Below are 1,063,415 nucleotides of genomic sequence, written 5' to 3'. Positions count from 1 at the left end.
GACGTAGCGCATCCTCTTTATCCACCCATCTGTCGGTGGACATTTTGGTGGCCCTAGTGACCTGGCTATCGTACATAGTGCTACCGTGATCCCTGGGGGCCGTGGGTGTTTTCGAGTGATGGTTTTCTCTGGGTACTTGCCGAGGCGTGGGACTACCGGAACACGTGGCAACTCTGTTTCTCATTTGGCAAGGAAGCTCCACAATGGCTTCCCTAGTGCCAGCAACCGGTCTCCTTTCCCAGCAAGTGCATAGGAGGGATCCCTTTCCTCGAGGCCTCTCCCACGATCACTGCTTGTAAACATTTGACGCCGGCCATTGTGACTGGTGTGAGGGGACCCCTCGTTGGTGTTTTTGTTTGTTTGTTTCTTTGCTTTGCATTTCTCTCCTTCTTAGTGAGGATGCTGAGCATCTTTCCCAGGCATTTGTTTTCAGCAGGGGAAATACAACTGACCTTTTGCCGTTGGATGTTGACCCAGTTTTGAAATCTTTTTCGAGTCCCAGCCCCAGGACTTTTCTTGTGGGCAGGTGCCATTTACAACCCGGCAGGCCTCGTGAATTGAGTGCCCAATAGGCTCGGGTTTTGAAGCTGTCATTACGGGAAGTGGCCACAAGGCGGCAGCATTTCCTGGTGCGGGACTGGTAGCACAGGCATGGGGAACCATAGGCCGGAGTCCTGTGCCTGGGTTGTAAGTGCCAGGGGCACGTGCCAGCTGAAACACCCAGGAGCTCCTCCTCTTGACTTCGTTCCCCTTCCCCTTCGCCCTGCAGGCAAAGCCTGCGCCCTGGACAGCCGTCTCGCTGAGGGTGCTGTCGTCTGCCGTTGGGGCGCCGCTCAGGAAGCAGGCTGGGGTTGGGAAGAGCCCCCACGGCAGGTGAGATACTGGGAGAGCCCCTTGCAGCCCACAGGGTCCACCATCCTTTGGGTGCAGTAGGCGCAGTCGAGCTGCTCAAGCGCCCGCCTGGATCTGGAGATTGTGGTCGCATCCAGAGTACACCAGGTGTGGCAGCTCCAATGGGGCCTCATTTGCTGGCACATCCTCCCCAGCCCCCTCAGCGCCCCAAGAGTCCAGTTTGGGGTTTCAAGCCTGCTCACGCTGCAGGCATGTGACGCCACCCAAGGTCACCTAGGCCTGATGGTGCTCTACAAAGCTCTGATTTGGGGGGGGGGTTTCCTTTCACGTAGATGTTTTCGTTGTGTTTTTCCTCCTATAAAGTTTCCTCTTCCTGGTGTAGCGATGATTTCCAGTATCGTGTTTGCTTTCAATGCACAGCAAGTTGATCCAGTTACTCCCCTACATATGCACGTTGTTTTGTGGAGTCTTTTCGCATATATAGAGGTTGTTCCAGAGGGTTGAATGGGGCCGCCGAGCTCTAGAACAGGTCCATGATTAGGATCTAGTTTAGCCATCTTGTTTTCTGTGCACAGGTTCTTCGGAGCCTCCCGATTTCTCCCTCCTCCCCTCCTCAAAGATCCTCTTTGGTAAGCATCGTTTGTCTTCTAAGTCTCTGAGTCTTTTTCTGTTCTGTGCATTCGTTCCTCTCTTTCCATTTTTAGAGGCTACCTCTAAGTGACCTCGTGTGATATTGGTCTTTCTGGGCCTGACTCGACTCAGTTAGTAAGGCCATGCCTGGGTCCATGCCTGTGGCTGCAAATGGCATGCTTTCATGCTTTTTGATGGCCGGCCGTTTGATCTCCCTTTGTATAGACGTAGCGCATCCTCTTTATCCACCCATCTGTCGGTGGACATTTTGGTGGCCCTAGTGACCTGGCTATCGTACATAGTGCTACCGTGATCCCTGGGGGCCGTGGGTGTTTTCGAGTGATGGTTTTCTCTGGGTACTTGCCGAGGCGTGGGACTACCGGAACACGTGGCAACTCTGTTTCTCATTTGGCAAGGAAGCTCCACAATGGCTTCCCTAGTGCCAGCAACCGGTCTCCTTTCCCAGCAAGTGCATAGGAGGGATCCCTTTCCTCGAGGCCTCTCCCACGATCACTGCTTGTAAACATTTGACGCCGGCCATTGTGACTGGTGCGAGGGGACCCCTCGTTGGTGTTTTTGTTTGTTTGTTTCTTTGCTTTGCATTTCTCTCCTTCTTAGTGAGGATGTTGAGCATCTTTCCCAGGCATTTGTTTTCAGCAGGGGAAATACAACTGACCTTTTGCCGTTGGATGTTGACCCAGTTTTGAAATCTTTTTCGAGTCCCAGCCCCAGGACTTTTCTTGTGGGCAGGTGCCATTTACAACCCGGCAGGCCTCGTGAATTGAGTGCCCAATAGGCTCGGGTTTTGAAGCTGTCATTACGGGAAGTGGCCACAAGGCGGCAGCATTTCCTGGTGCGGGACTGGTAGCACAGGCATGGGGAACCATAGGCCGGAGTCCTGTGCCTGGGTTGTAAGTGCCCGGGGCACGTGCCAGCTGAAATACCCAGGAGCTCCTCCTCTTGACTTCGTTCCCCTTCCCCTTCGCCCTGCAGGCAAAGCCTGCGCCCTGGACAGCCGTCTCGCTGAGGGTGCTGTCGTCTGCCGTTGGGGCGCCGCTCAGGAAGCAGGCTGGGGTTGGGAAGAGCCCCCACGGCAGGTGAGATACTGGGAGAGCCCCTTGCAGCCCACAGGGTCCACCATCCTTTGGGTGCAGTAGGCGCGGTCGAGCTGCTCAAGCGCCCGCCTGGATCTGGAGATTGTGGTCGCATCCAGAGTACACCAGGTGTGGCAGCTCCAATGGGGCCTCATTTGCTGGCACATCCTCCCCAGCCCCTTCAGCGCCCCAAGAGTCCAGTTTGGGGTTTCAAGCCTGCTCACGCTGCAGGCATGTGACGCCACCCAAGGTCACCTAGGCCTGATGGTGCTCTACAAAGCTGTGATTTGGGGGGGGTTTTTTTTTCCTTTCACGTAGATTTTTTCATTGTGTTTTTCCTCCTATAAAGTTTCCTCTTCCTGGTGTAGCGATGATTTCCAGTATCGTGTTTGCTTTCAATGCACAGCAAGTTGATCCAGTTACTCCCCTACATATGCGCGTTGTTTTGTGGAGTCTTTTCGCATATATAGAGGTTGTTCCAGAGGGTTGAATGGGGCCGCCGAGCTCTAGAACAGGTCCATGATTAGGATCTAGTTTAGCCATCTTGTTTTCTGTGCACAGGTTCTTCGGAGCCTCCCGATTTCTCCCTCCTCCCCTCCTCAAAGATCCTCTTTGGTAAGCATCGTTTGTCTTCTAAGTCTCTGAGTCTTTTTCTGTTCTGTGCATTCGTTCCTCTCTTTCCATTTTTAGAGGCTACCTCTAAGTGACCTCGTGTGATATTGGTCTTTCTGGGCCTGACTCGACTCAGTTAGTAAGGCCATGCCTGGGTCCATGCCTGTGGCTGCAAATGGCATGCTTTCATGCTTTTTGATGGCCGGCCGTTTGATCTCCCTTTGTATAGACGTAGCGCATCCTCTTTATCCACCCATCTGTCGGTGGACATTTTGGTGGCCCTAGTGACCTGGCTATCGTACATAGTGCTACCGTGATCCCTGGGGGCCGTGGGTGTTTTCGAGTGATGGTTTTCTCTGGGTACTTGCCGAGGCGTGGGACTACCGGAACACGTGGCAACTCTGTTTCTCATTTGGCAAGGAAGCTCCACAATGGCTTCCCTAGTGCCAGCAACCGGTCTCCTTTCCCAGCAAGTGCATAGGAGGGATCCCTTTCCTCGAGGCCTCTCCCACGATCACTGCTTGTAAACATTTGACGCCGGCCATTGTGACTGGTGTGAGGGGACCCCTCGTTGGTGTTTTTGTTTGTTTGTTTCTTTGCTTTGCATTTCTCTCCTTCTTAGTGAGGATGCTGAGCATCTTTCCCAGGCATTTGTTTTCAGCAGGGGAAATACAACTGACCTTTTGCCGTTGGATGTTGACCCAGTTTTGAAATCTTTTTCGAGTCCCAGCCCCAGGACTTTTCTTGTGGGCAGGTGCCATTTACAACCCGGCAGGCCTCGTGAATTGAGTGCCCAATAGGCTCGGGTTTTGAAGCTGTCATTACGGGAAGTGGCCACAAGGCGGCAGCATTTCCTGGTGCGGGACTGGTAGCACAGGCATGGGGAACCATAGGCCGGAGTCCTGTGCCTGGGTTGTAAGTGCCAGGGGCACGTGCCAGCTGAAACACCCAGGAGCTCCTCCTCTTGACTTCGTTCCCCTTCCCCTTCGCCCTGCAGGCAAAGCCTGCGCCCTGGACAGCCGTCTCGCTGAGGGTGCTGTCGTCTGCCGTTGGGGCGCCGCTCAGGAAGCAGGCTGGGGTTGGGAAGAGCCCCCACGGCAGGTGAGATACTGGGAGAGCCCCTTGCAGCCCACAGGGTCCACCATCCTTTGGGTGCAGTAGGCGCGGTCGAGCTGCTCAAGCGCCCGCCTGGATCTGGAGATTGTGGTCGCATCCAGAGTACACCAGGTGTGGCAGCTCCAATGGGGCCTCATTTGCTGGCACATCCTCCCCAGCCCCCTCAGCGCCCCAAGAGTCCAGTTTGGGGTTTCAAGCCTGCTCACGCTGCAGGCATGTGACGCCACCCAAGGTCACCTAGGCCTGATGGTGCTCTACAAAGCTCTGATTTGGGGGGGGTTTTTTTTTCCTTTCACGTAGATTCTTTCATTGTGTTTTTCCTCCTATAAAGTTTCCTCTTCCTGGTGTAGCGATGCTTTCCAGTATCGTGTTTGCTTTCAATGCACAGCAAGTTGATCCAGTTACTCCCCTACATATGCGCGTTGTTTTGTGGAGTCTTTTCGCATACATAGAGGTTGTTCCAGAGGGTTGAATGGGGCCGCCGAGCTCTAGAACAGGTCCATGATTAGGATCTAGTTTAGCCATCTTGTTTTCTGTGCACAGGTTCTTCGGAGCCTCCCGATTTCTCCCTCCTCCCCTCCTCAAAGATCCTCTTTGGTAAGCATCGTTTGTCTTCTAAGTCTCTGAGTCTTTTTCTGTTCTGTGCATTCGTTCCTCTCTTTCCATTTTTAGAGGCTACCTCTAAGTGACCTCGTGTGATATTGGTCTTTCTGGGCCTGACTCGACTCAGTTAGTAAGGCCATGCCTGGGTCCATGCCTGTGGCTGCAAATGGCATGCTTTCATGCTTTTTGATGGCCGGCCGTTTGATCTCCCTTTGTATAGACGTAGCGCATCCTCTTTATCCACCCATCTGTCGGTGGACATTTTGGTGGCCCTAGTGACCTGGCTATCGTACATAGTGCTACCGTGATCCCTGGGGGCCGTGGGTGTTTTCGAGTGATGGTTTTCTCTGGGTACTTGCCGAGGCGTGGGACTACCGGAACACGTGGCAACTCTGTTTCTCATTTGGCAAGGAAGCTCCACAATGGCTTCCCTAGTGCCAGCAACCGGTCTCCTTTCCCAGCAAGAGCATAGGAGGGATCCCTTTCCTCGAGGCCTCTCCCACGATCACTGCTTGTAAACATTTGACGCCGGCCATTGTGACTGGTGCGAGGGGACCCCTCGTTGGTGTTTTTGTTTGTTTGTTTCTTTGCTTTGCATTTCTCTCCTTCTTAGTGAGGATGCTGAGCATCTTTCCCAGGCATTTGTTTTCAGCAGGGGAAATACAACTGACCTTTTGCCGTTGGATGTTGACCCAGTTTTGAAATCTTTTTCGAGTCCCAGCCCCAGGACTTTTCTTGTGGGCAGGTGCCATTTACAACCCGGCAGGCCTCGTGAATTGAGTGCCCAATAGGCTCGGGTTTTGAAGCTGTCATTACGGGAAGTGGCCACAAGGCGGCAGCATTTCCTGGTGCGGGACTGGTAGCACAGGCATGGGGAACCATAGGCCGGAGTCCTGTGCCTGGGTTGTAAGTGCCAGGGGCACGTGCCAGCTGAAACACCCAGGAGCTCCTCCTCTTGACTTCGTTCCCCTTCCCCTTCGCCCTGCAGGCAAAGCCTGCGCCCTGGACAGCCGTCTCGCTGAGGGTGCTGTCGTCTGCCGTTGGGGCGCCGCTCAGGAAGCAGGCTGGGGTTGGGAAGAGCCCCCACGGCAGGTGAGATACTGGGAGAGCCCCTTGCAGCCCACAGGGTCCACCATCCTTTGGGTGCAGTAGGCGCGGTCGAGCTGCTCAAGCGCCCGCCTGGACCTGGAGATTGTGGTCGCATCCAGAGTACACCAGGTGTGGCAGCTCCAATGGGGCCTCATTTGCTGGCACATCCTCCCCAGCCCCCTCAGCGCCCCAAGAGTCCAGTTTGGGGTTTCAAGCCTGCTCACGCTGCAGGCATGTGACGCCACCCAAGGTCACCTAGGCCTGATGGTGCTCTACAAAGCTGTGATTTGGGGGGGGTTTTTTTTTCCTTTCACGTAGATTTTTTCATTGTGTTTTTCCTCCTATAAAGTTTCCTCTTCCTGGTGTAGCGATGATTTCCAGTATCGTGTTTGCTTTCAATGCACAGCAAGTTGATCCAGTTACTCCCCTACATATGCGCGTTGTTTTGAGGAGTCTTTTCGCATATATAGAGGTTGTTCCAGAGGGTTGAATGGGGCCGCTGAGCTCTAGAACAGGTCCATGATTAGGATCTAGTTTAGCCATCTTGTTTTCTGTGCACAGGTTCTTCGGAGCCTCCCGATTTCTCCCTCCTCCCCTCCTCAAAGATCCTCTTTGGTAAGCATCGTTTGTCTTCTAAGTCTCTGAGTCTTTTTCTGTTCTGTGCATTCGTTCCTCTCTTTCCATTTTTAGAGGCTACCTCTAAGTGACCTCGTGTGATATTGGTCTTTCTGGGCCTGACTCGACTCAGTTAGTAAGGCCATGCCTGGGTCCATGCCTGTGGCTGCAAATGGCATGCTTTCATGCTTTTTGATGGCCGGCCGTTTGATCTCCCTTTGTATAGACGTAGCGCATCCTCTTTATCCACCCATCTGTCGGTGGACATTTTGGTGGCCCTAGTGACCTGGCTATCGTACATAGTGCTACCGTGATCCCTGGGGGCCGTGGGTGTTTTCGAGTGATGGTTTTCTCTGGGTACTTGCCGAGGCGTGGGACTACCGGAACACGTGGCAACTCTGTTTCTCATTTGGCAAGGAAGCTCCACAATGGCTTCCCTAGTGCCAGCAACCGGTCTCCTTTCCCAGCAAGAGCATAGGAGGGATCCCTTTCCTCGAGGCCTCTCCCACGATCACTGCTTGTAAACATTTGACGCCGGCCATTGTGACTGGTGCGAGGGGACCCCTCGTTGGTGTTTTTGTTTGTTTGTTTCTTTGCTTTGCATTTCTCTCCTTCTTAGTGAGGATGTTGAGCATCTTTCCCAGGCATTTGTTTTCAGCAGGGGAAATACAACTGACCTTTTGCCGTTGGATGTTGACCCAGTTTTGAAATCTTTTTCGAGTCCCAGCCCCAGGACTTTTCTCGTGGGCAGGTGCCATTTACAACCCGGCAGGCCTCGTGAATTGAGTGCCCAATAGGCTCGGGTTTTGAAGCTGTCATTACGGGAAGTGGCCACAAGGCGGCAGCATTTCCTGGTGCGGGACTGGTAGCACAGGCATGGGGAACCATAGGCCGGAGTCCTGTGCCTGGGTTGTAAGTGCCCGGGGCACGTGCCAGCTGAAACACCCAGGAGCTCCTCCTCTTGACTTCGTTCCCCTTCCCCTTCGCCCTGCAGGCAAAGCCTGCGCCCTGGACAGCCGTCTCGCTGAGGGTGCTGTCGTCTGCCGTTGGGGCGCCGCTCAGGAAGCAGGCTGGGGTTGGGAAGAGCCCCCACGGCAGGTGAGATACTGGGAGAGCCCCTTGCAGCCCACAGGGTCCACCATCCTTTGGGTGCAGTAGGCGCGGTCGAGCTGCTCAAGCGCCCGCCTGGACCTGGAGATTGTGGTCGCATCCAGAGTACACCAGGTGTGGCAGCTCCAATGGGGCCTCATTTGCTGGCACATCCTCCCCAGCCCCCTCAGCGCCCCAAGAGTCCAGTTTGGGGTTTCAAGCCTGCTCACGCTGCAGGCATGTGACGCCACCCAAGGTCACCTAGGCCTGATGGTGCTCTACAAAGCTCTGATTTGGGGGGGGTTTTTTTTTCCTTTCACGTAGATTTTTTCATTGTGTTTTTCCTCCTATAAAGTTTCCTCTTCCTGGTGTAGCGATGATTTCCAGTATCGTGTTTGCTTTCAATGCACAGCAAGTTGATCCAGTTACTCCCCTACATATGCGCGTTGTTTTGTGGAGTCTTTTCGCATATATAGAGGTTGTTCCAGAGGGTTGAATGGGGCCGCCGAGCTCTAGAACAGGTCCATGATTAGGATCTAGTTTAGCCATCTTGTTTTCTGTGCACAGGTTCTTCGGAGCCTCCCGATTTCTCCCTCCTCCCCTCCTCAAAGATCCTCTTTGGTAAGCATCGTTTGTCTTCTAAGTCTCTGAGTCTTTTTCTGTTCTGTGCATTCGTTCCTCTCTTTCCATTTTTAGAGGCTACCTCTAAGTGACCTCGTGTGATATTGGTCTTTCTGGGCCTGACTCGACTCAGTTAGTAAGGCCATGCCTGGGTCCATGCCTGTGGCTGCAAATGGCATGCTTTCATGCTTTTTGATGGCCGGCCGTTTGATCTCCCTTTGTATAGACGTAGCGCATCCTCTTTATCCACCCATCTGTCGGTGGACATTTTGGTGGCCCTAGTGACCTGGCTATCGTACATAGTGCTACCGTGATCCCTGGGGGCCGTGGGTGTTTTCGAGTGATGGTTTTCTCTGGGTACTTGCCGAGGCGTGGGACTACCGGAACACGTGGCAACTCTGTTTCTCATTTGGCAAGGAAGCTCCACAATGGCTTCCCTAGTGCCAGCAACCGGTCTCCTTTCCCAGCAAGTGCATAGGAGGGATCCCTTTCCTCGAGGCCTCTCCCACGATCACTGCTTGTAAACATTTGACGCCGGCCATTGTGACTGGTGCGAGGGGACCCCTCGTTGGTGTTTTTGTTTGTTTGTTTCTTTGCTTTGCATTTCTCTCCTTCTTAGTGAGGATGTTGAGCATCTTTCCCAGGCATTTGTTTTCAGCAGGGGAAATACAACTGACCTTTTGCCGTTGGATGTTGACCCAGTTTTGAAATCTTTTTCGAGTCCCAGCCCCAGGACTTTTCTTGTGGGCAGGTGCCATTTACAACCCGGCAGGCCTCGTGAATTGAGTGCCCAATAGGCTCGGGTTTTGAAGCTGTCATTACGGGAAGTGGCCACAAGGCGGCAGCATTTCCTGGTGCGGGACTGGTAGCACAGGCATGGGGAACCATAGGCCGGAGTCCTGTGCCTGGGTTGTAAGTGCCCGGGGCACGTGCCAGCTGAAACACCCAGGAGCTCCTCCTCTTGACTTCGTTCCCCTTCCCCTTCGCCCTGCAGGCAAAGCCTGCGCCCTGGACAGCCGTCTCGCTGAGGGTGCTGTCGTCTGCCGTTGGGGCGCCGCTCAGGAAGCAGGCTGGGGTTGGGAAGAGCCCCCACGGCAGGTGAGATACTGGGAGAGCCCCTTGCAGCCCACAGGGTCCACCATCCTTTGGGTGCAGTAGGCGCGGTCGAGCTGCTCAAGCGCCCGCCTGGATCTGGAGATTGTGGTCGCATCCAGAGTACACCAGGTGTGGCAGCTCCAATGGGGCCTCATTTGCTGGCACATCCTCCCGAGCCCCCTCAGCGCCCCAAGAGTCCAGTTTGGGGTTTCAAGCCTGCTCACGCTGCAGGCATGTGACGCCACCCAAGGTCACCTAGGCCTGATGGTGCTCTACAAAGCTCTGATTTGGGGGGGGGGTTTTTTTCCTTTCACGTAGATTTTTTCATTGTGTTTTTCCTCCTATAAAGTTTCCTCTTCCTGGTGTAGCGATGATTTCCAGTATCGTGTTTGCTTTCAATGCACAGCAAGTTGATCCAGTTACTCCCCTACATATGCGCGTTGTTTTGAGGAGTCTTTTCGCATATATAGAGGTTGTTCCAGAGGGTTGAATGGGGCCGCTGAGCTCTAGAACAGGTCCATGATTAGGATCTAGTTTAGCCATCTTGTTTTCTGTGCACAGGTTCTTCGGAGCCTCCCGATTTCTCCCTCCTCCCCTCCTCAAAGATCCTCTTTGGTAAGCATCGTTTGTCTTCTAAGTCTCTGAGTCTTTTTCTGTTCTGTGCATTCGTTCCTCTCTTTCCATTTTTAGAGGCTACCTCTAAGTGACCTCGTGTGATATTGGTCTTTCTGGGCCTGACTCGACTCAGTTAGTAAGGCCATGCCTGGGTCCATGCCTGTGGCTGCAAATGGCATGCTTTCATGCTTTTTGATGGCCGGCCGTTTGATCTCCCTTTGTATAGACGTAGCGCATCCTCTTTATCCACCCATCTGTCGGTGGACATTTTGGTGGCCCTAGTGACCTGGCTATCGTACATAGTGCTACCGTGATCCCTGGGGGCCGTGGGTGTTTTCGAGTGATGGTTTTCTCTGGGTACTTGCCGAGGCGTGGGACTACCGGAACACGTGGCAACTCTGTTTCTCATTTGGCAAGGAAGCTCCACAATGGCTTCCCTAGTGCCAGCAACCGGTCTCCTTTCCCAGCAAGAGCATAGGAGGGATCCCTTTCCTCGAGGCCTCTCCCACGATCACTGCTTGTAAACATTTGACGCCGGCCATTGTGACTGGTGCGAGGGGACCCCTCGTTGGTGTTTTTGTTTGTTTGTTTCTTTGCTTTGCATTTCTCTCCTTCTTAGTGAGGATGTTGAGCATCTTTCCCAGGCATTTGTTTTCAGCAGGGGAAATACAACTGACCTTTTGCCGTTGGATGTTGACCCAGTTTTGAAATCTTTTTCGAGTCCCAGCCCCAGGACTTTTCTTGTGGGCAGGTGCCATTTACAACCCGGCAGGCCTCGTGAATTGAGTGCCCAATAGGCTCGGGTTTTGAAGCTGTCATTACGGGAAGTGGCCACAAGGCGGCAGCATTTCCTGGTGCGGGACTGGTAGCACAGGCATGGGGAACCATAGGCCGGAGTCCTGTGCCTGGGTTGTAAGTGCCCGGGGCACGTGCCAGCTGAAACACCCAGGAGCTCCTCCTCTTGACTTCGTTCCCCTTCCCCTTCGCCCTGCAGGCAAAGCCTGCGCCCTGGACAGCCGTCTCGCTGAGGGTGCTGTCGTCTGCCGTTGGGGCGCCGCTCAGGAAGCAGGCTGGGGTTGGGAAGAGCCCCCACGGCAGGTGAGATACTGGGAGAGCCCCTTGCAGCCCACAGGGTCCACCATCCTTTGGGTGCAGTAGGCGCGGTCGAGCTGCTCAAGCGCCCGCCTGGATCTGGAGATTGTGGTCGCATCCAGAGTACACCAGGTGTGGCAGCTCCAATGGGGCCTCATTTGCTGGCACATCCTCCCCAGCCCCTTCAGCGCCCCAAGAGTCCAGTTTGGGGTTTCAAGCCTGCTCACGCTGCAGGCATGTGACGCCACCCAAGGTCACCTAGGCCTGATGGTGCTCTACAAAGCTGTGATTTGGGGGGGGTTTTTTTTTCCTTTCACGTAGATTTTTTCATTGTGTTTTTCCTCCTATAAAGTTTCCTCTTCCTGGTGTAGCGATGATTTCCAGTATCGTGTTTGCTTTCAATGCACAGCAAGTTGATCCAGTTACTCCCCTACATATGCGCGTTGTTTTGTGGAGTCTTTTCGCATATATAGAGGTTGTTCCAGAGGGTTGAATGGGGCCGCCGAGCTCTAGAACAGGTCCATGATTAGGATCTAGTTTAGCCATCTTGTTTTCTGTGCACAGGTTCTTCGGAGCCTCCCGATTTCTCCCTCCTCCCCTCCTCAAAGATCCTCTTTGGTAAGCATCGTTTGTCTTCTAAGTCTCTGAGTCTTTTTCTGTTCTGTGCATTCGTTCCTCTCTTTCCATTTTTAGAGGCTACCTCTAAGTGACCTCGTGTGATATTGGTCTTTCTGGGCCTGACTCGACTCAGTTAGTAAGGCCATGCCTGGGTCCATGCCTGTGGCTGCAAATGGCATGCTTTCATGCTTTTTGATGGCCGGCCGTTTGATCTCCCTTTGTATAGACGTAGCGCATCCTCTTTATCCACCCATCTGTCGGTGGACATTTTGGTGGCCCTAGTGACCTGGCTATCGTACATAGTGCTACCGTGATCCCTGGGGGCCGTGGGTGTTTTCGAGTGATGGTTTTCTCTGGGTACTTGCCGAGGCGTGGGACTACCGGAACACGTGGCAACTCTGTTTCTCATTTGGCAAGGAAGCTCCACAATGGCTTCCCTAGTGCCAGCAACCGGTCTCCTTTCCCAGCAAGAGCATCGGAGGGATCCCTTTCCTCGAGGCCTCTCCCACGATCACTGCTTGTAAACATTTGACGCCGGCCATTGTGACTGGTGCGAGGGGACCCCTCGTTGGTGTTTTTGTTTGTTTGTTTCTTTGCTTTGCATTTCTCTCCTTCTTAGTGAGGATGTTGAGCATCTTTCCCAGGCATTTGTTTTCAGCAGGGGAAATACAACTGACCTTTTGCCGTTGGATGTTGACCCAGTTTTGAAATCTTTTTCGAGTCCCAGCCCCAGGACTTTTCTTGTGGGCAGGTGCCGTTTACAACCCGGCAGGCCTCGTGAATTGAGTGCCCAATAGGCTCGGGTTTTGAAGCTGTCATTACGGGAAGTGGCCACAAGGCGGCAGCATTTCCTGGTGCGGGACTGGTAGCACAGGCATGGGGAACCATAGGCCGGAGTCCTGTGCCTGGGTTGTAAGTGCCAGGGGCACGTGCCAGCTGAAATACCCAGGAGCTCCTCCTCTTGACTTCGTTCCCCTTCCCCTTCGCCCTGCAGGCAAAGCCTGCGCCCTGGACAGCCGTCTCGCTGAGGGTGCTGTCGTCTGCCGTTGGGGCGCCGCTCAGGAAGCAGGCTGGGGTTGGGAAGAGCCCCCACGGCAGGTGAGATACTGGGAGAGCCCCTTGCAGCCCACAGGGTCCACCATCCTTTGGGTGCAGTAGGCGCGGTCGAGCTGCTCAAGCGCCCGCCTGGATCTGGAGATTGTGGTCGCATCCAGAGTACACCAGGTGTGGCAGCTCCAACGGGGCCTCATTTGCTGGCACATCCTCCCCAGCCCCTTCAGCGCCCCAAGAGTCCAGTTTGGGGTTTCAAGCCTGCTCACGCTGCAGGCATGTGACGCCACCCAAGGTCACCTAGGCCTGATGGTGCTCTACAAAGCTGTGATTTGGGGGGGGGGTTTCCTTTCACGTAGATGTTTTCGTTGTGTTTTTCCTCCTATAAAGTTTCCTCTTCCTGGTGTAGCGATGATTTCCTATCGTGTTTGCTTTCAATGCACAGCAAGTTGATCCAGTTACTCCCCTACATATGCGCGTTGTTTTGTGGAGTCTTTTCGCATATATAGAGGTTGTTCCAGAGGGTTGAATGGGGCCGCTGAGCTCTAGAACAGGTCCATGATTAGGATCTAGTTTAGCCATCTTGTTTTCTGTGCACAGGTTCTTCGGAGCCTCCCGATTTCTCCCTCCTCCCCTCCTCAAAGATCCTCTTTGGTAAGCATCGTTTGTCTTCTAAGTCTCTGAGTCTTTTTCTGTTCTGTGCATTCGTTCCTCTCTTTCCATTTTTAGAGGCTACCTCTAAGTGACCTCGTGTGATATTGGTCTTTCTGGGCCTGACTCGACTCAGTTAGTAAGGCCATGCCTGGGTCCATGCCTGTGGCTGCAAATGGCATGCTTTCATGCTTTTTGATGGCCGGCCGTTTGATCTCCCTTTGTATAGACGTAGCGCATCCTCTTTATCCACCCATCTGTCGGTGGACATTTTGGTGGCCCTAGTGACCTGGCTATCGTACATAGTGCTACCGTGATCCCTGGGGGCCGTGGGTGTTTTCGAGTGATGGTTTTCTCTGGGTACTTGCCGAGGCGTGGGACTACCGGAACACGTGGCAACTCTGTTTCTCATTTGGCAAGGAAGCTCCACAATGGCTTCCCTAGTGCCAGCAACCGGTCTCCTTTCCCAGCAAGAGCATCGGAGGGATCCCTTTCCTCGAGGCCTCTCCCACGATCACTGCTTGTAAACATTTGACGCCGGCCATTGTGACTGGTGCGAGGGGACCCCTCGTTGGTGTTTTTGTTTGTTTGTTTCTTTGCTTTGCATTTCTCTCCTTCTTAGTGAGGATGTTGAGCATCTTTCCCAGGCATTTGTTTTCAGCAGGGGAAATACAACTGACCTTTTGCCGTTGGATGTTGACCCAGTTTTGAAATCTTTTTCGAGTCCCAGCCCCAGGACTTTTCTTGTGGGCAGGTGCCGTTTACAACCCGGCAGGCCTCGTGAATTGAGTGCCCAATAGGCTCGGGTTTTGAAGCTGTCATTACGGGAAGTGGCCACAAGGCGGCAGCATTTCCTGGTGCGGGACTGGTAGCACAGGCATGGGGAACCATAGGCCGGAGTCCTGTGCCTGGGTTGTAAGTGCCAGGGGCACGTGCCAGCTGAAATACCCAGGAGCTCCTCCTCTTGACTTCGTTCCCCTTCCCCTTCGCCCTGCAGGCAAAGCCTGCGCCCTGGACAGCCGTCTCGCTGAGGGTGCTGTCGTCTGCCGTTGGGGCGCCGCTCAGGAAGCAGGCTGGGGTTGGGAAGAGCCCCCACGGCAGGTGAGATACTGGGAGAGCCCCTTGCAGCCCACAGGGTCCACCATCCTTTGGGTGCAGTAGGCGCGGTCGAGCTGCTCAAGCGCCCGCCTGGACCTGGAGATTGTGGTCGCATCCAGAGTACACCAGGTGTGGCAGCTCCAATGGGGCCTCATTTGCTGGCACATCCTCCCCAGCCCCCTCAGCGCCCCAAGAGTCCAGTTTGGGGTTTCAAGCCTGCTCACGCTGCAGGCATGTGACGCCACCCAAGGTCACCTAGGCCTGATGGTGCTCTACAAAGCTGTGATTTGGGGGGGGTTTTTTTTTCCTTTCACGTAGATTTTTTCATTGTGTTTTTCCTCCTATAAAGTTTCCTCTTCCTGGTGTAGCGATGATTTCCAGTATCGTGTTTGCTTTCAATGCACAGCAAGTTGATCCAGTTACTCCCCTACATATGCGCGTTGTTTTGAGGAGTCTTTTCGCATATATAGAGGTTGTTCCAGAGGGTTGAATGGGGCCGCTGAGCTCTAGAACAGGTCCATGATTAGGATCTAGTTTAGCCATCTTGTTTTCTGTGCACAGGTTCTTCGGAGCCTCCCGATTTCTCCCTCCTCCCCTCCTCAAAGATCCTCTTTGGTAAGCATCGTTTGTCTTCTAAGTCTCTGAGTCTTTTTCTGTTCTGTGCATTCGTTCCTCTCTTTCCATTTTTAGAGGCTACCTCTAAGTGACCTCGTGTGATATTGGTCTTTCTGGGCCTGACTCGACTCAGTTAGTAAGGCCATGCCTGGGTCCATGCCTGTGGCTGCAAATGGCATGCTTTCATGCTTTTTGATGGCCGGCCGTTTGATCTCCCTTTGTATAGACGTAGCGCATCCTCTTTATCCACCCATCTGTCGGTGGACATTTTGGTGGCCCTAGTGACCTGGCTATCGTACATAGTGCTACCGTGATCCCTGGGGGCCGTGGGTGTTTTCGAGTGATGGTTTTCTCTGGGTACTTGCCGAGGCGTGGGACTACCGGAACACGTGGCAACTCTGTTTCTCATTTGGCAAGGAAGCTCCACAATGGCTTCCCTAGTGCCAGCAACCGGTCTCCTTTCCCAGCAAGAGCATAGGAGGGATCCCTTTCCTCGAGGCCTCTCCCACGATCACTGCTTGTAAACATTTGACGCCGGCCATTGTGACTGGTGCGAGGGGACCCCTCGTTGGTGTTTTTGTTTGTTTGTTTCTTTGCTTTGCATTTCTCTCCTTCTTAGTGAGGATGTTGAGCATCTTTCCCAGGCATTTGTTTTCAGCAGGGGAAATACAACTGACCTTTTGCCGTTGGATGTTGACCCAGTTTTGAAATCTTTTTCGAGTCCCAGCCCCAGGACTTTTCTCGTGGGCAGGTGCCATTTACAACCCGGCAGGCCTCGTGAATTGAGTGCCCAATAGGCTCGGGTTTTGAAGCTGTCATTACGGGAAGTGGCCACAAGGCGGCAGCATTTCCTGGTGCGGGACTGGTAGCACAGGCATGGGGAACCATAGGCCGGAGTCCTGTGCCTGGGTTGTAAGTGCCCGGGGCACGTGCCAGCTGAAACACCCAGGAGCTCCTCCTCTTGACTTCGTTCCCCTTCCCCTTCGCCCTGCAGGCAAAGCCTGCGCCCTGGACAGCCGTCTCGCTGAGGGTGCTGTCGTCTGCCGTTGGGGCGCCGCTCAGGAAGCAGGCTGGGGTTGGGAAGAGCCCCCACGGCAGGTGAGATACTGGGAGAGCCCCTTGCAGCCCACAGGGTCCACCATCCTTTGGGTGCAGTAGGCGCGGTCGAGCTGCTCAAGCGCCCGCCTGGACCTGGAGATTGTGGTCGCATCCAGAGTACACCAGGTGTGGCAGCTCCAATGGGGCCTCATTTGCTGGCACATCCTCCCCAGCCCCCTCAGCGCCCCAAGAGTCCAGTTTGGGGTTTCAAGCCTGCTCACGCTGCAGGCATGTGACGCCACCCAAGGTCACCTAGGCCTGATGGTGCTCTACAAAGCTCTGATTTGGGGGGGGTTTTTTTTTCCTTTCACGTAGATTTTTTCATTGTGTTTTTCCTCCTATAAAGTTTCCTCTTCCTGGTGTAGCGATGATTTCCAGTATCGTGTTTGCTTTCAATGCACAGCAAGTTGATCCAGTTACTCCCCTACATATGCGCGTTGTTTTGTGGAGTCTTTTCGCATATATAGAGGTTGTTCCAGAGGGTTGAATGGGGCCGCCGAGCTCTAGAACAGGTCCATGATTAGGATCTAGTTTAGCCATCTTGTTTTCTGTGCACAGGTTCTTCGGAGCCTCCCGATTTCTCCCTCCTCCCCTCCTCAAAGATCCTCTTTGGTAAGCATCGTTTGTCTTCTAAGTCTCTGAGTCTTTTTCTGTTCTGTGCATTCGTTCCTCTCTTTCCATTTTTAGAGGCTACCTCTAAGTGACCTCGTGTGATATTGGTCTTTCTGGGCCTGACTCGACTCAGTTAGTAAGGCCATGCCTGGGTCCATGCCTGTGGCTGCAAATGGCATGCTTTCATGCTTTTTGATGGCCGGCCGTTTGATCTCCCTTTGTATAGACGTAGCGCATCCTCTTTATCCACCCATCTGTCGGTGGACATTTTGGTGGCCCTAGTGACCTGGCTATCGTACATAGTGCTACCGTGATCCCTGGGGGCCGTGGGTGTTTTCGAGTGATGGTTTTCTCTGGGTACTTGCCGAGGCGTGGGACTACCGGAACACGTGGCAACTCTGTTTCTCATTTGGCAAGGAAGCTCCACAATGGCTTCCCTAGTGCCAGCAACCGGTCTCCTTTCCCAGCAAGTGCATAGGAGGGATCCCTTTCCTCGAGGCCTCTCCCACGATCACTGCTTGTAAACATTTGACGCCGGCCATTGTGACTGGTGCGAGGGGACCCCTCGTTGGTGTTTTTGTTTGTTTGTTTCTTTGCTTTGCATTTCTCTCCTTCTTAGTGAGGATGTTGAGCATCTTTCCCAGGCATTTGTTTTCAGCAGGGGAAATACAACTGACCTTTTGCCGTTGGATGTTGACCCAGTTTTGAAATCTTTTTCGAGTCCCAGCCCCAGGACTTTTCTTGTGGGCAGGTGCCATTTACAACCCGGCAGGCCTCGTGAATTGAGTGCCCAATAGGCTCGGGTTTTGAAGCTGTCATTACGGGAAGTGGCCACAAGGCGGCAGCATTTCCTGGTGCGGGACTGGTAGCACAGGCATGGGGAACCATAGGCCGGAGTCCTGTGCCTGGGTTGTAAGTGCCCGGGGCACGTGCCAGCTGAAACACCCAGGAGCTCCTCCTCTTGACTTCGTTCCCCTTCCCCTTCGCCCTGCAGGCAAAGCCTGCGCCCTGGACAGCCGTCTCGCTGAGGGTGCTGTCGTCTGCCGTTGGGGCGCCGCTCAGGAAGCAGGCTGGGGTTGGGAAGAGCCCCCACGGCAGGTGAGATACTGGGAGAGCCCCTTGCAGCCCACAGGGTCCACCATCCTTTGGGTGCAGTAGGCGCGGTCGAGCTGCTCAAGCGCCCGCCTGGATCTGGAGATTGTGGTCGCATCCAGAGTACACCAGGTGTGGCAGCTCCAATGGGGCCTCATTTGCTGGCACATCCTCCCGAGCCCCCTCAGCGCCCCAAGAGTCCAGTTTGGGGTTTCAAGCCTGCTCACGCTGCAGGCATGTGACGCCACCCAAGGTCACCTAGGCCTGATGGTGCTCTACAAAGCTCTGATTTGGGGGGGGGGTTTTTTTCCTTTCACGTAGATTTTTTCATTGTGTTTTTCCTCCTATAAAGTTTCCTCTTCCTGGTGTAGCGATGATTTCCAGTATCGTGTTTGCTTTCAATGCACAGCAAGTTGATCCAGTTACTCCCCTACATATGCGCGTTGTTTTGAGGAGTCTTTTCGCATATATAGAGGTTGTTCCAGAGGGTTGAATGGGGCCGCTGAGCTCTAGAACAGGTCCATGATTAGGATCTAGTTTAGCCATCTTGTTTTCTGTGCACAGGTTCTTCGGAGCCTCCCGATTTCTCCCTCCTCCCCTCCTCAAAGATCCTCTTTGGTAAGCATCGTTTGTCTTCTAAGTCTCTGAGTCTTTTTCTGTTCTGTGCATTCGTTCCTCTCTTTCCATTTTTAGAGGCTACCTCTAAGTGACCTCGTGTGATATTGGTCTTTCTGGGCCTGACTCGACTCAGTTAGTAAGGCCATGCCTGGGTCCATGCCTGTGGCTGCAAATGGCATGCTTTCATGCTTTTTGATGGCCGGCCGTTTGATCTCCCTTTGTATAGACGTAGCGCATCCTCTTTATCCACCCATCTGTCGGTGGACATTTTGGTGGCCCTAGTGACCTGGCTATCGTACATAGTGCTACCGTGATCCCTGGGGGCCGTGGGTGTTTTCGAGTGATGGTTTTCTCTGGGTACTTGCCGAGGCGTGGGACTACCAGAACACGTGGCAACTCTGTTTCTCATTTGGCAAGGAAGCTCCACAATGGCTTCCCTAGTGCCAGCAACCGGTCTCCTTTCCCAGCAAGAGCATAGGAGGGATCCCTTTCCTCGAGGCCTCTCCCACGATCACTGCTTGTAAACATTTGACGCCGGCCATTGTGACTGGTGCGAGGGGACCCCTCGTTGGTGTTTTTGTTTGTTTGTTTCTTTGCTTTGCATTTCTCTCCTTCTTAGTGAGGATGTTGAGCATCTTTCCCAGGCATTTGTTTTCAGCAGGGGAAATACAACTGACCTTTTGCCGTTGGATGTTGACCCAGTTTTGAAATCTTTTTCGAGTCCCAGCCCCAGGACTTTTCTTGTGGGCAGGTGCCATTTACAACCCGGCAGGCCTCGTGAATTGAGTGCCCAATAGGCTCGGGTTTTGAAGCTGTCATTACGGGAAGTGGCCACAAGGCGGCAGCATTTCCTGGTGCGGGACTGGTAGCACAGGCATGGGGAACCATAGGCCGGAGTCCTGTGCCTGGGTTGTAAGTGCCCGGGGCACGTGCCAGCTGAAACACCCAGGAGCTCCTCCTCTTGACTTCGTTCCCCTTCCCCTTCGCCCTGCAGGCAAAGCCTGCGCCCTGGACAGCCGTCTCGCTGAGGGTGCTGTCGTCTGCCGTTGGGGCGCCGCTCAGGAAGCAGGCTGGGGTTGGGAAGAGCCCCCACGGCAGGTGAGATACTGGGAGAGCCCCTTGCAGCCCACAGGGTCCACCATCCTTTGGGTGCAGTAGGCGCGGTCGAGCTGCTCAAGCGCCCGCCTGGATCTGGAGATTGTGGTCGCATCCAGAGTACACCAGGTGTGGCAGCTCCAATGGGGCCTCATTTGCTGGCACATCCTCCCCAGCCCCTTCAGCGCCCCAAGAGTCCAGTTTGGGGTTTCAAGCCTGCTCACGCTGCAGGCATGTGACGCCACCCAAGGTCACCTAGGCCTGATGGTGCTCTACAAAGCTGTGATTTGGGGGGGGTTTTTTTTTCCTTTCACGTAGATTTTTTCATTGTGTTTTTCCTCCTATAAAGTTTCCTCTTCCTGGTGTAGCGATGATTTCCAGTATCGTGTTTGCTTTCAATGCACAGCAAGTTGATCCAGTTACTCCCCTACATATGCGCGTTGTTTTGTGGAGTCTTTTCGCATATATAGAGGTTGTTCCAGAGGGTTGAATGGGGCCGCCGAGCTCTAGAACAGGTCCATGATTAGGATCTAGTTTAGCCATCTTGTTTTCTGTGCACAGGTTCTTCGGAGCCTCCCGATTTCTCCCTCCTCCCCTCCTCAAAGATCCTCTTTGGTAAGCATCGTTTGTCTTCTAAGTCTCTGAGTCTTTTTCTGTTCTGTGCATTCGTTCCTCTCTTTCCATTTTTAGAGGCTACCTCTAAGTGACCTCGTGTGATATTGGTCTTTCTGGGCCTGACTCGACTCAGTTAGTAAGGCCATGCCTGGGTCCATGCCTGTGGCTGCAAATGGCATGCTTTCATGCTTTTTGATGGCCGGCCGTTTGATCTCCCTTTGTATAGACGTAGCGCATCCTCTTTATCCACCCATCTGTCGGTGGACATTTTGGTGGCCCTAGTGACCTGGCTATCGTACATAGTGCTACCGTGATCCCTGGGGGCCGTGGGTGTTTTCGAGTGATGGTTTTCTCTGGGTACTTGCCGAGGCGTGGGACTACCGGAACACGTGGCAACTCTGTTTCTCATTTGGCAAGGAAGCTCCACAATGGCTTCCCTAGTGCCAGCAACCGGTCTCCTTTCCCAGCAAGAGCATCGGAGGGATCCCTTTCCTCGAGGCCTCTCCCACGATCACTGCTTGTAAACATTTGACGCCGGCCATTGTGACTGGTGCGAGGGGACCCCTCGTTGGTGTTTTTGTTTGTTTGTTTCTTTGCTTTGCATTTCTCTCCTTCTTAGTGAGGATGTTGAGCATCTTTCCCAGGCATTTGTTTTCAGCAGGGGAAATACAACTGACCTTTTGCCGTTGGATGTTGACCCAGTTTTGAAATCTTTTTCGAGTCCCAGCCCCAGGACTTTTCTTGTGGGCAGGTGCCGTTTACAACCCGGCAGGCCTCGTGAATTGAGTGCCCAATAGGCTCGGGTTTTGAAGCTGTCATTACGGGAAGTGGCCACAAGGCGGCAGCATTTCCTGGTGCGGGACTGGTAGCACAGGCATGGGGAACCATAGGCCGGAGTCCTGTGCCTGGGTTGTAAGTGCCAGGGGCACGTGCCAGCTGAAATACCCAGGAGCTCCTCCTCTTGACTTCGTTCCCCTTCCCCTTCGCCCTGCAGGCAAAGCCTGCGCCCTGGACAGCCGTCTCGCTGAGGGTGCTGTCGTCTGCCGTTGGGGCGCCGCTCAGGAAGCAGGCTGGGGTTGGGAAGAGCCCCCACGGCAGGTGAGATACTGGGAGAGCCCCTTGCAGCCCACAGGGTCCACCATCCTTTGGGTGCAGTAGGCGCGGTCGAGCTGCTCAAGCGCCCGCCTGGATCTGGAGATTGTGGTCGCATCCAGAGTACACCAGGTGTGGCAGCTCCAACGGGGCCTCATTTGCTGGCACATCCTCCCCAGCCCCTTCAGCGCCCCAAGAGTCCAGTTTGGGGTTTCAAGCCTGCTCACGCTGCAGGCATGTGACGCCACCCAAGGTCACCTAGGCCTGATGGTGCTCTACAAAGCTGTGATTTGGGGGGGGGGTTTCCTTTCACGTAGATGTTTTCGTTGTGTTTTTCCTCCTATAAAGTTTCCTCTTCCTGGTGTAGCGATGATTTCCTATCGTGTTTGCTTTCAATGCACAGCAAGTTGATCCAGTTACTCCCCTACATATGCGCGTTGTTTTGTGGAGTCTTTTCGCATATATAGAGGTTGTTCCAGAGGGTTGAATGGGGCCGCTGAGCTCTAGAACAGGTCCATGATTAGGATCTAGTTTAGCCATCTTGTTTTCTGTGCACAGGTTCTTCGGAGCCTCCCGATTTCTCCCTCCTCCCCTCCTCAAAGATCCTCTTTGGTAAGCATCGTTTGTCTTCTAAGTCTCTGAGTCTTTTTCTGTTCTGTGCATTCGTTCCTCTCTTTCCATTTTTAGAGGCTACCTCTAAGTGACCTCGTGTGATATTGGTCTTTCTGGGCCTGACTCGACTCAGTTAGTAAGGCCATGCCTGGGTCCATGCCTGTGGCTGCAAATGGCATGCTTTCATGCTTTTTGATGGCCGGCCGTTTGATCTCCCTTTGTATAGACGTAGCGCATCCTCTTTATCCACCCATCTGTCGGTGGACATTTTGGTGGCCCTAGTGACCTGGCTATCGTACATAGTGCTACCGTGATCCCTGGGGGCCGTGGGTGTTTTCGAGTGATGGTTTTCTCTGGGTACTTGCCGAGGCGTGGGACTACCGGAACACGTGGCAACTCTGTTTCTCATTTGGCAAGGAAGCTCCACAATGGCTTCCCTAGTGCCAGCAACCGGTCTCCTTTCCCAGCAAGAGCATCGGAGGGATCCCTTTCCTCGAGGCCTCTCCCACGATCACTGCTTGTAAACATTTGACGCCGGCCATTGTGACTGGTGCGAGGGGACCCCTCGTTGGTGTTTTTGTTTGTTTGTTTCTTTGCTTTGCATTTCTCTCCTTCTTAGTGAGGATGTTGAGCATCTTTCCCAGGCATTTGTTTTCAGCAGGGGAAATACAACTGACCTTTTGCCGTTGGATGTTGACCCAGTTTTGAAATCTTTTTCGAGTCCCAGCCCCAGGACTTTTCTTGTGGGCAGGTGCCGTTTACAACCCGGCAGGCCTCGTGAATTGAGTGCCCAATAGGCTCGGGTTTTGAAGCTGTCATTACGGGAAGTGGCCACAAGGCGGCAGCATTTCCTGGTGCGGGACTGGTAGCACAGGCATGGGGAACCATAGGCCGGAGTCCTGTGCCTGGGTTGTAAGTGCCAGGGGCACGTGCCAGCTGAAATACCCAGGAGCTCCTCCTCTTGACTTCGTTCCCCTTCCCCTTCGCCCTGCAGGCAAAGCCTGCGCCCTGGACAGCCGTCTCGCTGAGGGTGCTGTCGTCTGCCGTTGGGGCGCCGCTCAGGAAGCAGGCTGGGGTTGGGAAGAGCCCCCACGGCAGGTGAGATACTGGGAGAGCCCCTTGCAGCCCACAGGGTCCACCATCCTTTGGGTGCAGTAGGCGCGGTCGAGCTGCTCAAGCGCCCGCCTGGATCTGGAGATTGTGGTCGCATCCAGAGTACACCAGGTGTGGCAGCTCCAACGGGGCCTCATTTGCTGGCACATCCTCCCCAGCCCCTTCAGCGCCCCAAGAGTCCAGTTTGGGGTTTCAAGCCTGCTCACGCTGCAGGCATGTGACGCCACCCAAGGTCACCTAGGCCTGATGGTGCTCTACAAAGCTCTGATTTGGGGGGGGTTTTTTTTTACTTTCACGTAGATTTTTTCATTGTGTTTTTCCTCCTATAAAGTTTCCTCTTCCTGGTGTAGCGATGATTTCCAGTATCGTGTTTGCTTTCAATGCACAGCAAGTTGATCCAGTTACTCCCCTACATATGCATGTTGTTTTGTGGAGTCTTTTTGCATATATAGAGGTTGTTCCAGAGGGTTGAATGGGGCCGCTGAGCTCTAGAACAGGTCCATGATTAGGATCTAGTTTAGCCATCTTGTTTTCTGTGCACAGGTTTTTCGGAGCCTCCCGATTTCTCCCTCCTCCCCTCCTCAAAGATCCTCTTTGGTAAGCATCGTTTGTCTTCTAAGTCTCTGAGTCTTTTTCTGTTCTGTGCATTCGTTCCTCTCTTTCCATTTTTAGAGGCTACCTCTAAGTGACCTCGTGTGATATTGGTCTTTCTGGGCCTGACTCGACTCAGTTAGTAAGGCCATGCCTGGGTCCATGCCTGTGGCTGCAAATGGCATGCTTTCATGCTTTTTGATGGCCGGCCGTTTGATCTCCCTTTGTATAGACGTAGCGCATCCTCTTTATCCACCCATCTGTCGGTGGACATTTTGGTGGCCCTAGTGACCTGGCTATCGTACATAGTGCTACCGTGATCCCTGGGGGCCGTGGGTGTTTTCGAGTGATGGTTTTCTCTGGGTACTTGCCGAGGCGTGGGACTACCGGAACACGTGGCAACTCTGTTTCTCATTTGGCAAGGAAGCTCCACAATGGCTTCCCTAGTGCCAGCAACCGGTCTCCTTTCCCAGCAAGAGCATCGGAGGGATCCCTTTCCTCGAGGCCTCTCCCACGATCACTGCTTGTAAACATTTGACGCCGGCCATTGTGACTGGTGCGAGGGGACCCCTCGTTGGTGTTTTTGTTTGTTTGTTTCTTTGCTTTGCATTTCTCTCCTTATTAGTGAGGATGTTGAGCATCTTTCCCAGGCATTTGTTTTCAGCAGGGGAAATACAACTGACCTTTTGCCGTTGGATGTTGACCCAGTTTTGAAATCTTTTTCGAGTCCCAGCCCCAGGACTTTTCTTGTGGGCAGGTGCCATTTACAACCCGGCAGGCCTCGTGAATTGAGTGCCCAATAGGCTCGGGTTTTGAAGCTGTCATTACGGGAAGTGGCCACAAGGCGGCAGCATTTCCTGGTGCGGGACTGGTAGCACAGGCATGGGGAACCATAGGCCGGAGTCCTGTGCCTGGGTTGTAAGTGCCAGGGGCACGTGCCAGCTGAAATACCCAGGAGCTCCTCCTCTTGACTTCGTTCCCCTTCCCCTTCGCCCTGCAGGCAAAGCCTGCACACTGGACAGCCGTCTCGCTGAGGGTGCTGTCATCTGCCGTTGGGGCGCCGCTCAGGAAGCAGGCTGGGGTTGGGAAGAGCCCCCACGGCAGGTGAGATACTGGGAGAGCCCCTTGCAGCCCACAGGGTCCACCATCCTTTGGGTGCAGTAGGCGCGGTCGAGCTGCTCAAGCGCCCGCCTGGATCTGGAGATTGTGGTCGCATCCAGAGTACACCAGGTGTGGCAGCTCCAATGGGGCCTCATTTGCTGGCACATCCTCCCCAGCCCCTTCAGCGCCCCAAGAGTCCAGTTTGGGGTTTCAAGCCTGCTCACGCTGCAGGCATGTGACGCCACCCAAGGTCACCTAGGCCTGATGGTGCTCTACAAAGCTCTGATTTGGGGGGGTTTTTTTTTTCCTTTCACGTAGATTTTTTCATTGTCTTTTTCCTCCTATAAAGTTTCCTCTTCCTGGTGTAGCGATGATTTCCAGTATCGTGTTTGCTTTCAATGCACAGCAAGTTGATCCAGTTACTCCCCTACATATGCGCGTTGTTTTGGGGAGTCTTTTCGCATACATAGAGGTTGTTCCAGAGGGTTGAATGGGGCCGCCGAGCTCTAGAACAGGTCCATGATTAGGATATAGTTTAGCCATCTTGTTTTCTGTGCACAGGTTCTTCGGAGCCTCCCGATTTCTCCCTCCTCCCCTCCTCAAAGATCCTCTTTGGTAAGCATCGTTTGTCTTCTAAGTCTCTGAGTCTTTTTCTGTTCTGTGCATTCGTTCCTCTCTTTCCATTTTTAGAGGCTACCTCTAAGTGACCTCGTGTGATATTGGTCTTTCTGGGCCTGACTCGACTCAGTTAGTAAGGCCATGCCTGGGTCCATGCCTGTGGCTGCAAATGGCATGCTTTCATGCTTTTTGATGGCCGGCCGTTTCATCTCCCTTTGTATAGACGTAGCGCATCCTCTTTATCCACCCATCTGTCGGTGGACATTTTGGTGGCCCTAGTGACCTGGCTATCGTACATAGTGCTACCGTGATCCCTGGGGGCCGTGGGTGTTTTCGAGTGATGGTTTTCTCTGGGTACTTGCCGAGGCGTGGGACTACCGGAACACGTGGCAACTCTGTTTCTCATTTGGCAAGGAAGCTCCACAATGGCTTCCCTAGTGCCAGCAACCGGTCTCCTTTCCCAGCAAGAGCATCGGAGGGATCCCTTTCCTCGAGGCCTCTCCCACGATCACTGCTTGTAAACATTTGACGCCGGCCATTGTGACTGGTGCGAGGGGACCCCTCGTTGGTGTTTTTGTTTGTTTGTTTCTTTGCTTTGCATTTCTCTCCTTATTAGTGAGGATGTTGAGCATCTTTCCCAGGCATTTGTTTTCAGCAGGGGAAATACAACTGACCTTTCGCCGTTGGATGTTGACCCAGTTTTGAAATCTTTTTCGAGTCCCAGCCCCAGGACTTTTCTTGTGGGCAGGTGCCGTTTACAACTCGGCAGGCCTCGTGAATTGAGTGCCCAATAGGCTCGGGTTTTGAAGCTGTCATTACGGGAAGTGGCCACAAGGCGGCAGCATTTCCTGGTGCGGGACTGGTAGCACAGGCATGGGGAACCATAGGCCGGAGTCCTGTGCCTGGGTTGTAAGTGCCAGGGGCACGTGCCAGCTGAAATACCCAGGAGCTCCTCCTCTTGACTTCGTTCCCCTTCCCCTTCGCCCTGCAGGCAAAGCCTGCACCCTGGACAGCCGTCTCGCTGAGGGTGCTGTCGTCTGCCGTTGGGGCGCCGCTCAGGAAGCAGGCTGGGGTTGGGAAGAGCCCCCACGGCAGGTGAGATACTGGGAGAGCCCCTTGCAGCCCACAGGGTCCACCATCCTTTGGGTGCAGTAGGCGCGGTCGAGCTGCTCAAGCGCCCGCCTGGATCTGGAGATTGTGGTCGCATCCAGAGTACACCAGGTGTGGCAGCTCCAACGGGGCCTCATTTGCTGGCACATCCTCCCCAGCCCCTTCAGCGCCCCAAGAGTCCAGTTTGGGGTTTCAAGCCTGCTCACGCTGCAGGCATGTGACGCCACCCAAGGTCACCTAGGCCTGATGGTGCTCTACAAAGCTCTGATTTGGGGGGGGTTTTTTTTTCCTTTCACGTAGATTTTTTCATTGTGTTTTTCCTCCTATAAAGTTTCCTCTTCCTGGTGTAGCGATGATTTCCAGTATTGTGTTTGCTTTCAATGCACAGCAAGTTGATCCAGTTACTCCCCTACATATGCGCGTTGTTTTGTGGAGTCTTTTCGCATACATAGAGGTTGTTCCAGAGGGTTGAATGGGGCCGCCGAGCTCTAGAACAGGTCCATGATTAGGATATAGTTTAGCCATCTTGTTTTCTGTGCACAGGTTCTTCGGAGCCTCCCGATTTCTCCCTCCTCCCCTCCTCAAAGATCCTCTTTGGTAAGCATCATTTGTCTTCTAAGTCTCTGAGTCTTTTTCTGTTCTGTGCATTCGTTCCTCTCTTTCCATTTTTAGAGGCTACCTCTAAGTGACCTCGTGTGATATTGGTCTTTCTGGGCCTGACTCGACTCAGTTAGTAAGGCCATGCCTGGGTCCATGCCTGTGGCTGCAAATGGCATGCTTTCATGCTTTTTGATGGCCGGCCGTTTGATCTCCCTTTGTATAGACGTAGCGCATCCTCTTTATCCACCCATCTGTCGGTGGACATTTTGGTGGCCCTAGTGACCTGGCTATCGTACATAGTGCTACCGTGATCCCTGGGGGCCGTGGGTGTTTTCGAGTGATGGTTTTCTCTGGGTACTTGCCGAGGCGTGGGACTACCGGAACACGTGGCAACTCTGTTTCTCATTTGGCAAGGAAGCTCCACAATGGCTTCCCTAGTGCCAGCAACCGGTCTCCTTTCCCAGCAAGAGCATCGGAGGGATCCCTTTCCTCGAGGCCTCTCCCACGATCACTGCTTGTAAACATTTGACGCCGGCCATTGTGACTGGTGCGAGGGGACCCCTCGTTGGTGTTTTTGTTTGTTTGTTTCTTTGCTTTGCATTTCTCTCCTTATTAGTGAGGATGTTGAGCATCTTTCCCAGGCATTTGTTTTCAGCAGGGGAAATACAACTGACCTTTTGCCGTTGGATGTTGACCCAGTTTTGAAATCTTTTTCGAGTCCCAGCCCCAGGACTTTTCTTGTGGGCAGGTGCCATTTACAACCCGGCAGGCCTCGTGAATTGAGTGCCCAATAGGCTCGGGTTTTGAAGCTGTCATTACGGGAAGTGGCCACAAGGCGGCAGCATTTCCTGGTGCGGGACTGGTAGCACAGGCATGGGGAACCATAGGCCGGAGTCCTGTGCCTGGGTTGTAAGTGCCAGGGGCACGTGCCAGCTGAAACACCCAGGAGCTCCTCCTCTTGACTTTGTTCCCCTTCCCCTTCGCCCTGCAGGCAAAGCCTGCGCCCTGGACAACCGTCTCGCTGAGGGTGCTGTCGTCTGCCGTTGGGGCGCCGCTCAGGAAGCAGGCTGGGGTTGGGAAGAGCCCCCACGGCAGGTGAGATACTGGGAGAGCCCCTTGCAGCCCACAGGGTCCACCATCCTTTGGGTGCAGTAGGCGCGGTCGAGCTGCTCAAGCGCCCGCCTGGATCTGGAGATTGTGGTCGCATCCAGAGTACACCAGGTGTGGCAGCTCCAACGGGGCCTCATTTGCTGGCACATCCTCCCCAGCCCCTTCAGCGCCCCAAGAGTCCAGTTTGGGGTTTCAAGCCTGCTCACGCTGCAGGCATGTGACGCCACCCAAGGTCACCTAGGCCTGATGGTGCTCTACAAAGCTCTGATTTGGGGGGGGTTTTTTTTTTCCTTTCACGTAGATTTTTTCATTGTGTTTTTCCTCCTATAAAGTTTCCTCTTCCTGGTGTAGCGATGATTTCCAGTATCGTGTTTGCTTTCAATGCACAGCAAGTTGATCCAGTTACTCCCCTACATATGCGCGTTGTTTGTGGAGTCTTTTTGCATATATAGAGGTTGTTCCAGAGGGTTGAATGGGGCCGCCGAGCTCTAGAACAGGTCCATGATTAGGATCTAGTTTAGCCATCTTGTTTTCTGTGCACAGGTTTTTCGGAGCCTCCCGATTTCTCCCTCCTCCCCTCCTCAAAGATCCTCTTTGGTAAGCATCGTTTGTCTTCTAAGTCTCTGAGTCTTTTTCTGTTCTGTGCATTCGTTCCTCTCTTTCCATTTTTAGAGGCTACCTCTAAGTGACCTCGTGTGATATTGGTCTTTCTGGGCCTGACTCGACTCAGTTAGTAAGGCCATGCCTGGGTCCATGCCTGTGGCTGCAAATGGCATGCTTTCATGCTTTTTGATGGCCGGCCGTTTGATCTCCCTTTGTATAGACGTAGCGCATCCTCTTTATCCACCCATCTGTCGGTGGACATTTTGGTGGCCCTAGTGACCTGGCTATCGTACATAGTGCTACCGTGATCCCTGGGGGCCGTGGGTGTTTTCGAGTGATGGTTTTCTCTGGGTACTTGCCGAGGCGTGGGACTACCGGAACACGTGGCAACTCTGTTTCTCATTTGGCAAGGAAGCTCCACAATGGCTTCCCTAGTGCCAGCAACCGGTCTCCTTTCCCAGCAAGTGCATAGGAGGGATCCCTTTCCTCGAGGCCTCTCCCACGATCACTGCTTGTAAACATTTGACGCCGGCCATTGTGACTGGTGCGAGGGGACCCCTCGTTGGTGTTTTTGTTTGTTTGTTTCTTTGCTTTGCATTTCTCTCCTTATTAGTGAGGATGTTGAGCATCTTTCCCAGGCATTTGTTTTCAGCAGGGGAAATACAACTGACCTTTTGCCATTGGATGTTGACCCAGTTTTGAAATCTTTTTCGAGTCCCAGCCCCAGGACTTTTCTTGTGGGCAGGTGCCATTTACAACCCGGCAGGCCTCGTGAATTGAGTGCCCAATAGGCTCGGGTTTTGAAGCTGTCATTACGGGAAGTGGCCACAAGGCGGCAGCATTTCCTGGTGCGGGACTGGTAGCACAGGCATGGGGAACCATAGGCCGGAGTCCTGTGCCTGGGTTGTAAGTGCCAGGGGCACGTGCCAGCTGAAACACCCAGGAGCTCCTCCTCTTGACTTCGTTCCCCTTCCCCTTCGCCCTGCAGGCAAAGCCTGCGCCCTGGACAGCCGTCTCGCTGAGGGTGCTGTCGTCTGCCGTTGGGGCGCCGCTCAGGAAGCAGGCTGGGGTTGGGAAGAGCCCCCACGGCAGGTGAGATACTGGGAGAGCCCCTTGCAGCCCACAGGGTCCACCATCCTTTGGGTGCAGTAGGCGCGGTCGAGCTGCTCAAGCGCCCGCCTGGATCTGGAGATTGTGGTCGCATCCAGAGTACACCAGGTGTGGCAGCTCCAACGGGGCCTCATTTGCTGGCACATCCTCCCCAGCCCCTTCAGTGCCCCAAGAGTCCAGTTTGGGGTTTCAAGCCTGCTCACGCTGCAGGCATGTGACGCCACCCAAGGTCACCTAGGCCTGATGGTGCTCTACAAAGCTCTGATTTGGGGGGGGGGTTTTTTTCCTTTCACGTAGATGTTTTCATTGTGTTTTTCCTCCTATAAAGTTTCCTCTTCCTGGTGTAGCGATGATTTCCAGTATCGTGTTTGCTTTCAATGCACAGCAAGTTGATCCAGTTACTCCCCTACATATGCGCGTTGTTTTGTGGAGTCTTTTTGCATATATAGAGGTTGTTCCAGAGGGTTGAATGGGGCCGCTGAGCTCTAGAACAGGTCCATGATTAGGATCTAGTTTAGCCATCTTGTTTTCTGTGCACAGGTTCTTCGGAGCCTCCCGATTTCTCCCTCCTCCCCTCCTCAAAGATCCTCTTTGGTAAGCATCGTTTGTCTTCTAAGTCTCTGAGTCTTTTTCTGTTCTGTGCATTCGTTCCTCTCTTTCCATTTTTAGAGGCTACCTCTAAGTGACCTCGTGTGATATTGGTCTTTCTGGGCCTGACTCGACTCAGTTAGTAAGGCCATGCCTGGGTCCATGCCTGTGGCTGCAAATGGCATGCTTTCATGCTTTTTGATGGCCGGCCGTTTGATCTCCCTTTGTATAGACGTAGCGCATCCTCTTTATCCACCCATCTGTCGGTGGACATTTTGGTGGCCCTAGTGACCTGGCTATCGTACATAGTGCTACCGTGATCCCTGGGGGCCGTGGGTGTTTTCGAGTGATGGTTTTCTCTGGGTACTTGCCGAGGCGTGGGACTACCGGAACACGTGGCAACTCTGTTTCTCATTTGGCAAGGAAGCTCCACAATGGCTTCCCTAGTGCCAGCAACCGGTCTCCTTTCCCAGCAAGTGCATAGGAGGGATCCCTTTCCTCGAGGCCTCTCCCACGATCACTGCTTGTAAACATTTGACGCCGGCCATTGTGACTGGTGCGAGGGGACCCCTCGTTGGTGTTTTTGTTTGTTTGTTTCTTTGCTTTGCATTTCTCTCCTTCTTAGTGAGGATGTTGAGCATCTTTCCCAGGCATTTGTTTTCAGCAGGGGAAATACAACTGACCTTTTGCCGTTGGATGTTGACCCAGTTTTGAAATCTTTTGCGAGTCCCAGCCCCAGGACTTTTCTTGTGGGCAGGTGCCATTTACAACCCGGCAGGCCTCGTGAATTGAGTGCCCAATAGGCTCGGGTTTTGAAGCTGTCATTACGGGAAGTGGCCACAAGGCGGCAGCATTTCCTGGTGCGGGACTGGTAGCACAGGCATGGGGAACCATAGGCCGGAGTCCTGTGCCTGGGTTGTAAGTGCCAGGGGCACGTGCCAGCTGAAACACCCAGGAGCTCCTCCTCTTGACTTCGTTCCCCTTCCCCTTCGCCCTGCAGGCAAAGCCTGCGCCCTGGACAGCCGTCTCGCTGAGGGTGCTGTCGTCTGCCGTTGGGGCGCCGCTCAGGAAGCAGGCTGGGGTTGGGAAGAGCCCCCACGGCAGGTGAGATACTGGGAGAGCCCCTTGCAGCCCACAGGGTCCACCATCCTTTGGGTGCAGTAGGCGCGGTCGAGCTGCTCAAGCGCCCGCCTGGATCTGGAGATTGTGGTCGCATCCAGAGTACACCAGGTGTGGCAGCTCCAACGGGGCCTCATTTGCTGGCACATCCTCCCCAGCCCCTTCAGCGCCCCAAGAGTCCAGTTTGGGGTTTCAAGCCTGCTCACGCTGCAGGCATGTGACGCCACCCAAGGTCACCTAGGCCTGATGGTGCTCTACAAAGCTCTGATTTGGGGGGGGTTTTTTTTTCCTTTCACGTAGATGTTTTCATTGTGTTTTTCCTCCTATAAAGTTTCCTCTTCCTGGTGTAGCGATGATTTCCAGTATCGTGTTTGCTTTCAATGCACAGCAAGTTGATCCAGTTACTCCCCTACATATGCGCGTTGTTCTGTGGAGTCTTTTCGCATATATAGAGGTTGTTCCAGAGGGTTGAATGGGGCCGCTGAGCTCTAGAACAGGTCCATGATTAGGATCTAGTTTAGCCATCTTGTTTTCTGTGCACAGGTTCTTCGGAGCCTCCCGATTTCTCCCTCCTCCCCTCCTCAAAGATCCTCTTTGGTAAGCATCGTTTGTCTTCTAAGTCTCTGAGTCTTTTTCTGTTCTGTGCATTCGTTCCTCTCTTTCCATTTTTAGAGGCTACCTCTAAGTGACCTCGTGTGATATTGGTCTTTCTGGGCCTGACTCGACTCAGTTAGTAAGGCCATGCCTGGGTCCATGCCTGTGGCTGCAAATGGCATGCTTTCATGCTTTTTGATGGCCGGCCGTTTGATCTCCCTTTGTATAGACGTAGCGCATCCTCTTTATCCACCCATCTGTCGGTGGACATTTTGGTGGCCCTAGTGACCTGGCTATCGTACATAGTGCTACCGTGATCCCTGGGGGCCGTGGGTGTTTTCGAGTGATGGTTTTCTCTGGGTACTTGCCGAGGCGTGGGACTACCGGAACACGTGGCAACTCTGTTTCTCATTTGGCAAGGAAGCTCCACAATGGCTTCCCTAGTGCCAGCAACTGGTCTCCTTTCTCAGCAAGAGCGTAGGAGGGATCCCTTTCCTCGAGGCCTCTCCCACGATCACTGCTTGTAAACATTTGACGCCGGCCATTGTGACTGGTGCGAGGGGACCCCTCGTTGGTGTTTTTGTTTGTTTGTTTCTTTGCTTTGCATTTCTCTCCTTATTAGTGAGGATGTTGAGCATCTTTCCCAGGCATTTGTTTTCAGCAGGGGAAATACAACTGACCTTTTGCCATTGGATGTTGACCCAGTTTTGAAATCTTTTTCGAGTCCCAGCCCCAGGACTTTTCTTGTGGGCAGGTGCCGTTTACAACCCGGCAGGCCTCGTGAATTGAGTGCCCAATAGGCTCGGGTTTTGAAGCTGTCATTACGGGAAGTGGCCACAAGGCGGCAGCATTTCCTGGTGCGGGACTGGTAGCACAGGCATGGGGAACCATAGGCCGGAGTCCTGTGCCTGGGTTGTAAGTGCCAGGGGCACGTGCCAGCTGAAATACCCAGGAGCTCCTCCTCTTGACTTCGTTCCCCTTCCCCTTCGCCCTGCAGGCAAAGCCTGCACCCTGGACAGCCGTCTCGCTGAGGGTGCTGTCGTCTGCCGTTGGGGCGCCGCTCAGGAAGCAGGCTGGGGTTGGGAAGAGCCCCCACGGCAGGTGAGATACTGGGAGAGCCCCTTGCAGCCCACAGGGTCCACCATCCTTTGGGTGCAGTAGGCGCGGTCCAGCTGCTCAAGCGCCCGCCTGGATCTGGAGATTGTGGTCGCATCCAGAGTACACCAGGTGTGGCAGCTCCAACGGGGCCTCATTTGCTGGCACATCCTCCCCAGCCCCTTCAGCGCCCCAAGAGTCCAGTTTGGGGTTTCAAGCCTGCTCACGCTGCAGGCATGTGACGCCACCCAAGGTCACCTAGGCCTGATGGTGCTCTACAAAGCTCTGATTTGGGGGGGGTTTTTTTTTCCTTTCACGTAGATTTTTTCATTGTGTTTTTCCTCCTATAAAGTTTCCTCTTCCTGGTGTAGCGATGATTTCCAGTATTGTGTTTGCTTTCAATGCACAGCAAGTTGATCCAGTTACTCCCCTACATATGCGCGTTGTTTTGTGGAGTCTTTTCGCATACATAGAGGTTGTTCCAGAGGGTTGAATGGGGCCGCCGAGCTCTAGAACAGGTCCATGATTAGGATATAGTTTAGCCATCTTGTTTTCTGTGCACAGGTTCTTCGGAGCCTCCCGATTTCTCCCTCCTCCCCTCCTCAAAGATCCTCTTTGGTAAGCATCGTTTGTCTTCTAAGTCTCTGAGTCTTTTTCTGTTCTGTGCATTCGTTCCTCTCTTTCCATTTTTAGAGGCTACCTCTAAGTGACCTCGTGTGATATTGGTCTTTCTGGGCCTGACTCGACTCAGTTAGTAAGGCCATGCCTGGGTCCATGCCTGTGGCTGCAAATGGCATGCTTTCATGCTTTTTGATGGCCGGCCGTTTGATCTCCCTTTGTATAGACGTAGCGCATCCTCTTTATCCACCCATCTGTCGGTGGACATTTTGGTGGCCCTAGTGACCTGGCTATCGTACATAGTGCTACCGTGATCCCTGGGGGCCGTGGGTGTTTTCGAGTGATGGTTTTCTCTGGGTACTTGCCGAGGCGTGGGACTACCGGAACACGTGGCAACTCTGTTTCTCATTTGGCAAGGAAGCTCCACAATGGCTTCCCTAGTGCCAGCAACCGGTCTCCTTTCCCAGCAAGTGCATAGGAGGGATCCCTTTCCTCGAGGCCTCTCCCACGATCACTGCTTGTAAACATTTGACGCCGGCCATTGTGACTGGTGCGAGGGGACCCCTCGTTGGTGTTTTTGTTTGTTTGTTTCTTTGCTTTGCATTTCTCTCCTTATTAGTGAGGATGTTGAGCATCTTTCCCAGGCATTTGTTTTCAGCAGGGGAAATACAACTGACCTTTTGCCGTTGGATGTTGACCCAGTTTTGAAATCTTTTTCGAGTCCCAGCCCCAGGACTTTTCTTGTGGGCAGGTGCCGTTTACAACCCGGCAGGCCTCGTGAATTGAGTGCCCAATAGGCTCGGGTTTTGAAGCTGTCATTACGGGAAGTGGCCACAAGGCGGCAGCATTTCCTGGTGCGGGACTGGTAGCACAGGCATGGGGAACCATAGGCCGGAGTCCTGTGCCTGGGTTGTAAGTGCCAGGGGCACGTGCCAGCTGAAATACCCAGGAGCTCCTCCTCTTGACTTCGTTCCCCTTCCCCTTCGCCCTGCAGGCAAAGCCTGCACCCTGGACAGCCGTCTCGCTGAGGGTGCTGTCGTCTGCCGTTGGGGCGCCGCTCAGGAAGCAGGCTGGGGTTGGGAAGAGCCCCCACGGCAGGTGAGATACTGGGAGAGCCCCTTGCAGCCCACAGGGTCCACCATCCTTTGGGTGCAGTAGGCGCGGTCGAGCTGCTCAAGCGCCCGCCTGGATCTGGAGATTGTGGTCGCATCCAGAGTACACCAGGTGTGGCAGCTCCAACGGGGCCTCATTTGCTGGCACATCCTCCCCAGCCCCTTCAGCGCCCCAAGAGTCCAGTTTGGGGTTACAAGCCTGCTCACGCTGCAGGCATGTGACGCCACCCAAGGTCACCTAGGCCTGATGGTGCTCTACAAAGCTCTGATTTGGGGGGGGTTTTTTTTTCCTTTCACGTAGATTTTTTCATTGTGTTTTTCCTCCTATAAAGTTTCCTCTTCCTGGTGTAGCGATGATTTCCAGTATTGTGTTTGCTTTCAATGCACAGCAAGTTGATCCAGTTACTCCCCTACATATGCGCGTTGTTTTGTGGAGTCTTTTCGCATACATAGAGGTTGTTCCAGAGGGTTGAATGGGGCCGCCGAGCTCTAGAACAGGTCCATGATTAGGATATAGTTTAGCCATCTTGTTTTCTGTGCACAGGTTCTTCGGAGCCTCCCGATTTCTCCCTCCTCCCCTCCTCAAAGATCCTCTTTGGTAAGCATCATTTGTCTTCTAAGTCTCTGAGTCTTTTTCTGTTCTGTGCATTCGTTCCTCTCTTTCCATTTTTAGAGGCTACCTCTAAGTGACCTCGTGTGATATTGGTCTTTCTGGGCCTGACTCGACTCAGTTAGTAAGGCCATGCCTGGGTCCATGCCTGTGGCTGCAAATGGCATGCTTTCATGCTTTTTGATGGCCGGCCGTTTGATCTCCCTTTGTATAGACGTAGCGCATCCTCTTTATCCACCCATCTGTCGGTGGACATTTTGGTGGCCCTAGTGACCTGGCTATCGTACATAGTGCTACCGTGATCCCTGGGGGCCGTGGGTGTTTTCGAGTGATGGTTTTCTCTGGGTACTTGCCGAGGCGTGGGACTACCGGAACACGTGGCAACTCTGTTTCTCATTTGGCAAGGAAGCTCCACAATGGCTTCCCTAGTGCCAGCAACCGGTCTCCTTTCCCAGCAAGTGCATAGGAGGGATCCCTTTCCTCGAGGCCTCTCCCACGATCACTGCTTGTAAACGTTTGACGCCGGCCATTGTGACTGGTGCGAGGGGACCCCTCGTTGGTGTTTTTGTTTGTTTGTTTCTTTGCTTTGCATTTCTCTCCTTATTAGTGAGGATGTTGAGCATCTTTCCCAGGCATTTGTTTTCAGCAGGGGAAATACAACTGACCTTTTGCCGTTGGATGTTGACCCAGTTTTGAAATCTTTTGCGAGTCCCAGCCCCAGGACTTTTCTTGTGGGCAGGTGCCATTTACAACCCGGCAGGCCTCGTGAATTGAGTGCCCAATAGGCTCGGGTTTTGAAGCTGTCATTACGGGAAGTGGCCACAAGGCGGCAGCATTTCCTGGTGCGGGACTGGTAGCACAGGCATGGGGAACCATAGGCCGGAGTCCTGTGCCTGGGTTGTAAGTGCCAGGGGCACGTGCCAGCTGAAACACCCAGGAGCTCCTCCTCTTGACTTCGTTCCCCTTCCCCTTCGCCCTGCAGGCAAAGCCTGCGCCCTGGACAGCCGTCTCGCTGAGGGTGCTGTCGTCTGCCGTTGGGGCGCCGCTCAGGAAGCAGGCTGGGGTTGGGAAGAGCCCCCACGGCAGGTGAGATACTGGGAGAGCCCCTTGCAGCCCACAGGGTCCACCATCCTTTGGGTGCAGTAGGCGCGGTCGAGCTGCTCAAGCGCCCGCCTGGATCTGGAGATTGTGGTCGCATCCAGAGTACACCAGGTGTGGCAGCTCCAACGGGGCCTCATTTGCTGGCACATCCTCCCCAGCCCCTTCAGCGCCCCAAGAGTCCAGTTTGGGGTTTCAAGCCTGCTCACGCTGCAGGCATGTGACGCCACCCAAGGTCACCTAGGCCTGATGGTGCTCTACAAAGCTCTGATTTGGGGGGGGTTTTTTTTTCCTTTCACGTAGATGTTTTCATTGTGTTTTTCCTCCTATAAAGTTTCCTCTTCCTGGTGTAGCGATGATTTCCAGTATCGTGTTTGCTTTCAATGCACAGCAAGTTGATCCAGTTACTCCCCTACATATGCGCGTTGTTCTGTGGAGTCTTTTCGCATATATAGAGGTTGTTCCAGAGGGTTGAATGGGGCCGCTGAGCTCTAGAACAGGTCCATGATTAGGATCTAGTTTAGCCATCTTGTTTTCTGTGCACAGGTTCTTCGGAGCCTCCCGATTTCTCCCTCCTCCCCTCCTCAAAGATCCTCTTTGGTAAGCATCGTTTGTCTTCTAAGTCTCTGAGTCTTTTTCTGTTCTGTGCATTCGTTCCTCTCTTTCCATTTTTAGAGGCTACCTCTAAGTGACCTCGTGTGATATTGGTCTTTCTGGGCCTGACTCGACTCAGTTAGTAAGGCCATGCCTGGGTCCATGCCTGTGGCTGCAAATGGCATGCTTTCATGCTTTTTGATGGCCGGCCGTTTGATCTCCCTTTGTATAGACGTAGCGCATCCTCTTTATCCACCCATCTGTCGGTGGACATTTTGGTGGCCCTAGTGACCTGGCTATCGTACATAGTGCTACCGTGATCCCTGGGGGCCGTGGGTGTTTTCGAGTGATGGTTTTCTCTGGGTACTTGCCGAGGCGTGGGACTACCGGAACACGTGGCAACTCTGTTTCTCATTTGGCAAGGAAGCTCCACAATGGCTTCCCTAGTGCCAGCAACTGGTCTCCTTTCCCAGCAAGAGCGTAGGAGGGATCCCTTTCCTCGAGGCCTCTCCCACGATCACTGCTTGTAAACATTTGACGCCGGCCATTGTGACTGGTGCGAGGGGACCCCTCGTTGGTGTTTTTGTTTGTTTGTTTCTTTGCTTTGCATTTCTCTCCTTATTAGTGAGGATGTTGAGCATCTTTCCCAGGCATTTGTTTTCAGCAGGGGAAATACAACTGACCTTTTGCCATTGGATGTTGACCCAGTTTTGAAATCTTTTTCGAGTCCCAGCCCCAGGACTTTTCTTGTGGGCAGGTGCCGTTTACAACCCGGCAGGCCTCGTGAATTGAGTGCCCAATAGGCTCGGGTTTTGAAGCTGTCATTACGGGAAGTGGCCACAAGGCGGCAGCATTTCCTGGTGCGGGACTGGTAGCACAGGCATGGGGAACCATAGGCCGGAGTCCTGTGCCTGGGTTGTAAGTGCCAGGGGCACGTGCCAGCTGAAATACCCAGGAGCTCCTCCTCTTGACTTCGTTCCCCTTCCCCTTCGCCCTGCAGGCAAAGCCTGCACCCTGGACAGCCGTCTCGCTGAGGGTGCTGTCGTCTGCCGTTGGGGCGCCGCTCAGGAAGCAGGCTGGGGTTGGGAAGAGCCCCCACGGCAGGTGAGATACTGGGAGAGCCCCTTGCAGCCCACAGGGTCCACCATCCTTTGGGTGCAGTAGGCGCGGTCGAGCTGCTCAAGCGCCCGCCTGGATCTGGAGATTGTGGTCGCATCCAGAGTACACCAGGTGTGGCAGCTCCAACGGGGCCTCATTTGCTGGCACATCCTCCCCAGCCCCTTCAGCGCCCCAAGAGTCCAGTTTGGGGTTTCAAGCCTGCTCACGCTGCAGGCATGTGACGCCACCCAAGGTCACCTAGGCCTGATGGTGCTCTACAAAGCTCTGATTTGGGGGGGGTTTTTTTTTCCTTTCACGTAGATTTTTTCATTGTGTTTTTCCTCCTATAAAGTTTCCTCTTCCTGGTGTAGCGATGATTTCCAGTATTGTGTTTGCTTTCAATGCACAGCAAGTTGATCCAGTTACTCCCCTACATATGCGCGTTGTTTTGTGGAGTCTTTTCGCATACATAGAGGTTGTTCCAGAGGGTTGAATGGGGCCGCCGAGCTCTAGAACAGGTCCATGATTAGGATATAGTTTAGCCATCTTGTTTTCTGTGCACAGGTTCTTCGGAGCCTCCCGATTTCTCCCTCCTCCCCTCCTCAAAGATCCTCTTTGGTAAGCATCGTTTGTCTTCTAAGTCTCTGAGTCTTTTTCTGTTCTGTGCATTCGTTCCTCTCTTTCCATTTTTAGAGGCTACCTCTAAGTGACCTCGTGTGATATTGGTCTTTCTGGGCCTGACTCGACTCAGTTAGTAAGGCCATGCCTGGGTCCATGCCTGTGGCTGCAAATGGCATGCTTTCATGCTTTTTGATGGCCGGCCGTTTGATCTCCCTTTGTATAGACGTAGCGCATCCTCTTTATCCACCCATCTGTCGGTGGACATTTTGGTGGCCCTAGTGACCTGGCTATCGTACATAGTGCTACCGTGATCCCTGGGGGCCATGGGTGTTTTCGAGTGATGGTTTTCTCTGGGTACTTGCCGAGGCGTGGGACTACCGGAACACGTGGCAACTCTGTTTCTCATTTGGCAAGGAAGCTCCACAATGGCTTCCCTAGTGCCAGCAACCGGTCTCCTTTCCCAGCAAGAGCATCGGAGGGATCCCTTTCCTCGAGGCCTCTCCCACGATCACTGCTTGTAAACATTTGACGCCGGCCATTGTGACTGGTGCGAGGGGACCCCTCGTTGGTGTTTTTGTTTGTTTGTTTCTTTGCTTTGCATTTCTCTCCTTATTAGTGAGGATGTTGAGCATCTTTCCCAGGCATTTGTTTTCAGCAGGGGAAATACAACTGACCTTTTGCCGTTGGATGTTGACCCAGTTTTGAAATCTTTTTCGAGTCCCAGCCCCAGGACTTTTCTTGTGGGCAGGTGCCATTTACAACCCGGCAGGCCTCGTGAATTGAGTGCCCAATAGGCTCGGGTTTTGAAGCTGTCATTACGGGAAGTGGCCACAAGGCGGCAGCATTTCCTGGTGCGGGACTGGTAGCACAGGCATGGGGAACCATAGGCCGGAGTCCTGTGCCTGGGTTGTAAGTGCCAGGGGCACGTGCCAGCTGAAACACCCAGGAGCTCCTCCTCTTGACTTCGTTCCCCTTCCCCTTCGCCCTGCAGGCAAAGCCTGCGCCCTGGACAGCCGTCTCGCTGAGGGTGCTGTCGTCTGCCGTTGGGGCGCCGCTCAGGAAGCAGGCTGGGGTTGGGAAGAGCCCCCACGGCAGGTGAGATACTGGGAGAGCCCCTTGCAGCCCACAGGGTCCACCATCCTTTGGGTGCAGTAGGCGCGGTCGAGCTGCTCAAGCGCCCACCTGGATCTGGAGATTGTGGTCGCATCCAGAGTACACCAGGTTTGGCCGCTCCAACGGGGCCTCAATTGCTGGCACATCCTCCCCAGCTCCCTCAGCGCCCCAAGAGTCCAGTTTGGGGTTTCAAGCCTGCTCACGCTGCAGGCATGTGACGCCACCCAAGGTCACCTAGGCCTGATGGTGGTCTACAAAGCTCTGATTTGGGGGGGGGGGTTTTCCTTTCACGTAGATGTTTTCATTGTGTTTTTCCTCCTATAAAGTTTCCTCTTCCTGGTGTAGCGATGCTTTCCAGTATCGTGTTTGCTTTCAATGCACATCAAGTTGATCCAGTTACTCCCCTACATATGCACGTTGTTTTGTGGAGTCTTTTCGCATATATAGAGGTTGTTCCAGAGGGTTGAATGGGGCCGCCGAGCTCTAGAACAGGTCCATGATTAGGATCTAGTTTAGCCATCTTGTTTTCTGTGCACAGGTTCTTCGGAGCCTCCCGATTTCTCCCTCCTCCCCTCCTCAAAGATCCTCTTTGGTAAGCGTCGTTTGTCTTCTAAGTCTCTGAGTCTTTTTCTGTTCTGTGCATTCGTTCCTCTCTTTCCATTTTTAGAGGCTACCTCTAAGTGACCTCGTGTGATATTGGTCTTTCTGGGCCTGACTCGACTCAGTTAGTAAGGCCATGCCTGGGTCCATGCCTGTGGCTGCAAATGGCATGCTTTCATGCTTTTTGATGGCCGGCCGTTTGATCTCCCTTTGTATAGACGTAGCGCATCCTCTTTATCCACCCATCTGTCGGTGGACATTTTGGTGGCCCTAGTGACCTGGCTATCGTACATAGTGCTACCGTGATCCCTGGGGGCCGTGGGTGTTTTCGAGTGATGGTTTTCTCTGGGTACTTGCCGAGGCGTGGGACTACCGGAACACGTGGCAACTCTGTTTCTCATTTGGCAAGGAAGCTCCACAATGGCTTCCCTAGTGCCAGCAACCGGTCTCCTTTCCCAGCAAGAGCATCGGAGGGATCCCTTTCCTCGAGGCCTCTCCCACGATCACTGCTTGTAAACATTTGACGCCACCAATTGTGACTGGTGCGAGGGGACCCCTCGTTGGTGTTTTTGTTTGTTTGTTTCTTTGCTTTGCATTTCTCTCCTTATTAGTGAGGATGTTGAGCATCTTTCCCAGGCATTTGTTTTCAGCAGGGGAAATACAACTGACCTTTTGCCGTTGGATGTTGACCCAGTTTTGAAATCTTTTTCGAGTCCCAGCCCCAGGACTTTTCTTGTGGGCAGGTGCCGTTTACAACCCGGCAGGCCTCGTGAATTGAGTGCCCAATAGGCTCGGGTTTTGAAGCTGTCATTACGGGAAGTGGCCACAAGGCAGCAGCATTTCCTGGTGCGGGACTGGTAGCACAGGCATGGGGAACCATAGGCCGGAGTCCTGTGCCTGGGTTGTAAGTGCCAGGGGCACGTGCCAGCTGAAACACCCAGGAGCTCCTCCTCTTGACTTCGTTCCCCTTCCCCTTCGCCCTGCAGGCAAAGCCTGCGCCCTGGACAGCCGTCTCGCTGAGGGTGCTGTCGTCTGCCGTTGGGGCGCCGCTCAGGAAGCAGGCTGGGGTTGGGAAGAGCCCCCACGGCAGGTGAGATACTGGGAGAGCCCCTTGCAGCCCACAGGGTCCACCATCCTTTGGGTGCAGTAGGCGCGGTCGAGCTGCTCAAGCGCCCGCCTGGATCTGGAGATTGTGGTCGCATCCAGAGTACACCAGGTTTGGCCGCTCCAACGGGGCCTCAATTGCTGGCACATCCTCCCCAGCTCCCTCAGCGCCCCAAGAGTCCAGTTTGGGGTTTCAAGCCTGCTCACGCTGCAGGCATGTGACGCCACCCAAGGTCACCTAGGCCTGATGGTGGTCTACAAAGCTCTGATTTGGGGGGGGGGGGTTTCCTTTCACGTAGATGTTTTCATTGTGTTTTTCCTCCTATAAAGTTTCCTCTTCCTGGTGTAGCGATGCTTTCCAGTATCGTGTTTGCTTTCAATGCACATCAAGTTGATCCAGTTACTCCCCTACATATGCACGTTGTTTTGTGGAGTCTTTTCGCATATATAGAGGTTGTTCCAGAGGGTTGAATGGGGCCGCCGAGCTCTAGAACAGGTCCATGATTAGGATCTAGTTTAGCCATCTTGTTTTCTGTGCACAGGTTCTTCGGAGCCTCCCGATTTCTCCCTCCTCCCCTCCTCAAAGATCCTCTTTGGTAAGCGTCGTTTGTCTTCTAAGTCTCTGAGTCTTTTTCTGTTCTGTGCATTCGTTCCTCTCTTTCCATTTTTAGAGGCTACCTCTAAGTGACCTCGTGTGATATTGATCTTTCTGGGCCTGACTCGACTCAGTTAGTAAGGCCATGCCTGGGTCCATGCCTGTGGCTGCAAATGGCATGCTTTCATGCTTTTTGATGGCCGGCCGTTTGATCTCCCTTTGTATAGACGTAGCGCATCCTCTTTATCCACCCATCTGTCGGTGGACATTTTGGTGGCCCTAGTGACCTGGCTATCGTACATAGTGCTACCGTGATCCCTGGGGGCCGTGGGTGTTTTCGAGTGATGGTTTTCTCTGGGTACTTGCCGAGGCGTGGGACTACCGGAACACGTGGCAACTCTGTTTCTCATTTGGCAAGGAAGCTCCACAATGGCTTCCCTAGTGCCAGCAACCGGTCTCCTTTCCCAGCAAGAGCATCGGAGGGATCCCTTTCCTCGAGGCCTCTCCCACGATCACTGCTTGTAAACATTTGACGCCGCCAATTGTGACTGGTGCGAGGGGACCCCTCGTTGGTGTTTTTGTTTGTTTGTTTCTTTGCTTTGCATTTCTCTCCTTATTAGTGAGGATGTTGAGCATCTTTCCCAGGCATTTGTTTTCAGCAGGGGAAATACAACTGACCTTTTGCCGTTGGATGTTGACCCAGTTTTGAAATCTTTTTCGAGTCCCAGCCCCAGGACTTTTCTTGTGGGCAGGTGCCGTTTACAACCCGGCAGGCCTCGTGAATTGAGTGCCCAATAGGCTCGGGTTTTGAAGCTGTCATTACGGGAAGTGGCCACAAGGCAGCAGCATTTCCTGGTGCGGGACTGGTAGCACAGGCATGGGGAACCATAGGCCGGAGTCCTGTGCCTGGGTTGTAAGTGCCAGGGGCACGTGCCAGCTGAAACACCCAGGAGCTCCTCCTCTTGACTTCGTTCCCCTTCCCCTTCGCCCTGCAGGCAAAGCCTGCGCCCTGGACAGCCGTCTCGCTGAGGGTGCTGTCGTCTGCCGTTGGGGCGCCGCTCAGGAAGCAGGCTGGGGTTGGGAAGAGCCCCCACGGCAGGTGAGATACTGGGAGAGCCCCTTGCAGCCCACAGGGTCCACCATCCTTTGGGTGCAGTAGGCGCGGTCGAGCTGCTCAAGCGCCCGCCTGGATCTGGAGATTGTGGTCGCATCCAGAGTACACCAGGTGTGGCAGCTCCAACGGGGCCTCATTTGCTGGCACATCCTCCCCAGCCCCTTCAGCGCCCCAAGAGTCCAGTTTGGGGTTTCAAGCCTGCTCACGCTGCAGGCATGTGACGCCACCCAAGGTCACCTAGGCCTGATGGTGCTCTACAAAGCTCTGATTTGGGGGGGGTTTTTTTTTCCTTTCACGTAGATGTTTTCATTGTGTTTTTCCTCCTATAAAGTTTCCTTTTCCTGGTGTAGCGATGATTTCCAGTATCGTGTTTGCTTTCAATGCACAGCAAGTTGATCCAGTTACTCCCCTACATATGCGCGTTGTTTTGTGGAGTCTTTTTGCATATATAGAGGTTGTTCCAGAGGGTTGAATGGGGCCGCCGAGCTCTAGAACAGGTCCATGATTAGGATCTAGTTTAGCCATCTTGTTTTCTGTGCACAGGTTTTTCGGAGCCTCCCGATTTCTCCCTCCTCCCCTCCTCAAAGATCCTCTTTGGTAAGCATCGTTTGTCTTCTAAGTCTCTGAGTCTTTTTCTGTTCTGTGCATTCGTTCCTCTCTTTCCATTTTTAGAGGCTACCTCTAAGTGACCTCGTGTGATATTGGTCTTTCTGGGCCTGACTCGACTCAGTTAGTAAGGCCATGCCTGGGTCCATGCCTGTGGCTGCAAATGGCATGCTTTCATGCTTTTTGATGGCCGGCCGTTTGATCTCCCTTTGTATAGACGTAGCGCATCCTCTTTATCCACCCATCTGTCGGTGGACATTTTGGTGGCCCTAGTGACCTGGCTATCGTACATAGTGCTACCGTGATCCCTGGGGGCCGTGGGTGTTTTCGAGTGATGGTTTTCTCTGGGTACTTGCCGAGGCGTGGGACTACCGGAACACGTGGCAACTCTGTTTCTCATTTGGCAAGGAAGCTCCACAATGGCTTCCCTAGTGCCAGCAACCGGTCTCCTTTCCCAGCAAGAGCATCGGAGGGATCCCTTTCCTCGAGGCCTCTCCCACGATCACTGCTTGTAAACATTTGACGCCGGCCATTGTGACTGGTGCGAGGGGACCCCTCGTTGGTGTTTTTCTTTGTTTGTTTCTTTGCTTTGCATTTCTCTCCTTATTAGTGAGGATGTTGAGCATCTTTCCCAGGCATTTGTTTTCAGCAGGGGAAATACAACTGACCTTTTGCCGTTGGATGTTGACCCAGTTTTGAAATCTTTTTCGAGTCCCAGCCCCAGGACTTTTCTTGTGGGCAGGTGCCATTTACAACCCGGCAGGCCTCGTGAATTGAGTGCCCAATAGGCTCGGGTTTTGAAGCTGTCATTACGGGAAGTGGCCACAAGGCGGCAGCATTTCCTGGTGCGGGACTGGTAGCGCAGGCATGGGGAACCATAGGCCGGAGTCCTGTGCCTGGGTTGTAAGTGCCAGGGGCACGTGCCAGCTGAAACACCCAGGAGCTCCTCCTCTTGACTTCGTTCCCCTTCCCCTTCGCCCTGCAGGCAAAGCCTGCGCCCTGGACAGCCGTCTCGCTGAGGGTGCTGTCGTCTGCCGTTGGGGCGCCGCTCAGGAAGCAGGCTGGGGTTGGGAAGAGCCCCCACGGCAGGTGAGATACTGGGAGAGCCCCTTGCAGCCCACAGGGTCCACCATCCTTTGGGTGCAGTAGGCGCGGTCGAGCTGCTCAAGCGCCCGCCTGGATCTGGAGATTGTGGTCGCATCCAGAGTACACCAGGTGTGGCAGCTCCAATGGGGCCTCATTTGCTGGCACATCCTCCCCAGCCCCTTCAGCGCCCCAAGAGTCCAGTTTGGGGTTTCAAGCCTGCTCACGCTGCAGGCATGTGACGCCACCCAAGGTCACCTAGGCCTGATGGTGCTTACAAAGCTCTGATTTGGGGGGGGGGGGGTTTTCCTTTCACGTAGATGTTTTCATTGTGTTTTTCCTCCTATAAAGTTTCCTCTTCCTGGTGTAGCGATGCTTTCCAGTATCGTGTTTGCTTTCAATGCACAGCAAGTTGATCCAGTTACTCCCCTACATATGCACGTTGTTTTGTGGAGTCTTTTCGCATATATAGAGGTTGTTCCAGAGGGTTGAATGGGGCCGCTGAGCTCTAGAACAGGTCCATGATTAGGATCTATTTTAGCCATCTTGATTTCTGTGCACAGGTTTTTCGGAGCCTCCCGATTTCTCCCTCCTCCCCTCCTCAAAGATCCTCTTTGGTAAGCATCGTTTGTCTTCTAAGTCTCTGAGTCTTTTTCTGTTCTGTGCATTCGTTCCTCTCTTTCCATTTTTAGAGGCTACCTCTAAGTGACCTCGTGTGATATTGGTCTTTCTGGGCCTGACTCGACTCAGTTAGTAAGGCCATGCCTGGGTCCATGCCTGTGGCTGCAAATGGCATGCTTTCATGCTTTTTGATGGCCGGCCGTTTGATCTCCCTTTGTATAGACGTAGCGCATCCTCTTTATCCACCTATCTGTCGGTGGACATTTTGGTGGCCCTAGTGACCTGGCTATCGTACATAGTGCTACCGTGATCCCTGGGGGCCGTGGGTGTTTTCGAGTGATGGTTTTCTCTGGGTACTTGCCGAGGCGTGGGACTACCGGAACACGTGGCAACTCTGTTTCTCATTTGGCAAGGAAGCTCCACAATGGCTTCCCTAGTGCCAGCAACCGGTCTCCTTTCCCAGCAAGAGCATAGGAGGGATCCCTTTCCTCGAGGCCTCTCCCACGATCACTGCTTGTAAACATTTGACGCCGGCCATTGTGACTGGTGCGAGGGGACCCCTCGTTGGTGTTTTTGTTTGTTTGTTTCTTTGCTTTGCATTTCTCTCCTTCTTAGTGAGGATGTTGAGCATCTTTCCCAGGCATTTGTTTTCAGCAGGGGAAATACAACTGACCTTTTGCCGTTGGATGTTGACCCAGTTTTGAAATCTTTTTCGAGTCCCAGCCCCAGGACTTTTCTTGTGGGCAGGTGCCGTTTACAACCCGGCAGGCCTCGTGAATTGAGTGCCCAATAGGCTCGGGTTTTGAAGCTGTCATTACGGGAAGTGGCCACAAGGCGGCAGCATTTCATGGTGCGGGACTGGTAGCACAGGCATGGGGAACCATAGGCCGGAGTCCTGTGCCTGGGTTGTAAGTGCCAGGGGCACGTGCCAGCTGAAATACCCAGGAGCTCCTCCTCTTGACTTCGTTCCCCTTCCCCTTCGCCCTGCAGGCAAAGCCTGCACCCTGGACAGCCGTCTCGCTGAGGGTGCTGTCGTCTGCCGTTGGGGCGCCGCTCAGGAAGCAGGCTGGGGTTGGGAAGAGCCCCCACGGCAGGTGAGATACTGGGAGAGCCCCTTGCAGCCCACAGGGTCCACCATCCTTTGGGTGCAGTAGGCGCGGTCGAGCTGCTCAAGCGCCCGCCTGGATCTGGAGATTGTGGTCGCATCCAGAGTACACCAGGTGTGGCAGCTCCAACGGGGCCTCATTTGCTGGCACATCCTCCCCAGCCCCTTCAGCGCCCCAAGAGTCCAGTTTGGGGTTTCAAGCCTGCTCACGCTGCAGGCATGTGACGCCACCCAAGGTCACCTAGGCCTGATGGTGCTCTACAAAGCTCTGATTTGGGGGGGTTTTTTTTTTCCTTTCACGTAGATTTTTTCATTGTGTTTTTCCTCCTATAAAGTTTCCTCTTCCTGGTGTAGCGATGATTTCCAGTATTGTGTTTGCTTTCAATGCACAGCAAGTTGATCCAGTTACTCCCCTACATATGCGCGTTGTTTTGTGGAGTCTTTTCGCATACATAGAGGTTGTTCCAGAGGGTTGAATGGGGCCGCCGAGCTCTAGAACAGGTCCATGATTAGGATATAGTTTAGCCATCTTGTTTTCTGTGCACAGGTTCTTCGGAGCCTCCCGATTTCTCCCTCCTCCCCTCCTCAAAGATCCTCTTTGGTAAGCATCGTTTGTCTTCTAAGTCTCTGAGTCTTTTTCTGTTCTGTGCATTCGTTCCTCTCTTTCCATTTTTAGAGGCTACCTCTAAGTGACCTCGTGTGATATTGGTCTTTCTGGGCCTGACTCGACTCAGTTAGTAAGGCCATGCCTGGGTCCATGCCTGTGGCTGCAAATGGCATGCTTTCATGCTTTTTGATGGCCGGCCGTTTGATCTCCCTTTGTATAGACGTAGCGCATCCTCTTTATCCACCCATCTGTCGGTGGACATTTTGGTGGCCCTAGTGACCTGGCTATCGTACATAGTGCTACCGTGATCCCTGGGGGCCGTGGGTGTTTTCGAGTGATGGTTTTCTCTGGGTACTTGCCGAGGCGTGGGACTACCGGAACACGTGGCAACTCTGTTTCTCATTTGGCAAGGAAGCTCCACAATGGCTTCCCTAGTGCCAGCAACCGGTCTCCTTTCCCAGCAAGAGCATCGGAGGGATCCCTTTCCTCGAGGCCTCTCCCACGATCACTGCTTGTAAACATTTGACGCCGGCCATTGTGACTGGTGCGAGGGGACCCCTCGTTGGTGTTTTTGTTTGTTTGTTTCTTTGCTTTGCATTTCTCTCCTTATTAGTGAGGATGTTGAGCATCTTTCCCAGGCATTTGTTTTCAGCAGGGGAAATACAACTGACCTTTTGCCGTTGGATGTTGACCCAGTTTTGAAATCTTTTTCGAGTCCCAGCCCCAGGACTTTTCTTGTGGGCAGGTGCCATTTACAACCCGGCAGGCCTCGTGAATTGAGTGCCCAATAGGCTCGGGTTTTGAAGCTGTCATTACGGGAAGTGGCCACAAGGCGGCAGCATTTCCTGGTGCGGGACTGGTAGCACAGGCATGGGGAACCATAGGCCGGAGTCCTGTGCCTGGGTTGTAAGTGCCAGGGGCACGTGCCAGCTGAAACACCCAGGAGCTCCTCCTCTTGACTTCGTTCCCCTTCCCCTTCGCCCTGCAGGCAAAGCCTGCGCCCTGGACAGCCGTCTCGCTGAGGGTGCTGTCGTCTGCCGTTGGGGCGCCGCTCAGGAAGCAGGCTGGGGTTGGGAAGAGCCCCCACGGCAGGTGAGATACTGGGAGAGCCCCTTGCAGCCCACAGGGTCCACCATCCTTTGGGTGCAGTAGGCGCGGTCGAGCTGCTCAAGCGCCCGCCTGGATCTGGAGATTGTGGTCGCATCCAGAGTACACCAGGTGTGGCAGCTCCAATGGGGCCTCATTTGCTGGCACATCCTCCCCAGCCCCTTCAGCGCCCCAAGAGTCCAGTTTGGGGTTTCAAGCCTGCTCACGCTGCAGGCATGTGACGCCACCCAAGGTCACCTAGGCCTGATGGTGGTCTACAAAGCTCTGATTTGGGGGGGGGGGGGTTTTTTTCCTTTCACGTAGATTTTTTCATTGTGTTTTTCCTCCTATAAAGTTTCCTCTTCCTGGTGTAGCGATGCTTTCCAGTATCGTGTTTGCTTTCAATGCACAGCAAGTTGATCCAGTTACTCCCCTACATATGCACGTTGTTTTGTGGAGTCTTTTCGCATATATAGAGGTTGTTCCAGAGGGTTGAATGGGGCCGCCAAGCTCTAGAACAGGTCCATGATTAGGATCTATTTTAGCCATCTTGATTTCTGTGCACAGGTTTTTCGGAGCCTCCCGATTTCTCCCTCCTCCCCTCCTCAAAGATCCTCTTTGGTAAGCATCGTTTGTCTTCTAAGTCTCTGAGTCTTTTTCTGTTCTGTGCATTCGTTCCTCTCTTTCCATTTTTAGAGGCTACCTCTAAGTGACCTCGTGTGATATTGGTCTTTCTGGGCCTGACTCGACTCAGTTAGTAAGGCCATGCCTGGGTCCATGCCTGTGGCTGCAAATGGCATGCTTTCATGCTTTTTGATGGCCGGCCGTTTGATCTCCCTTTGTATAGACGTAGCGCATCCTCTTTATCCACCTATCTGTCGGTGGACATTTTGGTGGCCCTAGTGACCTGGCTATCGTACATAGTGCTACCGTGATCCCTGGGGGCCGTGGGTGTTTTCGAGTGATGGTTTTCTCTGGGTACTTGCCGAGGCGTGGGACTACCGGAACACGTGGCAACTCTGTTTCTCATTTGGCAAGGAAGCTCCACAATGGCTTCCCTAGTGCCAGCAACCGGTCTCCTTTCCCAGCAAGAGCATAGGAGGGATCCCTTTCCTCGAGGCCTCTCCCACGATCACTGCTTGTAAACATTTGACGCCGGCCATTGTGACTGGTGCGAGGGGACCCCTCGTTGGTGTTTTTGTTTGTTTGTTTCTTTGCTTTGCATTTCTCTCCTTATTAGTGAGGATGTTGAGCATCTTTCCCAGGCATTTGTTTTCAGCAGGGGAAATACAACTGACCTTTTGCCGTTGGATGTTGACCCAGTTTTGAAATCTTTTTCGAGTCCCAGCCCCAGGACTTTTCTTGTGGGCAGGTGCCATTTACAACCCGGCAGGCCTCGTGAATTGAGTGCCCAATAGGCTCGGGTTTTGAAGCTGTCATTACGGGAAGTGGCCACAAGGCGGCAGCATTTCCTGGTGCGGGACTGGTAGCACAGGCATGGGGAACCATAGGCCGGAGTCCTGTGCCTGGGTTGTAAGTGCCAGGGGCACGTGCCAGCTGAAACACCCAGGAGCTCCTCCTCTTGACTTCGTTCCCCTTCCCCTTCGCCCTGCAGGCAAAGCCTGCGCCCTGGACAGCCGTCTCGCTGAGGGTGCTGTCGTCTGCCGTTGGGGCGCCGCTCAGGAAGCAGGCTGGGGTTGGGAAGAGCCCCCACGGCAGGTGAGATACTGGGAGAGCCCCTTGCAGCCCACAGGGTCCACCATCCTTTGGGTGCAGTAGGCGCGGTCGAGCTGCTCAAGCGCCCGCCTGGATCTGGAGATTGTGGTCGCATCCAGAGTACACCAGGTGTGGCAGCTCCAACGGGGCCTCATTTGCTGGCACATCCTCCCCAGCCCCTTCAGTGCCCCAAGAGTCCAGTTTGGGGTTTCAAGCCTGCTCACGCTGCAGGCATGTGACGCCACCCAAGGTCACCTAGGCCTGATGGTGCTCTACAAAGCTCTGATTTGGGGGGGGGGGGGTTTTTTCCTTTCACGTAGATTTTTTCATTGTGTTTTTCCTCCTATAAAGTTTCCTCTTCCTGGTGTAGCGATGCTTTCCAGTATCGTGTTTGCTTTCAATGCACAGCAAGTTGATCCAGTTACTCCCCTACATATGCACGTTGTTTTGTGGAGTCTTTTCGCATATATAGAGGTTGTTCCAGAGGGTTGAATGGGGCCGCTGAGCTCTAGAACAGGTCCATGATTAGGATCTATTTTAGCCATCTTGATTTCTGTGCACAGGTTTTTCGGAGCCTCCCGATTTCTCCCTCCTCCCCTCCTCAAAGATCCTCTTTGGTAAGCATCGTTTGTCTTCTAAGTCTCTGAGTCTTTTTCTGTTCTGTGCATTCGTTCCTCTCTTTCCATTTTTAGAGGCTACCTCTAAGTGACCTCGTGTGATATTGGTCTTTCTGGGCCTGACTCGACTCAGTTAGTAAGGCCATGCCTGGGTCCATGCCTGTGGCTGCAAATGGCATGCTTTCATGCTTTTTGATGGCCGGCCGTTTGATCTCCCTTTGTATAGACGTAGCGCATCCTCTTTATCCACCTATCTGTCGGTGGACATTTTGGTGGCCCTAGTGACCTGGCTATCGTACATAGTGCTACCGTGATCCCTGGGGGCCGTGGGTGTTTTCGAGTGATGGTTTTCTCTGGGTACTTGCCGAGGCGTGGGACTACCGGAACACGTGGCAACTCTGTTTCTCATTTGGCAAGGAAGCTCCACAATGGCTTCCCTAGTGCCAGCAACCGGTCTCCTTTCCCAGCAAGAGCATAGGAGGGATCCCTTTCCTCGAGGCCTCTCCCACGATCACTGCTTGTAAACATTTGACGCCGGCCATTGTGACTGGTGCGAGGGGACCCCTCGTTGGTGTTTTTGTTTGTTTGTTTCTTTGCTTTGCATTTCTCTCCTTATTAGTGAGGATGTTGAGCATCTTTCCCAGGCATTTGTTTTCAGCAGGGGAAATACAACTGACCTTTTGCCGTTGGATGTTGACCCAGTTTTGAAATCTTTTTCGAGTCCCAGCCCCAGGACTTTTCTTGTGGGCAGGTGCCATTTACAACCCGGCAGGCCTCGTGAATTGAGTGCCCAATAGGCTCGGGTTTTGAAGCTGTCATTACGGGAAGTGGCCACAAGGCGGCAGCATTTCCTGGTGCGGGACTGGTAGCACAGGCATGGGGAACCATAGGCCGGAGTCCTGTGCCTGGGTTGTAAGTGCCAGGGGCACGTGCCAGCTGAAACACCCAGGAGCTCCTCCTCTTGACTTCGTTCCCCTTCCCCTTCGCCCTGCAGGCAAAGCCTGCGCCCTGGACAGCCGTCTCGCTGAGGGTGCTGTCGTCTGCCGTTGGGGCGCCGCTCAGGAAGCAGGCTGGGGTTGGGAAGAGCCCCCACGGCAGGTGAGATACTGGGAGAGCCCCTTGCAGCCCACAGGGTCCACCATCCTTTGGGTGCAGTAGGCGCGGTCGAGCTGCTCAAGCGCCCGCCTGGATCTGGAGATTGTGGTCGCATCCAGAGTACACCAGGTGTGGCAGCTCCAACGGGGCCTCATTTGCTGGCACATCCTCCCCAGCCCCTTCAGTGCCCCAAGAGTCCAGTTTGGGGTTTCAAGCCTGCTCACGCTGCAGGCATGTGACGCCACCCAAGGTCACCTAGGCCTGATGGTGCTCTACAAAGCTCTGATTTGGGGGGGGGGTTTTTTTCCTTTCACGTAGATGTTTTCATTGTGTTTTTCCTCCTATAAAGTTTCCTCTTCCTGGTGTAGCGATGATTTCCAGTATCGTGTTTGCTTTCAATGCACAGCAAGTTGATCCAGTTACTCCCCTACATATGCGCGTTGTTTTGTGGAGTCTTTTCGCATATATAGAGGTTGTTCCAGAGGGTTGAATGGGGCCGCTGAGCTCTAGAACAGGTCCATGATTAGGATCTAGTTTAGCCATCTTGTTTTCTGTGCACAGGTTCTTCGGAGCCTCCCGATTTCTCCCTCCTCCCCTCCTCAAAGATCCTCTTTGGTAAGCATCGTTTGTCTTCTAAGTCTCTGAGTCTTTTTCTGTTCTGTGCATTCGTTCCTCTCTTTCCATTTTTAGAGGCTACCTCTAAGTGACCTCGTGTGATATTGGTCTTTCTGGGCCTGACTCGACTCAGTTAGTAAGGCCATGCCTGGGTCCATGCCTGTGGCTGCAAATGGCATGCTTTCATGCTTTTTGATGGCCGGCCGTTTGATCTCCCTTTGTATAGACGTAGTGCATCCTCTTTATCCACCCATCTGTCGGTGGACATTTTGGTGGCCCTAGTGACCTGGCTATCGTACATAGTGCTACCGTGATCCCTGGGGGCCGTGGGTGTTTTCGAGTGATGGTTTTCTCTGGGTACTTGCCGAGGCGTGGGACTACCGGAACACGTGGCAACTCTGTTTCTCATTTGGCAAGGAAGCTCCACAATGGCTTCCCTAGTGCCAGCAACCGGTCTCCTTTCCCAGCAAGTGCATAGGAGGGATCCCTTTCCTCGAGGCCTCTCCCACGATCACTGCTTGTAAACATTTGACGCCGGCCATTGTGACTGGTGCGAGGGGACCCCTCGTTGGTGTTTTTGTTTGTTTGTTTCTTTGCTTTGCATTTCTCTCCTTCTTAGTGAGGATGTTGAGCATCTTTCCCAGGCATTTGTTTTCAGCAGGGGAAATACAACTGACCTTTTGCCGTTGGATGTTGACCCAGTTTTGAAATCTTTTGCGAGTCCCAGCCCCAGGACTTTTCTTGTGGGCAGGTGCCATTTACAACCCGGCAGGCCTCGTGAATTGAGTGCCCAATAGGCTCGGGTTTTGAAGCTGTCATTACGGGAAGTGGCCACAAGGCGGCAGCATTTCCTGGTGCGGGACTGGTAGCACAGGCATGGGGAACCATAGGCCGGAGTCCTGTGCCTGGGTTGTAAGTGCCAGGGGCACGTGCCAGCTGAAACACCCAGGAGCTCCTCCTCTTGACTTCGTTCCCCTTCCCCTTCGCCCTGCAGGCAAAGCCTGCGCCCTGGACAGCCGTCTCGCTGAGGGTGCTGTCGTCTGCCGTTGGGGCGCCGCTCAGGAAGCAGGCTGGGGTTGGGAAGAGCCCCCACGGCAGGTGAGATACTGGGAGAGCCCCTTGCAGCCCACAGGGTCCACCATCCTTTGGGTGCAGTAGGCGCGGTCGAGCTGCTCAAGCGCCCGCCTGGATCTGGAGATTGTGGTCGCATCCAGAGTACACCAGGTGTGGCAGCTCCAACGGGGCCTCATTTGCTGGCACATCCTCCCCAGCCCCTTCAGCGCCCCAAGAGTCCAGTTTGGGGTTTCAAGCCTGCTCACGCTGCAGGCATGTGACGCCACCCAAGGTCACCTAGGCCTGATGGTGCTCTACAAAGCTCTGATTTGGGGGGGGTTTTTTTTTCCTTTCACGTAGATGTTTTCATTGTGTTTTTCCTCCTATAAAGTTTCCTCTTCCTGGTGTAGCGATGATTTCCAGTATCGTGTTTGCTTTCAATGCACAGCAAGTTGATCCAGTTACTCCCCTACATATGCGCGTTGTTCTGTGGAGTCTTTTCGCATATATAGAGGTTGTTCCAGAGGGTTGAATGGGGCCGCTGAGCTCTAGAACAGGTCCATGATTAGGATCTAGTTTAGCCATCTTGTTTTCTGTGCACAGGTTCTTCGGAGCCTCCCGATTTCTCCCTCCTCCCCTCCTCAAAGATCCTCTTTGGTAAGCATCGTTTGTCTTCTAAGTCTCTGAGTCTTTTTCTGTTCTGTGCATTCGTTCCTCTCTTTCCATTTTTAGAGGCTACCTCTAAGTGACCTCGTGTGATATTGGTCTTTCTGGGCCTGACTCGACTCAGTTAGTAAGGCCATGCCTGGGTCCATGCCTGTGGCTGCAAATGGCATGCTTTCATGCTTTTTGATGGCCGGCCGTTTGATCTCCCTTTGTATAGACGTAGCGCATCCTCTTTATCCACCCATCTGTCGGTGGACATTTTGGTGGCCCTAGTGACCTGGCTATCGTACATAGTGCTACCGTGATCCCTGGGGGCCGTGGGTGTTTTCGAGTGATGGTTTTCTCTGGGTACTTGCCGAGGCGTGGGACTACCGGAACACGTGGCAACTCTGTTTCTCATTTGGCAAGGAAGCTCCACAATGGCTTCCCTAGTGCCAGGAACTGGTCTCCTTTCCCAGCAAGAGCGTAGGAGGGATCCCTTTCCTCGAGGCCTCTCCCACGATCACTGCTTGTAAACATTTGACGCCGGCCATTGTGACTGGTGCGAGGGGACCCCTCGTTGGTGTTTTTGTTTGTTTGTTTCTTTGCTTTGCATTTCTCTCCTTATTAGTGAGGATGTTGAGCATCTTTCCCAGGCATTTGTTTTCAGCAGGGGAAATACAACTGACCTTTTGCCATTGGATGTTGACCCAGTTTTGAAATCTTTTTCGAGTCCCAGCCCCAGGACTTTTCTTGTGGGCAGGTGCCGTTTACAACCCGGCAGGCCTCGTGAATTGAGTGCCCAATAGGCTCGGGTTTTGAAGCTGTCATTACGGGAAGTGGCCACAAGGCGGCAGCATTTCCTGGTGCGGGACTGGTAGCACAGGCATGGGGAACCATAGGCCGGAGTCCTGTGCCTGGGTTGTAAGTGCCAGGGGCACGTGCCAGCTGAAACACCCAGGAGCTCCTCCTCTTGACTTCGTTCCCCTTCCCCTTCGCCCTGCAGGCAAAGCCTGCGCCCTGGACAGCCGTCTCGCTGAGGGTGCTGTCGTCTGCCATTGGGGCGCCGCTCAGGAAGCAGGCTGGGGTTGGGAAGAGCCCCCACGGCAGGTGAGATACTGGGAGAGCCCCTTGCAGCCCACAGGGTCCACCATCCTTTGGGTGCAGTAGGCGCGGTCGAGCTGCTCAAGCGCCCGCCTGGATCTGGAGATTGTGGTCGCATCCAGAGTACACCAGGTGTGGCAGCTCCAACGGGGCCTCATTTGCTGGCACATCCTCCCCAGCCCCTTCAGCGCCCCAAGAGTCCAGTTTGGGGTTTCAAGCCTGCTCACGCTGCAGGCATGTGACGCCACCCAAGGTCACCTAGGCCTGATGGTGCTCTACAAAGCTCTGATTTGGGGGGGGTTTTTTTTTCCTTTCACGTAGATGTTTTCATTGTGTTTTTCCTCCTATAAAGTTTCCTCTTCCTGGTGTAGCGATGATTTCCAGTATCGTGTTTGCTTTCAATGCACAGCAAGTTGATCCAGTTACTCCCCTACATATGCGCGTTGTTTTGTGGAGTCTTTTCGCATATATAGAGGTTGTTCCAGAGGGTTGAATGGGGCCGCTGAGCTCTAGAACAGGTCCATGATTAGGATCTAGTTTAGCCATCTTGTTTTCTGTGCACAGGTTTTTCGGAGCCTCCCGATTTCTCCCTCCTCCCCTCCTCAAAGATCCTCTTTGGTAAGCATCGTTTGTCTTCTAAGTCTCTGAGTCTTTTTCTGTTCTGTGCATTCGTTCCTCTCTTTCCATTTTTAGAGGCTACCTCTAAGTGACCTCGTGTGATATTGGTCTTTCTGGGCCTGACTCGACTCAGTTAGTAAGGCCATGCCTGGGTCCATGCCTGTGGCTGCAAATGGCATGCTTTCATGCTTTTTGATGGCCGGCCGTTTGATCTCCCTTTGTATAGACGTAGCGCATCCTCTTTATCCACCCATCTGTTGGTGGACATTTTGGTGGCCCTAGTGACCTGGCTATCGTACATAGTGCTACCGTGATCCCTGGGGGCCGTGGGTGTTTTCGAGTGATGGTTTTCTCTGGGTACTTGCCGAGGCGTGGGACTACCGGAACACGTGGCAACTCTGTTTCTCATTTGGCAAGGAAGCTCCACAATGGCTTCCCTAGTGCCAGCAACCGGTCTCCTTTCCCAGCAAGTGCATAGGAGGGATCCCTTTCCTCGAGGCCTCTCCCACGATCACTGCTTGTAAACATTTGACGCCGGCCATTGTGACTGGTGCGAGGGGACCCCTCGTTGGTGTTTTTGTTTGTTTGTTTCTTTGCTTTGCATTTCTCTCCTTCTTAGTGAGGATGTTGAGCATCTTTCCCAGGCATTTGTTTTCAGCAGGGGAAATACAACTGACCTTTTGCCGTTGGATGTTGACCCAGTTTTGAATTCTTTTTCGAGTCCCAGCCCCAGGACTTTTCCTGTGGGCAGGTGCCATTTACAACCCGGCAGGCCTCGTGAATTGAGTGCCCAATAGGCTCGGGTTTTGAAGCTGTCATTACGGGAAGTGGCCACAAGGCGGCAGCATTTCCTGGTGCGGGACTGGTAGCACAGGCATGGGGAACCATAGGCCGGAGTCCTGTGCCTGGGTTGTAAGTGCCAGGGGCACGTGCCAGCTGAAACACCCAGGAGCTCCTCCTCTTGACTTCGTTCCCCTTCGCCCTGCAGGCAAAGCCTGCGCCCTGGACAGCCGTCTCGCTGAGGGTGCTGTCGTCTGCCGTTGGGGCGCCGCTCAGGAAGCAGGCTGGGGTTGGGAAGAGCCCCCACGGCAGGTGAGATACTGGGAGAGCCCCTTGCAGCCCACAGGGTCCACCATCCTTTGGGTGCAGTAGGTGCGGTCGAGCTGCTCAAGCGCCCGCCTGGATCTGGAGATTGTGGTCGCATCCAGAGTACACCAGGTGTGGCAGCTCCAACGGGGCCTCATTTGCTGGCACATCCTCCCCAGCCCCTTCAGCGCCCCAAGAGTCCAGTTTGGGGTTTCAAGCCTGCTCACGCTGCAGGCATGTGACGCCACCCAAGGTCACCTAGGCCTGATGGTGCTCTACAAAGCTCTGATTGGGGGGGGGGGGTTTCCTTTCACGTAGATTTTTTCATTGTGTTTTTCCTCCTATAAAGTTTCCTCTTCCTGGTGTAGCGATGATTTCCAGTATCGTGTTTGCTTTCAATGCACAGCAAGTTGATCCAGTTACTCCCCTACATATGCGCGTTGTTTTGTGGAGTCTTTTCGCATATATAGAGGTTGTTCCAGAGGGTTGAATGGGGCCGCTGAGCTCTAGAACAGGTCCATGATTAGGATCTAGTTTAGCCATCTTGTTTTCTGTGCACAGGTTCTTCGGAGCCTCCCGATTTCTCCCTCCTCCCCTCCTCAAAGATCCTCTTTGGTAAGCATCGTTTGTCTTCTAAGTCTCTGAGTCTTTTTCTGTTCTGTGCATTCGTTCCTCTCTTTCCATTTTTAGAGGCTACCTCTAAGTGACCTCGTGTGATATTGGTCTTTCTGGGCCTGACTCGACTCAGTTAGTAAGGCCATGCCTGGGTCCATGCCTGTGGCTGCAAATGGCATGCTTTCATGCTTTTTGATGGCCGGCCGTTTGATCTCCCTTTGTATAGACGTAGCGCATCCTCTTTATCCACCCATCTGTCGGTGGACATTTTGGTGGCCCTAGTGACCTGGCTATCGTACATAGTGCTACCGTGATCCCTGGGGGCCGTGGGTGTTTTCGAGTGATGGTTTTCTCTGGGTACTTGCCGAGGCGTGGGACTACCGGAACACGTGGCAACTCTGTTTCTCATTTGGCAAGGAAGCTCCACAATGGCTTCCCTAGTGCCAGCAACCGGTCTCCTTTCCCAGCAAGTGCATAGGAGGGATCCCTTTCCTCGAGGCCTCTCCCACGATCACTGCTTGTAAACATTTGACGCCGGCCATTGTGACTGGTGCGAGGGGACCCCTCGTTGGTGTTTTTGTTTGTTTGTTTCTTTGCTTTGCATTTCTCTCCTTCTTAGTGAGGATGTTGAGCATCTTTCCCAGGCATTTGTTTTCAGCAGGGGAAATACAACTGACCTTTTGCCGTTGGATGTTGACCCAGTTTTGAAATCTTTTTCGAGTCCCAGCCCCAGGACTTTTCTTGTGGGCAGGTGCCATTTACAACCCGGCAGGCCTCGTGACTTGAGTGCCCAATAGGCTCGGGTTTTGAAGCTGTCATTACGGGAAGTGGCCACAAGGCGGCAGCATTTCCTGGTGCGGGACTGGTAGCACAGGCATGGGGAACCATAGGCCGGAGTCCTGTGCCTGGGTTGTAAGTGCCAGGGGCACGTGCCAGCTGAAACACCCAGGAGCTCCTCCTCTTGACTTCGTTCCCCTTCCCCTTCGCCCTGCAGGCAAAGCCTGCGCCCTGGACAGCCGTCTCGCTGAGGGTGCTGTCGTCTGCCGTTGGGGCGCCGCTCAGGAAGCAGGCTGGGGTTGGGAAGAGCCCCCACGGCAGGTGAGATACTGGGAGAGCCCCTTGCAGCCCACAGGGTCCACCATCCTTTGGGTGCAGTAGGCGCGGTCGAGCTGCTCAAGCGCCCGCCTGGATCTGGAGATTGTGGTCGCATCCAGAGTACACCAGGTGTGGCAGCTCCAACGGGGCCTCATTTGCTGGCACATCCTCCCCAGCCCCTTCAGCGCCCCAAGAGTCCAGTTTGGGGTTTCAAGCCTGCTCACGCTGCAGGCATGTGACGCCACCCAAGGTCACCTAGGCCTGATGGTGCTCTACAAAGCTCTGATTTGGGGGGGGTTTTTTTTTCCTTTCACGTAGATGTTTTCATTGTGTTTTTCCTCCTATAAAGTTTCCTCTTCCTGGTGTAGCGATGATTTCCAGTATCGTGTTTGCTTTCAATGCACAGCAAGTTGATCCAGTTACTCCCCTACATATGCGCGTTGTTCTGTGGAGTCTTTTCGCATATATAGAGGTTGTTCCAGAGGGTTGAATGGGGCCGCTGAGCTCTAGAACAGGTCCATGATTAGGATCTAGTTTAGCCATCTTGTTTTCTGTGCACAGGTTCTTCGGAGCCTCCCGATTTCTCCCTCCTCCCCTCCTCAAAGATCCTCTTTGGTAAGCATCGTTTGTCTTCTAAGTCTCTGAGTCTTTTTCTGTTCTGTGCATTCGTTCCTCTCTTTCCATTTTTAGAGGCTACCTCTAAGTGACCTCGTGTGATATTGGTCTTTCTGGGCCTGACTCGACTCAGTTAGTAAGGCCATGCCTGGGTCCATGCCTGTGGCTGCAAATGGCATGCTTTCATGCTTTTTGATGGCCGGCCGTTTGATCTCCCTTTGTATAGACGTAGCGCATCCTCTTTATCCACCCATCTGTCGGTGGACATTTTGGTGGCCCTAGTGACCTGGCTATCGTACATAGTGCTACCGTGATCCCTGGGGGCCGTGGGTGTTTTCGAGTGATGGTTTTCTCTGGGTACTTGCCGAGGCGTGGGACTACCGGAACACGTGGCAACTCTGTTTCTCATTTGGCAAGGAAGCTCCACAATGGCTTCCCTAGTGCCAGGAACTGGTCTCCTTTCCCAGCAAGAGCGTAGGAGGGATCCCTTTCCTCGAGGCCTCTCCCACGATCACTGCTTGTAAACATTTGACGCCGGCCATTGTGACTGGTGCGAGGGGACCCCTCGTTGGTGTTTTTGTTTGTTTGTTTCTTTGCTTTGCATTTCTCTCCTTATTAGTGAGGATGTTGAGCATCTTTCCCAGGCATTTGTTTTCAGCAGGGGAAATACAACTGACCTTTTGCCATTGGATGTTGACCCAGTTTTGAAATCTTTTTCGAGTCCCAGCCCCAGGACTTTTCTTGTGGGCAGGTGCCGTTTACAACCCGGCAGGCCTCGTGAATTGAGTGCCCAATAGGCTCGGGTTTTGAAGCTGTCATTACGGGAAGTGGCCACAAGGCGGCAGCATTTCCTGGTGCGGGACTGGTAGCACAGGCATGGGGAACCATAGGCCGGAGTCCTGTGCCTGGGTTGTAAGTGCCAGGGGCACGTGCCAGCTGAAACACCCAGGAGCTCCTCCTCTTGACTTCGTTCCCCTTCCCCTTCACCCTGCAGGCAAAGCCTGCGCCCTGGACAGCCGTCTCGCTGAGGGTGCTGTCGTCTGCCATTGGGGCGCCGCTCAGGAAGCAGGCTGGGGTTGGGAAGAGCCCCCACGGCAGGTGAGATACTGGGAGAGCCCCTTGCAGCCCACAGGGTCCACCATCCTTTGGGTGCAGTAGGCGCGGTCGAGCTGCTCAAGCGCCCGCCTGGATCTGGAGATTGTGGTCGCATCCAGAGTACACCAGGTGTGGCAGCTCCAACGGGGCCTCATTTGCTGGCACATCCTCCCCAGCCCCTTCAGCGCCCCAAGAGTCCAGTTTGGGGTTTCAAGCCTGCTCACGCTGCAGGCATGTGACGCCACCCAAGGTCACCTAGGCCTGATGGTGCTCTACAAAGCTCTGATTTGGGGGGGGTTTTTTTTTCCTTTCACGTAGATGTTTTCATTGTGTTTTTCCTCCTATAAAGTTTCCTCTTCCTGGTGTAGCGATGATTTCCAGTATCGTGTTTGCTTTCAATGCACAGCAAGTTGATCCAGTTACTCCCCTACATATGCGCGTTGTTTTGTGGAGTCTTTTCGCATATATAGAGGTTGTTCCAGAGGGTTGAATGGGGCCGCTGAGCTCTAGAACAGGTCCATGATTAGGATCTAGTTTAGCCATCTTGTTTTCTGTGCACAGGTTTTTCGGAGCCTCCCGATTTCTCCCTCCTCCCCTCCTCAAAGATCCTCTTTGGTAAGCATCGTTTGTCTTCTAAGTCTCTGAGTCTTTTTCTGTTCTGTGCATTCGTTCCTCTCTTTCCATTTTTAGAGGCTACCTCTAAGTGACCTCGTGTGATATTGGTCTTTCTGGGCCTGACTCGACTCAGTTAGTAAGGCCATGCCTGGGTCCATGCCTGTGGCTGCAAATGGCATGCTTTCATGCTTTTTGATGGCCGGCCGTTTGATCTCCCTTTGTATAGACGTAGCGCATCCTCTTTATCCACCCATCTGTTGGTGGACATTTTGGTGGCCCTAGTGACCTGGCTATCGTACATAGTGCTACCGTGATCCCTGGGGGCCGTGGGTGTTTTCGAGTGATGGTTTTCTCTGGGTACTTGCCGAGGCGTGGGACTACCGGAACACGTGGCAACTCTGTTTCTCATTTGGCAAGGAAGCTCCACAATGGCTTCCCTAGTGCCAGCAACCGGTCTCCTTTCCCAGCAAGTGCATAGGAGGGATCCCTTTCCTCGAGGCCTCTCCCACGATCACTGCTTGTAAACATTTGACGCCGGCCATTGTGACTGGTGCGAGGGGACCCCTCGTTGGTGTTTTTGTTTGTTTGTTTCTTTGCTTTGCATTTCTCTCCTTCTTAGTGAGGATGTTGAGCATCTTTCCCAGGCATTTGTTTTCAGCAGGGGAAATACAACTGACCTTTTGCCGTTGGATGTTGACCCAGTTTTGAATTCTTTTTCGAGTCCCAGCCCCAGGACTTTTCCTGTGGGCAGGTGCCATTTACAACCCGGCAGGCCTCGTGAATTGAGTGCCCAATAGGCTCGGGTTTTGAAGCTGTCATTACGGGAAGTGGCCACAAGGCGGCAGCATTTCCTGGTGCGGGACTGGTAGCACAGGCATGGGGAACCATAGGCCGGAGTCCTGTGCCTGGGTTGTAAGTGCCAGGGGCACGTGCCAGCTGAAACACCCAGGAGCTCCTCCTCTTGACTTCGTTCCCCTTCGCCCTGCAGGCAAAGCCTGCGCCCTGGACAGCCGTCTCGCTGAGGGTGCTGTCGTCTGCCGTTGGGGCGCCGCTCAGGAAGCAGGCTGGGGTTGGGAAGAGCCCCCACGGCAGGTGAGATACTGGGAGAGCCCCTTGCAGCCCACAGGGTCCACCATCCTTTGGGTGCAGTAGGTGCGGTCGAGCTGCTCAAGCGCCCGCCTGGATCTGGAGATTGTGGTCGCATCCAGAGTACACCAGGTGTGGCAGCTCCAACGGGGCCTCATTTGCTGGCACATCCTCCCCAGCCCCTTCAGCGCCCCAAGAGTCCAGTTTGGGGTTTCAAGCCTGCTCACGCTGCAGGCATGTGACGCCACCCAAGGTCACCTAGGCCTGATGGTGCTCTACAAAGCTCTGATTGGGGGGGGGGGGTTTCCTTTCACGTAGATTTTTTCATTGTGTTTTTCCTCCTATAAAGTTTCCTCTTCCTGGTGTAGCGATGATTTCCAGTATCGTGTTTGCTTTCAATGCACAGCAAGTTGATCCAGTTACTCCCCTACATATGCGCGTTGTTTTGTGGAGTCTTTTCGCATATATAGAGGTTGTTCCAGAGGGTTGAATGGGGCCGCTGAGCTCTAGAACAGGTCCATGATTAGGATCTAGTTTAGCCATCTTGTTTTCTGTGCACAGGTTCTTCGGAGCCTCCCGATTTCTCCCTCCTCCCCTCCTCAAAGATCCTCTTTGGTAAGCATCGTTTGTCTTCTAAGTCTCTGAGTCTTTTTCTGTTCTGTGCATTCGTTCCTCTCTTTCCATTTTTAGAGGCTACCTCTAAGTGACCTCGTGTGATATTGGTCTTTCTGGGCCTGACTCGACTCAGTTAGTAAGGCCATGCCTGGGTCCATGCCTGTGGCTGCAAATGGCATGCTTTCATGCTTTTTGATGGCCGGCCGTTTGATCTCCCTTTGTATAGACGTAGCGCATCCTCTTTATCCACCCATCTGTCGGTGGACATTTTGGTGGCCCTAGTGACCTGGCTATCGTACATAGTGCTACCGTGATCCCTGGGGGCCGTGGGTGTTTTCGAGTGATGGTTTTCTCTGGGTACTTGCCGAGGCGTGGGACTACCGGAACACGTGGCAACTCTGTTTCTCATTTGGCAAGGAAGCTCCACAATGGCTTCCCTAGTGCCAGCAACCGGTCTCCTTTCCCAGCAAGTGCATAGGAGGGATCCCTTTCCTCGAGGCCTCTCCCACGATCACTGCTTGTAAACATTTGACGCCGGCCATTGTGACTGGTGCGAGGGGACCCCTCGTTGGTGTTTTTGTTTGTTTGTTTCTTTGCTTTGCATTTCTCTCCTTCTTAGTGAGGATGTTGAGCATCTTTCCCAGGCATTTGTTTTCAGCAGGGGAAATACAACTGACCTTTTGCCGTTGGATGTTGACCCAGTTTTGAAATCTTTTTCGAGTCCCAGCCCCAGGACTTTTCTTGTGGGCAGGTGCCATTTACAACCCGGCAGGCCTCGTGACTTGAGTGCCCAATAGGCTCGGGTTTTGAAGCTGTCATTACGGGAAGTGGCCACAAGGCGGCAGCATTTCCTGGTGCGGGACTGGTAGCACAGGCATGGGGAACCATAGGCCGGAGTCCTGTGCCTGGGTTGTAAGTGCCAGGGGCACGTGCCAGCTGAAACACCCAGGAGCTCCTCCTCTTGACTTCGTTCCCCTTCCCCTTCGCCCTGCAGGCAAAGCCTGCGCCCTGGACAGCCGTCTCGCTGAGGGTGCTGTCGTCTGCCGTTGGGGCGCCGCTCAGGAAGCAGGCTGGGGTTGGGAAGAGCCCCCACGGCAGGTGAGATACTGGGAGAGCCCCTTGCAGCCCACAGGGTCCACCATCCTTTGGGTGCAGTAGGCGCGGTCGAGCTGCTCAAGCGCCCGCCTGGATCTGGAGATTGTGGTCGCATCCAGAGTACACCAGGTGTGGCAGCTCCAACGGGGCCTCATTTGCTGGCACATCCTCCCCAGCCCCTTCAGCGCCCCAAGAGTCCAGTTTGGGGTTTCAAGCCTGCTCACGCTGCAGGCATGTGACGCCACCCAAGGTCACCTAGGCCTGATGGTGCTCTACAAAGCTCTGATTTGGGGGGGGTTTTTTTTTCCTTTCACGTAGATTTTTTCATTGTGTTTTTCCTCCTATAAAGTTTCCTCTTCCTGGTGTAGCGATGATTTCCAGTATCGTGTTTGCTTTCAATGCACAGCAAGTTGATCCAGTTACTCCCCTACATATGCACGTTGTTTTGTGGAGTCTTTTCGCATATATAGAGGTTGTTCCAGAGGGTTGAATGGGGCCGCCGAGCTCTAGAACAGGTCCATGATTAGGATCTAGTTTAGCCATCTTGTTTTCTGTGCACAGGTTCTTCGGAGTCTCCCGATTTCTCCCTCCTCCCCTCCTCAAAGATCCTCTTTGGTAAGCATCGTTTGTCTTCTAAGTCTCTGAGTCTTTTTCTGTTCTGTGCATTCGTTCCTCTCTTTCCATTTTTAGAGGCTACCTCTAAGTGACCTCGTGTGATATTGGTCTTTCGGGGCCTGACTCGACTCAGTTAGTAAGGCCATGCCTGGGTCCATGCCTGTGGCTGCAAATGGCATGCTTTCATGCTTTTTGATGGCCGGCTGTTTGATCTCCCTTTGTATAGACGTAGCGCATCCTCTTTATCCACCCATCTGTCGGTGGACATTTTGGTGGCCCTAGTGACCTGGCTATCGTACATAGTGCTACCGTGATCCCTGGGGGCCGTGGGTGTTTTCGAGTGATGGTTTTCTCTGGGTACTTGCCGAGGCGTGGGACTACCGGAACACGTGGCAACTCTGTTTCTCATTTGGCAAGGAAGCTCCACAATGGCTTCCCTAGTGCCAGCAACTGGTCTCCTTTCCCAGCAAGAGCATAGGAGGGATCCCTTTCCTCGAGGCCTCTCCCACGATCACTGCTTGTAAACATTTGACGCCGGCCATTGTGACTGGTGCGAGGGGACCCCTCGTTGGTGTTTTTGTTTGTTTGTTTCTTTGCTTTGCATTTCTCTCCTTATTAGTGAGGATGTTGAGCATCTTTCCCAGGCATTTGTTTTCAGCAGGGGAAATACAACTGACCTTTTGCCGTTGGATGTTGACCCAGTTTTGAAATCTTTTTCGAGTCCCAGCCCCAGGACTTTTCTTGTGGGCAGGTGCCATTTACAACCCGGCAGGCCTCGTGAATTGAGTGCCCAATAGGCTCGGGTTTTGAAGCTGTCATTACGGGAAGTGGCCACAAGGCGGCAGCATTTCCTGGTGCGGGACTGGTAGCACAGGCATGGGGAACCATAGGCCGGAGTCCTGTGCCTGGGTTGTAAGTGCCAGGGGCACGTGCCAGCTGAAACACCCAGGAGCTCCTCCTCTTGACTTCGTTCCCCTTCCCCTTCGCCCTGCAGGCAAAGCCTGCGCCCTGGACAGCCGTCTCGCTGAGGGTGCTGTCGTCTGCCGTTGGGGCGCCGCTCAGGAAGCAGGCTGGGGTTGGGAAGAGCCCCCACGGCAGGTGAGATACTGGGAGAGCCGCTTGCAGCCCACAGGGTCCACCATCCTTTGGGTGCAGTAGGCGCGGTCGAGCTGCTGAAGCGCCCGCCTGGATCTGGAGATTGTGGTCGCATCCAGAGTACACCAGGTGTGGCAGCTCCAACGGGGCCTCATTTGCTGGCACATCCTCCCCAGCCCCTTCAGCGCCCCAAGAGTCCAGTTTGGGGTTTCAAGCCTGCTCACGCTGCAGGCATGTGACGCCACCCAAGGTCACCTAGGCCTGATGGTGCTCTACAAAGCTCTGATTTGGGGGGGGTTTTTTTTTCCTTTCACGTAGATGTTTTCATTGTGTTTTTCCTCCTATAAAGTTTCCTCTTCCTGGTGTAGCGATGATTTCCAGTATCGTGTTTGCTTTCAATGCACAGCAAGTTGATCCAGTTACTCCCCTACATATGTGCGTTGTTTTGTGGAGTCTTTTCGCATATATAGAGGTTGTTCCAGAGGGTTGAATGGGGCCGCTGAGCTCTAGAACAGGTCCATGATTAGGATCTAGTTTAGCCATCTTGTTTTCTGTGCACAGGTTTTTCGGAGCCTCCCGATTTCTCCCTCCTCCCCTCCTCAAAGATCCTCTTTGGTAAGCGTCGTTTGTCTTCTAAGTCTCTGAGTCTTTTTCTGTTCTGTGCATTCGTTCCTCTCTTTCCATTTTTAGAGGCTACCTCTAAGTGACCTCGTGTGATATTGGTCTTTCTGGGCCTGACTCGACTCAGTTAGTAAGGCCATGCCTGGGTCCATGCCTGTGGCTGCAAATGGCATGCTTTCATGCTTTTTGATGGCCGGCCGTTTGATCTCCCTTTGTATAGACGTAGCGCATCCTCTTTATCCACCCATCTGTCGGTGGACATTTTGGTGGCCCTAGTGACCTGGCTATCGTACATAGTGCTACCGTGATCCCTGGGGGCCGTGGGTGTTTTCGAGTGATGGTTTTCTCTGGGTACTTGCCGAGGCGTGGGACTACCGGAACACGTGGCAACTCTGTTTCTCATTTGGCAAGGAAGCTCCACAATGGCTTCCCTAGTGCCAGCAACCGGTCTCCTTTCCCAGCAAGAGCATAGGAGGGATCCCTTTCCTCGAGGCCTCTCCCACGATCACTGCTTGTAAACATTTGACGCCGGCCATTGTGACTGGTGCGAGGGGACCCCTCGTTGGTGTTTTTGTTTGTTTGTTTCTTTGCTTTGCATTTCTCTCCTTATTAGTGAGGATGTTGAGCATCTTTCCCAGGCATTTATTTTCAGCAGGGGAAATACGACTCACCTTTTGCCGTTGGATGTTGACCCAGTTTTGAAATCTTTTTCGAGTCCCAGCCCCAGGACTTTTCTTGTGGGCAGGTGCCATTTACAACCCGGCAGGCCTCGTGAATTGAGTGCCCAATAGGCTCGGGTTTTGAAGCTGTCATTACGGGAAGTGGCCACAAGGCGGCAGCATTTCCTGGTGCGGGACTGGTAGCACAGGCATGGGGAACCATAGGCCGGAGTCCTGTGCCTGGGTTGTAAGTGCCAGGGGCACGTGCCAGCTGAAACACCCAGGAGCTCCTCCTCTTGACTTCGTTCCCCTTCCCCTTCGCCCTGCAGGCAAAGCCTGCGCCCTGGACAGCCGTCTCGCTGAGGGTGCTGGCGTCTGCCGTTGGGGCGCCGCTCAGGAAGCAGGCTGGGGTTGGGAAGAGCCCCCACGGCAGGTGAGATACTGGGAGAGCCCCTTGCAGCCCACAGGGTCCACCATCCTTTGGGTGCAGTAGGCGCGGTCGAGCTGCTGAAGCGCCCGCCTTGATCTGGAGATTGTGGTCGCATCCAGAGTACACCAGGTGTGGCAGCTCCAATGGGGCCTCAATTGCTGGCACATCCTCCCCAGCCCCCTCAGCGCCCCAAGAGTCCAGTTTGCGGTTTCAAGCCTGCTCACGCTGCAGGCATGTGACGCCACCCAAGGTCACCTAGGCCTGATGGTGCTCTACAAAGCTCTGATTTGGGGGAGGGGGGGTTTTTTCCTGTCACGTAGATGTTTTCATTGTGTTTTTCCTCCTATAAAGTTTCCTCTTCCTGGTGTAGCGATGATTTCCAGTATCGTGTTTGCTTTCAATGCACAGCAAGTTGATCCAGTTACTCCCCTACATATGTGCGTTGTTTTGTGGAGTCTTTTCGCATATATAGAGGTTGTTCCAGAGGGTTGAATGGGGCCGCCGAGCTCTAGAACAGGTCCATGGTTAGGATCTAGTTTAGCCATCTTGTTTTCTGTGCACAGGTTCTTCGGAGCCTCCCGATTTCTCCCTCCTCCCCTCCTCAAAGATCCTCTTTGGTAAGCGTCGTTTGTCTTCTAAGTCTCTGAGTCTTTTACTGTTCTGTGCATTCGTTCCTCTCTTTCCATTTTTAGAGGCTACCTCTAAGTGACCTCGTGTGATATTGGTCTTTCTGGGCCTGACTCGACTCAGTTAGTAAGGCCATGCCTGGGTCCATGCCTGTGGCTGCAAATGGCATGCTTTCATGCTTTTTGATGGCCGGCCGTTTGATCTCCCTCTGTATAGACGCAGCGCATGCTCTTTATCCACCCATCTGTCGGTGGACATTTTCGTGGCCCTAGTGACCTGGCTTTCGTGCATAGTGCTACCGTGATCCCTGGGGGCCGTGGGTGTTTTCGAGTGATGGTTTTCTCTGGGTACTTGCCGAGGCGTGGGACTACCGGAACACGTGGCAACTCTGTTTCTCATTTGGCAAGGAAGCTCCACAATGGCTTCCCTAGTGCCAGCAACTGGTCTCCTTTCCCAGCAAGAGCATAGGAGGGATCCCTTTCCTCGAGGCCTCTCTCCCACGATCACTGCTTGTAAACATTTGACGCCGGCCATTCTGACTGGTGCGAGGGGACCCCTCGTTGGTGTGTTTGTTTGTTTGTTTCTTTGCTTTGCATTTCTCTCCTTCTTAGTGAGGATGTTGAGCATCTTTCCCAGGCATTTGTTTTCAGCAGGGGAAATACAACTGACCTTTTGCCGTTGGATGTTGACCCAGTTTTGAATTCTTTTTCGAGTCCCAGCCCCAGGACTTTTCTTGTGGGCAGGTGCCATTTACAACCCGGCAGGCCTCGTGAATTGAGTGCCCAATAGGCTCGGGTTTTGAAGCTGTCATTACGGGAAGTGGCCACAAGGCGGCAGCATTTCCTGGTGCGGGACTGGTAGCACAGGCATGGGGAACCATAGGCCGGAGTCCTGTGCCTGGGTTGTAAGTGCCAGGGGCACGTGCCAGCTGAAACACCCAGGAGCTCCTCCTCTTGACTTCTTTCCCCTTCCCCTTCGCCCTGCAGGCAAAGCCTGCGCCCTGGACAGCCGTCTCGCTGAGGGTGCTGTCGTCTGCCGTTGGGACGCTGCTCAGGAAGCAGGCTGGGGTTGGGAAGAGCCCCCACGGCAGGTGAGATACTGGGAGAGCCCCTTGCAGCCCACAGGGTCCACCATCCTTTGGGTGCAGTAGGCGCGGTCGAGCTGCTCAAGCGCCCGCCTGGATCTGGAGATTGTGGTCGCATCCAGAGTACACCAGGTATGGCAGCTCCAACGGGGCCTCAATTGCTGGCACATCCTCCCGAGCCCCCTCAGCGCCCCAAGAGTCCAGTTTGGGGTTTCAAGCCTGCTCACGCTGCAGGCATGTGACGCCACCCAAGGTCACCTAGGCCTGATGGTGCTCTACAAAGCTCTGATTTGGGGGGGGTTTTTTTTCCTTTCACGTAGATTTTTTCATTGTGTTTTTCCTCCTATAAAGTTTCCTCTTCCTGGTGTAGCGATGCTTTCCAGTATCGTGTTTGCTTTCAATGCACAGCAAGTTGATCCAGTTACTCCCCTACATATGCGCGTTGTTTTGTGGAGTCTTTTCGCATATATAGAGGTTGTTCCAGAGGGTTGAATGGGGCCTCCGAGCTGTAGAACAGGTCCATGAGTAGGATCTAGTTTAGCCATCTTGTTTTCTGTGCACAGGTTCTTCGGAGCCTCCCGATTTCTCCCTCCTCCCCTCCTCAAAGATCCTCTTTGGTAAGCGTCGTTTGTCTTCTAAGTCTGTGATTCTTTTTCTGTTCTGTGCATTCGTTCCTCTCTTTCCATTTTTAGAGGCTACCTCTAAGTGACCTCGTGTGATATTGGTCTTTCTGGGCCTGACTCGACTCAGTTAGTAAGGCCATGCCTGGGTCCATGCCTGTGGCTGCAAATGGCATGCTTTCATGCTTTTTGATGGCCGGCCGTTTGATCTCCCTCTGTATAGACGTAGCGCATCCTCTTTATCCACCCATCTTTCGGTGGACATTTTGGTGGCCCTAGTGACCTGGCTATCGTACATAGTGCTACCGTGATCCCTGGGGGCCGTGGGTGTTTTCGAGTGATGGTTTTCTCTGGGTACTTGCTGAGGCGTGGGACTACCGGAACACGTGGCAACTCTGTTTCTCATTTGGCAAGGAAGCTCCACAATGGCTTCCCTAGTGCCAGGAACCGGTCTCCTTTCCCAGCAAGAGCATAGGAGGGATCCCTTTCCTCCAGGCCTCTCCCACGATCACTGCTTGTAAACATTTGACGCCGGCCATTGTGACTGGTGCGAGGGGACCCCTCGTTGGTGTTTTTGTTTGTTTGTTTCTTTGCTTTGCATTTCTCTCCTTATTAGTGAGGATGTTGAGCATCTTTCCCAGGCATTTGTTTTCAGCAGGGGAAATACAACTGACCTTTTGCCGTTGGATGTTGACCCAGTTTTGAAATCTTTTTCGAGTCCCAGCCCCAGGACTTTTCTTGTGGGCAGGTGCCATTTACAACCCGGCAGGCCTCGTGAATTGAGTGCCCAATAGGCTCGGGTTTTGAAGCTGTCATTACGGGAAGTGGCCACAAGGCGGCAGCATTTCCTGGTGCGGGACTGGTAGCACAGGCATGGGGAACCATAGGCCGGAGTCCTGTGCCTGGGTTGTAAGTGCCAGGGGCACGTGCCAGCTGAAACACCCAGGAGCTCCTCCTCTTGACTTCGTTCCCCTTCCCCTTCGCCCTGCAGGCAAAGCCTGCGCCCTGGACAGCCGTCTCGCTGAGGGTGCTGTCGTCTGCCGTTGGGGCGCCGCTCAGGAAGCAGGCTGGGGTTGGGAAGAGCCCCCATGGCAGGTGAGATACTGGGAGAGCCCCTTGCAGCCCACAGGGTCCACCATCCTTTGGGTGCAGTAGGCGCAGTCGAGCTGCTGAAGCGCCCGCCTGGATCTGGAGATTGTGGTCGCATCCAGAGTACACCAGGTTTGGCCGCTCCAACGGGGCCTCAATTGCTGGCACATCCTCCCCAGCCCCCTCAGCGCCCCAAGAGTCCAGTTTGGGGTTTCAAGCCTGCTCACGCTGCAGGCATGTGACGCCACCCAAGGTCACCTAGGCCTGATGGTGCTCTACAAAGCTCTGATTTGGGGGGGTTTTTTTTTTCCTTTCACGTAGATTTTTTTCATTGTGTTTTTCCTCCTATAAAGTTTCCTCTTCCTGGTGTAGCGATGCTTTCCAGTATCGTGTTTGCTTTCAATGCACAGCAAGTTGATCCAGTTACTCCCCTACATATGCGCGTTGTTTTGTGGAGTCTTTTCGCATATATAGAGGTTGTTCCAGAGGGTTGAATGGGGCCTCCGAGCTGTAGAACAGGTCCATGAGTAGGATCTAGTTTAGCCATCTTGTTTTCTGTGCACAGGTTCTTCGGAGCCTCCCGATTTCTCCCTCCTCCCCTCCTCAAAGATCCTCTTTGGTAAGCGTCGTTTGTCTTCTAAGTCTGTGATTCTTTTTCTGTTCTGTGCATTCGTTCCTCTCTTTCCATTTTTAGAGGCTACCTCTAAGTGACCTCGTGTGATATTGGTCTTTCTGGGCCTGACTCGACTCAGTTAGTAAGGCCATGCCTGGGTCCATGCCTGTGGCTGCAAATGGCATGCTTTCATGCTTTTTGATGGCCGGCCGTTTGATCTCCCTCTGTATAGACGTAGCGCATCCTCTTTATCCACCCATCTTTCGGTGGACATTTTGGTGGCCCTAGTGACCTGGCTATCGTACATAGTGCTACCGTGATCCCTGGGGGCCGTGGGTGTTTTCGAGTGATGGTTTTCTCTGGGTACTTGCTGAGGCGTGGGACTACCGGAACACGTGGCAACTCTGTTTCTCATTTGGCAAGGAAGCTCCACAATGGCTTCCCTAGTGCCAGGAACCGGTCTCCTTTCCCAGCAAGAGCATAGGAGGGATCCCTTTCCTCCAGGCCTCTCCCACGATCACTGCTTGTAAACATTTGACGCCGGCCATTGTGACTGGTGCGAGGGGACCCCTCGTTGGTGTTTTTGTTTGTTTGTTTCTTTGCTTTGCATTTCTCTCCTTATTAGTGAGGATGTTGAGCATCTTTCCCAGGCATTTGTTTTCAGCAGGGGAAATACAACTGACCTTTTGCCGTTGGATGTTGACCCAGTTTTGAAATCTTTTTCGAGTCCCAGCCCCAGGACTTTTCTTGTGGGCAGGTGCCATTTACAACCCGGCAGGCCTCGTGAATTGAGTGCCCAATAGGCTCGGGTTTTGAAGCTGTCATTACGGGAAGTGGCCACAAGGCGGCAGCATTTCCTGGTGCGGGACTGGTAGCACAGGCATGGGGAACCATAGGCCGGAGTCCTGTGCCTGGGTTGTAAGTGCCCGGGGCACGTGCCAGCTGAAACACCCAGGAGCTCCTCCTCTTGACTTCGTTCCCCTTCCCCTTCGCCCTGCAGGCAAAGCCTGCGCCCTGGACAGCCGTCTCGCTGAGGGTGCTGTCGTCTGCCGTTGGGGCGCCGCTCAGGAAGCAGGCTGGGGTTGGGAAGAGCCCCCATGGCAGGTGAGATACTGGGAGAGCCCCTTGCAGCCCACAGGGTCCACCATCCTTTGGGTGCAGTAGGCGCAGTCGAGCTGCTGAAGCGCCCGCCTGGATCTGGAGATTGTGGTCGCATCCAGAGTACACCAGGTTTGGCCGCTCCAACGGGGCCTCAATTGCTGGCACATCCTCCCCAGCCCCCTCAGCGCCCCAAGAGTCCAGTTTGGGGTTTCAAGCCTGCTCACGCTGCAGGCATGTGACGCCACCCAAGGTCACCTAGGCCTGATGGTGCTCTACAAAGCTCTGATTTGGGGGGGTTTTTTTTTTCCTTTCACGTAGATTTTTTTCATTGTGTTTTTCCTCCTATAAAGTTTCCTCTTCCTGGTGTAGCGATGCTTTCCAGTATCGTGTTTGCTTTCAATGCACAGCAAGTTGATCCAGTTACTCCCCTACATATGCGCGTTGTTTTGTGGAGTCTTTTCGCATATATAGAGGTTGTTCCAGAGGGTTGAATGGGGCCGCCGAGCTCTAGAACAGGTCCATGAGTAGGATCTAGTTTAGCCATCTTGTTTTCTGTGCACAGGTTCTTCGGAGCCTCCCGATTTCTCCCTCCTCCCCTCCTCAAAGATCCTCTTTGGTAAGCATCGTTTGTCTTCTAAGTCTCTGAGTCTTTTTCTGTTCTGTGCATTCGTTCCTCTCTTTCCATTTTTAGAGGCTACCTCTAAGTGACCTCGTGTGATATTGGTCTTTCTGGGCCTGACTCGACTCAATTAGTAAGATCATGCCTGGGTCCATGCCTGTGGCTGCAAATGGCATGCTTTCATGCTTTTTGATGGCCGGCCGTTTGATCTCCCTCTGTATAGACGCAGCGCATGCTCTTTATCCACCCATCTGTCGGTGGACATTTTGGTGGCCCTAGTGACCTGGCTTTCGTGCATAGTGCTACCGTGATCCCTGGGGGCCGTGGGTGTTTTCGAGTGATGGTTTTCTCTGGGTACTTGCCGAGGCGTGGGACTACCGGAACACGTGGCAACTCTGTTTCTCATTTGGCAAGGAAGCTCCACAATGGCTTCCCTAGTGCCAGCAACCGGTCTCCTTTCCCAGCAAGAGCATAGGAGGGATCCCTTTCCTCGAGGCCTCTCCCACAATCACTGCTTGTAAACATTTGACGCCGCCAATTGTGACTGGTGCGAGGGGACCCCTCGTTGGTGTTTATGTTTGTTTGTTTCTTTGCTTTGCATTTCTCTCCTTCTTAGTGAGGATGTTGAGCATCTTTCCCAGGCATTTGTTTTCAGCAGGGGAAATACAACTGACCTTTTGCCGTTGGATGTTGACCCAGTTTTGAAATCTTTTTCGAGTCCCAGCCCCAGGACTTTTCTTGTGGGCAGGTGCCATTTACAACCCGGCAGGCCTCGTGACTTGAGTGCCCAATAGGCTCGGGTTTTGAAGCTGTCATTACGGGAAGTGGCCACAAGGCGGCAGCATTTCCTGGTGCGGGACTGGTAGCACAGGCATGGGGAACCATAGGCCGGAGTCCTGTGCCTGGGTTGTAAGTGCCAGGGGCACGTGCCAGCTGAAACACCCAGGAGCTCCTCCTCTTGACTTCGTTCCCCTTCCCCTTCGCCCTGCAGGCAAAGGCTGCACCCTGGACAGCCGTCTCGCTGAGGGTGCTGTCGTCTGCCGTTGGGGCGCCGCTCAGGAAGCAGGCTGGGGTTGGGAAGAGCCCCCACGGCAGGTGAGATACTGGGAGAGCCCCTTGCAGCCCACAGGGTCCACCATCCTTTGGGTGCAGTAGGCGCGGTCGAGCTGCTCAAGCGCCCGCCTGGATCTGGAGATTGTGGTCGCATCCAGAGTACACCAGGTATGGCAGCTCCAACGGGGCCTCAATTGCTGGCACATCCTCCCGAGCCCCCTCAGCGCCCCAAGAGTCCAGTTTGGGGTTTCAAGCCTGCTCACGCTGCAGGCATGTGACGCCACCCAAGGTCACCTAGGCCTGATGGTGCTCTACAAAGCTCTGATTTGGGGGGGGTTTTTTTTCCTTTCACGTAGATTTTTTCATTGTGTTTTTCCTCCTATAAAGTTTCCTCTTCCTGGTGTAGCGATGCTTTCCAGTATCGTGTTTGCTTTCAATGCACAGCAAGTTGATCCAGTTACTCCCCTACATATGCGCGTTGTTTTGTGGAGTCTTTTCGCATATATAGAGGTTGTTCCAGAGGGTTGAATGGGGCCTCCGAGCTGTAGAACAGGTCCATGAGTAGGATCTAGTTTAGCCATCTTGTTTTCTGTGCACAGGTTCTTCGGAGCCTCCCGATTTCTCCCTCCTCCCCTCCTCAAAGATCCTCTTTGGTAAGCGTCGTTTGTCTTCTACGTCTGTGATTCTTTTTCTGTTCTGTGCATTCGTTCCTCTCTTTCCATTTTTAGAGGCTACCTCTAAGTGACCTCGTGTGATATTGGTCTTTCTGGGCCTGACTCGACTCAGTTAGTAAGGCCATGCCTGGGTCCATGCCTGTGGCTGCAAATGGCATGCTTTCATGCTTTTTGATGGCCGGCCGTTTGATCTCCCTCTGTATAGACGTAGCGCATCCTCTTTATCCACCCATCTTTCGGTGGACATTTTGGTGGCCCTAGTGACCTGGCTATCGTACATAGTGCTACCGTGATCCCTGGGGGCCGTGGGTGTTTTCGAGTGATGGTTTTCTCTGGGTACTTGCCGAGGCGTGGGACTACCGGAACACGTGGCAACTCTGTTTCTCATTTGGCAAGGAAGCTCCACAATGGCTTCCCTAGTGCCAGGAACCGGTCTCCTTTCCCAGCAAGAGCATAGGAGGGATGCCTTTCCTCCAGGCCTCTCCCACGATCACTGCTTGTAAACATTTGACGCCGGCCATTGTGACTGGTGCGAGGGGACCCCTCGTTGGTGTTTTTGTTTGTTTGTTTCTTTGCTTTGCATTTCTCTCCTTATTAGTGAGGATGTTGAGCATCTTTCCCAGGCATTTATTTTCAGCAGGGGAAATACGACTCACCTTTTGCCGTTGGATGTTGACCCAGTTTTGAAATCTTTTTCGAGTCCCAGCCCCAGGACTTTTCTTGTGGGCAGGTGCCATTTACAACCCGGCAGGCCTCGTGAATTGAGTGCCCAATAGGCTCGGGTTTTGAAGCTGTCATTACGGGAAGTGGCCACAAGGCGGCAGCATTTCCTGGTGCGGGACTGGTAGCACAGGCATGGGGAACCATAGGCCGGAGTCCTGTGCCTGGGTTGTAAGTGCCAGGGGCACGTGCCAGCTGAAACACCCAGGAGCTCCTCCTCTTGACTTCGTTCCCCTTCCCCTTCGCCCTGCAGGCAAAGCCTGCGCCCTGGACAGCCGTCTCGCTGAGGGTGCTGTCGTCTGCCGTTGGGGCGCCGCTCAGGAAGCAGGCTGGGGTTGGGAAGAGCCCAGAGGGCAGGTGAGATACTGGGAGAGCCCCTTGCAGCCCACAGGGTCCACCATCCTTTGGGTGCAGTAGGCGCGGTCGAGCTGCTGAAGTGCCCGCCTTGATCTGGAGATTGTGGTCGCATCCAGAGTACACCAGGTGTGGCAGCTCCAATGGGGCCTCAATTGCTGGCACATCCTCCCCAGCCCCCTCAGCGCCCCAAGAGTCCAGTTTGCGGTTTCAAGCCTGCTCACGCTGCAGGCATGTGACGCCACCCAAGGTCACCTAGGCCTGATGGTGCTCTACAAAGCTCTGATTTGGGGGAGGGGGGGTTTTTTCCTGTCACGTAGATGTTTTCATTGTGTTTTTCCTCCTATAAAGTTTCCTCTTCCTGGTGTAGCGATGATTTCCAGTATCGTGTTTGCTTTCAATGCACAGCAAGTTGATCCAGTTACTCCCCTACATATGTGCGTTGTTTTGTGGAGTCTTTTCGCATATATAGAGGTTGTTCCAGAGGGTTGAATGGGGCCGCCGAGCTCTAGAACAGGTCCATGGTTAGGATCTAGTTTAGCCATCTTGTTTTCTGTGCACAGGTTCTTCAGAGCCTCCCGATTTCTTCCTCCTCCCCTCCTCAAAGATCCTCTTTGGTAAGCGTCGTTTGTCTTCTAAGTCTCTGAGTCTTTTACTGTTCTGTGCATTCGTTCCTCTCTTTCCATTTTTAGAGGCTACCTCTAAGTGACCTCGTGTGATATTGGTCTTTCTGGGCCTGACTCGACTCAGTTAGTAAGGCCATGCCTGGGTCCATGCCTGTGGCTGCAAATGGCATGCTTTCATGCTTTTTGATGGCCGGCCATTTGATCTCCCTCTGTATAGACGTAGCGCATCCTCTTTATCCACCCATCTTTCGGTGGACATTTTGGTGGCCCTAGTGACCTGGCTATCGTACATAGTGCTACCATGATCCCTGGGGGCCGTGGGTGTTTTCGAGTGATGGTTTTCTCTGGGTACTTGCCGAGGCGTGGGACTACCGGAACACGTGGCAACTCTGTTTCTCATTTGGCAAGGAAGCTCCACAATGGCTTCCCTAGTGCCAGCAACCGGTCTCCTTTCCCAGCAAGAGCATAGGAGGGATCCCTTTCCTCGAGGCCTCTCCCACAATCACTGCTTGTAAACATTTGACGCCGCCAATTGTGACTGGTGCGAGGGGACCCCTCGTTGGTGTTTATGTTTGTTTGTTTCTTTGCTTTGCATTTCTCTCCTTCTTAGTGAGGATGTTGAGCATCTTTCCCAGGCATTTGTTTTCAGCAGGGGAAATACAACTGACCTTTTGCCGTTGGATGTTGACCCAGTTTTGAAATCTTTTTCGAGTCCCAGCCCCAGGACTTTTCTTGTGGGCAGGTGCCATTTACAACCCGGCAGGCCTCGTGACTTGAGTGCCCAATAGGCTCGGGTTTTGAAGCTGTCATTACGGGAAGTGGCCACAAGGCGGCAGCATTTCCTGGTGCGGGACTGGTAGCACAGGCATGGGGAACCATAGGCCGGAGTCCTGTGCCTGGGTTGTAAGTGCCAGGGGCACGTGCCAGCTGAAACACCCAGGAGCTCCTCCTCTTGACTTCGTTCCCCTTCCCCTTCGCCCTGCAGGCAAAGGCTGCACCCTGGACAGCCGTCTCGCTGAGGGTGCTGTCGTCTGCCGTTGGGGCGCCGCTCAGGAAGCAGGCTGGGGTTGGGAAGAGCCCCCACGGCAGGTGAGATACTGGGAGAGCCCCTTGCAGCCCACAGGGTCCACCATCCTTTGGGTGCAGTAGGCGCGGTCGAGCTGCTCAAGCGCCCGCCTGGATCTGGAGATTGTGGTCGCATCCAGAGTACACCAGATGTGGCAGCTCCAACGGGGCCTCAATTGCTGGCACATCCTCCCCAGCCCCCTCAGCACCCCAAGAGTCCAGTTTGGGGTTTCAAGCCTGCTCACGCTGCAGGCATGTGACGCCACCCAAGGTCACCTAGGCCTGATGGTGCTCTACAAAGCTCTGATTTGGGGGGGTTTTTTTTTTCCTTTCACGTAGATTTTTTTCATTGTGTTTTTCCTCCTATAAAGTTTCCTCTTCCTGGTGTAGCGATGCTTTCCAGTATCGTGTTTGCTTTCAATGCACAGCAAGTTGATCCAGTTACTCCCCTACATATGCGCGTTGTTTTGTGGAGTCTTTTCGCATATATAGAGGTTGTTCCAGAGGGTTGAATGGGGCCGCCGAGCTCTAGAACAGGTCCATGATTAGGATCTAGTTTAGCCATCTTGTTTTCTGTGCACAGGTTCTTCGGAGCCTCCCGATTTCTCCCTCCTCCCCTCCTCAAAGATCCTCTTTGGTAAGCATCGTTTGTCTTCTAAGTCTCTGAGTCTTTTTCTGTTCTGTGCATTCGTTCCTCTCTTTCCATTTTTAGAGGCTACCTCTAAGTGACCTCGTGTGATATTGGTCTTTCTGGGCCTGACTCGACTCAATTAGTAAGATCATGCCTGGGTCCATGCCTGTGGCTGCAAATGGCATGCTTTCATGCTTTTTGATGGCCGGCCGTTTCATCTCCCTCTGTATAGATGCAGCGCATGCTCTTTATCCACCCATCTGTCGGTGGACATTTTGGTGGCCCTAGTGACCTGGCTTTCGTGCATAGTGCTACCGTGATCCCTGGGGGCCGTGGGTGTTTTCGAGTGATGGTTTTCTCTGGGTACTTGCCGAGGCGTGGGACTACCGGAACACGTGGCAACTCTGTTTCTCATTTGGCAAGGAAGCTCCACAATGGCTTCCCTAGTGCCAGCAACTGGTCTCCTTTCCCAGCAAGAGCATAGGAGGGATCCCTTTCCTCGAGGCCTCTCTCCCACGATCACTGCTTGTAAACATTTGACGCCGGCCATTCTGACTGGTGCGAGGGGACCCCTCTTTGGTGTGTTTGTTTGTTTGTTTCTTTGCTTTGCATTTCTCTCCTTCGTAGTGAGGATGTTGAGCATCTTTCCCAGGCATTTGTTTTCAGCAGGGGAAATACAACTGACCTTTTGCCGTTGGATGTTGACCCAGTTTTGAATTCTTTTTCGAGTCCCAGCCCCAGGACTTTTCTTGTGGGCAGGTGCCATTTACAACCCGGCAGGCCTCATGAATTGAGTGCCCAATAGGCTCGGGTTTTGAAGCTGTCATTACGGGAAGTGGCCACAAGGCGGCAGCATTTCCTGGTGTGGGACTGGTAGCACAGGCATGGGGAACCATAGGCCGGTGTCCTGTGCCTGGGTTGTAAGTGCCAGGGGCACGTGCCAGCTGAAACACCCAGGAGCTCCTCCTCTTGACTTCTTTCCCCTTCCCCTTCGCCCTGCAGGCAAAGCCTGCGCCCTGGACAGCCGTCTCGCTGAGGGTGCTGTCGTCTGCCGTTGGGGCGCCGCTCAGGAAGCAGGCTGGGGTTGGGAAGAGCCCCCACGGCAGGTGAGATACTGGGAGAGCCCCTTGCAGCCCACAGGGTCCACCATCCTTTGGGTGCAGTAGGCGCGGTCGAGCTGCTCAAGCGCCCGCCTGGATCTGGAGATTGTGGTCGCATCCAGAGTACACCAGGTGTGGCAGCTCCAACGGGGCCTCAATTGCTGGCACATCCTCCCCAGCCCCCTCAGCGACCCAAGAGTCCAGTTTGGGGTTTCAAGCCTGCTCACGCTGCAGGCATGTGACGCCACCCAAGGTCACCTAGGCCTGATGGTGCTCTACAAAGCTCTGATTTGGGGGGGTTTTTTTTTTCCTTTCACGTAGATTTTTTCATTGTGTTTTTCCTCCTATAAAGTTTCCTCTTCCTGGTGTAGCGATGCTTTCCAGTATCGTGTTTGCTTTCAATGCACAGCAAGTTGATCCAGTTACTCCCCTACATATGCGCGTTGTTTTGTGGAGTCTTTTCGCATATATAGAGGTTGTTCCAGAGGGTTGAATGGGGCCTCCGAGCTGTAGAACAGGTCCATGAGTAGGATCTAGTTTAGCCATCTTGTTTTCTGTGCACAGGTTCTTCGGAGCCTCCCGATTTCTCCCTCCTCCCCTCCTCAAAGATCCTCTTTGGTAAGCATCGTTTGTCTTCTAAGTCTGTGATTCTTTTTCTGTTCTGTGCATTCGTTCCTCTCTTTCCATTTTTAGAGGCTACCTCTAAGTGACCTCGTGTGATATTGGTCTTTCTGGGCCTGACTCGACTCAGTTAGTAAGGCCATGCCTGGGTCCATGCCTGTGGCTGCAAATGGCATGCTTTCATGCTTTTTGATGGCCGGCCGTTTGATCTCCCTCTGTATAGACGTAGCGCATCCTCTTTATCCACCCATCTTTCGGTGGACATTTTGGTGGCCCTAGTGACCTGGCTATCGTACATAGTGCTACCGTGATCCCTGGGGGCCGTGGGTGTTTTCGAGTGATGGTTTTCTCTGGGTACTTGCCGAGGCGTGGGACTACCGGAACACGTGGCAACTCTGTTTCTCATTTGGCAAGGAAGCTCCACAATGGCTTCCCTAGTGCCAGGAACCGGTCTCCTTTCCCAGCAAGAGCATAGGAGGGATCCCTTTCCTCCAGGCCTCTCCCACGATCACTGCTTGTAAACATTTGACGCCGGCCATTGTGACTGGTGCGAGGGGACCCCTCGTTGGTGTTTTTGTTTGTTTGTTTCTTTGCTTTGCATTTCTCTCCTTATTAGTGAGGATGTTGAGCATCTTTCCCAGGCATTTGTTTTCAGCAGGGGAAATACAACTGACCTTTTGCCGTTGGATGTTGACCCAGTTTTGAATTCTTTTTCGAGTCCCAGCCCCAGGACTTTTCTTGTGGGCAGGTGCCATTTACAACCCGGCAGGCCTCGTGAATTGAGTGCCCAATAGGCTCGGGTTTTGAAGCTGTCATTACGGGAAGTGGCCACAAGGCGGCAGCATTTCCTGGTGCGGGACTGGTAGCACAGGCATGGGGAACCATAGGCCGGAGTCCTGTGCCTGGGTTGTAAGTGCCAGGGGCACGTGCCAGCTGAAACACCCAGGAGCTCCTCCTCTTGACTTCGTTCCCCTTCCCCTTCGCCCTGCAGGCAAAGCCTGCGCCCTGGACAGCCGTCTCGCTGAGGGTGCTGGCGTCTGCCGTTGGGGCGCCGCTCAGGAAGCAGGCTGGGGTTGGGAAGAGCCCCCATGGCAGGTGAGATACTGGGAGAGCCCCTTGCAGCCCACAGGGTCCACCATCCTTTGGGTGCAGTAGGCGCAGTCGAGCTGCTGAAGCGCCCGCCTGGATCTGGAGATTGTGGTCGCATCCAGAGTACACCAGGTTTGGCCGCTCCAACGGGGCCTCAATTGCTGGCACATCCTCCCCAGCTCCCTCAGCGCCCCAAGAGTCCAGTTTGGGGTTTCAAGCCTGCTCACGCTGCAGGCATGTGACGCCACCCAAGGTCACCTAGGCCTGATGGTGCTCTACAAAGCTCTGATTTGGGGCGGTTTTTTTTTTCCTTTCACGTAGATTTTTTTCATTGTGTTTTTCCTCCTATAAAGTTTCCTCTTCCTGGTGTAGCGATGCTTTCCAGATTCGTGTTTGCTTTCAATGCACAGCAAGTTGATCCAGTTACTCCCCTACATATGCGCGTTGTTTTGTGGAGTCTTTTCGCATATATAGAGGTTGTTCCAGAGGGTTGAATGGGGCCGCCGAGCTCTAGAACAGGTCCATGATTAGGATCTAGTTTAGCCATCTTGTTTTCTGTGCACAGGTTCTTCGGAGCCTCCCGATTTCTCCCTCCTCCCCTCCTCAAAGATCCTCTTTGGTAAGCATCGTTTGTCTTCTAAGTCTCTGAGTCTTTTTCTGTTCTGTGCATTCGTTCCTCTCTTTCCATTTTTAGAGGCTACCTCTAAGTGACCTCGTGTGATATTGGTCTTTCTGGGCCTGACTCGACTCAATTAGTAAGATCATGCCTGGGTCCATGCCTGTGGCTGCAAATGGCATGCTTTCATGCTTTTTGATGGCCGGCCGTTTGATCTCCCTCTGTATAGACGCAGCGCATGCTCTTTATCCACCCATCTGTCGGTGGACATTTTGGTGGCCCTAGTGACCTGGCTTTCGTGCATAGTGCTACCGTGATCCCTGGGGGCCGTGGGTGTTTTCGAGTGATGGTTTTCTCTGGGTACTTGCCGAGGCGTGGGACTACCGGAACACGTGGCAACTCTGTTTCTCATTTGGCAAGGAAGCTCCACAATGGCTTCCCTAGTGCCAGCAACTGGTCTCCTTTCCCAGCAAGAGCATCGGAGGGATCCCTTTCCTCGAGGCCTCTCCCACGATCACTGCTTGTAAACATTTGACGCCGGCCATTCTGACTGGTGCGAGGGGACCCCTCGTTGGTGTGTTTGTTTGTTTGTTTCTTTGCTTTGCATTTCTCTCCTTCTTAGTGAGGATGTTGAGCATCTTTCCCAGGCATTTGTTTTCAGCAGGGGAAATACAACTGACCTTTTGCCGTTGGATGTTGACCCAGTTTTGAAATCTTTTTCGAGTCCCAGCCCCAGGACTTTTCTTGTGGGCAGGTGCCATTTACAACCCGGCAGGCCTCGTGAATTGAGTGCCCAATAGGCTCGGGTTTTGAAGCTGTCATTACGGGAAGTGGCCACAAGGCGGCAGCATTTCCTGGTGCGGGACTGGTAGCACAGGCATGGGGAACCATAGGCCGGAGTCCTGTGCCTGGGTTGTAAGTGCCAGGGGCACGTGCCAGCTGAAACACCCAGGAGCTCCTCCTTTTGACTTCGCTCCCCTTCCCCTTCGCCCTGCAGGCAAAGCCTGCGCCCTGGACAGCCGTCTCGCTGAGGGTGCTGTCGTCTGCCGTTGGGGCGCCGCTCAGGAAGCAGGCTGGGGTTGGGAAGAGCCCCCACGGCAGGTGAGATACTGGGAGAGCCCCTTGCAGCCCACAGGGTCCACCATCCTTTGGGTGCAGTAGGCGCGGTCGAGCTGCTCAAGCGCCCGCCTGGATCTGGAGATTGTGGTCGCATCCAGAGTACACCAGGTGTGGCAGCTCCAACGGGGCCTCATTTGCTGGCACATCCTCCCCAGCCCCTTCAGCGCCCCAAGAGTCCAGTTTGGGGTTTCAAGCCTGCTCACGCTGCAGGCATGTGACGCCACCCAAGGTCACCTAGGCCTGATGGTGCTCTACAAAGCTCTGATTTGGGGGGGGGGGGTTTTCCTTTCACGTAGATGTTTTCATTGTGTTTTTCCTCCTATAAAGTTTCCTCTTCCTGGTGTAGCGATGATTTCCAGTATCGTGTTTGCTTTCAATGCACAGCAAGTTGATCCAGTTACTCCCCTACATATGCGCGTTGTTTTGTGGAGTCTTTTCGCATATATAGAGGTTGTTCCAGAGGGTTGAATGGGGCCGCTGAGCTCTAGAACAGGTCCATGATTAGGATCTAGTTTAGCCATCTTGTTTTCTGTGCACAGGTTCTTCGGAGCCTCCCGATTTCTCCCTCTTCCCCTCCTCAAAGATCCTCTTTGGTAAGCATCGTTTGTCTTCTAAGTCTCTGAGTCTTTTTCTGTTCTGTGCATTCGTTCCTCTCTTTCCATTTTTAGAGGCTACCTCTAAGTGACCTCGTGTGATATTGGTCTTTCTGGGCCTGACTCGACTCAGTTAGTAAGGCCATGCCTGGGTCCATGCCTGTGGCTGCAAATGGCATGCTTTCATGCTTTTTGATGGCCGGCCATTTGATCTCCCTCTGTATAGACGTAGCGCATCCTCTTTATCCACCCATCTTTCGGTGGACATTTTGGTGGCCCTAGTGACCTGGCTATCGTACATAGTGCTACCATGATCCCTGGGGGCCGTGGGTGTTTTCGAGTGATGGTTTTCTCTGGGTACTTGCCGAGGCGTGGGACTACCGGAACACGTGGCAACTCTGTTTCTCATTTGGCAAGGAAGCTCCACAATGGCTTCCCTAGTGCCAGCAACCGGTCTCCTTTCCCAGCAAGAGCATAGGAGGGATCCCTTTCCTCGAGGCCTCTCCCACAATCACTGCTTGTAAACATTTGACGCCGCCAATTGTGACTGGTGCGAGGGGACCCCTCGTTGGTGTTTATGTTTGTTTGTTTCTTTGCTTTGCATTTCTCTCCTTCTTAGTGAGGATGTTGAGCATCTTTCCCAGGCATTTGTTTTCAGCAGGGGAAATACAACTGACCTTTTGCCGTTGGATGTTGACCCAGTTTTGAAATCTTTTTCGAGTCCCAGCCCCAGGACTTTTCTTGTGGGCAGGTGCCATTTACAACCCGGCAGGCCTCGTGACTTGAGTGCCCAATAGGCTCGGGTTTTGAAGCTGTCATTACGGGAAGTGGCCACAAGGCGGCAGCATTTCCTGGTGCGGGACTGGTAGCACAGGCATGGGGAACCATAGGCCGGAGTCCTGTGCCTGGGTTGTAAGTGCCAGGGGCACGTGCCAGCTGAAACACCCAGGAGCTCCTCCTCTTGACTTCGTTCCCCTTCCCCTTCGCCCTGCAGGCAAAGGCTGCACCCTGGACAGCCGTCTCGCTGAGGGTGCTGTCGTCTGCCGTTGGGGCGCCGCTCAGGAAGCAGGCTGGGGTTGGGAAGAGCCCCCACGGCAGGTGAGATACTGGGAGAGCCCCTTGCAGCCCACAGGGTCCACCATCCTTTGGGTGCAGTAGGCGCGGTCGAGCTGCTCAAGCGCCCGCCTGGATCTGGAGATTGTGGTCGCATCCAGAGTACACCAGATGTGGCAGCTCCAACGGGGCCTCAATTGCTGGCACATCCTCCCCAGCCCCCTCAGCACCCCAAGAGTCCAGTTTGGGGTTTCAAGCCTGCTCACGCTGCAGGCATGTGACGCCACCCAAGGTCACCTAGGCCTGATGGTGCTCTACAAAGCTCTGATTTGGGGGGGTTTTTTTTTTCCTTTCACGTAGATTTTTTTCATTGTGTTTTTCCTCCTATAAAGTTTCCTCTTCCTGGTGTAGCGATGCTTTCCAGTATCGTGTTTGCTTTCAATGCACAGCAAGTTGATCCAGTTACTCCCCTACATATGCGCGTTGTTTTGTGGAGTCTTTTCGCATATATAGAGGTTGTTCCAGAGGGTTGAATGGGGCCGCCGAGCTCTAGAACAGGTCCATGATTAGGATCTAGTTTAGCCATCTTGTTTTCTGTGCACAGGTTCTTCGGAGCCTCCCGATTTCTCCCTCCTCCCCTCCTCAAAGATCCTCTTTGGTAAGCATCGTTTGTCTTCTAAGTCTCTGAGTCTTTTTCTGTTCTGTGCATTCGTTCCTCTCTTTCCATTTTTAGAGGCTACCTCTAAGTGACCTCGTGTGATATTGGTCTTTCTGGGCCTGACTCGACTCAATTAGTAAGATCATGCCTGGGTCCATGCCTGTGGCTGCAAATGGCATGCTTTCATGCTTTTTGATGGCCGGCCGTTTCATCTCCCTCTGTATAGATGCAGCGCATGCTCTTTATCCACCCATCTGTCGGTGGACATTTTGGTGGCCCTAGTGACCTGGCTTTCGTGCATAGTGCTACCGTGATCCCTGGGGGCCGTGGGTGTTTTCGAGTGATGGTTTTCTCTGGGTACTTGCCGAGGCGTGGGACTACCGGAACACGTGGCAACTCTGTTTCTCATTTGGCAAGGAAGCTCCACAATGGCTTCCCTAGTGCCAGCAACTGGTCTCCTTTCCCAGCAAGAGCATAGGAGGGATCCCTTTCCTCGAGGCCTCTCTCCCACGATCACTGCTTGTAAACATTTGACGCCGGCCATTCTGACTGGTGCGAGGGGACCCCTCTTTGGTGTGTTTGTTTGTTTGTTTCTTTGCTTTGCATTTCTCTCCTTCTTAGTGAGGATGTTGAGCATCTTTCCCAGGCATTTGTTTTCAGCAGGGGAAATACAACTGACCTTTTGCCGTTGGATGTTGACCCAGTTTTGAATTCTTTTTCGAGTCCCAGCCCCAGGACTTTTCTTGTGGGCAGGTGCCATTTACAACCCGGCAGGCCTCATGAATTGAGTGCCCAATAGGCTCGGGTTTTGAAGCTGTCATTACGGGAAGTGGCCACAAGGCGGCAGCATTTCCTGGTGTGGGACTGGTAGCACAGGCATGGGGAACCATAGGCCGGTGTCCTGTGCCTGGGTTGTAAGTGCCAGGGGCACGTGCCAGCTGAAACACCCAGGAGCTCCTCCTCTTGACTTCTTTCCCCTTCCCCTTCGCCCTGCAGGCAAAGCCTGCGCCCTGGACAGCCGTCTCGCTGAGGGTGCTGTCGTCTGCCGTTGGGGCGCCGCTCAGGAAGCAGGCTGGGGTTGGGAAGAGCCCCCACGGCAGGTGAGATACTGGGAGAGCCCCTTGCAGCCCACAGGGTCCACCATCCTTTGGGTGCAGTAGGCGCGGTCGAGCTGCTCAAGCGCCCGCCTGGATCTGGAGATTGTGGTCGCATCCAGAGTACACCAGGTGTGGCAGCTCCAACGGGGCCTCAATTGCTGGCACATCCTCCCCAGCCCCCTCAGCGACCCAAGAGTCCAGTTTGGGGTTTCAAGCCTGCTCACGCTGCAGGCATGTGACGCCACCCAAGGTCACCTAGGCCTGATGGTGCTCTACAAAGCTCTGATTTGGGGGGGTTTTTTTTTTCCTTTCACGTAGATTTTTTCATTGTGTTTTTCCTCCTATAAAGTTTCCTCTTCCTGGTGTAGCGATGATTTCCAGTATCGTGTTTGCTTTCAATGCACAGCAAGTTGATCCAGTTACTCCCCTACATATGCGCGTTGTTTTGTGGAGTCTTTTCGCATATATAGAGGTTGTTCCAGAGGGTTGAATGGGGCCTCCGAGCTGTAGAACAGGTCCATGAGTAGGATCTAGTTTAGCCATCTTGTTTTCTGTGCACAGGTTCTTCGGAGCCTCCCGATTTCTCCCTCCTCCCCTCCTCAAAGATCCTCTTTGGTAAGCATCGTTTGTCTTCTAAGTCTGTGATTCTTTTTCTGTTCTGTGCATTCGTTCCTCTCTTTCCATTTTTAGAGGCTACCTCTAAGTGACCTCGTGTGATATTGGTCTTTCTGGGCCTGACTCGACTCAGTTAGTAAGGCCATGCCTGGGTCCATGCCTGTGGCTGCAAATGGCATGCTTTCATGCTTTTTGATGGCCGGCCGTTTGATCTCCCTCTGTATAGACGTAGCGCATCCTCTTTATCCACCCATCTTTCGGTGGACATTTTGGTGGCCCTAGTGACCTGGCTATCGTACATAGTGCTACCGTGATCCCTGGGGGCCGTGGGTGTTTTCGAGTGATGGTTTTCTCTGGGTACTTGCCGAGGCGTGGGACTACCGGAACACGTGGCAACTCTGTTTCTCATTTGGCAAGGAAGCTCCACAATGGCTTCCCTAGTGCCAGGAACCGGTCTCCTTTCCCAGCAAGAGCATAGGAGGGATCCCTTTCCTCCAGGCCTCTCCCACGATCACTGCTTGTAAACATTTGACGCCGGCCATTGTGACTGGTGCGAGGGGACCCCTCGTTGGTGTTTTTGTTTGTTTGTTTCTTTGCTTTGCATTTCTCTCCTTATTAGTGAGGATGTTGAGCATCTTTCCCAGGCATTTGTTTTCAGCAGGGGAAATACAACTGACCTTTTGCCGTTGGATGTTGACCCAGTTTTGAAATCTTTTTCGAGTCCCAGCCCCAGGACTTTTCTTGTGGGCAGGTGCCATTTACAACCCGGCAGGCCTCGTGAATTGAGTGCCCAATAGGCTCGGGTTTTGAAGCTGTCATTACGGGAAGTGGCCACAAGGCGGCAGCATTTCCTGGTGCGGGACTGGTAGCGCAGGCATGGGGAACCATAGGCCGGAGTCCTGTGCCTGGGTTGTAAGTGCCAGGGGCACGTGCCAGCTGAAACACCCAGGAGCTCCTCCTCTTGACTTCGTTCCCCTTCCCCTTCGCCCTGCAGGCAAAGCCTGCGCCCTGGACAGCCGTCTCGCTGAGGGTGCTGTCGTCTGCCGTTGGGGCGCCGCTCAGGAAGCAGGCTGGGGTTGGGAAGAGCCCCCATGGCAGGTGAGATACTGGGAGAGCCCCTTGCAGCCCACAGGGTCCACCATCCTTTGGGTGCAGTAGGCGCAGTCGAGCTGCTGAAGCGCCCGCCTGGATCTGGAGATTGTGGTCGCATCCAGAGTACACCAGGTTTGGCCGCTCCAACGGGGCCTCAATTGCTGGCACATCCTCCCCAGCTCCCTCAGCGCCCCAAGAGTCCAGTTTGGGGTTTCAAGCCTGCTCACGCTGCAGGCATGTGACGCCACCCAAGGTCACCTAGGCCTGATGGTGCTCTACAAAGCTCTGATTTGGGGGGGTTTTTTTTTTCCTTTCACGTAGATTTTTTTCATTGTGTTTTTCCTCCTATAAAGTTTCCTCTTCCTGGTGTAGCGATGCTTTCCAGATTCGTGTTTGCTTTCAATGCACAGCAAGTTGATCCAGTTACTCCCCTACATATGCGCGTTGTTTTGTGGAGTCTTTTCGCATATATAGAGGTTGTTCCAGAGGGTTGAATGGGGCCGCCGAGCTCTAGAACAGGTCCATGAGTAGGATCTAGTTTAGCCATCTTGTTTTCTGTGCACAGGTTCTTCGGAGCCTCCCGATTTCTCCCTCCTCCCCTCCTCAAAGATCCTCTTTGGTAAGCATCGTTTGTCTTCTAAGTCTCTGAGTCTTTTTCTGTTCTGTGCATTCGTTCCTCTCTTTCCATTTTTAGAGGCTACCTCTAAGTGACCTCGTGTGATATTGGTCTTTCTGGGCCTGACTCGACTCAATTAGTAAGATCATGCCTGGGTCCATGCCTGTGGCTGCAAATGGCATGCTTTCATGCTTTTTGATGGCCAGCCGTTTGATCTCCCTCTGTATAGACGCAGCGCATGCTCTTTATCCACCCATCTGTCGGTGGACATTTTGGTGGCCCTAGTGACCTGGCTTTCGTGCATAGTGCTACCGTGATCCCTGGGGGCCGTGGGTGTTTTCGAGTGATGGTTTTCTCTGGGTACTTGCCGAGGCGTGGGACTACCGGAACACGTGGCAACTCTGTTTCTCATTTGGCAAGGAAGCTCCACAATGGCTTCCCTAGTGCCAGCAACTGGTCTCCTTTCCCAGCAAGAGCATCGGAGGGATCCCTTTCCTCGAGGCCTCTCCCACGATCACTGCTTGTAAACATTTGACGCCGGCCATTCTGACTGGTGCGAGGGGACCCCTCGTTGGTGTGTTTGTTTGTTTGTTTCTTTGCTTTGCATTTCTCTCCTTCTTAGTGAGGATGTTGAGCATCTTTCCCAGGCATTTGTTTTCAGCAGGGGAAATACAACTGACCTTTTGCCGTTGGATGTTGACCCAGTTTTGAAATCTTTTTCGAGTCCCAGCCCCAGGACTTTTCTTGTGGGCAGGTGCCATTTACAACCCGGCAGGCCTCGTGAATTGAGTGCCCAATAGGCTCGGGTTTTGAAGCTGTCATTACGGGAAGTGGCCACAAGGCGGCAGCATTTCCTGGTGCGGGACTGGTAGCACAGGCATGGGGAACCATAGGCCGGAGTCCTGTGCCTGGGTTGTAAGTGCCAGGGGCACGTGCCAGCTGAAACACCCAGGAGCTCCTCCTTTTGACTTCGCTCCCCTTCCCCTTCGCCCTGCCAGCAAAGCCTGCGCCCTGGACAGCCGTCTCGCTGAGGGTGCTGTCGTCTGCCGTTGGGGCGCCGCTCAGGAAGCAGGCTGGGGTTGGGAAGAGCCCCCACGGCAGGTGAGATACTGGGAGAGCCCCTTGCAGCCCACAGGGTCCACCATCCTTTGGGTGCAGTAGGCGCGGTCGAGCTGCTCAAGCGCCCGCCTGGATCTGGAGATTGTGGTCGCATCCAGAGTACACCAGGTGTGGCAGCTCCAACGGGGCCTCATTTGCTGGCACATCCTCCCCAGCCCCTTCAGCGCCCCAAGAGTCCAGTTTGGGGTTTCAAGCCTGCTCACGCTGCAGGCATGTGACGCCACCCAAGGTCACCTAGGCCTGATGGTGCTCTACAAAGCTCTGATTTGGGGGGGGGGGTTTTTCCTTTCACGTAGATGTTTTCATTGTGTTTTTCCTCCTATAAAGTTTCCTCTTCCTGGTGTAGCGATGATTTCCAGTATCGTGTTTGCTTTCAATGCACAGCAAGTTGATCCAGTTACTCCCCTACATATGCGCGTTGTTTTGTGGAGTCTTTTCGCATATATAGAGGTTGTTCCAGAGGGTTGAATGGGGCCGCTGAGCTCTAGAACAGGTCCATGATTAGGATCTAGTTTAGCCATCTTGTTTTCTGTGCACAGGTTCTTCGGAGCCTCCCGATTTCTCCCTCCTCCCCTCCTCAAAGATCCTCTTTGGTAAGCATCGTTTGTCTTCTAAGTCTCTGAGTCTTTTTCTGTTCTGTGCATTCGTTCCTCTCTTTCCATTTTTAGAGGCTACCTCTAAGTGACCTCGTGTGATATTGGTCTTTCTGGGCCTGACTCGACTCAGTTAGTAAGGCCATGCCTGGGTCCATGCCTGTGGCTGCAAATGGCATGCTTTCATGCTTTTTGATGGCCGGCCGTTTGATCTCCCTTTGTATAGACGTAGCGCATCCTCTTTATCCACCCATCTGTCGGTGGACATTTTGGTGGCCCTAGTGACCTGGCTATCGTACATAGTGCTACCGTGATCCCTGGGGGCCGTGGGTGTTTTCGAGTGATGGTTTTCTCTGGGTACTTGCCGAGGCGTGGGACTACCGGAACACGTGGCAACTCTGTTTCTCATTTGGCAAGGAAGCTCCACAATGGCTTCCCTAGTGCCAGCAACCGGTCTCCTTTCCCAGCAAGAGCATAGGAGGGATCCCTTTCCTCGAGGCCTCTCCGACGATCACTGCTTGTAAACATTTGACGCCGGCCATTGTGACTGGTGCGAGGGGACCCCTCGTTGGTGTTTTTGTTTGTTTGTTTCTTTGCTTTGCATTTCTCTCCTTATTAGTGAGGATGTTGAGCATCTTTCCCAGGCATTTGTTTTCAGCAGGGGAAATACAACTGACCTTTTGCCGTTGGATGTTGACCCAGTTTTGAAATCTTTTTCGAGTCCCAGCCCCAGGACTTTTCTTGTGGGCAGGTGCCATTTACAACCCGGCAGGCCTCGTGAATTGAGTGCCCAATAGGCTCGGGTTTTGAAGCTGTCATTACGGGAAGTGGCCACAAGGCGGCAGCATTTCCTGGTGCGGGACTGGTAGCGCAGGCATGGGGAACCATAGGCCGGAGTCCTGTGCCTGGGTTGTAAGTGCCAGGGGCACGTGCCAGCTGAAACACCCAGGAGCTCCTCCTCTTGACTTCGTTCCCCTTCCCCTTCGCCCTGCAGGCAAAGCCTGCGCCCTGGACAGCCGTCTCGCTGAGGGTGCTGTCGTCTGCCGTTGGGGCGCCGCTCAGGAAGCAGGCTGGGGTTGGGAAGAGCCCCCACGGCAGGTGAGATACTGGGAGAGCCCCTTGCAGCCCACAGGGTCCACCATCCTTTGGGTGCAGTAGGCGCGGTCGAGCTGCTCAAGCGCCCGCCTGGATCTGGAGAAAGTGGTCCCATCCAGAGTACACCAGGTGTGGCAGCTCCAACGGGGCCTCATTTGCTGGCACATCCTCCCCAGCCCCTTCAGCGCCCCAAGAGTCCAGTTTGGGGTTTCAAGCCTGCTCACGCTGCAGGCATGTGACGCCACCCAAGGTCACCTAGGCCTGATGGTGCTCTACAAAGCTCTGATTTGGGGGGGTTTTTTTTTTCCTTTCACGTAGATGTTTTCATTGTGTTTTTCCTCCTATAAAGTTTCCTCTTCCTGGTGTAGCGATGATTTCCAGTATCGTGTTTGCTTTCAATGCACAGCAAGTTGATCCAGTTACTCCCCTACATATGCGCGTTGTTTTGTGGAGTCTTTTTGCATATATAGAGGTTGTTCCAGAGGGTTGAATGGGGCCGCTGAGCTCTAGAACAGGTCCATGATTAGGATCTAGTTTAGCCATCTTGTTTTCTGTGCACAGGTTCTTCGGAGACTCCCGATTTCTCCCTCCTCCCCTCCTCAAAGATCCTCTTTGGTAAGCATCGTTTGTCTTCTAAGTCTCTGAGTCTTTTTCTGTTCTGTGCATTCGTTCCTCTCTTTCCATTTTTAGAGGCTACCTCTAAGTGACCTCGTGTGATATTGGTCTTTCTGGGCCTGACTCGACTCAGTTAGTAAGGCCATGCCTGGGTCCATGCCTGTGGCTGCAAATGGCATGCTTTCATGCTTTTTGATGGCCGGCCGTTTGATCTCCCTTTGTATAGACGTAGCGCATCCTCTTTATCCACCCATCTGTCGGTGGACATTTTGGTGGCCCTAGTGACCTGGCTATCGTACATAGTGCTACCGTGATCCCTGGGGGCCGTGGGTGTTTTCGAGTGATGGTTTTCTCTGGGTACTTGCCGAGGCGTGGGACTACCGGAACACGTGGCAACTCTGTTTCTCATTTGGCAAGGAAGCTCCACAATGGCTTCCCTAGTGCCAGCAACCGGTCTCCTTTCCCAGCAAGAGCATCGGAGGGATCCCTTTCCTCGAGGCCTCTCCCACGATCACTGCTTGTAAACATTTGACGCCGGCCATTGTGACTGGTGCGAGGGGACCCCTCGTTGGTGTTTTTGTTTGTTTGTTTCTTTGCTTTGCATTTCTCTCCTTATTAGTGAGGATGTTGAGCATCTTTCCCAGGCATTTGTTTTCAGCAGGGGAAATACAACTGACCTTTTGCCGTTGGATGTTGACCCAGTTTTGAAATCTTTTTCGAGTCCCAGCCCCAGGACTTTTCTTGTGGGCAGGTGCCATTTACAACCCGGCAGGCCTCGTGAATTGAGTGCCCAATAGGCTCGGGTTTTGAAGCTGTCATTACGGGAAGTGGCCACAAGGCGGCAGCATTTCCTGGTGCGGGACTGGTAGCACAGGCATGGGGAACCATAGGCCGGAGTCCTGTGCCTGGGTTGTAAGTGCCAGGGGCACGTGCCAGCTGAAACACCCAGGAGCTCCTCCTCTTGACTTCGTTCCCCTTCCCCTTCATCCTGCAGGCAAAGCCTGCGCCCTGGACAGCCGTCTCGCTGAGGGTGCTGTCGTCTGCCGTTGGGGCGCCGCTCAGGAAGCAGGCTGGGGTTGGGAAGAGCCCCCACGGCAGGTGAGATACTGGGAGAGCCCCTTGCAGCCCACAGGGTCCACCATCCTTTGGGTGCAGTAGGCGCGGTCCAGCTGCTCAAGCGCCCGCCTGGATCTGGAGATTGTGGTCGCATCCAGAGTACACCAGGTGTGGCAGCTCCAACGGGGCCTCATTTGCTGGCACATCCTCCCCAGCCCCTTCAGCGCCCCAAGAGTCCAGTTTGGGGTTTCAAGCCTGCTCACGCTGCAGGCATGTGACGCCACCCAAGGTCACCTAGGCCTGATGGTGCTCTACAAAGCTGTGATTTGGGGTGGGGGGTTTCCTTTCACGTAGATTTTTTCATTGTGTTTTTCCTCCTATAAAGTTTCCTCTTCCTGGTGTAGCGATGATTTCCAGTATCGTGTTTGCTTTCAATGCACAGCAAGTTGATCCAGTTACTCCCCTACATATGCGCGTTGTTTTGTGGAGTCTTTTCGCATATATAGAGGTTGTTCCAGAGGGTTGAATGGGGCCGCTGAGCTCTAGAACAGGTCCATGATTAGGATCTAGTTTAGCCATCTTGTTTTCTGTGCACAGGTTTTTCGGAGCCTCCCGATTTCTCCCTCCTCCCCTCCTCAAAGATCCTCTTTGGTAAGCATCGTTTGTCTTCTAAGTCTCTGAGTCTTTTTCTGTTCTGTGCATTCGTTCCTCTCTTTCCATTTTTAGAGGCTACCTCTAAGTGACCTCGTGTGATATTGGTCTTTCTGGGCCTGACTCGACTCAGTTAGTAAGGCCATGCCTGGGTCCATGCCTGTGGCTGCAAATGGCATGCTTTCATGCTTTTTGATGGCCGGCCGTTTGATCTCCCTTTGTATAGACGTAGCGCATCCTCTTTATCCACCCATCTGTCGGTGGACATTTTGGTGGCCCTAGTGACCTGGCTATCGTACATAGTGCTACCGTGATCCCTGGGGGCCGTGGGTGTTTTCGAGTGATGGTTTTCTCTGGGTACTTGCCGAGGCGTGGGACTACCGGAACACGTGGCAACTCTGTTTCTCATTTGGCAAGGAAGCTCCACAATGGCTTCCCTAGTGCCAGCAACCGGTCTCCTTTCCCAGCAAGAGCGTAGGTGGGATCCCTTTCCTCGAGGCCTCTCCCACGATCACTGCTTGTAAACATTTGACGCCGGCCATTGTGACTGGTGCGAGGGGACCCCTCGTTGGTGTTTTTGTTTGTTTGTTTCTTTGCTTTGCATTTCTCTCCTTCTTAGTGAGGATGTTGAGCATCTTTCCCAGGCATTTGTTTTCAGCAGGGGAAATACAACTGACCTTTTGCCGTTGGATGTTGACCCAGTTTTGAAATCTTTTTCGAGTCCCAGCCCCAGGACTTTTCTTGTGGGCAGGTGCCATTTACAACCCGGCAGGCCTCGTGAATTGAGTGCCCAATAGGCTCGGGTTTTGAAGCTGTCATTACGGGAAGTGGCCACAAGGCGGCAGCATTTCCTGGTGTGGGACTGGTAGCACAGGCATGGGGAACCATAGGCCGGAGTCCTGTGCCTGGGTTGTAAGTGCCAGGGGCACGTGCCAGCTGAAACACCCAGGAGCTCCTCCTCTTGACTTCGTTCCCCTTCCCCTTCGCCCTGCAGGCAAAGCCTGCGCCCTGGACAGCCGTCTCGCTGAGGGTGCTGTTGTCTGCCATTGGGGCGCCGCTCAGGAAGCAGGCTGGGGTTGGGAAGAGCCCCCACGGCAGGTGAGATACTGGGAGAGCCCCTTGCAGCCCACAGGGTCCACCATCCTTTGGGTGCAGTAGGCGCGGTCCAGCTGCTCAAGCGCCCGCCTGGATCTGGAGATTGTGGTCGCATCCAGAGTACACCAGGTGTGGCAGCTCCAACGGGGCCTCATTTGCTGGCACATCCTCCCCAGCCCCTTCAGCGCCCCAAGAGTCCAGTTTGGGGTTTCAAGCCTGCTCACGCTGCAGGCATGTGACGCCACCCAAGGTCACCTAGGCCTGATGGTGCTCTACAAAGCTCTGATTTGGGGGGGGGTTTTTTTTCCTTTCACGTAGATGTTTTCATTGTGTTTTTCCTCCTATAAAGTTTCCTCTTCCTGGTGTAGCGATGATTTCCAGTATCGTGTTTGCTTTCAATGCACAGCAAGTTGATCCAGTTACTCCCCTACATATGCGCGTTGTTTTGTGGAGTCTTTTTGCATATATAGAGGTTGTTCCAGAGGGTTGAATGGGGCCGCTGAGCTCTAGAACAGGTCCATGATTAGGATCTAGTTTAGCCATCTTGTTTTCTGTGCACAGGTTCTTCGGAGCCTCCCGATTTCTCCCTCCTCCCCTCCTCAAAGATCCTCTTTGGTAAGCATCGTTTGTCTTCTAAGTCTCTGAGTCTTTTTCTGTTCTGTGCATTCGTTCCTCTCTTTCCATTTTTAGAGGCTACCTCTAAGTGACCTCGTGTGATATTGGTCTTTCTGGGCCTGACTCGACTCAGTTAGTAAGGCCATGCCTGGGTCCATGCCTGTGGCTGCAAATGGCATGCTTTCATGCTTTTTGATGGCCGGCCGTTTGATCTCCCTTTGTATAGACGTAGCGCATCCTCTTTATCCACCCATCTGTCGGTGGACATTTTGGTGGCCCTAGTGACCTGGCTATCGTACATAGTGCTACCGTGATCCCTGGGGGCCGTGGGTGTTTTCGAGTGATGGTTTTCTCTGGGTACTTGCCGAGGCGTGGGACTACCGGAACACGTGGCAACTCTGTTTCTCATTTGGCAAGGAAGCTCCACAATGGCTTCCCTAGTGCCAGCAACCGGTCTCCTTTCCCAGCAAGAGCATAGGAGGGATCCCTTTCCTCGAGGCCTCTCCCACGATCACTGCTTGTAAACATTTGACGCCGGCCATTGTGACTGGTGCGAGGGGACCCCTCGTTGGTGTTTTTGTTTGTTTGTTTCTTTGCTTTGCATTTCTCTCCTTATTAGTGAGGATGTTGAGCATCTTTCCCAGGCATTTGTTTTCAGCAGGGGAAATACAACTGACCTTTTGCCGTTGGATGTTGACCCAGTTTTGAAATCTTTTTCGAGTCCCAGCCCCAGGACTTTTCTTGTGGGCAGGTGCCATTTACAACCCGGCAGGCCTCGTGAATTGAGTGCCCAGTAGGCTCGGGTTTTGAAGCTGTCATTACGGGAAGTGGCCACAAGGCGGCAGCATTTCCTGGTGCGGGACTGGTAGCACAGGCATGGGGAGCCATAGGCCGGAGTCCTGTGCCTGGGTTGTAAGTGCCAGGGGCACGTGCCAGCTGAAACACCCAGGAGCTCCTCCTCTTGACTTCGTTCCCCTTCCCCTTCGCCCTGCAGGCAAAGCCTGCGCCCTGGACAGCCGTCTCGCTGAGGGTGCTGTCGTCTGCCGTTGGGGCGCCGCTCAGGAAGCAGGCTGGGGTTGGGAAGAGCCCCCACGGCAGGTGAGATACTGGGAGAGCCCCTTGCAGCCCACAGGGTCCACCATCCTTTGGGTGCAGTAGGCGCGGTCGAGCTGCTCAAGCGCCCGCCTGGATCTGGAGATTGTGGTCGCATCCAGAGTACACCAGGTGTGGCAGCTCCAACGGGGCCTCATTTGCTGGCACATCCTCCCCAGCCCCTTCAGCGCCCCAAGAGTCCAGTTTGGGGTTTCAAGCCTGCTCACGCTGCAGGCATGTGACGCCACCCAAGGTCACCTAGGCCTGATGGTGCTCTACAAAGCTCTGATTTGGGGGGGGTTTTTTTTTCCTTTCACGTAGATGTTTTCATTGTGTTTTTCCTCCTATAAAGTTTCCTCTTCCTGGTGTAGCGATGATTTCCAGTATCGTGTTTGCTTTCAATGCACAGCAAGTTGATCCAGTTACTCCCCTACATATGCGCGTTGTTTTGTGGAGTCTTTTCGCATATATAGAGGTTGTTCCAGAGGGTTGAATGGGGCCGCTGAGCTCTAGAACAGGTCCATGATTAGGATCTAGTTTAGCCATCTTGTTTTCTGTGCACAGGTTTTTCGGAGCCTCCCGATTTCTCCCTCCTCCCCTCCTCAAAGATCCTCTTTGGTAAGCATCGTTTGTCTTCTAAGTCTGTGATTCTTTTTCTGTTCTGTGCATTCGTTCCTCTCTTTCCATTTTTAGAGGCTACCTCTAAGTGACCTCGTGTGATATTGGTCTTTCTGGGCCTGACTCGACTCAGTTAGTAAGGCCATGCCTGGGTCCATGCCTGTGGCTGCAAATGGCATGCTTTCATGCTTTTTGATGGCCGGCCGTTTGATCTCCCTTTGTATAGACGTAGCGCATCCTCTTTATCCACCCATCTGTCGGTGGACATTTTGGTGGCCCTAGTGACCTGGCTATCGTACATAGTGCTACCGTGATCCCTGGGGGCCGTGGGTGTTTTCGAGTGATGGTTTTCTCTGGGTACTTGCCGAGGCGTGGGACTACCGGAACACGTGGCAACTCTGTTTCTCATTTGGCAAGGAAGCTCCACAATGGCTTCCCTAGTGCCAGCAACCGGTCTCCTTTCCCAGCAAGAGCATAGGAGGGATCCCGTTCCTTGAGGCCTCTCCGACGATCACTGCTTGTAAACATTTGACGCCGGCCATTGTGACTGGTGCGAGGGGACCCCTTGTTGGTGTTTTTGTTTGTTTGTTTCTTTGCTTTGCATTTCTCTCCTTATTAGTGAGGATGTTGAGCATCTTTCCCAGGCATTTGTTTTCAGCAGGGGAAATACAACTGACCTTTTGCCGTTGGATGTTGACCCAGTTTTGAAATCTTTTTCGAGTCCCAGCCCCAGGACTTTTCTTGTGGGCAGGTGCCATTTACAACCCGGCAGGCCTCGTGAATTGAGTGCCCAATAGGCTCGGGTTTTGAAGCTGTCATTACGGGAAGTGGCCACAAGGCGGCAGCATTTCCTGGTGCGGGACTGGTAGCGCAGGCATGGGGAACCATAGGCCGGAGTCCTGTGCCTGGGTTGTAAGTGCCAGGGGCACGTGCCAGCTGAAACACCCAGGAGCTCCTCCTCTTGACTTCGTTCCCCTTCCCCTTCGCCCTGCAGGCAAAGCCTGCGCCCTGGACAGCCGTCTCGCTGAGGGTGCTGTCGTCTGCCGTTGGGGCGCCGCTCAGGAAGCAGGCTGGGGTTGGGAAGAGCCCCCACGGCAGGTGAGATACTGGGAGAGCCCCTTGCAGCCCACAGGGTCCACCATCCTTTGGGTGCAGTAGGCGCGGTCCAGCTGCTCAAGCGCCCGCCTGGATCTGGAGATTGTGGTCGCATCCAGAGTACACCAGGTGTGGCAGCTCCAACGGGGCCTCATTTGCTGGCACATCCTCCCCAGCCCCTTCAGCGCCCCAAGAGTCCAGTTTGGGGTTTCAAGCCTGCTCACGCTGCAGGCATGTGACGCCACCCAAGGTCACCTAGGCCTGATGGTGCTCTACGAAGCTCTGATTTGGGGGGGGTTTTTTTTTCCTTTCACATAGATGTTTTCATTGTGTTTTTCCTCCTATAAAGTTTCCTCTTCCTGGTGTAGCGATGATTTCCAGTATCGTGTTTGCTTTCAATGCACAGCAAGTTGATCCAGTTACTCCCCTACATATGCGCGTTGTTTTGTGGAGTCTTTTTGCATATATAGAGGTTGTTCCAGAGGGTTGAATGGGGCCGCTGAGCTCTAGAACAGGTCCATGATTAGGATCTAGTTTAGCCATCTTGTTTTCTGTGCACAGGTTCTTCGGAGCCTCCCGATTTCTCCCTCCTCCCCTCCTCAAAGATCCTCTTTGGTAAGCATCGTTTGTCTTCTAAGTCTCTGAGTCTTTTTCTGTTCTGTGCATTCGTTCCTCTCTTTCCATTTTTAGAGGCTACCTCTAAGTGACCTCGTGTGATATTGGTCTTTCTGGGCCTGACTCGACTCAGTTAGTAAGGCCATGCCTGGGTCCATGCCTGTGGCTGCAAATGGCATGCTTTCATGCTTTTTGATGGCCGGCCGTTTGATCTCCCTTTGTATAGACGTAGCGCATCCTCTTTATCCACCCATCTGTCGGTGGACATTTTGGTGGCCCTAGTGACCTGGCTATCGTACATAGTGCTACCGTGATCCCTGGGGGCCGTGGGTGTTTTCGAGTGATGGTTTTCTCTGGGTACTTGCCGAGGTGTGGGACTACCGGAACACGTGGCAACTCTGTTTCTCATTTGGCAAGGAAGCTCCACAATGGCTTCCCTAGTGCCAGCAACCGGTCTCCTTTCCCAGCAAGAGCGTAGGAGGGATCCCTTTCCTGAGGCCTCTCCCACGATCACTGCTTGTAAACATTTGACGCCGGCCATTGTGACTGGTGCGAGGTGACCCCTCGTTGGTGTTTTTGTTTGTTTGTTTCTTTGCTTTGCATTTCTCTCCTTCTTAGTGAGGATGTTGAGCATCTTTCCCAGGCATTTGTTTTCAGCAGGGGAAATACAACTGACCTTTTGCCGTTGGATGTTGACCCAGTTTTGAAATCTTTTTCGAGTCCCAGCCCCAGGACTTTTCTTGTGGGCAGGTGCCATTTACAACCCGGCAGGCCTCGTGAATTGAGTGCCCAGTAGGCTCGGGTTTTGAAGCTGTCATTACGGGAAGTGGCCACAAGGCGGCAGCATTTCCTGGTGCGGGACTGGTAGCACAGGCATGGGGAACCATAGGCCGGAGTCCTGTGCCTGGGTTGTAAGTGCCAGGGGCACGTGCCAGCTGAAACACCCAGGAGCTCCTCCTCTTGACTTCGTTCCCCTTCCCCTTCGCCCTGCAGGCAAAGCCTGCGCCCTGGACAGCCGTCTCGCTGAGGGTGCTGTCGTCTGCCGTTGGGGCGCCGCTCAGGAAGCAGGCTGGGGTTGGGAAGAGCCCCCACGGCAGGTGAGATACTGGGAGAGCCCCTTGCAGCCCACAGGGTCCACCATCCTTTGGGTGCAGTAGGCGCGGTCGAGCTGCTCAAGCGCCCGCCTGGATCTGGAGATTGTGGTCGCATCCAGAGTACACCAGGTGTGGCAGCTCCAACGGGGCCTCATTTGCTGGCACATCCTCCCCAGCCCCTTCAGCGCCCCAAGAGTCCAGTTTGGGGTTTCAAGCCTGCTCACGCTGCAGGCATGTGACGCCACCCAAGGTCACCTAGGCCTGATGGTGCTCTACAAAGCTCTGATTTGGGGGGGTTTTTTTTTTCCTTTCACGTAGATGTTTTCATTGTGTTTTTCCTCCTATAAAGTTTCCTCTTCCTGGTGTAGCGATGATTTCCAGTATCGTGTTTGCTTTCAATGCACAGCAAGTTGATCCAGTTACTCCCCTACATATGCGCGTTGTTTTGTGGAGTCTTTTCGCATATATAGAGGTTGTTCCAGAGGGTTGAATGGGGCCGCTGAGCTCTAGAACAGGTCCATGATTAGGATCTAGTTTAGCCATCTTGTTTTCTGTGCACAGGTTTTTCGGAGCCTCCCGATTTCTCCCTCCTCCCCTCCTCAAAGATCCTCTTTGGTAAGCATCGTTTGTCTTCTAAGTCTGTGATTCTTTTTCTGTTCTGTGCATTCGTTCCTCTCTTTCCATTTTTAGAGGCTACCTCTAAGTGACCTCGTGTGATATTGGTCTTTCTGGGCCTGACTCGACTCAGTTAGTAAGGCCATGCCTGGGTCCATGCCTGTGGCTGCAAATGGCATGCTTTCATGCTTTTTGATGGCCGGCCGTTTGATCTCCCTTTGTATAGACGTAGCGCATCCTCTTTATCCACCCATCTGTCGGTGGACATTTTGGTGGCCCTAGTGACCTGGCTATCGTACATAGTGCTACCGTGATCCCTGGGGGCCGTGGGTGTTTTCGAGTGATGGTTTTCTCTGGGTACTTGCCGAGGCGTGGGACTACCGGAACACGTGGCAACTCTGTTTCTCATTTGGCAAGGAAGCTCCACAATGGCTTCCCTAGTGCCAGCAACCGGTCTCCTTTCCCAGCAAGAGCATAGGAGGGATCCCGTTCCTCGAGGCCTCTCCGACGATCACTGCTTGTAAACATTTGACGCCGGCCATTGTGACTGGTGCGAGGGGACCCCTTGTTGGTGTTTTTGTTTGTTTGTTTCTTTGCTTTGCATTTCTCTCCTTATTAGTGAGGATGTTGAGCATCTTTCCCAGGCATTTGTTTTCAGCAGGGGAAATACAACTGACCTTTTGCCGTTGGATGTTGACCCAGTTTTGAAATCTTTTTCGAGTCCCAGCCCCAGGACTTTTCTTGTGGGCAGGTGCCATTTACAACCCGGCAGGCCTCGTGAATTGAGTGCCCAATAGGCTCGGGTTTTGAAGCTGTCATTACGGGAAGTGGCCACAAGGCGGCAGCATTTCCTGGTGCGGGACTGGTAGCACAGGCATGGGGAACCATAGGCCGGAGTCCTGTGCCTGGGTTGTAAGTGCCAGGGGCACGTGCCAGCTGAAACACCCAGGAGCTCCTCCTCTTGACTTCGTTCCCCTTCCCCTTCGCCCTGCAGGCAAAGCCTGCGCCCTGGACAGCCGTCTCGCTGAGGGTGCTGTCGTCTGCCGTTGGGGCGCCGCTCAGGAAGCAGGCTGGGGTTGGGAAGAGCCCCCACGGCAGGTGAGATACTGGGAGAGCCCCTTGCAGCCCACAGGGTCCACCATCCTTTGGGTGCAGTAGGCGCGGTCGAGCTGCTCAAGCGCCCGCCTGGATCTGGAGATTGTGGTCGCATCCAGAGTACACCAGGTGTGGCAGCTCCAACGGGGCCTCATTTGCTGGCACATCCTCCCCAGCCCCTTCAGTGCCCCAAGAGTCCAGTTTGGGGTTTCAAGCCTGCTCACGCTGCAGGCATGTGACGCCACCCAAGGTCACCTAGGCCTGATGGTGCTCTACAAAGCTCTGATTTGGGGGGTGTTTTTTTTTCCTTTCACGTAGATGTTTTCATTGTGTTTTTCCTCCTATAAAGTTTCCTCTTCCTGGTGTAGCGATGATTTCCAGTATCGTGTTTGCTTTCAATGCACAGCAAGTTGATCCAGTTACTCCCCTACATATGTGCGTTGTTTTGTGGAGTCTTTTCGCATATATAGAGGTTGTTCCAGAGGGTTGAATGGGGCCGCTGAGCTCTAGAACAGGTCCATGATTAGGATCTAGTTTAGCCATCTTGTTTTCTGTGCACAGGTTTTTCGGAGCCTCCCGATTTCTCCCTCCTCCCCTCCTCAAAGATCCTCTTTGGTAAGCATCGTTTGTCTTCTAAGTCTCTGAGTCTTTTTCTGTTCTGTGCATTCGTTCCTCTCTTTCCATTTTTAGAGGCTACCTCTAAGTGACCTCGTGTGATATTGGTCTTTCTGGGCCTGACTCGACTCAGTTAGTAAGGCCATGCCTGGGTCCATGCCTGTGGCTGCAAATGGCATGCTTTCATGCTTTTTGATGGCCGGCCGTTTGATCTCCCTTTGTATAGACGTAGCGCATCCTCTTTATCCACCCATCTGTCGGTGGACATTTTGGTGGCCCTAGTGACCTGGCTATCGTACATAGTGCTACCGTGATCCCTGGGGGCCGTGGGTGTTTTCGAGTGATGGTTTTCTCTGGGTACTTGCCGAGGCGTGGGACTACCGGAACACGTGGCAACTCTGTTTCTCATTTGGCAAGGAAGCTCCACAATGGCTTCCCTAGTGCCAGCAACCGGTCTCCTTTCCCAGCAAGAGCATAGGAGGGATCCCTTTCCTCGAGGCCTCTCCCACGATCACTGCTTGTAAACATTTGACGCCGGCCATTGTGACTGGTGCGAGGGGACCCCTCGTTGGTGTTTTTGTTTGTTTGTTTCTTTGCTTTGCATTTCTCTCCTTATTAGTGAGGATGTTGAGCATCTTTCCCAGGCATTTGTTTTCAGCAGGGGAAATACAACTGACCTTTTGCCGTTGGATGTTGACCCAGTTTTGAAATCTTTTTCGAGTCCCAGCCCCAGGACTTTTCTTGTGGGCAGGTGCCATTTACAACCCGGCAGGCCTCGTGAATTGAGTGCCCAATAGGCTCGGGTTTTGAAGCTGTCATTACGGGAAGTGGCCACAAGGCGGCAGCATTTCCTGGTGCGGGACTGGTAGCGCAGGCATGGGGAACCATAGGCCGGAGTCCTGTGCCTGGGTTGTAAGTGCCAGGGGCACGTGCCAGCTGAAACACCCAGGAGCTCCTCCTCTTGACTTCGTTCCCCTTCCCCTTCGCCCTGCAGGCAAAGCCTGCGCCCTGGACAGCCGTCTCGCTGAGGGTGCTGGCGTCTGCCGTTGGGGCGCCGCTCAGGAAGCAGGCTGGGGTTGGGAAGAGCCCCCACGGCAGGTGAGATACTGGGAGAGCCCCTTGCAGCCCACAGGGTCCACCATCCTTTGGGTGCAGTAGGCGCGGTCGAGCTGCTCAAGCGCCCGCCTGGATCTGGAGATTGTGGTCGCATCCAGAGTACACCAGGTGTGGCAGCTCCAACGGGGCCTCATTTGCTGGCACATCCTCCCCAGCCCCTTCAGTGCCCCAAGAGTCCAGTTTGGGGTTTCAAGCCTGCTCACGCTGCAGGCATGTGACGCCACCCAAGGTCACCTAGGCCTGATGGTGCTCTACAAAGCTCTGATTTGGGGGGTGTTTTTTTTTCCTTTCACGTAGATGTTTTCATTGTGTTTTTCCTCCTATAAAGTTTCCTCTTCCTGGTGTAGCGATGATTTCCAGTATCGTGTTTGCTTTCAATGCACAGCAAGTTGATCCAGTTACTCCCCTACATATGCGCGTTGTTTTGTGGAGTCTTTTCGCATATATAGAGGTTGTTCCAGAGGGTTGAATGGGGCCGCTGAGCTCTAGAACAGTTCCATGATTAGGATCTAGTTTAGCCATCTTGTTTTCTGTGCACAGGTTTTTCGGAGCCTCCCGATTTCTCCCTCCTCCCCTCCTCAAAGATCCTCTTTGGTAAGCATCGTTTGTCTTCTAAGTCTCTGAATCTTTTTCTGTTCTGTGCATTCGTTCCTCTCTTTCCATTTTTAGAGGCTACCTCTAAGTGACCTCGTGTGATATTGGTCTTTCTGGGCCTGACTCGACTCAGTTAGTAAGGCCATGCCTGGGTCCATGCCTGTGGCTGCAAATGGCATGCTTTCATGCTTTTTGATGGCCGGCCGTTTGATCTCCCTTTGTATAGACGTAGCGCATCCTCTTTATCCACCCATCTGTCGGTGGACATTTTGGTGGCCCTAGTGACCTGGCTATCGTACATAGTGCTACCGTGATCCCTGGGGGCCGTGGGTGTTTTCGAGTGATGGTTTTCTCTGGGTACTTGCCGAGGCGTGGGACTACCGGAACACGTGGCAACTCTGTTTCTCATTTGGCAAGGAAGCTCCACAATGGCTTCCCTAGTGCCAGCAACCGGTCTCCTTTCCCAGCAAGAGCATAGGAGGGATCCCTTTCCTCGAGGCCTCTCCGACGATCACTGCTTGTAAACATTTGACGCCGGCCATTGTGACTGGTGCGAGGGGACCCCTCGTTGGTGTTTTTGTTTGTTTGTTTCTTTGCTTTGCATTTCTCTCCTTATTAGTGAGGATGTTGAGCATCTTTCCCAGGCATTTGTTTTCAGCAGGGGAAATACAACTGACCTTTTGCCGTTGGATGTTGACCCAGTTTTGAAATCTTTTTCGAGTCCCAGCCCCAGGACTTTTCTTGTGGGCAGGTGCCATTTACAACCCGGCAGGCCTCGTGAATTGAGTGCCCAATAGGCTCGGGTTTTGAAGCTGTCATTACGGGAAGTGGCCACAAGGCGGCAGCATTTCCTGGTGCGGGACTGGTAGCGCAGGCATGGGGAACCATAGGCCGGAGTCCTGTGCCTGGGTTGTAAGTGCCAGGGGCACGTGCCAGCTGAAACACCCAGGAGCTCCTCCTCTTGACTTCGTTCCCCTTCCCCTTCGCCCTGCAGGCAAAGCCTGCGCCCTGGACAGCCGTCTCGCTGAGGGTGCTGTCGTCTGCCGTTGGGGCGCCACTCAGGAAGCAGGCTGGGGTTGGGAAGAGCCCCCACGGCAGGTGAGATACTGGGAGAGCCCCTTGCAGCCCACGGGGTCCACTATCCTTTGGGTGCAGTAGGCGCGGTCGAGCTGCTCAAGCGCCCGCCTGGATCTGGAGATTGTGGTCGCATCCAGAGTACACCAGGTGTGGCAGCTCCAACGGGGCCTCATTTGCTGGCACATCCTCCCCAGCCCCTTCAGCGCCCCAAGAGTCCAGTTTGGGGTTTCAAGCCTGCTCACGCTGCAGGCATGTGACGCCACCCAAGGTCACCTAGGCCTGATGGTGCTCTACGAAGCTCTGATTTGGGGGGGGGGGGGGGTTTTCCTTTCACGTAGATGTTTTCATTGTGTTTTTCCTCCTATAAAGTTTCCTCTTCCTGGTGTAGCGATGATTTCCAGTATCGTGTTTGCTTTCAATGCACAGCAAGTTGATCCAGTTAATCCCCTACATATGCACGTTGTTTTGTGGAGTCTTTTCGCATATATAGAGGTAGTTCCAGAGGGTTGAATGGGGCCGCCGAGCTCTAGAACAGGTCCATGATTAGGATCTAGTTTAGCCATCTTGTTTTCTGTGCACAGGTTCTTCGGAGCCTCCCGATTTCTCCCTCCTCCCCTCCTCAAAGATCCTCTTTGGTAAGCGTCGTTTGTCTTCTAAGTCTCTGAGTCTTTTTCTGTTCTGTGCATTCGTTCCTCTCTTTCCATTTTTAGAGGCTATCTCTAAGTGACCTCGTGTGATATTGGTCTTTCTGGGCCTGACTCGACTCAGTTAGTAAGGCCATGCCTGGGTCCATGCCTGTGGCTGCAAATGGCATGCTTTCATGCTTTTTGATGGCCGGCCATTTGATCTCCCTCTGTATAGACGCAGCGCATGCTCTTTATCCACCCATCTGTCGGTGGACATTTTGGTGGCCCTAGTGACCTGGCTATCGTACATAGTGCTACCGTGATCCCTGGGGGCCGTGGGTGTTTTCGAGTGATGGTTTTCTCTGGGTACTTGCCGAGGCGTGGGACTACCGGAACACGTGGCAACTCTGTTTCTCATTTGGCAAGGAAGCTCCACAATGGCTTCCCTAGTGCCAGCAACCGGTCTCCTTTCCCAGCAAGAGCATAGGAGGGATCCCTTTCCTCGAGGCCTCTCCCACGATCACTGCTTGTAAATATTTGACGCCGGCCATTGTGACTGGTGCGAGGGGACCCCTCGTTGGTGTTTTTGTTTGTTTGTTTCTTTGCTTTGCATTTCTCTCCTTCTTAGTGAGGATGTTGAGCATCTTTCCCAGGCATTTGTTTTCAGCAGGGGAAATACAACTGACCTTTTGCCGTTGGATGTTGACCCAGTTTTGAAATCTTTTTCGAGTCCCAGCCCCAGGACTTTTCCTGTGGGCAGGTGCCATTTACAACCCGGCAGGCCTCGTGAATTGAGTGCCCAATAGGCTCGGGTTTTGAAGCTGTCATTACGGGAAGTGGCCACAAGGCGGCAGCATTTCCTGGTGCGGGACTGGTAGCACAGGCATGGGGAACCATAGGCCGGAGTCCTGTGCCTGGGTTGTAAGTGCCAGGGGCACGTGCCAGCTGAAACACCCAGGAGCTCCTCCTCTTGACTTCGCTCCCCTTCCCCTTCGCCCTGCAGGCAAAGCCTGCGCCCTGGACAGCCGTCTCACTGAGGGTGCTGTCGTCTGCCGTTGCGGCGCCGCTCAGGAAGCAGGCTGGGGCTGGGAAGATCCCCCACGGCAGGTGAGATACTGGGAGAGCCCCTTGCAGCCCACAGGGTCCACCATCCTTCGGGTGCAGTAGGCGCGGTTGAGCTGCTCAAGCGCCCGCCTGGATCTGGAGATTGTGGTCGCATCCAGAGTACACCAGGTTTGGCAGCTCCAACGGCGCCTCAATTGCTGGCACATCCTCCCCAGCCCCCTCAGCGCCCCAAGAGTCCAGTTTGGGGTTTCAAGCCTGCTCACGCTGCAGGCATGTGACGCCACCCAAGGTCACCTAGGCCAGATGGTGCTCTACAAAGCTCTGATTTGGGGGGGGGGGTTTTTTCCTTTTACGTAGATTTTTTCATTGTGTTTTTCCTCCTATAAAGTTTCCTCTTCCTGGTGTAGCGATGCTTTCCAGTATCGTGTTTGCTTTCAATGCACAGCAAGTTGATCCAGTTACTCCCCTACATATGCACGTTGTTTTGTGGAGTCTTTTCGCATATATAGAGATTGTTCCAGAGGGTTGAATGGGACCGCCGAGCTCTAGAACAGGTCCATGATTAGGATCTAGTTTAGCCATCTTGTTTTCTGTGCACAGGTTCTTCGGAGCCTCCCGATTTCTCCCTCCTCCCCTCCTCAAAGATCCTCTTTGGTAAGCGTCGTTTGTCTTCTAAGTCTCTGAGTCTTTTTCTGTTCTGTGCATTCGTTCCTCTCTTTCCATTTTTAGAGGCTACCTCTAAGTGACCTCGTGTGATATTGGTCTTTCTGGGCCTGACTCGACTCAATTAGTAAGATCATGCCTGGGTCCATGCCTGTGGCTGCAAATGGCATGCTTTCATGCTTTTTGATGGCCGGCCGTTTGATCTCCCTCTGTATAGACGCAGCGCATGCTCTTTATCCACCCATCTGTCGGTGGACATTTTGGTGGCCCTAGTGACCTGGCTATCGTACATAGTGCTACCGTGATCCCTGGGGGCCGTGGGTGTTTTCGAGTGATGGTTTTCTCTGGGTACTTGCCGAGGCGTGGGACTACCGGAACACGTGGCAACTCTGTTTCTCATTTGGCAAGGAAGCTCCACAATGGCTTCCCTAGTGCCAGCAACCGGTCTCCTTTCCCAGCAAGAGCATAGGAGGGATCCCTTTCCTCGAGGCCTCTCCCACGATCACTGCTTGTAAATATTTGACGCCGGCCATTGTGACTGGTGCGAGGGGACCCCTCGTTGGTGTTTTTGTTTGTTTGTTTCTTTGCTTTGCATTTCTCTCCTTCTTAGTGAGGATATTGAGCATCTTTCCCAGGCATTTGTTTTCAGCAGGGGAAATACAACTGACCTTTTGCCGTTGGATGTTGACCCAGTTTTGAAATCTTTTTCGAGTCCCAGCCCCAGGACTTTTCTTGTGGGCAGGTGCCATTTACAACCCGGCAGGCCTCGTGAATTGAGTGCCCAATAGGCTCGGCTTTTGAAGCTGTCATTACGGGAAGTGGCCACAAGGCGGCAGCATTTCCTGGTGCGGGACTGGTAGCACAGGCATGGGGAACCATAGGCCGGAGTCCTGTGCCTGGGTTGTAAGTGCCAGGGGCACGTGCCAGCTGAAACACCCAGGAGCTCCTCCTCTTGACTTCGCTCCCCTTCCCCTTCGCCCTGCAGGCAAAGCCTGCGCCCTGGACAGCCGTCTCGCTGAGGGTGCTGTCGTCTGCCGTTGGGGCGCCGCTCAGGAAGCAGGCTGGGGCTGGGAAGATCCCCCACAGCAGGTGAGATACTGGGAGAGCCCCTTGCAGCCCACAGGGTCCACCATCCTTTGGGTGCAGTAGGCGCGGTCGAGCTGCTCAAGCGCCCGCCTGGATCTGGAGATTGTGGTCGCATCCAGAGTGCACCAGGTGTGGCAGCTCCAACGGGGCCTCAATTGCTGGCACATCCTCCCCAGCCCCTTCAGCGCCCCAAGAGTCCAGTTTGGGGTTTCAAGCCTGCTCACGCTGCAGGCATGTGACGCCACCCAAGGTCACCTAGGCCTGATGGTGCTCTACAAAGCTCTGATTTGGGGGAGGGGGGGTTTTTTCCTGTCACGTAGATGTTTTCATTGTGTTTTTCCTCCTATAAAGTTTCCTCTTCCTGGTGTAGCGATGCTTTCCAGTATCGTGTTTGCTTTCAATGCACAGCAAGTTGATCCAGTTACTCCCCTACATATGCACGTTGTTTTGTGGAGTCTTTTCGCATATATAGAGGTTGTTCCAGAGGGTTGAATGGGGCCGCCGAGCTCTAGAACAGGTCCATGATTAGGATCTAGTTTAGCCATCTTGTTTTCTGTGCACAGGTTCTTCGGAGCCTCCCGATTTCTCCCTCCTCCCCTCCTCAAAGATCCTCTTTGGTAAGCGTCGTTTGTCTTCTAAGTCTCTGAGTCTTTTTCTGTTCTGTGCATTCGTTCCTCTCTTTCCATTTTTAGAGGCTATCTCTAAGTGACCTCGTGTGATATTGGTCTTTCTGGGCCTGACTCGACTCAGTTAGTAAGGCCATGCCTGGGTCCATGCCTGTGGCTGCAAATGGCATGCTTTCATGCTTTTTGATGGCTGGCCGTTTCATCTCCCTTTGTATAGACGTAGCGCATCCTCTTTATCCACCCATCTGTCAGTGGACATTTTGGTGGCCCTAGTGACCTGGCTATCGTACATAGTGCTACCGTGATCCCTGGGGGCCGTGGGTGTTTTCGAGTGATGGTTTTCTCTGGGTACTTGCCGAGGCGTGGGACTACCGGAACACGTGGCAACTCTGTTTCTCATTTGGCAAGGAAGCTCCACAATGGCTTCCCTAGTGCCAGCAACCGGTCTCCTTTCCCAGCAAGAGCATAGGAGGGATCCCTTTCCTCGAGGCCTCTCCCACGATCACTGCTTGTAAACATTTGACGCCGGCCATTGTGACTGGTGCGAGGGGACCCCTCGGTGTTTTTGTTTGTTTGTTTCTTTGCTTTGCATTTCTCTCCTTCTTAGTGAGGATGTTGAGCATCTTTCCCAGGCATTTGTTTTCAGCAGGGGAAATACAACTGACCTTTTGCCGTTGGATGTTGACCCAGTTTTGAAATCTTTTTCGAGTCCCAGCCCCAGGACTTTTCCTGTGGGCAGGTGCCATTTACAACCCGGCAGGCCTCGTGAATTGAGTGCCCAATAGGCTCGGGTTTTGAAGCTGTCATTACGGGAAGTGGCCACAAGGCGGCAGCATTTCCTGGTGCGGGACTGGTAGCACAGGCATGGGGAACCATAGGCCAGAGTCCTGTGCCTGGGTTGTAAGTGCCAGGGGCACGTGCCAGCTGAAACACCCAGGAGCTCCTCCTCTTGACTTTGCTCCCCTTCCCCTTCGCCCTGCAGGCAAAGCCTGCGCCCTGGACAGCCGTCTCACTGAGGGTGCTGTCGTCTGCCGTTGCGGCGCCGCTCAGGAAGCAGGCTGGGGCTGGGAAGATCCCCCACGGCAGGTGAGATACTGGGAGAGCCCCTTGCAGCCCACAGGGTCCACCATCCTTCGGGTGCAGTAGGCGCGGTTGAGCTGCTCAAGCGCCCGCCTGGATCTGGAGATTGTGGTCGCATCCAGAGTACACCAGGTTTGGCAGCTCCAACGGCGCCTCAATTGCTGGCACATCCTCCCCAGCCCCCTCAGCGCCCCAAGAGTCCAGTTTGGGGTTTCAAGCCTGCTCATGCTGCAGGCATGTGACACCACCCAAGGTCACCTAGGCCAGATGGTGCTCTACAAAGCTCTGATTTGGGGGGGGGGGGGTTTTCCTTTTACGTAGATTTTTTTCATTGTGTTTTTCCTCCTATAAAGTTTCCTCTTCCTGGTGTAGCGATGCTTTCCAGTATCGTGTTTGCTTTCAATGCACAGCAAGTTGATCCAGTTACTCCCCTACATATGCACGTTGTTTTGTGGAGTCTTTTCGCATATATAGAGATTGTTCCAGAGGGTTGAATGGGACCGCCGAGCTCTAGAACAGGTCCATGATTAGGATCTAGTTTAGCCATCTTGTTTTCTGTGCACAGGTTCTTTGGAGCCTCCCGATTTCTCCCTCCTCCCCTCCTCAAAGATCCTCTTTGGTAAGCGTCGTTTGTCTTCTAAGTCTCTGAGTCTTTTTCTGTTCTGTGCATTCGTTCCTCTCTTTCCATTTTTAGAGGCTACCTCTAAGTGACCTCGTGTGATATTGGTCTTTCTGGGCCTGACTCGACTCAATTAGTAAGATCATGCCTGGGTCCATGCCTGTGGCTGCAAATGGCATGCTTTCATGCTTTTTGATGGCCGGCCGTTTGATCTCCCTCTGTATAGACGCAGCGCATGCTCTTTATCCACCCATCTGTCGGTGGACATTTTGGTGGCCCTAGTGACCTGGCTATCGTACATAGTGCTACCGTGATCCCTGGGGGCCGTGGGTGTTTTCGAGTGATGGTTTTCTCTGGGTACTTGCCGAGGCGTGGGACTACCGGAACACGTGGCAACTCTGTTTCTCATTTGGCAAGGAAGCTCCACAATGGCTTCCCTAGTGCCAGCAACCGGTCTCCTTTCCCAGCAAGAGCATAGGAGGGATCCCTTTCCTCGAGGCCTCTCCCACGATCACTGCTTGTAAACATTTGACGCCGGCCATTGTGACTGGTGCGAGGGGACCCCTCGTTGGTGTTTTTGTTTGTTTGTTTCTTTGCTTTGCATTTCTCTCCTTATTAGTGAGGATGTTGAGCATCTTTCCCAGGCATTTGTTTTCAGCAGGGGAAATACAACTGACCTTTTGCCGTTGGATGTTGACCCAGTTTTGAAATCTTTTTCGAGTCCCAGCCCCAGGACTTTTCTTGTGGGCAGGTGCCATTTACAACCCGGCAGGCCTCGTGAATTGAGTGCCCAATAGGCTCGGGTTTTGAAGCTGTCATTACGGGAAGTGGCCACAAGGCGGCAGCATTTCCTGGTGCGGGACTGGTAGCGCAGGCATGGGGAACCATAGGCCGGAGTCCTGTGCCTGGGTTGTAAGTGCCAGGGGCACGTGCCAGCTGAAACACCCAGGAGCTCCTCCTCTTGACTTCGTTCCCCTTCCCCTTCGCCCTGCAGGCAAAGCCTGCGCCCTGGACAGCCGTCTCGCTGAGGGTGCTGGCGTCTGCCGTTGGGGCGCCGCTCAGGAAGCAGGCTGGGGTTGGGAAGAGCCCCCACGGCAGGTGAGATACTGGGAGAGCCCCTTGCAGCCCACAGGGTCCACCATCCTTTGGGTGCAGTAGGCGCGGTCGAGCTGCTCAAGCGCCCGCCTGGATCTGGAGATTGTGGTCGCATCCAGAGTACACCAGGTGTGGCAGCTCCAACGGGGCCTCATTTGCTGGCACATCCTCCCCAGCCCCTTCAGTGCCCCAAGAGTCCAGTTTGGGGTTTCAAGCCTGCTCACGCTGCAGGCATGTGACGCCACCCAAGGTCACCTAGGCCTGATGGTGCTCTACAAAGCTCTGATTTGGGGGGTGTTTTTTTTTCCTTTCACGTAGATGTTTTCATTGTGTTTTTCCTCCTATAAAGTTTCCTCTTCCTGGTGTAGCGATGATTTCCAGTATCGTGTTTGCTTTCAATGCACAGCAAGTTGATCCAGTTACTCCCCTACATATGCGCGTTGTTTTGTGGAGTCTTTTCGCATATATAGAGGTTGTTCCAGAGGGTTGAATGGGGCCGCTGAGCTCTAGAACAGTTCCATGATTAGGATCTAGTTTAGCCATCTTGTTTTCTGTGCACAGGTTTTTCGGAGCCTCCCGATTTCTCCCTCCTCCCCTCCTCAAAGATCCTCTTTGGTAAGCATCGTTTGTCTTCTAAGTCTCTGAATCTTTTTCTGTTCTGTGCATTCGTTCCTCTCTTTCCATTTTTAGAGGCTACCTCTAAGTGACCTCGTGTGATATTGGTCTTTCTGGGCCTGACTCGACTCAGTTAGTAAGGCCATGCCTGGGTCCATGCCTGTGGCTGCAAATGGCATGCTTTCATGCTTTTTGATGGCCGGCCGTTTGATCTCCCTTTGTATAGACGTAGCGCATCCTCTTTATCCACCCATCTGTCGGTGGACATTTTGGTGGCCCTAGTGACCTGGCTATCGTACATAGTGCTACCGTGATCCCTGGGGGCCGTGGGTGTTTTCGAGTGATGGTTTTCTCTGGGTACTTGCCGAGGCGTGGGACTACCGGAACACGTGGCAACTCTGTTTCTCATTTGGCAAGGAAGCTCCACAATGGCTTCCCTAGTGCCAGCAACCGGTCTCCTTTCCCAGCAAGAGCATAGGAGGGATCCCTTTCCTCGAGGCCTCTCCGACGATCACTGCTTGTAAACATTTGACGCCGGCCATTGTGACTGGTGCGAGGGGACCCCTCGTTGGTGTTTTTGTTTGTTTGTTTCTTTGCTTTGCATTTCTCTCCTTATTAGTGAGGATGTTGAGCATCTTTCCCAGGCATTTGTTTTCAGCAGGGGAAATACAACTGACCTTTTGCCGTTGGATGTTGACCCAGTTTTGAAATCTTTTTCGAGTCCCAGCCCCAGGACTTTTCTTGTGGGCAGGTGCCATTTACAACCCGGCAGGCCTCGTGAATTGAGTGCCCAATAGGCTCGGGTTTTGAAGCTGTCATTACGGGAAGTGGCCACAAGGCGGCAGCATTTCCTGGTGCGGGACTGGTAGCGCAGGCATGGGGAACCATAGGCCGGAGTCCTGTGCCTGGGTTGTAAGTGCCAGGGGCACGTGCCAGCTGAAACACCCAGGAGCTCCTCCTCTTGACTTCGTTCCCCTTCCCCTTCGCCCTGCAGGCAAAGCCTGCGCCCTGGACAGCCGTCTCGCTGAGGGTGCTGTCGTCTGCCGTTGGGGCGCCACTCAGGAAGCAGGCTGGGGTTGGGAAGAGCCCCCACGGCAGGTGAGATACTGGGAGAGCCCCTTGCAGCCCACGGGGTCCACTATCCTTTGGGTGCAGTAGGCGCGGTCGAGCTGCTCAAGCGCCCGCCTGGATCTGGAGATTGTGGTCGCATCCAGAGTACACCAGGTGTGGCAGCTCCAACGGGGCCTCATTTGCTGGCACATCCTCCCCAGCCCCTTCAGCGCCCCAAGAGTCCAGTTTGGGGTTTCAAGCCTGCTCACGCTGCAGGCATGTGACGCCACCCAAGGTCACCTAGGCCTGATGGTGCTCTACGAAGCTCTGATTTGGGGGGGGGGGGGGGTTTTCCTTTCACGTAGATGTTTTCATTGTGTTTTTCCTCCTATAAAGTTTCCTCTTCCTGGTGTAGCGATGATTTCCAGTATCGTGTTTGCTTTCAATGCACAGCAAGTTGATCCAGTTAATCCCCTACATATGCACGTTGTTTTGTGGAGTCTTTTCGCATATATAGAGGTAGTTCCAGAGGGTTGAATGGGGCCGCCGAGCTCTAGAACAGGTCCATGATTAGGATCTAGTTTAGCCATCTTGTTTTCTGTGCACAGGTTCTTCGGAGCCTCCCGATTTCTCCCTCCTCCCCTCCTCAAAGATCCTCTTTGGTAAGCGTCGTTTGTCTTCTAAGTCTCTGAGTCTTTTTCTGTTCTGTGCATTCGTTCCTCTCTTTCCATTTTTAGAGGCTATCTCTAAGTGACCTCGTGTGATATTGGTCTTTCTGGGCCTGACTCGACTCAGTTAGTAAGGCCATGCCTGGGTCCATGCCTGTGGCTGCAAATGGCATGCTTTCATGCTTTTTGATGGCCGGCCATTTGATCTCCCTCTGTATAGACGCAGCGCATGCTCTTTATCCACCCATCTGTCGGTGGACATTTTGGTGGCCCTAGTGACCTGGCTATCGTACATAGTGCTACCGTGATCCCTGGGGGCCGTGGGTGTTTTCGAGTGATGGTTTTCTCTGGGTACTTGCCGAGGCGTGGGACTACCGGAACACGTGGCAACTCTGTTTCTCATTTGGCAAGGAAGCTCCACAATGGCTTCCCTAGTGCCAGCAACCGGTCTCCTTTCCCAGCAAGAGCATAGGAGGGATCCCTTTCCTCGAGGCCTCTCCCACGATCACTGCTTGTAAATATTTGACGCCGGCCATTGTGACTGGTGCGAGGGGACCCCTCGTTGGTGTTTTTGTTTGTTTGTTTCTTTGCTTTGCATTTCTCTCCTTCTTAGTGAGGATGTTGAGCATCTTTCCCAGGCATTTGTTTTCAGCAGGGGAAATACAACTGACCTTTTGCCGTTGGATGTTGACCCAGTTTTGAAATCTTTTTCGAGTCCCAGCCCCAGGACTTTTCCTGTGGGCAGGTGCCATTTACAACCCGGCAGGCCTCGTGAATTGAGTGCCCAATAGGCTCGGGTTTTGAAGCTGTCATTACGGGAAGTGGCCACAAGGCGGCAGCATTTCCTGGTGCGGGACTGGTAGCACAGGCATGGGGAACCATAGGCCGGAGTCCTGTGCCTGGGTTGTAAGTGCCAGGGGCACGTGCCAGCTGAAACACCCAGGAGCTCCTCCTCTTGACTTCGCTCCCCTTCCCCTTCGCCCTGCAGGCAAAGCCTGCGCCCTGGACAGCCGTCTCACTGAGGGTGCTGTCGTCTGCCGTTGCGGCGCCGCTCAGGAAGCAGGCTGGGGCTGGGAAGATCCCCCACGGCAGGTGAGATACTGGGAGAGCCCCTTGCAGCCCACAGGGTCCACCATCCTTCGGGTGCAGTAGGCGCGGTTGAGCTGCTCAAGCGCCCGCCTGGATCTGGAGATTGTGGTCGCATCCAGAGTACACCAGGTTTGGCAGCTCCAACGGCGCCTCAATTGCTGGCACATCCTCCCCAGCCCCCTCAGCGCCCCAAGAGTCCAGTTTGGGGTTTCAAGCCTGCTCACGCTGCAGGCATGTGACGCCACCCAAGGTCACCTAGGCCAGATGGTGCTCTACAAAGCTCTGATTTGGGGGGGGGGGTTTTTTCCTTTTACGTAGATTTTTTCATTGTGTTTTTCCTCCTATAAAGTTTCCTCTTCCTGGTGTAGCGATGCTTTCCAGTATCGTGTTTGCTTTCAATGCACAGCAAGTTGATCCAGTTACTCCCCTACATATGCACGTTGTTTTGTGGAGTCTTTTCGCATATATAGAGATTGTTCCAGAGGGTTGAATGGGACCGCCGAGCTCTAGAACAGGTCCATGATTAGGATCTAGTTTAGCCATCTTGTTTTCTGTGCACAGGTTCTTCGGAGCCTCCCGATTTCTCCCTCCTCCCCTCCTCAAAGATCCTCTTTGGTAAGCGTCGTTTGTCTTCTAAGTCTCTGAGTCTTTTTCTGTTCTGTGCATTCGTTCCTCTCTTTCCATTTTTAGAGGCTACCTCTAAGTGACCTCGTGTGATATTGGTCTTTCTGGGCCTGACTCGACTCAATTAGTAAGATCATGCCTGGGTCCATGCCTGTGGCTGCAAATGGCATGCTTTCATGCTTTTTGATGGCCGGCCGTTTGATCTCCCTCTGTATAGACGCAGCGCATGCTCTTTATCCACCCATCTGTCGGTGGACATTTTGGTGGCCCTAGTGACCTGGCTATCGTACATAGTGCTACCGTGATCCCTGGGGGCCGTGGGTGTTTTCGAGTGATGGTTTTCTCTGGGTACTTGCCGAGGCGTGGGACTACCGGAACACGTGGCAACTCTGTTTCTCATTTGGCAAGGAAGCTCCACAATGGCTTCCCTAGTGCCAGCAACCGGTCTCCTTTCCCAGCAAGAGCATAGGAGGGATCCCTTTCCTCGAGGCCTCTCCCACGATCACTGCTTGTAAATATTTGACGCCGGCCATTGTGACTGGTGCGAGGGGACCCCTCGTTGGTGTTTTTGTTTGTTTGTTTCTTTGCTTTGCATTTCTCTCCTTCTTAGTGAGGATATTGAGCATCTTTCCCAGGCATTTGTTTTCAGCAGGGGAAATACAACTGACCTTTTGCCGTTGGATGTTGACCCAGTTTTGAAATCTTTTTCGAGTCCCAGCCCCAGGACTTTTCTTGTGGGCAGGTGCCATTTACAACCCGGCAGGCCTCGTGAATTGAGTGCCCAATAGGCTCGGCTTTTGAAGCTGTCATTACGGGAAGTGGCCACAAGGCGGCAGCATTTCCTGGTGCGGGACTGGTAGCACAGGCATGGGGAACCATAGGCCGGAGTCCTGTGCCTGGGTTGTAAGTGCCAGGGGCACGTGCCAGCTGAAACACCCAGGAGCTCCTCCTCTTGACTTCGCTCCCCTTCCCCTTCGCCCTGCAGGCAAAGCCTGCGCCCTGGACAGCCGTCTCGCTGAGGGTGCTGTCGTCTGCCGTTGGGGCGCCGCTCAGGAAGCAGGCTGGGGCTGGGAAGATCCCCCACAGCAGGTGAGATACTGGGAGAGCCCCTTGCAGCCCACAGGGTCCACCATCCTTTGGGTGCAGTAGGCGCGGTCGAGCTGCTCAAGCGCCCGCCTGGATCTGGAGATTGTGGTCGCATCCAGAGTGCACCAGGTGTGGCAGCTCCAACGGGGCCTCAATTGCTGGCACATCCTCCCCAGCCCCTTCAGCGCCCCAAGAGTCCAGTTTGGGGTTTCAAGCCTGCTCACGCTGCAGGCATGTGACGCCACCCAAGGTCACCTAGGCCTGATGGTGCTCTACAAAGCTCTGATTTGGGGGAGGGGGGGTTTTTTCCTGTCACGTAGATGTTTTCATTGTGTTTTTCCTCCTATAAAGTTTCCTCTTCCTGGTGTAGCGATGCTTTCCAGTATCGTGTTTGCTTTCAATGCACAGCAAGTTGATCCAGTTACTCCCCTACATATGCACGTTGTTTTGTGGAGTCTTTTCGCATATATAGAGGTTGTTCCAGAGGGTTGAATGGGGCCGCCGAGCTCTAGAACAGGTCCATGATTAGGATCTAGTTTAGCCATCTTGTTTTCTGTGCACAGGTTCTTCGGAGCCTCCCGATTTCTCCCTCCTCCCCTCCTCAAAGATCCTCTTTGGTAAGCGTCGTTTGTCTTCTAAGTCTCTGAGTCTTTTTCTGTTCTGTGCATTCGTTCCTCTCTTTCCATTTTTAGAGGCTATCTCTAAGTGACCTCGTGTGATATTGGTCTTTCTGGGCCTGACTCGACTCAGTTAGTAAGGCCATGCCTGGGTCCATGCCTGTGGCTGCAAATGGCATGCTTTCATGCTTTTTGATGGCTGGCCGTTTCATCTCCCTTTGTATAGACGTAGCGCATCCTCTTTATCCACCCATCTGTCAGTGGACATTTTGGTGGCCCTAGTGACCTGGCTATCGTACATAGTGCTACCGTGATCCCTGGGGGCCGTGGGTGTTTTCGAGTGATGGTTTTCTCTGGGTACTTGCCGAGGCGTGGGACTACCGGAACACGTGGCAACTCTGTTTCTCATTTGGCAAGGAAGCTCCACAATGGCTTCCCTAGTGCCAGCAACCGGTCTCCTTTCCCAGCAAGAGCATAGGAGGGATCCCTTTCCTCGAGGCCTCTCCCACGATCACTGCTTGTAAACATTTGACGCCGGCCATTGTGACTGGTGCGAGGGGACCCCTCGGTGTTTTTGTTTGTTTGTTTCTTTGCTTTGCATTTCTCTCCTTCTTAGTGAGGATGTTGAGCATCTTTCCCAGGCATTTGTTTTCAGCAGGGGAAATACAACTGACCTTTTGCCGTTGGATGTTGACCCAGTTTTGAAATCTTTTTCGAGTCCCAGCCCCAGGACTTTTCCTGTGGGCAGGTGCCATTTACAACCCGGCAGGCCTCGTGAATTGAGTGCCCAATAGGCTCGGGTTTTGAAGCTGTCATTACGGGAAGTGGCCACAAGGCGGCAGCATTTCCTGGTGCGGGACTGGTAGCACAGGCATGGGGAACCATAGGCCAGAGTCCTGTGCCTGGGTTGTAAGTGCCAGGGGCACGTGCCAGCTGAAACACCCAGGAGCTCCTCCTCTTGACTTTGCTCCCCTTCCCCTTCGCCCTGCAGGCAAAGCCTGCGCCCTGGACAGCCGTCTCACTGAGGGTGCTGTCGTCTGCCGTTGCGGCGCCGCTCAGGAAGCAGGCTGGGGCTGGGAAGATCCCCCACGGCAGGTGAGATACTGGGAGAGCCCCTTGCAGCCCACAGGGTCCACCATCCTTCGGGTGCAGTAGGCGCGGTTGAGCTGCTCAAGCGCCCGCCTGGATCTGGAGATTGTGGTCGCATCCAGAGTACACCAGGTTTGGCAGCTCCAACGGCGCCTCAATTGCTGGCACATCCTCCCCAGCCCCCTCAGCGCCCCAAGAGTCCAGTTTGGGGTTTCAAGCCTGCTCATGCTGCAGGCATGTGACACCACCCAAGGTCACCTAGGCCAGATGGTGCTCTACAAAGCTCTGATTTGGGGGGGGGGGGGTTTTCCTTTTACGTAGATTTTTTTCATTGTGTTTTTCCTCCTATAAAGTTTCCTCTTCCTGGTGTAGCGATGCTTTCCAGTATCGTGTTTGCTTTCAATGCACAGCAAGTTGATCCAGTTACTCCCCTACATATGCACGTTGTTTTGTGGAGTCTTTTCGCATATATAGAGATTGTTCCAGAGGGTTGAATGGGACCGCCGAGCTCTAGAACAGGTCCATGATTAGGATCTAGTTTAGCCATCTTGTTTTCTGTGCACAGGTTCTTTGGAGCCTCCCGATTTCTCCCTCCTCCCCTCCTCAAAGATCCTCTTTGGTAAGCGTCGTTTGTCTTCTAAGTCTCTGAGTCTTTTTCTGTTCTGTGCATTCGTTCCTCTCTTTCCATTTTTAGAGGCTACCTCTAAGTGACCTCGTGTGATATTGGTCTTTCTGGGCCTGACTCGACTCAATTAGTAAGATCATGCCTGGGTCCATGCCTGTGGCTGCAAATGGCATGCTTTCATGCTTTTTGATGGCCGGCCGTTTGATCTCCCTCTGTATAGACGCAGCGCATGCTCTTTATCCACCCATCTGTCGGTGGACATTTTGGTGGCCCTAGTGACCTGGCTATCGTACATAGTGCTACCGTGATCCCTGGGGGCCGTGGGTGTTTTCGAGTGATGGTTTTCTCTGGGTACTTGCCGAGGCGTGGGACTACCGGAACACGTGGCAACTCTGTTTCTCATTTGGCAAGGAAGCTCCACAATGGCTTCCCTAGTGCCAGCAACCGGTCTCCTTTCCCAGCAAGAGCATAGGAGGGATCCCTTTCCTCGAGGCCTCTCCCACGATCACTGCTTGTAAATATTTGACGCCGGCCATTGTGACTGGTGCGAGGGGACCCCTCGTTGGTGTTTTTGTTTGTTTGTTTCTTTGCTTTGCATTTCTCTCCTTCTTAGTGAGGATATTGAGCATCTTTCCCAGGCATTTGTTTTCAGCAGGGGAAATACAACTGACCTTTTGCCGTTGGATGTTGACCCAGTTTTGAAATCTTTTTCGAGTCCCAGCCCCAGGACTTTTCTTGTGGGCAGGTGCCATTTACAACCCGGCAGGCCTCGTGAATTGAGTGCCCAATAGGCTCGGCTTTTGAAGCTGTCATTACGGGAAGTGGCCACAAGGCGGCAGCATTTCCTGGTGCGGGACTGGTAGCACAGGCATGGGGAACCATAGGCCGGAGTCCTGTGCCTGGGTTGTAAGTGCCAGGGGCACGTGCCAGCTGAAACACCCAGGAGCTCCTCCTCTTGACTTCGCTCCCCTTCCCCTTCGCCCTGCAGGCAAAGCCTGCGCCCTGGACAGCCGTCTCGCTGAGGGTGCTGTCGTCTGCCGTTGGGGCGCCGCTCAGGAAGCAGGCTGGGGCTGGGAAGATTCCCCCACAGCAGGTGAGATACTGGGAGAGCCCCTTGCAGCCCACAGGGTCCACCATCCTTTGGGTGCAGTAGGCGCGGTCGAGCTGCTCAAGCGCCCGCCTGGATCTGGAGATTGTGGTCGCATCCAGAGTGCACCAGGTGTGGCAGCTCCAACGGGGCCTCAATTGCTGGCACATCCTCCCCAGCCCCTTCAGCGCCCCAAGAGTCCAGTTTGGGGTTTCAAGCCTGCTCACGCTGCAGGCATGTGACGCCACCCAAGGTCACCTAGGCCTGATGGTGCTCTACAAAGCTCTGATTTGGGGGAGGGGGGGTTTTTTCCTGTCACGTAGATGTTTTCATTGTGTTTTTCCTCCTATAAAGTTTCCTCTTCCTGGTGTAGCGATGCTTTCCAGTATCGTGTTTGCTTTCAATGCACAGCAAGTTGATCCAGTTACTCCCCTACATATGCACGTTGTTTTGTGGAGTCTTTTCGCATATATAGAGGTTGTTCCAGAGGGTTGAATGGGGCCGCCGAGCTCTAGAACAGGTCCATGATTAGGATCTAGTTTAGCCATCTTGTTTTCTGTGCACAGGTTCTTCGGAGCCTCCCGATTTCTCCCTCCTCCCCTCCTCAAAGATCCTCTTTGGTAAGCGTCGTTTGTCTTCTAAGTCTCTGAGTCTTTTTCTGTTCTGTGCATTCGTTCCTCTCTTTCCATTTTTAGAGGCTATCTCTAAGTGACCTCGTGTGATATTGGTCTTTCTGGGCCTGACTCGACTCAGTTAGTAAGGCCATGCCTGGGTCCATGCCTGTGGCTGCAAATGGCATGCTTTCATGCTTTTTGATGGCTGGCCGTTTCATCTCCCTTTGTATAGACGTAGCGCATCCTCTTTATCCACCCATCTGTCAGTGGACATTTTGGTGGCCCTAGTGACCTGGCTATCGTACATAGTGCTACCGTGATCCCTGGGGGCCGTGGGTGTTTTCGAGTGATGGTTTTCTCTGGGTACTTGCCGAGGCGTGGGACTACCGGAACACGTGGCAACTCTGTTTCTCATTTGGCAAGGAAGCTCCACAATGGCTTCCCTAGTGCCAGCAACCGGTCTCCTTTCCCAGCAAGAGCATAGGAGGGATCCCTTTCCTCGAGGCCTCTCCCACGATCACTGCTTGTAAACATTTGACGCCGGCCATTGTGACTGGTGCGAGGGGACCCCTCGTTGGTGTTTTTGTTTGTTTGTTTCTTTGCTTTGCATTTCTCTCCTTCTTAGTGAGGATGTTGAGCATCTTTCCCAGGCATTTGTTTTCAGCAGGGGAAATACAACTGACCTTTTGCCGTTGGATGTTGACCCAGTTTTGAAATCTTTTTCGAGTCCCAGCCCCAGGACTTTTCTTGTGGGCAGGTGCCATTTACAACCCGGCAGGCCTCGTGAATTGAGTGCCCAATAGGCTCGGGTTTTGAAGCTGTCATTACGGGAAGTGGCCACAAGGCGGCAGCATTTCCTGGTGCGGGACTGGTAGCACAGGCATGGGGAACCATAGGCCGGAGTCCTGTGCCTGGGTTGTAAGTGCCAGGGGCACATGCCAGCTGAAACACCCAGGAGCTCCTCCTCTTGACTTCGCTCCCCTTCCCCTTCGCCCTGCAGGCAAAGCCTGCGCCCTGGACAGCCGTCTCACTGAGGGTGCTGTCGTCTGCCGTTGCGGCGCCGCTCAGGAAGCAGGCTGGGGCTGGGAAGATCCCCCACGGCAGGTGAGATACTGGGAGAGCCCCTTGCAGCCCACAGGGTCCACCATCCTTTGGGTGCAGTAGGCGCAGTCGAGCTGCTCAAGCGCCCGCCTGGATCTGGAGATTGTGGTCGCATCCAGAGTACACCAGGTTTGGCAGCTCCAATGGGGCCTCATTTGCTGGCACATCCTCCCCAGCCCCCTCAGCGCCCCAAGAGTCCAGTTTGGGGTTTCAAGCCTGCTCACGCTGCAGGCATGTGACGCCACCCAAGGTCACCTAGGCCAGATGGTGCTCTACAAAGCTCTGATTTGGGGGGGGGGTTTTTTTTCCTTTTACGTAGATTTTTTTCATTGTGTTTTTCCTCCTATAAAGATTCCTCTTCCTGGTGTAGCGATGATTTCCAGTATCGTGTTTGCTTTCAATGCACAGCAAGTTGATCCAGTTACTCCCCTACATATGCGCGTTGTTTTGTGGAGTCTTTTCGCATATATAGAGGTTGTTCCAGAGGGTTGAATGGGGCCGCCGAGCTCTAGAACAGGTCCATGATTAGGATCTAGTTTAGCCATCTTGTTTTCTGTGCACAGGTTCTTCGGAGCCTCCCGATTTCTCCCTCCTCCCCTCCTCAAAGATCCTCTTTGGTAAGCGTCGTTTGTCTTCTAAGTCTCTGAGTCTTTTTCTGTTCTGTGCATTCGTTCCTCTCTTTCCATTTTTAGAGGCTACCTCTAAGTGACCTCGTGTGATATTGGTCTTTCTGGGCCTGACTCGACTCAGTTAGTAAGGCCATGCCTGGGTCCATGCCTGTGGCTGCAAATGGCATGCTTTCATGCTTTTTGATGGCCGGCCGTTTCATCTCCCTTTGTATAGATGTAGCGCATCCTCTTTATCCACCCATCTGTCGGTGGACATTTTGGTGGCCCTAGTGACCTGGCTATCGTACATAGTGCTACCGTGATCCCTGGGGGCCGTGGGTGTTTTCGAGTGATGGTTTTCTCTGGGTACTTGCCGAGGCGTGGGACTACCGGAACACGTGGCAACTCTGTTTCTCATTTGGCAAGGAAGCTCCACAATGGCTTCCCTAGTGCCAGCAACCGGTCTCCTTTCCCAGCAAGAGCATAGGAGGGATCCCTTTCCTCGAGGCCTCTCCCACGATCACTGCTTGTAAACATTTGACGCCGGCCATTGTGACTGGTGCGAGGGGACCCCTCGTTGGTGTTTTTGTTTGTTTGTTTCTTTGCTTTGCATTTCTCTCCTTCTTAGTGAGGATGTTGAGCATCTTTCCCAGGCATTTGTTTTCAGCAGGGGAAATACAACTGACCTTTTGCCGTTGGATGTTGACCCAGTTTTGAAATCTTTTTCGGGTCCCAGCCCCAGGACTTTTCCTGTGGGCAGGTGCCATTTACAACCCAGCAGGCCTCGTGAATTGAGTGCCCAATAGGCTTGGGTTTTGAAGCTGTCATTACGGGAAGTGGCCACAAGGCGGCAGCATTTCCTGGTGCGGGACTGGTAGCACAGGCATGGGGAACCATAGGCCGGAGTCCTGTGCCTGGGTTGTAAGTGCCAGGGGCACGTGCCAGCTGAAACACCCAGGAGCTCCTCCTCTTGACTTCGCTCCCCTTCCCCTTCGCCCTGCAGGCAAAGCCTGCGCCCTGGACAGCCGTCTCGCTGAGGGTGCTGTCGTCTGCCGTTGGGGCGCCGCTCAGGAAGCAGGCTGGGGCTGGGAAGATCCCCCACGGCAGGTGAGATACTGGGAGAGCCCCTTGCAGCCCACAGGGTCCACCATCCTTTGGGTGCAGTAGGCGCGGTCGAGCTGCTCAAGCGCCCGCCTGGATCTGGAGATTGTGGTCGCATCCAGAGTGCACCAGGTGTGGCAGCTCCAACGGGGCCTCAATTGCTGGCACATCCTCCCCAGCCCCTTCAGCGCCCCAAGAGTCCAGTTTGGGGTTTCAAGCCTGCTCACGCTGCAGGCATGTGACGCCACCCAAGGTCACCTAGGCCTGATGGTGCTCTACAAAGCTCTGATTTGGGGGAGGGGGGGTTTTTTCCTGTCACGTAGATGTTTTCATTGTGTTTTTCCTCCTATAAAGTTTCCTCTTCCTGGTGTAGCGATGCTTTCCAGTATCGTGTTTGCTTTCAATGCACAGCAAGTTGATCCAGTTACTCCCCTACATATGCGCGTTGTTTTGTGGAGTCTTTTCGCATATATAGAGGTTGTTCCAGAGGGTTGAATGGGGCCGCCGAGCTCTAGAACAGGTCCATGAGTAGGATCTAGTTTAGCCATCTTGTTTTCTGTGCACAGGTTCTTCGGAGCCTCCCGATTTCTCCCTCCTCCCCTCCTCAAAGATCCTCTTTGGTAAGCGTCGTTTGTCTTCTAAGTCTCTGAGTCTTTTTCTGTTCTGTGCATTCGTTCCTCTCTTTCCATTTTTAGAGGCTATCTCTAAGTGACCTCGTGTGATATTGGTCTTTCTGGGCCTGACTCGACTCAGTTAGTAAGGCCATGCCTGGGTCCATGCCTGTGGCTGCAAATGGCATGCTTTCATGCTTTTTGATGGCCGGCCGTTTCATCTCCCTTTGTATAGACGTAGCGCATCCTCTTTATCCACCCATCTGTCGGTGGACATTTTGGTGGCCCTAGTGACCTGGCTATCGTACATAGTGCTACCGTGATCCCTGGGGGCCGTGGGTGTTTTCGAGTGATGGTTTTCTCTGGGTACTTGCCGAGGCGTGGGACTACCGGAACACGTGGCAACTCTGTTTCTCATTTGGCAAGGAAGCTCCACAATGGCTTCCCTAGTGCCAGCAACCGGTCTCCTTTCCCAGCAAGAGCATAGGAGGGATCCCTTTCCTCGAGGCCTCTCCCACGATCACTGCTTGTAAACATTTGACGCCGGCCATTGTGACTGGTGCGAGGGGCCCCCTTGGTGTTTTTGTTTGTTTGTTTCTTTGCTTTGCATTTCTCTCCTTATTAGTGAGGATGTTGAGCATCTTTCCCAGGCATTTGTTTTCAGCAGGGGAAATACAACTGACCTTTTGCCGTTGGATGTTGACCCAGTTTTGAAATCTTTTTCGAGTCCCAGCCCCAGGACTTTTCTTGTGGGCAGGTGCCATTTACAACCCGGCAGGCCTCGTGAATTGAGTGCCCAATAGGCTCGGGTTTTGAAGCTGTCATTACGGGAAGTGGCCACAAGGCGGCAGCATTTCCTGGTGCGGGACTGGTAGCACAGGCATGGGGAACCATAGGCCGGAGTCCTGTGCCTGGGTTGTAAGTGCCAGGGGCACGTGCCAGCTGAAACACCCAGGAGCTCCTCCTCTTGACTTCGCTCCCCTTCCCCTTCGCCCTGCAGGCAAAGCCTGCGCCCTGGACAGCCGTCTCACTGAGGGTGCTGTCGTCTGCCGTTGTGGCGCCGCTCAGGAAGCAGGCTGGGGCTGGGAAGATCCCCCACGGCAGGTGAGATACTGGGAGAGCCCCTTGCAGCCCACAGGGTCCACCATCCTTTGGGTGCAGTAGGCGCAGTCGAGCTGCTCAAGCGCCCGCCTGGATCTGGAGATTGTGGTCGCATCCAGAGTACACCAGGTTTGGCAGCTCCAATGGGGCCTCATTTGCTGGCACATCCTCCCCAGCCCCCTCAGCGCCCCAAGAGTCCAGTTTGGGGTTTCAAGCCTGCTCACGCTGCAGGCATGTGACGCCACCCAAGGTCACCTAGGCCTGATGGTGCTCTACAAAGCTCTGATTTGGGGGGGGGGGGTTTTTTCCTTTTACGTAGATTTTTTTCATTGTGTTTTTCCTCCTATAAAGATTCCTCTTCCTGGTGTAGCGATGATTTCCAGTATCGTGTTTGCTTTCAATGCACAGCAAGTTTATCCAGTTACTCCCCTACATATGCGCGTTGTTTTGTGGAGTCTTTTCGCATATATAGAGGTTGTTCCAGAGGGTTGAATGGGGCCGCCGAGCTCTAGAACAGGTCCATGATTAGGATCTAGTTTAGCCATCTTGTTTTCTGTGCACAGGTTCTTCGGAGCCTCCCGATTTCTCCCTCCTCCCCTCCTCAAAGATCCTCTTTGGTAAGCGTCGTTTGTCTTCTAAGTCTCTGAGTCTTTTTCTGTTCTGTGCATTCGTTCCTCTCTTTCCATTTTTAGAGGCTACCTCTAAGTGACCTCGTGTGATATTGGTCTTTCTGGGCCTGACTCGACTCAGTTAGTAAGGCCATGCCTGGGTCCATGCCTGTGGCTGCAAATGGCATGCTTTCATGCTTTTTGATGGCCGGCCGTTTCATCTCCCTTTGTATAGATGTAGCGCATCCTCTTTATCCACCCATCTGTCGGTGGACATTTTGGTGGCCCTAGTGACCTGGCTATCGTACATAGTGCTACCGTGATCCCTGGGGGCCGTGGGTGTTTTCGAGTGATGGTTTTCTCTGGGTACTTGCCGAGGCGTGGGACTACCGGAACACGTGGCAACTCTGTTTCTCATTTGGCAAGGAAGCTCCACAATGGCTTCCCTAGTGCCAGCAACCGGTCTCCTTTCCCAGCAAGAGCATAGGAGGGATCCCTTTCCTCGAGGCCTCTCCCACGATCACTGCTTGTAAACATTTGACGCCGGCCATTCTGACTGGTGCGAGGGGACCCCTCGTTGGTGTTTTTGTTTGTTTGTTTCTTTGCTTTGCATTTCTCTCCTTCTTAGTGAGGATGTTGAGCATCTTTCCCAGGCATTTGTTTTCAGCAGGGGAAATACAACTGACCTTTTGCCGTTGGATGTTGACCCAGTTTTGAAATCTTTTTCGAGTCCCAGCCCCAGGACTTTTCCTGTGGGCAGGTGCCATTTACAACCCGGCAGGCCTCGTGAATTGAGTGCCCAATAGGCTCGGGTTTTGAAGCTGTCATTACGGGAAGTGGCCACAAGGCGGCAGCATTTCCTGGTGCGGGACTGGTAGCACAGGCATGGGGAACCATAGGCCGGAGTCCTGTGCCTGGGTTGTAAGTGCCAGGGGCGCGTGCCAGCTGAAACACCCAGGAGCTCCTCCTCTTGACTTCGCTCCCCTTCCCCTTCGCCCTGCAGGCAAAGCCTGCGCCCTGGACAGCCGTCTCACTGAGGGTGCTGTCGTCTGCCGTTGCGGCGCCGCTCAGGAAGCAGGCTGGGGCTGGGAAGATCCCCCACGGCAGGTGAGATACTGGGAGAGCCCCTTGCAGCCCACAGGGTCCACCATCCTTCGGGTGCAGTAGGCGCGGTGGAGCTGCTCAAGCGCCCGCCTGGATCTGGAGATTGTGGTCGCATCCAGAGTACACCAGGTGTGGCAGCTCCAACGGCGCCTCAATTGCTGGCACATCCTCCCCAGCCCCTTCAGCGCCCCAAGAGTCCAGTTTGGGGTTTCAAGCCTGCTCACGCTGCAGGCATGTGACGCCACCCAAGGTCACCTAGGCCAGATGGTGCTCTACAAAGCTCTGATTTTGGGGGGGGGGGGTTTTCCTTTCACGTAGATTTTTTCATTGTGTTTTTCCTCCTATAAAGTTTCCTCTTCCTGGTGTAGCGATGATTTCCAGTATCGTGTTTGCTTTCAATGCACAGCAAGTTGATCCAGTTACTCCCCTACATATGCGCGTTGTTTTGTGGAGTCTTTTCGCATATATAGAGGTTGTTCCAGAGGGTTGAATGGGGCCGCCGAGCTCTAGAACAGGTCCATGATTAGGATCTAGTTTAGCCATCTTGTTTTCTGTGCACAGGTTCTTCGGAGCCTCCCGATTTCTCCCTCCTCCCCTCCTCAAAGATCCTCTTTGGTAAGCGTCGTTTGTCTTCTAAGTCTCTGAGTCTTTTTCTGTTCTGTGCATTCGTTCCTCTCTTTCCATTTTTAGAGGCTACCTCTAAGTGACCTCGTGTGATATTGGTCTTTCTGGGCCTGACTCGACTCAATTAGTAAGCTCATGCCTGGGTCCATGCCTGTGGCTGCAAATGGCATGCTTTCATGCTTTTTGATGGCCGGCCGTTTGATCTCCCTCTGTATAGACGTAGCGCATCCTCTTTATCCACCCATCTGTCGGTGGACATTTTGGTGGCCCTAGTGACCTGGCTATCGTACATAGTGCTACCGTGATCCCTGGGGGCCGTGGGTGTTTTCGAGTGATGGTTTTCTCTGGGTACTTGCCGAGGCGTGGGACTACCGGAACATGTGGCAACTCTGTTTCTCATTTGGCAAGGAAGCTCCACAATGGCTTCCCTAGTGCCAGCAACCGGTCTCCTTTCCCAGCAAGAGCATAGGAGGGATCCCTTTCCTCGAGGCCTCTCCCACGATCACTGCTTGTAAACATTTGACGCCGGCCATTGTGACTGGTGCGAGGGGACCCCTCGTTGGTGTTTTTGTTTGTTTGTTTCTTTGCTTTGCATTTCTCTCCTTCTTAGTGAGGATGTTGAGCATCTTTCCCAGGCATTTGTTTTCAGCAGGGGAAATACAACTGACCTTTTGCCGTTGGATGTTGACCCAGTTTTGAAATCTTTTTCGGGTCCCAGCCCCAGGACTTTTCTTGTGGGCAGGTGCCATTTACAACCCGGCAGGCCTCGTGAATTGAGTGCCCAATAGGCTCGGGTTTTGAAGCTGTCATTACGGGAAGTGGCCACAAGGTGGCAGCATTTCCTGGTGCGGGACTGGTAGCACAGGCATGGGGAACCATAGGCCGGAGTCCTGTGCCTGGGTTGTAAGTGCCAGGGGCACGTGCCAGCTGAAACACCCAGGAGCTCCTCCTCTTGACTTCTTTCCCCTTCCCCTTCGCCCTGCAGGCAAAGCCTGCGCCCTGGACAGCCGTCTCGCTGAGGGTGCTGTCGTCTGCCGTTGGGACGCCGCTCAGGAAGCAGGCTGGGGTTGGGAAGAGCCCCCACGGCAGGTGAGATACTGGGAGAGCCCCTTTCAGCCCACAGGGTCCACCATCCTTTGGGTGCGGTAGGCGCAGTCGAGCTGCTGAAGCGCCCGCCTGGATCTGGAGATTGTGGTCGCATCCAGAGTACACCAGGTTTGGCCGCTCCAATGGGGCCTCATTTGCGGGCACATCCTCCCCAGCCCCCTCAGCGCCCCAAGAGTCCAGTTTGGGGTTTCAAGCCTGCTCACAATGCAGGCATGTGACGCCACCCAAGGTCACCTAGGCCTGATGGTGCTCTACAAAGCTCTGATTTGGGGGGGGGTTCTTTTTCCTTTCACGTAGATTTTTTCATTGTGTTTTTCCTCCTATAAAGTTTCCTCTTCCTGGTGTAGCGATGATTTCCAGTATCGTGTTTGCTTTCAATGCACAGCAAGTTGATCCAGTTACTCCCCTACATATGCGCGTTGTTTTGTGGAGTCTTTTCGCATATATAGAGGTTGTTCCAGAGGGTTGAATGGGGCCGCCGAGCTCTAGAACAGGTCCATGATTAGGATCTAGTTTAGCCATCTTGTTTTCTGTGCACAGGTTCTTCGGAGCCTCCCGATTTCTCCCTCCTCCCCTCCTCAAAGATCCTCTTTGGTAAGCGTCGTTTGTCTTCTAAGTCTCTGAGTCTTTTTCTGTTCTGTGCATTCGTTCCTCTCTTTCCATTTTTAGAGGCTACCTCTAAGTGACCTCGTGTGATATTGGTCTTTCTGGGCCTGACTCGACTCAGTTAGTAAGGCCATGCCTGGGTCCATGCCTGTGGCTGCAAATGGCATGCTTTCATGCTTTTTGATGGCCGGCCGTTTCATCTCCCTTTGTATAGATGTAGCGCATCCTCTTTATCCACCCATCTGTCGGTGGACATTTTGGTGGCCCTAGTGACCTGGCTATCGTACATAGTGCTACCGTGATCCCTGGGGGCCGTGGGTGTTTTCGAGTGATGGTTTTCTCTGGGTACTTGCCGAGGCGTGGGACTACCGGAACACGTGGCAACTCTGTTTCTCATTTGGCAAGGAAGCTCCACAATGGCTTCCCTAGTGCCAGCAACCGGTCTCCTTTCCCAGCAAGAGCATAGGAGGGATCCCTTTCCTCGAGGCCTCTCCCACGATCACTGCTTGTAAACATTTGACGCCGGCCATTGTGACTGGTGCGAGGGGACCCCTCGTTGGTGTTTTTGTTTGTTTGTTTCTTTGCTTTGCATTTCTCTCCTTATTAGTGAGGATGTTGAGCATCTTTCCCAGGCATTTGTTTTCAGCAGGGGAAATACAACTGACCTTTTGCCGTTGGATGTTGACCCAGTTTTGAAATCTTTTTCGAGTCCCAGCCCCAGGACTTTTCCTGTGGGCAGGTGCCATTTACAACCCGGCAGGCCTCGTGAATTGAGTGCCCAATAGGCTCGGGTTTTGAAGCTGTCATTACGGGAAGTGGCCACAAGGCGGCAGCATTTCCTGGTGCGGGACTGGTAGCACAGGCATGGGGAACCATAGGCCGGAGTCCTGTGCCTGGGTTGTAAGTGCCAGGGGCACGTGCCAGCTGAAACACCCAGGAGCTCCTCCTCTTGACTTGGTTCCCCTTCCCCTTCGCCCTGCAGGCAAAGCCTGCGCCCTGGACAGCCGTCTCGCTGAGGGTGCTGTCGTCTGCCGTTGGGGCGCCGCTCAGGAAGCAGGCTGGGGTTGGGAAGAGCCCCCACGGCAGGTGAGATACTGGGAGAGCCCCTTGCAGCCCACAGGGTCCACCATCCTTTGGGTGCAGTAGGCGCGGTCGAGCTGCTCAAGCGCCCGCCTGGATCTGGAGATTGTGGTCGCATCCAGAGTACACCAGGTTTGGCAGCTCCAATGGGGCCTCATTTGCTGGCACATCCTCCCCAGCCCCCGCAGCGCCCCAAGAGTCCAGTTTGGGGTTTCAAGCCTGCTCACGCTGCAGGCATGTGACGCCACCCAAGGTCACCTAGGCCTGATGGTGCTCTACAAAGCTCTGATTTGGGGGAGGGGGGGTTTTTCCTGTCACGTAGATTTTTTCATTGTGTTTTTCCTCCTATAAAGTTTCCTCTTCCTGGTGTAGCGATGATTTCCAGTATCGTGTTTGCTTTCAATGCACAGCAAGTTGATCCAGTTACTCCCCTACATATGCGCGTTGTTTTGTGGAGTCTTTTCGCATATATAGAGGTTGTTCCAGAGGGTTGAATGCGGCCGCCGAGCTCTAGAACAGGTCCATGATTAGGATCTAGTTTAGCCATCTTGTTTTCTGTGCACAGGTTCTTCGGAGGCTCCCGATTTCTCCCTCCTCCCCTCCTCAAAGATCCTCTTTGGTAAGCGTCGTTTGTCTTCTAAGTCTCTGAGTCTTTTTCTGTTCTGTGCATTCGTTCCTCTCTTTCCATTTTTAGAGGCTACCTCTAAGTGACCTCGTGTGATATTGGTCTTTCTGGGCCTGACTCGACTCAATTAGTAAGATCATGCCTGGGTCCATGCCTGTGGCTGCAAATGGCATGCTTTCATGCTTTTTGATGGCCGGCCGTTTGATCTCCCTCTGTATAGACGTAGCGCATCCTCTTTATCCACCCATCTGTCGGTGGACATTTTGGTGGCCCTAGTGACCTGGCTTTCGTGCATGGTGCTACCGTGATCCCTGGGGGCCGTGGGTGTTTTCGAGTGATGGTTTTCTCCGGGTACTTGCCGAGGCGTGGGACTACCGGAACACGTGGCAACTCTGTTTCTCATTTGGCAAGGAAGCTCCACAATGGCTTCCCTAGTGCCAGCAACCGGTCTCCTTTCCCAGCAAGAGCATAGGAGGGATCCCTTTCCTCGAGGCCTCTCCCACGATCACTGCTTGTAAACATTTGACGCCGGCCATTGTGACTGGTGCGAGGGGACCCCTCGTTGGTGTTTTTGTTTGTTTGTTTCTTTGCTTTGCATTTCTCTCCTTCTTAGTGAGGATGTTGAGCATCTTTCCCAGGCATTTGTTTTCAGCAGGGGAAATACAACTGACCTTTTGCCGTTGGATGTTGACCCAGTTTTCAATTCTTTTTCGAGTCCCAGCCCCAGGACTTTTCCTGTGGGCAGGTGCCATTTACAACCCGGCAGGCCTCGTGAATTGAGTGCCCAATAGGCTCGGGTTTTGAAGCTGTCATTACGGGAAGTGGCCACAAGGCGGCAGCATTTCCTGGTGCGGGACTGGTAGCACAGGCATGGGGAACCATAGGCCGGAGTCCTGTGCCTGGGTTGTAAGTGCCAGGGGCACGTGCCAGCTGAAACACCCAGGAGCTCCTCCTCTTGACTTCGTTCCCCTTCCCCTTCGCCCTGCAGGCAAAGCCTGCACCCTGGACAGCCGTCTCGCTGAGGGTGCTGTCGTCTGCCGTTGGGGCGCCGCTCAGGAAGCAGGCTGGGGTTGGGAAGAGCCCCCACGGCAGGTGAGATACTGGGAGAGCCCCTTGCAGCCCACAGGGTCCACCATCCTTTGGGTGCAGTAGGCGCGGTCGAGCTGCTCAAGCGCCCGCCTGGATCTGGAGATTGTGGTCGCATCCAGAGTACACCAGATGTGGCAGCTCCAACGGGGCCTCATTTGCTGGCACATCCTCCCCAGCCCCCTCAGCGCCCCAAGAGAACAGTTTGGGGTTTCAAGCCTGCTCACGCTGCAGGCATGTGACGCCACCCAAGGTCACCTAGGCCTGATGGTGCTCTACAAAGCTCTGATTTGGGGGGGTTTTTTTTTTCCTTTCACGTAGATTTTTTTCATTGTGTTTTTCCTCCTATAAAGTTTCCTCTTCCTGGTGTAGCGATGCTTTCCAGTATCGTGTTTGCTTTCAATGCACAGCAAGTTGATCCAGTTACTCCCCTACATATGCGCGTTGTTTTGTGGAGTCTTTTCGCATATATAGAGGTTGTTCCAGAGGGTTGAATGGGGCCGCCGAGCTCTAGAACAGGTCCATGAGTAGGATCTAGTTTAGCCATCTTGTTTTCTGTGCACAGGTTCTTCGGAGCCTCCCGATTTCTCCCTCCTCCCCTCCTCAAAGATCCTCTTTGGTAAGCGTCGTTTGTCTTCTAAGTCTCTGAGTCTTTTTCTGTTCTGTGCATTCGTTCCTCTCTTTCCATTTTTAGAGGCTACCTCTAAGTGACCTCGTGTGATATTGGTCTTTCTGGGCCTGACTCGACTCAGTTAGTAAGGCCATGCCTGGGTCCATGCCTGTGGCTGCAAATGGCATGCTTTCATGCTTTTTGATGGCCGGCCGTTTCATCTCCCTCTGTATAGACGCAGCGCATGAATTTATCCACCCATCTGTCGGTGGACATTTTGGTGGCCCTAGTGACCTGGCTTTCGTGCATGGTGCTACCGTGATCCCTGGGGGCCGTGGGTGTTTTCGAGTGATGGTTTTCTCTGGGTACTTGCCGAGGCTTGGGACTACCGGAACACGTGGCAACTCTGTTTCTCATTTGGCAAGGAAGCTCCACAATGGCTTCCCTAGTGCCAGCAACCGGTCTCCTTTCCCAGCAAGAGCATAGGAGGGATCCCTTTCCTTGAGGCCTCTCCCACGATCACTGCTTGTAAACATTTGACGCCGGCCATTGTGACTGGTGCGAGGGGACCCCTCGTTGGTGTTTTTGTTTGTTTGTTTCTTTGCTTTGCATTTCTCTCCTTCTTAGTGAGGATGTTGAGCATCTTTCCCAGGCATTTGTTTTCAGCAGGGGAAATACAACTGACCTTTTGCCGTTGGATGTTGACCCAGTTTTGAATTCTTTTTCGAGTCCCAGCCCCAGGACTTTTCTTGTGGGCAGGTGCCATTTACAACCCAGCAGGCCTCGTGAATTGAGTGCCCAATAGGCTCGGGTTTTGAAGCTGTCATTACGGGAAGTGGCCACAAGGCGGCAGCATTTCCTGGTGCGGGACTGGTAGCACAGGCATGGGGAACCATAGGCCGGAGTCCTGTGCCTGGGTTGTAAGTGCCCGGGGCACGTGCCAGCTGAAACACCCAGGAGCTCCTCCTCTTGACTTCGTTCCCCTTCCCCTTCGCCCTGCAGGCAAAGCCTGCACCCTGGACAGCCGTCTCGCTGTGGGTGCTGTCGTCTGCCGTTGGGGCGCCGCTCAGGAAGCAGGCTGGGGTTGGGAAGAGCCCCCACGGCAGGTGAGATACTGGGAGAGCCCATTGCAGCCCACAGGGTCCACCATACTTTGGGTGCAGTAGGCGCGGTCGAGCTGCTCAAGCGCCCGCCTGGATCTGGAGATTGTGGTCGCATCCAGAGTACACCAGGTGTGGCCGCTCCAACGGGGCCTCATTTGCTGGCACATCCTCCCCAGCCCCCTCAGTGCCCCAAAGGTCCACTTTGGGGTTTCAAGCCTGCTCACGCTGCAGGCATGTGACGCCACCCAAGGTCACCTAGGCCTGATGGTGCTCTACAAAGCTCTGATTTGGGGGAGGGGGGGTTTTTTCCTGTCACGTAGATTTTTTCATTGTGTTTTTCCTCCTATAAAGTTTCCTCTTCCTGGTGTAGCGATGATTTCCAGTATCGTGTTTGCTTTCAATGCACAGCAAGTTGATCCAGTTACTCCCCTACATATGCACGTTGTTTTGTGGAGTCTTTTCGCATATATAGAGGTTGTTCCAGAGGGTTGAATGGGGCCGCCGAGCTCTAGAACAGGTCCATGATTAGGATCTAGTTTAGCCATCTTGTTTTCTGTGCACAGGTTCTTCGGAGCCTCCCGATTTCTCCCTCCTCCCCTCCTCAAAGATCCTCTTTGGTAAGCGTCGTTTGTCTTCTAAGTCTCTGAGTCTTTTTCTGTTCTGTGCATTCGTTCCTCTCTTTCCATTTTTAGAGGCTACCTCTAAGTGACCTCGTGTGATATTGGTCTTTCTGGGCCTGACTCGACTCAATTAGTAAGATCATGCCTGGGTCCATGCCTGTGGCTGCAAATGGCATGCTTTCATGCTTTTTGATGGCCGGCCGTTTGATCTCCCTCTGTATAGACGCAGCGCATGCTCTTTATCCACCCATCTGTCGGTGGACATTTTGGTGGCCCTAGTGACCTGGCTATCGTACATAGTGCTACCGTGATCCCTGGGGGCCGTGGGTGTTTTCGAGTGATGGTTTTCTCTGGGTACTTGCCGAGGCATGGGACTACTGGAACACGTGGCAACTCTGTTTCTCATTTGGCAAGGAAGCTCCACAATGGCTTCCCTAGTGCCAGCAACCGGTCTCCTTTCCCAGCAAGAGCATAGGAGGGATCCCTTTCCTCGAGGCCTCTCCCACGATCGCTGCTTGTAAACATTTGACGCCGGCCATTGTGACTGGTGCGAGGGGACCCCTCGTTGGTGTTTTTGTTTGTTTGTTTCTTTGCTTTGCATTTCTCTCCTTCTTAGTGAGGATGTTGAGCATCTTTCCCAGGCATTTGTTTTCAGCAGGGGAAATACAACTGACCTTTTGCCGTTGGATGTTGACCCAGTTTTGAAATCTTTTTCGAGTCCCAGCCCCAGGACTTTTCCTGTGGGCAGGTGCCATTTACAACCCGGCAGGCCTCGTGAATTGAGTGCCCAATAGGCTCGGGTTTTGAAGCTGTCATTACGGGAAGTGGCCACAAGGCGGCAGCATTTCCTGGTGCGGGACTGGTAGCACAGGCATGGGGAACCATAGGCCGGAGTCCTGTGCCTGGGTTGTAAGTGCCAGGGGCACGTGCCAGCTGAAACACCCAGGAGCTCCTCCTCTTGACTTCGCTCCCCTTCCCCTTCGCCCTGCAGGCAAAGCCTGCGCCCTGGACAGCCGTCTCACTGAGGGTGCTGTCGTCTGCCGTTGCGGCGCCGCTCAGGAAGCAGGCTGGGGCTGGGAAGATCCCCCACGGCAGGTGAGATACTGGGAGAGCCCCTTGCAGCCCACAGGGTCCACCATCCTTCGGGTGCAGTAGGCGCGGTTGAGCTGCTGAAGCGCCCGCCTGGATCTGGAGATTGTGGTCGCATCCAGATTACACCAGGTTTGGCAGCTCCAACGGCGCCTCAATTGCTGGCACATCCTCCCCAGCCCCCTCAGCGCCCCAAGAGTCCAGTTTGGGGTTTCAAGCCTGCTCACGCTGCAGGCATGTGACGCCACCCAAGGTCACCTAGGCCAGATGGTGCTCTACAAAGCTCTGATTTGAGGGGGGGGGGGGTTTCCTTTTACGTAGATTTTTTTCATTGTGTTTTTCCTCCTATAAAGTTTCCTCTTCCTGGTGTAGCGATGATTTCCAGTATCGTGTTTGCTTTCAATGCACAGCAAGTTGATCCAGTTACTCCCCTACATATGCACGTTGTTTTGTGGAGTCTTTTCGCATATATAGAGATTGTTCCAGAGGGTTGAATGGGACCGCCGAGCTCTAGAACAGGTCCATGATTAGGATCTAGTTTAGCCATCTTGTTTTCTGTGCACAGGTTCTTCGGAGCCTCCCGATTTCTCCCTCCTCCCGTCCTCAAAGATCCTCTTTGGTAAGCGTCGTTTGTCTTCTAAGTCTCTGAGTCTTTTTCTGTTCTGTGCATTCGTTCCTCTCTTTCCATTTTTAGAGGCTACCTCTAAGTGACCTCGTGTGATATTGGTCTTTCTGGGCCTGACTCGACTCAATTAGTAAGATCATGCCTGGGTCCATGCCTGTGGCTGCAAATGGCATGCTTTCATGCTTTTTGATGGCCGGCCGTTTGATCTCCCTCTGTATAGACGCAGCGCATGCTCTTTATCCACCCATCTGTCGGTGGACATTTTGGTGGCCCTAGTGACCTGGCTATCGTACATAGTGCTACCGTGATCCCTGGGGGCCGTGGGTGTTTTCGAGTGATGGTTTTCTCTGGGTACTTGCCGAGGCGTGGGACTACCGGAACACGTGGCAACTCTGTTTCTCATTTGGCAAGGAAGCTCCACAATGGCTTCCCTAGTGCCAGCAACCGGTCTCCTTTCCCAGCAAGAGCATAGGAGGGATCCCTTTCCTCGAGGCCTCTCCCACGATCACTGCTTGTAAATATTTGACGCCGGCCATTGTGACTGGTGCGAGGGGACCCCTCGTTGGTGTTTTTGTTTGTTTGTTTCTTTGCTTTGCATTTCTCTCCTTCTTAGTGAGGATGTTGAGCATCTTTCCCAGGCATTTGTTTTCAGCAGGGGAAATACAACTGACCTTTTGCCGTTGGATGTTGACCCAGTTTTGAAATCTTTTTCGAGTCCCAGCCCCAGGACTTTTCTTGTGGGCAGGTGCCATTTACAACCCGGCAGGCCTCGTGAATTGAGTGCCCAATAGGCTCGGGTTTTGAAGCTGTCATTACGGGAAGTGGCCACAAGGCGGCAGCATTTCCTGGTGCGGGACTGGTAGCACAGGCATGGGGAACCATAGGCCGGAGTCCTGTGCCTGGGTTGTAAGTGCCAGGGGCACGTGCCAGCTGAAACACCCAGGAGCTCCTCCTCTTGACTTCGCTCCCCTTCCCCTTCGCCCTGCAGGCAAAGCCTGCGCCCTGGACAGCCGTCTCGCTGAGGGTGCTGTCGTCTGCCATTGGGGCGCCGCTCAGGAAGCAGGCTGGGGCTGGGAAGATCCCCCACAGCAGGTGAGATACTGGGAGAGCCCCTTGCAGCCCACAGGGTCCACCATCCTTTGGGTGCAGTAGGCGCGGTCGAGCTGCTCAAGCGCCCGCCTGGATCTGGAGATTGTGGTCGCATCCAGAGTGCACCAGGTGTGGCAGCTCCAACGGGGCCTCAATTGCTGGCACATCCTCCCCAGCCCCTTCAGCGCCCCAAGAGTCCAGTTTGGGGTTTCAAGCCTGCTCACGCTGCAGGCATGTGACGCCACCCAAGGTCACCTAGGCCTGATGGTGCTCTACAAAGCTCTGATTTGGGGGAGGGGGGGTTTTTTCCTGTCACGTAGATGTTTTCATTGTGTTTTTCCTCCTATAAAGTTTCCTCTTCCTGGTGTAGCGATGCTTTCCAGTATCGTGTTTGCTTTCAATGCACAGCAAGTTGATCCAGTTACTCCCCTACATATGCACGTTGTTTTGTGGAGTCTTTTCGCATATATAGAGGTTGTTCCAGAGGGTTGAATGGGGCCGCCGAGCTCTAGAACAGGTCCATGATTAGGATCTAGTTTAGCCATCTTGTTTTCTGTGCACAGGTTCTTCAGAGCCTCCCGATTTCTCCCTCCTCCCCTCCTCAAAGATCCTCTTTGGTAAGCGTCGTTTGTCTTCTAAGTCTCTGAGTCTTTTTCTGTTCTGTGCATTCGTTCCTCTCTTTCCATTTTTAGAGGCTATCTCTAAGTGACCTCGTGTGATATTGGTCTTTCTGGGCCTGACTCGACTCAGTTAGTAAGGCCATGCCTGGGTCCATGCCTGTGGCTGCAAATGGCATGCTTTCATGCTGTTTGATGGCTGGCCGTTTCATCTCCCTTTGTATAGACGTAGCGCATCCTCTTTATCCACCCATCTGTCGGTGGACATTTTGGTGGCCCTAGTGACCTGGCTATCGTACATAGTGCTACCGTGATCCCTGGGGGCCGTGGGTGTTTTCGAGTGATGGTTTTCTCTGGGTACTTGCCGAGGCGTGGGACTACCGGAACACGTGGCAACTCTGTTTCTCATTTGGCAAGGAAGCTCCACAATGGCTTCCCTAGTGCCAGCAACCGGTCTCCTTTCCCAGCAAGAGCATAGGAGGGATCCCTTTCCTCGAGGCCTCTCCCACGATCACTGCTTGTAAACATTTGACGCCGGCCATTGTGACTGGTGCGAGGGGACCCCTCGGTGTTTTTGTTTGTTTGTTTCTTTGCTTTGCATTTCTCTCCTTATTAGTGAGGATGTTGAGCATCTTTCCCAGGCATTTGTTTTCAGCAGGGGAAATACAACTGACCTTTTGCCGTTGGATGTTGACCCAGTTTTGAAATCTTTTTCGAGTCCCAGCCCCAGGACATTTCTTGTGGGCAGGTGCCATTTACAACCCGGCAGGCCTCGTGAATTGAGTGCCCAATAGGCTCGGGTTTTGAAGCTGTCATTACGGGAAGTGGCCACAAGGCGGCAGCATTTCCTGGTGCGGGACTGGTAGCACAGGCATGGGGAACCATAGGCCGGAGTCCTGTGCCTGGGTTGTAAGTGCCAGGGGCACGTGCCAGCTGAAACACCCAGGAGCTCCTCCTCTTGACTTCGCTCCCCTTCCCCTTCGCCCTGCAGGCAAAGCCTGCGCCCTGGACAGCCGTCTCACTGAGGGTGCTGTCGTCTGCCGTTGCGGCGCCGCTCAGGAAGCAGGCTGGGGCTGGGAAGATCCCCCACGGCAGGTGAGATACTGGGAGAGCCCCTTGCAGCCCACAGGGTCCACCATCCTTTGGGTGCAGTAGGCGCAGTCGAGCTGCTCAAGCGCCCGCCTGGATCTGGAGATTGTGGTCGCATCCAGAGTACACCAGGTTTGGCAGCTCCAATGGGCCTCATTTGCTGGCACATCCTCCCCAGCCCCCTCAGCGCCCCAAGAGTCCAGTTTGGGGTTTCAAGCCTGCTCACGCTGCAGGCATGTGACGCCACCCAAGGTCACCTAGGCCAGATGGTGCTCTACAAAGCTTTGATTTGGGGGGGGGTTTTTTTTTCCTTTTACGTAGATTTTTTTCATTGTGTTTTTCCTCCTATAAAGATTCCTCTTCCTGGTGTAGCGATGATTTCCAGTATCGTGTTTGCTTTCAATGCACAGCAAGTTGATCCAGTTACTCCCCTACATATGCACGTTGTTTTGTGGAGTCTTTTCGCATATATAGAGGTTGTTCCAGAGGGTTGAATGGGGCCGCCGAGCTCTAGAACAGGTCCATGATTAGGATCTAGTTTAGCCATCTTGTTTTCTGTGCACAGGTTCTTCGGAGCCTCCCGATTTCTCCCTCCTCCCCTCCTCAAAGATCCTCTTTGGTAAGCGTCGTTTGTCTTCTAAGTCTCTGAGTCTTTTTCTGTTCTGTGCATTCGTTCCTCTCTTTCCATTTTTAGAGGCTACCTCTAAGTGACCTCGTGTGATATTGGTCTTTCTGGGCCTGACTCGACTCAGTTAGTAAGGCCATGCCTGGGTCCATGCCTGTGGCTGCAAATGGCATGCTTTCATGCTTTTTGATGGCCGGCCGTTTCATCTCCCTTTGTATAGACGTAGCGCATCCTCTTTATCCACCCATCTGTCGGTGGACATTTTGGTGGCCCTAGTGACCTGGCTATCGTACATAGTGCTACCGTGATCCCTGGGGGCCGTGGGTGTTTTCGAGTGATGGTTTTCTCTGGGTACTTGCCGAGGCGTGGGACTACCGGAACACGTGGCAACTCTGTTTCTCATTTGGCAAGGAAGCTCCACAATGGCTTCCCTAGTGCCAGCAACCGGTCTCCTTTCCCAGCAAGAGCATAGGAGGGATCCCTTTCCTCGAGGCCTCTCCCACAATCACTGCTTGTAAACATTTGACGCCGGCCATTGTGACTGGTGCGAGGGGACCCCTCGTTGGTGTTTTTGTTTGTTTGTTTCTTTGCTTTGCATTTCTCTCCTTCTTAGTGAGGATGTTGAGCATCTTTCCCAGGCATTTGTTTTCAGCAGGGGAAATACAACTGACCTTTTGCCGTTGGATGTTGACCCAGTTTTGAAATCTTTTTCGAGTCCCAGCCCCAGGACTTTTCCTGTGGGCAGGTGCCATTTACAACCCGGCAGGCCTCGTGAATTGAGTGCCCAATAGGCTCGGGTTTTGAAGCTGTCATTACGGGAAGTGGCCACAAGGCGGCAGCATTTCCTGGTGCGGGACTGGTAGCACAGGCATGGGGAACCATAGGCCGGAGTCCTGTGCCTGGGTTGTAAGTGCCAGGGGCACGTGCCAGCTGAAACACCCAGGAGCTCCTCCTCTTGACTTCGCTCCCCTTCCCCTTCGCCCTGCAGGCAAAGCCTGCGCCCTGGACAGCCGTCTCACTGAGGGTGCTGTCGTCTGCCGTTGCGGCGCCGCTCAGGAAGCAGGCTGGGGCTGGGAAGATCCCCCACGGCAGGTGAGATACTGGGAGAGCCCCTTGCAGCCCACAGGGTCCACCATCCTTCGGGTGCAGTAGGCGCGGTTGAGCTGCTCAAGCGCCCGCCTGGATCTGGAGATTGTGGTCGCATCCAGATTACACCAGGTTTGGCAGCTCCAACGGCGCCTCAATTGCTGGCACATCCTCCCCAGCCCCCTCAGCGCCCCAAGAGTCCAGTTTGGGGTTTCAAGCCTGCTCACGCTGCAGGCATGTGACGCCACCCAAGGTCACCTAGGCCAGATGGTGCTCTACAAAGCTCTGATTTGGGGGGGGGGGGGGTTTCCTTTCACGTAGATTTTTTTCATTCTGTTTTTCCTCCTATAAAGTTTCCTCTTCCTGGTGTAGCGATGATTTCCAGTATCGTGTTTGCTTTCAATGCACAGCAAGTTGATCCAGTTACTCCCCTACATATGCGCGTTGTTTTGTGGAGTCTTTTCGCATATATAGAGGTTGTTCCAGAGGGTTGAATGGGGCCGCCGAGCTCTAGAACAGGTCCATGAGTAGGATCTAGTTTAGCCATCTTGTTTTCTGTGCACAGGTTCTTCGGAGCCTCCCGATTTCTCCCTCCTCCCCTCCTCAAAGATCCTCTTTGGTAAGCGTCGTTTGTCTTCTAAGTCTCTGAGTCTTTTTCTGTTCTGTGCATTCGTTCCTCTCTTTCCATTTTTAGAGGCTACCTCTAAGTGACCTCGTGTGATATTGGTCTTTCTGGGCCTGACTCGACTCAGTTAGTAAGGCCATGCCTGGGTCCATGCCTGTGGCTGCAAATGGCATGCTTTCATGCTTTTTGATGGCCGGCCGTTTCATCTCCCTCTGTATAGACGCAGCGCATGCTCTTTATCCACCCATCTGTCGGTGGACATTTTGGTGGCCCTAGTGACCTGGCTTTCGTGCATGGTGCTACCGTGATCCCTGGGGGCCGTGGGTGTTTTCGAGTGATGGTTTTCTCTGGGTACTTGCCGAGGCGTGGGACTACCGGAACACGTGGCAACTCTGTTTCTCATTTGGCAAGGAAGCTCCACAATGGCTTCCCTAGTGCCAGCAACCGGTCTCCTTTCCCAGCAATAGCATAGGAGGGATCCCTTTCCTTGAGGCCTCTCCCACGATCACTGCTTGTAAACATTTGACGCCGGCCATTGTGACTGGTGCGAGGGGACCCCTCGTTGGTGTTTTTGTTTGTTTGTTTCTTTGCTTTGCATTTCTCTCCTTCTTAGTGAGGATGTTGAGCATCTTTCCCAGGCATTTGTTTTCAGCAGGGGAAATACAACTGACCTTTTGCCGTTGGATGTTGACCCAGTTTTGAATTCTTTTTCGAGTCCCAGCCCCAGGACTTTTCTTGTGGGCAGGTGCCATTTACAACCCGGCAGGCCTCGTGAATTGAGTGCCCAATAGGCTCGGGTTTTGAAGCTGTCATTACGGGAAGTGGCCACAAGGTGGCAGCATTTCCTGGTGCGGGACTGGTAGCACAGGCATGGGGAACCATAGGCCGGAGTCCTGTGCCTGGGTTGTAAGTGCCAGGGGCACGTGCCAGCTGAAACACCCAGGAGCTCCTCCTCTTGACTTCGTTCCCCTTCCCCTTCGCCCTGCAGGCAAAGCCTGCACCCTGGACAGCCGTCTCGCTGTGGGTGCTGTCGTCTGCCGTTGGGGCGCCGCTCAGGAAGCAGGCTGGGGTTGGGAAGAGCCCCCACGGCAGGTGAGATACTGGGAGAGCCCCTTGCAGCCCACAGGGTCCACCATACTTTGGGTGCAGTAGGCGCGGTCGAGCTGCTCAAGCGCCCGCCTGGATCTGGAGATTGTGGTCGCATCCAGAGTACACCAGGTGTGGCCGCTCCAACGGGGCCTCATTTGCTGGCACATCCTCCCCAGCCCCCTCAGTGCCCCAAAGGTCCACTTTGGGGTTTCAAGCCTGCTCACGCTGCAGGCATGTGACGCCACCCAAGGTCACCTAGGCCTGATGGTGCTCTACAAAGCTCTGATTTGGGGGGGGTTTTTTTTCCTTTCACATAGATTTTTTCATTGTGTTTTTCCTCCTATAATGTTTCCTCTTCCTGGTGTAGCGATGATTTCCAGTATCGTGTTTGCTTTCAATGCACAGCAAGTTGATCCAGTTACTCCCCTACATATGCGCGTTGTTTTGTGGAGTCTTTTCGCATATATAGAGGTTGTTCCAGAGGGTTGAATGGGGCCGCCGAGCTCTAGAACAGGTCCATGATTAGGATCTAGTTTAGCCATCTTGTTTTCTGTGCACAGGTTCCTCGGAGCCTCCCGATTTCTCCCTCCTCCCCTCCTCAAAGATCCTCTTTGGTAAGCGTCGTTTGTCTTCTAAGTCTCTGAGTCTTTTTCTGTTCTGTGCATTCGTTCCTCTCTTTCCATTTTTAGAGGCTACCTCTAAGTGACCTCGTGTGATATTGGTCTTTCTGGGCCTGACTCGACTCAGTTAGTAAGGCCATGCCTGGGTCCATGCCTGTGGCTGCAAATGGCATGCTTTCATGCTTTTTGATGGCCAGCCGTTTGACCTCCCTTTGTATAGACGTAGCGCATCCTCTTTATCCACCCATCTGTCGGTGGACATTTTGGTGGCCCTAGTGACCTGGCTATCGTACATAGTGCTACCGTGATCCCTGGGGGCCGTGGGTGTTTTCGAGTGATGGTTTTCTCTGGGTACTTGCCGAGGCGTGGGACTACCGGAACACGTGGCAACTCTGTTTCTCATTTGGCAAGGAAGCTCCACAATGGCTTCCCTAGTGCCAGCAACCGGTCTCCTTTCCCAGCAAGAGCATAGGAGGGATCCCTTTCCTCGAGGCCTCTTCCACGATCACTGCTTGTAAACATTTGACGCCGGCCATTGTGACTGGTGCGAGGGGACCCCTTGTTGGTGTTTTTGTTTGTTTGTTTCTTTGCTTTGCATTTCTCTCCTTCTTAGTGAGGATGTTGAGCATCTTTCCCAGGCATTTGTTTTCAGCAGGGGAAATACAACTGACCTTTTGCCGTTGGATGTTGACCCAGTTTTGAAATCTTTTTCGAGTCCCAGCCCCAGGACTTTTCCTGTGGGCAGGTGCCATTTACAACCCGGCAGGCCTCGTGAATTGAGTGCCCAATAGGCTCGGGTTTTGAAGCTGTCATTACGGGAAGTGGCCACAAGGCGGCAGCATTTCCTGGTGCGGGACTGGTAGCACAGGCATGGGGAACCATAGGCCGGAGTCCTGTGCCTGGGTTGTAAGTGCCCGGGGCACGTGCCAGCTGAAACACCCAGGAGCTCCTCCTCTTGACTTCGTTCCCCTTCCCCTTCGCCCTGCAGGCAAAGCCTGCGCCCTGGACAGCCGTCTCGCTGAGGGTGCTGGCGTCTGCCGTTGGGGCGCCGCTCAGGAAGCAGGCTGGGGTTGGGAAGAGCCCCCACGGCAGGTGAGATACTGGGAGAGCCCCTTGCAGCCCACAGGGTCCACCATCCTTGGGTGCAGTAGGCGCTGTCGAGCTGCTGAAGCGCCCGCCTGGATCTGGAGATTGTGGTCGCATCCAGAGTACACCAGGTGTGGCCGCTCCAACGGGGCCTCATTTGCTGGCACATCCTCCCCAGCCCCCTCAGCGCCCCAAGAGTCCAGTTTGGTGTTTCAAGCCTGCTCACGCTGCAGGCATGTGACGCCACCCAAGGTCACCTAGGCCTGATGGTGCTCTACAAAGCTCTGATTTGGGGGAGGGGGGGTTTTTTCCTGTCACGTAGATGTTTTCATTGTGTTTTTCCTCCTATAAAGTTTCCTCTTCCTGGTGTAGCGATGCTTTCCAGTATCGTGTTTGCTTTCAATGCACAGCAAGTTGATCCAGTTACTCCCCTACATATGCACGTTGTTTTGTGGAGTCTTTTCGCATATATAGAGGTTGTTCCAGAGGGTTGAATGGGGCCGCCGAGCTCTAGAACAGGTCCATGATTAGGATCTAGTTTAGCCATCTTGTTTTCTGTGCACGGGTTCTTCGGAGCCTCCCGATTTCTCCCTCCTCCCCTCCTCAAAGATCCTCTTTGGTAAGCGTCGTTTGTCTTCTAAGTCTCTGAGTCTTTTTCTGTTCTGTGCATTCGTTCCTCTCTTTCCATTTTTAGAGGCTATCTCTAAGTGACCTCGTGTGATATTGGTCTTTCTGGGCCTGACTCGACTCAGTTAGTAAGGCCATGCCTGGGTCCATGCCTGTGGCTGCAAATGGCATGCTTTCATGCTTTTTGATGGCCGGCCGTTTCATCTCCCTTTGTATAGACGTAGCGCATCCTCTTTATCCACCCATCTGTCGGTGGACATTTTGGTGGCCCTAGTGACCTGGCTATCGTACATAGTGCTACCGTGATCCCTGGGGGCCGTGGGTGTTTTCGAGTGATGGTTTTCTCTGGGTACTTGCCGAGGCGTGGGACTACCGGAACACGTGGCAACTCTGTTTCTCATTTGGCAAGGAAGCTCCACAATGGCTTCCCTAGTGCCAGCAACCGGTCTCCTTTCCCAGCAAGAGCATAGGAGGGATCCCTTTCCTCGAGGCCTCTCCCACGATCGCTGCTTGTAAACATTTGACGCCGGCCATTGTGACTGGTGCGAGGGGACCCCTCGTTGGTGTTTTTGTTTGTTTGTTTCTTTGCTTTGCATTTCTCTCCTTCTTAGTGAGGATGTTGAGCATCTTTCCCAGGCATTTGTTTTCAGCAGGGGAAATACAACTGACCTTTTGCCGTTGGATGTTGACCCAGTTTTGAATTCTTTTTCGAGTCCCAGCCCCAGGACTTTTCCTGTGGGCAGGTGCCATTTACAACCCAGCAGGCCTCGTGAATTGAGTGCCCAATAGGCTCGGGTTTTGAAGCTGTCATTACGGGAAGTGGCCACAAGGCGGCAGCATTTCCTGGTGCGGGACTGGTAGCACAGGCATGGGGAACCATAGGCCGGAGTCCTGTGCCTGGGTTGTAAGTGCCCGGGGCACGTGCCAGCTGAAACACCCAGGAGCTCCTCCTCTTGACTTCGTTCCCCTTCCCCTTCGCCCTGCAGGCAAAGCCTGCACCCTGGACAGCCGTCTCGCTGAGGGTGCTGTCGTCTGCCGTTGGGGCGCCGCTCAGGAAGCAGGCTGGGGTTGGGAAGAGCCCCCACGGCAGGTGAGATACTGGGAGAGCCCCTTGCAGCCCACAGGGTCCACCATCCTTTGGGTGCAGTAGGCGCGGTCAAGCTGCTGAAGCGCCCGCCTGGATCTGGAGATTGTGGTCGCATCCAGAGTACACCAGATGTGGGAGCTCCAACGGGGCCTCAATTGCTGGCACATCCTCCCCAGCCCCCTCAGCGCCCCAAGAGTCCAGTTTGGGGTTTCAAGCCTGCTCACGCTGCAGGCATGTGACGCCACCCAAGGTCACCTAGGCCTGATGGTGCTCTACAAAGCTCTGATTTGGGGGGGTTTTTTTTTTCCTTTCACGTAGATTTTTTTCATTGTGTTTTTCCTCCTATAAAGTTTCCTCTTCCTGGTGTAGCGATGCTTTCCAGTATCGTGTTTGCTTTCAATGCACAGCAAGTTGATCCAGTTACTCCCCTACATATGCGCGTTGTTTTGTGGAGTCTTTTCGCATATATAGAGGTTGTTCCAGAGGGTTGAATGGGGCCGCCGAGCTCTAGAACAGGTCCATGAGTAGGATCTAGTTTAGCCATCTTGTTTTCTGTGCACAGGTTCTTCGGAGCCTCCCGATTTCTCCCTCCTCCCCTCCTCAAAGATCCTCTTTGGTAAGCGTCGTTTGTCTTCTAAGTCTCTGAGTCTTTTTCTGTTCTGTGCATTCGTTCCTCTCTTTCCATTTTTAGAGGCTACCTCTAAGTGACCTCGTGTGATATTGGTCTTTCTGGGCCTGACTCGACTCAGTTAGTAAGGCCATGCCTGGGTCCATGCCTGTGGCTGCAAATGGCATGCTTTCATGCTTTTTGATGGCCGGCCGTTTCATCTCCCTTTGTATAGATGTAGCGCATCCTCTTTATCCACCCATCTGTCGGTGGACATTTTGGTGGCCCTAGTGACCTGGCTATCGTACATAGTGCTACCGTGATCCCTGGGGGCCGTGGGTGTTTTCGAGTGATGGTTTTCTCTGGGTACTTGCCGAGGCGTGGGACTACCGGAACACGTGGCAACTCTGTTTCTCATTTGGCAAGGAAGCTCCACAATGGCTTCCCTAGTGCCAGCAACCGGTCTCCTTTCCCAGCAAGAGCATAGGAGGGATCCCTTTCCTCGAGGCCTCTCCCACGATCACTGCTTGTAAACATTTGACGCCGGCCATTCTGACTGGTGCGAGGGGACCCCTCGTTGGTGTTTTTGTTTGTTTGTTTCTTTGCTTTGCATTTCTCTCCTTCGTAGTGAGGATGTTGAGCATCTTTCCCAGGCATTTGTTTTCAGCAGGGGAAATACAACTGACCTTTTGCCGTTGGATGTTGACCCAGTTTTGAATTCTTTTTCGAGTCCCAGCCCCAGGACTTTTCCTGTGGGCAGGTGCCATTTACAACCCAGCAGGCCTCGTGAATTGAGTGCCCAATAGGCTCGGGTTTTGAAGCTGTCATTACGGGAAGTGGCCACAAGGCGGCAGCATTTCCTGGTGCGGGACTGGTAGCACAGGCATGGGGAACCATAGGCCGGAGTCCTGTGCCTGGGTTGTAAGTGCCCGGGGCACGTGCCAGCTGAAACACCCAGGAGCTCCTCCTCTTGACTTCGTTCCCCTTCCCCTTCGCCCTGCAGGCAAAGCCTGCACCCTGGACAGCCGTCTCGCTGAGGGTGCTGTCGTCTGCCGTTGGGGCGCCGCTCAGGAAGCAGGCTGGGGTTGGGAAGAGCCCCCACGGCAGGTGAGATACTGGGAGAGCCCCTTGCAGCCCACAGGGTCCACCATCCTTTGGGTGCAGTAGGCGCGGTCAAGCTGCTGAAGCGCCCGCCTGGATCTGGAGATTGTGGTCGCATCCAGAGTACACCAGATGTGGGAGCTCCAACGGGGCCTCAATTGCTGGCACATCCTCCCCAGCCCCCTCAGCGCCCCAAGAGTCCAGTTTGGGGTTTCAAGCCTGCTCACGCTGCAGGCATGTGACGCCACCCAAGGTCACCTAGGCCTGATGGTGCTCTACAAAGCTCTGATTTGGGGGGGTTTTTTTTTTCCTTTCACGTAGATTTTTTTCATTGTGTTTTTCCTCCTATAAAGTTTCCTCTTCCTGGTGTAGCGATGCTTTCCAGTATCGTGTTTGCTTTCAATGCACAGCAAGTTGATCCAGTTACTCCCCTACATATGCGCGTTGTTTTGTGGAGTCTTTTCGCATATATAGAGGTTGTTCCAGAGGGTTGAATGGGGCCGCCGAGCTCTAGAACAGGTCCATGAGTAGGATCTAGTTTAGCCATCTTGTTTTCTGTGCACAGGTTCTTCGGAGCCTCCCGATTTCTCCCTCCTCCCCTCCTCAAAGATCCTCTTTGGTAAGCGTCGTTTGTCTTCTAAGTCTCTGAGTCTTTTTCTGTTCTGTGCATTCGTTCCTCTCTTTCCATTTTTAGAGGCTACCTCTAAGTGACCTCGTGTGATATTGGTCTTTCTGGGCCTGACTCGACTCAGTTAGTAAGGCCATGCCTGGGTCCATGCCTGTGGCTGCAAATGGCATGCTTTCATGCTTTTTGATGGCCGGCCGTTTCATCTCCCTTTGTATAGATGTAGCGCATCCTCTTTATCCACCCATCTGTCGGTGGACATTTTGGTGGCCCTAGTGACCTGGCTATCGTACATAGTGCTACCGTGATCCCTGGGGGCCGTGGGTGTTTTCGAGTGATGGTTTTCTCTGGGTACTTGCCGAGGCGTGGGACTACCGGAACACGTGGCAACTCTGTTTCTCATTTGGCAAGGAAGCTCCACAATGGCTTCCCTAGTGCCAGCAACCGGTCTCCTTTCCCAGCAAGAGCATAGGAGGGATCCCTTTCCTCGAGGCCTCTCCCACGATCACTGCTTGTAAACATTTGACGCCGGCCATTCTGACTGGTGCGAGGGGACCCCTCGTTGGTGTTTTTGTTTGTTTGTTTCTTTGCTTTGCATTTCTCTCCTTCGTAGTGAGGATGTTGAGCATCTTTCCCAGGCATTTGTTTTCAGCAGGGGAAATACAACTGACCTTTTGCCGTTGGATGTTGACCCAGTTTTGAATTCTTTTTCGAGTCCCAGCCCCAGGACTTTTCCTGTGGGCAGGTGCCATTTACAACCCGGCAGGCCTCGTGAATTGAGTGCCCAATAGGCTCGGGTTTTGAAGCTGTCATTACGGGAAGTGGCCACAAGGCGGCAGCATTTCCTGGTGCGGGACTGGTAGCACAGGCATGGGGAACCATAGGCCGGAGTCCTGTGCCTGGGTTGTAAGTGCCAGGGGCACGTGCCAGCTGAAACACCCAGGAGCTCCTCCTCTTGACTTCGCTCCCCTTCCCCTTCGCCCTGCAGGCAAAGCCTGCGCCCTGGACAGCCGTCTCGCTGAGGGTGCTGTCGTCTGCCGTTGGGGCGCCGCTCAGGAAGCAGGCTGGGGCTGGGAAGATCCCCCACGGCAGGTGAGATACTGGGAGAGCCCCTTGCAGCCCACAGGGTCCACCATCCTTTGGGTGCAGTAGGCGCGGTCGAGCTGCTCAAGCGCCCGCCTGGATCTGGAGATTGTGGTCGCATCCAGAGTACACCAGGTTTGGCAGCTCCAATGGGGCCTCATTTGCTGGCACATCCTCCCCAGCCCCCTCAGCGCCCCAAGAGTCCAGTTTGGGGTTTCAAGCCTGCTCACGCTGCAGGCATGTGACGCCACCCAAGGTCACCTAGGCCTGATGGTGCTCTACAAAGCTCTGATTTGGGGGAGGGGGGGTTTTTCCTGTCACGTAGATTTTTTCATTGTGTTTTTCCTCCTATAAAGTTTCCTCTTCCTGGTGTAGCGATGATTTCCAGTATCGTGTTTGCTTTCAATGCACAGCAAGTTGATCCAGTTACTCCCCTACATATGCGCATTGTTTTGTGGAGTCTTTTCGCATATATAGAGGTTGTTCCAGAGGGTTGAATGGGGCCGCCGAGCTCTAGAACAGGTCCATGATTAGGATCTAGTTTAGCCATCTTGTTTTCTGTGCACAGGTTCTTCGGAGCCTCCCGATTTCTCCCTCCTCCCCTCCTCAAAGATCCTCTTTGGTAAGCGTCGTTTGTCTTCTAAGTCTCTGAGTCTTTTTCTGTTCTGTGCATTCGTTCCTCTCTTTCCATTTTTAGAGGCTACCTCTAAGTGACCTCGTGTGATATTGGTCTTTCTGGGCCTGACTCGACTCAATTAGTAAGATCATGCCTGGGTCCATGCCTGTGGCTGCAAATGGCATGCTTTCATGCTTTTTGATGGCCGGCCGTTTGATCTCCCTCTGTATAGACGCAGCGCATGCTCTTTATCCACCCATCTGTCGGTGGACATTTTGGTGGCCCTAGTGACCTGGCTTACGTGCATGGTGCTACCGTGATCCCTGGGGGCCGTGGGTGTTTTCGAGTGATGGTTTTCTCTGGGTACTTGCCGAGGTGTGGGACTACCGGAACACGTGGCAACTCTGTTTCTCATTTGGCAAGGAAGCTCCACAATGGCTTCCCTAGTGCCAGCAACCGGTCTCCTTTCCCAGCAAGAGCATAGGAGGGATCCCTTTCCTCGAGGCCTCTTCCACGATCACTGCTTGTAAACATTTGACGCCGGCCATTGTGACTGGTGCGAGGGGACCCCTTGTTGGTGTTTTTGTTTGTTTGTTTCTTTGCTTTGCATTTCTCTCCTTCGTAGTGAGGATGTTGAGCATCTTTCCCAGGCATTTGTTTTCAGCAGGGGAAATACAACTGACCTTTTGCCGTTGGATGTTGACCCAGTTTTGAAATCTTTATCGAGTCCCAGCCCCAGGACTTTTCCTGTGGGCAGGTGCCATTTACAACCCGGCAGGCCTCGTGAATTGAGTGCCCAATAGGCTCGGGTTTTGAAGCTGTCATTACGGGAAGTGGCCACAAGGCGGCAGCATTTCCTGGTGCGGGACTGGTAGCACAGGCATGGGGAACCATAGGCCGGAGTCCTGTGCCTGGGTTGTAAGTGCCAGGGGCACGTGCCAGCTGAAACACCCAGGAGCTCCTCCTCTTGACTTCGTTCCCCTTCCCCTTCGCCCTGCAGGCAAAGCCTGCGCCCTGGACAGCCGTCTCGCTGAGGGTGCTGGCGTCTGCCGTTGGGGCGCCGCTCAGGAAGCAGGCTGGGGTTGGGAAGAGCCCCCACGGCAGGTGAGATACTGGGAGAGCCCCTTGCAGCCCACAGGGTCCACCATCCTTGGGTGCAGTAGGCGCTGTCGAGCTGCTGAAGCGCCCGCCTGGATCTGGAGATTGTGGTCGCATCCAGAGTACACCAGGTGTGGCCGCTCCAACGGGGCCTCATTTGCTGGCACATCCTCCCCAGCCCCCTCAGCGCCCCAAGAGTCCAGTTTGGTGTTTCAAGCCTGCTCACGCTGCAGGCATGTGACGCCACCCAAGGTCACCTAGGCCTGATGGTGCTCTACAAAGCTGTGATTTGGGGGGGGGTTTTTTTTCCTTTCACATAGATTTTTTCATTGTGTTTTTCCTCCTATAAAGTTTCCTCTTCCTGGTGTAGCGATGATTTCCAGTATCGTGTTTGCTTTCAATGCACAGCAAGTTGATCCAGTTACTCCCCTACATATGCGCGTTGTTTTGTGGAGTCTTTTCGCATATATAGAGGTTGTTCCAGAGGGTTGAATGGGGCCGCCGAGCTCTAGAACAGGTCCATGATTAGGATCTAGTTTAGCCATCTTGTTTTCTGTGCACAGGTTCTTCGGAGCCTCCCGATTTCTCCCTCCTCCCCTCCTCAAAGATCCTCTTTGGTAAGCGTTGTTTGTCTTCCAAGTCTCTGAGTCTTTTTCTGTTCTGTGCATTCGTTCCTCTCTTTCCATTTTTAGAGGCTACCTCTAAGTGACCTCGTGTGATATTGGTCTTTCTGGGCCTGACTCGACTCAGTTAGTAAGGCCATGCCTGGGTCCATGCCTGTGGCTGCAAATGGCATGCTTTCATGCTTTTTGATGGCCGGCCGTTTCATCTCCCTTTGTATAGATGTAGCGCATCCTCTTTATCCACCCATCTGTCGGTGGACATTTTGGTGGCCCTAGTGACCTGGCTATCGTACATAGTGCTACCGTGATCCCTGGGGGCCGTGGGTGTTTTCGAGTGATGGTTTTCTCTGGGTACTTGCCGAGGCGTGGGACTACCGGAACACGTGGCAACTCTGTTTCTCATTTGGCAAGGAAGCTCCACAATGGCTTCCCTAGTGCCAGCAACCGGTCTCCTTTCCCAGCAAGAGCATAGGAGGGATCCCTTTCCTCGAGGCCTCTCCCACGATCACTGCTTGTAAACATTTGACGCCGGCCATTCTGACTGGTGCGAGGGGACCCCTCGTTGGTGTTTTTGTTTGTTTGTTTCTTTGCTTTGCATTTCTCTCCTTCGTAGTGAGGATGTTGAGCATCTTTCCCAGGCATTTGTTTTCAGCAGGGGAAATACAACTGACCTTTTGCCGTTGGATGTTGACCCAGTTTTGAATTCTTTTTCGAGTCCCAGCCCCAGGACTTTTCCTGTGGGCAGGTGCCATTTACAACCCGGCAGGCCTCGTGAATTGAGTGCCCAATAGGCTCGGGTTTTGAAGCTGTCATTACGGGAAGTGGCCACAAGGCGGCAGCATTTCCTGGTGCGGGACTGGTAGCACAGGCATGGGGAACCATAGGCCGGAGTCCTGTGCCTGGGTTGTAAGTGCCAGGGGCACGTGCCAGCTGAAACACCCAGGAGCTCCTCCTCTTGACTTCGCTCCCCTTCCCCTTCGCCCTGCAGGCAAAGCCTGCGCCCTGGACAGCCGTCTCGCTGAGGGTGCTGTCGTCTGCCGTTGGGGCGCCGCTCAGGAAGCAGGCTGGGGCTGGGAAGATCCCCCACGGCAGGTGAGATACTGGGAGAGCCCCTTGCAGCCCACAGGGTCCACCATCCTTTGGGTGCAGTAGGCGCGGTCGAGCTGCTCAAGCGCCCGCCTGGATCTGGAGATTGTGGTCGCATCCAGAGTACACCAGGTTTGGCAGCTCCAATGGGGCCTCATTTGCTGGCACATCCTCCCCAGCCCCCTCAGCGCCCCAAGAGTCCAGTTTGGGGTTTCAAGCCTGCTCACGCTGCAGGCATGTGACGCCACCCAAGGTCACCTAGGCCTGATGGTGCTCTACAAAGCTCTGATTTGGGGGAGGGGGGGTTTTTCCTGTCACGTAGATTTTTTCATTGTGTTTTTCCTCCTATAAAGTTTCCTCTTCCTGGTGTAGCGATGATTTCCAGTATCGTGTTTGCTTTCAATGCACAGCAAGTTGATCCAGTTACTCCCCTACATATGCGCATTGTTTTGTGGAGTCTTTTCGCATATATAGAGGTTGTTCCAGAGGGTTGAATGGGGCCGCCGAGCTCTAGAACAGGTCCATGATTAGGATCTAGTTTAGCCATCTTGTTTTCTGTGCACAGGTTCTTCGGAGCCTCCCGATTTCTCCCTCCTCCCCTCCTCAAAGATCCTCTTTGGTAAGCGTCGTTTGTCTTCTAAGTCTCTGAGTCTTTTTCTGTTCTGTGCATTCGTTCCTCTCTTTCCATTTTTAGAGGCTACCTCTAAGTGACCTCGTGTGATATTGGTCTTTCTGGGCCTGACTCGACTCAATTAGTAAGATCATGCCTGGGTCCATGCCTGTGGCTGCAAATGGCATGCTTTCATGCTTTTTGATGGCCGGCCGTTTGATCTCCCTCTGTATAGACGCAGCGCATGCTCTTTATCCACCCATCTGTCGGTGGACATTTTGGTGGCCCTAGTGACCTGGCTTACGTGCATGGTGCTACCGTGATCCCTGGGGGCCGTGGGTGTTTTCGAGTGATGGTTTTCTCTGGGTACTTGCCGAGGTGTGGGACTACCGGAACACGTGGCAACTCTGTTTCTCATTTGGCAAGGAAGCTCCACAATGGCTTCCCTAGTGCCAGCAACCGGTCTCCTTTCCCAGCAAGAGCATAGGAGGGATCCCTTTCCTCGAGGCCTCTTCCACGATCACTGCTTGTAAACATTTGACGCCGGCCATTGTGACTGGTGCGAGGGGACCCCTTGTTGGTGTTTTTGTTTGTTTGTTTCTTTGCTTTGCATTTCTCTCCTTCGTAGTGAGGATGTTGAGCATCTTTCCCAGGCATTTGTTTTCAGCAGGGGAAATACAACTGACCTTTTGCCGTTGGATGTTGACCCAGTTTTGAAATCTTTATCGAGTCCCAGCCCCAGGACTTTTCCTGTGGGCAGGTGCCATTTACAACCCGGCAGGCCTCGTGAATTGAGTGCCCAATAGGCTCGGGTTTTGAAGCTGTCATTACGGGAAGTGGCCACAAGGCGGCAGCATTTCCTGGTGCGGGACTGGTAGCACAGGCATGGGGAACCATAGGCCGGAGTCCTGTGCCTGGGTTGTAAGTGCCAGGGGCACGTGCCAGCTGAAACACCCAGGAGCTCCTCCTCTTGACTTCGTTCCCCTTCCCCTTCGCCCTGCAGGCAAAGCCTGCGCCCTGGACAGCCGTCTCGCTGAGGGTGCTGGCGTCTGCCGTTGGGGCGCCGCTCAGGAAGCAGGCTGGGGTTGGGAAGAGCCCCCACGGCAGGTGAGATACTGGGAGAGCCCCTTGCAGCCCACAGGGTCCACCATCCTTGGGTGCAGTAGGCGCTGTCGAGCTGCTGAAGCGCCCGCCTGGATCTGGAGATTGTGGTCGCATCCAGAGTACACCAGGTGTGGCCGCTCCAACGGGGCCTCATTTGCTGGCACATCCTCCCCAGCCCCCTCAGCGCCCCAAGAGTCCAGTTTGGTGTTTCAAGCCTGCTCACGCTGCAGGCATGTGACGCCACCCAAGGTCACCTAGGCCTGATGGTGCTCTACAAAGCTGTGATTTGGGGGGGGGTTTTTTTTCCTTTCACATAGATTTTTTCATTGTGTTTTTCCTCCTATAAAGTTTCCTCTTCCTGGTGTAGCGATGATTTCCAGTATCGTGTTTGCTTTCAATGCACAGCAAGTTGATCCAGTTACTCCCCTACATATGCGCGTTGTTTTGTGGAGTCTTTTCGCATATATAGAGGTTGTTCCAGAGGGTTGAATGGGGCCGCCGAGCTCTAGAACAGGTCCATGATTAGGATCTAGTTTAGCCATCTTGTTTTCTGTGCACAGGTTCTTCGGAGCCTCCCGATTTCTCCCTCCTCCCCTCCTCAAAGATCCTCTTTGGTAAGCGTTGTTTGTCTTCCAAGTCTCTGAGTCTTTTTCTGTTCTGTGCATTCGTTCCTCTCTTTCCATTTTTAGAGGCTACCTCTAAGTGACCTCGTGTGATATTGGTCTTTCTGGGCCTGACTCGACTCAGTTAGTAAGGCCATGCCTGGGTCCATGCCTGTGGCTGCAAATGGCATGCTTTCATGCTTTTTGATGGCCGGCCGTTTCATCTCCCTTTGTATAGATGTAGCGCATCCTCTTTATCCACCCATCTGTCGGTGGACATTTTGGTGGCCCTAGTGACCTGGCTATCGTACATAGTGCTACCGTGATCCCTGGGGGCCGTGGGTGTTTTCGAGTGATGGTTTTCTCTGGGTACTTGCCGAGGCGTGGGACTACCGGAACACGTGGCAACTCTGTTTCTCATTTGGCAAGGAAGCTCCACAATGGCTTCCCTAGTGCCAGCAACCGGTCTCCTTTCCCAGCAAGAGCATAGGAGGGATCCCTTTCCTCGAGGCCTCTCCCACGATCACTGCTTGTAAACATTTGACGCCGGCCATTCTGACTGGTGCGAGGGGACCCCTCGTTGGTGTTTTTGTTTGTTTGTTTCTTTGCTTTGCATTTCTCTCCTTCGTAGTGAGGATGTTGAGCATCTTTCCCAGGCATTTGTTTTCAGCAGGGGAAATACAACTGACCTTTTGCCGTTGGATGTTGACCCAGTTTTGAATTCTTTTTCGAGTCCCAGCCCCAGGACTTTTCCTGTGGGCAGGTGCCATTTACAACCCGGCAGGCCTCGTGAATTGAGTGCCCAATAGGCTCGGGTTTTGAAGCTGTCATTACGGGAAGTGGCCACAAGGCGGCAGCATTTCCTGGTGCGGGACTGGTAGCACAGGCATGGGGAACCATAGGCCGGAGTCCTGTGCCTGGGTTGTAAGTGCCAGGGGCACGTGCCAGCTGAAACACCCAGGAGCTCCTCCTCTTGACTTCGCTCCCCTTCCCCTTCGCCCTGCAGGCAAAGCCTGCGCCCTGGACAGCCGTCTCGCTGAGGGTGCTGTCGTCTGCCGTTGGGGCGCCGCTCAGGAAGCAGGCTGGGGCTGGGAAGATCCCCCACGGCAGGTGAGATACTGGGAGAGCCCCTTGCAGCCCACAGGGTCCACCATCCTTTGGGTGCAGTAGGCGCGGTCAAGCTGCTCAAGCGCCCGCCTGGATCTGGAGATTGTGGTCGCATCCAGAGTACACCAGGTTTGGCAGCTCCAATGGGGCCTCATTTGCTGGCACATCCTCCCCAGCCCCCTCAGCGCCCCAAGAGTCCAGTTTGGGGTTTCAAGCCTGCTCACGCTGCAGGCATGTGACGCCACCCAAGGTCACCTAGGCCTGATGGTGCTCTACAAAGCTCTGATTTGGGGGAGGGGGGGTTTTTCCTGTCACGTAGATTTTTTCATTGTGTTTTTCCTCCTATAAAGTTTCCTCTTCCTGGTGTAGCGATGATTTCCAGTATCGTGTTTGCTTTCAATGCACAGCAAGTTGATCCAGTTACTCCCCTACATATGCGCATTGTTTTGTGGAGTCTTTTCGCATATATAGAGGTTGTTCCAGAGGGTTGAATGGGGCCGCCGAGCTCTAGAACAGGTCCATGATTAGGATCTAGTTTAGCCATCTTGTTTTCTGTGCACAGGTTCTTCGGAGCCTCCCGATTTCTCCCTCCTCCCCTCCTCAAAGATCCTCTTTGGTAAGCGTCGTTTGTCTTCTAAGTCTCTGAGTCTTTTTCTGTTCTGTGCATTCGTTCCTCTCTTTCCATTTTTAGAGGCTACCTCTAAGTGACCTCGTGTGATATTGGTCTTTCTGGGCCTGACTCGACTCAATTAGTAAGATCATGCCTGGGTCCATGCCTGTGGCTGCAAATGGCATGCTTTCATGCTTTTTGATGGCCGGCCGTTTGATCTCCCTCTGTATAGACGCAGCGCATGCTCTTTATCCACCCATCTGTCGGTGGACATTTTGGTGGCCCTAGTGACCTGGCTTACGTGCATGGTGCTACCGTGATCCCTGGGGGCCGTGGGTGTTTTCGAGTGATGGTTTTCTCTGGGTACTTGCCGAGGCGTGGGACTACCGGAACACGTGGCAACTCTGTTTCTCATTTGGCAAGGAAGCTCCACAATGGCTTCCCTAGTGCCAGCAACCGGTCTCCTTTCCCAGCAAGAGCATAGGAGGGATCCCTTTCCTCGAGGCCTCTTCCACGATCACTGCTTGTAAACATTTGACGCCGGCCATTGTGACTGGTGCGAGGGGACCCCTCGTTGGTGTTTTTGTTTGTTTGTTTCTTTGCTTTGCATTTCTCTCCTTCGTAGTGAGGATGTTGAGCATCTTTCCCAGGCATTTGTTTTCAGCAGGGGAAATACAACTGACCTTTTGCCGTTGGATGTTGACCCAGTTTTGAATTCTTTTTCGAGTCCCAGCCCCAGGACTTTTCCTGTGGGCAGGTGCCATTTACAACCCGGCAGGCCTCGTGAATTGAGTGCCCAATAGGCTCGGGTTTTGAAGCTGTCATTACGGGAAGTGGCCACAAGGCGGCAGCATTTCCTGGTGCGGGACTGGTAGCACAGGCATGGGGAACCATAGGCCGGAGTCCTGTGCCTGGGTTGTAAGTGCCAGGGGCACGTGCCAGCTGAAACACCCAGGAGCTCCTCCTCTTGACTTCGCTCCCCTTCCCCTTCGCCCTGCAGGCAAAGCCTGCGCCCTGGACAGCCGTCTCGCTGAGGGTGCTGTCGTCTGCCGTTGGGGCGCCGCTCAGGAAGCAGGCTGGGGCTGGGAAGATCCCCCACGGCAGGTGAGATACTGGGAGAGCCCCTTGCAGCCCACAGGGTCCACCATCCTTTGGGTGCAGTAGGCGCGGTCAAGCTGCTCAAGCGCCCGCCTGGATCTGGAGATTGTGGTCGCATCCAGAGTACACCAGGTTTGGCAGCTCCAATGGGGCCTCATTTGCTGGCACATCCTCCCCAGCCCCCTCAGCGCCCCAAGAGTCCAGTTTGGGGTTTCAAGCCTGCTCACGCTGCAGGCATGTGACGCCACCCAAGGTCACCTAGGCCTGATGGTGCTCTACAAAGCTCTGATTTGGGGGAGGGGGGGTTTTTCCTGTCACGTAGATTTTTTCATTGTGTTTTTCCTCCTATAAAGTTTCCTCTTCCTGGTGTAGCGATGATTTCCAGTATCGTGTTTGCTTTCAATGCACAGCAAGTTGATCCAGTTACTCCCCTACATATGCGCATTGTTTTGTGGAGTCTTTTCGCATATATAGAGGTTGTTCCAGAGGGTTGAATGGGGCCGCCGAGCTCTAGAACAGGTCCATGATTAGGATCTAGTTTAGCCATCTTGTTTTCTGTGCACAGGTTCTTCGGAGCCTCCCGATTTCTCCCTCCTCCCCTCCTCAAAGATCCTCTTTGGTAAGCGTCGTTTGTCTTCTAAGTCTCTGAGTCTTTTTCTGTTCTGTGCATTCGTTCCTCTCTTTCCATTTTTAGAGGCTACCTCTAAGTGACCTCGTGTGATATTGGTCTTTCTGGGCCTGACTCGACTCAATTAGTAAGATCATGCCTGGGTCCATGCCTGTGGCTGCAAATGGCATACTTTCATGCTTTTTGATGGCCGGCCGTTTGATCTCCCTCTGTATAGACGCAGCGCATGCTCTTTATCCACCCATCTGTCGGTGGACATTTTGGTGGCCCTAGTGACCTGGCTTACGTGCATGGTGCTACCGTGATCCCTGGGGGCCGTGGGTGTTTTCGAGTGATGGTTTTCTCTGGGTACTTGCCGAGGCGTGGGACTACCGGAACACGTGGCAACTCTGTTTCTCATTTGGCAAGGAAGCTCCACAATGGCTTCCCTAGTGCCAGCAACCGGTCTCCTTTCCCAGCAAGAGCATAGGAGGGATCCCTTTCCTCGAGGCCTCTTCCACGATCACTGCTTGTAAACATTTGACGCCGGCCATTGTGACTGGTGCGAGGGGACCCCTTGTTGGTGTTTTTGTTTGTTTGTTTCTTTGCTTTGCATTTCTCTCCTTCTTAGTGAGGATGTTGAGCATCTTTCCCAGGCATTTGTTTTCAGCAGGGGAAATACAACTGACCTTTTGCCGTTGGATGTTGACCCAGTTTTGAAATCTTTTTCGAGTCCCAGCCCCAGGACTTTTCCTGTGGGCAGGTGCCATTTACAACCCGGCAGGCCTCGTGAATTGAGTGCCCAATAGGCTCGGGTTTTGAAGCTGTCATTACGGGAAGTGGCCACAAGGCGGCAGCATTTCCTGGTGCGGGACTGGTAGCACAGGCATGGGGAACCATAGGCCGGAGTCCTGTGCCTGGGTTGTAAGTGCCCGGGGCACGTGCCAGCTGAAACACCCAGGAGCTCCTCCTCTTGACTTCGTTCCCCTTCCCCTTCGCCCTGCAGGCAAAGCCTGCGCCCTGGACAGCCGTCTCACTGAGGGTGCTGGCGTCTGCCGTTGGGGCGCCGCTCAGGAAGCAGGCTGGGGTTGGGAAGAGCCCCCACGGCAGGTGAGATACTGGGAGAGCCCCTTGCAGCCCACAGGGTCCACCATCCTTGGGTGCAGTAGGCGCTGTCGAGCTGCTGAAGCGCCCGCCTGGATCTGGAGATTGTGGTCGCATCCAGAGTACACCAGGTGTGGCTGCTCCAACGGGGCCTCATTTGCTGGCACATCCTCCGCAGCCCCCTCAGCGCCCCAAGAGTCCAGTTTGGTGTTTCAAGCCTGCTCACGCTGCAGGCATGTGACGCCACCCAAGGTCACCTAGGCCTGATGGTGCTCTACAAAGCTGTGATTTGGGGGGGGGTTTTTTTTCCTTTCACATAGATTTTTTCATTGTGTTTTTCCTCCTATAAAGTTTCCTCTTCCTGGTGTAGCGATGATTTCCAGTATCGTGTTTGCTTTCAATGCACAGCAAGTTGATCCAGTTACTCCCCTACATATGCGCGTTGTTTTGTGGAGTCTTTTCGCATATATAGAGGTTGTTCCAGAGGGTTGAATGGGGCCGCCGAGCTCTAGAACAGGTCCATGATTAGGATCTAGTTTAGCCATCTTGTTTTCTGTGCACAGGTTCTTCGGAGCCTCCCGATTTCTCCCTCCTCCCCTCCTCAAAGATCCTCTTTGGTAAGCGTTGTTTGTCTTCCAAGTCTCTGAGTCTTTTTCTGTTCTGTGCATTCGTTCCTCTCTTTCCATTTTTAGAGGCTACCTCTAAGTGACCTCGTGTGATATTGGTCTTTCTGGGCCTGACTCGACTCAGTTAGTAAGGCCATGCCTGGGTCCATGCCTGTGGCTGCAAATGGCATGCTTTCATGCTTTTTGATGGCCAGCCATTTGACCTCCCTTTGTATAGACGTAGCGCATCCTCTTTATCCACCCATCTGTCGGTGGACATTTTGGTGGCCCTAGTGACCTGGCTATCGTACATAGTGCTACCGTGATCCCTGGGGGCCGTGGGTGTTTTCGAGTGATGGTTTTCTCTGGGTACTTGCCGAAGCCTGGGACTACCGGAACACGTGGCAACTCTGTTTCTCATTTGGCAAGGAAGCTCCACAATGGCTTCCCTAGTGCCAGCAACCGGTCTCCTTTCCCAGCAAGAGCATAGGAGGGATCCCTTTCCTCGAGGCCTCTCCCACGATCGCTGCTTGTAAACATTTGACGCCGGCCATTCTGACTGGTGCGAGGGGACCCCTCGTTGGTGTTTTTGTTTGTTTGTTTCTTTGCTTTGCATTTCTCTCCTTCTTAGTGAGGATGTTGAGCATCTTTCCCAGGCATTTGTTTTCAGCAGGGGAAATACAACTGACCTTTTGCCGTTGGATGTTGACCCAGTTTTGAATTCTTTTTCGAGTCCCAGCCCCAGGACTTTTCCTGTGGGCAGGTGCCATTTACAACCCGGCAGGCCTCGTGAATTGAGTGCCCAATAGGCTCGGGTTTTGAAGCTGTCATTACGGGAAGTGGCCACAAGGCGGCAGCATTTCCTGGTGCGGGACTGGTAGCACAGGCATGGGGAACCATAGGCCGGAGTCCTGTGCCTGGGTTGTAAGTGCCAGGGGCACGTGCCAGCTGAAACACCCAGGAGCTCCTCCTCTTGACTTCGCTCCCCTTCCCCTTCGCCCTGCAGGCAAAGCCTGCACCCTGGACAGCCGTCTCGCTGAGGGTGCTGTCGTCTGCCGTTGGGGCGCCGCTCAGGAAGCAGGCTGGGGCTGGGAAGATCCCCCACGGCAGGTGAGATACTGGGAGAGCCCCTTGCAGCCCACAGGGTCCACCATCCTTTGGGTGCAGTAGGCGCGGTCGAGCTGCTCAAGCGCCCGCCTGGATCTGGAGATTGTGGTCGCATCCAGAGTACACCAGGTTTGGCAGCTCCAATGGGGCCTCATTTGCTGGCACATCCTCCCCAGCCCCCTCAGCGCCCCAAGAGTCCAGTTTGGGGTTTCAAGCCTGCTCACGCTGCAGGCATGTGACGCCACCCAAGGTCACCTAGGCCTGATGGTGCTCTACAAAGCTCTGATTTGGGGGAGGGGGGGTTTTTCCTGTCACGTAGATTTTTTCATTGTGTTTTTCCTCCTATAAAGTTTCCTCTTCCTGGTGTAGCGATGATTTCCAGTATCGTGTTTGCTTTCAATGCACAGCAAGTTGATCCAGTTACTCCCCTACATATACGCGTTGTTTTGTGGAGTCTTTTCGCATATATAGAGGTTGTTCCAGAGGGTTGAATGGGGCCGCCGAGCTCTAGAACAGGTCCATGATTAGGATCTAGTTTAGCCATCTTGTTTTCTGTGCACAGGTTCTTCGGAGCCTCCCGATTTCTCCCTCCTCCCCTCCTCAAAGATCCTCTTTGGTAAGCGTCGTTTGTCTTCTAAGTCTCTGAGTCTTTTTCTGTTCTGTGCATTCGTTCCTCTCTTTCCATTTTTAGAGGCTACCTCTAAGTGACCTCGTGTGATATTGGTCTTTCTGGGCCTGACTCGACTCAATTAGTAAGATCATGCCTGGGTCCATGCCTGTGGCTGCAAATGGCATGCTTTCATGCTTTTTGATGGCCGGCCGTTTGATCTCCCTCTGTATAGACGTAGCGCATCCTCTTTATCCACCCATCTGTCGGTGGACATTTTGGTGGCCCTAGTGACCTGGCTTTCGTGCATGGTGCTACCGTGATCCCTGGGGGCCGTGGGTGTTTTCGAGTGATGGTTTTCTCTGGGTACTTGCCGAGGCGTGGGACTACCGGAACACGTGGCAACTCTGTTTCTCATTTGGCAAGGAAGCTCCACAATGGCTTCCCTAGTGCCAGCAACCGGTCTCCTTTCCCAGCAAGAGCATCGGAGGGATCCCTTTCCTCGAGGCCTCTCCCACGATCACTGCTTGTAAACATTTGACGCCGGCCATTGTGACTGGTGCGAGGGGACCCCTCGTTGGTGTTTTTGTTTGTTTGTTTCTTTGCTTTGCATTTCTCTCCTTCTTAGTGAGGATGTTGAGCATCTTTCCCAGGCATTTGTTTTCAGCAGGGGAAATACAACTGACCTTTTGCCGTTGGATGTTGACCCAGTTTTGAATTCTTTTTCGAGTCCCAGCCCCAGGACTTTTCCTGTGGGCAGGTGCCATTTACAACCCGGCAGGCCTCGTGAATTGAGTGCCCAATAGGCTCGGGTTTTGAAGCTGTCATTACGGGAAGTGGCCACAAGGCGGCAGCATTTCCTGGTGCGGGACTGGTAGCACAGGCATGGGGAACCATAGGCCGGAGTCCTGTGCCTGGGTTGTAAGTGCCAGGGGCACGTGCCAGCTGAAACACCTAGGAGCTCCTCCTCTTGACTTCGCTCCCCTTCCCCTTCGCCCTGCAGGCAAAGCCTGCGCCCTGGACAGCCGTCTCGCTGAGGGTGCTGTCGTCTGCCGTTGGGGCGCCGCTCAGGAAGCAGGCTGGGGCTGGGAAGATCCCCCACGGCAGGTGAGATACTGGGAGAGCCCCTTGCAGCCCACAGGGTCCACCATCCTTTGGGTGCAGTAGGCGCGGTCGAGCTGCTCAAGCGCCCGCCTGGATCTGGAGATTGTGGTCGCATCCAGAGTACACCAGGTTTGGCAGCTCCAATGGGGCCTCAATTGCTGGCACATCCTCCCCAGCCCCCTCAGCGCCCCAAGAGTCCAGTTTGGGGTTTCAAGCCTGCTCACGCTGCAGGCATGTGACGCCACCCAAGGTCACCTAGGCCTGATGGTGCTCTACAAAGCTCTGATTTGGGGGAGGGGGGGTTTTTCCTGTCACGTAGATTTTTTCATTGTGTTTTTCCTCCTATAAAGTTTCCTCTTCCTGGTGTAGCGATGATTTCCAGTATCGTGTTTGCTTTCAATGCACAGCAAGTTGATCCAGTTACTCCCCTACATATGCGCGTTGTTTTGTGGAGTCTTTTCGCATATATAGAGGTTGTTCCAGAGGGTTGAATGGGGCCGCCGAGCTCTAGAACAGGTCCATGATTAGGATCTAGTTTAGCCATCTTGTTTTCTGTGCACAGGTTCTTCGGAGCCTCCCGATTTCTCCCTCCTCCCCTCCTCAAAGATCCTCTTTGGTAAGCATCGTTTGTCTTCTAAGTCTCTGAGTCTTTTTCTGTTCTGTGCATTCGTTCCTCTCTTTCCATTTTTAGAGGCTACCTCTAAGTGACCTCGTGTGATATTGGTCTTTCTGGGCCTGACTCGACTCAATTAGTAAGATCATGCCTGGGTCCATGCCTGTGGCTGCAAATGGCATGCTTTCATGCTTTTTGATGGCCGGCCGTTTGATCTCCCTCTGTATAGACGTAGCGCATCCTCTTTATCCACCCATCTGTCGGTGGACATTTTGGTGGCCCTAGTGACCTGGCTTTCGTGCATGGTGCTACCGTGATCCCTGGGGGCCGTGGGTGTTTTCGAGTGATGGTTTTCTCTGGGTACTTGCCGAGGCGTGGGACTACCGGAACACGTGGCAACTCTGTTTCTCATTTGGCAAGGAAGCTCCACAATGGCTTCCCTAGTGCCAGCAACCGGTCTCCTTTCCCAGCAAGAGCATCGGAGGGATCCCTTTCCTCGAGGCCTCTCCCACGATCACTGCTTGTAAACATTTGACGCCGGCCATTGTGACTGGTGCGAGGGGACCCCTCGTTGGTGTTTTTGTTTGTTTGTTTCTTTGCTTTGCATTTCTCTCCTTCTTAGTGAGGATGTTGAGCATCTTTCCCAGGCATTTGTTTTCAGCAGGGGAAATACAACTGACCTTTTGCCGTTGGATGTTGACCCAGTTTTGAAATCTTTTTCGAGTCCCAGCCCCAGGACTTTTCTTGTGGGCAGGTGCCATTTACAACCCGGCAGGCCTCGTGAATTGAGTGCCCAATAGGCTCGGGTTTTGAAGCTGTCATTACGGGAAGTGGCCACAAGGCGGCAGCATTTCCTGGTGCGGGACTGGTAGCACAGGCATGGGGAACCATAGGCCGGAGTCCTGTGCCTGGGTTGTAAGTGCCCGGGGCACGTGCCAGCTGAAACACCCAGGAGCTCCTCCTCTTGACTTCGTTCCCCTTCCCCTTCGCCCTGCAGGCAAAGCCTGCGCCCTGGACAGCCGTCTCGCTGAGGGTGCTGGCGTCTGCCGTTGGGGCGCCGCTCAGGAAGCAGGCTGGGGTTGGGAAGAGCCCCCACGGCAGGTGAGATACTGGGAGAGCCCCTTGCAGCCCACAGGGTCCACCATCCTTTGGGTGCAGTAGGCGCGGTCAAGCTGCTGAAGCGCCCGCCTGGATCTGGAGATTGTGGTCGCATCCAGAGTACACCAGGTGTGGCCGCTCCAACGGGGCCTCAATTGCTGGCACATCCTCCCCAGCCCCCTCAGCGCCCCAAGAGTCCAGTTTGGGGTTTCAAGCCTGCTCACGCTGCAGGCATGTGACGCCACCCAAGGTCACCTAGGCCTGATGGTGCTCTACAAAGCTCTGATTTGGGGGGGTTTTTTTTTTCCTTTCACGTAGATTTTTTTCATTGTGTTTTTCCTCCTATAAAGTTTCCTCTTCCTGGTGTAGCGATGCTTTCCAGTATCGTGTTTGCTTTCAATGCACAGCAAGTTGATCCAGTTACTCCCCTACATATGCGCGTTGTTTTGTGGAGTCTTTTCGCATATATAGAGGTAGTTCCAGAGGGTTGAATGGGGCCGCCGAGCTCTAGAACAGGTCCATGAGTAGGATCTAGTTTAGCCATCTTGTTTTCTGTGCACAGGTTCTTCGAAGCCTCCCGATTTCTCCCTCCTCCCCTCCTCAAAGATCCTCTTTGGTAAGCGTCGTTTGTCTTCTAAGTCTCTGAGTCTTTTTCTGTTCTGTGCATTCGTTCCTCTCTTTCCATTTTTAGAGGCTACCTCTAAGTGACCTCGTGTGATATTGGTCTTTCTGGGCCTGACTCGACTCAGTTAGTAAGGCCATGCCTGGGTCCATGCCTGTGGCTGCAAATGGCATGCTTTCATGCTTTTTGATGGCCGGCCGTTTCATCTCCCTTTGTATAGATGTAGCGCATCCTCTTTATCCACCCATCTGTCGGTGGACATTTTGGTGGCCCTAGTGACCTGGCTATCGTACATAGTGCTACCGTGATCCCTGGGGGCCGTGGGTGTTTTCGAGTGATGGTTTTCTCTGGGTACTTGCCGAGGCGTGGGACTACCGGAACACGTGGCAACTCTGTTTCTCATTTGGCAAGGAAGCTCCACAATGGCTTCCCTAGTGCCAGCAACCGGTCTCCTTTCCCAGCAAGAGCATAGGAGGGATCCCTTTCCTCGAGGCCTCTCCCACGATCACTGCTTGTAAACATTTGACGCCGGCCATTCTGACTGGTGCGAGGGGACCCCTCGTTGGTGTTTTTGTTTGTTTGTTTCTTTGCTTTGCATTTCTCTCCTTCTTAGTGAGGATGTTGAGCATCTTTCCCAGGCATTTGTTTTCAGCAGGGGAAATACAACTGACCTTTTGCCGTTGGATGTTGACCCAGTTTTGAAATCTTTTTCGAGTCCCAGCCCCAGGACTTTTCCTGTGGGCAGGTGCCATTTACAACCCGGCAGGCCTCGTGAATTGAGTGCCCAATAGGCTCGGGTTTTGAAGCTGTCATTACGGGAAGTGGCCACAAGGCGGCAGCATTTCCTGGTGCGGGACTGGTAGCACAGGCATGGGGAACCATAGGCCGGAGTCCTGTGCCTGGGTTGTAAGTGCCCGGGGCACGTGCCAGCTGAAACACCCAGGAGCTCCTCCTCTTGACTTCGTTCCCCTTCCCCTTCGCCCTGCAGGCAAAGCCTGCGCCCTGGACAGCCGTCTCGCTGAGGGTGCTGGCGTCTGCCGTTGGGGCGCCGCTCAGGAAGCAGGCTGGGGTTGGGAAGAGCCCCCACGGCAGGTGAGATACTGGGAGAGCCCCTTGCAGCCCACAGGGTCCACCATCCTTGGGTGCAGTAGGCGCTGTCGAGCTGCTGAAGCGCCCGCCTGGATCTGGAGATTGTGGTCGCATCCAGAGTACACCAGGTGTGGCCGCTCCAACGGGGCCTCATTTGCTGGCACATCCTCCGCAGCCCCCTCAGCGCCCCAAGAGTCCAGTTTGGTGTTTCAAGCCTGCTCACGCTGCAGGCATGTGACGCCACCCAAGGTCACCTAGGCCTGATGGTGCTCTACAAAGCTGTGATTTGGGGGGGGGTTTTTTTTCCTTTCACATAGATTTTTTCATTGTGTTTTTCCTCCTATAAAGTTTCCTCTTCCTGGTGTAGCGATGATTTCCAGTATCGTGTTTGCTTTCAATGCACAGCAAGTTGATCCAGTTACTCCCCTACATATGCGCGTTGTTTTGTGGAGTCTTTTCGCATATATAGAGGTTGTTCCAGAGGGTTGAATGGGGCCGCCGAGCTCTAGAACAGGTCCATGATTAGGATCTAGTTTAGCCATCTTGTTTTCTGTGCACAGGTTCTTCGGAGCCTCCCGATTTCTCCCTCCTCCCCTCCTCAAAGATCCTCTTTGGTAAGCGTTGTTTGTCTTCCAAGTCTCTGAGTCTTTTTCTGTTCTGTGCATTCGTTCCTCTCTTTCCATTTTTAGAGGCTACCTCTAAGTGACCTCGTGTGATATTGGTCTTTCTGGGCCTGACTCGACTCAGTTAGTAAGGCCATGCCTGGGTCCATGCCTGTGGCTGCAAATGGCATGCTTTCATGCTTTTTGATGGCCAGCCATTTGACCTCCCTTTGTATAGACGTAGCGCATCCTCTTTATCCACCCATCTGTCGGTGGACATTTTGGTGGCCCTAGTGACCTGGCTATCGTACATAGTGCTACCGTGATCCCTGGGGGCCGTGGGTGTTTTCGAGTGATGGTTTTCTCTGGGTACTTGCCGAAGCCTGGGACTACCGGAACACGTGGCAACTCTGTTTCTCATTTGGCAAGGAAGCTCCACAATGGCTTCCCTAGTGCCAGCAACCGGTCTCCTTTCCCAGCAAGAGCATAGGAGGGATCCCTTTCCTCGAGGCCTCTCCCACGATCGCTGCTTGTAAACATTTGACGCCGGCCATTCTGACTGGTGCGAGGGGACCCCTCGTTGGTGTTTTTGTTTGTTTGTTTCTTTGCTTTGCATTTCTCTCCTTCTTAGTGAGGATGTTGAGCATCTTTCCCAGGCATTTGTTTTCAGCAGGGGAAATACAACTGACCTTTTGCCGTTGGATGTTGACCCAGTTTTGAATTCTTTTTCGAGTCCCAGCCCCAGGACTTTTCCTGTGGGCAGGTGCCATTTACAACCCGGCAGGCCTCGTGAATTGAGTGCCCAATAGGCTCGGGTTTTGAAGCTGTCATTACGGGAAGTGGCCACAAGGCGGCAGCATTTCCTGGTGCGGGACTGGTAGCACAGGCATGGGGAACCATAGGCCGGAGTCCTGTGCCTGGGTTGTAAGTGCCAGGGGCACGTGCCAGCTGAAACACCCAGGAGCTCCTCCTCTTGACTTCGCTCCCCTTCCCCTTCGCCCTGCAGGCAAAGCCTGCACCCTGGACAGCCGTCTCGCTGAGGGTGCTGTCGTCTGCCGTTGGGGCGCCGCTCAGGAAGCAGGCTGGGGCTGGGAAGATCCCCCACGGCAGGTGAGATACTGGGAGAGCCCCTTGCAGCCCACAGGGTCCACCATCCTTTGGGTGCAGTAGGCGCGGTCGAGCTGCTCAAGCGCCCGCCTGGATCTGGAGATTGTGGTCGCATCCAGAGTACACCAGGTTTGGCAGCTCCAATGGGGCCTCATTTGCTGGCACATCCTCCCCAGCCCCCTCAGCGCCCCAAGAGTCCAGTTTGGGGTTTCAAGCCTGCTCACGCTGCAGGCATGTGACGCCACCCAAGGTCACCTAGGCCTGATGGTGCTCTACAAAGCTCTGATTTGGGGGAGGGGGGGTTTTTCCTGTCACGTAGATTTTTTCATTGTGTTTTTCCTCCTATAAAGTTTCCTCTTCCTGGTGTAGCGATGATTTCCAGTATCGTGTTTGCTTTCAATGCACAGCAAGTTGATCCAGTTACTCCCCTACATATACGCGTTGTTTTGTGGAGTCTTTTCGCATATATAGAGGTTGTTCCAGAGGGTTGAATGGGGCCGCCGAGCTCTAGAACAGGTCCATGATTAGGATCTAGTTTAGCCATCTTGTTTTCTGTGCACAGGTTCTTCGGAGCCTCCCGATTTCTCCCTCCTCCCCTCCTCAAAGATCCTCTTTGGTAAGCGTCGTTTGTCTTCTAAGTCTCTGAGTCTTTTTCTGTTCTGTGCATTCGTTCCTCTCTTTCCATTTTTAGAGGCTACCTCTAAGTGACCTCGTGTGATATTGGTCTTTCTGGGCCTGACTCGACTCAATTAGTAAGATCATGCCTGGGTCCATGCCTGTGGCTGCAAATGGCATGCTTTCATGCTTTTTGATGGCCGGCCGTTTGATCTCCCTCTGTATAGACGTAGCGCATCCTCTTTATCCACCCATCTGTCGGTGGACATTTTGGTGGCCCTAGTGACCTGGCTTTCGTGCATGGTGCTACCGTGATCCCTGGGGGCCGTGGGTGTTTTCGAGTGATGGTTTTCTCTGGGTACTTGCCGAGGCGTGGGACTACCGGAACACGTGGCAACTCTGTTTCTCATTTGGCAAGGAAGCTCCACAATGGCTTCCCTAGTGCCAGCAACCGGTCTCCTTTCCCAGCAAGAGCATCGGAGGGATCCCTTTCCTCGAGGCCTCTCCCACGATCACTGCTTGTAAACATTTGACGCCGGCCATTGTGACTGGTGCGAGGGGACCCCTCGTTGGTGTTTTTGTTTGTTTGTTTCTTTGCTTTGCATTTCTCTCCTTCTTAGTGAGGATGTTGAGCATCTTTCCCAGGCATTTGTTTTCAGCAGGGGAAATACAACTGACCTTTTGCCGTTGGATGTTGACCCAGTTTTGAATTCTTTTTCGAGTCCCAGCCCCAGGACTTTTCCTGTGGGCAGGTGCCATTTACAACCCGGCAGGCCTCGTGAATTGAGTGCCCAATAGGCTCGGGTTTTGAAGCTGTCATTACGGGAAGTGGCCACAAGGCGGCAGCATTTCCTGGTGCGGGACTGGTAGCACAGGCATGGGGAACCATAGGCCGGAGTCCTGTGCCTGGGTTGTAAGTGCCAGGGGCACGTGCCAGCTGAAACACCCAGGAGCTCCTCCTCTTGACTTCGCTCCCCTTCCCCTTCGCCCTGCAGGCAAAGCCTGCGCCCTGGACAGCCGTCTCGCTGAGGGTGCTGTCGTCTGCCGTTGGGGCGCCGCTCAGGAAGCAGGCTGGGGCTGGGAAGATCCCCCACGGCAGGTGAGATACTGGGAGAGCCCCTTGCAGCCCACAGGGTCCACCATCCTTTGGGTGCAGTAGGCGCGGTCGAGCTGCTCAAGCGCCCGCCTGGATCTGGAGATTGTGGTCGCATCCAGAGTACACCAGGTTTGGCAGCTCCAATGGGGCCTCAATTGCTGGCACATCCTCCCCAGCCCCCTCAGCGCCCCAAGAGTCCAGTTTGGGGTTTCAAGCCTGCTCACGCTGCAGGCATGTGACGCCACCCAAGGTCACCTAGGCCTGATGGTGCTCTACAAAGCTCTGATTTGGGGGAGGGGGGGTTTTTCCTGTCACGTAGATTTTTTCATTGTGTTTTTCCTCCTATAAAGTTTCCTCTTCCTGGTGTAGCGATGATTTCCAGTATCGTGTTTGCTTTCAATGCACAGCAAGTTGATCCAGTTACTCCCCTACATATGCGCGTTGTTTTGTGGAGTCTTTTCGCATATATAGAGGTTGTTCCAGAGGGTTGAATGGGGCCGCCGAGCTCTAGAACAGGTCCATGATTAGGATCTAGTTTAGCCATCTTGTTTTCTGTGCACAGGTTCTTCGGAGCCTCCCGATTTCTCCCTCCTCCCCTCCTCAAAGATCCTCTTTGGTAAGCATCGTTTGTCTTCTAAGTCTCTGAGTCTTTTTCTGTTCTGTGCATTCGTTCCTCTCTTTCCATTTTTAGAGGCTACCTCTAAGTGACCTCGTGTGATATTGGTCTTTCTGGGCCTGACTCGACTCAATTAGTAAGATCATGCCTGGGTCCATGCCTGTGGCTGCAAATGGCATGCTTTCATGCTTTTTGATGGCCGGCCGTTTGATCTCCCTCTGTATAGACGTAGCGCATCCTCTTTATCCACCCATCTGTCGGTGGACATTTTGGTGGCCCTAGTGACCTGGCTTTCGTGCATGGTGCTACCGTGATCCCTGGGGGCCGTGGGTGTTTTCGAGTGATGGTTTTCTCTGGGTACTTGCCGAGGCGTGGGACTACCGGAACACGTGGCAACTCTGTTTCTCATTTGGCAAGGAAGCTCCACAATGGCTTCCCTAGTGCCAGCAACCGGTCTCCTTTCCCAGCAAGAGCATCGGAGGGATCCCTTTCCTCGAGGCCTCTCCCACGATCACTGCTTGTAAACATTTGACGCCGGCCATTGTGACTGGTGCGAGGGGACCCCTCGTTGGTGTTTTTGTTTGTTTGTTTCTTTGCTTTGCATTTCTCTCCTTCTTAGTGAGGATGTTGAGCATCTTTCCCAGGCATTTGTTTTCAGCAGGGGAAATACAACTGACCTTTTGCCGTTGGATGTTGACCCAGTTTTGAAATCTTTTTCGAGTCCCAGCCCCAGGACTTTTCTTGTGGGCAGGTGCCATTTACAACCCGGCAGGCCTCGTGAATTGAGTGCCCAATAGGCTCGGGTTTTGAAGCTGTCATTACGGGAAGTGGCCACAAGGCGGCAGCATTTCCTGGTGCGGGACTGGTAGCACAGGCATGGGGAACCATAGGCCGGAGTCCTGTGCCTGGGTTGTAAGTGCCCGGGGCACGTGCCAGCTGAAACACCCAGGAGCTCCTCCTCTTGACTTCGTTCCCCTTCCCCTTCGCCCTGCAGGCAAAGCCTGCGCCCTGGACAGCCGTCTCGCTGAGGGTGCTGGCGTCTGCCGTTGGGGCGCCGCTCAGGAAGCAGGCTGGGGTTGGGAAGAGCCCCCACGGCAGGTGAGATACTGGGAGAGCCCCTTGCAGCCCACAGGGTCCACCATCCTTTGGGTGCAGTAGGCGCGGTCAAGCTGCTGAAGCGCCCGCCTGGATCTGGAGATTGTGGTCGCATCCAGAGTACACCAGGTGTGGCCGCTCCAACGGGGCCTCAATTGCTGGCACATCCTCCCCAGCCCCCTCAGCGCCCCAAGAGTCCAGTTTGGGGTTTCAAGCCTGCTCACGCTGCAGGCATGTGACGCCACCCAAGGTCACCTAGGCCTGATGGTGCTCTACAAAGCTCTGATTTGGGGGGGTTTTTTTTTTCCTTTCACGTAGATTTTTTTCATTGTGTTTTTCCTCCTATAAAGTTTCCTCTTCCTGGTGTAGCGATGCTTTCCAGTATCGTGTTTGCTTTCAATGCACAGCAAGTTGATCCAGTTACTCCCCTACATATGCGCGTTGTTTTGTGGAGTCTTTTCGCATATATAGAGGTAGTTCCAGAGGGTTGAATGGGGCCGCCGAGCTCTAGAACAGGTCCATGAGTAGGATCTAGTTTAGCCATCTTGTTTTCTGTGCACAGGTTCTTCGAAGCCTCCCGATTTCTCCCTCCTCCCCTCCTCAAAGATCCTCTTTGGTAAGCGTCGTTTGTCTTCTAAGTCTCTGAGTCTTTTTCTGTTCTGTGCATTCGTTCCTCTCTTTCCATTTTTAGAGGCTACCTCTAAGTGACCTCGTGTGATATTGGTCTTTCTGGGCCTGACTCGACTCAGTTAGTAAGGCCATGCCTGGGTCCATGCCTGTGGCTGCAAATGGCATGCTTTCATGCTTTTTGATGGCCGGCCGTTTCATCTCCCTTTGTATAGATGTAGCGCATCCTCTTTATCCACCCATCTGTCGGTGGACATTTTGGTGGCCCTAGTGACCTGGCTATCGTACATAGTGCTACCGTGATCCCTGGGGGCCGTGGGTGTTTTCGAGTGATGGTTTTCTCTGGGTACTTGCCGAGGCGTGGGACTACCGGAACACGTGGCAACTCTGTTTCTCATTTGGCAAGGAAGCTCCACAATGGCTTCCCTAGTGCCAGCAACCGGTCTCCTTTCCCAGCAAGAGCATAGGAGGGATCCCTTTCCTCGAGGCCTCTTCCACGATCACTGCTTGTAAACATTTGACGCCGGCCATTGTGACTGGTGCGAGGGTACCCCTCGTTGGTGTTTTTGTTTGTTTGTTTCTTTGCTTTGCATTTCTCTCCTTCTTAGTGAGGATGTTGAGCATCTTTCCCAGGCATTTGTTTTCAGCAGGGGAAATACAACTGACCTTTTGCCGTTGGATGTTGACCCAGTTTTGAAATCTTTTTCGAGTCCCAGCCCCAGGACTTTTCTTGTGGGCAGGTGCCATTTACAACCCGGCAGGCCTCGTGAATTGAGTGCCCAATAGGCTCGGGTTTTGAAGCTGTCATTACGGGAAGTGGCCACAAGGCGGCAGCATTTCCTGGTGCGGGACTGGTAGCACAGGCATGGGGAACCATAGGCCGGAGTCCTGTGCCTGGGTTGTAAGTGCCCGGGGCACGTGCCAGCTGAAACACCCAGGAGCTCCTCCTCTTGACTTCGTTCCCCTTCCCCTTCGCCCTGCAGGCAAAGCCTGCGCCCTGGACAGCCGTCTCGCTGAGGGTGCTGGCGTCTGCCGTTGGGGCGCCGCTCAGGAAGCAGGCTGGGGTTGGGAAGAGCCCCCACGGCAGGTGAGATACTGGGAGAGCCCCTTGCAGCCCACAGGGTCCACCATCCTTGGGTGCAGTAGGCGCTGTCGAGCTGCTGAAGCGCCCGCCTGGATCTGGAGATTGTGGTCGCATCCAGAGTACACCAGGTGTGGCCGCTCCAACGGGGCCTCATTTGCTGGCACATCCTCCCCAGCCCCCTCAGCGCCCCAAGAGTCCAGTTTGGTGTTTCAAGCCTGCTCACGCTGCAGGCATGTGACGCCACCCAAGGTCACCTAGGCCTGATGGTGCTCTACAAAGCTGTGATTTGGGGGGGGGGGTTTTTTCCTTTCACATAGATTTTTTCATTGTGTTTTTCCTCCTATAAAGTTTCCTCTTCCTGGTGTAGCGATGCTTTCCAGTATCGTGTTTGCTTTCAATGCACAGCAAGTTGATCCAGTTACTCCCCTACATATGCGCGTTGTTTTGTGGAGTCTTTTCGCATATATAGAGGTTGTTCCAGAGGGTTGAATGGGGCCGCCGAGCTCTAGAACAGGTCCATGATTAGGATCTAGTTTAGCCATCTTGTTTTCTGTGCACAGGTTCTTCGGAGCCTCCCGATTTCTCCCTCCTCCCCTCCTCAAAGATCCTCTTTGGTAAGCGTTGTTTGTCTTCCAAGTCTCTGAGTCTTTTTCTGTTCTGTGCATTCGTTCCTCTCTTTCCATTTTTAGAGGCTACCTCTAAGTGACCTCGTGTGATATTGGTCTTTCTGGGCCTGACTCGACTCAGTTAGTAAGGCCATGCCTGGGTCCATGCCTGTGGCTGCAAATGGCATGCTTTCATGCTTTTTGATGGCCAGCCGTTTGACCTCCCTTTGTATAGACGTAGCGCATCCTCTTTATCCACCCATCTGTCGGTGGACATTTTGGTGGCCCTAGTGACCTGGCTATCGTACATAGTGCTACCGTGATCCCTGGGGGCCGTGGGTGTTTTCGAGTGATGGTTTTCTCTGGGTACTTGCCGAGGCGTGGGACTACCGGAACACGTGGCAACTCTGTTTCTCATTTGGCAAGGAAGCTCCACAATGGCTTCCCTAGTGCCAGCAACCGGTCTCCTTTCCCAGCAAGAGCATAGGAGGGATCCCTTTCCTCGAGGCCTCTCCCACGATCGCTGCTTGTAAACATTTGACGCCGGCCATTCTGACTGGTGCGAGGGGACCCCTCGTTGGTGTTTTTGTTTGTTTGTTTCTTTGCTTTGCATTTCTCTCCTTCTTAGTGAGGATGTTGAGCATCTTTCCCAGGCATTTGTTTTCAGCAGGGGAAATACAACTGACCTTTTGCCGTTGGATGTTGACCCAGTTTTGAATTCTTTTTCGAGTCCCAGCCCCAGGACTTTTCCTGTGGGCAGGTGCCATTTACAACCCGGCAGGCCTCGTGAATTGAGTGCCCAATAGGCTCGGGTTTTGAAGCTGTCATTACGGGAAGTGGCCACAAGGCGGCAGCATTTCCTGGTGCGGGACTGGTAGCACAGGCATGGGGAACCATAGGCCGGAGTCCTGTGCCTGGGTTGTAAGTGCCAGGGGCACGTGCCAGCTGAAACACCCAGGAGCTCCTCCTCTTGACTTCACTCCCCTTCCCCTTCGCCCTGCAGGCAAAGCCTGCGCCCTGGACAGCCGTCTCGCTGAGGGTGCTGTCGTCTGCCGTTGGGGCGCCGCTCAGGAAGCAGGCTGGGGCTGGGAAGATCCCCCACGGCAGGTGAGATACTGGGAGAGCCCCTTGCAGCCCACAGGGTCCACCATCCTTTGGGTGCAGTAGGCGCGGTCGAGCTGCTCAAGCGCCCGCCTGGATCTGGAGATTGTGGTCGCATCCAGAGTACACCAGGTTTGGCAGCTCCAATGGGGCCTCATTTGCTGGCACATCCTCCCCAGCCCCCTCAGCGCCCCAAGAGTCCAGTTTGGGGTTTCAAGCCTGCTCACGCTGCAGGCATGTGACGCCACCCAAGGTCACCTAGGCCTGATGGTGCTCTACAAAGCTCTGATTTGGGGGAGGGGGGGTTTTTCCTGTCACGTAGATTTTTTCATTGTGTTTTTCCTCCTATAAAGTTTCCTCTTCCTGGTGTAGCGATGCTTTCCAGTATCGTGTTTGCTTTCAATGCACAGCAAGTTGATCCAGTTACTCCCCTACATATGCGCGTTGTTTTGTGGAGTCTTTTCGCATATATAGAGGTTGTTCCAGAGGGTTGAATGGGGCCGCCGAGCTCTAGAACAGGTCCATGATTAGGATCTAGTTTAGCCATCTTGTTTTCTGTGCACAGGTTCTTCGGAGCCTCCCGATTTCTCCCTCCTCCCCTCCTCAAAGATCCTCTTTGGTAAGCGTCGTTTGTCTTCTAAGTCTCTGAGTCTTTTTCTGTTCTGTGCATTCGTTCCTCTCTTTCCATTTTTAGAGGCTACCTCTAAGTGACCTCGTGTGATATTGGTCTTTCTGGGCCTGACTCGACTCAATTAGTAAGATCATGCCTGGGTCCATGCCTGTGGCTGCAAATGGCATGCTTTCATGCTTTTTGATGGCCGGCCGTTTGATCTCCCTCTGTATAGACGCAGCGCATGCTCTTTATCCACCCATCTGTCGGTGGACATTTTGGTGGCCCTAGTGACCTGGCTTACGTGCATGGTGCTACCGTGATCCCTGGGGGCCGTGGGTGTTTTCGAGTGATGGTTTTCTCTGGGTACTTGCCGAGGCGTGGGACTACCGGAACACGTGGCAACTCTGTTTCTCATTTGGCAAGGAAGCTCCACAATGGCTTCCCTAGTGCCAGCAACCGGTCTCCTTTCCCAGCAAGAGCATAGGAGGGATCCCTTTCCTCGAGGCCTCTCCCACGATCGCTGCTTGTAAACATTTGACGCCGGCCATTCTGACTGGTGCGAGGGGACCCCTCGTTGGTGTTTTTGTTTGTTTGTTTCTTTGCTTTGCATTTCTCTCCTTCTTAGTGAGGATGTTGAGCATCTTTCCCAGGCATTTGTTTTCAGCAGGGGAAATACAACTGACCTTTTGCCGTTGGATGTTGACCCAGTTTTGAATTCTTTTTCGAGTCCCAGCCCCAGGACTTTTCCTGTGGGCAGGTGCCATTTACAACCCGGCAGGCCTCGTGAATTGAGTGCCCAATAGGCTCGGGTTTTGAAGCTGTCATTACGGGAAGTGGCCACAAGGCGGCAGCATTTCCTGGTGCGGGACTGGTAGCACAGGCATGGGGAACCATAGGCCGGAGTCCTGTGCCTGGGTTGTAAGTGCCAGGGGCACGTGCCAGCTGAAACACCCAGGAGCTCCTCCTCTTGACTTCGCTCCCCTTCCCCTTCGCCCTGCAGGCAAAGCCTGCGCCCTGGACAGCCGTCTCGCTGAGGGTGCTGTCGTCTGCCGTTGGGGCGCCGCTCAGGAAGCAGGCTGGGGCTGGGAAGATCCCCCACGGCAGGTGAGATACTGGGAGAGCCCCTTGCAGCCCACAGGGTCCACCATCCTTTGGGTGCAGTAGGCGCGGTCGAGCTGCTCAAGCGCCCGCCTGGATCTGGAGATTGTGGTCGCATCCAGAGTACACCAGGTTTGGCAGCTCCAATGGGGCCTCATTTGCTGGCACATCCTCCCCAGCCCCCTCAGCGCCCCAAGAGTCCAGTTTGGGGTTTCAAGCCTGCTCACGCTGCAGGCATGTGACGCCACCCAAGGTCACCTAGGCCTGATGGTGCTCTACAAAGCTCTGATTTGGGGGAGGGGGGGTTTTTCCTGTCACGTAGATTTTTTCATTGTGTTTTTCCTCCTATAAAGTTTCCTCTTCCTGGTGTAGCGATGATTTCCAGTATCGTGTTTGCTTTCAATGCACAGCAAGTTGATCCAGTTACTCCCCTACATATGCGCGTTGTTTTGTGGAGTCTTTTCGCATATATAGAGGTTGTTCCAGAGGGTTGAATGGGGCCGCCGAGCTCTAGAACAGGTCCATGATTAGGATCTAGTTTAGCCATCTTGTTTTCTGTGCACAGGTTCTTCGGAGCCTCCCGATTTCTCCCTCCTCCCCTCCTCAAAGATCCTCTTTGGTAAGCGTCGTTTGTCTTCTAAGTCTCTGAGTCTTTTTCTGTTCTGTGCATTCGTTCCTCTCTTTCCATTTTTAGAGGCTACCTCTAAGTGACCTCGTGTGATATTGGTCTTTCTGGGCCTGACTCGACTCAATTAGTAAGATCATGCCTGGGTCCATGCCTGTGGCTGCAAATGGCATGCTTTCATGCTTTTTGATGGCCGGCCGTTTGATCTCCCTCTGTATAGACGCAGCGCATGCTCTTTATCCACCCATCTGTCGGTGGACATTTTGGTGGCCCTAGTGACCTGGCTTACGTGCATGGTGCTACCGTGATCCCTGGGGGCCGTGGGTGTTTTCGAGTGATGGTTTTCTCTGGGTACTTGCCGAGGCGTGGGACTACCGGAACACGTGGCAACTCTGTTTCTCATTTGGCAAGGAAGCTCCACAATGGCTTCCCTAGTGCCAGCAACCGGTCTCCTTTCCCAGCAAGAGCATAGGAGGGATCCCTTTCCTCGAGGCCTCTTCCACGATCACTGCTTGTAAACATTTGACGCCGGCCATTGTGACTGGTGCGAGGGGACCCCTCGTTGGTGTTTTTGTTTGTTTGTTTCTTTGCTTTGCATTTCTCTCCTTCTTAGTGAGGATGTTGAGCATCTTTCCCAGGCATTTGTTTTCAGCAGGGGAAATACAACTGACCTTTTGCCGTTGGATGTTGACCCAGTTTTGAAATCTTTTTCGAGTCCCAGCCCCAGGACTTTTCTTGTGGGCAGGTGCCATTTACAACCCGGCAGGCCTCGTGAATTGAGTGCCCAATAGGCTCGGGTTTTGAAGCTGTCATTACGGGAAGTGGCCACAAGGCGGCAGCATTTCCTGGTGCGGGACTGGTAGCACAGGCATGGGGAACCATAGGCCGGAGTCCTGTGCCTGGGTTGTAAGTGCCCGGGGCACGTGCCAGCTGAAACACCCAGGAGCTCCTCCTCTTTACTTCGTTCCCCTTCCCCTTCGCCCTGCAGGCAAAGCCTGCGCCCTGGACAGCCGTCTCGCTGAGGGTGCTGTCGTCTGCCGTTGGGGCGCCGCTCAGGAAGCAGGCTGGGGTTGGGAAGAGCCCCCACGGCAGGTGAGATACTGGGAGAGCCCCTTGCAGCCCACAGGGTCCACCATCCTTGGGTGCAGTAGGCGCGGTCGAGCTGCTGAAGCGCCCGCCTGGATCTGGAGATTGTGGTCGCATCCAGAGTACACCAGGTGTGGCCGCTCCAACGGGGCCTCATTTGCTGGCACATCCTCCCCAGCCCCCTCAGCGCCCCAAGAGTCCAGTTTGGGGTTTCAAGCCTGCTCACGCTGCAGGCATGTGACGCCACCCAAGGTCACCTAGGCCTGATGGTGCTCTACAAAGCTCTGATTTGGGGGAGGGGGGGTTTTTCCTGTCACGTAGATTTTTTCATTGTGTTTTTCCTCCTATAAAGTTTCCTCTTCCTGGTGTAGCGATGATTTCCAGTATCGTGTTTGCTTTCAATGCACAGCAAGTTGATCCAGTTACTCCCCTACATATGCGCGTTGTTTTGTGGAGTCTTTTCGCATATATAGAGGTTGTTCCAGAGGGTTGAATGGGGCCGCCGAGCTCTAGAACAGGTCCATGATTAGGATCTAGTTTAGCCATCTTGTTTTCTGTGCACAGGTTCTTCGGAGCCTCCCGATTTCTCCCTCCTCCCCTCCTCAAAGATCCTCTTTGGTAAGCGTCGTTTGTCTTCTAAGTCTCTGAGTCTTTTTCTGTTCTGTGCATTCGTTCCTCTCTTTCCATTTTTAGAGGCTACCTCTAAGTGACCTCGTGTGATATTGGTCTTTCTGGGCCTGACTCGACTCAATTAGTAAGATCATGCCTGGGTCCATGCCTGTGGCTGCAAATGGCATGCTTTCATGCTTTTTGATGGCCGGCCGTTTGATCTCCCTCTGTATAGACGCAGCGCATGCTCTTTATCCACCCATCTGTCGGTGGACATTTTGGTGGCCCTAGTGACCTGGCTTACGTGCATGGTGCTACCGTGATCCCTGGGGGCCGTGGGTGTTTTCGAGTGATGGTTTTCTCTGGGTACTTGCCGAGGCGTGGGACTACCGGAACACGTGGCAACTCTGTTTCTCATTTGGCAAGGAAGCTCCACAATGGCTTCCCTAGTGCCAGCAACCGGTCTCCTTTCCCAGCAAGAGCATAGGAGGGATCCCTTTCCTCGAGGCCTCTTCCACGATCACTGCTTGTAAACATTTGACGCCGGCCATTGTGACTGGTGCGAGGGGACCCCTTGTTGGTGTTTTTGTTTGTTTGTTTCTTTGCTTTGCATTTCTCTCCTTCTTAGTGAGGATGTTGAGCATCTTTCCCAGGCATTTGTTTTCAGCAGGGGAAATACAACTGACCTTTTGCCGTTGGATGTTGACCCAGTTTTGAAATCTTTTTCGAGTCCCAGCCCCAGGACTTTTCTTGTGGGCAGGTGCCATTTACAACCCGGCAGGCCTCGTGAATTGAGTGCCCAATAGGCTCGGGTTTTGAAGCTGTCATTACGGGAAGTGGCCACAAGGCGGCAGCATTTCCTGGTGCGGGACTGGTAGCACAGGCATGGGGAACCATAGGCCGGAGTCCTGTGCCTGGGTTGTAAGTGCCCGGGGCACGTGCCAGCTGAAACACCCAGGAGCTCCTCCTCTTGACTTCGTTCCCCTTCCCCTTCGCCCTGCAGGCAAAGCCTGCGCCCTGGACAGCCGTCTCGCTGAGGGTGCTGGCGTCTGCCGTTGGGGCGCCGCTCAGGAAGCAGGCTGGGGTTGGGAAGAGCCCCCACGGCAGGTGAGATACTGGGAGAGCCCCTTGCAGCCCACAGGGTCCACCATCCTTGGGTGCAGTAGGCGCTGTCGAGCTGCTGAAGCGCCCGCCTGGATCTGGAGATTGTGGTCGCATCCAGAGTACACCAGGTGTGGCCGCTCCAACGGGGCCTCATTTGCTGGCACATCCTCCCCAGCCCCCTCAGCGCCCCAAGAGTCCAGTTTGGTGTTTCAAGCCTGCTCACGCTGCAGGCATGTGACGCCACCCAAGGTCACCTAGGCCTGATGGTGCTCTACAAAGCTGTGATTTGGGGGGGGGGGTTTTTTCCTTTCACATAGATTTTTTCATTGTGTTTTTCCTCCTATAAAGTTTCCTCTTCCTGGTGTAGCGATGCTTTCCAGTATCGTGTTTGCTTTCAATGCACAGCAAGTTGATCCAGTTACTCCCCTACATATGCGCGTTGTTTTGTGGAGTCTTTTCGCATATATAGAGGTTGTTCCAGAGGGTTGAATGGGGCCGCCGAGCTCTAGAACAGGTCCATGATTAGGATCTAGTTTAGCCATCTTGTTTTCTGTGCACAGGTTCTTCGGAGCCTCCCGATTTCTCCCTCCTCCCCTCCTCAAAGATCCTCTTTGGTAAGCGTTGTTTGTCTTCCAAGTCTCTGAGTCTTTTTCTGTTCTGTGCATTCGTTCCTCTCTTTCCATTTTTAGAGGCTACCTCTAAGTGACCTCGTGTGATATTGGTCTTTCTGGGCCTGACTCGACTCAGTTAGTAAGGCCATGCCTGGGTCCATGCCTGTGGCTGCAAATGGCATGCTTTCATGCTTTTTGATGGCCAGCCGTTTGACCTCCCTTTGTATAGACGTAGCGCATCCTCTTTATCCACCCATCTGTCGGTGGACATTTTGGTGGCCCTAGTGACCTGGCTATCGTACATAGTGCTACCGTGATCCCTGGGGGCCGTGGGTGTTTTTGAGTGATGGTTTTCTCTGGGTACTTGCCGAGGCGTGGGACTACCGGAACACGTGGCAACTCTGTTTCTCATTTGGCAAGGAAGCTCCACAATGGCTTCCCTAGTGCCAGCAACCGGTCTCCTTTCCCAGCAAGAGCATAGGAGGGATCCCTTTCCTCGAGGCCTCTCCCACGATCGCTGCTTGTAAACATTTGACGCCGGCCATTCTGACTGGTGCGAGGGGACCCCTCGTTGGTGTTTTTGTTTGTTTGTTTCTTTGCTTTGCATTTCTCTCCTTCTTAGTGAGGATGTTGAGCATCTTTCCCAGGCATTTGTTTTCAGCAGGGGAAATACAACTGACCTTTTGCCGTTGGATGTTGACCCAGTTTTGAATTCTTTTTCGAGTCCCAGCCCCAGGACTTTTCCTGTGGGCAGGTGCCATTTACAACCCGGCAGGCCTCGTGAATTGAGTGCCCAATAGGCTCGGGTTTTGAAGCTGTCATTACGGGAAGTGGCCACAAGGCGGCAGCATTTCCTGGTGCGGGACTGGTAGCACAGGCATGGGGAACCATAGGCCGGAGTCCTGTGCCTGGGTTGTAAGTGCCAGGGGCACGTGCCAGCTGAAACACCCAGGAGCTCCTCCTCTTGACTTCACTCCCCTTCCCCTTCGCCCTGCAGGCAAAGCCTGCGCCCTGGACAGCCGTCTCGCTGAGGGTGCTGTCGTCTGCCGTTGGGGCGCCGCTCAGGAAGCAGGCTGGGGCTGGGAAGATCCCCCACGGCAGGTGAGATACTGGGAGAGCCCCTTGCAGCCCACAGGGTCCACCATCCTTTGGGTGCAGTAGGCGCGGTCGAGCTGCTCAAGCGCCCGCCTGGATCTGGAGATTGTGGTCGCATCCAGAGTACACCAGGTTTGGCAGCTCCAATGGGGCCTCATTTGCTGGCACATCCTCCCCAGCCCCCTCAGCGCCCCAAGAGTCCAGTTTGGGGTTTCAAGCCTGCTCACGCTGCAGGCATGTGACGCCACCCAAGGTCACCTAGGCCTGATGGTGCTCTACAAAGCTCTGATTTGGGGGAGGGGGGGTTTTTCCTGTCACGTAGATTTTTTCATTGTGTTTTTCCTCCTATAAAGTTTCCTCTTCCTGGTGTAGCGATGATTTCCAGTATCGTGTTTGCTTTCAATGCACAGCAAGTTGATCCAGTTACTCCCCTACATATGCGCGTTGTTTTGTGGAGTCTTTTCGCATATATAGAGGTTGTTCCAGAGGGTTGAATGGGGCCGCCGAGCTCTAGAACAGGTCCATGATTAGGATCTAGTTTAGCCATCTTGTTTTCTGTGCACAGGTTCTTCGGAGCCTCCCGATTTCTCCCTCCTCCCCTCCTCAAAGATCCTCTTTGGTAAGCGTCGTTTGTCTTCTAAGTCTCTGAGTCTTTTTCTGTTCTGTGCATTCGTTCCTCTCTTTCCATTTTTAGAGGCTACCTCTAAGTGACCTCGTGTGATATTGGTCTTTCTGGGCCTGACTCGACTCAATTAGTAAGATCATGCCTGGGTCCATGCCTGTGGCTGCAAATGGCATGCTTTCATGCTTTTTGATGGCCGGCCGTTTGATCTCCCTCTGTATAGACGCAGCGCATGCTCTTTATCCACCCATCTGTCGGTGGACATTTTGGTGGCCCTAGTGACCTGGCTTACGTGCATGGTGCTACCGTGATCCCTGGGGGCCGTGGGTGTTTTCGAGTGATGGTTTTCTCTGGGTACTTGCCGAGGCGTGGGACTACCGGAACACGTGGCAACTCTGTTTCTCATTTGGCAAGGAAGCTCCACAATGGCTTCCCTAGTGCCAGCAACCGGTCTCCTTTCCCAGCAAGAGCATAGGAGGGATCCCTTTCCTCGAGGCCTCTCCCACGATCGCTGCTTGTAAACATTTGACGCCGGCCATTCTGACTGGTGCGAGGGGACCCCTCGTTGGTGTTTTTGTTTGTTTGTTTCTTTGCTTTGCATTTCTCTCCTTCTTAGTGAGGATGTTGAGCATCTTTCCCAGGCATTTGTTTTCAGCAGGGGAAATACAACTGACCTTTTGCCGTTGGATGTTGACCCAGTTTTGAATTCTTTTTCGAGTCCCAGCCCCAGGACTTTTCCTGTGGGCAGGTGCCATTTACAACCCGGCAGGCCTCGTGAATTGAGTGCCCAATAGGCTCGGGTTTTGAAGCTGTCATTACGGGAAGTGGCCACAAGGCGGCAGCATTTCCTGGTGCGGGACTGGTAGCACAGGCATGGGGAACCATAGGCCGGAGTCCTGTGCCTGGGTTGTAAGTGCCAGGGGCACGTGCCAGCTGAAACACCCAGGAGCTCCTCCTCTTGACTTCGCTCCCCTTCCCCTTCGCCCTGCAGGCAAAGCCTGCGCCCTGGACAGCCGTCTCGCTGAGGGTGCTGTCGTCTGCCGTTGGGGCGCCGCTCAGGAAGCAGGCTGGGGCTGGGAAGATCCCCCACGGCAGGTGAGATACTGGGAGAGCCCCTTGCAGCCCACAGGGTCCACCATCCTTTGGGTGCAGTAGGCGCGGTCGAGCTGCTCAAGCGCCCGCCTGGATCTGGAGATTGTGGTCGCATCCAGAGTACACCAGGTTTGGCAGCTCCAATGGGGCCTCATTTGCTGGCACATCCTCCCCAGCCCCCTCAGCGCCCCAAGAGTCCAGTTTGGGGTTTCAAGCCTGCTCACGCTGCAGGCATGTGACGCCACCCAAGGTCACCTAGGCCTGATGGTGCTCTACAAAGCTCTGATTTGGGGGAGGGGGGGTTTTTCCTGTCACGTAGATTTTTTCATTGTGTTTTTCCTCCTATAAAGTTTCCTCTTCCTGGTGTAGCGATGATTTCCAGTATCGTGTTTGCTTTCAATGCACAGCAAGTTGATCCAGTTACTCCCCTACATATGCGCGTTGTTTTGTGGAGTCTTTTCGCATATATAGAGGTTGTTCCAGAGGGTTGAATGGGGCCGCCGAGCTCTAGAACAGGTCCATGATTAGGATCTAGTTTAGCCATCTTGTTTTCTGTGCACAGGTTCTTCGGAGCCTCCCGATTTCTCCCTCCTCCCCTCCTCAAAGATCCTCTTTGGTAAGCGTCGTTTGTCTTCTAAGTCTCTGAGTCTTTTTCTGTTCTGTGCATTCGTTCCTCTCTTTCCATTTTTAGAGGCTACCTCTAAGTGACCTCGTGTGATATTGGTCTTTCTGGGCCTGACTCGACTCAATTAGTAAGATCATGCCTGGGTCCATGCCTGTGGCTGCAAATGGCATGCTTTCATGCTTTTTGATGGCCGGCCGTTTGATCTCCCTCTGTATAGACGCAGCGCATGCTCTTTATCCACCCATCTGTCGGTGGACATTTTGGTGGCCCTAGTGACCTGGCTTACGTGCATGGTGCTACCGTGATCCCTGGGGGCCGTGGGTGTTTTCGAGTGATGGTTTTCTCTGGGTACTTGCCGAGGCGTGGGACTACCGGAACACGTGGCAACTCTGTTTCTCATTTGGCAAGGAAGCTCCACAATGGCTTCCCTAGTGCCAGCAACCGGTCTCCTTTCCCAGCAAGAGCATAGGAGGGATCCCTTTCCTCGAGGCCTCTTCCACGATCACTGCTTGTAAACATTTGACGCCGGCCATTGTGACTGGTGCGAGGGGACCCCTCGTTGGTGTTTTTGTTTGTTTGTTTCTTTGCTTTGCATTTCTCTCCTTCTTAGTGAGGATGTTGAGCATCTTTCCCAGGCATTTGTTTTCAGCAGGGGAAATACAACTGACCTTTTGCCGTTGGATGTTGACCCAGTTTTGAAATCTTTTTCGAGTCCCAGCCCCAGGACTTTTCTTGTGGGCAGGTGCCATTTACAACCCGGCAGGCCTCGTGAATTGAGTGCCCAATAGGCTCGGGTTTTGAAGCTGTCATTACGGGAAGTGGCCACAAGGCGGCAGCATTTCCTGGTGCGGGACTGGTAGCACAGGCATGGGGAACCATAGGCCGGAGTCCTGTGCCTGGGTTGTAAGTGCCCGGGGCACGTGCCAGCTGAAACACCCAGGAGCTCCTCCTCTTTACTTCGTTCCCCTTCCCCTTCGCCCTGCAGGCAAAGCCTGCGCCCTGGACAGCCGTCTCGCTGAGGGTGCTGTCGTCTGCCGTTGGGGCGCCGCTCAGGAAGCAGGCTGGGGTTGGGAAGAGCCCCCACGGCAGGTGAGATACTGGGAGAGCCCCTTGCAGCCCACAGGGTCCACCATCCTTGGGTGCAGTAGGCGCTGTCGAGCTGCTGAAGCGCCCGCCTGGATCTGGAGATTGTGGTCGCATCCAGAGTACACCAGGTGTGGCCGCTCCAACGGGGCCTCATTTGCTGGCACATCCTCCCCAGCCCCCTCAGCGCCCCAAGAGTCCAGTTTGGGGTTTCAAGCCTGCTCACGCTGCAGGCATGTGACGCCACCCAAGGTCACCTAGGCCTGATGGTGCTCTACAAAGCTCTGATTTGGGGGAGGGGGGGTTTTTCCTGTCACGTAGATTTTTTCATTGTGTTTTTCCTCCTATAAAGTTTCCTCTTCCTGGTGTAGCGATGATTTCCAGTATCGTGTTTGCTTTCAATGCACAGCAAGTTGATCCAGTTACTCCCCTACATATGCGCGTTGTTTTGTGGAGTCTTTTCGCATATATAGAGGTTGTTCCAGAGGGTTGAATGGGGCCGCCGAGCTCTAGAACAGGTCCATGATTAGGATCTAGTTTAGCCATCTTGTTTTCTGTGCACAGGTTCTTCGGAGCCTCCCGATTTCTCCCTCCTCCCCTCCTCAAAGATCCTCTTTGGTAAGCGTTGTTTGTCTTCCAAGTCTCTGAGTCTTTTTCTGTTCTGTGCATTCGTTCCTCTCTTTCCATTTTTAGAGGCTACCTCTAAGTGACCTCGTGTGATATTGGTCTTTCTGGGCCTGACTCGACTCAGTTAGTAAGGCCATGCCTGGGTCCATGCCTGTGGCTGCAAATGGCATGCTTTCATGCTTTTTGATGGCCAGCCGTTTGACCTCCCTTTGTATAGACGTAGCGCATCCTCTTTATCCACCCATCTGTCGGTGGACATTTTGGTGGCCCTAGTGACCTGGCTATCGTACATAGTGCTACCGTGATCCCTGGGGGCCGTGGGTGTTTTTGAGTGATGGTTTTCTCTGGGTACTTGCCGAGGCGTGGGACTACCGGAACACGTGGCAACTCTGTTTCTCATTTGGCAAGGAAGCTCCACAATGGCTTCCCTAGTGCCAGCAACCGGTCTCCTTTCCCAGCAAGAGCATAGGAGGGATCCCTTTCCTCGAGGCCTCTCCCACGATCGCTGCTTGTAAACATTTGACGCCGGCCATTCTGACTGGTGCGAGGGGACCCCTCGTTGGTGTTTTTGTTTGTTTGTTTCTTTGCTTTGCATTTCTCTCCTTCTTAGTGAGGATGTTGAGCATCTTTCCCAGGCATTTGTTTTCAGCAGGGGAAATACAACTGACCTTTTGCCGTTGGATGTTGACCCAGTTTTGAATTCTTTTTCGAGTCCCAGCCCCAGGACTTTTCCTGTGGGCAGGTGCCATTTACAACCCGGCAGGCCTCGTGAATTGAGTGCCCAATAGGCTCGGGTTTTGAAGCTGTCATTACGGGAAGTGGCCACAAGGCGGCAGCATTTCCTGGTGCGGGACTGGTAGCACAGGCATGGGGAACCATAGGCCGGAGTCCTGTGCCTGGGTTGTAAGTGCCAGGGGCACGTGCCAGCTGAAACACCCAGGAGCTCCTCCTCTTGACTTCGCTCCCCTTCCCCTTCGCCCTGCAGGCAAAGCCTGCGCCCTGGACAGCCGTCTCGCTGAGGGTGCTGTCGTCTGCCGTTGGGGCGCCGCTCAGGAAGCAGGCTGGGGCTGGGAAGATCCCCCACGGCAGGTGAGATACTGGGAGAGCCCCTTGCAGCCCACAGGGTCCACCATCCTTTGGGTGCAGTAGGCGCGGTCGAGCTGCTCAAGCGCCCGCCTGGATCTGGAGATTGTGGTCGCATCCAGAGTACACCAGGTTTGGCAGCTCCAATGGGGCCTCATTTGCTGGCACATCCTCCCCAGCCCCCTCAGCGCCCCAAGAGTCCAGTTTGGGGTTTCAAGCCTGCTCACGCTGCAGGCATGTGACGCCACCCAAGGTCACCTAGGCCTGATGGTGCTCTACAAAGCTCTGATTTGGGGGAGGGGGGGTTTTTCCTGTCACGTAGATTTTTTCATTGTGTTTTTCCTCCTATAAAGTTTCCTCTTCCTGGTGTAGCGATGATTTCCAGTATCGTGTTTGCTTTCAATGCACAGCAAGTTGATCCAGTTACTCCCCTACATATGCGCGTTGTTTTGTGGAGTCTTTTCGCATATATAGAGGTTGTTCCAGAGGGTTGAATGGGGCCGCCGAGCTCTAGAACAGGTCCATGATTAGGATCTAGTTTAGCCATCTTGTTTTCTGTGCACAGGTTCTTCGGAGCCTCCCGATTTCTCCCTCCTCCCCTCCTCAAAGATCCTCTTTGGTAAGCGTCGTTTGTCTTCTAAGTCTCTGAGTCTTTTTCTGTTCTGTGCATTCGTTCCTCTCTTTCCATTTTTAGAGGCTACCTCTAAGTGACCTCGTGTGATATTGGTCTTTCTGGGCCTGACTCGACTCAATTAGTAAGATCATGCCTGGGTCCATGCCTGTGGCTGCAAATGGCATGCTTTCATGCTTTTTGATGGCCGGCCGTTTGATCTCCCTCTGTATAGACGCAGCGCATGCTCTTTATCCACCCATCTGTCGGTGGACATTTTGGTGGCCCTAGTGACCTGGCTTACGTGCATGGTGCTACCGTGATCCCTGGGGGCCGTGGGTGTTTTCGAGTGATGGTTTTCTCTGGGTACTTGCCGAGGCGTGGGACTACCGGAACACGTGGCAACTCTGTTTCTCATTTGGCAAGGAAGCTCCACAATGGCTTCCCTAGTGCCAGCAACCGGTCTCCTTTCCCAGCAAGAGCATAGGAGGGATCCCTTTCCTCGAGGCCTCTCCCACGATCGCTGCTTGTAAACATTTGACGCCGGCCATTCTGACTGGTGCGAGGGGACCCCTCGTTGGTGTTTTTGTTTGTTTGTTTCTTTGCTTTGCATTTCTCTCCTTCTTAGTGAGGATGTTGAGCATCTTTCCCAGGCATTTGTTTTCAGCAGGGGAAATACAACTGACCTTTTGCCGTTGGATGTTGACCCAGTTTTGAATTCTTTTTCGAGTCCCAGCCCCAGGACTTTTCCTGTGGGCAGGTGCCATTTACAACCCGGCAGGCCTCGTGAATTGAGTGCCCAATAGGCTCGGGTTTTGAAGCTGTCATTACGGGAAGTGGCCACAAGGCGGCAGCATTTCCTGGTGCGGGACTGGTAGCACAGGCATGGGGAACCATAGGCCGGAGTCCTGTGCCTGGGTTGTAAGTGCCAGGGGCACGTGCCAGCTGAAACACCCAGGAGCTCCTCCTCTTGACTTCGCTCCCCTTCCCCTTCGCCCTGCAGGCAAAGCCTGCGCCCTGGACAGCCGTCTCGCTGAGGGTGCTGTCGTCTGCCGTTGGGGCGCCGCTCAGGAAGCAGGCTGGGGCTGGGAAGATCCCCCACGGCAGGTGAGATACTGGGAGAGCCCCTTGCAGCCCACAGGGTCCACCATCCTTTGGGTGCAGTAGGCGCGGTCGAGCTGCTCAAGCGCCCGCCTGGATCTGGAGATTGTGGTCGCATCCAGAGTACACCAGGTTTGGCAGCTCCAATGGGGCCTCATTTGCTGGCACATCCTCCCCAGCCCCCTCAGCGCCCCAAGAGTCCAGTTTGGGGTTTCAAGCCTGCTCACGCTGCAGGCATGTGACGCCACCCAAGGTCACCTAGGCCTGATGGTGCTCTACAAAGCTCTGATTTGGGGGAGGGGGGGTTTTTCCTGTCACGTAGATTTTTTCATTGTGTTTTTCCTCCTATAAAGTTTCCTCTTCCTGGTGTAGCGATGATTTCCAGTATCGTGTTTGCTTTCAATGCACAGCAAGTTGATCCAGTTACTCCCCTACATATGCGCGTTGTTTTGTGGAGTCTTTTCGCATATATAGAGGTTGTTCCAGAGGGTTGAATGGGGCCGCCGAGCTCTAGAACAGGTCCATGATTAGGATCTAGTTTAGCCATCTTGTTTTCTGTGCACAGGTTCTTCGGAGCCTCCCGATTTCTCCCTCCTCCCCTCCTCAAAGATCCTCTTTGGTAAGCGTCGTTTGTCTTCTAAGTCTCTGAGTCTTTTTCTGTTCTGTGCATTCGTTCCTCTCTTTCCATTTTTAGAGGCTACCTCTAAGTGACCTCGTGTGATATTGGTCTTTCTGGGCCTGACTCGACTCAATTAGTAAGATCATGCCTGGGTCCATGCCTGTGGCTGCAAATGGCATGCTTTCATGCTTTTTGATGGCCGGCCGTTTGATCTCCCTCTGTATAGACGCAGCGCATGCTCTTTATCCACCCATCTGTCGGTGGACATTTTGGTGGCCCTAGTGACCTGGCTTACGTGCATGGTGCTACCGTGATCCCTGGGGGCCGTGGGTGTTTTCGAGTGATGGTTTTCTCTGGGTACTTGCCGAGGCGTGGGACTACCGGAACACGTGGCAACTCTGTTTCTCATTTGGCAAGGAAGCTCCACAATGGCTTCCCTAGTGCCAGCAACCGGTCTCCTTTCCCAGCAAGAGCATAGGAGGGATCCCTTTCCTCGAGGCCTCTTCCACGATCACTGCTTGTAAACATTTGACGCCGGCCATTGTGACTGGTGCGAGGGGACCCCTCGTTGGTGTTTTTGTTTGTTTGTTTCTTTGCTTTGCATTTCTCTCCTTCTTAGTGAGGATGTTGAGCATCTTTCCCAGGCATTTGTTTTCAGCAGGGGAAATACAACTGACCTTTTGCCGTTGGATGTTGACCCAGTTTTGAAATCTTTTTCGAGTCCCAGCCCCAGGACTTTTCTTGTGGGCAGGTGCCATTTACAACCCGGCAGGCCTCGTGAATTGAGTGCCCAATAGGCTCGGGTTTTGAAGCTGTCATTACGGGAAGTGGCCACAAGGCGGCAGCATTTCCTGGTGCGGGACTGGTAGCACAGGCATGGGGAACCATAGGCCGGAGTCCTGTGCCTGGGTTGTAAGTGCCCGGGGCACGTGCCAGCTGAAACACCCAGGAGCTCCTCCTCTTTACTTCGTTCCCCTTCCCCTTCGCCCTGCAGGCAAAGCCTGCGCCCTGGACAGCCGTCTCGCTGAGGGTGCTGTCGTCTGCCGTTGGGGCGCCGCTCAGGAAGCAGGCTGGGGTTGGGAAGAGCCCCCACGGCAGGTGAGATACTGGGAGAGCCCCTTGCAGCCCACAGGGTCCACCATCCTTGGGTGCAGTAGGCGCTGTCGAGCTGCTGAAGCGCCCGCCTGGATCTGGAGATTGTGGTCGCATCCAGAGTACACCAGGTGTGGCCGCTCCAACGGGGCCTCATTTGCTGGCACATCCTCCCCAGCCCCCTCAGCGCCCCAAGAGTCCAGTTTGGGGTTTCAAGCCTGCTCACGCTGCAGGCATGTGACGCCACCCAAGGTCACCTAGGCCTGATGGTGCTCTACAAAGCTGTGATTTGGGGGGGGGTTTTTTTTCCTTTCACATAGATTTTTTCATTGTGTTTTTCCTCCTATAAAGTTTCCTCTTCCTGGTGTAGCGATGCTTTCCAGTATCGTGTTTGCTTTCAATGCACAGCAAGTTGATCCAGTTACTCCCCTACATATGCGCGTTGTTTTGTGGAGTCTTTTCGCATATATAGAGGTTGTTCCAGAGGGTTGAATGGGGCCTCCGAGCTCTAGAACAGGTCCATGATTAGGATCTAGTTTAGCCATCTTGTTTTCTGTGCACAGGTTCTTCGGAGCCTCCCGATTTCTCCCTCCTCCCCTCCTCAAAGATCCTCTTTGGTAAGCGTTGTTTGTCTTCCAAGTCTCTGAGTCTTTTTCTGTTCTGTGCATTCGTTCCTCTCTTTCCATTTTTAGAGGCTACCTCTAAGTGACCTCGTGTGATATTGGTCTTTCTGGGCCTGACTCGACTCAGTTAGTAAGGCCATGCCTGGGTCCATGCCTGTGGCTGCAAATGGCATGCTTTCATGCTTTTTGATGGCCAGCCGTTTGACCTCCCTTTGTATAGACGTAGCGCATCCTCTTTATCCACCCATCTGTCGGTGGACATTTTGGTGGCCCTAGTGACCTGGCTATCGTACATAGTGCTACCGTGATCCCTGGGGGCCGTGGGTGTTTTCGAGTGATGGTTTTCTCTGGGTACTTGCCGAGGCGTGGGACTACCGGAACACGTGGCAACTCTGTTTCTCATTTGGCAAGGAAGCTCCACAATGGCTTCCCTAGTGCCAGCAACCGGTCTCCTTTCCCAGCAAGAGCATAGGAGGGATCCCTTTCCTCGAGGCCTCTCCCACGATCGCTGCTTGTAAACATTTGACGCCGGCCATTGTGACTGGTGCGAGGGGACCCCTCGTTGGTGTTTTTGTTTGTTTGTTTCTTTGCTTTGCATTTCTCTCCTTCTTAGTGAGGATGTTGAGCATCTTTCCCAGGCATTTGTTTTCAGCAGGGGAAATACAACTGACCTTTTGCCGTTGGATGTTGACCCAGTTTTGAAATCTTTTTCGAGTCCCAGCCCCAGGACTTTTCCTGTGGGCAGGTGCCATTTACAACCCGGCAGGCCTCGTGAATTGAGTGCCCAATAGGCTCGGGTTTTGAAGCTGTCATTACGGGAAGTGGCCACAAGGCGGCAGCATTTCCTGGTGCGGGACTGGTAGCACAGGCATGGGGAACCATAGGCCGGAGTCCTGTGCCTGGGTTGTAAGTGCCAGGGGCACGTGCCAGCTGAAACACCCAGGAGCTCCTCCTCTTGACTTCGCTCCCCTTCCCCTTCGCCCTGCAGGCAAAGCCTGCGCCCTGGACAGCCGTCTCGCTGAGGGTGCTGTCGTCTGCCGTTGGGGCGCCGCTCAGGAAGCAGGCTGGGGCTGGGAAGATCCCCCACGGCAGGTGAGATACTGGGAGAGCCCCTTGCAGCCCACAGGGTCCACCATCCTTTGGGTGCAGTAGGCGCGGTCGAGCTGCTGAAGCGCCCGCCTGGATCTGGAGATTGTGGTCGCATCCAGAGTACACCAGGTTTGGCAGCTCCAATGGGGCCTCATTTGCTGGCACATCCTCCCCAGCCCCCGCAGCGCCCCAAGAGTCCAGTTTGGGGTTTCAAGCCTGCTCACGCTGCAGGCATGTGACGCCACCCAAGGTCACCTAGGCCTGATGGTGCTCTACAAAGCTCTGATTTGGGGGAGGGGGGGTTTTCTCCTGTCACGTAGATTTTTTCATTGTGTTTTTCCTCCTATAAAGTTTCCTCTTCCTGGTGTAGCGATGATTTCCAGTATCGTGTTTGCTTTCAATGCACAGCAAGTTGATCCAGTTACTCCCCTACATATGCGCGTTGTTTTGTGGAGTCTTTTCGCATATATAGAGGTTGTTCCAGAGGGTTGAATGGGGCCGCCGAGCTCTAGAACAGGTCCATGATTAGGATCTAGTTTAGCCATCTTGTTTTCTGTGCACAGGTTCTTCGGAGCCTCCCGATTTCTCCCTCCTCCCCTCCTCAAAGATCCTCTTTGGTAAGCATCGTTTGTCTTCTAAGTCTCTGAGTCTTTTTCTGTTCTGTGCATTTGTTCCACTCTTTCCATTTTTAGAGGCTACCTCTAAGTGACCTCGTGTGATATTGGTCTTTCTGGGCCTGACTCGACTCAGTTAGTAAGGCCATGCCTGGGTCCATGCCTGTGGCTGCAAATGGCATGCTTTCATGCTTTTTGATGGCCGGCCGTTTGATCTCCCTCTGTATAGAGCTAGTGCATCCTCTTTATCCACCCATCTGTCGGTGGACATTTTGGTGGCCCTAGTGACCTGGCTATCGTACATAGTGCTACCGTGATCCCTGGGGGCCGTGGGTGTTTTCGAGTGATGGTTTTCTCTGGGTACTTGCCAAGGCGTGGGACTACCGGAACACGTGGCAACTCTGTTTCTCATTTGGCAAGGAAGCTCTACAATGGCTTCCCTAGTGCCAGCAACCGGTCTCCTTTCCCAGCAAGAGCATAGGAGGGATCCCTTTCCTCGAGGCCTCTCCCACGATCACTGCTTGTAAACATTTGACGCCGGCCATTGTGACTGGTGCGAGGGGACCCCTCGTTGGTGTTTTTGTTTGTTTGTTTCTTTGCTTTGCATTTCTCTCCTTCTTAGTGAGGATGTTGAGCATCTTTCCCAGGCATTTGTTTTCAGCAGGGGAAATACAACTGACCTTTTGCCGTTGGATGTTGACCCAGTTTTGAAATCTTTTTCGAGTCCCAGCCCCAGGACTTTTCCTGTGGTCAGGTGTCATTTACAACCCAGCAGGCCTCGTGAATTGAGTGCCCAATAGGCTCGGGTTTTGAAGCTGTCATTACGGGAAGTGGCCACAAGGCGGCAGCATTTCCTGGTGCGGGACTGGTAGCACAGGCATGGGGAACCATAGGCCGGAGTCCTGTGCCTGGGTTGTAAGTGCCAGGGGCACGTGCCAGCTGAAACACCCAGGAGCTCCTCCTCTTGACTTCGTTCCCCTTCCCCTTCGCCCTGCAGGCAAAGCCTGCGCCCTGGACAGCCGTCTCGCTGAGGGTGCTGTCGTCTGCCGTTGGGGCGCCGCTCAGGAAGCAGGCTGGGGTTGGGAAGAGCCCCCACGGCAGGTGAGATACTGGGAGAGCCTCTTGCAGCCCACAAGGTCCACCATCCTTTGGGTGCAGTAGGCGCGGTCGAGCTGCTCAAGCGCCCGCCTGGATCTGGAGATTGTGGTCGCATCCAGAGTACACCAGGTTTGGCAGCTCCAACGGAGGCTCATTTGCTGGCACATTCTCCCCTGCTCCCCCAGCACACGAAGACTCTAGTTTGGGGTTTCAGGCCTGCTCACGCTGCAGGCATGTGACTCCATCGATGGTCACCGAGGCCTGAGGGTGCTCTACAAAGCTCTGATTTGGGGATTTTTTTTTTCCTTCCATGTCGATTATTTCATTGTGTTTTTCCTAATATAAAGTTTTCACTTCCTGGTAGTGATGATTTCCAATATCGTGTTTGCTTTCAATGCACAGCTAGATGATCCAGTTACTCCCCTACATGTGCGCATTATTTTGTGGATTCTTATAGCATATGTAGAGGTTGTTCCAGAGGGTTGAATGGGGCCGCCGTGCTCTAGAACAGGTCCATGAGTAGGATCTAGGTTAGCCATCTTGTTTTCTGTGCACAGGTTCTTCGGAGCCTCCCGATTTCTCCCTCCTCCCCCCCTCAAAGATCCTCTTTGGTAAGCATCGTTTGTCTTCTAAGTCTCTGAGTCTTTTTCTGTTCTGTGCATTCATTCCTCTCTTTCCATTTTTAGAGGCTACCTCTAAGTGACCTCGTGTGATATTGGTCTTTCTGGGCCTGACTCAACTCAGTTAGTAAGATCATGCCTGGGTCCATGCCTGTGGCTGCAAATGGCATGCTTTCATGCCTTTTGATGGCCGAGCGATTGATCTCCTTTTGTATACATGTACCGCTTCCTCTTTATGAATGTGTCAGTGGATATTTCCGTGGCTCTTTTGAGTTGGCTTTTTATGTAGTGATGTAGTCATCACTAGTGGGCATTTGTGTTTTCAAGTGATGGAGTTGTCAGGGTATACAATCACGTGTGATACTGCCACGTTATATTTTATTTTTTTTTAATTCTTTGAAAAACTTTTCATAATATTCCTCTTTTTGTCAATTCCCATTTGCATCAATAGCAACAGCCTAGGAGGGTTCCTTTTTCCCTCTGCACTCTCCTGCTTCTTTTTTTTTTTTGTAGAATCTTTGATTTTGGCCCTTCGAGTATTTTTATGTGATATGTTTTTGTAGTTTTATCTTCCATATCTCTAGCATTTAACATTTTGAGCATCATTTCATGTGCCTCTTGTGTACCTCTATGTCTCCTTTTTTCTACTTTTACTAATTATTTTAGGTGGTGCGTTTGATTGTTTATATTAGCTGTTTCTCACTTCTGAGGTGGGCCTATGTTGTTATTTTCACTCTAAGAACTACTTTTCCCACATCCCATAGATTTTTTTATGGTTGCGTTCTGTCAGTTGTCTCAAGATTTTTTTATATGGATTTATCTGTTATTTGTTTACTTAATTTATTCCTACATTTGGTTCATTGCTGCATGTGGGCTTTCTCTGGTTGTGGCCAGTGGGGGCTCCTCTTAGTCACATTGTGTGGGCTCCTCATTGCTAGGGCTTCTCTTTTTGCTGAGCACCAGCTCTAGGCGTGTTGGCTTTAGTAGTTGTTGCTTGCACGGTCTAGAACATAGGCTTAGTAGTTGTGGCTCATGGCCTATTTGTTCCACCGCTTGTGGGATCATCCCAGACCAGGGATCAAATCTGTGACCCCTGCACTGGCAAGCGGATTTTTAACAATTGTGCCACCAGAGAAGACCCTCAATTTTCCTCTTTGGTTTCATCTATGATCCAGTGGTTTTTTTTCAGTAGCATGTTGTTTAGTGTCCATGTAATCTTTTTTTCCCTTTTCTTTCTGTAGTTGATTTTTAGTTTCATGCTATTGTGGTCAGAAAGGTGCTTGAAATAGTATCTTTCCTTTTAAATTTGTTGAGGCTTGTGTTGTCACCTAGTGGTGGTCTGTCCTTGTGCACTTGAGAAGAATGTGTATTCTAGTATTTTTGGATGTATTGTCCTGAAGCTATCAATTAAGTCTAACTGTTCTTGTGTAATTTAGGGTCTCTTGCCTTTTTGACTTTCTCTCTGGAAATTGTGTCCATTAATGTCAGTAGGAGACTGTAACACCCTGCAATTAGTGTATTCCCATCAATGTCTCCCTATATGTCTGTTACTCTTTGTTTTATGCCTTTAGGTGTTGCTATGTTGGGTGCATATATGTTAGAGTGTAATATCCTCTTCTTGTATTGATCCTTTTATCATTACATAATGTCCATCTTTTTTTATGATCTTTGTTTTAAAGTCTGTTTTGTGTGACATAAGTATTGCAACCCCCAGTTTCTTGACATTTCCATTTACATTACATAACTTTTCCATTCCCTCACTTTCAATCTGCGGGTCTCCTTTGTCCTAAAGTGGGTGTCTTATAGGCAGCCTATTGTAGGTTATTGTTTTCTTATCCAATGCACTACTCTATGTCTTTTGATCAGAGCAGTTAGTCCATTGAGATTTGAAGTAATTATTGATAGGTATGTATTTATTTCCATTTTAAACCTTGTTTTCCAGTTGATTTTGTATTTCTTCATTCCTTTTTCTTCCTTTTGTGATTTGATGTTTTTCTTTTGTATTATGCTTGAGTTCTCTTCTTTTTGATCTTTGGTTTTTGATTCGTGGTTACCCTGGTTTTCGAGTATGTTAACTCATGGTATTTATTGGGTGTGTTGGGTCTTTTTTGCTGTGTGCAGGCTTTCTTTAGTTGCAGTGAGTGGGGACTTCTCTTCATTGTGGTGTGCGGGCTCCTCATTGCCGTGGTTTCTCTTGTTTCAGAGCACAGGCTCTAGGTGTGTGGGCTTCAGTACTTGCATCACATGGGCTCAATAGTTGTGGCTTACAGGTTCTAAGGCACAGGCTCAGTAGTTGTGGTGCATGGGCTTTGTTGCTCTGCGGCATGTGAGATCTTCCTGGAGCAGGGATCGAACCCGTGTCCCCTGCATTGGCAGGCGGATTCTTAACCACTGTGCCACCTAGGAAGCCCTGTACTTGCTTTAGAGTGGTGGTCACATAAGCTCCAACACATCTAAAAAATCTATTTTTTCTTACTCCCCTCACCGAGATTTCATGATTTTGAGGCAGTCTTTCACATCTTCACATTTATGCTTTTGCTGTGTATTGTAGTTATAATTGTTTTCATGATCTTCAATATTTTAAATCTATACACTGTCTACTTTAAGTGATCTACATCCCTTTAATATATTTGCTTTTCCTATTGTGATTTTTCCCTTTCCTATTTATTTCTTTTCTATTTAAAGCAGAGCTTTCAATATTTCTTTTAGGATAGGTTTAGTATTGCTGTATTCTTTTAGTTTTTGCTTGTTTGAGTAACTCTCTCTCCTTCTATTCTAAATGATAATCTTGCTGGGTAGAGTATTGTAGGTTCCAGGTTTTCCCCTTTTAGGACTTTGAATATATCTTGCCACTCCCTTCAGGCCTGCAACGGTTGTATAGAGAAATCAGTTTATAACCCGGGGTGGGGAGGTGGGGTTCCCTTGTAACTCTTTGTATTTCTCTTGCTGCCTTTACAATCCTGTCTTTAATTTGCCACTTTAATCATAACATGTGTTGGTGTGGGTCTGTTTGGGTTCATCTCATTTGTGACCTTCTATGCTTCCTGTACCTGGATATCTGTTTCCTTCTTAAGGTTTGGGAAGATTTTAGCTGTAATTCCTTCAAATACACTTTTGATCCCCTTTTCACCTTCTTCTTCTGGGACCCCAGTTATGATTGACACGTTTTAAATATTCCATATTTGTCTTTGTCTGGTCTTCTGATTGAATGATTACTGTTCTATTTTCCAGATCACTTATTGATTTTTCTGTTTTATTTAGTTTGCTTTTTATTGCCTTCTGCTTGGTTTTCATGTAGACAATTGAGCTGTCTAATTTTGATTGGCTCTTGTTTCGTTTCTAGCTTTTTATTACAGGAACTGCATTTCTATTGATAGCCTTTCTTAATCCTTCAGAATTTTTATTGCTTCTTTTTTGAACTTGGGGTCTAGTACATGGAGAAGTCTGTTTTTTCAGGGGATGTTTTTGTTGTTGTTCTTCTTTTAGATGGGAGTTGTTTCTCTGCTTCTTCATTTTACTTATATTTCTTTGCCTATGAATTTAGGAGAAGTAGTTATCTCCTGTGGTCTTGGAGGGCCGTTTTTATGTGGGAGTGTCCCTGTGTAGCCTGCATGAGTCTAATGTGTCTGATGTGAGGGCTGTGTCTGGTATGGATGCCAGCCACACATTTCCTCAGGCTGTGCTGGCCATTGTTCCATTGATAGTGTGTGATTGTTGTCGTGGTGACCAGAGCTTGCACTGGATATTGGGTGGTGATGACTTTGCTCTGTGGTTGTCACAGCCATCATGGGGTAGGGTTCCCTCCCCAGTTTTTGGCATAGAAGCCCCCAGATCCAGTTCTAAAGCGCTCTCTGAAGTAGGCAGGACTGGAGCACTCCCATCAGGAGAGGACCCACGAGTGCTCCTCTGCCTGAGCTGTCCCCCAGGGAGGGTGCTCTGAGATGTCGCCTGTCACCCCGTGTGCACACTCACAAAACACACTCTTGTTGGCAGTGCCTTCAGCCCCACCTCAGCTATGGGGAAGCTGGCAAGGATGTCCCTTCGGTGCTATGCTCACAGAGCCGCCAGGGTAAATCCCCAGAAGCTGCGCATCCACCGGGAATAGGCTCAGATCGCGGCCCCATCTCTGTGTGTGGGCGATCCACCTTGCGTGCTCCCAGAGCTCGTGGAGGTGGAGCTGCGCCCACTGTGAGCAGAACAAGGCCGTTGTGGTGGCCCCACTCCTCCCGTCATGCATACGTTGACAATGGGGCTCCTATGGTGGACCCAGGCTCCGTTGTGTTCCCACCCCTAGTTGTGGCCCAGACCATTCTCCTGGCCCTTCAGGCTGTCTCCACATAGCCAAACCTAGTCCTCACCCTGGCTCTGTCCCCTGAGCGCTCCAGCAGACACACACCTCAGGCTGGAGAGTGCAGTGAGGTGGCCAGGACCTCTGTGCTGGTCTCTCTGTCCTGCCTGCAGGAATCCGGCTGCTGCACTCTCCTCTGAGCCTCCCTATCTGTCCCAGCTGATCTCCCAGCTGGTGAAGAGGGAATAGTTCCCCTTTCACCACTTCCTCCCATCCCCATTCCTTTTCTTTTTTCCCTTTTGTCCTACCAGTCACGTGGTGATCTTTCTTGCAGCTTTGGTTGTGTGAGATCTTCTGCCAGTGGTCTGTAGGTATTCTGTGAGAATTATTCAACATGTAGGTGTATTTTTGATATATTTGTGGGAAGAGGTAAGCCCTACATCCTTCTATTCCACCATATTGATCCAATAATTTCTTACTACATTAGTAAGTGAAATCATGGAGGGAAAACTGGAACCAGCACAGTGTAGTAGAGTCACAGTGAGAGAGAGTGTGAAGTCAGATATTAGAAAAAGAGCCTCAAAGAGGGGAAAGTGTAGAAAAGGAGATAGCTAAAGAAGTGAAGCTGATGGAAATGTGTTAGGAGACAGTAAAAGAGAAAGTACAAAAAGAGATTTCTCTTCATAGTTAAAATGAAATAAGACACAAAGTGAGGCAACTGTAGCTAAAAGTAAAAGCAAAGCAGAAGTAAATGAATAATAAGGAGAGTTAATTCAAAGAAGTAGAGGTGGGGAAGGAATTTTGTGATAGAAAATGTGCTGAGATAAGAGAGAGGAAACAAAAATAATAGAACAGCATTGGGAAAGGAACATGAGAGGAAATGGATGTGTAAAATGGGTGCATAAGGTCACAGGGAGGCAAAAAGACAAGACAGGAGGGAGGAGGCTTTTGTAAGGAAATTCAGCCAGTTTAATGATAAGCAGGCAGATGTGGATAGGATGCAGGGCATGGAGAAGAGAGGGATGTGCAGCGGCTGGTACTGCAGTGATGGATTAAGTAGACCTGATGACATGAAGGTATGAGAACAAGAGCATTAAACGAAACTTCCATAATTTCTAAGCATAGGAGAAGCTGGAAATGGGAACAGAGTGAGGTGAGCACAGAACCTATGCTAACCTAAGGAAAGAAAGCAATAGATGATAAGGATACGGGTGGAGAGAGGGGCCGGCTCAGGGGAAGGACAGAGGAAGGGGGACAGGACGGAAGCTGAGCAATAAGGAATCAATGTCAAGCAAAGACCATATAGCAACCTCTCCACCTTTGCTGTTGGCTGGCGCTGCTCAGGCAGTTTACTGTATTGGGTGATTTCGGCCTGCAGAGGCCGGCCTTTGGGAGGGAAAGCAAAGCCCCCCACACAGGTCAGCCACATGGGTAGAGGCAGAGCTGGTTGAACCCAGGGATTCTGATGACAGCAACATTGACCAAATTGCTATATACCCCCTCAGAAAGAATCTAGGACAATTGGAATAAATAGAGGTTAGAGAACAAAGGTGGGACAGTTTATAAGGTTTCAAGAGTAGAATGGCTTTAGAAAACGGGAAAAGAAATAAAGAGACAAAGCATGTGACAGACTTAGTAGGAAAAAAGAAGAACGATTAAGAAAAGGGAAGTATGGACTTACTAGCTGGCGCAGTGGTAAACAATCCGCCTGCCAATGCAGGGGACACGGGTTCAAGCCCTGCTCTGGGAAGATTCCACATGCCATGGAGCAACTAAGCCCACGTGCCACAACTATTGAGCCTGTGCTCTAGAGCCCGTGAGCCACAACTACTGAGCCCATGTGCCTCAACTATTGAAGCCCATGCACCTAGGGCCCATGCTCCGCAACAAGAGAAGCCACTACAATGAGGAGCCTGTGCACCACAATGAAGAGTAGCCCCCGCTCGCAGCAACCAGAGAAAGCCCGTGTGCAGCAACGAAGACCCAAGGCAGCCAATAGATAAATAAAATAAATAAATAAATAAATAGAAAGAAAAGGGAAGTATGAGAGAATAGAAATTGACATGGGTAAGGAGAAGGAAACAAAAAGAACAGAGAGAAAAAGAGAAAGTAAGATGCTACGTGAGAAAGATGACAGAATACCAAATAGGAGAATGAAGAGAACATTTTCAAAGGTTTTGAAAGAGAAATGAGAAAGGGAGCTCCCCCAAAAGCGTATCCCCGGCTCAGGCCTGAGAAGGGAGACTTGCCTGGCTGGTGTCCCTAAGGCTGAGAATGCTGTGGGAAGTGGTCGCAGGCTACAGGGGACAGGAGGGTGACCTCATCCCACAGTGGGATGTAATTATCATGTCACCCAAACTGGATCTTACCAGATCATGGTAAGATGTCTAATGTGGGGTCAAATTAGCCGACTGAGAATTAGCCTGCCAAAAATGTATTTGTGACACATAGAAGCAAATTACACTCTGGGGACACCAACTTTTCCAGATGTGCATGTTGTATGAATGAAAACTGTTATATTAACTAAGGATGTAAGTCTATTCTGTTGAAGTAATACAAGTCAACCTGATGAAATACAATATAAAATTTTAAAAATGATTAGCTAAATTCTGCAAATATATGAACTATTTAAAGGAAAATGAAATAGATTCTAGAATGGCATTTAAATATCTACCACAATTATTTAAGGAAATATTCATTTGTGATGTACATATAGCTATAACTGAATCACTCTGCTGTACAGCAGAAATTAACACAACATTGTAAATCAACTACACTTCAATAAAAAAATAGCACAGGGAGGATATTCATGTATATGGATAATGACAGAATAATGTAAACAAGATAATCATATTAGAGTGAGCAATCCATAATTTTGTCCACTTACTTTAATACTTTATTTTTTAAACTAGTTGATTTACAATATTCTGTTAGTTTCGTACAGTGAAGTGATTCAGTTATATGTGTGTATATATATATATACGCACACAAACTTTTTCACACTCTTTTCCATTACAGGTTATTATAAGATATTGACAGTTTCCTGTGCTATACAGTAGTAGGCCCTTGTTCTTTTTTTATATATGTAGTAGTGTAAATATTTTAATCCCAAACTGCTAATTTATCACATGCTCCCCTTTCTCCTCTGGTAACCATAAGTTTGTTTTCAATGTCTGTGGGTTTGGGTCTGTTCTATAAAAGAGTTCATTTTTATCACTGTTTTCAATTCCACATATAAGTCATATCCTAGGACACTTCACTTTCTCTGACTTACTTGACTTAGTGGGATCATCTCCAGGTCCATCCATGTTGCTGCAAATGGCATGATGTCATTCTTTATTTATGGCTGAGTAATACTCCATTGTGTGTGTGTGACAACTTCTATATCCATTCAACTGTTGATAAACATTTAAGTTGCTTCCATGTCTTGGCTATTGTAAATACTGCTGCTATGAACATAAGGTTGCATGTATCTTTTTGAATTAGACTTTTTGTCTTTTCTGAACATATGACCAGGAATGCGATTGCGGCATCATATGGTAGTTGTAATTTTAGATTTTTAAGGAACTTTTCTCAGTAGTCCCTGTTACAAATTACATTCCAACCAACAGGTTAGGAGGGTTTACTTTAATAATACTGTATTTTTACTTAAAAGAAATAACGAAGATTAAAAACTCATTTAAATAAATTTATATAATACTTTTACCAGAATGTTGCTTTCAGGATAATTAATATTTTTCTATCTTGATGCTCTAAAATGTTCCCCATGTTAACTGAAATAAACTCAATAGGAGAATAAAATAGTTTAAAACCATATTTTAAAACTAGTAGAATCTGTTAAAGTGGAAACCAGTATGTTTCCTGGGGTACAATGACTTCTGGAAAGAAAAGAAACTGTAAAAAATGTGTCAGTGGCTAAAAGAAGGACAAAAAACAATTCACTCAGAAGCCAAGCTTTTAACTGCACCTCAGTAATTACACAGGAAATTATAACTTGATAATTTACACAATGGATGTTGAAAGGTATTCAAGTATACATTAATGGAAGAAGTATTTCTAGAAATAAAAAGGAAATGTTCAAAATGATAAACACAACAAAGCATAAAGGTGTATAAATTGTGAATATTTATAACTTGCTTCAAATGCAAGAACCAAAAGTTGACAGATAAAGGACAAACCCATGAAGCTACTAAAAGCTTGAGAAGATGGGGACATGGGAAACCAAAAGACTGAATAAAGGAGACGGTGTTGCAAGCAAGAAGCACAGAAACACCTGGATGTGAATGGGCCACCCAAAGAGCCAGGAACAAACAGGACCCAGAGAGGCGCACGAGCTGGAGGGAGAGTATGTGCACAGGGGAGAGGTCAACGTGCAGCAGTAGCAGGTAAGCCTGTAAATAACATGAGCCCTCCTGAAGCCAATGACAAGAAGTAAATTTTACACACACTTTAAAAAGAAAAAGCACATGAAATGACCCTCAGCATTGCTAACTCTTAGAGAAATGCAAATCAAAAGGACAACGAGACATCATCTGGCACCAGTCATCCCAAAGTCTACAAACCATAAATGCTGGAGAGGGCGTGGCGAAAAGGGAATCCTCCTCCGCTGCTGCTGCAAATGTAAAGTGCTACTAGCCACTATGGATAACACTATGGAGGTTTTATAAAACACTCAAAATAGGGCTTCCCAGGTGGCACACAGTGGTTAAGAATTTACCTGCCAATGCAGGGGACACAGGTTCGATCCCTGGTCCAGGAAGATCCCACATGCTACAGAGCAAACTAGCCCGTGTGCCACAACTACTGAAGCCTGTGCACCTGCGCTCCCCAACAAGAGAAGCCACTGCAATGAGAAGCCCGTGCACTGCAATGAAGAGTAGCCCCCACTTGGGGGAATGAACTGGGAGATTGGGATACCAAATTGTACACTCTAAATATATGCAGTTTATTGTATGTTAAAAGAAATAAAGTGGAATTAGGAGGGAAAAAAAAGTAGCCCCCACTTGCAGCAACTAGAGAAAGCCCACGCAACAATGAAGACCCAATACATCAAATAAATAAATACGTAAATAAATAAAATTAATTTAAAAATTAAAATTATAAATAAAAACAAAAGAAACACTAAAAATACAGCGACCATAACATCCAGCTTTCCCACTCCTGGGATGATGCCCGGAGAAAACCATCCTTCAAAGAGACACCTGCAGCCCAAAATTCATTGTGGCACTACTGACAACACCCTAAGCATGTAAGCAACCAAAATGTCCACCCACAGAGCTATGGGTACACAAGATGTGCTACTTATACACAATGGACAATTTCTCAGCCTTAAAAGATTGAAATCATGCCATCTGCAGCAACACAGATAGACCTACACAAGATCACACTAAGTCAAGTAAGTCCCACATAGACTAATATCCTGTGATATCATTTATTCATGCCATGTTGATACAAAGGAACTAGTTGACTGAACAAAAACAGACTCCCAGCCATAGAAAACTGAGCATTAGCAAGGGAAAGTTGAGTGGCGCCAGGGGGGAGAGATACAGTATGATGTTGGAATTAAAACAAATACACTAACACACACACATATGTGTGTGTACATACATATGTATCAGGTAATCAAACAGGACCTACTGTATAGCACAGGGAACTCTTCCTGATCTAACAACCTTGATGGGAACACAATCTGAAAAACTATAGACACATGTATGACTGAATCAGGTTGCTGTACACCTCAAACAAACACAACATTGTAAACCAACTATACTTCAATAGAAAATACAAATTCCATTACAAGAAAACAATGAAAACAAATGCCTGCCCTAGTCCCCTAAGGCCTAGGTGGCCTAGGCTGGTGTCACATCCCTGGAGCCTGAGCAGGCTTGGGTCCCAAGGCTGGACCATCGTGGGGCTGAGGGAGCTGGGGAGGATGTGGTAGCAAATGAGCCCTCCTTGGACCTGGAGTGCCTGGTCCCCTCTGGATGGGACCACAATCTCCGGATCGAGGCAGACCCTCCTCCACCTACATCAAGCCTGTTGCACCCCAGAACTGGTGGACGCTCTGGGCTGGAAGAGCTCTGCAAAGCTCCCTGTCTCCACGTCTCCTGATGCTGGGGTTCCCACTTCCAGCCTCCTTCCTCAGAGTCGCTCCACCTGCCTCTGACAGCACCCTCAGGACAGTGCTTTTGCAGCAATTGAGGGATGCGGGATGAGGATGAAGGGTAAGGGGAAAGAAGTAAAGAGAAGCAAATTCTTGGGTGTTTCTTCCAGCATTTTGCACTCTAATTTACAACCCAGCAACAGGACCTCCCCTCAGCTCAGGTAGCCAGTGGTACCAGAGTCGGGCATAAAGAAATGCTGCCGCCTTGTGGCCATTCCCTGTAACAACAGCCTTAAAACCGATACTTAGGGGCACTTCATATTCACAAGTTCTGTGGGGCTCTAAATGACCCTTGCCCTCAGGAGAGATTCTGCAGAGAGAAGAATCAAGATGGAGGAATAGGAGGACGTGTACTCACTTCCTCTTGCAAGAGCACCGGAATTACAACTAACTGCTGAACAATCATTAACAGAAAGACACTGGAACTCACCAAAAAAAAAACACCCCACATCCAGAGACAAAGGAGAAGCTGCAATGAGATGGTAGGAGGGGTGCAATCGCGTTAAAATCAATTCCCATGAATGCTGGGTGGGTGACTCACAAGCTGGAGAACACTTATATTGCAGAAGCCCTGAGGGTTCTAAGTCCCACATCAGCCTTCCTAACGTGGGGGTCCAGCAATGGGAGGAGGAATCCCCAGAGAATCAGACTTTGAAAGCCAGCAGGATTTGATTGCAGGACCTCCACAGGACTGAGGGAAATGGAGACTCCATTCTTGGAGGGCACACAAAAAAGTGTGCTCACCAGGACCCAGAGGGAAGGAGCAGTGACCCCTAAGGAGACTGAACCAGACCTACCTGCTGGTGTTGGAGGGTTGCCTGCAGAGGTAGGGGGCAGCTGTGGCTCACTGAGGAGACAGGGGCACTGGCAGCAGGGGTTCTGAGAAGTGCTCATTGGTGTGAGCCCTCCCAGAGTCCATTAGCTCCACCAAAGAGCCTGTAAACTCCAGGGCTGGGTCGCCTCAGGCCAAACAACCACCAGGGTGGGAACACAGCCCCACCCATTGGCAGACAAGCAGATTAAAGTGTCACAAAGCTCCACCCACCAAATTGGATTAAAGTTTTACTGAGCTCCGCCCACCCAGCCCAACCCACCATCAGTTCCTCCTATCAGGAAGCACCCATGAGCCTCCTAGAGAACTTCCTCCACAACAGGGCAGACAGCAGAATCAAGCAGTATCAGCAGTATTTCATCTTGTGGAACTGAAAATCACAGCCACAGAAAGACAGAGAAAATGAAAAGGCAAAAGACTTTGTACCAGATGAAGGGACAAGATAAAACACCAGAAAGACAACTAAATGAAGAGGAGATAGGCATTCTTCTGGAAAAATAATTCACAATAATGATGGTGAAGATGATCTAGGACTTTGAAAAAAGACTGGATGCAAAGATCAAAAAGTTTACCAAAGACCTAGAAGAATTAAAGAACAAACAGAGATATGCAACACAATAACTGAAATGAAGAATACACTGGAAGGAACCAATAGCAGATTAACTGAGGCAGAAGGGTGAATAAGTGAGCTGGAAGACAGAATGGTGATAATCACTGATGCAGAAAAGAATAAGGAAAAAGAATGAAAAGAACTGAAGACAGCATAAGAGACCTCTGGGACAATGTTAAACGCACCAACATTCGCATTATAGGGGTCTGAGAAGGAGACGAGAGAAAGGACCCAAGAAAATATTGGAAGAGATTATAGTTGAAAACTTCCCTAACATGGGAAAGGAAATAGCTCCCCAAGTGCAGGAAGCGCAGAGAGTCCCAGGCAGGATAAACCCTAGGAGAAACATGCCAAGACATATAGTAGTCAAACTGACAAAAATTAAAGACAGAGAAAAGTTATTAAAAACAACAAGGGAAAAACGACAAAGAACATACAAGGGAACTCCCATAAGGTTAACAGCTGATTTCTCAGCAGAAACTCTGCAAGCCAGAAAGGAGTGGCATGATATATTTAAAGTGATGAAAGGGAAGAACCTACAACCAAGAATACTCTACCCAGCAAGGATCTCATTCAGATTCAACAGAGAAATCAAAAGCTTTACAGACAAGCAACAGCTAAGAGAATTCAGCACCACCAAACCAGCCCTACAACAAATGCTGAAGGAACTTCTCTAAGTGGGAAACATAAGAGAAGAAAAGGACCTACAGAAACAAAAACAAAACAATTAAGAAAATGGTAATAGGAACACACATATCCATAATTACCTTGAATGTAAATGGACTAAATGCACCAACCAGAAGACACAGACTGGCTGAATGGATACAAAAACAAGACCCATATATATGCTGTCTCCAAGAGACCCACTTCAGACCTAGGGACACATACAGACTGAAAGTGAGGGGTTGGAAAAAGATATTCCATGCAAATGGAAATCAAAAGAAAGCTGAAGTAGCAATACTCACATCAGATAAAATAGACTTTAAAATAAAAAATGTTACAAGAGACAAGAAAGGACACTACATAAAGATCGAGGGATCCATCCAAGAAGAAGAGGTAACGATTATAAATGTATATGCACCCAATATAGGAGCACCTCAATACATAAGGCAAACACTAACAACTATGAAAGAGGACATCGACAGCAACACAATCATAGTGGGGGACTTTAACACCCCACTTACACCAATGGACAGATCATCCACACAGAAAATTAATAAGGAAACACAAGCTTTAAATGACACAATAAATCAGCTTGATTTAATAGATAGCTATAGGACATTACATCCAAAAATAGCAGATTACACATTCTTCTCAAGTGCACATGGAACATTCTCCAGGGAAGATCACATTTTGGGTCATAAATCAAGGCTTGGTAAATTCAAGAAAACTGAAATCGTATCAAGCATCTTTTCTGACCACAACACTATGAAATCAGAAATCAATTACAGGAAAAAAACTGTAAAAAACACAAACACCTGAAGGCTAAACAATACGCTACTAAATAACCAACAGAGCACTGAAGAAATCAAAGAGGAAATCAAAAAATACCTAGAGACAAATGACAATGAAAACACAATGATCCAAAATCTATGGGATGCAGCAAAGGCAGTTCTAAGAGGGAAGCAATATAATCCTACCTCAAGAAACAAGAAAAATCCCAAATAAACAATCTAACCTTACACCTACAGAAACCAGAAAGAGAAGAGCAAACAAAACCCAAAGTTAGTAGACAGAAAGGGATCATAAAGATCAGAGCAGAAATAAATGAAATAGAAACAAAGAAAACAATAGCAAAAATCAATAAAACTAAAAGCTGGTTCTTTGAGAAGATAAATAAAATTGACAAACCTCTAGCAAGACTCATCAAGAAAAAGAGAGAGAGGACTCAAATCAATACAATTAGAAATGAAACAGGAGAAGTTACAACAGACACCACAGAAATAAAAAGCACCATAAGAGACTACTACAAGCAACTATATGCCAATAAAATGGATAACCTGGATGAAATGGACAGATTCTTAGAAAGGTATAACCTTCCAAGACTGAATCAGGAAGACGTAGAAAATATGAACAGACCAATCACAAGTAATGAAATTGAAACTGTGATTAAAAATCTCCCAACAAACAAAAGTCCAGGACCAGATGGATTCACAGGTGAATTTTATCAAACATTTAGAGAAGAGCTAACACCCATCCTTCTCAAACTCTTCCAAAAACTTGCAGAGGAAGGAACACCCCCAAACTCATTTTATGAAGCCACCATCACCCTGATACCAAAACCAGACAAAGACAGTACAAGAAAAGAAATCTACAGACCAATATCACTGATGAACTTAGATGCAAAAATCCTCAACAAAATACTAGCCAAAAGAATCCAACAACACGTTAAAAGGATCATACACCACGATCAAGTGGGGTTTATCCCTGGAATGCAAGGATTCTTCAATATACGCAAATCAATCAATGTGATACACCATATTAACAAACTGAAGGATAAAAACCACATGATCATCTCAATAGATGCAGAAAAAGCTTTAGACAAAATTCAACACCCTTTTATGATAAAAACTCTCCAGAAGGTGGGCATAGAGGGAACCTACCTCAACACAATAAAGGCCATATATGACAAACCCACAGCAAACATCATTCTCAATGGGGAAAAACTGCAAGCATTCCCTCTAAGATCAGGAACAAGACAAGGATGGCCACTCTTGCCACTACTATTCAACATAGTTTTGGAATTTTTAGCCACAGCAATCAGAGAAGAAAGAGAACTAAAAGGAATCCAAATTGGAAAAGAAGAAGTAAAACTGTCACTGTTTGCAGATGACATGATACTATATGTAGAAAATCCTAAAGATGCCACCAGAAAACTTCTTGAGCTAATCAATGAATTTGGTAAAGTTGCAGGATACAAAATGAACACACAGAAATCTCTTGCATTTCTATACACTAACAATGAAAGATCAGAAAGAGAAATTAAGGAAACAATCCCATTCACCATTGCAACAAAAAGAATAAAATACCTAGGAATAAACCTAACGAAGGAGGTAAAAGATCTGTACTCAGAAAACTATAAGACACTTATGAAAGAAATCAAAGACGACACAGATGGAGGGACATACCATGTTCTTGGATTGGAAGAATCAACATTGTGAAAATGACTATATTACCGAAAGCAATTTACAGATTCAATGCAATCCTGATCAAATTACCAATGGCATTTTTCATAGAACTAGAACAACAAATTTTACAATTTGTATGGAGACGCAAAACACCCCGAATAGCCAAAGTAATCTTGAGAAGGAAAGACAGAGTTGGTGGAATCAAGCTTCCTGACTTCAGGCTATACTACAAGGCTACAGTGATCAAGACAGTATGGTACTGGCACAAATACAGAAACATAGATCAATGGAACAGGATAGAAAGCCCAGAGATTAAACTATGATCAACTAACCTATGACAAAGGAGGCAAGGATATACCATGGAGAAAAGGCAGCCTCTTCAATAATTGGTGCTGGGAAAACTGGACAGCTACATGTAAAAGAATGAAATTAGAACACTTCCTAATACCATACACAAAAATAAACTCAAAATGGATTAAAGACCTAAATGTAAGGCCAGACAGTATAAAACACCTAGAGGAAAACATAGGAAGAACACTCTTCGACGTAAATAACAGCAAAATCTTTCTTGACCCACCCCCTAGAATAATGGAAATAAAAACAAAAATAAATAAGTGGGACCTAATGAAACTTCAAAGCTTCTGCACAGCAAAGGAAACTATAAGCAAGACGAAAAGACAACCCTCAAAATGGCAGAAAATATTTGCAAACGAGTCAACAGACAAAGCATTATCTCCAAAATATATAAACAGCTCATCCAGCTCAATATCAGAAAAACAACCCAATCAAAAAATGGGCAGAAGACCTAAACAGCCATTTCTCCAAAGAAGACCTACGGATGGCCAAGAGGCACATGAAAAGCTGTTCAACATCACTAATTATTAGAGAAGTGCAAATCAAAACGACAATGAGGTATCACCTCACAGAGAGAATGGGCATCATCAGAAAATCGACAAACAGTAAATGCTGGAGAGGGTGTGGAGAAAAGGGAATGCGCTTGCACTGCTGGTGGGAATGTAAATTGATACAGCCACTATGGAAAACAGTATGGAGGTTCCTTGCAAAACTAAAAATAGAACTACCATATGATCCAGCAATCCCACTGCTGGGCATATACCCAGAGAACACCATAATTCAAAAAGACACATGCACTCCAATGTTCATTGCAGCACTATTTAACACTAGCCAGGACATGGAAGCAACCTAAATGTCCATCAACAGATGAATGGATAAAGATGTGGTACATATATACAATGGAATATTACTCAGCTGTAAAAAGCAATGAAACTGGGACATTTGTAGAGACATGGATGGACCTAGAGACTATCATACAGAGTGAAGTGAGTCAGAGAAAAACAAATATCGTATTTTAACACATATATGTGGACTATAGAAAAATGGTACAGATCAACTGGTTTGCGAGGCAGAAATAGAGACACAGATGTAGAGAACAAACATATGGACACCAAGTGGGGAAAGTGGGGAGGGTTGGGTGTGGAATGAATTGGGAGATTGGGATACCAAATTGTACACTCTAAATATATGCAGTTTATTGTAAAAGATAAAAAAATTAAAAAATAAAATAAAAGGAAGGGGAAAACGTTAAAAAAAAGAGAGAGATTCTGCAGTAGGTAACAGAAAAACATTTCAAAGCAGGACCAACTTTTTTTTTTTTTTCCTTTTTTTTGGCACACGGCCTTAGTTGCTCCGTGGCATGTGGGATCTTCCTGGAGCTGGGATCGAACCCGTGACCTCTGCATTGGCAGGCGGATTCTTAACCACTGCGCCACCTAGGAAGCCCCAGGACCAACTTTTAAAAGATAGTTTCACGAGGTAAAATATTACTCACATGAAAAAGAAAACACACACACGGAATGACCCTCAGCATCGCTAATTCTTAGAGAAATGCAAATCAATAGGACAACGAGGCATCATCTGGCACCAGTCATCGCAAGGTCTACAAACAATGAATGCTCGAAGGGCGTGGAGAAAAGGGAACCCTCCTCCACTGCTGCTGCACATGTAAATTGTTACCAGCCGCTATGGAGAACACTGTGGAGGTTTTATAAAACCCTAAAGATACAGCGACCATAAGATCCAGCTTTCCCACTCCTCGGCATATGCCAGGAGAAAACCATTCTTCAAAAAGACACCTGCAGCCCAACATTCCTTGTGGCACTATTGACAACACCCTAAGCATGGAAAACAACCCAAATGTCCATCCACAGAGCTATGGATACACAAGATGTGCTACGTTATAGACAATGGACTATTTCTCGACCATAAGAAAGATTCAAATCATGCCATGTGCAGCAACATGGATGGACCTGGAGGTGATCCCACTAAGTCAACTAAGTTCCACAGAGAAAGACTAATATCCTGTGATATCACTTACTGGTGGCATCCTGATACAAAGGAACTAACTGACTGAACAGAAAAAGACTCCCAGCCATAGAAAACTGAGCATTACCCAGGGAAAATTGGGTGGTGCAGGGCAGGGAGAGATACAATATGATGTTGGTATTAAAACAAATACACTAATACATATATATATGTATGTACATATGTATCAGGTAATCGAAAAGGACCTACTAGATAGCACAGGGAACTCTTCCTCAACTCTCTCTAATAACCTGGAGGGGAACACAATCGGGAAAAGAACAGACACACGTATAACTGAATCAGGTTGCTGTACACCTCAAACAAACACAACATTGTAAACCAACTATACTTCAATAGAAAATACAAATTCTGTTACAAGAAAACAAAACAAATGCCTGCTCTAGTCCCCTAAGGCCTCGATGCCCTTGGCTGGTGGCACACCCCTGCAGCCTGAGCAGGCTTGTGTCCCAAGGCTGGACCGTTGTGGGGCTGAGGGAGCTGGGAAGGATGTGGCAGCAAATGAGCCCCCTTTAAACCTGGAGCGCCTCGTCCCCTCTGGATGGGCCACAATCTCTGGATCAAGGCAGACCCTCCTCAACCTACATCAAGCCTACTGCCAACCCAAAATGGTGGACAGTCTGGGCTGGAAGAGCTCTGCAAAGCACCCTGTCTCCAAGTCTCCTGGTGCTGGGGTTCCCACTTCCAGCCTCCTTCCTTAGAGTTGCTCCACCTCCCTCTGACAGCACCCTCAGCACAGTGCTTTTGCAGTGGTTTATATCGGTCTGGGGGGATGGGGGTGAAGAGTAACGGTGAAGAAGTAAAGAGAAGCAAACCCTTGGGTGTTTCTTCCAGCACTTTGCACTCTAATTTACAGCCCAGCAACAGGACTTTTCCTTGGCTCCAGTTGCTGGAGGTACCAGAGTCAGGCATAAAGAAATGCTGCCGCCTTGTGGCCGTTCCCCGTAACAACAGCCTTAAAACCGATACTTACGGGCACTTCATATTCACAAGCCCTGTGGGGCTCTAAATGACCCCGCCCTCCAGAGACATCCTGCGGTAGGTAATAGAAAAACAATTTAAAGCAGAGCCGAATTTCAGGAGCCAATTTCACAAAGTAAAATTTTACTCACGTGAAAACGCACACACTCACACAGAATGACCTTCAGCATTGCTAATTCGTAGAGAAATGCAAATCAATAGGACAACGAGGCATCATCTGGCACCAGTCATCGCAAGGTCTACAAACAATAAATGCTGGAAGGGCGTGGAGAGAGGGAACCCTCCTCCGCTGCTGCTGCACATGTAAATTGCTACCAGCCGCTATGGAGAACACTGTGGAGGTTTTATAAAACCCTAAAAATACAGCGACCATAAGATCCAGCTTTCCCACTCCTCGGCATATGCCAGGAGAACACCAGCCTTCAAAAAGACACCCACAGACCAACATTCCTTGTGGCACTATTGACAACACCCTAAGCATGGAAGCAAGCAAAATGCCCATCCACAGAGCTATGGATACACAAGATGTGCTACATATAAACAATGGACGATTTCTCAGCCCTAAGAAAGATTGAAATCATACCATCTGCAGCAACATGGATGGACCTGGAGGTGATCCATTAAGTCAAGTAAGGCACACAGAGAAAGACTAATATGCTATGATATCACTTATAGGTGCCATCTTGATACAAAGGAACTAATTGACAGAAAAGAAACAGACTCCCAGCCATAGAAAACTAACTGAGCATTACCAAGGGGAAAGTTGGGTAGAGCGGTGGGAGAGATATAGTAGGAGGTTGGGATTAAAACATACACACTAATATATAAACATATATATGTGTATATATATGTATATATGTGTGTGTGTGTGTGGATAGATAATACTCAAAAAGACCTACTGGTTAGCACAGGGAACTCTACTTGATAATCTGTGATAACTTATAAAAAGAATCTGAAAAAGAACAATGTACATATATGTATAATGAGTCATTTGTTGTATACCTGAAACTAGCACATTTTAAATCAAGTACACTCCAATAACATTTTGAAATTAAATAAGTAAATTTAAAAGCTTTAGTATAGCAACACATCCGTAAACGAAACAAAAAGACAACATATGGTATTGGATAAATATCTGCCTTGATGTGACTGATGAGATTAATTTCCAGAGTATACAAAGAACTCATATAGCTCATATCAAAAAAAACAGAGACTTCCTAGGTAGCACAGTGGTTGAAAATCGCCTGCCAGTGCAGGGGACACGGATTTGAGCCCTGGTCCGGGGAGATCCCACATGCCACAGAGCAACTAAGCCTGTACGCCACAACTATTGAGCCTGCACTCTAGAGCCTATGAGCCACAGCTATTGAGCCTGTGTGCTGCAACTACTGAAGCCTGTGCGCCTAGAGCCCGTGCTTTGCAACAGGAGAAGGCACCACAACAAGGAGCCTGTGCACCACAATGAAGTGTAGCCCCCACTCGCCGCAACCACAGAAGGCCCGTGTGCAGCAACGAAGACCCAATGCAGCCAATAAATAAATAAATAAATTTATAAAAAAACCAAAAAATGAAAAAAAAACCCAATTAAAAATGAGCAGAAGACCTCCAGATTACCAACAGGCACATGAAAAGATGACCAACGTGACTATTAGAGAAATGGAAATCAAAACCACAATTGATGTTTCACCTCATACCCATCAGAATGACCATCATCAAAAAGCCTACGAATAATAAATGCTGGGGAGGGTGTGAGGAAAAGAAAACTCTTAGTCGAAATGTAAATGGGTGCAGCCACTATGGAGAATGGTAGGAGGCTCCTTAAAAATGTAAAATAGAGTTACCATATTTTCCAGCAATCCCACTCCTGGGCATATATCCAGCAAACATGAAAAATCTAATGAAAAAAGATACCCCCACCCCAATGCTCACAGCCACACTGTTTACAATAACTGATACATGGAAGCAACGTAAATGTCCGTTAACAGATGAATGGATAAAGAACACGCAGTGCATGTGCACAACGGAATACTACTCAGCCATGAAAAGGGATACAGTACTGCCACCTGCAGCAGTAAGCATGGACCCAGAGATGATCACGCTGAGAGAAGTGAGGCATAGACAAATCCCGTGTATCACTTATTGTTGAACCTAAAAAAGTGATACAAATGAACTTATTTACTAAACTGAAATATGCTCTAGACATAGAAAGCAAACTTACAGTTATCAAAGGGGAAAGGAGAGAGGGAGAAATTAGGAATTGGGGGTTAACAGATACATACTACTATATATAAAAGACTTACTGTATAGCGCAGCCAACTATATTTAGTATCTTGCAAAGACCTATAATGGAAAGAATCTGAAAAAAATATATATATCAATCACTTTGATGTATACCTCCAACGTTGTAAGTCAATTATACTTCACTAAAAATATATATATACACACAGAGCTCCTGGTTCTCTAACTGGACAATTACTCCAATATTTAAGTTGGTGAAAGTTCACTTAATAAAGCAAATCACTCCCTAATCTCCTTGAGGTGTCCCCAGTGATGAGAAACGAAGGTCTTTTGCATGCTAACATGTTTGTGGGTAATGCAGTCAGTGAGGGCACTTCTGCAATCTTGATCAGAATAAAATTTGGAAGAGACTGATCAACCTGAATGACAAATGTCCCACACTGAAATTGTGGCCAAGACCCAATTGGAATCTTTAAGTTCTGTCAGGTGTAGAATCTCCACTCACAGCCATGATGTTTGAATGAAGCCTTAGAAGTTCCTATCTTACTGGGTAGGTTTGTGTTCTTTCTATCTTTTATTAGAACAACATTCTATGTGGGCTGAGACATGAAAGTGAATGACTCAGAACATGTTCAGTACTCACAGCTGCCAGGTGTGCAGGTACATGGTTTTCCTCTCCCCAGAGCCCTCACCTACCCTGTTATAGGCCTTCTAGAACCTGTAGAGGCCTGAGCCCTGAACAGAGGCACGAGTCTGTCACGGCCCCTGTGGTGTTAACCAGGTCCCCTCCCTCTCTGCGCCTGCTTGAAGTCCACCCCAAACTGAATTCCCCATCAGCCCTGCTCCCTCAGACTGTCACGACAGGGGATCATCTCCATGGTTTGGCCAGATGAGGGAGTCAGACCCATTCTGAGCCACTACGAAGACCTGGCAGGAGCACCCATTTAAAGTGTTAAAGCTCACACGCTCTGGAATGACACTGCCTGACTGCTGACCTGTCGCTGACTGTGGTCTGGACATTAGGCAGAAATGAGGTGGGAAGGACATCAGAACAGAGAATAACAGTGGTGACTACAGTTGGCATGGACAGACCAACGTGGTTCCTGCCATCTTAGGGACAAGGACCTTGAGAAGGCTTTATTTAGGGCCAATAAGAGGGAGGGAAGAGGACTCTTCCTGGAGTATCAGCCTCTGTCTATTCAAACCGCCAAAGACCCCTGAGTTTGGGGGTGGGGCCTCTGTGGCAGAAGGGAAGGAAGGCTAGGGGGTCTCTGGGCTATGGGGTGTAAGCAGAGAGCCACGTGGGAGAACCTCGTGAGGACCTGAGGGCTGGAGGGCCATGGACTCACCTCTGTCCAGTAGGCTGACCTCCTGCTGAGGCCAAGAGCGGTCTCAGTCAAGGCGGCATCAACCCCCAGCCATGTAGACCCAGCCAGCAATACCAGATCCAGCTGAGACGGTCTCGAAGCGCACCTCCAATCAGCTAGCTACAAATCAGGAAACCCACACAAGGTGGCCTTCACGTAGGCAGACAGTTGGGTTAGGAGCCTGTACCCAAGATGCCTTGCCTTAGAAGACAATCCAGTAACCAGGAGCCCCTCAGAACATCCCAGGCTACAGGGGTTCAGGGAGTCTAGAAACTACCGAGGCAAAGAGCCGCAAGACCCACTCCACCTGGAGTTCACTACAGTGATGCCATCCTTTCCCAGTTCCTTGCTAAACAAATGCAGTAGGAATGGAGAAGTCTGACGCTCAAATTGCAGATAAGGCAGGCCCGCCTGAAGAAACCACAGGCCCCTCCGCCTTGGGTGGCAGGCCTCCAGGCCCCGTCCTGGATGGGGTTCTCCCTTCCTTCACAGCAGCTTTGACTCCAGCAAACCCTGCCCAGCCCTGTAATCTGGAGCATTCCGTGGGGGCCGTGAGACCTCCGGAGGCTGCAGATCCCACCTCCCCCTGGTGCCTGCCAGGCACAGCTGCCACCCTCCAACTAAGGGAGGGCTAGGCCAAGCCCACATCTCAGACGCCAGACAGTGTGTTATCCTTTAATGAAGAGCTGGGTCACTGGGGCCCCCCTGCAGCAGACACCCCTCACTCCTGGCTGCCTCAGTGGCAGGGTGGCCCTGAGGCAGCCAGCCCTGCTGAGGGGTCAGTTTGCAGGAGCCTAGGAAAGGCATTCATCTCTCGGACCTCGGGACGTGGCAGCAGCAACAGGTCAGAGGCGGCTAATGAGGTCAGGGATGATGGAGGAGGAGGGTGGGACAGGAAGTAGGGGCTCTCCTCCTTCCTCTCTGAATCTCACTGGGATAAAGGCCAGTGTTCAGGAACAGTACAGTCTCCCCAGGGGCTGGAGGCCCTTCCAGCCATTCTCTGGAAGCCCTTAGTCACCAACTCCCCACAGACTGACGTCACACAGAAAATAGCCCACAGGGTCACTGGGCTCAGGGAGCAGGCTGGGCACCAGCCCGTCAGCCTCAAGGCCCCGGGCCTGCGAGGTGAGTCCAGCAGGGCCCAGGCCGGAGCCACCAGGAGACCAGGAGCCACCTTCCACTAACTCTGCTGGGCAGGCACTACAGGTATCTAAGAAGGTGGTCTCCCCCTCACGGTTCCAGGGCTGCCCAGGCGGGGCTGAGGCACAGCAGGCCAGGGCTCTCCAAGTCCCTACAGATCCGTGACCTTGTTTTCCACAGCCGCTGCAATCTGCTGGAGCCGATAGCCCAGCTGCATCTTCTGGGCCGTGCCGTCCTCCTCCAGGGCCGTGATGATCTGAAATGCAGAGACCAACTCGTTAGGGGGAGACCGCCAGCCTCCTGTCTGCCTTTGCCGCAGGCTCCCACAGGCCCCTCAGCTACCGCGGCAGGTGGGGGCAGGGGCCCGAGACACCCCGTGAGCCACCTCACTCACTTCCTCAGGGCCCCGTGGAGAGAGGGAGGGGATGATGACAGCAGGGTCACTGCGGGCTTTTAAGGATTAGTGAGGTGGGGAATGAAGTACTGTACTCAGTACCTAGCACTCACAGCAATGAATATCACCTCCCCTGGTGAAATTGTCTTGAGTGGAGGCCAACCTCACCCACCATGCTGGTCTCCCCCCCACAAACCTCCTGGAAGCCCTGCTCCCCGCCCACCAGGCAACGAGCAATTCCTGAATTCCTATGTGCCAGGTGCTGGGCAAGGAGCGGGGACCCGGCAGTGACCACAGGTATGATCCCTGCCCTCGTGGGGCTCACTGGAAGGGAGGCAGGTACTGACCAAACACAGACAACTACATAACCACAAGGGGGGCGGCCACAGAGGGAAAGGCAGGAACAGAAAGCGCTCACCGGCCACGCCTCCACAAGGAGATAGGTTTGTCATGCAGCCCCGCCTCCCCCACACCAATGCCCACGCTGCTCAGAGCAAGGCTGCAGCACCTGGACTTCAAGCTTACACATCACTCCTTTGTTAAATGCCTGCCCCCACTCCAGGCCTGAGCCACGAGGCAGGGCCCTCATCTCTCAACGGCAATGGCCACATCCCTGGGGCCATGCAAACGTCTGGGCAGACGGTTCCAACAGGCACTCAGTGGGTTGACAGATGGGCGCTCTGAACCTGAAGCCCAGGCCAGGAATCCCCCAGAAAGCCCTCTCACTGGCTCCGCTGTGCCCTCACCTGCCCCAGACCCTGTGCCTAGACTCTCCTCTCCAGCAGCCCATGCAGTCCAGCCAGGCCCACACCCACAGAGGTGGCCTGCACACCCTGTGGTCTCAGGGAGGGATCCGAGCAAGCACAAGGTCAGGGCAGAAGTGGCCGCTGTGTGTCCCTCCCAGCACATCCCGAATACCATCTCCAGGCCCTGGTAGAACCCCAGCCACCCACCACCACCACCACCACCATGCCCGGGAGCCCTGCTGAGGAGCCCGGGTGAGGAGGGCGGTAGCAGGTAAGAGTCAGGCCAATACCAGGAAGCACACCTGAAGATTAAACACCTTCTGAGCCCAGAGCCTAGCACCCCACCCCCCCCACTCTGTGCCTGGGGGAGACCCAAAGGCCCCACACTTGAGTTACAGAGCCAGTCACCCTCTCAAGTGATCCTGACCATGCCCAGGTTCTCCCCACCTGGTCATAGTATTTGTTGATATACTTGTAGAGCTCGTGCAGGGCCACTCGTGCCCCTAGGTCTCCGGAGTAGTTCTAGGGAGGAGGAGAGACAAGAAGTTATAGAGATAAGGGGTGTTGCCAGCCACCAGAGGAGGCCCAGGACCCCAGGGAAGGGAAGCAGGGAAGAGGGGGCTGCAAGGTAGAGGAAGGAGCAGGGCCCTGCATTGGGAAGTAGACCCCTCTATAGACGGGGGATGCCAGGCCAGACGTGCTCAGCTGGGGACAGGATAGGACCAAAGGGCCTTCTTGGTGGAGAGACCCTGGGTCTGTAGTTTCACCAGGGCTTGGGGTCTCCACTGGGGCTGGGCCTGTCTCCCCTCCAGGCTCCAGCTGGAACCCTCTGTCATGCCAGGTGATCGCAGAGCCAAGCAGGTTAGATGCTCACAGGCTGGGACCCAGCGTAGTTCTGCTCTGATCTCATTCAACTCTTTCCTGAGGTCACACCCAGGCCCCTCCATGGGGACATCTCTGAGCTTCAACCTCCTCTTCAGGACAGTGGAGCTGATATCACCTAACTCGTAGAGCTCTTATGGGAATCAGGTGAGACGTAGTCAAAGCACCCCGCACACAGCAACACCCCAAAGTTGCAGCTGCTGTTGCTATCGTGGTTGCAATCATCATCGTGGTTTCAGACTTACGTCGTTTATAAACTCCCTGCAGTGTATGTTTGGGGGCTGTTTTAAGAGTAGGTGGAGGCGTGTCTACACTGCCAAGGAAAGCAGAACAGTAGGAAGATGTGAACAGGCTGACCCAGGCAGTTCTGGGGCTGAATCCCCACCACCTCACTGCCTTGGAACTATGGTCCACAGACCCCGAAGGGCTGTAGACATCTAAACACCTGACTGAGTCAGGTTAGGTGGCAGCTGCCAGGACAAGACCCCTGCTGCTCTCTGATGAGACGCTGGGAGCCCTGGTATTTTACAGAGGCACCAGGAACACTCTGCTGAGGCCTCCACGGCTTCTCTGCAAAGAAGCAGCATGAAGGGGGCAGGACCCTTGTGGCAAAAGGCCTGTGCCCAACCCAAGAACCAGAAGGAGGGCCATACCCGGGACAGCTCAGCCAGGATGGAGTTCATCTCTTGATCACTGGCAGGGATGGTCTGTCTGATGTCTGCGTAGTACCTGCCAGAGATCATGGGTCCAGCAGCTGCTGGGGAAACAAACCCCTCCTCACCCCACCAGGCCCACCCCGGGCCTTAGCTGTAAACAACCAGCAACCCCTCCACCTGTTATCCCTCAGACCCAGTCCCTTTCCCACGTACCTTTCCACCATCCGTTTGTACCGGGGAATATCCCGTGCATATAGAAGTTTGTTGATGGGTGAGTCCTGGGTGCCAGCAGGCGAACAGTGAAAGGAAAAGAAGGATAAGAGCTCCTGTTAGTGCTGGGAAAATTGGGCAGCTCGTCACCCTATTTCCCAGCACAGTTTTAAAAATAAGTCCTGAATCGCAGGAAACCTCCTCAGTCCCAGGCAACCCAGAGGGTTGGTCACTCCAGCTCATTCCTTCAGTCACCCCTCCCCCAATGTCCTGTCTCTGCTGTCATCACCCTGAGCTTCTCCCCATCCCACTCCAAGGTCATCTCTCAGCAACACGTGCCTCCACTGTGACCTGGCAGGGAACTGGCATGCAGGGCAGGAAGGGTGCAGTGCCGTGTGGAGCCCTAACACTGCTTCTCCAAGTGCTGTTCATTGCCCATGTAATCACTTTTAAAATCAGGAAACTAACCCCTAAATTTAATTAAATTGCCCCAGACCACCTCACTCCTGCGTGGCTGAGCTGCGATTTAAAGCAGGTCCCTTAGACCAGGGCATGTAATCTAACACAGCCAGACACATCCTCTACCACCGAACTGGGCTCCAATCCCAGCTCTGTCCCAGTGGCTGTGGGTAGCACATTTCCGTTCTCTGGGCCTGCTGCCTCATCCTACAGCTGCTGGGAGGGTGAGGCAAGATTGCACTGCCCCCTTTGAGCAAGGGCCTGAGTGCAGGACCTGAGGCAGGATGCCTGCTTCTCAGCAACTCTCCATGGGGGGCCCTTGGCATCCTGGTCTGCACTACTCCTGAGCTACCCAGGAAGCATTTGCAGTGCTGCTGGGAAGGGGAAGCAGAGTGAAGATCAGGCAAGAGAACCCAGCCACCATATAGCACACACCCTGGAGGTGACCCCTGGGTCCCAGTGTGGCCTCGCGGTTCTCAGCCCATCACAGGCAGCGTAATGGGAGCACACAGTGCAAAACTGGCTCTCAAAAGACAGCACTACAGAGTGGAACTGTCCATCTTGTTTCTTCACAGAGGTCGGGAGATAGATCTCTCAAGGGTCCCAGGCCCACTGCAGCCCAGGGGACCAGACTAAGCAGAGTCCGTTCACAGACCTGCGGAGCCATGAGGGCCCTGCCCACCGGGTGCCTAGTGCAGTCCCGGTGGTGACCCCGTATCTGTCGTGGGACTCTCTGGGTTCTGACCACTGTGACAGCATACCTCCACCCTCTGTGCCGCCAGGCAGCCCCGACCACCTCTCCCTCCGTGCTTCCCAGCTCCCCTGTCAGCACATTCCTCCTCGCCTGGCCCTCCCCTGGACTCTCCTCCCTGTACTGCACTGGCCGGCAGACACCTCCACTGCCCTTGGGAATCCAATCCCCAAGGCAGCCTGGAGCTGCTCTGCGATGGTAGAATCCATAGGGTCACCTCCTCCAAGTCCGAGCTCACCACAGCCAGAGGCCCAGGTGTCATAAGGAACCCTCCCCATCCCCCATATCCAGCCCACAGCTTCTGCCTGCCCTGTACCCTCTCGTCCCAGCTTGAACCTGGCCACGGCTCGTCCCAGGGACAGCACAGCTTCCTCTCCAGACGCCAGGCTCCAGTCCATCCACCGCACAATTGGCAGGAGGCTCCACCTAACTCTCAGGTCTGACCACCCCCCCATCCCCGTCCCCAGGACTTCAGTCCCCCTTCGTCCTCAGGGTGAGCCCTCGCCAAGTGGCCCTGGCCTCCTGCCACACCCGCCAGCACACCGCCCCAGCCACGGCTGGCCGCGCCTGCTACGTCTTCACCCTGTGAATCGGCACACGTGCCCCCTGAAGGCCGAGGCACAGCCACCTCCTAGAGAGCCCAGGGACAAAGTCTGGCCCGGGGCCTGGGGTCAGAGGCCTCCCATATTCTCCTCCTGGACATCCTCAAGAAAGCCTGGAATCTGTGTGCACACACAGCTCTGTCCATCCCTGGCCACACTGCCCGACCCCACCCATGCCCTCCTGGTCCACCCCGACCAGCTCACCCGGCCCAGCTTGTGGTCAGCCAGGGTGCAGGCATCCATGAAGGTCTGTGCAATGACCAGGAGCACCGCATCCATGTTGTCAGATGTCTGCACGTCGAACACAAACTGTGGGTTTTTTATTATATTGATCCAGAACCTCAGCGGCAAGCTGCGGGTGGGGCAGGCGAGGCCGATGAGTATGCTGGGGAGGCGGGAGAGAAAACCCCGCACATACCAGGCCCGCCGGCCCCACCCCCACCTGTTGGTCTTCCAGATATGGACAGTGTCCTGGTCCGAGATGCCATGCTGCTGGGCCTGCTCGTCTAGCAGATCAAAGAAGTACTTCACAGCGAGCGGCACAGGGCGGCTGGTGCTGAGAATCACCTGGAACAAGTCATCCACGAACTTCTGCAGGGTGCCCTGCGGAGGAGGGGAAGCACAAGAGGTGCAGTCAGCAAAAGGACCTCAGCCCAGCCCAGCCTCAGCCACCACGTGACAGACAGGCCTATGTGAGCACCCCGCCCCCATCCCATCGCCTGTCCCGTCCCTGCCCCCAGCCCCACCTTCATGGACAGCAGGCGGGTCAGGTAGATCTCAGGGATGGCCTTGGCTCGCTCCCGCTCCCCACCGCGGAGGCTGCCCCTCCGAGGCCTGGGTGGCTCCGGCTCCTCGCTTGGCTTCACCAGGTGCCACGGCCGGATGCCCCCCTCATCCACATCCTCCAGCATTGGGGTCCCTGTGCCGAGACCTTACAGCTTGTCACCCCTCATCAGGTGCCTCCTGCCCTAAGCCCCCAGGGTCCTGTCAGCACCCAGGAGTGGGGGCACATAGTTGAGGGCTTCTCTGGGTGGAAAGGAAGTAAACACAAGCCCACCCTGAGGTCCAGAGGACCCTCCCTGTTACTGGAGACTGGGCGAAGCAAGGGTAGAGCACTATGAGGGCAGGGGCGGGGCAGGGGCATGGGGGTGGGGAGGGTAGGTACTCACTTTCTCCAGGGACGTAATCCTGGCTCTCCCGGAGGACATGCTTGGTGAGGCAGGGGACGAGGGCCACAGTTGCTCCGTCTGGGACCTGTTGACCACAGTTGGTGACCCCTCCACCAGCCCATCCCACCACAGCCCTCCCCCAGCTCCCACCTCTCCCACCTTGTAATGCTGCAGGGTGTTCAGGCGCCTCCACAGACCCTGGACCTCAGAAGTCACGTCCTCGTCGGAAAGAATGAGATGCCCAGCTACCCCAGACCGCCATTCTGCAAGGACAAGGTGGGTCTGGTCCAGGGCTTTCAGAACACCCTTCCTGCAGTGGAACCTGTCCCCTCTTCTACAGGGACACTGGCCCCTCCATCAGAGGCAACCTCACCCAACTTCTTTCAAAGACCAGAAACAGGGGCCCCTCACCAGGCGATAGGTCATCCCTGTAGAGGTGTTCCAGAGCCCACCTCCCCTAGGTGATAAGCTGACCCTGAAGAGCTGGTCTAGGGCCAGCCTAGCCTTGGGGGTCCCCAGACCACCTTTCCCCTCTGCCCTCACCGACATCCAGGGTGCGGGAGTCTGGCCGCTGGGCAAGAGGCACTCCTTTATAAAGCTGGTCCAACATCTTTTCCTTGGCCTGGGAGATGGTGTCACAGTCCAGGACCTTCACAGGCACGCCCTGGGCTTCTCCTGCTCCCGGCCCCACAGCCAGCAGTGCGTTCAAGGTCTATGCACGATACATGGGAGCAGTCAGGGCTCGTGCCACACGTGGGATGACCAAGATACAAGGCCAAGGACAGAGACAACCCATGAAGAAGCCACTGCCTCTGACCTCCAAGCACCAAAAAGTCACTCATTCTTATCTCTTCACCCGCCTCCTCCCCAGGGACAGTGGCTCCCCCTGCTCTGTGGCCCCAGCACCTGGCACAGTGCACTAGTGTCTGTTGGGTGAACGGCAGAAAAAAAATGGGAGAGCACAAGTCCCTCTGAACTCTGATCCCAGGCTCCTGGCTCAGCCCGTTAAGCTGAGGCACCTGAGAAAACCCACATAAGAAGCACAGTCCCTGCCAACCAGACAGAGGAGCAGGTCTGGTGGAAGCTGAATGGGATTTTCTCAAAGGAACTCCACATGGGCCACTAAGGGGAAAGCAAACCCAGAGGGAAACGATAGGCAGGTCTCCCAGGGTGACTCCCTTGGTGGGCACAACCACCCCTGGCAGGATGCTCAGACCATGATCAGGCAGACACTCAGGCCCTGACACAGCAAGGACCTGGACTGGCCCCGGCAGGGCTGGCTGCTCTCCAGACTCTGGCTGCGGCCACCCTGACCCCATCCCAAACCTGGGGAACCTCTGAGGCCCTATCTTTAAGGTCTAGCCCCCAAGCCTTTATCCTGCAGCCAGCCAGAGGTTAGGTTGGCTCACACCAGATGCAGATACGCACACCATCACACGTGGTCACCCTCCTTACCCTCACGGGAGAGTGACTCACCAGCAAGCATGCACACACGCACGCACGCGCACTCTCTCTCTCTTGCCCAATCCTCACCAGGGGACGGTACTCCACATCCTCTCGGAGCAGGCGGTTGTCATTCAGGGTGTATTTGGCTTTGCCAGTCACGCTGTCTACTGGCCCCTTGTCCACTTGATGCTTGATTCCACGGAAAAGCATGTACAGAGGCTCTCCTACCGAGTCCTGGGGAAGTGGCAGGCAGGGCTCCTAAGGCAGGTGACAACCATGGAACGGAGGTGCTGGGGAAGGGGGCAGAATGCCGGCTGCAGAAGGCTTAAGGTGACTGAGAACATGGCAGGAGTGTTCAAGCTGCCCTGGACAAGAAGCCGTGTGGTTCGGAGTCCTAACTCTCCCTGAAGGGGAGCCCCATCCACCGCTGCCTCACTCACCCTCACGAAAGTATAGAGGCAGATGGACATCCAGTTGGTGAGCAGCTTCTCCACCACCGTCTCTGTTCTGGGATGACAGGAAAAGGGGGGGCAGGTCACAGTCAGCAGGTGGGGACCCAGGGCTGTCTGTTCTGCAGATCCCAGACCCCAGAGGGCCTGACTCGGCCTCCAGCTGTCCACAGCCACCCAGCCCCTGCGGCGTCTAGCAGGCACACAGACCTGCGCAGCATCAGCTTGGGGTTCTTGGCCACATACTGGGCTACCAGGTCACTGAGCAGAGTGCGCAGGATGTCAGTGAAGTACTCAAGCTTCCCATGCAGCGCCACAGTGAGCAGCGAGGCCACATAGGCGCGGTCCCGAGCTGAGAAGGTGCGCTGGCTCTCCAGGGTGTGGATGAACTGGCACCAGAGAGAGGGGACGGGCGGCCAGATTCAGAAACAGAGGGATTGAGAAGGGATGGGGCTGGAGGGTGGGGGGGTCCCCTCCCCACCCCTGGAGGGTCCAGATGAGGGGCGGGGCCGGAACCTTGGTGAGGAAGAGCTTGCTGTTGAGCAGGTTGGAGAGCTGCCCCAGCCCTTGTTCCACAGTGGGCCGCCTGCTCTCAGGTACGCCCAGGTCCCGGTGCAAGGGTGACTCCTGGTGCCCAGGGAAGAAGACCCTCTCAGCATACACCTTGTAGTCGAGGAAGGGGATGCCGCTGCCCAGAAGGTCACTGGTAAGATCGGTCATCTCGGTCATAAGGTCTGTTGAGCAGAAGAGGCTGGGTTTGGGCGCAGATCCCAGGGTGATGGGAGCAGGCTTGGGCTGAGCCCTGGAGCGTGGGGTCTTTGCAGCCTCACCTGTAAACTCCTTCTTGCAGCGGTCCCGCACGCTGCTCTCCAGATTCTCCAGCTGGATCTGCACCTTCTTATAGTCCCTCAGGGCCTGCTTGCTCTTCCTCCTGCTCAGCAACAAGGTCAGGGCAGGGACGGCCGGAGGAGGCCCGAGCCCTTGCCAGGTCCCACCGGGCCCAGGCCTGCCCAGGCCAGCGCAGTCTAAGCCAGCCACGCCCAGCCAAGCCAGGGCCTCATCAGAATAATTCGGCCTGTCCCATCCCAGGCAAGCCACAACCACCCTTGACCTGTCCAGCCCAGCCTAGCCCGGGGACCAGTAGACTATCACAGGGCCAAACCTAGCCCCTGGCCTGTTTTTGTAAATAAAAGATGTGTTGGAACACAGCCACGCTCACGTGTTTGTATGTTTCCGTGGCTACTGCGGGGCTATAATAGCAGAGCTGAGACACTGCCACCAAGACCGCCTGGCCCACCGAGCCTGAAACAGTTACTCTCCTGCCCTTTATAGGAAGTGTTCGCCAACCCCCTGGTCTAGTCTGCTCCTTCCCAATCCAGCCACACCTTGCTACCTGCCCAGCCCAGCCACATCTGGCTGCACCCACCTGTACATGAGGACAATGACGATGACACCCAGAGCCAGAAGAGAGGTGCCCACCCCCAAGCCCACCTGGGCTGCCATGGGAAAAGCCACGGGGCTCTCGCCATCATACTGCACGTGGCCCAGGGAGAAGCGCAGGTTCCCCATCTGCACCTGCACGGGGAGCCACCTGTGAGCGAGAGTTCAGTGCATGCCCGCCTGCCCCCGCCCAGGGCCTGCCCACTGACCGTGAACTCAGGCAAAGCATCAGGCGCCTCTCGGAGGGCATGGTGCTGGGGTAGGGGCTGCTCCACGGGGGGCTCGCAGTACAGGTGGTGCCGGGTCAGCGTCTTCACCACACAGGGGCCATCCCCTATCATGGCCACCACCTCCTCCTTGGACATGGCAAGGTCCAAATTCTCCCCCTGGAACACGGGGTCACTGATCGATCACTCAGAACTCTTCCCTAAGGGGAGGAGCTGATGGTCACTCAGATCCTATCTCCCCAAACGTGGGAAGGATGGTCTGAGACCCACGCCCAGAAGCAGGGCTGACGGTGCCTCAGTACCTCTTGCCCGCCATGTGGGGTGACAGTCCCACGGATGTTTTCCAAGCTGCCCCCTGACTCTTTTCTGCCCCTCCCTATCCTTCCTCAAGTCCCAACTTCTCCAGAGCTAAAAATCTAGAGACTATAAAGCTGTCCCCAAATCCTGCCCAGTGACCTAACAAAGCAGAGCCCCTGCTGTGTCTGCTGGCCCACCGGGTGGGTGATGATGGATTGTCTACCTATGGCCTTTCGGAGTGCCTCCCTACTGCGTGTGTCAGAACACGCGCCAAGTGTGTGTCTGCATGGGCCAGGCTGCCAAAGGCGCGTCAGCCCAGGCTCCTCCTGCGTACCTCGCCAGCCCTGCGTGTGCCAAGCTATTTACATACTGTTACCCAGACACCTGCCATGTGTGTCAGGGCCCAGGCCACAAGACCTAAGCCCCGGCCAAGTGCGTCAGGCTAGGCACCCCACCACCAGCCCTCTCAGCACTCGCCATGTCCATCCACTGGCCCTTGCTCTGCTGTCAGGCCTCCTCTGCCGCACACAGCAGTGCCGTCCGGCAAAGTGAAGGGTCTCAGGGCCCCGCCAGGTCCCCTCAGGAGCAGTACCTCCACAGAGAGCACACTCCCAGGCTTGTGCCGGAACGGTGCGGTGGGGTCCTCGGGGTTGAGGGGCTGTAGAGTGGGGTCGGCCTCATAGGAGAAGGGTGTGGGGTTCAGTGTTGCAAAGTCAAAGACCAGGTTGTCAAGGATAAATTCCACCCGGACCCAGGGGTCCTCGGGCAGGCCTGGGAGGGCCGGCGTGCGGCACGTGATGAGCTGGGAGGAGTTCACGTGGCAAGGCTCCTCAAACTAGGGCAGAGGGAGGGAGGCCAGGGGGGATCAGCTGAGGATCAGTACACAAGAGGCGGTCCAGCAAAGATGGGGTCATAGCCTCTACTGGTATCCGCCACCCACGGCTGTCTAGGGGGCAAGGGGTGAGGGGCAGGGTGGGTGGTGGACAGCCCAGTGCAGGCAGGGGATGCCCATGGGGGTCTTACACGAAGGCTGCCACAGGAGGCTCCGGGGGAGCACGTTGTCTCTGGGATCATGCGGCGCCTCCGCCCAAGCCCCTGGCCCAGCCTTGGCACTCTCATGGCCACAGTCACTCTGATTCTTGGTATCTGTACCACGTCCAAATTCTGGCCACGGACCCGTATCTCACGTCCTCCGCTGAAGACACAGGCCATGAGTCACTTATGGCTTATGTGAACAAGGCTTTAAAGCACAGCCCAGTCCCTGACGGTAGGTCAGCTCCAACCCAAAGCCCCACGGCCCCTCTCCCCACCAGCAGCATGGGAGTCGAAGCCCCCCACATAGAGCCCTACAAACCCCCATGTACCGGAGCTGCAAAGACCTCCCTACCACGTGCCATGCAGCCATGCCCTTGGCCCAGCACCTGAGGAAGCTTCTGGTGGGGCCAGCAGAGGTGACATTGGGGTCTGGTGTGTACTCAAACTGGCTGTGTTGAAGCCTCCGTTCGGCGGCCCCAAACCACACAGCCACGGGGAGCGTGGCCGGCATGGGGTGCGGGCTGGTCTCACACCGCAGGTGCTCCGCCTGCTGCCCCAGCAGCCTGGGAAGGGAGGGAGAAGTGACAGGCAGGCCGGGCTGGGCCGGAAGGGGCACAGGAAGGGGGAAGGGGTGATTCCAGGACACAGGACCCACTCAGGCCTCAGCTCACTTCCCTTCAGTGCTGACTGCAGTCTCCACAGGTGACCCCAGAGGCTGCACTCCCACGATAGCCCCGGCTTCGAGAGGGGCTGGTCACTTTCTGATGGAGCAGACTCGGCTCTCTCCCCTTTTCTGCTCTCCCTAGCATCCCACCCCTCCATCTTCTCCCTGGAGCAGACAGGTTTTTGCAGAATGAGGAAGTGGCCCTCACAGGTGACAAGGCTGGTCTCCAACTACCACTCGAATGTCCTCCAGCCGCCCAGTCAGAAGCTTGGAGCCATGCAGGGTGAGGCTGGTACCTCCAGCTCTGGGGCCTCGGGCCGGGAAGATGGAATGCACCTTCGGGTCCTGTGGGAAGGGGATAGGTAGAAACAGACAGGCATCAGGCCAGAAACAGGGAGGCAGGGGGAGATGGAGGCAGACAAGAAGGCCCTGGGGTGGGAGCCCTGGGAAGGCGAACCAACAGGCTGGGAGGAGCCACCTAAGGGGGTGGTGGTCCATCAGCAGCTGGTGGGGACGCAGCAGTCAGGCACCTGGTAGGCAAAGTCGTGCTCCGAGACACCGCGTCCTCTTCCTGGAACCTCCACCGTCACCACGCCTGCCACCTCCTCCCCGCTGGCCCCAGTGACACACACGAGGCTGTGGGCACAGGGGAAGCTGGGGTGCTGGGCCACACCGAGGGCCCCTCAAACTGACCCGGCTGCCCCCTCCCTGCCTCACTACATCTGGTGGTCTCCCCGCTCCCAAGACTGACAGAAATCCTTTTCCTTTGGAGGGAATTCCTTAATGGCTCACCAGGAGGCTTTGGTATCTGAGAATTAACATTCATGGTTCAATTATTCAAATCCAACCCCAGAGCCCCGACAAGGAGGATTTCTCTCTCTGTGGCGCACATATTTACAAAGAGGCCCTGGAAGGCCGGTGAGTTGCTGAGCTAATGACTGGCCTAACCAGCCACCATCAGCGCATAGCACCAGTTACATGGTGGTGGAAACGTCATTTCCTCATGAAAAAACGTTCCCAAAAGCCTCTAGTCTGGTCTGGGGATGGGTATGAAGGGCAAGTGAGCAATTGAAGAAATACTGGTCCTCAGCCAGGACACGGAAGCTTGGCACAAATCATTCTCCAGAATGTGAAGCCTGCAGTGGTTTGACTCTGTGACATTGCCACGGTCACCGCAAACACCCCCAGGAAACAATAAGCGAAGTGTGAACTACCCAGGAGAGGCGTCAGCTGGAATGTATTTTCATCACTTTACAAATCAGCTCAGAAATTACTTTAGTCTCATGGTTCTAGAATCATTAACAGTTACCTAAATTTCTCAGTCATAACACGTTCGGGGGGAAGCAACATGCTCTAGCAAACTTGTTGAAAATAAGACTGTGGGGCCCCAACGCGGGCCTACAGCTCCAAACGTCTGCAGGAAGCGGGGAGGTGGCCTAAGGATCTACTGTGGGGGGTTTTGGACCAACTCTCCAGGTAACCCTAACATTCAGCAGGTTGGGGACCTGCTGTTTGAGGATGTCTCCTTGGCCATGTCCTGTGTGTGCACCTTTGGGACCCTGCGACTGCCAGCCTAGTAAGACACAAGCCCTGGGAAGGTGGCAGGGGTCCCAGGGACTGGACAGAGGGGCCTGGTACTAGCAGGTGTGTCACAAGTGTACCCCCGCGAGGAGCCCCCCCAGGGCAGTGCTTGGGGAAGAAGGGTCAGTGGGTGGGAAGGTCAGCCCCGGAGCAGAGCCGTCTGGGATCCGAGGAGCCTGCCACCACAACTATGTTCATGGTCACTCGGAAAGCTGGGGGAGCACATGCAGGCAGAGCCAGGAAGCAGAGCCACCTGTCAGCTTCGAGTAGTGACTAGGCCCAGGCCAGGAACCTGCAGGTCTATGCACAAAGCCAAGGCAACCCCAGCCCTGAGACACTGTGACTAGAACCAAGGAGAGGGGGAGAGGGGAGAGCAGACGAGTCGTGGGTGGATGGCCCTGAGCAGGAAAGCCAGCCATGCAGCCCTGCTCCTGTTGGTCCAGCTCACTCACCTGCTGGACACCTTGTACTCCTGAGCATCCACAGCACAGGGCACTCCAGCCACCCTGACCGTGTCTTGCACGTCCTGCACATGCTGGCCCAGGTTGGAGCCCCTGATGGTGACACGGGTGCCTCCGTCTACAGGCCCAGTCAGTGGCTCCACCTGTTCCGGGACAAGGACTGCTCACCTCCACTCACCTGCTGACCCTCGGCAGCCTGGAGAGACGGCCCCAACCTCCCACCTTTCAGCCCCGTGAACCCACAGCACCCCCAACCCCTTGAAGGGATGCGCCAGCATCTCAACACACCGAGTGGATGAGGGGTGCTGGACACTGGGTGACCACAGCCTCAGCCTCGCCACAGGCCTCCCGGGCCATGCACCGTGGATGCTCCCCCTTGCACCACACGCAGCCGTACTGGGGCATCGCAGTTTGGCAGCGGCTGCAGTCCTCGTGTCCCACGGAACAGTCATAAAGCACCACTGGGGGCGGAGAGACGAATGTGAGAGGCAGGCCCAGAAGAGCCTTGTTGCCACCAGCCAGTCCCAGCAGCCCCGGGTCACTCACCGTGCAGCCCATCCACACTGTCCACACGCAGGTGGCCAGCCCGACGCAGAAACAGCCCCACGCGGAGCTCCGGCTGCAGAGCCTCATAGCTGAGCTGGAGAAATGGGAATGGGGTCAGAGCCCGGGGTTAGGGAAGGCATCAGGCCTGGGGAAAGGGTGGTCAGAGAAAGGACCAAAATGACTCATGGGAACACAAAGCCAGAGGTCAGAGCTGGGATACAGGACCCCATGGGGCACAGGGTCAAAGGTCAGAGCTGGGGTACCAGGACTCTCTCAGGGTCACACAGTCAGAGAATGGACTGGGATGAGTGTGGCACAGCCAGCTGAGCTTGGTAGCCAGCCTGTAGCCAGTGCGCCCTTACCACCCAGGACTCGGGATCTGTACCTGGTGCTGCCGGCATGTGACGTGGCACCAGGTGTCTGGAGGCAGCTCACACTCAACCCGGGCCTCAACCACCACCTCGCGGCCCTCCAGCTCCATCACACACTCATGGTCTCCTGGGCTGTCCTGGGGGCAGAGGACACAGCTGTGGGGGCAGCTTCCAGAGCCAGGCCTGGTAAGCCCCACGGGGCCCCCAGCACAGCCCCTGGGTTGGGATTGAGACTTGACGCCACACCCTCCCCTGCTCCCTGGGGCTCGTGTATAGTTTGCCAACAGCCAAGGAGGCCACAGCGACACCTGCAAACAGGACACACTCACCTGGAAGAGGCGCAGGTTCCTGCCCAGCAGTCGCACTTCTCGCTGCACGTGGACCGGCATCAGGGTGGAGCCCTGCACACTTTCCACACAAGGGCAGGAGCCCGCCCCCCAGGTTGCCTCCTCCTGCAGGCACCAAGCACAAGGCAGCCTATGAAGCCCACCTACCACCTCAGCCCTTTCCTCGGCAGAACCCCAAGGCCAGGCCATCATGAGGCAGCAGGCCTCACCCTCCCCTCCATCCTTCCCCTGCAGAATCACAAGGTGGGCTAGGGGCTGCGTCTGTCCCAAACCCCTCCCGAGGCCTCCTTCCTGGGCCAAGTCTCACCGGCTCCCAGAGCCCAGGGGTGTCGTACTGGTAGTCGAGGCTGGACAGGAGGATGAGGGGGGCGGGAGGGCCCTCGTGCTCAGCAGAGTCTCCATCACCTGAGAGGAGGGTGGAAGTGGAGAAGGCGGGCGTGTCACCCCCCGTCCACTCGTCCGCCTCGGGCACCTCGCCGCCTTCTCTCATGAGCCAGTCCAGAGCGGGCTTCGTGGAGCCAGCGGCCCCTGGGAAAATGGTGGCAGGAGCAGTGCTGGGGGGCTGGTCCAGGGGTTCCGCAGAGGGAAGAGCCTCAGAGCCAGGCTCTGCAAGGGCAGGGGGCAGTGCTGCTACATCTGAGGGCGATGGGTGGGAAGCCAAGAGATCCTCGGGGGTGGCCATGGGTCTGAAGGCCGTGGGGGCAGGGACAGCAGTTCCAGGTCTGTTGTGGGGGCTGGGAGGAGTAGGGTCCTCATGGAGAGGTGACTCTGTGAAAGCCAAGGTAGGTATGGGGCCGGGACCTGCCCACGGCCCCCAGGGGCTGAGCAGGGAAGGTCTAGCCCCAGAGGGGACATCCGAGGCTGTGGAAGGAGTGTCCACGGGAAGGGTGTCAGGAGCAGGGGTGACCATGGCCTTGGGGGCTGTGGGTGGGAAGGAGGTGGGTGCATCTCTTGCAGGAGGGGCTGGGGAGAGAAGCGGGCTCTGAAGGGGGAGGCAGAGAAAGACAGGAAGGGCCACTCAGCAGGCAGGCGCGGGAGCAGGCAGCAGGCAGGCAAAGGGTGTGTTAAGAGGAAAGGAGACCAAGGAAAAGAGAAACAAAAACAGCCCATTAATTCTCCAAAGGGGAAGGGGAGGGCAGGCTCCGGGGTGTCTGTGCCAAGGTGGGGCACAAGGCCCAGACCCCCCCTGCCTCTCAGCTACAAACGTCCTCTCCCGAAACAGGCGGGACATTGACAGCCGTCCTCCAATGAGTCCGTCACACACAGCAGCTCAGGCGCTCACAACAGAGCACCTGGGGCAGGCAGACACACAGACCCCGGGCCATCAGAGAAACCCTCAGAACGGGGACCCCAAACCCCCCTGGGGCCCGATTGGGAGTTAGGCTCACCTGTCGGCTGACCACCATGGGCCCAGCATCACACGAGGCCTTGTGCGTGCACAGGTGCTGCCAGACACACCAGTTACACCCCCAGTGGCTGCTCACGCAGGCGTGGCACCTGCACAGAGCATAGCCATGGGGCAGGGGTCGCCACAGTGCAGCCCAGGAGCTGGGGGTCGGGGTGAGGAACTCACTGTGCAGACGGGCGGAGCAAGGTGACAACCATGCAGTCATAAAAGGAGAGGGAAGCCTCGGCAATCACTACAGCGCCAAACCTGAGCTCCAGGCTCACGGAGACGTGGTCTGCAGAGCGAGGAGCGGGCTGGGCTGAGAAGCAGGAGGGGCACTCAGACCCCAAGATGACATCCAAGACCACACCAGGTGGGTTTAGCACTCCAACCAGGAAGGGGTACCCAGGGTCGGAACACAGTCCACAGGGTAGAAAACAGGGACTTTAGAGGATTGGGGACTAGAGCGAGGACTCAGAGAAAGGCATAGCTTCAGGGCCCTTCGCCTGGATTCACACCTCATCCCCATCATGCCCCTTGGAGCAAGATGGGAGGAGAATGGGACTCCCAGGCCCTGGCTATCTCCTTTTCTCACCCACCGGCTCCTCTCGGCAGCTCTGGGGCCTCACTAGGGTCTGGGGAGGGGCACATCACACCAGAACTGGTCAGCAGGGCAGGACTCTGGTATTCCCCAAAGTGGCAGGAATAAGACTCCCCCGGCCACAGGGGTGGCAAGTCAGGTACCGACAAGAAAACCTGCGAACAGAGGCCGGGACATGCTGTTGGAGCCACTGGGCAGCAGATCAGGCCTTCGTTTACAAGCTCCCAGAGTGGGCAGGCACCAGTGGCCACCAGCTTCCAGTTATCACAAACACCCTCCAGCCTGGGTTAATAACAGATGGAGAAAGCAGAGCCCCAAGAGAAGTGACTTGGGCAAGGCCACGTGATATTTAAAATCCAAGGTCTCGCGATCCACCACCAGAGTTCTCCCCGCAAGGGCCCTGCCTGCTCTGGTCTTTACCTCCCTCCTCTCCTCACGGCTGATGTTAGCAGGACTCAAGGCTGCCACTCGCAGACAGCCCAGCTCAGGCTGGAAGCTCCACAGCCACCGCTCTGAGCCCTGGCCTCGAGAGCACTCGGAACGGCGATTGCACCTGGGCAAGAATGACCAATGTCCACCTGTGACCCTCGCAGGGCCATTGGCAGTTCATGGGGCAAGGACACCTACAATCCTAGGGACCTGGGCAGGATCCTCAAGTGGGCCGTGACATGCCTGGCAAGTCAGGGTGAAGGATGAGGGTGAAGGTAGGGGGTTGGGGCATCCAGGGGTCAAGGGCTGAGTGTTAAGGGCCAAGGATCAGGGACCCTGGACAGGACAACTGTACAGGAGCATTGAGGGCATGAGGGTGGGGCTGGGGAAAGGGTTGGGGTCGGTGGAGCACTGACCTGCCGAGGAGCACACACCACCCACAGTATGGGTCCCTGTGAGCCAGGCAAGATGCACAGTCCAGGTGCTGAGCACAGGAGGCCACAGGAACCTTGAGAAGCTACAGCAGCAAAGAGGACTTGAGGTCAACAATCCAAGCACCAGTGGCTCCCCCACATATGGGTCCCCCAAGCTCCCTCCCAGCAGCCATGCCCTCCCTGGCTGGTGCCTGGCACTCACTGTGTTCTGGGTCATGACATACACGTGCTCGAAGGCCCCATCAAAGATGAGGTCTCTGCTCACTGCAGACCCCTGCTGGATGCTCTGCGTGGAGTACGGGTGGCCATCACTCCCTGGGCCCAAGTAGACCTGAGATCAGAGACCACAAGGTCTGAGGCCCAAGGCCCTCCCTTCTCACCCCAATAAAAGAATTTACAGGTAGAATATCCTCCTAAGCAGTACAGGTCACACCACCCAGCCCTGGGGTGGGAGTGGGAGTGTCACAGGTAAACATCACCCACCCCCAGAAAAAGAAGCACAGGTTCTCTCTCCCAGGCTGGTGACAGGGCCACATCACAGATCTCACATCACAGCCCCAGGGGTCCCAGGTATAGCTCTGCCCCGGCGGGGTCCCCAGCAGCCTTTCCCTTCCAGTTCCTGGGGCAGGGCCCCCGGAATCCTGTGGACTCACCCTATGCAGCCGCCCTTGACTGTCACCCAGGAAAGCAATGGTGTGTCCATCTTCCACGGTGATCGCCACAGCTGTTAGCTGAACCCCTGGCCACTCCAGAACTGGCGTGGCTTCCAGGGGGATACGGCTGGCCATGGGGCTGGGTGTGTGGTCTGAGCCACAGGGATAAGCATCCAGGGTGTCCTGCAGGCAGCAAGGAGCACAGTGAGGCCTTCCCTGGATGACCTCCCCTAGCCCATCCTCCCCGGACAACACTATCTCCTCTCTCAGCATCTCTGCCAGCTCTTGGCTCTCCCACAGCTGCATCCTTAGCCCTGCCTCAGTGGCTTACCTCCACTGTCTGCAGTGGCTCCATCCCCCTCTTTTGATCCCCACATGTCTGGGGCCCCACTTTCCCGCATCCCTGGCTTGGGAGCTGCTTCCTCCAGCTCATGCACTCAGACATCTCCTGGACCACTTTTCCAAAGCCTCTCCCAGCTTGCATCTTCCTCTCCAGGTCCACTAACCTGGGTCCCCTCCCACCTCTCACTAACTCAGTCCCCCTATATGCAGTTTCTACCATTTTCATCCATCCTAAGACTAGAGCCAAACAAGTCTCAACCTCACCTGCCTTTCTTGCTCAAGAATCTAAAACAATAGACTCCATATTCCTCTCATTCTAGGTCCCTGTCCCATATCCTAGAACCTCAAATGCCTTCTCAGTCCACCTACACAAATGCCATCCCTTCAGTGCCCAGTCCAAGCCCACCCTTGCACAGCTGGCTCTCTGTCCCCCTGAATGCCACTCTTACCATAAGGTACTCCTCCATCACCCAGACACAAAGGAATCACCTAACATCCGTTGACCTCAACAGTACATGCCCAGCCAGTGGCCTCAGAGACAAGGAAGGGCTGGGCGGTGCCAGGACTCACCACAGGCAGCTGAGCACAGTCGGAATTGACATCATACTCAATGTAGGCCATCTCGGCCCCGTCCTCAGTGTGGCCCTCCCGAGTGTAGCAGGCATCACGTGTGCGATTAGCAAGGCGATCCACCTCATCCAGGGGGAAGGCACAGAGGGCAGAGGCTCCAGATGCCCCAGCAGCTGCCAACGGGGGCCGGCCCACCGTGGGGGGAGCGGCCGAGGAGAAGGCTGCAAAGAGCACTTCCCCCTGGGCCACCTCCGCGGACCTGGCGACAGCCGCAGCCTGGATCAGCCCGTAGCGGCCGCCCTGACAGGCCAGAGGCAACTCCACATAGGAGTAGTAGTGCTGGTCCCGGAGGCAGACACGGGACACATAAGCACGGAAGGCTCGAGACTGAGCCTGCAGGTCCCGCCGAAGAAACAGGAAGTAGGCACTGGCCCCGCGAGCAAAGGCGCTCACGAAGTGATGGCTGTACTCGGAGAGGCGGCCTACAGCTAGCTTGGCAGTCTCCTCATAAGAGAAGGCAGCCTGGGGGTCCAGCGGCCGTAAGGCCCGGGTGGTGATGGGAGGGATGCCGCCCCCTACACCCCTGCTGGTGTAGCCCCGCCCCACAAAGAGAAGGGGCTCCCCAGCCAAGCCCTGGGCCACCAGTCCCACCGTGCTGACAGCAGGGTCGTTGGCAGCCACATACTGGGTGTCCCCAGGCCGCTCTGGCCGCAGCAACAGCTGCCCAAGCTGCCCCAGGCGCCGCTGCTCACAGACCCCCTGGTGCACACTGCCGCACACCACCAGGGCCCCCGGGCTCACCAGGAGCAGCTGGTTCAGGTTGTTGGTGGGCTGGGCCTGAGGGCACTCATCAGGCATCACAGGTGGCAGACAGTCCCTGCTGTCTAGCACAGGGCCAGTAGACACAGTGGCCTCCAGCTGCAGTTCAGGGCTCAGCTGGAACAGGAAGTTGGTGGCCCCTAGGTAGAGGGTGCCTGAGGTGGGATCCCGCGCCAGATGCTGCAGATGCGTACCATTGGGAGTGAAAGCAGTCGGTGGAAAGGGCTGGAGGGTGAGGACCCACCCGGCCCAGAGCGCCTGGAGAAGAGCTGGGCCAAGGGCAGGCATGGTCACCTGGCAGGGAGAGAGGTTGAGCAAGGCTCATGTGGCCACCTGAGCACCATGGGACCACTGGCGAGGAATAGGACTGTGACATTGCCAAGATGCCCCTCCTAACCCAGGGAGAGGGGAGCAGGGAGGACCAGGCTTAGATGGCACTGTGGTTAGGATGACCCCAGGACCACATACTAGCAAGGGGTCAGGAGACACTTTCCTAGAAACTTCAACACTGACCATTCTGTATAAGCATTACTCTCTCAGGGGACCTGCACCCCCCACCCCTCACCCTGCCCTGCCCTATGTCAGAACAGGTTCCAAGGGTAAAGGGCTAGAGGGGCAGAGACATGGGAAACATCCCATTCCCAGGGACCAGGGCCTGGAAGGGACAGGAGAGCAGAGGATCGGAAGAAGGGACCCAGAACCCCAAAGAGAGAAAAGTCCCCTGTGCATGGATGTCAGATTTCTGGGCAAAAAAAGGGAGGGCCAGGTCTCATGGGCCACCTGAATGTTAGAGTAGGACAAGAATTGGATGAAGGGTCTTTTAGGCTAGGCATCCCGAAAGGTAATAGTTGCAGAACAAACGGACCAGAGAGATGAGGGGGGTTAAGGCTGCCAGGGACAGGGCCTAAAGGGCTGGACCCCACCTTGGAGAGCCCTCAGCAGAGGTGGGAGTCACATTGCTCCCAAACACCTAGGTGTGAGGTCAGGCTCACCTGGCAGGGCCAGCTGGATCAGGAGACAACAGCATGCCCCGTGTGAGAGTCACCTAGCCAGGGAGAAAGCAGAGCAGGAAGCTGGGGGCTGGGGTGCAGGCATGTGGGCTCCCCACCATGGAAGCAGCACAAAGGTACCCCTCCCCGCTGCCCAGTCTGCTGGTGGAGCTGGGCCCAGCCTGGCCCTCGGCCACCAAACACATTCCACAGGGGACGCCTCCTCAGAGCCCACAGGGAGGGGGAGGACAGCAGAACCAGGCACCCTCCGGGCCTGGGAAAGGGCAGCTAGGAAGGAGCTGCATGGCTGGCGGGGCCCAGTCAGGCCCCACCTTGGTCCTGTCCGCCCCCTGCAGCCCCTTCTCGGCACTCTCCCACCCTCCCCCTCTGCCCAAACTCTGCCCTATCAGGGCACCCAGGTACATATCCTCCACATAGACCTGGGGCTAGCCTAGCCCAAAATCACCACCAGCACATAAGCAGACACATGCTTGCACACACTAAAAAGCATATATACCACCTACCCTACATGCACACACCCACATACAATCACATGGGTGTGACCACACACAGATGCATGCACATACTACCTGTACATACCGCACAGACACACACCCCAAAACACGGCAAACACCCCACATACTACCCACTCGTACTTAGACACTTGCACAAAGACACGTCCACGGAGACAAACTCTTTACATAAAGAAACATGCACTCCACACAGGCACATTGCACCCACCCACCCAAGACATACACACCACCACCCACATTCAGACCCCACACATACAGACTCACGCACACTTCCCTGGTTTGAGCCCTAAGTCCTAGAGGGCTGCGGAAGCTAGGCCATCTCTTGCTATTTCCTCTCCTGCAGGGCAGAGCAGAGCAGAGCAGCGGGCAGGGGGGTTGTCCTAGAGGAAGTCACCATACTAGATGTGCCCCACATCCCAAGGACCTTCCCAGACCTTGAGTGCCTGCTCTCTTCACAGACCCCTCCTTGAAGTCTCCACCTGAAGCCTGGTGAGACCAGGAAACCATGATACCACCTTTCCCAGACTTGGATGGTCTCCAGCCAGGAGCACCAAGGTTGGTAAAGCACTGAGGACAGGCCATGCATCCCAAGCTGTGAGACACTTCCCCTACGTGCCCGTGCTCAGGCCACATGGCCCAGCCCCTCCCGCCACCCAGCTGCCAGTCTGCCTGTGCACAGAGCTTCCCAGGGTCCAGGTTGGCTCCTCCCAGCCAAGGCTCCCAGCAGGGTGCTCCTGAGCCTGGCCGAGTGAGCAGGGCTGGGCGTAAGGCTTGGAGGAGGGTCCAGCAGCCTGGTGGGAGCGCGGAGGAGCTGTGGCCACAGCCCGGCTGGGCACTGCTCCCAAAATAGCTTGGGGGTTTCCATTTTTAGTGTGCAGAGAACAGGGCAGCTCTATGGGAGCGGGAACAAGGCAGCCTCTGTTTGTCACCGAGGGGGCAGGGGGAGGGGGGCAGCAGGGAGAGTCGTGAACCCGGCGAGAAGCCCAGGACTGTGGCAAGGCCAGGCTTCCCAGGAGCCCCCCACCTTGTTTCCAAGGGACTGGGGGAGAAAGTTTCTTCCTCTGGGAAGACAGGGTCTGTCTGAGGATGGGCAGAGGCCATCTCCCACACTCAGCTACTGCTCAGTCCCTCCTACCACCTCCCGCCTAGGGATGCGCCTTGGGCAGAGGGTCTGCCCCATCATTCGTTTACAAATATTTGCTCAGCGCCTACTTCATGCCAAAGTTCTCCAGCCCTCAAGGGGCAGCAACCAAGACACTCCCTAAATATGAAAATCACAGCTGGGTCAAGTAGCCCACAGGAAGCAGATGGGCAGGATCAGAACAGATCCTGGCAAGGCCACATAGGATGCTGGATGCTGATCCACTCTGGGAAAAGTGTCAGGCTTCTTCAATCACTGCCACAGGGCCGAGCAACCCTTGCCCTTCCCCACGTACCATGAGTGGGAGGAGGACGAAAAGAAGAAGGGCAGTGACATTTTCTCCTCCTTATTGGCCACGTATTTCACTTAACCTCTGCCACCCCATAGAGCAGCCCTGAGCCCCTCCAGTGTACCCCCTTCCACCTCAGGGGAACTTTCAGCAGAATTGAAGACCCCTCCAGAGTCTTTGGGGCAGCCCAGGGCCCAGAGGATAAAGGTCAAGCCCTCCAGTCCACACGCTTTCCTGTGTGATCCATGCCAGTGCTCCCCCACACATGCTCTTCATTCCTGCTAGCCTGAACTGCAGGCTGTTTCACACTCCTCCATGCCCACTCCCTCTCCATCCCATTAACTCTGGTGCCCAACCATCACCTCCCAGGGAAGCCTTTCCTGTCCCGCCAGGCTCCTGAGGAGCCCACTGCACACAGTTGGTGTACATCCCCAGCCACCACCCTGGTGTATACTGCAGCTCTGCCTTGGATTCTCTGAGCCTCAGATTTCCTATCTGGAGAATAGGAGGCAGGACCGCTCTGACCATTAAACATGATATGGTGTGTGCCTGGCATTAGTGGCACCAGCCAAGGCCACTCCTCCCTATTCTACGCTTCCACTCTTGAAGCTCCCTAAAGGCAGGGAATGTGACTTTTGATTCAGAGGCCCCAGTAACCAGGACAGACATTGGCACAGAGCAGGTGCTCCTTGCATGTTGAAATAACCCTCATTTCACAGCTAAGAAAACCCAGCCAGAAGGGGAGATATGGAGCCCACAACCTTCTCCAAGCCACTTGGCTTCTCGAAGGACACAATGTCAGCCCCACTTTTATTAATGACCAGGCCAGAGCAGACTGAAAAGGCTGGTTTGGAGCTGGGCCTCAAGTCCCCAACTTACACAGCTAGGATCTCTTGTCCACTCCCCAGATCTCAAGCCCCAGCCAGAGTCATAGCCAAAGCCTAGCTCTTCTGGGCCCATCTTTCTCTGGATCGTTTCAGCAGGGCCCAAGGCTGCCTAACTTCTGTCTGCAAAGAGCAAGCACCTCTCCTGGCCCTCCTGGGGCTGTCTTCACCAACCAAAAGGGCTTATAAACTTTGCCCTTCAAACTGGGAGAGGGTTCCTACCCCAGCCCTCATTTACCCGAGTCGCGGGGATTAGTGGGAAATCGGCCTTTCCTTTCCGCCCTCTCGCTCTGCTCGCAGGGTCCACCCAAGAGAAGTTACTCATTGACAGCGCAGGAGTGCACAGTGCTTGCCCTGTTGTCTGTGTTGAGAGGGGGTGGGGGTGAGGGGTCCACCATTTATCGGTGAGGACTCAAGGAGTGCTCATCAATCACCCACCGTCTGTGTTTGTGTACTGCGGGCGAGGGTGGGGGCGGGGGTAGGGAGCTCCCCCTCTGGGGGTGCTTGGCAGGGGGATCACCGACTGCCTTTTGTCAGTTGCGCCGAGCGCAGCCTGTAAGGGCTGTTACTACAGAGGGGAAGCCCCGACCTCCCCAAAGGCTCTTCCCCAACCCTCCTCCCTCCTCCCCGACCAGGGCAAGGACCCCACCAGTGGTCCTGGGAGGGCGGGGAAGAGGCCGGCCGGTCCCGGGCTGAGGCGGCGGCGGCGAGGAGGGGGCGCAGAGGAGCAGCTCCACCTCCTCTGTCTCCCAATCGCGTTACAGGCGGAGCCGCCAGAGTTTCCCTTCGCGCGGAGAAGTGTGGTCCCAACTCTCAGGACCGAAGCCTCCCACCACTCACCCGGGCTGCCCGGGCCCGGCGGCATCGAGGCTCCAGGCCCTTCCATCCCGGGGACGTAACGCCTCGCCCCGGCCCCACCGCCCCGACCCCGGGCCCCGCACTCACCACCCGGCCGGGCCCCGCAGGACGAGCGCGCCGAGGCGGGCGCCGGCCGCTCCGGGCTCGAGGTCTGCGCGCGGCGGCCCCCCACCCGCCCCCCCGGAGGTGGGTCTGGCGGAGCCGCAGCTGTTACCCGGAGACCGAGGGGCGGAAAACTGCGCCCGCTGCCCGCCCCTCCCGCCGCGGCGCTGCCACCGCTGGGAACAAAGGAGACAAAGCCGCGTCGGCCGGGCCCGGCTCTGCTCCTTCCCCCCCCCCCCCCACCCTCGCCCGCCGGGCCGCCCTCCCCCCGCCCGCCGCCCAGGCCAGGCCGGAAGCAGCCGCGAGAGCCGGGTGCGCGGCCCCGAGCCGCCCGGGACCCCGCATTCCAGCCCGCGGGGCTCCGCACTTGCCGAGGGCGGGGGACTCGATCCCTCCCTCTCGGGGGAAGGGGGGGAGCGGGCTGCACCAAGGCGGTAGCCAAGGCAACGCGGATGGCGGCGGGAGGAGGGTGAGGAGCGGATCCCGGAGGACCGGCTGCCCCACCCCGCCCTGTCCCGCCCCCCGGGGCCTCACCTGCGCGCCGCGCTGAAACCGGAATTGGGAGCCCTCCGGGATGGGAGGGGCAGGACCGGGGTCGCACTCTGCACCCCCAGCTGTGGTGGTACTGCGCCCTGGTCTCTGCCTGCCTGCCAGCGCTGGGTTGGACCCACGCCCCTCACCTGCCCCGCCTGCTGGCGAACCACCACCCCCGCTCTGCGGCGCCCCGAGCTCCCTCTTACCTGTCCAATACCTGGTTCCTGTGGTCGTCCTTCTCCAACTTTTCTTTACCAGAACTCCTAGGCTCCTTGTTTCTCCCCACCGCACCAGGTCTGCCCACCGGCCCTACTCCCAGGACTCCCAAACAGCCAACCTCTCCTTCCGGCCCCCACCTCTGGCTGTGCGGGAAGAGCGCAGGCTTTGGGGTTGGGTCTGGGTTTGCGCCATCACTAAGCCAAGTAACCTGACCCCTGCCCCCCAAACACACACGCCTATTTGCTCACAGCCAAGTGGAGGTGATACCACACCTAGCCCAGCTGTTAGAGGAGGGCACACCGCTGCAAAAGTGCGCAAGCAAGGGCACATTTCCTTTCTTTCCTTCCAGACCCGTACCTGGACCCGCCCCAAGCTGAGAAGCCGTGGGCAAGTCTGGACTCCCTCACCTGAAAATACTTGGGCCTTCCAAGGGAGGAACACCTGGGTTCTCTCCTGAGGCCCAGGTGTGCCCTCTGCCGGGCCCTTCACACCCTGCCCTGCCCAATGCAAACTCAGGAGCCAGGACCTAGCCCATCCTATTAGGACTTCTGGAGGGCTTTGGCTCATGGGCATTGGGAGAGCCTCCTGGAAGGCAAATTTTGTCACACAGAGATCACCCTGGAAGCCCCCAGAGCCTCCACAGGCTTGGGGGAGCCTCAGTCAGAAGGTTCAGGTCATCCACACTGGCTGCTGTTGGAAGAGCTAAACCACAGGCACCCTCTTCCCACCTGCCACCCATCAAGAGTCTCCCTTCACTCTCATATACCCAACTCTGCCTTCCAAATTCTCCCTCCCAAATTCTCCCTCCCCAGCTCCTCAGCTTGCTTCCTTCCCTCCACCCTCTCTTCCAACACCTGGGTCCAGGACTCAGCACCCTGTCTGCACCAGGATGGCACCCCATCCTCAGTGCCCTCGTCCCTGGCCTCTGGACATCAGAGATCCCAGGTGCCTATCTGGCCCTCTGGGTCCTCCACTTCATTCTCGAATCTTATGCTCCACAACTCCCCCACACCCATCACCACCTCAGCCAAGCTGATGTGCCACAAGGCCCTCACCCACCTTGCCTCTCCTGCCTGTGCAGCTTGTGCAGGGCCCTTCCATGTGCCTGGAATCCTCCCCTCTCCAGACCCATTCACTCAAGTACACACTCTTCAGGACCTACCTCACCCCAGAGGGGGACCTAGGACTTCCAAACCCCACAACACCCCTCACCTATACACAGATATGTCACTTCCGACCCTATCAGGAGGGTGAATGTCCCAAGTGCAGAGGTCATTTCATCCCACGCTCTCCTGGAGAATCATTACAAAAAGAAAACAATGCCATGGATGGAGTGACCAAATGATCAAGGGACCAGGGGTTCAGAAGTTCACATCACCCATGGGGCCACTTGGGCCATGCTCACTGCCCAGGCCTGAGCACAGGCTCCCAAGAAGGAGGGCATCTTATGGAAGCACTTCTGGCTCCATAGGCCTCTGCTGTGAGTCAGCTCTGCCTAACCCGCAGAAGCCCCTACCTGCAGACCCTGCACACAACCTCGATGCACCCTGGAGGGAGGCTGGGTTCTCCAGACACACAGCTCAAGCAGAGTGCCTCCCCGCTGCTCCTGTTTACACAAGGACACACAAGGCCATTTAGCCCAGAAGGTCAAAAGTTGCTCTTCTCCACTGAAAAGGAAGAGGTAAAGGGTTCTCAGGGCAGTCCACCTCCATGCCCCCTCAACTGCACCTTCTGCCTCCATGTCCCCTCAACTGCACCTTCTGCCTCTGGGAGGTCCCTCCCCATCACTGCCTCACCATTCGCACTGCTGGTGGGCTGAGCTCTGCCCAAGCCTGTAGAGGCCATCTCTAGGCTGTGTGTGGGATGAGACCCAGCCCGAGTGGTGCTGCCCAAAGCATTCTCTGCACCAGGGAACCGGACTGGCCACCAATGCCTGTAATTATGTCCCCAGCAATATTTACCAACCATTCCCCCAATCCCTCTTCCCTGCTCTCCTCTGATCATTTCTCCAGTGTTAGAACCAGGAAGTTCTCCCCAACGTGGCAGAGAAAGTGATCCAGAAGAGGGACAGTAACCATGATGACCAATGGGTGGGAAGCAGGGTAGATTTTACTCAATGGAACTCATGGGCCATCTGACATAGGAGGGTTGGGCAAGTGGAAGACAGGCCAGGAAATCCAAAATGAAAATCCAGGCCTGAAGGGGTAAATGCATCCAAAATAGTCCTGAACCAAGGGCAAGATCAAGAAATGAGAGAGGAACTAAAAGGGGCCAATTATCCTACTTCCAGGCCCAACCCTCGAGTCCCAAATCTCAGTTTTCATTGGACAAAACTCAGTCTAACTAATTACTTTAAATAAGACAAACTTAAAGACATTTTAATTGGACATTAGCACAAATATTTTCAACAGTTAATGTAAATGAATGCTGCCTAAAAAGCAAAGTATGTCTGCTGGTGAGCCACACAGACTCAGGCTGAGGTTGAGTCAACCCAAAGGCTCACTTCATTGCTTCCTTCTCTAACTAAATCCACATCAATACCTCCTCCCTCTGGAGGAGGGGCCGGGGGCTAGCTGGCCCTGAACAGCATATAAAGCACAGGCAGGACGGCCACAAATGTCACACAGGTGACCAGTGTGCCATAGATGGTGTTCCTGTTGACCTGGGCTTCTAGCCTCTGCTCCGTGTCCGACAGCGCCAAGACCATGCTCCCCTGTTCGAGCAAGGAGCCAGGCAGGGCCTCGTCTGCTGGCTCCACCAGGCCTGGGTGTGCTGCAGCCTTTACAAGCTGAACCACCCCAGCCACTTGGCTCAAAGTCTCTTCTAGGCCATCAAGCTGCTCTCGTAAACCCTCTAGACATGAATGGACCTGCCTGGAATGGCTGAGCTGCTCTCTCAAGGCAGCTGAAAGGACATCTGTGTCTCCGTCTCGGGTTGGGGAAGTACCTTCCTGGGACAAAGGGCTCTGCCCAGGCCCGGCTTGCACCAGGCCCCTCAGGTCTGCCATGAGGTCATGGAGGTCCTTTTGCTGGAGAGAGTAGCTGGACGCCTGTTCTCGGATAACTTCCTGGAGGCTCACGGGCCCCTTCTGAGCCTCCAGAAGCAAGGCCTTCAGCTCCTGCAGCCGCACACGGTTCACGTAGGTGGAGCCAGCCACACCAATCAAGGCCCCCAGGACGGACCCGATAAGGGACCAGTTCTTGGTCCTCTCAGCCCGAGTGCGCTCCTTCTCATGACTTTCCCGCACAGCTGCAGAGAAAAGGGAGAACTTCTCTCGCTCTGAGTCTTCAGCACGCAAATAAGTCATACGAAGCCTCTTCTCCTCCTGCAGAAGCAAAGCTGTCATATAGCAGCAACCTGGCCCAGAAGCTGCCAGCAATGTCCCACTACCATGTCCCTGGGGCTCTGCTTCACGCCTGGCAGATTACATGCTCCATAATGAGTAAAGGTAGCATAAGCCTGGGCAGGTTAGGGGAGCAAAGGAACCGGGGGTGGTCACAGTGAGCGGCATATCCTCCCTAAGCAGCCTTGGGTCTGACTGGACATGCAATGATGTCTACAGAATGTCTCTATCAGAAGGGAAGTGTCTGGTGCTCTCTGGGCCAGCTCCCTGCACAGTGCTCCCTCCTCAGTAATCTGAGGCCCAGATTATACTGTTCTGGACGGTTGATCCCAGTACTCCAGGAGGAAGTAGGTGGAGAGGCTCTGGAAGCCTGGGGCCTAGTCCCTCCACAGGGGCTTCTGGTTTACCTCCTCACCAGGTCTCTGACCCCCTACGCAGTCAGGGCTCCCACCCCGCCCCTCCATGACCTACCAGGCTAGGGTCCCTGTCCAGGTGAGGAAGGCACCTACCTGCAGCATCCTGTGCTCCAGAGTAGCCAGTTCCAGGTACTGGTTATCATCTCTGGAGATGCGGTCCAAGCGGTCCCTCACCTCCTTCAGCTTGGCCTGCTGACCTTCCAAGTCCTCCCGAGCCTCCCGGACAAGACCTCGAGCCACCATGAACACTTTTTCTGCCTGCAGAGAGAACAACAGAGGGCCGTCTGCCCCTTTTCTCCACGCTCATCCACACAGGCTAGGCTCCATTCAGAACCAGACTGGGCTGAGAAGAGGTCAGTGGGGTGTTGGTAGAAAGGGTGGAAAGAGTCCCTCAGATACGTAATCCTGGCTTGCCCAGTGATCCTCAAAGTGCAGCCCTGGGCCGTGCCCAACAGAATCACCGGATTTATCCGTTCAAGTGGAAATAAAATGCCCCTGAGAAACTTGAAAACAGCAAATGACACATCTAATCTGTATCCACCAAACCCAGCTGACTCTAGTCTGACACAAACCACAGCAAGGCCCTTATGTTCTTAATCGGCTTCGTGTGTGTTACCTTAGCTACACCTCCCAACAACGCCAAACACCATGACAGGCATTGCCCCAGCCTCCATTGCACAGACCAAGAAACCCCAGCTCAGCCAAAGTCATGGCCTCCAAGGGGAGAGACAGCACTGCGCCTCAAAACCTCCAGCTGAATCCCGGGTTCTTCCCACTCCACTACACTGGTCTGAGCCTAGGCAGGAGTGGGAACAGAGATGGCATAATGCATTTCCACTGCCACAAAGGACTTGACAACCAGAGGCAGCTCTTCTCACCTCGCAGTCTAACGTTTCCCAGTGCCTCTCCTTTCATGAGGGATGTTTTAATCACACATGGGGCTTTGAGGACACTCTAATGCAGCAACCCAGCAGCAAGCAACTCTCACCATCAACCCCCAAGTAGTCAATGAAAGAAGTGTTTGCTGGACTAACAGAAAGGATGGTAATGGCCTGGGACTCACTGGTACACAGCATATACAGCAACTTGTCTTCATGGGGGAAAGGAGGGCCCTTCACCCCTTTACCCCCCGGGGTAGTATCAAACCCAGGCTGTCATGTGAGAAACAAGTCAGATCCCGCTCTTAGTGGTATGTGTTCAAGAAAAAGCAAATCTGGACGTGGCTTCCCAGCACCTGTGGCTGGTAATTTATTTGGTAGGAGCTTCCAGGCCACACTGCCCAGGTCAGGGCCAACCACCCCAGCTCCCCTCCTCACCTCAGTCACGTTTCCCTGGGCTTCTCGAACCTCATTGAGTCCAACAAACTCTTCATATCTGTCCCACCAAGTCTTGGCTGTGGAGGATGCTCGTTGCCGAATGCTGTGCCCCAGGGCTCCTCCCAGCGCTGTGAGGCGGTGGTACAGCCCAAGGGCCACCTCCTCAGGTCTTTTCTCTCTGGGCTGGCTGGGGCCTGGGCTGCAGAGAGTCCTGGTCATAAAGAGGTCCCTTCCAAGAAGGCCTCTCCGCACCAATACAGGAGATATACCCACGACGTGCCGCATGGCCAACACAGGGCTGCACCCTGTCATCGGGAGATCTGTGGGGGGATGCCAGACAGATCAGCTCACAGCAGAGACAGGCTGGGCTTAAGTCAGGTCTCAAGTCCTAGGGACAGTTCTCAACTGAAGAGTTTCCATTAAAAAGTTCAAACTGAGGGACTTCCTAGGTGGCGCAGTGGTTAAGAATCTGCCTGCTAATGCAGGGGACACAGGTTCCAGCTCTGCTCCAAGAGGATCCCACATGCCGCAGAACAACTAAGCCTACCAGCCACAACTATTGAGCCTGTGTGCCGCAATAAGAGAAGCCATCACAATGAGGAGCCCAGGCACCACAATAAAGAGTAGTCCCCACTCTCTGCAACCAGAGAAAGCCCGTGTGCAGCAATGAAGACCCAATGCAGCCAATAAATAAATAAATTTATTAAAAAAAAAAAAGTCCAAACTGAGCACCACTCTGTTGGGCCCAAAGACGGCAGCCCAGGGTCAGGCTTCACCAGGTGCTCCCAGGCAATGCTGCACATCAGGGAAGAACATATTTAGGATCTCAGGCCTTCCATCTCCCTCCATGATGCCACACAGACCAGACCCTCCCATTCGACCCACCATCCTGCATCCCCAGGTCTCTGCTGTGATCTGCATGAGAATCCTGGTATCCCGTTTTCTGAGAATCTCAAAGAAAATTCTTAAACCTGTGCTGTGTCCATGGCTAACACAGCCCCACAAAGATTCACAAAGACACATAGGGAAACTGTGGAACTGACTGAGGGGATTTGGGGGAAAGATTTCCGTAAATGACTTTCAAAACCAACTTCCCAGACTCCCTGAGGGCTGCCTAAGCACTAGGGAAGTAGTTTCACTCCTGTTCTAGGATATAGGTCGTTCATGTCCCAAGGCAGAAAATTCTCTCCTCAGCTCTCCTCTGAGAAGACAATTCTAGGGGGAAAACAAAGCAAAAGAAAACAAACTGGATTTCTTCATAGAGGACAGCTTTGCTTAGGAAGGAAGTAGTGACATCAACTTTCCTTCTGCCCTCTCAGCTCAGACATTCCAGGCGACCCACTCCCAGTCTCACATTTCTTACTTTCCATAAGCTTTCTTCCTCCTCTCCAACCTTAGTAACTGCCCAACAGGTTAGGTTTCGTTAATCTTTCCCTTTTCAATCTTGCTTTGATGTTGGGCCCCAACAATGCCTACTTCTCTGTTACCTGAACAGCACAAGGAGTCTCCCATTATCCAGTCAGGCCTTGCCTGAGCCCTAGAGCAGCAGTGATTCTGAGGACCACGAAGAGAGGGCCAGGGGACCCCCACTCCTGGGGCAAACCTGGGCCAGAGCACCTTGCTCTGGCCAAACCACCCCTGCCCCCAAGTACTGACTTTGGCTGTCAGAGTGACACCTGGTAGCCAAAAGACCAGGCCAGAGAGAGGAAAGCAGAGGGAGCAGGGGACAGGAAGACAGACTAGAAGAGCTCCACTTACAAAGAAAGGAGCTTCCTGGGTAAGGTGATGAGCATCCAGCCTCCTCCACATGGTGCCATGCTTGCGGAAGCTTAGACCCTCTTGAAAACAAAGTTGGTTGGGTAAGGGCATGCCTCCTGGCAAAAACCTGAGCTGAGAGTCACAGAAGGGGACATCCCTGTGACAGTGGTTCCAAGCTGGTGCTGCACCCGAACCCCTGTACCCCTTTCCTAAGGCCCAAGGGAGCACACACCATCCATGCCCCAGCAGTCGGGCAAGCTTCCTAGGCCTCAAGGCCAGTGCCCACTGCAGTCAAGCTGTGGCCCCACAACAATCCTTCAGGTGTGCCCCTCATCAAAGCAGAGCACACAGCCTTGCAGTCCCGCCCATCACAGCACCCACCCTCCTCAGGAACACTCAGCAGAAAGGTATCCCCCTTGGCCATCACTACTTCCTCAGTCCTGTTCTCACTTGATCCCACTCAACCATCAAGGTTGCTCTCCTAACTTCCACCTTGTCACATCCAGCAGGTGCTACTCAGATTTCTTCTCCAATACCTCTGCAGCTTTCAACACTCTCTCATTTTGAAATCACCACCCCCTCTCAGATTCCTCCAACCTTCTCAGCCTCCTTTCCTGGCTCCTCCTCTATCAGCAGCCCATTCTTGGACCCCAGGAAGGTCACTCAGCCCTGGCAGAGAAGACAGCTACAGCTTCCTTGGCTTCCTCTCCTGCCCCTCACAGCTGTTCTTCACATGGCGAACAGAGGCTCTGTTACCTTGTAAGACAGATCATATCCCTCGGTTCAAAACCCCCTGACAGCTCCCGTCACCTGGCACGAATACCAGTCCTGCCAGTGGCCAACAAGCCCCCATCCTCTCAGCCCTCATCCCCTTCCTTCTCTCCATCCCTGTACGTACTCCAATCCAGCAACCTCACCACACACTAAGCACAATCCTGCCACAGGGTCTGTGCCCTACCCACTTCCTCTGCCTGGACCACTTTTCCTCCACAAGTCCAATCACCTCATGCCTACGTCTTTGCTCAAATATCACCTCTTGATAAGGCCTTTCTTGACCACTCCCTCCTTGGCCACCTTACCTGCTTTCTTTTTCTCCATCAGACACACGTTTCCTTCTTCATGTGTTGCCTTGCCCCACATCAGAACATAAGCTTGGAGACAGCAGGGACTTGGCTTTGTGAGGGGACAAACCAATGACTCCCAAGTTGTTCCTCCACTCTAGTCCCTCCTCTCAGCCTCCCACTCCAGCCTGTCTCCCAGCTCCTCCCCATTTAGATGTCTCACAGGCCCATCAACCAGTAAAGGGAAGATGTTCCTGGCAGAGACAAAGTGGAACAGCGCTTGAAGTCATCTAAAATCTGAAGGGCGACCTGTGCAGCAGAGGAGAGGAGAGTGGGTAGAGAAGCTGGAAAGGTGGACAGAGGCCAAAATGAGCAGAGCCTGGGCCAAGTTCAGAACGTTGCCCCTCCAAACCCATTCTCCTATTCTATCCGATGACTGTCTCCTACCAACTTCCCTTTCCTCAGACCTCTATTACCAGTATCTCATCCTCACTTGTAGCTGATGGTTTGCTTTATTTTTCACCAAGAAAACATCTTAAAATTGGGAGAGAACTTCCATAAACTCCTACCACACTTTCCCACCTGCCAGTGTCTGTCTCATTCCCACCTTCTCTTGTTCCTCAGGATGAATAATTTCTGCTCTAGGGAACACCTAGCTGTGCCCCAAGTCCCATAACCTCTCCCCTCCTCAGATGCTGCTCAGTAATTGATCTGACACCCCCTCCAGAACTGCCCCACTTCTCTGCTCCTCTTTACTCCTTGTCACAGTGCCTGCACTAGCTGTCTCCCATTCTCATTTAACACCCCTCCGATCTGGCCTTCACACCCACCAGGCCACTGGAACTGCTCCTGTTCAGGTCATTTCCACATGGCTAAACCCAATGATCAGTTCCATCTTCATCTCACTTGCCCTGTCAGCAAGCAGCCTATGCCTCATGATAGCTCCCTCCTTCTTGAACTACCTCCTCCTCTTGGCTTCCAGTCCCCACTTATTTCCACAACCTCTCCACACAGTGCCCTAGGGCTCCGTCCTCAGGCTCCTCTCTCATTCAGTCCTGTGGCCTGAAAATCATCTACAAAATAGTTCTAAAATTGATTGCAAGGATGATTGCACAACACTGTAAATATACTAAAACCACTGAATTGTATACATTAAGCAGCTGAACTGTATGGCATATAAATCATATCTCAGTAAAGCTGTTACTAAAAAACAAACAATTCCCTGGTGTTTCAGTGGTTACCACTCAGCGCTTTCAGGGCCGGATTCAATCCCTGGTAGGGGAACTAAGATCCCGCAACCACGCAGTGTGGCCAAAAATAAATACATAAATAAAAAACAAACAAACTATAATCGGACCTCTCCAGCCCACACCTCTCTGAATTCCAGGCTCATTTATTGAACTGCCCAACTGACATGTCTGCTTGGAAGGCTGATGGGGATCTTCTCTTCCTCTCCCAAACCTGCCTTTCCCACAACCTTCTCCATCTTGGTTGATGGAAACCAATCAGGCCCAAACTCTCATATCATCCCTGACTCTGCTTTCTCTCCCTCCTCACATCCAATCCATTACCAAATGCCACCTCCACCTCTGAAACGAAATCCAGAATCCCTCTTCCTCTTGCCCCTGCCACTGCTATCACTTAGTCCCAGTGACTGACATTTTTTGCCTGGATTATCTTCTGACAGGTCTCCTTGCTTCTACTCTAGCCCCTACTGTCAACAGAGCTGGCAGCGGTCCTTTCAAAACAAAGGTCAGACCATGTCTCTCTCTGCTCAAACCGGGCAGTGGTTCCCCATTTCTCTCAAGGTAAAAACCAAAATCCTTTCCATGGCCTACCGGGCATCACTCTCCTGGCTTTCATTCTTCTTTCCTCTCACCTCATCTCCCACCAGTGTCCCTTTCCTCACTCTGCTCCAGTAACATGGACCTTTTGCCCCCAGTTTTTTCTGAGATAAAACTGACACACAAAATTGTATAAGTTTAAGGTGTACAATGTGATGATTTGACAAATGTATATACTGCTAAATGTTTACCCCAATAAGGTTAGATAACACATCTTTCACTTCACATAATTCCCATATAATTCCCAGCTTCTTGATGTTGCTAGAACACAGTAGGTTACTCCCACCTCAGGGACTTCACACCACCTGTTTGCTATCTGTACTGCTTGCTCCTTTCTCTTTTTCAAGTCTTTCTCAAATGTCATAGCCCTCCACTCCCACCCCAGGACGCCTTACCCACTTTCTCTGCTTTATTTTACCCCAGACACATATCACATGACCCGTGGTATGCATTTCACTTAATTACTTATAGTCTGTCTCACCCACCAGAACGGTAGCTCTGCCAGGGCAGGCACTGTTTTGTTCACTGCTGCACCCTCAGTGCCTAAAGTGCTACCTGAACATACTACACACTCAATAAAAATGTACTGGATGAATAAACAGAATTTGCAAAATGTCACACCCCAGGCTATATTTTAAAACCGCAGCTCCTTCCGGTGGTCTCCAAAGCTCTAGAACCAGATGATCTAGCCCCGCCGACTTCTGCTGCCTCCCTCCCATCTCCCTCCAGCCACACTGTGCTTTCCTCTGTTGCAGGAATACGCCGAGCTTCAAGGCCTTTGCACAAGCCCTTCCCTCTACCTGTAGTGCTTTCTCCATGCACGGTCCCAGGCTTAGCGATTGCAGTTAAGCACTGCTCGCGGCTTCCGAACCCTCTCCGGGGAGGACACCCCGCCACCCCAGTACCTGGTGTACTCTTGAGCTGAAGCCGCAACCCCAAGGGAAAGCCTGTCACTCAGTTGATCTCTGACCCTTTAGTGCCCGCCTCCGGAGGACCGCTTCCGGCAACGGGAGCAAAACTTCCGAACCAGGAGCCAATCAGCGGGCCCGCGCGGAGGTATAGGCGGGGGTGGGACGGGGAGCTCCGCTTCCGGTGGCCGGGTTTGGGGAAGGGGCGGCAGTCGCCATGTCGGGCCGCGAAGGTAGGTGTGCAGGGACGACGGGGTAGGGCGGGGCGGAGAGGGACGGGACTTGGCGGGGGCCAGGCTGAGCGTGCTTATGTCGCACGCAGGTGGCAAGAAGAAGCCCCTGAAGCAGCCCAAGAAGCAAGCCAAGGAGATGGATGAGGTGAGGGCGGGCGCAGAGGCGTGGGCGGGCGCAGAGGGACTGGGAAATTCCCCGGGAGTGAATCCTCTCTCCCTCTCCCTAGGAAGATAAGGCATTCAAGCAGAAACAGAAGGAGGAGCAAAAAAAACTCGAGGAGCTAAAAGCGAAGGCCGCGGGGAAAGGCCCCCTGGGTAAGTGAGGGCGGGGTAGAGCTCAAGCCGGACAAACGCCTGAGCATCAGTCTGGATACGGGCCCGAGCAGGTCCTTGTCCTGCCTGGTTGGTGAGTTGCGAGATGTCTTGCGGTGTCCGCTGCGGTAGACTGCCCTAGCCAGGCTTGGATTCGCAGCAGCGGGAGGGGGCGGGAGCCAGACCCAGTACGGGATTCTCTTGCTTAGGGAAGTGGCAGAAGTGGAAATAGAGAAATTTATATATCTGACACAAGTTCGTACAATTGAGTTTTTAGATATCCTTTACAGTTTCTTGCTCCAGATTCGTATTTCATTGCTTCTTTATTGCTTATAACATTTCTTGACTTACTACTCATATTGTTAAAACTCTAGCAAATCCTTTTGCATCCTGAGTCTTTTCAGTGCTGGATGCGCCTAGGCTAATGAATAAAGTTCAGGCTTGTTGGCATGCTATTTTGCTATATGTTTTTTAACTTAATTCTCTACCATTCTGCCTCTTTATTGCCTTTGTATAAGAGGAATTGATTACATATCAAAAGACTTTTTTAAAACCCATCAGTCATTGTACTTTGTGCTTCTTAAATTCTGTTTACATTTATCAAAATAGTGATTATTTTCTTAACAGTTAATCTATACCCTGTTGGATCACTGAGCCACCTGGGGACAATGAGGGCTAGGATAGTGGGAGTGTCATTCGGGGTTTCCCAAGAACTCTGTTCTAGTGGGTTTGAGTCATTTTTGTTTACCCACACAGCACTTAGATTCTAGATATTGAGATTCCTTTTTGAAATGATGTGAGGTATCTTGCGCCTTCTCTTAATCTGTGATTATGTATGGGGAGAAAGCCAACCCTTAGTGAAATCCTATACTACTTGTTTCTTTTTTTTTTTTTATTTTATTTTTTTATTTTTTGGGGGGTACACCAGGTTCAATCAACTGTTTTTATACACATATCCCCGTATTCCCTCCCTTCCTTGACGCCCCCCCCTCGAGTCCCCCCCACCCTCCCTGCCCCAGTCCTCTAAGGCATCTTCCATCATCGAGTTGGACTCCCTTTGTTATACAACAACTTCCCACTGACTATTTTACAGTTGGTAGTATATATATGTCTGTGCTACTCTCTCGCTACTACTTGTTTCTTATTGAGCAGCATCTACTTTTTTTTTAAGGTCTATTTTGTCACAGCTCTTTAGGACTTTCATCCTATGTTAAGCATACTTAATTCTTTAACTATTTGTTAAATTACCTACTGTGTGCCAAATATAGCCATTTGTAAATTGGGTAAAATAAAGGTATAGAATAAATCATAACATAGACTGTAGTGTGGTGTCATGTGACACTTAAGAATATGGACTTGGAAGTCAGGCTACCCCGGTTGGAATCCTGGCTTTGTCGCATACCATTTTATAAGTTCGAACAACACCTAACACTGAGACTTTGTTATCTGTAAAATAGGTTGATAGTTGAACCAATCTGAAATACAAAACATAGTTGAGATCCAGACCAGTGCACAGCCATTACTTGTGCCCTGCCTTATTCTCATTCTCCTTTTGCCCAGAATAGATAATACTGGTGAGGCTCTGTGCTTGCTTGTGTCAAAAAAAAAAAAAAAAATACCCAGTACAAGAGCTGGGCCTTATTAGGATCTGTATCAGGCCCTTGGGGCTACAACCATCGAGCTGTATTTTTCCCTGGATGAGACTTTTTTTTTTTCCTTTTGCAGCCACAGGTGGAATTAAGAAATCTGGCAAAAAGTAAGCTGTTCCCTATGCCTGAGGCAATGATGATCCTTAACTCCATTCCTGTTTAAACATCTGGATTCCCTGCCATAACATCTGTTGCCACCTATAGCTAGAATGAAGTGTTGTGTTGAAACCTATTGTACATTTAAGAATAAACTTTTGTAAAAAAAAAAAAAAAAAACCAAAAAAAATCATACAGTGGCTCATCTTGTCTTTAGTTCTTCTCAGCTATTTCTACCTTAGCTATGAGATCCACATAAAACCAGCCCAGAATCCTGCCAAAATGTCTTCTTATGTCTTTGTTCTATCCTGAATTCTGTACCACCTGGAATTAAACCAACTCCTTTGAAATGGCTGTTGTTTTTTGTGTGGCTGTATACCCAATAGAATATATTACATGAGATTAGTGACAGAATTTGTACTTTGGGAAGAAAATCTATCCTGACATCCACATTGCTATTTGTTTTAATGGGGTTGTTTATCTGTTCATGTAAGGAATCTGCTGTGTGCAAGCCAGGCATGTACCACTGAACAGTTTATCTTGTCTTGTTGGAGGGGAGCAGGACAAATATATATGATACGTGTGATGAAGGGGAAAAAGACTGGAGAAAGGAGAGGTTCTTGAAAGTCTGTAAGAACTAAGCATACTCTGAAGCCCCCTGGTCTGCATTTCCACTAGGGCTTCAGGAAGATCCTTGCTAGGTTCCCATCTCTTATACTCCACATTCAACCCATCAGCAAAATTAAATCTGGACACTTCATATTTACTCTAATGCCACCAGGCCTTCATTCTAACCCTAAAATCCATCACCTAAATTTTTGTAGTCACGTCCAAATTTGTCTTTCTGCCCCTACCTTGCTTCCCTACAATCCTTACTCAGGACCCAGAGCGATCTCTAAACCATACAGTTATGCTCTGTCTCTGCTTGGCTGAGAATTCTTCACTGGCTTCTTAAAGCAAAAAAAAAAGAGTCCCTGAAGTGACCAGTGAGGCACTAAGGGGTCTGGATGCTACTCCCTACCCTCTGTTATCTACCATTCATCCCCCTGATCAATCTTGAGCCACAGTGGCCTACATTCCAAGCAAGCTCCTGTCTCACTGTTTTCACCAACTGGAAACCCCTTTAGAGTATGGAAATGTCACAGTAGTGACCATAGTGGCAGTCCCAGTGTCTCTTAACCCTGTTTACTTTTTTTCTCCTGACATTTATTATCTACCACTTTTGACTCCAGGAAGAGTAAATTCCTGGAGAACAGAGACCATAATGTGTGCTAAGTGTATATGTAATGAAACAATTTAGAGGCACAAGTCTAGATTTCCTCTCTAGGCCCTTGATACAACTATGGGAATAATGCTAATAATACTAAGCTTTCTCTGAGAATGTGTTTTCGAAAAGGGCTCTAGAACTAGTCTGAGATTTTGCTGAGTCAAGGTTTTGATAGATTGAAACCTGTATTACCACTCTAATGTACCTGATATTAGTAGAAAAAACAGCCCACTTTGCTCCTCTCACGGAAAGTTGCACAGCCAGCAACATCTTTGGACTTCAGGGATTCCCTGTGGGGCCTTGCGAGCTGGCACCCATTCCTGTGCTGCTGAGGATAATCCTTCAGAGAACCAGTGCCAGCACACTGCCCCTGAGGTTAAGCTACTGCTCTTTTATTTGGTGGAACCTAATCAGCACTGACATATAGAAGTACAATACTGTCTCTTTACAGGACCAAAGACCAGGAGCAGTAAAGTAAGACAAACATTCAACATTTGGGTGGCTGAGGGAAACTTCCAGTTACCTCATAAAACTAAAACCAGGTATTCAAGACCCTCTAGGCCCTGACAACCATCTCCTTTTCATTTACTGCCTTCACAAACATTCATAGGAAGTCACAGGCTAAGTTTGGCACTGAGTGTGCAAGGATGAAAAGTCTTGACCCAGTTACTCTCCAATACCCTGTTGCTGCTAACTGTTCTGCACTTCACTCCTGCCTGGTAAAATCCTATCAGCCAGTCAAGCCCAGCTTGAATCCCTGCTCCTCTCTAAGTCCTTACCTTCTCTCTCTGCCATCGATAATTCCTACCTGGCACTTGTGTGGCATCCATTTCAGTGTTGTATTCTTGTCTGAGTAGTCTTGGTGCCATCCTCCTTGGTAACTCTTGATAACTCCCACTCAACCGGTAGGACAGCCTAGGGGGCCTTCCTTGACTTCCTGAGTTTCATTCATTTCTAATATATGATCAGCGCTTGGAACAAAAACACTCAAAAGAGTTATCAGAGAAATGAATGAATGAATATTAACAGCCTGAGTAGTTAGTTCCCACCCCCTCCAACACAGGCATACCCTTCTCAGGATCACTTCTTATCAGACCTTTCTTTCCCAAGACCTAACTCAAATGTACACATTCAAAACATTTACTGTTCTCAAATGTGTGTGCTCACAACAGCTCTATTCGTAACTACTCGTCCAACCCCACTTTCCCAGACTCCTACCCAAGAGAGCCTTGGGGTTTTTGAGAAGAGGGTCTGACTGGAGAACAACGAGGTCACAAAGACCAAACCCCTGAATGCTCCCTGCCTCGATTCACATGTGCACGTGTGAATATCAGGGCGAACTTCTCCAAGCGCAGCTGTGTACCCTACGAGATGCCAGAGAGCGGGCGCAGGGCCACCTGTTGGTGAATTAGCCCAGATAACTCGGTTTGCTCCGCATAGACCACCCGCCGGACCACCTCCCGGCCGTCGGTACCAGAGCGCCCGGCGGGGTGGAGCTCAGAGGGGCGGGGAGCGACCGAGCTAGGGAGGCACTCAGTAGAGCACCGCGGCGCGCTCTGATTACGTCATTCCTCCGTGCCCACCGACTGGCAGGTGATTGGCCCGTTGGCTCGGGGGCGTGACCCCAGCGGCTGAGGAGACCTGCGGCGCGCGGGCGGTTGGTCCACCCCTCCGGCTTGGCGGCTACAGGCTGGACTCGGTGCCTTTGGAGACCGGCCGGCGGCAGGCATGGCTAGAATCCCCCCGCCAGGCAACAGGAGGCGGAGCGGGCCCCCGGCACCCAGCCCTGGCCCGCCGCCTGGCACCGGGCACCCTCCGAGCAAGCGGGCCCGGGGCTTTCCCGCGGCCGCCGCCCCGGACCCCGAAGACCCCTTCGGCGCGCACGGGGATTTCACAGCCGACGACCTGGAGGAGCTCGACACCCTCGCGTCACAGGCCCTGAGCCAGTGCCCGACCGCGGCTCGAGACGTGTCCAGTGAGTGCGCCTGTTCCCTGAGGGTGGTGCAGACTTCGCTAGACCTACCCTTAGATGGCAGTGGCTTCGGAACCCCACGGCGATCTCTGTTCCGGTGTCTTGCACACATACTTCCCCTTCACTTTTTAAAAATACAGGAACAGCTTGATTTAAGCAGCGGTTGTGTCCTACAAGATCCTTTGATTTGAGGGAGAGATATATCAGGAGTGTCAAACAGCCGATTTGGAATATAGAAAGTTAGGTTAACATTTTACTTTAGTTTCTATATTTTGGACCGCTAGGTTCTTAGTTCTTAGCAGAGATCCTTGCAACAGGACTACCACTGCCATCAGAACCATCACTACCTACACATGGGGACCCATTCTTATGACAGGTTTGGGGGGCTTCAGATCTAATGAAGACCACCTTTTCCTTTGGGCCACATGAGCATAAGAGGCGCCTGGCAGAAGCAAGAGATTCTTTTATACAACCAATAAATTGTACTAGGTGCCCAAACTTTAGGAGCTGCAGACACTTGGCAGTGAACAAAGACCAACACCCCCTCCTTCATGGAGTTTACACTCATTCTAGTGAAGTCTTGTAGGGCTCCCCGGAAGAGAAAGGTTTTAAGGGTACCTTGAATCTCTACTTGGATCTCTTACGTGCATCTTATATTCCACACGATCATTTCCTGGAAACTCAGTCATCCTGCAGCATCTCCAGCATGGTGCCTGGCAAAGCAGACATTCAGAAAACACTCAGAACATTTGATGACCAAATATTCTGCATGGCAATGACTAGCACCACTCTCTATCATGTAGCACAAGGCAGGCAACAGCTCTCTTGCCTTGACCATGCACCTAATTCCTTTCCAAATCCTGTAACTTTACCTTTTTCATCCATCTCTAGAATCCATCCTCTCTGCATCATCTCTGCCATCTCCCTGATCTGTGTTAACATCACCCCTCCCCTGAACAATAGTCTGTTAAATTGTCTCCACATTTCCAGTTATGACTCCTACAAGGCAGACTTTACACCATAGCCAGAGTGATCTTTTCAAAACTAAAATCTCTGTGTCACACACAGATACACATAAACATACCTACTGAAAGCCTTAAATGACTTCACACTGCTTCTAGTGTAAAGATCAAAATCCTTAGCATGGCCTGCAAGGCCCAGCGTAGCTTGTCCCTTTCCCTCTCCTTCTATGGGTTCTACCTTCCTTCATTGCTTGAATTCTCCCTGCTTCCTTACAATACAGAAACTGCACATTGCTGTTTCTTACACACTGAGTGTTTTTTCCATCCATTCCCCATCGCCACTCATCTGGTTAGCTTCTGCTTGTTCTTCAGCTCTCCATTCAGTCATCACTTACCTGGGGATGCCTTCCATTCATCCAGCTGGATCAAATCCCCTAGTACAGGCTTTCCTATATTTGTTCTTCTCTGCTGCTCTTATAACAGTTGTAATTTTACATTTATTTTTGTGTTTTTGAGTGTTGTGTAAGCTCCATGAGTGTAAGGACTGTATCCATTTTGCTCACCATTGTACCTTTCTTTAGAGACTAAATTGTGCCTGGCATATTGTAGGTGCTCAGTAAGTATTGTTGGATAATAGATCAGTGAGTTCTGACCGGTGAGATTCCCAAAGCAGCTTTCAGCCTTTAGATGAGACTCCTAAAACTGGGTGCAGAATGGGGAGAGGGTGGCAGGATCTGTTATTTCATAAGGACTGAATCATGTTCTTATGTTGGAAAATACCTATATTGCTTATTAGATCTTTCTCTAATTTCCTTTCAAAAGTGATTGTTTTCAGCATTGTCTGGTGAAAGTGGGAAAGTGTTGGGTCCTGAAAAGTATATGGGAACTGTTTTTTACAGATGTTCATAAGGTCCCCAGATTAGATGGGATGTCAAAATATCCTGCAGGGAAAAACAGAGAAAGTGTTCCAGTTAAAGATAATTTTGAATTAGAGGTACTTCAGACCCAATACAAAGAACTTAAAGAAAAGGTAAGTGATTTAACTTGTGATTTTTGCAGTTAATTCATTCACTTATGCATGTGTTATAAAGCATTATACAATAAAAATATATAAAAGTCTTAAAAGGAGAGTCCAGATTCATCCTCATGAATTGGGAGAAAACTAGGGAAAGAAAGCCAGAAATTTTTGTTTGAAGCTAAATCCTGAGATTCCTAACAGCCAAGGCAAGAAAGGAAACACTGTAAACCATATACAAGAAGAGATACAAACTTTCTATTATAGGACTGAGATAAATTTATAGCATGTCTTATATAAGAAACACAACATCATAATGGTGGCTATTTGCATTAGCAGTTTTGCAAAAAACCAGACATCCTTCATATGACTATAGGTTTCTAGAAAAACCAAGAACATAATGTACAATTTTAGTTCTGTGAAGTGTGTGACCCGGATTGTTTAATACCTGCTAGAGCCTACAGAATCAGCATGCAGAAGTGACAAGTGTGTCCCTAAGCTATCTTGCTGAATATCTGCTGTCCCAAGAATGGACCTAGCAGATCATGGTGATGTTTGGTTGGTACAGATATATTTTGAGCACTCATTGGTATGTTGGACATGTTTTAAATGTGTTTCTTCATCTCCCCAGCTACATGTTGAAACAAGTACATATATAATTTTCCCTTACAAAATTTTCACAACATCAATTTGGGATTTACAGATGAAGGCAATGGAAGAAGAAGTGCTCATTAAAAATGGAGAAATTAAAATTTTGCGGGACTCACTGCATCAGACAGAATCCATTCTAGAGGAGCAGAGAAGATCACATTTCCTTCTTGAGCAAGAGAAAACCCAGGCACTCAGCGACAAAGAAAAGGAATTCTCCAAAAAGGTGACCCAGAGCATTTGTTTTGCTTGTATGGACATCAGCTTTGCCCGCTCACTGAGTTCCTTTAAGAAGCAATGACTAAAATTGCTTATAAATCCTCCAGGAAGATTTCAACAGTCATTTGTCTTAAATACTTTCACTACCAACTAATTGCATGTATTTTTCTTCCAGGTTCTGTGGTTTGGAAAAGGACTTAGATGAAACTCTGCTTTGCTGTGGTAGTCTAAGTTACTAACTTACACTTTGCAGAAACAGGCTTAAATTAGTGTTTGTTTGTTTGTTTGTTTTTTGGCAGATCAGAAACTCAGTTGACCTACCTTAGGCCAGAAGAACATGTATTGGCTTCCATAACTAAGTCTGGGAAAACAGGTTTGATGGGGCCTCAAATGACACAAGATTTGCCAGGACTCACCTTTATTCTCAGTACTATTGATAGGCTCCATCCTTACAGTAGAGGATGTGTTCTCTAGGAGCTCCTGGGCTCATATTTCATAGCTCCAGAGCAGACTGAAGACCTAGGGTTCCTCATCTCAAGTTTTAAAATTCTGGGGAATAAATCTTTGACATATGCTCAGAAAAAATAAAGAATAAATAAAATAAAAGAAAATTCTGAGGAAGGCTCTAATTGGTCTAACCTGAGTCAGGTCCTGCCCCTGAACTAGTCACTGTAACCAAAAAGATAATAGCTCCCATTAAAATCACATATTCAAAGGTAGGAAAATGATGTTTCCTAGGGGAGGGAGATACTGTTCTGGGGAGAAAAACACCAGGTGTCCAGTATATACAACTCTCCTTCACTTCAAACTCAAGGACATGGGTCTTATTCTGCCATTACTTCATTTCAACAAGCTTGGCAATCTTTAAAGATGCACTGACCCATGCCCAACACTAAGAGCAGTAGTTGCCTTTCCATATACATGATGAAGAGCAAGGGATTTGCAGTCAGACAAACCAGAGTTTGAATCCAGGCTTTATCACATTCAAGCGGTGACCTCAGGGTGATGACTTATGTTCTATGACTCATTTCCCTTATCTGTTCCAGAAAATAACCAAAAGGGTTGTTGTGAGACTTAAATGGTCCTGCACTTGTGTCTGGTGCTATGCCTGGCACGGAGTGTGCTCGGGGAATGGCAGCAGTTATCATTGACCCAGAGCAGCAGGTCTCCCCACACTGAACAAGGTTTTGGTAAAACTCTTCCAAATACTCAGCCCAGACTTTCAGGAAGATTTGGATTGTGCACCACTATGTTCACTGAAAGGTTTTCATGTTACCGTGAGACATGGTGTCTTGTCAAGCTCTGTGCTGGGCATTTTACATTCACCATTCTTACTTAATCCTGCCAACTGTGAAGACAAGTATTTATGTTACAGATGAGCTGAAGTTCAGAGAGGCCAAGTAAACTACCTAGCAATAATTTGAACCCTCACAAACTACCTAGCAATAGTTCAGGTCAAAATATCTTTCTCGAATACCATGCCATCTTTCAGGAAGAAGGCTAAAGCTTGATATTTGAGGACATTTATGTCACAGCAGACTTTTATACTATTTCTCATTGTTTGTTTTTCCTTTACTAGCTTGAGATTGTGAAGCCCAGAGCTATTTCTGTACATGTGATGAGGCCTCTATAAGTATGCTTCTTTTGCCTTCCAGCTCCAGTCGTTGCAGTCTGAACTCCAGTTTAAAGATGCAGAGATGAATGAATTAAGGACAAAATTTCAAAGCAGTGAACGAACTAATAAACTAGCTGCTCCCTCCATTTCCCATGTCAGGTAATATTGGTGCTAGAGGGAGAATACAGTTTTGTATCATTTAGTTAAAAGTCTGAATAACAGTGTCAGGCTAGTCCTGAACAAAGGTCATTTAGACTCTGCCACTGGGGCATAGATCCTCTTTCCTGAAGGCCTCAAAGATGGCTTGGATGAGGTTGGAATAGTTTGGGGCATCATAGCATAAAGGCCCCGTACTCTAGAAGTTCTTGCTCCCTGTAGGACTTAAAAAATACAACTCCTCACGGTGAGAAGAGGCTAGAAAGATGATCTCCAAACTTTTGGAGGGGACCAGTCTTCATTTTTATGTAACTTGTTTCAAATAAATGATTTTGCCCCAACTGTATTTCGGTCCCAACTGCTTGGAATGTTTTTTCTCATTTGCTGTCCTACAGCGCCCACCTTTGCTGCAGATATGATCAGCTTGCTAATGGTCTGTCCTGTCCCCTGCCTGCCAGAGAAGTCTGGCACACTGTCAGTATCAGCCTTGAAAATTGAACAGTGTGGGTCAGGTCATCTTTTTCTGGTATTCAACATTCTACTGCCTTTGCTTATAATGGGCAGGGTGTGAAATTGAACTCTTCTTGCCTTGCGTAGTCCAGGTATGACAGGAGAGCAGAGGGAGTCCATCCTCACCTCTTCAAACACCACTAATAGGAGGGCCTCAGCATTGTCTGATCCAATCAAAGGGTTAAGACTGCTTCTCTAGCATAAACACCCTGGCACCAAGGAACTGGCTCAGTTTCCAAGTTGCAAGACACAATACACCTTTTACTAGACCCTCTTTCTACTGAAAATCTTTTAATTCAGTCCCTGCCTATTACAAAAGAGGTTATTATAAACTAGTGGTTACCAGTGGGGAGAGGAAAGGAGAGAGAGGCAATATAGAGGGAGAGAGGAATAAGAGGTATGAACTATTAGGTATAAAATAAGCTACAAGGATATATTGTACAACAGAGGGAATATAGCCAATATTTTATAATAACTATAACTGGAGTATAACCTTTAAAAATTATGAATCACTATGTCATATACTTATAACATATAATATTGTATAATATTGTATAGCAACTATATTTCAATTAAAAAAATAAAGCTTGTTGAAATTGAAAAGATGTTTTGGTGGAATTGGAAGTAGTAATGGAATTATGGCCAATACTTTTGGGTGACTAGAAGGTGCAAACAAAGGAAAGACTTTTTTTCAACAATTTGGATCAAAATGCCTTGAATTTTGCATTGCTGTCCTAACAAAGAATAACAAATGTGTAATAGATAAAACTTTTGGTCAAATCACCTAGACACGAAAAGTTTAAAGCTTGCTAGAAGTTTTGTAATCAGGTATTTTACATGGTGTTAGAAGAATCATTACTTTGCTTTCATAGTTAACTTTTTCCAGTCCTAGGAAAAGCCCTTCTGTTGTTATAAAGCCAGAAGCATGTTCTCCACTATTTGGAAAACCATCTTTCCCTACAAAGGAGTCTTTTAGTGCTAACACATCCCTTCCCCACCCCTGCCAGACTGAGCCAGGATACAAGTCCCTGATGGGCAAAGAGGGTAAGTCAGTTTATCCATCATCTATTGCTCTGTATCAGACTACTCAAACTTGAGCCTTGAAACAGTTGAGTATTTTCTCCTCATTTCTGTGAGTCAGCAGTCCTAACAGCACAGTGGGGATGCTTTGTCTCCACCGGCACTGGAATCAGTGAAGGCTTGTCAGGGGCTGGAGGATCTATTTCAAAGTGGCTCACTCACATGTCTGGCAGTAGAATTCCTTTCCACATGTGGGCCTTTCCACAGGGCTACTTGGCTGACCTTATAACCTGGTAGGTGGCTTCCCCTAGAGCTAGCAAACCCGGAGAACTAGGTAGAAGCTATCCTTTTTATGGCCTAGCCTCAAAAGTCACATAGCATCACTTCTGCCACATCTGTTTGTTAGAAGTGAGTCACTGAGTGTGGGCCATGTTCAAGGGGAAGGAAACTAGGCTGCATCCTTTGAATGGAAGTGTGTCAAAGGATTTCCAGGCATATTTTAAAACCTCCACAGTCAGCATCCATTGCCATGCCAGAAACACAGCTAGTATGCAGAAACATGTGCTCCTTTCACAGCCCAGCTCAGTCCAGACTGAGGCAGTGCTACTGCTTTCTAGAGATACAATCTAGCATTAGTAGGTTTTCACTCTGAGCCTGTGCTATGCCAGCTTATCTTGCAATTCAGATGCATTGCCTCTGTCCTACCACCATCAACCCTTTCAAATTATTAGCATCACGCCACCCCTGAGAACTATAGCTACTCACATTTTGACGTCCAGCAACTGTAGGAGCGGTTATAGGGTAGTGTATGAGCAGTGTTATGAGTAATGGAGCTCACCAGTCTGGCCAGTCCCAGTCACACCACTGGCTTGTATGATTTGGGCAAGTCCCTTAACCTCTGTGCCTCAGTTTTCCCATATGTAAAATAGAGCCAATGATAACACCTCCTGATTGGGTTGCTGTGCGGAGCAAGAGAGCTAGCATGTGTAAATCTCTTAGAACAGTGTCTGGCACATGATAAGAATCATATAAATGTTAGGGTTATTGCTTCTATTAGGGCTATTGCTTTTATCTTATTGCCTGATTTTGAAGTGGGGCAAACAATTTAATTTTCTTTTCCTTTCCTTTCCTTATGCAAGTTCCTGTTTTATATGAGGAAGGCAAAGATGTGAAGGTTCTTGAGTTGCTTTGACTCTTGTTTTGATCCAAAGTTGAAGAAGTAGAACAATGTATGTTTTAAACTCATTACATTTAAGAGTTTCTGACACACTTGTGTTTTTGTGTTCAAGTTCTGATTAACATTTTATCTAGTTTCAGAGAATACGACCCACAGTCTGGGAGGTGACCCCATAAAGCAAGAACAGCCCCAGAAAAGTCTTGTTGACAGCTGGATGCAGAGATCAAACACTCAAGGTACCAGAATGTCTGCTCCTTCCACAGGAGGCCTGCCTGGGTCCGATTACCCTCTGTAATGCTGCAGTGGAATTGCCTAGGGAACTGTCCTGGGCTCTGAGAATCAGCACCCTAGGCAGTGCTTTAAAGGATCCATGGGAGTAGTAGTCTGTGACTTAAGCAGAAGAATATAAAATGGAAGGGGCCAAGAGCAAGCGTGTATGCCTGAGAGCCTTCAGCACACACTGGCATCTCAAGGGACCTTAGTGGCAGTTGAGAGGATAGTTGGCATCATAGAAAAGCACTCTCATGTCAGAACCTTTTACAGTCACCTTGTCTTCTGCAGGCTCCATTTTGATAAACCTTCTCCTGAAGCAGCCTTTGATCCCAGGGTCTTCCCTAGGTCTGTGCCACCTCCTGAGCAGTTGTTCTGAGGCTCCTACCAGCACCCTGTCCCAGCTACCTGGGCTTGGCAGGTAAGCATAAGACTCCTAAAAAGCTTGTTTGGAGGGAGTTTCCAGGAAGCAATTCCCTATCTGGTCCTGACCAGCCTAGGAGGTCTGCTCTGGGCAGGAAAACTAGAGAATTTAGCAGGCAGGTTGTTGGGGTCCCTTGACCTTATCTCCCTCTCACACTTGTGTGTTTTCTTCTTTGTCTATTGCTAGTACCTTGACTGGGATTTCAAGCCTGAGGACCACAGGTTCTTGTGATGGGTCATTTCCCCTCATGGCCCTGAAAGAAGCACAAAACCTGGCACTTACTGGACTGAATCTGGTGGCCAGGAATGAAGACTCCTGTGACAGAGACCCAGCAGAGGGAGGCAGAAGGGCCTTCCCGCTCTGCCAGCTTCCTGGGGCTGTGCATCTCCTCCCCCTGGTACAGTTCTTTATCAGCTTACACTGCCAGGCTCTGCAGGATTTGGCAGCAGCCAAGAGAAGTGGAGCTCCTACAGACTCACCGACGCATCCCTCCCGCGTGAGCTCTGGGGTAGAGGCCAGCCCTGAGGACTCACTTTGCAACCTGGAAGGCTTCTCTGTGGCTTCACTTAGCATTCTTCAGCACCTGGTATGCCACAGTGGCGCAGTCGTCTGCCTGTTACTCTCAGGAGCCGGCACAGATTCTGCTGCTAGAGAAGGAGATCAGCGCCTGGTTCACGGACATGGTCGTATGGATGTGACCTCAGCCCCAGCAGGGCTTGCCGATGACCAAGGCCAGCATCCACTACTGAAGATGCTTCTTCAACTTTTGTCTTTTTCTTCTGCAGCAACATGTCACCTTCAAGCCAGTGTCCTCAGCCAGTGCCTTAAGGTTTTGGTGAAATTAGCTGAAAATGCTTCCTTTGATTTCCTGCCCAGGTATAACACAGCATGGGAGTCATGATTCCTTGTGGGTCTTACCTGACCTCTTGAGGTCTGTCCTGTGGCCCCTGTACTTGTTCCCATCTTGACTCGTCCATACTGCTCAGCTCTGAGCCTTGGTTTAGGTTCATAGCTCAGGGAGTTCTGTAGTGATGGAAAGTGGGGCCAGGAGATAGAAGAACCAGGGAAGTGCTTTATTCTGCCTCTGAACAGTAGGTAAGCAAAAGACACATGTGATAAAAGGCTGCTAGTCACTATGGAAGAGTGTCCTGCCCCCAAGACAGACAAAGACTGAATCAAGAGGCCTTTGAACCCAGGACAGGAGCAGGTGGAGACCACATATCACAGCCACATTGAAGTTGAGTTTGGTGGGGTTCCCTGAGGAAGCAGAGGGTGTGAGGGTCTGCAGCTACAAGCTGACCTTGCTGGGAGTCTGTCCATCATCATGGTGCCCACCACTGGCATGAGCCACAGGTTACTTGCTCCTCTTAACATTTGTTTTGGAACACTGTTGTCATAAATTCCTAGCTTGGGATTCCAGACCCTCAACACTGGGAAGGTAAACACCACCCAGCCAATCCCCTCATCCCATAATCCCATCTTCCCCTTGGCATTACACCAAGAGGACAATTCCTAGATTGGAATGACTCCACTGGTTGCATGTGTCTTAAATCTTTTCGTCTCTGAGCTCAGAATACCTGTTTGCTAAAAACACTTCTGGATCCTGGTGTCCATATGAATATATTCCGGCTTGTGTGGTGCATCCTAAAGGTGCTGCTCAGAGCTAGGCACAGTGTGAGCAGCAAGGTAGGCACACTGCCATCACCCAGGTGCCTGGCAGGGACCCAGCTCATAGTGGCTGGTTGCTTGTTTTTTATTATTATTATTCTATTTTTTTTTTTTTTTGAGTCTTTCCTTTTATTTCTTAAAAAATTCCATAGTGCTGTACAGTTTTCAAAAGTTTCACACACATGATTTCATATATCCCATAACAATGCTTTTTTTTTAATCCCCTACACCTATATTTAATCCCCTACTCCTTTCCCTCTCCCCACTGGTAACCACTAGTTTGTTCTCTATATCTGTGAGTCTGTTTCTTTTTTTAGTCACTAGGTTGCTATATTTTTTAGATTCCACATATGCATGACATCATACAGTATTTGCCTTTCTTTCTGGCTTATTTCACTTAGCTTAATGCTCTCCAAGGCCATCCATGTTGCTGCAGATAGCAAAATTTTGTTCTTTTTTATGGCTTAGTAGTATTCAATTGTGTGTGCGTGCGTGTGTGTGTGTGTCACATCTTCTTTATCCATTCATCTGTTGATGGACACTTAGGTTGCTTCCATACCTTGGCAATTGTAGATAACACTGCTATGAACATTGGGGTGTGTTTATCTTTTCAAAGTAGTGTTTTGGGGTTTTTTTCAGATATATACCCAGGAGTGGAATTGCTGGGTCATGTGATACTTCTGTTGTTTTTTTGTTTTTTTTTTTTTTTGAGAAACCCCCATAATGTTTCCCACAGTGGCTGCACCAATTTACATTCCCGCCAACAGTGTAGGAGGGTTTCCTTTTTTTTCACATCCTCACCAACATTTGTTATTTGTGTTCTTTTTGATGATACCCGTTCTGACTGGTGTGAGGAGATATCTCATTGTGGTTTTGATTTGCATTTCCTGATGATGAGTGATATTGAGCATCTTTTCATGTGCCTCTTGGCCATCTGGATGTCCTCTTTGGAAAAATGTCTATTCAGTTCTGCCCATTTTTGATTAGGTTGTTTGATGTTGAGTTGTATGAGCTGTTTATATTTCTTGGATATTAACCCCTTATCAGTCATATCATTTGCAGGTTGTGTCCCGTTCAACAGGTTGTGTTTTCATTTTGTCGATGGTTTCCTTTGTTGTGCAAAAGCTTTTAAATTTAATTAGGTCCCATTTGTTTATTTTTTGCTTTTGTTTACTTTGCTTTAGGAGATGGATCCAAAAAAAAAAAAATTGCTGTTTATGTCAAAGAGTGTTCTGCCTGTGTTTTCCTCTAGGAGTTTGATAGTATCTGGTCTTCCTTTATTTTATTTTTATTTTTTTTAAGAACTTTATTTTTTGTCTGTGTTGGGTCTTCGTTGCTGTGTGTTAGATTTTCTCTAGTTGCAGCAAGTGGGGGCTACTCTTCATTGCGGTGTGCAGGCTTCTCATTGCGATGGCTTCTCTTGTGGCAGAGCACAGGCTCTAGGCACATGGGCTTCAATAGTTGTGGCATGTGGGCTCAGTAATTGTGGCTCACAGGCTTTAGAGCACAGGGTCAGTAATTGTGGCATATGGGCTTAGTTGCTCCACAGCATGTGGGATCTTCCCAGATCAGGGCTTGAACCCATGTCCCCTGCATTGGCAGGTGGATTCTTAACCACTGCACCACCAGGGAAGTCCCCCTTTAGGTCTTTAGTCCATTTTGAGTTTATTTTTGTATATGGTGTTAGAGAATGTTCTAATTTCATTCTCTTACAAGTTGTTGTTCCAGTTTTCCAGCACCACTTATTGAAGAGACTGTCTTCTCTCCATTTTATAGTCTTGCCTACTTTGTTATAGATTAATTGATGTAGGTATGTGGGTTTATTTCTGGGCTCTCTATTCTGTTCCATTGATCTATATGTCTGTTTTTGCACCAGTACCATACTGTTTTGATTATTGTAGCTTTGTAGTATAGTCTGAAGTCAGGGCATGTGATTCCTTCAGCTCTGTTCTTTTTCAAGATTATTTTGGCTATTTCGGGGTCTTTTGTGTTTCCATATAAATTTAAATATTTTTTGTTTTAGTTCCATTAAAAATGCCATTGAAAATTTGATAACACTTGCATTGAATCTGTAGATTGCCTTGGGTAGTATAGTCATTTTGATAATATTGATTCTTCCAATCCAAGAACAGGGTATATCTTTCCATCTGCTTGTGCTCTTCTTCAATTTCTTTCATCAGTGTCTTATGGTTTTTGGAATACAGGCCTTTTGCCTCCTTAGGTAGATTTATTCTTAGGTCTTTTATTCTTTTTGTTGTGATGGTAAATGCGATTTGTTTCCTTAATTTTTCTGATAGCTCATTGCTAGTGTATAGAAATGCAACAGATTTCTGTACATTAATTTTGTATCCTGCAACTTTACGGAATTCAGTGGTGAGTTCTAGTAGTTTTCTGGTGGCATCTTTAGGATTATGTATAGTATAATGTCATCTGCAGACAGTGACGTTTTCATTAGGTTAGCCAAAAAGTTCATCTGGGTTTTTTCATAACATCTTATGGAAAAACCCAAATGAATTTTTTGGCCCACCCAATATTTCTTCCCAGTTTGGATTCCTTTTTATTTCTTTTTCTTCTGATTGCTGCAGTTAGGACTTCCAAAACTATGTTGAATAAAATCAGTGAGAGTGGACATCCTTGTCTTAGAGGACATGCTTTCAGCTTTTCACCAATGAGTATGATGTTAGCTGTGGGTTTTTCATATATGGCCTTGATTATGTTGAGGTATGTTCCCTCTATGCCTACTTTTTGGAGTCTTTATCATAAATGGATGTTGAACTTTATCAAAAGGTTTTTCTGCATCTATTGAGATGATCATATGGTTTTTATTCTTCAATTTTTTAATGTGGTATATCACATTGATTGATTTGTGGATATTGAAAAATCTCTGCATCCTGTTTCTTATTTTTCAAATGAATGAATTCCAGGGACCACATTTTTACAAGTTCTCTTGGTAGGTACATCATCATTCTATTCCTGTTGAGCTTGTCCACAACAAGATCAAAAAATAGCCATTTAATGGGTGCTTGCTGCAGGCCAGATACAGATGCCTTCTGTTCACTAGCTTGGATGGCATCTTCAGAGCCTTGTGTCTTCACACCCAGCACAGAGTCTGGCTCACTGTATGCACTCAATGTTTGTTGAGTGAATAAACCCCATATTGAGGTAGGGACCCTTGTCTGAACCCCAGAGGGAGTGTGCTAGATGGTTTCAAGCCATTTAGGCTCCTGAGTCATTGTTCTTGATCACTGTCTGATGCCATCTCCCAGGCAGTGCTTCTCCTCAAATTCCTTCATGCTTGCAAGCTGAACCCCATTATCACACAGCTTCTTCAACTTGGAGTAAAAGCCAGGGACAGATACTACCAAGGCTCTAAAGCAGTATGCAATACAGCACGAGTAGCCAGGCAGGCTGTAATCTCTTATGAAAGGCACCATTGCCCACCCAGGCTTGAGGGCACATCATCCCCTCAGACTCTTGTCTTCCTACTGCATCCGTTGTAGGGGTAGGTCCAGGGTTGCTCCCCAGGTACTGGCATGGCAGGAACTTTTGAACAAAAAGGTCCCATCCCCAACTCAACCAGAGCAGCATGACTGTTATTTATTGTGCATTTGCGTCTTTGCCAAAAAAAAATTTCTTCTTCATTTAAAAAGAAGGCTCTGATGCTATCAAGAAATAATTTGGAAACCGCTGGTTATAAAGATGGATTTTTTTTAGTTTCAAGGGGCCACTTCTAGCCTAATAATGAAATTAGGTTGCAACCAGGTTAAATTCCAGTTTCCCACAAAGTTCCACACTCCCTGGTTACTAGAAATATTCAGCTTGTCTGTCATAGAGGATTTGCTCTAAAATGAGCTCACCCCAAATAGACCTTGCTTCCTAATGGTGTACAAGGAATATTCTTAACCCTTGGCGCTGTGTGCATGAACGGGGACAGACATACCCATAGGACTGCCCCTTCCCCCACCCACGAGGCTGTGTGGGTTGAACAAAAAGCAGTGCTTGTCTTGGGACTTGGTTCCTTGGTAATGAATGGACCATCCCTTTGTCCCCGAGACCAGGGAGAGAGTGCCCAAGCCCCTCACCACGCACACCCTGAGTGGGTACCTTCTCATACTTGGCAGCAGAAGAGCTGGTATTTTCTGACAAGTGGAGAAAATGAAGTCTTCCTTGCTCGACCCTCCTTGCTCAAGTGGTCTCATAAGATCCAACCATAGCCAAGTCCACACTGTCACTGCTGAAGCCTGGCCAGTCCTTTGGTGGTGGGCACAGGACATTTCTCTCACACTCAAGACCTGCCTCTCTATTTGGGGGCAGAGGCAGGAAGGAGTGCAGGAGCATTGTGGAGGCTAACACCCCAGGTCCAGGGAGGCATCTTGTATTTGCTGGGTGGCACTGTGCCAGGTAAGGGCCTGTCATCTCTAAGCCACAGCAACCCACACTGAAGGGTAGTACCCACTCATTCACCTGAAACAAGTATCAGCAAGTAGGCTGGCATTTGAACCCAGGTCTGTCTGAATCGAGTCTCCTTTTTACTGGCCTCTTCAATTTCCTGTCATCTACAGTGAAAATTGAGGGTGAGTTATGGGATTGGGTTGGAGGTGTCACATCTCTCTGGGCCCCTGTGTTTCAGGTTCCAGTGCGTGTTCCGGGTGCTGCCACAGTGCCTGCGCCCAGAGACACCCCTGCCTAGTGTGCTGCTGACTGTTGAGCTCCTCTCCCTCCTGGTGGACCACGAGAACCTTGCACCTCAGCTCTGCTCCCACTCGGGTAAAGCAGGCCGGGGGCACGTGTCTGGACTACTGCAGGTTGGAGGGAAGGGTGGTTGACAGGGACAGGTCAGGGGCCTCCTGAGGGCTTCTGCAGCTTGTACCTCAGGCACTGGGTAAGAAGGTGGACCCTGAGTGAGAGGTGGGGGCATCCTTTCCAGAAGGCTGCCTCCTCCTGCTGCTGTACATGTACATCACATCACGGCCTGACAGAGCAGCCTCGGAGACACAGTGGCTTCAGCTGGAACAAGAGGTAAAAACACCAGAGCCCCTTTTGTGCTGCACACCACCCCTCCCCACTCCATCCCACCTAAGAACGACTTTTTCTCCTTCCTCTGGGGATAAAGGGAGCTTTACTTCATTTTGGTAACGCCTTGAGCCACTAACAAGGTAAACTCATTTGAGGGGCTCCATATTACACAGATACAGCACAGGTGGACCCCAGGGTACCCTGGGACTTGGTAAGGTTGCCTGGTGGCTGGAGGTGGGCCTGGAGGCAGGTGGGTCATTGGTGAGACACGTGTTTGTCCTGAGTGTCTCCTGGGAAGGCGCCACACCACCACTTCTTGGATCCCATTAGTGCAGACAAGCAGTTGCTGAGGCAACTGGAGCTCTTGTAGAAGTCTGAGGAAGTCTTCGCTGTAACCAGGGCCTGGCCATGGATGAAACAGTCTGTTCTTGTTCTAGGCCGTGTGGCTCCTGGCTAAACTTGGTGTGCAGAGCCCCTCCTCCCCAGTTACTGGCTCCACCTGCCAGTGCAACGTGGAGGTGAGTGCCTGGGGCAGGTAGGGGCTGACAGCGGGCAGCTGTTGGTGGGTGACAGGGCCCTGTGAAAGCATCCCATGCTCCTTCACCAGGGTTAGACCCTGGTGCCAGCATTCAGAACCTTCCTCACCCAGGAGGCTAGGAAGGTGCTGCCCAGCTGAGCAGGTTGTTAGGGTGCAGGGACCACAAGACCTGACCTCAGCCTGTGCCCTCCCCCAGGTGGTCAGGGCACTCACGGTGGTGCTGCACAGACAGTGGCTGACAGTGCGGAGGGCAGGGGCCCCCCCGAGGACTGACCAGCGGAAGCGGACGGTGCGGTGTCTGCGGGACACAGTACTGCTGCTGCATAGTCTGTCCCAAAAGGACAAGCTCTTCACTGTGCACTGCGTGGAGGTCCTGCATCAGTACGACCAGGTGATGCCAGGGGTCAGCATGCTGATTCGAGGGCTTCCTGACGTGACAGACTGTGAAGGTGAGCCTGCGGGAAGGCCCCTCCCTGCCCCAGCCCACATGTGGGGTTTGCCCTGAAGTTTGTGGGCAAGTCAGACTACCTGGCCTTAAGTCAGCAGCCCTCCATCCACGCAGCCTTTGCCGGCACTGGGGCCATTCTTATCTCCCCGCTCCAGTTCTTCTTTCAGTATATCAGCCTGCCTTTTGCTCATATCTATTGAGTCAGCCTGGCAGAGCCACGGTTTTTCCAGAAACATCCCAGTCTGAATTGCCTTTGTATCACTTTGCTTGCAGTAGCTGAGGGAGCAATGCCTGGGCGTGGAAGGGACTGGTTAGTTCCTGTGGGCGTAGGGGGGAGGAGAGGTGGGACCTCCCCCAGTCCCAGCACCTTCAGACCTTTACCACAGAACCCTCTTGTTTTGGCTCAGAGGCAGCCCTGGATGACCTCTGTGCTGCGGAGACCGATGTGGACGACCCGGAGATGGACTGTGGCTGAGGCCTGGGAGCATCTAGCCACATGGTGGCACCAGCACCACTACTTTCCTTACCTTATCCACTGATTAAAAGCAGTGACTGGCTGTCAGAGAACACGCCAGCCTCCTGTTTCCTGAGTCTGATCTGTCGGCTGAGTGGGAGGGACAGAGCAGGAGGGGGACCCAGGGAAGGCTGAGATCCTTCCTGTTCCCGCCTGAGCCAGCCCCATGGTAATGAATCTGCTTTGAGTAAGGAGCCCTGCCCTGCCTGTGGAATTGTCCTGAGTCATCACTTTCGCCTGAGGCCACGGGAAGAAACCATTGTGTGGCAAGGAAGGAGGTGGCCCTCAGCCCGGGCCTAAACCAGGGAGGCCTAGGAAAGTGGGGCCAAGTGGTGGGTGCAAAATGGCCATCGCAAGGGCTCCCAACAGGCTCCAGTCCTGGAGCTACCCTTCCCAATAGCCCTGTCCTCCCACTGTGAGGGTGTGAGGGCTCTGGGTATATTGTGCCAGCCAGCAGGTCCACAGTAATAGATCTGAGAAGCCTTTGGGGCGGCACTGTGGGTGCCTGGGGAGGGATGGTGTTGGCAAGAGGGACAGCCCAGGCAGGCTGACGAGCAAGCAGGGCGGGCCTAGCTCATGCCAGCCCCTGGGCGGGCTCAGGCCGAGTTTCACTTCCCGCCACTGCTGCCAGCAGCAAGAACCAGCTGGAGAGCGTGCACCCTGAGTCATTGCTGCCTGCCTGCTACTCGGTAAGTGAGGACCCCCAAGGGATGGGGCAGGGTGGGAGGGCCATGGGTACCTGCCTCACCACCCACCACCAGACTGAACAGGCACTAGGGGAGGAGCCAAGCCTTCCCCTAAACAGACAACTGAGTGTGCTGGTCCTGCTAAGGAAGCCACCCCACCCTTTCTGGCTTCCTGCCCTGAAAATGGGTCCTGGAGCTCACCAACAGTGCCCACCCGTGCAGGGAAGGCCAAAGAGGTACTCCTGCCCACCCCACCCCCACCCCACTTGCCTTACGTCTTATCACCGGGTACTCTCACACCCACCTCCCACCCCATGCTCCTCTCCAGGCTCAGCGGCAGATACCCACCATGGGCTCGCAGGCCCTGCCCCCAGGTCCCATGCAGACCCTCATCTTCTTGGACCTGGAGGCCACTGGCCTGCCCTTCTCCCAGCCCAAGATCACAGAGCTGTGCCTGCTGGCCATCCACAGATGTGCCCTGGAGAGCCTTCCCACCCCTCAGGGGCCTCCTCCAACAGTGCCCCCACCACCCCGGGTGCTGGACAAGCTCTCCCTGTGCGTGGCTCCAGGGAAGGCCTGTAACCCTGCAGCCAGCGAGATCACGGGCCTGAGCACAGCTGTGCTGGCTGCACATGGGCGTCAGCGCTTCGATGCCAACCTGGCCAACCTCCTCCGAGCCTTCCTGCAGCGCCAGCCACAGCCCTGGTGCCTCGTGGCACACAACGGGGACCGCTACGACTTCCCCCTGCTCCAGACAGAGCTGGCTATGCTGGACCTTGCCACTGCTCTGGACAATGCCTTCTGTGTGGATAGCATTGCTGCCCTGAAGGCCCTGGAGCAAGCTGGCAGCCCCTCAGAGCACGGCCCAAGGAAGAGCTACAGCCTGGGCAGTATCTACATGCGCCTGTATGGGCAGGCCCCGCCAGACTCACATACAGCCGAGGGTGATGCCCTAGCCCTGCTCAGCATCTGTCAGTGGAGGCCACAGGCCCTGCTGCAGTGGATAGACGCTCATGCCAGGCCCTTCAGCACCATCAAGCCGATGTACATGGTCACAGCCTCTACTGGAACCACCCCAAGGCCATCTGCTGCCACGGCCACTGTACCCCTGGCCAGAGCCAGGGCCACCAGCCCCAACCTTGGTGGAGACAGGAGCCCCAGGCCCCTTTCCCCAGTGAAGGGCCCTGGAGCCCCACCGAGGGAGGAACTGCTGGCCCCACTGGGCTTGCTGGCCTTCCTGACCTTGGCAGTAGCCACACTGTATGCGCTGTCCTAGGCCATACCTGGGCAGTAGGCCAAGAAGGAAAGTCTGACTAATAAAGACCTCCCACAGCACTGAGTGATCACTCATCTCTACCCTCCATGGCAGCCTTAGAGCCTCCTGCACTTCTACCCACACGGAGACACCTGGGGCTGGGGACACAGGAAGTGCCAGTCTTTGTCACCCTTCCCTAGCAGGATGGTCAGATGTCTGAGTCCAATAAAAGCAGGGAAAACATGAAACTTCAAATACTGGATGGAAATGATACCTAGGCTAATACCCAATCCCAGCAGCCAAGACTACAAAGAAGGGAGACAGCAGCTCCAAATATTTGCATTTATTATAAACAAGGGTGCAGACCCTAGACTCTCCAAAACACATCAACAGATACAAAGCTACTACGTGGTGAGATATTAACAGAGGGATAGGGAACACCGAGGTATGTGTCTGGGCCAGAGCCGCCACCAAGGGTCCCCTCCACCTTTGGTCCAGATGACACCTTGGCCCAGGTGTCCCCACTGCTAAGACAAACTGCCCTGGGGCACAGGAGCTGGATAGTCAGTGAGGCTGCTGCAGGGACTATCAGACAGCAGAGTCCCTTCTCTCTGGGGCAATTTCCCTCTAGGACCCAGGGGTTTAAGCCCCACAGCAACTATTACACACATTTTGAAACAGAAAACAGGCAAAATATTTAGCTAAAAGTAAAACAAAAACACTGAGTGTGTAGGTGGACTGGGGCCACCCTGCCCAGAGCCAACCAGGGCAGCCAGAACTGTGGGTAAATGTGGTCCTCCAGGTGGTCCCAGGAAGGTTGCAAGAACATAGTCCAGAACACAGGCAGGCAGCTCTTAGGGGAGGGTGGGGCTCTGCTTGAGGTGTTTTGATATCAGGAGGCCATCCATCCTCCACTGGGCATCGCACAGGCTCTGGGAGCCATGGGAAAGGGCCAAGACCCACCTGTAGCCAGTTCCCAAGCCTCACCCACTTGCCTGCATCATGGCTCTGGTTCTTCGAAGACAAGCTTGGGGACAAGCCATGGCCTCGAGCATGGCTAGCCATTCTGCAGAAACTGGAACGTGTGCATCCTTCCTGCAAAAATCTGTGCTATCCTAGTGTGATAGCCCCACCTGGTTTCCCTGGGGTGGTCTGGAAAAGAACTGTTCTTTGAATTTTGCTTGAGATTTCAGGAAGCATAATTTCAAGTGAGAAAGGGAACAAAGTGTGGTCCCAGCAGCTCTGGCAAGGATTGTTCCCCACTCCTCACTGGCATCACGAGAAGCCTCATATACAAACAGGACATACACACACCACACACCGGGAGAAAAGGGGACACCATGCCTGCATACCCATTCACACGACAGATCAAGTGGCGGCCAGAGATGCGAGGGTGTCCTCAGGGGGCTGCCTTCGGGGGGTCCATGTAGGCCGGATTGTAAGGAGGCTGGCTGGCTGGGTAGGGCATGGCTGCACCTCCTGAAAATGGAGAGGACACTGGTTGATTGTGGGCATGGCTGCAGGGGATCAGGCATGGTTGGAGTTGGTAGGGGTACTCACCAGCCATTGTCTCGTGGTAGGCGGGGGGGCCCATAGGCTGGGCCGGGTAGGGTGGTGGGTACTGCGTGGGGTAGGGTGCTGCTGGCATCCCTGGCTGGGGGGGCACGGAGTGGTAGCCCTGGTACGTTGGTCCAGGGTAGCTGGGCGGCACATTTGGAGGTTGCGTGTAAGGGGTGTGCACCACCGTGGTGGCCGTGGTGGTCGTCACAACCGCTGTAAAGAGAGTCCCAGTCAGAACCCTCAGGCTTGCCACCCCTCCCTCCAGCTTAGCCCCATCAGGGCCCTGATAAACCCACCACCACCACCCGGTGTCTGTACCTGCACACAAGGGGTCACAGTGGGGCGAGTGGGGGTGGGTATGCTTACGACGTGGTCGGCGGCACATCTTGTACAAGCAGCAGCAGGAGCAGGTAAAGCAGATGATGACGGTGACGATGGAGAGCACAAAGATGGTCAGGCCGACGGCCACAGTCGTGCCAAACCTGCCAAAAAGCCAGTCAAAACCCAGGGCCTCTTGCCCCTACCCACGACCAACAGTACACATCACACCCATTCCCAAGGGGCCCCCCTCTTGCCTGAGGAGGCTCTGGGCAACATAGATAGAGCAACCTCTGGGGTGTGTAGCTTGAAACTGTTTCAGCCTCAAGTGTTTCATCAAGTGTAATATGGGGTTGATGGAACTTCCCTGGTGGCACAGTGGTTAAGAATCCGCCTGCTAATGCAGGGGACACGGGTTCGATCCCTGTCCCAGGAAGATACCACATGCTGCGGAGCAACTAAGCCCATGCGCCACAACTATTGAGCCTGCACTCTGGAGCCCATGAGCCATAACTATTGAGCCCATGTGCTGCAACTACTGAAGCCCAAGCGCCTAGAGCCCGTGCTCTGCAACAAAAGAGACCACTGCAATGACAGGCCCGCGCACCACAATGAAGAGTAGCCCCCACTCGCCGCAGCTAGAGAAAGCCAGTGTGCAGCAACAAAGACCCAACACAGCCAATAAAATAAATAAATAAATAAATAAATTTATTTATTTAAAAAAAAAGAATCTGCCTGCTAATGCAGGGGACACAGGTTCGAGCCCTGGTCCAGGAAGATTCCACATGCCACAGAGCAACTAAGCCTGTGCGCCACAACTATTGAGCTGTAGAGCCCACGAGCTGCAACTACTGAAGCCCATGGCCCTAGAGTCTGTGCTCCACAAGAGAAGCCACTGCGAGTGGTCAAAGAGCCAACGCAGCCAATAAATAAGTAAATTTTTTTTTTTAAATGGGGTTAACAGAGAGTCTATGTGAGGCCCCTTGCCCAGGGTCTGCCCCCTGGCCATACCCTCAGGCGCATGGGAGAGAGTTCTTCAGGTGCCTCCCCCATATACACACCTTGTCCACCCCCACCGAGCCAGTGACAGATGCTTCAGTACATGCCACAAGCCAGGCACTCTGTGGCTTAAACCAAAAACTCAGAGGTGGGCAAGACAGACCAACTCATGGCCTCTGGGAGCCCCAGATTATTATAGGAGGCAGGTGTTGAAGGGAAAATGACTCAGGAAGCACAGGTAACAAAAACAGGGAGAAGTTCCAGGAGAGGGGAGGCTGGTATGGCCAGAACAGTGAGGAGAGGCACGCAGCGAACCCAGGGCAGGGCTGCTGGCCCCTAGAGTGACGGTGAGCCTGCTGGGTGCCAAGCACTGTGCCAGGTGTCCACATACACCCTCGCTCTGACCAGAAGGGCAGGTGGGTAAACTAAGAGCTGGATGGGGCTGGAGGGGCCCTGCCTTCTGGAAGAGGCCTCCCTGCCCACGTAGGTCCCTCAGCAAGGACCAGGACTGAGTGGAAAGCCTGCCCCCTGAGAAAGCAGGCCCTGGGCAGGAAGTTCACCAAGGCTGACTTTCAAGGGCACCCACAACCCCTTGCTGTCCTCCCCTGTTCCCAGAGGCCAAGCAGTATTCCAGTAAAAGGTAACTGCCCCAAGCACATTAAAACATGGAAGAGGCTTGGTGAGCTTTAGGCATCCACCTTGTCTGTGGCCTGGGGGAAGGCTGGGCCCCCTCCCCCCACCCCACCCCGCCCTGGGCAGAGGGGCTTCCATCTCACAGCCCAGATGGGCAGCCCAAGCTCAGCAGGGTCCAGGGCACAGGTTTGGGACAGACTAAGGACAGACCCTTCACACGCTAGACTTAAATTACCCAACTGCACTTCATAAAACAGGAGCCATTGGCCACTGTGAAGCCCAGAACAAGGCTCCAAGACAGGACTGTCGGAGTCAGGAGGCGCCTTCCTGCCTAACCAGAGGAGCCTGTCACTGCCCCTCACCCACAAGCTCCTCCCAGACCGTCCACTGACCCAGGGATGGAGACACACACACCCATGTTCACATGCAATTAATGACACTCGCCAAGGCCACCACCACCAATCTCTAATCTCTCTCTTTCTCTCTCACACTCTCTTGCTCTCTTCTGTCTCTTACAGACAGTATGGCGCCCAAGCTCACCCCATGTTAGCCTCCGCCTTCAATCAGGGGCCTCTTGCACCCTCGGACTTCCCCTTTCCATCATGAGGCCACTCGGTTTCAATCTCCTCCCCTTTCCAGGAAAAGTAAAGCGAATCTCTTGGGCCCTCCCCTACCCCTGACGTTAGAGGCAGGAAGGAGAGATGCAGAGCCTCTTAAAGACACAGTGCTGGCGGGCACCCCAGCTGCTCCCAGCTGCGCTCCAAATTGGGGCCGGCGGGGGGGGGGGGGTGGGGCGGGGGAGCGGGGGCGGAGGGAAGAGCTCAGCTGTGTTCCTAGAGCTGCCTTCCCAGCCCTGCCTGCCCAGGCCCGGCCTCTCCACCCCACTGTCCAGGATAGCACTACCATGGGGTCCAAGACACTCCCCGACCAGGGTCCCCAAACCATGCTCCGGCTCAGCCCACCAGCCCTGTTCCAGCAGTCCCCTCAGTGAGCACCTTCAGCCACCTAAGCTCACCAGCAGACCTGGGGGCCTGCCAGCCCATCCCCTCAGCTCCTCCTTTCCCACCAGCACGTGCTCCAAGCCACAGACCTGCCTGAACCTGAACATGCCTCACCAGGAAGACACAAATGCCTCCCCAAGTCCCCTCTGCCACCCTTGTCAGGTCTGATCTTGTCACTGCTGCTTGAAAGCCTAGTTTGGCTCCTGTAGATCTTGGGATCACACAGGAGTTTGACTCCTAATTTACGCGTTAAACTTTGTGTGATGTGTGTATCTGTACTCTCTCTCTCTCTCTCTCTCTCTCTCTCTGTATATAAAATAGTTGATAATAAAAGAGGAAAAAAATCTCATCAGATAGTAACACTTACAATAAGGCAAATGTTAATCTTAATTAAAAGCCTAAATAAAATAAAACCCCTTGTGTGGCGTAGGACTCCCACCCTCCCTCCTGTGTGGTCCAACCACATCACCCTCCTTTCAGCTTTTGAAGCACCATGCTGTGTCCTACCTCAGGGCCTTGCTCTTCTCTGCCTCCCATTCCTACACAATTAATTCTTGGTCACTTTTCAGACCTCAGCTCAAAACATCACTTCCTCAGGGACACCTTCCCTGACCATGCAGATGAGGTCAGCCTCCTTGATAAATGCTCTTACAGAATCAAATTCCTGTTACCTCAGTTTATAAACACACACTCCTTTGTGTGAGCATCTGATTAACGGGCATATTATCTCCAGCCATGTATGGATTCATGGATACACACTACACCAGCTCTGGACCATCACTGTATCTCCAGTGCCTGGCCATACAGCGGGTGCTCAATAAGTATCTGACAAATGAATAAATTCACTCAGGAACCCCATGGGCAGCACCCAGCAGGACAGCAAGGCAAGATGCCCTGAGGAACAGCAACATTTGACGGGTGGGTGCAAAGTGGGGGAGGGGCTCGTGGCCACAACAGGCCACGATAGTAACAGAACCACACCTCTGACAGGAAGGAATGGGGCTTCCCAAGGCTGAGGCTACCTCCCAGAGGAGCCCAAAGGCCAAGTTCAGAAGGCAGAGTCAGCCTAGGCAGGAAGGGACAGAAGGCCAGGGGAACAAGGGCCCAGGCAAGGAGCTTGAGGCAGGGCTGAATGGGATGGTCCCTAGGAAGCCAAAGATGCCCGATATCCAGACACTGAAAGGGCTGTCTCTGGAACTGGGACACCAGCACTCTCACCACGACGCTGGCCAGGCAGCACGTGGCGGTGACACAGTGAATACGAGAGCTGTGGAAAGGGCGTGGTAAGGGCTGAGAACTGATACAGGCTGATCATGCCCAGGCCTCACCTAGTGGATCTTCCTGCCTTTCCCCTGCACCATCACAGCAGTGTCAGCACAGAGGGTCAGCAGTGACCTGCCTGGAGCCTGTAACCAGCAGTTCAACCCCTTGAGTGCTTCAAAACATACCAGTTCTGCCTGATCATCCTGTGAGTGAAAGGAGCTGAGAAGGGACAATGAAATCAGGACTCAAAAGAACCATGACAGGGAACCAAGGAAGCTCTGGAGAGGGAACCAGCCACTGACCATCAGTAGGGCAGGACAGGAGTCATCTGCCAAAGTGGGGAGTGGGCAGAAGACCCACAGGTAACATGGCCACACCATGAGGAGCATGGAGTCCAGGCCGTGATAGGCAGATGTGGTCTCATCTGCGTCACTGTGCTCTGACCTGATGCTTCATTCTTAGGGACCCAAGGAGTCACCCAGAGGAAGTGGGGGGGGGGGCAGTCCAAGAATGAAGGAGGAGGGGGTGGAGGTGGGGAGGGGGCAGAGCTGGCACAGGCCCCTTCAACACATAGGGTCCTTCCCCTGTCGAGCGTCCCCTGAGCTTCCAAACAGGGCTGGACCCCACCAAGGAACCAGTGCTCCTGTGGACATACAGCAGTGCCCTTGGCCAAGGGGCCAGCACACGAATGCTCACCTGAAAGGATGTCTCCTTGGGGCTCAGATGGGCGGCCATCTGGGGGCATCAACAGGAGACGTGTTACGAATGACCCCATCCCTCTACCTTCCCAGCACCTGCTGCTGGAGCCCTAAACCTTTATAAGGCAGGTGCTGTGTGCCACGCTGGGGCTCTGCTCAGAAGCAGAAAGATGGGGCTGGGGTGGGACAAGCAGGGGAACAGCATCTGCACTCCCAGCAGGCGGGCAAGGTGGCCTGGTGGGCCCGCGCACCTCCAGGGGAGGGAGAGGCTCTCCTGAGCTGGCCCTGGGAAGCCACTTCTCTGTCTCCCAGGGGACCTGTTCTGCAGTGTGGAATCCATCTTTCTCACACATGGCTCAATACTCACTCACAGACCAGGCCACCTTCCTCTTGCCTTCCCCTCTCTGAACCCTCCCTCCCCAGCTCCTCCAGTAGCCAGACCTTCAAATATCTCTGCAAAGAGCAGGGCACCCCACCCTGGCCCCTCCTCTGGCCACCTTCCTAGCAGACAGCCTCACCTCACCTCACCTCACCCCGCCCTGCCAGCCCAGCCTCCCTCTGGCCTCCAACACCCGGACCAGGAAGCCATGGCTGCCACACACACCCCCCCGCCCACTGCTGTCATCCTCCAAGGAGCAGCCACAGTGGTCCTCATCCTAAAATATCATTCAGACCCCAGTACTGCCCAGAACCGTTGGTGGTGCCTGCCCAGGACAAGGCCCACACTGGCTGAAAGTCAGACCCTCCCATGGGGCTGACTGAAAGCCCACAGTCCTGGGCCTCAGCAAAGGGGTACTCCCTGGATGTGGAGGGAGGGGCGCTTCCAGGTCTCAGTCTCTGACCAACCTAGGGAGCAGGATCAGTGGGCAGAGCAGAGGGAGGAGGCCCGGCCCCAGGCACTGAGAAGCAAAAAAGCATCTCTTCCCCTCCCCTACTCACAGGAGCCCTGTCCGATTCCTCTGCAGCCAGAGAGGCCCTACACTCACCCAAGCCCGCAGGGCAAGATGGGACAGAACAAGAACCTGGACCCCCTACACAGGCCCAAAGCCCAAAGTTTCTTCCTCCAAAGGGGAAACCAGGCCTAGGTGGACCTTCCCTTGAGAGGGGCTTCTAGATTCACCAAGGTAGGGGGCAGATGGCATGTGGAACAGACTCTGCCAGGAAAACACACAAGCAGCTGCACACCCATTGCATCCACATGAGATGTGCATCACAACACCCATCGTGGTGCAACATGATAGGGCAGGGACCTGGCCAAGGGGACTGGAGTTTGGGAGATGGGGTTGCTCCCTGGGCCCCTGAAGGGAGGGCCCTAACAATAACCACAACCCGCATTCCAGCATCTTTACCACCCAACAATCACCCCATCACTATGCATCCTGAACCACCACTGCCCCATCACTGTCACCACTGCCACCGTTACCCCAACACCAATACCCACCACCAGCATCCCTATCACATCTCCCTGCCACTGTCCCCCAACACCACCATCACTTCCTACAACCATATACCTGCCGGTCAGCCCATTACATAGCCCCACCATAGCCCCCATTACCATCAGCCTCTCCACCATCAACACACACTACGGCCCTATTACCACACATGTCATCATCTACCATCACCCTATCCCCACCACCGCTGCACCAGCACCACCACTCAGCACTGGAGCCCCCATCACCTCATCCCTGCCACCACTGCCTCATCACTATCACCTTTTGCCACTATCGTCCCCATCATGTCACTCCCTCCCCATCACCTATACCCATAGGTCACCTGTACCCACACCATCACCTAGGTCAATATGAACCCCACACCTGGCCTTTCAACTGTTAACCCCCAACCACAGTCTCCCCCATCCCCAGCACAATGATGAAGACACAACTTCCCAACACAAGAATCAAAAGTCCTGAAGGTTAGACATGGTGACAGCTTCTCTGGGGCCCTACCCCAAGGACTCTGTGCCTTACCTGTCCCCACAGACCTCCTGAGCCCCCTTGTCACCCTGCCAGGAATATGCACCCAATCTGCAGGTTTTATTTACCCAGACATGGAGTCGCTGTCCAGGCTGGAGCGGAACTTCAGTGTTGAGCCCAGCTGCTCTGGTGGCTCCACGTTGATGGGGACACTGCAAAGAGGAAACCTCACAATTAACACATCTGTGCCCCACCCAGCATACCAGGAACAAACACTACCTTAGCACACACACAGAGCATGCACAAAAGCCAACCCCATACTGGGCCAGAGAGGTAGCCCTAGTGGCCTCTGGAGGATGGATATCACACACACCAGGATCTCAGGCTATAAAGCTACACATCCTTCTAAAGTGCACACGGGACATTCTCTAGGACAGACCACATATGCGGCCACAAAACCAGTCTCAGGAGATTTGAAAAGATAGCTATCATGCAAAGCATCTTCTCCAACCACAATGGGATGAAGTTATAATTCAGTAACAAAAGACACGTCACAAAGTTTTTTAAACAATGCTAAAAAAAAACCCTCATACCTTGGGAAATTAACATATTACAACAACAACAACAACAACAAAGACCTGTGGCTTACATAAGAAATCATAGAGAAAAATAAGAAATCTGTAAAACCGAATGATAATAAAAATACCATTGGTCAAAATTTGTGAAACACAGCTAAAGAGTTTCTTAGAGGGAAATTTATAGCTTTAATAGTGAGGTGGTAATAAACTGAAGATAGGGAAAACGTAACAGAACAAACACCCCAAGTAAGGAAGGAATTAACAAAGATAAGTGCAAAAATAAAAGAGAATAGCAGTCATGGAAAAAAATAGAGCAGAACCAAAGCTAGTGGACCTCTGGCAAGCCTAATCAAGAAAAGGAGTAAAGATGCAAAAAAATAAAAATACAGAATGAAAAGGGGTAAATAACTATAGGCACAACAGAGATTTTAAAAATAATAACTGTTTGGGAATTCCCGGCCAGTCCACTGGTTAGGACTTGGCGCTTTCACTGCCATGGCCCAGGTTCAATCCATGGTCGGGAACTAAGGTGCCGCAAGGCACACAGCATGTTCCCCACCTTCACCCCCAAACTAGTAACTGTTTGAATTGAACAAACGTCCTGTGAAAAGGCACTTTTGAAACAAGTGGAGGCAACTGAAGTCAAGCTAGTATTGAAAGCTGTTAATGAACTGCTGTTAATTGTGCCAAGTGTGTTCCTGATATATGATTATATTTCTTTTTTATTTATTTGCGTTGAAGAATTTACATATATAATTATGACTTGTTCATATACCATGAAACAAGTTTTAGAGTTATACTTTGCAATTACAGTGAGGCACTTTCTTGCAGGTTTTCACCTTTCTTTAATGATTATCTTAACAAGCTTTGGAATATTCCCTCTGAAAAAAACACTTTATTTATTCCATAATTTTATCAAACTGGTTTGTTAAGGACCATGAGTACTCAACACTATCCACTTGAGAAGCATAAAAACATGTAGAAAGATGAAGGGATGATTAGACTCTTTTCCCACGTCACATGTTCTCATATATTTTGATACGAAATAAACTAAATCAGCAAGCTTTGCACAGTCAAGGGAACATTTCCAATCCAAACAACTTTTTGTTGATCTCCAGAATCCCTATGAGTGAAGAAGGTAGCACATGGAACACGGCAAGGTACAGCAAAACAGGCTGTTGAAGGCCAGCCGGCCTGCCTGCCTGAGCCTTTGCTCTGAGCTGACTTGACTGCGATGACTTCTTGAGGAGTGTCCCAGCTCAAGTATCTGAATTTCCAATACAAAGCAAGATATATATTCTCAAGGACTTTTCCCGTAGCTGCTGATATACAGTAGCCAATTATGAGCAGTCAGTGCTATGAGTGAGGATTTATAATCTGATGGATTGGGAAGCAATTCTCTCAAATGTTAAACAGATAGCTAGGGGGAAGCTGCTGCATAACACAGGGAGATCAACTTGATGACTGGTGATGACCTAGAGGGGTGGGATAGGGAGGGTGGGAGGGAGGCTCAAGAAGGAGGGGATATGGGGATATATATAATATATAAATACAGCTGATTCATTTTGGTGTACAGCAGAAACTGGTACAACAGTGTAAAGCAATTATACTCTAATAAAGATTACTGGGCATTCCCATAATAAAGCATCCTCTACCTTTTCTGATTTGGAACATTTCAGCGTTTCTTGGCTCTGATGCAACACTACTGACACAACATCGATAACTGTCAAAATATATTCTTTCTCTCTCATAGGCTATAGGTGACTTAGAATGAGTTGTCCAAACATTCTTAAATTTAGTACTTTCCTGGCACACCAGCACCTGCAGGATGGCAAGGTTCGTCCTCTGCATCACTCCCGTGTCACGTGAAAAGAAGCCGAGCGCCTGGCGACTCAGCCAGAGGAACATGGAGGTGCGGGCCGGGTGCGGAGTTGTCAGGGCCAAAGAAGGCAGCGCCCCTCACTCCGGCACCGGCAGTGGCCGCTACCTCCGAACCTCCAGGCCCCGATTCCCCGCGGGGCCCAGGAAAAGTTGACACGGGGGGCTTCCTAGGTGGCGCAGTGGTTAAAAATCCACCTGCCAATGCAGGGGACACAGGTTCGATCCCTGCTCCAGGAAGATCCCACATGCCGCGGAGCAACTAAGCCCGTGCGCCACAACTATTGAGCCTGTGCTTTAGAGCCTGTGAGCCACAACTATTGAGCCCATGTGCTGCAACTACTGAAGCCCACGCACCTACAGCCCGTGCTCTGCAACAAGAGAAGCAACGGAAATGAGAAGCCCGTGCACCACAAAGAAGAGTAGCCCGAGCTCACCACAACTAGAGAAAGCCCGTGTGCAGCAATAAAGACCCAACACAACCAATAAATAAATAAATAAATAAATAAATAAATGGCACTGGGGGGGCTTCCCTGGTGACACAGTGATTAAGAATTCGCCTGCTAATGCAGGGGACACAGGTTCAAGCCCTGGTCCGGAAGACCACAACCACTAAGCCTGCACTCTAGAGCCTGCTAGCCACAACTACTGAGCCCATGTGCCACAACTACTGAAGCCCACACTCCTAGAGTGTGCTCCACAACAAGAGAAGCCACCGCAATGAGAAGCCTGTGCACCACAACGAAGAGTAGCCCCCACTCACCACAACTAAAGAAAGCCCATGCACAGCAAAAAAAGACCAATAAAATAAATAAGTAAATAAATAAATTTATTAAAAAAAAAAAAAGATGACACCAGAAGCTGGGCCGGTGACGCACAGCACCTCCCGAGAGCGGAGAATTGGAAAGGAAAAGAAACCCCTACTTGGCCTGGCCCCTCAAATGCTCTCCGGATCTGGACCAGACTGCAGACACTGTGATGCCTGATGCCCGTGACGCGTGGTCTGCCAGAGCTGTTCCCACACCTGGAAATGTAGTTCCCAGTGCCTGCAGAAGCAGCCTGGCTTGTTCCTACATTTCTTTTTTAAAGGACTCATTTGTACTGATAAAAACCAACATTTAAGGAGAAATTTTTATGTCTGGGATTGGTTTTAAAGTAATCCAGTAAACAAAAGTAGTGGGAGGTATATGTCACACTAGTGTCAGAGTACTGATAACTATGGGAGCAGGTGATGAGCATATGGATTTCTTATTCTCTCTGCTTCTGTATGTATTTGAAAATTCTCAAAATAAATTCTCAAAAAATTAACAAAATAAAATTAAAGAAACAAACAAACAAAAAAATTCAAGAGCATTAGGAAAAACTATACCTTACTAAATTTGAAGAACAGGTAAAGCTGAGAAGAAAATATTTTTTAAAAAATCAGTGTGGCAAAAATAAACTCAAAATGGATTAAAGACCTAAGTGTAAGGCCAGATACTATAAAACTCCTAGAGGAAAACATAGGCAAAACACTCTATGACATACATCAAAGCAAGATCCTTTTTGACCCACCTCCTAGAATAATGGAAATAAAATCAAGAATAAACAAATGGGACCTAATGAAACTTAAAAGCTTTTGCACAGTGAAAGAAACCATAAAAAGACAAGAAGGCAACCCTTAGAATGGGAGAAAATACTTGCCAATGAAGCAACGGACAAAGGATTAATCTCCAAAATATACAAGCAGCTCATGCAGCTTAACACCAAAAAAGCAAATAACCCGGGCTTCCTAGGTGGCGGCAGTGGTTGAGAATCCGCCTGCCAATGCAGGGGACAGGGGTTCGATCCCTGCTCCAGGAAGATCCCACATGCCACGGAGCAACTAAGCCCGTGCGCCACAACTATTGAGCCTGTGCTTTAGAGCCTGTGAGCCACAACTATTGAGCCCATGTGCTGCAACTACTGAAGCCCACACACCTAGAGCCCGTGCTCCGCAACAAGAGAAGCCACGGCAATCAGGGGCCTGCGCACCACAAAGAAGAGTAGCCCCCACTCACTGCAACTAAAAAGAAAGCCCGTGCACAGCAAAAAAAAAAAAAAAGACCCAACACAGCCAATGAAGTAAATTAATTAATTAATTTTTTAAAAAAGGCAAATAACCCAATCCACAAATGGGCAGAAGACCTAAACAGACATGTCTCCAAAGAAGACATACAGATTGTCAACAAACACATGAAAAGATGCTCAACATCGCTAATCATTAGAGAAATGCAAGTCAAAGCCACAATAAGGTATCACCTCACACCAATCAGAATGGCCATCATCACAAAATCTGGAAACCACAAAGGTTGGAGAGGGTGTGGAGAAAAGGGAACTCTCCTGCACTGTTGGTGGGACTGTAAGTTGGTACAGCCACTATGGAAAACAATTTGGAGGTTCCTTAAAAAACTACAAATAGAACTACCATATGATCCAGTAATCCCACTCCTGGGCATATACCCAAAGAAAACCATAATCCCAAAAGAAACTTGTACCATAATGTTTATTGCAGCACTATTTACAATAGCCAGGACATGGAAGCAACCGAAATGCCCATCAACAAATGAATGGATACAGAAGATGTGGCATATATATACAATGGAATATTACTCAGCTATAAAAAGGGATGAGATGGAGCTACATGTAATGAGGTGGATAGAACTACAATCTGTCATACAGAGTGAAGTAAGTCAGAAAGAGAAGGACAAATATTGTATGCTAACTCACATATACGGAATCTAAAAATGGTACTGATGAACTCAGTGACAGGACAAGAATAAGGATACAGGTGCAGAGAACGGACTGGAGGACACGGGGTTGGGGGGGCGGGGGGCGAGGGGGAAGCTGAGATGAAGTGAGAGAGTAGCATAGACATATATATACTACCAACTGTAAAACAGAGAGCTAGTGGGAAGTTGCTGTATAGCAAAGGGAGATCAGCTCGATGATGGGTGATGCCTTAGAGGGCCAGGACAGGGAGGGTGGGGGGGAGTCGCGGGAGGGAGGGGATATGGGGATATGTATATAAATACAGCTGATTGACTTTGATGTACCTCATAAGCTGGTACAAGAGTGTAAAGCAATTATATTCCAAGAAAGAGCTTTAAAAAATAAAAATAAAATAAAATAAAATACACACACAAAAAAAATCAGTGTGGGAGCTTCCCTGGTGGTACAGTGGTTAAGAATCTTGCCTGCTCATGCAGGGGACATGGGTTTGATCCCTGGGCTGGGAAGATCGCACATGCCAAGGAGCAACTAAGCCTGTGTGCCACAACTACTGAAGCCCGTGCCTAGAGCCCATGCTCTACAACAGAAGAAGCCACTGCAATGAGAAACCTGTGCGCCACAACAAAGAGTAGCCCCCACTGGCCACAACTAGAGGAAGCCTGTGTGCAGCAACAAAGACCCACACAGCCAAAGATAAAAAAAAATTAAAATTTTTTAAAAAACTTAAAAAAAAAAAAATCAGTGTGTAGGCTTTGGCGAGCAATAACAGAGTAAAGCTCACCAAGCAGGGATGCAAGGAGGGGTGGGGGGTGGGCTGGAAAGAGGCTTCCATGGAGGTAGGCCTGGCATCTGAAGCCCCTTTTCTCCTGGGGGCATTAGCCTATTTCCTAGGGGCAGCTGAGAGCAGCATTTCTGAAAGCCTCAGGTGATAGCCAGCAGGTAGGCAAGCCCTGATGATTCCCACTCACTTGGGCTGGGTCCTGAAAAGCAAGGAGGAACTCAGCAAGGAGCTGAGCTCTGCAAACAGGCCAAGATGACCTTAGAGTGCTCATGTCCCTGGCAAAATCCTTCGTGGAAGAAGTCTTGAGCTCCAAATGTCTACAGTCAAGTTTGCAAATGCAATGTCTGGCACACAACTGAAGATTTTCAGGAACACTAGGACACTAGACAACAGGACTAGGAAACAACAGAAACAACTGACAATAGAAATATCCATAGGGGCTTCAAATATTGAAGTTATCAGACTCTGACATTAAAACAAAACATTTTTTTCCAAGTAGATTAAAGCAAAAAAAAATAATCAAGCAGTTTAGGAGAACTTGAAATATAAAAAAGAAACAAAAATTCTAGAATTAAAATATTACACACAAAAATAATTTATTAGACACAGCTCAAGATATAATTGATCAACTGGAGGATAGGCACAAACAAATATATGTACACCAAAGCCTGGAGACACAAAAAGATGGTAAATGTAAATACAGAAGATAGTAGGTGAAATATGGAATACAGTTTACAAAAGGTCTTATATATGTGTAATTACACTCCTAGAGGGAAAAGTGTTGAGAATGGGGCAGAAGCAATCCTTAAAAAGATAATGGCTGGAGTTACTCAGTTTTCCTGGGTATCTCTCATAAATTCAGGACATATGCATGCTATTAAAATTGTTTGTTTGGGGACTTCCCTGGTGGTCCAGTGGGTAAGACTGTGCTCCCATGCAGGGGGCCTGGGTTCAATCTTTTGTTGGGAAACTAGATCCCACATGGATGCTGCAACTAAGAAGTCTGCATGCCGCAGCTACGAAGTCTGCATGCCACAACTAAAAATCCCTGCATGCCACAACTAAAGATCCTGCATGCTTCAAGTAAGACCCAGCACAGCCAAAAATAAATAAAATAAATATTTTTTAAAAAAATAAATGAAAAATAAAATTATTTTTCTCCTAGCAAATAATAATAATAATAATAATAATGGCTGCAAACTATTTACAATAGCCAGGACATGGAAACAACCTAGATGCCCATCAACAGATGAATGGATAAAGAAGATGTGGCCCATATATACAATGGAATATTACTCAGCCATAAAAAGGAATGAAATTGAACTATATGTCATGAGGTGGATAGACCTAGAGTCTGTCATACAGAGTGAAGTAAGCCAGAAAGAGAAGAACAAATACTGTATACTAACACATATATATGGAATCTGAAGAAATGGTACTGATGAAACCAGTGACAGGCAAGAGTGGAGATACAGAAGTAGAGAATGGACTTGAGGACACGGGGCTGGGGTGAGGGGCAAAGGGGAAGTTGGGATGAGGTGAGAGAGTAGCATAGACATATTTACACTACCAGCTGTAAAATAGATAGCTAGTGGGAAGTTGCTGTATAACAAAAGGAGATCAACTTCATGGGAGATGCCTTGGAGGGCCAGGATGGGGAGGGTGGGGGGGAGTCGCGGGAGGGAGGGGATATGGGGATATGTGTGTAGATGCAGCTGATTCACTTTGGTGTACCTCAGAGACGGGTACAAGAGCGTAAAGCAAATATATTCCAATAAAGAGTTAAAAAAAAAAAATAATGGCTGCAAATTTTCCAAAACTGGGGATGGGGGGGAAACAAGCCAATGATTCCAGTATTGTGAATCCCAAGCAGCAAAAATTCAAAGAAAACCACACCTAGGCACATCATAGTAAAACTGCTAAAAACCAAATACAAGGAAAAAAATTAAAAACCAGTCAGAGGAAAGACATGTTGCTTGCAGAAGAGCAATCATAAAACCATCAGCTGATTTCTCAATAGAAACACCAGACATCAGAAGACAATGGAATGAAAGCTTCAAAGTGCTGAATTTTTTTTTTTTGGGGGGGTACACCAGGTTCAATAATCTGTTTTTATACACATATCCCCGTATTCCCTCCCTTCCTTGACTCCCCCCACCTCGAGTCCCCCCCACCCTCCCTGCCCCAGTCCTCTAAGGCATCTTCCATCCTCGAGTTGGACTCCCTTTGTTATACAACAACTTCCCACTGACTATTTTACAGTTGGTAGTATATATATGTCTGTGCTACTCTCTCGCTTCGTCTCAGTTTCCCCTTCAGCCCCCGCCCCCTCCCATACCCCGAGTTCTCCAGTCCATTCTCTGTATCTGCATCCTTGTTCTTGTCACTGAGTTCATCAGTACCATTTTTAGATTCTGTATATGTGAGTTAGCATACAATATTTGTCCTTCTCTTTCTGACTTACTTCACTCTGTATGACAGATTGTAGTTCTATCCACCTCATTACATATAGCTCCATCTCATCCCTTTTTATAGCTGAGTAATATTCCATTGTATATATATGCCACATCTTCTGTATCCACAAAGTGCTGAATTTTGATAACTTCAAAGTGCTGAAAGTTAGTAAGTGCCAACATAGAAATCTATAACCAGGAAAAATATCTTTTCAGAAGGAATGTAAAACAAAGATATTTTCAGACAAACAAAAACCGAGAAAATCTGACACCAGCATACCTGTGTTAATGGTATAAGGAACATGATCTCAGATGAGGCTTAGGAAGGAAGATGAAGGAAACAGCAGAAGAGAAGATAAATATATGGATAAATGTCAAAAACAATTAAAATACTGCCTTTGGGAAATGCAAATCAAAACCACAATGATGGCTTCCCTGGTCAGGTTCAAGCCCTGTTCCAGGAAGATCCCACATGACGCGGCACAACTAAGCCCATGCACCACAACTACAGAGCCTGCTCTCTAGAGCCCGCAAGCCACAACTACTGAACCCATGTGTCGCAACTACTGAAGCCCACATGCCTAGAGCCCATGCTCTGCAACAAGAGAAGCCACCACAATGAGCACTGCAACAGAGAGTAGCCCCTGCTCACTGCAACTAGAGAAAGCCAGCAAGCAGCAAAAAAGACCCAACACAGCCAATAAATAAATAAATAAATAAATAAATAAATTTATTTATTTAAAAAAAAAAAGCAAAACCACAATGAGATATCACCTCACACCAATCAGAATAGCTATTATGGACTTCCCTGGTGGCGCAGTGGTTACGAATCCGCCTGCCAATGCAGGGGACACAGGTTCGATCCCTGGTCTGGGAAGATCCACATGCCGTGGCGCAACTAAGCCCGTGTGCCACAACTGCTGAGCCTGTGCTCTAGAGCCCACAAGCCACAACTATTGAGCCCATGTGCCACAACTACTGAAGCCTGTGCACCTAGAGCCTATGCTCTGCAACAAGAGAAGCCACAACAATGAGAAGACCACACACTGCAACAAAGAGTAGCCCCTGCTTACCACAACTAGAGAAAGCCCGTGCATAGCAATGAAGACCCAATACAGCCAATAAATAAATACATAAATGATTAAATAAATAAATAAATTTATAAAAAAAAGAAGAAAGATTAGCTATCATCAAAAAGAACACAAATAACAAATGTTGGCAAGGATGTGGAGAAAAGGGAACTCTCCCCTACACTACTAGTGGGAATGTAACTTGGTGCAGTCACTGTGGTAAACAGTATGGAGGTTTCTCAAAATACTAAAAATAGGGGATTCCCTGGTGGTCCAGCTCTGCACTCTCACTGCCAAGGGCCCGTGTTCGATCCCTGGTTGGGTAACTAAAATCCCACATGCTGCCCAGCGTGCCCAAAAAAACCAAAAAGAAACACTAAAAATAGAACTACCGCTCTTCTGGCAAACGGCCTAAGATGACCTCTAGAAATGGTTCGCTATTCACTTGACCCAGAAAACCCACAAAATCATGCAAGTCAAGAGGTTCAAATCTTCGTGTTCACTTTAAGAATACTCATGAAACTGCTCAGGCCATTAAGGGCATGCATATCCGAAAAGCCACCAAGTATCTGAAGGATGTCACTTTAAAGAAGCAATGTGTGCCATTCCATCGTTACAATGGTGGAGCTGGTAGGTGAGCCCAGGCCAAACAGTGGGGCTGGATGCAGGGTCGGTGGCCCAAAAAGTGCTGAATTTTTACTGCACATGCTCAAAAATGCAGAGAGTGATGCTGAACTTAAGGGCTTATATGTAGATTCTCTGGTCATTGAGCACATCTGGGTGAACAAGGCCCCCAAGATGCGGTGAAGGACTTACAGAGCTCATGGTCAGATCAACCCATACATGAGCTCTCCCTGCCACAGTGAGAAGATCCTTACTGAGAAAGAACAGATTTTTCCTAAACCAGAAGGGGAGGTTTCACAGAAGAAAAAGGTATCCCAGAAGAAACTGAAGAAACAAAACTTATGGCCCAGGAATAAATGCCACACACAAAAAAATGCAAATGTTAAAAAACAAAAAAAGAACTATCATATGGCCCAGCAATCCCACTCCTGGGTATATATCCAAAAAAAAAACAAAAACGCTAATTTAAAAAGCTACACACATCCAATGTTCATAGCAGCATAATTTATAATTGCCAAGGTATGGAAGCAACCTAAATGTCCACCCACAGATAAATGAAGAAGATATGGTATGTGTGTGTGTGTGTGTGTGTGTGTGTATACACACACACATATATACACACATACATATACACAATGGGATATACTACTCAGCCACAAAAATGACATTTTGCCATTTGCAGCAACATGGGTGGACTTGGAGGGCATTATACTAAGTGAAATAAGTCAAAGGAAGTCAAATACTGTAGGATATCCCTTATATGTGGAATCTAAAAAACACAAAAACTAGTGAATGTAACAAAAAAGAAGCAGACTCACAGATATAGAGAACAAACCAGTGGTTACCAGAGGGGAGGCGGCACTATAGGGGTGGGAGCGTGGGAAGTACAAACTATTGGGTGTAAGATAGGCCCAAGGATATACTGTACAACATGGGGAATATAGTCAATATTTTGTAATAACCATAATGCAAAGTAACCTTTAAAAATTGTACAAAAAATTTTTTTTAATTTTTAAATAACATTGAAAAAAATACTACATTTCTCTAGAGAAGGCATACAGATAGATGGCCAAAAATCACATGAAAAGATGCTCACTAATATCAGAGAAATGCAAATCAAAACTACAATGAGGTATCACCTCACACCAGTTAGAATGGGCATCATCAGAAAATCGACAAACAGTAAATGCTGGAGAGGATGTGGAGGAAAGGGAACGCTCTTGCACTGTTGGTGGGAATGTAAATTGATACAGCCACTATGGAGAACAGTATGGAGGTTCCTTGCAAAATTAAAAATAGAACTACCATATGATCCAGCAATCCCACTGCTGGGCATATACCCAGAGAACACCATAATTCAAAAAGACACATGCACCCCAATGTTCATTGCAGCACTATTTACACTAGCCATGACATGGAAGCAACCTAAATGTCCATCAACAGATGAATGGATAAAAAAGATGTGGTACATATATATAATGGAATATTACTCACTGTAAAAAGCAATGAAACTGGGACATTTGTAGAGACATGGATGGACCTAGAGAGTGTCATACAGAGTGAAGTGAGTCAGAAAGAGAAAAACAAATATCATATTTTAACACATATATGTGGAATCTAGAAAAATGGTACAGATCAACCAGTTTGCAAGGCAGAAATAGAGACACAGATGTAGAGAACAAACATATGGACACCAAGCGGGGAAAGCGGGGAGGGTTAGGGGTGAATGAATTGGGAGACTGGGATACCAAAGTGTACACTCTAAATATATGCAGTTTATTGCATGTTAAAAATAAATAAATAAAAATAAAGTAACAGCTCAAAAAAAAAAAAGTCTAGGGACTTCCCTGGTGGTCCAGTGGTTAAGACTCTACACTTCCACTGCAGAGGGCACAGGTTCAATGTCTGGTTGGGGAAGTTCCATATGCCGTGTGCTGCAGCCAGAAAAAAAGGAATTAATAATTCTGAGGACTTCCCTGGTTGTCCAGTGGTTAGGGCTCCGAGCTTCCACTGCAGGGGATACAGGTTTGATCCCTGGTAGGGGAACTAAGATCCTGCATGCCCCACAGCCAAAAAAAAAAGTCTACAAACAATAAATGCTGGAGAGGACATAGAGAAAAGGGAACCCTCCTACACTGTTGGTGTGAATGTAAATTGGTACAACCACTATGGAGAACACTATGGAGGTTCCTTAAAACACTAAAAACAGAACTACCATATGATCCAGCAATCCTACTCCTGGGCATATATCTGGAGAAAACCATAATTCAAAAAGATACATGGACCCTAGTGTTCATTGTAGCAGTATTTACAATATCCAAGATACGGAAGCAACCTAAATGCCCATCGATAGATAAATGGATAAAGAAGATGTGGTACATGTATACAATGGAATATGTGTGTGTGTGTGTGTGTGTGTGTGTGTGTGTGTGTGTGTATCAGAGAGATATATATATATATATTTTTCCCCCCAGCTGCACTGTGATACTCATGGGATCTTAGTTCCCCAACCAGGGATTGAACCCAGGCCCATGGCAGTGAAAGCACAGAGTCCTAACCACTGGACCACCAGGGAATTCCCTACAATGAAATATTACTTGGCCATAAAAAGAACAAAATAATGTCATTTGCAGCAACATGGATAGACCCAGGGATAACCACACTGAGTGAAGTAAGTCAGACCGAGAAAGACAAACATATGATATCACTCATATGTGGAATCTAATTTAAAAATGATACAAATGAACTTATTTACAAAACAGAAACAGACTCAGATTTCAAAAACAAACTTACAGTTACCAAAAGGGAAACGTGGGTGAGAAGGATAAATTAGGATCTTGGGATTAACATACACACACTACTATATATAAAATAGATAACCAACAAGGACCTACTGCGTAGCACAGGGAACTCTACTCACTATTCTGTAATAACCTATATGGGTAAAGTATCTGAAAAAGAATGAATATATGTACATGTATAACTGAATCACTTTCCTGTACACCTGACACTAACACAACATTGTAAATCAACTATAATCCAATAAAATTTTAAAAGGATAGGAAGGAGGGAGGGAGGAAGAAAGGAAGAGTAAGAAAGGGGAATGAAATATTGTCTTTGGGGTTTCCAATGGTATTACAAGAGAGAAAGAGGGGTGTTACACATGATACAATGAGCAATCCATCAGAAATTCAAAACAATTCTAAATAGGTATGTACCTAATAACAAAGTATCAGACTTCATGAAGCAAATATTGACAGAACTAAAAGAAGAATAAACACATCTGTAGTCTCTCAGTAACCGACAAAACAAGCAGACCAAAACCCAATAAGGAGAGAGATCTAAACACTGCTATCACCAACCCCACCTAATTGACACTTATAAAACACTACACTCACAGCTGCAGAATATACCTTCTTTTCAAGTACATATGAAACACTCAACAAGGTACAGCATGTGCTGAGCTGTAAAATGAGTCTCAATAAATTTCAAAAGACTGAAATCTTAAAATAAAAATTAAAACTTTCTAGGAATTAGCAATAAGCTATACCTTAACTGAGGTATTATGTATGAGAAGTACACACTTATTAAAACTTATCAAACTGAAGCATTAAGATCTGTGCATTTTACTTTATGTAATTATACCTCAATTTTTTAAAAAAGATATACAAAACCAAGTTTGGAGAGGATGTGGAGCAAATTGGAACACTCATACACGGCTGGTAGAAGTTTAAATGGTACAAGTGTGTTAGAAAACTGTTTGGAAGTATCTGCCAAAGCTGAACACATGCACCCAGTGACTCAGGAATTCTACTCCTAGGTATTTTCCCAGAAATAAAAGGCACTAGGGGGCTTCCTAGGTGGCACAGTGGTTAAGAATCCACCTGCTAATGCGGGGGACACAGGTTCGAGCCCTGCTCCAGGAAGATCCCACATGCCGCGGAGCAACTAAGCCCTCGCGCCACAACTACTGAGCCTGTGCTCTAGAGCCCGTAAGCCGCCACTACTGAAGCCCACACGCCTAGAGCCCATGCTCCACAACAAGAGAAGCCACGGCAATGAGAAGCCTGCGCACCACAACAAAGAGTAGCCCCAGCTCGCCACAACTAGAGAAAGCCCGTGTGCAGCAACAAAGACCCAACACAACCAATAAATAAATAAATGGCACTGGGGGGACTTCCCTGGTGACACAGTGGTTAAGAATCCACCTGCTAATGCAGGGGACACAGGTTCAAGCCCTGGTCCGGGAAGACCACAACCACTAAGCCTGCACTCTAGAGCCTGCTAGCCACAACTACTGAGCCCATGTGCCACAACTACTGAAGGCCACACTCCTAGAGTGTGCTCCACAACAAGAGAAGCCACCCCAAAAGCCCACACACCGCAACTAGAGAAAGCCCACTTGCAGCAACGGAGACCCAACACAGCCAAAAATAAAATAAATAAATAAAAAAAATAAAAGACACTAGGAGGACTTCCCTGGTAGTCCAGTGGTAAAGAATCCACCTTCCAATGCAGAGAACTCAGGTTCAATCCCTGGTCCAGGAACTCAGATCCCACATGCTGTTGGGCAACTAAGCCTGAGTGCCACAAATACTGAGCTCGTGCACCTCAACTAGAGAGCCCACATGCTGCAAACTACAGAGCCCACACTCCCTGGAGCCCATGTGCCACAACTAGAGAGAAAAAACTCACATGCCACAACTAGACAGAAGCCCATATGCCACAACAAAGAGCCTGCACTCCACAATGAAAGAGCCCACATGCCGCAACAAAGATCCCACAACTGAGACCTGATGCAGCCAAATAAATAAATAAATTCAATAATAAAAATAAAAATAAATTTAAAAAATGGTTAGGACCCTGTGCTTTCACTGCCAAGGGTTCAATCCCTGGTCAGTGAACTAAGATACAACAAGCCATGGAGTGTGGCTGAAAAAAGAAAAAAAAAAAGCAGAGGACTTCCTAGGTGGCGCAGTGGTAGAGAATCCACCTGCCAATGCAGGCGACACGGGTTTGAGCCCTGCTCTGGGAAGATTCCACATGCCATGGAGCAACTAAGTCCATGTGCCACAACTATTGAGCCTGTGCTCTAGAGCCCATGAGCCACAACTACTGAGCCCATGTGCCGCAACTATTGAAGCCCACACACCTAGGGCCCGTGTTCCACAACAAGAGAATCCACTACAATGAGGAGCCTGCACACCACAATGAAGAGTAGGCCCTGCTCACAGCAACTAGAGAAAGCCTGTGTGCAGCAACGAAGACCCAACGCAGCCAATAAATAAAATAAATAAATAAATTCATTAAAAAAAAAAAAAGCACAAACCTTCCTTAATTTAATAAAGGGTAACTTTAAAACAAAAACAAAGGGGACTTCCCTGGTGGCACAGTGGATAAGACTCCATGCTCTCAGTGCACGGGGCCAGGTTCAATCCCTGGTCAGAGAACTAAATCCCACATGAATGCAACAACTAAGAGTTTGCATGCAACAACTAAGAGTTTGCATGCCACAACTAAGAAGCCCGTGAGCCCCAACTAAAACCTTGCACAACCAAATAAATAAAACAAATACAAACAAAAAAACTACAGCAAACATTATTTTTAATGATGAAATGAGAAAAGCCTTCCCACTGAAACAAGAATGCTGTCTATCACCACTTTCAATCATTGTACTAGAGATCCTAGCCAGTGCAATAAAGCGAGAAAAATTAATTTAAAATATGGGAATTGGAATGGGAGAAATAAAACTGTCATTATTTGCACATGGCATGACTATTTTTGTAGAAAATCCTAAAGTACTTTCAGTTAAAATCATTCAAATTAATAAGTAAATTTAGTAAGGTCTCTGGATATAAGGTCAATTTATAAAAATTAATTCTATATCAATAAATAATTAGAAAATGAAAAATTTTAAGTACACTATTTACAGAACCATCAAAAAACTCAAATATCTAGGAAAAAACACAATGAAAAGTACACAAGGTGTTAACTTAGAAAACTATAACATAATTAAGAAAGAAGGTGGGAATTCCCTAGCGGTCCAGTGGTTAAGACTCTGTATTTTCACTGCCAAGGGCTCAGGCTCAGTCTCTGGTTGGGGAACTATGATCTCACAAGCTGTGCAAAGAGGCCAAAAAAAAAAAGAAAGAGGGAGTTCCTAGGTGGCACACTGGTTAAGAATCTGCCTAACCAATGCAGGGGACATGGGTTCGAGCCCTGCTCTGGGAAGATCCCACATGCCAAGGAGCAACTAAGCCCTCGCACCACAACTATTGAGCCTGTGCTCTAGAGCCCATGAGCCACAACTATTGAGCCTATGTGCCGCAACTACTGAAGCCCATGTATCTAGAATCTGTGCTCCACAACAAGAGAGCCATTGCAATGAGAAGCCCGCACACCACAATGAAGAGTAGCCCCCACTCACCACAACTACAGAAAGCCTGTGTGCAGCAAAGGAGACCCAATACAGCCAATAAATAAATAACTATAATAAATAACTTTATTTAAAAAAAAAGAAAGAATGAAAGAAAACCTAAATACATGAACAGATATGCTGTGCAAACCCAATCTAGTAAAATGTCAATTCTACAAAAATAGTCTATAAATCAATGCAATCTAAGCTGGTTTTATTGACAAGCTGATTCTAAAATTTACATGGAAATACAAAAGGCTAAAAATAACTAAGACAATATTGAAAAATATCAAAGCTTATTATAAAGATACAGTAATCATGAGTTGGCTTTAGCCTAAGGGTAGACAAATAGACCAATGTAATCTAATAAAGAGCCTAGAGACATCTATGCATATGTGAACACCCAATTTATAACAAAATTGGCACTGTAGAGTGGTAGAAAAAAAGGATAGTTTTCTCAATAAATGATGCTGGGGGACTTCCTTGGTGGCACAGTAGTTAAGAATCCACCTGCCAATGCAGGGGACATGGGTTCGATCCCTGGTCCAGGAAGATCCCACATGCCGCAGAGCAACTCAGCCCATGCGCCACAACTACTGAGCCTGTGCTCTAGAGCCTGTGAGCCACAACTACTGAGTCTGTGTGCCACAACTACTGAAGCCCGCACACCTAGAGCCTATGCTCCGCAACAAGAGAAGTCACCGCAATGAGAAGCCTGTGCACTGCAACCAAGAGTAGCCCCCACTCACCACAACTAGAGAAAGCCTGCATGTAGCAATAAAGACCCAACACAGCCAATAAATAAATAAATTTATTAAAAAGAAAGAAAAAAAGAATTAACTATAATCAAAAAGAAATCAAAACAATACAATAAGTGAAAAAGAAATATATAACAGGAGAGAAATATAAAGCACAAAATAAAATGGCAAATATTGAATATAATCCCAGAAATACCAATAATTACGTTAAATTTAAATGGAATAAATCTTCCTATTTTTTAAAGCTATCAGGATAGATAGATAGATAGATAGATAAATGATAGAAAGAAAGAGACAAAAAAGACACATAAAATGTAAAGACAGCAAAAGGGTAGCAGTAAAATGGTAAAATATGATCCATCAGGTATGCAGCCTGGTATCACCATTCCCAAGAGAACTTTGGAAATCCTTAGTAACTACATGCATCTCTCTGACTTCTCCACTGTACTTGGCAAGAAATTCTCACATGGCTCTGTAAAGGAGGTAGTATAGGAGGATGTCCACTGCAGTTATCTATGACAGCAAGTTTGGGACTCACACCACAGAGAATGACATGGCAGTGACGGGCACAGGCCAGATGTACACACAGCAAGGTGGATGGGTCTTACAAACGCTGCACTGACTGCAACATGTAAGGGGGTTCCTTGTGCCCACAGAATATAAACTTTGCAACACAGTCAAAAGAATACAACGGACAGACTGGTTGCCTATGGAATAAGAAGGGAAGGGAATGGTCATGGGAGATTAAAATAAGATGGTGTAAGATGGTGGGGGCTGGTCTTACCTAGACCAGTGATGATCACCTGTCATGAGGAGGAGTATGACAGGTATGCAGAGTGTGACAACCTCAACCCTCTATACCTATGGCCAGACACAAAAGAAATACACAGTGTGGCAAAGGAAGACACACACAGGGGCCTAGAACCTTGGTTCCAGCTTATGAAACAGTTTAAACCCAAGATACAGTATAAATCCACAGGCCACAGCAAGAGGACACAGGCATGGCCCGCAGTGGGGTACACGCCCATGCACTACGCCCTCCAGGGCCCACAAGATAATACCTGCACAAGTCACAATCAACCCCCCACCAGGTGCCCACACACACTACGGGGAACACTCATGCCAAGGTGCCCACCCTGAAGACAGGTTGGTATAAGTACATGCCCAGGGGTGAGCCTCAGGGGCAGCTGAGGCCACCAACTCCTGAGAAACCTGCTCAGCCCTCAAGAGAGGAGCAAGGGACTACCTGAGCAGGGTCTGGGGAGTCCAGCCCAGGACAGGGGCTCCCCAGTCCTCCACCCTCAGTGGTCTGCCCCCATCTCGAGAGAGCCAAGAGGCCAGAGGGGTAGGCTCAGGCTGCCTACCTTGCAACTTCCGGTGCACCCACCTGGCCTCCGGAACATCACACTCTTCCCCATTCCACATAAATTTCTTCAGTACATCAGAACAGCAGTACTGGTCGTAACAGGTGCCACAGCAGAAATCAGGACAGAACTTGGGGAAGAGGTTGCGCCCAGGGGAAGTCACACATACCTCACTATGGGCTGGAAGAGAGAAACACACCGTTCATCTGTGGCCATGGAGCCAGGCCTCAGCCCTGTCCCAGCCTATACAGCCCCTTTCCCCATCAAAGCCAGAAGGCCCAAGCGTGCCGGGTCATCTCTGAGCCATCCCAGTCATTGGCCACCTCTGGCCACTGCCCCAACCAGCCTTGCCCTCTCCCCTAGGCCACAGCAGAAGTGTCAGCCTGGGCTCCCTCCCTCTCCCATCAGTCCACTTGCCCTCCAGATGGGACAGTGAACTTTCTACACTTGAGTCTGACTCGGCCACTCCCCACTCTCAGGCCATGGGATCAAGCCCAGAGCCCACAAAGCAGGGTCCAGACTACAGGTCACCCCATACTCTGCCTGTATTCTACCCTATTTCCCATCCTCCACCTTCAAATATACCTACCCATCAAGGCCTTACTCCAGGTCCCTTCCAACAGAAGCCACCCAAGCCCAGCAGTCACACCCCCAACCAGCTGCTGGGGACCAGGCACTAGACTGACCTGTTCGGGTCTTTTTTGGTTTTTGTTTTTCTTTTTTGGCCACACTACGCGGGATCTTAGTTCCCCAACCAGGGTTGGAACCCGTGCCCCCTGCATTGGGAACGCAAAGTGAACTGACCCATTCTTAATCCTCACTCCCTGTCCCTACCGATCAGCCACAGCAGCCTCAGCCCCTGCTGGACACTATGACTTCAGGGGCTAGCCCTCACAGACTACAGCCTTGCAGCAGGCTGTCTCCTGACCAATTCACCATGGGCCACACTCCCAGCACAGAAGTGTCCATGCAGCGCTTAGGCCTGGGCTGGGCCTGCAGTGGGCGCCTAGGAAATGTTTGTGCCCTCAGTGGCCAGGGCTCCGAGGCAATGGCACCATGTGGAGCCCCAGAACCATCATAAGGCCCTTAGCCAGAGTTGGGATCTAAGTATACCTGGCTGACAAGTTTGGAAAATGACCACAAAGTTTGCAAACTTCGATGATGCTACAGCCAAGTGTTCCCACGTATCCTTTGGCTACATTAGCACAGAACTAGTGCCCACCAGCAGGACAGAATGGTCCTAGATTCTGCCTGGACAGACCCAAAATGGAAAACCCAGTTCAGCAAGGCCCAGATGACTATGGTAGGCTGGGGACAGTCCTGATAAACCCTGAGGTAGAAAGTCCTGGCACAGCACTGGGTAAAGACCCAAGCTGGCCAAGCCCCCAGGGCAGTGGGCAGTGTCTGGAGACCCAACCTGGTTGGTGTATTGAAAGGGATAATTTATCACCCCTAAATATTCCTCTTTGGGGACTTCCCTGGTGGTCCAGTGGTTAAGACTTCACCTTCCAATGCAGGGGATGTGTGTTCAATCCCGAGTCAGGGAGCTAAGATCCCACATGCCTTGCAGCCAAAAAACCAAAACAGAAAAGAGAAAAATACTGTAACAAATTCAATAAAGTCTTTAAAATTGATCCACATCCAAGAAAATAAATAAATAAATATTCCTCTTTGGTCTAAGGATTATTTAAAGCAGGTTGTTTTCAAGAAACTGCAGACATAGGAGAAGCTCTGAAAACTGAGAAGTTACCCTTTTGTAATAGATATTTGTAAGCATAAGGGAAATCTCCATTTGTAAGGGTGTCTCCCATGCTGTACTAGGAAAAGTGGAATGACCTTATCTCTAGAAACTCATTAATGCTGAAGGCATAGACTTAAATCTGCATAACAACCTAACCCGTGTTTACTGGGATTTTCCTGGTAACTTCCCATAACTGACCCCCAATATCATTTTTCTTTTTTCCTTTAGTTCAAGATGGTATTTAAGGTGAAGGCTTCCACCATCTGGGGGAGTTACTCAGTTTTCCTGGGTCTCTCTCACGTATACAAGAGGTATACATGTTGTTAAACTTTTGTTTTTCTCGTGTTAACCTGTCTTACATCAATTTAATTAGACCAGCCAAAGAATCTAGATGGCAAGAAGGGAAAATTTTTCCACCCCCACAGTATCATGCACCCTGGGGCCATTGGCAGAGCAAGGTCCAAAGACAGAGGCATGATTGACCTCCTTGAGAATGGACAACTAAGAACAGGGTGGTAGGTAGGGGAGATGTTTTATTCCTGGCAGCTCCAGGCAGAACTCTGCTCTGGGCAAAGCTGCAAGGCAGAGGATGGGACCACCAACAGTCCCAACCTAACCAGCTATCCACCTGCCAACATGTTATGGTCAGCATAGCCCATGCTACTTGGTAGCTCAGGTGACCTACCTCCAGCAGGGCTTTTACAGCCACAGCCCAGACCAAGGTTCTAAGCTGGGCCTGAAGATACATACAGGTGAGTTTGTTTGAGCCAAAAGCCCTTGACACAAATGTTCTTCTGATGCCCAGACACACTGGACCAGAGAACAGGGCTCTACCTCCTCACTTTCCTACCCCAGGTCCTGCAGATTCGTCCCAGTCCCAAGGAAATAAAGTCCTTCCCTTGGAGGAAACCACCCACCCCAGAAGGATCTTTGGCTTCCTATGGAGGCGGGTGGGGGTGGTGCCCTGTTCCAATCCCTACCCCTGAAAGGCCCCCAGCCTGGCCTCCACCGTCTGTGATTCATGCCTCTACAATCAACACACACAGTTAGTGTGTCTCCTCCAAGCCTGGGGGCCAGTTTCAACAGTCTCCAGGAACACAGGGGCCATGGAGGCAGAGGGTGGAGGCTCCAGACTGAGGGAAGGCCTCTGATGAGGGGACCAGGCCTCCCTGCCGCCACCATCCCCCGGTAAGGCCAGGCACGGAATCCTACCCAACCCCTCGGAGCCCTGGAGGACAGAGCCCCCCACCACCACCATTCTAGGACAGAACAATGATGGCAGCTGCCTCAGGTCTGGGCAGTGTCCGTTCAGACGGGAGGGAGGCTGGAGCGGAGGAGAGACCACTCGTGGGATCGGCTGCCTCGGAGTTATTAGGGCTCAGCTGGGGTCACTGCGGGGACGGCGCGGACGTGGCCGCCCCGCGTGCCTGCCCGGGACAAACTCCCGCACCCACCAAGACTCACCACCCGGAGGCGCCGGGAGCAGCAGCAGCAGCAGCAGCAGCAGCAGCCGAGGCGCGGGGGTCGGCGCGGCCATGGCTGGGCGGGCGGACGGACGGACGGTCGTGGTGCGGCCGCAGGCTCGGCGACCCGCGCGGCCACCCGCTTTCTCGCCCCGCCCCGGCCGTTCCGGGAACCCCGCCCGGGAGGGACAGGGCGGGAGGAGGAGGGCGAGGGAGGCGAAGCGGACGGCCCTCCCAGCCTCGGGGCCAGGCACGAGTCCGCTGTCGGCCCCTTGGGAACACAGGCGACCCCCGAACTTGCCCTCGGCTCTCGGGGCCCTGGCCGCCCCCACCCCCAGTCCCCACCCTCGGGCCTGGAGGGGGTCGCCGCGGGGATCTGCTTCCTAGCACTTGAGCGCCTGTTGGGTCCTGCTGACAGGCCGGACCCAACAGACGCTCCCCGCGCCTCGGGTCCCTCACTTGCCCCGGGCATCCTCACTCCCTGGGAGGTACTTGAGGACCAAGTTGGGTGGCACAGCTACAGTGCCCAGAGCAGACCTCCACACACAGTAGGCGCCTAACACGCTGGTTCCCTTCTGAAAGCCTAGTTCGGAGGCTTACCGGGACCACATCTCAGAGGACACTCCATCACCCTGCCTCCTGGGATGACACACCTACCCCTGTGGTCACCCTACCCTGAGTCCAGGCAGGCTCATCCCTGCCTTAGGGCAAGGCTGGCTGGGATGGCCTGGTCTGAGAGAAAGGAACTGGCAGCTCCCAGACACACATTAGCCCACCACCTGCCTCAGGACTGGGCCAGCTGGCCCAAATCCTTGTCTGCTGCCCGAGTTCCGGCTCTCACAAGGCACCCTGAGATGTGGCCATGGCTAACAGGCCCCCACTGCCCCCCTACTGTGGGTCAGGGCTAAGGGCACAGGACCCTATGGGGACTTGCCGACAGACCCCTCCCCATATCCTCTGCTGTAGCTCCTCTCAGAAGTATTATCTGTAGATAATAGTATCTGATGCACATTTCCTGAATTGTTTTATAGATGCTAAAACTACCAGCAAATGAAAGAAATTAACTACTTGATGGTCATGAGCACGTAGCTCCAGGACTGATAATGTTAACACCTGTGACATGACGCTGTTACCTCATCATCAACCAATCAGAGAATTGTGCACGTGCTGATCACATGCCCTGTGGCTTCCCTCCTTCACCTGGCCTTTAAAAACACTGCTGAAGGCCACGGGGAGGTGGGGTGTTCTGAGCACTAGCTGCCCTGAACTTCTTGCTTGGTGCCCTGCAGTAAGTGCTGCACTTTCCTTCACCACAGTGTCAATAGATTGGCTTTACTGCACTCAGGACAGCAGACCCAAGTTTGCTTCAGTACCAAGGAGTCCCACAGAGTCGGGTGGGGAGCTGCACTACTGTCTTAAACCCTTGGGGCAGCTGTAACAAAACATCATAGATTCAGTGGCTTGTAAATGACAGACATTTATTTCTCACAGTTCTGTAGACTGGGAGTTCCAAAATCATCTGTGTCTGTTGCGAGCCTGCTTCCTAGTTCACAGATGACTTCTTTTCCCTGTGTACTGAGAAGAGGCAAGGGGGCTCACCGTGGCCTTTTATGAGCTCTCCAATCCCATGCATGGGGGCTCCGCCCTCATGGTCCAGTCACTTCTTAAAGACAGCACCTCCAAATAACCATCACCTTAAGAGTCAGCAGTTACACATGTGAGTTTGTGGGGACACAAACATCCAGTCTATGGCAAGCATTCTTTTTTAGCCCAGGATTTCTCACCTGCCGCCCACTCTGCACCTGCCACAGTCAGACTCACTCCACTCAAGGCAGAAAACATGAAGTGTCACATGAACCAGGCCCCTGAGCCAGTGTGTGCCACCATGTTTCTCACCTGAGGGTGGGGCTTCGTGTGACAAGGAGTGAGGCCTGAGGAGAGAACCCTCAGGATGCTCCCAGTGCAGGTCCCCAGGCCGGTATGAGACTAGGGTCCTCCCCTGGGCCTGGGTCCTCCACAGGCCCCCCTTGCCAATGGCCAGAGGGGCTCAGGACCCAGCGTTCTTGCACACCGGTGGGCTAGAGATGTGACTGCCCCCAGGCAGGATGACGGACCCTCCTTGACACAGCCCAGGCTCATCCTGCTTGGCTGCCTCTGCCCGCTCAGCTCCACAGTCTGAAGCTGGACAGTGCCCAGGCCCCCCTTCTCCATGTACAGTGGCCACCACACACTCCCCTCCACGTCCACCTCGCCAGCCACCTTCTGGTGCCTGTTCCACACCCTGGGTGCCCAGCCTTCCGCCTCCCACAGACTTGGTTTCTCTCATAACTCAGTCCCTGCCCCCAGTCAAGCTCCTAAGAGTTGTCCTTTCTCACCTCCCATCACCTGCCTGTGGCCTCTCATATCTGGCACCCCATCCCCATTTCTTCTAGGTGCTTCTCTCCTCACCTAGTCCTCCCTGACCTTTTCAGTACTGGGTTCCCTCATGCCCCCTCATCTTCCCATACCTGAAAGACACCTGTGTCAAACCTTCATGATCGAGCATAGTGGGGGCTCCAGGACCCACCCAGAGCTGTGCATGGGCAGGAGGGGGTTGAGGCCAGGAACACCCAGCAGCTTGGAAATCAGAGCCATGCAGCCAACATGCACGTGCCTCTGTGCTTGTGCATGCGCACATGCGCGGGGTGGGGCGGGGGCGGTTCCTGGTTCTATGAAGCTGGAAACTATCACTTCCACAGATTGCCTGAGGAAATCTGCTTCTCCAAGGCAGAAACCAAGATGCCTGTACCAAACTTGGGGGTCTCAACAAGACTGAAGAGGCCCAAGTCCACGTAAGGACCCAGACCAGCTGGACTAGCTCAGCAAAACAGTGCCAAGCCACAGGTGAGGGGCCAGATGCCGGGGACATTTGCGCTTGGCCCCGCCCCCTTACACAACATTTCTTATCAGGCCCCTCCCCACCCCCTTTCATTCCAGTAGGTGTCCTCCCCTCCTGCTTGGAGGCAGACCCTACCTTAAATTCTGCCTACCTAAAAGGCTCACACCTCCTCTCAGGGCACAGCCCCCTGCACCTCCTGTCCTCCTGTCCCAGGCCACTGGCACCTCAGGCCCTCCCCTATGTCCTCACCTCTTCCTCTTTATTTCTGCCTCTCACTGCCTGCTGGTGTCCTGGACCGTCTCTTTGTCACCTTCCTTACCTCCCACCCATGCCTCTCCTCTGGCCCTCCCCACTGCTCACATGCTCACCACCCACCAGAGTCCCCAGGCACAGTGGACCCTGCCCTGTCCTCCCTCCCAGCCCTTTTGGTCTCCGAGATTCTGTGCCCATCCACTGCCATCCTTGCCCTGAGGACTCCCAAACTCCATCTTCAAAGACCTCCTTGGCTTCCACTGGCAACTCACTGTCCCTAAACCTCTGTCCCCATCTCTGCCTGGTCACCCAGGCTTACTGCCCAGCTCTCCCCATGCTCTGCCACTTTCACCTCCAGAACATTCTTTTACCCACCACTGACCCAGCTCTGGGCTCATCTGCTCCCTCCCACACTTCCTGTCTGGATCTCCCTAAAGTACAAATCAGTCACACACCCTCACTCTAAACCCTGCAATGGCTCCCTGTAGCTCTTAAGACAAAGTCTTGATTTCAGTCCCACAGCAATGAATGGGGCTCCTTGTGCTTCCTTGCTTTCAGCACCCACCACACACATTCCCCTACCCTCTCTGGCTCCCAACTTAAATATCTGCTCCTCCAGGAAGCCTTTCAAGATGCCAAGTCTGGGTTAGGGCTCCCCTCAGTGTTCCCTCAGCCCTTGTGACCCCCCAGTCCACCACCAAACCTTGGGTTATGCAGGTGTTTCTGCTACTTTGGGGGCTAAATGAGGCTGGGACTATGTCTGTTTTCTGTGTCCAGCACAAGGGCCATGCATACAGCAGGTGGTTTTCCATAACAACTGGAAAAGGAAATAAAGGATCTCCTTTAGACCACTGATCATTCCCCCAGGGGGATGGGCTGGTCCCGAGTCCTCTCTGTGGGTTCCACCCACCCCCACCCCCACCGCCCCAGCACTCAACAAGCTGGACTATAGCTGTTTGTGCATCTACCTCCCTACCAACCACATCAACCTTAGTGCTAATGCCCATAGTAGATGCCTGTCCGGGCCTGGCTTCTACTTTTCCCTCCACATCCACCCTCTACCCCACCCAGTCCTGGGGCTCCCTCTTTTTCTCTTTCTCCCTTCTCATAATCAGTGTTGGGCTTGGTCAACAGAAGCCAGGAGGTCAGAGGGTGGGAGGAGAGTGCATTGGTTGGGCTGTTCCTTCCCTGTTCGGTCCCCAAAGCTCCTGTGGGCAGTCAGACACACTCCGCTCCACCCCCAACACCACCCACTCCACCCCCACAGCCACAGCTCCCCTCTAGCTCTATTCAGGGCCATAAAGCTGAGAAATTGAGATTGTTGTTATCTTGAGAGCCCCAGGGAGTGACTGATTTAAGAGATCCTTCTGGTAGACAGATTATAGAAACTGAACAGGAGGTGGGGGGCCAGTCGGGGGTGGGGGTTAGGTCCCACCAGGTTCTAGTAACCCTTCCTCTCCTGGGCCTTGACCCTGTGGGCTGTGGACAAGGAATGTTGCCTGGCATTCCTGTAAACAAAGAATGTTGCCCACCATCCCAATTCTACAAGAATCAAGCCATTAGCCACTGCAGTCACCCACAGATGGTGCACCAGAGGGGAATTCAGCATGGAGAAAAACAGGAAGTGTTCTGCACTTTGAATACTGACCCTAGATAGTTAAGATGCACGTCTAAGGAATAATTTCAATGAACCCAGGTCCTTGCATCTTACCGTACATAGAAAAACAAGTGCTAGAATCATTAACTTGAGATGTCTGTTCTTTGTAATTAGTAACCTTGATGTTCAACTACATGTTTTTGTTTTGTGTTTTTTTTTTTCCCAGCAAAAAACTCCTGTAGATCCTGGCTCCTTTATCTTTTCAGAGCAATTCCTCAGAGCTTTCTGAGAGGCTGTCTTCTGGACTTTAGTCCTCAATAAGGTCCCCAAATAAAACTTGACTCACACTTTTTAAGTTGTGCATTTTTCTTCAGTCCACAAGGCCTAGGGATGGAAAGGGCGCCCAGTGATGCTAGCCCCTGGCGCTGCCGTCCAAATCCACCCACATCTCTGTAAATGGCCCTTTTATCGAACTCTCTTCGAATACGCACACTGCTAAGAATTTTCTGCTGGGGCCTTTATATACAGTGTGGTGGCCAAGCTGTACATGGAAGTCTGCTTGGGGCCAGAGCAATACCCAGTGATGCCCAGAAAGCCCAGTGATCGACAGGGTATGGGTGGCAGGGTGTGGATGCAGCCCATCAGCCCAGGACACACCCACAGGGCCAGGAGTGTGAGAGCTAAGTGGAGCACAGCTCAGTGCTGTGCCATTCCTCTTCACCAGCACCTGGGCCCCCTTCCTCCATTTCAGAAGGCAGAAATGCCAGACCTGCTTCCCAGCTTCTTTTGCCCGAGGTCCAGCCAATCAAATGTACCATCCTTGGAATCAGGTGTACCTTCGCTGGAGTCAGATGTACCTTCCCTGGAGTGTGCCTAGGGGATTGGTGACCATGGCAGGACAATAGAGCCTCTGCTGTGGTGGGGGTCGCGGCAGCCGGGTAGCAGCATGCAGTGCCTGCTAAAGCAGCCCTGTGACTTGGGCATGGCCTCTTTGTCTTGTCTCCCTGTGCCTTTGGTGGTACTGGGAGCTACTCAAGTTCCTTTTCGTCAATTCCATTTCTGATTGTGTTGGGCAGAGTCAGTTTCCTCCAACTGATAAAGTTGTCAGCAGGTGACCAGGGAAATGGGGGTGCATCCAGACTAGATGTTTGCCTGGTTGGAGCTAACAGCAGTGGAAATCCAGCCAGGATGAAGGGAAAGGCTTTGGCAACCCTGGCAGGCTGAGGAGACAGAACTAGTACAGGCATCCCTGGCAGTATGGTACAGATCTTCCGTGACTTATGATGGGGTTACATCCTGATAACCCCCCTGTAAATTGAAAATATCATAAGTTGAAAATGTATTTAACATATCCAGGACATTGGTTGCCTTCTCAGGGAGGCCTTCTCACCACCCTGTCCCACGCCCTCCGCTCTGTCCCAGCACCGTCTGACACGCTACTTATCTCTTTACTGTGTCTTCCACCACTAGAATGTCTGCTCTGCGAGGCAGGGAGTTTGCCCCTGTGCTTTCTGCTATACTCCTACTGCTTAGCACATGGTAGACGCTTAGTGTTAATAAATTAAGTGAAATGAAGATGCATATGAAAGAATTACAGGAATCAGATAGCAACCAACCTCCAACCCTTCTCCACCTCCCTTGCCCACTGAAGCAAGGTGTCCTCCCCTGAGACCTCATGAGAGAGTTACTTTTCAAGGGGAGTCAACTCTTCTCATGCCCGTCTCCCCCACTCCTTAAACTAGAGATGGATTCCAGCATGTCTGGAGACCTTATTACAAGTCAAACCCAGAGGGGATAGCTTATGCATCAAAAGAGTTTAAGACTTTGGTATTTTACATTAGCTAAAATATACAGACTATGCGGGGCGGGGGGGGGGGGGGGGGGGGGAGGAGGGGAAGAACTGAGGCCCTAGACCATGGAGATAAGAACATCAGCTTAGATAGGGTGGAATTTATCAATACAATACAGGTGAGCTGCACATTTGGCTTCAATGTGCAGGCTTAAGCTCCTGGGGGTTGTTCTGCCTGTCTATCTGGTTGGCTGAAATGAAAACTGGGTCTCACTAAATGCAACTGAGATGCCAAGTGCTCCCTGATGTAATGTAGAGGAAAGAATCCAAAGCCGCAGGAAGATTCACTCATTCATTCAAAATAAATGTTGGGGGTTTCTCTGGTGGAGCAGTGGTTAAGAATCTGCCTGCCAATGCAGGGGACACGGGTTCAAACCCTGGTCCAGGAGGATCCCACATGCCACGGAGCAACTAAGCCCATGTGCCACAACTACTGAGCCTGTGCCCTACAGCTTGTGAGCCACAGCTATTGAGCCTACATGCCACAACTACTGAAGCCCATGCACCTAGAGCCCATGCTCTGCACCAAGAGAAGCCACAACAATGAGAAGCCCGTACACCACAACGAAGAATAGCCCCTACTCCCTGCAACTAGAGAAAGCCCACATAGAGCAACGAAGACCCAATGTGGCCAATAAAAAAATAATAATAATAAAAATAATAAATGTTGGACTGAACTTATCAGGGACAACTCACCTTTTCCATGAGTGCCTGGAGAGGACCCAGAAGATACTCCCTTCACCAAGGCCTTAGGAAGTTCATTGCTGAGAAGTTTCCATTTGCCAGGGCTGCTGTAACAAAGTACTATACTCTGAGTGGCTCAAACAACAGAAGCTTACTGTCTCATAGTTCTGGAGGCTGGAAGTTTGAAGCCAACATGTCAGCAGGATCCATGCCGTCTCTGCTAGGGAATTCTGGATTAGGGGGTGCACCCTACTCCAGTATGACTTCATCTTAATTTATGACACCTGCAACCACCCTATTTCCACATAAGGTCACATTATGAGTTACTGGGGCTTAGGTCTTCAAAGTATGAATTTGGGGGACACAATTTGACCCATAAGCCCCATAGTCACGGCTGTCCATGGGTCAGAGATTCTGGTTGGAGGCACTACTGTTGAAATGGCTCCTTCGTTTCAATGCAGATACCAGGATCTTTGGCAGAATCACCAGGCCCCTGGGACCAAAACTTATGGGAAGACCAGTAGAGCCCTACTGGATGTGTATGACAAAAGAACTAGAGGTGTGACCACCAGAGACCTGACTACATAGGAGAGGATCTCTCACCAGTTTTCCAGATAAGATTAGTTCACAAACCCAGGCAGGGGCCACTGAAGAAAGTGGGGGGGATTTCCTAGGTGGCCCAGTGGTAAAGAATCCGCCTGCCAATGCAGGGGACACGGGTTTGAGCCCTGCCCTGGGAAGATTCCACATGCCACGGAGCAACTAAGCCCGTGTGCCAGAAAAAGAAAAAAAAAAGAAAGTGGGGTGGGTGCTCTTTAAGGCGGGCCCTGTGAAAATAGCCCAGTTTCATGCTGGTACTTTCCTCACAACCCTTCCCAAAGAGACCTGTAGCCATTAGCCAGGATTTGGCAGACACCACTTCTGGTCAACCACAAAGCCATTTTTTACTTTTAATAGAACAGTTTTTGTTTAAACAACAATGAGCCCAGCCTCAGGGGATGAATAATGATTGGTCTAACCAAACATGGCAACACTCGCCTTTACGAGTGATAATTATATTTTATTAATATATAATACATAATCATATTATAAATACAATTCAAATGTTGCTGAAACCTATGTCTTTGTAACAATATTTCATTCTATCCAAATATTCTCTGATCCTACCCGATGGCCACCGTTTCCAAGCAACCCAAAATGCTATAAAATTCTTCAACATAACCATATATATTCGGTCTTTCTATGCTGTGGTAGAACAGTGGAACTGAAGGAAAATTCTGATAGTGTTATCTTCCATTCCTTCTGCTGTTACTTTGCTGTTAAAATCTTCAAAACCTTCTCCAAAAAGTGCTAGGAAGCCTCCAAGGAGGGTCAGGCATCCACTCCAGGAACTCTGAGCCCAGAGACAGGGTGGGGACCATTCAGCAGTCCTGCAATCTCACCTACCAGGAAGACAGTCATAGCTGATATCACTCTGAGCCTGGGGATGAAGCCCAGGAGTTCCTGTCATCCACTGTGACACAGCCACCCTCTGCCCTGACACACTAGGAGGCACACGTAGGCACCCAGCCACGCCCAGCTTCATCACATCCACAGAAAAACAACCCTGCAACACCCCAGCCCCAGGGCAGAAGGTGTAGAAAGTTCAACAAAATTCTGAGGCATAGGGGTTGGGATAAATTAGAAGCTTGGGATTAACATACACACACTATTATACATAAAATAGATAACAGGGACCTACTGTGTAGCACAGGGAATTCTACTCAATATTCTGTAATCACCTATATGGGAAAAGAATCTGAAAAAGAATGAATTTATGTATATGTATAGCTGAGTCACTCTGCTGTACACCTGAAACTAATGCAACATTGTAAATGAAGTATACTCCAATAAAATTTTTTTTTAATGCAAAAGGAAAAAAAACTTCGGAGGCATAGGAAAGGGTGCCCCTTGTCACCATCTTCCCCAGCCAGAAGGGACAAAGAACAGCAGATAAGCAGCCAACAAGCTCTGCCCACAGCCTTGGGCAGCCCTTCCATCCTCCACCCAGCATGGTCCCCCTGCCCAAGGATGCCAATAATTGAAACCCACATTTCCAGGGACCCCACCCAGATCCACCCCCCCACACACATCTGTTTCTGGCTTAGTGGTGACAGCCCAGCAACCTAGGTCAGCCCAGAGAAAACTCGGGCCCTGCCCAGGGCTCACTCCAGGGCAAGACAGCTTCCAGGGATGGGTCGGCATGGGTGTGGGAGCTGGACCAAGGGTCCCACACAGACCTGTTGAGAGGGAGCACAGCACAGGGGTCTGCAGAGCCGTTGGAAAGAACCTCACCAATGGAGAGCAGGCCACAAGACACAACCTTAGATTGTTCTTTTTAAAAAAGTATTTATTGCAAAGAATGTTGGACACAGTGTGATGTGTAGCTGAGATCCAACAACATCCATTCCAGGGCGGGGAAACACATCTGCAACAGGAGCACATCAACTATCCTGGCTACAACCGGGCAGCCAGCCAGGTGGACTGCTGCCCATGCAGAGCCAGCTCGGGGTGAGCCTCTGCTGGGACCCCAGGCTTCCCTCTGCCCCATCCCAGTCCTTGCGACACATCTGGTCCAGTAGCTCCTGGCTACCCTCTGGACAGAAAGAAAAGGCCTCACTGGTCTCACCTCAGCCAACCAGAGGTCCTGGAGAGGTGGTGACATCAAGATGTACATGCCACTGACCAAAGGGACCCACTATGGCCAACAAGTGAGCATGACCAGAAGTCACCAAAACTCCAGCGGACCTGGAAGCAAAGGCTGCAGTCCCCATATGCCAAAGGCAGTGGTGTGGGCCTCTGGCTCTGGCTCTGGCTCTAAGGGGCTTGGGGCTCTGACAGGAGATAAGTCCAGAAGGGGGGTCCTGCCACAGCCCTGTCTTGGACATCTCTCCACCCATGTTTGTCCACAGCAGCTGCAGCACTCAAGGCCGAGAGACCATCAGCTCGGGCCAGGGACACAGGATCCTGGGGCCTGACTTCACCAAGGACCACCTCCTGTGGACAGCAGCACATCCAACTACAAATCCACACATTTTCTCACCTGGCCTCACAACTTGCTGGCCAGTCTGTTCTCCCAGCTACAAAATGGAGCCAGAACCCACAGCCCAGCCCGCCTCCCTGGGCCCAAAAGAACTCAGGGGCGTGACAGATGGCAGGCTTCCTGAGGTTGCTTTCATCAGGCTCCTTCCTATGTATGAGACTCAAAAGCTGTGACATGGCTGGGAAAATCCTCCCCTGGCCAGGGGCTGCCTCCAGCTCTGGCCTTTCCCAAGCTTAGTCCCGCAGGAAGAGATCAACAAATGCCAGGACAGGCTTCACAGGACCACACAAGCTTTTCCAAATCCTTCACAGCAAATGCAGGTCCCTGCCACCAGTGTACTCTCCTGTGTGGACACAGGCAGCAGCGGGCGAGGTAGCCCAGTGGCATGGCTGGGAAAGGAAGATGGGAGGGCAGCCTCTCCCTCGAGTACTGGGAAGGGTGACTCATACAACTGCCCCATCTTTATGTCTTTACATGTTGTGCCACCTTTACGTGTTGCACCATGAGAGCAGTTGGGGAGGGGTGGCCTTGGCCACCAGCTCCCACAAGTATTCCAGTGTAGGCATGATTGGGAACAGGTAACCACAAACACCCCACTCCCTGCATGTTTCTGTGCATCCCCATGTGCTGAAGTGAACACACTGCTTTCCTGAGCATCTACAAATGCAGACGCACAGAGCCAAGGGTCTAGCCAGTGAAAGTGGCTGCCTTGGTGGAAGCTCTTCAATTCCTGGCGAGGCAAGATAGGGAGGGCTCTCTTCCACTTACTGAGGCAGCGGCAGCACATGAAGACCTTGCCTCTGGCTCAGGAAGTGGCCACAGAGAGGGTGGCAGAGCCCTAGCAGGGGTCCCAGGTCCACCCAGGCAAATTGGCCTCAGTGGGTGGAAACATCACAGCAAGTGCTTTCCGTTTCACATTTTTGGGTTTCACACTTCACAAAGCCCACCCGGCCGGTGAGAGAGAACAGAAGGATCAGGTGCTGGGAAACCTCTCACCAGCCCGGGGCAGACAGAGTCAAGCCCAGTGATTTTTAGCAGCAGGTTGGGCACTGCGTACAACGCTGTCACTGTCAACAAGGAAACAGGTGGGCTGGGGCAGGCGTTCTGGGTGCCACCAGCCACACATGGCTTTGAGGGTATTCCTGTGTGATGACTGTCACACAGATCAGAGGGCCCGGAATGACCTTGTCTGCAGAGATCAACACCTGCCCAGGGGTCGCAGTGGACGAGACACAGTCACTGGTGAGCAGGGACCGTGACAAGGGCTTCTTCTGGAGGACGTGAGATGTCTACATTCTGCACAAAAATAAACAGAGAACGCTGACCTTGTGCCAAGACCAGGCGGATGCTACTGTCTGCTCTGCTCATTGCTGTGGCCGCTGGACTCACATTCTCACCCCGAGGAGCCTGGCTGCAGGGCTTAGACCCTGATCTTCCTGAAGAACCAGGGGTCCAGAGCCTCTTGACACGTGGTGGATGGACAAATACCAGAACAAAGGTGGGGGATGGAGGACACCTCCAGTTCCCGCTTGCTCCTTGTAGGCAGGTCAGGCATTACCCAGAGTGCCTCCTGCCTCAGGTCCGGGTCAGGTGGGGAGCAACATCTCTCTGGGAAGGGGACTAGCTCCTGGGGATGCCCTCCTCCTGGCTGTGTCGGTGTGTGGGTGTCAGATATGGCCCCAGCAGCCTGTGGACATCTTCTGGTCTACAGCCTGGTCTGTCCCCTGAGAGCTGGGGCACAGGGCCCCCTGCACCTCCTGAATGGCCCCCCTCCCCTGCCTCAGCTGCAGAGCCCAGTTCTGTCCCCAGCCAACTGACTTCAGGGTATCTCAGGCCTAAGGAATGGGGGTCTGAGACTTCCCTCAACTCTGTAAGACTATGTGATCCTATGTGATCCCTGATCTTGAGGGCCCATCAGAGCAAGTCACCAATGACCTGGGCCACAGCCCTAAGCAAAGTGACGTGCCCTATGGCCACACTCCTGAGTTCACAGGGTTGGCCACTGGAATTGTAGGGGTAGGTGCAATTCTCACTGGGGGCAGGCTTCCCAAGAGCTCCTTTCCCACCACAACTGCCCCCAAGGATGGGCCAGGACCTGGAGATCCTGCCCACCTTAAAGGGAACCATCCCAGAACCTGTGGCCAGCAGAAGTTTGCCTCTTAGAAGCACCTATCCAGAGGCAGGCAGGGTGCCTGCCAGCTACCCCATGGCCATGCTGGCTTCTGCAAATGGAACGGGGGGCCCTGATATTGGCTGAGGGTGAAAGAGGTCCAGGGGCACCCTGCCAGTGCTGGGGGCCCAACGCCTTCTGGGCTTTCCTTAGCACAAGGGGCCTGTTAGGACATCTTCCCCTGTAACTGGGCCCGCATCAGACTCTCAGGGCAAACAGGGAAGAGGCCTACACATGACTGGTTCTGGTGAGGGGCAGCAGCCTTGGGAAGTAGAAGGACACATCCGCACACCTCAGCCTGTGGGGTCCAAGGCCTGCACCCTGGGCAGGGACCCAAGGCCCAGCATGTCCCATTGTGGGCAGCAGCAGGCATGACTGCAGCCCCAGGAGGCTTCTTGGTGCAGTAAACTCTGGGAATGGGGCCCGGGGGGCGGTCTTGCCCTTGGCCTCAGTAGGAGAAGAAACCAACATGGCAGAAGGATCCCACATGGGCATGAAATGCTTCTGGGCAACACTTTAAGGAGCTTTTATCTTAAATAAGACGCTGGGGGAACACAGAACAGAGAACTGTCTGTTCTGCCCAGCACCAAGACACCCTCAGCCTCTGCACAGCCCTTTCCCCAACAGAGCAGGACACTCTGACTTTTTAAAGGTGCTCGAGTTGGAAAAGGTGCTCATGAGGACCGGGCTGGTGGGACACAGCGGCGCCTGCCCTCTGCAGGCCTCAGGCCTCACCCTGACGGAGGACTCAAGCTCACTCAGTAGGCGTCCCAGCTGGGCCTGGCCCTGGCGGTTGCTATGTCTGGCCCCCGGGGAACGTGCCCAGCACCCCAGCAGTGACCCAGCTGCTACCTGAGGCCTGTCCCGGTGCGTGTTCACAGCCACCACGTTCAGGAATATGGACTCCACTTTACAACCTGCCAAAGGGAAGGTGCAAATTCATTCTCCCTCCTGAAAGGCAGCTGAGCCACAGGGGTAGAAGCTTCTCCCAGGAGGAGGCTTAGGGTGCTGCGGGACCGAGCAGACACCTCAGCCTCACCCCAGTCCTCCCACCTGAGGCAGCTCTGGGGGCCCCGTGAGGAAGGACGAGGCAGCTTGTCAGGCCCGAGCCTCTGTGCCACTGCCCGATGCCGGCTCGGTGAGGAGCCCGGGCACAAGGCAGAGCCACACGGAGGACGAGCGGCCCACCTCGGGGGCTGAGGACGGTCTGAGGAGCAACACGCCTAGCCCCGAGAGGGGCCATTACGCGGAGCAGTCCTCAGGGCCCCCAAACCACCTGCACCCAACCCTGTTGCACACACGAGGCCGAATCACCATGGCACCAGGCCCTCAGGGCAAAGGGGGACGAGGGGATGAGCACACAGCAAAACCACCTCAGCGGCCACTGAGCTTTACAGTTACTGTCCCGAGGGCGCAACCATGTGAGGGTGCCTTGCCCAGTGCTGGAGGGGAGGAGCCAGAGACCCGGGAGGTTAGGAAGTTGCCTGAGGTCTCAGCTGGCAGAGCCCAAGGCAGAGGCACATATTTTAAGGTCCAGGTCCTGGGGGCATGGGGCTTTGTGGGGGATTTTGGAAAAACCAGTAGAAAAGCCCCTAATGTGGGTGGGTGATGGTTAAGGAAGGATCATTGGGGAGGCTCCCTGTGGCCACAGGAATTAAAACAAAAAAATTAAAAAGCAAACTGGGAGAGGTGGTGGGGTGGAGAAATGAGGAATGAGCTTCTAATGGAATTTTCAAGGGAGAGATTTGCAGAAAATCGTGGAACCCTGCAGAGAGCCAGTCTAGCAACCAGGTCAGTGTCTGGGAAGCTTCCTTACCATAAGCCACAGGGGTCAGCTTCAGGACCGTGTGCAGCGGACACTTGAGGTAGGGCAGCTGTTCTGTGGACACAGACGGAGAAGGCTGGTACCAGGTGACAGTCCCTCTCACACGCACACCCACCTCCCCAGGGGCAGTGTCCGCACCTGCCGCCTTGTCAAGGAAGTAGGCCAGGAGGCAGCGCATCACAGCCTGGTGACAGATGACCAGCACGTTCTCTTGCCGCTCCAGCTCCATGATGACAGGCTCGAGTCGCTGGACCAGGTCCTCGTAGGACTGCAAGGACAAGTGGGAAGCGTCCTCAGCCCAGCTCCAACGGTAGGGATGGAGACATCCTGGGTAGTGGGCTGTCTTCTCCTGCAACTCCTTACCATCCTGGGAGGTTGCTGAAGACTGGCACTCTAACAAAGGGATCCGCTCCCCCATCCCAGGGCCAGGTCCCAGTAGGACCGAAAGGGCAGGGCTGGGGCTTAGGCTGCATCCAAGGGACCACCTCCAGGCCCACCCTGGGGCCCTTTGCTGAACCTTCAGCTGCTGGAATTCACATGCTGGCCAACTGATGTCTGGTGGAAAAGAAACGGCTTCCTTCCCGCCCACAGCACAAGGAGTGCACAGAATGAGCCTTGGGGGAAGGGGACCCAAAACCCTCCAAATTTCCCAGAGTGCAACCTGTCAGAATGCCTGAGCTCCCCGGAAGGGCCCTCACAGTCTGCCTGCCCTGCACCTCCCCTGGGGAACTGTGAGGGAACCCTTGGACCGACCCTGGTGCCTGGCAGGTTTAGAGCTTTTCACCAGAAGACCCAGCTCTGGGGGTTCACCCCTCTTTGCACACAGTGAGCAGTCCTTCAAAAAAAGAAAAAAGGTCTCAAGCTTGGAGCTGACTTTGTCCCTCACTTTGATTGGGAGTAATACCAACGTGAGTTGTGCTGGCTCCTTGTATTTCTGGGGAAATTCTAGATTGCTTCTTTTGGCAATTAACTTCCCTGCCAATTTTCCCCCTGTATTCTCAAGTTTGAGCAGCCAGCTGCTTTGTTTCTTTTTACTGTTATCTGGGTTGGTTCTAAACCTGGGCTCTGCCTCACAGCATGATGTGGGGAAATATTAATGCCACCCAGAACTGTCCTATTATGGAGGACAGCACAGCATAGGCGCCTGTGAGCCTGGCATTTGGGCGAAAGGTTTCTATTTGTGTAAGTGTGTGTGTATACACACACCTGTGTTTCTGTGGGAGGGATTTTTATTTGGCCACTGCCCCAGGTCACCTCCTGGAAGTGGGAGATATAAGGTGATGCTGTTTCTACCTGGGGCCTGGGCTAAGGTGAGAGCCAGTCTGAGGGGAGGTGACAGTGTGGGTGACTTATGGTGGCCATGACTCATCTGGGGAAGGTGAATCTCTAGGTCTAGAGTCAGGGCTGGGGGTGGTATGTGGAGCTGCAGGGAGGATGGGATCACCCTGTGACACCCCCAGGGAGGGGGAAAGTAAAGATGGGGAATGATGGGAAATAGGGCTCCAAAAGGCCTCAGGGCTGGGAGTCCTGGGCAGCACTGCCCACCAACTACCTAAGGACGGGCCTGTGGCCTGGGCCATAGTTGGGAAGTGGTGGAAATGACACGCACACTCAGGCTGCCTCTGCAGAGCCCCTTGGAGCCCTCAGTCACAGGCGGTCCTCCCAGGCAGGCTGCAGATGGCTGGAACTAAGCCCCCAAATTACACCTACCTCCCCCTTCGGGTACCGGTAGCGGTACTTGTCCTGGTCTCGCAAGGCAAATTCCAGTGGATAATGATCCTGAATTTCCTCATAGGTCATTTCCTCACAGACGCCCTAGGGAGACACCACAGTCATCACACTGCCCACACCAGGCCCAGGGATCAGCCCTGTGTCAGGGGAGGGCATTTCCTGGGCCATGGGGGCCCTCTCAGCCTGGAGATTAGAACCCAGCTGGGAAGACCAGGCCTCTGGGAACACTAAGCAGAGGGCCGCCCCGCATTTCAAAAAAGCTATTACGAGTCTTTTCCAGCCACCCATCATCCATCCATCCATTTTATGTCATAAAAATAAACACATAGGGAATTCCCTGGTGGTGCAGTGGTTGAGAATCCACCTGCCAATGCAGGGGACACGGGTTTGAGCCCTGGGCCAGGAAGATCCCACATGCCTTGGAGCAATAAGCCTGTGTGCCACAACTACCGAGCCTAAGCTCTAGAACCTGCAAGCCACAACTACTGAGCCTGTGTGCCACAACTACTGAAGCCTGAGAGCCTAGAGCCTGTGCTCCACAACAAGAGAAGCCACTGCAATGAGAAGCCCGTGCACCGCAACAAAGAGTAGCCCCCACTCACCGCAACTAGAGAAAGCCTGCACGCAGCAACGGAGACCCAACACAGCCAATAAATAAATTAATTAATTTTAAAAATAAAATAAATAAAATAAAATAAAATACATGGTACTATAGAAGCACCTTTGCCCAGAAATCTAGTTCAAGGAAAATTTTAAAATGACACAAAACAAAACAAACAAACAAAAAACATAGAAATGTTAACTATTTATCTTTTCTAATGTGCCTTTCTGTTTTCTGTGCTATGGAAATACTACAGCAGAGTATGGATTATAGTACAAGCTATAAAGTAAGATTTCCCTCCTGTTATTCAGGATACACACATGCACAGCATAGAGTACCTTACACAAATGCCATTTTAAAACAAAACAAAGCAGAACAAAAGAGCCCAGGAAAATGTGTGGACCGACTGCTGTCAGTTCTTCCAAGGCTCAAGCCAAGAACTAGCACACAGGATGTGCCCAGAGAGGAAGTAATAAAACACCCATAATAAAAAGCTGCTGGTTTCTACCTTTGTTCTAGGGTTTTTTCCTAGACAAAGCCTTGGGGGCAGAGTTGTTGATTAAAAAAGGAAAGATAAAGAGGAAAATTTATACCTGTAAATGCCTATGTTAAAAAAAAAAGATCTCATATCACTAATCAAATCTTCCACCTTAAGATACTGGAAAAAGAACAAACTAAACCCAAAGCAAGCAGAAGTAAAGAAATAATACAAATTAGAACAGAAATTCATGAAATAGAAAACAGAAAATAGAGAAAAGCAACGATATCAAAAGTTGGTTCTTTGAAAAGATCAACAGAATTCACAGAACTTTTGCTAGACTGACAGCAAAAAAGAAAGCTCAAATTATTAAACCAGGAATGAAAGAGGGATATTACTACAAACCTTACAGAAATAAAAAAGATTATAAGGGAATATTACGAACAATCATATGTCAACAAATAAGACAACTCAGATGAAATAGGAAAAGACACAAAGACACAAACTACTTGTTGTGAGTTGAATATGTCCCCCCAAAAGATACGCTGAGTCCTAACCCCTGGGGACTGTGAATCTGACCTTATTTAGAAATAGTCTTTGCAGATATAATCAAGCAGATGAGGTCCAATGACTGATGTCTTTTTAAGAAGGCCATGTAAAGACACAGAGAGACACGCACAGGGAAGAAGGGAGACAGGGATTGTAGTGATGCATCTATATAAGCCAAGGAATGCTGGCAGACACCAGAAACTTGGTAAAAATATGGGCATTAAAAATGATTGGGGGGGACTTCCCTGGTGGTGCAGCAATTAAGAATCCGTCTGCCAATGCAGGGGACATGGGTTTGAGCCCTGGTCCGGGAAGATCCCACATGCCACAGAGCAACCAAGCCCATGCGCCACAACTACTGAGCCTGTGCCCTGGAGCCTGTAAGCCACAGCTACTGAGCCTGCGTGCTGCAACTACTGAAGCCTGAGCACCTAGAGCCAATGCTCTGTAACAAGAGAAGCCACCGCAATGAGAAGCCTGCTCCCCACAACTAGAGAAAGGCTGTGTACAGCAACAAAGACCCAAAACAGCCAAAAAAAATAATAAATTAAATAAATAAATAAATAGCTGTTACTGTGTTGCTCACACTTAAAAAAAAAAAAAAGTGATTAGGGGGAATTCCTTGGCAGTCCAGTGGTTAGGACCCTATGCTTTCACTGCTGAGGGCCTGGGTTCAATCCCTGGTCAGGGAACTAAGATCCTGCAAGCTGCCATGAAGCCAAAAGAAAAAAAAAGTGATTAGGGTGACAGCTCAGAAGGAACTGAAGGAAAGTAGAGAAAGCCTCTATTATCTTAGAGAATACGCATATCACCATGAACAGAATGTTGCTAGAAATATGAATGTTTGAATGTTTAGGGACTTCCCTGGCAGTCCAGTGGTTAGGACTCCGTGCTTTCACTGCCATGGCCCCAGGTTAAATCCCTAGTAGGGGAACTAAGATCACACAAGCTGCATGGTATGGCCAAAAAAAAAAAAAGAGAGAAAAGGCAATCTTTATCATAAAGCAGCAGAGAACTTGGCTGAATTGTGTTCTAGTTTGGGCAGCTATAACAAAAAAGGCAGATAATAACAAGTGCTGAGGAGGATGTAGAGAAATCAGAACGCTCAAACACTGCTGGCAGGAATGCAAAATGGTGTAGCCACTTTGGAAAACAGCCTGGCAGTTTTTAGCAAGTTTAAACATAGAGTTAACGTGGGGAATTCCCTGATGGTCCAGCGGTTAGGACTCTGTGCTTTCACTGCCGAGGGCCTGGGTTCGATCTCTAGTCAGGGAACTAAGATCCTATAAGCCATATGGTGCAGCCAAAATAAAAAACAAACAAACAAAAAAACATAGAGTTAACATATGACCGAGCAATTCTGCTCCTGGGTATCCACCCAAGAGAAATGAAAACATGTCCACACAAAAACTTGTATGTGAATGTTCATAGCAACATCATTCCTAAAGCCAAAAAATGGAAACCACTCAAATGCCCATCAACTGGTGAATGGATAAATAACATGTGGTATATCCATACAATAGGATAATATCAGACAATATACAGGGAACAAAGTGCTGATACACCCTACTACAGGAGGGAGGGATGAAATATCCAGAATAGGCCAATCTACAGAGACAGAAAACAGATTAGTAGTAGCCTAGGGCTGGGGGGAGAGACTGGAAGGAAATGGGGGGATGGGTACAGGGTTGCTTTTAGGAACAGTGAAATGTTCTAAAATTGATTGTGGTGATGGTTGCATAACTCTGTAAATACACTAAAAATAACTGAATTGTACACTTTAAACAGGTGAACTGTATCATATGTGAATTATACCTCGATAAAGCTATTATTTCTTAAAAAGGAAAAATAAGGCCATACGTTGTGGATTGGGCTAAGAAAAAAATCACAATATTAAAATAGAAAACTAGCATAAGGCTGTTTACCAGAACAGAGGAAAAGAACAAAGATAAACATGGAAAGATGACTAACAGATCAAAGATATTAGAACAGTTTCCAAACTAAAGATGAAGGGAATTCAGGGCATCTAGGAAAATAAACAGATTAACTTCAAAGAAAAAAAAAGACCAGGGCTGCCAAGGCTTCTCTGCAAAACCAAATGCTATAGCCATATCCATGTCCCTGGAAGGCAGACACCAGACCACTAACCTGCATCAGGGAGCTGCTATTTGTGTGAGAAAAAGAAATCAGGGCTAGAAACCTCCCATAACTCCCACCAGCCACAACTGATGTAAGCCCACAAAATGGGTTAAATGAGCTATAAAATGGGTCACAAACATTGCTTACTCTTTTGAAAGAGTTCATCAATTCTAAAGAAGAGCTAAAACAGATAAAAAATAAAACCATGATGCTATACTCTGCCCAATTACAGTAATGAAAAAAAAAAAAAGCAAGCAGAAAGGAAACAAACATAAATAACACATCCTCATAATTCCCAAGAGTCAAGAATTACTTTCCTGTTACTAATTTTAATAAGTATATTTTAGTTATTCCTTTATTTATAAGCATTCTGTTTAAGAATGTCTTTGAAAAGCTGTAAGGTAATGACTACTGGAATAAAAACACTGCTTGCCTTCCAAATCACAAAAAAGACAGTGTTTATACAGGGAAAATAAAAAAGAGAGATGAAGAGAAATCTGCAAGGTATTGGGAAAAAAAGGGACAAAGACAGCAATTATAATGATAAATATAAATGGGTTTAGATCCTTAAATGAAAAAAGCTCTCAGGACAAAAATAAACCAAAGATATGCTCCTTTCATCTAAAGAAATGACAGAAAAATAAAAGGGAGTAAGTATAACCAAAAAACATGGACAAAAAGCAAGGATAGCAAATTAAAACCAAAGGGAGATACCACTTCACACTCATTAGAATGGCTACTCTCAATAAAATAGAAAAATAACAAGTGTTGGCATAGATGCAGAGAAATCAAAACACTTGCGCACTGTTGGTAGGAACGTATAATGGTGCAGTTGCTGTGGAAAAAAGTATAGCGGTTCCTCAAAAAAAAAAGAAAAAAAGGAATTACCATATGATCCAGCAATTCCACTTCTACATATGTACCCAAAAGAAACAAAAGCAGTGTTTCAAAGAGATATTTATACACCATGTTCAGAGCAGCCATATTCAAAATTGCTAAAAAGTGGAAACAACCCAAATGTCCATAGATAAATGGATAAGCAAAATGTGGTAAATACATATAACAGAACCATATTCAAGTTTAAAAATGTGATTCTGACATATGCTACAACATGGATGAACCTTGAGGATATTATAAGTGAAATAAGCCAGTCAGAAAAAGACAAATACTATTCCACTTATGTGATACACTTAGAGACAGAAAAACCATACAGACAGAATCAAAGAGACAGAAAGTAGAATGGTGGTTGTCAGAGGCTGAGTTGGGAGGAGAAATGGGGGTTATTGCTTAATGGGTATAGAGTTTCCATTTCACAAGATGAAAAGAGTTCTGGAGATGGAAGGTGGTAATGATTGCACATTATGAATATATTTAATGCCACTGAACTGTGCACTTAAAAATGGTGGTTAAGATGATAAATTTTATGTGTATTTTACCCCCAAAAAAATTGGCAAAAGCAAAGCAGGGGGCTTCCCTGGTGGCATAGTGGTTAAGAATCTGCCTGCCGATGCAGGGGACATGGGTTCGATCCCTGGTCCAGGAAGATCCCACATACTGCAGAGCAACTAAGCCCATGCGCCACAACTACTGAGCCTGCACTCTAGAGCCCGTGAGCCACAACTCTTGAGCCCATATGCCACAACTACTGAAGCCCACATGCCTAGAGCCCATGATCCACAACAAGAGAAGCCACCTCAATGAGAAGCCTGTGCACCGCAACAAAGAGTAGACCCTGCTCTCAGCAACTACAGAAAGCCCGTGTGTAGCAACAAAGACCCAGCACAGCCAATAAATTAATTAATTAATTTTTAAAAAAAGGAAAGCAGGGATGATAATATTCAAATTAGTCAAAGTATAAATACATGCAAAAAATGTTTTATATTGAAACAGGAACCATCCAAAATGAAGGCTGAGCTACAATGGAGTAACTGATACCAGATTTGCTCTGGGCCCAACATAAACAATTCAAAAAAACTGGACAAAATATATGCAACAATTGTTTGTAGACACTAGACAACAGGCAGTGTAGGGCTGTGATCTTCCAGAAGGGACACAAGGAGCCTATGACTGCAGCAATTTACTGCCCAGGCACTTCCTGGACTGCAGAACAGAACATCACAAGGAAAGAAATGGAGGACACAAAAAAGAACAAAATTGAACTCCTAGAGCTTTAAAACATAATGTCTGAAATGTAGAGTTTACTGGATGGGTTTAATAAAAACAGAAGTAAAGAAAAGTGAACTTGAAGATACAGCAATAGAAACTACCCAAACAGAAGCTTGAAAAGAACCAAAGACTTAGAAACAATGAACAGAAGCTCAGTGGCCTGTGGGATTATCCCATAGGTTATATATACTATACCAAGTGGCCTAACATACATGTAGTTGGAGTCCAGGGTAGGAGGGAGGGTAGCAGAAAATATATTTGAAGAAATTATGGCTGAATTTTTTTTTCCAATTCATATTTAGAAATCCAGAAATCCAAGAATCTCAATGAACTCCAAGTAGGATAAAGTAAGACATACCAGAGCACATCATAATCCAACTGCTTAAAATCAATAATAAAGAGAAAATAGAATAAAAGAAGATATATTATATACAAAATGAAGATAAGAATGACAGCAAACTTCTTGCCAGAAACAATATGACCCAGAAGACAATGGAACAGCATCTTTTAAATGCTGAAACAATAGGAGCACCTCAATACATAAGGCAAATGCTAACAGCTATAAAAGGGGACATCGACAGTAACACAATAATAGTGGGAGACTTGAACACCCCACTTACATCAATGGACACATCATCCAAACAAAAAATAAACAAAGACACACAAGCTTTAAATGACACATTAGACCATCTCGACTTCATTGATATTTATAGGACATTCCATCCAAAAATGACAGACTACACTTTCTTCTCAAGTGCACATGGAACATTTTCCAGGATAGATCACATCTTGGGTCACAAATCAAACCTCAGCAAATTCAAGAAAACTGAAATCATATCAAGCATCTTCTTAGACCACAACGCCATGAGACTAGATATCAATTACAGGAAAAAAACTGCAAAAAATACAAACACATGGAGGCTAAACAATTCACTCTTAAACAACCAAGGAATCACTAAAGAAATCAAAGAGGAAATCAAAAAATATCTAGAAACAAATGACAACAAAAACACAACAACCCAAAACCTATGGGACGCAGCAAAAGCAGTTCTAAGAGGGAAGTTTATAGCAATACAGTCCTACCTTAAGAAACAAGAAAATGATCGAATAAACAACCTAACCTTACACCTCAAACAACTAGAGAAAGAAGAAAGAAGAAACCCCAAAGTGAGCAGAAGTAAAGAAATCATAAAGATCAGAGCAGAAATAAATGAAAAAGAAAGGAAAGAAACCATAAGAAAAATAAATAAAACTAAAAGCTGGTTCTTTGAGAAGATTAACAAAATTGATAAACCATTAGCCAGACTCATCAAGAAAAAAAGGGAGAAGATGCAAATCAACAGAATTAGAAATGAAAAAGGAGAAGTAACAATGGACACCTCAGAAATACAAAACATCATGAGAGACTACTACAAGCAACTATATGCCAATCGATTGGATAACCTGGAAGAAATGGATAATTCTAAGAAAAATACAATCTTCCAAGACTGAACCAGGAAGAAATAGAAACCATGAACAGACCAATCACAAGTACGGAAATTGAGGCAGTGATTAAAAATCTCCCAACACACAAAAGCCCAGGACCAGATGGGTTCACGGGCGAATTCTATCAAACATTTCGAGAAGAGTTAACACCTATCCTTCTCAAACTCTTCCAAAACATTGCAGAAGGAGGAACTCTCCCAAACTCATTCTATGAGGCCACCATCACCCTGATACCAAAACCAGGCAAAGATGTCACAAAAAAAGAAAACTACAGACCAATATCACTGATGAATATAGATGCAAAAATCCTCAACAAAATACTAGCTAACAGACTGCAACAGCACATTAAAAAAATCATACACCATGATCAAGTGGGGTTTATCCCTGGGATGCAAGGATTCTTCAATATACGCAAATCAATCAACGTGATACATCATATCAACAAATTGAAGGATAAAAACCATATGATCATTTCAATAGATGCAGAAAAAGATTTTGACAAAGTTCAACATCCATTTATGATAAAAGCTCTCCAGAAAATGGGCATAGAAGGAAATTACCTCAACATAATAAAAGCCATATATGAAAAACCAAAAGCCAACATCGTTCTCAATGGGGAAAAACTGGAAGAATTCCCTCTAAGAACAGGAACAAGACAAGGGTGTCCACTCTCACCACTATTATTCAACATAGTTTTGGAAGTTTTAGCCACAGCAATCAGAGAAGAAAAAGAAATCAAAGGAATCCAAATTGGAAAAGAAGAAGTAAAATTGTCACTCTTTGCAGATGACATGATATTATATATAGAAAACCCTAAAGACTCTACCAGAAAACTGCTAGCACTCATTGATGAGTTTAGTAAAGTAGCAGGATACAAAATTAATGCACAGAAATCTCTTGCATTCCTATACACTAACAACGGAAGAGCAGAAAGAGAAATTAAGGAAACTCTCCCATTAACCATTGCAACAAAAAGAATAAAATACCTAGGAATAAACCTGCCTAAGGAGGCAAAAGATCTGTATGCAGAAAACTTTAAGACATTGATGAAAGAAATCAAAGACGACACAAACAGATGGAGGGACATACCATGTTCCTGGATTGGAAGAATCAACATCGTGAAAATGACTGTACTACCCAAAGCAATTTACAGATTCAATGCAATCCCGATCAAATTACCAATGGCATTTTTCACAGAACTAGAGCAAGAAATCTTACGATTTGTATGGAAACGCAAAAGACCCCGAATAGCCAAAGCAATCTTGAGAAGGAAAAATGGAGTTGGTGGAATCAGGCTTCCTGACTTCAAACTATACTACAAGGCCATAGTGATCAAGACAGTATGGTACTGGCACAAAAATAGAAAGGAAGATCAATGGAATAGAATAGAGAACTCACAAGTAAGCCCAAACACATATGGGCACCTTATCTTTGACAAAGGAGGCACGAGTATACAATGGAAAAAAGACAGCCTCTTCAATAAGTGGTGCTGGGAAAATTGGACAGCAACATGTAAAAGAATGAAATTAGAACACTTCCTAACACCATACACAAAAATAAACTCCAAATGGATTAAAGACCTACATGTAAGGCCAGACACTATAAAACTTCTAGAGGAAAACATAGGCAGAACACTCTATGACATACATCAAAGCAACATCCTTTTTGACCCACCTCCTAGAATCAGGGAAATAAAATCAAGAATAAACGAATGGGACATCATGAAACTCAAAGGCTTTTGCACAGCAAAAGAAACCATAAACAAGACTAAAAGGCAACCCTCAGAGTGGGAAAAAATAATTGCCTATGAAACAACGGACAAAGGATTAACCTCCAAAATATACAAGCAGCTCATGAAGCTTCATACCAAAAAAGCAAATAACCCAATCCACAAATGGGCAGAAGACCTAAATAGACATTTCTCCAAAGAAGACATACAGATGGCCAACAAACACATGAAAAGATGCTCAACATCACTCATCATCAGAGAAATGCAAGTCAAAGCCACAATGAGGTATCACCTCACACCAATCAGAATGGCCATCATCACAAAGTCTGGAAACCACAAAGGTTGGAGAGGGTGTGGAGAAAAGGGAACTCTCCTGCACTGTTGGTGGGAATGTAAGTTGGTACAGCCACTATGGAAAACTATTTGGAGGTTCCTTAAAAAACTACAAATAGAACTACCATATGATCCAGTAATCCCACTCCTGGGCATATACCCAAAGAAAACCATAATCCCAAAAGAAACATGTACCATAATGTTTACTGCAGCACTATTTACAATAGCCAGGACATGGAAGCAACCTAAATGCCCATCAACAAATGAATGGATACAGAAGATATGGCATATACATACAATGGAATATTACTCAGCTATAAAAAGGGACGAGATGGAGCTATATGTAATGAGGTGGATAGAACTACAATCTGTCATACAGAGTGAAGTAAGTCAGAAAGAGAAGGACAAATATTGTATGCTAACTCACATATACGGAATCTAAAAATGGTACTGATGAACTCAGTGACAAGAATAAGGATGCAGATACAGAGAATGGACTGGAGAACTCGAGGTATGGGAGGGGGCGGGGGGTGAAGGGGAAGCTGAGACGAAGCGAGAGAGTAGCACAGACATATATATACTACCAACTGTAAAATAGTCAGTGGGAAGTTGTTGTATAACAAAGGAAGTCCAACTCGAGGATGGAAGATGCCTTAGAGGACTGGGGCAGGGAGGGTGGGGGGGACTCGAGGTGGGGGAGTCAAGGAAGGGAGGGAATACGGGGATATGTGTATAAAAACAGATGATTGAACCTGATGTACCCCCCCAAAAAAAAATAAAATTAAAAAATATATATATTAAAAAAAATAAATTAAAAAAAAAAATGCTGAAACAGAAGGAAGGCTGCGCTGTTTTCTCTTATTTGCCCCTCCACATCCTTCTGCTTCTCCACCTGCTCTCAGCCCCTGGAGGCTGACTTTTGTGGAGGCATTTACAAGGCTCCCATGGCCAACAATTTCTTGTTGGGTTAGGCTATGGGGAATGCTGGCAGGAGGTCACAGGGAGGGAGGAGAGTGAGGCTGAGTTGTTTATTCTGACTCCCTCCAGAAGAGGTTGCTTTCAGCAGTCTAGGCCCTCACCCAAGGTCTCATCCCACCAGGCTGCCCTTTCCTCACAGCTCCCTGCCCCCAGGTTCCTATACCCTCTCCCTCCTCTATTGGCCCCTGTTGTTACATGGTCCCTATATCCTGCCCATTATCTTTGTGTGTGTTTTTTTTTAATATTTATTTATTTGGCTGTGCTGGGTCTTAGTTGTGGCACATGGAATTTTTGTTGCAGCATGCAGGATTTTTAGTTGTGGCATGCAGGATCTTTTAGTTGTGGCATGCAAACTCTTAGTTGCAGTGTGTGGGATCTAGTTCTCTGATCATGGATCGAACCCAGGCCCCTTGCATCAGAAGCATGGAGCCTTAGCCACTGGACCACCAGGGAGATCCCATCCTGCCCATTATCTTTGGAAAAGGGTCCTTTTATAAATCCTCATTGAATTAACCTAATTGGAATGGCCAACTGTTTCCTTTTATGTCCACAGATTCCTAAGTCATGAACTTTAAATTACTTAATAATAAAACATCATAATATATAAAGGACTTCCCTGGTGGTCTCACATGCTGTAACTAAGATCCCACATGCTGTAACTAAGATCCCACATGCTGCAACGAAGACCCAGCACAGCCAAATAAATAAATAAATAAATACTTTAAAAGAAAAAAGGTAAGATAATGCAAAATTGTTGAAAATGCAAGAAAAATTAAAAAATTAGAGTGTATTTAACATTCAACTATTGATTTATGATGATCAAATAGACAAAAAAAGAGAAGATTTGAATGATATAATTAAAGAAGTTGAAATTAATGAGATACACTTTTTCTTATGAAAATTTTCAACCACACAGAAAAGTACAGATGACAGTATGATGCACCCAGGTACCCACCTCTTAGCCATAAATGTTAATAACACACAGCTAATCATGTTTCAACTAAACCTATACTTGTGTCCCTCTCCCCAACCAATTTTGAAGAAATTGTTTTGAAGGAAATTACTTTGAAGAAAATGCCAGACATGATTCCATTTCATCTTAAATACTTCAGTATAAGACTCTAGAAGTGAGAAAGCTTCATTATCACACACAGACACACACACCCTGTGATTCCTCCATATAATTGGATAATGGACATATATTGGTTGATGTTATCTAACTAACAAGACAACAGAACTTCCTTTCAAATGGCCATAAGATATTTATGAAAATTTACCATATTCTAGGCAACAAAGAAAGCATCTAAAGGGACTTCCCTGGTGGTCCAGCAGTTAAGACTCCACGTTCCCAGTGCAGGGGGCCCAGGTTCAATCCCTGGTCAGCAAACTAGATTCGTCATGCCACAACTAAGAGTCCGCATGCCGCAACTAAAAGATCCCACATGCCACAGCTAAAGATCCTGCATGCTGCAATGACGATCCTGCACACTGCAATGAAGATCCCACATGCCTCTAGAAAGATCCCAGTGTGCTGCAACTAAAGACCCGGTGCAGCCAAATACATAAATAAATATTTTTAAAAAGAAGAAGAAGAAAGTCTCTAAAAATTCCAAAAGGCTGAATTACAGGTCACATTTTTGGACTGCAACACAATAAATCAACCAATAAATCACTTTAAATGCTTTCATTATTGAAGAAGAAAGAATGAGTATAAATGCCTCAGCCAATAAGCTTTAGAAGTCCACGGATTGGAAGAATCAACATTGTGAAAATGACTATATTACCGAAAGCAATTTACAGATTCAATGCAATCCTGATCAAATTACCAATGGCATTTTTCACAGAACTAGAACAAGAAATTTTATGATTTGTATGGAAACGCAAAAGACCCTGAATAGCCAAAGCAATCTTGAGAAGGAAAGACGGAGCTGGTGGAATCAGGCTTCCCAACTTCAGGCTATACTACAAGGCTACAGTGATCAAGACAGTATGGTACTGGCACAAAAACAGAAATATAGATCAATGGAACAGGATAGAAAGCCCATAGATAAACTACGGTCAACTAATCTATGACAAAGGAGGCAAGGATATACAATGGAGAAAAGGCAGCCTCTTCAATAAGTGGTGCTGGGAAAACTGGACAGCTACATGTAAAAGAATGAAATTAGAACACTTCCTAACACCATACACAAAAATGAACTCAAAATGGATTAAAGACCTAAATGTAAGGCCAGGCACTATAAAACTCCTAGAGAAAAACATAGAAAGAACACTCTTCAACGTAAATAAAAGCAAGATCTTTTTGGATCCACCCCCTAGAATAATGGAAATAAAAACAAAAATAAATAAGTGGGACCTAATGAAACTTCAAAGCTTCTGCACAGCAAAGGAAACTATAAGCAAGACAAAAAAGACAACCCTCCGAATGGGAAAAATATTTGCAAACGAATCAACAGACAAAGGACTAATCTCCAAAATATATAAACAGTTTATCCAGCTCAATATCAAAAAAAACAAACAATCCAATCAAAAAATGGGCAGAAGACCTAAATAGGCATTTCTCCAAAGAAGACATACGGATGGCCAAGAGGCACATGAAAAGCTGCTCAACATCACTAATTATTAGAGAAGTGCAAATCAAAACGACAATGAGGTATCACCTCACACCGGTTAGAATGGGCATCATCAGAAAATCAACAAACAGTAAATGCTGGAAAGGGTGTGGAGAAAAAGGAACGCTCTTACATTGCTGGTGGGAATGTAAATTGATACAGCCACTATAGAAAACAGTATGGAGGTTCCTTGAAAAACTAAAAATAGAACTACCATATGACCCAGCAATCCCACTGCTGGGCATATACCCAGAGAACACCATAATTCAAAAAGACACATGCACTCCAATGTTCATTGCAGCTCTATTTACAATAGCCAGGACGTGGAAGCAACCTAAATGTCCATCAACAGATGAATGGATAAAGAAGATGTGGTACATACATACAATGGAATATTACTCAGCTGTAAAAAGCAATGAAACTGGGACATTTGTAGAGACATGGATGGACCTAGAGAGTGTCATACAGAGTGAAGTGAGTCAGAAAGAGAAAAACAAATATCATATATTAACACATATATGTGGACTATAGAAAAATGGTGTAGATCAACCGGTTTGCAAGGCAGAAACAGAGACACAGAAGTAGAGAACAAACATATGGACACCAGGTGGGGAAAGTGGGGAGGGTTGGGGGTGGAATGAATTGGGAGATTGGGATACCAAATTGTACACTCTAAATAGATGCAGTTTATTGTAAAAAATAAAAATAAAATAAAATAAAATAAATAAAAATAAAATAAAATAAAAAAAGTTTTTTTTAAAACTTAAGGAAAGTAAGTAAAAGGAAAATAATATAGACTTCCCTGGCAGTCCAGTGGTTAAGAATCTGTGCTCCCAATGCAGGGGGCACAGGTTTGATCTCTGGTCAGGGAACTAAGATCCCACATGCTGTGGGGCAACTAAGCCCCTGCACCACAAGTAGAGAGAAGCTTGTGCACTGCAAAAAAGAGACTGCGTGCTGCAGTGAAAGATCCCACGTGCCGCAACTAAGACCCAGTGCAACGAAAAAAATAAGAAAATAAATATAAAAAAAAAATAAAAGTAAAAAAAATAAATGAATTAGAAAATAGAAAAACAACAGAATTGATACATTCTGAGATCTGGTTCTCTGGGGGGAAAAATTCAATGAGTGGCTAATCTCTGACATGTAAATAATAAGAAAAACCCCACAATATCAAAGGATGGGAACAGAGGTAATAACAGCTGATACTGAGATACAGCTGAGATCCAGTATACTCTACTGTTATGTACTAATAACATATTCTGATGAACAAATAAACTTTGAATAAAATAAACTATCAAGGTGACTCAGGGATGGAGAGATAAATAGGAAGTGATAAAGCAGGTACTACAGGTGTACCTTGGAGATATTGTGGGTTTGCTCCAGATCATTGCAACAAAGTGAGTCACACAAATTTTTTGCTTTCCCAGTGCATATAAAGGTTACATTTACACTATACACTATTAAGTGTGTAATAGCATCATGTTTAAAAGAAGTACATGCTTTAATTTTAAAATACTGTATAGCTGAAAGATGCTAAGCGTCATCTGAGACTTCAGCGAGTCAGAGTAGTAACATCAAAGATCACTGATCACAGATCACCATAACAAATATAACAATAATGAAAAGTTTGAAAGCATGCGAGAATTAACAAAATGTGACCCAGAGATATAAAGTGAGCAAATGCTGTTGGGAAAACGGCACCGATAGACTTGCTGGATAAAGGGTTGCCACAAACCTTCAATTTGTAAAAAAAATGCATTATCTGCAAAGTGCAATAAAACAAAGTACAATAAAACAAAGTCTGCCTGTATGGTAAAAGGTTGATGGTAGAAACATGGGGGTGGGGATGTGACACACCCTCAGGTGACTTCCAATGAGTCAAGCTCTTATATAATCCCCTTCCCTTGAGTGTGGGCAGAATCAGTGACTGGCTTCTAAACCACAGATAAAAGTGATGACAGGATGTGCAGTGCAAACCCTGACAGCTGTTTTTTTTTTGTAATACAAGTGCCTGACTCAAACTGTGAAAATGGAGGCCTCCAATTCAAAGAAGCATCACCTTCAAAGACAGCTATGTTGTATATACACATTGTCAGACGTGAGTAGATAGAGCCAGGCCACTTCTCCCCACCTGAACTTCCTTTGTTTTAGAGATCTTGGTTGATTTCTGACCATTTGATGGTTAATAACTGACCATTTAGGTCACTTGTTTTTTTTCTCTTCCCTTGCCTCTCCCCACCCCACCTACTGCAACCTCTCTGTGTGGCCTCAGGTGTGCCATGTAATTTCTATGTCTTGTCAGGAATAAGCCTCTATTTTTTTTTCCCCAAAGTTCCCTGTACTGCTGAATGATGTCCTGCAATCATAATAAGAACCAAAAGGGCTGGTACAACCACAACGACATTGGTTACTGATAGACTGAGACTCGCACTAAAGAGGATGTCAATTCCATCCATGACCATGTTATGTTATACCAGACCCTGTCTTAGCTGACTATAGAGACAGAGACTCCCCTACTGACTTTGAAGAATATGATGTTCTGTTGTGAGAAGCCTTATGACAAGTAAAAGCACGTGGCCTCTAAGAGCTGAGCACCCTTTGGCTGTGAGCTAGTAAGAAACTCCTATAACCATAGAGAGATGAATACTGCCAATGACCACATGAGCTTGGAAGATGATCCCAAGCCTCAGAGGAGGTCAAAGCCTTGGTCACATCTTGATTGCAGCCTGATGGGACCCTGAACAGAGAACCCAGCCACGTCTCACCAGACTCCTGATCCACAGACACTGTGCAATAATAAGTATGTATTGTTTGAAGCCACTAAGCTCATGGTAATTTCTTATGCAGCAATAGAAAGTTAACACAGCAGGCACATAGGCGTTCCCATTAAAGTCTTTCAATTCTGCTCTAAGTTTAAAATTTTTGGGAGGGAAGGAGGAAACCACAATTTTTATGAAGTTAAAATTTACATAAGTTTGCCAATTTTAAATACGATTCAATGGGTTTTAACATATATAAAGTTGTAATAACTGCCACCACAATCATGATATAAAACACTTCCATCATCCAAAAAGTTGCTGTCTCCCCTTTGCAATTGATCAACTCTCCAATTTTTACTCATTATTTCTGCAAAAATTTGTTTTCTTCTGTTCTCTCCGCCCATCTTTTTCTAACTCCAATAACACGTTTTAGACCATCTCGTATTGTCACACATCACTGACACACTGTTCCTTTGAAATTTTTCATAACAAAATATTGGGGGATAAAAAAGATGACTCAAGAATATGTGTCCAAAATAGACCAAGGAACACATTTTAATTGTCATCAAAGAATTACCTCGAAGAACACAAAGCCCCAGGCTAGGGAGCTGTGCTGAAAGAAGAGTGAATCCCAAGGGCTCAGAAAAGACTGAGAAGCCACCAAATTCATTTCATAGTTTCAGCCCATTAAATTAAGACCCAAACGAGGAAATCTAGTTGCCCTTCACAATACACAACAGAAACACAAGGCACTTGAACTGGGAAGGTGACAACTGGATTATCCTTATTTCAGAAGATATGACAGCTCCTTGAGAAAAAGCTGAGAGAATCAACTGAAAAAGTACTAGAGCGAATAAAAGAATTTGGTCATAGGTATCCTGTGCACCAGCAGTAACCACACAGTGAGGAGAAGATCTTATTCACAAGAAAATACAAAAAGGCTTCCTCCTTGAGGCCAGGTGGCCCGACCTCCCACAGAGATCGCCTCTGGAGATGTCCCTTGTTAACAGCCCACTGTCAGCTTCCTTGGCCTGGTTCCCCACATGAATGCTGTGCCTGTGGCCCCTCCCATCTCAGAATGCCATGGATGCCCCCATTCCCTTCCCCAATCTTTTCCAGCGGAGACGGATTCCATGGCATGTGGCTTCATCACCTTCCTCCCAACTCCTCACCTCCTTTGTCCCACTTGCTTCCATTTCATCCATAGGGACACAACTGAATAAGCTCTCAAGCTGAATGAGCATCTGCCTTTTCCACAGCTGCATCCACCTCCTGGGGGAGGAAGACCACCCCCAGGACACAGACAAGGGTACCACAGAAGATTCCTGGTCTCCGGACCAGCCAAGTCTTCCCCCTGGCTAACTCCCACTGGAAACTTCTCCTTCCTTTCAGTCTTGAGTGAAACCTCCATGAAGTTCTGAGACACAGTACTCTGTGGCCACCTGCACCCCTTTCCTCTCCTGATACCCTGGAACCTGGGCCTGTGACACCACCCAGGGCCTCCTGTCCTCTCAATCTCTCCCTTTCTACCAGTCCCTCACCATCAGCTTACACACGGCCAAGTCTCCCTTGACGCTGAGCCCCTTGTCCCCCCCACTCACCTCCCTACCCATTCCCACTGGGCACCAGACCACTAGGCTCCTGCCACGAATCCCAGTGGTCTTGTTATGACATCCCAATGGTCAGTTTGGAGCCTGGCCTCACTGCCCCCCTCTATGGTATCTCACCGCACTGACCACTGACTCCTCCTCTTTGCCTTGATTCCCATGACCCCCATCAGCCTAGTTTCTCTTCCACCTCACCAGACACCCATCCATAGCTTCTTCCACAGCCCCTTAAACGCCGGGGCTCTCCTGGGCTCTGTCCTGGGTTCTACTTCGCCTCCCTTGGCCACCTGATCCGTTCCACAGTCTCAAGCACCACGTCTATGGGGGGGATGTCCAAGCCCCACATCTCCTTGGAGGTCAGATTGCCTCCTGGGTATCTGCTCTTGAACATCTCCCAAGGACATCTTCCTTTCATTCACTACATGGTTACTGAGCAGCTACGATGTGGTGAACAAAGTAGACATAGTTCCTGCCCTCATGTGAGCTCATCACCTTCCTTGCCCCAGAACCCTTCCCAGCGGCTGGAAATCGGAAGCCATCCTGGATGCTTTTTTCCCTTTTAGACCCCTGATTGGGCATCATCAACCTCTACCCTTTCGCCAGGATCTCAGTCCCCAGCACCTGGCCCAGTTCCTAGCACAGGGTAGGCTCACATAAATACATGATAAATAAATAAATACACATCCCTCAGGTCCATCTCCTCCTCGTTCACTGCTGCCACCCAATTTCCAGATGTCATCACCTCATCAGCCACCACAAGCACCTCTAACAAGTGTCCCTTCTCCAGCTTGTCCCCCAACCTCATCTTAACAAAGCAATTCTATCAGTTGGGTGATCTTTGTAGGATTCAATTCTGATCTTATTAGAGACTTCCACATCAGGCAATAGTAGACTAGCTTGTTTCAGACTAACCCTCCACTGAGAGCTACTAGAAAAGCCAAACATAAACAAACAAACAAACAAACAAATAAATGAATAAAATTTGTTTGATATCCCCCTAGAGCTACAGGGTAGAAAAGACCTGAGGGGCCAAGATCCTGAAATGAAAGGAAGCCCAAAGAGGTGAACCTGATATACGGCATCATTTTTCCCTTTGAGGTTTTGTAGATTTGAAAGTGGTAGTTAAAAGGATGAGAAGCCAGCTGGTAGGCAAAATGGGTGAAGAGGGTAGAAAGGTTTAAAATTCCAGTTATAAGATAAATAAGTCCTGGGGATATAATGTATACCATGGTGATTCTAGTTAACAAAATGTATCATATATTTGAAAATTGCTAAGAGTATATGTCTCAAAAGTTCTCATCACAAGAAAAATAAAACTTGTAACTATGTAGTGATGGATGTTGACTAAACTTATTGTGATAATTATTTCATGATATATACATACATCAAATCATCACGTTGTACACCTGGATAGTTACATGCAATAGAAGGGCAGGAGGGAGGCAGGGAAGGAGGGAGGGATGAATCAAAACCCTAAACAATGATGAAATGTTAAAGAAAAAGTTCTACCTGACCCTCCTCAACACTCTCACCCTGGGTGAGCACAGCTGTACCCAGAGCTGGGCAGGGGAGGGAAGAGATGGTAATTACCGCATCAATCTCGTTGAGAACTTTCCACTGCTCATAAGGCACACCCAGGGCCTCGGCTGTCTGGATTGTCCTCTTCATCTGGCTTGTCCAAACCTTTAGGTCCTTGATGTTCTGATCCCTGATGAACTGGGCCAGACTCTTGGCAAACTGAAACACATCACAAGCAAATTCAGAAGCACGGGTCCTAGGCTGCCCTCCAAGTGTCCATGGGGCCCAGCCTCAGAGAAAACAGGTTTGGTAAAAAACACAAACTAACTCTCGATGACACCCACACCCACAAGTGCTATCTTTGTGCATTCTTCTGAGACCCTGAGTGTAGTTCCAGCTGTGGCTCATCAGGTCCCCTGCCAGTGCTCGCCCCCAGACCATGCGCCCTAGGCTGTATGACCTTCCCACTGAGGTTTCAATATCTCCCTGGGACCATGGCACAGCATCAGCTGCACTGTAGGGACTCAGCTCACTCCCAGAATGGCACACCTCTCCAGGGAAAGGGACTCAGCTGGTGACAGCTCGCATGGAAGCCAGAGATCCAGGCATCTGCTTGGTGACCTTCCCTATATAACGGAACATTCCAGACTGAATGGGGTCATCCACCTGGGTTGCACATTCACTGGAGTCCAGCACAAGAGCAAATGCACACACACACACACACACACACACACACACACACACACACACACTGACCTCCCTGCCCCGGAGGGACAGTCCTGGGTCCCCGCCAATCCGGCCCTTGAGGTTGAGCTCACTTTCCCCGTGCCGGCAGAGGTAGATGGAGCGGGGCGTCACATGGATGTTCATGAGGTAATACACAATGCGGCTCTGGATGTGGTCAGCCACGCGGTTCACGATGTAGCTCTGCCCCACGTCCATGATCTTGATGTAGGACAGATCGCTTTCCAGAGAAGGTAGAGAGAAGTCTGTGAGTGTGACTGGGGACCTTGAGTGTGACTGGGGACACTCACACCCTGCCAGCTCCAGGAAGTGGCCATAGAACCTTGCATCTCTGACCCCACCAGGCTTGAGACCACAACGCACAGGACTGTCAGCTGGTGCGTGGGTGACAGGGGTGAGGTGGGAGCAACACGACATGTGTGACATACAGACAAATCCCGTGAGAGGTGCTCCATACTCATCATGCTCTCAAAAGGTGACATCCAAAGTGAGGGGTCAGGCCTACCACATCGCTGCTCTATGTTCCCCGGGCCCCTCTTGCTTACCTCTGAGCTCTCAACGCACTGTCTGTAAGGTGAACAAGAGACAGTTTTTTCCAGGATTGACCTGGGAGTAGCTGGCAAGCTCACTTCCCCTCCCGTCTTTCTGGTCAGCCATCCATGGGCCTGGCCTTTCCTTCCCCCTGCAAACCCTCCCCCTAGAACCCAGCCCAGGTCATCTGTGTGTGCCAAGCAGCCACCACGTCCCATACCAGGCAGCAGGTGAACGAGACAAGAAGCTCAGGAGGATGGTGCTGGTGGCAGCAGCCAAAAAAGCCCAGCTCTGCCGCTTTCCCTGCTTTGGATCAGTGCAGCCCTGCAGCGTGGAGAACAGAGCCACGAGCAGCAATGCCATGCTGGGAAGACCAGGAGCACCGCAGAGGCTGGGGCGGCAGCACCAGATCAGCACCAGCCTCACTGACGAGACTCAGCGTCAGGCCAGGGACTGTCCCACAAACACCCCAGAAACCACCCCTCCAAAAGTCACTTGACTTCTTTGGTTCGTAATTATATACTTGTACGTAATTATAAATGACCGAGTACAAGTTCATACTCCAGCCTTTTCACTTAATGCTATACAACATACAATCTCCCATGTCTCTTCAGCATGATTTATAAGGACTGTGAAATACTTTATTCAGTTATTAAAGTTAACTTAAATACTTAAGTGTTATTCACTTAACCACCGCCCCTACTTCTCCTACAATACAGGAGTTGGCAAACTATGGCCAGCAAGTCAAACTCAGCCTGGTTTTGTAAATAAAGTTTTATGGGAACACAGTCATGCCCATTTAGTTACATATTGTCTATGTTCCGTTAGCACTAAACGGCAGAGTTAAGCAGCTGCGACAGAGACTGGACCCCCCCGCAAAGCCTAAAATATCGACCACCCGAGCCTTGACAGAAAGAGTCTGCGCATGGCTGGCTGCTGTCCCCACCCAGCACTCGCTCCTACGGATCCCCCATTCCAGAGGGAGGCAGGCAGGGCTCACAAGCACTGGTTATTGGCAGCTGTGCGTAGGCAGAGTCTGGGCACCCCTTCCTCCTTCTCAAAACACAGACCACCCGTTGGAAGAAAAGCGTGTACTGTTTGCAAATGCCTTGTGGGAAGACCCTCTGCCTAGAAAACAGGCTTGATTTTATGATGGAATAGTAGAAAACTGTGACTCACAGAGCTCCAGATAAAGCAACCTCGGTTCTGCGAGTTACCTCTGGGCCAGGATTCCCACCCCAAGGAAAGAAAGAAAAAGGGACAGACCATCTCTGCCTGCTGGGGTGGCCCCTCAGCCACCACCTCAAGGAGCCACAGGAGGCAGCTGAATGGACCCCACCCACCACCCACCACAGCCGAAGACACAGCGCTGCCCTGGCTCACCTGTCCAGGTCCTCGTCCAGCGACTCATACGAATTCTCATAGCACTCGATGCGCCGCATGAAATCCTCTGTGGCCTCATCGCTATCGCGGTTGACATAGTCAGGGCTGCCCAGTTTCACTTGCTGCCGGAGTCAGGCACAGGGCAAGGACACATCAGGGCCGGAGGCCAGGCAGGTCGGAGACCAAGGAGGATGCTGGGCATGGGGTGGAGGGGAGGCTGGGCCGGAGGCCAGGCCAAGGCGGGAGGCCAATCCCAGGGCTCTGGTCCCATCAGGAAGAGTCCAGCGGCTCCCTGGGTCGAGCTCCCACACCAGTGCTGAGAGTATTACTGGGCACCTATGATTGCAGGCCCTCATCTTTGTGGTACCGGGTGAGGCGAGGCCAGAGGGGCAAGGGGCCTCAAAGCCCCTCCCCACCTGAACTATCTCCCCAAACCCAGACGTTCATTCCTCACATAAACAGGGGCTTACGGGAGAAGGGTCAAATCTCTTTCTCCTTCAAAATAGAAACACCACCCCCCACCACATCCCCCTACATCCAGGGGCTGAAGCTCCTCTCTCACCATCCAGGGGATGATGAGGGGGCGGGGGAAGGAAAGGGAAGGGAAGGGAAGAGAACAAGAATGAGCTCCCATCAGCCACAAAGCCCTCCACACAAGCGGTCCTCGGGGATCTAGGACCACCCGACCCAGAGATTTACTGCCTCCCCCACGACCCCCGGTATTCAAGAAGACCAAGTTAAGGTCAGCCCAGGCACCAGCCCAACCTGGAAAGGGACCTCCCTGTCACAGGCCATCTTGGTATTACTGGCCCCACAAGGTCAGATGCACCACTCACCACGATGTTGGCAGCTATGACCTCAGGATCCACACAGATGGACTCAACGAAAAAGGTCTGCAGCAAAGACCAGGGTGGGCAGGAGGGAAGCAACCAGAGGCATATTTAGGGCCCTGAGCCTGGCTCCTCGGAGCTCCCTACCCACTGAGGGCCATGCTGACCAGCGGCCAGGGCCCCGAGTCCCTTCTTCAGGGGGTGGGGCCAGGTCAAGGAGCACAGAACCCAGGCAGATGCCGCCCTATCCAGGACTCTCCCACCAAGACCCCAGCTTCCTCAGAAAGCAAAATCCAGGTGGAGAGAAAAGCATATCCCAAATCCACTCAGGAGCCCACCTGCCTGCACACATCACAAGGCTGAGAAAGGGGCCCCAGAGGGCCCAAACATGCCAAAGCCCAACCAAGGAGATAAGCCAAGGAGGCCTCACCTTGTAGCCGTTCTGCTCCCCAAAATTAAAGATGGTCGCTCTCCGTTCTCGGGTGGTATTTGTTGCATCAAACACCTAGGATCAAAATGGGGTTAACTCAGCCTCTGGCCCCGGGGAAGGTGGGAGGCCACCCAACAGCTGTAGCACAGGGTCTGGATTTGTTATCAGGACTGGCTGCCGCCCGGCCATCCTCCTGGCCAATCTCCTTCAGATGTGCAATGGCTGGGCTGGTCTTCCTCTTCCTTGGGGAGCACCCTAAGGAAGCTGGAAGCAGGGCAGCAGGCACTAGCTCATGTTTGACCATCAAGACTTCCAGTGAAATTAGTTAAACCTGGAGAATTGAACCCATGTTTATTTCCACGCCATCTTGAGACCCCAGTAAAATGGACACAGGAGAGGAGAGGAGATGGGAGATGTCAACACAGTTTTTTTAAGATAGACATATGGTAAGTGGCTCAGAGAAGCAGGAGAAAATCAAACACAAGCCTATACCAACCAGAGCACACCTGCTTGTGCAGAACTGGGATAGTCAGGAACGGGGCACAAGCACCTCTGAAAAAAGGGACAAGAGTGCAGAGGAGATGGGAGGACTAGCTGTCACTACAAGGGGAGCCCCAGGCCCCCTCCTAACCTCCTCCAGGCAGGCTGTGACCCTTAGGTGCAGCCCACACAAGCAACTTTTAGAGAGTCACTTTTTTTTTTTTTGGCTGTGTTGGGTTGGGTTTTCGTTGCTGCGCGCGGGCTTTTTCTCTAGTTGTGGCAAACAGGGGCTACTCTTCGTTGTGGTGTGAGGGCTTCTCAGTGCAGTGGCTTCTCTTCTTGCGGAACACGGACCCTAGAGAGCATGGGCTCAGTGCTTGTGGCACACGGGCTTAGTTGCTCCGTGGCATGTGGGATCTTCCTGGACCAGGGCTCGAACCCGTGGCTCTCGCATTGGCAGGCGGATTCTTAACCACTGCATCACCAGGGAAGTCCTAGAGCATTACTTTTTAAAAAAGGGCATTTGACCAGGGCTCACTGGATGCTCCAGCCAAACCTCTAACGTGAAAAACAAAGACTAAATCAAACAGAATAAAAGGAACTTCAAGAAATGAGGACATAGGCATAGCACAGAAGGAAATGTCAAAAACTTATAATTATTGTCTAAAGAGACACAAAATGCTATAGCAAGCACAAAACAAGAACAGAGTTCTAAGAAATTAGAACACTCAGAGAATAAGACATTTTAAATTTGGAAATTAAAATGTACCACAAAAGTTTAAAAATTCAGCCAAACACTTTTAAGATTATGTTGAGGAAGTCTCCCTGAAAGTAGAACAAAAAAGACAAGGAATGGTACTGATGAACTCAGTGACAAGAACAAGGATGCAGATGCAGAAAATAGACTGGAGAACTCGAGGTTTGGGAGGGGGCAGGGGGTGAAGGGGAAGCTGAGACGAAGCGAGAGAGTAGCACAGACATATATATACTACCAACTGTAAAATAGATAGTCAGTGGGAAGTTGTTGTATAACAAAGGGAGTCCAACTTGAGGATGGAAGATGCCTTAGAGGACCGGGGCGGGGAGGGTGGGGGGGACTCGAGGTGGGGGAGTCAAGGAAGGGAGGGAATACGGGGATATGTGTACAAAAACAGTTGATTGAACTTGGTGTACCCCCCCAAAAAATAATAAATAAATAAAATTAAAAAAAAAAAAGACAAGGAGATAGAAAATAAGGGGGGGAAACAGGTAAAATTAAGGATCAGGTCTAGCATGCAGCCATTAGGAAGTTCCAGAAAAAGCATCTCAGAAGATGGGACGGGTATGGGGACTCAGTTGTGAGAAAGTGGCGGGGGTGGTTTAACAAAGTAAAATATATGCCAATTTCTCTGACCTGCTAGAGAAGAGTTGCCTGGCGGAAAAGGCCACCCCAAGGACCCAGCATTGCAGAGAAGACCCACCATAAAGCATATCACCTTGAAGACCCTAAAAGCTTCCCTAGAGGAAGGGGCATGAGAAGCCCCCAGGTTCCTCTAGGAAATAAAACCTTTTTGTTTTTGTTTTCCTGTGGTTTCTTTGTTTGTTTGTTTGTTTTTACTTTTTTTTTTTGGCCGCACCAAGTGGCTTGCAGGATCTTAGTTCCCCGACCAGGATCAAACCCGGGCCCTCAGCAGCAGAAGCACAGAACCTTAACCACTGGACCACCAGGGAATTCCCTAGGAAATAAAACTTTTAAGGAGGGTCAGCAAATCAGAATGACATCAGATTCCCCTTCGGTATCCAAACGTTTGTTCTTTACATCTGTGTCTCTGTTTCTGCTTGGTAAATAAGATCGTCTATACCAATCTTTTCAAATTCCACATATATGTGTTAATATATATTTGTTTTTCTCTTTCTGACTTACTTCACTCTGTATGACAGTCTCTAGGTCCATCCATGTCTCTACAAACAACCCAATTTCATTCCTTTTTATGGCTGAGTAATATTCCATTGTATATATGTACCACATCTTCTTTATCCATTCCCCTGTTGATGGACATTTAGGTTGTTTCCATCTCCTGGCTATTGTAAATAGTGCTGCAATGAATATTGGGGCATGTGTCTTTTTTTTTTTTTTTTTTTTGGCTGCCTTGGGTCTTCATTGCTACATGTGGGCTTTCTCTAGTTGCAGCGAGCAGGGCTTCTCTTCATTGCAGTGTGCGGGCTTCTCATTGCAGTAGCTTCTCTTGTTGCGGAGCACGGGCTCTAGGCTCTCAGGCTTCAGTAGTTGTGGCAAGCAGGCTCAGTAGTTGTGGCTTGCAGGTTCTAGAGCTCAGGCTCAGTAGTTGTGGCACTCAGGCTTAGCTGCTCCGAGGCATGTGGGATCTGCCTGGCCCAGGGATTGAACCCGTGTCCCCTGCATTAGCAGGCAGATTCTTAACCACTGCACCACCAAGGAAGCCCGGGGTATGTGTCTTTTTGAATTATGGTTTTCTCTGGCTATATGAGACAAGTTTCTCTCTGCACCTTGGTTACATCATTAAAAATATGGATCATGGCAATGGTACACTCCTGCTAGGACTTTTGTGAAGTTTAAGTGAGTTAAAGCGAGGCACTTAGAACTATGCCACAGCCTTGGTAAGGGCTGTGTACCAGATAGCTTCTGTGATTGTCATTGGCCCGTTGTCACCACCACCTCCACCACCACTGATTTATCATACAGTGCTGGGGGAGTAAAGCTGAGTAGGTTGGATCTCTGTCTTCAAGAAGTCAAAGCTGGGACTTCCCTGGTGGCACAGTGGTTAAGAATCCACCTGCCAATGCAGGGGACATGGGTTCGATCCCTGGTCCAGGAAGATCCCACATACCGTGGAGCAACTAAGCCTCTAGAGCCCTCGAGCCACTATTACTGAGCCCGAGTGCCCCAACTACTGAAGCCTGTATGCCTAGAGCTCATGCTCCCCAACAAGAGAAGCTAATGCAATGAGAAGCCTGCACACCACAACGAAGAGTAGCTCCCACTTGCCACAGCTAGAGAAAGGCTGCACACAGCAACGAAGATCCAATGCAGCCAATAAACAAACAAACAAACAAATAGATGAATGACATCAGACTTTATCCCACAGCCCCTGTAGAAGCCATAATACAATGAAGCAATGTCATGGAAATTCTAAAGGAAACGTTCTTCCCACCCACCCATCATATGTGAGGATAAAAAAAGACATTTCTAGACATGCAAGGTCTCACAAAATTTACTTCCCAAGTACCTTTCACAGAAAGCTACTGGAGGATGTGCTCCAACAAAATAAGTCAGTAAACCAAGAAAAAGGAAGACATGGGATCCAAGAGCACGGCATTCAACTCAGAAGGGAAGAGAAGGAAATTCCCAGGGTGACAGCTATGCCACAGACAGATCTAGAGGGCAACTGATCTAGATGGGGCTAGGGGAAAGAGCTCCAAGGATGCATGCCTTCAAGAGGGAAAAAAAAGGAAAAAATAACTCCTGTGTTTGACTGCATAGGGTTGGGGTAGGGCTCTTTCCTGCAGACACCCTTGTTCAGCCTTGTCCCACCTGTCCATCTGACTAAGGGGCCAACATAGAGGTGTAATTCCTTTACCCAGCATTCAACTGATTCCTGAAATAGCCACCAAATGTTGGGCAGGATGCTGTCCACACCAGAAGAAACCATATTTGCTAAAGACTTAGGTAACAAGACACCTCTAACTTGTGGAGTGGCCAACAATACGAGTATTCTGAAGGAAGTCCTGCAGGGCCAAACACAACCACAAACCCAGAGGGAAATTCCTGGCAGACATCCAGCCTCTGGTTTCCTCCAGCATAGCAGTTGCAGACTTCCTCCCAGGAGCTGGCACTCAGGGGCATCTAGGACCACACACACCCTGCCTTCCCCTCCAGGTACCTGATAAGTAAATGGTTAGAAGTATGTGGGCTCCCACATGTCACTCCCAGATGCCACCAGGGTGTTATACTCACGGCCACATGTCCCCCCTCCTCACTAAGGAACCGCCGAACGTCTCGGAGGGCTGCCAGTGCACACTGCCTTTAGAAAAGAAAACACGGGTCAGCCAAGCACCTGACTGGCTGCTGCAGGGCAGTAGGTCAGGGATATATCCCATGCCAGACAGGAGGGGGGCAGCCCCTGGGGCTCCTTCTCTCTTCTAAAGTTTTCTCTTTCCTTGGGAAGATTTTCAGTGTTTGGTAACCCTGCTCCTATAGATGGAAGGTTATGTGCTCCTGGCCATCAGGAATACTTTTTTTTTTTTAATTGGAGTATAGTTGCTTTACAGTATTGTGTTAGTTTATACTGTACAGCAAAGTGAATCAGCTATACGTATGCATAAATTCCCTCTTTTTTGGATTTCCTTCTCATGCAGGTCACCACAGAGCACTGAGTAGAGTTCCCTGTGCTATACAGGAGGTTCTCATTAGTTATTTATTTTATACATGGTATCAATAGTGTATAAATGTCAACCCCAATCTCCCAATTCATCCCACCCACCCCTGCCCCTTTCCCCCTTGGGATCCATACAGGAATACTTTTTGAAATACCAGTTTTCTGTACTTTCCTTCTCCATCTCAGCATGTACAAATCCAGCCTGCCATTTTGCCATATTCATGATTTCTAACTGTCATGCATTTCCCCTGATTATCAAAATAAGCACTTTTAAAACTCAATACTCCCTTGTATGTGTGTGTGTGGAGGTGGTGCTGGTGGTGAGAAAGGAGAGACAGTTACACTGGCCCCCAAGGCAGCATTAAGCTTAATGTTCAATTTTCTTTCCTAGAAGGGAGATGTGGACCAAGAATGCCACCTGCTATATCAGCAAAAAAAGGATGTTGCAGCCATCAAGCCATCAGTCACTGTAGCCGTCCCCAAAGTTGCACCCTGAGAGGGTTCAGGATGGAAAAGAACAGGGTACTGGCCCTAGACAGCTGAGGTGCATATCAAAAGAATGATTCAGTGAGCCCAGACCTGGCACCTCCCTTTTCTCTGCAGAGCAGTCCCTCAGAGCTATCTGAGAGGCTGTCTTCTGGCCTTAAGTCCTCAGTTTTGTCCCCTGAATAAAACATAAGTCTCAACTTTTAGGGTGTTCATTTCTTTCAGTGGACCAACAACTCCTGAATTGATCCCTTCTGGAGGAGGGTGCCATGTCTCTGCCTCTTGCACCCACATCCACAGATGTTCTGGAAGGCAAAACCCTCACCATGACTGACCACTGACTACACTGTCTGTCCTCAGAGCATCTCAGCCTTTTTGTTAGTGCTGCAAAATGGGTCCCCACGTATAAGGATCTTTCTAACTTTATCATTTCTTTTATAAGGTCTGAAGATAGATAAATCTATGCAGGGGAGCAGGATTTGCCACCCCAAAATATGTCTCTTTACCATAAGGATTATTTTAGGCTGATTATTTTTAAGAAACTGCAGACATAGGAGAAGCTCTGAAAACATGAGTAGAAGTTATCCTTTTTGGGAGACGTTTACAAATATAAAGGAAATCTCTGTTCATAAGGGTGTCTCCCTTGCTGTAACAAGAGGAGGGAGATGACCTTATCTCTAGAAACTATTATCAATGCTGAAGGCATAGATTGATTGATTGATTGCTTGATTTAGGCTGCACAGCTTGCAGGATCTTAGTTCCTTGACCAGGGATCGAACCCAGGCCCCTGACAGTAGAAGCTTGGAGTCCTAACCACTGGACAGCCAGGGAATTTCTTGAAGGCATAGATTTAAATCTGCATAACAACCTTACCCTTGTTTAGCGGGCTTTTCCTGGTAACTTCCCCTGACCCCTCACCCCCAACATCTTCTTTTCTCTTTAGCTGAAGATGGTATTTAAGGGGAGGACTTCCTGGGTCTCTCACATGTATGCAGGAGGTACACGTGCTATTAAACTTTTTTTCTGTCCTGTTAATCTGTGTCATGTCAATTTAATTATTAGACAAGCCAAGGAACCTAGAAGGCAAGATGGGAAAATTTTTCCTCCCAAACACTATTACCTGTATTTTTTGATGTGAGAGTAAAGTTAGATTTCCCATTTGTTTGATCTTGGGATTTTGTGCGTAAATCCCTAGTGCATCAAAGGACTGTGCTATCAGGGCTCTCACCAGGCCACGCCAGGCCAGTGTGCCCAGGCATGGAGGCAGCAGCCGACCAGACTGCTGGGGTCACGAGGAAACTGGGGGCAAGAGCTGAGTCCAGGTCAGTGGAAGGAGCTCTGCTCTTATGCATCCTTGTGAGCTTTCTCTGCCCTAGTGGGTCTTTCAATTAAAACCTCAAAGTGCTTTCTTCTGCCAAAAATCCTGAATTCTGAGAGCCCAGGAAACTGGCATTGATAGGGACAGAGAAAAGGGACAAAGTAGGTGATTAGTTAATCCTACTAAGGGATCATAAGTGAAGGAAAAAGTATGGGAGACCCCTATAAGATAACGACCACTCCAGAAAGCAGGATTGCTTAGCAACAAAACATGCCACAGAAGCATGAGACTTGCCCCCAAACAATAAAACAATGGTGGCATGAGACCCACATCCTGCCCAGTGAGGTAAGTTAATGATTCCTAGGACACGCTCCTATGCGCTCACTAAAAACAAAAATATAGGGAAAGGGTGACATTATACTGAGGTATTTACCATATTTTAGTATCTGCTACCACCTTTTTGCTCATTTCCATTGTGCCATGACAGTCCCAGTTTGATCATGTATGGACAAAACTCCCCTGCACGATGTGGAGGGGGAGGAGCTGATGATGGAAGCTTGATGTCTACTCAAGAATGAGGAAGAAGGTGGTCTTCTCCCCCTCCTCACTTTTCCTTTGATTATAAAACTGTAGTCCACTAAGTTCTGGGCATAGCACCCTCCAGCCCACCCACTTGTAAACCTCACAGGTGTCCTATTCTAATAAATCAGTTCTTATCTATCACTTTGCCTCTCGCTGAATTCTTTCTGTGCTGAGACATAAAGAACTAGAGCTCCTCAGAGCCTCCTGAGACACATTTCTACAGTTTCAGCATGGCTGGGGCCATTTCTTGCCACCCACATATAGAACCCCATGATCTGGGCTAAGATCTCCGTGGGCTGCTCTGGCTGAGGCTGCACCAAGTAGGAGGGACTCTCAGGGCCCAGGTGGAGATGCTGGGGGAACAGCCTGGGAGCTGGTGCGTGTATGGGTGTGAGTGTGGATGGGCACGCACGCGCATGCATGGGTGGGTACGTGGATGTGTAAGTCTGTGAGTGAGCACCTGTGAGCATTCCCTGGGTCCCTGTGAGAGTGCAGCTGTGCACGTACAAGAGGGTGTGTATGGTAAGATAAATATATTTGGTTTTTGTTCTAGGTTCTTGGCAGAGCTCCTAAAACCCTTGGGATTTCTTGAGTGATAGGAGTGACTTTTTTTGTCATTCACGAGGAGCCCCTTTTAATCACACCTGAGTTGATGCTAATGAAGTGACTCAGGGTGGGGCCCTCAGACAGCCTCAGCAGACAGTGATGAAAGGGTTGGAACTTTCAGCCCTGCCACCATCCTCCAGGAGGGGAGGTGGGGGCCGAAGGTGAATTGAATGGTGAGAGCTGGAGAGCTTCCAGGTTCAAGAGATGAGGTGCTGGGAGGGTGCTGGGCCCCAAGAGGGCTGGAAGCTCCCCACACTGCCCCCTTCCTTGCCTGTGCACCTCTTCCACTTGGCTCTTTCCGAGTTGTAACCATTATAATAAACCAGTAAATATAACTCAAGTATGCTACTGAGCTCTGTGAGCTGGAACAGTAATCTGCTGAAGAGGGGGTTGCGGGAACCCCCAATTTATAGCCAGTTAGAAGTATGAGTGCTCCCCTGCCCCCAAGACTTGTGACTGGTATGTGAACTAGGGTCAGTCTTGAGGGACCAAGCCCATAACCCATGGGAACTGATGTTAACTGCAGGTAGACAGGGTCAGAATTGAATTGAATTGAACTGCTGGACACCAGTTGGTATCAGAGAAAACATCCCAGTGTACCCAAGCCCGTGTGTAGTATATGACTGCAAAGGCATCGGTATGATTGAACGTGTTCATGTGCACATGGGATATCGCACAACTGTGTGCAAAATTATGCGTTTTCACATGTTCCAAACATGCACACAGAGGATATGTATGTGTGTGACTGCCCACATGCATACATATGGTGTGTGTACACACCTTCCTGTGGTATGTGACTCTGCACATATACAAGCATGCTTGGTATGTATTTACACACATACCCATGTGTATATAAAGAGGGAGCACCTGCACATGCATCCATGGCTGTACATGCCCCCTTCTAGATCTTCCACTGTGCCCAGCGTTAGGGACAGACCTCCACATTGTGTAGCTCCAAGAACTGCAACAATGTATATGTACCTGGGCCTCTGGGAAATGCAGGTTTCTCTTCCCAGGTTTCCTATTTTTAAAAAGTCTGATCTTTCCATTTTGCCAGTTACCTGTGGGACATTTTGGGCTGGTTAATGGGAAATGGCCCCATGGCCCAGGAGCCAGACCCAGGCTTTGGATACACAACGGAGAGCTTCCAGGAACAGCCAGAGGATGTACCTACAGAGAGGCACACGTGAATCTGCCCCCAGCATCTACTGTTCGGGCCTCTGTTCCAACTGGGTGACCCTGGACCACTTCCCTAACCTCTTCTGAGTCTGAGTTTCACCATGAGAATTAATCCCAATGCTCCTACCTTCGATGGGCAGTCTGAGCAGAATGGGCAGCAAGCTCTGGGAATGCCAGCGTCCCTGTTCTCCCCGCAAACACTCTGGATTCAGACAGGCCTGGCTTCAGATCAAACCCTGAGTGATCCCAGACAATACCACCACTTCCTGACCTCAGTCTCAGGATCTGGGGGAGTGAGGAACCACAGCCCACTGTGGGAAAGATCAAAGCAGCTAGTGAGTGCCACAATGTGAGGTTGCTGTAGGATTTGCATTTGATGCAACCTTTGATCTACGAATTGGGTGATGCTGGAATGATGGACAGGACAGTTTTGAGTGGTGCACGGGCTTAGATTTAAGTCTGGGCTCTGTGAAGCTCCTTGGGATCTTGTGCGGGACTCCTGAGGCTCAATTTCTTCAAATCTAAAATGGGGGGGGGCAAGGGGGGTTGGCCATGGTCATCACACACCCAGCGCACAGTAGGTTCAAGTATCAGTCCCCTCACTTTTGTCTGGGTTGTTATCACAGAGGGTCCACCCTCGAGTTTTACCCACAATTCACAATTCGGTCCCAGAGGGCTGAATGTCAGACTCCTCTTCCCGTCTTAGTGCAGCAGCAGGCCCAGCCCCACTGACCCAAGAACAGAGGCACTGAAGGCCGAAGCCCCACAACGGGGAACTCCTGCCCCCTGGTGGCCAGAGAGGGCGCAGGCCAACCATGGCAATAGCCAGTGGCTTCTGGCCTGGGGCTTGATTCGGGAAGGTCCCTAGAGCAGGGCCAACCTCTGCTCAAAGCCCTGCCACAAAGCAAGGGCAGGAAGCTTCCTGATAGCTCAGTTGACACCTGCTGAGAAGAGCATAGCATAGCTCCTCAGACCACAGCTGGTGCTCCGTTTCTCTGGAGAAAGCAATCAGTTTAAGTCTGAATGGAGACGGGGAGTGGGTATCACATGCAAATTTCCAACTCGTCACCCAGCAACACTGAGGCAACTTCAAAGGAAAGCCAAGGCCTACCGGACACATGCCAAGAACATGCCAAGCATCCTCCAAATATCAGTAGGAGGTTTATCCTGGGGCAAGGGAGGAAAGGCCCCAGTTCTGGGTCTGATCCTTCTGGCTTTGCTAGAAGGTGTCAGGAGGTGGTCCCACTCCCATTCTGCCCCACCCCTGAGGCCTATATCTCTGCTTCACCTTAGGCTCCCCTGCCTATCAGAGCCCATCCCCACAGACAGCCTGAGGAAAGTGAGTGTGGCCTCTATGCAGTCAGCTGCCCTGCCCCGGCTAAGCCTCCACCATCTCCCTGAAGCCACATGCTCTCCTCCCACAGATACCCGGCAGGGGAGGGCAAAGCAGGGCTAGCCACCAACGGGCCACATACCTTCTCCCTTTGTCCCCAAACCCATCACATCCCCACTCCCACAACATCCTTAGAGGTTCAGAAATCAGCCCTGTTACAGCCTACAGGGCAGGGCAAGGCCAGGGCTCAGGAACAGCTTGGTCACTAGCAACTGGGCTCGAGGGCCTTCTGCATAATCCCACACACAAACTCACTTCCTGATTTTCAGGCCCTCTTCATTGTCTGGAAGGAAAAACTCAAAAGACTTGTATGTCTTGACCATGTTCCGGCGATACTGGCCAACGTTGAATTCTAGGGGAAAGGAGAGGCTCAGTTCACACAACAGCATTCCTCCCCAACCCCTGATTTTGACCCACCCCCAGGCCCTGTTGCAGACTTCTCAACACCCCCCCCCCAACTAGGTCCCAAAGCCCCCTTGGAAAGCTAAGGCTGAGTCTCACCCCGCGTAGGCACGCCAATCCAGTTCAAGTAGCGAGTCAGCTTCTTAGAGATGTAGGTCTTGCCCCTGGCAGGCAGCCCCACCATGACAATGAGCGTCGGGCAGTTGGTCATGCAAACTGAAAGGCAAGGAACAGTGTGGAAGGAGGCCGGACCCCTCCCAGTGTGCCCCTCCCTCTCTGCCTAGGGGTCCTCTGCCTCAGGGCACAGGACCAGCGTCAGATGTGCCTTCCCAGGCTCCTGGCAGCTGAGAGCTCCCTGAGCACCCCCAGACTCTGGTCTCTAACCAGCGGTGGCATGCCCCGTTCCCCAGGCCTGTCAGTGCCTAGCGAGACACCGCAGGATCTCACCAGCCTTTACCCTGATGTGCACCATCAGATATAAAGTTGGAGCTGCCATGGCCCTGGCTAAACACTGCGGGGGAAATCCCCCTGGCAAGTGGGACAGAGCCAAAACCCAGTATTGGTATTAAATGCCTGCCTGTCATCCAGGAACTCGCTCCCCCACCCCAACAGTCATTCAGCATTGCTGCTCACACAATACCACTGCTTCCGTTCCCCAGGGGAATTTCTCTTCACCTACAAAGCCCGGAAGCTGCTTCTGCAGTGAGTCCTTCCTCCAAAGCACCTGCATGTCCACCTGGTGCCCTCTCTCCCTCAACCCAGTCATTACACCAATGAGTTGCTCTCCACAACTGATCACTTGGGATGAAAGCAGCCCTGCAGTGTCTGAGCCACTTGGGATCCTGAGGCCTGGCAGAGTTGCTGCTCAAAAATTGTGGGCAGGGAAGGAGAGGGAGGCACCTCAAAACCCACCAGGGTGAAGGCCACAAGGCGCTGAGACCAGAGATCTGGGCCAACGCCCACAAGGGCGGTCCCTCTGATAACCACTCACCGCCATTCCATGTGCCACCAGGTCAGTGTCCAAAAAGAGAAGCTGCCAAGGCTGGAGGCGGGGGAGAGTCTGGTCCCAACCCCCCAATCCCTGGCCCGCTAAGACAGACACCAAGGCAGCAGAACTGCCAGACTATGCGATCCAGCTCAGCTTTCAGTGTGGTCTCACCTGGGAAGCCTCAGGAAGCTTCCCTTTCATCGTCCTCAGGACCCGGGCCAAGTGAAACCACAGAAGACAGATAGACAGATGTGGGGACCTGTCACTGCCCCTCCTTTGCCCACATGGCTTTGCAAGTGCTTTCACCTGGTAGCCCTCCTCAGACAGACTGTTGGAGCTCACCCTTCAACTTGTGCCTCTCTCTGGAGCCGGAGTGCAGGGGCCCCACGGGCAGCCCTGCCTGGTGGTCAGAGTCAGTCAGGCCTGGGTTCCTATCTTGACTGTGACACTTACTGGCACCTCTGAGCCTCGGTGTCCTCACTTGTAAAATGGGATGATAATTCAACAGCGAGATCTAGCACTGTCCCCGTGTAAGAGCTCGAGCACTTCCAGGAAGTGGTGCCCTCTGCCCAGCCTTGGCAGCCTGCCTGGCTAAGGTCACAGATGCATCTCAGGACTGCCCTTGGGACTTGGGGTGCAGAGGTACCTGTCTGTCCCCAGGCAGGCTCTGAAGAGAAGTAAAGGACACTGCGTGCCAGTGGGGACTCCAAAGCTCCTGTGCATGATCTTTGGGCAAATGTGACCCATTCCATGAGCCCCAGGGGATCCCGCAGACACAGGCTGAGGGTGAGCAAGGGTGAGGAAACTTGCAGAAAAACCTCAGCATTGGCTAAGGCGAGAGAAAAACAAGTTAGGCAAGGCCCTGCATCCTGAGGGCTGGCCCAGTGCTGCTGGGGCCTGGGCTGTTTGCACAATTCCTGGCCACTTGGCCAGGGCTCCCAAGCAAGCAGAGGGCAGTACATCAGCTACTCAGTGTGGGGGAAACCTGTACCCATCCTGCTCCCTCTGATGAGGCCACCCCTTCCCACGGCCCCCTCAGGGCTGGGGTTCCGCATCCCCTCTTCACAGCTTACATTTTCCCACAGATGCCCTTGGCTTCCTCACATAGCATTTGGTGACAGCATCCCCCCACCCATGCACAGCCATGGTGGGCAGGCAGGGCAGTAAATCAGGGCTGGGCACAAAACAAGAGCAATAAATTACCTACCACCTCTGTTCCTCAAGATAAGATTCCAAGTAAATGATCCAAAAGAAAAATCAAAGTACAAGTGTATTCACAACAGCTCTGCTTGCAACAGCAAAACACTGGGAAAGTCCCAGCAATTGAGAAACTGCAAACCAAGGCTCACACGGAGGGAACACACTTGAACCAAGGGTGGGTGGACCAGGTGAGTGCGGACCTGCAGCTGGAGCTGCAGCTCTGGGCTCTCAGGACCTTGACAGTGAGCAGCAGGACAGCAGAACACACAGTTTAGAACATGGGGCATGTGCGGAAGGAAATCTGAAAACATGTCAACTCAGCTTTTCTCGCTGGTTCCTGTAAATTATCTGTAAATTTGCTCAAGGCCACAGGAGCCCAAGGAGTCAAGAGGATGAGACAAGCCTGGTGCTGGATAGTGACTTCTTTCTGGTGGTATCTCCGCAGGGGCAGCCACAATCCCTGGAGTGGGTTCCAGAACTGAGTCCTGACCTGCACCATCCCCAACTTCCTTGGGCCAGACTTGGGAAGGGAGAGCTCTTTAAAATAAAGCAAACTGACATCACTGTCCTGTTCAGAGGGGACAGAAATTCGTCTCTCCTACTGTCTTGTGCACAAATCAGTCGTGTCCTTACCCAGGAAGTCTTGCCACCTTTTGGCTAAGAAAAGCTATCAAATACCATCTCTTCTACCATGTTCCCCGAGTCCCCTCTCCATTTCCTACCCCATCTGCCCCCAGAGCTCCTCCAGGTCAATGACCAGAAAAGAATAGCTTCCAAGGCCCTCTGTGTAGCTCTGAATTTTATCAAAAGGAGGAAGAAGTGCTAATGGAGAGTGGGGGAGGAAGAGGCAGGGAACATCCCTCAGCCAACCAGCCTCTGGTGCCCTGAGGAGCTCGGACTAGACCCCAAAGACAACCCACCACACAGCACCGACTAGGGCCCCTCATCCTCTTCTCTATAAAGCCCTGTGATCAAGTCAACTTCCATCCATCCTGACCCTCAGATTCCCACCTGTCCTTGTGGTCCTCCAATCTAGTTAGAAGCCCACTATACAGAGGGTAAAATACTGCAGGAATGCAGGCTCAGGACCTGAGGTGCTGATTCCCTGTTCATTCACTGCTTACTCCCTCCTTGCTATGAAGTGTGGGACCCTAGCCTGTGGCCCAAACCCCCACACAATCTTCAGGTCTCCTCTTTGGCCTCTTGGGTGCTACCTCCTCCAGGAAGCCCTCCTGTGCCAGGCCAGCTCACAGTCCCACCCACTGCAACACTCTGAGGCAGTGCCATGGCACAAGCCCCTCTGCTCAGGCCAGAGCCACGTTTTAGTTGCATACCTGGAGCTTGGAGGAACACAGGTCTGTCCCAGGGGCAGTGAGACCTGGGCAAGTCCCCTCCCATTGGGCCTCAGCTCCTTTGCCACCTGAAAGGGGGTTGGCTTGGAGTTTCAATCCCTGACTTTGAGGTATGGAGAAGCAAAGAAAGAACGATGATGATAAATAACAAAATTACCTGCTGCCAGTAATCAAGCACTTATCAAGAGGCTCACAGCAGCTTCACAGTGCAAGGATGATGACTGTCTCAGCCCTACAGATAAGGAACCTGAAACCTACAGGGTCAGCTCTTTGCCCAAGGTCACCCAGCTCAGCCACGACGCAGCTTGAGTGTTGCTGCCTCCAAAGTCCACGTTCTCGCTCCTTTCCCTTTATGTAACAACAGAGGCCACCCCCTAGTTAGGACAACACACCCCTGACACAGACTGACTAGAAGCACAAGAGAAAGGGGCCTGGCCCTCCACACCTCCAGAAAAGTCTGGAAGGAAGGCTGGCTAGGGTATAGCCATCATCCCTTGGGACTGAATATTGGCTGGAAAGCCATGGCCCCAGGGCTAAAAGCACTCCAGCAGGACCTACATTATGGTCAGAGCCATGACCCACTGGAATGTCTGGTCAAAGCCATGGGCACCCGTACCAGGTCCCACAGTGTGCTAAGAGATACACACACTCCTCCCCCAGGACTCACATCCCAGTCAAAGTCAACGCCCCCAGGTCAGCCTCAAAGCAAGACAAGCACCAAGCACTCTCTCCTCTCCTATCATGCCCAAGCAGAGGTCAGGAGTGTAGGGAGACCCCAGAGCACAACACAAATTCCTGACCTCCGTTTCCAAATGTGTACCAGGAGCTGGACTAAATGTTTTCTGTGGACTTTGCCAATTTGCAAATTCATTACAAAGTTTCAGTTACTCCTAAAATAAATCTTTGTTTTTCTTGGTAACAAAAAGTTGCAGACTCATTTAAGGACAAGCAGAAAATCAATGAAGTGGATTAAACACCTAGGACCCCAGGAAAAGTAAGTCACTTAACAATTCCATCAATTTCAGCATATCTTCCAGATGCTTCCACCCTCCAATTCTGTCACTCACCCACAACCCCACCTGGATGCTTACACACCCATGGACACAAAGACAGGCCCATATAACAGAGTGGTCTCACTGTCTCTATCCTGAACACATCTGCACGTCTCTGAAATTCTCCCAAAACTCAGTTTCACACCCAGAGATGGGCCTTCCTCCCACCCTTGGGCCTTTGAAAGTTCTGGACTCAGAGACACCAAGGGAATCTCCTAGGGCCAACAGAGCTCAGACCACCGGTCGGCCCACCCGGCCCACGCTCTCTGGCCAGCTGAGAGGGCAGGACCGAGGCTCCAAGTCTTCCCCTGACCTGAGGCGGTGGGGACAGAGTGGTGGGCGGAGGGTCCTGCGCCTTCCCCTAGGTGATGGCGGCCAGACCTAGCTCCTGCCGAGCGGAGACGTCGCCACACACCTGTCCCCGCCTCCCGCTCTGCTACACCTGTCCCAGGCCTCCCACCTGTTCCTGTTCCCCTCCCACCAGTCACGGCAGCCTCACCTGTCTCCGGTTCCCCACCTGTTCCCGGCTCCCTCTCCATGTGAGACCAGTACCCATCTGCATGCAGGGCCCTCCCCCTTGCCCGCGGACCCCGCCTCACCACCGCGCTGGCAGGCATGCAGAGCGGGCCGCCCATTGCTGTACGGCATCCAGATCTTCTTCAGGGGGTTCTGGGTCAGTTCTCGTGGGGACGCCATCCTGGGGCTGGGATGAGTCGGACTGCGCTGCTTCCAACCCAGCAGCCGGGCCACCTCGGGCCACTCGAGGCCCCGCCCCTAGCCCCGCCCCTCCCGAAGCGGCGTTGACGCCAGTCCCACTCCCCGCCGGCCCCGCCCCGGAACGAGTAGGCTCCACCCCAACTAAAGGGCGCCTGGCCTCCGACCACGCATGCCCAGCTCGCCTACGACCCCGTTTTGGACCAAGCGGGCCCGCCCTTCATGCCAGGGTGGAGGATGCGCATGCCCAGCTCCCCACAGTTTCCAGGCTGGCATGGTGCAGGCCACGCCCTGGATGCCGGAGCCCAACACACCCAAGGCGAGCCAGCTGATTTGCGTAAGCCTCACCCACGGCTTCGCCCTGGGCGCACCAGGCTTACCCCCAGAACACCCGAGGTCCCACTTCCCGTTCTGCGTGACCTCAGGGCCCCCAGGAGGAGGGGTTTACATGCGTTGGTGTAGGCCTGCGTGACCCTCAGAGCTTGGTTGGTCAGGACCAGCCCGACGGCCCGAGTGACTCTAATCACCGGCCCACTGGCTCGGTTGTCCACTCTGCCGCGCTCTTTCGGGCTTGCGCCCCAACCCTCTCACCTGCTCCAAGTTCCAGGACTCTCCACTGCCCACAGGAGCAACCTGCTTAACCACGCTGAAAAAGCTCTTTTATCTCATAGACAGGGACACAAGACAAATCTCAAAATTAATCGCTTTTCTCTCTTTGCCTTAGCTGCTGGGGAGCTCGGGCTAAACTCCACTTGGAGCACGTGAGCAGGACCTAGTAACCAAGCTCCTTGGGGACTCACTGAGCCCTGACAGTATCTTATTTCTCCTTCCAGGATTTCATTTTTACCAATTACAATTTAAATCATAAGTTTACACATTTTTTTCTTTAATGAACCTCCGCCTCTTCATCAGAGAAATGGAATATGCACTGTCATCAATCTTACAAGATTCTGGTATGGATTAAAAGTGTCAGTGCCTGAGAAATCCATTCTAAAGCACATTAATGTTATCACTTATTATGTTATTTATCTCCCACCTGTCTCTAAAAATGCAGTGGAGGCAAGGGGCAAGGGAGAGAGCCTGCATTCGGGAACACCTGTCTCGTCTCCAGTCCTACCTGTCTCCACAGCCCAGCCTCTTAAGCCCCGCCAGGTATACTTTCTGCCCCAGACCTTAGCTGACACTACTCGAGCCTGGATCACACTGCCCTCTAGCGATGTCCTCCGTCACATCCCCCAGCGGGATGACTGCATCCCCAAGTTCTCTCTGCTTAATGTGTGCCCAGCCGGGATCCAGGAGCTGGGGCATGGAGAAAAGGCTCCACCCAGTGTACCACAGGGGCAGCACCCCTCCTTCTGCCCTCCTTGCCACACCCCTGCCTTGAGTCAGTCCTCCAAGTCACAGCCCAGCCCTTCAGATCCTGGCAAGGACCCTTAAGATGACTGATACAGATGCCTTGCCCACTTCACAGGAAATGAAGGTTAAGGAGGTCCATGTGCTAGAAGTCGACGCAGACCTTCCCTGGAAGCAGCTCAAGCTGCCTCCCCGGGGAATGCCCTGCCTCAGACAGAGTCGACCACTTCCTCCTTCTTCAGCCTCCCTTTTCAGTGTCCACCATCCACCTCCTTCCCCGCCTCATGCCCAGCAGCTGGCACACCCATGGGCAGCTCCTGATGAGCAGGATGCCCTTAGTGACCTGTCACCCACTTCCTACTTCTCCAAAGCCACTCATTCTGTTCCTGACACAGTCAGCCCTCCCGTCCATCTCCTGGCCACTACCGAGGCCATCCTGGGGCCACCCTTGCCTCAGAGACCTTGTCACCACACACCCACACCCTGTCCAACCCCCAGCAGTCATTGCAAAGGCTACCTCTTCTAACATCCACAGATACCCCACACATTCTCAGGCCTGCCATTCTCCTCCCCAACCCTCTTGGAATGCTAGTTAAAGGCTGGGGGTAGGGGACAGCCACAACAGGGCAGGAGGCCAGGGCTATGTCTGAAGCCATCCCCATGTCTACAAGTCTGAGTCTGGCTTTCCAGGAGAAGCAGTTGCTCTGTACCTCCCACTTTCCCCCAAACAGTCTGACCCTGGGCTGACCCAGACATAGCCTCCCAAGCCCCTATATCCAGTGTGAGGCCTCATGTCTACAGCAGGAGGGGAGCCTGGGGCCCCTCCCCAAGGCCAGGGTCTACATCTGCTCTGACAATATTCCCCATCTCCTCTCCATTTCATTTCCCAGGTAGGAAACTGAGGCGGGGAGAAGGGCCCAGTGTCACAGAGTCGCCAGCCCACAGTGCAGGATGGACTCAGCTCAACTCCCAGCCCGTCAGAGCCTCACCTCCCACACCTTGTACTATAAACCACATATCCCATCTCCACACCTGCGCTCTTGCATGTTCCTTCCATTGAAATGCTCTCCTGGCTTTCTGCTCCCTTAATGTCACTTGATGTCCAATAGAATAACTGGCCCTCGTGGCTTTCCCTCCTTGGGGCCATCCCAGAGTGAGGCAGCTCTCCTGGCCCAAGGATGGGAGGTGTGCCAGGACATCAGTGTGCACTTGTGTGTGAGCACATCCTGCTCAGCCTTTCCCCTCTGGGAACTTGCCTGGCCTGACCACTGGACCATCCTCCCAGTGTCCTAGGCCACTAGCTGTGAGGTGTCCTCAGTCTTCAGTCCTCAATGCTCAAACTCTTCCCAGTTGCCGTATCTGCTGGCCAGTCCTGGCCAAACCGACAAGCCACTCTTTGCAGCATAAAAGCCCAGGGACCTCAGTGTCTCCCACACAGACCACAGGCCAGTGCACGAAAGCATGGTGTGCACACAGCCATGCATGCACACACACTAACAAGCCCTGCACACAGGCTGGCGCAGAGACAGGCCAGCTGCAGTGAGGCCTGCTGCTCTCTGCTGCCTCCCTTCCCCTTTATTCCCTCCTCCTCTCCCCTCTGCTGCCACTGGGAGGTTGGGGAGTTCCCAGGAGTTCCAGCTTCCTCTGGCCATTTCTAGCCAAGGATCATCCCGTGTCTCCCTGGGTCCAGAGCTTACACAGGGTGTGAGGTTCCAACTTGGGGATAGAAAGCCCTGTGACCAAGCAGTCTGTGAACCCTGGTCTGCACTTGCTGATTCCAGCCTGGCACAGGACACATAGTAGTGCTCAGAGTGACTCAGGACCAGCCAGAGCACACAGTAAGGTGCTCAGAGAGGCTCATGACTGGGACAGAGCACACAGTAGGTCCTTAGAGCAGCTCAGGACCGCCACAAGGCACACAGCACACAGTAGTTGTGCTAGAAATGCTGGTTTAAGGGCTAAAGTCACATCATATGAAAAACTTCACAAGTGAGCCTCTGGACCTCCCCAAACTGGTATGAGCCCCGAGGGGGGACCTGGACAAACATGACCCCTTGGAGGCCAGCAAAGGGCAGAGCAGGAGGCCCCTGGGGAAGCTCCAGCTGGCTGTCCCTCCCCCTGGACTGGAGGAAGAAGCTATATATAGTTCCCCACTTGGCCCAGCTCCTTCTCCCCTGCAAGGCGCCAGTGTCCCCCCTCCTCCATGCCACTGACAGGCTGATGCCCCCTCAGAGCACCCCTATTCCTGGAGAGGCCCCCAACACTCTCATACCCCTTCCAGCACCACCTCCACTTCTCCCAGGTCTTTTCCCAATCCCCCCGCCCTCTCCACCCTGCCCCATGCCTACCCTGGCTGCTGCTCCCTGACCCGGGGTCCGTCAGGGAGCTGCCTCCTTCCGTGCCTCTGTTCATCCTGCAACCGAACTGGCCTGGGCCGCCGCCCCCTGCAGCTAGGAGTCGGGCAGCCCAGCCCTCCAGGCTTCGGAGAGAGCCCGGCAGGCCGGGTGGCCCCGCCTCTCCAGCCCCGCCTTGGGCCCGCCCCCCAGGGCTGCGGACAACTGTGAGATCTCCGCCAGTGCCCCCGGCCCCCGGGAGCAGCCACACTTCCGACAGTGCTACCTCTCTCTCCAGCCCTCGTTTGCCCTCGTCCCCAGCTGGAGTCGTCTACACTACTCAGAATACCTGCCCCATCTGCAGGCAAGCCTGGCCACACTCTCCAGAAGGTCCGTCCCATCTCCAGCACAGGAATGGAGTTGGAGTTGTGAGATTAGGCAATACCTATGCCTTCCACACCAAGGGACAGGTCAGTGAAACTGGGATGGGCGGAGTGGATAGAGGAACAGCGTAGCCATCTGTGACTCCGCCCTTGTGTGTCACTGCCTGGGTGCACGCGACAGTGTGACTCTTGTCTATCCCGTTCTCCAGTCACTACATTTATTGAGCTCATTCTGCGTGCCAGAATCTTCATGTACATTATATCACTCAAGGCTCACAAGAAGCTTGGTGGCATCACTCTGCTTTACAGAGGAGAAAACCGAGGCTTGGAAAGGTGAGTGCGTTTGCTCTGGACAATTCAATGGAGGGGCAGTTGAGCCAAAGCCCCAGCAGCCTGAGCTCCCTTTCCCCTGAGCCATGTGTGTCCAAGGGCAGAGGCTGGGTACGCGGGGGCGTGGGGAAGACAGTGCTGGCTGTGTGTTGAGTGTGCTTCATGTAGGTTTGGGGGACAAGCTCCTGTTCCTCCCAGCCCCCTCACATGCCCTCCCCTTGCTCACACGTACTCACAAGCTGTTAGATACACAAAGATGCAGCCACACATGCTTGCACACCCACACACACACAAGGCAAGGCTGCCACAGCCACAGACCTCCCACATACGACCTTCTTTCTGTGCCTGGAGATGACCCTGATGGCCGCATCCACCTGGGGTGGGTGCTGCCTCATGCATGTGACCCTCCGCCAGCATTTCACTGTGTGGTGACCTGTAGGGGGACGGGGCAGACCTGTGGGTCTGGTCTTAGGTGGGCTGGTCTCCGATGCAATGATGGTCTCTTGTGTTGAGGTTCCTGAAGGTGGCATTAAAGGGACCACATGTGATGGTGTCCCGATGTTCTGTGACTGGACAGGACAAGTGGGACCCAGACATGATAAGACTCCATGTGGTAGTGACCTTCCATGGTAGTGTCTAAGCTGTCCAGATGTACTGTAAGTCTGTGGGGCTCCTAGGAGTGGCAGGACTCCACTTGGCAACCGGACACAGCAAAATCCAGGCTGTCCAGACACACTGGGACTCGGTGAGGCACTCTGATATGATATGACAGCACATGGCAGTGACCCCATGTGGTGGAGTTCAGATGCACCGTGTCCAGATGTAGTACCGTCCAGCTCTGCCGCTGCCCTGCAGGTCTCCCTAGCCAGGGTGGCTCCATCACCGTGATCCCCTCCCTCGGGCTCAGCGGCGGCCAACATGGGCCAGGATGCGGGCATTGGCAGTGGCCTGCTCCCTCGCAGCCCTGGCCCGGGCCTGCTCCAGTAAGATCTGCAGGAGGCCGAGGGGGACATCCAGCGAGAGGGTGATGTGGGGGCCAGGGCGGGGGCCAGGGCTGGGGTGGCCCCAAGCAGAGGAGGGGTCTGTGGTGCTGGCTGAGGGGCTCTCCGAGGTCACAGGGCAGGGAGCGGCCTGGGGAAAGTTCTGAGGGAGGAGCTGGAAGCCTGGGGTAGGGGCTGCTGGGACAAGCAGGGTCCTGCCCAACGTCAGGACCATCAGCACCAGCAGAGCCCACCTGGTCATCGTGTGGTCAGGCTGTGAGGAGAAAACAGGTTCAGGGCAGGGGCTCTGGTCAGCTATGGCCCATGGACAGAGACAGATGGGGAAAGTAGAGAGACAGAGAGCCACCAGGCCAGGGACAGAGAGACAGAAACAGAGATGAAGGGACAAAAAGAGAGATGCAGTGAGACAGAGAAAAAAGAGCCAGGCAGAGAAGGGGTCAGAAGGACAGAAAGAGTGAGAAAGAGATAGACAAACAGATGAAGAAACCCAGAGACAGAGAGCCACAGGTACATCTAGATATGGATGTATTTTATAGAGAGAGAGATGGAGGGGGGAGGACAAGAACAAGATGAAGAAACGGAGGGAGGGAGGACAGAGGGAGAGGGAGAAAGAGATGGAGATGAATGAGAGGGAGGCAGAGCAAAATAGAGGGAGAGTGGAAGAAAAAGACAGAAATTGCCCCAGAGGCAGAGTGATGGAAATAAGGGTGCAAAGAGAGGGAAACAGAGGGACAAAAGGGGAGCCTGAGGGCTGAGCAAGAAAGCTTGTAGCAGGTTCAGGACAAAGAAAGACAGAAATGGGGGTCCTTAAGGCAGGGAAGTAGCCAGAGATCCCAGGGCACCTCAGGTCCAGAGACCTCCACTGACCCAAATCCCAGATCCACTCAACCCCAAAGGCCCTGCCCATTCCCCCTGACCCCAGTCCTACCAGTAGCAGCCTCCTCTGGGATAAGCTGGGGCCAGGCAGTGCTGTGCTGTGGTCTGCCCCTCTGCCCTCTTCAGGGCCCATTTATCTCCCTCAGACTCTGAGCTGAGAGCTGGGGCCTGTCTCCTGGCTTGAGGGAGCCCCCCACCTATGATTCATTCCCTCCTGGGGTGGCACTGAGGACATATCCTCAGCCCCTACCCTGTCTTCTTTCTGGGGACAAGCTGGGGACTGAGGGTCACAGGACAATGACCAGGGCTTGACAAAGGGACCTTGTACTCACTCAAGATAGTACTGCCCTCCTAGGGAAAACCTGCCCCCCCTGACACCCACACCTCCCCAAACAGTCACAACAGGGGCCTTTTAAAACAGCAGCTTTAATGCCCCCCCAGAATCAGCACCATGTCATCACAGGCTTGTGTCAAGGGGCGGGTCAGATGCAGTCACATCCGCTCACTGCCCACAGCCAACCCCACACTGAGTCATCTGCCGGGGAGGCAGGAGCCACAGTGGGGGTTTGTCCACAGGGGGGAAGGCTAGACCCATGGAACAAGTCACTGAAATAACGGACACACTCGTGCACGCTCACGTGCACACAGGCCTCTAGCACCAAGGGGAGGGACAGCAGGGTCCAGCTGAGACACCGACTCCTCCAGGGGACGCTGAACTTCAGCTCGTCAGCTGCCTCAGCTCCGGGCAGCACCTGCGTGGGGCAGGTTGGGTTCAGACATCTAACCTTACCCAGCACACAGGCCACAGCGAATGGGGAAGCTGAGGGCATGATGGGTATGGGGGCTCTGTCCACAGAGGGATCCTCACTGAGGTCTTTACGGGAGGGAGCGCCGTGGGGGACCATACTGGGGATTCCACATAGAACTGGGGTTCTCTGTTCAGCTCTTTGGTCAGGGGGGTTTCTGTCCCAGGTCCCCCAGTCTGAGGGGGCTTCAGACCCAGGACCCTGACCCCAGACATGATCTGCATAGGCCCCTAATGGGATGGGGGGGGTTATGCCCATACCTGTCCCCTGGCTCTGGGCCACCGGGGGCAGGCAGCGGCGCTCACAGGCCTCACGGGTCCCAAAACGGTTGGCATTCCCTCCGCAGCCACCATAGACAAAGGGGTGACAGGCCTCCGTGCCACCTGCCACAGCCCGATGATACCAGCGCAGGGTGTAGGCAGTACAGGAGCCCTCGTCCAGTGGAAGTGAGCAGGGGTCTGGGGCTAGTGGGGGTCAGAGAAGTCAGCAGGGATGGGCTCTGCCTGCCCCCCCCAATCCCCTGTGGGCCTGCCCATTCCCCTCTCTCACCGTCGCCATCCCAGGAAGCCTCGGGGTCCTGGTATTCCTCCACAGAGTACTCGGAGTACTCATACTCATCGTCCTCAGGGGGCACCTGGCCTGCGCGCATGGCGGGGTGTGCTGTGAGCAGGCCCGCTGGGGGGCCAGCTTCGTGCTGCCCAACCCTGGCCCTCGGGCGGGCGGGCAGCCCTGGTGTCCCACGTGTGTGCAAGAGTGTCCCCTGCCTGTGGCACGGGCCCTGCACGCGTGAGCGGACCTGTGCGTGTCTGTGCTCCCGCCCCGCACGCCCCAGGGCCCCAGGCGTCCTCACCTTCCTCCTCTGCGTGGGAGACGCGGAGCACTGGCACAGGGTGGAGCTGGGGGCCAGCGGTGTCTGCAGCGTAACTAGGGAGGGGTCCTGGAGCCAGGAGCAGGGGCACAGGGCCCTGGGGTCAGCGCGGTGGCCGCCCCAGCCACGACCCTGCTGTGAGGACCCAGGTAATGGGCACCGGAGGGGCCTGGGCTGAGGAAAGTTCCGGGAGCAGAAAATACCAGAAAACTACTCACGTGATCCAGAGGCGATAAACTGGCCCTGGCAGGCTGGAGGAGGCAGAAAGGGGGCAGGGAGAGAGACAATGACAGAAATCAGGAGACAAAACAGAAAGAGGCAGGGAGAGAGACACGCACACGGGGGCAGAGACATATAGGGGGACAGCAGGAGAGAGTGACAGACAGGAGAGAGAGCAAGGGAAGCAGAGGCGGAGGGAGAGAAAGAGAAAGAAAGGAAGGGGAGACGCAGACAAAGGCAAGAGAGAAGTTGGGAACAGGCCCCACAAGGGGCAAACGAGAGAGGGAGAAGCAGCCGGTCCGGAGTCGGCAGGCACGGAAACGGAGGGAAAGCAGCGTGGAGAGAGGCGGGAGACGAGCTTCACTCTCGGATGCCCTGGCTCCACGTCAGGCCCCGGAGAACCGGCTCTGCTCACACCTCCACCCCCTCCACGCGTGGCCATCCTGGGCACCCAGGAACACTACATGTCCCTCCACCTCTGCCAGGGTCTCCGACTGGGGAAGTCCTGTCAGCATGTCTGTCCTGCAACAACTGTGTGCTCTGTCTCCACCCACCTCCTTGACTGTGTGTCCCCTGAAAGCTCCGGGGATGCTGCCTGCCCCTGTCTAGGGGTGCGGGGATGGTACCCAAGAGACTCTGGGCTGGGCCCCACTCACCGCAATGCTGACTCATCTCCTGACGCACAAGGCCCCGAATGTCATCCTCCTAGGAGGCAAAGACCACAAGGGTCATGAAGAACCAGTGGATCACGGAAGGACAGAGGGTACATGATGCAGGGATTATGGAGGGACAGCGCTGACTCAGGGTCCAGGCCCCACCCCCCCACCCCACACTCACTGTCAGCGCAGCTTCTCCCTTCTCACCGCGGGGCCCTGCAGGTCCTGGCCGCCCCTATGTGCAATGGATAGGACCAGGCTGTGACCTCTGATCTCAGGGACACCAGAGGTCACCCCAACCTTTGACCCCAAGCCCAAGAATCCCCACTCACCTGCTCCCCTCTCTCTCCAGGGGTCCCAGGGGCCCCAGGGGCACCCACCACACTCTCTCCAGGGGGACCTCGTTCACCCTGTGAGACACAAGGACCTAGTGAGCAGGGTCAGAGGCAGTGGGCGGTCAGAAGTAGGACAAACTGGGAACATGGGTTCAGAGGCTGGGGCAAGGATGCTGGCAGAATGGGTGGCAGAGTCAGAGGTCAATGAGGTTGGAAGGGTCGGTGAGGTTCAGGGGCCAGGAGTCAGAGTCAGGGCCCCTCACCTTCTGGCCCTGAAGTCCTTCAGGGCCTTTGGGACCAATACTGCCAGGTGGCCCAGCGGGACCACTGGAGCCATCATTGCCCCTGGGACCTGGGAAGCCCCCAATTCCAGGAGGCCCCTGAGGAGAGATAAGTCCTGATCAGTGATCAGCGTTTCCAAAGATGGACCCACTTCCAGAGAGTACAGTCTCCTCAATTCACCATGACCTTATCCTCAACTTACCCGCTCCCCTTTCTCGCCCTGGTCACCCTTGGGTCCTGGCTGCCCATCAAAACCACGGTCACCCTGGGAACAGAAAGAAGCAGGAGAGTCCATCTGCCTTAGCCTCCCTCAGCTCGACCCCCATAAGCCCCCAGGCTCCATGTCCATAACCTCAAGTACCTGTGGCCCTACCAGCTGGACACCCGCAATCTGCCACGATCCCCATGACCATGACCCCACTGTGATGCCCCTCGCCCTTAATCTACCTATTTCCCCTGCACTGACCTCCACCTGCTGTAACCCCTTAGCCCTGAAGCAGTGCTGCTCTGCCTCCCGTCCCTTAATCCTAAATGCACACTGTGGGGAGTTCCCTGGCAGTCCAGTGATTAAGACTCCGCACTTCCACTGCGGGTGTGTGGATTCAATCCCTGGTTGGGGAACTAAGATTCCACATGCTGCGCGGTGTGGCCAAAATAAAGAAAATGCACATTGTGACCCCAACCCACCCTGAAACCTCAAGACCGGCCCCACTCCACCCCTCAATGTCCCAACCTTTCATGACCCAAAACCTTGCTTGACCCAAAGCCTTCATGAGCCTACCATGCCCTTCCCTGCCTAATCTCAAACTCCCGATGTCCACTATTGAAAGACCCCGTACCTTGGGACCGATCAGGCCCTCCTTCCCAGGGGCCCCTGACTGGCCTGGAACACCTGGCTCCCCCTGGAGAAGAGAAGACATTAGCCAGGGCCTGGCCCACCCCTCCGCTCCTCATTCTGGGGGTGCCCCACTCTCACCAACTCTCCTTTGCGTCCTGCCAGTCCTGGGCGGCCCGGGGGCCCAGCTTCTCCCTGCAGGGATCAGGTGGAGGGGTCAGCCTTACGCCCCAGGCCCCATAGCCCCCCACATCCCCACCCATATCCCCCATCACCCCTGTACCTTATCTCCCTTCTCTCCATCAAGGCCACAGGCTCCCTTAACCCCCCGTTCACCCTGAGAGAAAATAGAAATGAAAAATGACTTCCAGATATTTTACCCTGTAACCCCTTGACCCTGAAACCACTCTCCAAACTGGCCTTAGATACTCCAACCTCTGACCTTCCAACCTCTGACCTAACTCCTCACATTCAACCCTGCATACCCCCACATCTGACCCCCGATACCTGACCTCTCACCACAGATACCTCACCCTCCAACATCAGGTCCTCCTGATTAAGGGAGAAAAAAAAAAAAACAGCCCCCTTCCCACCTTGAGGCCCCGGAGACCCATGAAGCCAACATCTCCTTTGTCTCCTCGGACACCAGGGACTCCATCTTTTCCTGGGGATCCCTGGGGGGAAGGGGTCAATGTGAGGTTGGGGAGGTCAGTGAGGGATCAAAGGGAATCAGTGGATGTAATGGACAGGGAACACCACAGGGGTGAGAATCTCACTGAGGGACAGAGGCACTGGAAGGGCAGAGTTTTCCACAGGGACAAGGGTCACCATGGGCGGGGTCACCATGTGGGTGGAACCATCATAGAGGCTATTGTGAAGGTAGGGGTCCCTGGACAACATGAGAGCGCTGGTTCACTATAAGGTCAAAGGCCACCACATGGGGATGGGGGCATCTTACCGGGTCACCAGGGATCCCTGCAGCACCAGGCTCACCCTGTGGGAAACACAGATGGGGGAAGGCAGATCTTCAATGTGACTGTCCCCCGTGCTGGCCTGTCTGCTGCACATACAGCCACTCGGTGACTGCAGTCGGGGCCCAGGCTGCTCAGGGAGCCCGTGTGAGCACATATGGGGCCAACAGCAAGGGAGGCAGGAAACCCTCCAATGCTCAGAGGACAACCCTGGGACAGGCGTGTGTGACGCATGGCTCTGGGTCTCCGCCTGGGGCAGGACTTGCCTTGGGTCCCGTGAGTCCACGCGCTCCCAGCAACCCAGCTGAGCCCTTGTCACCAGGCTCTCCCTTGACGCCCTGTGGGAGTGACCAGGAGAGGGACACATCAGGACCAGACCAGGCTGAGGGCTCAGAGAATGGCTGGAACCTGCCGGCTGGGGCAGAGCTTGCCAGTGCTGCTCCCACGCACTGCCCCATGGCCCTTCCCTTCCAGCCTGCGCCCCAGCAGGGTGCAGCTGGAGACTGTGGCTCATGGGGTGCCTCATTTCTCACCCCAAGATCCCCAGATTTCTGCCACTCCTCTTACCACTGGGCCCCTACCCCTACCCCTACCTGGAGTACCTCTAACAGCCAAGAAGCCCCCTTCCCGTCCCCACAGGCCCTCTCACAGAGCCACAGTCCACACATCCAGGCCCTTGAGCCCCGCTCCGATAGAGCCCCCATCCTCTCAGCCGTCCCAGAGAGTTGCTGCAGCTGACAGAACTCCCTCCCCTATGACCCCCAGAAAGCCCCTTCCCATCCTCCCCTCCTGTCCTCACAGACTCTCCATGGAGGCTCCCAGCCTGCAGGACCCCACCCCCCACCCTTCATAGAATATCCCACCCTCATGCCCATACCTTCTCTCCGGGGTCCCCACTGTCTCCCCGAGGTCCTTTGTCACCATCTATGCCCCGAGGCCCTCGTTCACCCTGGGTAGGGTCAGAAATCAGTGTCAGGAGCTAAAAGTCCCTCACCCTCTGAGGGTCTGAGCGCTCAGATGCCCTGGCCCAGCCCACACAGAAGCCCTTCCCGCACCCATCTGCACAAGGACCAGACCCACTCACCATGTCCCCCTTGGCACCTCGCAGCCCCGGAGGCCCCGTTATCACAGCTGAGTCACCCTGAGTGGACGGGGGCAGTCAGAGGAGTCAGGAGCACCCTGGGTCCCCTGCCCTCCCCCATGCCCACACTCACCTTGTCACCCTTTAGCCCTGAGGTTCCAGCGTCACCCTATTGGGTGGAAGAGTGTGAGTCTCACCCAAATGCAGAAGCCCCAAACCCTGAGTTACAAGATCCACCCCTGCCACACTCACCCCGGGGGCCTCTTCCCCACATCCTTACCTTCTCCCCACGCTCCCCCCGGCTGCCTGGAGGGCCCTGTATGAGAGAAGATGGTGAGTGAAGGGAACCTGTAGGGACTCGTGGGGAGACAGCTCGGGGGGCAGGGGAGCACTGGGGGGCCCGGGGGGATGCGGGAGACAAAGGACCAGAGGGTAGGAGAACCAGAGGGCTGCAGAAGGCTGCAGAGTGTACAGAGGGCACAGAGGGCACAGGCAGGGGACTGAGTCCCACCACTGGCTCTTTCCCCACCGGGACCCACCACAAGTCCTCGAGGTCCCTCCAGGCCGGGGCGGCCATCTTCACCCTGGATGGTGACATTAGATTCAGTGACCCAACAAGTTGGAAATCAGAGATGAGAGCTGTGTTGAAGGAATTCCCAGGGTGGTTCCCTGCAATGGCCATGGGCACAGAGCAGGACATACGCACCCGGACACCTGGCTCCCCACGCTCGCCTCGGGCCCCAGGCAGCCCTGCTCCAGGGTCTCCCTGGAGATCAACAGGACACCAGGGATCAGTGAGGGGAACTGGTAGGGGACAGAGGGTCAAGGGAGGTTGGTGGAGGTTGGAGGGTGCGACAGGGGTCAGTGGAGATTGGAAGATGTGACAGGTGTCAGTGGGAGCTGGAGGGGGTGACAGGGGTGCAGGAGAGAGCCAGCAACAGTGTCCCGTCTACCTTGTCTCCTTTGAATCCAGGGGGTCCAGGTGCTCCCTGTGGGCAGAGTGAGGTGAGGGTCCTGTGCCCTCAAAGGCACACATATCTAGCCACACAGTGTGGCACAGTCCCCAGCATAAGTCCCCACACGGACAGACTCCAACACGCAGCAATCAGAGACATGGGGTGTTGGGGCGCTTCTACTCACCGCTGACCCAGGTGGCCCAGGTGGCCCCAAGGGACCTGGGGCTCCCTCTCTCCCTGGGGGGCCTGCCAGACCCTATGGTAAAAATGAGGCAAGGGAGGTGAAGGGTGACTTGGGAACCTTCCTCCGGTGCTGTTCTCCCCAAGACCAGGAGCCCCCTTGGCAGGGCTGGGCTCCCTTCTCCTCCTTACCCACTACCAGATTCAGAGGTCCTGAAGTCACCAAGTCCCCACATGCAGCCCTCAGTGCCCTTACCCGCTCTCCACTGGGGCCGGGCTGACCGATCTCTCCTCGAGGGCCTGTCTGACCCGGGAACCCCACAATACCAGGAGCACCAGAGGGTCCAGGAGGGCCCAAGTCTCCCTGCAACAGAGATAGCAAAGGGAGGAATGGCCCCAGCAGGACCCCTTCCCAGGATTAGCCCCAGAATACCCTCTTCCTCCCACCTCCTGGCCCCCTGCCCAACCTGCTGCCCCCACCACTAGCGATGAGGCATTGTTTTACCTTTAGACCTGGAGGACCAATTGGCCCAGGGGGCCCGGGAACCCCAACAGCTGGGTCACCCTTCAAGGGAAAGGGACTCAGATCAGGCTCAGGGAGTCCAGAACGATGACCCCCAGCAGGGATGCTTTAGGGCACACATACCTTTTGGCCTTTGAGTCCTGAAGCCCCTTTCTGACCCTAAAAAAAACCCCAAAAACAGTAAACAGCACTTGAGAGCAGGAACATAAACCAGAGCTCAGGTATGGCGCTAAAACATTCCCACGGGAGCTCAGAGGTGATCACGGACATTTGTGACCAAGGATGTGAGTGCAGATACATGGGAGTGCGGTAGGAGCAGGAACTCAGATGTGTCCCATCCCAGGGAGCTTGGACGTGACCACAGACATGAGCTCAGATACAGGAGCACAGACAGGGCGGGGAAAGGGGCAGCAACCAACATACAACCAAGGAGAGGCCACAAGAACTTCCACGTGTCCTGACCTGGAGATCAGACAGGAGCATGCGTGCTCAGACACAGGGAGGAACAGAAGACCTAGGACAGGCACATGGAAGCCAGGAGGCGCGACCCCCATGTGCTCCTGGAGCAGGACCCTAAATGCTGGACTGCTTGGCCAGGCTCAGGTTCAGTTGTGCCCAGGCCCAGGAATGGTCTCTCACGTCCATGACTATACTCCTCAATCCGGACTCAGACTCGCCCAGACCCCAGACTCACATCTTCACCAGGGTCTCCAGGCTCCCCTGCACGGCCAGCTTCACCCTGCATAGAGAGAGGTGGTGAGGGTGTCTGGCCACCCCAACCGTACCCCACCCTGCCCAATGCTCAGGCCCCGGGCACCTCACCTTCTCACCCCGCGGCCCCGGCAGTCCTCGGTCACCTTTGGCTCCCTGTGGATACAGGGGTCAGGAGGACACATGCGTGTCAGGGTCACAGACAGATGAGACTTAAAGAGGGAGCATGAGGCCCTGGGCCATGTGGGGCGTGTTATAGAAAATGAGGGTCACATGTGCTTTGGGGGTTCCACACTCACCGGCTCTCCCACTAGGTCTCCAGCCAGGCCTCCAGGGGCGCCCTGACGAGGGAAAGGGCTCAGTGGGATTCCTCAGCCCCTACCCCTGGCCCCGCCCCCCGGGGCCTCCCACACACTCACCTTCTCTCCCTTTGCTCCAGGGAGCCCGACCACCGCCTGCAGGGAACATGTGGTGAGTTACCTCGCCTCCTGCCAACTCCTCACCCCACCCCAGCATCCAGATGAAAGGGGAAAACCAGGCTTGGGGGTGGGGCAGAGGAGCTGATGCAGAAGGTGGGGGTCAGGATCAAAGATCACCTGTCCAGGGGTCCCCATGGGTCCAGGCTCTCCTTTAGGTCCGACAGGGCCAGGCAGACCTGGTGACCCCTAGGGCAGAACAGCGGGTGGAAATCAGTGCCTCTCTGCCCCCCTGCCCCTTCTGCCCAGCCCTCTTCTTCCTCCAGGCACATGGCTGGCACAGGCTGCATCACACGCCTGCAGCGAGCTCCCCCCAGAACACACACCGGCACTCCAGGGGCTCCTCTGTCTCCGTCTTTCCCACCGGTACCATCACGACCTGGCGCTCCCGGCTTCCCCGTCTCCCCCTGAGAGGGGAGAGCTCTGTCAGGGGCCTGCCCGCTGCCTCCTGACCCCTGGAGCCCAGCCCTGACCCCCAGGACTTACCACTTGTCCAGGCAAACCTGGTGCCCCCTGAGGACCCTGAAGGAAACAAGTTAGATGTGAGAGGGACGTGGAGTGCATGGGACCCAGAGGGCAGGGACACGCTGTCCCTGCAGGGGCCTCACTCACCACAAGGCCTGAAGGGCCAGGGGGGCCAGGAAGTCCCACAGCTCCAGTAGGTCCAGGCAGGCCCTGGAGGAAAAAAAAAAGTTCAGGGCAGTGCCAATCCCACCCAGCTCCCTGTGACTAACCCATAGGCTGGACCACTCACCCGTCCTGGTGGTCCTGTCTCTCCGGGCTCCCCCTGCCAAAACCCCAGAGACTGCATGACCACACAGATGAACAAGAGGCCCCCCAGCTCCCGTCCATAAGCAGAGCCCACATGGACAGGGCACCTTGGTGCTCAGTCGCATTGCAGGGCAGTGACATCCCCAGAGGTTAGGAGGGGTTATCTTGGTGCAGACAGGCTTCTCTGAGCCACCACCTCCTCCCAGCCACACACCCACACATGCCTATACTCACCTTCAGACCAGAAGGTCCCTGGGGTCCCGCAGGGCCAGCAAGACCCTAGAAAAAAGTATCAAGGGCAGGAAACGGGTCAGAGTTATCCACCTGGACTCATGGATTAACACAAACAAGTTCTCTACCTGATTCATCAGTGGGGACCGATGCCTGTCCCACCCCCACCAGCCAGTGCTTCCCCATCACTCACTGGGGCACCGGGTGGTCCAGGGTCTCCATGGCCACCCTGTTGGAGACACAGAGAGTCAGATGAGGGGGAGCCAGTCCCACCCTGTCAGGGAAACTGAGGCAGTACTGCCCAATGTAGGGGTTGCCCATCACAGGATGAGAGCAGGAGGTAGCAGGATTCTGGGGTACTCACCATTGGGCCAGGGGCCCCCCTCGGACCTTGCAGACCCTGGATAGAGAAGGGGGCTGTTGAGCCTCAAGCTGGCCTCAGTTGGGCCTGTTCCTGCCCTCTGGAGACCTGAGCCTGGGGGCCCCACTTCTGCACCCCCACCCCTCCCAGGCACAAATCAACCCATACCCACGGACTGCCCCTCATGGACAACACATATGGGCCTGTGCGCACACACAGCCATCACACACCTGCACTCAGCCCTGGGCACCCAGCCACCGCACCCCGTCACTGGCCACTGGTGACACGTGCACACAGTGGCCAGCACACAGCGAGGGGTAGCTGCTCCCCAGAATCTCAGCCAGGCTATTCCTGCCACCACTCACCGGCTTCCCCTCAGGTCCAGCCACACCACGCTCTCCTGGTAGACCCTAGAGAGAACACGTTTAAGGCCACACTGTCCTCGTTCCCCATCCCAGCTTCCCCCTAGACAGTCCCAGGCAGAGCAGAGTCCAGCCCACACAACGCAAGTAAGACCATGTGCTTGCACACCCGTGGCTCTTGGGGCAAGGACTCACCGGGCTGCCATTTTGACCCCTCAGTCCAGGCTCTCCCTGGTCTCCCTTGATGCCTGGCTCACCCTGCAAGTGGAGTGTCGTACCTTGAGCCCCCATCACTGCCAGGTACCCACGGACATACCACCCCGGCATGCCTCCCGCAGAAGAGGGGAAACATATGGTGGGGTGGGAGGCCTCACCCTGTCTCCTTTGGGGCCTCGGTTGCCATCACTGCCTGGCTCCCCCTGTGGGGATGACATGTCAAGCCAGGCCCTCGTGCCATGGCAGGGGTGGCCCCCAGTTTGATCCCACACACTGACCTTAGCGCCTTTGAATCCAGGGGGTCCTTGTTCTCTAGAGAGTCCAGAACCGGGCTCGTCCACGGCCACCTACAAGCACAAGGTCACAGGGGAGAGATGGGTTTGTCACAGAAGCATGGCGGGGGTCATCCCAGATCACGGGATCCCAGAGGGTTGTGGGGTCAGAGTCGCCATATGGGATTTCTGAGGCCCAAGCCAATGGTGGCCTCTTGGTGACAGCAGTCACAGGCTTGGGCAGAGATGGGGTGATCACCTTGGGGCCAGGAGGTCCGGCGGGTCCAGGGAGGCCAGGAGGGCCATCTCTGCCCTGCAGAAAAGAAGGAAATGGGTGGCCACCCCAGCACAGCCCACAGGCATTCCCGCCCAATAAAGCCCCATCCAGCTCACCTGTTCTCCACGTTCTCCTTTCTCTCCCCGTTCTCCCTGAAGTGCAAATAACAGGGTGGTGCCTATGCCCATGGGGAGTCCTGCTCCTCCTGACCCCACTTCCCCGTCCGTCCCAGCCAGCCCCCAGGCTCACCCTCTCTCCTGGTCTTCCTGCCTCCCCCACACTCCCAGCTGGGCCTGGGAGCCCAGGGATACCAGGCTTTCCAGGCTCCCCGGCAAGGCCAGGAGGTCCAGGGAGGCCCCTCTCCCCAAGGGCCAGGCCAGGTGGCCCCTGAGGGCCGGGGTCTCCACGATCTCCCTTTAGCCCGCGTTCTCCAGAAAAGCCAGTGGGGCCCTAGAGGAACAAAAGAGTAAATGCTGGTGTCAACCACAGCCTCCACAGGATAGCCCCCGCTGAGAAGCCCACACATACCTGCTTGCCTGGGGGGCCCTGCTCGCCTGGGTCCCCCTTAGGGCCACGACGCCGGTCAGGTACAGGCAGGAAGCTGCCAGAGCTCTCTTCCCAGGTCTCCACCATCTCCCGCAGGGCAGATGTCTGAGTGACAGCAACGGGTCAGAAGAGCAGGGCCACTGCTGCAGCTACCCACGCCCTGGCCCGGCCCTGTGGGCATCACTTATCCCATGGGGCTCCCACCAGCCCCCGTGCCCAGCCCCCAAACAACCTACCTTGATGCCAATATTTTCCAGCAACCGCTCCACATTCTGGGAACACAAACTGGGTGAGGGGCTGTCCATAGAGGAGAAGGCCCCACACTGCCCCCCAAAACAGACTTCATACCCTCTTCCCCAGGCCTCTTGCCCAGAGGCCCCTTTAGCCCTTGGTTGAGGCAGCTGGAGGCCACTGGAAGCCCCTCCCAGCATGTGCCCGTTGCCCAGGTTCCCCTCAGTGTAGGCTACAGCAATCCCAACAGGGCAGGGGGCCGAGCACACAGGACAGCACCTGTGGGGCCGCGTGGCAAGCAGAAGGGGACAGACATCGCTCCTACAGGCATGCACATGACAGCAAGGACCAGGTGCCAGGCTTCACTCACCGCCATGCTCCCAGGCTCTCCTCTCAGGCCACGCTCTCCAGGGAGGCCCTGAAGACACCAAGAGACAAGCTGCTGGACCCGGCCTGGGGGCATGTGCGTGCATGTGTGGCTGCTATGGCCACCGGGGCAAGTGAAGAAGGTGGGGGCCTCACCTGCTCCCCTCTGGGTCCGGTCTCCCCACGGTCACCCTGAGAAAAAGAATGACCAGTGGGGACAAGGTCCCCACTCTGGGCAGCCCCTCACCATACCCTCCACCCAGCATCTGCACACTTACCTTGGGGCCTGAACTTCCCGGGATGCCAGGAAAACCCTGAGATGTGACAGAGCACAAAGAGGTCACCCAGGATCATGGCCTCCCAGCGTGGTGACATAATGGCCCCTGTTGCTCCCAAGTCCTGGAACCACCATGGATACTCACCTGGCCAGGAGGGCCGACCTGCCCTGGGAGGCCCGGGGGGCCCTGGAGTCCAGGACTACCAGGAGCGCCACGCTCACCCTTGGGGCCGTCACGACCCTGTGGAGGATGTAGCCAGCATCAGGACCCTGAGACCCCAGAAAGGAGTGGAGCCACATATCACAGGGTCAGGGTCAGGGGTCAGAGGTTGCAGAAGACTCCAATACTCACTTCTCTCCCAGGGGCACCCGAATCTCCCTTCTCTCCCTAAGGAAGACAAGAGTACTTCAGACACCGCCCCAATCTGAGCCAGAGCAGACTTCAAGTGAGGGGACTCACCTTCCTCCCATCTTCTCCAGGGTCCCCAGGTTCTCCCTGTGGGCAGAGGACTCACATCAGACCCCAAAGAATTAAAAATTAAGAATTATTAGGTCTTGGTATCTGTCTGCAAGTCCTATGTGTACCTTATTATGTGTGGCCATATATATACGAGTGACTGTGGATACAAATGCGTATGTCGGAATGTCCCCACATATACCACATGTCAGAGCCTTGGATGTGTGTCTCACCACATCTCCACAGAGGTCCACGTGCAGCCCTGGGGCTGTGTCATAGCATGGACCTGAGTGTGGGTGGAGGTGTTTGTGTATCAACGTCTTCAGTGCCCCTGAAAGCAGGCTTCGCACCTGTGTGTCTGCACCTCTCCATCTGTGTCTGCACCTCTCCATCTGTGTCTGTGGCTCTTCGCCTGTGCCCATGGCTGTGGTTATTTTAGCCTGTGTTGGCCCATCCAGGCATAGGTCGGCACATCCACCTAACTCACCGTGTCTGTGAAGCTGCCTATGTGTGCACGTAGACGTGTTTCAGGATGTATGTATGTATGGGCTAGGTACTCGGGTGTCAGCACATGTCAGCACACGTCCGTGTGTGTGCCCCACGTGTACTGCACATCTGGGCTGTGTCCATGTGCTAGCATTTTTCAGAGGTTTCACTGTATTTACCCTGGACACTCACATTTTTCCCATTCAAGCCAGGCTTGCCATCATCACCTGGCTTCCCCTGTGGGAACAGATCATTGGTCAGAAGTCAGGGTTGGGATGAGGGCAGTAAGGGGGCAAAAGGATACCAAGAAAGTGGGACTCACCAGTGCTCCAGGGGGACCAGGGGGACCAGAGGGGCCCTGTTCTCCTCGAAGGCCCGGAAGTCCCTAGGAAAAGTTTTTGTTAGGATTGAGAGGGCCACTGAGATATCCCCTGGGACATATCCACGGACGTGGAGAACCCCACTAAGAACCTCCTCTACTGTAGAGAGCCCCCAGAAGTGGGAGGTGACATTGAGGTCCTGAGGCTGAGACTGGATAGGGTAGGGGGCCCCCTGCTGAAACTCGCAAGGGAAGAACCTTCAGGATTTGGGGGTCCTACGATAGCCCCCCAGGCCGAGAAGTTCAGAAAGCAGGACTCTGCTCAAACCTGCCTGCCAGGGACTGGGACCCTCCCAAGGACAGGGCTGGACCAATTCCCCCTACTCCCACTGATGCTGTGACTATGACGACCAGGCTACAGTTTCTGCTGGACCCCTGAGCCGCCCTCCACCCTAACAGCTCCCCTTACTTACATCTCTCCCCGGGTCCCCAGGCTTGCCCACAGCACCCTGAGGAGAGACTGAAGTCAGGGAGCCTGCCGTGGTCATGGGGTCAGGGGCACTGCCCACTGACAGGGCCACTAGTTCCTGTGAACCCAAAGCCTGCCAGGCAGTAACATCCCCCACCCAGGCAGGGTAGCAGGAGAAGTCACAGATAACCCATCTGGCCCCCGAGTTCATCAAGACCCAGAAGACTCCAGTGAGACTGGGGCCATATGAAGGGGCAAGGGGAGGGGCGCAGCAAGGCAGTGGCTGCCACGACTCACAGGCAGCCCAGGGGGGCCAGGGGTTCCTGCTTTCCCATCCAGCCCACTGCGGCCGTCCAGGCCAGGGGGGCCCCGGTCACCCTGAGGAAAACAGAGTGGTAAGAGGCCTCGAAGGATGAGATGGATCTGAGAGCCCAGGCTCACAGTCGGAAAACCTCCATGCCCTCTCACCTTTTCTCCTGCTGGGCCTCGAACACCTGGGTCCCCCTGAAGGGAACAAGGTCAGTGAGAGGTGAGGGCAAGATGGGAACTTAGGCTGATGGGGCAAAGTGCGTCACTCACCTGTGGGCCTGGGGGTCCCCGGAGTCCACTGATGCCCTGAGGACAGGGGAAGGAAGAAATCAGAGCAGGCTTTCCCAGGCCCACATGTTCCCATGGGATGAGCCACACTCACCCTCTCCCCAGAAGCTCCAGGGGGGCCAGGGTCACCCTTGGGTCCTCGAGGACCCTCCTGTCCACGGTCCCCAGGCTCTCCCTGTGGCAGAGACAAACGTGTTAAGGGAACAGCACTCGTGCCACAGGCATGCCCAAGGCAGAATCTGTCATGGGGGCACTGAGATGCTTTCCTATGCTCACAGCTTCACTCCACCCACAGAACATGATACCTTCTCTCCGGCTCCAAGTGCTGAGTCCACCTGTAGGGGGAATGGCCAGTGAGAAGAATAGTTCAACTAGGGGCAGAGGAGTTGGTGAAGATCAGTGAAGACATCAGGGGGCAGTGGGGGAAGTGGCAGTCAGTGGAAGGAACGAGGGGACACTGTGTGGGACCAACAGGGGCCGGTGAGGGAGATGACAGAGGAACCGACCCAGTCAACCCTTACCAGCCGTCCAGGAGGTCCTGGGGGACCCTAGGAAAGGAAATAATTGTAGTCAACAGGAGCCCTGTGGCCCCATGGTATGGCTCAGGTTTGCCTCAAGATCAGCTCTGCTCCCAGATTCCCTGCACCCTGATGCCAAACCCCAGAAGCTGGGTCAGGCCTGGAGGTGGCCACCAGGGTTCCCAATCTTGATGGACCTCCAGGCCCTTAATGGAGGTGCTGAGCAGACTGAGCACTGGAACCCTGCATCCCTCCCTAGCCCAGAACACCAGCACTACTCACCGGCTCCCCACGGTCACCCTTGGGTCCAGATGGTCCAGGGCTCCCCTGCAGAAAGTCAGAGGGTCAGGGTCCGTGAGGAGAGGCAACAGTTTGGGGGAGCTTTGGAAACACCCTAAGGACTCATGGGGATCCTGGTGACCTTTAGGGGTTGTGATGAAGGGGTCACAGGAAATGAGGATTATGAGGGTTTAGCATTGCAGGGTTGGGGTGGCAGGGTCAGAGGCTGGGAGCTGGATGGTTGGGGATTGAAGCTGAGGTTAGAGTTCAGGGGTCAGAGGTCAGGACTTACGTTTCGTCCATCCTCTCCAGGATCTCCCTGGTCTCCCTTCTCACCCACGGGCCCCCGAGCTCCAGGTGCCCCCTGAGAAGAGCAGCTGGTCTGAGACAGATCCTCCCAGCATTTTGCAGATTCAACCGTGAACCCGATACTGCCCCAGGTTCTCCATCACCCCGGAAACCAGGTCATAGTTTCCCATCACCACATGCCTCCCTCCACACTCTCCCATCACCTTTTCTCCCATCAGAGTTTCCCATCACCTTCTTGCCCGCCTCCTACAAGTTCTCTCATCACCCCCCTTACTTCTCCCCACAAAGCCTCACCCGAAGGCCACGCTCGCCAGCTTTTCCAGGTAAACCTGGTTCACCCTGGTGATGGAGAGAACACCACATCAAACAGGTAAGTTAGGCTCAAACTAACTCAGGGAGTGGTGGCAGAGAAGGGCTTGGGTACCAACTGGACAGGAGGCAGGGGCATGGACTGGATAACCTGGTGGAGCCCCCAGCCCCCCGGGATCACAGTTCAAGGGTAAAGGATCAGAAATCACAGTGGGAAGGAATCTCACCGGAGGACCCTCGTCACCTTTCTCTCCAACTTCACCCTGTGAGACGTGAGAGTCAGCCCTGGTCCCCAAACCCCCAAGGGTGCCAGCAAAACCCTATTCCCCATCCCGCAGCACTCCCCCAGTCCAGTCCTCTTACATCTCGTCCTCGGGGGCCGACGGGTCCTGGGGAACCAGGCCGCCCAGGGTCTCCCTTCTCTCCGGGAGGCCCTGAGTCACCCTGTGGGGGAGGCAAGAGTGATGCGGCACATACAGCCAGCCCTTGAGGAGAGGTGACCCCAGAAGCCTTGATGTTACCCAAGGTCACAGGTACTCACCGGGGGTCCTGCTCTGCCAGTGAGGCCAATGGGACCCTGCAGGGCATGGGGAGGAGGGGCAGGACTTAGTTGGGGCTCCCAGGCACCACCTGTTCTCCTCTGTCACACTCCCCATCCTCACATTTACTCACCCTGTCTCCAGGGTCTCCCTTGGGGCCAGGGTCTCCAGGAAGGACCAAGCCAGGTAGGCCCTATAGAAGGAAGGATCAGAGGTCGGGGGACACAACCGTCACCTGCCCTACCCGCTACCTGCACTTGCTCACACTTACCCGTTCCCCTTTGACTCCGGTCGCTCCTTTGGGCCCCGGGAGCCCAACATCTCCCTGGAGGTGACAAAGACCACCAGCATCAGCCACAGTCTCTATGACCCCCACCACCCAGCAATCACGCCACAACTGTCATGACCTCCAGGGGCCTCCAAGCAGGCCCAGAGGCAGGCCCTATGACCTTGATTTCAACCCTGTAACAGCCTCCCTTCACTCTCACCAGACTTACCTTCTCTCCTTTGGCCCCAGCACCCCCAGGTCCCTGAAAACAAACAGGACAGACATGGCGTGGCCCCACCTAGGGACCACAGCACTACAGCCTTGATTGGGATTGGGGTAACAAAGAACCAGAAGTCTCTGCCCAGAGGTCACAGGGTCACTGCTGGGAGCAGGGCAGGGGTCACACAGGGCTCATGACCTGTATGGAGGTCATGGGGTCACAGGATCACAGCCAGGAGTTGCAAGGCATGTTACAGCATGAGTCACAGAGCTCTGAGCCAGTCCAGGGTCCCAAGGTTATAGGCTCACAGCCTGGAATGCTGGTTTCCAGGCAGGTCACACTGCTCAAGGGGTTGTGCTGTGATCGGAGACCCACCCTCCCTTCACTCACCACTGCGGGGTCCCCAGGGCGACCAGGCTCCCCCTGCGGAGAAAGGGGAGGGACAGGGATGGGTCAGGGACCCACCTAGGAACTCAAGGTCCCAGTATCCCACCTGCCACAATCCCTGGTACCGAGGAGACTGACCCCCAGCCCAAGACTCACCTTCTCTCCTCGGCGGCCAGTGGGTCCTGGTGGCCCCTGCACGTGGAGAAAGTGTGAGTGCAGGACGGGGGGGAACACATGAAAGCCCCACTCCAGATCCCACAGTCACATACTTACTTCAGGACCCTCAGGTCCAGGATGTCCAGCAACTCCTGGCGGCCCCTGGGGAAGAGGAGCAGAAATGCTAACCCAGGTGGGTGGGGGCAGGGGGATTAGGGCAGACAAGTGCTGGAGGTTCAGGATGGGGGTCACAGAAGATCAGGATTTAGGTCGGCAGGGGTCAAACTCGGCAGGAAGGCAGAGACCAGGTCAGTGGAAGTCAAGGTCAGTTCAGCAGGGTCAGAAAGCTAAAAGCAGGTCCCTGGGGTTGAGGGTTAGAGCCCACAAGAGCAGAGGTTAGGAGTCATGTGAGGACGGGTGGAGGGCCAGGGGCAGTGGAGATCAAGGGCAAGAAGTCAGAACCAGGAGGGGTACGGAGCTAAGGTCAGCTGGCACTGGCATTGTGGTCAGTTGGCTCACCTGTGGCCCCACTGGGCCAGGGGATCCACGTTCACCCTGATGGAACAGAATGGGTCAGAGCTGAGTCTGGCCCCAGACCCTCTAGGGCCCTGAGAGCCCCCGAGGCTGCGCTTACCTTTTCTCCAGTCTCACCCACGGCCCCTGTTAGTCCTCGGTCACCCTGAGGGGAGAGAGATAGGAGAGGGGCCTTCACTGTCGAACCCCAGACAAGGTATCTCAAATTCCAATCATCTGCCTCTGAAACCACAGCCTCTGACCTGGAGAGAACCCTTAGCTCCTGATCCTCTCGCCTTCACTAATCCTATAGGGGTCCCAGTGTGTCACCCTCTCATACCTGACCCCTCCCAAAATGGCACTTACTTTGGGGCCAGTGTCTCCTGGAAGTCCCCGTAGGCCCTGAAAGGGGTTCAGAGATTAGGGTTTGGGAATAAGGATGGAGCAGAGGGTTGATAGCTGAGGATGGGAGCTGAAGCTATGCCCACCACACTCAGAAGCCCTGGTCCCCACACTTACCCGCTCACCCGGGGTCCCAGGTTGTCCTGGGAGGCCTGGGGCTCCATCCTCACAGTCACCCTGAAGGAGAAACAGATGGGTAGATGACCCTGCTCTCAGCACCCAAAGGCCTCCACCCCAGAACTGGGACACCAAGAGGTCAGGTCTCCCACCTTTTCTCCTTTTTCTCCAGGGGGGCCAACTGAGCCTTGGGGTCCAGGGCTTCCAGGAAGACCCTAAGAGGAAGTGAGTAAAAATGTGAGCCCCAAACTGAGGTCCAGCACCCACCCACTGCCCCAACAGAGCCCCCAGCTCCTCTACCCACACCCCAGAGCACGGTCCCCCGGGTCCCCAGCAGAGCCTCAGTGCTCCCTCACCGGCAGCCCAGGCTCCCCTAGAATAGTGCTGCCATCACCTGGTCCAGGGGGACCCTGGGAAAGAACAGCAGGTCAGGGGATGGCCAGAGGGAATCAGATTCCAAGCCACCCCCAGCATACCTCGTGCCTCACTTACCCGCTCCCCACGATCACCTTTCTCACCCTGCAAGAGAGATCATGACCCATGACCCTGGACTACACCTCCACATCCCAAGATCCCAGGAGGAATGAGGGTCTTGGGGTCAAATTGGATTACAAAGATCATGGAGGAACTGAGGAGTTATAGGTGGGTGAGGGGGGTGGTTAAGAGGAGGTCTCATGGGCTCAGAGTGACCAGTAGGGGGGTTGTGTGTGTTCAAATGAGGTCACCAGGTCACTCGATCACGTGGAGGTGATGAGACCATATGGTGGTCATGCTGTCACCTTCACAGCTGTTCCAGGAAATCCTGGGGGACCACGGGGTCCTGGGTCTCCCAATGGGCCACGAGATCCAGGGGGACCCTGATGGAAGAGACAAAGTATAAAGTACAACACCATAGACACTCCCCCACTGGTTCCTCCACCACACATCACCCCCCCCCCCGCCCCCCCCATACTCTAGAACTTACTGGAGGTCCAGTGTCCCCTTTCCGTCCAGGAAGCCCTGGGCCCTCGCCTCCAATGATTCGTCCAGGCTCTCCCTGCAGGACACAAAATAGCAGGCAGGATTCAGGGTCTGGGAGCCTTGAGGTGGGAGAAGCCCCTAGAGGTCCCCAGCTATTCCTCATCATGCCTTAGGCCCTACACGGTGTCTGGCCTGGGGCAACCCTGCTCCTCCCTGGTTTCCTCCCCTCCCTCCTTCACCTACCTGCTCTCCCTTTGGGCCTCGAGGCCCTCGCTCTCCCTGAGGACAAAACAGAGCAAAGGGTGATGCTTGGTCTCAGTGCATTTCAGGTGGGCCCCCACAGGCCAACCCTGCTCCGCCACCCCAGGTCCCCACCCTGCAGAAAGAGCTCTAGGAAGATGCTGGGAGGGACAGCAACTTACTGGTTCTCCACGAGGGCCAGGCAACCCTGGGGAGCCCTGTAATTGGAGGCCAGAGTCAGACCAATCAGACCATCCCACCTACCCAAGCAAAGCATCTCCCCATGTGAGCTGCGAGGGCAAGGCTTGCTCACCTTCAGGCCAGGGTTTCCAGGAGTCCCAGGGCGGCCAGGGCTGCCTGGAGGCCCATCTGCCCCAGGGAAGCCCTAAGGAGGCAAAGAGGTCAGGGCAGGAAGGGACCCTCCCTCAGTGGCCCTGGTTTGCTGGAGGAGCCCCGACTGACTATTCTTCACCTGGACCCTTCACCTCAAGGGCTCTCTGAATGTTGCTGGGGGTAGAGCAGTGGGGCAGAGAAGCTGCCCCTCTGAGCTGAACAGAGCCAAAGCCCAGGCACAAAGACAGTGATGAGATCAGGGCCTTCCCTGCCTTTAGGACTTGGAACTTCCACCTGGGCTCTCCAGGAGATCTTGAAACCCCACTGCCCCCCCTCCCCCACTTCAGACCCTTCCCCAAAGTCTCTGCTATGGTTTATAACATCCACTTAGGCTTCTAGGAATACTCTGTGTTTATAACTCTGTTTTTTCATTCTCTCTTCTAAAAACCCTGCAGAAGCTTTGAAGATTGTCTAAGGGGAACCTCAATGGTCTCTACACTCACCCTCTCACCCTTCGCAGTGGGACTTCCAGGAGGTCCCTGGGGGCCAGGAGCACCAATCCTGCCCTGAGAGGAGACAGCAGGTGAGGAGGCAGTATGCCGGTCAGGGTGCAGAGGACAGGTGTGGGGAGGCACTCACCGGGAGGCCAGGGGGGCCAGGAAACCCAGCTTGTCCTTTCAGGCCCTAGGAAGGGTGATCAGTGAGCCCTGTGCTGCTGACCGCCCCCCTCCCCCACTGAGCCCTCCAACCCATTCTCTACCCCCCACCAGAGCCACTCACCATCTCTCCAGGTTCCCCCTTCTGGCCCTGGGGAAAGATGTGTCAGGCGAGGGTCAGAGTGGCTAGCTCCAGGAGTGGCCCTCACCCACCCTCTCAACCCTGGACACTTACCTTTGGACAAAGCACTGAGCAAGGCTCTGGCTGTAGCTGTGGACACAGGGTCTCCTTGAGGTCAGGCAGTTCTACCAAGAGCCCCCACACCCGCTCTTTTTCACCACTTAGTCCCCCAGAGGCCCCTTCCAAACCTGGGTGGTCAAAGCTGTCTGACACAGGGCTGTTGCCAGACTACTGACTGCCCGGTCCAAGCTTAGACCATCATCCACGGCAAAGAAGGTCTGGGCAGAGTCCGTGCCCGGCACCAAGCGACGCAGCTGTTCTGGGTCAGCTCCTGCCAGGCCCAGCATCATCACTTTGAGCCCTAAGGAGGGGTCCAGCAGCCTGCATGACCACCCTGCTGGGGCCAGCCCTGTTCCCAGGCCCCATTCCCACCAGCCCTGCTCCTCACCAGCAGCCTGGGCCTCACGGATAGAGCTGAAGATGTCACCTCTCAAGGGCTCATCCACCAGCAAAACCATCACTCCCGGCACATGCCGGCGGCGTCCAGGAGCGTCTGGTGCCAACAGGTATCTGTGAGCTGTAACCACAGCTGCGCCTGGGAGAAAAGACATGTCAGAACCCAGGAGCACCAAGCCCCCAATGGGAAAGCCCCAAAAATCCATGACCAAGGCAGTCCTTACCCAGGTTGTTCCCACTTGGGTCTGTGTATGGGATGTTGTGGATCTTCTGCCGGATGACACCAAGGTCATGGGAGCTGTTCAGTGAGAACAGTGGGGAAGGCCGGTGACTGTAGGACAGGAGGCCAACCTAGGGTGGGGAGACCACAGAGCCTGGGGAGGATGACACAGCAGGGACAGGGGACACAGAGCCTGAGGGGAGACACAGAGCCTAAGGTGTGTAACTAAACCTGAACTATTAGGGGGGCAGCAGTGATGGTAGGATACGGAGCCAACCAGCAAGTGAGGAGATCTGGAGCCTGGGGAAGGGCTGGGAGAAAGCCTGGACCAGTGGTGGGGCAGGGAAATGGTGTGGGGCCAGGGGTGGGCAGGGACAAGAAGGAGTTTGGCTGTCTCTGGGGCCAAACCTGGACGGCCTGTGGCCCAAGAGGCCCAAGTGCAGACACCAGATGTTCCAGGGCTCGCTTCACAGCCTCTGAGCGGTGAGCATTGTCTCGAGTGGTATGCAGCAGGAACACCACGTCCATCAGGCCATGGGGGCACGCTGGAGGAAGGGGGCTGAGTCACTGAAGCCGTCGGCCCATCTAGCTACTCTCTTAGGCCCCTCCCACTGTGCCCACCATACCTGGGTTCCGTGTGACAGAGGCCTCAGGATCCTGTACACCCTCTCGGACAGGTGTCAGGGAGAAGATGTAGGAGATGCCGGGCTCTAGCCCTGTCACCCGCTGGGAGCTTGAAATCCCTGGAAGTGTCTGTGAGGCCCCAAGCAATTCTGCAGAAGACAGAGCTCAGTTAAACAAGAGGTCTGCCATGGAGCCCCCACTGCCAGCCCACCCCAACCCTGGCCTCCTCTTCACCTTGGCCAGGGCCTCTGAGTGGCCGCCAGGATAGGATGTAATTGGATACCCCAGACACCGGGGTCCAGGCCAGAGTCACTGAATCAATTGAGGTATCTACAACACGCAGTTCAGTGCTTGGGACACGAGGTGACTCTGAAGGAGGAATCAAAGACCAGGGATCAGAGTCTATGTCCCGAGAACCCAGAGGAGAGAGAACTAAGGAGATCCTGGGGCAGATTCATCTTAGTGAAGGAAGTGTCACCAGAGGTCATGCTGGGATCACCCTGGGTCAGGAATGGTAGGGGAGCTACAGGAGGAGTCACTCAGGGTCATGGGGTGCAGGAAATCAGGATGGGTCATCAGTAGGGGTAAGAGCACACCAGTGTATGCAGTTACTTCCGAGGGGGGCCCTTCTCCAGCCGTCCCCAAGACGCTCAGCCATATGCGGTAGTGGGTCGCTGGCTCCAGTCCATCCAGCTCATAGCTGCTGAGTTCCGGCCCCAGGACCCGGGACTGTTCTTGGCCACCTGGGGCAGGCATGAGAGTGGGGGCAGGGGCACTTTAGGAGTGTGCTACCTACCTACCGGCATTAATGGACACACCCACCTACCTTACTGACAATGACCCCGCCAGCCTCACTGACTGACCCTGCTGATGGGGTCCACCCTCCTGACATCTTCCTCATTCTCACTGCCCCTGCCCGACTGACCCTCATTGATCCCACGCACCTAGATGACTGATACCAGGTACCTTCAGCGATCCCGCAGACCCCCACTGACAGACCCTGCCCACTCTCACTGATTTCGCTGACCCCACCCCCAGCCACTCCCCATTGGTCCCTAACCCCGCTACCGGGGGCACCTCTCACCCTCAGGTCGCCAACGCAGACGGAAGCCGCGTGCGCCGGGCGCCGGCTGCCAGCGCAGCCTCAGCGAGTGCTCCCCTCGCTGCACTACACCAAGCGTTTCCAGGGCTGGTGGAGCCTCAGGTGCTAGAGAGAAAGCACAAGAATCAGGGAGGCTCCGCCCCCACTGATCTCTGTGCCAATCCCAGACCAACCCGGGAACACGCCCCGCCCCGCACCGGCCCGACTGCTCAACCCAGGCTGCATCCCTCCTCCCCCTGAAGACCCCGCCCCCACAGGCCCACTGCCAATCCCTGGACCCTTTCCATTCCCGAGCGCAAACCCCGCCCCCAAACCGTCCAGAGCACCAATCCAAGGCTCGCGCCAGCCCGAGCTCTGCCTACGCGTGGTGACGACAATGGAGACAGGTGCGCCCTCACGGTCTCCTACAAGCGCAGTCACTCTCACTGAGTAGCTGACTCCGCCTTCGAGGCCCCGTATTTCTGCGGAGTCTGTGTTTCCTGGGAGCACCTGCTGTCTCGTGGGGCCACCTGGCCAGGCAACAATAGGGCAACGGTCAGGGATAGGGGTGACGGATCAGAGGGGGCAATCCCAGCCAGGAAGGGCAAGGACAGGGTCAGGGAACCATACCCTCGCTGCGGCCCCAGGCCAGTCTGTAGGCTGTGGCTCCAGTAACCCCCACCCAGGTGACCCGCAGAACATCACTGGAAGCGTTGAGGATCTGCAGCTTTGACACACTGCCCACAGGCTGAGGGTCTGGGGGCAGACGCAGGGAAAAGGATCAGGGGCGACTGGATGGCTGGCAGAGAACAGGGTGGCAGAAAAGACATGCTCAATGCAGGGAGGTCTATCTGAAGGTCATTATGAGGTTACTGTGGATGGGTCAGTGTAGGCAACTCCTGAATGGGAGAAGATCAGTGCCTTAGAGTGAGCAGCGTGGAGCAGCCAGGAGGTCACTGTGGGTGGAATCCTAGTCAATGTAGGGTAGCTCAGTGTGGGAAGAGGAGTCATGAGAAGAGCTGTGATGGAGCTATGATGGCTGCTGGAGCAGTCAGGAAAACACAGCAGGATGGGATAGCCAATGAGATGTGGTTGTCAGCTGGCCAGGGTCCACTTACCAGTCCTTACAACCACAGAGGCAGGGGTCCCATCCACACCAGCCACACGGGCCCACACACGCACTGTGTACTCGGTATCTGGCTCCAGCCCATCCAGCTCAGCCACTGTGGTCTCGCCAGAAACCAACTGGGATTTCTCTGGGCCTAGGAAGTGAGGATGAAGGTGGCTCTAGGACTAGCTAGACTCTGCCCCCAATGTCCCACCTGGACCCCTAAGAAATCCCCGCTCCCATTACATCCAGACCTGCCCCCCACAACCTCCAAAACCTCTGGTCCCTTCCCAAACCCCTGGTCCCCACCGCGGCCTGAGTGCCAGGAGACCCTGTATCCTGTGGCACCAGGAACCCTGTTCCAGGTGATGGCGACAGATGAACTGCTGACTTGAGTCACACGGACCGTCCTCACTGGGCCCAGTGGATCTGGTGGGGAAGCAATGGGGAGTCTCTTGGAAGAGGCAGTGGAGGGTCTGATGGGGGAGGTGTTGAGGGACATCTAATAGAGGAAGGCAATGGGAGTCTAATGGGAGGCAGAGTTTTGATAAGGGGAGGCAGTGAATGGGTCAAATGGGGAAGGAGTGGGGGTTCTGACAGAGGGGATAGTGGAAATCTGAGGTGGCAGGTGATAGGAATCTGGGAAACCAGAGGGTCTGACAGAGAAGATAACAGGGTTCTGATGGAGGCATTAGGAGGCAGTGAGGGGGTCTGACAAAGAAAAAAGTGTAAGTCTAAGAGGAGGGTCAGGTCCGGCAGAAAAGGCAGTGGGGTCTGAGAGATGAGGTGGTGGAAATCTGAGGGCAAGAATAGTGGGGCGTCAGGGGAGAGGCAGAAGAATCTGAAGAAGGCAGTGTCTTAAAAGGAGGCAAGTGAGACTGAAGAGGGAAGCAGGGCCTCTGAGGGAGGAGGCAGTGGGGATCTAAAGAGGAGACTGGGAGTTCTGTAGAGAAACAAGTGTCAGAGAGGGAAGGCATAGGGATCTGAAGGGGCACAGGAGAGAGAGAGCCAAGGGGCTGGGTCAGGCCCTGACCAGTTTGAGCCACGATGACTGCAGGCAGGCCCTCCTCTCTCCCTCGCAATGCTGACACAGCCACCTGGTAGGAGGTTCCAGGTCTCAGCCCCACGATGTCTGTGGCAGTAGACTCGGAGGGCAATGTCTGGCTGGACTCCAGACCTGGTATCAGAGAGAAATGTTGGCATGGCTCCTGCCTGCCCCTTGGTCCCCCATACCCTGATCATCCCCCTCAGCAACGCTCCCACACACCCCACACTGACCATTGTCTGTCCTCCAGCTAACCCGAAATCCACTGGCTCCAGGGACAGGTCCCCAGGCCACCCTCACTCGCGATACATCTGATGCCACGACCCGCAGCCCTGGGATGGCAAGTGGGGTTTCTGGCTCTGGGGATTAAAGATAGGGGTCAGGGATCAAAACCAGGACCAGAGTGAGTCAAGCAGCTGTCCCCCACAGCCCTCCTGCAGTGCTCACCCCGGCGGACAGTGAGGACGCTGGCACCGCCCTCTTGGGTGCCTACTCGAGCTGACACCCGCACTGTGTAGCTCAGCCCAGCCCGGACGTCATCCAAGTCAAAAGCTGTCTGACTCCCAGGAAGCACCAGGCTCCGCTCAATCCCTATGGGAGAAGGTAGGATAGGCAGGCAGGAGTCCATGAGAGATGGCGATGTGGGATGAAGGTGGCCAGTGATGGACAGAGATACAAGATGAAAAGAGTCAGTGAGGGATGGAACATGGGATGGAAAGGGTGAGAGATAAGGACAGGGGATAACAGGAGTCAGTGATGGACAGTGACACAGGATAACAGGGGCCAGTGATGAATGGGGGCACATCATGATAGCAGTCAGTGGACAGGGACATAGATGTAGGATGTCAGAAGTCAGTGGACAGCGATATGAGTTGACAGGTGATGTGGGGTCAGTATTAGATGGGGATATGGGAGGACAGTAGTCGCAGCTAAGGTTATAGAAGATCAGGGGTTGAGCTTGTGGTTATGGAGAAGGGTGAAAGCCACGAGGGAGTGGAGACGGACCCAGGTGAAGAGACAGGCAGGGTTAAGGCAGGAGGAAGACAGACACTGTGACAGGTCTGGGTTCAGTGCCACCTTGGGAGATGGATGGACAGGGAGACAGGAGGGGGCTGTAGAGACCCAGGAGTGGAAAGAGATGTGCTAAGGGTGCAGTCAGACCCCGAGGGCTGGCACTTTAGTGCGTGTACGGCTCTGGCTGTGTCCCCCTCACCCTGGGTGCTGCGCACGGTGATGCGGTACTCAGTGGCACTGGGAACTGGGCTCCAGGACACTCGTACCCTCTGCCCAGGCAGCTCGGTGGCCTGTAGGTCTGTCACAGGGCCCACGGGGAGCTCTGGCCCTGTTGGACAGCACAGCATGAGAGGCAGCCTGGGGCCCCTGTACTTTCCCCTCTCACTTGGCCAGGCCCACACAGTCCTCACCAGTGGGGACCACAGTTGCAGGTGTGGCCACCTCGCGGCCCTCTAGCAGCGTGTAGAGTGTGAGGCGATACTCGGTGCCTGGCTGCAGCCCATCCAACTGGTAGCGGGTCACGTCAGAGGGCAGCACTACCTTCTGTGGCACCTCCAAGCCTGCAAGATGACAGGGTCAGGCTAGCTGAGGCCAGGCCCGGACCCAGCCGCCCACCCCGTCCCCCTGCACAGACCACTCTCACGCCGCCACTCCAGCCGGTAGCCACGAGCCTCAGGCACCACGTTCCAGGAAAGGAGGATGGATGTGGGGCCCAGGATGACGGGACGCAGGGTCTGCTCAACAGAAGTGTCTGCCCAGGGCACATGGGACGTCAGTGGTCTCTGTGCCCTGCCTGCCTGCCCACCCAGCCTGCAGAAAGCACCCGGCCTTCTCACCAGTGCGAGCAGTCAGGGAGGTGGCAGGCCCCACACTCCTGCCAAGCAGGGCACTCACGGTCACCTCATAGTCTGTGCCAGGCTCCAGGTCACGCAGCAACAGTGACCCCTGCCCAGGGCCCAGTTCCTGCTGCTGCGTGGCCCCACCTGCACGGGGGGCACAGAGGGGTCAGTAGGTCTTGCAGACTCAGGACCCTACGATTCTGTCTGAGGTGGAGGGACTTCCTTCAGCCCACACACCTCTCACTCACCGCTGAGGACCCGCCATGTCACACGGTAGCCAGTGGCACCTGGCACACTCCGCCAGGCCACCAGGAGGCTGTGGGCTGTGGTGTTCTGGATGGTCAGCTCCGGCCCCTCCTGAGCAGCTAGGGGAAGGTCCCACCAGGGATTAGTGAGTCCTGAGTGGGGAGGGGATACTGGGATGGGTGGTTAGGTGAGTGGGATCAGAGGTTAGCAGAACTGCTCACTCGTCCGAGCTGTCCCGCTCACGGCCTCCCCGATGCTGTTGGCGTAGAGGGCAACCACCATCACTTGGTACTCAGTCAGTGGCCGGAGACCCTGTAGCCGCACGCTGGTCTCACCAGCTGGGACGCTCACCTGCTCAGGATCAGAGGTCACTTCATCTTGCCCAGCTAAGTCCCCAGCCCTCCTCCTACCACTGCTGACATCCTTACCTCCCGCCGCTCACTTGACAGTGGCTGTCCCAGCCCCGTCAGCGGCGTGTACTGGACCTTGTAGCCAGTCACAGGGCCACTGGCCGCTGTCCACTGTACTCTCAAGGATTGACTGCCTGGCTCAGATAGCACCAGGTCTCGTGGACCGGAGGTCGAGTCCTCGGCTGGGAAAGGGGGCAGTCAGGCAACAGGCAAGAGGATCAGGGATCAGCACTTGTGGTACAGCACTGGGTCAAGGGTCAGGAGCACATGAGATGGAATTAGCACTCCCAGGTTGGGGTGCGGGTCAGGGCACACAGGGTAGTAGGAACTCACGGGGCAGGGTCACAGGCACACCACCAGCAGTTGTGCACACCCTCCGGGAAACGAGAGGCAACAGCGTTCTCAAGATGCTGAAGTCATTGACGAAGAAGAAGAAATCGCTGGTGGGCTGTGAGGCGATTCGCTTCAGCTCCTCAGGGTCGGCATTCTTGATCCCTGAGGTGATACCCAATCAGGGCTCAGCAGGCCACATGCCCTGTGACTCATCCCTGCCCCAGCTGACCTTACTCACCCCAGCTTCGTACTTACCCACAGCAAACAGCTTGACTCCCTGCCCCTTCAGCCTCTGGGCAGCTGCGTCCACCAGGTCCTGGGACTTCCCATCTGTGATGAGGATGCAGACCTGGAGCAGGTGCAAGGTCAAGTTAGGACTGCCTCAGGCACTTAACTTCGATCACCTTGGAAGGCATGGTAGGGTGAGAGATCACCTTGGGGACACCAGGTCGGGCCAGCTGGGGCAGGAAGACACGGTCAGCCACGTGGAGAATTGCAGCCCCAGTGCGCGTGTTGCCCCCCTTGTAGCTGAGCTCTCGGATGGCCCGGATCACATCACCTCCTGAGCCAAGCGCATCCAGGCCAAATTCTGTCCTGTGGGGAGGGGGGTGGCAGGAGGCTAGGGGCAGGACTTCCGGCCCTGGCCTCTGAGAGGCCTCTGGGGGAGGGTTGTGTGTAACAGGCCCCCTTGAGGGTCCTCTTGGTTCTGTGATTCCTGCCCTCCATCTCTGACGCTCCCAAGCTAATAAACTCCTTAGGTGCCCATCTGTGTCGTGCCTGTGGCTGGGCCTAGGCAGGCCTGAACCCCTTGGGGCTTCCAGGCTCAGGGACCAGGATGTCTGGTTAATGAAATAATGGTAGGAGGAAGGGCCTAGTTGTAGGGACGTGGACACTGGCCAGACAGGGAGGCCTTCTGCTGAGTGAGAGCCTGGAGGCATCAGGAGGCTAGAACATGGAGAGTCCAGCAGGCACAGGGCATCTCAAGCCCCTGGGTCCCCTCCTAGGTTCTTCATCTCCAGATGAGAAAGCACAGCCCCTGTCTTCAGCAGGGCACTAGTTTGGAGGGGTCTCAGATGTGAGGGCTCTACCTGGGAAATACCTGCTTCTGTCTTAAAAGGATGTCCTGGCTGGTGGGAGGGGGGATCCTGAGTTCTCTAAATCCTGACCTAGGAGTTTTAGGGCTCTCTGCTTCTGTCTGGGGGAGGGGTCCTGGTGGGTCCAGCTGTGGGGATCCACTCACCGCGGGTCGTCGCTGTACTGCACGGCAGCGAAGCGCACACCCTGTGCACCCGCTGCCCCGGAGAAGGGCAGCACCAGCCCCTCAAGGAAACCCCGCACCTCGCGGAAGTTGCTGCGGCCAATGGACGAGGAGCCGTCGAGTAGGAACACCATGTCAGCGGCATAAAGGCGCGTGCAGCTCACTGGGGCAGGGAAAAGCGATCAAGATTTCTTCTTGGGGCCCAAGGACCCCCTCCCCTCAACTGTGGTGCCCTGGGGCTGGGGAGGGGGAGTAGGCCTCATCCACTGTGCAAACCGGCCCAGGCTGGCTTGGGCCTGGGAGTGGTGGAGGGAGCAGAGGTGGAGCCCGGAGCAGAGTCTCCCGCGGAGGACCAGTGGGGGGGAGAGTAGCCGGCGCGGGTGTGAATCTAGGACTGAGGTTGGCATCTGGGGACCAGGAGTGGCATAGAGTAGGGGACCCACGCAGTTTGGGAGAAGCAGCGTGGGTCGCGGCGGGTTTGGGAAGTCCGAGAAGAGTTAGGAGAAATGCGCGCGGAGTCGCGGAGGGTGGGGGTGGGGGGATCCAGGCTGCAGGTCGAGTGGCGCCGCGGGTGACAGGGTGCAGTGCCCTGGATGAAGTCCTTCCCTGTCATACCCACCTCTCTCCCTGTGCTGGGCCCAGACTCGGGGTGTCCCTGCCAGGATCCCCGCGCAGAGAGCAGCCACCAGGAGCCGCAGCCTCATCCTGGGTGAGGGAAACGGTCAGCCAGGACCCCTGCTTCTGTCCCTTGGCTTTGGCGGGTCCAAGCCCAGCGTTCTCCCCGCCCCCAGTCCGGGTCTTGCCTGCTGCTCCGCCGGCTCGCGTCCCCAGCCGCCGCCGCAGTCCCGCCGCCACAGCAGAGAAAAGTCCCTGATCCCGGGGGCGGAGCAGCGGGCGGGGACCCAGGCGGCCCGCCCCCACTCATAGTCCCAGAGGTCGCCGCCCCTACCACCCTTCCCCTGGACAGATGATCTGACTCCACTTAAGTGTAAAGCCCCCCACCTCCCGTGGCTTCTGGTATTTCCCCGGGATATTCTCTGCAGATAGATGTTGAGGGAGCCCTCTCCAACCCCATCTTGGGTCAGAGATCTTGGCTGCTTTAGGTCAAACAGACTACAAGTTACTGCTGGAGATCGGACTTCAGATAGGTTCCTGGAGACCAAAGACGCAGCAGGATGTTGGTGGGGGGTAAGCTGCAGCTGGAGATGACTCACCGCCCCCCCCCCCAACAGGGGTGCCCGACAAGCCCTCAGGCCAAGAGTCCCGCCGGCCTCTCCTGTGATTCAGCCATCCCTCTGTCTGTTGGGTCTCCTGTGTCCCACCCCAATCCCCTCAACAGGCAGAGCAACGCCCAGCAAATGAGGGGCTGTAGGCTCATCGCAGGGAAAGCAGGCTGCAACCAAGTGATGCCCACCCCCACTCTGGAAGGGGAAGCCAGGTGGAGAGAATCTGTGTCCTGCTTATGTATACGTGTCCATCCCCTACTATGTATACGTGTCCCGCACCCCCTACTATGCCCTGATCCAGCTGCAGGCAGATGCCATCCAGCTGTGCCTGCGGTGGGTGGGGGGGGGTATCCATGTGTGGAGGGTGGACCACCCACAGTGACAGCTCATCTCTCAGGAATCCACCCCTTCCTGCCTACACCCTCACTGGCGGGCCTGTCCTGCTCCAGCCAGGCCCCCCTACCCACATATTCTCATTTTGGCCCCTCCGAGTCCCCTCCTCCAACCTACTCTTCTTGAAGACCTCCCTCACCCATCATCTCCACCAGGCCCAGAGGTCACCCTGGGCCCCTCCCTCCCTTCCTCACTGCCCTCAAGGTCCACCTGTAGTGTCCACCTTCATAACTACCCTTACCTCACCCCTCTTCCCTCAACCAGGCTGACTTCCCACCCGTCTCCCTCAGCTGGCTTCTGTGATTATGGACAGTCCCCTCAACACACCTGCAGGGACACTCTCTTTATATGTGTATGTGTTCATTATAGGGAGTGACACTGAGGCAGAGAGGTACTCCCAAGAGCAGGCCCCCTGTTTCTTTTTTAAACCTGGAGAAAACACTACACTCACCACTAGTCACCACTGCCACAGGGCCCCTTCCAACATGCCTGGCCCCCCCAGCCTGTCCACAGGCTAATGGGGGAGAGGCGGGGACAGCACTTCTGTTTAACTTGTCTGCTTTGACCTCCTCTAGGGCCTGAGGTCTCTGGTATGACCAGGGCTGGGGGCAGTGGGGACCATTCATATTGCCTGTTTTCCTATTGTCCAGAAGGCTGGAGATATAGGGACAACTCCAAATTATCATGAGATACAGCACTGTGATGCATAGGGCCCAGAACCTTTTCCCAAGGTCAAGGTCTCTTCAGCCATGTCCCAGGACCCCCTAATCCTTTGAATCTGTCCTACAGGTGAGGACTGCAGAGATCCAGACGTGCTCTCATTACAGAGGCAGCCCCTGCCCCCATGACCCTCACCTCTTCTTGTACAGCAAGCGTGGGGGAGAGCAGGGCAGAGCCAGCACATACAGTGTAGACACATATACACATTTGGGTCAGTGTAGCTTTTAGGGGCGACTGGAGGCCCAGCCCAGAGGGTGTTCAGGCAAACCTCATCAGAACCATAAGGGTCCCTCAAAAGAAACGAAGGGCTGCCTGCTGTGAGGGGGTCACTCAAAGCATACTAAGAGAGGCTGCTGTAGGTAGAAGCAAGATTGAGGATGAGTGCGTGTCTGGCACTTGTGGGAGGCTCACGACCAGGGGTGTGGCTCTCTGAGGCCCCTGGCTCCAGTCTCCTGGCAGGCACCCAGCCTAGGGCCCAGTCCCGAAACCAGCTCCTTCCATAAAGGCATTGTGGCCCTAGAGTTCTCGTTCTCCCTCACACACTCCCCTGGACATTTCCTCCTCTGGCTTCAATCACCACCTCTGTCGGATGGCACCATGTCTCCAACTGGGCCCCTTTTGGAGATTCCAGCCCTACACATCCCATTGTCTTGGACACCTTCAAATTTCTCAGAACTGTGGCCAAAGCTGGGCAGGTCATTATTCTCCAACCTACCCCTCTGCTGTGGTACCCCAGCCCTGCTGGGGATGCTGTCCTGCTTGTGCCCCCTGAAGCCCACTCCAGCTCTTACTATAGCCGTGACATCTGCTCTGCCACAGCACTTTTCACTGGGACGGCACAGAAATCCACCGAGTCCCCAGGCTAACTCTCAGCCAACCAATTCACTTCTCTTCCCAGTAACCTCCAATACACCTCCCCCAATATGTGTCCAAAATAAAGATCAAATTCCTTGGTTAGGTATGCAAGGTCCATTAGGCCCAGATCACACCCAAGAGCTCGAGCACTCTGTGTCCAGCACACCTGTAGCCTTTTAGAGTCAGGCCTGGGCTTAGCAGAGAAATCAAGTCCCATCCTCCAGGGGCTCAAACTTAGGACAACAGGCTTGGCACTTGCTGTTCCCCCAGCCTGGATATGCTGTGTCTATAAGCACCCAAGGGTGGGTCTGGCAGGATTCTGCACTGTCCAGCAGCTTCTCTCCAGTTGCTCACAAAGTAGGAGGATGACTTGAGTCCCCCAGTCCTGGGTTCTAGAAAGCATTTGACAGTTATTTCCTGAATGACAACTTGTGGCAACACAAGTTAAGGGTTAAGAGAAAAGCACTGGGATGGGACAGGAGGGAATTGAGGGTTGTTTTGGCCACTGCAAGGCCTGGATGCTGGGGCACCTTGAATAGCCATCTTCTCAACAAACCCTGTCCCAGAACCCTGTCCACAACTGCCAGCAGCACCTCCCTCATAGGCAAATCAGGCCCCACACTTCCCTTCCCCCCAAGGGGCTCCCAGGGAACCTGACTGTGTGTGCGGGGGGACGCAGGAAGAGGGACCTACCTGCCCACCTGCCCTGGGGACCAAAGGCCAAAGGTGGCAAGGGGACTAGACAGTTGACAGCTCCACCAGATCCTCAGGGAGATGGGCAGGGGACTGCTGGGCCAGCAGTTCAGGACTTGCCTGGTACAGACCTAGTCAAGGGAGGGGGCTCAGGCCCCACTGAGCTCAGGGATATTCTTAGAGCCTGAGTCAGCGGCAAATCGAGGCAAAGGATTCTTGCCTTGCCTGTCCAGGCAGCAGTTAGAAACCAAATGGAAACACTATGCCCCAGGCTATCCTCCCGGAATCCAGAGTAAACACATGAAGGAGGCTTCCTCAGGGACATTCCTTGGCCTCTCCTGGTCCGTCTGGGGGACCAGGGTCCGCCAGACGGTGACCACACAGGACCCACAGCAAGGGGCTTCCCACCTGAGCCCCCTGAGTTCCCAGGCTGGGACCTCTACTAGGGCAAAGGCTGGGTTTGCGGTTCCCATAGCTTCCCACATCCCCGTCTTGGGACAGACTGGCTAGGAGCATCCCCATGTGGCTAAGTGGAAACAGCTGGCCTCAGTCCCCTGCAGGCATCACAGGCTTCCGGCCTCCGTGCTGCAGTCCCCACACTTGCCCCTGGCTAAGGACACATCAGCCTGTGGGAAAACAGAAGGATCTAGGAGATGCAGAACCGGGGGGAAGTCTCTGCTTCCCAACCCACTGCCCAGTGGACTCCATGCCAATGCCAAGACAGGGACGAGACAGTTCTCAACACAGGACTTTATTGGTTGGTGGTAGTCTGCAGCACAGGTTTGAAGGACTGAGGTGGTATGTTTGTAGTGGGGGGAACCATGAACACTGGCCCCACCCTCTTGCCTGCACAGGCCTCCTGCCTAGAAGCGCAGCCAGAACATGCCGCTACGGATCCGGTTATAATCTGGAAGCTGTTCAATGGGGCCTGTGGGGATAGGGTGGGGCGTCAGGGCGGGGTACCTGGCCTGCACAGGGACACCTGGCCCTGCGCCGCACCCCATCCAGAGCTGCCCAGAGCAGCACAAGACAGGCTTTGAGTGGAAAGAGGGAATAGAACATTCCTCCAGGGGGTGCTGAGCCTGTCCCTTCATGCTCTGGCCTTTGGAGCCCCACCCCACACGCGGAGGTGTCCGTTACCTGGCGGGTGCGGGATATTGATGGAGGCACCTTGGCAGGGAGTCAGGGAGCTGCTAGGACAGGTTTTCTGAGAAAGAACTCCCTGGCAGCCAGGCTACTGGGCAGAGCCTCTTAGGGGCCTCAACTTGCTGCTCCCAGTGAAAGTTGGGGGTTAATGGAGCAGAGGCAGGGGGAGGCCAAGACAACTGCCTGAGGAGAAAGACAAAGAGCAGACTTTCTAGGCCACTCACCCAATCCAGCCACTGCTGGACACTGGTCATAGAAGTACTTGGAGCAGACCTCACGCACCACACTGGCATCTACCTCCTGAGGGATGAAGCAGAGGGCACACTGAGTGACAGGCACCAGTCAACATTATCCAGCCAACCAAGATCTTCCACACGTACCACAGAGCTACCCCCTCACCCAAAAGGGGAAAGGCAGCAGGGCTCTCCCTGCTGTAGACTTCCATGGGCCCCACCCATCCCCATAGCCATCTGTGCCTCTGCTCTGCCCTCCAATTATACCACCAAGGCAGGTGACATTGCCTAGGACACCAGGGTTGCCTATGGAGCAGTCTGCATTGCTGCAACTCCCCACCCTCTGGGAGTCTGCCAGGTCAAGACTCCAGAACCTCTCCCAGGGGCCCTTGTTACCGCAATCCGGCTTTCCCACTCGGCTAGGGGGATGCGGCGGCCATACGTCAGGAGACTACGTCCGATGTCCTCACACACAGGAGTGGTGCCTGCAAGGGTTGGGGGAAGATTACAGGTCCACATGGTCCAATCCACGTGGGACCAAGCCACGAATGTGAGGATGCCCCCCGAGAGGCCCCGGCTGAGAGCATTATCCCCGCCCACCTCACAGCCCACCTCACTGCCAGTGAGGCAGCACGGAGTGAGAGCAGGCGCAGCATCCTCAGCGTATGTCCAGAGAGGCTGCCGAAGTGCTTCTCGGTACACGAAGAACCTCCAGGGTTCTGGGCTGACCTGGACCTTGGTCTGACCCTAGACCACAACCCTCACTTCTACAACCACCTGTCACTGTATCTACTGGCTGTTGACCTGGCCCACCCACACCTGTACCTGAAGCCCCAGAACCCTGTGGGAGGGACAGCGGTGGGGTATGGTGTGACCTTCAAAGTTTTCCTTTCCAATAATGGTTGGGAATGGTGGCCATACTAGGACTCACTGCAAGTATGCACTCTACCCCTTGCCACAGGGCTGCAGGACTCACCATCCAGATGAGACACCAGAGCATTTCGGAGCATGTTTTTGCCCCGGACCACCTCGCTCTCTGTGGCGCTGGTGCACAAGCGCATCCTAGAGCAGGGGTGGAGTGGGATTCGTCCTGAGAAACGGTGCTGTCTCTGAGCCTCCCAGGGTCCTGATCCAAGGCCCCTGCTCCCTCCCCACCTCCCTGGCAGCACTAGGCCAGCACTCACCACTGGCCCTGCAGGAAGAACATCATGTCGTCGATGCTCAGGCGGTCACAGACAAAGTGTGCGCCCAGCAACCCAGTCTCAGCATAGCAGATGTTAAAGGTCTGGAAACTCTGGCACAGCTTGTTGGTCGCAGAGACGGAAGCCAGTGGGCTGGAGAGATGCTACCAGAGGTGAGGGCGGTCAGCAGCCAGCCTCCTGCCTGCGGCCAACACCCTGAACCCCACGGTACGAGAACCCACAGCCAGCTCCCTCTCCTCCCTGAAGACATGCCTACCCTTGGCACTCACCGTGCCACCACCATAAGTGCAGTCGTAGTGGCCAATGATGGCATTGGCCACCTGGAGGGCCACATTGTCCGCGCTGGCCCAGCCGGGCCCCTCCACTGCAATGGCCACATGGGCCAAAGGCAAGGCATCATCACGGTGGCGGATCTGAAACAGTACATGACAAACCTGAGGGACAGCCAGACTTACCAGGCCACCAGCAAAGGTGCCAAGTGTGGGTGGAGAGCCTGCATGCAAGTGTGAACACGTGTGCCTGTAAGGCAGCAGCCACAGGACCCCTGCCCAACTCCTGAGGCATCTCTAGAGTCATGAAGATAGCCATGCACGCGAGGGTGCTCCCAAGGGGCCCCGGCTGACAGCACTACCCCTGCCCACCAAGCAGCCCACCTCGCTGCCAGTGAAACGGCATGGAGCGAGAGTGGGCACAGCATCCTCGGTGTATGTCCCAGAGAGGCTGCCGAAGTGCTTCTGGGCAAGGTCTAGCAGCTGCCGATGCTCCACCCCTGCCGAGAAAGACAGCAGTTACTGGAGAGCCAGGGCCCAAGGCAAAGGGTAGGGGATCACACACAAGCAAAGGACCCCATGTCCCGCCTCGGTGGGAGACACCAAAAGGAAGATGTGACAAGGTGCAGGAAGAGATCCCTCAACAGACACACTCTATTTCACAGATGGACAGGCACCTCAGGGTCAAATCGCTCCCATCACCTCAGCCACTGGGAAGCAGAACTATGCTGACCTTAAAAATGGGTTTCCATGGGATGCACTCTCAACAAGCACCAAGGACAAGACTGGTGCTCCCTGGGCATAAGGCCACTTATCCTGTCTTTTCCCTCTAGCCTTTCCTCAACCAGATCCTGTGGGGGTTGGCAGGTGAGAGGGCACAAAGAGGTGCTATGCAGGGTTGTGACTAGCTCTGGTGTCCCCTGAGAGCTGGGAACATTTACCACCAGTGTTACAAACTCATGCCAGGACCCCTGCTGGACCTCACCTCTGCAAGAGGAGGCCTCTGCCGCCCTAGCACCTTGACAGGTGGGCGCTGTGGTAGCAAGCAGCCTTCCCCAGGTAGAGCCCACCAGGTGTCTCTGCCTTTCATTCTTTGCTTCCCTGAGCTCAGATCCTGTTGGACTCAATAAAGTCTGATGTGTCAGTAGCTCAAACTACTCTTGGTCCCCAGGTTCATTGGCCCCAAGGCCACTAATCATGCTCTTCCTATTAATCTTTCTTGCCCAGTCAGCTGCCATAAGTTGGGGACCCTGCTCCTGTCCCCTCCCCGCCACATCCAGACCTCCGTCAGGTTTCCATCTACAAAACCATCTTGAGTTCACCCATTTCTATCCCTTGCTCCTACCACCTCCCACCAGGCACCTGTCACGACCCGTCCCTGCATCTGCCTGCTTCCACTCTGGCCCCTACACGGCAGCAGAGCAAGCCTCAAAACACACATCAGCCCATGACACTGCACAGGTCACCCCCCCAACTCCCCACCTAATTAAATCCAACCACTCTTTAAGGCTTTGTTCAAATGCCACGTACTTCAAAAGCACCTCCCTAACCTCTAACTCTGAGTCCACCATTAAAATCCCCCTACCACTCTGTGCCTTCCTTTCAAGGCACTTCCCACCTCTCATGCAATGTCTGGTTTGCCCACTGACAAGGCCAAGAGGAGCAAGCCTGGGGGCCTGAATCTCCCACTAGTCTACAACCTGGGTCTCCTAGGACCAGGCAGGGGATTGAGAAAGCCCTGAGGCCTGGAGGGGCCAACAGCCCAACTGAGGCCTGTACGAAAGAGGGGAGCAGCATCCCTCTTGAAGCCAGTGTCAGTGGTGGCGGCACAGCAGAATCCTACCCCACCTCAGAGAGCATGGAAAAGAGGTCACTCCCCTCAAGGACAGGGTGGGAACGAGGTCCCCAGGAGTGGAAGATCCCTATGGTCAGAACCAGGAGACCTAGCCCTGGTAACCAAGGCCACAACCCACCCCTCTGTTACCACAGGGCTTCACCAAGCCCACCGCTCACCTCCAGCTGCTGCTAATACCATTCGAGGGGCCTTGTAATGCCGGCTGATGTACTCGGTCAGGTCTGCCCGAGACAGCTTCCTGCAAGACACACAGCCAATTGGTCAACACCACTCCCAAACCAGAATGATTTGGGTAACAAAAAACAAGGCTGAGGAGACAGACAAGGAAACGCGGCTTCTCTGGAGAGCAGAACCCCACACACCAATCGATCCCTGCCCCATCTCTGCCACCCACCATTCTGGGGCCCAGAGGGTGGCCCACATTGGGCCCCCCTCACATCGCACGTCACGACAGGCTTGTAGTCCCCTCTGAGGAGGCTGTGAACTGACACAATGGGGGGCTCTTGAGGGGCAGCAGCAAAGCTCATCCCACCAGAGGACAAGAAGCCACATGGAGGGATACCCAGAGCACCTTCCCTCAGGCTGGCAGGACATGCATGGAAACATACCCTAAAACAAAGCCTGAGATTTGAGTAAAGACCACACTGGCATTAAAAAAGACTCACAGGGACCATGTGGCAACTCCAGCTGTGTGAATTAGAAAAATAAACAGCACAGGCAGTCGGCCAACAAAAAACAAACTCGTGTGGACATGGCCTGGCCAGGCCAGAATGAGGGGACGAGTTCCACCCCAGACCAGCCAATTCTCACCTGACATTCTCACTGGGCCCCTCCACGGCCTGGGCTAGAGGTGTGCCCTGGAACGCTGTGGCATGCAGGTAGTCAAAGACCACATTCCGCATAGACGTGTCGTTCTCCTGCAGCTCCTGCAGGATCACATCACGCTCCTTCTCAACCTGGGAGTCTTCTAGGCTGCAGTTCTGCACAATGTCAGCCAGGAGCTCCACAGCTGGATACAAGAACAGGTTTGGAGACCAGTAAGAGTACAAAACCCCAGGCCTGACACCACTGTTGCTTACTCTAAAGGTAACCCCATTCTTCAGCCAGGTCAGGGACTCCTGAGTGCCTGTCCTCTGCATCCCTGGAGTCCTACCTGCATCCCACCTCCATCTTTCAGCGTACCTTTTGGCAGGTCCTTAGATAGTGCCTTGATGTAGTAAGCCGTGTGCTCCTGGGTGCTGTAGGCATTAAGATGGGCCCCCATGCTCTCCACCTCCTTCTCCAAGGCATTGCCAGGCCTACTCTTTGTTCCCTGGAACCAGACATCAACAGGACAAATCAGGAGCCACATGGGAGCCCAGGACCCCCCATCCTCACAGGCTAAAGTCCCAGCACGACCAGGTCCACAGGTATATCCCTCAGGAAAGACTCTGGGACTGGGGAGCCCAGAGTCTACGCTCACCAAGTGCTTAGCAGACCTTAAGCTGATCAAGGCCACAGCATCGTGGACCAAGAGAATGAAGACATTCAGGGGCCAGGAAAGAAGGGCATGGCCAAAGCAACTGTTACCTGAAATCCAGAGCTCCCATACCAGGAGGAGCATAGCGCAGGGGTAGAGCATTTGACCGAGAGCTTCCATACCGGCCTTACATTATGAGCACTCCCTCTCCTCTTATTGACAGTCATGGTCAGATAAGCTCACACCTGTGCTCAGGTGATGCTACCACTACCCACTCTCCTTCACGCCATTTATACGACTCTGTGTGTGTGCTAGCAGCCTCTGTGGGACTCAACCTTAGTCCTGTGGGTGTGTGTGCATGCGCGTGTGCACGCACGTGTGAGTGCAGTGCTGCTGTCTAATGACATACACACGTATTGGTATGTTGAGACTGACACACATCTGTGATGCTGGAACTGGCTAGCTGCCCATTCCTGCTCCACACCCCCACCAATCCCGTATCACCTCCATTTTTTTCATTCATTTAAAAACTTAGTCTCTACTCCATGCAAACACGAGGTGGCTTAGGGACTCTTCCCATCCTCAAGAAATCTCCTACTCACTTTTACAAATAAGAGATGCACAGCATTTTACAGAACCTAAGTCTGTGGGTTTGTTACAATGCACATGTACATCCACCATTCTATATCCATGCATTCACACAACACAGGCCTGGCCTCTGGTGAAAAGCTGGGCTCCTGTGGCTCCTTGTGGTTTTTCTGGCTCTGTGGGCCTTGTTCAGGGGTTTACCAGATAGGTGCTCACTCAGGAGAAGCCGAGCCCACATGGCTCCTCCCAGAAAAGCCAGCCAGAGATTGCTTCCCCCTGCCACCCCACTAAAACCAATAATTGAGGAGGCTGACTTTTCTGACCTGCATCCTCAGGAGGGATAGCAGGAAGCCCTAAGCCCAGGGGAGATGCAGGACTTTAGGAGCCTCACCTTGAAAGCCAGATGCTCCACAAAGTAGCCTGCCCCATTGTTCTTCTCAGTCTCGTAACGGCTGCCAGCATCAATCCACACCCCCACCTGGACAAGAAACCACCAACAAAGGTAACAAACCATCTCAGTCCCCACTTACACCCCACCCTATGTGATCCAGCACAAGCCCCAGGAGGGGCTTGCAGTTGCATGCTAGGGAAGAGGGGAGGCACAGGGCATCAGCTGAATGACTACTCACACTGCATCACCTCTCCTCCCTGCTCTATTTCCTGACTGGCTATGAAGACTCCCAGGGAAGCTTCTAACTGCACGTTCAACTGTCCCATCACCACAGGAAATTCTTAAATTCAATCTCATTGATTCTTTGTTTCTTCTAGGCAAGCAACTAATCATTTGCTAACAGCTTCTTTTCTCCTTCCTAAATATTATACCCTGCCTTTGTTTTGGTGATTGTACCCTTTCACCATTAAAGGAGGAGGCTATTCTTAGACACTGAACATTTTATCATCATAAGGAAATACCCTTTGTTCACACTTAAAAAAAGTTTTAAATCAGACTTGGACACCTAACACCGCCAAGTGTCTCCTTGGCACCCAATGAGAGAATCTTATAATTTTCTTAATAGCTTCCTGGTGTGCTGTGAAACACACACCATACTACTCACCCCCATGGTAACATAGGTCTAATCTTTTAATATACTATTTGTTTCACAGCTCATTTATTTATTTTTTTAATAAGTTTATTTATTTATTTATTTATTTATTGGCTGCATTGGGTCTTCGTTGCTGCGCGCAGGCTTTTCTCTAGCTGTGGCGAGTGGAGGCTACTCTTCATTGGGATGCGAGGGTTTCTCATTGCAGTGGCTTCTCTTGTTGCAGAGCACGGGCTCTAGGCACAGTAGTTGGGCTTCAGTAGTTGTGGCTCACAGGCTTAGTTGCTCCGTGGCATATGGGATCTTTGCGGAACAGGGATCGAACCCATGTCCCCTGCATTGGCAGGCGAATTCCTAACCACTACGCCACCAGGGAAGTCCCCACAGCTCATTTATAATGTTCACATCTACCTTCCTAAGACATGTTGATGTACATACTATATGTCATAAGTTCTTACATGAACATCTGTTACACATCTAACATCTTCAAAAGATGCATTTTACAATCCATGGTATCCTCTGATTGTAACTGGCAGCATTCTTTCTCTGGCACAGCGTTGCTCCTTACAATCTAGAGCAGTGGTCCCCAACCTTTTTGGTACCAGGGACCGGTTTTGTGGAAGACAATTTTTCCACAGGGTGGGGGCAGGGGGATGGTTCAGGCAGTAATGAGACCGATGGGGGGATGGTTCAGGTGGTAATGCCAGTGATAGGGAGCAGCAGATGAAGCTTTGCTGGCTGCCCAACTGCTCACCTCCTGCTGAGCAGCCCTGGCATTGGGGACCCCTGATCTAGAGCATCTTAGGGTCCATGAAATACAGCATTCTCTACCAAGCTTTCTGTGGGTTCGCTTATACAGGAAGTTGCCCATCACCTTTTACTGTGTTCAGTCACAACTTATATCACAGCACATTATTTATTCCCAGAAAACTGAAATAATTTACCAATAAAACCACTTGGAGCTTGGGGTGAGGACAAGGAGACAGATCACTTCTTCAGAATCTTCTCTCCTGTTTCTCTAGCCAAGATTTCTATCTTTGAGTCAATTTTGAGAAAAAGTATCCATTTAACTATAATTTTCAAGTGGATTTCTCCTACAATATATTTCCAGTCTAGCCAAGGGATTATGACTTTGAGCCGTGAGGCTGGCCGTCATCTAATGTCTCTGAATCCCATCTTCCTCACTGAAGGATCACTTCTCTCATATGGGCTGCTGAAGAAAAAGCTGAAAAAGGGCCTCCAGATTCGCAAGCATCAACATGCTGAATGAGGACTGCCCCCAAGAAGTCAAGGCGTGGCTAGGGTCGGCATTGGGGTAGGAGGGTCAATACATCGGCGATCGAGTAGAGTCAGATCCAAACCACAGAGCACTGGAGCCCCAAGGTCACACCCCGACCCGGGAAAAGACGCCACGCCCAATATGGAGGCGCCCTCCAGACAGCAGACCCCACTCACCGTGCAGGTAGGCTGGGAGGACTGCTCCGAGGCCACTCGCAGCCCGTTGTCCAGCTGGCTGACCTGCGTCTCTGGCACGCTCTGGAGGGCCTGGGCGTAGGTGGCGGTGCCCCGCAAGGCAGGCGACCTCAGCAGAGCCGGCTGCTGGAAAGGACGACCGGGTCTGAGGACTAGATTGGGGGATCAGCTCCTAGGCCTGCAGTGGGATCCCCGTCCCCGCCCCCAGGCCAGCCGGGAGACTCGCATTCGCGCCCTCGGCCGTGACCTTCCCACGGCCCTGACCCCGCGACCTCCCCTTTCTCGACCCGCTGCCGCTAACAACCCGCTCCTGATCCGCGTCCGAAACCCCGCGCCCCATAGCTTTACGCTCTCGCTGCCACCTCACCGAGCGGCGGATGCGCAGCAGCACTCGCTTCCCGGCGCTAGCCGCCCGGCAAACCACGGAAGCCGCCATCTTCTAGCTCCAGTGGCCGCTGGGCCGTACCACGCATGCGTAGAGTGGACGCGGCGGCGCGCAAGGCGCAGATGCAGAACCGCAGCCTTGGCGCTCGGCCTCCCCCTGGCGGAGGAGACCGGGGATATTCACTCCCTGCTGGTTGTTAGTTGTGTTCGCGTCCCTGGGTACCAGCGTACATCGATCCACCTGGCTGGCTAGTCATCGTCCTGTGCGCGTCTGTTCTGGATCCAATCCATCTTCCCACTTCATCTGTGGGAGGCAGGGTGCGCGATGTTTTTCAAGAGCCGTGGGCGTCTCTACTCCACTGAGTGCGCGGAGCGGCCGGTGCGCGGGGAGCGCAGCCACAGCATGTTTGCAAATCGCAACCCCAGGGCTAAAGCACAGGGATGGAACCTGGGGCTGTGAGGCTGCTGCTGAAAGTCACGGCTTTCTCTTTAAAGGAATGGAGTAAGTTCAGACGATTGACGTGGAAAGAATTTAGCAATATATTGCTAAGAAACAAGGAACAGTTTTAGAGACTAATTTGTGAAAAGGATTCCTTGTTTGAAAAACAAAACACAAACAAAACGACGTGCTTTTTCTAATAGGCTACATTGAAAAAAACGCGAATGAGCTCACTCTAAACTTTCAGCCAGGTGACTTCCAGGAAATGAATTTAGGGGAAGGGAAAAGAGGCTACCATTTTTACACTTCTGTATTATTTTAATACGTGATTTAGAATTTTTAGGGACTTCCCTGGCGGTTCAGTGGTGAGGATTCGGAGCTTTCACTGTGGTGGCCGGGAGTTCAATCCCTGGTGGCGGAACTGAGATCCCGCAAGCCGCGAGGCAGAGACAAAAATTAAAAAGTAAAACAAAGATACAGTTTTTACCAAAAAAATGTATGTTGCTTTTGAAACAATAGCATACTTCTGAACTGTACTTCTTTTTACAGGTATATGAGGTCTTTTGTGATCTTTCAAAATACCACTCAATTAAAATAAAACTTACTTTTATAAAAATCAGACAGAAGATGCTTGTGTGCATTGATTAATATTTTGTGGGTTAAAATTATGTTATGATCTAGACATGAAAAATAAAGTGAAATAGAATCTCCTAATTAGTTTTTTTAGAACATTTAAACATTTTTTAAAGTTTTTTTGGCTGCACCCCACATGCAAGGATCTTAGTTCCCCAACCAGGGAGCAAACTCGTGCCCCTTGCTATGGAAGCACGGAGTCTTAAACACTGGACTGCCAGGGAAGTCCCTAGAACAGTGTTTTTAAAAAACTAGTTTTTAGAACCTTTTATATTTACAGAAGAATGAGGCGATAGTACATAATTTCCCATATATACCTGCCCACATACAGGCATGCACAGATTTCCCTATTATTAATATCTTACATTATTTTGATACATTTGTTACAATTAATGAACCAATATTGACATTATTACTAACGAAAGTCCATAGTTTATTCAGATTCCCTTAGTTTTAGTTTTTACCTAATGTCCTTTTTTTTTCTAGGATCCTATCCAGTTTACCACATTACATTTTGTTGTCATGTCTCCTTAGGCTCCTCTTGCCTGTGACACAACCTCTTCCAGTGACCAGCACATTGTGTACCTTCCTTCTAGCAGAGCTCCCCCAAGGAGCTCACTGCCTCCAATTCCTCTCTTCCCACTCTCTTCCAAACCCACTCCAATCCCACCCCCAATTCATTCCTCCAAACCACACCTGTAAAGGTAGCTCCATGTTGCTAAATCCATTGGCCAATGTTCAGTCTTGTTTAATGTGATTGGCCACATTTTCCTCCTTAGAGGCTCATCCCTTCTCCACCTTTAGTTTCCCATGCTCTCCTGTTCCTGTCCTACCTCCCTGGACACTCCTCCTTAGCTCCTCTGCTGGTTCTGCCTCACCTGCCAACATTTACACAGTCTTGGCACCTCTTCCTTTTTCTTTCTTTTTTTTTTTTAATTTTTAAAATTTTATTTATTATTATTATTATTATTATTATTTATTTTTGGCTGCATTGGGTCTTCGTTGCTGCACAGGGTCTTTCTCTAATTGCGGTGAGCGGGGGCTGCTCTTCATTGCAGTGTGCGGGCTTCCCAGTGCAGTGGTTTCTCTTGTTTTGGAGCACGGGCTCTAGGTGCACGGGCTTCAGTAGTTGCGGCACGCGGGCCCTAGAGCACAGGCTCAGTAGTTGTGTGCACGGTCTTAGTTGCTCCACGGCATGTGGGATCTTCCCGGACCAGGGATTGAAGCTGTGTCCCTGCATTAGCGGGCTGATTCTCAACCACTGCACCACCAGGGAAGTCCCCTCTTCCCTTCTTGACCAAAACTTGCTCTCTGGTCATCTCATCCAGTCTTATGGCTTCAATGCTCTCTGTACCTACAGTGGCTCCTGTATTCCCATCATCTACTCACCGTCTCCCCTGGAGAGCCAACAGAATCTCCAACATGCTAAAGCTGGGACTTACCTGGCCATCAGGGGGGTTAGGACTTCGCACTTCCACTGCAGGAGGTGTGGGTTCAATCCCTGGTTAGGGAACTAATATCCTGCATGCCATGCAGTGCCTTGGGGGGTGGGGGGGAGCTAAAGCTGAACTCCTTACTTGCCTTCCCAAACGTGTTCCTCCTTTAATTGCCTTCACCTCAGTAAATGACACTTCCATTAACCAAGTTGCTCAGGCTAAAAATCTAGGAGACATCCTTGACTGTTTCCTCTCAAAATCCACACCCAATCTTTTTCGCAAATCCCATAATTTCTAAATCCAGTTACCTACCCCTCCTCTTCTCCAACCTCACTGCTACTCTGGGGTGAGAAGGGAAGGACAACGAGACAACCAGGAAGTGTGATGTGGTAGACGCCCAGGGAAGGACACGTTTCAAGAGATTGGTCAAAAAGGAAATGCTGCTAAAAGGTCAAGTACAAGCAGTGGTCATTGCAATGATTTGGCAAGAGTCTTTGATGACTCATTAATCTTCTGAAATTTACTTGGCATGTGGGGTGAGGTAAGATCAAAATACCCTTTTCCCCCTAGATTGCAAACTGAATTTTGTAACAGCAGTTCTTGATCAGGCCTCCTTTCTCTATCCATCTCTGAGACTCCCTTTATTTCCCCCAGAGAGTCTCAAAACTGTAAAAGCAGGTTCATATGGGCTGCCTTAGAGGGCTCTGGCACTCACCGTATTCTCACTCAATATTTGATATACACTTCAGTTTATTCTTCTAGATTTTTTCTTTTTATATATATTTTTAATTTTACCTTTTAAATTGTGTTAACATATACATAACATTTAGCACCTTAACTATTATTACACCTTAACTATTATACAGTTAAGTGGTATTAATTACATTCAAAATGTTGTCCAGGGAATTCTCTGGTGGTCCAGTGGTTAGGACTTGGAGCTTTCACTGCCAGGGCCTGGGTTGGATCCCCAGTCAGGGAAATAAGATGCCACAAGCCGCACGGTGGGACCAAAAAAAAAAAGAAATGTTGCGCAACTATTACCACTCATCTACTTTCAAAACTTTTTCCTTATCCCAAACAGAAACTCTATTTCCATTAAGCAATGACTCTCCGTTTCACCATTCCTTGAATCCCTGGCAACCTCTATTGTACTTTGTCTCTATGAACTTGCCTATTGTAGGTAGCTCATATAACTGGGATCATACAGTATTTGTTGTTAAAAAGATAACAGGCCCCAAATAGAGTCACTTATGCTAAGCCGCATGCCACCAAACCAAGTCTTAATTTTAGTTTTGGCTCTCCCAGAAATGGAATCTTAAACCAGTCACTCAGGGATCTCCTGATCAACACTATTTGATCAGGTCATCTGCCTGATATACCTTACCATCCTCTAGAAGAAAGTAACTTTGCAATAACCAACCTGCTTTTTTTTTTTTTTTTTTTTTTTTGTCTACTATAGTATCCTTGTTCCCACTCCCTTTTGCCTATTAAAGGCTTTCATTTTTATTCAGCTCCTTGGAGCTCTTTTCTATCTGCTAGATTGGATGTGCCTGATTTGAATCAAATTTTGCTCAAACTCTTAAAAATTTTAACATGCCTCAGTTTATCTTTCAACATTGTCCTTTTATGTTTGGCTTTTTTCACTTAGCATGATGTTTATTCATTTGCTGGTGGACACAGGCTTTTTCCACGTTTTGGCTATTGTGAATATGCTATAATGAACACTCACTGGCATGCAGTCATCTATTTCAGACCTTGCTTTCAATTATTTTGGTACTTATCTAGGAGTGGAATTGGTGGATCACATGATAATTCTATATTCAGCTTTTTGAGGAACCACCCAACAGTTTTCTGTAATGGCTATACCCTTTTACATTCCTGCCAGCAATGCAAAAGTGTTCTAATTTCTCTACATTCTCACCAATATTTGTTATTTTCCATTTTTTCTCGTAGTAGCTATCTTAATGGGGGTGACATGATATTTTATGGTTTTGATTTGTATTTCCATAATTACTAGTGATGTGGAGAATCTTTTCATGTGGTTATTGGCCATTCATATATCTTTTTAGATAATATGTATTTAAGTCCTTTGCCCATTTTTGAATTTGGTTGTTTATTTTTTTACTGTTGAATTGTAGGAATTTTTAGGTATTCTGCATAATGGTCCCTCATTAGATATATGATTTGCAAATATTTTCTCCCATTTTGTGAGCTATCTTTTTACTCTCTGGATAGTGTTCTTAGATGCACAAATTTTGTATTTTGATGAAGTCCAATTTATCTATTTTTTGTTTCATTACCTGTTCTTTTAATGTCATACTTAAGAAATCATTGCCTTCTCCAAGATGATGAAGGTTCCATCTATGCTTTCTTCTAAAATTTTATACTTTTAACTTTTAAATTTAAATCATTGATCCTTTTTACTTAATTTTGTGTATGATGTAAGGTAAGGGTCCAACTTCATTCTTTTGCATGTGGGTATTCAGTTTTCTAGGCACAATTTTCTAAAAAGGCATCTTTTCTCCATTAAATGGTCTCGGCACTCTTGCTGAAAATCAACCGAACATATATGTGAAGGTTTATTTCTGGGCTTTCTATTCTATTTCATTGGTCTATATGTCTGTTCTTATGCCAGTACCACACTGTTTTGATTACAGTACCTTTGTAGTACATTTTGGAAATCAGAAAGTATGAGTCCTCCAACTTTGTTCTTCTTTTCCAAGATTGTTTTGGCTATTCAGGGTCCCTTGAGATTCCATATAAATTTTACGGTGGGTTTTTCTATTTCTCTAACAAAACACCATTGGGATTTTCATAGAGATTACACTGAATCTGTAGACCACTCTGGGTAGTATTGCCATTTTAACAATATTAAATCCTCCAGGACTTCCCTGGTGGCACAGTGGTTAAGAATGCACCTGCCAATGCAGGGGACACGGGTTTGAGCCCTGATCTGGGAAGACCCCACATGACTCGGAGCAACTAAGCCTGTGCACCACAACTACTGAGCCTGTGCTCTAGAGCCCATGAGCAACAACTATTGAGGCTGCATGCCACAACTACTGAAACCCACATACCTAGAGCCCATGCTCTGCAACAGGAGAAACCACTGCAGTGAGAAGCCCACACACCACAACAAAGAGTAGCCCCTGCTCTTCGCAACTAGAGAAAGCCCATGTGCAGCAGTGAAGACATAACGCAGCCAATAAATAAATAACTTTGTTAAAAAAATTAATTAATGCAAAAAAAACCCAATATTAAGTCCTCCAATTGAAGGACATGGAATGTCTTTCTATTTATTTCAGCCTTCTTTAATTTCTTTCAGCAGTGTTTTGCAGCAGGAAGAAATCAGGAGGCACCTTCAGCACTTCACTTGGAAATTTTTTCTGCTAAATATTAAAGTTCATCATTTACAAGTTATGCTTTCCACCCAAATATGGGTTGTAATTCCACTAAGCTTCTCACAGCTGTTTAACAAAGATTCCTTTTACTCCTAGTTTCCAATAATATGTTCCTAATTTTCTTCTGCGCCCTCACTGGCAGTGTTCTTTTTTTTTTTTTTTTAAGATTTATTTTGTTTTATTTTATCTTACTATTTATTTTATTTTTGGCTGTGTTGAGTCTTCGTTGCTGCACATAGGCTTTCTCTAGTTGTGTGCTACTTTTCGTTGCGGTGCGCCGGTTTCTCGTTCCCATGGCTTCTCTTGTTGCGGAGCATGGGCTCTAGGTGCATGGGCTTCAGCAGTTGCGGCAGATAGGCTCAGTAGTTGTGGTGCACTGGCTTAGTTGCTCGGCGGCATGTGGGATCTTCCCGGCCCAGGGATTGAACCCATGTCCCCTGCATTGGCAGGTAGATTCTTAACCCCCTGGCAGCATTCTTAATGTCCAAATTGCTGCTAACAGTTGGTTGAAGGTACTTTTGGCTTTTTCTATTATGCTTCCTGACATTCTTCCAGCCTTTGTTCACTGCCCAATTCCAAAGCCTTTTCCACATTTTTAGGATTTATTACAGCAGTACCTCTGACTCTCGATACCAGCATCTGTAGTAGTTTTCTATTTGCTGCCATAACAAATCACCACAGACTTAATGGCTTAGAACAAAAATTTATTATCTCATAGTTCTGTAGGCCCAAAATCCAAAATGGATGTCATTGGGCTAAAATCAAGGCATCCGCAGGGCTGTGTTCCTTTCTGGAGGCTCTAGGGGAGAATGTGTCCTTGGTCATTCAGGTTGTTGGCAGAACTTAGATTCTAGTGGTTAAAGGAGTGAGGTTTCTGTTTTCTTGCTGGCTATACCCAAAGGTCATTCCCAGCTTCTAGAGGCTATCTGAATTCCTTGAATCTTTGCGTGGTGAAAGATCTCTTCCACCATCTTCAAAGCCAGCAGCAGAAGATTACCACCTCTCACACTTTGAATCTGACCAACTCTCCTGCCCTCCTCTTCCATTTTTAAGAGCTTACACAGTTACATTGGGCCCACCCAAATAATCCAGGGTAATCTTCGCATTTTAATGTCTTTAACCTTAATTCTATCTGCAAAATCCTTTTTGCGATGTACTGTAAAATATTCACAGATTCCATGGACATCTTGAGGGCCTACCACAGCCTCCCTAGGAGACACCACCTCCTGTCCCTCCCCAGCCTGCTCTCTCCTGTGCTCCAGAGTTCCTTCTTTCCCCTGAACTCCTGACCACCTTATAGTTCCTACAACAGGTCAAAGTCTCTTTCCCCACCTGGCTCTTGTATGTGCTTATGCTTCTGACTGGAGCACTCTCTCCCTCTTCTCATTACCCCACTCATCCTTCAGGTCCCAGCAGTCAGCCCATACTTGCCCTACCCCAAATGGCTCAGCACACCTCTCTGCAGAGGAATTGACTTTCTGAGTCTGCTTCACCACCACCTCCACTCTCCCCTATTTGTGAGTGGATAAGGGAGGAGCCAGTTCTGTTCATCAGCAGATCCTGATGCCTATGGTAGAAGGACGGGAAGAAGGGAGTGAGGGCCCCTTTGGGGATGTTCAGCCGTTGTGCCACCTCCAGGAGGCTTACAGCAAGGGCCACTTAGGTGCTAAAGCATGTTTGAGATGTCACAAAGATGAAGGCAGTCAGGGCCCTCCCTCTACCCCCCATCCCCAGCTTAGGCCCTGTAGGCTCAACCAGGAGCCATAGCTGACTCAGCCAGGTGGTCACCAACAGGCTGCCCTCCCTGGAGCACCCACAACTGCCCTGATAGCCAAGTCTTTTCCCACCACACTGGGGACCCCTGAGGAACCTCAGAGGAGCAGTTGTATTTGTGAGTGGAATCCTTAGAGAGGAGGGGTCTGTTGGTGGGGGCAATGGAGCAGTGTGAGCCAGCCCAGGCCCCACCTGCCCAGCCATCAATGCACTGAGGCCTCGATGGGTCTACTGGCGCCACAAGTAGAAAAGGGGCACAGGGTCCAGACAGACCTGGAGAGAACGAGACACACAGGCCTGAGCCTGGCCTGGAGCCTCAGGCCATCCCCGCCCCAACAGGCCACCAGGCAAAGAGAGGAATATGTTGGGTCACCCACTCTGGGTGGGAGTCACCTTTATTTGGGATCACTGCTGGATGGCTAGACGCTGCAGGTGGCCCCCAATATGGACCAGGAGGGCATCCAGCATATGCAGGACCCCGAGGAGCAGGGCGCGGTCTGAGATCGGGGCCCGTCGTTTCCAACGTGCACAGGGGTTAGCAATCACCTGCGGATGCTGAGGGTAGGACCAAGATGCAGGAGTGAGAACAGAGGAATGAGACAGAGGTGCAGTGGGAAGGGGGCATTGGGATGATGGAAGATCACGGAGGGTCTATTGTGGTCTAAGGTAGTCATGGGGCCCTTGGAGGCTGGATGAGGAATAGGGATATTAAAGGGGGAGGATGGGGTGGGGTACCACCCATGGGAAATGGTCACGGGCTATTGGGTGTGGACAGATGCAGGGACCCTGGAGTGTGAGTGATGGGGGAGGGCAGCAGGAGGCCCACATGACCTGAGTAGGAGGATGGGTAGAGGAAGCAGGCTGTGGGGACGAAGCAGTGCTGTGCTCACCTCACTCTTAGTGGCCTGTGAGCGCCGCCGCTGCATCACTGCACGGCTGAGCATCAGCATCATGGTAGTGGTGACCGTGACCCCAGCCACTGGGTAGATGCGGTTCACCCCGAGGCCCATCCAATGGCCAGGACAGCCAAGGCTGCCCTCACAACCCTCCGGGCTGTTTGGCTGGCACCCCCAGGGCTGTAAGTCCAGCCCCACCTGATACCACAGGGGTCGTGCCCAGGCGTAGGTGCAGACAGGCATCGCTAGCAGAAGCAGCCATGGCAGGAAGGACCGTGCACGCAGCATGGCCGCGGCAAGTGCCAGGAGCCGGAACCTGGGCGCCTGGCAACGGGCAAACACCCCTCCCCCAGGGGCAGGTGAGGCAGGAGGTTCCAGCTGGGCCCATGGCTTCATGAGGGGAAGCCTGGCCAGAAAATGTGGTGGCGGGGGAGGGCAGGGCTGGGTTCTAGGGCTGAGGAGGAGGGCAGGCTTGGGGCCCAGGACTGAAGGAACACCTCCTTTCCCCTCTCCCTCCTCCTCACCTAACATCCAACCCCTAAAATTCTAACACCCAACAGCTCCTAATGCTGCTCTCCACCAGCGGCAGCACCAACCACAGGCCAACCAAGCAGAGCACACAGAGCTGCTCCCCTAAGCTGGTCCCCTACGCCCAGACTCAGCCCCATGGTCTGCGTCGCAGTAGAGCGAGCACTCAAAAATGTGGACGCGCGCTCTCCGAATAAAGCCTGAAGGCTCACCCTGGCCTTTGAGGTGCTCTGTGCTCCGGTCTCCCCTCCTGCCTTGTGTAGGCCTCCCTGGTGTTCCTTGAATACACCTGCTATTCCCTATGCCAGGAGCACTGTCCTAGAAAGAGACCTCTCACGGCTGGATTTCAGTTCAAGTGTCATCTGCTCTCTGAGCCTCCCTCCCATAACCATCCTAAGTAACACAGTCCTTTCATGTGACTCTGTTTTATTTATTTTTGTTCAGCCACGTTGCAGCACGTGGGATCTTAGTTCCCTGACCAGGGATCGAACCAGTGCCCCCTGCAATGGAAGTGCTGAGTCTTAACCACTGGACCGTCAGGGAAGTCCCAACCCTGTTTTATTTTCTTCAAAGCATTTCCAAGTACAGGTATACCTTGGAGATGCTGTGCTTCAGTTCCAGACCACCACGATAAAGCGAGTCGCACAAATTTTTTGGTTTCCCAGTGCATATAAAAGTTATGTTGACACTATACTGTAGTCTATTAAGCGTGAAATAGCATTACGTCTAAAAAAAAGTACATACTTCATTAAAAAAACACTTTATTGCTAAAAATCGCTAACCATCATCTGAGCCTTCAGCGAGTCACAGTAGAAACATCAAAGATCACTGACCACAGAGCCTCATAACAAACATAATAGTGAAAAAGTATGAAATATTTCCAGAATTACCATATTGTGACAGAGACATGCAATGAGCAAATGTTGTTGGAAAATAGCACCAAAAGACACTTGATGCAGTGTTGTCACAAACCTTCAATTTGTAAAAAACACAGTATCGGTGAAGTGCAATAAAACAAGGTCTGCCTGTATCTGCAAGTTCATGTTTGAGGTTTACCTTCCACTCCAGCACATAAGCTTCACTTAAACAGTATTTACCAAGCACCTCCATGTGCCAGGCATTGTTCCTGGTACCTGGAGGCAGTGTGACAGAGTAGACAAAGGGCCCTGACTTCCTCGGCAAGGTTCTGGGGGGTTGGGAAAGGAAGATGATTTGCGAACCCAGACCAGGGCACTGACACAGGCCAGGATAGAACAGCCAGGCAAGGGGTGCCTCTGTGACTGGCAGGGCAGGGCAGGGCAGCCTCTGTCCACTGGTCCAGCACAGAGCCCGGCACCTGGTCAGGACCTGCGAACAGCAGGCTCACCTCACGTGTTTTGGCGGGTAAATGTGAGCCCAGCACTGCTGCAAGTTATTTGTGGCATTTACTCATTTAATACTCATTGAGCAACCCGTGAAGTGGATACTACTACCATTCCTGCTCTCCTGGTGAGGACACTGCGGCCCAGAAAAATTCGACCCCCCACCCTGACCCCCAGTCACTCAGTATCAGCTGACCTGAAGGCCCACTGCTGCCCACTGGGCCACATGCCCAGATGTTGGTGTTTATGGCAGAAATCAACACATGGTTCTTTGCTGACAGAGACCTGCAAAGCCCAGGTAATCTAATTATACGAACAGGCATTTTTCCCAAGTAAATTAATCATGCATATTCTTACTTTTTTTGTTTTTTTATTTGTTTTGGCCGTGCCGTGCGGCTTGCGAGATCTTAGTTCCTCAACCATGGGTCAAACACTCACCCTTGGCAGTGAAAGTGCTAAGTCCTAAGCACTAGACCGCCAGGGAATTCCCACATTCTGACTTTTCAGTGCAGACTAGCAACACTTGGGAGTACCCTGTGCTCCCTCAGCTGGTTACTCAGGTGTTCACACCACACCCTCCAGAGGCTGCTCAGTGGCACCCGGCCTGCCCTGCACCTTATCAGGTGTTCCTGAGAACAGGTCATTCCTGAGAAGCAGTTCTGATTCCAATCATTTTACAGCTGAAGACAGTGGTGCCAAGGGCTGTGCGTGGCTGGGGAGAAACTTGGGCCTGGGAGGCCCCCACCCTGGGCCTGGCTCCACAGCTCTCCCTCCTGCTCAACACTCCTCCTGCCTGACCTTGCCCTCCCCAAACTTTCTCTCCAACTTCTGACCCCAGTTCCCACTTCGGGGTGTAAGAAGGGTCAGAAGCCAGGGCTGTGGCCCACGCCCCCACCCCCACCAAGCCCCCACCAAGCCACAGCAGAGCCTGGCATTGGGCAAACAAATCTTTATTCCTGAGGCTAAAACATGCATGCTCCTCCAACTTGGCCAGTGCTTCATCCCAGGCCTGGAGCACTGCACTTGGAGTCCCAGGACCTCCATCCCTGAGTTATATGCATGTGCGTGGAGGGGACTCCTGGGTGACGTGGAGGCAGCCCAGGGGTAGCGGGTTCTCACAGGTACCCTGTCACAACCTCCAGAGGTGGGCAGTCACAGGCAGGGTGGCAGCATGGTCAGAGTTTGGTAGCCTGGGCAGAGAGAGGAGGAGAGGCTCCTGTCAGTTTCCAAAGGACATGAACTACCCCTTCCCCTGGGAGCAGCTTCCTGTAAAGGCAGGAGGGGAAGGCAGTGGGTCCACTAGGGACAGAGGCATTCAGAGCCATGCAGGAAGGGTGGACTTCCTGGAAATGGGGTCAGGATGGGACAAGCAGTAGATAAAAAGAGCTCAGCAGGCCAGAGGTCAGCTCACCAAAACAGGATTGATGGGGTCGGACCTCGGGTGCTGGAGTGCAAAGATGACAGCATCGTGGACAGAGGCAAAGAGATGCTGCTTGGTGATAGATGAATCGAAGAAGTGCCCGGCCTCAAGCTGTGTGACCACTGGAGCTGTAGGCAAAGAGTAGGTCCCCCCAGACTCGCAGAACCACCAGGAACCCCCAGGCACCGGCAGAACGTCACCCTGACCACCACCCCTGAGGCTTATAGCTAACCCCCCACTCTTGACCCTTGACCCCTGCCTCCTAGGACACCTCTGACCTCCAGTTTCAGAGAAAGACTTTTTCTTAGTGCTGCCTGGCAGACTCCTTGGCCAGAATCCCCACCCCTCCCCGGACTGCTCTTGCTGTGTCTACCCCACGCACAGTGGCAGGCAGCCATGTACACCTCCACCTCGATCTCCCGGAAGTCACGGAAAATCTGCAGCAGAAAAGGGGGCCAGACTCAGAGGAAGGCTCACGGGCTCTGAAGGGGCACCTGGGCAGGCTGAGGGGAGGGAGTTCAGAGGGGGGGCTCAGATAGCTGGGGTCAGGCTCCGAGGGCTCTTGGAGTTAGTTATTGGGGTCAGGGTTGAAGGGCCTTGTCCTCCCCCAAGGCCCTTCTTAGGGATGCCCCCAGCCCCTTACATTCTTCAGGCTCTTGAGACACACAGTGTCCACGAAGGAGAGAGAGCTCAGGTCCAGGATGAGGCTGTGGAAATCTGGCTGAGGCAGGCCCAGGGCCTTCAGTGAGGACATGTCTGGGGCCTTGGCATCTTCTTGACCCCTGGCTGCTATATCCTCTAGCTCCGTCCCTGCGCTCACCTGCTGGCGAACCAGACACACTGCAAGTGCCGCCCACAGTGGGTAAAGGCAGAGAACATGCACAGGTGCAGAGACACACAGGATCAGATATGAGAGCATACGTGTAAACGCCCACATAAATGGGGCATGCAGGGGACCCATGAGGACATGGACATAGGGAGCCTGCATGTAAAAACAGCAGGGACACATGGGGACACGCAGGAGAGGATGCCCAGACTCCGGGAGCACACACAGACGTGAATCTACTGCTCTGCTACCTCCTGGGCCCACACTTAATAGGGACACTTAAGAAGGGTGGGCAGCGGGAGACCACGCCCCATCCTCAGTCAGCCAGAGTGGAGTGGGTAGGGGGCCCAGGGACAAACCAGAAGAGACACGTGGACACACGTGCACACACAAATATCCTGGCACCCTTCATGAGTCTCTTTTTTTTGGCGGGGGCAGTGGGGTGGGGGGGCAGGCGACATGTGGAACTTCCCTGACCAGGGATCGAGCCTGTGCCCCCTGCATTGGAAGCACAGAGTCTTAACCACTGGGTCACCAGGGAAGTCCTTTCTGAGTCTCTAATTTTGGTGTCGCCTTTGATCCCCGATTTTTCCCACATGCCCAGTCCCTTCCCTCTGCCCATGAACACCGACTGCAGGGTCTTGTAGAATCCACAAATTCAAGGTCTTTGTCTAGGCCTCAGATTACAGACCAGAGAGCCACAGACAGAATTCTATGGCATATCACTAGAGATCTCCCTGCAGAGTATCTGATCCATCTCTCCACTCCTCCTGCCGCTGGCACAACAACCTTGAACCCACAGCTGGTAGGTCCATGGATTTCCTCCCAGGACACACACGGGCACCCTCATCCCTGCAGCTCATAGTTGGCCCCTCTCCCACCTCCAGCCTCACCTCGGCCTTGGAGCCCTCCACATCATTGCTCTCGATGTCTGCAACACTGGTGTTGACATTGATGGAAATAGAAGTGGCCTTGGAGGCGGCAGCCTAGGCCAGGAAAGAGGGGGACCAGGAAAGAGGTGTCCCAGCTGTCATGTGGCAACCAGGCCTGGCAAGCCTGATGTCGCCTCCTGGCTTTGGGCAGGCAGGTGGACCAGGAACTGAACCTTGGGACCCTGGGCAGCCAGGAGGAAGGCTGTGGGGTTTTGACCCATTTTGGGAAGGGGACTGTGATGGTTCACACCACCATCGGCTTAGGAGGCAGAAGAAAACCAGAACTCTTTCCTAGAGCGCTGACCTGCCATAGAAGTAAAGTAGCGTCCCTGGGGGCATCGGGGGTGGGGAGGAGGAGGGGTAAAGAATGAGGGTGAGAAGCCAGGAGGCTGGGATAAAGTCTGGGTGGGGTCAGAGGGGCCCCTGCCTGTTTCGGGAGCTTATTTTGCTTCTGCAGTCGCTTCAGCTTTAGCTCCTGCTTCCTAAGCAGCTTCTTCTTCTGGGTGATGAGGTGGTCCACATCCACACCACACTAGAGCAAAGGATAGAGCAGGGGATGTGGACACTGGAGAGGTGAGGGACCCTCTGCCCCTTCCTCTGTGGCCCTCAAGCCTCACCTTCTGCTTCAGCGTGTCACTGTAGAGCTCAGCGTTGGCAAAATACATGGTGGCCGAGGAGCGGAAGACCTTCACACCCGGGACCTCCCTGGCCTGGGGACGGGTAAGGTTGGGGGTGGCTGAGCCCTTGTCTCTCCCAGCTGCATCTCGCTCTCCTTTCTTTCCTCCCCTCTGTACCCCAGTACCTGACACCCCCAACCCTCTGCTTCCCAACCAACACAGGCCCAGCCTTCGGTCCATGCCCTCCCGGGAGATGGTGGGGTCATCCTGACCCTCAGCCAGTCCTGTCAGAGCAGTGGCTTCTTCCTCCAGGCACCCTGAACCTCTCCCACCCCATCTCCCCTCCTTCTGCCAACACCCAGGCCAGGTTGCAAGGCTCTTAGGTCTTGGGTCTCCAACTCCAGCACTGGGGTCATTTTCTGCATGCGGACAGAGACACCCCCCTCAGCTGCCAGCCCAGCCAAGCTTCCTCGGCTCCCACCCCACTCAGGACACTCCAGGCCTTTGGGCCTGAACGATGTCCCTGCACCGCCCCATCCCCTCCCTGCCCCCCGCCACCTCCCTTTCCATCCAGCTGAGCTTCTCCCCTCATGTTCTCCCCTTACTCTGCCTAATCATAATGTGCTCAGCCTTCAAGGCTCCATCAGAGGAAATAAGCTTGTTTTATTCCAGAGTCCCCACCTTTGTTCCCAGAGCTTGGTATGAGACTTCTCAGGAGGTAAAGGATGGAGAATCAGTAACCTCACTGATCAGATTAGGAAACAGCCTCCCCCACATTCTGGTGCCCCAGATCCTGCCCCTCTGCATTCCTGACCCAAGGCTACTCTGCCGGATGGGGCTTGTACTGCTGCCTCCAAGACAGACCCCTCCCCCAGGCCCCGAGGCCCATACTCTGAGTGTGGGGGTCATAGACCCAAATTCCACCCTTGTAATTCCAAGGATCAAATCACCCTTAGAGCCCCAGCCCGCACCCCCGTGTCCTTGCCAGCTATGGAAGGATCTGTTAAGGGATTGCTCAGTCTTCCTCTGTCCCACCCTGTCCGTGCCATCCTCTGGCTTAGCCCCGCCACTCACTTCTGAGTACTCTGCCACGTCTCTGTAAATATCCGTGTCTGGCACCTGCCCCAGGACAGAGTAGCGGGGCCTGTGAAGGAGAGAGTGTGAGAAGAGGGGGCCTTAGGAGAGGGGGCAATGAGGTGGTTCTAAGGAGCCTGGGGTCACCCCCAAGATATGGGAAAGCTGGGGGAAGCCAGTGTGGACCTCACTCCCTCACCAGCTGGAATGAGGCAGGGGCGGGGGGTGGGAGCCAAAGGGGTGACTCACAGCTGTGTGCGAACCACCACCAGCAGCAGGGAGAAGACCACCGCAACTGCCAGGCCAAGGTCCAGGTTCAGTAGGATGGTGGCCAAAAAGGTCACCAGCCAGATGAGCTAAAAACAGAAGGGTAGCGGTCAACAGGGTCTAGAAGGGCCACCGGGGCTGAAGGCCCTGACCCCACGCCGAGGCTCCCAGGCCTCTCACCAGATCTGCTCGATTTGCCTTCCAGAGGGAGCATATGTCGGTGAACTGCTTCAACATGCCCTTCAGGTTCACGATGATGACGGCGGCCAGGACTGCCTGGGGGAGGGGGAGGGTCACCAGGGGCTACTGAGAGGTGCAGGACATTGACCCCCCTGACCACCCAGCATAAGCCAGACTGTCCTCGAGCACCTGGATATGACCCCGAATGACACTAACCACCTCCTGCCCCCGAACCTGACAACTTGGGTCTGACTCTGAAAGGCTCTTATCCCTGACCCTCGACTCCAGATCTCACCCCAGAGATCTCAAGCTTGAAAAACGGCATGATGCTGTACCCCTCCCCTCCCCTGGGACCCGACTGGCTGCTCTGAATCCCTGGCCTTCAAGCCAGGCTGGGTGGGGGTGGGGGCTCACCTTGGGCAGGTCCTGGAAGAGCTCTCCAAGTTTGACGATGATGATGAGGATGAAGAGGGAGGAGATGGCTCCAGCCACCTGTACAGTAGGGGTGAGCACGAGGTGGGGGCTGGAGCACAGGGGAGAAAGAAGCGGGGAAGGGGGAGCAGGCGGGAGCGGGGAGAGCAGCGGGTAGGACCACCACCCAGGCAAAGCAGTGTGTACACGCAGGTGCACACCCGTGCCCACACCTACACCGCACCTGTGTGTTGCCCCCGGTGCTCTCCTGTACCAGGCTCCGAGACATAGAGCAGCTCACAGGGAAGCACTGGAAGATGCCCCCGATGAGGTTACTGAGGCCGAGCGCCACCAGCTCCTGATGGAGGGAGTGCAGGGGTGAGGACACGTCACTAGCAGTGCATGGTCGCTGTGTCCAGGCCTATGCATTCCTAACCTCCATCCCCACTCAGTAGCCCCCAAAGACTTGGCCACTGTCCCCTGTGTCCTGCTCTCCCACCCTCAGTCCCCCACGTATGGCCCAGCACATCGGTTTGCTGTTTCCCTGTCTCCCACCTGGTAATCCATCCCCCCAGGCCCTGGGGTCTCTGTACACCTGCCCCCTCCATGTCCCGCATCTCATTCCCCAGACCTGGTTGCTGTCCACCCGGTATCCATGCCTCAGGGCGAAGATCTTCCCCAGCGAGATGGCAATGGCGAACCCAACCACAGCGATGGCGAAGGCATTTCCCACAAGCTTTGCGAACAGCTGGGGGCTGGGGGCCACTGGGGGCACCAGCCTGTGAGGGACATCTGTGAGGCCAAAGGAAGGTTCTGGCCCTGGCCGCCCAACCCCCCCGACCTGACAGGGGCTGGAGCTCACCCTGCAGGGATTCTGCCCACGACATCCACCTCAAATCTGTGCTGTAGTCCCACGCCGTAGGAGATGCCTGTGGCCCCGATGAGCTACGGGGAGAGGATGGAGTCAGGGGAGGGAGGTGCTGGTACCACCGTTAAGGGGGATGGAGAAACCACTTTGGGGGTAGAGAGAGGCCTGAAGCAAAACCTTCAGAGGGGTGGGCAGAAGTCAGTGACAGGGTAAGAGATGGACACCACCATTTTGGAGAAAGGGAGATGTTTTCAGGGGCTGTCTGCTGTGGTTCCCCCCAGTCCTCAGTGCCCACTCCAGCTAGTCTTTAAATACCCGGGGGGATACCTACACAGCAGGGATGTATCCTCACGTGCCCTTCCCATGTCCCCCCTCCCCCCACCAGAATTCGAACCGTAAGCAGCTCCCCAGGGAGCGGCATGGGCAGATGTCGCCGCAGCTTGTCATTCAACAGCTTCACCAGCACGAGCACCACCCCTGCCACAACTGCTGTGACCATGGTGCCGATCACAGTCTCGGGCAGCTTCCAGCAGACCTCCAGTACTGTCTGAGGGGAGGCAGGGTCACAGCCAGCACTTAAGGTCCTGGGCCACCACCCACCCTTCCCTCCTCCCACCGTCACTCACATAGATGAGGGACAGCGGCCCAGAGCGGCTGCTCAGATGGAGGCCAAACACATACTTGAGCTGCGAGATGAAGACCTGCACAGACGCGGCTGTGGTATAGGCTCGGACCAGAGGCTCTGACAGGTAGGTGACCACGAAGCCAAAATGGACCAGGCCCAGCCCCACCTGTGGGGCAATCAGGGTAGGCAAGGGTCCTAGGGGTGGCCGGAGCTGAGCCCAGGGCAGGTGGGATCAGAGGGGAATGAGTGATGAGGAGGAGGAAGACGGTGATGGCCAGACACTCAGGGGTACTGTCAGATGGGGTGGGGGGTGGGTTTGGTAGTCGGAGGCATGTACTCCTGACTGCTCCGCACCTGGAAGAGGCCAACAAGGACACTGAGTGTGGAAGCCAGCTGCACCCGGGTAGTGTCTCTAGCTGCCACATCGACAGTGGAGTTCGAAGCCTGCAGGAAGGCTTCATCCGGAGCCAGTGATTCTGTCACACTGCCCACCATCACGGACATGATAGCAAAGGTGCCTGCAGGGGCAGATCAGGGTGGTCTGAAGGGGAGGGGACACTGCCCTGCCCTGGAGTCCTGGTCTTAAGGGAGAGGTCAGGAGACACCCAGTTCTAGACCCATACCCTCAGACTCTGCTGTGCAAACAGAGGCAGTGCTGGTGGTCGGGTATGAACCCTAAGTTCAAAGACTCTTGAGGTGGCTAGAAATGTTGGCCCTGCATCATCTACCCTGTGCCACCTGTGTCCACTGGCGCATAATCACTCCCCTTGTGAAAAGTGGAATGGGGAAGGGGGCATGGCCTGCCTCAGGCTCTCAAGCCTGTGTCAGATCTGGGCCCCTTGAGTTGCTTCACCTACCCACATCCTCCTGGGCCAGGGCCTCTAGGTAACCCGAATCTGTGTCGCCACGGTCAGAGACCCAGTCCTGCTTGGAATGACCCTTGGGCCAGTCTCCCAGTGACCCAGCACCAATGCCTCCCTCACTCTTCCCTATGTTTCCTTGCCCTGCCTAGCCCTCCCTCACCCTGTCCTCCATGGGGAATGTGGACATCCTCCTGCAAGGCTGGGCCTGGCTCCACTCACCCACGGAGATGTGCCGGGAAGTGCCAAACAGGAAATAGATAAAGACAGGATAGAAGGAGCTGTAGAGGCCAAACACGGGGGGCAATCCAGCCAGGAGGGCATAGGCCAGGCCTGGAGGTAGAATGGTAGCAATGTAGACATGGAGGCCAGGGTCTTGAAAGGATGAGGAAACCCCAGTCCTGGGTCATGGGCCATAGTTCCAGGGGCAGGGGTCGTGCTTCTGGGTTTTGGCCAGGAGAGTGGGGTGGGGGAGGGCGAGTGGTGGTTCACAGACCACAGGCCAGGGCCTTGAAGGGTTGGGGTCACCATCCAAGGGCTGAGGATACAGTCTTCAGGTCAACGGTGGCTCACCCTGTGGTAGCTGCATAATGGCCACACTCAGGCCAGACAACAAGTCACCCAGAAGCCAGTCACGCACAGGATACTGGGGTAGCCAGGCCAAAACTGGTAGGTATTGGAGCAGAAGGGCTCGGGCCCGAGCACGGGAACACCTGGGGACACAAGGGTAGGTATCAGAGACAGGGGCTACCTCGATCCTACCAGTGCCCCCAGCCCCCGCCTCACCCCCAGCCTTACCGAAACCAGGTTCGCCACTGGAGGGTCCCAGCTGCTGAGCTCCGGCTCCCCAGCTCCTCCAGCTGTTCTTGGTTCAGCAGTGGCCGCTCCACATGGTAATTTCGCCTCCTCAGCTCCATTGCCTGCGTCGTGGGCAGCAGTGCCTGTGTGTCCCTCTCTCTGGGGTGGTGAGGCCAGAGACACAGTGAGGGCACTCCTGACCCAGCCTTCCCTAGACCTCCACATGGGGCCAGAGAGTCGCCCACCTGACTTTTCTAGGTCCCAAGATCTAGGTAGGTCTACCCCCCCAGCTGGCTCCTGCAGGCCCTATGCCCATGCCGAGGCAGGGGCAGTACCTGAACTTTGGCTGGTGGAAGATTCTTGCTGGGCCAAAGTCCCCCACAAAGAGACAGCAGGACGAGCACAAGCCACACTCAGCCCAGGTGTGGCTGCCCAGCCCTGAGGATTCACCAATCTAAGTTCCAGCCTGACTGCCCCTCCCAGCCCCCTCCCCCCAGCCCCTGCTCTTCTCCAGCCAATCCCAGTCCAGTCTGAGTCCTTATCCAGCTGCCCCATGAGCCCAGTGCGTGCTGTCTGAGAGCACACGCAAGGAAGGAATTCAGCAAACCAGGCAAGCCTCTCTTCACATGAGGAGGCTCTAAGAGAAGGAAAGTGTTGGGGCTGAGATTGCCTCCGGGCCTCCAGGTGGAGGGTCCATGTTGTAGACAAGCTCAGGCCTGATCTGGGAAAGCCAAGGGATGGCTCTCACCAGGAGGGAGAGTTTTCCCCCTGGAAAGAGAAGCTCCCATATCAAGGCGGGACGATTCACTTGGGAATAGATCTCTGGAAGGATCTCGCGTAAGGGGACGTTCTCACCTGACAGGAAAGTTTTCACCAGCTAGGTAAGTTCTGTCCTGGGGAGAATCTCTGATCTTCCCAGTGGCTACCAACTGAGTAAGGGGAACAATCTCACTTGGGAATAGGAGATCTGGGGGGGAGGGAGTTCTTACCTGGAAGAAGGTCTCACCTAGGGGGGAAGCTGTCCCAGAAATAGTTCTCACTTGGGAATAGGAGCTCTTAGAGCAGGAGCGCTTACCTGGGGGAAAGCTTTCACCAGCAGGGAAGTTCTCACCTGCCAGGAAAGTTCTGATCTGGAGGGTTATTCTCGCCTAAGGGAAGCTCTGACCGGGGGGAGGGATTTCTTACCTGGAGGAAGGTCTCACCTAGGGGGGAAGCTGTCCCAGAAATAGTTCTCACTTGGGAATAGGAGCTCTTAGAGCAGGAGCGCTTACCTGGGGGAAAGCTTTCACCAGCAGGGAAGTTTTCACCTGCCAGGAAAGTTCTGATCTGGAGGGTTATTCTCGCCTAAGGGAAGCTCTGACCTGGGCGAGGCTCCCACCTTCAATGGGAGAAAGCTCTCACCTGGGAATTTATCTCACTGGGGGGAATCGTACCTGGAGGGAAGCGCTCCCCTGCTGGGAAAGGCTTCACCAGTCAGGAAAGTTCTGATCTGTGAGAAGATCTGACCTTCGGTGAGGTTCCCACCCGAGGGGCAGAATCTCACCTGGAAAGGGCCTCTAACGTGGATGTCCCGGTTGGAGGAGGGAGTAGAGGGGGTGCAAGGACGATCCTCAGAGACTTGGTATTGCCGACTCACAGAGATCTTTGAGCCCCCTCGCCCCTCCTCCGTGAGTCACTCGAGGTCTTAAAGGGCTCCCACTCCCGCTACCCGCACCCGCCCTCCCCCCGCGCCGAACCTGCGCTTGGAGGGCGCGGCCTATATCCTTGGCCCCTCCCTCTAGGAGGGCCCAGCGGCCCGAAGCGCCCGAGCGTTCATTCCCGGACCCGTTGCATCTCTGGGTGGACCCAGGCCCCGGCTATGGACACTCCTGCAGCCACGCCCCGGGCCCCAACGCGCCGCATCGGCGCGCCTCCTGGGCCGGGGCTCCTCCGCACACAGCCGCCTCCCGGCGGCCCCTTGGACGGCGCTCGAGCGGCTTTTCGCAAAGCCCACAAGGACTGGGGTCGCGCCGGCTCCCGCCCCATCCCTCGCTACGGCTGGGCAGCCCCCTGCAGAAAATCTACGAAGCGGTACACCGAGGCGCGGCAGGCAGGAAATGCCTGCTCCGGGACCCGGCCGTACCCCTTCCGAGCTAAGCCAAGCCGGGCGCCTGCTCGGGGGCCAAGGGGTGGCCCGCGCCTCGTAGGCTCGGGCACGGGGAACAGGCGCCGCGCCCTGCACTCACCCCGGCGCTTCCGACAGCCCCATGGTGGGTGGGCAGACAGAGAGGCGACAAGTCCCACAGCTCCGGCGCGAGGCCGCTAAGGCCCGAAAGGCGGGGCCGGGGCGGAGGCGCGGCCTGCGGCGCGCTCCCAGCGGCCTATCCCCGGGCAGGACGGGGAAGGTTTGGGCCAGTCAGCGTTCCGGGGCGGGGCCTAAGGGATGCTCTCGCAGAGCAGCGAACCCTGAGGAGAGAGATTTAACCCCTTCCTCCCCGTGCGGCTTGGCTCGTGCTCCGCATCGTGGCCCTCCTAGCTCTCCACCCCGAGCCGGTTGTTTTCGCCGAAGCGGGACTAAGGACCCGAGCTGGCCTGGCCGTAGCCGTGGCCCCAGGTCCCTGAGTGGGATGGGGCTGATACCAGGTCCTGGCTTCTTGCGGAGGGTCCCCGCGGGATGTGGAGCAGGATGTCTAGGGGCTCGGCTGGTGACCAGAGGCTTAGCTCTCCGTGGGGTGTCCGGGTCCATGGCGCCTCCCATGGCTCTATTTGAGGGCGCTACACTCAGGCTTTCCCGCTGAGACCTGGAATGTCTCTATGACCGTAGGGGCTCAGAGGCCTCCCTTCCACGCTGGACACGCAGACCTGAAAAGCTGCGAGGTTCCCCTACCCTGCACATAGCACTGGCTGGGCATCAGGCCCGGAGGCTTCTGCCAGAGTTCCTGAGGAACGCGATGTCCCGGCAGCTCCAAGTCTGAAAGTCTGGCGGGGGTCAGTGCTGTCAATGGGCTAAGGGCAGTTCCTAGGGTCGGTTTGAAGGCCAGGGCAAGTGCCAGGTCAGGGCTGCAGGCCCTGCAGACTTAGGAAGCCATCAAGTTGCTGCCGTGACTGGGGCCTTACTCTCAGCACCTGTGCTCATACTTCACGCCCAACCTCAAGGCGAAGGGACAGAATTCAGGATGAAAGAGATAGGAACCTGGTCCAAATCTCCAATGAAATGAGCTAAAAATAGCCGAATATTCTTTGGGGGGGGGGGGGGCAGTACTCAGATTTCTCCCAAACGTCAGCCTGGCCTGAATCATTCATAGGCACCCTCCTACCCCCACCCCCCAAACAGAAAGAGGCAATAACCATTTTCTATAGAAGTTTATTCCCAAAACAGAGCGCGGCTTCACGGAACAATTTACACAGACAGGAAAAGGAGCCACTGGGCTGGAGGGGGACCCCCAGAGAGGGGCATCTACAGAACCTAGGACATAGCAAGGACAACCCCCTCTCCCCAGAGCAGGCCCCCCAACCCTTCAAGGGCTGGAGTCACTCTGGGTAAGGAGAGCTGGGGTCCTGGCTGGCGGGATTTGGCACCAGTCAGTAAAGTAGAACTTTTAATCTCCTTGGAAACTGCCTCCCAAGAGTATGCATGAAGAAGGTGGGTGTCTGCACGGACCCTCCACAACCCTGCAGGGTCACTCTTCCCAGTGGTAAGAGGATGCCTACTCTTGAGGCCTTCTGTTCAACAGGGGACTCAGGGCTGACCTTTGGCCTGGTAGGGCTAGGGGTTAGAAACCCCTCAAGATGGCCAGGTTCAGGTCCTCACAGGTGGGTCCTCCAAGCCCCTCTCCCATTTTCTCTACCTTTCACTTGTAAACAAAGGGAAAAAAACACTCTCAACTGTAAACAAAGTGTAAAAATTCAAAGTTTTAAAATGTAAACAAAGTTTTAAAATGTTTTAAATCTTAACCTGTAAACAAAGTAATAAAATTTAAAAGTCCCCAGTTCTGGACATCAGACAAAATAATAAAAATGAGAGTTTGTGAACAGAGTCCTAACAGTCATTTTTCCCTTTACAAGGGAATAAAGGAGGGATGGAACTGAGTCACTTCCTGCAGCCTGGGTGCCTAGGGCCAGGGAGGCTCCTGTAAACATGGGAGGCAGTGGCACCTACATTCTGAGTCTTTAATTCCCTAGTTTTTGCTCCCTTTGCTCCCCCTCCTACCCCACCCTTCAGAATAAATTCTAGCAGGGGGCAGTGTCAGGGAATTAAATGGCACCACAGACAACTTTTGTACACAGCAAGGGCAGGGGCTGTGACCCCTCCATCCACCCTCTGCAGGAATGTCTGAATAGAGGCCTGAGCCCCTCCCCACAGGAGAAAGGGAAGCCTTGATCTGTAAACATGACCTCTGCTGCTCCGCCAACGTCCCACAGCATCAGTCCTGGGTCATAAGGCAGTAAGTGGCAGGGACTCCACATAATAAACACACGCATCCACGGGGAGGGGCAGCAGGAGCGAGCTCCTGTGAGGAGGTCAGAGGACCCCTGTTTCCAAGACCAACCTCCAGTCCCAAAAGTTTGGCCTGTGGGACATCCAAGAAAAAGCAAAGACTAATTCTGCACTTTGGGCCCTGACAATATTCAGATCAACCAGGGAATGGGTCAGGGGGGCATTTACCCCTCCTGTCTGAATCCACCCCAGTAAGAAGAAAGAAGAGCACAAATAATTTGCCAGGGACCCAAATGGGCCAAACTCTGCACCTCTTCCCCTTTGTCCCCCTCCCCCTCCCAGCCCAGCCTCAGAACCCTGGGAGACGGAAAAGCTGAAAAATAACATAAGCATATTTCTCTGGTTACAAAGGTACAAAACGTATAAAAGTCCTCCCTTCAGCTCCCTCATTCCGCGCACCTGTTACACACTTGCTCACTTGCTCACAGACGAGCATGGAAAGTCAGCACAGCAGCAACAGGGAGAGCTGGGGGGTACAGGAGGCTGCCATGGGATCAGCCGCCAATTCCTGGAGTCTCTTCTGTTAGCCCAGATCTTCCACTGCCTTCGGCTGGTCCTCATCCGCACGTCTACCCCTCAGGAGTGACCCTCACTTCTGGGAACTCTGCAGAATTGAATGTGGAGATCAAGGGTGGTTGCTGAGAGTCAGGTGCCTTTGGACTCCCCACCAAACCAGACCTGGGCCACCTCCCCCATCACCTTTGCCTCTCAGCCCCTAGCATCCTTATGCCCATTCTGGGGTTGTCAGAGCCCTTCACCCATTCTGAACCCCCAGCCTCACCAGCAAGGCCCCTTGGCTGGCCACCTATGTCTTTTCTCTAAGCATTCAGTAAGCACCTGTGTACAGACTCTGTTAAGCACCTGACAGATTTTGTCTGAAAAATCTCCACATCGCAGAGTTTGCTACCACAGACATATTTTGCAGATGAGGAAACTGAGGCTCAGAGATGTTAAGTGTGAGCCAGAGCCTGAACCCCTGCTCAGTTCTCCCAGCCCTCCCCCAACAGTCACATCCCAAGGCTAGGCTGCAGGAGGACCCAGGTGGTGCTCACAGCTCCCTCTCATCCCCACCCCAGCATCCTTCCAGAGCCCTGGGCACTAGGCCCCCAAAGCTCCTGCCAATCTCTCTTTCCTGTCTTCTCCCCCATCTCTGCTCAGGTTCTGTTGGTCTTCTGCCCCACTCCCAGGCTCTCCTTCCCTCCAAAGCTTTCTCTCACCCTACAGACCTCCACAGAGCCTGACCTAGCTGTTCCTCCTTCTTAAAACTCAACTCTGCTTTTGGCTTCTAAGACCTGGGAATGCCTGGTTCCTCCCCACTCCCTCTCTGACTCCTGTACCCAGCTGCTTCCCAGGTATGTCTGCCATCCCCTACCCTGAGATGCACCAGGTCCCAGCTCAATTCCTGTGTGTCCTACCCTCCAGTGCCCACAGGCAAGAGGAACTTAATATTGGACTGAATGAGTAAGTGAATAAACAATTTATGCTCAAAGTTCTTCAGCCTGGCATATAAGGCAACTATATCCTGGCACTGCTTCTGGCCTCTCCTTATCCCACACTACGCCCTAAGCAAAGCCTCCCAAGCAAAGACTCCTCTCCTCCCTGCCCCTTCCGCATACCAGGCTACCTCCCACTTCTAGGCCTTGGCTCCTGCCCACCCCCCTCCACAAGCTCAAGCCCTTTGGAAGGTACCTCACTCTCCTCCTTAGTCCAGGAGGTGCAGACCCCAGTCACACAGCCAGCAAGTTCCTGCTAGTCACCCCATTTGCTACCAGATTTCTGCCCTCAGCCTGTGGCTCCCCAGCTGTGCTGAGCCTGGGGTAACCCATACTCTCTGTCAAACCCTACCCCATTCTGTGGCAGAATACATGGCAGGGTGCACAGGAGGTTGCCGTAAACTGATGGGGGTGTGAGCAGGTGGCTGGACTCTGCTTACTCTGAGTCTGGTGACAGCTCCGAGATGCTATGGGATGTGGCAGAGCGTGGCGTGGAGGGTCCAAGTGCAGAGGCTGTGGCAGAAGGTGTGGCAGTGGTGTGAGGGCCTGAGGGTGTGCTTGAGGACTGCATGGAGGAGGAGAGAGCTGAGGAGTTGAAGGAAGCGAGGATGGAGGAGAGAATGTCCAACTGCTCTGTGGAGGGGCCGTGGCTAGGGCCACTGGCTGGGTCTTCCCTAACTCTGAGCAGCTGTGGGGGTGGCCCAAGGCCTTCTCGTGAGGGATGCCGGCTAGGCACGTCGTCCAGCCGCTCCCCTGAGTTCGATCTCCTGGACAGAGAGTCCAGGGGCCAGGATGGCAAGAGGGGGTCCTTTGAGAGTTGCCTCTGGGGAGACAGAGGCAGAGGCGGGGGCTGTGGGTCAAGGTCCTGGGCACCATGGGGTGGGGGCAATGTGCTCAACCACTCGCAGGGCGCCCGTAGGTCCAGCGCATCCCGTGACCCAAAGCGGCCAGCCATGGCACCAGGGTAGTCCCTGGGTGGCTGCCTCCGTGGTAGGGTGCTGCCCCGATCCCTGGGCTCCAGGCGACCTGGCACGGCATCCAGGCGTTCCTGGGAACCTGGCCGACTCAGGGGATGCAGAACAGGGGCAGGGGCCTCCTCCAGTCGCTCACGGCTCAGCTGCCGCCGGAGGAGCAGGTCCAGCTGTTCTCGGGAGGAGTAGCGGCTGGCTGGCTGCGAAAGGCTGCCAGTGCCCCCTCCAGCACAGATGCGACCATAGGAGGCAGCTGGCACAGCACGGTGGCCCAAAGTGGCTGCACGGCACCAGGACAATTCAGGGGCACCCCGGGTCTGTGGCACCAGCGGGTACTGTAGTCGGTTCTTCAGGATGCCTGTGGGAGGAACAAACAGGGGACAGTGCATGTGTGTATGAGGGCCAAGAACTCCCTGACTCTAGGGATGCAGCAGCCTCTGGAATCCCTGTGACACAGGGTTGGGGGCAGAAACCCTTTGGGGAGGGGTACAGAGGCGGTTCCTGGGAATCCCCAGAGAAACTGCGGGACAGGGGTAAGAGTGAGGAGGCAGTAATCCCCAGGGTCAGGACAGAGGCAGTCCCCATACGGCAGGGGTAGGGGCAAACCTCCCCCCAAGGTCAGAGGAAGGGCAGCCCCCAGGTCCTGGTAATGCAGGCCAGGGTCAGAGAGGCAGGAATCCCCAAGGTAGGGGCAGGAGCAGTCCCTGGGGTCCCTGTGATGCAGGGGTGAAGGCAGAAACCTCTTGCATTGGGACAGGGATAACCCCTTGGGGCCCCTGTAAAGCAGGATAGGGGGACAGAAACCTTTCAGGTTAGAGCAGAAGTTCTGAGATCTGGGGTGCAGCAGCTCCTATCGTCCCCACAGAGCAAACTGGCATTAGGGGAAGGGGAGGAATCCCCTGGGTTGAGGCAGGAGTGATCCCCGGGGTCTCTGTGGTACAGCCCAGGGTATGCAGGGCAGGCAAGTCTCAGGTCAGGACAGGGCAGTCCCCTGGGACCGTGAAGCAGCATAGAGGAGCAGAAGGCCCCCACATCAGAGCGAGAGAAGCTCTCAGGATCCCTGTGTGGCTATTTGGATGGGTGAAATCCCCTGGCTCAGGGCATGGGCTGTCCCCAGGGTCCTCGAAGCACAGGCCAAAGTCAGGGATCCATACCTTTTCTCTGGCGCTGGGCCCGGCCCAAGGAGGTTTCATCTCCACTGGTCAGGGCCAGGTCTGGCTGGTTGTTGTTGGCTGCGTCCTTGCTGGTGTCCAGTCCCAGGCGCCTTTCAGAACCCCAGGTCTGCAGAGCACAGGGAGCAGCCTCACATTCCCCCAGGGCTGGCCAGTAGGACAAGAGGTCATTGCCATCCACATCTGTGGAGCCAGGGCAAATACCAGGAGTCACCCCAGTGACTCACAACCCCTGTGATCCAGACTCAGTGGCCCCCTAACTCTAATGACTCCTGAAATCTGGGCTTTTCTCCTGGAGCAGAGGTAGGACTAGGAGGGTGTCTCTCAGAGATCAACGGAACCATCCAGGGAGGGCGATACTGATAAGCGCCCCCTACTCTTGACTGGAGGTGGACAGAGCCTCGAGGTGGAGGGAACCTGATGGCTGAGGGGTCAGGAAGATCAGGCTGAACCCCAGCCCTCAGGGAAGAGGAGGGGCTGGAGAGATGACATGTCACCGATAACATCCCTGACCTCGTTCTTCTGTTGCCCGGGCCACTCCTGAGTCTCTAGCCAGCAGAATTCTGCTTGGAGGCTGAATGGGGAGAGGTGTGGGGGGCCCAATAATGACCCCAGGTTCCCAATCAGTCAGTCCCAGGAATCTTCAGGGGATAGCAGGGTTCCTGGGTCACACCAGGTAGAATATGGAATGTCTCTTGGTCACCCATGGGGTCAGAGGGCCCCATCACCTTTGGGGTGGGTAAGGAGCCTCTCGCTCTGAGCTGCCCGGCGGAGTGGACGCTGGAAACGCCCCCGCGTCCGGCCATTGTCCTCACTTTCTGAGGATGGGATGGACAGACTTCTCTCCTCCTCCAGTGACAGGTCACTGTCAGAGTCAGAATCTGCACCTGGAGTTGCAAAGGTCAGGAGGAAGACACAGTAGTGGCCAGGGGAGGTGAGGGACTTGGGAGACTTGAGGGAGGCTATGGCAAGGGGGCTGGGGACCTGGGGAGAGATCTTGGAGTGGAGGTAGGAACAGAAGGGTTGCGACTTGCCAGGAGAACCAGGGCTGGGTGGGTAGGTGCTACCTGGGACCATGCCCTTGCGGGAGCTCACCCCAGTGCAGTCAGCTGCTGCTCCCAATTCGGGACAAAATAAAGGGGAATGGGGGAGAGACCCTCTACCTCCCTCCTCCCTGGCCCAGGCCCCCACCTCCACCAGCATCTCGATGGAACATGGCCACATCCAGGTCAGTGGGGCCAGCGTGAGCCTGGAGGCTGTGGTCAGTGTGGTCGGCAGTCGAGCCATGTCGAACCAGGACATTGTCCCTGGAAATGCAGGAGCACCCCCCCCCCCATCGAAGAGGGATGTGACGGGGTGCTTTGGAGGCAGGGGGTCTGTGAGTACACAGTCAGGTGCATGTGGAGTGGCTCTGAAGGCTCCCCGGGTGTGTGGCAGGAGGCATCTGGGGCAGAGGCAGCACAGAGGCCCATGTGGCCGAGATGGGTGGAGCCACCCCGAGGACCTAGGAATGCCAACCCCTGGTAAAGTGGGGCTGGCCTGAGCTGGGCGCCCCCCTCATGCGGAGGCCGCTCGCCTCACCTGAGGTAGCTGCGGCCCCGCTGGCTGTCCTGGTCCTGGGTCCGGCCGGAGCGGGCGCTGCTCACTGAGGAGACGGTGGAGGCACCAAGGGTGATGCGGATGAGGCCGCTCTCCTCGAAGAGGGCGGTGTTGTTGTAGGCGCCGGGCCCCTGGGGAGGGGTGGGGACAGGAGTGTCAGCCAGCCCTGGAGAAGCCTCAAACCCTGGCTTCCCGGTCCCCCTACCGCCCCGACTCCCTGGCCCTGAGAGTCCCTCACCGTCCCAGGCGCTGGCCTGGCCTCCTCGGGCACTGCCTTCCTGCCCAGACAGGCTGGTGTCCAGGCAGCCCGAGCATCTGCATTCAGGACACAGAAGAGCAGCAGCACCGCCAGGCCCTGTGGGTTAGCAAGGATCAGTGAGGGGATCGTAAAGTTCAGTGAGAGGTCAGAAATGAGGCAGAGGTCAGAGCAGGGCCACGAGGGGGTCGGCTAGAGCTGGTGTAAGTCACTGTGGGTCAGCAAGTGGGGTCAGGCATTGCAGATCAGAGTGAGGCAGAGAAGCCCAAGGTGGGACCCAGTAAGGGAGTCAGGGAAAGTCATCAGAGACAGTGAGAGGTCAGAGTGGCTTGAGTGACCGGGGTCAGTGAAGGTCAGTGTGGATCAGCAAGTGGCCAGGAGCCTCAGCACTGGTGAAGGTCAATCCAGGAGCAGCAGTAGTCTGGTGTCAGTCATCAGGTGGGATTCAGCTCTAGGCCTGGGGTCAAGGTCCCGGGCCCCACCTACTGAAGCCCCAGCTGCTCCAGAGTGAGGGAGGGGCACCAGAGTTACCTGAAGCCCACAGAGTCCAGCATGGAGGTAGTGGAAGGCCAGGATGCTGTGGTTGACCGCCAGGAGGCCAAAGAGCCAGGAGGCACTGACCAGTAGAAGGAGCAGAAAGGAGCTGCGAAGCGTCCTGCCGCGGGAACGTGAAAGGACACAGGACACGTGAGGGTCATGCAAGGCTCACACAGGAGACATGGGAGGACACACAGGGGTCACGAAGAGGACACACAGGGGACACAGAGGGAAAGGAACTCACAGAAACATGGAGGTCTCAAGAGGACACTAGGGGAGTGTGGAGGTCACAGAAACAACCAGGAGAGTACTCACGGAGCCATGAGGGTACATGGGGAAAGCAGACTGGAAGTGGGGGGTGGGGCACGAGGAAAAGCATGGAAGGTAGATGGAAATGCACAGGGCAAAGGGCAAAGTGAGCCACCCAGGACCTGGGAGATTCTGGAGAGACAGCAGGGTGGGGACAGATGTGTGGAGCCAGAGTAAGGCAAGGGCACCAAAGAGGGACCGCAGGCCAGGGCAGGTGTGACTTCATCCCCTGACTCAGAATCTGGAGCCCAGCCTGCACCAGGGATGCTCTAGGAACTCCCCAACCCCACACAGGAGAGGGCCGCCATTCTAAGAATTCCCTACTTCCTCCAGCCAGCCAACTCACAGTGCAGAGGTCGTCTTGGCCTCCCTCTGTCCAGTGGAGCACGATGTACGGGCAGCGAGGAGAAACATGGTCCCATTCATCTGGACCCATGGCCAGACATGTGGAACAGGGGCAGGGCAGAGAGAGACAGAGACAATCAGAGACAGTCAGAGAGACAGGGACGGAGAGACGCTAAGACTCACAGAGAGAGAGGCAGGGCCAGTGAGAAACATACACAGACACACACACACATGCAAAATACACAGATCAGAACCAAAGAGAAACAGAGGAGCTAAGAATCATAGAAAAAGTCACAGGTAGGGAAACAGACTGAAAGATGGTGGTGGAGAGACAGAGGCAGGGAGAGGCAGCCGAGTCTCTGACCCCACACCTCCCACCTCCATGCCACTTGAGCAGGAATGGAGGCCAAGCCCAGGAAGCCTGCAGACTGTCACCTGGCACCCCTCAGCTGATACCACCACACCTGCTGCAGGGTCACCTCCCGACCCCCCAATAAGGGGAGCACAAGGTGGCACTGAGTGGAGGGCACCCACCATGATGACAAGGATGATGGGACCCGCGAAGCTCCAGATGAGGGGCTCATGGATTGAGATCCAGCAGAAGTCAGGGTTCCCGTAGCCCTCAGGATCCAGGCCAACAGCCAGGCCTGTGGGGCAGAAGGGATAGGATGGAGGAGATCTGTTCTAGAGCTGCTGACCCTCTTACGTATGGGGAGAAGCTGGGGTGGGGGCAGAGCAGGCTCCTCCCTGAGCAAATGGCATGGGGAATTGAGGTTGGGGTCATGATCAGGATTTTGGGGCAGGGGCAGGGGTCAGGCCATGTGGTGGATGGAGGTCAGGGGTCACAGGCCTCGATGGGCCAGTGAGCAGGGCCCTCACCCAGCAGCACAGCAGGGACGCCCCAGCCCAGGGCGTGGTAGAAGCGCATGGCGCCGCGGTCCACGTTGCGTGGCTCGACCTGCATACGGTAGAGGTGCAGCCCCTGCACGAGGAGCCACGCAAAGGTGCTGAGGAAGAAGTAGTGCAGGAGGATGGCAACTGCGGTGCACAGCAGCTGAAGGCAGGGTAGAAGGGCATCAGGACCTCTCCTGCCTCATCCCACCTCGAGCCCTAAGCCACCACATCTTACCCCAGCGTCCTGCCCCAACCTGAGCACCCCAGACCTCTGACCCTGAACTCTGGCCCCAGGCCCTCCTGGGCCAGGTGAGGTCATCAGGACACCGGTCCCCTGGCCCTGACCCTGCACCTGGTTTTGGGTCCTGTGGATCCCCAGCAGGAAGAGGAGCTCTGCCACCCCCAGGGCGGCAGCCACGTTGGCATGGATCCCACGCATGTTGGACTTGAGGCTGCGCAGGCTCAGCAAGACAGCCGCGGTCAGCAGCAGCGCAGCCACAGACACTGCTGTGGCCACGTGGGTGAACACAGCCAGCAGCTGCAGGTCGCCCTCCAGCCGCTGTGGGAACAGGGATGATCACTGGGGTACTGGGCACCCCTGCCTTTTGACCCTCCCACTTCCTTGGGATTCTGAACACAGCCCCACCTCACGGGGAGAAGCATCCATGAGGACCCCGAAGGTGCCCGTCCGGCTGCAGCGACACCGTGCGTGGGACCGGTTCCTGTGCACCAGCTCACAGTCCCGTGCTGTCCACGTGCCATGCTGATCCGCCCTGTGGCCACAGGGCAATCAGACCTCCTATCCCCTCTGGGGAGTGCCCCATCACCAGGCAGGGGTTTGTGAGAGGCAGTGGGAGGGGTCAAGGGTGCCTGGAGTTGGGGAGCAGTATTCCTCATGGGTCTGGGTGCACAGGGGCATTGGCGGGGGCCCCAGGGGCAGGCTGGGCCTCCCAGGGGCTACCAGGGGGACCAAGGGTTTCCAGAGTGGAGGTCCTCACGGGCCAGGCGGGTCCCACTGCACACAGATGGCCTTGCTGCGATTCGCTGTCTGTAGCAGGCGGAACTCCAGGCTGATCGGGGACTCTAGGATACCCCTTAGGAAGTTGCGTCCATGGAACACAGCCACACTGACCACCGGGGAGTTCATAACAGGGTTCTGGGGAAGCCTGAGGAGACAGCCCACCTGGGCTTGGACACTGCTCACCTCCCCAGCCTCTGGCTGCCCACCTCACTGTCTCCACATCACTTGCCATGGCCCACCCAGAGTCTGGGATGCCCTAGAGTGGATGCTGTTTCTGAGAACCCCTTTAGCCTCTGCTGGGCTGCTTCTAGACCAGGAGTCCATGGCCTGGTTCTGCAGAATTGCAGTTGAGGGGCTTTGGACCCACTGCCCACACTGGAGTCTGCAGCCCAAGCAGCTAGACTTTGCCTTGCGGTGCCCTCCCTTCCACCCCTGGCTGACCTCCTTCAGTCAGCCTGTCTTTGCCTGTCTCCACCATCCAGTTTGCCTCTCTGTCTGGTTCCTGTATCCTTTATGTGATTGGCCCCAGCTGTGGCTCTGTGCCTATCTACTCATCTGCACAAGTGCCCAGAACACGACTCACACGGAGCCCAGCACGGACAAGGCTCCCAGAGATGTGGGCAGGAGCCTCTCTGTATAACTGTGAACCTGCTCATTTGTCCACCAAAAAGGGGGTGCTAGGCTGGACAGAGGCTTGCAGGAATCCCAGGGTGAGGGGCCTGAGAGTAACTCTACTCGTACCTGGCACCCCGGCGCTCGGCCTGGAACTGGGCAGGGAGCAGCCCCCCTAAGGTGCGGTAAACCAGGAGGATGACAATGGAGATCCCAGGCTCAGGCTCAGGCTCCGGGGGGGCCGGTGCGGGGGCCACACTTGAAGTGGTGGAGTTTTCCATGCTGCTGCCGCTGGTGGACAGAACTGCCAGAGGAGGGAGGGGAAGTCACTGTCAGTGGCCTCTGACCCCAAGCACCCACAAACCCAGCTCTGAACCCAACCCAGCATCAAGCATGCGAATCTCTCCCCTGCAGGTCCAGAACTGAGGTGGGTGCAGGGAACAGGAGCCCACGAAGGACACACGGGCCCCCCCAGGGCTGGCTCCTGAATATCAAGGCCTGGGTGAGGTCATCTGCAGTGAGGGGGAAGGTCTGGCAAGGGGAGAACTGACAGGAGGGCGACATGGTATCTGACTTGGGGGGGCAAGGAAACAGGATCTGGCCCAGGCTTCACCCCAGGGCTCTCACCTTCAGGTGGGGACGGCCGCGGGGCCTGGGAAGGCAGCAGCACATGCGTGTGAGGATCCCAGGCATCCTGGCCCCGGAAAAGGTTGCTGTGGTAACGAGGGTAGCGACGGGTCCCCCGGGTGGGACTGGGGTGCTCCATGAGGTCAATGCTGAGCACTGCCCGGGAGGAAGAGGGGTGAGACCCAGCAACTCCATCCTCCCCGCATCCAGTACGCGAGTTCCACAGCCCATAGCCTCCTTGCTACCAGCACAGAGCCCGTCCCTGCCAAGTGCTGAGGATGGCAGCACAGCGTCCTGCCACTAATGTTGACGTTGAGAGCCCCCAGCCCCTCAGATCTCCAGGTCCTTGCCCTTTCATGGCCCCCTGCCCCACCCCACTCCACCCCACCCTCCACATACTGATGTTGGGTGTCACCAGCCCCACGGGATTCAGGTACGTGAGCTCCATGTTCCTTGCGAGCGTGGCCGCGTACTCCTCCAGATGCTGCACCAGCCCAGCGCTGCCTGGGGAACCCCCGGGAGCCCGCTGCCCCAGTGCTGCCCACAAGTCCCCAGTCTCTGGAGCAAGCAGTGCAGAGCCGGCCCACAGCAGATTCTGAGAAGAGGGAGGTGAAAGTGGGCCCAGCCAGGTGAGGACGAGTGAGGGGACAGGGCATGCCTGAGGGGTCTGCCAGGTGCTCAGAGGGGCCCCAGTAGGTAAGGGCATGGCTCTGGAGGGGACAAGCAGAGAGAGAAAGAGAGTCTGGGGCTTTCACTTCCCTGGGGTCAGGACAGGTCTGAGCAGAAGAGCAGGGGTCCAGGGCCAGGGGATCAGGAGTCCCAGGTGCAGCCCCACCTCATTGAAGTGGGCGTCCTGTGTGGCTGTCAGCCCGAAGCCTTGCTGGTGGCTCTCAAAGGCCAACAGATGAGCCAGCAGGCGGGCAGTGACTCGGACATCTTGGCTGAAGTAGTGGTCAGTGTGGCCGGTCACCTCCCGCAGCCTCTGAGCCAGCCTCTTGGCCTCCACAGTATCCAGGACTGTCTTGTTCAGCTCTAGTCCATCCAGCTGCCAGGACAAAGAGGGGGGTGGTCGCTCTGTTGTCCCTCAGGCCTTTCTCAAAAGCCACACAAGAAGAAGGGTTTGGATTAAAGGGTAACTGGGCAAAGCCCAGGAGGTCAAGGGCAAGGGCATGATGTCTGGGGCCCACCACAGGCCTGGGGAGACTGAGGCCAGGGCCAGAGCAAGAGCTGGTTTTGAGTGCGGGGCAAGGTCTGGGCAATCTCACCAGCAGGCTGAGTTCTCGAAAGGCAGGGGAAGTACAGTTGAAGAGGTCAGGCTCCAGCCAACCCTGGTCCTCATCGCATAGCCGCACGGCAGCACCTGAAGGCAGTTGGCCCCATATCAGATCTGGGGCCTGGACACCTTCACTGAGGAGGTGACCACGGCACCCTCCCCTACCCCAAGGGGAGCTCTGAAGCAGAGACCAGGTAGTAGGCATCCATGGCTGGACCCCTGGATGGAAAAGCCCCAGCCCCCAGCCCAGATGGGCCCCAGGCACTCGTCAGTCAATTCCTGAGGGGTCTGTGGACCATTACGAACCACCGTGACATAAAGAAGAACACAAGGGCAGGGCTGTGTGTGTGCATGTGCACCCAGGCACACGCACAGGCCAGGACAGCTTCACAGACATGCAGCCCAGGGAACAACAGACACACCAACACTCACACCTGTACACAAGAAGATGTGTGGCCCAGGACAAACACACAGATATACAGTGCACCCCCAGGAGAATTCCTGAAAATTTTGTGACCGAAATGAGGTGGGGGTGAAAATTCTCACACAAATTTTAACTGCCCCAGTGGTGACTTTGCTGCCATCTCTCCCTTATCTGTGAGATTAGAATGAGAGTTAAATGAGAATTGACCTGGGCCTTAAGAGAGCTTGTAGCCACCAGCAAGAGGGACCCTGACTTAAACACAGAACCCTCTCCCCAAAAGCCAGACACAGACACGTGCACAGGCACAGAAAGACACACACAAGAGCATGCACACGCAGACGGTCTCTGTCCAGCCACTGTGGAGACCTCAAGCAGCGGCGAGGGTTCTGTGGGGACCTCAGGCAACAGAGACAAGTCTGTGGGGTCCTCAAACAGAGGGCAAGGGTCTTTCATGACCTCAGGCAGTAGGGAGAGGCCTGTAGGAACCTCAGGAGCTGAGAAGGGGTCTACAAGGACCTTAGGAAGTGGTGGGGGAGGGGGCGTCCTCAGGCAGTGGAGAGGGGTCTCTGAGGACTTTAGGCATCAGAGAAGGGCCCCCAGGGTCCTCAGACAGTAGGAAGGGGCCTCCAGGGGCTTCAAGCAGTTGGGAGTAGCTTTTAGAGGCCTCAGGCAGTGGCGAGGGGTCTGCAGGGACTTCAGGCAGCAGGAGGGATCTGCAAAAGCTCTGGCAGTGGGAGGGGGCAGCGCACCTGAGCAAACACGTACCCCTTACCTGCACCCCGCAATCCTGCCCAGAAGCCAAGAGAAACAGATGGAGGCTCAGTGAGGATGCGGGGAGGGACCCAGAGCCCCTAAGAGGCAGTGAGGGGCCCACATCAACCCCTACCCAATCCCCACCTCTTTGTAGGAACAAGGCCAACCAACTCCGGAGCAGAGGTGGCTCTAGCAAGTCAGAGGACAGGCCTGCCCCCACCCTCAGAGATTCACCTGTCCCCCAGGTACTCACCCAGAGCCCCCCGAGGACAGGGAACTGAGGCCAAGACACCAAACTTGGTCTGGGGCCACCACACACCAGATCTCAGGGACTTGGGGCAGGCATCATAGAGCACTAGGGAGGAAGGAGGCCCTGAGCCAGGCAGCCAGGGGCTGGGGCAAGGGACAGCCTCACCCACTGCCCCCACACCCCCACCCCAGGCCCACTGCCTACCACTCGGCCGCTGACCTCACGCGAGCTGGCCCTTCAGATTCTGTGACAGGTCATCAAAATACTTGGGGCAAATGTGGGAGTGCCTGGGTATAAGTGGCCTCCCGGAGCCCCCACCCAAGGAGTCAAGCCTGCCACGGGACTTAGGGGCAGCGTGCCAGAGCCAGCTCTCTATATGTGTAGCCAGGTGGAGCATGCTCACCCCGGCAGCCGCTGGCTGTCACCTCTGCAAAAGGACTGTCACAGCTGTTGCACTGGCGACCAAGGGCTCCTGGGCGACAAGGGCACTGCCCACTGTGGGGGGCACATGAACGCGAGGTGGAGCCCACGGGGTAGCAGTCACATGGGAGGCACGAGTCACTGCCCCGCGGTCGGTAATGGAACTCCTGTTTGAGAATGGGTCAGAGACCTGAGGTCAGAGGTCAGGGTTTAAGGTAGGGGTCTCAGGTCAGGGCTTGGGGAATGAGTGGAATCAAGGGCATAGGGTCAGAGGAGTGCTCACAGGCCAGAAGGAAGACTGGCCTCAAACGAAACATAAGGGAGGGGTTAGATGTCAAGGACAAGAGATGGCAGTTAGGTCACAGGATGGGATAAGAGGTCAGGAGCTGTGTCAGGTGGCAGAAGTCTGTAAGCTGGATAAGAGTCACAAAACATGTTTACAGAAGAGTTAAAAGGTCAGGGGATGGGGACACGCGCACCTTGCAGTGACACTGCCCATTTGTCTTGTTGCAGTTGGGGTCAAAGCCCTTGTGAACGTCGCAGTTGCAGGGGCCACACGTTGGGCTCCCCCACCAGCCCCGTGGGCACTGCTGGTCCATCCTGGGGTGGACAGCCACGTGAGACACCTCCACCACATCTCAGTGACCCTCTCGAGCCCCCACCAGTTCTTTCCATCAACTCAGCCCCCAGCCCCTTACCTGTGCTCACAGTGGTGCCCGAAATAGCCACCTACACAGTCGCAGGTATAGCCGTGGGGGGCCCCTGGGAGGTGCCGGCATGACCCCTGGTTCTGACAGGGATTCAGGAGGCAGGCGTCCACACAGCCCGGGCCATAGTAACCTGCAGGTTGGGTCAGAACATTGGCCACAGAGCATAGGAGGAAGCAGGCACCTGCCCTTCTCAGTCCCTGCCTCCTCCAGGCTCTCCAGATGCCCTAGTCTTCACCACAAGCCCCAGATCACCCTGCCCCCACCCAGGCCCCACCTGGCCGGCAGGTACAGGAAAAGGTCTGCCAGAGGTCTCGACAGTCAGCATGGGGTGGGCAAGGCCCAGATGCACAGGCATTGGTCACGACACAGCCAGGTTCCACGTTCTCTCGGTGGCTCGGGGGAGGCAGGGCCGGGGACCCCGAAGGTGTAGAACCAAGCCATACTCCCTGTGGACACAGCCAGCAAGAGGTGAGACTCACGTCGAACACCTTAGCCCCAAGTTCAGAAGAGCCAGCCACCTGGTCTGATGACCCCTGACATGGACTCTCCCTACAAACCCTAGACCCTAACCCAATAACCCCAGTTCAGTGCTCCCAGGGAACCCCTAGTCATGCTGTCCCTGACACAAGCCTCCAATGACCCTTGATAATCTAAGCTAGATTCTCACCTCCAACAGCACAGAAAGGCTTGACCTGTCTCTGATGACTCTGGGTCACCACTGCCCGTATGCCAACCCCCATGTGAATGCAGCGTTTCAGGTCCCAAGGCACCCCCGATCTCTGACCACTCACCCTAACGCCCCATGTATCATGTTCGCATGCAGAACCTCACCTGGATACAGCCAACCAGACCCCGAGGAGCCTCCTCTTCACTGCTAGGGGGCAGGCCTCCCACATGGAGTCGCTTTACCTTCAGGCCCTGCAGCTCACTCCCCACCGCCAAGGTGTCCTGGGGGAAGGGTACCGTCAGCACTAGGGGTGTGGGGGGAGGACCCAATGGACCTCTGCACCAGCCCAGTGTCAGTTTTGGCCTTATCCTAGCCCTGCACCACCATGCTCTGTCCCTCTGGACCAGGGGATTGGTCTGGGAATGAGATGCTCCCAAGTACAGAGGACCTGTTGGAGTATGGGGGATGGGGGACAGGAAGGTTTCAGTTGAGAGCTGGGCTCAGACTGCCCTCTCTCTCCTAGACCGAGAACAGACCCTAAAATTCTAAGACTTTGATCTGGGAAGATTAGGAGACCACATGAGGTTTCCAGGTGTTTGGCAAAGTGCTATCTGCAGAGGCACCCCAAGACCAGGCCAGAAATCTGTGCGGCCTCCCTGACATGAGGAGGGGGTAGCAGGGGGACCCAGGGCAGAACATCAGACTATGTGCAGTGAAGGGAAGTGAGAGGACTAGAGGTGGGGTCAAATGAAGTGGGTCTGGTTGGAAGGCTGAGAATGGACCACCCCAAGGTTAGAGGTCAGACCTGGAAGAGGCTAAAGTCCAATGAGACCATGAGGACATGGTGGCCCCGTCGGCCACCTGGCTCCTCCTGCAATTCCAGCCGCAGATCGTGCCATCGGCCATCACTGACAGTCACCTGGTCCAGGAGGAGGTGGGCAGCACGGCCCGAGCCCCTGGTCACTGTCACAGACAGCAACCCCCGATCCAGCTGCGGGTAGAGAGGCACAGCGCTGGGGTCAGAGCCCCAAGTTGCGCTGGGGCTGGGAGTGGCAGGAAGTGAGATCAGGGGGCTCAGAGGTCAAGAATATCAGAGGCCAGTACAGCAGGGACAAGGCTATATTTGGCACATAGGGCACTGTGCCCAGGGACACTATGCTGCTGAGAGTGAAGTTAGGGGGCAGAGGTCAGGACCAGGGGTCGTGGATGAGTGCAGGTGGCACAAGAGATCTATGCTGGTACGCTGCACCTGTAGAGGATATGATAGTGGGGAAGAGGGTCAAGGGCCAGGGTCCAGAGCAGGGTCAAGTATGGTCAGTACACCTGGCAGAGAAGTATGCTGGGTGACCAAGAATGAAACCACAGGAATGCTGCTGATGGCATTAGAGATTGAGAGCTGAGGGTCTAGGGAGGCATCAGGAGGACAGACACACCTGACAGAGGAGTATGCTATGTGGCCCAGCCTGGACTTGCATCAGGACCCCCTGCTTCGCCCGTGTTCGAAATGCCAGCCCCAGGTACCATGGCACAGACACAGCCATGTCATTTCCAAAGTCCCAGCTCAGTGTGCCGTTGCCACGAAAATGGTGGGGATGGGCCATAGCTGGTAGGATAAAAGAAGCAGGGTCACAGGCCTCACCTCAAGAACAGAATTTACCCTGCAAGCCCCTCCTGACCCAGGCTTCCCACTCACTAAGCCGACAGTCTTTGCCTCCAAAGCCCACAGGGCAGTCGCAGCTGAAGCCACCCCAGCGCTCTGAGCAGAAGCCACTGTTCTTGCAGGGGCCTGAATCACAAAAGTGCAGCTTGGCCTGGCAGCCTGGAAGAGGAAGGTACATAGAGGGCGTGAGAATATGAGGAGGGACACAAGTGCTTGGCAAAACACAGGGGTACAGAGGGGCTGCAAGTGGCCATGATCTCAGCCCCATGTTCTCTCAGGGGGCGGAACTGGTAGGACTCAGGTCCTAAAGGCTAGGCTGCAACACAGTGCTTGGCAGGAAAGGAGACAAGGAGGAGGTCAGATTTTGAGTCAATTCATATAGCCCTCCACTCTTTTCCTAGATGAGGACAAGCCTACCTGCCATGGTGCCATTGTTTGCGACAAAGGATGCCATGTCCACTTGGCGGCCATCAATATGCAGGTCCCGCATGCAGCCAACAAAGTCCTTGTGGGACACGGGGAAGTTCTCGGGAAGGTTGGGGACACCCCCCAGGAGCAGAGGGCCTGTCAGGTCCAGGGACCTGGGGGTCAGGGGTCCAGGTCATTGGTGGGACTGGGGCCAGGGTAGGTTTGCTCCTGGGTGGGGGGGTGGGGTTGCATAGGAAATGGAGGGAGTAGGACTCAGAGGGTAAGGTGCTTGAGCAGGGAGGGTACGATCTGGCTGAGGAAGGAACTGGGGCCTTAATTCAGTTGTGGGAGTGCAAAGGAGAGTTCATAATGGGCAGATGGTCCAGGGAAAGGTGGAAGAGGCTGGGGTTGAGGATGAGGATGAAAAAGGGAGGCATTTGGGTGGCTGGGAGAGGGGATGGGCTTTCAGGTGGGCTGTGGGGCATTAGAGAGACCAGGGGAGTGGAGACTTTGGGGGAGCAGGTGCCTGGGGACTGTGTGGGAGTGGGGAGTCTGGGATAGAGCACAGGGATGGGGGTTAAGGTAGATGGGATTTCAGCATCCAGGTGGGGAGAGGGAAATCTGGTGGCTTGGGGAAGGATGGGGAGTTTGGTAGGCAGTACTGGAAGGGTTGGGGTGGGCTTTGGCAGGCAGAGGGCTTGGGGATCAGGGGCTGGGGGCCTCACTTCTTGGAGCTTGTTTGCGTGCCAGCAGCCGCGCATGAGTAGTTGCCAATCTCAGCACCAAACTGCAGAGCCACAGCCACATCGCAGTCATCCACGCTCAGCACAGCCACCTTGTCCTTGGAGGGGCCCTGAGCACCCCCCAGGGCATCTGTCCGGGGCTAGAGACCCAGGCACACCACTCAACAGGACCCCCAGGGTGACCCCTGAGGGACAAAACCTGGCATCCCAGCTCCCCCCATACTCCCATGCCAAGGGTGGTGCCCACCTTGTTGTAGTATCTCAGATGCACTGTGTGCCACTGCCCGTCACTCAGGCCCCCTGGAACTGTGGGGCTGACCACTGTGTTGGACTCACCTGTAGGGTGGACGTGTGTGGAGGCTTGTCTGGAGCTGCGAAGTCCCCCCCTTCCCCCAACCAGTCATGCAGGCACAGCTACTCCCAGGGTGACCCTGGATGCATCAGATAACTCCCCCCCGCTGGTGGCCACCCTGGCTGGACCAGAGTGCCTTTGGACAGGTAGGAGAAGCACACACTTCGTGGAGAGATGGGCTTTTCCACAGGGAAAGTGGTCCTCACTGTTGTCTATTGGGCGTGGAGGTGTGTGTTCAGGTGTGCCCGTGGGACTTGCGCCCCCCAGTCATCTCACCAACACATACACCCACTCGCCCCCACACTGGTCCACGAGGGCACCCACCGGTGGAATATGTGAGCCTCACTTGCCCAGCCACGAGCTCCAAGGCCAGGAAGTCATGCTTCTCGTTCAGGCGCCCGTTGTAGAAGAGAAGGCCACTGGGCTGCACCGTGGCGAACCTGGGGGGGGGGGGGGGGGGGCGTCACAAGCGAAAGCCCTCCTCACACCCACCATCCCTGTGATAAGAAGGTTTGAGGGGGCCCACCCAGGCTAGGGTGTGAGAGGAAGCGATGAGAGAGGGAGGGGAGAGGGCGCTGTCCTATGGGACGCCAGGATGGGGCAGTCAGGAATCCGGGTCTTGGAGGTAGTGGGGACCGCGTGCCGGCGCGCAGATGCGGGCGGGCACCTACGAGAGGGACAGCGTGAGGTGGAAGCGCTGCCGCAGGCCGCGGAACATGACGAAAGAACTGGGCGGGAAGGAGCGCGCCGCCACTTCGCAGCGTGGACCCTCGAAGGCGCCGCCCGCCGGGCACTGGCAGCGAAAGCCGCCGTCGGGCCCGTTGGCGCAGGTGCCCCCGTTGCGGCAGACGCCGGGCACGCAGCGTCCAGCCTCCGTGTCTAGCTCGCAGTCTTCGCCTAGGGGTCAAGTCGCGGTCAGAAACGGTGGAGACAGCGCCCTCCAGGGCTCAAGCGGGCCCCGCCCCTCCGAAGGCCACGGGCTGCAGGCGCGCGCCACCACCTCGGAAAAGTCCAGCTCGCTGTGGGCCCGCCCTCATTATGCCTGGCCCCGCCCTCCCTCCCCGCCCAGCCGCGTCACCCCTCCTATGGTCCCGTCCCGTCCACAACCGCGGGCCTCAGGGCCCCGCCCCTGCCCGGGGCCACGCCTCCTTCACCACCTCTGCCGCACCGAGGCCTTTATTTCTTCACCGCCTTAGGCTCCCTCTGTGCTAGGTTCTACCGCTTCTGGACTCTACCGCTTCTGAACTCGACCCCGGTTGGCTCAAGAGTGATGAGCAATCCTCACTTGCACTGTAGGTTCACCCAGCCCTGGCCAGGCCGCAGCCCCGCGCCCCGCTCACCTGTGAAGCGTGGGCGGCATACGCAGGTGTAGCCGCCCTCACGCCGCGCGCACGCGCCGCCATTGCGGCACGGGTTGGAGTAGCAGAGGTCGAGCTCCGTCTCGCAGAAGTCTCCCGTGAAGCCGGGCGGGCAGCGGCAGCGCAGGCCTGCGATGGGCTGGATGGGTCTGAAGAGCGTGGAGGCGGAGGCCAGGAATGGCGCAGAGGAGTCAAAGCGCAGCACAGACACACACTTCATGTAGTTCTCACAGGGCTCGCGCAGGCACACGTTGTCGTCGAAGGGCAACACGTCCAGGAGCGAGCGGGCCGCAAGTGCGGCGCGGCGCACGTACAGCTGCTCCTGCAGCTCCTCGGAGCTGAACCAGGGACCTGCAGAGCCAGACCCGGCCCCGCGTGGAGCCAGCGCCGAGAAGCTCACGTTGAGCACGGTGCCCCCCACGTCTGTGTCATTCTGGATATTGAAGATGAAGACGTCCTCAGCGGGTGTGGCAAGTACTGCGGCCACGCCTTCCAGGAAGTGGCCCAGCAGCGGCGAAAGGAAGCGTTCCTGCCACATGTTCTCAAGGCGCACGGTCAGGCTGTTGGCCAGCAACTCCTCCGTGATGATGACCACGCGCAGCACACACTGCGCCGTCACACTATGTAGCCCATCTGCAGGAGGAAGTGGGGGAACTGGTCAGTCTTGGGGTCAGCGGCTACCCCTCCCTGGGACATAAGAGGGCTGGGGCCAGTGACTACTCAGTCCCCCATCACCTCTATGTTAGCAGGCTGACCCTGCCAGGACACAAGGAGGTCTGAAGCTTGTCATCACCAACTCTCTCAGCATCAAGGTGTCAACAAGTTGCTACTTCCTCTCGCCTCCCTCCAACACAAGAAAGGGACTGAGCCAAGGATTAACCAAACCCCCCCCCAACCCCGGTCCCCCAACAGTGCACATGGGTCAGCAAGTCATTCCTCAAAAAGCACACAAGAATGTCCCTAAGTGATCAGTAACCCACCCTTCCCCAAGTTATCATGGTCAGCAGGCCAATCAGGACAGAAAGAGGAACCAAGGCCACTGACCAACGACTTTCCTTTCCCTCATCCCCCAGCATTACAGAACCAGCAAAACATCCCCTCCAAAAATATCCCTCTAGGTCACCCATCCCCCATCTCTGGTCAGCCAACTGCTTTCCCAGGGCACTAGAAGGATCCTTAGCTCAGTGACCACTCAACTGCGTCCCCCAGAACCCTAGGTCAGCAAGCTCCCTCTCTCCAGGAGGGCCTTGGACCCTGACCTCCTCCTCAGCATCCTTGAATGAGCAAGCTGCCCATCACCCCAGACCTGGGTCCTGTGATTTCAGTGGCCACCCCCAGAAATGAACATGAGGTGCTTATATGCCTTGTCTCCAGACCCTAGTACACATTGGCTGGCCAACAGGGTTGGTTGTCCAGTGAATTGTGGGATGAATGAAGTGCCTTCTTTGGCAGCGCCAGGAGTCCATGCTCCAGAATTGGGAAATAAGCACCCGTAAAGTCTCTCCCAACCCCTTCAGCCTCCAGCATTCAGGACTGCAAGAGCTTCTCCTGCCTGTGCTCTCTTATGAGGGAAACGTTTGTGAAAGCCTGGAGCCATGGCCGCAGAAAAAAGGCAGGTGGACCTCTGGACATTTTCCCAAAGGGCAGGGACATAGCCCCTTCAATAGCAGCCAGGCCAATGTGGGTCAGCTCTCTGCCTGAAGCTGTCAGAGTAAGCTACTGTTCCTGACCACTAAACTATTGGCTTCCCTCTCCTCCACAGATGGGCTGAGGGTCATACTGGACCCAAAGTAACCCTTCATCTGAACAGAGATGTGGCATGAGCTGACTGGCCTATGCTGGCTTTTCCTGGGACCTCCAGAACATTACTCCAGGACCTCTAGCCTTTCAGAGGGAGGGGAGCTATCCCTAGGTTAACAAGCAGACAGTTCTTTACAGTCTTTATGGGGTCTGCTAAAGTCCTAGAATCTTTGGGGTTCTGTGGAGACTGCCCAAGACACTAAGCAGAGACTGTATGACCCTAACCTGTGAGGCAGATCCTGTGGGGTGCAGGAACGCAGAGTCTAAGGGATTCTTGGAAAGCTTGGGAATCCCTCGTTGGTTTGAAGTGCCTTGTGAGGCCCCTGAGGACCTGACAGGCTGAGGTCACTAGCTCACTTAATTAACCCCCACCCCTCACCTGTGACAGTCACCAACATGGAGGCCACCAGTGGGCGGTTGTTGTCTAGCTTGCGGCTGAGTCGAAGCTCCCCACTGGTTTGGTTGACCACCAGCAGCTGCAGCTCATTGCCCCGCTCAAAGGAGTAGAAGAGGTGGTCAGAGACATCAGGATCATAGGCAGGGATGCGCCCAATGATGCCTGAGGGGAAGGTGTCTGAGCGGTTTGATACGTAGTTGTTGAAGAGGATCTGGAAGTTGTTGAGCACAGGGCTGTTGTCATTCTGGTCAACGAGGCGGACGTGCACAGTGGCCCGACTCACCAGAGGGGCTGATGTGGCCTGCACAACAATCACATATTCCTGGCGAGCTTCATAGTCCAGGTCAATGAGTGCTGTCAGCTCTCCAGAGAAGATGTCCATTTGGAACAGCTCAGGGATGTTCCCCTCAACAATCTGGTACATTATATGAGCATTGGGGCCTTCATCAGGGTCCACTGCAGTGATCTGGGCCACCACTGAGCCCACAATGCTGTTCTCCTTCACTCGAACCTCAAACTCCTCAGCTGGGAAGACCGGTGCATTGTCATTAACATCCTGCACTGTTACCTGGATGCTGACTGGAGTCCGGAGTGGGGGCACACCTCGGTCCACGGCATAGGCAGTCAGTTCATACACCGGCACCGCCTCCCGATCCAGCCGCCTCACTGTACGGACAATGCCAGAGGTGGGCTCAATGGTAAAATCTCCGTCCCCATCTTCCCCATTCTGGAACGTGTACTGGACCCGGCCATTGGCATGAGCATCCCGGTCAGTGGCTGAGATCTGCAGGACACTGGTGAAAGGCGGGGCATCCTCAGAGACCAACCCTGTGTAGTGGGAGGCCACAAACTGCGGAGCATTATCATTCACATCATTGACCATCACCTCCACGTAAGTAGTGTCTGCCTTCTGTGGGATGCCATTGTCCCGAGCTGTAATAGCCAGTGTGTAGGTCACCTGGTCCTCATAGTCCAGTGGGGCCTGCAGTGTAATGGCCCCTGAGTCTGCATCAATGCGGAACTGGGGCAGGTTGTCTTCCAGGAGATAAGTGATACGAGCATTCTCACCCACATCATCGTCAGAGGCACTGATGACCACCACGGTGCTACCCACTGGCCGATCCTCATTCACACTCACTGAGTAGTGGGCACTTTGAAAGACAGGCCGGTGAGTGTTGGCATCTGTGATGTTGATGTGTACGTAGCAGTGATCATGAAGGGCACGGTCAGATGCAGTTAGCACCAACTTGAAGTAGCGTTCCTGCTTGTAGTCCAGTGGCAGAGCCAGTGTCACCAGACCTACACCCCCCTGGGTACTGATGGCAAAGCGATTCCGAGTATTGCCTCCTGTGATCTGGTAGGTGATGGCACTGTTGGCATCACGATCTACAGCAGTCACGCTGACCACACTGGTGCCCACAGTTGCGTCCTCATTCAGTCGTAGGTGGTACTCCTTCATCGTGAACTCAGGGCGATTGTCATTAACATCCAGCACAGTCACTGTGACGCTGGCTGAGGCTGAGAGTGGGGGTGAGCCATGGTCTCGGGCCTCCACTCCAAAGAAGTAATGCTCCACAGACTCACGGTCCAGGGGACCACTCACAGAGACCCAGCCAGTGGCACTGTTTATCACAAAGGGTGTATCAGGTGCCACACCAGTTAGGGAATACTCCAATCTGGCATTCTCCCCATGGTCTGCATCCACTGCCTGAATGTGGATGACTGAGTGGCCCAGGGGCGCATTTTCCAGGACAGAGACCTGGAAGGGCGTGCTGACAAAGATAGGAGTATGGTCATTGATGTCCACCACCTGGATGCTGGCCAGGCCGGTGTTGTTGGACAGCGGTGGGCGGCCTGCATCCTGAGCCCGGATGCGCAAGGCATACTCTCGCTCTGCCTCGAAGTCCAGAGGTGCCACCACCTGGATCTCGCCCGTGAGGCTGTCGATGGCAAAGTGGCCGCGGCTGTTGCCACTGATGATGTTGTAGTGCACCAGTCCGTTGGCGTCCTTGTCCTGGTCCGTAGCCGTGACGCGTAGCACCACCGTATGGGGGCGCACATCCTCGCGCACCTGCGCCACGTAGCGTTTCTCGCTAAACTGGGGCGCGTTGTCGTTCTCGTCCAACACGGTTATGTGCACACGCACAGTGGCAGAGCGCGGCCCGGGCTCCTGTCCCTGGTCACTGGCCTCCACCACCAGCTCGTAACTTTCCATGTGCTCGCGGTCCACGCGACCGCTGGTGCTGATGAGCCCAGAGCGCGGATCAATTTCGAAGGTGGCGGCGGCGCGCGCCGCTGGCGGCCCCACAAAGCGGTAACGCAGGTTGGCGTTGGGGGGCGCGTCACCGTCTGTGGCACGCAACTGCAGGATGGGGTAGCCCTCCTCCACGTTCTCGCGAAGTGTCTCCCGGTATTGCGCCTGTTCAAATACCGGCGCGTGGTCATTGCGGTCGGCCACTGTAACGGCCACCATGGTGGTGGCCGAGAGGCGCGGCGAGCCGTGATCCTGCGCCGTCACGCGCAGGTAGTGGCGATCCATGCTCTCGCGGTCCAGAACGGCCTCTGTGCGAATAAGGCCGCTCTGCGGATCGATGCTGAACAGCTCCAGCGAGCGGCTGTTCATGAGCGCAGCCAGCGAGTAGACTAGGCGTCCGGCCTCGCCAGTGTCCGGGTCCTGCGCCACTACGCGCAGCACTGCGGTACCCGCCGCCTCATTCTCGGGCACTAGTGCCTGGTAGTTATACTGCGGAAACTGTGGGTGGCGGTTCGCGGCGCGACGGGGGCGGACCCGGCCCGCTGTGGGTATTCTCCAGGCTCCGGGCCAGGCCGGGCCCCCAGGGGGGCGCGGCCCTGGGCGCTGCGGGAGGAAGCGGCGGCGGAAGAGAACTCGGGAGCGCATGCGCTCGGGCGTTGGCTCGGGAGCTGTCCGAGACTCTCTCAGTGCTGAACCAGACGCGGGAGCTGTCCTCGCCTTGCGAGGTGCTGAATCCAGTCCGGGGCCAGTTCCCACGGCCTCGGGAGGGCGGTCCCGCCCGGGGCCTGTCCTCCTCGCTCGAGATGTCGCGGTTCTCTCGCTCTGACCCCGGCGCCCTGGCGCCCACAATTCCCCGCAGAAGCGCGTGGTTCCCACTTTTTTGGGGGCGCCTCTCCCGGTATTCCTCTGGGAGGACACCGGCTGGGAACCACGGGGCCGAATCAGAAGGTCCGAAGGGAAGGGAGAGCTGTTCTCTGGGCCTGGGACCCCTGGGGACAGACCCTCTGGCGACAGACTATCTCTTCGCAAGGGCCCTGTCCGCCCGCAAGAAGAGACCTCTGGACGCCAGCATAACAGAGAACCTGGTCCTTGTCCTGTCTCCCGCCCGCGGCTGCCAAAAGTCTTGACCTCATATTCCGCTCCCAGCTCCGGCTGCTCAAGGGGCCCTCGACCGCTTTGGTCGCTTTGCCTTCCCCCTCGGAGCCCCAGGAAGACAGGTTTCCTGACTCCCAGGCCAGGCTCTCCATCCTCTCGGACCCCGGGCGGCTCGGGACAAAGAGCTAAGGCTCCGCCACCGATCCGAGCCCCTGGACCCGTAGCAGCAGCTGCCCCCGGGTCCCAACCTTGGCCCCCGCCGCCCCCCAGCTCCTCCCGGCTAAGAGGGAACAAAGAGAGGAAGAGAAGGAGCAGCAGTAGCGGAGTCGTCGGCCCCCCGAGACCCCACCACGGCTGCTGCCTCGCCATCACCCCCCACTTCTCCACACGGCCTCCACTGTCCTCCACCCGGGTCCAGGCCTTGGGCCCGCCTCGCTGCTCAGGCCCCCACCCAGGCCCCTGCCGCCGCCCTGGTTCCCCGCGTCTAGGCCTGTCGCTCCGCGCCGCCGCCACCCTCTGGGCACCATCTACTCCGCGGCCAGAGCCCCTTTGGCGAGCGGCCCCGGCTTTTGCTGCCCCCACCACAGCATCCCCGACGCTGCTGCCGCCTCCCGCCGCTCCAACATGGCTCCCGGCCGCTGCGATGGTTTGTTCCATCTCCGCCCCGAAGCCCCAAATCCGATGGTACAGGCCGTCGCGCATGGCAGCTCTGGATATCGAAGTTATTGCCGCCATCTTTATTTAGGGCGGAGTATAAGCGCTGCCCCCTGTGCTGAATCGGGCATGGAGTTTCACTGCCCCTGGTTCCACCCTCCTCCTCATGGCCACCGCCCTCACCCGCCTCCCTCCCTCCCTCTAGGGCGCTGTCTCAGCTCCGTCTTCCAGCTTTCTCCTTGCGGATCTCTTGTCCCCCTTCCTGAGCACTAGTTCCGAACCCTGTCCCGGAGTTTGGTCTGAAAATTTGGTGCCCATGACGTGCAGAGAGAGCGTTCTCATGACTCTTGGGCGGGGATACCATGTGGAATCCTGGGGTCGGAGAGGACGATGGCTGGACGGGGCCTGGGGTGCCAGCAGGCCAAACAACAGCCTTAACTATTCGATCAGCGAGGTTTTTTTGTTTTTGTTTTTTTGGACGTGCTGGCACGCGGGGTCTTAGTTCCCCGACCAGGGATGAACCCCGTGCCCTCTGCAGTGGAAGCGCGCAGTCCTAACCACTGGACCGCTAGGGAGGTCCCGATCAGCGAGTTTTAACTCATGAAACATGTCGCGACCATCTGCTTGTTTGGAGCCCCCCAAAGGAGCAAACTTCCCTGCCTTGCTGGCCCCCAGCAGTCTTCCGGGCTGGGGGCTCTTCACTGGAAGCTATATTCCCCTCTCCAGACCGCGGGTCCCTGGAGTGTTCTGGAATGCCCCGTCGAACCCGGCATTGCTGCACGGCTGCGGCCCAGCTTCTTCGGGTCCCCGCCCCTCGCCCGCTAGGGCTGCATCCCTTAACCCCTTGAAGGGACTAAGGGAAGCTCAGTTTTGCCCGCGCTATGCTACTTCCGCCTCAAGTCGACCCAGGATGACCAATGGGCAGACCCCGCGGAATAGACGTCACAGAAGACGCACAGGGGCTGGTGGTGAACGCGGAGCGTTCCAATCAGAAAGTCACTGTTTCTATTGGCACAATGGGTGGCTCCGCCCCCATGGAAGACTCATTGTCTGGGGGAGGAGGTTTCGCGGGTTCCAGGATAGCCTGAAGAGACAATCCAGGAGGTGCTCTAAGGACCAGCCTGCAATGCAGCAGCGACAGTGGGCTGCAGCATCAGGGGCAGAGGGCGCAGGCATCCCTGGACCGGGGAGGGGTTTAGAGCTGCGGCCCTGAACGCTCCAAGGGGTGCGGCTCCTGCTTGGAACCAGCGGAGATCTCCAGGCTACGGCCTCTGGCCCACCCCAAATGGTACCTATGACATCACCACCAACCAATCAAATGGCGCATTCTTAGCCCCCTCCCATTGACTTCTTCGCTTCCGGGAGGCGGGGTTCCCACGGGTTCCTCCTTCGAGCGGCTCATGTGACTACGGAGAGCCGGCGGGTGGGCTCCAGTGATGCCCTCCAGTGTCTCTGAATCTGAGGACCGCATAAGGCCAGAGCCAGGTGTGAGGTCTGGGTTCCTATGGGCGTGAGGATGGAGCATCTGCAGAGGCGCTCGGCTGGATGGGGGCTCAGTCGGTGCAGGGCCTGCAGGAAGGAAGCCAAAGACATGGTTCTGATCGCACACCCGCCCTCTGGGTCCACAATCTAGAGAATGGAGGGCAGAAAACTACGCTAACGAAGGAGGGAGATAGGTGGAACACTAGGCAGAGGCATACTGGGGTCCCAGAAGAAGAACCTGAGCCAATGTAGATATCTGGGAAAGCTACCTGCAAGAGAAGATGCCTGAACAGAGATTTGAATAACCAAGAGATGGAAGAGCCACCCTAGATGTGCTGAGGCTTAAAGGGACCATGGCCAAAGGAAGTTACGACCTGCTCCCTCCACTAGGGTTAGCACTGCACTCAACTGATGCTTCTTGTGGAGAGCAAGACCCAGACCTCTCCTTGACACCCCTGTCGACTGCAGATGACTCTGCGTGTCATGTGCTGCTGTTCTGCCTCGACTGTTGTCCTTTCTTTGTGGCTGTTGTTCCATGGAAGCCTCTCCCTCTCCATCTGCACTCACCTCTATGCCCCACCCCAAGTGGCAGCTCCTAATGCTCCCTGTAAAGCCAAAGGTAGTATAGTTCCTCTTTCCTAGTCCTCTTTCCACTGCCCTCTAGGACATCTCAGCCCCTCTCCTTGTGCCTTTTCCTCCCTACCCTGTGTTTGCCCCCTCCTTTCTCCCAGTCAAGTCAGGGGTACCTTGCTGGGAGAGCAGGCCAGAAGACCTGGCCAACCCATCCAGCTCAATTATCCAACAGTTCTTTGATCTCACTAAGCCCTCCATCTGTCATTCATCACCTCCTCTCAGCTCCTTACCCTTAACCATTAGCCAGTCCTATAACAATTCTCCTGCCCTGCTCTTTTTTCTTAAACTCACTGCGCTAAAATCGAACCCCACTTAAAATAGACTATTTTTGAATTCCTCACCTCTAGAGCTGCAGAGCATTGCTAGAGAAAAACATTTCACATTCATGATCACCAGCCTTATTATATTGGAGGGCTTTGCCAGTGCAGTAAGGCAAGGAAAAAAGTAAAAAGGTACGAGAATTGGAAAGGAAAAAAAGAAAACTTATTCACAGGCAACAGGAATGTGTAGGTAAAAAATCCAAAAGAACTTATAGGTAAGTTGTTAGAGTTTAGCAAAGTCATTGGACGCAAGGTCAATATATAAAAATCCATTGTAATTTCTACATATCAACAAGTGAGAAAATTTTTTTCACTATGCGATTTACAGTAGCATCATGTAACATAAAATGCCAGGAATAAATATAATGAAATACGTGCAATGACTCTTCACATAAACACACACACGCAATGAAACACTATCGACACTAAACATTGATAATCATTTCATGATGTAGGTAAGTCACACCATTACTTTGTATACCTTAAATCCATATAGTGCTATATGTCAATTATATCTCAATAAACACTGAGAAAACATTATTGAGAGAAATAGACATAAATGGAGTGAAAAACTATGTTCAAAGATTGGAAGATTCAACACAGGCATACATTGGAGATATTGTGGGTCCGGTTCCAGACCACCGTAATAAAGCAAATATCACAATAAAGTGAGTTACATGAATTTTGGGGTTTCCCAGGGCATATAAAAGTTATGTTTAGACTACATACAATCTATGAAGTGTGCAATAGCATTATGCCTAAAAAAATGTACATACCTTAATTAAAAATACCTTATTGCTAAAAAATGCTAACGATCATCTGAGCCTTCAGTGAGTTGTAATCTTTTTTGAAAAGTAACATCAGGGAATTCCCTGGTGGTCCAGTGGTTAGGACTCCGCACTTCCACTGCAGGGAGCACGGGTTTGACCCCTGGAGGGGGAACGAAGATCCCACATGCCTGGTGGTGTGGCCAAAAAAAGAAAAAGAAAAAGAAAAATAAAGCTCACTGATCACAGATCATCATAACAAATATGATTATAATAATAAAGGTTGAAGTATTATGAGAATTACCATAATGTGACACAGAGACATGAAGTGAGCAAATGTTGGGAAATTGGCGACAATTAGACTTGCTTGACACAGGGTTTGCCACAAACTTTCAAAATCTTTCCATTTGTAAAAGATGCAGTATATCCGTTAAGTGCAATAAAATGAGGTATGCCTGTATTACACAGATGCTAATTATTCCCAAATGATACATGGATTCAACGCAACTCCAATAGAAACCCCAGTAGATACTGTGAAGTGTGTGTGTGTGTGTTTGTGTATGTGTAAACTGACAAACTGGATTCTAAAATGTATGTGGGCCAGGAATACCCAAGACAGTCAGAAGAAAACCCAAGTAGGAAAACAACTTCCTCTACTGGGGATCAAGAAAGCTCCCGCTATAGACACCAAGACTGTATGGTGCTGGTGCAGGAATAGACAGACAAATGGTACAAAATCCAGAGAGGGGCCTAAAGATGTGTGGAGACTTGAATTTTGACAAGGGTGGCTCTTAAAAGCCAACATGAGCAAAGCATGGGCTGTCCAATAAATGGTGCTGGGTCAACTGGACATCCATGTAGAAAAAAAAATTAAATGAGACCCCTACTTCATACTACCCGCATAATCAATTCCAGATAGATCTGACATCTGAATATGAAAGGAAAGACAATATGGCTTTTAGAACAGAAGTTCTTCATGACTTTAAGTAAATTTTTTTTTAAATAGGATACAAAATATACTAACCATAAAGGAAAATACCGAAAAACTGAATTACATTACAATTAAGAACTTCCTTTTATCAAAAGACATAACCCAAGGACTTATATCCTGAATACATACTACAAATCAATAAAAGATAGACAACCCAGTCAATGAATGCGCAAGAGATGTGAACAGGTGTTTCACAAGATCCAAATAGCCAGTAAACTGATGAAAAGGTGCTCAACCTCTTCAGTCATCAGGGAAATGCAAATGTAAAAGTAAATACTACTAAGGGAGTCCAACTCGAGGATGGAAGATGCCTTAGAGGACTGGGGCAGGGAGGGTGGGGGGGACTCGACGGGGGGGCGTCAAGGAAGGGAGGGAATACGGGGATATGTGTATAAAAACAGTTGATTGAACCTGGTGTACCCTCAAAAAAAATTTTTAAAAAAATAAAAAATAAAAAATAAAAAAAAGTAAATACTACTATCCTCCACTAGAATACTAAAATGGAAATGACTGACAATACCAGGTTTGGGAAAGATATAGAGGAGCTGGAACTCAGACCCCAGTGGAGGAGCATACATTGGTACAACTACTTTGGGAAACTATTTGGCAATTTCTGCCTGTGACCCTGCAATTCCACTCTTGAGAATATATCTCCCGGAGTAATGCATATGAGCAACAAGAAGACATGTACAACAGTGCTCCTGACGGCACAATTCGTAACAGACAAAAACTGGAAACAACCGGGGTGTAACCCACATGACACTGGGAATGACCAAACTGGTACCACATACTATGACATAGACGAACCTCAAAAACTTGATGGTGAGTGAAGAAGCCAGTGTTTATGATTCCATTTATATAAAGTTCAAAAACAGGGCAAAACCTATCAGCAGTTACCTCTGGGGAAGAGGTCTGGGGAGAAGGGAGGAATTGGTGATTAAGAGGGGTGCACAGTGGGCTTTGGGAACCGGTGACACTGGGTGGGGACTATATTAGCATCATCTGTCATAATTCATTAAGCTGCACTCTTGGCATACTGTAGTTTTCATAGTATGTTATTCTTCCATTAAACAAGAGAAAAGCTTGTCCTCACATACCTGGAGCTTCAGTCTGTATCTTCTGGGGGCTGAGCAGGTACGTGGTCTTCACCCAACCCCTTAGCCTAGAGTTGCCTTATGCACATGTAGACTGTTATCCTCAGTCATGTCCCATAGACATGGTGCCACACCTGTAGGGATCCACTTCTAGCCCGGAGGTCGGCCCAAACCCCCGGCCCTCATTGCCCCTCAGCCCCACCCAATCACTCCCCTTTCTTTGAGTGACTTAGTTCTCCCTTTCTTTGCCCTTTCCCCTGCCTAACCACATCCATGTCTACCATCCTTCCAAGCAGCCAGAGGTGTTCTCTCAGACAGTTCCTTCCCTGAGGAATTCTCTGGCTAATCATTTTCCCTGATAGTTTTAATTTTGTGCCGTGAGACACCATCAAGGTGTTTGCTGATGGTCCTGGAGTCCTGGCCCCTGTGAGTGTGTGTTTGCTGCCTGGAGTCAGCTGGGGCTCCTGCACCCCTTACAAACATGTGCAGGGGCCCCTTGGACAATCACACAGAAGCAGGCAGGGGCTCTGCCCCTCCTGCCACGGGGCTGCACTTTTTTCCTCACGGGGGCCAGCACTAGGACAGATGGCACAGCACAGCCCTGCTCTTCCCATGAGGTCAGTGTATGCAGCCTAACAGCGAACAGAGCAAGACACAGAGGCTATCGGATCTTCCTGCCTCAGCTTCCCAAGGACCTGTGCTTAACACTGAATTATACTCTCTCAGGAGGAGAACTGTGGTTCTCTGCCTTCAGCACTCCAATGAGAAAGGAACTGTACTTGGAAGTCAGTGTTGTTGATTCCAGCTGAGAAAGGGAGGCAGAGGCCTCCAGGATGAAGCAACCAGGCTGTACCACACAGAGCTTTCCTGCGGACCATTGTGTCAGCTCCTCCTCAGGTCCAGGTGAGCCGGTGCACTTAACCTTCTGGAAGAGTCAACAGTTCAGGAAGGACATCTCCCGGCTGGCCTCCTGTGCTTTGCTCCCACGGACTTGTTTCCCTGGGACCACACCCCTAGACTGGCCTTCCTGGGCTTCTTGCTGCGTTACACTCTGCTGGGAGAGTGACAGCCCTCTGCCTTTAGCAGCCCACTGAGAAAGGAAAAGTCGTGGCCAGAAGTCACAGTATCAGTGATTCTAGATGTGTAGAATCAGATGAGAATCGTCTTGGGTAACATGAGGGAAACTGATGGAAACCACTGCTACCTGGGGTCTGCCTATAGGTTCTGACTCTCCTCCCCAACTTGTGGCGACGGCCTTCGTTAACTTGGGAGCACACAAGGAAAAAGTTTTTGCCCAACATTGGCTTCTGATTTCTCTCAAACAGTAGTGCACATCTAACTCCACAATTGTTGAGATATTCTTTTTATCCTACTATAATTACCAGATCTCTGCTAAGGCTGCAAAATGAGGGGATCTTGCTGGATCCAGTGGAAGACAAATGAGGAAGGGAAACAGCTAGGCAGGCCTAGGAGTTCAGGGAGGCCAGGGCTGGGATAAGAGATGCTTCATTTGAGAACAGCTGTAAAGGATATAGGGTTTCAAGGCCGGAGAGAAACATGGCATTCAAGGCAAAGAAAGATGTAAGTGAAGCCTGGAGGGGCAGTCACCTGCAAATGGACCACGGGCCTCTCAGTGGCTGTGGTCATGGCCCAGGAGAAGTGGGAACCCGGGGGAGAGAGGCTGGAACAGGGCTCAAGGGACCTCGATGGAGAGGCCTGTCAGGGACCATCACTTCCTCTGGCTGGAGAGGGCAGGGCAAGCTGGTGACAGGGTGCTAAGGCCCCAGCGCCCCTGCCCATCCTCTCCCACCACCACTCAGGATCATACAGGGAAGCCTGTTTCCAGATGCCTGATTTATTTCCAAAGGTGAGCTGAAGCACATAGGAAAATACACATGGCTTTTCAGTCTATGTTTTTACAGAGAAAATAGATTCTGTCATTGGCTTTATCAGCCATCACGTCATTCTGTGAGGCTCCAGTATGGATGGCCTGTCTCCAAGATTCTGCTTTCAAAGCAGCAGCTTGGCCAAGACCTCTGAGGGTCGGAGTGAGGAGCAGTGACCCCCATGAGGTGGGGGCTGGGGGGGGCGGGGGGGACAGAGCACATGAGCAGCACTCACTGCGAAGCTAAGGCAAAGAACAGAGCTGGCGGAAGGTGCCTCCTCTCACCCCAGGGACATGGCTTGCCGAAGCCCAGAACACAGACCAGGTGGGCGTGGGGGGGTGAGGGCTCTGGCCCAGCCTGGAGCAGCAGCAGGACTCTGAGTGCGCATGTGTGTAAGGAGCGGGGGAGCATGCTGAAGAGGCAGCCTATCGGGAGATAGAGGGGCTTCAGTTCACACTCCCCCTGCCCCAGCACAGCTCCCAGCGCATGGTCCCCAATCCTGCGCTTGGCCCCTCATATTAACTCTGTTTCATGTGGGGGGCCCTGCTCAGGTCCCTTCCACCATCACCTCCCCTCACACTGTCAGTGCAAAACATTCTTAGGGCCAAGCCTCCAAGTCTCCTGCACCCTGCCCAGGGCTGCAGGGAAGGGAGGAAAGGAAGGTGCTAGCTGGGGGCCTCGCCCAGCACCGGGAATTCCTTGCACATCTCGTGGACAATCATGCGGTCCATCTGGCACTGGGGTGAGGTTTCCTCCTCGGTCAAGATGCGTCGTAGGGTGGCCTGCAGGTCGGGGAGCCGATGGCGGTGCTGCAGGTAAGGTGTGGAGCGGACCACAGCGTGCATCAGGGAGAGGTACTCCATGCGAAGCTGCGGGAAGAGCAGGCAAGCTCAGGGATCACAGGGAGGCACTGCGACTGCCACCAGACAGGGATAGGCCGTTACTGCCTCCTGGCAGCCACACAGACCCCAGGGCTGTGGACCACCTCACACCACTGAAGATCGGGGTTGCATCCCCAGCACCCAGAGTGGACCTGGCACAGAACTGGCCTTTGATAGTCACTTTGATATTCACTTTAATAAGTAAGTGAATAAATGAGGAATCACCTTGGACACACAGTCACAGAACGTGGCCGGCCCAGGGAAGTCCTGGCTCAGAGAGGTGGCGAGGGGAAGCAGCAAGCCCCCAACCCTCCTTTAATGCTGGGCCCTTGTGGGGCCTCCAGCTGCCTGTCGGAGGCCCTCAGCTTCTCACTCTATCCTCTCACGCTGGAAGGTCTCATTCACACCCACAGCTTCAAACAGTGACCCACACTCATACCTCCTGCAGAGACTCTCCAGTGAGCTGCAGATGAGAATATCCAACTGCCCACTTGTCACCCCCGCTTATCTCAGAAAGAACTCAAACTCATATATCTACGATCAAACTCATGCTCTCCCCATCTTTCCAAAGCTGAAGGCTTTCTTGTGTTCTTTATCTTAACAAAGAGCACTGCTGTCCAAGTGCTCCAGCCAAAACTGTAGGTGTCCCCTCTGATTCCTTTCTCCCCACACCCTGAATCCAATCCATCCCGGTAAGACCTGGCCATCTTACCTTCTACATGTGCCTGGAATCCATCTCCAACACCCCCTCCCAACACACCCTCCCAGAACCTCTGGCTTTAACAGCTCCAAGAGCCCCTCCAATCTGACACCCCAGCTGCTCGTCATCCTCACTGAGAGCCTGATCCACTCACCTGGCGCCAGCACTTGCCCTCAGCATCCCTCATTTCCCTCTTTACCTCCGATTAGAGGAGTCAATACTCGGACCTTCTTAGGCAGCATCACCCTGCTAACTCCCAATCTTGGTCAGGCCAAAAAGCACCTGCCAATCAAATCCTAGCAGCTAAGCAGCAGACAATTATGGAGCCTTACGCAGGCTTGAACGCCATTCCCCACCACAAACCTCACTGCCTGGGACCCCTGCCACTTTTCTCTGCCATGTTCACTGTTCCTTAAAGGATCAGTGCTCACCTCTCCATTTTCCAAACCTAAACTGCCTGATCAGCTGGCTTTGTGCTTCATGGAGAAAACAAGCAAACTTTCAGAAATGCCTGGGCTTCCCCTGGCCCCACCCCTCACTTGTCCCCACTGAATGAACTGCTCTGGCTCCTGCCAGGGGCCACCCCTTCAAGGGGGCCTGGACCCTCCCCCGCTGCCTGACTTACTTGACTCCTGCAGTGGCTGACTCTCCCAACACATCAGCCACTTCTCCATGATCGGCATGCTAGATCATTCCCTCTGGCTCAGACATGCACCAGCATCTCCCACATTTAAAACACTTTCCCTAACCCCATGTCTCCCTCCAGTGATCCCCCAACTTTTTCTGCTCCCCTTCACATACAAACACACAAGGGCTGTCTCCATTCACTGCTTCCACGTTCCCCCTCTTTCCACTCCCCTCCAACTTCAAATCCTCTCTTCAGCTTCCCACTTGGACTCTCCTCCCTTCACTCCACGGACGCTGCCTGTCAGTGGCGCCTGACCTCCGTGTGGCACACCCCGTGGCTCACTCTCAGATCTCATCTCACTCGGGCTCCTAGCGGTGGACACGGCTTATCCCCCTCCTCCTCCACACACGTGGCTTTGGGCTCTTGCTCTCTTGGTTTTCCTTCTGGGTGTCTCCCTACGTGCCCCAACTGTGCCCTGGGCTGAGGCCTGCGCTTGCCTCTGACCCATCTATCCCACACCCTAGGGGACTGCAGCGTCACAAGCTTCCCAGCACATCTACGCACAGGCAACTCCAAAGTGTCTCTTTCCAGTCCCAACTCACACCCCAGTGCCTCCCTGACGTCCTCTCTACCTGGATGTCCAGCAGGTATCGTCTCAATCTTGACACATCAAAACACAACTCTCTTCGAAAGTTCTTCCTCACCTGAGCAATCAGCACTTCATCCACCTGGTTGCTCCAGACCAATCCAGCAGCAAGGTCTGCCAACCCACCTCCAACACACCCAGGCCTGACCTCCTCTCCCACCACATCCGTGCCACCTGGATGGCTGCAGCCGCTTCTTCACCAGCCTCCCACTCCACTGTGCTCTCACAGTCTCCACTTCATTCAGGATGGTAAGCGGATCACCTCCCCTGTCCCTTAGAAGAGGTGACAACCTCCCACCACAGCCTCCAAGGCTTTGTGTAAACTCCACTTCCTCCTTCGCACCGCCCAACACTCCCTCCACTCCTGCTTTCTCCAGACAGCCCACCCCTGATCATCTTTATGGCGGGCTCCTTTGGGTCTTGGCACACCTGTCATGGTTGAGCCTCCCACACTTACCCAGCACGAGCAGAGCCCCTCGCCCCAGTCTCCATTCAGTGTCAGGCCCCCCCATTTCGTCAATTTCTACACAGCTGCCATCCCCGCTGCAGCCACCTCCAGGCACCTTGTCTCCAGGTGACAGGTCTGCGATGTGCCGCACGGTGATATCAATAAGTGCCATCATGTCTGTGTGGTAGAAGATGGCAGCTGTGGTGGGGCTGGCGAACACATCCTGCAGGAACTTGAGGATGGAGTGCGGTGGCTGCGGCTCATGTTTAAAGATGCGCACAGGGTCATCTAGAAGGCGGAGGGAAGGGGGGGTCAGGGTGGTCCTCGAGGGGGGCCCAGAGTCACCACAGGGAGACACAAGGGTCATGGAGTCACAGGACCTCAGAGAGGCCCTGCACAGATTCCTGGGCGCTCACCCCCTCTGTTCAGGAGCAACAGTAGCTTCTCGGAGAAGATCTTGACATTGGCATGTTTGCTCAGGGCAGCCATGATGATGTTCTGGTCAGGGGCTGAGGAAGGACATGGGTGTAGACAAGAGCACAGGTGCTGAGCCTGGAAAGCCCCTCCCCTGCTCCCCCCGTCAGGCCCCGCCCCCACCTGGCAGGTGCAAGTTCAGAGCCAGAAGCAGGTTCACGCAGAGATCCGGCAGCTGCTCCGTGGTGTCCAAGGGCAGCCCATCCTCCACGATGCTCAGCAGGAACTGGGCGAAGGGTGTGCCCAGGTGCTCTGCGAGAGGGGCACGTGGACATCTGCGGCCCTGCCCCGCCCCCAACACCACCCAGCCCCGCTGGGTCTCTGTGAGCCCTGGAGATGCTCTGTCAGACTGTGGTCAGTGGATCCCCAGCCCCTCAAGCCATGGGTCCCCGCCTCCAGCGGGCTGTGGGCTCCCTGCCGGTCAGCTGGGCAGCAACGTGCCTTCTTACCATAGTGTGCATAGGGCACTGCCTCCCCCATGGAGAAGACCATGGCCAGGACGAGGGCAGAATAACAGAGTTTCTGATGGTCTGCAGGGGAGCAAAGTGGGCGGTCAGAGCCCCTACAGATGGCAGGAACCTCCCCAAGCGGCAGGAAGCTGCCCCTGGCTCACCTTGCGTGTCTGTCTGCATGTCCCGCGCCAGCTCCACAGGCAGCACAGATGACACGAGTGTGGAGATGATGGCTGCGTCCAGGCTACACATGGCGCCGAAGCACTTGAGGAGCAGCAGCCGCAGTGACACCCGGTGCTCCTGGCAGGGAACCCTGTGCGCTCAGTACCCAGAATCCTCACCTCTACCCAGGTCCCTCCATGCCCCCTCCCCTCTGTCTCACACACACCATTTGGTAGTAGGCCACCAAGGCCAGGACAGACTCAAAGTCATTCCTCTTGCACATTTTCTTGCAAACTTCAGGGTCTGCATCCGTCTGTGGGGAGGAGGAAGTGTGATGGAGTCACTGAGTGTGAGTGGCCGCATGGAGCAAGCTTAGTAGGGGAGACTCCTGAGCACTGGGGAGGGATGGGGCAGAGATGGGGGACACCTAGGGGCCCCCAGCCCGCACCAGAATGTGCAGCAGCTCCTCCAGGTAGCAGCGGATGACACCCTCGTCCTCATATAGGGCCCAGCTGCGCTGCTGAGCATCATCCTTCCGCCGGGCCAGGTCTGCAAAGATCACCTCCAGCCGCTGCTGGTCATGGCAGACCTGCCCTGAGGGCAGGGCAGTGCTCAGGTCCTGGAAGGAGAGGCCTGGCTCAGCACACTTGCCCTTCACCATCTCCAGGAGGCCCGTAAGGCCTGGAGGTCAACCCAGACCCTGAGGTCATGGCATGAGCTCCAGGCCAGAGTCAGGCAAGGAGCCCAGCCTCACCTAGCAGAGCTGCCTGGAGCCAGCATCCTCCCAGGACTGGTAGGGGGACCAGCCCCCAGTTCTCTTCCCTCCTCCCCACTGCTCCCCATCAAGCTCCAAAAAAAGACCTGCTCCCACAGTCCATCCCTCAACATTGAGGCCCGCAAGGGCAATGGCCCACTTCTATACCCCCTTTCCCAGTAACTCCACTGCTCCCAAGTCTTGATAATCACCTGGGACAGGATTCTGCATGAGACACATTTGTGGGGTGTTTTCCAACAACTTGCCTCCTGTCCCAGACCTGGATAAACATCCCCTGTGAGGAAGGCCGTGGGACTCCTCACTACCTGAATGTGACTGAGATTCCACCCCCTGATTCTACACAAAGCGGGACAGGCCTGTCATCTACCCACCTCCCATGTTCCTCTTGACTCTGCCACCCAGTGTCCCAGCACAGGCAAGCCTAATGACTCACTGCTCCCCACACCCCAAACCAGAGCTGCAGGAGCCATGGAGCCCTAAGAAGAGACCTCTGGCCCACCTGGCCTCCACCCTGTAAACTGGGCTCAAGCCCCCGAGTCCTGCTCCCTGACCAGTGCCCCAACCTTGGCAAAGGATCCCACCTGCCCACGATGCCCACACACCTCACTCACATCTCAGTCAGCACTCAGGCCTCCAGCACTGCTCTCGAAGCACCCACTGCTCTCCACTGCCAAGGCCAGCATGGCACTGCCCTTTCTCATGCCCTATGTCCATTCCTTCCTTGCAGCCCGAGAAAACTCTTGGCCACCCACAGCTGTCTCATTGGTCACCTGCCCCAGATCTCACCTCCAACCACACCACCTGCTCCTTCCCTCACTCCCTGTGTTCCACCCATGCTGGCCTTGTTCCACTTCCTCCTGTGAGCCAAGCTCAGTCCTGCCTCATGGCCCTCATCCAGGCTGAGCCTCTGCCTGAAATACTCTTCTTCCCTTTCTCCTTCAGGGATCAGCCCAAATGTCCCCAGCACCCAGCACCAGGAAGCCGAGAACTAGAGCTCAACAAATACCTGTCAGGTAAAAGCTGTACACAGTGTGAGGGGAGGGAAGGGGCAGGGGCGGTAGGGCGGCCCCAGGATAGGGAGGTCCCCGGCCCTGTTGCCCACCCTCACCTTGCCCTCTACCAGCGAGAGGAGGACCTGCTCCATGATAGGTGAGCTGGTCGGCACGGAGGCCTGGATGTGACCCACCACGACGCCAATGGCCACGCGGCACAGCTCGTGGCTCAGGCCGGTGTTTCTCCTCACGAGCTCCATCAGCTCTGCCCCGATGGTCCTGGGCACGGCAGTCTCAGTCACCGCCTTCTCCTCCACGGTCCCCAGGCTCAGCGCACCCAGGGCCTCCAGCTCATCGGGGGCTGGGGCTGTATCAACTGCCACCTCCTCGGTAGGGGGCTCCGAGTTTGGCACCTTGGAGGGAGGGGGCTGAGCTTGGGACACAGTGGTGTGCGTGCCTCGGCGGGGCACAGGTGGGGGTGTGGGTGAGCAGCTGGGGCCCGGCTCAGATGAGCTGGAGCCAGTATAGAGCGTGTCAAGGGAGGTGCTGCTGACAGAGGAGCCGCTGGACACAGAACTGCCCCCAGAGGGCGTGGTGTTGCGGCCGCCTGTGGGCAGAGAGGGCACGCTGTGCTAGGGCAGCCCCCTTGGGGACCCCGACCCCTCCAAGCCCAGATCCCCTGTCCCCCCAGTACAGGGCCTAGTTCCTCTGCCAGACCTTCCCACCACGCCCAGAGCCTCCAACTGCCCCAACACGTGCCCTGTGTTCCCCTCAAGCCTGGAGCCCCCAGTTCCCTGACATAAGCAGAGCAACCACTGCAAGCACAGGGTGTCCCCAGTTCCCCCAACCCCGCCTTCTCACCACTCCCTGAGACCACTAGGGCCTCGCGGTCTCGGCGCTTCACCGGTGGGGGTGGCGTGGCGGGTGCGGCTCGGCGAGGCTGTGGCGGGATCTGAGAGGACAGAAGTGGGATCTGAGGGGACAGGCTGCCATCTGGGACACGACCTGGTTAGGGACCTGAGCTTGGCACGGGTGGGACTATAGCTCCGGGCTGCATCACTGACCCGAGTGGACCCCTGGAGCCTCTGCACAAAGCCTTAAGCCCCACCCATCTCCCTTCCCCAGGATGTTCTCACCATGTACCTGGTAGAGGCCTCCATCTGCCCCAAGATACTCAGAACTGGGCAGGCTGTGCTGCCGCTCGAACCCAGCTCTACACACCCCATTAGGCTGCCTGGCGGCAGCAGTATCCAAATGGTGGTCACTGGTGGATGGGGTCATAGCTGCAGGGCTGGGGGCTGAGGGGCCTCTGCGGGACAGGGTCTCTTTCCGGTGGTGGATCAGCTTCCTGAGGGAGGGACAGGGAGGTTATCGGGGGAGTTACCTCACAGCTCCCAAAGTCCTCACACGCTCCCTGTGCGATGCAGCCCACCCTAGCCCAGGCCCCCCACCTCCCACCACCCTCACACTCCACCCCACTCTGCACTACCAACCCTGCCCTCTGGCGTCCTCAGTACTAACTGAAGGACGCCACCCCAAGGTGCTCACGGGGAGCCTCCCCCGCCCCACTCACTGGAGGATTCCGCGCTGCTCCAGGCTGTACTTGCCACCATCCCGCATGGCTGCATTGTGCACAGCCTCAATGGCCCGGTCAATGGCTTGGAGGACATCCTGCTCCAGGCCCTGTGGGCGCAGGGGTGGGCAGTCAGGCCTGGGGGCCAAGTGAGGGTACTGAGCCCAGAGCCCGGGGCCCAGGATGGAGCCCGGGGCAGACAACGGACCACTACAGCTAAAGCCTGGAATAGCTAGATGAGAATACAGCAAGCTGAACGAGAATCTGAAGTGGGGTTCTCAAACTGCGTCACTAAGGGAGCTGGGCCATGGGGAGGGCCCCAGGCTGCTGCTTTATATATTGGGGCCCCGCTCAGGATTTTACCTCACAGTGAGGTTCTCAGCTAAGATGCCTCTGAAAACCTGGGGTCTAGAGCAAAAACACAGCCCACGGAGTCCCAGTTTGAGGCCAGGAGTACACACTTAGTTTATTCCCAGGCTTGGCTCAGATCCCAGGCTGAGAGGCCAAGCAGGGAGCCTCTAGTGTCTGGAACTCTTAACAAATCACTCTGGATCTTGCTGATCCTTCACAAAACCAAGGTCACACTCCAGAACAGCCCTGTCCTCAGAGAGCCTTCTGCAGGCCCTGGTAGCTGAGGACAGGCCAAAGGGATCTCCTCTCTCCACCCCTGCTGCCAGCCCTCATCCCCTCAAGCTGTTCTAGGAATTCTCCAGACCTGCACTAGGAAGCAGTAGTTCTGTGTTTGTGGCAAAAGACAGACATCAGGGACCTGGCCCCTGCCCCAGATTCTCTGTTGCCATCTGCAGCAACTCAGGGGTCCAATCTACCCAGCCTGGCTGGCATGGGGTGGGGAGTAGGGGGGTGGCAGCTATGGGACCAGCCACTCCCACCCCTCCCTGCCCCTGGCACACACGGTCCATCAGGCATAGGAGCCTCAGAACTACGGTGACATCACATCAGAGCGGGTCTGAGAAGCTTCTCTGATGGGAACAGACAGATGGACCCAGAGGTCAGCAAAGCCCTCTAGGTAGCATGCGGCATGTCAGAGTGCAGGAGACAGCAGACAGAAAGGGGGACAGAGAGAGAAACACAGATGATACACAGAAAGCAAGAAAGATGGAGAGAGAGAGAGGGAGGGGAAGAGAGGGAGGGAGAGAGAGAAGCAGAGGCAGACAACGCAGAAAGAAATTGAGATTCGGAGACAGAGAAGGGGCGAGTCGGAGGAAGAGACACACAAGTGGAGAGTCAGAATGACACAGAGATACAGAGAGAGTCAAGGATACCAAGACACAGAGAGAGATGTAGTAAGAAACCAAGAGACAGAGAAGATGGTAGTCTCTCTGTCCTCCGCAAACACCCAGCCCCAACAACCCAGGCAGGGGAAGGGCTTCTTGGGCCCTTGGGGAAGAGGCAGGACTTTCCTCCAAGAAGCCCCTCACTCCTGAGAGGCTGGATCTGACATGCTCAATTCAGACCCAGCAGCCCTGGTGTCCAGGGCTCCCACTCTTGCCCAGTTACTCCTAGATGCCATGAGGCCAAGGGTCCAGGGACCAGGGCCCATCCCCTCTGGTAAGACCACATGACATCTCCAAATTTATCCTGTTATTTCTGTCCTGAACTGGGCTGGGACAGGATGTTTCCTAGAGGCTACAGACTAGGATGGGGCGGGGGTGTCTGGCACAGGGCAGGCCGGGAGCCTCCAGGCCCTCCTTTCCCCTGTGATCAGAATAGACCAGCTGGAGACGATGTATCCCAGCCCCCACACCAGGACTATTCTTGGGGAAACAGGAACTGGGGCTGCAGCCTCCACTAGAAGGAAATGGGGCCATAGCCAGACCAGGGGAAGCCATAGGGAGGTCTCAGTTCCTTGCAATGGGAGCAGCCCCCACCCCAGGCTGGGGAAAGAGGAGGGATGGAGCTCCCTAACTTTCACAGAAAGGAAGTCTGAAAAGTCAGGGCCTGAGGCTTGTGAAAGGGGGTAGGGAGAGTAGCGCCAGGGAGCATCAGCAGGGGCTGGGATCCCTGGTTCAAAGTGGATTGATGAAGGTGTCTTAGGAAGAGCTTAGGGGGTGACTGAGTCCAGGACAGTAAAAGATACTGAGGTCTCAGGGCTTGGAGGATCATTTAGGGGATGGGGGGTGTTCACGGCTCTCAGGTGCAAGTGGGGGAGGGAGTGTGAAGACACGGAAGATGGTTGGGGAAACAGGAAGTGTCCAGGGTTGCCCGGGTCTCAGTGGTGGAAACTGAGGAATAGGAGGCAAGAGGGTGGGATCCTGGTGATGCAGGGAAGGGGCAGATTAAGGCTGGGGTCTCAGTGATCTGTGGAACTGCTCAGAATTTGGTGTGCTGGAATCTCAGAACTGACTCCTGAATTCTATTCGGATGCAGGTTCAGATGCTGGGGCCCAATGGGTCCCAAGGAGTCTATCCAAGAGTTACGCTTTTGGTAGGTCTGGAGTCCTCAGAGTTGGCGGTCAAGGGCCTGGCCTTCTGCGGGGGTGCGGGCTCTTAGGGTCCCAGTCCTCCCGGGGTCTCACGGTCAGGTTCTCAAACTCCTCATCTGCTGGAGGTCCCAGTGGCCTGGGGTCCCGGGGTCGGTCCTGCGAGCCTGGGGCGGCTGAGGCCGGGCCGGGGAGGGGCAAACTCACCTGCAGACGGCGCAGGTAGGCGGGCGGCACGTAGCCGGTCTCGCCACTGCGCGCCCGCGCCGCCAGCCACCAGTGCGCGCTGCTGCGCTCCAGCACCAGGAAGGTCTCGCCCGCGGCAAACGCCAGCGCGTTGGGCTCCGCCGAGCGGAACGCGTACAGCGCGCGGTACATGAGGCTGAGCCGGGCCGGGGCAGGGGAGATGGCAGGGTCTGCGGAAACAGTATGCCAGGCCGGCAGCGCCTCGCCGCGTTCGCCCTGCCCCGTGACACACGCCGCGTACGCGTGCGCGGCCGCCCGCCGCAACCCCGCCCCAGCCCCGCCCCAGCCCCGCCCCGAGAGTGTGTCTGCTCCTGCGCGGAAGCGCGGCGCCCCCTGGTGGCTCCATGAGGCGCGGCCCGGCGCGGCTCACGAGAGTCTGCTGCCCTTTCCGCCCCTGCTCGAACTTCTGCGTCTCCAAGCTCCCGACTGCCCGCCCCAGCACCCTCCCTACAGCCCAGTCCCAATTTTCCCGCCCGACCCTCCACTCCTTTTACCCGTTCAAGCCCTAGTGCTGCGGCCCATCCTGCCTCCCAAAGGAGTGCTCGGCTCGCAGCCCTAAGGCAGAGTCTGTGTCCTGTACGTCTGACAGTCCTGTGCGTCCTAGCCACCCGAGGGAAGTGGGTCCTGACCTACTAACATAAGGACGGCTATCCCGTGAGGGTAGTCCCGTTGTTGGGTCTTGAGACACTTGGAAGCGCCCGCGGGGGCCGGATGTCCTTTGTGTCTCTAGGCCTCTTGACCCTGCTTACTGCCCCAGTGGTGGGCAACGGGGAGCAAGAGTGAAGAGGGGGCCGTAAGAACAAAAACCAGGTCGGGCCATTTCTCTGTCCAAAGTCCTTCCCCCCTCGCTCTCCACCCCAGCTCCTCTCTTTCGCCACTAGCTTCTCTCTTCCTCTGTAACGTGGGTCCTTGCATATTGTTTCTTCTCCCTGGGACACACTTCCCTTCCTCATAGCATATGGTCCTCAATATGGTCCTCAGGCTCCCACCCCTTTCAATCGCTATTGCATCACTCTATTCTGTTGTCTTTGGGGAGTTACAACTCCACATTATCTTATTTCTGATGCTTCCTTCTCAGAGCAGACAGAAGGGCTGGTAGAGGATGGGGAGTTGGGCACCATGTGGCCTTAAGAGCTTGTTTGACTGGTGCACCTTCCAGTCAGCCCTGACCTGGTGAGGTTTTTGAAGTCCTATGAGGGAAGGGGGAAACCCTGGGGAGAGATCTTAAGGGTCCTGGGGCTGGTTCAGACACATTCCTCTGGAAGTCTGGGCCCAGGAAGCAGGGGCTGTAGGCACATCCAGCCCAGTGTATAGAGTTGGCCTGTTTTTGGACTTAGTGGATATAGGCATAGTGGACCTTGGAGAGGTCCTGGGAGGTTTAGGCAAGGCAAGGGGTGGTGCTGCTAGAACTGGACATCCAGAACCTACCTTCTTGGTGCTGGTTCTGTGTCCTTCTCCCTGGTCTCTGAGTCTGCAGTTCAAGACCTACTACCATACTTCCCCCTGAAACCCCTCCTAGCACAGAGCAGGAGTAGCTCTCGTAGGGGCTTCTCTGGCTGGAGCCACATGAAGGATGAGACTGGCATGGTTGCAGTGGATCCAGGGCTGGGTAGGAGTGGTCACAGGTGGTGTGGCCAAGAAGACCACACTGCCCAGAACACCCCCTCCTATCAAGCCCCCCACCTTCTGGGACCCCCTGGGACCTTGACCACAGAGCCAATGGCTGCCAACAGACCAAAGCCTCGTGGCTATCCAGGATGTTTGACATCACAACGTCCAGCCAGTTAGCTGCTGCCAGTGGCACGGGAGCTGGACCTGTTGCCCAACTTTGGCTTAAACTACCTGAGGGCAGGGAAGGACCTGTATCAAGAGTTAAATGTAGGGCAGCAGCGGCAGCGGTGGTGGCTGTCACCGTGATGCACAGGCAGGCAGAGGGGGCACTGGCCAGGGGCTCGGCGGAAGCGTCTGGGTCGCGCTGACGGTCTGGCCGGCTCCGCCCCGCAGAGACAAGACAGTGAAGGAGATCCAGTACTATGCCACCCTGGGGGTGAAGCCCAGCACCTCCCCGGAGGAGATCAAGAAGGCCTATTGGAAGCTGGCGCTCAAGTACCATCTGGACAAGAACTCGGATGAGGGTGAGAAGTTTAAGCTCATATCCCAGGCATACGAAATGCTTTCAGATCCAAAGAAAAGGGACATTTATGACCAGGGCAGCGAACAGGCGATTAAGGGAAGAGGCTCACACAGCCCTCCCTTCTCTTCCCCCATGGGCATCTTTGAAATGTTCTTTGGTGGCGGAGGACGAATGGCTAGAGAGAGAAAAGCCAAGATGTTGTACGTCTGTTGTCTGTAACTCTTGAAGATTTATATCATGGAGTCACAAAGAAATTGGCTCTCCAGAGAAATGTAATTTGTGAGAAATGTGAAGGTGTTGGTGGGAAGAAGGGATCTGTGGAGAAGTGCCCGGTGTGCAAGGGGCAAGGGATGCAGATTCACATCCAGCAGATCGGGCCGGGCATGGTGAAGCAGATCCAGACCGAGTGCACTGAGTGCAAGGGCCAGGGCGAGCACATCAACCCAAATGACCACTGCAAAAGCTGCAGTGGTGCCAAGGTCACCAAAGAGGAGAAAATTATCGAGGTGCATGTGGAGAAAGGTATGAAAGATGCATGAAATATACTATTTCATGGAGAAGGACATCAGGAGCCTGAGCTGGAGCCTGGTGAGATCATAATTATGCTTAATCAGAAGGATCATAGTGTCTTTCAGACAAGGCTGTAACTTGATCATGAAAATGAAAATTCAGCTTTCTGAAGCCCTTTGTGGCTTCAAGAAGACGATAAAAACAGTGGATGATCGAGTCCTTGTTACTACATCCAAATCAGGTGAGGTGATAAAACACGAGGACATGAAATATGTGCCTAATGAAGGAATGCCGATCTACAAAGCACCCCTGGAGAAAGGGATTCTGATCCTACAGTTTTTAGTTATTTTTCCTGAAAAACACTGGCTTTCTCAAGACAAGCTTCCCCAGCTGGAAGCTCTGCTCCCTCCTCGACAGAAAGTCAGGATTACAGATGTCATGGAGCAGGTGGAGCTGAAGGAGTTTAATCCCTATAAGCTGAGCGAGCACGTGCTCAGGGAGGCGTATAAGTAGGGCAATGACGGGCCCCGGGCCGGAGTGCAGTGCCAGACGGCATGACACAGCCCAGTGCAGTGTGGCCTGACTGGACAGCACAGGATGAATGTAAAGGTGGCACAATGAACATGGCATCACTTTAATGGCCTCGTGTTTGGGGTGTCCTGTGTATGTGTTCAGCATTCTCAACTGCTGAGTGTCTTTTTGGTTTTTCTTTCGTTTTCCTTTTGGTTGTAACTTAAGTTATAGCTTAATTTATATTTAAATGTTTTCAGTGTAAATCATCTCTAGTCTGCATATGGAATCTGTTTATTTACATTTTCAGGGATATTTTTGAGATGCCAGTGACGGCACTGACACTTTGTGCTTCTAGTGGCTTTGCCATAATTCAGTTCTACCAATGAAGCACAGCCCAGACAACAGCACTCAGTCCCTAGCAAACCTCCAGGCGTGAAGTGGGCGACCTGGCCCATGTCTAGGTCTGCGGTTTCTTTCCCTCCCCATCTCCTGCCCATGGCAAAGTTACCGAGGGCACGATCTCAGGGCTGCTAATGTGACATTTCTGAATCTAGATTCTAGATGACTCTCCTCAAGGATAAAAGCACGTCTGTGGGTTGGACCTGGCTGCAGGGCCAACTTGGTTTTCTACTGTCCTGTGCCCTTGAATGTTTCGAATGGGGTGTGTGTCCGATCATCTCTCTTGGAAGCTTCCTGAACCTTGCAAGCCTTGCGGTGAGGATAAACCAGTGTTTTAAATCAAATGCCGATAAAACTATTTGCCTGCGACCCCCGCACCTCATTTTTTATTGTTTTATTTTCTGTTGACAGCCTTTGCGGTGCTCTCCCACCAAAGTGCTTACTTGTAAAGAGAATGAAACTATCCACACGTCCCCAGCAGCCTCAGTGCAGCAACGGAAGCCATGCGAGATGCTGGTGGTTCGGCCTCGTGGCACAGCCAGCTTCCCTGTCTGCCCAGTGATGCTGGAGGACTTGAGGGTCTGGAAAGGCAGAAGACATCTCAGTGCTTTCCACCTCATTCTCCCAGACTGAACTCCCTTCCAAAGGATGGTTCCTCTCCTTGCACAGCCATATTACAAAGGGCTTCCTGCTTAAGGGATAATGTTTTAGTGAGAACTAAAGTTCTACTCTGGACCGCAGTCTGTCTGGACTACCACTGTAAATGATAACTTGTTTGGAGGGATATTAGCCATTCATTTTCTCCTGGCAGTTAGACTACAATTTAAATTTAAGGTTACCTCAACCTTTAGCAATTACTGCTCCTTTCCTTCCCACAACAGTCATGAAGAAAAACTGCTGCCTTCTAAGCTGCTGGGTTAAAGCAGAAGCCACTTTTCAGATCCACCCTTACTTGGTTATACAGTCTGAGAGTTTGACTCAGACCAGGGACCTCCCCATCAGGGCCAAAGGGCAGATCTGACCCATGGCAGGTAGGTCCAGCAGATGGACCAGGCTCCAGCAGAACATTGCTGGCTAGTGGGTGGGCATAATTTGCTCAAAATAGGTATAAGAGCCCACCTGTCCCACTTTGACCATTAGTTAGGAAAGACATACAACCTATTCTTCCAACTAAGCCTATATGAAAATCAATTTACAAACAGGACCACAACTCCACGGTGTTCTGTTTCTGTGCTGTGACTTCCTAATAAATTATTGCGAGAAAACTACTGTCTAGTTGATGATGAGGCAAAATTACAGCCAGCTCCTTGTCATGTAAATGGAATCTGGAGTGTTGCTTAAAATTTATTCTACTTGTACTTTAAATTATTCTGTCACTTTAAAATTAAAACTGAACTGGTATGAGAAAAAAAAAAGTCAAGTGTAGCTCTCTGCATAAGGGATGCTGGGACATCAGGCCAGCACAGATCCCAGAAGGACCCATTTAAGGTTATGTGTGCGGGTGCTCGGTTAGGGGACTGAGGACTAAGCCAAGAGGCTATGGTGACTTTAGGATCCATGGAGTGGAGGCAGTGGCAAGGAGGACACTGCTAGGCCAGGATGGAGGTCATGGCATATGTGACGTTTCAGTGGGGGTGGGGTGGGGGGGTGGCTGCCTATCCCTGGCAAGAACGACAGCAGCACTGTGTACAATTAACAAAAAGATTTGTATTAGAACATTTACACTCAGGGAAGAAAGAGGTATCTGCATCATCAAATGTGGAATGTTGAAGAAAGAGTTAAAATAAATAAAGACTCCGAGCGAGGTTGGGGCTGGCTCAGGCTGGGACTCAGAGGCCGCTGCACATCAGCTCCAGGCTGCAGGGGCCACCACCTGGCCATACTGGCCTCTTCCCCGACGCAGCACAGCTGTGCCTGGGACACAGAGAGTCTCTCAGGTGCTGCTGCAGCCAGCAAGCTCACTCCCCACTTTCCTCACTTATCTCTGTGACAATGTCTATCAAGCTCTGGAGCCCAAAGATATAGCCAGCATCCTGGCCCTCGTGTACCACACTGTCCTCGCCATACAGCCGGCAAGTGGTGTGTGCGAAATCGATCATGCGCACGTCCACCGAGCTGGTGCCGATGGGCTTGTAGGCATAGGCACCGGCAGACTCGTCGGCTGACTCCTCTGACAGGTCCTCCAAGTCCTCAGCATCTGAGTCCAGGGCCACTTCTGGCCACTCCTTGCCATCATAAATGACCAGCAGGGAGCTTGAATAGAAGCGGTAGGATTCTTGTCGCTCCAACACGGCCTTGAGTTCAGTAAGCTTCCTAAGCACAGGGCCCAGGAGCTCCCGCCGCAGGTACCGCCCGTTGTGGAAAAACTGGAAAAGTGCCTCCTTGAAGCCCTGCACAGACAGCTTCCGTCCATGGTACTTGTTCATGAACATGAGCTGCCCACTGCCTGCCTGGTATACCTGTGGGAGGGAAACCAGGAGGTCAGGTGCTGACAGCCATCTCAGGGCCTGGAGCCCGGAAAACAGCAACGACAGCCCTGGATCAGATCCTTTAACTTGTTAAGCACACCAGTCACAAGAGATACTGTCCTTAAACTACCATATGATCCAGTAATCCCACTACTGGGAATATACCCAGAGAAAACCATAATCCAAAAAGAAACATGTACCATAATGTTCACTGCAGCACTATTTACAATAGCCAGGACATGGACGCAACCTAAATGCCCATCAACAGATCAATGGATAAAGATGTGGCACATATATACAATGGAATATTACTCAGCTGTAAAAAGGAATGAAATTGGAGCTATATGTAATGAGGTGGATAGACCTAGAGACTGACATACAGAGCGAAGTAAGCCAGAAAGAGAAAAACAAATACCATATACTAACTCATATATATGGAATCTAAAAAAATGGTTCTGATGAACCCAGTGACAGGTTAAGAATAAAGATGCAGATGCGGAGAATGGACTTGAGGACACAGGGTGGGGGGTGGGTGGCGAAGGGGAAGCTGGGACGAAGTGAGAGAGTAGCATAGACATAGATACACTACCACCAAATGTAGAATAGATAGCTAGTGGGAAGTTGCTGTATAACAAAGGGAGATCAACTCGATGATGGGTGATGCCTTAGAGGGCTAGGACAGGGAGGGTGGGAGGGAGTCGCGGGAGGGAGGGATATGGGGATATATGTATAAATACAGCTGATTCACTTTGGTGTACCTCAAAAACTGGTACAAGAGTGTAAAGCAATTATATTCCAATAAAGAGCTTAAAAAGAAAAAAGAGAGATACTGTCCTTGCCAATCAACACCCACTCAGGATACATCCCTCTGACCTGGGTTCCATCGCCAGCCCCCTGCCCAGTGTATAGGCTGGAAAGGGCCTAACCTTTCTCCCCGTCCTGTCCACAGCCTTCAGACTCAGCTAGCCAGGCCAGCCCCAGAGGGGCTTACCCACGCATGCATGCTTTCTTTTCTAACCAGAAAGCGACAGGTCCATTCAAATCTGGTATCTTTTGAGAAAAAGGGACTATGCCATGGTGGGAGAGTGGCAGCTTCTGGATGCCCCAGCCAGCCTATGCCACACACCAGCACCCCCCTCACCTGCATGCCACACACACGCACACCGATGACCGCAGAGGTGCTCTGCTGGCATTTGCGGATCTGGTTGGCTGCCTTCTCCTCTGAAGCATCATCACCATGCTGGCGCGTACCCATCTTGAGGTCCAGGACACAAGGCACCTCATAGCGGGAAGTCAGGTTCTCCAGTAAGATAAATTCTGAATGGTTAAGGACAATGCCCCTCTAATGAAAAGGTGCTGCTCCATGGGACCCTGGCACTCCCAGGGTACAAGGCCGGCACACAATGCCCCAGAGATCCTGCTCTCCCCCGTAGGCAGCCCAGGGCTGACTAGAAGGCTAGAAGACACCTTCAATTCTTGTCAGGGAACTGGCCTGAGAACAGCCTGGGAGACACACACACCATTTCCTGAACTCAGTAAGATGTGGGACCATGGGCCAAAAACATGCTATCCTAGGGAATTCCCTGGTGGTCCAGTGGGTAAGGTTTCATGCTCTCAATGCACAGGGCCCGGGTTTGATCCCTGGTCAGGGAACTGTATCCCACATGCCACAGCTAAGATCTGAAGCAGCCAAACAAATAAATTATTTCAAGTGACATAAATAACAAAAAAAACAAAAACATACTGTCCTAAAATACAAGCAGAACATCAAATAAATGCAGTAAATCCTAGTCTTAAATATGAACTAGAAATGTCAGTGTGAACTCATGAAAAGTTTTCTCTTTAAAATAAAAATATATTTCCCAGATGTGGGCACTGAAAAGATCTAGAAACAATGACCAGATGTATGAGCTCCCCCTAGTGCCCAGACCAGTGCTCCTAGATAGAGCAGGGGCCAGTGAACTGTGACGCCCTGCTCCCAGCTCTATAGCCAGTAAGCTAGGAATAATTGGTTTTATATTTTTAAGAGGTCAAAAAGTGTGTGTAATACTTCATGACACATGAAAACTGAATGAAATTCAAATCTCAGTGACCATAAATAAGAGTTTTATTGGAATACAGCGACATTCATTCATTTACATTGTCATCTATGGCCGCTCTCAGACTACAAATGGCACAGTTGTGATATAGCGTATGGCCTGAAAAGCCTAAATTATTTACTGGCCATTTATTGAAAACGTTTGCAACCCCTGCCTTAGGGGAATGATTGAATTCACATCTGGAGTACGAGACAAACATGACCCTGTACCAGCTCTTCATATGGGAAAAGACAGCCATCACAGACTACTGTGATTATGTCATAATGACTCAGGAGCCTATTTTAAAAGGCTCCCACTTGCCAAACATGGGACAATTTGAGCATCAGTAAAGATAACTGCAACGGACCAAAACATGTCAAATATGTTTAAATTTATGGGTCACGATGCTGAAAACCTCACTGGTCACCTTTGGAGGATGTTAAGAAACCATCTCATTATTCTAAATATCTAGTACACAAAGGAAAATAGACATCTGACCTGCCTTTCCTATATGAACTATATACTTCAGGATAAGCACATAGTTGATGAGAAAAAGTTTCTCTTTACAGAAGGATTCCAGCTAATGAATGAAAAAGGCAATGTGAAAATTATAAAGTCATCTAATGAAAAAAATGGACCTAAGGCAACAGCAATACAAAAGAGAAAGACAACGAAACATTGGGCTTTCCGACGGACAGGTACAATACCATCTCTGAGGGTTTCTTGCCCCCACCCCCACCAAAACTGAACCTGAATCTGATCAAGCCTGTAGATCAAATTATCAACTTAATGGAAACAGAAGGGAAAGAGTAATGTGTAAAAGACACCACAGGATGTAATCAGTAAAATCCAGATGGTGGGAAACTCTAGAAGACCCAGTTTCTTTGACAAGAAATTTCCAAGAAGAAAAACCAGAAAGGGTATTTTAAAAGACCTAAACGTTGCAACCAAATGCAATGTGTGATCCTCATTAGGATCCCCATTCAAGCAAATGATCAATAAAAATATTTATGGGACAATTAGGAAAGTAGAGACACAAATTAGACATTTGATAGTAAGGAATTACTGTTCACTTTTCAAGGGGTAATAATGTTATTAATGCTTTAAAATAACTTTATCTTTTAGAGATACATGCTGAGGTGTACAGAGATGAAATGAAATATCTGACACTTGCTTCAGAGAGTATTCAGCTGGGGGTGCTGGGTGTATATAGATAGTCATGACAGGAGACTGACGTGAGTGGGTTAACCAACTGCTGAACCTGGGTGACTGGTACTTCAAGGTTCAATGCACTATTCCATCTGGTACATCCAGGTTCCCTGACTCCAAAAAAAAAGGACCCTGTGTTTTCTTCATGTGCGAGCCTGGTGAACCAGACTGAAAGGTCAGTCCTACCTCACCGCAGACCCCGGCAGTTAAGCCCTATTTGGGGACTTCTGCAGGAGTATGAAAACACGAACCAGGTCCTTGCACTCCAGGCTAAAGCCCCCCGGGTGCAGGTTGGTCCCCCCACGAGGTGCCCCTCACCCCCAGGAACCCATCAAACCCCCTCCCCAGCATCTGCACTCCCAGACCAGCCCTCGGCCCCGAAAGAAGTGATATCTGCCCACAGTTACCATGTAGGCTGTCCCGGCACAACCATGACTGAAAAAAATCCAATATCTTTCTCCAAGCTCGAAGGGTCTCTTCATCACTTGCCCTCCCTTCTCCTCAAGGCAGAGATGCCCTATGAACAAAGGATACTGTACTGGTTCCGATGTTTTGCATTCTCCTTCATTCTCTGCAACTGTTGCTGATGACACTTCATGCTCCAAGGGTTGTAGTGTTTAAGCTGGGAACTTACATTCCCCTTTTTCTCTACACTGTAGTACAAGACTTCAGATTTCTTCAGCCACTCAAATTCTTCTTCTAACTTATGGCTATAAAGAGACAAGGAGCCAATAAATCATAACGTCTTATCAAAACTCAGGGACTTCCCTGATGGCGCAGTGGGTAAGAATCCGCCTGCCAATGCAGGGGACATGAGTTCGAGCCCTGGTCCAGGAAGATCCCACATGCCACAGAGCAGCTAAGCCTGCGTGCCACAACTACTGAGGCTGCACTCTAGAGCCTGCGAGCCACAACTACTGAGCCTGTGTGCCACAACTACTGAAGCCCGAGTGCCCGTGCTCTGCAACGAGAAGCCACCGCAATAAGAAGCCTGTGCACCTGTGCACTGCAACAAAGAGTAGCCCCCGCTTGCCACAACTAGAGAAAGCCTGCATGCAGCAATGAAGACCCAACACAGATTAAAAAACTAACTAAATAAATAAATAAATCAAACAAACAAAACAAAAAAACTCAGGGGCAAAGATGGATGAAGAAACCTTCTGGAGTGATAGGAAGTTTGATACCTTGATGTGGTGGTTGTTTTAGTGTACACATTTAACACTTAAAATGGGTACCTTTTACCATAGTATATTATACCTCAAGAAAGTTGATGTATTTATTTAGAAACTTTAATATTTATTTATTTATTTATATTTTTTTATGTTTTAGGCCATGCAGCATGAGGGATCTTAGTTCCCCAACCAGGGATCAAACCTGTACCCCCTGCACTGGGAGTGCGGAGTCTTAACCACTGGACCACCAGGGAAGTCCCAAGACAGTGGATTTAGGGGGAAAAAAAAAGGGACTTCCGCGGTGACACCAGTGGTTGAGAGTCTGCCTGCCAATGCAGCGGACACCTGTTTGATCCCTGGTCTGGGAAGATCCCACATGCCGTGGAGAAACTAAGCCCATGGGCCACAACTACTGAGCCTGAGCTCTAGAGCCTGTGAGCCACAGCTCTTGAGCCTGAGTGCCACAACTACTGAAGCCTGCACCTAGGGCCCATGTCCCGCAACAAGAGAAGCCACCGAAATGAGAAGCCCATGCACCCCAACAAAGAGTAGCCCCTGCTTGCCGCAATGAGAGAAAGCCCGTGCACAGCAATGAAGACCCAATGCAGCCAATAAATTAATTTAAAAAAATAAAATAAATTAAAAAAAAATAAGGGGGCAGCTTGCTGTTTTTCTACAGTTGTTTTTCTAAGGAAAACCTTAGATGTAAAACAACCTCTGCCTCCAGCCTGCAACCTGCAAGGCAGCCTTCACTGCCCTCTTCTTCTGGGCAGTACCACCCCTTGGCTTCTGGTGCCTCCAGGTTCCCTGACTCAAGAATGCTGGAGACTGAGAAAGTCTGAACTGAAATTCCATGAGAGTAAGTCAACCTACTTAGCTACGTTTTTAATATATATACATATTTACATAAAATTTATCTTTTCACAAGCTCTGCCAAGGTGTGGCACTTGAAGGGCTCTGCTTAGGGGGATCCCCAAGATTTGGGGATGCCCAACGGACCATTTTGTCTCCCACTATCAGTGAACAACCTGAGGTGATGAGGTAGCTTCTGTCTGGGTCACTGCTACGTCCCCAGGATGCCACACAGGGCCTGGCACAGGGCAGATGCAGGACGAATGAGTGACTAAAATTTTTTTATAGCTGCCACTGCAGTTGTTTTACCCAAAATGGCATGATCTAACTCAGAGTCAATTAAAGAGAAGCTGGGCGCGCCATGTGGGAACTGACCACTGAGTGACAAGGTACTTACTAAGTCCATCATGTGAGTCCTTAGTCCCGGGGCACTGGGCTGTAACTGAGATCCATCCCCTCCCACAGAGTCCAGACTCCTTTCAGTCTATACCTACCTCTTCATCTTCTCCTCTTTTCGGTGCTGCCGCACCCAGTCCTTAGGTATCTTTTCCGTTTCTAGGACGTGATGTTTTTTGTTTGTCCACCTTAGTAGCTTACTTTTTGGTTCACAGTCTGAGTTATCTACACTGTCCACAGTTCCGTGGTCCCCTTTTAATGGATATGCTATTAGACACAAGTTCCTGTCTTCGTCTTCTTCAAAGCTCACAGATACCACACCTGGAAGGAGGGTCAGGAACAGAGAGGACTTTTAATTCCACAGGAAGAGAGATTACAAATAACATGATTGTAACATTTGTTTTTTTCTTACCCTGTTCCTTAGTCTCTATGTTGCCAGAGGCCCCAAACTCATCTGCAAACCTAACAAATATCAAAACATCTAGAAAAGATGACACCATACAAGACAAGCAATTAGGGAGCAAACATGGCCAAGAGTCCTCCTCTCTGATGCACTCAACGAGGCAAGAGCCAAAGAATTACAAGACACATTTTTCCGTCATTGAAAATGTTTATTAATTTTTATGTAATTCTTCTAATCCTAAAAGAGATGTAGAAACATTTGCTCTTTATATCTTGTAGGAGTTTTTAATGCCCTAAACAGAAACTCCAACGGCCTCGAGGCTTGCTTTAAAGCAGAGCCTGAACAGACTTGCCTGGGGGGTAAGAAGCATCCAAGGGTAAGGGAAGACTGGGCAAGCAAAACAAAATAAAGGAGCAAACAAAACAAACCACACAGCACAAAGACACCCTAGCAAAGGCTTCTTGCAGCGCCCCCACAGAGTGGGCACCCCAAGCCTTTTGCCCTTCTCAAATATATTGCTTTATTGGTCTTTGCAGTCTCATGTCACAAAAGCACAAAATGAACACCAGGCAAATAGGGTCGGGCTGGGAGCACAGACGCGTAGTGGCCTTGAAAGCAGCTCTCCCCGAGTCTCTAGAACCTCCCATATGTAATTATACAGTCTTTGAGGAGGGGGCTGTCAGGTGAGAGTGTTTCAGCAGGTGCCGACGAGTGCCTTACAACCGACTGGCTGAACACCTTTCCTCCCAGGCCTCTCTGGCCTGGGATCATTCAATTTGCTCAGTCCTTGCTGCCCACCTGCTTGTTTGCTGCAGGGGAATGCGTGCTCAGAGAGACGACACTTCTGAGGTGGTACCCGGCTCTGGGCGCAGAGGAGCCAGGGTGGGGAATTCAGGGGACCACTCTTTCCTGTGGCCAGGGGGAAAGAACCAGGGGAAAAATGGGGGCGGGGCAGCCAGCTAACAAGGGGCCTTTGGCTTTGTCCTGGAAAAAACAACAGAGAAGGACCAAGTGAGGGCCCCCAACTCCCCCACCCCTACCACAACACACATGCATATTCAGAGTACACAGAGAGGCTTGCAGTACATTCTGTCTTCAAAGAGCATGTTTCAACAGTCCCAGAAGAACCCAAGTTGTTCAAGAGTCTTTTGCATAACCAGCAATGCAACTTTAAAATTAATTTCCCTAATGGATTCTTCCTTGATTTACAAAGGATCCCCCCCTCCCAAGGAAAGACCACACCATGCTGGTGGCTGCTGATCCCCACCGCCCCCAAATGCATTATGAAAAGGAAGAGTCACCATATGTGAATCAAAGGGTTGCCGTAATACATCAATTTCAGGGACATTCCATAATAGCAAAGGGCTTCAGCTAATCAGCACAAGCCTCCCACTCCTGCATTCCATCTGACTCAACCCTGCTCCCAGCCTACCTAATCACCAGGGCTTCTGGTTTTCCGGAGGACAAAAAGCAGGCGACAAGTATTCTGGGTAAAATCCTCCCAGTCTTCCCTGATGTCCCCTCATGGGGAACTATGGGTTTCAGTGATCAAGAGACACCTGAACATAAAACACAACTACACTTCCACCAAAAATAAACTCAAAACAAACCCACAAAACAAAACAGAATTGAGCAATCTTACCGGGACTTGAAAACTGAGGGTGTGAGGTGCTGGGCAGAGGGCCAAGAGGAGAAGGAGGAGGGAAAACACAGAGTGAATGGGAGGGGTGAGGGCTCCCAGGATGGCTGCCCGGGCCTTCCTTGGCCGCGACGCCTCGCATGTCCTCGCCAGACGCTGGCGACCCCTACAGCAGCTGGGGGCTCACCTTTGTACTGGGGAGTGAATTTGCGCATCTCGGCTGGGAGAGTCTCATAGAACTGGTGCTCCCTCGGGACCAGGGGCTTGCATAGGGTCGTCTCGTTGAAGCGGAGCACGCACGAGTGCCCCCCGACCTGGTGGACAAAGGGCTCCAGAAGGATGCCCTTGGCGCGGGGCTCCACGTCCATGGCCCTGAAGGCTGGGCACATCCTCCAGGTGCAGGCAGCAGGGAGAAGAGGGAGGCAGCGGGGTCCAGCGGCCAGCGCGTCCTCCGTCTGTCGTCTGTCAGTGCGTCGGTCTGTCTGGCCTCAGCTCCTCGGTTGTGTGGGCCAGGACCCTCTGCCGGAAGGAAAGAGTGACAACGGAGTTGAAAACCGCCGGGAACCGCCTTAGAGGCGTTAGCCCTCGGCTTCCAGCAGAAAGACAAAACAGCCTGAGCTCCCGCGGGGTCCCGCCCACGCCACCCACTCTGGCCCCGCCTCCTCCCCTAGAAACAAACAGCCAGAGCGCTCGCGGGGCGGAGCCGGATGCCTACTCGCAGGAACTGGCTTCGGGACCCCTAAACAGCCCCAAGCACCCTAATCAGGCATTAGAAAGCCATTACCGCGAAGTCACGACAAGGTAAAATCACAATTTCAAACCTAATATTCGTTATTAAATCTTACTATTTTCTAATAAAACTGTTAAACGTACAGAAACTGACATCCAAGTCTCTCTGTTAATTATATAAATATGTAATTTAAATATAAATATGAAGGCTATTTAGTAAGAGTTTATTTTTTAGAGCAGTTTTAGGTTCACGGCAAAACTGAGAAAACAGAGACTTCCCATATAACCATTTGCCCCACACATGCACAGATAGCCTCCTCCATTATCAATATCCCCCTCAGAGTGGTACACTTGTTACATATGATGATGAATCTATACTGATATAGCATCACAGTTTACATTAGGGTTCACTCAGTCGTTAATTATGTTTTAATAAAATGCATTTACAGGGAAAACCTGCTTACACATCATCTAGTAAGATTTACTCCCCCAAGGTGCACACACTGCCCTGCTCAAGGCCAAAGACAAGCCCCATTAACCTTATTAGCAGTGGAGCTTGGGCCTGGCTTTAATGATTAACGTCTGTATCTAAAAACAACCGATCAAGGCTGGCTAACTCCTTTTAAAAAGATACACAGTGTTCTAGGTCACCAACTATTTTTATTGGTTCTATCCCCGATCTCCAAAAGCTTGGGCACGCTTTTAAACCAAAGCTGCATTCTTGGGGCACTCAGAGGTCTCATCCACAGAGGTCCAGGAACTCAGACCTGACTTCGGATCCCAAGCACACTGGATCTCAGCAAAGCACACCTCTGCACTCCTGTGAACTGTTTTAGGGTATGTCAATATGAAGCTCATTCTGTTTTATGTCTATAATTTACAGACTACACAGTTGCTACCTGCACTAATGGGACTTGGGCTACATTTCAGTATCTGTACAGGGTTCTTACCGGGAACTCCTCCAGTTCCCATGACTCCAACTGAGATGGTGCTGGTGGTGAGAATGGGTCGGTTGGAGATTTGCCCACTGTCCTCTAAGGTGAGTAAAGCACCAGGTCTATGCTAGGCTCACTACAGGAACTCACTTCATTTGGTCCTCAGGATACCTTCTATGAGGGAGACACTAATCTCCCTGTTGGAAACAATGAAGCTGATTCTGGGAGCTGAAGAAACTCACCCAGGGCTAGGGACAAGAAGCTTCCAAATGAACCTCAATCTGTTGGATGCCCCCACATGGCTGCCTCTGGGGCCTAGGGTCTCTGGCACATCTGCCTTGGTATAGCACTCAAACGTACATGGGACATTTAGCTTGTCCTGTGACAGTGCTTTCACCATGTATTTATATTTTCTATTCATAAAGCAGCCTCTTTTAAAGAATTTAGTCTCTTTCTTTCAGAGAGAACCAACAGTGGGTGCCCACTGAACTCAAGGAATCAATAAGCTTTCCTATATGCAAAGAGCAGAAAATCAAAGGTTCTGATTTCTCACCTGGCACTACCTTCTCATTACAGAAGCCCTCAGGAGGGCATGTGCTGAGAAGAGTCCCAACACACAACACAGGCAATCAGCTCGAAGAATGAGTACCTTCCAGCCATCCCAAACTCTCTCCAGAAGGTGGAGCTCTGAGATACTTGGCCACATGAGCCCTTTAGGTTTATAGAGACCAATTCACACCAGTTTTTAGTAGTGAAAAAGATCTCTTTAGTAAGAGCAACACCAAAGGAAAGCTACCAACTCATGATCGGTCTGCCAGTACCCAAGCAAGAACCAGGTACCATAATTACTAAATGATGAAAGCACAAGATGCTTCTCATGCACCAGGCTTTAGAAACACAATTCAAACCTTTCATAAACGTGTAAAACTCCTTTAGTTACTACAGCAATGCTAACACCAATGAAAAAATGAAAATCCCTTTTCAACTCTATTCGAGATTCCTTAAATGTATTCAATTAAGTAGAAAAAAAAAATCTCTCCAGGCATCTCTCTTACCCATTCCCCACTTTCAGGGAAAAATCCAGAACAAAAACTGGTCCTTCATGGCAGCTCTCTGGAGTATGGTTCATGAGTGTGGCTGGAAGCTGAAAAGTCCAGTGAGGGTCTCCACCTCATTCTCCCAGGTCTCCCATGTGTTCATTAGCTGCTGGAACCTTGGCATGGAACCTTGCCACCCTCCCCCCAGCACCCGACTCTGGCAGTCCACAGGACATTGCTCCCTGGAGAAGAGTCATCATGTTAGGTAGAGAGGCAAGAAAAATAAGGCCCTTTCTTGCCTGTGCCAAGTCTGATGACAGAGTTAACTCCTAAATGGCAGAATTAAGGAGAAAATTGATCCTGTAGTGAGGTGGAGCCAGATTCTAGTCCCATTTCTGCCATTCAATTGCTTGGAGAAAGACTCAAAGTCCCTGGCTCCCTTTGGGTACCAGTTTTCTGGTCTGTAAAATGGAGAGGTGAGGCCTGGGGTAGATCAATACTCTGTGGGTGGTATAATCAAATTAGTGAGTGGTAACTAGCAGTCTGTTTTAATCAAATAGGAAACAACAGTAAAAATAATTTCATCGCATGTAATAAGGAAAGTCCTATTTTGTGATTTTTTTATTTCAATTATGTTCAATTTCTCAATATAAAGATAACTATGGCTTCACTATACAACATACTTCTTACATATGGGGCTGCAGACAAAGAAACGGAGCTTTTGTTCTAGGGTCCCTTACAGACCCGATCGCTGTGGGGAAATGAAGGATCAACTTCCCAAGGATTACACCACAGAACAGCTTCTTCTCTAGTGACTTCAGCCCGGTCAGATGAAAGAAAAATGCCCAAAGCACCTGCTGTTTCACTGGTACGCTTTCTCTGTTCCACAGGTGGTTTGAGCAGTTGGATCTCTTAATGGTTTTTAAACATCTGAGGTGTAAGGCCCAGTTTCCCAGGAATCCTAGAATATTAATGGTTACTGAGAAGTCCATGTGATGTTTGGCCCTGAACCTAGTGAGATAGGCTTCAGATTTAGCATCTATTTTAGCTTTCCACATTGCCTCACATTTGTCCATGAAACTATCAATAGGTAAGAAACACAGAACATGATTCATCCTAGGATAGAACACAGATTTCCCCCACAGCCCATCCCCCTAAATCTATCAAATTAGTTTAAGGATCTGCTGGAAACAATGCCTTAACAGTCTTAACTTTTAAAATACTGCGAATAGGACTTTCCTAGGTGGCGCAGTGGTTAAGAATCTGCCTGCCAATCCAGGGTACATGGGTTTGAGCCCTGCTCTGGGAAGATTCCACATGCCACGGAGCAACTAAGCCCGTGTGTCACAACTATTGAGCCTGTGCTCTAGAGCCTGTGAGCCACAACTATTGAGCCCATGTGCCGCAACTACTGAAGCCCATGCGCCTAGAGCCCATGCTCCACAACAAGAGAAGCCACTACAACAAGGAGCCCGCGCACCACAATGAAGAATAGCCCCCGCTCGCAGCAACTGGAGAAAGCCCGTGTGCAGCAACGAAGACCCAACACAGCCAATAAATAAAGAAAATAAATAAATAAATTTATAAAAATAAAACAACATGACTCATGAAAACCCCTGGGCCCTTAGCTCACACATCTAGAATCTGGTTAATGAGGCTACAAATGGGATCTGTTGGGGCCACTTACTCTGCCTCAAGAAAAGCCCCCAGGGTTGGGCAGTTATAGGGGATGGTGTGAAGCACACTAGCTTGATGATGGAAAAACAACCTTCACCACCCGCACCTCCTTCCCATGAGCCCAGAGCCACTGCCCACATCTGCACATATCCATACACAACCCATGACTATACCACCAGGGTCAGTCACTGGAATTCTCAAACACTGCTGATAGAAATAAAAAAAGTACAGCCACCCTGGAAAACAGTTTGGCAGTTTCTTATTAAGTTAAACATATACTTATTATGTGACTCAGTAATCCTACTCCTAGGTATTTACCTAAAAGAAATGAAAATAAATGTCCACATAAAGACTTGTACATGAATGTTCACAGCAGCACTATTCACAATAGCTGAAAGCTGGGAACAACCCGAATGTCCATCAAATGGTGAATGAAGAAACAAACTGTGGTATATCCATATAATGGAATATTATTCAGCAATAAAAGGAATGTGTTGATATATGCAACAACAAAGATTAATTACAAAGGCATTATGTTAACCAAAAAAAGCCAATCACAAAAGACTATATACTGTATGATTCCATTTATATGACATTCCAGAAAAAGCAAAACTGTAATAGCAAAAAGTAGATAAGCAGCTGCCGGGGGCAGAAGTAGGGGAATAGGACTGACTGCAAAGAGGTGCAAGAGAACTTTTAGGGGTAATGAAAATGTTCTGTGCTGTGACTGGAACAGTGATTATATAGCTGCATAAATTTGTCAAAACTCATCAAATTATAGACTTAAAATCAATGAATCTTACTGTATATAAATTATATTTCAATAAAAAGCTTGAATTTTTTCTTATACTTTTTTAATTTACAAAAATTTTATAAAGTAAAAATTATTTTAATAATCAGAAGAGTGTAATTAAAAGATCGTATTAGCTGTTAAAATAGTTCCTACATGCAAATGCGTTGGCTGAAATTTACCTTCCCATCCATTCTAACTGGGCTCATTTGCCTCACATTGAGCATCCTGAGTCACTCATGCCAAGCAAGGTAAGCCTGGGTAGCCATCTTGGTCAAAGTAAGGGCTTCTCCCTTTCTGTGAAGGCACTCCCTGATGGTAGAGACTTTCAGGGACAGCCACGTTTTCCTTCATAAATCCATGACACTCACTGCTAATCCTGAAGCCATCTGCTCACTCTGAAAGCCTAGTTTTTATCAGGGTCTTAACACTAGAAGATTGTAAAGCCAAAGCAAAAGCATACTTTACACACAAACGAGCAGAACAGAAGCATAATGGTCCAATAAGCCCTTCTGTAAAACACCCATGACGAAAGAAAAATCAACCGCAAATCCACTCCAATTCTACTGGCTATCTTGTAATTTCTCAATCATGCTTGATACACACCTACCTCAGGGTCTCTGTCCTTGCCATTCCCTCTGCTTGGTATACACTTCCCCAGATATCCCCCTGGTTCGCTCTCTTACCTCCTTCAGCTCTTTATGCAAATGTCACCTCCTTAATGAAGTCTTCCTTAGCCACCCCATCTAAAAGTGCCATATCTCCCCATCCACACGCCTTATACAATGCTGCTTTACATTCTCCTCAGCACTTATCACCATCTAACATACTATATGTTTTATTTGTCCTGTTTATTTTCTGTCTCCTCCACCTGAAAACAAAGTCCATGAAGTCAGAGATTTTTGACTGCTCTGTCTATTGCTGAATCCCCAGAGCCCAGAAGAGCACCAGCACAGAGTAAGCACTCCACAGGATGTGCCTCAAGTCACTACTGAGTCATGAATACCTACTGCACACAGATCAACAGAGAACTCAAAAGGCACCCACTGCAATTATCCAAACCCGTACCAACCATACAGGGAGTACAATCATTAAAAAGTGGTGCACCACACACTTTGCAAAATGCACTGTGAGCCTAGGCTGGGTGTTAATTTTGCATTTATAATCTCCCACCTTATTAAGTCTGCATTAACTGTGGAGTATAAATGAAGGCCCCTGCACCTGCACACTCATCTGGGACCTGCTGGTGTGGAAACATTTCATGTAAACAAAGTCTAAGCTCTTAATCTAATGATGACCAATCTCTTAGAAAATTCTCTCTTGTAGAAAAACAGGCAAAAGAATGGTCACTGAAGAATAAACTTTTAAAATGTGGATACAAGAAGATTAAAATCTTATAGTAGTTTGAAACAAATATACTAATTAGCATTCAGAAATTCTGTGTTAGTATTGAGCTGACACCTCAAAGACCCAAGGTTTTCAGGTTGCTAAATTATCACTGAAAGATAATTATCCCCATCTTTTGCAGGCAAAGTAAAGAAAGGCCATGGGTTGGTGCTGAGTATTTGCTGAAGGCCTTTTTGGTAGTGCTGGTGGGTCGGCTATCCAGCTTTAAACAAGGTGTCTCTGCAAGACAATGCAGAAGAAAAATCATCCCCTCCACAATCCAGACTTCTAGAAAAGCTAGGCAACAAATAAGGCACAATCCCTGGTGACAAAATGAATAAATCAAAAGGAGCAAAATAAAGCCAGGAAGGAAGAAGAAAGCTGTTAATATTTGCCTTGTGGGAGGCACCAAGGAAAGCAGCTGACCAGACTGACCCATTTGGGTCATGGGTATAAGGCACCAAACTACCACCAACCCCAGGAAAACTCCCAGCACTGCTCCATAAAAATCAAGTCCCGGCAGGACATCTCTCATACCCATCACACAACTCCACGTAACTCCACATCCAGCAATACAAAAGTGCATGACGGGCTATTAGGATACCTTAAAACATTTGCTTATCTCTTTTATATTTTTAAAGCAATTTCACATGCTCTTCAACTAAAAGAAGCAAGATACAGGGAATTCCCTAGCAGCCCAGTGATTAGGACTCCGTGCTTTCACTGCTGGGGTCCAGGTTGGATCCTTAGTCAGAGAACTAAGATCCCACAAGTCATGTGGGGAGGCCAAAAGAAAAAAGAAGCAAGATACAAAACTGTATAATCCATATTAGCTGAATTATGTCATAAGACAGAGGAAAAGACTGGCAAAAACTTCCAGTTTTGCCACTAAATTGTACATTTAAAAGCGGTAAATTTTATGTTATGTTTACTACACACCAAAAAACCCTAAAAACCAGCTACTCACAAAGGTCATGGCTGTTCCAAGACCCTGGAGTCCCTGCATAAAAAAATGTTGAATGGCTTGAAGTCTCACAGCTGATTTATAAAAAAAACTTGATATGGGTTTCCCAAATTTGACAATAACCCTAAAATTTTATATGACATATGATGAGTTGTGAGGCTGAAACTGTTCTAAATTGTCAAGAGAAAGCAGATGACGATCAGCCACCCCAGAGCAGTGACTATGTGACCTTTTTATTTTATTTTTTTAATTTTTTGGCTCTGCCCTGCAGGATCTTAGTTCCCAATCAGGGATTGAATCCCTGCCCCTGGCAATGTAAGTGAGGTGTTTTAACCACTGGACTGCCAGGGAAGTCCCTATGTGACCTTTTTATAGAAAAATCACAACACTGCTGTCATAGAATGAGGCAGTCAATGTGCTGCTGCCCAGAAATGTAGGGAAAAAATATTGTAGTATTGATTTTTGAAATATATAACTTTTTCTTGTTTTCTGTTTTCAATCCAAACATTTACTTTCTTACCTTATTGTTTTCTTTTTTTTAATTTTTATTTGAGTGTAGTTGATTTACGATGTTGTGTTAGTTTCAAGTGTACAGCAAAGTGAATCCGCTACAGATATACATATATCCATTTTATATTCTTTCCCCATACAGGCCATCACAGAGTACTGAGTAGAGTTCCCTGTGCTCTACAGTAGGTCTTTATTAGTTATCTATTTTATATATAGAAGTATACATATGTGAATCCCAATCTCCCAATTTACCCCTTCCCCCCATTACTCCTGGTAACCATAAATTTGTTTTCTACATTTGTAACCCTATTTCTGTTTTGTAGATAAGTTCACTTTCTTACCTTAGTGTTTTCATATTTGTAAATTCTTTTGTTTAAAGATGGTACTTATAATTATATATTTATACAAATCAATTATATATATTTATGTTACATTATATAAACTTCAGCCACCACAAAAGCTGGATCTGCCCTGTACTAAGTAATAAGATTGTTATTCCCTTCTCTTCAGTTTTCTGAATGTTCCAAACTTGAAATTTTCTCAAACTCAGAGCATATATGTCTGTTACCTTTATAACTGGGAGTGAAAATATTAGGGAGAAAAATAAAAGAATACACTACCACAAAAATAGGAAAACCCAGATGGCTGCTCAGCTCTTGAAGGTTTTAAACTCACCCACAAAAAAACACTGATGCAACCCACACTGCACGCTCAGAGCTCTACTCCATGATGGAGACCCTGGGAGACGGACCACTTGTAAACAAGTGAGGATAATAACCCCAACACATCCTGTCTCTAAAGTGTGTACAAGGTGCTGAATGGTCAGAGAAGGAAGTGACCAACTCAATCTTCAGTGACAATGGCATACAGCCATGTCAGAGATAAGAGCTGCTGTTTACCAAGCCCTTAGTCTGTTCTGTAACTCCTTCCCTACTACAACTGCCTTCTGGAGTAGATGCTAAGATCACTCTCCCTACAGATGGGTGCAATGAGGCACCAGATCGCCTAGGCCTCATCATGGAAAACGACAGCTACTTTGAGATGAGTCACTGCTCAGAAGGCTGGAAGGGTCACCCCCATGTCATAGCAGGCACTGGCTCCACAAAAGAATGCAGCAGAGCCAGAGAGACAAGACACAGAAGCCATGTACTGACTTGACACCAATGCCTGGGGTCCAACACCAGGTGTTCATTTCCCCCCTCGTTAGCATTTTATTCCAGTTTTTTATTTTTATTTTTTAATATTTATTTATTTGGATGTGCTGGGTCTTAGTTGTGGCAAGCGGGATGGGATCTTCACTGCCACATGCGGGGATCTTCACTGCCACATGCGGGGATCTTCGTTGGGGCATGGGGGATCTTTAGTTGTGGCAGGCGGGATCTTTTTAGCTGTGGCATTCGAACTCTTAGTCGTGGCATGCAGGATCGAGTTCCCCGACCAGGGATGGAACCTGGGCCCCCTGCATTGGGAGCTCAAAGTCTTAGCCACAGGACCACCAGGGAAGTCCCTTTATTCTAGTCTTAGTAAAGGAGAAAAGTTGTAAGTGGAAGTATTTCATGAAAGTCACAACAATGCAGATGCTTCTACCAATTCTGAGGGACAAAGAAAACAGCACATTCTGTTCCAAAAATCTGGACAAGCTTTTCCATAAGGGAAACAGCAGCCTCTCAGAGGCTTCTGTGTCAAACCACCAGCATGATCACATTGCCCCATCTCTTTGCCTCGTCAGACCAGATTTCTGGAAGGAAAGACCAGAGGGCCCGAAGATGCAGGGGGGACAGGGAGAAGGAGTTTTCAGCCTACCTATAAATACGTTCATCAGTTACAATGCCTGAATTACAGAGTTTTAGAAATTTAACAAGTTTTCCTAGCTAAAACAGGAGCACTACATCTTCAAGAAAATCTAAATTATTGATTCTAAGGTGCCACATGTCCCCTCTATCAGAATATCAAACGTACTTATAAATACTTAAACGTATTCCATACACACATCGAGAATTATCAGTCCTCCTTAAAAAGCCTGTTACCCCTCTTCAAGGGCAACTCTCCATCTCCAGTCTCCTCCTCCTTGATGCAGACTACAACTCCCACAACTGTGTAGGAAACATACACAACAGGAACACACAGAAGTGACCCTCAAAGACTACTGCCAAAATTGTTCTGAGGTCTCAATCTATGGGGGACTTTGCTACCTTGAGTCATAGTTCTCTTGTGTACCAGTTAAGTAACCGTCCATTAGCTTCAGGCAAGATTATATGCTCCCTGCCTGTGGTCAATGTTTAGCCCTGCTCATTTCTCAGCCAGTTCCCAAACTAGATGACACATGAACTATTCTCTGAAACAATGGTGCCAAAAATGATTCAGTCTTCATGGGCAGCCACAGAACCCGGGCAGCCCCAACCCACCCAGGCCAGCACAGTGAGTACTATACCTGCTGGTGGAGGGACCAACATGTGCCCTGCGCTACACCAGATCCTGTGCCCAGAGGGCACAATTTCCTATGGGTCCTCATCACACCTCATCCAGGTAAATACTCCCCTCAAGGGTCTGCAAAGCATCCCAGGCTAACAGCATCAATATGGCAGCTCTGATCACCCAACTACTCTACGTACAGTCAGTGTTCCTCCATGACCAGCCAAGAAAAGAACGAGATACAGAAGTAAGAAAATTCCTGACACTGCATAGGTCACAGCACTATGTCCCAACACATGACCATTCACCAATCATCCTCTATGAGTCCTGAGAGTTCTTTCCAAAATAAGGCACAGCAAAATATTAAAAACTTCTTTGGGGAAATCAAGTTTAGCTGCACCCATAGTTCTGAAGCAAATTACACACTGACCCTTTTGGAATCACCCACCTTGTGAGAAGGGCAATGACTTCAGTCAGTCAAGAGCACCTGAGGATTGGGAGGGAAGGCCAATGGGGCACTTCCACTTTTGATATCTTACCACTGTTACCTTTCTTTGGCTCTATACGAAGAGCCTAAGGTATTTTCAAAGTAAAAGCACTCTTTGAGAGCAAGATAAATCATTCCTGGGAGAGGGGCAGCCTGTCCCTTCTTTTCCCAGTCCTCATCTGCCCCAGATCTGTTGGCCACATCCATCAGTTTTTCAGGGCCCAGAGTGTGTCAGGTGGCACCTGGCACGTCTGCAAGGTCCAACACTCCAAATGCCCCAGGATCCTGAATCCTGGGCTTACCGTCCTCCTCTGGCCTCCTGATGTAGGTGCAGCATCCCAAGCAACCCATAAAACCCAGCAGAGTTCTACAAAAGGCAGGGGCAACTCAAAGAACCTAAGGGAGAGATATTTGTGTTCTCATACTCAGATAAGGACACAGAGCAAGAAAAACCCACACCCGCAGCAAGGGGGCGGAAACCACCTCAGTGGTCTCTCCAGAGGCACTCACCTTGGAGAATAGACACTGTTCGTGAAATGACACCTTTCACTGTCTTATATGTAAAACCTCTATTCATAACAGAAGAAAAACTGAAAATGTTCAATAAGAACCAACTAACTTAGGTAGACAGTAATCTCAGCAATGTGCAAGTAAGTGCTTTAACAGCTATTGGTGTATGGGACTTCCCTGGTGGCGCAGTGGTTAAGAATCTGTCTGCCAATACAGGGGACACGGATTCGCTCCCTGGGCCGGAAAGATCCCACATGCCACGAAGCAACTAAGCCCGTGTGCCACAACCACTGAAGCCCGCGCGCCTAGAGCCTGTGCTCTGCAACAAGAGAAGCCAGCACAATGAGAAGCCTGCACACCACCACAAAGAGTAGCCCCGACTCGCTGCAACTAGAGAAAGCCCTCACGCAGCAACGAAGACCCGACACAGCCAATAAATAAATAAATAATTCTTAAAACAAAACAAAAAAACCCAGTTACTGGTGTATGCTTTTCCTGTCAGGTTGTTCAAGCTCATAAAAACATACATTTTTTGGCCAAGTGTGCTTCATCCATCTCTCTTCTTCCTTTGTTGCTTACTCAGGCAATCTCTTAAGGAAACAGTATGATCATGTTTAGCATTAGAACCCACAGACAAGGGGTCCACACGCCTCCACAGGCACCCTGTAAAAGAAGCTGAACTGTGAACTCCTGCTCATGAGAGTGGAGGAAGGAGTAAGGCATAGGCAACATATACCAAGTTTAAAGCACATTAAGCAAATGGGTATCAAAGTGAAAGCGGGCAGGCTTGAAGTTAGGTTAATCCCTAACATAAGACAAATGTTGCTGTAGCCTCAGCAATAGCACTGAATTTGTAAAGACATCTCCTGGGATCTCAATCTGAGACTGGGACAGATGAGAAGGTGAGAAAGTTATAGCAAAAATGTATGTCTAATGTTAGTTTCATACTTGTAAAACAAAAATAGACTATAACTCCTATAAAACAAACATTAAAGGGCGATGCAAGATTTCTGCATTCCCCAAGAGAGTATGACAAACCCACCCAGCCCATGGGGCCACCTCATTTCTGAGTGTGCAGCCGTGGACAGGAAAGCCCCATGGCCCTGCAGCAATATTAAATGACCTCCCATTTTGATCAATTATGAATTTCAGTTAAATACATTCATAAGAAGAGTTAAAAAAAAATTCAGCAGTGCAAAGAAACCTTTGTGAATTTGCCATGACAAGAGAGTAAGCAGAAGAGGCCCAGGCTGACTCCATCTGCCCAAAGGGGCTTGTGAAAGCAGGTACTAGAGCCCTGCCTCCAAGTCAGAAAGGTTGCAAGAAAACCCAAAGCCTGAAATCCTTCACTCCAGAGTGGGATGAGACTTCTGATCATCTTGCAGAGTGATCAGGAATGAGAAGAACACAGGTAAAAGACCTAGCACAGTCAGGGTGCTAGGCAAGGCAGCTGTAGCTGCTATCATTTTTATTTTTTGTGGGTGGGTGCTGTAGGGGTTGACCACATCACTTCAATAACAGCTACATTTCACCAGCACAAAATTCAAAACAAGGCATGACTTTTCTGTTGTTACCAGGTGCTTATTTTGCTACCTGTTCTGACCTGAATACCACATTTAGAAGTTATACTCCCAACCATTTCAGTCTTAACCGAGTGGCATCTTATTGTGACAAAGAACAAAAACTCCTGGACTTCCCTGGTGGTGCAGTGTTTAAGACTTCAACTTCCAATGCAGGGGGCATGGGTTTGATCCATGGACAGTGAAGTTCCACATGCCGCAGCCAAAAAAAAAAAAAGAGAAGAAAAAAAAGAAAAATACTTTCTTGTCAGGAGAATATTAACTTTTAGCCATAGTATACCAATAGTGCTGGTGTGTCGATGGTAGATGTGTTAGCACTCGTTTTTGCCACAGTTTAATCCTTACCTACAAGAGTGAACTAGCGTAACTTCAATTGGAAGACAACACTATTAATGAAAATTTCTCCAAAGAGATTGGAGAAAACATCTGTAAACAAAAAAAATGAGGGCTTCCTAGGTGGCGCAGTGGTAAAAGAATCCGCCTGCCAAAGCAGGGGACACGGGTTCGATCCTGCCCCAGGAAGATCCCACATGCCGCGGAGCAACTAAGCCCGTGCGCCACAAGTATTCAGCCTGCGCTCTAGAGCCCGTGAGCCACAACTATTGAGCCCATGTGCCGCAACTACTGAAGCCCATGTGCCTAGAGCCTGTGCTCTGCAACAAGAGAAGCCACGGCAATGAGGAGCCCGCGCACCACAACGAAGAGTAGCCCCCACTCACCGCAACTGAAGAAAGCCTGCGCACAGCAAAAAAAAAAAAAAAAAAAAAAAAAAAAAAAAAAAAGACCCAACACAACCAATAAAATAGATAAATAAATAAATAAATTTATTTAAAAAAAAATGAACCTAAGGTGCATCTGAGCAGGATGTGATGCATGGTCAGGGCCAACAAACTCTTGCTGAGGAAGTCAAAGTCCTCAACCTTCAATCTCCCATGTGGAAAATGGCAAAATGCTACAGCCTGCCTGGTCACAAGGCAACTACCTTTGGAACATACCAACACAACTGACAGCAGGACCAGCCGGGCAGCACTGACTTGCTTTCTCTCTCCAGCCCCAAAGTGTAACACAGTGCAGTGGTGTCCTTTCAAACATGCCAGGGTGAGACGATTTTCAGGAAGACCGATGGGCTAGTGGGGGATGGGGGGTTTACACTGGGGATGAGGGATACAGGATTTCTTTTGGGATGAATTATATGGTATGTGAACTATATCTCAATAAAGCTGTTATTTAAAAAAATCAACACAGTAAAATGGCCACACTGCAGAGGTCACAACCAACTTGGGATAAAGGTTCCAGTGACAATGTCACCTCTCCAACACTGAGAGGAGAGGATGAGTATTTAAGAGGAGAGCACCTCCAAATGTGGCTATGGGAATGGCAAAGATGCACACAGGCAAGTTGGAGCAGAACTCATGAAATATGTGGGTAAAAAAACATAACTTCTAAAGGAATACATTATTTTAGATAACTAAATATGCATGTGCAAATAAAAATATTACAAAAAATTCAACTTTGTAGTACCTCTCTTTAAGTTTATACACTTGAGCTGTACCAAAAAACTCTTTTAAAATCTCCCTGACAAATTAAGGCCTGCCTTATACTTAGGTATAAATGGTGCTTTACCTACTCTCTGTGCCTGTCTTCATCTGTAAACCAGGCATGGTAGTTTTATGGAGGTGCCACGGGGTAGGAAAAAGATTAAAAATCTAGCCTATTGCCTAGCTGACATGCAATGGACTCCTCAAACGTGAGCTGTCCTCTGTCGACTGTTTCAGTTCCTACAAAAAGTCCAATAGGGGCTTCCTAGGTGGCGCAGTGGTTAAGAATCTGCCTGCCAATGCAGAGGTCATGGGTTCGATCCCAGCTCCAGGAAGATCCCACATGCCGCAGAGCAACTAAGCCCGTGTGCCAAAAAAAAAGAATAAAAAAAAAAAAAAAAGTCCAATAGAAGACAGAGGCCAGAGGGTGGACTTGACAGTATACTTGACAGTATGAGCGGATAAGGGCATATTAAGCCTGCACCTGTGTAAGCAGGATGATGAAAGAGGGTTTCCACAACAGGCAGAGGAACAGAGTGCCAAGGGACTTCCTGCTGAGTTCTTAAAAAAGACATTTTTAAACTGGTTACAAGTGTGATAAAATGACCATCATTATTAGTTTGGGGTCTCTTCATCCTGTAGATTTTCTTCAATGCATTTTTCTATTCTTTCCACAAATAAGATAAAGCTATATGTATTGTTTTGCCTTTTTTTTCTCCCCAGTAAAATCAGCTTTATTTTTCTCACCTAACTTTTAAAAATAGTGATAAAATACACACAATATATAATTTACCATTTTAACTATCTTGGGGTGTACAGTTCTGTGGCATTAAGTACATTCACACTGTTATGCAATAATCACCACTATCTCCAGAACCTTTTCATCATCTCAAACTGAAACTCTATACACATTAAATAATAACTCACCACTCTCCCTACCCCCCAGTCCCTACTAACCACCATTCAACTTTCTGTCTCTATGAATTTGAGTACTCTATAGTTTCTCATATAAGTAGAGTCATTAAATAGCTGTCCTGTTTTGCCATTCCCCTCCCCCCTCAACTAAACAATATGACTTAGAGACATCTTACAACATCTGTCTATACATGAGTCCTTTTAAAGGCTGCATAATAGTCACACAAAATCATAATGTATTTATCAACTTCCCTACTGACACTATTTTCACCTTTTCTCTTACAATAATAATGCAATGAGCATCCTTGTATCTGTCTTTGCACACCTGTGAAGTATTTCTCCAAGAAAAAGTCCTAGAAGTAGAATTGCTGGGACAGAGCATAGATTTTAAAAGACTGCACCCATTGTTTCGCTCTGACCCGACCTATAAAGTATGTGAGCCACTGGATTCCAGAGCATGGTGGTGACATTTTATGTTAGGAAAATTAATCAGGCAGAGAGACAAGGAAAAAGTCTGACTTCAGAGAGGCTCTGCCTTCATCCCCAGCGCGCAGCGTGGGGAGTGAGAAATGTCCCAATAGCCCTAAGGTTCTAGAGCCACTAAGATATCAGGACTGCTATCTCTAGACACCTGCCTCAGACCTCTTTAATGTCACCTTCGCTACTCAGTGGCATACATGGCAGGGTACAGAGTCTCCTACCTTCTCCACTGCACCCACAGAGCCAGCTGCCCTGCCCAGCTCACCCAAGGGATTTAAGGAAGGAAGGGGAAGAGGTAAAGAAGCAGGACTTGGTAGACAGCAAGGTGTAGCACACTGTCCTTAACCCTTGAGGGGGCAAGAGACCCCCTAGAGAATCAGACAACTGCGGGCCTCTATCCTGAAAATGCACATCCTCACTGAACTCTGCATACAATTTGTGGAGTGGGCAACCAAGGACCCTATCTTCAGAATCTCTGATACAGGGGACTTCCCTGGTGGCACAGTGGTTAAGAATCTGCCTGCCAATGCAGGGTTCCATCCCTGGTCTGGGAAGATCCCACATGCTGCAGAGCAACTAAGCCTGTGTGCCACAACTACTGAGCCCGCGTGCGGCAACTACTGAAGCCCGCCCACCTAGAGCCTGTGCTCCACAGCAAGAGAAGCCACCGCACTGAGAAGCCCACGCACGGCAATGAAGAGTAGCCCCCACTCTCCGAAACTAAAGAAAGCCCACACACAGCAATGAACACCCAACACAGCCAATCAATTTAAAAAAAAAGAATCTCTGATACAGGGAATCAAATTAGAGGGATGAGTCAGATACTGAGTCTTCACAACAAGTCAGAACAAGGATGTTTTGTTCATGAAGTCAGAAACAGCTGAGAAGATAGTGAGTTGAGCTTCAGACACAAGTGTAAGGGGTGATCAAGCAATCAGGAAGAAATGTACAGCAGATAGCTGGAAGCACTGGGAGTGAAGCTTGAGTGAACTTAACTTGAAAACAGATTTAGGAATTACCTACAAAGGGAAGGCAGAAGGCACCCCAAGAGTAATGTGCAAAGAAAGAAAAGCACTGGGTCAAGGCCCCCATACTTGTTAACAGCCTGTGAGCAGAGGGTGCAATGTCAGTGTGAGAGAAGGAGGTCTGTAAGGAGACAAGGATCAAAACACCTACATCCTCTTGGAGGCCAAGGGTAATAATCGCCTCTCCATTCCACATGGAAAATCTGGACCACATGACACAGAAGGAGAAGCAGGGTCTTGCGCTGTGTGGCCCTATAATCCCTGACAGCCCTCAGAGTTCACAGTTTGGGGCTCACTTTTGAATGAGCCTTGGCAGTTCCATCACAACTTCTTCACTGAAAAGATATACAGGTGTATATCTTCAAACCTGGCCACCAGAGTCAAAAGGTCTCAAGCACAGAGTGTGATCAGCAAAAGCCAGCATATGGGAACTCCTACAGGATAAATGACAGTTGTTTGAACAGATAATTTACAAAACGGAGTAAGCATATATAAATTTAAGAGACAAAAGAGACACTTCAATCAAACGCAATATGTAGACTTTATTTGGATCCCAGTTTAAACAAACCGACTATAAAAAAGTAATGAGACAACCAGGGACATGTGACCATGACTGAATTTTTTTTTTAATTAAGGAATTATCATTGTATTTTAGGCATAATGATGGCATAAAAGCCATAGGTAGCTCCTTGTCTTAGAGATACACAATGAAATACTTTTGGATAATATACATTTTAGGGATACGCTTCCTAAAAACTCAGCTTTTTTTTTTTAAATGGGAAGGGGAGGAAGTCAGAGTGTAAATGAAAAAAGATTGGCTAGGAGTTGGTAACTGCAGAAGCTGGTGATGGATGGATGGTTGACAGACACAAAGCAACTATCCGTCATTTTCGGAGACGCTTTTCCTTCAAATTCTGAGCTAAAAGCTAAATTCAAGTTTTTGGGAAAAGGCCCCTTCCTTGCTACCAGAATATACTGCAAAACACTGGTACTACTTGTTACTTTTATCACTCGGTATGCAAATAGGCAAAACTATAATTTATTTAAAAAACAAAAACATGCTTTAAAATGTAATCACATGAGGAATTCCTAGGTGGCACAGTGGTTAAGAATCCACCTGCCAATGCAGGGGACACGGGTTTGAGCCCTGCGCTGGTTAGATCCCACATGCCGCGGAGCAACTAAGTTCGTGCACCACAATTACTGAGCTTGTGCTCTAGAGCCTGTGAGCCACAACTATTGAGCCCATGTGCTGCAACTACTGAAGCCCACGCGCCTAGAGCCCATGCTCTCCAACAAGAGAAGCCATGGCAATGTGAAGCCCATGCACCACAATGAAGAATAGCCTCCGATCGCCGCAACTAGAGAAAGCAGAAAGCCTGTGCACAGCAACGAAGACCCAACGCAGCCAATAAACAAATAAAATAAATAAATTTAAAACTGTAATCACGGAAAGCAATCACCTACTATACAAAAACATGTTCAATTTGTTTAAGGTGACTACCCCACTAGGTAAAACAACTTCACTTAAAAGAAAAATTCTTCCCCAGTGCATCCTCTTTATGAGCCAAACAATGGAAAATTTTCACCTCAGCAAGCTGGCCCCAGGGAGGCTCAGTCTCACCCCTGTTGCCTAGATACGGGTGACATCCCAGGTGCTTACGGAAGGCTCTGGCACCCTCACGCCCCACTGCAAGGAAGACTGGCTAACTAAGGTTCATCAGTCAGCAGTTGTGCCTTCCTCACACATCTCACTGTTCAGATATGGGGCTGGTACAGTATACCGTGTACTTGTCTGTCACCTGTGAAGCCTCAAAACAAAAAGAAGTCTATTACATCTGCTAAACTAGTTTTTACAACTGTATCAATTCCAGTCCTAGTTCTCATCCATCTGATTTCTAACAATTCCTGGGAATTCTACTCTAAAGTCACAAAGCAGGTCAACCAAGTGAAATAACAGAACCGTTCAACTGACTTCTGCCTCTAGAAAAAGTTACTAAGTGATCAACTGGCCTATTACATCAATATGATAAAGTATTCATTTTGCTCAGTTTCTAATTCTGGGAGTGGTTAAAGTTAAAATAACAATACCACGCTGAAACTTCTCTTTAAATACTTAACACCAGGTTACAATTACGCAAACTCCACAGCAGCAACCTATGTAAATAAGCATCTTAGTTCACTTAAAATGTGAGCCTGCTAAAAATGCAAATACAGCAAATAAATACTAGAATTCGTCAAAACTACTGTAATCGTGGTGCTTTATAAAAAGTATCATAAAACTTGTGATCTGCAACATTTTTATTACTTTTCAGAAGTTTCAGTACTTACAACTATTCTTTCAAATGATTTTATCTTGTTCTATGTACATTTTGTTACCAAAACGTTTCATTCCAAGCAGTGATTAGTTTTAATTCCCCGGTATTTAAGAGCACTAGATTTTACTGGTTTTTACATTTTCTTTTCATAACACCTGGACTCATTTTTCTGCAATTCGGCTTTAATATACGAAACTGAATAAAAGACAAAAATTAAACAAATCTTTAGGACGCAAAAGACAAAAAGCAGTCTGTGTGATCCAACGTGAAAGAAACGAAAGCTCCATCCATGGTGAAGCTTATCACTAAAAAGAAGACGTCCCCGGATCCATTTTAGGACTTCTGGGGATAAGAGGGTTGGGTGTGCAGAGTCCCCCACCAGACACCAGCTGAAAAACCCAACTGACATCCAACACTCAAAATGGCTGCACATCTGCCGGCCGCAGGTAACCGTACCTGAGGTGTAAGGCTGACTTCTCCAGCCAAAGACTCAAGGAGACCCCCATCAATAACCCGGGAGATCGTGGACGCCAATGTCCTGGGGAGACCCCCTCAATGACCCGGGAGATCTTGCCCTCCCCCAAAGACTGGAGACTTCAATGACCGGGGGAGACCCCGCACCACCAAAATATCCGTGAGACCCCCTCAAGGACCAGGGAAGATTCTGCCCCACAAAACCAGGGAGATCTTCTCTCTCCAATAACCTGAAGAAATAAGGCCTCTCTCAAACGACCCGGGGAAATTTGGCCCCACAAGGACCCCGAGAGATCTCTCTTACCCCCATCATCGCGGGAGAGCCCCTCCCCAGAAACCCGGGGACACCCTTAATGACCAGAGACCTCGCTCCCCAATGACCCGGAGAAACCCTCCTCCAAAGCCCCCGGGGCGGCAGAACCGTAGGCCGAGCATAGCGCGCGTTACCTGCTGCCTCAGCCCGGTCCCGCGGAGCTTCCGTCCTATTGTTTCTCTCCCACCAAGATGGCGGCCGCTGCGCCGAGCCCCGCCCCCCGCGCCTCACTCCCGGAGCCCCTCGCTATTGGCTCGCACCTGGAGCCCAGCTCTCGGACTGGGCGGCCCAAAAAGCGCTGTTGCTAGGGCGCCCGGATTCGTTGTAGCTGCTTCCTGAAGGGGCGGTGCGTGGGGCGGGGTTAGAAAAAGGGGTGGAGTCTCGTCTGCCTCCACAGGAGAGGGTGTCCAAGCGGGTCAGGTTGGGTGGACAGGTGGGCTTCGAGCCCAGGGGTGCAATACGGGATGCCAGGGGTACAGATGGATCAGCCAACTGCACCATTTTTCCTGGGTCCGAGGGGTTTCCTGGGATGCAGGACTTTTAATGTTAACATTGAAACGATCTACAAGCAATCTGGGAAGTTGGTCACCCTAACAAATGGATGGACGGACTACTGGATGTGGCTGGAAGGAAAGATGGACAAAAGAGTGGCTGTAGACAGTGGATAAAGGGCGGTTGTATGCACAGGTGACTGGATGTAGATGGATGGACAAATGACTAGGTATAGAGGGGTGAAAAGAGGAATGGCTGTATAGTCCCTTGTGGACTGATGGGTGACCCAGTGTCCAACCCACGTTCCACCAAGCTCCACGCTACAGAGGTTGTCTGAAGCTCGTTTGTCCTGGGCCCTGTGATGGCCAGAAGATCTCCCATCAGTGTCTGGCAATGACAAGGGAGGATGGGGATGCTACTGAGAGTGGGTAGTGCCTCCTACCTGTTATCTGTTCTTTTAAAAAAATCCCTGTGTGCTGGGAGTTTGCAGAGGTGTGGATTCACGCATATACTCATTCATTCAACAAGTATTTATGGAGCGTCTACACTCTGTGCTGGAAATACAGCAGTGAACAAAAACAGTAAGGAAAAAAAAATAAAAGCCTGCCCTTATGAGGATAGGCAGGAAAGATTTCCTGTGACCAGCTAACCTCTCCTCTCTTGGAAGCACCATCCCTGTGAGGCTTCCAGGGCTCCATGCCCTCTTGGTATCCTCTGACCTCACTGGTTCCTCCTCTTCACCTTTCCTCTGTCTGCACTACCACTCTCATAATCTTACCCAGGGTCATGGCTTCAAATTCCACCACCTACATGTCTGTTACTCCCAAAGGTGTGTGTCTAGTCAGACCTTTTCTGAGTACCAGACTCGATGTCCAGCTTTGGACTCAGCACCTGCACTCTGACTTCCTCTTGGTGTCTCAAACTCAACTTGTGCCACCCTAACTCCAGCTCATCCCCCAAACCTACTACACCACACCTCCCCCAGCTCAAGCAATGGCAGATCAGTCCTTCTTACTGTTCAGGCCAAACACCTCAGAGCATGTCTTGACTACTCTCTTTCCCACTTACATTCAATGCGTCAGGAAGTCGCGTTGCTTCCATTGCATCATCTACCCAGAATGAGACCACTTCTTGCCAGGTCCATGGACAGATGACTGGATGTAGATGGATGGACAAATGACTAAGCATAGAGGGGTGAAAAGAGGAATGGCTGTAGAGTCCTTTGTGGACTGATGGGTGACCCAGTGTGCAAGGCACCACCTAGTCCAAGCCGCCAGAATCTCTCCCCAGGACAATGTCACAGCCACATCCCAGTCTCTTGCTGCTGCCCTTGCCGCCTTCAGTCTGTTCTCCACACATCAGCCTATGAGAACATGAGTCAGAACCTCTCATACCCTGCTCAGAACCCTGCGGTAGCAACTCCCACAAAGAAAAGCCAGAGCTATCAGGGGCTCCATTACTCCCCATTACCTCTCTGCCTGCATCTCCTTGGTTCGCCTCCAGCAGCACTGCTCACCTCCTAAACTTTCTCACATGTCACACTCTGTGCACTCCCTTGGCTCAGGTGGAAATCTGTTTTGCTCATGGATATATCCTGAGCACCTGAAACACCAAGTAAGCTCCAGAAATACCTGTTGACTGACTAAATAAAAAGAATGCTATGTGGTGTTAAGTGATAAGTACTATGGGAAAAAATAAAATGGGGCAGCGGGAGGTTGGGGCAGGATGAGAGTGCCCCAGATCAAGGCTAGCCCTGGGTCAGGCCCAGGCGGCCCCCCACACCCAGCGGGATTGCACCTGGCCCAGCTTCTGCTCCTATTCCCTGTCTGTGGCTTCAGGGCCTGCAGTGGCTGCTGTAGCTACAGAATAAAGCCCAACGGGCACCAGTCATTCAGGCCCTCACAGATAGGCGCTGCCCCTCCCTCTGCCCACCCAATCTCCTGCTGCAGTGCTCCCATGTGTGGGGAGGAGGCTGGACAGGGCAAGGTCTCCCTGGAGACAGTCCCAGTTTTTTGTTTTTTTGTTTTTACAGTCCCAGTTTTAATTCACTCTTCCATTCCTTCCATAAGTGCTTAGCGAGGGCTTACCTGGGCTAGACACTGGGTACATGGCAAGAATGGACACAGCAAGTATTCAAATGATTTACAGAGTCCTTACGCCCCAGCAGGGAGTGGAGGGGGGAGCAAGTGAAGGATGACTACAGCAAATAACTTTTTATGAGCAGAATGAATACTGTGGAGGAGAGGAACCAAGTTGATGTGCAGAATATGGTGTTTATGTCCAAGGCAGCAGGAGAGATGAATCTGAGAAGCAGACACCTAAGCTAAGATCAACCAAAAGTATGGCTGATCAGGGAAAGATCTAAGAGAAGCCATTCCTGGCAGAAAGCAGAGCAGGTGCAAAGACCCCCCAAGGAAAGAACCATTTTGGCATGTTGGAAGATTATGAAGAAGGTGCTTGGGTCTAATGGAAGAAATAGCTCAGAGCTCCATGAAAAGATGCACAGAGCTCAAAGGCATGAGGGAACAGACCAGAGATTTGGAGGCCAAGTCCAGGAATTCTGATGTGCAAACCACAGGAGTTCCTGACATGAAGAAAAGGCTGTGTTTGCATATGAGAGGTAGTGACCACATTCCCAGGCATTATGGAAGGGAAAGACTATAGTAAAATTCTTAAAATCCAAGGAGAAAGAGGACATTGTACAAGCTCCCAGATGGATAAGACAAGTTATTTACCAAAAGGAAGATGAGCCAGCTGGTCTCAAACTCTCCCCTTTAACACAGGCACATTATCTGCTACCTATGCCAAGCCAGGGGACGCTCCTCATACCTGGAGAGGGAAGGGAGCCACTAATGGAATGGAAAAGTAATAGAATTTCCAAATTACCAAGGGGAAAAATTAAAGGAATGGCATCTTCTTAAAAGAGAGAGGGAATCCCCTGGCGGTCCACTGGTTAGGATTCGGTGCTCTCAGTGCCGGGAGACCTGGGTTCAAGGAATTAAGAAGGAACTGAGATTCTGCAAACTGCACAGTGTGGCCAAAAAAAAAAAAAAGAGAAAACGAAAGTAATAAGTTAGCTGTATGAAATAAATTGTAGTATTCAACTGTTTTGACCTACAAAAATGGTAGTTTCGAATAGTTCAACTGAATAAAAGGATAAAACCGCAAAGTAAAAAAATAAGAAACAAAGTAATTTTGGGGTGAGCAAAGTCAAGCACCTTTATCATACTAAATAGGAGCCCCCAAACCGCCATTAAAGACCTAGAGACTGGGTTAGAAAAACAAAACCCAGCCACATGCTACTTATAAGAAACACTTGAAACCACAAGAAAAGAAAAGGCTGAAAATAAGGAGTTAGCAACGAGTGAGGTGAGGCCAGCACAAACTAGAAAAGAGCAGGAGTAGCCAGGTGAATCAAAGAAGGTAGGATTTAAGGTGATAGGCACTGAGCAAAATAAAGAGGACCACTACCTAACAAAATTTATAAAAAAAGATGTGAAATATAAAATAATCATGTCAATGTACACCAGATACTAAACATTTCTTTCTTTTTTAATCAAGAACTAGACAGGATTGTCATTAACACTATTATCATCATACGTTGGCTTAGAGTTCTAGCAAAGGTAATAAGGCAAGAAAATGAAATGTTATAAATATTGGAAAGAAAGATTACATTATCTCTTTAGTTAATACCATGATTGTAAATCTAGACAATCCAAAGGACTTTCTTGAAAGCTACTACAATTAATAAGACAAAATGTTGGGACTTCTCTGGTGGCGCAGTGGTTAAGAATCTGCCTGCCAATGCAAGGGACACAGGTTCGAGCCCTGGTCCAGGAAGATCCCACATGCCACGGAGCAACTAAGCCCATGCACCACAACTATTGAGCCTGCGTGCTGCAGCTACTGAAGACTGTGAGCCTGGAGCCTGTTCTCCATAACAAGAGAACCACCGCACTGAGAAGCCTGCGCACCACAATGAAGAGTAGCCCCCACTCGCCACAATTAGAGAAAGCTTCCGCAGCAACAAAGATCCAATGCAGTACCTCAAAAACTGGCATAAGAGTGTAAAGCAATTATATTCCAATAAAGAGCTTTAAAAAAATAATAATAGCTTTTACTAAAAATAAGCCTCTAGAAATAAAAACAAGAAAAACATTCAATTAACAATACCTATAAAATATTTAGCAATAAATTATTAAGAAAAGTAAAGGAACTATATAGGTGGAAAACCTATAAAATCTTATTAAAGAACGTGAAACCTATAGAATATTATTAGAGGATAAAATATGAACAAGTGGAAAGACATGCTAAATTCATGATGTGATGTATGATCCAGTTCTCAACCCTCAGCTGTCTCCCTCTGAGAATGGTCCTCGGCAGAAGGCAACCACCTCACCCAAGGTTAACCACCCCGACCCTGAAGGTAACCTCCTGCCATCCTAGTTACTACTTCTCCTGCAGAGATAACAACTATTCTGACTTCCGTTACCATAGATAAATTTTGCCCATTTGAAGTTTCATATAAATTGAATTATACAATATGTACTTTTCTTGTGTCTGGCTTTTTTATTCAGTATTGAGTCTGTGAGTTTCATCCATGTTATTGTGTATTGCTATAGTCTTTTCTGTTCCATGTCTATGTAGTATTCTATTACATGACTATACCACAAATTGTCCATCTGTTCTACTGTTGATAGCCATCTAGATTGATTCCAGATTTTGGCTAGCATGAATATAGTTTCCATAGATGTTTCTTTACATGTCTTTTCGTGGACACAAACCATTCATTTCTGTTGCATATAACCCAGGGTTTTTTGGACCCTTCTACCGTCACCCTTAACACGTTGCCTTTTGTCTTCATGCTTGTGGGCCCAGCTTTGCTAGGTAGTTACTGTCTCTCCAGATATCACATTAGTATAGTGATAGTATATCACAAAGCAGGAGGAAATCCTGCTGTTGGCACCAGCCACATCTTTCCCCTTTATCAGGTAAGCAAACACGTCCCCAGAACACCCAGCAGACATATTTATTTCCCAATTACTAAAATTGGGTCATCTGTGGCTACCCCTAGGTGCAAGGAGGTCAGGGAATGGGGTCAGGGAATCACTTGAGACTGGACATTTGCCACTCTGGACAAAAATCCACGTTTGTTAGCAAAGATGAAGGAGAAAAAGTATTGGGAGGCAACCGACAAAATCTTACAACAGGAAAAGAGGTTCAAACTCATCAGAAAGCAAGGAATGCAAATCAAAGTGAAAAATGTAACAATGGCAAAACTATGGAGAGAGTAAAAAGATCAGTGGTTGCCAGGCATTTGAGGAAGACAGAGCGATAAATAGGTGAAGCACGGGAGATTTTTTTTAGGACAGTGAAACCATACTGTATAATACTATAATGGTAGATACATGTTATTAGGCATTTGTCAAAACCCATGGAATATACAACACAAAGAATGAACTCTATGTAAACTATGGACTTTGGATGATGGTGTGTTAACACTGGTTCATTGATTGGAACAAACGTACCACACTAGTGCAGGATGTTGATGGTGAGGGAAGCTGTGTGTTGTAGGGGAAGGGGCTATATGCGCACTCTGTACTTTCTGCTTAATTTTGCTGTGAACCTAAAACTGCTCTAAAAAAGAAAGTCTATTTTTAAAAAAAAGTAACAATAAGTCACTTGATATTTAGTAGACTAGCAAAAGTTAAAAAGAGCTACACCAACTCTGTCTTTCAGGGATGTGAGAAAAAGGATTTGTCCAAACACTGTTGACAAAGGTAAGATCAGTTATAGTCTTTTTGGAAAGTAATTTGACAAACTCCAGTAAAATAAAAATGCATGTGCTTTTGGGCCCTATAATCCCAGTCTTGGGATTTTCAGTTATAGGAATAAGTGTAGTGGAAAAAAATTGCAAAGTGATGGCGCATCCACAAGGGCACAGTTGGTGACATTTTGGTACCTCCATACTGTTCTGGTTACTATGCAGTGTAACAAATTACCCAAATTTAGTGGCTTAAAATAGCAACATTTATTTTGCTCACAAATCTGCCCTTTGTGAAGACTTCAGTGGAGATGCTCTTCTCTGCTGCATCCGTCTGGGCAGCTGAAAATCTAGGCCTGGAATCATCTGAAGGCTCCTCATTTGAAGCCTGGTGTTTGATGTTGGCTGTCTGTTAAGACTCTTTTTTTATTTTCGTGGCCTCACCACTCTTGGCAGTGAGAGCTTGAAGTCCCAGCCACTGGACAAGCCAGGAACATCCACACATGGCCTCTCCATGTGCCCTGGGCTTCCTCAAAACATGGTGGTTAGGTTCCAAGGATGATTGTCCCAAGAGAGCAAACCAGGTGGAAACTGTGTCATCTTTCTAACCTAGACTCAGAAGTCACAGAGTCATTTCTCCCTCATTCTATTCATTAGGATTAAAGTCTTTAAGGCTAGGCTATATCCAAGGAGAGGGAAATTAGACTCCATGTTTTGTGGGAGACATACCAAAAGGTGTGTGGACCTGTTTTAAGTCACCATCAAAAAGAAGGAATTGGAATAAATAATACCACTTGATTTGGAGGGCCTGCCACAAAATCGGGATGAGTGAGAAAGGTAAGATGCAGAAAAGTGTATACAAAATGACCTAAATATGTAAACAGAGACAAACCTCTCTGTAAATGTGTGTATATATATATATGTACTCTGTGTGTGTGTGTGTGTGTGTGTGTGTGTAATTATACAAGCAAGGAGCAATATAGGCAAGTATTCTTGTAACCATGGGCTCCAGAGAGTTATGGTGATAGAAGGGAGAGGCAGAGGTAAGCAAAAGAGAAAAAGATAAAAGACTGTGTCAAAAACAAGCAGTTAGGATGGGTTCTCCCTATGTATTTAATTAGAGGTATATATTTCACTGTACGAGGAAAATTTTTTTTTTTTTTTTTTGCCATGCTGAGTGGCTTGCGGGATCTTAGTTCCTCAACCAGGGATTGCACCAAAGGCCACAGCAGTGAAAGTACTGAGTCCTAACCACTAGACCGCCAGGGAAGTCCCAGAAAGTGATTCTTTAGAGAGGTATGTTTTGGTGATAAAAACAATCAAGAAGGTAATGACCACCTTACCTTAAAACTCAGGATAGAGCAGGGAGGAATAACCAACCTGTGGGCCCCAAGAGGGGCTGCAGGGCCCTGACTGTGCTTTTCATCTGGGTTGCACTTGTATTTGGCCTATGAGAAACCATCGAGCAGAATGTCTTTGTTTTATGCATCTTCGTTATATTCCACACTTTAAAAAAGTTTTAATTTAAAAATTAAAGGAAAGAAAAACAAACTTTGCAGACGCTCCCAGTGAGTAGAGTGAAGAGAAGGGAGGGGGACCCTGGCCGGGATCACCGGACACTCAGCTCAGTGGAGTGTCCCAGGTGGAGGTATGAATCTGGAATGAGAAGCATGGAGATAACACCCCAAGCCATGCCGTCCCTGACAAAACCTCCTAGGGAGGGAGAGAGGAGAACCCAGAGTGGAGCCCTGGGTCTCTTCAACATTTAGCTGTAGCCTGAATTAAACCTGGCAACAGAGATGGGAAGAAAACCAGGAGAACTGAATGCCCCCGAGAAGGTGGTGTGTTTTTTTGTTTGTTTTTTGCCGTGCTGCTTGGCTTATGGGATCTTAGTTCCCTGACCAGGGATCGAACCCATGCCCCCTGCAATGGAAGCGTGGAGTCCTTAACCACTTGACTGCTAGGTGGTTCTTGAAGCAGGAGGGAGAAGTTCACCATGGTGACTCCAGAGGGTCGGCTTTGCCCTGCCTTCAGCTGTGCATCAGCTCTGTCTGCTCATGTTAGCCTCTGGGGAGGGCAGAGCTGGGCTGTGACGAATGGGAGGTGGGGAGACAACTGCAGGCAAGTCTCAAGGCTTTTGCTGTGAAGGGAGAAATGTGGGGCAGGAGCTAGAGGAGGACATGGGGGATAGAGGAGGAGCCTGGAGCTTCTGACCCATCGCTTCTGTTTTTTTCCCAAAAAACAAGGTGAGGCCATTGCTGGGGGGAGGGTAAACAGGGATGCAAGAGGTTAGAGGACAGGGCTGGGCAGCAAGCAGTGCAACAGGCCTGGAGGTGAAGGATGGTGGGGAGGTGCTGATCAGAGACCTTATCTCAGGGATGTAACCAGGTCCCAGGCAGGAATGGGCCAGAGTGAAAGAGGTTGTCCAAAGGTGGAGGGGATGAGAGCTGGACCAGGAGGTTGGGGAGCCTGCAGTCCTGGAGACTGCAGCTGGGGAGCCTGAGGTATGGGTGTGAACAGCCATGACTCCCCTGTGGCACCTTGTCCCTTCCACGCAGCCCTTGCCTGGGCTGGAATTGAGGTAGTGCTCTTCTCTGCTAGGGCCTGGGCCAGGGGACCAGTGGGGATGGGAGTGCACAGAGCTGTTCTGGGATCAGACATCTCTCAGAATTCCCTTCTCTTCCTGTTTCTCAAACCAAGCTGGCCATTCTCACTCAACCCCACACCCTCTGGCCTGGAGTCTTCCCAGGGCTCAAGGGTTGGATGTGCATCTCTGAGTGGGGAACATGATGTTCTCACCCAGGCAGGGAGGGACTCAAATCCCAGATGTTCTCCCCACTCCCAGCCAGCCCTGGGACTGGGCCATGTGGGGAGGGGCTGGATGCAAATCATTCCTAAGATTTTTTTTTTTTTTTATTCAGAACAAAAGGCAGGAAAATTACCAAGAAAAGGATCCCATGGGACCAGAGTGGAGGTGACACCCAGCACATCCTCGACACATACACCTTTATTACCAGCACACGTGGGGAGTGAAGAGTCTAGTTAGGAACTCAGAAAAATCCCCATCGTGCTGGAAGCCAGCCTGGTCTCAGCGGGCCGTCTGCCTGCATTCTTTTTTTTTTTTTTTTTAAGTATACAAAACCAACACACAAAAATCAATTGTATTTCTATAACTAGCAACGAACAATCTGAAAATGAAATTAATGATTCAATTGACAATAGCATTTAAAAGAACAAAACACATATGAACAGATTTAACCAAGGAAGTATAAATCTTATACACTGAAAACTACAAAAATTGCTAAAAGAATTTAAAGAAAACCTAAGTAAATGGGAAAATATACCATTGAAAGACTTAATATTGTTAACTTGACAATACTTCCCAAAGCAGTATACAGATTCAATGCAATTCCAATCAAAATCTCAATGGTGGTGTTTTTGCAGAAATGGAAAAACTCATCCTAAAATACATAGGTAATTTCAAGGGACTGAGATTAGCCCAATCTTGAGAAAGAACAAAGTTGGAGGTATCACACTTGCTGATTTCATAACTTACTCAAAGTTACAGTAATCAAAATAGTGTGGCACTGTCATAAGGATAAACATATAGACCAATGGAATAGAATCAAGAGTCCAGAAGTAAACCATCACATTTATAGTCAATTGACTTTTGTCATGAGAGTCAGGACTATTCAATGAGCAAATTACAGTCTCTTTAACAAATTGTACTGGGAAAACTGGATATACACATGAATATCTTTTGAATGAAGTTAGACCCTTATACCATATATAAAAATTAACTCAAAAGGGATCAGAGGTCTAAATTTAGAAGAAAATATGCAGGCAGATCTGAATGACCTTAGATTTGGCAAGTATCTCTTAAACACCAAAAGTACAGGCAACAAAAGAAAAAACAAAACAATTGAACTTCATTAAAATTATGCATCAAAGGACACTTACTAAGAGAGTGAAAAGGCAATCCATAGAATGGAAGAAAAGATTCATAAATCATGTATCTGCAATCAGGACCTCTCACTGTCATTGGGATGCTTAGTTGCCTGCATTTTTAATGTACCTTCACTTGCATGTTGTAAACCTGACCCTTCAACCAGGTCCCAGATGTAAGACTCGCTCTCCTATGTTATAAACTGGCTTTACCCATTTGTCAGGTATGACGATAACCCAGTCTAGTTTTCAGTCGTGAGGCCAGCTCTGTCAGAGAGTAGGGGCTGCTTTTTCTGTGAGCCAGAGATGCCCAGCTTAAAGTAAGCACAATGGGAGAGACCACACCAGCCACTGGGCTCCAGCCACCTACTGTAGTTGGGCCCAGGCCCAGCCCAGGTATGTGAGAGGCAAGCCTGGAATCTTGCTGGGCCAACGCCTATGGGCAAAGCCAAGGGCAGAGGGGGTGGATGCCTTACCATAAGCCTACCTCTTTCTTCACAGTGGAGCAAGTGAAGGCCCTAGATGAGAACTCCAACTCATCCTTGTCTGACTGACCTCAGGCAGGAGCTGCCAGCCTGGTGGAACCATCTTGAGTTCTGAGGTAGGTGCAGTGCCTGAGTTGGGGGTCTGGGGGTCATACACCCTTTGTCCTCCAGCTCCATCCTAGTTGGGAAAGTGCTCTGGCTTCCAGAGCTGCCAGAGGGAAGAGCCCCTCATCTGGGGGTCCAGGCCAATGCCTGAGCCCATGCATGGCCCCATTGCTCACCCCAGGCGTGGGGCTGGCTGCACAGCTCTGAGACAGGATGCCAGTGGTCCAAGGTGGCTCATGCAGGATTCCGACTTGCCTGGGACTAATGCACATCTGCCTCAAAGACCTCTTCCTTGCCTGTCCTGCAGGCCTGACTCAGTTTCAGGGCCCTTGCTTCTTCAGCTGCTCATGGCAGGTATGGGAATGTGTACTGCAGGTGTCCCTTCATGCCCAGGCCTTTCACGTTCAGAATAAAAATGTCCAGTTTAACTATCCTTGAATGTTATATTGGAAAGTGCTGGTCTGCTTATCTGGTGGCTCTGGACTTTAGCTCTTCTTTTTCACTTATTTGCTAGAAAAACAAACAAACAAACAAACTGCATACCCCTGCCTCCTCTTTCTGGGGGTTGGAGGGCCTGGCCAGAGAGGAGACTGCTGGATCCTAGCTTTCAGCAGCATACACAGTGACTTTTCACCCTTATCTCAGTGCAATTCTGCAGAGGGAGGAAGGGCCATGGAGATTTGGGTGGTACTATCTGTTTCGAATGACTTCCCCAAGAGCTGACTGGCAAATCCCCATTCTTCTGCCTGTCAGGATGGACTGATTAGTGAAAAGTCAGGTCCTGCTGGCTTTCCTAGTGTCTGGGGTAGCTCCTAGTTCCCGTTTGGTTTCACATTCCAGTCTGGTCAGCCTCCTGCCCTGTAGTCTTCAAATGGGCTGGGCACTGCTTGACTCCGTATACTTAAAGACAAGCTAGATTACAAGTTTTATACAATAGAAAGACGTGCCCACAGGATCAAGGATTCTATTTGGGAAGAAATCAAAGAGGAAGGGGTAGAAATGTCACACAAAAGAGACACTTTCCACAAAATTTGATTCCTAGCATGTCATCACAGAAGGCAACCTAGGCCAGAAGGGCATGCCCAGCCAAACTTCATCTTGATATTTAGGATGACTGGTTCGAAGATGACAATTTCTGAGATGTCCTTACCTGGAGGGAGTGTTCCTTAAAATCTTAAATCTAGTCTTCCTCCTTGACAGCTCCCCAGGGGCTTCTGCAACCATAATTATGTGACGCAAGCTAAAGCAGTGAGGGGCACCGCATAATTGAGTGTCCAAACTACTCACTTTATGAAGAGGCAACGGGAGCCATATGGAGAAGCACAGCATGACCAAGGGCAACAACAGGCACTGGAAGCATGATCATCCTAGAAACAGGAGACTGGGGGTACTTCCCTGGCAGCCCATTGGTAAAGAATCCATCCTGCAATGCAGGGGATGGGGGATTCGATCCCTGGTTAGGGAACTAAGATCCCACATGCTGCAGGGCAACTAAGCCCGCGTGCTGCAACTACTGAGCTTGCGTGCTTCAACTAGAGAGCCTGAGTGCCACAAACTGCAGAGGCCACATGCTCTGGAACCCTTGCACTACAACTAGAGAGAAAACCTGCATACCACAACTAGAGAGAAGCCTGTGTGCCACAAAGAAGATCCTGCATGCTGCAACTAAGACCCAATGCAGCGAAAAAAAAAATGTAAAAAGATAAATAAATAAAATGAAAAAGGAGACTGGGGCTGCTGTCTATGTGAGTCCAGAAACATGAGGATAAGCTCCATAGCACTGGAAGAAAAGCCCAGGAATGCCCTTTGGACCCCAGCATCATTACTCTTGATAATTCCTGGGATTTAAACAGTGTCAGGCGAAGTGAGAGAGTAGCACAGACATAGATACACTACCAAATGTAAAATAGATAGCTGGTGGGAAGTTGCTGTATAACAAAGGGAGATCAACTCAATGATGGGTGATGCTTTAGAGGGCCAGGACAGGGAGGGTGGGAGGGAGACGCAGGAGGGAGGGGATATGGGGATATATGTATAAATACAGCTGATTCACTTTGGTGTACCTCAAAAACTGGTACAAGAGTGTAAAGCAATTATATTCCAATAAAGAGCTTAAAAAAAAGAGAAACATCTGCAAAAAAAATAAAATAAAAAAAAAAAAGTCAGGAATGTTCACAGCAGGTAATCAAGATTGTGTTCAATGAACAAATAAGCTGAATCAGACCTAATTTCTGACATTCTAATTCAGAACTGAGATAATACTCATCTGAATTCATAACTAATTATTTAATATGTTCCTGGTTGACACACTGCATTTCCTCAATCAGGTAACAGTGTGTATCACTGGCCATCATCTGTGGTGGGGCATTTGTCTGTAGAGAGGATGGGTAAAGGAAGCGAAATTCATATTTAACATGTCTTATAAATATTAAACATGAACGTGTTTAATATGAAGCAAAATTCAGATTTTTAAAAAATAAATAAATATTTATTTATTATTTATTTATTGGCTGCGTTGGGTCTTTGTTGCAGGCTTTCTCTAGTTGTGGCGAGTGGGGGCTATTCTTCGTTGTGGTGCACGGGTGGGCTTCTCATTGTGGTGGCTTTTCTTGCTGCGGAGCACAGACTCTAGGTTTGCAGGCTTCAGCAGTTGTGGTGCACGGGCTTAGTTGCTCTGCTGCATGTGGCATCTTCCTGGACCAGGGCTCGAATCTGTGTCCCCTGCATTGGCAAGCGGATCTTAACTACTGCGCCCCCAGAGAAGTTCCAAAATTCATACTTAACGTGAATGTCTTATGAAACAACCCCAATTCCTTAATCACATTTTAAGTAATACTGTTTTAACTGTTATAAAATTGATGCACTAAGATCGCTAAGGATATATTCAGGTAATTTTTTTGTTTTGTTTTTAACTTTTGGCTGTACCACATGGCATGCTGGATCTTAGTTCCCTGACCAGGGATCAAAGCCACACCCCCTGCAGTGGAAGCACAGAGTCTTAACCACTGGACTGCCAGGGAAGTGCCAATATTCAGATAATTCTGATGGGACAAATTTCTAGCTTCCTGTTAGAACATACATAGAAAGCAAAGTTCTCATATGGTGTTCACTCTTCATGGCTGAGACTGTGGACCATATGATCTTGTCATTGTCCTGGTACTTCTTAACTGTTCATAGCAATACCACCACCAAAACCACAAAGGCCAGACCATATTTAATTTTTAAAGCCTTGAAACAAGGCCAGTTTGTCTTTGGAGGGTTCAACTACCAGTTACTTGGGTCCCACATGGGTATTTTGTATATTCACCTATTACTTGGCCCTTTTGTACTGCCAGGTGAAGGTAAGATCAAAGTGGAACACGATTTTGTTATAGAATGAGCTTCCTTTGGTCACTGGGAAAGAAACTGTAAATACAGTGGGTTATCACAGAATCATCGCTAATTATAGAGCAATGATTATCATAGCCATGTTACAGAGAAGGAAATAATTAATATTGTCAGGCAGGAGATGGTTTCTGCTGGGCTTCATTGGTGGGTATACCTTCCCCAGCAAGGGATATACTAGATGCCCTTGTATACCATCCCCAAACAATTCAAACACCATGCTGTGATGGTTAATTTTATGTCTCAACTTATGGGCCATGGGGTGCTCAGATATTTGGTCATTGTTCTGAGAGTTTCTGAAAAGGCGGTTTTGGATGAAATTAACATTTAAATCAGTGGACTGAGTAAAGCAGATTGCCCTTCCTAATGTGGGCAGGCCTCATCCAGTCAGTTGAAGGCCTGAACAGAACAAAACAACTCTCCCAAGTAGGAGAGAATTATCCTGCCCTGACTGCCTTCAAACTGGAACATCGTCTCTTCCTGGGTCTTAAGCCTGACAGCCTTTGGATGGGAAGTATGCTATTGGCTCTCCTGGTTCTCACGTCTTCAGACTCAGACTGGAATTAAACCATCAGCTTTCCTATGTCTACAGTTTGCCAAATCACCCTGCGTATCTTAGGACTTGCCCGTCTCCATAATTATGAGCCAGTTTCTTACAATGCATCTCTCTCTCTCTCTCTTTTTGGCCACACCTGCAGCTTCTGGGTGGGATCTTAGCTCTCCAACCAGGGACTGAACCTGGGACACCGCAGTGAAAGCATCAAGTCCTAACCACTGGACTGCCAGGGAACTCCCATAAATCTTTTTATACACACACACACACACACACCACACACACACACACACACCCTATTGATTCTATTTCTCTGGAGAACCCTAATATATATGTCCAGGCCTCCTCTCTAATTTTCAAGAGCTCACACCCCAATCTCAATAATAAATCTGCTAGATGAATGCTGTGATGGGCTAGAACCTGAATAGGGAAGACAAACACACAACACAAAGCTGCACCAAAAATTTCAGACATGATTTGTCAGCCTTTATTAACCAATAGCAAAGCCGAGCCCTAGAGTTTCCTTTTAAAAAACCCAACCTTGTTTATGGCAAACAATGATTTTAATTATCTGTTCAATACTACAGGGCAAGAATTGATCGCTTTCTAATCACTTATTCTTCTGAGATTAAAATACAAGTGTAAAACAGGTTAAAATAAGAATCTCCCCAATGATTTAAAAATAATTCCAATTGAAAGACATTTCAAACACTGTGTAGAACTCAGGACCAAAAAGACCTTAAAACATTTTTACCTTTGAGGTAGCACAATAATGCTGAATTAGATTTCTTTTATTACAATGAGCTTAGGAAAACAACGAGGACTCTACCTTCTGCTCAAGGTGGGCTAAATGGTTTTATGCAAATCCCCCATGAGTTTAGTGACAGTTTTCTTTTTTTTCTTTTTTCTTTTCTTTTAAGTATAAAGATAGCCCTGCAGTGTGTAAAAGGAAACCCATGGGAAGGCTGCTTCCCATAAAATAGACATTAGAATCATTGAGGAACGTCAGCAGTGAAGACAGGAGGAACAAGAGGTAATTGTAGTGAAAAACCAAAACAACTTGTATCTTGGCAAGACTGGTTTACAAGTGCAAGTCAAGAACAAAAATTTCAACATCAGCCAACTGAAAACAAAATATAAAAGATGACATTCATGGGTCTTTTTCCTTTTTCTCTGTGCAAAAATGCTCTTTCAATTTTCCTAAACGAGAGGATTGTTTGTATACTGTGACAGGACAGGGAAATGCTGTGTGTCCAGGGGCTGTTGGGTGCCAGTGGCACCTCTGACTACTGTACCATTGTGACTAGAGAATCTAGGCAATAAGAGGATGAACATGACCTCTCCTGGCTGGAGAAATCATTTCTTGACACTTTGCTGTTGAATTCGCTCATTAAACTGTTCAAAGAATAGCTCCACCCTGATTTCTGAAAATCTATTGCAATTATACGTAACACATTTATATATAAGTACTACAGACTAGGAGGACAGAGCAGATGAACCCTTCCTTCAGAGAATACAATCAAAAGAAGAAAGTGGGTGTGATAAACTGGGGCCAGCAGGAAGAATAATACTGCAGGTTGGACCTCAAGGCTCTCAGGAACATTCTCCACCATGCAAAATCAATAGCAAAGCCAGAAAAGAGGGCATGAATTTCTAACCCATTATAGAAGAGAACAATATAAAACAATTATCAAAGACCTCTTCCCAACACATGCTCCTCCCTGTGAGGCTCAACTCTCAGTGCAGGGCTTGCCCAGCACAATGTGGACACCAGAGTCCTGAGTCAGACTTGGTCTGTCACCTTCAATTCCCTATGCTGTAAAGAAAATTGGAACACAGTCAGACTCCTGGCACCTTGGTAATGGCTGTGTCCTTTTCACTCACACTGGTCCCTGTAAAGTCTCCCTTCCTCAAGTCAGACCCTCAAGGGGCCCTATATGCAGTGAGGGTCTGCACTGATGATCCGTATGTCAATCCGCACTTAGAGCAAGAAGAATTAAACCTGATGAATTCTACTTTGTAAAACAGAAACCATCAGTAAGTTGGGGGTGTCAAAGAGGCTTCTATGAAGGGGAAGACTGAACTGGGATGTGAAAGTGGGCAGGATGAGAAGTCCCATCCCTAGCAGCCTGCAGGAGTGACTGGCTCGGAGTTCACAGATGGCCCTAATTCATGCTGGCGTGGGGGGTGTAAGGGAGCATCCACTCAGTGTTTAAACAGAGTCCTTACACAGTCTGGGGGCTAGACCTCTGTGTCACTCCTGAAGCCGAATGTACCTGTTACCTGTGTGAAAAACAGGTGTGGTTCCTGTCTGCTAAAGTACAATATCTGCTTCCTTAATTTATTTCATAATAGAGCAACACCATAGAAACATAGCAACATAGAAAAGAACCTCAGAAAATCGTGGGAAAAACCATACAGACTTTCCCAGTGCTAGCTGCCTGTTTTGGAGTATTAGTTACAACCTTTCACAATTTTGAGAGCTGCAACACAGGCCACCTAGGGCAGTCTGAAAGAGTCCTTCTGCTATCACTTCATGGAGCACAAGAAAAAGGGAGAATTGACCAAGGCTGTGACGGGTGACCACTCTGAAAATCTCTTGACCATACTGTCCATGGCAAAAGTAGACAGCCTGGCTTAGGAGGACAATGGAAGGTGACCCTGTGGGCTCCATCACTGTCTACAACAGGAATGACTCAAGACCCAGCATGTAATCTCTTAGGGATTTGTTGAGATATACAAGTTAAAAAAATTCATAATGGAAAGGGCCTCTTAATTTAATATAAACTTGGCTATGACTTCCAAATTTATCTTTATGTAAATTTCACACTGCTCTGAGGACCTCTTGTAGCATCTGATTCTAGGTCATTCTGAAGGAAAAACAATTCATTCTGAAATATATCTAGTTAATTATGATAATTCCATCAGAATTCTACCTGATATAATCAAAAGGTTAAAAACGTTTTAAAATACAAGCTAAATTACTTTCCTCTGGGATTAACAACTGGAACCCCAAATATCCCAACATCTTAATTAGAAAGCTCTTTGCAGTAATTCTATGAAATTGTAAACGGTGCTGATTTTTAAAAACTAACAAAAACAGTTGATCTTTAAGATGAATGCCTCAGTCAGCTGACAAACTGATATATGAATATGTCCAAGGGAAATTCTCTAGAGAATTTTTTTTTCAAAAAAAAAAAAAATAGCTGCTTCTTCTTTAAAGAGTTTAAAAATTGATGTTTCAATAGCAAAGCTACGTAACAACTCTGGAGTAGAAGGAAAGGGCTCTCTTTGCCAGCACACTGCCATCAGCTGGTAGGAGCAACTGGAAACAAGAGATGGGCAGGACTGCCCAGGAAAGTATTTAGGTCAGATACAGTGATGGCACTCCTAGACCCCAGCTTCTTATAAATGGACAGCAATTCACTCATGCAAACTGCACAGAGATTAAACAAAACAAAACAAAACAAAATCTACTAAAACAAAACAACCCCCACCCCCCCTCCAACCCAGAAAACCTTCCTTGGCTCTGTGCTACCTGAAGAATGTGCCAAACCTAAATTTTCTGCTCTAACGTGGGTTCTGATGTCTGATCAGTGTGCTTTGGGGTACTGACCTGCTGGGCCCTGGGCAGGGCCTTTCTCTAAGCATCACTGAGAGTTTGGGGACAGCTATCATGTGTGCCACTGTCAGAAGACAGTAAAATGCCACAGGACCACAGACCTCCATCACATCTGCCACCATTTTCAACAGTAAAACCAAAGGCTACAACTGTGAACAAGTGTGGACTTTCTCAAAGGACAAATGAGGAGACGGAAGGCTATAACATGTCCTCCCTTGAGAAAGGTTGGGGGAGGGTGTCTACAGTTAAACAACAGGTTTGTGCCAACCTGTGGTAACTTCCAAAAGCAATAGTAGCAGCAAAAGAGGAAAGGAAGATGTTTACACTTTGGACTTTGTATCAGGCACTTAAATTGTTGGAGAGATGCCATTTTGAACCAAAGATGTGAAAACTGGGTTGGAGTAATCATTACAAGTGGTCTAATAATGGGCTTTCAGAAGCAAAGTGGAGGTGTGGGTTGAACCTCTACCCATCCTTTAGTGCTGACTTTCAAGTTTTCTAAATGCCCACGGCCATGGCAACGGCAGCGGCGGTGGCAACAGCAGGAACAGTTCTGTCACGTTTTCTGTTTGTGTTCTGTGGCTGACCGGAAGGTTTTGGCGTCACACTGAGAAGGCTCTGGGGTGTGGCACACCTACTGCCCAGGGTCGATCAGATCCATGCTGGAGCCAAACATCTTCACCAGCTGTTCCTCGTAGTGTGAGATGTTCCTCTTCATGATGTCCATGCAGGGCCCCAGAAGCCTCTCAAATGCTTGTACATCCATAACTGCATTGTTAAAAAGAGGTGAGGCAGAGTAAGTTCTCTACACAATAATTAAAAGTCATTCCCCTCATGCAAACCTTTTCTTAAATATCCATTCCATTGTAGGAATGAGACTATTGGATACTGCACCCTTGGAAAAGGAAGGGATGTTTCTATGTGAACACAGCAGGACTATGTTATCAAAGTTTGAGACTTTGCAGAGCACAGCAGCACCCTTTCTCTTTGTTCCTGCACAGCCCTGGACACCTGTCTCCATCACTGCTCTTTCCACACAGCCAGGGGGCCTTTACACCTGTTCACAAGCTATTGTCAGTGCTCAGAAATGTTTGCTAAAAGAACACATGCACCCATTTCTGGTCTGTCACACAAACTGTTCAAGCCTAGATGTGAGTGAGAACTGGTGGAGTAAGTCAAGGCTTGCTGATGGGAAAAAAAAACTGCATATTAGAAAAAAACCATTAATTATAAAGAATTTTTCTTACCTAAGCATTTGACATCTCCCACTGCATAAGCTGAAGCAGCTCTGGGTTTGTTGGTGACCAGTGCGAGCTCTCCAAAGTATTGCCCCTTATGGCAGCGGGCAATCTCGACCTCCTGATTCCCACCATCTTTGTTTGCTTTAGTCTAGAGCAAGTAGAGAACATGACCAGGGCTGATTCCAGAATCACAACTAGGCATATCCAGTTGCACATACTTGCACTCCCTTTTCAGTACACTTAACACAATTACTTAGAAATTCACGTTGCAGAGACTCTAGCTGTACCATATAAACTGCATGGACTAATCTCAGTAGCTTGGTTTAACCAAAGGAGTTGGCTTTTACCAAGAGGTAAGGGGTGTGTGTGTGTATAATATTATAGTATATATTATATATTAACATCATATATTAATATAATATAGTATATAAATAATATATATTATGTTAATATACTATATATTAATATATAATAATGTATATTCTATACATTATATATATACATATATATGTATGTATAAATGCAATCCATTTGGTAGATGCTGACTTCTGAGACACAGGGAAAAGACAAGGTCTTTTGCTAATTCTTCCCAAACAATGTCAGTGCTTCTCTTAGGTAAAGAGTCACAACTCAGGGCTAATTCTTTTTGATTTGAGGCCATGCTTTTCTCAGACAATACTTTACAGTGATAAATTTTGTTTTTAGGTATTATCTGCATCTTAATTTAGTGGTCCCCCTACCACATTTGTTTACAAGAGTTAAGTAAGTAAATAATTCTAAAAACAATATTCAACCTTGAAATTTGGTAGTTTAAAAAAATCAAGCAGGTTTTACTTTATGCTTTTCAAATTACTGAAAACAATGTACTTAATTTTATTATCTAGAGTTTCTTATTTTTTAACAAATCCATCTGCCAAGCTAAGCAATAATTTAAGTAAAAAAATATTTACAACTTATAAGAATTAGTCTCAATCTTTAAGAATCACTTTATGTTACAGGCAGATAATTTTTTTGAAGATTAATTTAGAAAAATAAACAAAAGTACCACACTAGCTTACATGGTTTGACTTTTCCTCCTTCCACACTTCTGCCCTGACCTGTTTGCTCTGAAGTTGATCTGCCCCTTTCGAGCCAATGCTCTCTTTCCAATTTCTGTAGTATCCTCTGGTACTGCAGACATGTTCATGTCCACCTAGTCCCTTCTCTAGAGTAGCATTTATCACACTGTATTGTGAACACCAGCCCCGGGGGTTTTGATACAATGCAGATTCTGATTCAGTAGGTCTGGGGCAGAGCCCAAGACTGAATTTCTGACTAGCTCCCCCTTTCCCAACCCAGTGTCACAGTGCTGCTGGGCCTACAAACCCAACACTATGCTGTGGTCAGCAGGTATCAATGAATATGAAAAATGTACAAATATATATCAGTAGTCCAAAACCTATAAGTAAAAAATTATATTTTTAATTTGGAATCAAGCCATCTTATAGGCAGTGATCACATTTTTCTTTCTTTCTCCATACTTAACTTTTACAAAAAATATTCTGTAAAAGGTTTAGTATTATATATAACTCAGTATTTTAACAAATTCTTTATTCTTAAAAAAATTGAAACAGGGAATCTGATGAGGATGGATTTATGGTAAGAATCACTCTTCCTACCTATTGGTCACTGTGTTTTTTAGGTCTCCCTATCCATCAAATGGCCACAATAGTAAGTGTCCTAGACCTCCCTTCTTATTGCTCTGAAAAGGAAGCTTTGTCACATTCAACTCTCATGTGTATTTTTTATTATATAACTGCCCCAGTTTCTACTAGGGTACTTATCCTTTTTCTTATTGATTTGTAGGCCAATATTTCTCATATCATTAATTACATAACAGAGGTAAAGGCAACAGGAACATGAAAAAATATACTAAATTTTTACCCACGAGTGGGCTTAAACACTGGTATCTGTCAGTCACATATCTCACATAACAATGATGGTTTTTGTACACTAAACACATTTCAAATTATTAAAGCAAACAGTTACTTTCTTTGCATACACCTGGCATCTGCATCTCCCCTGGCATAACTCGCACCATCACACATGAACTTACCTTGCTTTTAATCAAGATGCTCACTTCGCCGGACTCTATAATGTAAAAGCTATCAGCCTTTTCACCCTGAAAAGGGAGAGGAGGTCAGATCAGAAAGAGGAACCAGAAATAGATCATTTTCACATTGCCTGAGCTCCAATTAGTATTTATTTTCCAAACCTACAAAGCAATCAATGGCTAACAAATTCACAACAAAACGAGAGGATACTGATCACCAGGGGATGTTAGTCTAACTACGACTAACAAACATCTCTCACTTTCTAACGTGGAATATTCACATTTATCTCCACGGATATGCCCTGGCTAGTAACTGCACAGAGCATCAGTACTCTTACTGCTCATATTGGTCGGCTATTGAAACCTATGATAAGGGATCAGTAGTCAAGTCTGCTACAGACAGCATCAAGGTGACTCCTGGCTACCCCTGGGTCATGGGGCCCATGGATAATCTTGACCATCAAACGCAGCCTTCCAGAGGACAGTGTGGATCTGGAGAAAGCCCTGCCTTGGTGAGGGAGGTGCTTTCATGTGGTTTGACGTCACTCTTATAAGCCTCAGGCTTTTCTTTGCTTGTTTTGATTTTAAACCACTTAGCAGAACCAGTCATTCAGGTAATTCAACAAATAATTAAGTGTTATGTGCCAGGCACTGTTCTAAGCATGAGATATACATCAGTAGGCAAAAAATATCCCTACCCTTGTGGGAATTACAGCCTGGCAGAGTAAACAAACTACACACGACCAACATAATGAATCAGTGAATTACGCTGCTGTATTAGAGGCAACAGGGCTGTAGGAAAAAAGTAGAGCAGGGAATGCAGGATCTAGAGTGCTGAGGGAGGAGATGTTGTAGTATGCAATAGCGCTTCGTTGAGAAGGTGAGATATGAGCAAAGGCTGGAAGGAGGTGAGAGGCAGGCAAGCAGATGTGGAAGAAGAGGCTTTCAGGCACACTTCTGTCTGATCCCTCACTTAACTTCTGGAGCAATGACCATCTACACTGAATAATTCAATACTAATTAAGTGCTCTCATTCCATGTGGGTCTTATGTCTTCAGTGAGAATCTATACTTCTTCTAAACATTCATAAGACTTCATGTCCTTTGACCACCACATAGACCTCCAAGCAGGCACCATACGCAGCTGAGGCTGACATTCCTGAGTTAATCTAGTGCCGGATCACCACATAATAATCACTGCTGCATGTGAGTGAAAGGCACAGCTTTATAAAGGGCTGTCTTCTGAGTTTCTATGTTGCTATGTTGGGCGGGTCTCCTACATCCAGCACCAAGTTCTATTTGTGTAATACAAATAGCTTTACGATAGGCGTTGATGAAGGATGGGAAGTCGTGAAGGAAAGAAACTAAGGAGGAGCCAGAGGAAGGGTCACCAAGATGGAAAATTGTTTCTAGGTCTAAGAAGGGAGTTTCATAAAGGAAGATGTGATTACCAGTGTTCAATGCTGCTGGGAGGTCAAGAGTAATCAAGATTCAAATGTATGGAAACACTCTAGTGACCAAGAAGAGAGTGGTGAGTGGTAGAGAAGAGCCGCAAAGGTGACAAGTGGTAAAGGGTGGTGCCCGAGCCCTTCGTTTAGATAGATGTATAACATCCATAATTTAAAGTGCTCATTTCAAGGCCATAACTTGATGAATTTTTACATTTGTATACACCTGTGTCACTACCCCTATAACTAATGAAAACTGCTTTGAGTGGCCCTACTTTTACCTTCTTGTGCCTGAATTCTGCTCTTATGTTTGAAATTCACCAACAAAGAGTAAACTGGCAAAACCCTGGGCACCACACCATTATTCCCAATAAAGGCAGAACTCCAGGGCAGTACATGCACACGTATGGGCTTTCTCCCTGTGACCTTGTTGTGTGGCCCTGGGCCTGCCCTCCAGGGCTTGTGGGTAATAAACCTTGTTTTCTCAAAGTTCCCTGATGGTTGTTGCTGGTCCAGCCATGACATTGGCTCTGCTGCGGGAAATGTGTGTGGAGGCTCACCACCAGAGCCTCCAGTAGTATGGGCCCAAGTGAGTCCCCCCGGCATTCCTAGCCAATAGCATCAAGAGGCTGAGACTGACACATAATACTCACTATGGTTAAGATGTCAACTTCTCCCCAAACTGAGCTATAGATTTAACATAATCCCAATAAAAAAATCTCAGCAGGCTTTTTGGTAGAAATTGATAAGTTGGTTGTAAAATTTATACAGAAATGCAAAGAGCATATAATAGGCTAAATAATTCAGGAAAAAAACCAAAAAATTTGGAGGGCTTAAACTATCTAATTTTAAGGTTTACTGTATAAGGCTATTGTAATCAAGACAGTGCAGTATTAACTGAGAGACAGACATAGATCAATGGAATAAAAAGAGACCAGAAACAGACCCAAATATATATGGCCAACTGATTTTCAATGCAAGTGTCAAGGCAATGTGATAGGAAAATCTCTTCAACAAATGGTGCTGAAACAATCGGACATCATATGAAAAACTCTAACCTTATACCATGTAATTAATTCAAAATGGATCACAGATCTAAATGTAAGATCTAAAACTATGAAACTAGAACCTCATGGCTCAATACAGTAGCCACTAGTCACATGGGGCTACTGGGCACTTGAACTATGGCTTGTATAAATTTATAGGTGCTGCAAATGTAAAATACACATTGAATTTTAAAGACTGAATATCCTCCAAATGTAAAATATCTCATCATTAAATTTTTATATCACTTAGATGTTGAAATGTAATATTAGACATATTAGGTTAAAATATATTATTAAAATTAAGTTCACCTTTTTTTTTTAATTTGGCTACTAAAATATTTTAAATTGTATGTGGCTCACATGATTTCTACTGAACAGTGCCTGCCTAAATAAAATAGGAGAAAATCTTATTGACTGGGCAAACATTTTTTTAAAAACAGGGCACAAAAAGAGTGAATTACAAGAGAAAAAAATGACAAACTGGACTCATCAGAATTAAAAATTTGCTTTTTAAAAGGTATTATTAATAAAACGAAGAGACGAGCCACAGTCACAACCACAACCACATTTTGGGAGAAATATTTGCAAATTATTTGCCTGATAAAGGGTTTGTTCTCAGAGTACATAAAGAATTCTTACAACTCAATATATTAAGAAGCCAAGGGACTTCCCAGTGGGGCAGTGGTCAAGAATCCACCTGCCAATGTAGGGGACATGAGTTCAAGCCCTGGTCCAGGAAGATCCCACATGCAGCTGAGCAACTAAGCCCGTGCACCACAACTACTGAGCCTGCGCTCTAGAACCTGCAGCTCACAATTACTAAAGCCCTCGAGCCTAGAGCCCGTGCTCTACAACAAGAGAAGCCACTGCAATGAGAGGCCTGCACACTGCAACAAAGAGTAGCCTCCGCTCTCCACAACTAGAGAAAGCCCAGGTGCAGCAATGAACACTCAACACAGCCAATAAATAAATAAATAAATAAATAAATAAATAAATAAATAAATAAATTCTTTTAAAAAAGAAGCCAAATGACCTAATTTTAAATAAGGCAAAAGATGTACTTCACCAAAGAAAACATATGGATGTCAAGCAAAGATGCCACCAACATGAGATACCACTTCATACTAGGATGGCTAACATTAAAGACTCGATACTAAGTGCTGATGAGGATGCAAAGCAACTGGAACTCTGGGGGAATGCAAAATGGTACAGACATTTTAAAAAACATTTTGACAATTTGTTAAACATATGTTTACCATATGACTCACCAATTCCGTAAAAACATATGTCCATACAAAGACTTGTATGTGAACGATTAGTGCAGCTTTATTCATAATTGCCAAAAACTGGAAAGACCCCAAATGTCTCTCAACTGCTGAGTGGAAAGATGAATTATGGTACATCTGTATAATGAAATACTACTCAGCAATAAAAAGGAACAATCCTTTGATACATATAACAACACAGATAAATCTCAAAAATATTTTACTAAGAGAAAGAAGTCAGACACCAAAAAACTACACATTATATGGTATCATTTATGTGAAATTCTAGAAAAGGAATTTCCATAGTGATAGAAAGCAGATCAGTGATTTCCAGGAGTAAGGGAGTGGGTGAGGGGATTTACTTAAAATACAAACAAGCAAGCTTTTTGGGGTGACAGAAAGGCTGTACATTATGCTTATAGGTGTGGTTATAAAACTCTCAAATTGTATACTTAAACTTGGTAATTTTATTGCATTTAAAACATAGGGTAACAAAGCTGACCAAACAAACCAATAAAATAACATAAAGCATAGTTTCTGCAGTAGGTCTGGGTTGGGGCCCAGGAACTTGAATTTTGAACAATTTCTAACATTCTGATATGATGCTAATGCTGCTACTCCTAGGACCTCGCTTAGAGAAGCCTTGGTCTAGAGACACTGCCAAAAGGGGTCTATAATAAGGTGGGTGTCACCTTAATTTGTGTCCATTCTGCACCACCACCTAGCACTCCTATCTTCAATAACACAGACATCCCAGAAAACACTGTGGTTTTTCATACCTCTTGACACACCTCCTGAAGGCCTAGGGCTTTCAGAATGAAGTAGAGGTCCTTTGAGGGTAAATTAAAGCACCACAGGTTCAGAAGAAAATGTGGCCAGTCAACATGTCCCATTCCCGCAATTCAGCTTTACATTTTTACTGTACCAGGATACCTGCCCTGGAACATAGCTCACACCCACAGGCCTTTGCTAACATTGTTCTCTTGCCCTGAAAGATCTTTCCCTGACCTCAACTGCTGAAACTGCACTTGTTCTTTAAGCTTAGCTCAAAGGGCATTTCCTCCATAAAACCATATGGAATACTTCCTTTTCTATATTCTCACTGTCATTCTTTTCCCTCTCATTATAGCACTTATATCTGGTCCTACTTGTCTATCTTAATAAATATTTATTGAATCAAACCAATTTCTAATTAAAAGAATTATTAACAGTGGGGCTATCTAGAAAACAAAGGCATTTAGAGATGTCACTTAGAGTAGACATCATTTTTTTTTGTTAGTCCTTTTTCTCTGGGAGCATGTCTCTCCCCTTCTATGATAAGCTTGATTAAGCCCTGTGGTACTGGTTGGGCCAACTCCACCTCCAGGCCCCAGTGGTGGTCTGGGGATTTAGGCTCCACCAATCTGAGTCTTCCTTCTACCCCAGCTCTGGGTTCAAGTATGGGCACATTTCCCAACCCAAAACAAACAGACTTTTTCCCAGTGTGCTTTTTTTTCTTTTTAATTAAAAAAATTTTTTTTGGCTGTGCTGATCAGCTTGCAGGATCTTAGTTCCCTGACCAGGGACTGAACCTGTGCCCCTTGCAGTGGAAGCACGGAGTCCTAACCACTGGACCAGCAGGGAATTCCCCTTCCCAATGCTCTTGCCAGAACCATTAGCAGAGAAGTTTCATACTTGGAAAAGTCTATAATATATATCTTTACCTATATTAAAAATGGAAACATAGTAGACTAGGAAAATTATTACATAGTGCTCATCATAATGTTCCAGTCCACTGTGTGGTGACCCTTACAGTACCCAAAAATAACATGACAAAAAGGTACAAAGGAAACACTAAAGATACCTTACAAATCTGGTCAATCACTGAAGACTGGTTTCTGTTGGATTAGCTAAGAGGGACTTTGTGCCAAACAGAGAGAGAAGGTACACAACCCTTTGACCTTCTCCAGGTTTTAACGGCGATGAAGGAAGCTTACTCAGGGTTGAAAGAAAATGACATCCAAAAGAACAAACACCAGAAGCCAAGGAAAGGTGAATGGAGGCAAGAGATGTGAGATCGTTTAACACCTTCAATCAGCGAGATGAACATCAGTGGGCTTCAGAAGACTCTGCAGGAAGTGTGCCTGCGTACCGTGCAACATGAGCTCCCCAAAGTCAGAGGACAAATGATTCACTAGTCCTTCAGGAGGTGGCTTCCAGGAAAGGAGCTGCGCAAGGCCCCCACTCACCTGAGTGATTATACGCTCTCCATCCTTGTAGACCTTTTCTCCTATTACATCCACGATCTTCATTCGTTCTGACACCTGAAACAATGAACATACTCACAAATTATAATGAAAAGATCTTAATTGAAAATCATAAATAGTATCTATACAACACTGAAATGGGCTAGAATAGTATAATTTAAGAAAGCTAACAAGAGAATCGCTTTAACAGCTTTTCTTACACGCCCCAAAACAGATTCTTATTAAAATAGGCTTTACCTCTAGTGATTTAAGGAGCGGTACAGATTCAATAAATGATTCAAACATCTTCCTCTTTTTTGCATTGTTTTTCACTATGATCCTTCTAAATGTCACACGGTCCTGTAAGAAAGAATATGAAAATTCTGGTAAATGCCTGTATAAGAGAGCATCTATGGTTTAATTAACTATGCCACAGCAAACATTAGAGGTCTCTGGAAGGTACTGGGTCAACCGAGTGTTTAATGATATTTCAATCTGAGTCATCACTAGAAGAAAAAGACCTGTAGCCTGAGCCAGACAGATGTCTCACATGTTGTCACTTGCTATCAAGTACTTAGTGGGTGCCACCTATGGGTCATAAATAGAATACAAAATTTTAAAAGTCCCAAACATTTACGAGCTCACAGTCACTGTTCAATGTGAAAAGATGCACCTTCAAAAAAAGGAGATAAAACAATCAGATAGTTCTTTCCTTCAAGGACTTTATAATCTTAATGGGGAGACAATACAAAATTTTTAGGAATAAAAAACTACAGTTTAAGATAGCATATGAAATGTGCTAGATGAACTATAGAGACAAAGTAAGTGCCACAAGAATTCTGAGGAGAGAGAGGAGATCATGATAGCCTGGAGTGATCAAGGATAATTTTGTTGCAAAAGTATAAATTTGTCTGGGATCTGAAGGAGAGGTAGGTTTCAAATTAATGGAGAGATAAAGTAGGAAACTCAAGATGGAAGGCAGGCATGTGAAAGATATCTTGACCCCAGCAAGTCACGGATTCATACTCAAGAGACAGTTATCCAGAGCTATGGTCAGGTACTTCTCAGATATGTGTATGTGTGTGTGGGGAGGGACACATAGCCAGGAGAATGTTAATTGCTTAGGCTCCTACATAGGCAGGCAGTTTTTTGTACCTAACTTAATTGTATCTTTCTTCTACCTCAGGCTCTCAGGAATAGAAAGAGTTTCTTTTTTTGAAAGTACAGTAATGACATCCTAAAGGCTGAAAGAATGAAAAACAGCAAGGGGGTAAGGGCATGTTTAGCCTGTAGGTTTGCTATTTTAGTGTTCTTGATGATGGGGTGGGAGCTGGGTGGAGAAAACGCATAGAAGACAACTGAGCTGAGATGTCTAAATAGGTTTCACTGGCTCATATTCCATCAGTCACAGAATTCCCTGGTCCTGTCCCATGCCATTTTTCATCTGCCTTACAGGAAAAGTCACCTACTGCATCCTACACTCCTAGTATAAAAGATGGCAGACTCCCACCCTCCCTTCCTAAACTGATGTACAAATTATGTCTGCTCTCTGGCATTAAGCCAGATTCTACCCCCATTTTCTTCTCCATCTGCCTGCTTAAAGAGAGACATTCCATCTCTGGTTGCTCTAAAGGGCTGCATCACTTGCCACTACCTTTTTGAAGTCCAAAGTTAGAGATGTATCATTTAAAATGTTACTGTTATATTTTGGAATATTACTCTATTATCTTTAGACTTCAGTTTCTACCTGTTTGCTGCCCCAATCTAGGCCAAGAGTGCTGTGGAAAGAGAACAATCAAGGCTGAGACAATGGGAATTATAAAGTTCCCTTCCTTGTGTTTGAATAGACATTGTCAAAAAAATGATATTTCTAAATCCATCTATAATGTTACAAGGATTACTACAATTGCAGCAATAAACTGTATGTCTAGCTAAAGAGAAAACAACTGATATCTCTTAGAGTGGGTTGTCTATTTGTATTTCAACCCTTTCTATGAATGCTTTTGCACTTCCCAGAGCTCTCATGCTGTGCAAGGCCAGTTCCTGTGACTGTGGACCAAACAAAAAAGCACCAGACACCAACTTAGCTTTCAGGGAGCTTCCAATGGAGCTGTGAAGAGGAAACTCCAACCATGAAATGGTAGCTCTCTCAGGCAGCAACTGTTCACAGTCAAGCAAATAGCCCTAAAGTTCAAAAGAGAAAAGCCATGCAATCCTTTCCTTTGACTGCAGAAGTCCCTGAAGAAAGTCTCTACTGGGACTTTCCTGGCAGTTCAGTGGTTAAGACTTCACGCTCCCAACGCAGGGGGCCCAGGTTTGATCCCTGGTCAGGGAACTAGATCTCACATGCCACAACTAAAGATCCTGCATGCCGCAATGAAGATCTCGAGTGCTGCAACTAAGACTCAGTGCATGCTGGTGGGAATGTAAATTGATACAGCCACTATGGAAAACAGTATGGAGGTTCCTTGCAAAACTAAAAATAGAACTACCATATGACCCAGCAACCCCACTACTGGGCATACACCCAGAGAACACCATAATTCAAAAAGACACATGCACTCCAATGTTCACTGCAGCACTATTTACAATAGCCAGGACATGGAAGCAACCTAAATGTCCATTAACAGATGAATGGATAAAGAAGATGTGGCACATATATACAATGGACTATTACTCAGCCATTAAAAGGAATGAAATTGAGTTATTTGTAGTGAGGTGGATGGACCTAGAGTCTGTCATACAGAGTAAAGTAAGTCAGAAAGAGAAAAACAAATACTATATGCTAATGCATATATATGGAATCTAAAAAAATGGTGCTGATGAACTCAGTAGCAGGGGAAGAATAAAGACGCAGATGTAGAAAACAGACTTGAAGACACTGGGGGAGGGGGATGGAGAAGCTGGGACAAAGTGAGAGAGTAGCACTGACACATATACACTACAAATGTAAAATAGATAGCTAGTGGGAAGCAACTGCATAACACAGGTAGATCAACTCGATGATTGGTGATGACCTAGAGGGGTGAGATAAGGAGGGTGGGAAGGAGGCTCAAGAGGGAGGGGATATGGGGATATACATATAAACACAGCTGATCCACTTTGTTGTACAGCAGAAACTAGCACACTTTGTTGTACAGAGGAAACTAGCAAAACAGTGTAAAGAAATTATACTCCAATAAAGATCTGGGGAAAAAAAAAAGACCCAGTGCAGCCACATAAATAAATATTTTTTAAAAAAAGAAAGTTTCTACTGATTTTCATGCAAGCAAGATAGAGCGGGACCAGAGACTAGGTGTAGTGGCCACGGTGGCAGCTGCCCCCAGTGAGAGAAGGAATATAGAATCCAACTTGAGAAACTCAGTGACAACATTAGGTCCTCCCTGCTTTAGCCTCAGAAGGCATTTTCAAGGACTTAGAAAGCACAAGTAAGAAGTCAGGCTGTAGAGGACCCTCTGGGAATCACTTTCCTGAAGGTGGTACTGAAGCTTTGGGAGGGTTTGAGCTATAAAGTAGGTGAATAAAGCAGGAGAAAAGGGCATCTAAATAGGTCATTTAAGGCAGCAGGGAGATGAATCTCACTTAAGATAGCAGGGAGAGGGACTTCCCTTGTGGCGCAGTGGTTAAGAATCCACCTGCCAATGCAGGGAACACGGGTTCGATCCCTGGTCTGGGAAGATCCCACATGCCGAGGAACAACTAAGCCCATGTGCCACAACTACTGAGCCCGTGTGCTGCAACTACTGAAGCCCATGCACCTAGAGCCCATGCTCCACAACAAGAGAAGCCACTGCAATGAGAAGCCTGCGCACCACAAATGCAACTAGGGAAAGCCCGTGCGCAGCAACGAAGACCCAACTCAGCCAATAAATAAATAAATACATTTATTAAAAAAAAAAAAAAGAGCAGGGAGAGGAAGAAAAACTACAAAGGGTAAGGCTAGGAACTAGAAAGGCAGGGCAGGGATCTCAGGAGAGGGAGCTTCAGGAACAGAAGGGTGGTGAGCAGCACCACAACCAAGGGAAGCAGGTACCACCACTCTGCAGCACTGCCTTGTGCCAGGCAGAAACTGCTTATCTCCTTCTATTGAATTCTCATATCCCAACCACAAGGCAAGCAGTTTTACAGCTCATTTCTCATAAATTTCTATTGAGACTTTCTCTTTGATTTTTAGATTATTTATAAATGGGTTAATTTCCAAGTGTTTGGAGATTTTCCTGTTATCTTTCTGTTACTGATTTCTGGTTTCATTCCATTGTAGTTAGAGAACGCACTATCTGATTTCAATTCTTTGGAATTTGTTGTTTTATTTTACACCCAGGATATATATAGTCTATTTCAGTGGACATTTGCAGGCTTGAAAAGAATGTATATTCTCTGCTGTTGTGTGAAGTATCCTATAAATTTCAATTAGATCCTTTTGGTTGATGGTGGTGTTAAGTTCTATATACTTCCTGATGTTCTGTCAAGTTGTTCTATCAATTGTTGAGAAAGGGGTTTTGAAATCTGCAAATATAATTGTGGATTTGTTTATTTCTTCTTTCAGTTTTATCAGTTTTTGAGTTACATGTTCTGTTGTTTGGTGTATACATATTTAGGGTTTCTATGTCTTCTTGGTAGATTAACTCTTTCGTTATTATGTAATGCTCCTCTTTGTCCCTGGTAATTTTCTTTGCTGTAAAGTCTACTTATCTGATATTAATATAAGTTCCCCTGCTTTCTTCTGGTTAATATTTGCATAGTATATCTATTTACTATCCTTTTACTTTCAACCTACATATAGCATTATACATGAGTGAGTTTCTTATGAATAGCATATTGCTGGGTCATTTAAGATAATCTATTCTACCAGTCTCTGTCATTTAATTGGTGTGTATATATATACACACACATATATATATTTATTTATTTAAAGATTAATGTTTACTAACTTGTTCTTTGTAATCAGCAGGTTCTCAGATCAAGAGTGTTATTTTGGGGGGCATATTTCAGTATTTGAAAATGATTCATGGATGTTTTCTTGTAGGATAGAAGTTAGTTTATTCTGAGGAACAAAAAATTTTAAAGAAAGAAAATAAAGATTTTAAAGAAGTCATTAAAAACAAAGATTCTTATACTTTACAAAATTATTTGGCTTGAACATATTCATAAAGGCATATGTTTCTCATTTTTATGGAAATTTGTTTTTGTTTGTAATCAATTTCTGTCTGAGTTCCATAAATGCAAAAGATACAGCACTGAATGACGTGGCAGCTCACAAAATTGCTGTCTTTGACCTTCTGATGCAGGTTTAGTAACTAATCTGGAAAATAATGAACTGCAATTAATGAAATCTGTACTCATATTCAAGTGTGTTTCTCAGACAGCACATAAAATAATTGAAAGAACTTCCTGCTCTCTAATTAGTTAGATTGAGTTAATCTGGCATAACAGCTTTTGAAAAAATTTTATTGGAATATAGTTAATGTACAAAGTTGTGTTAGTTTCAGGTGTACAGCAAAGTGAATCAGTTACACACATACATATAGCCACTCTTTTTTTTTTGAGATTCTTTTCCCATATAGGCCATTACAGAGTATTGAGTAGAGTTCCCTGTGCTATACAGCAGGTCCTTATTAGTTATCTATTTTATATATACTAGTGTGTATATGTTCAGTCCCAATCTCCCAATTTACCCCTCCCCCCTGCTTATCCCCTGATAACCATAAGTTTGTTTTCTACATCCATGACTCTACTTCTGTTTTGTAAATAAGTTCAATTGGTATATTTAGATCATCTATATTTATAGTAATTACGCATATACTAGGGCTTATGTCTACCATTTTATTCAATGTTTTCTATTCTTCTGTTTCACTTTTCCTGCCTTCCTGTAGGTTACCTGAATTACTTTTTAGAATTCCATTTTGATTTTATAGAGCTTTTGAGTATATCTCTTTGTATAGATTACTTTAGTGGTTGCTCTAGGTATTATATTTATATGTGCAACTTATCATGGTCTACTGGTATCAACATTTTAGAAGTTTGAGAAAAGTGTAGAAGCTTAACTTCCATTGAGGCCCCTTTCCTCCCCTTTTAGAGTATAACTGTCTTAAATATTTCCTCTACATACACTGAGAACCACATAAGACAATGTTATAATTTTGCTTCAAGCATCTAACCTATTTTGGAAAACTCAAGAGGAGGATAGACTTTTATGTTTATCCATATGTTTATTCTTTCTTCATTCTTGATGTTCCAAACTTCTTTATTTTATCACTTCCTTTCTGTTTATAGAACTTCCTTTAGTCATTCTTATAAGGTAGGCCTACAGGTGAAAAAGTCTCAGTTTTCTTTTTTCTTAAATTTATTTATTTATTTATTTATTTATTTATTTATTTATTTATTTATTTATTTATTTCATTGGCTGCATTGGGTCTTTGTTGCTGCACACAGGCTTTCTCTAGTTGCGGCGAGTGGGGGCTGCTCTTCGTTGTGGTGCACGGCCTTCTCACTGCAGTGGCCTCTCTTGTTGCAGAGCATGGGCTCTAGGCACATGGGCTTCAGTAGTTGCGGCACATCGGCTCAATAGTTGTGGCTCACAGGCTCTAGAGTGCAGGCTCAATAGTTGTAGCGCATGGGCTTAGTTGCTCCGCGGCATGTGGTGTCTTCCTGGGGCAGGGATCGAACCCGTGTCCCCTGCATTGGCAGGCGGATTCTTACCCACTGCACCACCTAGGAAGTCCCCTCAGTTTTCTTTTATCTGAGAATATCTTCATTCCTGAAGGATATTCTTACTAGGTAAAGACTTCTGAGTTGATAGTTCTTTTCTTTCAGCAATTACAAAATGCTGTGCTGCTTCCCTCTGGCCTTCATGGAGAGGAAATCTCATGTCATTCAAATTGTTGTTCCTCTGTAGGTAATGCATTCTCTCTAGTTGCTTTCAAATTTTGTTCTGCCTTTAGTTTTCTGAAGTTTGATTATGATGTGTCTTGACATAGATTTCTCTGGGTTTATCTAATTTGAAGTTCACTCAGCTTCTTGAGTCAGTAGGTTTATTATTTTTCACCAAATTTGGGAAGTTTTCAACTATTATTCCCTTGAATAATTTTTTAGCTCTATATTCTTTCTTCTCTCCTTCTGGGACTTTGATGATACAAATACTGTATCTTTTGTTGTTATTCCATAGGCTCTGCTAACTTCATTTCACTCCATTTTCTTTCCGTTGTTTAGACTGGGTAATTTCTATTGTTCTATCTTCAAGTTCACTGATTCTTTCCTCTCTTATATTCATTCTGCTATTGTGCCCATCCAGTGAGTTTTTATTTTGGTTATTATATTTTCCAATTCTAAAATTTCCATCTGGATCTTATTTCTGTCTTCTATTTCTCCACTGAGACCTTCTATATTTTCCCCTCTGTTGCTGGTGTGTTCATAATTGCTTGTTGAAGGATTTTTATAATGGCTGCTTTAAAATCCTTGTCAGCCAATTCCAATATCTGTGTCATCTTGCTATTGACATCTTTTGATTTTCTTTTCTATTCAGATTGAGAATTTCTTTGTTCTTCGTCTAACAAGTGATTTTCTACTGTATCCTGAACATTTTGGATATTATGTTGTAAAACTGTATCCAATTTAATCTTCTTTTTTTGCTGCAGTCACCCTATCTACATATAGGGTGCATGTACGCGGGGGAGTGCATGTTCAGCTCCCCTCTGAACCCTACTGACATTACCCTGGCAGGGGAAGTGGAGTGCCAACTAGTAACATCACACATCACCTCGTTTTGCCTCTTTGCTGCTGGAGTCTAGTTTCCTGTTAGCCCCAGTGACAGTGTGGGGAGGTAGAACCAGTTCTTCCTTTTGTATTTGGCAGGAATAGGGTGGTATTACCAAAAAAGGTTTTCTATTCTGCCAGGCTGCCCTTTTCCTTGTCCTTTGGCTAAAGGGACCAGATTTTTCTTGGGGCTGTTTCTATGTATACCTGTTGGTGGATCTGGGTTGTAGGTTTTTCTAGCACCCTATCTGAGATATATGGGAATTAATAAGAAAACCTGGCAAACTTTGTTATGTCCTTCCTTAAGTCCCCAAATCCCTAGTCCCTAGCCAGTCCACCTTCTCCTTTCCATCTTTCAGGGTCTCCTATGTTTGTTTGTTGTATAATATCCAGAGTTTTCTAGTTTTAAGAGGGAAGACTAGTGATGAATGGGGCTATTCCATTTTGGCCTGGACCAGAAGTTGGCATCAATGTATTTTTAAAACTGAGTTTATTTTCCCTCATTATTTATTGATCTACCTTGAGTATTTTAAGCACTGGGTTCCCAAGTATGTGATGTATTCTTAAGCCAATGTATCTCTCATCTCTCAAGAGCAATATATATATATATATATATTTTTTTTTTTTTTTGTGGGCTGCACCGCATACTGGATCCTAGTTCCCCGACCAGGGATCGAACCCGAGTCCCCTGCTATGGAGGTGAGGAGTCTTAATTACTGGACCGCCAGGGAATTCCCTCGCAGGGGCATTCTTAATTCTGCATTAGTATAGCACAATAATACTCTAGTGCTCTAGTATGTCTTTAAAATGTGATTTAATTTAAGGAAATATGCTGATAATTCCAAGGTACACATTTAATTCTGCTTGTAGGGTAAATGGAAACAAATTATCACAGATGTGAACATTTAAAAAGTGAAATATGGAATTTATACAAGAAGATGATTATTTTATTTAAGAAGGAAGATAGTTATATATTTTGAAGGCTTGATAATGAAACAAGCAAGGTGGGTCATGTATAATAGAGGACAGGATCATAGCAACACTATGCCTAAGATATTCCAGGAATGTTCTGTTTCCCAGAATATGGCTATCAGCCTTTCTTTTCCTTCCTCCCTTCCTTCCTTCCTTCCTCCCTCTCTCCCTCCCTTCCTTCCTTCCTTAATTTTTTATTTATTTATTTTTGGCTGTATCAGGTCTTAGTTGCAAGGGAATCTTTGTTGTGGCATGTGGGATCTTTCGTTGTGGCGTGCAGGCACCGCTTCAGAGTGCGGGTTTCTCTCTAGTTGTGGCTCACGTGCTCAGTAGTTGCAGCGCACGGGCTTAGTTGCCCCGCGACACGTGGGATCTTAGTTCCCCTATGAGAGAATCAAACCCACGTCCCCTGCATTGGAAGCCAGATTCTTAACCACTGGACCACCAGGGAAGTCCCTATCAGCCTTTCTAATCACCTAAATCTCTTGAATACTGGCGTGGACCAATGAATAACTAACTAGATGGCCAAACACAGAGAAAAGTTAGTCACAGTATAGTTAGAGACGGAAAACATGGTTGGCAGAGTTTTCGATGACACTTATTTTTCTAGGCTGTCTCTTCCACAGAGTTATCCTCCCTCTCTCTACTTGTCTGATAAAAACATAAACAGAAAATGTAGTAAGAGCTGATACAACTGCAAAGTCACAAGACCCAGTCTTTTGCCTGTAATTTGGAACAAATGGTTTGTTGATAAATCACTTCAGAGAAATGAAAAAAAACATTGGTACAAGACCTTCCACAATGTCTTTCAGATAATTGGCTATAAAATATAGTGTGAACCAACAGCCCAAAGAGACGCTGAAGTAAGGGGAATTAATACCATGCTATGCAAGGAGAACCGTTTCTCTAACTCACCAGTCCCCAAAGGGAGCCTTCTGAAGTGGCGACAATGGTAGCAGCTCTCGGGGTGTTGTACATCAGAGCTAGTTCTCCAAAACTGCCATGGTTGTCATACTGACCAACGGAGCGGGTTTGATTATCTTTTGTTACTAAAATATCATAGGTTCCCCTGGAAATATAACAAGAAACAGTTTCATTTATAATGGGCAGGTATACATGAATAGAAGGTTGTTGTTATTGAGGAATTCCAACAGATTTTTGCTAGTATGTAGAAATATAATAGATTTGTGCATTTTGACTTTGTATTCTGTGACCTTGCTAAACTCATTTATTAGCTCTAATGAGTGAACTTGGCATTTCCTAGAGGATCATGTCATCTGCAAACAAAGACAGCTTTATTTCTTCCTTTCCAATCTGTATGCCCTTCCTCCCTCCTGTCAGTCCTTCTCTCCTCACTCCCTCTTTTTCTTTTCCTTCTTTTTTCTTTGCTTTATTGCACTGGCTAAGACCTACAGTATAATATTGCATAGAACCGGTGAGAGCAGACAAGCTTGTCTGGTTCTCCATCTTAAAGGGAAAACATTCAATCTTTCACCATTAACTATGAGGTTAGCTATAGGTTGTTTTCAATAAATGCCTTTAATCAGGTTGGAGAAAAGTCCCTTCTATTCCTAGTCTACTGAGAGTTTTTATCATGGAAAGGTGTTGAATTTTGTCAAATGCTTTTCTTGCAGGTATTGAAATGATTCTATGGGTTTTCTTTTGTAGTCTGTTGAAAACTAGGATGTAGAACTGATTAAAATAAAGAAAAAAAGTGATACAATTCTCTATCTATTGATTGTTAAGGACTGCTAAAGAAAAAATATTCAGAATGGACAAGCATTTGGAGGAATAGGTACTCTCAATACACCATTGAAGCAAATGTAAATGTTTCAAAGTTTCTGTAAGATAATTAACAACATAACAAATTCCTTAAAGAGACCCTTTGACACAGCAATTCCATTTCTAGGCATTCTAAAGGAGATAATCAAAGATATTAGAAAATATTTAACTGTAGGGATACACACCAGGTAATATTTATAACAGCAAAAAAAACATAATTTAATCTGCTAACAATAGGGGATAGGTCAAATATATCTATATTCATCTTGTGCAGTCAATATAAATGATGACATAGAATAATATTGTATCCCATGGCAAACTACTTCAAATAGATTTTGAAAATCAAGTCAATGTATATGATCCAACATAAAAAGCATATATATAAATGTAATAAAGAGTTGACTACATTTTATATGTTTGATTGTTAACAGCTTTCAAGCCCTACCACTCCAATCCTTCTTCCTCTTCTGTCCCACATCTGGGAAAGCTGGGAAGAAAACCTGGGTGCTCCCTCATTTGGCACTGATGGGAAATTCAAACAACATAAGAGCCTGCCCACACATAAGGTACCCTGACCTCAGCCCCACCTTCTAACCACCATTAAATGCCAAGCCAGTCACCTCTCCCTACTGTCTTAAATCATATTTGTACCTCTTGGGAACCTGCTCTGTTCTCCCTTAAAAGCCTCATTATGTGAGTGATAAGTCTTTTCCTACCCTCTTAGTGTTTGTGTGGTATGATCAGTCTTGATAGCTGAACCAAATCTGGGGTAGTAGATCTGACCTAACAGTAAAGTATAGGAAAGAAAAAAAAAAAAGGAAGAATATACTCTGGTGATGAAATGAGGGCTACATTACTTTCTTTCCTCTTTTTTTTCCCCTGTATTTCTTACAAAGAGCCTCCACTTGTCTGATAAAAATCATCAGGTATCATATGTTACACAAGAAGCAAAGAATAAAGCCAATCACTCAAATATCAGTTACATGGCACCACCCCTGCTCTTAAGGGAACTCACCACTGAGTAGGGAAGCTGATCTGTATTAGACCTTGTGGACAAGACAAAAGTAACAAGGACATGAGTGGAACACATGGAACTCAGGGTAAATTCACTTATGTGTTTTTACTTTCTCTTTCAGGAGACACTAGCAACTTAATTTTAGGAACAACACAATTTCAGGAAGCCAAAAAACAGAGTCTTTTCTAAGCTCCCTCACTCAGGTCCTCTTCCAAATAATGGGACATTTTTCTCATTGTTGTTACCACCAAATTACATAATAATTATCTATTTAATTATGCAATAATGGTCTATTTCTAGTCTCTCCAACCAGAAAATTAGTTTTTTGAGGTCAGGAACAATATCTTTTTAATAATTTATTAATAACCATTTTCACTGCATACAAAAGATAATCCCTCTCAGTTACATATGTGACAACAAATCATTCCCTTTGTAGACAGGCATTTCAACCCATAAGCTATGGATATGTGCAGGTAAATGCTTATTTCCCAGACTGTAGGTACCTATTGGGATTCCTGTCTTGGTGAGGGAACACATGGTAGAGCAAGCAGGAAAGGTGGCTGCTGGAAGTGGTGATATAACTTAAAAAAATTATTGTCACTACTTACATGAAGGAAGCATGAGCATAACAGATAAAAGTCAAACAGTCTTTAAGAAGACGTTATTTGTTACCATCATATTGGGGATAGGGGCTTCAATATATGAATTTAGGGAGAGAAACAAACATTCAGTCCAAAGCAGTGGTGTTCACCTTATAATAATTTATCAAGCCATACATTTGGTTTGTATGGTCTCCCATGTCTGTGTTTTATTTTATAATAGAAGGGTTTTAAAAACTACCCCAGGAAGTTTGGTTTTTAGATGAAACATGTACCGATTTTAAAACAAAAGCCTTTAAAACAAAAAGTTCTTTAGTCCTCACTATTGAATAAACATAGTTTTTACATGTGGAAAAAAAAAGACATTATTTGTATCATATTTACTCTTTAAATAAAACATTTCTTTCCTAACCCTAACTGTAATCATTTGTCATGGTATCAAGGGCCCAAAGGTTACCCAAGGAGTACACTCGTGAACATTTTCCTGAATGAGCAAAAGGCTCGACAAGAAAGGGGACCAGCTGAATCTAGTACAGCTACTTGATGGGATGAAAATCCCTTAAAAATCTTAAAAATCAGAAAAATAATTGGAAAAAATTGAATAAAATCTGCACAGTAGGTGAGAGTACTGCATAAAATGTTAATATATGATTTTTATGATTGGTCTCTGCTTATTTAAGAGAATATCCTATTTTTAGGAAATATACCCTGAAGTATTCAGAGATAAAAGGGCTTATATCTGCAACTTACTTTCAAACAATAAAGCTAATGTGGTAAAATATTAACCTGGGGAACCTAGGTTTATTAGAATTTTTTGTACTATTTGTATAATGTTTCTATAGCTCTGAAATTACTTCGAAAGAAAAAGAAAAATTGAAAAATAATTCATGGAAGATACTGGGTGAAGCAACATCTTATTTGATCTTAAACTCCAGAAAGGGTGTCCCTTTCAGGACTGAGAAGGGGTCAGAAGCAGTCCTCCAGGTGATACTAATAGCTTAAGAGGTTAGGACACATCAGGGTGAGTAGGTGAAACCCACATATTTCATGTCTCCCAACATGACTTACACATGGAACAGAGCCAGAAAGGGCCAGAGGTATGGAGGTTGAGGCAGTATACTCATGTGTAAAATTAGGCTAGGACTGAATGATCTGGATGACAATAAAGTGTCACAGTTATCCTTTAGGTAATCAATTCACTTGAACACTTGCAAATAACATGTTTATAAAGCACAGCTTGCACATCTCACCTAATTGTATACAGTGGGAACCCAAGTATGGGTTGTACTGAGGACTCAGGGCAACAGTAGCTAGAGAAGGGCAAGCTGTGGACAGAGAGGGGCAAGCTTTGAGAAGCTTGTTCACATGGTCCTAAGTCCTGTCTGGGCTGAACAAAGCACTGGGTAAAGCACTTGCCCTGAATCATGAATCTTGTTAAGTATAGCCATGCAACTGCAAAGCTCCATCTCCTACCGTTCAATTACATAAAAGTTGTCCCCATCATCTCCTTGGTCAATGACATGCTCATCAACTTTGACTGTCCTTTCAAACATGGCATCAAGGACTTGAGAAAGCTGTTCCTGCAGGGAACACACAAGGAGAAAAGATGGCTTTTACATTTGTGGCGAAAAAAAATAACTATGCTTATCTCAGCTGGTGACTACAAGGTAGAAGGCCCCACATCAGACTATTCTGGACATTCAAGCAGAAACCTAAGGGCTAGCCGAAACAAATGCTTTCCTCTGGCCATTCAGCTTTGCATCTCCACCTACAGAGCACAGTTGCCAAGTTTCCTGAGGCAGTTTTGTTTTGAAAAAATATTCTGTCGTTTACGTAAAAATAGGTATCTAAATCACGGTGCTTATTCTCCCAGCCACACCCACAAGACTGTCACCTGCCTTGATGGCTCTACTATGTCATGTGTAAAGCCATGTGATGCCACCTTCCTACAGGTGTCGATCTTAACAGGATCATCAAATCGAAAAGGCTAAAAAAAAAAAAAAAAAAATCGAAAAGGCTGACATGGCCTCAGAGGTTATCTTATGGAGTAGCACAACAACTACTCTGAATAGCCAAGCACACCACTTAACCTTTCTGAGCTTCAGCTTCTTCATATGCAAAAAAGTGTTGAATAAATAGTTTCTAGCTCATCAACTTTTATGACTAAAGGAGAAAAAAACTAAGGAAAGTATTTATCACATAACAGGTACTCAATAAATGAGATCTATTATCAGACACCTAATATTGCTACAATTATTTATATACAACACATACAATTACTTACTTACCAATACTACCTGCCATAACCAGAAGGTAACTGTAACAATGAATATAATGAAAACAAAACAATGCTATTAAATTCTAACAAAACAGTGGTCTCAGTCTAGGGCCAGCATCCCTCTGTTGGGGAAATCAGTGACTGTAAGCGAGCACTAAATACCAGCTTCAACTCAGAGGAAGACTTTCTCTTTGGAGGGATGTGGATTGAAGATCTGGCAAGGGAATAATTTAAATGCTTCATAGTTCCATGTGATTTAGTGCTCTGTCAGTGTGACTGTGCTACTTAAACTAACGTATCACCAAAAAGCATCTCTTTAGTTCCATGTGTGTTGAATACTGTATAAGCTGACAAATACTAAAAAGGAAGGCTTGCTACTCATGTGTCATCCACATTAAGGTGGAATGTGAGCCCAGTGTTGCCAGAAATCTCATGTTTAAATACAAGTAACAAATTCAAATTTTCACATACAATACAGACCACACACACACACCTATACCTTGCTGTATCTGGCCTGTGGGCTGTCCAATGGCAGCCTCGAGTTTGAGTAACTCTTCTTCTGGCCTGGACTCTTCAAAAACATCAGTATCATGAGATACAGAATAAGGTGCAGGGGAGGGGAAGCATTCTGGGTTAGAGGGGACTAAAATCATACCATGACAACCAAAAGCAACGTGTGATTCAGGATTGGAAAACAAAACAAAAAAACCACAGAAAATTTATTGGGAAAACCTTAATATGGACTGTATTTAGATAATATTATTATACCAATGTTAAATTTCTTGGGCTTAATAATGGTATTGTGTTAATGTAGGAGAATATCCTAGTTCTTGGAAAATACACGTTAAGGTATTTAGCGGCTAAGAGCCGTGATGTCTTAAGTACATTCACAAATGGCTCCGGACAAAAAAAAAAAGCTGTTTACACAGTTATATATGTGCATACATATACATACAAGAGAGTGTACACGTGGCAAAATGTTAACAACTGGTCAATCCAGGTAAAGAATATAAGAGTGTTTGTGGTACTATTCTTCTGACTTTCCTGTAAATTTGAAAATTTAAAAACAAAAATTTGGGAAGTAAATTTTTAAAAAATGGAAACAAATTCACTCACCAGAACAGCTAAAATTTGAAAAGATAGATAATATCAAATATTAGTAAGGATACAGAGCAATTGGGAATGTCATATATTGTTGGAAGGAATGCAAAATGGTACAACCGCTTTGAAAAAGATCTGGTAGATTTTTATAAAATCAAACACATACCTGCCCTATGACTCAGCAATTTTGCCCTCAGCTATTTTACTGAAGAGAAGTGAAAAAAAAAAAGTTCACAAAAAGACTTGCACAAAATGTCCACAGCATTACTCATAAGAGCTAAAAACAAGAAATAGACCAGGTATTCATCATCAGAAAAATGCTTAAAAAAACTGGGATTTTCATACACTGGAATACTACTCAGAAATAAAAGGAAATGAACTAACGTCACCAACAATGACACACTGACATCATGGATTCCTTGATAATATGCTCTGAGAAGGACACAATATAATTTCTGTGTTGTCTGGCCAAAGATGTACAACCACATTTCAATCATGAGGAAACATCAGACAAATTCAAATTGAGGTACATTCTATAATGTAACTAACCAGCTTCAAAGTGCCAAGATCATGAAATACTAGAAAGGGCTGAAAACTATCACAAATTAGACGAGACTAAGGAAAAATAATAACTAAGTGCAATGTGGGATTCTGGACTGGATCGTTAACTAGGAAAAAAAAAAACATTAGTGAGTAAACGGATGAAATTTGAACAAGGTTTTTAGTTTAACTAATGGTATTGTAACAATGTCTATTTCCTGGTTTTGATAATTGTACTATAGTTATGAAGGATGCTAATACTGGGGGAAGCTGGATGAGGGGTATATGGGAACTCTACTAGTTTTACAAATTTTTTGTGAGTCTAAAACTAGTTCAAAATAAAAAGTGAAAAAAGAAAATGGAACATTAAACAACATGAAAGAATCTCAAAAATATTGTGCTGAGTGAAAGGAGTCTCGCACAACAGAGTATATATTGTATGATTCCACTTACATGAAATTCTAGAAAGAAAATTAATTTATGGTAGAACAAAATAGAAGTTGCCTCTGGGGGGAGAGGAGCAAGAATTGATCATGAAGGGGCACAAGGGAACTTTCTGGAGTGGTGGCAATATTTTATATCTTGATAGGGGTTTGGATTACCTAAGTGTATGCATTTGTCAAACCTAAGTGAATGTACACTTAAAACTCATGCATGCATTTCATCATATGCAAGCTTTACATTAAAAAGCTATAAACAAATATTGAACTCTAATTCATGATATGCATGCCAAAGTATTTAAGGGAAATATACTGAGATCTGCAATTTACTCTGAAATTATCAAAGAAAATAAGATGGGTTAATGCAGGGGCCAGCAAACAGCTGTTTCTGTAAATAATGTTTTACTGGAATACAGCCACACCCTTTCACTTATGCATTGTCTATGGCTGCTTTCCTGTTACAATAATAAAGTTGAGTAGTTGTGATGGAAATATTTAATATCTGGTTCTTTAAGCAAAAGTTTGCCAACCCCTTTGTTGAGGGTAGATGGTATATAATGTGACAAGCATAGTAAAATGTTAAGTTAGAATCAAGGCAGTGGATAAATACATGTTCTGTAAAATCCTTTCCACTTTGTTTTTTTTTAATTTTTAAATTTATTTTATTCTTTATTTATTTGGTTGTGCCGGGTCTAGTTGTGGCAGGTAGGCTCCTTAATTGTGGCATGTGAACTCTTAGTTGCAGCATGCATGTGGGATCCAATTCCCTGACCAGGGATGGAACCCGGGACCCCTGCATTGGGAGCTCAGAGTTTTAACCACTGCCCCACCAGGAAAGTCCCTCAACTTTGTTGTATTTGAATATTTTCATGATAAAATGTTAGAAAAATATAATTAAATCTGAAAATTCAGTTCCTTTTCAAGACTGAAATGTTAAAATGATGTTCTCCAGCACTAAGAAAAATCTGAGTACTATAATGACACAGCAACTTCCTTTAGAACATCTGTTACTACAAAATTTACAAGGAGTCTTATTTACAGTAGATAAAGAAACAAGTCCCCTTTCCATTGATACAGATGGATCTTTCAGGGAAAACAGCTGACACAGACTAGTATTTCTTACAATCAGCCTTTCCTTGAACTCATGGTCCTTGTTTTATTCAATCTAAGACTAATAAAATTCTGATTAAAGTTCTGGCTATTCCTATATAACCACACAGTTACCAAACAGTCCGGTTTACAGACACCAGGGATAGTTGATTCCCTTGATACATCATGAACTCATGTTTGACCAGCCAGATTCCCAGAGGGCTTTGGGGATATATTCAGAAGACTTATTTGCAGGATCTGGGTAGTAGGGGAATTCTATTTCCCAACCTTCCTGTCTCTGCACATTCTGGGATTCCCCAGCAGGCCTGGCACCTCAGCCATTCATGTGGTTTCAGCATGTGAAAGAACAGAAGAAACAGGAAAGAACAGAAGAAGCAGAAAATGCCTCATATGGCTGTAGCTAAGATGCTAAAAACACTGTTTAAATGGTGAACAGGACAAAAGAGAAAAGCCAAAAATATTTAAAAGATCAACATTACCTGATCAAGATTTTTGAAAAGAAGAATGTCTTTGCAAGCTTCCTGCAGTCTGCACCTCTGCTGATCAGTTTTAGGATGAATCACCTGCCAACCCAAATAAAACCAGGGGCAGTTTTTTATTCTATTTTAAAATATTACTTAACTTACAAATTGGTACATTTCTTTCTCCTAAAAACAGGAAAAATTAACAGCATGTTTACTATCATTTTGATTCTATACAAATACTGAGTAGTACCCTGATCGTGGACAGGCAATGTGATGGGGGTGAAGAGCACCCACCCTGGACCGCCCACTGGCTGTGTGGCTGGCAGCAAGTCAGTTATCTGCTAGGAGCCTCAAAGTCCCCGTAAAACAGAAGGTTACATATTCATTCATTCAGCAAATATTAAGCACTGACTAGGTGCCAGGCACTGTCTCAGCTCTGAGGACACAGTAGTGAACGCAAGATAAAAACACCTGCTCTCACATTCAATAAATACATAAAGTATGTTAGAGAATGACAAGGCTAAGGAGAAAAATAAGGTAGGGAAGGGTGATTAAAAGTGTGTGTGTGTATGTGCGTGTGTGTGTCCAGATGAGGCCTGAGAAGGAACATTTGTGTAAAGATCCTAAGGAATTGAGGACAACCTGAGGGAGTGAGTAATGTGAACATCTCTGTGTGAAGAGCACCTCAAGCAGGAGGAACAGCAAGTGAAAACAAGGCCTTATGGCAGGTGAATAGCATGTTTGAGAAAAACCAGGCAACAGGTGTGACTGATGCAGAGCAAGGGGAAAAGATCAAGAAGAGACCAGGTTTGGGGGTTAGGTGGAGGGCACTGCAGATCAGAGAACTGAAACTTTTTTCTCTAGTGATGCGGGGTAAACCTGAGGGTTCTAACAGAGGAAAGAAAGAGATCTGACTAATGTTTCTAAAGGCTCATGCTGGCTCGTGAGTGAAGAACAGCCTTGAGGGAGGCAAGAGTAGAAGCCAGGAAGCTACTGTGATTATCCTAGTGCTAAGTACTGGTGATTAGGACCAGGGTGGTAGCCATGGAGGTGTTGAGAAGTGTTGGAATTTTAAATATGTTTTGAAGACTGAGCCCATCAGATTTGCTGAAAAATTGAATGTGGGTATGAAAAAATGAGAGGAGCTGAGGGTGACCCTAAAATTTTGGATCTGAGCAACAGGAAGGATGGTGCTGCCATAAAGTGAGCTGGGGAAGACTGTAGGTGAAAAAGAATGTCTAAATGGAAAGAATCAGGAGCTCAGTATGAGTTGTCTATTGAAATGTAAGTGGAGATGGCAAGTAAACAACCACTATACAAGCTAGAGTTCCAACATCAACAACTTAGTGTTACTAGTAATATTAGAGGTATCCACAAAATTAAGATTGTCATAAGGATTAATGAGCTAATACATGCAGTGCTTAAAACAGAACCTGGCATTTCGTAGGTGCTCAAAAACTATTACTACTGTTATTAACACTACAGATGTTCAATAAATGTTTACTGAAATAAAAAGTAATTATTGCCTAGTATCACTGTTATAATTGAGAGACCTATCAAGCACCTTCCTAAGTATTGTCTTCACCCTAAAAAAAGTACATCGCTTAATTTGACCAGAAATAACAGATGTCAAAAGTGTTAAGTAATTTAAGTTTGTGACATTAAAAAGTTAGTTAAAATAAGTTTTAACTTTTTAAAGTTATCAAAATTTAACAATATCTAAAATAAAAAAATTTAAAAACCTACATGCCTATTATATTCACACAATGGTAGCATTGTATTATTAGAATACTTCAGAAATCTTTCATAGTCTACTCATTTTAAGACATACTTGAAAGATCATTAAAGTTTCTTTTATAACATCAATCTTTTTAAAAAGATGGTTCAAATTTGCTTTTATAAAAGTAATTTGTTAACTGTACAAAAATTTAAAAATCTGAGTTTTAAAAAAAGCACCCAAAAATCAATCATAGTCCTGCAACAACTACTGTTAATATCTGGGATATATCCATCCAGGTATAAATCTTTGTACAAATAAGTAAATAAGTAAATAGGTAGGACAGACGGATAGATAGCTTAAAATTATTTTTTATTTTATAAAATGCTCTATAAAATGTACCTCAAATATACACCATTCCATGTCATTAAACCCAGTCCTGTACCATTATTTCCAATGTCTGCAGATTCTCTTGATTTGAATGTACCATAATTTAGCCCCTGGCATCTCCTATTTTGGTTTATTTATGTTGCTTCCATTTTTCACTATTACAGCACTGCAATAACCTCCTTAGAAAGGATCCAACTGTTTGTTAGGGATGAATTCTCCTTCACATAACTGCTGAGTCAGTTGGCTTGAGTAAGTATAAGGCTCTGACAGCTACAGCTAGGCATCCCTTCTTACCATATCCTCAACCAATCTTGCTTTTATTCTTCTTAATAATTGTCAATCTGTTAGATAGCATCTTGTTGAGATTTTAATTTGTATTTATTTTAAATATCAGCATGATTAGATTTGGTATGTAGAGGAGAAGGAGAGTGAGTGGGAACTAAAATTATTCTACCTAATACCTCTGCTGCAGTTCTTACCCTTGGATCAGTATCTTCCTCTTCCTCATCAGGGTTATAGGTCTCAGCACAGACTAAATTTGGAGAGAAAAAAATAAAGAGAAAAATGAATAAAACAGATGTGTGTTTTACCAGAAAATAGGAAGCGGACACTTTTCTTTTATTCACTGTTTTCTACAGCTATAATAATTTTTGTAATCCCATCCTTCAGTTAACAGACATATTAAGTACCTAGTAATACCAGGCATTCTGTTAGTGATCAAAAGCCAGCTCTCTAGGGATTGGTCGTCCAAATAGGAGAGACGATAAAAAATATCGTCTACTAAATTCTATGGTAGTGGCAAGGACAAGCAAGGAAGTACTGTCTCTGCTGAGCTATGAAGCAGGGATGGAAAACCAAAAAGTACAATATATGCAATATAAACATGCATATGGAATTAGAGTAATTACAAAAAGAATCAATTAAAATATCTCAACATCATTATGTACATCAATGACTTAAAAGTAAGAATTTTAAACAAAATAAATACTATGTGTCCGGCTCTGTTGGAGCTACAATGTTATATACATCTAAAATCAACTTGATTTTCTTTGTAGGTAACCTGTGTTTGTACCAGTGGGCTGCAGGACTTGTCTTTGTCATAATGCAAAGATTTAAAAAATATAAACTGAACAATCATTTATAATGGCAGAATATCATAAATGATGAAAGTACCCATTGAATAATACAGCTATAAGAAAGAATGAGGAAGATCCCCATAGGCTAACAGTGAGTTCTAGGGGGGAAAAAAAGGTAAACAAAAGCAAGGTGAAGAATATACTACATAGTATGCTGTCTCTTCTATAAAGAAGGACTTTCATGAGAAAGGAGGGCTAAGAATGGGGGGAGGGAATAAATATATAAATATGAATATATATACATTTAACATATTTATTTTTTCAAAAGTAAACAAGAGAATGATAAACCATAAAGTAATAAAACTGTTTCCTAGAAGGTAGGCAGAAATAAAAAAGAAGGGATCAGGAAGGGAATGAAACTTCTCTAAGAAAATTCTTTTAGGAGGATTAAGATGGCAGAGTAGGAGGACGTACGCTCACTCCCTCTTGCAAGAAAAACACCGGAATTACAACTAAATGCTGTACAATCATCAACAGAAAGACACTGGAACTCACCAAAAGAGACACCCCACATCCAGAGACAAAGGAGAAGCCACAATGAGACGGTAGGAGGGGTGCAATCGTGTTAAAATCAAATCCCATAAATGCTGGGTGGGTGACTCACAAGCTGGAGAACAGTTATACTGCAGAAGTCCACCCACTAAAGTGAGGGTTCTGAGCCCCACGTCAGGCTTTCCAACCTGGAAGTCCAGCACCGGGATGAGGAATCCCCAGAGAATCAGACTTTGAAAGCCAGCGGGATTTGATTGCAGGACCTCCACAGGACTGGGGGAAACAGAGATGCCACTCTTGGAGGGCACACAAAAAAGTGTGCTCAGCAGGACCCAGGGGGAAGGAGCAGTGACCCCATAGGAGACTGAACCAGACCCGCCTGCTGGTGTTGGAGGGTTGCCTGCAGAGGTGGGGGGCAGCTGTGGCTCACTGAGGAGACAGGGGCACTGGGGGCAGGGGTTCTGGGAGGTGCTCATTGGCATAAACCCTCCCAGAGTCCACCATTAGCCCCACCAAAGGGCCTGTAAGCTCCAGTGCTAAGGAGCTTCAGGCCAAGCAGCCAACAAGGTGTGAACACAGCCCCACCCATTAGCAGACAAGCAGATTAAAGTTTTACTGAGCTCTGCCCACCAAATCGGATTAAAGTCTTACTGAGCTCTGCCCACCCAGCCCTACCCACCATCAGTCCCTCCCATCAGGAAGCACACAGGAGCCTCCTAGATAGCTTCCTCCACAAGCGGGCAGACAGCAGTATCAGCAGTATTTCGTCTTGTGGAACTGAAAACCACAGCCACAGAAAGACAGATAAAATGAAAAAGCAGAGGACTTTGTACCAGATGAAGGGACAGGATAAAAACCCAGAAAAACAACTAAATGAAGAGGAGATAGGCACCCTTACAGAAAAAGAATTCAGAATAATGATGGTGAAGATGATCCAGGACTTTGAAAAAAGACTGGATGCAAAGATCAAAAAGTTTACCAAAGACCTAGAAGAATTAAAGAACAAACAAACAGAGATATGCAACACAATAACTGAAATGAAAATACACTAGAAGGAACCAACAGCAGATTAACTGAGGCAGAAGGGCGAATAAGTGACCTGGAAGACAGAGTGGTGAAAATCACTGATGCAGAAAAGAATAAGGAAAAAAGAATGAAAAGAACTGAAAACAGCCTAAGAGGCTTCTGGGACAATGTTAAACACACCAACATTCCCATTATAGGGGTCCCAGAAGGAGAAGAGAGAGAGAAAGGACCTGAGAAAACACTGGAAGAGATTATAGCTGAAAAGTTCCCTAACATGGGAAAGGAAATAGGTAACCAAGTCCAAGAAGCGCACAGAGTCCCAGGCAGGATAAACCCAAGGAGAAATACACCAAGACACACAGTAGTCAAATTGACAAAAATTAAAGACAGAGAAATGTTATTAAAAGCAACAAGGGAAAAACGACAAATAACATACAGGGGAACTCCCATAAGGTTAACAGCTGATTTCTCAGCAGAAACTCTGCAAGCCAGAAGGGAGTGGCACGATATATTTAAAGTGATGAAATGGAAGAACCTACAACCAAGAATACTCTACCCAGCAAGGATCTCATTCAGATTCAATGGAGAAATCAAAAGCTTTACAGACAAGCAACAGCTAAGAGAATTCAGCACCACCAAACCAGCCCTGCAACAAATGCTAAAGGAACTTCTCTAAGTGGGAAACATAAGAGAAGAAAAGGACCTACAGAAACAAAAACAAAACAATTAAGAAAATGGTAATAGGAACATACATATCAATAACTACCTTGAATGTAAATGGACTAAATGCATCAACCAAAAGACAGACTGGCTGAATGGATACAAAAACCAGACCCATATATATGCTGTCTACAAGAGACCCACCTCAGACCTAGGGACACATACAGACTGAAAGTGAGGGGATGGAAAAAGATAGTCCATGCAAATGAAAATCAAAAGAAAGCAGGAGTAGCAATAGCCATATCAGATAAAATAGACTTTAAAATAAAAAATGTTACAAGAGACAAGAAAGGACATTACGTAAAGATCAAGGGATCCATCCAAGAAGAGGAGATAACAATTATAAATATATATGCACCCAATACAGGAGCACCTCAATACATAAGGCAAATGCTAACAACTATGAAAGAGGAAATGAAAGGCAGAAATAGAGACACAGATGTAGAGAACAAACCCATGGACACCAAGTGGGGAAAGCAGGGAGGGTTGGGGGGGGATGAATTGGGAGATTGGGATACCAAATTGTACACTCTAAATATATGCTGTTTATTTTGTTAACTGTATCTCAATAAAAGTTCTTAAAAAAAAAAGAAAAAAGAAGATTCTTTTATACAGTTTTGACATTTAAGCCATGTTAAAATGTTTTATATATTTAAAAAATTAAAATGAGGGACTTCCTCGGTGGCACAGTGGTTAAGAATCGGGCTGCCAATGCAGGAGACACAGGTTCCATCCCTGGTCCAGGAAGATCCCATATGCCGCAGAGCAACTAAGCCCGTGCACCACAACTACTGGACCTGTGCTCTAGAGCCCATGAGCCACAACTACTGAGCCCACATGCTGCAACTACTGAAGCCTGTGTGCCTAGAGTACATGCTCCGCAACAAGAAAAGCCACCGCAATGAGAAGCCTGCACACCACAACAGAGAGTAGCCCCTGCTAGCCACAACCAGAGAAAGCCCGAGCAGGGCAATGAAGACCCAACGTAGCCAAAAATAAAAATAAAAATAAATAAATAAATAAATCTTAAAAAAAAATTAAATTGATGATGGAGGGACCCTAAAACTGAATACAAAGAAAAACAAAGGAACCTAACATTTGTTTACCACATAAATAACATAACCACAGATAACGAAAGGAGAATTATTTTAAGTAGCTTCTGAACATAGTACTCTGACCATCCACCCTCAGTGGGATATATTCCAATGACAAAAAAGAACTGCTGTTGGCAGTGGTACAGTAATTCCAAAACTCCTCTGTGTACTACAGTTGTGAGTAAACAAATATGTACTCAGATGTTTTTCCTGGAGCAAAGGGGAATACAAATATGGAACAGAAGAAGGGATATTAGAATTGGAGATGTCAGTACAAGTTATGATTTTAAAATCTTTCCCTTAGGTGTTACAATGGTAGACCCAATGAATTATCTAGTGAATAAAAAATTACTGTACTCACTAACAAAACTGTTTTGCAGGAACGATCTAGATGTGATCACTGGTGTTGCCCAGAATGCAAAAACCTGCTCCTTCTTCACAATACGTTTACTACAGACCATTACAGCTAGGGAAAATTTTTTTCTTATAAAATCCTCAATTATCTGCAATAACTGTGTGACCTGGCTTGATTTACTTGAAATCTCCACTTTCTCTTCTGCATAATGGAGCTAACAGCAGTGATTTCCCTCTGAGGACTGTTATAAGGATTCCAGTAAACAAGTGCCTGGCACACAGTAAGGATGCAGTAAATGCCAAATCTCTGAACTATTACTATTATCATTTGTGTTTCATTTGTCCTGGTTTTCCAAAATATTAATTATCATTATTTTGGTTCTATTCTCTATCTTAGCTCTTTCAACAATTTCTCTATCTTAGCTGTCTTCCATCACAGATTTTGCCCTTAACAAATTTGCTTTTTTTGCCCTCTCTATGTATTTAATTTCTGTTTATTGTGTTTAGTTTCCTTATAGTCTTTCCTTATTATACCCATTTCTCTTTTCATTTCAGCCTATTTTTTCCTTGGCTTTCTATTCAGAATTCATAAAGGCAATGATTTTTTGCATTCTATGAGCATTTTGTAGCAGAGCTTTCTAATCTTCATTCCTCTTATATTCTCAATCTGCCAAGTTCATTCATAAGCCTTGTATTCTTTGTTAAGGTTTACTTCTTATTTGTGAGCAGGCAAGGAATATAAATGGTTCTTGACCCTATGCTCAATTATTTTATATGATGGCTAAAAATCTCTATATATCTACAGTGAGTGGATAAGATGATACATACCACTCTCAATTGAACTCCTGATTTCTCAGAGCTATTTACTCACTGCAGTCCTGGTCTAGCTGCATCCCAGCTTCCCCTTCCTCACTGATTCTCTGAACTAATACCTGAGAAATGGTGACTCCCAGCGTGACCTGTAGATAGTACTCCCTTCCCTGCCCAGCCTGCTCGTGTGGACCACACTTTCTATACTCTAATGCCATCAATATTCTGCCTGTCTTTCAGGGACCCAGTAACCTTAAATAGACAGAGAAAAATTAGGAGGAAGGGAGTAAGAGGACAGATATCATTCTAGTCCCTAAAACAGAATCAGGTAATGTTCTGCGGAGAGTGCTGCCCAGCCCCTGGTGGCACAGGCTTTTTAGCTGAGCCAGGGAAGTGACAATGGGATGTAGGTAACAACTCACTATCTTTCTCCAAACCATTCCTGTTTCCACAAGGAAACAAGTTTATCTCAGATCTGTCCTAAACATTAAGGCAGACACCTTCCTGAATTCCTAGATGTTATCACATCTTTGTAGGTATTTGGGTAGGGAGCTGAGGAAGCTGAGCTGAGGAAGCTGCACTGAGGGCAGCTAACCAGATACTATGTTAAATTGCAAACCTCTTGGTTCTCTGAGCTCTTGATTAATGTTGCCATTATCAGCCCGGTTTTCTAAACTAGAAACTTGGAAATCACAGTGACTTCCTTCTTTCACCTCTCACCCAATGAATACATTAGATTCTACCTGAGAAATATTCTCATATTTGACCTTTATTCAGTCTACTCTAATTGCTACTCCTTGGTGCAGGATTTCAAAATGTCTTCTTAGAAAAATGCATTTTAAAAAACCTCATTTTGGAGATAAATGGATACATGGGTATTATTATACTAACTTTCTCTACTTTTGCATATGTATGAAAATTTCCATTTAAAAAGTTGAAAATAATAAGCCTTTAATGATGAGACTGACAGGATTTTACTGATAATGACATTTAGTCTTGAGCTAGCTTATTTCCAGGTTTGCTTCTCCTCTGATACTGGAAGAAAGTATTTTAGCAACTTAGCTCATTTTTATATTTTTAGACATTAATGTAACTGAGGCAATAAATGTTACAGTCTTCAAGTCTTAAGGTACAGCACTATGATTTAAACAAAAGTATTTTCATTAAAATTATTAATATATTTCTATTTGTGAAAAAACATCTATTTTTTAAAACTGGTTTTGATTTTTTCCCTTTTCTTTTTTTTTTAAATAAATTTATTTATTTATTTTATTTTTTGGCTGCATTGGGTCTTTGTTGCTGTGTGCAGGCCCTCCAGTTGTAGAGAACAGGGGCCTCTCATTGCAGTGGCTTCTCTTGTTGCAGACCATGGGCTCTAGGCACGGGCTTCAGTAGTTGTGGCTCGCGGGCCCTAGAGCACAGGCTCAGTAGTTGTGGTGCACGGGCTTAGTTGCTCCAGGGCATGTGGGATCTTCCCAGACCAGGAATTGAACCAGGGTCCCCTTTATTGGCAGGTGGATTCTTAACCACTGCACCACCAGGGAAGTCCCTGATTTTTTCCCTTTTCTTTTGAACATCAGACTCAGTCCCTTTTCCCTCTTCCTGTTTACCCTCTACCTCTCTACTTCTTTCCAGTCCTAATCCCAAATTATTTTCTCACTTTCTATATAAAAAACCCATTTTTAAGTGTCTTTGTGATTGTTGTCCCTTATGGTTCTACACACAAGGAAGTTTGTCTCAGTGCACAAGTTACTCTGGAGGCCCAGAGTCTGTGTGATCCCCTATGCAGCCTCAAGACCTACACTGAATGTCATGAGATGCTCAAGACCTATTGAAGATGAAGACTTAAAGAGCAGCACAGCCCCTCACTTGAGGGAACTCATTTTGCCACAGTTCTCCAGCAGATGTCACTAGTTAGTAATAGGAAACGGTACAAAGTAACAATAGGTTCTCCAGCAGAATTTCCTCTTCTAAATTTTAACTGGTGCTTCTTTCATCCAGAAATGTGAATCACTAAAATGTGTTTGTGAGAGAAAAATCCCTTCATTTCCACAAATAAAGGAGCACAGATCCTGGTTGCAGGCTTGGGGCCCTGTGCTGTCCTGCCAGTCCCCACAAGAGTTGATATAGCCTAGGTATATTAGTCAGCTAGGGCTGCCATAACAAAATACTACAGATTAGGTGGCTTAAACAACAGAAATTTATGAAACAAAAGGGTTTCTTTTTTTTTTTGGATGAAGTTTTAAAATTAACAGAACCAAACTAACATTTCAAACTCAAAGGCAGTTAACACTAATTTAGGACTATTTCAAGAAAGCTGCCTTTAAAGAATTTATGGAATCTCTTCATTTGATGTATTTATCACTTGATATAGAGGGACTGTTCTGCTAGAACTTAGGACTTGGAAGGCACAGCTTTTCAATTCCAGTAATTTGCAAGGGAGCAGTTGCATCAAGGAGGGGAAAGCTCATCTTTGAAGCTACATGCACTGGAGTCTGAGCTTAAATCCAGCTATTCCTCACTCACTATTTCTCTATGTCCTCAGTCCTTGGTCTCTTGAATGGTAAGAGGGGATAACAATACTAGAACCCATAAAGGGTTAATAATAGGAGATGACATTTAAACACAGGGCCGGTCTCACAGGAGACACTCAACAACTGCTAGCTCTCCTATGCTGCTTTACTTTCCAGATTATTATTCAGTCAGACACCCTGAGTTATTGAAGTCGCTTCTGCAGTGTTTGACACAGCACATGTCCTCACACAACTAGTTTTAGCTGAAATCTTTGGATCACATCAGGAGCCCATTCCCAAACTATCTTTCCAATTTTATTTTATCTCCTCTCCTAAGCCAGAGCAGTCAGGTCCAGTTTACCCCCTTCAAGTCTTAAGACATTCTTCCACTTAGATGCATCCTTCTTGGTACTAATCAACTAGTAACCATGTTTTTCAACTTCCAGTGCAATTTCTGCCTCCCTCCAGGAAGTGTTGCTTGTTTTTTTTTTTCTGCCTACAGTAATTTCTCTTCCTGATTCCTGATCCCTTCCTTTGTTCCTTCCTTCTGAAGAATGTGAGTAAGCAACCCACAGAGGTAGCTTTGGTCAGATATGGGAGCAAAAGTCTGACTAGAATGGGCTCAAGAGAGAATAGAAGAGAAACTAGAAATACAGACAATTTTTTCAAGGGGTTTTGCTATAAAGATATGGAGAGAGAAAGTATGGTAGCTGGAGAGGGAAGAGTGATTTTTTAAAGTTTTATTTTTTTAAGAATGGAGAGCCAATGATATGTTTCTCTGCTGAGAAAAATAATCCAGTTGAAGGATAAAGATTATGGAGGAGAGAGAAGAGGTACTGCTGGAAGGATGAAAGGTTGAGATCTAGTGTAAAGGTGGACAACTGCACTCAGGCAGGTTAGGAAGGATAGATGAGGTGGGAGCTTAGGAAATTCTCTTACTTCTAATTTCGTTAGTTAAATTGAGAAGATTATCTGCTAGGAATGAGGATGGGGGAGAAGGTGTTGGAGGTCTGGAGAGAGAGAAAGTATGAAAGACTTACCTAGGAGAATAGGAGAATGAAAGAAGTATAGAAACACAGCATGATTGCTGCCATCAAGAGCCTACTAGAAGTTAACGATCATGAACTGAAAGTAACATCAGTCAACAGGGCTGCATATTTTCCCTCAACCAAGTACAGGTGTGGGGCGGACACAGATTACGTAAGTGGAGAGTTGGGTTTAACTAGAGTGTGGTTTAGCCAAGCAAATAAAAAGGGAAAAGTGAATTCAGGAAAGGTGCCAGGGAGTGGTTATAATCACTGATCAAGAAATTTAAGGTTAGTGAAGAGAAAGCAAGAAAGAGTAAAAAGGAGACAGGATCAGTTAGTTGTGAGAGCTGGAGTGGGACAGCAAAGGAGCTGTGAGAAGACAGCAGGCAGTGATGGGAGACTGGGATCACTGATTGAGAATATGAAGAGTTGTACTGCTGGTCCTACCACAGTACAACCATGGGAATGAGTGGCTGAAGTAGGGTGGAAGATAAGAACATTGGCGAAGAGGAGGTCAAGGAATGGAAGGATCAGACACTGGAAGGATTATCTATGTAGAAATAAGAAGGAACCACCTGGGGTTATTAGAGGACTAAAACAACGAGGGGCAGTGGCTGGTAGAATATAATGTAAGGTTTGAAGCCGAGGGTTTGGGGAGGAGATAGAGAGAATGGTTTGGAAGCAACAATGAGGAACAATAGAGACATTCACCCATCTCCTGTCAGTGCTACAAGGAAAGTGAATGAGAAATTAGCCATTTGAAAAGCCCGCAGGGCAGGCCACGCTTCAGCTAGATCAGGAAGATGAAGACTGCACTCAGAGAACAGGCTGAGAATTTAGAGGAGTTAGTTGAAGGTTGACCAAGAGTTCCAGAGGGTACAAGAAAGGTACTTAGGGATGAGAAGGGTAGTACTTAGGAACCATGCTACCTTTGGGCACTTTATCACCTAGACTGCTGCAAGTTACTTAACCTCTGCTTTACCCCAAGTTTCCCCAAACGTAAAATGGGATAATCATTGCATGTATCTCATAGTGTTAGTGTGAGGATTATATTCAACAATATAAGGCAGGCATTTAGATGGACCTTAAAAATGTGCACCTAGCACACAGACTGCATTCAAAAAATGTTAGCTATTGCTAACAAGCTATTTTCTCTCCTACATAATCATTTTGCGTTCTATTAAGAATCCTTTATTTTCACTTAACATTTGAATATTAAAAAGTTTTAACTCTTCAATAAGATTGTAAAAGCTAGGGGGTAGGGATATACCAAGTACTTGTCTGACTCCTCCACAGAGTTCAAGGACTGAACCACATTGACAGAGAGCCTACACAGCAATTCATCTGTGACTGTCTGTGACCTCTGGAGGAGATGTCACTGCACTCTTCATTTCCCACGCTTGCCCTACAGATGTCAAAAGCTATTACTAATCTTTGGGTAAAAAGGGGTGCAGGGATGAACAGAAATGGGAGATAGTGAGCTACTGCTCACGGGTCTCCTACTAGCCTCAATTCCTATTCTACTTCCTCTCTGTAAGACTTTTTTTGGGGACTTCCCTGGTGGTCCAGTGGTTAAGACTTTGCCTTCCAATGTGGGGGATGTGGGTTTGATCCCTGGTGAAGAAGCTGGAATCCCACATGCCTAGCGGCCCAAAAAGCAGAATATAAAACAGAAGCAATATTGTAACAAATTCAATAAGGACTTTGAAAATGGTCCACATCAAAAAAAAAAAATCTTTAAAAAGAAAAAAAAGACTTTTTTTTTCCCTTTTTGGCTGCAGCTTGAGGCATGTGGGATCTTAGTCCACCCCAGGGACTGAACCTGTGCCCCCTGCAATGGAAGCATGGAATCCTAACCACTGGACCACCAGGGAATTCCTGTCTCTGTAAATGACTTTCTATAAGTAACAACACATTCTTCAATCTCCTTTCAACAGACTTTGGTGTACAACCTTACCAAAAACTTTCTAAAAGCAGATTTTCTCAAAGAAAATGATTGAGAGATAGGAAAGGGATTCTGTGCCTTACCAGATATTAGGTTATATGACAACTTAAAGTCAAGAGTCCTTGACTTTAAGGGGATATGAAAGAATGATGTGACACATACAGCTTGCATAGCAATTCTGAAACATATTAACATCCCAACTGTACAACCAAATAAACTCTAGATGTATCCAAAAGTCAAGCATCTTAATTACAAGAAAAACTTTCAGAAAACATTTATCAGCTCTAGGGAAAAATAGGGACCTTCTCAGCTAAGGAACAATCATGAAAAAAGGAGAGAGAGATGTATATAGTCAATAAATATTTACTGACTACCTGCTATGTGGCAGGTAGTGTTCACGGTACCAGTCACAGATCAAAATGTTTGAGTCAATAAAAAACAGCAAAATTAAAATAAGTAGCACAACCAACCTGGAAAATTTTGTATTAAAAATTTCAAAAGGTTAAAAATCATGACAGAAATTTACTCACACTTATCAAAATAATCTAGACCACAACAGTTAAAAGGGAAAAATACTATCAAATTAGTCCCATACAAGAAAATAAAAATACATTTCCCATATTTGGAAAATGTTTATTTTTTGTTAATAATCAAAGGAATGCCAAATAAAACAATCTGAGGTACTATTTTACATCTAAATTAAAGGAGTACATTTCTAAGTCAACAATATAAAAATATATTAAGAAAATAAATGAAAGGAGTAGGCACTGTCTGTATTAGTGAGATGGTGGTGGAAGAGAGGTCACTGCAGGGTGCCTTTCTCCCTACAGTCTATTTTGCAGACTATCTCTTAGAAAGTAATACACAGAAAAAGTCAAGGCAATATTCAGTCTCTGACCAGCAAATGCTACTCCCAGCACTATAACTGAAGAAGTAATTTAAGTGGCTCAACAATGTAAGCAAGAAGCTAATGGCAAGCATAATACAGAATGCCTGAAGTAGTAATATGAAAAGTTGTTTTTAGAAGCCATAATTATGAACATGGAGAAATATTAACAAAAATGAGACAAACTGATTACAGTAATATTAAAATAAGTGTATATATACTCAGAACTTAAAATGAAACAGAATGAAGGACTCACAGGTAATTTTTATAATGTTCTATAATGCTATCAACTTACCTTTTTATTTAAAAGATTAATTTATTTTTATTTAAGATAATCCCATCTCAAAATAGCATTTTAGTAGTATGTTACGAAAAAGAACACATACCTGATACTCGCCGATCAAATCTGTTAGGAATTGGAACTGCAAAACAAAGAAGCAACATTTAGTCATCATTATGTCACATAACCCCATCTTTATCCTCCCTTTTAGCAAAAATCTTTGACAACGGAACTAGGAACCTCATTACCAAGTGGCAGATCAATTCATATTCTTCCATAATCAACCAAAGACAGTGGTTCAACATGATCACATAAAGACAATATAAAGAATAATATATGTCTTTGAAAACAAGCTCTTTATAATAACTTCAATGTGGGTCGCAATTTTATTTCTGTTCACATCCAAGTTCCATCTAATTTGTATCACATCAAATGAGTAAGAAGTCTACTAAATTTACCGGTAATGTTATGATATCAAATAGTTAAATTTTCTTCTTTTAAAGATAATCCCAAGACCTGCTAGCTAATAGCATTTATATTTCATTTTTTAAAATAAATTTATTTATTTATTTATTTATTGGCTGCATTGGGTCTTTGTTGCTGCACACGGGCTTTCTCTAGTTGCGGTGAATGGGGGCTACCCTTCATTGCACTGCATGGGTTCCTCATTGCGGTGGCTTCTCTTGTTGCAGAGCACAGGCTGTGGGCGGGTGTAGGCTTCAGTAGTTGCAGCACACAGGCTCAATAGTTGTGGCTCATGGGCTCTAGAGCACAGGCTCAAGAGTTGTGGCATATGGGCTTAGTTGCTCCGGGGCATGTGGGATCTTCCTGGGGCAGGGATCGAACCCATGTCCCCTGCACTGGCAGGTGGATTCTTACCCACTGTGCCACCTAGGAAGTCCTACATTTCATTTTTTAAAAATTTAATGAGTATTACACTAAAATAAAAAACTAATCATTAAGTTATACTCTCCCTCAATATGGGTGGGTTTTCTCCACCCATGGTCAGTGCGTTAATCAGAAAAATTTATGACATCTCTTTAGGTTAAAACAAAAAAAAAACCCAAATTTTCTTTTTGCTAATTTTCCCTACTTTTCACCTATCATTCCTTATGTTTGATATTTATCTAAATTCTTACTACTGAACTATATTGTTTAAAGAAGGTGGGTTTTTTTACTTTCAAACATTAATCTGATTTATTTTAAAAGTATATAAAATATGCCTTATAATCCTCCAAAAAAACAGAAATTTGAGGATTAGTGAAAAACAAATTGAAGACAGCTCAGAGAGCCAAACTCTAATGCGAGGTCTCTGAAACAAACATAGATCCAGGAAGGAGGCAAATGCTCATTCATCTTAATAGGATTAGGATTATCTTTTTGCACAGCACAGGGTCAAAGTCATGTTCCTGGAACAAATAGGCAAATATTCAAAAGAAAATCCCAGCCGTTCCTGACAGAAAGGACCTGCAATAGTCTTTTACTACTTCCTCAATAAAAGAGTGGATTAGTCAAAATTAATTCACCCACCAGGAAAGAAAGTGATTCAGTTCAACAAATATAGGTAGAGTACCTAGTATGTGCCATGCACTATAGCAAACAATTTGGGAGACAATTAGTGAACAAAACAAAGATCCCTGATTTCAGGGAGCTTGCATTCTGGCTTGAGGGATGTGGGAGATGTTCCTCTGATCATTTGATACACATGTGCTTGTCACTCAGGTGGACATATGAAACGTAAACCAGCATAAGCCCTTAACCCAGGCCTCACGGGATTTCCATAATTAAAACCCCATCGAACATTAGCAAACTTAAAATCACTGCTTTCATATATCATGCAAAAAGGACAAAATTATTTTTTAAAATTCCTAAAGCATTCCCTCTAACTGTGAAAGAGTTCAAAAGTACTAAAAAAAAATTTGACTTGCAGTGTAAAATGTAATTAAAAACACAAACATCAGTTATTTCATTTTAAATTAGTATACATCTTATAAGCTTTTATAGGGCCAGAGGAAACAGCTGCAGTTGCAGCAAGATACAATGCCAAGGCACACAGAGAATGTAATCAATGACTACACCAGACAGAGACCATCTATTTTAATTTCACCACTGATTAAAAAGCTCAAAAGAGAGCACATCAGACTTTACGTGGAGCAAAGTATTCAAACAGTAAAAGTATGAGAAAATATTCCAGCAGAAAACAATGCCTAAAATGCTCTCCTTTTCTATTGTAAACAAATACTGATAGGGAATAGGAAGACTTAAAATTTAGGTTACCTGATATGAAAACATGTGACTCAAAAATATTAACAAATGCAATCTCAGTGGAAACTAAAAGTCATTATTCCTGATTTAATGAACTCCTAAATGCTGACATACCCTGAAAATTAAAACATGGTTCTCTGAGCAAGTGGAGTATTTTTTTTAATGACACAATGTACAATCTTTTAATCCATTATCTCAATAAGTGATAGACCAGGCAGGCAAAACAAAAGTTGTAATAGATAAAATGAGGTAATATTATGTGCAAATAGAATATTTTATGTGGTGAATATTAAGAACATGCTGGAGAATTTGAAAACATTTCCCAAAGACTTTCCTATTCTAAACTGAAAAGCGATGGGCAAGATAATAGAATCTTCACTATGAACATGGCAGGAAATGGCATCAAAGCCTGGAGAACACGGACTTCCCTGGTGGCACAGTGGGACACGGATTCAAGCCCGGGTTCGAGCCCTGGTCTGGGAAGCTCCCCACATGCCACAGAGCAATTAAGCCCGTGTGCCACAACTACTGAGCCTGTGCTCTAGAGCCTGTGAGCCACAACTATTGAGTCCACGCGCCTAGAGCCTGTGCTCTGCAACAAGAAGCCACTGCAATAAGAAGCCCATGCAGCACAACGAAGAGTAGCCCCTGCTTGCCACAACTAGAGAAAGCCTGCGAGCAGCAATGAAGACCGAAGACCCATTGCAGCCAATAAATAAATAAATAAATAAATAAATTAGTTAAAAAAAAAACCTGGAGGACATAATCCAAGCACATCTAGGGCAGGGCAAAGCTCAGGACTCAAGATTCTACAACTGCTGGGGCAAACAGGCACACTCAACTTAAAGTTGGGCTGGTAGGATGTTAGCAGCACCAGCTGTGTACAGAAGCAGATAATAGAAGCAGAGCATTAATGAGGGCCTCGTGTTTGGGGGACCTCAGCATAGTATAACATAGCACAGCATAGTATATCTCAAAAGTGGAATACAAAGCAGCTGTTAGGGCAGGCCCATTAGAGTGGTTAATCACAAGAAGGGGATTGCCAGGAAGGGCTGCCACCAATGGGTAGCAATTGTGCTGGGCCTCAGTAGGCCAGGGGATGAAAGTGCTTCTCTGGGCAAATGAAATAGCTTGAGGAAAGCCCCAAAGACAAGAGAGTTTTTGAAGAGTGTAAATGTCCCAGGGTGCCTGGAAACACAGATGAGGGAGAAGCAGGGTGTCAGAGGAGGACCGCTCAGTGAGACAAAAAGAGCCCAAGAAAAGTGCCAGGTAACCCATTTAGGGTTCTGAGACCTAATCAATAAACTACAGGATTCATTGTTGGCTCACAATTAAGAAAAAAGAGAGGGGAAGGGAAGGAAAACAGAGAAGACAAAAAAAAAATCCACCATGATTTGACACACAAATTCATTCTGCTTTCTCTTGTGGGTCAGAAGAGGGAAAGAATGCTGCCATTCTTTTTTCACTTTTTCTTTCTGTAGAATCTTGTGCCAGTTAAACTAAGTACACAGTCATCAAAGTTTAAAGCAAAAGCTCCAATGGTGGGTTTGCACTGGCATGCTAGTTTCTGCTGGTACCTGTGACTATGTGCTGATAATGAGGCCCATCCCATCGAGCCTTTTCTCTAGTCTGTCCAACATTTGATATCCACCTTCCCACTATCTACCTACAAAACACTCCTAACTGACTCTGCTAAGGCCTCTAGTTATATAATTCACATACCTACTTCCCTCCAACACCAAGCTTCCCAAATGAGCTGTTTTGTGAGCTGACCATTCGTTTTTTCAGGATTTTACAACCTAACTTCCAACTATCTTTTTAAAGATTTATTTTATTATTTACTATTTATTTTATTTTTATTTTTGGCTGCATTCGGTCTTCATTGCTGCGCGCCAGCTTTCTCTAGTTGTGGAGAGTGGGGGCTACTCTTCATTGCAATGTGCAGCTTCTCATTGAGGTGGCTTCTCTTGTTGCCAAGTACCGTCTCTAGGCACTCGGGCTTCAGTAGTTATGGCACGTGGGCTCACTAGTTGTGGCACTCAGCTTAGTTGCTCTGTGGCATGTGGGATCTTCCCAGACCAGAGATTGAACCTGTGTCCCCTGCACTGGCAGGCAGATTCTTAACCACTGCACCACCAGGGATGTCCCCCAACTATTATTAAAGTAGCCTCTTCTAAAATCACAATTTTCCTCTATATTTTTCTCCTACATTATTTCCTCTACCCTTGAACTAAATAAAAATCATTCAATATTGGTTGGTGCCAAATACATATTCATTCATTCAACAAATAATGACCGAGCCCTTCTATGATGGGTACTGTGTTATCCAGTGGGGGAAATAAAAGTGATTCAGATATGGCTCCCACCCACAAAGATCTTAGGAGCTAGCTGAATAGTGACCAAAAATAAGCATATCATAATAAGTGTTACATAATACAACAAAAGCAGTACAGAGTGCTCTGTGAGCACATAAGAAGAGTATATAAAGAAAGTGAAGGAAGGTCTGGGTCTACAGAAAGTAAGGTCTAAGCACAGTTGCGATGGAGTTGAGTAAACTTATGATTTCAGGAAATGAAAGAAGAAAGACATGGCATGAGCAATGTGGGAAAGTAGCACAGACATGAGGGTGAAGAAGTGAGCAAGGGCCATTTTAGAAGCCATGCTGTGGCAGAGCAGTATTCAGAAGTAATAAACTAGTTACTTCTACATATTTTCTTTTTCCTCCACCTGAGAGAGAAGAGCAGGAACAAAGATTTAAGCACTGATAAAGATTTCCTGGGATGTGACTGCGAAACCAGCAGGGAAAATCTGGAGAATAGTGACCAAGGCTTAATGAGAGATGAAGTATTAATTGTAAGAAGAGAAAAGAAAGGATTCCCTATCCCAATAATAGGGAGTGGCAGGAAAGTCCTCCAGTATAGAATACCTATCTTCTTGCTCCACTGATTCCCCACCAGAGGACTCTCCACTTTCCCTCAGTCCTGAAGACTTATAAGACCACTGGAAAGAGGATGGGGGCTTGGACATCCCCAAACAAGATGGAATTGAACAGAACCACTTGGAAATGTTTCCTGTGAGTGGATCAGCTATGGACACAGCACTTCTGTTACAATATGAAGAAACCGGAGCAAAGGGAGTCATCCCAGACTGGATTTTATAAAGATCACTCTGACTGCAGCTGTGGAGGAAGGTAGCACATTGGTTAGATGTGTGGCTGCAGACAGCAGGAAAACAAAAGGATTCCAGAGATTTCCAGAAGATTAAAATCAATATAGTTTAGTGATAAACTCAATGTTTGCACAATAAAAAAAATCAAGTAAAATTATACACCTACAATTGTAAAAGACAAAGTATTCAATATGTGTATCAATCTATAAATAAGGGTGCTGTCATGGATCCCAAAATCATAAAATGTCAGAGTTGCAAAGTATCTACAAATTTATCTAATCTAGCCATGGCAAGTAGGTTTCATCTCACATGGCAACTCTAACTGATGTCACTGGTCCACCTGAATCATCCTGACTCCTTCCTTTCTTTCATTACTCACATCTACTTCATTAATAATTCCATCTGTTCTCCCACCCACTTTAGTTCTTGAATCAGTCCACTTTTCTCCATATTCACTGTTACCCTAGTCTGAAGTGCATCATTTCTTGCTGGGATGATAGCAACAGCCTCCAAACTTGTCTTCCCATGGCCCATCTTGCTCCACATCAATCTATTTGCCACATAGTTATCAGAGTGATCTTAAAAATTTGGAAGACAATCTGGCAGTTTTTGTCAAAATCTTAACTGTGAACTGTCTTTGATCTAGGAATAATTCCACTTCTAGGAGTATGTTTTACACACATATATATCACATAATCACTACAGCATTATATGTAACAGAAAAAAGATGAAAATAAAGTTGTCTAGAAAAAGAGGTTAAGGAAATACTGGTATAACTGGAGTATGAACCTCCACGCAGCCATTAAAATTTAGGATGCAACAGACCTGTATGAACTGCCAGGGAGACCTTCAAGATACATGGCTATGTGAAAAAAACTTGCACAAGCACTATATGAAATAACTCTAATTTTATGTCACAAATTTAAAAGCCAATTAATACTTTAAGTACTAAGAATACAACAACATCAACATAACACAGCAGTCTTCTAATCCATGTATCCCTACTTGTAATTCCTGCTCCCCAGAGCCAATTGCATCAACTCTTTTGGCTATTTCTCCCGAGATTTACTTTACATTTTCAAATAACCCAGTTACACTACTAATTCTATGTGTTTAAGTTACCTTTTGTCTTTCAACTCTAGAAGAGAGTAAAAACAGACTTGCAAAAGTAGCAGGGTGGGATGACTAGATCCCTGACAACTTCACGAAGCTCCCTGTCCCACTGGCCCTGAACATTAGGCTTCCGTTAAGTGCTATTATTTTGGATTTTCTGCCACTCACAGGCAAACCTAATCTTTTTAAAACTGAAGCATAGTTGATTTATATTATATTAGTTTCAGGTATGTAATGTAATGATTCAATATTTTTATAGATGGTACTCCACTTAAAGTTATTATAAAACATTGGCTAATATTCCCTGTGCTATACATTATACCCTCCTATCTTATTTACTTTATACCTAGTAGTTTGTACCTCTTAATTCCCTTCCCCTATCTTGCCCCTCTCCTCATTGGCAATCGCTAGTTCTCTAAATCTGTGAGTTTGTTTCTGTTTCATTATATTTATTCATTTATTTTTTAGATTCCATATATAAGTGAAAACAGTATTTGCCTTTCTCTGTCTGACTTATTTCACTAAGCATAATACCTTCCAGGTCCGTCCATGTTGTTGCAAATGACAAAATTTCATTCTTTTTTATGGCTAATATTCCACTGTGTCTGTGTATGTATATACATCACATCTTCTTTATTTATCCATCTTTTGATGGACACTTAGGTTGCTTCCATATCTTGGCTATTGTAAAGAATGCTGTTATGAATGCTGGGGTGCATATACCTTTTCAAATAAGTGTTTTCGTGTTCTTTGGATACATGGCCGACAAACCTAATCTTAGTCAATACAGAAGTCAAAAGGAAACTCTGATGATCCAGATGAAAAAGAATGTTGGAAAATGTGGAGATGGAATAACAACATATAACATTTATGTGCCAGGATCTGCCCTAAACACTTTACAGTTACTAAGTCACTTAATTCTCATACAAACCTTATGAGGTACTACTTAGATAAAGAATCTAAGGCAAGAAAAGTTAAATAACTCATGCTGCTACTAAAAGTGGAACCAACCTGGGTGGCAGGCCATCTTAGCTTTACAGTCCATGCTCTTAGCCATACAGGTAGCTATGGAAGGACAATATGCAAAATCATCCTGGGGATGTTAGCAGGGTAACACATCCGTGTAACTTTGTGAAAGCACCTTCTTTTTCTTTTTCTTTCTTTCGTTCGTTCGTTCGTTCGTTCGTTCCTTCCTTCCTTCCTTCCTTTCCTTTCCTTTCCTTTCTTTCCTCCCTCCCTCCCTCCCTCCCTTCCTTCCTTCCTTCCTTCCTTCCTTTCCTCCCTCCCTCCCTCCCTCCCTCTCTTTCTTTCTCTTTCTTTCTTTCCTTTCTTCCTTCCTTCCTTTCTTTCCTCCCTTCCTTCCTTCCTTTCTTTCTTTTTTTTGCTTTTAGATTACTTTGTTGTGTTGTATTTTTTTAAACAACTTTTATTGAGATACAGTTAACATACAATAAACTGCATATATTTAGAGCGTACAATTTGGTATCCCAATCTCCCAATGAATTCCGCCCCAATCCTCCCCGCTTTCCCTACTTGGTGCCCATAGGTTTGTTCTCTACATCTGTGTCTCTATTTCTGCCTGAAAGCACCTTCCTTCTTGAAATGCCTAAAACATCTTTTAAAATGAAGTTAAAAGCCCCCATTAGGAATTTGCATCTGGAATCTTGACTGAATAATTTCTGAGACTCAGTTTACCAAATATTAGTACTTACAAAATAATCAAAATTTACTGATAAACCAGGTCCAAAACTGAGTACTTTTCTAAGATCAGTAAAACAGTTATTTCTGAAACTTTTTTCACTTAAAATAAGTTAATTTTTTTCTTTTAAAAAGTTTTATTGAGATATAATTGACATACAGTAAACTGCATGTATTTAAAGTGTACAATTTGATATTTTTTCTTATCGTCATCTATTTTATACATAGTGTTTATATGTCAATCCCAATCTCCCAATTCATCCCACCCACATTGCATCTTTATTTATTTATTCATTCATAATAAGTTAATTTTAAGTACAAAGACTGAGTCAATATAAAGAAAAATAGAAGTAACCATAACTGTACTTGGCCATAGCTTAACCTTTCAGGGGGGCCTGGGGTTGCAATAGCTAGAGAGAGGAGGGGAAACAAAATAAAGTAGCTTTATCTTTCTTAATGTAACAGCTTTACTGAGATATAATTCACATACCACATAGTTTACCATTTAAAGTATACAATTCAATGGTTTTTAGTATATTTAAAAAATTGTCTCCATTACTATAACCAATTTTAGATTTTTTTCATCACCCCAAAAAAGAAACCCCATACCTATCAGCACTCACTCTTCACTCCCCACATCCCCTTCACCCTAGGCAACCAATAATTTACTGTTTCTATAAATTTGCCTGCTCTGGACATTTCATATAAGTAGAATACAATATGTGGCCTTTTGCAGTGCCTATCAGCACTTCATTTCTTTTTGTTGTCAAATATTATTCCATTGTATGGATATACCACATTTGTTTATCCATTCATCAGCTGGTGGACATTTGGGTTTTTTTTCACTTTTTGACTATTAAGAATAACACTACTATGAATATTTGTGTGTACACATTTTACATAGATATATATTTTCATTTCTCTTGGGTATACACCTAGGAATGAAATTGGTGGGTCATATGCTAACTCCATACTTAGGTTTTTGAGGAACTGCCAGGCTGTTTTCCATCCCTACCAGCAGTGTATGAGGGTTCCAGTTCTTCCACATTCTGGTCAACACTTGTTACTCTCTGTCTTTTTTATTATAATAACAAGTGGGTATAAAGTAATATCTCATCATGGTTTTGATTTGCATTTCTAATGACTGATGTAAACTGTTTTACTTATCACTGCTAAAAATCCTTATTTGTGAAGAGCTAACAGGATTTAATTCACTACCATCTTTTTTTAAAATTAATTATTTATTGGCTGCATTGGGTCTTCGTTGCTGCACTCAGGCTTTCTCTAGTTGCAGCGAGCAGGAGCTACTCTTCGATGTGGTGCACAGGCTTCTCAGTTCAGTGGCTTCTCTTGTTGCAGAGCCCAGGCTCTAGGCATACAGGCTTCAGTAGCTGTGGCACGTGGGCTCAACAGTTGCAGCTCGCAGGCTCTAGAGCACAGGCTCAGTAGTTGTGGCGCACAGGCTTAGTTGTTCTGTGGCATGTGGGATCTTCCAGGACCAGGGATTGAACTCATGTTCCCTGCATTGGCAGGCAGATTCTTAACCACTGCACCACCAGGAAAGTCCCTCACTATCATCTTAAAAAATCATCTCTGCCCCTCTGTGACCTGCTGTTGAAAAACAATTCTCAAGTCCATGATCAGTAAGCCAGTTTGAACTTCACAATCATTGTTCTCTTGCTGGCCTTGGATCTTTGTTCTTCAAAGGATTATCTGTTATAATAACTGATAATAAGCAGGAAGTTACTTTGACCATAAAGAAAAACTAAAGTTAAAATGTTTGTTAATCTATTTGTGAAGACATCTGTGTGGGCATATTCATTATCACTGATTAAATAATAGCTTATCCTGAACATACTCATTTGTCTTGAAAAATGAATTACATATCCACTAGAATGAGATGTGACAAAAACCTCCACCTAACAAGAAAACATAACTCATCATAATAAAAACCACTAGCTGTTCACCTGGTTCATTAGCTTATGCTCTACTACCATTTCTTTCCACTCCTTGATGGCCAGAGTTAGTGTGCATGCTATTTAGAACTACAGAGCAAAATCTGAGATACAGGTAATTTTTAAGACCCAGTTTATAAACCTAAAGCCCAACAGAGTCAAATTTGATTCTGCATGCCATTCTTAGTATAATGGTGACCTACCTCTGCATCTACCTCCCTCTCTCCGACCATCCTCAAATACTTTTAATGAAGACACATTAAAAACGTAGGGAAACAGCTTTTGGAGGAAAAAAAATCTAAAGAGGGTTTAATTAGATAAAAGGTTCTTTATTATATGAAATTGGGCAGTTGAAGATTATGTGAAAGCAGAAAGGCACCTTAGTAATCTCATCTATCTTGTTCAGTTTGTTCTGGCTAATCAAATATTCTATTACATAGAATTCCTATATAAGGTCAACAAACACCCTCCCTAAACACTAAAATCTAATTGGGTTGATTCCCAAACCTTCTTGGTAAGTAAGTGAAAAACTAAAGTGAGAGCAAAGGATATCCAACTTTTTGGCCTGGATACCACTGAGGTAGGGAATAAAAAAAGTTCTGACGCTCGTGATGCTGACCAAAAATGGAGTCTGACTAGATGTGCTGTATCTTTTAACAGACAGGCTCTATTTAACCTTTTTTCTTGAAAAAAATCTCATCACCAATGACCAGCTTCATTCCTTTTTCATTTAATAGAAAAAAATTTACATGGAATGAGCTTTTTAAAAAGTATTAACTATTTTATAACTGTTTCTATCACTTTTGCCAATTCTGTGGTTGATTTTATCTTGCTTCTGTGGGGTAAAACTATAATACATTTAATGATCTAAACTGAAGCAAGCGGCCTCCAAAGAAAGCAGAAAAAGTTGCAACGTTTTATTTTCTTCAGAGAAGGAGTCTAAAAAGTATAAATGCTGACCACCTGTAGAAACTAAGTAACATGAAAAAGATGGTACCTTTTTGCATAGTGAGACTAACTTTATAAAAGATAACAAAATAAACAGACCTTTCTAAGTTTTTGAGATCAACAAATTCAGAAATAAATGTTCTTAACGAGCTAGGCAGTTTGTTTGGTAAAACTCTGTGGAGGCATTCACTGGATAATAAAGTTTTCTCCTGAGTGGAATTCAGGCACCAGAGGCAGTGGGGCCGTGCTCCTCACTCCCTGGGAGGCTGGCAGCTCATCAACACCCTGTTCCCTCCCCATTCCATTGGATCTCCCTGACATCTAACATTGCTGAATAGCCCTACTTTTGAAATTCTCCTTTCCACTGTTTTGGCCAAACATTTTCCACGTCTCCTCCTACCCTTCTGGTTGTTTCTTGTTTTCTTTCACTGGTGCTCTCTCTCACTACTTCCCTCCATGTTGAAATGTCCCAGGCTTTCTTCTTGTGTCATCTTCTCTGCACAACTTTTGTAGCAATGTCATTCTGTTCCTATACACACACACACACCCCTCCCTCACACATACCTCAAATCCATTTAAATATTCCTACCTTGTTCTCGAGCTCCAGACTTCTATTTCTGCTTGCCTTTGGGGCTTTACACTTGAATCACTGAGGCCAAATCTGTACTAGGTCTCCCTATCACTATCACCGTCAAAGTCCGTCTGTACCTTCTCCCTCTGCACCTTCTCCCTCTGCTTCACCACATCACTCTTCCCACACCCACCACACACACATTCAATTGGTCATGAAGACTTGTAGAGCCTGCTCCTGAAATATGTGTCTACTCTCTATGCCTCCTCTGGTCTCTTTAAAACAACACCCCCAGCAAGCACCCCACGCAGCTTCCATGCAGCTCTGGAAATCTTCCAAATGCAAACTACTAACCACAACATTCCCCCAATAAATAAAATTTCTGATGCTTGCCACTGCCTCCGCATAAGGTCCAAAGTATTTCTTTCAAGGACTTTTCACAATCTGACTTTTATTTCTTTCTTAATCTTAATGCTTGCCACTTCTCACCAAGCTACAGATCTTATATTCTGAGGTTTCTGTGGCCTTGCTTCTCCTTTAAATTAGTCTACAAAATATTCCTATCTTTCTCTGCCTGGCAAACAGCCTTTGCTTTGTTGGCCTTTGTTCCCAGGTAGAATGGGAGCTTCTCAAAAGTAGGGGTCATGTCTACCTCATCTTAGAATCTCTACAGTGGCCTTGGTATCAGTACAGTGGCCCGACAGACAGTAGGCACACAGATGTTTGAGCTGGAGTAGGGAATGTGTTGCTGATATCCTAGGACCAATATTTCTCAAACTTTTTTTTTGACAATAAAAAAAAATTTAATGTATAGAAACAGAAAGTAGAATGGTGAGTACCAGAAAGGGGGCAGGGAGGGAAGCTGTTTAATGTGTTTACAGTTTCAGATTTCTACAATAAAATTGTTCTGAATATTGTTTAATTTTCGTGCTTTCATTCATTTACAACACGCAACTTTCCCTTCCCCTTGCAGGTTTCGCCTTTCCCTTGTAGGTTCACTCTCCCATATCTGTCCTTTAAAACTAGGGTCCTGGACTTCCTAGGTGGTGCAGTGGGTAAGAATCTGCCTGCCAATGCAGGGGACATGGGTTCGATCCCTGCCCCAGGAAGATACCACATGCTGTGGAGCAACTAAGCCCGTGTGCCACAAATATTGAGCCTGCGCTCTGGAGCCCGTGAGGTGCAACTACTGAAGCCCACGCGCCTGGAGCCCGTGCTCTGCAACAAGAGAGGCCACCGCAATGAGAAGCCTGCGCACCACAAGGAAGAGTAGCCCCTGCTCGCCGCAACTAGAGAAAACCCGCGTGCAGCAATGAAGACCCAACAGAGCCAATAAAATAAATAAATAAATTTAAAGCTAGGGTCCGCAGGGTGTCTGTCAGAGGCCCTCTGCTTCTCACTCTGTTCTTTCACCCTGGAAGATTTCATTCACACCTACAGCTTCAAGTAATGACCCACTCTCATACCTCTGGCCTAGACCTCTTCAGTGAGCTCTAGATGAGAATATTAGCCCACTTATCTCCTGCTTAACTCAAGAGACCTCAAAGTCATTTATCCACTATCAAGCTCATGATCTCCCCATTTTCCGAAAGCTGAAGGCTTTCTCATGTTATCTTAATAAAGAGCACTCTTCAACACCACCCCTCCTCACCTCACGCAAATATCATCTGAGGTCTAAATTATAGCAATAGCCTCTTAATAAATTATCTATACCAGCTCTGGCCCTTTCCAAATCCCTTTTCTACCTAGCTGCTAGAACGATCTTTTCTAACCATAATCCTCATTACTCACTCCCCATGACGTAAAATTCTTCAGTGGCTTTCTTCAGAAAAGGACAAAACTCCGATCATGCTCTCCTTCCTCTCTGCATTCTGGCCACCACACTTGTCTTCTCACTAAGTTCCCTCTCACTTCTAGGGCTTCTCTTAGAATGCTTTTCTCACTACTTTGCTTCGTTAACTCCTATTTCAAACTCTGGAATTGAGATGATAGTCACTTCTCTCAGGGAAGCCATATTTGACCAGCCTGGTGAGGTGACATTCCTATTACAGGCTCTGAGGAAACCAAGTGCCTTTCCTTCAAAGCAGTGATGCCATAGGTACCATGCTAGAACAACCCAAGTGATTATTTGGTTAATGGTGGTCTCCCCTACAGGACTGTGGGCTCTTCCCAAGGAAAGGAGTTATGACTGTTTCTACTTACCAACGTATTTCCAGTGCTCAGCACATGACAGATTTTCAGTATATATTTGCTGAATGTGCTTTTATTAAATGCCTACTATGTGCCAGAAGTACATAAAAACATTCATCCTCCAGGGACTTCCCTGGTGGTCCAGTTGTTAAGACTCTGTGCTTCCAATGCAGGGGGCGCGGGTTCCACCCCTGGTTAGGGAACTAAGATCCCACATGCTATGGGGTGTGGCAAAAAAAAAAAAAAAAAATTCATCCTCCAGAAAACCTGGGGAATTGATAACCACAAGCCTAAAGATTTCAGTGAATGGACAACCAGGAGTCCAAAGACACTATGAAATGCCCTTAGCAGCTCTATTCACTGTCACTAGGCACTGGAAACAGATGAATGAATAAAATGTGGCACATCTATACAATGATATACTCAGCCATTTAGAAAAAACCAAACTATTGATAATAACTTGGATGAATCTCAAAGACATTATGCTAAGTGAAAAAAGTCTTAAAATATACATATTGTATGACTCTATTTATATAACATCCTCAAAAAGACAAAACTAGTGACAGAGAACATATCTAGTGACAGGCAACAGTGGTTGCCAGGAGTTAGGGGTTGGAAGAAAATGCGACTATAATACCACAAACTAGTTTTTGGGGGTGGTGGAATTGCTCTATATCCTGATTGTGGTGGTGGTTACACAAATCTATACATGTGTTAAAATTCATAGAACGACAGACCAAAAAAGTAAATTTTATTGTATGAGAATATTTTTAAATAAAAATAAATTTAAAAAGAAAAGAAAGAAATGGTGGCTGATTGATGACCAACAAATCAGATAACCTAGATGAAATTAACAAAATCCTAGAAACACAAAAATTACCAGAACTAACTCAAGAAGAAATAGATGACTTAGAGGACTGGGGCGGGGGGGGGGGGGGGGGATTCGAGGCGGGGGGAGTCAAGGAAGGGAGGGAATACGGGGATATGTATATAAAAACAGATGATTGAACTTGGTGTACCCCCAAAAAAATAATAAAAAAAAAAAAAGAAGGAATAGAAAATCTCAACAGAGCTATAACAAGTAAGGAGATGGAATCAGTAATTAAAAAACCTCCTAACAAAGTCCAGTATCTGATGGCTTCTCTGGTGAATTCTTTCAAACATTTAAAGAAGAATTAACACCACTTCTCTTGAAACTCTTCCCCCTGAATTAGGAAAGGGTATCTTCATAATACATTTTATGAAGCCAGCATTATCCAGATACCAAAGCCAGGCAAAGATACCACAAGAAAAAAAACCTACAGATCAGTATCTCTTATGAATACAGATGGAAAAATCCTACAAAACAAAACAAAAAACAAACAAAAAAGCCCACTAGCAAATCTAACCAATCCAACAACATTAAAAAGATTATATACCATGACCAAACAGGATTTATATCAGGCATGCAAGGGTGGTTCATCATAAGAATATTAAGGTAATGCACCACATTGACAGAATGAAAGGGAAAAAGGGACATGATTATCTAAATAGATGCAGAAAAAGCATTTAATAAAATTCAACCTTTTTTTTTCTTTAAAAATTCTGTTTTACTTAAAAATAAAATCTGGTAGCTTTTTCCCCATTTTCTATTCAAAAAGGTATATATACACACACATACATACATACATGCATATGTGCACCTATATTTCAAAATTCTAAAAGGTAAGTTATAGAGTGTGAAGTAAGTCTCAAAAGTAATTTCAACATAGGCAAGAAAACTACAAAAATAAATATCTATTTTAACCTCAAGGGAAGGAAGACCTTGTTAAGAAAGATATAAAGCAGAACTTGTGAGAAAATATTGATAAATTATACAGTACTTTGAAAAAATAAATTTCTCATTCTTTAATGTTCCCCATTTTTTCAATCCTTCAGTGTCCCTGTCCCAGGCAACTACAATTTGTCATTTGTCAGCTATGCTTCCAGATGTAGCCTCTGCAGATAGAAAAAAAATATGAATATATAAACAAAATGCTGGCATACTATGCACAGGGTTCTGCATTTTGTGTTTTTCCAATGGCTAAATTGTATTCCACAGTATGAAAATGCCATAATTTATTTAACCAGTCTCCTATTGAAGTGTTTGGTTGTTTCCAGCCTTTTGCTATTACAATGTAGCAGTCAATATGCTGAATTCACTTTTAATTGAAAATTCTTGATGAATAATTATGGGTGAAATTGGGATTTACATAGAAAACCATTTCTGAAAACTTACACATAAACTGCATTTTACAAACCAACATTTCTAGAATCTGCTGTATCACAAAAGAATCAACTTGTAGAACTGTACAGCACCTCCAGGACTGTTATCATCAGCCCCTGTTTTATAGTGACTGTAGTAACAGCATCTTAGAAAATCCTGAAGTTAAGAATTTAAAGCTGGGAAGGGTACCTGTGGTAACTCTCATTTTTAATTAAGGTTCAGAGAGGATAGATGACTTCTCTAAGGTCACAAAGCTGTTGAATGAAAAGGTCAGGTCACAAACCCCACATTCCATTTCCTTTTGCCATTCTACACTGATTATCACAGTCATCATAACCATCAGTTCTAGCATGGCTATTTGTAAACTAAGGATTCTATCTCTTGATTCCTTAAGGCAGTACACAAAAATTTAAAAAGCAGAAACTTAAAAAGGAAAAACAAAATAAAACAAAAAATGGAGATGGAAGGGAGGTCTTTAAGAAGAGAGGGAGTGGGATTCTTTTTTAATAGACTCCTTACCATCATATTATCTCACTGTAATCTTAATTGATCTTTTTTTTCTTCCAGTTTTATGGAGACATAAATGACATACAGCACTGTATAAGTTGAAGGTATGCAGTATAATGATTTGACTTAAATCATCATGAAATGATTACCACAGTAAGTTTAGTGACCAACCCTCATCTCATATAAATACAAAATAAAGGGAAAAAAATTTTTCTGTTGTGATAAAACCTCTTAGGATTTACTCCCTTAACAACGTTCACATATAACATACAGTAGTGTTAATTATATTTATCACATACATCACATCCTTAGTACTATTCATCTTATAACTAGAAGTTTGTACCTTTTGACCACTTTCATCCAATTCTCCCTCTTCCCATACCCCTTGACTCTGATAACCACAAACCTGATTTCTTTTTCAATGAATTTGTTTTTAAGTATAATTTACTTACACTATGTTAGTTCTTGGTGCACAACCTAGTGATTCAATATTTCTATACATTACAAAATGAATACCACTCAACAAACTTTCATGATTAAAAAAGAAGTTAGCAAAATAAGAATGAAAGGAACTTCATTAACTTGAAAAAGGTTATTTATGAAAAATCCACGGCTAACATCATATTTAATGGTGAAAGACTGAGAGCTTTTCCTCTAAAATCCAAAACAAGACAATGGAGACTTCCCTGGGGTCCAGTGGTAAAGAATCCACCTTCCAATGCAGGGAACAAGGGTTCAATCCCTGGTCAGGGAACTAAGATCACATGCTGCAGGGCAACTAAGCTTGCGTACCACAACTACTGAGCTCGTGTGGCTCAACTAGAGAGACTGTGTGCCCCAAACTACAGAGCCCATGTGCTCTGGAGCCCTTGCGCTACAAGGAAAAGATCCCACAGCCTCAACAAAGATCCCGAATGCCACAACTAAGACCTGATGCAGCCAAAAAAATAAAGAAAAAAAAAAAAGAACAAGATAAGGATGCCTGCTTTCATCACTGCAATTCAACAGTCTCTACTGCAGAATATGATTCTATATATAGAAAAATCCCCTAGAATCCATTAAAAATACTAATAATGAACTCAGCAAAGTTGCAGGGTGTGAGATCAACACTCAAAAATCAGTTTGTTTCTATACACCAGCAATGAACAATCCAAAAATAGAAATTAAGAAAACAAATTCCATTTAAATAACATCAAAAAGAATAAAATCCTTAGGAATAAATTTAACCAAGGAGGTGAAATATTTGTACGCTGAAAATGACAAAACATCACTGAAAGAAATTAAAGAAGACCTAAATAAATGTAAAGACATGCCATGTTCAGAGATTGGAAGGCTTAATATTGTTAAGATGGCAACATTCCCTAAAGTAATCTACAGATGCAGTATAATCTCCATCAAAATTTCAATGGCCTCTTTCTTAGAAATGGAAAAGCTGATCCTCAAATTCATATGGACTTATAAAGACTCCAAATAGCCAAAACAATACAAAAAAGAAAAATGAAGTAGGGCCCAAAATTCCCAATTTCAAAACTTACTACAGGCACTTCTCTGGTGGCATGGTAGTTAAGAATCCGCCTGCCAATGCAGGGGACACTGGTTCATTCCTTGGTCCAAGAAGATCCCACATGCCTCAGAGCAACTAAGCCCATGCGCCACAACTACTGAGCCTGCACTCTAGAGCCTGTGAGCCACAACTACTGAGCCCACATGCTGCAACTGCAGAAGCCTGAGTGCCTAGAGCCGGGGCGCCACAACAAGAGAAGTCACTGCAATGAGAAGCCCACACACCACAAAAAGAGTAGCCCTCACTCGCTACAACCAGAGAAAGCCTGCGTGCTGCAATGAAGACCCAATGCAGCCAAATTAATTAATTAATTAAATTTAAAAAAACTTACTACAAAGCTACAGTAATCAAAACAGTGTGGTACAGGCATGAGGACAGACATATAGACCAATGGTATAGAATTGAGAGTACAGAAATAAACTCAAAGATCTATGGCAAATTGATTTTTAACAGTGCCAATACCATTCAATAGGAATAGTCTCTTCAAGAAAGTGCTGGGGGACTTCCCTGGTGGCACAGTGGTTGAGAATCCACCTGCCAATGCAGGAAACACGAATTTGAGCCCTGGTCCAGGAGGATCCCACATGCCGTGGAGCAACTAAGCCTGTGCACCACAGCTACTGAGCCTGTGGTCTACAGCCCGTGAGCCACAACTACTGAGCCCATGTGGTAACTACTGAAGCCTGCTTGCCTAAAGCCCATGCTCCGCAGTAAAAAAAGCCACCACAATGAGAAGCCCAAGCACTGCAATGAAGAGTAGTCCCTGCTTGCAGCAACAAAGACCCAACGCAGCCAGTAAATAAAATAAATAAATATTTTTTGAAAAAGAGAATAAAACTCTAAAAAAAAAAAATATTTAGCTTGAAATGTGCTTGGATTTTCTAAGCTCCAAGAACTTGTAAACTTAGCTATCTTCTACTGACAGCAAAAACTTGTCTAATCTTGTATTAGTCACAGTAATCAAATTAGACATAACACTATATATATTAAAGCACAAACAACTAAAGTTAAGACACAAGGACTGGGGTATAATTCTGATTGAAAAGAACATGAGATACCTTTTCCAGCTTCTGACTACAGAAGACAAGATCCATTTGAATAGAGATTTGGGCAAGAAAGCCTCACTTCTTCCTTGAGGCTGACAAAACTGTATGCAAACTCCAGGAAGTTTTATACAATTTAGATAGCTAGTATGAGCCATGTTAATTAAAGGTTCTAAGTAGAGTCAGGTAAGACAAAGAAGGAAAGTTATCAAGAATGTTAACAGTGAAGGGTCACTGAGTAGGGTATTTAACTGAATTTACAATCCTTTCTATTCATCTAAAAAGTAAACAGGTTTTTGGGTTACAGTTTCTTTTAAGAAAGATACATTTTAAATCTTGAACTAAAGTTTGGCATTTTTGCTGATTTTAAACATTCTGCAATGCCTTGTTTCATTTGCATTTTCATAAAATTCCACGAGATAAGTCCTATATGCACCAGAGTGGAGAACCATTGTTATAAATTGATAACATAGAATCAGAGTATTTCAGGGCTTATTCAATCTTGAAATTGGGATAGCTATCCAGGAATTTAGACTACAGCCCTCTTTTTTTTTTTAAAGCTCTTTATTAGAATATAATTGCTTTACTCTGTTGTGCCAGTTTTTGTACAGCCCTCTTTATAGTAACAAAAAGCTAGTCCATTTTTGTTTTCTAATTTCAAGCTTTGTGTTTTGTAAATATTGAGTCATGAATTTCAACAGGTCCTTCAGGATATGAAGAAAATGGTTAAAGTTTCAATTCTCCAGTTCTGAAGGCTTTGATATTCAGAAGTGCTGGCATTTTCTTGTGAGAGACTGAAGTCAACTTTAACATATACATATTCTAGTTAAGATTTTTGTTTCTTGTGAAAGCACTAGCATTTAGAGGTGCTATGCTACTCAGAAACTGGAAGATTATTAATCTTCCAAGTACATAAATTTTATAATTCAGAAGAGGGAAGAAGTCATTTTCCACTCCCAAATGCACTAATTATTCCATAAATGTTAACCCACACTGCAGTCAAGAGATACCACCTAACATGGACTCTGCTATCTCAGCTGCTCTCTGCCCTGATACAAAGGTATGACAATGCGGGTGAGGCTTCTTTTTCTTTCTTCACATGCTAGTCACACAGGTAGGCACTTCCACCTTTACCCATACCCAAGGTATCCTTTCCAACAGAAATCAGCCTGTTAAGAAAACTGAAAGCCAAAGATCAAAGCTTATCAAATTTTCTGCACAGGAATATCTGCCATTTTTTCAACGACAAAAGCTTTAGTCTGTCATTTTACAATATGTCCTTCACTCTTTTTAAAAAATTTATTTTATTCAAGTATAGTTGATTTACAATGTTGTATTTGTAATCATTCACTCAATATTTGAGAGGACTCTGAAAATAAGGCAAGTGTAAGAGTCATAAGATATGAAGTCAAAAGACAGATTTGCATTCTAGTTTCAAGACTTAACCTCTCTTGAGTCTCCATATCCTCACAAATTCAATGAAGCGAGCACCATTTACCACATGTGACCCGAGGAGGGACTCAATGACTCTATGTATGAAGGTGCTGTGATTGTGAAATGTTAGGGATATCACAGTTTTGTTTTATATATTTTTCAAAATTATATATCTTTAAAATGTAGATTGGAGCTCAGTTTCACATTTTTTCACAGCTGCTATCTCACCCTGTGTACCGTGTTCAAACATTTTTTTGTTAGTTGCAATTTCTTGATTCTCACCATGTTCAAGTACTATGCCAAGCATTTTAAGTGCATTATCGAATATAATTGTTACAAGAATCCTATTACCATCCCATTCTGTAGCTGAGGAGACTGAGACTCAGAGAAGTGCCCTCAAATAGAAGGTCACACAGCTAGGAGGTGGTCAAGCCAGGATTTGACTCATCTAAATTTGACAACTCAGGAAAAGCAAAGCTGTGATTAAATACAATGCCTGTTTCATATTTTTGGAAACAAATTCCATCATTATTTAATTATGAACCATAGCAATATACTGTATATTAGAATTCCCCAGCTTTCTATTGTGGACATCACATCATGTTGCCTGTTAGCTTATTGCTGCCTTCAGCAGATGAGAAAAGCTCCTACAGACAGGAACACTCTTACTCTCCTCTGGATCTCAGTGTCCAGCAGAGTAAACATATGCCCAACTACAGCAGGAATGCAGAGGGGAGGCTGAAGGCCACAACAGTGTTTATCCACAAGTGAGTCCATCCACTCTCTTATGGTGCCACTCGGTACCCCTTCCTCCTTCTATCTAGGTAACTGGAGCTGGCCTTCAGGAGTGGCCTCTCCCAAATCTAAAGTCCCTTATGAAGTCCTTTACTCCCAACCCTCTATTTCCAACTTGGCCATGGGATAAGGCACATGACCTAAGCTGGGAAAATCACAGTGTTCCCACTGCCTTAGCACAATAACTTGTTCCAGAATGGGAACCTGACCCAAGGCAAGCCAGGCAAGGCCCTTCCCTAGAATATTACAAACTGAGAACAGAAGAATAGTTCATCCTCTTGACAGGATTAGGAAATGCTATGGAAACTGGGGAGCTATGGGCATCGGAGGATCTTCGTCAGAGGAGTAACAAGGTTACACATGCATCTTAGAAAGATGATTCCAATAACAGCATCACCAAAGGACTAAGACACACAGCGGGAAGACCAGGAATGGGCCTACTATAATAGTCCTGACAAGAGATGCGGAGGGCTCGAACCAACATAATGATAACAGTATTAGAGAAAAGAGAATATTTGGGGATTGCTTTTTGTCTCACTAGAAATATTATCCTAAAAGGAAAAACCTATCTTCTTGAATCCCTTGTGTACAAACAACTACTGTAAACATTTTACTCATACAATACGTACTTACTGAGTGCCCAGAAAGCAATAAGAATGAATGGTTGTGAACGTGGAGTCTCAGCCATGCTCCTTGGGTTCAAATCCCAGTGTCATCCCACTTACTAGTGGTGTGATCGTGAATAAGTTATTTAACCTTTATGCCTCAATGTCCTTGTCTATAAAATATGGATAATAATTGTACCTACTTTATAGGGTTGCTGCTGTGCAGAAAAGGAAACCCTTGAACTGGTTGATAAAAGACAAGTAGTAGTTCAGCAGACAAAAAAGAGGGAGAGGACAGCATTCCAGGCAAAAGGGAAGGCATATGCAAAGGAGAAGAAACATGAAAAACAAGCTTGATTCATGACCTTTGGCCTCTCTGGACCCCATTCCCACTGCGGGCTAAATGCCAGCCGGAATTCCATGGGGCTGGAACTGAACTCAACTGGTCCAGAATAGAACCAATCACCTTCTCCATAGCCCCTGCTTCTCCAGGCTCCCTACCTCAAGAGCAGTGCCACCATCCTCTCCCACCAGACAATTTTAATCACTCCCTATGATCTCCTAAACACACGGACTGTAACAGTGGGCCAGGGGTGCACTGGTTAGTCCAATGTAATCCATGCCTCACAGGAAGAGACAGAACACCTCCCAGGACCCCAAGAATAGGACCTGACTGTGGCAAGGTCAGAAGCAGGGAGCAGTGGAGACTGGGAGTCAAGACAGAGGTAGCACAGAGCACTGCCTAACCACGGGCAGAAACTCCAACTCTGGGAACACAAATGGTCCAGGCCCTGAAGAATCATTGTCTGTTGTAGGGTAAAGATCAACTTTGCACCAGGCTTTCCAAGGGCTAGGGCAACAATTTTCTAGGCACCCCAGCCATTGATATTTTGCTGGTTCTAATTCTGTGCTTTCTAATCAAAGTTCTTATTGATAATCCACTTCCTAAAGATTTTAATATAGGCAGGTTCCCTGGGTTTGGGGAATATGAGTTCTAGGATCAAGAGAAAACACTGCCTAACCAATTAAAGTTATTACACCAGATATAGCATATATCATCTTTAATTTTCACCACCCTTGAAAAAGTAGTCAACAATTCCCTTCCTAAGAATGAAAATACTGAAGGTCTGTGCTGTGACAGAGCAAGGATATAAACCTGGGTCTACACCTAATTCCTGTATAAGTCAGTTTCCAGTGAATTTAATTAACATGAGTCAGTCATCAAGGGAATGAGCATATATGGGGGCATTTAAATCCACTTTCTGTACCTGAAAAACAGAGAAACACACCTTAGAAGTGGTGATGATTCAACTCAAGGAAAATATTCCTTTTTTATAACATTCCTGCTAGCCCCTAACACTAACTCTTGCACTTGGCTCAATTCAGACCCTAATCACCATTCACTTGTATTGTCATAGCAGACTGCAAGGCAGTCTCCCAGCATCCACCCTCACCCTGCTTTGGACCAGTTCTCCACAATGTTGGACCCTCCTAGGGTCCAAATATGATAACATTCCTCCCCTTTATAAAGCTTTTTAATAGGTCCCCAAGCCACAGCAACATTTCCCAAAATGTGTGGCCATAGAACTGTTTTAAACTGATAGATCATCAGTTGGCACTCACAATATCTACTGAGTGCTTGGATTAGAGCAGAGAGAAAAAAATGGCCTCAGCAACTGATAGCAAATAAAAAAAAAAAAAACCACTTTGTAATCAAATTAAAAAAAAGAACAGATTAGAAAAATTAAGCCATTTTCACTTTCTTACAAACAAAATTTCATGTTATAATTAGAACACAAGACACGTCACAGACTAGCATGTAATTAAACGGAAAGCACAGACCATGCCAGTTATATCTGAATCATGCAATAAGATGCAGATCCCAAGTGACACGTGTGTTCATGATGTCCAAGGATTCTTAAATTTTAGAATTATATATATATGTGTTTAGAATTTCTTACTTTTATACTTTAAAAATATATTTTAGAAGAAAAATTACTCAATTGTTGCTTTTAAGTCCCATAACATCTATCACACTGGCATTCTCCAGCTTTAGCAGCTGCAGGACGACTTGAGAGCTTGTTAAATGCAGTGCCTTACAGCTGCTTTCCAGGCCATGCTGTTCACCAGAGTGCAGCAGTATAGTTCCTTATGTTTAAGAAAAGAGAGAGGCATCTAAATAGATGCATCCCGTTTGTGTCTCTGTGTGTGTATGCATATGTGTATTTTTAAATGGAATGATATAGATTTTATTTAAAAAGTTAAATGTCAGTAGTTCTTAACTTTGGCTATCCCCGAAAATCACCTGGAAACTTGTAAAAAATACTGATGGCTGGGTCTCACTCTCCTCCAATTCTCCTTCCCAATTATGAATTAATTGCTTAGATGTGGAGTCTGAACACCAGTAGTTTTTAAAAGCTCCCAAGAATGAAAATCACTCCTACGGGGAGGGAATCAGGTGGAGGCTACAAGAGTAGAAGCCAGACCTCTCTGAATATACCTTATTTTGTAGATTTGACTTTGGAACCATGTAAATATTTTACATAATTATAAAATTAAATTTGCAAAAGCAATCCCCCAAACATAAAGCAAACTACTGTATATTTAACTGGGAGGAGAACCACACAAAGAACTATTTCCAATGACTTTAACTGGATATCCTGGTGGGGTATGGTCTAAAGATGACAAGCACTCAAGAAAATAGCTTTCAGAAATCATACTGCTAGCCTTATGATTCTTAGACTCTTATGTGGGCATCATGGGATAAAGAGAATGAGTAACTGTGTTAGTGAATACTGGGATTTCTGGCATTAAGGAAAGGATATACATTAAGTTGAGTAAAAGCATTATAAGCCTTGAATTTAAATTGGAAATATGAGCAGCCCTACCATGCATTCTATGATCTCTACTATTTTTGTCTAAAGAGAAACAAGGTTCATTGAAGAAATTGCTAATTCCTGGTCTGGAGCTAAACATGTAACAAGATTGGAAGATCTTCTACCAGAAATCAAGGACACTCTAAAAGACTGATAGAAACGAATCAACAGACAAAGGATTAATCTCCAAAATATATAAACAGTTCATTCAGCCCAATATCAAAAAAACAAACAACCCAATCAAAAAATGGGCAGAAGACCTAAACAGGCATTTCTCCAAAGAAGACATACGGATGGCCAAAAGGCACATGAAAAGCTGCTCAATATCATTAATTATTAGAGAAATGCAAATCAAAACTACAATGAGGTATCACCTCACACTGGTTAGAATGGGCATCATCAGAAAATCTACAAACAGTAAATGCTGGAGAAGGTGTGGAGAAAAGGGAACCCTCTTGCACTGTTGGTAGGAATGTAAATTGGTACAGCCACTATGGAGAAGAGTATGGAGGTTCCTTGAAAAACTAAAAACAGAGTTACCGGACTTCCTAGGTAGCACAGTGGTAAAGAGTCCGCCTGCCAATGCAGGGGACATGGGTTCGAGCCCTGCCCTGGGAAGATTCCACATGCCACGGAGCAACTAAGCCCGTGTGCCACAACTGTTGAGCCTGTGCTCTGGAGCCCGTGAGCCACAACTACTGAGCCCATGTGCAGCAACTATTGAAGCTCACACACCTAGGGCCTGTGCTCCACAACAAGAGAAGCCACTACAATGAGGAGCCTGCGCACCACAATGAAGAGTAGCCCCCACTCACAGCAACTAGAGAAAGCCTGTGTGCAGCAATGAAGACCCAAGGCAGCTAATAAATAAATAAAATAAATAAATAAATTTATAAAAAAACAAAAAAACAAAAACAGAGTTACCATATGACCCAGCAATCCCACTACTGGGCATATACCTAGAGGAAACCACAATTCAAAAAGACACATGCACCCCAAGGTCATTACAGTACTATTTACAATAGCCAGGTCATGGAAGCAACCTAAATATCCATCAACAGATGAATGGATAAAGAAGATATGGTACATATATACACTGGAATATTACTCAGCCATAAAAAGGAATGAAACTGGGACATTTGTAGAGACATGGATGGACCTAGAGACTGTCATACAAGTGAAGTAAGTCAGAAAGAGAAAAACAAATATCGTATCTTAACGCATATATGTGGAATCTAGAAAAATGGTACAGATCGACTTGTTTGCAAGGCAGAAATAGAGACACAGATGTAGAGAACAAACATATGGACACCCAGGGAGAAAGCAGGGGGGTTGGGGTGGGATGAATTGGGAGACTGGGATTGCCATATATACATTACTAGTAAGAAAAAAATATCAAATTGTACACTTTAAATATATGCAGTTTATTGTATGTCAATAAATAAATAAATAAATAAAGGACTGCTAGGATCATGTCACAAGGAATTAGGAGAAAACTTCAAGAGATTCCCATGACACAAAGACAGGATAATATGAGCAACAAATAAGAACAAAATGGCAATGGACTAAAACATCAAATACAGTTAAATCCTTAAATTTACACTGATTTATTACATGACTTCATTTGTTATCTTTGGCAGATGCTAGAGAACCAACTTACTATTCTGAAAACAGGCAGATAAAAGCAAAGACTCAATCGTTTACCCTGCCTTTCCTGAACAAACTATTCCACAGGGTAACCTCAGAGTTAACGAGGGAAAGTTTTTCCAGCTTATGCATGAAGAAGGAATGACAGAATTAGAACAATGCCATTTGCAACCCCAGTGAATTAATGGATATAGTCTAGGTGATAATCAACATGAATATCAGCATCATAAATGGGAGACCAGTCAGCCTTATGAGCCTTCTAATGGAAAACACATACAGCCATGAAATAGTTGGCGGCGGTAAAGGAGTGGGATGGGACAGTGACAAACCTCAATCTGATCAAGCCTATACAGCAATGGTTCTCAAACTTTAGGGTGCAGCAGAATCATTTAGAAGACTGCAGGGCCCCTTTCTCAGAGTTTCTGATTCAAGAGGCCTGGAGTGAAGCCAAGAATTTGTATTTCTAAGTTTCCCAGGTGATGCTGATGTTACTGATCCTGGAACCTCATTTGAAAACCACTGCTCTATGGCCAATTATGAAATTAGAGGAAAAACAGGGGATGGGGAACTTTGATGCAAATACCATGGGGATGCAATCAGTAAACTGTACACCATGAAAAAATCTACAAAATAAACTATATTCTACAAATACGTTTCAAAGGAAAAAAGAGAGAGATTAAGAAAGATCCTGCAGGGCTTCCCTGGTGGTGAAGTGGTTAAGAGCTCGCCTGCCAATGCAGGGGACACGGGTTCAAGCCCTGGTCCAGGAAGATCCCACCTGCCGAGGAGCAACTAAGCCTGTGAGTCACAACTACTGAGCCTGAGCTCTAAAGCCCGAGAGCCACAACCACTGAAGCGCAAGCGCCTAGAGCCCCTGCTCCTCAACAAGAGAAGCTACCACAATAAGAAGCCCGCGCACTGCAATGAAGAGTAACCCCCACTCTCCGCAACTAGAGAAAGCCTGCACGCAGCAACGAAGACCCAACGCAGCCAATACATACATACATACATACATATTAAAAAAAAAAAAAAAAGAAAAGAAAGATCCTACAGACTAAAAGAGATTTAAGAGATAAAGCAGCCAAATGTAATTCTTGGACCTTATCTGGAGATGCGTGGAGAAGTTTGAACACAGGTTAAATATTTGATACTAAGGAATTATTGTTAATTATTTTAGATGAAATGAAAGTTTTGTGGGTATATTTTAAAAACCAGTCCTTAGAGATATAAACCTAAATACTTATCAATAAAATTATTTCTGAAATTTTAAAAAATAAGAGGAAGGTGGTTTGAGTGGGAAAGAATCGTGAGGTGGGGCCAGTTTGAACCAGGTCAGGAGAACTGAATCTCAGGTTCTTTCCCTAACTTCTTGTTCAGTGAAATTGTGTGGTAGTTTGAAACTGGCATAGTAATTAAATACAAGGGTAAATACTCCCCAAGAGAAATTAGCAAACACTATAAATCAAATCACCAGCTATGAGTTAATGGAGTTGGGGATAAGTAGATGGGGGGGGGTGGTTATCACACTATTCATCTTACTATTGTCACTAATTGACATTTTCCATCATAAAAAAAGTAGAAAAGAAAACTGGCATTTCTGGGAGGGGACTGGGGAACCAGTGGACAGGGTAATTCTGATACAGGTGGTCCATTTACCCACTCTGCAAAAGCACTGCCCTAACACATACATCCAGGCAGCAACACAGTCACTTATTCTGAAACAACCATTGGCACCCACAACCCCCTGTCCCAAACCACACTAGTACACTGGACATCTCTTTGATCCTAAAGTACCCACTGCCTGGAAGACCCATCTCTAACCCAGCCCCAATGTCCTGTCAAAGAAGAAAGCACCATTCCAAGGGCTGAGCATTCCTTCTCTATCATACCACACAAAAATTCCATGTGTCTACTACATCACATTAAAAGCTACTAAGGTGTAGGGATGGGGACTTTTCTACCACATTTTGTTTAGTACAGACCTTGTCATACATAGACACTAAATACAAATGGACTGAATGATTTCCTATTACCCAGGCTGGAAAGGACTAAAAGTCATGCCCCCTTTCTTGGGTATATCATCTCATCAACTCACATCTGGCCACCAATTTAAGTTGAATTATAACAGGAATATAAAACTATTCTGACACCAGGACTTCCCTGGTAGCACAGTGGTTAAGACTCAGCCCTCCCAATGCAGGGGGCCCAGGTCCAATCCCTGGTCAGAGAACTAGATCCCATATGCATGCCACAACTAAGAGTTCGCATGCTGCAACTAAGGAGCCCATCTGCCGCAACCAAGACCCAGTGCAACCAAATAAATATTAAAAACAAAACAAAACAAACCCCCCCGGAAAACCTATCCAACTGGTGAACTTCACTACAATTCTGATGCTAACCACCCAGAGTAGCATCAGATTCCACAGTTCAAAGACATGGTCCCCAACAAGACTCCAATTGCCAGCTGCACTCTGGTGGTCCGCAGGCCACCAACATATCCAATCAACAGCTACAAATTTGGAGGTTCCCACAACTCCTCAGGTTTGATTTGCTAGAACAACTCACAGAACTTTAGAAAGTACTATACTAATTATCAGTTTTATTAGAAAGGATACAAATCAGGACTAGTGAAATGAAGATACACAACAGGGCAAGGTCTAGAAGGGTCCTGAATACAGAGTTTCCATGCCCTCTCCTCATAGAATCAGGATGCATTACCTTTCTAGCATATCATCAACCAGGAAGCTCCACCAAGCTTTGATGTTCAGAGTTTTATTGGTGTTTCATTCCATAGATATGTTTGACTGAATCAGGGGCCACAAGATTAAGCTCAAACTCCAGCTCCTTACCTTTCTCCAGAGGTCAGATTGGCTCAAAGCCCCAATGTTCTAAAATACATGGTTGGTCTTTCTGGTGACCAGGCCTCATCTTGAATCATCTCATTAACATAAACTCAGGTATGATAGAAGGGAGCTCATGAATAACAAAAACACTCCTATCACTTGGGAAATCCTAAGAGTTTTAGAAGTTCTGTGCAGGAATCTGGGACAAAGGCCAGACACACTCTTTATTATTCAACAAAACAAACTGTGAAAACTCCCTAGCCAACTTACAAAAATAAAGACAGGCATTTAAAAAGACACGCAAGACCATTCATTTTAGGGTGCTAAATCCCATTCTCACTTATTAGCATTTCAAATACCACTCATCTGTTAGACTTACATACCATTTTTACAATTTGGTACGCATTAAATTGAACCATACTCTTGAGTATTACTTACAGATTGCTAGGAAAAAACCCTGGAGCATCACCAACCAGAATGGGGTTTCTCCTTTGTGAGCTGAGAAACCAACCCATTAGTTGAGCATTGGACACTTGGTCTGGTAATGGCAAGACAAATCAGTGCCCTGTTAATGATTTTGGAGTTACCAAACAAAAAAAGCTTCAATAATCTTTCTGAAAAGAGCCATCAAGAACATGACAAAAGATGATACATATACCTATTTTAATTTTGCATGAAGTAAATTCTCCTCTAATCATAATTTTACTTCTGTTTAAAAATAATGGATGCCTCAAAAAAGGTGTTTAATTACAACACTGCAAACTGAACAATAATTCTCCAGCCACTGGTTTATCCAAAAGAAACTTTATCCAAATTTTGACATCACTGTCACTGTCTTCACACACAATATCTTGTGGGTATCACATCTTAAAATTGTTAACAGAAGGAGAAAAGATGGCGGCGAAGTAGAGAGACATGGAGTGCATCCCTCTCCACAGATGCACTGGGAATGCACGGAAGGACGCAGTCATTCCCACAGAGAACCAGCTGAACACCAGCAGACGGCCTCGGACACCAGAAAGGGCTGCGGGGAGCCCGACATAGCCGGTAGGGAGGCATCTACGAGGGCTCAAAGAGGGTGAAGCGGCGGAGCTGTGGCAGACGGGAGGGAGTGAGAAACATATGGAGGGTCCGCAGCGCAGCTCAGCGTTCCCGGACCGAGACATCGATCTGCGGCTGAACGGAGGGTCCAGAAGCGGGAGCGTGGGAACCGGAGAGCTGGTTCAGGGTGAGAAACATTGTTGCCGGTAGGGTGACGGACCGAGAGGACAGGAGGGAGGAGGTCCGCGGAGAGGAGTGCCCGTCCCTGAGAGCTGCCCGGCCTTGATGGCGGCTGGAGGCTGCAGGCTCACGGGCGGGGGGAGGAGCCGCGCGCGCGCATAGCCTCTCTCTCTCTTTCGGCGCCTCTGCAACAGGCAGTGGAGAGACGCCCTGCGGGCCACCTAAGGCGCTCAGGGATAAGAAGCACCCTCAGGCACTCGGGTGGGGCTAGAGTAAAACCCCTTGCAATGCCAGCAGCAGGGAGGCTGCCGAGAGAAAAAACAAAAACAAAAAAACAACAGCATCAAAAAGAAAAAAACCCCGAGAGAGGCCCAACTCTAAGACTTTCTGTTTACGCCTGAGCCACCAGCGCCCTCTGCAACAGGTACCTCCAAGCCTGACTGAAACAACAGTGCGCCACTGCTCACTCACTCCCAGGAGAAGGAGCCACTATTCTACCCTCTCCCTCTCCACACACCGACGCTTACAGACGAACAATAAAGGAACCTCTGCTGGTCACAGAATAACGCAAAAAAAAACCCAAGGCAAGGAGAAGGACACTTACAGCTGAGACGCTAAGGAAACAGAAATAGTAGTATCAATACCTATTGAACTGGTCCACTCTGGGATCAGTTCTGGATTTTTTTTTTTTTCTTTCTCTCTTTTTTTTTTTTTTTGATTTATTAAATACGATCTTAGCCCTAAGGGATCTACAAGTTTTATAACATAATTTTTTAATGATATTTTTTATTCTTTTTTTTTTTTTTTTGCCTTTTTATATACTTCTATATCTAGCTAAGTTTTTGGTAGTACGGACAAAATATCTCACATACTTTCCTTTTATCCCTATCTTTTATACATTTCTATTCCTTTCTTTTTATTTGCATATTTCCAACCACATTACGGTCTTCTGTTCCCCTTTCTTCCAGCCTTTTTAAGTTTATTTTATCTTAACATACTTATAAGCAACACTATTGGTCTGCTCAGACTCCTTGCTCTATTCTCCAGATGACGCACTGCCTTGGTATTTAATATTAGGCTTTTGTCTTTATCTTAGTTCTTAGTACAGTTGTCTAATTACATTCTGAGAATCTCCATTCTCTCTGGTGGTACTCCAGCTCTTTTCTATATTTGATCCTAGCTTACAAAATCTCCCTGGATTGATGTTTGTATGTGTAGGGTGTTATTTGTTGTTTGTTTACTTTTGCTTTTATCTCTGATTTCTTCTGTTTCAGTTGTCAATTTCTGCTGGGTTTCTCTTTGAATATCTGATAGCACACTGGGGTTCTGTCAGGTCTTTCTAGAGCCTTATGTCCTAACGGATTCAGTAATTGTGTGTCTTATACATGTATGTGTTTCCTACACTTAATATTCGTTTAATCCAATACTTGGACATTAGTCTGAGGCTTGGACAGTCTTCTATAAACACCTCTATCGCCAGGACAAGCAACCCCAAAAGTTTGGACAACCATGAGGAAACAAAGAAACACCATGCAGGCAAAGGAGCAGGAAAAAAACCCACAAGACCAAATAAATGAAGAGGAAATAGGAAAAATGCCTGAAAAAGAATTTAGAGTAATGATAGTAAAAATGATACAAAATCTCGATAACAAAATAGAGAAAGTACAAGAAACAGTTCATAAGAACTCAGAAAAACAAACAGCAATGGATAACAAAATAACTGAAATTAAAAATACTCCAGATGCTATAACCAGCAGAATGACTGAGGCAGAAGAACGAATAAGTGAGTTGGAAGATAGAATGGGGGAAATAACTGCCACAGAGCAGGAAAAAGAAAAAAGAGTAAAAAGATTAGAAGACAGTCTCAGAGACCTCAGTGATAACCTTAAACGTACCAACATTCGAATTATAGGCATCCCAGAAGAAGAAGAAAACAAGAAAGGGTCTGAGAAAATATTTGAAGAGGTTATAGTGGAAAACTTCCACAACATGGGAAAGGAAATAAGTAACGAAGTCCAAGAAGCACAGAGAGTCCCATACAGAATAAACCCAAGGAGAAATACACCAAGACACATATTAATCAAACTAACGACAATTAAACACAAAGAAAAAATATTAAAAGCAGCAAGAGAGGGGCTTCCTAGGTGGCGCAGTGGTTAAGAATCCGCCTGCCAATGCAGAGGTCACAGGTTCGATCCCAGCTCCAGGAAGATCCCACATGCCACGGAGCAACCAAGCCCGTGTGCCAAAAAAAAAAAAAAAAAAAAAAGCAGCAAGAGAAAAGCAACAAACAACATATAAGGGAAAACCCATCAGGATAACAGCTGACCTTTCTACAGAAACTCTGCAGGCCAGAAGGGAATGGCAGGATATACTGAAAGTCCTGAAAGAGAGAAACCTACAGCCAAGAATACTTTACCCAGCAAGAATCTCATTCAGATTTGAGGGAGAAATCAAAAGCTTCCCAGACAAGCTAAAGTTAAGAGAATTCAGCACCACCAAACCAGCCTTACAACAAGTGCTAAAGAAACTTCTCTAAGTAGGAAACACAAGAAAAGGAAAACACCTACAAATACAAACCCAAAACAATTCAAAAAATGGTAATTGGAACACACATGTCAATAATCACTTTAAATGTAAATGCATTAAATGCTCCAACCAAAAGACACAGACTGGCTGAATGGATACAAAAACAAGACCCTTCTATATGCTGCCTACAAGAAACCCACTTCAGACTAAGGGATACATATAGACTGAAAGTAAAGGGATGGAAAAAGATATTCCATGCAAATGGAAGTCAAAAGAAAGCTGGAGTAGCAATACTCATATCAGACAAATTAGACTTGAAAGTAAAGACTATTACAAGAGACAAGGAAGGACACTACATAATGATCAAGGGATCCATTCAAGAAGAACATATCACAATGGTAAATATCTATGCCCCCAATAGAGGAGCACCTCAATACATAAGGCAAATGCTAACAGCTATAAAAGGGGACATCGACAGGAACACAATAATAGTGGGAGACTTGAACACCCCACTTACATCAATGGACAGATCATCCAAACAGAAAATAAATAAAGACACACAAGCTTTAAATGACACATTAGACCATCTCGACTTCATTGATATTTATAGGACATTCCATCCAAAAACAACAGACTACACTTTCTTCTCAAGTGCACACGGAACATTTTCCAGGATAGATCACATCTTGGGTCACAAATCAAACCTCAGCAAATTCAAGAAAACTGAAATCATATCAAGCATCTTCTCAGACCACAACGCCATGAGACTAGATATCAGTTACAGGAAAAAAACTGCAAAAAATACAAACACATGGAGGCTAAACAATTCACTCTTAAACAACCAAGGAATCACTACAGAAATCAAAGAGGAAATCAAAAAATATCTAGAAACAAATGACAACAAAAACACAACAACCCAAAACCTATGGGACGCAGCAAAAGCAGTTCTAAGAGGGAAGTTTATAGCAATACAGTCCTACCTTAAGAAACAAGAAAATGATCGAATAAACAACCTAACCTTACACCTAAAACAACTAGAGAAAGAAGAACAAAGAAACCCCAAAGTGAGCAGAAGGAAAGAAATCATAAAGATCAGAGCAGAAATAAATGAAAAAGAAAGGAAAGAAACCATAAGAAAAATAAATGAAACTAAAAGCTGGTTCTTTGAGAAGATTAACAAAATTGATAAACCATTAGCCAGACTTATCAAGAAAAAAAGGGAGAAGATGCAAATCAACAGAATTAGAAATGAAAAAGAAGTCACAACGGACACCTCAGAAATACAAAAGATCATGAGAGACTACTACAAGCAACTATATGCCAATCAATTGGATAACCTGGAAGAAATGGATACATTCTTAGAAAAATACAATCTTCCAAGACTGAACCAGGAAGAAATAGAAACCATGAACAGACCAATCACAAGTACGGAAATTGAGGCAGTGATTAAAAATCTCCCAACACACAAAAGCCCAGGACCAGATGGGTTCACAGGCAAATTCTATCAAACATTTAGAGAAGAACTAACACCTATCCTTCTCAAACTCTTCCAAAATATTGCAGAAGGCGGAGCACTCCCAAACTCATTCTATGAGGCCACCATCACCCTGATACCAAAACCAGGCAAAGATGTCACAAAAAAAGAAAACTACAGACCAATATCACTGATGAATATAGATGCAAAAATCCTCAACAAAATACTAGCTAACAGACTGCAACAGCACATTAAAAAAATCATACACCATGATCAAGTGGGGTTTATCCCTGGGATGCAAGGATTCTTCAATATAGGCAAATCAATCAACGTGATACATCATATCAACAAATTGAAGGATAAAAACCATATGATCATTTCAACAGATGCAGAAAAAGCTTTTGACAAAGTTCAACATCCATTTATGATAAAAGCTCTCCAGAAAATGAGCATAGAAGGAAATTACCTCAACATAATAAAAGCCATATATGAAAAACGAAAAGCCAACATCGTTCTCAATGGGGAAAAACTGGAAGAAGTCCCTCTAAGAACAGGAACAAGACAAGGGTGTCCACTCTCACCACTATTATTCAACATAGTTTTGGAAGTTTTAGCCACAGCAATCAGAGAAGAAAAAGAAATAAAAGGAATCCAAATTGGAAAAGAAGAAGTAAAATTGTCACTCTTTGCAGATGACATGATATTATATATAGAAAACCCTAAAGATTCTACCAGAAAACTGCTAGCACTAATTGATGAGTTTAGTAAAGTAGCAGGATACAAAATTAATGCACAGAAATCTCTTGCATTCCTATACACTAACAACGGAAGAGCAGAAAGAGAAATTAAGGAAACTCTCCCATTCACCACTGCAACAAAAAGAATAAAATACCTAGGAATAAACCTGCCTAAGGAGGCAAAAGATCTGTATGCAGAAAACTTTAAGACATTGATGAAAGAAATCAAAGACGACACAAACAGATGGAAGGATATACCACGTTCCTGGATTGGAAGAATCAACATAGTGAAAATGTCTGTACTACCCAAAGCAATTTACAGATTCAATGCAATCCCGATCAAATTACCAATGGCATTTTTCACAGAACTAGAGCAAGAAATCTTACGATTTGTATGGAAACGCAAAAGACCCCGAATAGCCAAAGCAATCTTGAGAAGGAAAAATGGAGTTGGTGGAATCAGGCTTCCTGACTTCAAACTATATTACAAGGCCATAGTGATCAAGACAGTATGGTACTGGCACAAAAATAGAAAGGAAGATCAATGGAATAGAATAGAGAACTCACGAGTAAGCCCAAACACATATGGGCACCTTATCTTTGACAAAGGAGGCACGAGTATACAATGGAAAAAAGACAGCCTCTTCAATAAGTGGTGCTGGGAAAATTGGACAGCAACATGTAAAAGAATGAAATTAGAACACTTCCTAACACCATACACAAAAATAAACTCCAAATGGATTAAAGACCTACATGTAAGGCCAGACACTATAAAACTCCTCGAGGAAAACAGAGGCAGAACACTCTATGACATCCATCAAAGCAACATCCTTTTTGACCCACCTCCTAGAATCAGGGAAATAAAATCAAGAATAAACGAATGGGACCTCATGAAACTTAAAAGCTTTTGCACAGCAAAAGAAACCATAAACAAGACTAAAAGGCAACCCTCAGAGTGGGAAAAAATAATTGCCTATGAAACAACGGACAAAGGATTAACCTCCAAAATATACAAGCAGCTCATGAAGCTTCATACCAAAAAAGGAAATAACCCAATCCACAAATGGGCAGAAGACCTAAACAGACATTTCTCCAAAGAAGACATACAGATGTCCAACACACACATGAAAAGATGCTCAACATCACTGATCATCAGAGAAATAAATGCAAGTCAAAGCCACAATGAGGTATCACCTCACACCAATCAGAATGGCCATCATCACAAAGTCTGGAAACCACAAATGTTGGAGAGGGTGTGGAGAAAAGGGAACTCTCCTGCACTGTTGGTGGGACTGTAAGTTGGTACAGCCACTATGGAAAACAATTTGGAGGTTCCTTAAAAAACTACAAATAGAACTACCATACGATCCAGTAATCCCACTCCTGGGCATATACCCAAAGAAAACCATAATCCCAAAAGAAACTTGTACCATAATGTTTATTGCAGCACTATTTACAATAGCCAGGACATGGAAGCAACCTAAATGCCCATCAACAAATGAATGGATACAGAAGATGTGGCATATATATACAATGGAATATTACTCAGCTATAAAAAGGGATGAGATGGAGCTATATGTAATGAGGTGGATAGAACTACAATCTGTCATACATAGTGAAGTAAGTCAGAAAGAGAAGGACAAATATTGTATGTTAACTCACATATACGGAATCTAAAAATGGTACTGATGAACTCAGTGACAAGAACAAGGATGCAGATACAGAGAATGGACTGGAGAACTCGAGGTATGGGAGGGGGCGGGGAGTGAAGGGGAAACTGAGACGAAGCGAGAGAGTAGCACCGACATATATATACTACCAACTGTAAAATAGTCAGTGGGAAGTTGTTGTATAACAAAGGGAGTCCAACTCGAGGATGGAAGATGCCTTAGAGGACTGGGGCAGGGAGGGTGGGGGGGACTCGAGGCGGGGGAGTCAAGGAAGGGAGGGAATACGGGGATATGTGTATAAAAACAGATGATTGAACCTGGTGTACCCCCCAAAAAATAAAAATAAATAAATAAATAAATAAATAAATAAATAAATAAAAATTAAAAAATTGTTAACAAATTCCCTGGCAGATATCAGGGCTTCAACTAAGAAAAACTCAAGCTATCTAATTTTTGTTTAAACATCACCTTATTTCTTTTTATTTCTTTTAAACAGTTCTTTTTTAATCTTTATTTTTATTTTTGGCTGTGTTGAGTCTTCATTGCTGCACGTGGGCTTTCTCTAGTTGTGGCGAGTAGGAACTACTCTTCATTGTGGTATGTGGGCTTCTCAATACGGTAGCTTTTCTTGTTTTGGAGCACGGGCTCTAGGGTGCACAGGCTTCAGTAGTTGTGGCATGTGGGCTTGGTAGTCATGGCTCTCGGGCTTAGTTGCTCCAAGGCATGTGGGATCTTCTCACACAAGGGATGGAAGCTGTGTCCCCTGCATTGGCAGACAGATTCTTAACCACTGTACCACCAGGGAAGTCCCAAACCATCTATTTTTGAATCTTAAATTCATTTAAATGGAACCTCAAATGCAAAAGAAATAATACAAGCTAAATACACCTACCTTTTAAATTTCAAAGTCATACACTATACTTTACACTAAACAGGCAAAAATAAATGAGAAAAACTTATTGTGAGGATATAATAACAAAGAACTGCCCTAGCAGACCATATTTTTATCTTTAATTTGAAGTATAATTGACTTACAATATTCTATTAGTTTCAGATGTACAACATAGTAATTTAATACATTTATATACTATAAAATGATCACCATGGTAACTCGTTACCATCTGTCACCATAAAATATTACAATGGAATTAACTATATTCCCTATGCTACAATACAACCCTGTGACTTACTTGTTTAAGTCTGTACCTCTTAATCTCCCTCACCTATTTCACTCATCTCTGACTTCACTCCCTTATGGTAACCACCAGTTTGTTCTCTGTACCTATGAGTCTGTTTTAATACATTTGTTCACTTGTTTTATTTTTTAAATTCCACATATGTGAAATCTTACAGTATTTATCTTTCTCTGGCCTATTTCATTTAGCATAATACCCTCTAGGTCTATCCATGTTATCATAAGTGGCAAGATTTCATTCTCTTTTTTAGCTGAGTAATATTCACTGTAAGTATACAGTATATACTTCTTTATCCATTCACCTATCAATGGGCATGTAGGTTGTGTCCTTATCTTCCTACTATAAATAATGCTGCCTTGAGCACAATGGTGTATTTATTTTTTTTAATTAGTATTTTCATTTTTTTTTTAACTACCCAGAAGTGGAATTGCTGGCTCATATGGTAATTCTATTTAAACTTTTAAAAAATATTTATTTATTTTTTATTAGGCTGCATCGGGTTGTTGTTGCGGCATGCCAGTTCTTTCATTGCAGAGTGCAGACTTCTCTTTAGTTGTGGGCAGGCTCCAGACCCCACAGGCTCAGCAGTTGCAGCGCATGTGGGATCTTAGTTCCCTGACCAGGGATAAAACCTGAGTCCCCTGCATTGGAAGGCAGATTCTTAACCACTGGACCACCAGGGAAGTCCCTCTATTTTAAATCTTTTGAAAAACCTCCATATTGTTTTCCCTTTGCTTAAATAGGCACCTCTATGAGACTCAAGCAAAGCCTTGAATCAAGGGTACAAGGAAGTAAAACCTTAAATTATCCTTTATTTTTTTAAATATTTAGTTAGCTAGTTAGTTGCACTGGGTTTTAGTTGCAGCAGGCGGGCTACTTAGCTGAGGTATTCATGTGGGATCTAGTTCCCTGACCAGGGATGGAACTCGGGCCCCCTGCATTGGGAGCTTGGAGTCTTACCCACTTCGCCACCAGGGAAGTCTCTTAAATTACCCTTCAAATTAAATAACAGCTAAAGCAAATAACACTACTCTCCAGTTTCTGAATATGAGATGTCCCCACTTTTTCTCTCCATTCTAATCCACTCCCCCAAACCCCACTCTAGGACCTTGCTTCATCAGACTCTACCTCTCCACTGGCTCCTTTCCCTCTGCATGTGAACACGCTAATGGTGATTCTAACCGAATAAAACAAAACCAAAGACCTTTCCTCATACCCGTACTTCTTCAAGCTACCACCAGGTCCTTTACTTCTTCAAAATGTACTCCCTGTTCCTTGTCTGAATCTTCTGCAACCCCCATCTCCCTCCCTCCCTGTCTCTCTGTCTGTCTCTGTCTCTCTGTCTCTGTCTCACTCACTCTCTCTCTCTCACACACACACACACACACACACACAAACTCCCTGACCCACTGGCACCTGACCTATTCCACCACAACCCCACTGGAGCCTCTATCCTATCCCTGAGATTCAGAGCTGCATCCAATCATTTCAACACTGGCCTTACCCAACTTGACCTCTTCACTGCTTTCAACACCACTGATGCCCAGTTAGTTCCTCCCTTAGTTCCCTTCTCTGTGCTCCTACAGTACACTCCATGATAGCAGTCTCCAAAATCAGTTCCTCAGTCATAAACTCATTCATTTACTCAACAAGATCTTTTTAAGTATACACTATAGGCCAGGCTGTATGCTAAGTGCTGGAGACAAAACAAAGAAAATGAAAATTCCCCATCCTCGTAGAGCTTCTGTTCTATTGAGAGAGAAACAACAACAACAAAAAAACAAATAAGAATTTTAGATCGTTACTGGAGCTCTAATGTAACCACCTGGAGTGCTACTGAACCCCAACAAAAGAGGGACCCACTCTAGGCAGGGCAATCTGGAAAAGCCTCTCTGAAGCTGAGGCCTAAATGAAGAAAAGGAGCCAGTTGGTCAGAGCCAGAGAAGAAAGATCAGGAAGGGCCAACAGCAATCACAGACTATTTAGAGAAAGAGAGCCTGGCAACAAGCATAGCAGGCAAAGATGGATAGGGCTAGAGAGAGAAGGTAGAGAGAAAAATATGGACCAAATCTTGCAGGACTGTGTGGACCACAGAAGATATGTGAATTTCATTTCATTTGCAATGAGGGGATTTAAATTGATCTGGTCTCCATTTAAAAAAAAAATCTCTCTGGCTACTGAGTGGAATAAACTAGAGAGAGCAAGGCATCTGAGATAAGAAACTTCTGTGGTTGTCCAAGGAAAAGAAGAGAGCTAGGGTAGAAACACTGAAAAAGCAGAGTAGGTATAAAACTCAAAGCACAGCAACAAAAGAAAAAAACCAATAAACTGGACTTTATCACAATTTAAAACTTGTGTGCTACAAAGAGTCTAAAAAGACAACTCACAAAATGGGAAAAATATTTGCAAATCACATATCAGGTAAGGGACTAGTATCCAAAATATATAAAGAACTCTTGCAGTTCAACAACAAAAAGACAAATAACCCAATTAAAACATAGACTAAGGACCTGAATAGACAATTTTCCAAAGAAGATATACCAACAGACCACAAGCACATGAAAAGGTGTTCAACGTCATTAGTCATTAGGGAAATGCAAATCAAAACCACACTAAGATACCACTTCACACCCACTAGGATAGTCATAATTAAAAAGACAAGTGTGGGAAAGGACATGGAGAAATTGAAATTCAAGTACATTGGCAAGAAGCTGAAATGGTTGAGTCACTGTGGAAAACACTTTGGCATCTCCTCAAAAAGTTAAACACAGAATTGCCATATGACCCTAAAATTTCACTCATAAATATATATCCAAACGAAATGAAAACAGGTATTCAAATAAGTAAATGCACAGGTATGTTAATAACAGCACTATTCACAACAGCCAAAAGGTGGAAATGGCTCAAATGTCCATCAACTGTAATGGATAAACAAATTGTCATATATACATACAATAGAATATTATTCAGCAATAAACAAAGAATGAGGCACAGATACACAATACAATGTAGACAAAACTTGAAAACATTATGCTAAGTTAAAGAAGTCAGACACAAGGAAGGGAGGGAATACGGGGATATGTGTATAAAAACAGTTGATTGAACTTGGTGTACCCCCCCAAAAAAATTAAAAAAATAAAAAATAAAAAAGTCAGACACAAAAGATCACATATTGTATGATTCCATTTATATGAAATGTCCAGAATAGATAAATCCATAGAGATAGAATGCAGATTGGTTGTTGCCAGGGGTGGTGGTAATGGGAGTAAGAGAATGGGAAGAAACTGCTTAATGGGTAAGGGGTTTTACTTTGGAGTGATGGAAATGTTTTAGAACTCAACAGAAGTAGTTGTTGTACAACACTGTCAATGTACTAAATGCCACTGAATTGTTCACTTTAAAATGGTTAATTTTACGTTATATGAATTTCACTCAATAAAGAATTTTTAAGACAGTAACAAGTGTTAGAAAGGATATGGAGAAATTGGAACCCTCATATACTCCTGGTAGGAATGTAAAATTGTGCAGCCACTTTGGGAAAGAGTCTGGCAGTTCCTCAAAAAATTAAACATAGAGTTATAGTATAACAGAAATTCTTCTCCTGCATATATACTCAAGAGCACTGAAAACATATGTTCACACAAAATTTTGTCTGATGTAATGCACATCATGGTGACTACAGTCAATAATATTGTATTGTATATGTGAAAGTTGCTAATAGAACAAAACTGAAGTTCTCATCAGATGAAAAAAACGTATACCTCTGAGGTGATGTTAACTAATCAGTTCACAATATATACATACGTGAAATTATTATGTCATATACAGTAAATTAATACAATGTCATGTCAATTAAATCAAATATACTCCAGTATAAAATAAAAATTAAAAAAATTTTTTTTAAATTTTCCAGTGTGATATTGTGATATAACAAGAAATACATATTTAGTTTCCAGCCCAGATTCCTGGCAGAGCTCCTAAAACCTCTGAAATTTCCTGAGAGATGGGGGTGAAAGGAGAGTCTTTCGTTATTCAAAACATGCCCATTTCAACCAAACTGAGTTTATGCTGATGAGGTAACACTTGAGAGATGAAGACTGGTTATGAGAAGAACAATGCTGTGATCAGAGGGATGGAAATGTCCACCCTCCCCCTTGACCTACAGGGAGCGATGATGAGCCAGGGATTGAGTGCACCCTTGATGTAACCAGCTGAGCCTATGTAATGGACCCTCCATTAAAAACCCAAAATGAAGGGGTTCTGAGAGCTTCCAGGTTGGTGAACACATTGAGGTGTGGGACGGTAGTGTGCTCAGAAAGGGCACAGAAGCTCTGTGCCCATTCCCACATACCTTGCCCTGTGCATCTCTTTCATTTGGTCGTGCCTAAGTTGTATCCTTTATAATAAACCAGTAACAGTAAATAAAGCACTTTCCTAAGTTCTGTGAGCCATTCAAGCAAATTATCAAACTTAAAGTGGGGTCATGGGAACCCCAAATTTATAGCTGTTCAGTTAGAAGTACAGGAGGCCTGGATTTTTGATTAGCACCTGAAGCAGAGGGCAGTCTTTTGGGACTGAGTCTTAACCTGTGCAGTCTGCACTAACTCCAGGTAGTTAGTGTCAAAAATGCCTTGAGTACAGAAAACAATTTTTCATTTACCTAGTATCTTTATTAACAGTATATCCCCCTAGTACTCCAATAATAATACCAGGTTCACCCTAGGTCAGGGTGAACCTTGACTTTCCTCTCTCCCTCACCTTCTGAAAGCAAGGCTTCAATTTTTCATCAACTCTATCAAAATAAGTATCTCAAACATACAGCCCTACATTGAACATAAGCAGACATCAGATGAAGATAAAGGTTCAACCTTCTTAAAACTTATAAAATTGAAAGTAAAACACTGAGAAAATTTTTCCAAAAGTTAATTCTTTTCAAAGAATTTTAATAACTTGTGCTTCCAGTGTACAACAAATTTGGGTGATCATTTCATAATGTATGCAAAATGTCAAAACAGTATGTACTACATCTGAAACTAAGATAAAATATAGTATGTCAATTGCATATTTTTTTAATTTTTATTGAAATACAGTTTATTTACAGTGTTGTGTTAGTTTCAGGTATACAGCAAAGTGATTCAGTCATACACACACACACACACACACACACATTCTTTTTCAGATTCTTTTCCATTATAGGTTATTACAAGATAATATTAAGTAGAGTTCCCTGTGCTATACAGTAGGTCTTTGTTGGTTATGTCTTGTATATATAGTAGTGTGTATATTTCAATCCCAAACTCCTAATTTATCTCTCCCCTCTTTCCCCTTTGGTAACCATGTTTGTTTTCTATGTCTGTGAGTCTATTTCTGTTTTGTAAATAAGTTCACTTGTATCATTTTTTTAGATTCCACATATAAGTGACATCATATGATATTTGTCTTTCTCTGTCTGATTTACTTAACTTAGTATGATAACCTCCAGATCCACCCATGTTGCTGCAAATGGCATTATTTCATTCTTTTTTTATGACTGAGGAGTATTCCAGTGTGTGTGTATGTGTATCTATATATATATCACATCTTCTTTAGCTTCTATGTCTTGGCTATTATAAATAGTGCTGCTATGAACATTGGGTTGCATCAACTGTATTTTTTTAAATAAATTATTTATTTATTTATTGGCTGTGTTGGGTCTTTGTTGCTGCACATGGGCTTTATCTAGTTGTGGAGAGCGGGGGCTACTCTTAGTTAGGTGCATGGGCCTCTCAGTGCAGTGGCTTCTCTTGTTGCAGAGCACAGGCTCTAGGCTCGCAGGCTTCAGTAGTTGTGGCTTGCAGGCTCAATAGTTGTGGCTCGCAGGCCCTAGAGTGCAGGCTCAGTAGTTGTGGCACACGGGCTTAGTTGCTCCTCGGCATGTGGTATCTTCTTGGACCAGGTCTTGAACCCATGTCCCCTGCAATGGCAGGCAGATTCTCAACCACTGTGCCACCAGGGAAGTCCCTCAACTGTACTTTAATTTTTTTTTAATGTACAACAAATTTGGTATTCATATATATTGCTGGTAACTGTGTATATTGATTGGCACAATTCTTCCGAAAGGCAATATGACCACATACTACTTACTAAATGCCAAAAAGTGTATCTCTTGACATAATAATTCTGCTTCTAGCAATCTATTTTAGGTAAATAAGTCAAAAATGGAAAAACAAAAACAAAAACCTTAAGTACTCTTTGAGAAGATACAGTCACAGCTGCAGCAGAGCTCAGGTCTGCTGGTTCTTGCTCCTGGCTTCTGCTCCCAACTCACCACTGTTGGCTCTCCTCAAGCAACAAGTCTGTGAGGAAGCCGCATCAAAGCCATGGCTCTTAAATATAACAAAATCACCCATGGAATCAGAGGTGGTGACTTACACCAAACCAGAATTACCAACCACAATGTAAATCTCTGTTGAAGGTGTGTGCTGACTTGATCAGAGGAGCAAAGAAAAAGAATCTCAAAGTGAAAGGATCAGTTTGGATGCCTACCAAGACTCTGAGAACCACTATTTAGAAAAACTCCTTATGGTAAAGGTACTGATTTGGGATCTTTTTCAAATGAGGATCCACAAGCAACTCACTGACTCACACAGTCCTGAGATTATTAAACCAATTATTTTTGTCAGTACTGAGCCAGGAATCAAGGTTGAAGTCATCACTGCAGATGTTTAAATCAACTCTTGTAATAAATTATCAGTTGTTAAAAAAGAAGCCGTATGCATAAAAAAAATTCATACTAGCAAATATTTGGAGTCAACCTAAATGGGAAATAATTAAGTAGGGTATAATATACTAAATTTACAAAATGCAGTAAAAAATCATTATGACAACAAAATACTGGCAAACTAAATCCAGCAGCATATTAAAAGGATTATACCTTAAACCATGACCAAGGGGGATCTATACCAAGAATGAAAGGTTGGTTCAACATATAAAAATCAAAATGTAATATACCATATGTTAAAAGAATGAAAGGGAAAAAAAAGCACACGATGATCTCGATGCAGAAAAAACATCTGACAAAATCCAACACCCGTTTGTACTCAACAAACTAGGAATTAAAGGGAATTTCCTCAACATGATAAGAGTATTTATGAAAAACTCACAACTAACATCTTACTTAATGGTAGAAGACTGAAAAATTTCCCCCTAGATCAAGAATAGGACAAGGATGCCTACTTTCGTCACCTTTATCCAGCATAGTACTGAAGGTCCTAGCCAGAGCAAATAGGTAAGATAAATAAATAAAAAGGCATTCCAACTGAAAAGGAACAAATAAAAGTATTCACAAATTACATGATCTTATACATAGAAAATCCTAAAGAATCCACAAGTTGCAGGGTACAAGATCAACATACAAAAATCAGTTGTAGTTGTATATATTCACAATCAACAATTTGAAGATGAAATTTAGGAAAACAAACTTTTTTTGCAGAAATGGAAAAGCTGATCCTAAAATTCATACAGAATTGCAAGGAGTCCTGAAAACCCAAAACAACCTTGAAAAAGAAGAACAAAATAGTGGTGATGGTTACACAAAATAATGAATATACTTACTGCTCCTGAACTGTATACTTTAACATGGTAACACAGTAAATTTTATGTATATTCTACCACAATAAAAAATTCATCATGACCTCTATGTAAAGAAATTTTTAAATGCTTACAGCCTTTTCTGTAAAAAATAAATAGGACAAGAAAAAATGAAAGGCAGTTCAGGCATGAAATAATATGAACAGTATAATGGCATTAACTCCATCCTAGAGTCAAACCCTGCTTATTATACAGTCTTGGATAATCTCTAGTCCTCAATTTCCTCATCTGTGAAATGGAGATAATTATTTCCCTACCTTAAAAGATTAGGAGGATTCAAAGAGATAATGCAAATAAATCACTGAACACTGAAACTAATACAGAATAAAGGCTTAATAAATGCTAGCTGTCCTAACTGAGGAACTGTATTTATGTTACAATTATGTAAAATGTATGCTCTTAATGTGGAGGTCTCCTTCAGCTCATATTTCCTCATCTAGTTGATGGGATACACAGTGTATACACTTTATAAACAATCAAGCTGCACATTTATGATTTGTCCCTCTTTTTGCATGTACGTTTTACTTGAAAAAAAGTTTACTTAACTGAAAAAGAAAAGTGTGCAACATTGTGAATGTACTTAATGCCACTGAACTGTACGCTTAAAATGGAGGGAAAAGGAAAGAAAGGTGATTTTGGTGATGGTGTGGAGAATATATGGGGTGGAGGAGAGATGAGTGGGAGACCTATGGGATGCTCAGGTGCACCCAGTTAAGAATCAATAGGGACTTTACTGGTCCAGTGGTTAAGAATCTGCCTTCTGGGCTTCCTTGATAGCACAGTGGTTAAGAATCTGCCTACCAACACAGGGGACACGGCTTCAATCCCTGAGCTGGGAAGATCCCACATGCCTCGGAGCAACTAAGCCTGTGAGCCACAACTACTGAGTCCATGTGCCATAACTACTGAAGCCCTCGCGCCTAGAGTCCGTGATCTCCAAGAAGGGAAGCCACCTCAATGAGAAGCGCACCTCAACAAAGAGCAGTCCCTTCTGCCGCAACTAGAGAAAGCCTGGGTACAGCAACGAAGACCGAATGCAGCCAATAAATAAAAATAAATAAATAAATTTATCAAAAAAAAAAAAGAATCTGCCTTCCAACGCAGGGGACTCAGGTTCGATCCCTGGTCAGGTAACTAAGATCCCACATGCTGCGTGGCAACTACTGAGACCACACGCTCTGGAGCCCATGCACCACAACTAGAGAGAGAAGCCCATGTGCCACAATGAAGAGCCCACATGCCACAACTAAGACCCAACATAACGAAAAATAAATATAAAAAAAAAAGAAATATTCATACTAATTTTTTAAAAATCAATAAAAAACAAACTCAAGGCAGGGACAGTAGGGAAGGAGAAGATGGGGAAGCCCAAAGATTAAAATAAATGAGAGAAAGAGAGAGAGAGAGAGAAGGGGAAAGTGACTGATTCCTGGGTTTCTTGCTGAAGAAATCAGAGGAAACAGAACAATGTGACAGGTAAGTTAACGACATTAGTTTTAGGCTTCGTCAGTTTGAGAGATGAATGAGAGGTGACCAGCTGACAAGATGAGAATAAATAGGTGTGTCTAGCATAGCAAGTTTTGAGCTGTAGTTCTGATTTTGAAAATTCAGGTTCAAGGCAGTAAAAAAATGCTCAGGAAGAGAACTGCTGAGGGAGAAATGGTAACAAACTATAAATTCTGGAGATCACTAACAAGCATTTAAAGGGCAGAGAGGAGGCCAAGTGGTGGATGAAGACCCAGGGGAATAAAGACACAGATGCCAAGGAGGGAGAGAGTTTCAAAGGGGGCTGGTTCAACAGTGTCAAAATCCTGCTGTGAGATCCAGATATGTGAAATGCAGGAATATTATTAAGCAAGTTCCCCAAGAGTTCCACTAATGTAATTTAGACCAACTCCTATTATTATGTGATATATACTGTGCAATAAAAAATGCTGGGGAAAGGGACTTCCCAGGTGATGCAGTGGTTAAGAATCCTCCCACCAATGCAGGGAACATGGGTTCGATCCCTGCTCCAGGAATATCCCACATGCCACACCACGGCCCATGCACCACAACTATTGAGCCTATGTGCTGCAACTACTGAAGCCCATGTGCCTAGAGCCCGAGCTCCACAACAAGAGAAGCCACCACAACCAGAAGCCTGTGCACCACAACAAAGAGTAGCCTCCGCTCGCTGCAACTAGAGAGCAACCGTGTGCAGCTATGAAGACCCAATACAGCCAATAAATAAATAAATAAATAAATTTTAAAATAAAATAAATAAATAAAACTTTTTTTTAAATGCTGGGGAAATAGCTTAAGGAATCCACTAAAAAACTACAAAACTAATAAACAAGTTAAGCAAGGTTGCAAGATACAAGGTCAATATTTTTTAAATTAACTGTATTTCTATACACTTGCAATGAACAATCTGAAAATGAAAGAAAACAATTCCATCAAAAGAAATAAATTACTTAGGAATAAACATAACAAAAGAAGCACAAAACATATTCTGAAAACTACAAAACATTTGTTGTTCTTTAACTTAGAAATTAAATAAGATCTAAATAAATGGAAAGATCCCATATTCACAGATCAGAAGACTTAACATTGTTAAAAGGCAATACTCTCCAAATAAATCTACAAATTCAATGCAATTTCTGTCAAAATCCCAGTTGGCCCCTTTGCAAAAATTGACAAAATTATCCTAAAAATCATATGGAAATACAAATAGCCAAAACAACTTTGAAAAAGAACAAAGTTGGAGAATTCACATTTCCTGATTCCAAAACTACTACAGTAATCAAACAGTGTACTAGTGGCATACAGACAGATATATAGATCAGTGGAATCGAATTGAGAGTTCAAAACAGACTCTCACGTTCACAGTCAATTGATTTTCATCAAGAGTACCAAGACAATTAAATGGGGAAAGAATAGCCTTTTTAATAAGTGGTGCTGGAACAACTGGATATCCAAATATAAAAGAATGAAGTACCTTACTTCTTAAACAAAAAATAGCAAAAGTGTACCACAGCCTAAATGTAAAGCTAAAACTATAAAACTCTTAGAAGAAAACAAAGAGGTTAATCTTCATGACCTTGGATTTGGCAATGGTTTCTTAAAATGATACCTAAAGCACAAACAAAAGAAAATGATACACTGGACTTCATTAAAATTAAAAACTTTTGTGCTTCAAAAGACAGTATCAAAAAAGTAAAACAACAACCCACCTAATGACAGAAAATATTTTAAAGTCATATATCTGATAAAGGACTTGTTTGGAATATCCAAAGAACGCTTACAACTTAACAATGAAAAGACAAATAAACCAATTAAAAACTGGACAAAGGACCTGAATAGTCATTTCTTCAAAGAAGATACACAAATGACCAACACATGGAAAGATGCTCAACATCATTAAAGAATGGCAAAGCAAAACTACAGTGAGGTACTACAATACTTCCTACCCACTAGGCTGGCTATAATAAAAAAGATAATAAGTGTTGACAAGGATGAGGAATAATTAGAATCCTCAATACACTGCTGGTTAGAAAATGTAAAATGATGCAGCCACTTTTGGAAAACAGTCTAGCAGTTCCTCAAAAGATTAAAAGTTACCATACGGTGCAACAATTCTACTCCTGGGTACATACGAAAAAGAAATGAAAACCTATGTCCACACAAAAACTTGTACACATGAGTGTTCACAGAAGCATTATTCATAAGTCAAAAAGTGGAAACAACCTAAATGCCCATCAACTGATGAATGGATAAACAAAACATGGTAGATCCATACAATGGAATAGAAGTCAGGAATAAAAAAGAATGAAGCACTAATATATGCTACAATATTGATGAACTTTGAAAACATTATGCTAAGTGAAAGAAGCCAGAAGCAAAAGACCATATATATTTTATGATTCCATTTAAATCAAATGGCCAGGATAGGCAAATCCATAGAGAATAGAGAGTAAATTAGTGGTTGCCTAGAACTGAGGGGAATGCGGGTGTGGGCAGGTAATGGCTAAAGTGTATGGGTGTCTTTTTGGGGTGATAAAAATGTTCTAAAATTGTTGTGACAGTTGTACATATCTGCAAATATACTAAAATCACTGAATTATACACTTTAAATGGGTAAATTATATGGTATATGGGTTATGTCTCCATAAAGCTGTTACAAAAAAAAAAAAATGATGGGGGATCCACAAATAAAAATGTTTTATGGTAATTCTATAAGTGAATCAAGTCTAGGGACTTCCCTGGTGGTCCAGTGGGTAAGATTCCGCACTCCCAAAGCAGGACGCCCAGGTTTGATCCCAAGCTGGGGAACCAGATCCCACATGCCACAACTAAACATGCTGCAACTAAGACCCAGCACAGCCAAAACAAACACACAAACAAACAAATAAATAAAAATTTTAAAAAAAAGTGAATCAAGTCTAGATGCCAATTTATTGTTCTTATGAGGACGCAGTCAGTGTAACTTATAAGTCTGAACTCCTCAGGCTTTCCCAAGAATTAAATCTCATTAAAATACTTCATACTTGGTGTGCTGTTTGATATTAAAAGTGTTATTAAAACAAACCAATAATGGTTAGTTAACTTTTTTGAGTATTTCTAATAGCGTATAGTTTTATAAACTGAATCGGTGCTTAGCCATTCAGCTAAATACCAAAGTAAGCAAAATCTCTTTGATAGATACAGTTCTAATACTATATATCCTATTTCTAATTTTAGGTGCTGTGGATTTATTATCCTAATGTTCCTAATCACTAGATATGCAATGTATTTCTTTTCTTGTCTTCTTAAAAACTGTGGTAAAATATACATAAAATTTACCATTTTAACCATTTAAGTGTACAATTCATGGCATTAAGTACGTTCACAATGTTGTACAACCATTACCCCATCCAATTTCAGAACTTCTTTATCATCCCAAAGAGGAACTCTGCCCCCATTAAACTGTAACCCCCCATTATCCACTCTCCAAGCCCCTAGTAACCTCTATTCTGCTATCTCCATGAATTTGCCTATTCTAAGTACCTCATATAAATGGAATCATACATTTGTCCTTTTGTGTCTAGCATATTACACTAGCATAATGTTGTCAAGATTCATCCATGTTGTAGGATGTATCAGAATTTCATTACTTTTTAAGGATGAATAGTGTTCCATTGTGTGTTTATACCACATTTTATATCTACCACATTTATCCATTCATCTGTCCATGGGACACTTGGATTGTTTCTACCTTTTGGCTGTTGTTAATAATGCTTCAGTGACCACTGGCATACAAGTATCTGTTTGACTCCCTGCTTTCAGTTCTTTTGGGTGTATACATAGCAGTAGAATTGCTCAATCACATGGTAATTCTATGTTTAACTTTTTGAGGAACTGCCAAACAGTTTTCCACAGTAGCCAGACCATTTTACATTCCCACTGGCAATGAGCAAGGGTTCCAATTTCTCTACATCCTCACCAACACTTGCTATTTTCTGGGGTGTTTTGTTTGTTTGTTTATTTTTTGTTTTTTCATAATAGCTGTCCTCATGGGTGTGAAGTGGCATCTCACTGTGTGTAGTGTATTTTTAGTCTATTATCTGTAAATAGAAGTTCACCTTGTGTTGATTTCTATAATTATACTTAGCACAGCCACTGAAGAGATAAACAAAAAAAAATTTAAATACCAATAAAATAAAACACAGGGTTATAAAGATTCAATTCAACTTTGAAAAAGATATTAAAGATAAAGAGTGAAGACAACACAAAACTTGTAAACTCTGTTTTACTCATCTGGGACTAATAGCTAAAATACTAATGTTTTGTGTATATAAAAATTGTTGCAAAGCAAGTTACAGCTTTGTGATTTATTGTTATGACAGTGAAACAAATATAGGAGTCACTCCTGAAACAACGCTTTTAAAAACACATTTATCTCTGGGAAATTGTTGTCGCTACACCTATTTTAAAGATAAGTAAATTTGAAATCAAACAGGTTCCACTGCTTGTCTTAGACCACAAAGCAATTCTGTGGCAAAGATCTAGAAAATAATTTCTGATTTGTAGGTTTAAGGTGAAAAACCCATAATTTAATGTGCATTAAGGGAAACGTGGTAGAGCAATTTCCACTCTTGGCATGAATAAACTTAGGGAGGTTGTCCAGAACACTGAAGCTTACAACCTCCAATAGCAATGACCAATAACTACCTCCCTGCCAGCCTGACTTGAGTGTGGATTCAACTCAGAACTAGGTTGTTGGGAGTTATTTCCAGTAAGATCCAATAACACTTAGTCTCTAACTTTGCCTCTCAAATGTTTTGTTTTGTTAAATTCTGGCTGTTCAAAAGTAGGGTAATCTATTAAACTGACAAAGCCTATGTTGAACTAATCAAGGAGAATTGAATTGCTTTTTGACAATCTTGCTTAAATCAGATGTAGAAGTGTTACCTGTTTCCTGCACCCATATGCGAAAAGAAGCTATTGTTTACCCTCACCAAATCTGATACAATCCTTTAGCCAAAAAAAAAAAAAAAAAAAAAAATATATATATATATATATATATATATATATATACACACACACACACGCACACACCCAGGGTGTCAATATTAAGAAATGTATACTCAAATATGCAAGAGTGAAATGCTACGATATGCTTTAAAAATACTTCAGCAAATAAGAAAAAAAAGGTACAGATGAAACATCTGTGACAGATATTTCAACTGTGTAATGTGGGTGATGGCATACAGGGGGTTCATTACACCTTTTCGATTTTTGTCTATGCTTAAAGTTTTTCACAATAACTTTTCACAATATAAATTCTTTCCAAAGTTACCGTCCTGGTTAGGAAATACGAATCAGTGGAGGTGCATGTTCTCGTCTTCGGAATGAAACTGCGCGAAGGGTCTCCAGCCGAGGCGAGACTGCCGTGGGCTCCACGCCCCTCCGGCCCGGCGCCAGCACGCGGGCCGAAAGCGCGCACGTTTCTCTCGAGCTGAATCTGACAACTCGCTCGGTGCGCTCGAGGGCTCGCAGGACCGCCGAGCTCAGTTTGGAAGTGGCGTACGCGGGGCTCACGCCGGCGGCTCGGGGAACCCGGACAAACTCCGCTCGAGGGCTCCAAGGTCCCGGCCCAGGGTGGCGGGCGCGGCCCCCCGCAGCCCCCTCTGGATCGCTAGAGACCCCCGGCACCGCCCCCTCTGTCCCCCCACCGCGAACCTCGGCCCAGCCCGCCGCCTACCGTCCAAGTCCTCTTCGTCCTCCGACTCGCTGTCCGCGATCGCGTCGGCGACAAGGCCAAGGCCGGGCTCTGGACCCTGGGAGCCGGAAGGAGGGGCGGCAGACGGGGTGGAGGCTCCGGAGCGGGCCTCGCGCAGGCGGGTGAAGTAGTCCACCGCGAAGTCGACGAGGTCGGGCGGCTGCTGCCGCAACACCTCCACGGTGTAGCCCTGCAGCAGCTCCGTGAGCCCGGGCGGGATCTGGATGTGGCTCATGCCGGCGACGGCAGGCGGGACCGGGAAGCCGGCGGCTACCGCCTGGGCGCTCCCTCACGCCGGCCTCTCGCCCGGCGCCCGCGAGGTCTCCTCACGCGCGACCCAGGTCGGGCCTTCCTCGCGCCACGCCGCCCTTTGGCCGGGGGTTCGTCTCCGGGCCGCACCACCCTACGCTACTCCGGCCGGCCTGGTGCCGCCGCCGCTGTCACCAGGCAGCCGCCGCCGCCGCCGCGGGAACCGACGAGCGGGAGAGCTGGACGGGCGGGGCGGGAGCCTGGGTTGTGACGCACGCGACCGCGGGCGTGCGCGCGCCCGCCGAACGCCGGCCCCCAGTGCGCGTGCGCCAGTGGGCTGGCCGCCAGCCCAGCTGCCCCGGCGGTTCCCTGTCCAGGAGCAGTCATGAATGGTCCGCCCGCTAAGCGGAGTCGTTGGTGCCTCTCACCTTTCATTTCTTCTTTCAGCAAACACTAAGATCCAACCGTTATGCCAGCCCTTGCTAGGCGCCAGGGACACAGCCGAGGGCCAGACGCAGGCATGCACATTACCACCTCGGTGTGTTTCCAGCTGCGGTGGAAAACAAGAGGGCTCACTTTAAGGGGTGACATTCAAGCTGACTCTGAGGCATGGTAGGATCTAACCACAGGAAGATCTGGAGGAAAGCCATGTGGGCATAGAGGACAGCAAGAGCAAAGGCCTGGTAAAGTCAGAACCACCCTGACTGCTAGGTGGAATAGTGACATGACCATAGGACCCTCAGGATTCTGGCAGGAGGTCTGCGATGTCAAAGGAGGAAGGACTTGTAGGTAGTAGGAGTTTCAGTGATATAGTAATTTGGGAGCCAAAGGCAGATAAATAAGCCTGGAAGAACTCAGTAGGCCAAACGTGCCCCTTGAGAAAAGGGAATAAGGCCCAGAGCAGAAATGACGGCTGCGCCTGCTTCTCCTCTTGAGCATTTCCACCAAGATTCCCAGGACTAGGTCTGCACACCCCTTCTCTCTCCATACTCCACCTGGGACCCTGGGCCAGCATTGCTTGATGGTTTGAACAGACCACAAGGCCCCCTGCGGAGGGGCACAGGAAAATTGGAGAGGCCATGCTATTTCCCAAGCTGCCGCTTCACCCACACCAGATTGGAAGGGCATAGAAGAAGGTGGAAATCTTCCTGGTATGTCCATACCACAGCCTAGGTGCTGACCAAAGGCACAGAGGCATAGGACAGAATCCTCTATCTCTTTGCTTGGGCCCAGCCAGAAAGTGATTAGATGTAGCCTTGGGAACCTGAAAGGCATTTGGGATGGTTAAGCTCCACCTGGTAATTATCCAGTATTAATTAAAATCCTCACTAGGTCTTCTCATATTGGTTTGGCATACACCCAAGAGCTCAGTGCTTCTGGGAACTGAGCTTCTAGAAGCAGGAATACCCAATCCCCACTGGTAGAGAAAGCTAGGCTCTAGGACAGTCAAGCCTGTGATTCCAAACAGCAGTGTCTCCCTGGACAAGTTTCTTGACTCCTTGGAGAAGTCCTGGCCCATCAACTTTGTTAGGGGAGGGGTAGTGTCCAATTTGTTCCCTGCTGGGTCCTTACTGCACAGTCTTGGAGAAGATTTACTGAATGAATGAACGAATGATAACTTTCCACACAGCAGAGCCAGTGAAGAAGAGCCAGTGAAACTGCTCTCCTGACCTCAGTCTCGAAACTAGGATCCTTTGCTTCAAAGCTATGCTTCTGATCTCAGAATATGAAGACTTCACTAAGGACAAGCAATGAGGAGCTGGAGGGGCAGGGCTTGACTCTTCTCTGCTTGTGGGTAGACCAACCCTTCCAGGTTTTCTACGAGTCAGCCCATACCCAGGAAACCTGGATGGGACTCCCACTGTACTGCCACACCTGGGGATCTGACCCACTTCAAGCAATCCTACCACTAATCCTTTGGAAAGGCAAATTCACAACTCCACTCCCTAGTTTGCCCATTTGTCAGGTTTTATATGTTTGAAAGGGGGATGGGCACCTGTACAATTGGGACTCCAACTTCAATTGCAAAATAGGGTAGGAGGAGGCTACTCTAGGACAGAACTGGCTGCAGGCAGGTTCTCCCAGTCACTCCAAGGAACCCCTGCCCAACTCTGCCAGAAGGTTGATCTTCCTGTCTTGTTCTTACCCCACAGCTTGGCCATCCATCCATCTAACAAACATTGCATTCAAAGGCATTCTTAGGGACTTTCTAGGTGGCACAGTAGCTAAGAATCTGCCTGTCAGTGCAGGGGACACAAGTTCAATCCCTGGTCCAGGAATATCCCATATGCTGTGGAGCAACTAAGCCTATGCACCACAACTATTGAGCCTGTGTGCTGCAACTACTGAAGCCCACGCGCTTAGAGCCCATGCTCTGCGACAAGAGAAGCCACCGCAATGAGGAGCCCACACACTACAATTAAGAGTAGCCCCTGCTTGTACTGAAGATGGCTAAGCCATTCTAATAGCTGTATAGCATAGTATCTCATCATAATTTTTATTTCATTTCCCTTATACCTAATGATGCTTAACAGCTTTTCATGTGTTCATGTGCCTTTTGTACATCCTTTTTTGGTAAAGTGTCTTTTTAAATATTTGGCCCATTTTTCATTTAGGTTGTTTGTTTTCTTGGTGAGTTTTGAGAGTCCTTTATACAATCTGGATACAAGTCTTTTATCGGATATGTGATTTTCAAACATTTTCTCCTGTCTGTACTTATCTTCTTTTATTTTTTTGGCTGTGCCATGTGGCTTGCAAGATCTTAGTGCCCCAACCAGGGATTGAACCCAGGCCCTCAGCAGTGAGGCTCAGAGTCCTAACCACTGGGCCGCCAGGGAATTCCCTGTTTTTATCTTTTTATTCTCTTAACAGTGTCTTTCTTAAAGCAAAAGCTTTTAATTTTGATGAAGTCCAATTTATCGGGGTTTTTTTTTTTCTTTTACAGATTGTGCTTTTGATGTTAAATCTAAGAACCCTTTACTTAACCTCAGGCCATGAAGGTTTTCTCCTATGTTTTTTACTAAAAGTTTTATAGTTTTATGTTTTACTTTTAGATCTGTGATCCGTTTTGAGTTAGTATTATAATAAGGTGTGAGATTTTGGTCAAGGTCTATTTACTACATATGGATAACCAATTGTTCCAACATTATTGTCAAAAAGACAATCCTTCCTCCATCGAATTGCTTTTGTATCTTTGTCAAAAATCTATTGGCCAGGGCTTCCTAGGTGGCGCAGTGGTTGAGAATCTGCCTGCCAATGCAGGGGACACGGGTTCGATCCCTGCTCCAGGAAGATCCCACATGCTGCGGAGCAACTAAGCCCATACTCAACAACTATTAAGCCTGCACTTTAGAGCCCGTGAGCCACAACTACTGAGCCCATGTGCTACAACTACTGAAGCCCACGCGCCTAGAGCCCATGCTCCGCAACAAGAGAAGCCATGGCAACGAGGAGCCCGCGCACCACGATGAAGAGTAGCCCCCACTCGCCGCAACTAAAAAGAAAGCCCGCGCACAGCAAAAAAGACCCGACACAGCCAATGAAAATAAATAAAATTTAAAAAAAATCTATTGGCCAAAAAAACTTATAATATTCTAGAAGAAAAAAACCTTTAAAAATGAAAATAACTACATTTTTATTTTTAAATTTTGTGTAACTTACATCTCTAATAAATTATGGCTTGATTATGTTTTAATAAAAAAATCTATCGGCCAAAAAAAAAAAAAAAAAAGAGTAGCCCCTGCTTGCCACAACTAGAGAAAGCCCCGTGAGCAGCAACGAAGATCCAATGCAGCCAATAAATAAATGTATTAAAAAATAAAACAAAATAAAGGCATCTTTAGACTTGGAGGAAATGAGGGCCACAGAAATCGGAACCCCATAGCTACTCCTCACCTGTCTCCACAGACCAGCCTCCGAGTAAGGATGGAGAGCCAGCCTCGAGGTCCAGCTTGACTCCCCTCCCCTTGCACCTGATCCCCAGAGCAGGGATCTATCTCTGCCCCTTCTGGGAGACCCTTCAACAGCAAGGGAAGTCCCAAGGGCCTTCATGAATGCCCAAGTGAGCTGGCAAAAGAACAGGGCCCTGGAACGAGAGAGAATTAGAGGGACCTGAGCCCCACATCTTCTACCCTTATGCTTCTAGGACCACCTTCGCTCAAGCCTGTCCAGCTGCACCACTGGTGGTTACCATGGCAACCAAACCCATAGGCAGCCAGTAACTGGGAAACAGCTGCCAATAGCAAGTAATGGTGGGTAGAAAAGGTCAAGAGCAGAGACCCTTGAAAGCAAAAGAAATACAAAGACCATGGTAGAGAAAAGGAGGCCCCAGAGCCCTGAAAGGTGCTCAACTCAGCTTAGTCCTACTCACTTCCCAGCAGGCAGTAATCATCTTGCACAGACTGTCACATCACCAACCTTAGTCTGACATGGACACAATGGGGCCAGTTCTCAGAATTGTTCACAACTATGCTGAGTAACACAGGTGGGGCACATGTCTAGTCCAACAGCAGTGCACCTGGTGAAAATGAACATAGGTAGGGTACCAACTGCTATTTCCAATGTTTTGTGTACTCTTTTTTCTTTTTCTTTTTTTTTTTTAATATTCTTTTCCCATATAAGCCATTACAGAGTATTGAGTAGAGTTCCCTGTGCTCTACAGCAGGTTCTTATTAGTCATCTGTTTTATATATAGTAGTCAATCCCAAATTTCCCAATTTATCCCTCCATCCCATTTCATGTACTCTTTTTTCTTTTCTTTTTTTTGGCTGCGTTGGGTCTTCATTGCTGCATGCAGGCTTTCTCTAGTTGTGGTGAGCGGGGGCTAGTCTTGGTTGCAGTGTGCGGACTTAGCGCGGTGGCTTCTCTTGTTGCGGAGCATGGGCTCTTAGACTCACAGGCTTCACTAGCTGCAGCACGCAGGCTCAGTAGTTGCCGCTCGACGGCTCTAGAGTGCAGATTCAGTAATTGTGGCACATGGGCTTAGTTGCTCCTCAGCATGTGGGATCTTCCTGGAGCAGGGATTGAACCCATGTCCCCTGCACTGGCAGGCAGATTCTTAACCACTGCACCACCAGTGAAGTCCCCCATTTCATGTACTCTTGACAGGTTTATTATTTAAAAGGTTTTTTCTCTCTCTTTCCAGGAAGAAGGTAGATGCCCATACTCCCCAGACTTCTCTGCAGGACACCCTGCTCTTGGCTCAGACCCCCTAGTTTACACACTTTCTGGTCTGATGCCCTCTTCCTATGTGGGGGACTCAGACCTAGCACCTCCCTCTTCTCTGCCCAAAGGGGCTGCTTCTCTAAGCTACTCCAGTCCCCCACCCATCTCCTGGGAACTGTTGGTCACCTGACCACCTCTACATGCCAGCTCCCAAGTCCAATCTTCCCAGGATATTTAGTATCTGTCACCATCAGTTTCTATGTTGCCTGAGAAGTGTCCACGAGCCTCTAGTGGACAGGGGGGAGTAGGGAAGTGGGCTATGTTTCCTCTGCCCTCACCCAAGCTGTACTTCAACCTCCAAAATGCCTCCCCCATGAGGCCACTGCCTTTGGTCCAGTTATTTTAACAAGTGTCCATGCTCAAGGGAGCAGTTAATTCCCAGGCTGCCTATTTCTGCACCTGAGAGCCATCCCATCTCCAGGACACTGTCCCGAGAAAGTGTCAGTCTCTGCAGTGGACCTAGGGTCTGCCTCTGAGACATCTCAGGGCAAGGACAGAACCTGGGAAACAAGGGAGAGCCACAGGCCTGCATGCTGACTAGAGCAAAGAAAGCAGAAAAAGGAGCCCTCAGGGAGCACTTGGCACTGGGGCCTTCTCAGTGCCTGTTGGCACTCTGTGTGCTACTCCTGGCCTGACTCACAGGCCAGCTTCCTGGGCTTTGACCCTGCAGTACAGACAGGCCTCTTGGAGTTTGGGTCAAGCAGTCTGGGGACAGCCTCTGATAGCATCACAAGACTTTCTTCAGGCCTGTGGACACCCAGACACCACTCTATTATCTACACTCTGTTATCAACCTGCCAATGATCTTAGTAGATCAGTTTACGCTGTCTGAGTTTTGGCTTCCACATCTGAAAGTGCGGGTGTAAATCCCTACCCATTAAGCACTGAGTTACATGGGATAAAGAGATGAGAATTAATCCATGAAGAGGTTAGAAAAGGGGTAGAGGGTTCTAGCCTCAAAAGAACTATGGTGAAAAAACTGTGGGTAGAGATGCAGAAATGCTGCTTTTGTTGCTTCTAATAGGCCAAGGTTGAAACAACCTGCCCTCTGTCCTTTACCTTTGACCCACTTATATTCTTCTTTGTGCCTAGATGAGGCTGTTATCACTGGCTGGTTGTTTTAACAATCACTGGCTTCTACTTAATGCTGTCTGTGGCAGTCGGAAAAATTGCTTGGGAGGGCCCCAATCTTTCCCCTACCCTTACGCCCTTCAGGGAGAGAAGAGATATATCAGGAACAGGTGGCATTTCAAAGTGCATCATAAACAGAAAGTGCCAGCCAGGAGGGAATTGCTCACCATCTGCTCTGCTCCCTTCACAAATATGCCTCCCGGGGCTTCCCTGTTTGACTTAACATCTACTGAATATCCAAAGAAGTAAAAGAATCTACTACCACTAATATCAAGGAATCAAAATATTCCATTTTAAAATGGAAGCTGCTTCAAAGGGCAAATTATCCAGAAGCAGAGACTGTAAAAGTGATCCTGAGCCATGGGAATGGCTGGCATTTGGTTAGAATGCAAATGCACTCACAGGAGCTCCTGGGAAAAGGCCGAGGTTTCAGGACTGTCTCAAGTACTGGGTAGTGCCTACAAGAGCTTCAGGAGACATATACGCGGCCATTTTCAAACCAGCGAGAGATTAAACAAAGATATCCTGCAGCATGAGAGCGGGAAAGCATAACACTGAATTCATCTTCCCAGGCAGAGGGCAAACAATTTTCATCCCTAAAACTGTTTTTTTACTTGACCATCATCCAGAAATATCTTCCCAGGACTAAATCTTCCTTCCTTAAACCCCCAAATCTTCAGCTTCCAGCTAGGTTGGCCACACCCACTCCCAGATGGGGGTGGGTCCCTTCCCCTCTCACCCATTTACACTGAGTGATAGCTCTAAAGCCAAAGTCCAAGGATCTCTGTGCAGCTGCAGTGAGAGGGGAAGTGCCAGTGGAATTGTGACTGCCAGATGGGACAATGCCAGAGAAGCCCAGGTCTGGTAGCCTCTCCCTTCCCCAGCTAAGGAGAGACTAGCTTGTGACTCTCCACTGCCTCCCTCATCTCCTCTGGCTACACCTGGTCATCATCATCAGTCTGATTATTAATGCCAGACATCAGATCACACAATGACCCCAAAGTGCATATGAAAACTTAGGATTGCTTTCGGCCTTTTAGAACAATTGACTCTCCATCTGTTAGCTAAGACACCCATGGCTGAGGGCAGAGAGGTGAAAGAATGAAGGGATGAGTGGCAGGCTTGGCCCTGGGGGTGCTTGCATGCCAGGCTTGCATGGAGAGTTACGGGAACAGTTACCAATCAAGTTGCCCCATTCCATCCCACCCCACCTCACCCTCTAGTAGCTGGGGCTGGGGCAGTCAGGGAAGGCTGGGCCCCAAACTTCCTCCCCTTTCTCTTGCTGGAGAAAGGGAAGGATACTGGATCCCTAACAGCCTCCAACAAGGCCACAGGCTGCTTGCTGAAATGACCCAGAATCAAAAGAAAAAAATTTCACACAGTGCAAAAATTAGAAACAATATTTATTATTTCCTGTTAAAATAGGGTGCTCTCATGAGAAAAGAGTGTGCAAAAAGAGCCTTCCTACACCCTGGGCTTTCTCACTTATCCTAGCAAGCTGGGACTGTCAATTCAAAATTCTCCTTCTCACTGTGAAGGAGGGAAAGCTCTCCACCTACTCTTGGAAATTAGGCTACTCTACTTTTAATTTTGATTATTTGCATGCATTCAAAAAAAAAAAAAAAAAAACCTGACTGTTAATAGGCTATCTGCCGCTAGGCACATTTGCTCAGTCCCCTTGAACAGACAGATGTGGGCCTCAAGTCCACATTTCCACGTGCAGGCCAGGATTAGATGGTACCCTGGAAATCTGGTGAGTGTTCCTGGCTAGGGATCAAAGAAGGCCCCAGCTTCTGGTCAGATGGCTGAAAACATGCATAGTGTTTCCAGTGAGAGACTGAGATTCCTTCTTTCTCAAGGAGAATTTTGGGTGTAGTAGGGCCAGTAGTCAACTAGTAGATAGCATCTGGCTACAGCGGGTATCTGGTCTAAAAGCTACTTATTCCACCTCCAAATCCTCATGAGATCCCTTAAATTGACAAGAGTGGATTCAAGTTTCAAAATGGCAAATTATACCAGGTAGAGGATTTCATTAAGACAATGGCCTCAACAAGTCCATGCACAGAGCTTTCATCCCACCATCCCCCTCCCCTCACACTTCAGGACAGCCTAGTCCTGTCCACTGTTCTTCCTCAGTGACAGCTTCCAGCATCCTGAAGTCTCGAGCAGCCTTCAGCCTCAGAAGTTGGGCATGGCCCAATTAAGGAACTTCATGGCAACTTCAAAGCCAAGGAAACAGGCCTGAGAAGGGGTTGAAAGGAAGAGAAAAGCCAACAGGAGTTGTGACTATTCAGAGACCCCAGCACTGTGCTTGGCTTGCCCTGTCAGGACTAAAACCCATTCCTAATCTTTTTTTCCTTCTTTTTTTTTTTTGGCACACGGGCTTAGTTGCTCCGTGGCATGTGGGATCTTCCTGGAGCAGGGATCGAACCTGTGTCCCCTGCATTGGCAGGTGGATTCTTAACCACTGCGCCACCTAGGAAGCCCCCCATTCCTAATCTTAATCCCACCCCAGGTCATGGAATCAAGCTGTGCTTTCTCATTCCTAAAAGGAAAAGTGCATGTCCCACAACTGCCCACTCCTGATGGCCAGGCCAGCAAATCAAAGCTCCTCACCTCAGAGAATCACAAAGGCAAATCTTCCTGACAGCTTCAAGAAAGGGAACAAATAAGGAGACTCTGGCTAAGGGTGGGATTTTGGAAAAACTGAGCCCCCAAGCAAGAGTCACCCTACCCGCACCCGGCTCTGAGCCCCAAAGGGAAAGCATAACTCCTGCTGGTCACTCACGGCATTGGCTGGGAAGGCTCGGATCATCACTGCGTTGAACCCCTTATACAAGGATGTGATTCCTTCATTTCGGATCAGCTCCCTCAGCACGTCTCTGAAACCATTAGGATATTTCCCAGGAGGCGCTGTGGACAGAACCCAACTGTTAAGGCTCCAGGAAGCTTCCTGACCTGACCACGGTGACCTACATGGGGACAACACTGTAGTCCAGTCTTCCTGCAGGGCCACAGCACCAGGGCCCTGCAGGGAGAGGACACATGGGGACAACACTGTAGTCAAGTCTTCCTGCACGGCCACAGCACCAGGGCCCTGCAGGGAGAGGACACCTTGCAGGTCATCTGGGAACAATCCACAGACAACACAGTTCACCTTGGGACAAACAGACACACGTGTCTGGATTACTGGTGCTTAGGGAGTGGAGAAGGGAATGAAGAATGAAACAGTCCTTCTGCTCATGTAGAGGAAGGAAGGTTGATCTGATTTCTTCTCGCTTATTATTTTTTCAGGGGTCGGGGAGAGGGCCACGCTGCATGGCATGCAGGATCTTAGTTCCCCGACCAGGAATCGAACCCATGCCCCCTGCAGTGGAAACATGGAGTCTTAACCACTGGACTGCCAGGGAAGTCCTCCTCTCACTTATTTTATGTTTAGGCTGACAAGAAAATAAATCTAGAGTTCCTAGAACACAAATGACTGCAAAGGAGAATGTTGGCCAGACAGATGCTGAGTGCTACTGTGGAGAGTATCCCTAGGATCTTAAGAGCTCTGTACCCCAAAGGCAGCCAATTCTGGGACTCACTCCAACCCCATCTATCCCACTCTCCTCTACTAACCAGTCTGGAAGCGGGACTTGAGCACATCTGGGGGGATTGCCACAGCCCAGTTGAAGATGCCTGCCATGCCCCCAGCCACCAGGATCCGAGGCACGCTGAGCTCATTGACACTGCAGAATACCAAACGCAGCCCTGGTCAGACAAAGGCTGGGAGAGTGGTGTTCAGACCATCCCTCCTGTGCAGACAGGAAAGCCACAGAGAGGGAGAAACTGGCTGGAGAGTGGAGGTCCAAGGCCAAAGCTCCTACGACATGGTAGCTGCCATTCGTTGAAGGAGGTTTCACGCATTTGTTTCAAATACTTGCTCCACTGGGTGAGAGTAAAAGGTATTCGTATTAGCTGGGCCTTAGCAGCAACAAGAGGAAAGTGGACATGCAGACGGAAGCAAGTCCCACTTCTGCCTTCAGACCCACTAACAGGAAAGGGCAACCTACCCATGATTGGGCAAAGTGGCTTCTAAATTCTTCTGTTCTCCTCACCTCTTTCCCTCTGGAGTTAAGATATTTTTCAGCCATTCATATGTCATGAAATACATCCCACTGGCGGGAACATCTGTTAGTGGCAAGAAAGAGGTAAATTAAGTGATATAAAATTCTCACAGATTTCTTGATCTTAGGAGAATCAAGCTTGGCACTGGAAGGAAACTTGAAGGTTTCCTGAGAAGTCCCCCGTCAGCACTTCCTATGTGCAATAATTGCTTTGCAGCAATCAGATGCTGCTCTGGGGCAAGCACTGCTGTGAGTAAACGTGAACATGCATGGCATTATTTCATCTTAAAAGGCCCTCTGAGTGGTCCCCACTAATATGCCCACTCCAAGCAATTATAACCAGAGCTAACATCTGGCCTTCCTCCAAGCTGTCATCTCAGGACAAGGGTGGAGCTGTTTCTGCCTCTTGTATTGCCACCCCAGCAGGACATGCCTCTCAAGCCAAAAAAGAGCTCCACTGTTTCTAAGTCAATCTTTCTCCCCACTCATCCCTCCAGCCACGATTTCTACTTGCTACTCCCCTCCAACTGCCACTGTCATCATTTCCACCCTTGAGGGCCAGCCTACCAGAAGGATGGAAGGTCCCCCCATCCTCATTTATGTCCATTCTGGCCAGAGGTAAGATAGCCTAAAACCAGGACACACAGTTCCGGCCCTGTAAGAGCTGTGGCATGTATGGTGCCAAGGCTAATCTGGAGATACAGGCAAGACCCACTGTGGCAAATCCACCTCAGGTGGAGGGCCTCCGAGGTTACCTCTCATGAGGGTGAGCATAGTCCCTTTGTAGATGCCTCGGATCCCAGCTTCCTTGTATAGCTTCTTTGCACAGTCCCAGGGACCTGTGTACTTGGTGTCCCCTGAAGAAGCTTGAATCTGAGAGGGAGAAAAGAGTCATCAAGTCAGCAACAGCAATATCAAAGTCAACAAACTTAGCAGGTTATGGAAGATTACATAGCAAGTGTGGGAGTGGTCATTATGCATTAGACCAATGAAAGACTTCATTGTCAAATCGACAGTAATTCAGAACATACAATATTGGTAGAAGTTACTGTGAAATAAATCTAGGTGAAAATATGACAAAATATACACACATTGACTAGAAAAAAAACATCAACAGAGGAGTTGGAAAATAAGTTGAAAAATAAGTTCCCAGATAGAAGAGCATTCCCAATAAAGCTAGTTGGAGGAAAAAAAAAAAAAGCTAGTTGGCTGTTGTAGAAACGAGGAGTCATTCACTTATTCTTTTAACAAATATCCATTTGAAGCTCTAACTGATCATGAAGCTTGGTTAAGAGAAGGTGAACTAGAAATTGTATTCAGAGCTCTAAATGCCTGGATAGAGGTCCTGTGCAGAGCCAGGGGAGGGCCAAGAGGCCCCCTATCCCAGCCTCTGGGCTGCAGGGCCTAAGGGGCAAGAGCCTGAAGGCAGGCAGAAGGTATCCTAGAAAAGATCTGGGAGAAAGACAGCCCCGTGCAGGATCTACAGCAAGTACAGAGTCAGGAGGAATCAGAACACACAAGGGCATCAACCAAAGAGTACTTAAAGCTGGAAAGAGGGCTTCCTAGGTGGCGCAGTGGTTGAGAATCCGCCTGCCAATGCAGGGGACACGGGTTCGATCCCTGCTCCAGGAAGATCCCACATGTTGCGGAGCAGCTAAGCCCGTGCACCACAACTATTCAGTCTGCGCTTTAGAGCCCGTGAGCCACAACTATTGAGCCCATGTGCTGCAACTACTGAAGCCCACGCGCCTAGAGCCCAAGCTCCGCAACAAGAGAAGCCACAGCAATGAGGAGCCCGCGCACCACAATGAAGTGTAGCCCCCACTCACTGCAACTAAAAAGAAACCCCGGGCACAGCAAAAAGACCTGACACAGCCAATAAAATAATAAATAAATAAATTTATAAAAAAAAAAAAAGCTGGAAAGAGAGTTCAGATTTAATAGTTCCAAGGAGAAACACTTACAAAATAAATATATAAGTCCAATAAATGTCTGTACATACCAACAATAACTACTTGCAAAATAATGGAAAAGAATCCCATCAAAATAGCAATAAAATATATATGCATCAAGAAATAGGATTTGCATAAAAAAATTCTAAAACATTTCCAAGGGACATAAGAGATGAATAAAAAGAGAGTCATAGTTCAGTTAGGAAAAGTTTTCAATCAGGAAGATGTCAATTGTTCTAAAAATAATAAATTTAAGATAATGTCAATTGAGTATCCATAGCTTTTTTTTTTTTTTATTAATTTATTTATTGGCTGCACTGGGTCTTCGTTGCTGCGCGCGGGCTTTTCTCTAGTTGCGATGAGCGGGGGCTACTCTTTGTTGCAGCGCACAGGCTTCTCATTGCAGTGGCTTCTCTTGTTGCAGAGCACAGGCTCTAGGCACGTGGGCTTCAATAGTTGCGGAATGTGGGCTCAGCAGTTGTGGCTCGCGGGCTTAGTTGCTCTGCGGCATGGGGGACCTTCCCGGACCAGGGACTGGACCCATGTCCCCTGCATTGGCAGGCGGATTCTTAACCACTGAGCCACCAGGGAAGTCCTCAATAGCTTATTTTTTAATATAACTTCCCCAGATGATCCCAACACATGTGAACCTGGTGTGTCTGAGGAATAGCACGGAGGCCCATGTTATCAGAGGATACTGGAGCTGACACACAGTGACCTGGGCGGGGGGAGCCAAAGACGACTGGGCGTGGAATTGACATATTAACAGAATCTTCTCACTGTTATGTATGGCACAGACTATAAGCAGGGAAACAAGTGAGAAGGCCCTCACAGGTATCCAGGCCAGTGATAAAGGTGACATGGAGCAACATGGTTGCAATGGAGGTGATGGGAAGGGATGGATTTGGGATTTGTTGAAAGCCAGCTTAACTGTTCAACAAATGGGATATGCACAGTGAGACAAAGAAGAGTCTAGGAGAACTTCTGAGCTTTAGGGCTGAACAGCTAGACAGATGGTATTGCCACCAACTGAGCTGCAGAAGGTTGTAGGTGAAGCAGATATTGAGGAAGACTGGGAGTTCAGCTTTGTACATGATGACTTTGAGATACCTATTAGCATCCAATGGAAATGCTGGATAAATGAGTCCGGAGTTCAGGAAAAGTCTGAGTTCGAGATATAAACTGGAAAATCATTATTATACAGATGGTATCTGAAAGTCATGAGACAAGAGGAAATCATCAATGAGAGGAGTGTCACAGGACTGAGCCTTGTGCACATGAACATTAAAAGATCAAGAAAATGATGATAAATCAACAAAGGACAGAGAAAAGGTACAGTCAAGTGCGTAGGAGGAAAGTCAGGAGAGAAGCCAAGTGAAGATAGCTCTTCAGGGAAGATGAGGGGACCAGCTGAGCCCAATTCTATTGATGGATCAAGAACTGAACATTGGACTTAGTGTAAAGGTCACTGGTGACCTTGACAAAAGTAGTTTTGTTGGATTTGTGAGGCAAAAGCCAGTCTGATGTGGGTTTAACACTTAGAGAAGAGGGACTAGAGACAAAAAGTAAAAAAACAAAAACAAAAAACTTTTTCAAAGAGTTTTGATGTAAGGGGGAGCAAAGACAGGAAACACAGAAATGGATGTGGAAGGTAAAATAGAGAGATGTTTGTATTTTTAAGGTGAAAATACAGGCATGTTTGTGCTTTTATTGCTGAAGAGAACAATCCATTGGAGAGCAAAAATCCATGCTGAAGGAGAGAGAAAAAATTGCTGAAGCAAGGTTTCTGGATGGGCAAGAGGGGAGAGGAGGTGGGGTCAGGCAGAAGCATGGGCCATCTTTGGTGGAAACAAGCCAGGCAGCCACAGATGTAGTTACATGCCAGTGGGTGAGTGGTGGCAGTGGAGGGCATCTGGTAAAGTCCTCTTCTGGTGGTTTCAGTTTTTCCGGTGAAGTAGAAAGCCTGGTCATCTGCTGAGAGGGTAAGGGTGAAGAGAAGAGAAGAGAAGAGAAGAGAAGAGAAGAGAAGAGAAGAGAAGAGGAAAGAGAAGAGAAGAGAAAAGTACAAAATAGTCATCCAGCAGAGTGGAGGAGTGCAAGGGAAGAATATGGATGGGGATGGTCTCATCTAGCAGCAGAAAAGAACTTCAGGCATAAAAGAGAAGGAAGAAGCCATGACAGAAAAGACTAGGGGACAGGCTACTGAAAAAAAAAACATCCCCTAACACAAAATCAATATACAGGGGCTTCGCTGGTGGCACAGTGGTTAAGAATCTGCCTGTCAATGCTGGGGACACAGCTTCGATCCCTGGTCTGGAAAGATCCCACGTGCCACAGAGCAACTAAGCCTGTGTGCCAAGCTTGAGCTTGTGCTCTAGAGCCCGTGTGCCTAGAGCCTGTGCTCCATAACAAGAGAAGCCACCACAATGAGAAGCCTACGCACCGCATCAAAGAGCCTGTGCACAACAGTGAAGACTCAACACAGCCAAAAAATAAATTTTAAAAAATACTTTAAAAAAATCAATATATAGACTTCTAAGAAGTACTTTCCCTCTCCCTCCTGCTAAGTAAAACAAAAAACCCTAGACATCTGTTTTAAACAAATATAAGAGGACTCTGAAAGTTTGGAGAGAAGTAGCAGACTGGCTAGGGACTTTGGGACTTGAGCAGTGACATAGTGGTGAGTTCCCTGGATTTTCTTTCTTTTTTTTTTGGTGGAATCTTCCCAGGGAAGGGCTCGAACCCGTGTCCCCGGCATTGGCAGGCAGATTCTTTACCACTGCGCCACCTAGGAAGTACTGGATTTTCTTTTTTGATATATATCTCAGACTTGAAGCAGAAGAAACTGGCAATCAAGGAATGCGGACAGGCACAGACCAAAAAGAAGCCCCAACAAAAGCCTGCATTCTCTAGACAAAGGACCAGAAAAGGAACAGCCTAGAAAACAGAAAGTCTTTAGACAAAAAACCCTCTACTCCAGCCGTACACCATAGAAAAAAACTGTGGCCTCACCCTCATCCACATCAGCAAAGACTGTGTGGGGAGCCCAGACTTCCGCCTCCACACGGCTGTAACGAGGTGCCCAACATGCTGCCTGGGTGGAGTCAGAGAAGGCCAAGTAGAGAATAAGGACTTTCATCCCTGACAGCCTGTATAACCAGCGCCCTCCTGTCCTGTGGTGTCAGATGGAGACACTGGAACTCCCACACCCACCCAGCAGTAAAAAGAAGTGCCCCACCCTCTACTGTCAACAGAGGTTGAGTGGGGCACCTAGACTTCCACTTCCATTTGGCAATAAGGAGACAGCATCCCTCCCTTCCTACTGGAGTGATGTCAGAGAAAGCCAACTAAAAGAGAAAGTTTAAATAGGCTCCAGGATCTCAATAAAATATGCAAATACCCAGGTTCCAACTGGAAATCACACAGCATATCCAAAACCAGGAAGATCTCAAACTGAAAGAAAGAAAAAAGAAGCAACAGATTCCAATATCAAGATGACAGAGATGTTAGAATTATCTGACAAAGATTTTAAAGCAGCCATTGTAAAAATCCTTCAAATAATTATTAACATGCTTGAAATAGATTAAAAAAAATTAGAAAGCCACAGCAAAGAAATAAAATCTCAATACAGAAATAGAAGATATGAAGAAGAACCAAATGGAAGTTTCAGAATGGAAAATTACAACCGAAATAAAAAGCTCAGTGGATGGCTCACTCAACAGCAGAATGAAGGGGAGAGAGAAAAAAAATCAGCATTAGAAGACAGAACAATGGAAAATACCCAATCTGAACAACAGACAGAAAACAAACTGAAACAAATTAAACAGAACCTCAGGGACCCATGGGGCTGTAACAGAAAATATATTTGTGTCCTCACAGTCCTAGAAGAAGAGAAGAAAAGAGGGTAGGACTGAAAAAGTGCTCAAAGAAATAACTGCTGAAAACTTCCCAAATTTGGCAAAAAATAAAGAAAAAAGCTTAAGAGTAGCCAGAGAAAAATAACACATTGCCTATTGAAAAAAACAATTAGAATGACAACAGAAACCAGGGAGGGTAGAAAGAAGTGGCACAGTATCTTTCTGGAGCTGAAAGAAAAGAACTGTCATCCTAGGATCCTACATCAAGTGAAAACACCCTTCACGAATAAAGGGGAAATCAGGTATTCTTAGATGAAGGAAAACTAAGAGACTTCGTCGTTCACAGACCTACCCCAAAAGAATGGCTAAAGGAAGTTCTTTAAACAGAAGAGGAACTATCAGAGAAGGAACCTTGGATCAATCAGGAAGGAAGAAGAACACAGTATGCAAAAATATGGGATATTATATAATGGTAATATGAGGGACATTACATAATAATAAAAGAGCCAATCCATCAAGAAAACATAGCAATCCTAAATGTGTATACATTAAACATAAAAGGTGCAAACTATGTGAAGTAAAACTGATGGAACTGAAAGAAGAAACAAACGAACTCACAGTTATAGTTGGAGATTTCAAATTCCTCCATCAACAAATACATAGAACAACTAGACAGAAAATCATCAAGGATAGAGAAGAACTCAACACCACCATCAACCCACAGCGTAAGATCAACATTTATAGATTATTCCACCAGACGACAGCAGAACACACATTCTTTTCAAACGCCCCTGGAACACAGACCAAGATAAACCATATCCAAGGCCATAAACCTCAAGAAATTTAAAAGAATGTAGATAATACAGAATATGTTCTCCAATCACAATGGACTCAAACTAGAAATCAATAATCTCCAACACCTGGAAACTAAACAACATTGTCCTAAGTAATTCAAAAAGGAAGTCTCAAAGGAAATTAGAAAACACACTGAACTGGGACTTCCCTCGTGGTCCAGTGGCTAAGACTCTGCGCTCCCAATGCAGGGGGCCCTGGTTCGATGCCTGATCAGGTAACTAGATCCCACATGCTGCAACTAAGAAGATTCCAAATGCTGCAACGAAGATCCTGCACGTGGCAACAAAGATCCCGTGTGCCACAACTAAGACCCGACACAGCAAAATAAGTAAATAAATATTTTAAAAAAGAAAAGAAAAGAAAACACACAGAACTGACTAAGAATTAAAATATATTGAAGTTTGTGGGACACACTAAAGCAGTGCTGAGAGGAAACTTTATAGCACTGACTGCATACATTAGAAAAGAGGAAAAGCCTCAAAATAATAATCTAAGCTTGCACCTCAAAAACTTAAAAAAAGAGAAAAGTAAAGCAAACTAAACCCAAAACAAGCAAAAGGAAGGAAATGATAAAAATACAAGCAGAAACCAATGAAACTGAAACAGAAAAACAATAAAGAAGATCAACGAGGTGAGTTCCCTGGTGACCTAGTGGTTAGGATACCAGGCTTTCACTGCTGTGGCGTGGGTTCAATCCCTGGTTGGGGAACTGAGATCCCACAAGCTGCGCAGCATAGCCAAAAAAGAAAGAGAGAAAGAAAGGAAGGAAGGAAGGAACGGAGGGAGGAAGGAAGGAAGGAAGGAAGGAAGGAAGGAAGGAAGGAAGGAAGGAAGGAAGGAAGAAAGAAAAAGAAAGAAAGAAAGAAAGAAAGAAGAAGAAAGAAAGGAAATCTCTTTTGAAGAGAGCAATAAAACCAACAAACCAACCTCTAGTGAGGATGACAAAGAAAAAAAGAGAGAAGTCACAAATTACTAATACCAGGAACAAAACAGAAGATTAACACCACAGACCCTGCAGATGTAAAAAGGACAATAAGGTAATACTACACACAACTTTACACATACACATTTGACAACTTACACAAAACAAAAACAAAAACTACCACAATTTTCCCAATATGAAATAAGTAATTTGAATAGCCCTGTAACTATTAAGAAAATTAAATTCATAATTTAAAAATTCCTCCCCCCAAATCTCCAAGCCTGTATGGTTTCACTATAAAATTCTACCAAATGTTTACAGAAAAATTAACACCAATTCTACACAATCTCTCTCAGAAAACAGAAGAGGGAACAATTCCCAATTCATTTTATGAAGCTAGTATTATTCTGATACCAAAACCAGACAAAGACAATACATAAAAAAAAACAAAAACAAAAGCGATAGACTAATATCTCTCATGACTATAGATGCAAAAATTCTTAACAAAGTATAAGAAAACAGAACTCAGCAATATATAAAAAGAATTATACACCATGACTAACTTGGGGGGGTTATTTCAGCAATGCAAAATTGGTTCAGTATTCAAATATCAATTGATGTAATTCATCACATTAAGAGGTTACAGGAAAAAAATCACACGATCACATTAATAAGTGAAGAAAAAGCATTTGACAAAAGTCAATATCCATTCATGATAAAACTCTCAGAAAAAGAGGAATAGAAGGTAACTTTCTCAACTTGACAAAGACCATCTATCAAAAAACCTACATCTGGGACCTCCCTGGTGGTCCAGTGGTTAAGACTCTGCAATTCCACTGCAGAGGGCACAGTGTTCCATCCCTGATTGGGGAACTAAAATTCCGCATGCCGTGCAGCTCGGCCAAAAAAATTAAACAAACAAACAAAAAACTACATTATATTTAACACTGAAATAATACTTCCGCATAAGATTGGGAACAAGGCAAAAATATCCATTTTCATCACTCATTCAACATAGTACTGGAAGTTCTAGCCAGTGAAATAAGGAAATAAATGGTAAACAGATCAGAAATGAAGAAATAAAACTATTTGCAAATAACCTATTTGCAAATAACCTAATTATCTACATAGGAAATCCCCAAAAATCTGCCCCCCCAAAATCCTAGAATGAATAAAGGGCATTAAGGAAGGTTCACAGGACACAAGATTAACATACAAAAATCAACTGTATTTCTACAAACTAGCAATGAAAATGTAGACAACAAAATTTAAACTATAATACCATTTACAATGCCATTTTACGAAGTCAAATTAAGAGAGAAGCACTTAGGTGTATAAGAAAACACATTAAGAACTTACTGCTGAAAACTACACAATGCTGATGAAAGAAATGAAAGTTCTAAATAAATGGAGAGATATAACATGTCCATGTATTGAAAGACTCAAAATAATGTGTTAATTCTACCCAAATTGACCTATAGGTTTAATGTAATCTCAGCAAGATTTTCCTCAATTTTCTAAATTATCCTAAAATTTATGTGGAAATATTGAATACAAAGGAATAGCCAGAACTTTTTTTTAAAGAATAAAGTGGGAGGGATCGGTCTAGTCAATTTCAAGACTTAGTATATGGCTATACTAATCAAGATTGTGCAGTATTAGTGAAGGGATAGATGCATAAGTCATTAGAAAAAGACAGAGTACCCAGAAGTAGACACACACAAATATGTCCAACTGATTTTTAACAAGGATGCAAATACTATTCAGTGGAAGAAAGCTAAGTCTCTTCGGCAACTGGTATGGTGCAACTGGACAGCCCTAGGGAAAAGGGAAAAAAAAAAAAAAGAACTCTGACCTAATTCTCATACATAATACAAAAATTTACTCAACCTGGAGTTACAGACTTAAATGTAAAAGGTAAACTATAAATAAGCCTTTTTGAAAAAACATATAAGAAAATTTTGGGGATCTCAGGCTAGATAGAGTTCTTAAGACCTGATGCCCCAAACACCCAAAACCCACTCCATAAAAGAAAATTTAACAAATGGGACTTCATCAAAATTTAAAACGTTTGCTCAAAAGACTCTGTTAAGAGGATGAAAAGACAAAGTATAGACTGAGAGAAAATATTTGCAAACCATGTATCTAACAAAGCACTGGTATCTAGAATAACGGACTCTCAAAATTCAATAATAAGAAAACAAATAATCCAATTAGAAAATGAGCAAAACACATGAACAGACATTTCACCAAATAGAATATACAGATAGTAAATGAGCATATGAAAAGATGTTCAACATCTTCAGCTATTAGGGAAATACAAATTAAAATGAGATATCACTACACACCTATCAGAATAGCTAAAATTAAGAATAGTGACAACAAATGTTGGTGAGGGTGCAGAGAAACTGGATCACTCATACATTGCTGGTGGGAATGCAAAATGATATAGCTACTCTAAAAAAAGTTTGGTAGTTTCTTTAAAAACTAAACATGCATGGGACTTCCCTGGAGGTCCAGTGGTTAAGACTCCATGCTTCCACTGCAGGGGACACGGGTTCGATTCCTGGTTGGGGAATTAAGATTCCACACGCTGGTGCAGTGCAGCCAAAAAAACAAAAAACAAACAAACAAAACTAAAAACTACCATATGACTCAGCAATTATACTCCTGGGCGTTTATCCCAGAGAAATGAAGACTGATTTTCTCAGAAAAACCTCTGTACATGAATGTTTACTGCATCTTTATTTATAACAGCCAAAAACTGGAAACAACTCAGATGTCCTTCTATGGATGAAAAGTTAAATATATTTGTAGTACATCCAAACCATGGACTATTAAAAAGGAATGAACTATTCATACATGCAATAATCTGTGTGAGTCTCCAGAAAATTATGTTGAGTTGAAAAAGCCAATCTGGAAAGTTTACATACTATATGATTCCATTTATATGTCTTGAAATTACAAACTTATAGAAATGGAGTTCAGATTAGTGGCTGCTGGGGTGGTTAAGGACTGGAGGGGGGTAAGGGAAGTGAATTATTAAAGGGCTACATGTGGGATCCTTGGCATGATAGAATTGTTCTGTATCATGACTATATCAAGGTCAATATTCTGGTTGTGACATCGTACTATAGTTTTATAATATATTACCTCTATGGAAGAACTAGGTAAAGGGTACATGGGATTCTTTGTATTATTTCTTTCTTTTTTTTCTTCTGTATTACCTCTTACAACTGTAGGTGAATCTATAACTATCTCAAAATTTAAAAAATTAATTTAAAAACACACAAAATTAAATGACAAATGCAAAGCGTGAAAAAGACTTGCCACATATGATAAGAAATTAATAACCTTAATATACCCAAAGCTTTCAGGGGTGGGGGAGTGGGAGGTACAAACTACTGGGTGTAAGACAGGCTACAAGGATGTATTGTACAACATGGGGAACATAGCCAGTATTTTCTAATAATTGTAAATGGAGTGTAACCTTTAAAAAGTGTATAAAAATTTTTTTAATAATAAATTAAAACGTCCGAAGCTTTTATAAATCAATTGAAAAACAAACAAATGAACAAAGAACACAAATAGGCATTTCACAAAGGAAAAATACAGTTAATATGCATCAAAACAGTTAACCTCACCGACAATTAAAAGCAAGAAAAATTAAAACAATGCAAATTTTTCCATCAGACTAGCAGAGATTGTAGATTAGATGCTAGAGAGTCTGCTGGGAAGTAGAAGCTCTTGTACCATTGACAGGACTAGAAAGAGGCAGAATTTTATAGGAGAGCCATTTAGTAAAATACATTAAAAACCTTTTAAAAAAGTACATACCTTTAAACATACTAATTTCAAGTCTAGACAAAATATTGTGACATATCAAATGAAAAAAGCTGGTTACAAAACTATTGTAGTATGTGACCCCAACTTTATTTCAAAAGATAATGTTTTTTTAATATACATGTTTACCAAAAAGACTAGAAAAATTCACACAGAAAGCATAACAGTGGTTCCCTCAGTGGGGTGCTATGATGGGTGATAAACACATTGCTTCCTTTGTGCTTCTCTGCATTACCAAAATTTTTCTAGCAAAGACTGTGTGTTAAATTGCTTTGGCCATTAGAAGAAAAAAGCAGTAACACTTTTTTAAAAAGAAGCCCTGTGTGGTAAGCCAGGCAGCCAGTTCACACCCTTGGCCTGGGAACAAGCCAGACACTTTCAGGACACAACCTTTGGGCAACGGGTAGAGACAAAACACGTTATGTAGGAGCAGCCACCCTTCCACCTCTGATGAGACATGACTCACCTTTCAGAGTTCCTGAAGGAGCTGCTAATAAGGGTGGATAAGTCTGGGCTGACCCGTCACAGGTGTGACATTTGGTTGATTTGTTACACTGTCCTGGTTCTTGATTCTACTACGATTGCTTCCATGTTCCTGAAAACCTTGAAACTGTTTTGCACACCTGACCTGAAGCCTTTATAAAGGGTGAAAGGACACAAACATCCACACAAAATTGTATACCCAAAGGAAAATGCTAGCCACCTCCCCCAAATCATAACCCCCCACCCCAGATCACACCCTCACCTGTAACAAGCACTTGATTCGTTCTCCAGGGGTCATAATTCCCGTGGTGAATACGCCAGATAACATCCCAGCTGCAAAGATTTGGGGGTAGCTGTATTGAAAACAAAAACAAGAGAAAAGCACTTGTGACAAACCACCCAGAACAGAGGCAATCCCAGCAAAGGGGACTTTGAAAGAAAAAATAAGTACTTGGACTGGGCAGAAGTCTAGCACAAACAAATCATATTTCACACAAAACCCAATTTCTAGGTATATTCTGACGTCAAATTTCCCAAGGCAGGGGTCTCAGTGCCAAGAGCAATATGAGCTTGGTCACAAGGCCCATGTGCACACTCAGATGGCCTCACCCGTGGGAGAAGTTTCCTCCCCTGGCCTGCCATGCACAGTGACTATGGACAAGTTTCCAGGCCTCTCTGAGCCTTGATCTGTAAAGTTCAGGATTGTTGTGGAAAAAAGCCTCTAACCCAGGATGTAGACCTCAGTCAACCCCAGATCCCCTCCGATATCACTTCCTCTGGATCATCAAATGCCTGAGAACATCTTAAGCCAAGACTCACATAGGACAGCATCAACACCGGGGGCACAGGTGTGGCCACTTACACAGGCTAAGGGACAGCCAGGCCAATTGTGAGGAATGTGTTGTAAGATGCTGGGAAAGGTCCAGTCAGGGATGGTACCCAGAGACATGATGGGTCCTATGGCCTTCTGTGCAGGGAATAGTTCCCCAGTGGCCAGAGATATGGATCCTCACCATGGCCCCCACAGAATGAACCACACAGTGTCTAGAGGAATTGGAGGCTCCTAGCGTCATTGCCTGTGCCACCTCTGGCATCTCCTTTTCTTTCTGAGATTAGCAATACCAGACTGGTCTGGAGGCAATGGAGCACAGAGCTACAATTAGCATTTCAACAGAGTCCCCACAATTTAGCAAATGTTGCTGAAAAACTTCACTTTCTTGCCTGAGCCTCAGGCCCTTCCTGACTCCAAGCCTCTGACAGCTAAGTCTTCAGGCCTGTCCCACCCTACAAGGAGCCCAAAACCTGGGGAATACATGTCAAATGGGGATAGGCAGACATCCACTTTGGGTCCTTCTTTCCAGGCAGGGCACCAGTCTCAATAGCCCTGTTTTTCCAATGCACTCACCTGTTCAACAGTCAGGAGACTTGCTTTCATGCATGGCCTCCTTTACAGTCTCAGTTCACACTCCTGTCCCCAAGAGGAGCCCTCTCAGCAAGGAAACTTCTCCTCATGAGACCAATGTCTGTTCTTCCATGGATGCCCAGACCTTAGGCTGGACATAGCTCCATCTCCTGGGACTGGGGACTCTCCTCTGAACAGGTTCTCTGTGTATGTGCACAGGGTACCATGCAGACACCCTACATGGGTGGCCCATTTTGCCACCCCTCACCCGCACACCAGGGAAGCATCTGTGAGTGCTGGACCCTCTTGCACTTTCACCCCAAGGTCCTGGAAATGTTCCTTTCCATACTATCCCCAAACACTACTGCAGGGAGGGGAAGGTGGCAGGGCTGACATTCAGGATTCAGAACATGGCAGGATTATGGGGGTGGGGACCTGAGTGTTTCAACCTTTGCTTAAGCAGGAAGGGTGCTTCTCTGAGCACTGATGTGATAGTACAGGGAATACAACCCACAGGCTGAAGTATTAACAGTGACCCCACGGGGGCTCCTGTGCATGGCCCTTGTGCGTGGTACAGCTGGGAGCTGGCACATGAGCTAAAAGACCCAGGTGCTCAGAGAGGACGTGTGTCCATAGGACATGTGGACTACCAACAGTCAAACAAAGCTTCAAAAGGACCGCCCACACACCCACATTTGGGGCTACCTGTGGCTTTTTATAGAAGCTGGTCACATTCAGAGGGTCACAAGGACTCCAAAAATAGAGTTTCACATTACGAGCATTTCTGTCTACATCCAGACCCTTACTCAGCCTGCCGTGGCCTGAAGTAGTGACAGAAAACAACCACATGGCACCCTGGGCTTCCTCTCTTGAGCTCCTTGATCCTAAGCCTAGCCAGCCACTGTGGGTCCTGTGCTGCCTGCAGGCCCTCCCAGGAGCTGTCATCCTGCACAGCTCAGACTGAGTGTGCCTTGTCATGCCATGTTTCAACTCAGAAGTCCTCTGCATCCCAAGAAGCCTGTTTTCATTAACTACTTTGTAAATTCTGAACTATAATTCTGCCTCATCTGCCTCTTCATACCCAAATCTAACTTCTTAAAGTTTACTGAAAGGAAATATACTAATTTATTTCACTTTAACAAAGAAACCAATATCTGAAATAATTATAATCATGTTATTAAAATGAAGTAAAACAAAGTTAGAACCTTCCCTTCTCCCAACCAGGCTGCTGCTGTCATTACTGCAGCACCAGGGACCTTCGTGGCATTTTACACATATTTTAGTAGTCAGACCTCCCAATGCTGTGGGGTTAAGTGACACTACCTCACAGAAGAAATTATGACAACCTAATAAGGCGGTGGGAGAGGGCTTTGGGTTTTTTCTCTTTCCCCTTTAGTTCACAGGGCAAAGGAAACTCAAGTACCTCCCTCATGTGGAGCAACCAGAAGCTAGCCCCAGGGACCCGGGAGGACAACCATTTCCTGTCAGCCAAGTTCCACCAAGCAGCCACCACCAAGCAGAACAGCATCGAGTGCTCCAGGTTTGTAAGTACTCACCTGAGCACATCCTCTGGGTGTTTCTGTTGCAGTTTCTTCCCCAAACCAAACCCAAAGAAGCACACAGCAAACATTGGGGTAACCCCAATGATGGGGGCGGCCATGCCCCGATACAGACCTGTGATGCCCTGCAAGGAATCACAGAAGTGGAAGCTGTTTACAGACACAACTAACTTTTACTTCACTGAAAGGGAAGCAGTGCATCCTCGGACCTGTGGCCTCCTTCCTTCCCCTCCCCTCCAAGCAAGGACAGCTTTTAAAAGGAAGAATACTTCCACATTTATCAGAAATACTTGTCTTCTTTTTTTTTTTTTAATTTATTTATTTTTATTGGTTGTGTTGGGTCTTTGTTGCTGCACGCGGGCTTTCTCTAGTTGCTGTGAGTGGGGGCTACTCTTCATTGTGGTGCGTGGGCTCCTCATTGCTGTGGCTTCTCTTGTTGTGGAGCACGGGCTCTAGGTGTGTGGGCTTCAGTAGTTGTGGCACATGGGCTCAACAGTTGTGGCTCAAGGGCTCTAAAGCAAAGGCTCAATAGTTGTGGTGCACGGGCTTAGTTGCTCTGCAGCATGTAGGATCTTCCTGGAGCAGGGCTTGAACCCATGTCCCCTGCATTGGCAGGCAGATTCTTAACCACTGCACTACCTAGGAAGCCCTACTTTTCTTATACACTGCTGTAGAAACTGAAAACAGCTCCTATTCTGGAAGGCAATCTGCAAATATGCAGCTTACACTTTCATCAGAAAATTCTCTATCTAGAAATGTATTCTAAGGAAATACTCAAAGATATAAAAAAGAATGACATCAGGCATTTATTAAATACCAAAATTTTGGAATGAACCTAAAAATTCCCAAATAGGAGATTGAGACAAATTATGGGAACTCCATAAGTGGACTGTCACACAACCCATAGAACCATGGTGTAACATGAGAAGAGACTACTAAGTGAAAAAAAAGCAGGCTACAAAACAGAATGTACAATGTGACTTCCTTGGGGTGAGAATACAGTTGATTAAGAAATTTTTGTATTTCCCAAGTACTAAGACATGATGGGAGTTCCCTGGTGGCCTCGTGGTTAAGATTCCAGGCTTTCACTGCTGTAGCCCCTGGTCGGGGAACTGAGATCTCTTAAGCTGACCAGTGTGCCCCTCCAAAAAAAGACATGAGGTTTTTATTGTTAAAAACAATAGCAAGACTGGACATCAATTTTCACCAGCACAGTTTGATAATGAAAGCAACTATGTAGTAGCCAATAAACAGACAGACAAATAGATATCCCAACCAAACAAGTTAGTAAACCAAGGAAGAGGAAGATCTGGGACCCAGGAGACCAAGGGTTTGGCCCAAGAGAGGTGAAGGGGATTTCCAGGATAGTGCTGGGTACAGTGGGCCTGGGAAGAAACCAGTCTACATGGGAGTACAAGGATAGAGGACTCCAGGAGGAGTTTGTTTTTTCCAAGAAAAACAAAGCAAAACAACAAACATTGGAACAACAGATTATAACTGTTTAGGCAGTGTGGCAAACCAAACAAAAAGGTATTCTACAGAGCATTTAGGGTACAGGATGACAAAGGCAGAGATTCAAACGCAAGCAAAAGAAACTGACACAATTTTTAAGCCAACCTCAAGAGAAACAAAAAGTTGTACAAGAAATGAAATGCACATCATAGAACATAACTTAGTTAACAGAGAAAAACATATATAACGTTGTAATCATGAAGACAGTCAATTGTATTAAACCATAAAGTATGATAAAATTATATGGGCAGGGCAGAAAGAGGAGACAGGAATGCAAGAGTTAAAATCATCTACCATGAATAGGTAGCTAAAACACATTTTTAAATATATAAAATATACATATGCAGCTAGGTAGAAAACAGCATTAACAACAGAGAGAACTGAAAGTAACCTCTAGAGATTTGGGGTGGGGGGGCTCCTTTGTTACAAGTTCTTCAGTAAACTAAGTGCTTGTATCATTTTAATACAAAATAAGGGATAATTTTTAAAACAAAATTAAATCTTAAAGCTGCTCCCTACACAAAGCAGCAGGAGAAACAGGGTGGGGCTGCACATTGAGAGGGTCCACAGACCGAGGCTGGAGAATTTGCCTCACTACAGACCCTGGCCATTCACAACCAATCTTCTTTCCAGAACTCAAGGGGCACAACTGTACCTGTCAGCACTCCTCCCAGATCCTGCAAAGGTCTAACACTGCTACAGGCTGTGAGCAGACTCTCCAAGGATAAAGTACAGAGAAGGTAGATAGGAAAGGGTGAATGGGAAGAGAAGGTTCTGAGAAGGATCTGCAAAAGTAGCATGTGACAGGGACTTCCCTGGTAGCGTAATGGTTAAGTATCTGCTTGCCAGTGCAGGGGACATGGGTTCAATCCCTGATCTGGGAAGATTCCACATGCTGCAGAGCAACTAAACCAGGGAGCCACAACTACTGAGCCTGCACTCTACAGCCTGCATGCCACAGCTATTGAGCCCATGTGCCACAACTACTGAAGCCTAGAGCCTATGCTCCACAACGAGAAGCCACCGCAATGAGAAGCCCGTGCACCATAACAAAGAGTAGTCCCCACTCACCATAGCTAGAGAAAGCCTGTGCACAGCAACGAAGACCCAATGCAACCAAAAATTAATTGATTACTTAATTAAAAAATATAGAAAAATGGTACAAATCAACCCGTTTGCAAGGCAGACATAGAGACACAGATGTAGAGAATACACATATGGACAACAAGTGGGGAAAGTGGTGGGGGGGGGGTGGGCGGGGATGAACTGGGAGATTGAGATTGCCATGTATACATTACTAATAAAAAAAATCAAATTGTACACTTTAAATATATGTAGTTTATTGTATGTCAATTCTATCTCAATAAAAGTTCTTAAAAAAAAAAGGCAGCATGTGACAAAACCCTCCCAAAGCCCCTCCCACAGCTTCCCACTTGGGCTGAGAAGGATGCCCAGGGCCTGAGGGCCAAATCCATGCCTCGCAACAACTCCTTTAGCCTTCCTTCCACTGTCTGGCCCACCCAGTTCCATGTGGTACAACCAACCCATCTGGCAGCACCAGAAAACAGAGAGCTCAATCTGGCACAGCAAAACCCACAGAAAAGCACAAATACGGACTAAGGAAGCCTATTCAACTCTGTGGGGAGTTTGGTTTATACAAGCCATTCTCACCAGGCCTCCAGCACCCGGCACATTGCCGAGGCGCTGAATAGGTGCTTGATAACATTTGCTGAGCAAGAGGCATGTAATCCTGCCTCTCTATAAGGCAGAGAACTCTTAGCAGACCTGAAGCCCAAAGCCTCCACTGGACACTGATCAAACTCCATTCTGGGCCAATGAAAGAAAGAGCCTTACAGAAGAAAAGCACCATTTCACACATGAGGGGTTAGGTAGACTCCAGCTCAAAATCTGCCTCCCATGCCTGGGTCCTCCAGGAACCCTGGAACAACTTCTCCTCCCAGACTGAGCCCATCACTTACCAGCATCCCCTCCTTATCTGGGTGGCACCCGCATCTCAGTTTCTGTATATTTAATAAAGACTATATATATATTTATTCATATTAGAGTTATATTCTAGGAAACAAAGGAAAAGTTCTCAACAAGGTCTTGTCACATATGTGCTAATGAAGTCAGTAATAAGCATCACTAGTAATTAAAACTTTTTTCAAATCCCATGTTTTCACTCTAAGAAATATCTGAAAAATTACTGTGTAATTCAATAACCTCAAACCAATTTAGTTTCCTTGTCTATGGGTTTGAAGACTGCTGGCCTCTTTCACTGTTCCTCAGACTAGCTGATTTTTCCGCCAGATTTTAGGTGAACTTCTGACACTGATCCCTGTCAAACTGATTGATCCAGATTTGCATTTTCTTCTATTTCACGTCTCCAATTATTCCTCATGAATTCCCTGTGGCCTAAATTCTGCCTTCCAAAATAGAGAACCATTTTATTAGCTTCAGTCATCCACATAAAACAGTAGCTGGAACTATCAAAGACTCCAGAGCGATGACAATAGGAGGGCATAGGATGGCACGGTGACAGAGCCACAGCTGTGGGCTAGACCTCCAGCAGAACTATGCAGTCACCCTATCCCCTGGAGAAGTAACAAACAAATTCTGTGAGTGTGTTCCTCTGAATAAGAGAAATGCCCAACACCAAGATTTCATACCTCTCTCATAAGAGTCTTCCGGAAACAGTCAAAGGTCCCAGAATACATAGGAGGCTGTCCAGGCAAACTTGGGGGCTGCGTCTGCAGTCGGACCTGAAATCAGAAGTTAAAATACAGTCATTTCCCAGAATCAGAACTGCCTGTTGGTAGCAATGGCCCAGTTGTCTAACAAACTCTGAACAGAGAAAGCTGCACCTGTGTACACGTCTTCAGCATTCACTTTAGGTGCTGGATTCAGACGTCTCTTTTCTCCAGTTTATCCAAACCCTGTATTCACAAGTCATTAGTAGCATGCTTTCAGAGAGAGTGACAGTTCCTCTGATTTCCTCAGCCACTTACTTTTGCTATTTATTTCTTATCTAATGGATCCCACAATGACCCAATGGCATAAGTATTTCCATTTTACAGATGAGGACACTAGGTTTAGTGAGTTCAAGTGATGTGCCAGTAACTAGACCTGGCTGATGCAAAGCACAGCTCAGTTCTAGGCATTCTCCATACCCATCGGAAGTGGCTTGTTGGTAGCTAGGTAAGGTGCTCAACAAAAACATTCTGGAGTGAGGTGGATTTATCCTTGGTCCTTATCCTTCTCCACCTTTTGGTGTATCCAGTGCTTTAAACTCTCTCTCTCTTTAAACCTCCCTTCTTAATACTCCCTACTTTGTCTCCTTTTCTACTCCAGGTGTCCTCTAAGGCTAAGTACCCTACTCATCTGTTCCACTATCCCTTTCAGAAAAATCAGATTCCAGGGCTTCAGCTTCTGCTCAGTGATGACTTTTACTCAGCCATCTTCAGACCTTCTTTCCCCACCTTTTGGGCTACATTTCCAACTGCCTGGAGAAGCTCTCCCTACTCAAATCACCTCCAGGATCTCATCCTTTTGATGAATGTCCCCTTTGTGCCATAACCACCAGGCTACTGTTTCTCAGGATTTGAAACTCTAGCATCTGACTACTTCCTGTTGCTTCTCCTCTTATTCACATGGGCACCAAGGCTATTGGAGAGTTCCTTCAAGATTCTTCCAGAATCCCAATTTTTTTCTCTCTCCATCTGAAGTCTTCTCCTAGGTCAAGTCCTCACCCATTCTTACCCAGTGCGGTGGTTTTCAAATATGCCAACTAACTCTTTGATACTCTTCCCCTTCAAAAGTTAAATCCTAATTCCCCTCCCCTTGGATGTGGGCCAGACTCAATGACTCACTTCTATCAAATAGAATATGGTAGTATTGATGCTATGTGACTTCCAAGGCTAGGTGACAGAAAGGTCAGCTTCTGCCTGTCTCCATCTCAGGTTATTTGCTTTGGGGAAAGTCAGCCACCATGTTATGAGGATACTCAAGCAGTCTGAAGAGGTCATGTGTGGAGGGAAGAAGGCCTCCTGACAGCAGCCAGCACGTGAATGGACCACACAGAAGACAATACTTCAGACTAGTACAATCCTGGCCAACATCTTTTTATTGTGGTTTTTGGTTGGAGGAGAGGGTCTTTGGTTCAGTACTGGGTTTTTAAAAGCAGCTTTATTAAGATATAATTCATATACCATAACATTCACCCATTTAAAGTATACAGTTAAGTGGTTTTTAGTATATTTGCAGAGTTGTGCGACCTTCATTATAATCAATTTTAAAACATTTTCATCACCCCAGAAAGAAACACCACACCCATTAGTAGTCACTCCCCATTCCCCTCTCCTCTCAGCCCCTGGCAATTACTAATCTACTGTCTGTCTCCATGGATTTGCCTATTCTGTATATTTCATATAAATGAAATCATACAATATGTGGTCTTTCACACTGGGTTTCTTTTACTTAGCATAATATGTTCAAAGTTCATCTATGTTGTACAATATATCAGTCCTTCATTCCTTTTTTTTTCTTTATTCCTTTTTATTGGTAAATAACTTGCCACTGTACAAATATACCACTTTTTGTTTATCTGCTCATCAGATAATGACAAATTACACTTCTCCACTTTTATTATTATGAATAATGGTGCTATAAACTTTTGTGTACAGATTTTTGTGTGGATATATGTTTTCAATTCTCTTGGGTATTGTATTGGTCAAGATTCTCCAGAGAAACAGAACCAACAGGATATGGAGATTTATTTATTTGTTTGTTTATTATAAGGAATTGGCTCACACAATTATAGAGGCAGACAAATCCCAAGATCTGCAGTCAGCAAGCTGGAGACCCAGGATAGTCAATGGGATAATTCTAGTTCAAGTCTGAAGACCTGACAATCAGAAAAGCTGATGGTCCAAGTTCCAGTTCAAAAGTTTGCAGGCTCAAGACCTAAGAAGAACCAATGTTTTCAGTTTGAGTCCAAAGGCAGGAAAAGACCAATGTCCCAGCTCTATCAGTCAGGAGGGAGGAGTTTCAGCCTGTTGTCCTACTGAGGCCTTCAACTGACTGGATGAGGGCCACCCACATTAGGGAGGGCAATCTACTTTACTTAGAATACCTTAAATGCTAATCTCATCTAAAAACACCCTCACAGATGCACCCACAATGTTTGACCAATATCTGGACACCCCATAGCCCAGCTGACACATAAAATTAACCATCATAGCAGAATTGCTGGGTCATATGCTAACTCGATGTTTAACATTTTAAAAAAAAAAATTTATTTATTTGGCTGCAGCGGGTCTTAGTTGTGGCATGCAGGATCTTCACTGGGGCATGTGGGAGCTTTCATTGTGGCCTGCAGCATGTGGCATTTTAGTTTCCTGACCAGGGATCGAACCTGCATTCGCTGCATTAGAAGGTGGATTCTTAACCACTGGACCAACAGGGAAGTCCCACATGTTTAACCTTTTGAGGAACTGCCAGACTGTTTTCCAAAGAGGCTGCACCATTTTACACTCCCACCAGCAGTGTATGAGTGTTCCACTTTCTCCACAACCTTGCCAACACTTACTATCATCTGTTTTTGTTTTTTAATTATAGCCATCATAGTGGGTGTTAGGTGGTATCTCACAGTGATTTTTATTTATTCATTTATTTATTTATTGGCTGTATTGGGTCTTCGTTGCTGCACACGGGCTTTCTCTAGTTGCTGCGAGCAGGGGCTACTCTTCACTGTGGTGCGTGGGCTTCTCATTGTAGTGGCTCCTCTTGCTGCAGAGCACGGGCCCCAGGCGCGTGGGCTTCAACAGTTGTGGCACATGGGCTCAACAGTTGTGGCTCCCGGACTCTAGAGCACAGGCTCAATAGTTGTGGCGCAAGGGCTTAGTTGCTCTGTGGCATGTGGGATCTTCCCAGAGCAGGGCTCAAACCCATGTCTCCTGCATTGGCAGGCAGATTCTTAACCACTGCGCCACCTAGGAAGTCCTCTCACAGTGATTTTGATTTACATTTTCATCACAGATAATGATGTGGAACATTTTTCATATGCTTACTGGCCATTTGTATATCTTCTTTGGAGAAATATCTATTCAGATCCTTTGCCCATTTTTTTCCTTATTTTATTTTATTTATTTTTGGCTGCACTGCATGGCATGTGGAACTTTCCTCACCAGGGATGGAACCCACACTCCCTGCAGTAGAAGTGAGGAGTCTTAACCACTGGACCACCAAGGAAGTCCTTCAGTTTTTTTTTTCTTTTTTTACTCTCATAAAATACACATAAAATTTACCATCTCAACCATTTTTAAGTGTACACTTCAGTAGTATTAAATACATACATAATGTTGTGCAACCACCACCACCACCACCCATAATTCTTTTTGTCTTACAAAACTGAAACTCTATACCCATTAAACAACAACTTTCCATTCCCCGCTACATCCAGACCCTGACAACCACTATTCTACTTTCTGTCTCTATGATTTTGTCTACTCTAAGTACCTCATATAAGTAGGATCATACAGTATTTGTCCTTTTGTGACTGACTTATTTCACTCAGCCTAATGTTTTCAATATTCATCCATGTAGTTGCAAGGTCAGAATTTCCTTCTTTTTAAGGCTGAATAATATCCCTTTGTATGTATATGCCACATTTTGCTTATATATTCTTCTATTTGTAGACGCCTGGCGTGCTCCCATGTTTCAGCTATTGTGAATAATAGCTATGAATAGAGGTGCACAAATATCTCTTCAAGACCCTGCTTTAAATTCTTTTAGATAGGACTTCTCTGGCGGCACAGTGGATAAGAAGCCACCTGCCAATGCAGGGGACACGGGTTCGAGTTTGGGAAGATCCCACATGCCGCGGAGCAGCTAAGCCCATGTGCTGCAACTACTGAAGCTCGCCTAGAGTCCACGCTCTGCAACAAGAGAAGCCACTGCACTGAGAAGCCTGTGCATCACAATGAAGAGTAGCTCCCAATTGCCACAACTAGAGAAAGCCCACATGCAGCAACGAAGATCCAATGCAAAATAAATAAAATAAAAATAAATTATTTTAGATATATATCCAGAAGTGGAATTGCTGGATCATATGGTAATTCTATTTTTAATTTTCTGAGGAACTGACATACTGTTTTCCACAGTCTGTACAATTTTACATTTCCAACAATAGTGCACAAGGGTTCCAATGTCTCTACATCCTCACCAACACTTGTTATTATTTTATTTCATTTTTTTGACTCCTCTGCATGGCATGCGGGATCCTAGTTCTCTGACCAGGGATCAAAATTGTGCCCCCTGCAGTGGAAGTGTGGAGTCCCACCCACAGGACCACCAGGGAAGTCCCTGTTGTTGCTGTTTTAAGCCACTAAATTTTGGGATAAGTTGTTACACTGCAAGAGATAACTGATACACCCAGTTATATACATCTGCAGTCTTTTTCCTCGCTGTTTTCCCTGCTCTGAGTTCTGCTTCCTCATCCTTCTCAGGTTGCTATCATACTAACTTTTCTAAGACACCATTTTCACATGCTGTTCCTCTATTTCTTTAAATTTCTCATTCTTGATTTTTTTTAGGACCTATATCCCAGACTAAGGAAATCACTCTCTAGGTAATGGAGGTGACATGCATCTGAGGAGTGCATGGGACACAACAGTAGAAATGTCCAGAGCCTGCCACTGCTTTTCATCCCAAATCCCTTATTTGGCCTTCAGATCCTCCATGGTCAGGCACAACCTGCCCAAGTTAGTAGAGAGAGAGAAATGGACCAAAACTTCTGACTGATGCCTTTTTGTGATTTTGTATAAATCGCATACTTGTCTCATCCTGACATCCACCACCCAGGCCCAGCAAGAACATTAAAGTCCTCCGTGGCTGGTCTTATTTAACCTGGCTCCCACTGCCAAGCCTATATCCACTTTCACTCCTGCCTTCCCCCTGCCCAGAACACCTGGGTCTCCCTACTTTTCCAGTCAGAACTCAGCCAGCCTTCACACCTACCATAAATCCTTTCTAAGCTGAAGTGCTGCAGGTCTTGCCTTCCCAGACCAGTTAGTTGCCTTGGACTAACTCTAGGTCAAGTGACCTAGGAGTTACTTGGAAAATAGGAAAGTGCCTCTAGGTCAAGTTTTTTTTTTTTTTTTTTTTGGGCACACGGGCTTAGTTGCTCCGCAGCATGTGGGATCTTCCTGGAGCTGGGATCGAACCCGTGATCTCTGCATTGGCAGGCGGATTCTTAACCACTGCGCCACCTAGGAAGCCCCCTAGGTCAAGTTTTAATTGCAGCCCACCTGGCTCTCTGAGGTCAAAAGGACAGTAGTCAGCAATCTGTGGTTTTGGCTTAAGCTAGGAGACTTTCTGGCTATTAAAAATGCAGTGAGCATTTTCAGTCATTTACATTTCAGTACAGAGGTCATTGGGCCCTTCCTGGGAGTAACATCTCATGGGGACGAAGGACAAGAGGATATGGAGGTAGGAGCAATGTTTGTATTAGGGAGCAACAGGGTTTTGCTTTTCTTTAAAGAGAGGCCCCAGATGCCTAGAATTAACAGGATCAAGAGTAGAGAGTGACTTCCCTGGTGGTGCAGTGGTTAAGACACCACGCTCCCAACGCATGGGGCCAGGGTTTGATCCCTAGTCAGGGAACTATATCACACATGCATGCCACAACTAAGAGTTCATATGCCACAACTAAGGAGCCTGCAAGCTGCAACTAAGGAGCCCGCCTGCCGCAGCCGCAACTAAGACCCAGCACAACCAAATAAATAAATAAATATTAAAAAAAAAAGAGTAGAAAGAGAGGCCAGACAATTCTTCTCCCTTATATCAGTGCTGCTTAGAATGACCACTGTCTGGGAAGCCCTAACACACATGGCATTTATCAACTACTTAATAAACATCTGATTCCATGTTTCACAGTGCCCAAACCAGCCCAGTTGCTTTAGTCCCGGTCTTCCAATAGAATGACCCCAGATCCTCTCCTAGATGAAAGGCAGCAAAGAGCTTCCTGCCCAAACGTGCCTAGAGAATGTCCCCAAAGCAATTTCTCTGTGGAGGAAACCCAATTCAACATTCTAGTAAGTCCCCTACACAGTCCCCTACACACTCTATAAGACTCATGTCTGCTCCCCACAGGCTCACCCTGGTCATGACGTTAATTTCCTCGAAATGTGTGCAGAAAACAGTTTAGAAAATTAGGATGAAGCTTGGAATGCTAAGTCACAGGGCGAGGACTTTGGTCTCCAGCAAGGCCTTGCAGAAAGTGTTGCAGGGGAAAGAGTTGATGCCTAATGTGAGGATAACCAGGGAACAAGCCCTGATGAGTTTCCCCCTTCCCAGAGTCTCAATCTGACCATGGCTTCCTCACCAGGTTGTTGTGAGAATCAGCCTTGCCCTGGGCAAAGCTGATCACTTGCTTTTCTTGGAAGGGGCTCAGTCCACTCCAAGCAAGGACATCCTCGCTTCCCACAGGAGGCCACTCAGGCTAAAGTTGGGCTACAGGTGGTCAAGAAAGGTGCAAAGGAGATAGTGATGGAGCACTCTGGCCCCAGAAGAATGTGTCAAAAGACCTGTCTAGAATAACCGCGCTCAGTCTTTAGCTCTCTTTCTGAAGCGGGATTTACAGATGCTTCAACCTTGCTGATGTTAGGGTTTGCAGAAGTCGGAGCTTTGGGGAGGTGCTTTTTCTTTACCATCCCCAAAGAAATGGCGCCAGATCAGAGGAGGGTGCCGGACAGAGAAATTTTTTTAAATCAAGAGCCCCTGGTGGGCGGTTAGAGCCTGCTCACTCTGCACCGTCCAGCTCTTTGGGGTGCAGGAATAGTTTCCTCAACCCCCAAAAGGGGCGAAAGGGAGACTCCGTAGACTTCTCACGGAAGCTCCCACGGGCCCCGCTTCTGCCCCGGACCAAGCCTCGCGGGAGACCCTGCCTTCCGCGCCCTACCCGGGCCTCCTCCCTCCAGCCCGCGCCTGGGCCTCCTTGCACCTTGATCGTGTCCAGCGGGTGGCCCACGAACACCAGGCACATGCCTCCAAAGCCGCCGGCCAGCAGGTTCTTCAGCGGGCTAATGGGCTTCGGCTGGTCTGCCATGGTCCAGCAGTGTCCGTCGGTTCCCAGCGAGTCCCGCTCCACTGCCCCAGTCGCGGCGCCCGCGCCGCCGACCTTTCACCCACTTTCGGGTGGGCGGGGCATGAGCCCAACGCAGGTTGGGAGGAGGGCCTACACCGCCTGCCGGGGCCCGGCTTCCGCCGGGAGGCGGTGCTTCCGGCCGCAGCTCCGCCTCGGTAGGCGTGGCTTGAGAGAGCGGGGCTGGCCCCGATGCCTGGCAGGTAGTGTTTGGGCGTAGCGTGGGGTGGTGGACTTACTCCTGCACAAAGTCTTCTTGGACTCCCTTAAGCTCTCGATCCTCCACTCACTCCGCAGAAGTCGATTGCGCTCTGCTATGTGACAGGCCCCTCTTCAGGTGCTGGAGGCACAGCTGGTAGCACAGAACACGGGTCCCTGTTCTTGTGGAGCTTACAGGCCATAACAACGATAAGTAAGTGAAAAATTCATAGTGTATCAAGTTGTGATAACTACTGTGAAGAAAAGTCTGGAACGAGGATTAGAGTATTGGCGTAGGGCGGGGCAAGTAATTTGCAATTTTAATTAGGCGAGTAAAGGACGATTTCACTGAGAAGGTGACTGGATTCAAGACCTAAGAAGTTGAGGAAGTGAGTTCTATCCAGAGATATAGGGGGGAGGTGGAGGGATCTTCCAGGCAGAAAAAAAGAATGCAAAAGCCCTGGGATGGGCTCTGCCTGGCCTGTTTGAGGAACTACTGGGAGGCCTTTGTGGCTAGAGCAGAGTTAGGGAGAGGAAGGCATGGAGGTAATGGTGGCATATCAAGCGAGACTTTGTGTGCCACTGTAAGGACATCAGCCTCTCCCCTGAAGAAGATGGGAGCTATTATGGGGTTCTGAGCAGGGGAGTGACATAGTCTGACTTATGAGTTAATAGAATCTCTCTTACTGTGGGTGAGAATAGATTAGGAAGCAGGAAACCTTGAGGAGGCTAAATATCATGGTCAGAGATGCTGGACTGGATCAGAGCACAGCAGTAGAGGTGGTGAGATGTGTTTGGATTCTGGATATATTCTGAAGGAAGGACGTAAAGGAATTGTTAATGAACAGAATGTAAGGTACGTAAGAGAGGAGTTAAGGATGATGCTAATGCTTTTGACTTATTGACTCTAGGTGGACAGTATTCAGGTATTCACTGTATTACTTTCATCATTTCTGTATGTTTGAAATTTATCAAATTAAAGAGCTGTGAACAATAAACATACCCCTACTCTGCAGCAGGGTAGCTAACCTGTCAAGCTAACCTAATAACAGCCTTCCTCTGTAGGCACTCCCAGGCTAGCAGGAAGCCTAGAATGGGGAGAATGGACCATGTATGCTAGGGGTGGGAAGATTTGTGACAGGATCAGGATTGGGATCAGGAAGTGACTGCACCTGACTGGTGCAGAAGGCCTGTAGGGGAGTGGAAGGCAAGGAGGCTGGGGCAAGGCCCAAAAGTCTGTTTACTCTTTATTAAAGGCTTTTTCTAGGTGGGGATGGAACCATGGAACAATTTTAAGCACAGAGGTGACATGGTCAAGTGTGTTTAGAAACTGTTTTGGATGGATGAATTTGTGTTGGGAGAGAATGGAAGCAGGGAGACCAGTTAAGAGAAAATTACCGTGGTCCAGGCAAGAGGCAGTGAAGGCAATAACTGAGCCAGGTGCTCGTCGCTGGATTGGCCTTATTAGAAAGTCCAAGATTCAGGGTTTGGTAATGGGACCATGTTTATTTCACTTGTGACTTGTAGCACTCCAGCTGCAGCAGAGGAGCTAATAGAACAGCCCTTCGGATAAACCCTCCTGGTAAACCTTGACAGACCTGAACATGAACTCTATTCAAGCCCACCAGGTTCTATTAAATCCTCATAGGGTAACTGATAATATCCAATAAACAAACAGTCTTCCTGCTTCCTCATCTGATAAGGCTTACACACAGCTTAGAAAACTTATCTGAAATTTAATCTGACTGTGTCATTCCCTGGTGAAAAAACCTCCTCAGCTCCTCATTGCATAAATATAAAATATAAGTGGTTCAGGGACAGTGAAGGCTTTTCATAATTTCATGCTAGCTTACTTCTTCAGCCTTGTTTTTCCCTAGACTGTGTCTTCCTCTCTGAGCAAACTGAGCTTCTACTGGTTTACCACACAGACCTGTTGCTTAACTGACCCCACCTCCCACTGCAGACAGCCAGGCCTTTACATATCCTGTCCCTTTCAGCACAGATTATTCTTCCTTTCCCCACTCCATAACAAACTGATGCAGGAGATGGATACCAAGTTGCCCAGATGCTAGACATTGTCCAACCAGTGGTTCTTAGCCACTTTGGGGGTGCAGAATTCCTGACACCCTCTCCCTAGAAAAATGTACACATGCACGTGCACCTCCAGGTTTGCTATCAATTTCATGAGAACTCGAAGCTATCCTTGGACCTCACGTGAGAAACCTTTTTTCTAGACCCTAGGAATAAAACGTGAATGAGAGAGGCCTCCCCTTGTCACACCCTTCCCAAGAGAGCCCACACCTAGTGATTGAACAAGGTAGGGATTTAATGCCTGACCAGTCTGGCCTGGTATCAGATACTCTTGACAGGCAATATTCACTCCAGTACTCTCTGCTGGGTTGGCAGCAGCTTCATTGGGCCTGCATCACAGTTTAACTTCTGCCTTTGCCTAATTTTGCTTCCTGCCCCTTCCCTTTACATATGTTGGTCCCTAATAAATATCTTGCTCCCTAAACTCCATCTCAACATTTGCTTCCAGAGCGTCCAACCTGAGATAGTAGTATTCAACATCATTCCTTATCAAAATCAAAATAAAACCAAAAGGAAAAGAACATAAAACTGTAAATTTAAGGTTTGAAGTAAATTCCCTTGTAATAGATAAAGAGTACCTACTTTTTTTTTTAACTCAAACTAGTAACTACCACACTTTTCTTAGCAAAATTATTTAATGGTGAAATATTAGAAACTTTCCTATTAATGACAGGAACAAAGGTAAAGATGTTTTAAAATCATGATTACTGCTTAACGTTTTATTGGACATAGTAGCTAATGCAAAAATACCAACAGGAAGGAAGGGAGGGAAAGAAGTAGGAAAGTAAAGAATAAAAAGGAGAAAAGAGGGAGGTGAAAAAAGAGGGAGAAAAGAAAAGGAAGAAAATAAATTAAAAATTTAAATATTAAAAATTAAGAGTCCAAAATATCCCTATTTTCAAGTGATCCAAATACTTATTTTGAAAATTCAAGAGAATCAGTTGAAAATCTACTAAAATAAGCAAATTAAGTAAGGAGAGGGACACAAACAATGTAAGAATCCTATTCAGAATAATAGCAAAACCCATAAAGTATGCAGGACTAAACCAAAGATCCATGTGAATAAAACTATAAAAATTCAAATATATAAAAGAAAAACAAAATAAGTGTAAAGAAAGTGTAAATATTGAGTCTTTGCATGCAAAGACTCAATATTGAGGACATCAGTACTACCTTTGTTATTCTTAGAAATTCAGTGCTCTCCAGTGAATTTTCAAAAATGAAAACATGTCAATCTGAACCTAATGTTTATACAGAAGAAAAATTGTATGACATTGGCGAAGAAATTTGTCTTCTAGCTGATGTCCCAGACTTCAAAGGGCTAAGACAAATCATTCCCACTGTAGCCAGTCCAGATTCCTGTGCCACAGAAACCAAGAGAGGCAAATTTTATATTTATATATATGTGCAAATTTATTTTGAAAACAGAATACTACACACATCATTTCATATCCTATTCTTATCACTTAAGAATATATCAGGGATTTCCCTGGTGGCACAGTGGTTGAGAATCCATCTGCCAATGCAGGGGACGTGGGTTCCATCCCTGATCTGGGAAGATCCCACATGCCTTGGAGCAACGAAGCCCATGAGCCACAACTCTTGAGCCTGTGCTCTAGAGCCCGAGTACCACAACTACTGAAGCCTGCGCACCTAGAGCCTGTGCTCCTCAAGATTAGCCTGTGCACCGCAACGAAGAGTAGCCCCTGCTAGCCACAACTAGAAAAAGCCCACGTGCAGAAACAAAGACCCAATGCAGACAATAAATTTATTAAAAAAAAGTATATTACAGATACCTTTCCTTGTTAATAGATGCCTTAGTACAGACTTATTATTAATTGCTTTCTTTATTGTATATTTTACCATAATTTAACAAACCTTTACTTTTGGACATTTGGAATGCTACAAACTTTTTCCTATTAGAATCACCATTCTAAAGCACATACATATGCACATAATTTTATCCATATCTTTAAAAATGTTTTGGCTTAATTTTTATTTTTATATTTAACATATTTATTGCCCAAATGCTTTCAAGAAGGTAATACAAATTTCCACCCTAATATTGGCTTAATTTTTTTTAATAAATTTATTTATTTTATTGGCTGTGTTGGGTCTTTTTTGCTATGTGAGGGCTTTCTTTAGTTGTGGTGAGTGGGGGCTCCTCATTGCGGTGGCTTCTCTTGTTGCGGTGCATGGGCTCTAGGTGAGTGGGCTTCAGTAGTTGCAGTGCATGGGCTCAATAGTTGTGGCTCACGGGCTCTAAAGCACAGGCTCAACAGTTGTGGCGCACGGGCTTCGTTGCTCTGCGGCATGTGGGATCTTCCTGGAGCAGGGATCGAACCGTGTTCCCTGCATTGGCAGGCAGATTCTTAACCACTGTGCCACCTAGGAAGCCCTTGGCTTAATTTTTAAATCTTTATTTCCTGGAGAGAAATTGCCACTAGTTAAAAATTATGGTATTAGCATCAGTCCAGTAAACGTCTATTTAATAGAGTAATATTGAAAACGAGGTTGGATCTGTGCCCTTGAGAAATTCAGCTTTAGCAGGGAAAAGATAGAACAAATAAGGATACTACATGGGATTGTAATATATTATACATACACCTGTTTGCTTGATATGTGAATGACCTCATTCTCTATTTTGCAAATGCAATAATTGTACAGAAAAACTGATTGTTCCCTTTTATTCACTGGAGAGAATTTTTTAGCAGTAACCCAAAGTGAAGCCTTCTAATTAAATAAATGAGATTTCATTAGCAGAGAATATATTTTGGGTCCTTCCCTAGTGTCATCATGTAAAGGGATATGTTTTGTCATAACAAGTACATTGGATTATAGATAGACTTTTACATTGCTAATATATAAAATTCACAACCCTATAATTTGTTACTCATTACTATTAATTTTCACTCCAAATTAATGTGGGGCTCTCTAGTATTTGAATGCACCTGATTTGGGTATATGCTCCGAATTAAAGAGGAAGCTGAAAATCATGCATAAGAAATACACGAATACATGCAAGAAGCAAGAACTTAAGACAGCACATTACACACCGATATCTTGAATATCAGTGTATACACGACTCATGTCTATGGGTGGAAATGATTTAGGTTATCTACGGAGTTGCACAGCGAGGAGGCTACCTAACATAACTGGTTTCACACAGGCGTTTCCACGTTGTGCAGCAGCAACTTGAGTGAGGCTTCAAGGCTCTATCTATCCATAATACTTGACAAAAGCCCTAGAAGGTACTTAAAGTCATAATGGCACTTCCTATACTGTTTGAAGAAACTGTGCAGCAAGGCAGTTAAGATTCAATCTTGGGTGAATGGGAAGCCAAAGAATTAGGCAGCGAACTAGGCCGCGGAGAGAGGTAAGCGGAAGCCTGGCGTGGTCCTGTGAATCCGCGGCCACTAGCGACCGGCCGCAGAATGTAGGCAGAAATTCCCGGCCCTGAGCGCTGACCCGAAGAACCAGCTCTTCTTCGACCAGAGAGCGGCCGGAAAACAACAGTCCTTTATCCACTCCACGAATGTCTGGATGGCTTATCCGTGCCGGACACCGATTACAAACACTGAAGTGAGGAGTCTGTCATAAAAACCCTGGTTTAAAATATCCCGGGGGGCGGCTCCGATAGGCAAAATCCGGAAGAGACGCCGTGACCACTCTCCAATAAGCCGAACCTCCTCTTCTGCTGCCTCTCGCAGCCGTCGGCACCGGCACTGTGCTGGGCCCATTCTGGGTCGCAGCGCCGGACTGCTGAGAAGCGTCCGCAGACGGGCGTTATTACCCAGCGCCTGCCGCGACCCGGGCGACCGCGGGCCGACCCCTGGCCGGAAATGACGAAACTGCTCTGAGCACTTCCGGAGCTGCGGAGACGGCTCCGCCGGAGGAAGCAGTGCGGGCCTTGACCGGCGTTGGCCCGCCGCCTTCGCCGCCGCCGCGCCTGGGTCAGGTTCTTCTGGCCCGGCCCGACCCGGACTGGCCCGTCCGGGCTCAGCGGCCGTGGGGCCGCGGCTCCCGGTAAGTGAACGGCGCGAGTCGCGGCCTTGTTTACCCCGGCGGGTCGGGGGAGGGGGTGGGCTCTCCGCGCGCCTCCCTAGCCCGGCCGGGGCTCCGCCTTCGTCGCTGCCCGCGAGGTCCCGGTGCCCCTGGCAGCCAGTACACTGTCTCAGCGCCCTCCGCCACCCGCCCAGGGGCGGCTGAAGGCTAGGGCCAGGGCGGACCGGCGCGGGGCGTCTCTCCGTTTTTCCTCCTCCCGCCGCCTGTTCGTCTCTCAGAGAGGTCGGAGGCCAGCGCCTCTGACCTACTGGCGCCGGCGCATTTGGGCCCTCCTCGCCGGGCGCGCCGGGGAAACGCGCAGCCTCTGGGGCTCCCCACTCGAGTCACCATTGGGAGCTGTTGCAGTGCCACCCGCGCGGTTAGTTAACGCCCGCCGGTGAAGGGTGCCCCAGCGCGTGGGCTCCGTGTCCTCGCGGACATCCCGGCACCTCGGACGGGACAGGCGGCCCAGGAGCTTCGTCGACGCCTCGCCGGACGCTGCTGTGTTAGCCGCGGGAGAGGCGACCGTGTTCTCGGATGACTTCACCTCAGTACTGATTGTTTCCCTGTCCCATAGAACTTTCTGCCACAATGGTCATATTCTGTACCTTTGCTGTTAGGTAGGGTAGCCGCTAGCCACACGTGGCCATCGAACATTTGACTTATGGTCAGTGCAACTGAAAAAGCAAATGTTAGATTTTATTTAATTTTAAAGTTAAATGTAAATAACCACATGTGGTTAGTGGCTACCGTATTATACAGGGTTCATATTTTTGTACCAAGTAGTTTTCTTCGGAGTTGTGGAGTTAGTAAATGACCCTTCAGTGCTAAATATTATATCTGGGGTAAACGTTGTCAGACCCACCAAAAAGTCTGTGTTTTGTTCTTGTCATCTTTAAACTGAGAAGTCTTCTGTTTGAATTCTTTAGCCCAGGGTGGGTGGCAGGTCTTCTGAACACGTGACTTTGACGGGGTCGGGGGAGGAGTAATTTCTGTTACTCCTTTTCTGTTTGGGATGTAAGGATAATATTTAACATCCGAAGGAAATCAAAGCGTTATCATCAGGCCTGTTAATAACAATAACATACTGGCCCCTTTAAGCAATGTCAGCACTCTTTCAAATAGAATAGGGATATTTAGCTTGGAAAAGATTAAAAATTAAGGTTTTATTTAAATCTGGACCTAGAATACGCAGTAAGTATGAAAGGACATTCTCCTTTTTGGAAGGGAGCCTGAAGTTTTCCCCTGCTTCTTGAGTATTTAGTTGGTGAGAAGGCTATGGGCAACTTGTAAGCCCAAATTCTGGAGAGAAATCCAGAGAAAGTGAAAACCGTGCTTCTTTGTTGTGATTCTAGAGGTAGCTTTGTGGATAGTTTAAGGCTATGGATCTGGTGAAAGTATGATGCTGGACTCTACTGATTGTCAGCAGTGTGGTCCTAGGCAACTTACTTTATCTTTTTGAACTCTGGTTTCCTCATTTGTAAGAAGGGGATGATAGCCACTTTTTAGGGTTATAAACATTTAATGAGAAGGAGTCTGACATGAAAATAGGCTCTCATTAAATGAAAGCTATTATTGGTAGTGGATATTTTGTAGATGGGAGCAATATTTATAATGCTATTTATGCATATTTGCCTAACAAGCAGTATCTTATATAAAAATGCAGATAAAAGAAAACATTAAAAAAATCAATTTTTCCTCTACTATTTTGGAAATTATCTTCCACAATCATTGTTTGGACTTTGATTCTCATTTAGTTTATATTTACCTGTCTGTGTTTGAAGTATTTCTTTGAAAGTTATAAGCTCTGGTTTTCCAAGAAATTCAAAAGGATAAAGAAATGGACATACAATTTCTTTCTTTCTCTTTCTTTTTTTCTTTCTTTTATTAATTAATTTATTTATTGACTGCGTTGGGTCTTTGTTGCTGCACACGGGCTTTCTCTAGTTGCGGTGAGCGAGGGCTACACTTCATTGGGGTGCGCTGGCTTCTCGTTGTGGTGGCTTCTCGTTGAGCACAGTCTCTAGGCGCATGGGCTTCAGTAGTTATGGCACGTGGGCTCAGTAGTTGTGGCACACAGACTCTAGAGCACAGGCTCAATAGTTGTGGCCCACGGGCTTAGTTGCTCTGCAGCATGTGGAATCTTCCTGGAGCAGGGATCGAACCCATGTTCTCTGCATTGGCAGGTGGATTCTTAACCACTGTGCCACCTAGGAAGTCCACAATTTATAATTAAGTAAACAAATAGTACTTGTTTAGTCTTGGATAGCAGCATCTGTAGTTCTGAGAAAGTCAGGTAGTCCTTGAGTGTGTCAGAAGAGAGGTGGGAAATGGGTGTTAATATTGCCTAGTGGGCATTCTACTAGGGACATTTTTTTTTCCTTTTCTTTTTTGAGCCCTAACCACTGGACCTCCAGGGAATTCCCTCTTCTCTCTCTCTCTCCCCCTCTCTTTGTTTGTGTTTTTTTTGGTTTGTTTTCTTTTGGGGACTTTTTTTTATTTGAAAATAACTTTTTCATGAATAAAGTGAGATCTGAAATATTGGCAGTATTCTGTAGGTGTTAGATTACCACTTGGGGATGACTTCATGGTATTAGTCCAGTTTAAGTCAGTTACAATTTGCTTTGTCAACCTCTATGTAACATTAAAGATTGAAATTGTGGTAGTTAATCTAGGAAATCTGAACAATAAGAGTGAGGTCTTGCACAACATTGTAAATCAACTATACTCCAATAAAAATTAAGAAAAAAAAAGGGAGTGAGATGGTGGGTTTTCAAACTGAGAGAGGGAACTGGGTATCCGCTTCTATCACCAGTACTCCAGGTTAAATTATTGCTGGCTGTTTTCTTTACATACTTTCTTTTTTTAGAAGGCCACGTAACTCTGGTGAATATATAATTATGACATATGGATTTCTGTGGAACTTATAAGAAAATAATTTCTGGTCCCTTGCTGTTTGTCCTTAAATGTCTTTATTTTTTAAAAAATAAATTCGCAAACACAGAATACCAATTTTAAAATATATAAATAGAATTATCTCTTTTCATTTTAGATGGAAATTATATGATATAGACTATTTGGGTGACATCTTCCTGAAAGATCTTCAAGAATTACAGGTATTTTTAATTCAAATATTAATTCTTTCTCCTAAAGGAAAAATACCATAGTTAAGTTCAGTTATATTCAGTGGTTCTAGCATACAAAACAGTTTGGTAAAAGTCAGACTGTGAATACTGTATTATTGCCCTCTCATTAATGTGACTTTTTTTTTAAATTGGAGCATTTATAGTTAACATATCAGAGGTAGATTCACTGATGTTTTTATAATATCATTAAAATGTGGCTCTATAGTCCTTTAGATTGGTTACATATTCAGCACACATTCATTTTTTTTTTCCTTTAAGAACTGTTATTGAGATACAGCACACATTCATTTTTAACCTCTGTTTTAATTTTTTTTTTTTTTGGAGAGATCTACTTCAAATAGATTTTAAATTTACTCGTACTTTAGTATTTAATCCAGATTTATGTAAATTATTTACATACCATTCAATCCAAATACTTTTGCATTTTAAGGTCCTATTAGTTTCAGATTTAAATCACTATTTGATACTGTTCCTTGGAAATGATCACTTGAAATAATTCTTATGCAGCAAAGTTAATGGGTATTTGCCAAAATCTTCTCTGAGAAGTTAAGACTTGTGATTGTTTTGCTTTATCAACTAGTATTCTCTTTTCATTTATATGTAATTGAGTAACGTTTTGATCTGTGAGGATTTTTCAGTTGCTGGTTTCATTTGATCTCTTGTTTCTTTACCCTAAGTAGATTTTAGCCTTGATCCTAGGAAGGCAGAATATCTATGGTTTTCCTTCACTGTTGAGTCAGTTTCTTTGCCTCTAAGTACCCTTTTAAAGGATTAGTAGAATCCTTTAAAATGGAAAAAGAAGTTAACTTTGCAGACTAGAGGAGGATGTTGAAGAGCTACATGGTTTTTATTTTTTCTTAACTATGCACCTTTCTTTCCATATATCTGAGAGTGATGTCTGTAACACCAGTGGTATTCTTCCCTGGTGGGAAGGAACTGTGTCCCTCTTTATGTTCTGTCTGTTTCACCACTCAGTGGGGCATGATTAGCTGAGAGATTTTAAACTTTGGTTGTTCAGAATGCTTCTACTGTGGGAAGCCAGCTGTGGGAGTGTGCTTCTCTCTTAAGGACCCTGGCAGGAAGGACATATCTATGGGAATTTGACCCCTTGACATGGAGCAGATAGCCTGACTCTTTCATGCCAGACCCTTCATGTGAAGTTACCATTTTTAACTGCTTCTGCCCCTCCAGTAAAGGGTTTCCCTTTGAAAGTCCTGGGCAGGGAGAGGATGGTGACATTTCCTTTATTAGAGGAGAATTGGAATAGGCCATAGTGGGGGTAGGACCAGGGCTGTGTTACTTTGAGTCTTGAATGGTTTCTGTTACAACTTCTCATAGTGAAAGTAAGTAACACTTATTTTTTTCTTCTCCTCCCTTAGAAGACAAAAACTCTAATGCATTTGAGAAAGTGGTAAAGTTTGGGGGGAGGAGAAAAAACTGCTTTCCTGATCTGCAACTCTGCTGGATGTTAAGATGTCTGTGGACATGAATAGCCAGGGGTCTGACAGCAATGAAGAGGACTATGACCCCAATTGTGAGGAGGAGGAAGAGGACGAGGACCCTGGGGACATAGAGGACTATTACGTGGGAGTAGCCAGCGATGTGGAGCAGCAGGGGGCCGATGCCTTTGATCCTGAGGAGTACCAGTTCACCTGCTTGACCTACAAGGAGTCCGAGGGTGCCCTCAATGAGCACATGACCAGCTTAGCCTCTGTCCTAAAGGTGAGCAGTGTTGTCAATTCCCAAGTATAATCCCTGCAATTAAATCTAAATATGAGCTGTTGCTAACGTCTCCTGCAGACTGATCAAATGGCCTGTAGCTTTAAACCAAATATATGTTGCATCATCTGGACACATTTGATGCATTTACTTTGTTTGCTAATATGTGCATATCTGAGGACCTCAGCTTCCCAGACTACTAGGAGTTAGAAAGGAGAGATGGGGTGGATTCAGGAAAAATAGACCAGAAGTACATAGAGGCAGAATTGCATAGATTAACACTTGTTTCAGAAAGTCTTATGAAACTTTATGAGGTAAGATAGGATAAGCATCAGAATCATCGTCCTCAGCACAATAGTGTGTGGGTGACTGATAGATGTTTTAAGAGAGGTACCCAGATCTCCATTTTGCTGTGAATAATCAGTACTTCTGGGCTAATAAGCTCATTTGTTTCATATACTGATGACTAATGTCTGATGTTGAAAGAGACTTTAGCAATAACTAAGAATTAAGTAAGTTCTCATAGCTTGTATTTCATTGATTTTGGGGGGTATTAAATTGAAAAAAAAATTTTTAAGCTCTTTATTGGAATATATTTCCTTTACACTCTTGTACCAGTTTTTGAGGTACACGAAAGTGAATCAGCTGTATTCATACATATATCCCCATATCCCCTCCCTCCTGCAACTCCCTCCCGCAACTCCCTCCCCCCCATGAAATTTTAAGTTATCAACAAAATTGGTTGTTCTAGCAAGCATCTTAAACTAGCATACTTTTCAATGTCTTGCACCTCAGGCCGGTTATTGTCTTCACTATGTACATTTTGTACTATGTAATGTTACACTAGTACACAGTATACCCACATAGAACACCATGTACTATGAGTATTATTATTATCGTCATTTAGACAATTTCCCAGCGTGTTTCTTTCTCTTCTAACATTGGCCATTATGTGAAAGTGGGGACATTTCTTCTACTTTACTGTTTTCGCTGAGCTTCCTTTCAGGAACTGTTGCATAGATTTTGTTTGCTAAAATTGAAGATCAAGAGCACATTGGCATGATTTCAACCAAATAATTTTCATGTTGGTATTTAAATGGAAATAACTAAGGTGTGCCATGGGTGATTACTGTAAAAGTTGCTTTATCTACTAGTTCAGGAACTTTTTTCCCAGGTGATCGGCAAAGGCCAGCTAATACCTTGGATTGGATACTCAGAGCTTTATTAGCAACTAGCTGGAAGCTGAAAGCTAAAGCTTTTTGTGCGACTCACTCCTAGAAACGTGCAGATTTCCTCTCTTGTGCTCAGCAGAAAACTGAAGAATGGAGAACCTCTGGGTTTGGGATCTCTACACCATAATGATAGCAAAGCTGCTGGGACCTCTGCTTCCCGAGGGCATTTCCCTGATAGAAAAGAGGCATCAGATCTTTACCTTTCTCATTATGCACACCTCTCCCTATTTGGTCAACTAGTTTCTTTTACTTTAACCATATTATCCATAGTGTTGGCATTTGAAAGTAGAAAAGGAATTGTCAAGTGTATGGTTCTGGACAGTATCAATTGACTAAGTTCATCAGGATGTCCACATCTATGCACAGGAATTCTCTGTCAAGCCCCCTGTGCTGACTTTCTTACCCTGATAGAAACAGCTGAGGGGCACAGGCCCTCTCCTCCCCCTCTTTTTCTTTAATTGTGGTAAAATCTATAAAATTACCATTTTACATCCTTCCTTTTTATTAAGCTGTCATATTGTTGACATCCTGGAAAGCTTTCCCTTCATCTCCTCACCTTTTAGTACCCTCAGGGCTCCTTCAGAGTCTACCTTGTGCTTTCCATGAGTGAGCCTCCTCGAGACTCTCTAGAACAAAGTGGTCTCCTCTTTTGGTCCCAGTGCCTAAATGTTTATTAGATCATATAATGCAGTCTTCTGACTGCTTTATGTTGTTTTACCTTTTCACATATTTTTGTATATTCTCTCCAATTAGATTGTCGCTTCTTGGAGGGCAGAAACTACATTTTACCTTATCTCTACCATTGTTCCTATCACAGTGTTGCATCCATAATAGATATTGAATAATTTTGGGATACTTGTGGATTTCTTCAGCTGTTGATGATGTAGCTGCTGTTATTGGTGTGCGCTAGATTCCTTAGTCCCTGATGTACATCCTTTACTGTTGTAAAAGGGCATTATTCCGGCCCTCAAGATCATGAAGAGCAGAACAGAAAGAACCTGGAACAGAGATGAAGGAACATAGAGAGATGGCAGAGAGTTGAAACCCCAGGAAAGGGTTAAAGATAAAATGAAGCAAAGAGGAAAATAATCCATGAAACTTTAAATGATGGTAAAAGTAGAAGATGGATTTTTTTCCCCCTGCCTCACTGAGGAGCGTGTTCACACCATTTCCTTTCTGGGGCTGGGCAGCAAAGGTCCTGGCTCTTTTGGTGGCTTAGCTGCACATAAAGGGGCTCAGTGGTGTTTTAAGTCGTTCAGCAATTTGACCAAAGAGGATAGGCAGAAATAGCTTGGTTAAGAGTAAAGGATAAAGGAGAAGGAATCACACACAGTCTTCCTCTTTCAGGCTGGCTAAAAACTAGCATTGGTTTTATTTTTGTATTTAAAAATTTTTTGAGACAGGAGGAAATAATTTAAGTGCTGAGTTTACAGAATGATGTTCACAGGTGCTTTGGCTACTCTCACTCCCCTGTTGCATGTGTCTCTGAGATTGGAGCTCAGTAGTCGTCACCCAGGTCAGTACTGATTTCCCTCATTGGTCACGGTGCTGTTTGCGCAACTCTGTGATTTATTGAGATATTTAATTCTTTCGTATGATTTAGGTGTTATTCAGCTAGTAGGAAATGTGATTTGTATGTAGTTTAAAATTAGAGCCTTATGAACAGCTGTCCATGAACAAAAGTTAAGTTTGAAGAGTGGCATCAATTTTCCACAGATCTTTGTTACTTATTTTGTTGTGCTCTGGCAATTGCCTATGGATGAGCCATAGACTAACATAAAGTTAAGCCTTCTGTTATCTTTTGGGAATTGAAGTTTCTTAAGTAGAAAATTCCCAACTGTCTGGGATACTGGGCTTTTGGTTTAGTGAGGGCCCTTGGTGTCAGAGGGTAACTTTCTGTATATATTCTGGGACCAGTCCTTTAGTAAGATCATTAATTGAGAAAATCAGATCCAGGGCTGAGGATAGGCAACAGAGAAAATGCTTATCTGTTATGGGGTGAGGGGGACTGCCAATGTTCAAATAATGGTGAAACAGAAGCCTTGTTTAGAGAATAAGCTATCATCCTACACAAATGGAATAGTCGTGAAAAATGAAATGATTGCCAGGTAATGTGGATTGTGTTGTAAGGGGGGAAATCTGTGACAAATACTTTAGTGATATTTGAGTCTTTAAAGAAAACAAAGTTACCTTTTTTTTTTTTTTTTTGTATTTAAAGTTACCTTTTTTTACATGCTGTTTTTTTTTTTTCATGCTGTATTTTTATATGAAACTTATGCAAAGATTGTTATTGCTGCTATAGATGAGGGGAGGCCTTTTGTAGTAATAACAGGCATTTTTGTTGCAAAACGTGCTGTAGTTAACTTAGAAGAATTTGTCATTCAGTGAATCAGGTTGTTACTGTTCCCTGAATCACATGAGGCATTTGCTGTCAGGCTGCTCAGGAAGGGGCTTAGGCATGGTCGAGCTCCAGGTAGAGCCCAGGCTGGCTTTATTGGTGATGGGCTGTAAGCATCTCCCACATTATGTGCTCCTTCTTTCAGTAGCATGTTAGGGCTGTGGACAGGAGAGGCAGAATGTTGCTGCTCAGAGCCCCACCCATGCTTCATAAAGGAGAAGAGTAGTCCATTTTGGGCTAAATCTAGTCCATGGAGCTACCGTGAGCTATCTGAGCTTTGTGTGGATGGGAGAACATTCAAGATGGAGTGCAACAGCAGTGCAAGTAACCAAAGTCCATGGGTCCATTAAGCATGGGGATGGGGAAGTTATCTTCCAGGCTGGGGTGGGAGACTAAGATGTGTAGGTAAAAGGGAATAAAATGTAGAGGATGGTGAATGCAGCCTAAGGTGTCTTTAAACTTCAGTGCTGAATTGTGCTGCTTACTTTCTCAAGCCTGGTTTTCCTCAAATAGGGTTAGAGAAATAAACTGGTTACTATGAGTGTTTTTACTACAGTTCTTGCTTTACAAATTGCTGTGTTAACTGCAGTAGAGCTGGGGAAATGTTCCCTAGAACACTATTCTGCTACCCTCTTGCTGGAATTTGTTTTAAGATCTAGTGTTTGCTATTCACAAAATGTGGCTGGAAGAATCTCTCAAAGTTCTTCTGCGGATCGTTTTTCCCTTTCATGGGTGAATCATGAGTTTTCAGGACTTCTGGCTCTGAGTGCAGAAGTCTTTATAGTCTCTTGTTCACAACAACCTGGTTTCTATGCATTTGTCATTTTTAACATAAGCAGTTGATAATTTTTTTTTTTTTTTAATTGGCTGTGTTGGGCTTCATTGCTTTTCAGGGGCTACTCTTCATTGTGGTGTTCAGGCTTCTCATTGCAGTGGCTTCTCTTGTTGTGGAGCATGGGCTCTAGGTGTGTGGTCTTCGATAGTTCTGGAACTCAGGCTCAGTAGTTGTGGCACACGGGCTTAGTTGCTCTGCGGCATGTGGGATCCTCCTGGACCAGGGCTCAAACCCGTGTCCCCTGCATTCTTAACCACTGCGCCACCAGGGAAGTCTGCAGTTGATATTCTTAACAAAAAATACCTTATATTTATGCTTTCTCTCAAGTGGCACTAAGTTTTTGTATAATATCTGGAAAAGACTGATTTTATTTATTGTCAACTTTCTTGTATCCTGGTATAGCTGAATTTTAAGAACATTTTACTTTTATTTATACATTCATTAATTAACCAAGTAATGGTTGTTTTCTTGTTACTACTCATGGGAAAGTATCTTTAAGCTGGGCCTAGTAACACTGAATGTTTGTGTGCTGAGCAGCCATCTGATTTCTATTTTTATGATCTGATGTCAGGTTTCTTTGCATGCCTGTATCTCAGTAGAATCTAAATTAAATTCCTGTGTTTCAGATAGTTGGTTGTTAGTGGATGTGTTGACATACTTCACCATGCTTTAGTCTGGAAGTCTGATATGTTTTACTGGTGTATAAATTTATTTTTTAAAGGGAGATGAGAAATGTCCAGAGTCACATTGAGAATTGCTTAAGTACAGCTAGGGCTAGAGTTGTCCCTGTCTTGCCAGCTTAGAAAGGTTATTGTTATCATTGACTTTGTGCCCTCACTGTGTACCTGGCACCACATACAACATGCTCACTGTCTTCCAGGAAAGAAGCTCTTCATCAAATTCAAGGCCAGCTTTTGTTCTGATCTTTTCTTGTACTTTCACACTACCTTAGGAACTGTGTAAACCATGTGTAATCAAGGGGTGATTCTAATTCCATAGTTGTCCTAATCTTGAACTTATTTATATTTAAATGTTTATTGTTGAGACGTTACTACAGTTAAAGAATATCATTCATAATTCCATTAACCTAAAATAAAAGTTTTCTTCCTTGCTTATTATCCTTTAGGTTTTGTCTGTATTCATAGATAGTGTTACTGTGCTGCAATTCGTTCAACCAATATTTATTGAGCACCTACTATGTGCCAGGCACTGGGAAAATAGCTGTGAACAAAATAGACAAAAATCCCTACTCTGGGTGACAGTACATTCTGTTCATCATTAAGTACATGTATTTAGATATTTTTTATGTAGATTACAAACATTTCCGCTTATTTATATTTCATCCTCATAAGTTATTTTATGTATAACACACCATCTTGTTCTTGAACCATAATTTGCTCAAACTTTCCCCACTGAGCATTTAGGTGAGTACTTATGTGTTATAGTTACAGAGACTGGTTACATTGCTGTGGCCTATGTGTTGTTGAGCCTGGGCCAGTGGTCAAGATAATCGGGTTTCAGTTCCTTTTCTGCTATTTAATATAACATAACCCGGGGCAAGTTTCTCAACATCTCTAAGCTTTGGTTTCCTCATCTATAAAATAATGATGATTAGTACCTTCTTCACAGCATTAAGTGAGATGATGCATGTAAAGTGCCTGGCACAGGAGTGTTCAAACATAGTCATGGTAGAAGCAGGGGAAGGGTTGAATAACAAGAATATTGCTTTCACATGTTTGCTGTAGTTCCTTAAAGCACATTCTCAGGATTGTGCATTTTGAGTCATAGGGTAGGAGCCACATTGAGGAAGGCTCTGGGTGACATACTACTGATTGATGCTTCTGAGTGTGCGTGTGATTGGATCATATATTTTGGACTCTTTTGCCTTTATCCAAAGCCTCTGGTGTCCTCCTGGGGCCTGCTGATAAGAAAATGAAAAATAACACAAACTGAATTTTGAATTGGGACCAGGAAAAAGTTATAGGGGAATGTAGTCTGTCTTTTGTTCTTATATTTCTGATTAACTGCAGTGTTTGGTCTTATACCTGCATTGACAGCACTTCTTAATGAAGTGCTTAGCTTAGTTAGTTTTTGGATCCTTGTTACTGAGGCACCTTCCTTGCTTTATTTTTTTTTTTTCCTCTGCAGCGCCACACAGCCTGGGGGATCTTAGTTCTTCAACCAGGGATCGAACCTGTGCCCCCTGCAATGGAAGCACAGAGCCCTAACCACTGGACCGCCAGGGAATTCCCAAGCACCTCCTTACTTTAACTTTTGCTCTGTCCCAATATTGCTCCCCTACTGCTCTAGGAAAAGAGGGAAGAGTTGTAGGTAAGATTTGAGAAAGGTACAGACTGAGACAGCAGGAAGCTTCTCATCTTGCTCATCCTGAAATGTGTCTGCCTGTGGCTTGATTACTTAAACTGACATGAATTGTCAGAATTCGAAGCTTATGTGCGTTCTCTTTTCTTTAAACTATCACGAGCCTTTATAAACATGAAATGGTTTTACTGTGATAACTGCAAGTTATCAGTCATAAATAGAGGAAAGTTCAGGCGGGAAGAGTGAGAGGTTTGTTTGGAGATGTTAACAGGAGAACAGAGCTGTTCTTATAGTCATGAACAAAGAGTGGTCTCTATCTGGGAATGTTGCTCTCTGTGACTAGCAGTTTCTATCTTGGCCAGTACATGCTCTACCCACTCATTTCCTTTTTTGCCTTATTTTACTAGTCTATTCAATGCTCTCACCATCATTTTCCAGTCTGTAGATAGCATTGCTGCCTTTTACGAGAAATATTCCAATGCCATAAAACTTGGCTTTCTGGATTCTCTATCTTAATTGGTGATAACCACCATCTACCAAGCTGGAAACAGGATTTACCCTTGACTCCTTTCTCCCATGAAGCCCTCTCTGATCTCCAGGCAGAGTCAGACACTCTTGCCTCTGTACTGCTTTGTGCATGTTTCTCCGCGTGTACTTACGCTACTTGGAAATTAGTTGTTTGTAAGCCAGGGATTGAACTCTTTGAAATAGAGGTCCACGTTTTTGCTTTGTATAACAGCACCTAGCAAAAATGCCTGGTTATGTTTTATCAGTAAGTGTTGCTTGCGTTGATCTGAGTGCCTAAGCCCAGGCCAATAATTGCAAAAGTTAAGGATCTAACCCCAAGGCTCTACTTCTGTATGTTCCCATTTGTAAACAGAAGACATGCTTGTTGAAGGGTTTCCATGAAGCCAGCTGACTTTTAAGTACAGATAGTATATACCTAATGGGTGTGTGATTCCCAGCTTGGTATGTATGTCGGAATTAGTTTTGGCAGTTCTTATACGGAAGACTGAACTTCGTACAGATATAATAAAACAAAATCTTCAGAGATGAGGTGAGGAATTTTATATTATATTCATGTGGAAGTACAAAAAAATTGTGAAATGATTCAAGTTATCGAAATGAGGAGAGAGTACATCCTTTCCTTGGCTGCCGAAAAGATATGTCTAACATTCAGAGTGTACTGGTTTTGTGAACAGAATGGGAGTAGGATGTATGCTGCTCATATATACTCACAATTTGGATAGGTTTCCTGTAATATTTTTAATGTCTAAACATAACTTCATATTTTCTTATCAAAATAAAAGTGGGTTCTTATGTCCATGTTGATAATGAGTAGCTATAAAAATGACTAATAGTATCTGCAATCATAAATACAATGTGAATATTTTAAAGGGTTTTTATTTTATGACACTGTGGTAGAATACCTCAAGTCTTTGCTTCAAGATGGTTGGCTGCCCTCACATACGTTTGTCTCTTCTCCATTTGTTTTTGTTTGTTTCGTATTCAGATGTCTATGACAGTTTTATTTGCAACAGCCAAAAACTGGAAATAATCCAAATATCCACAAACAGATGAATGAACAAATAGTGGCATACCCATAGAACAGCGTACTCTCATCACTATAAAAAGAGTGGGCTGCTCATATAAGCATCACTGATAAATCTCAAAATATGCTGCATGAGGGAACTCTGGGGGAAAAAAACCCAATTTATTTCAATCGTATAAAATACTAGAAAATGCAGATTTATCTATTGTAAAGGAAAGTAAATTAATGGTTGCCTGGAGAGCTGGGGAAGGCAGGAAGAGAGAGATTGTTAAAGAGCATGAGGTAAATATGAAGATGCTCCTCCATGTTTAAATGCCATGAAAATGGACATAAAGGCATAGACGTTATAAACACAGAATAACAAAGAGGACGTGTTGGGGGAGCATATGGGACATCATTGCACATGGGAGCCAGTTTGTCCAACATATCTTTGAAGAAGTTGTGGGCTCTAATTTGACTGACAAAGACTGGGAAAGATAAGTGTGCTGCAAATGGGGAGATTAATTAAAGGTCTGTATGTAGAAGAGTCAGCCCTGCCCTCCTTGGTCTCTCGGCAAAACAATCTGGATAATCTGGGGGAGAAACAGGGCACTTAGAGAACGTAAGATTTGGCTCTCTTTATTTGTCATTTTGGGAGCCCTTAAATCTTTTTTTTTTTTAAGTAGAATTTTTTTTAATTGATTATAAGTAGATATACAGTAAATGTATGTAATAAGGACATGAATTTAACTTTTAGCACTGACCAACTGGGTTCGAGGCTCCAATCCCCAGCCCAATAAAAAGCTAGATGGGGGAGCCCTTGAGTCTTGAGTAATAGCTGCCTATGATCAGTCACCCTAAAGAAAAGCCTGTCAGTTGGCAGGTTCTGTTCATGTACACAGAGCTAGGATTCATTTCCTGAGGCTCCCTTTTTAAAAACTGTATAAAATTCACTATTTTAAAGTATACAGTTCAGTGGCATTTAGAACACTCATAGTGTTGTGCATCCATCTTCTCCATCTAGTTCCAAAACATTTTCATCACCCCAAAAGGAAACTTGGTACCCATTAAGCAGTTACTTTCCGCTCCCCGCATCTCTGGCAACTACTAATCTGCTTTCTGTGTCTCTTGATTTACCTACATATGTTATATAAATGGGATCATGCAGTATGTGACCTTCTGTGTCTGGTTGCTTTCTCTTAGCATAGTGTTTTTGAGGTTCATCCAAGTTGTAGCATGTATCAGTACTTCATCCCCCCTTTTGGGTGACACTTCATTTTTTAATGTGAATAGCTAACCAAGAATCACCAGAGATTTGAAGAAAGCATGCAAAATGAAAGAGAAACAGAAAAATTGACCTTAGCTGAAACAGACCAGTAGGTAATTTTGCTTGGTTTTTGTTTTTGGTTTTTTTTTTGCTTGGTTTTAAAAGTGCACTATTTAGTATTTGCCAAGATACTCAAGAAGATGTGACATCTATAAAATAATCAGAGATGCTATCAGGAAGAAAAATCAAAACAAAAAGAACTTGTGGAGATGAATTATGGGTTTGCCAAGTTAAAAAATATTCCATAGATCAGAAGATAAAATCAAGAAAATCTCTCAGTGTACAGTCAAAATACAGGCAAAAAAATGTATGTGAAAAAAGAGACATGGAGGTTCAATCCAGAGATCCAGCATTTACTAGAATTTTTGGGAAGTGAAAACAAAAAAATGAAGGGGAGAAAATATTAAAGTATAAGAAGAAAAAATTGAAGGAAAGAAAATATTAAAGCATAAGAAGAAAATTTCCAGGAGCCAAAGGGAGGAGAGTCTTCAGATTGAAAGGGTCTATTCAGTGCCCAGAAGAATAAGGAAAGACCCATTGCCAGAGTTGTCCTGTGAAATTTCAGAAAAACAAGAATAGACAGAAAACCCTAAAATTTTCCATAAAAAAACATAAGAACCATAAAAGTTTCCATATACCAGGTCTTCTAAAAGAAATGGGAATCAGATGTCTCAGTAGCAGCAGTGACAACCAGAAGACAGTGGAGCAGTGGCCTTCAGTCCTGAGGGAAAATAGTTTCGAATCTAGAATTCTGTCGTTGCAAAATAAATTCATTTTCAGATGTGCAAGGACTCCCAAAATTTACTTCCCTTGTACCTTTTCTGAAGTAGTTACTTCAAGATGAAAATCAAAAATGAGAAAAATAATTCAGGAAATGATTGAACTAAGCTAGTAGTCCAGTGAAGTCTCATGTTCAGCTGTGTAACAGGCCTGGAAAACGGTCAGCCCAGATTGAAACAAACTTGGTGGGAGCCAAGAAAAATTTCTTCAGGAAAAAGAATGAGGTGGATTCCAAGCAATAGATAGAATGAAGAAGCTGGAAGATGGTTGGGATGTGGTGAAGAAACCATAGGTCTCTTCACAAGGGGCAAGGGAATTAGAATTCCCATGCAAAGCAGAGAAACTACACACAAAGAAGTCACAAGCCAAATGAATGTAAAGCAGACACACCATGTGGCACAAGTATAAGTGATTGGCAGCGACTAATAATGATAATGTATTTGTGCCTGATGTGTGAACATTCTTCTCTGAGTGGAGCAAGGATAGTGACATTGGAAGCTCAGGGTAGAAAATTCAATTCTGGTCCTGTAAACAATATCTTAAAATTATAAAGGCTACAGATAGAGGAACTGAAAGTAGTGATTTAAATATCAAAAAGTTGGAGCTTGGATGGGAGTGGGTAGGGAGTGGTATAAGTAAACTAAGTCTGGTAGAGAATTATGGGCCCACTCAGCGATGTTGGTAACAACCAGAAGAACCCAGACAAGTGACTGGGAGAGATTTCTCTTGAATCGGAAGACTGGGAGGATAGCAGTGGGGCTGGATAGAGTGGCAGATTTTGTTCCTTTCATCAAAGTGCTTTGTATGCACCATTTGATTTTTTTGTTCAGTGGTAATTGGGATAGGTTAAGAATTTGTTGATTCCCAATAAAAGAAGTGTTTCTGGGTGTCTTCTGTTGTCTTAACTTTTACATAGATGCTAGGAAAAATGGGGGAAAGATAGTTTAACCTCTACCATAAAATAACTTTAAAATCTCTTTGCCTTTAGTTTCTGCCCCCTTCTTTTTTAGAATGATGAGAAAGAAAGGAGTTATAAATAAATAAAACCTTTTCTACTTCATTTCATATTTCCTGATATGTCCACTAAAAGCACCATTTTATCTTGCTTTGTTGAAAAACTTGGTTTCTCCAGATTCCAGCCTGAACTCTTCTTTCCTGTTGCTTCTCTCCCTAATGTTTGATTTTTGCCTCCTCAAACCTCCTGTCAGCATCTCTGCCATTCAGCATCTCTGCCATTCCTGTCACCCTCAGAAGACCTCTCTGCTCACCATTCCTTTTTTTTTTTAAACCCTCCCTTCTAAAGCTGTATCTGGCCTCTCCTGCTAGATTGTATACCCTGAGGGCTTCGAAGGCTTTTGGTGCCTGCCTGGACTTTGGAGGGGGCTGTGAATTTGCAGTGACTTGAGATTAGACCATAGGAGATAGGCAGAGGGTAGTGTTAGTATATAGGATCTAGTACTGGCACAGGCATTGTTCTAGGTGCTTAGGTATGACAGAGAAGGAAAGTGTTCTTAAAAACCTCTTCCGTCAGAGAGGAGCTTCTATTCTGATGGAGGTTTACATAAACGTTAAAATTATAAAAATGTGGTACATGTTTTGAGCATAGCTAACAACAGCAGTCAGTGGCTCTGTCTTTGAAACATGCTGTTGGAGTTTGTAGCTTTGTCACTAAAATATGCTAGCCTCTGAGGTGTCTTCTGGAGAAGAGAGGTGACCTAACTGAAACTGCCTAGCGGTATTTGGTATTCCCCTCCTTTGCCTTCTCACAGTAGCAGTAGCTGGAAAAGACAGAGCATTGTTTGAAATCACTTATGGACAAGATGGGCTAGTAGCTGCAGGAATATGGTAGGAGACTTGGCATTTAGTCCTATGTGTAGTTCATTGGCTCAACTCCTATCTGCATTTCTTTTGATTGTGGGTACTGGATATGACATTGGTTCACTAAAGTAGTAGTCATCCTGCCTATATATGCCATCCACCTGGAAAACTTAGAATTCTAGAAGGGGCTGTAATCAGCCTATTGCACTAAGTATTTCCCAGACGATTTTCATTGAAATGCAGACCTAAAAGATATGCTGGCTGGGATTTACTTCACAATCTAGAGGGTCGGGTATAGGTAGGGTGCAGATACAGTGGACCTGGCCATGAGTTGATGTTGGAGCTGGGTGATTGGTACATAGGTTTCATTATACTCTTCACTTATGTAGATGCTTGGAATTTTTCATAATAAAAAAAGTACCCTCACAGACAAGAAATGGATGACTTTAGTATTTTTGTTTTATTGTATTTTTCATAAATCACTTTCTTTAGTGAGGTCTTTAGGTGTCTTTGGTATTGATCTTAATGATCAGAGACCATAACAGGACTAAATTAAGAATAGACTGGAGAGAAATCTTTAAATTTGTGTTTATTAATCAGATTTTTTAAAGCACTTGTAACACGTGGGTGCCTCAATTACAAGTCAGCCCTCCCTTCATGGAGAATAAGTGAAAGGAAGCAAAGTTACAATCAGGTGCCAGAGGGCTGATCTTTTAGAGGTTGAGAGCATGAAGGTGTGACGTATGAGAGAAGTGAAGGCCCACCACTTAAATTAGACTTTAGGAGTGGGTCTTGCCTAAGGTCAGAGGCCCTCTGGAACCCCACTACCACCACCACCACTGCTGATTTTGCCCTGTTCTGGGGTGGTGTTCACCTACTCCTTTGTCTCTGTGCTTTAACCTTACTTCTTTCTCTTATTCCTTCAGTACTTTCTTATATCACCCTCTACCCTCCAAGTCTTGAATCCATCCATCTTGATCTCCTTAGGCTAGTTTTCCTATATCATGTCCCTTTCTACCCTAGGCCCAGAAGTTGGCCAGCAATTCACTCCTTTCCTTCATCTTTGCTTTTTAGTGAATGACCACTAGTGTTTGTTAACAAATGTGATTGGACCACTAAGTGGTTTAACAGCAGGCTGAGGCATGGAGACCCATTCGTGTAGCCTTAAAAGATTTCAGGCAGTTGGCAAGTAAGAATTCTAAATAAAAATTGAAACTACCACCTGTATTTTTTCAGGCCGTTGATGCTCACTGCCATCAGCTGCATCCTCCCTATGGCACTGGTAAGTGTGGGAAGGGCTGGTGACAGTTTTGGTGGGCTGCTGAATTTCTTTTTTCTGGGGGAAAATATCTATTTGCAAGCTGTGTTATTAACTTGTCTCCGAGGGCTGGACAGCTTGAACCAGCTATAGGAGACTAAAAAAGTTGAAGAAGCACCTGACCATTCTCAGGGTTTCCTTGGGGAACTGTTGTCAGGAATGGAGGCTATTCAGTATGTGCCTGGATCCTTACATAAAATTAGCATTTTCTGGGCATTATTTTGAATAATAAACATATACTGTCCAAGTGCTCTGGGATGTCAAGTAATAACTGTTAAATATCCTGAAATTCTTAAGACATTTTCCCTAAAGATAGATGTTGGCGATATATTTGAAAGGGTCCAGAATATTGTATGTACTTACTATTTCCTTCAGTAGCAGGATTTATCTCCTGGTATTTTAAGTTCTTTGTGGTCAGGGAATCAAAAATGTTTGTTCCAATTTATAAATTCTGATAGAGACTTACTTGAATTTTTCTGGGGAAGGGTTTGGTGAAAACCAGAAAAGAAATTTGTGGCTCTCATTTACTAACAAACTTCAGGTGGACTTGGGATCCTGTGATTTGAAAAATAATTTCACCACAGTCCACTTTCTGCTTAGGGACCTAATGGAGAAAATACATTGAAACATAGAGTAGGGCAGCAAGTCCTAGGAATGCTAAAATATAAGCCAGTAACCAAATCGCTGCTGGAGTTGCCTTATCTAAGCTCCTGTAATCCTGCATCTGTCTCTTTGTAATGAGTGGGTCAGAAACCACATAGATCCAGAAGTTTTATTTTATCAAGGTAGTCTCTATTCCAAGTTGACAGGTTGATGTTTACACTATTTCATTTCTCTGAAGCCCCTAGATCATGGAAGAAAGTGACTCCAGAATATCTAATGAAATGCTGAGGTTGTGGACATGTGTGCTGTTAACCATGTCAGGAATTGCTTGCTGATAACAGCAGCTAAGATACTTACATACAGTTCATTATATCTCTGTGAGAAAATCTTAGCATCATTGGCTCATATCCTGGATTTTCCCCCTCAGGTCTACCTCCTACCCACCCACTCCCTAAGCCCTGCTTGTGAAGCAGGGATAGAATTGTATGCACACTTTATATATTCTTTATTAAAAAACAGAAAGAACTTAACTCCCCAGCAGCTGTCTACTCCTTTAGGTATCTGTGCATAGGTGGTAACTACTGAACATGTTTTGAGGGCCTGTATCTGGGAAATATCTTTTAAGTGTCTCTTCCAAACACAGATTATGAGGATGACAGAAGAAGTTTGCCTGCAACCTTTGGGAAATAATGATGTCCAGCAGGAAAGTCCTAGTTGACATGCATATAGCCAAGTGCTTCCTGAAATAAAGATCTGAAAACCATCTAAGGATGTTGAGATTATAAATTTAATGGCAAAACAAAGCCAGATTGGATTGGCAATATAGAGCAGGTCCAAGGTGGATGACAACAAAGGTGATCCCACAGTCCTTTCAAGCTGGAGGGAAAGTTCTCCAGAGTCTTCTGACCCATTTGGGGTCAGGTTTGAGGGCGCAGGGAATGAGAGAAAAAAGGCAGGGAAGATGGGCTACGCTTGGCCTCTGTTCTGACCTCATCTTTGACTCTATGAAAGCCTTCTCTGGACCACTCAGGGACTTGAGGACACCCTTCAGTCTTTGATGAACTTTATACCACCACTTGCCCTCCCTTCCTCACACTCCCTGCCCCAGCTTCCCAGGGAAAATGAGAGAGAATTTCTTATCTTTGGGGCTTATGTTCACACTGACCAAGGCTTAGGCACAAATGCATTTGCTCAAAGACAGGCCAAGGAATGAGAAGAAGGCAGGCCTGAGAGTTGTGCCCTGTGGAACAGCAACAGTTTAAGGAGCTGACAGACTGGGAGGAAAGCATCAAATGGAACACTAAGAAGGCTGGGTGTGGGAGGTTTAGAGGGAGCCAGAGTATTGTGAAGATATTGGCATTACAGACCTATTTATGCTGAAATTCACACTGTCTGATCGGTTAACCTTTAGTCAGAACTATGTTAAAAACTCTGGAGAGGAATTTTTCATTTTGAGGGGTGTGTAAAAGATCAAAGTGAACTATATGATGCAGTAGTGTAAGGGTCAACCCTGTTTATTGCGACATTTGTGCAGATGATTGCCACTGAAAATTTTAAATGTACAAAGAAGTTTAAAGAATTGTACAGTGGGCATCCATTTACCTACCATCTAGACTGTACAGTTGCTAACTTTTTGTTACATTTACTTTATCATATATCTGTCCATCAATCAATTTTATTTTTAAACAGCTTTATTTATTTATTTTTTTATAAATTCATTCATTTATTTATTTATTTGGCTGTATTGGGTCTTCGTTGCTGCACACGGGCTTTCTCTAGTTGCGGCGAGTGGGGGCTACTCTTCCTTGTGGTGCACAGGCTTCTCATTGAGGTGGCCTCTCTTGTTGCAGAGCATAGGCTCCAGGCGCGTGGGCTTCAGTAGTTGCGGCACATGGGCTCAATAGTTGTGGCTCACAGGCTCTAGAGCGCAGGCTCAATAGTTGTGGCGCACGGGCTTAGTTGCTCCGCGGCATGTGGTATCTTCCTGGGGCAGGGATTGAACCCGTGTCTTCTGCATTGGCAGGGGGATTCTTACCCACTGCACCACCTAGGAAGTCCCTAAACAGCTTTATTGAAGTATTACTGATGTTTCAGAAAATTCATTCCTTTTAAAGTGTACCATTAGAAGAGTTTTAGTAAATGTAAGCAAATGTACCACCATCAACACGATCCAAGTTATAGAACATTTTCATCACCCAAAGAATTCCCTTGTATCCATTTGTAGTTAGTCCCCACTCCCAGTCCCACAAAACTACTGATCATCTTACTGTCTGCATAGTTTTGCCTTTTCTAGAAATTTCATATAAATTGAATCATACAATATGTATTCTTTTGTGTCTGGCTTCTTTCACTTAGCATATTGTTTTCAAGGTTCAACCATGTTGTAGCACATGTCAGTAATGCTTCCCTTTTATTGCCCAGTAATGATTTTCCATTGTGTGGGTATATACCACATTTTATTTATCCATTCATTCATTAGTTGATGAACATTTGGGTTGATTCCAGTTTTTGGCTATTATGAAATATGCTGCTGTGATTGTTTATATCCAGGTTTTTTTATGTGGACAGGTTTAATTTCTCTTGGATAGATATCTGGCTGGCAGTGGGATTGCTAGGTCATATGGTAACTTTATGTTTAACATTTTAAGAAACTGCCAAAGTGTTTTCTGTGGTGACTCTCCTACTTTACGTTCCCACCAACATTGTATAAGTGTTCCAAGTTCTCCACATGCTTGCTAGCACTTAATATTGTCAGTCTTCTGGATTATAATCATCCTAGTAAGTGTGAAATAATATCTTGTAGTTTTTTTTTTAATAAATTTATTTATTTATTTATTTTATTTTATTTATTGGTTGTGTTGGGTCTTCCTTGCTGCACACAGGCTTTCTCTAGTTGATGTGCACGGGGGCTACTCTTCTTTGTGGTGCGTGGGCTCCTCATTGTGGTGGCTTCTCTTGTTGCAGAGCACAGGCTCTAGGCACGTGGGCTTCAATAGTTGTGGCACATGGACTCAATAGTTGTGGCTCATGGGCTCTAGAGCACAGGCTCAATAGTTGTGGTACACAGCTTAGTTGCTCCGTGGCATGTGGAATCTTCCCAGAGCAGGGCTCAAACCCGTGTCCCCTGCGTTGGCAGGCAGATTCTTAACCACTGCGCCACCTAGGAAGTCCTGTCTTGTAGTTTTAATTTGCATTTCCCTATTGACTAATAATTTGAAGATCTTTTCTTGTGTGTATTTGCTATTCAGAATTTTTTTTGTGAAGTGTCTGTTCAAATCGTTTGCCCATTTTTAAAAATTGGGGTGTTTGTCTTATTGAGTTGTTTAAGTTCTTTATATGTTCTGATTAAGTTCTTTATCAGATATATTATTTGCAATTATTTTTTCTCCGATTTTGTGGCCTGTCTCTTCCATTTTCTTAATAATGTCTTTTGGAGAGTAAAAGTTTAATTTTGATGAAGTCTAGTGTATCAGATTTTTTCTTTTAAAGATTGTACTTTCCGTGTCATATCTAAGAAATCTTTGCCTAAAACCAAGGTTGCAAAGATTTTCTTCTGTGTTTTCTTCTAGAAGTGTCATAGTTTTCAGTTTCATTTAAATCTGTAAACTGTTTTGAGTTAATTTTTGTGTGACATGAACTAAGCATCTAAGTTCTGTGTGTGTTTGTTTTATATAATGATGTTCAGTGATTCCAGAGCCATTTTTTGAAAAGGCTGTCCTGTCGTCCAATGAGTTACGTTGGCACTTTTGTGGAAATTAATCATAAGTGTATGAGTTTACTTCTGGACTTTATTCTATTCCATTGATCTATGTCTGCCTTTAAGCCAGTACCCCACTGTCTTGATTACTGTAGCTTTATAATAAGTCTTGAAGTCAGATGGTAGAAGTCCTCCAACTTTGCTCTTTCAAGATTGCTTTGGGGACTTCCCTGAGGTCCAGTGGTTAAGACTCTGCACTTCCAATGCAGGGGGCATGGGTTTAATCCCCAGTTGGGGAACTAAGATCCTGCATGCCGCACAGCATGGCCAAAAAGAAAAGAAAAAAAAAAAAGATTGCTTTGGATATTCTGGGTCCTTTACATTAACACAAATTTTAGGATCAACTGTTAATTTATACCAAAACCCCCCACTTTGATTTTGATAAATTTTGATTGCTGTGTTCAGTCTATAGCTATGTCGTCCAGTATGATAGCTGTGACTACCTGTAGCCATTGGGCATTTGAAATGTGGCTAGTTTGGATTGGTATTTGCTATAATTCTGAATACAATGCACTTTGAAGACTTAGGTGGAAAAAAGATGTAAAATATAGTTCATTAATAATTTTCTATGGGTTGAGATAATAGTTTAGATATATTGGGTTAAATAAATAATATTTATAAATAAATTTTAGTTTTCATTTGTTTGCTGCTATATAGAAGTACATATGATTTTTATATATTGGCATACTATTTTTTTACCTTACTAAATTTATTAGTTCTAGTAGTTTTGTAGATTCTTTTAGGATTTTCTGTGTAAATACTCATTTTATCTAGAAATAGAGACAGATTTGCTGCTTCTTTTTTAATTTTTTATTATGTCTTTTGTGTGTGTGTGTGTGTCTTTTTTTCCCCTTGCTTTATTGCCCTGGGTAGGGCCTTCGATATAATCTTAAGTGAAATGATAAAAGTGGTCATCCCTGCCATGTTCTTGATCTTAACATTCATCATTTCGTTATTGAATATAATGTGTTCATAGATGTCCTGTATTAGATTTAGGCAGTTCCATTTTTCTTCCTAATTTGCTAAGAATATTCATCTTAATGATTATTGAATTTTGTCAAATGAGTTTTCTCGCATCTACTGAAATGATCATTTAGGTTTTTTCTGCCGTTATTTTGTTAATTCAGTGAATTGTCTTAGGAGTTTTCAAATGTTACATGAGCCTTTTTCTATATTGCTGGATTTAATTTGCTAAAATATTTGGATTGATTTTTGTGTTTTTGTTCATAAGGCTTATTTGTAATTTTCTTTTTATATTTTTGTTAAATTTTTATATCAGGATTATGTTAGCCTCATAAAGTGAGTTTAGAAGAAGTATTCCTTCCTGCTCTAGTTTCTGAAAGTGTTTATTTAAGATTAGTATTGATAGAATTCACCAGTAAAAACTTCTGGGTCTGGAATTTTGTGAGAAAATTTTTTATCATGAATTCAATGTCCTTAATAGATATAGAGCTATTCAGTTTTTCTTTTTATTTTATGTCAGTTTTGGTAAGTGTTTTTCAGGGAACTCGTCAGTCTCATCTAACATATCAAATTTATTAGCATTTGCTTATTCATATTTTCTTATTTTCCTTTTAATATCTGTGAGATTTGTAGGGACAGTCCCTCTTATCACTCCTGGCAGTTTGTATTCTCTTTTTTTCTTAATTGTTCTATCTAAAGTTTTTATCCACTTTATTGATCTTTGTAAAGAATCAACTTTTGGACTTTATTGATTTTCACGTTTTGGTTTGGATTTTGTTTCTGTTTTTATCTATTTTCTTCTTTTTGAGTTTTGTCATCTTATGTCATTGATTTTTGGACCTTTCTTTTATAGCATAAACATTTACATTTGTAAATTTCCCTCTTGGCATTATATTAGCTGCATCTCACAACTTTTATTATGTGGTATTTTCATTATCGTTCAGTTCAAAACATTTTCTAATTTTTCTTGTGTTTTCTTCCTTGAACACAGGTTTTATAGAGGTATGTTCTTTAATTTCCAAATATTTACTATATAAGAAGGGCATGCTTGGCAGAGAATAGTTAGGGAGCCTCATGGGATTGCTGAAATCATTTGGTCTATTGCTGGACTCCTCAGTGCGGTGGTTCTGCAGTGGGTCCTAATGATTCTTCCACTAACGCTTAAGGTTTGTCTTATCAGTACTGGAGAGCAGTGATGGGTTTTAAACAGGTTGGCACTGATCCTGGTAAGATGCGAGCGCTCTAAGAATAAGTAGTCTGTTATTGTAATTGTTACATTGAGGCTTTAGGAAACTCATCCTGTGGGCTGTGGAGTGGGGAGGGGGAGCAGATAATAGACACTGACATATCAGTGTAAGATGCCTTTCTTTTGTCCAGGTGATAGTGAAGCCTTCTGAGGGATGCGTTTGGGAGAGGCAGGACTAGAGATTGTGCAGTGGTGTGGTGGTGATGGGAGAGGGTGGAGTAGTAAGGAAGAGTGAGACATAAAGGAAAATGCTGAGGCAGGTGTAGGAGTGTGATGTCTCCAGTGACAAGATGGGCATTCAGGAGGAAGGATACATTTAGAGTACCTGAACAAGTGCTGCAAGACTCATCACAGAGACCAAGAGGGGTATTAAGGCAGAGGAAATTTAAGTGTCAGATTCTACCAACAAGATAAGAAATGTTTGTTGAATGTGGCAACAAGAGAGTTTATATTGCCTGGTATATGTGAATAAAGAATACCTTAGTATTTCCACTGTCAGCAATTCTGAATAGATTGAAATTCAGCAATTAAAATCAACATTTTGTCAAACTCTGAACCAAATTGAATTCATATTGGCAGTTATACCCACTAAACTTTCAAAGTATTGTATATATTTTCAAGCATGATTCTTGAGAATAGCTTTAAAATGTAGTTCAGCATTTTGGGGAGGAGGTGGGAAGATAGGAAAACATCTTATTTCTGCTCTTGAGGTCCTTGTTTAAATTCATCCTAACTATTCTTTTTTTTTTTTTTTATACATTTATTTATTTATTTATTTTGTTGGCTGTGTTGGGTCTTCGTTGCTGCACATGGGCTTTCTCTAGTTGCAGTGAGTGGGGGCTAATCTTCATTTAGTGGTGCGCGGGCTTCTCATTGCAGTGGCCTCTCCTGTTGCAGAGCACAGGCTCTAGGCACGTGGGCTTCCGTAGTTGTGGCACATGGGCTCAATAGCCATGGCTCACGGGCTCCAAAGCGCAGGCTCAATAGCTGTGGCACACGGGCTTAGTTGCTCCGCGGCATGTGGTATCTTCCTGGGGCAGGGATCGAACCCTCGTGCCCTGCATTGGCAGGCAGATTCTTACCCACTGCGCCACCTAGGAAGTCCCCATCCTAACTATTCTTGACTCATGGTCTTGTGAGTATCCAAAGTGGACACATTCCACCAGCTGAGGGCTTTCAGTTTAGACAAGGATAATAGTCCCAGGCATGCTGGAAATTGTGACCTATTACTATTGAGAAGGGCCCTCTTTGACCCCTGAGTTGGAGAGAATGGTGGGCTCTGATTCTGTCTCTGTGAGGAGAAGCTCAGATTAATCTGTAATTACCTTGGGATTCCAAATTTTTGAATAAGAACTTCCTAGTTCTTAGTTTCTAGTCTTTTCCTCGATTAGTGTTTTCAGAAATGGAAAAAGACTCATAAATAAATAAGACTTTTAATCTTATTACATGTCGATCTAATAGCACAGCATGTCTTGAACATGACATGGTTATATGTTTTCCTTCCTAAGTCATTAGTTTGTTTTGGCTGTCAGTGGTTGATTATCACCCTGGACCCATTTTCCTTTTGGAAAAGGTTTGACCTTCTCATTAAAAGTCCTTCTTAGGGGAGTTCCCTGATGGCCTAGTGGTTAGGATTCTGGCTTTCACTGCCGTGGGCCGGGCTCAATCCCTGATTGGGGAACTGAGATCTATGCAAGCCGTGCAGTGCAGCCAAAAATAAATAAGTAAATCAATAAAAGAAAGCTTTAAGTCCTTTTTGATAATACATAATCCTAACTACTAACAGGTTGTAACTAGTTGCTTGATCTAAACAGTCCAGCAAGAGTTCATCTTGGTTCTGCTGGAAGATTTTTGTTGTCCACAATTGGACACATAAGAAGAGTGAAAGCCTTTCCCCAGTTATTAAGTGTTGACTTTAATAGATTCAGAATGGATTGTCAAGCTCCTTGAGCATTACTCAGTAATGATGTGAATACTCAGGTAGTCTCCTTTCCTGAGAAAGCTCAGCTGTTTGCACTCTGAGAATGACAGATTTTTATCTTTAATGTTTTAATATCATACATAATGTTTGTCTTGGCCCTCTTGCTGAAGGTGGCTTAAGTGTTGTGCCGCTCCCCCCCCCCCCCCCCCCCATCACCTGATGTCTCGTCTCTTCCTCTGGGAGACTGCTGGGGGTGGTGATGGTGAAGTCAGTTCTCTCTTGTGACCCAAATCAGGGAGGAGGGGGCCTCTCTTCCGAGACCACCTTTTAACATAAATTCTAGGTACTTTTCCTTTAACCCTGTGCTGCTTTTGCTCAGAGGGCCCTTTGGAACCTGACTTCCCTTGTAGATCTTCCCTGGTGTCCATTACTGGGCAGAGTGCCGTCATTCTGCATTTTGCTTTAATTAATGATCTCAGAAATCCTTCAGATTTGTAATGGATTAGTTGAGGGAAAGAGTTCCTGATAGTCTATGATAGACTATGGACATAATATGGGCAATCACAGCGCCTTCTGCAGAAGGCTGGTGGGAGGTGCATACAGCTGATGCATGTGCCTACTACCTTGTATATGGTGATGTATTCTTGGCTGTTGGCTTTGAAAGAATAGATTCACATCTACTCAGTTTTATAAAGTGCTAGATGCATCCTCTCTTCACATTATCAGTTCTCACCAGAACTCACCTCCATTGGAATATTCTGAGTTGGTCATTAGTGGACTTGTAGTCATCAATAAAATTTTCGGTTTCAGCAGACAGGCTGTGTTGTTTTCCATAGATGGACGGGCTGCACCTGGTGTGCTAATTGTGAGGCTTTGTTGCTGTTGTTAGTGCTGTTGAGATCAAGGGATCAGACCGGGTATAGTGTTAAAATTCTGTTTCTTCAGGAAGGTCAAGAAATTTCATTTTGGAATTCCTTGGTGGTCCAGTAGTTAGGACTGCTAGGGACATGGATTCGATCCCTGGTCAGGGAACTAAGATCCTGAAATTAAAAACAAAAAAACAAAAAACAACAACTGAAAAAACCAACAACCAAAAAAACGCCAGTATTATGTACTATTTTCAGGTTTTAAAATTGTAATTGTAGCCAAAAGCAACATTCAAGCAAATTTTAACATTTTAATATTAGTAACATTTTTAATAATGACATTTTAAACCAAATGTTTTGTCTCTGTTTTCGTTCTGTGATAGTGGTCTGTGTGGATGAATAGTTTCGTTATAGAATCATGTAGAAGAAATGTCAGCTATATCTCAGGAATCCTAGGCCTAAAGTCTCCATGGGGCGCAACAAGAAAATACTACAGCAACATGCCTGGGTCAGATGCCTCTTACCTTACATGGAAGGAAGTGGGGATCCCATCCTTAGTGAAGTAAGCTGTCTTGAGTCCTTGGTTTTCTCCAGATGTACCTGGGTTGTAGGACAGGAAAGCACTCACTGATGGTGTACTGAGACATGCCGTTGTTTAATAGGAATGTACCTGTCTCCTTTCAGGAGTGATTTGAGCTCAAGGGAGCAAGGACCACATGTTGGTCACTGTGCCTTCCCTCCTGCAGCTCTTATCTGTGGACCAGACGTGTACCACCTTATAGGTCCTTGGTTGCTCCTGTGTGAAGACTCAGTCCAGTGAGCATAGTACCAAGGTTCTGTGTGTTCTCTTGGCTCCCTAGATTGAAGTATGGTCCTGTTTTTCCTTGATTCAGTAGCACCCTTATGCTTTGCAGTGCTCTCTCTGGGTAGCCTGATCTAGGCCTCCAAACACATCCTAATCTTCTGACCCCCAGCCAGATTAGAAGATTAGGCCCCCAGGGAGTTCCTTGGTGGTCCAATGGTTAGGACTGTGTGCTTCCACTGCCAGGGGCCTGGGTTTGATCCCTGGTTGCAGAACTAAGATCCCACAAACCGCAGGGCTAAAATAAAAAAACAACAAAACAAAACATTAGGCCCCCACCCATGTCTTGACACTTAGGATTCTGTTTTGTAACTAGCTTACTTTCCTATTAACATGAAACGTTAAAATGTGAACTACTTTCTGTGTCAGTAAACTTACTCTGCAGGATCCTTTTCAGTGATTGCATCGTAGTCCATTACATGGATCTGTCATGTATTATTTATCTAGTTCCTTTTTGTTGGACATTTAGGTTATTTCTATTTTTTTTACTCCTGTAAATAACACTGCAATGCAATATCCTATATCATTTCCTTGGAAAGAATTTACAGAAGTAGGATTGCTAGCTCAGAGCACCTTCTGAGGCTCTTTGATTGTCAAAACCATTGTGCTTTAAAACAGAATGTAGGGGCCAGAAAAACTGCCCACGGACTTTTAAATTGTCCTTGGAATTAGGGCTCATTATTTGCTGGGAATTCATAGATTTTAAACAGGGGTGTTTTTTGTTTGTTTTGTTTTTCTGGCTTTATACAAGAAGTCCAAGCCCAGAGATTTTCTGCAAGTAGCAGGCCTAACAGAGGTGTATTTTCCACGTGCGGCCTCCTACAGCAGCTTGAAGAAACATAAATCACATTAGGGAACCTAAGAGCTCTTTTGCTTAAATTGGATGCTGGGTTATTACTGTAGATAGAATGGTTTTGCATAAGTTTCAAATCAAACTAATTTCTTCAAAGGGTCATTAATGAAAACAAAGATCGAAAAATCAAGAGATCCAGGAAATCACTAAGACTATAAGAGTCTGAACTTAAAAGATGAGACAGAGAATCAAGAGGAAGAATTTGAAAATCAAGCCTGGGCCTACAATAGAGATGAATGTATGAATTTCTCAAAATGTAGAGCACTCTGAAACAGGCTGCATTATAATTTGATTTTTTTTTCTTCTTTCTAGGTATCTCATTCAGTTGCTAAACTTATATTAGTTAATTTCCACTGGCAAGTCGCAGAGATACTGGACAGGTAAGGTGTTTGGGGGAGGAAGGGATAGCATCACCCATAGCTCCTCTCTCTGCCTACCCACCCAGTGGTGATTATTGTTTATGTTTTGGAGAATATTCTTACAGTGTTCAGATTATATTTTTAAAACATATTGTATAGCCTTTTTTTTCTCAGTATATGCTGAACATTTTCCCATGCTTTCAGCGAATTCTTTCTACCCCAGTTTTAATGCTGGCACAGTATTTTATCATATAGATGTTCCATACTTTTCCAAACCCCTGTTGTTGGACAGTGAAGTTAGGTAAAATTTTCTATGCCGTTGTTAATTTTTAATCAGTGCCCTTCTAGATAACACTTGCCAATATCTCCAGTTATTTCTTTCAGACACATAGGTGAGGAAAACATCGTGACATAGTGCATATTACCTTCAGAGAAAAGGTCAGGTAGTTTACCACCTACCTCCAGAACCAGAGCCCTTGACGCATAGACCTTGGAGTCTCAGATGTCCTGAAAGTTGTCAGGAGGAGGGGTTCCTCCTCCTGCATTCTCTGGGGGACTCCCTGTGCCTCACTCTAAGAGGCATGTGCTTCTGTCTAGCTCGGGGTTTCTCATCCTAAGCACTGTTGACGTGTTGGGCTAGATGACTCTTTGTTGTGAAAGGACTATTCTGTGAATTATAGGCGGTTCGGCAGAATCTCTGGGCCCTACCTACCAGAAGTCCTTAAATCAAAAATGCCTCCAGACTGCCAGATAACCCCTTAGAACAAGATTGCCCCCTGGTAAGCAGTGCACTGGTCACTGCCCCTGCTCTTTCACACTACAGTGAGTCTTCTTTCTCTGTATGGTGATTCTGTTCACCAGCAGAGGAAGATCATCATGCCTTTCCTTCTGTAGACTGGGAAGGCCAGCCCAGCTGGAGTGGCTCAGCCTGATCAGGAAAGAGCAAATGCATTTCTTGTTCACTAACTGCACTCTCACTCTCTGTACTCAAGAGCTGAATACATTTAGGAAGACTTCCAGATGAATTTCCCTGTCTGCCCTACTCTTACTGCTACCCAAAACTCCAGGAACTACATAGGTTCTGATAATGGGGATTTAGCACTGTCCAAACTCTAGTCTAACTTGGGAATGGAGATGATTTGGGTAGCTAGAGATATTAAAAATAGTAGTGTGTGAACTAGGACTAAAAGTTGAAGTAGGCATTCTGACTAGGTGGAAATCACGTATATGAAATGTAGTTCTTCCCTGCTCAGATTCCTGGTATCTTGGTAATGGACTTTGTATGGCACTTTTATTGCCATGTGATAATTGTTTTTATTTTTAAATGTGTTTATGCCATAGCTTATTCCAGAAAGGAATTAAATTTTTATTATGAAAATTTTTTTCCAAAAATGTATGAGTGTGCACTCACATACACATGTGTGATGTGTGTAGGTTGTAAGGACTAAGTGTCCACCCAAACAGGAAACCCTCTGACCTTTACTCAGGCCTCTGAGGGCAGTCCCTGCCTGGGCACAACCCCTTCCTTCTTCTCCAGCGTGACCAGTACCTTAAATTTGGTGTTGATCATTTTCTTATTTATTCTTCAATTATATAGCTTTTAGCTTTGTATGTTTTTAGAACTTTACAGACATGGAATCATATGTGTTCTTCAACTTTTGAAATTAACAGGGTTGCACGTTATGAGATCTTATCCATCCTCCTGTCAAAAACCATTTGTGAGTTTTTAGTTTTTTGCTGTTACAAGTGCAACTCTGAAAACTTTTGTACTTATAGTGTCACATAATTTTTCTAGCGTTAAGTATAGAAAGTGAATTGCTGGACTTGGGGTATGTGTTTCTTCAGCTTTACTAGATAATGCCAAAATGTTTTCCAAAGTGATTGTTCCATGTTATATACCCACTAGTGGTGTATGAGTGTCAGAATTAAAGTTTTACAGTCTGGTGGCTATAAATGGCATCTGGTTGTTAAAATTTCAATGTCCCAGATTATTAACGAGGTTGAGCATCTTTTCGTATGTTTAATGGTGATTTGTGCTTCCTCATCTGTGAAATGCCTGTTATTTTTTGCCCATTTTTTAAATTGTTATTTTTCACTTCAAATGAACTTTTAGAGTTTTTGTTTTGTTTATTCTGAATATCACTTCTTTGCCAGTTACATATGTATTGAATTATCTTTCAGTTTATAGCTTGGCTTTTCACTTTGTCTTGTCTTCTGATGAACTGAAGTTCTTTTGGCTTGCAGGATCTCAGTTCCCTGACCGGGGATTGAACCTGGGCTGCAGCAGTGAAAGCCCAGAATCCTGACTACTAGGCCACCAGGGAACTTCCTGAACTGAAGTTCTTAAGTGTAGCATAATTTGTCAAAATTTTCCTTTATGCTTTCCTTTTTCTGTGTCTTAAGATATCCTTTCATATTCTGAAGACATAGAGATATTTGCGTGTAATTCAAGAAAGGGATTTAAAGCAGATATGGTCCTTCATAAGTATTTTTCTTACAGTTAAAACAAAGTTATTATTTAAAACAGTTATTATTCTCATACCAGTTGAGAGCTAAAAAAATTGAAAAAGCAAAAAGTATATGTAGTAAGGTAAAAGCAAACTTGGTTTTGTGAGAAGGTAATTAAAAGTTAAAGACACTTTAGTGTTACTGCAACACATGTTGGTCTATCCTGTTTTTGTTCAGAGGTAAAAATATTTGTCTTCAGTTTCTGATTCCCTTCATTTCTGCTTTTTTGTTTTGTAGATACAAGTCTAATTCTGCTCAACTGCTCGTTGAGGCTCGAGTTCAGCCCAATCCATCAAAACATGTGAGTGCCTCCTCCTCGAATAAGGCTTCTCTTGATGCTTGTGGCTCTTTCTGTGGCTCACATTGTTGTTGAGAACTATCTTGCTTTGTTTATTTGGAAATTTTCCTCACAGATGAAGAGTGAATCATTGCCTGCCCTTTCTAGCCTCACCTTTCTCCTTGTACTTACATACAGTCTGTATTCTACTGCTGCTGTGTTCTTGGTGTTCCTGCTCACTGCATGCCTCTCTGACTCTGCTTGTGCCTTCCCTGGCCTGGGATGTCCAGACTCTGTCCCCATCTTTGCTTGTGGGAATGGAACTCACTTTTAAAGACCCAAATCCGAGCCATCTCCCACAAAGCCTGTCTCCTGGGACCACGCCCCTCCAAACTCCTCTAATCATGTCTTTACGTGTGTATTGTAGTAATTCACTCATATCTTTTCAGCTCCACTACTAGACTGTAAGTTTAGGAATCAACGTATAGCAATATCCTCTGCGTCTGGGAGTTCAGTCAGCATTTGTCAAATGAATGAGGGCTGTGTTAAAAGCACTCTCAGGAGGGAGAATTGAGGTGCAGATCACCACATAACTTCTTCAGCCTCTTAGGAGAAAATTTCTAGGAGCATGCTGGCCAAGCAGGAGAATACAGTCATTTTCCTCAAATTATTTTTTGTATTCCCAGTGAACTAACAAGCACCTAATGTTAAACGTGTAGTGGACTTTTTCATTGGTTTGTGGTTTTGGCTGGGGTCCTCAGATTGTCTTTCCCAGTTTGTGTAGCATGGTATGGATTCTGGAGTTTAAGCTTTACAGTTATTTGCCCACAAACTAGAAGAGTTTGTTCCCTAATAGAAGCCTTCCTCATCTCTGTAAATTAATTATATGTGACGTCTCTTTGGTGTGTTAAAGATGAGTTGTAGTTTGGTAAAAAAAAAAAAAAAACCAACTCTAATATTGTGTGTTTGGGGCATATTGATAGGGGAAAACCACTGTCTTTGACAAGTAAAACTGCATTGTGGGCTGTTAGAAGCTCACACTTAGCCTCTAAGAACCTGTATGGCTGGGTTTGTAGTACTTGTTGAGGAGCAACTCTGTGTTGTACTGAATGAGGGCAGTTTTCAAAAGAAACCCAGTATCCTCTAAAAGAAGGTGGATTGAGTGACCTCTGAGGACCTTGACAGTTCTGAAATCTTGGTCTTTTTAGCCTGACGTTGTAAGTTCTCATTTCTATCTTCTTTCAGCCTCTTTTTAAGTCCTAGTTCATCAAGCCTAGCTCAGCTACCACCTCCTTCAAGAAGCCTTCCTGATAATATGCTTTTTGATCAGAACTGGAACTCGCAGAGTCCACACATTGCAGTTGAGTTATGACACTTGTTGCAGGGTCAGAATCGCCTCCCATGGCTCATATCACTCTGCCTCTTTCCAGGTCCCCACAGCCCATCCCCCTCATCACTGCGCAGTGTGTATGCAGTTTGTGCGGAAGGAAAACCTACTGTCTCTGGCCTGTCAGCACCAGTTTTGCCGCAGCTGCTGGGAGCAACACTGCTCAGTACTTGTTAAGGATGGCGTGGGTGTGGGTGAGTCTGCCATAGGATTTATCAAAGGCTGGCATGAGGTATTTAGCTTCAACTCTGCCCTATCAGGTGCTCAGGTCAACTGAGTGTTTTCTTGTGAGCGTAATTGAAGTTTTTATTATCAGAATCATTGGTTTCCAAACATGTCAGTCTGAACAATGGCAAAGTTTACCCTAGTTCTGAGGAAAATGAGAGAGTTAAGGGAAATGTTTGGGCATGTATGTAAATGTTGGTGTGAATGCAAGGCTACCTTGCCATTTGGGAGAACTGTCCTTTAAGCTGCCTACCCTATCTTGATTCTCAAAGTGGCAGCCGTAACTCAGAAACACCTAGAGAGTTTGCTGTTATTTAGGTAATATAAGCACAAATCAAACTTGATGATCAGTTAAAGGAGTATTTGTTAAACTATGACTTGATGATATTGAAACTAAATTAGCATTACATTAATTGTATCTGCAGAATCTCATTGTGTTGATGGTAATCACATGCACATAATATTAAACATCACAAAACTAAATTGTTAGTCAAGACCCCTATAGGATTTTTTCAACAGTTTTGTTTTTTATTGGTGCTATTTGTGATATATCTGATTTAATTTGTTTTGTTTTGGGGTTTTTTTGTTGTTGTTGTGTTTTTTATTTTTGTTTTTTGGGAGTTTTTTTGGCAGCATCGTGCAGCTTACAGGATCTTAGTTCCCCTACCAGGGATTGAACCCAGGGCGCTGGTAGTGAGAGTGCCGAGTCCTGACCACTGGGCCACCAGGGAATTCCCTGTCCTATTTAATTTGGAATAATATTTTAGTTGCATGGCTGTGCAAATATATATATTTTTTTCTTTTTTCCTTTTGTGTACTTTGCAAATATATTAATTTCTCTCTTCTTTGAATAAATTCTGATGCTTCAAGGGTTACCTATATAGAATCTGAATTTGTTGGTTGAACTCAGCCAATGTATTATTGTTGTATCTTCTGCGATACAGTTGTCCATCAGGTTGTCTTTGTTCAACAGGTGTCTCTTGCATGGCTCAGGACTGCCCACTTCGAACACCAGAGGACTTCGTGTTTCCATTGCTGCCCAATGAAGAATTGAGAGACAAATACAGGCGCTACCTCTTCAGGGACTATGTGGAGGTATGTCCAGCTCCTGTTGTGCCCTCTGTCTTCCCAGACCTACTTTTCATCAGATGCTTACCAGTTACTTTATAGACTAGGCTGCCAGTAGATGCTTTCATTTGAAGAAAGAGCTCCATGGCTTTATAACAGTTTGAAAACTGCTAGAGTGCTCGTGAATCCCAGATCTGTTGCTTCCTTTCTATGTATCCTTTGACCCATTATTTTACCTATCTGAGCCTTGATTTTCTCTCTCTCTTTTTTTTAATTTAATTAATTTATTTTTTAAGCTCTTTATTGGAATATAATTGCTTTACACTCTTGTGCCAGTTTTTGCTGTACAGCAGAGTGAATCAGCTGTATTTATACATATATCCCCATTGATTTTCTCTTGTAGAATGATCAGGCATCCCCACCTTATACAAAGTTGCTTAAACAAGCTTGTATGTCAGGGGACAAATGCAGTCAGGCCTGTCTCAGGAGTTGCTGTTCTGTTCAGTTCACTGTGTGATTCAGCACAAAGAGGGGGTGTTGCTTCTTGGGCAATTTGAAAACTTGTTCAGGTTTTCAACATGGTCAATTTTGGAGTCCTTCCCCTCTATTGGGCTACCTGTTCAGGCTTGCTGATTCCTTGCAGCATAATTTTCATCTTTGTCTTTCATGCCTAAGCTTATGGGATTGATTGATGGTCTGGGTTGTCTCATGCACATGCTTCAGGAAAAACAGAATGCCTTGTTCCTTGAGCTGTTTGCTGCCTTTGGTGGATGCCCAAGGGTCGTTGAGCCCCTCAGAGTCTTGTGCACAGCTGATTGGGCTGTGTTCCTTTCCACTCTGGTCCCTGTGTGCTTTCATTACAGAGATGCTTCTGTATTCCATTTTGTCATCTAATCTTAGAGCAATCTAGTGAGTTGCTATCTAGTTTAGGCTAAACATTCAAAGGTCATTTTCAGTACCTGCCTAATGTCTGGTCTTCATGACATCCATCTTAAATTCCTATAGTGTGTTGATGTAGGTCATCAGCTGGAAGAACAGAAGGCATATGAATACTCAGGGAGGTCTAATTTGGAGGCACCAACTAGGGGATGTCCTCATTATTCCCCCCTTGGTGTGTTCACAGAGTCACTACCAGCTCCAGCTGTGCCCTGGTGCAGACTGCCCCATGGTTATTCGGGTACAGGAGCCCAGAGCTCGCCGAGTACAGTGCAATCGGTGCAACGAGGTCTTCTGGTAAGAGTGAGTGTGGGTGCTGAGCAGCCCTGGGCTTGTGCCTTCTCTTCTAAAGCATCACCACTATTGCTCTCGTGAGGGCGGGACTGGGAGAGGCAGGGTCTTTGAGCCAGAAGAGCAGTTCTGTTCCATGTGGGCAGGGTTTGTACCTAGCATCTCATGTTCCGTGTGATGTTTGATAATACTCAATCTGGAGACAAGAAAGGGGCTCAGATTCTTGAAGAATGTGCTGTGGTTTATGCTGCTAAGACTCATGGCTCAGAGACTGTGTGTCTATATGGGTGTGTATCTACCTGCACAGATAATTCATGTCTTACTGTATTTGAAAGTGACAACCATCAACATTTTAATCTTTCTCTCTTGGCCTTTCTCCTCATTTTATAACACTGTATGAGTGTGGTTTATGTTTACTTGGGGTTTACTCTATTCAGTAAACATGATGGGAATAGCTAAAATACACTGGAGGCCCACTGGGGGAAACGCTCTGTCCTGATCATTTTACTTTCATTATCACAACAGCTGTGCTTGATTGGTACTGTTGTTACCCTTACGTTACAGATGAGGAAATGGAGGTGCAAAGTAATGGCAGAGCCATAATTTAGGTCCAGACCTGTCCCCTATTCGCACCTCCCTGGAAAATTCATGGTAGGGCTTCAGAGAAAGTATGTGGAAAATGTGGTATGTGTGCATATGTGCCTGCCTTTTAAGACATTGTTGAGGGAGTCTGTGACTCATCAAAGATTAAGAACCACTGATGTAGTTGCTTTCCATCCTTTGTGTCCCACATTTTGAACTCCTTTCCCTGGGACATGTGTTAGGCTATCTGCCAGAGAGCCTTTATCCATAAAGTTGTGTTGGCTTGGACAAAAGGGAAATTAAAAACATGGGAGCCTGGCCTGATGAGTTGAAGTGATTTTCCTTTCTGATTTTAAGTTTCAAGCATCGTCAGATGTATTATGCCCCCTACAGATTGCACAAGTGCTGGCATTGTGCATCCTGTGTGCACATCTGACTTGGAGATAAGCCAGGGCTCCCAGAACTGGATCTCATTCCTGCCTTGGGAGTGAGTTAAGGTATCTTCTCAGAATACATCCCTATGCCCTTTGAAAAGCTGAGTTCTGAATTTGATATCCTGTCAGGAAGGATTGACACTACATAAGATATTTAAAACAAACATTTCATTTGGGTTTATTGAGAGAAATTCACACAGTACTTCAGTATAATCCTGGGTAGGTGAAGGTCTCAAATGCCTTGATAGGTGACTTTACCTCTTTGGAAAGCTCTAATTCAAGATCTGTTGGCTTGGACAGAAGGAAAATTAAAAACACAGGATTTGACCTAACAATTATCTTTTCTGGTTTTAAGTTTCAAGTGTCGTCAGATGTATCACGCCCCCACAGACTGCGCCACAATCCGGAAATGGCTCACGAAGTGTGCAGACGACTCTGAAACAGCCAACTACATTAGTGCTCACACTAAAGACGTAAGGACTGTATCTTACCTGTCATGGATCTGCCCTCCTTAGTGCTGCCCAGGGCCTTGCCCGGGAGATTTGCCATCTGAGAGCAGAGCACCCAGGGCCTCAGGGCTCTTGATGGAGGCTGCAGACCCTTGCCCAGACTTGGCAGAGTTTGCAGTAATTTATCATAGTATGCACTGGGTGCATTTATTTTAATAAAATGCTGAAATGTTTGGAAAAGTTTGACCCTTAGGAAAACTAATTAGAAGAAAACTAGGTTTTATTGAATGCCTCCCAAGCTTTAACAGCCCTGGGAGGGAGGTGGTTGATAGCCACACCTAATAAATAGCAAAACTCTACTGCAAGCCCAGGCCTGCCCATTTCTAATTCTGGAAACTTCCCATGGGAAAGCATGGCCTGCAGCCCCCCTGAGTTCTGCATGACCCAGCACTCAAGGTTGTACCCTGTGCCAGTTGCACCCTGAGTTGATGCACCCACAAGCACAGCTATGACCATGACATCATTAAACAGTCCTCTTTATGGCAGTGGGAGAGCACAGCGTCAGACTGGTCTCTGCATTGCTGCCTGGGGTTGCTGATATCTCTCAAGTGAGAGCGAGCTTTTGAGGTTATTTCCTTGCCCTCTTCTGGAAGCAGAAGTTCAGGCATGCTGACCAGGACTTAGTCCAGTGTGGCAGCTCTTATGCTGCTTTGGCATTCCTCCCAAGCAGGCAAGCTTTCTACTGACTCAGCTTGTGCTTAATCTGAGCAGCCTCATGTCAGGGACAGATGGTGGGAGACTTAGTGGGGTTCAGCTGGTGCTTGGAGTGTTTCAGAGCCAAACATGCTGACCTCATTTCCTTGAATTGCTGTTCCAGCCTCAGCGACCCGCCACATTTAAGTGAGATGCTCCTCCCCAGAAGTGCTCGCACGATGAGCTATTGGGCACGGGTGCCAGGAGCTTTGTGTAATTTGTCTTAGAACCGGCCTGCTGGTGCGTGAGCCTAACGGCGCCCTTCTGTCTCCTTAGTGTCCCAAGTGCAACATCTGCATTGAGAAGAATGGAGGCTGCAATCACATGGTGAGCAGAAGCCTGTACGTTTTGCTTATGTGACATGGAGCCTTTGGTCAGCGTGCCCTTAACATATTCTCTTCTGTTTCCCTCTGACAGCAATGCTCCAAGTGTAAACACGGTGAGTCCCAGGCTTGGTGTACAAGACCCAGTGGCACAGTCTCTGTTTCCTGTGCACGGGTCTCCATTGCTTGTTTAGTGAGTGCTTTTGTGGTGAAATGATAAAACAGAGGGCAGCCTCAGTCACTTATAGTTATGATAACCAGAGTAAAGCAGCTCTTGATTTATTGATGTATTATTTTTTGGTCCCTTTTATAATCCCACTGCCATCTCACTGACACATGTAGTCAGAAGTCAAGTTTGAAATGACTCTTAGACCCTCATGAATCCTCAGTCATCCAGGAAGGTTTCAGTGTGTTCTCTTTATTTTTGCCAAGGCAGGTAAGTAGCATGGGGCTTATCTGTGCTGCCTTACAGATACCTTTTAGAGCAGGCTGTACGTGGTTTTACTGGAGGCAGTAAAATAATAGTTTTCCTTTGAGATTTTATAAAGTTTTCAGAGGGGGTTTTGATTTGGCCTTTTAGGCCTCCTTCATCTGTCAGGTGTAGGTTACATAGAACCTGTTGGTTTTGCTTTCCTTCCTGCCAAATCAAATAAAGAAATAAAATTCCTTCAGGTAGAAAATATGTCTGGATAGGTTTCCTACACAGCTGTTTAGATGCCCACCAGGAGGCCCTGAGAGTTTCTCTTTGTAAGAGCCTGTCTAATGCTACTCCTGTGTTCTCCTAGGAGCATGCTGTAATCAGAGTAGAAGAGGCAAGGTTTTAGACAGGAGCAGTGACTAAAGTTTAGAATGAAGATAGGCCTAGGGTAGTGGCGTATTTCCTCATTGCTATCCCAACCTATCTTTTCTGCCTGTGTTTGAATGAGAGGGACATGTATAATCCACTTAGCACATAAGACATATGTACAGTTTAAAGAGAAATGACAAAGTGAGCACCTGAGTATCCACCACATTCCTAGTGCTGAAGAAGTCCTCTGTGTGTCCCTCCTCAGTCATAGCCTTCCCATCCTTTACTGCTCAGAGTTAACTTTCATCCCTTGCATTGCTGTTCAGTTTTACTACTTGTATGGGCAACCCTAAGCAATGTAGTAGTATTTAAAACAGTAGTGGGACTTCCCTGGTGGCACAGTGGTTAAGAATCCACCTGCCAACATAGGGGACACAGGTTTGATCCCTGGGCCAGGAAGATCCCACATGCTGCAGAGCAACTAAGCCCTTGCGCCACAGCTACTGATCTTGCACTCTAGAGCCCGTGAACCACAACTATTGAGCCCATATGCCACAACTACTGAAGCCTGTGCACCTAGAGCCCGTGCTCCGCAACAAGAGAAGCCACCACAATGAGAAGTGCGAGCACCGCAACAGAGAGTAGTCCCTGCTCTCTGCAACTAGAGGAAGCCCACGTGCAGCACTGAAGACCCAACGCAGTCAATAAATAAATTAATTAAAAAATAAAAAATAAAACGGTAGCAAACACAACCTAGCTGATTGAGGAGAAAGCGATATTGCCACTCTTCAGTGGAGTCTCCTAAGAGAAGAGAAGTGAAGGACCTCTGGGTCTCTCGATTTGGCTTTAGCTTCCCCAAATTTTACAAAAGCCCCTTTTGGGAAGTCAGTGAGCCAACTTATAGAGTGAATCCTGGGAGACAGAATTTACCACTCTCGAAGTCTCTGGCAGAGATAGAACTATGGTTGGCCCCTCTCCATTAAGCCCCGGTAAGTGTTTGGATGTATAGCATCCATAAGGGATCTTTATTTTTCCCTCTTTGCCTCCTCAGTGTGGAAACAGTCATAATCCTGGGCATGAACTATTGGGGTAGCTGTGGGTTTTATCAAAATGTGCTCGCTCTTTCTTTTTCTTTCTTTCTTTCTTTCTTTCTTTCTTTCTTTCTTTCTTTCTTTCTTTCTTTCTTTCTTTCTTTCTCTTTCTTTCTTTCTTTCTTTCTCTCTCTCTCTCTTTCTCTCTCTCTCTCTCTCCCCCTCCCTCCCTCCCTCTCTCCCTCTCTCCCTCTCTCTCTCTCTCTCTCTTTCTCTCTTTCTTTCTTGTTGCACTGCACGCAGGATCTTAGTTTTCCCCACCAGGGATTGAACCCAGGCCACAGCAGTCCTAACCACTGGACCACCAAGGAGTTCCCATAAAAATGTGCTTTTTAAGAAAGAAGAAAAGGGGGAAATGTTTTTTTATTTCCAGTTTCATGTACAATACCTAGCTAGGACAGGTGTTGAGAGTGAGAGGTAGTCAGGAGGGTAAATGTGTTTTCTGAATGACCAGGTGGGCCTCAGTTGGACAAGTTTCTGCTTCTCACAGAGGCTTTGACACCACAAACCAGTGGCCTTGTACAGCCAGCATCTGCCTGTGTTGGATTAAAAAGGAACGAAGTGTATGTGTTCATGAAACTGAGACTATCCGTAGGCTGTTGTTCAGATGTGCAAGGACAGGCTACAGGGACAGTGGGATGTGACAGGGATGAGAGGTCACACTTCCTCTGTAAAGAGGCGCCTGGGAGAGTTCTGGTTCCTATGAGAGCAGGATCTGTCTGTCCTCCTGCTTTGCCTGTGACTTTGAAGGAATGTGGGCTTATCTCGTGTGTGTAAATGCTTCTTTCTCTGTTCTGTGTAGACTTCTGCTGGATGTGTCTAGGAGATTGGAAGACCCACGGCAGCGAGTACTATGAGTGCAGTCGGTACAAGGAGAACCCCGACATTGTCAATCAGAGCCAGCAAGCCCAGGCCAGGGAGGCCCTCAAGAAGTACTTGTTCTACTTTGAGAGGGTAGGCATCACATCTTCTCCTGCACCTGCTCCTCGAGGGTGGGCTTCTTCCAGCTGTCCTGCTGGGTGAAGTTCCCAGTGGCTGCTGGCCACAACCGGCATGTGCACACAGAAGTCAGGGAATGGAGCTCCTGCAGTGGCCCGAGTGGTGCCTCCATAGATGTGGCTTTCAGGCTCCACAGGGCTGCCACAGCCAACAGTGATGTGCTGACCTTTTTTGAATGATGAATGATAATGAAGGACCATCAGTCTTTTCCATGCAGTGCCACGTTTGTTGTTTGTTTTTAACTGAGGTATAATTCACTTACAATATTATATAATTTTCAGGTGTATATCATAGTGATTCACAATTTTTAAGTTATACTCCATTTATAGTTATTATAAAATATTAGTTATATTCTCTGTGCTGTACAATATATCTTTGTAGCTTATTTATTTTACACATGGTAGTTCATATCTCTTAATCCCCTACCCCTGTCTTGCCCCTCCCCGCAATCCAGTGCCATCTTAATGGTCAGATTCAGAGGGCAGTTCTTCCCTGGGAGAGCCTTCCGAAGCCCATAGGGCATGGCACATTTGGTTTCTAAGCACAGGAAACCTGTGGGTACCTAGCTTTGCTTTGTCCTCAGGGCTCCAGTCCTATTGCGCCAGTGGGGCAGAGTGACCTGGCAGGCAGACAGCTGCTCTGGACAGGGCTGGTAGTGTGGACTGAGGAAGCCCCCCTCCTGCACGCCCAAGGACACACATTTCCCATCAGCTAGATAAGGCTGTGGCCGTTCTGAATTCCTTTTGGATCTCTACCTTCCTGGGACTCCTGCAGCTTTCTCCCTCCCCTGAACCCTGTAGTGGGAAAACCACAACAAGAGCTTGCAGCTGGAGGCACAGACATACCAGCGGATTCATGAGAAGATTCAGGAGAGGGTCATGAATAATCTGGGGACATGGATCGACTGGCAGTACCTACAGAATGCTGCCAAGCTCCTGGCCAAGGTTTGTACCCCTTTACTCTTCCATTCCCTGGTTCGATGCCCGGCCCTGTCAGGCCCAGACCTCCAAGGGTGGGAGGCACTGTAGGGGGCAGGGGTCTCAGCACCCCGTGCAGTCCTGCATGCTCCTGCTATGGGTCCACATTTTCTTGGGCTGTGCCCACTGAGGACTCGGCCCTCTGTGGATGTCCAGGGGATTTTAAGAAGAGTATGCCAGTGCCTCTGCCTGCAAGGAAAGAACTGCAGGGAAAACTAGATCCCTTTTCTTCTTTTGTCCCATCCATGCATCACTCAAAGGAAAATAAGAGATTGTCTTTGGACAAGTATTGAGATAGATGTGTGGACTCTGTTGTCCGACTCAAGAGGAAAGAGCCGTTGAGGCAGCTGCTGGTAATAAATCACAGTGTGAAAAAAGGAACTGTGGGTGTTCTGTGACCATTTTTGTTTCAGTTTTTGCCATGTTGTCCCCCAATTCATCTTTTATTTGCCTTGGCCTCATTTCTTTCAGGCCCATACCTGTAGAGCCAGGCTAATTTGCATGATGGGGTAAGAACTGTAAAAGCCACCTAAGATCCATGTAGTTAGAGTCACAGACACAGGTCCCTTCTCTTCTTTCTATTGCAGTGTCGATACACCCTGCAGTACACATACCCGTATGCATACTACATGGAGTCTGGACCCAGGAAGAAGCTGGTAAGGCAAAGCGATCCCTCTGCTCTGCCCTCTTAGCTTCAGAGGTGCCCTTCTCTACCTGCACTTTGCAGGAGAGCAAGGACCAGACCCCTGGTTATTGGGAGGGCAAAATCAAAACAAAACTGGCAATTGTAAAATTTTGTTTCTCCCCTAGGCATTTCCAAAGTAGATCTCAGGTGCTGGTATTTTGTGTAATAGGAAGGCAGATGTACTGAAGTCCATGAACAAATATGTTTTGGGGGGGACTGGCTGAAAATGTCTGTGGCCACTTGGGAGCCAGTGCCCATGCTTTGGGAGGATATCCAGCAAGCATAAATATAGCAGACTTTTTTTGCATCTTTGTTTAATTTTCATCTTAGTTGTGGGTTGTTTCCCTGCAATTATAAAGTAGTTCACACTTATTGTTTAAATGTTGAAAAACTTAGAAAAACATTAACATCATCCATCATCTCACCAGAAAGAAATGACCACTGTTAGCATTTTCCAGCCATTTAAAATTAATATTATTTCTTTAATCAAGGTTATATATATAACATTTTTTGTTACAACAGATTTTTAAAATTTTATTATCTATTATTGATTCGGTTGCATTGGGTCTTAGTTGTGGCACGCAGGATCTTCTTTGCCGCATGCGGGATCTTTCGTTGTGGTGGGCGGGCTCCAGAGCATGTGGGCTCAGTAGTCGCTGTGCACAGGCTTAGTTGCCCTGCGGCATGTGGGATCTTAGTCCCCCGACCAGGGATCAAATGCACATCCCCTGCAATGGAAGGCGAATTCTTAACCAATGGACTGCTAGTGAAGTCCCTACAACAAATTGTTTTTGCAGCTGTCGATATTTACCAGGCTGGAAAATAACATTTTTTAACAGTTGCATAGATGTCCCATTATATGGTCATACCGTCCTTTGGGGTATTTGTTGTTTCTGTTTTTCACTATCATAAATAAGACATTGGGAAACCTCTTTGTGCAGTTGATTTGTGCAATGAGTGTATAATTACTAAGTCAAATGGTTTGAAAATTTTTAAGACTCTTGATTTTCAGAAGGGCTGAAAAAACGAAGTATTCCGTGAATACGGTGTCTATGAATATCCACTTTGACTTGTTTTTGCAGCATCCATTTCCCTGTATGTTGGTAGCATTCTCTTCAGTGGCTTAAGTTCTTCCCCTTTCTTTGGGGGTGGAGGGTGAGTGTGGCCTTGCCACACGGCTGTGCTCCGTAGGTAGCCTTTTGATTGGATTCTGGCTCTGGGTACAGGAAGTAGCACTGCTCTCTGGACAGTATCAGGGTTGTCTGTAGCTCATGCGAGCCTGAGGTGCTGCATCTGCCCCTCCCATCTACAGGCCCTGCCCCGGCTACAGCCCCCACTCCTTTTGACCCTCCTGCTCTACCCATACAGTTTGAATACCAGCAGGCTCAGCTGGAGGCTGAGATCGAAAACCTGTCATGGAAGGTGGAGCGTGCGGATAGCTATGACAGAGGGGTAAGTGTCTGCTATCTTCTTGGATCCTCTGGCAGGCAAGGGAGGACTGGTGTGGAAATAGGTAAAATGGTAGTTGGCATGTGGACTGGAGGCTGCTGCTGAGAAGGGTGGGAAGGGCAGTGCATTTGACTCCTTGGAGCCCATGTCGGGGGTGGGGGGGGGTTGTTGAACGGCTTCAGCTCATGGGACTGGGCCATGCAAGCACCTATGTTGCTTCCCTGGTGCAGGACTTAGAGAACCAGATGCACATAGCAGAGCAGCGGAGGAGAACCCTGCTGAAGGATTTCCATGACACCTAGGTTGGGACATGGACGTGCCGGAGTGAGGAAGATGTGGCCGCGAGGTCTCCCGGCTGCTGTACTGCATGCTGCAGGCTCTGCCTTTCACAACCCCAGGCAACAGCCAGGGCCCCACTCCTAAGAGACACTGGCCACACACCTCTTAGTTGATTTCTGTTTTTTTTCCTCATCTTTTTGCTTTTTGTTTCTACCAGGGTAGGGGCCGTGTTGAGTTGGCCTCTTCTCAGGACCTTTAAATTCCCCCTGGATGGTTGTTGGGAGGGAGGGAAAGTTTTTTCTGAATGACTATTAATAGTATTAGATCATTACAACTTATGTAATTTTCAGAGGTTGTATAATTATACAAAAAAAGCGGGGGGGGCAAACAAACCATATAATTACACAGAACCCTTTTTAAAAATAAATTGGCATTGGAGTGTTTTACCCTCTAGCTATTTTACTTAGAATGTAACATATGCTGCCCACCCACCTTGCCTCAGAATGTCTACTGCAGGAGGGCCCCTGTGGTCTTTGCTTTCCAGATTCACATGTGTTTGGCCACAGCTAGAGTCCCAAGGGAAGAGTGTGGGTGGCAGATGGTGGGAAATTGAGTTGGCCTGTGTAACAGGCATGGAGCGCAGGGAATCACATCGTGCCTCCAGCCTTGTCCTTGTAGACCCTTTTGTGGTCAGGTACACTGCCTTACCTTGGCAGTGAGGAGACGATACAGAACAGAGTCTTGCCATGGGCTGTCGTTGTGTCTGACAGCACTGTATGTCTGTGGACTCATCTTAATTCTTGAAAGTGAGCTTTACCTGGGTCTGGCTACTCAGGCCAGAGCCCACAGCAGAACGTGAAGGTGGCCTTGTGGCCCTCCAGACCAGGGGACATGAGTTCAGCACAGTTTTCTTTTGTTTCCTAAAGATAGAGATCCACTTTTAAAGGGAATTGTTCCCCCAAATGAATTTGTTTTACCTTGGTTCTTTCTTTTGTGCCAGTGTTCCCGTAGTGTGACTCTGACCAGGTTCACATACAGCCATACCTGACACTGTCCTGCTATACGTCCCTCTGGTGAACGTCAGGGTTGGAGTTCAGCATGGCCTTCCCAAGGGTTCTGGTCTCCCTGACTCAGGGGCCTTGTTTGCACAAATTGTTTTCATGTTAACCTGGAGTGTATGTCTCCATTACCCGCTCTGGGGGTTGGGTGTGCTCCCCCTTGCCTGGTTTCAGCTGTTGGAGGTATTTCAGCAGCTCTAGGGCCTGGGAGTCTGAGGCCAGGAGAGGAGGCTTCCTGATTTATGGTCCCAGCGCCTGTACCAGGAGGGGCTGGTCAGCAGAAAGGGCCAGCTTTTTCACAGTGCAGAGGAACTAGTGGTTTGTATGGTGTCCTACCTGTCTTGAACCTAGTCCTGTGGGCCTGTGGGCCTTTCAGAAGTTACATCTGTGATTCCTGGGTTTCTATGGCTTTTTCAGTGCCTCCACTCTGAGCCTGACAAAGTTGTCCATACACGATAGGGGCTCCTTGACCTCCTGGAAGAGTTGCTTGGGAGATCTGTGAACAAATATGGTGTTGGAAATTCTTTGATATTCAAACATTTTCACCTCAGTTGGTAATTTCCCAGGTACCATGTGAGCTGCAAACTGAATCACTCTTGAAGACAAAGGACAGCTGTAACTCTTGGGGTCATGGGGTACATGGCTGGCTGCAGGCTCCCTTTCTCCGCAGTCAGGTTTTGACTCTTCCTGTCATCTCCTGCAAGGAAGGGACGGCAGGCTGGAGTGGGAGGATAAGTTAGGAGCATAGCAGATGAACCCAGAGTTGGACAGTGCTGAGCTAACTGAAGGAGAAGAGTGCCTGCTGCGGGACCTAGGGGTGAGGTGTGACTGCTGCGTTGGCACATGGAAGATCCTGGCATCTGGAGACTTTACCTCTCCATTGAGTCCTTTCTGTGTCACCACCATGGCAGTGGCAGGACCTGAGTTGCAGCTCTGCACCTTAAGTCACACCCTGGGCATCCCTGGGCAGTTTTTGGACTGCACAGCCTCCACATATGCACTTGTATCGAGCTGTGGCCCAGCCACTGGAGCTGCGGGAGGTGCTGTGCCCAGCCTGCAGCCTGCAGCCCTTGACCTGTGGAGAAGGTCCTTTTGTGCCTCAAGTGGCTGTCCCTTGTTAACATCAGGAAGATGGAAAGCTTTCTGCCCTGTGAAGGAAGGCACAGTGTTTTCATGAATTTACCATAGATCTTTGTTTTCTTCAAAGAAAAAGTTGAGGCGATGTCATCTGCTCAAAGTTGAGTGGTTTATTCAAAATAAACTCAAAGTTTCTGATTATAAAAGTGTGTGTGGAGTCTTTCTTTAAAGGATCCAAGTAGTCTTCTGAGGCAATGTGCCAGGGGGTTCAGGCCAGTGAGCACCAAATGGGGGCCTTCCTGTTGGTCAGTCCCCTCCTCCAGACGGCTGTGAAGGCCCCACTGGCCTGACTGCTCTGCCTTTCTTCGCTTTCTGGGGAGAGGACATCTTTGGAGGGAAGTGGAATATCCTGGTATTTTTGGCTTTCCTTTCCCTCCTTGGGTGCAGGTCAAATCATTCCCCATGAGACACAGATCCCAGAATGTGGTAATGTACTGATTCTAGTGCCCTGCATCCCTGCTGAGACCCTGAGCTGCTTATTCAGAAGATCCCTGGGTCCCTCCAAAGCAGATGTGGGAGCAGAGGGCCGTGGAGTATGGCATGGAGGGGTTGTGGCTTCACAGGGGCCCTGGGCTTAGAAAGAGAGGACTCTAGACAGGAACTGGAAATGTTTGGAGTTTAACCACAAAGGCTGAGGGCAGGAAACAGAGTTTGTGTTCTGATTAAGGCGGTCCTCATTTGTGGTGTCAGGAGTGGCGGCAACTTCAGTGATAGCTCAGGGGTGAAGGCTCCAGCACTGTGGGCAGCACAGCATGCACAGGGGAGCCAAGGCCAAGGAGATCCCAGACATTGCCAGTCAACTCCACAGTTGCTCCTCTTTGGACCTCAGATGTGCCAAGCCCCATGCTTTGCAACTGGGCATACAATAGTGTGCAAAACATGCATGAGCTCTACCGTTTAGGAGCCTCCAGAACATGGAGGACACAATTGGTCACTAGTGAACGTTTTCACTGAGACAACAAGGCCAGGGCTGAAGAGCTACTCCTGCAGATCAGTGGGCAGGGTACCAATGGCCTTGGGTTTTCCACATATTCTTCAGGGATTCCTGCAACAATCTGAGCATTGCCTGTATACCAAGCTTTATTTGGGGCACTGAGGACACAGCCATTGATCTCTGCTTGTTAGACCAGTTCCTGTTCCCACAAGATAATCACACTGATGGTGGCTGAGCACATATCCACCTAGTCCTCACAGCAGTCTTGTGAGGTAGGTGCTATCACAGTCTAAAATGAGTTATTTGCCCGATTATCATTCTAGTAAATGGCAAAAAAAAAAAAAGTGTTCACTGTTAGAAATTGGAAAGTAAATCCAATTTTTGTAATAGAGATTAGAACACAGCTCAGCACAAGACCCAGATTTGACCATGTATCATGATTGAGGTGGGACTGCCACCCCCATGAGGTGAGCCAGCCGTAGTGGTGAGAGATTTAGTTATCATAAACGTCGTAGCCTTTAAAAGGCCAAGAAGAGACTTCCCTGGTGGTGCAGTGGTTAAGAATCCACCTGTGAATGCAGGGGACACGGCTTCGATCCCTGGGCCCAGAAGATCCCACATGCTTCAGAGCAACTAAGCTCGAGCGCATAGAGCCCTACTCCCCAACAAGAGGAGCCACCGCAATGAGAAGCCAGTGCACCACAACAAAGAGTAGCCCTGCTTGCCACAATTAGGGAAAGCCCATGTGCAGCAATGAAGACCCAACACAGCCAATAAATTTATTTTTAAGAAGGCCAAGAAATTATAGTTTATGATGTGGTTGTGAAATTCCCACAGCCAACAGCAGGCAGAGCACAAATAGGGGGTGAGGCGCCCCCCTCTTCCCACCCAACCTGCTTGCCCTCTGGTGATGAGTTAGCAGAGAAGAAGCTGTGCATAGCAGTAAGCATAACTCAATTGGATACAGGTAATAGGAACATAGGAGAATGGAGTTCAGGAAAATAGTTTAAGGAACATGAGCATCTTGTGGTGATCTAATTACAGGTTTTAAAAGCTAAAGGGGAAATGGTCTCAACATTCATTCTCGGATACCAGAAAACCATGACGTCTGGAATTCATTTCAGGAAGAAGGGACCAGGTCCTAGCTGCCTCTGTCTTTGCCTCCATGTAGGGAGAGTCCAGGCTTGCCAGTTGTCTGCAGAGCTCAGTTCCTACTCCATCTGAAGCAGGATGTTGGACCACTGGAGGTGTTTGGTCAGCTCCCACTGCCATCTGCTCCCCTCCCCCCACCACACACACCCCTTGAAAACATCCAGAACTTCTCCTTTCATTGGACAGTGCTTCTCTAGTTTCCTAAGGAGATTGACAAGATACATCCCTAAGGGTGGACTGGATGAGTGGATGAACCCATGTGTATACTTGGGCACTGATGAAACCTGCCACTGTGTGTAGAATCTCCAAAAGAAGAAGGTGGGCCTGCCCTGCTGAGGAGACCAGAAAATGCACACTCTACTTACTCTACTTTTCTGGGAGGCAGTTGGAGGGGGAGGAAGTCTTAACAGGGTAAGGACAAACCACCAGCGGGACCTGTCTCAATGGTGTTGCTCGTCTGCACGTCCACCTGGGGGGTAGGGGGGAGCAGAGCACGAAAAAGACCAGGCTTTGGCACTTGGCCAGTGGTATGTCCTCCCACCTCCATATATGGGGATAATCTGAGTTTAACTTTCCTCTGAGGCGTTGTTGTCTCAGTTATGGAAAAGTCCTTTCTCCCTCTTCATATGTGCCAGAGCTGAGGCAAGGATGTTCCTGTGCACCTGAGCACCTGCTGCATCCCTGCCGGTTACTGTTAGGGTGTCAGGGCTCCTCCGGAAGCCCTCTCTGACGACTCCATGCTGGGTCTATGCGACCCGGCACATCAGGCAGTTGCTTCCTAAGACCTGACTCCTGCAGGCCTCCCCGTGAGGTTTAGACCGAACGCAGAGCAGACCTCCAAGGCGTTCTTGGCTGACTACACTTGGCGAGTGTCATTGCCGAATGCCTTGGGTCCTAGGCCATCGCATGCGCAGTCATCAGCCTCCGCGGCGCCCCCAACCCGCCGCAACCCGTATTGAGTCATCTTTTGGCGCTGCCTCCACCTTGTTTCCACCCCACTCCCGAGCGCGACAAAATGCAGACCATACTTTTCCGGAAAGAGGGAAATGCGTCTTAGCCGGGGAACGGAGAAACAACCAGTGGGATTTCCTGTAACTGTGCTGCTCTTGTCTGCATCTACATTTGGGGGGGTCGGCTTTTGCTCTGGGGAGTGTGCATCTCCGCTTGACGATAACCCAGCTCGGGAAGAGAAAATTCAGTGTGGGCGGGGGTCCAAGGAGCGGAGACCTTGAGTGCTGCGCGGGCGCTGCATCCCCAGGCACCCTCTCCTGGTGACCGCGGCATGCGCCGGCTGGGCAGCGGTTGTCTAGGCGACGGCGCGGGCACCGCCCCCCCGGCCCCTCCCCTGGGTGCGCGCGCAACCCGGGCGCCATGGCGGCGGCGGCGGGCCCGCGGCCTCAGGCCGCAAGTCCGCAGTGGGTGCCCCCCCAGCGCGACCCGGCCGGGGCAGCGGCGGGGCTGGGCGACTGCGAGGACGCACCGGTCCGGCCGCTGTGCAAGCCCCGCGGCATCTGCTCGCGCGCCTACTTCCTGGTGCTGATGGTGTTCGTGCACCTGTACCTGGGCAACGTGCTGGCGCTGCTGCTCTTCGTACACTACAGCAACGGCGACGAGAGCAGCGACCCCGGGCCCCAGCGCCGCGCCCAGGGTCCCGGCCCCGCGCCGACCTTGGCCCCCCTCACCCGGCTGGAGGGCATCAAGGTGAGGCCCCCGCCGCGGCGCGCTCGAGGCCCTGCACCGCCGAGCCCGAGACGCCCCGGCGCCTGCCGCGCGCACGCCCTCAACTTGCCTGCCGCCGCGGGGGGGCCGGGGCTCCTTTACCCGCCTCGCACGGCGCGGCCAGGCGCCCGCGCTGCCCGCTGTGCCGCTTTCCCTTAGGTGGGGTATGAGCGCAAGGTCCAGCTGGTCGCCGACAGAGATCACTTCATCCGAACCCTCAGCCTCAAGCCGCTGCTCTTCGGTAAGTTCGTTTGGCGTCCCCAGGAGGGCCAGGGGCCGCGATTCGGTGCCTGCCTTGAGGCTCATTTGACCACGTGACTTCTGTTTTGAAAATGGCTGCTTCAAAGTAGCCCTTTCTTTTCCACCCAGAGGTTGCCCCAAGTGAGGTACCCGCCCCCAGCTCCAAAACAGGGTGACAGGGTGACCTTTCCACACTCCCCTCTGTGACCCCTACTCTGTGATCCTTCCATCAGCTGGGCAATGTGACCTAGAAGCTAGTGTCTAAACATTTCATTGAAGCTGTCTTTGGATGCTCCTTGCCATGGTTAATTCTGTCACATTCTAGAATGGGGGGAGAGTTAACTGATAACCAGGTCCTAGCAGATCTCAGGGCCTCTGACGGGAAATTCCACTCCCAAAGTGGGCCCTGTCATCTAATAAGAAGCAGGCTGTCCAAATGTGGGTAAGCTGGTGCCCCCAAACCTGCCCCATGAGGGCGCCAGCTTTTGCTCCTAGCACTCTGGGATTCTTCTTAGCCTGGAGTTTTGTGTTCAGCCATTACAGTAGGCAGAACCTTCCAGGGTGACCTCATTTGGAACCAGCATCATAGCTCACATTTTCTGAGCTCTTGTTATGTGCTCTTGCTCATGTGATCATTCTATTTAATTCTCACAACCCCTCTGTGAGGTGGGTGTAGATCCCACTGTCAGGCTAGTGGGTGGGAAAGTGAGGCAAAGAGAGCCCTGGTTGCTTGGCCAGGCTCACACAGCTAGTTCAGGGAGAAGCTAGGATTAGAACAAGGCAGCCTTTCTTTAGAGCCTGCACTCTAAAGCCAACATGCTAGTTGTGAAGACTCTGAAGTCCTTCAAAGACTACCAGTATCAACAAGACCCATGACCTTCCCAGGATAGGTTTTCCCACCCCAGTCCTGGGTGCCCAGCCTCAGTAACACACTTACCTGCAGACCTCAGGTGTTCCTGGCTGCGGGGGGATGGAGTGGGTAAGGGGCTTTCAGGAGGAGACTGGGGACCAAAACAGAGCAGCTGAGCACATGCTATTACCCCTAGGGCAGAGGGTCCTGGCTGGGGATTATGCCTAGTCCTGTGAGAATGATTTCACATGCATGCTGTTTGAGAGGAAATAGGTTAGGATGTCAGTCCTGTTGTGGGAGGGGCTCTAAAATATTATTATTGTTATTATTATTGCATAATGTTGAAGTCTGTGCAAAGCACTAGTTTAGGTGCTGTGAACACAGCATTGGACAAAATAGGAAAACAAAAAGAAAACACCTGAAACTGACATTCGAATGAGGATACAGACAAACACACGTGGTGTGTGTCAGATGGTGATAAGTGATCACAGGCAAGTAAGGCAGAATTTCAGCTACGATTGAAACTCTGAGTAAGGTGGCTGGGTTGGGCCTCCCTGAGAAAGATATTTGAGCAGAGACCTGCTGTGTGGATGAGCTGTGGGATGAAGCCAGGTGGCTGTCAAGGAACAGGTGGTCCAGGCAGAGGGAACAGCTCTCCCCATTACTACCACACTGCTGGACAGACACTCTGAAGTGGGTGTGCTTCCTCTCATCAGCCTTTTTTGTACCCGTATATACGTAATTCAGATACATGTTAGGTTAAGTGAGCCACGAGACATAACCCCTAACCCTAACCCCCTAACATGCAGCTTGTTGCGTCAAAGTCCTACGAAGCAGAGAATGAGAAATCCAGACCCAAAGTCACCAAGAGTACATTACAGGAAGCAGAAGAGATTTGACAGAAGGTAAATTGATTCTGGTCAAGCCATCAGATGGGTCTCTGGGCAGATAAATTACAAAGGACACGCTTAGGAGAACTGGGCAGTTGCAGCAAGACCTTCCTGCTTTGTGGTCCTCATTTCCTCCAAAACTCTTACACTACCTTTTAGTCAGTTGGTAAAAGATGTCCCAGGTTTTACCCAGAAAGTCCTGGGGCTTGCTGCTTGGTGAAACGAGGTGAGACAAATGAAGAGATCAGTGATTGTAAGAAGTCCAGTTGTGAGACAGACCAACCACAGGGGAGAGGGTGTATAAGGAGGGTCAGTTCCTGAATGTGGTGTTGGATGAATCCAAAGAAGGAAGCCTCACCCCAAGAAGGAGCAGTGTCTGTCTGTTTTCTGTGCCTGCCTGTCCATCCACCTGCTGTCACCCTAAAGAGGCAGGCAGGGCCCAAGGAGAGTGGGCCTGCTGTGGGTTCTGCCATCTCTGCCCTACAGTGACCCACCATCAGGACCCAAGATGCCAGGGCTCAAGGGGTAGGCATTCAGGGTGTCAGCTGGGGAAAGAGGCCTGGGTTTTACCCCAGGGTGCCTCCACGTCTGTGGAAGGGAACCCCACCACTTCACAGGGAAATCCCCACGTAACCTCCAGCCTCTCCCTGTGGGGAAAATTTCCTGTTTCCCACCTTTGCTCCTAAAGACATTTGGCAAGTAGCACCTGGGCCACAAAAGGCCCCACCCTGAGTTCCTGGCAGATACCTGCTGGACTGTGGTAGGCATTTCCCAAGGATTTGGAACGTCATCCTGTTCAGTTCAGAAAGGAGGCGTTCCAGTTCTGAGTCACTGTCACGTCTCTGGGGACAATGCTTTCTCTCATGTGGCTCACTTCTCCGTACACCTCAAGCTTATTCTGTATTTAAACAGCAGAACAGATCTCATCACTCCCTTCCTTAAAAGCCTCCATGATTTCCCATTGATTTCCCATCCCACTTCTGCGTCTCATTTGATGCCCCAAGGCCCTCTCACCTCTCAGACCTCATCTCCCGCCACCCCTCCCTCACTATCCCCCTGTTGATTTCAGACACCAAGCTCACTGCCGCCTTGGAGCCTTGTATGCGCAGTTCCCTACACCAGAAGGCTCAGACTTGGCTCTCACCCAGGGTGCCTTCACCCCCATCAGGCCTCTGCTCAGACCTCCCCTCCTCAGACTTCTCTCCACCTCTGGTCTTAAGAGGTTTCCAGGCTCTCTGTTGCATCAACCTGCTTTGTTTTCTTCTTGGCGCTTAGCATCATAGGAAACTATCTTCTGTGTTTATTTGGTGATTGTGTCTCTGCCCCTAAAGGTTAGCTGCATGTGCGGGAGGCCTGATTTGATTTTGCTGTGTGTCCAGCGGCCGGAGTCTACTGCTGACAATTATTGGCCAGCTGGAGGGATTTATTAGATACTCTCCTCCAGTCCAGCCTGTCTTTTTGCACAGAGTGGCCTCCACCATCACCCTGAGCAGGTGCCTCCTGATTTGGCATCCTCATCAAGAGCAGCAGGGGACACTTCCAGTGGGCCAGGAAGAGTTTCAGTCCACTTTCTTAACTATTTAAGGAAAATGAGTAATTGATACCAGTACACAAAACAGTGTGTTTTAAAACTATGACTGCTTTATCATAGGATTTCCAGAACTATTTTTTTTCAGCTTGAAAACAAACAAACAATAAAGCAGCTACATAAGACCACTGTACTCTCTTGACAAACACTGGAAGCGCAGAAGTAGGGAAAGAATTTTAGTGTGTATATTGGTTCAGGTTTGTAAGCAGCTTAATGCAGTTTTCTGCAGGGACCCCCTCTGCTGTTCCACAGGACAGCTGCTTGGCAGAACTGTGGACTCAGTAAAGGTCAGAAAGATATAACTGAGTCTGCCTGGGGCTTGACAAGCAGCATCCGTGCCTGGGTGAGCATAGCCCGAGGCTTTGTGCCTGCCCTGAGGCTCATCTTGGGGTGCTAGGGCTTGTGGGCAGTAGCAGGGCATCACCCAGGCTGGCATCCCAGGTCTGGGAGGTTCAGAAAGGTAGTTTTGCTTGCCCAATACGCAAGGCTGGCTGCCTTTTTCCAGGCAGAGCACTACTGGCTCAGGAAGGGCCCCTCACTATGACCATGGAAAGGGACTTCTGTCCTGCTTGTGCTGGTCCTGGGTGAGCCCTGGAGTTACTCTGGACTCTGGCCTGCAAATATCCATGGAGGGCAGTAGAAAAAGGGTTTTATGTGTGTCCAGGGGAGGACATGGTTGGCGTGGCCACTGCAGAGGCTGTGGCTATAAAGTCCCAGGTTCTCCCCACCTGGATTGCCTCTATTCTGGGCATTGGTGATGGTGCCACCTGCGCACAGATTTTGGTGGCCCCGGATCCAAGCATAGGCCATGGTTACCAGCAGACGGTGACCCTGCAACTCCCCACTCAGCACATAGGTCCCAGCATGCCTTCCGCGCAGGAGGTTGTACACACACGTGGCATCCGGCTGCAGCCAGCGTCGCAGAGTAGGCGCCAGCTCTTCAAGGGGCAGTGAGCCTGCTTTCAGCACCTCTAACCTTGAGTCCAGGTCTCAGTCTGAGGGTCTGGAGGATGACCCATTGCTCCAGGAGAGCCTAACCTTCACTGCTGAATGGAACCAGAGGGGTGAGATGATGAGCCTGGCCTCTCTAAGTATCCCCCTCCTCCTCTCCTTTGGTGAACCAAACCCTTTTGTCTGATGCTCTGCTCTTGGAATCAGGGTCCTAGAGCAGGCCTGTCCTCCTAGGGTGGTGTTGTTTTAGCAATGTCCCACACTTGTTAACGGAACTTATTTTTAAATTCTAAACAGGCATAACATTTGGGTATCCCCTCTTTCTTTTGTCTTAGCACCAAACCAGGAGTTTGATGCTAAGATGAACCCACTTGTAAGGGGATATAAGGAGTGCTGGACACCGGGGGCTTACCAAAATCGCTAGCGCAGAGCGTGTCCAGGACCTCCTTGGATGAGCTGGTGTCCTGCAACTCGCAATCCCTGCAACTGGCACGTGGCACTAGGGGGAGGGGCTGAGTGAGGCGGAGGAGGGAAGCCATCAGCAGGGGTTCCTCCCACTTTCCACTTGTTCTTGTCCCTTTTTGAAAAGGATGGCCACTGTGGGTGTTCCCTTTTCTTTCCCACTAGAAAGACCTGGTTACATGATCCCTGAAAGTTGTGATTTGAAAGGTTGGGGCCAAGCAAGGGTTAGACCATCCTAGAAGCTGTGCAGAGACTCACGTGGGAGGCTTGGGCAGGAGCCGTTGGAGATGGCAGCCATGCAGAGGCTGTGGTGGGCAGGGAAGCATCTGCAGTTCAGGATGGCTGGCCAGGGGTAGCCGTAGCAGGCCATGATGGGTGCGCAGCTGGCCTGCACGGCCTCGCACAGGCTGCGGCACGGGTAGATGACCCTGCAGGGCAGGGAAAGAGTGCTTAGGGGCAGGGTTTCTGGATTCCAGGCTGGGGCCTCTGGGTGCTCCTAGCTGAGGCCTGGCCAGAAACTCCACGGTTGCTGGGCAACGACACCCTGGTCACCTAGCAACAGCCCTGCAGCTGAGCTTCTTGCTCCTTTGGTTGCTGAAAGCCCTCAGCCCTACATCTGCCATCCCAGCACTTCTGTCTTGTATTCCCAGCCCACCCCTCCCCTGGCCCAGGCTGCTTTCCACCTTCCCAGTGCACGTCCTCCTCCAGCTCAGGTGGATGCCTGGTGCCTGGGAGAGGGGTGTGGGAGGGGCCCCGCACTCTGGGCCTTTACTCCCTGTGTTGGAGGGGAAAACAGCACCCTCCCTCTTGTCCTGAAGGGCCTGCAGGATGCTGCAATTTACAGCTAGGACTGGGGTTGGCAAAGAGCAAAGGGGTCCAGTCCTCAGGTTCTGAAAGAGCCCATTCTTTCTGCTACAGGCATGATCACCCTGAGGCTCTAGGAAGGGCCCTGGCTCTGCAAAGAAGAAACTGAGGGAGCTGTTGTTCACAGGAGAGGTTAGGCTGGGGAAGAGGAATCAGCCTTGCAATCTCTGGACTCTATGAGAGAAAAAGCTACCAGATGAGCCGTAGCTCCATCTCTTGCCAGGATCCTTTGGGCAGACAGAGTTGCCACACCTCACTGGAGAGGGGTTCTCAGCCCCGTAGCCTAAAGCAGCCTGCTCACTTGCCCTACCCTGACATTTAAGAGCCCTTGTTGCTTTGTGGATCCAGACCAAGAGTGTTCACCATTGACAGTCCCCTGCCTGTGTCTCCTCCGTCCCATGGGCATCTGTTTCTCTCTGCCAGCCGCACCCTGACAAAACAGTCCTTCATCTTCCTGTCGGCACCCGGCACTGACAGGTACACAGCAGCGATGACTGAAGCGCTGCCAGAGCAGGCCGTGGCCGAGGAGCGCCACCCCCACCTTCCCTGGGAGCCCCTGCCCTTCCTGCCCAGGCACACCGGGGCACAGAGGGAGCGGAGGAAGGGGCGTGCAGCAGGGTGGCACTCCCTGGCCAGCAGGGGTAACCCGCTGACTGACTGCTGGATGGCCTCGGCTGCTGTGTCATGGTCCAGCAAGTTGGGTAGCTGCATTCCTGTGTAGCCAGTGTCGTGACACAGCTTGCGGAATGGGCACACACCGTGTGGGGCCCCAGGGAGCCCCTGCCCCGCTGTCACCCCCACAGCACCACCAGTGCCACCAGCAGCCATAGCCCTCGATCCATCACCTGCTCTCCCTGCCTTGGTCTCAGTGGACTGAGGTTGGGGGCTTATAGGGCTATACCCACACCCCAGGACCCAATGTTTGCCCAACTCCCATGTGCTTAGACCCACCTGGTTAGGCCCCAGTGAGCTGGCCTGGGCTGTTTGCATCTGATTAGCACATGGCAGGGGGCTGTATAGAGGGTGACATCTCCTTTGGGCCTGTGAATTACTGGCACCTAATAAACTGAAGAAACCTGGGCCTGTGTTTTCTTTTTCTGGTTTACTTTTCTTGTGTATCTTTTTAAATCGTCAGGAGGTGACTGTTGATTAGCAACTTGGTCTAACCCATTGTCCAGCAGCACTGACCCCCAGTGGATGGCTCACACCCTTTCTGGGTTTGCCAGGTTGAGGAGATCAAGCAGGCCAAAGGCAGGGCTTTTGTCCTGTCCTCAGTGTCATCACATCTGGGTCACCTACCCATGGAAGCTGAATGTGGCTGTGAGCATGAGTTCTGGAGTACAACAGCCTGTGTGGCCCTGGCCAAGTCACTGATGTCTCTGTGCTTGGGGCTCTTCAGGGAGAGGCAGGGTGAATTAATGGGCCTGGTTTTCTAGGATGAGTGTACAGATTACGGAGTTGATGACATGCTTAGCACAGGACACAGTCTGTGCTCCCTAAGTGTGATCTGCTGTGATTACTATTAAAAACAGCTCCAATCCTGGCTCTGAGTGGCCATTTTCCTTCCTCTTGGCAATGACTGGAACGTCATGCTGAGAGAATAACCCAGAGAAGTGGCGGACTACTCTGCAGGAGTTCTGAGTGGTCCGAGTGGCAGCACTTCCCTTCTTCCAGTCAGTTCCTGTGTGGGCCTCTTGTGCTCTGTCAAAGGAAGTCCTCTCTCCCAGGAACAAGAGAAGGAAGCAAGGCCCAGGCTCCAGCCCTGGGAGTGGCTGGGGTCCCTGGGATGTGGGCTCGCCAGGTGTGAGGTTCGCATTCTAGCTCCACTGAGCAGCATGTGGAGCTGGTGTGGGGCATCAGCCCCTGGAGCCAAGCCCCAGGCCTGACTGGCCTTTACTCAGGCTTAGAGGCATGGGGCAGGCGCTGGCTGTACATTTGTTCCCAAAGCAAAGGACACAGGCATTTTCTCAGAGCATCTGCCAGAAACCTGAGTGACCCCCACTGACCTCCCAGCACTGGGCAGCTCAGCACTGGTTGGATGACCAGCACCCAGTTATGCAGGAGAATGCAGGGCAAGGCCTAGGGCACTGGATGTATTCACATTGTTTGTTCTTATTTGAACAATGCTGAAAAGCAATAATGAAAGCAAAAACCTGCCAACATCCCACCCGCCCCTTTTTAAAATATATGCCCAGTAAGGAGTGGAGGTCAGCTCTCCGCCCCTCAGGTCCACCCTCTAGCCTTTGGTCCCACCCCAAGGTGGGTTAGCCCACCACCAGCTTAGCTCTGGCTCGCCTCCCAGGACTCCCTTGGAGGACTCCCCTGTGCTCTCAGCGTCGAAGAGAGAGGCCCCATGTTCCAAATGCTGGCCATCCTTTGCAGGACAATGTGACCTTGGGGGCAGAGTCCAGAGCAGATATAAAGGGGTGTGTGAAGTCCTCCTGACTTGGTGACCAGCAGGGGACAGGGACTACCCCAGGAACCCTGCAGAGAGGAAGGTACTTGGTGCATCAGTGTGCTGGCTCAGTCCTTGGCCTCATGCCCCTCCTCTTCTGGCAGAAATCCCTGGCTTCCTGAGTGATGAGGAGTGTCGGCTCGTCATCCACCTGGCACAGATGAAGGGGTTACAGCGCAGCCAGATCCTGCCCACCGAAGAGTATGAGGAAGCAATGGGCGCGATGCACGTCAGCCAGCTGGACCTCTTCCAGCTGCTGGACCAAAACCACGATGGTCGCCTGCAGCTCCGTGAGGTTGGGATCCTGGGGTCTGTAGCAGGCACCAGGATGGGGATGCCCAGAATTGTTTCTAGTGGCTGGGTCACTTGTGCTGCTCAGCCCTGGTCCCAGGAGTCAGATGCGACTTCAGATCAACTTGAGCAGGCCCAGGCCCAGGCCCAGGGTCCACCTTCCTTCCTAGAGAGCCCCTTGCTGCCCTGGAAACCTCAGAGGATGGCAGGAGAATCTTCCTGGGAGTGATGGCATTTATTGCCACAGTTCCCAGGTGGTGTGCTACCTGTGGTCTGGATTCCTTGCTGCCATTGCTGGGAGCCCCATAGAATTCATGGTGGATGGGGTGGCAGCTCTGAGGGAGCCAGAAATCTGCATCTCGCTCTGCATGCCCCTCACACCCAGGCTTCTGAGAGAGGTCTTGGTGGGGTGCAGGGTCCCGTGCCTATACAGAGTGCCTCACTGAGCCCGATCTTCCTAAGGGGCCTGGTGGTCATACACTGGCCAGGCCTCCCCGTGGTGCCTCTTTCCCTCTTTGCACCCAGATCCTGGCCTCCCCGACCTTTGGGTATCTGGATGGGACACAGGCCTGTCCTTCATTCTGCCTCTAATAAGCTGATGGTGCTCCCCATGGAAGCCACAGTCCCACCAGGGCAGAGAGTAGTCTTGGCCCTCAGATCTCTTGACTCTCTTCCTGGCCTCCTCCTCAGATGCCTCTGGACCTCTCTGCCTGCCCTCACTTCAGCTCCAGGACCTTGGGCTGTGTCCTTTGTCCTCACCCATGCCTTATCACCTGAACCCTCAGCCCTACAGAAAGGACTGGGCAGCTGTGTGCGCTCTGGTGACTCTCCATCGCTGGGGCCACCCCACTGAGGCACCATCTTGTGCTTTAGGTCCTGGCCCAGACTCGCCTGGGAAATGGACGGTGGATGACTCCAGAGAACATTCAGGAGATGTACTCTGCGATCAAGGCTGACCCTGATGGTGATGGTGAGCTCATACCTTAATGCAATTCTGTCTCTGTGAGCCTCCTGCCCTGCACCAGCTCCCCCCACCACCCCAGCCCCCTGCCCGCCAGGTAGTCTCTATGCCCAGCATCTAGAGTAGCTAGAGATGAGGAGGTGAGGATCCAGCCTTGCCCTTACCCCTGGGAAGTAGGCAGGAGCCAGGCTCTCCCATTCCCTTTGGTGACAGTCTAGAGGGCAGTTCTTGGAGACTCTTTTGACCTCATCAGGCAGCACCTGGGGTTGAGGTATGGTTGCTGGCTGGTAGAGGGCAGTGGTAGAGCAGGAGCAAAGGAACAATGGGGTCAGCTTGGCCTTGGCCTCTCTCCAGCCAGGCATGCAGACCGCCCCAGCAGTTGGCCTCTCCGGTGTAACCAGGGTCCCCTAGCATTCCTCTTGCCTGCCTGGAGTCATGCTAACTGCTGGGGGTGGGTGAGGGCAGGAGCGCTATCCTGTAACCACCCTCCCCTTTGGTAATAACCTCCAGGAAGTTTCTGAGGTGTAGTCATTACCCTCATGCCCAAGTTCTGGACCAGTTGAGGAAATAGGACTCGGAAGAATGGCCTTGTGGCTGGTGAAGCCACGGTGAAGAACCTGGCCGGGACCTGTGGCTGGAGGGCACCATGCTGCTACTGCCCCAGTGTGCAGAGCTAGTGACAGACTCACAGCCCTCAAGTGCCCCTGCCCTCAGAGAAACCTGGGCCAAAGCATGGAAGTGTGTCAGCTGGGTCAGCCGGGATGGCATGTAGCAAAGACACCAGCTTTTCTTCCAGAACCTTAGGAGGGTAGAGCCAGCTTTGTGGGTCGAGTGGGAACAGGGGAGAGTGTTCTCATTTGGGAGAGTGACCTGGCTTTCTCTGCTGAGGTAGACTGGTTTACCCAACAGGCAGGACTGGCCAGGGGGATTCCACTCAGGATGAGACCCGAGGTCACGAGGGAACTCCTGGGAACCGATCCAGCTTACACCCTATAGCGTGGACAGCCCCGGACAAAACCCAGCACTGAATGCTCTCTTTCTTCACCCTCTACAGGACTGGAGGGTGGCCACCACGCTCTACAGAGCCAGGCTGGAGGGCCAAGGGTAGTCCCTGGCCTAGGGTCCTGGCCATATGGCTTAAGCTTCCTTTGGAGACCCTGCTGTGGCCAATCTAATAGGGGTTGGGCTTCATTATTTGGGGGGGCCAAATCAAGGCTTAAACTGAGGGAATGAACTTCTCTGGGTCTTCCTGTAGGGCCTGATGTGACAGAAGCCAACTTCATCTGACCCGAGTCCAGGTTGGGGGACAGGTGCACATGGCCCCCCAGTGCCTGAGGCCAGGGGTAGGTAGGAAGGCGCAGCCTCCCCACTGTGCCCTCCCCACATGGGCTTGGTGGGCATTGATGGTGGGTGCCCTGTGCAGGAGTGCTGAGCCTGCAGGAGTTCTCCAACATGGACCTTCGCGACTTTCACAAGTACATGAGGAGCCACAAGGCAGAGTCCAGCCAGCTGGTGCGGAACAGCCACCACACGTGGCTCTACCAGGGCGAAGGTGCCCACCACGTCATGCGTGCCATCCGCCAGAGGTGAGCACCGGAGGCTGTTCTCCCTGGTGCAAGGGAGAAGACCGTGCAGGGCCCCCACAGAAGTCCTTGGCTGAGACCAAGAGAACAGAATTGATTAGCAGACTCAGGATTAAGTTCCACTTGTTAGACCAGGATTGGGACTCATTAGGAGATAGGCAGTTAACAAAGGCAAATTAGCCCTAATTGTGGGCAAACAATAGACATTTGGGATTAGAAACAGATGGAGTGTTTGTTTTCTGCTAATTAGAGAAATGACCTCTTATCTTTGTCCACAGGACCCCCCCCCCCCCCCCCCGCCCCTCCCCGAGCCAGGGGTTTTAGATAAACAACCTCCTTGCTGGAGAGAGTGTCTCCTCCTCCCCCAACTGAATGGAAATCTCATCTTTCCCACCCAGTGGATGTCTCTGGCATCCAGGGAGAAGGGGTCATCATGAGTAACCCCTTCCTGCTCTTACAGGGCCAGTCTGGGGTGGCTTAAGGAGCTTCCAGGGGAAATAGGGGCAGAGCTGGTGGCAGGCCCAGGGTCCACCTTGCCAGCTCCTTCAGGGTGCCAGCGGGCAAGGGGCTGCCTGGCTGAATGCCTGCTGCCCACCAGGGTGCTGCGCCTCACCCGTCTGTCACCTGAGATCGTGGAACTGAGCGAGCCACTGCAGGTCGTGCGGTATGGCGAGGGAGGCCACTACCATGCCCATGTGGACAGTGGGCCTGTGTACCCAGAGACCATCTGCTCCCATACCAAGCTGGTAGCCAATGAGTCTGTACCCTTCGAGACCTCCTGCCGGCAAGTACCTCCCACCTGGGGGCTGCCTTCAACTCCCAGACCAGGCACACCCATGACACAAGCACAGCCCTTGCTATGGGTGTGCCCCCTTGGTAAGGGGCCAGGAGAGTGCTGGGCCATCCTGGTCGAGGATACCCCCATTTTTCCCCCCAGGTTGTTTACCAGGTGGCCCAAAAGGGGTGGTCATCTTGTCTCAATGGCCAGACTGAGGCGCCCACAGACAATGAAACCCACCCCCAGAGCTCTCAGGCAAGGGGCAAGGTTGTACCCCTGATTCCTTCCGCCCCCTCCCCTTGGTTGTTGATCCTGCTTGCACTGCTGGAGACCTCAGCTTCTCCCTTTGAAGCTACGTCCCCCTCCCCTGCCAAGGCACGGTGGCAGGTCTCTCTTCATTGGCTGCTCTGGCTCAGCACCTTCTAGTCACAACCAGCCCTCTGCATGATCTTGCTGCTTCTGCTAGCCTATCTTTCCAAGCTGGCCCTTGCTCAGGGCCATGTAATTCAGCTAAGTGCACCTGTGATCTTGGCCACAAAAAAACACTGTGACAGACAGAGAGACTGGGTTTGTAGGAAGAAGAACAGGCTAGGGACTTCTTGGTACTGACCTGCCCTGTTGTCACGGATCCCAGCCTGCCCCTCTGGCCCTTGGGAACCTGGGCAGCTTCTCCTGCCCACAGGTAAGCCCCTGGGAAGCATCCACAGCTGGGGACCTGCTCAACAGCCCCCCTGCCTTACAGCTACATGACAGTGCTGTTTTATCTGAACAACGTCACCGGTGGGGGCGAGACTGTCTTCCCTGTAGCAGACAACAGAACCTATGATGAAATGGTAAGGGCCAACTGGGCTGTTACTCTGGTGGGATGGCAGGGCCTTGGGCTAACATAGTACATACCCCTTCAGACCTGGGATGAGGCCTAAACAGTGCCCTGGGGACATCTGACTGTTTTCCCTCTGGCCACCTTTGACAGCCTGGCCTTCGGCTCCTGGCCATGCAGTCAGGGCAGCTTGAAAACCCCACCACTCTGCTGCCCACAGAGCCTGATTCAGGATGATGTTGACCTCCGTGACACTCGGAGGCACTGTGACAAGGGGAACCTGCGTGTCAAGCCCCGCCAGGGCACAGCAGTCTTCTGGTACAACTACCTGCCTGATGGGCAAGGTGAGGACCTGTGGCCAGGCCAGGGCAGCCTTGAGGGAAGCTTTCCTTAACCCAGGCCTGACTGCCATCCTAGTGAGCTGTTTCTGGCTGCCCTTCAAATGTTTTTTTGCCCCTAGTGCCTCCCAAAGACTATCCTCCGTGACTTCAGCAGCCTGCACCTGTGCAGCTTCCTGGATTATCTGGAACCCTGTGATTCCTTGATGCCCCAGCCTTCTGGCTCAATGGGGCTGGGGACACATGCCCCTTAGTAGCCCAGATTGGGAAGGGCTATGGACAGGCCTGGCAGCAAGAAAGCTGATTCCAGAGGACTAGTGGTGTTTATAAGGCATTCGCTGGAGAAAGATGCTGAGCCCCCAAGGAGGCCTTGGGGCCAGATGTTTGCCACCAAAGGTGTGCACAGTGGGCCTACCCTTGCCACGCACCTGGGCAACAGGAGGCCAAGCTCAGCTCAGCCCAGCCTAGATTCCCCCTGGTTCCCTCCCTTGCCCTCATCCTCCTCTCCTAGGTTGGGTGGGTGACGTGGACGACTACTCGCTGCACGGGGGCTGCCTGGTCACGCGTGGCACTAAGTGGATCGCCAACAACTGGATCAACGTGGACCCCAGCCGGGCGCGGCAGGCGCTGTTCCAGCAGGAGATGGCCCGCCTGGCCCGCGAAGGTGGCGCCGACTCGCAGCCGGAGTGGGCCCTGGACCGGGCCTACCGCGACGCTCGCGTGGAACTCTGAAGGAAACGTCCGTCCCAGTCCCCAGCCGAGGTCGCCCGCCGCCTGAAGTCCGGGGCCCTGCCGTCCCATGTCCAGCTGCAGGCCAAAGGCCTGGCCGATGTCTTGCCCCATCTCCGCCTCCAGCCGCGATTAGGGCACAGTTCCTACATCCGTGTTATTTATTGTGTACAGACCCGTGCTTCCCCGACAAATAAAACTGCGCGGCTCGGAGATGCAGGGCTGAGCCGCTCGGAGTAGGCTGTAGGCATAATGGGCGGGGCGGGGCGCCGCGGCCGGGGCTTGCTGCGAGGTCACGTGAGGGGAGGGCGCTTCGGCCCTGCCAATCCCAGGCGGACGGTGTGGGGCGGGGGCGGTCGTCGCTGGATCTCTGCGGCCAGCGCCTGCCCCGCTACCTGTTGCTACGGGCGCTGAAGCGCTGCGGCGGGGCGCGCGGGAGGCTCGTCTCGCGAGAGCTGGGCTCCTTTCTTGGCCGTGGCAGCTGTGGCGGTTTGGGGACCGACATGGACGCTCACGAGGACTACGTTTGGCCGCGAGCAACCTCGGAGCTCATACTCCTCCCGGTCACGGGTCTGGAGTGCGTGGGGGAGCGGCTGTTGGCGGGTGAGTTTTGGGTTGAGGCGCGCGCTAGCGGAGAAGTCGAATCCTCGCCTAGGGAGGGGCTTTAAGAACAAAGGGATGCCCCGAGGAGGCGCACGGGCGGCGGGCGGGAGCCCAGGAGATGGCTGGGCTGAAGCGCGGCCCGAGGAGCCCAGGAAACAGAGGACTGAGGTGGTTCCTGAGGCCTTCCATAAACTGCAGGTGACGCGGAGCGAGCAGCTGGGGCGGCAAAAAGGCGCGGGGAGACGCGCTCGGCGGGGGCGGGGGAAGGGAATGAGACGCTTGCGGCCGCTTGGATGAGTGGGGCGGGGCGGCTTGGCTCTTCCCGCGGGGACGCGGCGGGGAGCCCCCCCGTGGGCGGGCCCAGAGCTCGGGGCGTGGCCTTTCGGGGGGCGGGCAAGGCCCAGAAGCGAGTGTGGCCTTTCGGGTGTGAGGGTGCGGCGGGTGAGGCTCTTCCCTAGAAGGTGGATGAAGAGCCTCTGACCAGGATGGGGTCGCTGGAAACCAAGGATGAGACCTTTCTGAGTAGGCCAGTGTCCGTGGAGGCGGAGTCTGAGGCCCCTCCCGAGGCGATTGGGGTCCAGGAAATCCGATGTCGATGCCCCTCCGAAGAGGTCGGCTCGGGTAGCAGAGGCCAGGGACCTGAGGCGGCAGAGCCCTGGGGAGCAATGGGACCTGACTGGAAGCCACGAGTGACAGATAGTGGTTCCGCCGAGTTTGATAAGGGTTCCGAGGCAGAGCACTGGCTGTCAAGCCTTGAGTGAGCTGCTGCCAATCCTAAGGGCGAGGGATGTATGGGGGTGGGGGATGGGACGAGGGATGCCCCAGTTTTGATCTGGTGTGGGGGCTCTGGGAGCCCAAGGTTCCTATCCTGAGCTGAACTCCTAAGGCTCCTGGAAGAGTGGATAGCTAGGCAGAAACCCAGAGAACCACAAGAGTAAACTAGGAGAAGAGACGATTCCTGGCAGAGGGTGAGTATGCCAAACGCCTTAAGATTTAAGAAATTTGTCAGTTTGTGTGAAAGAGGGAGTTCTTGTGAGGCTTCAGCAGGCAGGGAGGGCTGTCTAGGAGAAGAGGCTGGAGAAATGATCAGAGGCCAGACCATTTTATGCCTAGGTCTGACTTTATTCCTAAGGGTGTGAAGCCCCCTTTGAAAGCTGTTAAGCAGGGGAATGGCTTGGGAAATTCAGATCAGAAAGCTTTGAAAGTGAATTCACCTGTTCCTGTGACTTTCAGAGTGACTTTTATATTAACAGTTCTCAAATCCCACCCATGTGTACTGATAATCTGAATGTGTATCTATAATCTGAATTCCCAGCCCTGTTCTCTTTTGAGTTTGCCAGTCTCAAGTGCACAGGTGCCTACAAATTGAAATACTCCTGCTGGGTGTTCCAGCTCAGCAGAAGGAACACCAGCCACTCAAGTGCCCAAGCCCAAGAATCTGCCTCCCTCCCTAAGCCAGTCTGGTTGGTATGCACTTCATACATGTAGCATCTGTCAATTTTTTTACCTTTATTGCCATCAAATTTGAGGCCATGCCTCCTTCACCCCCTCAGTAGCATTCTCTCTAGCCCAACCTTGAACCCTTTGTTTCCTGTTCTAGCCCTACTACCCAAAGCTCTTGCTCACCTCAGGGGCATCAGAATTGCTGTTTTCTTTGCCAAGAAGGGTTCACCCCCCTCTCCCTCCTGCCTGCTCTTCCTTTGGCTAACTGCTGCTGATCCTTGATTCCTCAGCCTAAATGTTTTGTCCTCAAGTTGGCCTCCCCTGACACTCATCCAATCTGGTTAGATTGGACCACGGTTTCTCAGTCTCAGCAGTATTGGTATATTGGATCAGATCATTCTCTGTGTGAGAGGCTGTCTGCGTTGTAGGATGTATAGCAGCATCCTTAACCTCCACTCGTAGATGCCAGTAGCACACACACCTCCCAGCTGTGACCACCAAAAATGTCTTCAGACATTGCCAAATGTCTTCTGGGGGGAGATTGCCCCTCTGTTGAGAACCACTGGAGTAGACTTTCCCACTGATATTCTTTTTTCCCCCCATTTTATATTCTTAAAGCAACCTATATAGTTCTTTCCTGGAACTTAACAAAATTATAACTATGTAGTTTACTTGTGTGATATTGTTTGTAATATTTATTTATTTGGCTGTGCTGGGTCTTTGTTGCTGCATGTGGGATCTTTTAGTTGTGGCACGCGAACTCTTAATTGCCACATGTGGGTTCTAGTTCCCTGACCAGGGATCGAACCAGGGCCCCCTGCAGTGGGAGTGCAGAGTCTTAGCCACTGGACCACCAGGGAAGTCCCTGTTTATTTTTAAATTTTTATTTTGGAGTATAGTTGATTAACAATGTTGTGTTAGTTTCAGGTGTACAGCAGATTCAGTTATACATAAACATATATTCATTCTTTTTCAGATTCTTTACGTATATAGGTGATTACAGAATATTGAGTAGAGTTCCCTGTGCTACACAGTAGGTCCTTGTTGGTTATCTGTTTTTTATACAGTAGTGTGTGTGTGTTAATCCCAAACTCCTAATTTATTCCTCTCTGCCACGTTTGCCCTTTGGTAACCATAAATTTGTTTTCCAAATCTGTGAATCTGTTTCTGGTTTGTAAATATGTTCATTTGTATCTTTTTTTTTTTTTTCTGGCTGTGCTTGTGGGGGTCTTAGTTCCTGGAGCAGTGATCAAACCTCCGGCCTTTGGCAGTGAGAGTTCGGAGTCTTAACCATCGGACTGCCAAGGAATTCCCTGTTTGTAGACTTTTTGATGATGGCCATTCTGATCTCATTGTAGTTTTGATTTGCATTTCTCTGATAATTAGTGATTTGAGCATCTTTTCATGTGCTTTTTGGCCATCTGTTGTGTGATATTGTTTAATGTCTACCAAATCCACAGGAGCAGGGGCTTATTCACTACTCCAGCATATAGTTCATTGTCTGGTTTACAATCGATGTTCAGTTATTTATTTTTTGGCCATGCCACATGGCTTGCGGGGGATCTTAGTTCCCCATCCAGGGATCCAACCCAGGCCCCGGCAGTGAAAACGCTGTCCTAACCACTGGACTGCCAGGGAATTCCCAAATAAGTGTTTATTGAATGTCGAAAGATTGAGACTGCAGGCTGGGAATGGCATGAAGGGATTGCTATTGTCATCTCAGGTTAAGAGGTGATGTCCTGGACCAAAGTCACTGTGGTGGATTGGATTTGGAAACTCTTTAGAAAATGAAATCTGCAGAACTTGGAGACAAGATGTGGGAAGTTAAGAGAAATGGGCTTCCCAGTTTGGGGCTGGGGTTGGGCAGAAGATGGTAATGGTCATTGAGGTGAGGAGCATGGAACGAACTTGAGGATGAACTAGTAGAACGGGATGTGCCTACAGGGCAGGCAAGGGTCACAGCAGCGTCTGCTGCCAAAGTGTGGGCTGCCTCTCCCCATTGATATTGAAAATGCTCACATCTGAGATACAGAAAAGAAGCTCCTGGAAGTCAGGAGGGGTTCTGCTGTGGCCCCAAGGTGGAATGATTGACTTACTGGGTCTGCCTCTCCCCTGGGAGAGCAGGGAGTGGGAAGAATGTGTGTAGAGGTAAATGAGGCTAAAGGTGAGAGGGTTCCTGTCTGAAGCATGACAAGTTAGGTGGGGCGAGGAGGAGACTGAGTTTGAGGAATTCATGGTTGAACTGGATGTCATGGGTGACTGGCGAGGGGATCAGAAAGTCAGCACTGAAAGTAAAGCTGAAACTGAGACCAAAGATTTTCCAAGGTTCAAGCCTACAAGATTGAGTGACCTAATACATTCATAAGCTACACACTGAGAATTTTCCCCTTTCCCTGTCTCTTCTTCATGGCTCATCAGAGTTAGGTGAGGGGTTCTGATGTGGCTCTTTGCCTCTGTCCAGGTGAGGGGCCAGATGTCCTGGTGTACACTTTGGATTTTGGAGGACATCTGCGGATGATGAAACGAGTGCAGAACCTGCTTGGCCACTATCTTATCCATGGATTCCGAGTGCGACCAGAACCCAACGGAGACCTTGACTCGGAGGCCATGGTGGCAGTGTTTGGGAGTAAGGGACTCCGAATTGTGAAAATTAGCTGGGGACAGAGCCGCTTCCGGGAGCTCTGGCGCTCTGGCCTGTGGAACATGTCTGACTGGATCTGGGATGCACGTTGGCTTGAGGGGAACGTGGCCTTGGCACTGGGCCACAACTCAGTGGTGCTGTATGACCCTGTGGTAGGGTGCATCCTGCAGGATGTGCCCTGCACAGACAGGTGCACCCTCTCCTCAGCCTGTCTGATTGGAGATACCTGGAAGGAGCTGACCATAGTGGCAGGTGCAGTTTCCAACCAGCTCCTTGTCTGGTACCCAGCAGCTGCTTTAATAGACAATAAGCCAGTAGCCCCTGACCGACGGGTCAGTGGGCACGTGGGTGTCATCTTCAGCATGTCATACCTGGAAAGCAAGGGCTTGTTGGCCACAGCTTCAGAAGACCGAAGTGTTCGCATCTGGAAGGTGGGTGACCTGCGGGTCCCTGGGGGTCGGGTGCAGAATATTGGGCACTGCTTTGGGCACAGTGCCCGTGTATGGCAGGTCAAGCTCCTGGAGAATTACCTTATCAGTGCAGGAGAAGACTGCGTCTGCTTGGTATGGAGCCATGAAGGCGAAATCCTCCAGGCCTTTCGGGGCCACCAGGGCCGTGGGATCCGGGCCATAGCTGCCCATGAGAGGCAGGCCTGGGTGATCACTGGGGGTGATGACTCAGGCATCCGGCTCTGGCACCTGGTAGGGCGTGGGTACCCAGGTTCAGGGGTCTCTGCTCTCTGCTTCAAGTCCCGTAGCAGGCCAGGCGCCCTCAAGGCTGTGACACTGGCTGGCTCATGGCGAGTACTGGCAGTGACTGATACAGGGGCCTTGTACCTCTATGACCTCGAGGTCAAATGCTGGGAGTTGCTGTTGGAGGACAAGCGTTTCCAGTCCTACTGCCTCCTGGAGGCAGCCCCTGGTCCTGAGGGCTTTGGACTATGTGCCATGGCCAATGGGGAAGGTCGTGTCAAGGTCGTCCCCATCAATACTCCAACTGCAGCTGTGGACCTGACCCTGTTCCATGGGAAGGTGCACAGCCTAAGCTGGGCCTTGCGTGGCTATGAGGAGCTTCTGCTGCTGGCATCAGGCCCTGGTGGCGTAGTGGCTTGTCTAGAGATCTCTGCTGCGCCCTCTGGCAAGGCCATCTTTGTCAAGGAACGTTGCCGGTACCTCCTACCTCCAAGCAAGCAGAGGTGGCACACATGCAGTGCCTTCTTACCCCCAGGTGACTTCCTGGTGTGTGGGGACCGCCGGGGCTCTGTGTTGCTGTTCCCCTCCCAACCAGATCTGCTCAAGGATCTTGGGGTTGGAGGGAAGGTTGGGGCTGGTACTGGAGCACTTGGAGCAGGTAGTGGCAGTGGTGGGGGTGAGAATGTCTTGGCTGAATGGGGCCCTGTGTCCACCCTCCCTTCTCTGCATGGGAAACAGGGTGTGACCTCGGTCACCTGCCATGGTGGCTACGTGTACACTACAGGGCGTGATGGTGCCTACTACCAGCTCTTTGTGCGAGGTGGCCAACTCCAGCCAGTCCTAAGGCAAAAGTCCTGCCGAGGTATGAACTGGGTGGCGGGGCTCCGAATGGTGGCTGATGGAAGCATGGTCATCCTGGGTTTCCATGCCAATGAGTTTGTAGTGTGGAGCCCACGGTCACACGAGAAGCTGCACATCATCAACTGTGGTGGAGGGCATCGCTCCTGGGCCTTCTCTGATACTGAGGCAGCTATGGCCTTTGCCTACCTCAAGGATGGGGATGTCATGCTGTACCAGGCTCTGGGTGGCTGCACCCGGCCACATGTGATTCTCCGGGAGAGCCTGCATGGCCGTGAGATCACCTGTGTAAAGCGTGTGGGCACCATCACCCTGGGGCCTGAATTTGAGGTGCCCAGTTTCATGCAGCCTGACCACCTGGAGCCCGGCAGTGAGGGCCCTGGCCTGGTCGACATCGTGATCACATGCAGTGAGGACACCACTGTCTGTATCCTGGCGCTCCCCACAGCCACAGGCTCAGCCCACGCACTTACAGCTGTCTGTAACCACATCTCCTCAGTGCGCGCAGTGGCCGTGTGGGGCACTGGCACCCCAGGTGGCCCTCAGGATCCTCGGCCAGGCCTGACCGCCCATGTGGTGTCTGCGGGGGGCAGGGCTGAGATGCACTGCTTCACGATCATGGTCACCCCAGACCCCAGCACCCCCAGCCGCCTTGCTTGCCATGTCATGCACCTTTCGTCCCACCGGCTGGATGAGTACTGGGACCGGCAGCGCAGTCGGCACCGGATGATCAAGGTGGACCCAGAGACCAGGTGAGGTGCACTGTCAGACAGGAGCACGTGGTGGGGGGCACGCCCTGTGCCGCTGCTCCCAGGCTCCGCCTGACAGCTGTGTACTATCCCTGTAGATACATGTCGCTAGCTGTGTGTGAGCTTGACCCACCTGGCCTTGGCCCCCTTGTGGCTGCAGCCTGTAGCGATGGGGCAGTGAGGTGAGTATATAGGGCCCAGGGGACCTGGAGACAAAAGAAAGGGATGTAAGGATGTTCAGAATGGGTTCTGAGTTGGGCCACCCTCCGCCCCCCAGGCTCTTTCTCTTGCAGGACTCTGGGCGGCGGCTGCAGCTCCTAGCTGAAAGCTTCCACCACAAGCGCTGTGTTCTCAAGGTGCACTCTTTCGCACACGAGGCACCCAATCAGCGGCGGTGAGAGGGGCTGTGTGGTGGTCCTGCATGGGCTTGGTGGGGGCTCCTGTCGTTTCCCATCTCCCTCACTGATCCAGCTGCTTTTTCCTGGCTGTCAGGAGCCTGTTCCTGTGCAGTGCAGCCACTGATGGCAGCTTGGCCTTCTGGGATCTTACCACTGTGCTGGACCACAGCTCCACTGCCCTGGAGCCTCCAGCGGACCCTGGGCTTCCTTACCGTGAGTAGCCTGAGTGCCACTGTGGCTGTCCCCCCACCTCCCACTGCACTCAGCCAGGTGTTGGGCTGGGTCCTAATGACTGTCTTCTTCCTCCAGGGCTGGGCAGCCCCTGCCTGACCCTCCAAGCTCACAACTCTGGTGTCAACAGCCTGCACACCTTGCCCACACGTGAGGGCCATCTTGTGGCCAGCGGCAGTGAGGATGGCTCCCTCCATGTCTTTGTGCTTGCTGTGGAGGTGCCGGAGCTGGAAGAGGCTGTAGGGGGTGCTGAGCTGGTGCCCCAGCTACAAGTACTAGAGGAATACTCTGTCCCCTGTGCACATGCTGCCCATGTGACAGGCCTCAAGATCTTAAGCCCAAGCCTCATGGTCTCAGCCTCCATTGACCAACGGCTTACCTTTTGGCGTCTGGGGCACGGCGAGCCCACCTTTATGAACAGCACCGTGTACCACGTTGCAGATGTGGCTGACATGGACTGCTGGCCCGTGAGCCCTGAGTTTGGCCACCGCTGTGCTCTTGGGGGCCAGGGCCTTGAGGTTTACAACTGGTACGACTGAGATGTCCCGCGGCGGCCGGCATGCTGGGCATGGGGCCTGCTCACAGACAGCGTCTGTGCCCATGCCCAGTGTGCCTTGAGGGGAGGAAGAGGCAGCCGCGGGTTCCTGACTTTAGAGCAGGAGCTGGAGGTGAGTAGAATGCCACCAGGGCAGACCAAGAATATGTCCCACTCCCCACGATGGGACAAAACTTTGTCACAGAAGCAATTTATTTTGGATCCAGGTCTCTAACAAAATCTCTGGGGTTTTTTCCTTTCAGTTGATGACTTTGTGGACATTCCCAGATACTGGGGCCTCTGTGGCTTTAGATGTGACTCAGTGGAGGGAGACCCAGCAAGGCCAGCCCAGTGTGGAGCACTTCACGCACGGCCCGCAGAAGCTGCAGACGGGCAAACATTTGACCAAACAAGTGTGGTCGAGGCTCCTGGAGGAGAGAAGGGGCCTGCTGGTCTCATCCTATGCTTCCCCTGCCCCCCCTCCCCCCCCAACATATGTCCTTTTGCTGTGCACTTACCCCTAGGATGTGTACCCGGTTATAGTATGAGCTGAAATCCATGCTGAGCTGTACCAGGAACTTGCACACCTAGAGACAGAGACCAAGTCACTGGCCTGTCTCTCTGTGCCCCAGACCAGAATAAAGAATAGTGTGTGCAGTCTGTCCTGGTCTTCTCTGCCTCACCATCTCTGTGCGCACAGCGATGTGGAGTCCTGGGGCTGTGCAGGCCAGGGCTGCAGTCTGGCTCAGCAGGTCTGGGAAGGGTAGGACACTATTGAAGAGCAGCAACCACTCACCCTGTGGGGGAGAAGAGTGCTGGGAGGGAAAGGCCCAAGCTTCCCACATGAGCCAGCTACCCAAAAGGGGCACTCACCTCATCATGTAGCAGGGAGAAATCCAGACTGCTCACAGGTGGGAAAGTGGGGTACAGACCTTGTTCCACACTGCACTTGTAACCCTCAAAGAGTGTGGCGAGACGTGCACAATTATACATGACAAAAGTGCCACTTTTGGTGCCCTTTGTGGAAATGCTGCTGTCAGCCAGGGCCAGGAGAAGCTGAGAAACGAGGGTACAGCTGCAGAGGGAGGACGGCCACCACACACCCTGTCCTCACCAGGCCCGGCCCAGCAGGGTGCCCAGGCTCACCTGACTCTGAGGGGCTGTACTGAGCATCTCAAACTTAATGGTCGCCACAGAGAGAACACTGAAGATTTCTGTCCAGGCTGGGTCTGAGGGAGTATGGATCAGTCAGCCTCTGCAGGCAGGGAACAAGGGGCAGGGGTACAAATGACCTTCCCCTACCCAGAGCACAGCCAGGGTCTCCCAGGCGCACCTTGTGCCAGGTCCCTGCCATGCTTCAGTGCTGAGGCCTTGCACACTTGGGCATGTCGGAGCCTGCATTTTGAAAAGAATGAGAGGAGGACCAGTGGGCAAAGTTCCCCTACCTCAACTACCCTGGCTTGGTGACCTTCCAGCCTCACTCACTCGTAGTACTCAGGGGCAGTCAGGGTGGCGGGTGCACCAGCTACTTTCACTGGGCCACAGACCAGGTGCTTCTGTCAGGAAGATAGCAGGGTCTCAGCCAGGTGACAATACCCTCCAGAAACCTAAATCTGGTTCCTGGACTCCCCCAGCCTTTTACCTCACAACCTCCATCTCAAGACCAGCCCCTCAAGGTAGCCTCCTCAACCTATTCTTCAATATTCTCTGGGCTATGCCTCCAGAGACCTCTCCCAGCACCTGCTGCACCTGCCAGTTCACCAAGCCTAACATCTGCCCAAGGTTAAGTGTCACCCTCTGGATACATCAGCTAACAAGTAGGTTTCAAGGGCCCTATGAGGCTGGTGTGGGGAGCTCCACAATCACTAACCTACCTGTCTGAGGGGAGCCTGGTCATCCAACTTCCACCAAAGCAGGTCCAACTTTTGTTGCTGGAACTCCTCCTCACAGCTCACCACATGCACAACCATGCAGCTATCTGCACCAGCATCTGGGGCCCCAGCCTATAGGGTAGGACAGTCACTTCCAGAAACACAGGACACCTGGTTTGCCAGAGGCCCACAGGGTGGGGCGGCAGTCACTCACCAGGCCTAGGCAGCTGTCCTCAGCCCAATCCTGCACAGCTTGCTGAAGCTCAGCCAGCACAGAGAGCAGATCCTCCGTCACTGCTTAGAGAACACACAGGGCTGAGGCTGGCCGGGAGTGCGGAGCCCGACTACTTTCTGGCCCTGCTAGACTCCGGATCCTACCCAGACAGCTGTCCAGATTGGGGTCATAGCCAGCTGTGCGTCCCCGTTCGTCCACCAGCTCCTTCAGGCACACTCGGCCCAGAGCGCCAGGGGGCAGGGCTTCCGCGTTCCGGGCAGGAATGAGCTCTGCAAGCGCGCGGTTCCTCAGGGCTTCGGACGCGGCTCTCTCTGAGGCCGCGGGCCAGTCCACCTGCAGCTGCTGCAGGAAGGTCGGCATGTGCGGGTCCCGAACGGCGGGCACTAGGCGCACATTCACCCTGCGAAGCGAGGCGGCCGCCTCAGCCCGAGCACCAGGCTCAGCTCGCCCCGAAGTCCCACCAGCAGCGGCCCGGCCCCGCCCCAAGACGCGCGCCTCCTCTTTTCTGGGCCCGCACCCACGCTCACCTGTGAGTGCGCAGAGCTCGCGCCAGGTGGTCGGCCACGAGCACGGCACGCAGCTGGCTCAGGCGAAGGGCGCAGGGGCTGCCGCGCAGCGCCGGGCAGTGCAGGACGACACGCGGGCCCGGTGCAGGGGGGACGGTGGGCGCGGCATAGGCAGCCACGGCGCCCAGGACGCGCTCGAAAACCGCGGACCGCTGCAGCTGGAGCGCCAGCCCCGCAGGGGTCGCTGCGCAGCGCAGTACTGGGGCCACACCGGGACCCTGCAGGGCAACGATGGCGTGAACCACGCGCTCGGGCACCTGCTGGAAGACAAGCGGGTAAGCCGGCCGCGGCGCTCCCAGCTACCTCGGGCCACACGTCCCCGCCCTGCTCGTGCCCACCTCGTCATCCCCGAAGCGCGCCCGCAGAGCGCGCCGTGGTGCCAAGAAGTCTCGGGCACGCAGGTGGCGGGCGCGTGTCTCCTTGAACCACACTGGGCCGCCAGGCCCCAAGGCCGCGTTGAGGGCTCCCAGCGTCTCCTCCAACCCAAGGCGCATGGCGACCGGAAGGAATGGACGGGACCGGAAGCGAGGAACCGGAAGCAAAATGTCGAGGCCGAACTTCCGGCGGGGGACCAACTTGTTGGGGCGGGGCTCAGGCTGCGACACTCGAGCGGACAGGTGCGCTAGACCGATGATCCCGTCGCTCCCATCGCGTGACCAACCAGCCTGGCCCGGCCCCGGGTCCGAAATCTCGGGGTCCGCTCCGGGCCTAGGGTTCTTTCGCCGTCGCCCACAGTAGCAACCAGGGAAAGAATCGAAGTCTTACATTTATGTATTTGTGATAACGTTTCACTTCCTCCATTTACACATGATCAAAACGTCACAAGTTCCAAGTGGATTCTCACTGAAATAGGGCAGCTAACATGAAAGCCACTTTCATGACCTACTGAAAAAAGTCACATTTTAAAGAATTTGTGTTCTCCAGTTTCAGGTTATTTGCAAGCGTTCCCTCCTTTGAGATATGAGTTGTGTTTATTCCTAATAAATGCCCGTTCCGATAGAATTGCCGGTTTTCTCCTCTTGAATCTTGAGGAATTAGAACCATCATGATGGTTTCCAGAAGCTTTTAATATTTCTCCTTTAACCTGAAGCACTTTAACAAGGATCCTCACACTTCCTGGTTTAGGCAGCCAGCCATTGCGGGTCAAATAAACAACGTTACCATGAGAAGACCCAGCTTAAAAACAGTTCTTTGAGCATCCCTCTCCTCTACCAGTGAGAAAGCTCTTTCCTCTGTCCCACCAGGGCTCCTGAATGTCTTCACTTCACTGTAACTTAGATAACCCTTTTCTCTTTTCTTTAATGGGGACTAAAGCTGACACAGTAGAGCACTATGCAGCAGATCACTGGCAAACCCCTGATCTCTGCCCTGGCGCAGTGAGAGTAACCAGAGCTCAGAAAGGAGAGGATCCTAGGGGCAGGAAAAGCTTGGCAAGGCCCCTTTCTGGGCTAGGGCTGCAAAGCCTTGCTGGGAAGCGCCGAAAGAGCACTGGGCGGACACGACATTCCCGATGGCTTCTTGGGTGCCCACTCAACGGGAGTGATCGTGTCATTCCAAAGCGCTTTCCATGCCTCACGCGCAGGACCCGGGGACAGGTGATAACAGGGTTGGGAGCCTGGAGAGCGAGCTGGGGACTTCAGTTATTCTCAGTGCATGAAGACGGTTGGGGGTGGTTTTACCCCAGGAAGTGAAGGGCTATCTTTAGCGAGCTGCGGGATGGGGCGGCCCGGTGGGACTCACCGCCATTGCAGCCCTATCCGGAGGCCCTGGGTCCTCCCTCCCTCGCAAGTGCTACCTCGGGCTCCAGAAATGGCCACCGCCTCGGCTCTCCGACGTCTACGCCTGTCACTTCCAGCCTGAGGGCGCACCTGAGAGAGGGACAGAAACCAGAGCGACCGAATAAATTATGTCTGGGGATCAGGGGCTAGCCCACCCCATCTGGGTCAGGACGCTGCTCAGGCAGGAGAGCAGGGAACGAAATCCAAGCGCAGCTGGAATGCTCTGGAGACAACAGCTGCTTTTGGGATTCCGTTGCCCGCTGTCCAGCCGCGGGGTGGGGGTGGGGGGCGTTTTGAGGGGGTTATCCCTCGCCCCAGGGCCAGATCAAAAACCCCCATTCCCAGTCGGCGGACCCAGGAGTAGGTAGTGAAACCAAGTCTAATGGGAACGAGCCGCTCACCCAGACCCCAAACAATAGGGGTGGTGGGGGCCTTCCCTGGGACCAGGTCCGGATCCGGATCAGATCCTCAGGGTAGGATTAGTCCTGCTGGTCCCATGCAGTCAGGGCCACTGCAGTGACGGTGGCGGGGAGGGCTTGAGGATCAGCCAAGAGGGAAGCGCGCCCGTGGGGTCGGAGAGGAAGTAAATCCTCCTCGGGGACACCCCTGCACCCGGGGCCCTTTGTCCGGTGACGCCGCCAGTGCCCGGAGCGCCAGGGGCCCAATGGGCCCGCACGGCAGCGACGGGACTCCCGGAAACCCACTGCGACCGTCCTCTGTTGAGTCGAGCCTCCTGCCAGCTCGGCCCCGCGGGTGGCAGACGCAGCAACGTGCCTCTGAGGTCAACACACTGTGGGCGCGCGGAGATGCCGGAACCTGAGCGGGCGCCAGCGATTGTCGCGCCAGTAGGCCTTCTGATTCGGCTCAAGACGGGGGGCAAGAAATTCTCGGGACACAAGCGAAGTAAGCGAGGACAGGGCGATGCTCCAGCTGCTGTCTAGTTCAACCTCTGGTCCGGTTTGGCCCGGTCGCTCCGATGAGCAGCTTGAAACACCCTACCAAGGCGTCCCCTTCCGCTTACTCTGGCCGCAGATTTGGAGCCATTTTAAGGCGAAACTAGCCAGCCACGCCCCCTAGCGCTCCGGAGAAGCCAATCCATGCGCGGCCACGCCCCGTGCGACTCGCGGCCGCGTCGCCAACGGTTGCGCGTGTGACGGTTAGGAAGGGGCGGGACTCGAGAGGCGAGCGAGGGAAACCTGAGCTGCCCTCCCCGCCCTGGGAACCCGATTCTCCAAAGCCGGGATTAGAGGCTTGGGGGCTGGCGCCACGCCCTGGCCAGGTGTGCAGGACTCGGACAGGTGTTCGGCCGCCCCGCCCGGGGCCCCGGGAGCCCGGCGTAACGGCCGAGAGCCGGGGGCCAGGTCGCGGCTGGGGCCCAGGCAGGATCCTGAGGCCAGCCACGCCACCAGGTGTCCGGCTCCCCCAGGGCGGCCTGCGGGAGCCCGGGGCGGGGCGGACGGCAGGTGCTGACACCGGAGCCGCGCTGGGGGACGCGCCCTCAAGGGACCGAGGCCCTGGCCGGCTCCCTCCCTTCTCCCGCGCTGGGCCAGCCAAGCTGCGCGGTGCACTCCGCGACGCTGGGGGCGCTGTAGCCGCGCTGGGCTGGGTGAGACCACGACCTGCTGACCGTGCGCCAGCCTCCCTGCGCTCAGGTCCGCCATGGCTGCCGCGTTCGTGCTTCGGAGCCTGCACCGAGCGCGACCCGTCCTTCGCTCTCCGCCCGCGCAGCTGCCATGGTGAGCCCGGACCCCGCGTCCCTGACCACCCGTTCCCACGGCCGGCGATTCCCGGCCTGTTAGCCTCTGACCATACCTCTCCGCAGGGCTCCGCGGCGTGGGCATCGGCTCACGCCGGCGGATGACGAGCTGTATCAGCGGACGCGCATCTCTCTGCTGCAGCGCGAGTCCCCGCACGCCATGTACATCGACAGCTACAGCAGTCTTGGCTTCACGGTCAACGGAAATCGCGTGCTTGGGCCCTGCGCGCTACTCCCATACTCGGTGGTGCAGTGGAACGTGAGCCCTTCCCTGCAGTGAGGAAACTGAGGGCCAGAGTCACAGGCCTGCCCCGATTCTGTCCCTGGCACACTTGGCATTTCTTTTGCCCCGCTCTGGATCTGGTAGAGGGTCTCTGGGGAAACCTACGTGGGCTTGTATTTAACTTGCCTCTTCCCCACACAGGTAGGTTCCCACCAGGACATCACCGAGGAAAGCTTCTCTCTGTTTTGGATGCTGGAGCCCCCAATAGGTATTGGAGGAGGGGAGGGCTGAAGTGCTGAGCCCCAGAAAGTCACCCTCTTGACAGACCTGGTTGTAGACTAGCCATGCCCGTCCTTCCCTAGAGATTGTTGTGGTGGGCACTGGAGACCGGACTGAGCGGCTGCAGTCCCACGTGCTGCGAGCCATGAGGCAGCGGGGCATCGCTGTGGAAGTGCAGGACACAGTACGTCTGGGACTTGGGAATGCGGAGGGGAGCCCAGGCCCAGCCCTAGCCCAGCTGATGCTGGCTTTCTCTTTGCAGCCCAATGCCTGTGCCACTTTCAACTTCCTATGTCATGAAGGCCGAGTGACAGGAGCTGCTCTCATTCCCCCACCTGGAGGGGCTGCACTCACATCTACGGCCCAAGCTGCAGAATGAACCACCAGGAACTTACTTGACCTGTCCAGGAGGGCCCTGGCACCTTTTGCAGAATGCAGGGGTTCCCAAAGTTTTCGCTAGCCTCTCCCCTTTGGCACTGTTACACGTCTTGCTTGCCAGCAAATTAATAACTTAACTCACTTCTCTGATTTTGTACTAGGTGTGTTGATAGCCAGGAGCTGCTGGCTCAATGGGTTCTTGGAGGGGACTGTGAAGGAACCAAGGAATCTATTTGTCTACACTGCTTGGTCTCTTAGAGGCCAGGAGGCAGTACAGGCACCTGTTCTAAACTGCAGGTATATCTACTTGCTCACAACATGCCGATTTGAGGGGACCGGTGCTTTCTCCACGAGGTCCTTTAGAGATTCAGATTAGAGAACATGTATGTGGGTCTCAGTGTGGTCCCATGTGGCCAAACTTTGGACTAGCAGCAGGCCCCATGGACTGTTCTGTGACCCTTTCTAAGCAGCCACAGTCAGGTTCTCAGTGTGTGACCAAACCCTTAGGGGCCAGAGCTGGTCTGAGCTGCCTTTTGAGATGCCTCAGGAGGGGCTTTTTGAATCTAGTACTGTCCCCCACTTCTAGTTGCTTGGAGCATCCTTATCTTGAGGCCTGAGGCTTTCTCTGGAAACAAGGGTGTTGTTTTTGTGTATCTGTGATGGTGGCAGCTGCAAAGCCCCACCTGCTTGTTGACCTCAAAGATCAGGCATCACTTTTTTCAAACTTTTATTGAAAAACAGAGGGGGTGTGCTGTATCCCTTTTCAGAAAAGACGCTTCTCATACCTGTTGGCAGAAGGACCAGCTGTGAGGTGAGGGCAGGAGGATGGAGGCATAGGAGAGACCACCCCAAGGACAGAGGAGTGGAGAGGGTTGGTCACTTACGAATGGAGGCTGTGGACGCCACCTTCCACCTGAGCTGAGGATGTTCTCTTCTCAAACTTGAGCTCTCCAGAATACATCATGGCTCTGAAGAGGAGCAAATGTCAAATGTGGGTAGCTGGCCCCAAACCAGTTCCTGTACCCAATGTCCCAGCTCTCTAAGCTTACCTGACTTGGGTCAAACTCTTGGCACCAATGTCCTGGCAGGAGTGTTGGATGCCGGCAATCAGGTAGGGAACAAATTTGTGGATGGATCCTTTATCCTGCACAGCCCCAGACACCCCTTGGGCCACCTTGATTTTGTCAGCTTCACTGCAGGGAGAGGCAAGAAACCCGGGCAAAGTCAAAACATGGATGATGCTGCCAGTGCAGGGTTAGCATAGAGTAACTGACCTGCCTATCCCACCTGAAATATCTGTTCTGGCTGCTGAGATGCTTGTCCATGGCATCAAGAGAACCCATACCACGATATTTCTTTAGCCGGATCCCATCAGAGAAGAAGTATTCGCCTGGGGCCTCAGTGGTAGCAGCCAGGAGGGAGCCCATCATAACTATGGACAGAAGGAGTGCTGGGGGAAGACCCTGAATGGCATTAGGGAAGGAGAACCAGTAGGTTCCCTTGGTGTTAGGCCTCACCTGTGGAGGCCCCAAGGGCCAAAGCTTTAGCAATATGGCCCACATTTTGGATTCCTCCATCAGCGATGACAGGAACGCCAAAGCGCCGTGCATATTCTGACACCTTGTACACTGCTGTTGCTTGGGGCCGCCCACAGGCCAGCACTGTTGAGACAAGGAGGAACAAATGGGGGTGGAGTTAGTGGGGACAGGCAAGAAGCTCTGTGGCCACAAATCAGCACCCAGGAGCTCTCAGCTACACCTGCACCATGACTGCAGCCTGGCTGAGGAAGAGTGTTGTCTGGAATGGCTGCTGCACCCATCTGCCTTAAACAGTACAAATAGCTGTGATGGCCTCCACTCACCCTTGGCGTGTGCGCGTGCATGTGTGTATGGCCCAGGGCAGCCTCAGGCACATGCAGTCAGCAGCCGGGAAAGCCCCGCCCAACTGATATCAGGTCGGGTAGGGGTCACCGTGCAGTTAGTACCCAGAGACCCACCCCTTGCCCCCTGCATGGTGGGCAGCTCAGGCAAGATCAGGGCAGTGGTTGTGTGGGAAGAAGAGTGGACCCCAGAGTTGGTCCTTTAGCTATGCCTGCTACAGAAGGTGTGGGCAGAGCAGGGCCTACCTAGAGGAGACCCTGCCCAACAAACACCCCAGGAAGAGGAGGGAGCTATGTTCTTGAGCAGCTCCCAAAACCATGGTCTGTCATTCAGTCTTCCCTGCCCACCCGTCAGCACCACAAACCCCGGGAGCTACAGCTACAGTCAACCAAGCAGCTGGGCAGTGGGCAGCTGGGCCGGGCCAGTGGGCCGGGCTGGACTTACTATAGCAGCCCGTGACAGTAGAAGGGCATTTGGGGCTGTGGGACTTTATGTCTGGAGGGATCTTGGGAGCCGCTAAATAAAACAAATAGACCAGAGTTTAGAGAGGGCACGGAGCAGGAGCAGGGAGGCCAGGCTAGGCAGGGGGGAGTGGCAGGTGAAGAATGACGAGAGCTCGTCTTGCTTCCAGCACGTCACCCATCCAAGGGACCTGTTTGGCCCTGGGGATGCCCCTATTGGAGGACGCAGTGTAGTTTCCATAAGAGCGCTTGGCTCCAGGGAATGTGGGGCTAAGGGCCCTGATAAACCCAGGTCTCTGAGGGCCTTGCCAAAGCATCTTACCTTCTTGAGTGATGCAGATGGAGCCACTGCCCATTCCCACCCGCAGGGCATCTACACCAGCATCAATGAGGTTTTTGGCTTGAGCAGCTGTGACCACTGCAGAGAGGAACAGGGAAAGGCTCACATGAAGGTCTAGGTGGGAGCCTAGCTCCCTCACTCTCACCCCACATCCTTCCGTGCCCAGTCTTATCTCACCATTGCCTCCAATGACTTGGAGACTGGGGTATTTCTCTTTGATGTACTTGATCATGTTGATCTGGAAGATGGAGTTTCCCTGGGAAGAGTCCTAGGATAGGAAGGTAGTCCCAGTGAGACTGTAGTATGGCAGCTGCTCCTACCGCCCCACCTTGCCCGTGCAGCAGCTCACCAAAACCACTACGTCCACACCGGCCTGGGCTAGCAAGTCCAGCCGATACTTGTCATCTTCATGAGTGCCGATGGCTGCTCCACACAGCAGTTGCTTCTTGGCATCTTTGGAGGCCAGTGGGTAATCTCGGTTTTTCTTCAGGTCTGTCCGGGCAATGATGGCCACCAGCTCATCATCTTCATTTACAATGGGTAACTTTCCTGGGGGCAGGGCAGGATATAAATCAAGAACTTGGTCTTTGGTTCCAGAACCCTTCCTACCTCTAGGACTCACCCTTCTTGCTGCGCTGTAGAATTTCATTTGCCTCCTTCAATGTGATGCCTGCAGGGGCTACCACCAAGTCTTCCCTCTTTGTCATGATCTATGAAAGGGAGGTTGTGAGGAAGAGCAATCAGAGATCAGGCTTCCCAACAGACCCTGCCCTAACTCGGGGGTGAGGTTCCAAAGACCACCATGTTTACACACCTGCACCCAGACTACCCTCCTCAAGTAAACCCAACAGTATGCAGCAATCTAGTGGCAAGAGTGAGAATTCAGTAGAAAAGACATCAGGTACATGGAGCACATTGTGGAGAAAGAGTCACACCAGAGCAATGACATGAGGAGGCTGAAGCTGGTCCCTGACCACTGCCCCCACTCTGGGTGTGGCAAAAAATTCAGGTATGCTGGCAAACATTTGGGTAGATTGATGGGAAAGGGATGCAGGAACCCTGTGAAAGAATCAGAAACTTAGCTGGGCATTCATCTTTCTTGGACAACAGAGGCCCTCAGAGATGCCATTCAGGCAACAGAACAGAAGCATTCTTATCTTTAGCTTGGGCTGTCAGAGTTTGGCCGTGCTTTGTCAGTGGCACCCACCTCTCCCAAAAACCGGTCATGCTCCTCCTCTTTGAGAAAATCAATGTCCCTCGAAGAAATGATGCCCACCAGGCGGCTCCCCATCCGGCCTGTGTCAGTGATGGGGATACCACAGAAGCCATGCCGGGCCTTGGCTTCAAAGACATCCTGCACTCGATCCTTGGGACTTAGGACCACAGGGTCTGTGATGAATCCTTGCTCATATTTCTGGAATGGATGGTGAAAAAAGACTTCTGAACCACTTTCATCAGGCTCTTGGTCTGAAGCCTGGGATCTGTGCCAGCTCCCCCTTTGGCAGTGCCACAGGATCAAATCACACAAACACTTCAAACCCAGAGCTAGGAAACATGAGTGGACTGTAGGCACTGTCCACCTGGTCCTCTTCTGTTACTTTAAGACACAGGGTCTCAGGCTCTTCTCAGGAGGTGAACCCCACCCCGCCTCAGTGGGAAAGAAAGGATTCTGAATTAGGAGACTAAATCCCCCACTCCCACCACGTTCCACCTCAGTGTAATTCCCAGGAGCTCTTGACCATGTTCCTTGCCCTTCTGACCTTCACTTTCCGAACTTCATTGGCCTGGAATTCTGGTGTACAGTTGTGGTGGATGAAGCCAATACCACCTGTAAGCTGCAAAATACACAGAGAGAAAACAAGGACAGTGACAAAGAATAAGACTAGCATACTCGCATGCCTTTGGGAAAGAGAGATGGGACCCCGGCTTCTGCCCTCACATGCCACGGTGCTCACCGCCATTGCTATGGCCATCCCAGCCTCTGTGACTGTGTCCATGGGTGAGGAAACCAGTGGGGTCTTCAGAGTGATCTTTTTAGTCAGAGCAGAGGTCAGGTCCTAAAGAAATAATGCCAACTAATGTGCAAAAGCACCTAATACACCTCAGGGCGGTGCCATGTTCCCCACAAACCAGGTGCTCTGTATGAGCTGCATGCCAGTAAGACCCTTCCATATATAGCATCCACTCCCAAAAGCAATCTGCTGAGGTAGCCCAGAGGAGACAGCAGCACTTTATCCAACCTTGATACTTAGGATCCAATTCTTGTCCATACTCACCACTTGGTCTGCAGTGAAGTCGATGTACCCGGGGAGAATGAGAAAGTCACTATAGGGAAGGGGAATTGAGAGTAAGGGTCAGGCTTATGACAGCCTGAGACTCCATCCTCATTGATCATCTCTTAAGACATTCGGGCAGAGAGGGCAATGACCTAGCCCGAGTATCACTGGCAAGGTAGAGAACACGGTAGAGATGGAGACAAGGGGGCCTTTTCTGCCACCTAGCTGTCATAAGCGCCCCTGGCATCCTGACAACTCCATGTGCCCAGAGAACGGAGTTTCTAGCCTGGAAATTCCAGGTACTACCAAGTTGCCTCCTTCGTCCTGCCCGCTTCAGACCTGTCAAACTGAACCTCAGAGATGGGTGGGGTTGTTTCCGGAACCCGTCCCCCACGCCCGAACCAAACGGGCTCAATGGAAGCCCCACCCGGCCTCCCAACCCAGCGCGCCGCTCCCCTCCTGGCCCAGGTGAACCCACTAGGCCCGCACTTGTAGGTGAGGCCGTCCCCGCAGTTGAAGAGCTGCTGTGCCGTGAGTCCGTCGTCCGGCACGTAGGACGTGCCCCCGCTAATCAGGTAGTCGGCCATCGCTAGCGCGGGGCAAAGCCGCGTGTCTCCGAGGGCCTCGCCGCAGAGGCCTCCGCCTTCTGGGCCGAGCCAATATAAACTCGCCGATATCGTCACTGCGCCCAGCGCGCCGCTGACGTCAAGGCGCAGCGCGCATGGGCGGATCCCGCACGCCTCCGGGGCGGGGCTGGTGGGAGGGAACGCATGCGCACAGCACGACCTAGCCGTGTCGCCGGGGGGTTGGGCGGTTTCCCGTAGCTACCCCCCTCCCTCAGGACCTCGCCCCATCCAATTAACAGGCAAGGCCTTGCTTCCACTGCCCCGCCAGGCTCCTCCCAAATAAAGAGGCGTTGTTCACTAGCATGTTGAAAAGACGTGCTTGTCATTCTTAATAAACAACTAGATTAAGAATACATAAGAGAAACAGAGTGGTATCTTTATATGATACACAAGTGTATATTACAAGAATTCCATCAGGCACAGAAGCCTCAGGTTTAAGGCCTCAATGTTAGGCCAAAAAAAAAAAAAAAAAAAAGCATGGTAAAGTTTTTACTTTAACATCTAAAATGTCATTTGTCATAAAGTAGGGTGTAATAGAAATTGTCTTTAATAAATCATAATTGAAGTTCCCCTCATTTTCCTTCCATTAAGATGCTAGGTTTATGTCTGAGCATGAAGAAAGAAAAGACCACAGCTCCCCTGTGGTCAGCAAAGTCTGCCAGTCAGAGTGGAAGCCAGCTGGGAAGATTCCCTGGAGGGTCCATCCATCATTAATTCCGTCTTTCTGGAGGAAGGGAAGGGTCGACATTTCTCCTAACAGTCCAAGCCCTTCCTCAGGCCCCGCACAAAAAAAGTCTGCCAGCAACTGTCTAGGACATCTGGCTCTCAGGAAACCCAGAGCCCCCATGGCCGAGGACTCTGCCACAACAGGTTTATGAAGATGCACAGGGGGCAGTTTCCTTTTACATTTGAAACAGAAGCAGTCTGAAAGGCTTCATAACTACACCAATAAAAAAGGAAAAGAAAAATTGGAGGCCTCTTCTTTAGTGTGAAAGTCTGTCCATTTTTTCCTGGATGGTCTCCCTTGCACCATGGTTGAGAGAATCTCAGTGCATGGTGCTTGCGCTGGCCACCGCAATGGCCTCCTGAATTTCTCGTATCACCAGGATCCGAGTCAGCATCTGTCCCATCTGCTCTCTGCTGATAGGCTGGACTGAGTACCAGATTGGGCTGTTGGGGGCCACCACCGGCTCGGGCGTCAGGTAAAAGGTGTCATTCCGGCCTTTCACACTCTGGGGGCTGAAGAATACATGGGTAAAAGCTGGGTAAAACCACCATAATCTCAACCCTCCCACCATGAACCTTCTGGACAGATGCTGCCTGCAAAAGATGGGAAGCTCTGGAAAGTATGGTGACACGACTCCTAAATTCCATGCAACCAACACACACTACTTCTAGGACGTCTCTTTAGAGTTACTACAAACGACAGTGATAGGCTAGCTACCTTCTGCTCCTCACTCACATGCTGCCAGGTCGGATTCCTCTGACTAGGGCTCCCGGGGCTCATCTACTTGAGTCCAACCATATCCCACTCTGCGCCAATTTCACCACCCAGAAGGTCTATCTTCAAGTCTTTGCTTAAGTTGTTTCCTCTACCCCATCCATTGATAATTCCTCAACTTGGCCTGAGGGACTCTGACTTCTCAGCGTGGCTGTGATGCTGGGGACTTTACCTGGACTCATACCCCCTCAATGTTGTGCTGTGCTTAAGTACTTAGCACATGCCATCCTCTAACAGTTTATTCATCCACTGATTCAAGATTTATCAAAGGGCTACTGTGTGCCAGGCCTGCACTAGGTGCTAATATTAAAAGAAATGAGTAAGACCCAAGAGTCCCTATTATTATGGAGCTTACAGGTAAGAGGGGAGACAGCAATTAAACAGTTACATAAAGACGAAGAAAATTAACAAACAGTGGTAAGGGCTACAGAAGAAACAGCCAGAGGGAACAGGCAGGGAATCTGGAAATGCTTTCCTGATAAAGCTCTTTTGAGGATGGATAGAAGCTAACTAGCTAAACAGGCAGGGGGTGGAGGTGGGCGGTGGCAGGGTTTGCCCAACAGGGAAAAAGTTCTATGCAGAGGTCTTGAGGATAGGAGAGCATGATGCCCTTCAGGGGAAAGGAGCCAGTGTGGCTAGAGAACGAAGAGGCACGTGGACATGAGGTTAGCAAAGGAGAGTACATGAAAGGCCCTGCTGGCCACATTAGGATTACTGTCTTTCTCTGTGGAGTAAAAGGAAACCACTGAAGGTTTTAACCTAAGTAACATGATAAGACCTATAATGTAGAAAGATCTGGCATTGCTGTTAAGATGATATGCCAAACTGCAGGGGCAAGAGAGAACAAAAGCCAAGGAAAGGAGTTCCCCTTAGATTGATGGTGGTAGTGACAAAAGGTCAAGGCCAGGAAGATGCAGGGCTATGCTCAATATGTGACAGAAGCAGACTCTCTGTACCCTCCCCCGCTACCTTCATCCCCTCTCCATGAAAGCAGACCATCAGGGAGCAGTGCTGGGCACATGCTTTGGGAAACCAATAAGGTTGCTTCTCTATTTAGCTTTTTGTGGTTTAACTCAGCCTGGAACTAGAGAATGCTTCTGCGGACACACACACGTCACCCAGTCACAATAAAGCCTCCTCACCATTTAAAGAGGTAGAAATCGTAGAGCTTGATAGGACATCTCAGTGGATTCTCTGGATTTTCCGTCTGTTCTGCATACATGTCATCTGTAACTATAAAACATACCCCCCCCCCCCCAACCAAAGACATGGCATCAGACTGCCTTTACTCAGGCTCGGATTAGGAATCTTAGGCTTCCAGCCATCCCAACTAGAAAATACTGGGAAGGAAAAGGGTGTGAAGCATGGGCAGTGAGTATGAAAGGAAAAGGCAGCTATCATTTCTAGGGCATCTCTGCTTCTAAAACAGTTTGAAGTTTCTGGATGGGGAGAAGGGAATGGAGAATTCCTATCCAGCAAATCCCAATCTTCACACTCATCACTAGGCCTCCCCAGGCACAAAGGCAGGGCAAGACTAGGAGCACCTGTTTCTGCAACCCCTGTCTCCTTCCCCTACCTTTCTGGCCAGTCTGGTGTATCCCAAGTGCCTTCAGGTACCGAATACTCGTGCTTTTATCCTTAGGATTAGAGGGGTTCTTCTTTGTCTGTCGTAAGACCTTGGAGAAGGCCAGCTTCATGTGCTGGTCCACTGTCTTCAACAGGAAGTATCTGCACCACAAGTGAAACCAAGGCAAAGGGAGGGGTGCCAGGAGGAGACCGTGACTTACCCTCCGCCATCAGTGCTTCAGAGGAGCTACTGCCCACACTCCCAGAATCTGGGCAGGCCCACACCCAAATACACTGTCTAGAGGAGAAGTCTCATAAAGACTGATGGTAGGGAACTGGCAAGTCTGTCTGCCTCACTGGTCAGCACACGAAATGTAGCCAAGTGGGGCAGAGAGCTCTTAAGTATATGTCAAAGGAATTCAGAAGTCCATCTGAATAGTTTCTACCCTCTTCACTGGGCAGATGCCAGCACTGGCTAAGCATGGAGCCTCTAGAACACTTACTTGGTGTTAAAGAACATGAGGGTGGTCAGCAGGGTGGAAGGGGAGTGAGCCCCGAGCTGCTTGCACTCCCACAGCATCTCCTCAGTCACGTGGCTGGGCAGGACATAGCCTAGGAGGAATAGAGTACTGCTACAACAAGAGGATGGCAGGCGGTCCCTCAAAGGTGCAGGATGGGAGGTGTGAGGCACAACAAGGACCACACAGGAGTACAAGTTTAACTGGAGATGTCTTTGTGAGATATGGCAGAATCATCTGGGAAGCTTGTCAAAACACAAACAGCTGAGTCCCAACCCAAGTTTCTGGGGCAGGACCCAAAAATGTGTGTTTTCAACAAGTTCCTAACACCACACTCTGAGAACCACTGCCCTACATGATCACTCTCACCTGACGCTAATTCTTCCTCTAATCCCAGGTTAATATGGGGTAAAAGGACATCCTTCAGGGAAAGTGAAACACCCAAAAGTATAAACCAACCTCTGCATATATGCAAACTTCTCTGAAAAGAGGGTATAGAGCTTTCATCATACTTTCAAAGGTGTCCAGGCCAGGACCCAAAGAACTGGTATACACACCCTGTTGGCCCTTGTTAAACCTTTTCTCATGTCTTCCACCTCTAGAAAGCAAGCCCATTCTCATCCCCCTTGGAAAAAGGGGAGAATGGTATTCAGATCTATTATAGATTTCTCCCCCATAAGGCAGGTTTTACTGTAAGACCCTGGTTCATAAGCTAACTCAAAGCTGGACAGGGGCAAAGGCAGTGGTTTGATCAAGAGCCCTCAGCAGGCAGGTCTACACTAAAGGAAGATGACACTTGGGTTGATCACCAAGCCCGCTTCATACGTCCATTCAATAGTCAATGTCCAAGTGTATGTAAGCCAGGCACTGAGAGCATGGTGAAACAGCAGCAGACACCAGCATTCTCCTGCAGGAGTTTCAGGATTCTCCAGGCAGGCAGTGGCACTTCCTAGAAGCAGGGGAAAAAAGTCTTCTGCCCAATACATTCCCCTTTTCTCTGTTCTTGCCAAAGCCGGTCCTCTGACTCCGTTAGTGCACTTTCATCTCCTTAGGGCATGTCTGCCTCTTCCATTTTGTGGCCCAATGGCAATGAGATAAACTTCCTTGCTCTCAGGCAAATCTTAACAAGGATGAGTGACAGAAGATAGCCCTCCTCGGAGAAGGCCAGCACTAGGAGTGGTCCCAGGCATACCTTGGCAAGCCCTATTTTCTCTGGGTTCATTATGCCACCTGGTGTCACTTCCCTGGCTTTAATCACTTCTTAACAACACAACTTTAATGCCTAAAAACCAGAACTCCTGGCATGCGCAACAGGAGATACAGATAGGAACAACATATAAAGGGTCTGATAGTTCTGAATCTGAAATGCAAAGCATCAAAATGATCTATTATGTATTTATTTTTTTAGCTATGCCTAGAAACCATGACCAACCCAAGGAGCAATGAGCACCCCTACCAACCAGACTGTGGTAAGAAAATACCATTTAACACTGAAAAGCACCAGGCTCCAAGGAGAACTGATCGATTCCACATTGGGAGACAGAAAATGCCCAGGATAAGCCTGGAACGTTTTGGCAAACGAGAAATCAAGGAAGTAGGGTTGTGTCAAAAGAACTTAAGAGCCAATTTAAAGAGGCTCCAAATGGCCAAAGATGGGACAATCTGTGCATCAATAAAGATAACAAGTGCAATGAATCATATTGAATATGTTGAATCATATTAAATATGTTTAAATTAATTAGCTCACAATGATTCTTTAAACAAATAAAAAAACCCCAGCTGGGGGAAGCTGGTGAACCAATTCATTATTGTGAAAACTGCTAAACAAAGGAGAAGAAACAAGCCCTTATCCTGCCTCTTCTATACAATCTATACTGCTAGGAATTCAAAGAGTTGATGAGGGAAAGTTTCTCTTTGTATTTCAGCTAATAATGAAGAAGTAATAACATTAGAATACCACTGCCTGCAACTCCTAATGAATTAATGGATTCAGACATTATGGGCACCTGATGGTAATAAATAATCCACATATGATGTAACCTTGCCAAAAAAAAAAAAAACCACACAAAAAAACCAAAACCTGATTAATCAAGTCTTTATATGCCTACCAATTAATTGTAAATACAGGGGACAGAAGAATATGTTAAATTACAGCATGGATATATAATTACCAAAATTAGATTGTGTAATAATTTAAAAGGCTAGTTTCTTCCATAAATAAATTGCAAGAAAAATAAGGGGGAAATTAAAGATTAAAACTAAACATTAAAAGTTATATCAGCAATTTCAATGTGTGGACCTTATTTGCACCTTGACTCAAACAAACAAAATGCTGTTATTTATGAGACAATTAGAAATTCAAACAAAGGGTAGATTTTGATAACAGTATGGACTTACCTTTTCTAAAAAAGTATAATAATGGCATTGTGGTATGTCAATAATACACATTAAAATTTTTATGGAGAGAAGTGTCTGGGATTTACTTCAAAATAATATAGGAGGAGGGAAACACTGTACATATGGAACAAGATCTGCCATGGGTACATGGGAGCACCATTAATCTATTCTATGTGCTTGAAATTTCCAGAATAAAACGTTTTAAAAAGCAAACTTTATAAAACCACACTTGGTTTGAAAATTTGCAAATCATGTACAAATTCACTTACTCAGGTGTCTGTTCTAATGACATCCCCTCAGAGAGGCCTCCCTCCTAATGCCCTTAACACTTTCCATTTTCTGTGCTTTGTTCTTCAAAGCATTTACTTATCATAAATTGATTATTTATACAGTCTCCCTCTATTAGACTGTAAGCTTCATTTTGTCCACTACTGAATTATACTACCTACACTTGAAACTGCCTGGCACATAGTAGGCATTCAAAATATATTTGTTTAAACAATATTTTTTTAAAAGGTTATGCATATAACTATGACAACAGATGTTAACTAGACTAAATCATTTTGCAATATATACATACTGTGTCAAATCATTGTTGTACACCTGAAACTAACATAATGTTATAGTCAATTATATCTCAATTTTTAAAAAAGATTTAAAAGAAGTTAAACACCACATATTTTATTAAATGGCAGAGCCAGGATTAAAACTCAGATATTCGTGTGGACAAAAAGTTTTCAACTCATTTGGGTAAACACAAAAAAGCACGACTGCTGGATCCTAAGGTAAGAGAATGTTTAGGAATTCAGCCATTCTAATAGGTATATAATGGTATATCCCTGTATGTACGTACATATGTATGTATTTATGCATGCTGTGCCACGTGGCTTGCAGAATCTTAGTTCCCTGACTAGGGACTGAATCTGGGCCATGGCAGTGAAAACGCTGAATCCTAATCACTAGGCCACCAGGGAACTCCTGTAACTGTTGTTTTAATTTGCAATTTCCTGATGATATATGATAAGTATCTTTTCATATACTAATCTGCTACCTTCTTTGGTGAGGCATCTATTATCCTTTACCCATTTTTAATTGGGTTCTTTATTACTGTTGACTGCTAAGAGTTCTTTAAATATTCTGGATACCAGTCCTTTATCAGATACATGTTTTGCAAAGATTTTCTCCCCGTTTGTGGATTGTCTTTTCATTGTCCTAACAATGTCTTCCAGAGAGCGTTTTTTAAATTTTAATAAATTCCAACTTACCAATTTTTTCCTTTCATAGATTGAGCTTTTGATGTTGTATCTAAGAAGTTACCACCAAACCTGAGGTCACCTAGATTTTCTCCTATTTTATCTTCTAGGAGTTTTACAGTGTTACATTTAGGTCTGTGATTCTTTTTTTTTTAAATATGTGGATGTCCAGTTGTTCCAGCAGCATTAGTTGGAAAGACTATCCTGGGAATTCCCTGGCAGTCCAGTGGATAGGACTCAGTGCTTTCACTGTGTGGCCCACGTTCAATCCCTAGTCAGAGAACTAAGATTCCGCAAGCTGCATGGCGAGGCCAAACAAAACAAAACAAAACAAAAAAACCCCAAAAGACTATCCTTTCTCCATTTAACTGCCTTTGCCCCTTGGTCAAAGATAAATTGGTTATATTCGTGTGGCTCTATTTCTGAACCCTCTATTCTGTTTCACAGATCTATCTATTCTTTCACCAAAGACCTACACACAATATTTACAGCAGCTTTATTCATAATTGCCAAAACGTGGAAGCAACCAAATGTCTTTTAATAGGTGAATGGATAAACAAACTGTGGCACATTCATAAAATGGAATATTATTCAGTAATAAAAAGAAATGAGCTATCAAACCATGAAAAGACATTCAGGAGCATTAAATGTATATTGCTAAGTGAAAGAAGTTACTGAAAATGAAATTAATACTAAATTATTTTAACTATGTGACATTCTGGAAAAGGCAAAATTATGGAGAGAGTAAAAAAGATCAGAGGTTGTCAGAGATTCAGGGGAATGGAGGGAGGCATGAATAAGTGGAACATGGGATTTTAGGGCAGTGAAACTTCTGTATGATACTAAATTGTAGATACATGTCATTATACGTTTGTCAAAACCCACAGAATATACAACACAAGGAGTGAACTCTAATGTAAACTACAGACTTTAATAATAATGTATCAAATATGGGCTCATCAATTTTAACAAATACACTACACTAATTAATACAAGATACTAATAACAGGGGAAACGCTGTGTGAGGGAGTATATGGGATTCTCTATATCTCCTGCTCAGTTTTCCTGTAAACCTAAAACTGCTCTTAAAAATAGTTTATTAAAAAAAAAAAAACATTCAAACATTCTACTGCAAAACTCATTCCTTCCAACATAACATGCTGCCCAGGTTACCCATGGGTAAAGCAAAAATTATGTTCTATATATGTAGAACGTATGTTCAAACATATGGGGGAAAAACCCAATATGTAATATAATTAACCTAATGATGAAATAGTTCATAATTCTTAGTTTTTGCAAGGATTCTAATATTAATCAATACATTTTAATAGGGAAAAAAATGGAGTAACTACTACACACTCTGCATGCCCCTGTGTCCTTGCCACACTGGGACCAGCCAGGTTCTCTGTCTGGTGAGCCATGCCTCTTCCACATCAGGCCAAGCAGCACAGAGACTGATGCTGGTGCCTAGGATTTACAGCCTCCTCACCCACATGCTATATCACAGCTAGCCACACAGGCAGCTGATCTTTTTTAAAGCCAGCTGTGAAAGACATCCAAGGACTAGGAAGATTCTTACCAAGTGGAGTGACTCGAGGCTGAACATCCTTCAGAACTTCATGCAGCCACTCCGTGAATCGAACATAATAAAGATCGGAGAAAATGTCATCAACCCGTCCATTTTCAAAAAGATACTAAAAGAAAAATAATCAATAAAAGTTGTTGGTAGTCTCTTGAGCAAGATGTTGAGAGAAAGCAAACATTTTTCTATCAGTACCCTCACCTCTCTCTACTCATTCCTCCCCCTTTAACAAACCAACACACCAAATCAAAACTGCCCAGGGTGCGGCACTTTCACAGTATACTTCAGCATGTGAACTGACTCTCACAACACTCTTGAGAGTTGGGTCAATGGGGCAGATTTTGTGAACGTTATTTCACCCAAGCAAGGCATTGTCTTGTGGTAGCAAAAAAAACATGATGCAGGCTCCGGAGCCAGCTTCTTATTAGCTATGGTATAAGTTAAGTAACTCATGCGAGACTTTTAACTTCAGGGGCTCAGTTTCCTTGTTTGTAAATGAAGGTGACTGTGCCTGCCTTCCAGGAGACAGAGAGCATGGAATGAGACAAAGTGTGCAGGGCAATTCACCCAGTGCTCTGGGTGACCTGTAAGAAAGAGGAACAAAGTGGCAGATGGGTTTTTCACAGGCCTAAGCAACAGAGTGAGTTACAGTCAGCAAGTGTTCTTCCATCATACTGTGGGGCTTCTCCACAATAACATTCGAAAACTAAGAAATCTACCTCTGCTCTCCTAAACTGCCAGTCCTAAAATGAAAATCTCTGTTAATCTTCATCTCAGATGTCCTGAAAACCTAACTAGCTAGACTCTTTCAAATAATTATTTTCTATTAATGCAGGGAACAACGAGAAGACAAGCTGTATGTCAACACCAGAAGTTGTTCTGGATAAACTGCTTTTCTGCAAACTACATGTTTACTTTAATGAAAAGTATTATATAAATGTTTCATGATTTAAAAAAAGGCTCTAAGGTAATATATCAAATATTTTAACAGACATTTCTCTAGATAGTGGGATTATGATGATGTTTATTTTATTTTCTAAAGTGAATATGCAGATCTTTTCCAATTTAAAAAAACGTACATCTAGGGCTTCCCTGGTGGCACAGTGGTTAAGAATCCGCCTGCTAATGCAGGGGACATGGGTTCCATCCCTGGTCTGGGAGGATCCCACATGCCACAGAGCAACTAAGCCTGTACACCACAACTACTGTCTATGTGCTGCAACTACTGAAGCCTGCACACCTGGAGCCTGTGCTCTGCAACAAGAGAAGCCACCACAACAAGAGAAGCCACCACAATGAGGAGCCTGCGCACCACAACAAAGAGTAATCCCCATTCTCCCCAACTACAGAAAGCCCATGCACAGCACCGAAGACCCAACGCAGCCAATAAATAAAAAATAAGTTAATTTTAAAAACTGTACACCTAAAAACTCATTATATAGTTGAAAGAGAATGTCTTTATTGTAACCACCTGCTTGTCATTTTACTAATTTGAACACAGCTCAAACATGTTCCTGTGAAGTTCTGTCTCCTACCTTTTGAATACACAGGAAAATATAGTACAGCACATCTGGGTCATAGGGTTCACCTTCTCCATTTCGAGCTTCCCGTGTCATCAGACAGAGCCCATAATTCAACTCAGCCACGGCAGAAGAAATGAGATCTTCCTGGAATCGCAGCAACTGACGCCCTGCAACATAAGCCCCATAGGTGAGCAAGGGTCTGGCAACAGCCATCTCTTTGCTGGTTGTTCCTATCCCTGGAAGGAGGTTTCAGAGCAGACACCACCCATTAAGGGTGCTGGGATGAAAACGGTCCCTTGTATCTATGATCAGAACTAACCTACGAAGACAATAATCCTGTTTGTCCTATTACACAAAGGGTGTCGTCCTTCCCACAATCCTTCCCACCTCACATATCCCCCAAATTACTATTAGGGCCAAGACATGAAAGCAAAAACACAAAACCCACCCTCTGTAATATGAGGATGTATATGAGGACAATGCTAAGGAAGAGGGCCCCTGAGTGCACTCACTAGTTCCTATTTCCTCCCAGAAGTCTCTCTGCCCCAGAAACCCATGCATACAAAAATGCCTGATCTTGGGCAAACCCCAGAAATCCTGCTCATTTATAGCAGGTCCAGCCTACTTGTTGCTTGCCTTGAATTCAGCATACTATTTCAGACGGTGCTCCCTAGTGTCCAGAGCCAAGGGATACCACTTTATTGCCATTCTGTCCTCCTGCTGCTTCAGTACCACTGCATTTTAGACAGAGTCCAACCCCCTTTTTCCCTCCTAAACACTTACTCCCAATGGGTGCCAGTCTGTTCTGAGCATCCTTTTCTAGCTCAGCATTCTTGGTCTGTGCCCAGTTTTTCCATACTTCAAGCCCTTCTTCTGGCTTCAGAGAATTTGGAAGCAGAAGTTCTGGGGAAGGCTGTGGCTGTGACTGTGGTTCAACTTCAGCAACTTGGACAGTTTGAGCCTATGAGAGAGAAACCATCAAAATGTGTCAATGGGCCCTTTGGCAAAACTGCCAGAAAAATGTTATAGTTCTTTTAATTAAAAAACCTCTCTTCTCCTTGCTGTCCTACTTTGAAGAACCTCTGGAGTTCTATTCTCTACTCCAGAGACAGCAAAGGCTAATGCAAAGCTTCTTAGTCTTGGCTGTACTGTTGAATCTCTGATTTGAAAACACCAACACCTGAGCTCCAGCCCAGAATCTTTTTTTAAAGAGGTCTTTTTAAAACCTTCCATGTAAAAAGGCAATTCTAATGTTCAGTACTGCTCAGAACTACTGGCACAAAGCACAGCTCATCAAATTACAATGTGCAAATAAACCCCTTGGGGATTTTATTAAAATGCAGATTTTGATAAGAAAGATCTCAAGTGGGACCTGAGATTTGGCATTTCTAACAAGCTCCCAAGTAAGCAAGCTGGTCTGTAGACTACACTTTGAGTAACAAGTGTCCAGACTGTTAGACTTGGTTGCACCTTAAAATTATCTGGGCTGATTTTAAAAAATACCCATGCCTGGGCCTTCTCCCCAGAGATTCTGATTTAAATGGTCTAAGGTGGAGGCTTGCCATCATAGTTTTAAAAGCTCTCCAGGTGATTCTAATGTCCAGTCATGGATGAGAATCATCCTTCATGTTCCTTCTCAATGATACTGCTTTGGCTCATAAGGACATTTTCTGAAGACAGGAGGCACTGTTTAGCTTCCTGTCTCCAAAGGGAGAGTAGTCCCATCCTCAATGGGCTGACAGCCGAACCATGCAGACAAAGGGGCAGAGAATGTCCATGACCCTCAATCACAATCCCCATCAGGCAGGATAGACACCAACACAGATATAAAGCACAGGTTCTCACACTTTTGTCTACATTGTGAACAAATTCCCTGGAGCAATTTTCCATGCCAGGGCTTACCTAAAGGGCTGAAGAATGCCAAATCATTCAAATTGAAGGCAAAACAATTTATTCATGACACATTTGCTTATCAATAAATAAAAACAAAAACAAAAACTATCCTACTGGTTTTGATATAAGATTCATTATTAAACAAGGAGATAAAGAAATACCAGCGGTAGGCCCTTAACTTTGTGTCAACCCTGGAGCTGCCCTCTAGACACACTTCTCAGTTCAACTACCATTCTCCTTGGTGAGTCTCAACCACTTTCCCAGTTTGGATCTCCATGTTTGTGGAAATGATTGCTAACTCTGTGCCTCTAAGCTAGACAGCCCCTTAATATACCCAGTGGGTAGTGTACATCTCCAACTGAACATCTCAAAGCCACCTCAAACTAACATCTACAGAGAGAATTCATCACTTCACCCATTCACAAGTATTCTCCTCAGAGTTTCCTCCCTTACCTTGTTCAATGGCAACACCATCTACCCAAGCTAGAAATCCAGGAGTCCGACTGGATAAGTAGGTGGGGGCCAGAGGATGTGGGCCAGTGCTTCTCTGTCTTATTAGCCAGGGTCCCTTTACTGTGTACCTCGGCCCACTAAATATAACACTCCAATCATTTTGACAACCAAAATTCTTCCACACATGTTTAAATGTGTATCAGTGGGTAGGGGAAGTAGAAGTCTCATCCAGGTTGAAAACTACTGATGCAAGTAAGGCCTTGTACACTTGGTGTAGAGTTTTTCCTATTTATAATGGAGACCTTAAAGAGTTTTAAATTGGAAAGTGACAATCTTACATTTTAAGAAAATTTTTCTTGATCTATAGAAAATGGATTAAAGAGCAAAAGTGGAACTAGGTGCTGAAGGCAAAGACCAGGATGGTGGCAGTGAAATGATTTAAGAGATTCTGAGGGGACTTCCTTGGTACACAGTGGTTAAGACTCTGCACTCCCAATGCAGGGTGCCTGGGTTCGATCCCTGGTCAGAGAACAAGATCACACATGCATGCGGCAACTAAGAGTTAATTAGCATGCTACAACTAAGGAGCCCATGAGCAGCAACTAAGGAGCCCATCTGTTGCAATAAGACCAAACACAACCAAATAAATAAATAAATAAATATTTTTTAAAAAAGAGATACTGAGAAGTTTGGTGGTAGAATCAATGTGGCTTATTGATGAACTGACTGTGAGAAGTAAGGGAAAGCAGACTCAAGGATGACTCCTGCATTTCTGGCTTAAACAAATGGGTGGATGATGGTATCACTTTTTGAGATGGGATAGTTTTTTTTTTTAATCGTTTATTTTATTTTTTTAAATAAATTTATTTATTTATTGGCTGCATTGGGTCTTTGTAGCTGTGCACAGGCTTTCTCTAGTTGCGGAGAGCGGAGGCTACTCTTCGTTGTGTTGTGCAGGTTTCTCATTGCGGTGGCTTCTCTTGCACGGGCTCTAGACGTATGGGCTTCAGTAGTTGTGGCACGTGGGCTCCAGAATGCAGGCTCAGTAGTTGTGGCACATGGGCTTAGTTGCTCCATGGCATGTGGGATCTTCCTGGACCAGGGATCAAACCCGTGTCCCGTGCATTAGCAGGTGGATTCTTAACCACTGCACCACCAGGAAAGCCCTGAGATGGGATAGCTTTTGATAATCGTAGGGGGATGCTAATGAAGTGCTGAGATATCTTTAAGAAATGCAAGTAAATAATAAGTAGGCCGCTGAATGTATGGGAATGGTCTTAAGGGGAAAGGTAGGCATAAAGTCTAGGGATAAAGATCTGTGTGTCAGGGACTCCCTGGTGGCACAGTGCGTTAAGGCTCCACACTCCCAATGCAGGGGACCCAGGTTTGTTCCCTGGTCAGGGAACTAAATGCCACATGCATGCCGCAACTAAGACCCAGCACAAATAAATAAAATAAATACTTAAAAAAAAAAAAAAAGACCTGTGTCTCAATGCAGTACATGGGCTGCACATGGCTTAAGACATGGGCTCTAGAGTCAGCCTGTCCAACGCTGAATGCCAACTCTGCTACTTACTACAAGGTGGCTTTGGCCTTGTTGTTTAATCTCTCTGTGCCTCAGTTTCTTCACTTGTAAAATGGAGATAGTAGTACACACCTCTTAAGGTTGGTGTGAGAATTAAATGAGTTAACACATGTAACACTAAGGACAGTGCCTGGCAGAAAGTGTCAGTGATTATCACCTTCTGCAGCAATCACCTAGAAGATTCTGAAAATCATGGCAATGGATAGAAATCCATTAGGGAGAAAAGAGGGTTAGTACTGAGCTCTGAGAAACATCAACATGTATGGCTCATACAGAGGGGAAGGAGGCTTCAGCAAAGTCTCTTGAGAAGGAAAAATAACCAGTGGGGTAGGAGGAAAACTAGGGGTACATAATAACATGGGAGTCCAGAGGACAGTTTCAAGAAGGCAGGGATGGTCAGTTGTCAGAAGGCAGGGATGGTCAGTTGTCCTGTGTGTTGCTATAAATAAGATAAAAACAGACATGCCTGTTGGACCTGGCCACAGGGAGGTAGGTCAGTGATGACCTAGACAAGAGCAGACCCAGTCATGAGTTGAAGAGAAAACTGATTAGCAAGTAGAGTCAGCTTGTGCAGATAATGCTTCTGAGAGTTCTGGGAATAAAGCGGAGAAATAGGGGAAGAAATGGAGGTGGGTGTGACGTCAAGGGAGAGGTTTCGACACAAATCTGGTTTTAAAGACAGTTTAGGGCTTTCCTGGTGGTGCAGTCGTTAAGAATCCGCCTGCCAATGCAGAGGACACAGGTTCAATCCCTGGTCCGGAAAGATCCTACGTGCTGAGGAGCAACTAAGCCCATGTGCCACAACTACTGAGCCCATGCGCTGCAACTACTGAAGCCAGAGAGCCTAGAGCCGGTGCTCCATAACAAGAGAAGCCACCACAATCGTGCACCGCAGCAGAGTAGCCCCTGTGCACAGCAATGAAGACCCAATGCAGCCAAAAATAAAATAAACAAATAATAAAAGAAATCTTTAAAAAAAAAAAAAAAGACAGCTTACAAAAGAGTTTTCAAAAAGGGTGTGCCAGGTGAAGGAACACATCAGCTCTCCTTGGGGTTCAACTCACATCACAGCATAATTATCTTCCCATGGGCTATGAGGGCTCCAAGGGCAAAGACTGTCTTATTCATCTCTGTTCCCCAGCACCTAGAACAGAACCTGATGAGGACAGAGGGATATTTGTAGTGTAAACGGACAAGCTCATCTTTCCTTCATAATGGGTATTCTTCCCAATTCTTCTTTTTCTGGTAATAACCCTTGACATACATCCCTATAAGACTGCCAAAGGAGAACAGCTTCTGAAGAACATGGGCTTACTAAAATGAACTCTAGAAAAGATCTTCCAGCTGAAGGGTCCAAATGTGTAAATTACAAACAGAGCCCAATGAGCAACAAAAGAGTCCTGAACTGCAAACTGATCATCAGGCCTAGGAGAACAGAGAGGCGTGATGCGCGCCACCCCTGTGAGCAAAAGCTCAGCACAGGGCACCATTACAAGTCTCCTGGCTGGTCTCTCCTACATGCAATCAATTCTACACACCAGTAACTGATTCTTCTTATTACCATGACTCTTAGGATTCTGGAAAATTTTCCTACCACAGATCATATCAACTCTACACTTCGGGAAGACAGCCCCTTTGCCCTCTGTACTAATTCTTCTCCCACAGTTCCCCTCCTCTCATATTAACCTAGGCCATATCACTTGTGTCCGCCCCGGCTCTGTATTCATGCTGCTCCATTCATCTGTCAATCTAAGCTATAAACCTGAGATCAAATGCCATTTTTTCCACAAAGATGCCTCTGCTGACACTTTAACCTAGAATGATTTCTGAATTCCCAGCTTGACTGTGTATGTAGCACATGTCACACTTGATTATGTTGCTTTATAAATAGTTTAAAGAAACAGAAAATCATATGTTCTCACCTCCACTGGACTACAAGCTACCTGAAGCAATGACTCTGTCTTGCTCTACTTCTAGGCCTGACAGCCGGATATTTAATAGGTCCTTAACAAAATCACCTAAGATTAATATACTGTTGCCTCTATGAAACCACTTGGTCAGCTTTTGCTCACCCAATCATTTACGGCTTGAGTTTCTGAATGTGGTCCCTGGTCTGACAGTGTGCTTCATTTGTGCCAGAGCTCACATACATTTCCAGAGCTCCTGTGCTGAGGCACACTACCTTCACCAGTGCCATGAGACCAGAGGCCCTCATCCACTCTAAATGTCTGCTAGACAAGGGACCAGAAACTTTACTAACAGTCTCAACAAGTGAATGTGTGATAGCCTTAAGATTAACAACTAGAAAAGACAAAAGAGCCAAGCAATTTTAAAGTTAAAATTTCAACAGTTCTGGGGACTTCCCTGGTGGTGCAGTGGTTAAGACTCTGAGCTCCCAAAGCAGGGGGCCCGGGTTCCATCCCTGGTCAGGGAACTAGATTCCACATGCAAGCCACAGCTAAGAGTTTGCACGCCACAACTAAGGAGCCTATGAGCTGCAACTAAGACCCGGTGCAACCAAATAAATTAAAAAAAAAAAAAAAAAAATCCATTAGTTAAAAAAATTTTTTTCAACAGTTCTACTCTCACAACCTTTCTATAAATCTAAAATCATTTCAAAATAAAAAGTTAAAAAACCTAGCTCAACATAGTTGCCATGACAGAAAACTCAATTAACGATGGCTTATCTTAACTGTTTTTAAGGAACATAAAAACACTGTTACAAAGTCCCACTGTATAGGTAGCTTATACAAGACTCCCAAAGATGGTCACTTTTTTCTTTTCCTCTTTTTTTTTTTGCCACGCTATGTGGCTTGTGGGATCTTAGTTCCCCGACCAGGGATCGAACCCATGCCCCTGCAGTGGAAGTGCAGTGTCCTAACCACTGGACCGCCAAGGAATTCCCCTAAGATGATCACTTTTAACAGGCCCACCAGGAGGTATTTTAGATCTCCTAATTCACCTATACTGTATCCAGTGCAGTCCATCTTTAGATGACAACTAAAGAAAGAACAATTTAACAGCCTCTCAAGTGTGATGAGTTTACAGCCTGTGTGCTCAACTACAGGGGTTTCACTAGATGTTCATCTGTGATGCAGAAAGCAGCTTCTGGGACAGAGATAATACTTGGGGTGACTCATCAGTCTCTACTTAGAACTTTACCCTTCCTAAAGAGACCACAAAAAACCATTCCAGGCATCCACCCCCACAGCAGTTACTGGTCATTATATTTACCTCCAGGTACCAGGCTAGAACTCCTGCCTGTTTTATAGCTTCACTTGCTACTCCTGTCCCCTCTCCCCAGCCCTAATTAAAATACTAAATACTGTATTACTACAAGACCAACATCATTCCAGTAAACAAGGCCAGAGGCACCAGAGGTTGCCAGGCAAGTTCTGTGTTGCACTGGGCCCCGAGGGAGCAGGCTGCCCTATAGTTAAGTTTCACTTACTGAACAAGTAACCTGGAGCTGCTGTTGTTGCTGCTGCTGTGGTGGTGGCGGCGTCTGTTCCTGGGGGGTTTGTTGTTGCGGCTGCTGCTGGGGGTCCCATATATGGACAGTCTGAGCTGTATTCTGATATGTGCCTGCCACAGCCTGCACAGCCACTGGAATGTGGATGTTGCCATTCATGAACTGTGCTGGAAAGAGAGAGTTTGCAAGGGTCTGCACTACCTCTTCATGGGAGTTCTTCACTACAGATGTGGTGCCCACCATCTTCTCCTTGTCATCCTCCAGCTTTACAGCCGCCAGGGCTGTGGGTGAGCCACTGACGTGAACTGCATTGTAGGCTTCCTGGGGAATGGCAATGTGGGTAATGCTCTGCTGCTGAGGGTCCCCCCGGGGCTGGGCAGAGTAAACAGGTATGGTCCAAGTTTCTCCTGTAGGGCTAGTAATGGTCCCAGTGGCACTGTACAGGTGGGCACTGTCTACCGTCAGTAAGTCGGGCCTCAAAGACACATAACTCTGCTGCTGGCCCTGTGGAATGGCCAGCACGGTGGCCACCGGCTGCCCTGAGATGGCGTAGGACACAGTGATGGGCATGTCCACTTTGCGCTTCTTCACTGGCTGGAGGACACTGGCTGTGCCAACCCGCCGCTCCCCTTCCCGAGGTGAGCCCTGCTGGGATGGTGGTGGGGAAAGGGCACCCACAGTCTGGATTTGGATCTGCTGACCCCCAGCAAGAGACTGGCCAGCCACCAGCTGAGCCTGGATCTGTTGATGTGGGATGTGCTCCTCTGGGATCTCTGCAGCCTGGATCTGCTGGGCTGCCTGCATGTGCTGCACCTGGATCTGGGCCGCCTGTAGCTGCGAAGGGCTGGGGCTCTGCAGAGATGGGGTCTGGATGGAGGGAGCTGCCGGCTGTGCTGCTTGGCCTTGGATCTGCACCTGGACGTGGATGGGCTGCTCAGCAGGCTGGTGAACGGTGAGCTGCGGGGAGAGCTGCTGAGCCGAGACCTGCTGCGGAGACTGCTGCACCTGCACCTGTACCTGCAGCGACAAGATTCACCAGTGAGTGAATAAGGCAACACTGAGAATCTAGCCCCAAAGGGAAGAAGAGATCTAAGGCACAAACCCTCGGTAACGTGAGAAAGAGGGGCTGCCATACTCAAGGCTTCTGAGGAGGCCATAATCTCCAAAACCAAAGCCAAAATTCTCCAGCCTCACACTCTGAATATGTTGCATTCAAAGCAACACATATCCACCAGACAGCAAGCCAGACTACCAAGTGGGAAATAGCAAAACTTTTACTCATTTCTTAACTTTCTTTTTAAAAATAACCCCTTTCGTTTTTGCATACTGATATAGTAGTACAAGTATACAATTTATAAATATATGCTTAGGTGTATGTTCAAAAAATAGTTTATCCATGTGGTTAGGGATAAAAAGTGTGGGGACACTGTTCTAAAAGGTCAGAAAAACAAGTACACTTCACAGGCATTCAATTCCCAACTCAGGATCAAAACTACTCCTACCACAAGTCCAACTAGAGGATGGAAGATGCCTTAGAGGACTGGGGCCGGTAGGGTGGGGGGGACTCGGGGCGGGGCGGGGGGGAGTCAAGGAAGGGAGGGAATACGGGGATATGTGTATAAAAACAGTTGATTGAACTTGGTGTACCCCCAAAAAAATAATAAATAAATAAATAAAATTAAAAAAAAAAAAAAGTGAACCCTAAGGTAAAAAACAAACAAACAAAAACTACTCCTACCACAGACAAGTAGAAAACACAGTAGAGACAAAATGCTTGAAATCCCTTTTAGAGATATTTCCAACTTTGCTGCTGAAATGTGGATACTGCTGAATGAGTCTTTAGAGTGCTTATTTAAGATACCTTTGTCTTAATAGAGAAGCCATGAGATTCCTGATCATTTAATCTAAGTAAAGTTACTATATCCTGGACCACACATTTCCAATAATAATGCAGCTCATGTCTTATTGCTGTTACTTCAGCATAGAAAAGAGGATGAAAAGATGCTACGTGTAGTATGTAATTTTAAAAAATAAAAGATTTTTCCATCAGACACATATCTAAATTACTCTGAACTCGGACTTCCCTGGTGGTCCAGTGTGCTCCCAATGCAGGGGGCCTGGGTTCAATCCCTGGTCAGGGAACTAGATCCCACATGCATACTGCAACTAAGAGTCCACATGACACAACTAAAAAGCCCACATGCCACAACTAAAAACATGCCTCAACAAAGATCCTGCATGCCACAACTAAGACCTAGTGCAGCCTACATAAATAAATTAAAAAAAAAAATTACTCTGAACTCATGTAGGAATTGGGAAGGTAGAAAATAAGAAGGTAGATCAGTGATTATATACATCACAAAAGATAATCAAATGGTGCTGGGACAACTGGCTACCCATATAAAAAAATGCAGTTGGATCTCTTCCTCATTTCATACACAAAAAATGGGAGAGGATCTGAATAGACATTTCTCCCAAGAAGATAAGCAAATGGCCAGTAAGCAGATGTAAACTTGCTCTACATCATTAGCTGTCAGGGAAATGCAAATCAAAAGCAAAATGAGATATCCAACTCGAGGATGGAAGATGCCTTAGAGGACTGGGGCGGGGAGGGTGGGGGGGACTCAAGGGGGGGGAGTCAAGGAAGGGAGGGAATATGGGGATATGTGTATAAAAACAGATGATTGAACTTGGTGTACCCCCAAAAAAATAATAAAAAAAAAAAGATAACAGGGACTTCACTGGTGGTCCAGTGGTTAAGACTCTGTCTGTACTTCCAGTGTAGGGGGGGTGCAGGTTCTATCCCTGGTCAGTGAACAGAGATCCCATATGTCAAGTGGTGTGCCTCCCAAAACTTTTTTTTTAATAATAAAAGATAACATATGTTAGCAAGGATGTGAAAAAATTGGAATTCTCATACACTGCTGGTGAGAATGTAAAATTGGTGTGGTTGTGTTGGAAAAAAGTCTGGCAGATCATCAAAAGGTTAAACAGAGCATATGACAAAGATATGAAAAACAAACCATATGACCCAGCCGTTCCACTTCTAGGTACATACTCAAGAGAAATAAAAACTATACTTACACAAAAACTTGGATATGAATGTTAATAACAGCATTATTTATAATAACCAAAAAGTGGAAACAACCCAATTATCCATCAACTGATGGATAAATAAAATGTAGTACTTCCATACAACAGAATGTTGTTTAGTAAGAAAAAAATAAAATTTTGATAAAATGCTACAAGAGATGAACATTATGCTAAATGAAGTCAGTCACAAAAGACTATGTGTTGTATGATCCCACTTATATGAATGTCCAAAACAGGCAAATCTATAGAAACAGAAAGTAGATTAGTGGTTGTCCAGGACACAGGGATTGGGGGATATATGAAGTAACTAATGGGTACAGGGTTTCTTTCTGGGGGTGATGAGAATGTTCTAAAATTGATGTGGTAATGGTTGCATAACTCTGTAAACAGACTAAAAACTAGTAAGTTGCACACTATATGGAAATGAGTAAATTGATATGAGAATTATATCTCAATAAAGCCATTAGTAATTTAAAAAAAAATAAGCAAGGAAGAGGTTGTGTAAAGAGCATAGGCCTTGGGACTTCCCTGGTGGTCCAGTGGCTAAGACTCTGAGCTCCCAATGCAAGGGGTCTGGGTTCGATCCTTGGTCAGGGAACTAGATCCCACATGCCACAACTAAGAGTTCACATACCACAACTAAAAGATCCCACATGCTGCAACAAGGATCCTGTGTGCCTCAACTAAGACCTTGTGCAGCCAAATAAATAAATATTTAAAAAGGGGGGTGTGGGGCAGGGTGGAGCATAGGCCTTAAGAACAGACTTGAAGTGATGGTGTACTTTCCTGGCTGTGAGTTCTCTAAGTTTCAGTTTCCTGAGGTACAATAAAGAGGGGGAGAATGCCTTCCTCCTTACAGAGTTGTTACGAGCATAAAATAATATTTAATGACACACAGTAGATGCTCAAAAAGTAGGTTTTCTTCCTCACAAGCAATATTTCTTTACACTAGTGAGACTCAAAATGTAGTTTTCAGGCAAACATCATCATCACCCTGGCAACTGTCAGAAATACAAACTTTCAGGTCCCACCCTCAGAACTATTAAATCAGAAACTCTAGGGAATGGGCCCAGTAATCTGTATCTTAACAAGTCTTCCAGGTGACTGACGTGTGCTCAAGTTTGAGAAGCAGTGCTTTACACCAAGGACATAAAGGCAGCTATGAAGCCAATTACTATAGAACAGCAGTTTTCAAGCTTTTTGGTCTCAGGACCCTTTGAAAAAATGATTGAGGACCGACCCCAAAGAGCTTCTGTTTACATGAGTATACAGTATTTACTGTATTAGAAATTTAAACTAGGAACTTTGAAAACTATTAATTCATTAAAAATTACCACATAAACCAATATACATGTCAACATAAATAACATATTCTTATGAGAAATAACTTTATTTACCAAAACAAAAAATTTTTAAGAGTTGATTTATTTTACATCTTTGCAAATCTATTTAAAGGCTGACTTAATTGAAGACAGCTGGATTCTCATACTTGCTTCTGCATTCAATCTGCTGTGACACATCATACATGGATGGCCTCTGCAAAACTCCACTGTACACTCATGAGAGAATGAGAATTAAAAGGGCAAATAAACATCTTCATGATAAAAACAGGCTTAACTTTGAGGAACCCTAAAAGGGTGTTGGGGACTACCAGTCCCTGAAGTACCCTTTAAGAAACACTGTTGTAGAATTAAATACACAGTATGTTTTTAAACTATATTATTACTTGCTTAAAAACAAAATGTCAAAAATCTGGTTATTATCATTGTAGTTCATATGCTTAATGATTTTACTGTATCTCTTTAAATTGACTTTTCTTAGAAACTGTTTATCAATACTCAATCTTGAACAAGATTAAAACAAGTTAGCAAAAATACTAAAGAATCAGAACTGAAGGCATTTACCCCAGAACAAACAGGTACAAATAATCTGGTGCCACTTTATATCCAAAGTAGTTAGAATTTAAAATTAGGGCAGTAGGGGCCTTCCCTGGTGGCGCAGTGGTGAAGACTGCATTCCCAATGCAGGAGACCTGGGTTCGATCCCTGGTCAAGAGAAGTAGATCCCACATGCATGCCACAACTAAGGAACGGGTGAGCAGCAACTAAGGAGCCCTGGAGCTGCAACTAAGGAGCCTGCCTGCTGAAACTAAGACCCAGTGCAACCAAATAAATTAAAAAAAAAAATTAGGGAAGTAAAAATTAAAGCACTTTCTGACATTTCCTTACCAATGTCAACATATTGGATAAGGTATCAATTATATGTTTATAATCTTTCCCCATAAGTATCATAAGTCAATAAGAAATTAAACATTATTTATATTACCCCCTTCATATTTTTTATTTATATAAAAACATGACTTTTTATCTGGTTAGATAATTACTACATAGTCATAGTGAAAATTTGTACACTCAGTGAAGTAAAAAAAAATTTCTTTTAAATTTTACTTGAACTTAACATTAAAAGTGAATTGAGGGGCTTCCTAGGTGGTGCAGTGGTTGAGAATCCTCCTGCCAATGCAGGGGACACGGGTTTGATCCTTGCTCCAGGAAGATCCCACATGTCGTGGAGCAACTAACCCACAAGTTGTGTGCCACAATTGCTGAGCCTGCACTGTAGAGCCTGTGAGCCACAACTACTGAGCCCATGTGCTGCAACTACTGAAGCCCATGCCTAGAGCCCGTGCTCCACAACAAGAGAAGCCACGGCAATGAGGAGCCCGTGCATCACAACAAAGAGTAGCCCCCACTCACTGCAACTAAAGAAAGCCCACGTGTACCAACAAAGACCCAACAAAGCCAATAAATTAATTAATTAATTAATTTAAAAAAGTGAATTGAAGGAATAGCTGAACTTTGAGTATTTCTTCACACGAAGAAAGCTCCTACAAGATTCTTCTTTTTAAAAAAAAGAGGAAAAGACAAAAATAAGAAAGGCATTGTTATCATGCTTTATTAACTGTTTAATTTTCTTCTTTTTTTTCTTTCTTTCTTTTTTTTAAAAAATATACCTATCATATGACTCAGCCAGGCCACTCTTAGGTTTTTGTTGTTGTTGTTTTTGGCTGCATTGGGTCTTTGTTGCTGTGTGCGGGCTTTTTCTAGTTGTAGCGAGCTGGGGCTACTCTTCATTGCAGTGTGCGGGCTTCTCATTGTGGTGGCTTCTCTTGCTGTGGAGTACAGGCTCTAGGTGCATGGGCTTCAGTAGCTGCAGCATGCAGGCTCAGTAGTTGTGACTCGCAGGCTCTAGAGTGCAGGCTCAGCAATTGTGGCACACGGGCTTAAATGGTCCCCAGCATGTGGGACTTTCCTGGACCAGGGTTCGAACCCATGTCCCTGCACTGACAGGGGATTCTTAATCACTGTACCACCAGGAAAGTCCCTTAACTGTTTAATTTTCAAGCTTAAAATACTTAGGTAAATTGTTGCAGAAAACAAACTGACAAACTGTATCTAAACAAAAAAATTAAAGGAAAAAAAGGGAGCTTTAAACTTAAGCCTAGATTTAAAGCAATTCTAAAGAAATAGAGAAAGGAAAAAGATCATCCCAAAGACATGTATATACTAGAAAAGTGGTATATCAATGGAGGAAGAGGAGATTTCTGGTGGAATGAATTCGGTTTTATTGTTTCTTACCTTCTATCAATACCCCATAAATCACACTATATTTCAGTTTCCTTCACATTTGAATTGTTACTTCTCATTCAGCTCCCCCCACCACTTTTTCCAGAGTTTAATTGCTTTTTTCCCCCTGTTGATCAGAAGAGATACACTTTAAATATAACTATACTTCTAGGCTCTTAACCACACAGTACGTACAGTGCTAATTACTCTCTTTTTGAGCTTTCTAACTTCCTATTTTAACCTGGACTTCTGTACAGACTGGGATTTAGATCTCAATTCTGAGCTGGTTCTGTTTCTTTTATTCTTATGACTACTTTCCTAGATTCTTTATTTGATTGAGTACATTAAGTTTTTCAGGAAGTATGTCTGAATGTGGTCCACAGATCAGCACCATCAGCATCAACCTTGAATTTCTTAGAAATGCACATTCTTTGGAAATGGAAAAGACTGTTGAAGATAGATCTGCATCCCCATATTCACAGCATTATTTACAATGGCTAAGACACGGAAACAATCTAAGTGTCCAGAATGGATGAAGAAGTTCTGGAATATATATACAACGGATATTATTCAGCCATAAAAAGGGAGAAAATTCTGCCATTTGTGACAACATGGATGGATGCTAATGCCATTATGTTAAGTGAAATAAATCAGACAAAGACAAATACCACATGATCTCATTTACAATATATGTAAAATCTAAAAGACAAACAAAACCCCAACCAAACTCATAGAAAAAGAGATCAGATTTGTGGCTACCAGAGGCAGGGGGCAGAGGGAGGAGGAACTGGATGAAGGTGATCAACAGGTACAAACTCTCAGTTATAAGATAACTAAGTACTAGGGATATAAAGTACAACATGATAACTATAGTTAACACTGCTGCATGGTGAACATGAAAGTTGAGAGTAAATCCTAAGTTCTCATCACAAGGGAAAAAATGTTTTTTTCTTTTTCTGTATATGAGATGACAGATATTAACTAAACTTACTGTGGTTACCATTTCATGATATACGTAAATCAAATCGAGCTGTACACCTTAAACTTACACAGTGATGCATGTCAATTATGTCTCAATAAAACTGGGGGGTGGGGGGCATGCAAATTCTCAGGAGTGACCCCAGACCTAATGAATTAGAATTGCAAGGGGGGGTAGCCTTCATTTCTGTTTTAAGAAACCCTCCAGGTGATTCTAATGTACCCTAAGGTTTGATAACCAACAGTGTAGAAGTTTTACTGGACCTCACTTGTCTAGGTTCTTAACCTGTTTGCAGATGAGTAATCTATTTCCTTTTCCTCAGTGTCATTCAGAACCTAAGCAATACAGAGCTCAACACAACATAAGGAGTAAGTACTCCAACTAAGGAACAAGGAGAAACCATGAAGTAATACATGTATTACCCCTCTTAGGAAATCTCTTCTTCCAAACAATCACTGATGCTAAAAAAAAAATACATATCCAATACCATTTTGGAGGTTTTATTTTGTGTTTGGCTACTTAAAGCCAGTATTTTATTTAAACAAGAATAAACTGGGTGAGTGTGTTGTGTCAATTTCTAAATTCCACCTCATAAACAATTTAAAAAATTACCTTCTTATTTCCACATGAAAGAATAAATAACTCTTCTCTCACATTTCCCTGAAGCTGCACTGACTGGTCTAATACCCATTAGTTATATGTACTTAGTAATCACTTAAAATGTGGTTAGTCCAAATTACAATGTGCTTACAAGTTCAAAACACAATCAGATTTCAAAGATTTGTGCCAAAAAATGGTAAAATAGTTCATTAATAATATAAGACTGAGCACATGTTGAAATAATATATCAGTTTAAATAAAATGTGATTTTAAAAAGTCAATTTCACCTCATTCTTTCCCTCTTTTTATAAAAGAGGCTACTAGAATAACATATGTGGCTTACATTCTATTTCATATTCTGAGTCTCCCTAAGGAGGGACTACTGAGGATAGTGCTCAGTGTGCCAGAAGACCCCATTAAGTAAGGAATCACAGCACCTGGGATCCAAACACACTTGTGCCTTTTAACAACTAGTCAACAAAACCTTGGTAGAATTTTACTGTTGAAAAAATGCTCTTCTGAAAGTGGTAAAATCTTTATCCAAACATCAAGCATTTGCCAAACCCTTATTATACAAATGAATGTACACATGGTGAGGGAAGAGATTTAAACATGGGTAAATGACCTGACATGTCCACTGACAGATAAATGGGTAAAGAAGATGTGATGTATATACACAATGGAATACTACTCAGCCATTAAAAACAATGAAATAACGCCATTTGCAGCAACATGGATGGACCTAGAGATTATCATACTAAGCGAAGTAAGTCAGAAAGAGAAAGACAAGTATCATATATATCACTTACATGTGGAATCTAAAATATGACACAAATGAAACTTATCTACAAAATGGAAATAGACTCACAGACATAGGTTGCCAAGGGGGAGGAAGGTTGGGAGAAAGAAGTATTCGGAGTTTAGGATTAGCAGATGCAAACTATTACATGTAGGATGGATAAATAAGGTCCTACTGTATAGCACAGGGAACTATATTCAATATCCTGTGATAAACCATAACGGAAAAGAATATGAAGAAGAATATATATATGTATAACTGAGTCACTCTGCTGTACAGCAGAAACTAACACAACATTGTAAATCAGCTATATTTTAATAAAATTAAATTAAATTAAAAAAAAGACTGGATAAGAAGGGCCAGAAAAGGCAGCAATAAACAATCTGAAGTGATGATCAGGATCCCAATCAGCCCACAAAGTGCCAGTGAGAGAGTAGCTGATTTTAGTCCTGTTTTTGGCTGCAAATCCATGTTTGCTGAATATACCACATTATGACGTCTGCCTCCCCAAGGCAGAAGCTGGAATCACTCTCCCAACCTCTCCTGCAGCTAGAGTGCAGGCGTGTGACCAAGGCATCCCAAATTAGACACACTGCATGAAATCTGGACTCAGAAGGGAGCAACATGAGGCAGCAGGAACCACAACCACCATTTTCTGGTGAGAGTGGAGGATTGTGGCAGAAATGGAACAGGATGGCATAAATTCCAATGAGAGACTATGGTAGGACAAAAACCTGTGCCTGGGGTGTGGCTTAAGGTCTTTGCCAAGGACGGCTAGCAATGTGATCTGAGTCCTGTTCCTGTCTGTGCAGCCTCCAAGACCCATTCTCTGGCCCTCCCATAAATTCCCTAAGCTAACTACTAACCTTTAGTCAATTCTTTTCCTGAGTAAACTAGGGGAAGTAGGGGGCTGTTGCCTGATATTTGTAAGTAAAAACCAAAACTCAGATGGATACAGAAGATACCATAACAAGTTGAAAACTAAAACAGTATTTTCCTTGGAAGAGGAGGATGTGCAAAGGAGTACTAAAGATCTGATTTGCATCTGTAACATTATATGTCTTTAAAAAAAAAGGCAAAAATGGCAAACTGCTAACAGAGTAGGAACAGTTTTTATACATATTTGTCTCGATACTTTTCAAATGTCTGAAAAGCCACTGGGGCCCTAGGTAGGAATGGCACTAATGGGAAGGAGAGGAAGAAGAAAACAACAGTAGCTATTATTTATTGAGGGCTTACTACATGCCAGGCAGTATACTTAGGACTTAGCATGTTATGTAATCCTCAAAGTAACTACAACATAAATTCTTTTATTTCCATGATGTAGATAAGGAAATAGACTCAAAGTGGTTAAGTTACTTGCCTATGACCACATATTTAAAGAATCAGAGGCAGATCGAACTCATGTTTGCCTAAGGGCTTTGATTACCTCCTTCCTCACTCTCAGCAATTCTACACTGTGGTGAGAGGTTAGGGACTGACTGCCCCAGCACAGAGGGAATGTGCTTTTGCAACAGCAAAAAGAAAAAGAGGAAGAGGGACAGAGGTTGGGATGACAGATGAGGAAGAGTTGTACTTTGATCCACTGAAGCCTTGAGATCTTCACTTCTAGCAACAAAAGAATAAAGTGCTGAGAAATCTCCTCCCCCAATGCATCCTTCACTTAATTAGCAGGACCAGACTGACCAACCAGCCTTGTGTGAAGCCTCAGTTCCTGCCCTGTAGAAGTACAGAGAAGAAACAAGCATTTCTATGGGTGCTAAGTGAAACCAGACTCCTAGAATTCACCATCAGAGGATCTTCTCTCTGGCATACACATTTAACTCCATGTGGATGCTTTAGGAAGTACCCAACTCAAGAGGGCTCTTGAAAGTGAAGTTCCAAATGAACCACCTTCACCTAGCTCAGGCAGACCTATCAACAGGAAACTTAGGCCTTGCCTGGTATTGTACAAATTGTGAAGGTATTTACATGAGAGCTCTTCCTTTTGCCTTAAGAAAGTGCCTCCCTATCTTAAATAAACATATTCTACTTTGATATAATAAGAAATATAATTTTGGGGTCTTTTCTCTGATTCCTGATCAGAGCTCCTAAAACCTCTCTAATTTCCTAAGTGATAATATAAATGCTAGGAGCATATTATGTTCTAATGAGGCAACTACTGGTGGGCTCCTGGATGAGGGCTGGTCACCTCAAAGACCAAGCCATGATTGGAAACTTGGTACTTTCAACCCCACCCCACCTCCATTCTCTTTTTTTTTTATTTTTTTTATTTTTTATTTATTTATTTTTTTTTAATTTTTTTTTTTGGGGGGTACACCAGGTTCAATCAACTGTTTTTATACACATATCCCCATATTCCCTCCCTTCCTTGACGCCCTCATTCTCTTGAGAGGAAAAAGGGGCTAGAAAAATTGAGTTACTGGGACTTCCCTGGTGGTGCAGTGGTTAAGAATCCACCTGCCAATGCAGGGGACACAGGTCCGAGCCCTGGTCTGGGAAGATCTCACATGCTGAGGAGCAACTAAGCCCGTGCCACAACTACTGAGCCTGTGCTCTAGGGACCGTGATCTGCAACAAGAGAAGCCACTGTAATGAGAAGCCTGCACACCACAACGAAGAGTAGCCCTGCTAGCCACAACTAGAGGAAGCTCAAACTCAGCAATGAAGACCCAACACAGCCAATAAAAAAATTAATTATTTAAAAAAAAAGGAAATCAGCTGCATTTCTTTAACAACGAAATATCAGAAAGGGGAAGAAAATCCAAAAAAAGAAAAGAAAAATTGAGTTACTAACCAATCATACCTATATGATGTAGCCTCCTTTTGGGATTTTTATAATCCCAAAAGTATGGGGTTCAGGGAGAGCTCACGGGTTGGTGAAAACATCCACGTGCCAGGAGGGTGGTACACCCCAACTCCATGAGGACAGAAGCTCCTGTGTTCATGACCCTTCAGAGCCTCGCCCTATGTATGTCTTTATCTGGTTGTTCATCAGTATCCTTTATCATTTCTTTAATTATATAATAAACTGGTAAATGTGTTTCTCTGAGTTCTGTGAGCTGTTCTAGCAAATCATCAAACCCAAGGAAGGGTAGTGAGAACCGTAATTTATAGCCAGTTAGTCAGAAGTACAGGTGAGATAACCTGGGACTTGCAACTAGTGTCTGAAGTGGGGGGGGGGGGGGCAGTCTTGTGAAACTGATCCCTTAACTTGTGGGGATCTGATGCTTACTCCAAGCAGAAAGTGTCAGAACTGAACTAAATTATAGGCCAGCCAGCTGGTGTGAAGAATTGGTCATTGTGGCAAAAAAGACCCCACACATTTGGGGGCCAAAAGTGTGAGTGTGGTAGTAGCAGAGAGTAAATGGACACAGTGAGACAGCAACTCTAATTAATTCAGACAGCTACTATAATTAATCTTTGACACAGACCTTTGTCTCATTTCCCATCAATTCACCAATACAACAGTATTATACTGATATAATTATTTTGTCAAATCTAACAAGCTATGTGGCTGCTTCTAGGCTGGAAAGATGAGAAATTCTTGAGAGTAGAACAAACTCTCTGGGATGGTGACAGATGATTTTAATAAAGAAATCTAATTTTACCACAATTTTTTTTAAAAGCAACCTAGAAAACTGCCTCCGGCCTCAAGGTAATAAATTGTTTTGAAATTTCAAATAACATTAACATAGGCATAATTTTACATTCTTATCAAAAGGGTTAGGTTGAGACACAATACTATGGGGCAAAGAGCCTCTTAACATTTGAATTGAGAAGGCAGCTCTGTTCAGCTCCATATCTCAGTGTACACGTCAACCCTCTAGTCTCATCCTTTCACTCAGTGGACTCTAGTTACACAGTCATTTTGCCGTTTTTCAAATAAGCAGGCTCCCACCTTAAGGTTTTCTGCTTTGGAATGCTCTTTCCTCAGATAACCACATGGCTCATTCACCAAGTCTCTTTGGTCTTAACTCAAATGTCACCAGCATATTAAGGCTTACCCTGGCCACCCCCATCTGCTTTGTTTTTCTCCTTTGCATTTATCACTATATAACAATATTCTTAAAAATCTTATGCATCTGGGCTTCCTAGGTGGCGCAGTGGTTGAGAATCTGCCTGCCAATGCAGGGGACATGGGTTCGATCCCTGCTCCAGGAAGATCCCACATGCCACAGAGCAGCTGAGCCTGTGTGCCACAACTACTGAGCCTGCGTTCTAAAGCCCGAGAGCCACAGCTGTTGAGCCCATGTGCCGCAACTACTGAAGCCTGAGCACCTAGAGCCCAAAAGGAGAAGCCAGGGTGGTGAGGAGCCCATGCACCACAGCCAAGAGTAGCCCCTGCTAGCTGTAACTAGAGAGGGCCCGTGTGCAGCAACGAAGACCCAACACAGCCAATAAATAAATAAAATAAACTTATACATATAAAAAAAAGTATAGCTAACCCTTCCTAAAAAACAAACAAACAAAAATCTTATGCATCATCCCTCCAAGATATAATGTATGCTCCACAAGGTTAGGGAGCTTTCTGTCTTGTTTAATGCTGTACTAAGCATCTAGCAAAGGGCTTTATACATAAACAAAGACATATGGAGATGTCTGGGACAGGGAAGAAAAGGTTAAGAATCACTATCCTATACAAGTTCAAAGCAAAATATTCTCAAGCAACACTTTTTTTTTTAATCACAAAAGTAGTTCATGTTGAATAAAAAAAATTCAAGCATTCCTCCTTAGTACCCCACTCCCCTGCCCAATTACTGTTTTGGGCTTTATTTCTACTATTTAAAGACCACTACACTCCACATATGTTAAAAGCCAGTGATACTAAAGTAGTTTTGACACTCTACAATCTGTTAAACATCCTACTCTATCAATATACATAGATCTACCTCATTCTTCTGAATATACATAGATCTACCTCATTCTTCTGGCTGCACAGGATAATATACTACATTTCTATCATTATTTACTGTTTCCCTTACTGAAAGAGTGACTTGTTTCCATTGTTACTACTATAAGCAATGCAGCAGTGAATATCCTTATACACAGATTTATCTGTGAACACAAATGCAAGGCCAAAGGTATGCATACTTAAACATTTGACAAGTACTGCCAAATTCACCTTCAGAAAATCACACTATTTATCCTCTCATAAACTTGCTGCCCTGGGTGAAATCTTTATAAATGTCTTCCTATTTAATAAATAAAATATATTTCATTTAAAAAACTTACACTTCCATAATCACCAGAAGCATGAGGCATCTTTTGATATGCTTACTAGCACAATCTGTATTTCTTTCCCCATGCACTATTTATTTATATCCTTTGTTCATTTTTTCACTAGATTCTTTTTTTCTATTTTGTAAGTTCCTTGTGTATTAGAAGCACTAGTTAAGAGCATAGGCTCAAGTTAAAACAGCTTGGGTGCAAATGCTAGCTATCAGAGATGAGTTAACCTCCCTATGCCTCATGTGCTATTTTCTGTTTCAAAAATTATACCTTTAAAAACAGAATATACAGACCTATAAAAGAGATCAAGAAACAATGTGGATAAGATAATTTCGTAACTGCTAGGTCCATGTTTGAGCCTGTTGTCTCTTGGAAAGAAAATGTTTTTTCAAAGTCTTACATAAAGTATCTTTAGCCATATATTTATTGATATTATCTGGCTTATGATTTTTAAAAAAAAACAAATTTTTACTGTATGTAAGACACTTAGGGTTCTTTTTTTTTTTGGCCACACTGTGCAGCTTGCAGGATCCCGAAAAGGGATTAAACCCAGGTCCCTGGCAATGGAATTGCGGAGTCCTAACCACTGGACTTCCAGGGAATTCCCTGATTTTGATAGCTTTAGATTTATTAACATTGTCAACATTCATGTAACATTAATAACAACTTACAATCTTTATTTAAATTAAATCTACAGGGACTTCCTAGGTGGCACAGTGGTTAAGAATCTGCCTGCCAATGCAGGGGACATGGGTTCGATCTCTGCTCCAATAAGATTCCACATGCTGATGAGCAACTGAGCCCATGTGCCGCAACTACTGAAGCCCACATGCCTAGAGCCCATGCTCTACAACAAGAGAAGACAGCGCAATGAGGAGGCCACGCACCGCAATGAAGAGTAGCCCCTGCTTGCTGCAACTGGACAAAGCCCATGTGCAGCAACAAAGACACAACACAGCCAATAAATAAATTTCAAAAATTTTTAAAAAACTTTTAAAAATAAATAAATAAAATCTACAGAGCCAGCTTTTAGAAAAATTAAATTCCATTTGGCTTAAGCCAGTTATTAATGAAAATATATCTGCCTTAAGAATTTTAAAAATTTATGAAAAAGAAACAAAGGTTAGTCTCAAGAAAGGTAAGCTAGGCTTAACTATCCTTCGTTCCAAGAATGCTTGGCTAAAAGGTCTTTTTTCTTTTTTTCTGGCTGTGCTGGCAGATTGTGGGATCCTAGTTCCCTGATTAGGGATTGAACCTGGGCCCTTGGCAGTGAAAGCGTGGAATCATAACAACAGGACTACCAGGGAATTCCCTAAAAGGTCATTTTTAATTTTAAATAAGGGAGAAAAAACCTACACTTGCACATATTATATACCAAAAACCATATCTCAACAACTTGTACAGTATAAACTTGTGGTAAGATTTTTAGGACTACTTGAATAAAGCAAAAAACCCTCAAGTAGGAAATTTTTGTTAAGGAAAAAAATGAGGTTTCCTCTACCTAACACAAGTAACTTTAATTAAAATTGATAACCTGTGTGGGAAAGGGAACCACACATAAAAAGTAGCCTAACAAGCTGGCCAAAATGTAGATCTGTAGAAAAAAAATATGATTCTTACCAAAAGAGCACTGATAATTATTATTGAATTATTTTATTGCTTGCTGATCAAGCTAACATTCCAGGAGCTGTAAATATGGTAATTTTTATGAGGGAATCCCTGAGACCTGAAAATTAGTTTAAAGATTCTTTCAGGGTAAAAAAAGTTGGAAAAAGCTATCTCAGAGTTTACTTCCTTCCTTAGGAAGGCTTTCCACAACCTAAAACTACGAAAACTTTCCATACTGCTTTTTCATAGTTCATTGTTTTCTTTTTATCTGACTCTTTAACCCATCTGGACCTTATTTATATTATAAGAGGTATCTGACTTTATCTCCAAAAGAGGAGTAGACTGCCTTACTCCGCTAATGGAATATATCCTTTCCTCACTGATCAGCAGAGCCACTTTCATGCTATACCTGGTATCTACTCATAATGTATGCAGACACTTAAGCATGTATATGTTTTAAAGTCCTTGGTCAACTCCCAACCTATGGGTCCCATGGGTCCCCAAGGGAGCCTTCTACTCTTTGTATTCTATACTTCTCAACTAGGGGACCCTGAGAACTACTCCACCTTTCCTAAAAGTTTCTCTCTTACATTAATTTCTCTATCACTTGATTCTGTTTGTTTCCTCTCTTCCAGCAATTTCTCAAATTTAGTGGTTTTAAAAAAAAAAAATTCCCTATTTATTATTTTTACTGAAGTATAGTTGCTGTACAATTTTATAAGTTAAATGTATACAATATAGTGATTCACAATTTTTAAAGGTTAAGATTTAGTGGGTTTTTTGATGGCATTTTTTTTCCAACACTGCTAGAAAAAAAGTTTTTAAGTATCTTCAGTCACTGAGGATGGGAAAATATGTGTTCTTACCAGTCCACCATATTAAACCTATCTCACGGATTTATTATTACATTTCTTCTTCAATTTACAAGAGGTTTGGGAAAAATGATGATGCTAATAGGTGATCTCAATTAGCCACCTCGAACATAAAGTCTCAAAAAATACCTTAAACTCAAATCCCAAACTATTTTAATCTTATGAAAAAAGAGATCCAAGCTGTAAATAAGAGAATAATTTCTTCAACCAAAAAGTCAGCCTTCTCTTTTTACCTTTCCTATATCCTTCCTTCCTTATAAAGACTAGAATAAACAACTGCACCCCTCCGTGGGCCAGATGCTTTCTTGTTATCTCATTCAATCTCACTAAATATAGTATTAGACAGATGAAAAAACTAGAACCAAAAAGATTAAGAAAATATCAACAAATATTGTCCCAGCAATGCAACTCCAAAGTCTTCCAATATACCCTTCTAAATTGCTAAAGGGGCAAAATCTTCTCTCACCAAATTCACCTCTTCACACTCCTGCTTCTCCATCATATTCCACTTCCTTCCTATTCTCTTGGTGGAAGTCATTGAGGGCAAAGTGAATTGCAACCACAATAAAGCAAGAAAGCAGCATATGTAACTGGAGGAGACTTTTAGTTTCACATAAGGAGCCCCTAAAGAGGAAAATTATACCTTCTCAGCAAATGTAAAGTTTCTCCTCTTTCAGTAAGCTTATTATCAACTAGCATTATTTCTTTTTTATTTTTTTATAAATTTATTTATTTATTTATTTAATTGGCTGTGTTGGGTCTTTTTTGCTGTGCGTGGGCTTTCTTTTTAGTTGCAGTGAGTGGGGTCTACTCTTCGTTGCGGTACATGGGCTCCTCATTGCCGCGGCTTCTCTTGTTGCGGAGCAGGCTCCAGGTGTGTGGGCTTCAGTAGTTGCAGCAGCACATGGACTCAACAGTTGTGGCTCACGGGCTCTAAAGCGCAGGCTCAATAGTTGTGGCACACAGGCTTAGCTGCTCTGCGGCATGTGGGATCTTCCTGGAGCAGGGATCGAACCTATGTCCCCTGCATTGGCAGGCGGACTCTCAACCACTGCACCACCTAGGAAGCCCAGCATTATTTCTTGAGGCTTATAAATACCAAATGAAGGGCCTAGAAATCTACAGGTGACCTGAGTCATGGAACCATACAACTAAATGAAGATCACTAAAATATAAGGGCCTTTCCATTAAAAAAAAAAAGTTCCAAATATCATACTTTTAGTAATGTTATTACTAAAGAAGTAATGATATTACTAAGACTAGCCCTTCTATGTTCTTGATCTGCTCAGGGTGACACAGACAGAAGGGAAGCTTCAGTCACACAGTAGTGACACACCCAAATCCAGTCCCAGAAGACCTCTTAATTTCTACACTGTTCAATTCTCCAAAGCAAATGGCAAGTATCTGTAGCCTCTTCAGTTTACAGTAGCTGCAAATATTTTTAGTCTGTGTTAACTATGAAAGCCCTTGTGTAAGATAAAATGTTTCAAAAAAACCCAAAAAACAAAAAAACACCAGCATATTCCCCTTAGTGAAAATAACCTCTGACACTTGTATGTAGATGTGATGCTCGACTAACCAAAACCCTGATGGCAAATAAAAAGTCTATTCAATAGGACTGCAACATTTATTTCCCTTTTACCTGAACCTGCTGTGGCTGTTGAACCTGGATCTGCTGTTCTTGCTGGGTCTGTGGCTGAACACTGGTGGTTACTGGACAGGCAAGTTCAAGCAAAGACCCGGCCACTTCGGTGCTGTCTGTGTAAATGCAGTTCCCACCCTGTTGGTACACCATGGTAGTGGTGGCCGTCTGCTGGAACTCCTGAAGGGCTTCTGGCCCCTTAGAGGCTAGTGAGTCCAGAAATTCCTTCATCCTGTGTTGCGGGACAGACCGCGCCTTCACTCGGATGTACTCTTCAAAGGAGATGGTGTTCTCCAGAGAATTATTCATATTGCAGAGTCCTTAGGGTTCCTAGAAATAAAATAAGTGGACAGAAGTCAAAACTATGCCATTGTTTTAACATATTGAAATGCACAGAGCAATCACTCTTGCATCAGAGTGGAATATTCAGGGCAACTGTATACATCTGGAATCAAAATAAATTTTATTAAATAATCTTTTTTTCATTTAATGGCATCTGAAAATTATTTCCACAAACATTTAAGTCAAACCATTACACTGCAAACAAAAAAGAAAAGCACGTGTCACAGTACTGGATGAAATGGGCTGAAAATATACTCTCCACCCAGCACTAGGCCACTCCCACCTTCTCTGCAGAGTCAACCACTGGACAATAAAAGTCACAAGCGATACCACTCTGTGACCATCAGAGAGAACTACCTAGGAAGGTAGGAGCTGGGATTCCTACCGACATGTTCTATTTCCACTGCCAACTATGTCTTACAGTGAAGGGACATGTATGCCACCAAGCTGTGGCAAGACCCTATAAACAAGGGATGTGTTCTTCATCTCCCACCAGAAACACCAAAATTCCTGTTTTGCTATGTACTGCTCACGTTCTTTTGTTCCAAAGCTTATTGGTTAAAAGCATGGATTTTGGAGTCAGCCTTCCTGGGTTTAAAATCCAGCTCAAACTCTCCTTTGCTGTGTTGTCCTGGACAAGTCAGTTAACTTTAGTTTTGTCTATAAAATAGGGATTAAAATAGTATTGACGTCACAGGGTTGACATGAGGATTAAATTATGTAAAGTACTTACTATTATCTGACATACAGACAGTGCCACATAAGTATTAACTAATACTATTTAAAAAGTGAGGGGAGGAAGATGAATAGTACCTTAAATAACTAGGTCACTTCTAAAATTCAAAAATAAATTCTGCAAGTTTTTCATCATGGTATTTACCTTAAGAATTAATCTAAAGGGGTGGAGAGTAGCTCTCAATCACCTGGGGGACAACCATGCAATCTACCCATGAACTGCTAAGTGCCCTGTCACTGCTGCTTTCATACTATTCTTTCTTGACCAGTACCACCTCCAGAACAAAAGCAAACACAGAATATGAAAGTAACATAAACCAAGTAAATCTCTTTGCTAAAAAAAGACTCTCAGTCAATCTTCAATGTCTAGAAAAGTGATTTGTTTCCTCGAGCCGTCGGATTAGAAATATCAGTCTTTCACTGCCCAGATGTTGTCTTCTGTTAACTGATATAAGACGTGTGGGTAATCATCTCATATGTCTTTCACCTGGCTCAAAACTCTAGTAGACAGGACTGAGCCCTGCTCCTCTCTGAATGGCTGATACATGTAGGTACTTTGTATATATTTGTTGCACTTGGAATTCAATGTGGAACAGGAAGGATTCCATTCTTTGTTCCTGTAACGATCTATAACTTACAACCATAAAAATGTTATGCTTTTCCCTAGTAAATGGTTAATCTGGGGGGGGGGGGGGGGCAATGACACCCTATATATATCCAAGGCAACAGTGAGACCAAAGGAAAAACATGATCCCTACCGCTATTAGTTTACTGACAGTGGCAATATTTCTGTTGGAGGCTAAGTATAGTATACAAATTATATTCAAGTACTTTCAAACAGAATAGACCCAGCAATAAATCTTTTATGATGATGCCGATAATATACTGTAAATATACTTCTTCATAAATAAAGAATACTACATACACCTTATTCTCTATAAAATGCCTAGGTCACTACTCTCAAGAAAGCCTCCACTTCTCAGGAAACCCCAAGCACAACACAGTACAGAGAATCACAAGTACAGGTCAGGGGAGTGCAAGGTGATGCTGCTGCTGATGGCCTCCTGTCTTTTTACATTTAACTCTTGTTTGTCCCTTTCTCACCTCTCTTCTAACCATCTCCCTTGCCCAGTTCTCCCTTCTCTCTGTTGCAGAGGCTCTCAGTTATCTTCCTCAGGACAGAAAATCAGGAGGTCTTCTATGAGACTTCAAGATTAAATCAATGATATCCATGACACACAGAGTAGGAGGAGCATCAAGGCCAAGCACTTCATACTCAGAGCAGGCCACTCCAGCACAGGTGACCCACAATCACTAACCACAATGGCACAGAATGTGTGAAAGCTACCCTCTGATAAGAGCACCACAATTGAAATTTCCTTCTTAAGGAAGCATCTCTCATAATATAGACCCATTAACATTACAAAGTTCACAATATGTGACTCTAATATCCAATTACATACACCTTTCTACTCAAAAAGGGTCAAAGGAGAGATTGTATTAACAACCATTAACCAGTTCTCCACCACGCTGGCACGTATTTCAGTTTTTCACCTCCATTACAGAATAGCAGAGGGCAACTGAAATTTACACTTTCCCAAATTAATTTTCTTCAACAATTAGTTGCATTCACGTAAAATACAGATTGCTTATATTTTGAAGATTGTGCTAAGGTTGTAGCTACTGTATCAAAACAATCTTTTTAAAAGTATAGAGAATCACGCAAAAAGACAAACAAAAAAAACTTTTGTTTTGTTTCAAATCTGGAAGAAGGTAAATATGAGCATGCACAAATACAAAGAACCATTGCAAATTAAGTTTACAGAACCAGAAAACGTTCACACAAATATTACTTGGTAAAGGCAGTCCACAGAATCTTCCCAGTGACCTTATTTCCCTCCGCTCTTTCAAGTTTCAGTAATCAAGGAGGCTTAAGCCTCATCTGAAGTCTGATATTAAGTACAAAGCAGAATTATACCAACTTTTCTTCCTAGAAACAAGCTTTCTTTAGTTTTCATTGGAGAACTCCATCTAGTTTTGGGGGATTTTTTGTCTTTGTTTTTTTGAGGGGAGAGTAAAAGTAACACATCTTTTTTCTTAGAAAAACTGTTCAAATAGTATAGGAAGGTATAAAATGAAAAGGAAAACAGTTAAGTATGCTGTGACCTCTGGTTCTTGATCTACCAATTTTAAAAAATGAACTGTCCTCTAGGAAAGGTAAGTTTAGGGCATTTAAATCACCTTCCTCTCAATAACCCCTGACAATCATATTTTAATTTTTATTATGATCATTTTTATAGCTTTAAACCTCTATTTGTAGGCTCATTAATTTTAGAGTATCTCTGGACTTCCCATCATGTAAGATAAGGAAATTAAAGTTCCATGCACCCCCCCCCCCTCCACTTTTTTGTTAGTTTGTTTTTTGGCAGTGCCAAGCAGCACGCAGGACCTTAGTTCCTCCACCAGGGATCAAATCCACACCCCGTGCAGTGGAAGCTCAAAGTCTGAACCACTGGACCTCCAGGGAAGTCTCCAGGGAAGTCCCTAGGCCCTCTATTTTTGACAAGCATTTAGCTAAGTGAGTATAGCTTCTGTTTAATCAATCTTTTAGTTTTAACGACATAGCATTTCATACCAAACCAAACTCAGGACACTTTTTTTTAAAAAATCAAGGTTCCAAAGATGATAAAAACCATTCTGCTCCAAATAAATCCTACCTGTTAGTACTTCTAGAATACTACCTTCAAAATAGTCACTACAAGAATAGTCCAAATATAAATTTATTCCCTGAGCAGAATGGCAAAAGATGGATATTCAGCTCTCAGAAAGAATGGAATAAAAGCTTGGAAAAGTATCTGCTATAAAGCCTCGAAGTTCATTTTTTAAGTTTTCATCAAAAAAGGAAAAGACCAACAGCTTTAAGTAGGAAAAATTCTATAAAACTTAGAAAATATTGATAAAGGTTTATTATATTCTCCTTTGTTCTTAAGAAAATATTTGATATATCCTATGACAAAATTACCTCTTGGTTTACAGCTAGCCATGTATTTTAAGTAGTTGAGACTCCAAAGTTATAAACCCTTCTAAGGTGCTCCAATCTTACAGTCTACTGTTGGCTCTAAGCAGAAGCTACTACTTCCTAATTCCCATTGCGCTTTCCTATTATTAAACCCCCAAGAGGCTCTTCACTGACTGTACAAGTCCACAGAATCATCTGGGAACAACTAAATCAGAGGAAGCTAAAGAATATTAACAAATAATGGATTCAATGGAGAACTTAAAAATATATATAACGGAAAAGACCAATTTGAAAGAATATTCCAATCTGCTCATTTATATACAAGGCTTCATTTCTTGTCCTTTTAACCTGCTCACTTGGCAGTAACTACCAGACTGACACATCCCAATAATGAAAGTACACTAAGTCAGCATGTGACCTGACACAAAGTGCTGTTTTTTGTTTTTTGGGTTTTTTTTGGGGGGGGGGAGGGGGCTTCAGAAATACATTTAAATATTTGAGACCAGTCAGTGAGTAAAAAACAACACTGAGAAAAATTAGACAAATTCTCAATAGTGGTGATAGTTTCTTCCTTTGCTTTTATGCTCAGAAATAGTCCACCTTTACCATAAACTCATTTACCTACAATTTTTAAATTTACATTGTAATTTTGTATACACTGCTTTGATCCATTTAGAATTTATTTTGCATAGTGTGAGGTAAAAGCCTAATTTTGTTTTTTCCAAAGACCCAACAGCTTGTCCTGTATCATTTACTGAATTACTGAAATTTCTTTGCCCACTGATTTAAAATGCCACTGTGATTATATATCAAATTCATATAAAGAAGGTCTGCTTCCAAGCTTTTTGTGTGGGATTCCACATGATTCCACAGATCTTTCTGTAAACAGTAACTTAAAGGGGGGAAAAAAAAGGCATGTTAATAACTAGAAGATCCACCTTCCCCCAACCAAAACATTTGGTTTTAAAATAAAAAAATTTAATGACACAGAAAACACATTATGTGTGAAAAGGGAGGCCAATACAATTGTCTTTATATAGCCCAGTATGGTTTCATTATGTACCCATGAAGAAAAACTGGCATAAAAGCAGTTACACCTGGGTGGTGTGAAATAACAGAGGACTTCAATTTCTTCCTGTTTAATACACTCCTGTATTTTCTACAATTTATATTAAACCATCCTGTATTTTCTACAGTTTATATTAAACCAAAAAGATAGTTAAAAGATTGTTATTGTGGTATAACCACTGTGCAAAAAAAAATCAGTAACAGACAAACAATTCTGGTTGATAATAATTTGATCTTGCCTTCAAAAGCTGAATCTTCGAAAGACAAAACCATCAAGTAACAGACGCTTGCATAATAATGAAGACTGTTAACTTCAAGATGCTTCAAGATGTTGTTCACAAGATACATAAGGCTGAGGCTTGGTAACAGAGAAAAAAATGGGTAAATTTAATAAAAATACACTCTAAAACCCCAAAAGAAAGAAGATGCTTAATTAGCTCCAAGTCAAAGACTTAGGAGCATTAAATAAATTGATGAACTAAAATAATTCTCAAAAACATGAAGCTGGAGAGATAGCTGAGTACTCCCAATTTTGGGGAGTCAGAAATGGAGGGGAAAACACTCTTGGGGCTCTTTGGGGTGGAGTCTGTAACCAAGCATTTGCTTCTGAATACTTTAAGTACAGCTGTTTTGCAAAACAATAAACAGACAAACCAATCCCCCAACAACAGACCCAGGAAATAACCGCACACATTTTTACTGGTTATTTCCCCTGCACTTCCTTCTACTCTTAGCACAGTGCCTGACAAAGAGCATTATACCAAAGGTATCATTATTCTAATTATTTTATCTCCAGTACACAAGAGGAAAAGGTTACTCCAAAGCAACAATCTATTACATTTCTGTTTGCTAATCTTTTTCTATTTAGGTACTAACGGAAGGCCTAAGTACTCATGGAAATCATCCCTTCTTGGGTCGCCTCAAATCTGACACCTCTTCCTGGCTCCCCATGCAGTTCTGCTGAGTGGGTCTTGAATATGTGATGAACTAAGAGATGACACTCGGAGCAGCATCAGAGCCCTGCCTCTTCCTCTTTACCCAATGGTCATGCTCTTGGGTCCCTCTCAAGGCTCACATCTACTAGCAACAGCTCCTCATAGCTTAGTTCTGGTTTGAAAGACACAATCATATGAAAAAACAAAAATCAATTTCCATTTTAAGGAGTCAACAGTCACATGTCTTAATTAACATAAGAAGTCATTTCAAAGAAGCAGATTGGGAGACACAGTTCTACTCTTAAAGATACTAACCCACCACAGGGTTTGTGATAGAAATTATCCCATTAGGACATTCATCTGCCCCATGCCTTCACCAGAACGAGAAGTCCTTGATTTAGGGGAATTTTCACCATGGTTCTAGTTTTGGACAACATGCTTTACACCAGGAACTTAAACTCACATTCCTACCAACGACTGGTAAGCTATAACCTGGCACAACTGTTTGCATTATCTAGTGAAGCTGAAACATCTATTCCATATGACCCAGCAATTCTATCCCTAGATGTACATGACACACACCTACACAAAGGCACTTAAACAAGAATGTTCATAGTAGCCCCAAACTGGTAGCAATATAGATGTCTATCAATAATAGAATGAATAAATTATGGTTTATTCAAACAGCAGACTACTATACAAAAATGGGACTGAACTACAGCTGCACACAATGTGGATGAATTTCACAAGCACAATTCTAAAAGAAGATACAAAACATCATAATTCCCTTTATATAAAATTCAAAATTACCATCGAAGTCAGAATAGTAATTGTCTCTAGGCAATGAGAAGCTGTGACCAGGAAGGGACCCATGAAGGGTTCAGAAGTGCTGGCATTGTTCTACTCCTTGAAGAGGTGCTAGTTACACAGTGGTTCACTTTATAATTTTTCATTACATTGTATAGAGATCAACTGAATTAATATTTATAGATAGATATTTCACAGGTACATGCAAAAAAGAGCTTTCTGACACAGCCCACCAGCTCTACCTACAATTTTGCCCTAGCCTAAAGTGTGACAACAAAGGACCATTCTTTTCCCCTTTTCAGCAAAGCAAAGGGTTAATCTATCGTTTCTTCATGTACCTACAATTAGAAAACACAATCCAATGTGACAATCACGAAAAAACTAGTGAAGCATTTAAGTGAAGTCTGGAAAGGACTTAAAACATCTGGAACAAAATGCAGGGCAACTACCTACAAAGAAACTGAAAAGGACAGGCATTCATATAACACTTCATTCTGAGGCTGAGAAATAAAAGACCGTTACAAATAAAGGGTGGCCATTTAAAAAGTAGACAAACAAGTGATTTCCCAGGTGGCACAGTGGTTAAGAATCCGCCTGCCAATGCAGGGGACACGGATTCAATCCCTGCTCCGGGAAGATCCCACATGCCGCGGAGCAACTAAGCCCATGCGCCACAACTACTGAGACTGAGCTCTAGAGTCTGAGAGCCACAACTACTCAGGCTATGTGCCACAACTACTGAAGCCTGAGCGCGCCCAGAGCCGGTGCTCCACAATGAAGACTACTAGCCCCTGATCTCTGCAACTAGAGAAATCCCGCGAAGCAGCGAAGACTCAACGCAGCCAAAAAAAAAAAAAAAAAAGACAAGCAAGAAGCTTGGCACATCAAAGACAAATTTGTACTTGATTAAATTAAAAGACATGCAAGCCTGAAGGAAGAAATCCCTGATTCTGAAGCTGTCATGATGGAGGACAGCCACACTCAGAGCCCCTAACTTTGGTAACCTTTTGGAGCAATTCAAATTTATATGTAACTTCAACCACTATTTGATCTTTCCTTTAAAATCGCAACATAAGTGGAAAGGGGTTATGGAAAGGCACAGAGGTACACAAATTATTCATCACAGAAGACTGGAAGTAGGACATCTTTTAATAGGTAAATCTTAGTTAATGAGCTTATGAAAAAATATTATCTACAGACACCAATTTAAAAGGCAGACCTCAAACGTAAAGGTTAAAAATTCCAGAAAAAGTAGGCTTAAATGCTATATTAATATTTTAAGTGTATCCTAGGTAAAGTTGACTCCTTATCTTTGAACCATTTGGATCTTTAGGAAAGCTGATGTCTTGTCATGCTACAATCTGAAAGTTGCATTGACTTATATTTTATGAGGGAAAGACTGTTCAAGCAGCAAACTGGCTGGATTCAAAGATGCAGTTCTCCCACATATTCAATTTTCCAGCACCTACTAGTTTCTGGCAGAGAGCACCCAGAATGATTGGCAGGATTTGTAATGTTTCAATACCAGGAAAAAAACTGCACACGTTTCCAGCATGTGAATAATTTTAACTCACCAGTCACCACGTTGCATGCATTTCTGCTGCTGTCCTGAGTTCTTAAGACTTGTAACATTCTGAAGAAGACAGAACAAAGAAGTTCCTTCCATCCTCAGCCTCTTTTTAAATTTTAACTTTGTTCTTAAAATAGAATATATTAGGAAAAACTATCCCCATCATTTTGAAATTTGATTGCTAATTTTAGTTTCTCTTATCTTCTTTTTCCTTAAATTTAATGAAGCAAGACTGTAAAACATAAACTAGCAGATATTTGTCTTAGAAAAAAGAAGTACTTATTTCTCTGCACAAACTCCCCTGGCACCATAACACAGTGCTGGGATTAAAAAAAAAAAAAAAAGCTGAAAAGGATTTAAATCCTATATCAAAAGTGCCTTTTGCAGGCAGATTTCAGCAACTGCTGCTGGGGATCTTTGGAAGTACAAAAGAAGGCAAAGCACTGATTCTCAGGTTGTTCGGGGCAACTTTTTGGATGAGCAACAGCGGGCCCTTTAAACTAACAGAGTACAAGTAAGCCCCTCCCAACCAAACAGAGGAAAAGGCTGCAGTTCAGGATTTAAAGTGGCATTTTAGAGCTTGGGTAGCTTCACAGCGTCCATAGAAGTGGATCCCCTTCCGGAGCGCACAGAGGTGACGTGTAAGAACTGCGCTGTAATGAAAAATTAATTTCTAATAACAAGAAAGCAGGTACCACTAAAGAGCCTTTTAGGATTTGCCTTCCCTCCTCAGCACAAAGAATCAAAACAAGGTGAGGAAAGTCGAGGGGGTTCGCTGCCTTCACAGAAGAACAGAGCTCGGTTTTAGAAACAGGGTAGCACCCTCCCAAGCACCCACCCTGTACATGGGCCTCGAGACACCGCTTTCTTAGAGGAACGAGCAATCTCGCCCACTTCGCAGAAGAGCGGGGCCGCAAGCCAGATCGCAAAGCAGGTTGGTTTCTCCTCAGGCCTAGGCCCCGGCGCTCCGGGGACGTCACCTGAGCAGGAAAGGTCCAGCCCACAACCTTCTTCAAACTGCAAGCTGTCCACCCGCCGCCCCTCCCCGGAGCAGCCGTGCCGCCACCCAACAGCGGGCCGCGCGCCTGCCCGCGACCCCCGACTTCGGGGCGCGCGCCCCAGGAAGCCGCTCTGGCCCACGGGCCGCAGCTCCAGGAGCCGAAATATCCGGACCGGGAACGCGCACGTCAGCGGCCACGCGCACCAGGAGGGCCGAACAGCGCGCGCGCGCTCGGGCGTATAAACAGGCCCGGCCGCGCGCGCCCACCAGCGCGCATTCGCGCGCCGCGCCCACCCGAATCCCCGAACCGCCCCTCCCCCACCCAAGGGGGCGGGGGCGCGCGAGCCCAGGGACGTTCTCGGCTCCGGAGCCGCCCCGAGGTCTCCTGGGCCCAGCGGCAGCGGCCCGCCCGCCCCCGCCCGCCGTTGTGTGGGGTGGGCCCACTGTCTCAGGCCCGCAACTCCGCCACACCTCTGCCCCCACTGGAGCCCTCACCCGGCGACGTCGCCGCCACTGCCGCCGCCACCGTTCTACCCGCCGGCCCCGCCGCACCCCTCGGGGCCCAGGTTCTGCCGTCGCCGCTCCAAGACCGACAGGATTTTCCCCTCACAGCTCCCTGGGCGCCATCTTACATTCAACCCTCACAGCCAATGAGTGCCGAAAGCCTCTCTCGCGATAATTGGAGCGTCGAATCCCGCGAGAATTAAGGCTGCCTCCTGGCCAGACTTAAAGGGAACGCTTCTGCCCAGGAGAGAAGCCGAGCCTGGAGTTGCGGTAGCGGCAAGAGCCCGGGGTGTAGGGCGGGGAGCCCCGCCTTCAGACGCCCCTCCACGTGGGGCGGAGCCAGGGCCGGAGATCAGCCTGGCCCTGGAGCCTGGGCAGGCTGGGGCTTGAAGCTCACTCTCAGGACCCTTCTGCTGCCAGCCCAGGCCTCCTTCGCGCAGCCTCACGCGGTGCGGAGACCGGCCTCTTACTTAAGGTGGCCCTCACAGCCTCTGACCTAGGCCCGGCGCTTCGAGCCGTACCCCACCTGGCAGGCCCCGGATCACTCTCCTCCAGGACTCTCTAGCATCTGGGACCCACCCCTCACCCTCTATGTGCCGTCATCCTAATTCAGCCTTCCGCAGTCCAGTCCACCTTAAAGCGGGCCTCGGATAGCCTAGTGTTTGTATACAGGGAAAATGTGGAGGGTGTTAAAGCTGCAGGCACACGCGGGCCTCGCCAATAGCCCACACTGGCCCAGAGGGGCATAGATTGCTATAGACTCTCTCTTAAAAAGGCGTCTGGACCTTCCTCCTTCCCTGGCAAACTCCTAGTCCTTTGGGGTTCCCCTCAGGTGTCACTTCCTTAGAGTAGTCTTCTGAAGCTCAGGCTGAGTCAGAAACCTCCTCCAGCCTCACACAGGCCCCAGGGAGACATCTGCACGATGGCTGGTCACCCTCTGTCTCCCCAACTAGATAGTTGACTTAGGAGGCCACCACACAGGTCTTCCTCATCTCACTGTGCCTGGCACATTATAGGTACTCAATAATTATTTTTGAATCACTGGATTAGGAGCCAGGCCTCTCCATCTGCTTAGGCATGCAGGCAGACACAAACCTTCCATGTCCCTCTGACACAGGGCTCCTAACAGTGCAGTAGCACCCAGGACCCACCATTCCCTCAGACCAAGTGCAGAAGATAGCGAATCAGGCCCAGGCCGCTGCCCTTAAGCATCAAGAAGTGCACCAGTGGTTTCAAAGCTATCAGTGCTGCTGTGTGCAGGGCAACTTCCCCCCACCCCCAGCATGACTCTAAGGCCCCTGGGTGCTAGATCAGAGATAACACACAGACTGCAGGGGAAATTAGCTGTTCTTTATTGACATGGAGTCTGGATACCCCTAGCCTCCAGAAGGATGAGGTAGGTCCACAGGACTTCCAGTTCACACTTTTCCTGGGTCCTCCTTCAGTGTGACGGTCCGGTTGAAGACAAACTGGAGGGCAGGGGGGAAAGAATGACCACCAAGCCAGAACCAGGCCAGGAGGCCTGGGTGGGTCTCACCAGACACCCCACTCCCACACTCACTTCATCACAGAGAAGCAGAGGGCCAAGAAACTCTAGTTCTCAATAACTTTTTGACTTTGGCTAAAGCACTGGATGGCTCTGGGTCTCCATTTTATAAGAACCATAACCATCCCTATGCCTGCCCACTATCTTGAAGAATAAAAAAGGAAGGGTTCATACAAAATTTTGTGCATGGACTTAACCTCTGAGCCTGTTTCCTCATCAGTAGAACATGAACCCCACCTCAGGTGGTGAAGATTAAGTAAGGAAATGTCAGCTAAGTGCTTGGCACAGAGAATGGCAGCCACCACCATCATTGTTGAGGAAAGGTAAATTCAAGCACCTGTCCCTGGCGGCTGTCTGGATCCACGGAAAAGTAACCGAGCCGCTCAAATTGGAACTTGTCAAAGGGCTTTGCCAGAGCCACAGAACAGTCGACTAATGCTGCCTCCACCACCTGTAGCGATGCCTGTGGGCAGAGAACTCAGGTGGCCATCCAGCCAGAAAGGCCCACCACCCTCACCCCATACCCCATGAGCCTACCGGGTTCAGGTCACTTAAGAATCCACCAGGCACCTCAGCAGGATCCTCAGGGTTCTTGTGCTGAAATCTGCAGCCAGAGTGAAGGTCAGACTCCAGCTGGGCAGCTACAGCAAGCAATGCCCATCTCGTACCTGCCCCAACCCCTGCTCTGTTCACTCACAGTCGCTCGTAGAGGCGAATCTCACACGTCAGAGGCTGTGACACCCAGTGAATAAATGCCTTGGGCTTTTCTCCAGCATCTGCCCGTCTGCAGATCACCTCAAGGCTTTCCACACAGCCACTGGAGCTCTGGAAGTCAAGGGGCCTGCACTCAGACTTGGAGACCACTACCAGGACTGCAGACTGCACCCAGATCCTCACCCCAGCAAGCACTGCGGTAAGAAGGCTGTGGCTGGCTCTCACCTTCACAACATGCTGCAGCTCGATGACGTAGCCTGTATGCCTCAGGCCCACAGGCTGGCCCCATGCCAGGCGCTTATAGCCTGGCTCTGGTTCCTAGAGGTAGGAAGTGGGGTGGACACAAGAGGCTGCAAGGGTCAGGCAGGTACAAGAGGCTTCCCCCACCCCTATGTCTAGCAGGGGTTGGTTTGAATGAAGCAGGAAGTAGATGGTGTGATAGGAGAATAGATAAAAGGCCCTCAGGACTGGGCTCAGGAGCAAACATGACCCCCCTCCCCAATTCACCTCTTTGAAGTCAGTCCTTTCAATGAAGACAGTGGGTCCAAAGGAAATCTGATGGAAGCCCTTGGTCTCATTAGCTGGGAAGTTGGGCACCTGGATGTCCAAGGACTATAGCAGGAGATAGTGTCTGAGTCACACTAAGCATTGGGATTCCTACACTCAAACCCAGGTGCACCCCTCAACATACACACACACACTCTGAAGCACACTTACCTTGGCAGCAGGAAAATTGGTGATGACCACCTGTAATGGCTCCAACACAGCCATGGCCCGAGGGGCTGTGTCATTCAGCACATCACGCACACAGGCTTCTAGCAGATGTGGTTCCATTGTGGTCTGTGCCACTGTCACTCCCACCTAGCAGGGAACGTCAACATCAGTCACAGCCACAACCACATACTGCTATGCTTAGCCCCCACCTGCCCATTCAGTCCACTGGGCTATACCCGAGCACAGAAGTTGTTGATGGCCTCAGGTGGGAAGCCCCGCCGTCGTAAGGCTGTGAGTGTGAAGAGCCGTGGGTCATCCCAATCCCTATGGGCAAGGAGAGGGTGAGAAGGCCTTTGGCAGCACGTGCTACTAATACGACCAACCTTCGATAAGCCAAAAAGTCACACCTACCGCACAGCGCCAGCTGCCACAAGCTGGAGAATCTTCCTCTTAGAGACAACAGCATAGTGCAGATTGAGGCGGCCATACTCCCACTGCACAGGACAATAGACATCCAGTGCATTGCACAGCCAGAAGTAGGAAGAGCGTCTGGGGTGGGAGGGTAGAGTCAGGACTGGCCACCTCCAACCAGGGAGAGACCGCAGGAAGGGCCGCTGGAATCCCATTGGCCCTCCCCTCCCCATGGGCCCAGCTCCCTCACCGGGCCTGGAATTCCTTGGTGCAGAGTGAGTGGGTGATATGCTCGATGGAGTCACAGAGGCAGTGTGTGTAGTCATAGGTGGGGTAGATGCACCTGCAGGGCATAGGCAGTGGGCCCCACCATCCAGCCCCATTCTGCCCTACCCATGGCCCACCCGCCACTCTACAACTCCGCAACCCCACCCCAAGCTCACACCCACCAGGTGTCCCCTGTGCGGTGGTGCGGTGTATACTTGACTCGATAGGCCACAGGGTCCATCTTGCCATCCTCCATCACCAGCTTCATTCGCAGTGTTGCCTCACCCTCTGCCAACTTTCCCTTGCGCATTGCCTGAGTGGGAGCAAGGGCTGAGGCTGCCACTCAGCACAAGGACATCACATTCTCAGCATCCTGGCCCACTTAGATCCAACTGCACACCCAGAACCCCACCTCGAAGAGCAGCAGCGACTCCTCTACGGGACGGTCTCTCCAAGGTGAGGGCAGTGGGCTGTGGCCCTTGAGCTCCTCTCCTCGCTGGTGGCACACATAGGCCTGACCCCTATAAGGAAGGGGTGTGAATGCCCAGCATGGCTGTGCCCTGGTCAGCCTGCCTGGCTCTACAACATGGCCCTAGCCTCACCTGCGGATAAGCTCCTCCGCCCACGCATACAGCTGGTCAAAATAGTCAGAGGCATATGTCACCTTGTAAGGTGTGTAACCTGAGGCAGAATGAGACATATCAGCAACCAATCAGGAACACCCAATGGCAGGCCATGGCCCAGAGAGAGGTCCACTGATAACCAGTTCTGCCCAGGCCTTCCCCAATCCATACCCAGCCAGGCCACCATGTCACAAATGGCAGTGAAGAACTTTGCTTCCTCCTTCTCAGGGTTGGTGTCATCAAAGCGCAGGAAACAGATCCCATTGTTGACCTAGGAGAGTTGAGTATCTGTGAGCTCCCACATCATCAGCTCCTACAATCCAGTTCAGCAAACTGGGACATTCTCAGGGCTCTCCATCAGAGTTGAAAATATCTTTCACTCACCTTCCTGTATTTAAATGCCCTAAACAAGGCATCTCATACTAATGTGGGACACAGCACAGACTTTCCTTAAGCCCAAGAGGTTGCACTGGGAATTTCCCCAAATTTGAACCCACTGCCTCACCAAGAGCTTTTTCTCAATGAGCTCAATTGGGTGGATTCCTAGATATCTGTCACACATTTCTGGGCTCTGGGCAGGAAAAGTAGGGATACCCAGTCATAGGAGCAATAAGCAGTCACCCTGCTTGACAGGCCCCCAGACACACTCACCTTGGCATAGCCAAAATTGAAGTTGATGGCTTTGGCATGTCCAATGTGCAAGATTCCATTGGGTTCTGGCGGGAACCGGGTGCGTACCTGAGATAAGGGGAACGGAAGCAGAGAAATCAGGTCAGAGCTCAGACTACACTAAAGGATGACCCTTCCCAGGGAGGCCATGGTGATAGGTAAGGTGAAGTAGTATGGAGGCAGCCCCAGGCAAGTGATGAGGGCACTAGCTTGCCTGGTAATACTCCCACACACCTGTCCTCCAGTGATCTCCAGGTGCTGCTTCAGTAGATCCATGGTATGTGGAGTTGTCACATAGCCTGGGGTCTTGTAGTTTTCACCTGCCAGGGCCAGAATAAGCCAGATGGCACCAGGCTGCAGCCCAGGGCTCCCTACCACAGGTACCTGGCTACAAGAATTGCTATTAAGATCCAGCTCTCTTGGGGGGGAATGAATTGGGAGGTTGGGATACCAAATTGTACACTCTAAATATATGCAGTTTATTGTATGTTAACTGTATCTCAATCAAAGGTCTTAAAAAAAAAAAAAATAGGATCCAGCTCTCCACAAGAAAAGGAAACCCTCTTACACTGTTGGTGGGAATGTAAATTGGTGAAGCCATACGGAAAACAGTATGGAGGTTTCTCAAAAAACTAAAAATAAGAGTTGCCATATGATCTAGCAATCCCACTCCTGGGCGTATACCCAGACAAAACTATAATTTGAAAAGATACATGCACTACTATGTTCATAGCAGCACTATTCACAATAGCTAAGACATGGAAACAACCTAAATGTCCACCAACAGATAAATGGATAAAGAAGATGTGGTATATATACAATGGAATATTACTCAGCCATAAAAAGGAATGAAATAATGCCATTTGCAGCAACACGGATGGACCCAGAGATTGTCATAATAAGCAAAGTAAGTCAGAAAGACAAATACCATATGATATCACTTATATGTGGAATCTAAAATACGACATAAATTAACATATCTACGAAATAAGCAGACTCACTGACACAGAGAACAGACTTGTGGTTGCCAAGGGAGTGGAGGGGTAAAGGAGGGAAGTATTGGGAATCTGGGATTAGCAGATGTAAACTATTACATATACGATGAATAAACAAGTTCCTACTGTAGAGCACAGGGAACTATATTCAGTATCCTGTGACAAGCCATAATGGAAAAGAATATGAAAAAGAGTGTACAAATATGTGTATGACAAAATCACTTTGCTATACAGCAGAAAATAAACACATTATAAATTAACTATACTCCAATAAAATTAAAAAAAAAAAAAAAGATCCAGCCCTCCACAAAGTTGCAACCTGCCTGCTCACCAGGCTTATGGAACTTAAGCGCTTCGCCTCGGAGCTGCTCCATCAGAGAGAGGGTCTGAACAACAGCCTCACCTGCAGAGAAGAGACCAAGGAAAACTTATTCTCTGGATATAGCTACCACATCCTGCTCAGCGAGGTGCCTGTCAGTACTACCTACATCCTGTAACCAGAACAGAACTAAGCAGTCCCCTCTTCTCCCAATCTCCAAGACAGGAGATACAGAGCTAGACTTCTCAGCCCTCCTCTGGCCAGTTTCTGGGTAAAGGAAACACCAGAAGTTCCAGTCTTGCAGTAGAAGACACAGTGTTGACAGCAGAGACTGAGGACCCTGAGGACCCATCAGATGGAAAACCAAGAAATTAAGAAATTGAATGTGACAGGAGCCTCAAGGCTCTCACCGTTCTCCACCACATCCTTTGCTGTCCTCCGGTCTGTTTCTTCTGGCCGAGGCTTTGCCACCTGAGAGAAGTTCAAAAGTTGGGTCAAGGTCTCCGGATCACTGGGGTCAGATACTCCCGTCCCCAGCCTAAAGTCTCACCCTACCCCCACCTCATCCCCAGGGACCCAGGACCATGCTCAGCCCCACCTTGGGCTTCTTTTCCAGATCAGTCTCCGTCTTGGGACCCAGAAGGTGGAGGACCTGAGCAGAGACCAGAGTCAGAGCTAGGACAGGAGCCCATGACTGACCCCACCCACCCACCTAAGAGCTTCTTGGCCTGTCTACCAGCACCACCTTGAAAAACCTACCTAGCCCATCCCACCTCTGTTCCTCACATGGTTCTGTGATGTGGCCTCAAATGCTCTTTCCCTCCTGAGGATCCATACTGGGCTCAGGTAACAAAAACAGCCATTTACAGAGAAGAACTGTGGGCCAGCATCAATATAAGCCATCTACCTCAGCCATCACCCTCTTGTGATTCTCTGCCAGTATCCTGAGATGAAGGCTACATCACCCCTATTTATAAGATGAGGAAACTTAAGTTCAGAGTAAAGCAACTCACCCCAAATTAGGCACAACCCAGAGGTCCAAGTCTTTCATTGTCCACCCAGGTGCTGCCCCCTCTACCCCGGGCTCTACTATCCACCATCAGAATAGGAATAGACTCTCTTCCCCTCCCACCCCCATTTATCCCTCAGTGGACTCTAGACACTGTCTCTAGCAGGGTCTTTGCCTGCTTCAGCTCAAGGAGGCACCCACCTGCATGTCTACTTCGTGCTTGATCATTTTGCCATCTGCCCACTTGAGCACAGCCCGAGCCTCTCCTAGAAACATGGGCAGAAGGAGCTTCAGAAAGGCAAAGCAAGACATTTCCCACCCTCTTTCCCTAGAAAAGGATCTGGCTGACCTCAGGAACCACAGGCAGACCACTTTTAAGCTGTTCCCACTCCTCTTCCCACCTCCCTCTCAGTCATGCCCACAAGAGAAGCCATGACCAGAGAGAACAACATAGTCCCTTGCCCCAGGCCCTGCTCACCCATCAGCAGCCCCATGTTGAAATGGTAACGCTCTACCAAGAGCTTGGGTCGGTGGCGATTTATGGCAGCCTCCACCTACAGAAAGCCAAACCATGTGGTTCAGGAAAGTGTCCTTCAGAAATGCTCTAGGAACATACACACTCACCCTGGGTCTTCCTGGTTGGAAGAGCTGAGCCACTCCTTTTCAGGGTCAGTACTAAGGAGGCAACCGATGCCTGGGGAAAGACTCACGGCCTCCTCAATCTGCTCTGGGGTCACCACAACGCCCACTCCACATTCCTGCTCAAAGTCCACGGTGTCGATGGGGTCCAGGGGATGACTTCGCACATACTCAAGAGCAGCTGAAAACCAACCAACGAGTTTGGAGCACCTCAACTCCAAGAAGTAGGAAGACAGGGTCTTAATCCCATCCATGAAACCCTAATTAGTTTGGTCTCCTGAGAAATTAAGTCTTACACCTCTAGAGAAGCCCTGAGATCACAGAAAAGCATGTGCTCTGAAGGAAGCTCTCACTTAGACCTAGAGTTCTCTAGTCAGACTCACTGAAGTGGCCCTCTCCATCCCTCAGTGCCAGGGCCTGGGTTTAGAGGGGAATGCAGAACTAGTAACCTACAGAAACGCTGCGGGGCTTGTCAGAATGGGTAGATAGGGATCTTGGCTGAGAGGAGGAGCTGGAGGTGGAAGCGGCAGGACTTCCACAGCTCTGGGGTCTCACCGCTCAGCTGGGTCTCTGTGTGGATCTTCCTATTGGCTATGTAGCTCACGAGGAAAGAGAGACGCCGGGGATCCCGGAGTCGGGAGGCCAAGCCATAGAGCAGGGTGCCGGTAGCTTTGTCGATGGTGGAGCCCAGAGTCTGCTGCGCCTGGGGTCAGAGGGGTCAAGAGATAAGCCCCACGCCCAGTAAGAAAGACCTGAACATGACAATGTGGGTTGATCGGGGTTGGGACCCGGCCTGGCGCTGCGTTGGGGCACAGCCGGCAGTCCAGGCCAGGGACTTCGGTTCGTACCTGGGTCGCCGCCTCGCGCAGCTGCGCGCTCAGAGCCGTGTTCTTAAGCGTCTCGCGGGCCTTGTGCTCGCTCAGACCGAGGCCGGTAAAGAGAGACAGGGAGTCCAGAGCCGCCATTGCGGGCACGCCGGAAACGAAAGAAAACTTTGAGGCCAATCTGCACGTTGGCAAAGGCTCACTGGCCAATAGGAGAGCTATGCCGTCAGGGAGAGCCAATGGTGTCCTTCCTTGGCGAGAGGGGGCGGGGCTCTCCAGGGATGTCGGCGCCATTTAAAGGGCAGAGGGGTGCATTTCTCATATTTGCGGGCGCTTCACTTCCGTCTGCGTGTTCCAGGTTACCAGGAGGGGCAGAGGCGACGGAAATTTAGGGGATGATTTGCCGCGGACCTGGAGGCAAGGTGTTCAGGACCAAGGCAGGAGGCAAACATGGGCATGGCCCTTTGCTCTTCGACTTTTCTCCTTCAGCCTTGGAAACCTCGAGACCATCCTAATTCTGCTCTTGGGAACAAATGTGAGTCCCTATCGTGTTTCTGACGTCACAGCTTTAGAGTTGTCATGGAAACAGTTGAACAAAATGAAGCCCGGGAAATTCTGTCAAGACTGCAGCACAGAGAATGTCTGAAATGGCCCATCAGTGGGCCCCAAAGGCCGGCACTTTTCAAGCACCCACCTGGACATGCACCTGGCAGGGAAGGACCTCACATAAGCTCTGTGATTTGGTTTAAAATCTCCTGTCTGGGAATTCCCTGGTGGTCCAGTGGTTAGGACTCTGCCAAGGGCCTGGGTTCAGTCCCTGGTCAGGGAACTAAGATCTCACAAGCTACGTGGTGTGGCCAAAAACACCCCACAAAAACTCCTGTCATACTTACCCCCCTTACCAAAGCATGCATACGTCAGGAAAACCACAAGCAGATTAGACCTTGAAATTCATGTGCAGCTGTTTGACAGAATATTTTATTGAAGTTGGGATAGGGTGGGACAGAGGAGGTAGAATAGTCATGATGATGTGCTTGGGGGTCTCCCCAGTCTCTCATTGGACTTCCAGGACCTGCTGGGAATCATCAGGCTAAAACTGAACATACAACCTGTTTTCTTTATGGAACTGGAGCTGCTGGTGGTGAGATGGTGAGGAGATGCGCAAATTTGGATTGGGAACTCAGGCTCTTATTAGAGGCCTTGTCATCCCTAATACTCCTGGACCCTCAAGCACTGGGCAGGATCCTGACTGAAGTCTGTACCCATAGTGTGTCCTTATTTGTGGCCAACCCTACGGCCACAAATGAGCAAGTCCATTTGTGGGGCCCACATGACGACCACATGCCAGGTTCTGCCCAGTGCTACACGCCGCATCAGTATCCAGATCCAGTTCTGTGTTGGCTCCCCGTGGCCCCTTGGTCCCAGCCTGATGCCCAGCCCAGCCAAGGCCAGGAGCTGGCAATAAGCCGGAGCTGCAGTTCAGTGGCACCACAGACAGGCACTAAGAAGCAGAACCATAGCCACACCAGCCCTGTGCTAAGTCCACAGCTGCAGATGCCTGGCTTACCACAAAGATGCCTATGGTGAGCAGAGTACCATGCTGCCCAAGGATTCATTACAGCACCATCACCACCAACACTAAGTCTTGCAGATCCGGTGACGGCCCCCTCCATGGGGTCAGGGCCTGTACCCTCTTCTCTGGTTTCCTCATGGTGCTGACCCTGTGGTTCAATGTCACAGGATGAGGCAGTCACCCCTACCAAGAATGCCACAAGTAGCAGTGGCAGGCTAGCCATTCCTCTGGAGCCCTTTGACTTGCACAGAGCAGAACCATGAAGTTGGATGGGTCCATCCCTGGGGGACTGGCTTGCTTGTATAAGCCTCTGACACTACTTCAAAGAAAATCAAGAAAAAAATGAACACAGAGAAAAGCCAGGCAGAAGCCAGCAAGGCCCAGCTGTGGCATGGGAAAAAGCAGGGTCCAGCAGCCAGGCCTACGGACAGGTTCCTGTGGCATAGGCTGACAGCACAGAAGTAGCAGTGGCAACAGTGCTGAGGGCCATGGCAGCCTTGTGCAGATGTCCCAGAAGGGTAACGTGGCAGGCTCAGCAGCAGCAGCAGGGCTATGGTCACAGGTGGACAGAGCCCCTTGAGCAGTGTATCCAGCACATGTAGACCACCAGTGGCCAGACACTTGGGGCTACACACAGTGAAAGCCCAGCACAATTCTGTTGCAGCCCATGCCTAGCAAGCCCTTCAGCAGTGTGCCAGCACCAGCACCCAGCTTGGCAATTGCACCGTTACTGCAGGGCCTCACACCCAGCTCTCCAGGCCCCTCTCCATGGCCAGTAACCCCACATGGCCCTTGTGCTATTGTCCCAATAGAAAAAAAACATTGGTCACAAGGCTAGCTTTCTCCAGGAGCGCCTTCTGCTCACCATCACCCCTAACTCCAGCTGAGGCTGAGGGGTACTAGCAGGGCCCACATGCTGAGCTTTTTGTAAAAGTAACCGCACAGGCTTGGGGGAAGGGATGGACCTGCCAGGACCCTGCCCCACCCCTGCCTGCCTTACACTGTTTCTGGCTTACCTGAACATCTGCCTCATGAGTACCTTTGTTCCCCATCTCCCTCTAGCTGGGGATACCCACTCCTAACCCCAAGCAGTTAGAGAAGAGGCAGCATTATCCACGAAGAGAGGCAAGGAGGCCTCTCACAAGATTTGCCCTTGCAGTATGTGTGCACAAGGGCAAGCCAGCTGGGACAAGCCTGCAGACCCACTGTGGGTAAACAGCCTGGGGCAGCTGGCAGATGCCAAAATCTCAGGGAATCAAGGGAAGAAATGGCCTGGCAGGACCCCGTACCCTCCCTCCCACAGGAAGCCAGCTAAGATTAGCTCTGGTCCTCTCTGCCTGTCCTTTTGAAGCAGGGTCTCCTTCCCCACAGCTGTTTTTTTCCTGCTCTATTCTCCCAGGGGATCCAGATGGTTTTCAGAATATAGAAAGACCTGAGAATAGAAAAGGAGAAAAGAGACCTCCCTCCACTCCCAAGTACTTCCTGTTCCCCAACAAGTCCTTCTTGACCTGGTTGTCAGCCCCAGGCTGCTCCAGTGCCCGCACCCGAAGCTGCCAGCTTCTGGAGTTTCATGGGGTACACTCCACCCCTTGGGTGTGAGGTACCGACAATGTTGCCAACCATAGCTGCCTCCATGGGGATCCAGAGCCAGTGGGATCAAAGGGCAGGAGTGATACCCCAAAGAGCTGATGGCAGTGGGGGCTTCATAAGCCAAAGGGCCTGAACTGGAACCTCATCATCTCTCCTCTGACCAGAGCATTTTCAGGGTCTTTAACACACAAACACACACACACACACACACACACACACACACACACACACGGCAGACGCTGGGAAGGGGAGGTGGTCACAGCACCTGTTGTATCACAGTGACTAAGTCTGCTTATTTGTCATTTATTTTTAAAATATATTTAAACAGCAGCAATCACTTCCAAAATGCAAAAAAAAAAAAATTACAATTTTTAGAATAAAATTATAATGTTTATAATGCGAGTCAGAAAGAATTGAAGGTACAACTGAGAATCAAATCACGCAGCACTGGGGGTGGCTGGAGAAGCCAAGGCTCACTGGTTGTGGGGTCAAGTTGACAAGAGGTCCCAACCTGTGAGGTTTCCACCCTCAAATCATATCCCCCCCCCAACTCCCCATTAACGAAGCCAGTGTCCTCTAGGTTAGAGAAGGAGAAGCGGCAAAGAGCTGGCCCTCTGTGGGGGATCCCCCAAACCCAGTCCCCCCACCAGCCAGGGACCTGCTAATCGACCTCCTCCATGTTGCTGTAGGTGGGGGCTGGGCGGTCCACAGGGGGGGCGAAGCGTTCAGGGGCTGTCCGCGTGGGGGCCACCTCGGGGGCCTGGCCAGGGCCTAGTCCCTGCAACAGAATACGAGGACAGGGGTTGGCGGCTGCCCAGTATGCCGCCTGGCATCCCGGGGGTGCTGGCTTGGAGCCCCGGCACCCAAGGGAGGGCCCGAAGGCAGGCGCAGACAGCAGCGGCGTTGAGACAGAGAGACGAGATCGGGCCTGAACAGTCTCGCTTTATTAACACTTTAAATACAGGAAGCTGCTTGGGCAGGGCTAAGCCACAGGCCAAGGGTAGGAGCAGCAAGACAAACGACAGACAGCTGGACGGGATACCCACCTACGATGCTCTGCCCCTGCAGGAGCCACAGTTCCCACCCTCTCCCCACAGATGCACACACTGAGGCCCAAACCCAGAGTTGGTCCCCACCACAGAAGCAGGCATGGCCTGATGGGCAGGTATGTGGGCCAGCTCACAGCAGCTGCCTGCAGGGGAGCTCATCTCCAGGGACTCTGGGATACCAGAGGATAGAACACGTTGAGCACGAGAGCCACCAAAGCTGCCACAGTGCCCAGAACAAAGTATCGGAGACAGCCCTCATCTGGTGTGGTAGGGCCACGTGGCGGGGGGCCCACCCAGTCTTGGGGCCCCCAGGGACCCAGGGGCGCAGGCCCCTGAGGTACTGTCTCCTCCTCGGCCTCCAGCTCCTGCCAAATCCGGGAAGCCTACAGTGTGTGGAAACGGCCATCAGCACCCAGGATGGGGGTGAGGGGGTAGGGGGATCCAGTGTCCCCAAGACAGTCCTGCCCAAATTAACCGGTGCTAACCCCCTATATCCCAGGTCAAGCAGCCGGGAGGTGGGCAGGCAGGAGCCATGTGGGTCATTCGCAGGGTTGTCTAGACTGAGAGCACCACAGTAGGCGAATCCTGATAGCATTTTGGCCTCAAGAAGCTCCCCCATCAACATGCAACTTCCCCACGGGGGTAGGGTGGAGGAATTAGCTGGTCAGTGGTTTAGCCCAGGCTTCCCACAGAGAAGAATGGCTCATGGTGGACAGAGCTGCAAACCCCAGAGCCACCTCTCAGCTCCCTCAAACCTACATCCAGATCCTGATCACTGTCTGCATCTGAGTATAGAGGGCTCAAAGGAGGAGAGGACAGCAAGGAGATCAGTCCAGAAAAGAGCTGCAGCTGTGCCCAGCAACCAGGCCTATGGCACCCCATGTCAGTAAGAGAGATGGAAGATCCCAAAGGCTCAGCAGGAACAGATGCTCACCTCAGAGAGGGTGCCAACCACACTAGGCTATGGCCTGCTGGATGGGCCCTGTCCTGAGTGCACATCAGAACAGAGGGACGATCACAAGTTAGGGTCTGTGGGCTAGCATGTGGGGAGTGTGCAGAGGGAAAGTTGGGAGAGTGTCAGGCACAGTAGGTTCACAGCACTGTACCCAATGAAGCGTGGAGCAGCTCCCTGGCCTGTAGCCTATGCACACACCAATGGCAGCGTGTTAGTATGTTATGTACCCCTGTAAGTGTCCCTACAGCCTGGGAATGGCTCTGGCTAAGGCTTTGATGTAAGGGAACCCCATCTGTGACTCTTTAAGACCCCAAGGCTCCAGATCCCTAGGGCTGTAGGAGAGGAAGCTGTGCCCCACCCCCTCCCATCTGTGAGTTGCCAGTAGCCTGCACAGCCTCCCCGTGCCTCACCTGGCTAGCAGCAGACTCAGTTGCAGGGCCTAGGTCTGGGCGGTGCTCAGAGTGACCTGCCCGGGGGGGCCTCTCCACAGGAGAGTTCCGCCGGCGGTAGAAGAGTACATAGGCATAACGCGTCACGACCTGGCTCTCATCTACCGTTGTCACCGTGCTGTCATCAAACAAGCGCCAGCCTACAGCGAGGTGGGAAGAGTGTGAACACAGCCTGCACCACCAGCCCTACCATCTATCCTGCTGGCTGCGTGTGCCCTCACCCACGTCGCTGCGCTGGCTGCTGCGGTCATTGGGTAGGCGCGCACAGGCGGTGTAATGGCCCCCGATCATGCCTCCGTAGTGGTTGATGACAGCATACAGGTCGTAGCTGGGTAGCTGCTCCTCTTTCTGACCAATACAGAACTTGCTCAGGTCCAGGTTCCTGCGGTGCCAGCCAGAGAGAGGTGAGACAGTCAACAGGCGCTCAGGCTGCAGACCTTGACCCCCGTGCCCTGACTACAGTCACCAGGGCCCAATGCTCACCGAACAGGGAATTCCACCAAGTCATTGATCTTGTCACGCCAGATGAAGCTGCGGAAGGAGAAGCGCTTGAGCTGCACGATGAGCACATTCGGCAGGCGCCACAGCAACAGCTGCTTGGAGGCCTCGCGGTGTTGTTTGCACTGCGGGCAGTACCTGATAGGGGACAGAGGCGGGGTCAAGACCAGCAGACCTTCACTGCACCCTGCCCCGCTACCCACCTGCTGCCCTGTCCTCACCAAGCCTCCTCGGGTGCCAGCACCTCAGGCCGCGTGAAGAGGTTCAGGCACTGGTCCAGAGTGAAGTGGCCAGCGCGGGCGGCCTCACCAGCAGAGCCTGGATCCTCGGCACATTCCAGCTCCTTGGACGCTACCAACACAAACTCCTGCAGGCGCTCGTTGTTCCGCCAGACTAGAGCCAGGCTGCAGTCATCACCCAGCTCTAGTGGGGTATCTCCTGGAAACAGGCAAGGAAGGGAATCATGCAAATGTGGAGAGAGAGCAGCCAGCCCACCCCACCCCAGGGCTCCCTCTTACGCCCTCAGACACCTTTGTCCTCTAGCCGCTGCTCTCGGTTGGATGCGTCAATTCTGTAGATAAAAAACTGGGGTGTGTGGGCATTCATGGCTTCACTTGGGTGTTGGTATCCAGGCACAGCAGCTGTGAAAGAGCATGATAATCAGGGCTTTCCTGTCTACCAGAGCCTAAACAAGCTTCCCCTAACCTCCCCTACCCCAGCTCCAGAGCCTTTCACCAGACTTTTACCTTCAGGCCGGGACACCCTCTCACCAGCAGGCAAGGAGCCAACTTCAATGGGTCCACTGGCCAGCATCTCAGAAGAAACTCCACTGGCGCTGGGCACAGGGCCCCGATCAGGTGATGCCCATGCCCGGGGGACCCCTGTGTCCCCCTCAGCCACAGGGGTTACCATCTGGAGCTCCGGCGGCTGAATGGGGTCCCTGTCAGTGTCCCCAGACTCCAGGGAGCTAGTGGAGAGCAGCGTGGTGCAGCCAGGGCCCTGGGACTCCAAGGCCATGCGGCCAGGCTGGAAGGGTGGCTGGAACACACTGACAGAGTACCTGGCAACAAAAGCAAGTAAGAATCCAGACCAACATGTCTGGCACCTCTGCCCTCCACCCCTACTCCCCAGCTACCCCTCCTTAATCCAACCACGGGCACTTACCGGGCATAGCCCTGCAGCAGCTGAGCAAGACGGGCATAAGTGAGGCGTGAGGCAGGTACACTGACCAGGAAGGGGTAGCCAATGTTCTCAGGGCGGCAGAGGCCCTTATGGTCAGGCCAGTGGGTTTTCTGACAGAGCCTGGAGAGAAGGAGGAGGTAAGAATAGGGCCTTAGCCCCACCTCTACACTAGGGCTAGCCCAGGGAACTGGGTATGCCAGCCCTGCCTCCCCCGGGGTCTGGCAGAGTGGGGTGGCAGGTAGAGGGCTTAAAACATATGTGCCTTTATGTGGAGAAGAGGTAGGGTGGCAAGTGGAAGATGGAGAGGAGGGACGGGGGAGACCACGAGAGTCCTCACTGGTTGCAGTAGCCCACGCGGTAGCACCGGGTACAGCGCTTCAGCTTCTCATCCTCTGACTGCTGCTTCCGCTGGCAGGCTGCACACTTGGAGATGGGGACGCTGGGCACCTGGGGGCGCTAGGGTGGGTCGTCTGGCTCAGCGAGGCCAGGCCAGGCCGGAAAGCCCCCATCCCCTATCAGGGCCCTGTGCCATCAGTTCGGCCCCCACTCACCTGCTGCACCTCTAGCACTACCACCCGCTCCTTAGCCAACTCTGGGGACAGCAGTTCGAAGCAGAGGAGTGTGTCAGAGGGTGACACAGTGTCCAGTGAGTGGGAGGGCAAGAACACACGGTGGAAGCGATTCTTAATCACCTAGGGACAAAGAATGCACAGATCCTATGTGAGGACAGGCCCTTTCCCTGGCCCTGCCCCAAAGCACAAGAAGAAGGGCTGGCCTTGATCTTCGGTGAATGCAGGCAGGGGTGGGGATTGTAGCCCAAAAGAAGCATATGCCTCTGCTGGTACCAGCCTCTGTGCCCAACAGAAGGAGACTGGTGCATCACAGAATGTGAAAGACCAGGACTGGGGCAGGTATCAACCATACCAGCTCTCCACACCAAGGGCCACTACCCTGTTCTCAACCAGTGGGCCCTGTTGAGACTTCACCGCAGCAACCACAGAGGTGCCACATTCAAGGAGGCATCTTCCTACCTCTACCCCCTGAAGAAAAGGACACTGCCAGGTAGCAGGCTAGGAACCTTTGGGGGAAACCAGCACACAGATCTGGGAAAACAGGAGGCAGAAGCAGAATGGAGGGAGAACAATAGCTGGTGGATGGCTAGTCCTGCAGCTCAAGCTCCTTGTTTGAAGAGGCAAGAGGAGCTGGGGGCCAACAGCAAAAGGGGTGTAAATCCAGCGGATGGCTGGGAACTGAGGGCACCTCAGTTGCATAGCCCAAATGCCTGGTTTCAACCATGCCTCAACGAATAGCAGCCCACCTGTCTCTGTGCAGTTACATGCATGTTTGTGTGTACACATACACATGCTAATGACTGTACACACGTATCTGTGTGCTGTGAACACAGACACGTGTCCAAGTGCGTAAGAGCCTGGGAAGGACAAACACACCTCAGCCAGACGCAGGTTCTCAGGCTTCACGTGGACACTCTGAGAGAGGGAGTCCAACACTTCACTTGCGCTGGAGTTCTCCTTGCTGATGCTCACCAGAAACTGTGGTGACAAGAGTATAGAGTCCATGGGGGAGGCAGGCCAGGGTCTCTGCCATAGTCCAGAAGTACAGGCTTACTTCTCACCTTGATGGGTTTGCTGTGGGGCTCCCGGGCAAAATAGAAGATGGGGAGAACCTTTTGCTTCTGTGGCAAGGGCACCGGCAGATACAGGAACGGATCAAAAGTGATGGAGACCTGCAAATGTACAGGTGCCACTGGGTGGCCACACAGATTGGGGGGCAGGATGCTCGTGCCATGAGAGCCCAATCCAGGTCCTTGGATGGCTCTCAGGGCCTCACAGCCAACCAGCAAATTCTCAAGCTTGAGAACACTAGATGGACCAGGAGACCCATCAGGAGAGAACAATCCCTGTTTATGGCAGTTGGGGCCCTCCTTAGCCAAATCACTTTATCCACCTGCCCCTCACTTGCACCCCGTGTGCCCTTCCAATCTTACCCATACCCCACCCCACCTTACGTCACCCAAACGTCACTTTTACCTCAGTCAGGGAGCCTACCCAGCCTGACTTCTGCAGCCCACACAGGGCCTAAGGCCTCCCCCTCAGCTTCTTTGCCCAAATCTTGCCCTGCAACACCTAAAGGTGCACATGCCTTTGACCCCATTCTGACCAGGCTAGCTACGACAAGCTGGGGGCATCTTTCTAGGGGAGCCCGTCACACCTTTGCACACACGGGGCACACCAGCTTCGACTTGTACTGGCCCTGAAATAGGTCCACGATGAAAGAGTCATTTCTCATCTTGTGCCGCTGCCAGGCTTCCTCAGCTACCACCTGAGGAGCAGAGTGGTGAGGACTGAGGAGACGTGGGAACTGGTATGTGCAAGAGACATGGCCATCTCCGCTCCCAACTCTGACCTCATCAGGTCGCCCATCTGAGTCCACGGTCTCTGTGTAGGGCTTATTCTGAATGCGGTTCAAGTCCTCGTGCAGCCCATCCAGCAGGAAAGCCATGAACTCCTGGGCATCATGCTGTGCATAGCCTGTGAACTGGCTGGCCTTGCTCGCCACAATGGCCTGGATGCAGGGGCAAGGTGTGAGCATGGAGCTCCAGCACCCACCATGCACCCAGCTGGCTGGCCCTCCCCGCCCTCTCCAGCCAAGGATAGGAGCGGCCACAGATCACCTTCAACTTGGAGGGCTGGAAGGCATGGTGGGTTCCCTTCCACAGCGCCCGGAGCAGCACAGCAAAGCCAATGGCCAGACGCCCACCAGTCCCCAGTGGGTTGTTGTAGTTGATCTCAGTTTCAAAGGAGCGGTCTAGGGACAACCGCCAAGTAGAGGTGTGAGCAGGGGAAGGTATCCCCCATCCCCGGGGCTCCAGGCCCTGCTCTCACCATGGAAGAAGTCCCGCAGCTCCCGAGTGTTGGACAGAGACTGAATGACGCTGTTCATGAAACAGGTGTTGCCTAGATTGACAAGGCCAGTGAAGCCTGGCAGACACACCTTTTTCTCTTCCTCCTCCTCTTCTTCCACGCTGTCTCCACTCACCGGGCTATGGGGCATTGGAGGCACCATACATGTGGGCTTGGGCTGTGGGAGTAAGACGGGAATGAGAGAGCAGCCCTGAGCCCTCCAGCCTTCAGCCTTGGCCCTCCCCACCCAGGATTCTCACCGACGCTAGGTGTGGCTCTGGCTTTGGGGCTACATGCTCCATGGGGGTGCGGGCTGCCACACCATCTAGGCCTGTGTCCTCAGATCGAGCCTTGGGTTTCTCCTTCTCCACAGCCCGGGCTTCCTCCTGGCCTGTCAGGGGGTGGGGGGTACCTCCGGGTGGGGATGAATCCAGAGGGGTTGGACCTGTCGGCACGGCAACCTTTGCACCACCCACTGCACCTTAAAAAGGGGGAATGGGGGGGGCTGGTGGTTAGCAGCATGTGGCAGGGGGTGGTGCTCCGGGTCATGAGGACTAGGCAATGAAGGGAGCTCGTGTGCAGACCTCGTGCAGCTGGGGCCTCTAGGCCCCCCCAGCGCTGACTCTGCCGCTTACGGAGGCAGATGTCGATGCGAGAGGCCGTGAAGCAGAAGGTGCACTGCTCTGGCTCGATCAGGTTCCTGCAGGAAAAGGCTAACCTCAGGAACTCCAGTGGAGGGGGTGGTGTCAGGCTAGACGGGTCAGGGAGATGGAGCCCGGGGTGGGACAGGCACAGTGGTGGGGCCGGGCACCACCCACCTGAGCTTCACCTGCCAACGGAAGATGGTGTGGGGCCCACAGCCCGGGTGCAATCTCAGGAAGTTTCCATCCCTGCAGAGGCAGAGCAGGGGCAGGGCAGGAGGAAGGGCAGAAGAAAGAGTATGAGACACACTGTCCTGCCTGAAGCACAGTCTGCCCTTGTGTGTCTGCCCACCCACCCACCTGGTCTGGAAGATAAGCGTGAAGTCCTGCTCGCGGAAGAGCACTCGAGAGGCGTCCCTGCGGATTTCCTTCACGTACACGTGCACCACCACTGAGTCCGGCCCCTTCTCATACGAGTCATTCTTGACAAATGCCAGGTTCACCATGGACTCGGGCTCTATGTTGAGACCACAGCTCAGCACCACCCAGGACAGGTTCCGGCCTGTTTCTATTCTACTCCCTACCCACCCACCAACCTTGCAACCCAAACTAGAGTTCTGCCTGTCCAGCCCCAGCCCCACCTTTACCATCCACCAAGGCTGCAGCATCTTCTGCCACTGCCATCTCCTCTTTGGAATGATCATCTTTCTCAGGGTCTCTGCTCCGGGCCATGCCTGAGGACACTGGATCATTCCTAGGGACTACTGCCTTCTTTCCTGTCAAAAGTGCTAGATTCTCCTCTGAGCCCAGGACACAGGTCTGGGGGTTCAGTGCTGGTACATGGAGCTGTTCCTCAGCCTCGGCCTGTTCATGGCAAGATTGTGGGGAGGATCAGCCCTGGCTCTGGCAGGCAGCCCCCCACTGCAGTCCACACCGTTCCCCCTCACCTCCCAACTCCCAAGCAGGCACCCCATTCTCACCTGGGTGGCCGGCTCAGCCAGGAATGGGGGGGCATCACCCCGGGGTCCAGGGCCATCCCTGGACCCTTCCCCCTCTGGCCCTCTGCGGAGATGCACAGCCCTCTTGGCGCTGGGCCCTGCCTGGGCCCCAGGGCCAGCCCCTGGGCCTACCTCACCACGGCCCTGGGCCCGCTTCTGGTTTCTGGCCTCTTGCTTGGCCCGGCGGGGCTCAGGGCCTGGCTCCAGGGCAAGGGGAGATGGCTCCTGCCCATTTTCCTGGCACCGCAGCCCTGGCATCAACTCCTGGGTCCCTAGAGGTTTCTTCTGCCAAGGATACAGCAGTCAGGCCCTGTCAACTACACTGGACATCCCTACCCTACCCTATCCTGCTCTGGAACTTACCAGGAGAGAGGGCCACGTGAGCAGAGGCACCTTCTTGGGCAGTGACAGCTGCAGGAGGCCACCTTTGCGAGCCTGCACTTTGGCGCAAGAACTTTCTATCTCAGCATAGAAAACACCACCCCACTGCCGACCATCTGGCAACAGAGTGGGAGGAGTGAGCTGGGGTAGAGAATATCAAAGGATTCGCATATATTGCTGGGCTCAAAGCAGATGGACGTACCTGGAAGCCGCACCACGCAGTCTGTGTCTGTGAAAGCAGCATCTACCTCCTCCAGTCGCAGGGGACCAGCTCCCACACGCAGCTTGACAATCACCTCATCAGCACTCTGCCTCCAATCGAGCAACAACTCTATAGAGGGAGTGCCGAAAAGACTGTGAGGGTCTCCATGAAATTCTGATGGGGGTAGGCAGGTACCAGACACCCACCCCTAATGGAACTGCTCTAGGTAACAGCTATATCCCCAGTGCACCCTCCTCTCCCCTAGCACTCTAGCACCCAAAAGGCCTATTCATTACTCACCCTCTTTGGTCTGCTCCTCCCGAGGACTGAATGCTGACCCTGACACAAAAGGAAAGAACAGGGAAAAGATGATGGACAGGCAGCCTCCAAGACTCTAACATCCCACCAAATACCATCTTTAGGACTTCAGCCAAGTACCACAACTTCAAAGCTGAGGTTCTACCCAGCCTGCCACTGGTCCTTCTCTCAGCATCAGCATTTTGTTTTTGTTTTTCCTACATCTAGGTCCTTCTCATCAGACTAGGATGGAAGGACCAGCAAAAAGGTCATCTCCCAACCCCCAATCTTTATGCTCAACAGGAAGGGAGGAGAAAGCCACAAGCACTCCAGGAATGCCACTACCACCTCTCCTAGGATCTCCATCCTTGCTCTCCTGGTTTGCTCGATCCTTCTGCTTCTTCTTACTGGTGGCCTCCTCAAGTCCTGGGGGCCCTCGCCTTGGGCCTGTGGCACTGGCCCCACCAGACATCTTGAGCCGCTTGGTCGACAGCCAGAGTGCCCCGGGGTCGGCAACGGCGTCTGGGTCAGGGCTACGGCGCTTTCTTCCTGGCCCAGCTATCTTGGCAACTCTGTGGACAAATTCTCCAGCAAGGAACTGACAGCCTAACGAGAAGAGGACAAGTGATGACTACCAAGGCTCAAAATGTGCTCCTTGGTTACACCCAGGGCTTGGCAACCTGGGACACTTCTAACCCTACAGAGCAATATCTCTCCATTACCTAGTGTAGCCCTGGATACTCTCAGACTATTCCTAAGAGGGAATAAATAATGCAAGTAGCAGCAACCACTTCTGGCTGAGCCTCCTAGATGCCTGTCACACAGACCCACAAAGAGAGAAGCCTTACTGAGGAGGTGCCAGGCCAAGGCAGCCATGGGCTGGGATCAGGCTCCTCCATCAATCTGGAGAGAAGCCATGGTTCCAGCCCACAGGGCTGGTGCTGTGAGCGGGGTGCTCACTTTTCCTTCACTCTCACTGGCTGCTTAGTCACCACCCGAGAAGTAGGAGGAAGGGAGGAAAGGAGAAGACAGACAATTAAACAGCAGGACCAGGCTCTGTGGCTGAAAACAGGCCCAGCCCAGGTGCTACCACTGCCCAGGCACGGTCATGAGGTTAAGGCGCCCCACCTGCCACCTGCCAGTTACCACCCTACTCTGAACCTGCTTCTGTGCACTGCTTGGTTTTTTGTTTTTGTTTTTCCTACATCTAGACAGACTCCTCTCCAGCTGCTCTTCCATGCAGAGGCGGCCTGCAAAAGCTAAGGTGAAAAGAGTATTCAGCTGTCACATTTCCCTTTCAACAGCATCCCTGCCTCGGGGCAGGCAACCAGTTTGAGATGGAAACAGACATTACCCCCTTCCTTCCCAGGTCCACCCCCTCATCAGCTCTGAGTTAGAGACCTTCTACCCAGTTTCCCACAGACCCACCAGTGGATTCCGGACTGTTTCTCCATCCAAAATAAAGTTCTCAAAACTGAGACAAGGGTGGGGATGAATGAACCATGGATCCAGAACCCCTGGCAGCCTCAAGCATGGCCTGAGCAGCAGGACGGATAGTGACTAGTGTGTGTTCCCCGGGGGGGGGGGGGGGGGGGGGGGGGCGGTGCGGGGGGGTGGATTCTTCTATGGGCCAGATGTAGGACTGGTGGGCTGGATCTTCAATGACGACAGGTCCAGAGTCGAGGGGTGGACATCCTCTGCCTCTTTGCTCCCAGGCCCCAGCTGAAGGTCGCGTCCCTCCCCTATCCTCCTGGGACGTTGAGGAGGGAAAGGGGCTGCCTAGAGACCCAAGGCGGCCTAATACGGCCGCGCGGGGGTTACTGACCACAGACCAGCGTCCCGGCCGGGCTGCGACCCAGCTCCAGCCTCCGAACGCTGGGCCCGCCACCACCTCCTCCAGGAAGCCGCCCTCGCTCGCCGCCAACCCTCTCCGAGACGGCAGGCCGGCCACAGGCTTAGGGTAACGACCCCGCCTGCATCAGTGGGTCCGGCACGCCGCAGGGCTCGAGGGGTGGAGACTGGCACGGCCCGTGACCTTGAACAGGCCGCCCCGGGCCCGCGTCGCGGCCTCCCAGCTCCGGCGAGACAGGCGAGCAGCGGCCAGCCCCACTCACCGAGCGAGGCCGCCGCCGCCTGCCCTCTTCGGGCCCTGGCAACCCGCTCTCGGTTCCGGTTCCGGCGTCAGGTCGGTTCCGGTTCCGGCGCGCCCCTCCCCCGCCCCGGCGCCGCCGCCACCGCCTTAGCCGCTTGTTTTGTTTCGACTTCCAGTTACGGCCACGGGTGACTGAATGCAGAGCTGGTGACGCACTTCCGGCGGGAGCGGGCACGCGGCGACGGGCAGCTCCGGGGCGGGCCGAACCGAGGAGGCGGGGCTCCGGTGCCTTGGCCTCGCTGGGCCCCTGCTGGTGGCAGCCTCTAGGTTCCGCCCAGAGACCCCGCCCTGCCGAAATCAGAGTCCAGACCACACAGGCGGGGTTCACACTGGTTTATTGGGGAGCCTTGCCAGGCTGGGGACTGTTCCGTGCACGGGAAGTAATGCGTGCGGGGCGAGGCTGGGGACTGGGGTAGGCCTCGGGCAGGGATTACTGGCAGGTGTTGTAGATCTGGACCTGCAAGTTGATGGCTTGAAGCACACTGCGCATCCTGGCCTCCAGCCCGTCCAGCTGAGCTGCTTTGCCCTCCAGCGCCCGCTCGTTCTCCTCATAAGTGCCTTCCAGCTCTAGGAGAGGCAGGTCTCGGATGAAGGGTCCTTCTCCCAGAGTCCCACATCTTGGGCGCCACCCACCCCAAGTCTCACCTTGCAGTCGCTGCAGCTTGTCTTGAGCAGCCTGCAACAAGCGCCGAGCCTCATCCCGCAGTTGCTCTGCCCGTGCCTGCGCAGCCAGCACACCCTGGGCCTTGCGCTCAGCCAGCGCCTTCACTGTCTGGTACTGGTCACCTAGTGGGCCCTGCAGCAGCTGTGGATATAGAAGGCAGGGGCAGGATGGTGGCCCAGTGGAGGCCCAGCCTCTACCCCCACCCCTTCCAACTGGCTCTGCCTCAACCCACCTGTTCAGCTTCCCGGGCACGACCCTGGGCACTGCCAGCTGTTTCTTCAGCACTAGAGGCTGCCAGGCTATTCCCTGCTCGCTTCAATTTCAGAGCCTCCAGGAGACCATCCAATTGCTGAGCCCGCTCACCTGCAGAGCTCAATGCCTGCTCTGCACCTGCCATCCTCTCCTGCACCTGCCATGTGTGGGCCCAGGGTTAAACAGGTCTTTGGGGCATGCTTATAACCTTGCCCCACTGATGTCCCAGGGAGGCCACACCTGGTGCAGGGTCTGCTCTGTGTCCTGTGTGTCAACCACTGCCCCCTGGATGGCACCCTGAGCAGCACCCTGTGCCCGCTGGGCCTCCTCCAGTGACGCCTGCACTGTCTCTGCCTTCTGTTTCTCACCCTCAGCCCGGCTCCTGGGGAAGAAAGGGAATCAGGGCCTGCAAGTATCAGAACCAGGTGTCAAGGATGGGGTCCAAGGTTGGGGTCAGACCGTGCCCGCTGTGCATCCTTGAGTAGCTGCTCCGCCTGACGCACATCTCCCATAGTACGTGCCAGGATCATGTCCACATCTGCCAGGCTCCGGACCCGTTCTGCAATCTCACCCGCCAGGTGCTGGATCTGCTCAGGTGACGCTGGGATGGAGAGCTCTAGCACCCGTGTGGCCACCATCTCAATGCTATCAGGATCAGCCCCCTCCTCTATGGGGACACAGGCAAGGGCTTAAGGACACAGGTTCCCCAGCATGGGCATGGGGACACAACCTTGGGGTATGGACTCAGGGACCACACATGGGGTATGGATTTGCTAATAGGTATAAGCATGTAACCACAATGATAGGGACTACACATGGGACATAGATCCAGGATCGTGGACTTAGGGACTGCATGTGGGCATGGGCTCAGGGTCCAGACACCCTGAGCCCTTGCGCATTTATGGTCACAAACACAGGTACAATGCAGGCCCTAACCCAAGTATGAACACAGACACAGGGGAAACACCACATGGCCTGGGCCACGAGGGAGGCTCACGGCTGAGGAAGTCCTTCACACTCTGGATAAGTTCCCGCAGTTCCTGGTTGGCCTGTTCCACCTGTCCCCTGGAAGCATTAGCCTTGTCCAGGGCTGCCTGGGCCCGCTGCTGTGCCTCGCCTGCCTGCCGACGGGTCTCAGCTACCTGGCTGAGGATGCCACCACCTTCTACCAGTGCCCGCTGCAGTTCTGCCTGTGTGTGGCGGGCCCGACCCAGCGCCAGGTCCGCCATGGCTGCTGCCCCACTGCAGCTGAGGCCCCCACAACGGGGCTGCCCATCCTCGTCCCGACAGCCGGCACCCCCGCAAGGGCTCGTAGCGCAGGGTGCATCTCCCGGGGACCCGCACACCTGCCAGGCACAGAACAAGTCAGGGCCAGGGGAAGGAACAGCCATACCCATATGTCCCACCCCACACTTGTGCCTCACCAGTTCATTTATGCCTGTCAGGCTCAGGGCGTGGGTACGGGCAGAGAGCTCTCCCAGTGCCTGCTGGTTGGCCACGTGCTTGCGGTTGAAGTCCTCTCTCCAGGCACCCATCAGCATCTCTGCCTGGTGCCGGGTGCCTGCTGAGCTGCTCACAGGGCTGGGCACTGTCAGGGCCGACGTGTTGGCACGACGTTCTGCCTCTGCAGAAAGGCTGTGGGCATGGCGGATGCTGTCATAGGCACCTAAGTTGGGCAGAGGCAGGCAGTCAGCTGAAGATCAACCCTGATCCACCTGCCTAATTGGCCAACAACTCACCCAGGAAGTTTGAGTGCTTGAGCAGGTCCAGATGCTGGTCAAGCTGCCGCAGTGTGAGATTAAGTGCAAGCCCATCTCTCTCTAGACTGCTTAGTGCATGGTTGGCATTGAAATTCTCATCCTGCACATCTGTGAGCTCTGCTTCCAGCTGGGTCAGGTGCTCAGTGGCCTCCCCAATTTCACGCCTACATGGGGTGATGGGGAGATGTTATTTATAGAAACTTAAGCCTTAATGCATTGTACCTCTGCCCCATCCCACCAAGTATCCTTAGGCCTGTTCATACCGCAGCTCCTCTGTGGCTTCCACGAGCTGTGCAGTGGAGGCAGCTGAGGCGTTACGGGCACCCACAATCCCCTGCACAGTGCCCAGCTTCTCCTGAATGTGCCAGAAGCTTCTCTCAAAGGCACCCAGCACACCCGTCTGCTGCAGCTCCTGCGCCCACTGCTCCAGGCGCCGTGTACGGGCAGCCAGGTCCTGTACCACGCGGTCCCAGTCCCCGAAGCAAGCCTGGCAGGGGTGGCAGGCAGGAAAGACACCTGAGAAGCCACGGGCACACTGATCACAGCGCACGCCAGACACGCCCAGGCGGCAGCTGCAGTGGCCTGTGGAACGGTGACACTGAGGTGTGTCTATCCCACGAGGGTCACAATCACAGGCTGCAGGAAAAGGGTAGACCACAGAGTTAAGGTGCCAGTGGCGCATCCTGGGAAGTCCCCCATCCACCCTGGCCCCACTAGCCCCCTCACCGCGGCACTGCAACCCAGGATCCCCCCAGTGGAGCTCCTGGCACTCAGAACAGGTTCGTCCACCGAAGCCAGCACGGCAGTGGCACTGTCCTGTGAACTAGAGTAGGAACAGGGCAGAGGTCAATCTGAGGCTGAGCCCTCAAGACATGAGGCAGGCAGCTGGCCCCATCTACCCAGGGATCCAAAGGAAGGTCCCATACCTCATTGCAGGTGGGGCCTCTGGCTCGGCTTGGGTGGCAGGCACAGGGCTGGCAGCCACGGCCACTGGTAAGGTTCCAGAAGTTGGGGGCACAGCGGTCGCAGCTAGGGCCTTGGACATTAGGGAGGCATGGGCACTGCCCACTGCTTGGGTCACAGTTGCACCGGTCAGTGGATGGGCACTGCTGGGGATCTGTGCCCAGCAGGTTGCAGGTGCAGCCTGTGCCAGCCAAGATGAGTACACTAGTCAAGGGGAGCCAGAGCAGGGAGCCCCACCCCAGCCATCCCCTCCCATACCGACACTCACGGTGACAGCTCTGTCGGGCAGCTTGCCCATGGAAGCCAGGCTTGCAGTGGGCACAGTGCGGCCCCTCTGTGTGGTGTAAGCAGCGCAGGCATTGCCCCGAGTGGGGGTCACAGGCATCGGGGTCCATGGAGTCAATGTTCCCACTGCACTCACACGGTTGGCACCGGCCACCTGGCCTTGATGGGTCCCCAAAGTGCCCAGGGGCACAAGCTTCGCACCGCAGCCCTGCCCACGGTCAGGGGGAAGGCGTGAGGGCTCAGCCCAGCTGCCCCACCTTGATCCCATGCCTGCACCTTACCCACTCACCTGTGTAGCCTGCCCTGCAGTGGCACATGATCTGCTGGGAGTACCCATCCCGATGGCAAGAAGTAGCAAAGTGCCTCCGGCTCCCAGGACCTTCAGGGCAGGGACAGGGCCGGCACTGGCCCCCATATGGCAGCCGTGGGTCCCCGTGGAAGCCAGCAATGCACCTGCAGAGAGGAGGAGGAAGAGCTGTCATCCCTGAGCTACCTGCCCACCCACCGGTTCACTCATAGCTGCTCCAGGCTCACCTTTCACAGTGCTCACCCCCTGTGTGGTCACGGCAGCCCAGGCAAGTGCCTGTGTGGGGGTCGCATTCATCTGCATGCCCATTGCAGACACATGGCCGGCAGTTAGGGAATCCCCACTGGCCACGCTGGCAGCGGTCACAGCGAAGCCCAAATGCACCAGTTCGGCAGGGGCATTGTCCGCTGGCTGCTTCGCAGAGGCCACTGAGCGCCCCCTCGGGGCTGCACTGGCAGGCTGGGGGCAAGGCAGAGGCTGAGCCAGGGAGGGGGTTTGAGGGAAATCTGGGTGAGGTCAGGGTGGAAGGTCAGGGAATGGAAGAGAACTTTAAGCGACCAGGGCTGAGAGTGTAGGGTCCAAAGCAGTTAGAAGAAGGAAGAAGCAGAGGCAGAGGAAGGAGGGAGAACAGTAGTGGGGCTGGGGGAGAGAGAAGAATAGGAGGGACAAAGGGGCAGGTGGATACCTTGACAGCCTGTGGGCCCAAAGCCATAGGAGCCAGGGGCACAGAGGTCACAGCGGCGCCCAACCACTGCAGGTTTGCACAGGCACTGTCCACCATGGGGGTTGCACTCAGAACTCAGTGAGCCCTGGGGGTCACACTGACAGGCTGTGGGGAAAGGGAACAGGGCAGGTCAAGCTGAGCCCCCACACCTCTGCCCCCCCAGCCCCACTACAGACACTCACACAGGGCTCCGTTGTAGAGCAGGGTGGACAGGCTGATGAGGAGAGGGGCACAGGCCTCAGAGGGAAGGGTCTTGCTGGGCACCAGACCCTCCTCGTGGCAGCGGTAGCGCTCAAAGGTGGCACGGCGCTCCAGAGAAGCTGCATCACCCCCACTAAACATCTCCAGTACCAGAACACGGGGCAACAGCACCAGCTTAGGAGGTGAGCAAGGAAGAATAAGGTTCAGACCAGGACCATGTTGGGACTGCCAGGACACTAAGCTTAGCACAGCCACAGACCTGCCTCTTCTGTCACAGACCCCTTCGATACAGCTACCATTACAGGACCCATCCCACAGGCCCCACCGTCTTGGCTGGTACAGGGAGAGGGAACTGTTCACCGAGTCAATGAGTAGGCTGGGTCCGGAATAGGGGGCCTCAGGCTGGGCACTTCCTCCTGTTCGCACCAGCTTGAGATGCAGCTTGTAGGAGATGCCAGGTTCAAGGCAGACAGGTCTGGGAAATACCATGTACCTGGGGTAGGTGAGGACAGGTATGGGAGTCACCCAGTGTTCCCATATCCATCATCTTGGGCCTTCCCACCCCCCACACAGCAAGCAAACCACTGGCCAAGAAAGAGACTAGGGCTGGTCCAGGCCAAAAACAGCTGAACTGCCTGACAGAGAATCTGTACAGAAGATTCCCATAAATGTGCCTTCACTGGAATCATCACCTGTGCAGATCAGTCTTGCTGAAAACACTCCATACAGCCTTGCAACCCCACAGAATTTCCCTGGCACAAATACTTGCCAATTTTCCCTCAATGCCCTTTTTACACTTCTTCAGACCTTGACCTCCAACCTTCAACCACGGCTCCTCCTCAGCAAGACTGCATCACCTCCCCCGCTCCCCCGCCCCGCCCCAGGCCATTCCCATCAGCCTGCAAACCCATGCTAGGGTTCTTTTATCCTCCCTGAAAAAATCTTTACTCAAAATTCAAATCTCTCCCTGGCTGCTGCTTTGTCTTTGCTCTCCTGCCCAAGAAATCCCTAAAATTTAACTATAGTCACTGCCTCCACTCTCTAGCCTCCCACTCCAAGGGAGCTTGCCCCAACATGCCATGGAGTCAGCCTGTCCCAAGGTCACCAGTGACCTCCATGTACCCAAACCCAGCAGCCACTTCTCTATTCTTATCTGCTCCAGCGTCCAGCAGCATGCAGTGAGGTCAGTGTGCCTTCCTTCCTGAGACACTCTTCTCTTGGCTTCTGGGACCTTGTTCAGACTTCTGATTTCTCCCCCATCCCCCAGCTACTCCCTCTCTACTGGGCTCTAACACTAGAGTACCCCAAAGCTCGGTTCTGCTCCTCCTTCCTTTCTCTGGTCATTTAATCCAGACCCACCTCTTCAGGGACAAGTCCCAAACTTACATCTCCAACTTGAGCCCTCCAGTAATTCCAGACACAGAAATCCAACCACACTGGCCTTGTCCCTCATGTCTAAGCATCTCAGGACTGCTCCTCCCTGTCTCCATCTCAGTAAAGAGCACACGCCATCCAGATGCCCAAGCCGAAAAGCCTGGAGTCACCTTTCCACTTTTCCTCCCTTTCCTACATGTCTAAGCCATCAGCTCTGCCGCTAGAACCCTCTGGAAATTTCCTCTTCTTGCCACCTTAACTGCTACAGCTGTATGCAGGCTACAGTCACTCAGCTAACTCAGTAGACACCAGCAGATCTCCCAGCTTCCACCCTGGCCCTTTCAGTTTATTCTCTACTCAGAAACTAGAAGAACCTTTGCCAAACATAAGTCACAGTTGGCACAATGTCTGTAATGAGTACAGGCAGGCTCATTATGCTATTCTCTCTGCTTCTATGTATTTTTATTTTTACAGGATAAAAAGTTAAAAAGAAAGTGATGAAAAAAGATACATGAAACAAATACTACCCCCAATTTAATAAAGCTTTAATCAGACCAGTTACATCCATGCTCAGAGTACTCTGACTCCTTCCCTTCCCACAATGGGCACTCCCTATCCTGACACTGGATGCGCTCCCCTTAAGGCCTGCCTTGGCCTCTGGAACTTAGACCCTTGAAGCATCAGGGCCTGTTCTGTCTACTTCCTTCCTCTGACCAGTACCATGCCCAGCAGCAGCTGGCAAACAATACTCAGGAGGAGGAGGCACTTGAAGGAAGGAACAGGTGAATGAGCAGTGGGGTCTTCCAAGTACCCTGCAGGGAGCTTAGGGCTGACCCACAACCCCCCACAGTTATAGGTGGTACCATTAGTGGCCTCACCTGGTACCGGGTCTCAGAGTCCCTGGGATGTGGTCATCTTTGGGCAGCACATGCCCACATGGGCTGCGGGCAGACACAGGCCCTGGGCGCTGCACAGTCAGTTCCATCTCTGCCCATTGCTCAGGCACCTGGGGAAATGGGGAGATGGAGGAGATGTTCCCACACCCCGAGGGTCAGCTCTGGGTTAGGTGTCACAAGGTCTGACCTGGGGCTCCAAGCGCAGCAGCAGATCGTAGTCCATGGCTCTTGGTACAGAGGCCACCACGAGCTCCAGTGCCTGGCCTTCCCACAGCCTAACGAAGCCTGGGCCAGTCCAAGATGGAGTCCCCCCAGGGGTCACCAGGCGCTCCACCACATCAAGCACCTGGAAGGCAATGCAGCTGGCGATGGGGGCTCAGGCAAGGCACTGCCTCTTCTGCCCCAGCCTGTCCCCAAACCCCAGCTCTCTAGTTGAGGCTGTGCCCAAGGCAGACACACTCCCCACACCAGGCACCACCCATAACCCTGCCTCTCCAGCCATAGTACCACCCATGCCCTGCCCTTCAACAGTGCCCCCCTACCTGCCCCCGGGCTTCCTCAGCCTCCCAAGTCAGGTGGTCAAGGAAGGGCCGGAAGTAACCAGGCTGCACCTGCTCACAGCGTCGCCCCACCATGTTCTGGCGGCAGCGGCACTGACCTGTGGCCTCGTTGCACCTGGGGAACATATGGTTACTCAAAAAGGATCCCCTATCCTGCCCAGGATCTTTTCCCATCCCTCCCAGGGCCCCTGATACAGCACTTACTGGGCATCCAGGGCACCACCAATGTCACAGTCACATGGACGGCAGCCGAGCAGGTCGTGGCTCAGGCCCCAATGGCCAGGCTGGGGGAGAAAAGTTTGCTGAGGGCCAGAAACAGAACCACCCCCGCCGTCTCTGCCCAGCAGGGAATCCAGTGATGGCTCTCAGCCTCTACCAACTCTTGGGGAAAGCCAGACCACTGGCTCCTACCCTTGGCCTCCCAGACCTGAGGCCCGTCAACCAGGATCAGACCCTCAGCTCTCAGCACCCACACAGTAGGGCATGGACACCACCCCTAGCCCTGTGCTCTGAGGATAAATGCAGAACTCCAGCCCCTCCAGTCACACCAGGCAGCGGTTGCAGCCACGTCCAGTCACTAGACGCTTGCAGAAACAGGCTCCACTGTTGCGGTCACAAGGGGTGCCCCCCGGCACTGTGCCCCGTGTATCACACTGACATCCTGCGGGGAATGAGACCCATCAGCACACTGGGGAGCTGGGGCAGTGCTCGTACCCAGTTGGGTCAAGAGTAAGATGTCAAGGGTTAAGGTCAGCACAAGAGTTAAGACAGGAGGCACATACGCTGGCAGCCTAGAGGGTCACTGGCACTGAGCCCAAAGAAGCCATCACGGCACTGCTGGCAGCGAGAGCCCACCACATGTTCTTTGCAGCGACACTGGCCTGCGACCAGCCCCAGCGCAGGATCATCATGGGGATCACAGCGACCACCATCTTGGGATCCCATGGGGTCACAGTCACAGGCTGAGGGCAAAAAGAAGTGCAGGGTTACCCTAGCCCAACTAGCCCAGCACCGGTCATCTCTCACGCCCCACCCTAGATTCCCAGTCTGGTTCCACCCTCCATCCCCCATCCCAAATCCCTGCAACCTGGACAGCCGTCTGGCACCTCAGTTCCTACCCCAGGATCAGGCTTCCCTCTCCCACATGCAATTCCAGCCTTACAGCGGCACATGGCTGGGTCTCGCAGGTCCTTGGTTGGGTCACGGTAGAAGAAGGGTCGGCAGAGCTCACACTGGCGCCCAGCTGTGTTGTGCTGACACCCATCACATACGCCTCCACTCACGTTGCCAGATGCCAGGTATATGGCCATGTCAAAGTGGCAGCTGTGGGCATGCCCGTGGCACTCACACTCTTGGGAGAGGGGAGGGAAGAGCAGGGCAAAGACCATTTCAGGGACCATGTCCTGAGAGTAAGGGGCTTAGGGGCCCCCAGGGCCACCTCAGTTCCCTGCCACAGGCCAGGGAGTTCAGCGACTCAAAGGCTTCAGCATCATACCGGGCCCCTAAGAGCAGACTGTGGAGGAGGGTTGAGGGGGTCCCCAGGGGCATCAAGACCAGGATACCCTTCAGACACAGCCTAGGTGTTAGGGGCTTAACCAGCCAGCTCTAGGTTCTGCCCAGGGCACAGCCAGGCCACAGAGTTCTGGTGTTATGGGGGCCGGGGTATCACTCACTCCTGCAGGCGTGACTGTGGCTGTCCTCGGCCGGATGCCAGGGCAGATCATGATAGAAGTCCTGACACTGCTCACAGTTGAGGCCACGAGTGTTGTGTTTGCAGATGCAGGCCCCATGCACCTAGGAGGGTGGGCAAGCAAGCGGTCAGCACTGTCCAGCCATGCCTGCCCCTGCCCCCAGCCCTACTCCAGCCGGCTGAAGACCCTCACCATGCCCTCAGCATGGGCTGGTGCCCCTGGGGCGGGTGCACACTGTGAGGCGTGTCCGTAGCAGAAGCAGTTGCCACGCACAACCAGCTCGTACAGGGCATAATAGTACTTCTCACGGATCTCCCGCCGTGGGTCAAGAAGGTTGTCCCCAAGTGTGTGTAACCGTGTCAGGTTCACCCGCAGGTTGGTGATCTTTAGCAGGTCTAAGTGGGGGGGAAAGGGTTGGGGGCCAGCTGGCCAGGCAGGCTCTTGCTGCCCCATGCCCACCCAGGGGCTGAAGCTGCCAAGGTCACCTTAGGAGACCTCCTGTCTACAGCTATATGAGCTAAATTGGACTTGGCACCTGCCCTAGGAGGCACCCAAAATAGCTCCTGAGGCCCCAAATAGTCACCAGCCGGACGCTGGCACTGTGCCAGGCTCAAAGAATGGAACACTCACTCTGGATCCGTGGACTATAGGGGTCTGGGATAGGGATGGCAGGGTCCAGCACACGATAGATGACCTGGAAGGGCACAGAGTCATTAGAGACACTGGACCTGCCTCATGCCCATCATGCCCTCTTTCTGCCCCAAGCCCAGATCCCAGCCCTCACCTCGCCTTCAGTCGATGGTTCAATCTCTGAATAGCGGGACTCACAGACGACATCATCCCAGTGCCGTGGAGGGGCCAGCGGGACTCCTGGGAAATCAGCCCCACAGTCATAGGAGAAATACCGGTACACATGCCAGGTGCGTCCAAAGTCTGCCGAGCGCTCCACCAGCATGGCAGCGGGGCGAAATGTCTGGGTGGGGAGCATGGCTGATCAGTGGGCGCTAGGACCCAAGTCCAGCCCAGGCCCAGCAAGAGCCCTGCCCAGCTGGGGCCTGCCCTCAAGCAGCTCACAGACAGGTGGAGGTGACCAGAGGAAGCCAAGCAAGGATCAGGAAGGGAAGCCACCTCTGGTGGGGAGACTCAGCAGTCATGGGGCCCAGGGATGCAGCACCTGACCCAGCCTGGGATTGGGGCAGCACGTACGAAGGCCTGGAGGTAGGAGGCAACGGAAGGTGTGGGAGGTGAAAGAGCCTCCCATCCAGCCAGGGCACTGCATATGAGCACAGGGAGGCTGGGCTGAAGAGCTGGGACTCTGTTCGGGGTAATGGGGAGCCAAGCAGGGTGCTTCAAGCAGGCTCCCAGACATGCAGGCACCTTGAAGGTCATAATGAGGTGCGTGAAATGGAACTCAGCCTCCAAGTCCAGCTGGATGGTGACCACGGGGACACCTGGGGCAGGAGTTGGAGGTCAGGGACTTGAGGCTACTTGGTGGGCAGCCCTGCTCACCCATACCCCACTCACAGCCTCACCATTCTCTGACTGCCACCAGGCTGCCCGGCGCTGTGGTGCAAAGCTGGTAACTACATTCTGGATGCGATGGCTGTTTGGGTTATCTCTAGCAGAGAAGGGGCGCCGGGAGTCACACAGGAAGCATTTCTTCTCGTCCTGGGTTGGGTCAGGGTCGGGGTCAGTACCTCAGCCAGTGCCAGCGCCACCTGACTCAGCCCCCCACCTCAGCCCCAACTGCACCTGCAGGTGACTGACGATGCAGTAGGGCTGGGGGCCATGCAAGCCACAGGTGGATGAGGCGGTCAATCTGTCAGCGCGGCCCACCAGCAGGTCACCTGTGGCGGGGTAGCAGCTTCCCCGCGAACAGCCTGGCACATCCGGGGCTGGGGCCTGGGCCAGGGTGGTGGCCAGCACTGGAAACAGGGGGTCAGTGTGTTCTGCCGTGCTCCCACCCCACAGCCCCAGAGCCAGCTACCCCAGGACCCACCATCACATCCCAAAACCCCAGGCCTTCACCAGGCCCTCTCACCACTCAGTAGCAGGCCCAGTTGAAGCTGCCAGGGCCCGGGCTGTCCCCGCAGGTCCCTCCCTCGTTCCCCTGCGACCCCTTCCATCCTGAAGAGGAGAGGAATCGGGATGAGGGGGCATGAGAGGTCTGGGGCCCATGCCCACCCATCCCCTCCCTTGGGGTCCCATGTGGACTCTGCCTGTGTGGGTCCTTGGCTGATTCCCCACTCGGTCCTCTGTCCGTCCAGCGGTCCCTCCACTAGCTCGGAGTCCGGAGACTTTGAGCAAAGTTGGGAAGTACGGCAGGAAGCAAAGCACGGAGTGGATCCCGGGTAGGAGTGCAAACATTGTGCAGAAACTACCCCCCACCCCCACCTCCCTGGAAACGACCCTTACTCTAGAAACCAGACACAATCTGGCTCACCTGCAAATCTTTATTGCACCCGCATGCCCAGGTTTGTGCAGAGCCGGGGAGCATAGGGATTTGGGGTTTTAAGCCACTATAGTCAGGGAACGCAACAATCCGGGCCATGGCGTAAGCAAAGGAGAGGAGTCTGATATTTGAGACCTCAAGTGGCCCGTGGAAACTAGACTTGGTCCCCAGTGTCCTCGGTGTTGTGGAAGTCACCATCAATTAGGTGTTTCAGTCACAGGGCTCCAGCATCAGTGGGGAAGTGGAAGGGCACACTCAGGGTGTCAAGCTCCCCTATTCAGGGATGTAGGAAGCTTTAGGACAGCCTGGCCAGGAGGACAGGACAACGTGGGGGTAGGGGGGGAGATGGAGAAAGGCCATCCCCTGCCCAGGGTCTCCGCCTCCCCCAGTCACTACAACAAGTACGTATGAGAAGCGCTCACTTTCCCGACATGAAAATGGGTCCTGGGCACTGACAACAGACCACAGCAATAGCGAGAGAATCCAGATCTTATGACCATTCATCCGCTCCGGACCTTCTGGCCCGCCGGGAGCGCCTAAGCCCGGGCCTGGAATGCGCGCTGCCCCACCCAGGCCCCTGGGACCGCGGCAGGGACCGTGGACTCTGGGGGTCTGTAGGACCCTGTCAGGGTGACTTTGAGCTGCCACAGCTGCGCCCACCGTCTGGCGTCAGGTGGAGAGTACCCCAGAGCTGCGGGCCCAGGGGAGAAAACTGGGATTCTTCAAAGGAATCATCAGGCTTCACAAGGAAAGCCTGGGCAGGGCGGCAGTCAATCTGCTGGACTCTTAGGGTTGTTGGAAGTTGCACCAGTTATGTGGAGTATGGGTCTCCAGACACCCTGGGGGTCATATAGTCAATCTGAGGGGCTCAGGGATATTAAAGGGGGATCAGAATTTGAGATCACTCAGAGATGAGGATCTATCAGGATCTCAGTTGCAGTAGGTGGCCTCAGGGAGTTTTACATGAACGCCCCCCCCCAGTTTTTCAAGGTCAGAGGGCCACTGGAAAACAACATGGTGTCACATCAAAACAACATGGTGTCACATAGAAGTCGCTCAGGATCAGCAGGCACTGAGCAGTGTCTCCAGTCCCTGAAGGTCAAGAGATTCCTGGGTCACTCTGGGGTCACTCTGAGTCATCCAGGTAGTCCCAGAGTCCCTCTTACTGGCATCCATAGACAGTAGTCAGCAGGTGGCATACGCAATGGCCCACAGCTGCATGTGATCAAGCAGCTGTGCTGCCCGCTGCTCCAGGGCCCACAGGGTGGCCACTTTCTTGCCCAGTGCCTGCTCGTTCTGAGCCAGGCGGCGCTCCAACCCTGGGGATCAAGGTCATCTGAGCCAGGCTCTGATCTCTGGCTCTAATCTCTGACCCTGACTCTGACCGCAGCCCTAAATAAGCTCTAGCCCAAATTAACATTTGACCCCCTGTTCTGGACTTTGATCCCAGCCTGATCCCTATATGAATCCGGACCTGACCTGGACCCAGCGCTGACCCTCCCACACCATCCCTGTAACTCTGACCCTCCCTTCTGAGCCTGACCACCCTGCCGTACCCATCCCACCATGGCCCAGCTACGTATGCTCCAGGCGGCTCCAGCTCTTCTGTGCCAGCTTTAACAGCTCTTGGGCCTCAGCTCGTGCCCGCTGTACCTGCTCTTCTGTATCTTGCACTGTGGCCACCAGGCTATACATGTCCTCCTGCAACTCCACCACACCTAACTGGGCCACCTGCAACTCCTAGAGTAGGATTGGATCTGAAACCCTACCCCATGTAGACTCTACAGTCCCAGACACATTGCTACCTGAAGTTCCTGGGTTGGGGAGCAGGGGGTTTCAGAACTGAGACCCTGCCTCAGCCCAGCATAGTCCAGTCCCAGCCTAAACCCCATTTCACAGTATTCCAGAGGGGTCCCTGAAACCCTAATGCCCACTTTTCCCATCTCACCTTGCCCAGGCTCCCAGCCACACCCAAGGCATGTGCTGCTCGCTCTTCTGCTTCCTGGACCTGCTGCTGACTCAGGGCCAAACGTGTCCTGAGAGCCACAGCTGCACTGGGCAGATGTCCCAGGACCGGGGTCATATCCACTGCCAGTGCCACCCAGGCCAGGCGGCCTGCCACCTGAGACAAAGATCAGAGCATCACAGAGAGGTCACAGCAGGGTAGAGTGTTCACATGGTCAGGGTATTTAGCACCACGGTATCACAACAGGTCAAGAATCTCAGGGGAAGAATGGGGATCACAGCAGCCTCTGAACAAGAGGAGTGAGGGAGCTGAGGGGTATGGGTGGGGTATCACCTCCTGTACATTGGCCTCCAGACCTCGAAGTCTCTGTTTCACCACCTGCAGCCCTTGCTCTGCAGCCCTTGCATGAGTTCCCGCCTCAGAAAGCACTCCCTGAACATCCAGTGCTTGGTCCATGGCCCTGGCTGTACCCTCCCTAAAGGATGCAGATGATCAGTCCCGCATTCCTTTCCTCCCCATCCTCTGACCTCTACCTCCAGCCTTCTGGCCCTTCACCTGGTCTGCTGTGCCTGATGGAGGACACCTTCAGCATTGGGCAGCTCCTGGCCTACAGCAAATGGTACAGGGAGCGCACCCTGGATATGATCCAGCAGGAGGGCAATGCCTGCTGCCCCACCTTGGGGGAGGAGCACCGCCAGCCCATGCCATGCTGCCAGCTCCACACTCACAGCATCCGCACCTTCATCTGTGGGGATGGAGGCAGGGATCCTGGATGTGAACTCTTGATACTCGACCCAACGAATCTTGACCCTAACCTCTCATTGATCCTGCCTCTGACGTGACTGTATGGCGTGGTAGAAGCTTCCAAGAGCCAATCGTTAAATTTTCAGGAATTCTGTGAATCAGTTGTTAGATGTAGGTAGACAGACATCCAGTCACGGGGAGGATCACTCACACCGTAGAGATTCCTCCTGACCCCGAGGACCCACTTGCTAGACATTTACAAGCACTCTAACGCTCCCACCTGACACCTGGTCCTCCCTGATGAGTATTCCTCATTCTAGAAGGAGTATCACAGCAGTGTCCGGGAGCCACCTGCCCCTGCCCTCAGCTGTGAACAGACACACAACAAGCAGACATGTACCCAAGAGGAAATGCTGGATGGTCTGCACAGTTGCTTGTATATGAGCCATGGTGGCCACACCCCAGGGCCCCCTTGCACGATGCCACATCTCCCAGGCCTGGATTTCCGTGGAGCTGGCAGTGGCCTGGATTTGCTGTAGCTGGTAGAAGTGGGTCAGATGTGGAATATGTCTCTTGTAACCGCATGGCCAAGCCATGGTACCCTGTGACTCCCCCCATGCTCCCCTCCACCGCCCCCCTGGCTCTGTACCAGTTGCTGACACTGTTCCAAGGCTGTGATGGCTATGTCCAGGCTATAGGAGGAGTTACGGGAGGCAACCAGAGCCCAGTGGGAGGTAGGCAGGGTCCCAGGACAAGAGGGAACACCATGGGGCACAGGAACATAGGCCAGCCCAGGTCCCCGACCCCTGCATTCCTGCCAACAAGATAGGGGATCCAGTGAGGAATGCATGTCCCAGATCTGCCATTGCCCTACACCCAGTTTACCCCTAGAAGAGAGTCCTTGCCTTGGCAAAACCTCCCACAGTAACCCATATCTCCACCCACCACTCCAGCTTTGACTAGGAGTCGCAGAAGCTGAGGGTGCAGTCTCTGCACCCTGTCGATCAGTCCCTTCAATTTCAGCTGCCACACAGCTGTCCCTCTGGGCTGGCCTGTTCCCCACAGCAGCTGCTCTGTCCACCGCCGGGCCTCCTGGGCCTGTCCCAGGATGCTGTCTGGTCCTCCAACTGTGGCCACGACCTGGGCTGTAAGCATGGCCTCTTGAGAAAGCAGGGCAGCTGAGGAGGCCTGGGCCTCAGCATCTGCAGGGAATAGGAACGATAGACAGAGGGGTGGCTCAGGGCTCCATTGGCTGAGGTAGTGTCAATCAGCCTCCTGGGTCCCCCAGATATGTAAGCAAAGGTACCTGGTCCCTTCCTCTTGCCCCAACCTAGACCCCACCCTCACCCGCAGCCCACCTACCTGCCTACTTGGCCTCACCTTGGGCTCCTGTGGCCTTCTTGGGCCAGGCCAAGCCCTTGACATAGTCTAGCTCCCAGGATAATTCTTCCAGACGTTCGCACTGCCCCCTAACCCATGGCTCTCCTTCTGCTACAACCTGCCCCGTAGCCCACAGTGTCTGGGCCAATGTGGTTGTTTCCGTCCTGTGGGAAGATGGGGTATTAGCCTCGCCAGAGATGCCCTTTCCTCCCTGATTCCTCACTCAAGAAAGCTCACCTCACTCCCAGACCCAGGACTCAGACAGGCCAGCCCGAGACCCTCTGAATCCCTGACCCTGGGAGACTAGCTGGAGACCTCCTCCCTTCTGACCCCAGACCGCTTGCCTGAGTCCAGCTATCCACTCTGTAAGTTGTCGCAGGGGCCGCATAGCAGGGGAAGGAGCTTCCAGGAATATCTGGGCCTGCTGGAGTACCCCCTCCAGGGCCTGCAGGCGTCTTCCCTGGCCCCCGGCACCCCAGCCAGGCATCCCCTGGTGTCAGGCAGCCACTTTGTGGGCCACAGTGTCCAGCTGCAGCTGGAACAGAGCCAGGTGTTGGTCCCAGGAGGTGAAACAGGGAGGGCAGGACGTGCAGTGTGGGAAGCCGCCTCTGGAGCCACGGGCACATGCCTGGCACCTCAGCCCTGAGATGCCCTCTCTGCAGCGACAGGTGCCTGTGTGTGGGTCACAGCTGGGCAAGATGGAGCCCCGGGGGTCACAGGCACAGGCTGTGGGGGAGAGGCAGGGTCAGGTCAAGGAGCAGGCGGCCCTCACCCTAGCCTTGCCTTCAAGAAGCCTGAGGAGGAGAATGGCCCTGTGTGAGTACAAGAACCTCACGTAAGCCACTGCTCAGAATGGCCATGGGTACTGGCATCTACCCCGGCCAGAGAGGCCATACTACATGGCAGCCTTTGGGCAGGAAGACAGCATGGGGCTTCAGGGGCTCTGCAGCCCAGGCAGCGGTCAGCTAGGGTCAAGACTGGCAGGCAGGGTCAGAAAAGCACCACCCAATGTGTCTGCTCCACAGGCCTACCCAACCTGGCCTTGCCAACACTTTTCCTACTGTTTTCACGAGTATATCTTCAAGTTTTGGAGGAGACAACAAACACGTCATGTCCCTCGGGATAGCCTGGTGGCTCCCCTGCCACCCCACACGGAGGACCCCGGCAGGACAGCCTCACCCCTGATGGTGGCTCGTGTGAGCGCCCTGCTCACCTCTGCACTCCCGCTCCGGGTCACCCCAGTACCCATCCTGACACCGGCAGCACGTGCGGCCCCCAAATCCTGCCCGGCAGGGGCACTGACCCGTGACCTGAGGGAAGAGAGTGTGGCCAGTCAGCAGAAACACAGAGCCTCCTCTGGGGGCCGGGAGAAGGACAGGCGTGCGCCTCCTCTCAGCCCCGTTCCTGCCCAGGCGGCACCGTGCCTGTGAGTGGCTGAGGGCCTCTCCCCTCCTGCTTCCTCTGGTCTGACCCCTTGGCCGGCCCCCACCTCCTCCCCCCATAGCCAGCCTCACCTCCCGCAGACTGGCCCTCTGCGTTCTCAACGCCTGACCTGCTCCTGTGTGGAGTACCCCGCTGTCTCCACACCCTCACCAGGGACTCAAGAAGACACTTCAGACCTCATCTCACGCAGTCCCTGACATCTCTCCTGGAAACACTCGCTTCCCGGGGCCATTGCTCTCTGCCTGCACAGCTCCCAATCTTCCCCCTCCCTGCCGGTGGCTCCTCAGCCTCCTTTCCAGCCCCACCTGGCCCCACCCCGCCATACATGTTCCGCTTTCCATGACCCACTCACAGTGCTTCACCCACACACCAACGTGTGGCTGCATGCAGGGTCGGGCCCACGCAGTCTCCTGCCTGCTCACAGCTAATGTCACATAAGAGCACAGACACACAGCTGTTTGCAGCCACACACACCACTGCTGCTGGTCACATTAACACTCGCACCGGCCATAAATCACAGCGCGTCACAGGCACACACACTCACTCACACCTGGCCCCTGCCACATGCTATGTACAACATGGGCTCACTCACTGGGTGACACACTGGCTGCAAAGCGTGTTGGGCATGGCAGCTGCAGGGCTCGCAGCCCCGGGGCCCCCCAAGATTCCAGAAGAGGGGCACACAGTGGCTACAGTCCAGCCCCAGTGTGTGGGGGCGGCAGGGGCACTGCCCGCTGACCTGGTTGCAGAAGCAGGCTTCAGCCCCAGATGGGCACCTCGCAGGGATGGTGCCCCGGGGGTCACAGTGGCAGCCTGGGGAGAGGAAGGGCTTGACAGGGACTGAGGAAAGAGAACCCATCCCCCCACCTTGAGATGCCCTCACCCATTCCACCCACACACTCACGCCGGCAGCCCCCTGGGCGCAGGGCACTGCCGTGGAAGCCCGGCCTGCAGTGGGCACAGCCAGGGCCATGGCTGTGGTGCAGACAGCGCTGGCAGTATCCACTGTGAGGGTCGCAGGCGGCTGGATCGCGGGGATCAATGTTGTTGTTGCACTGGCAGGGCTGGCACGGACTCCTTCTGGGGTCATCTCCTGGCCAAGGGCGCCCAAAGTAGCCTGAGGAGCAGCGGTCACAGCGGGGGCCTGGAGGGGATTGGGGTATGTGTGGGTTGTCTCAGGTGTCTTCCTGTACTTTTGGGGCCTCTGGGTCCCACTTCACCAGCTAAAATGTCTGAGGTCCAGCCAGGAGGATACAATAGCTACATCACGGCCCATCTTCTTGGCTTACAAGCTCCATGCCTATAATTCCTCAAGAATGCGAACTCCTTGAGGAGAGGAGCCCAGCCTGCAGCTCAAATATACAGGTGACACTGGCAAAGATTTGCCTCGTGGACCTGATGGGATTGTGAATAAGTGAGCAGAGCCATGGGTTTGTCACTGCCAACCATGCCTCACCTGCATAGCCAGGTGCACAGAGGCACAGGACATGTCCCCTGGTGCTGTCCACATGGCAGGAAGTCCCGTGATAGACGCCTGAGCCAGGGTGCCCATGACAGAGGCAGGGCCGGCACTGCTGACCTGAGCCCAGGGTAGGGTCTCTGTAGTAGCCATCCAGGCACCTGGGGGCAATAGCACATGGAAGGGGTAGCCCGCTCATCATGATCCCCCCCCAACCCTTCCAGTGGCAGCCTCACCTCTCACAGTGCCGGCCCACGGTGGCTCCGTGGCAGTCCTGGCAGACGCCCGTGAGTGGATGGCACAACTCAGCATGTCCATTGCAGACACAGGGTTGGCAGCATGGGAAGCCCCACCAGCCAGGGAGGCAGCGGTCACAGCGGCGACCAGCAAGGCCTGTCTGACATGCGCACTGCCCACTCACAGGGTTACAAATGGCACTGGTGGCACCCTTGGTGTGGCAGTGGCACTCTGTGGGAAACGACAGGGCAAAGAAGCCATGTAGAGAAAGGAGATGGCTGGTCTCAGATCCCGCACCCACCGGCCCTGAAGGCTCACCACTGCAGCCATTGGGCCCAAAGCCGTACGTTCCAGGCCTGCAGTGGTCACAGGTACGACCAATGATGTTAGGGCGGCAGGGGCACTGCCCACCCAGCAGCGCACACTCGGTGCTCAGTGAACCCTGGGGGTGGCACTCACATGCTGCCAGGAGAAAGGGTAAGATCAGATGACCCCATGGTGCCTCCTGCAACCCCTATCCTTCAGCCCCCTCAGCCAGGGCTACACACTCACCAAGGCCACCCCCGTGGAGCAGGGCCGAGATGCTGCAGGCAAGGCGGGCACAGGCCTCAGGTGTGGCACTGGAGAGGCCCATCCTCACTGCCTCCATGCAGCCTGCCTTGTGGAGCTCCTGCAAGTGCCCTGTGGCCCCAGGGTCCACGGATCTCAGTCCAGGCAACTCTGTCACCCGTGGCAGGAGCACAATCTAGTAGGAGGGTAGAGGGTGGAGGTCAGGGGGTAGTGAGGCCAGCCCCACTCATTAACACCTACACTGGAACTTTTATACATTGGCCCTCACAGCCCCTTCCCGCCCCTTTCCTGTTTCTCTTTTGAGTCTTTTTCTCCTTTCTCGCCAATGGCCCTGATCTAGCCCAGGCAATGCCACCTCTCACTCAGGATCACTGCAGCAGCCTCCCCACAACAATCCATTCTCCCCATGCCTCTTCCCTGCTCCAATCCCTTCCAGGGCTCCCCACTCCCCCACGATAAGCCCCTCTCCTGGCCCACAAGTCCCTGTGAGGTCTGGTGCCTGCCCGTCTTACCTTCTACTCTTGGCATGTGCTTCTCCCCTGCCTGGATCCCCCTCCCTACATTCTCCACCTGTCTCAGTCCTCTTGGTGCAACTCTAGGCCTCCACGAGCCCCTGTACCCTGGGCCCACTGCATCTATATTGGCCTGCTGTAATTTGTGTCTCCCTCCAGACATGGGGTGAAGCCCCTAGGATCTCACCGAATCCAGAAGGATGGTGCCCCCCTCATGTCTCCACACCCCCTTGGTCCGCCACAGCCGCAGGGTCATGGAGTAGCGTGTTCCGGGTTCAAAACAGAAAGGTCTGGATAGAACCACAGCTCTGCAGGAATGGGGGAGAGGAGAAAGGGTGGGGTAAGGAGGTCATGATCATGTGGTCCCAGGGATGCCCCATTTCCACTGTGCAGATATGGGGTCTAACATTTCATCATATGACCAATGGAAAAAGACCAACTTCTTAAACCCTGCCCTGTTTGAAATTAGGTCCCCGTTTTGATTGTTCTATGACATGATGGTATTCCATATTGGGAGGTTTCTACTTCAGGTATTGTTTCGAATGTGTTGGCTACATAATAGGGTCTTGGTATTGGGGGTCACAAGGTCTAGCTTACCTGTGTATATGGGTCAAGGCCTCCTGGAACAGCTGTTCTGAGGGCAGCAGATGGGCACAGCGTGTACTGCTGGGCTGGGATTGAGCACGGACCCTGACTAATGCCTGCCACTCTTCAGGTGCCTAGGGTTAGGGGTCAGCAGTCACAGAGCTGCCCCTACCCACCCCCCGGCACCACCCATCCACCTGCCTGGTACCCATGCCACTGACCTGGGTCTCATAGCGTAGGACAATGTCATACTCCAGGGCATGAGGCACTGTGGGTGCCAGTAGAGACAGGCCAGCCCCATCAGCCACACATGCAAAGTTCGAGCCGGTCCACAGCGTAGAGCCAGCTCCCTGATGCAGGGTCCGGGGCTCCTTTGGGACCTGGATGTGAGATACAGACTCCCAGGCCCAGACAGCTCTAGGACCCTCAGGATTTAGGTTCCCATTCCTCTAAGACCCCAGGGACCCATAGCCCCAGGGCTTGGGCCCATTCTTACTAAGACCTAGTGACCTGTGACCCAACCCTGTTCTTCAGGCTCCTTACCTTAGGCAGCTGGTGTTTGTAACAGGCTCGCGTGGCAGGGTGGAGGGCACATCGAGGGTCACGCTGTCTCTGAAGTCACGGCCTGAGCCAACCAGGAGAGATCCCTGGGGCTTGTGTGCAGTGGGGAGGAGCAGGCCAGGGGGCTCCCTGCGGGCAAGTCAGGTGTCAGCGTCCTCCCACACTACCCTGGGTGAGGATTTTTTTTGTCCACGCTGTGCAGCTTGTGGGATCTTACTTTACTGGGCAGGGATCAAACCCGGGCCCTCGGCAGTGAGAGCTCAGAGTCCTAACCACTGGACCGCCAGGGAATTCCCTGTCTGGGAATATGGACTCTGTTCAAGACACCAAACTTCTGACCGTGCTGATGCCACCCCACTCGGATCTGCCTCACCTTCCTAACCCTGTCCGGCCTCTTTTCCCAACTAGCTCTCTCTGGACACTCTCTCCTTCCCCTGAGCCCCAAGGTGTGAGCCTTGATTTCCTCCTGCCTCTGCCCCTCCTGGACACTCACAGGCAGCCGGGGATCAGCAGGCTGGAGGCCCTGACCAAGCTCAGCTTCAGCAGTGGCCTGGTCGAGGGCAGCGCAGAAGTACCCAGACTGGAGATCATGGCAGCGGCGGCCACAGAAGTGGGGGCGGCAGAGGCAGAGGCCCTCCCCTGCAGAACACCTGGGCCGGGGTAGGGGTGGGGATGGGACAGAGTCAACTCCCAATTCTTGCCACTTGACCCAGACCCCCAGTCCCTGCCTTGTACCTGTTGCTGTAGGCACCCCCAAAGTCACAGTCACAGGGCCGACAGCCTAGAGAGTCACTGCTCAGACCCCAGAACTCGGGCTATAAGAGAGAGTAGGTAGGTGGGGGAAGGACAGGAAGATCTGGGCAAGGAGAGGAGGGTCAGGGGCCTGGAAGGCTCTCTGCCGGGACCGGGCATTGGAGGAAGAAAGGGGGTGAGTGCAGGGCTTGAATGCTCCTCTGCCTCCGGCTGAGAAGGGGAGAGGAGACCCTGGTGCACTCCTGCACGGCTTCATGGAGGGGAGGTAAGAGGTAAGAAGATGAGGTCACAGCCGGAGTACAATAGAAGTTAACCAAAGGATTTGTAATGTTCAAGGGGAGGTAAGAAGGGAATACACTGTGTCCCTTCAAACACCTTTGCTGTGAAACACCTTTAAACTCAGTGCATAATACTATTGTAACTCCTTTAAATGCTTTTCCTTCTTTTGTTCCCAAAGCTCCTACCTGAGGGCATGTGCTGGTTCAGCTCGCCGAGGTGGCGTTGATTCTAGTGACCGGGTCAAGAAGTGGCACCAACCCACCTGCAAGGCTCAGTCTACAGTCACACTGATTACAGCCTTGTACTTGTCAGCTTCCAGATGCTCAGCACCCAAAATCAAGGTCAAATCAGAAGGTGGGTCAAGCCTCACCAGACAACGGCTGCAGTCCCGTCCAGAGACAAAGCGTTTGCAGTAACAGGCACCGCTAGAGGGATCACAGGCAGGAGTGCCAGGGACCCGGCCCCGGGGGTCGCACCTGCAGGCTAAGGCACAGGGCTGTCAGGGTGCTAATGAGACTGCTGCAGGGGTGGGTGGGTGCATGCGTTATTAGGGCAGCAACTGGGGGCAGAGCAAGGAGGACGTGGGGGTGGGGGTCCACTCTGAGGGTCACTCACGCTGGCAGCCCTCTGACTGGGAGAGGCTCAGGCCATAGTGACCAGGCCGGCAGGAGTCACAGCGCTGGCCCCAGATATGAACTTTGCACTGACACTGCCCAGAGAGGAGGCCTCGGGTTTCGTCTGTGTGGGCATCACACAAACCTCCCTCCAGGGCACCCACAGGGTCGCAGTCACAGGCTAGATCAGAGGTCAGAAGTGAGGACACAGTCAGGTCAGTGGTCACCACTGAAGCTGAAGGATCAGGGTCAGAATTAGGATTGGGGGTTGGAGGGCTCACGTGTGCAGGAGTGAAGGGAGCGGGGATCCTCCCTGGGGTCTCGGTGGAAGAAGGGCTGGCAGAGCTCACAGTGGCGCCCAGCTGTGTTGTGTTGACACCCATCACACACGCCTCCACTCACGTTGCCAGATGCGACATACAGGGCCATGTCAAAGTGACAACTGCGGGCGTGCCCATGGCACTCACATTCTGGAGCAGAACAAGGAAGGTGGATATGGAGTGGACTGATCCATGGCAAGTATGGCCAGACAGAGTAGGGCACGGCACCTACCCTGGCAGGTGTGGGGGTGCCCAGGCTGTGCTGCCTGCCATGGGTGGTCCTGGTGCATGTCCTGGCAGCGCTCACAGTGGGTACCAGCTGTGTGGTGGCGGCAGACGCAAAGGCCATGCACCTGGTGGGGAGGAGGGCAAGACGAGTCTGCCCCGGTCCCCCAGCGTGCCCTCTCACCAGCCACAGGATGTCCCTCCTACGGTACTCACCATGCCTTCCACGCTGGGTGGGGCCCCGGGTGTGGGCATGCACTCAGAGGCATGGCCATGGCACAGGCAGCTGCCTCGGACCACGAGCTCATAGAGGGCATAGTAGTAGAAGGGGTGTCCCTTGAGGCCCCCCAGGGGCCTGTCACCCAGTGTGTGCAGCTTGGAGAACTTCACTCGGAGGTTAGTCACACGCACAAGCTCTGGAGACAGATAGCCCTCAGATGCACTGGTTGTTATCCCTCTATGCTTGGGATAGAGTTGGGGGCGGGGGGGGGTGTCTCTCCCCTCTCTACATTATCACAGCCACCTCTTCCAGCACCCATGCTGTGGAACCCCCCCATCCCTGCTCCCCTGAGTATACCGCTTTAGGATGACCACAGCCTAATGGCAATTATCCCACCTCTGCCCTGCTTCAGACCTGGTATCACTCCTGATCTGAGACACCTGCACATTCCACTGCTTCCTGGACACCCCTTTCTGGTATCTCCAGATATTGGAAACCTATTTCCCCAATGCAGTAAAGGATTCCATTCCCCAGCCCATCACTCAAATTAGAAATCAGCTTATTATCCAACCAAACCACATAAGGTATATTTGTCTCCTTATTTATTGACTGCCTTTCTCATTTTTACGTCAACCCCAACACAGATAAGTTGTCTATCTGCTCCGCACTGAGCACCCCCCAGAAGATGCCTGTCACACATTGGGGCTCTATGAGAACTTGTTAAATGTACACATGGATGGAAAGATGGGTCCACAGCTCCTCTTTCTCCTCAGAGCTTACATCGGCTTCCAAGCCAAGGCCACCTCCTGTATCTCTTTGCCAGAGCTCCCCTTTCTCTTGATCAGGGGAACACGCAACAGCCACTCTAGGCCCTAGAAGGGCCGGGTGTGTGTGTGTGTGTCTGTGTTTATGTGCCCACGCGCGTGCACTTACAGTAAGTAGTTGGTAATAATTGAAGTCAAGGTGGGTGGAGAACGTAGAACGTAGAGAAAAAGCTACTTTGGGGTTTGTCCTCCTGCTCTGGTACTCTCTTGGCCTGGCTGTGGGCTGCCCTGGCTGTGGGCTGCCCTGCTGGGTTATGATTATGTCTCTCTTGTCCTTTAACAAGACTTTTGTTTTACAAGGAAGAGGTCACAGAGACGCCCTGGCGCCACCTGGAGGCAGCTTCAGGAACACAGGGTACCAATTAAGGCCAGGGTGATGAATCAAAGCGGAGAGTGCAGACAGGGGACCATGAAGGAGCTGTGATGGAGAACGGTGACAGTGACAGTGGCTCACAAATGGGAGAGTTATGAGGTACTGTGTGATATGATCAGAGATGGGGGACAAAGATTGGGCTGGCATGGCCAGCAGTGATGGGGACCACAATGGGGCCTCACAAAGGAATTCAGTGATAGGGCAGAGATAAGGGACAGAGAAGAAAACTGCTACCCATGCCAGTCCCAATGCACTGGGCACAGATATGGGAAACAATAGTGGAACAGGAATGGGGAGCCATAACAGGGACCACAACAGAGGACCACGATGTGGCAGAGCTGGGAAACAATCCTTGGGGGACTGAGCTGGCTTGCCTGCCACCCTGCCCCACTGGTACACATATCCCGGCAGGACCTCACCTCCCACCAGTGAGTGTCTGATTTTCCTTACAAAGGAGTACAGGTCTGGCTGTAGCGATAATTACCCTGAATCTCGGTGTTGTTTGGGTTCTCCACCAGAATGGCTGGGTCCAGAATTTTGAAAATTACCTAAGAAGCAAGCCTGAGCCTCTGGCTTCATCCCAGGGCCCAACCCCCTTCCTCTGGGCCTGACCTCTCCCTCAGTGGAAGGCTCGATGTCTGAGTAACGCTGGTCGCAGATGAGGTCACTGACTCTGTGGCCAGGGGCAGGAAGGATCCCAGGAAAGAGGCCTGAGCAGTTACGGGCAAAGTAGCGGTACACGTGCCAGGAGTGGCCATGGTCCACTGAACGCTCAAGGAGCAGAGCTGCTGGCCGGAATGTCTGGGGGACAGGAGGGGGGTCCTTGGGTCACCACGGGCAACCATCACTGGTGGCCATCAGGTCAGGAGGCAGAGAATAAATGCCTTCAGGCTAGGGCACTGGATCACCTTGAAAGTCATGATGAGGTGGGTGAAGTAAAAGGCACCTTCTAGGTCCAGCTGGATGGTGACATTTTCAACACCTGTAACCACAAGGGCTGGTCAGTGGCCAGGCCTTGACCCCAGATCCCAGACCTGCACACATGAGCACATAAGGACCCTCACCACTCTCTGCTTGCCACCAGGTCTTTTTGCCGCCAGGACCACTCTGGGAGATCACATTCTCAATGCCATGGCCTTTCCCGTCCCGAGAGTCACAAAAGAAGCAGTTCTCAGAGTCCTGGAGGAGTGCCCAAGGAGACTGGCTAGGCAGGAGGTGCATGGTTGGCCCCCACCCCCCTCCAAAACTTCACAGCACAGGCCTCTCCCTCCAGCCCCCGTCAACGCCCTGAACTCCCACAAGAGCTGAAGCTGCCCAAGAAAATCCAAGATACCATCTCCTGAGCCTGTACCCTTCCTACCTGTAGGTTACTGACAATGCAGTAGAGTTCAGGGCCATGGAGCCCACAGGTGGATGAGGTTCGAAGGCTCTGGCCACGGCCAACAATCAGGTTGCCAGTAGGTGGGTAGCAGCTGCCACTTAAGCAGCCGGGTGGAGGAAGTATGTCTGGCACCTCCTGGGCAGTTGTTCTGGGAGCCTGGACTGTGAGGGGCAGGTCTGAGTAGAAATCCTAGTGGTACCCCCTACCCCCCAACCTCACCCCATCCCACAGGGAGGCCTGGTGATTTCTTCTCCCCCTCCAGATGGTTTTCAGGGAAAAAGACCACCTCTCACCCATTGGTGGCAGCAGCAAAAGAATTGAAAGGAGGGGGCCTAGCACTGCTGGGGGTCCTGGGCCGTGGGAGCTAGCATCAGGCCTGAGAGAGAGGATACAGAGAGGGCCTATAGCTGGGCCGCACCAAGGATCTGAGTGTGGCCCTCAGGTCCTTCCCCATACTCACATGGTAGATGACCGCAAGGCTGCCAGAGGCAAGGAGGACGCAGGGTTGTGGGGCCACGGTGCCACTGGGAGCAGAGGGGTCCCCAGAGCCTGGGAAACCGAGGGAGGCCGTGCCCAGGGAAAGGATATTAATAGCAGCCACCAGATGCAGAAGAAAGGTGGGGAGGGGGGCACCAAGAAGCAGAGCTTCTCTACTGGTCTGCCATCCAATGCAGCTGGCGCTAGTGGGGCCAGGATTCAGACTAACTAACCGTCAGAGACAGAAAAGATCTGATTCTCATTCAAATGAGGCTTCCACCCCAGCCCTGAAAGGCTGTTCGTCTGCAGGAGCCTCTGGGGAATGTATCTCCCTCCCCATCAGCCCCAGCCACTGCCTTTCAGGCTGGGCAGCCAGTGAAGGACTGGCAGATGGGCAGGGAGCTAGTTTTGTTCAGGGCTCAGGGCCCTGCCCCCTCTCCAAAGCAGGAAGAACCGATAATGTCTGAGACATATGGGCCCCTGTTGGGAGACATGCTGAGGCTGGACCTAGGAAAAGAGCACTTAGAACCCAGGCTGAAAGCACTGAGAGGCAGTGTGGAAACTCTCCAAGCTCAGCTATCACAGCACTCCATCCATCCAAGGTAATTCCTTGGTCAGTGAGGGGACTCTGCGGCCCTACAACCCAGAGCCACCTTGGCCTCTGACTCAACCCCCAACCCTTTCCCACCAAACGGGGAAGTTGAGGCTAGTCCCTCTCCTAGAAGGAGAAAAGCAGAGAATAGGTAGAAGTACTACAGCCAATTTAGGCCCAGCCCTGCCCCAGACAAGCCCAGACAAAGCCCCAACGTTTCGGCCAGAGCAGACTGGAAGACAAGGCCAAGCTGTCTGCACCGCCCCTTCTCTGCTCTAAAAACTTGCAGGCTGCAAGGTTCCCCACACAGCCACCTATTGTCTTCCTCCAAGGGACCTATCTGGATAACAAACCAGGGCAGCCTGAAGGGGAGGTGTCTCACGGGCCAGAGACCCTTTCACTCACATCCATGACCTTCTCTGGGCTACCAGGACCCTCTCTGGCATCCCTGTTCCTGGGGCTACCTTTCCCATTCACTCAAGCTGGCCTTCCAGCAGTCAAACACACACAATAAAACCATGGAGGGTGCGCAGGGAGACTGGAAGGTGGAAAGGTATAAAACGTGATAGATGGAACAGTGGACATACAACTTGAAAAGTAACAAGTCACAGTGCATTGCGCCATGAGACCAACCCCTCCCACCCGCCCACCCCACCCCACCCCACCCCACCCCACCCCACATCCTCCAGTCTCTGAAAGGAGGCCGGTGGCTCTCAGGGCCCTGGAGAGGCACCCGGAGTCCTTGGGGTTGTGGAATCCATGGGCATTGCACACTGTGCCATTGGCCACACAGACAATTGGGCTTAGTTCCCCCAAACATTGCTGTGTGAAGGAATCAGGGTGCTGAGTATGGCAACAATGGCTGGAGTCGTATTACAGGGGAAAGGTTCACACGGAGGATCTGCTGAGCCTGCTGCCGCACCTCATCATCTGAGGACTGCTTCTCCACCTTGATGGCCCAGAATTTTAGCAGCTTTGCTGTTCCAGGTCCTAGCCACACCTTAGGGGACCGGGGTCCAAGCCGTGTTCTCTTCCCGGGAGGAAGATCCTTTGCCTCCTCAGCCCTTTTCCTCTTCTGCCCCACAGTCTCAGGGCAGCTTTTCTGGCCCCTCCTTGCAGTCCTGGACTGAACAGACCCTTTTGGCCTGCCCCTGCCTGTGGGCTGGGTCCGAGCCACCTTGGCCTTGGCCCGCACTGCCTTGGCCTCAGCCCTGGCCCGCACTGCCTTGGCCTTAGCCTTGGCCCGCATTGCTTTGGCCTTGGCTCTGGCCCGCACTGCCTTGGCCTTAGCCTTGGCCTTGGCCCGCGCTGCCTTGGCCTTGGCCTTGGCCCTGATTTGTGCTGCCTTGGCTTTGGCCTTGATCCGTGCTGCCTTGGCTTTTGCCCGGGCCTTGGCAGTTTTGGCCTGTGTTCGAGCCACCTTGGCCTGGGGACGGGCAGCTTTGGCCTGGGTTGTTTTGGTGCCCAGAGCACAGCCACCTTTCATTTGTGGGCCACCAAGGGACTCAGAGGCTTTGTAGGTCTTGCTCTGGGGCCCAGTGCCTTGTTGGGGTCCAGCCCTGGGGCCTCTTCGAGTCAGACACTTGGGGCCCTTGCTTGTGGCTTTTCTGGGTGCTTTGGGGCGGGAATTCCCCAACCTCTTCCCTGGACCTTTCCGCAGCTTCAGGGGAGAGTCTGCAAGTGAGAGCTGCAGTGACTGTGCCTTGTGCTTGGCACTCAAGCAGGGCATAGGAGTCTTGAGTGGAACCAGGGCCTCAAGGACAACAGAGAGCCGCATGGCAGGGTAGACGCCCGGATAGAGGTGGGTGGGAAAGCCCACTGCCGCACCCCGGGCACGACTGGCACTTGACTGCTTCAGGGAGCTCAGTAGCAGGTTGGTGGTGGCATGTTTGGTGAGGGCTGGTGTGGACGCTTTGGCCAGCCTGCCAGACAGTGGCATGGGGAGCAGCGTGGCCCGCCCTGCAGGCAGCCGCATGGAAGTTCGGGGAGCACTGGCTGGAGGTGATGTGGCAGCTGGGGTGGGGGCACGAGCTTGAAGCTTTGTCTGGCTTGGGGGATTGGCTGTGCATGAACTATAGCCATAGACATCACCGCTGCGCAGGATGGTAGGTTGGAAGCCATCATCCCGCAGGCCCTGCAGGAAGGCCACAAGCTGGGCCTCAGTGGCACTGAGATCCTGGCTCATGGGGTTAAAGACAAGCAGCGCTTCCTCCAGGGCCTTCTTCCCTGCCGTGGAGATCCGCGACCAGGAGTGCACAGCTTTCTCCTCTGCATGCTGCACCACCACGCTCATGGCATTAGGCACTGCAGACCTGCCTGGGTATCCGCAAACCAGCGCTTGGCACCTCAAAGGCAAGAGGAAAAGAGTCAATAAGAACGGCATTGAGATAGGGGCCAGGACAGGTAGACAGGTCAATTAGGGCCAGCATTCTTCACAGTAACATCTATTGACAAAGAGAGGCCTGGCCAGGGTGAGCCACTCCTTGGGGCAAAACCCTGGTCTTCTCCACTTACCATGGTGGAAGGGGCAGGGGCCGGTGGGGGGGGGGGGGGTAGAGGTTGGGGCTCATATGGGTCAGAGGCAGTTTCTTCAGCATACATGCCCATAAGCCCATCAGAACCATCCAACCTGATGTTGGCCTCCTGGAAAGATTTGGGATTGGCCAAATTCCTAGTATTAGACTCAATGCTGGAAACACAGGCAAATATCTGTCTTCCAGGAGCCCTGTACAGAAAGCAAGATAGAGATACCCTCAAGGTTCTTGGGAATGCACACTGGCACACAGCTCAGTTTGCCAATGGGTCAGGGGAAGGCTTCCCAGGAGAGGAATACCCATGTGGGGCATGAGTGATGAATGGGTAAAGACCAGATGGAGATGGAACAAAAAGGGGAATAGCCAATGCAATGGCTCCAAAGTGAGAAAGAGTAAGGCAAACTTGGTGTGACTGGAATTTGTGGTCAGGGCTGGGAGGTCTAGCTGGAAAAACAGATGAAAGCAGGGCAATACAAGCTTTGAATGCTCCCTGAGTGCTGGCCAAAGGGCCCAGACTTACACCTAAAGTCCATGAACATCTCTGTCCCTCCAGCTGCTGCTGTTCAGGTGCCCAGGGGTGGACCTCCCTGCCCACCAGAAGTTCTGCTTTCAGAGCTCCCAAACAGTCCACTTGGAGGTTCAATTCCTAGCACCAGAGCCATGGAGACCAACCCCAGGGAAAGAGCCAAACTCTCCTTCAAGAAAAACTAAAAAGATGATGGGTAGCAGGTACTAATAACATATCTCTAGGTAATCGGGCAGCCTGGGGCCAGGCAGCCAGACCAAGAGCCCACGGTCTGACAGTGGGAGCCAATGACTTCAAGTAAGGTGGTTAATAAAGTGGACCCTAGAGATTTGAGCTGTCCTAACTAAGGCTTGGAAGTACAGACTTTGGTACATCCCATTTGGAGCTGTTTGGGAAGACCCAAGTTGTCCTAGACGTCTCTGAAGAAGCTGTAGAGCATCAATCATGACTAATACCTAGGCTAACCCAGCACTGAGGGGTCCCAGAGGCAGCTCCGCAGCTGCAAAGGAGCATTAAAAGATCAGCTGGGATCAGGCAGGTCCCTGGGGCCAGGAGGTGCGTTTGTGCAGCTTCTTTCTCTACCCTAATGGAGCAGAAGTTTTCATAATTCCCTGGAGGAAGTGCCCTTGGGCTCTTTGTTTGGAAACATTCTTGGATCCTCAGGTGTCTGGGGCACTTCCCCTCTCCAGAGGCCATTCTCCAAGTACAGTTCTTGCACATGACTTTAGTTCTTTTATTTTTTTTCCAAGGGGTGTAGTTCCCAGGGCTGTGAACTGTACAATAAGGATGAGCCTGTTACCTCCAGGCACAGATACTGGGGGTAAACTGGGGGCTCTTCCGCCCAGGTCTGCCAGGGCCTTGGGAGGGGTCTTCTGGGCTTTCCAAGAGGCTCCGGAAAACAGAGACTGCAGCCCGACCCCTGACTTCCCTTCACAAGCGTCCCCGGGGCTGGCAGGGAAAGCTGATGAAAGATGCGGGACGGGAGCGGCTCCATCCAAGCGGAACCGGGGTGGGGGCATCCAAGCTGGGAGTCCGCGTCCCTGGGGCCCGAGCCAAGTAGGAGCGGAGGGCCCTGGAGCCAACGAAATGCACGGGGCAGGCGGTGGGAGCCCGACCGGGTCGCACAGCCCCAGGGTGGGGTCGTTGGGCAGGGGGTGGGGGTTGGGGGTCTCGGCCGGGCCGGCGGAGGGCGCTGGTCCCTAAGGAGCCGGCCGCCCCGCCCATCCGCCCTGCCGCCTCGCGGACGGCCCCTCCGCGGCGTGGCTAGGCCCACAGCCCCAACCTACCGGCGCCGCCGCGGGGACCCAGGACGCGCCTCTGCGCCGCCTCCGCTGCTCCAACATGGCCGCCCGCTGCGCACCGGAAGTGCGCCGCGCTTCCGCTTCCGGGACCTGGCCCGCCCCTCGTGACCCTTGACCCCCCGAGACCCAGTTTCCCCCAAAGTCTGGGGGCTGGACGAGTGGGAACCAGAGAAGACTTCCTGGAGGAGGTGGCAGCGGGGACCTCACTAAACCCTTGGTGGCCTGTGCAGGAGTGTGAGGGGCAGAGGCCCTTTCGGCTGCTGCCCCAGGCGGGACTGTACCAGACTAGCACTGGATTAGGGGTCCAAGTGACACCCTCTCTGAGGTGCATTGACATCTGGGAGGGATTCTTGGCAAGGTCCAGGCTATGCTTCACCCTTTTAGTCCTCCCACAGCCACTGACAGGCCTGCCTCGGTCCCAGGTGTGTGACCAGAGGGTGAAAGAGGAGAACCCTGCCTGAGAGTGTCGCTCAGAAGCCTTCCTCTGAGGGCAGCAGACCCTCCCCTCTTCGTGAGAGTGGGGCCCACTGCATGTGACATGAACGGCTGGTTTACATACATTTGTTGCAAATAAGCCCAAAGCTAGGCATGTCCAATCCGAGAGTCCTAGAATACCAGTGTGGGCCTGAGTGTACTTGCTTAGGAACATGACCACAGGTGGGGTGGGAGGACCCTGGTCCAGCCTCAGCTCACTCAATGGCAGAAAGCCCTTCCTCATGTCTTAACTCTTCCCCAAATCCCTGCTATTTGGCCTAAGAAACTGGGACCTCTTTCTACCTGTACAGTCTTTCCACCTGTACCCTGGAGCCAGCAGAGGGGTGGTGGTTACAGGGTTCACTACCCAAGCAGCACCAGATGAGAGGACACAGGTAAAAATTAACCCTAGGAGTCTTAAGGGTCAGAATGGTCTCTATTACTCTGACCAAAGGCACTTCTTGGTCAAGGGCCCCCAAATCCAGGTTGGGAGTCAACCTGGAAGTCCTGGTTTCATGGATGAGATGGTGAGGGCATCTGTTCTTGGGTCAGAGCCTGAGCGAAGAGGCAAAAATACTATCATAACTCTTGGACCTGACATGTACAGTGGTGCAAATTTGGCACCTGGGGGCAGGTGGAAGCCTATGGGCAGTCACAGAGTGTGGCTGGATGCTTCATTTGGGGACTGGTTAATAGCCCTCCTCACTCCCCATAAACCCCAGGATCCTCTGCCTGATCTATGTTTCCCTGCCTATACATAGGGGTCTGGGCACCCCTAGAGAGAAACACTCACCACACCCTAGGCCTCATCTTGTGCCCCTGAGCTTCTCAGGGCCTTCTCAGGGCCCAAGGTGGGGCCCTTGGTGCCTTTAAGCATAGCTAAGATGTCCAGCAGGAAATGCAAACTCTCCTGTTCCTCTGGGATCAATGCTTCTGGCCCCTTGTATTGGTAGAGAGAAGGGAAGGATGGGGTCTCAGAGCCAGGGTCTTGGGGGTGCAATCAAGAAGTCCTACCTTTGCATTCCCAGTCCCCAACTGTGGGAGAGCCCCATCTCTGCCCTATGCATGGTTTAATTGTTCACTCTTAGGATCAATCCAGCCTCATTTTCTGCCCAAGTTGTCTTCCACGGCTTCTCCAAAGCCAGCAGTGTTGACCCCCTGTGTGCAGGTGGTGCCAGCCCTGTGTAAACAGAAGCCACTTCCATGAAGAAGCAGAGCCTAGCCTCCAGGGATGGCATGGGCCTAGATGGAAAGTGGAAAGAGGATACCTCTCTGGTGATGTCCACCCTAGAGGTCAGTGCAAAGTGGAGGACAAAAGAGGGTAGGTCCGTCCCCAGTCTGTGCCCCTTCCAAGCATTAGAACTGGGTGGATGGTATGGGTTTGGGGAAATGGTCTGGGGTACCTAGCTCCCTGAGGGGAGGCTGATCCTTTTGCCTCTTGGTACCCAGTATGTCCCAGATGGAACTCTCTGGGATCATTCATCAGGACCAAGTCTGACTTGACCTGGACTTTGGTGGATGCTGATCCTATAGGCAAACTGGGATCAAATGAGATGAGGTTGAAGAAACCAGAGGGTCATCCCAGGATCCAGCCCTTCCTCTCCATTTGGCATCTTTTATAGCTCTCAGTGATGGACCCTAGACCCATATCCACTTGAGCAGAGAGATCTGTGAAGATCTAGATGTGAGTGAGGTCAGTGGCCTTGGAGGGATCACCCCAGGAGGGAGTCTGTGTGCCAGGGAGAAAAGCCAAGGCTGGGTCTTGAGGAGCCACTTCCTGGGGAGGGAGAGGAAACGAGGCCTGTAAAAGACTCCAAGAGGCAGGACAAGCAGCAGGAGGAAGCCAAGATCACAAGAGGTGAAGCTCTGAAGATGCCAGCAAGATTACAGTTGAGAAAAAGACCATAGGTTGTCCCCCCCCCCCCACTAGTTTTAGCTATATAGTGTTCCATGGTGACTTTGGCAAGACCAAGTTTTGGGGAGCAGTGGTAGCAGATATAAGATGGCCAACATCAAGGCAGTGGAAACTGTGAGAGGAGGTGACTTCAAGAGTTTGACTGGAAGGAAGAGGACACTGGAGGGACTTGGGGTGCTGGGAGGTATCTAAAGGTTAGGAGGCTTTTGTGTGCTTAATTGATGGAAAGCAGAGGAGAGGGGGCTGGAAAGGGAATAGTGGGAAATGTGAGGGGTTCTACAAGACAGTGTGAATACCCTATGGAGGAAGGTACCAGTGAGTGGCCTGAGAAGCATGTTGGGGGCAGAGTGGAATGGGAGGATGGAAGCCTTCTAGCCAGGATCTGCAACCAACCTGGGTACCATTTCAATGCAGGCCCTCTAACACCATCTGCCAGCCCCTGAAAGGGACTGAAGACTCTCTCTCTAGTCATGGAGAAGACTCTGCCCACACTCTAGGCTGGCCAGAAGTCAAGCAGGCTAGGATTTTCATGCCCCCAAGCTGCTCTCAACCCATGACTGATGGAGATTTTAGAATGAATAGCTTAGCATCCCTTGCTCTGATGGGAACAATAATGTGAGGCCCATGTTCGACACTGACTCCCAGAGTCCCCAGCAGGATTTGGTCCCTGTTGCCCACAGTAGGAACTTGTTTGATGACACACCCTTTATTGGCTGCTTTCCCTGTCTCCTTGCCGCTCCTCTACTGATGCTTCCTGTCCTCATCTCCCACATTAAATATATGCACATCTATCTCAGTCTCCAGGTATGCTTCTGGAGAGAGTGAGGCAGGTGTTGTCCACGAAAGAGGGACAAGATGGTAGCAAGCACAAACAACCCCCGGGGACCTCTTCTCATAGGTGACCACTGACCTGTGCGAATGGGTCCGTAGCTCACAGCCTTAGCCAGTACTCTTAATGCTCAGAAGATAGGATAGGCCAGGATCTGGGTCTGAGGTGGGTCTGCCTCTGTCATACCAACTTGCTCTTTCTGACCCCAGAGTTGGCTAGAGGCGGGCCCAGGACCATGAAGATGGACAGTCACAAAGTGCCTTGGGTCCCAGAGTAGCCCAGGCCTCAGGCACTGCAGAATAAGCCCAGAGTGACCTGCCTGGGAGGTCCCCTGGCCTCTGATTCTTCATTCCCTGCTCAGGTACCCTCCCCCACCAAAACTGTCCCCACCCTGGTCTGTGGAAGGGCCCAAGTACCGAGGCTGGCACTTTCTGCTCCTCCACCCCCTGCTAGCCTCAGTGTGCACCACAGAACCTATTCTGTGCCCTCATCCGTGCTTGGGGAAGGGCGACCCAGCCATTGCCCCCACCAAAGGCCTAGGCCATTCCCTAAGAAGCCTCCAGGGGGCGCCGCCGCGGAGCCTGTCGTCTGCTCTTCTGAGCACAGTGGCGGTGGGCGGGCGCCCGCCTCTCAAGCCCCCAGGTTCTGGGGACCGCCCCTTCGCCAGTGCTCCTAGGCTGGGTCCCGCTCAGAACGGCCCCCACCATACACGTGTCGTGCGGCCCACCGCTGCTTCCTTTCTCCCCACCCCCGAGGTCGGACCCCAAATCTTGGGCAGGCCCAGTGTCCACGTGTCCGTCTGTCTGTTCACCGGTTTGCGTGTGGCCATGGGTCGGCGCTCCCTGCTCCGGCCACGGCAGGTGCGGGGTTAAAGCACGGGGAAGGTTTTCCCGAGTCAGGGGGGGGGACGAGGGGCGGACCCTGTCCAGCCCCGCCCCGCGCCGGAGCAAAGCCGGGGCCCTGCCGGAGCCCGGCCTCAACCCCAGCCAGAGCCGGCACCAGCGGAGGCGGAACCGCGGACCCTGCGCCCCGGCGGCGCCGGAGCGCCGGCCGGTGAGTCCCGCGGGAGCCGCGCTCAGGGGAAGTTTGGGGCGTGGGGTGTGGAGCTCCAAGCGCGCTCGCCCGGACCCGCCCCCCCTTCCGCGAGCTGGAAGTTTGGGGCCAGGAGGCCCTCGCGCCAGGGGTCCCAGGAGTGTGGCCCCTCGCTGGAAAAGAGAAGCAGGGAACTTGGGACCTGCTGCGAAGTCCAGCTGCCCACTCTTGCTGGCAACGCCCTGGACTCTGGGAACCTAGAGTCTAGTGCTCGTGCGTTCCCAAAATCATCCCCCTCCCCGTTCCGGACACCAAGAAGGCTGGCCTCTGGCGACCTGGCATGGGCAAACCCCTGAGATTAGATCTTGTGAGACTCTGGTCACCAGCCCTCTCCCCTCCCAGTCCCAAACACCCTGATCTTGGCCTTTTGCTGGTGGGAATGGATGGACTCTGTGGAATGGCTCCCAAAGGCGTTGTAAGGATACCCTGTTGTCTGATCCCTGGCAGCAGGTGGGAGACCCTGATGGCTGCCCAGAGCACACTGGAAGCCAGTAAGGGGTAGGATACAGTAAAACTCCACTGATGCAGAGCACCAGAGTGAGGACTATCGAGGGGAAGGGAAGGGGGCTAGGGTGGAAAGTCCTATCCTAGTCACCTTACCTCCCACCTAGATCTAGATACAACCAGGGAGCAACTAGGTGAGGGCAGAGTATGGGAGGAGAATCCCTCAAGCCCCACAGGAAGTGGGGAAGTTGCCTGGGTAACTGGGAGACTGCCCTTGTTCCCACTCCAGGAGGACCTCCACATCAGTGTGCTGGCCAGTGGGGGTGGGTCCTCCCTCTGGTTTTCCCACCAGCAATTTTGGGCCAGGATGCTCATCTGTACCCTGAAGGGCTGGTCATTGGCTCTGACCCTTTGTTTTCCCTCTCTTCTCTAGGTGAAGGCAAAGTCCTTGGACTGGCCCCTCACTCCCTTGGAACCCTGGTAGAGTCAAGATGAGGCCCTATCATGCCCTTCAGTGAGGCCTTGCAGCCTGAGCACATAGCATGGCCTGCCACTGGAGGTGAACACCATGGCTACAGGAGGTGGCCGGGCCTTTGCTTGGCAGGTGTTCCCACCCATGCCCACCTGCCGGGTATATGGCACAGTGGCATACCAGGATGGGCACCTGCTAGTGTTGGGGGGCTGTGGCCGGGCTGGACTGCCTCTGGACACTGCTGAGACATTGGACATGGCCTCACATACATGGCTGGCCCTGGCACCCCTGCCCACTGCCCGGGCTGGTGCAGCTGCTGTGGTACTGGGCAAGCAGGTGCTAGTGGTGAGCGGTGTGGATGAGGGCCAGAGCCCAGTAGCTGCTGTGGAGGCCTTCCTGGCTGACGAGGGCCGCTGGGAGCGTCGGGCCACCCTCCCTCAGGCAGCCATGGGGGTTGCGACTGTGGAGAGAGGTGAGTGGCCTCCCAAGGAAGGTCCCTCAGGTGCCCCCTACACCCTCCATTAGTTCCTGACTTTGTCCCTTACCTTCAGAGATTGGGCAAGAGCTGTAAATGTTGCCTGGGTGCCCTGGACATGGTTTTGCTTCCTGTATCCTTCCTTTCCTAGCTCTGAGCTGGGCTAGTAGCAGCCTTAACTGTCTTTTCCAGCTGTAAAGTAGGAATCAGAGCCCAAGCTAGCCGCCAGCATGATGGGAGGCCCAAGCCATCTCCCTGCCCCAGTCCTCCTCTCTAAGAGACAAGGGGGGTGGCCCAAAGACTCCCACAGTTATAAATAGTCTGGGAGAGGGGGATGGGAGCAGGGCCTTGGCTCAGAGCCCGGTAAGTGCTTAAATTCCTCGCGCCACACAAACAAACCAGGGAGACTGAGATGGACAAAAGCCAAGCTGGCCTGGAGGCAGATGCCATGGAAGCCCCTAGCTGACTGGCCATCTCCCCAAGGCCCCCAGACATGCCCCCAGACATGCCCCCAGCTGACACTGAGGGTATAACAGGGCAAGAAGCTACTCTAGTGAAAGGGCAGGGTACAGAAGTGCTGTCAGAAGGCTTGTAGACAGCACCCCCATCCTGCAGGCCCAAGCTCCTCTCCCAGCCCCCAGCTGATCCCCAGAGCCTCCTCTCCAGTCTGAGCTCCATGCTGAACAGATCTCCATATGGCCCCCACCCCTGGCTTAAACCATCCTCCACCCTCCTTCCCCCATGAGAGTTCCCACTTGTGGCCTCCACGTTTGACCACCAGTCCTGCTTGGATGCCAGACTTGGTTGCCATAGCGTCTCCAGGGAGACAGAGACAGATTATAATTAGATCGGCTGCCTCCTGCTCTTCACTTGAAGGGGCCCTGGCCAGAGTGGGAATCCTAGCTCTCCCAACCCCCACTCCAGGCAGGCAGGAGGGTTTCTGCTGCTAGGGAGGGGTACCATAAATAGGTGTGTCCCAAACCAACCCCAGGCCTGACCAGGGCAGTTGTTAGGGTTGAGTGCTGTGGCCAGGCCCAGGGATAGTCTGTATTACTCTTTTTCCTGCAGATGGTATGGTGTATGCCCTGGGGGGAATGGGCCCTGACACGGCCCCCCAGGCCCAGGTTCGGGTATATGAACCCCGCCGGGATTGCTGGCTTTCGCTGCCCTCGATGCCCACACCCTGCTATGGGGCCTCCACCTTCCTGCACGGGAACAAGATTTATGTCCTGGGTAAGGACCTGGGGATGTGGGAAAGTGGCTTGAAGTCCAGAAGCACTTATCCCTGTAGGTTGGCTGGGATCAAGCTTAGTCTGGGATGGTGAGACGAGAGGAGTTTTGTTGGGTTGAGCCAGGTTGCTCTGAGGCTCTGACCTCTGGTGGCCCTACTGAGGCTGGGAAACCAAACCCCAGTACCTAAGGATCTTTGGGGTTGATCCATGCTCTGGTGTGCACACAGCTGGGTATGGGTAGCTGGGGTGGGCAGTGGTAAAGGCTCAGCAACCTGGTAAAGGAAGAGCCTGCCAGGCTCCCTGGGCTGCCTCCCAGGTGCCCCAATTCCATTGGCAGGGGGCCGCCAGGGCAAGCTCCCAGTGACCGCTTTTGAGGCCTTTGATCTGGAGGCCCGTACCTGGACCCGACACCCAAGCCTGCCCAGCCGCCGAGCCTTTGCTGGCTGCGCGATGGCCGAAGGCAGCGTCTTTAGCCTGGGTGGCCTGCAGCAGCCCGGGCCCCACAATTTCTACTCCCGCCCACACTTTGTCAACACTGTGGAGATGTTCGACCTGGAGCATGGTGAGCAGTGGCTGGTCTGGGCTATCCTCCCACTCTCCATGGGGTGGAGGGGTGCAGTGTGTGTGAGGGGGCTAGATCTGACCTCCCCTCTCCTGCAGGGTCCTGGACCAAGCTGCCCCGCAGCCTACGTATGAGGGATAAGAGGGCCGACTTTGTGGTTGGCTCACTTGGGGACCACGTTGTGGCCATTGGGGGCCTCGGTGAGTCTCTGTGGGGCTAGGGAAAGGAGGGGAGCCCAAGATGGGAAAGAGTAACCCCCTGCATGAGCACTACCTCCTGCCTTTCTCTAGGTACTCCAGGGATCAGGGCTTTGTGAGCTTCCCTTTCCCACTCTGTGAAGCAGTCAGAGGGTGGTCTCCCTGGCTCAGTTTTTGGAGTGTCTCTCAGCACCTAACTGTGCGTTCTATACCAGCAGGGGCCTAGGAGATAGAAACAGAAATGACCACTGAATGAATGGAGAAATAGAAATGTGAATGAATAAATGAGTGAGTGATGAAATGGGGTCAATGAGTAGCAAGGCATGGATAGCCCATCCTGGGGCGGTGCATGCTGGGCCGCGCTCTGGGCTCAGGAAGCAGAAGAGCTGGAGCCCCTGCAGCCTGTGCCCTTTACAACCTCTGTCTCCTTCCTGCAGGAAACCAGCCGTGCCCTCTGGGCTCTGTGGAGGGCTTCAGCCTTGCACGGAGGCGCTGGGAGGCACTGCCTGCCATGCCCACGGCCCGCTGCTCCTGTTCTAGTCTGCAGGCTGGGCCCCGGCTGTTTGCCATTGGGGGTGTGGCCCAGGGACCCAGTCAAGCTGTGGAGGCACTGTGTCTGCGTGATGGGGTATGAATGCCTGATGGGACCTTGTCCACTGGAGTGGTTTGGTGCCAGAAGCAGATGTCTGTGGTTCCTTTCGCTGCTGAGAAAGCTCACTGTGGCTCTGTGGGATGAGGGAGGCACAGGCAGGCGACTTGAGACACTGTCTCTGGGACTTGGGGGTGGCCTTCATCTTTAGCGCAGGACACACATACCCTTATACCCACCTTTACTCCCATTCATTCATGGACCATGCCCAGCTCCACCCTTGCTCTGGAAACCACTGGGTCAGCTGTCCAACTGGGAAGTGGGGGAGGGCAGAACTGGCCTCCTGCCCCACAGGTCAGTGCCTACCTGGAGTTGATCACACGTACCCCAATGGCTGTTCCTGAAAAACCCTAGCTGTCAGCCTGCTTTGAAAGCCCCTGTAGACCCAGAAGAGGTCAGAGAGGGCAGGAACACAGAGGGGTGTGGGAGTGGATGTGGGGACCTCCAGAGGGCCAGAAGAATGCTGGTTTTGGGCCCTTTACACTGCTGGCTGAGTGACCTTGGGCAAGTCATTTCACCTCTCTGTGCCTCAGCATCCTCATCTATAAATGGGGATCTCTGAAACCTTCCTGCCCTACCTACCTCACAGGGCTGTTGTGAGGACCCAGGGAGTTCAGATGTGGAAGTAAAAGTGCTGCTAAATCTGGCTTATGGCCTCTAGTGTGGAGTCCTGTGTTGCCCGTGCACCCCTGGCCCTCCTTTGGGGACCTCAGCTTTCCCAGGGATGAGGGTCTAGAGGATCCTTTAGGACCTGGTCTCTGCTCTCAAAGTGTTCTGGTGTCTCAGCCTCATCTAAGCCTCAACTTCTCTTTTGGTGACATGGGATGAGCACCATCCCCCACTGCCCTGGGCATTAGAGGGCGCTCACAGCACGATCAGAGAAGAGCTCAGAAAACTACAACAAAATAGCATAGGATCAGGATGGCCTCCAGATCCACATCATACAGCATCTCCTCAAAGCCTCTGCTCACCTGCGTAGGGAAGGGGGGTCCAGTGGCGGTCCAGCGGGGGCTGTTCCCTCTGTCCCAGCTGTGGGGAAGCTGTCTCTTAGGCATGACTGTGTGGCCACTCACCAGACCCCGAGAGGCAGTAGCCTCCCAGAGAAAGCAAAGCTGCCAGCCCCTATCTCCTCCTCCTCCAGTAGTAGAAGCCATTGACTCTTCTTTCCCTGCAGCCGTACTGACTGCAAGGGGTTCACAGTTGGGTTTGTGGCAAGAATGGATTTGGGGTCCTGGAACCCACCTGCTGTGGCCAAGGCAACCCTCCTGGACCGTTAGCCTCCTGCAGGCCTTACCTCTTCCCACTCAGTGGCGGGACTCCCCAGGCAGCACCTCCCCCACCCAGCACCAGGCTCCATGGCACAAGTAACATAGGAGCCAGGCACAGGGCCCAGCAGTGCCCTACTGTTCTCCAGCCTCTGAGATCTCTGGGGCTGCATGCACAGACAGGCCACTGAGTCAGCTGTCTTTGTTTAATGTTCTGGACCAGTTTAGACACTCAGAGACCCCAGCATGAAGGTAATGCTGCAGCAGCTTGGGTCTTGGGATCCCTGGGAGGTCAGGCAGTGTGTCGGTGACTGGGGCCTGTGGCCCCATGTTGTCACTGCCACAGTGGCCACCCCAGGATGGCTGGCAGAAGTTCTGCTGGTAGGTGGTACTGGCACGGGGAGGCTGGATCTGCACAAAGTGGACAAGGCGCTGGGGGAGGTCACTGAGTCCTGGCCCTGACCGGAAATCGGCCTGATAGGAGGATTCAAGGGGCCGCGGCTGGCGCAACTCCAGTTCACAGGGTGCCCAGCGCAGGAAGGTGTGCTGCTGCCACAGGCGCTCCAGGTCTTTCCTCCTTCCGATTCCCTGTAGCAGGCAGTAGGGGCCCTCCTCAGCGGTACGGGCCCTTGGCCCACAGTCTTGGCACCAGGCAATTCCTTGGGCCCCTCCTATACCCAAGCCTGCCTGGTGATGCCTGGCCTATACCCCAGCCATGCCTTCCATTCCAGAGTGAATAAAGCCCCCAGAAAGTCAGTGGCTCCTAGGATATTTGCACATAGTCAGGCAAGCTGGTGGGGGAAACCAAAGTAGAGGTACATCTGTTTCCCAGAGGAAGGAGGTTGTCAGGAAGACAGACACTCCTCTGTCTGTATAAAGGAGCCCTCTCTCCCCATAATGTCTTATCCCCTCCACCCTACCTCAACTTCAACCTAGGCTGGGGGGCTGCCCAGTCTCCTTCCTCTCTCCAGCACTCACTTTGTCGAAGGAAGTGCGGTTGTCATGCTTGGAGAAGAAGTGTTGCCGCGCTGGCTCCTTGAAAGACAGTGAGAAAGAAGGTGAATGGGGACAAATAATGCTTACCTGTCCCCAGGATATTACCTCAGGGTCCCATAATGGAGGGAAGTTGCCAGGAGCCACCACCCCTAAACTGCCAACACCCTGAAAGGGCAGATACAAATTAAAGCAACACTAAACTCCTGGGACATCTTCAACCCAGCACTTGCCCCCAAAGCAGAAGCCTCTGGGGTCACTGATTGAGGAAGGGGCTGAGGCATCTTCCAGGACATCCTGCCATCAGTGGGGCAGTGGTTTAAGTTTCACATTGGGCCCTTTAACTCTAGATCGTCCAGGACTAGGCTCCAGCTCTCTCCTCCTTTCTTTCACTCTTTCAGGAAGCCAGGCTCTTGGCCCTAAATACCACCTGGAAACTGAAATGTCTCTTTATAGCTTGAACTCTCTCCTGAACTCCAGTCTCACTAGTCAACCGCCTGCTCCATATTCCCATGTAAATATCTAACGGGCATCTCCAAACACATGACTGAGCTCTGGATCATTCCCCAAAACCACCCCACCTACAGCCTCCCCCAGCTCAGGTCATGGCAGCTAGATCTTGCCAAACACCTCGGAGTCCCCTTGGTTCTTTTCTTTCACACCCTACACCCAGTGTGCCAGGAAATCCTATTGATACTTCCTTCAGTATGAACCCAGGATCAAACCACTTCTCAGCATAGCCATTGCTTTCTCTGGTCTAAGTCACCTTCCTCTCATGCCTGAATCACTGCAAGAGCCTCCCACTTGGTGTCCTTGCTTCCAAGCTTGGCCCTCCAGTCTGTTGTCCTCTTAGCAGGAAGAATAAGTCTTTTAATGTGTAAATCAGATCACACTCCTTGTTTGCCAAAAATCCACAACAGTTCCTCATGTTTTTAAAATTCAAAGTCATCATAGTGGTCCATCGGACCCACATGATATTGATTCCTCCATTACCTCCAGCCATACTGGCGTCCTCACTGCTCCTCAAATACACTAGCTACTTCCACGTCGGAACTTTGACCACCAGTTACTTCTGCCTGGGACTCTTCTCCCAGCTGGCCATGACTCCTTCTCACCTACCTCCTGGGAGGCCGTCTGACAACTACACCAGCAGTCCCATCACCTGAACTCTGCATTTTTCACCTTCTAACATACTGTATGATTATATATTATGTTGCTGTTTATCATCTGATGCCCCTGACTAGAACACAAGCTCCTCATGGGCAAGGTTATTGTCTGTCTTATTCACATCTGTAACTCCAACACTGAGCATGCACTGTGCTCAATACATATTTGCTGTTAAATCAATGAACAGGGACAGAAGGTCCCCAGGGCATTTGTTTTGGCCCAGTTGAGGCCAGAGAGCCATGCTCCATCCCCAGGCAGAAAGAGACCAACTTTCAGGCCCCTAGACCTCAGCAGGAATCTCTCCCAAGACTGCCTTGTCTTTGTGCCTGGTCTCTGCCCCTGGACCCCCTACCTAGCCACTCAACTTCTCCTGCTGCAGACCAGAATGAAGTACCTGATCTGGTGAGTCCAGTCTTGGCTGGGCTGGGGTATGAGCAATGGCTGACAGTAGGTTCCTAGATAAAAGTCAGGGGCTAGCTCCATCCCAGATCCCTGAACCAGAATCTTCAGAGTGGAGCCTTTGACAAGCACCCCTATTGGGACCTCCTGCCTAAGATAGCTGGTGTTCTCCAAATAGAATGAAAGCTCCGTGAAGGTAGGAAGACAGCTGGTCTTACCTTTCATTCCTCATAAAGCAAACTGACACAAAGATTAAAAACCCAGGGCCCTTTTAGGGAAAAACATAGGAGAAAATCTTCAGAATCTAGAGCTAGGCAAAGAGCTCTTAGGTGTGACACCAAAAGCAAGAGCCGTAAAAGAAAAATAAAATCGATAAATTGGACTTCATCAAAAAAATTTTGAAAGTTATACTTTGTGAAATTCCATGTGAAGAGGATGAAAAGACAAGTTACAGACTGAGAGAAAATATTTGCAAACCACATATCCAATAAAGGACTAGTATCTAGAACATACAAAGAACTCTTACAACTGAACAGCATAATAAACAATCCAATTAGACAATGAGCAGGGACTTCCCTGGTGGTGCAGTGGTTAAGAATCCACCTGCCAACGCAGGGGACATGGGTTCAATCCCTGGTCTGGGAAGATCCCATATGCCATGGAGCAACTATGCCCATGCACAACTACTGAGCCTGAGTGCCACAACTACTGAAGCGTGTCCCTAGAGCCCATGCTCCACAACAAAAGAAGCCACCTCAATGAGAAGCCCACACACAGCAATGAAGAGTAGCCTCCACTTGCTACAACTAGAGAAAGCCTGCATGCAGCAACGAAGACCCAATGCAGCCAATAAATAACTTTTTTTTTATTAAAAAAAAAAACAAAATGGGCAAACGACATGAAGACATTTCTTCAAAGAAGATATACAGATAGCAAATAACACATGAAGAGTTGTTCACCATCACTAAACATTAGGAAAATGCAAATTAAAACCACAATGAACTATCACTACATATCAATCAGAATGGCTAAAATAAAAGAGACAACACCAAATGTTTGTGAGAATGCAGAGAAATAAGGTCATTTGTACATTTCAGGTGGTAATGTAAAATGTAAAACAGCCACTCTGGAAAACAGTTTGACAGTTAAAAAAAAAACAACTTAACATGCAGGAGGTACTAATATAAGGGTAGGTAGAAAATAAGAGTTGTTATGGAATTATACGAAATCATGTGTGTGAAACTTTTGAAAATTGTCAAGTGCTATAGAATTTAAAGAATTTTTCATTCAATTAAAAAAATTTCCATGCACATTAAAAAACCAACCAACCAAACAACTTAAATGCAACTACTGGGACTTCCTTGGTGGTCCAGTGGCTAAGACTCCATGCTCCCAATGCAGAGGGCCCAGGTTTGATCCCTGGTCAGGGAATAAGATCCCACATGTTGCAACTAAAGATCCTGCATGCTGCAACGAGGATCCTGCGTCCTGCGTGCTGCAACTAAGACTCAGTGCAGCCAAATAAATAAATAAATAAATAAAAATTTAAAAAATAAATAAATGCAACTACCATATGACCCAGCAATTGCACTCCTAGGTATTTATCCCAAAGAAATGAAAATTTATGTTCACCCAAAAAACCTGTACACAAAATGTTCATAGCAGCTTTATTCATAAGAGCTAAAAACTGGAATCAGCCCAGATACATTTTAATCAGTGGATGGTTAAGTAAGCTGCTATGTACATACCACAGAATACTTCTCAGTAATGAAAATTGAACTGTTGATACACACAACTTGGAGGAATCTTCAGGAAATTATGCTGAGCAAGAAAAGCCAATCCCTAAATGTTGCATGCTGTATCATTCCATTTATATAATGTTTTTGAAGTGAAAAGCTTTTAGAAATGGAGGAAAGATAGGTGGTGGCCAGGAGTCAGGGACAGGGGAAGGGTGGAGGAATGGGAGGCTGGTGGGTATAGTTATAAAAGGGCAGGACCAGGAATTCTTGTTGGTCAGTGTCTTGACTGTGGTGGTGGATACACAAACCTACACGGGTGATAAGATTTTATCAATTTTATCGATCTTTTTTCTTCTTTTGCAAATGAAGCAACTGACAAGGGATTAATTTCCAAAATATACAAACAGCTCATGAAGCTCAATATCAAAAAAGCAAACAACCCAATCCAAAAATGGGCTGAAGATCTAAATAGATATTTCTCCAAAGAACACATACAGATGGTCAAGAGGCACATGAAAAGATGCTCAACATCACTAATTATTAGAGAAATGCAAATCAAAACTACAATGAGGTATCACCTCACACCAGTCAGAATGGCCATCATCAAAAAATCTACAAACAATAAATGCTGGAGAGGGTGTGGAGAAAAGGGAACCCTCTTACATTGTTGGTGGGAATTTAAATTGGTAACAGCCACTATGGAGAACAGTATGGATGGTCCTTAAAAAACTAAAAGCAGAGCTAGCATATGATCCAGCAATCCCACTCTTGGGCATATAAGTGGGGAAAACCATAATTTGAAAAGACATGTACCCCAATGTTCATTGCAGTACTATTTACAATAGCCAGGTTATGGAAGTAACCTAAAGGCCCATCAATGGAAGAATGGATAAAGAAGATGTGGTATTATATACAATGGAATACTACTAAGCCATGAAAAGAAAGAAATAATGCCATTTGCAGCAACATAGATAAACCTAGAGATTGTCATACTGAGTGAAGTAAGTCATACAGAGAACAAAAATATATGATATCACATATGTGGAAACTAAAAAAAAGGTACAAATGAACCTATTTACAAAATAGAAATAGAGTCACATATAGAAAACAAACTTATGGTTACCAAGGGGAAAAGGGGGAGGGAGGGATAAATTGCAAGATTGGGATTGACATGTACACACTACCATATATAAAATAGATAAGTAATAAGAACCTACTGTATAGCACAGGGAACTCTACTCAATACTCTGTAATGACCTATATGGGAATCGAATCCAAAAAGAGTGGATATATGTATACCTGATTCACTTTGCTGTACATCAGAAAGTAACACAACACTGTAAATCAATTATACTCCAATAAAAATTAATTAAAAAAAGATTTTATGGATATTTTTTTTGGCCGTGTTATGTGGTTTGTGGGGTCTTAGTTCCCTAACTAGGGTTTGAACCTGGGCCCTATGAGAGACAGCATGGAGTCCTAACCACTGGATCACCAGGAAATTCCAAGATTTTATAGGTCTTAATACACACACACACACACACACACACACACACACACACACGAGGAAACCTGAATGAGATAGGTGGATTGCATCAATGTCAATGTTCTGGTTGTGATATTCTATTATAGATGTACAAAATGTTACCATTGGGGGAAATGGGGCAAAGTGTAAAAGGGATCTCTCTTTACTATTTCTTACAATTGCTTGTGAATCTACAATCATCTTAATAAAAATCTCAATTAAAATATCTAGGGGTCTGGGGCATGTTTCAATTGCCCCCCCATTCCTCCCCCATCTCTATCCTCAGCTGTAGAATTGTACACAGCCCTGGAATGTGGATGCCTCTGCTGCTGGAGGCAGCTCAGACATTGGAAACTCACTATTCTTACAGTGACAGGATAATCTGTCAACTCCCACTGACAAGTTTTATTCTCACACCTGTGGGAGCCTAGTGAAAAGTGCAATCACTTCCTTTCCACCCAGGCAGTTCTAACTACTTATTCTTATCCCTGGGGTGAATTTCACCTGCATCTTTGCTTCTAAACCATTTAGGGCTCCTTTTCCATGCAGGTTGTAAAACCCATGGTCTCTGAGCGGGTAGAGCTTGGGCTAGGGTTCGAGCTGAAGAGGCCTTGGAGGAGAAGTAGGTTTCCTGGGATGGGTCAGTGTTTGCCCGTGGGAGGGCTAAGGGTCCCTGTGGAGGCTGGGCAGTGTGCAGTTAGTAGGGTACTTAGTGAGGAGCCCCTGTGGCAGACTGAAGCATGGTGGGGGTGGGGCAGAGGCAGGGACACACAGCAATCACAGCACCACCAATGAAGGACTTGCCTCCAACCATCAGCCCCCGGCACTCTGGTCCGACCTTGAGAACAAACAAGACCAGGATTACATTTCCCAAGAGTCAGGCAGGTGAAGGCTAGAAATAAATTAATCTGGTTTAGAAGAGAAAAGGAAAAAAGAGGAATAAAAAGAGAAAAGAATTTTCTTGTATCTAAATGACAAAATTTCTTCTGGCCCCAAACTAAAGATAAGTGGATGCCACATCTTGGGAAGGTTTTCAACAAGAATAGCTATCATCAGTCAGCTGACACCTGGCATCTCTCAGCAAATGAGAAAAAAGAATGTGCACCTTCCCTCTGCAGTCCCACTAATTAAAACAGCTTTAGATCTAGAAAGAGTCAGGAGACTTGGCATTTGTACAACCTAAGTCCGAGACACACAGACCATGCTGTTTGGGTTTGCTGATAATGCCAACATGTAATAAGTCTTCACTTCAATCAAAACATGTCCACAAATATGTCCCCTACTCTGTTCCTGAGGGAGAGATTGAGAGGAGATTCAGGTCTTTGGGATGAGAGCTGCCACCAAGGACTGCTACCAGCAGGAAGTGCTCAGGTTACCTCTGTCCCTGCACTACCCAGACCTCATCACTCTCTCAGGGGAGGTGGCCCCAGATGAGCAGTCTGGAGTTGCATTTGGGCCTGGCTCAGTAGGCGGGGTCAGGCAGCCCTTCCAGCTGGGCACACTAAGGAAGTTCAGGCTCTGCAGCATGGCAGATTCCAAGACCCTGTTCTTGGCCTGGGAAAGCAGTTTGTAGAGAATCCAGATGGCCAGTTGAGTAGGACCTGCCTAGAGGCTGGGAAGCAAGAAGCTGCAGTGGGTGGAGCGTGTTCCAGGCACACTTCCAGGTCCCTCTCAGCCCTCCTCCACCCTCCTCCACCCTCTCGGACTTTCCCAGGAGTCTCACGTGAGCACAGTTCTCACCAGGCTGACTCCCTTCTGACCTGAAAGGCAGCCCAGAAGAGAAATGGAGGGAACGAGGAGGTGTTTCTTCTGGCTCCCTTCCAGGCCAGCCCCTGCCTGCTGTCTCTCCACCCAAGACCACCACTTCTCTCAGGATGGACCTCGCCACACCAGTCTCTCCTTCTGGGTTCTAGGAGCCATGACTTCCCTTTGTTCTTTCAGGCCCAGCAGTACTGACCCCTTGGTTGTTACCATCCTGTGAGAATGCTCCCTGAAGCCCCCACAACTACTCCTTTATATGTATACCCTCCTGAGTTCTCCTGTTTTGAGTGGGCTTTTCACTTTTGGGACCCCGAATGATGCTCAGTGCCCCCTCCTTGTCTCTAGGCCTGGAAGCAGTGGAGGGCCTGGAGCCCTGCATCCCTCTCCTGTTATCTGGAAGCCTTTCCCAGCTATCCTAGGCCATCACTCCTTTTCAGTCCTCCTTGGCGAGGGATGGGGGTGGATACCTGCCACTTTCTATGCTGTTTTCCTGACCAAAGGAGGCCTCCTACTCACTCCTTAGCCCCTGGACTATGAGGCTGACTGTGACCTAGACCATTGACTTCCATGGCATCAAGAAATCTGCACTGAAGGACAGCTGTCTGCCAAACTCAAGGCTTACTTCTTGGGTTCTGGAGGCTCTCTCTCCATGGCCACCCACCCCACATGGGCCCTGACCCTTCCTCCTTCTAGAAGGAGCAGTGAGCAAGACTGTCCAGCCTGGTACTGGCTCTTCACCCTATCTGTAGGGGGAAGACCTGACATTTCAGGAAGAGGGGCCAGGCCTCATGCAAGTCCTGGGAATAGGCTGGCCTCAAGTGTCAGTCCAGCTGTGGCAGGGCTGAGGATATTGCTCTTGGAGACTGAGAGAAGCAGAATCTGGCACAGCTGCCCCAGCTGCCCCCAGGGCTGCCTCGTACCTGACAACGCTGCAGGAACACTGCTGGAGGCTGGGGCTTGGCTGCAAGGCGATACTCTCTAGCACTTTCACTCTTGAATTGGCCTCTGTAGTGCCCATAGAAGCCACTGTTGTGCTGTAACAAGGCAGGCTTGAGGGTAAATCCCACCCAAACTCCCACTCTGAGTCCTAGACCTCAGAGTCCCCAGGCTAGAAGTCTCTCCTGGGAGTTCCTGACAGAATAAAAAGGATCAGAGGAGGAGGGACACCCTGGAGAGGGGCCAATGGAGACGTGTCTCCATCCATCATTAGAATAGTTGGCCTCAGCTGTGCTGGCCCACCTGGGAGGGTTATGTATCTAAAGAAAGGGAATCTTCCTTCCTTCCTCTCCTCCTTCCTCTCTTTCTTCCTTCCTTTCTTCCTTTCTCCCTTCCTTCCTTCCTTCCTTCCTTTCTTTCTTTTTCTTTCTTTCTCTCTCCCTTTCTTTCTCTCTTCCTTTCTTTCCTTCTTCCCCTTCCTTCCTTCCTACCTTCCTTCCTTCCTTCCTTCCTTCCTTCCTTCCTTCCTTCCTTCCTCTCTCTCTTCATAGGGTCCTAATATGGGCTGGGGACACAGCAGTGAAAAGACAGAAAGACCCTGCCACTATGAACCTTCCTTCTGGTGAGGCAGTAAGACAATGAATAGAGTCATGAAACAAAAAACCTGATGACTAGATCAAGAGTGACAGGCAGTGGGGACAGCCTCTCATGACAATGGGGTTGGTACTTGAACATGAGAAGGAGTCAGCCATGTGAGGGGTGGCGAAAGAGCATTCCATGTGGTGAGAACTGCAAGTGCAAAGATTCAAAGGCCAGAGAGAGAGTTGTATTGGCAGAATAAAAAACAAACCAAAAAAGAGGCCTTATTGACTAAAAGATTGTGAGCAAGACAAAGAGAAGTGAGATGAGGTCAGGGAGGGACAGGGCCTAGACTGGGTTAGGAATATGGATTCTCTTCTAAGAGCAAGGGAAGGCTTCAGCAGGGAAGGGGACCCAGATGTGATCTGAATTGGGGTGACTTAGGAAGCACTGAGCAGAGTTCTGAGAACAGGGACACCATATAGTGGCACGGTCCTTCACTGGGGGATCTGAGAGGAAGTCCCCTTCATTGTCCTCCCTGCATTGTTAATAAAGGCCAAAGGTCCCTGAAGAATAAGGATTAAATGGATACATATTCTGCACGAATTGACAAAGTCATGAACACCTGTTTGCCACAGTCTGTTATTCTGGGGCAAGTAAGGCACCCTCTGAAACTGGCGCCCCTAAGCAAGGGATGAACTTTCCAAAAGAAGTACCTCACCAACATTGGATACCTTCTGGAGGGAATTTCAGAGACAAGGACTGGCAGAAGAGAGAAATGAGCACCTATCGGGGGGATAAGAAGCTGTACTATGCTGATGTCATTAGGCTGACAACATGGATGACCATTCTGGCCAGGGAACTCCTATGGCCCAACCTCATTGTCCTGAATGCTCCCTGGAGAGGACAGTGTGTCTAGTCCATTCCATGATCCTAGTCCTGAGCAGAAAACACCTGTCCCAAGCTCGCCTCTGGTCATCAAAGTGGGCTCCTAATCATGCCTGGGAAGCCCTTTATCTTTTCGTCCCACTGAGGGCTTGGGTCATCCAACTTGTCTGTCTATCCTTCTACTACTGTCAAACACTACTTTCTCTCTGTTCAGTTTATTTCAACAGTATTTACTGGGCCTTTACTGTATTCCAGGCATGGGACATATACAGATAGAAGAAAACAGTTACCCTCAAGATGTTCTCAGTCTAGAGAGTGGTCAAACTACCGAAGTTTGGGGGCATCAAACAAAGGACTGGGAATAAATGGGGTGGCTAGAGAACTAAGAGGATCAGCTAATCCAGGCATGAGGCTAGGACACGTGGAATGGGGGCATGGTGTTAGGAAGACTAGGTAAGCTCTAGGGGGACCTCGGAATGGCAAAGGGGGAGTGGGCAGCCTGGGGTTCTCCTCTAGACTGGGTGCTGGATGAAACCATTCTCACGTAATTCAAAGTTTCAGGTACTACCTCAGGGCCAGGGGCTAGGATTAATTGTAAAGTGCATTCTTACCCAGGAGCCTACTAAAGCACTTTGCATCTTTCCTGGAAAGGAGCAGAAAAGGCAAACTTTCCTCTTGTCTTTTTGAGGCTACTTCTGGAGAAAGAGCATCTCAGCAGGTCAACTTCTTGTTGCTTAGTGACAAAAGGAGGTTGTGACCACACAATGCTCCTGATTGTTGAGGCAGTGCCCAGCCGGCTACCCCTTTGTGCTTCCTACTCTGTTCTTACTTCTCTCTGAGAGAAATCTGCCCCTTAGCATTAACAGTTTGGGAGAGTTCTTATACATAGAAACATATAAGGCTCCACAGTGGAGTCTGATGAACTCACAGTCAACAAAATATCAAAGAACATTTTAGAGGCAAATCCTGCTTTTTAAAAACTGCAACCATACTGCTAGGGATATTAAATTTAGAACACATTTTGTAGAGTCAGAAGAAATGCTAAAGGGGCTGGTGGCTCTTAGGATAAAAATGCTGCTTCAGAATAGGGCTCTGTCAACTTCTCAGGAGTTTGTGGTGACTGGGAACACTAATTGTTGTCAGGTGAATGTTACAAGGCCCTAAGTGAAGGAGGAGAGAAGCATAACAGAGGAGCAAAAGAAGCACACGAAAATAGCTGACATCGTGGTTCTATTCCAAGCTAGCCTTGGGCAGATTATTGTCTCTTTCATTGATAACACGGGCACATGAATGGTTTACTCCTTTTACTAACCCGAAGAGGCGATTAGCCTCTAAAAATGTGCCAATGAAAAGTTCAACAACAGGAAACACTCAGTAGGGCTTGTGCCACAAGCCCTACTAGCCAGAAAGTCCACCCAATTAGTAGTTACCCAGGAGATTCCCTCTCACGTGTATCCACAACTACAAAAAGTTTCATTGCTGTATCTGTATAGGGGAAAAACTATAAGCAGATTGAATGTTTATCAAGAGCACAATGAGAAAATTGGCCTATAATCACACAATGAAATACTGGAGTTACTATAAATTGGCTATAGATAATTGAATCCACAGAGATAAATCTTAAAAATGGTAAGTCAACAGGAAATATGCTTTGTGTAATTGAAAAATTTTGCTACTTGGCTTTCTAATTTAAGGTCACACTCTATCTGATGCTGAGGGAAGGCTCAAATGAAGAGGTAGTGTGCTGTAATTGAATATGTACAGGCCTCAAAATAGTAATGTCGTAAGACCTAAGGTCCTGATATAGATTTAGCAAAATCACAGTTTTACTGTCTCATTTTATACTTTTTTCGTATTTGTTGCAACCCTCAAGAAAAATATTGGAATAAAGTAAGCAGCCACAAAAAAATAAAAAATAAAAAAGGTAAGTCAAAAAGTTGTAGAGGGAATTCCCCGGCAGTCCAGTGGTTAGGAGTCAGTGCTTTCACTGCCGAGGGCCAGGGTTCAATCCCTGGCTAGGGAACTAAGATCCCACACGCCCCACATCATGGCCAGAAAACAACAAAAAAATTGTACAATTTGACACATTTTGATCTATGTATACATCTATGAAACATAACCACAATCAAGATAGTAATCATATCCATCACCCCCAAGTTTCTTTCTGTCCATTGCTATTCCTTCTCTATGGTATTCACTGGCCCCAAGCAACTGCTGTTTGGCTTTCTGTCACTATAATTTGCAATTTCTAGAACTTTATGTAAGTGGAATGATTCAGTACATATTCTTTCATGTGCCTGCCTTCTCTCATTCAACATAATTATTTTGAGAATTATCCATGTCATTGTGCCTATCAGTTGTTCATTCCTTTTAATTGTTTAGTAGTTTTCCATCGTATGAATATGTCAAATCTCTCCTCTTCCTCTTTTTTAAAAAAATTTTTTAAATAGACAAATTTTTTTAGAGTAGTTTTAGGTTCACAGCAAAATGGAGTGGAAGGGCCATAGATTTCTCATATGTCTCCTGCTCCCACACATACAGAATAGTACATTTATTGTAAATGCTGACCCTAAATCGACACATCATTATTACCCAAAGTCCACAGATTACCTTAGAGTTCACTCTTGGTGTTGTACCTTCTATGGGTTTGGACAAATGTATAATGACATGTATGCACCATTATAGTATCATACAGAATAGTTTCACTGCCCTAAAAATCCTCTGTGCTCCACTTATTCAACCCTTTCTCCCCCTCTAACCCTTGGCAACTACTGATCTTTTTACTATCTCCATAGTTTTTGCCCTTTCCAGAATGTCATATTGTTTAGACTCTGGCAGTATGTAGCCTTTTCAAGATTGGCTTCTTTCTCTTAATAAAATGCATTTGAGTTTCTGCCATGTCTTTTCACAGCTTGATAGATATTTTAGTCCTCAATAATATTCCATTGTTTGGATATATCACAGTTCATTTATCCACTCACCTACTGAAGATGACATCTTGGTTTCTTCCAAGTTTTGGCAATTATGAATAAAGCTTCTATAAACATCTATGTGCAGGTTTTTTTGTGTGGGCATAAGTTTTCTACCCCTTTGGGTAAATACCAAAGAGCATGATTGCTGGATCATATGGTAAGAGTATGTTTAGTTTTATAAGAAACTGCTAAAACATCTTCCAAAGTGGCTGTACCATTTAGCTTTCCCATCAGCAATGAATGAGAGTTCCTGTTGCTCCACATACTCACCAGCACTTTGTGTTGCCAGCATTCTGGATTTTGTCAATTCTTATAGTTGCATAGTGGTATCTGTTTTATTTTGCATTTCCCTTATGACATATAATATTAAGCATTTTTCATATTTTATTTGCCATCTGTGTATCTTCTTGGGAGAGGTGTCCGGATCTTTGGCCAACTTTTAAATTTTTTTATTGTTGAGTTTTTAAATATATTTTGGATATCAGTCCTTTATCAGCCATGTCTTTTTTTTTAAGTGTTTTAAACTAAATTTTTAAAGAACTTTTATTGAGATATAATTGACATACAATGAACTGCATATATTTAAAGTGTACAATTTGATATTTATTTTCTTATTAGTAATATATGGCACTCCCAATCTCCCAATTCATCCCATCTCCCCCACCCCTGCTTTCCCCCTTGGTGTCCATATGTTTGTTCTCCACATCTATGTCTCTATTTCTGTCTTGCAAACCAGTTGATCTGTACCATTTTTCTATATTCCACATAAATGTATTAATATATATTTTTCTCTTTCTGATTTACTTCACTCTGTATGACAGTCTCTAGGTCCATCCATGTCTCCACAAATGTCCCAATTTCATTGCTTTTTTTTTTTAATTTTTTAATTTTTTTATTTTTTGGGGGGTACACCAGTTTCAATCATCTGTTTTTATACACATATCCCCGTATTCCCTCCCTTCCTTGACTCCCCCCGCCTCGAGTCCCCCCCACCCTCTTTCATTGCTTTTTAAATTCAACCATGTCTTTTGAAACCACACACCAATCAGGTTTTTGTCCCCACTACATCACTAAAACTGCTCCTGTCAAGGTCACCAATAATTCTCACACCTCATTTTCCTTGACTCATCAGCAGCACTTGACACAGCTAACCTCCTCCTCTATGAAGGATGGTCCAGGTGGCTTCCACAGCACCTCACTCTCCCTGGTGTTCCTCCCCTATCTCTGACCACTTCCACTCTGGCTCCTCTGCTGCTTTTTCCTCATCTAAGCCTCTAAACGTTGTGTATCCTGGGACTCAATACAATCGTTTTCCATCCTTACTCCTTCATTGGTGATCTCATCCCATTTCACGACTTAGCCAGCCATCTATAACTACTGTGTGTAAGTTGATCCCTGAGAGGGGCTGCATCGTTGAGGGGATGGCGGGCGAGGCGTGGATGGACAGCAAGGAGTGAGTGTGGAGGCCCAGGGTCCATCTCGTGAGGTACGCGTGGGTAGGTGTGTCGCATATTGGTTCCTGGCAAAATGTAGGTCAGCAAGCCTGGCCCAAGATTAAGTGATTAACGGCTGAAACCATTAGGACCGTTAAAACCGTTAGCAGCGTGCTGCAGCGGGGGCGGGGCCCAGGGGGCGGGGAGTAATTCTCATTGGTCAGGGCGCACCCTGGGGGCGTGGCCACGCAGCTCAAGCGGCCTCCTTAGGAGCAAGCGGTCTCCAGGCGGATCCTCGCAACACCAGGTCGGGCGCGTGCAGGCCCTCAGAGGTGGAGGCCGGAGGGGTTTGGACCCGGCGGGCCGGAGCGGGTTGGCGTGAAAGTGGGGGGATGGTTGGGGAGCCGTTGGGGCCTCGCGGGTAGGTTCGGGATTCCCGGGGATCTCGAGGAGTTTCCCAAGGCGCTGGCTTCTCCACTTGTCTTACCTTCGAGCGCCTAGTCGCCCTTTCTTTCCTTGTGAGGAAAGACCACCCTAGCTCTTCAAGGGACTTGACTTCTGTGCTTATCCTTAGAGAGCTGTTTTCGTCAGATGCGCTGGGGACCACGGCCTCCAGGGCTGCCTCAGAGACACGAGAGAGTCCGCCCCGGAAGTCAGGGTGAACCGGAACGCAGGGAAACCCACTGGGATTGGTCTTTATTATAACGGAAAATCCCTTGGGGGTCTCTGGAAAGCACAAGCAATGATTTACTCTAGGAGCCCAGAGCATGTCTTCTGGTAGAAAAGAAGAGAATGAAAATGAGAGAGAGAGGCTGTACGAGGTTGAGGCGGGCCAGGTGGAGGCCAGAGGGGCCGTGAAGTCTGAGGGAGAGACTAGTTTTCCCTGTGGCCAAGCGGAGGAACTGTAGGGGCACTTGGAGGGCCTCGCACCATGGCCTCAGGATTCTGAGTTGAAGAGATTAGAAGGGAGGGGTCTGTGCCCCTTCGGACACCCTCTTCAGCCCACATATTCCTCCCTGCCCATCACCATGCCAAGGCCCTTCTTGTGGAAATAGTCGCATGCACTGAAACCTTTCCCTTCCTTTTATGCTTCCTTTAATGGGATTGGGGGATAAGAGAGGAGGGGAACTCTGCCCTTGAAAGTTTTTAATGTGTACGTTTCAGTTTTCATTTACCTTAGAATGCCTAAGGCCCTACCTAAGAATGACTACCTTTTCACTACTAGTGTTGTACTAGTATCTGCAAGCAGAGGGATTTCTGCAGATGGGATTTCTGCCCTCTGAGAATATAAAAGCATGTATAGAGATAGCATGGTGACAGGTGAATGCAGAGAGGACAGGTAAACCTGAGACTGAGCACAATAAGCCCCAAGTGGTCATTAAGCATAGTCAGTGTAACCATGGAATTTCTTCTACCACATTTAAGAAAGCTCTTAAGAGTAAGTTAGGTCTGGAACCTGGGGAGTAGTTATTGTAAACCCCAAACCACACGCTATATAAATTACTCTCCTCTGTCAGCATAAACAGAAATGGAAGACAATAGAGGATTTATCATTATATGTAGTTATAATGGCCTTAAATAATAGCCTTGTAGTGATATGTATAAAATTGTCTAGATTCTACATCTAGACTTTAGATGGAGGAAATTCTGCTAGAGTGAATGGAAGAAAAAACTTGGAGTGTAAAATAAACATGAGAATCAGGAATCCCCAATTTACTTCATCTCCTTTATTAAGATATATAATAAAATCTGTGACAATCTAGGGACTTGAAATGTAGTAATTGAAAACAAATCATATTTAAAAAAATATTTATTGATTTTGGTTGTGCTGAGTCTTAGTTGTGGTGTGCAGGATCTTTAGTTGCAGCATGTGTACTCTTAAGTTGTGGCATGCATGCAGGATCTAGTTTCCCCAACTAGGAATCCAGCCAGGGCACCCTGCATTGCAAGTGCAGTCTTACCCACTGGACCACCAGGGAAGTCCCCGTATATTTTATATAAATTTACTTATTTATTGGCTGCATTGGGTCTTCTTTGCTGTGTGCAGGCTTTCTCTAGTTGCAGCGAGCAGGGGCTATTCTTCATTGTGTTGCGCAGGCTCCTCATTGAGGTGGCTTTTCTTGTTGCAAATTACAGGCTCTAGGCGTGCAGGCTTCAGTAGTTGCAGCACATGGGCTCAATAGTTGTGGCTCGCATGCTCTAGAGCACAGGCTCAGTAGTTGTGGCACACAGGCTTAGTTGCTCCACGGCATGTGGGATCTTCCTGGACTGTGTCCCCTGCATTGGCAGGCGGATTCTTAACCACTGCACCAACAGGGAAGTCCCCCATATGTTTTAAATTTGTGAATACTTGTAAAGTTTTGCTCCATCGTCCTAATTTACTTCCGATTTAGTTACTCATTTAACAGTATTTTCTGAGCACCTATTATTTGCTAGGCACAATTTCTAGATTCTGAGCATATAGCAATGAACAAAACACTAAAATTCCTATCCTCAAAGAGCTTAGAATTACATTCTGGTAGGCATGGGTGTGCATGCTGAGATAGACAAAATAAGATAAATTAATAAAATATGTAGTGTATTAGAATGATAGGGTGGAGAAAAAGCAGGGGAGAGTCATAGTGATTATTATTGTTATTATTATTTTCTTTTGGCCATCACACAGCATGTGGGATCCTAGTTCCCTGACCAGGGATCGAACCTGCGTGCTGTGCAGTAGAAGTGCAGAGTCATAACCACTGGACCACCAGGGAATTCCCCATAGTGATTTTTTTTAAGCTCTTTATTGGAATATAATTGCTTTACACCATGGTGCCAGTTTTTGCTGTAGGACAAAGTGAATCAGCTGTGTTTATACATATATCCCCATTTCCCCTCCCTCCTGAGACTCCTTCCCACCCTCCTATCTCAGCCCTCTAAGTCATCACCCAAAATCGAGTTGATCTCCCTGTGTTATGCAGCAGCTTCCCACTACCTATTTTACATCTGGTAGTGTATATATGTCAATGCTACTCTCTCACTTCGTCCCAGCTTCCCCTTTGCCCCCCACCCTGTGTCCTCAAGTCCATCCTCCACATCTGCATCTTTACTCTTGCCCTGTCACTGGGTTCATCAGTACCATTTTTTAAGATTCCATATATATGAGTTAGCATATGGTATTTGTTTTTCTCTTTCTGGCTTACTTCACTCTGTATGACAGACTCTAGGTCCATCCACCTCACTACAAATAACTCAATTTCATTCCTTTTTATGGCTGAGTAATATTCCATTGTATATATGTGCCACATCTTTATCCATTCATCTGTTGATGGGCATTTAGGTTGCTTCCAGGTCCTGGCTATTGTAAATAGTACTGCAATGAACATTGTGGTACATGTTTCTTTTTGGATTACCCCATAGTGATTATTGAGGTGTTACAATTTTGAATAATTTGAGAGAATACCTGAAGGAGGTGGGGTGCCCTATTATGCTGATATCTGAGGAGGGAGTAAACCAAGAAGAATAAGGAACAGAATGGGACAGCAACTGAAGCTGGTGTGTACCAAGTAAGGGAGAGCAATAGCTAGGAGCCCCATAAAGGTATGGAATGGAGTGTAGAGGGGAGAGAGGTAAGGCTAAGGGAAGATTGCAGATGACACAGAAAGAAACTATGATAACTCTGGCTTGCAGTGGAGAGTTTGAACAAAGGGGTAATATGATCTGACTTATGGTTAGAGTAACTTTCACTGTTTCATAGAGAAGAGACTATAAAGTGGAACAAGGGTAAAATCAGTGAGACCAGTTTGGATTGCGGTAATCTAAGCTTGTGGCAGTGGAATAAGGTTGTCAGATTTAGCAGATAAAAATACAAGATACCCAGTTAAATTTCTGGATATGTTTTGAAGGAATTATCTTAGTATTTGCTTAAAGATTGGATTTGAGAAAGGGGAGTCAAGGAGGACTCTTAGATTTTGGCCTGAGCAACTGGAATGATGAAGTTGCCATTAACTGTAATGGGAAGAGTAAGTGGAGAATGTCTGAGAAGAAAGATGATGATCTTGGTTTTGGACATGTTAAGTTTGAGGTTCATATTAGTCATCGAAGTAGAGATGTCAAGTCAGCAGTTGAATATAGGAATCTGAAGTTCAGGAGAGACATCTGGGCTGGAGGTAACAACTTTGGGAGTTGTCAGCTAATACAAGGTATTTATTCATTTATTCACTTTTTATTGGGGGAAACTTCAAATATATAAAAGTAGAGATTGTTGATGAATAAACTCCAATGTACCTGTCACCTAGCTTCAATAATTATCAACCCAAGGTCAGTCTGTACCCCTCCCCAGCTGCCCCAGCTCATCTCCATTGTTTTAAAGCAAAGTACAAAAACATTAGATTATTTCATCCATTTAAAACTTATATATAAAGATAAAGACTGTTTTTATCATAACCAAAATATCATGATCATACTTAAAATGACAATTTCTTAATACCATTAAATAACTAGTCAATGTTTAAATTTCCTTGATTGTTTTCCTACAATTCAGGATCCAGAATAAGTGGACCTGTACAGTTGACCCTTGAACAACACAGGTTTGAACCTCACAGGTCTACTTATACATGGATTTTTTTTTTTCAATAGTAAATGCTATAGTACTACACAAGGAGTTGGTTGAGTCCTGGGATGTGGAACTGCAGATGTGGAAGAACCACAAATATGGAGAGCCATTTATATGTTATACCTGAATTTTCAACTGCACTGTGGGTCAGTCTCCTTTACCCCTGCATTGTGCAAGGTCAACTGTGCTTGGTTGATGTGTCTTATACATCTCTTTTACTCTATAGTCTTGCGTCCCTTCTTTCCTCTTGCCTTTTATGGGTTGAAAGAATAGGGTCATTTAAACTGTAGATTTCCCACTCTGGATTTTGCTGATTGCATCCTTTGGTGCCATGTAACCCCTGTTATTTTCTGTAAAGTGGTCCTTACATCTAGAAGTTTAATCAAATTAAGGCTCAGTATTTTTGGCAAGTATACTTCTTTGATAATGCTGGAAACTTCCGATTGAACTTATCAGGAGGTGTATACTAAGTCTGGGTCTTTCTTTGAGATGAAAAGATCAATCCAGAGGTTTAGGTGTTGCCAGCCTGATTTATCCATTATCAAGTACCCTTATCAGCCCTTCACATCTTGATTTTAGCAGCCATTAGTGATCATTTACTAGATCCTTTCTTTTCGTTGGGGCTCCAAAATGATGATGATCTAATGCTACCATTGATTCTGTGTTTATTAGCTGGAATACTTCTATAAAGAACTTTTTCTCATCTATATGTTGGTTACCACAAGTTACAGTTTGTTCTAGAAAGGAAGGGTAAATGATTGATTCTTTTTCCCTACCAGTTTTCAGAATAATGAGTTGGTTACCTAGCCTCCAAAGTGACTGATGGGAGTTTCTAAAAAAATAATTATAAATGTAACAGAGAAAGCCCCTTTAAGATAGGTCGCTTGAGCACTCTTTACAATAGCCAGGACATGGAAGCAACCTAAATGCCCATCAACAAATGAATGGATACAGAAGATGTGGCATATATATACAATGGAATATTACTCAGCTATAAAAAGGGATGAGATGGAGCTATATGTAATGAGGTGGATAGAACTACAATCTGTCATACAGAGTGAAGTAAGTCAGAAAGAGAAAGACAAATATTGTATGCTAACTCACATATATGGAATCTAAAAATGGTACTGATGAACTCAGTGACAAGAACAGGGAAGCAGATACAGGGAATGGACTGGAGAACTCGAGGTATGGGAGGGGGCGGGGGGTGAAGGGGAAACTGAGAAGAAGCGGGAGAGTAGTACAGACATATATATACTACCAACTGTAAAATAGTCAGTGGGAAGTTGTTGTATAACAAAGGGAGTCCAACTCGAGGATGGAAGATGCCTTAGAGGACTGGGGCAGGGAGGGTGGGGGGGACTCGAGGGGGGGGCGTCAAGGAAGGGAGGGAATATGGGGATATGTGTATAAAAACAGTTGATTGAACCTGGTGTACCCCCCAAAAAAAGAAAAAAAGAAAAAAAAAAAAAAAAAAAAAAAAAAAAAAAAAAAAGATAGGTCGCTTGTAGTCTTTGGCCCTAGTAATTTTTGATAACTTCCTTGTTCTCTGGTCAACAAGATGTCTCAGACTCATCTTGCATATTTTCTGCCCCAGACCTGGTTCCTTTTAGTGAGGAATGGTATTTCAAGACCGAAATCTGTGTAATAAGGTTGGTCATTATTTCCTGGCATTTTCAGTGGACAGAGCTATGAAACATATTTTTGAAGAGAATAATACATCGAGTTAATGATTTTTGATTTACTTCAAACATAGGATTACAGGGTTTTTAACTTTGTCATTAATTTTATATTTGTATCTCTTTTATCATACACTGAAAATTTTGATTCCCAATTACATTAATATAATTATATATTATTTGTGTTTGTGTGTGTATATATATATATATATATATATATATATATAAAGATACACAGATTCCTGTGTTGCTTATTTTTTCCTTAGGATATGCTCCAGGAAGGCACAAGAAATAAACCCTCTCTGTGGGGCTCAGCCTTACTTGTTTCATTTTGCTTCTTTGTTGGGATTGCTTTTTTTTCCCATTTTGATTTAATTTTGCTTAATTGTGTGACTGCATGTAACAATATTTACATACTTCTAAAGTTGAAACTGAAAACTGTTACACTTTGAGAGGTTTAGCTTAGCTTCCATCCCTAGCCTCTTCACCTTATTGCCACCCTCCCCCTAAAGATAAACATTTTTATTGGTTTTCAGTTTATCTATCTTCTGTATATCTCCCTCCCTCCCCCTCCCTTCTTTCCTCTCTTTTTCAAAAAATATAAATACATTTATGCATGTGTGTATGTATTTATATTCATATTACCCTGACTTTTCTTAGATGTAATCCTGCACACACACTGTTTTTCACCTTGCTTTTTTTTTTAAATTAATTAATTAGTTAATTTTATTGGCTGTGTTGGGTCTTCACTGCTGCACACGGGCTTTCTCTAGTTGCAGTGAGTGGGGGCTACTCTTCATTGTGGTGCATGGGCTCCTCATTGTGGTGGCCTCTCTTCTTGCAGAGCACGAGCTCTAGGCACGTGGGCTTCAGTAGTTGCGGCACATGGGCTCAATAGTTGTGGCTCATGGGCTCTAGAGCGCAGGCTCAATAGTTGTGGCGCACAGGCTTAGTTGCTCTGTGGCATGTGATATCTTCCTGGAGCAGGGATCGAACCCATGTCCCCTGCATTGGTAGGCGGATTCTTACCCACTGCGCCACCTAGGAAGTCCCACCTTGCTTTTCTTAACTTAGCAATATATCCTGGAGGTCACTGCCAAAATATATAGAAGAAATCTTCCTTACTCCTTTTAACAGCTCCATAGAACTCCATTGTATGAGTGTACCATAGTTCAACTGTTCCCCAGTTGATGGACATTGGGTTGTTTCTAGTCTTGCTATTAAAAGATAGCATTGCACTGAAAAGGCATGTGTATATATAATTTTGTGTTTTTGCCAAAGTATTACTGGGATAGATCCCTAGAAGTAGGATTGTTGGATTAAACAGTAAATACATATATATGTCCTAGATAATGCCAAATTCTCCTCCACTTAGAAATACCATTTGGCCTCACCAGAAGTGCATGACAGTGCTTCTTTCCTCACAGCCTCAGTAACAGAATACATCGTCATACTTGGATTTCTACCAATTTCATAGGAAGGAAAATAATCTCAGTATGATTTAATTTGTATCTTTTAATGTGAATGAGATTACCCATATTTTCATATATATGTGTGTGTGTGTGTGTGTGTGTATATGCCTTTGTGGTTTTTGGGTTTTTTTTTTTTTTTTTCTGCTGTGCCATGTGGCTTGCAGGATCTTAGTTCCCTGACCAGGGATTGAACCCACACCCTCAGCAGTGAAAGCACAGAATCGTAACCACTGGACTGCCAGGGAATTCCCATATTTTACTGTGAACTGTTGGCTCATATGTCCTGATCATTTTCTGTAAGACTTTTATGTGATAAGAATTTTTTTTTTTAATTTTATGTAGTCAAACTTGTCAGTTTTTTTTCTTCTGGACTTTGAGTCAAAATTTTCCCCACTTCCAGGCTATAGAGGAATTTACCAGTTTCCCCCACCCCAGTGCTTTTATGGTTTCATTTTTATTTTATATCTGCTCTAAATGGGATAGAAGGGACTAGATCCCATTTTTTTTTTTGTATACCTATTCGTCTATCCCAACTCTACTTTTTTTTTTTCATAGGGAAGAAGTGTATTTATTTAGAGAGAAACACACTCCACAGAGAGAGTGTGGGCCATCACAGAAGGTGAGAAAGGCCCCAACTCTACTTTTAAAATGTTTATCTCAGGACTTTCCTGGTGGTCCAGTGGTTAAGACTGTGAGCTCCCAATACAGGGGGCCCAGGTTCCATCCCTGGTCAGGGAACTAGATCCTGCATGCCACAACTAAGGCCCGGCACAGCCAAATAAATAAATAAGTAAATAAATAAAATTTTTTGAAACTATAAAGTTTATCTCTCCCCAGTATATTTGAGATACTACATTTATCATATACATACTACATTTCCATTTTCAAATAGGTCTATTGCTATTCTACTGGTTTGTCTATCTAATCATGTGCCAGTATGATATGATGAGAGGTAAGGAGACATCCTTGCCTTGTTCCTGATATTAGAGGGAGAGCTTTTAATTTCTTACCATTAAGTATTATGTTAACACAACATTGCAAATCAACTATACTCTGATGAAAATTTTTTAAAAAGTATGATGTTAGCTTTAGGTTTTGGGGTAGATGTTTTCTGTCAAGTTAAGGAAGTTCCCCTCTATTTTTTACTTTGCTGAGAGTTTTTATCATGAATGGGTGTTGGATTTTATCAAACACTTTTTTTGGTATCTATTGATATGGTTATATTATTATTATTATTTGGCTGCATTAGATCTTTGTTGCTGCATGTGGGCTTTCTCTAGTTGCAGCCAGTGGGGGCTACTCTTCGTTACAGTGCACGGGTGTCTCTTGAGGTGGCTTCTCTTTTGAAGAGCATGGGCTCTAGGTGCACAGGCTTCAGTAGTTGCAGCATGCTGGCTCAGTAGTTGTGGCTCATGGACTTAGTTGCCCCAGGGCTTGTGGGATCTTCCTGGACCAGGGATCAAACCTATGTCCCCTGCTTTGGCAGGCAAATTCTTAACCACTGTGCCACCAGGAAGTCCCCTGGTTATATAATTTTTCTTCTTTAGCCTGTTTTTTAAAATTTATTTATTTATTTATTTATTTTTTGTTTATTGGCTGCATTGGGTCTTCATTGCTGCATGCAGGCTTTCTGTAGTTGCAGAGCAGGGGCTACTCTTCATTGCAGTGCTCGGACTTCTTATTGCGGTGGCACAGGCTCTTGGTGCTTGGGCTTCAGTAGTTGTGGCACGTGGGCTCAATAGTTGTGGCTTGCGGGCTCTAGAGTGCAGGCTCAGTAGTTGTGGTGCACAGGCTTAGTTGCTCCTTGGCATGTGGGATCTTCCCGGACCAGGACTCGAACCCATGTCCCCTGCATTGGCAGGTGGATTTTTAACCACTGTGCCACCAGGGAAGCCCCTTCTTTAGCCTGTTGATGTGATGGATTATATAAACTGATTTTTCAAATGTTGAACTAGCCTTGCATGCCTTGGTTGTTGTGTATAATTCTTTCTATACATTGTTGGATTCAATTTGCTAATAATTTGTTGAGGACTTTGCATCTATGTTCATGAGAGATACTGGTCTGTAGTTTTCTTTTTTTGTAATGTCTTTGTCTGGTTATATTATTAGGGTAATGCTGGCCTCATAGAATGAGCTAGAAAGTGTTCCCTCTGCTTCTATCTCTTGGACGAGATTATAGAGAATTAGTATAATGTCTTCCATAAATGTTTGTTAGAATTTACCTGTGAACCCATCTGGACAATATTGCCAGGTTTTAAAATGAATTTTCTTCAGTTTTCATCTCAATGAAGTATTTTGTTAATTTATTTGCATCATAGGAAAGTAATATTGCACTAAACTTCTTTGAAGATAGTCTACAAAGAGGAAATTATCTAAACTGTGTTCAGTAGGGTTGAGACAAAATAATCAACTGTGATATTTAGTTCCAACTCTGTAGCAACTTTATTCTCAGCTAGGGTGAATGTGAGAGACTTGGTGTATTATGAATGAAAGTCCTTTGAACAACTGAGAGTAGGTGTATATGAAAGGCCCCAGGAAACCATGGATTTGTTTGAAAAGGGTGAAGCCACAGTCTCTGAGAAAATAATTAAGAAGAACTTAGTAAGTTCCAGTGTCCATATCCAGGCAATATATATGATCTTGAATCCCTACCCCCACCCTTAAAAAGGTAGGTGTTATCTTTATTTAACTGATGAGGAAACTGAGACTTGAAGAAGTTAACTAATTTGCCCAAGTTCACACCATTTATAAATATAAGAGTCAGGATCTGAACCTTGATCTGGTTCCTCTAAAGCCACATCCTTTAAAGTCATCACCCTGCTGCTCATCAAGGAAGAAATATGGAGCTGCTTGGTTCTAGAAAGTACCTAAAACAGAGTCGGCGTTGAGAAACAAGAGTATGGTGTGCTTGAAACAGCATGGATGTTGGTACTGGGATGGCCTAGCATAGAACCTACTTACCTCTAATTATTGGAGAGAACTTGAGCTAATTATTTAGCCCATCTGAGTCTTCACAAACTTTTTTTTTTAATTTTATTTATGTATTTATTATTTGGGGGGGTACACCCAGTTTAATGATCTGTTTTTATACACATATCCCCGTATTCCCTCCCTCCCTTGACTCCCCCCCACCCTCCCTCGAGTCCCCCCCACCCTCCCCGTCCCAGTCCTCTAAGGCATCTTCCATCCTCGAGTTTGTTTGTTTGTTTGTTTGTTTGTTTTTTGGGGGGGGTACACCAAGTTCAATCATCTGTTTTTATACACATATCCCCGTATTCCCTCCCTTCCTTGACTCCCCCCCTCAAGTCCCCCCCACCCTCCCCGTCCCAGTCCTCTAAGGCATCTTCCATCCTCGAGTTTTTAAAAAATATTTATTTACTTATTTGGCTGTGCTGGGTCTTTGTTGAGGCATGTGGGATCTTCGTTGCTGTGTGTGGGATCTTTAGTTGCAGCATGAGGAATCTAGTTCCCTGATCAGGGATCGAACTCAGGCCCCCTGCATTGGGAGCGTGGAGTCTTTACCCCTGGACAACCAGGGAAGTCCCAAACTTTTAAATGGTGATAACAACACCTGCCTCGCAAAATCATTACCTTGCATCCTGCAATGTTTCTAGCACTGTACCTGGCACATAGTAGATGCTGTGTAAATAGTACTACCTTTAGCCCCTTGATTCTGTGACCTATACACTTAACATTCTTGCACAACAAGTGGTTATAAACACACAAATGCATATATTTTTCTAGAAAATTAGAAAACTTCAATGTAACAAATTTCTCTAAACAAGGTTAAGTTATATGAAACGTATACTAAAATATCTATATTTGTTCACAACTTATGTTTCATTTTATATAGATCTATATTGGGGCTCTCATATGTGTGGTAATCATTTTCTGATGCCCTCAATAGCAATATACAATCTGATATGAAATGTTCAGTGGAACCAGGGAGACAAAATTTAGAAATTGGGCTTGTTTCATAAAATCCAGGCTTTATGGCCATCATAATGAACTGTATTATGCAGTATGTTAGATTGGCAGTGAGCAGAAACTGCTCACTTATAGGAAACTGCTATAAGGGGTATGGGAAGGCACTTTTGCTCAAAGCACTCACTCTTCAACTAGCTTCTTACTGCCCAAATTCTGCAACTCTCTTGGCATTCCAATATTCTAGTCTTTTGGGGAAAGGTTATAGGTTAAGTCATTCATTGTATCAGGCAACGAAAGAGGGGTTTATTGGTCTTTTTCTAAAAGCAGATTATTAGTAGGTGGCAGAACAAGAAACAAGAGAGAAAAGGATGGAAGGCAAATTTACTGTTTGTTTCACAGTTGGCTGGGCTCTCACTGTTATTAAGGAGGGGAATTTGTATGCAATTTAACTGCAAAACAACCCCAAAACAAATAAACTACAATACCTATTTCTGGCATGTAGGTAATGGGAATTTTCAGCAATTGGATGAGAATATAACTGCTGAAATGTCCTCATCTACATATAATAGTCACCAGTAAAGTAATCTTTGGAAAGAATTATACTGTATTAACCTTTTAATGTTCTTCTCTTCTTTTTAAAAGGAATAATCATCATAAGACATGAATTTTAATGTCTGGAATATCAAAGAGATGCTCAGTATTCCCTCAGGCTCTGGGTAAGTTTTCTGTTTATATACCCTAATACTTAAGAGGATCTTATAGTTGCATTGATTTCATAGAAACAGGCTCCCCTTCCTATTAGTTTATAGTAATAGAGTTACTCCATATAGCGTCTTCCCTTTCTCTTCCCCTTGCTTGTCACCACTGCACCCTCCCATACTTGTATTTTTCCTTTTGCCTATTTTCTGATTATAAAAGCAATATCAATTTAGCTATGTGTGTTAACTGAACAATGATTATGTCTAGCACTGGACCTAGGGGTTCTGAGGCCTATGAGAGTTAGACATGGTCCAACATCTAGAAACTCTCATCTCATTTGGAGTGATTGCTATTGAAACAGCAAGGAGCAAAGTCAAGACAATGTTCAGATATGTGTTCAACTGTGTAGTACGATTTGTAGGTACCACGAAATTAAGAATGACTCCAACTATTGACAGGGCTTATTGAGATAGTGCCCCCTCTGTTACTCCACTGAGGTATTTAGATTGTTGTCCACTAGCCATGAAGTAGGCCTGCCATTGCTAATTTGGTGGGTATACACCAGAAGTAGTATATATTGAGGGATTTCCAATTGTTTTTGGTATGCTTTTATCATTGGATAGTTTCTTTTCTTCCTAACTCCTTCCTAAAGACAACAAAAAACCTGAAACATTGTTCTTTTTTTTTTTTTTTTTCTTGAAAAGAAAAAAAGGGCTTACAGTTGATACAGAGCAGGGGGGAAAATCTATGTTTAATTTCAGATGGTATCTTTAAGATGTAAATCCTACATGACTTCTGTAGGCTCACAGAGTTGTTCCTTTTCCGACTCAGTTAATTATTCTCTTTGACCTAAGAGGGGAGTCACATAGAGCTATTCAGCTATTTTGAGCAATGATTATGCAAACCATATTATAATATACGTGTGCAGCCCATTACCTTAGCTAATTTTAGAAAATGATTCTATGAGTCAAAATAATTTCTCTTCTCTGTTCTGAACAAGTAGGGTTTCTTTTTATCTTGTATTAATATATAGTGATTCCTTTGGCTTAGAACATGTACTTATATGCTATATATTTTAAATTTAACATTTGGAAAAGGAATGATCTGCATGTGTGTGTTTTCATGAAAGGTATGTTTTTTTTTGGGTTACACAACATCAAGTAACACAAATTGTTGTTGAGATGCCTTTCAAGTAAAAACTTGAAGACTGTATGTTTTACTTGTCTGTCCACTTATGTGCTGTCTCTGTATTAGGCTCAGTATACTGTGTTCAAGTGTGATTGTATCATTATCAATATCATTATCCCCTTCATATATGAGATTTAGACTGGCATAGATATCCATGGGAAGCAAGTTGTAAGTCCACAGCTGGAAGTATTTAAAGCAAGCAAGGATAAGACACTAAAAGTGTGAGAGGGAATGTTTAATGGATCTTCCTGTGTGCAAATCTGAGTTGATCATATTTTTCAGTCTGGATGAGGCCTATATTAGTCTGCTGGGCTGCCATAACAGAGTATAATAAACTGGCTGCCTTAAACAACAGAAATTTATTTTCTCACAGTTCTAGAGATTAAAAGCCCTAGAACCCTATGCCAGCATGATTGGTTTTTGGTGAGGACTCCCTTCTTGGCTTGCAGACAACGGCCTTTTTCTGTGTCCTCACATGGTGGAGAGACAAAGAATGAAGGCAACCTCTTTGATGTCTTTTCTTATAAGGACACTAATCCCATCATGAGGGTCCCACCCTCCTCACCTCATCTAACCCTAATTACCTCCTAAAGGCCGCATTTCCAAAAATCATCAAAATAGAGATTAGGGACTTCCCTGGTGGTGCAGTGGTTAAGAATCCGCCTACCAGAGCAGGGGACACAGGTTTGATCCCTGGTCTGGGAAGATCCCACGTGCCATGGAGCAACTAAGCCCATGTGCCACAACTACTGAGCCTGTGGTCTAGAGCCTGTGAGTCACAACTACTGAGCCAGTGTGCTGCAGCTACTAAAGCCCACGCGCCTAGAGCCCCTGCTCTGCAACAGAAGCCACTGCAATGAGAATCCCATGCACCACAACAAAGAGTAGCCCCTGCTCTCCACAACTAGAGAAAGCCCTCGTGCACGTGCCTGCAGCAACAAAGACCTAACGCAGCCAAAATAAATAAATAAGTTCTTAAAAAAACTTTTTTTAAAAATAGAGATTAGGTCTTCAACCTATGAATTTTGGGAGAACACAAACATTCAGTCCCTATCTAGGTCTAGCTTGTGTTTGTTGTATTATTGTATTATAGCTCCTTCTCTCCCTCAAATCCTGCTCCTTTCCTTCCGTATAGACACACATTCTAGGAGAGTTAAGGTATATCCTTCCAACTAACCTTCTATACACTCAGTTACATACTTGTTTGATGTACATGATGTAGGCTTATAAATTACATTAATATATGAGAGTTCATTAAATTTTTACTTTTTCTGCACTCAAAAATTGTATTTTTGAGACTTATCCATGTTGTTATATGTAAATCTAGCTTATTGCTTCTGATTATTGCATCAGTTATATGCATAAGCCATATTTTGTTTTTAATCTATTCCCTTAGTGATGAACAAATTCAACCTTTTAAAAAATGTTCTCTTAATCCCTAAAGATTTTATAAACTTTGATCTCCAAAATGGCTTTACTGCCCGTAATGTGGTTGTACAAGGAAAAATGGTGTTAGTCCTTAATGTTTGAATTTCCATCCAATTGTTCCCAGGTTGTTGTAATCGAAGTGTCTGGCATTCAAAATTTCCTTGTTTCTTTACAGGTAGTACTGGCAGTGTGCAGGGGCCTAGGAGGTCAAAAAAAACTAGCTTTCTGCTCAGGATATTCTAAAATAGTGTAGAATTATGGTTTCATTTGTTCAGAATGTTTGTCCACTTGATATACTTTTATTTTCTTGCTTAATTTCAGGGCCACTAAGTCATCTAACTGGAATAATAATCAGACTGATTACTCAAGTCTCAGTGATTCCCAGTTCCTTTTTGGATCCCAGTTCTGTCCAGAAAGTTCAGAGACCCTGTCAACACCCTTGGACTCTGGTGTAAACTTGAGACATCCAAAACAGTCACAACAGAATTCTCTAGATGTAAGTCTGAATTCCAGAATTTCTCTGCACATATTTCACAGTCATTATGGAGATAAACTGTAAAGAAGACTTACTGTGCTGGATTATATTTTAGAATTGTACATCTCAAAGGATTACTGTCCTAAATAGATTTGTGCTTAATGGGTGACTCATTTCACTTGGTCGTCTGAAATGGAAAACATTTATATTTGCATTTTTCTTTTATTACTAAAACAATGTATTAGAATAGTGCCAGCACTTTGACCACTCCTAGCGAATGCCAAATATTGCCTGACATTTTCTAAGACTTGTCATACTATTGTTTGTGAATATTCAATAAGAAAAAAGAACTTTAGAAAAATAGGAACAAAGTAACATAAATTTTATTTTATGTGGACATTTTTTTCTTAAGAAACATCAGGTGCTTTGTGGATTTTAGTCTACTATGCCACATTAACTCCTTGAAGAGGGAGATGAGGATACTGAGGCCTAAACTGATGAATAAGGGCCAGAATGAGGAAAAGAATCTCTTGATTTTTTGAGACCAATCTGTCTTCTTTTGTGAGTCAGAAATATTTTTATATATTTATTTATTTTGGTCTAGAACCAGATTTAGTTTTATACACAGACTTAACTGCATCAAATAGAGACTTAATGAATAAGATTAGGTCAGTGCTTTAAGTTATTAAGGTATGCTCTGAGATAAGTGTTTCAGTACAAAAACTGGTACCCAGTGATGTGAAGGAGTAAATGTACTGCCTGAAAGTTTCAGAGTAAGTTTTGCCTCAGAATGCAAGAAATGCCTCACCATGTGCCAGCATTACATGTCAAACTTACCAACAAGTCTAGTTCATGAGCAAGTGAGCAACAGCTTTTGAGTTAAACTTATTAATATAAAAACTTTAACACATCATCTCAAGACAGCATAATTTTCTGTTGTTGCCTTTAAATTTATACAATTGATTTTCAGTCATTTTAGCTGACATTTTAGATACCTCTGAGCTAGTAAGGCAGAAATTATATTAGTAAGAAGAGTTGCTTTATTTTAATATAATTTTCTGATGCATATGAAATAAAAAGGAAATACTACATGCTATATTGTATTTTATAGTTTTCACTTAAGTGTAAGTCTGCTTTGTATAGAAAATAGTGCATGCTATAAATATTTTTATGGGTGAAATGCTATGATTTTTTTTTCCATTGAACAGAGTGAACCTAGTATTTTCACAAAGTACCAGACAAAACCCCAGCTGTTCAGAGGAGATACAAAAGATGGAGGCTTATTTCTTCTTCCTTTGTCAGTTGGAAAATCAAAAGGCCTCTTGGAACAGTTTGAGGAGAAAAAGAAAAGTGCAAAAGACAAATGTGACAGGTACACAAACCTTTCAAGTGGATGAGACAGCTCCTCTTTTCTGAGCGAAACAGAAAATGGCATGTTAGTAGTCTAATAATTCAGTTTTAGCCTAATAGCATTCTTACCTTTATAGCTCATCTAATAATTACTCTTTGCTTTCTTGTCAATGTGACTTATGGCAGATTTGAACATGGCTGCCACAGTTTTGGCCTCTCTGAATATTAAGCTAAAGAACTTCTCAGAGAAACACAATATTCAAGTAATATTATGTTTATTCTACCTAAAATTCTGCCCTTTATTATTATTATTTTTTTCAGATCATCAGAATTAGGAAATTAGTTAACATTTGTTTTAGGGTCAAGATATAGCACGTGAATTCTTAAGTCATAGTTCAGGCTGATTTTCTCACTTTGAAATGATAATTTTAAAGATATAATCTAAATTTTATACACATTCTCATTTGTTATGTATATGTGTGTATATATATAAGCAAATATTAGGGCTACTATATTAATTTGTAAATAAGTAAGTTGCAGTCACTAAGGAAATTAACTTGTTCATTTCTTGGTAGTAAGTTATTATCAGGACATCTTTAGGGATCACAGAAATCATAACACCCAAGCAGAAATATACTTTATTATTTCTGTAACAGTAAAGACATATCACTTAGCATCACCACCAGTACCTTCATGTAGAGCCAGAATTTCATAAAGAATTTCTAGATTAGGAATTCTTTAAAATTAGGAATTCTTTAAAAGATTAGGTATCTTTTTCCACTGTATACCTATATTCCTTTAGTAAGAAAAGCAAAATGCTCTATTTGAAGTGTTTGATTCTTCTGATAAATAAACATTTCCCAGATGTTGACAGACTTCTTTCCCCTAGTAATATAGTCTCCAGGACTCTCAACGATGGTAGAGTACTGCAGATAAGCAGGCTCCCCTCATCTTACTGCTTCAGATAAATTAGTCAATTTTTTTTTTGTTTTCTGGGCTTTTGGATTATATTTTGCTTGATCAAGATTTCTGTAGCTAAAAAAACCTTTTCTTGAAATATTGTCTTCTTGATATTTCCTTCCTTCCTCCCTCCCTTCCTTTCTTTCTGTATCTTATTCTTCATTTCCCTCTTTTTTTGTAGTGAAATGAGTTTCTTTCTTTCTTTCTTTCTTTTTTTGGCCGGGTGGCTTGTGGGATCTTAGTTCTCCAGTCAGGGATTGAACCCAGGCCCTCGGCAGTGAGAGCCTGGAGTCCTAACCTCTGGACTGCCAGGAAATTCCCAGAAATTAGTTTCTGTTAACAATTATTTACAAGATGGCAAAAATAAATAGTATTTATATAGAGAGAACAGATGATAAGGACACTGAAGAATCTCTTCTCCATTTAAAAAATTTCAAGCTTGATTTAAATGCTAAGCAGAAAATCATAATTTTAATAAATTCTGGTAAAAACAAACCCCAAGATTTTAGATTCCTTGTTTTCTGTCAATAAGTGCTTGTTGGAAATGTGGTGAGGAATGAGAAATTTTTAAATGAGAGAGAGAAAGCATACCACTTTAAATTTGGAAGCAGGAAAGTGATAAGGCATGGTATAGAGTTCAAACATAAGAGATGCTACAAATCAATAAGACATGGATTTACATATTGTGTTTTGAAAGTACATGTTTTCCTAAACATATAGAAAGGACATATGAGGTTAAGAAATCTCAAAAGAAGTCTTAATTGTTCAGATTGCATTTGTTATGACTCTTTTGATAGCAAATAAAAACCCACCTCAAACTAACCTGGACAAAAAGGAGGATATATTAGCTCTCTTAACCAATCTGAGAAGGACAGGGAATGAAATGAAATCAGAATCTGTCTCTTTGCTGTGCTTCTCTCTCCATCTATACTTAATTCTCTCCTGCTAGAGACCAGCTTCCCACTAACACAGAAAAAAACTCTCTTACCCCTCAGTTACAATTTGAAAATCCTAGTGAAATCTTCTGATGGGCTTGTTTATTAGGGTTTTTTTTTGGGGGGGGGCGGTAAGTGGAAGGGGGTGTGATTGGAAGTCCTCACCAGGATCACTTTTTGGATGCAGAAAGAAGCAGTTCCCCATTAGAGGTGGATGCTGGGCACACCAAACAGTGGATATCCTTTACCCAGATTATTATGTTTTAATCAGTCATATTTGAGAAAACAGATCAGTCTCATAACCAATGAATAACCTAAAGACAACAAACAGATTATAAAACAAACCATGTTCTTTCAAGACTGTGGATCACCACAGTAAAATTTACCCATTCACTCACTCAGTAAACACTGTGCTAGCCCCAATACTGCACACTGGGATCCCAAGGGGAAGAACAGTGGTACCTGTCTTTGAAGTTCTCACTCTGGTTAGGGAAACAGACATATGATGGATAAATTATACAAGTGGGCCAGAGTTATTAGTTGTGAGCAACAGAAATAAGTTTATTTAAATGAAAAAGGAATTTATTGAAAGGGTATTGGAATGGGTTCTGGTTCTGGGTAAGACAGAATAAGCATATACATCCTACTGCTCCCACCGAATGCAACTAAGCCCTGGATGATGTGCATGTGGCATCTGAGGACTCTGAAAAGTAAATGGTAGCAGGTTGATTGGGGAAGGGAACCTGAATTTGAAGTATGAAAGCCTGACCTTGAGTTTTCTGGGGTTTTGTTTGTCTTTAACCAAAATGTAAAATGTTTGCTCTACCACAGATACTGTTAAAAAAATGAAAAGACTAGCTACAGACTGGAAAATATATTTGTAGACCAAATATTTTTTCAACAAAGGACTTGTATCCAGAATACATAAAGAACTCTTAAAACTGAACAATAAGAAACAAGCAACTGAATAAAAAAATGGGAAAAAAAATTTAGCAGACACTTGATCAAAGAAAACATATGGATGGCAAATAAATACATGAAAAGTTTCTCAACACCATTAGACATTTTGGAAACACAAATTAAATGAGATATTACTACTCATCTATTACTGTGGCTAAAATTAAAACAAAAACTGATAATACCAAGTGATGGGCAAGGATATAGACCAAATGGAAATCTTGCTGGTAGAAATGCAAAGTGATACAGCCCCTTTGGAAAAGTTTAACAGTATCTTATAAAATTAAACATAATTTACTATATACCTCTGCAGCTCTACTCCTAGGTATTTATCCTATATTAATGAAAATTTATGTTTACACAGAAGCCTATATAATACCGTTTATAGCAGCCTTGCTCATAGTCACCAAACACTGGGCACAACCCAAATGTCCTTCAAAGTATGAATGGATAAACAAACTGTGGTATGTCCATACAATGGAACACTATTCAGCAATGAAAAGCAATAAACTATTGCTACACAACAACATGGATGAATCTCAAAGGGACTATGCTAAGTGAAAAAAAACAGTCCAAAGGTTGCATACTATATGATTCCATTTATATAACGTTCTGAGAAAAGCAAAACTACAGGGATGGATATTAGATCAGTGATTACCAGGGGTTAGGGGTGTGGGCTGGACTTTACCACAAAGAGACAGCATGAAGAATTTTTTTTGGATACTGTCCTATATCCTGGTTGTGGTGGTGGTTACATGAATCCTAAATTTGTGTTAAAACTCATAGAACTGTGTGTACACATACATGCACATACAAATTAATTTCACATGTTAATATAAATTTTTTAAAGTGTTAAATTTATTAAAAGATATTAGGTGGTTCATTTTATTAGGATTATGATCAACTGCATTGACATATATACACTCATTCTCATAATAATAATAGAAGTTTTAAAAAGATGTTTATTTTTCTTTAATTCAAAAATCATCCTGAAGTGTGTGGTCCAGGACTAGAATAGTGGCTCCATGGACCTCAAGGATCTGGCTCCTTTCAGCAGTGTGGTCTGCTATACTAAAGTATGAACCTCCCGCCCCTACCATCCTCATAGTGCTTGGAGGCTGCTGGAGTTCCAGCTGTTACATCAGAGTTCCAGACAGCTGTTGGATGAACAAAGGAAGAAGGGCATCTTCCTTTTAGGATTCTTTTTTTTTCCTTGGCCACATCATGTGGCTTTTGTGATCTTAGTTCACCGATTAGGGTTTGAACCTGAGCCCATGTCAGTGAAAGCATGGAGTCCTAACCACTGGACTGCCAGGGAATTCCCTAGGATTCTTCTTGGAAGTTGCATGCAGCCCTTTTGCTTATATCTCACACTGGCTAAAATTTGCTCACATGGCCACACCTAGCTGCAAGGGAGTCTGGGAATGTCATCTATCTGGGTGGCAGTGCATGGTGAGTGGGGATTAGGAATCCAATTTCCAAGGAAGAAAATGAGGCCAATTTAGATTTCTGCCACAGTCATACAATTGCCAGGAACTACCTGCCATGGACAACTTACCAAAGTCTAAAAATTAGTCCAGTGCAGATTCTGCTGCCCACTATCCCCTGCCCAGAGTGCACTAGACCTTTCCCTGCATTGTAGTCATTGTAGTCCTGGACACTTTTATCAGTCCCATGGCACTCCATCTTTCTACTACTGTAGCCACAACTACCAGTAAGAGAGCTTACAGTCTTTTTTTCCTGACTCCCAGTCTGGCAAGGCATGTGTGAGGAGAGAGCCCAGCGTTCATGAAAAGCTCAGAAAGTAAGCCCCTGGCACTCTCAGCCTCAAAAGGAGGAAAGAGACTCTGCTTCTCCCCAAGATCCCTAGTCTGAGGAACTCCTCAAACAGAAAAGAGGTCAGATGCAGAACAACTTAAAATAAAGAATCTAGGCTTTTCACTCTAAGTACAAATTTGTAAATGCTGTAGTAGAGGTTTCATCCAAATGCTTTGGGAGCCCTGAGGACAGGCTTCCAGCTTTGACTGGGGGCGTCAGGAAAGACTCCATCCAAGGGAGCACATCTAAACTGAGTGGGAGTTTTGGGCAGAGATCTTGGGTCTGTCAGATTCTCAAGTCTGCCTCTGAATCAGCTTACTCTGTGAACCACCATTAACACAGTTGTATATAACTCTGCTTATTTTTGTGTATTTTCAAAATTAAAAACGGGATTGTTTCCTATGGACTATTTTGCAATCTGTTTTTTTAACAATATTTAATGATTATATTTCTATTTCATCTACAAAATCACTTCTGTGGTGCATTGTACTCTATCATATAGATCATTTAGGGGGTTATGTTTTAAATGTTTAATACAGCATGAGAAATGCCAAGAATATACAATGAGGTAATGATAATCTTTTCAACAAATGATGTTGGGAAGACTGGGTCCTTATATGAAAGAATGGAAAAGGACCCTTATCTTATACCATACACAAAATGGATTAAAGACTTCAACGTGAGACTTGAAGCCAGAGAACACCTAGAAGAAAACATAGGGGAAAAGCTCCTTGACGTTGGCCTTGGCAATGACGTCTTGGCTATGACACCAAAAGCACAGGCAACAAAAACAAAAATAGACAAGTGGGATTATATCAAACTACAGGTGTCCCTCAGTAATCAGGGAGATTGTTTCCAGAAGCCCCTGCATATACCAAAATCCATTGATGCTCAAGTCCCATAGTCGGCCCTCTATATCTTCATGTTTTGAATCTACAGACTCAACCAACTGCAGATAGAAATTTCTGTCCATGGTTGGTTGAATCTGCAGATGTGAAACACTCAAACACAAAGGGCCAACTATATTTATTGAAAAAAATCTGCACATAAGTGGACCCATGCATTTCAAACCTATGTTGTTTAAGGGTCAACTGTAAAAAGTTTCTGCACAGCAAACAAAACCATCAACAAAATGAAAAGGCAACCTATGGGATAGAAAATATTTGCAAACCATATATGTAATAAAGGGTTAATATAAAACATATAAGGAACACCTACAACCCAACAACAAAAACAAAAATCTGGATTAAAAGATGGGCAAAGGAATTGGATAGATATTTCTCCAAAGAAGACATACAAATAGCCATCAGGTATATAAAAAGGTGCTCAGCGTTGTTAATTATCAGGGAAATACTAACCAAAATCACAACTAGATATCATCTCACACCTGTCAGAATTAAATAAATTATTATTAAATTAAATTATTCTTTAATAAATTAAATCATTAAATAAAATTAATAACAAACGTTAGCAAGTATATGGAGAAAAGGGAACTCTTGTACACTGTTGGTGGGAGTAGAAATTGGTGTGGCCACTTTATTTATTTATTTATTTTGGCTGTGCCACACGGCTTGCTGGATCTCAGTTCCCCAACCAGGAATCAAACCTGCACTGTCAGTAATGAAAGCGAGTCCTAATCACTGGGCAACCGGGGAATTCCCTGGTGCAGCCACTTCAGAAAACATTATGGAGGTTCCAAAAAAAAATTAAAAATAGAACTATCGTATGATCCAGCAATTCCACTTCTGAGTATATACCCACAGGAATATACTTAGAAGTGGAAATCAGGATCTTGAAGAGATATCTGCACTCTCATGTTCATCACAGCATTATTTACAATAGCCAAGACATGAAACTAACCTTGATATCTATCAATTGATGAATGGAAAAGAAAATGGTATGTACATACAATGAAATATTCTTCAGCCTTAAAAAGGAAGGAAATCCAGCCACTTGTGACAGCATGAATGAACCTGGAGGACATTATGCTAAATGAAATAAGCCAGACATAGAAGGACAAATACTAATTATCATATATGCTACCACTTATATGAAGAGTGTAAAATAGTCAAACTCAGAGAAGCAGAGAGTAGAATGGCGGTTGTTGGTAGGGAAGGTGTGGGGGGAACAGGAGGCATTAGTCAAAGGGTTCAAAGTTTCAATTTATATAAGGTGAATAAATATTAGAGACCTACTGTACAGCACAGTGCCTATAGTTAACAATACTCTATTTTATACCTTAAAATTTGCTAAGAGGGTGGATCTTTGTTAAATCTTCTTATCACTAATAATAATAATAATAATAATAAATAAAGAGGGTGGAAGGAAATTTTTGGAGGTGATGGATATTTTTATGGCATAGATTATGGAGATGGTTTCACGGTTGTATACTTATCTCCAAACTTGTATATGTTAAATATGTACAGCTTTTTCTGTGTTAAGCATAGCTCAATGAAGTAATTAAAAAAAACAAACAAACTTGAGCACTGACCATTCAGAACAGATGATGACTACAAGCAATTGGCATAGCTTTGTCCTTGTACAAGATTGGAAGTTCTTTTTGTTCAAAATTTCTAAAGCGTTGCTGTACCGCGTTATAGATTTCTGTGTCCTTTTAAAAGGTCTGCTGCCATTCTGATTCCTGATCCTGTGCATGTCACTTGCTTTTTTATTTCTGGAAATTTTTAGGATCTTCTCATTACCCTTAGAGTTCTGAAATCTTACAGCAATGTGGTTGATGTGGCTTGTCATAAGCCCTGGGCATTGGGGAATTCCTTCTGACCTTTAAACTTGTGTCTTTCAATTCTGGGAATTTTTTCTTTTATTGTATCTTTGAAAATCTCCTATTTTCACTCTTCTTTCTTTCTGGATCTCTAATTTTGGGTATGCACTGAGTCTCTTGCATTGATCCTCTAATTTTTTTTATTTACTTATTTTTCATCTCTGTCTTTTGTTCTATTTTCTATCATATTTCTATACTGTATCTTCTAGTTATTCTATTTGTTTAATTTCTGCTATTTTAAATTTATAACTACCCTTTCTTATTCTCTACTTTTATAATTTAATAGCATTCTGTTCTTATCTTTAATTCATTAAATTTTTTTCATTTTAATATTTTTATTGTTTTCAGGTAATGTCTTAGTCTTATTCATAAAACCATATGGTTTATAGATTTCCAAATGGTTCTATCAAATTCTTCTTTTAAAGTCAGTCTTTTGGAGCATCCATAAGACTTTAGGATGAAGAGTTGTACTATTGGAGTTCAAAAATTGATATTTGCATTTGTATAGATTAAAGAAACAAAAAACTGTAAAAGTTTTTAATGACAACCCTTGTATGATTTTTTTCAAAAGTGGGATATTTATTTGAGGAATAACTGTGATCATTTCTTTTTCATTAGAAATTAATATTGTTCCCAGAATTGTCTCTGTATTATCTCATTCTTACAGTCAAAATAATAGTCATTAGGCTAAGATGTGTCCAGGAATTTGGACTATCAGAAAGAAGTCACTATCCTCTGAAGCCATGTTTGCCATAAAAATGAAAGCTGGTCTGTTCTACTGTAGTAACCACTTGAATTGCTAAAATTCAACCTCATTTAAGATCCATATCAAGTAAGTTTTAAAAAACAAAAAAATGTTTTGCTTTGGGAATGATCACGAAAAGTCAGTGTTCTCCTTTTTTCCATCTGGGCACTAAGGCTTCTCAGGGTTGAGTCTTCAACTCTGATCATGCACTGTTTTGATGCTGCACTAAGTAGGGTCCAGCCAGGTTCATGGAATCAATTCTGTTACATAGTGTTTCGATATTTTGCAAAGATTTACTTTCTTTTTTTCTTTCCTATTTTAGTGAGACCTTATACAACTTCATTTCCCATATCAGAGAAAGCATTCACAGGGTAAGTACGCCACAATCAAGGTGTTAGAACATCTTACATTTTAAGAAGTTTAATAATTATATTGTATTGACTTCTGTTCATGTAGAACAGCAATATTTTAACTCCCCCTCCTTTTTTTAACTCCCCTTTTTTATCATTAAATGACAGTTCACCAAGTTAGTAAAATAAAGTGACAGTCTGTGAATTACTTCTTAATTTTGGGTTTCTTAGTTACAGACATCTGTGGAAAAGTCTGAGGAACATCTCAGTTCCAGAAGCCAATCTATTTTGGATTCTTTGGAAACTGTGGCTAAGACCTGTGAGTGTCTCGTGTTTGAGGTTATCAGCAGGGGGCACTGGCGAGCAGTGAATGTGAACTTTCTGACCCTAGCCAGGTTTCTGCCAGTGGTGGTGAGGTTCCATACAATGTTTTCAGATGAGAGAATGGGTACATAAGATTAGCCCTGAAGAGATGTGGAGCTGAACTGGGTAGTGGGCCCCACCTCTGTATGGGAATGCCCTGGTCTCTTTATGCCTTTTTTGAAGCATCAATCCTCCACCCAGTAACCCTGCTGCCTCAGGGCAGATAGTTCTGCCAGATTTCTCATCTTACCGCCTGAAGTGAATCAAGGGCATCCCTGAGTCTCAAATGAATTGCTGGCTATGTTGTCTATAAGGCTCCTGTGCTCTCTTAGGACTTAGAAATAAAGTCACTGCTCCTTTAGGAGTTAGAAATACTCTAGTCACCTACTGTTCTTCCTGCTGCCTTCATTTCAATGAGAGCAGTTTTGTAGTGAATCACAGCATCTTTCTCAGTTTCAGTCACAGTTTGTGGTTTGTAAAGTCCTCTGCCCTGCCAATTAGTGATTTACATTTAGGTGAAACCATGGTTCAGGCCCTTATTTAATAGAAGGGAACCATTACACAGGTCTCCTTAGGTGAATGCTTCCCTGGAATCAACAGCTTCTCAGCTAAACAGCAAAATGATGACTGCATCTGCACTTGTTTGCATTTGTCTGTGTGTTTATTTTTTATTTTAAACAAATTGAAGTCAACTTATTCAAATGCCATGGATGGATTGCTCATGATTTACAAAAATTAATGCCTTTGTGTAACTTAGAAATTAATCCCCATCTGTCTGCAAAGAAGCACTGTACTGTCTGCTGGCTTCCAACCTGAGTATCCCACACACAGGGCAACTGTGCACCTGCTTGGAAACCAGTTCTGGAAGCCTAGGACTGTTACCCTCACGAGAAGAAGCAAGACAAAGAGCAGAAGGAAAAGGGATGCTTCCTTTGTTTAACATGATAAAATAACTCATTATAAGTGCACAAGGAAAGCACTCTTTTTTCTTGATATGTTTAAAACTGGGTGAAGTACAAAAAGGAGAATTGCAGCAAAGGTGTGGCATTTAATGTCCAGAATAGGGAATGGAAGTGCTCAAGGCTCCAACACAGGATCAAGGCAGAGAGAAGAGTAGGACTGAGTCTGGTTTATAGTAGGCATGGGAATCCTAATCCTTCACCCCTCATGGTTCGTTAACTTTCAGAGCTTAAGAGTTAAGAGAGTCACATTGATAAGGCAAACAGTAACAAACACTGTAGCATTACATTAATTAAAAGCCAGGTCGGGACCTCCCTGGTGGTCCAATGGGTAAGATTCTGTGCTCTCAATGCAGGGGGCCCAGGTTCCATCCCTGGTCAGGGAACTAGATCCTACATGCATGCCGCAACTAAGAAGCCCACGTGCCGCAACTAAGAAGCCCACGTGCCGCAACTAAGAAGCCCAAGTGCCACAGCTAAGACCCAGCACAGCCAAAATAAATATATAAATATTAAAAAAAAAAAAAAAAGCCAGATTGTTCTTAAAAATAAGCACAAGTAGCCTGTCCAGAATCATCCCCTTTCTTGGTAGGTAGTGTTCAGGAGCAGGAAGTTAGTCACTGAGAGAAGAAACAGACAAATCCCCTATTGACAAATCCCCTATTGAATAGCTAGGCCCAGTCCACTTAGCCTAGAGCTCTGAACTTGCCAGTCAGGGGCATTCTGCAGGCTTTCAGTATGCACCCACTGTGCTTGAAGGGAAGGGGGAAGATACTATGTGAAAGCACTGTCTTGGGTTATTATGTAATTCATGCCTTCACAGAATGAGGTCATGAAATCTTTCCCCAGTCACATTCTGCCTGTGCTATCAGAAGAATCACTCAAGGCCATCTAATCTAACTCCTCCTCTTCTTCTTCTTCTTCTTCTTCTTCTTCTAAAATATTTATTTATTTATTTATTTGCACCAGGGCTTAGTTGCAGCAGGCAAGCTCCTTAGTTGTGGCTCCAGGGCTCCTTAATTGTAGTTCACTGGCTCCTTAGTTGTGGCATACATGTAGGATCTAGTTCCCTGACCAGGGATCGAACCCAGGCCCCCTGCATTGGGAACACTGAGTCTTATCTGCTATGCTACCAGGTAAACCCCTAACTCTTCCTCTTCTTCAGCTGAGGACACCAAGGACCAGAATAATAGAATGAATTCCCAAGGCCAACCACATCCCACTTTACCTTGGGTTTAGGTGGGGTAATTAGTAGAGAGCAGTACTTTCACCTAATACGTATAAGTTCTGTTGAAAAATATGGTCAGGACTTCCTAGGTGGCACAGTGGTTAAGAATCCGCCTGCCACTGCAGGTGACACAGGTTCGATCCCTGCTCCAGGAAGATCCCACATGCCGCAGAGTAACTAAGCCCATGTGCCACAACTATTAAGCCTGTGCTCTAGAGCTCATGAGCCACAACTATTGAGCCTGTGTGCCGCAACTACTGAAGCCTGCACGCCTAGAGCCTGTGCTCCACAACAAGAGAAGCCACTGCGATGAGAAGCCCATGCACCACAATGAAGAGTAGCCCCTGCTCGCCGCAACTGGAGAAAGCCTGTGTGCAGCATCAAAGACCCAACACAGCCAATAAATAAATAAATAAATAAAAAAGAAAAATATGGTCATTAGGAGAGTAAAAAGGAGGAGCCACTATCAAAATCAGAGAATGTCTCTTTTGGAAAATAGATAACTCCATATGTCAAAATTAATTCCATATGAATCAATATATTGTATGGTGATTAAATCATAAATAGAACTATAAGAACCATGAGCAACATTTTTATAATTTTAGAGAAATGCCTTTCTGGGCAAGGCATATATAATTGTTAAGAAGAATGAGGTCCATCTATATGAAGCATTTGGAATAGAAATATTTATTGTTAAATGAAAACAGCAAGGTGCTGCTTATACGCACATAGTTTGCTTCAGGGCACATCTTGTGGAGGAGTGAGATCAGTCAGTGAAAATTGGGAAGGGTATCCTGAAAAAAGGGGAGACTGAGCAAACTCCTCTTGTACATGGAGGTTTCCAGACCTTTTCTCAGGCAGCTTTTGTTAGCACAGCAGGGAAAACAAAACTATGGAGTTAAGGAAAATCACTGGCCATCAGTGGAAAAGTATCAGAATATGACCTCATCTCAATGGAGCCCTTGTCAAATCACTAAAATAGAAATAAACAAAATCATCTTCGAGGATGGAGACAACGTGGCGGGGAGTAGAAGGACCTTGCGCTCACCTCCTCTCACGAGCACACCAAAATCACAACTAACTGCTGAACAACCATCGATTAAAAAAAAGGACTGGAATCTACCCAAAAATCTATATCCAAAGACATAAAGAAGAAACCAGGAGACGGTAGGAGTGGCTCATTCACAATATAATCAAATCCCATACCACCTGGGTGGGTGACCCACAAACTGGAGAATAATTATATCACAGAAGTTCTCCCACAGGAGTGAGAGCTCTGAGCCCCATGCCAGGCTCCCCAGCCCAGGGGTCTGGCATGGGGAGGGGGAGCCCCCAGAGCATTTGGCTTTGAAAGGCAGCAGGGCTTGATTTCAGGAGCCGCACAGGACTAGGGAAAACAGAGACTCTACTCTTGAAGGGCAAGCACAAGGTCCCATACGCACCGGGTCCCAGGGCAAAAGCAGTGACTCCATAGGAGCCGGGGTCAGACCTACCTGCTGGTCTTGGAGGGTCTCCTGGGGTGGTGGGGGACCGGGGCAGTTGTGGCTCTCTCTGGAGTCATAAAAGGTGGTGGTGGACATAACGGGGATGTGAACTCTGTCTGAAGCAGACATTTTGGGTTCATGGCACCAAGACCCGGCCCCACCCAACAGTCTGTAAGCACCAGTGCTGGGATGCCTCAGGCCAAACAAAATCATCTTCACAAGAAAATAGAGATATTGTGCTCGGTGGTCCCTCAGATCTGTCTCTTGCTTCAACAGTGTTTAGGTGGAACAGACCCAGGAACTCCCCTTGCTCCAGCCTCTGACCACCCTCCATCCTTTTTTCTAGTCATAATCTTCGGAATCAGCCACTCAGCTATCCTTGGCCACCGGGACCAGCCAACACCATTTTTTGAGCTTAACTCCTAATTACCCATCAACCACAAGCTCCCGAATTCGTGAGAATTATTCCACTGAGGTGGAGGCTGCCATCAACCGCCTAGTCAACGTGCATCTGCAGGCATCTTACACCTACCTCTCTCTTGTAGCGACAATGTGGCCACTTTCTCCGCAATTTGGCTGAGGAGAATCAAGAGGGCCCCCAGTGTCTCTTGAAAATGCAAAACCAGCGCAACGGTGGTGTCCTCTTCCAGGACGCGCCGAAGCCATCTCAAGATGAGTGGGGTAAAATCCAGGACACTTTGGAAGCTCAGGGAGAATCTGAACCAGGCCCTTGTGGACCTGCATGTCCTGGGTTCTGTGCAGACCCCCACCTCTGTGACTTCCTGGAGAGCCACTTCCTGGAGTTGCTGATGAAGCTCATGAAGAAGATGGCAACCACGTGACTAACCTCCTCAGGCTGGCTGGTCCTCAGGCTGGGCTGGGCGAGTGTCTCTTCGAGAGGCTCACCCTCAAGCACGACTAGGAGTCTCTGAAGCCCAGCAGACTTTGAGGTGCCCCTCTGGTGTCAGGGCTTCTGCCTGAAGCACCTCTCTGCAGCCACTAGGCAGCTTTTTAACCACCCTGGAGCTCTCTACCAAGCCTTGGACCAAATGGAAACAATAAAGCTTTTTGCAGAGAAATAGAGAGAGAGGGAGAGAGGGAGAGGGAGAGAAAGAAGGAGAAAATAGAGACGTTGTCCAGAATGTGATGGAAATGGATTTTAAATGGTATTTTTACAAAAAAGGTAAAAATCTGTTTATAGCCAAAGCACAAAGGAAATGAGTCCTCTTCTAGAGAACATACACACACACACACACACACACACAGGATCTATAACCTAAACGTGGATATGCACATATATTAACACAAAATTCCAGAAAATGCTCATAATGTTAAATCCAGGAAGTGGGACCAAGGTCTACGTGGGAGAGATTCAATCATTTTTCATTGTATGCCTGTTTATACTGTTATACTTTTGGTTTGGTTTTGGCTGTGCCATGCAGCATGCAGTATCTTAGTTCCCTAACCAGGGATCGAAACTGTGCCTCCTGCATTGAAAGCACAGAGTCTAAACCACTGGACCGACAGGGAAGTCCCTATACTGTTATAGTTTTTAAAAGAAAAAAATTGGTTAGACATTGGAAATAATAGCTCAGTACAAAAGCTCTTTAAAGGAGAAGAACCTGAATATATGTTTCCCAAGGACAAAGAAAGAGTATGTGGGACCACAGACTGATGCTTACTGGGTACTGAATCTAGACTTGAACACTTGCCTTCTTCATCCTCTCTTTTGCAGTCAATAATATTCACTGTTCCTAACAAACATTGTTATTTAGGAACTCATCTAGGGTAGGATAATTACATTTGCTTTCTACTACAGATATCAGCATGGATGTCTGGAAAAATATTTCACTAATTGAGTTTAGGAGCAGGAATCCAGTACTTGAAATATAAGTAAACAGCCTTTTTCTAATTGGTTGACACATGGAATTTAACTTGTGTTGAGTAATAAAAAATTTGCTCTCTAAAAAAATTCTTATATTTCTTTTTATACTAGTAAAATGCACATAACATTTACCCTTTTTTACTTTTGTTTTCCTCCAAGACCACATTGGCCTGTCTATTCCTAGTCATCACAGACTCTTTCTTGCCTCAGAACTAGCTGAATAACCTTTCCCTAATCTTTGCAGGGCTAGCTTCTCCATATCTTTCTGGTTCCGCCTTAGGTGACTCTATCTCTGATGACCTTATCTAAAGTAGGTGCTCCCACCCTCTTATTTTTATTATATTTCCTATAAGAGCATTTATCACAATTTTTATTTATTAATGTGCATATTTGTTTATTGTTTTTTTATGATTGCAAAGTTCATGTAAGTAGATACTTTTGTTCAAGATTGTTTCCATGCTCCTAGCACAGTGTCTAATAATAAACTTTCAGATAAAACTGTAAATCTTCACTTAATATGTTCAAACACATTGGGGAGTCTTTCTGTTTCACTTTTTCATTAGAGATGTCCTGCCTGGAGCTCAGTCTCCAGCTCCGGATTGGGCAGACTATGCTTTAGGTCCTCTTCTTAGACTTCTCCATCATTCTGAGCATCCTTTTTTTTTTTCTTCCATTCCTGAGGGATGGAAGCAGGAGTACTGTAAGTCAAGGAAACAGCATGTACAAAAGCTAATGGTGGAAGAGAGATTGCTTAGGAAACAGAGCTCAGAGATGCAGAGGATAGTGAGTAAAGGGAAATGAGCCTGGGTCTTGTTAGCCAATTAATTGAAAGATTTTGGACTTCATCCAGTGGCCAGAGGGGTGCCACTGAAAATTTCAGTGAGCGTTTCAGAGGAGGCATGATCATATCTACATTCTAGAAAGATCACTCTGATGACAGGGCCAAGAAGGTGGGCCAAGAAGGTGGGCCAAGAAGGCAGGCCAAAGACGAGGTTGGTGCCGTCCTCTGGGCAACAGGTTTCAGAGTCCCCAGCAAGTGCTGAGGTTGACTCTGTTTTGGTCAGGATGTTCTCAGGGAGGGAGGGAAGAAGAAGAGACAGTGGAGGAAGCCCCCTGCTCTTGTTTCCTCTCCTCACCAGGGCTGATCCGGATAGCTGGAGTTCTGGGTATCGGCAGAACAGGCTCAGGTAGCCCAGGCCAGGTTCCAGCTCCTCCCTCTCCACCACTGTGGCCTGGGCCGGGTGGGGCATACCATAGTCTTCATGTGGTGAATTATCATTGTTTTGTATTTAGTGCAAGAGACTGCGAAGGCCCAGAGTGATCTGCTGTTGGAAAGAGTGCAGGACAAAGGCAACATGGAACAGGCCATCCTTGAGATGCAAAAGAGGTTTGAAGCTGTAAGTGTAGACACTGACCCCTTTCCTCAAGTGTGTTTCTGGCTTTGTTACTAAGACCTAGAGAGACACCTTTAAAGTTGCAAATTTTCAGCCAAGAACAGAGGCCACCACAGGCCCCCTGGTAACAGGCCAGGGTAGAGGCCAGCTTCCTTTCCCAAGGTTGCTCTGGATAGTACCCAGCAAGGGACAAGGTTTGGTTTTGCTGGCCCATCCTTTGTTTTGTTTACACATTTTATTGTGCATCCTGAGTCGCACTGTCCATAACTCCCTTCTTTTTCACTGCCTTTCTTTAGAGACAAGCAGAGTTTATAGAAATGAAGTCCAACCTGAAGCACCTTGAAATTTTAGTTGCTCAGCAGAGTAAGGACTTCCAGCAGCTGTGTGAGCAGCTAGGCCAGCTGAATATGCCCAGTGTCCTAGCAGAGCTAAAGCAATTGATCTCTGTTCCTCAGATACCCAGACATGTGAAAGACAGCGCTTCCCAGACCTCACCACCTCTGGCCCAAAGCCTCAGTTTCACCAGGCAGGATAAACATGCCTCTGAGGAACCAGTTATGTGGCAGGCCCAGGCCCTCCCTGCTGCATCCAGTCTTAGCATGGGCTCCCTGAGGCCTGGGGAACTTGGTGTCTGGAGTGAGGGAGCAAAGAGTGATGCTCTCCAGGAAGAGGCTATGCAGCTGGTAGTTGGAACTGGCAAAAGAAACAGGCAAATCAGCGACAAGGCAGTGCAAACTAACTGCCAGAATTGTGCTATTACTAAAACAGGCTCTGAGAACCATGGCTCTGGCATGGTGGGCCACAAGGTTCCTGAAGGCAGGGACCTGGTTCCCCAAGGAGCCTCCCGGCTTATATCCCTGGACTTAAATAAGTTTGCAACTTGTGTTAAGAACACCTGCCAAAAATGTCAAGCCAAAACAATGTTTTCATGTGACCCTTGTGAACAAAGACTGGTGACTGAACAGAAAGGCAGAACTGTAGAAAGAGGGGGAAAAGGCAAGAAGCCGCAGCCCAGGAAAGCCCCCAGAAGCAGGCTCCTAGCCAGGAAGCAAGAACAAACCCCAAGCAAAACCTGTGCTTCCAATTCTAAATATACTCGGTCTCCAGTTTCTGGCCCACAAAGGCCTCCCCAGGGGCATCAGGAACCCCTTGCTCAGCCCCTGCATCTTCGAGGCCCCAGGAGATCCACAAAACCAGTCTGCTCTGCTCTGGGAGGAACAGTCATGCCCAGTAAGACAGCAAGGGCAGTGCAAGGGAATCTCTTGCAGCACAGTGGGCATGCTTCCCAAGACAACAGCCTGCCTTCTCACAGTTCCCAGGGAGACCAACAGATGAGCTGGTTCAGCGACCTCAGCCTTGGAAGCGAGCCCCCTCAGTGCAAGGAGCCAGGGAAGAATATTCTCTATGACCTGGGTTTTGATAGCAGCGATGATGGCTTCTGACCAGCTCATAGTGACTTCAGCTGATGGTTTATTGGTCTCAGCTGGAAAGACAAATCACAGAACACTTGGGCTGGCTGACAGGAGAAAATTCCCAAAGCCTGCCTAGAACTCTCAGGGTCAGAGGCTGTGCTTGGTGGGGGGTGCGGGGGCGGTGGTTAGTGCAGGGCTGGGGAGCAGATCCAGCATTCTGGGTACTGGGTGCTGCCCATGACAGAGCATAAGGGATAAGCATCCTTATTTGTGGGAATGAAATGTGTGTAGACGGTGGTGATGAGAGCTGGGGCATTGAGTTTGGTAGAAGGGGTGCTGCCTTCCATATGGAATACCCAGTAGCAGAAGGGCTCTCACAAAACTGTTGGTGTGGCAGCATGACTCCCAAACACGACATTTTTGGTCTTCAAAACATTTCCTTCACATGATCAATATCTTTCTGGGCCTCAGGATTTTTTAAAAAATTATTTGTATCCAGTTTTGCTGTGAAAGCACTTGTATTTTTTTGGTCAGTGGGCGTATTATAGGACACACACTAAGTCAGACTTCTTGTGAACAGAGAAATAGAGTGCTAAAGCCACCAAACAAATGCCGGGAGCCACACTTTTCACAGCCATTCAGTTCCACTTTTCTGTTTCCCCTGTCCTGTTTTCAACCACTCTTTTAAAGCTAATGAGAGCGGCTGTGGGCCCTGTATCATTTCTGGAAAGCAGTGATCTTATATGAGACTTCAGCTTTCCATTTATATCTTGTTGAAGTTTTTGAATTTTTGCAATATATATTTTGTAATACAAAATAATCAAATTGAAAAATAAAGATAAAACTTTTAAGAAGCATACTGTCTATTCCTTACACTTCTCATAAGATGATTTTGAATAAATCACACCCTACTCAAACTGATTTTTCTTTTATGAAAATAAAAATCCTTATGGATGGACAGCTTCCAGAATTTGCCTATTTTCAAGTCAGTACAGGGCTGAAAATGGGGCTTTTTTTTTTTTAGCTGTGCCACGCAGCTTGTGGGGGATCTTAATTCCCTGACCAGGGATTGAACCCGGCCACAGCTGTGAAAGGGCTGAGTCCTAACCACTGGACCACCAGGGAATTCTTGAAAATGGGGCTTCTGAGTGGGCCATTATAGAAAGTAATGGTTCCTGATTTCTTATTTTTATATTCTTTATTTTCAAGCTTATGTATCCCACAAAAATCCAGGAGAGTTTAATTTTCCTGTCACACCTTTGGCAGGGCTACCAGGAACCAGCCTAAATTGCTTTCACTCTCATTTCCGGACCAAGGGCCTCCTGTAGTCTGTAGCCACAGGCAATGGCAGCAGCCCTCTCCAAGGCCAAGGAAATGCAGACTTGGACTCTGTCTTAGGCTGCCCTGGCCTCTACTCTCCCTGTGGGTCTCACTGGCTATCTGTTCACTCTGCCCTCTGCCAGTCTCCCCTGCCTTCCCTGCTGGTTTTCTCTGCTTGTGCAAGGAAGGCACCGGAGGAAGGAGCCCAGCCCTTTCCAAACTGACTACAGGTGGCTGTGGAAAGGTTAGCGTGAGGCTTGTAGGCCAGACGGGTCTGTATTTGGGAATGTTTTATTACTCTAAGTTGAAAAGTTTAGTCATTTTACTTCAAAGTTGAGACCCTGTTGAGAGAACTCCACCAGTATTTATGACTGACCTTCTCATTGAAGGTCCGTCCAACTTTGAAATGCCAAAGCAGGACCCTCTGTTCTTTGATTCTGCTATGAGTTATGAAATCCTGTATTTCTTCAGAAGTATTTCATTTTGTTTCAAGTCAAAGGTTAGAGTGACTCACTGTTACATGAGCTGGGTGTTTTTGTAGAATGAGCAGTAAATTTATCGCCTAACAAGGCTGGGTTAATTAAAATTACGCTGCCTGTCTCTCTCTGGCAATCATCAGGAAAGGATATTCTGTTTCTTATTTTATTCCTAACACTTTTTTTTTTAAACTATTTTGTTCCTGCCAAATTTGGTGAGCATGACACAGCCCAGGCACATCCCTGGAGCACGCAACATTTTTGGCTCTTTGGATGCCAATAGAGATACATGTAGCTACACAGGGGCAGATGTGGTGGGAGGTCTATTGGCCTAGGGCCCACCTAGGGGCTCCTCCCTCTATACAACTCTAGCTACAGTCTGAGGTTGGAAATGAAGCCATTTGCAGCACCTAATTGTCTTGACATTCAAGTATCAATTTAAATGTCACCTACAGAGAGGACTTTTCCTGACCTCTCCTCTTCTGAAGGGGCGCACCCTACTCACGGCCCATTCCCTTACCCTGTTTTAATTTCTCTCATATAGTTCCATCTGAAATGATATATTAAATCAGTATTTTTGTGTTTTTCCTACCTTGCACAGCGGAATATGAATTCAAGAAGCAAGAGTAGCATCTGCCTTGTCCCTACTGTATCCTCAGCATCCAGGAGAGTGTCTGGCACTAGCAGACACTTGGTAAATATTGAGGGCAGGGATTGCTTGTTTATCAAACAGCTCCTGGCAGCCTGTCCTGACAGCTGAGTCTCTCTAGTATCCCTTTGCAACTTCCCTTTTTTGTCTCAGACATTCCAAAGGACTTCTGATGATGGGTCTCCTATAAGATGCCCATTCTTCTCTCCCAGGCCAGCTCCCACCCAAAGTGCCCAGAAAACAACAGCCTTTTTGCCCTCAAAAAAGATACCCTTCCTACAAGAGCTGAGCAGTTTTGATATTTTTTTTCATGCCAGGCCTTAGGCCAAAACTCTTCATCAAATCAGGCATTTTCCAGCTGGACTAGCACAGAAAGTCCTTCCCCACGAGGGCTGGAATCCACTGTCAAGTAGACTTCCTGAGTAAAACTTTGTTCCCTCTATAAATATTTAGCTGGAACCTAAAATATTAATGCTCTCCCATGTACTCCAAAGAGAAAGCAAATTACCAGAGCACCAGATTGTCTCTGGATGACAGCCTTTTCAATAACTACCCTCGATCAGGTGCAGTGGCATCCCTGGTTTGCTTGCCTAGTTCACTGGCCTTCACTGCTATATCAAACGTCTTGTGCCTCAGTTGGTGGGGGGGGAGGATTGGCCTCTTTTGCAAATCCTTTTCATTAATTTATTTGATAATTAACAGCTCACAACTCCTCCAGTGGCAGGATGGTGTCGCTGCCCTATCGGCACATTCCTGGGTGCAAAAGTGAGGGGCCCAGGTCCCAGGGTTGTCTGTCTCCCTCCTCCTGGTCTCCTGACCCCCTTGGAGATCTCCCTGGGATTGGAAGTGCAGGGCCCAGGAGAATGCCAAGGAGCCAGGGCAGGTGGGCCTGGAGGTGGCTCCCCCATTCCCCTGGTGAGGGGAGCAGGATGCAGGGGGAGAGAACCCTCAGATTCAGAGATAAGACAGTAGGCTTGCGTGCCTGATTGTGCTGGCTGGAGCCACACAGAGACAGGTGTTTACTGACCATAAGTCACAAGTGCCCCCAGAGTTTACCTGGCAAGAATTCAGACTCTAGTCTAGATCCGTGTTGCTAGACAGCAATGCCCAGGAATGTGGAGAAAGTGCAATCTGGATGGGGCTGAGGGCAGGGTCACTGTTTCCAGCCTTTGGCCATCCTTGAATTGTGTTTTTTTTGTTGTTTTTTGGCCACACCGCGTGGCATGTGGGATCTTAGTTCCCCAGCCAGGGATCAAAGCCGCACCTCCTGCAGTGGAAGTGTGGAGTCCCAACCACTGGACAGCTGGAGAAGTCCCTTGAATTGTCCTTTTGAACGAATTGTTGCTCTACTCTCAGGCCTCAGCTGTGGCCTCTGCTCCTTGCAGGACCTTCACTCATCTCTCCTTTTTCCTGTCCCTTCGTCCCCTGCCTTTCCCTCTAGCCCCCAGCCTCTCCTAGCTTCTACAGACCAGCTCCTGCCTTAAATATTTTTATAAGGTCTACCAGTATGCAGACAGAGCTGGTTTCTAGTGACTTTGGCATCGACCTGACAGAATGCAGCCAGGGGACCTGGAAACCCCTCCTTATGGGAAGGGATGGGCCCAGCTTCTCACATGCCTTGTGCTGTAGCTTGAACTTGCAGTTGGTGACTAGCAGGTTCCAAAGCTCCTATTTATTCTTGAAGCTGCCTTGTTTCTATTTTGATTCTGTTAATCCAAATTGCAGTTTGGTGTTTCCACGGAAACAATTCAGTGATTGTTTGGCTTGCCAAGATGAACTGCGGGGGAGAGAACCAAATGACGTAAAACATTTTTAGTTTCTCAGATATCAATGTCTCCCTAAGAAGTCTTTGGTCCCAAGTTTTATTAAATGTTCTAGGCAAAAAAAAAAAAAAAAAAAAGTTCTAGGCTCCTGTTATTCCTCCAGCTAAATCTCTAGAGACCCACTTGCCAAACCCCTGCTCCATGCACATCTGCCTGCTGCCCTGAAACAGATGACAAAGGCAGGAAAGTGTCCTTTGGGCACCCTGGGGAGCCAGGGATGCAGAGACAAGAGTAGGTGTCACCAGGGAAATGGCCACTGCAGCTACTCTGGGATTGACCTGCCAGAGGTTCAGGGCTCACCTACTTTACTGAACAGTTGTGTTTCTACAGCGAGGAAAAGCTCCTCATTTAAGGACCCCAGGATGGATTAGCCCTTTGGTAAATCTGAATTTTCACATAAAGGCTTGGCTAAAAGAAAGGTATATTTGTCTATCTGGCCAGGGAGAACCTGAACCCTCCCTCCTACCCCACCCCTACCCCATGTTCGGCTCTCATTCCCAAGGGCCACAGTTTCTGCTGCAGGCAGAAAAAAACCCTCTCACTTCAGTCTTGTAGGGTGAGGGCTAGCTCCCCATTCCCAGCAGCCGCCCCCTCTGAAAAGTCTCTCCAGGGGAGTGAGACCTAAGTGTTGAGAAACAGCTGTGAGACCCAGAGCTTCCAGTCCTGAGGGTCCAGTACCCTCAGGGAAGGGTGAGCCCCTTGTCAGGATCCTGCTGAGCACCCCCTTGCAGGCCCTGGACCTGCCCCAGTTCCCGGAAACTGTGAAGGTCACCTCTGGGCAGGTACCTGGTGAGGGATGCCCATGGCTGATTTGCGGAGATGAGGGTTTAGAAAAACGCTAATTTCTTCTTTCTACAGAAGTGATACATGTCCGCCGCAGATAAACTTAAAAACACAGGCAAGAAAAAGACTAAAACTTTCCTTGTCCCCTCCATAACAACGTTTTGCATGTGTGCTCACACACACCTTTCACAAACTTGGGATCAACTGCAGCTAAAAAAATAAATAAGTACATCTTAAATTTTGGAATAAATTCAGATTTACAGGAAAGTTGCAAAGATAATAAGTTCAAACATATCCTTTACCCAGCTCCTCTTAAAGTTAACATCTTGCATAACTGTGCTGTATTTACCAAAACTAAGAAACATAAACATATTAATAACTAAACTTGAGCCTGCATTTAGATTTGATCCATTTTTCCATTAATGTCCTCTCTCTGTTCCAGGACGCAATCCAGGACACTGCACTGCATTTAGTCACTGTGTCTCCTCAGTGTCCGCTGCTCTGTGATAGATTTGGAGTCTTTCCTTGTTTATCATGACCTTGACAGTCTTGAGTACTGGCCAGGTATCCTGTAGAATATCCCTCTATCTGGGTTTATCTGATGGTTGTCTCACGATTAGACTGGGGTTGGGAGGTTTTGGTAGGATAACCATGGAAACAAGAAGCACCCTTCTCATAGCATCCTGTCAGGGGTGGGTAACGTGCACAGGACAGCACAGGCGATGGTGCTCACCTTTGTCGCTTGGTTAAGCGGTGTCTGCCAGGCTTCTCCATGCAATCTACTATCTTTCCCTTTCCCAGATCTATTCCTTGGAAGCAAGTCACTAAGTTCAGCTCACCTCAAGGGGTGGTGACGGGCAGGGGTTGGGGAAGAAGAGGTAAGATTCAGCCCCACCTTCTCTGTGGGAGAGTATCCACATCAAGGCTTATTATTTGGAACTCACTGTTGCGAGACCTGGTTTTTTGAATATCAAGTAGCCTGACAACTCTCCGTCCAGATGGCCCCTTTGCCCCGCCCCGAGTGGGGCAGGCAAGATGCTATGAGCGTTTCCTCTTATTTGCTCCTGTCCCTCCTGCTCAGGGAATAAGTGAACCCCAGTTCCATAGTCTATGATGTTTATTATCCGCTACAGGGAGTGAGCGTCAGGTGGTTTGGAAGGAGCCTCTGGTGAGCTCATCCTGCCCTCTACCCGGCAGCAGAGGCCCGTCCCATGAAGTGGCCAGAGGCTAGTTCTCAGGGTCAGACAAGTGCCCAGCCTGCTCAGCTGTGGAGTAGATCCTCTCTACCTGGCAGCCCAGAGGAATCCAGACCTGTGGTAAAGGGGTGCTGCCTGCTCTGCAGCCTGCCCTCTGCTGGGTCACTAGCCTAAAATATGGCCTGATGGAAGGTCCTCGGCCCCTGGGCCTTCCTCCCAAACTCCTTGCTTTAAGTTTTGGGTCTTACAAACAGCTCTGCCCCTGCCTCCTCACCCCTGTCCCTCCCTTCTGCCTAGGAGGTGGGCACTTCCCTGAGACTCAACTTCTGGGAGGCATCATACCTTGCCCAACAGTTTATTAGGCTTCCTGAAAGAACATCATGGTTTCGAGAGATCTGTCCAAATAGTTTCTGATAATGTTCTTTCTCTCAAGGGGGTGCTGGCTCCAGCCCAGGAAACCTAATAAGGGATGCCGCCAGCCCCTCTGACACAAGTAGGAGGCCTTTGCAGAGGCCTCTGAGCTGGGGAGGGGCAAGGATGGGGGGATTGAGGGTCTGGACATGATGAGGGTATGAGGCCCATGCAGGGCAAAGGCAGCCTTGTGGGCAGAGCATGCGAATGTGGCAAAGGGCGTGGGGCCAAGGTCCATCGTGATGCCAGTTCCTCCATGCAGACTGAGCTGGCCTGGGACAAGCTGGTCCCAGGGGGTACAGAAATCTCATGCTGGGTGTGGCCCCCGTACTTTTTCAGGGGTTCATGGGAAAGAACATGAAGAGACACAGAAGAGGCCCACCTGCCTTGGGTACTGAGTATATTAAACATCAATCAAAAAAACAAGCTGTCAAAAAAAAGGTGCAGAAAAAAAATTTCAAAGCAACGGAATTAAAAAAACAAACTGGGCTCTCAGCTCAAAAAGGGACACAACTGGAAGTCAAAAAGGTTGAGGTAATTCAGATTCTGCCAAGCCTGTGAGGAACGTGGCCTCCGATAACAGCTGTGACTGCCCTGCAGAGACGCCCTAACATCAGTCTCCTGCTGTAAAGAATCAAAGCTGAAGTCAACTGTCCTTACTCAATTTGGTATTTAAAAGAGGTCATCAAATTGTAATCCTCTTCCAAGTCCAGAACAGTCTCCACGATACTGTGGTCATCGAAAGCCTGCTTGAGGCCGCCAGGGTCTGCATCCGAGGCCTTCTGAGGGCTCTCGTCCACCAGCAGGGCCCAGGCTTCCTCTTTGAAGGGTGAATCTTCGCAGCGACCACACACACGGTTCAACTCGTTTTCAAATTCTAGTTTTCCAGCCAATTCTTCAATACTTCGGATGCCTGTATGGTCTTAAAAATAAAAACATTCAGCATTACAATCTCAGTGAGAGATTTCTTAAAAGACATTTCAGGCACAAGTTAAAAACCACAAAGTGGGCAGCCATCTCCCGAGACTGTACAAAGCCAGCATTCCTGCCCCAGGGCAGGGACGCTGCCACATTCTAACATGAGCTTGGTGCCCCCCTTTCTAGCTCAGGTATTTATTGAGCCCAACCATCTGCTGGTTTCCAAGGAGAGTTTAAGTGGGAGGATACAGAGATGCATGTGCTTGTTCTGGCTCTCAGGGAACTACTCCCTGACCTGCGGGCACAAGACACTGTGAGAAAAATGGGATCTTTTGGGTAATCAAAATGCTGCCTGCTGGGACTTCCCTGGCAGTCTAGTGGTTAAGACTCCGTGCTTCCAATGCAGAGGGGTCAGGTTCAATCCCTGGTCGGAGAGCTAAGATCTGACATGCTGTGTGGCGTGGCCAAAAAATGAAAAGAAGAAAAAAAATAAAAGAGGCTAAAAGTAAAATAGCTTAAAAACAATAGTCTACACACAGAATATAGAGATGTGTGTGTAGAAAAAGTGTCTACGACAGGATATACAGCACTGTGTTAATAGTGGCTGTCTTTGTGATGGATGGTGGAATTATAGGGGAGCTTTTGGCTTCTAACTTTTCTTCTAACTTTGTATTAACTGCCCCCGCCTCTGCTGGACTACTCCCCACTGTGCCCCTCCCTCCCATCTCTGCCTATGTCTTGTTTCCTTCACATCTAAGCTCATACAGCAACAGGGGCTGCTGTCCCTGGCCTCCAGGGATTCACTCTAACTGTACATTTATGAAATGACTTGATTGATGTGTGACTCCCCCAGGCTATCAGCTCCATGAAGGCGCTCTGCTCCATGAAGGCTCTCTGCTGTGAGCAAAACAAATCTACCAAACCAGTGGAAGAGAAATAAGAGTGCTTTTTCATAAGACACTGCTGCCTCAGAGGCCTGTGTGAAGAATCTGTCCTTCCAGGGAGAGGATGGACAAGCCCTCTGTACTCACCAATCATGTCAAGCAAATCCTTTGTGACCTCTTGGCTAGAACTGCTGAGTGGCATGTTTGACTCAACCTTCAAATCTTTCTCCATATCTTTCCTGCAGCCCCCAGGTGAAAAGAAAAAGGTGGGGGATTAGATTCTCTTTCAAGAAAACATTGGAGGGGAACTCAGTGTTAAAGACAAACACTGGTACTTTAAATTGTTATTTATGCTGTGATTAGAAGACAACTGGGAACCACAAAATCAGTGAAGTTGACTGAAAGCATAATGCCCATTTATGTCTGTGAACATGAGCACAAATATCTGTAGAACTGAAACAATTAAATGGCTTCTTCAGTCTTTTCCTAGAGAGCAGCCAAGATGGCAGGACCTTGAAGTTTCAGCCCATATGGTCCTCCTTGCTCCAAATCAAGGTGCCTAGGTCCAGGCAGTTTGCAGCTACCTGGGAGAAGAAAAGGCCTAGGGAAGATTTTACTCCAGGGAAAGCCTAAAAAGCTCCGGGGTGGGGAAGGGGAACAGCAGCAAGGATAAAGTCAGGAAGTAGGGCGCATCCATCCATCTGCCTCTCCCCAGTGTGGGAGAAAAAACCCTATGCTTCTGCAGCACAGAAAATAAGATGACTTTTAAAACCAGGTTAACATTCAGTACCCCTTTCGGTACTGCAGAGTGGTTTCCATGACTGGTTAGACACCCAAGACCCCTCACCCCTTCAAACCAAACACACACACACACACCTTCTGAAAAATGTCTAGAAACTTTCCAAATAAAGTCTTAGGGGGTCCAAGGTAGGGCAAAAGTTGTGTTATGGACTCAATTTAGGACTTTCAACAGTTTTGTCTGATATGAGATCCCCCTAATTGCAGCTATTAAACTATCAGATTGGAATCACCTTAGACTGTCTTTTCGCCAGTTCTCCCCATCTTCTGCTGCTCTCCAAAACTGTCTTTCAGGTGCCAAAATGGAGGAATGCATCAATATGTTTTCCTTGCTGGTCAGAGGTTTTCTTTTGGGGCACAGAGCATGTGGCTTTGCATTCACGGGGGCGTGGTTTGGCGCAAAGGCTGGGCTCCCGTTCTCAGGAGCACACGGGACAGGAGAAAAGGGAGCCGCAGAGGAGCAGGCTGCCAGCGGATGCCTCCTGCAGAGGAGCCGGTGCACGGGGAGGGGGAAGGAAAGAGGCACGGCGTCCAGCTCCAGCCTCTGCCGGCCTGAGCACTCCCGGGAACGACTGACTCCTTCAAAGGCCCGGTCAATGGCTGCAGTTAGCTCCTTTCTGCATCTTCTCAGTTTTTCAGACATCTCCCCTAGAAGCGACCATGTCTTTATTATATAATACACTGGAAATGACCAGAGCAATGTGAAAATAATATTACAGGTGAGGTGGTAAACCTCCCCCGAATGGGGTATTTGCTACAATTTGAGTTTGATCCCACGCCACAGGCCGGAGAGCAGGGAAACCCATACTCCAGACGCTTTTCTCCCCGTAGGGACGGGTGCGGCCCGCGGTTCTCCGGGAGGGAGCAGCCGGCGACGGAGCCGGAGCCCCGGCCCTCCTCCCCTCCTGCCCCGCGGCTCCAGGCCACCCACCCCTCACCCGGGCCCGCAGCCCCTCCGCTCTCAGGCTCCGGCCCGACCCACCCGGCACTCCGCGGCGGCCCCGAGCGGAGGCCCACGGCCGCGTCCTCACCGAGCGGCCGCTGAGACCGCACCCCCCGGCCCCAACGGTCGTCGCAGGCGCCCTCCCGTCACCGACTGACCGCGCGTGCCGGACGGACGGGCCCAACCCCCGCGGCTCAGGTTAAAGGTCAGGCAAGAAAAGCCCGGATGACCTCGTTCTTTGACCCCACACAGCCCGAGGGGAAGCAAGGGCCCCAGGCACGGGGCGGGGAACAGCGGCCTGCCGTGGGAGGGCGGCCCGGGCAGGGGTGGGGGGGCCAGACCGCTGAAGGGGCGGGGATCTCACTTCTGACTCAAAGTCAGCGGAGAACGGGAGCCCTTTCCAAGCCCACGAAGGTTCCCATTCCCAAGCCAGCATGGAGAGAAACCACTGACTGGACGGGACCCAGTACCCAGCAGTTTCATGTGCCGACTTCTAAGTGATATCTAATAGAAGGGCCACACGGGTATCCAGCTATCTCAATTCATCAAGGAGGCTGGGGGGCAGAACAGAACTGCTAGGTTCCCACAGGTGATGAGGGGCAGGAAACCCCAGCACTAAATATCTTCATTTCATTAGGGAGAAAATAGCTGGATATTCCAAGATGACTCAAAGGGAAACAAATGGGCTTCAATGGCTCATCTTTAAGGGTATTATAAACCCATCTCAGTGCACAGCAAGGGAGAAGGGGAGGACATCGTTTACTCGAGGCTTCATTTACTGTGGGCAGACTACTGGGGGACCAGTAATCATCACCAGAATCAGAAATCCAGGAACTCAGGGCAGCCCGTGGCAGGTCTTCATGGCCGCACCAAACTCAATTACAGTGTGTTCCCCTCCATTCTTTAGAATCCAGCAGATATACTCCATTGTGTGCCCCCCTCCCAAACCCTACTTTGCAGCTCCACAGGTTTTATAGAAATTTCTCACCACCTGTATAAAAAGAAAAATAATTCAGCCTCTTGACATAACCCTTCTGAGCAAACAGGGTCTTTTTTTTTTCTCTTCTGCTCATAGAAGAAGGAAATTTTCTCATCTGGTTTTTAGACGGAACACTAGCAGTCTTCAATGTCAAAGGTGTGTTCCTGGGGGATTGCACTGGTGCTGTGGTGTGGGGTCACTGAGGCAGCATCAGTTGGTGTCCATGCTGCAAGTCTCATCATCCGCCACGCCCTGCTGTGAGCTGCCTGGTCTCGTCCCTCCATCAGAGGATCCGGAAAAACTGAGTGAAGGCGTCTTATAAAACTCATCATCTCGACGCTGGTAAAACAGCACGTAAGCTGCTTTCGTCTAAAACACAAGAGGGGCAACATCCATTCACTGGTTGGAAAAATCACCCATCCCCTCCAGCTTTTCTCACCACTCAGGGATCCACCATCTTGCCCTGTGCATCCACACACTGAAGTGAGCCTTCTACCTGAGGCTGGCTCATGCTGACCCTCCCCAGGGAGCAGGGAAAGGCAGGGGCCCTGTGACAGACCCTGAGGAGAGCTGAGCATCTCACTTAGGAAGGATCCCAGAAGGAATGGCAGCCGACTTTTTCTCTATCACACTTAGCTCCCACTGTCCCAGCAGGATGACTAAATAACCAACTAGCCCAGGAGACTCTTCCCAGCTCTAATCCCTAAAGGTAAGAGTAGGAACCAGGTATTAGGGCCTACTCACCACTATCTGATCCTCAGAGGCCAGAGACACATTGCTATCATCAAAGTAATACCATTTCCTGTTCAGTTTGTTCTTCGCGTATGCAGTGTCTGCCAAAGCAACAAAGAGATTACTCTAGCCGGTCACCAAGAGAGCTAATCTGGCTAGCTCATTAGGCTGGCACTCAACAGCAACAAACCTCCAAAACATGAAACAAAACGGAGTCTGAAATTAAAAGTAATTTACAGCTTGTGTCCTAACAACCAAAAGATAATTCATCCTTTAAAAAAAAAAAATCTGTTCCTTCTCAAAAAGGCACTAAAAGGGTAAAAATGGAGCTGCCAGGCACCAAGACTTTAAACTGTAATTTTGGGAAACTAATCCGAAAAATAGAGGAATGCAGTGTCAATCTTCAGGATGGCTATGAGCAATAACCCAGAGTCTGGGCCTCATAAACGCAGCTGATACTTTAAGATTTAAACAAAGCAGTAGTTCTCAAAAACATGCCAAGTCAAACTCCTCCACTTCATCCACGCAGATGGTTGGCTACTACTGCCTCTCATTGCCTCTGGAGCCTGTGGGGTAATCCCAGTGAGGGACACATTGGGTGTCTGGGTTTGCAGAGCTAGGATGTGAACAAGAAAACTTAAATATATCTGCTTTAGAAACTGTGAGTCAAGAACCTGTGGCTGGGTAACAATCCCTCACACCGGTCCAAGAATTTCCCAAGGCCAACACTTCCGGTTTTGATTTTACACTATTTCCAAGCAGGATGTGTTTACAACAGCAGTCCCAGTAGCAATGCCCAATTCCTGCTCCACCCAGATTCTCAGAAACGACAGAATCTGATGGAGTTCTGGTTTCTAGTCTCAACCTGCTGTGTGGCTTTGGCAAGCTGTTTAACCATTACTCATTGCAGTGCCTACTGCACCAAGTGGTGGTGAAGGACATGGGACAAAGTGACAGAGAAGGTGCCCACTGTCCATGCTTGGCATAACAGCAGCATTGGGGGCTCTCAATCTTGGCGTTCCAACTATGGACCCGATGTGGGCCTGCACACAACCAGCCTAACCTGGATGAGGAAACTGAAAGCATACAGATGTTAGTAACCTGCCCAAGCAGTATGTTTACATGCTAAAATACCACTCCTGGGCATATACCCAGAGAACACCATCATTCAAAAAGACACATGCACTCCAATGTTCATTGCAGCACTATTTACAATAGCCAGGACATGGAAGCAACCTAAATGTCCATCAACAGATGAATGGATAAAGAAGATGTGGTACATACATACAATGGAATATTACTCAGCTGTAAAAAGCAATGAAACTGGGACATTTGTAGAGACATGGATGGACCTAGTGTCATACAGAGTGAAGTGAGTCAGAAAGAGAAAAACAAATATTGTATATTAACACATATATGTGGACTACAGAAAAAATGGCACAAATCAACCGGTTTGCAAGGCAGAAATAGAGACATAGATGTAGAGAACAAACATGGACACCAAGTGGGGAAAGAGGGGAGGGTTGGGGGGGAACGAATTGGGAGACTGGGATACCAAATTGTACACTCTAAATATATGCAGTTTATTGTAAAAAATAAAAAAATAAAAAGTTAATAAAAAAAAAAATGAATACATGTGTCCAGAATGAATGAATACAGATATCAAAATTAATTTTGGGAGAAAAAAGTTAGAGCAGAGTAAGTGCTGCAGGATATGATATGATCAGAGATTGCTAATAGCCACTCCAGTAGAGCCCCAATTTTCAAATAGGCACGATTTTTATTTCTCATCCTCTCGTACAGCTAGATTGTAACCCTGTGACCAAGTAACGGCCAATGAGATGTATGTAGAGGAGTTGAGGGGGACTTCTGGGAGGTCTGCTTAAGAGGGAAGGTCATGCCCTTTTTTCCCCTTCTTCTGATGGCCTGGGATGGAGACCTGAGGGCTGGAGACTGAGCAGCCATCCAAACGCAGAAGGTGATATGGTAAGAATGGAGAGGTAGGAGAACAGACTGCTGGGCCAACAGAAAAAGCTTACCAGTATAGGAGAGAAGACTGGGGTTTAGGGCAGTTCCATTATCCACTGTGAATGTAAATGGAACTGACACCTCCCATGGTGTCATCTCTTGGGGTCCTGACATTGGGTGCAGTGGCAGTTGGCATGGTGCAGATGCAACAGAAGAGATATGAGGAAACCCAGCTCCTCACTTCAACATCACTAACACCTCTCCGTAAACAAGTAACAAAATACACGAGTAGAAGTATAAAAGTAAAAGTAAACCTACACATTATAGAAATTTTGGAAAATAAAGTAGAACAAAGAAAAAATAGTAAAAGTAACATTCTGGTCTCTTTCCTTCTAGGCTTTCCCCCCTCCTACCGTAGTTTCTTTTGTCTTTTGTTTCAATGTAGTTGTGATACTACTTTCTGTAATGATGCAATTTTGTGTAGCTGTTTTCACTTAACATTTCATGGGCATTTCCCCATGTTATTATTAATTTTATTTTTCAGTGGCTGTGTACTCTTCCATCAAACAGACAGACAGTAGTGCCAAATGTGGATCACCAATGCTTTTATTAATTTTCCACTGTTATAAACAGCTGAATATCTCTGCACATGAAGCTTTTCCCCAAAGGCAAGTAATTCCCTTAGGACAGATTTCCCAGAGGTGGATTATCGGATTAAAGAATACGAACCACCACCCTATCAAAACAATTGAGGGGCAGCAATATGGAAAGAGCCTGCAACCTGAGGCCGGCGGAGCTGTGTAAGTTAAGTGCTTAGGGCGATGCCTGGCACACAGGGAGAGGCTGGTGAAAGAAGAATGGCCATGGGCATTTCAACACCTCAGAAGGAAGCAGATGCCAATACTTACAGTGGCCAACCCCCATGGCTCCATAATGATTGGACACGGCAATGAGGTCGTACACATAAGGCCTTGCTGATGGGTCACAGACAAACTCGGACATGTTCAGAGCTCTGAGCACAGAAAACAAAAATAACCCTTCAACACACTAAACTCAGAGAAAGAAGTCGGAGCAACCCAGCAACCCCTTTCATGCAACAGACTAGAACACAGGGAGGCCCTCAGAAACTAACTGCAGAAGGAACAAATGAACAGTCCAGACAGGAGTGGCCCTAGAGTCTTGTTATGACCACTGACGTGTTCAGACTAGAAAAGAGAAGCCTCCTGGGTAACTCCAACGCCAGACCAAATGGCAAGGAAAGGCTCTGGGCACAGACACGAGGGCTGCAGCAACTTTGTAAAAATGTCTGTTACTGTCAGAATTATAATTAGTGCCATAAAAATTTAAGCTAAATACCAAAATAGGCCCCCAAAAGCTTTTTTTCATAATGTTTTATTTTAAAAATTTCAAACATACAGAAAAAAAGAATTTTACCACAAATACCTATATACCCACCACCTAGGTGCTGCCACTGACATGTCTATACTTCATGTATCTATCTACCGGTATACCACCCCCCAAAAAGCATTTTTAAATCTGCACATTGTGGGGGGACTCCCTCCTTGCTGGCTGACCTTCCTGTGTCGCTTACACTCTGTACCCTGGGAGCTGAGAGGACTCGAGTAGACAGCCAGTCCCAGGCCCTGCTCTAGGGACAGGACTGTGGTGGCTCTGTACCCCCAAGTGCAGCCCCCAATAATCCAATTCTCCTCAGCAGATTACTCTCTGTTCCTTGTGCCCCTGCATTAACAATGTGCAGCACGTCCTTCTGCTGTCCTACTGAGCCTGGGCTCCCTGGGACAATGACAGACGGGAAGACCAGTTCAGTTAGGTCACATAAGGGACTCGAGAGAGGAAGCGCTTCTACTGGAGAGTCTTTTCCCCACAGACAGGGAGGGCAAGTAAGCCAAAGTCTAACTTCCTGGAGCCCAACACCACACACATCTTGATGCAGAAAAGTCTTTGGTGGCAAAACACTCTGCCAATCAGTGCCCAGACTGTCTGCCTGTTTTTTTAATTTTCCCCAAAATAACAATGCAGCCCAAGGACCCACCTGACTGGGAATTCCACAACTGTATCAAGTTTATCCCTCCAGTATCTATTGTAGGAGAAACGTTTGAGATGGACCACCAGGATCTTCGGCAAGGACCACAGGTCAAACTTCTTTGTGGCCTGTTGATGCTTTTTACAGTTGGGACAGTACCTGAAAAGAAAAGAGAAACCTCCACTTAGTGGGAAGGCAGGGAGCCAGGGATGCCTGGGCACTCAAGCACGGAGGCAATCCCATAACATCCTTTCTTGCACTCAGCATGACTGCTTCAGGGCAGGGAGGTCTCTAAGCCACCTTCCGAAAGAGGGTGATGGCTTTCCTCATCTGGAAAACACAATTCACACAGAAAAACCTGTGTTGTAGGGTCAGCTATGTAAAAAAGCGACACGTCCAAATGCAAAGAGTTTTTATGTACACAGGTGGCCCCATCAGATCTCAGAGTCCCAGGGTGCCTGGGTGCCCCTGCCCAGAGGAGGGAGCTGCATACCAGGGGTCATGCTCCCCAAGGGTCTCCATGGTAGTGAAGAGCTCGATGCAGTCTCTCAGGGCCACTGCTGTCTTCTTTTTCTTCTGAGGCTGCAACATGCTAACGTGCTTCTCGTAGGTCTGTGAGGAACAAAGTGGTGAGGTCTGCTAGGGAAACCAAATCTTAACCTGGCTGAGCCAACAACCTCACGAGCTCTCACACCTGGAATATAATGTACTTTCTGGAGCCTCTGAACATGTAATGACAAAATCTTTACGTGCTTTTCATTCTTAATCTAAAACATAACTTGTTAAACTGCTGTGGAACTGGTAAGAGAGATCCCACCGGAGCAGAAACCAGCACGTACCCCTGACCAAGAATCCTGAGTGACCTACCTCAGATTCCTGCTCATCGTAATAATGGCTCCGGGTCTCACTGTCCCAGTCGACGGCTAGTGTGGATCGAGCTGCAGAGGAGGACCAAAATGTCACTCATTACCAAAGGGCCAGCGATAGCGGAGGCTCCTCAGGTGACAGGAGTGAGAAGGACCACACTCAGCCTGCACCATCAACAGCTGCTGAGCCACCAGCCACTACCAAGAGCGACGCTCTGCGTTGAGCCAGCCAACTCTGAATCCCTGGGCCCGCAAATCCTTTGGCAAAGATTTCCTCAATGCTACAGATACACTCTAAAGGCACTAACTATATAGAATTCCGCAAGGGCATAGGTCAAGATAGAGTAACAGTGGCCAGATCTCTCCTCTCACCTTAAACCACAAGAAAACCTGACAAAATAGATGAAATGACCGTTTTCAGACACTGAATATTAGACAGAGCAAGAGTGAGATCCCTGAAAGAAGGCAAAAAATAAGGTGATGCCTACATGGTCCCAGCTTATTGTCTGGACGCATCTTCCAGTGGGGGAGGTGAGGAGACAGGAAGACTGAGTTGAGGAGTCAAAGACCAGAGTTCCCAAGAAGGGGGCTAGAATTTGCAAGGCATTACACTACAGAGAAGAAGCTGCACGGAGAGAATGGCACTGCAGAAAGACAGATATAGAGATCCAAAATTATCTCAATAAAGCTATTTAAAAAACTCTTTTTAAGGTTTTTTTTTTAAGGGAAGAAAGCAAGCTAGCTAGCTAGAGGACACCTAGCAAATCTCTTCTCCAATGAAGGTGGCTAAAAGACACAAGAGATGCTTTTGCAGCTTCCCTCCCGACCCAGGGTAGGCATCTTCACTGTCCATGTGTGCTTTTCACACACAACACACATCCCGTGCGGATGCTCCTTCCCGTCTGTATAGCAGTCCCCATGACAGGCTCCAGGTAACAGCCTGTGAAATCCATGATCATCTTATAGCTGGGTCACGTTTCAAGAGTATTCTCATGGAACAAAAGAAATATGCATTTATCATAAGTTTGGGGAAATGCTGCCACCTAGGAGGGCCACAAGTATCAACCGGGAGCAGAAGTCCCTAAGCGGGTGGGAGTGGAAGGAGAGCTCGCTTTCCTCTGAAGTCATCAAAGACCAAAAAGAAAAGCCTGACAAGAAGGCCAAGGGAAAGGGCGGAGGGGTGTCATGTCTCTGAAACAGTCTTTAGGGAGCGTCACACCAAGGATCACGTAAGTGTCTGTTCCTGGAGCCACACTATGAGACTCTGAAAGCCCGGTGCAGTGAGTTCTGAGTGCAAGGATTTTTCAGTAGATCCTGAGTCCCCAAAAGCCCAGTTTGAAAGGTCAGAGAAAGTGCTTACAGTTGAGTTTAAGCAGTTTCCCATCAGTTGCAAGGGAATTGATGTCGGCGGTGCCATAGGCGTTCACAAGGCTGAAGGTAAAAAGCCTTTTCGGGCAGGGCCGGCCTTTGATCTTCTTTTGGGTGACCTCACCATGGTCATTTCCCAGCTCATCCTCCCCACTGCCCTCTGTTTCTGAGAGCTGCTCTCTGCCTTCTTCCTGATGCTCCATTTCTTCTTCCTCCTCTCCTAGCACACAAATGAAAAATAACATGTAAGTTGCCACCATTTCAATGTTGACATTTTTATTTCATACCTAACTGTGGTGCTTCCTTCCAGATTCTGTCCTGTGTATGTGAAACTATATCCACCACTTTGCATTTACAAGGCACTTAAATTCATGTGACCCTCCCCAAAACCTGGTAAGCAGGGAAATGGGCACTGCTATTCCACGATGAGGACGCAGAGGCCCAGAGAGGTTCAAGGAATCAGGTGAAGGTACGAAAGGGAGTCAGCAGTCCTGCCAGTCCTAAATTTGGGGCCCTCACCACTTGGTACTTTACTGGGATTCACCTCACACAGTCTCTTTCAACTTGATCATTAGGCCCACAGAGACAAAAGGACCAAAATTAAACACATACTCAATACTCAAAAAGACTGGTTGGTAGGAAACAATTTAAAAATAAAATTTTAAATACAATAATGAACACGAATACTAAGTGAAAGTCTTCAGTTCCTCCACAAGAAACACGCTGACTGTGCTTTCAACAAGCATTTACTGAATGTCTCTCAGGCGCAGGTGCCATGATGGGTTCCCACAGCACACGGGAGCCTCCCCCTGCTTTTTACTCTTTATTCATTTGAGATTGCTGAGTTTCAAGAGTTTGAAGAGGGAAAATTCCCTGGCGGTCCAGTGGTTAGGACTCAGCACTTTCACTGCCATGGACCCAGGTTCAATCCCTGGTCGGGGACTAAGATCCCGCAAATCACACGGCCAAAAAAGTAGTTTTAGGAAGCATTCTAGAGACACATGCTGATGAGTAAACTTCCCAGGTGTTTCCAAAGAACTGGCTGGTAAATGTGGCTGTGATAAAAAAAAAAAAATCCATGATCATATTCATCATATTTTTTGCTGCTGGGCAGCCAAAGGGGAAAGTTAAAGTATCAGATAAGTAATTTCAACAAAGATGGAGGGACTTCCCTGGTGGCGCAGTGGTTAAGACTCTGTGCTCCCAAGGCAGGGGGCCTGGTCAGGGAACCAGATCCCACATGCATGCTGCAACTAAGAGCTCGCATGCCACAACTAAGGAGACCGCCTGTCACAACTAAGACCCAGCACAACCAAATTAATAAAACAAACAAAAAACAAAAAACAAAGATGGGGACAACTCCAAAAGGTGATGTAAAAGTAACAGGGAAAGGGAATTTCCTGGCGGTCCAGTGGTTAGGAATTGGTGCTTCCACTGCTGGGGGCCCAGGTTCAATCACTGGTCAGCAAACTAAGATCGCATGAGCCACATGGCACAGCCGGCGGGGGAGGGGGGGAACTTGGTGAAGCAAAGAGTCAAATTATGAAGCTTATATATTTGGGGAAATAGCAGTAGAAATGGAAACCGAGGAAAGGAAGACATATACTCTACATAAGAATCCTCCTTCAAAGACAGTGCGTCTTGGGAGTGTTCATGGGGAAGGACAAGTCGGGCCCAGGACAGCACAGCAGTTGCCTGTCAGGCCACAGGAACATCACAGCCACGGGTGAGGGTGTGACAGGAGTCCTCGGGAGCAGCACCCTGAAACTGCCAGTGTGCATGAGACGGCCAGCCTCAGCTCTCACAGAGGTTCCTTTCCCAACTAGCTTACTTCACTCCTGAAGCAGCGGCACTGCCCCTTTCACACCCAGGTAAGCCTGCCCTGGCAAGTGAAACACTGCCCTGCCCAAGACACTGAGAGAATCAGCAGGAGACAGCAACCTCGGGCCTAACAAGGAGCCATGGCAGTAAAGAGGTTAGAATTATTTCAACATTAAACAGGATTTGAAGTCTACGCATCGAGACTCAAAAGAAGGCAGCAATTCTTCCTGAACAGGAGACTGACAGATGGAATGTCTAAAGAAACTAGGCTAATTATAACAACAGCAAATACTGACATGATGCTGGTATTGACTGAGCATCTATTATGTGCCAGATACTCTAACCACACTATCTCACTAAACTGTAACCTCAACTCTGTGAAGCTGCTGTCACCATCCCATGTTGCAGATGGGTAAACCAAGGTTCAGAGAGAAGTAACTTTTTGAGGTCCACTCCACATCTCAAGCTGGGAATCACAGAGCCTCCACTTCCAGAGCACTAAGAACCCACAGGTCACCTAAGGTCTGCTCAGAGACTACTACCACTACCACTCCGACACGTCTGCTTGTGGGACCCGTGCACAAAACAACACGCTCCTGTTCACCCCTAGTGGGAGAAGAACATGATATTCTGGGCAAGAAGACGGGTGCAACTATGATGAACATTCAACCTAAAATACCAACAATTTGGAGTCTCCCTTCAGGACAGAGCCTTGTGGTCATTATTTTTAATGTCAATTCCCACTTTCCAGAACAAGGTGTGTCTTGCAGAAATGTGGGCACTCGGATTTGCAACTGAGAACTTATATATTCAGCTTTATACAAAGCACAGGAATTGAAGGACGATTCCGGTTTTATAGGAGTAAAGCCACCTAGTCAGTCACTCAGGCCTCCAAAAGAAGGATGACAGCCACAGTGCAGGTCAGACGTAGCTCCTTGGTCACAGATGAGCTTGTAAGCACTAGGCCACAGAAGGATGGCAAGGGCTTTGGGTTTCTTGCAACAAGCCTCTCCTACTGCTTTTCCAACTGTGGCTCTTCATTCTCACAGCAGGAGCTGTCCTGAGCCAGCTACCACCTGTGGCTTCCTGGGCAGAAAGAAAGAAAGGCCCAAGAGAACCTGTCTCTGCCTTCTGACTGGTTGGGCAAGACATCTGTCCTTCCCAGGGGTGGCTGCTGCACCATGCTGATGGGTAAGGACCAAGACAAAAGCTCTGCAGACAGAAGCCAGGTTGTGAAGGCAGCCAAGTGTACTCAGCAATCCCAAGAGATGAGAATCAAATCCTGACTGTGCTTCGTGACCTTGGGCAAGTCACTCCATCCTATTATGCTTAGTCTCCCTGAAGTGAAACCCAGCCACCATGCCTAAGAAGATTCCACGAGGTGTCAAAGTTGGACAATGGGCTCTGGCAGAGTGAAGTGGTACAGACAGGGCTTCCAGGTCTGCTCTCTAGGCAGAGCCTCCAACCCCGCCTCAGAGCCTCCCTCTCCCATGTATACAACACCTTTGGAAGAAGAGGGAGGTCGGGAGGGATTTGGTCAGTCACAGCCCCACAGCATGGCAAGCGCTCACCTTCACAGCTGCCCCTGGAGCCATTGCAGGCCCCCAGCCCCAAGGGCGAGCTGCCAGACTCATCAGGTTGTTTTATATAGCGGCTTGAAAAGGAGAAAGAAAGAAATTGTTTGTTAGTTGTAACCTTTACCTATTTTTGTCCACTAATCAGTTAGAAGTAGTTCCTAATTTATACATTCAGCTATTCACAAAGTAATTTATGTAAATAAAGGGGCCTTAAAAATCATGTGATGGCTTAACACGTCAAGAAATTGAGAGGAACTCAAGAGGTAATAAGTCTAACTACCAGGTCACTGAAGACCCTGAGAAAGTCTGTTTCAAATCTTTGATAAATGTTGTGTGGCGCCACCATTTAAAAAAAATATTTCCCAGTAACATTAATTATCAGCTTCAGAATGATAGTGGAGTATTTCAGAAATGACATTCAAATACAAAATGCCATCAAAACACTAGGCTCCCTCAAGGCGGTGACTGACAGGTGTGGAGACATGACTCCAGGGGCCAGAGGCGGCTCCAGTGCTCGCCGTCACGACATTTCTCATGCGCCGGATGTCCCATCCCAACAGCACCTGCCCTCGCCCTGCCAGGGGCCGGCACAACTACATTTCTAACAGAAGCGAGCACATGGGGTCAACACTGGCACTCTGCAGGGGGCAGTCACTATTACTGGGCCTATCTTATTTTAGGTAACAAGCAAATCACATTCCTACCACCAACCTGATACGCTCACAAACAGCCTGGTACAAAGACTCGAGGGTGAGCTTGTGCTTGGGGACAGAAACCAGCAGTGGCTGCCCATATAGCACTGCCCCAGTGGAAGTGCTCGACGGCCTGGACTTCCTCTCCCTGAAGTACACCGGAAGCGTAACACATTCAGAGCCGTCCGGGGAGGTGCTGCAGACCTCATACCTGTGTCAATCACAAAAGAGAGCACTTTTAGTGGCAGGTCCCTGTGAGAGATGGAGATCTGAGCTGCAGCTACACGATAGCCAGGACTATGGTTACCAGGACAGAGCATACTTCAGTACAAAAGGTGGATAAATCATTTCGAAGACAAGGCTAGAGGCTGGGTCAGGAATCTCAAAGAGGGTCGTTAACACAACGTGAACCTACGCAACCCAGGACGTGGAGCTAACGTGGTCCTCCTTCCCCCAACCATGGCCTCAAACTCTGTGATCCTTCAACTGGGACTGAACACAGATGACAGCTGTCACCTGGACCATCACTTCAGACACAAAGGCACAGAGGGGGGCCCAGCCACCACGTTCATCTTTTGTCATCCACCAAGGAGGCTCAACTTTTAGAAAGCATTCTCAGTGCCCTGCCCTTTAATAAAACCAAATATTGTACAATGACATATACCTAGAATATACGCCAGATTTAATTTCAAAGGAGGAAGCAAATTTATATAAACTGTCTGCCATCTTTGTTCAAAAACATTGAAGTAAAAGAATCATATTTAATTTCTTTTAAAATCAGAGATAACCAAAGAAGCTGCTAAATACACATCAAAGATTTTGAAAACTGTGTCTTACTTAGTGAATACATGGGATTGAGGAGATTTATAGATGTTTTATCCTGGAACGGATGTTACCAAAATTGCTGGCAACCGACTGTAGTCTCTCCCTCTTCCTATAGGGGGAGACACAAACTTACTGATTCAATTTTTGAAAACTATAAACACAAACACACACACAAGCCCTCCCCAGATGCCTGGTAAACAGTCCTGACTATAGTCTATGCAGAAGGAGTACAAAGAAAAACTCACAAAAATGTCCAAGGTGTGCTCTAGGGTAAGGACCCTGGGTTCTAGCATTAGGGTCAAGAACCAAGCCTTGGAGTGAGGCTGGCCCAGGTTCCGGATCCATCATTACCACTTTCTAGCTGCTGTGACCAGGCCAAGCGCCTTAACGTCTAAGTCTGTTTATCCTGTGGACAGTGGGATCACCACCTTACAGTGCAGTGGTCAGGATTAAGTAACTCAGCAGCACAGTACATCACATGCTCAAAAAGCATTAGATGCTACAATTGTGTTTTCATAAGACAATTATCAATTCATCATAAAACAATTTGCTGTCCTGTTCGTTGGCTCTCAAACCCTCGGAAAAATCCTCTGTTGGTGGTTTGCCAACCTCCCCACAAGGCGATGCCCCAGTTCTTCCCAGCTCAGGTATATGGGAACATTAGTTTCCAGAACTGAGGGAGATTATGTTAAGGGCTTGGGGTCAGAAGCGGACAGTCCCAGGCCTGTGGCCCAGGATGAGCCTTGGCACCCTCCACCTGTAAAATAAGGGAACATGGCTGCGAGTCGGGAGGCAGCCTATGCAAGTGTGAACAGAACTCAGATCTTGGGTGTGGTTAAGAACTCTTCCTTTTAGAGTGACCTAGATAGAAGTCACAGGCCCCGTAAAGGGAAGGAAATGTCTCCTTTGTGTACCGCATTCCTCAGCCAAAACCAAAAACCAAAACAAAATCCTAAAAACCTTTCCTGGCAGAGGGAAGTTTCTGACTGAAAGGGAAGGAGGGAGAGACAGTGTGGGTGTGGTCCACACGCAAGCTTCTGTGAGCAAGCAGCTGATGGCAGCTCAGGCGAGCGCACACTCCACCCCGCCCCACCTGGAAGAGGGGCACACGCAGTCACACAAAGCAGCCCTGAAGCAAGAGGACTTGGGAGGGGCCAAGGAGACCAGCTGCAGCTGGAGTGTACTATCCCCAGACTGATGAGAAAACCAAGTCTCAGAGCTTGCAGAGGTCAGCACTGGAAAAGGCTGCTTAAATCAACGTTCCCTGTCATTCTGAGATGGCACCTGCCTGAGAAGCCACTGCCTGTGGCTTGGAGAAAGGACAAGACCCTCTCTGTCTTGTGTCCCTTCTCCTGTCTTCCCGTGGCCCCTCAAAAAGCTGTGACTCTTCTTGAAAAAAGCATTTCTGACAGCAGGACCATCTGGAGGACCAGTGAACAGGCCTTCTTAACAGGTAGCAACTGTTGACAAAAGCCCTGTCCACGCTGAGGAGTTATTCGGAATGTGTCGCTCTGAAGTGCCCGTTGGTGTTTAGCTGCCCACAATTCCCTGAACACCGATCTCTTGCACCCAGGGGTCGGGGCAAATCCACATGAGCACCAACTGCCAGATCTCCTGCTCTGGAGACACCGACAGACATTGGCCAAGCCTCTAGAATGTTTCCTTTGACCCTGCAGCAGAAACCACTAAGTACTCACACGAAAATGTCATCCCGAGGCATGATGTGGTTTAAACCTTCATCCATTTGGAAAATTTTGTGGAACCGGTGATTATACACGTCTGTGACCACCATCTAAGAATCAACAGTAACAGGAAAATTACAGGATGGATAAGAGTACACCTACTGCATGCCACAACTGAAGATCCCACATGCCACAACTAAAAGGATCCCACATGCTGCAACAAAGATTTCATGTGCTGCAACCAAGACCTGGCACAGCCAAATAAATAAATAGTAAAAAAAAAAAAAAGTACACCTACTTAATAACCCAGGCACAAATTTAAAAAAAAAAGTGCTGCTGGAGTGTTGCCTCCAGAGAGATCACGATGCAACCAGCCCAAGAGCTCAGGGGCCAAGGTCCAACGGGCAGCAGCATGGCCGTCACCACCAGAAAATACGCTGGTAACATCTGTCCCAAGGTTTACGATAGGATATTCCCTCCAGTGGCAGGAATGGTGGGGAGTGAGTGCTGACCAGCGACCAGTAGTCATCCAGAAGCCTCTGGGGTTTCCCCTGGGGCTGGAAGTCCCCAAGCCATCCTTAGCACATAGTAGAAAAGACCAAACCCCCACCATCCAGACCTACGACCTGAAACCAGCAGGGGTGCAAGGGGAGTGGGGAGGAGAGGGCACTGACCAGGGCTGGGACAAGGGAGGGGCTGGGGGCATCCAGGAAGATGGATCCTCGTGTAACAAGAGGTCTTCACTTTCCCCACCTCCACACAGGGCCGGGCTCAGCAGGAAGGCCAGCATCAGCAATTGTCTTTAAATAAAGATTTCTATCCAGTCACTCCACAGACTTGCAGAGTATGGGACAGGAAAGAACTTCCAGCTTCTCACATTACAGATGAGGTCAGGGAAGGGAGGCAAGGTGAGAGCAAAGCCCCACTCCTGGCCCTCTGACCATGGCTAGTGTGTCCTCAGTGGAGGAAAGACAGTGTTCCCAGGGCTGGAAGGGACAGTTTCAGCTACAGTGTGCACAATGAATGAGGGCCAGGAGGTCTGAGACAAACAGATATAATCACCTGTGTGCTGGCCATTAAGAATTACTCCCAAAAGTGGCTACAAGGTTGAAAATTAACTCCAAAGGACTATGAGGTGCCCCTAGTAGGCTGAGTGCCACTGAACATCCAGCCTTACATTTTCCGCAGCTATGCCAGACAGCCTGGAGAGCGCCTCGCACAGGTCAGACACGGCCCCCATCAGCGGCACAATCACGCGGTACTGCAAAGGACAGATGGGAGGAGTGATGACGGTGCTCTGAAAAGGGTGGGAGATGAGCCGGAAGGAGCAGGCATCAAGGAGGGCAGAGGTGCCCCTCCAGTAACAGTGTGTGGTGAGGTCAGGGCCCGGATAAGTGGCCAGCAAAGCAAACAGGCAAGTCTTCTGCAACAACACCTGCCTCTCTATCCAGGTAGCACCGCAGAAGCTGGCCCATCACCTATACATTCCCGCCTACACACTGCTTTGTTTTTCTCTTAACTTTTTGGAGCCATTCACTATTTCCTTTAGAGAAATGATAAAATTATAGAAATTGCCAACCAGTCTTTGTCATCTTTCTTTAGAGACAAAGAAAACAAAGCCAGAAAAAGCATGCAGTAAGCCATCGACAAGGCTGGACATTAAGACTGGCCCGTCACACCTTTCATCTGGCCTTTTGTTCTGGCCAGCCTCTCCTGGCTGATTTAGCAGTGAATCTGACCAAGGAAAATACTGTTTCTAGTTCCCTAACATTCAGAGTCAATGATCTCTTAGCAGATCAGCCAGGTTCCTTTAGTCAAATGAATGGAGCATGGGGGAAAAGGTGACAGAGAAGCCCAGAAAACCTTCACAATACGCCTGAATGACATGGGATTACACAAAGGTCTGATGGAAAACAAGGACACACACTCAAGGCAAGCGCCAAGGGGCTGCAGAGGCAGCTGATGGAGCTGCTGCTGTAACAGATGGAAGCAGCCCCACTCTGGGTCTGGAGGCCACTCACAACAAGGGGTACCACAAAGGTGCCAATTCTCTTACCTGGGTAGGTCTGCAGCGAGGGTCAGCAGGAACCAGGAAGATCTCCATAACTCGATCTTTCTTCAAGGGCAGCGGAAGAGTTAGATAGCAAAATGGGTCAAAGGTCACAGAAACCTTAGCACATTCTGGGCAAACCAAAGTAGATTTGAAGAGGCCATGGAACGTGTCCACAATCACAGAGTCATTCCTCAACCTATGATTCTCCCAGGCTTCCTTTGCTACCACCTGGGAGAAAGGAAAGGGGATAAATAAGACATTCTCAACATCCCCCAGGTCTTAACCTCTGCATCCCGAATGATTCACAGCAAAATGGGAGGTGGACTGTGAGGCAGTCTGTGCAGCCAAGAACTTGGTCCAGGCCAGTGAGGGCCAGGACTGCTCTTAGCATACCAAACTCACTCCATGTGCCAGCTCCATGCCCCATCATGCACTTAACAAAGTGCTGATGCAGGGTCTACGCGACACAGACGAACTGAGAGCGCTGTGGACACATGGACCAGACCAGGGGAAGGACCTGCCTCCCGTGGGGCTTCTAGAGATCCAAAGTCCCTTCAGTGAGCTTCTAATTTATGTGATAGTTCAGCTAGCTCATGGTTTTTCCTTTAAGATGCGACTGCTACTCTGCAGTACTCATACTGATCATCCCAATGTGACAGGGTAACTTAAACACTAAATTCCCTCTCCACAGATCTGAAAATCAAGACAAAAAAATGTAAGCACCCAAAAAGATATTAATAACTATTTTAAGAATCATAGATAGATTTTGATAACCCTAAGGGCCCACACTACAGGCAATTTACAGTTTTCAGAGTGCCCTAGTCTATGGTTCACCAACATAATTATACTAAACAGACTGACTTTAACTTGAAGAAGCCCAAGAGGGAGCATCGGGGGTAACTAGTTAGCCCCTTTGTAACCTTCAATACATTTCCCTATTAGATGGCACGTCCATGTCACCAACAACAGTGAGAGGTAACCAGGGCCCTGGTACCACTACTCCAAGACCAGAAGAATGCCCCTGCAACTCTCAGTAGGAGGCAGCTTCTTTGGAACACTTTTCTTCAAAGTCTTCAATTATCATACCGCATCTGGCCGCCCATTGGCATCCTTCAGCTCCAGGTAGGGTTTTTTCTTCACTCGGTTTAGATCTTCATGCAATCCATCTAGAAGAAAGGCTAACAGCTCCTGAGAGTCTTGTTGCTGGTAGCCAGAAAACTGAGGGGCAAAACGTCCCACCTGAGTCTACAATAAAAGCAACCATATCAGAAGGTGTAAGTTATAAACAACCAGTGAAGTCAGATGGGAAACTGTCATCAAAAATAACTTTGCAGTCACTTGGGACTGTGAGGGAGAACACCCTTGGTCCAGCAGCCTGATTAACTCCACAAGGGCCTAAAGGCCAGTAGTTCTCACTAGAGAGAAGAGGGCTAAGATCTGAAATCCAGAACAACTAGAGACTTGGAACCTGGGCCACTACTTTAAGAGTAGAGTAAAGAGTGACTCCCTCAGTAGCCACATCTCCTAAGTACAGACACGAATCCCTCTCTAACCACTTTCTTTGGTTCAGTCTCCCTAAGAAGTTTACAAATGTTACCTGCATCAGCCAGAGGAATCCACCTGCACATAAGAGCCCTCCTAGCCCTAAATAAGTGTCTTACTTGTATTGCTCTACACTACTGATCCTCAGAGTGCAGTGCCCAAATAGTGGCATCAGCATCACCTCAGAGCTTGACAGAAATGCACATTCTCAGGCCCCACCCCAGACCTACAGAAATAGAAACTCTGGGAATAGTAATTTACATATATTTCCCAGGCATTAATGTGACCATGGGGATGAAAAGAATTTGTTTTCAATTTCAATAAACAATCTAAAAAGTAAATAAATAAACAAACAATCTGAGATTTTAATTTTCTCACTGAGCTTAGGTGCTTTTTTTTTTTTTCCCCCCTCTGTGAATCAGATGCTTCATGAAGGCTCCCTGAACCAAACAGGATTTCCAGATTTCAACACATGGAGGCAAGGCACGTCCCCCTTGGCAGGGAAAAACATTCAGGGCAATGGAAGGCCGAGGTGCTCCAAGTGCCCAATGCAGTTAACCCATCTCCCCATCTTCCTAGCTCAGGGACCCAAGCGAGAACCGCCCCTCACACCACCTTCCAAGAATATCAACCCAATTCCCAACTTAGGGCACCCAACTCAAACCACAGTTGGTATAGTTTCCAGTCTCAGAGAACCTGGGAGCACCCTTCAGATGATCCTGGAAATTAGACTGAATTTTATGGTCTGGCTTAGGATGTTGACCATGTAAAGAATGCCACCGTAGGCACTTTCCTGGAGGCCCAGTGGTTAAGACTTCGCCTTCCAATGTAGGGGGTGCTAGTTTGATCCCTAGTCGGGGAGCTAAGATCCCACATGCCTCATGGCCAAAAAACCAAAACATAAAACAGAAGCAACATTGTAACAAATTCAATAAACACTTCAAAAATGGTCCATGTCAAAAAAATCTTAAAAACAAAAAACCCCACAAAAAATGACAACAAAAAGAATGCCACTGTAGAATACAGCGTTCTGAGCAAACAGCTTACAATACATTAAACAATATCTGAAGTATCTTCAGCCCAGAGGAGGGGGCTGAGTCACTTAAGAGAAGTATGTGCTAAATGACTGAACAGCAAAGAAGGATCTGATCACACAGTACTTTTAGTCTCAAGGCCCATCTTAATCCCAAAATGCAGTAAGGCAATGCTTCATTACAACACTAAACCACTCTCCCCAAAATGGGAAAAAGGAAGTATATATATCAACCTACTTTGAACATGCGAGGTGCCACATGAGCATCCCTTCCAGACCACATCTGCTTGATGAGCTCTGCATAGGCCTCTGCAATTTCCCCTTTCATTCCCAGAGGGTTGTCCCTGTTGATTTCAGCCTCATACTCATCTTTGAGAAAGTAGTCGGTTAGTGGTGCAGTGTTGCTTAAGCACTGAAAGAGAACACGATCACAGCTCACACCCCTTCTGGAGAGCATGCAGAGACACAAGATAAACCCAGTTCTAAACAACCAGTGAGGGTCACCCCAACAAAATGAAGATCTCAGCAGATTCTCTGAAGGGCTCACAACAGGAAGGCACAGCCTCCCAGAGGCCCAAGCCAGCGGCCACCTTGTGACTAACTTCCAGGGGACATTATCTTGGAGGAGCTCACACTTATTGCCTAAGAACTGTCTCTGAGACGAGCTCTCTGAAGGCAAAAGCTGTGTACCCCAAGTGCCTGACACACAGTAATTTTCTATTCAATGAAAGATACTAATTTTAAGATGAGAATTTTTTTTATTGGAAGTGACTGCAATGTTCCACTATGTCATGAGAAGACAAAATATAAGTAAGCGGAAGGCAAAATGTTTTACTAGAGCCAAGATACTATGGGTGGGAAAATCAGGATAATTGGTTAGAGAAAACAATAGCTAATATTGCACCTGTGTATATTAAACTTAACTCTTTAAATTAAAAGATGAAGGTGGTACTGAATTTTATCAAATGCTTTTTCTACATCTATAGAGATGATCACATGCTTTTCTCCTTCATTCTGTTACTATGTTAAAAGATACTGATTAATTTTCCAGGTGTTAAACCAACCTGGTTTTCCTAGCACAAACCCCACCCAACTTGTTACGTGTTGCCACTTTTATTTAGGTATCATTGATTTTTTAAAAAATAAATTTATTTATTTTTATTGGTTGCATTGGGTCTTCATTGCTGTGCACGGGCTTTCTCTAGCTGCAGAGAGTAGGGGGCTACTCTTTGTTATGGTGTACAGACTTCTCACTGCAGTGGCTTCTCTTGTTGCCGAGCACGGGCTCTAGGCACGCAGGTTTCAGTAGTTGTGGCGCATGGGCTTAGTTGCTCTGAGGCATGTGGGATCTTCCCGGACCTGGGATCAAACCCGTGTCCCTTGCATTGGCAGGCATTCTTAACCACTGTGCCACCAGCGAAGTCCCAATATCATTAATTTTGATTTGCTAAAATTTTATGTACATTATTTGTGTCTACAGTTATGAGAAATGATAGTCTAAAATTTTTCTTTTTAAAAATTCTTTGTCATATTTTGGTGTCAGAGTATCCTGCCCTGTAAAATGATTTGGGGTGCTGAAAGAAGATTGGCATGATTGGTATTTCTGCCTTAAATTTTTGAATACATTCACCAATTTCTAAATACATTCACCAATTCACAAGAATCTTCTCTTTAACCACCGGGCAATCAATCAATCAGTCATGCCATGTAATAAAGCCCCAATAAAACTTCTGGACACCAACACTCAAGTGAGTTTTCACAACTGACAATGCTCCACGCCTACTGCCATGCATCAGTGCCAGGAACGTAGGACAACGGAAGCTCTGCAGTGAGAACCCTCTTGGACTCTGCCTCATCCCCTTCTTACCTTGGCTAATTTTAAATCTGGATCCTTTCCCTATAATATACCATAACTGAGTATAATTACTTTTAAGTGAGTCTATGAGTCCTTCTAGCAAATTAACAAAACTGAGGGTGGTCTTAGGGACCCCCAAGCTTGCAGTTGGTGTCAGAAATGAAGGCAGTATTAGCGACTGTGCCCTCCTAACTTTGTAGTTGGACCCTAACTGCAGCCCGTGCTCAAAACAGTACCATCACATAGTATGTGCCCAATAAATAATTGATGGATAAATAAATGAGGTCTCAAAGGGAGGATTTCAGGATTTTCTCCAAGCAGGGGCATGAGGTGAAACAGCTCTTTGGTGAAAAGATGGTCAACCTCAAGTACGAATAATTTGGCTTAAAAAAAATTAAAAAAAAAAAAAAAAAAAAAAAAAAGGAATAATTTGGCTTGGTACCAGCTGCTGTGAGTTCTCATCCCATTAGAGACCAACCAGGCAAGTATTTCAGTACTTTTTGAGATCATTTGCTAACGTTCAGCAAAATTCAAAATATTTTTACTGTAAAACCAAACCTAGAACTGATTAAGAAGACATTTTGAGGCCAGGAACACTGATGAGGCCATTCCGTACTACCCAGTGGGATGTGCCCTGGCAGGGATCCCTGAAGTACTGACAAAGGGTTCCCTGGGAAAGGATCCTCCCAACACCTTAGAGGCCACTCCCACCCGAGCCTCAAGTACTGTGAAGACACAGTGTTATTGAGATGGCAAGCTCTCCCCTCTACCTGCAAAGCGGAGTTCATGAAGCAAGTGTTCCCCAGGTTTCCAAGTCCGCAGAGCCCGGGTTGCACATGAGTCGATGGGGACTCCTGACAATTATACGAAGCAGAGAAGCCAGATCCACTGGAAAACACAACCCACATCAGCAATAAAAGCGAGTGCTGCTCACATGCCCTCAGGATGCCTTTTTGAGGCTCCGCCAGGGCCTCTAGAATACTCATTTGATGATAACCCCATGATGTAAGTTCTCTTTACTCCCCTTCCCAGCCCTCCAGCTCCCCCAACCCCCCACCTCAATTTGACAGGCTAACAGGTGGTAAGCACATCCTTAAGGGGAGAAATGCTGTTTGAATCCTCTGCTCTCAGGCTTTGGCAAATGCTAATTTTGTGTCCCTCCAGAAGGCTAACTGCCAGGTGACTTCAGGGAAGAACACTGTGGTTACCAAGATCAAAGCTTGCACCTGCCACCACCCACCAGGCCACGCTCAGTCTCGACTGTGCCTGAGTGTGCATGCACTCTCTCTCTTGCCTCACCTTCCTCTTCCACCCTGTCTGTGCTGTATGGCGGCTGCTCCTGAAACACTCGGAGAAAGGATCACAGCCATGCAGAGGGAAAACGGGTAAGGCCCTCCCACAGCTAACAATCATCCCCTTATAGCTATTCTGAAGCCAGACGGCCAGCCCACCCCTTCACAGACAAATGCAGTGACCCCCATGACCACCAACTGACTGAGGCTGTGGGGAAAACACCGGCTTGTAGGAAGAAAAGCAATGTACGTCAGAACTAGGAGGCACAACGTACCGCGGCTGTGAAATGCAGCAAGAAACCACATGCAGCATGTTCCCATGGGGAGCCCTAATCCCACTGTGCTTAGTGTAGCAGCAGAGGAGCTGTCCAGGTACAGCCTGGGAAAGGACTCAGAGGGAAGGGAAGCAAAGTGAAAGGACCTGCTCTTACCCCCTGCTGACACCGGAACTGTGCATCCCAGAGGTGTTAGTGCTATCACCATTTGCAATGGGAGAGGAATAGGGACTTGCTGATGATTTTGGAGAGGTAGTAAAATTTCTGCTAGGCGCAGTGCTTGATCTGGGAGAGAGAAGCAGAAACAATGCTACTGACATTTTGCAAAAAGCAAGCCCTATTTAATGCCTTAGGTCTCTTCTCAAGAAATAAATGTTCTCCATATTCAGTTATTTAGAACTAACTGCAAAAGGCCCATTTGCATGCTAATTCAAGATAAATTTTATGTAAGTGAGAGGAAAGAAATTAACTGATCTTCCCATCTCATGCATCCACATGGTCATATACTGAATCTTTCAGTAGAATAAAACATAAGGTTGATCTTCAGGATATCCTGGTTTGATTTACAAATCATAAGCTTCCCTGAATTTTAAGAGTTACCAGTGAAAGACAAAGGAAAATGGTAATAAGAGATGAATTTCCCCTAAAGTACTTGACCCAAATTAAACAGGTAGCTATAAGTATAATGGAACAGGAAAATGGAAATTTAGTTTCATTGTGCTATTCAAGGAAATTGCTTTTGTTTCCTTAAATTTACCACAGGTGAATGACCTCTGTTTTAAACTCATGTTTCAATATTTTTCATAGCATCTTATTTTAGATTTATCCCTCCTTTCAGATTGATTCATTCAAGGGCTAATTGCCCCAGATCTTAAATGGATATTAAACAGGACTTCCCTGGCGGTCCAGCAGTTAAGACTCTGTGCTTCCACTGCACGGAGCACGGGTTCGATCCCTGGTTGGAAAATAAGATTCCGTATGCTGTGCGGTGTGGGCCCCTCCCACAAAAAAAAACCCGATACCAATTTTATCAAGTTTTCTACTAAAATCCACACAGGAACATGCAGAAGAGAGTGAGTTGTCTGCATTGTTTCAAATACACGCAACTGTGATTTTCCTTCTAGATCTGGGGTTATTTTTAGAATAGAGAAAATAATTAAGGTGCATTGTCCTTGTACAGTGCCCAAACCTCACGGGATCTGATGTCAACCAGGGTTCCCCATGAGAAGAAAGTGGACGTGGCAACAAAGATGAGTGATCCTGTACCCATACTGTAGGCAGATGTCAGGAACTGAGTTCTGCTTCACACTCTGCAGTCACAGCATGGGAGGGGGAAAGAGGGCTCCCCAACCTCTCACCCACCCATAGGGAAATGCACCTTCTCTAATCCTGAAGAGCAGCTACTTCACTGAGCCTCATCTTCATGCTGCAAAGGAGTCCAAAAACTCAGGTGGCTCCTTAATTAAAGCTCATTAGAGCCAAGGGCACTCTCTTCTGCCACACTGGCGACTTAAGCATACATTTAAGGCCTGTCCACTGTGATGCCCGTATGCCCACCCTATCCCATGCAGGCAGGAAAGTCACTACCCAACTGAGTCTGCCATATCTGACCAGCCTTATCTCAGGTCTGGAGATACTACAAGATAGTGAAATTCAATTTCTGACATACAGAACCTCAAGGCCCATGGCTTAATACTCCCCTTTTTAGTAACTGTTCACTGTTAACTTATTTTATTCCCTGAACTTAAAAGGGCAAAAATCCATATAAAGCCATAACCTATCAACTTCTTAGACAGACAACAGTTCTGGCTGAAATGAAAGAAAACAGGGAATTCCCTGGTGATTCAGGGGTTAGGACTCCACACTTTCACTGCCAAGGGCATGGGTTTGATCCCTGGTCAGCAAAGTGGGATCCCATAGGCCATATGGTGCAGCCAAAAAGATAAATTTAAAAAAAAAAGAGAAAAATTTTATTTGACATTCGTTTAAAATGTTCTAGAAAATAATGCCAGTAGTTTTCAGAGTAAATTCAGTCAAAAAGAAATCCAATGATGATTATATAAGGATTTTTTTATATGCTTGAAAACTTACACAATACAAAGGGGTTTTTTAGCCTTTTTTTTTTAAAAAACTCTACTTTTGACAGAGAAATCAAACAGCAAGACCTCTGTGCAGAAGTGACCTGTATCTGGGAAACGCTTGGGCGCTTGTCACCTGTCACCAGGCAACTTCAGATCACACCCTAGGGCACTGCAAGCTAGGAAGTAGGCAACAGTAGGAAACACTTGACGTGACTCAAGACCTCACTCTCAACTGTGACCGAGTCTCCTGCCACAAACATTCTGAAAACAGAGGCTACATCTCCAAATAAGGATCTCTCCGCTCCTAAAAGATACTCTGGCCAAGCCTCTGGTCTCCCAGCGCCTTTCTACTGAGTTACTTCCTGACTCTAGGCACGTCAGGTCGTTATCACCACAACGAAAACTTACCGTGACCTATGGCTGAGCCTCTACACCATACTCACACCTGCCCTCCTTGCTCCATTTGCTCTCTACTTGCCTCTCAGATGTTCTCCAGGCTGAATGCCACTCTGAGGATGAGTCCACCCTTAAAGCCCACCCTCTGACCTCAGGTATTCAGAGTCCCACATCTGTCATTATCATTAAGACAACAATCAACTCTTAGCCAGAATCCTCACTGCCTTCACAGCATCCTAAGCTGTGATCTCCCCTGACACCAACACTGTAAAACAACCTTTAAAGGGGACCGTGGTCCAGAGCCTTATAGACATCAAGCAAATAAAGTTAGAGAAAATTAAAGAGTTTGAGAGACAGGAAAAAATGAGGCCAGATCTACAGAAAACCTTGGAAGCACTAACACAGAGGTTGGAGCAATCCACAGGAAGGAAAAAAATCATCTGAAATGCTCAGAATTTACTAGTTGGCTCTCACTAGTGAATAAAGGATCTGAATGGAAACAATTTCATTATGCTGTTCTCCTGCCAGGATATATGTAAAACTGATTCTAAGAATGGGTATTAAGAAGAAAAAAAAAAGGATTAAGCCAATCATTGACTTTTCCCTGGATGACATATTCACTTGATGTACTTTCCCATTCCCTCAATTTTATCCTGTGTTGTCTTTGACAGACAACATATTACTGAACATGGCTGGTTTAAAAAAAAAAACTCTGATCTGAGAGTTTGTCTTTTGACTAATGAGTTGAACCCAACTACAGTTATTCTAATTACTATTATAGCTGGACTTTAATCCAATCTTCCTTGTTTTCTAATTACCATACTTTTCAGTTGTTTTTTCCCTTCTTTCTTGTCTTCCATCTGAACTTCTCTTTTTAGGCATGACAGTTTCCTAGCTACTTCCTATGGTACTGTGATTTATAATAAAAAATATATATATTTTGGTCTGGTACAGCGTTCTTGGCATACAACTCCTAGAACTCTTGTAATTTCCTAAGTGATAAGAGTGGTGGGAGCATCTTCGGTTATATTTTGGTCTTTTATCCTTGGTTCCTGAAATGGCTCCCAAGTGATAAAGGTGAAATGAGGGTCTTGTTATTCATAACATGTACTTTTCAACCACATCTCAGTTTATGCATGTGACTTTTGGAAAGTCTCAAAGGATGGGGGACTGGTTACCAGAGGAACCAATCTCGTGATTAGAAGGTTGGAACTTTCAGCCTTATCCCCACATCCCACCTCTGGAAAGGGGGGAGGCGCTGGAGATTGAGTTCTGTCGCCAATGCCCAAATGATTTAATCAATTACACCTACTTACTGAAGCCTCCATAAAAATCCCCGAAGTATGGGATTTCAGTGAGCTTTCAGGTTGGTGAACATATGGAGGTGCTAAAAGGGTGACACTGCCCAGAGAGGGCACGGAAACTCCTCACCCTTCCCCTATACCTTGGCTACCCATCTCTACCAACTTGCTATTCCTTTTTTTTAAAACTTTTTATTGAAGTATTACTTACAGAAATATATACGTTATGAAAGTACAACAATCAAGACATTCTCAGGACTTCCCTGGCAGTCCAGTGGTTAGGACTCGGCACTTTCACTGCCATGGGGCAGGTTCTATCCCTGGTCAGGGAACTAAAATCCCACAAGCCGAGACATAACCAAAAAAAAAAAAAAAAAAAAAAAGAAAAACAAGACATTTTCACCAAATACCCCTATATAACCAGTACCCCCGGATCAAAAACCAGGACAGCACCACCCCCTAGGTGTCCTCTTCAGGCTCCCTTCAGTCACAATTCTTCCCAAACAGTATGCCATGTTTTGTGTCTGGCTCCTCTTATTCAGTATTGTTTACGAGACTCAATTTGCTGTGGCTGGAGAGAATTCTATCATGTGCAAACACCACAATTTATCTATCCATTCTATTTGTGGTGGACATTTGGGCTAGCTCCAGTTTGTGACTATGACAAGCTGTGCTGTAGTGAATATCTTTGAATGTATCTTTAAGTGAATGTGAGATGTATTTCTGTTGGTTGTATGCCTAGGAGTGGATTGCTGGGTTGTAGAATATGCACACAATTCTTCATTTGGTACTTGGTGCTAAATCTTCTAAAATTACTATACCAGTTTATATGCCTCATCAACGGAGTCCAACACCTCTACAACACTTGACACTATCCATCTTTTTCATTTAACCACTCTGGGGGACGTGCAGAAGCACTGCATTATGGTTTTAATTTGCCATTTCTGGATGACTGCTGAGGTTGACCACCTCTCCATGATCGCTAGCCACAGGGTAGCCTCTTTGTTAAAGTGACTTACAGGTTTTCCTGCCCCTTTTTCTAAAAGCGGTATCTGCCTTTTTCTTACTGACATTAAAGGGTTTCTTTGAAATTCTGGATATAAACAATCTGTCAGACATATGCACTGCAAATACCTTTCTCACTCTGTGGCTTGACTTTCTACTCTTTCATGAACAGTTCTGAATTTAAAAGTCATCCACTCTATCCATGTCCTCTTCTACAGTTTGTGGGGCTGTGTCTCGAGTAAGAAATCTTTGCTTACTCCAAAGTCATAAAGTCCTTGTTTTCCTGGTCAATAGAACACTTCACTAGTTGGATACTCTCCCTTGTACCTTCTGAATTTTACTGCCCGCTCCCAGACACTAACACTACTTCCCTCAGGCTTTCCCCCAAGAGCTCTGTATCGAAAACCGTCTAAGGTCATCTATGCCAGACAAAAAATTTACTTTATCTTTACATTTAGATAATAGTTCCATAGGTTTTAAAATTCTAGTTTTAAAGTTATCTTACTTTGATACTGAAACAGTATCTCTTAGGTCCACTGTGGCTGTTGGGAAGTTTGATATTAATCTGCTTCTCCCCCATGACTTTCTCTTTCAGACAGATTTGACATCTTCTCTACATCTTTGTTGTTAAATTTCAATCTAACGTGTCTTGGTGTGGGCTTTATCTGTCGTGTTTAGCATTCTTTACACTTAAGACGTTTCCTATGATTTCTGAGAAACTCTTGGCCGTAATTTCTTCTAATATTTTCTTCCCCTTGCCTGTCATTTCCTCTCTGCTCCTGAGATTCCTATTATCTGGACACTGACATTTCTACTACCATCCTCCACAGCACTTTTCTTCTATTATCTTCCACCTCCTTATCCCCCAGAATTCTTAAGCCTGACCTTCTGACTTCTACACTGGATCCTGAGCTACATCCATTCTGCTACTCAGCCCAGCCCCTGAACTCTTAGTTCCTGTATGTATCTCCCTGTTCCTGTTTCACGCACCCATTTCCTCTTTTTCTTGAGGATTTCCATTATGCTTATTCCTTCCTCCTAAGCAGCTGGGAATGTGAATTCTGCTCCAACTAACACAGCCTGTCAATTTATCACTTTCCTTTTATGCTGACTGTACTTGTCAACTTCTGGCTGCAGCTCCCTGTGAGCTGTTCACCAGGTGAGATCACCCTGCTCCTCACTCCTCACCACACCCCTCCAATGAGCTCCCCTCTTCACAGGAAGGCAAAGCCAGACTCCAGAGTCTCACAAGGATCACAGGTCGACCACCTCAGCACCTCCCCGGCCTCATCCCCTCAGCCCTCCTACCGTCCCTCCGAGCACCAGCTGCAACAAACTCCTGCTGGTTTCAACCAGGCCTGCTCTGCCTCAGGACTTCTCCAATCGCTGTCACCTCCACCTTACAAAGCTGTTCTCCTCATGAAGCACCACACTCACTGCCCATTCCCTCACCTCCTTCATGACCATGTTCAAACGGCACCACAGTGGGGCCTCCCCCCATCCTGTTTAAATATGCCCAGAGCTTAGCACTTGCTAATTTTCTTCCCTGATTTTTTCCCACAGTACTTGTAAATCTTCAGACGTGTGTTGTTTAAATTTATCTATTTTCTGCTCCTTGAGGATAGAGATTTTGTTTTGTTTATTGCTGTATCCTCGGCATCTAGGACAGTGTCTGGCACTATCAGGGGGGCAGGGAGGCGAATGTGCCTTAGGAATTCTGCTCTGAGCTCATTTACCATTGGGCACCCTCTACCAGGAGACTCTAACCTTCGGGGTATCTCAATGAGGCAGTGCTCTTTTCAAAAGCTATTTGCCTTCACTGGAATCCCTCAGGCCTGAGGGTGTGGAAGGGAAGGGGAAAAGAAACAGTAGGAAGATAAAAAGGCACAACTACAAACAGTCTCCGTTGGCCAGTACATGCAGACTCTTCCACTCCAAGCTGTCAACCCTACCTCACAGACCACAATGCAAGCACCTTCTGTCTCCTGAAGGAATTGTCACAGTTTTTATGTTATTTTCTCTTGGTTCTGTAGCATTTCCAGCTGGACTAGTGCATTTGTTTCCTGTGGCTGCTGTCACAAATTACTACAAACTTGGTGGCTAAAACAACACAAGTTTATTATTTTACGGTTTTGGAGGTCCAAAGTCCGCAATGATTCTCACTGAGCTAAATCAAGGTGTGGGCAGAGCTGTGTTCTTTGTGGAGGCTCTAGGGACTTCTAGAGGCTGCCCACCTTCCCTGGCTCACAACCAGTCGAGGCTTCCTCACATCTCACCAACCTGACTCTGCTTCTGCCCTCACATCTGACTCTCCCATCTCCCTTCTTCATTTATAAGGACACTTGTGATTACACTGGGCCTACAGATAATCCAGAACAATCTCCCCATCTCAATACCCTTAATCACATCAGCAAAGTCCCTTCTGCCACGTAACCTAACATATTCATAGGTTCTGGGGATTACGACATGGACTTTGGGGAGGGACACGATCATTATTCTGCCTACCACAGCTATTTTGTCATCATCTCAGGAACTGGTGACCAGAATTTCTTAAACTGAAGTCCATGGCTAGGCTTCAGGGTGTCTGTAAAACCCTTGAGATTACTGGCAAAATGTTGCGTCTTCCTGCATGTGTCTTGAGAGAGAGCTTGTAGCTTTTGTAATTTTCAAAAGAGCTAAGAGCCCATTACTACAAAACAGTCACTGTCCCGGGACTGACTGAGGGAAGAGAGCAAAGACCAGCACTGTCCCCATAACTACTGGAACCCAGACATGATTCCCCCATCTTATACCATAAGGAAAAGTCATCACTTCTTTCTGCCCCCTTCTCAGGATATGCATTAACTCCCCACCACATGTGAACATCTCCTGAGGCAGAGGTGCCTGGAGCCCCAGTTTAGTAGCAGAGTAATTCCCCCAGCAAGTGACAAGGGCAACAGTGAGAAACAGGCCTCTGGGTAAAGAGTGGGAGGGGATCAAACTATTACCTTTAAGTCATACAAGACCCCATGCCTGAGCCCTCTTCTCTTCCATCAAAGCCTCTGACTCTAGGTGGAGAAAACCAATGCCCTTGACAGAGACAAAGACACCTCTCGGCAGAGGAGCATTCCCGGATTCTGGCCCCTTCTCCCCTCCTCTCATTCACACCCCTGACAGCTTTCCCCAAGATGGCTGCCCAGCACGCTGCTTACCAAAGGCCACGATTATAGACTCGGGATACAAAATCGAATCTGTTTTTCATCCGATAGAGAATTTTTTCTTAGCACAAGTAACTGCCTTAGGAAATAGTGTCTCTCTTACACTTGTGCACCCAGCCACAGGGAGGAAAAGGTTTACTTACTTTGACTGCAGGGTCTGCCTTGGCCACGTGCCATCTTCATTCTGGGGCTCAATTACTAGCACCTGAGGGAAAGGGGAGACCATATTAGGAATGTGCAAACCGTCTCACTGCTGACATGCTCAGAACCAAAAGATACATGTCCACACACCCTGGGCAGAGCTGTCTGCTGGGGCATGGCCTGGGCCCTCCTACCTGACCCTGGTACAGCCCAGCATCCTGCACAGTGTTGTCTAGCTTGCTCAACTGCTCGTAGGTGTTGCTCATGTATTTGTTCCACAGCCGTGTCTCACGGTCCGCAGGGATGTTGAACAGCTTCCGCATTTCTTTCTCGATGGTTGCTGGGGACAGGCGGAAACATCACTCAGGGCTGTCTCCAGAGGCAAGGCCAACCACAGCCACGGCAAGCTAATGCTCATCCTCCGTCCCTTACAGATGGTCGCAGGGTGCTCTGGATCAAAACTTCTGACAGACCTCAGCCCCCTGGGGATTCCTAAGGCAAACATCTCCCATGGACATCCTCATGCGCTCATACACCCAAAAATTGTCCCTGTGCTTCTCATTCTTTGATGATATGGGTGCCCATTTTTAGCACAGAAGCAACATGGAAAAGTCAGGAAACCTATCTTTGGAGTTGAGATAGATCAGTTTCAAATACTAGCTCTGGCATTTTCTCACTGAGATTTCTGAATAAGTGATTTTAATCTCTCTGAATCTGCATTTCTTCACCCTTATTACCATATGTCAAGTGGACAGAGACCATGCCCAGTGTTTTACACAACATGATTCCCAGGCTTAGCTGTCCACAGGAATGCCCTAGGGAGCAGGCTCCCAGGTCAGGACTGATAACCACAAGTGGAGATTATCTGGGTAACAAGTCTGAAGAGGGTGCCCAGCTTCCCTCTCATTAGCCACAGTGCTCTGCACTGGATACCTGGAACCCCAGCCCAGCTACTCACCAATGGTGTCTGCCTTGCTGAAATGGCAACTCAGCACATTGGTGGGGTCACTGTTTTCACAAAGCTTCAATTCCAACAAATACACCTCCACCTTGCAGTGCTTGACAAACAGGCCATGCTCTACAACCTGTGAACAAGAGGCACAGGCGAAGGAGCAGTGATTCCACACTGGGGCAGTCTTGGAAGCAACATGTCTCACCAGTGGCAAAAGGCAGAATCCACATGATAATTGGTTTCCTTAAGTGATCATGGGATCAGAAGTACAGATTTGTGAAGCCCCTGGCAACCGTCCTAGTTTAAAAATCTTCCTTCCACTCATTAGGACCAACCAAGAGCATCCTGACGGAACCAGAGCTAGCAACAACAGTGCACAACAGGAAAGTCACTGTTCATCTCTAAGTGGGGATGATGCCTCCCTTGCAGGGTTAGCGGAATTAGAGGCCTAGAGTACAGTTAAATCCCTTGGCAGCACACTCACCACATGGCAGGACTGTGGGCATTAGGAGACATCTGTGGGAGGCTGGCATGCCCCTAACCATTTGATTCCTAACCCCTCTTGGAGTCCCAGGTTTCAAGCTGGAGAAAGAAGGTAGCTCTGGCCCTGAAGAGTGACTCTTAGAAGCATGGCCTCAGGAGTGCAGTCCTTTCCTACTCTGCTAAGAAGGGAAGCTAAACACCAGGCAGAGTAAGAAAATTTACCCAATGCCTACACATCAGCAGGCATGTGGACTCCTGTGATGTCCCCCTCTGGTGGGATAAGCAAACAACTGTGGGAATCAGGATTATGGTATTCTCACGAGCCCTGTCCACCAGACGGGTTAACAATCTGGGTTTCTCTCCCAGGGCCAGCCTTCCCTCAAGAGACTGTTCTTCTCTCATATATAAACACCTGTTTTCTGAGGTACTCAAGAGTGCAACCAGAGAGTCTTAAGCACCGGGGGAAAAGCAGTATCAGAAAAGTTAAATTAAACAAGAAGCAATACATTTCCGTATATCCATATGACCCCAAGTGAACTTTCTCTCACAGAGCCTTCCAGAATGTGTTCTCACTGCACCGCTGGACATATCCCAAGCCACTGCGCAGCTGTGATGTTTGGAGGCCTCCATTCAACTTCTTTGGTATGTCCAGTACCCCAAGACACCAACACCAGTCGGAGTGGCAGGGAGCACTCACAGACACGGACCAGCAGGTGTAACAACTTGTGTACTCACTTTTCTGACAATGGGCTGCTGGCCTTCCACGCAGCCATACCAGTTTAGTAACTTATTCCAGGCCTCAGCTGGGACCAATACATAGTCCAATTCATCAATTAAATGTTCTTTCAAGGTCTGACTCTCAGGATCTGAAAAAGGAAAACAGCGCGTCGGTCACTGCTCTTCTCCCCAGAAATGTTTGTTTTACGTGATTCTTACGAACTTTTCAGAAATAAGAAAAGTATTTATAGGAACAAGTACAAAACTTCAAAATTCTGTCACTGGCCATAACACAGAGCAGACCTGGATGACTCTGTCTTTAGCCATGCTTTGTGAACATTTTATGAGGAACTTGTATTTCCTCCATAGTTGGAGGGAGAAGGAAAGATAAAAAACTCCAATTTACATTTTTGAAGTGCTTCCAGATTCCACAATTAAAATTCTTAATTATGAATATTTAAAATAACACTCTGCTTAGTGAAACTGCATTAAGGTCAGCTATCACCCGCCTCTGAAAGATTTACTAAGAAAGCAAACAAACAAGTCACTGAAGTTAAAATTTATTTTACCAAGAGTCATTTAGCATTCTTAGTTTTCAACACTCCAAGTGAAAACTCAGCTGGACCCCCGCCATGTGGAAGGAGAACATCTTTAACATGCTAAGCATCCATCTTACACCCCCTACGGCGGCAACATGACTGCGAGTCAGAAAAGGACATCCATGGTCTGAAACATACTCTCTCAATGGAGGACTAAGGGACTGAATCAAGGGAAGACTGATCACCTCCCATCAAGGAAGCCTCCCTGCTAAGCCTGCGCCCATCTACACCCACTCGCGCAGTAGTGGAAGCCACCATTCTCCTCCAGACAAGTGAAGCCACGAAGCCGGGGAAGCAAAAAATACCCACAATGGTGCAACTCATCTGTAAGTCAAGGCAATGTTAAAAACAAAAACCAAAAACATCAGGCACAAGGTGACCAGGGCTTCCCATAACCCCTCCCACTAGTTTACACCCTACCCCATGAGGTCTTCTGCCCTTCCTCAGGGCAAGTTTCGGATCTGGTCCACCTCTGCCTTTTTCATTTCCAAGACAAAAGGAAAGGAACTAAACAGCCATGGAGGACAGGAATACCAAGGTGGGAAGGGTGAATGGATCAACAAAATGTGGTATATACACACAGAGGGTTATTACTCAGCCTTTAAAAAGAAGGGAATTCTGACAAGCCATAACATGGACAAACCTTGAGGACATTATTATAGTAAATGAAGTAAGCCAGTCACGGAAAGACAAATACTATATGACTCCACTTACATTAGGTATCTAGAGTAGTCAGACTCAGAGATAGAAAGTAGAATGACGGGTGCCAGGGACTGGGGGGGAAAGGAGATTGGAAATTACTGTTTAATAGGTATGGAGTCCCAGTTTTGTGAGATAAAAAAGTTCTGGAGATTGGTTGTGCAACAATGTGAATATACTTCATACTACTGAATGCTTACAAAATATTCAGATGGTAAATTTTATGTGTATTTTACCATAATTTAAAAAAGAAAAAACAAATGGTGGCTCCTCCTCATTGATGAGCCAACCACCTTGCACAGCAGCTCTGGCATGATTATTAACACTGGCAGACCACACCTTTTCTATTCAGCAACAGAAGGATGGTCCAGGGGTAGTACTTATCTTGAAACAAGAGCTTCCGAAAAAACCTGACACCTCAACTCCAAGCTTTGCTCTGATCTGCAAATTAAAACTCATAAAGGTTATTCACTTGTCTTACTTGGAGACATACACCTGCAAATTATAACTCATAAAGGTTATTTACTTGTTCTACCTGGAGACATACGCCTTCTTTATTTCTAACACTAAGCATTATGCAGGTCTGGGCACCCATACTGTGCCAAACAGCTGCCAGAAACCTTTAAATGTGGGAAAGGAACCAAGACCTTTTAGCATCATCAACCCCAAGTACATCAATTCTGACAGGGCTTTCTCCTCTGAGGCTCAGTGACAATTTTCTCAAACATGTCATTCTTATGACACTATAGGACAAACACAGGAACTTCACTGGAATTTTCAATGCAGTTCACTATTTTCACTTAAAAGTGGATCAGTCCAAGGGCATCATGCTAAAAATCACACAGGGGTTTTACAATAAGGATTTAGCCTCTGCAGGTTTCTCCAACAGAGGCAAATAAAGGGAAAAAATGAGAGCACAATTTGGTCTAAGCATTGGGATTCCAGATATACAGCAGGGACACAGGCAGAAATGAGAGGGGTGTTCTGCAGACAACATTAGCTAGTTGCCCTACCCCCTCCTTCTCACATATTCAAGAGCCCCTTCTAGGCCACTCCCATGACCCTAGGTGGAAGGCTGCCAGACTGGGACTGGCAGGTGACTAGAGAGCCCAAGAACTAACAGGGTGGCCCTCATTGGCCAGAGATAGGCCATTCCCGCACTGTCAATGTTCCAGGGTCTGAACAGAATGTACTTCTCGCTTCCCAAGCACACAGCAAATGTTTCCAACCTAAGCCAGATGACATCAAATTGGAAGACCACAGAAGGAATTCTTGCCCTTAGCTGAAGGTCAGGCAAAATGACTTCAGAGGGTCCCTCCAGCTCTAGGAGTCTCATCACCAATACTATTGAAAGCCTTCAAAATTCTTTTCAAAAAAAAAGAGGGGAAAGGACAAAGTGCAAACATAATGCCATGATTCTTTGGGGCAACTTCATGGTATACTGCCGCCATCTGACCCACATCAGGAAACAAAGCCTATGACATCACGTCACTCAGACCTCCCCTAAAACAAGGTATACACTGAAGCATTGATCATTTTTAAAAACACCCAGGTTAGTGTTAGGTACTTGAATCAAGCCTCAAAAGCCTCAAGCATTGTCTGCTTTCCTGCTGTCCTGACAGTGGACCCAGGCAACAGATCACCTCTGTCCTGCTCGCAAGGGAGTCTGAAGCCAGGCAGAACAAAGCCAAGGAAAGGCCAAATGCCATTTCTGTGCATCTAAAGCTGCAAGCCAAGCTCAAGTGTGCCATACATCACTTTTTCAGTCACTTCTTCCATTGGGAGCTGACTGTGATCATAACCCTACTCACCATTCCCCCTGCCGCCCCCCCCCCCCCCCCAACACACTACTTCTATGACAAACACGGCCATCACAGGGATGCTTGAGGAATGTTGACAGGTCTACAATTTGTTCCACTGCAAAGGTAACACAGAAAACTCTGGTTCCCAAATTTCAGATTCCAGATGTGGTTTCAAAATGATACCCTATTTCTTTCCATTCAATATACTAATCTAATATCTGAAAGCACTAGCAGAACTAATTTGAAAAGAGAAACAGAGAGAGACAAGCAGACAGAAACTTAAAATGCTAGAAACATGCTCTTACCAAGAGCAGTTAATTTAGGGAAAAAAAGCAGCTTCACTTCTCTATGAGGGTCTACAAAAACTTCTGCTGTAGACACAAGTCCAGGACCCTTGTTTCTATCCCCTAACAGTAGAAAAGTCAGGTTCACGATAACCATGTTACAGATAAAGATAACCTCAGGCCGCTACCCAGGTGGACATTTCAGTTAGAAAAGCAACGGGGACTTTCTAGGTGCCGCAGTGGTAAAGAATCCGCCTGCCAATGCAGGGGACACGGGTTCGAGCCCTGCCTTGGGAAGATTTCACATGCCACGGAGCAACTAAGCCCGTGCGCCACAACTATTGAGCCTGTGCTCTACAGCCCATGAGCCACAACTACTGAGCCCATGTGCCACAACTACTGAAGCCCACATGCCTAGGGCCCGTGCTCCACAACAAGAGAAGCCACTACAGTGAGGAGCCTGTGCACCACAACGAAGAGTAGCCCCCACTTGCAACAACTAGAGAAAGCCCGTGTGCAGCAATGAAGACCCAACACAGCCAATAAATAAATTAAGTAAATAAAAATAAATTTATAAAAGAAAAGAAAAGAAAAGCAACGTGATACTGCACCTGAAAAGAGTCCGGAGTTATCTATCGGGCCGGGAAACAGATTATGTTCACCCACATTGTACATATCCCAGCTGTCGAAGCCCACATACTTCTTCCACTGCTTGAACCACCGGCTGTCAATAAGATACCTAAAAACAGACAAAAATTTACTGTACCAAAAAAGCTGAGGTTGTTTCTGCAGCTGCTCCCTCAATTTTTTTATGGTCCTTCCACTTGGAGAACAAGCAACCCCCACTAAAAAACACACTCTCAAGAGCAGGAGCTGGACCAGGCCCCACGTGGCAGAGAGAGCCTGGCCCAGGGCAGACACCCATTAAGTGAAATGATTGTTGAAAGAATGAAAGGAAGGAAATGACTGGCTTCAAAATGCTTGTTTAAAGAAATTCTTTTTATGAGGAAAACCTTGTTTGCTAATGACCATGTCATTAATTTCATAATGATCTTTGTAGAGGTCCTTGTTCAGGTAGACAGCTTGGTTACACTGCTCTGCTTGAAGTGAACAGCACTAAAACAATTTCCTTTCTAAAAATGAGGTAATAACATCACACACTTCAATTTTCCTTTGAGGACCAAACACGATATAAAAATATATATATACACACACATACATATATATGTATCCATGTATACATATATACACACACACATATACACATATATTGTCTTGGTATGTTTATCTTGTCAAAAAAGCATTAAGTTGATCTGGTTATATTTTAAAAGTATCACCATGCTGTTTTACAATTGAGACAGAAGGAGGGGGAAACCTTTTAGGGAAACAAAGCCCAACAATTATATTGGTGAGTCCTCCAAATTTTACAACCAACAAATTTCAGAGGAGATCAGGCAGCTTCCCAGAGGCCACAAGGATCCATAAATATATCCAAAGCTCTAAGATGTTCACTTCCCTCCACTTTTACTGTGTTAAAGATTTCAGTCTAAGTGAAACTTCCGCTGCTTCTGCTGAGTATTTTTCATGTGCCACCACTATTTAGGATATCACCTAGAAGTACTTCTGCCTGCCCTGCCTCTCACAGCCTGGCTAGCTCAAGAACACTGTAAAGACGGAATCCTTCCTAATCTCAATACTTCTCGCTGCTCAATTCCTCTGTCACTGTAAGTGGCATTATTACCACCACCATAGCTTCTTAAAAAGGGTGGATCAACTGTATTCAATACAGAGAAGTTTTCTGCTCCCACACAGTAATACCATCCAGGAGTCTCTTCACCAGTGGAAGTACTGTCCCTTGTACTAGACATTTACTAAGAAAAACTTCTTGACTCCAACTTACTCTTCTAAATCCTGGTCTTTCAATTTTCTTTTTAATTAGGCTCTAGGCTACCCGCCTTTCCCACTCCGAAATGCTGCTGCCACAATTATTTTTGACATTTGCTACCAAAATAACCTGGGGCTCTGAGACATTTGTTCAGCTTCTGACCTTGACGTCAGTTCGGCAGTTTACAAATTATAAAGTATCTACTTCGGATCTACGCCTCAACCAACTGAGGGCGGGGGCGCCCAATATCACCACCCTGGTTTTAACAGTAAGGAACCAGGGTCTGTGAAGTGTGGACGCCTTCGCCCAAAGTCATAAAGCGAATCCTCAAAGGTAAAGGACTCTCCTCAACCTGAAGGTCCCCATGAGCACGCCCCTGCGGCACATCCCGTAGCCCTAGCCTCCGCCGGATCCGCCCCCTGCGGCTCCGAATGGACCGGGATGACCCTCAGCTACACCCACGCTTTCCCAGAGGTAATCTAGGGCTCCCTCCCCTAAGGGGCGGGGGCCAAGCCACTCTCTCAGGGCCACTAACATAGCCCCCGCCCGGCCCCTACCCAAGCCTGGAAAGAGGGGCCGGACCTGAGCGCCAGAGCGCCGGCCCCTGGAACGGAAAGGTGGGCCCGGCGCTCACCACTGCGCCCCTCGTTGGAGCGTGGTCCTCATCAAGGCCCCGAGCTCGGATTTCTGGGTCTCGGCATCCGGTCGCTCACGGAACTCTCCACCTTCCGCCATCTCGTCCGCGGCCCGGGCCCAGCCGGCCCGGACATCCGCCTCACGCACAGCGTGCTGTGGACCGCGCCCACGCACGCACGCACGCACGCACGAGCGCGCGCCCAAGCCCCGCCCAGCGCCGCGGCCAGGAGCGTCTGCCCTCCCCCGCCTTTTCCCCACCCGCGAGGCACCGCCCCTCTCCAACCAGTGCGCGGTGGAGCGGGGAGAGGGGTCGGAAGAGGAGTCGGCGCCGGGAAGGAGCCGCCGCTTCCTCTGCTCTGCTGGTCTCGCCGCCTGGCGGTAGTCAGGCTTTCGTTTCTCTGTCCAGCCAGGCGATCTCAAGGAGTCAGACCGCAGGCCCCACGACCGCTCGGGCACCCCCATCTGGCCTGCGGTGTTATCCTGGTCTTAAATAAACGCAGCTCCAGGTGCTAGGAGCCCTGGAACTAGATTTTCTTGTTTTCACTCCGGCCATTCCACTTTCAGCGGAGACCTTAGCCGGGTCCTTAGCTGCCCAAACGTGGTCTCCTGTCCGGGAGACCATACAGGGATTTTGGAGAGTGCCAGGTGCACCAGCGTCTTGGGACTGGGACTCGACGGTGTGGCCTAGTCATTAGCAATTGTGTCAGCCTGGACGCCAGAATCACCTGGCCCAGGCCGAATTCCACAAGCCCTCGGTTAAGCTAGCTGCTTACTTTCTCAGGGAGGCAAGCAGCCACAGAGGGGCCATAGCAACAGGGGTGGGAGGAGAGGACCAGGTGTGTTCTCTACATTAGGTGCCCGGGCTGCTGATCTTTTGCTGCAACAAGATACAGTGTCCTGAACACTTTATGTTTCCCACTCGACCGGGCATACAAAAAACACAGCCCTCCTCCTGGAAGGGGAAGTATGCCCAGAGCAAGGAGGAGGCCAGGCAGCTGGCCTATGTGAGTCTAGCAGCTCCGGCCCTCAAAGAAAAATAAATAAGACCCAGTACCTGCCCTTATACAATCTAGCAGAGGAGAGATCGTCCACAAATAATCCTAGCGCTAAGCAGTGTGTGGTAAGCGCCGTTAAAGGGTATGAACTAAAGACTGTAGACTCCGAGCTGTGAAAGGGAGATTTTGACTTGAGTAGCTCTTGAGTGTGATCTTGAAGAAAGCGTAGAAATGATGGTGTATGTTAAAGGAAAGAAGACTAAGACTAAAGGGGTCAAAGAGAATTTCTGGAACAAGCAGCAAAGGATCAAAAAGTGAAGATTAGGCCAACTGAGATGGGCACAGACTACTGAAAGGGCCTGAGAGCTAAAAGTAGAAGGGAGGCCAGAAGGACCACATGTCCTGCCTTAAATGGCCCACAGATATTGCAGGAGGTTTAAGAACAGAGAGAAATAGCGAAGGGTGCTTTATACCTACAGTGGTGCAGCCCAGAGGAAGCTTTAGAAAGGTGCCTGTGAGGGAGGAGAGGAGAAACAGATGAGCCATGTTCAGTGCTGGGGGTGGAAGAGAGAGCTGGCCTGGTGAAGGTGTGGTAGGTCATTGGAATAGATTTACTATTTTAATGTTTGGTTTTGGCTAATTGAAATTAATTTGCACTACTGGGACATCTATCACACACCGTCTGGTAACAGAGACCTCTTGGCAGTTGGGTAGATAGCAGGAGAAAGTAATTTGGAATTAAAACTGCTTTGAAAAACCACATAGCAGTTAATCCCCTGCAGATGAGTTACGATCATGGGATAATTCTACATCTGGGGACCCAACCCTGACACCCCAAGTCCCTTCTGTGAAACTTCTTTGAGATTGTTAAAAATGTTATCAAATGAGAATCACTACCTTTAGTCCTATTTATGGAAAAAGAAAGTTGGGTTACTGACAAGACTTCAGAACCTACATTACAGTGTCTGCTTCCCTCTTCTTTTTTTAGCAGTTTCTCCTATACCATTTATGGCATGGGTCAGAGTCTTAAGGAAGTAGGACAAGTCCTCAGCACCACTAGAAAGGGGGACAAAAGCTAATTATAAAAAATGAAAACTTTGGAAATTCTTTCTAAACCTGGATCTCTTCAGTGCTCTTAAATAGCTGTAAAAATAGTACGCTCATTATAGGTGGTTCCTAAAAATTTATATTAAAATTACTAAGTGCCAGTAGTTAAAATGCAAGGAATAAAGTGAAACTCCACAATCAGAAGATCACCATTATTTCTAAAGTTTTAAAACTTTCTTAGTGAGTTTGATTATGTGTTAAAAACTGAGAACTAGAAACAATGAACAGCTGCCTGTGTGTTCCTGCTATTGCGGGAGTGACCTGCGCATTTGGGAGGAAAGGAGTCGAGGTATGGGCCTGGTAGGCCCCTCTCTTGGCCCCATAACCAAACCCCAGAACTGAACAACTCACCCGTTGCCAAGGGACCTTGGAGCACAACAGGAAGGAAAGCAGGAAGAGCTGGAGGGAATAGGTCTGGCTGATTGTTTACATACTGCGATCTTGGACTGTGATGATCTATCTAATCGAGGGTTTGTAATGTCTGAGTGTGTGAACTTTAAGCTTTATGTGGCTCCAAATCATAAAGTCCTTGCCTTGGCTGGTCCTATGGCTTGCTCTAAACCTACCTAGAGTTGGCCCTCCCCAGTCATCCTTGGTCCACACTTGGCCAGCAATCACAGAGCTCGTGTGGCCGTATTCACAAATATTGGGCACCTTTTGATTAGAGGTGGCATCAGGAGAGAAATATTTTTGTTTCCTTCCTGTCTGTGCTTCCTTACCTTGCCTAGGGGACTGTGAAAAAGTGAAAGGCTCTAGAGCTACATTTTAGAAGAATTAAATGTCTTATCAGTGACACTATCACCTCTGTTACATAAGAATTACGTTACTGGGGAAGGTGACAGAGGCAAAAAACTGAACAAATCTCACAGAGAGGACATGGGATCATTTTTCCCTATGTCAGAGACTCATGCTGTGGGACAGATTCCATTCTGGTTATGCCACTGTTGGTAGCCAGCCCTGACTGGGCGGGGAGGGTGTTGCACCCTGGGCCCAGGTGTGGCAGTGTCTTCTCTTCCTGCTCTAACTCTGTTGCCATCAATGTCAACCTTAAGCAAGAATTTAGATATTAATTGTGTGTGTTTTTTGCCCTTTGCACAGAGCAAATTCTCAGTGAGCGTTTCTTGGGTGAATGAATGAAAGAATTATCCAGATAGTAGTCATTTTTCATTTGACTGATAATCTATTATGTACTCACAGTCCCTACCCTCCAGAGGTTCACAGCCAGTGTGGTTGAGGAAAATGTTTTCACATGTAACTATAGTGCATTGTATGATAAAAGTGCTAGAGGAACATGGAGAGTGATGCTGTAGACGCTTCGCTAGGAAGGAAATAGAAGCAACTGGTGTAGGAAGCAAAGGTATGCCTAACAGTAAAGATAAAAAAAAAAATTAAAGATAAAAAAAAAGGGACTTCCCTAGTGGTCCAGTGGTTAAGATTCTGTAGGTTCGATCCCTGGTGGGGGAACCAAGATCTCACATACTGCACAGCGTTTAGGCAAGCGAGAGAGAGAGAGAGAGAGAGAGGAAGGAAGGAAGGAAGGAAAGAAAGAAAAGAAAGAAAGAAAGAAAGAAAGAAAGAAAGAAAGAAAGAAAGAAAGAAAGAAAGAAAGAAAGAAAGAAAGAAAGAAAAAGAAAGAGAAGAAAGAAAGAAAGGAAAGGAAGGAAGGAGGAAAGGAAGGAAGGAAGGAAGGAAGGGAGGGAAAGAAAGAAAGAGAGAGAAAGAAAAAGCAAGCAAGCAAGCTTAATATCCCCCCTGGCCTTTGAGGATGCACGAGGAGTCTGCCAAGGAATCCTCAGGGGACCAGGGCTTCTTTAGATTCACACACATGCACATGGGCATAGCCACATGCTGGGAACAGAGGAAGCTGGGATAACAGGCGCTTCTTCTGCAAGGAGGCTCAGATCCCCTCCACTTGTCTCTCTGGGGATCCAGGTAGCCTGCAGGACTGTAGGACACCACCCAGGGTGGGCTGCTGATGCCCCTGGATACTGCCCAGACTCAGCATTTGGATTGTTAGCCTGTTCCGCAGTCTCCTACCTTGGCCTTGTTGGCCACGGCTACACTGGACCTGGGAAGGGTGCTGGGAGTGGGATTTCTTTTTCTTTCTTTCTTTTTTTACTCTATTTGTGTATTTATTTATTGGCTGCATTGGGTCTTCATTGCTGCACATGTTGTGGCAAGCGGGGGCTACTCTTCATTGTGGTGCACGGGCTCCTTATTGCAGTGGCATTTCTTGCTGTGGAGCACAGGCTCTAGGTGCGTGGGCTTCAGTAGTTGAGGCACACGGGCTCAATAGCTGTGGCTCACGGGCTCTAAAGCACAGGCTCAATCGTTGTGGAGCACGGGCTTAATTGCTCCAGGGCATGTGGGATCTTCCTGGAGCAGGGATTGAATCTGTGTCCCTTGCATTGGCAGGCAGATTCTTAACCACTGTGCCACCTAGGACCTCCCTGGGAGTGGGGTTTCTATCTGCAGAATGAATGATGGAAAGGCTGCTGGGCCTCTGCCAAGCACATCACAGTCATGTCCTGTCAGTTTCAATGCTTCCAGATGCAACTCACAGAATACCCATCAGTAAGTGGCCCACCTAGTTGGTGATTTTGGTTTTGTTTTTTCACATGACAAGTCTGGATTTGAGTTCTTGGGTAGGTCAAAGCTGAAGGATGTCAGATCTCAAGTTGGCTTCTCTGTTACCCCCAGGGCCAGGGCCCATGAGCCCTCACTCCTTGGGCAAGAACTCCTCTCATTTGAACTCCCGCTTCCCAATCCAGCAGTGCCTGCCACCCAGTAACTTGTTGACCAGCTCCAGCGGGACTTTATTTTAGTGCCAGCCCAGGTGTGTCACACCTCTATGAAAGCATGCTCATCCAGCCTATTTGGTGATTGAAATGATAAAAACCTGCCAAATTCAGAGCACTCTGACAAGGATCCCCGCCCATCCTTTATAAAGTCATGCTGTGTGGATGGGTTTATTTCGCTTGAGAAAATCTTTAGCCAGTATTTTTTACTCAGTATTACCCCAAAGTTAAAACTTATGAGAAAAGGCTGATCAGGCCAGGAATGTCTCTCTGAAAAAAGCTTATTTTAAATGTTGTTTGTGAAACTACACTGAGACAGAATGAGGAAGTCATCTGATAAAGGGCTCATTGTGCAAGAAGTTCCTGACCGAATGAATTTTATCAGATTTTTTCAGCTTTGTTGAGGTATAGTTGACAAGTAAATTTGTAAAATAGTTAGCGTGTACATCGTGATTTAATATACATATACATATTTTATCAGATTTAATGTTTTTTAAAAAAAGAAAGAAACATTTAAAACCAGCATTTCTGGAAGAACTACTAAAATGGAGGCTTCTGAACCTATTGAGTAACAGCAGGGCCCATCCCCTTCTCAGAAGACCTGTGGCCTAAATGCTGCTGCCTGCTCCAAGATCAAGCCCTGTCCCAGAGGCATTACTACCAAAGGCCAGGACCTCAGAGCATGCTCACTGGGAGTCCTTCACTTTTACTTGCTAATTTGAGCTGCTGATTCACAATAGGGTGGAGTTGGTACAGGTCAGAGCCAGTAGCAGTTGCATGGTTGAATGAGAAAGAATGTCTGTGTGTGTGTGTGTTTTGGGGGAAGGTGTCCAGTTTCTTAGGGAGGAAGATGAAGTGTTCACTGCCTTTAGTCTGAGTCTTCCTGAAAAAGAGAGTTGGAAAGGACAGTTAAGGGAGGGAGGCAGCTTCCAGTCTGAGGAGGAATAGTCACCAGCCACACGGGGATCTCAGAAGTTCCTTCCTCTTGCAGCCCAGGCATAAGCTGAAGAAAAAAAAAAAAAGTGGGTGAGGAGGGGTAAGTCCCCAGGTACCCAGAGGGGAAGAGGTTGGAGTCAGTTTGGAAAGCCCTAGATTCCCATCCCAGAGTCTAACCAGAGAGTGCCTGAGCCGCACTGACCCTTTCCAGGAAAAGGGAGAGTTGGAGCAGGAGGGCTCTCCTCATGGGTTCAGCTGTCGGTCATTGAGTAGGACCCTAAATCCCCAGACTTTCCACACCAGCATCTCTGGAGGAGAGGTGCGGATGTAGGTTTTAACAAGCACCCAGGTGATTCTCGGGCACTATCTATTAGCTCCCAGGACAGGACTTGGTGCATCTTGGGAACTGGCTGTCTGATTATAGCTCTAGCTGCCCCCAACAGACACTGCACTTGCTGAGGACCCCTCAGTCCACAAGCACTCATCCCAGCTAACTATTCTTTTTATTTTATTTTTTTATTTTGGCTGCGCAGTGAGGCATGCGGGATCTTAGTTTCCAGACCAGGAATTGAACCCATGCCCCTTGCAATGGAAGCACAGAGTCTTAACCGCTGGACTGCCAGGGAAGTCCCCGCAGCTAACAATTCTTTATGAGATGTCCCTTCCCTCGGCTCCTTGACTCCATCCACCACTGTTCCCTCTGTGCCTCTCTGCCACCTGACCTAGAAGGATTGTGAATTCATACACTTCAAGTTTAGGCCCCCTGATCTTCTTCTTGCCACTCCCCCCCAGAGACTGTATCCTCTCCAATGGCTACTTACTGGCCGCTTGACTAGACCTTTGTCTCCAACCCAAATTCCTTTTCTGAGCCTCTTGTAAGCACCTGCCCCAGATATCTCCTTCTGGATGTCTCATGAGCCACATCTGAATCTGAACACGTCCCTTCTCCCCACACCTGCTCTTCCTTGTGTTATCTGATTGTCAGTGATGCCACCTTTCCATCTCAGACCCTCACACACTGAACTCCCTGCCTGTCCACCCTCCATCAGCTTGTTCCTCAGCTAACTGCTCCTTGACCTCTCTTCAGCTTCACTGTCACTCCCTCCAAGAGGCAAAAACGTGATCCTCTCGCAGTGGGCCAGGCCCTCTAATTTATTCTCAAAGTACCCCATACTACCCTCATAGAACTAAACATGTATTCAGTAATTGCAGAGTCTTTCTGCTTTCCTAAGGACTGTATCCTGGCACCCAGTAGAGTATATGGCACTGGGCTGAATGATGAATGCTGCAATAAAGAAGCAAAGGGCTTTTAGAGAAGAGACATGGGGTTTAAGGAGGGTGAAGGTGGCCTAGGTATACCCAGATAGAGCCAGGGTGAAGGTGGCCTAGGTATACCCAGATAGAGCCAGGGTGAAGGTGGCCTAGGTATACCCAGATAGAGCCAGGTGTAGATATTGCTAGTCTCCATTCCAGGAGTCAGATTTGGAGTCTACAAATGATCCTCAAAAAACATGACCCTGTTTTTGTTTTTATTTTTGTTTTGTTAGGAGTGGTCTTTTTAATGACCTTTTCAGATAATTGTGGATATTCATCTTTGCTACAAAACTAAAATTACACAAGTGGTAGTTTCTCAAATTATTTTCAAAGTGGACCTGAAACAATATCATTGAATATTTCCTACTGTTACATTAAGCCTATTTTGCACATTGAATGGGTCTTGTACTAATGTAAGAATTTTAAAAAGTAATACATTGTTTCACTAAGTTATATAGCTCTTCAGTGTCATTCATTCTTTTTTTTTAATTTTTTTCGATCTTTATTGGAGTATAACAGCTTTACATTGTTGTGCCAGTTTCTGCTATACAACAAAGCAGATCAGATGTATTTATACATATATCCCCATAACCCCTCCCTCTTGAGCCCCGCTATGCCACCTCTCTAGGTCATTAGCAGTCATCGAGTTGATCTCCCTGTGTTAGGCAGTTGCTTCCCACTAGCTATTTTACATTTGGTAGTGTATAAATGCCTGACCCTGTTTTGAGTGGAAAGTTATTCTCTTTATATTAATTGCTGATTCATGCCATACACCAGGCCCTATGGACCCTGAGAAGAGGACCAGCCCCATTCCGCCTCCCAGACTTTCACCCTCTGGGGAAGCAGACCAGTCACTCACAGATGTAATCAAGACTCTTAGTTCTGAGAGGTGCACAGATAGGATGGGGTCTAGATGGGGAAGAGAGCTCTGCCTTGGTCACCTCAGAGGGGACTCAAAAGCTGAGGTGGAGAGGACTTGCAGCCAGAGGGAGGTGGGCCTGTTTTGATGATGAGAGAGAAGGAGCCAGAACAGGTACAGCCCTTAATGACCTAAGGGCAGACAGGGGGGAGAGCAGCAGCAAAGATTCCTGCTTAGGGTTGGAAGTTCTTGAGACTTGGTTCAGACACAGAAGAGACTTGAGCCACCAATTTGAGCATGAATGTTGGGATCCCAGAACCTCTGGACCATGTTCTGGACTGATAACACATCTGGGTGCTTGTCTGTTCAAACAGAAGCTATTGCACGACCAGCCTCATTCATACAAGCCCTGCAGAATCCCTTGTACTGTGATAGGAAGTGGCTCCATTTGTCTCAAGAGATTACTGACAGCAGGGACAAGAGATGGAGAGGTTGGACCTGAGCCACATCTGAGAAGCAGCAGCTGGCCTCCAAGATATGCCTCTACCCTGCGCCTGACCAAGCAAATCGCAACTGTAAGGGCATGGTCAGAACAACCCGTTATATATACTCTTCTGAGTACCTGAGAGGCAGCAATCAGTAAGCATAGCATCAGAACAGATGGAAGCGCTGGGTAGCCCTATGCGAAGATCTAGAATGGGGAAAGAACGTTATGTTGCATGAGCTTTCAAGCGTGTAAAGTGGGCTTATATGGCCCTAACCCTTGAAGAGGCTGTTACCAGGCAAGGACTCACTGCCCAACGCACATAGAAGCCAATACTGTGGCACCCGCTTTTGAGAAAAGAGCTTTATTGCGAGGTTGACCAGCAAGCAGACAGGAGGCCAGGCTCTCAAACCTATCTCCCTAATCTGGGGTTTGGTCAAACTTTTTTGTTACGGGAGGATGAGTTCATATGTGGAAGCGCTAGTGGGGCAGGTTTTGAGTGGAGGGCTTTGGAACTTGGCCATTTACGGTAAGGTATGGTAAAGTGAGCTTCAGCATCGGGTCTTCCTCGACAATGGACCTTTCGCTTCTGAAAGGGTCCCAGCGTTCAGGTTCTGGTCATGTCCGGGTTCTTTTGGTTCTATGTAAGGGAGGAGGGGTGGAGGTGGAAAAATTTGGTTCCAGGCATTATTAGAGGCCAAAATTTTCTCCTCTGCACATGCGTAGGCTGCATGACTTGCAGTTTTATTTTCTGAAGAACTCAGTATCTTGTTATCAACAGAGCAGGGCCAGTTTGGGCTGGTTCTGTAGTTACAGGGCCACAGACTCTAAATGTGAGAGGGAGGCCATGGTGTTATTTTTTTCTGAAGGTCATTTTGAGCAGAGCAAATACTCAGAGAGACCTAACTACTGGGGTTATGCAGTCAGCCCTTGACTTCTCCTCTTTTTGAAATAAAGATTTTCTCTCGTAACAGGGCCTCAGGATGGCCCTGCTGCATGTGCCGGCAGAGGGAGAAAAGCTGGGACTGGAGCTGGGATTCCCATACAGGAAAGAGTGGATTCCACTGCAGACAAAATGTTGGGATGTTCAGGCTTGGCTAGGTAATGCCAGCCAAGGAATGGGGGCTTAAGCTCCCAGCCCTATGACAATGAGATTAGTAGGAAAGGTGTGCCCATCTGACAAAGACACAGGACATACACATAGTTCTGCTCACACTCTGCACTTTATTAATGAGAAGCTGTGGTCTGGGAAAGGGGAGGCTGGGATGGACAGGACCAGCACCCATCTCAGGGGATTTTCCTGGACATCAGGTGTTCCTCCATGCAGGTTTAGAGGAAACACCTTCATGGATAAAATCCCCAGAGGCTAACTCTGTACCTGTCAAGCAGCAGGGGTAGGAGGAGCACCCTAGGCACAGCTGGGCCCCTGAGACAGCAGGGCTTCGATGTCAGGCTCGATGTCGATGGTCAGAAAGCGGCGGCTGTACCTGCGCACAGGCACACCGTCTGGGCCCACCAGGAACTTCTCGAAGTTCCAGGAGACGTCGTTGCGGCACACCGGAGACCAGGTGATGAACTTGGGGTCCGTCATGAGGGCAGTGGCGTCGTCACTGGGCGTGGGCAGAGCCTCGCGAAGGAAGGCGAAGAGCGGATGCGCCTTCTCGCCATTCACCTCGCACTTCTCGAAGAGCATGAAGTTAGGCTCGAACCCGCCGCCTGGTCGGACGTACTTGAGGCAATTCAGGATCTCCTCGTTCTTGGCGTTTTCCTGCGGGAGGGCAGGGAAGCTGGGACCCGGGGCTGCGAGGGGGAAGGGAAGCCTTCTAACCGCAAACATGGAGTTTTTCCATGAGTCACTAGACTTTGGCCTTTCTTGCACAACCCCAGGGTGGACCTGAACCCCAACCGGGAAGAGCGCCAGAGGGAAGCGAGCCGGTGGCCCGCCTCTCCGCGCCCAGGGCGCGCGGCTTGCGGGGCCCGGCGGGGAGTCCGCCGGCGCTCCTAACCCCGGTTGCACGCCCACCGCCGCTCCGCCCGGCCCAGCGCACCTGATGCCCAAACTGGTTGCACGGGAAGCCGAGCACGACCAGGCCCCGGGGCCCGAGGCGCCGCTGCAGGTCATTCATCTGGGTGTAGTCCCGGACCGTTGTGCCTCAGAGCGACGCCACGTTCTCAATAAGTAGCACCTTGCCCCGCAGGGAGCCCAAGTTCACGGACTCCCCGCCAGCCAGCGGGCGCGCAGAGAAAGCGTACACCGAACGCGGGGCCGCCGCCGCCAGGACGGCCGCTGAGCGCTGAGCGGCGCACATGGCGTAGGAGTTCCAGGAGAGACCAAAGAGCCGCAGACTTGATGAGCAGGGGGTCCAGGAAGCGCCTCCTTTTAACAGGCGGGCAGCGGGGGTCACGTGGAGCGGGCACTTTTCCGGCCGCTCCTCCCCCTTCACCCCCCACCCCCGATCCTCCCCCTCCGTCCCGCCTCATCCGGCATCCGTCCTACGGCTGTGGACCCGCGAGGCGGGAGGGTGCGGTCGGGCCGGATGCGGGCACCGCCCAGGCCGTGCGGAGGCGCGGGCGCGTTTGGTCCCGTCCAGGGAGCGAAGCGGCAGGCCCATGGCTGTCGCCCGAATTATCTAGCCCAGGGCTCAGGTACAGGAGGGCTCCGGATTCTTTCTCAATTGTTCTTCAGGGATAGGGGCCCGGCACAGGGAGACTAGCCAGCAACAGAAGCGTGCGCTACCAGTGGCCACACAGCCCTCCCAGCCTATGCCATGTTACTACTCCCTATTGCAGTCGCAGACGGAGTTACGACTTGGTGCAGTTGGCAGCAGCTGCCAAGGCAAGTCCTCTGCGTTGACGCTTCGTGGTTCTAGGAAGGTTGAGTTGGAGGAGGGTGGGCAATGCTGGGAAGAAGGCGGAGGGCAGCCAGGGCTGGACTCCAAAAGCCAGCTCTAACTCATTTTCTTGCATTCTGGGGCTGCCCTAGACTGTATATCTCGTCCTGGCCTCTAGTGAGGCACTGCCCTTACACAGGTTTTCTGGGGTCACTGCTCAGGCCCTGCTCCAGGCTCTTGGAGGGGAGCCAAAAAGCACGCAGGGCCAAGCGGACTCAGTCGATTTCAGACCATCCTCATACCTAGTCAACTTCATCTGGAGCTCTGGCTTGTAAGTAAAAAGACACTGAAAATGGACAGGTAGTAAGAAGAGGAAAATATCACATTCCTAAGAGTTGTCCAGAAGGACTGCTTGGAGTACCCCTCAGCAGGCTGCATTCCCTACCCAACCCCACTCTGAACTTCAGTGACGCAAGATAATCATTTCCACCTCCTTGGGAGGAGCCAGGTTAGTGCCAGCTTTGGGGCGGGGGTAGGCAAGCAGGTACTTTGCCCCCTGAAGGAAAATTCCAAAGTGAATTAGGCAGAATTCATCCTCCCACTCCCAGCCCTGGAGAGAGCAACACAAACACCAGGATACAGGAAGTTTAGAAAACTGCCTTTATTCTATTAGTAGTTGGAAAAATTAACTGGTACAGAAAAAAAGTTTAGTCAGCTGGAGAGGAGAGAGAAACCAAGGGCCACCCAAGAGAACTGGTGGCTCCTCTGGTAAGGAATCTGGATACAGTGAGAAGAGCACTGTGAACTAGAGCCAGACCCTGCAATCCAGGTGGGACAGGTTATGCCACCTTCTGAAGTGTTTAAGTGCCTCAGGCATAAAACCAAATTCCTATTTACTTAGCCCAGCTCTGGGGAAGGGGTTACTGGAGTATGTGGGGCTGAAAAGGGGTGACATGGCCATCTTTTATCAGAGAAACTGACAAAACGGGAATTTAAAAAATGAATTTTCCATCTGACTTTATTTCCAAATACACTTTCTTTTTTTTTGTTAAAAAAAAAAAAAACCAATACACTTTTTGTGAGGATGACAAATATCAGTATTAGGAAATCCAATTATACAAAAAATACTACATCTAGTCTGGGGTAGATATATTTATTTTTGGTAACATACATTAAGCGGCACTAATTACACAGTAACTATAAGGTAACTAACATGAAACCACAGAACTGTAACTTTGCCACAGCTGCGTGGACTTGGGCCTTTCTGGCTGAGCACATTTTCAAAAAACTGGATAGCCACCCAGAGCTATGCCAATGAAATTTGTTAAAATGAGTAAGGCTCTGAAGTGGTGACTCACCAGAGTACCTTGCAGCTGACAGATGATAGGCAGGACATGTTAGTTATAAAGTAGTTACAGCCTAATTCACAAAAGTTACCAACTGTTTCTCTTTCTAGAAAGAAGCAAGAAGTTAAGAAATCCTTGAATTAGCGCCTGGTGTGTCAGGTGGGAGTGCAGAGGAGGGCTGTTAGAGCAGTGTCAGAAGGACCCTGGTGGGTCAGGTGGGTTGGACATCATTAATAATCATGGTTGGCTTCTAAATACTGGTAGCAAGATGACTTCTGATTTGTAATCTTAGGTAAATTATAGATAAATGAAAAAGGCCAGTAATCATACACTAAGATTAATAAACAGCACTTCGAAATTAACCGCATGAGGGCTGTGCTTGCAGCAAGGTTTCACAAGACAAGGCACCCAGATTTTTTCTTCCCACGTCTGGCTTGCAGAGCAGCTCTCGTGGCCATTTCAAAAACCTCCCTCACTCCATCTTTGGTCTTTGCTGAACACTCCATGTACCCAAAAGCACCAATCCTATTTGCCATATCTCTGCCTTCTTCTGGTTTTACTGGCTCCTAGCAAAGAGAAGAGAGAGCACTTTTAGTTAACAGTGTTACATACACATACATATAGTAAGTAGGTGTAGAGTATTCAAATTCGGCTAAAAGACTTTTTAAAAAGCTGCCAAACTACCAGATGAGTTCTGTCTTATGACACTCATATGTGGTGACCCCCACCCCCAATATATAAAATCCCTATCAAACAAGCTCTTCTCTGGGAAGTAGAGAGAAAAGGAGAGGCCAGAGAAGCCCTGGAGGGTTAAGGAAATTAAGGGCAAAATTACTCAAGCTGTTCCTGTAGTTAGCTTCAAAGAGGACTGAATGCTCAGGGAAGGAAATAGATCTTGACCTTCATATTCAGACAGAGAAACCTCAGTGGGAGAACCCAGGCTAAAGACCTCAAGACACTCCTCCTACAGTGGGGAAGTCCTATCACTGGGCCACCTGACTTCTCAGAAGTCAAGATGTTACCTCTACCATCACTTTTATAACGGCGTTAGAGCTCTCTGGACTCCCTGCTACCAGGATTTTCCTGATCCTTCAGTTGCCACCAGTTTATCTTTAGCCTCACATATATGAAGGTAATAACTGGAGAGGGAAATCAAGAGCCTGAGAAAGCTCCTGCACCTGAAGCACTGACTACTGCTGTGATGGTCCCTTCTCGGGCAGGCAATCTTTGGGGGCAGCACACTACCTCACAAGAGAGGTTCCATCTCATACGACTAGGGAGTCTTAGGGACCCTCTGTGCAGGCCTGAGTCAATGAGGGCCAGATGGACAGAGACAGGCTGCTGGGACTCTCTCTGAAACAGCCTGGCCTGTGAGGGTTTCTGCTCCTGGAACTTTCAATCCTGGGCCCCAGGTTCAAGAATGCTATAGGAAGACAGAGCCCTGCCCCAGACCAGACTATACCTGCTTCATCTTGGCTAGCTCCCGCCTTGTGTGCTCATCATTTCGAAGATCCTTCTTGTTCCCAACCAGGATGATGGGCACATTGGGACAGAAATGCTTGACTTCCGGAGTCCATTTTTCTGGGATGTTTTCTGAAAGAAGCAAAAGATGCACATAATTTGGGGATATATATAATTTTATCTTGAAGAATTTCCAAAAGCCCTAGTTAAATTGCAAAGAAACTTCTTGAGAAATATACTGGACATTTAATGGAATTTCACTAGTTTCAAAACCACAAAAAAGACAAAATCTGACCCCTCCGCTCTTAAGCACAGAATCACCAGCTCTTCTCCTCTGGGGGTGGCGCCAGATAAAGGCTCTGGAGGAGCAAAGGATCCAGAACACAGGGTGGCTCCACAATGGTGCCACCTTCCCCAAGAAGAAAGGCTCCCCACCGGCCATCCATGTCACTGCTGGCAGATGATTCTGACCACAGCTTACAGAAGAAGTCCCCATTCTGGGGCTACAGTTGGCCCAGGGTTCACATGCTTTCTTTATACCTTACTCATGGGCCCTCAGCATGACTTACACTTGGGTTACAGGTATTTTAAATGGCTTGAGTGGCTTCTGAAAATGAGTAATAACCAGCTGTAGCTTCTTGCCAATACTGTAATAATTTAGAAAGGCAGACAAGTGGCCTGGGTTCAACCTCCCACACCCACCACTTTGAGCATCTCAGTGTTGCGGATGACATGATAAAATGGGGATAACAGTGATACCTCATATGAGGTCATTCTGAGTCAATGCATACAGAATACTTAGTATGATCATTTAAATGGTACTGATTGTAATTTGAGACTATATTTTAGGAGTAAACAGTTCACTCTCTAACATTAAGACCAAAAGGCAGGAGTCAGAATATGGAAAAATGCTCTGCCTTCTGGCTAGAAGGTAGAGAAGCTACATGGGTAAAGTCAGGAAACTCATAATTCAGTGCTCCACTCGTCAGCACACAGACACTTCACTGTTTCTTTAGTCCTTTGCTACAGCAAGCTACAGACTCAATCACTAATGTGACAACTTAAAAATCAAAGCTTTATTCTAGAACAAAGGGGCTCCAAAGAACTGCAGAGCAATAGAGACAAGGGTCAGCATATCTAACAGTGAAGCCACACAGCCTCAGCACTGAATCTTGCTCTTATCTCTGCACCCTGTGGTCAGTTTTCAGTTCAGCTGCAACAGTGATCACTTTAAGAGTAGATGAGATCACATCACTCCTTTGTTCAAACCATCCAAGAGCTCCCATCTCATTCATGATGAAAACAGAGGTCCACACCATTAACCACATGGCTCTGCAACCCTCACTCCCACTCCCTCTACTACAGCTACACTGAACTCCTTCCTTCTGCCTGGGAAGCTCTTTTGCTGGCTGTGTTGGCCTCCCTCACCTTCTTCAGGTCTCTGCTCAGAAGTCTCCTTTTCAGTGAGGTTGTTGACCATCCTATGGTCATCTTCTAAAACAGCATACTACCTTGGCCTATTCCATACCCACCTCTATGTTATTTGCAACATTTCTTGCAATCAGATTTACTGTGGTTTTTGCTCTTCTGTCTCCCTTCATCGGGAATATAGATTCCATAAGCAGGTGCTCAATAATTATTTGCTGAATATGTAAAATTATTACTCCAATAGTACCCCCTGGAATTCAGGACACATAAATTAAAATGAATTGCCTCTGTCTTATCTTCCACTTTTCATGAATAATTTTAAAACTTAATTTTTTACTTTTTAACTCAGTGATGGCAATCGCCTCTAATTGCTCCTACCCCCAAAGTAATCTGATCATATCAGGACACATCACTTTATATGCACTTACAGTGGGGTGCTTTAGGGGCCTTTGGGAATTCCATAAAGCCAGAGAAAAGGAGTCATTATCTAGATCAAGGGTCAGCAAATGAAATCTTGCCCACAGTCTATTTTTATAAGTAAAGTTTTATTGGGTGAGAGCCAAGCTCATTCACTGATATATTTTTTTATGATTGCTTTTGTGCTACAGCAGCAGAGCTGAGTAGTTGTGGCAAAGTAGAGGAGATGCAACACAGAGCACATGGCCAACAAAGCCTAAAATATTTACTATTTGGCCTTTTACATAAGTTTGCTAACCCCAGGTCTCAGTTAGAATCTAGACTCTAGACCATCTGCCAGTGAGACAGCAGAGGTTCCAGAAAGTAAACTATTGTCACAGGGTTGGCCAGTAACAGGGCTGAAACTTGCACACCAACATTCTGATTGCTGATCAAACTTGTTACCCTACACCTAGACTCAGGGCCATGGTCTCATATCTGACCAGGTAAAAACGAAGTCCAACAGTAGATTTAAAAAATAAATTTATTTATTGGCTGTATTGGGTCCTCCTTGCTTTGCATGGGCTTTCTCTAGTTTCGGTGAGGGGGGGCTACTCTTCATTGTGATGCTCAGGCTTCTCATTGTGGTGGCTTCTCTTGCTGCAGTGCACGGGCTCTAGGCACGCAGGCTTCAGTAGCTGTGGCACGTGGGCTCAATAGTTGTGGCTTGCTGGCTCTAGAGTGCAGGCTCAGTAGTTGTGGCACACAGGCTTAGTTGCTCTGCAGCATATGGAATCTTCCCAGGCCAGGACTCAAGACCCCATGTCCTCTGCATTGGCAGGTGGATTCTTAACCACTATGTCACCAGGGAAGCCCCCCAACATTCGATTGACATTAGCTTTTCAGTTTCTTGATACAGACTTTTGAGTTCCCAAGAAACGTTTTATTGGGGCAAACTACCGGTGGAATTCTATCCTACTCTCTAGCCAAGATAAGAGAACTTTTAAAAGGCCCTTGGCAAAATCAAGCTAATTCAGTTCAGCCTACCTATCATACTCCCGCAAACACCACCAGTGAAGGCACAGCATTCTCTAACATCAGACCCTCTCTCTAGGCATGTCTGTATTTCAGAGAGGACGATCAATCTTTCTTTGCCTCTTTACTTTCTACCTCTGCTCTCCTCCCTAGGACCTGCCCTCTGGGGGATGGGATAGCAAGAAACAAGTCACAGTAAACAGAGGTCAAAAGCTGAAAACTTCCTTCTGGATCAGGAGACACAGTCAAAAAAAATGAGACTGAAGAAGAGTAACTTTTTTGCTCTTAAGTTATTTCTGTCCCTAAGTGATTATACCCTGGATGAGGTGGCAAGGGCACACAGCCCTCCTCATTCCTATAGGATTTAGGCAAAGTCCATGATGTGTGTGTCTGAGGGGAAGGTATCACATGGCTCCATTTTCTCGCTAAAGCTCAGCCTCTAGGGCCTTCTAACAGTCCTTCCAAAGGAAGCCAGATTAATTTGAAAACCAAAACTAAAACACAACTGTCAAAAATGAATAAAAGTGAAACAATGGCAGTGAGCACCCGAACTGTCTCAGTTCTGGCAGATATGGCACAGGGGGGTCAATCTCAACTTGGCTCCTTGGACTGCATGATTTTGAGCAAGTGATTCAAAGTCTCAGGGCACCCTCCAGTATTGTCATTAAAGATGCATGACACAGAAAGGGTCACTCCAACCCTAACTCCCTAGCAACAGCCCAGGCCACCAGGAGGTCCTCAATGGTTGTCATAATGACAATATCCTTGGCCCATCTGCTGCCCTGTAAAAACACAGCACTGCAGCACTAAGCAAGACATTTCACATCTTGAGTACAAACTGAAAGCAAGTTCTGTTTCAGGCCTTGTTTTGCAGAGTGTGAGGTCAGCATCATTCACTCTTTTTTTTTTGAAGAAAAGCAGCTTCTGAAACATGTGGCCAACTGAGCTAGTAGAATGGTCAGGTTTAAGTCTCTCTAATAGCTAAGACACTTTTTAAAAGGGCTAAAATAGGGCTTTAAAAACACTACCTTGGGGATTTCCCCATTGGCGCAGTGGTTAAGAATCCACCTGCCAATGCAAGAGATACAGGTTCAATACCTGGTCTGGGAAGATCCCACAAGCCACGGAGCAACTAAGCCAATGCACCACAACTACTGAAGCCTGGGCACCTAGAGCCCATGCTCCACAAGAGAAGCCAATGCAATGAGAAGCTCAAGTGCTGCAACAAAGAGTAACCCCCACTCTCCACAACTAGAGAAAGCTTGCATGCAGCAATGAAGACCCAATGCAGCCATAAATAAATAGATAAATAAATAAATATTAAAAAACAAAAACAAAAATCCCCACTACCAGGAATCAGCAAATCATCAGTCTGTCTAGATGTTGGGAGGCAGCAGGCTCAATACCAAGTTGTGAAAAAAGGTGTGGACACCAAAAAAAGCCTTCCCCAAATCTTAGTCCAAAAAATAGCTTTGGGGATGCCTGGTGGTCCAGTGGTTAGGACTCCACGTTTTCACTGCCAAGGGTGAGAGTTCAATGCCCTGCTCCTGGCAAGCTGCATGGCTTGGCCAAAAAAAAAAAAAAAGACAAAAAATAGCTTGATATTTGGAACCCACCTAACTTTACAAGGTGGACGTGGCGGTCATGGGAGACCTAGGCTGAAAAGGGATTCAAGGCTCAAGCTCTACAGTCCCAAGACTCTAGGACTCTGGCCACGATGATTCTTTCTCTGAAACTCATGTCTGCTTTTCAGTCACTTGACGCCCAGAAAGGACCTAAGTAACCAAAGGTCAGCCAGGCACACAGGCAGTGAAAAATGTAAGGCTGCAGGGCTACTCACCTAAACTATCAGGGCTGTCAATGGAGAAACACATCAGTATAACATCAGTATCCGGGTAGGAGAGAGGCCTCAAGCGATCATAATCTTCCTGCCCAGCTGTGTCCCACAAAGCCAACTCTACCTGTGATAGGAAAAATAAACATGACAGTGCAGGTTAATCCCACTATACTTACTTTCAGAAGAAGTGACGCTTACCACAGTACCTTCAAATGACAGACTGTTCAAAATAGTAAAATCCAGGAATGTTCACTTTTATTAGAACCAAGCCTGAAGGTGGGAAGGGGTATTTAAATTGTTTTAGGTTGAAGTTTCTCAAAATTGCAAATTTTATAAACAAATACTAGAATTGAATAAAGTACCTAATTCAAAATGTCAAGTCAAAAATAACTTTGTAGCTTATCAGTACTTAATTACAAATAACATTCTACATGGGAAAAAGTGAATGAACAAGAGGGGAAATCAACTATAAATAACATTCTACCAGGTATAAAAGGCAAGACAGGGAAATATCAGAACAATTAACTTTTCCTGATATATTCTCACTCGACCATTTCTTTACTTTGTCTCATCATTTTGCTCCAATGTGGAAACAAGACTGTATTTGAGTTGGTGGGTAAGAAAAGACACCATCCTGGGTGTTAGGCAAGGTCTGAGATGACAGGAAAGGCCTATGGCTCTTCCTTTACTGCTCAAAAAAATGTCTGAATTGGCTTAATGAAAGCATCACCTAGGTAGGAGGGTACTCCTTTCACACCTGGGAACCCGCTCACTTTCCAGTGGTAGGAGGGCAAACTGATGTTTGGGCTGTAGACACAGGAAGCTCCCCCTCCACGTTGTCTGGCACTGCAGTCAGCCCTGTCACTTCTTCTTACAATCACAGTGGATTTTTAACACCGTCTGCTCAAGGGCCCTTTGGGGCCCCAGGAGTTGTCCCTCCAATGCTTAAAATAGCCTTCGCCTCCTAACACCTTCAGAGCCCATATTTCACAGTTTCTAAATATTATTCCTACCTTAAAGTTGATGGCTAATTATCTCTTCCACCTTCAACCTCTGCCCCAGGATGTGTCACTCACAACTTCTAGAAGTCCCACTGCACCTCTGTCATGCATGCATACCATCGGCTTGGTATAGGAATCCGGGATGTATTGATGCCCAATCCTCACAACTGGTCTGACCTCAGGATGGTAGAGCTCATTCATTATCTGCCAAATCCCACTCCTGTGGCTTCTCCACACCTCATGGGTATTCACTCAGACACAATAGCCAACTCTGTCTCCTGATAAATGATTCCAGGGTGTCAGGCCTGTCATGGCAGAATGGGCCTTTCCATTTTTGGTAGGCCGTTTCCTTGAACCATGATCACCTAGAATCTTGGATGGTTCCCTAGGCTCTGTTAGTGCATACTCTTTTTTTTTTAAATAATTATTTTTATTTATTTTTAATATTTTTAAGATACTTATTTATTATAGCTGTGCTGGGTCTTAGTTGCAGCGTGCAGGATCTTTTAGTTGCAGTATGCAGGCTTCTTAGCTGAAGCATGAATGTGGGATCTAGTTCGCCGACCAGGGATAGAACCTGGGCCCCCTGCATTGGAAGCTCGGAGTCTCACCCACTGGACCACTAGGGAAGTCCCTGTTAGTGCATACTCTTATGAGAACATTTTCAGGAGGTGCCCTCTCCCACCCTGGGGCTACCAACTTGTTCTGAGGTAGGTAGCTAGGCTGTGATATCCTCTTCCAGATCAAGTGCCTTTCTTTCAGGGTTTCTTTCCCTGGGTAAAGGGCCCCCCTATTTTGTCAGGATCAGATATGTTCAAGGTTGGCAGAGTAAGAAAGATATTCATACACCATTCCTCAAAGTTTGTAAGTCAAAGTCCCTAAATTTCTTATGGGTAAGATCCTCGCCATTACAAGACCCCAAGGCACAGATGATGTTTCAAAGAGGACAGAAGAGCCATTACTGCCCCCCAAAACATATATAGAGAAATGTGCCATGAAAATACCAACCTAACCTTGTTTCCCTCCAGCCACTGGGTCTTTCCATGTAGTATGGCAATCTAAATTAGATAAGAGGGCCATTACGTGACAGCAGGCCCAAAGATGTCAACACATTTTCATCCAGCTTGTCACAACTAGGCCCTGTCTCTACACAAAACCAATCTTCCTATCAGGCCCACAGAAACCCTGTATGCAAGCATCCATGCAGAGAACTGACTGAGAGTTGAACTGGTAACACTGTACTGATGGGCCACCTGTAGGGTAGGACCCAGACAAAGTTCTGTTAGGCTGGAATTCATCATGTTTTCTCAACCATTCTTGACAAGAAGGGTGCCTCAGGGTTCCTAATGGCATGAGAGCAATCATTGTGGCCCACACAGCAACTGGATAAACTATAAAAGGGGGTTTTGAGTATGCTCTTGTTCAGCCCAATTTGTCAAGTGCTTTTGTGCTTCCAAATGCCTTCAGTCACTTCACAGACCCCCGGTATCAAACGCAAAATGGCTTAAACCATTTTACAAAGGAAAGTGGCTTAAAGATTAGGCAGCTTACTCATGGCCACAGAAATATCAAGACATCCTATAATGAAGGACCCTAGAATTCTAAGCAGCTGGCCTAATGTGCTTTCCACACACAGTCCCACAAAATGAGGCTAGGTAATACTGGGACAGAAAGGGACAGCAGGCAAAGCAAGAACATGAGAAGGAAGAAAGGAGACAGAATTGTGGAAGCCAATAAATTAGGTGCTAGCAGCATGAGACATGTGACTGAATGCCTAAGAGGACTGAGTGTGCTGGAAACGAGCCCCTTGTTCTAGTTTTCTTTTCAGCTAACCCACTGCAATGAGAATTTCATTCCTCTTCAAAAAATGTACAGGAATCTGGATAAGATATTATTTTGACAACAAAAGGGAGCAGAAGAGGAAGAAAAAGTCTAATTCCAAAACGCTTTGCTCCAGTCTTGTTGGTGAGCTTTCAGGGCAGACAGGAGGAAACACTGTCCTTATCACCAGTGACAGGTAATTGAAGCAAATGTAGCAGTCTGTTTATGCTAAAATAAAAAAAAACATTAAAAAAAAATTAAATGTAAGGATGTTGTTTGAATGTCACACTGCTGGTGGTATAGATCAGTACAACCCTTTGAGAAGCATAATCAATAAGGACCCATTGACCTAGTAATCCCAAACTTCAGCACTCAATGAAATACTATGACAGAAAAAAAAGTCTATCCATACAAAGAGGTTAATTTTAGTATTATCCATTTGGCAACAAACTAAATTTCAAATATAAATAAAGCCTGAAAGAACACATATTCTAGGGCTTCCCCATGTGAAATACATATGAATGTGGACAATGTCTAGATGGTAACAGTTAAAAATGAACACAAGTGAGCTAAAACGCAGCAAGAGAACAGATTTCTCGTTCTAAGATTTTTGTTATTATTATATTGTGTACTGAAGAGACAAAAAGGCCTAATTCTCTCCAGGCTCTAAGAACAGCCTAACATGCAAAACAGTACTAATTGTTATGAAAAGTATACTCACCTGCTTTCCGTCCACTTCAATATCTGCCACATAGTTCTCAAACACTGTAGGTACATACACCTCTGGGAACTGGTCCTTGCTAAATACAATGAGCAAGCAAGTCTTGCCACAGGCTCCATCTCCAACAATCACCAGTTTCTTCCGGATGGCAGCCATTGCTGAAACACAAAAGTGTTTAGAATGCACAAGAAGTCATAATAGCTTCAGTCTACAACACACACTTTTCTGACCATGGGGCACAAGCCACTATTAGCACACCAATACAAAATGCTAGTACACCTTTTCCACTTGGCCCCATAAAGTCATACCAAAAACCCATAACTAACATTATACTTAATGGTGAAAATATTGAAAGCTTTCCCCCAGGATCAGGAACAAGACAAGAAAGTCCACTCTTGCCACTTCTAAGGAGGTTCTAGCAATTAGGCAAAAGACAACATAAAAGATATCCAGATTGGAAAAGAAGAAGTAAAATTATCTTAATTTGCAGATGACATGATCTTGTATATGGGAAATCCTAAGGAATCCACTAAAAAACTATTAGAACTAATAATAATAAATTCAGCTAGGTTGCAGGATTCAGCTAGGCTGTCAACATACAAAAATCAATTGTATTTCTATACCCTAGCAATGAACAAACTGAAAATGAAATTAAGAATACTATTTCACGGGACTTCCCTGGTGGCACAGTGGTTAAGAATTCTCCTGCCAATGCAGGGGACATGGGTTTGATCCCTGGTCTGGGAAGATCCCACATGCTGCGGAGCAACTAAGCCCGTGTGCCACAACTACTGAGCCTACATACTAGAGCCTGCAAGCCACAACTACTGAGCCTGCATGCTGCAACTACTGAAGCCCATGCTCCACAACAGGAAAGCCACCACAATGAGAAGCCCGAGTACCACAACGAAGAGTAGCCCCTGCTCGCCCCAATAAGAGAAAGCCTGCATGCAGCAATTAAGACCCAACACAGCCAATAAATAAATATATTTTTTAAGAAAAGAAAATTTCATTTACAATGGCATCACAGGGGATAAAACAGGAATAAATTTAACAAAAGAAGTACAAAACATACTCTGAAAAGTTAAGAAAAACACTGCTGAGATAAATTAAAGACCCAAATAAATATAAAGACATTCACGTTTATGGACTAAAAGTATTGTTGAATGGCAATATCCTCCAAATTAATCTACAGATTCAACACAATCCCTATCAAAATCTCAGCTAGCTTCTTTGCAGAAACTGACAACTGATCAGAAAATGCACATGGAAATGCAATGGACCTAGAATGGCCCAAACGATCTTGAAAATGAAGAGCAAAGCTGCAGGATTCACACTTCCTGATTTCAAACCTTACTATAAAGGTACAGTAATCAAAAAGACAATGTTGCACCGTCATAAAGACAGACATATAGACCAATAGAGCAGAACTGAGAATCCAGAAATAAGCCCTCACATTTAGGGCTAAGCAATCTTCAACAAGGATGCCAAGACAATTCAATGGAGGAAAAACAGCCTTTTCAACAAATGGTACTGAGACAACTCAACAGATATATGCAAAAGAAGGAAGTTATAGAACCCTACTTTATATCATATACAAAATTAACTCAAGATGGATTACAGACCCAAATGCAAGAGCGAAAATCACAAGATATTTTTTAATTTAAAAAAATACAGTAAAATATATGTAAAATTTACCATTTAAACTATGTTTAAGTAAATACTTTAGTGGCATTACATTTAGTCAACACTGTTGTGCAACCATCACCGCCATTCATTTCCAGAACCTTTTTCACCTTTCCAAACTAAAATTCTATACTCACTAAACAATTACACCCCATGCCCTCTACTTTCTCTCTGGCAACCACCATTTCCCTTTTGCCTCTATGAATTTTACTACTCTAGCTCCCTCATGTAAGTGGAATCATACAGTATTTGTCCTTTTGTAACTGGCTTATTTCACTTAGCATGCCTTTGAGGTTTCTTCACTTTGAAGCATGTATTTTAACACTGAATAATACTCCATTGCATCAATATGCATATACTACATCTTATTTATCTATTTATCTGCTTATAGACACTTGGGGGTGCTTCCACCTTTTGGCTATTGTGAATAATATATTTATCACAACATATTGTGAATAGTATCTTCACAAATATATCCATCACCAGGAACCAAAGAAAAAAGATAAACTGGACTTTACAAAAATTTTTTAAAACTTTTGTGGTTCAAGAGATAGCATCAATAAAATGAGAAGACAACTCACAGAATAGGAGCAAATGTTTGCAAATAACATATCTGATAAGGGATTTGTATCTAAAATATATAAAGAACTCTGATAACTGAACAACAAAAAAGCAGCTTAGGTTGGTAGTCTGGCTCAGGGTCTCTTGTTGCAATCAAGGTTGATCTGGACCCAGAATATATAAAGAACTCCTATAACTCAATAATAACTAGACAAACCATCCAATTTAAAAATGAGCAAAGGATCCAACTAGATCTATGATCCAGCTATTTTACTCATACAACCAAGAGAAATGAAAACATGTGTCCACACAAAAATTTTACATGAATGTTCATAGCAGCGTTATTCATCATCGGCAAAAAGTAGAAACAAACCAAATGTCTAACAACTGATGAATGGATAAAATGTGGTTTACCTACACAATGGAATATTATTCAGCAATAAAGTGTGTGTGGGGGGACTATTAACACATGTTACAACATGGATGAACACTGAAAACATTACAATTTGGGAGAAAGAAGCTAGTTACAAAGAACCATGTATTGTATGATTCCATTTACGTGAAACGTCCAGAATGGGTAAATGCAGAGATAGAGAGTAGACTGGTGATTGCCAGGGGAAGGGAGTTGGAAACAGAAGGAATAGGGAATGACTACCAAGGGAACAGTGGGGTTTCTTTATAGGGTGATGAAATTTTTCCAAAGTGATTTTCAGATGGTTGCACACCTCTATGAATATTCTATATACAACTGAATTGTACACTTGAAGTGGGTGAATTGTAAGATATATGTATATTTAATAAAGCTGTTACAAAAAAAAAAAGGAAAGCACGAAGACGCCACTTCGCAAAGATTAGTGGTCAACCCCAATTCTCACCTTTACCTTTCAGAACAGCACTCCAATTTTTAGTTGTGTACTTTGTTGCCCAGCTAACAGACTACATTTCTTAGCTTCCTTTATATTAAGTATGGTCATGTACAAAGTTCTAGCCCCTGGGATGTAATCAGTACTTTGTGGGACTTCCAGGAAGTCTTCCTTAAAGTTGAACACTCATGCCCTCCTTCATTCCCTTCCTCCTTCCTGCTGCTTATACCTGGAGTCAGGGCTGCTTTCTGAACAGTCATCCTAGAATATGAAGATGAGTGCCACACCCTGAGCTGGAAGAATATAGGGTAGAAGGAGCCTCGATCCCAGTTATCTTTGAAGCCAACCATCTCAGCCCAAGACTGCCTACTTCAACACTTATTTTATGTGAAGAAAAGATAACTATCTTGTTTAAGGTAGTATTTTTCAGGTCCCCATTACCTATAGTCAAACTAATCCTCAACAATACATACTCACTGACAAAATCATATTGTCTGAAGGGAATGTTTCTCAAACTGGAATGGGTGAGACAATCCACTGGGGTACATGAAGGAAAAACATTAGAAACTAATTTTTTTAGTCTAGAAAACATAAGAAATTTAGCTTTAAAATTTAATACACATAAACTCATAAGCATAAGGTTCTATAATGGGAAGGGCTGATGCTGCCATCATTCATTTGTGAGTTCTCAGAACATTTGTGGTATACTGCAGTGAATATGTGCCTGGCTAAGAATACGCACAGATATTCTGAAGTTTTAACCAACCCACAATATCTAGTAATTTTTAAAGACTTAATTTTCTGTAAAAAAGCAAATTGAGGATTAAGGATAATACTAATAATGAAAGCACAATAATAAGCATATACATAAAGGGGAAATGTGCTCTACAGAATTCTTTAAACGACAGGACCATGCAATCAAAACAGTACTGTATAGAGACCAACCCTTTAAACTATAGCTCAGCACTCTGGCCACACGCTCAGCTCCTATGCCCCTCCCTCCATTTTTGCTTTGGATTCCTAATATGGGACCTACTTGAAGGCCCTGTACTTGATTCACTTGTGTTTTGTCTTCCAACCAGACTGCAAATCACCTCAGAGCAAAGGGCATATCTTAAATTTCTTCACAGCCCTATGTGGTTCAGTACTTTAGTGGACATGTAGTAGGTATTAAGTAAATCCAAAAACAAAGCCAAAAAAAAGTTTTTTTAATGAGAAAGGAGAGGTAGATTACCTCATTTTCAGTCTCCTATGAAATAATCCAGGGCACAGACACCTTATGCTCTAGAAAAGCTTGTTTTCTAGATTACCTCTTTAAAAGTCCTCCCTCTATGTTCAGTCTGACTGTTAACATCTTAATAGGATTCACAAACCATCTTCTATTTTTTCTCATGCTCTCAAATTCATGTCAAGATTTTATAATACTTTACACATCTCCTCAGGCCTAACTTGCTATTATTAGTTTATGCCCAAACTCAAGGAATCAGGACCTTACGGGATGCAAACAAAATGCATCAGGAATTCCCCTGGTTCAAAAAAAAAGTCTGCTATCTTTGAATAGCATCCTTCCTAGAAAGCACTCAATTCTCAAGAAATAATTCCTCTAAATCTAATGTGGTTAAGGACACACAAAATGAAAATGCCAGGGAGCAACCAAAAAGGCTCTCGAAAATTTTCCTTGAGGAACATTTTGCCCAGGAAAAGTATAAAACCATTCAGCTTCTACTGATGACAAAGACAGAAATCATAAGTGATTATGGGACAAAATGAAAATGAAAGCTACAATTACAAGGTGATTTCTGGGATGTTAGGAGTCTGGCAATACAACCAGAGTTGTTGACAAGCTGTGAAAAGTACAAACATCAGAAAATAAAACTTGCTGTTTTTTCTTGAAATGGCCCAGGAATTTTTTTTTTTTTACTCTAGTATCTTTCCTTTCCACTTGATTATAATCCAGTATCTTTTCAAGTACATGACTTGCCAGCTTGAGAAAGGAAATCACATTGAGCTCTCTCTGCAGTCTCTCTGCCAGATATATCATTTTCTAGACTCTGAGTTGTTTCAGATCTAATTCTTAAGAGCTTTGAGTAGAGGTTTATTTTTTCAGTAACAGTCAGTTATAACATATATATTTTAGTCACCTGTAATAGTATGCAAGTAACTGTATATTTCTTTTAAAAATTCTTTATTATTTTCCTCAGTTCAAAATCTTCAGCATAAGTTACTGTACTACCCTCACTCAAGTCAAAAGGAGCTCTCTCATGGTGCTAAAAGGGTACAGGAAATACCAACTCCAAGTTATGTTCTCTGCATCACAAGACCAGCCTTTCCTCAAATCTCAAAAAGCAATGTGTTCTGGCTGTGGACCAAACAATAGCAAATTAAATTGATACAATAAGCAGTTACTGTTAACAAATAGAAATGGGTACCCAAGAAAAGTAACTGAGAGGCTACATGCAATGTCCCATCTAATCCCATACATGGTACTTAACAGTCACAAGAGCAGACAGCTCAGTGACTCTTAGGAGCCCACATCATAGCCCTCCTCTTTACAGGAGGTATGGGGGTCTCTGCATCTCCTACAGGGTCTGGCATTACAAGAGGCACTTAGTGAATAGCAATTACTACCACTAGGGTCTCTCTCTCCTAATCAGGCCTAATCTTAGGTCCTCTAGCACCTTTCAATTTGTACAGTATTGCCACCTGAAGTATCCCATACCCCCTTCATCTCTCCTGTCTACTGGCTCCTTCTTCAATCTAAAATAAAGTGCAGGATGCCCTACTTGTCCCCTGCACTGTAAGGTGGATTCTTTACCACTGCACCACCAGGCAGGGTGCCCTATTTTAAAACAAGAAATCTCCCCACATTCATGCTTTCCTCTACTAACCTTCCTCTCCCTGGTCTGTTTCAAAGAAAAGGTATACATTTCCGCTTGCTTCATACCCACTAACTTGCTTAAATTCTTCCAATCTGCATTCTCCCAAATTTCTACTGAAACTTCCTCAAAAGTCACCAATGACCTACCTTCACAAAACCCAGTTCTCATTCTCCTCGATGTTTTTTAACTCCCTTACTTTCCTATCCTTGGACCTCCCTCACAAAATATGCTGGTATGCTGATCTCTTTTTTTTTTTAATGTTTTTTTTCTTTTATTATTTTTTTTGAGGTACACCAAGTTCAATCATCTGTATTTATACACATATCCCCACATTCCCTCCCTCCCTCGACTCCCCCCCACCCTCCCCATCCCAGTCCTCTAAGGCATCATCCATCCTCGAGTTGAACTCCCTTTGTTATACAACTTCCCACTGGCTATTTTAAAGTTGGTAGTATATATATGTCTATGCTACTCTCTCATTTCGTGTCAGCTTCCCCTTCACCCCCCGCCCCCCCATACCTCGAGTTCTCCAGTCCATTCTCTGCATCTGCATCCTTGTTCTTGTGTCTGAGTTCATCAGTACCATTTTTAGATTCCGTATATGTGAGTTAGCATACAATATTTGTCTTTTTCTGGCTTACTTCACTCTGTATGACAGACTCTAGGTCTATCCACCTCATTACATATAGCTCCCTCTCATTCCTTTTTATAGCTGAGTAATATTCCATTGTATATATATGCCACATCTTCTTTATCTATTCACTTGTTGATGGGCATTTAGGTTGCTTCCATGTCCTGGCTATTGTAAATAGTGCTGCAACAAACATTATGGTACATGTTTCTTTTGGGATTATGGTTTTCTCGTATGCTGATCTCTTAAGTCTTCTGTTACCCTAACTACAGCCTCCACACCTAACAATTCCCTTCAAGACTGTTTTCTCCCCCCCTCACTCTCCTAATACTCTATCTCTGGAGGTTTCAGTTCTTCAAATATTACTTTCACGTACATGATTCTCAAATCTCTATCTCTGACCCAGTCCCTGTTCTCACATTCCTGACACACCTGAACACTCTACTCTGCTTGCACATCAAATCTGATGTCTCCAAGACATCATCCCAGCTTCTGTGTTAGGAGTTATGCTCCTAACACACTCAACTCACTGTAGAAACCCTGAGGTTAAAAGATTCTCTCACTTCCTTTGTTCTTCACAGCATTACTGTCAAGTTCTGGGGAATTCTACCCCTTTGTGGGTCTCACTTCCATCACTCCATTACCCCTTGCATTCCCACAGTCATTGTTTTAGTTCAACTCCTCAGTTCAACTCCCTACCTGGAAAAAAGCAAGTGGTTTTCTCACTTCCCTTCTATCCTGCCTGCTGCAGCCAAATCTTCCATTCCTATGCCTTGGCTTCAGCCCATCATGTCTTTGCTCAAAGGCCTTTTAGAAGGTCAATGCCAAAATCTGGTCAAGACACATCAGCCTTAACCTCTACAATCCTCTGAAATTCTAACAGCAACCTATTTTCACTTCCCAACTTCTCTCCATTCCTTATCACACACCTGGTTCCACTAACTGGCCTTGTAAAATTCCTCCACCTCAGCTCAAAGCAATGCCTTCTTTGAAAAATGTTTCCCTTTCCCAGAAAAGAATAACTCACCTGTCCATCTCAACTATCACCTTCTGTTTCAAAGCCTATTTCTGGTTCTACAGCTTCCACTCCCAAAAAATTGGATGCTACCTCAAAGTGGGGCTTTGGACTACTCTTGGTTCTTATACATATCAGTTCAACCACTTTTACCAGGCATCCTACTCTATTGAGAGATGTGGCAGTTTACGTCTCTGCTTGACTCATATCCATTCTTGGGGTTCAAGTTCCTTTAGGACAGGGACTATGCTTCTGGCTTGGTCTATATTGCAGCTGCATTAATGTCGCAAGGATATGCTGAATGGGATCAATGTACGGAGGAATAAAAGTCTAAAGATGGGGTATGTTTCCCCAAAATACTGCTGGAAAGTCTGTAAAGACTTAGAAAATGGAAATTCCATTCAAACTACTAGAGGCCAAGCACTAAAATACTGAAAAAGACTTCAGCGTGGAACACTAACTGGACCTGGACATGTGCTATACTCAGTAGAGAATTTCAATGACATCCCTTTGAAAAACAGACTATCAATGTATGTCAAGTGAAGCTACTTCTGCCTGACTTTACTAGGGATGTTTTTGGAGTCTCAACATTCCAGCTTCCCCTCTAGGTCTGATATACCATAGGTAATGCTTGCTATCTGCCTTTCAAAATCCCCCAATTTTAAGTACATACTTCCCACCATTACTGTATTGCACTTGGATCCTTCACATCTGAAAACATCTCTGTAAAATGCTATCAGAAAGCCAGGTAGCACCACAGCAAAGATACCTACTCTCAGTGATTACTGTTCACAGGGGGACAGTGTACCAAGTATACTGATTTTCAAGGCCAAGAAAACTTCCAGGATGAGAACAATGGCAAAATCAATGGCTGCTGCAACCTCTCAAAATCAACCACAACAATGACAAATTAAGGTGACCCTGACTTAGCTGTGAAGCCTGCCTTGCCTCTGTTGCTCCCCACCCTCCCCCCACCCCGGCCGCACCTTGCAGCTTGTGGGATCTTAGTTCCCCAACCAGGGGCCCTGGCAGTGAGAGCGCCAAGTCCTAACCACTGGACCGCCAGGGAATTCCCCTGTTGCTTTCCTCTGAAGTCAGTTACTATTCTATAGGCAACATGAAAGCCTCACAGTCTTTCCGGTATAATCTCATTCACAAAGTTACTGATGACCACACCAAAAAAGTCAATAAGACCTTCTAACTCTGTGCCCAGAATGCTTGATACTTTAAGCTATAGCAACAGGGTGAACTCAACAAGGTCACAAGGGTATCTGTCTGTGGCTGGCATTCAATGATCTAGCTATTTAAAGGTTTTCTATTAGAAAGCAGGAACTTCTGTTATATTTGTTCAAAGACTCAAAACTTATCAAATATTGGAATTCAGGACAGAACTGGCCCTGCTGCTGAGAAGTAGTGCTGGGAGTGAATGGCAAGAGGTCACCCTTCTGGAAACCACCACCTTCCTTCCACAAGAGGAAATAAGAGCTGTCTGGACATAAACATCCTCCCTGAAAAGCACTGAGGACAGAGGGAAAGAACATCTTTTTTGTGATGTGCAAATCCTGGTTGACAAAGTCATTTCAGTACTTGGGAGTAATAATGCCCCTTTCAAGGATGACTCTTCTGCTGGCATTAATGAAGCACTTCTCATTGGCCCCATCAGAGGCTTGGGTTTTTGGAGGACAACCACTGATACACTTCACTGCCACATCTGATAGTGATGCCTACCGCTAATCACAGGCTACTTGTGGCTCTCAACTCCATTTCTGCCTCACCCTATTACTGACTTACAATGTCTACAAAAAAAACACTATGCTAATCATTCTTGTGGTTCTCTCTTTAATGACACAAACGGTGTCATAAGTTTCAAAATATGCTATACTATAACAGATCTTAAACTGTGTGGACCTGATGACCCACCATGACACCTTACACTGGTATATCACAATGCACTTGCTATACATTTGATAGGAACTGATTTGATCCTGAACTTGTCCAGAGGCAGGTGTAATTATCATTCATTTTACTAATGAGAAAAGAAGCTTAGAGTTACTAGATTTTACTGAGTATAAGGCAAGTACGTTATCAAAATACATTTTCAAACTGAGAAACTGTTCTAGCATAAGGTACACAGTTCTAAAAACTTCTATTTTTAGAGAGGTTGCTGAAATGCAACTTGTGCAATCTGGATAAACAAAGGATTTACTCATTGCCAAAGAGCCCTACAAATCAACCAAATTCCATTAGTCTAAATTTCTGCCAGTAAAGAGATAAACTAGGCCAGGTCTACTAAGCAAACATGTCATGGAACCCCTGTGCCCACCTGACACCCAATGAGAGGCATGTGATGCCCAACTGGTCTGGGGGGCAAGGGGAGATGAGGAACATAACACATGTGAAAAGAAGTTATTCTACAGTGTGTGTTAAATGTGTACTATATAGTGGATATACACACACATATAAAATCTTTCTTAAAAAATATTTCAATTGAAATATAATTCACATACCATACAATTTATCCATTTAAAGTATACAATTCTGGGGGTGTAAGGTACAGCATAATGATTATAGTTAATGACACTGTATCATATACTTAAAAGTTGCTAAGGAAGTAAATTTTAAATGTTCTCACCACAAAAAAAGAAATGGTAATTAGGTGACATGACACAGGTTTGGTGGTAATCATTTTGTGATATGTGTATCAAATTAACACTTTGTACATAAACTTACACAATACTATGTCAATTATATCTCAATAAAGCTGGGAAAAAAGATATACAATTCAATGGTTCTTGGCATATTACATTATTTTTAGAAGTTGTGATAATATATAACAAAATTTCCCATTTTAACCATTTTAAAGCATATAACTGTGATATGATTTATAATAAGAAAACATATATATATGTCAATAACTTAGCCTTTGTTCCAGCTCCTGTCACACACTAAAACCTTAGTAATTTCCTAAGCGATATGAGCAATGGAGAGTTGTTTGTTATAATATTTGGTTTTTTGTCCTCAAATAGCTCCACTTCCTGAAATAGCTCCAGAGTGATCAGGGTGAAGAATGTCTTGTTATTCATAACAAGCTCTTTTCTTTTTTTTCTTTTTTAATAAATTTATTTATTTATTTATTTATTTAATTTATTTATTTATGGCTGTGTTGGGTCTTTTGTTGCTGCATGCAGGCTCTCTTTAGATGTGGTGAGCAGGGGCTACTCTTCATTGTGGTGTGTGGGCTTCTCACTGTGGTGGCTTCTCATTGCGGAGCATGGGCTCTAGGCATGCGGGCTTCAGTAGTTGCAGCACTCAGGCTCAATAGTTGTGGCTCACAGGCTCTAGAGTGCAAGCTCAGTAGTTGTGGCGCACGGGCATAGTTGTTCCGAGGCATGTGGGATCTTCCTGGACCAGGGATTGAACCTGTGTTCCCTGCACTGGCAGGCAGTTTCTTAACCACTGAGCCACCAGGAAAGTCCCATAACAAGCTCTTTTCAACCATACCTGAGTTTAAGTTAATGAGGTGACTTTTGGGAAATCCCTAAGGATGGTGTATGGTTGCCAGGGGAGCCAACCATGTGACTAAAGGGTTGGAATTTTCAGTCCACCCCCAACCCCAAGTAGGCAACAGGTGCTGGAGGTTGAATCAATCACCACTGTCTGATGATTTAATCAATCATACCTGCATAATAAAGCCCCTCCTGAACCCAAAAGGGTTCAGAGAGCTTCCAGGTTGGTGTTGTGAGAGTGACACACCTGAAGAGGGTATGGAAGCTCTGTGCTGGTTCCTACATACCTTGCCTTATGCATCTGGCTGTTCCCTTTATAAGAAACCGGTGATCTAGTAAGTTAAATATTTTCCAAAGTTCTGTGAGTCACTCTAGCAAATTAACTGAATTCCAGGAGGGGGCTGTGGGAACCTGGGGTTTTAAAACAATAAAAGCAGAGCTCTTTGGGTCTTAAATGACAGGTTCACAAAATTAAAAGCTGGCTTGATTCAGATATAAAATTTGAAACTTTAACCCAAACTCTGCTTCCTTTGGTAATTAAGCCAAATTTCTTTCAAATGGAATTACTCACCTAACAAAATTCTGTTACTGTATCTTTAACCTTAAGACATCAGAGACCCAAGTCTAACTCACCAGCTTCACCTCCATGTGTCTTATAGAGTGATTTACATTGCTCTAAAGAGACTGAGACCTATACTTGGCCCAGGTTAAGGTCTCCGGAAGCAACTACTTGTAAAGAGAAAACGTGCAACTTAAACCATCTCCACCTACACAGGCCAAGAGCTACTGAAGGGTTCTGGGAGACTAATTTGGCAACAATCATTTAATATTATTAGTAGCCTTTTAGCAGGAAAAAAGGCTTTCTTGAAATTCACTTCAGGACACAATCTACGAGTTCTTTCCAAATAAAGTACCATAAGGTCTTACTGCAAAGGACATCTAGTCCAGTACCTAGCATTCCAACTTTTCTTCTGAGAAATTCCATAGGCAGTCATCAAAGTACCAGCATTTACTCAAGCCACAAGCTAGAATTTTTCAAACTCCTGGTGAGAACCCAGATATGGCAGCAGCAGGTCTGAAGCGATGCCTAGTACTATCTCTGGCAGATGCATTATTCTGCTCAAGCCCTAGTAGTAATCCAAACAACTCTGACCTCAACAGAGGCAAAGAAGTTCTGAGATATGAAGAGCTTTAGTTTGCGGCTCATGCACCATACCTACTCTCGAAGTTCTGTTCTCCCAACCCTGTCTGTCCCATTATTAATGGTGGAAGCCGTGTTCCAAAATGATTACTTCCAGCCATTATGAGCTCATCTGCAAGCTTTGAGTGCTGCCCTTAATTCTTATACTGTTCTGCTAGAACTTTATTTAACCTAGGTTTACCCAGACTATTTAGGCTATTCCAGAGTTCTTTTGCTATACTAAATCATCTCTCTGTAAGGACGTTTCCTTACGATGACACAAATGGAATAACGCTGAATCCTGAACAATAAATCACTGCCTTATTCCTAATTCTAAAAATTTTATTTTATAACAATGAAGTGAGAACCCATTTGCAGAAGGGAAAAACCATTATCTTAGATAGAATGAAAGCAAACAAGCCAGCACCTATTTTGGCTTTTCTAGAAGTGCTCCTTCTTCCCCAAATCAATTCTTCTAATGCAAAATTTGATTGCTTGAGTGATGCTCTCAGCTAGGTGTGAGGACAACCAATACAATGTAGCAACAATATACAAAATGTAAATGATAGGCTCAACTTTTTCAGCTGTATTTGCATTTTATAAGAGCTTATAAAACCCAAATAAACACCTGGTAGATGATTACTTCATGAGAGAGGAATCTTTGACAATTCTTCAATCACTCTCAAATTGTATATGCAAAAAAGGGGGGGGAGGGTTTACAAAAAAAAAGAGAACAAAGACTAAATCTCTAAAGGTTTGAAAAGATGTCAGAGGGAAGCAATAAAGAAAATCATGATACAAAGCACAAGGAAAGAAGTGTTAAAAGAACTAAGCAATATCCCAGGAGTTAATTCTTTGGGGTAAGCAAAAAAAAAAAAAATTGTTTTTAAAGGAATTTCACAAAGTAAGCACATCCATGTAACCACCACCAAGATCAAGAAACAACAGGGACTTCCCTGGTGGCACAGGGGATAAAACTCCATGTTCCCAATGCAGGGGGGCAGAGTTTGATCCCTAGTCAGGGAACTAGATCCCACATGCATGTCGCAAGTAAGGAACCTGCATGCTGCAATTAAGACCTGTTACAACCAAATAAATAAATAAATAATCAAGAAACATCCCAGAAGGTCCCCTGTGTCTCCTTCCTTCTAAGTCATTCCTGGATTAGTCTGATTTCTTTCACTGTGGATTGGTTTTGCCTGGGTTGTAATTTCTTTGCTGGATTTTCAGCTTTGTTTGAGGCTATTTTAACAATCTTTCAGAGATTCATCCAGGTTGCTTCAAACAGCATTTGGTTTACTTTCATTGCTGTGTAATATTCTGCTCCTGATTCATTACTTCTGCCTTTTTGGAATGTTATGACAAATCTTACACATGTGTTTGGTATCTTTACTTACTAAAGTTTGTGGGCTTATACCTAAAAGAATATGTTTTGCTTTAGTACATACTACTAAACAGTTTTGCAGAGTAGTTACACACTCCCACCAGCAATAAACGCTTCCCATTCAACAATATTTTTTAAATTTTAGCCAAGTTGGTGGGTGTGTGGTGATATCTCACTGTGGCTTTAATTTGCATGTCTTTGATGACTAATGGTGTTGAACACCTTTTCCTGTGTTTACTGGCCATTTCAGAAAGCTGCTTTTGTGAAAAGGAGTTACTTTGAACTAAGAAATTCAGTCCCACTTGGGGAAATAAGATACCTATGAAACATACTAAAATGTAGATTGAGATTTAACAGAAGCCAAAAGAGTAACAAAGTAGGCCAGACTATCAATCACTAAGAAGCAGATAAAAAGATTTCAGAGAAACTGTAAGACTCACTAAAAATTATTCTGGGATAACTGGTAGATGGGTGCTTCATTTTACCCCTATAGTATTGATACATACATACCCTGATTAAGAGGTTCTCAAAGTTTAAGAGGCATCAGAATCACCTGGAGAGAGGGCTTGTTTAAACCCAGATTAATGGACCCACCCCCAGAAGTTCTGATTCAGTAGTTTTGTGGTAGGGGCTGAGAATCTGCATTTCTATCAAGTTCTCATGTGATGCTAACACCACCAATTTAGGGACCACTTTGAGAACTACTGAAGTGTCCTAGATTGTCACCTTAATAGGATTATTTCATTAACTGAAAACTAAAGACTAAAGGATTAAAAATACAGGAAATTAAGTCAGTCATTAGCGCCTTACAATATGTGCTTTACCATATTTGATTTTGGTTCGGTGAAGTTATTTTTAATTTCCAATCCAATTTGATCTAGGAAGATTCTAGAATGTTGTATACTAAACTCTAGGCACTGAACAGCTCCAGAAAGCCTTCAGGAAGCTATTCAGACAAATGCGAGTCAACATCATGGTTACACAAACATGAGGAAATCACCAAAGACTGCTGTGTGAAATGGAGAGAACTGAATGTTAATGTATCGTTGTAGTTTACCCACCCAAATGCAGGAAGCAGCCACTCTTAACAGCTGAGAAATGCCTGAAGGACAGACCGCTCCCACACTGTGCATCGAGGTAAGAAAGACAGACAGGAGTGCAAATAGGCTGTAGTCACCAGAGGGAATCATTAGACTTGTAAAAAGAAATGTGAAAAGAGCTGGCTAACACTTATCAATCTTACTGTAGCAGAGCTTCCTGAAACTCAGAAAGTTACTACCATTGCTTGACATCATCTGTCCCCCCACCCCTGTGAGAGTAAACAGACATGACACACTAGAACCAAATCGATGACCTCACAGCAACTCCAACATGCTTGACATCTGGCAGCTCTCTTCCTCTGGTATGTAAATGACATTCTAAAAAGAATGTGTATAAAAAATCATAAAAGGATAGAAAGCTGGGGAAAATGTGAAAGTTTTTACAACCACAGGACTCTTGATCAAATATATCAAAAACTCAGTTGAGTAGGATTTAGAGTAATCAACCACCCTAAGCTGCATACTACTTGAACCTTTGAATGTCACCTTGAACTTGAATGTCACTGAGATTTGCTTGCATAGTCAAAAGAGAAAAGGACACTAAAATCTGCAGGATTGCTTCTTGATGTCTGAGGGGGGAGGGAGGAGGGGGAGAGTAGAGTGTTTAGGGATATGGACTCTGGCATAAATTGTTTATTAGTTCAGAGCCTTGTTCTGCCACTTACTGGTTAGCTGTGTGACCTTGGACAAGTTAGCCCTTCTGTGCCTCAATTTCCTTACCTGTAAAATGAGAATACTAGGCTCTACTCCACAGGGCAGTTATGAGAATTAGACGTGTTCATATGAAGTAAAAATCTATAATGGCATTATTTAAGCGTTTGCCATTTCTGGCAACTTCCCTTTTATTTTCTACAGAGTGGTGGGTGACAAAGTTTCTTCACCTTTAACTAAATGCCTATGGTTCTAAGGACTTCACTGGCGGTCCAGTGGGTAAGACTCCGCACTCCCAATGCAGGGGGCCTGGGTTCGATATCTGATCCAGGAACTAGATCCCGTATGCATGCCACAACAAAGAAGTCTGCATGCCACAACGAAGATTCCGAGTGCTGCAACTAAGACCCAGCAAGTCAAAATGAATGAATGAATGCCTATGGTTCTAGGTACAAGTAGGAGAAAAAGGAAGTTGGGGAGAGGAGGCTGCAAAAAAAGAAAGATGATCTAAATAAATGTAAAGCCATCTGTGTTCATGGGCTGGAAGATTTAATATTGTAAAGGTGGCAGTACTCCTCAAATTGATCTATAGCTTCAATGCACTCCTTATCAAAATCCCAGCTGGCTTCTTTGCCAGAAATTAAGATGCTGCTGTTAAAATTCATATGGAAATCCAAGGGACCCAGAATAGCCAAAACAATCTTGGAAAAGAAAAACTAAGTTGGAGGACTTCCTAATTTCAAAACTCACTACAAAGCTACGGTAATAAACCAAAAAGCAATGTGGTACTAGTATAAAGACAGACATATAGACAAATGGGATAGGATAGAGACCAGAAATAAACCTTCACATATATGGTCAACTGATTTTTGACAAGGGGCCAAGACCATTCTATGAGGAAAGGACAGTCTTTCCAATAAACAGTGCTGGGGAAACTGAATATTCACATGCAAAAGTTTAGACTCTGACCTTATACAATAAACAAAGTTAATTCAAAATAGATAAAAGAAGAAACCTACAAAAACCTAAAAATATTGGGGAAAAATCTTCTTGTCATTGGGTTTAGCAATGATTTCTTGGATTTGACACCACAAAGTCAATAAAAGAAAACAGAAATTGAACTTCATCAAAATTAAAAACTTTTGTGTCTCAAAGGGCACTATCAAGAAAGTGAAAAGACAACCCACTTTCGAGGGGAAAATATTTGCAAATCATGTATTTGATACAGGATTAATATCCAGAATATATAGAGAACTCCTAAAATAATGGCAAAATAAGAAACAACCCAATTCGAAACTGGGCAATGGATGATATACAAACAGCCCATAAGCACATGAAAAAGATGGTCAATATCACAAATTATTAGAGAAATGCAAATCAAAATTACAATTAAATAACACCTCACACCTATTCAGATCATTAGCATTAAAAGAAAAACAAACAAACAAACAAAAAAAACCCCCAGAAGACAAGTGTGACAGGAATGTAAAATGCTACAGCCACTATGGAAAACAGTACAGAGGTTCCTCAAAAAACTAAAAATAGAATTACCATATGACCCAGTATTCCACTCTTGGGTATATACTTCGAAGAATTGAAAGCAGGATCTTGAAGAGATATTTGTACATCCATGTTCATAGCAGCATTATTCACAATAGCTAAAACATGAATGCAACCCCCCAGTATCCATCAACCAAGGACTGGATAAGCAAAATGTGTTATATACACAAACGAATTATTCAGCTTTAAAAAGGAAGGAAATTCTGCAGTGTACTACAACATGGATGTATCTTAAGGACACTATGCCAACTGAAATAAGCAAGTCACAAAAAGACAAATACTATATGATTCCAATTACGTTTCAGAGTAGTCAAAATCATAAAGATAGAAAGGGGAATGGTGTTTGCCAGGGGCTGGTGGGAGGGGACAATGAGGGACTAATGTTCAATAGGTACAGAGTTTCAGATTTACAAGATGAAAAGAATTATAGGAATAGATAGTGGTGATGGTTGCACAACAATGTGATTTTTTTTTTTTCCTGGCTGTACCACGAGTGGCTTGCAAGATCTCAGTTCCCCAACCAGGGATTGAACCCTGGCCACAGCAGTGAAAGCCCCGAATCCTAACCATTAAGCAACCAGGGAACTCCCGATTTGAATATATTTACCATGCCAGAATAGTACACTTAAAAATGGCTAAAATAGTAAATTTTGTTGTGTATTTTAACTTAAAAACAAAAAAAAAGTGATCAGTAGACTGGTTTAGAAGACAGAACAAATCACTTTTACAAAAGAAAAGGAGGCTTCTCTTCCCTTGCTGGCTGGTGCCTGTATTCTATCTATAGTGGCCAAAGGCTGGCTGTCAAAGACAAACAGCCTGACAGCCCATGTCAGGATTTAGGAAACCTTATCTGTTTCACTTTGGAACAGGCAACATGTAACGAAAAAATATAGATCGAACAAAAGTTAGACTGGAAAAACATATGGCCTATCCTAGGCCCAGGATTCCAAGGAAAATTTACAAATTTTAATGGTGGCATTAGAAAAACTAAATAAAACTTTTTCAGGAATAAATAACAGAAGTCATGGTTATCAATATGAAAGAAGAGATAATCAAAGGAAAAAAATGGGGAACTTTTTCAAATTTCATCAAAGTAAAAAATTTACTTAATGAAGAACAGTGAAAAAGTCACCTAACAGTTCTTCAAAGAGCCCAGAGTGACAAATGCTGCTAGTAAGTTGTTGCAAATATTGTTGTGATCCGGGATGTTAAGAAACATAGCTTAATTAGTTTATCTGGAACAAAGGCAAGTAGAAAGATACTTCAACTAAGGTACCTGCAGGATTCATGAGACATTTCAATGACAATACAGCAAGCACCTACTACATGTTTATGCACCAACCATTATTAACTACATAACTGCCTACAAAGTTGGCTTTACTAAGTAACTATGTAACAAACAAGAACTTCACCTACAATTAGGTACAAAAGGTGGTAGGACAGAAAAATCAGCTTAAGTTCAGAAATTTATGCCTGGATCACAAGGCCATCCACAAGCAGACACATGGGTTTTAAGGACTGCACTGCAGAAGCGATGTTTTCCAACAACCTTCTCTGAAATTAAAGGTTGTCTCCAGGTAAAGGGTCCAATTCACTCTAGATCTATCTCATTAACATCTGCACCACAATACAATTTTGTAAAAAGTAAAAGTGTATTTTGGTTCTATATACACTTTCCTTCTGTCCAAGAAGCCTCCCCACCTCTTCTTCTTTTTAAAAAAATATTTATTTGGCTGCACCGGGTCTTTGTTGCGGCACTTGGGATCTAGTTGACCAGGGACTGAACCCAGAGCCCCTGCACTGGGAGCTCGGAGTCTTAGACACTGGATCACCAGGGAAGTCCCACCACCTCTTCTCTAACAAATGTTTATCTTTCAAGATGACAAAGTTACTTCTTTCCTGACCTCCTCTTCTACTTTCTTTTCCTTCCTCACACAACCTCCTTTATAAATATCCTCATACCTATTTATCATTCCTATTTAAAAACGACTCCCTCTACTGAATGAAAGCTAACTTAGGGCATGGACAGCTTTATTCATCTTTATACCACCAATGCCAAGCATGCAGTGCCAGACAGGAGTAGGCTCTCCACGTGTGTTTGCTGAATGAATGAACGAAAGCCACTGTGTAATTTACCATTGGCTGCTACATACAGAAATAAATTTTTTCCCCTCCTTTGAGAATTTTCTTTTGTAAAAGCAAAATTAAATACTTTAAAACTGAAATTTGTTGATGAAATAGAAGCTGGAACCCTCCTCTTGGAATATTCAGCCTAAGAACCTCATGGGACTATGAATTTACCTGAAATTTTCATTTGCCATCAGGCCAAGCATTTAAAGAAAAACTGTTCTCTAACCAGGACTGTAACAAAAGTGTAAATACTATTTCAGAGTTGAAAGTTGATGGTACAAATATGTATATAACGAACTATATTTTTACAATGATTGTCGCATGACTCTATTCCACTCCCTTTTTGTACTCCATATCTGTCTTCCAGAAACGTCACCTGCCCTTTCTCCTGTGGTCTCTTAATCCAGTAATTGTATTACTGCTATTAAAGGATGCAGTTATTTAAAAAAAAAATTTTTTTGACTTCACTCCACCTCTGAAAGGAAGCACTTGTGAAGCTCTCCTCATCAGGCTTAAGTAAGACATCTCTCATATGTAAATAATTCATAAGCAGGAAGGAAGCCAAAGACTTCAACAATAGTTATCAATTGGAATATAAAAACAATGAAAAAATACATTCACAGAAGCAGAAGCAGTCATTGCTTGAAGCATGAACACAAAAGATAGGATGTCTGGGTTGCATTTACTCCCAAAGCTGATAACGTTAGTTTCAATGCCCAACATGGTAGCCACAAGTCACATGACTAATTTAATTTTTTTAAATATTTTTATTAATTTAAATTCAAAAATTCACTTCTTTGGTCACACTGGCCACATTTCAAATGCTCAACAGCCACATATGACTACTGCAATGGATAGGCAGATATAGAATATGTCCGCTATCACAGAAAGTCTACCAGAGAGGACTATTCTAAACAATTCTCCCATGGCTATTTGGTAGACACAGGATTCTTATTCAATGTTCTGGTTTTTTACATGCTACAAAGATCTGCCATAGAAGACATACCCATACTTTCATGTTATAGATTTTTCTGGAAAACATTACAGCAAATATCAGGTCATTTAAAGACAAATTCTAGAAGGCACTCCCATCCAATCCTCAGTCAGTCACTCTTACACCCTTCAGTACCTACACTCTTACTACTTCAGTACAATGGTGATCACCTCCTTGCCAGGTTCAAAGGTCTTGTCTCAATTCTTATCTCCCTTACCCCTGATCAGTCTGACCCAAACCAATAGTTTTCTATGGGGCATTCTCTGTTCTAGGTGCTAGAGAGCAGCTTTATATGAAAGACACCCTTACAGAAAACAACACAATGTAATTAAGTGCTATAAGAGAAGCTTATGTTCTCTGGTTTGAATGGAGAGAAAAGCAAGCAATTCTGCCAGAGGGCTTCACAGAAGATAACATCTGGCCTGGACCTGGTCTTAAGAATGAGGACTAGTCCCCAGGGAGGAGTTGAGAAGCATGGTGGTGGCTCAGGAATACTTTGTAACATGAGGGAACAGTAAATAACCTTAAATACAAGAATTCAGAGAGGAGACAATGAAGCTGGAAAGATAAGTGATGGTTAGACTGGAGGATCTAGAATGTCATGCATAGCAACCTGTATTCTATTCTGTAAACAAGAGAAACCAATGGAACGACACCATCAGATCTATGATTAACAAAGACAGCCTTGGCAGCAGCATGAGAGATGGCTGGGAGGTGAACTGAACAGAAATAAAACCATGGTGAGGGTTTGAGAGTGCCCATGAAGAGAGAGAAGCCTAGTGAAAGAGTGAGATGGAATAAGCACAATCTAAGAGGCTTTTTTCTAACCCTACACACATTTCCTCCCAACCAAATGGAAAAGATTAGTGCTCTAAGTTCTTATTGCAAGTAAAAACAGCACAGCCCTCAAGTGTGTGGAATAGAGAGAGACCATGATCTATTCACAGAGACTGCTAGCAACATGAAACAGGTGGACATGAGGGAGCCAGAGATTATTTGAGCAGAACAGTCAGACGCTATGATGAGAACCAGCATCGAGAAAGAGCATTTCAAGGAAAGGGTCCATACTATATGACTAGCAAAAAAGGCAAAGACATAGCAATCAGGTCTCCAGCATCACAGGTGAAAAAACCTTTCAGCTGGACACAGGGGAGGATTACACTGTGATGGATGGAGGTGAGGGCACTGAGGAAGGTGGGATAAAATGTTCTTTCAAGAAGATAGAAAAGGACTTCCCAGGTGGTGCAGGGGACATGGGTTTGATTCCTGGTCCAGGAAGATTCCACATGGTGCGGAGCAACTAAGCCCATGTGCCACAACTACTGAAGCCTGCTTGCCTAGAGCCTGTGCTCTGCAACAAGACAAGCCACCACACTGAGAAGCCCATGCACCACAATGAAGAGTAGCCCCCCGCTCTCCGGAACTAAATAAAGCCCGCATGCAGCAATGAAGACCCAACAGAGCAAAAAATAAAAATGAATAAGTTTATAAAAAAAGAAAAAAAATTTCTTAAAAAAAGAAAAAAAGTTAGAAAATACATATTACAATATGAATGAACCTTCAAAACTTTATGCTACGTAAAAGAAGCCAATCACTAAAAGACCAAATATTATATGATTCCATTTATATGAAATGTCCAGAACAGGCAAATAAATATGCAGAGATGTGGCTGCCTAAGGCTGGGGGTAGTGACGGGGAGAATGGAGGATGACAGCTGGAGAGTACAGGAGTTTCTTTTCGGGGTGATGAAAGTGTTCTAAAGTTGATTGCACAAATGACTGAATATACTAAAATGCACTGAATTATACACTTTTAATGGGTGAATTGTATGGTATGTGAATTACATCTCAATAAAACTGTTACCAGCAAGTTTTTTTAATTAAAAAAAAGTCTGGGGACTTCCTAGGTAGTGCAGTGGTTAAGAATCCGCCTGCCAATGCAGGGGACACGGGTAAGTCCTGCTCCAGGAAGATCCCACATGCCGAGGAACAACCAAGCCCATGGGCCACAAGTATTGAACCTGTGATCTAGAGCCCGTGCGCCACAATTATTGAGCCCATGTTCCGCAACTACTGAAGCACACGCGCCTAGAGCCCATGCTCCGCAACAAAAGAGAAGCCACCGCAATGAGGAGCCCACGCACTGTAATGAAGAATAGCCCCCGCTTGCTGCAACTAGAGAAAACCCGTGTGCAGCAACAAAGACCCGATGCAGCCAATAAATAAATAAATTAATAAACATTAAAACAACAACAACAAAGTCTGCTCACTGCTTGCCTCAAATCAATCATTCCCCTTACTGGTCAAATGGCTGCCAGTAATAAGCACTACATCCCCCACCTCTGTGGCAGCTAGGTGGGGTATTAAGGTCTAGACAAGGGACTGAATGTAGAATTGATGGAGGGAGGGGAAAACTGCCAGAGTAGAGGGAATGAGCATCTAGCGCACAAGTGGAGGGGCTAATCCTGGTTATGAACTATGGATTCCCAAAGGACCACTCCATGACAATGGAGAAGGAAGCAGGCCATAACAGCTAAATGTAAGTGAGTAAGTAGATGTAGTGGTGGACTCTTCTAATTGCTTCCATTTTCTCAGTTAAGTAAGTACCAAAATCAACAGTTGACAGGCTGGGTAAGGGAAACAGAAGGTTTGAGGTAAGGAGGCAGTGCCATATTGTTCTAAAAATAGAATAAATGGACTAAGGAATCTTAGTGGGACTGCTGGCAGTGCCTAACTTAGGAAAGAGCCACCTTCGAGGTTAGGGGTCATGAGTTCAAAGTGAGGTCAGTATATTTTTTTCCTTCTCCAGATAATCAGTTACAGGGTAGAAAAAAATAAAGAGTTGGATTTAACCAGGGCTGAGGTTTTGCCAGATAAGATGAAGTGAGAAAGGGTAAGAGTTAAGAACATTATAAAACGAGGTCATTACAGTGATGAACTATGAACTCTGAGGAGGAAAGGGGGAACTGAAGAAGAGTGAGGAGCAGTAAAAGGGTAGCAAGATCAATAGATTGTAAGCCCCAGTGGGACTGAAGAATTTCAGTGTCTGAGTATTAAAGGGATTAAGTCATAAAAAGAGCACACTAGTAATGTAGAGAGCAACTTCTTTGTAGGGCTATTGGCAACATTAGAATTTAAACTACATATATTGGGCGTTCCCTGGCAGTCTGGTGGTTAGGACTCTGCGCTTCCACTGCAGGGGGCACAGGTTTGATCCCTGCTCAGGGAACTAAGATTCTGCATGCCTCCTGGTGCAGCCCAAAGAAAGAAAGAAATAACAGAATGCATATATCATTTGAACTAGCAATTCTACTTATAAGAATTTATCCTAAAAATATATTCCTATCAATTTAAATATGTTAAAAAATGGTCACGTCAGCAGTAGTTTTATTATTATAGTAACAAAAGATTAGAAACAATCTAGTTGTCCCTCTTGAGGACTTATTAGGCATCCATACAATGGCATATTATGCAACCATTAAAAATAAAAAAAGATCTGTGTTAATGAATGATCTCCAAGATAGATTAAATTAAAAAAAAATAAGATGCTAAGTATTGACACTGTCACACCATTGTGTAATGGCAGGATGTATAGATATACAGAACAGGGCCTGGCAGTGGTATGCAATTAACATTCTCTGAAGAACAATGAACACTGGTATATACATACTCCCTCTCAAAAAATTCACTAGCAATGGTTATCTTTAGGAGCCATACATCCTTTTGCATTGCCTCAGTCTAAAAAAATATGCATTATGTTTTTGAAAATGATTAATAAATTTTAATATTTACTGACTTGGAAAGGTCTACATAGTATATTGAGGAAAAAAAAAAAAAGGGACGAAACAAAGCAGTACATATTTAAGACTCCATCCTGGACTCTCACCTCCTGCATATTGAATCTGACAGAAGCATACTGATCCCTCTCCCACATAACTTCCCTAGGCTAACCAACACTGTCCATCCTCTCTTCCCTACAAGGAGGTAAAACACGATTATCTGTGTTAAGCAGTTTAACACTGCCAACTGCAGATTTGAACCACTCATACCACTCCCCTTTATCTCCTTTTAGGCCAAGAGTTACGCCCTCCCCAGAGAAGGCTCCCTGGCTACTCCAGCACAACTTCTTCTTTATCCCTGAACCCTTATACCTGTTTCCCAAATGACTTGTGTAGCCTTGCATCACTTGATACTCTGCACTAGTAGAGAGAAGGCTCTTGAAATCAGGTGCTAGGGTTCAAAGCCGCTGTGAATCTTTGGGTAAGTTACTCAACTCCTCTGTGCTTCTACTTCCTCATCTGTACCAATGGGGAAAATAATGGTTCCTACCCTCATAGGATAGTGGTAATTATTGAGTTAACACAGAAAGCACTTAGAATAAACAATACCTAGCACGTAGCAACTAATGTTTTACTGTTGGATACTATTATCTGTAAGCTCCAGTAAAAAAAAAAGACTATACAGTCAGCCCCCTGTATCTATGGATCAAAAACATTCAGGAAAAAAAATTCCAGAAAGTTCCAAATAGCAAAACTTGAATTTGCCCTATGTCTACAACCATTTACATATAATTTACACTGAATGTACAACTACAGCTGACCCTTGAACAAAAATACAGGTTTGAACTCCACAAGCCCACTTATACCTGGTTCTTTAATAAATACTATACTACCACATGATCCACGGCTGGCTGAATCCAAATGACTATGGGACTTGAGTGTCCAGATTTTGGTATCCAGGGCAGGTCCTGAAACCAATCCCTGTGTAAACCAAGGGACAACAGTATTTACATAGTATTTACATTGTATTAGGTATTATAAGTAATCTAGAGATGATTTAAAGTATATGGAAGGATGTGCACAGGTTATATGAAAATACTACACCATTTTATATAAGGGATGTAAGTGTCTATAGGTTTTGGTATCTTTGAGGATCCTGGAGCCAATCCCCTGAGGGATGACTATCTTCAATTCTGTATTCCCTACAATGTCCAGCAAGGTCAAAAATATCACTGAACAGAAGTATGTGTTCACCAACTGAATTAATGATAAGAAACCTAGCCATACTAAGTTAATGGATAAAAATGTGTTGGTATAAGAAAGAGTTAATTTTCTAATTTTTTGAAAGGAAACTTTCAAAAGCTCAAGTTACTAAAAACAGACATTAGCCTTCAAATTTACTTCCTCTTAGTTACTTCCCTTCTTTTCTGAACGCGCCTTAAGTCTCATTCTTCAAGTAGGAAGTTATTTCTTTTCAAACAAGACTTACAACTAACAAACCATTGTATTATATAAAACTCCCTAGCCCCAACATTCATGTATGAAACACCTTAAAGGGGAGGAAAAAAGACTAAATGTCTATCTTATCACCTTAGATACAGCAACAAGCCTTGAGGAAAAGACCAGTACTCTGGGAATATTTTAGAGGGCAGCAGTTTTCAACCATGATGAAGAGATTCATTATAGAGGATCAAAAATAATTTGTTAATAATAGCTAAAGTACTAAAGATTGCAAGCAATTTATTTTTTCCATAAATTAGAGCAGATTCAAGGTTACCTGAATATAGTGGTGTTTTTTCCCTAAAATAAAAATTTCCCCAATCTAGTAAATATGTTTTAAGGTCAAGAGTTTTTAAGGCCTGTAAGCATTCCTTTCTTGCCTTCTATTAAGTCTTCCCAAGCAGAAGGGAAAAGGCCTGGAAATTGTGCATCACCACTGTTATCTTACTTTGTGAATAATGGAGGAAGGTGTAATCACATGCACTTTAACACCTACACCATCCACAGATTCAGGAAGAGGACAGCTGACACAAACTCGCAGAGTTCCAGGTGATTCTTATCCACCACCCCTCCCAACCCAAAACACTAACACCATTGTTACTTGACCAAACGTTACTTCTGGGTTTCAAAAATCTGAGTTCCATCCTGGGTGTATCTCATGAGCATACAGCATCTACTATATGGACTACCCCATAAAATCAGAAATATTCATTACATGGATAGGTCCCAAATAGACTAGCCAAAGAGAAGGTTCTCTGAGAAATTAATTTCAGTTATAGATAGCAACAGAGTAGAAAGAAGGCAGTTTATAGTAGCAGTAAAGGAGCTATCAATACATTACCTGAAAGGTATCTTACTAGCTTTGTGCCCATTTACAGTTTCCTTATCTGTCAAGCGGAGAATGGAATCTTCTAAACAGGGCGGGCATGAAGATTAAATAAGATGTTACACAAAAAGAGCTTACCTATACTGAAAACAGGTCAATGTTCAATAAATGTGTGTCATTATTATTTAGGTCTGATTTTGTACAAATGGCAACTCCTTCCTTCAGATTCCAACTGTCCAGAATTTGAAGACCAGTTTATAACATGGCCTGATCTGAAAGGAATGTTTTTCCTAAAATGAAACTTTTACCAGTTCAGCAAATAATTATTTTTCCAAAGTGCATATCCCATCCATACCTTATCCCATCCTCTTCTTTCCCATTAAAGAAAAAGACTTAGCTTTTCTCTCACTGCCCAGAACTACAGGCCCACAATTCTTCATCGGAAAACTTTGGGGTCAGCTGTTTCTAAATTCAGAATTTTTCAGATTTAGAAAGGTAACATGGTGCAAATGCCAAATATTCTGTAACACACCCGGTGCATTAATAGTTCTCCAGTAAAATAAATGAATATTCACACTAAGTAGGATAAAGACTACACAACCTCTCATCAGTTCAGGTTTTGCCATCAAATGAGTGTGGTTTTTAGAACTTTCTGAATGGGAATTATGAAATCCTTAGCCCAATGTCAATCTGTTTTACACACACACACAATCACATTCCTCTTAATACTTTCTAAGTACCTTTTGTAATGCCCTCAAGTATGATTTTTCCATGACCAATAACCTGTGCTGTTATCTCAGAGAAATGGATTGAGCCCCTCCTGATATTAAAACATAACACGCTTTAAATTAGGTGAGTTAGGGACTTCCTCGGGGGTCCAGTGGTTAAGAATCTGCCTTTCAATGCAGGGGACGTGGGCTGGATCCCCAGTTGGGAAACTAAGATGCCACATGCTTCGGCTGCACGATGCAACTAAGACCCAACGCAGCCAAATAAATAAATATTAAAAAAAAAATTAGGTGAATTGGGGTTGACTGTGTTATGCCTTTAAGCTAAACTGTAAGACAGTAACTTAAATTCTACAATGTAAATTAAATAATTTTGATAACTTGTTTATTTTACATTTTACAATACTTCTTTTCTTAGACTCACAGTAAATCTGCCCGTGTGCACAATTATTAGCTTACTTTTGGTAGATAAGGAGCCACCAAAGACTTTGGAGACTTTTGAAATTATAAATTATAATTTATTAGCCAAACATTCATTATAAGTGGACACAAAACAGTTCTCCAGCCAAGAAACAGAAGTAGAAATAATTCAACTGAATAACTGTACTGCTTCTGCTGGATCAAGATCTTTACAGTATTTTGGAAAGACAACGAATACATTTCCATGCAGAGAAAATAATCACAGCCTGAAAAATTACTAATTCAGCATACTTAAGATAATTATAATTCTACCTCATAATTCTCCAAAGGGACTAGTTACACAAAAGAAACAGTGATGACTACGGCAAGCTTTCTACCGTTTCTCAACCACCCAAGAAATAAAAGCATTTAACACCACTATAGCTTTGGATAGACATGACTTAATTTTCACTTTCTTAATTTTTACTTTTTTACTGCATTCATTACTTTAAACAAAGTGGACACAGATTAGAAGATGAGTTCGTAAGGCTTATCTTGTTAACATCCATATGCCTCAATTACACAATCCAGTCAAAATTTTATATTTTGTCTCTCTCTAAAGAAGTTGTTACAAATCAGTATTGTACATATGGCTACTACAAAAGCAAAAACTGTCTATAGTCTTCTGGAAACTAAACTTGAATATTTTAAAGGAAAATTTAAGACATAAAAATCCTGTGAATTTCATTATGAAGAATGATGATCCTAGTGCACATAATAACTTACCCCCAACCCTAGGTTTTGTCAATGTTAATTTCTGTGGGAGGGAGTAGTGTCAATGCAAGAGGTGCAAAAAATATTTTGGATGAAATGTGCATAGAAAATGGCATATTGCAGATAAGGAAATAACTATAAATTCCAAGCCACTAACTTATAAAATTATTAAAACTCAAAGCATACAACCACTCTTGGCCAAAACAATAAAACAGCCCATAGCTCAGGACATTAAGCCATCTATCTATCTTTCTTTTTTTTACTTTTCTTCTCTTTTTTAAGCCATTTTTCTTCCTTCTTTCCTCTGCCCTGAATGTACGTCACCCACCCTTCCCCCACTTAGATAACCTCATACTTAAGGCTAAGTCACTTTCTCTCAAGCCCTTCCCTGAGCCAACTTAGATCAGGTCCCTTAAGTACCTGAGCATGTAACATTTCTCTCTACCTCACTCATCACAATCCTCTAAAGTTTCTTCCAGCCAAACTCCAGTCAGTGTCTGAATCACATCTCTTACCACTACTGGACAAGCACAGGCCCAAGTATGTAATAGTTAAGTATTCAAATAACAAATTTGAAAAAAATACATTTCCCAGAACAAAGAAACTTTATATAACCAATTTGCTGCATGCAAAATTTTAAAACAGTTACAACAAAGATCGGCTGTGTACACCAGTGGTGCGCTACTTAAGACACAGTTGTAGTAGCTTATGAATCCACTCTTACAGAATTACAGAAATCCCTCGTATAATCAGGAAAACTTCAATTATCTGTAACAAGGAGTGTTAAAACTCAGATCCTCCTATTTGCTCTTATGTTAGATAATTCTCTAAGTGTAACTGGCCAGTAGTTCAGTTCACAGTAGCTTATAAAAATGCATGCTTGGGTGAGAAAGAGGTATAGCCTATGAAAAAAAGTAGAAAACCCTGTAAATCAGGCTCGGAAATGTACAATGTGGAGGGAGGTAAGTGCTATTCAGGCCAGGCTAGAGTATTAAAGTGCAATATACTCTAAGAACAGACCTTAAAAATCCTTCAGGAGGAAAGACATCAGTCATTACACAGGGAAGTTTAAGGCCCAGATACAGTAAGAGAAAAAGGAGACATTCACTACAGGAATAAAACAAGTTTTAAAACAAAGATGTAAGCTTCAGTTATTCAGTACACAATGATACTACTTCAGTGGTTTAGGACCTCAAATTTTCTACAAAAGCCATGCTTCCTGTACCTACGCATACATGAATGAAAGTTTACAGGATGCCCTACAATGCACCTTTCTGAAGTAAAGCTATCAGAACCATAAAACTGAAAATACAAGTCAAAATACAGCCTTTTCTTTAGATAGTCCTAAAAGTAACAACCAAACTAAAGGCAGATTTTTGTTCAAACAATAAACCTGATTGAAAGGAAATGCAGACTTTTCATAAGCACTCCCTTCTCCAGTACCCTCCTCCATTCCACTGCTTTGGTCCCTTGTTAAAATACACATACAAATGAGTAGAATACATACTACTTCCTTAAGTCAGAGGAATAAACTGTGTTTCACTGCAACGGGCAGAAATCTGTCTTATCAACTCCAGATTCACCCACACCTAGGGCTGTGCCTAGCACACTGGAAACACCATTAAACAGTTGGGAAATTAAACTGAAAATGTAAAGCCATTTATTTTGTTTATGGACTATATTGGAAACCTCTGGCAAGGAGGCCCAAACTACCATCTGTCCATTTGCTCATAATGGGCTTGAGTCTGGTACTATCAACATTATTTGGCCATCCTGATCAAGCAGTTGCCAAGGCTCAATGTCAGTTCAAGCGCCCTTGGAGACCAAGAGCAGCAGGCCTAAGTTACACAAGGGCAAGCAGAGAAGAATGACAAAGCCTCCAACATACTGCTGAGTGGGATTCATTCCAGACTTAAATTCTTCTTCGTGGGGTGAGGGGAAAGAAACACTCCTGAGGGAACACACCTTCTGGCTTCCTAAACAGGAGCAGCATATCATTGACCTCAAAATGGAAATATTTCAGGGTGAAGCTTAAACAAATGCACAGAATCAGGATTTGACTTTGTGCAACCTAATTCTCCACTTACACTGTCCCTAAGACAATGTTTGTCTGGAGAACTGACACACACAGTAGAATGAACCAAGAGCCCCAAGCTGCCTAGTGGCCTGTTGAGACGTTTCAGCAAGGACACTGCACAGCCAGGCACCCTGCATTTTGCCACAAAAATCGTTATTCCTCTCAAGGTTCCACAACTAACAGATTGGAAACTCTTCAGGGTGGGGCCTGAACATCTATTTAAGAAAACATTTTTTTTTTTAAATTGAGGTGAAATTCACACAGTATAAAGTTAACCTTTTTAAAGGGTATAATTCAGTGATATTTTAGTACATTCACAATGTTATGGGACCACCAGTTCTATCAAGTTCCAAAATGTTCATTTTCATCACCACCAAAGAAAACCCCATACCCATTCAACAGTCAGTCCTCAGTTCCGCCCCGCCCCCCCAACACCTGGCAACCACCAATTTGCTTTCTGTCTCTACAGATTTACCCTATTCTAGACACTTTATATAAATGAAATCGTACAATATGTGGCCTTTTGTGTCTGGCATCTTTGATTCAGCATAATGCTTTCAAGATTCACCCATACTGTAGCATGTATCAGTGCTTCATTTTTTTAAAAAAAGGCTGAATAATATTCCATTGTATGTACATACCACACCTGTTAACCCATTCACCTGATGATGGACACTTGGATTATTTCCACTTTTTGGCTATCTGAATAGTACTGCTATGATCATTTATGTACGAGCATTTGTTTGAGTACCTGTTTTCAATTCTTTTAGGTATGTATCTAGGAATGAAATTGCTGGGTCTTATAGTAATTCTATACTTAGCTATTTGAGGAACTGCCAAACTATTTTCCACAGCGCATACTTTTAACTTTCTTGCCAAATAATCACCAAGACCTATTGTTAACGGGAAAGAATATATGTATAACAGTGTGATGTGCATTAGTCTGTATATAAAAAAGGGACAAAGTAGTTCTAGAAGGATACATATGGAAAGTTATTTGGTTTATACACAGAAAACAGGTACAAGGTTTTCTCTGAAGCAAGAACTTGGAAGGCTGAGATGTGAGAAAGGCTTGTTTTCATGCCCTACCCCTTTTGCACTGCATTGAATATACATACTTTTCCAACCCCCTTGCTCTAAAATACCTTTAAAGCTCCAAAGGAATAAATACTCTGAGGGAAGGACTGCACTCTGGGATAGGAAGAGTATACAGTTTTTATTATAAACCTTACTGTATTATTTTATTTTTACCTAGTGCATTTTCCCCCTTTTATTGTGGTAAAATATAACAAAATTTAGTATCCTAACCATTTTTAACTATATAGTTCAGTGGTATTAAATACAGTTACAGCCCTGTGCAACCATCACCACTATCCACCCCCATAACTGTTTTCCTCTTGTAATCTGAAACTCTGTATCCACTGAATATTAACACCCTCACCCCAACCACTATTCTTCCTCCCCCTAGCCCCTGGCAACCACCATTCCACTTTGTCTCTATGGTTTTAACTACTCTTAAGTACCTCATATAAGTAGAATCATATAGTATTTGTCTTTTTCTGTGACTGGCTTACTTCGTTAGCATAATTTTCTCAAGGTTCATCCATGTTGTAGCATGCTGAAGAATTTCCTTCCTTTTTAAGGCTAAATAATATTCCATTGTATGCATATATCATATTTTGCTTATCCATTCGTTGGCTGGTAGACACTTGGGTTGCTTCCCTGTTTTAGCTACTGTGAATAATGCTGCTATGAACATAGGTGTACAACTATCTCTTCAAGATCCTGCTTTTAATTCTTTGGGGTATAAACCCAGAAGTGAAATTTCTGGGTCATGTGGTAATTCTATTTTTAATTTTTTGAGGAGCCTCTATACTGTTTTCCATAGTGGCTGTACCATTTTACATTCCTGAGAATACGTGGTATTTTCTGTTTTTTTGATACTATAGCCATTCTAATGGGTGTGAGGTTCATTATAGTTCTGACTTGTATTTCACAGTCCCACCAAGAATAAAGTGCCTATACTGTTTTAAGTTAAAAAAATAGTTTAAAAATAGAAAATCTTTTAAAAAAAATCTTTATTGGCATATAGTTGCTTTACAATGTTGTGTTAGTTTTTACTGTACAGCAAAGTGAATCAGCTACATGTATACATATATCCCTCTTTTTTGGATTTCCTTCCTAGTTAGGTCTCCACAGAGCATTGAGAAGAGTTCCCTGTGCTATACAGTAGTTTCTCATTAGTTATCTATTTTATACATAGTATCAATAGTGTCAACTATTGATGTCAATAGATACAACAATAGATGTCACCCCAATCTCCCAACTCATCCCACCCCCCCCCCAAAAACAGAAAATCTTAAAGCCTCCCAAAAAAGTGTTCTCTATCTTGATTGGGTGGCAATTACACAGGTGTATATATTTATTAAATCTTACTAAGCTGTTATTTAAATAGATACATTTTATTTATGCAAATTATACCTCAATAAAGGTGATTTTTAAAAAAGCCTCCCAAAGTAATTCCAACTTTAGGAACTGATCCCTTGTTTGGGGACAGCCATGTTTGGGAACCACTGTTCCTAAGTAACAGGGATTCAGTAGAGAGGCCTGTTTATTTCCCCCCAAATTAATTCTTAGGGTGCTATCCCCCCTCCAAAAAAATTATCTTCCAAATTAGATTAAAGTGTGATTACTAGGTACTACAAACTGTAACTTGAATAGTGAAAGTTAAAGAGCTGCATGTCTGGCCCTGGGGCTAAGTGCTTCTCTCTCACTGAACCCTCACAGTACTCTGTTATCCCCATTCTACAGAGGAGGAACTGAGTTACAAAGGGGTCAAGTTACTATCCAGAGTCATAAGCTGTCAAATATAAAAGCTAGTACTTAGCTGTCAGTCCTCTCCAGAGAGCCCATGCTCTTACCTAAGATATTCTATTGCTTATTTTTGCTGAACTTAAGATCTTCAAAAGATAAACAGTTTCCTTCTGAATAACTTTAAAAGTTAAAAGACTTCATCCAGAAAAGAACTTTTCCACAAAAAACTCTAAATGCCGCAGTATTTCCAATAAAACCCCCAAATCATGTAATAAAATTATCTCGTGGCAAAAAACTGTATTGTTACAACATTAAATATCCACCTTAAACATACTTCCTTAGGCCTCAAAACCTAAATAACAAACAATAGGGTTACGTAAAAGTACACCAGAAGAGTGGCCTAACGTTTGCCTTCTGGGCCCATGTAAGAGGCACCAGAGGACAACTCACCTGCACTATAAGGGCTTAGACACAACTGCCATGGAATAAGGTAAAAATAACAGTGTACATATAACAAAAGTAGAACTTTCAACCATATGCTTAAAGTCAAAGCAAACAATTTTTTTAAGTAATGGAACTAGATCTCCATATTTTAGAGCAGCTAGGAGCTTCAGAAAATAAAAGTCTTCTTTTGTCCCTCTTCTTGCAAAAAACAAATCAGTTTTTATGTGGGAACTGCTTTTGTGGGCCTGCTATTAAAATTGACAAAGTGATTCAAAGCATTTTCTCGTAAGTTTTAGGGACTTCTGTCTTAGGGGATACGGTAAGGATACAAGGTTAGAAAAACTGGAAAACTTAATTAAAGGAAAATATAATCTCTAAAGAATAAGCCTGAAAGATAAATGCAGTTTGCATATAGTTGGTACAGGATAAATAAATGCTTCTAACTTCATGATTCACAATTCTTCAGCTACGGTTTGAACATGAGTGTGCATGAGAGTTGGCATGGATTAGATACTGTTCAAAACCCCCCCTTCAGTTATAAAAGGTAGAGAAAGCAAGTAACAGTAGAAAAAAACCTCCACCTCACGGATCTACTTTTGTCTGCTTGTTGGAGAGTGCCATCTCTTCGCTACTATTTACTGATGCCTAAGGGTAGAACTAAATGATCACAGTGTCAGATAAAGGCAGAATCACTACTACAACCCAAGAATGAATCTAGACAACTTCTGATTTACATGGTTTCATGTTATCAAACTATTACTCATGTTGTCAGTTAACATTTATAAAAATGATGGTAAAATCCCTGCCCAACATACTAACTCCTACAGTTAGACAAAAGACAAGAAAATGAAAGCAACAAACATGTGTTTCCCCATTCAGTCAGGTGGCAGTAAAGAAATTCATGTAACTTTAAGCTTTCTATCAAAATTCTCATTACTCTGAAAGCAGTCACTATATAAATACAACGCACTTATATCCTGAAAGAAAAATATACGTGAAGAAACTGAGTTAGAAAAAGTATTTCCACCAAGGGAGAAAACTAATATGCATTGAGCGCTGTGCTCTTCACATATTTCATCTAAAATTCCTATGAAATGGAATCTTCATTTCACAGATGTAGGTGCTGAGGCTCAAAGAAATAAAGTAACCTGCTTAAAGATAAACACATAGACAGACAGAGGGACAGACAGACAGGCAAGGCAAGCACATCGTCTATGGTAGAATTCTTTTGTAATTACAGAGCCATCAGCCTTTCTGGTAAAAGATCTGGTTTAAGCAAACCTACAGAGCAAAAACATAGCCTTACTTTTGTTTCTAACTCAATAAGGTAAAAAATGAACAACTGAGAAAACAACTTAGAAACATGGCCTGTCTTAAAAGAGGGCAGACTATCAGTCAAATCACCCTAACGGATCACTTGAATCTGCTGAAAGGAGAAATTTCAAGCCTCATGGAACTGCAATAGACTATCATGCCCAGTGGTGCTAGCCTAGTTGTTGTCCTATGCCCAGCAGTTGCACTGGGCTAATCTCTTGCCATAGATCATCAGTATTCCCTACTAGAATAAAAATGAGCTGTGCTATTACTATTTTTGTGATTATTCACTGCTGAGTTGCTTTCCACTTTCTCCTCAGTGATACTAAGAAAAACAGATGAAACGATTCAAAATGTTCACATTTTTAGGAATAAAGACATTATAAAACAAATGAAAAAGGAAAAAAAAAAAAAAAACTTCCTGAGGGCAGGGACCTTCGTTGTTTTCCTCAAATGTGTCCCAGAACAGCACCTGGCACATAGTAGCTATTCAGTAACTATTTGTTCAATGAATGAATAATGACAAGCTAGCTTGGCCATTCCTCTTACCATGCCAAGGATAAGTTCAAAGCTAACTAAAACCACTACCATTATATGACTTCCCTGCCAGGTAGCCTATCTCACCAAATGAGAATATTCATCCTCTTAACAGCTCACTTCTTTACAGAGAGTTCCCTCAGATCCAAGGAGAACAAGAAAAAGTAATCAAAATGGTACCAAACCAGGATACTTATGTGGTATCAATTAAATTAAGATGATTCTATTTTCTTCATCTGTAATCAGTTTAAAATATCTGATGCCCCTGGATGGGTTGTTACACCTGCTGTTAACACTGCTCCCACTTAAGCCAGTATCACTCCTGACTCCTCTGGTAAGAGGAAGGATTGTCCTCCAATGCTTACTTTCTGGTTGAATTATTTTCTATTAATACTTAGACATACCCATAGCACAGGCTGTGCATAAACTGTAAGATGACCAAACCACTCTATAGAAAAAATGAAAACAAAGAAATTTAAAAAAGAATTAAGATGGGAGTGATGCAAAAGTGAGAGAACTATGTGTATAATATGGTAAATACATCTCAAAGATTAAGAGATTAGGAAACATACCCTCATCTAAGGAAGAAATATTGCTTAGAATACAAGAGAAATAGGAAGTTAGAGCAGTATCTTATGGAGAGAGGTAGGAAAATAAGACCAGAGAGAAAAGTTATGGAGTAAGAAGATAAACACTTCAAGATTGGTGAAGAAAATCATTAATGGTATTGTACCCACACTTCCCTAGAACTTACATTAATGTATAATATATAATAATTTCTCTTCCCTGGAGGAAGGGAAATGAAAGCTATTTACATACCTTACAAATGTGCTGCAAGACCCACGGCCTGTGTGGCAGAAGTTCCACAAAGTGCCCTGAACTTCTCAGATGAAAGGCACTATAAAAACATTAAAAAAAAGAAAAAAAGAAAAAAAAAAATCAGGAATTATGTCTACTCATTTCAAAAAGAAAACAAAGCACAGGATGTAAAATGGGCTTGCCCAAAGTTCTGTTAAGTAATTCAGAATCCAGAGGAGGAAAAAGTGCAGAATTTAATTTTAATTGACATACCATAAAATTTACCACTTTTAAACGTGTTGGCCTCCTTCACTTAACAAAATGCACACCATCAATCTTATTTTCTGAATATTATAAATTAATGTTGCCCTTTTAAAAGCAAAAATCAAAAGCAGATGAATCCTATGTAAATTAATTTCCCAACATTATCAACATTTAACACAGTATTATAAACATACAGCAAAGTTAAAAGAATTTTACAGTGAATATCTGCATGCCTACCAAGAACATTTGATTGACCTGCTTTATCAAATTACATTTCCTTTTTAATACAGGCATTACAGAGAAATTACAGGCTAAAAGTCAACTGTCAGAAAATCAATGGCTTCAAAAAAACAGGTTGAAGTCATTAGACTAAGGTCATTAGTAATATTAGGAAATCCAGACTTCCCTGGTGGTTAAGAATCTGACTGCCAATGCAGGGGACATGGGATCAAGCCCTGGTCCGGGAAGATCCCACATGACGCGGTTCAACTAAGCCCGTGGCGCCACAACTACTGAGCCTGTGCTCTAGAACCCGCGAGCCACAACTACTGAAGCTCGTGCGCCTAGAGCCCGTGCTCTGCAACAAGAGAAGCCAATGAGAAGCCTGTGCACTGCAACACAGAGTAGCCCCCGCTTGCTCTACAACTAGAGACAGCTCACTCACAGCAACGAAGACCCAAAGCAGCCAAAATAAGTAAATAATAAAATACGTCTTAAATAATAATAATAGGAAATCCTTCTGATATCTTCATCAGGAATGATCAGTATTAGTTTAGTGCTAAAGTCAGAATGGACTGAGATCTACCCCCCTACTCTTGGTGAATGATTCTAATTGTTTAATATCAGATTGTATCATTATTCTGATTTTTTGAAAAAATCCGATTAAAAAAAAAAATAAAATTCAAAGAACTTCCCATGTCCTAAAAGGTCCTACATGATGAGGCCCCTGCCCACCTCTCTAATTTCATTTTACCTCCCACTTTTCCCTTCACTCCACTCCAAACTTATTTCATTGGCTGTTTATATTCTCTTTCCCTTTACTTGAATATTCAGATAAGATGCTATCATAAATATGCTTCAGCACATTTAGTTTACCCCCCCCTTAAAATAAAAAAATCAAGCTCAATCTGGTACCAACTGCAAACTGGCTCCAATTTAACAAAGCATCTCTCTCTCTCTTTTATCTTTAAGTTGCGGCATGAGGGCTTGTTAGTTGTGGCATGCATGTGGGATCTAGTTCCCCGCCCAGGGATCAAACCCGGGGCCACTGCATTGGGAGCTCGGAATGTTACCCACTGGACCATCAGGGAAGTCCCAGTATCTCCTATTTTGATGATTATTAGCTATAAATGTATTCAGAATCATCTGGAGGAAGCACCAATGAACTCAGACCAACACCCAGAATGAGCAGCTTCAGTGCCTATCTGATTTTCAGTCACATGACTACCATAATTGAGTATACAAGGCCTTTACTTAATACTTCAGCACCACAGATTAAAAATGAGTCACTTGAAATAGAAACACTTGAAATAGGAATTTTACAGTAATTACTAACTTTAAACTGTCTAGAAATTTTCAATTTATTAATCTCACAAGTACTTAACAGTGAGCATGTCCCCATAGAGCAGACTGTAGTAAGCCACATTAACACAAGTTTAAAATTTGGCTACATTAATCTGAAGGTGCAATCAAACAGTTCTACAGGCCAGGTGCAAAAAGGGATAAACTAAGTGGTAAGAGAAGACGAAATACCTTTAGGGACGTTTTAAAACTACAAATACATGTGATTAAAATCCAGTGATTATGTACCATTTTTCATTATCATTAATAGCCACAATGCAATTAAACCCAAGGTGCTGTCTATAAAAGCTCAGTAAGCCCAAATGAGTGCTCTTAAAAGTTGAAATATCAGTCTTTCTTCTGGCAAAGTTAACAAATCTCTCAGCTCCAGAACAATGAAGAAGGCCCAAAGTAGCAACCCACCTCCTTCAGTCACTGCTTGGACTCCACCCTACGGACAAGAAACACCTGAAGATCTACCTGTTTTTACTTTAATAACTCACACCCCCACATGACCAGGTTTAAACTTTTAAAAGGAGTTAACTGAAAAACAAGGAATCAAGACTGAAAATACTCCAGCAAAACCACTATGATATACATAGGAAACTATATTTTTGAGATATGCTGTTTCTCTCCATCCCACCTCAAATCAATAGTCAAAACAGCCCACAGTTGCCTAATAACACCTTATCAGGGCCTAATTATGTCGGATTTGCAGCATGGGAGTCTGGGCTTGCCTCTGGAAGAAGTTGGGTCCCTCAAGAAGACCAAAACACCTAAAACCAGGAACTAGACCAGGCAGAGACCCTATATATTCATTTACTTATTTCAATCAACTGCTGTAGGATCATCCAAATTACAGAAAGGAGAGTAAAAGCTGAAATTTGCTTGGAAAAATTTTCAGATTCTCCCAATACATAAAAAATCAGCAAGGAAAAACACTGGAACAAGTTGAAAGTCCTGAATTTCAGCTACTCTAAGCAAGCTGTTTGGGAGTACCTGGAGAAGACCTTGCAGTTAAAATAGTTCTGGCTGGCACCTGACTAGACATATGACCTTGGGAAATTGAAGTCTCTGGGACTCAGTTTCCCATCTGCAAATGGGGTTGGACTACAAGTTCTGAAGACTCCTTTCAGGTCTAAAATTCTTGATTGGTGAAAAAGTCAGTGGATTCTCACTCTCTTCTTCCCTCTAGTACCGATTTTTACCAGAACACAGGCTATAAATCTAGGACTAGTTCCATCTCATATATATTTTTGTTTTTCTTTCTGCTTTTTGCATCTTATGTATTTTATGTCCCCAAGAGCCACCAGTGGTCTAAAAAAAGCAGACAGAACTACTCAAGACAATTTATCAAAAGAGATCCTTCATTAAGTTATCCTTTACAATTAAGAACTAATCCTGTATTTCAGTTCAAACAATGTCACTTGTGCCAAATGCTCAAAACATCTCTCCCAATTTAGCCATGCCTAAAGTGACAATCATGCAATGGTACATAAGCATTACACATTTGGGTGTGTGACACTAAGTGGCTGAAAAATTCTCACCATGTTACAACATTTAAAAGAATCTTTTAGAGTAATTTTCCCCCTTCATATCTGGCAGGAATATAATCTGATTACATACATGCAAGAAACATTTACTTCAAAAGACTGTCTTAAACACAAAAAGATTCAAATAAGTTACCAACACAGGTAAAAATTTAAAAACAGGACCATTAAGAAACACAAGTGAAACCAATTCTAGGTAAAAAGGATGCCAATTTTCCATCATAAACTACTAAACATGATTTTGATCAAATCAACTTGAGCGCAAACAGTGCTACTTAATGAACTTATAACTGGATCCAATAGGTAACTAAGCACAGATGTTTAGGTGATTCCCAACCGAGGCAGTAACTTAGACTAAGCAAAACTGTAAATTAGTACTTTATTTTGATGCTACATAATTTAAATCATGAAAAAATGTTCAACTGGAAAATTCCCTCCTCCTCAATACCGAAGAATCTTAACCCCTAAGATTTCAACACTATGTTTTACTTACAGAATCTCAAAGAATACTGCATTAAAAAAAGAAAATATCCAAAACATAACTGGACTTCACGCAGTATAAAAAGGTGGTTCATGTTTCATATTAAATGTAAAAGCCAAAATGGAGTTGTAAAGAGTTTCTCATTTCAACTCCAACAGCCACGCGCGCTTCACAGGGGCCGGCTGCCCAGCGGGTCTTGGGGCCCGGCTCAGAGCCCCCGCCCTGCCCGGCGCGGCCCTAAGAGAGGAAGCGACGGGGACCGCGGGCTGGCGGGCGGGCGGCTTGGGCTCCTGCAGGCCTGGCCGGGCGGGGGAAGGGGCGCGGGAGGCCGCGGGGCGCGCTTCCGGGGAATGCGCGGGCGGGGCCGCCGCTTCGGGAAGCAGGGCCTGGGTCCCCGGCCGGGAGTCAGGGTCAGGGGCCAGGGTCCTGGTGCTGCCGGTCGAGAGCAGCAGGTGGGGCGCGGCCGCGGCGGGGCGGCGGCTGGCGGGCGGCCGGAAGAGTGCCGGGCGGGCGGGCCCGGGGCGCCGCAGCGCCAGGAGGGAACCCTCTCGCTCACCTCAGGCGACGACTCCGAGTCCGGCTTCTCCGCGCCGAGGACGCCTATCCGCGAGTCGCAAACTCGAAGACTACGGCGGGTGGCTGAGGAGGCGGCGGCGGACTAACGAGAGAACCGACGGAGAGCCACGGGCGGGGAGCGCGAGAAAGCAAGAGCGGGCGGCGACGGCGGCGGGAGGGCGGGGAGCGACGTGCGCGCGCCCGTGTGCCCCGCGGGCTCGAGCCGGCCCCAGTCGCGGCCCCGCGTACGCGCGCGCACCCCCGGCTCAGCCACGATTGCTTAGGAGCGCGTCCACACCCTAAAAGCAAGACGCTTAACCAATCATTGCAGCCGCGTGGGGCATCACGGGAACTCCGGGGCTATAAAAGACCTGGTTGCTATTTTATACTCCTCGAGTCACTCATCCTTCAAGTAAGCAGGGTGGGGCTAGGTGCGCGTGCGCGGTTTTAATACTCCGCCCCAAACTGCCAACTCTTCGCGCTAGCGGGGTAGACGCGCCTTGCCTGGGTTTACGCGTGCGCACTTGCGGGCCTGGCCCCGGAAGAGCAGACGCCTGCGCAGTGGGGACTACGGTGACAGCCCCCCGGGTGGGGCGCCGGTCAGTCATGGCGGAGCCCTGGTCTGGGCAGTCTTTGCAGGCTCTGCCGGCCACGGTGCTGGGCGCGCTGGGCGCCCTCGGCAGCGAGTTCCTACGGGAATGGGAGGCGCAGGACATGCGCGTGACCCTCTTCAAGCTGCTGCTGCTTTGGTTGGTGTTAAGTCTCCTGAGCATCCAGCTGGCGTGGGGGTTCTACGGGAGTACGGTGACCGGGCTGTATCACCGCCCAGGTGAGACTCCCCACCAACTTCCATGGGCCGGCCACCCTCTCCCCTACCAACAGTAACCTTGGGCTCCCAAGAACCCTCCCCCCAGACTACCACTGGTCCCCTTAGAACCTCGTCACAGCTTAACGCTGTACCCTGACCCATGTCAACATACCATTTCAGGCCAGAAATCCCACCAGTCCACCCATTACATATAAATCCCTTTGAATCCCCGTCAGACAATCCCACCAGTCCTTTAGGGCCTCCACTGCACTCTCAAACAATACCACTTGCCTCTAATCTGACCTGGGCTGATGCCTGCTCAGATACCCAGCCCAGCCTGCTGCAGCTCTAGATGTGTTCCTGCCCCCAGGTCTGGGCGGCCAGAACGGATCCACACCTGATGGCTCCACGCATTTCCCTTCCTGGTGAGTAAATCTATTCCTATCTCTAACCCATGCCTAGCAGGGAGAGGCCACTCCTGAGGACAGGGGAAGGGAGTTCTTAGGGTAGGAGGCCACCAGCTTTGCAGTAAACTCCAGGGTCTGCAGTAGAGCTCAGGCTTCAAGTGACACCAATGTCTGAACAGCCCATCCGTATGCTATTACTGAATAGCATGTGGGGCGGGTGGCGTCATTGTCACAATTTCAGAAATGAAGTGGCAAGTCCGTTGGATTCCACTCCACTGTAAGCCCCTCAGTTGGAAAGGCAGGAGCCTCTGTCCTTAGTGCACTGACTGGCCTCATCAGGATCAGCCTTCTCATCTTTAAAACATGAACTCACTAACAAGTGTTCATTCAGTTAATCTCTGAGCTCCTACCACATGGCAGGGGCCACACTAGGACCAGAGAACAAGAACCCAGACCCTGCTCACAGGGGGGGCCAGGGATTTAAAAGGGGAGGGCGGTCAGAGCAGATGTTTCCCAAATCAGACACCTAAGCTGAGGGCAATGGCTAAGGGGTGTACCAAGCAATGAGAATGGACAGAACAAGACCTAGAGGCAAGAACAAGGGTGACATATTAGAAGGTTAGACAAGGCTGTGAGGCTGGAGCTCAAACATGAAGGCATGGAAGGACCTGGAACACCCTATCCCAAGTCTCAAGGAGCTATTGGACTCAGCAAAGCGGTGGCCTGACCTAATTTGCCTTATAACTGCCTGCTTCATGGCAAATAGTTAAGGATTCCAATAGAGAGGGCAAGAGGCCTGCCACTGCACAGGTTTCTGTCCTTGACAACTGGCGAAGGATGGGAGCACAATTCACAGAGTGGAGAAGCAGGAGGAAGAATAAGTCTGCAGGGGAAGGTGGTGGACCCAGTGAGGGCTGTGGAAGCTCAGCAGAGAGGTCTAGGTTATGTGGCCTTACAGAGCCCAGCTCAGCTCCCACAAGGGGACTGTTGTGCTATCTGTGGAATAACCCCTCTTCTCTTCTATCACTTTCAGGGAAACAGCAGCAAATGAACCTGTCAAAACCCACAGAGAATAAGGGAAGGCAGCAGAGGGGTCTCCAGGGACATCACCGGGTCTGCTGGCTACCACACTGGGTTCTGCTGCTGTCCAGACTCCAGGGACGACTGCAGCGGGGGTAGGGGTTGGGGGCAGGGAGTACCCCAGTGCTTGCAGGGCTGGGCCTCCACTGCCCTTGGCCTTGCCTCCAGCATCCCCAGGCATTGGGCCAGTAAAGAGTTTGCCTCTACCCTGATCAGGGTGCCTTAAGGAGAGAAGGCCTGCTCCTCCTTTCAGGGGTCAGCTCAGGAGCCTCTGAGTTGGGGAAGCCAACAGTCCATTTTCTGTCTTGGCTTTTTTCTGTTCTTCTTCCCATCCCCCTGGGATGTGACCCTGTAGAGATCTGTCCCTGAGAGGAAGCCCGAGGTTGACCAGCTGAGATTTGTAAGGCAGGTCTGTTTTCCCCTAAGCCTCAGGTTTCCTGTATTTCTTTGGTTTTGCTTTGTTGGCAGGGAGCCAGGGAATCCTGACCTGGACACAGCCTTATATTTTATGGTTACTTAGCTGGCCATTCAAGTAGAAGATGGGGGCAGCTGGCACCTCCAGACATGGAGGCACCAAACACCCACCTCCTTTGGTTCATCCTGAGCTCTCCAGGTGTGAGTCAGGCTATGTAAGTTGTCTTTTCCCAAGCATTGTACTCATATTCCTCTTAATCCCTCCCAGAAGGAAGCTGGGTACCTAAAAGTGGCTGAGTCCTGGGGGTGATCTCCCACCCCCCACTGCTTAAGTGCCCATGGGGTTGTGGATCTGTACTCCACCCCTCACAAGGACATACTAACCAGCCAGTGCAGAGTGGCCCCATTGTGCCCTGCAGCCTCACCACTTCCCATGTTGACCTGGAACCAGAGGAGCTTCGTCCTAAGAGCCCACAGGCTAGGCAGGCCTGCCACTTCCACAGTGAGCCAACGGAGCTTCCACAGGTGTAAGTGGCAAACACCAGGTCCTGAAAGCAGTGTGGCCCTAGACCTGCCTCCTTCCCTGATGGTCATACTTCCGCCTGCTTCTGCTGAGCCAGCAGCTACCTCAGTGTCCCACTGCCTGCTTCCTCTCTGTTAAATGTCACATTTCCCATCTGGCAGCCTTTGCCTAGGCCGTCTTTGCAGAGTGCACTGGAGTAGGACTATGCTGAGCTCATGCACGAGTCCTCTGGAGTATCTTCTGGCTGGTGGGATGATGGTTCTGCAGCCCCAGGCCTACCCACTGACAATAAACACCACACTCAGAATTGGTCTCACATTTCACCCCAGGCTCAACTGAGGATGTGGCTTATTAAACATGGAAGTGCATCAGCCGTGTGGTTATTCAGACAGGACAGAGTGTGCATGCACAGGGGAGGCTGAGGAGGGAACACCCTGGGGGCTGTTGCCCCTGAGTACCCAGAACGCAATGACTTGCAGAGCTGGAGAGGCGATGCCAACTCCCTGGAGCAGCAGTGGTGGTGCCCAATAGGGGCACTCTTCCCTTTAGTTCTTATAGACCTGCTCCTCTCAAGGGGAACCCACTCCAAGCCTAGACCAGAAAGGCAGGCATTGGACTGGCACCCCAGGATCCCTGTACACAGAACAATGAAGCTAGAACCGTAGCAAGAAGGAGGGAAACTTATTTAATGCTTTTTTTTTAGGAGTCAGTAGAGTCCAGTAATAAGTCCCAGGGGCAAAGGTCAGCCCAGGATAAGGCAAGTCCAGGAGGAGGCCCAGCCTGCCCTACAACAGCCCTGGGGCTCAGAACAGGTGGTGAGCCTGGCCTGACTGGCTACTGGGCAGCAGGCTGGGCCAACTGGAGAATGTGGAAGAGTGAGTCCATGCTCCCCTCAGCCATCCCCGAGTTTACACACAGGTACCGCAGCCCTACTGGGCCAACCCTCTGTGAGTCAGGAACCATCCCTGCCCAGGGAGAGGCAACAGTTTGCATTCATGTAACGTGATCTAGAGGAGGTAGCCGGCACTGCCCAAGGTAATAACCCTTTGCAGTGTGAGAAACGGTGGTGAGGTAGGTTGGGCAGGCTTTCTCCTCCCCCTAAAGGTGAGCCTTTGCTTCACAGGCAGCACCTGGCAGAGTGGAAGGGTGAGGTGCCAGAACTGATGCTTCTCCAGCACGCTAAGAGTGGGGTCAACGGGAGCGAGGACTGGTCCGTCACTCAGAAGTGAAGTTGCCAGTGGCACAGGATGAGGTGGGAGTAGGTGGTGTGTCCCCCCTCACCCAGACGACCAGAACCAGCCTCCACCTAGCCACCTATCCCAAATGTGTTCTGCCTCAGCTTCCTGACTAACCCCTTGTAGAATGCCCTCCAGGGTAAGGCTCCTGGAGGGGAGGGCCCCACCCCTCCCCAAGTCATCCTCACTTAAGGATGTAGTAGTTTGTGGGCACAAAGGGCATCTTGCTGACCATGGCCATCTGCTGCTTCCGCCGCACCTCTACCAGCAGTGGGGTACCTGGCCGACTGTACTCATACGGCACATAACCCATCGCCACATTCTTCTTCAGGCAGGGTGAGGGGCAGCCACTGGTCACAGCACCTGTCCAGGCAGAGGCCATGTGTCAACACCACCCTTCCATCCCACTGCCCCCAACCTCCTAGGGAAGGGACAAGGGCTCTCCAACTTCCCTGGTTCACCTACCAATCACAGTACCCTCTGTACTCAGGATGGGATTGTGTGCCCGCACGGGAGCCCCCTCACACATTAACCCCACACGCCTCCGCTGCACCTTGCTCTTCAGCTGGGGAACAATGACTGAGGCTCCTGGGAAGTCCATAGCAGCTCGGCGGCGCTTCCCTGGAATATGACACACCAGATTTCAGCCACAGTCCATAGGACCCCTGACCATAGGAGGTCCTAGCAACAAGGACCCCAAGTGATACCCATCTAGCATCAAGGCCCCTTCACTCAGGCTGCCTCCAGACCCCATGCCTCCCTTGCAGTGCAGTCAGTCACCCACCTTCTGCCCCCTGGTCTTGGATGCCATACTGCCCACCTCAGCCTGCTGAGGGTCCTCAGCATCTACTGGGCAAAGCCGCTGTGGTACCTTCAGGGAATGAAGGCTCAGGGAGGCTGTGTTACCTGCTGCAGGCTACACAATCTTGGGAGCAGTCCTGGGCTGCCTGGTCTCAGTAAGGGTCACTCCAGCCTTCAGGATCCCCTCCCTGAGTGCTTGCCCAGCTCACCCAACGTCCAACTAAGGCTGCCTTCCACAGGTGTGGTGTGTTCGTCAATGTCGTTCCCATATAGGCAGAGGCCTGCCTCCAGGCGCAGGCTGTCCCGGGCCGCCAGCCCTGCCAGCTTCACCTCTGGGTTTTCCAACAGAGCTGTTGCCAGGCGGACTGCCTCCACTGCAGGCACCGAGATCTGCAAGGGACACCAGAGAGCAGGTGGGCAGCTGGTCCCAGAGTCCTGTGCCCTCCACTACCCTGTGCCCTCCACTACCCTGTGCCCACTTCTTGACAAACCTCCACACCATCCTCTCCTGTGTAGCCACAGCGGGTCACGCGGCAGCCAGACACGCCAAACACGTCCATCACAGCACTGGTCATGAAGGGCAGTTTCCTCAGATCATCTGCCACGCCAGCCTGTAGCACCTGGGCTGCAGTGGGGCCTGGGCCCAGGGAGCCAGTAACCAAGTGTCCAGGTCCTGGTGCCCCAGAAAGCTGGATCACAGCCCTTAGGGACCAGAACAAGCCCTGAGCAAGCCCCACTCTGTAGGTGGGAGAAGACACTCTTGCCCACAGCCCATGGAGTCTTGTGGCAGGTGGAAGGAGGGCATGATACCAAACTTAGACTTATGGTGCACCATCCTCACCCTCCCTCTGTACCAAGCAGTAGCGGAAACCCGGAAGGCAAAGGTCAGCTCCACTTACCTTGCAGGGCCAGCAGAGCATTATCCATCACCTCCAGGCTCACATCACTGCCCACATTCTGAAGCTCCCTAACCTTGTTCTGAAAGGAAAGACATACCACATTTGCTCTGGGATTCCTTACTGAGCACCTACCATGGGCCAGGTGCTGCAGGGCTTGGCAGAATAGGCTGGTTCCCATCTTACAAGGCCGTATAACTGCTAAGTGGTAGGAATGACTCAAGCCCAGGTCTGCCAGCTCTAACACCAGGCTCCAGCCCTCCACCCTCATCAGAGGATGCTCACTTAGGGGCCAGGATTAGCTTCACCTCCCACCTCCCCACCACAGAAATTTAGCATGCTACAGGGAGGGTGCACTCTGGCAGGCTGTTCTTTCAAAGAGCCATTGTCTGAGCCCCTTATCCATTCCAGGTCTGTCCTTGACAACAAGGATGCTGCTCTGTGAACAAAGAGGACAGGGTACCTAGAACACAGAGGGGATGTACCTGCATGAGGGTCAGGTCCTTCTCCCAGCAGCCAGCATTGGACACCACATACAGGTTTCCCTCAGAGGTGTTGGTCACAATCAAGTCATCTAAGATGCCTCCAGCCTCATTGGTAAACAGCGACAGTGTTCCCTAGCATCAAAGTGGAGCATCATTGCCTCCAGGTCCAAGAGGCCAAGGCCAAGTGTGAGTCAAACACACCCCTGGGCCCACTCAGCCACCACAAACTCATGAACCCTCCTGCACAGGGCTGAGGGGTGGCGGTGGAAAGAGCAAAGCTGGATCAGCCCAGGCCCCTGCACAAGCCCAGGGTTTTTGATCCTCATACCCTAAGAAAGTTTTCACCTCTTCCCCACTTTGGGGGACACCTTCCTGATCTGGTAGGGCCTCTGCACCCCTCCCCATTCAGTACAGGGAGCCCCCTCTCACACTTAATCGATGATACCTAGGACTTGCTGTTTCATCCCACCCAGACCTAGGACAACTCAGTCTGTGCCCCAAACCCCAGGACAGAAGCTTCAAAGTCTGGGAATTCCCTGGTGGTCCAGTGGTAGGACTTGGTGCTTTCTCCCAGCTGAGGGCACAGTTGGATCCCTGGTTGAGAAACTAAGATCCTGCAAGCCACAGGAAGCTTCAGAGTCTATCTTGATGATCCCATGAGCTCCACAACAACCCTCCAAAACACTAAGGCTGGCTGGCCTAAGCCTCCCCACTGGATGGACGGTACAAGAGCCTGAGGTTAAGAGGTCAGATGAATCACCTGGGGATCTTGTTAAAATGCAGGTTCTGATATAGCAGGTCTGAAGCACTGGCCTGAGAGTGTATCCTAACAAGTTCCTATGTGATGATGAGGCAGCTGGTTTAAGGACTACGTTTTGGTGTGGTTTTTTTTTTTTTTGGCCATGGTGCTTGTGGGATCTTAGTTCCCCAGCCAGGGATTGAACCCAAGCGCTCGGCAGTGAGAGCACACAGAGTCCTAACCACTGGACAGCCAGAGAATTCCCAGGGACTACACTTTGAACTGCAAGGGGTTAGGCAATATGGAAGGTCACAGAACAGGACATGAACTGGGGTTTCTGGTCTCCCAGCTTTTTATGGTGAGGAAGGGATAGGACCCTCCCTGCAGATGGCTGATTGTCCAGACAGGACTCAGGGACTCAGTGCCCCAGTAACAAGAAAGCCCTGAGAAACTGTGTCTGATCCATCTCTATACCCTCAGGTCCGAAGCAGGGACTCGGACCGGTTTGCTGGCTCATGACTAAGAACATTCATTGAGCAGAAATAAAAGAGGCCCACCTGGTTTGGCTTGAGCTCTGCAATATCTCCAACCACTAGACTCTCCATCAGCTTCACCCGGTCACGGCCAAATATCTTGGTCTGGGAAAGAGATCAAAAAGCCTCAGTTCACTGCAGTACTACAGTCTGGAAGGCCACAGGGCTAGGAGGCACCCTCCCTGCCACCCACAACACAGTCCAGTCCAGCCAAAATGCCTCAGTAGTCTTTTGGTTCTGCAAGTTGCAGAAGCCCGGCTTTCTGACTCTCCCACATCTGCCAACACATTAGAGATGCACTCGGGGAGGTTAGGGAACTTGGAAAGGCTCAGCACCTTCCTGAAATACCCCCTTTTCCAAACCAATACCCAGGACAGTGGATGACAATGAGTGGCAGCCTGGAAAACCCAGGGCATTGAGGCACTCCACTAAGTGCGAGCAGGCTGGAGAGATCAGACAGGAGATGATCAAGAGACCCTCTGAGTCAGTTTACTGGAGGCCATAGTACATTTCATCCTTGAGACCTCCAACTCTTCGGAGAGGGCTGCCCTTGGAATCCAGCTTCCAGCAAAGAAAGCTGAGGGTTGCACCACTGTGAGCTGAGAGGAAGCCCTGGCCTGGCATCAGCGCACTCCCGTGGCTCACCTGTAGCATGTGGGACACGTCAAAGAGTGAGCAGTGCCGGCGTGTATGCAGGTGTGAGTCAATGTGGCTGTCCCGGTACTGCACAGGCAGACTCCAGCCCGCAAATGCCACCATCTTCCCACCATGGCCCAGGTGGAAGTCGTAGAGCGGTGTCCTGCGGAGCTCGTCCTGCGGACGGCCGGGCTCAGTACCACCAAGGCCCCAGAACCCAGCCCTCTCCCTCCCCCACCCTCCAAGACTGGCAGCACAACCCAGCACCCTGTATCCCACCTGTACACAACTGAGCGAACGGCGCAGAGCCGAGGGGAGTGCCTGCAGACGCGAGCCCAGATGGGACATCATGCTCCCAGCCCGCTGCATTGTTGCCCGCAACTGGTGCAGCTGACGCACAGAGGCCACCACTCTGCCAGGCACGCTGGGAGATGTAGTCCGGGGCCCTGCTTAGATAGGTCTTCCCCCGCCGCCCAGGGGGGATCAGAAGAGGGAGTGGGCAGCCCCAAGGGCAGGCGGGGCTTTAAAGCACACAGTGCATTGACTCCCATCTGCAGGGAAATAGCCCCGGGCGCTTCCATCTGATCAAGGCAGATTGGGCGGTTGGAGCCAGTTAAGCCACTCAGAAAGAGAGCTGGGGGCTAGACCTCCCCCTGCTGACTGCCCAGTCTCCAAAGGGCCAAAGTTCTGCAAAGGGCGGAAAGGCCTGAATCACCAGTTTAGGACAACAGGAGTGTAAGGTCACAAGGGGGGAGGGGAAAGGGTGGAGAGGACACAGGAGGGTGGAGCTAGGCTGGCAGGCAGAGTGCCACAGTAACCTGGCCTCTTGTGAGGGTCTTGGCTTCTCTCGCTGGGTGAACAGAGGCAGCCAGCACAGTGATGCATTCCACAAGTATTTATTGATCTTGCTGCACACTAGGGCCTGTGCTGGGTGCTGGGGACACAGCTGTGCAGGAAGCAGGGTCCCTGCCATCCCAGTGACCTCCCCCCTCACACACATACACACTGAGGGCTGCTTCTCCCTGAGCACAAGACTGTGATCATTACCCTCTTAGCAAAAGCTGAATGGGGCTAAGTAAATGCCCCTGCAGGCAGATACCACCTGCAAGAGCTCTGGTGGGTGAGAGCAGAAGGTGGCCACCAAAAGGTGGCTGACCTTCCCCCAGAAAGCTGTTGAGCGACACAATCATCTAATTTTCCAGGCCCAACACATGTTGCAGGACTGCCTCACAAAAGCCCCCAGAAGAAGGCCAGGAAAAACCAGAGAGAAGCAGGATTTTCTCATAAGAGTAGTCTTATTCTCACCTGCTGACCTGGGGTTGTAGAAAACCTCAGCCTTTTGAAAGACACCAATGAGAACCCTCACCTGGACCCACCCCCTGCCGAGGTTGATCCCTCATCACACCGAGTGTGGTTCTTAGAAGGGGGCAACTGCAAGAGGGACAAGGGTGTGCTTTGGGCTGTGTCAGATGGCAGACAGGTCCCAGAACTCATTTTCAGGCCCCAGCCTTGCCGAGGCACCCGCCCAGACCCGATGGATGGGCAGACCCGTTTGAACACACATCCAGGAGCCAACTCAGGGACCAAAGGACTCAGGCTGCCCAACTTCCCAGCTTTGTGTGTCTCCCTAGGCAAGTAGCAGAAGAGTTTAGACAGGAATTTTCTTTTTGTGGGCATAACACAAAGGGAAAGAAGACCATTGGGGGTGCAGAAGGAAGAAATGGGGCTCCTGTTTCTCCCTCAAGCTTCCAAACTACAAGTGGCAAGCTATAGCAGTCTTCCAAGGCTAGACAAAGCAGGTTCTAGTAGGTCACCCCAACCCACTGCACTCAGGGTGAGGGAGCAGGCAGAAGACAGAAATGTGCATGTTGGCAGGGGGGACAGAGGGCACAGGGGGATTCTTAGTAACAGAACTGGAGTGCTTTTAGGAAGGAAGAAGGAGGAGCTTTGGGTTACAGTCAGGTGAGGACAGAGTGCACCCCCTCCAGAAGCTCATGCTAAAGCAACAGTGAGCCCCCAAGAATCTTGAATCCATGAACGTGGCCCCAACAGAATGCACATGCAGGCAACACTCGGAATGCACAGGGACAGCACTTCGGCCTCTGATGGCCCAAATCGGGCCTGGGTGGGCATGGAAGGCCAATGTCTTGACTAGGAGCCACGACTCAAGTGTAGGAGAGCAAGTTCAGGTCATAACAGCCATCCACCTGCAACACAAAAGACCATCAGATCTGACCCACTCAGGCCAACGGGAGGCAAGCAGAGGGAAGCGATCACTCACATCAAAACGGCCGATCCTTGTGGAGGTGTGACTGGCCCGGATCATCTCTGTCAGCGCCCACATCTGCTGTACCTCGGAGGATACCCTGCTGGGGTCTGGGAGACCCTATCCCAGAAGGAGGGGTCAGTGGCCATGGGTCTCTCCCCAGAAGAGCCCTTAGAACTCCAGAGAGGCCAAACTGGGCTATGGCGCCCTCCAGCTGACATTTCCAGATAACTTGTAAAACATGAGGATGGGGCCTGATGTGGAGCAGGTGGCCCAGCCCCACAGGGAGATACCTCAAATCTCAGGAGGAAGGTGCCACAGAGTGAACCGAGGGCCCTGGGTCCACCCCAGATTCTTGCAGAAAGGGGTCCCCTTGGGCCTATGCTGGACACCAGAGCTGTTCACACATGGTTCTTACCCAGGGTGAGGGCTTACCTCAAGAAGGGGAGCGGGCTGCTCACAAGGCACTGGGTGCGAGAGCCACTTGGGGAAGGTGAAGGAAGAGCTCTGCAAAGCAAAGGCATACTGCCCTGAGGGGGAAGCAGAGTACGAGAGACCTGGAACCAGATCCCAAGGTCCTGATGGCAGAAAGAAGGGTCTCTGAGCCCAAGACACTGGGAAAAACCTATTTAGGCCCCAGGGGCAGAAGTCTACCTAAGCTCTTCTGCTCTGTAGAAGGAAGCCCCATGGAGACAAGAAGCAGAAGTATATCTGGGTACCTGAAGTTTCCAGATCTGAAAGAAGCAGGTAGCCCCAAAGGTCAGGGGATATGGGGCCATGGCCTCACTTCTCATCATGAACTTTCAGCATTCCCACATGGCTAACTTCTATGAAGGTCTCCTTCTGTGTCTCCCCATCCTCACCCATCCACTCCCACCCATACCCCCAGGCCTCCCAGCCAGAGCTAGGAGCCTCCTAGAGAAAGGGCCAGCCAACAGCTCTGAGCTAGTCTCTTACCTTTGGTCCCTGCTGGTAGATCTGGAGCTCCTCCACCGTGAAAGACAACCATAGTGGTGATGGCTGTCGCAGAATCAGGCGCAGTTCCAGTACTTTGGCCATGTCACACAGCATCTGACACATATACACACACACACATACACACAAGGATCCACCGAGGCCCCAGCTCACTGCCCAGGAGCCAACCAGCAATGAGTCAAGGTGCTTCTTCCCCAGGCCTTTGAGAAGGAAACAGTATTTCCTCTGAGGCACTTGCCAAAGAACCACAACTCAGGCCAACCTTGCCCGCCCTTCTTCCCTCATGGGATCCTGGCCCCATCTCCAACCCCTTGTGAGCCCTCATCTGGGCTGCCCTGGCCAAGCTGAGTCCCAGCTGACCTGGTGCTTGAACAGCGATACATACTCCTGGGCTCCCTCCTCACTGTGTGGGTCAGGCATCAGGCAGTAGTCCCGCAGGCAGGTCACCCACTTGGCTGGAGTGTGTATTGAGGTGTGCTGGCGAACACGGATGGTCAGAAAGGCTGTGTAGTAATTCTTAAACATGATCTCCTGCAACTAGGGCACACACAACCCACCGCAACAAATCAGACCTAGGCCCAGGGCCTGAGGGGTTCAAAAGCACCATCTTTTCCTCCACTTAGGAATGTACTCTTCTACCAATCTAACAATTTCAACAAGAATCCACTGGGGCCCAAAGAAATTTTGCTTTCCTAGGAGAACTCACAGTCTAAATGAGCACGTCATGCAAACAAACCATGACCGTGTGTCCAAGATGCTGCGAGAGGTCAGAGCCCTAACTCTAGAAGAGTCAGAAAACATACAGATGAGTTCATCAAGTGGACCATGAAAGGCAGAAAATGTAAAAGCAGCATATACACAAAGGAGCACCAAGGGATAACAGGACCTGGCACACTCCTGGAACAGAGAGTGGTTCAGCCTAGCTACAGCAGTTCTCGTCACTGGATACACATCAGAATTATCCAAGGAGAGAATTCCCTGGCAGTCCAGTGGTTAGAACTCGGTGCTTTCACTGCCAGGGCCCGGTTCGATCCCTGGTTGGGGAAATAGGATCCCACATGCTGCGTGGCGCAGCCAAAAAGCAACAACAAAACAGAATTACTCAAGGAAATTTTTGTTTTTAATAAATGTGTACAGGCTCCGTCCCAGACCTACTGAATCAGATTTCCAGAGCTGGGCCCTTTAATGAAGTCTCCCAGCTTAGAGTAAGTAAGAAACAGCTTGGGGGAGAACCATACACTACAGGATAAAGTGCATGGGGCCAAGAGGCAAGTAGGGCAAAGACACAGAGTGCCTCTGAATGCCAGGCCATTAAAAAGTGGACTTTGTCCCCTGTGTTAAGGTCCTGCAGTGTCCAGTCTGCCAGCAGATGTGGAAGGGCAACTGGAGACTGGAAACTGGAGCCACTGGGAAGATCCCGATGAGGAATGAGTTGAACCTGACCTCCAGCAGGGACACTAGGAATGGGCATGAGGCAGGTTTGGGGTGGGGTGGGGGTAACTCACTGTCTAATGATACCCAGCCAGTGGCCAGGGACAAAACGACCCCTCACCTCTATTTGGGTCAAAAATGTATTTCCAGCACCTAGCCTACTGTCTCAGCCAGCGCCGTTCTGGACATGGTGGAGAGATGTTGATGAGAACAGAAGAGGAAGCTGCATTCTAGTAAATATGTGTTAACTGAAGGAATAAATAAATGGTTAACTGATTTCGCATGGGCGAGGTACTGCAGAGGTTTTCGGTAAATGATTAAATGCTTGGGACACGCCCGAGTTCCCAGATAAGCCCCGCCCAGGAGCCCCGGTCGCGCCCACGGGGCTCGCTCACCTCGAAGGGCGCGACGCTGGGGAAGGAGACATCGATGACCAGCACGCCAGGCCGGCCTTGGGAGGTTCGCACGTCGCCCACCTGCAGGGCCACGGTGCCTTTCACATGGCAGGGGACCGACACGCGGGACATGGTGGCAGCGGTCGCGACCGAGCACAACCGCCGCTCCTGGCCTCGGACCAATGGTCCTTCCCGGCGTTCCCAGCCGGGCCGCATGAACTACAACTCCCGAGGGGACTCGCGCTCGGCCAGCCCAGCCAATCACCGATGCTCTGGGCTGCCGGGACTCGGAAGTGCCTGCGGAAGTGCTCCTTCAGCCAATCACCGAGCGAGCCTTAGCGAGCCACCTAGGACCCAGCCCAGAAACGGCCTAGCCATTGCAGATCCAATCCGTGCTGAACCTTTTAGGCATCCCAGGTCTCGCTCCGTTACTGCTTCTGGGGAGGGTGGAAGGCAGTTAAAGCTCGTAAAGCCATGAGCAGGAATGAGCACAGTTCCTGGGCCACATTGGTTACAAAAATAGATATTAACCCCTTTTTTTAAAAATGGGCAAAGGACTTGAAGAGATAATTCACAAAAGAAGATAAATAGCCAATATGCCCATGAAAATATGCTTAGCATGATTATTCATCAGGGAAATACAAATTAGACCCCCCCCCCCCCCACTAAACTAGCTAAAATTAAAAACTGACAAAGGGACTTCCCTGGTGGTCCAGTGGTTAAGACTCTGAGCCCCGGGCTTCCCAGGTGGCGCAGTGGTTAAGAATCTGCCTGCCAATACAGAGGACCTGGGTTCTATCCCTGCTCCAGGAAGATCCCACATGCTGCGGAGCAACTAAGCCTGTGTGCCAAAAAAAAAAAAAAAAAAGACTCTGAGCCCCCAGTGCAGGGGACCTGGGGTTTGATCCCTGGTCAGTATCTACATCCCACATGCATGCCACAACTAAGAGTTTGCACCTTGCAGCAACTAAGAAGTCTGCATGCCGGGGCTAAGACCTGGCATAGCATAAATAAATAAATATTTAAAATATGACCCAGCCATTGCCCTCCAAAGTATTTTCCCAAGAGAAATGAAAGCATATGTCTATCCAGGGACTTTATTCATAATAGCCAAAATTTGGAAATAATCCAAATGTTCAACAAATGAAAAGATTGTGGTAAACCCACACAATGAAATACTACTCAAAAATAAAAGGAAATGAACAAATCCACATGTCTATCAACAGATGAATGGGTAAACAAAGTGTAATTACACAAAATAAAATTATTCACCCTTAAAAAGGAATGAAATTCTGGCACATGCTTCAACGAGGATAAACACTGAAAATAGTACACTTAGTGAAAAAAGCCAGACATAGAAGAACAAGTATTGTATGATTCCACTAATGTGAGGTACCTGGAAAAGGCAAATTCACAGAGACAGAAAGATGAATAGAGGTTACCAGGCTGGGGAGGGGGAAATAGAGAGTCATTGTTTAACAAGTACAGAGTTTTAGTTCAGGATGAATGAAAAAAACAAACAAACTAGAAACAGTGTGATAATTACAAACCACTATGAATGTACTTAAGGCCAGTGAATATATATACTCTTAAAATGAGTAAATGGTAAATTTTATGTCATGTATGTTTTACCACTAAAAAAACAAACAAATGAACAACTGACATACACAATACCACCACCAGATTTCAAATGCACTATGTTAAGCAAAAGAAGTCAGACCCAAGTGAGTTCATATGGTATGGTTCCACTTATATGAAATTCTAGAAAAGTCAAAACGAATCTAGAGTGATAAAAATCAGAACAGTTTCCCCTGGGGCCAAGGGTGAAGGGAGGGGGTTGATTGTGGAAAAGTATAAGGGAATATTTTGGGGTGATGGAAAGGTTCTGTGACTCCATTGGCTGGTACTTATATTTGTCTAGACATTTGTCAAAATTCATTAAACAATGCTTAAGATATGTGCATTTTATTGTATCTAAATTATACCTCAATTGGGAATCCCCTGAAGGTCCAGTGGTTAAGACTCCGTGCTTTCACTGCCAAGGATGCATGTTCAATCCCTGGTCAGGGAACTAGGATCCCACAGGCTGCACAGCACAGCCCAAATAAATAAATAAATACAAATTGGTTAAAAAAGTTCTACCTCAATAAAGACATAAAAAGTAAAAATAATAATAATAAAAAACAAAATAAATTATACCTCAATAAACATGATTTTAAAAGAAAAAATTAGCCATCATATTTATCATCATCACCATCCTTCCAGATACTTGTGGAAACAATGCCTCAGAAATTGTCGGTTAAACCTGTTTTACTGATAACAAATCTAAGGCCAGACATGGGCCAGTGATTTCCCAAGCCAAGAAAATAGTATGGAATGGAGTAGAGCTGGAACCAGAGCCTCTTGTGGACTCCTACCTCACACATCAGAACCCTCCAGGCAATGGTCATCTTTGGTGACCTGTGCCTTCTCTGTGTGAGGGGCTCCAGAGACACAGGCCCAGGGTAGCCCCTAGGATTCTTGTAGTGGGGCATCAAACAGAACAAAATCAGGATTCCAGGCCAGCCCAAGGAACAGCCTGGAGGAGCCTAGCCTTCCCAGCCCAGACCTAGAGACCTCCAATGACAGAAAACATTCCCTGCCTCATTATAATAGGTAACCCTGGATCTTCCCGACTGGTCATTGCTAACTCCATTTTGACTCAAACTAATGATTCATTGTCTGGGTCCCTCCAGGTTCCTGAGGGTTTCCCCTTTAGGCAACCCCCTCCACCCCCCGCCCCACCATACTGGAACAGAGTCTTCCCTAAATCCCAGAGTACTGAGAATCAGGAGGATACAGACAGGCTTTGGTCTTCAGGCCTCAGCTCTGAGAGCAGACACAGACCCGGTGTTGTCCCTCAATGCAGATGAGTCTCACGTCACATCTCTCTGGTGGACAGCCATCTCCACTCCATATATATATGGAGAGAGAGAGAGAGATTGGTTGAGAGATTGAGATTATAAACTGTTAGCTCATGTGATTATAGAGGCTGAGAACTCCCAAGATCTGCAGTTGGCAAACTTGAAACCCAGGAGAGTCAATGTGTTCAAATCTGAAGACATAAGAACCAGGAGAGCTGATGGTATAAATTCCTAGTCCAAAAGCTGGCATGCCGAGACCAGCTTGGCGACTTGAGGTGAGTGACGGGTGCCGCAAGCTTAAAGAAAACACAGACACAGATTTAAGAGAAAGATGGGACCGGGGGACTCAAGACCTCTAGGATCAAGAGCCTCGCTGATTGATCCCAGGTTGCTTTTATTGAGTTCTTGGCATAGCGTAAGGGTCTGACACTCCCAGTTCAGTCCCACAAACAAGTTTATCTTTGAAGTAAACAAAGGCCTCACATGAGGGGGGCAATGATCTTTGTTTGCCTCCTGGGTCCGATTTGAGCAGGGTGTGGATTTGAGCAGTGTGTGGATTTGAGCAGGGTGTGGATTTGAGCTGGGCGCGGAGAGCAAAGCAGCCCTGGGGGCAGGAGACCTCTCTCAAAAGGATTAAGGGTCTGTGCCCCACCCCTGTTGGCCCCTCTGCGACTGTGCCTGTCTTAGGTTGTTCCTCCCCTGAGGAATCTTACCCATCTCTGGCTAACCAGCCATCCTCCAGGGCCAAACAGGGTGATATGAGGTGTGCAAGTGAGAAAGGGGCTGCGCCCCCAGAGAGGGTCAATTTTCTGTTTCCATGGTAGCCTATGCCCCCATGGTCTCCACGCCCAGCACCCTTAGTTCCTCCACTGCTCAAGCAGGACATTCTGCATCCAGTCGCTCGGCCCACATACTATAATTACTTTTAGTAGCATTTTCAAGGTTTCAGAAAGACTTCTGAATGTTTTCCCACACTGGCAGGCTCAGAGACCCTAAAAGAGTTGATGTTTGGATCATAGACCAAAGCCCAATGTTCCAGCTCAAGCAATCAGACAGGAGGGGCTTCCTTTTACTCAGCTTTTTTTGTTCTGTTCAGAACTTCAATTGATTGGATGAGGCCTATCCATATTAGGGAGGGTTATCTGCTTTACTCAGTCTATTCAAATATTAATCTCAAAAACTAAAAAAAGAAAAAGAAAAAAAGAAATAAACAAATGTTAATCTGGGACTTCCCTGGTGACACAAGCAGTGGTTAAGACTCCCATACTTCCAATGCAGGGGCCCGGGTTGGATCTGATCCCTGGTCAGGGAACTAGATCCCACATGCATGCTGCAATTAACAGTTTGCATGCCACAACTAAGACCTGGTGCAACCAAACAAATAAATAAATAATTTTAAAAAATGTTAACTGACACAGAAACACCCTCAGACACACATCCAGAATAACTTTTGGCTAAATGTCTAGATACTCCATGGTCATTTCAAGTTGACACATAAAATTAACCATCACACAGTATGTTGTTGTTTTTAATTTTTAATGGTATATTTGTTATTGTGTCAGCTAAAAACTTTTTCTTCATACTGATGATAAAACAACAAGCACCACACCAAAAATGATCCTTCATTGAATCAAAGATACAAGGCACAGAGGAGTCTGATTATAGTGTCTAGCTTTCAAATTGCCTCCCAAAGATTGCACTTTGTGGAATATTTGCATGATCTAAGTTCAGGTGAACAGAAACCAAATACAAACAATGGGAAAAATTGACTTTCAACCATTTGTTTTTGTGACTTTGCGATTCAGCTCTTTTCTGTGTTAATCGTACAGACCTTGAAGAATTCAAGCTAATAATGTCTTTGGGGGGGGGAACTAAAAAGGATGACAAAATCTTAATATAAAAGGCAAGATACTTAAAGAGGAGATGATCACTGCACTGTTTGGGATATTTATTTAAGTTCCTAGAAAGTAGCAATGGCTTAAACACTTGGTTATTTATTTCTCTCTTTCTCTAAATTTCCTCTACTTGTAAGGACACCAGTCACATTGGATTAGGGTTTACCTTAATAATCCTATTTTAACTGAATCTCTATCTCAAACAGTCACATTCTGAGGTACTAGGGGTTAGGACTTCAACATATGAATTTTGGAGAGACACAATTCAGCCCTTATCAGAGAGTTACAGTATGAGCACTAACTACATATTCTTGGCCTCTTTTGCTCTTCAGCAGAAGAACTGATTTTTGTTTGGAGTCTGCTTTCTCCTACTCTGGGTCTACCTGGATTGAGGAGAGGTTCAATACCAGGTTCAGCATACCACATTCTCCAGGTCTAGTAGGAGGTTCAGAAACTAATTCAATCAGAGTGCATCTCAGGAATTCTGTAGGAATGAATGGAATGGGGTTTTCTGTTTCTGACTAGACTTGAATCCAAGAGGTTGTGCTGCAGCCAATTTACTGTGATTGGGAGAGACCCTGGAATGGAGTGGTGGGAGGCATGTCCACCACATGGACCCTAACATAGCATCAATCTCATTGGACGAAGCAACAGAAGTTGGAGAGAAAGAAAGTTTAATTGACATCATGTAAATCTCAAGTCTAGACACATGCCTGAAACCAGCATGACACACAGTATGTTTTTAAATTTCTATGTATTTGTGATTTTTTTTTTAGTTTTCCTTATGTTATTCATGTCTAGTTTCATTCCATTGTTACCAAAAAGGAAAAGATACTTTGTATGATTTCAATCTTTTTAAATTTATTGAGACTTGTTTGTGGTCTAACATATGGCCTACTCTGGAGAATGTTCCATGTTCACTTGAGAAGGATGTATATTCTCCTATTGTTGGGTAGAAGGTTCTGTACACCTCAGTCAGATCTAGTTGGCTTACAGTGTTGCTCAAGTCCTCCGTTTCCTTATTGATCTTGTCTGGTTGTTCTACCCATCATTGAAAGTGGAGTATTGAAGTCTCTATTATTGTAGAACTGTGTATTTCTCCTTTCATTTCTGTCCATTTTTGCTTCATATATTTTGGGGCTCTGTTGTAAGATATATGTATGTTCATAACTGTTATATCTTCTTGCTATATTGTACCTTTTATCAATATTTTCCTTCTTTTCTCTTGTAACCTGTTTTGATTTAGGTCTAATTTGTCTTGCAATAATATAGCCACCCAGCTCTCTTTTGGTTACTATTTGAATGGAATATATTTTTCCACCCCTTACTTTCAGCCTCTTTGTGCCCTTATACCTAAAGTGAGTCTCTTTTAGATACATATAGATAGACCTTTTCAAAAAATTCCAGTCTGGGGAATTCCCTAGCAGTCCAGTGGTTAAGACTCCACTGGAGTTTTTTACTGCCCAGGGCCGGGGTTCAATCCCTGGTCAGGGAACTAAGATTCTACAAGTGCCAATAAAATAAATAAACAAACAAAGAAACAAACAAACTATATATATTTCACATATATAGATATATATATGATATGATATATATATCATCTGAATGACCAAAATATATATTTCTCATATATAGCTGTCCATCCACAGTTTCTAGGTCACAGCTCTCAAAACCCTTGGAATTTCCTGAGAGATAAGAGCAATGGGATATTTGGTCTCTTGTTTTCAATTCCTGAAAACCCTTCAGCAAAAGTGACTCTTGGATCCCACCCAAGGGTGAGGGTTGATTGCCAGGAGAACTTAGTCCCACTCTGTAGACCTCCAGGGAGGGGAGAGTGGCTGGAGATTGAGTCAATCACCAATGACCAGTGATTTAATCAATCAAGCTCATGTAATGATGCCTCCATAAAACCCCAAAGGAACAGTGTTCAGAGAGCTTCTGGGTTGGTGAACATGTGGAGATGCAGGGAGAGTGGTCTGCCTGGAGAGAGTATGGAAGCTCCACACCCCTTCCCCATGCCTTGCTCTTTGTATCTCTTCTTTTGGTTGTTGATTGGTATCCTTTAATAACCCTTTTATAATAAGCCAGAAATCTAGTAAGTAAAATGTTTCTCTGAGTTCAGTGAACTGTTCTAGCAAATTAATAGAAATTGAGGATCTACTCTTGGGAACTTCTGATATATAGCCAGTGGGTCAGAAGCATAGGTGACAACCTGGAGTTGAGAATGACATCCTAAGTTGGAGGGAGTCATCGGAACCTCAGTTTGTAGCCAGTTGGTTAGAAGCACAGGTAACAACCTGGACTGTCGACTTATGTGAAGTGGAGGGCAGTCTTGTGGGACTGAGCCCTTGACCCATGGAATCTGATTCTAAATCTGGGTAGATAGCATTAGAATTAAGTTCTCAGGCACTCTGTGGGGAAGCCTCTGCACACACATTGGAACGGGCTTCAGGAAACTCTTATTTACTCCATTTCTGCCTCTTAAAAAAAATTTTAGTTAATCTTTGGTAGTCTATCACTTTGATTCCCTTCTTTCCTTTTTTTCTATATTTTTAAACTATTTTCTTTTTTATTTTTATTTTTTTATTTTTTTAAGAACTTTTATTGAGATATAATTGACATACAATAAACTGCATATTAAACTATTTTCTTAGTGGCTTACTTAGGGATTATAATTGACATCTTAAATTTACAAGCTAGTTTGAATAATGCCAACTTAGTTTTAAGAGTTTACAAGCACTCTACTCCTATACATCTCTGTTCCTCCCTCTTTATGTTGTTATTGTCAGAAATTGTATCTTTATACATTTTATGACCACTAACATGGATTTATAATTGTTGTTTTATGCATTTGCCTTTTAAATCATGTAGGAAAAAGAGAGAAGTTACAAACCAAACCAGAAGTATCATGATCTTGGCTTTTATATTTACTTATGAAGTTAACTTTACTAGTGTTCTTTATTTTAAATTATGGCTTCAAGTTACTATCTAGTGCCATTTCATTTTAGCCTGAAAAACTCCCTTTAGCATTTCTTGTAGGGCAGATCTACTGCCATATTGTTATTTATTTTAAATCAGCAAATAGTTTAAATTTTCCTCAGTTTGAATTTCTAATACATAAACACCTATAGATATAACTCACATAAAATATCTCTTGAGTCCTCAGTTATTTTAAGAGTGTAGGGTCTGCCACCTGGAGCAGGTGGCCTGGCCTGGTGTTGGGCACCGGGTCCCCCTCACCTGTTTCAGCGTGCCCAGGATAAAGGTAGCAGTAACACTGACACTGGCAAGAAAACTGAAGCGGGATGATGGTCTCAAAGGGTCCCTGGTGTCAGCTTCAGCCTCTGACCCCACTCCATGGTTTCTGTAAGAGACAGGTTGCTTGTTAAAGGCGTTGCAGAACTTGAGGCTAATTTACCTTGTACTTTGTAAAGTGCATTTTCCTGAGCCAAAGAAGCATTAAACTAGAGTTTGCTTCTCCCCCTTTTCCCAGTCAGTTCCCTGCACAGGTGATGCTAATGATGTGCTCATTGTAGCACATGATTGGCGATTAAAAACCTGTGACAAACTGTGATTGGATACAAATCCTCTTAGCTCCTTCCACAAATGTTGACCCTGCCTAGATGTCTTTGAAGCTTCCCAGAATGCACAGTCACTGTAGCATCTCTTACTGAAATGCGTATTTTATTTAATGTAAGTATATTTTGGAACAGATTTGTAACTTCTATCATTTAATGATTTAATTATTTTTTTCTATTCTCATTTAGTTTGTATTTTCCTTGTAAAGAGCAGAGAGAGATGTCAAGCAACTATTGAAGAGAAATACAAAAAAAAAAAAAATGAAAGACAAAAAAAAGTGTACGTTCTGAGACTAAAAACTTTGAAATCTACTGTTCTAGGGTTTATTTCTGGGAGTCAAATTATCAGATCACGGCTATGAGAGAATGAATATTCTTACATTTAATCAATAACATCAAACTTTGGGACTTCCCTGGCGGTCCAGTGGTTAAGACTCTGCACTTCCACTGCAGGGGGCACAGGTTCTATCCCTGGTCAGGGAAACTAAGATCCCACATACCTCGTGGTGTGGCCAAAAAAATAACATCAAGCTTCTCCCCAAAATGGTCATGCAGCAATAAGCAATGATCTTTTTTTTAAATTTTATTTATTGATTTATTATTTTTGGGGGGGTACACCAAGTTCAATCATCTGTTTTTATACACATATCCCCGTATTCCCTCCCTCCCTTGACTCCCCCCCCACCCTCCCCGTCCCAGTCCTCTAAGGCATCATCCATCCTCGAGTTGAACTCCCTTTGTTATACAACAACTTCCCACTGGCTATCTATTTTACAGTTGGTAGTATATATATGTCTGTGCTACTCTCTCGCTTCGTCTCAGCTTCCCCTTTATGCCCCGCCCCCTCCCAAACCTCGAGTTCTCCAGTCCATTCTCTGCACCTGTGTCCTTGTTCTTGTCACTGAGTTCATCAGTACAATTTTTAGATTCCGTATATGTGAGTTAGCATACAATATTTGTCCTTCTCTTTCTGACTTACTTCACTCTGTATGACAGACTGTAGGTCTATCCACCTCATGACGTATAGCTCCCTCTCACTCCTTTTCATAGCTGAGTAATATTCCATTGTATATATATGCCACATTATTTTTTTTTGGCACACGGGTTTAGTTGCTCCATGGCATGTGGGATCTTCCTGGAGCTGGGATCGAACCCGTGACCTCTGCATTGTCAGGCGGATTCTTATCCACTGCGCCACCTAGGAAGCCCTGCCACATCTTTATCCATTCATTTGTTGATGGGCATTTAGGTTGCTCCCATGTCCTGGCTATTGTAAATAGTGCTGCAATAAACATTATGGTACATGTTTCTTTTGGGATTATGGTTTTCTTTGGGTATATGCCCAGTAGTGGGATTACTGGATCATATGGTAGTTCTATTTGTAGTTTTTTAAGGAACCTCCAAACTGTTTTCCATAGTGGCTGTACCAACTTACATTCCCACCAACAGTGCAGGAGAGTTCCCTTTTCTCCACACCCTCTCCAACATTTGTTGTTTCCAGATTTTGTGATGATGGCCATTCTGATTGGTGTGAGGTGATACCTCATTGTGGCTTTGACTTGCATTTCTCTGATGATTAGTGATGTTGAGCATCTTTTCATGTGTTTGTTGGCCATCTGTATGTCTTCTTTGGAGAAAGCAATGATCTTTTAAAACTGCATTTCTGTGACCAACAAACACATGAAAAGATACTCAACATCACTTATCGGAGAAATGCAAATCAAAACCACAATGAGATATCACCTTGCCCCAGTCAGAATGTCCATCATCAAAAAATCTAGAAACAATAAATGCTGGAGAAGGTGTGGAGAAAAGGGAACCCTCCTGCACTGTTGGTGGGAATGTAAATTGATATAGCCACTATGGAAAACAGTATGGAAGTTCCTTAAAAAACTAAAAATAGGGGCTTCCTAGGTGGCGCAGTGGTTGGGAATCTGCCTGCCAATGCAGAGGTCACGGGTCCGATCCCAGCTCCAGGAAGATCCCACATGCCGTGGAGCAACTAAGCCCGTGTGCCCCCCCCAAAAAAAAAAAACCTAAAAATAGAGCTACCATATGACCCAGCAATCCCACTACTGGGCATATACCCAGAGAAAACCATAATTCAAGAAGATACATGTACCACAATGTTCATTGTAGCATTATTTACAATAGCTGGGACATGGAGGCAACCTAAATGTCCATGGACAGATGAATGGATGAAGAAGATGTGGCACATATATACAATGGAATATTACTCAGCCATAAAAAGGAATGAAATTGAGCTATTTGTAGTGAGGTGGATGGACCTAGAGTCTGTCATACAGAGTGAAGTAAATCAGAAAGAGAAAAACAAATACCTTATGCTAATGCATATATATGGAATCTAGAAAAATGGTATTGATGAACCTAGTGGCAGGGCAGGAGTAGAGATGCAGACATAGAGAATGGACTTGAGGACACTGGGGGGAGGGGAAGCTGGGATGTAGTGAGAGGGTAGCATTGACATATACACATTACCAAATGTAAAATAGATAGCTAGAGGGAAGCTACTACAGAGCACAGGGTGATCAGCTTGATGCTTTGTGAAGACCTAAAGGGGTGGGATTGGGAGGTTGGGAGGGAGGCTCAAGAGGGAGGGGATATGGGGATATATGTATATATATAGCTGATTTGTTGTTCAGCAGAAACTAACACAATTCTTTAAAGCAATTATACTCCAATAAAGATTGAAAAAAAAAAAAAACACCTGCATCTCTGGCCCTCCTTTTCTAACTTGTCTCTTACACTCCTTTATCCCTTGATCTGGCCACACTGGCCTCCACATTGTCCCAGGCTCACAGGTTTATTTCCACCTGTTTGCTCACTCTCTCATTTCTGTCACTTCTTCGCTTTAATATCCCCTCACCTGGCATCATATTGTACATTTGTTTATATGTGTGATTACTCTCTAGATGAGCACTGTCCAGAAGAACTATAATGTTAGCCACAAATGTGAGCACCACATGTAATTTAAAAATTTTTAGTAGTTATGTTAAAAAAGTCAAAACCAGGTTAAATTATTTTTAATAAGATATTTTATTTAACCCAAAATACTCTAAATATGATCATTTCAATATAAAATCAATATTTAAAATGTTAGTTAGATAGTTAATATTATTATTTTACTTAATATTTGACATCAGGTATGTATTTTGCACTTATAGCACTTCTCAATTCAGACTAGACACATCTCAATAGTAGCATGTCGCTAATGGCTGCCATACTTGACAGCACAGCTCTAAAATGTAAGCCCTGTAAAAGCAGAGCTGGGTCTGTCTGGTTCCTGGCTAAATCCCCAGCACCTAGGGACATATTTTATATTCAGTTAGTGTTTGCTGAATTTGTGAGTGAATGGAATGGCTTTGCACAGGTCCCAGCCCTCGGAGAACAACACATGGCCTGGCTGGCAACCCTCAGGCATAGTCAGGACAGCATCGCCATCTGCTGGGGAATGGAGAGTCACGCACCCATGAGAATCAGGCACCAGGACTCAAGGCTGGTGGAGGGGGGCATAGGCTGGAGGTGGACTCTGGATGCCTGGAATGTTATTCCTTACCTGAGTCTTAGACCTTGAATTTTCCAAAAGTCTTTCCCAGGTCTTGTCTCCTAGTATTACCAAAGTAACTATCATGTTAAGAATTCCATCAATAATCAAAAACCAGGGTACCATGCCAGGCTCCCTTTTGCGTGGTCTACACTGGAACTCTGGAAATGGCTGCCTAAAAGTCTCTTACAGGCCAGCCCTCTGCACAGTCCTTCTTAACTTCTATTGGGTTTAGACCTTTTGAGAACCAAATAAAAGTCAACCTCCTCCAAGATTACACTTGCATGTGCGTGCGCGAGAGCGCACACACACACACACACACACACACACACACTTGCTCTTGCTTGTAATGTTTAGAAATCCAGAAAGAGTCATTATGTATAAAATTGTACTGAATGGGGACTTCCCTGGTGGTCCAGTGTGTAAGACTCCATGATTCCAATGCAGGGGGCCCAGCTTTAATCCCTGGTCGGGGAACTAGATCCTGCATGCATGCCTCAACTAAAAGTCTGCATGCCACAACGAAAATCCTGTGTGCCACGACTAAGATGTGGCACAGCCTAAATGAATAAATGTATTTAAAAAAATTGTACTAAATGAATGGTACCTTTGCCTAATGGCATAGTGGGTCTCCAATAACAATCAAGTTTCTGATCAAGGTGAGGAAAGCTCCTAGCAATGTTGAATGAACAAAGCACAATAATAATAGTGACAATAGTAATAACCACTAACATTTGTTTAGCATTTACTATACGCCAGACACTGTTCTCTTTATGCTTGTGTTCTTTCCTTATTCCACTCCCCTTCAAGGTAGAAATCACAATTATTCTAATATCGCAGATAAGAAAAATGAGTGGAAAGGTTGAATAACTTGCCCAAGGCCGTATAGCTGATGAGTGGCCATACTGAGGTTCAGTTCTGGTGAAGGACACCATGTTGTATACAGAATCTGGTCTCAACTCCACCATAATTTTTTTTTAATAAATTTATTTATTTATTTATTTATTTATTTATTGGCTGTGTTGGGTTTTCGTTGCTGCACACAGGCTTTCTCTAGCTGTGACGAGTGGGGGCTATTCTTCATTGCGGTGTGGGTTTCTCAATGCGGTGGCTTCTCTTGTTGTGGAGCATGGGCTCTAGGCGCATGGACTTCAGTAGTTGCAGCACATGAGCTCAATAGTTGTGGCTCATGGGGTCTAGAGTGCAGGCTCAATAGTTGTGGCACACGGGCTTAGTTGCTCTGTGGCATGTGGGATCTTCCCAAAGCAGGGATCGAACCTGTTACCCCTGCATTGGCAGGCAGATTCTTAACCACTGAGCCACCTAGGAAGTCCCCATAATTTTTAAATTTTTAAATTTTTAATTTTTTTGTTTTGGCTGCATTGTGTCTTTGTTGCTGTGCGTGGTCTTTAGTTGTGGCAAATGGGGGCTACTCTTCGTTGTTGGGTGTGGGGTTCTCATTGCAGTGGCTTCTCTTGTTGCAGAGAACACAACGGGCTCTAGGCATGCAGGCTTCAGTAGTTGCAGCACCTGGACTCAGTAGTTGTGGCTTGCAGGCTCTAGAGCACAGGCTCAGTAGTTGTGGCACACAGCTTAGTTGCTCCAAGGCATTGGGATCTTCCCAGACCAGGGATGATACCTGTGTCCCCCGCATTGGCAGGCAGATTCTTAACCACTGCACCACCAGGGAAGTCCCCATAATTTTTAAAAATTTAATAAATTTTAACTGAGCACTTTTTTTACATGGACGTACAGCAGTAAACAAAAGTCTCTGCTCCCATAGAGTTTTTTTTTTTTTAATATTTATTTATTTATTTATTTATTTATTTATTTGGTTGCACTGGCTTCTTAGTTGCGGCATGCATGTGGGATCTATTTCTCTGACCAGGGATGGAACCCAAGCCCCCTGCATTGGGAGCACAGAGTCTTAACCACTGGACCACAAGGGAAATCCCTCTCATAGATCATTCATTCTAGTAGAGGAGATAAGACAAATAAATCAGTTCACATATAATGTCTCCTAGTGATAAGCACTGTGAACAAAACAGCAAGTAATACATCCAAAATACTCTTGCCAGGATTCAGCCAGGCCATTTTTTTCCCCTCTCCTTTTCTTTTTCTGCCAGGGGAAAGTGCGAACACAGTCCCCCACTACCACAAATTATGCAGTCGAGTTTCCCACGTTTGGGGAAATCACAGGAATGCAATGGATAAGCCTCACCCTGGGAAAACCACCTTCATGATCATGGTATCTCCCCTGCCAGGTGAGTATTAGGCCTTTTGTTAAAAGCCTGGGGAATTCCCTGGTGGTCTAGTGGTTAGGATTTGGTGCTTTCACTGCCGTGGCCCGGGTTCAATCTCTGGTCAGGGAACTGAGATCCCACAAGCCTCGTGGAGCTGCCAAAAAATAAAAAGCCTCCTGGATCCTAGGGCAGACAGCAGTTCTTTCCTCATTTCCTACCCAGGGTTTAAAGTTGCTAGTTGGCAGCAGGAGGTGGCAAGAAAGCGACTAACAAGACCAGGCTCTTTTTTTCTTTTTCTTTTTTAATAAATTTGTTTATTTATTTATTTATTGGCTGCACTGAGTCTGTTGCTGCACACAGGCTTTCTCTAGTAGTGGTGAGCAGGAGCTACTCTTTGTTGCAGCACACGGGCTTCTCAGTGCGGTGGCTTCTCCTGTCGCAGAGCACCAGCTCTAGGTGCTCGAGCTTCAGTAGTTGTTGCTTATGGGCTCAATAGTTGTGGCTCGTGGGCTCTAGAGCGCAGGCTCAGTAGTTGTGGCACACAGGCTTAGTTGCTCTGAGGCATGTGGAATCTTCTCGGACCAGGGATTGAACCCATGTCCCCTACATTGGCAGGCAGATTCTTAACCACTGTGCCACCAAGGAAGTCCCAAGTCCAGGCTCTGCCTAGAGATGACCACAATAGGCAGCTTACCAAAAGCTCTATATAAGTAGAAGAGGGATTCAGTTTCAAGATGAACCAGTTTGGAGGGCTGTGCTGGGTAGGTAGTGAAGGTTGGGAGGGCATTAGATTCAGGAAGGACCAAGAAGTATGGGCATGATTTGGACCTGAGCTATGCTTAGCTCAAGGCCTCGTATAGAATAGGTGCTCAGTAATGAAAAAAACAAAACGAAAACTCAGAAAGTGTATTGATGGGGGTGTGTGTGTGAGTGAGAGCTCAGAACTTCAAAAGCTCCCAGAGGCCCATAAGTTGGCAGCCAGACTCACCTGCATGGGCAGAGTGTGCGGCGGTGTGGGGGGGGTGCGGTGGGCAGCAGATACTGTTGGGGTGTGAGTAGAACAGCCCAGCCCTGGTGAGTGCAAGTCTAGCTTCTCAGCTGGGTTTGAAGCCGCCCTTTCTTTTTATACTCTCTGCAGTAGGATGATTTGAAGTAGCTCCCAGGAGGTGGCAGGGCAGATGGGCCCCTTGAGGCTCCCTAGCCCAACTTCTCAGGCTCTAGAGGGCAGTGCAAATCAAGATGGCCAGGAGCTGGTCCACAGCTCAGCCAGTTGGGGCCGAACCAGACTGGAATTTCTCTGACCTTAGGTGCACTTCAGGGGCTTCTAGCCTGGAGTTGCAGCAAGCACTGAAGGATGTTTAGGGACTCTTTTAAGTTACAGGTAAGATTGTGTGTGTAAGGACTGTTTGTCTGGGGAAAGTGTTAATAGCTTTTTCAGATGATGGAGGTAAGAAAGGCTGGGGACCTTGCCACAGGGAATGAAAGCCATGGTACCCCCTTCCTAGAGTTGGTCTCCAGACAGGCTCTATGCTGCCTTCCCAAACATGGGCTGGCAGCCCCACCATCTCCCCTGGGGCCTGCCATGGAGTACTCAGCAGCTCCCATCCCAGAGTGTGTGTGTCCAATCAGCGGGTGGCAGGAAATAAGACTTTCCCCGGTCCTTGGGGGCTGCTGGGTACAGCTGGGAGCTGGCAGCAGCTTCCTGCAGCTGCTGGGGACAGGGAGCCAAGGGATGCTTGCCTGTGTTTCCCTGGCTTTCCTGGGACCTGCTGTCCTGCCACTGAAGTCACTGGGCCCACCAGGCCCCACTCTGGGCCTCACTGTTGGTACATTTTATCCCATTATGAAAGGAATCTGGAACGAGATGACTCTAGCATTGGGCAATGCAGGACCAGCAGGAGGCTGCCCAGCTGGCTTATCTTGTCAGTTCCCCTACCTCCTTCCCTGAGTTCCCCCTGCTTCACCCCCACTCCAGATCGTTCTGCTCAGAGTCAGGCAAGTTCCAGCAAAGTCTAGGATGCCTGTTCAGTACATCAGGTAGTCACCTCTGCCCCATTCTTGTCCATCTGGCCAGGTCTGGACAAGCTCTGCTACTGCGGAACCCTTCTTGGGAATTCCCCAAGCCAGTAGGAACCTCAGCTGCTCCCCTCCCAAAAGACCCAGCTTCAGTGACCCCTCCTCCAGGTGACTTCCTCAGACCAGGCCAGGCTGCCTGACCCCCTCCATATACCTCCTTGTTTCCTGTGTGCAGCCTTCCCCAAGGAGCTGGAACACGCGCTTCTCCGTTGTCCTGGTCATGACTTCTAGTTCTCTGCCTTTGGCCTTCTTGCATGTCTGGAAACAGAGTAGGTGCTCAGTAAAGGGCTTTGTTTTATTTATTTATTTATTTGGCAGCGTTGTGCAGCACTTCGGATCTTAGTTCCCCTCCCAGGGATGGAACCTGCTCCCCTGCAGTGGAAGTGCAGAGTCTTAACCACTGGGCAGCCAGAGAAGTCCAAGGACTTTGCAATTTGATTCGAATACTTCCCTGTCCTCTACCCACTTCCTTACCCTTTTACAATTAAGGACTTAAGTGGGCTTAGATTAAATGCCAGAACTTCTAGGAAACTGTATAATCAGGCTACCCTGAGAACACCTGTATCCAACCACTGCCACCACCCCACCACCCCCCGGTCTTTTTGCTCTTTGAAAGGGGCTTACCTGGAGCCCTCTGCCTTTTCCTCACTGAGGTTGCCCTGAGGCTTCTTCCCTCCCTCACTGGTCCCTGACTACTCATACAACTCAACAGTTCAAGACCCCACAAGGTGAGGCCATGTGAACAAAGGGAGAAGGAGACAGAGACCTGGCCCTGTTTTTCCCAAATCTGGAAGCCCCTCTCATGAGTTCAAGGCCTCTGTGTCCTGGGCTCCAAGGTGTTGGATAGGTCCTGGTAGTTCAAGTTTTTATTTAATTTTATTTAATTAATTATTTATTTATTGGCTGCACACGGGCTTTCTCTAGCTGTGGCAAGCAGAGGCTACTCTTCATTGCAGTGTGCAGGCTTCTCATTGTGGAGGCTTCTCTTGTTGCAGAGCACAAGCTCTAGGCCCACGGGCTTCAGTAGCTGTGGCACACGGGCTCTAGAGCGCAGGCTCAGTAGTACCTTCTAAGTGCCAGGCCCTGTCTCAGGTGTTAGAGGTTCCCAGGATGGAGGGAATAGCCAGATACAGATTCTCCAGTCTGTCCTAGGGATAAACTCTAAGTGAGACATAATAATATGGTGAGATAAACAAGGGTCCACAGCAGGGACACCCGGCCCAGGCCAGAAACTGAGACAGGGGATGAGCAGGAATGAGGTCGGCCAAGTGGCCAAAGAATGCTATGGGCAGAAGTGTCACACGTGGGAAGGCTTGAAAGGCTTGAGGGGAGCTGGCAAATGCCTGGCATATTTGTAGGAACTTAAAGAGGTTCCATGTGCCTGGGGCCACGTGAAAAGAAAAACTGGAGTAAAGATGTGAGGGTAGGTATTGAGAGAAGTGGAGGGTGGAGGCCAAGCTGGGCAGGTCAGGGTGAACGAGAGGCCCTTGTCCGCCTGCCCTCCTCCCAGCAGCAGTGGAAGGTCAGGGGCAGAGCACTGAGCAGGGCGGGATCATAGATAGATTTTGGTTTGGAAGTTAACTGGCTGCTGCCCCACAAGGACTGGGTCAGCAGAGGATGCGGCCCCACAGTGCCCCCCTCCCTGCAGGCCACAGTGGTTCTGTGGGAGAAGGTGCTCAGAAGACAAGGCCCAAGAAGACTAGGGGGATGTGCAGGGCTGGGGCTGGCACCTCACCCTTGGGCTGACAGGAGGCAAAGGAGCCTTGGCCCTGGAGGAGCCTGGGAGCAGGAGCAGCTGGAGCTCCTTGCGGGGGTTCAGTCAGCCCACAGCTGTGGTGGGTCTCCAGGATTTGAGGTCAAAGACATCTGAAAGGCAGGGCCGTGGGTGGGCCAGCAGGGCCATCGGGCAGGGGAGGAGGAAGTCAAGGCAGTTCAGCGGAGGGCAGGCTCCTACTCTGATCCGGCTGTCTGGGAACAGCTGGTGGCCTGGAAAGGGGGGGGAGCGCAGGCAACAGCAGGTGAGGAAGCTCCCTGGCTGCTGAGCTGTGGGAATGGAGGTTGAGAGCCAGTGGAGGGGTGGGAGGGCACTGGGGGAGAGGCAGCATCTGCTGCAGACGGCCCAGCCTGGCTCCAGTGCTTTCGTTTTTATTTATTTTTTTGGTCAATGCCCCTCGGCTCGTGGGATCTTAGTTCCTCAACCAGGGACTGAACCTGCGCCCTCAGCAGTGAGAGTGCGGAGTCCTAACTACCAGACCACCAGAGAATTCCAGGCTCCAGTGCTTTCAGAGGCAACTGGAATGCCTTTGGGCGGGAAAGGCTAGGGTGAGGGTGGGGGTGGGGGGACTAGGGAGGGAGCCAAGTGCTCTCCTCCGTGTTCCAGTAGTCTCCCCCGAAGACCATTCTCCTGGGCTCCGCTGCCTCCTCAGAACCCCTCTAGAGCCCTCCCCCACCCCAGTCTCTGGGTTGTTTTTTGTTCTCTCTCCCGGACTCCTCAGCTTCTTATCTGCACCTGTGTTCTGGCCCTTCAACTAGGAAGGAAAGTAAACAACCCAGCGCCTTTTGGAAAGCTCTGGCCCATTGGGTCATAGAGGGAAAGGGGTTTGCCCAAGGTCCCAGTCAGTCAGAGGTAGGCACCGGGGCCCCTGCCTGTGCACACCTAGCCCTTGGGGCCTCAAACCTAGGCACCCACTGTAAGAGCAAGTAGGCCTGGTACGCCCCCAGGAACTGCCTCCTAAGAACTGGGAATTGAGGGGACTTACTGGGAGTGAGGTTAGCCCCAGTGGTTGTAGGTGCAGTAAAGAGGCCTGGGGACTCCCACTTCTCTGCCCACCTCAACACAAGGACCTCAGCTCCACCACCACTGAACCAGCTGCTGAGGGTGCCAGGCAGCGGGGCGAGTACAAGGAAGTTTCAGGGTATGGGGAGGGTACGGGGTCTTCCTTCCTGGGGCCGCCAGCATGAGATGAGCAGCTGCCTGGTCCTACTTTGAGGCCTAGATTATCCCCTTCAGGAACAGCCTTCCCTCTACTCTGATGTCCCCAACTTTGTTTTGTTCCTGCTGCCACATCCCCACATGTGCTTGGGGGTACAGAGATGGGATGGGAAGGAAGAGATGACATGTTTATTTTTACCTTTTCTGTAAAAATTCTCCAGGGATCATGAATGGGTCTTTGTATGGCTCTTAGGACATATTAGTGCCTCTTCAAAGAGTCACGACCATGCTTGTACCCAGTTGTGCCCACACCCAGAGGTCCAGAGCCCTGGCTTCAAGCTGGGGTCTCTCTTACCTCAAGAGCCCAGTCCCCAGTCCATGAGGTCCCAGGCCTTCCTTTTTTTTTTTTTAAATATTTATTTATTTGGCTGCACTGGGTCCTAGTTGTGGCATGCCAGATCTTTCAGTTGCGGCATACAGGTTCTTAGTTGCGGCACGCAGGATCTAGTTCCCTGACTGGGGATGGAACCAGGGTCCCCTGCATTGGAATCATGGAGTCTTAACCACTGGACCACCAGGGAAGTCCCCCGTTCCAGGTTCAGCCGACTGAAACCATCTGATGAGTATAGACCCCCTCCTGCCCATTCCCGGGTAACCCCAGCCAGGACCTCGGTCCATTTTGGCTAAGTTGCAGGGAGGGACCTTTGAAGGTTACTGGCCCTGAGCAGTGAAGCAGAAGGGAGATGGAATGGGACAGCTGGTTGAGGCCACATGTGCCTGCCAGGTGACACACTGGGTGCTCTGAGGGCCTCCTTCAAGCCTGTGTCTGGCAGTAGCTCCAGGGGAGTTGGGTGGGGGCGGATTGCCCTACAACCTGTCTTGGGGCAGGACATTCCCATCCCCCCCAATACATACACTTCTCTACTCTCTCCCACCTTCACCTTGGCCCAGCCCAAGGGCTTCCTTTCCCCAGGCAGGGGGTGCTAGGCCCTCTCTGGTGGACTCCGCAGGGTCTCTCCTAAAGCTCTTACCTGCAGTGCATACCAGGAGCTGCCCAAGCCATTCCTCTCCCCACAGGCACGTTTCCTCCCCCCGTCCTTCCTCCTCTGGGGCTGAAAGGAGGGGTGCCGCCTCTCTGGCCTCTCTGCATTCCGGTGGAAGGTGGAGGCAGGGAAAGTGAGAAATTTTCTCTCTAAATGCTTGTTCTGACTTGACTTCTATGGCTCCTGGTGCCCCTCCCCCTCGGGACCCCCATCTCTGCCCCTACCCTTGCCTGCCCACCTCTCTCCCCTCCTCCAAGGGGAATGAGGTGCTCCAGGGCTGGGGCCAGACTGCGGCCCCCTCATTTCTCACCCCACTGCATTCCTTCCAGGAGGCCTGAGGGCACTGTCCCCACTCCCCTCCTCCTCATTCCCATCCTTCAGCTTCCCTGCCCCTTGCTTCTGGGATCCTGTATGTCTGGCAAACCAGAGCCTGGCTAAATCCAGCTCCAGTGCCGCCCTCCCATTAGTTACTCTTTCGCCCTTGTTCAGTGTTCCATTCACTGCTCAGGTCGTGGTGACCTCCTGGTTTCCTCAGACCGGTCTGGCCACTTCCTCCTCTGCCTTCACCTCAATGGCCATTCCCTAGAAAACCCCAGGACTTCCTCCTTTACCTCCTGTGGGCTTTGCCCTCAAAGAGAGGACTTCCCTGATGATCTATAACACAGAGCAGATCCTGGCCCCTCCTGGCTTTCTCATCCCCTGATTATTACATTTTTATTTACTTATTTATTTACTGTACAGCTTGTTACAGTAGAATTTGGGCTCCGCAAGAGCAGCTTCTTCCTTTTATCTCTTGCTGTGTTTCCAGCATACGATAGACTCAGTAAATATCCATGGATTAACAATACACTGATGGAAAGAAAAACAAAACAATACACTGATGGATATTTCACACTAGTCCTGACTCAGTCACATAAAGTGATCTTCTGTCACTCTCAGTGAGCAAGCAAGTCTGAAGCCCCCACCTGAGGTCACTTGATGACAAGCGACAGGCTCAGAGAAGGCAAATAACTTATTTCAGATCACACAGTGAACTTCGCTCTGGGTCACAGCAGGGGCTTATTCCTCACATGGACACACCTGGAGGTTTGACTGATATGTTAACATTCACTCTTTATCCTCTATTAGCTCCCCTCAAGATGGCTGGATGGGGACTTCCCCGCTGGTCCCAGCGGTTAAGACTCAGCGCTTCCAATGCAGGGGGTGTGGGTTTGATCCCTGGTCTGGGAACTAAGATCCCACATGCCTTGTGGCACGGCCAAAAAAAAAAAAAAAAAAAAAAAAAAGTGGCTGGCTGGATCTCTCTATTCCTCCCCCAAACGCTGGGGATTTCCCAGACCCCAGGCGGGGCTCCCAGAGGCCCTGCCTGTATCTGTCAGCACTCAGGTTGTCTGTCCACTCTGGTTCAACACTTTCCAGTGTTCTAATGGCATACCCATCATCCGTGAGAGTAGAGTCAGAACCAGTGGTTGCTGGGTAGCCTGCTAACATCTCTTGACTAAGTGGCCACTGAGAGGAGCCCAGGCTGGTGAGAGGCACAGGCCCAGGTCTCAGGCCAGCTCTGAGAGGAAGAGGTCTTTCTGCTCTGGAGGAACCCTGGCCAAGCTCTGAGCCAGACACAG

At 48.6% G+C, this 1,063,415-nt stretch overlaps 38 protein-coding genes, 1 long non-coding RNA gene and 2 pseudogenes across 122 annotated transcripts; 11 read left to right on the top strand and 30 right to left on the bottom strand.

Annotated features, from left to right (window-relative positions):
* Positions 1–217,393: 217,393 nt before the first annotated feature.
* PLXNB1 (plexin B1) lies at positions 217,394–245,358 on the bottom strand. 2 transcript variants are annotated; one of them, XM_057705914.1, is made up of 38 exons: positions 243,374–245,358; positions 238,830–238,882; positions 237,019–238,131; positions 236,107–236,289; positions 235,656–235,784; positions 235,436–235,536; positions 235,011–235,143; positions 234,589–234,745; positions 234,176–234,284; positions 233,991–234,099; positions 232,910–233,584; positions 232,585–232,707; positions 232,270–232,392; positions 231,885–231,978; positions 231,627–231,799; positions 231,330–231,481; positions 229,827–229,932; positions 229,505–229,641; positions 229,019–229,195; positions 228,621–228,792; positions 228,190–228,432; positions 227,283–227,459; positions 227,060–227,208; positions 226,464–226,564; positions 226,150–226,367; positions 225,844–226,022; positions 225,625–225,691; positions 225,272–225,418; positions 224,282–224,450; positions 223,898–224,001; positions 223,739–223,823; positions 223,316–223,500; positions 223,012–223,172; positions 222,774–222,921; positions 220,761–220,825; positions 220,545–220,620; positions 219,457–219,531; positions 217,394–218,125 (listed from the first exon to the last, which is right to left on the bottom strand). In XM_057705914.1, exons 3-38 carry the CDS (start codon positions 238,123–238,125, stop codon positions 218,021–218,023), a joined length of 6,414 nt encoding a protein of 2,137 aa, XP_057561897.1. In that variant the 5' UTR covers positions 238,126–238,131; positions 238,830–238,882; positions 243,374–245,358; the 3' UTR covers positions 217,394–218,020. The 2 variants fall into 2 exon arrangements, with proteins under 2 accessions (XP_057561897.1, XP_057561898.1); XM_057705915.1 differs by having other exon boundaries at positions 223,316–223,488.
* Positions 245,359–245,737: 379 nt separating this feature from the next.
* CCDC51 (coiled-coil domain containing 51) lies at positions 245,738–259,646 on the bottom strand. 12 transcript variants are annotated; one of them, XM_057705921.1, is made up of 6 exons: positions 254,030–255,523; positions 251,299–251,589; positions 250,220–250,351; positions 248,462–248,781; positions 247,239–247,403; positions 245,738–246,711 (listed from the first exon to the last, which is right to left on the bottom strand). In XM_057705921.1, the coding sequence occupies exons 2-6, from the start codon at positions 251,357–251,359 to the stop codon at positions 245,956–245,958; spliced, it is 1,434 nt and encodes a 477-aa protein (XP_057561904.1). In that variant the 5' UTR covers positions 251,360–251,589; positions 254,030–255,523; the 3' UTR covers positions 245,738–245,955. The 12 variants fall into 12 exon arrangements, with proteins under 12 accessions (XP_057561904.1, XP_057561905.1, XP_057561906.1 ...); XM_057705922.1 differs by lacking the exon at positions 254,030–255,523 and adding an exon at positions 253,925–253,943 and having other exon boundaries at positions 251,299–251,624; XM_057705923.1 differs by lacking the exon at positions 254,030–255,523 and adding an exon at positions 253,925–253,942.
* LOC130834891 (uncharacterized) lies at positions 254,163–256,676 on the top strand. The gene is made up of 4 exons (XR_009048793.1): positions 254,163–254,265; positions 254,355–254,410; positions 254,493–254,580; positions 256,303–256,676. It is a non-coding gene; the product is annotated as an uncharacterized LOC130834891 (long non-coding RNA).
* Positions 259,230–275,816, top strand: ATRIP (ATR interacting protein). 5 transcript variants are annotated; one of them, XM_057705918.1, is made up of 14 exons: positions 259,230–259,564; positions 261,423–261,553; positions 262,242–262,412; positions 264,061–264,179; positions 265,573–265,730; positions 267,018–267,119; positions 267,445–267,574; positions 267,764–268,453; positions 273,876–274,012; positions 274,173–274,264; positions 274,699–274,779; positions 274,996–275,248; positions 275,521–275,557; positions 275,655–275,816. In XM_057705918.1, coding segments are annotated over exons 1-14 (2,349 nt in total). In that variant the 5' UTR covers positions 259,230–259,317; the 3' UTR covers positions 275,656–275,816. The 5 variants fall into 5 exon arrangements, with proteins under 5 accessions (XP_057561901.1, XP_057561902.1, XP_057561900.1 ...); XM_057705919.1 differs by lacking the exon at positions 275,521–275,557 and having other exon boundaries at positions 267,502–267,574; XM_057705917.1 differs by lacking the exon at positions 275,521–275,557 and having other exon boundaries at positions 274,176–274,264.
* A 36-nt stretch (positions 275,817–275,852) lies between these two features.
* On the top strand, positions 275,853–277,949 carry TREX1 (three prime repair exonuclease 1). Its single transcript, XM_057705934.1, has 2 exons — positions 275,853–276,450; positions 276,776–277,949. Exon 2 carries the CDS (start codon positions 276,797–276,799, stop codon positions 277,721–277,723), a length of 927 nt encoding a protein of 308 aa, XP_057561917.1. The 5' UTR covers positions 275,853–276,450; positions 276,776–276,796; the 3' UTR covers positions 277,724–277,949.
* An 81-nt stretch (positions 277,950–278,030) lies between these two features.
* Positions 278,031–308,145, bottom strand: SHISA5 (shisa family member 5). Of its 4 annotated transcripts, none has more exons than XM_057704548.1 (6): positions 307,965–308,145; positions 304,783–304,939; positions 286,216–286,299; positions 279,581–279,744; positions 279,263–279,475; positions 278,031–279,181 (listed from the first exon to the last, which is right to left on the bottom strand). In XM_057704548.1, the coding sequence occupies exons 1-6, from the start codon at positions 308,035–308,037 to the stop codon at positions 279,102–279,104; spliced, it is 771 nt and encodes a 256-aa protein (XP_057560531.1). In that variant the 5' UTR covers positions 308,038–308,145; the 3' UTR covers positions 278,031–279,101. The 4 variants fall into 4 exon arrangements, with proteins under 4 accessions (XP_057560531.1, XP_057560532.1, XP_057560530.1 ...); XM_057704549.1 differs by having other exon boundaries at positions 279,629–279,744; positions 307,965–308,140; XM_057704547.1 differs by lacking the exon at positions 307,965–308,145 and having other exon boundaries at positions 279,629–279,744; positions 304,760–304,899.
* A 1,344-nt stretch (positions 308,146–309,489) lies between these two features.
* Positions 309,490–366,839, bottom strand: PFKFB4 (6-phosphofructo-2-kinase/fructose-2,6-biphosphatase 4). 7 transcript variants are annotated; one of them, XR_009048683.1, is made up of 15 exons: positions 366,754–366,839; positions 357,846–357,962; positions 357,600–357,696; positions 351,360–351,426; positions 346,907–346,981; positions 346,483–346,539; positions 345,647–345,768; positions 343,745–343,952; positions 343,061–343,207; positions 324,011–324,115; positions 322,439–322,568; positions 322,292–322,354; positions 321,328–321,392; positions 315,236–315,327; positions 309,490–309,538 (listed from the first exon to the last, which is right to left on the bottom strand). XR_009048683.1 is itself a non-coding variant. In XM_057704541.1 (14 exons), the coding sequence occupies exons 1-14, from the start codon at positions 363,032–363,034 to the stop codon at positions 319,542–319,544; spliced, it is 1,410 nt and encodes a 469-aa protein (XP_057560524.1). In that variant the 5' UTR covers positions 363,035–363,089; the 3' UTR covers positions 315,373–319,541. The 7 variants fall into 7 exon arrangements, 6 of the variants coding, with proteins under 6 accessions (XP_057560527.1, XP_057560525.1, XP_057560528.1 ...); XM_057704541.1 differs by lacking the exons at positions 309,490–309,538; positions 315,236–315,327; positions 366,754–366,839 and adding exons at positions 315,373–319,601; positions 362,938–363,089; XM_057704543.1 differs by lacking the exons at positions 309,490–309,538; positions 315,236–315,327; positions 366,754–366,839 and adding exons at positions 315,373–319,601; positions 362,838–362,888.
* Positions 366,840–367,342: 503 nt separating this feature from the next.
* Positions 367,343–368,693, bottom strand: UCN2 (urocortin 2). The gene has a single exon (XM_057706436.1). It carries the CDS (start codon positions 368,691–368,693, stop codon positions 368,355–368,357), a length of 339 nt encoding a protein of 112 aa, XP_057562419.1. The 3' UTR covers positions 367,343–368,354.
* A 1,042-nt stretch (positions 368,694–369,735) lies between these two features.
* On the bottom strand, positions 369,736–400,411 carry COL7A1 (collagen type VII alpha 1 chain). The gene is made up of 119 exons (XM_057704925.1): positions 400,290–400,411; positions 400,106–400,191; positions 399,469–399,649; positions 398,663–398,822; positions 398,484–398,577; positions 398,229–398,390; positions 397,914–398,077; positions 397,707–397,836; positions 397,488–397,604; positions 397,237–397,383; positions 397,035–397,151; positions 396,811–396,960; positions 396,600–396,728; positions 395,834–395,977; positions 395,620–395,745; positions 395,375–395,518; positions 394,651–394,770; positions 394,352–394,495; positions 393,864–393,989; positions 393,617–393,763; positions 393,237–393,359; positions 392,749–392,895; positions 392,387–392,521; positions 392,155–392,301; positions 391,937–392,073; positions 391,533–391,659; positions 391,301–391,447; positions 391,041–391,213; positions 390,907–390,942; positions 390,796–390,822; positions 390,655–390,699; positions 390,519–390,581; positions 389,996–390,067; positions 389,865–389,900; positions 389,686–389,721; positions 389,447–389,518; positions 389,262–389,339; positions 388,975–389,001; positions 388,839–388,892; positions 388,635–388,697; positions 388,483–388,542; positions 388,330–388,365; positions 388,085–388,129; positions 387,970–388,005; positions 387,568–387,612; positions 387,451–387,486; positions 387,298–387,330; positions 386,917–386,949; positions 386,691–386,744; positions 386,553–386,612; positions 386,422–386,457; positions 386,244–386,324; positions 386,108–386,143; positions 385,866–385,910; positions 385,555–385,626; positions 385,266–385,310; positions 384,987–385,013; positions 384,771–384,800; positions 384,560–384,640; positions 384,448–384,483; positions 384,337–384,372; positions 384,166–384,246; positions 383,873–383,908; positions 383,403–383,465; positions 383,273–383,317; positions 382,598–382,633; positions 382,490–382,525; positions 382,283–382,378; positions 382,139–382,174; positions 382,017–382,052; positions 381,865–381,912; positions 381,500–381,535; positions 381,246–381,368; positions 380,967–381,167; positions 380,834–380,869; positions 380,700–380,753; positions 380,447–380,515; positions 380,327–380,371; positions 380,148–380,210; positions 379,956–380,000; positions 379,594–379,629; positions 379,423–379,458; positions 379,233–379,277; positions 378,982–379,014; positions 378,840–378,902; positions 378,714–378,749; positions 378,554–378,634; positions 378,348–378,416; positions 378,171–378,206; positions 378,051–378,092; positions 377,863–377,907; positions 377,735–377,779; positions 377,164–377,199; positions 377,023–377,082; positions 376,774–376,881; positions 376,522–376,593; positions 376,335–376,370; positions 376,088–376,147; positions 375,921–375,965; positions 375,662–375,697; positions 375,515–375,550; positions 375,385–375,441; positions 375,178–375,249; positions 374,567–374,638; positions 374,288–374,323; positions 373,923–374,003; positions 373,613–373,666; positions 373,471–373,524; positions 373,334–373,396; positions 372,697–372,759; positions 372,476–372,592; positions 372,210–372,287; positions 372,059–372,112; positions 371,878–371,926; positions 371,221–371,253; positions 370,985–371,071; positions 370,684–370,773; positions 370,395–370,598; positions 369,736–370,080 (listed from the first exon to the last, which is right to left on the bottom strand). Exons 1-119 carry the CDS (start codon positions 400,409–400,411, stop codon positions 370,064–370,066), a joined length of 8,940 nt encoding a protein of 2,979 aa, XP_057560908.1. The 3' UTR covers positions 369,736–370,063.
* A 3,697-nt stretch (positions 400,412–404,108) lies between these two features.
* Positions 404,109–413,122, bottom strand: LOC130835224 (cytochrome b-c1 complex subunit 1, mitochondrial). 3 transcript variants are annotated; one of them, XM_057706633.1, is made up of 13 exons: positions 413,009–413,122; positions 412,624–412,764; positions 410,517–410,603; positions 409,261–409,390; positions 408,889–409,087; positions 408,237–408,316; positions 406,608–406,723; positions 406,224–406,367; positions 405,937–406,097; positions 405,729–405,814; positions 405,149–405,237; positions 404,744–404,819; positions 404,109–404,301 (listed from the first exon to the last, which is right to left on the bottom strand). In XM_057706633.1, exons 1-13 carry the CDS (start codon positions 413,075–413,077, stop codon positions 404,237–404,239), a joined length of 1,443 nt encoding a protein of 480 aa, XP_057562616.1. In that variant the 5' UTR covers positions 413,078–413,122; the 3' UTR covers positions 404,109–404,236. The 3 variants fall into 3 exon arrangements, with proteins under 3 accessions (XP_057562616.1, XP_057562615.1, XP_057562617.1); XM_057706632.1 differs by having other exon boundaries at positions 412,624–412,767; positions 413,009–413,113; XM_057706634.1 differs by lacking the exon at positions 410,517–410,603 and having other exon boundaries at positions 412,624–412,767; positions 413,009–413,113.
* A 7,990-nt stretch (positions 413,123–421,112) lies between these two features.
* On the bottom strand, positions 421,113–421,891 carry TMEM89 (transmembrane protein 89). The gene is made up of 2 exons (XM_057704377.1): positions 421,598–421,891; positions 421,113–421,262 (listed from the first exon to the last, which is right to left on the bottom strand). The coding sequence occupies exons 1-2, from the start codon at positions 421,889–421,891 to the stop codon at positions 421,113–421,115; spliced, it is 444 nt and encodes a 147-aa protein (XP_057560360.1).
* Positions 421,892–424,426: 2,535 nt separating this feature from the next.
* On the bottom strand, positions 424,427–434,689 carry SLC26A6 (solute carrier family 26 member 6). Of its 5 annotated transcripts, none has more exons than XM_057705007.1 (21): positions 434,596–434,689; positions 432,371–432,529; positions 432,146–432,285; positions 431,795–431,905; positions 431,067–431,230; positions 430,714–430,878; positions 430,482–430,634; positions 430,082–430,164; positions 429,851–429,998; positions 429,464–429,577; positions 429,223–429,300; positions 428,809–428,904; positions 428,611–428,717; positions 428,362–428,431; positions 427,288–427,380; positions 427,098–427,202; positions 426,632–426,724; positions 425,556–425,735; positions 425,295–425,349; positions 424,904–425,040; positions 424,427–424,682 (listed from the first exon to the last, which is right to left on the bottom strand). In XM_057705007.1, exons 1-21 carry the CDS (start codon positions 434,616–434,618, stop codon positions 424,668–424,670), a joined length of 2,289 nt encoding a protein of 762 aa, XP_057560990.1. In that variant the 5' UTR covers positions 434,619–434,689; the 3' UTR covers positions 424,427–424,667. The 5 variants fall into 5 exon arrangements, with proteins under 5 accessions (XP_057560990.1, XP_057560991.1, XP_057560993.1 ...); XM_057705008.1 differs by having other exon boundaries at positions 425,556–425,732; XM_057705010.1 differs by having other exon boundaries at positions 430,714–430,788.
* A 1,037-nt stretch (positions 434,690–435,726) lies between these two features.
* Positions 435,727–461,616, bottom strand: CELSR3 (cadherin EGF LAG seven-pass G-type receptor 3). Its single transcript, XM_057705014.1, has 35 exons — positions 457,881–461,616; positions 455,684–456,334; positions 455,015–455,240; positions 454,668–454,783; positions 454,239–454,327; positions 453,974–454,131; positions 453,258–453,421; positions 452,874–452,999; positions 452,614–452,783; positions 451,986–452,171; positions 451,345–451,461; positions 450,788–450,959; positions 450,502–450,643; positions 450,283–450,403; positions 449,787–449,970; positions 449,387–449,488; positions 447,949–448,043; positions 447,519–447,728; positions 447,083–447,278; positions 446,684–446,839; positions 446,186–446,360; positions 445,422–445,589; positions 445,070–445,196; positions 444,776–444,982; positions 444,409–444,583; positions 444,064–444,176; positions 443,531–443,610; positions 442,870–442,993; positions 442,321–442,437; positions 442,065–442,213; positions 441,675–441,790; positions 441,212–441,370; positions 440,466–440,666; positions 438,781–439,669; positions 435,727–437,451 (listed from the first exon to the last, which is right to left on the bottom strand). The coding sequence occupies exons 1-35, from the start codon at positions 461,614–461,616 to the stop codon at positions 437,424–437,426; spliced, it is 9,945 nt and encodes a 3,314-aa protein (XP_057560997.1). The 3' UTR covers positions 435,727–437,423.
* A 5,257-nt stretch (positions 461,617–466,873) lies between these two features.
* On the bottom strand, positions 466,874–479,741 carry NCKIPSD (NCK interacting protein with SH3 domain). Of its 3 annotated transcripts, XR_009048716.1 has the most exons (14): positions 479,453–479,740; positions 476,806–476,915; positions 476,376–476,580; positions 476,094–476,184; positions 475,349–475,839; positions 473,914–474,084; positions 473,692–473,778; positions 473,465–473,603; positions 473,301–473,381; positions 472,975–473,103; positions 472,794–472,886; positions 472,493–472,665; positions 468,571–469,943; positions 466,877–468,113 (listed from the first exon to the last, which is right to left on the bottom strand). XR_009048716.1 is itself a non-coding variant. In XM_057705012.1 (13 exons), the coding sequence occupies exons 1-13, from the start codon at positions 479,621–479,623 to the stop codon at positions 469,740–469,742; spliced, it is 2,145 nt and encodes a 714-aa protein (XP_057560995.1). In that variant the 5' UTR covers positions 479,624–479,740; the 3' UTR covers positions 466,875–469,739. The 3 variants fall into 3 exon arrangements, 2 of the variants coding, with proteins under 2 accessions (XP_057560996.1, XP_057560995.1); XM_057705012.1 differs by having other exon boundaries at positions 466,875–469,943; XM_057705013.1 differs by lacking the exon at positions 472,975–473,103 and having other exon boundaries at positions 466,874–469,943; positions 479,453–479,741.
* A 461-nt stretch (positions 479,742–480,202) lies between these two features.
* Positions 480,203–482,693, top strand: LOC130834423 (dnaJ homolog subfamily A member 4-like; annotated as a pseudogene).
* Positions 482,694–484,734: 2,041 nt separating this feature from the next.
* Positions 484,735–513,544, bottom strand: IP6K2 (inositol hexakisphosphate kinase 2). 2 transcript variants are annotated; one of them, XM_057706000.1, is made up of 6 exons: positions 513,479–513,544; positions 493,452–493,783; positions 491,321–491,543; positions 489,337–489,512; positions 486,657–486,832; positions 484,735–485,506 (listed from the first exon to the last, which is right to left on the bottom strand). In XM_057706000.1, exons 2-6 carry the CDS (start codon positions 493,651–493,653, stop codon positions 485,006–485,008), a joined length of 1,278 nt encoding a protein of 425 aa, XP_057561983.1. In that variant the 5' UTR covers positions 493,654–493,783; positions 513,479–513,544; the 3' UTR covers positions 484,735–485,005. The 2 variants fall into 2 exon arrangements, with proteins under 2 accessions (XP_057561983.1, XP_057561984.1); XM_057706001.1 differs by lacking the exons at positions 493,452–493,783; positions 513,479–513,544 and adding an exon at positions 491,635–492,309.
* A 14,992-nt stretch (positions 513,545–528,536) lies between these two features.
* On the bottom strand, positions 528,537–627,137 carry PRKAR2A (protein kinase cAMP-dependent type II regulatory subunit alpha). Its single transcript, XM_057705168.1, has 11 exons — positions 626,603–627,137; positions 573,561–573,596; positions 561,650–561,702; positions 559,079–559,162; positions 554,604–554,710; positions 550,650–550,803; positions 541,269–541,370; positions 541,014–541,088; positions 535,031–535,096; positions 532,942–533,083; positions 528,537–532,462 (listed from the first exon to the last, which is right to left on the bottom strand). Exons 1-11 carry the CDS (start codon positions 626,853–626,855, stop codon positions 532,329–532,331), a joined length of 1,206 nt encoding a protein of 401 aa, XP_057561151.1. The 5' UTR covers positions 626,856–627,137; the 3' UTR covers positions 528,537–532,328.
* A 7,472-nt stretch (positions 627,138–634,609) lies between these two features.
* SLC25A20 (solute carrier family 25 member 20) lies at positions 634,610–663,905 on the bottom strand. The gene is made up of 9 exons (XM_057706121.1): positions 663,718–663,905; positions 656,387–656,479; positions 652,203–652,330; positions 649,507–649,597; positions 638,088–638,205; positions 637,324–637,396; positions 636,845–636,954; positions 636,012–636,136; positions 634,610–635,464 (listed from the first exon to the last, which is right to left on the bottom strand). The coding sequence occupies exons 1-9, from the start codon at positions 663,820–663,822 to the stop codon at positions 635,402–635,404; spliced, it is 906 nt and encodes a 301-aa protein (XP_057562104.1). The 5' UTR covers positions 663,823–663,905; the 3' UTR covers positions 634,610–635,401.
* A 6,129-nt stretch (positions 663,906–670,034) lies between these two features.
* Positions 670,035–717,888, top strand: ARIH2 (ariadne RBR E3 ubiquitin protein ligase 2). 6 transcript variants are annotated; one of them, XM_057705170.1, is made up of 16 exons: positions 670,035–670,173; positions 673,244–673,307; positions 674,717–675,059; positions 700,001–700,068; positions 702,793–702,856; positions 704,263–704,413; positions 705,418–705,539; positions 706,636–706,745; positions 708,111–708,228; positions 709,234–709,284; positions 709,375–709,396; positions 711,961–712,112; positions 712,958–713,101; positions 713,722–713,790; positions 715,188–715,271; positions 715,499–717,888. In XM_057705170.1, exons 3-16 carry the CDS (start codon positions 674,811–674,813, stop codon positions 715,568–715,570), a joined length of 1,476 nt encoding a protein of 491 aa, XP_057561153.1. In that variant the 5' UTR covers positions 670,035–670,173; positions 673,244–673,307; positions 674,717–674,810; the 3' UTR covers positions 715,571–717,888. The 6 variants fall into 6 exon arrangements, with proteins under 6 accessions (XP_057561153.1, XP_057561155.1, XP_057561154.1 ...); XM_057705172.1 differs by having other exon boundaries at positions 715,132–715,271; XM_057705171.1 differs by lacking the exon at positions 673,244–673,307 and having other exon boundaries at positions 670,036–670,173.
* A 3,288-nt stretch (positions 717,889–721,176) lies between these two features.
* P4HTM (prolyl 4-hydroxylase, transmembrane) lies at positions 721,177–735,574 on the top strand. Of its 4 annotated transcripts, none has more exons than XM_057704411.1 (9): positions 721,177–721,529; positions 721,707–721,788; positions 729,952–730,142; positions 731,012–731,108; positions 732,523–732,685; positions 733,281–733,466; positions 734,203–734,293; positions 734,501–734,624; positions 735,130–735,574. In XM_057704411.1, exons 1-9 carry the CDS (start codon positions 721,200–721,202, stop codon positions 735,348–735,350), a joined length of 1,485 nt encoding a protein of 494 aa, XP_057560394.1. In that variant the 5' UTR covers positions 721,177–721,199; the 3' UTR covers positions 735,351–735,574. The 4 variants fall into 4 exon arrangements, with proteins under 4 accessions (XP_057560394.1, XP_057560392.1, XP_057560393.1 ...); XM_057704409.1 differs by having other exon boundaries at positions 733,281–733,727; XM_057704410.1 differs by lacking the exon at positions 735,130–735,574 and adding an exon at positions 734,741–735,117 and having other exon boundaries at positions 733,281–733,727.
* A 138-nt stretch (positions 735,575–735,712) lies between these two features.
* WDR6 (WD repeat domain 6) lies at positions 735,713–744,154 on the top strand. Of its 6 annotated transcripts, XM_057704406.1 has the most exons (8): positions 736,582–737,413; positions 738,370–738,426; positions 739,855–742,336; positions 742,432–742,515; positions 742,611–742,727; positions 742,826–742,944; positions 743,041–743,630; positions 743,761–744,154. In XM_057704406.1, the coding sequence occupies exons 3-7, from the start codon at positions 739,908–739,910 to the stop codon at positions 743,499–743,501; spliced, it is 3,210 nt and encodes a 1,069-aa protein (XP_057560389.1). In that variant the 5' UTR covers positions 736,582–737,413; positions 738,370–738,426; positions 739,855–739,907; the 3' UTR covers positions 743,502–743,630; positions 743,761–744,154. The 6 variants fall into 6 exon arrangements, with proteins under 6 accessions (XP_057560385.1, XP_057560391.1, XP_057560386.1 ...); XM_057704402.1 differs by lacking the exons at positions 736,582–737,413; positions 738,370–738,426 and adding an exon at positions 735,713–735,950; XM_057704408.1 differs by lacking the exons at positions 736,582–737,413; positions 738,370–738,426 and adding an exon at positions 735,957–736,148.
* On the bottom strand, positions 743,692–748,034 carry DALRD3 (DALR anticodon binding domain containing 3). Of its 4 annotated transcripts, none has more exons than XM_057704416.1 (12): positions 746,508–748,032; positions 746,131–746,426; positions 745,747–746,003; positions 745,583–745,662; positions 745,372–745,500; positions 744,983–745,053; positions 744,831–744,892; positions 744,644–744,726; positions 744,371–744,553; positions 744,181–744,294; positions 744,016–744,084; positions 743,692–743,925 (listed from the first exon to the last, which is right to left on the bottom strand). In XM_057704416.1, exons 1-12 carry the CDS (start codon positions 746,661–746,663, stop codon positions 743,806–743,808), a joined length of 1,620 nt encoding a protein of 539 aa, XP_057560399.1. In that variant the 5' UTR covers positions 746,664–748,032; the 3' UTR covers positions 743,692–743,805. The 4 variants fall into 4 exon arrangements, with proteins under 4 accessions (XP_057560399.1, XP_057560396.1, XP_057560397.1 ...); XM_057704413.1 differs by having other exon boundaries at positions 745,583–745,665; positions 746,131–746,429; positions 746,508–748,031; XM_057704414.1 differs by having other exon boundaries at positions 746,131–746,429; positions 746,508–748,031.
* Positions 748,035–749,123: 1,089 nt separating this feature from the next.
* On the top strand, positions 749,124–750,730 carry NDUFAF3 (NADH:ubiquinone oxidoreductase complex assembly factor 3). The gene is made up of 5 exons (XM_057704418.1): positions 749,124–749,683; positions 749,770–749,962; positions 750,128–750,194; positions 750,289–750,389; positions 750,468–750,730. The coding sequence occupies exons 1-5, from the start codon at positions 749,607–749,609 to the stop codon at positions 750,582–750,584; spliced, it is 555 nt and encodes a 184-aa protein (XP_057560401.1). The 5' UTR covers positions 749,124–749,606; the 3' UTR covers positions 750,585–750,730.
* A 566-nt stretch (positions 750,731–751,296) lies between these two features.
* Positions 751,297–756,196, bottom strand: IMPDH2 (inosine monophosphate dehydrogenase 2). 2 transcript variants are annotated; one of them, XM_057706664.1, is made up of 15 exons: positions 756,030–756,196; positions 755,541–755,589; positions 755,220–755,321; positions 755,025–755,099; positions 754,472–754,678; positions 753,887–753,974; positions 753,614–753,813; positions 753,442–753,532; positions 753,247–753,342; positions 752,908–752,979; positions 752,101–752,244; positions 751,871–752,015; positions 751,633–751,776; positions 751,468–751,551; positions 751,297–751,368 (listed from the first exon to the last, which is right to left on the bottom strand). In XM_057706664.1, the coding sequence occupies exons 1-15, from the start codon at positions 756,125–756,127 to the stop codon at positions 751,347–751,349; spliced, it is 1,617 nt and encodes a 538-aa protein (XP_057562647.1). In that variant the 5' UTR covers positions 756,128–756,196; the 3' UTR covers positions 751,297–751,346. The 2 variants fall into 2 exon arrangements, with proteins under 2 accessions (XP_057562647.1, XP_057562648.1); XM_057706665.1 differs by lacking the exon at positions 752,908–752,979 and having other exon boundaries at positions 751,298–751,368; positions 756,030–756,195.
* Positions 756,197–756,471: 275 nt separating this feature from the next.
* Positions 756,472–802,490, bottom strand: QRICH1 (glutamine rich 1). 8 transcript variants are annotated; one of them, XM_057705212.1, is made up of 12 exons: positions 802,329–802,490; positions 800,838–800,896; positions 797,761–797,879; positions 792,358–792,687; positions 773,889–774,926; positions 767,290–767,467; positions 766,519–766,673; positions 764,981–765,095; positions 759,737–759,845; positions 759,244–759,395; positions 758,810–758,900; positions 756,472–757,405 (listed from the first exon to the last, which is right to left on the bottom strand). In XM_057705212.1, the coding sequence occupies exons 4-12, from the start codon at positions 792,664–792,666 to the stop codon at positions 757,213–757,215; spliced, it is 2,340 nt and encodes a 779-aa protein (XP_057561195.1). In that variant the 5' UTR covers positions 792,667–792,687; positions 797,761–797,879; positions 800,838–800,896; positions 802,329–802,490; the 3' UTR covers positions 756,472–757,212. The 8 variants fall into 8 exon arrangements, with proteins under 8 accessions (XP_057561195.1, XP_057561192.1, XP_057561196.1 ...); XM_057705209.1 differs by lacking the exon at positions 802,329–802,490 and adding an exon at positions 801,672–802,019; XM_057705213.1 differs by lacking the exon at positions 802,329–802,490 and adding an exon at positions 801,814–802,019.
* Positions 802,491–803,668: 1,178 nt separating this feature from the next.
* QARS1 (glutaminyl-tRNA synthetase 1) lies at positions 803,669–811,245 on the bottom strand. Of its 4 annotated transcripts, XM_057706523.1 has the most exons (24): positions 811,092–811,245; positions 810,799–810,946; positions 810,315–810,424; positions 810,083–810,158; positions 809,806–809,870; positions 809,194–809,247; positions 809,006–809,066; positions 808,608–808,679; positions 807,516–807,601; positions 807,264–807,350; positions 806,784–806,883; positions 806,592–806,670; positions 806,402–806,510; positions 806,172–806,302; positions 805,973–806,065; positions 805,723–805,860; positions 805,548–805,635; positions 805,315–805,458; positions 805,105–805,209; positions 804,823–804,915; positions 804,581–804,708; positions 804,421–804,487; positions 804,221–804,346; positions 803,669–803,806 (listed from the first exon to the last, which is right to left on the bottom strand). In XM_057706523.1, the coding sequence occupies exons 1-24, from the start codon at positions 811,206–811,208 to the stop codon at positions 803,756–803,758; spliced, it is 2,328 nt and encodes a 775-aa protein (XP_057562506.1). In that variant the 5' UTR covers positions 811,209–811,245; the 3' UTR covers positions 803,669–803,755. The 4 variants fall into 4 exon arrangements, with proteins under 4 accessions (XP_057562506.1, XP_057562508.1, XP_057562509.1 ...); XM_057706525.1 differs by lacking the exons at positions 810,315–810,424; positions 811,092–811,245 and having other exon boundaries at positions 810,799–810,853; XM_057706526.1 differs by lacking the exons at positions 810,315–810,424; positions 810,799–810,946; positions 811,092–811,245 and adding an exon at positions 810,697–810,776.
* Positions 811,246–814,517: 3,272 nt separating this feature from the next.
* USP19 (ubiquitin specific peptidase 19) lies at positions 814,518–826,065 on the bottom strand. Of its 19 annotated transcripts, none has more exons than XM_057705343.1 (27): positions 825,629–826,065; positions 824,149–824,409; positions 823,807–823,845; positions 823,507–823,635; positions 823,287–823,420; positions 822,906–823,208; positions 822,567–822,789; positions 822,286–822,442; positions 822,103–822,174; positions 821,869–821,984; positions 821,545–821,765; positions 821,267–821,462; positions 821,056–821,189; positions 820,788–820,946; positions 820,593–820,703; positions 819,997–820,107; positions 819,812–819,913; positions 818,915–819,055; positions 818,701–818,819; positions 818,346–818,483; positions 817,928–818,241; positions 817,712–817,822; positions 817,403–817,619; positions 817,167–817,319; positions 816,905–817,065; positions 816,645–816,823; positions 814,518–815,008 (listed from the first exon to the last, which is right to left on the bottom strand). In XM_057705343.1, exons 2-27 carry the CDS (start codon positions 824,273–824,275, stop codon positions 814,892–814,894), a joined length of 3,984 nt encoding a protein of 1,327 aa, XP_057561326.1. In that variant the 5' UTR covers positions 824,276–824,409; positions 825,629–826,065; the 3' UTR covers positions 814,518–814,891. The 19 variants fall into 19 exon arrangements, with proteins under 19 accessions (XP_057561326.1, XP_057561329.1, XP_057561328.1 ...); XM_057705346.1 differs by having other exon boundaries at positions 821,545–821,759; XM_057705345.1 differs by having other exon boundaries at positions 822,573–822,789.
* Positions 826,066–826,278: 213 nt separating this feature from the next.
* LOC130835107 (laminin subunit beta-2) lies at positions 826,279–837,941 on the bottom strand. Its single transcript, XM_057706350.1, has 33 exons — positions 837,852–837,941; positions 837,674–837,759; positions 837,385–837,557; positions 837,165–837,300; positions 837,010–837,083; positions 836,417–836,605; positions 836,263–836,326; positions 835,825–836,027; positions 835,615–835,735; positions 835,104–835,292; positions 834,724–834,903; positions 834,490–834,602; positions 834,146–834,225; positions 833,924–834,056; positions 833,569–833,727; positions 833,364–833,491; positions 831,472–831,604; positions 831,093–831,285; positions 830,872–831,015; positions 830,414–830,645; positions 830,169–830,332; positions 829,863–830,087; positions 829,558–829,775; positions 829,358–829,454; positions 828,895–829,267; positions 828,611–828,795; positions 828,296–828,537; positions 827,869–828,217; positions 827,331–827,538; positions 827,112–827,253; positions 826,852–827,028; positions 826,601–826,760; positions 826,279–826,522 (listed from the first exon to the last, which is right to left on the bottom strand). The coding sequence occupies exons 2-33, from the start codon at positions 837,756–837,758 to the stop codon at positions 826,386–826,388; spliced, it is 5,406 nt and encodes a 1,801-aa protein (XP_057562333.1). The 5' UTR covers position 837,759; positions 837,852–837,941; the 3' UTR covers positions 826,279–826,385.
* Positions 837,942–838,620: 679 nt separating this feature from the next.
* Positions 838,621–852,827, bottom strand: LOC130834422 (laminin subunit beta-2-like). Its single transcript, XM_057704593.1, has 29 exons — positions 852,824–852,827; positions 852,510–852,691; positions 852,214–852,328; positions 852,058–852,131; positions 851,762–851,950; positions 851,634–851,697; positions 849,949–850,148; positions 849,740–849,860; positions 849,469–849,657; positions 849,189–849,368; positions 848,944–849,056; positions 848,277–848,356; positions 848,035–848,191; positions 847,202–847,360; positions 846,993–847,114; positions 846,583–846,703; positions 845,866–846,058; positions 845,632–845,775; positions 845,313–845,544; positions 845,074–845,237; positions 844,522–844,761; positions 844,210–844,430; positions 843,388–843,484; positions 842,810–842,900; positions 842,175–842,338; positions 841,740–841,996; positions 840,033–840,206; positions 839,664–839,824; positions 838,621–838,747 (listed from the first exon to the last, which is right to left on the bottom strand). The coding sequence occupies exons 1-29, from the start codon at positions 852,825–852,827 to the stop codon at positions 838,621–838,623; spliced, it is 4,335 nt and encodes a 1,444-aa protein (XP_057560576.1).
* Positions 852,828–854,145: 1,318 nt separating this feature from the next.
* CCDC71 (coiled-coil domain containing 71) lies at positions 854,146–858,020 on the bottom strand. Its single transcript, XM_057706898.1, has 2 exons — positions 857,946–858,020; positions 854,146–855,944 (listed from the first exon to the last, which is right to left on the bottom strand). Exon 2 carries the CDS (start codon positions 855,890–855,892, stop codon positions 854,435–854,437), a length of 1,458 nt encoding a protein of 485 aa, XP_057562881.1. The 5' UTR covers positions 855,893–855,944; positions 857,946–858,020; the 3' UTR covers positions 854,146–854,434.
* Positions 858,021–862,120: 4,100 nt separating this feature from the next.
* KLHDC8B (kelch domain containing 8B) lies at positions 862,121–866,949 on the top strand. The gene is made up of 6 exons (XM_057706610.1): positions 862,121–862,231; positions 863,148–863,658; positions 864,730–864,894; positions 865,231–865,455; positions 865,554–865,655; positions 866,090–866,949. The coding sequence occupies exons 2-6, from the start codon at positions 863,283–863,285 to the stop codon at positions 866,284–866,286; spliced, it is 1,065 nt and encodes a 354-aa protein (XP_057562593.1). The 5' UTR covers positions 862,121–862,231; positions 863,148–863,282; the 3' UTR covers positions 866,287–866,949.
* Positions 864,756–916,072, top strand: IHO1 (interactor of HORMAD1 1). The gene is made up of 8 exons (XM_057706609.1): positions 864,756–864,894; positions 894,273–894,346; positions 897,267–897,441; positions 898,629–898,792; positions 907,290–907,338; positions 907,549–907,636; positions 914,530–914,633; positions 914,927–916,072. The coding sequence occupies exons 2-8, from the start codon at positions 894,291–894,293 to the stop codon at positions 916,070–916,072; spliced, it is 1,782 nt and encodes a 593-aa protein (XP_057562592.1). The 5' UTR covers positions 864,756–864,894; positions 894,273–894,290.
* C13H3orf84 (chromosome 13 C3orf84 homolog) lies at positions 867,758–878,280 on the bottom strand. The gene is made up of 4 exons (XM_057706611.1): positions 878,165–878,280; positions 876,071–876,184; positions 868,545–868,601; positions 867,758–868,175 (listed from the first exon to the last, which is right to left on the bottom strand). Exons 1-4 carry the CDS (start codon positions 878,189–878,191, stop codon positions 867,759–867,761), a joined length of 615 nt encoding a protein of 204 aa, XP_057562594.1. The 5' UTR covers positions 878,192–878,280; the 3' UTR covers position 867,758.
* A 5,167-nt stretch (positions 916,073–921,239) lies between the features above and the next one.
* C13H3orf62 (chromosome 13 C3orf62 homolog) lies at positions 921,240–926,843 on the bottom strand. Its single transcript, XM_057705046.1, has 3 exons — positions 925,534–926,843; positions 924,650–924,741; positions 921,240–923,622 (listed from the first exon to the last, which is right to left on the bottom strand). Exons 1-3 carry the CDS (start codon positions 925,941–925,943, stop codon positions 923,357–923,359), a joined length of 768 nt encoding a protein of 255 aa, XP_057561029.1. The 5' UTR covers positions 925,944–926,843; the 3' UTR covers positions 921,240–923,356.
* Positions 926,844–927,275: 432 nt separating this feature from the next.
* On the bottom strand, positions 927,276–965,273 carry USP4 (ubiquitin specific peptidase 4). Of its 2 annotated transcripts, XM_057705044.1 has the most exons (22): positions 965,024–965,273; positions 963,116–963,243; positions 959,139–959,269; positions 957,927–958,053; positions 957,163–957,308; positions 956,971–957,032; positions 949,004–949,132; positions 948,051–948,168; positions 945,664–945,837; positions 943,937–944,095; positions 942,854–943,078; positions 941,975–942,058; positions 940,813–940,907; positions 938,310–938,501; positions 937,593–937,675; positions 934,193–934,420; positions 932,834–932,904; positions 932,460–932,578; positions 931,976–932,125; positions 930,831–930,934; positions 927,967–928,055; positions 927,276–927,591 (listed from the first exon to the last, which is right to left on the bottom strand). In XM_057705044.1, exons 1-22 carry the CDS (start codon positions 965,122–965,124, stop codon positions 927,433–927,435), a joined length of 2,874 nt encoding a protein of 957 aa, XP_057561027.1. In that variant the 5' UTR covers positions 965,125–965,273; the 3' UTR covers positions 927,276–927,432. The 2 variants fall into 2 exon arrangements, with proteins under 2 accessions (XP_057561027.1, XP_057561028.1); XM_057705045.1 differs by lacking the exon at positions 949,004–949,132 and having other exon boundaries at positions 965,024–965,175.
* Positions 965,274–974,722: 9,449 nt separating this feature from the next.
* On the bottom strand, positions 974,723–975,961 carry GPX1 (glutathione peroxidase 1). Its single transcript, XM_057706866.1, has 2 exons — positions 975,567–975,961; positions 974,723–975,286 (listed from the first exon to the last, which is right to left on the bottom strand). Exons 1-2 carry the CDS (start codon positions 975,825–975,827, stop codon positions 974,927–974,929), a joined length of 621 nt encoding a protein of 206 aa, XP_057562849.1. The 5' UTR covers positions 975,828–975,961; the 3' UTR covers positions 974,723–974,926.
* A 1,025-nt stretch (positions 975,962–976,986) lies between these two features.
* RHOA (ras homolog family member A) lies at positions 976,987–1,028,072 on the bottom strand. 2 transcript variants are annotated; one of them, XM_057704537.1, is made up of 6 exons: positions 1,027,936–1,028,072; positions 1,023,546–1,023,624; positions 987,396–987,553; positions 983,856–983,976; positions 979,158–979,288; positions 976,987–978,261 (listed from the first exon to the last, which is right to left on the bottom strand). In XM_057704537.1, exons 3-6 carry the CDS (start codon positions 987,549–987,551, stop codon positions 978,088–978,090), a joined length of 582 nt encoding a protein of 193 aa, XP_057560520.1. In that variant the 5' UTR covers positions 987,552–987,553; positions 1,023,546–1,023,624; positions 1,027,936–1,028,072; the 3' UTR covers positions 976,987–978,087. The 2 variants fall into 2 exon arrangements, with proteins under 2 accessions (XP_057560520.1, XP_057560521.1); XM_057704538.1 differs by lacking the exon at positions 1,027,936–1,028,072 and adding an exon at positions 1,027,392–1,027,410.
* A 270-nt stretch (positions 1,028,073–1,028,342) lies between these two features.
* TCTA (T cell leukemia translocation altered) lies at positions 1,028,343–1,031,528 on the top strand. Its single transcript, XM_057704539.1, has 3 exons — positions 1,028,343–1,028,763; positions 1,029,113–1,029,167; positions 1,030,183–1,031,528. The coding sequence occupies exons 1-3, from the start codon at positions 1,028,541–1,028,543 to the stop codon at positions 1,030,223–1,030,225; spliced, it is 321 nt and encodes a 106-aa protein (XP_057560522.1). The 5' UTR covers positions 1,028,343–1,028,540; the 3' UTR covers positions 1,030,226–1,031,528.
* A 301-nt stretch (positions 1,031,529–1,031,829) lies between these two features.
* Positions 1,031,830–1,037,230, bottom strand: AMT (aminomethyltransferase). Of its 2 annotated transcripts, XM_057706508.1 has the most exons (9): positions 1,036,771–1,037,230; positions 1,036,501–1,036,668; positions 1,035,880–1,035,960; positions 1,034,584–1,034,715; positions 1,034,102–1,034,180; positions 1,033,694–1,033,839; positions 1,033,412–1,033,592; positions 1,032,867–1,033,022; positions 1,031,830–1,032,764 (listed from the first exon to the last, which is right to left on the bottom strand). In XM_057706508.1, exons 1-9 carry the CDS (start codon positions 1,036,858–1,036,860, stop codon positions 1,032,586–1,032,588), a joined length of 1,212 nt encoding a protein of 403 aa, XP_057562491.1. In that variant the 5' UTR covers positions 1,036,861–1,037,230; the 3' UTR covers positions 1,031,830–1,032,585. The 2 variants fall into 2 exon arrangements, with proteins under 2 accessions (XP_057562491.1, XP_057562490.1); XM_057706507.1 differs by having other exon boundaries at positions 1,036,501–1,037,230.
* Positions 1,037,231–1,037,371: 141 nt separating this feature from the next.
* NICN1 (nicolin 1, tubulin polyglutamylase complex subunit) lies at positions 1,037,372–1,041,757 on the bottom strand. 2 transcript variants are annotated; one of them, XM_057706509.1, is made up of 6 exons: positions 1,041,559–1,041,757; positions 1,040,093–1,040,269; positions 1,039,715–1,039,828; positions 1,039,193–1,039,264; positions 1,038,773–1,038,877; positions 1,037,372–1,038,698 (listed from the first exon to the last, which is right to left on the bottom strand). In XM_057706509.1, the coding sequence occupies exons 1-6, from the start codon at positions 1,041,688–1,041,690 to the stop codon at positions 1,038,657–1,038,659; spliced, it is 642 nt and encodes a 213-aa protein (XP_057562492.1). In that variant the 5' UTR covers positions 1,041,691–1,041,757; the 3' UTR covers positions 1,037,372–1,038,656. The 2 variants fall into 2 exon arrangements, with proteins under 2 accessions (XP_057562492.1, XP_057562493.1); XM_057706510.1 differs by having other exon boundaries at positions 1,040,093–1,040,209.
* A 13,865-nt stretch (positions 1,041,758–1,055,622) lies between these two features.
* LOC130835411 (U1 spliceosomal RNA) lies at positions 1,055,623–1,055,771 on the bottom strand (annotated as a pseudogene).
* Between the last annotated feature and the right edge of the window lie 7,644 nt (positions 1,055,772–1,063,415).

Source organism: Hippopotamus amphibius, chromosome 13, assembly GCF_030028045.1.
Source record: "Hippopotamus amphibius kiboko isolate mHipAmp2 chromosome 13, mHipAmp2.hap2, whole genome shotgun sequence".
NCBI classification, from domain to species: Eukaryota; Metazoa; Chordata; class Mammalia; order Artiodactyla; family Hippopotamidae; genus Hippopotamus; species Hippopotamus amphibius.
Note: the sequence above shows the minus strand (reverse complement) of the source record. Positions and strands in the feature narration are given on the sequence as shown.

Bases quoted from the DNA above. Each gene is read 5' to 3' on its own strand.
- PLXNB1 (XM_057705914.1), bottom strand. From the start codon at position 238,125: ATGCCTGCCCTTGGCCCAGCTCTTCTCCAGGCGCTCTGGGCCGGGTGG. The intron at 225,692-225,843 runs GTCTGTGTGCCT...CTGTCATCCCAG, and splicing joins CCCAAGCTGATGCTGCGCAG to AACAGAGACGGTGGTGGAGA. The intron at 220,826-222,773 runs GTGAGCTGGTCG...GCTGGCACCCAG, and splicing joins CTGACCACAAGCTGGGCCGG to GACTCACCCATCAACAAACT.
- CCDC51 (XM_057705921.1), bottom strand. From the start codon at position 251,359: ATGTGGGGCAAGGCAACACATGAAGAAGGAAACGTGTGTCTGATGGAG. The intron at 248,782-250,219 runs GTAAGTGGAGCT...ATCCCCCCACAG, and splicing joins CCCAGGAAGCTCCTTTCTTT to ATCTCCCGATGACAGGGTGC. The intron at 247,404-248,461 runs GTGAGGAGGGGA...TTCTCTCTGCAG, and splicing joins CCCAGGGAAACGTGACTGAG to GCAGAAAAAGTGTTCATGGT.
- ATRIP (XM_057705916.1), top strand. From the start codon at position 259,318: ATGGCTAGAATCCCCCCGCCAGGCAACAGGAGGCGGAGCGGGCCCCCG. The intron at 274,013-274,172 runs GTAAAGCAGGCC...CATCCTTTCCAG, and splicing joins TCAGCTCTGCTCCCACTCGG to AAGGCTGCCTCCTCCTGCTG. The intron at 275,249-275,654 runs GTGAGCCTGCGG...GTTTTGGCTCAG, and splicing joins TGACGTGACAGACTGTGAAG to AGGCAGCCCTGGATGACCTC.
- TREX1 (XM_057705934.1), top strand. From the start codon at position 276,797: ATGGGCTCGCAGGCCCTGCCCCCAGGTCCCATGCAGACCCTCATCTTC.
- SHISA5 (XM_057704547.1), bottom strand. From the start codon at position 304,813: ATGGGGAAGAGTGTGATGTTCCGGAGGCCAGGTGGGTGCACCGGAAGT. The intron at 286,300-304,759 runs GTAGGCAGCCTG...TCCTCTTTGCAG, and splicing joins GGTGCACCGGAAGTTGCAAG to TGTCCCCATCAACGTGGAGC. The intron at 279,476-279,628 runs GTAAGCATACCC...CTCTCTTTACAG, and splicing joins GATGTGCCGCCGACCACGTC to CGGTTGTGACGACCACCACG.
- PFKFB4 (XM_057704541.1), bottom strand. From the start codon at position 363,034: ATGGCGTCCCCACGAGAACTGACCCAGAACCCCCTGAAGAAGATCTGG. The intron at 324,116-343,060 runs GTAATTACCATC...GTGTCTCCCTAG, and splicing joins TTCTCAACGAGATTGATGCG to GGCGTCTGTGAGGAAATGAC. The intron at 321,393-322,291 runs GTAAGGAAGCTT...TCCCTTTGGCAG, and splicing joins GCTGACCCCTGTGGCTTATG to GTTGTAAAGTGGAGTCCATA.
- UCN2 (XM_057706436.1), bottom strand. From the start codon at position 368,693: ATGACCAGGTGGGCTCTGCTGGTGCTGATGGTCCTGACGTTGGGCAGG.
- COL7A1 (XM_057704925.1), bottom strand. From the start codon at position 400,411: ATGAGTGGGGGCGGGCCGCCTGGGTCCCCGCCCGCTGCTCCGCCCCCG. The intron at 376,148-376,334 runs GTAGACGGGACA...GTTGATCTCCAG, and splicing joins CTGGATTCAAAGGAGACAAG to GGAGACCCTGGAGCAGGGCT. The intron at 373,667-373,922 runs GTGGGAAGGGGG...ATTTTCTCTCAG, and splicing joins TGGGTCTCCGGGGCCTCAAG to GGTGAACGGGGGGTTAAGGG.
- LOC130835224 (XM_057706632.1), bottom strand. From the start codon at position 413,077: ATGGCGGCTTCCGTGGTTTGCCGGGCGGCTAGCGCCGGGAAGCGAGTG. The intron at 408,317-408,888 runs GTGAGAATTGGC...TGTGTCTTGCAG, and splicing joins GGGCCCAGTGAGAATGTCAG to GAAGCTGTCTCGGGCAGACC. The intron at 406,368-406,607 runs GTGGGCTGCTTG...GTACTGTTTCAG, and splicing joins GCCGTTTCACTGGCAGCGAG to ATCCGCCACCGTGATGATGC.
- TMEM89 (XM_057704377.1), bottom strand. From the start codon at position 421,891: ATGCTGCGTGCACGGTCCTTCCTGCCATGGCTGCTTCTGCTAGCGATG. The intron at 421,263-421,597 runs GTGAGCACAGCA...TCCTACCCTCAG, and splicing joins CACAGGCCACTAAGAGTGAG to CATCCGCAGGTGATTGCTAA.
- SLC26A6 (XM_057705007.1), bottom strand. From the start codon at position 434,618: ATGGGGCTGTCGGAAGCGCCGGG. The intron at 430,165-430,481 runs GTTCGAATTCTG...CTCTCCCCGTAG, and splicing joins TCCCTGGGGAGCTGCTTACG to CTCATCGGGGCCACAGGCAT. The intron at 429,301-429,463 runs GTGCGGTGTAGG...CCTACTGTACAG, and splicing joins GCACCGGGGGCAACACACAG to GTGGCTGGAGCCATCTCCTC.
- CELSR3 (XM_057705014.1), bottom strand. From the start codon at position 461,616: ATGGCGAGGCAGCAGCCGTGGTGGGGTCTCGGGGGGCCGACGACTCCG. The intron at 454,132-454,238 runs GTGGGCACCACC...CTGGGTCTCTAG, and splicing joins ATCTGAGATACTACAACAAG to CCCCGGACAGATGCCCTGGG. The intron at 446,361-446,683 runs GTGAGAGCCCTG...CTCCTCTGGCAG, and splicing joins GCGGCCGTCCCCACCTGAAG to TTCTGTCCACCAGCGGCAGC.
- NCKIPSD (XM_057705012.1), bottom strand. From the start codon at position 479,623: ATGTACCGCGCGCTGTACGCGTTCCGCTCGGCGGAGCCCAACGCGCTG. The intron at 476,916-479,452 runs GTGAGTTTGCCC...CTGCGCCCACAG, and splicing joins CCTACCTGCGCCGTCTGCAG to GGCCTGGAGCAGGATGTCCT. The intron at 469,944-472,492 runs GTGCCTGGAGGT...CTCTTCCCGCAG, and splicing joins ACCTGTCACCTGGAGACAAG to CTTCGCATGGAGTACCTCTC.
- IP6K2 (XM_057706000.1), bottom strand. From the start codon at position 493,653: ATGTGCCCAGCCTTCAGGGCCATGGACGTGGAGCCCCGCGCCAAGGGC. The intron at 491,544-493,451 runs GTGAGCCCCCAG...CCCTCCTTCCAG, and splicing joins ATTCACTCCCCAGTACAAAG to GTGTGGTATCTGTGAGCTTT. The intron at 486,833-489,336 runs GTATCCTTTGTT...TTAACCATTCAG, and splicing joins AAAACATCGGAACCAGTACA to AATTTATCTTACTGGAGAAC.
- PRKAR2A (XM_057705168.1), bottom strand. From the start codon at position 626,855: ATGAGCCACATCCAGATCCCGCCCGGGCTCACGGAGCTGCTGCAGGGC. The intron at 535,097-541,013 runs GTGAGTGGGGGC...CTCCCTTTTCAG, and splicing joins GAGAGCGTATAATCACTCAG to GGTGAAAAGGCTGATAGCTT. The intron at 533,084-535,030 runs GTAAGTTCATGT...TACTTGCTCTAG, and splicing joins GCATCTTGATTAAAAGCAAG to ACTAAAGCAAACAAAGATGG.
- SLC25A20 (XM_057706121.1), bottom strand. From the start codon at position 663,822: ATGGCAGACCAGCCGAAGCCCATTAGCCCGCTGAAGAACCTGCTGGCC. The intron at 637,397-638,087 runs GTAACCTCGGAG...TGCCACTAACAG, and splicing joins TATGCTCACCCTCATGAGAG to ATGTTCCCGCCAGTGGGATG. The intron at 635,465-636,011 runs GTGAGTGACCAG...ACCCCTTCTCAG, and splicing joins GAGCCTTCCCAGCCAATGCC to GCCTGTTTCCTTGGCTTTGA.
- ARIH2 (XM_057705170.1), top strand. From the start codon at position 674,811: ATGTCTGTGGACATGAATAGCCAGGGGTCTGACAGCAATGAAGAGGAC. The intron at 712,113-712,957 runs GTAGGCATCACA...TGAACCCTGTAG, and splicing joins ACTTGTTCTACTTTGAGAGG to TGGGAAAACCACAACAAGAG. The intron at 713,102-713,721 runs GTTTGTACCCCT...TTTCTATTGCAG, and splicing joins CTGCCAAGCTCCTGGCCAAG to TGTCGATACACCCTGCAGTA.
- P4HTM (XM_057704409.1), top strand. From the start codon at position 721,200: ATGGCGGCGGCGGCGGGCCCGCGGCCTCAGGCCGCAAGTCCGCAGTGG. The intron at 732,686-733,280 runs GTGAGCACCGGA...GCTGCCCACCAG, and splicing joins ATGCGTGCCATCCGCCAGAG to GGTGCTGCGCCTCACCCGTC. The intron at 733,728-734,202 runs GTTGTACCCCTG...CCTGCCTTACAG, and splicing joins GCTCTCAGGCAAGGGGCAAG to CTACATGACAGTGCTGTTTT.
- WDR6 (XM_057704402.1), top strand. From the start codon at position 735,851: ATGGACGCTCACGAGGACTACGTTTGGCCGCGAGCAACCTCGGAGCTC. The intron at 735,951-739,854 runs GTGAGTTTTGGG...GCCTCTGTCCAG, and splicing joins GGGGGAGCGGCTGTTGGCGG to GTGAGGGGCCAGATGTCCTG. The intron at 742,516-742,610 runs GTGAGTATATAG...TCCGCCCCCCAG, and splicing joins TGTAGCGATGGGGCAGTGAG to GCTCTTTCTCTTGCAGGACT.
- DALRD3 (XM_057704413.1), bottom strand. From the start codon at position 746,663: ATGCGCCTTGGGTTGGAGGAGACGCTGGGAGCCCTCAACGCGGCCTTG. The intron at 744,893-744,982 runs GTGAGTGAGGCT...TTCAAAATGCAG, and splicing joins ACTGCCCCTGAGTACTACGA to GCTCCGACATGCCCAAGTGT. The intron at 744,727-744,830 runs GTGCGCCTGGGA...ATACTCCCTCAG, and splicing joins TGGCAGGGACCTGGCACAAG to ACCCAGCCTGGACAGAAATC.
- NDUFAF3 (XM_057704418.1), top strand. From the start codon at position 749,607: ATGGCTGCCGCGTTCGTGCTTCGGAGCCTGCACCGAGCGCGACCCGTC. The intron at 749,963-750,127 runs GTGAGCCCTTCC...TTCCCCACACAG, and splicing joins ACTCGGTGGTGCAGTGGAAC to GTAGGTTCCCACCAGGACAT. The intron at 750,390-750,467 runs GTACGTCTGGGA...TTCTCTTTGCAG, and splicing joins CTGTGGAAGTGCAGGACACA to CCCAATGCCTGTGCCACTTT.
- IMPDH2 (XM_057706664.1), bottom strand. From the start codon at position 756,127: ATGGCCGACTACCTGATTAGCGGGGGCACGTCCTACGTGCCGGACGAC. The intron at 755,590-756,029 runs GTGCGGGCCTAG...CCTTCCCTATAG, and splicing joins GGGGACGGCCTCACCTACAA to TGACTTTCTCATTCTCCCCG. The intron at 751,777-751,870 runs GTGGGATAGGCA...CTCTCCCTGCAG, and splicing joins AGCCAGAACAGATATTTCAG to TGAAGCTGACAAAATCAAGG.
- QRICH1 (XM_057705212.1), bottom strand. From the start codon at position 792,666: ATGAATAATTCTCTGGAGAACACCATCTCCTTTGAAGAGTACATCCGA. The intron at 774,927-792,357 runs GTAAAAGGGAAA...TTGTCGCTGCAG, and splicing joins AACAGCCACAGCAGGTTCAG to GTACAGGTGCAGGTGCAGCA. The intron at 758,901-759,243 runs GTAGGGGAAGGA...TATGTTTTATAG, and splicing joins ACACCAGACTGGCCAGAAAG to TTACAGATGACATGTATGCA.
- QARS1 (XM_057706523.1), bottom strand. From the start codon at position 811,208: ATGGCGGCTCTGGACTCCCTGTCTCTCTTTACCGGCCTCGGTCTGAGC. The intron at 810,947-811,091 runs GTACGAACCGAA...CTCTGACCCCAG, and splicing joins TGCGCGAGGCGGCGACCCAG to GCGCAGCAGACTCTGGGCTC. The intron at 806,884-807,263 runs GTGAGTGTGTCT...CAACTCTCCTAG, and splicing joins TCAATTTTGGCTATGCCAAG to GTCAACAATGGGATCTGTTT.
- USP19 (XM_057705332.1), bottom strand. From the start codon at position 824,275: ATGTCTGGTGGGGCCAGTGCCACAGGCCCAAGGCGAGGGCCCCCAGGA. The intron at 817,823-817,927 runs GTAAAAGTCTGG...GCTCTTTCACAG, and splicing joins GAGGGTGTCCCGGCCTGAAG to CTGCTGTGCCTGGATACCAA. The intron at 816,824-816,904 runs GTGAGGGCACAC...ACCTCGCTGTAG, and splicing joins CAGCCAGCGCAGCGACGTGG to GCTGGCGCTTGTTTGATGAC.
- LOC130835107 (XM_057706350.1), bottom strand. From the start codon at position 837,758: ATGGAAGGGGTCGCAGGGGAACGAGGGAGGGACCTGCGGGGACAGCCC. The intron at 830,333-830,413 runs GTGAGCCTGGAG...TCCTCTCTGCAG, and splicing joins GGGGGTGAGCACTGTGAAAG to GTGCATTGCTGGCTTCCACG. The intron at 826,761-826,851 runs GTGGGTTGAGGC...CTATATCCACAG, and splicing joins GTGCCCGGGAAGCTGAACAG to CTGCTGCAGGGCCCACTAGG.
- LOC130834422 (XM_057704593.1), bottom strand. The intron at 848,192-848,276 runs GTACAAGGCAGG...ACCCCGGCCCAG, and splicing joins GGGGGTGCCTACAGCAACAG to GTGTTCTGCAGGGGAGGGCC. The intron at 840,207-841,739 runs GTGGGTGGAGAT...TCTTTGTCTCAG, and splicing joins TCCTAGTCAAAGCTGGAGTG to GTGGCAGGCCGCCTGGCCTG.
- CCDC71 (XM_057706898.1), bottom strand. From the start codon at position 855,892: ATGAGCGTGGTGGTGCAGCATGCAGAGGAGAAAGCTGTGCACTCCTGG.
- KLHDC8B (XM_057706610.1), top strand. From the start codon at position 863,283: ATGGCTACAGGAGGTGGCCGGGCCTTTGCTTGGCAGGTGTTCCCACCC. The intron at 865,456-865,553 runs GTGAGCAGTGGC...CCTCTCCTGCAG, and splicing joins GATGTTCGACCTGGAGCATG to GGTCCTGGACCAAGCTGCCC. The intron at 865,656-866,089 runs GTGAGTCTCTGT...TCCTTCCTGCAG, and splicing joins TGTGGCCATTGGGGGCCTCG to GAAACCAGCCGTGCCCTCTG.
- C13H3orf84 (XM_057706611.1), bottom strand. From the start codon at position 878,191: ATGCAAAGTGCTTTAGTAGGCTCCTGG. The intron at 876,185-878,164 runs GTAAGAATGCAC...GCCTTGTTACAG, and splicing joins GTGCTTTAGTAGGCTCCTGG to CACAACAGTGGCTTCTATGG. The intron at 868,176-868,544 runs GTGAGTGCTGGA...ACCGCTGAGGAG, and splicing joins ACCGCACTTCCTTCGACAAA to GGCCCCTACTGCCTGCTACA.
- IHO1 (XM_057706609.1), top strand. From the start codon at position 894,291: ATGAATTTTAATGTCTGGAATATCAAAGAGATGCTCAGTATTCCCTCA. The intron at 898,793-907,289 runs GTACACAAACCT...TTCCTATTTTAG, and splicing joins GCAAAAGACAAATGTGACAG to TGAGACCTTATACAACTTCA. The intron at 914,634-914,926 runs GTAAGTGTAGAC...GCCTTTCTTTAG, and splicing joins TGCAAAAGAGGTTTGAAGCT to AGACAAGCAGAGTTTATAGA.
- C13H3orf62 (XM_057705046.1), bottom strand. From the start codon at position 925,943: ATGTCTGAAAAACTGAGAAGATGCAGAAAGGAGCTAACTGCAGCCATT. The intron at 924,742-925,533 runs GTGATTCCAATC...TGGGGGCTGCAG, and splicing joins TGGCGAAAAGACAGTCTAAG to GAAAGATATGGAGAAAGATT. The intron at 923,623-924,649 runs GTGAGTACAGAG...TTTATTTTTAAG, and splicing joins GGATTTGCTTGACATGATTG to ACCATACAGGCATCCGAAGT.
- USP4 (XM_057705044.1), bottom strand. From the start codon at position 965,124: ATGGCGGAAGGTGGAGAGTTCCGTGAGCGACCGGATGCCGAGACCCAG. The intron at 948,169-949,003 runs GTAAGAGCAGGT...TGTGTTTTCCAG, and splicing joins AGTTCCGGTGTCAGCAGGGG to TGGATCTGGCTTCTCTGCTT. The intron at 942,059-942,853 runs GTAAGAGAATTG...TGTCCTTTGCAG, and splicing joins CTCGCTGCAGACCTACCCAG to TACCGCGTGATTGTGCCGCT.
- RHOA (XM_057704537.1), bottom strand. From the start codon at position 987,551: ATGGCTGCCATCCGGAAGAAACTGGTGATTGTTGGAGATGGAGCCTGT. The intron at 983,977-987,395 runs GTGAGTATACTT...TTCCTATCACAG, and splicing joins TTGAAGTGGACGGAAAGCAG to GTAGAGTTGGCTTTGTGGGA. The intron at 979,289-983,855 runs GTGAGTAGCCCT...TGCTTCTTTCAG, and splicing joins TGACAGCCCTGATAGTTTAG to AAAACATCCCAGAAAAATGG.
- TCTA (XM_057704539.1), top strand. From the start codon at position 1,028,541: ATGGCGGAGCCCTGGTCTGGGCAGTCTTTGCAGGCTCTGCCGGCCACG. The intron at 1,028,764-1,029,112 runs GTGAGACTCCCC...TCCTGCCCCCAG, and splicing joins CGGGCTGTATCACCGCCCAG to GTCTGGGCGGCCAGAACGGA. The intron at 1,029,168-1,030,182 runs GTGAGTAAATCT...TATCACTTTCAG, and splicing joins TCCACGCATTTCCCTTCCTG to GGAAACAGCAGCAAATGAAC.
- AMT (XM_057706507.1), bottom strand. From the start codon at position 1,036,860: ATGCAGCGGGCTGGGAGCATGATGTCCCATCTGGGCTCGCGTCTGCAG. The intron at 1,034,716-1,035,879 runs GTGGGCCTCTTT...CTTTGATGCTAG, and splicing joins CAGAGCTCAAGCCAAACCAG to GGAACACTGTCGCTGTTTAC. The intron at 1,032,765-1,032,866 runs GTAGGTGAACCA...CTGCCTGGACAG, and splicing joins TACAGAGGGTACTGTGATTG to GTGCTGTGACCAGTGGCTGC.
- NICN1 (XM_057706509.1), bottom strand. From the start codon at position 1,041,690: ATGTCCCGCGTGTCGGTCCCCTGCCATGTGAAAGGCACCGTGGCCCTG. The intron at 1,040,270-1,041,558 runs GTGAGCGAGCCC...TGTGTGCCCTAG, and splicing joins CCAGCGTCGCGCCCTTCGAG to TTGCAGGAGATCATGTTTAA. The intron at 1,039,265-1,039,714 runs GTAAGAGACTAG...TTTGCTTTGCAG, and splicing joins TCTACCAGCAGGGACCAAAG to AGCTCTTCCTTCACCTTCCC.